Source organism: Carcharhinus amblyrhynchos, chromosome 5 (genome assembly GCF_965287045.1).
Source record: "Carcharhinus amblyrhynchos chromosome 5, sCarAmb.v2.hapA, whole genome shotgun sequence".
NCBI classification, from domain to species: Eukaryota; Metazoa; Chordata; class Chondrichthyes; order Carcharhiniformes; family Carcharhinidae; genus Carcharhinus; species Carcharhinus amblyrhynchos.
In genome coordinates this window covers 39,339,407-40,492,839 of record NC_137328.1, presented here as the reverse complement: position 1 = coordinate 40,492,839, position 1,153,433 = coordinate 39,339,407, and the positions used below count along the sequence as shown (strand labels likewise).

General features: G+C 43.1%; 1 protein-coding gene and 1 non-coding gene across 2 annotated transcripts; both read right to left on the bottom strand.

Moving 5' to 3' along the window:
- Positions 1 to 214,249: 214,249 nt before the first annotated feature.
- Positions 214,250 to 214,442, bottom strand: LOC145343576 (U2 spliceosomal RNA). Its single transcript, XR_013886735.1, has one exon. It is a non-coding gene; the product is annotated as a U2 spliceosomal RNA (small nuclear RNA).
- A 665,644-nt stretch (positions 214,443 to 880,086) lies between these two features.
- Positions 880,087 to 885,044, bottom strand: LOC145343425 (doublesex- and mab-3-related transcription factor A1-like). The gene is made up of 2 exons (XM_080189653.1): positions 884,528 to 885,044; positions 880,087 to 880,913 (listed from the first exon to the last, which is right to left on the bottom strand). Exons 1-2 carry the CDS (start codon positions 885,042 to 885,044, stop codon positions 880,087 to 880,089), a joined length of 1,344 nt encoding a protein of 447 aa, XP_080045779.1.
- Positions 885,045 to 1,153,433: the final 268,389 nt, after the last annotated feature.

Here is a 1,153,433-nt window from a genome sequence, read left to right as displayed (position 1 = left end):
CATGTCATTGACGAAGACGAACATCTCGCCAAGGTCATCCCCTCACCCCCCACATCTTGCCTTCAAACAACCACATAAACAGACCATTGTACACAGCAAACTACCCAGCCTTCAGGAGAACAGTGACCACGACACCATGCAGCCTCTGCAAGATGTGCCAAATCATTGATACAGATGCCATCATCTCGCGTGAGAACACCATCCACCAGGTACACTGTACATAAACTTGCAACTCAGGTAATGTTGTCTACCTGATACACTGCAGGAAAGGATGTCCTGAGGCATGGGGAGACCATGCAGACGCTGCAACAACGGATGAATAAACACCACTTGACAATCACCAGGCAAGTGTGTTCTTTCCATGGGGAACATTTCAGCAGTCACGGGCATTTGGCCTCTGGGTAAGTGTTTTCCAAGGTGGCCTTTGTGACACATGACAACGCAGAGTTGGTGAGCAGAGACTGACGGCCAAGTTCCACACACGAGGATAGCCTCAACTGGGATGTTGGATTCATTGTCACACTATCTGTAACCCCCATGACGTGCCTAGGCTTGCAAAATCTCACTAACTGTCCTGGTGGAGACAATTCGCATCTCTTTTTAACCTGTGCTTAACCATCCCTCTGATCACATTGTCTGTACCTTTTTAAGACTTTTTTTAACCTGTAAAGACTCGTATTCCAACCATTATTTTGTAAATTGAGTTTGTGTCTTTTATATGCCCTGTTTATGAACAGAACTCCCACTCACCTGATGAAGGAGCAGCAAGTGCTGCGAAAGTACTGGCTTTTGCTACCAAATAAACCTGTGTTGAGGCTTACTGTGTTTTCTAAATTCCCAGCTCTTAACCTTTTTTAATCAATTCTAACTTCTTTCCATGACACAGGTCGAGTTAACTGGCTTATAGGTTCCTGTTTTCTGTCTGTCTCCTTGAAAGGAAAGGTTATAATTGTTACTTAAAGGTTTTCCAAAATCTAGGCAATTTTAACATTAATGTATCTGTTACCTCAGCCACCTCTTAACGCCATCCTAGGGTCTTCATCAGGACCGGAAAACTTGATAACCTGCAGCTCCATCAGTACCACGTCACCAGAGATTTTAATTCACCAAGTTCCTATCTCCCTTCCACCTCCTAATTAGTTGCTATGCTAAATTGTTTTTGTTGCAGTCTGGATTTCCTGATAGAATGGGGCAGTGTACTTGCTGCAGCAGCATTGCAGGGCATGGGTAAGGAAATGTCCATTTTGAGAGTTCCTCTACCCTGCACTCTGCCTCTGATGTGAGGAATACAGTATTATTTATAGTTACAAATCATTTTTCTAATATAATGTGATATAAGAACTCAACTCAATCTTTCCTCTTCGAGATTGTGGTGGCTGTGTCCTAACTTTACCCCCATTTTTGTTCCGAGGCACAGAACTATCCATCCTCTACTGAGCTTTATCTTATGCGTTTCATAAAGTGCATCACACTTGTGTCAAGAAATGTCTTCTAATTTTTTTCCCCTATAGCCTGCCTCTGATTTAAAATTGGACTTGAGATTAAACCCCTTGCAGTTTCCTTCACCAACATGTTAATTTTACCCCACCTGTCCCAACAAAATTCTTTAGAAGCTTAAAATCATCTAGCAAATAACCCATTCACTCAGGACTACAACTGTAGTTTTTATAGTCTATCCTCAAACAAACCCTGGCAATGTTCTGGTGAATCTGTATTGTGCATTTTCCCATGCCAGTATTTCCTTTCTAACGTACTGTGCTCATCATTATACTGCAGTTGCGGCTGGGCTTTATATCGCTGTAGTAAAATGTCAGTGATAGCCAGTTCTTATTCAGAAATTAGGTTTAAATTGCAAAATCATAAATTACTAAAGTAAATATGGTATGAATGATCAATAGATTTGGCACTTGATGGTTATCAATTTAGTATGAAATAATAGCCTTAATTTGTAAGGATCTATGGGGTATGAGAGAATAGCATGACTAAAATAAATTAACTTGAATGCATAACAGAACCTGTATTGAAAAGGAAGCTATTTATGGCTATGCTTCCCAGTCAGTCATGATCTCGCCCTGCTAATTATTCTACCACCATCACACGTTCCACAAACCAAATACAGGTACATTTCTCACGATGCTAAACAGATGTGAAGTGGCTATACCTCCTGAAATGATGTAAAGCATATGCTGTTTTGAAGCTTGTCCCTTGTTCCCATAGTAAATGTAAAGTAGCTATAGTCCCAAATGACCATAGGCCACTCTCCCCTTTTGAAGGTGAGAACTGATAAGTGATGATTTAACCTGAGGATCACCACATCAAGCGAGGGGCAAAGTTGTGAACCATAGGCAGCAGCCGTCAATGCAACTTATGCTAATTGGCAGCTTGACAATAAGATCATGAGACATCTAGCAACTGGTAGGCAACCTTCACCTCATGAAAGGGAACATGCCTTTATCAGATGGTGATTGGCAGCTGGTGCTTATGTAAAAAGATGTCTGACACAGCCCTCTGTTTGTTAATGCTGTAGAAGTCTTGGTGCGAGAAATGATCAGAAGGAAGGAAGAGCAGGGTCCTTGCAACTTGGCATTGTGCACTCCCAAATAGCCAGGCAACAGTGAGCAGAAATAGGGCACATAAATGTCAGGAATCTGACCATGCTGATCCTGGCATCAATGTAGAAAGAAATTCAATAATTTGACACAGCTGGTACAGTTAGATCACCACTAGTATTTGAAGAGAAATGCAGATGACCTGTGATTCAACAAATAGAACTACACAAGTTTTCACATTTTAAGACTAAAACACATTGTATATGAATCATATTTGATCAATTTGTTTTAAGTTAACATTAGTGTATGCCCATGTATGCTATACTCCCTCTGCCAGAATTCTCTTGTACATTTACAATACCTTGAAATTATTTTAGGGACCACCCAGAAATATGTCAGTCCTCTGGAAATTGCTTCAATTCGCCATCATTCCAGCTATTCTCTATGTAAAATTTTCCATTTACTAATACTTGACTGTAATTCACTCCTTACAATCTGCATAGCCAGCATCACTGCCACTCATGTTCCAGCTGCTTTTCAGCTTTCTCTCCAATTACAACTGCACATGTGCTTCCTTCTGTTTACATGTGTGTTTTCTGCACTTGAAACCCTCAATGACTGAGCCCTCTTGTCCGTGCAATCTGCTTTATTTTCTTTTGCCATGTTAAGTTTGGTATCCCTTCAACAACCCCACACACTTGCATTTTCCTGCTCTTCTTGCCCAATGAGCTGGCATGCTGCAGGAGTTTGCAACATGAGGCAGTATTTGGGCCTCTTGTGTGACAGATTGAGGGACTGGAAGAAGTGTCCCAATGGTATTTGGTCATCACCATTTTTGATGTTGATTTCTTCCCCTCCTCCCTCCAGATGACAAAATGGGTGGGCCGTGGAATTCTCATTCCACTCGCTGCTTTCTAGTGCTATGAAGTGCTAACTCTTGTCTGTCTTATCAGATTTTGATCAGCTATAGCAAAACAGAGGGCAGCCTTCAATGGAAAAACGTTCGGTGTAAAGAGCAGCTCAGAAATCATCACTTTCCGTACTTTAGACAATGAGCTTCACAGGTCTGCATTGAGTAAACTGCCACACACACGAGCAGTAGTGAGGGCAGGATGATACTGTATACACCTGAAGATCTCGTTTGCTCTGGTGGAGAGGGCACTTCCAGGGTCCAGTCTTATAAAAAGTAGGCTGATGGATGTGTATCGGCAATTATTTGCATCAACTAGCTTGCCAGCAATCTCTTGCACCATGCCAGACAGTACAGGGAATCATTACTGTGAATTGGAGAGGGCCTAGAGCTGGGGGTACGGAGGGAGAGGAGTTTGTGAAATGTGTTATGGAAGGGTCGCTAGAACAGTATGTAACTTGCCCGACTAGGGGAGGGGCTATACTGGATTTAGTGTTGGGAAACGAGCCGGGACAGGTGGGTGAGGTAGAGGTAGGCGAACATGTGGCGAACAGTGACCACAAGTCCGTCTACTTTAGGATAAGAATGGAAAGGGACGAGTGCCGTCCAAACGGGAGTGTGCTGAACTGGGGAAAGGCGAGCTATGGCAGGATTAGGAGGGAGCTGCAGCAAACTGGGAGGGACTGTTAGCTGGCAAGTCCACGGTTGGCAAGTGGGAGGCTTTTAGGGACAAAATGAAATGGTTGCAGGGGAGGTATGTTCCGGTTAAGCGAAAGGATGGGAAAGGTAGGATTAGAGAGCCGTGGATTACGGGGGATATTGAAGACTTGGTCAGGAAGAAGAGGGAGGCGTATGTTAAGTCAAAACAAATGGGTACGGAGTGTGCGCTGGAGGAATATACAGAGAGTAGGAGGGAGCTAAAAAGGGGAATTAGAAGGGCGAAGAGAGGGCATGAGATGGCTTTGGCTGGTAGGATTAAGGATAATCCTAAGGCATTTTATTCCTATATTAGAGGCAAGAGAGTAGTTAGAGGGAAAATTGGTCCTCTTAGGGACAAGAGTGGAGAGTTGTGTATTGAGTCGGAGGGAATGGGGGAGCTCCTGAATGAATACTTTGCGTCGGTATTCACGAAGGAGAGGGGTTCGGAATCGTGTGGTCTCTTGGAGGGAGCGGAGGTTCAGTTGCAGGATATAGTTATTACAAGAGAGGAAGTGCTAGGGCTTTTAGGTAGCGTAAGGACGGATAAAGCTCCGGGGCCTGATGGTATTTATCCCAGGCTGCTTAGGGAGGCGAAAGATGAAATTGCTGGGCCTCTGGCGCACATCTTTGTCTCTTCTTTGGACACAGGTGAGGTCCCAGAAGACTGGAGGGTAGCAAATGTGGTCCCGCTGTTCAAAAAAGGTAGTAGGGATAACCCTGGGAATTATAGGCCGGTGAGTTTGACGTCAGTGGTAGGGAAGTTAATGGAAAAAATACTTAGGGGTAGGATGTATGAGCATTTGGAGCATTGCGATCTGATTAGGGATACGCAACATGGCTTTGTTAGCGGGAGGTCTTGCCTTACGAATCTGGTGGAATTCTTTGAGGAGGTGACAAAAACGGTTGACGATGGGAGAGCCGTTGATGTCATCTATATGGATTTCAGTAAGGCGTTTGACAAAGTCCCTCACGGTAGGCTGGTAGAAAAGGTTAAGGCGCATGGGATACGAGGCCAGGTAGCTAGGTGGATTGAGAACTGGCTGGGAAATAGGAGACAGAGGGTAGTTGTGGAGGGTACCTTGTCGGGCTGGAGGCCAGTGACCAGTGGTGTGCCGCAGGGCTCGGTACTGGGACCTCTCTTTGTAGTCTACATAAATGACTTAGAGGGCGTAGGTGGTGTGATCAGCAAGTTTGCTGATGACACCAAGATGGCAGGGTTGGCGGGTACGGAACTGGATTGTCAGGTGATACAACAGGATATAGATAGGTTGGTGCAGTGGGCGGATAGGTGGCAGATGGCATTTAATCCTGACAAATGCGAGGTGATGCATTTTGGACGGAATAATGCAGAGAGGAGCTATGTGATAAAAGGTAGGCCGATTAGGAGTATAGACGTACAGAGGGACCTGGGAGTGCAGGTTCACAAATCCATGAAGGTTGCGTCACAAGTGGAGAACGTTGTTAGGAAGGCTTATGGGATGTTAGCCTTTATAGGAAGGGGCTTAGAGTATAAAAGCTGCCGTCTAATGCTTCAGTTATACAGAACGTTGGTTAGACCGCATTTGGAGTACTGCGTCCAGTTCTGGTCACCTTACTACCGGAAGGACGTGGAGTCTCTGGAAAGGGTGCAGAGGAGGTTTACCAGGATGTTGCCTGGCATGGGGGGACTGGGTTACGAGGAGAGATTGAAGAGACTGGGGCTATTCTCCTTGGAACGACGGAGATTGAGAGGGGACATGATAGAGGTATATAAGATACTGAAGGAAATAGATAGAGTTAATAGTGAGAGACTGCTCCCTAGACTGGGTACGAACACGAGAGGTCATCACTTAAGGGTGAGGGGGGGGGAGGTATAATTTGGAGGTAAGAAGAAGGTTCTTTACGCAGAGAGTTGTGGGGGTCTGGAATGCGCTACCGAGTAGGGTGGTGGAGGCAGGAACATTGGACTCGTTTAAGATGCAGTTAGATAGGCACATGAGTGAAACGAGAATGGAGGGATATGGTAGGGGCTATTAAATTAGGGTTAAACCTCGGGAGACACCGGAAGGGCAGGCTGTATGATTAATATTTTTTGTCTTTATTCCACAGGTGGAGGTCCACCTCGTGTCAAGCGAGGGGCATGCACACGGCGGGTCGTGCGTGGGCTGCTCTTGGAAGTCCAGGAGTGGCCTAGTACTTCATGTCGGTGTGTGTGCTTGATCCTGGACCGATAGACGGGCGCCACAACAGCTCAGTGACTAGCACTGCTAGCTGTGCAGATACATGGATTTGGGCCTGTGTCTGTGGGAGTTTGCGCATTCTTCCTGTGGTTGCGTGGGTTTCCTCCGGGCGCTCCGGTTTCCTCCCACACCCCAAAGATGTGCTCTTAGGCTAATCGGTTTCTACTAAATTGACACTATTTCTTCCCTGAATCTGACTGAGTAGGGTTCCATTCGTAGACATGCAGGGTAGAATAGGTGTAGGGTGATGCGGCGGCGCGGGCTCGTTGGGCCGAAGGGCCTGTTTCCCGTGCTGGGTTGTTCTTTGTTCTATTATGCAAAGTTTCAATATAGTGCATTAGACCATGGAGCTCCACGAATGAGGTGGTGAAATGAACTGAGTGAGTGGTGACAACTCAGACCACTTGCATGCAATTTTGTATAACTCATCATTTAGGCTCTGGGTTTGACCACCTCAGCAGGTTTTGTAGTGTTTCCATCAATAAGGACTTCAGTCCTGTCTCAGTCCTCCTCATGTTTGCTCCCTTTGAGATCCCCAAGTACTGATGTTCAGTCACGTGAATGACTGAGAAGTCACTGAGGCACTTCTTCTCAGTGAAGAAAGAAGCCTACACATAAACATTCCCCACCAATTTCTCAATCTGTCACATGTCCAAATAATCAGCTCGGGGGAATCACCCCAAGATGCCCTGCTGTGGTCTGCAGCTGGGTATCTTGGGGACTAACCAAGAACGGCAGACACAGCTATCCTGAGTGCATTCAAAGATTGTCAGCCAATTGTATACTGGATACATTCCCAATGCAGGGGAACAGCAGCAGTGCCAGGTCAGCTTCACAGGACCCAATCCAAACAGATGGCATGCAGCTGGAACTCTGTACCATTATCTTATCAGCCGCAATGGATATAGAGTCAAAATCTCCTGCACAACAGGACGTTACAAAGGAAAAAGATGGAGAAAGCACGGAGAACCAGAGGTCAAAATCTACAGATGCAACCTGTGACAGACCATGATTTGACCTTTTTAAGGCTGAACTTAAGTTTAAAGCAATCAACAAAATAGAACAAAATGATTTTACTCCACCAAAATTAGCTGTGCCTATTTGCATACAGATTGCAAGTCGTTAGAAAATAATCTGTTCAGTGACATTTTTATTTAAGCAGGCTATTTATCAGCTACTCAAATTGAGTAGGCTGTACTGTAGAGAATGTCTCCATATCCATTGACTATGTGCATCCTATTTGTACCACTATTCTGCAAGATATTCAGATTTATAATTAAGTCCTAGTCTGAATGTAGCTTGTATCTCTTGGAGTATACATAACCAAGCTGTCAACTGAATTGGTTTTCCCCATCCCATTCCACCCAAATAAATTGGATGTTTGTACAGTTGTGTTCATTTTTTTTTGAATGTATGAGCCAGTATTAATGCAACCCAATTGAATTGATAGGTTCCCAATTTTAATATTGCAGTACATCAGTGAAAAAAGTTTCAGTAGTTTGGGAAATACATCTTTCCATGCTATTTGTGCTGTGGACTCAACTGACTGGATTCATTTTTTTGTTAAATTATTTACACAGATTTATCTAGCAAGTAGACTTCATCCTTCTCTAAAAATGGCATCAGCTGCTTAAAATTTAAAAGGGATGCATTATTTGTGTTGGTGGAACTTAATTTGCTTGTTTCTACAATATAAGCTGTTGCCTCTTTACATTGTCCTTGAATCTGTTGCGAAAATTTAGTTCATGGGTTTGTGTTTTAGATTATACCTTTTTTATTTTCAGGAATATAACTTTTGGCCTGGAGGCTAGTGTTAAGTATAAGGTAAGTGGACATCTGATTGTGAAACTGATAACTCTGAAGCAAATGCAATTCAAGTAAGCCTAGTTGCCTAGAAAAGATAACCTGTTTTTAGTTTACAAGGTCAGAGAACAATAAGTGATCCATTACTGGATGTGTTGGTAAAGTATGTGTCATGGAGCTAAAAGCTAGCAATTCTGGGTAAGCAGGTCATAGACTATTAGAAATTATTCATTTAGGTAACAAAATCAGAATAACGTGGAAGGTAAAATATTCATTTGTGTTGCTTTCAGAGCAACCAAGATTGTGTCACATTGTAGTCGGGACAGGATATAGGGATAAATGGTTTTTGTGTGTGTTTGCTGATAAAAGCATACTGTCCAGTTTGGAGATCAAACTGGTAGTTGCAGTTTTGCTGGGTTGAGAATGCCATAGGACATGTTAGTCAGTTAGGCCTGCACATCAAGTAGAGAAAATACTAACAACTTCGTTGACTGCATAAAAAGTAGGTGAAGAAATTCATTTTTGGTTTCATGAGGGAAAAACAGCTGGAAATTTTGTTCTAGCTTGTAGCTATTGAAATAAATCTACATCTGTCTTCCTTGTGGCAGAAAGCAGTTAGCTTGAATAGTTCTCTTTAGCATAGTTCTTTCCAAGCTATGGGAACAGACCGGGGGGTGGGAAAAAAGTCTCTGCATGTCCAAAACCTGGGTAAGTTACTCAAGTCCATAGTCATAAGGTCTTTAAAAAAAATTGGAGGGTCGTTTGGCTGAAAGCTAATTGAAAGAACCTAACCTATTTGATACCTTGAGGAATAACTGGAATATTAAGGAGAATTGAAATAAATTCCTGAGGGCTGTGGCATACATTTTGGGTTCGTCCTGGGAAAAGTAAATTAACTTTCAAGGTTTATAAGGGAACTCTGGATGGAAGCAACAACCTAATTTATAGCATACGTCCTTATAAGCTGGTGCTTGTTTTGCTTAATTTCTCTCCATTATAAGAACTAGGAGCAGGAATAGGCCATCTGGCCCCCTGAACCTGCTCCGCTATTCAATAAGATCATGGCTGATCTTTTCGTGGACTCAGCTCCAAATACCCACCTGCTGACCGTAATCCTTAATTCCTTTACTGTTTAAAAATTTATCTACCTTAAAAACATTCAATGAGAGAGCCTCAACTGCTTCGTTGAGCAGGGAATTCCACAGGCTCGCGCTTTGTGACGAAGTTCCTCCTCAACTCAGTCCTAAATCTGCTTCCCCTTTATTTTGAGGCCAGCACCCCCCCCCCCCCCCCGTGTTAGTTTCACTTGCTAGTGGAAACAACTTCCCTGCTTCTATCTTATCTATTCCCTTTGTAATCTTATGTTTCTATAAGATCTCCCCTCATTCTTCTGAATTCAAATGAGCATATTATATATGTGTTTGTTAAATATAGAATTTGGATTTTCTTAAAAATCATCAGCACTTCCTATCAGAATCATAACAAGCCTTTGCAAGCTTCATCAGTTGAACTTTTTTTTTGAAGCCACAGCAACTTGCACTAACATGTGCATTCATCAGAAGTCCTTGAGAAGGAAGCATTTGAGGTGGTTCACGATATGTTTGCACTAATTATTCCCACTAGATTTTAATGTAGTGTTGGAGGTGCTCAGCTGGAACGGAGTCGAACCATGGAGGTGATTTGTGCACTAGGATCTTCAACAACAGTATATTTTAAATGTGTATATCGTAGAAAAACAAAGGTGCTTCATGGAACATTTTGAGGGGATGGTGAACATATCAAGCCATGTTCTGTTTTTGCCATTTGACATTTAAAGGCACAACGATGGAACCCTATTGGAGGGAAAGTATTTAGGTGTCCAGATCACCAATAATCTATCCTGGTTCTTCTTTCCTCCCACCTGCCCCCACCCCACCACCACCACCACCCAATGTTAACACTAGTGAAGAAAGCCCATCAACATCTCTACTTTTTCAGAAGACTAAGGAAATTTGGCATGTCAGCTACAACTCTCCAACTTTTACAGATGCTCCACAGAAAGCATTCTTTCTGGTTGTATCACAGCTTGGTATGGCTCCTGCTCTGCCCAAGACCGCAAGGAACTACAAAAGGTTGTAAATGTTGCCCAATCCATCTCTTAAACCAGCCTCCCTCCCATCCATTGACTCTATCTACACTCCCTGCTGCCTCGATAAAGCAGGCAGCATAACCAAGGACCCCCCCCCCCCCCCCCCCCACACCCTGGACATTCTCTCTTCCACCTTCCTACATGAAAAAGATACCAAAGTCTGAGGTCACATACCAACCAACTCAAACAACAGCTTCTTCCCTGCTGCTGTCAGACTTTTGAATGAACTTTGCATTGAGTTGATCTTTGCACCCCAGCTATGACTATAACATTATATTATTGTTCCCTTCTCTGTGAAGTGCATTTTGTCTATATAGTGCAAAGAAATAATACTTTCCACTGTATATTAATACATGTGACAATAAATCATATCAAAAAAGACTGCAATGGCAGACTGGGAAGTTAATAAATATAGTAAATAAATATCCTGAATGCATTAAAGGAATGAGAGATCTAGGTACTGTGGACCAGAAGCAAACCAACTGGAAGTATATGTAAAAGCAAATGATGAAGCTGTGGTCAGGAAGGGAAAATTGAAGTGGGCTTGCAAGTGGCAAGAAAGCAAGTCATGGACTTTAGTAAATCAGTTTGTTGGGGGAAAAGAAGTCACAGGTAAAGGGGTGAGTTACTACAGCAGGGCAATGACAATTAGGAGATCCCTTGATTTCAGAAATTGATTTTCAGGAGCTCGTTTATGTTTACCACTGCTGGTGCGAATGAAGAATATTGAGGAAAAAGCTTGTGGTGAAGAGAACTTTTAAAGCTATCACAGGGAGAAAAAATAGTTCTGAGGATCTTGGCTGTGGTATCGTAAATTAGTATTAGGCTTGAAGTGAAATATGGATTGTTATGCATCAGATTGATTATCTAGCTGCGACTAATGGAACACATAATTTGAAATGGGAACAAAGTACAATGGTTGCGATTGTCTTTAATCAATGACCATTTCAGTTTATACCATGCTATACCATGTGTAAATATAATCAGTCATAAACAGTGAGTACTTCTGAAACATTTGCAGTAAAAGCTATCCATCTATAACACAACTATTATGCATACTACCATTGCAGCCTGACTTATTTATTTTTGAAATATTTCATAAGCCAGAGTTTTAAAACAAAGCAGAACTTCCCCTAAACTTGCTGTGTTTCACAAAGGCAGCTTGCAATGGGAATGCAGTTATATTCAGAACTGGGGGGCAGTGGTCCCTTGTTGGTATGAATGCTGTTTTCCTCTGCCGACACCGAACAAATTGTACATAAAGATGAGATTTTTTTCTAAATAACCTGGTCTGACTCTGCCACTGAAATGGAGTTCATAGTAAGGCTGCAGACCACCACGCATGATATTGGCAATTTTGCAAAATGTACCGTAGAAATTTTGAAGTATATGAAAGGCTTTTGATCTAGCCCAACTCTTGCAAAATAAATTCTTGCATTTGGCAATGCAATACAGATTACAGAAATCTTAAACACCAAGAAGAAAATTAAAATGGATGCCACATAAATTACTTATGAGAACATATTAGCCCTGAATTTGCAAGAGCTGGATATCTTGTAATGTGACTTAGTTAGCCTCATTTTTTAAATCCAAATGGCACCATCTAAATGGAGAAGGTGTGTCCTGGCTGGAGTAGGTCCTAAAACTGGTGGCAAACGAGAGACTGCAAGAACACTTGTGGTGTAAGGTATGCAGGTTGCTCCTAGGTTCTCTGATACTTGGTGGAAGAGGAGAGAGATGCCCTCCCTTCACAGGCCCTCCATGTGTACAGGCAAGGTGGGGAGGAGGGGAGGGGTAGTACTATAGAACTCCTGCAGTGCAGAATCAGCCCATTGAACCTACTACTACTCAAAGAGCATCTTACACAGCCTCCCCGCAGCCGCCCCCCCCCCCCCCCCCCCCCCCCCCAAAACCTCGCCCTACACGGTTGTCATGACTAATCCATTTAATCCACAAATCCTTTGGGTGCTCTGGTTCCCTCCCACAATCTAAGGAAGTCAACACACACAAAAGAACGTGCAAACTCCACAAAGACAGTTACCCAAGGCTGGAATTGAACCTGGTTTCCCTACTACTGTCAAGCAGCAACGCTGACCACTGTGGCACTGTTATGCCCCTGCCCCCTCTGGTGATGGAGAGTCCCAAGGGACAAAGTGGCAGTGCTTAGAGGGCATCAGGCAAGGCATAATGGGGGAGGGCCTGCTGCCACACTGCATTTGGGCTGAGTAACAAAGGGAGGCCAGCGATTGGGGCTGGCCATGGGACCATGGTCTGGGAGCGAGTGATTTTGGAGTGGGGGGGAAGGAAAGGATGGAACGGCCAGAGATGTGCAGATTGTGGGGCTGGCCAGCAATTGAACTGGCTGGCAGTGTAGGGCCACTGCGCATATGCCGATCTCCACTGACAGCATACGCCACAGCCCGCTTAGCACTCTGCTGTCAGCCTCTCTAGTGGGAGTAGGGCCCCAGCCACTGGTTTTTGTGATTCTCTTTTTAAAAAAGTTTGTCTATTAGTTACAAATAAGACTCCCATTAGCACTGCAATGAAGTTACTGTGAAATTCCCCTAGTGCACTCTGCAGTGCAGAAGAGCGTGGGAGTTTCATTTTGAAACTTCCACTGAAAAGAACAGCATGCTTTACTCCAATTTTTACACAAATTCAACACTTAGAACTTTTTTTGGGAGAATAGCCCCAAAGTGTCCAACTGTCAGAGACATAAGTTGGAGTTTGAAGGCAGCAACGGTATCATCAAATCTGCATTGTAACACTAAGTTATAATCTGCCTCCTATACAGATTTCTGCAGTTGTTTCAGTCGTGCACACAAATCCATTTATAAATATGGTGGCCAGTGCTCTTCCTGTCAAGTATGTGCGTGCATCGGAAACCTTATCAAACTATAACTCATACCCAAAAGCTAGAGAGAAATATCTTCCTTTATACATCTACTAAAATGAATTTTGAAGCATAGTCAACTATTTAATCTATTCCTTAATAGGTATTGCCCCTTGCAAATCTGTTTACTGCTTTGCTTAAATTCATACTAGTTTGTGTTTGTAACTATTTTCTTAATGCACCTCCCCGAATGGCAGGCGATTGAGAGGTGAATGGTTGAAATATTTCTGGTAGAGCCAACATGTTTCGGTGAAGCTGCTGTGTCTCTGCTTATGTTTCTTTGCAACAGATAAAACGTTAGGAGAGAAGGAAAGGAGAGGGTGCAGAATGTAGTATGACAGTCAGAATAACGTTATAAAATCATAGGATGAAAGTAAAAGAATTGGAGGCTATGCTTGGAACAGCTGGCAAGAAATCACCTCGTTCCAAAGCCATCTTGAACGTAAATACACCATATGGTTCAAGAAGATCGTTCATCCGACACTTTTCCAAAGGACATGGGGAAGGGCAACAAATGCAATTTCTGCCAGTGCTCACCTGCCATAAACTGAGTTCTGTATTTGCAACTGTTGTCTCCTTTTAAGTACCATCACTTTTTTTAAAAAAAAAATGCGGCCTCAGTGACAAACTATTTAAGTTCATGTGATGATTTGTCATGATCCGCTACTTTCCACTCCTGATTTCCACCATTTTTCTGTCAGCACAACTCCTTATCTTGCATGTTGTTTCTTGTTGAGCTACACCCCTCAAATTCGTACAAGGTGTGAACTGGGAACTGTGCAATGAATTTTTGTGATCAGCCTTGAAACACTTCCTACAATGCGCAGCAGTTCCCCTGATGATGGGGGTTACACACTGCTTCTGATACATTCAGCAATAAAGTCTGATCCTCTTAAGAAGTTTCTTGTTCTCCTTTCCTCAAACTTTGTTCTCTTGCATTTATTTCCTTGAGCAGCTTGGGAACTCCTACCACTAACCGTAAGCCCAAGGCTGCTCCTGTCTGACTCATTCTTGCACTTCTGGCAACCGCCAAAAATGTACATCTCTATTTTGTAACATCAATGGTGCAAAACCTACTCATGGCAGTAGATCAATGCCCAAGGGTTTATTCATCTAAACCAACTTTCTTGGGAAAACTTCAGGCTAATTCACATCACTGAACACAAGTCCCATCTTCATTCTAAGGAACATAAGAACATAAGAAATAGGAGCAGGAGTAGGCCATCTAGCCCCTCGAGCCTGCCCCGCCATTCAACAAGATCATGGCTGATCTGTCGTGGCTCAGTTCCACATTCCCGCCCTCTCCCCATAACCCTTAATCCCCTCTCTTATCAGAAACCCATCAACCCGTGTCTTAAAAATGTTTAGTGAGGTAGCCTCCACCACTTCAATGGGCAGAGAATGCCAGAGATTCACCACCCTTTTGAGTGAAGTAGTTCTTCCTCAACTCCGTTCTAAACCGCCCCCCCCTTTATCTTGAGGCTGTGCCCCCTAGTCCTACTGTCCTTTCTGAGCGGGAGGAGTCTCTCCACCTCTATCCTATCCATCCCATTCTTCATCTTATATGTCTCGATGAGATCTCCCCTCATTCTTCTAAACTCTAACGAGTACAAGCCTAGTTTATTCAGCCTCTCCTCATAGCTCAACCCCCTCAACTCCGGCATCAGCCTAGTAAACCTCCTCTGCACTCCCTCCAAGGCCAAAATATCCTTGTGTAAGTACAGCGCCCAAAACTGCACACAGTACTCCAGCTGCGGCCTCACCAATGCCCTATATAGCCTCAGCAAGACCTCCCTACTTTTATATTCAATCCCCCTCGCGATGAAGGCCAGCATCCCATTCGCCTTCCTGACCACCTGCTGCACCTGCAATCTGGGTTTTTGCGACTCATGCACAAGGACCCCGAGGTCCCTCTGCACCGTCGCCTGCTGCAGTTTTTCGCCAAGTAAGTAATAATCCTTCCTACCAAAGTGGACCACCTTGCACTTGCCAACATTAAATTCCATTTGCCAGTGCCTGGCCCATTCGCCCAGCCTATCAAGATCCTTCTGCAGACTCTCCACACCCTCTGCGCAATTTGCCGTTCCACCAATCTTGGTGTCATCAGCAAATTTTGACACCATACACTTGGTTCCCTCCTCCAGATCATCTATATAAATGGTAAATAGCTGAGGCCCCAGCACCGACCCCTGGGGCACTCCACTAGTCACCAACCGCCAATCCAAATAGCACCCATTGACCCCCAGTCTCTGCCTCCTATTTGACAACCAATCCTCTATCCACGCTAACACCCTACCCCCAACTCCATGTCCCCTGACCTTCTGCAATAACCTCTTGTGAGGTACCTTGTCAAACACCTTCTGAAAATCAAGAAAGACCACATCCACCGGCTCTCCTCTATCCACCGCCCTAGACACATCCTCATAGAACTCCAGTAAATTTGTCAGACACGACTTCCCCTTAACGAAACCGTGCTGCGTCTGCTCTATCGAGCAATTCCCCTCAAGGTGCCTCGCTATTTCCTCTTTGATGACAGATTCTAACACTTTACCTACTACAGTCGTTAAACTAACTGGCCTATAATTCCCTGCCTTTTGCCTGGCACCCTTCTTAAACAACGGCGTAACATTAGCCGCTTTCCAATCTTCCAGCACTTCCCCGGAATCCAGCGACGTCTGGAAAATAACCACCGAGGCATCCACTATCACCTCCGCCATTTCTTTCAGAACCCTCGGATGCATTCCATCCGGTCCTGGGGACTTGTCCACAATCAGCCCCTCCAGTCTGTTGAGCACTGCCTCTCTAGTAACAATAATGTCATTGAGACCCTCCAGTCCTACCACCTTTCCATCTCTAACACCCAAGGACTGGCCCCTGGCCCTCCATTCAATACCACTGCTGGAAACATGCTGCAATGTGGATTACAGACCTTCCTTCTCAATTCTGTGACATTCTGTTGTGCAACGGCAGTTTGCCTTTCCTTTAAGTTATTTTAGCCTCCCCTTTATCAGCACAGAATATTAACAGGCCATTTGATCCTTGCGATTCACTTCTGCACAGATCAACCAATACTGTGGAGGGCTCTATTCAATCTATTTAATTTTCTGAGGAAATTTGACAAAATATCTCTCTCGATTCCCCCAAATTGGCACACTCCAACCCTTCTGGGTTTCCTGGAGCTGACAAAGCGTGATGCAAAACGGGCAAGGAAACCAAACGTTGAGGTAAGCTGAGCAATCTCTACCTGAGGCAGAGTCTAAAGACAGTTGAGAGGATCATCTCTGGGGTCCACTTATGAAGTTAAACATTTAAGCACAGCGGGCTTTTATGAAGACACTGAAAAACCTCTACCAAAATGTGTGACAGCACATCATTTAAACTTATAAAGATTCAGCACTTCCCATTCATTGTTTAAAAAAATCCCTGGAAGATCCCACATCTGCAATCTTTTCAGTCCCAATGCAACAAAATAAAAAGCTAACTGTCAGTTATTAAGAACCTCCTGATTTATGTTGACTTTCACCTCATTTTAATTTCAGTCCTGCAATATGGACCTTGGCCCTTTGGTTTCTGAACATGTACAATTAAAGTTTTCAATTTTTTTTTTGTTCGCGATATCGGGGGAAAAAAATTGGAAGCAAAAGCCCATGAAAACTAGAAACTCCATTCTCAGAATTTCACTGTAATAGAACCTGGTGCTGCAAGCATTAAAAGAACGAACCTCTCTTTGAACAGTGTCGGAGAGTGTGGTTGTGAAGCCCTGGGGGATTAAACATCAGTAGAATACGTGGGCTCGAGAAGATTGGAGGGTCAGGAGGGTTAGAAACAATCAATTTAACTGTTCTTTGGCGTTAATGAATAATCACCTATTTCAAAAAAAATCACCGATGCTTATCGGTTTAACCAGGAAACTTGGTTTCAGAAGTCATATTTATCTTCAATATGAAGCTGGAATCATTGCTCCATCTGATGAGCCTTGTTTTGTTTTGCAATTACAAACGATGACCACTCTCTTGACTTACAAAATGTTGTGCTATCAGGTTGATCAAATTATTATCTCGGCTTAATAATGCCAAGTGTGGGAGAATATTGAACTTTCAGGCAGTAAATATTGAATGACTTAAAAACAAGAAATGAACAAATTATCAATCACCACAGTTGCAGAAAGAGGAACTTAATCAAGATACGCAAACATTTGCTCTTTGAAAAATGGCTGATTGGTGTCCTTATTGATGTGGAGATGCTGGCGTTGGACTGGGGTAAACACAGTAAGAAGCCTCAACACCAGGTTAACGTCCAACAGGTTTATTTGATAGAAAACGCCACAAGCTTTTGGAACGCTGTTCCTTTGTCAAGTGAATGGAAAATCTGATCAGAACTTTCCACTTACCTGATGAAGGAACAGCATTCTGAAAGCTTGTGGCGTTTACTATCAAATAAATCTGTTGGACTTTAACCTGGTGTTGAGAGACTTCTTACTGATATCCTTATTGACAGTTTTTTGTATTATCTCCACTTTCTAACATCTGACGCCTTTCATTTTACTTCTGTGGAAAATTATTTTGTGGAAACAGATCTTGGATAAGGCAACAATCCTGTTTTCTGTGCAATACACTGAATGCTTTCATGAATTTTAAAGGAGATAAAAGATTTTCTGGTTTAAAAAAAATCAAATGGCAATGCAACATGAAGGTACGTGGAATTCAAGAAGAAGATTACAATTCCTGATCCAGCTCATCAAATTAAACACACACTATTCGATGTCTTATCCTTTCATGGGATGTGGGCGTTGCTGGCAAGGCTGGTGCTCTTGCCCATCTTTCATTATCTTTAAACTGATTTGCAGGAGAGTCAACCACATTACTGTAGCTCTGGAGTCACATGTGAGACAGACCAGGAAAAGATGGCAGATTTGCTTCCTGAAAAGTCATGTGAAGTGGATGGATTTTTGAGATTTTCATTTAAATTCTACCAGTTTATGAATTTAAACCCATGCCCCGGAGCATTAGACTGAGCCCTGGGATTACTAGTCCAATGACAATGCCACTGTGCCACCATTTCTCCCATCCCCATAATTACCTTCCAGTGTCACAGGGAGCAGGCAGGAAAATGGAGTTAAGGTTGATGAGCCACGATTCTATTGATTGATGGGGTAACCTTAAGGGTACATTTGACCTATTGCTCCTATTTCTTTTGCCCTTATGGCCATCGTAACATTTACTTTTATTTTTGCATTATAGTCATCACAAAATAAATATTCCAAACCACATTTGTATATTAATACCATACCTAATACAAAAGATGACATCGTGCTAGTGGATTCCCTTAATGCTGCTACTGTCTGTCCTAGTGTTAATTTCAGTGCTGCCCCACTGGCTGCAGCATGGCTATTGGAAGGCAGATAATTTGCATTGGAGGATGTTATAGGGTATTAGTTACAGTTCAGTAGGACTGATGAAGTTTTCATAGTTATATGTAGGTTAACTGTAAGCCCTTATTGACATTTGGAACTGTACAGTACAATTATACAGTAAAAGGTACAAACTGGGAGCTCTCTCCATGCTTGTTGCCACACGTGGTTCTGTCCAACACTAGACTGACACTCGATGCAGATCATTTGCTCTGTTACATCACTGAATGATACTTAGTCCCACATTTACCCTGTATGTGCCAGACCCTTTAAATTCATTTCATTGGTTGGGCCAGCATTTTATTGCCCATCCCTAACTGTCCTTGAGAAGGTGTTAGCTGCCTTGAAGCGTTGCAGTTGGAGGTGTAACTAAACCCATCGTGCTGTTGGAGAGGAAGTTCCAGGATTTTGACCCAGTGACTGAAGGAACTGCAATATATTTCCAAGCTGGGATTCTTTCTACAATCCTTTTCTGGGTGTGTGACTTGGAGAGAAATTTCCAGGTGATGGTATTTCCATGTGTCTGTTGTCATCGTTTTCTAGATGGTGGAGATTGTGGATTTGGAAGGTGCTGCCTAAGGAGTCTTGAGTTCCCTGTGGTGGAGGGAATGAACTTTTGTGTAAAGGATGCCAATCAAGCAGGCTGCTTTGTTCCAGATGGTGTCAGTTTTCTTGTGTTGTTGGAGCTTTAATAATCCAGGCAAGGAAGTATATTTCATTATGTTCCAGATGTGTACCTAAGGCTTTCTAGCCTCTGACCTGCTCTTGTAGCTATAATATTTACATGGCTAGTCCAGTTCAGTTTCTGGTCAGTGGTAAACCCCAGGATGTTGATTTATTTGTCACAATTAGGCTTGCATTAACACTGCTATGAAGTTACTGTGAATCCCCTAGTCACCAAACTCTCTAGCACCCGTTCAGGTACACTGAAGGAGAATTTAGCATGGCCAGTGCACCTAACCAGCCTGTCTTTCAGACTGTGGGAGGAAACCGGAGCACCCAAAGGAAACCCACATAGACATGCAGAGAACATGCAGGTTCTGTGCAGACAATGACCCAAACTGGGAATCAAACCCTGGCCCCTTGCACTGTGAGGCAGCAGTACTAGCCACTGGGGGATTCAGTGATGGTAATGCCATTGATGTCAAGGTGTGATGGTTAGATTTTCTTACTGGCGATGATCATTGTGTGTTATGAATGTTTGTTATTTGTCAGCCCAAGCCTGGATATTGTCAAGGTCTTGCTGCATTTGGACATGAACTGCTTCAGCATCCAAGGAATTGTGAATGATACTGAACATTGTGCAATCATTAGTGAATGTTTCTGACTTTATAATGGAAGAATATTGATTAAGCAGCTGAAGATGTTTGGGCACAGGACACCATCTCCAATACTTTGTCTTACATTTTTATTACTGTCATTATTGCATTATCATACCCTATCTCTCCCCTTCAAGTCCTTGAATTTCAAAGGTTCAAGTAGCTTGAAGGCTTTATATCTTTTTCCATATCCTGTTTGCAGTGGACTGGCAGATTCTCACTGCTGAATCTGTACATTTGGAGGTTATTCAAGCAACTGAGTATATTTTCTTCCATTCCTTTGGGTTGAACCACACTTGGTTTGGCTTTTGCACTGATCATTGTCCGTGCTGCAAGAAACGGATAGATAACACTGGTTTTGTCTCCTTGTTGTTTCTTTTGCCTTTTCTGTCATTGTGGGTCATCATGATGTATGTGGAAGTTCCCAATTTAGCAATGTTAAGGACCAGATCAGAAACTGCAAGGTATCTTATGAAGTTAGCCTAGACACTAACTTTTTTTTTTGATTTTAGTGTTACGGCGAGCATAAAATGTTGTGCTTCAGCTATGTTTCGATTGACCCAGTAGGAAGCTTGTATTAAAATAAACAACACAGAATATAGCAAAAATAATTTGCATAACTTTTACCATTTAAAATACTCAAACATGACAAAGTATAATAATTAACAGTAAGTTATCTCTATAGTTCCAACTTGACCAGTATCCCCATAGACATAAATGTTTCTTCAGAACCAATTAGCACCAAAAAACAGATATGCAGCTGTTTAACCCCTCTGGATAGATAAAAGACTCCTGCCTTCTGACTTCCATACGTGATTTCCGGAGAAGCAAATGTCCTCAAACAGCAGAACTTTAAAAAAAACTAGTTTTCTGGCAGTCACTAGGCTTGAGAGAGAGTTATTTCTGCTCTTTAAATCTTAAAAAAAACAATTTCAGTGAGCAATCTGTTTTCAAACAGTAGAAGCCCAAAGAATGTCAAGAGTTACTGCTTGTCCAAACTCGATCACCAACTGTCAGCTCATTTTTCTTTCTGACCCAATCCCGTCCAGTTAAATGATCTTGCTTGTAAATCAACCTAATCAAGCCCCACTCTGAAAAACCTCCAAGGGAAATCAATAAAATAACATCCTTGCATTAGTCCCAATTAAAACAAACATTTCAGCAATTAGGATCAATTATGCTGCTGCAGTAACGGGGACTGCCGGATCCAAACAAAATGGCACTGACTGCTCAGAAATCCTATACAAGAACCAGTATCTACTTAAAGGCATAGTATCATCACAACAGTGGAACCTTTGTTCCACTTGTTTCATAATTTTAACCAATTGTGAGCACTTTCTTCTTTTCCATTTGTTCTTCAAACTTGAGTCTTTTCATCTCTGTAACTGCATTGCCAAGTTGAGTTGTCTTTGTTTCAGAATTACGTGCAGGACTTTTGACAACTTCAGTTTGGGCATTTGGGTTCCATTTGATTCTTCCTTCCATTATCACTACTCCTTTGATATTGTGTATCCCAACCTTCATGTTGTTCAGATTAGATCAAAGTTCAAAGAAATTCTGTTTTCAAGTAACTGTTCTGATGCACCCACAATTTTTTCTCCTGTTCCATGCATTTGGCATGACCCTTAAGACTTCTGATGCTTGAAATTCCTCATTTTTTAATTGAAGATCTATCTTTGCTGAGAACAGTTCAGGTCCTCTTTAAAGTGTTCTACTTGCTGTGTGTGCTATTCTAATATTCTCATCAACTTTTATTTTCTTTCATAAATGCGTCTTCCCAGACATTAACCTTCAAGGCTATCTGCCTTTGGAGTATGGATCCCCAGATCTTCCTGATCCCATTGGACACTGGACAGCTCTCCTATTTTCTACCACCTCCACCAAGGCTTCCAATGCAGTATCTGAAAATCTTGGAATTTGCTCTCCCATGTTCTGCCATCCTTCAGACTAAGTCAGAATAATTTTCTGCGTGATGTCAGCCACGTTAGCACCTTGCCTTTAAGAGGTGTATTTTAACTTTAAGCAGTGCAGGCTAGTTTTAAGAGCTGCTAACCATTCTGTTGATACCCTGTTGACACATCTAGCCGGTTGACGATGCACTAGGGCTGGCTGAAAACTGGAATAGCTGAAAGAACTGGCAGCATGAACTGGGTATTCTGCTTGCATTGCAATCAACCTGGCACAAATGAATTGAACATTGCAACACTAATACCTGTTTTTGAGATGTAACCCCACCTCTTTGGTGCTTTTCCTTTTTATGTAATTATTGTTTGTCTAAATAATACATACAATTCAACGATATTCTACTTGACATGCATCTCATCCACCACCTTAAACATTCACTTCCATCTGGCACAGGTGCAGTAGCATCAGTGTGTACCATCTGTAAGATGCACTGCAGCAACTAAACGCTCCTTCGACAGCACCTTCCAAAACCTACAATCTCTACCATCTAAAGGAATGAGGGCAGCAGACACTAGGTAAAATCACTAAGTTTCTGCCATGTTAATCACCATCCTAACTTAGAACTTTATCACATTTCCTTCACTACTGGGCAAAAAAGCTGGAATTCACTTTCCAAATGCACTGTGTATCTACATGGGGACTCCGCGGTTTTGGAGTGTAACTTGCCACCAACTTCTCAAACGTACGATGGGGTATAATAATCTTGGAAAGGTTCAATAGTTTATGAATGTATGTGTTCCTCCTCTCAAATTCAGGAGCTGAACAATTGTTCTTCTATCTCTCGCTCCCACTCTGTTGTCAGATGTAAGGGCAACGTGATTATTTCAAGACAGAGGTACAGATTCATGCTATAGCTTGATAGCCAGATCCAATAATGTTATTTTCATTGAGAAATTCTTGGAACAGCTCGGAAGGTTGAAATGAAAGTGCAGAATAAGTCATGAAGTAGTTGTTAGATTGTAGAATGGCAAAAGAAGAGGGAGATAGGGACAAGGCATTCTGTTGCTTTGAAGTCGGGGGAAAGAATGAGAGAGAGGAGGGGACTGTAGTGAGTCTTGTCCTCAACACACTGAGGATTGCAGGTGGGATATACAAGAGGGAAAGGGTTGAATGAGTAATGACTACTACCATCAATAAAACAGATGTTTGAGTGCTGGATGCCAAATTTATTTGATTCAGGTCACCTTGCTGAAATCATATTGAAGCTGTGTAGCGTTATATTTATTTACAGCATGGCTGCATTGGCTGATAGCATTCCTAACTCTCAGTAAGCTGTTTTGTTTCATCCAGTTGCATGCAGCGTGATGTTTGCACTCAGAACAAAATGGAATTCTGGTAAATTATGGAGTGTGAGAATAAATGCATAAATTATCCTGGACAATTGCTCAATAGTCTTTGGAGAGGGATGGGGAGGGATTGAAGTAAGGCAGGTTAAATCATTTATTTTTTAAGATTAAGTAAATTGAGTACAAGCCATGATGCAGCTGATTATTCTTGGTCTGTGGGGGTGGGGGGGGGGTGTTGGTGGTGTGTGTATAGGAAAATGGGCCGTCGTGTGTGTTCTGTTATACCCTAGTAAGTGCTGACAAGATTAGAGAAATCGTAATGGAGTGAGGAAAATATGTGGCTGAGGCCTTTCTTAAAGGAAAACTCCGGAGTTATAAACTTAAATTGAACGTGCCGGGCCTCCTTCAGTCTCATGCACTTGCACTAATTAATTCTTTTCATTGCATTCCCACAGTTAAAGTACATTTGAGTAAATGATTTCTGGCTCGCAAAACAGCCATTAATTGCTTTAGGGACATCAATAACTGCCTTTTCTTCCCAAATGATGCTGTGCTGCTTGTTACTGCCGGCAAATATAAATAGGCAAAATAGAAATGTCAACACAGGAGGGACGTTTTAAATCGAAGAAACAGGTCTTTGCCACTGATTAAATAGACGGTAGTTTTCATTGTGTTATTGGGTATACTGCATTCAGTTTAAGAGGGAAAGATGGCTTAAGCCAGTAATTACTCCCATATATTCAAGGGAATGTCAAGTAGCATATAATTATGATCTGCTGAGGACAAGCTGTTTAAGTTGAACCTGCACTGACTACCATTACAGAGGAGCCCCTTTGATGGATAACAGAAATCAGTGGATTACTGAGAGTCCACAAATGAAGTCTCTCAGACATTGTACATCAGTATTGAGGCAGGAGAATGAAAACATATAGAATACAAATAACATAAATTAAATGTAATCTTTCAGAGACCACGAGGCCCATTTGTGTTAAATGAGGGGATTAGTATTAGAGGGGTGTGCCCTGAAGCAACATCTTATGAAAAGGCTTTGTGCTGGAACAATTATGACAGATAATCAACAAGTCAGATAATTGAACACTGATAATGGAGATTCTCCTGCAATTATCTCACAAAAGATATAAATGACTACTGTCAGGTGATGGAAATGTCTCAACTTAAAACTTGGCTTCACTGTACAGGTACAAGTAAGTAAAATAATTGCTTGTAGCAGTTGACTAGGAGAGAAATGTCCATGCATTAAATAGTAAATTGTCTGGCATTTCCTCAATGTTTTTCTATCTCTGGTATGTGGGTGGGTCTGTACCCACTTCATATTTTTGGCTTGAAAATTTCTCCATAGCCTGATTTATATTTTTCAAAAAAAGACTGATTCTTTTATTGTGCACTGTCTTTCTTGACAAATGTTCTTGTTAAAATCTACTTATGAGAGGGTGGAAGAGGAGATTAGGACCTTTCCAATGATTTTGGGCATTGATATTAAAACCCTGTTTGGCTGGAAGTCATTGGACATTCCAATGACAGTAATAATTAGACACCATCTCTCAACTGTTATAAAAGTGTGTAATATAAAATTTAACTTTTCAAACTGGTTTCAGTAATAAAAATCGAGACTGTAGTTGCTAAGGAATATCTGCAAAATAGCTAGCACGAGTCTGCATCCATATTTGACTGCTATTTGATTTATGTCTATCAATTACAGTTCTGAATATGAAATGTATTATCAAGCTATTGACTTTGCAAGGAAATCGCTTTGATGTTTCCTGCCGATATGTAACTCAAAAGGAACTTCCTAAATTCACTTATGTTTAACACACACTATCACAGAGGAGCAGCATTGAAACCAATAACTACGGGCACTATGCACAGCTCTGTCCTATTTGTGTTTAATTACATTGGTGTTTCCCATTAATTGGCAGAACTGAAAGGTAAATGTGGACTGGCAGCAGTTTGTAAGATTGTCTGAAATATTGGCCTCTGATACCATCCGGTTTCCAAACGTTAGAGAGTTATTGACAGTGGGAGAATTATACATCTGCAGTTGATGGCACACTCTCAATTTAACTGCGCCTATGAATCATGTACTTTGCACGCCACTGTTCCGTTATTTTTGCAATTACTTTGTCAGGGATAGATATATAAAAAAAATCATTGCCACTATGGCATTTTTGTTATTAACATCTTCAGGGCATTTGTCCTTCAATTGGCTTCGACGCTAATGTTTTCAACAAAGCCCGGCTGTTGAAAAATTCATTAATATATTTGGCTGGCAAACAATTCTAAATGCATACTGAATGTGTTATTCCCTTTGTGACTGGGAGCAATTAACCATACCAATCACATCATAGTCACAGCTGGTAGGTATTATAAGCTTCAATGCGGAAAATAAAAGGGCTCATCTCCATATGTAAGATCAGTTTGCATTAGGTCATCAATCTAATTTGAAAATTAAGTCAGTTTTATATTTCTTTTACCAAACATCCACAACCTATTATTACTTTAAGCATCTCTTTAGAAACCGATGCACAATTATAACACTGGTTTTTAACTTGCTGGTAAAGGACTCACAAAGCTTAACCACTCTGGTAAATCCAAATCTTTATTGTTGATATGCATTTGGAATGTTATTTTCCAATCCAAAGTTTCTCCTTAGTTTTACAGGAAGCACCAGATGTGTTTCAAGTTGCCACATAATTATTCTCACTTGGAATGAATAGTTATGTTTTTCTGTTGCTGCCTGAACAAGGCACATGATGAAAATGTTCTAAATAGGTTCTTTAGATTTGGAAGCCTATTTCTCAGATTGTTCTAGCTAGATAGCTAAATGGATAGTGCATAATGATATGCTCAGATCTATTTTCAATCTACAGTCGGCAAATTTACAGTGTATCATGTTGCAATTTTTAATCCTGGAGTCTGGATGTCATCGCATATCCACCATGATGGTTACTCTGGCAAAGCCAATAGGACAAAAATGACAAAATAATCCCCTGGCTATCTGTTATAAAATTACACATCTAGATTGTATTTCTTTAGTTTTCGTATCTGTTTAACATACCCTTCTGTCATTCTGCATCTCTGAGTCTATGTCACACTTCAAAATAAGACTAAAGAAACAAAAATGGTTAGATTAATGCAGGGTTCAAACAGTCTGCAATCCCTGAGTGACCTTACCAATCATTTTTTTAAACAAAAAAAAACACTTAACATGGAATAGGGGTAACAATTAAACTGTGGCCTTACTCTATGTTTACTTAACAGCAATTTGATTTGGTGTATCTCAATCATACATTTTACATAAGTTCATTCACTAATGTCACAAAGCTTACATTAACACGGCAATGAAGTTACTATAAAAATCCCATACTTACAGTATAGCTTAGTCCTTTAAGAAAAACAGGCAATACTGGAGCTAAATATTGTGTCCAGTTGGTCTCCATTGTCTGGATAAAGGTTGGACACGAGTTGGAGTTGGAGTTGGAGTCTCCATGCTGTGAGCCAGTGTGTACAAGCTGACTGGCAGGCAGCTAGCTCAGTGCGCATTACATTTTCTGGTTTATACCCATCATTCTTATTCAGAATCACAGAATACCGCAGCACGGAAGAAACCCTTTGGCCCATTGAGTTTGCACTGATGCATGAAATGCCCTAACCTGCTAACCTAATCCCACTTGCCAGCACTTGGCCCATAGCCTTGAATTTTATGGTGTGCCAAGTACTCATCCAGGAATTTTTTAAAGGATGTGAGGCATCCACCTCCACCACCCTCCCAGGCAGCACGTTCCAGACTGTCACCACCCTCTGAGTAAAAAGATTTTTCCTCAAATCCCCCCTCAACCCCTCACCACTTACTTTTAACTTGTGGCCTCTCATAACTGACCCTTCAGCTAAGGGGAACAGCTGCTCTCTGTCCATGACCCTCATATAATCTTGAACACCTCAATCAGATCGCCCCTCAGTCTTCTCTGCTGTAATGAAAACAACCCCAGCCTATCTAATCTCTCTTTGTAACTTAAAGGCAACATCCTGGTAAATCTCCTCTGCACCCCCTCCAGTTCATTCATGTCCTTCCTATAATTTGGCGACCAGAACTGCACATTCAGTTGCCTGAATCCTTCCTCCAGTCTAATTCCTAAAGAACGCATGGTACTATTCACTGTGCTTGTGGGTGTCAGATCAAGTGATGATGGGCCTTCTTTCTGAAGTGGCAGAGGTAGCTCCACAACTTCAATTATGTGAAATAAGACCAAGGAAGATGGGTTGGCTTTTAATAAATAAGGGGCCCAAAGAAAGAGTGGTTCAGGGTAAGTTGTGAAGAAGACCGGCATGATGTCTCCTTCAGTGTAGACACTCATCATGACTTATGGTTTAACTCCCGCTCATGAAGAACAGCGTGGTTTCTTGCACAGAAGAGAGGATTACAAGTGTGGGCTCAGCCTCAAGTTGCAAGCAACTTTCCTGCTAAAAATGTAAAGATATCAGTGAAACCTTTGTAAGATGTTTAGAAATGATAGATTGGAAAAGCCATTATGCTCATCTCAACGCTGCCAGAGACCACCGGACCATTTGAAGGGATACAGAAAGGAGTCTTGGAGGATTCTAGGCCTGCAGAACTGTGGTGGCCCCAGTGAGAGAGAATTCATAGAGATGTGCCTTGTTGGCAGTAACAGTGACCAGGAACTATGGCTGCTGGTGAGTGCAACTTGAGGGCAAAACAGTAGGATGAAAAGTGAGAGATCCAACATAGAGGCTAGGTTGAAAACACTCTGAAATCGTGCAAGGTCCTTCATTTGTTTGGGAAGTGGTATGAGTGCTTCTAACAGTGAGGCATATCTTTTTTGGATGGAGTGTTTAAAATAAAATTTACCTAATGCTTGAATTATGTTGATTTTAGTTGGTTTGTTGCAGTAAAAGTTTAAACAAGTGAAATTTTGTCCAGCAGTTTTCTTTCCATTAACGTCATGGAGATTGTTTTCTATTTAAAGAGTAATTACCTTTCTGGAGATCGTAACAAGTTAGAAGATCATCCACGAACTCAGTGCTGAGATGGGGAAATGAGCATACTGGATTTTTCCAAAATTTAAACTAACAAGATTCCACCCTTACATTTCCCGTATTCATTGGTAATCAACATGGCTATCTTTAATGCTCAGACGTTTCTGTAGAGAACAGATTTATTTCTTGGCAATTTGGAACAGCTAAGAAGGGAAAGAAAGCAGAGTTTGTTGAAGTCAGGCGCAGTTCTCCCAAAGAATTTCATAGTGTTGACTCTGGCAGGAAAAGCGGTGAGATTCCCACCGGTTAGGTTGGCGCAATCCACATACACGCTTATGCAGGAAATAAAGACACCAACCAGACCAGCTCCTTGTAGATCAGGGCACCTTGTTTTAATGGGTGCGCTGATCTCCAAATAACCCTCCAATCCCTCCCCCTCCCCTTCAGGACACTGCCCCACTCCTCCCTCCTCCCACCTCCCACTCTGCTCACGTTGTATGTACCTTTAAGACGTGATTAGCTGTAAAGAATCGCATTCCAATCATTATTCTGTAAATTGAGTTTGTGTCTTTATATGCCCTATTTGTGATTAGAACTCCCACTCACATGATGAAGGGGCAGCCAGCACTCCAAAAGCTCGTAGTTTTTTGCTACCAAATAAACCTGTTGGACTTTAACCTGGTGTTGTGAGACTTCTTACTGTGTTTACCCCAGTCCAACGTTGGCATCTCCACATCATGGCTCCCAGTGTGGTCATCACATCTTGTATCCAATTTTGGAGATTACTCCAGAGAGAATTAACTTTGTTCTATTTCTTAATATGGTCCCTAGCCCCTTATGGCTACACAGGACCTATTTCCTTGTCCTGCCTGTAAGTTACTCTCTGGCCCTGAGCAGATGTCCTAAACCCAGCACTGAGCATGCTACACAATCTTCTGGACCCTCAGTCTTTCCTATGCAGAGTAGTGTCAATCCCACTCACTATGGTGTTCCATACTATCATTACCTTCCTGTTTGTTCCTTTGCTTGAATGACTGACTTCCTGTACCATGGTGCCATAGCCAGCCTGCTCATCCAACTTGCAGACTTTGCTTTCATCCACATAGATTGCAAGCACCTCAGAGCTGTTTGACAATTGCAAAGTCCTGAGGCTCACTCATCATTGTCTGTTTAGTCCCTTTATCTGCTTCACTCACGGTCACTTCCTCCTGTTTCTGAACACTGGCCAAAGCAGCCAATCTTATTCTAAGAGCTGTGATCACCTTCTGGAACAAAGTATCCAGGTATTTCTCTCCCTCCCTTATGTTGTGCAGTGTCTGTGGTTCAGCTCCTAGATTAATAATCCTGATCAGGAATTTCTTTAGCCACTTACACTTTCTGTAGACATGTTTGGTCTGGATCATCTTAGCATCCAAAATCTCCCACATTCCATAGCTGCAAAATAACATTATTCCCATGTTATTTGTTTAGTTATTTAGCTAATTAGATGCTGGTACACTGACAGCTAAAAGCTGTATGTTTCCTACCTACGCAAGTATGTTATTTGTATTTTAATTTTTAAATTTTCATTTTATTTGTAAATTTATTTTGACTCTTGTATCTTAAGCTGGCGAGCAACACACTGTCCCTTTACACTAAGCACTTACTGATTAATTGCTGGTTGCTGAAATGGCCCCAGCTCCCAAGAAGTTAGGCTGCACTCAAATCCCTGGGCTTTATTAAGAGATGCTGTTCCCGGCATCTCTTGCAGGTTCTCTCCAACTCTTGTCAGTTAGTTGATAATCAATAGTTTCATGCTCTAACTTTATGTTGCAGATTTAACAAGTGAATTTTAAATTCTACCAGCTGCTGGGGTGGGATTTGAACCTGTGCCCACACAACATTAGGCTAGGCCTCTGGATTACTGATCCAGTGACATTAACACTGTCGCCATGTCTGAAGACTCCAAGACTAGCACCAGAGAGCCCCAGTGGTAGTCTAATCAGTGTAAATGGCTGAATCCAGAGGGGAAGAATCAGTGTGAAATGAAATTTCTTCTTGAGCTCATGACAACCAATGCCTAAAAGCCAAAAAGATTGCCCTGCAATGTTGTTGCAAAACCCAATTTTAAAATCTTTGGATTCATCACAAATGTAATACAAAGGCCCAGACTGAATACAATCCTGTAAAGATTTTAAAAAAATACAATCCCAAGGTTAATGTACAACATTTTAACCAAAGACACGGGAAAAACTGAAAAGACTATACGGAATGGGAAAGGAGATTTCTTGACAACATTGAAAGAAAGTGAGGTGGCCGCTAGTAAAACAGCTTTTGTTTGCAAGAGAATTGAGACGCGAGGTAATAGTTGCATTGAAAACCTGAAAATCTAATTGTTATGTTATGAGGTGAGCGTTATGGTGTTGGCAGTATTGTAAAACGTGACAAAGGGAAATTATTATCTGTATGTTATGTAGTAAGGTAGTTTTTAAAAGTGTTTATAATGTTAAAATGCGTATTTTGAAAGGGCTGTGGGGAAAAAAATCTTTTCTTGATCATCATGCATTCTCCTCCCCCTCACTTCCCCAGCGCGCCGGCCGGCTGTTCACATCACATGCTTCCACAGCAGCGAGTTTGGGTAATTTGGTGTCCAGCTAAATCTCCGTCCACTGTAATGGGATGGGAAAATCTCTCCAGTATGAACGGCTGTAACAGTCTGGTCTGGCCTATGAGTTTTGGGAAAAATGCATTTTCTTTATTGTACAGTGTTCTGTTAAGATCCATATGAGCTGGGGAGTATTGTAAAAGAGGGTTAACTGATCAATCCTAATGATGACATTTGTAGGTTCTAATGTGACCTGTGGCTTGCCATGGAGATGAAAAGCTGGAAAGCTAATTGCATTTGGTCTGTAATGATCATAGGAAAAAAAGTGAAGTGTGGGGGGAAAAAAAATGAAGTGGCGCAGCAATTGTAATAGAATGAAGGAAAATGGGGGAGAGTGGACTTCTGTGAATCGTGAGACTGGAGGTCTGAGGCGATTCGAGCAAAGTCATTGGACTTCTTTTAAGGATTGCACAAGCTCAGGAAGTTCAGCTCCAGGCGTTAATCCTTGTAATCTCCTCTTCCCACTGACAAAGAAGGTGTTGCTTGGAAGGCTTTCAATCCCTGGAGGTGGCAGCACCTCCCATGTCTGGATCAGGGCCTGCATCATATGAGAGAACCTAGATACTCGCCCAGTACTCTTACAGCCATTCCTTTTCAATCTTGGATGTTGCTCTGTTGCTTGCTGGCAAAGTGCATCTTTTTCCTTGAAGAGATAATGGCTGCCTTTAAGTGGTATCAGAGACAACAGTTTTCATGATCCTGTCACTCACCTCATACAGGCGTGAGCAGTTTAGACTGACTGCACATCTGAACAAGCTGCCAGCAACAATTGCATATGCATCTTATCATAGGATTTTGTCCCCTTGGAATTAGAACCATTTTCCAGATACTGAACCTACACAAGTCTGAGGTGAACCACCCAGTGGGACTTTCTGGGAAGTAGTTTCCCCGTTGGCTGCCTCCATATCTGGTAGGTGGATTCTTGAGGCTGCAGGGCCAATCAAATGCTCCATCTACAAGCCATTTAGAAGAGGTGGACACTAGTCAGGCAGAGAGTGTGAGCATTTTCAAAATGGAGGTAAGTGTCATTACAGCTCTAAAAATAATGAGGCCCAAAGCTAGTAGCTCACCTGAAAGGGAGGGGAACATGCCTCCGAAAGATTTGTTTCTGCTGTGGTTGGGGTCTTTCATCAAAAAATGGCCTTGTCACTGGGGGCATGGAGTTTTTAGATCCAACGGTCCCCACCCCAGCTTGCTACTGGAAGGCAGCCTACAGAGCTGTCAGGCTCTGCACTCAGTTTGAGTCCACTTCGTCACTGAGAATTTCCCAGTAGAGCCCACCCAGTCTCCCTCATTTGTCCCTTAAATTTGCTCATTATTGGTCAGTTTGCCCATCAGTCAGGACACCAATTGGGAGCAAAGCAGACACAAGTATCAATCTCTTCAAACTCACCTTCATGGGAGCGCAAAAGTTCTACGCATGGTGAACCCCACAATCTCTGCTCACCTCTTTTTGAATGTGATCGCATTTCTCGGAAAAGAGCAAATAACTTTTTTAGTTTATATTGAGATTTTTAGAATGTTATTGTTTGATTTCTTGTGTAAATCTACTTCAATCAAATAACTTGTTTTCTGTTATTTTGATAAGTGTCTTGCCAAATGCTTTTATTTCTGCATCCTTTACAAACCATGAAAACTCTGAATCCCTACGGATAACACATGGTGGAGGAGCGAGTATGTATAAAAAAGACTGGGGTCTAATGTACATTTTATCCATCACGTTTTGGACATTACACTTTGGCTGATGCTTTACACAAGTATGATGGGATGAATGGCCTCCTGTTTTTTTTCTTGATTCTATGAATTGTAAATCTGTTCAGTACACTTCTGTCACATTGGCTCAAACAATACATACTTCTAAGTTGCAATTTCTTATTTTTCTAAGAGAAATTTATAAACCAATTCAAATTTTGGGTGCAGGGCTACAATTTGTGATTTTTTTTTTTATTTGTTCAGGGATGTGGGCATTGCTGACTGGACCAGCATTTATTACCCTTGAATTGAGTGGTTTGCTAGGGCATTTAGGAGTCACCCACACTGCAGTGGGTTTAGAGTCACGTGGTCCAGTCCAGGTAAGAGTGACAAATTCCCTTCCCTAAAGGACATTACGATGTTTTTACAATGATCGACAATGGTTTCATGGTCACTGTTAGACTTTTAATTCCAGATTTTATTGAAATCAAATTCCACCATCTGCCATGGTGGGATTTGAACCCAGGGCCCTAGAGCATTACCCTGGGTCTCTGGTATTGTCAGTGGAAACAATCCAATATACCACCACCTACCAAAACTAGTTCAGATCAATGTGGGTGACGTACGAGGTTTGTATATACATGTTATCTCAATGATTGCCATGCTAGCTGGAAGACCCTAAGCCCTGCTTTCTGCTCGTAAAGACTGCAGGTGAGCTCAGCACACAAGCAGAAGGCCCTGACAGCATTGATTATCTGTCAGAACCAGCTTTCCCTTGACAAAGACTATCTCCTACATGGAAATTGCAAAGAATTACTGCAATATAAACAGTAACTAGGGTAGGTGGAGAGGAGCAATAGTGAAGGATGTGGTTTTGAAGGCATTAGAGCAGGTGGATTTGATGCTCTTTAAAGATCACAGTAAGAAGGGAGTGGGAGCAGGTGGCTTGAAAGGCCAACTTGTGGCACCTGGACTGGCAGCAGAGCCCAAGATGCCCACCATTTTGCTATTGGTACCATCAGTTAACGCACTTTCACATGTCAACCACCCATATTTATTCCCTGCCAATCTATAGTCACTGCTAGAATCTAGAGAATTTTGGAAGTTTGCAGCTAATGCATCTGTGTTCTTCAGCAGCACTTTTTGTAATAACTTTAGGATGTTTGTAAAAGATATGTGAGTGAATGCATTTTTACAGATCTTGTAAACACCACAGTACCAGCCTCACACCACCTTCCCATACTAGCAGCTATTAATTAGCATACTGGTAAGCCAATCTGCCTTTCAACATTTGGAGCCCGGCATTATGTTCCAGCTTGGGTCACACTGTCTGTGCAGAATCTGTGCATTCTCCCGGCGTCTGCACGGGTTTCCTTTTCACAGTCTGAAAAACATGCTGGTTTGGTGCATTGGCCATGCTAAATTCTCCCCCAGTGTACCTGAGCAGATACCAGTGTGTGGCAACTAGAGGATTTTCACAGTAACAGCATTGTAGTGTTGATGTAAATCTACTATTGACACAAAATAAACTTTTCAGCTTTGGTGATGGCCAAAACACAGTGCCACATGCCACCCTTAACTCATGATGTGGATGTGCCGGCGTTGGACTGGGGTAAACACAGTAAAAAGTCTGGCCTTCACGACACACGACAGCGCAGATAGCCAAGTTCCACACACATGAGGCCGGTCTCAACAAGGATCTTGGGTTCATGTCGCACTATCTGTAACCCCCAACACTTGCCTGGGTTTGCAAAACCTCACTCACTGTACTGTCTGGAGACAATACACATCTCTTTAACCTGTGATCAGTGCTCCTTCCACTCACATTGTTGGCCACTTCAAGACTTGAACAGTAGGTTAGGTGTAAAGATTTGCATTCTAATCATTAATCTGTAAACTGTCTGTGCTTTATATGCTCTGTCTGAGGCCAGAACTCTCCATTCACCTGACGAAGGGACTAACCCAAAAGCTTGTGTGTTTACTATCAAATAAATCGGTTGGACTAAAACCTGGTGGTGTCAGACTTTTTACTATTCTTACCTCATACAGAGCAAGCTGACATACAATAGGAGAGAGTAGAGCAGTCCTGAGAGTGGTGTATAAGGATGCCTATTTCTCCCAAGCTCTGTAGAATGAATTGTGCTGCTCATTGTGGTGCCAGCAGCAAAGAGGCTTGTAGTATCAAACATTACTGCCAACAATAAGGGTGATGACCTTATGTTCCTTAAATCACAGCTCAGCTCTATCTTGTTTTTTGGCTTTTTTTTTTAAACAACTACTATGTTATACACACAGTCACTTTTTTTTGGCAAAACAAATAATAAAAATTAAATAAATTGAGGGACAAATTAAAAGCGGCAGCCCCCAAAAAAACAAGTCAGAAAGGAAAGTTAAAACATCAAACCAAAATGTGATTAAAGGGATTAATAATATACCCCAGTTCCTGCAATGCCCGATGACCACAGAAGGCCTCGATGATGCTCTTGGATATTACATGCTCTCTCTCTAGGGCCACAGCCATGAGCCTAGCTGCGATAGGGGGCCCACAGTCAGGCTGGATGACCCCTTGGTCACCCATTGCCTAGACCTGTTAACAGCTTGTTTGTCCAGGTCCAGAAGCAGATTCACAAGGAGGTTCTCTGTCTCTGTTTGTGTGTGCGCGCGCCCCTGGAGCATGGGACTGAAGTGAGAACACAACATCAGTAAAAGGCCTTTCAGCTAACTACAAAGGGAACGTAGCCTATAGCATTCAACATAGACATGCTCCACAGACTCCATAGAATCGCGAAAGGGGCAAGTTTCTGGGGAGCCCATGAACTGTTGCACGTTACAGCTGTCTAGAACTACAGCATATGTTGCCCTCCACCCCTAGTCCCTGATATAGTGGGGGAGTATCCCTTCATAGAGGGACCTCCATTGGGAACTTATGCTGCCAGACAACAACAAGGACAGCCAAGGTGTATCAGGGTGACGGCACACTGCTGGAAGGTGTGCAGCAACCCCTACAGCAAATCCCTCTGTGCAGTGGTAAAGGGCATTTCCATGAGACAGCTCAAACTGTGGAGCTCCATCCCCAGGGGAGCAGGTCTGGACTTGAGGCCGAGGTGAAATTCTGTTCATGCAGGGGTATGCTGAGCTGGGACTCCACCGCACAGTTGTGAATGATATCGGGTCTGAGCGTGGTCCTGAGGCCACGGCTGGCATCAGCCAAGAGCATGTCAATCTTGCTATCTGGCTAGCTGAGCTGGCTGCAGTTGGTATGACCATGGATATCTTGCATTCCACCCCACCATGCCCAGCTTCCCTGATGCCATTCTTCGCCTTGGGAGTTCTTGCTTTCAGTTACCAAAGAAATGCTGTCTTCGCCAGGTAAAGAAAAGTGAACAAGGAGCTCAGTCACTTAATCTGCATTCACAGCCATCAGCTCATATACTGATAGCACGCTTAACCTGGAGGCTGGGAGAAAATTGGGATCAGTAGATAGTGAGTAATGAGTAACCGAAAGCTGGGCTAGAGGTAAAGAATGGTTTGTTTGTCAGCTTACTTGGAGGGGACAAGGTGGCTGATTGGTACGGCTGCAGAGAACTCAGATGGGGCTCACAATGAGGAGGCGAACAGGAGAATGCTGATGCTCGTGCCCATCGAGATGCTGGGTGCATTGGCTGGTCTTCCCAGGGAACGTACGAGAGCACGGCTGCAACTTGGCAGAGGGCATTGCACAGATCTTGCCTCCTCCAATGCTTTTGCTCAATCTTCCAGTTATGCTGCAGACTCAGAGGCACAGCCACTGCTGCCCCAAAACTGTTGTAGCTTTTGCGTGAACAGGTCTCTCTAGCAGTTCTGTGAGAATGCACTTATTTGGCAAAAATAGGAACTCACCTTGTCCCCTCCCAAAAACACTCCAAAGTCCTTTCAGACATATTTTATGGCACTTATTCAATTCCAGTTACCTTATGTGCAGTCAGGATGCCTGGCCCTTCAAAGAAGACTTCTGTCAGACCCATGTGGCATCCTACTTTTTTATTCTTGCGAAAAAACACAAACACTGCCAGCGTATCTGTTGCCCAGATCTGTGCTCCTGGCATAACAACAGCCGGGTAGGCCATGCAACACCAGTATAACACCAAATTAACATCTTCTAGTGCCCACAGGGGAATGCACCATTGTGTTCCTTGGTAAATGGAGGTAATGTCACACTGCTGAATTTTACAGCCAGAAAATCTTCAAATTAAACCGAAGGAAAATGGGCTGATATGCTATCAATAACACATAGAAACAGCAAGGCAAGCATAAGCAGTCAGCAAAATCAACCCATAAAGGAAAGATGAGCAACAAAACAATTCTCAATATTTTAGGCTGAAAACATTACTGAGATATGGTTTGTAGCATAATTAAAAAAATACAACCTTTGAGCAATTAATTACACTTATCTTTAAGTTCCCTCTGCAAATTTGAAAGATCCTAAAATATATTTTAAATCAGAGGTAATGTCTCTCTCTCTCTCTCTCTCAGAAGCCTGTTTATGTCCTTCAGGTTTCTTAGGCCTATTACTGAGTTTAAAAGGAGCAGGCTGTAACTCTCAATGTGTATGCACATGAAGAAAAAAGAAATTGGGCTGCACTATGACGGTGTCCATTTTGTGTCAAAGGAACAGAGTCATGTTTTAAAGATGGTGGAGGGACATTTTTTATGATTCACATCATGTTGTCATTTTTCGACAAGCAAGGTCGTATCATTTGTAAAGCTATCACTTCCGCAACCAACATTGTAAGAGACCAGACCTGCCATTATATGAATATTTTTAATACATTCTCAATTTGTTTTGTTTCTTGTATGATATTTCAAATCACTGTAAAAGCTGAAGTTCTGAATTCAGTGACGTAACATTTTTGCAACTGCAATCACTATTTTTTGTGTGTGAATGGAATTTATTTATTATCTACCCACAACAAATTGTAGGGCATAAATCTTTTAAACTGTAGTGTGATGATGAGAACAACCATGCAATATTTCCACCCATTATTGATCCAACCCAACATTGAGACCTGGCCCACACCTATATGGCACAACAAAGAAGGCAGGTACCTGACCTGTGGAGGATCTGGGACCTGTGGTCCACTACCCTTTCCAAGGGGTGAAATCCAAATCTTAGACTGCATTAAAGGTAAGTGATATACAGCACGGAAACAGGCTCTTTGGCCAAAAAGCAAGCAACGTTTTTTATTAATTTATTCACGAATAAGGTGTGCCCTCTGTTCCGGTGTGAATTGGCTCTGTTTCAGGCAGAATTCTAAAGGAAGCACAAAAATGCCTCTGGAAATATCAGTAAACTGCATAAGAGGAGTGGGCAGAAGTTGAAATATAGCTTGTCAGGATTTGTGGAGGAGAAAGTCTGACTTTTATTCAAAATTCTGGTTCCTCTTCCCTCCTCCTCGCAACCAGATTAATGGCAAAATTGTGTCCCACTGATTTGTCTAATTTATTCACTTTGCAAGAAGCGCATGTAATTTATTGTTTCTCATAAATTTCTTTCCAAGTTCTCTGTGGTGATGTATGTGAGCATGCCCCCTTCCATAATAGTACAACATCCAATTCACAAAGACCCACCATTAGAGATTTGCTAGTTTTAGAGAGCAATATTAATATCTTGCAAGTAACCTCAAAGCTATAATATCTATAATATCTATAATATCTATCTGAGAATGCTGATGCTCGTGCCCATCGAGATGCTGGGTGCATTGGCTGGTCTTCCCAGGGAACGTACGAGAGCACGGCTGCAACTTGGCAGAGGGCATTGCACAGATCTTGCCTCCTCCAATGCTTTTGCTCAATCTTCCAGTTATGCTGCAGACTCAGAGGCACAGCCACTGCTGCCCCAAAACTGTTGTAGCTTTTGCGTGAACAGGTCTCTCTAGCAGTTCTGTGAGAATGCACTTATTTGGCAAAAATAGGAACTCACCTTGTCCCCTCCCAAAAACACTCCAAAGTCCTTTCAGACATATTTTATGGCACTTATTCAATTCCAGTTACCTTATGTGCAGTCAGGATGCCTGGCCCTTCAAAGAAGACTTCTGTCAGACCCATGTGGCATCCTACTTTTTTATTCTTGCGAAAAAACACAAACACTGCCAGCGTATCTGTTGCCCAGATCTGTGCTCCTGGCATAACAACAGCCGGGTAGGCCATGCAACACCAGTATAACACCAAATTAACATCTTCTAGTGCCCACAGGGGAATGCACCATTGTGTTCCTTGGTAAATGGAGGTAATGTCACACTGCTGAATTTTACAGCCAGAAAATCTTCAAATTAAACCGAAGGAAAATGGGCTGATATGCTATCAATAACACATAGAAACAGCAAGGCAAGCATAAGCAGTCAGCAAAATCAACCCATAAAGGAAAGATGAGCAACAAAACAATTCTCAATATTTTAGGCTGAAAACATTACTGAGATATGGTTTGTAGCATAATTAAAAAAATACAACCTTTGAGCAATTAATTACACTTATCTTTAAGTTCCCTCTGCAAATTTGAAAGATCCTAAAATATATTTTAAATCAGAGGTAATGTCTCTCTCTCTCTCTCTCTCAGAAGCCTGTTTATGTCCTTCAGGTTTCTTAGGCCTATTACTGAGTTTAAAAGGAGCAGGCTGTAACTCTCAATGTGTATGCACATGAAGAAAAAAGAAATTGGGCTGCACTATGACGGTGTCCATTTTGTGTCAAAGGAACAGAGTCATGTTTTAAAGATGGTGGAGGGACATTTTTTATGATTCACATCATGTTGTCATTTTTCGACAAGCAAGGTCGTATCATTTGTAAAGCTATCACTTCCGCAACCAACATTGTAAGAGACCAGACCTGCCATTATATGAATATTTTTAATACATTCTCAATTTGTTTTGTTTCTTGTATGATATTTCAAATCACTGTAAAAGCTGAAGTTCTGAATTCAGTGACGTAACATTTTTGCAACTGCAATCACTATTTTTTGTGTGTGAATGGAATTTATTTATTATCTACCCACAACAAATTGTAGGGCATAAATCTTTTAAACTGTAGTGTGATGATGAGAACAACCATGCAATATTTCCACCCATTATTGATCCAACCCAACATTGAGACCTGGCCCACACCTATATGGCACAACAAAGAAGGCAGGTACCTGACCTGTGGAGGATCTGGGACCTGTGGTCCACTACCCTTTCCAAGGGGTGAAATCCAAATCTTAGACTGCATTAAAGGTAAGTGATATACAGCACGGAAACAGGCTCTTTGGCCAAAAAGCAAGCAACGTTTTTTATTAATTTATTCACGAATAAGGTGTGCCCTCTGTTCCGGTGTGAATTGGCTCTGTTTCAGGCAGAATTCTAAAGGAAGCACAAAAATGCCTCTGGAAATATCAGTAAACTGCATAAGAGGAGTGGGCAGAAGTTGAAATATAGCTTGTCAGGATTTGTGGAGGAGAAAGTCTGACTTTTATTCAAAATTCTGGTTCCTCTTCCCTCCTCCTCGCAACCAGATTAATGGCAAAATTGTGTCCCACTGATTTGTCTAATTTATTCACTTTGCAAGAAGCGCATGTAATTTATTGTTTCTCATAAATTTCTTTCCAAGTTCTCTGTGGTGATGTATGTGAGCATGCCCCCTTCCATAATAGTACAACATCCAATTCACAAAGACCCACCATTAGAGATTTGCTAGTTTTAGAGAGCAATATTAATATCTTGCAAGTAACCTCAAAGCTATAATATCTATTTAGCGGTCAAATGATGGTTTTGAACTGTTTACGATATCATTAATTCTCGGGATTATTGCCTTGTTATCTATATTGTATACGATAGCTTCTTTGTCCACATTATCCTCATTGAGTTAATTCTATTATCTATGTTCAGTTGACACAGTAGTCTAAAAAATGCTATGACGTCCTAACATTACTGAGTAGTACCGTTGACAATTTCAGTTAGCCCTAACTGACTGCCCAAAAAGCTTTGAAATTGTTGCGAGTGAGAGTTAGAGGAGAATAATGCATTATGATCATAAACCTTGTTTTTGCTGCATAATAGTCTATCGAGAGCACAGTGTAGTGCATTATAATGCAAATATGTTTCCTCGCGAATCCCTGGAGGATTGGCTTGCTTCCACAAGGTGCAATATGTAACTTGGAGTCTTTAGTTAAAGGTGAGATGCTGCATATATCCATTTTTTTCCCACACACACAATGGGCTCTGCAGACTGGGTTCGAAATGAGTCTGCCCTAGTTTTAGGATGCAGGGATCACAATTTACAAAGTGCCCTTGGCACTTTTGAACGAGGTGGGCGGCATATAAAATTGATGCATGTACCTCACTCCCTTGATTGCAGCATGGGCACAAGCAGCTCCTGTACTGCACTGGTCTCTGCAGTGCTGCTAGCAGTCTCTGGCACTACAGGGGGCTGACTACTATTGTGAACAAACCACGTGCTCCCAGCAGACTCAAGGCCTGGCCTCTTTTAAGGGAAAGCTTAATTAATATAGTTTCCGAGGGATAATCACGTTGGAACAATCAGTATCAGGGTCACAATGCACCAGCTCTGGAGGCACTAGTGAGACAGGTGGAGGCCATGATAAATGCCATGTTTCCATCAGAGATCAGGAAGCCTTCAGGTAGAGCCTCGGAATGGGAGCAGATGGTAAGGGTGGTTACTGTCCACCCTGCCATAGACATGGCAGCAGTGAGGAAAAGAATAAATAACCTTCACTCAAATGGTCAAGGTAAGTGAAGTTACATCCCAGATTCACCTCACCACACACCTTTCAGGCTGTTCAATACACCATGCCTCTAGCACTCATCCATCAACACTGCAAGGCATCCAGGACTCACCCTAACATCCTATACTGCTCCTCACCTACATACGCTTTCTAATCACGACAGCCCTGCACACTCCTCTTCAAACTTACAGCAATTTAGCTGTGGAGGACATCACACTGATACACATTTACTCACATTCCGTCCACAATCTTCAAGACAAGTTACCACACAGCTGGTAGGAAAGCCAGAAGACAAGCAGGCCCTTCCAACACCCTTGAGAAGATGGTCCAATCGATTCTTGGGCCAAAGCTGAGCTCCTTTATGTATTCACTCATTTCTTACCCTCATCCTGGAATGTGTCATGAAATGGAAAGTGCGGATGGTGTGACTGTAGATCTCCTGCTTTCCTCCCAAGTCCTTCCCTCACCTCCCCTTATGTTTTTGTGCTTTCAGATAGTCAAGAACTGATGGCTGCTCAGCTTCTAAAGAGGCACAAGGAAGAGAAGGAGCAACTTAACAATAACAATGTAGAGGCACCATCACTTGACCTTACATTCGTGGCCACCGGGTCAGACATTGGCACTGTGCGAGTGATAGAGGATAGCGTAGAATTAGGAATCCGCTACTGGCAAATATCCAGACAGCAATGAGCTACAGGCCAGGGGACAAGACAGCTCAATTGGTGGCATGGTGGCACAATGGTTAGCACTGCTGCCTCTCAGCGCCAGGGACCCAGGTTCAATTCCGGCCTCAGATCATTGTCTGAATGGAATTTGCACATTCTCTCCATGGCTGTGTGGGTGTCCTCTAGGTGCTCCAGTTTCCTCCCACAGCCTAAAAATGTGAGGGTTAGGGTGATTGGCCATGCTGAATTGACCCTAGTGTCAAGGGGATTAGCAGGGTAAATACATGGGGTAATGGGAATAGGGCCTGGGTGGGACTGTGGTTGGTGCAGACTCAATGAGTCGAATGGCCTCCTTCTGCGCTGTAGGGATTCTATGATGATCATTGTATGATTCTATGTGAACTCCCCGGAGGATGGGGCCATAGATGATTCTGCTGAGAGGACTCGGATGAGAATTTCTTGGGATGGACAACAGAAAATCGCGATATGATTCGTCACTGCTTAGTTGATTGGCGGATGTACCCGACAGCTTCCAGTCACTGGCAAGGAGCATGGAGGAGTCTGGCTCCAACACCACACAGGACATCACGCAAGCTTGGAATTCATCATTGAATGAACAGGCAACTGCAAGGCAACATTGCCAGACTCTTCCAAGGTGGAACATCTGCTATCTACTGTCTCAGATTCCACTGCAGCACAGATGGAGACCTCCCAATATCACACAGCTACAGTGGAAACTCAGATAGAAGATCATGCAATCCATGGCTGTCACAACGCAGGTACAGATTGCTGTCACTGTGGATACTGACCTTAGTGCTCAGTGGAGCATCTTGGCTCTCAGTGCAGTGACCTGTGCTCCAGCAGACGACTGGATTGCTCAGGTCCCACCTGAGGGAGTGACTTTGAACATGGGTCTGCAGTCCTCTCTCAGGATGGCAAAATTTAAAGTTTAAAAAAAAGGTTATTTATTCGTGTCACTAGTAGGCTTACATTAACACTGCAATGAAGTTACTGTGAAAATCCCCTCGTTGCCACATTCTGATGCCTGTTCGGGTACATTGAGGGAGAATTTAGCATGGCCAATGGACCTAGCCAGCACACGCTTACCTTCTCCCTGGCTTGTCAAAGTGACTGAGACCTTTAAACTTGGCTAATTTACAGCATTTTAAAATATAAGAAGTGGCATGGTTCCTATTCCCGACACAGTAGTGCAGTAGTTAGTACTGCTGCCTCACTACGCCAGCCAGGGACTCGGGTTTAATTCCAGTCTTGGGTGACTGTCTGTGTGGAAGTTACATGGGTTTCCTCCAGGTGCTCCGGTTTCCTCCCACAGTCCAAAGATGTGCAGGTTGTATTGATTGGCTATGCCAAATTGCCCCTTAGTGTCTCAGGGTGTGTATGTTAGAGGGATTAGCAGGGTAAATATGTAGGGTTTCAGGGATAGGTCCTGAGTGGGATTATTATTGGTGTAGACTTGATGAGCAAAATGGCCACCTTCTTCCTTATAGGGTTTCTAGAATTCTAAGAAATGTACAGCTCCCATAAGCAAAAAGGAACAGAGTGGCAATCAACTATGATTATCAATCTACAGAAGCTCTGGACCTTATTCTGTTTTATACTGCCAGCAATTGTTCCTGTTTTGAACATTTCAGACATCACTTCAGCACAAAGGACAGCTCCCAGGGCTCTATGGAAATTAAAACAGGCCCTCCTGCACAAAGTAGTTTAGGATTTAGCATGTTTGAGTGAACAACACTGTTTCCTCACATTGCAATAGTGACAGACTTCAACAGTCCTACATTAGCAGTGAAGCTCTTTGGAGTGTCCTGAAACTGTGAAAGCCACTACACTACATGTCAATCTTTTTCTTCTTTGGTATCAATATATAGAATGAACACAATGGCATCATTTTTCATCTTCACCTCATTGGCAATAACCTGGTAGAGCAGATCACCTGCCTCTTAAAAAATCCACCTGATTTCTATTCTATTGAAAAGGATGGATTGGGCAGATTCTACAGCCCTCTCCATCAGATTACTGCCTGTATAGTAAAGATGCAAGACTATTCCAATAACTCCAGATCTCGTCAAATGACAAGGGACAATGATGTATATAAATGCAGGTCTTTTTAAAAATCCATACAAACCATATATTTAATGTTTCAAGTCAAGAAAAAAAATGACAATCAAATGTCAGAAAGTGACAGATAAATAACAGACGAGAAACTTCCTCAGAGCTGCATCCACTCCACTGCCAGAACTACAGTGGAAGTGCAGCAAAAATCCCACCACTTCCATGTGTTACAGTGCTGGAATACTAAGGTTTCCAAGGACATTCCCAGTCTTAATGTTTCAGTTCACTTGCAATCTCTGCTACAAGATAGTAAAATAGCTTGTATTTTAACCATTCCCTATAATTTCTTCTTATTTTGGCAGTGTCTACATGTAAGATTGGGTAGTCTTAAGAGTGTTCCACTAAGCACATCAAACCTGCTCTGCCATTCAAATCATGGCTGATTATCTACCTATGCACATTTTCCCCATATCCCTTGATCTTACTAGTATCCAGAACCCTTTCAATTTTTGTCTCAAACATGATCAATTATTGAGCTTCTACAGCCCTCTGTGTAGAGAATTCCAAAGATTCACTATGATCTGAATTAAGAAATTTCTCCTCATCTCAGCCTGAAGTGGCCGCCCCTCATTCTGAGAGTGTGACTTCTGATTCTAGACCCACCAGCCAGGGAAAACATTCCAACCCTCGCTATACTATGTAAGAATTTCATAAGTTTCAATTAAATCGCTCTTTCATTCTTTGAAGTTCTTCTCATTCTTTGAAGTTCCAGTGTAGGATGCAGATACTACAACCTATTTGTATGGACATAATTATTAGAATATTCGAGGAAGGTGATCCATGATGTAAGAACAAAAGTCTTGTGTCAATATAACGCCTTTCCCAACCTTGGGATTTCCCAAAGCATTTTACAGCAAATTAAGTGTTTTTGAAGTGTACTTAGTGTTGTAATATAGGAAACAACAAGAGGTCTTATTACCCAATTGGTAATGTTCCTACCTCTGAATCAGAAGCTCCAGCTTCGAATCTTACCTCAGGACTCGATGGCTAAGGAAGATGCATTCACAATCCAGTCAAACAAGTTGGAAATCCACCTGCAATTCTTCCCAACTCATGCCAGTGGCAGTCAGAAAGAGTTAGAGAGAGATCTCTATCCAGCTATGCAATGAAAAGAAGATTTGAACCTCTACCATCGCTAATCGTAGATCCAGACTACACCATGCATGTGAAGATGCATATTGCCAGAGCAACTCAGGCTCCTGTTTGGTGTCTTTGCCCACTTCAGACCCTGCCAACCTAACGTTTCCCTCACCCCACCACACTTCCTCTCCCCACAATTCCATCTGCCCCAGCCCACATGTGGAGCCTGCCAGTCTTGTCAACACATACTCTACAACATCAGCAGAGGAATATGTGCGAGAGCCATACAGAAGAATTGGAAATACATGCATCAGAGCGGGGCACAGAGGGGAGAAAATTAGATAGAGAATTAGACAAAATAATTAAAAGAGGCTTAAGCTTTCCTGGCAGGAAACGAGAGTTAACTTCCCTACTGTTTACGGCGGGGTAAGCCAGCTGGTCTTCTAAAGTGGGTCTCAGCCGACTTCTCATTGCATTCTGGCTGGGAAGTATTGAAAACTATGGTCTGGGATTTCCTGTCTCTGGATATTCATCCCAGGAGGCACCCACCAAGATATGCTGAGGGATCCTTCAGATTTTCCCATGCACTGATGACACAGGATTGCATGAGAAGTTTTAAATTCCATTGGGCATTTACCTTGCATTTGGAACCCTCTGAAACTTTGAAGTTAGAAACTTGTGATGGTTTCAACTCACTTAGCCCAATAGTTACAGAGGAAAGGTTAGAAAGATTAAAACCAGTTCTAACTCCCGGGGGGAGAGGGGGAGGTAACTATACTATTGACTCCCCCTCATCCTAATGGACCTTCCAACTACCTCCCTAATCTTCTGGATCCTTGGATAAATGCAAAATATTGCAGATGCTGGAATCTGAAACAAGGAGGCATTTCACATACTTCAATCTGCTCTCTTGCAAACGCTGCTCCCAATGGGTGATCGTTTTGCTGAACACCTTTGGTCCATCTGCAAGTAGGACTCAGACTTTACTTCACTTCCCACTTGAACACATCAGCTTGCTCTCCTGCCCACATGTCCATCTTTGGCCTGTTGCAATGTTCTAGCAACCCCAATGCAAACTAGAAGAACAGCACCTCACCTTCCAATTGGCCATTTTACAGCCTTTTGGACTGAACATTGAGTTCAACCACTTCAGAGCATGAACTCTCCCCTCCACCTGAACCTGCACTCCATTTCCATTTATTTCATTTCATTTAATCTCATTTCTCCATTTTAGCCCCCTCCTCCTCTTAAGGCCAACTGCCACATTCCTCAGGCGGTCCTTTACCAAGCTGTACCTTTGTTTTGCCATTAATGCATTCTGATCACTTAATGGACTCTTGCAACACCTTCTCAGCCTTCTGCATGCTCATGTCCAGTCCCTTTGTCCAATTCCACCACCCCTCGCTCCCCTCATAGTATAAATCACTGCTGACTCGCTTTTCCCTCAGCTCTGGCAAAGGGTCATCTGAACTTGAAATATTGGCTCTATTCTCTCTCCACAGATGCTGTCAGACCTGCTGAGATTTTCCAGAATTTTTCTGTTGTTGCTCCTGAATCCCTTACTGACCACCTATTCCCTCAAACTCCCAACCATCCCTCCACCTTTCGATTATCCACTCACCTACATCCTCTGATCACCCGACTACCCTCCCAATGCCCCTGACCACCTGACTACACCATGAGAAAACTTTCAGTGGATAAAATACCAGAGGGGTGGGTAGGCGAAGGGAATGGCCCTGTGCCATGGTATCACTTTTTGCCCTTGCCCACTTGCCACCCCACTGCCAGGGGGCCCAAAGTTCAGCCCATTATTTCAGTAATTTAAATTTCTGACATCTCAAAGAGGAAGTCAGTGTGAACCCTACTTCCCCTCAGAAAACTGGGCAAGAGGATGGTTCAAATCAACTTGCCTACTGATATCCCTCCTGAATCCCACTGTCTTTAATTTTAACAGCCCAAATGAGCTGCTGACCTGCAGTAAACCAGCGATGTCCTTCTTGAAATATCCTGTCATTGGACTCCAGTTGCAATTTTAATTCTGATTTGAATGGGGATGCCGTTGTGGCTTTAATACTAGCCAGATTGCTGTCCATAGACTGCTGTTGTTTTTTGTTCATTTCCCACTCGTTTGAAGCCAGAAGCATATGGGAACTTCAGTGCCTGGGAAATCTGACAAATCTGATTGCCTACTCACTGCAGAATGGGATTGAAATGGGATATTCTGTTCCACTATATTGACATCAAGGTAAAAGTAACTCCCACAGAGTCAAAGTGGAAATATGTGATTGAGATCAATCAAGAAGCCTGATTGGTTGAATATTTAATATCCTTTTCCTATTTCTAAAAAAATGTTATAACATGTATCTTCTCCCTCACAACATTCAATAGCATCACTATCACTGTATCCCCCACTATCAACATCCTAGGTGTTACCATAGAGCAAAAACTCAGTTAGGTTGGCCATACATTTATTGTGGCTGCAAGAACAGGTCAAAGGCTAGGAATCCTTCCGTGAGTAACTCCCCAAAGCCTGTCCACCATCTACAAGACACAAGTCAGGAGTGTGATGGAATACTCTCCACCTGCCTGGATGAGAGCAGCTCCAACAACACTCAAGAAGCTTCACACCATCCAGAACAAAGCAGCCCACTTGACTGCTATTCCTTCAAGAAACATTCAATCCATCTATTACCAATGAATAATGGCAGCCGTGTGTACCATCTGCAAGATGCACTGCAGGAACTCACCAAGATTCCTTAGGCAGCACTTTCCAAACCCATGACTGCTACCATCTTGAAGGACCACCATGGGGAAGTTTCCCTCCAAGCCATTCACCATTCTGATTTGCAAATATATCACCAGCTCTTCACTCTTGCTGGGTCAAAGTCCTGGAACTCCCTCCCTAACAGCACTGTGAGTATATGTACATCTCAAGCACTGCAGTGGTTCAAGAAAGCAGTTCATTACGAACTTCTCAAGGACAACTAAGGGTGAGTAACAAATACTGGTCCAGTCAGTGACACGTACATCCGAAAATGAACTTTAAAAAAACTAGTAAAACTTTCCCAATGAGTTTCGCAGGAGCATTATCAAGCAAAGTTTGACAACAAAATACATAAGGATGTGTCATAACAGATGACCAAAAGCTGGTCAATTAAGTATTTTTAAGGAGCATCTTAGGGAGAAAAGAATGATGGAGAGATTTAACAAGACAATTCTGGGATTTTGGCATTGGCCACTGGAGGTATAGCTGCCAATAATGGAACAATTAAAATCAGGAAGGCTCAAGAGGACAGAATTGGAGGCATACAGATTTAACACAATATATGGAAATCTTTGACCTCACCAAATAATACCTACAAAGTACCACCTTAAGTTTTTACATCATGAAATGATTTGTCCTGCTTTACTGTTATTTTATTATCAAAGATTGCATTTTAACTGCCACCATTAGTTCTGAGGCCAAGGAGCTTTACAGGATTTGAGTTTGACAGATCTGCGTTATTTCCAAAATGGACACCCATAGCATCTCCTCATTCAATGGGTACACTGAGTACACAGTGGGGCAGCACAGCGGCAGAGTGATTTGCCCTGCTGCCTCACAACACAGAGGTCACTGTCTATGCAGAGTCTACATGTTCTCCCCGTGTCTGCGTGGTTCCCTCTGGGTGCTCCAGTTTCCTCCCACAGCCCAAAAGACTTGCTGGTTAGGTGCATTGGCCATGCTAAATTCTCCCTCGGTGTACCCGAACAGGCGCTGGAGTATGGCAACTAGAGGATTTTCACAGTATCTTCATTGCAGTTGTAATCCTACTTGTGACACTAATAAATAATAGATGAACTTTTTTAAGATGAGAGGGGAGAAATACAAAAGTGTCCGGGGGGCAATTTTTTCACACAGAGGGTGATGAGTGTCTGGAACAAGCTGCCACAGGTAGTAGTAGAGGTGGTACAATTTTGTCTTTTAAAAAGTGTTTAGACAGTTATGTGGGTAAGATGGGTATAGAGGGAAAAGGACCAAATGCGGGCAATTGGGACTAGCTTAGGGGTGAAAGAAAGGGCCAGCATGGACAAGTTGGGATGAAGGGCCTGTTTCCATGGTGTAAATCTCTATGACTCTAACTTTAAATAGACTTTAAATTACACTCATTTTCAGTGGGTATTTGTTTATCGAACGTGACTGTGCTAGTGATATTTTCACACAAAGTTGCATAAGTCAGGCGTTCAAAGTCATGTTTAGATGTTTAGATTGTCAAGCATGCTAAATTTCAAATGTGAGGGAAAAATTCAAGGGAATCATTGTCAGACTGAAGCAACTGTGCATGTCTGGTGCATTTGGTCACAAGCTGCAATAGGATCTTTAAAGCAGTTACTTATGTCCAACGCTGCCGTTGCTTCTCAGTTGCATTTGAGATTCTGACCACTGCCACTGAACGAATGTTCAGACAAACTAACAATGCAAGAATTATATGTCTGGCTGGCAGGAAAGGTTTCCAGTTCTGCCGACGACATCTGTTTAGGTTTAGTGTGGCAAAATATGCATCACTCAATGACAGGACTGACTCCAATTTAACATACAAAAGTATTACATTGCATTGTACCACAAAGTAATTACCATGCATTTGTTTCTCAAGCAACGTTAATGGGTGCAGATGGGATAATCCTAGATATTGGCTACTGATGTTATTTTCACATCTGCTAGTCAATTGGCAGCACGCCAAAAGTATTATTTTAAAACAAGAATTCTCTTTTTTGTTCCCAATTTCAGTTTTTAATATTTTTCAGAGATTGTTGATTATTTGTAGAAAAATAAAAGTCCTGCAATAAGATCCCACATTTTAAATAAAAGTCTTTAGCAGATTTCTATTGCTGCAATCATTATTACTGGTGTTGCAGAGTTAAGTAGCAGCACAGGATTTGTTTGGGAATGAATGAGACAGCGAGAATGAAAACTGCCCTTTTACCTCTGGGATCTGTGTTTGAATCCAGACAGACAGATGGCATAAAAGTTTCCTTTCTCTGCTGGCTGTTAATCATCTTAAATGAGTTTCAATCTGGTTCCCAGTGGACTTGAGTCCAGTGCAGAGAACTGCCCTCTAATTTCAGAGAGTTGTCATGAGATTAGCAATTTTATTCAAAGAGGTTATTAGGATAATCTCTCTGGGAAGCATAAATCACTGCTTTGCAGTAGGAATCTTTCTGTGAGCCTGGTGTTAAGGCCCTTTGTCAAGGTAATGTATGAGGACATTACATCCAGGAACAGGATTGTGAAATGTTGTATTTTAATGCAAAGTGAGAAAGTTGTGCCATTTTCTCCTATAGACAGTCTATATGCATACTTATGGACAAAAAGCACTGATAATCTGATTTTTGGAAAAAAATCCCTGAACAAAAACATATTTTTAAAAACTTGCATCAAATAATTTTTGTATATCATTTGCTGAGGTGATAGCTTAGAAGATAAGACCATAAGATATAAAAGCAGGAAATTAGGCCATTTGGCCCATCGGGTCTGATCCACCATTCAAGCATGGCTGATATGATTCTCATCCCCAATCTCCTGCCTTCTCCCTGTAACCTTTGATCCCCTTAATGATCAAAAATCTACCTCTGTCTTAAAGACATTCAATGACCTGGCCTCCACAGACCTCTGTGGCAATGAAGTCAACAGATTCACCACCCTCTGAAGAAATTCTTCCTCATCTCAGTTTTAAAGAAGAGTCCCTTCACTCTGAGTCTATGTCCTCAATTTCTGGTTTCTCCCACCAGTGGAAACATACTCTCCGCGTCCACTCTATCTAAGCATCCCAGTATTCTGTAACAAAACATGAGCGGGGAGAGGGTGGTTTAAGGATTATTTATTATTGTCACAAGTAGACGTACATTAACACTGCAATTAAGTTATTGTAAAAATTCCCTAGTCACCACAATTTGTCACCATTCGGATACACTGTGGGAGAATTTAGCATGGCCAATGCACCTAACCAGCGGTCTTTCGGGCAGGGAGAGGAAACCAGAGCACTTGGAGGAAACCCATGTGACACAGGAAAAACGTGCAGACTCTGCACAGACAGTAACCTAAGTTGGGAATTGAATCATGGTTTCTGGCACTGTGAGGCAGCAGTGCTAGCCACTGTGCCGCTTTGTTGTCCCTGGGCAACATGGTGACACAGTGCCCTTTTCACCCTATCCAGTTGGCAGAAACAGTGATGGTATGGGCAATTAAAATGTCCCAAGGTACTTATCCACTTTGGACTTGCTGGGATCTTGGCTTCCACAATTGTAACCTGTTTGCCAGGTCAGACAGCAAGACCATCTGCCTAAATGCAGCAGATATGTGCATATGTGTCACAAGTAGGCTAACATTAACATCGCAATGAAGTTATTGTGAAACTTCAGGCCAGGCCTGAATGAGAGAGCTGCTATGCTTTTCCACCCAGGCCAATATGTGAAGAAGGAGACAAAAAAGGAAATGCCTTGCTTTCTTGGTAAAACCCACCATGTAATGACCATCTCTTCATTAGGTCCTGAGATGAACTGTGTTGCCTAACTTTTGTGGGAGGTGGGTAATATTTGATAGGATGCATTCTCCACAAATGTTGATTGATTATGCTTTGCTCTAAATGCTTTGCTGCTCCTTGTCCTCTATCAATAATGTCCTATAAGGGTATATCCATTTGGAATGGTCTGCTCGTTCCTGAGGCAAGCACTGTGGTTGATGGGGATGGGGCACAGGCAGCGGAGTGCTGTGGGTGTAATATCCCAGGTAAAGTCAAAGCAAGCGTAGGTAGATTGCCAAAAGAATTGCTGTAAAATGGCATTCCCATCTGCAAATATCAGTACTGAATTTCTTCACATGTTTCAGGCTTACAAACATTTCATCACACTCACAACACCAAAAGTGGCCTTCAGGTAAAAAAATTAAAGGGGTTAGGGAGACAAGTGGTTAGAAAGCGAGGTAGCAGCGGGGAGGGGGCTGTGACATTTTTGGGGGAGGGTGAATCATGGCTGTTAGCAGCTCATATTCTTTGAATGTTGGGCACTCGTGGTTTGTCTGGCATCTCATTGGAAATATGCATATTTTAGCATTCATAGCGAGATGATTTGAGTAAAGGAATAGGGATGTTTTACTGCAATTGTACAGAATGTTGGTGAAGTCACACCTGGAGTATTGTGTCAGTTGTGGTATCCATATCTGAGGAAGGAGGTCCTTGCTCATGAGGGAATGCAACAAAGGTTTACCAGGCTGATTCCTGGCATGGCAGATCACATGAGGAGAGACTAAGTCGGCTAAGATTATATCCTTTAGAGTTTAGAAAAGTGAAAGGGGACCTCATAGAAACTTATAAAATTCTAACAGGGCTAGACAGGGTAGATTCAGAAAGAATGTTCCCAAAGGTGGGCAAGTCCAGCACCAGGAGTCGTAGTTTGAGGATACAGGGTAAACCTTTTCAGACTGAGGTGAGGAGAAATTTCTTCACCCAGAGGGTGGTGAATCTGTGGAATTAACTACCACAGAAAGTAGTTGAGGCCAAAATTTTGTGTGATTTCAAGAAGAGATTAGATATAGCTCTTGGGGCTAAAGGGATCAAGAGATATGGAGGGAAGGTGGGATCAGGATATTGAATTTGATGATTAGCCATGATCAAAATGAATGGTGGATAGACTGGAAGGGCCGAATGGCCTACACGTGCTTCTATTTTCTATGTATGCTTCTACGTATAATCTTACTTGCTGGCTGCGGCCTGCAGCATTTCCTTTAAGGACTGCCTGTAGATTCCGTTTTCATGAACACAGAGCCTGGAGCATTCGGAGCAACCTTATCTTGCAGGGATACTTCAAATAAGTGTTCAACTATTTATTTGCTTGTACAAAGAGACTACTGCCTGTTTCAGGCATGGCTACTACATGCCAATATTTAGACATTTACCCCAATAACAAATGGTGCCCTTATGGCTCACAATGCGCATGTTCCCTGCCTGTTACATTGCGGTATGAGAGGGCATTTAGCAGTTGAAATATTGCCAAGTTTCTTGGCAGTTGTTTCAAATGAAATATAACTTTGGCACTTCACCATTGGTCTTTGCCTTTTTAACTGCATTCTGGATCCCCTTCTCCTGAAAGAAAATGACACAAAGATGAGTTGACTCCTATATTTTGAAGGATTAACCCCTCAACCTATTTCCCACAAGCGTTGGTGCTTCCTGTCTCCGCATCATTTCACATGTCCCAGCCCATGTCTTAGTCACCTAGGACCTGGCAGAATGCCAATGCTCCTTGAGTTGGCCTTGGGCTCACAGGGATCGCATCCACTTCCCTGGCAAATTCCATCCATGCACAACTTGTGCATACCCTTCAAAAGGCATGTGCACACATCAAGAATCATGATCCTAACTCACCTTTGCATCATGGGAAATGTTGTTCATTCTTTTCCTGCACTGTAGCCACATCCTACAGATGACTCCATGACTAGTGACCACTGTTGCCAGCTCTATCCAAGCTAACTCAGTCAGGCAGTGATGTCTCCTTTTCCCATCCTGTGGAAGGAGAGTCTCTTGCCATTTGGTCACAACATGGGGAAGTGAACAGTGGGAGTTATCATCAAACTTTGGAGCCACCCATGATCGTACCTCTGTCATTGGTGTCGGCAAATAGTTGTATTGCCTTCACAGAACGTATACAGGTGGATAAATATCTGGATACAGTCACCAGTAGTGGAAATGGTCGAAAGCGTCAGGTTTCGAGGTGCCCAGATTACCAAAACTTGTCCTGGTCCCTCCACGCCAAAGCTATAGTTAAGAAAGCCCACCAACCCCTCCTCTTTCTCAGGAGGCTAAGTAAATTTGGCGTGTCAGCTATGACACTCACCAACTTTTACTGATGCACCATAGAAAACATTTTTTCTGGTTGTATCACAGTTCGATATGGCTCCTGCTCCATCCAAAACTGCAAAAAACTGCAAAGGGTTGTGAACGAAGCCCAGTCCATCACTCAAACCAGCCTCCCATCCATTGACTCTGTCCACACCTCCCGCTGCCTTAGAAAAGCAACCAGCATAATCAAGGACCTCATGCACCCCGAACACACACTCTTCCATCTTCTTCCATTGGGAAAAAGATACAGAAGTCTGAGACACGTACAAAGTAACTCAAGGACAGTTTCTTCCCTACTGCTATCTGACTTTTGAATGGACCTAAGTGGTGTTAAGTTGATCTTTCTCTGCACCCTAGCTACGACTGTAACAATACATTTTTCACTCTCCCCTTTCCTTCTCCATGTACAGTATGCTTTGTCTATCCAGCACAAGAAACAATACTTTTCATTGTATACTAATACATGTGACAATAATGAATCAAATCAAAATCATTCAGAGCAAGCACCTCAAAGACTGGGGCTGGCAAAAATAGTGGTAACCCCTCTGCCTGCAGCAGACATTTTTAAAGTACCCCTGCACTGTTGACTGCACTTCTGGAGGCTTACTGCACATTGACAGTGGCCCTTTAACCTACACAATGCAGCTCCAGCCTAGCCAGTGCCCACTCTCATCACCATCTTGTATCCCACCCAAGGCCTCCTATCTTTTTAAGTTCATTTTACAGGATGTGGGCAAAGGCTGGGCCGGCATTTATCGTCCATCCCTAATTGCCCTCCATTCAGAGGGCATTTGAACGGCATACACATTGATGTGGATCTGGAGTTACATGTAGGCCAGACCAGGCAAGGGTGGCAGATTTCCTTCCCTAAAGGACATTAGTGAACCAGATGTTTTTTTTTACAATTGACAATGGTTTCATGGGCATCATTTGACTTTTTAATTCCAACTCTTTGAATTAAAATTTCACCAGCCTCTGTGGTGGGATTCAAACCCAGGTCCCCAGAGCATTACCCTGGGCCTCTGGATTACTAGACTGGTGGCAATACCACCACACCACCTCTTTCCTTTTGCTGGCAGCCCCTCAGTTAGGCTATTAACTGGCCACCGAGTGGAACCATCAGACTACATGACAGGACACAGCACCTACTTTTGCTTCCAGCTATCCCAACCTGTATAAAACTCCTTCGAGTTTCACTTCCGATAAACTACACATTCACCACCCACTGGAAAAGTCAGCAAACCTAAGACGTAACTGCAATCTACAACTTCATTGACATATATGCAAGCCTCAGCAGTTGTTTTAATGTGTTTCCAGCTGCTATGGAAATTGCTCTGCAACAGAGCAGTTTCTATAGCAACACGTACTGCTTCGGAGACCAGATGCAAGACACTTCCAGTGCAGCCATTTTTCTTTCAGAACGCAACTCATTTTCTTGGCAGCTTTTGAGGCCAATCCCGTCATGTTACATTTAACAGGGTTTCAACTGCTTTCTCACTACAGACTAATTCCTTTAAAATTGATTTTATTTTGACATATTTACAAGAGAAAAGTGTGAATATGAATAACACAACAATGAAAAACCACCTGCAAACAGAAAAAAGAATGAGACACCTTCTCCACATCCAAGTGTATGCTCGAACAGCTGGCTCTCCTAAATTCTGGCTATTGTATGAGAGAAATGTTACATGCAGATCTGTGAACACAGCTAGTACCGGGGCCATTCATCTGAACGTGACAAGCCATTCCCCAAGTATTACAAGGGTGACAGAACTGGTAATCCATCTTTACTTTTTCTGCTTTCTTAATTCAAATGGCATCAGATATATGTGTGCTATGTCAAAGAAAAACAAACTAAACTGGCTGTTTACTTCAACTATCAAATCATACAGAAGGGTACAAGTGGAATACAATCCTCATTTGGCACTTTGGAAGCATTTACACATTGTCGCAGCTTTTGCTTCTTCGTCCCAATGTTGCATTAACAGATGGGACAGTGAGACAACTTGAAAAATGTGTTATGCCATACAACAAATGTGCTCCTCAATCCAACTCATAGATCACGCAAAAATCCCTTAGCTTTTCCTATTCTATATACATTTGGAATGGGAGGCACTGTGGTTTGCAACAAAGTAGCACAGTGGTTAGCACTGTAGCCTCATGGCACCAGAGACCAGGGATCGATTCCCAGCTTGGGTTATTCTCTGTGTGGAATCTGCATATTCTCTCCGTGTCTGCGTGTGTTTCCTCCAGGTGCTCCAGTTTCGTCCCACAGTACAAAACACATGCTGATTAGGTGCCCTGGCCATGCTAAATTCTTCCTCAGTGTACCCAAACAGGAGTGTGGCGACTGGGAGATTTTCACAGTAACTTCATTGAAGTATTAACGTGAGCCGACTTATGACAATAAATAAACTTTCAACATATGGATGGTATGATTGGAGCAAGGGAGGCTGAGGAAGAGACACAAAAAGATCAGTGAACTCACAGTCACATTCAGTAAAATGCCATAACCATGCATTTCATTATGTTTTATCAAACTTTATTCATGTTGTAATTATATGATTTACGTCATGTTCCTTGTCTTGCTCATTAATACAGTTTAATCTGGCTTGTGCACAGTGCTTTATTTCCTCTTGAAGTCAATGTTAATTTAAACATTTGTTGCTCTTTTAATCTTTCAATTTCAACTCCAGTTGTCATTCAGTATTGCCAATTTCACCAACTTGCAATTATAAGTGAAAGTTACACCGAGGAGTGGATCAAGTGATAGAAAACTGGACAATCTGGCTTCAATCCATAGGTTTAGATTTTCACTTTGTGTAACTGTTTAAATGGGTGATAGCGAGTCAGCAGCCGTTTTACATCTCTTTCCAATTGACCAAATGGAAATAAAAATCTGGGAAGATTAAAGCAAGCTGTCGACTCACTCACCCCAATAATTGCAGGAAGTGGGGATATGTGTTAACAGGGATGGTGTGGGGTTAGGGGGCAGAATCTGGAAATCCCAGAAGGAGATCTTGTTGAATTTAGCAAGCTAATTATCTTTTGGCTCCTTTTCTCAATAAAAGGTCGCAGCAAGTGCTGATAGGCAATGCTCCCCTGGCACTGAGGAAGACCAGGTAGGTGGTAGTGGTTGTGAGCAAGTTAGAAGTCAAGTTGACAATCAGGAAGAAGGAAAGCCCAGGAACCGTTGTGGATTTCCTGAGCCCCGGGAAATTGATACCCAGATCCCTCTGCACTTCACAGCTCTGCAATCTCTCACCATTTGGATAATATGCTTTATTATTTTCCTGCCAAAATGGACAATTTCACATTTTCCCACATTGTACTCCATTTGCCAGATCTCTGCCCCTTCACTTAACCTCCTACATCTTGTTGTATCATCCTTATGTCCACTTCACAATTTACATTCCTACCTATCTTTGTGTCATCAGCAAATTTGGCTGCCATCCCTTCAATCCCTTCATCCAAGTTACTTATGTAAATTGCAAACAGTTATGTCTCAGCACTGATCCCTGTGGCACACCACTAGGTATATCTTGCCAATCTGAAAAAGACCCATTTATGACCAGTCTGTTAGCCAGCCAATCTTCTATCCATGTTGTAGTAACTTGGCCACAAAAAGGTAGTCGAATGCATTATGATATTCAGTTCCCTTCACTTATAAAAATATCACAAATCAGTTCAGCATGAACTCAGAACCAGAGGCAACTAGTTACACACGTCCCTCATGGTAAAATTAAATCCACGAAAGCCCATGCTACCAATGATGTCACTCGCTTATGCTTATACCTGCTAAAGACATCAGTATATATATTCAAACAGGAAAGTGCTCACTATAACACTTCATAACACTTCCCCCCCTTACTTTCAGCCCCCTCAAAGAAAGAAACATAATGAAACTCATGTCTCAACTCTACATCAGTCTTTCAGAAGCTTTGCAACTATCCTGTAATCTGTGCAGTATCACTGAAGACTCAATAAACCCTGGTGAAGTGTGTGGTCTGTATATATAATGAATGAACAACCATAAATCATAGATTCATAGAATCACATAAAGGTAATGACAAAACTATTTCACAGCAAGGATGATGGCTGATGCCTTATCAAAATGCAAATTTCCCTTTCAGCTGTTATCCGTGATACAAAACCTCTGGGTTTTTCTGACCTGTCCCCCATCAGATGAGGGAGAACTGCCCCCTTGCCATACGGTGAGGTATCACATGACAGAATGAGTTCTCTGTCCTGATCAAAGTGGACCTGCAGACTAGCAGATTGTGGCAAAAGTTTCACATCCTGAGGTTTGGAGCTTCATTGATAGTTCCAACTTTTTCCTCCACAGGGAACAAACCTTGCACCGTGATTTTGTGAACCAAATATTCCACACTCTGTGCCTGGAAGATGCATCCGATATACTTCAGGTGCAGACCGACCTCTGAAAATCTCTTTCACACTTGATCCAGGTTGATGAGGTTTTCCTTGTGATTAAGATGTCATCCAAATAAGCCATGGGGATTCCCCTGTCCTCTGAAAAATCACTGGACTGGAAGATATCCCGAAAACCAGACAGTTGTATTTGAAAAAACCATCATGGGTGTTGTTTGTGACATACTGCTTTGAGTCCTCCTCGGCTCGTGTCAAGTTTTAAGAACATATTGTCTCCTGCAAGGAATGAAAACATATCTTCCACCCATGGATGCAGGTAAGTATCCAGCTTGGAGGCCTGAGTTTGTAATCCCCACTTATATGCACAATACTATCACTATTAAGAACAGGAACAATTGGAACTGCCCAACATGAGAACTGAATGGACTAAATGATTCCAAGCCTCTGCACTCCAACCCCTCCTCCACTTTACCATTCATGTCATAGGACACTGTCCTGGGCTAGAATAAGTGAGGAGTACCTGAGAATCTATGAGCAATTTAACTGTACTGCCATGCAATGTACCCAGTTCGTCTTTGAAAACCTCAGGATATTTTTGAATGCAATTCTCTGTCACTTGTGTGTACTTTACCTCACCCCAGTTCACCTGAATTTTACTAAGACAGTCACAGCCTAGTAGACTAAGCCCACGCCTTTTTACAACCAGGAGCCATGCTGTTTCTTCTTGGCTGTTGTATGCAATGTCCACCTCTAATGCCCCAAAAAAATGGTGTAGTCTCTTCGATGTATGCCCAAAGTTGGATTCCTGCCTGAGTAAGGGCAGGCGCCTGCTCACAGCTCCGAATCTTCCTGTGGGTCTCCTCACTGATTACAAATGCAGTGACTCCCGTGTCCACCTCCATCTTAATTTCCTATCCATCCACCTCCACTGTAGCATAGGTAGGCTCCGCGCATACAGCATCTCATATTAAACATGTTGTAAGAGGGCTCCTCTCCCTGCTCTGTGTTTTCCAGGTGATATGTGGATGTGTGAATTTGAATTTAAATTTGAATTTCCCCACCCAGCCTTTGACTTGCTCTGAGCATCCCTGCATTTCTTAGCTAAATGACCCTTTCTATTGCAACGGTGACAAACAGCGCCCATAATTTGAAATGATTTGCATAGTATGTCCTGCCACATCTGAAACATTTCATTGCTTTCACTTTCTTGCTGGTGCCTCTTTCATTACTTGATGCACTGCCCTCCCCTGTGTACTGCCATTGGCCTTTTGAATATCTTTTGCATTGCTGGAAGCTATTTCCTGAGAAAATTCTAGATCCTTCTTGAAAGTCAATGTGGCTTCTCCCAACAAGTGACACAGTAGGCTGTCTTCACAAATACCACAGACTAATCTGTCCTGGAGCATATCTTCCAATACTACTCCAAACTCTCAATATTCAGCGAGTTGACGTATTTCAGCAACAAATTTAGGTACACACCGTCCTGCGTTACAAAAATGACTATGGAACTTGAACTGCTGGCCAATCATTGATGGCTTAGGATTGTGATGATTCTGAATAAGTGCAACTAAATCTGCAAATGAAAAGTCCCAGATGAGTTTCTGTAGAGCATCTTGTAGATGGTACTCACTGTGCTATTGTGTGTCAGCAATGGAGGGCGTGAATGTTTCTGGATGGGATGACAATCAGATGGGCTGCTTTTCCTAGTTGGTGCCAAGCTTCTTGAGTGATGTTAGAGCTGCCCTCATCCTTACAAGTGGAGAGTATTCCATTACACTCCTGACATGTCCCTTGTAGATTGTGGACAGGATTTGGAGAGGCAGCAAGTGAGTTACTCACCTCAAAATTCTCAGCCTCTGGTCTGTTATTTTCATTTTTGATTGTTGTTAGCCTCTTCTCCTCACCTTGAAAAACAATTGGTGACATGGTGGGATTAATTTGTGAAGTTTCCAAGCAAGCTGTCTGCTGGTAATTAGGATTCCAGTTAGCAAAATATCTGCTAACATTTCATTAAGCTACGCGTATTATGCTCAAGTGACACATTCTTGCTATGCGCTTTTTTTTGTTTAGGCTGTAACCAGCAATCACCACAGGAACTGATCCTGCAAACTTTGGGGTCAGCAAGAGCCAGGTCTGTGCCATCTGCCTGTTCGCACTTGCGGACAATCTGTATCATAGGGAGACAGTATTATCAGTGGCAATGAAAGTCACCTCCTGTCTCAACTGACTCCTTTTGCTCACACGGGGATTTTAAGTATAATCAGGTAATGTTGTCTGTGTATTGCCCACACTTCTATCAATTAGGGCTGATGCAACTGACAGTAATGGTTAGTGCCTTCCACATCATTCTCATCAAACAGCAACAGCACCATGATGTGGATGTCCAATTTCTCCACAAGTGTTGCATTTGCTAGAGTAAAGGGGTCACTGATGGCAGGCAGGGTGCCATCCTGTGGCCCACCCTGTGAGTCAGTAAGTGCCCACACACCATGCAGGCTCATGCTGTTATAGTTATTAAATACAGGAAGTACTTTGAAAAAGTGAAGGTGCTAAGGATGTCAGTGCTAAATTACAACTTATCATATACATTGCTGGAGTATGGTCATGCATGACAAGCACTGTAGGAGCATGGAAGTCTTGCTGTGGACTAGCAGAGAATGTGAACAAGTTGACAGACAACAATTCACCTGTTAGGAATGTCATGTGCCATCAAAACCAGTGACAGCTGAGCATGAACAGAACTGGAACTGCTCTATTTAAACTGTTGTTTTCCCTGCCCTTTGGAGAGTGTTAAAATTGCCTCTTAAATGTCAGCATATTTTTAATCATGTAGAAACATAGAAAACTAGAAGCAAGAGTAGGCCATTCGGCTCTTTGAGCCTGCTCTGTCATTCAGTTTGATCATGGCTGATCATCAAATTCGACATCCTGATTCCCTCTTCCCCCTACATCCCTTGATCCCTTTAGCCCTTAGAGCTATATCTAATTTCTTCTTGAAATCAGATAACGACAATGGGCCATCACAGCTAATTCTGATGCTTCCTTATGAATCTTCCTTTCATGCGAGTTTCCAAAAGACATAACTGAATTTCAGTTTAAATAACTTCAGACTCTCAAACAGGTCTGCTGAGACTGATGGTAACACTTTACCATCGCCCCAGCTGAGACAAGCTAGCTCAGGAGAACAGGGATTAAATCAGCTGGTCTGCATGGCCCAGTAATGTTCTGAATGGAGAGGACTTGTGTCAGAACTCAGCTTTTCTATCCCACTCCTTGATTAATTGATTGTTATTTGCAATTTATAAGAATCAACGCATTAATTCAGTGTAAACCGCTTATTTATTGACTGCCAATAACTTAATCCAATAGGTGCTCTTGAATTTAAACACAAAGGGGTTAGGTTTTATTGTGCTATTAATTTATTCAGGTAAATATATAAAGATATTAACAAAGATAATCACACATCCCAATCTTCTCAATGCACACATGTATGCACACTCATATAAGCACACACAGACACACACTCGCACGCACACTACACACACATACATGCACATACATGCACATACATGCACATACATGCACATGCATGCACATATGCACACAGGTGCATGCAGAACATATGTGTGCACATGTACACACAAGCGAACAGAACACACACGCGAACTGAACAGACACGCACGCGCGCGCACACACACACACACACACACACATGCGCATGCAGAATTGCAAATTATACAGCAATTAAGATTCACTGATAAAAGACAACAAAACGAGTGTTCATTGTTTGAGTGCTTCACTGTTATTCAGGGCTGAGGCAGTGTTTTTAACAGTGATGCTGGTTTTTCCTTTGGGGTTTTGAAGTGTCCTTCAAATGTCTCTGTCTGTTTTGCCCAGTATGGTATGAGATAAACAGATAGAGTTTCTTTCAATTGAAATTCACTGGCCAGAATTTTACTGCCCCGCCTGCCACTGGAATCAGATTGCGAGAGGGTCAGACCATGGGAATGTCTGTTGACCCCAGGTGGGATATTACAGTTTTGGGATGAAACCATTTCTGTGATGTATTCCAAAATGTAAAGCTGGGGACAACTTTGAGCCCACACTCTTGATCTGCGGGAAGGGCCTGTTCCTGAGCTGTAATGTTCTCTGTTCCTCTCTCACCGGCTATTCAGCAGCTACTGACGTGAGGTCACACCAGCACCATTTACAACAGTGTAACCTTGACGTAATCCAGTCATGAGGGTCTCCCCAAGGTCATCAAGGTCAGTATAGCCTGGGGAAGGAGGAAATAGCCGGAAAGTGACATGGCAAAGCCTGCTGGTGCTGCCTGTTGGTACAGGTTGGCACCATGCCAGCCTGGCATTGCCAACCTGTGCCATGAGGGGGCCCCTAGTGGGAGCCCTGGGGAAGGATGTGGTGGTTGCCAGAGCATACAGATGACCTGGGGATGCCAGCGATGGCCATGGCGAGAGAGGGAGGAGGGATATGGGGGCGATGGGTGCCAGCTCAGACTGTGAGGGGAGGGGGGGGAAGGGGCTGATCATCAGGAGGGGGGATGGTGGAGGGGTAGAGAAGTGGAGATTCCAATTGGAGTTGGAGGTAGGATGCCTGAGACCTCTGTGGTGGGCTGGGAAGGGGATTTACTCAGGTTAAGATCAGGGTGCCCTTTGAAGATGATGCCTTGATCTCTGAGCAGTGGGGTTTTGCCAGCATATTGAAGCTCCACCACCCTACAGGACATCATGAAACTTGATTTTTCTGGGGGAGAATATTGTACAATCTGGGGAAGAAAAAACAACCAGTTTCCCTGGCAAGAAACACATTGCCATTTTTTTAGTAAGGTTTCATCCAGAGATGTTGTTTCTGCTCCATTTGCAAACTCCTTCATTCTGATAAAAATCAACCAGAGCATTGAAATACAACATTTTAAAATAGTGATTCTGACTGGATGACATCTCTACCCTTAATTATTGGAGAATTATAATTGATTAGCTCATGTCTGGACAGACTTTGATGATTACATTATGGCCCAGGGGATTAATTTATTTAAGGTCTTAGCTATTAGCTCTGAACGGACCATCTTTCCCCATGGTGAGCTAGGAAGAACATATCAACACCTTCAATATAGCCATTGCTGGGTAGATTTCCCATCTCAGCCTGGAAGGTAGTTCATAGGAATGCAAATGATGAAAGCTGTTCACCTGAAGGTAATTTTTGACATCAGCAGTTGTAGAGTGCCATAAAGAATGTTTGCCTTTCACATGTCCTAATTGTAGTCACATTGAAAATTTCCAGACTTAACCAACTTGTAATTGCAGATGGATCAGATGACCTGCAGCAGCCATCATGTGCTTACTTTGCAAGTCATTTTAAAGAATTAATATATATCTAGCAGTTATGATATTATGCACATATGACTTCATCACGACAGTAGAAAAATACATAATGCATTTATCCAGACAGGAACATTAAGTTGTGAGGCATAAGGCAGATCTAATGTGGGCTTCCAGGCCTCATTTCCATTGAGCTGGCACGCTATGGAGAGTAACAAGCAGATTCCTGGCACCACGAGCTTTAAGATTGTGCCACTGTGATTCCAGCAGTGGCCTCAGACAAGAGATAGACATGGGTAACTGAGAAGGGAGAAATCAGATCAGGAACAAAGAGGAGACCAGGGAAGGGGAAGCTAGATTTGTCCAATGCAGGATAGTCATGATAATCAGGGAAAAAGAGTGTTCAACAGTGGCATATGTTCCGAATGTGTGCTCAGGAGGGACACTTCTATCCCTGTCAGCTCCACATTCAGTTTTAAGACCACTTTGAAGACCACTTGTTAGGAAAATTGGATCTCCATGCAGCCTGAATGCAACTATGACAGATGCCTCAGTGAAAGCCAACCTTGCAGCAGGAACACGTGTTAGGGTATTTATTTCCGTTTCAGGAATGAAACCTGCACATTGATTTTTTTATTGTTTGTCGATATGGCAGGAGGCACTTTTCTGGCTTGTAATGAACTTGATATTCATACCTGCAATGTTCGAAGCTCAGGCTGCTTAGCACTCAAACAATGGGCGCCTCATCACCTAATTTCCCGGCAGGGTCTTAAATTCTTTATTCTTTGTAAGTTTGATTTTAGTGTTGCCTAGTCCCACTAATTGCCTGTTTAAAACTAAAAATAGCAAGTAGGAACCTGCCAACATAGGTTCCTAATTATGTTGACAGGATTGAGACCTCCACAAGATGGTAGTCTAATGATGAATTAATGGCCTGACAGTTCCAAGAACAATGGAAGAATTCCAAAATCCACTCCTATTTCTAAAGTCACAATTTGTATGACTGCTTCTTTTCAGCTACTGACATGCACTGTATCTCTTAGCTCGTGTCATTTTAATGATACTCCACATGCAAGCTGAATCCCTGAATCTTGATGTACTGTTGCTTGCACCACGAGACAGAAAGACACATACGTGACACATTGTTATGCTCAGTGTGTGGTTTATGATACAGATATTTGCCTGCATCTGCAAGCTGGTGCAGCTGATGGAAGTTAATGTGGACAATATAAGTGTCAGCAGTGCCTGAACTGCATTAACAAAGCCAACACAAGAGGTGTGATCTTTTCTGTTTGCACTACCAATGGGAAGCCTCACCCTCTGGCTGCGCATATAGGAAAATTATTGTGTTCTGCCTGTGATGTCTGGCCATTAAAATTAATGGTCCGATATTCTGTATGACAGACATATCATTTCCACAGTGAACAGGAGAGGCTCACACCAGCAGACTGAACTGAGAAGATCATCTCCAAGGTGACAAACTTCATACCGCAATGTAAGAATGGCAGTTCAGTATAATCCCTGTGGGTAATCTGTAACTAAAATAAGCAAATTTACTGAATGACTCCAGAAGAAGAAAGTACCAAAACAGAAGACATTTTTTTGTAGCTTTTACTTTAACACGAATCAGAATCAATACAAGTTAAACATGCATTAACAGGTGAATAGTTCTGAAAATAGAAAGGGTAAGTTTCACATTAGATAGTCGATACATGACCACAAGTATGTTACTTCACCATGAATGGCATTACATAGCTACACAGTTCCACGGTATATTGTTCTTTATTTATCCAGGGTAGGTCAGGAGTCTAATCCAACAACAACTTTCAACCCAGTGTAGCATGGCATATGATTATTATCACAACTTGGTTCATGGTTTGACTACTTCTAGGAAAACACCCAACTCTTCAGTGTCTCTGAGTTATATTCATACAGTTTCCAGGTTTTAGATCTTTTTTTAACCAGCTCACGGTATTGTATTTACAGCTGTCACTTGGGAATGGCCATAGGGCTTTTGTCTTAACTTCCTTTTTGTTGGTGGTGCACCCAGATCAAGGGTAAGTCGGTCACATGGACCAGTATTTCCTACTATCCAAGGGAGTTATGATTGATACAAACTCTTAAAAGTCCTTTTCAAACCTTCCTGAAAACATAAGAACATAAGAAATAGGAGCAGGAGCAGGCCACCCAGCCCCTCGAGCCTGCCCCGCCACTCAACAAGATCATGGCTGATCTGTCGTGGCTCAGTTCCACCTTCCCGCCCTTTCCCCATAACCCTTAATCCATTACAGATTTCACAGACATTTTAAAGAAATGAGACTGTGACACCATAATCCAGATTTCACTACTAGATATTCTCTTGACATTGTAAGGATAGGATGCTTCACTCCAGGAATAATTCCACTGACAAATTAGGGATCTTTTATAGTTAAACAAACTTGATTTACTAACACAGTTTAAATAAAACTCCTTACAAACAAAACAGCTTAATTATTAACAATTGAACAATACTTAAACATGAAAGGCAGCAACTTTAATTTCTATCTTATCATTGTTTCAGTTCCAAATAAATTGCATTCCTCTTATAGACATAAATGGCATTTCGAATGCGGTTAAGAAGAATGAACGTAGACAGCCTTGAAGCTTCCAGAGAGAGAAAATGAGTTTCAGAGCAACTTATAGAGCACTATCTTCAAACAAACACCAGTCAGAACTGACAAGCTGTTTTTCTGCCTACAGACCTAGTTCCTCCCATTAACCACATTACCACATGACCCTATCAATCAATCTAATTAAAAACCCAAAGGCAAATCTTCACCTAGAAACAAAAATCCTAAACAAATACTATATGGCTTAAATGAGTAATTATCCTACTCACCTGCATCTGAGTGAGACATTTCCTAGACACACCAGCTACCTGTAGGAAAAGCTGAATTTTTAAACATTCACCCTAAACACAAAAAACAATAAACGTACTCGTTTCCATCGCACCACTATCAACATGAAAAAAAACCACCAATAATCATGTGGAGACTCTCTGATGTGGGCCACACAGTAACAAGTCTAGCCCAAACAGTTCTCACTATAGTGAAATCCCAGCAAGGTGTAGAGCTGCCATTCACTCTGTGCCATTTGCCATTGTCTCCACACAGAGTCAGGAAAAACATTGAGGGGGAGTCATCAGGAGATCGGGGCCTCTACTTTAGATGTCCTGCTCAGAGGAAAGGTGCAGTATTCTCAGCCTAAGCAGCAAGGGCTAATGTGGTCACAGACAAAGGGGGATGGGAACACTTGCATCCATTTGAATGTCCTGCGCGGATTCCTCAAGAATGTCATCATGATGGTCATCATACAAGAGGCATGCAGGTGAATGGCAGCCAAGTCATGACTGTAAATCTCTATCCTCCTGTGGGAATAGACTTGATGACAAAAGCTCTTTACATTGTGACAAGGTCTCTCTATATAGTATCAAGGGCAATGAAAGTAAGTGGAATGATGATGTCTCCATACACAGGCATATATTGGGGGAGGGAGACACATCTTTGGTTTGTCCACCAGAAGGGATGGAGTGTACATGACCATCAAAACAACTAGCAAAAGAATGAATCCAGGAGATGTCCAATCAATGCAAGCTAGCATATATTTAGAGGTGCAAAATCTATACACAATGATTGTACCCCCATGCCACCAGTGTTAATTCAACTTCTTTACTAACTCTACTGTTATGTCTAGGTGCAACCCAACATCCAGAACAGCTTACTGACTGCAATACTCTGTTGTCTGTGATGACATTAGTGGGTGTCCTCTGGAAGTCGCCACCTCTTCTTTGAGTTTCCTGCTCAGGAGAAGACGTATCCTTTTCTGCCTGAGAGACTGGACCTGATGGGGTCACAGGCAGGGGTGACTGGGAACTCCTGGGCACTCTTGGAGTGTCCTGTGTGGATGCCCCAGGGTGTCATCCTGATGTTCACCCTCCCATTAGATGCCTGAGGGTCTCTCTCCTTGACTCCTTGATGAGAAGGGGCATCAGGAGGGAGGTCACGGTGCTCCCACCAACTTCTCATGTAGCCACTGCAGAAGCTCACCACTGGCTGTAGTCATGGAGTGCAGGTCTGAGTATACCTGCTGCAGAAAGTAGGCATTCTGCTGGACTTGCCCTAGCCCAACCAGCCCATACTTGCAAACCTGAAAACATAATGAGGAATCATGATCTTTGTCCAAAGTTCTGTGGTGGTATCAGAAATTCAGAGTGTTTCCTGCCACTGAACAGTGCAGACTTGTACACCCACCCAATCATGTTCTCCCTGCTTATTAGTTAGACGTACATGCTGGTAACATTGAGAGTCAGGTGGAGCGGGCAGGAAGTGGAATCTGGACAGGGCTTCATTAATGATGCCAGGACCCTGGAAGAAGTATGAGCAGGAAAAGGCAACAAGCTACAATTCCCCATTTCAGCAAAGCAGCCCTGGAATATCTCCTTCAGCCCGATGAATTGGACGTCCAGCTCCTTAGGGATGGTAGCAGAACGTCCATCCAAATGATCATGCTAGCTTGGGAGGAGGTCACCAGGGTGGTTAGTGCTTGTGGGGCCTAGAGGAGGACCTCGCTGGAATGTGAAAATCCCGCTAGTGTGAACGACCATAAGATTCCAGCTTTCATCTTCAGTGGAAGTTGGTTTGTAGTGGGATAGCTGGGGCAGAGGAGTTTGACCTCAGTAAAGATCTCTTTCCGGTTGATATGGGATGAAGGCACACCATGCGTAAGAACAATTTCAAAGAGTATGTGATCAGAGAGATTTACTATTGTCAGGATTTATGGTTCCTCAGACTCTATAGGTTATATGGAAATGAAAACCTTGGGCCGAATACAATCTCAGAAAAATTTGACCGAGAGCTTGCTTACCTGTTCTTAACAGTGAGTTAAGCGATGTTGTCAATATCCAGAACTTGGTCTTTGTTATACCTCTCTCTCAAGTATATAAATAGCCATTTGGTACAGAACTTAAGTATTGCTGAAAAAAAGGACAAATGTTATCAAAACTTTTCATCTTCCACTCATCAGGACAATTTGCAAGAATACCAAATCTAAAGCAGATAACAATTTATACTGTATGAGAAGACAGTCCTGATTGGTTGGCAAGTGGACTATGGTTGGCAGAGGCATTGTAGGTATGCCAAACATGAGAATGAAGGTTTCTATGTTAGGCTTTAGCCAATACTGTGGAAGTCAACAGACAAATGTTTGGGACTGCCTATGACAAGGCACTCTTTCTCCATTGGGTGAACTTGGTGTCTTTATTGTTCCTAGGGCCTATTGAAACTTTGCAATTGATGGCCCCAGGAAACTGGAGGAGAGAAAGAAATCTATTGAAACTTGGGCCCCACTGTTTTTCCACCATTTGCATTTGTTGAATAAGAAGAAGTGGCCAGCAATGGTTCCAGTGGGGAAAGATGGGAAGATAATCATCTCAACAGAAGCAGGGCCTTATTGCCCAAATTTTCCTACATTTCCTGTCCACCCAATTTTAGGTGTGATAACAAGGGAGAATTCCTCTTTAAAAGGTGGGATTCAGTTTTTCCAAATTTACTTATATCTGTTTGATCTTGCAGAAAATGTGAAGCCTACCTGAGCTATAAATGTTATAGAAGCTTCCATGATCTTTTTTAATTACTTGTGCCTCCCCACTTCAGTCAGAATAACTCATGTTTCCTTGTGTGGAACAGTTTTCTAATATAAAAATGATATCTTGATCTTCCATCTTGTAGACTTGTAACTGCTCTTAGTTCTTTTGTTTATTTAGCAGGCGTAAGTTTACCATTAATCAAAAAACAACCTTTTAAGTATAGATTTAGGATTTTGAATTTTGCAGCCCTGAATTTTAATTAGGGAAACAATTAACTGTCAAGAATGTTAAATTGATGCTGTGAGATTGGGGATTTACTTTAATTAATTAAATCACCAATCGCCCTCCAGGAAGTTTTTTTTAATAGATATTCCAATATTATAGCTTAACAATACCCAGTTTCCCATCTATAAATACTAGTCTTAACTCTCAAGTGAAGGTCTCCCTCTTATCCAGATAGCATTTTTGATTATTTGAGCACTGTTGAACCATGGCCCAGGTTTAAGTTTATGTTTTTTTATTAATGTCACAAATGACTTACATTAACATTGCAATGAAGTTACTGAGAAAATCTCCCAGTCACTACACTCAGCTACACTGAGGGAACATTTAGCATGGCCAATGCACCTGACCAGCAGATCTTTCAGATTGTGGGAGGAAACCAGAGCACCATGAGGAAACCCATGCAGACATGGGGAGAACACGCAGACAGTGACCCAAGCCAGGAATCGAACCCAGATCCTGGCACTGTGCGGCAGCTGAGCACTGTGGCACTGTGCCACCCACATGCCGTGATTTTGCTATAGGGAAGGGACTGGAGGCTGTCCTCAATCCTATCTCAGATGGAATGGGAATTTAACCCTGTGTTGCTGGTGTTATTCTGAACCAAAAACTAGCTGCCTACCCAATTGAACTAATAGGAACACCATCCACCCATCCACACATAACCCTGCCCACCCCTCATCATCTCACCCCACCCACCAGTCACAAACACCTCACTCTAGATATTTTAATGGTGCCGCAACTAATAGCCAGCGTAGGTTTGCTGAAGGTTTTAGCATAATACTCAGAATGTACTGTGGGTACAACCAGGAGCAAAACTCATCCAGAAACGGAGGGTTAAAATCTTCGTTCATTGCTTCTTTGAATATTTTAATTGATTGCCTGGCAGCTGCACAGGGATTTCTTGATCTCTTTCAACCCCATCAAATTTAAACACGGAGGTGGACAGGATTATATTAGGTTCCCAATTTTACAGCACACTTTGGAGTTTAAACTTCATGCCCCCTTTGTTGGTTGAACTTCCACCCTTTGCAGCTAGCACATGTAACAAGCTACATCACTCTGAACAGGGAGGGTACAATGGGAATTTGTATGTTAATTTAAACTGTGCATATGTTAAGATGCATCAGGCTGGTTTAGACAAACAGAAAACTCTGGAAAATCTCAGCAAGCCTGGCAGCATCTATGGAAAGAGGAGCAGAGTTAATGGGCAGGATTCTGTGGTCTCCCAGCTTTATGTATCTCAGCGGTGGAAGACAGCATGCTGTTCGCTAGCGTTGGGGTTCTCTGGTCCCATCGCTGTCTCTGGGATTTGCCATTGATGTCACTCCATCCCCCTGTGAAATCCACAGGCAGAGGTGCTGCTGCCGGCAGGACTGGAGAATCCTGCTGATGAAAAGGGCTGAAGAATTTCAGCTAATATTTCAACTCCAGTGGGATTCTTCTTTAGAACTGGAGGTAGAAATGCAAACACAAACAGAAAATGCTGGGTGGCACAGTGATTAGCACTGCTGCCTCACAGCGTAAGGGACCTGGGTTCAATTCCATCTCGGATCACTGTCTATGTGGAGTTTGCACTTTCCTCTGGGTGCTCCGTTTCCTCCCACAGTCCAAAGATGTGCAAATTAGGTTGATTGACTATGCTAAAGTGACCCTAGTATCAGAGGATTAACAAGGTAAATATGTGAGGTTACGGGAATAGGACCTGGGTGGGATTGTGGTCAGTACAGACTTGATGGGCCAAATGACCTCCTTCTGCACTGTAGGGATTCCATGATTCTATGAAAATCTCAATAGACCTGACAGCATCTGCAGAGAGAAAATAGAGCCAACATTTTGGGTCTGGATGACCCTTTGTCAGAACTGGTTTCCAGCATTTTTTGTTTTTCCAATTCCAGCATGCACAGCGTTTTGTTATATAGAGATAGAAATGTGATGGGCTTTGTGCTATTGAAGAAGTGGGAAGGGCAGGTGGTGCAAAATACAAAGTCAAGGCTAGGTTAGAGGATAGGGGAGAATAAATGGCAAAGATGCCATGGAATGCAAGGCAAAGGGAGTGGTAATGATACTATTAAAATATACCTTTGGTCCAGAGCAGGTGTTAGCAAAGTAAATGTCAGCACTCTGAAGACGAAGTAGCAGAATTTGTTAATGGTAGAAAAACATGAGAGCCAAGAAGCAGACTGGGACATTGTTGGGCGGAGGGGGGGGGGCTTGAGGGGAGGTATTCGGGGGCGGGGGTGAAGGGTAATAAGATTCAAAATGGAGGATAGGGTTCATGGTCTGAAGTTGTTGAACTCAGTGTTGAATCCAGGAGGCTGTAAAGTGCCTAATTGGAAGATGAGATGCTATTCTGCCAGTTTGATTTGGGCTTCACTAGAACTCTTTCGTTCAAGGGTTACAGCAAAAAAGTGGGAGAACGGAGTTGAGAAACTTATCAGCCATGATTGAATGGTGGAGCAGACTTAACGGGCTGAATGGCCTAATTCTGCTCCTATATCTTAAAGTTGTAACATTATCGCAAGCTGAGCACATAAATGCAAGCATGAGAACAAACTGGCAAATTAAAATGGCAAGTGACCGGAAGATTGAGATCTTGATTGTGAAGATGTCCTGCAAACCTGCCACCCAGTCTGCATTTCGTTTCCCCAGTGTATGGGAGACTGGATTGTGAGCAGTGAATATAGTAGAATAAATTGAAAGAGGCATAAGTAAATTGCTGCCTCGTTCATCCGGAAGGAATGTCTGGAGCCTTAGTAGAGGCCAACTTGCCAACCAACCAGCACTCTCTTCTCATGTAGCATAAATTGTTGTTCCCTTTACCATTGGTACTCTTGCAAACTCTGTCCTGGTAAGTGCAAAATGAAAACTTTGACTGCATGTCTCTTTTTGAGCAATAATCAAGTTAAGTACAACCAAACAACAGTTTGAAATGCTGTCCAAATAAACTATGTTTTTGTCATGTTGATTGAGGGATAAATGTTGGCCAGGACATCAGGAAAAGCTCCCGCCTCTTTTAACGTGGTACCATATGGAATTGGTTATGCCCGTTGAAGAGGGAAGATAAGGCCATGGTTAAATATTTCATCCACAAAATGAGGAATTCTACATTGGAGCACTCCCTCAGAATTGCACTGGAACATTCACCTGGATTTTGTGCTTAAGCCTCCAGAAATGGAACTTTGAACTGAGAGTTTTTTGACTCAGAAATGATACCACAGAAGAAAAGCTGCCAAACCAGTCATTTAATGACTTGCACATTAAACAATGGGGGAAAGAAATGAGACTGAGAAAAACTACGGAAAAAAAAAATTGCTTGCTGAACCACATATGACTTCGAGATTAGTTCACAGCTATCATATTGGTTAAAGACAATACTTTGTCTGCAGCTCACAGACTGCAAAATGGCAACTTGCAAAAATGTTTTAACTGCTGTCTCATACTAAGGTTAACAAAAGGGAAATGCATATTGAAATGCTCCTACCTACTCCTAATTGCATTGATGGCTGAATAAAATATGATAGCTCTTCGGTTTTCCAAACACACTAATCCTCTCCGAGGTTCATTTGTACTTTAAGTAATGTGGAAAAATAAAGTTGCATTTGTTCTGACTATTCAGGGACATTTACAACAAAGGCACATCAGTTGACTGCATTCTTTTACAAACAGAAACCATTAAGGCAGCATCAGAATGTCAAAGCGAAGAAATATCCCAGCACTGTCATGCTATCGTTCTTAGATAATAACATGTCGCTCTCAAAAATTGCTGCTTGTTAATGTGTCTTGACTACATTTCTGCAGTGACATTTGGATAATTGTTTCACATTATACTTTCTGTTCTTTAGACTTGGCATCAACCATTTTACTCTTCATCTGTATTTTTTTTCTTTAATTACCATTTTTGCTTTTCCCATATATATTCAAGTCTTTTCCGTTTTCAAACAGAAATGTCTCCCCTTGACAGATTCCTTCATGTTTCATTTACATAATGAGTCATACCATAGCATAAACTAAAGTGCTGGGGGCTCCGTCGCCCACTGCTGACCGTCAGTGTTTGATGCTTGAATAGTATGTATATTTTCTGAAGCTGTAGTACAGAGAGTTTGAGAGGGTTGATCTCTAAACTGCAACAACAATTAAAAATGCATTCCTTTTGCATCAATTCACACACTTGTTCCTTCCAGTTGCCATTTCTCTGACAATTACATGCATTTATTACAGCAGTTGAATTTAATATCAGTCACACTTCTAAGCTAACTGAACTTCACTGAAAATTGTTGGCTGGATATAATTATTATTGTTTCTTTTAGAGCAGTTCATTTCAAAACCAACTTGGCAGCTTTAAAAACAAAACCATGGGTGGGATTTTGTGGCCTTGTTCATCCCGAAACCATAAAATCCCACTCGAGGTCAACATACATTTCCACGTTCCGCCTCTCACCTGCTTTGATTCCCATTGCAGCTGCAGTGGTAAAATTCTGGCCCATGTGCTTAGATTTGATTTTGACTTGATTTATTATTGCCACATGTATTGAGATACAGTGAAAGGTGTTGTTTCTCGCGCACTATACAGTCAGAGCATACTGTTCATAGAGTAGATAGGAGAGAAGGGAAGCAGAATATAATGTTACAGTCATAGCTAGTAGAGAAAGATCAGTTGACTTATAGAATGAACACTTTCTTTGATACACTGCACATCTTCATTCCAAAGCTGTATTAATCAAGGGGATTAATCTTAATGCTGAATTTTAATGAGTACTTTAGCTTGCTAATGCTTGGTATCTCATTATAGTTTTCCCACATTAATTGTGGGCTGTATGTATGTGGGCAAGGAAAACACCAATCTGTTGAACAAGAAGTAAAAGAGATAAACCGCTAATATAATAACAGGCTTTTTTTATCCTCCAGGGGTTGTGCAATGGCTCACTGGCTGAATCATTTACGTTGAATAAACAAGTCCGGAGTTTGAATAACTGTCACTCAAACTTACCTGCCTCAGCTGGGTAGGTATCAGCAGGTCTGAGACCTGCCACAGGATGGAGCACCATATGAGCTGATCCATCTCGATAAGAAAACCAACTGATAGCATTGTGCTTGCCCTGGCTTGAATTTTGCTTCTCGTGCTGTTTCATTGTAAAGTGGCACTTGTAACAGTGAGAAAGAGTTCAGCCCAGACTGCTATTCCAATGTAAAGATGATCCATTCGCATTAGTGATCTACAAGCATGCATTCTCGTTAAAAAAATACAAGTGTTAAACATTAAGCCATTTAGGATGATTATCAAGAAACAGTACTTCACACAACATGTAACAGGAATCTGGAACTTTGTTCCAAAAAGAGACTCGGTCAATTGAAATTGTGAAAACAGACCTATAATTATTGTTGTTAGGATGAGGTTTTAAGGATATGGAATCTGAATAGTTGGAGTTAAGATACATATGAGACAGAATCGCAAAACAAGCTTGAGTGGTTGAATGGCCTAGTCATGTTCCAAAGATGGCCCACTCTTCCTTCAGTGGATTTTGAACAAATTGTGGGATAGAAAACAACCCATAACTCGGAGTGCAACTTGGTTCTGCTGAATTTCTGTCCACTGGCAAATTCTGAGACATCCTTACCCAAACTAATAAAAAATCAGCACTTTACTGTGGTTTGACAAATAATTGGCAAGAACCATCTTCAGGCAGAGAAGAACCGTATGCTAACATTGTGTTCCTTGTACAAGTAAATGCAAGTCTCTCTGAACAGTTAAACATTCAACGCCTTATTTTAAAAGGTTCTGTTTTTCTATTCTTCCTTTTAGAGTGAATGACCTCACACTTCTCCACATTTTACTCCAACTCTATCTGTCTACTCTTCAACATACCTTTGTCCCTTTTCAGCCTCTATGTCCAGCTGACACCTAACATTCCTGCATAACTTGGTATCATCAGCAAACTTCGATATATTATTCTTGGTCTCTTCATCCAAGTCATTAATACAAATTGTAAAAAGTTGAGGACCCAGGACTGATATTTGCGGCACTCCACTAGTCACACATAGCCTGCCAACTTGAAAATGCCCCGTGTAGCTTGAACCTCGGCTTCCTGTCCATTACTCAGTCCTCCAACCATGTTATTATATTACCCAAACTCTGTTGTATTTTTATTGTGACTGGAAAGAATGCTAAGACACAGTTACGTCTGAACAATAACTGTTTAAAAGTTTAAAGTTTATTTATTAGTATCACAAGTAGGCTTACATTAACATTGCAATGAAGTTACTATGAAAAGCCCCTAGTCACCACACTCCGAGTACACCAAGGGAGAATTTAATGCACCTAACCAGCACATCTTTCAGATGATGGGAAGAAAATCAGAGAACCCAGAGGAAACCCGCACAGACATGGGGAGAACGTGCAGCCTCCACACAGTGACCCAAGTGATGAACCCAGGCCGCTGGTGCTGTGCTAACCACTGTGCTACCTTGTCGCCCGTGGTTTATTGGATGAACATAACTATACGCAGATATACAAAGGCATATTCACCTAAGCCATGAACATTTTTCTTTGCAACTCTGTCATGTGGGCAGTACTGTTCATCCAGTTCCATGCATTAGCCCTTCCAACCCTAATACTACAAACTCAATACCCTCTGCTGTTAAATACTTACCTTATGTGTTACATCTTATCAAATTGCATTGGAAATTCAAGTATACTACATCCACTGTTCTCCTTCATCTTCACGACCAGATGCATCCTCAGAAGAAAACTCACAAATTTATCAATATCTATTTCCCTTTCATAAGGGAAACCCCAATGTTTTTTCTGCTTAACGTTTATGACTTTATATTTTTCCACAAATCTAAATTATTTTCAGCTTAAAATATTTTTTAAAAACCTCGGTTATTTGTGCTTTGATTAACTTGGTGATGTCTGGCAAGTATTTCAGGTTCCCTTCGGCCTGGTTGTTTAGGTTATTGATGTGGGGCTTGACTTTATTTTTCAATACTCTGAACTTCAGAATAGTATGCAGGTACTATAAGTCATTCAGAAAGCAAATACAATGTTATCAATAATTATGAGGGGAATTGAATACAAAATAGTGAAATTATGCTTCAGTTGCATGGGGCATTCATGCGACCATATCAGGAATATTGTGTACAGTATTGGTCTTCTTATTTAAGGAATGATGTAAATGTGTTGGAAGCATTTCAGAGATGGTATACCAGACTAATGCCTGGAATGTGTGGGATGTCTTACGATGGCAGGTTGGACATGCTAAGCTTATATCTGCTGGAATTTGGAAAGTAACAGGCGCCTTGATTGAAACATACAAGATCCTGAGGAGTCTTGACAGGATGGATGTGGAGAGGATGTTTTCTCTTGTAGAAGAACCTAGAACTGGAGATCACTGTTCAAAAACAAGGGATTACCCATTTAAAATGGAGGTGAGGCAAAATCTTTTCTCTTAGAATGTTGTGAATCTTTGGGACTCTCTTCCTGAAAAGGTGATGGAAGAAGAGCCTTTGAATATTTTTAAGGTAGAGATGGCTAAACTCTTGGTAAGCAAGGGGGTAATAGGTCATCAGGAGTAGGCAGGAAACAGATCTGAGGTCACTATCAAATCAACCATGATCTTATTAGATGGCAGAGCAGACTTGAGAGGCTAAATGGCCCATCCTGCTCCTTATTTGTGTGTATTATTTATGTGTATGGATGATGGGAAGATCAGAGAACTGGGAGGACCTTCACGTGTACATCCAAAGACCTCTGAAGGCAGCAGGACAGGTAGATAAGATGGTTAAGAAGGATTATGGGATACTTGTCTTTATTAGCCAAGGCATAGAATATAAGAATGGGAAGGTTATGATTGACTGTGTAATACACTCATTAGGCCTCAGCTAGAATACTCTTTGCAGTTCTGGTCACCACACCTTAGGCAGGATGTGATTTTAGGAGAGAGGATGCGGAGGAGGTTCAGCAGGATATTGCCTGGGCTGGAGTGTTACAGCTATGAAAGGCTGGTTAGAATGAGGTTGTTTTCCTTAAAACAAAGAAGGCTGAGGAGGGATCTGATTGAGGTGTACAAAGTTACGAGGGACGAAGATAGGGGAGACAGGAAGAAACGTTTCCCTTTAGCAGAGGGATCAATAACCATGTGGCATAGATTTAAAGTAAGGGGCAGGAGAATTAGAGGGAATGTAAGGATAATCTTTTTCACCCAGAGGGTGGTGAGAATTTGGACTTCACTGCCTGAAAGGGTGGTAGAGGTGGGAACCCTCACAACATTTAGGAAGCATTTAGATGAGCACTTCAAACGCCAAGGCATACATAACTACGGACCAAGTACTTCTTTCTGTGCCTTGAAACTCTGACGATGTGCGGTGACACAGTGGTTAACACTGTTGCCTCACAGCGCCAGGGACTCTGCACAAACAGTGACCCAAGCCAGGAATCGAACCTGTGCTCTGGTTTCCTCCCACAGTCTGAAAGATATGCTAGTTATGTACTTTGGCCATGCTAAATTGTCCCTCAGTGTACCCATGTATTTTAAAAAATAAAAACGATGTATATCAATGTTCCCTTCACAATAAGTTACAGCTTTTCTCCTGATGATTGATATCAGGCTAATTGGTATGTAGTTCTTTTTTTGCCCCCTTACGCTTTTCTTGAATAAGAATGTTAGATTTACTAACTTCCAATCAGCTCGAGTCTTGAGAATTTTGGAGAAATTTAACTAGTGCATCGACTATCTCTGCAGATACTCTTTTAGTCTCTAGGATGTTGGCATAAGTGCTGGGGATTTGTTGGATCTTGTGGCTAAATATGCAATCCAGTATCCTCCAAAATAAGTTACAGACATGATGTTTCTGTCTGCTCTGATCATGAGGCTTTTAATACCCAGGCTCAGTGTGTCCTGATGTAGTATTTTCTCACTCTTTATCAGCCTTGGGCACTTCACCTTGGTTTTCCATTAATATAATCTCCAGTATTTATAGTGGGAAAGCCATATTTTTGCATGTCATTAAATCTATTACTGGCAGCAATGATGTTCCTATATTTGACTATAGGGTACCAGTAAACCTATTCATTGTTGTGCCTAAAGGCACTGGCTGATTAGAAAGAATCAACCTGTTTTCTGGATACACTATTCCATGTAAAGGGAAAGCTTAAATCCCAGGACTAAGCCAATTAAAATTTTTACATGATTTCTGTTTTTTTTTTGTGTGCACAAATATAATCAGGTTGAAGCTACTGAACATTTTGATTTGTTATCCAATCAATAGCATGTAAAATACAGAATTTTGAAAAAAGCTATCTCCTCTAAAAAGTCAAAAAAAAACCCCTACGAAGAACAGAAGTTTGTTTCTGGGCTCGTTGGGCCGAAGGGCCTGTTTCCCGTACTGGGTTGTTCTTTGTTCTTTTGTTCTTTGAAATATTGTACTTGATTGACATTACATAAAGGTGGTCTGAAAAGACCAGCATAAAATGCAGTAATACAGGTCATTCTGATTCACATTAGAACATTTCATATCAATTCCACAACTGAAACAATTGAAAAAACCGATCAGTTTCACATCAATTATGGGAATATTACTGGAATTATCAAAGAAACAGTCTTGGAGCAATAATACAAGTATCAGATCACTATGGATTGTAAATATAGGTGCTGCCCTGTTATGTTGTGGGGTGTAGCCTACTTAAGGGTGACCAGGCTTGGGGTGACTTGCTCAGGAAATCACCCCTTCAGTACTCAAGGACTGGAGTGCGAGGAATACAGTTGTTCAATAAACTGTAATGTTCCTCTGGCTTGTTTTTCCATGTGACTTCTTTGGAGCTCCCCTCTACCCCCCAACCCCACCATTCCCCAACCCGGTAGTCTCAGACTTAACATTGGCAAAAGTTGGTGCCTTGGTTCCACAATTGTGAGGGAGGAGCAAGGATCCGTGGACCAGTGAAGGATCCGTGGAAGTATAGGGTTTATTGAAGAACTGTACTCTTCACATTCTAGCCCTTGAATGCTGTAAAGGTGGTTACCCAGGTAGGTCATCCCACATCCCAGCTACCTGACCCATCCTCTTAAAAGCTTTGCAGACATATCGTGCCCGACTCATCTGGTTGAGGCTTTTGAAGGATAAAGAGTTATCTATGCTTGTGTTTATATTGTCTTCCAGTAAACAGTTGATGGATTTCCACATGAGGGTTAATTACCAAAAGTGATAGCAAGTGGAATTGGAGGAAACCTTGTGACATTATAATTATAATTAAAATCTGCTCCTTTGTTCCAGAAGGCAGTCATACCTTTAACGTTAAGAGGTAGACTATGATCAGGAACTGAAAGGCAAGGCAGGCCTACCTACACTGGGATCCAGAATGTAGTGATGGAGGGGTCTCAATCTTTGTCTTTGACTGACAAGGATGAGCCACTTTCTACCTTTGTGCACGAGGGCAAGGACTATACTGTAGATGGGAAAATTGTCCGAGAGTCCATGGTGTAGAGATCAACTGAATGAAAAGGATTGTGGTCGTAATAGGGAACAATATAATTAGGTGGTTAGATATTGGGGTCAATTTTCTGGCCCAGAGTGCCTCGGATGTAAATCCCGTTATGGCTGCTAACTCCCGCGAGGGCTTACCTTCCATTGAGGGCATGAACCTGATCTCCATCAATTGAAATGTGCAGAAACAGTTTTACGCCATAGCTTCCTGATCCCCTATATGTTCCTCCCCACTGGCATGCCATCATGCCGGCAGGAGTCACGACTGGTTTCTAAAACTCAAAGCCAGCTATGATGACCATGCTGGGTGTTCGGAAGTGAGTATAGCTCCTGGGTGGTGAGGGAAATGACTGAGCAATGTCTCCAGCATTACTGGCAGTGCCTGTTGGCCACATCAGTGGAGGGGCCATGGGCAGGGCCTCGAGGGAACCCCATTGGGGTCTTCCCATTATGTGTGTGCCTTGTGGGGAGAGGGAAATGGTTTTGATGGTGGGGAGGGGGTCTCTGATGTCCCAATGCTGGTGATGATGATGTTAGAGTCTTTAACTTCAGTGAGTGATCAGGGCAGTCTTTGAAAAAAGTGCCCGGTCTCTGCCCCGCACCTCAGGAATGAAGGTACAGATCACGTTCTTTGCTTTTTTTGACAAAGTGTTAGACGATCTGGAGAGGAAACCTGCCTATTTCTGGAGAGAAACACATTGCTTTTCACTTGGAACCTGATACTTCTGCTATTTTTGGGGAAAATTCCTCTGTTTGTCTGCAGCCACAGCTCAGCATTCCAAAAGTTTGTGATCTCCCCTACCTTAAGGGCGAAGACAACTCTTCATAGCTGGAGACAAACTTGAAGTGGGAGGAGAAGTATCCAGTTGCCATGGTCCACACAGGAGCCAACATTACAGATAGAACTCGGCATGATGTTCTACAGAGAGTTTGAGGACCTCGGGTCTAAATTAAAATCCAGACCCTCAACGATAATGATCTCTGGATTGTTATTACCTCAGCCAAGTGCAAATGGCCATTGTGTCAAGCAGATTAGAGAAGAGTGTGGCTCAAAAAAAGTTTAGGAAGAAGGGATTCTAATTAATGGGGCACTAGGCAAAATTGAACTGTTCCATTGGGATGGCTGTCACTTAAATTGGGCTGAGATCGCCGTCCTGTTGAATCATATAGTTATACCAGGACTTTAACTAAAAGGGGGGTGGGGGGGTGGTTGTCAAGTGAAAATAAATTTAGATATCTAAAGAAAGAAAACCAAGGCCATAAAGCAGTACAATGATTTTGGTAAAAATAAGCAAAGCAGTATGTGAACAGACAGAAAGATTAAGAAAGTTATCAGTGAATAAAGTCTATGCGAATAATAGTGAACAAAAACTAAATATATGCAGCATTCATAATATGATAAATGAACTAGAGGCACACTGGAAATAAATGTTTCTTATATTATCAAAACAGATCTTGAGAGCTTTTACAAACTTATAAAGGGAAGACAGTAGCTTATGTAAATGTTAGTCCCTCAGAGACAGAGACAAGAAAAGTTATCATGCAAATTGAGATATTGAAAAAATATTTTGTGCCTATCTTCACATAGAAAACACAAGTTGCATACCAGAGATCGAGGTTAACCAAGGGGCTAATTAGAGTGAGGAACTTAAAGGACCGAATCTTCTGAGGAGTGGCATTCACTCTTGGATTGCTAGTCTGCTGCTATTTACTTACCTTGCAGCAGAGCTCCGTATTTCTCACGCTGACTTCTGAACTGGGTCTCCTCAGAAATGTGGAAGGTACCTGTTCTGGAAGTTCTTCCTTTGCAGAGTAAGGTCACTGAGGGAAGTCAATCCACACCATTTTACAACACCAGCTGCCATATTGTGGTAAGTTAAAGGTCCCAAAGCCACCTCAGAAACTACAGAGAGAAAGCAAGTGCGTAAAATGATTGGCACAATAAGAAGTCTCACGACACAGATTAAAATCCAACAGGTTTATTTGTTAGCAGAACTTTTGGAGCACTGTTCCTTCATCAGGTGAGTAAGACTTGATGAAAGAACAACGCTCTGAAAACTTGTGCTACCAAATAAACCTATTCGACTTTAACCTGGTGTTGTGAGACTTCTTACCCTGCCTACCACAGTCTAACAACAGCAACTCCACATCAAAATGATTGGGTGAGAGGATAGGGTGGCAGTTAAGTGGGTAAGGAGGTAAGATGACAAATTTATGAATGATGCGGTAGGGTGGCAGAGTGAGGGGGTCGAGTGGTCAAGGGGGTGTCAGGGGACAGTCAGGTAGAGGATTGTTTGGGGACTAGCGGGGAATCAGTTTTATAGCTGCCCAGAAGTTAGAACTGGTTTTAATTCTCCTATTGTTTCCTGGGTAAAATATTCTGTTAAGTCAGAACCATCTGAAATCCCTGACTTTAACTCAGAGAGTTCCAGGTTCAGGGGAATTGCGCAATGGTAGTCTGAAACTCTGAGGCAATTCTTGCATAGTCCGTTCATCATGACATCCAATGGGTCTTGCACCACAAGTAATCGGCTGGGGGGGGGCGGGGGGGGAGGTGGTAGGGGGTGGAATGGGGTTGCCAGGCGGTTACCATCACTGTACAACCATATGGAGGTCTAAAGTTCTTTTTGTGCCACTATCAATCTAGCTGGCTGAGTCCTGAAGAACATAACTGCCGGACTGGGTCTGTGACAGGTGTGAGAGAACCAACAGCAAGGTAAAACCTACTTGACTACATTGTCACCAATCTATTTGTCATCAAGGCAACTCTTCATGTCACTAATAGTAGGAGTGACAATGTGTAGTACATGTAGAGATAAAGGGGGGAGTTTTCCCATCCTGCCCACCATGGGAATCGTACTGGACGGAGGGCTGGACCACGCAAAGGTCTGTTGACATTGAGTGGGATTTTCCAGTTTTGGGGGCAATGCGGTTAGAAAATCCCATCGGAAATGCTGCCTTCACACTGGGGAAACTCTATCGTGTTGTATGACACTGCCACTGTGCAAAATAGGGTAGATTCAGAACAAATCTAGTAGCTGAATGTTGAGCATCCATTAGGTACTGTAAGCTATCAGCAGAAGCAGAATTGTATTTAATCACAGTCTGTAACCTCATGGCCCAGCATATCCATTACTCAACCTTAACCATCAAGCTGGCGGACCAATCCTAGGTCAATGAAGAGTGAAGGACAATGTGCTTAGGAGCAGCACCAGGCAGACCTAAAAACTGGGTGTCAACTTATTGAAACTACAGTACAAGATGACATGCATGGTAAATAGCAAAAATAGCAAAATAAAAACAGATAAAAGCACCTCACAATCGACAGATCAGATCAAACTTCTGCAGTCTTGCCACATCCAGTCATGAATAGCCATGGCCAATTCAACAACTAACTAAATGAAGAGGCTCCACAAATAGTTCAATCATTGGGAAACGCAGTATATCAGTGCAAAAGACAAGGCTAAAGTGTTTGCAACAATCTTGGGCTAGAAAGGCTGAGTGGATGATTCATCTCAGCCTCATCCTGGGTTACCAGCATCACAGCCTTTGGCCAACTCAATTCATCACATTAAGAAATGGCTGAATGCACTGAAGACTCCAAAGGCTACGATTCCTGGCAACATCCAAGCTATTGTACTGCAAACCTGTGCTCTAGAGTGAACTGCACACTTAGTCAAACTGTTCCAGGACATCCAGAAAACTGGCATCTGTCCAGCAATGTAAGAAATCAACCATAAAAAAGAGGAAAAATCCAAGCCGCCAACTCTCGCCTATAAGTCTACTCTTGATCATCAATAAAGTGATGGAAGGTGCTGTCAACAGTGCTATCAAGTAGCACTTACAAGCAATAACTTGTTTACTGATGTTTATTTTAGGTTCTGCCAGAGCTACTCGGATGTTTGGACCTCTTTACAGCCTTGGCCCAGACATGGACAAAATAATTACATTCATAAGTTAAGGTAGGAGTTACTGCCTTTGAAATCAAATCAGTATTTGACTCAGTGTGCCATCAGCGTGCCCTAGCTATACTGGAGTCAATGGGAAATTGGGGGAAGACTCTCTATTTGTTGGAGTCACATCTGCCACAAAAAGAAGGTGGTTGTGATTGTTGGAGACTAATCATCTCAGTCTCAGAATATTGCTGCATGAGTCCCTTCAGTTAGATTCCCAGACCCAACCATTCTCAGCTGCTTCATTAATGACCTTCCCCCCAGCATAAGGTCAAAAGTGCTGATGATGACTGTTCAGTGTCATTTGCAATTCCTCAAGATACTGAAGCAGTCCATGTCCGCATGTAGCAAGGCGTGAACAATATTCAGGCTCGGGCTGATAAGTGGCGAGTAACATTTGCATAACACAAGTGCCAGGCAATGACCATCTCCAACAAAAGAGAGTCTAACCAACTCCTCTTGACATTCAAGGCATTACCATCATTAAATCCCCCACCTTTAGCCAGAAACATAACTGGGCCAAACACTTAAATACTGCGATGACAAGAGCAGGTCAGAGGCTGGGAATCCCGCGTCAAGTAATTCACCTCCTGACTCCCCAAAAAACCTGTCCACAAGCTATAAGGCACAATGTTGGCAAGTGTGAGGTTATCCATTTTGGTAGGAATAATAGTAGGAAGGACTACTACTTACAGGGCGAAAAGCTGCAGCATGCTATGGTGCAGAGGGACCTGGGGGTCCTTGTGCATGAGTCACAAAAACCCAACCTGCAGGTGCAGCAGGTGGTCAGGAAGGCGAATGGGATGCTGGCCTTCATAGCGAGGGGGATTGAATATAAAAGTAGGGAGGTCTTGCTGCAACTGTATAGGGCACTGATGAGGCCACAGCTGGAGTACTGTGCAGCAAGGATATTTTGGCCTTGGAGGGAGTGCAGAGGAGGTTTACTAGGCTGATACTGGAGTTGAGGGGGTTGAGCTATGAGGAGAGGCTGAATAGACTGGGCTTGTAGTCGTTAGAGTTTAGAAGAATGAGGGGGGATCTCATTGAGACGTATAAGTTGATGAAAGGGATGGATAGGGTAGAGGTGGAGAGGTTCTTCCCGCTCAGAAAGGACAACAGGACTAGAGGGCACAGCCTCAAGATAAGGGGGGGGGGGGCAGTTTAGAACAGAGTTGAGGAGGAACTTCTTCACTGAAAGGGTGGTGAATCTCTGGAATTCTCTGCCCGTTGAAGTGGTGGAGGCTACCTCGCTAAATATATTTAAGACGCGGGTAGATAGGTTTTTGGTAGGCAAGGGGATTAAGGGTTATGAGGAGAAAGCGGGAAAGTGGAACTGAGCCACTTCAGATCAGCCATGATCTTATTGAATGGTGGGGCAGGCTCGAAGGGCTAGATGGCCTACTCCTGCTCCTACTTCTTATGTTCTTATGTTCTTATGTTACAAGTGATGAGTGCGATAGAACCTCCCCAACAACACTTGCAAATATCAGGGTTCATATATTTCAGAAAATAACTTTTTGTTTCAGGAATTAGAGAGTTAAATGTAAGATAAATGGAAAACTAACCTGTGTTTATCTTACAAGGTCACAGGTGGAAGTGTGTAAATTAAACAATGAATGACCCATCTCCAGACCTCTTAGGGAGTCTGGAGAGAGGCCAATTATATCCATTAGAGGTATTAATTATTCATATAGGTCACAGATCAAAGGACAGAATGTTGTCAATGGCATGTCATTCCCGATGACAGAATCAGAATTGTGCACCGCTTCGACTCTCTCGCTTTTTGCTATTTCTCATGTGATTACAATTAAAACCTAATGTGCTTGTGGTGTGCAGGGGGAATATGTGTGGGTCCTCAGTGGGGAAGCTTTTCAGTGGTAAAACCTGCTGTCAGCTGACAATGCTGCAGCTATGGGTGGGCTGGAAAAGAGCCTCCTGGTCAAGCAAGGGCTTTGCCTCACAGCCACTACTCTCCTGCCTAACTCCATTACCATTAACATAAGACATATTGAGAGCAGAAAGGACGCACAGTGTTTTCTTTTCAAATTTAAATTTCACTTGTAAATGATTGATGTTACATTGATTTCGCTTCATTCTGATGTGCAGCATTGTCATTCGGTAAAACTAGCTTATCATGGGTTGCCGTACATTGAAGATTGGAGATGAGTTAGCAACGTTTCCTTTAATGCAGAAGAAACAATGTTGGGGGTGATTCTTCCAGCCGGCTGCACTGTTTTTATAGCACAGCGGGCCAGGAGACTCTAAGCAGAGGCTACTTCACGAGTTCCCCGCTGGGCGCCATGGTCTCCGCGAGTCTTCCAGCATCGGATTTCTGGCGCCATCAGCTCCGTGCCAGAAATTGACACAGAGATGCATAATATATGCGGACCCTAATTTAAATGCGATTTAAATACCATTAACAGGCCCAGGCTGGAACTTCGACCCGATGAGGTAGGGTGGGATTTTCTGGCTATACTTGCCCCAAGGCCAGACAATCCCACCCAAGCTCAACAGACCTTTGTATGGTTTGTGTCCCATTCACTAAGATTCGTATGGTGGGCGAGACAGGAGAATTCTGATCGTATTGGTAAGGTGGATGAATTTCAGCCTGCCTTGCAAGAGGATTGATGGACTGGTCCCTGATGCATAAATAATGAGCTGAAAAATGGGCAACCTGGATTGGTAACCCAATCTGCCGACCAGCGGAATCATGTCAACTTTCCCGCCTGTTAGTGCAATTAATCTCTGAAGTAGTAAGTTCCACCCTATATTACTGTTTCTTCTTGGTTGCAGGGTTAAAGCCCTGGAACTCCCTTCCTGACAGCACGGTGGCACAGTTGTTAGCACTGCTGTCTCGCAGCAGTAGGGATCGAGTTCAATTCGGCCTCTGGTGACTGTCTATGTGGAGTTTGCACATTCTCCCCGTGTCTGCATGGGTTTCCTCCAGGTGTTCCGGTCTCCTCCCACAGTCCAAAGATGTGCAAGTTAGGTTGATTGACCATGATAAATTGTCCCTTGGCATCAGGGGGATTAGTAGGCTAAATACATGGGGATACGGAAGTAGGGCCTGGGTAGAATTGTTGTCAGTGCAGACTTGATGGGCCAAATGGCCTCCTTCTGCACTGGAGGGATTCTATGATGCTGAGCATACACCACATGGATTGCAGTGGTTCAGGGAGGCAACTCGAGGACAATTTCAAGGACAATTAGGAAAGGGCAACAAATGCTGGTCTTCTCAATGATGCACATATCCCATGAGTGTGTTAAAAATAATTCACTCCAAGATACATGATAATCATTTCTTTTAAATATTTCTGGCCTCATTGTCCTTTAGTGCAGAAAATCTCTTACCTTTCCACTTCAAAACAATGAACTATTTAATTGTGATGTGAGACAATTGTACATTTATTCTCTGGAAGCTGGTTTGATTCATTGTATTCATATTGAATGTCAATTGCTTTCTGTCAATTGAAAGAATGAACCTAATTGAACTCTCACAATGTTTGTAATAAGCCACAACTGGAAGCATGCATAGAGGCTGGGTACTAGTATCACACATTTACACAGATTATGCACTTTGTGCATCATTGTGTGAATGTAGTACAAAACAACTTTGTGCCATTGTCTTTGTGAATGTAGTTTGTTAAGAAACTCAATGTTTTCTGCGAGGTCAGGGACTCCAATTCTCAATGAACCCCAGGCCAGCCAGGAACTGGCAGGGTTCAGATATTTCACTTTCTTCAGGTGCAGGTCAGGCCTCAACCTCCATATAGAGAAGAAGAAAGAATTATGGGAAAACCCAGGTCAGGTGACTGGGTCAGCAAGCTATAGTCAAGTATTGGGATTGGGACAAAGAGAGATCCCAAACCAAGGAAGGGGCTGGAGGGATCCTAAATGTCTTCCAGAGGCAGGAACAGGAGTCATAGAAACAGGAACAGATCCCCATTGAGTTTAGGAGAGGAGAAAGGTAAAGAAAGAGCTGCAGGGAGCAGACTTTAAGTGAAGTGGGCTTGGGAAAAGCCCTGGATAGTCAATGAGGAATCAAAAATAGTCCAGAAGGTGTGAGGAGGCAGCTAAAGGTTGGTGAATCCATGATGTGAGCCATAGGGAAAAGGTACTCCTTTGGATCAGTGGTGTTCTGCTTGGTGAGGCCAAAGATCTAAAATTGTGTTTGTCAGTTGATGTTTGAGTATACTCGGAAATCCAGGTAATAGAACCTCATAAGGCAAGATTGAAACCCTATAAGGTGGGCCGTCATTAAAACTGTTCACACTGGAGCAGCATTTAGAGAGAATTCCAAGACAAGATCTTTGATCATAAGACATAGGAGCAGAATTAGGCCACTCAGCCCATCGAGTCTGCTCCACCATTCAATCATGGTTGATTTTTTCTCATCCGCATTCTCTTGCCTTTTCCCCATAATCCCTGATCCCCTTATCAAACAATACCTATCTATCTCTCTCTTAAAGACACTCAATGACCTGGCCTCCACAGCATTCTGCAGCAAAGAGTTCCACAGATTCATCACTCTCTGGCTGAAGAAATTCCTTGTCATTTCTGTTTGAAAGGATCACCCCTTTAGCCTGAGGTTGTACCCTCTGGTTCTAGTTTTTCCTGCCAGTGAAAACTTCGTCTCCATGTCCACTCTATCCAGGCCTTGCAGTATCCTGTAAGTTTCAATAAGATCCCCTTTGAGTTGCCTTTATCCTTTGAAGCTGAAGATGGGAAAGCCTCATGCGGAAGATGATGTAGCACAGAGTGTATCAAGAGTATTGGTGACTCGTAGGGTGGGATTTTCCGGCTGTGATTGCCCCAAGACTAGAAATACCCCCCCCATCCGAGGTTAACGGACCTTTGCATGCTCCACACCCACCCGCTACAATTCCCAAAGTGGACAGCATGGGTAAACTCTGCCTGTTGTGTGACGTATGCCTAGGTGTATTGTTAATAAATCCATGGAACACATTTTGGTCTCATCTACCATTCATTGTATAATGTGATATATTTAACCACAGTTGCCTGTTAATTCACATGCGCCTCATACTTATCCTAAATACTGGACTATAAGATATATCTTATAGATTGTTTTTACTTTCTGACCTTGTGTAGTAAATTTTATTTTTGTTTGTTCAAAACCTGTGGAATCTTCTGGCTTTATTCACTTTGTCATTGGCTTGGATCTCAAACTTTGTCTATTTTAAACAAAACCTTACAGGTCCCTAACTGGATCTCACCAACAACTTGGGGCTTGGTCAAGAATTCAAACAACTGTAGCTTCCACAATGTGCTTTATGTTTTTAAAAGATACTGTTCCAGGTTCTTTGGCTTCCCAGCCAGTGGGAGGTGGCCTATCATTTGCTCGTGGCGGGATTCTCTGGTCCCACTGCTGTTAATTAGAATTCCCACTGACATTACTGCACGCCAGTGGGAAACCCACAGGTGGGGTGCACTGGTGGCGGGATTGGTGAACGGCCGGAGAATTTCAGCCAACAAACCTGGAAAAAAATTTCCCTATGAGTCACCATCATCTCACGTGAGAACACCATCCACCAGATACATGGTACATACTCTGCGACTCGGCCAACGTTGTCTATATGATACCAGGAAAGGATGTCCCGAGGCCTGGTACATTGGCGAGACCATGCAGATGCTACGACAGCGGATGAATGGACACTGCTCAACAATCACCAGGCAGAAGTGTTCTCTTCCTGTTGGGGAACACTACAGCAGTCAAGGGCATTCAGCTTCAGGTAAGCGTTCTCCAAGGTGTCCTTCATGACACACAACAACTCAGAACCGCTGAGCAGAAACTGATAAGTTCCGCACACATGAGTATGGCCTCAACCGGGATCTTGGGCTCATGTTGCACTATCTGTAATGCCTGGGTTTGCAAAATCTCACTAACTGTCCTGGCTGGACATAGTTCATACATCTTTAACCTGTGCTTAACCCTCTCTTCGTTCACATTGTCTGCATCTGTAAAGATTTGATTATATGTTAAGACTCGCTTTTCAATCATTATCTTGTAATCGAGTTTGTGTCTATATATGCCCGGTTTGCGAACTGAACTCTTCACTCACCTGATGAAGGGTCAGTGCTCCGAAAACTCATGCTACCAAATAAACCTGTTGGACTTTAATCTGGTGTTGTGAGAAAAAAAACCCAATAAAGTATCACAGAATCATAGAATCCCTATATGCAGAAGCAGGCCATTCGGACCATCGAGCCTTCACTGACAACAATCCCACCTAGATCCTACCCCCATAACCCCACATATTTATCCTGTTCAACTCCCTGATGCTAATAGTCAATTTAGCATAGCCAATCAACCTAACCCACACATTTTTGGAATAGTTGGGAATTATAAAATGCATAACATTAATTAAAAGGTTACTGATGTTCTGAAGTAAATAGCTTCAAAATTCATCAAATACTTTTCTTGCTGATTTAAATGAGAGATTCAGAATTTTTTCAAAGCATCGTCAGATAATGGGTGCTGATCTAATGCAGGAGATTTTAGATGAGAATGACAAATTTAAAAAAAAAAGTGAGGTTTGAGTATGGTGTTAAAGAATGAGGGTGGTTTGGAAACACGGAGGTGTTTAGACAGGGAATTTGAGGCGGTGCAGACAATTGTTGAGTGAAGGAAGGGCAATTGTACATATAGGTATACAATTTTACAACAAAGCACAGCAACATCAACAAAGGCCCAGGTTTCTGCACAGTTAGATGAACACGAGGAAGAAAACAAGAAAAAAAAGGGTCACCCACCTCCCATGGTATTGTTGTAGATATGACGAAAAGAAAACTGCATACTCATGACTGACCTGTCAAAACAAAGCACCCTTATTTGAACATCATCTAATCCTACTCCTCAGCGAACACCATTACCCTGCCAAGTTCTATTTGTCTCATCTTATCCAAGCAAGCTGGCCATTAATTAAGGGACAGATCAGCAAATTATTCCAGATCTTATACTATAAATCTATTTATAGTGCTGGGAAGGCAGTAAGAGCAGGTGGCTGTGGAAATCAATGCTATCAGCCTCAGGCCAGTGCAGTGCTACAGACGTTTAAACGCCCGCACAAACAGTTGAGGTCAGTGAATGTATCCTTATATGACAAATCCTACCCATAGCACCGCTAATCTCACACATTGTTCCAATTGCCAAATTAGCTTCCCTAGCCTACCAACAGTCAATGATAAACATGACCCCACCTTGTGCTTCACCCCATCCTCACACACTTAGCAATGCTGTAATCTGCACACGCACATCCAACAGCTATTCAACTTTGACAACCATCACCCAAACAGTTTGCAACGATTCCTTCTCTTTCACAGGATAATTTGTATTATAACGGGTGGGAGCAGCAGCTAAGCAGTGGGTGGGCATGCGTGAATGTATGGCCTGAATTGATTGCTTGGGTCTAAGTGTTGGGACATGGATATCAGGCAGGTGGTAGGAGTCCCAGTGAATGCTACTGTAGGGGATACCTGGGGGATGAGAGTCATGGGAGGATGATTTGGGTCCTGGAGGATAAGCTGGGAGGCAAAGGGATGTCCAAAGGTCTCCAGGCCTTCACAGAAGGGGGTTCTGATGGAGATACTCTCCTCCTCCCCTGCTCATCACTTTCCCATCCAAGATGTACTTCTAAAAAAAATGTCTATGCCCCATCCCGATCTGCCACTGAAAGGCCTTAACTGGGTAGAGGTGGGCATTCACCCACCTCCCACCGCCTCCACACCATGTCTGCCCTACCATAAAATTGCTCCCAGGTCAGGGCAGTTGGCATCCTGGAGAGAATCCATGGAAGGTTACACTCCCTCTGCTACCTCAAAACGGACTTTAACCTGGTGTTGTGAGACTTCTTACTGTGTTTACCTCAAAAGTAATGGGGAGTATAACATGCAGGCCAATGTTCTGACTCCCATCGACATGATAGTTCTGGGGATAATGTGAGTGTCCCTTGCTGAGACCAGGATCAGTAGTGTAGCTGAAGCTGTCAAGAATGATGGCATGTTCCTGCCAGAGGCATCTTCTCAAGTCCCAACCCACCTCACCCCACATTGATGCACAAGCTGCAGATGGTGTAACCTCTTGCATCTCTTTCTTCTCTCCAGTGCTGTTCCCTTACACAACTTGTGCATTTACAACCAAGATATCAAAGAACAATTGCATGGTCAGTCACTGGTGTCTGAGGCAGAAAGCTTGGAGGGAGAGTTGACTGAGAAGGAAGAAACATCAGGCAGTATGTTCCAGTCCTCATTGGGGTGAGTTTTAAACTGGGCGGTGGGGGTGACAGTGCAGTGGGAGCTGAAACGTCCATTTTTCATTGGACTAAAATAAGAAAGGGAAGTAGTGCCCCTGCCCGCTTTAGTAGGTTGTCATTCCCACCAGAAGCCAGCATGAAATGGATTTGATTCCTGTTAATGGATGCAAATAAAGACCGGAACAGAATGGTATCCGCCACACCATTGTCTGTGCGGTCAGCAGGAAATCACACTGGTCCAGAAAATGTCTGGACCAAGGTGCTGTGTACATGTTTGCACTTAACTGAGAAAGGCTTGGGGCAGCTTGCCGAGATCTGAAGAGAAGATGAAGAGCTCTAACGACTGTACACTGAAACACTGAAACAGCACTGGGAAGGTGGAGCATCAACCATGCGGATCTTCTCTGTGCACCAGCCTCCAGGAGATGGGTGTTCTTGGACAGATACTTTGTCCAGAAAGTGGATCTTCAATTGCAGCTTCCACCCATCATCACTTGTTATGCCACGCACAGCCACCAGCTCAGTTATTGGCACAGTATTGAGGTGACACCTCTATGTGGTGAGTCACAGGGAAAACTCTCTGGAGGGTGAATGATGTGGAGATGAGCTCTCATGCAGAGGATTTGGCTGAGACCATCAATGGGACTAATGTGAAGAAATGCTTGGTGCATTGGGAGACCTACCAGAAAGCTTGCATCACTATCAGGGATCATGGTGGGTTGCATTTGGCACTGGATATGGCATAGAGCATGAATCTAGTGGAGAAGTAATGGCCAACTCCATGAGGACTTTTGCATACTCAATAATGATGGCTGACACTTTCAGCTTCAACTGCAACACAAGCAGAAGTCATGCAATATCTGAGTACTACAGGTCATGAGTTCTCAGTTTGTTGTGGTACAGGCTCAGAATTCTGCTATCATGATTGTGGATTCCAATTCTCTTCCTGCACTCAGCGTTGCATTAAGGCAGACTCTCAACAGTTTCTATAGCTAATAATTCCTTGAATAGATCACTTGTCCATCACTTGAGCCTTATGACTTGAGGGGCGACAATCCACATCAAGAGTGGCTGACCTGGAGTCTCTCCTGCTCTTACCACCAGCCATTGGCATGTTTGGAAGTTGATACTTAACCTGTTTGGCCACATTATAAACATGCCTTCCATGGCCATCAAGTCCTGGAGTGGGACTCAAACCCAAAGCTTCTGGCTCAGAGGCAGGGTCGCTATCCACTGCACCACAAGACCCCCTACGAATGTGGATACAAATGCAAAAAGGGCCTTCATGATCTCAGAGGTGCAGCAATCTTTGCTCCAATACTGGGATTGCTGGGAGTGTGCAACTCCCTCTAATGTGCCAGGGTGAGCAGCAACTCAGGAGGTATTGCACAGGCTGTTCACAAGTTATTTAAGGTAAAATGCTGCACAAAAACTTTAAAAGGTACATGCTTTGCAATGAACTGGCTATGCATATCAATAAAAAGCATTGACGGCAGACTGTCTGTAGAGCATGAGCCTCTTGTCCTCTTTCAGACGTCAGTGTTTGTATTCCCACCCGTTATTCCACTAAGGCCCTTGTTTGTTGCCCATCAGCCAGCCAACCCAGCCAGAAGCTGTTCTTTCAAGGCCCTGGGATGCTGGAGGGTGTCCTGCAAGGTCATCAGAACTTTCTACCCAGTGAAAATAAGAAGGCTTCCATCAACCATGCTGTAGCCTTAGGAGTAGCATGTTTAGGAGCAGTAAGCTAAGCGAAGGCCGATAATGCACATGGGTGATTAGTTGAGTATCAGATACATTATTGGATGAAGTTGGAATGACGTGGGTGTTTTGTGGTAACTTTTATTTCAGGATAGTAGCCAAGAGGAGACTGCGATGGTCTGTCACAGAGGAATGGTGAGGAGTCGGACTATCAAACATTGGGAATCTGGGATGCCATTCAGGAAACCAGAATCTGATGACGCACTCATGGTAAGCCTAGTTGGAGGGTGGGTATGCCAGTTGCCTTCATTCCTCCTCCTCCTGCTCTTGCGATGTTCACTGTGTGCCAGCCATGTGGTGCTGAGTGATTGCTGGAATGGTTGACTTCTTTTTTAGGTAAGTGTATGACCAATTAATGGCCACTTAAGATCCCATCCCAGCACAGATGGTATTTTACAAGTGGCAGGGGAGGAGCATGACATGTAAGAAGCCCTGGCAGTTTTAGTTGCGTGGGTTAGGGCCAGGTAAGGGGTGGGAGCAGAGCAAACATCCTTTGCAGGTTCTCTGAGCCCACTGGAGGCAACCCCTCTCCAAGGATCATCCCCCTTTAATCTACTGCACTGTCCGCCACCCCCCCCCCCCCCCCCCCCAGCTTCTTGAACCCTCATCCCTCTCAGCAACTCCCCACCCCCCATTCCCATACTTGAACTTTCCTGTGCTCCTTAGCCTGGTGGGACTACCTTCAGTCCAGTAGTTGTCAATACAACTCCTGCTCCTGGAGGCATGATGGAACTGCTGCTCAATTTGATTGGCTGGCAGCTCTCTGAGGCAGGCCTTCCTCTCAAGGTAGGGGTTAATATCTCACCTTGAAGCAATTCATGATGTTAAATTGCCAGCTGACATTGGACTTTTAGCTGGGGGTGGACAAAGAATACTGCGACATCCTGTAAAATCAAGCCCCATGTTTCTAGTGAGCACCAGAACTATTGCTGTTTCAGAGCTGAACGTCGCAGCACTGTTCATTCTGGATTGGCCTCCATTAAAATCAGAAGTCAGCAGTTTAGAGACAGGAATAAAAATAAAGCAAAATCCAGCACATGCTGGAATTCTGAAATACAAACAGAAAATGTTGAAAATACTCAACCAGTAATTGTAGAGAGAAACAGAGTTAATAGCAGATTCAGTTTCTCTTCCAGGTTTTTTATAAACTAACCTCCGATCCCAACCTCCTCTGCTTTTGGGAGCAGTACTTTGTCCTCAACTTCTTGTCATTTAAAGACAGTATACGGTTGTCCCTTTAGACAGTCACTTTTCTCAAGGGTGCACTTAAAAAACAAGGCTAGCTTGCACTAGCTAGAAACCTGGCTGGAACTGCAATCCTGCGGAATTTTGAATCAATGAAGAACAAAGTATAGCACAGGAACAGGCTCTTTGGCCCTCCAAGCCTGTGCTGATTGTGATATCCTAACGGAACTAAAAAACACCTTCCACCCTTGCTCGGTCCATATCCCTTATTCCCTCCCTATTCAAGCACTCTCTCTATTCCCTACCTATTTATGCACTCTCTCTATTCCCTACCTATTCTTGTACCCATCCAGATGCCTCTTAAATGGTTCATCACTTGTCAACAAGTGGGCAGATTCACTCTTGTTTCAACTCCCTTTCGTACACATAATGCTCAGCCTTGAAGGGAGCAAACTACTCAATTTTAATGCTGGTGAAAATTTTACAGCTAGCTGTTTAGAAAAAGCCTTCTCAATAAACATTGCACACTAGCTTGGATAGGTTTCACATGAAGCTGTGTGTCGAATGCTACATCAACATCTTCATGTCCCAATGGCAGCAGGTGCATTTATTTTTAAGAACCTGAAACTAGGTGAATGATATTTATAACTTGCAACATATATTAGCTGAATCTATTGTGATGTACCCAATAGTTTTTCAAAGAGACACAATTAAGCAAAATGCAAGTTGCAATCTTAAGCTAAAAATATTAATGATTTATAATTTTGTAACATATTGTTCACCCAGGCTGATAGTTAGAACCTCAGCAGCAGTTCATGTCAAAATTTCTATTATTTGTGCTTCTTTAAATTTTCCAGGATTTCCTCCTAACTTCCACATTACTCAGTACATAATAATTTGAGATTAGGGCGGCCCGGTGGCGTAATGGTTAGCACTGCTGCCTCAAAGTGCCAGGGACCTGGGTGACTGTCTGTGTGGAGTTTGCACATTCTCCCCATGTCTGCCAGGGACCTGGGTTCGATTCCCTCTTGGGTCACTGTTTGTGTAGAGTTTGCATGTTCTCCTCCAATTGCGTGAGTTCCCTCTGTGTGCTCCAGTTTCCTCCCACAGTCCAAAGATGTACAGGTTAGGTGGATTGGCTGTGCTAAATTGCCCCTTAATGTCCCAAGATATATAGGTTAGGGGGACAAGCAGGATAAATATGTGAGGTTATGGGGATAGGGCCTGGGTAAGTTTAAAGTTTATTTATTAGTGTCACAAGTAGGCTTACCTTAACACTGTAATGAAGTTACTGTGAAAATCCCCTAGTCCCACACTCTGATGTTTGTTTGGATGCACTGAGGGAGAATTTAGCATGGTCAATGTGCCTAACCACATGGGTAAGATATTCTATCGGAGAGTCAGTGCAGACCTGATGGGCCAAAAAACCTCTTTCTGCATTGTGGGAATTCTATGATTCTATGATAATGATTTAAAACATTTGGATTTTGCTTTCAGATACTGCAAATTATTGGTGGCTCAGTGAAAGATTATGTCTGCCAGATGCATGGTCAACTTGCTGACTGGTACTGAATCAATTATTGGAACTGGATCGATACCAAAATCATCACTTGGCCGCCTAGCTTGATGATAATAATGGTCTCGGCCAGCCATTGCTGATCATATTCGGGCTTTAGAATGAACAAGTTGGAAGAATTTATGTGGCTCATCCCCATCTGTTCGTCGCTGTTCTGTGATCAGGCTGACTATTATCTCTGCTTTCTGAAACTGACAGCAGAGTTAATGCAACTATAAATTTAAAACAAAATGAACAGCTGAAAGATGAAACAGTTTGGCCCTATTCTGAGCGGAATATGCCTACTTCTCTACCTGTGGGAATCTATATGTTGTCCACTGCAGCACTTGGCAAGCCTCACACTATCATGGATCATGTGCAGTTACCAACTCAAGGAAAGTAAGCCAGTTCTCTCTCAAACACTGCCAAGCTAGTTTGCATGTTTTAATATATAATTTGAATATATAGCAGGCAGGATATTTTGCTCTGCATTCACTGTGAGACTGTGCAAGGCACTCAAATCTAGAGTAGGGAAATCAAATGATAAATCTCTTTTCTAATCAGGCGTTTTTTTTCTTGTTTAAGGATGGCGAACACATCTCAAGACATTAATGATTGAAATACATTTCAGAGTGAAATACTTTGAATTCCAGTGAACCCGATATCCAGGTTCATTAATTCGTGGCTGCTTCAGCAAAACATAGAAGCTTGACAAATAAAATCTCATAATTGACTTTGTGCCATGAAAACATTCTTTGATATAACCCTTTCAGGCACTCTGTTGTTAGAACTTTGTTTTTCTACTGAACCTTTACAAAAGAAAACACATTGTGTGGGCTTCTTTTGTCTGCACTCACCCCAAAACTGGAAAATTTCATCTGTGGTCAACAGATCTTTGCATGGTCACTTCCCCCCAGCCCCCACTCCCCCCACTTCTTCTCCCAACTGCTATGATTCCCGTGGCAGGCGGGATGGGAAAACTCCCCCCATAATAAATTTATTTGGAACTTTATTAACTTCGAAGCTCACATAAGCTACAGAAAGTACCATACACAGCTAAACTTTGAAACTATCCAATCTATTGAGAAAAACATATTGTAAGGACAGAGATCTTACTCAGAAACCTGGATACTCCACTTTGCAAGTAACATGGAATGAATCATATTACCAAAGTGCCAGAGCATAACGTTTGTTCTCAGGAATATACAAGCTTGAAAATACTGTTATACCTCCATACACTGACATAGGAGGATTAGGCTGCAGTCTAAATTCAATCTAAATGTAGTCAAACTAGGGGTCCTGAAAATGATGAAAGTGTAAAATGAAAATGATACATGAAAATAAAATCCCTACAATGCAGAAGGAGGGCATTCAGCCCAATCAGGTCTGCACAGACCACAGTCCCACCCAGGCCCTATCACTATAACCCCATGCATTTACCCTAGCTAATGCTGCTGACACTAAGGGGCAATTTAACATAGCCAATCCACCTAACCCTAACATCTTTGGACTGTGGGAGGAAACTGGAGCACCCAAAGGAAGCCCACGCAGACACAGGGAGAATGTGCAAACTCCAGACAGACAGTGTCCCAAGCCGGGAGTCGAATCTGGGTGTCTAGCACGGTGCCATCATGCCGCCCCGTTGAGATAGAAGATCAAACCATGATCTTCTATGATGAATTGAACCGAATGGTGGAGTAGGTGTGAGGTGCTCCTATTTCCTATGTTCCAATGAAAGGAACTGCTGAGAATCAGCATCAAAAAAAATGATTGAACAATACTCAGCTAATTGTGGAGCAGAGTGCTGCAGAGGTGCTCCTCTTGTCTCCATTGCAGAGGCAATGGTCTTCCCTCTTCCTCCCAATTGTTTCCTGACAACCCCCATCCCGATCACTTCTCTTCACCTCAGGCCCCTATTTCTAGCACCTACCTGGGGAAAACTGCTGATGATGGAGTGATCAATGTCACTCAACAGCAAACAGTTTAGAGTTTTTCAGCTATGAATAAAGCTTGGATAATGCATGTCCCTCAGATTTACCCATTCTGTGACAGGTCGATGCAAATGGATTTCCAGGACAGAACCTCTGGCCATGCAACCCTTCCTTATGAACACAATGTTGACATCAAATACTTCTCAGCAATGGCATGGATTTCCTCATAAGAGAAAGAGCATTGCACTGGAATTGTGGTCTATCATGTGCTCAAAACCTAAGCACTTCTGTTATGTCGGCACACTGAAAAATGATTGGTGGCACAGTGTTTAGCACTGCTCCCTCACAGCACCAGGGACCCAGGTTTGATTCCCAGCTTGGGTCACTGTCTGTGCGGAATCTGAACATTCTCCCCATGTCTGTATGGGTTTTCACTGGGTGCTCCAAGTTCTTCCCACAGTCTGAAAGACATGCTGGTTAGGTGCATTGGTCATGTTAAATTCTCCCTCAGTGTATCCGAACACTACACTGAAGTGTAGTGTCTAAGGAATTTTTACAGTAACTTCATTGCAGTGTTAATGTAAGCCTACGTGTGAGACTAATAAATAAACTTTAAACTTGAACTGCTACTGAGTTAGATGACCAGTCCATCTGTTTTTGGTGTCATTGATTGGAAAGTAACTGTAAACCAGAAAATTGGAGAACTCTCTACTGTGAATAGAACGGAATTCTTTCAATTCATCATATCAAAAGGATTGAACTTTATTGGAAATAAGACCTCTGAAGATGAATCATTCATTCAGTATGGAATTGTTTCAGCCAAGGTTACATGGGGACAAAGTAGAAATGGTTGAGAGCTTCAAATTTTTAGGTGTCAACCTCGCCAACAACCTGTCCTGCTCCCTCCATGCGGATGCTGTAGTTAAGAAAGGACACCAACACCTCTAATTTTCAGGAGGCTAAGGAAATTTGGCATATCCACTACAGTTCTCACCAACTTCTACTGATGCAACCTAGAAAGCGTTCTTTCTGATTGTATCACAGCTTGGTATGGCTCCTGATCTGTCTAAGACCGCAAAAACTACGAAGGTCATGAATGAAGCCCAGTCCATCACTCAAACCAGCCCCCCACTCATTGACACTGACTATACTTCCCACTGCCTCAGAAAAGCAGCCAGCATAATTAAGGACCCCACACACCCTAGACATACTCACTTCCACCTCCTTCCATCGGGAAAAGATACAAAAGTCTGAGATCACATACCAACCGACTCAAGAACAGCTTCTTCCCTGCTGCTATCAGACTTTTGAATGGATTTACCTTGCATTAAGTTGAACTTTCTCTAAACCCCAGCGATGATTGTAACACTACACTCTGAACTCTCCTTTCCTTCCCTATGTATGGTATGCTTAGTCTGTATAGCAATCAAGAAACAATACTTTTCACTGCATGCCAATGCATGTGATAATAATAAATCAAATCAAATCAAAGTGTTTACAATGTGACTTGAACTGCAGAATAAAGCTTTGTTTATAATCCCTTAACTGCATTTGACTTTACAATTTGGGGTTTTGTTTTACTAGTAACAACAACATGATTATTTTCCTGTGACAATTGGTAGTAATTACTACTATTTAGCGTGCATTTGCCACTGTGCATGAGATACAAACATTAATTCTGTCTGTCAAACTAATTTAGAACCATATATAAGACTATCATGTTCAACACACCACCAGTGCAATTTGCCATGATTAATTATAGCGTTGAGTCATGGTTGTTTTCAGATCAACTTGAAACTGATCAAAATATCCACAAATTCATCTAAGCAACATAAAGAGATGGGAAACTGCTAATTGCCTCCTTCTCTTTGACAGCAGCGAAGGTTCAAGCAATGGTAGTAACTGTGGTAAATCGATGGACAACAACATCAGAGACTGCAAGGCAAGAAAATGAAAAGGGAGAAAGAGGAGGAAGGAGAACACCTTCACCCTTTACATATAAACCTGATTGACCGATAGGTTCAAACTGATATACATACGTGTTAGAAATTGTTGCTGGGTATTATCCATCTGGATTAGGTTACATTGGATAGCACCCTGCAGTTCAGCAATCTAAAATAGCCTTAAAACAATCACCTGAATTATAGAATCTAGCTACCTGCAATACTTAGCAGATGAATCATGACAGATCTAGGCCACTGCTTACAGAATGTTTCCGAAACTCATTCTACTCAGTGTGAAACTCATTTCTATTGTTTTGCCAGGAGCAATTCAATTGATTGTAGCCAACAATTTTAACGTGCATATGCCTTTCAGGAATCTTTCACAAGTGCTTCAATCAGTGCAATATGTGTTAGTCCATGCAATTCCAATAGCCAATGGAATATTATATTTTACATATATAGGTAGTACAAAACTTGAATATTGCTGAAAGAGAAGGCATGCTGTAGAAGCTTTTCATCTTGTACTCATCAGGACAGATGCACAAGAATACCAAATATAAAGGAACCAGCAACTTATAGTGCATGAGAAGAGAGTGCTGAGAAGTGCTGATTGGTTAGCAACTGAACTTTGATTAGGAAAATGGGGCCTTGGAGAATGCACCAGTGGACAGTTAATTGCCAAGCCTTTGTTGATATTCAAGCCACACACTTCACTTCTGATTAGTCAAGGCATTGCATAAAGAATATCTAACAAACTTTTGTTTCGCTGAGAAAGACATAATGTATGCATGTGCTTCTGTCTGTGTGTGAATGTGTGTAGCTTAGAGCATGCATAAGCAAGCCACACTGTGAACCTAATAATCTTAAGGTGTAATTCTTAACACAATCAGAATTGCTTAGCAAGCGCTGTCGGATTGCAGAATAAAATTTAGTGTTGGACACTACGGGCAGGATTTTCCAGCCGTACATGCCTCAGGACTGGAAATAAGATCAATCAGCAAGACCAGAAAACCTTGCCCTATGTTTTGAGTTTTGCGATCATTGGTTGGATAGGTATGATACATCCTTTGCCTTTTGTGAACAGCCAAAGGGACATTCTGTTGGATATAATCCACCATTCATTGAGATGTACAGCCTACAGACCTGGCATCATAGCAGATTCTGAAATTCATATACCACATTACTCATTTGTGTGTTGGCAGAACATCTTTTTATTTTGACAGCAGTATCCTGTTAGTGGAGAATTCCACTCGTACCCAATTTTTACAATTTTTCTAGACTTATTCGTGACTGTTTTACCCTGTCTCATACTTCTCCTTCCAACACATTTGATACAGATGACAAAACTCAAAGTCAAATTAAACATTGTTTAATATTAAAAATAAGTATCTTAATTGTAAATTTTTGTGGTAAAGTACATAGTTCTTTACAATCACTTTGATACCAATAATCATCACCCTGAAATTAAACAGAAATGAATGAATGATTATTTCCTGTTTTATCAATTGGCATGAAGTGTTTTATAATTGTCTTCTCAATAGGAACTGAAGGTAAAAACATTGGCAAAGCAGTTTTGCACTGAAACCAATTGGCAATCTGGGCACAAATCTCATTCAAAATTTTGCTAGTTTCCATTCAAACTCTTTCACAAACCCATGCAACTGGGTAGCATATTTTAAATGATTTTTAAAATGTTGTATTAAAGATATTTCTTGGTATCATTAAAAGTGACAACTAGCATAGATTGACAGCTGAAAATTTGTTTATCAGCAAATAATCTTTTGCACTGGTTTGGCTAATTTTGGGAGAATATTACCCTAGAAATACAGGTATAACCTAATGGAATTTCCAGGCCAATATATAGAAAATAATATTGATAGAGTTACCATAAAATTATTCCTTAATCATCCAAGATATGATTTTGAATTTGAATGCTCCATTGTTTGATATAGAGTTCTGAGATTGGAGCTCAGAGTGTATGAACTGGAGACCATTATAAATTCTGCAATAGTGTGGCAGGACAGGTACACTGGCACATGAATTGCTAAGGCATAACAACACAATGACTTGTAGAAGGCTTCCTGATATCATCTCTGATTTGTTTGAAGGCATTTTCAAATGCCTGTATAAATGACTGCAGCAAGAAAGTTGGCAAGTGTGCAACTCATTCTGAACTCTTCTGAATAACTGTGTGAAATTACTGTTGGGTGCTATCTAGCTTGGTTGGTCCAGAATGGATGTTATCCTGAATACTTATCATTCCATGAGTTCTTCCTTTGTGGTGTTATGTGGTGATGAGCTTATCACAACATTTATGGTAGGGCCATGCTTGTTAACCTGTTTGCAGATGGTTTAAGCAATCGATAAAGTCTGGAATCATCTGAATGGATTAAAACTAATGACCATTGTAAATTGCTGTGTATTTAACAGGCAATGAGCACAGAGTCAACAAAGAACAATCTGTTCTACTCCAATATGTTTCATAGGATGAATATGAACATTGACTGTAAATTATGTGATGCAATCAAATGTTACATAAATATTTATTGAATTTGACATCTGTTTTGGACAAATAATGTACTTTAATTTCCACAGATAGTTGACTGACATATTTCAGCGTGTCTTGGCTTAAAGAATCATCAGAATGATCTATATCAAACTTTCATCTTTGGAAGCCCCAGAGTTATGTCGCAAGGAAGCTCAGAGACCACATAAAACGTTTAAAGCTATGTTCCTATCCATTTATTTAATTGTCAACATGTTGATGTTCATAGATCTCGGTGTTCTGATTTTGCAGTTATCCAGTAATATGGGAACAATATAAGAGCAGCTCTTTCTAGACTCACACTTTCAAACAGGACAAATCAATGAATAATGAAATATAAATGGAAATTGAACTGGGATGCCTTGATTTAAACAACTAGATTGCCAAGGCTTGGGGGCTACATGAGGCACATGGGTTGCACCCGTAAGTTAATATTCTCCATATAAAATATTTAACCATTTTATCCTCTGAGGATGTAAAAAGAAATTAGAGAAAGTGCCATTCCTCCTCTTGACGTACGCCTGACCTGGCTATTGGAGGTTAGGTTGTGCTTTACCTCTGGATCAGATTATAGCATCTTTTAATCATCTTTTGACTGAGAAGATTCAGGGAAAGATTTAAAGCAAATGCTGTGTTTCAAAAAAATTAATGCAAATTGTTTTTAAAAATAAATAGTTTAAGATAATGTGTACTTTAACCACTAATGAACCATCTTGCTGTTTTCTCACAGACAGTAAAGAACAAAAAGTATTGATAATATTACACATCTATTTAATTGGAAAACATGCAATTTGGTGTTCATTGTCATAGAAAACAAAAGTAAAAGTAAAAATAAAGTTTATTTATTAGTCACAAGTAAGGCTTATGTTAACATTGCAGTGAAGTTACTGTGAAATTTCCCTAGTTGCCACTCTCTGGCACCTGTTCAGGTCAATGCACCTAACCAGCACACCTTTCTTTCAGAGATATATGACATGAACAGGAGAAGGTGGAAGGAGGTATGTTTTGAAATAATTTGTTCCCTGGGCAGTCAGTTTAAAACAGGAATCCACAAAGAAATGAGATCCAGAGAAAGGGCACAATATAGATATAACACAAAGAGGTGAAAGTCAAAGACAAAAAATCCACTGATATGAAGATGTAGAACATGTTCATTTGTTTTGTATAATCATATGAAGGAAACCTGAATCAATTGGACTAAGTAAAACTACTCCTAACAGCTGTTTTTTTGTAATCATTTGCTACAACAAAGCAACTAATGGCTATTATCAGGCCCACTCTCACCAAATGTTTGCCTTACATGTGTAAAAGCCAAGAATATCCAGTCCAAAGCACCCGAGAATAGATGTTTTTTGTTATTTCCCTGCGTTACAATATCTTACAATTAAATACAGAGCAGCAACAGTCAGACCCCAGATAAGTAGAAAGTTCAGGATATATATATATGAGTGATTAATCACCAGTAAAATTGAGTAAATAGCTAGAGCAGATACAATTCACAAATTTGTATCACACATTTTAGAATTTATTTTGTGCATCCTGAAAATCATCCAAGCTACCAATCTCAGAATAGTATTAATCACCGTAGCAAATTTAATCTAGGCAGTATAATTTTCTTATGAATTGGAGATATATTTCTGAGAATAATGTCTATGGATATCACCAATTGATTAGCTGCCCCTATGTCTCTCACAACCTCTTGTGTCATGGCAAGTAATGGCTGCATGAAAGATTAAAAGATAAATAAATTTTCACATTTTAACACAGGAAACTCTGTTAAAGATGTTACATAACAGATTTTGAAAAATTCATTTGTGGGATGTGGGCATTGCTGTTTGGGCCAATATTTATTGTCCATCCCTAACTACCTTTGAAATGAATGGCTTGCTTGTTCATATCAGAGGGGCTTTTAAGAGTCAGCCACATTGCTGTGGTTCTGGAGTCACATGTAAGCCAGGCTGGGTAAGGATAAAGGAGAAGATTTCCTTCTCTGAAGAATATTAGTGAACCAGATAGCTGTTTACAATAATTGACAATGGTTTTATGGCCATCATTAGGCATTTAATTCCAGATTTTTATTGAATTCAAATTTCACCATCTGCCTTGGTGGGATTTGAACTCAGATCCCTAGAGCATTACCCTGTGATTACTAATCCAGTAATAATATCACTAATCATTGTCAACTCAGATCAGGATATTTATAATATATAGATATACTTTAGCTGAAGGGGTGTTTCCATGTAATAGGTTTTGACATTCAATTCTAATGTTGTATGCTGAGTAGAGTCATAGAAGTGGATTAAAATAGCAACAAAACACTATCCATTGTGGGTTTGCTCTGTTCAGCCCTTGCTGTTTTAAAATCGTATAGTGGTTATGGCAGAGAAAGAAGCCATTCAGTCCATTGGCTCCGTGCTGGCTCTCTATAAGAGCAATGAAGCTAATAAAACTTTTCGTCCACTTCTCCTCCAATATCTCTAACAATATTTTCCACTCAGGTTCAACAAATCTGGAGTCGAAAGTTAGTCTCATGGTGAGACTAACATAGTAAAGGTGAGCATTAATCTATCATCGATTGTTGTAAACATCTATTTGGTTCACTAATGTCCCAGGAAATCTGCTGTCTTTATCTGTGAGTCCTCAACAGTGTGGTTAACTCTTCACTGCCCTCTGAAATAGCCGAGCAAGACACTCAATTTAAGGGCAATTAGGAATGGGCAACAAATGCTGGCCTTGCCAGAGATGTCCACATTGCAGAGACGTATAAAAAAGATGTATCCAGTACCTCCACCATCCTCTCAAGCAGAGTATTCCAGTATGTAATCACTTATTGCATCAAAAGCTTTTCCTCATGTCACATTTAGATCCTTTGTTGATCACCTTAAATCAATGTCCTCCAGTTTTCAACCCATCTGGTAATGGGAACACATTTTCACTAGTATTCTGTCTAGGCAGCTCATGATTTTGAACACCGTTGTCAAATCCTGTCTCTAAGAACAAAACCAACTCCTGTGAGCAATCCATAAGGGACTGTGAGCAGTCCCTTATGGTGCCAATCAGGCAGTGCCAACCTGTGCCAAGGAGCATTGCCAGGGCACTGACTGGCCATGTCCCTCTTCCCTGGGGGCTATAGTGACTATCCCCCAGGGTGATCCCCTTTGCAGGTTCACATCTGGGTTAACCTGTTGTAAACCTTGCTGACATGACATCATGTTGGCAAGGTTTAAAAGTACATCAGGGTTAACATATGGTGGGTGGTTAATGATATTCAAATCTCTTTTATGGCCTCGCTTTCCCAAAATTGTAATATCCTGCCCAAGATCAAAGAACCTATCCATTATCCATCCCTTGCCTACTCTGATTCTCTTGGTGGGTGGGGCACCCTGTAGGTCTTTCATCTTTCTATAATTTAGTGTTCTCTTATATCTTTTCCATTAGGTGGTGTCACATAGAATGCACCCAGTAGTGTAATGGCAGTCCTATTGTTTCTGAGTTATAACCAAATTGATTCACTCTTCATAGATAACAACAGAAAATGCTGGAAAAACTCAGCAGGTCTGGCAGCATCTATGGAGAGAGAAATAGCGTTAATGGGTTCAATCTACGCCAGTATGCCAAACTTGAATCAGGTCACAATCATCCCACCTTTAGTGGACTGAAAGATCCATCACATGAAACAGATTGGTTTGGAATCCCCAGGCAAGTGACTCACCCAAACTGGCCCCAACCGTGCACTGTTAACAAATGGGAACTGCATTTAAACGTTTACTTTGCACTCACAGCCAATAATGCCAGGAGGATGGCAATGAGGAAAGCACCTCCAAACATCATGGAAGCAAATTTCAGAAGGCTTCTAAACCCCAGTGGAGGAGAGATAGGCCAGCCTGTACCTCGGAGTAGGTAGACAGCTCAGAAGCAGGGAAGCAAATGTGGCCTGAGATGCGTGGCTGTGGCAGGCCCGTGGCCTGACTCTGAGGACTGACATCCAATGCCCAGTCACAGTGAGCCATTGCATAGAGCATCTAGAGCTTGGTCCAGGTGCAGGGGTCCATTTCTGAGGGTTCTCAAACCATGGTGCAGATGATGTTGGGTCTCCAAGGCTGGCAGCGCCAGATGAAGCAGCGGCCTCAGAAATTCTCTCCAACTTATGGAGTGTCCCAGGGACCCATGACCTTCCCAGGGGAGAAGGAAGCACTGGAAGCCATTTCAGGGCCTTCCACCCTGGAGACTCTGGCAGTCTCCTGCTCTTCTGAAACCCCTTCCTGACACTGGTGCATCTCAAAGGCAGCGGGCTGAACAGAGTGACATGGCTACATCTGTGACACCCAAAAGTCGGCCAAGTCCCTTCAGGCTCCGGCCCTCCAAAGGAGACCCACCTAGGGCACCACAGACCTCGGGGCATGGAACACAGCAGGCTCCCTCCACCTTCAATGTGCTTTTGGGAGGATTACCAAGAAGTAGCGCTAAGCCACACAAGATTAAGAAGATGTAGGAGCATTGAGAGGGCACGGGGAAGGCAGACTCCATATTTAGGAATAGGGTCATTGGCACTGTAATTAATCAGCATTAAGAAATATTGCACCTCAAAGCACAACTTCTCTGACTGTGTCCCATTTCCCACACCCTCATCATTTACCAAGTGAAAATCCAAGTCAAGTTTCTAGCCTAGTAGTTCATGTTCTGTTATAAAAAAATTACAGATCTTGTCCTGGCTTTGATTGTAGCTTTGACCTGGAAGTTACGTTTTGTCAGTGTCATCATTTGACTGCTTAAGACTTTTATAAGAAATTCTTCACTTATTAATGAAGATGTTGCCCCAGTTGAAAAGCCAACCTCTGTCAAAAAAGCATACGAAATGATTTGATATAAATATATTAAGCAGTTGTATATTAATATTCAAACAGTTACATTTCAATGCCTTTCAGTGTGATGGAGGGTCAGCAAAGTAAAGGGAATCATTTATTGAGCCATATTGCCCAAAATTGGAACTTAAAAAGGATGAGAATGATACTGGGATTTGTACGTGTGCTTCAAGGATGAAGAAAGTCTATTGATTAGATACTCTCCAACCTGTCTTTTTCATTTACCCTGAGCTTATCTGATTATTATGTGACTTAGTGAGATCCGAGATCAAGCAGTACCAGAAAGATACAGGAAGCATTCGATGTAATTTAAGAGTTATTGTCATTCATTTTGAATCGTGTTGTAATGGGAAGTAGGCTTCCTAAAAATAAATACTAATATTGCTCCCTAAAATATAATGGAAAAGATAATGTTTAAACTTATTTGCTAGGCATATATACTCAGGCATATTATGGTTAAACTTATTTGCTAGGCATATGTAGTCATAAAATTTATAATTTATTAAATTTTATAGAAGAATTTATTACACCCTTGGGCTACAGGCATGAAATGATGAGCTAACACATGACATAAAATATTCCTCACTGTCATTTCCAATCTCCGGAGAACAAAATTAAAACCTATTTGCCCTCTGATATCATGAATCAGTGGAAATGCTGAGAACTGTCGACATGATATATAGGCCAGTCATGAAATTCACATTACACACTTACACACAAATAAGGAAGTACATTTGTGAGTCTAAAGGAAAGCCAGGTTAATTTTCTAATAAATAATAATTTCAAAAAAGATGTTTCCAAATTTGAATAATTTGACCTATGATGTAAAAATACCTTTAGTTTGCAAGCTCACTCATTTCTTTGTCTGTTTCTTTATGTCCATCAAAATGGAGAGTGTCAATAGAGGACAGCGGACTATTTTAGCAATTTTCTGTCAGTGGAGAAGGAAGCCATTCAGTCTATTGTGTCAGTGCTGACTCTTTTGAAGAGAAATCCAGTAAGTCCCAATTCTTTCTCCATTTCTTTACAGAGGGCCCTATTTTACCTTTTTGATTCTAAGTGCTGGGTGGACTTGAAACTGGGAGTGTTTCAGATCTGACTTTTAGACTTGTTCTCAGGCAACCTCATACGCACTCTGTCTGAAAAAATATTAGCAAGTCTGAATCGCACTACAGAAGTCTGTGGGCGTGGCTTAATGTTCCCGAAACCCTGTAGCTCCGATCAGTGCCTCCAGCCACACGTGTAGAAAGAAAATGATAGAATGCCTCTCCCCTGCCGTATCCCTCCCAGGCCGCATAATGCCCCTCACTAGCCCCCACAGACATTGCCACCCCCCCCAACATTATTGACCCACTTATCCCCCCACATGCCCACTACACAGACTAATCACCACCCCCTCCCCTCAGGCAGAGTGGCAGCAGAATTGAACCTAGGTCGCTGGCATTGTGAGGCAGCAGTGCAAACAGCTGTACCACTGTGCCGACCTTTGTTCTACAGAGGTTTAGCGTAACTTCGTAGACTTTACACTTTGTGCTTCTATTTATAGAAGCTCTTCACAAACTTGGGGAACTATTTAAAAACCTGTAAGTTCACTATTATTTACCTTATAGGACAAATATGCCCGCTTAGATATCATAGTTCAAACTGGAAAATAGTAAAGCAACTCAAAAGTCCTGAAATTACACCATGTAATAGTAGTGTAGGCTTGTTGAGCATATCTAAAATTCCTATCCATGTTATTTTTCTGGGAATGCCAATGCATTTACTTTAAATGGACTTCACTAAAATTGTGGTTTGAGGAAAAATTGAAAGGTTTACCAACTAGTATCAACTAACATTAGGTCTGATCATTTAAATTATATTGTTAAAGCATATTCACTAATTTTTGTAGAATTTTTGGACGTGTTTATGGTCGTATCAAAAAATCTGAACTTTACACTTAAAGCTATGTAAATTTGTATTTGTTTAAAAGTCTTAGAACAAAGAACAAAGACCAACACAACACGGGAAACAGGCCCTTTGGCCCAACGAGCCCACGCCGCCATTTTAACATTATGAGTGCCCTCCTCGACCCATGACCTTTGTCTACACCTATTGGAACACCTCTTGTTGTCATTGCATGGTGCGTATTATTTTAATCTACTTCAAATCCTCTATCAGCATGCATATCAAATTTCTAAGAATATTAAAGTAAATTTAACTGAATACCTCCTTATAAAATTATTAACCATTTAATTAATGGCATGTCAGGTATTTTGTTACAAAGAATAGAATAAACTAAATTTGATTTATTTTTTTTTCCAAGGATGCAATATTGCTGGTATAGTATTCATAAGTTTGTAACAAAGAAAATGGCATGAGCGAGAACAGAAAGTTCCACTTCATTTTCATTGTGATATTTTTCATTGAAATCACCAAATAATTTCTGACCCCCACTCCCCCCTACCCAGCTAGCCATAGTGTATTTAAAAATCGCTTTGTAACACTTATTTCACTACTGAATTAACTCAACCTGTCGACAATAAAACCCCTTTGGGATAGCACTGTGGCACAGTGGTTAGCACTGTTACCTCACAGCACTAGGAACCTGGGTTCAATTCCAGCCATGGGTAACTGCCTGTGTGAGTTTGCAAGTTCGCCCTGTGTCTGCATGGACTTTCCTCCAGATTCTCCAGTTTCCTCCCACAGTCCAAAAATATGTGGGTTAGGTTGATTGGCCATCTAAATTGACACTGAGTGTCAGTGGGATTAGTGGGGTAAATAAGAACTAGGACCAGAAGTAGGCCATTTGGCCCCTCGAGCCTGCTCCGCCATTTAATAAGATCATGGCTGATTGTTTTGTGGACTCAGCTCCACTTACCTGCCCGCTCACCATAACCCTTAGTTCCTTTACTGTTCAAAAATATATCTATCCTTGCCTTAGAAACATTCAATGAGGCAGCTTCAACTGCTTCACTGGGCTGGGATTCCACAGATACACAACTCTTTGTGTGAAGAAGTTCCTCCTCAACTCAGTCCTAAATCTGCTTTCCCTTATTTTGAAGCTATGCCCCCTAGTTCTAGTTTCACTTGGTAGTGGAAACACTTTCCCTGCTTCTATCTTATTTATTCCCTTCATAATCTTGTATGTTTCTATAAGATCGCCCCTCATTCTTCTGAATTCCAATGAGTATAGCCCCAGTCTACTCAGTCGCTCCTCATAAGCCAACCCTTTCAACCCTGGAATCAACCTAGTGAACTTCCTCTGCATTCCCTCCAGTGCCAATATATCCTTCATCAAATAAGGAGACCAAAACTGTACACAGTACTCCAGGTGTGGCCTCACCAGTACCTTATACAACTGCAACATAACCTCGCTGTTTTTAAACTCCATCCCTCTAGCAGTAAAAGACGAAATTCCATTTGCCTTCTTAATTATCTGCTGCACCTGCAAACCGACTCTTTGAGATTCCTGCACAAGGACACCCAGGTCCCTCTGCACAACAGCATGCTGCAATTTTTTACCATTTAAATAATAGTCCATTTTGCTGTTATTCCTATCAATATGGATGACCTCACATTTACCAACATTGTACCCCATCTGCCAGACCTTCATCCACTCATTTAGACTATTTCCCTTTGCAGACTTTTAGCGTCCTGTGCACACTTTGCTCTGCCACTCATCTCAGTGTCATCTATGAATTTTGACACACTACACTTGGTCCCCAACTCCAAATCATCTATGTAAATTGTAAACAATTGTGGTCCCAACACTGATTCCTGAGGCACACCACTAGTCACTGATCACCAATCAGAAAAATACCCATTTACCCCCACTCTTTGCTTTCTGTTGGTTAACCAATCCTCTATCCATGCTAATACATTACCTGTAACACTGTGCACCTTTATCTTATGTAGCAGTCTTTGGTGCGGCACTTTGTCAAATACCTTCTGGAAATCCAGATACACCACATCCACAGCTTCCCCACTGTCCACTGCACATGTAATGTTCTCAAAGAATTCCACAAAATTAGTCAAATCTGTGGGGTTACAGGGATAGGCCCTGAGAGGGATTGTTGTCGGTACTGTTTGATGGGCCAAATGGCCTCCTTCTGCACTGTGTGGAATTTTATGATTCTGTAAAATTTTCTCTTCGCAAAATGTCAATTACCTGGTGAATGGGGTAGCACATTGTGCTTTCATTTCTGCGATCTAATCATGGATTCAGCCAAGACAGATGGATATTCAAGTGCTGTGTGAAATGAGCTTGGGCAGTTATCAGATAATATCATGGGCGTGGGCTCGCAGCATAAAATGGCCATAATTTGGTACAAATTGGCAGTGTTTTTCAGAGATCACAGAAAGAAAGTTCCCTGAGAAATGAAGCACTGATGCAGACTGTTCTTCTGAGATTGTGAATAAGACAACCTTTTCAGAAAGAGTAATTCTTTTCAGCCCAATGTCACCTCCCATATTTATTGAAATACTACAAAGAGTTTGTGCTGTAAATTAGTCACAAGCAACTGATCCTGATATCCCTGTAAATGTTGAACTCTGCTGCCATGTCCTCCTTTATGCCAAGTCCCATTTATCCATGAATCCTTTTCTAACAGTTACCTTGGTTCCTGGTAAAGCAACACCGCAATTTAAAATTTCTCATTTGTTTTGAAATTCATCACTACCCCTGTACTTTCTTCCAATTCTACAATCCTCTAGGATTTCTGCATTGCTCAAGCTCTGACCTCTTGCACATTCCCATTTTTAATTGTTTCACCATTTGTGACAGTTCTTCCAATTGTTTAGGCGCCAGGTTCTGCAATAGCATCCCTAACTCCCACCACATTGCTCTCTCTGTTACTTTAAAATACTCCTTAAGACCACCTAATAGATTAACTTTTTGATGACTTATCCTAATAACTCCTTACGTGGCTAGTTTTCAAATTTTGTTTGACAATTCTCTTGTGAACTGTCTGGGGATGTCTTTGATGTCAATAAATGCTTTATATGGTGTTGCAAAGTGTTATTGTTATTGATGCTTTATTCCTAGCAATAGGTTCTGACCCCTTTGGGCAGGTATTGGGACCCTGATGTCAGGTCCATGTGGCACGATCTTCCGGGAAGTGGCCTCCTAATTGGCTACCTCCATGCTTGCTGTTGTTGAGTTCCTGAGGCTGGAGGGTGCTGCTGTGTCAGAAAGGTAATCAAGAAGGCACCTCAACATGGAGGCATTTCTGGTTGATTGCAGAAGTCAGTAAATATTGAGCCCTGTGACTTGCATGGCCATTAGGGTGGAAGGAAAACCTTTTTGAAGGATTGGTTTCAGGTGCAGCTGCAGACTTCCATCCCCATAGTCCTGAAGTTGAGATACGGAGCCTCCAGTTCCAATGGTCACCTGACCTGGAGCTGTGAGACCAAAGAACAAAAGAACAAAGAACAGTATAGCACAGGAAATAGGCCCTTTGGCCCTCCAAGCCTGTTCCGCTCATTGGTCCAACTAGACCATTCGTTTGTATCCCTCCATTCCCAGTCTGCTCATGTGACTATCCAGGTAAGTCTTAAACGATGCAAGCACTCTACTTGGCAGTGCATTCCAAGCCCCCACCACCCTCTGTGTAAAAATCATCCCTCTGATATCTGAGTTATACCTTGCCCCTCTCACCTTGAGCCTGTGACCCCTCGTGATCGTCACCTCCAACCTGGGAAAAAGCTTCCCACTGTTCACCCTATCTATACCTTCATAATTTTGTATAACTCTATTAGGTCTCCTCTCATTCTCCATCTTTCCAGGAAGAACAACCCCAGTCTAGCCAGTCTCTCCTCATAGCTAAGACCCTCCATACCAGGCAACATCCTGGTAAACCTTCTCTGCGCTCTCTCTAAAGCCTCCGTGTCCTTCTGGTAGTGCGGCGACCAGAACTGGATGCAGTAATCCAAATGTGGCCTAACCAGTGTTCTATACAGCTGCAACATCAGACTCCAGCTTTTATACTCAATACCCCATCCTATAAAGGCAAGCATACCATATGTCTTCTTCACCACCTTCTCCACGTGTGATGCCACCTTCAATGATTTGTAGACTTGCACACCTAGGTTCCTCTGTGTTTCTATACTCTTGATGGCCCTGCCATTTATCGTAAACTCCCCCCTGCATTAATTCTTCCAAAATGCATCACCTCACATTTATCTGGATTAAATTCCATCTGACATTTCTCTGTCCAATTTTCCAGCCTATCTATATCCTGCGGTATTGTCTGACAATGTTCATAGCTATCCGCAATTCCAGCCATCTTCGTGTCATCTGCAAACTTGCTGATAACACCAGTTACACCTTCTTCCAGATCATTTATATATATCACAAATAGCAGAGGTCCCAGTACAGAGCCCTGCGGAACATCACTGGTCACAGACCTCCAGCTGGAAAAAGACCCTTCGACTGCTACCCTCTGTCTCCTGTGGCCAAGCCAGTTCTCTACCCATCTAGCCACCTCTCTTTGTATCCCATGAGCCTTAACCTTCTTAACCAACCTGCCATGAGGGACTTTGTCAAATGCCTTACTGAAATCTATATATATGACATCCACGGCCTTTCCTTCGTCAACCGTTTTTGTCACCTCCTCAAAAAACTCCACCATGTTTGTAAGGCACGACCTCCCTCTCACAAAACCATGCTGTCTGTCACTAATGAGATAGTTCCATTCTAAATGCGCATACATCCTATCTCTAAGAATCCTCCCCAACAACTTCCCTACCACGGACATCAAGCTCACTAGCTTATAATTACCCTATAATTGCCACCTCCAATGAGCTGCCAGACTCCACGCGAGGTGGTAGTGGGGTCAGGGGAGCTGCTCCATTGATGGGAAAGGGACATGTACTGCTGCAAAATGTAGACTTTGATTGCCCTAACTGCCTCTGTGGAAATAACCAGTGACCCTGTCCCAAGCATTGCCTTGTAAAATTCCCCTGTGGGGCAAGGGGGATATTATGAAGCTGGCACGATGCTGTTCCCTCTCCACTATTTTCCTGGCTATACCTCATGACCAATCCCGTCTCCACAGGGCCAGGAAGATGCAGCCAGCAGCTCTCACCTTAATTAGAAAAATAAACACTCTTATAATGAGCGTGTTACATAGTCGTGGTACTTTTGACAAAATATACTGTCCAAGCGTCGACTAAATTTGATATTCATACAAAGTTACTTCAAAAAACACTATTGGAAGAATTTAATGCATGTGACAGGGATCTTGTCCACTGTTTGCACCCTGCATCACTTCTTTTCGAGAAGCTGATGCAATTATTAGGTAATCAGGCACTTATCCAGCCTCAGCAGAGATCTACTCACATGTTTAAATCTCCACTAGAACCAAAATCTTTCCTCAGAGAGCTGCCAGTCAATCAGAGGCCAGTAGTTCTCCAGTACCATCAATGCCAGCAGGAGTGTTGACCACTTCTGGTATCACACACAAGCCTGCAGAAGGGATCAGTCATTGATCATAGAATCATCGAATTCTCCACAGACAGAGATGAGTATGGGCAGGATGGGGGTGCAGGGGAGTTGTTGGCTGGGGCAGAGAGGCAGGGGATAGGAGGATCAACAGCAAGGGCACGGTAGTACCTTCCTGTGGGTCCACCCACCTTTCCAAAAAAGGCCTTTGGGTCGGGCACAGAGTACCAGTGATCAAGGGGCTTCTCCTGGTGGGCTGTGGGCACACCCTGTGAGGTAGGTAGTGAAGTCTTCAATCCACATTCTCACTCCCAATCAAGCAGCACCCTCTGCCTCCAAACTTACCTCAAGCAGGTGGGAACATCAAACGCTACCCTATGAAATTCTAGAGATGTGGCACACACTGTGGAATCAATTGGTCAGCAGTCAACTAGTTTTCAATGAAAAGGAATATGGGATTTTAAATTATATATTAGAAAGATGGACTTGGCTTCTGTCATAAACGATTGTCCTCCCACACAACTGAATCTTCTTGAGGCCTGAGTCTGGCGAACATTTAATGGATTGTAGGAGGAATAAAGAACAACGAAAATTACAGCCTAGGAATAAGCCATTCGGCCCTCCAAGCCTGCACCGACCATGCTGCCCGACTGAACTAAAACTGCCTACCCTTCCAGGGGACCATATCCTTCTATTTCCATACTATTCATGTACTTGTCAAGGTGCCCCGAAAAAATCACTATGGTATCTGCTTCGATTACCTCCCCTGGCAGCAAGTTTCAGGCACCCACCACTCTCTGTGTAGAAAGCTTGCCTCATTCATCTCCTTTAAGCCTTGCCCCTCACACCTTAAGCTCATGCTCTCTAGTTGTTGACTCTTCCACCCTGGGACTAAGATTCTGACTATCCACTCTGTCCATGCCCCTCATAATCCTGTAGACTTGTATCGGATTGCCCCTGAACCTCAGAGTTGAAGACAGAATTGGACACCTCCCATGCTAGCAGCTGGATCCTGGAATGAATGAGATTGTCGGAATAGGGTAGCTTGAATGGCTTAACAGTAGTCTAGGGGCTTTTCAGGCCCAGAGGAGACAACTTGGCTCTTCCTTGCTTCGCCATGCCCCCCAACCCCCCCAAAAAACCATTCGAACCAGTAGTTGGGCTGAACATCATACAGTATAAATGAGTAGAGCAAGCAGAATACAGTATCTTCCCATTTGAACCTGCAGATCTCACTTGGGTTCTCCAAGCAGACTCTGATTTGTAGACTTAAAGAGATTCTTATCTGGATTAAACAGATGGGCTCCTCAAACATTTGCAATTCTTCCTGACACTAAGGTAGTCCATTAGCCATCAATGGTGTGGCCCAGGTGCATCTCAAGACGCATATTGTCCCAACATTCAATTGCTGCTGCCTCCCCCACTCTCCCCCCGCCCCCCATTTTTCTGGCAAGAACATGATGGCTAACAATTGAAAATTCCACTAATATATTTAATACACACGAGACAATAATATTCAATGAATAGGCAAAATACAATGAACTTTATAACCAATTCATCTCTTTGAGCTTCTTCATTTCTGCTAAAGAAATTAAAAGCCTTCAAAAACTCCTTTTCTCATCATTGTGGCCTAATGGGCTGAAAAATCTTTTACTTGCGACAGAAAAATTCTTGATTGCAACCCAAAATTCATTGTTAGAAAAGGTGGCGAATTGTTTTAAACAAAGAAATGGCTTTCTGTTATTCATGTAGGAATCCCCTGTTCATCTCTATCTATTTTACACAGTCATAAAATTAGTTGGGGTGCAGTTTGGGTATCTTAACTTACTCTGTCCTGGATGAACAGGTTAGGTTTAAAGCCAGCCTTCCCTATTCTTTGATCCTTCTATCTAGGACTATCTGTGTTGAAGTGACTTGTTTATACACTGCATCCAGTTTTCCAAATAAGACAGTGTATTAGAAAGATGGTATTTGTTATTAATGCACTATTTCAGTCTAATAATTGTCATCCCCATAACTTCTATGTTCCTGATTGAAGAAATTTCCTGCATTCTTTAAACAGACCTCCTGTTAATCCGATAGTCAACGCAGGTTTTCAGTGCTAATGCTGGCTCTAGTAAATTTGATTTGCCCCAGCATATTTGTTTTAACTGAATCCTCATTCACATTAGAATTATTTAGAGGGATTCAGTTTTTGTTCCTGGCTGTGAAACGTATCAAAGAGTGGCTTTTCTTAACCACTAATTGAGAAGATCTCATGCCACATGTAGAATAAACTGAGAATTGTAGCTGATGACGGTACATTGTTTTAATTTTTTTTTAGATCACTGATAGTGCTTGCAAACGAATTGCATGCATATATAATTCAGCTGCAGTACACTTGAAAAATGGCACAGGACTTTCCTCTGAGGGGTGAAACCATTTCTAGGCCTGTGGTGAGGTGGGGGCTGGGGAGGGGGGTTGCTAAAGTCTAAAGAAACAATCACTGTCCCCAATTTTGATAAGGTCACGTCCTTGACCTCTGATGTGCTGTGACCATCCGCCGCTTCACCCTCTTTGAGGTTTACACTTCTCTGGGAGGATGTGTCATGGAGTGTGCAGCAGATATAAGGTCCTCAAATGGTATTTGGCAGCCATGCCCCCTGTTCTTACGGCCACAAGTTTCCAGCAGATGCTGATGAATGCCTGCACTGCTTGTTTGTCTCCTGACCATTCTCCCCGCAACTTAGACTGACACACTGGGACATGTGTGCCAATTGTCAAGGTCTGCTCTGTGCCACTCACTTTTTCCTGGTGCCCATCTTAATCCCAGGGATGTCCATGACTGGGTCCCTGCTGTGTGTTCAGCTACACACTGCTAGCATGGCCCAAACTGGCTCGTGCAACTTGTGTGTGCGTATCGAAATCAGAACATGTCCCTTAGTGACGTCAAAGAGCTCTTCAACAATCTTAATTAGGGTGGCACAGTGGCACAATGGTTGGCACTGCTGCCTCACAAACACAGGGACCTGGATTCAATTCCAGGCTTGGGTCACTGTCTGCATGGAGTTTGCACATTCTCCCCCTGTCAGCATGGGTTTCTTCCAAGTGCTTTGGTTTCCTCCCACAGTCCAAAAAGATGTGCGGTAAGGTGGATTGGCCATGCTAAATTGTCACTTAGTGTCGGGGGACTAACTAAGTAAATGCATGGGGATATGGGAATAGGGCCTGGGTAGGATTTGGTCGGTGCAGACTCAATGGGCTGAATGGCCTCTTTCTGCACTGTAGGATTCTATGAATTGTCATGGTTAATGGTTCAGGCAGAAATTTGGGGTGACCCACCCATACCATAATGAAACTGTGACTGTGTGGTGCCAGAATGGCACCTGGGAACCGGCATACAGACCGGTTTTTTTGGTCCCCACATCCTCCTCCATTCGCTCCTAGCAGGAGCTGTCAATTCATCTCATGGTGCCCATAGAGTTAGAGAAGATAGATTCATATAAATTGTAGAAAATTTGTCAATTAGAATATGTCATTACCAATTTAGACAGCTACACAAGTGATCGTGTTCAAGTGATCAGTGTACGCTCCTACCAAATCTTAGCTTAAATATCAGTAAATCAGCAAATAGATTAACATTATGTGCAATTTGAAAGACAGACAATTAAACTGAGTATAAGACATCAGCCAAATGTTCAAGTGAATGAGCTGCATCCTGTCATAAGTGTATCTAGGTAGGTAGAATAAAGTGATTTTAATCATTTATTTCCATATATCATAGCTTTCTCTTGGACATTTGTCTGAATTTTAAATGAAGTAATAATGTATTCATTGTTATCCATTGAGCGTATATATTAAATATAAAATTGTGGCTGCCCAATTATAAGGCAGCAATCTAATGCTGGAATTTAGATAATGGTTCTCGAATTCCCTGAGGTTAGATTGCAGCTCTGAAATTACTCTTGGTTGGTTATTGTTTTTCATACAATATACAGTGAACTTTATGAGTAGCTTCACTTAGTTTTGTGTCTATAATTCTGCCAGCAGGGGTTATCGCTGTCAATGATACTTATAGGTTAATGTTAATGACGTGATCATTGTAAGCTAATTGAGAAATAATTTACAGTTCTTTATTGGGATTCATTCTGATCTGCAAGTGTAATGTGTTAGATGCTACTATGCTACTTCATATAATTAAAGCTTTTCAGGTACTTTTTTATATGGTTGTGGTCATTGGGGGCCAGTTATCTCAGCCTGGAATGGTGTGCCATATTCCTCAGGACAGTACTCTAAGCACAAGTATCTCAGCTGCTTCATCAATGACCATCCCTCTCTCATAAGGACAGGAGTGGGATGTTCACTGATGATTGAAGGGTATTCAGTGTAATTTTCAACTCCTCAGATACTGAAGTTGTCCTTGCTCACATGCAGTAACACTTGGGCAATGTTCAGACTTGAGCTGATAAATGGCAAGCAACCTTTGTGCCAGACAAGTGCCAGGCAATGATCACATACCCAATAAGAGAAAATTGAACCCCTTGACTTTCAAAGGCAATATCATAACTGAACACTCCTCTCTCAAGATTTTGGGAGTTACTATTGACCAGAAAGTGAATGGTTCTGCCCATTCAAATACTGTGGTTACAAGACCAAGTCAGAGGCTGGAAATTTTGTGGTGAGTAACTCACTTCCTGACTCCATAAAGGCTGTCTACCTGCCAAATAATGGTAGAGATGTGTACCGTCAACAAGGTGCACTGCAGCACCAAGGCTCCCTGGGCAGCATCTCCTAAGCCCACAATCTCTACCACCAAGAAGGACAAGGGCAGCTGAAGCTTGGGAATACCACCACTGCAAGTTCCTCTCCAAGCCTCACATCATTCTGACTTGGAGTTATGCTGCTGTTCCTTCATAAGCACTGGGTCAAAATTGTATACCTCATTAACAGTGGAAGCACAAGAAGGTGGTTCACTGCTCCCTTCTCAAGGGGCAAGTAAGGGTAAGCAATAAATGCTGGCCTTGCCAGCAAAGCTCCCAAGAATGAATTAAAAAGAAAATGATGAGAACTGCTTCTGTAAGCAAATTCATCTTTCCACATCAACTGAAATACGGCCTTACGTGTGAAGGAAACTGGAAGTAAATTGCCTGAAGTAAACAATAAACACCTGATGCTGGTAAATAGAAGAAGATGCCATGAACTTTCCTAATCTCTTTAACTGATAAATAAATAGTTATATGTTTCAGCTTGATAATGAGGATGGAATAAGTAAAAAGAAGAAATAACAGATGTAGTGGGCAGGAATGTACGGCCTCGCTCATCCTGAAACCATAAAATCATGCCCGAGGTCAACAGACTTTTTCATTGTCCATTCCTCGCCCACTCTGATTCCCGTGGTGGGCAGGACAGTAAAATTCGGTCAGTAAGTTTAATTAGATTAAAAAACCTGCATTCCCTCTCACAAAATCATATGACATTCTCAATGTCCTTGAGATTCTCCAGAATGTAAAGTTCATATGAGTAGGCAGGATTTGCAGAGTTCCCATTTAGCCCTGTTTGCCTAACTATTTACACACCCTCTGCTTTTAAATCTGAGCTGAGGCAAAGAAATATCAAAAAATGTTTTACATCATTCAATATTTGTGCCACTCGTAATCAAAGCCAAGTGTCCTAAGCTCCCTCTTTAAAGGTAAGGTCAAGCTTTTGGACTCTTGCTGCATATCCCCTTATGGGACTAATAATCACAAATGATTCATTCTGTTTGTTTTGAAGTCAGCTAATCAATGTTAAGTATTTTTCATTGATGTGCATTTGCCATTTAATACTTAAGTATTCTTCCAAGGACTGGGCTAGTGCATGTTGTAGTGGCAATAGTTGTTACAACAAGTACATGAGCTTATGTAATGCCTTTAACTTCTTAAGGCATGGTTATTGATGTTTCACAGGAGTGATTCACAAACAAAGCTACATAAACAGAATATTAAGTAAGACAAATGGCCAAAAGTTTGTTCAAGGAGGTTTTAAGGAGTGTTCCAAAGGAGAAGAGAGAGGTAAAATGCAGAAAAGCTTGCGAAGAGAATTCCAGAATTTAGGATTTAGACAGCTGAAAAACTGCCCACTAATCTTCAAGTGACTACAACTGGAGATGCAAAAGAGGCTCAAGGTGGTGGAATGGAGAGATCTTGGATGTTTGTAAGGTTGGAGGAAGAAAAATAAATAGGGAAGGTGCATATGTACAAGCGTAGGCCATTCAACCCCTTGAGCCTGTCCTCACATTCAGCGCGTTAATAGAGTGGGATTTTTTAGCCTCACCTGAGGTCAACAGACTTTTTGCTAGTTCAACAAATTCTCCATCCCAGTGACGATTCCCGCAGCAGGGGAACTAGAAGATTTAAATCTATATAATTTCTATCTTAGTTCCATCTATGTGCCTTGGCTTTATAACCTATCATGCCTAGAAAATATTTCATGATCTCAGATTTAAAATTATTAATTGAGCTAAGACCTAATGGTGTTTTCATGGGAGAGGGTTCAAACTCCAAACAGCCCTTATGCTAAGCAATGTCAGAAATACTTCTGTCTTGATTTTTCTGGCTCTGTTTTCAAGATTGAGACTTCACGATCAGTGTAAGAAGTTTCTTTCTATTCTATCAATTCCTTTCAAAATTTTCAAACAAATTAACCCTTAGCTATTGATATTCCTGAGAAAATAAACCCAGTTTGTATAATTTTTCATGATAATCTAACCATTAGAACCCTTGTGACATTCTGAGCTAAAATAAAAATGAAGTGCTGAAAAACCTCAGCAGATTTGGGACTGTCTAAGGAGAGAGGAAGAGCTGGAAGGAAGCAAAGCCTCCAATACAAGATCTACAGGCAGAGAAGATCGGCTGTCTCAACATGGCTGAGCAACAGTGTCTAAGGAGGCTCAACCTCAGCAGGTCAGTGTAGACCTCTACAGCCTCCAGAAACAAGAACTCCTTTCCAGAGAAATAATGGTCAGTAAGGTGCCTATCACTGGAGGGTCACCTCATCCTGCAAACACCCATTCCCTAATCCAACTCATTTAGTAATGACGTGAGTGGGGAGGAGGAGAGGACGACATTTGTGGAAGCTGACTGAGGAATGGGTGCGGGTTAGCATTAAGTTGAGAGTGACTGTGAGTTTTGGCTGCTCAGATCGAGATGTGCAGAGAGAGGAGTGAATGCAGCTGTAAGTGTGTTGCCCTGAGGAGTATTGTGCAGGTGAATGCTGAGACAGTCAGAGACTGGGCCATGACACCATTGGTTTTTAAATTCATTTCAGGGATATTGGCGTCACTGGCTAGACCAGGATTTATTGCCCATCCCCAGTTGCCCTTGAGAAGATGGTGGCTGCCATTTTGAACCGCTGCAGTCCCATATGGGTACACCTATTGTTCTATTAGAGGACAGGGTGTTCCAGGATTTTGGCCCAGTGACTAATGATGTGTTTCTAATTCAGGATGGTGAATGGCTCAGCAGGGAACTTGCAGGTGATGGTGTACCCGGATATCTGCTGCCGTTATCCTTTTATACTCGATGATAGTGTTCATGAGTTTGGAAGTTGTGGTCTAAGAAATGCCACTCACCTTAAATGCCCTACTGAAGTACAGGATGGTTTTATTTCACTGTCTGCATCTCTGAGGGACTAGACTTCTTTGGTCACTTCCATTCTGTCCTATTCCCACAGTTAGTTGGGTTCTCAATCTGCAGTTGGTCCTCTCATTCCAACAGAGACTAAGTGCAGATTACTTTTCACATAGTTAGTTGTTTGGAATGTGCTGTCTAAAAGAGTGCCAGTAGCAGATTCATCTGTAACTTTGAAAAGTGAATCAGATTTATACTTGAAAAGGAAATCATTGCAAGGCTATAGAGAGGGTGGGACTTATTGCAGAGCTTTTCAAAGAGCATAAGGGGCCAAATGGCATTCGTCTGTGCTATAATTTCTTTGATGCTGTTCTATTATTGACATACCGCTGGCCACAGCTGGGTGGGATTGTGGTGAATGGAAATTTGGAGTTTCTACTTTTTTCAGGAAAGAAGACAAAAATTGGTACTATAATCAATGGTTATATTGTTATTGCAATTATATTTAAAGTAAGAGACCTGACACTATTGATCTTGCTTTCACATCTTCATCAAATACAACATGTCATCACTGTGATACTATATGACAGGTTGTAGTTAAAGGAAAGACTTGCATTCATGTTGAGTTTTACCTGATCTCTAAACATCCCACAGTATTTTACAGTCAATGAACTTGTGGCAAATCGGCAGCTAAATTACTCACAGCTGGATCGATGAGGTAATTGGCCAGGCAATGCAGTTGGTGCTATCTGTTCACAGGTATAGGTGTGTTAGTTACTTTCCTTTAAGGCTGGTAAATTAAGACCATCATGAATGCAACATTATTATTAAGTAAAGCTTCCTGTCTTGCGTTTCTCCTTCAATTGACTTGTAAATGGGATTGGCCTTTTATGCTGCTTTTTGTGTCTATTAATGTCTAAATATATAATTTTCTTCTATAGAGCTGGGATTGAGTTCTGGAATGTATTGTGCTTGTGCAGTGTGCCAGTCTTTAGATTTATACCTGCATGTAGATAGTGTTGATAGTTTTGCCTTGAAGTAATAAAACAAATATAGCAAGTCTGATAGCATGTCTTGTATTTAATTATAGTGGAATATACAAATCATGCACTTATTCAATGTTGTGATCTGTTTCTTTTATTCTGTGTATAGGCTTTGCAAATATAGTGGACACAAAATTCAACTCCATAGTGCTAGTAGTTTTGGCATTATGGGACCTGTTTAGTAGCAAATTCACTACCCACTCCCGACATGACAAGTGTCGAACGCCCGAAGTATGTAGAGTAGCCAATTGTGAGGTCCATTAGCTTCTAAAACTATTCGATGCCAGACCTGCCATTCTGGGCTTGCCTTTGTAGTTAGTGCCCTATCTTAACCACGCACTGCTGAAGGTTCATTCAGCAGCACAAAGGATTTCTCACCAACACTAATAGGATCATCAACAGGTAAGTTGCTGAGTACTTTCTGCTGATTCTGTTTAAGTTTTGTGGAAGGACTGGGTGGAGTGAGGAATTGGTGAAGTCATCAGGGAGTGGTACTGCATGAAGAAAGGATTGCTTATGATGGGAGGGCTCTGAGCACTCTATTTGCTCCTAGTCATGAAGGTTGTGGCAACAGCCACCCTTGGACTGCTGTGTGAGAAAGAGATGGAGCAGAGCTAGTAACCATGAAGACAAGCTTCTTTCAGAGAGATGTGTTAGTGGTGGAAGGGGAAGGGGGCAATGTTGGTGCTTAGAAAAGCCTCTGAGCAAGAAGTCTTACTCCACCTTGGCTGTCCAGGTGCATTTGTTGTACTTCTGCCTCAGCCAAGAGCTGTGCATGTGTTATGTGCAATTCATCAATGAGATGGTCACAGAGCTCTGCCAGCTCTTGGCATTAGAACTCCAGCTACGCTGCAGATGGGGATGGAACTGCTTGTGGCCATGAAGCTAATTGTGGTTCTCAATTTCTTCCTGACCTATCCTTCAGGCTGCAGCAGGTGGCATAACTAACATCCCCCAGTTTGTTGTCCATCATTGGGTCAGAGACGCAGAGGCTGTATATTTCAGGGGAGAAGGCTGCATTGTGTTCTACCTAAACAGAGAGAGAAAGCTGACCCTGTATGCAACTTTACCAGGTTAATGGTCTTCCCAGTAGTTCAGGCTGCCATTGCAACTACTGCATCTCAACATTAAGATATATCAAAACTGGAAAGGTTGCTATTCATTCAATGTGCTCATGAATGTCCTTTATTCTGACAGAATCCATAATGCATTCATTGTGTGTTAGACCACAGCTCTAACAATCTATCAGCATTAAACGAAATGTTATCCTTCTACACAATTGGGATGTTAATATAGCTGTTCTGCCATCTCAACTACTTGCCAGATCGAGTATCCTGATACCTGGTAGTCCCAAATCTCATCTGATGAAAAAACTGTGCTCCAAAAGTTTGTAATACCAAATAAACCTGTTGAACTTTAACCTGGTGTTGTAAGACTTCTCACTGTACAGGCAGAATGCATGATAACTTTGAGAGGTGCAAGTTAAAGTAAGCGGAGGCTAACTTGACGTGGAGCTGGCCTTGCACAAGCTCTGGCTCCCCTGCTGAAGCATGAAGACATGTAACAGTGTGCTCAATGCTGGGTTCCATGCCACGATCATTGTGACTGGTAGGTAGGGTGAGGTTTGTGTGCCACCTACATCACTTTGAGCAGGCACAGGATTGTGATCCCCTTGCCCAGGGCTGAGTTGTTTAGTTCCCTTTCAGTTTTGCTTCTGGATTCTATAATATCAGTTCGAAACGGGTTCTATAGCTTTATTTAAATGAATGCAATTTCAGGTGGGAATTACATACGTAGAACCCTGATTCCTAGTACAAAGTATACTGAATAAAAAGGAAATAACCAATTCCAATACACATATAAACTGCACCACTATCCGTTGGATAAAGTAGAAATACTTTGCTGATATCCTCCTGATGACTATCGAATCAGAAAAGTCACCGGAGGAATAATCCTACAGAGGCTTTCAGCTTAAGAAAATGGGCCAGGCCTTCTGAGTTATTTGTCATGTGTGCACTTTCATCTAGACCAGAGGACTGATCATGATTCATGAGTTGAACTTAGACATCTTTTCCAGATTCTTCAATCAGTAGTATAGCAGTGAGGGTGACCATTGCAATTTAATTCCACTTCACCTTTTCAATGCATGTTAAGAATACTAAATCCGACAACAGATTTCGTATCTGCTCCCCATACCGCCATGTTACAATCCACTGAGGTTTGTGGCAAACCTCAAGCAAGCCACAGAAATCATCACCACCAACATGCATGTTTGTTTTACACAGCAGTCTTTTGTTTCACAGAATAAATTAGTTCCTCTGTATGCACTCTATTTGGTACAGGATTCATCTATTCTATAGGCGGCATGGTGGCACAGTGGTTAGCACTGCTGCCTCACAACTCCAGGGACCCGCGTTCAATTCCTGCATTCATAGAATCCCTATTGTGCAGAAAAAGGCCTTTCAGCCTACCAAATTTACACCGACCACAATCCCACCCAGTCCCTATTCCCGGAACCCCACATATTTACCCTGCTGACTCCGTGCCACTGGGGTCAATTTAGCCTAGCCGATCCATCTAACCCACATCTTTGGACTGTGGAAGGAAACGGGAGCTTCCAGAGGAAACCCACGCAGTGAATTGAGCCAGAATTGAACCTGGGTCCCTGGCACTGCGAGGCAGCAGTGCTCACCACTATGCCACCCACTCGCTTTGGTCACTGACAGTGTGGAGTCTGCATGTTCTACCCGTGTCTGCATGGGTTTCCTCCAGGTGCTCTGGTTTCCTCCCACAGTCAGAAAGACATGCTAGTTAGGTACATTGACCATGCTAAAGTTCTCCCTCAGTGTACCTGAACAGAGTGTAGCGACTAGGGGATTTTCGCAATAACTTCATTGCAATATTAATGTAAGCTTACTTGTGACTAATAAATAAACTTTACTTGATCTTGCGGACGAAGCACAGATGATGGCTTAATAGTATTGGTGTTGTAAGATTCTCAGCACTCAGTGCTTTGGGGGATCAGAATGTCTCTGTAAAGAGTGCAGTGGTCCATTGTATGATTGTGAGGTGAGTAAACTGTGTATACTGTTATCACATTTGATTATTTTCTTTTTAATAGCAAGATGTATTTACTACACTAATTATCAATTGATGTGTGCTTGTGAGTTTTAATACATGTTAAACCATTTGAAGTAGAAACAAAATACAAATTCTAAATAAACAACAGAATTGAAGGTCAGCAGAATGAGTCAGGCATTGCTCCCTTTGCAGGCAGTGTTGAACTTTTAAACATTTTTCACTTATCTTTTTATAAGTTCAATTGCGATCCCTAATGGAGATTTTGCTTCTGACATTGAGAGAATGGGAGGCTATGGGTTACACACATTCTAATTATGCCATGACTGGTGTTCTGGTTCTGAGATTAAACTTGCTGTTGCACAGTTACGGAGCTGCATGACAAAAGCATGAAAAAAATGTGCGCACGCAATTGGATATGAGTCAGTCAATACTAGGTTTGATCTCAAGATCCATCTCAGTCGGAAGAGCTAGGATGCAACATCAGGGCTACAGACAGGAAACAACAGATGCTTTCTGTGATTTGAACAATAGAAGACTTAGTTATGTGTGGCATAAGGTGGACAGAGTAATAAAAGTAGCCAGGGGAAGATCTCCTAAATATGATATGAAAACGTTTGGTGCATGAATTAATGTCAAACTAGTAACCACAAGGAAAGAAACAGGTTGTGGACACCATGGAGATGATCTTCAGCTTTGGCTGAACATTGTGTTAGGCCACCTTGGATGTCAATAGGGTTGTTGAAGTGCCTCCCCTGCCCCTCCAGATTTTCAATCACTGTTCATTGGCTTTTCAAGCTAGCTATTCATCACAATCCAGTTGTTCATCATGGAATACTGTTAAATCTTGATATAGGCATTGGTGAGGCCGCACCTGGAGTACTGTGTGCAGTTTTGGTCGCCGTACTTACGCAAGGATATTTTGGCCTTGGAGGGAGTGCAAAGGAGGTTTACTAGGAGTTGAGGGGGTTGAGCTATGAGGAGAGGCTGAATAAACTAGGCTTGTACTCATTAGAGTTTAGAAGAATGAGGGGAGATCTCATTGAGACATATAAGATGATGAATGGGATGGATAGGACAGAGGTGGAGAGGCTCTTCCCGCTCAGAAAGGACAGTAGGACTAGGAGGCACAGCCTCAAGATAAAGGGGGGGCGGTTTAGAACGGAGTTGAGGAGGAACTTCTTCACTCAAAGGGTGGTGAACCTCTGGAATTCTCTGCCCGTTGAGGTGGTGGAGGCTGCCTCGCTAAATATTTTTAAGATGCGGGTTGATGGGTTTTTGATAAGCGAGGGGATTAAGGGTTATGGGGAGAGGGCGGGAATGTGGAACTGAGCCATGACAGATCAGCCATGATCTTATTGAATGGCGGGGCAGGCTCGAGGGGCTAGATGGCCTACTCCTGCTCCTATTTCTTATGTTCTTACGTTCTTAAATTGTAGAACATTACAGCACAAGTTTGCAAAGGTGCTTTTCTCCATCTGAGCCATTTAGCTTAATCCCACTCTCCTCCTTGCTGCCCATTGCCACTCATATCCCTCTTGTTTGAAGGATCAATCTAATTCCTATGTGTAATAATTGATGGACTTTGCTTTAACAACTGTTTGAGGCGGAGGATTCCAAATTGCAAACACATTCTGTATACGTTTTTTTATCCAACTGTTTTTGGTGATTATATTAAATTTGTGACTTCACATTCAGTGGAGGAAAACAGCACTAATTAAGTCACAATTGTAATCTTGAAGACATGGGAATATATGGAAACATGACCATGGGAGTTGGTCATTTCATCGCTTGAGCCTTTTTCACCACTCATTGAAATCATGATTAATCACGACCTAACCCCTACACCCACCTACACCTCTTAATGCCTTTGGATATTAACTACCTATAAATCTTAGCTTTCACATTTGAAATTGACCCCACATCAATGGTTGTTTGCAGAAGAGAGTGCCAAACTTCGACCAGCCTTTGCATACAGAAGTGTTTTCTATTTCACTCCTGAAATGTCTGAAATGTTTTTCTCCCCCTAGTCCTTGGTTCCCCAAGCAGCAGAAATAGTTTTGTTTTCTCTATCTAACCTATCTGTTCCCTTTAATATATTGAACTTTTTTTAAATCACATTGCCCTTCAGGTGGGAGATGACTTTTTTAAAATTGCAAACTCAAACCAACTGCGCTGTAAACCCATCTGCTTCTGATTGTAACAGAGGTGGAACTGAGGGCATGTGACCATGCTGCTCCCAGAAGGTGACTTTATCATTTAATTATTATAATGAGGCTGGTTGCCTCGGAATCTAGCTGTCTTCCAGGCTTAACCTTGACTGGTTACTTTTCTGGGCCTTGGGAAGCATAGTAATGTTACGATCACAGCAAACGTTAATTGCTGAGCAGAATAAATCCAAGAGGGAAACTTGGCTAACGGACATTTTTTGTATTCTGAAAACAAGAAGAAACTGTACTTATCTCAGCAGCAAAAAAATCCAGTAACACTCTGGGTCTTAAAAATTAAAGGTTTAATAACAAGAAGAAAAACATAAGCGCACAAAATGACAGCTATACAGTTGGAAATAGTCTTACAAAACATTTCCCCACAAGACTCCCTATTTGGTCAGATCCACGAGTAAACACTTTCCAGCCAATATTCTCTTATAAGTGTTAAATTGTAATGTTCCAATAATATTACCCAAGGCAAAAATGCTGTCATTTTAGCAAAGGCATACAACACAACCCACTTCCATTCGGCTGTGAGAACCTAAGAAACTTCAGAAACAAGACTTACTTCTGTTGCCCAAGACTATTCTATCTAGATTGCATGGTTGAATCTTTTGAATTCTCTATCCCAGAAGGCTGTGGCTGCACCATTGTTGAATATATTCAAGGCTGAACAAGATAGAATTCTGATCTCTCAGGGAATAAAGCAAATGGGAGTGGGCAGGAAAACAGAGTTGAGACACAAGATCAGCCATAATTTCATTGAATGGTGGAGTCCAGGAGCCAAATACTCTTGCTCCTATTTCTTTTGTTCTTATGGAACCGATAGTGGATTCAGTGTTGACTATTGCCTGTAACAGGAGAATGAATACTAACAAAAGCAGAATTCTGAATTTTGTTGCCATGCTGTAGAGTTTTGGTGTGAAGAAGTGATACTAAATTGATAAAGCATTCTGGTGGGGTGACACCTGAGAGCTGTGTTCACACCCAGACATGAGAAATTTCCAGTCCTTGGAAACATTGCTAAAAAAGGAGCAAATCTATATTGTCAGTGCATTAAATTATTTAGAGAAACGTCAAGTCATCAGCCTTGAAAGCAATCAAATGTGAGTGGCCTGATATGAATATTTAAGATGCTAAATGGAATAAAAAAAAGTTATATATTGAGGACTATTTTCAAGTTAAATCACAGCTATAGGTAAATAGGTAAAAACAGGAAGCATTCCTTCTCACAAAAATACAATTCACACCAAGAATGATTCTTTGAATATAGTTAGGGAAGCAAAAGTACTGGAGTCATTTAATGCGCAGCGTATTTCCATGGCTGGATGATTTTGGCTGTCTGGAAGATTTAGAACCTATGAACATTTCCATTTTCGTGCTCAACTTTTTGCAGGCAATCTTGTCCTCGCTCTGAATTCAAGGCTAAATGCATTATATAATAAAGTGAAGAATGCACTGAAGAAAATAAATCATGGATGTCCAAGTAAGTGACCCAATATAAATAATATTGAAAGAAACAGAAAATAAAAATCTTAATCTTAGCTAAGAAATTAAGTACGTAACGGGAGCTGCAACATGTTGCAATGGGGAGGAAATGAAGGCACTCTTAAGCTATCAGCAACATCAGTGGAAATCAATCATGCCATTCTAATAAATGGGAGCTGTGATAAGCTGACCATCTTTCTTGCGCGTTTATTACGAATAAGCAGAGTTCAGATTTGACTTACTCCTTTAAAGGGGAAATGCTTTGATGTTGCTGCTTTGATGTTTTTGTCCTCTAATGTAAAATCAGAGGTAACACTGTTTCAACTGAAGTAAAGTGTTTCAGCATTCTAATCAGACTTGTAATTCCGCTACCTGAAGGTAAGTCACGTTGATGTGTTAAAAAAAACATGAAGAAATTGATGAAAAGACTGATACTATGGAAATATCTTCACATGATGCGAGTTTGATAGTTTCCCTACATGACCCTAATTCGATTTCCAGCTTGGGTCACTGTCTATGTGGGGTTTGCACATTCTCCCCGAGCCTGTGTGGGTTTCCTCTGGGTGCTCTGGTTTCCTCCCACTGTTGTGCAGGTTAGGTGGATTGGCCATGCTAAATTCTTCTTCAGTGTACCTCAAGCAGGTGCCAGAGTGTGGCACCTCAGGGATTTTCACGGTAAGCCTGCTTGTGACTGTGATAAATAAAATAAATATTCCAACTCCAGTTTCCAACACAAAAATATTTTGCTATCTAAAATAACCCAGGATGCACATTTTTGAGAAGTATTTTTAGAATTCTGAGGTCTACAGAAATTCCTTGGACTTCTTTCAACTCAATTACAGAAAGAGAGTTCCTACCAAACATTTGTCAAAAGAATGGCAGCAAAGCAAGAAAAGTCTCAAGGAATTTCACCCATTCAGGGGTTCCCTGCATCTTACATCTGCAGCCATTCCAAGAGTAGAGTGAATGATAACCCACTGCAGCATGAACAAGCATGCGGAGAGGAGGTAGGGGCTGTGGGGGGCTGTGTAGGATGGGAGCTGGGTGGGGAAAATTATAGAATCCCTCCAGTGCAGAAGAAGGCCATTCAGCCTATCAAGTCTGCACCGATCACAATCCCACCCAGGTCCTATTTCCATAACCCCACATATTTACCCTGCTAATTCCCTGACACTAGGGTCAATTTAGAATGGCCAATCAACCTAACCTGCACATCTTTGGAAAGGTGGGAGGAAATGGAAGCAGACTCAGGGAGAATGTGCAAACTCCACACACGCAGTAACCCAAGGCCGGAATTGAACCCGGGTCTCTGCTGCTGTGAGGCAGCAGTGCCACCATGTCGCCTAGGTCAGTCACTTGGAATGAGACTAGATATAATGGCACAGATCCTTCAGTCAGAAACAAGGGAAAGGTGTAAACAGGGACTGTGTTTGAAAGTGCTCTGTTACACGAGAGCAGCAGGAGCATCCTATCCTGGCTTTAGCACAGATAAATTGATGAGGAACCCAGGAAAAGGGAGGGTTGGAGGGAGAGGTGGGTGGAGTAGGAGTGGTGTTGCGGGGGGGAGAAGTTAGTGTTGCGGCCCCCATTGAGGGCCGGCAGTCTAACAGTGCTCTGTTAGATATTGTGTTTGAGTGCTTTCGATGCTTTCAACGGTTCATTTATTCACCATTTAATTTGAGGACAAGCTCCTCACGACCCTCCAGATGTGCTCACTGCCCTCACCCTCCCCCCCTATTCCTTTCCCAGAACTGATCACCCTTCCAATTCCTCAAACTAACTCCTCTGCTCGCCCATCATATCTCCATCCCCCCGGCTCTGCTCCCTTCCCCTGTACAAACCCTCCCCATCCCATCCCCCTGGCAATGCTCACCACTCTCCTCCTCCAACCATTCAAACCCCTGGCACTGCACAAATTCGTTCATCCATCCAAGTTATCCTCATCCCTACTCTCCACTTGGCTCTTATCATTCTGCCTTCCTACTCACTGTCACCCCCCACTCCCCCTCATAGGCCCTAAGGTGAGAAGGCAGAGGGAGAGATGGTGTGAGCAATGCAAGGAAATGGAGGAAGGGGATTGAGTAGAGTTCGGGGGTACGGGTGAAAGCGTTGTGAGCAGAATCCAAGGGCCAGGCGCGGATTTGGGAGGAGGGAGGAGGCATGAGCAGAACCATGGTTCCTTCAGACAGAGGCGAGCAGTAAGAAGTGCTGGCGAGAGAAGTGTGGAGGGGGTGGGAAGGCGCTGCTGGGGGTGTCTGAGTGCTTTGACATCCCTCCTGATTTAAAGAGCTGTGATCCTGAAACAAGCTTTTTGTCTTCTCGGGGAAGCCCTAAATAAATCAGCTGGGCAAGCAGTCAAAGTTTTGCTGCTGGCTGGTCTCTTCAGCGTGGACTCTAGGTTCCAGTTTCTAGTAGAAGTTGGCTCTCTGGAATTGGGGCTGCCATTTCAGCTCTCAATACGTCACGTGTCTCAGTTTTCACTGTGTTTGGGATCACAAAATCTGGACCTTTAAGTAGGAAGTTTACCCGTATAGATTTTTTTCAGGAACAGCTGTAATTTAGCAAATGATTGATAACATTGCATTGGAGCTTTTGTGTATGGAACAGAATTCTAGGCAGTGATAATGGCAGATTGCTTTGAATTGTTTGTGAATATAAAACTTTTATCTTCAATGATAAAATTCACAATATCCTGTCACAATTGTCTGTGGTATTTGGTTAAAAAAAACAAATCTGATTTGCCCATTTGCTTAAGTTTAGTTACCAACTCATGCCCCAGAGATAGTAACCTCTTCACTTCAATATATATCCTTATTGCTGTTCTGACCCTCTCCTATCGGGTGGCATGGTGGCACAGTGGTTAGCATTGATTAGTGCCAGGGACCCAAATTCGATTACCGGCTTGGATCACTGTGCGGAGTCTGCACATTCTCCCCGTGTCTGTGTGGGCTTCCTCTGGGTGCTCCGGTTTTCTCCCCCATTCCGAAAGATGTGCTGGTTACGTGCATTGGCCATGCTAAACTCCCCCTCAGTGTGCCTGAACAAGAGCCCGAGTGTGGCGACTGGACGATTTTCATACTAACTTCAATGCAGTGTTAATGTAAGCCTACTTGTGACATTAATTAATAAACTAACTTAAAACTCGTCACAAAATATCCTTTTTGGTCGTTTTCTACATCTGTAAGCAGATGCTATTAAACACCTTTGACCTGATCTTGATGCCTCATTGCAACTTTTTCAATCACGCGTCTAGTAAAACAAATCTCAGGTGGAAAGAATTGCATGAAAGTAGCTTTCTATTCATGTTGAGTTACATTAACCTCTTGACCCAGCTATAACTTTGTTTCTGGAGGCTTTTTATCCATCTACAATTTTGGGTTTTTTTATCTGAAATTTGAAAATTAGATTATCACTCGTGCTGGGTTACAAACTGACCAGTTTAGATTTACTCTCAATTTATTCTAATCAGACATTATGTGCTCTTATATTTCTGGTAACTCTAAACAAGTTAAGACCTGAGATCAGCCATTCTTCCTAAGCATGCATTGTGTGTTGTGACAGTGAAATAATCATCAACAGAAAAGTAATAAATTAGGAATCATTACTTACTACTGGGCCATAAACTTCTATCTAGCAGTGTAAAGACATGGTCCACTGGAATTACAACAGTGTAAAGCACATTAAACTGCTCCAAAAGATTTTGTTGAAACCTCTGCCGCTTGGGACTTGTAAAGAAAGAGTCGCCAACTAATAGACCACCTCCGCATTTGCCATCCCATTCAGGATGGCCTGCAGACTCCCGATGTCACAGTCCCAATCAGGAGGCCATCAGCTCTGGAAGCTTGGAAACTCTGTAGGGAGAGGTAAGCAATGCTGGGAAGGGTAGGAGCATGTGTTGATGTCCCTCTTAAGCAGCACAGGAGGGCTGCACTGAAGAATCCTGAAGCTGATAGGAATATTGGAATGGAGGGAAACCCCTCCGTAAGTCTGAATATTGATGAAGAATAGAATCATAGTCTACAATGCAGAAGGAGGCCATTTGGCCCATCAAGTCTGCACCAACCACAATCCCACAACTGTCCTATCCCTGTAACCCCACGTATTTACCCTACTAATCCCCCTGACACTAAGGGGCAATTTAGATGCCAATCAACCAAACCAACACATCTTTAGACTGTGAGAGGAAACTGGAGCACCTGGAAAAAACCCATACTGGCACAGGAAGAATGTACAAATTCCACACAATTACCCAAGGCTGGAATTGAACCTGGATCTCTGGAGCTATGAGGCAGCAGTGCTAACTAGTGTGCCACCATGTTGCCGTAACGATGCTGCAGCCTTTCCAGCCCAGTTGTAGTGCCTCTGGCTTTCACGTCCCCCTGACTTGCTGCCAGAAGCTGATTTGGTTGAATCGCTGGCCTCAGTACATGGCGGGTTGTCCACTCCTACTTTGGTAAAATTATATAACTCCCACTTTGGGCCTTAATTGGACTAGTTGGCTTTCCATGGAGTGGGTAGCCAAGCTGGTTCTCATCCTGCCTCTGGGAAATTTCCTTGGAGGCAGGAATGCACTTGGATTTTCCCATCATTTCCCAGCACACCAGCTTCCAACCAGATTTCCACTGGTCGAGAAAAATCTAGTCCCATGTTTTTCCTTTTCCGCACTTTGAAGGAGGTGGTGGTGTAGAGGTAATGGCACTGTACTAACAATCCCACCATGTCAGCTGACGGAATTTAAACTGAACCAATAAATGTGCAATTAAAAATTAAGCTTAATAATGATAACTATGAAACGATTGTCGATTGTCAATTGTCTGGTTCACTAACGCCCTTTAGGGAATTAAATCTGTCGGCCTTACCTTGTCTGGCCTACATGTAACTTGGCTACGCTGTTTGATTCCTAAGATTCTCATTCAGTTGAACCAGACAACCAGTTGATAAGGAATGAAATCGGATGGGCCACCCTGCACTTGGCTCCAGAAATGACAATGACCCTGTTAAAAACAAAACAGAAAAACAGAAAACTGAAGCTGAAGAGCTGAAAGATTGAAATGGTTACCTCATAGAATGACCAAGTCAAACATAGAATGACTTATAAGCACAAAGCAGGGGGCACCACTGCTCAAAAGGTTCATGCATTGATGGGGTGACCAACATAATTCCTCAACAAGATCACTCTTTAAGTGGTGCACTAATTTTAATCATACACATTTTACTTTGAATTGGAGCTGCTCTATCCTTCTTTCCCAACCATTCTAACAAATTATGGAATTGAGCAATTTGAGAGTAATGATTTAGATTTAGGGTTCCAATTCACTCGTCCATTAACTTCTCCAACAATATTGTAGCCAGACTGTGATTCTCAATGTTCCGAGGAGAAATGTAGGCATTGTCTCCAATATGGTGAACCTGTTAATAAAAACTGTGAGAGACGCTAAACTTTAATCCATTGTGAACTTCAGTAAGGATCCAGATGAGCACCTGAATGACCTCTGGGGATGCAAAGCTATCATTTTCCTCAGCAAAACTACTAATTTGGTCTGGATCTAGCTGAAAGCAGACAACACTAAACATCACTGTGCTGCTCGTAGGCAACCTGTGTGCAGTGTCTGCACAATGCACAGCCTAAGGAGGTCAAAGGCTGCCAAAGTCCCAGCTTGCTATTAGCAAAACTCCACAACCAGTCCATTATCTTCCAGTAAGGGACAACTGAACAGAAGTAGTAAGCTGGAGGGGTTGAATATTCAGACAGAGTCTGTTGTATGTTTGGCAGATGAGTTGTGGAAATTGTTTTCACACTGCTTCCGTGGTTTCCCAGGAATTATTCGTTTAAAGGGGCAGCATTTAACTAAATGTTACTTGTACTAGTGCCTGCTGCTGTTGTGTCGCTAGAGCTACTGCCTCATTTTCTCCATGCCCTTCCTGCTTTAGCAAACCTCTGGAGTATGCTCCTTTGTCCCTTCTTAGAACAATTTGAAGAAGAACATTCTGGAGCATGCAGAATCTATGCTGATTGTGGATATCTTGGAAAGGCGATGACTGATGAGCTGATTTATGTAACTAGACATCTGAAACATGTCTTCAAGATATTAATGTAATGTACAGTAATGAATGTGCTAGTTACACTACTGCTCAAGTTATGTGCATTGTTGATACAAGGTATCCACATTTCACTTTGTCAACCTGACTTCCACTTAATACCTAACTACAAAACTACCTGTATTTGGTCCGGAGCCCTGCCAACTGACTAGCTTTCTCTCATCAGGAACTATCGCTTTCAAAGCACCTGAGTCAATGTTTGCCTACTTTTACCTGTTTAAAATTGCCCAAACCCTAGGCCATTAACACTGCTAAAACCCTTCCCTTTGTCATCTCCAGAATTTATCATTCCAGTACTCCCCTGACCAACCTCACATCCTCTATCTTCCATAGCTTTGCTCATCTAAAACTCTGCTGCCCATATCTTATTCTCATCAACATCCATTCACTTACCCTCATCCCTGTTCTTGCTAAACTACATTAGTCCTCAGTTCTCCACATGCTTAAATTTAAAGTTCTTATCCTTTTGTTTAAAACCCTCCCTGACTTTGTTTCCTTCTTCCACTATAACCCCTCTAGGCCTAACTCTCACACTCCAATCTCTCCATTTATCTGACTGCAGCTTCTGCTTTTCAGCTAACCATGGATTGCCATGCAGCCATATATACTGTATAATTCCTTGCCTAAACCTGATAATTCTCTGCCTCCCCTTACTCTGTGAAGGGTAGTTTCACAGATGTTTACAGCAGAGAAGGGGACCATTCTGTCTATCATGTCCACATTGGCCATTAAAGATCTGACTATACTAAACCATCTTCCAGCACTTGGCCCATAGTCCTGGAGATTACAGCAACACAAGTTAATATCTCAATCCTTCTTAAATGATACAAGAGTGTCTGACTAAACCACCCCTTCAAGCGGTGAGTTCCAGACTCCCAGATCCTCTGAATGAAAATGTTTCTCCGCCCCTCGTAATGTTCTTTTACCTTAAATCTATGCCTTTAGGTTATTGACTCCTTTACTAATGAAAGAAGTACTTTTCTATCCACCCCATCTGTATCACTCATTATCAGGTGCCCTCTCTTAACCTTCGCTGCTCTGTGGAAAACAATCCCAGCCCATTCAATCTTTCCTCATAGCTCAGACCCTCCAGCCCATGGTAAATCACCTCAGTACCCTCTCCAGTGCAATCACTTCCTTCCTATAATGTGGCGACCAGAACTGCACACAGTACTCCATTTGTTGCCTAGCCAACATTTTACACAGTTCCAGCATGACCTCCCTGCTCTTCTATTCTATGCTTTGGCTAATAAAGGCAAGTATCCCATCTGCTTTCTTAAAGCTGACTTTGTTGACTGAGGTTTGCCATCCCACCACCAATACACACACACACACACACACACACACAAACACACACACACACACACACCCCTAATCTTTTCACCTTTGGCTCAGAATCCAATTTTTATTGATATAGAATAGAATCATAGAATCCTACAGTGCAGAAGGAAACCATTCAGCCCATCAAGCACAACCTCATCTTGTCTCCTAAACATTAACGGGCAATTTAGCATGGCCAATTCACCTAACTTGTACATCTTTGGTCTGTGGGAGGAAACCGGAGCATCTGGAGGAAACCCACGCAGACAAGGAGAAAATGTGTAAACTTCACACAGACAGTGACCCAAGCTGGGAATTGAACCCAGGTCCCTGGTACTGTGCCTCCGTGCTGTCCCTTTGTGAAGTGACTTGAGGTGTTTTCTATATTGAAGTATCAATATAAACGCAACTGGGCGCTGTTATGCCTCTCACAATTTCAACATCGGATGGTTGACCTTTAGGTTCTTCATGTTGGATAATGGAGAAATACCGAAAACTTCATATCCTTGTATATGCTTAGTGGTTTCTTTGGAGTCCATAAAAAAAAGTGAGAAGCATCAGATTGGAAATAAACTTTTTATGGGGAGAATTTTCAGGTACAAAAATCACAACAACTTAAGTAATGCAGTCCATTAGTAATCTCCTTCAGAGATCTTTCTCTTGCATGTGTGTGTTTCAAACAGCATCAAGCAAATGTTTCAGCATTCCAGGTACGGTATAATCACAGAATTGTCAAACAGAGTTTTCTAATGGGGTAACTTGCTTAACTTTTTTTTCTGCTTCCATCGTTATCTTGGCTTTGCAAACAATGCACCATTTGAGAGATACCAATTGGTCGCCTCTCTTCATCTTCATGGCTACCTAGCCTTTTCTTTTAAACTATTTTGGTTTTGATGGGCCTTTTTTCAAATTTTCTTTTCTCATTTGTTTTAAGACATAAGTAAGCAGTAAAGCACTCTTACCCAGGGAAGGGTCTAACAACATAGAAAATAGGAGCAAGCATAGGCAATCGATCCTTTGAGCCTGCTCCACCAATCAACATCATCATGGCTAACCCTCTTTGCCAAAATTATACTCCAGCACTTTCCCCACACCCCTTGACACATTTGATATCTAGAAATCTATCTGTTCCCTTCTGAAATGATTTGGCCTCCACAGCATTCGGTGGTAGAGAATTCCACACAGTCACCATCCCCCGCATGTAGGAATTTGTCTGCATCTCAGTCCAAAATGGCCATCCCATATCCTGAGACTATAAGGCTTTGTTCTAGGTTCCCCCCCACCCCAACTCCTGCCAGAGAAAACAATATCCCTGTATCCAGTCTGCCCAGCCATGTCAGAATTTTATAGATTTCAATTAGACCCCCTTCAAGATCTACATTCCAATAACTTTCAGTCTTCTGGCACAGTAGGTACTGTCGCTGCGTCTGAGCTAGAAGCTCCAGGTACAAGTCCTATCCCAAGATGTGATGGCCAAGGACAGCTCTTTCATAATGCATTCAATAGAATCCTTCTAATACACCAGTGGCAGGCAGTGAGAATGGGAGAGACTCCTGATCAGCCATGTATGATGCACAGTGGTGTCCAGCAAGCTATTACCCTCTGGCAACAGTCTAGCAACCTGTTCCAGAAAAATATCCCACTATGGGAACACATAAACATCTACCTTGTGCAACACTAGGTGCAGGAAGAGAAACAACACCTCTTACCCAGTACCTCAAACTGATAGAATTCATTATTGTCCTCATTCCTTCTTTCCTCCTCATAGTTTCAGGTTTTAGAGCCAAATTTGCATTGCTCATTCATTGTTTTCAAATTTTTAATCTTTGTTATGCCTTGCTTTATTAACTTCAAACCGGTATTTTGACTTCTTAAGCTTTTCTAAAAAAAAAGGAATGAAAGGGAAATTTTCACTTTGAACACAACTGGAAAAAGAGCATTTCCTGATAAACCAGCCACCATTCACCCTACTCAATTTTTCTTTCTAATCTACTCAATGGGAAATGTGAATCGGGGAGGTGTGTAATGGGTGGCTGACCCACAACTGTTAGTTTTTTTAATCAGTGTGCAAATGATTCCTGTGAGATGCAATTCTGCAATCTCATACTTCTAGCTTTGTAGACCTTGTTTCAAACCACTTTAACAATAGTTCCCTATTGGGAATTTAGATTCAATGATTTAGTCCTTTGATGGTAAGAACAGGAGTATCAGCAGTGCTATGAGCAGATGAGGAGGGGTCACAGGGTTCCCCTGTTTACTGTTTCCTTCATTTGATTGCACTGGGAGGGGGTTGGGGGGGGAGATGGTGGACGTGCACTTCAATGGCAATTGCGGGGGGGGAGGTTTTGACATATTTTTACTCACATACTGTATTTGTACTTACTTTTGCTGTTGCTAAGCACGTGATCTGGGTGAGGTTATACTGTGTGTACGTGACTAATTGCTGTAAAAAGAGTATAAAGGGGGAGAGCCCCCCCATTGAGGTACTTTTGCTTGGCTAAGCTTAGGAGACTGTGCTGACTTAGTAAAACGGTTCTCAAAGAGCTTGTACTTGCTTGAGAATAAAGGACTGGGTTTTCTTACACAGATCAGTGTCTTGTTCTTGCATCAAGTACATAAGGATCTCTGAAAAACAAACCTGACAGGGCCGGCGGGGTGTGATCTTACCAAAAAAATTCTAACTACAGAACCCAAGTTGAAAACAGGGTGCGGGGGCAGGGTGCTCGACTGAAAGCCAGCAGGTTGCAGCAGAGGGTGCCATTGCTCATACACAGATCTCTCTGTGTTCTGCCCAAGAGCACAGAATAGAGAGATCCCACACTCCCCCAGCCAGCACCCCCCCCCCACCATCTCTAGTTGGCTTCTGTGGCCAAATGAACCTCCCCCCCACCTACTATTGCTAGCCTCTGCAGCTGATACCGTGCCCCACACAAAGCGGTTGACTACCCATGCACGGAATGACTGATTCCGCCATTCCTCATGGAATGGCTGATCCCCTCTCCCCGCACAGACCAGCCAATCTTTGGTTGCAGAGTAACCACCTCCCCTTAGGCCTGCCCCTTCCCCTTAGACCTGCCCCTTCAGCCACACCACCCCCCCCCCCCCCCGACACTACCTGGTGCCCGGTTGGCACTGCAATGTGTCAGGCTGACAGCGCCAGGATGTCTAGTGGTCAGTAGCCACGGGCATTCCCATGTGTCCCCAACCTCCCACTGGTGCCTCAATGGCCTCCAGTCATACCAGTGAAGCCATGACCAGTGCCCGTTGATAGAGACCATACACAATGCTAACCGGTGGGAACCTTCATCAGCAAGGCCGCTAAGACAAGTGAGCACAGACAATTGCATTCTGGGCTCTCTTGTAATATTTAGATTCTATTTAGCATTGAATTTAAATATTACAATCAGCCTTGTACCCTTTTTGGGCATCTGATACCAGACATCTGATACTGATAAGATTACAAGAGGTGAGAAATCAGGCGCAAATCCAATTTTTCTACTCTCTCGCGATCTTACTGGCTCGTCCTGCATACCAACCAGCAGGGAGAGAAGGTAAGATGGCCCTCCCCCAGATCTTTATTTTTAACAAGGAAATACTTGCCAATTCTGTAAGCATCTAAATGTTTGTGTTATTTGCCTATAAAAGACAGGATCGAGCAATTTTCTTGAGTTTTCTAAAAGGTGTTTTTCTATTAAACTTAACCCAGTCTAATCAAAATATGAAATAAAATGCTCTGGCTTTCACATGCACATTCAGATACATGCACATAATGTTCTCACACACATAAGTAGATTAGAGTTGGGAGGAAAGATTAAGCAATTTAGAAGTTCAGTAAAATTAAAGTGCTCCTGAATGGGTGGCAGATAGTCCCGACCTCTTTGTCTTTTCATGTTTAAAACCATCCGAAATAGCCTGGGATAGAGTTACCTGCTGAATTCAGAACCATGGCCAGCGACTACTGAGACAGTGTCACCATCAGCAGTTCCCAAGAACCGGCATGGATTTCAACCCATCGAAAATATCAATCTGCGTAAGTTGACCCCCTAACTTTTGTTAAAAAATTGTCTCAAAGACTCCACCTTTACATGAGTATATACAGTAACTCAAATTTCCTTTGTTTTAAAAAGAAATAAATTATGGAGCTATGAATTGCAAGGGAGGCCTTTGTTGATGAATCAAACGACAACAATCTATGTTTATTTTGAACTTTTAGTAATAAAATTGCCTCAAGATTCATCAAAGGCAGCCAATGCTGACCTTAGAGTATAAAAGATATAATTAATCACTAACTGGGCTATCTCTAGAGTTGGACAAACGGAGTTCGAAGGAGGTATGAATATGCTTGTGGTAAGGAAAGCAAGAAATTATAGGAAAATGTGCTCGAAGAAAAAAAGCAGACAAAAATTGCAATGTGAAACTTAATCACTATTATTTGTATCCATTTGTAAAAGCACAGGTAGTGAAATTCTCACTTTAACTATGATGGTAGCTGATCACATGCTGCAATATTATTTAATTAGAAAGGAATTCATAGTGTTACATTCTTCTTTCATTCTTGTCACAATGGTTTTAGTACTTAAGAAATTTGGTGGAAAGCTGGCAGTAATGGATACTTCAAGGGGAATAGAAACATCAATGGTTACAGAGCCAGTATGGATCAAACACATAAGGATAATTCTTTCATTTTGTTTTGCACCGTTGCAGCCTGAGCAATGTGCATTACACAGCTAGCTCCTAGACCTCAAACCAGTTTCTTTTTAATAAGATTTCCAATTCCATGGCTACAATCTCTGTTGCAATAAAGGAAATCATATCAGACAGACATAGGATTGAACAATCCTCTGTGCAGTCAGCTACAGGACTGATCGCCATAGTAACAGTATGGAGACCAGTTTGATTGTTCATCTGCTTTAAATTCTAATACAGTCATTACAGCTTTCAAGGTCAGAGTATAATCAGACAGAAGAACATTGAATGCAGAGGTAGATTTATCGCTGAATACATCAGTTAATTTTTCTACGTAACGTAAGGAATGCATTAATTCCAATATGACATGCAAAGTAAAATGATTTCTGAAATTATATTGCTATGCAAGAGGTAAAATAGGAATAGGATTTAACACCATAAGTAATATAAAAGCAGGGCTGTTTTTAAGAGTCACAATATGCAAGAGCTTTGAAGTTCATTGTTCTTTTCCTTGTCTGATAAAATATGTTGTGAACTAAGGCAATGCTAGGCATCGGGATAAGTTGCTCCACGCTGAGTTTATCAAAGGACTGCGACTCGGAACATTTACTTTACCTACAGCAAATGCTATTAAGGAAATGGCCTTGCATGATGCAGCACAGAGGCTGTGGTTATTTCCTCCCAGGTGTCCCAATTTCCTTGCCTTGGTCATAATATTAAATTTAGAATAGCTTTTTTCCTAAATGGGGAGCAATGGTAATAGTTCAGTGAAGGGTAGAGAATTATAGAGTGTGGCTTTCATGAAAGGCTTTAGAAAAATAAGGTAGTTTGTGTATTTTCTGGCCATGACATTCAATTAGTCACCGACCTTTCATTTATACTGCAATATTCGCGCAACAGGGAATGGATTTGACAGAATATTTTTTATAACGTACATTTAAAATGTACCTATATTTGGAAAGAAATTTGCAACACAGTTTACATCTTGCTAAGACAGAACAAATGAATAAATCTATTTCACCTTTTCATGATCTTAGAGCATCGCAATGCATTTTTACATCCCCCTAAGGGGACAGGCAGGGCTTCAGTTTTACATCTCATCTGACAAATGAGCAGTATGGTGGCACAGTGGTTAGCACTGCTGTCTCACAGTGCCAGGGACCTGGGTTCAATTCCAGCCTCGGGTTACTGTCTGTTTGGAGTTTGCACATTCTCCCTGTGTCTGTGTGGGTTTTCTCCTGATGCTCTGGTTTCCTCCCACAGTCCAAAGATGTACAAGTTAGGTGCATTCACCATGCACCTTAGTGTCCAAAGATATGTAGGTTTGAGGAATTAACCATGGTAAATGCATGGGGTAAAGGGATAAGGCAAAGTGTGGGTCTGGTGAGATGCTTTGTCAGAGAGTCCGTATAAACTTGATGGGTTGAATGGCCTCCTTCTGCACTGTAGGCATTCTATGATTCTATGAAGTGGCACCTCCAAAAATGCAGCAAACTCTCAGAACTGCACTAAAGTATCGACTGTGATTATGTACTCAAGATCTGAAGTGCAGCTTGAACTCATAGCCTCCTAATTCAGAGATGAGAGTGCTTTCTCGATGATGTCTGACCCCTACTGTGCCAGCTCTGATGAAGGGTCATCCTGACTTGAAATGTTGTCTCCATTCTCTCTCGACAGATGCTATTAGACCTGCTGAGGTTTTCCAGCATCTTCTGTTTTTATTTCAGATCCTTGCGTCCGCAGTAATTTTCTTTTACCCTATTGTATTTACATCATTCTTGTATGTTAAAAGAGGCTCAACTCGGTAAAGAGATGTTTGAAAATACCTGATGTACTGTGCTTTAATGCAGTTTGTAATCTGTGTGGCTCCATGATCTCCCTCTTCTGCGGGGTATTCGGAGGGGAGAATTCCCTCTGGGCTTCTCCTTCTCTGCAACTGTAATTTTGGCAGGAGGTTGTCAGGAATGGGGTTTCTGTCAAAGTTTCAGCAGAGGAACAGGAGAAGCCCAGAGAAAATCCATCTTCAAGACCTTGCTCTATTAATATGTCTTTAGTTCCCACTTTTCCAGACAAAAACAGCAGCACTGACATCCCAATCAATGCGAACATGGGAAAAAAAAAATAAATCAGTACAAAAACTAATGATGAAGTTTGGGGGAATCACAAGTGGCAGGCAGCAGGAGTATTGCAGCATCTGTCATTTTGATTTCCTAAGTTGTGGCAATAAATATTTAATAAAAATATGTATAACGTTTCAGATTGCTGCCTTACAAGAGTCCTTGAAGGGAACTTTATATGTTGACCCAAGAAACTTTGGTGATGCATTTTACTATTTATGGTACGGTTATTAACTTACTAAGATCTTAGAATAATGTCATCCTCAAGTACCTAATACTGGCGTTCACCCACATGAAATTTAAACATCTAGATGAAACTATTTTACATTCACAGACTTATTCCACACTCAAGAGCTCAGTAAATTGCAACGGGAACTAGGCTTTAAAAGCAACTGCATATATCTATATACAATCAATATGAGGGTTGAGATTGTCCACAGCTAAATCCCCAGTGGCCTCTTTGTGTTCCAGAAGCCTCTATAAATATTTCCAAATACCAGGAAAGACAGCAGAGGTGACAAAACACACCTTTGCCAAATCCCTCAATTTAAACAGAATTTGGAAGAAGCTCGTTAATTAGTAATAACACTGTACTGGTTTCACTGCATCCATCTTACAAAACTGGGAGGAATTAATATTTAACTCTCTGCTAATATTTAAAAGGGATTTAGGTTTGTAGGCACCTACAGTAGGTGCTAGTGTTGAGTTCAAAACACTTCCTGCCCAGACTTTCCTGGAAATCTAACAGCTCAGTCTGGATTCTCGAATCTATTTGCAGATTTTTTTCAATACCCAAAATCTCCTGAGAAGGCTGATAAACCGCTTCCTAGCTGTTCATTTTAGAAAAGACCATCTCAGGTCAAATAGGGGTAAGGATAATGTTGAGGCTATTGTGCTGGCTACTGAAAGATTTAACATGCACAATAACTCAATTCCTCTTGTACAGTGTTTTATAATAACAGTCTGTATCAACATTCCCTAATGCAGGTCCTACCTCTATTGGTGAGATGTGAGCTGATTTATTCAGATAACTATCTCCGTTAGGATTTATTGTATATTCAGTAAAGGTAACATTGATGAATTGATGTTGATATACATATGTAACTCACTGTTATTCAATTGCAGGTTTCATCGGCTCATGAAGTAGCAGGATATATCATTAGGGACGCCATCATACAACTCCTAAAAAGGAATGGCCAAAATAATTTGCAGTGGACAGGATTAAGACTGCAACGTTACATTCAAAAGTTCTTCTTTATGTATTTTGACTTATATCTGGGGCAACAGTGCTGTCGTGGTATTGTCAGTGGACTCATAATCCAGGACAAGATCCAGGGATCTGGGTTCAAATCATGCCGCAGTGCCATGACAGATGGTGAAATTTGAATTCAATAAAAATCTGGAATTAGAAATCTAATGATTAATGTGAAACCATTGTCGATTGTTGTAATAACCCATCTGGTTCACTAGTGTCCTTTAGGGATGGAAATCTGCCATGCTTACCCGGTCTGGCCCACAGATCCACAGCAATGTGATTGATTTTCAAATGCCCTCTGGAATGGAGGGCAGTTAGGGGTGGGCAATAAATGCCGGCCCAGCCAGTGACGCCCACATCCTATAAGATGAATTTGAAAAAGCATGTAATTAAAATGAAAATGAGGAAAATTGCATATACTTACTTCTCAACTTTACATAAAGTAACACATGATTGCAATTATTGTGACCATGTATCTTTGCCATGCCAAAACTAATTCATTAGATTTATTAAATATATTTGGTTTCGCACTGGTTATATTATCATATATTGAAGATATGTAACCGGTGTAAAATCTGACTGCAATACTATGTTTTACAGTCATGGAAGACATGATCTAAGAGCAACAATCCATATTCTGCTCCTGAATAATGGGGAATGTTTTCCTATATTAGAAGATTCTCCAGAGGGTCATGTCTGAGTATATTCTGTAACTTGTAGGGATTTTAGCAATAGATGATGGAGCCCCACAAGACAAATACAGTTCCCACCTCTACCCAGGAGATTAGGAGAATCTGCTATTCAACTGGTTAATGAAGCCTCTAGCCAAAATTATTATTGTGTGAAATCTTATAACAGCTTACAAAGATGCATACTGAAATGGTCACTTGAATAATACAATCTATTTGGGTTCAGCAGTGTCCATGGAACAGTAGAGTTCTATTATCAAACCACTCATTGATGGAGGATTGGTCAACAGGTAAGAAACAAGGAGTAGATATAAATGGGACATTTGTTTTGCACTGTCATCATGTTTTGATGAAGTTTTGCTTATTCTATGAGTGACTTGATTAGTTTGGTATTTAGTTTTTAATGACTTCATGGTAACTGTATGGTTCTACGGACACAGACTATTTTATGCCTTTTTGTCTTGGAGCCTCCTGGCCACCTGACTTTTGAAGTCACGCTTGTATCATCGAGAACATCGTTTTTCTTATCAACATAACCACTAACCCTTCACACCCCAATTTTCAAGTTAGCAGGCTGTGGCCAGTGCAATGCTGCAAGCAGTGCCGGATTTAGGCATAAACTAAATAAGCTGCAGCTTAGGGCCTCACAATCTGCAGGGGCCTCACAAAATTTCAGAAAGTTCACAACAAAGAGCATGTTTAAGAGCGGTTACCAGAAAAGGAAAAGAAAGCATCAGCTTGAAGAGCAACTCAAAACATTGCCAAAAGTTGATAGTTACTTTACTCCAGAGACAGATAAGGATCCACAAGTCACTTTTAACATTTAAGAAAAACTTGGACGGGTTCATGGATGAGAGGGGTGTGGTGGGACATGGTTCAAGTGCGAGTCAGTGGGACTAGGCAAAAAATGGTTCGGCACAGACAAGAAGGGCCAAAAGGCCTGTTTCTGAGCTGTAATTTTCTATGGTTTTCTAAACCCAACGTGATCAGCAAAGTCCAAAACAACTGCAGCCTAGTGCCTCTGCTACTGAGACAACAGAGCTTTCTCCCAAGGGACAAATTTCGAGTGAAATCTTTCATTCCTAAAATCAATGTCCTTGAAGCAAACTTGAGAAGAAGAGCAACTGTCTACAATTATGCTGCAAACAAATTTTCATTTTTAGTTGATTTAGAAGCTTCAGAGGCACAGCTGTGTGAAGCAGTAGAAACTTTGATGAAAAAGTATCCAAACGATGTCAATATTAGCCTTACGGGGGGACTGAAGCACTTCCATACTTATGTCAAGCAGAATTATCCAGGAAAAGAACAAATTTGCCACAAAGATCTGTATCAAATCACCTTCCAAGACAAAATTCATTTAGTTTTCCCTAATGTGGAAGCAGTATTACAACTATTCTTACGTCTGATGGTAACAAATTGTTCAGGAGAAAGGTCATTTTCACAGCTAAAGAGAATCAAAAATGAACTGAGAATAACCATGTCTCAAGACAAACTGTCTGCACTTAGCATCATGTTCATAGAAAGCTGTGTAGCATATCATTTGAGGACAGAATTCATGATTTTGCTTTTGAGAAATCAAGAAAGAAAATGTTTTAAATTGTATCTGATATCAGTTTTCTGATTTTGCAAGTGATTCCATTATTACTTATATTAATAAAAGTGATCCTGATTACTTATTTTGTCAGCATTTTGTATGTATGTTAATGTATCTTAAAATTATATCAAAAATTACATTTAAGTATTGTTTCCAGGGTATACTACATTATCATCTATGAGAGAGATCAAGCCAGCCAAATGATAAATATGTAATCAGTAAATGTATTCATTTGAAAATAATTTGTATTTTTCACTTTAAATACCTTGCTATTAAATAATTAAAAGGCATAATTATGTTTTCAATTTTTTTGTGGTGACCCAAGGTCCTGTTTTGGTACACACCTTTGTGAGACCTTGCGGTGTAACTTTTTAACAAGGGGCCTCCGAGCTTTATATAACTTCAGGCCTCAAGTCTAAATCCGATACTGGCTGCAAGAATCACTGTTGTGGCCTCAACTAGTTACAATCTATATTAATGACATAGACAAAGAGAGCGTAATGTATCCAGGTTTGCTGTGGTACAAAGGTAGGTAGAAAAGTAAGCTGTGAGGAAGACACAAAGTCCGATTTTACCATCGCATTGCGCCCATTTTCAGGTGTGAAAACTTGATAAAGCCGGGCGTGAGGCGAGCAATGCAATCCGCACCTGCCTTCATGCCTGTTTCCCCTTTACTAAGGTCCGAAATTGGCCGTGATTGGGTCCGTGCTGGAAACGGGCATGATGTCCAATTAAATGCATTTACATGTGTTTAAATTGACTTAATGGGCTGCACACCCAACCTTACCGGCATTTCCTACTTTACCACCATGTTCGCTTATCGAGAATGGGCGTGAAACAGACTTGCTGCACAAAAGTCCGATTCGGGTGCTCCATCAGTGAGGGTTGGTGAGGAGGTAAGTGCCGAGCGTCCGATGGCTCTCTGCTTGAGGTTGGTGGGGGGTAGGTGGGTCTGCTTGTGATCAGTGTGGGCGGGGGAATGGATCAGCTGCCACTCTGCCTGTGATCAGTGGGGGAGAAGAAGGGGTTCTGCTGCCATGCTGTCTGTGATAATTAGGGGGGAAGGGGGTCTGCTGCACTCTGCCTGTCATCAGTGGGAGAGAAGAGGGGGTTTTGCTGCCACGCTGTCTGTGATCAGTGAGGGGGGAAGAGGGTCTGCTGCACTCTGCCCGTGATCAGTGGGGGAGAAGAGGGGAGGGGCCTGCGACCGGCTTGGATAGCGGGTGTATGGGGGGATAAGGGGGTCAGTGATGTTGTGGAGGTGGGGCAATGTCTGTGGGGACTAGGGGGAGGCATTGTCCAGCCAGGGTGCGATGTGGCAGGGAAACTGATTCTATCATTTATTTTTCTGTGCATGTGTAGTTGGAGGCACCGATCGGAGCTGCGGCGTTTTGGGTGCGTTAAGCCCCACCCATGGGCTTGTGCAGTGTGATTTGGACTCAATGATATTTTTGCAGGCAGAATGGGTATTGGGGGGTGCCTGAAAACAGGTCTACAAGTTGGATCTGAAACACTTCCAATTTCAAGTCTGCTCAGTACTTAGAATCAAAATGGTAAAATAGGGCCCAGAGAGTTCACAATGGAATTGAGTGAGTAACAACATTACAGAAGGAGTACAATCTGAGATGTTGTGACCTCAATATTCTTTATGGGGATTCTGTGATCACTGCTCAGTCTTATGAGTGACCTCGATCCAGAGGACCACTCTGTCAAGGATCTGTATTATGATTTACAACCTCTACATTGTGATCTGAGAACAAAAGAAAGGGACACGCAAAACAGTTCCTTGTGCGTTGTTAATAATATATTCATTATTTTGTAACGATAAACAAAAATTATATTTCTACTAAGAAATATTTTTATTTATTGTTACAAAATAGGGATTGTCAACCCTTCGAGTTTTCCATTTCATACTCAAATGCATGTGACAGTGTATTTAATATAAGAAAACACAGTACAAGGAAAGTCAATAGCTATCAATAAATACTGAAGGCAAGGGCTATGAACCCTGAAAATATCTCATGATTTAAGACAGAAGATTTGAGCTCCAGGCCTAGTCATAATCACACTCTTAGCCAAGCTAACTGCAGCTACACTGCAGATATACCTGGCCAAGTGCAAAATTGCTCAAATATGCCCTGTCCACAAAGAGCAGGAGAAATCCAATCCAGCTAATTATCTCTTGTGAATCCACTTCCAATCATTGGAAAAGTATGGAAGATGTAATCAACAATGCTAATGAACAACATTTACTCAGCAACAATACGCTCACTGGCAATCAGTCTGGGGTCTCCCAGGGCCATTCAGCTCCTGACCTCATTACAGCCATGGCCCAAACATGGACAAAAGAGTTGAATTCAAGGATTGCCCAAGGCCTAACCACCTTCAGCTGCTTCATTAAAGACTTTAAGTCAGAAGTGGAGATGTTTGTTGACAATTATACGGGGTTCATACCATTTGCAACTCCTCAGATACTGAAGTCATTCCATCCCCCATACAGTAAGAGTAAGCTGATAAGTGACAAGTAACATTCACGCCACACAACTGCCAGACAATGACCACCTCCAACAAGGTGAAATCTAACCATCCTGTCTTGATATTCAGAGGTTCTACCATTACTGAATACTCCATTATCAATACGCCGAGAGTTACCATGGAGCAGAAACATAAGCTTATAAATACTGTGACTACGTAAGCGGGTTAAAGGCTGGGAATTTTGCAATGAGTAACTCATCTCCCAATTCCTTTAAGTTTGCCCATCATATACAAGAATATTCTCTACTTTCCTGAATGAGTTAATTCCAACAGTACTCAAGAATCTTGACAACATTTGAGACAAAGCAGCCCACTTGATTGGCACACCATCCATGCCACCTTAAGCATTGCCTCTTCCACTACTGACACACAGTCTACAAGACGCACTGCAGCAACTCACCAAGGTTTCTCCAACAGTATCTTCCCAATCCTGACCTCTACCAGTCTTAGAATAAAGGCAGATGCATAGAAACATCACCATCTGCAAGTTCCACCCCAAGCCACATACCATCACGATTTGGAACTATAATCCTGTTCCTTCAATGTCATTGGGACAAATTCCTGGAACTCCCTCCCTACATTACTGCAGGCATACCTATGCTGCAGCAGTTTAAAGTTTATTTATTTATTAGTCATATTAAGGTTTACATTAACACTGTGATGTAACCACCATGAAATTCCCATAGTCACCACAGCCTGTTTGGGTCAATGCAGCTAACCGGCACGTCCTTCAGAATGTGGGAGGAAACTGGAGCACTGGGGGGAAACCATGCAGTCACGGGGAACATGTCCAACTCTACACAGACAGTGACCCAAGCCAAGAATTGATCCCAGTTCCCTGGTGCTGTGAGGTAGCAGTGCTAACCACTGTGCTACCATGCTTCCCCAATTGCACTGGTTTAAAAAGATGGCTCACCACCACATTCTCAATGCCAATTAGTAACGGGCAACAAATTCTGGCCTTGCCAAAGGTACATGTTCCCAAGAAGGAATAAAAAAATCACAACAAACCTGCTATATTCTTAGATCATTGACCTTCTAACCTATCACTGGGTGAAATTTACCCACCAGGGATAACACTCAAAGGTGGCTGGGATTGTCTCTTTAACCGGATGGGAAGGCATCAGCGGCCCAGAACACTGGTAACCTACCTGTGAAGTTGGGGCGGTCCCCTGGAGAACCATGCCAAACACATGTGCTCCCACCACTGCCATCCACACTGATTACTCTCCCCCAGCAATGCCACTTACATGTCCTCCGGTCCTCAAGCACTGATCCTCGGGAATATTGATGGCAGTCATGTAGGTACCCGATGAGGATTTAATCCATTCAGAGATCTCGAAAATGGCCACCAGCTGGTTGCCAATGGCTTTCTGGCTGAGAGACAGGGCCAGCACCCTTGCCATTAAATTCAGTCTATTGAATCTAACCCTCCTGTTTAATCTCCATTGAAGTAAATCTCTACAAGTACTCCCTGATTGCCAAGGTTCCTGATCAGCAAGCTGTCCCTCCCCAGAGGATCCCACTCTAAACATAAGCATCTCATTATGTTTTTACTCATTAATTCAATAGCATACAAGTCATGTAATAAAACAGATCTCTTGTTGCTGGTGATGCAGGCACTAATGTGCAACTAACATTATATTTTAAGACTTCCAAATCTTTTTAAATAAATCAATCATGTGCAAGCTTAAAAAAAAGCTCATTTGATTCCTCTAGTTGTAACTGAATATGTTTTTGCAGGTCCTTGTACCTGTTAGATTTCCTGGATGGGAATTTTCCCTGGACTGCCTCCACTCCAAACTGTAACCTGACTGGACATTGCAGCATCAGAATGGGACCAAGTGTGAGGAAACCGCTGGCTCTGCTTCAAGTACATTGAGACACTTTAGAACTATGGAATACTACTTATCAATTTCATGTTGTAAAGATTTTAGTTGTGATTATTCCAATGAAGTATTTCACTGTCTGAGAATGGGTGGTTTAAACCTCTAGGTTTTACCACAGAGGCTACTCAACAAAATCCAATTTTATAACCGATCTCAGCTACAAACCTAGTTTCCAGATGGTCTGGTCAGAAGATCTAACTGCCCAATCCTGGAAAATGTGAGACATGTCATTTGACTTCCAAATGGACAAAGACTCTGCAAGCCAGGAAGATTCTACAACATAAATCTTACATGCTTCAGTCAAAACAAGAAAGAGGAACTCTGGTGGAAGATTTTGACAGCACCACCACTCTCTAAGATCTATGGCAGGTTGTTAGACAAGATTGACCCAAGTTCATCCAAGAAATCCTGGTGGCTCTGAGGATGTGTTTTGGTCACACTGGAATGAAATTGATGCAGCCAATGGAGTACTATTCAAGGAATGCCAGATACTCATTCCAGTGATACTGGAGTACAGCATTCTTGCTCAGCTCCGCCAAGGGCATGTGGAATTAGAGAGGATGAGATGTTCACTCCTGAGTCGGTATTCTGGCCTAGTATCAGGAATGACATTGACCAGGTGATGAGATCTTGCGATGTACGTCAGGAACACCAGGTGAGCAAATAGGAAACGCTTCTCCACCCCATGAGTAAGTACCTAATAAGGATTTAATTCCTTTGGAGATCCCGGGAATGGCAAGAAGGCGGTTCATTGGTGCTACTGTTCATCAACATGATGAACCAAGATAGCAAGAAATTTGTTCATGATGGGCAAAAAAGACTATCTGCTCGTGACTGACTACCAGTCGAAATTGCCCACTGTGCAGAAGCTTTGAGGCATGTTGAATACAGCACTTGCCATTACTGTCAACACCATCTTTAGTCTTTTTGGTAATTCAGTAGACGTGATAACAGTCCACAATTCAATGGGCGACCATTGCAGGAGATGCATGAATATTGACTACTTCATATCATCAACCCAAAATCATTACTTAAACGGATGACGGAGAACATGGTCAGAATCATCAAATTATTGATCAAAATCTGTTTGGAAATATGATGGGGAATCATGCTGCGTTATTACAAGGTTGGCCCAAGTTCGTCCAAGAAATCCTGATGGCTCTGAGGTGTATTTGTCAAACTAGGTCCAAAACTAAAAAAACTTCATGCTTCCTGATGCTAACTGTGTCTGTGAGGGATTATGTTGAAAGTTATGCCAATTTTGTAAACCTCAGAAATAAGGATATATGCATGGAATTGAAGGAAGTGTCCCAAGCTTCCAAAAATAGCATGAACAATAATTGATTGTAGCAATTGGATCAACAGCCCTGCGTGCATTTCGATGGAAGGGGGTGTAAAAAAGGTTGAACACGTAACATAGAAGCCCAGAATCAATGAAATAAATAACACTGATATGGTCTGAATACAAGATTGCAAAGTATTTCCAAATCTCAAGGAAGAGAGAATTGTTACCCCAGCGTTCCATTCTAATATGCAATACGTTACTTCAAACAAAAATGTAAACTGTTGGCAATGTTGATAAGCACTTGCTGATAACCATGTGTAATGGTATTGGTTTACATGATGAAAGTGCTCTGATCATATTCCTTACCTAAATATGAATGTGCAAACTATTCTGTTCCTTGCTTATGACTGTAACAGTGCATTTTAGTGCATTTGAATTCTATTTCATCAAGAAAATAACACCATTTAATTTCTTAACAGGTAAGTAACCCCCATCCAGCTCTTTACATTAATTATAAAGTTTAAGCTGTGTCACAAGATGATAGCGATGAAATGAAAGACCATGTCAAATTATTAAATGAGGGAGGAGCAAAACTACTGTGAGCCTGCTGAAGGTTTATAAATATCCCAGGGAACATCACTAATGCCAAGTTTCCAGAAGAGACCCATGCTCCAAACACTGATTCTCTCACTTGTGTTTCTTCTGAGCTAACAACTGGGAGCACATCATGTGCAAAGATACCCTAATATCTACAGTCTGAAGCTCTGTAATGGGAAGACCCTTTACAGGTTGTTCAATTATTAACAAAGCTCTCTCTGACTGCACCATACAAACCAGCTCAGGGACCTGATTCAGGCAGATGTTGGACCTTCTATGGCCCAATTATCTCAGAGTCTGTTGGACAAGCCTACTCATCTCCTTCAATCAGATATTCAATGTTGGTGCATTCATGCAGTTTCGTATCTCCCGATTGCAAACAAATGTTGCATAATGCACAGTTGGAAGCAATAAATAACTTTCTAGTCAATTTAAGTGCCCTGCCAGCACAGGCCAAACTGTTTCTTCATTGCTGCAGTTGAATCTTTGTTGTGTGGACTTCAAAATCTCAGCCAAACTACATCGTAAAATCCAAAGACATAATGAAATGATACAATTTTAATGTACAAATCATGCTTAAAGAAGTCCTGCATAAACTTAAGAGGATTATAATTCTAATTTTTCATCATGTTTTATAGTGACATTGATTATAACAGTACAGAAGGGAATTATAGGTTATCATTCTAACAATTACCTGCAGGTAGGAAAATAATCATTACAGCTTTTTGACATTCTCTCCAGTTTGTTCACCGCAAAATACCTGAAAAAAATAGATGCTGAAAAATGTCTTTATTTTAATCTATATGTTTATGTTCAAAGAAATTAAAATGTTGAGAGTCAGGCACCAATATTTTTACAAGACAAAGCAAGTGCCTCAATACTTTGTGATTATTTAAAACAGTATGCAATTAAATGATTTTTATGGGGCTTTAAGTTTGCAAAGCCCCTAAAAAGTCAACAGAGTTCTGTGAGCTGATTCCAACGCACCACTCCAGCCAACACCTTCCCCCCTCCCCTGTTCCCCCACTCCCTGCAAATGGCAGAGATTTGCAATTCCATTAGATACTGGCAGTTTCTTGGCTCTTTTGCCGCTTTCATTTTGGTCTTTGTACCACATGTTAATTTGACCTAGAAATAAGAAAACTCGGTCAGCAGAAACCAGCCATACTATTGCATAAATCATAAGCTCTGTTAGTTTAAATGGAATGCACTAATTCACAGTTGTATTAGGTTAGTGCGGCAATTCACGTTCTGGATCTATTTTTACTTGCTTTGTCAAAACATAGCACATTAAATAACTCCTGTTTTAATATTGTTTACGTTTTTAAGAAAACATCATATTAAATCCTTGCTTTACACTGTTCATGGTCATGAATTATATTGAGGTATTTTAATTGGAGGCAGGGTGGATGGCACATGGCACAGTGGTTAGCACTGCTGTTCTACAGTGCCAGAGATCCAGATTTAATTCTGGCTCTGAGGTCTGTCCATGTGGAGTTTGCACATTTTCCCTACGTCTGTGTGGTTTTCACTGGGTGCTCCAGTGTAATAACTTTGAAGGTGACTCATTGTGGCTTAAGGTTATAAAGGGTTATTGGTAAATAGTTACATACAAACGAGTGTCTGATAGAACGGAATACGCGACTATTCTCCGGTCCTCTCCAGTTCCAATTTATAACCCTCCTTGACCTGTGACTGTGAACTTGCACCCAATTGGCATGGCTTCCCACACTGCCACTCCATAGCGACTGGTCTGATCACATGGCCCTCAGGGATCTTAGCCCCCTCCCTGACTAAAGGGGCCACACTATCGCATCCGGTTTCCTCCCACAGTTCAAAGATGTGGAGCATGATTCTTCACATTATTCTCCCCAGAATTACTGCAATGGGCCAGGAGAATCTCTCGGCAGGCAATGTGCAGGATTTGCACATGCGTTTCTGCCATCATAGTATCTCCCAGCACTGGGTTTCGGGCAGCACCTGCTCCAGAAATTGGTGGGGAGGAGCAGAAATCATCTTAATCTTATTTTGCATGTAATTTGAATGCAATTGAAGTCTCCGGGCCTGCTAGTCTCTCTGCCCCCACCTCGCCAGGAGTATTTCACTCCCCACTTTTGGAGAACCAGTGGCCCAACTCCGTTGGAGGGAAGGTGGGGGGGCAATCGAGGGCCTTCAAAGTGTCAGACACCAGGGAAGGAAGCTTCTTGGGCATTGGCACCCTGGCAGTGCCCCTGATACTGCCCAAGGGGCAAAGTGCCAATGTCCTGGGGCACCTTGGCACTGCCCATCGGATGTGGGGCAGTGCCAAGGAGGTAGGGCATATAGGGGGATAGGGCCTAGGGCCAGGGCTTGATGGGGGCGATCGGTGGGATTGCAGGGGTCCTGCTGCCACTGTTCAGTCAGGACTGGTGGGGGAAGCAGCGAGGCCAGCCAGCGGGCTGGGGGTAAGGTCAGCCTGCTGGGCGAGGGTCGGCACTGCAGGAGGGAGGTTGGAAGTGCAGCAAGTGTAACTGTCAGGGGGTGTAACTGTCAGGGGGCGTGCTGGAGATCAGGGCTGGCTGAGAGAGGGGGTCAGGGCTTGGGTGCAGGAATAGTTGGGGGGCCAGCGATCAGGATGGGCTGGATGGTGGGGGGTGTCACGGGGGAGTGAGAGGCGGGTAACTGCTAGTGAGTGGGAGGTTGGTGCTGGAGATTGGGGTGGGCCGAGGGGTGGGGCTTGGAGCTGGCCCGGGAATGGTTGGGGGCCCAGTGATCGGGCTGTAGAGGGATGGAGAGCAGGTGTTGTGGGGGTCGAGGGGCTGGTCAGCAATCGGGAGGCTGGCAGTGTGGGGCCACTCTAGATGCGGTGATCTCAGCATGGAGCGATTAGTGCGTGCGCAGTGACCTCTCAGCACGCTGATTCAGCCTTGCTAGCAGGGATAGTCCCTGCCTTCTAGTTTTTAATGATACTCACAGTGGCCTCAACAGTGCACAGACTGTGCGAGATTCTTCTCGGAACTCCCACTGAAGAGAACCAGTGTGAATTACTCCAGTTTTCGTGTAAATTCGACACGCAGAATTTTGGGGGGAGAATTCTGGCCGTGCATTTTAGCTGGATTGGCCACACGAAATTGCCCCTTAGTTTGTCTGCATGTGTAATTGTGGCTGTGCTTGATATGGTGTAATGCCCCTCAAGCTATAAGCCCCTGGTGACAGGCTAGCAACCTGTTCCAGGAATGATTAGCTACAGAAACAGACACAAGTCACTGTCAGAGTGTAGGTAATGTTGAGAGAGAGAGAGAGGGAAGATACTGGGTGCATAGGCCGATGATCTCATATGATAAACAATTACTCTTTTTACTCAACAAGGTACTTTGAGATATTACGTTTTATAACAGATTGACTGGCTTATCTTAGGTTCACTTTTATTAAAGCTTTTAAAATACCCAATAGCTATGATTAAAGAACCTAGGAGCAGGAGTAGGTCATTTAGCCTCTTGAGCTTCCTCTGTCTTTCAATTAGATCATGGCTGATCTGTGCCTGTACTCCATTTACCTTTCTAAGCTCAAATCCCTCGACACCCGAACGAAAACCTGTTCAAAATTTGAATCTATCCAAGTTATTAGAACTTTTATGTCTGTCATGTTGCAATGTTGTAATGAACCAGTAATGTTGCTTTTGGGCACCAACAAACCAGATTGCTAGTAAACAGCCAAGTTGGACCTTGTTGCTACTTTGAGTTACTTGCTGAAGAAAAATAATTTGGCAGTTTGCAAAAGAAAAACAATCAAATAAAGTCAAAAGAAAATTTAAAAGCTCCAACTGAATTTTTCACCTGAGATAAGAACATAAGAACATAAGAAATAGGAGCAGGAGTAGGCCATCTAGCCCTTCGAGCCTGGCCCACCATTCAATAAGATCATGGCTGATCTGAAGTGGCTCAGTTCCACTTTCCCGCTTTCTCCCCATAACCCGTAATCCCCTTGCCTACCAAAAACCTATCTACCTGCATCTTAAATATATTTAGCGAGGTAGCCTCCACCACTTCAACAGGCAGAAAATTCCAGAGATTCACCACCCTTTGAGTGAAGAAGTTCCTCCTCAACTCTGTTCTGAACTGCCCCCTGCTTATCTTGAGGCTGTGCCCTCTAGTTCTGTTGTCCTTTCTGAGCGGGAAGAACCTCTCCACCTCTACCCTATCCATCCCTTTCATCATCTTATACGTCTCAATGAGATCCCCCCTCATCCTTCTAAACTCTAACGAGTACAAGCCCAGTCTATTCAGCCTCTCCTCATAGCTCAACCCCCTCAACTCCGGAATCAGCCTAATGAACCTCCTCTGCACTCCCTCCAAGGCCAAAATATCCTTGCGCAATTTTTGAAATATGGAGATACAAATACAGAATGCAATGTGGCATAACACCTAGGAACAAGTGTATATTTACATAAAATTGAAACAATATGAACAAAGCAATAAGTAATCTTAAAGAATCAGTTGGCAGAATGCTGGGGCTTATCCAAGAAGGAAATCTTTTTGTGGAGGCAGAGGGCATTGCTGACATTCTAAATGAGAACTTTTCTCCTTTCCTTATTGGAGTGTTCTTCCATTGTAGCAGTAAAGGACAAATCAGTGGTGATATTGATTAGAATGAAATAGTTAACAGAGGATGTACTTGAAAGGTTGGCCGTCCTCAAGATAGAAAAATCACCTGCTCCTGCTGGGGTGAACTCTGATATCTTTCCCTGATCCTCCACATAGCGCCACATGTTCCATTTATCCTGGGCTCTGAGCCCCTGCCCTGCTAAGCAGGAATGAGTCTGTTCTCCATCATTTGAGGGGGGTCCATCCACATCTCACTCCACCTCTCCCCATCAGGGGAGAGGTAGGGGTCCTCTCTACTACTGCACGAGACCCCACCAAGGATCCATCAAGGTGTAAGAGTCTCCTCTGGTGGAGGGTGTGCAAGAAAGATGTAATGGTGCAAGCTCCCATGTGGCACCCTCCTCTAACTTTATTTTTATTTGCTCACAGGCTGTGGGCATTACTGGCTAGCCCAGCATTTATTGCCCATCCCTTACTGAAGGAAGTACCGGTAGAAATTTTGGAGGCTCTGCACAAACTTTTCCAATCATCCTTGGACGTGGAGTTTGTTCCAGAGCAGGCCAAGATTGAAAATGTTAAACCTGTCTTCAAAAGAGAAGGAGGGATTAACCCAGCAACAGGCCAGTCATGCTAATGCTGGTGGTAGGAACTTCTCAAGACAATAATCCAGGTCAGAAGTAACTGGCATTTGGAGGATTTCTTTTATTCTTCCACAGGATGTGGGTGCTGCCAGCTTTTGTTGCCCATACTTAATTGCCATGAAGCTAATCTAATAAATACATCAGCATTTGTTAAAGACAATTTAACTCCTTTTATGAAGTAATGAAGAGGACTGATGAGAATACAATTGTTGATGTTGCCTAAATGTACTTTTAAAAGGTACTTGACAAAGTACTGCATAATTGACTTGTTATCAACATTAAAGCCCATGTGGTTAAAGGGACAATAGCTGGATGGATACAATATTGGCTAAGGGACAGAATTCAGAGAAAAGGTTGTTTTTCTAGACTGGAGGGAAGTATGTATCAGAGTTCCCCAGGGGTCAGTAACAGGACTACTGTTCTTTTTGATATATTGTATATTAATGACCTGAATTTAGGCTCACAGGGCATCATTTCAAAGTTTGCCACTGATATGAAAATAAGAAATGTAGTAGATAGTGAGGAAACAAGTAACAGATAGCAGGATGACATAGGCCTATTGGTAAAATGGGCAGACACATGGCAAATGGCATTTATTATATTTATCACAGAAAATTGTGGAATGATACATTTTGGTGCAAAGAACAAAGGCAGATAATATAAACTAATATTATACAATTTTATAGGGGTGATGGAATAGAGAGACATGCACACAAATGTTTGAAGGTAGTAGGACAATTGAGAAGGCTGTTAAAAAGCACATGGCCTCCGAGTTTTTATTAATAGAGAAATAGAGTATGTAATCAAGTTTTTATGCTAAACTTTTATTATTCACTGGTTAGGTCTCAGTTGGAGTAACGTTTTCAGTTTTAGGCACCACACTTTTGGAAGGGTGCAAAGGCCTTGGGGAGGGTGCAGAAGATATTCACCAGCACGTTAGTAGGGCTGATGGACCTCAGTTGTGTGGGGACACTGGGAAAGCTGGGTTTGTCCTCCTTAGAGCACAGAAGAGAAAACAAGATTTAATGCTTTTGAAAGGGTTGATAAGAAGAAACTATCGGTAGAGGGTCAGCAACAGCGGACACAGAATTAAGGTGACCGGGAAGCAAAACAGTTGCGACTGGAGGAAGCATTTATTTTTATGCAGTCAGTTGTTATGTTCTGGAATGCACTGCCTGTTAGAATGAAGAGAAGCAGCTTCAATATTAATATTTAACAGAGAATTCAATAAATAATAGAAAGGTAAAAAGAACTACATGGCTCTTGGAAAAAAGCACAAGGGTAAGATAAAGTGGATGCTTCTACCAAAGACCTAGCTCAGGCACAAAGACCCGAATGATCTCCTCTTGTGCTGTATCATCCTCTGAACTATTGATTCTCTGAAACAAAATGTGGTGAGGTGGAGAGGAGGAATGATGAACCAAAGTGTAACATCAGTGAAAACAAACTTAGAATGAACTCACGGAATAATAACTAATGTTTGGAAAGTGGGTAAGATAGAAAAACAAAAGGGCTCCCTATCCAATCGCAATGTAGTTAGCAACTCAATAGGTGATCAATTGGCATGTCTCTACTTAGCTTTCACTAAATTGAATTTCCAAAGATTACTTGGCAAGCTACCTCAGTGTTAATTTAATTTCTGGTTTGAGTATTTTTTTTATTATGGGTTGTAAATGTTTCACTGAAAATTGTATTAGCACTGCCCCCACTGTAAATCTTGGTGACACCTGAAAATGAAAATATTTTAGTAATGATGTTTTCCTGCAGTGATAGCTTACACACATTACCATATATTCCTGAATATAAGGCGACCATGGATAAGGCCACTCCCCTGCCCAGTATTCCATCTAGAAATAAAAAAAGTAACTCTTTTCTAAAGTATACTCTAACATCACAAAGTTCTTATCTCTCCAAACTCACATCTTTGTGTTAGCATCAATACATTTGATCTCCATGTATTTCTCATTTCAACCAGTGCTTTTTTTTATCAGTTGTTGACGTTACTTTTCCAACATTGTAGCATTTAAACAGTAACACTAGTCCTGACACTGACAGTTGCAGGGGGAGAAAAGTTGACACAAGCCCTACATACTCTGCAAGTGTTTAGAGGATTGCAGTGGCCTCCTGGCATTGTAACTGGACTAGTATTCCAGAGACCCAGGGTAATGGTTTGGTGATCCAGGATCAAATCCCAGCATTACAGATGATGAAATTTGAATTCAATAAAAATATCTGGAATTAAAAAATCTAACAATGGCCATGAAACCATTGTCAATTGTCATAAAAATCCATTTGGTTCAATAATGTCCCTTACGGGAGGAGATCCGCCATCCTTACCTCATCTAACCTACATGTGACTCCAGCTCTATAACAATCTGGTTGACTCTTAAATGCCTCTCTGAAATGGAGGACAGTTAGGGATGGGCAATAAATGCTGGGCTAGCCAGTGATGCCCACAGCCTGTGAGCAAATAAAAATAAAGTTAGAGGAGGGTGCCACATGGGAGCTTGCACCATTACATCTTTCTTGCACACCCTCCACCAGAGGAGACTCTTGCACCTTGATGGATCCTTGGTGGGGTCTCGTGCAGTAGTAGAGAGGACCCTACCTCTCCCCTGATGGGGAGAGGTGGAGTGAGATGTGGATGGACCCCCCCTCAAATGATGGAGAACAGACTCATTCCTGCTTAGCAGGGCAGGGGCTCAGAGCCCAGGATAAATGGAACATGTGGCACTATGTGGAGGATCAGGGAAAGATATCAGAGTTACCTGTGGCACTATGGAGTCATGGGATGAGAATGGAGGAAACCAGTCTTATCTCAAGTGCTTGGCAATATCTCAGTGTTTTGAGTACATGAGCTTCTCCATTGAGAAATTGGTAAACCTCTTGGCGAGTCATGTACAGCATCACCCAGATGGATAAAAGCAAATTACTGCGGATACTGGAATCTGAAACCAAAAGAGAAAATGCTGGAAAATCTCAGCTGGTCTGGCAGCATCTGTAAGGAGAGTAAAGAGCTGATGTTTTGTGTCATGATGACCCTTTGTCAAAGCTTTGTCAAAGGTCTCAAAACGTCAACACTTTTCTTACCTTACAGATGCTGCCAAACCTGCTGAGATTTTCTGGTATTTTCTCTTTCCCTCAGAGTGAATGCAGGAACAGTGCACCGACATGCCAAGATTGCAAACAACAGTTGGAGTATTGACCAGTCAGTGATGCAAAGGTTCAAAGAAACACAGATTGGATGTTAGATGTGCACCAGCAGATGATTCCCTTTAGCAATCAAGAGTGTCATGAAAAGGTTCAAATGGCAAGCGACAGTGATGAGGGGGTCATTCCTCACAGGAGTCTATTATTATCATCATCCACTTCCATGGCTGCTCCACCATCTGTACAGATATACCCTGTGACAACCCCTATCTTTGGATATTTCCTCTCACTTGCCTTGCCCATCACCCAGCAGAACGAGGCCAAATACCATAGACATTTCAAGCCCAGACAGGGACTAGCAAGCAGTCTGTCTCTATCTCAATACCAAGGGGGGGGCAACTCATAGGTGTAGTCATGAAAGAAGACCACCATCAGAGGTGTCACTTTGAGAGTTGGAGGTTCCTGTTGCAAAGGATATTAAACTGCAATGTACTAAAGCACTGGGCGTGTTGTCGCACTTGTCTGTTTCCAATTCATTGTGATGAGAAGGCAGAAGAAGAGAGGAAGGTTAGTGGGGTAATGGAGACCTTGAAATGTATCTTAGGTGGTGACTCTAGAGCCTTATTGAGTTTGTGCCATTGGAAAGCCACTGACTCTAATTACTAATTGATGCTTGCTGTCGCTACATAAAGAGGAATCTCTCCTCCGAATGTCCTTCAGACTAAGTCTCACTCAGATAAAGTGTCTCTGGTTCAGTGGCCCTTGCATCTTGCTATCCTGATGAGCACTCAGTCTCCTGAGTTTACCACAGCAATATCCCTGAAAAGCATGGGACCATTCTCAAGGTCTCCTTCAGCTTCCTCCCTCTCCTTTCTCCTTGTCTTTCTGCTTCCCCTTCGATAGCCATAGCAAATTGCATAGCTGAATTTAAAAAGCATTTACTGTGAGTGTGGAAGAGGATGGCAAAATAGAAACTCCCAATGGTCTTACTCTGGGAAACATATAATTGCTTCAAAGGGTCATTCCTAACTGCAGTAAAGGTTTCTGAAAAATTCAGTAGTTTTCAGGCTCAGAAGCACTGCCACCAATGCTCACAATAGCTGTGTCTTAGCTTTCTCACTGTGACTTAGCACTGACTCATTTCAAGTGTACAAGAAGGAAATTCAGGGCTGGGACACTATTGGCCTCTATTTCAAAATATTTGGATGCATCATTAGGGGCCTTGGTTGCTGGGTTGCAGGAAAGGTTGAATGATAGTTGGAAACTCGGGGAGGATTGATTTTGGGGCAAAATCTCCGTGGCAATGACTTCTACCCCAATAAGTTGGCCTGAAAAATGAGTTACTCTAAATACTTGTTCACAAATACTGAAACTGGCACAGAATATCAAGTTCAAGATCTTCATTAAAGTAACTAGATGAAGCATTTTTTGAAAACATCAGATATGATGTTTATTTTCCACAGTTAACATATTTGGCCTCTGCAGGCAAGCTTCATACTTGTCACATTTTATCACAATGTATTTATTCCTATTGTAAATTTCCCAGAAACTTCTGTATCTAAATATATTTGGAAGTACTTAATATCTTTTGCCCTTAAGGTGATTCTTTAAAGAACGAACGAAGAGTCCTGTGACTGAAAAAGAAAAGTTAACGATGGGGGTAAGTCATAGAATCAGTGAATCCTTATAGTGCAGAAGGAGGCCATTTGGCCCATCGAGTCTGCACTGACAAGAATCCTACCCCAGGCTCTATTCCCACAATCCCACACATTTACTTTACTAATCCTTCTAACTTACACATCCTGGAACACTAAGGGGCAATTTAGCATGGCCAATCCACCTAACCCACATATCTTTTGACTGTAAGAGGAAACCGGAGCACCCAGAGGAAACCCACGCAGACACAGGGAGAATGTGCAAACTCCACACAGACAGTGACCGAAGCCAGAAATCAAACCCAGGTCCCTGGAGCTGCGAGACAGCAGTGCTAACCACTGTGCCACACTGCCGCCAAAGCAACAAGTTTAGCTTGGGGAAAGGCAACTGAAATAAGGTAGACTTGTCAGAAACCATACCTAAATGGTGTTAAAACATGCATTGTGCACTTAAGAGAAAAAAAAGTCTTGCTGTCACTAAAACACATCAAGGCTGTCATTGTGTAGTAACAAGTGTATCCTTGTCAAGGAATGAATCAAAATACAGGATAGCTTTGCACTGATGTGATAGAAAGCTAACAATGATTGCTGTGATGTCATGCAACAGTTAGCATTTTTCTGAAAGCAAAATGTTTGAATGAGTGCCAGTGGAAGTGTTCTGGAATGCATAGTGATATATTTACTATAGCTGATAGGAGTTGGAAATGCAAATCCTTACCAAGTCATACTGCAATTGCGATCAAAGGACTCTTACTTTTTGATGAATATATAAATGGCAACACGGAAAACACGTGACATTTTTTTAAATCAGCATTTGCTTTTCATATTATGTATAATAATTACAATGAAGATCATCACTATACATTGTTTCAGTAAACCAAATATTATACTGATAAAACACAAGAATATTGAATGGTTTTGTTATATGTGGCACAGTGGCTAGCACTGTTGTCTTACAACACCAGGCCTTACGTTACTGGAGTTTGCACATTCTCCACTTTTCTGCATAGGTTTCCTACTGGTGCTCTGATTTCTTCACCCAGTCCAAAGATGTGCAGGTTAGGTGGATTGGCCATGCTAAATTGCCTCTGAGTGTCCAAAGACATGTGGATTGAAGGCATTAGCCATGATAAATGCACAGGCTATGGGAATAGAGCGGAGTGGAATGCCTGTGTGAGATGCTCTGTCAGAGAGTTGGTGCTGACTTAATGGGCTGAATTCTACATGTTTAAAGAGAATTCTTACAGGCATTTGAAATACTTCATATTTGTTCATGGGATGTAGCTGTCAATGGCAAAGTCAGATATTAGAGGGTGGTTTTTCACACAGAGGGTAGTGGGGGTATGGAATGCTCTGCCAAGTAAGGTGGTGGAGGCAAGCACACTAGAGTTGTTTAAGAGTAACTTAGACAGGCACATGAGTGGGTTGGAGATGGGTGGATATAGGAGATTGTTTTAAATAAGGTTCATTAGCATTGGGGCGTCCCTGGTAAGTAAATGGATATGGTATGATAATAATGTTTTTTCTCTTTTCATTCACAGGTTTTAAGTCGGTCCGCCTTGTTGTCCAACGAGGGGCATACACGCGATGGGTCGTTCTTGGGCTGCTGTTTGTTGTTCGAGATTGGCCTAGTGCTTCATGTCGTTAGTGTGTGCCTAAACTGGACCAGATGCTGGGCAAGACGACAGCTCAGTAACTATCACTGTTTGCTGTGCAGACACATGGATTTGGGCCGGTGTCTGTGGGAGTTTGCGCATTCTCCCCGTGCTTGCGCGGGTTTTCTCCAAGTGCTCCGTTTTCCTCTCACACCCCAAAGATGTGCTATTAGGCTGATTGGAGGTAATAAATTGTCCCTAAGTTAGTTTCCCTCAATGTGGATGGCCAAAAAACAATAGATAAGGGTCATGGGTGGAGGGGAGGGACTGGTAGTGTTAAAATGGTGGCACGGGCTCGTTGGGCCGAAGGGCCTGTTTCCCCGGCTGTTTTGTTCTTTGTTTAGTCACTTGATGCACACCTTTAATTGCTTGATAAAAGCCACCCATGTAACTAAGAGCTGACAGTACGGGCACAATCTTGCCGGCTTGCCATGCCAGTCAATTGGCATGGTGAGCTGGTAAGATAGGGTGAGAGATGAAAAATTGGGTCCGCACCTAGTTTCTTGCAATATTGTCGACCCCGTTTCGCTGGCGAAATCAGCCTCACACCCATGAAGGGTGGGGAGTGTTGGTGGGGGGAAAGTGACCTATCTCCCAGTTTATTGTGTACACTGTGTACACAGTATATTGGGAGATCAGGGCACATGCCCAAGGTGCCCTTAGAGCTCAGCAGTCAGCTTCTCAGGCGAGCTGAGACTCCATCCCTCAACTAGCGAGAATAAGATTACGGCTCCTGTATTGCACAGAGTGTCGTAAATTCCCCCAGTACTTCACCCACTGAAGAAACAGCAAGAAAATCTCCCATTTTCTCATCTGCTTGACACAGAATCTTTTTGAGAAAATTCCACCTATATGTTTTATCTAAAGTACTATCTTCAATAAACCCTGAAACAGGATTAAGTTAATGATTCAAAATGAAAGAGACAAACTTTGCAGCAATGTTTCTTCACACAGAGTAACCTATACTCACATTCGACTTCCAATGAAGCTAAGGGAAGCATTGCCCTTTATCTTGTGGTCTTGCCTGATATCCTTATACAAACACTTTCTAACACAGCTCGCTGAACACAGCCAAGAGCAGGAATCCTGGTTGAGTCTGTTCTTCAAAGCTTTTATTAATTTCCAGCACTCTTACTCCAACCCAGCTAAAATCTGCAAACTCATCAAAGATCAGGCATTGTGCAGAGATTATCTGACCTGCTTGACTTCACCTTTACCAAGTGAATGAGCAGGCAATGTTATATGACTTATATAATTATTGACAAGGATATTGAATGTTATATTCCACATACAGATAATGGGGGCAATCTTACCAAAAAAATTCTAAGTGCCAAACAAGACTGAAAACAGGAGAAATTCATACCATTTTTTGGGTGTCTTAAAATTCTAATCTTACTCGACTCTGTCAAAAGAATGAGGCCAAATGCTTTTTCCACCAGTAGAATGAGTAGACAGAGTCTAGCTCACCCAAAAGCCAGCTGATAGCCACAGAGGATACAATGGCGTAAGCTTAAATCTCTATGTTCTATGGCTAGAGAGATCTGAGAGTCACTGCCTCCCCCAGCTATGGCAGGCCTTCTGGCTGATTCCCCTCCCTCCCCTCAACAATAGAGCTCTGCGGCTAATCCCACCCACTGCCTGGACTCATCCCCCTACTTGGACTGATTACCACCCCCACCCCCCACACATGGATCAATCATAGCCGATTGCAGGCTGGCTCTTCCCAAGGGGCACTCTGTCCTCCCTCTGCCCCAACCTCCTAGGTGGGCCTCAATGACGTCTGGTCCTACCAGTGAGGCCATCACAACTGATCCCCGTTGATGGGGACAATACCTACTCCTCGCCGGAGAGAATCTTCACTGGTGAAGCCACAGAGGCAAGTGAACCCGAACAATTCCATCCTGGATTCACCAGTCTCGCTGGATATCCGATGCCAGTAAGATGGTGAGAGGCAAGAAATTGAGCGCAAACCTAATTTCTTGGCTCTCTCACGATCTTACCGGCCCTCTCTGCGTTTTGTCTGGTGGGGCAAGAAGGTAAGATCGTGGCCAGGAAGTTACTTATCAGTATATACCTTGCTGAAGGAGCCCTCTTAGTACACCTTCTTAGTTACAATGCATATGCAGAGTTGAAGCAATTTGTACAGGTAGCTCACAATTCAAGATCAGTAACTGATCAATAAACCACACCCCATGAAGAAGGCTGAAAATGCTCTTTCAGTGCTGAATTTTACCAGCTGTGTCGCAATTTCGACGTTGGTCTCAATTCAGGATGGGAATCGGGAGAGACTGTGACAGGACATCAGTCACAATTTTCCTGGAAGCTGCCAATTAAGAATCCACCTCTGGGAACCCCAATTATTTAAGGACAGTGAGTGGAACTAGGGAACTATCAAGCCAAATAGGAGGAGCCATAGGATTGCCCAGACAGCAGATCCAGCTGGAGAGAGAGCCAAACTAGCCTGAGCATGTCTCAAAATAGAGTCGTCTTCTGAAGAATTAATAAATGTAAAACAATAAGTATGGACACAATTGACAGGCAACCATTGCACAGAACAATCCTCTCCACTGCACCTCTCTGATTGTTGCGGCTCTGGGTAGGGATTGAAAGGAAATATTGATGGTCTGCTCTCCACCTTACCTGCTTGGCAAATGCATTAAGAAATTGTCCCGGCCAACTTGAGATGTCTTAGGATGCAGTCAGCTCCCATTCCAAAGCCATCTCCACAGGACCAGAAGAATTCAGCCCCATATGTCAGCAATGCCATTAGCACACAGCAAAATGCTGCTTACTGTTTTTTCCCTACAACGTGACTTTCCAAAAGTCTATTATCCATCTCAGCTGGGGATAGACACTTGCAAAAGCAGGAGGCTGGCTCCATGATATTAGTTTTGGGAGGCGTGCTTAAAATGCATTATTGTTATTATACATTGATATATCCTTGCAGAAGCATTTATTTTCTTTGTAGAGAAGACCGTGTTAGTGTTATGCGTATACCTGGGCTCATTGTTGCATGACATGATGTTCTGTGACCTCTCACTGTCATATATTTAGCTTCCATTGCACTGCTTCTTTCTCCCTACCTTCCTCAATACAACCCTTCACCATCGTGTAAAATCTCTATTCAATTTAAAAGTTAACAGGGGAATTTAATCTTATGGATAGTGTGACTATCAGATATAGTTTGGATTAAATTCGGCCTTGCTGTTTGGGAGTTTGCTGTTCATTACAGTTAAGGACCTGCCTGAAAAAATGGTGTGCTCGAAATTTGATCACACGATGAATGTTTTTCCAATGTAAAAATAACTGCTTAGGTTTTCTACATGACCAATAATAGGTCATGCACTGTATTGAATTAGGTGCCCCATAGACCTCCAAAACACGTGTCAAAAACATACTACTTACATATTTAAACATCAACAAACATGCTATAGGATCCCTTTATGAAATTCTTTTGCCCCAGCACCTGCTCTGTTATATAGCACAGTCATCCAGCTACTCGCAGTGCAAATAGCCAGAAAGGGTCTCGTAAGAGTGCTGTTCAAAGCAAAAATCAACTCCATATAGATTAGTTATAGTTTGTCATCTAATACTGTCAGTCAACTTCTGAGCCTTTCAAGACTGTTTTCTATGTTCACAAACTGAACATTGGAAAATCCCTCTGCTGGTGCTGCTTTAGATCTTTATCCACTTTGGAAAATGATTAGTCCAGTCATGTGGCCTGGCAAGTTTGGCTTTGGATGTCTTCTTGACCTCACAGGGATACCTCAGGGGACCTCTGCCCTGGCCTTCCCTTCTCCTGACCATGGACTTTACTAATTTCCTCACTTGTTTAAACATCTTTCTACTGGTCACTGGCAGCAACATGGCCACCCCAGTTAGTGATCTTGCCATCAGTAATGACATTACTGCCACCAGATTTGGGAAATTGTTCATGTTGGAGCAATCAAATCTCTTGGGCTTCACATTCCAGGGAAGGTACTTTCACTTCCACATCTGTGATCTTGTCACAAATTAAAGTCATGACATTATGGATCCGATTTTACCAACTCGCTGCGCCCATTTTCAGGTGAGAAAATTTGGTAAACTTGGGTGAGAGGCGCGTCCTCCTTCACGCTGGCTCCCCCTCTACCAACTATGCAGTTAAACTGAATTATGGGCTGCATACCCAACCTTAACTTCCCCCTTTACCACTGTGTTCGCCAATCCCGAATTGGTGCAAACAAGACATGCTCCATTAAAGTCTGATTTGGGCGCTTCATCATTAAGTGTTAGTGAGGAGGTAAGTGCATAGCATCCAACGGCTCTCTGCTGCTCACCAGTATCTTCTTGTTGCGGCCATTTTATTTCTTGGGTCGGTGGGGTGCTGTTGCTCAGCAGAGTATCCGATGTTCGACTTGCAACACGGACTCAGGCCTCAGCACTCGGGTCCTGCACACTCAGCTCGTTTCCAGCTGAAGGACATGCTCTAAGCCCTTGCAGATAGCATTGCTGCAGCCTCTCAACTTTATTAGGAGCTGTGATTGTGGGGAGCATGCGGCTGGGGGAATTGGGGGGGCTGTGATTGTGGGGAGCATGTGGCTGGGGGAATTGGGGGGGCTGTGATTGTGGGGAGCGTGTGGCTGGGGGAATTGGGGGGGCTGTGATTGTGGGGAGCATGTGGCTGGGGGAATTGGGGGGCTGTGATTGTGGGGAGAATGTGGCTGGGGGAATTGGGGGGGCTGTGATTGTGGGGAGTATGTGGCTGGGGGAATTGGGGGGGCTGTGATTGTGGGGAGCATGTGGCTGGGGGAATTGGGGGGGGCTGTGATAGTGGGGAGCATGTGGCTGGGGGAATTGGGGGGGCTGTGATTGTGGGGAGTATGTGGCTGGGGGAATTGGGGGGGCTGTGATTGTGGGGAGCATGTGGCTGGGGGAATTGGGGGGGCTGTGATTGTGGGGAGTGTGTGGCTGGGGGAATTGGGGGGGCTGTGATTGTGGGGAGCATGTGGCTGGGGGAATTGGGGGGGCTGTGATTGTGGGGAGCGTGTGGCTGGGGGAATTGGGGGGGGCTGTGATAGTGGGGAACATGTGGCTGGGGGAATTGGGGGGGCAGTGATTGTAGGGAGCATGTGGCTGGGGGAATTGGGGGGGCTGTGATTGTGGGGAGCATGTGGCTGGGGGAATTGGGTGAGCTGTGATTGTGGGGAGCATGTGGCTGGGGGAATTGGGGGGGCTGTGATTGTGGGGAGCATGTGGCTGGGGGAATTGGGGGGGCTGTGATTGTGGGGAGCATGTGGCTGGGGGAATTGGGGGGGCTGTGATTGTGGGGAGCATGTGGCTGGGGGAATTGGGGGGGCTGTGATTGTGGGGAACATGTGGCTGGGGGAATTGGGGGGCTGTGATTGTGGGGAGTGTGTGGCTGGGGGAATTGGGGGGCTGTGATTGTGGGGAACATGTGGCTGGGGGAATTGGGGGGGCTGTGATTGTGGGGAACATGTGGCTGGGGGAATTGGGGGGGGCTGTGATTGTGGGGAGCATGTGGCTGGGGGAATTGGGGGGGGCTGTGATTGTGGGGAGCATGTGGCTGGGGGAATTGGGGGGGCTGTGATTGTGGGGAGGATGTGGCTGGGGGAATTGGGGGGCTGTGATTGTGGGGAACATGTGGCTGGGGGAATTGGGGGGGGCTGTGATTGTGGGGAGCATGTGGCTGGGGGAATTGGGGGGGGCTGTGATTGTGGGGAGCATGTGGCTGGGGGAATTGGGGGGGCTGTGATTGTGGGGAGCATGTGGCTGGGGGAATTGGGGGGGCTGTGATTGTGGGGAGCATGTGGCTGGGGGAATTGGGGGGGCTGTGATTGTGGGGAGCGTGTGGCTGGGGGAATTGGGGTGCTGTGATTGTGGGGAACATGTGGCTGGGGGAATTGGGGGGGCTGTGATTGTGGGGAGTGTGTGGCTGGGGGAATTGGGGGGGCTGTGATTGTGGGGAGCATGTGGCTGGGGGAATTGGGGGGACTGTGATTGTGGGGAGCATGTGGCTGGGGGAATTGGGGGGGCTGTGATTGTGGGGAGCGTGTGGCTGGGGGAATTGGGGTGCTGTGATTGTGGGGAACATGTGGCTGGGGGAATTGGGGGGGCTGTGATTGTGGGGAGCGTGTGGCTGGGGGAATTGGGGTGCTGTGATTGTGGGGAACATGTGGCTGGGGGAATTGGGGGGGCTGTGATTGTGGGGAGCATGTGGCTGGGGGAATTGGGGGGCTGTGATTGTGGGGAGTGTGTGGCTGGGGGAATTGGGGGGGCTGTGATTGTGGGGAGCATGTGGCTGGGGGAATTGGGGGGCTGTGATTGTGGGGAGTGTGGCTGGGGGAATTGGGGGGGCTGTGATTGTGGGGAGCATGCGGCTGGGGGAATTGGGGGGGATGTGATTGTGGGGAGCATGTGGCTGAGGGAATTGGGGGGGCTGTGATTGTGGGGAGCATGTGACTGGGGGAATTGGGGGGCTGTGATTATGGGGAACATGGACAATAGCTATTGATGTGCTAGGGGCAAAAGCGTTCTTTAATTTCTACATGTGCTCCTCTCCATCTCACCCTCCACCCCCTTTTAGACTGATGAGATGGCTTTTGCAATGCAACCAGTTGATCTTACTGTTCTTTTGGTTAGTGCTGAAGTTGAGGATGATGAGCTAGAGGGAAAATTGCAAGCACAGGAGGGCTGGGCCTTACTGCTTGCAGGAGTGGAGGGAGACGGCAGGAGGTGGGTACCATTCAGTTGGGCAGGTTGGTGTGTGGGGGGGAGGGGAGGGGTGGGAGAGTGTGCTGTGGGCACAGGAAAAGGGGGGAGCAGAGACTCCGGCAGTTCCATGCATGAATGTCACTTGAACAGATGTCTCCGCCTCCGAAAAGAGACAGTGCAACACCTATGCAACCTATTGCGGGACCTGGCACTTAGACATGGGCCGGGGGCGGGTGTGGGGGTGGGGTGGGGGGGCGCACCCACTCTCGGTGGCTGTCAGGTTGAAGGCTACTGTGAACTTTTATGTGACTGGCTCCTTCCAGACCCCCGGTGGAGATGTATGCCTGGGCTGGGCAGTACATCAAATTTAACCTGGACCAGGTCCATCAGGAAGCCCAAACTGCAGGGTTCATAGTCAATGCGGGGTTGCCTAATGTACAAGGGCCCATCGACTGCACACACGTCACCCTCAAAGCCCCCCTACAGAATCCGCGAAGATTCGCCAACAGGAAAGGGTTCCATCGTCTGAATGTTTAACTAGTGTGTGACCATTATATGAAGATTATGCATGTCCGTGCAAGACACCCAGGGTGTGTGCATGACAGCTTCATTGTCAGCAGCTTGGACATCCCGGAGGAGCCTAGGTTGTGGGGGTGACTTGTGGGTGATATGGGTTACCCGTTTCGTACATGGCTGATAAAGCCTGTGCGGAGGCCTGTGACTGATGTGGAAACCCACTATAATGAGGCCCATGTGGCCAGCCGTGTGATAGCGGAGAGGTGCATTGGGCTCCTCAAAATGCGATTCTGGTGCCTGGGCCGATTTGGAGGGGGCCCTCCGTTTCAGTCCCCTGATCTCCTCCTGCATTGTGGTGCTGTGCTGTGCCTTGCGTAATCTGGTACAGCAGAGAGGTGACCTCTTGGAGGAGGAGGAGGAGGAGGACATGGAGGCTGACCAGCAGGGCGTCGCTAGGGAGGATGACCAGCAGGAGGGGGAGGAAGAGGAGGAGGAAGAAGAGGAAGAGCATGCCGAGGATCACCACCCAGGCGCTGGAGCATTGGCAGCTCAAACAAGGCATGCGAGGCAGCAAGGGAGGTCCTGATCACAAAGAACAAAGAACAAAAACAGCCCGGGAAACAGGCCCTTTGGCCCAACGAGCCCGCGCCGCCATTTTAACATTACCAGTCCCCCCCTCCACCCATGACCCTTATCTATGCTTACAGCATTCCACATTGAGGGAAAACTAATTTAGGGACAATTTATTACCTCCAATCAGCCTAATAGCACATCTTTGGGGTGTGGGAGGAAACCGGAGCACCCGGAGAAAACCCACGCAAGCACGGGGAGAATGCGCAAACTCCCACAGACACTGGCCCAAATCCATGTGTCTGCACAGCAAACAATGATAGTCACTGAGCTGTCGTGTTGCCCAGCATCTGGTCCAGTTTAAGCACACACTAACTTCATGAAGCACTAGGCCAATCTCGAACATCCAAGAGCAGCCCTAGTACGACCCATGGCGTGTATGCCCCTCGTTGGACAACAAGGCGGACCGACATAAAACCTGTGTCTATGGGTTCCATCCCCCATCCCCCAAAAATTCCTTCTATCTCCTGCAACACTGTCACCAGAATGGTGTGCCTGCGTACTCTGTGTTAGTGAGTTTTTTGACAGGCAGGAGGGTGATGGTGACTTGCTAAACACCGTTACGATGATGCCCTGGTGCAAACTGCTCTGACTCCGCATGCACGCTGGCACTTGGGCCCCTGATTGCGTAGTGGGTAAGAGATGTGAAACCCCCGTACAGGGCCCGGGGGCGGGTGGGGTGGGGGAGGGGAGGGAATCGCTCGTGAGGTCTGGGGAACCAATGGCTTCCTTTGCTCGGTGACACAGCATTGAGGGGCCTCCCCAACTGACATTAACATGAAGCATCCCTCCGGCGATCATCAATGGACGAGGATTCATAATCGAGACAAATTTGAGACGGGTGGGTGGTGAAAAAACATTTAATTGCAATAAAGGTGTTTAAATCAGAAGTTCTAACGTTAAAACTTACAAACAGAAAACGTTAAGGTGCTTAAATATCTTTCTAACTAGTGCAGCCTTCACCCGTGCCATCTTAGTGCAACTACAACTTCCTAACCTTAAGTGGTTTACCACTACATCTCAGTGACTCCCCAGATTGTACATCAGAAATGGAGGGGGCTAGCTGCCCAACTCGCTCTGTTGCTTGTGATGCACGTGGTGGGCATCCTCTGGAGGCCCTGGACCCTGAGGGTCTGGGATGTTTCACTGACACCCTCTTAATCCCGCTGTCCCTGTGATGCCCTGGTGTCAGGAAGGGGAAAGTCAGAAGGTATAGCCACAGCCCCAGTCTCCTGGCTGGAAGGCACCCGGCATGGGCTCAAGCCCTTCCTCCTCCCTTGAGGTTCCTGTGAGCCCCTGGGTTACGCTATGGGATGGCGGTGCTTCTGCAGTGAGCTCCAGGAGCTCTGGCGTCATCTGGCATTGCCAATCCTGAAGGACTACCTGCGTCCTACCCATGGTGATCGAGCCCTCAGTGATGGCCACTTGAGTCAGAAGCCACCTCTCAATGGCCGCAGCAAGTGCCCTCTGAGACTGGGCCTCACTCTGTAACTCCTCAGCTGTGCCTTCTCAGACTGGGCCATGCTCTGCAGTCCCTCAGCCATGACCCTCTGCGAGTGGGCCACGTCCTCAAGGACTGTTGTTGTAGCCCGCTGTGTCTCAGTGCTGTCCTGCTGGGTCTCTTGCAAGCTCTCAAGTCTCTCAGTCATGGGCCGCAGAACCTCAAGAATCTTGTTCATTCCCTCAGCTGTGGCCCGCTGTGACTCAGCCATCACTTGGAACCTACCCCTCAGTGTGAAGACCCCCCTGCCCCAGGCTTTCCAGTGCAGACGCCATTCTTGCAGTGTTGCCCTGGAAATACGCAAGACAAGCAATAGCTGGTACATCTGAGAGCTTTGTGACTTCTCCCAACAGCCTCGTAGTTGGTCCAGTGTGGCCGTCAGCCCCTCCTGCATTCCCTGGCCTTGTTGATGCAGATCCAGCAGCTGAGAAAGCAGTGATCTCAGAGGCTCGGCGTGTAGCCTGGGACCAGCTGAGTCCTCGCCTCTGGCAAGACCCTGCATGCCAGAGACCTCAGACGTTCCCTCCTCCACCCGATGTACATTATCAGACATGTTGTGCTCACCGGAGAATGACCCAGAAGTCGTACCACAACTGGACCCACCGAGTTGCAGTGTCCAGGATGGTGAGTTCTGAGGTGGCAACTGGTGCCAAAATGGTGCCACTCTTGGAGGCCCCTTCACCCATATCCTCTGAGGACCCATCCAAGCTGTCTTGACCAGGATGTGCAGGAGCTGCAGTATGGGCCTGGAGTCTAGAAGGCCCTGGGGTGTCTGGATCTGTCCCTGCCACACAGGACACAAGATTGAGTGCAAGGGCGGGAGAGGAATCTGGGATGCCAAACACGTGAATCACATATCTCCATGGAACACAGAATAAATCACCAAGAAAATTATATCACAGGAACCGGGGTCCTTCGGCCCTCCAAGCCTGTAGTGACCAGGCTGCCCATCTGATTTGTAACCCTCGGCCATTCCAGGGACCATATGCCTCTATTCCTGTCCCATGTAAAGATGCTCCTTAAAGGTCACTATCATACCTGTGTCCGTGACCTCCCCCGGCAGTGAGCTCCAGGCACCCACTAACCTCCCTGTGCAAATAAACATGCCTCGTACCCCTTTAAACCTTATCCCTCGCACCCGAAACTCGTGCCCCCGAGAAGTTACCTCGAAGTGAGTGGAGGAATGACAGGTGCTGACGTCTTGAAGGCAGCCCGACCATGCTGTCGCTGACAGCCTGCACCTCCCCTTCCCTTGAGAGTTCCAGCACCCGCTCCTCAAAGGCGGTGAGGACCCGGAGGTCTGGCTCACCACCACCTGCTTTCGCCTGCTCATGAGTGTTATGATCGCTCTCCTCCTGTGGGACAGATGGAGCCAAGGAAGAAATGGTGGTGCTACTCCTGCAGAGTATCAGGTGGTGGACATTAGAGGGCAAGTGCAGTGGGGCTCTTGGAGGGGGATCGGAAGGAGCTGCTTCAGGGACAGAGGCTGGAAACATGCAGGGTGCCGGGGATGGGAGGATCGGGGGAAATTTGGGGGAGGATGCAAAGTGGGGTTCAGCATTCACCTCTGCTGCATGGATGAGGCCACTGCCTTTTTTCCGGCATTGCTTCCCAGTTTGGGGGGCCAGTGCCCTGGCACTGATCGAGGTGGGGTGACTTCTTCCCAAGCGGCATTTCCATCAGAGCCCCTGGTTCTACATCCCCCTGGGGTGAAGAGGGTATCCCACCTCACCTATGCTGCATCCAATAGTCTTTTGAGGTCACTCAGAAAACCAGGGGGGCGCTGGTCGTGCGCACATTTTATGCAGGGATGCCTGCCTGCTGTCCATCCTTGAGCTGCCCCTCATTAGGGCAATCAGCTACAGGCAGTTTGGCAGAGCATTCCAGCCAGTTCCACTCAGTTTGCTTGTTAACACTGAGGGGAAGGCAAGTGAACGCTTGCAGGTGTGCTGATGGGGAGGGATGGGGTGGCAGTGGATCAGTGCCTCAATGATTGGGACACGGAGGAAGAAGGAGGTGTCACACAGCCATCGGAGTCCGGAGGAGATGGGATCCTTGTGTGGGAGGGTCCGTGGTGGGGATGAGGGGGATCACCCTACCTGATATCTGTAGGGTGGAGGGAGGAAGGTGGATCTCTCTGCCTGAGATCAGTAGGGGAAAGGGGAGGGGGTCCGCTGCCACTCTGCTTGATATCAGTGGGGGGAAAGTGGGGTCTGCTGCCACTCTGCCTGAGATCAGTGGGGGGAAAGGGGGGGGTCCACTGCCACTCTGCCTGGGATCAGTGGAGGTGAAGGGGGAGGGGCCCATGATCGGTTTAGGTGGCGCGAGTGGGGGGATTAGGGGGTCAGTTATGTTGTGAGAGTGGAGCAATGTCTGTGGGGACCAGCAGGAGGCATTATCCAGCCTGGGGGGGATGTGATAGGGGAGCCGCATTCTATCTTTTTTTTTGTGTGTGCGCAGTTGGAGGCATCGATCGGAGCTTCAGGCAGAATGCATATAGGAGCGCCTGAGAACAGGTCTAAAAGTTGGATCTGAAACACTCCCAGTTTCAAGTCCGCCCAGCACTTAGACTTAAAATGGCAAAATAGGGCCCTATGTTTCTATATCACTCTAGGAGCTACTTGTCTCATGAGATGATTGACTGTACCATTGTAATAAGGTAAAGGTGACTCATTGTGACTAGATTTATTACCAACAAGATATGTTCAAGTAATGGTCGGACAGAACACAACAACGTGCTCTGTTGCCCCTGCTCCAACTGAAGCTCCTTGCCAGTCCCTAAATCCTTGCTCTTGATTGGCTCAGTTTCCCATGCTGACTCTCCATGGAGTCCAGCCCAATCATATGACTTACAGGGATTGCCCCCTTAAAGGGACCTCGCTACCACAGCCTCAATCGTCAATTCTGTTTCAAATACGGCTGGTAATGTTCAGGAGGCCCAATCTGACAGAGTAGTCTCGGCCACAATTGTTGCAGATGAAGACAGTGGGCTGAGAAGACACTGGTCCCTGTCTTCTCTGCAGCTTCTTCTAGGCCAATGAGCGTTTTGTCTCACCTCTTCCAAAGCCCTCCAAAGAGTCAGCCTGCATCAGTCCCACCGCCAGCAACTCTCTCTGTCAATGTCCACCATCCTCATTTCTCACTTGCAGGTCTCCTTGAGGTGTAGATATGGATCATGACCCAGTGACCAGTTCACCACACAACTTGTCTTCAGGTACCTGGCCATTACCTGTCTAATGAAAGTCGCTAAGCCATGAATGCACGCAAATGAAATGAACATGTTCCTGTACCTCTGAGTAAGTAAAACTCCCTACCAAAAGCTGCCAGAGATCTTCTGAGGCAATGAAGATGGAAATAGTTTGGCCTTATCTCCTGCCAGCAACATCTTGTCCAGGTCTCACCACTGTAGGGGAGTGCATTAAGGACTCAGGCACGTTTCTATATAATGTTTCTATATAATGCTCAAGATAATACCTTTTAGCTAACTCACAAAATTAACATAGCAACTAATCTAAAAGGATAATTAAATTTTACAGTGAATTCGGGTAATGTTAATAAGATAATGAAAAGCAGTTCTAAGGTCCGCATATTTTAAACGCATGCAGAACTGAAATTATTCTGTGTAACTTTATCAGACTGCTAATCCTGTTTCCCACTGTGCTATAATCCAAGGAACCTCATAAAATATTCACACAATACAGTCAGTTCACCAAGGCAAACAAGGCACCTTCATCCAATAAATCCTACAGTACTTTAACTAGAGAAATCTAAAGGAGCACAAGGAGAAAATGGAGACAGCACAGGGGATAGCTAAAGCTAAAATTGGCGCTGGTTAGAAATAGCATGGGAAAAAATTTAATGGTTCTTGACATGCTAAGTTATCACCATAGAATCATAGAATCCACCATGCAGAAGGAGGCCAATAGGCCCATCGAGCCTGTGTTGACAACAATCCCACCCAGGTCCTATCCTCGTAACCCCACATATATTTACCCTTCTAATCCCTCTGACACTAAGAGGCAATTTAGTATGGCCAATCAACCTAACTCGCACATCTTTGGACTGTGGGAGGAAACTGGAGCACCCAGAGGAAATCCACGCAGCCACAGGAAGAACGTATAAACTCCACACAGACAGTGAACCGAGGCCGGAATTAAACCCAGGCCCCTGGCGCTGTGAGGCAACAGTGCCAACCACTGTGCCACCATTTGCCTGTTTGCCTAAAGAATGTCTACAAAAATAACAAATAAATACTACTATAAGTTTGTAGTACAATGTATGTTACAGTTAAAGGGAATTTCAATTAGCCAGCCTGTTCTGAACTCAACGAAATGTGTTTGCCCCCAGTAATCTGAAAGACAAGGCATCAAAAATAATTTGAGAAAAAATAAACTGGATTCAAATGAAAAATGAAGTAGACAATGATATTAACCAAATACTTAGTGATATATGTGCAATGTAACACATTATTCTTACAGTTTTTTGGTATTCAATGACCAATTATAACTTAACTAAATTTACATCAATCATTATGCCACCAGTATGGATATCATAGCTCACAAAAACTGAATGCTTTTGTTGGAAATGTCCAGAAATTCTATTATTCAACAACAACAAAAAAGGTTCAACAAATCAATAAATTTTCTCTTAATTCTGGAGCAAAATATTGTAAGGACAATTAATGAAAGCTGAAGCAAAAAAAACAGGTGAAGTCAGCTTGAGTTGTACAGTTTGAAACTCGACTGAAACACCAAAAGATGGTGCACCGGAGCGCTGTGGATGGAGAATGTTATTTCAGAGTCACTGCTCATGTTGAAGACAGAGACGGTTAGAAAAGGACGAAGTCGCCCAACCTTGCACAGTCCATTCTAGTTCCTTCTCGATAAATAGAACTGCCTTGGTAGACACATTGGGCAAGATCTTCAGGTCCCGCCTAGGTCAGGAATAGAGAAAGAGAGGGCCCAAAAATGCCAATGCTGACTGGCATGCTGGTTTTCCAACTCCACTCCTGACTCTGCCTATTTTAGGTGAGGCAGGCTCAAGGCCTGCAGGGCTACCTGTCGCCATGAATTGGGCACTGAGGAAGTAGTGATTAAGGAAGATTGAGAGTCAATTATTGTGATTATTGGTGTCAGAATCATATCTATGCATTTAATACTGGATCCTAACTTTGTCCCTCCCTCATTGATGGTTCCACATGGAAGAAGTGAACCAAGAATAACTCTCTTTGTGATTTCAGATACATAGAAAGTGGTGGGAAGTCTCCATGACTCCATACACAACAAAAGCTGAACTTACTGGATATGCCAGGGCAGAATTACCGCCCCATTATATCATGCAACTCTATAGATAAGTATCACTTTCCGGCAAGGACGTCCATCTGATTTATTGTTTCCGGGCCATGGATTTTCACATCGTAGACCTAGCTGATTTCAGAATGCAATCAGGTGAAAGACATCTGCATCAATGTCTGACAGCCTTCCTTGAGGGTATCATCTTGCTAAAAGGTGGGCTTAGTTGTCATGATCCATCTGTCAATGAGGATGAGAAGATATCACCCTTGCTGGAGAGCATGGTAACCCTACAGTAGCCCCAACTCATTCATCCTTACTTATCAAATATAGTGAAGCAGAGCTAGGGCACCAGGCTCAGGTCACACACACTTATCCGACAAGTGAGAGATTGGCCAACTGTGGATTGGTTGTTAGATGTGATCCATGCTACCACATCCCCCATCAATGAGAAGTCCAGATTCTGCAACTCTCTCCTTTCATGCACACAACAGATGTCATATCCTTAATGAAAACACAAAGGTCGACCAGATAAACATTTCCTCAGCAAGATCATTTTTTGCCAGATCATTGTCATTATACTGCTAAAGCTTGTAAGATAGCTACTATTCTGGGTGACAATGATGTCACCGTAGACACTTGTTTAGAATAAGGGGATGAGGAAATTGCTGATATTTTGTTGGAATCAGTCACCCAACTTAGACATATTCTTCAAGCACCGTGCTATTCGAGTGACTATTGACAGTAGAGATACTGACAGCATGATCCACCCTTCCACAGACAAGAGACCTAGTAATCCAGTCAAGAGTTCTTTCCAATCTGCTCACCAGGCTGATGTCTCATCATCTTTACATGTTGTTGGTGAAACACACCTTTACGTGTCAAGGGACCATAAAAACATGGCTTTCACAGGTCCACTCATAGAGAACCTAGATACTTGTCTAGGTACTGGCAGGCACCCAGCTCATGGAAACCAATGATGTGTCAAATGTCTAGTGCTAGTTGGCGACTCCACCACCTAGGTGTAGAGATCTCATCCTTCAAGTCATGTACATAGTGCTCCCTTAAGGTGAACAATAATCTGGCCGGGGGACTTCATGGAGATGATCTTACCAAGTGATCTTGCAGACTTCACGACATTTACTGTTGAACCATCTTTTCTTCCTTCAGGATCAAAGTGAAACAAGCCACCCCACATTAAGACTCCACTACATATTTCAACAAGTGTTGCTGACAAAATTTGCATTGTACACTTGTCCCATGACCTGCAAGTTCTGTTTTGCTATGAGCATTTTGCTCAGTTATGACTTTTCTTCAACACAAGTGAACAAGATCCACAACCTTCTCAGCACAATGTAATTGCCTGCTAAACAATGTAAGCATAAGAACCATCAGATGTTTTCAGGGTTTTGTTCTTGTAGATCTGGATCATATCCTGCCTCAGCACACACTTTCTCCATCCCACATAATCCTTCAGGAGTATGATGCCAAGTTTGGTCTAGCGTTCCCAGGTTGCAATGGAAGATTGGATCTCCCAAGGCTAAAGTCAACATAGGACTCATATTGCCTGCACAATGCAAAGATTGTTTTCTTCAAAATCCCAGGCAAAAACCTGTTGAATTGCAACAAAAATTTGTTGATTGTGAAAGCCTGGGAGTTTCTTGTCAACCTGAAGATGCGGGGATCACAGTGGAGTCCCTTAGCCCACCACTTTTGCTGAAGAAGTCAAATGGGGATTTTCAACATATCACAACATTCACTAATGTTAGGCGCAACAGTAAGCAACCTTCACTCATGGTATGTGTTGAATCAACCTTACATAAGATTGCCCAGTGGAAACAACACATAATTGCAGAAGATCTGACCAAAGCCTTTTACCAGATTCCATTAATCTTCTACAAAGTGCTGTGGAGTGGTCAGACCCTACAAAGCTTAACAACAGTCGTGATGTCAAATGTTACCTCTGAGTTTCTACCAATGCACTGATTTACTCATTGTTCCACAGAATGAATCCCTTCGTACCTCCAGAGATTGTATTATAATTCCATAAGATACTCTGCGAGGTCTTAATGCCACTCTAAACCTGTGTGTTGGTCATCCGTCCTGTCATCAACTCCAATTGGTCAGCTACCCATATTCTTTAAGCTTAACATGCATGTCTCCATTGAATGTGTCACAGCTAGCTGCCATTCCTGCGCTGCCCTCCAGACCATCCTGCACACCGTCAGTCTCCAATAGACTTGTGTCCCTAGAGGTGCTTGGCATTTCATTTATTGATGGCATATCAAGCATGAAGAGCAAACGATTTTAGTTATAAGGTCACTCCTTACAAGCTGCTGGCATCATCACCAATGAACAAAGTGGCATATTAAGGGATGTTTTTATCCAGTTGTGTATTGGATTTTGTCAGTTGGATGGTCCCCAAACTGCCATACGCACTGGGCCTGACCTTATATTTTCCACTGTGTTAGGAGACAAGTTGCTTTAGGAACACCGCATGGTGATTGAACTTGGGAGATGAAAGAATCCCAACAAGAAGCCTATAGCAGAGAAGGCAATATAGAAAAAGGAGAGCAGGTTTCGATGCAACAAACCAAGTGGAGGCCCTATCACAACTTTGGCCTTGTTTATCACTACTGTACGACTCAACACACACCTTTATTCCCAAGGCCTTTCTGTGGAAAGACTGCAGACACAGAGAGGCCAGTTCACCAATGAACAAATTATCTTGCCCAATAACAGGGTTATTAAGACCCAGGTCAATCGCCTGAAGAGTCAAAAATCTAAGGTGCCCCCCCTGGAGTGCAACCAACACTCACTTCAGTTGATGTTGATGGTCTGGGCTATCTTCAAGCTAACTGCAACAGGTCATGGACCCACAGAGCAACTGTCGCTGATGGCCAGCGCAAAATTCACAAGTTCTTCAGTTTTCTGTTATGCAGCAAAACTTATCAAGTCAAGAGCTTTGAATGATTTTAGAACCTTTCTTTCTGACTGGCTCTGTGACCAGTTCCACTTGTGGCTAGGGTTCTATCTGCCATGGTGAATGCTTTCCACCCATCCAGCCTATTCCCGCAGATCCCAGCACACTGGCTGAAAGAGTCTACATCTTCCACTGCTGCCAACTATGTGATCAACCATGCAAATGCTACAGCATCCAATGAGTGCTTCAATGCTGCCTCAATCACTGACCTTAAGACAGAGCCCTGAGCTGCCCCCTCCCCCTTCCCCCTTTCCCCATTGCTCCCACCACCCTTCCCTCCCACTCCCACCAATGCAGAGACACTGATTCCTGATCTAGAGCCATGATCTTTAGCACCTAGTCCCGTCTTGCGTTGCCCAGCATAGGCACCTGTTCTGATATAGCCAATGGAGTCACTCCTGCAGCCCCTAATCTACAGCTGTGGCTTTGAGCACATCCTACATGTGCCAATAATCCTGTTCCATCAGTGCCCACTTTGAAACACTCAATTCATCAGAGGCGCCTTGAAACCAGAAACACCTATCAGATTTTACACTTCAGGATTAATGCTAATATATGTGGGTGTAATAGGCCCAGTGGCTGGAGGTTTGTCCACCCCAGTGAAATGTGATTCTATGCCCAGCACGCATGCTGTTTGCTTTGATTCCTATGCATGTGTTTGGAATACTTTTTGCAAAGACATTTTGCTTCTTATGTTTATGATGTTGCATTCTTTGCATATACATGTATACAAGAAGGGAATTTGATGCACAGGTAGGAGAAAAAGCCCTCTGGTGGTTGGGAGTCTGTTCCCATGTAGGCACAGCCATTTTGAATTGCTTATTACACTGTTCAATTTTGTGGTGGCATTAAAGCTTAATGTTTTAACTAAACAGTGCTGACATTGTGGCCTAGCTTATGTGCCAACCTGAAAGTAAACACAGCCTATTGGTGCTGAGTATATCCAGCATTTTCTGTTGATATTTTAGATTTCCAGCATGCACAGTATTTCGTCTCTTGAATAAAAGCTATGTAGGTCAGGTATTCCCTACAGGAAGTGATTGAGGATGTTAGATATAAACAGTAAAATTACACCACCAAATTGAATTTCCTGAACATGGTTTGTGTAAAATGGAATGAGAGGAAAGTGTAAATGAGATTAGTAAATTGATAGCTTTCTCTTGCAGATGCCTGTGTCCTTGCTATGAACAATAAACTAGTTGGATTTGTTAGCCTGGCCACTGTATTGGGAGCATGCAGAGGGCGATATGCAAAGATCTCTATACACCCCCATCATGATCTATTGATAAGGTCACCGGATAGCCTAAGGATATATGTCACATGATGTTGGATAACCATGAGCGGGATTTTTCTGACGCACTCGCCCCAAAACCAGAAAATACCACTCGGGGTCAATGGAGCTTTGCACGACCCCCTCCCCCCAGCCCCCCCTCGCCTGTTACAATTCCCATGGCAAGCAGAATGGGAAAATGCCCCCTCATATATCTGCGCAAGTGTGAGCTAATTGTCATGCAGAAATGCATTGTGATTAGTTACCCAGCAACAGTTCAGACATTGTAACAGAGAGGGAAGAGAAAATCAGAGGGCAAGACATTTGGGGATATATTTTCTGCCTGCCGTTCGCTATTTTGCATGAGATAATTTATGTGAGTGGGAAGCAGTGTTTCACAAGTAGACATTTTTCTTTGCAAATACAAGGATACATAGAATTGGATTTTACCAGCATAGGGAGACAAGCTGGGAAACAGTTAGGACAGCTGGTGAAATGGTGGTTGAAGACGTTGGGATTTCTTTGTCCAATGTTTTTCCACCATCAAGCATAATACCAGCAGAGGCAACCTCATTGGTGCAGTCACTTACCAGGTAGCCAATTAGGCTAATTAAACCCCACCACCTCCCCCGGCATTTGACTAGAGTTGAGAGGGGCCACCGCTGTTTGGGGAGACTGCTTCAAAAGGGTTCCTGGAGAGATGGGTAGGAGGAGGTGGATGAGGCTTGGTGGCCCTTGTCCATGACTCTTTCATAGCCCTTGGAAAGCACCCAACCTCCCACCCTGGAGACAATGTCTGTCCCTACATCTAAGGTGCTGCTAGTGGAGAGTATATCCCCTCGATTGCCAGTGGCCCTAGCAGCATAGGGGGGAAAGCTTGCCTTCTCTTTGAGGCTGTGTCAACATGGAAACACCCTCTCCTCAATCCTACAGACTTAGCAGTGCCCACTGCTAGTAAGGCTACTGAGTTGCAGGGTTGAGGGTAGCGCTGCTGCCTCACAGTGCCAAGGACCCAGGTTCAAGTCCTTACTGGAGTCACTGTTTGTGCGGAGTTTGCATGTTCTGCCCATATCTTCGTGGGTTTGCTTTGGGTGCTCTGGTTTCCTCCCACAGTCCAAAAGTCATGCTGGTTAGGTGCATTGGCCATGCTAAATTCTCCCTCAGTCTACCCAAACAGGCACTGGAGTGTGGCGACTAGGGGATTTTCACAGTACTTTCATTGCAGTGTTACTATAAGCCTACTTGTGACTAATAAATGAACATTAAATAAACTTTCTGATTGATTTGGCAGTTCTGGAAGGTAGGTGGCTGTCCTCTTATTAGGCTGTTGCTGGTGAAGTGCCATCTTATGGTTCCACTGCTCATTGGCATGCAGTTGGATCCCACTTTTGGAATCCTGGAGTGGAATTTCTCACTTGTGAGAAAAGTCAGCCCAAACCCCCAACAGTTCTCATACACTTCCAGGAGGTTGTCTTAAGACTGGCCCGAGATAAGACCTGGGAACTGGTTGTGTCCTGCCTCTTTACCAGGAACAGCCTGTGGCATAGAAAAATTCATTAAAACAATAGACTGAGAGATGAATCTGATCATTTTAAACAATGGGCAAGATTTTCCAGCCCTTGTTGTCGGCGGGATATTCTGATTCTGCCATAGTCGACCTCCCCTATGGAGGGCTCCGCAGTGGTGGGGCAAGTAGGACATACAGGGCCAGAGGATCTCACTGGTGACCAATAGCTTGCCACACCTGCTGTGGGGAAACCCACCATAGAGTGAGTCAGAAAGTCCCAGCCAATGTCATAGAATCATAGAATCCTATAGTGCAGAAGGAGCTTATTTGGCCCACCGCGTCTGCACTGACCACAATCCCACCCAGGCTCTATCCCCATTATCCCTTGCATTTACCCAGCCAATTCTAAGGGGCAATTTACCATGTCCAATTCACCTAACCTGCACATTTTTGGATTGTGGGAGGAAACCAGGGAACCCGGAGGAAACTCATGCAGACACGTGGAGGACGTGCAGACTCCGCACAGACAGTGACCAAGCTAGGAATCGAACCTGGGTCTTTGGCACTGTGAGGCAGCACTGCTAACCACTGAGTCAGCGTGCTGCCCTCGCGAATAGAATTCCTTTTGCGCTCATGTTTCTTTGCATTTTTCTAAGCTAAGAGAAGGATAGGGCAAACTATTATTGTTTCATCATTCGGCCTCTCAAATATTCCCCTCTCTAATAATAGTACCATAATGCCAACTTTATTTTTAATTAAACAAATCCCTTTATATTATCTATGTGCCTCCGAAATCCTTTAGTTGTGGTGGACCTTAACATTCCGCATTGCCTTGCAATGCACTATTGCTATGATGGAATAGCAATCTGAAGATCCCAATCTTAGCCTTCTATTCCCACCAATCTAGGATGTCATCATCTTAGTTAAACACCTATTGCACTGCACAATACTAAAATCTCCCAAATTGCAATACCTCCTCACGTACAAGATGTATGTTTTCTTTTTAATAGCCTTCCTTCTGAAATTAGTATTTCCAATGTTCCTTCTCAGTCTGTTAGAGCAGTTTTTTTTATTGTTATGGATAGAAGGATGGGGGAGGGGGTTCATTTAACATCCCTGATTTCTCCTCTCACTACCCATCTGTAAATGGAAAGGTGTTTTGATTTCTGATTTCCCGCTTTGTAGTGGTGGTGCCTTTTCTCCAGCCCCTTCAGTTTGGCATGATCCAACCCTCCATTAATAATCCCATATTAAATTCGTCATCGGGTATAATTAGAGGGTTGGTTTAGACTACACACAAATTCTGGAATGAGGTTTCACCATGTCTGCCTCTTATTTCACTCATGCAGTAAGAGGGGGATAGGAGGAAGAAAGAGGTATAGGGAAAGACCGCAATAAAAATGCACGATTATGGGGTGGAATTCCCTCCAAAGAACGAGATTCTCCGGCCTTCCAGCTGCGGTGAAAGGTCATGCACCATTTGCTCGCAGCAGGGTTCACTGGTCTCACTGCTGCCATTGGGATTTCCCATTGAAAGGACCCCCACATCGTCAGGAAACCCATGGACAGAGGTGTGCTGCCAGACCAGAGATTGCCACTGGTGTGAACGGCTCAAGTGACATAACAATGAGAATATTGGAATGATCTGTGCCAGTCTATCGGGTGTGCTCCGCACCTCAATCCTTCCACACCCTGCCATTTTTGGAGAGTTGGAAGTTTTGCACTGGTACTGGGAGGAGCAGGGCTTAAATATGCTGGTGAATCCGGTTTCAGAGCGCGCAGGTGCCATTTCAAAAGGATACCTGGATCACACGGTGCACTGGTAGATCCCCTCACCCCATGGCCATTGGGATCCCGTCTCATTGGTGGCATGTGCCCCCATACCCTCCCTGACATGGGTCACTAGCATCAGGGGCCCTCCTGAAGGTACCCCCATCATGACCCCTGACATACCAACCCATCATGACACCTCCTGTATAGGCTCCCCCATTGTTGCCCGCGCTCAGGTCCCAACTCCTCGGCACTGCCCAGGCACACAGATGGTGCCCATCTGGCTACTGACAGGGTATTCATTGGCCACTGCCAGGATGTTGACTGGTCACCGCCAAAATGCCAGGTGCCTCCTCCCTCCCCAAGTGGGTACTATCCAATGGACACTTCTTAGCCTTGCCCCCGACAAAGGTTTCAGTAGCCTTTAAGCCGTTGGCAAGACCATTGTGCCAGATCTCTGCTGGTGGACATCAGTAGTGATTCTCACCATTATCGCCCAGAACCAAAGGCTGAAGAATCCTGTGCGCTGGGAGCTGAATGGGCTTTGTGTATTTAAATACTACTTTAAATATGCTAATTGGCCTCGTGCACTTTGCTGGTGCGATCCGGTTCACGTCATTAAAAAAGGGCTGGGAGAATTGCAAATTGTTTGACATCAGACACAAAATCAATTTTTAGCCCGGCGTGCTATTCTCTGGGATAGGCACTATCTGCGCCAAGCACAGCCAGGTCAGAGAATCGCCAACATGCTATCACATAGTCGGAAATCCAGAACCAAAGTTGCAGTGATGTATTCCTTCAGAGGTTTGTGGGTTAATACTGTTGCAGGATGAATGGTCTTTCCAGAAGTGAGGACTTGGACGATGAGACAAGGCACATTGAGATGAATTAGTCCTGAAGGCACAGGTACAGGAATTCCAATATTCCAGTACACAGGGGAGACGTGGACCAGACAATTTACCTGGACAGATCTCTTTCTGCTGCTACTTGCTTAACAGTAATATGGTACACAGAGGTAGGTTGCTTGCCTGGAGTTCAGTTTCTCTGCTGAGGTTAAATAGGGACTGAAGATAACATTCAGAGGCTGTATAATTAATGGAATTCAGACAGCTCAAGTCTTGGTCATGCAAGCTTTCTAGGAGCATTGAAAACATATGCAATGTTTGCCCATTCCTCATTAGTAATGACCTTTCCGTGTTTTTTGTGGATATTCTATCTCATTTATGGGGCAAGAAATCAGAAATCCATGGACGGGCCTTTAAGAGAAGGATGTTTCTGAGCATGTCACATTGTTGAAGGCATTGATGGTGTAGAGGCAAGGATGGCATGGTGGTTGTAAGTAGACTCAGGATAGATGAAGCCATGGAGGTAGACAGTCCCTTAGAGAGTAATACTTCCAGCATTGCTCCACCACCATTGACTGCCAAAGAGCCAAATGTGAGGCTATCATTGTGTCTCAAGACAGTTCCCAGCCTGTAATGGGGTCATCCAGGGTCCATGATCAAGAAGCTCAAAGGCCATCTTATTCCGAGCACAATATCCTGGAAGCACAGTTTAGCCTGTCTCCCAGTCTCCTATTACTGGGAGATCATATAAAGGAGCACCAGGTTGGTTGATATGAAAAACGACAAAAGAAATGAATGAGCAGGAAGGAGTATAGTAGTAAAAATACTGTTGTTAATATTTATTCCTCAATCAATCTCACAGTAAACATTTGGGGAGCGGCGGCAGAGTGTGAACGGCTGGAGAATTCTGGCCTTTGTTTAGTTATCATTTCATTGCTGCTTATGAGAACATGCAATGTGTGAATTAGTTGCAGCGTTTCTCCACGTACAGCAGTATCTGCACTTTTAAAACACTTCATCAGCCATGTAAAAAAATTTTTGGGATGTTTTGGGGATGTGAAAAGCATCATATAGATTAAATCTCTTTCTTTCTTTGCCTGTATGGTATGCAGATAGTTGCTTGATTAACATGTTCTACATGAAGTAACCCATTGCTGCTTCTTCTCTCTATAGACAGTCCATTGCCTTGCTTAAAATGTGCAGTGTGTGCCAACACACACACATACACAAGCGAGATGTCAAGGGAACTGATTGTCTACAATAGGATGGGTACAAAATCTGAAAGAGCAAATATTCCATTATGTGCTTTTTTTGCATGTTGAAGATGGCCTGAATGCAGATATTCATAATTTCACAATATTATGAGTCATTCTCTTGGGCAAAAGCCTGACAAAAATATACACAATCCATTATCTAGCGAACACATTTCACTAGTGATGCTTTCATACAGTAAATACCAAAGAAACTAGGATTTTACCAGGAATGTATTAGAAAATTTTTACCACACAGAATAGTTTATGAATTATAACTGATGTACAGAAATAAAGTACAAGAGATTATGCTATTGCTTATGGACACCATATTGTGTTTAATGTAGCATACTATGAACAGGAGTAAGGCATTTGTTCTTCCACTATTCATTAAGATCATGGCTGATCTGTCACCTAACTCCACCTTTCCACCTTTCCCGTTAATACACTTGAATAATGAAAAATTAATCAATCTCAGCTTCAAACGTAACAATTGATCTAACACCGACTGCCATTTGCGAAATAGGGCTTCCCACTTGTACCACCCTTTGCATGCAAACGCTTAGGGCCCGATTTTGCGTTGCACCCATTTTCGGATGCAAAAACTTGGTAAAGTCAGATTTGAGATGAATAGAGAAATCTGCGCCTGCGTCTGCGCAGATTCCTACTTTACCAAGGCCCGAAAATGGCCACGATCTGAACCGTGCGCGAAACAGCTGCGATGTCAATTTCAATGCATTTGCATGCATTTAAATTTTACTTAATAAGCTGGACCGATAATCTTATCTGCATTTTCCTCTTTACCATTGCGTTCACGCGTCCAGATTGGGCGCGGAACAGACATGCTCAGCAAAGTCTGTTTCGGGTGCTCCAGCTTCAGAAGAGGTAAGTTCAGAGCTTCCAACTGCTCTCTGACTCAAATCGGTGGTAGGGGGCAGGAAGGGGGTGGTGGGACGGAGGGGGACCAGATCTTTCTCTGGTGGAGGGGAAGGAGGAGGAGGTGGGTCAGATGTATCTCTAGTTGGTGGAGGTGGGGATGGGTGTAGGAGGGATCATTCTTTGGTGGGGGTTGTGAGAGGGGGAGGCCCGATCATTTTCTGGCGGGGGGAATTGGGGCCTGTTGGTTCTGTGTTGGTTGGGGGGGGGGGGAGCGGGGCGGTGGAGGAAGAAGGCCTGATCATTCTCCGGTTGTGGGGGAGAGAGGCCAAATGGTTCTCTGCCGGGTGGATGGAGGAGGGCTAGATCATTCTTGGGGGGCGGTGGGGGGGTCCTAGGAAGGAGGCCTGATCATTCTCTGGTTGGGGACTGGGGGGGGTGGTGAAGGGGGACCAGACGGTTCTTTGATGGGAGAGGGGAGGAGAAGGAGGGAGACAGGCCACATGGATCTCTGGTGTGGGTGTGGGGGGGTGCAGGGGCAAGGGGATGCCACTGCCGCTCTGCGGCCGATCGGTGGGGGAAGGGGGTGAACGCTGCCACTCTGCAAATGATTGGTGGGTGGGAAAGGGGGCAGGGGGTCGTGATCGGTCTGGATGGTGGGGTGGGGGCTGGGTGGATAAGGAAAATAGTTATGTTGTTGTGGGGGGGGGGTGTGATATCTGTGGGGGACCATTGCTCCCGAATTTTGCTCCTGGGCCACTTTAGCTGCTTTTTGCAATGTGACAGGAGAGCATTTTTCAAATTTTTTTCACTGCGCGTGCGCAGTTGAAGCCACCGATCGGATCAGCAGCATTTCAGGCACGATAGGCCCTGTCCATAGCATGATTCAGACTCGTGATTTTGTTTTCAGGCTGAGTGCGTATGGGAGTGCCTGAGAACAGGGTTCACAAGTCAGATCTGAATTGCTCCCAGATTCAGCACTTCGAATCAAAATGGTAAAGTCGCCCCCTTAGGGTGGGACTTCCTGGCTGCACTCGCCACAAGGCTGGAAAATCTCTCCTGAAGCAAATAGACCTTTGCATCGTCCGCTACAATTCCTGTGGCAGTCGAGGTGGGTAAATTTTGCCCTTAGTTTTTAAAAATACACTTGTGGAATATGGGTGTCCCTGGCTAGGCCATAGTTTATTGCACATGCCTAGGTACCCTTCAGAAGGTAGTGGCGAGCTACCTCCTTGAACTGCTGCAGTCCTTGAGGTGTAGGTACACCCCCAGTGCTGTTGGGAGGGAATTCCAGGATTTTGACACAGTGACATTGAGATATATTTCCAAGTCTGGATGGTAAGTGGCTCGGAAAGAAATTTTTAGCTGCTGGTGTCCTTGTAGATGGTACATACCGCTGTCACCGTTCATTGGCGGTGGAGGGACTGAATTTTGTGGAAGGGGTAGCAGCAAATGGGATGCTTGGTCCTGGATGGTGTTAAGCTTCCTGAGAGTTGTAGAAGTTGCATTCATCTAGGCTAGTGGAGAGTATTCCATTCCATATCTGACTTGTACTTTTTTAGATGGTGGACAGGCTTTGGGGAGTCAGCAGGTAAGTTACTTGTTGCAAAATTCCTATCCTTTGACCTGCTCTTGTAGCCAAAGTATTAATATGGCTAGTCCAGTTCAATTTCTGGTCAATGGTAGCCCCCAGGATGTTGATAGTGAAGGATTCAGCTATGGTAATGCCATTGAATATCAACGGTGATGGTTAGATCCTCTCTTGTTTGTGCCTGGCACTTGTGTGGCATGAATGTTACTTGCCACTTGTCAGTCCAACCCTGGATATTGTGAGCCCTTTAAAACAGGGTAAGGGAATTAGGTTTTAGCTTGGTTGGCCTGAGGACATGTAAATGCACAATATATCATTTATCCTGAGGTGGACTTGCTTGTCAAAAGAAATATTTTTTTGACAGTTAAAGACAATTTGACAGCAAGAATGACAAATTCCTAACAACTTATACCATTGACCAGAAACTCAACAGGACTAGCCATATAAATATGATGACTACCAAAGCAGGTCAAAGGCTGGGAATCCTGCAGTGAGTAACTCAATTCCTTATTCCCCAAAGCCTGTCCACGACGCAAGACAAGAATGTAATGGAATAATCTCCAGTTGCCTGGATGAGTACAACTCCAGCAGCACTTCAAGAGACAAGTGTGCTGATTAGTTGACATTTCAGCTCTGATTCGTTGAGGCATTGCCATGGAGAATGCGCAAAGGGGCTATTATCCCCAATATTTCTGGACAAGAATATATGTAGTTTCCAGTAAGTGTAAGTGAGCCACATCGCAAGCCCAAATGATAATCTAAAATTCTTAACACACTCAGAAATTTTCAGCAGATGCTATCAAATTGTGGAATTACATCTTATGTCAGACATGGCTGGAATTCTCCAGCTGTTCTCACAGATGGGTTCTTTTTGTCCCACCAATTGTACACTCCCATCATGATGATTTTTGGCAGCGTAACGTGCAATCCATGGAAAATACCTTTGACAACAGCATGAACAGAATATCCCGCCACCAACGTATGGTGCACTGTCTGCTGCCGCAAGAAATATGCAGTGAGTAGGCCAGAGAATTCCTCACCCCCAAAGTTCTGATCTTGTCGGGTTGTGCCTATTGTGAACAACTGAAGGATGTACGGTTTGATGCGATCGACACTTCATTGTGACTTGCGGCCAATGTACATGGCAACACAGTGCACTGAAATTCATTGACCAAATGACTCACATGAGCCAGTGAGAGTCAACTAATTAGCACCTTTTTCTTATTGTAGTATAAATCATTAGTCCCTTTGAAATTTGGCATTCTTGCATCAGTTCTGATGAGTGGAGGATGAAAAATTTTGACAGCAGGTCTCTTTTTCAGCAAGAATGAAAAATTACATGGCTTCTTCATAATATGATGAAAAACATTTGCCAAGCTCTACTGGCTCCTGCTTCCTCCTGCTGAGTGGCACAAACCAGTGTTCCTCTTCAGCGATTCTAATTTTGTTCTTGGATATAACATTTATTACTAATTCAAAATAGACTACACATGTCAATTATAATATATCTCCTACAGATTCTACGCAGATGTATCTCAATGGTACCAATCGAGAGTTTAAATACATCAAATTGTAATGAAAAGAGATTCAGACAGAAAGTAGACTTGCCCGCAGAGCCCCTTTAAAACAGGGTAAGGGAATTAGGTTTTAACTAGGTTGGCCTGAGGACATGTAAATGCACAATATATCATTTATCCTGAGGTGCACTTGCTTGTCAAAAGAAATATTTTTTTGACGGTTAAAGACTTCAAATATAGATTTCATTGACTCCTGTTTTGTGCTAAATGTTCGCCACAGTATGAATTCATGTATAAAGCTAATTTTCAGTTTTATTATTCAAAAGATGTGCAGTTTAGCTATTATAAATTATTTTAAATTTGATTGATAGCCAGGGCTCCACAATAGCAGCACATAATTTCTAGATTCAGCAGCTCATAGTGGCATGCCACGAGACAGGAGGAATTTATATCAACCTTCCTTAACCTAATCTTAAATGACTGCATAGCACCTCATGGGATTTACAGAAAGCTATTTCCTAAAAGTAATAGTAAACATTATCAACAACTGCGAGGGAAAAGGTTTTCCTTGAGCCTTGCACTGTTATTATGGGATGTCTGATAAAGACTCCACATAATTACTATAGCCTAAATGAGCTTTTACTTAATATCAAAACTGTTCTGACAGTCCAAGCTGTTGTCACTCTCAGTTTGAAACTAAATTCAGGAATTTAGCCCTTGAAGGTTGGTTACTTGCACCAGAAGGAAGAATGCAATAATCTGGATTTTCTTCAGGCTATATAGCCACTACTACTTCTTGATTCTGTCTCCGTTCATCAGAATGCTATGACCTTTTTCTGTCCTTTTAAGCTCATGAGTTATCTTTTCCTCTTGTCAATACTACTTAAGTTGCACTCTATCAGCTATTTCTACCTCAGATATCAGATACCTCGCTAATCTTGCATCCATATGAATTAATTTTTTTTCATATTTTCTTGTTACTTACCACAACTCAACTTTATTTTTGACTCAAGCCAAATTTTAGCAATGTAAAGGAGTCTGCTTTCCAATAACTTCAGTTCAAAAGAACTTTGTGTTATATTTGAAATTGCAAAACCAAGCTTGGGTAATCATGAAATTGCTGGGTAGGTTGTTTGCCTTTAGTGCCTGACTGTACAGCATTCTCCGAGTTCAGTACAAAGACATGCACCCCAATTATAATGAAGCCTGTTTGATTTTCCTTCCATTTCATTTAATGAGGAAAATTCTGGGCCAGTCTTCTATGGAATGAAATCCTCCTTACCCTCTTACTCTCTTTCCTCTCTTACTTACACTCAGGCAGTGGTTTAAATGCAGATACTAAAAATTCAAATCTGTGCATCTTAATTTCTGAACAACTTAAGGAATCCAGTGTTGAAAAACCTTTGGGCTAGAAATTCAATGCCTCCTGCCCATTTTTGGTCACTAAACAGCTGGCTAAATCTCCAATCTTAAATGCAGCTGGTAGGAAACATATGCTTATCGTCACCAGGTTCTGCGCTGCCATCATATTGGTATATGATGTCTAAGAGATTGAGGGTTAAAATTGACTCAAATTCACTAATAATTCAACAGCTTCATTAGCAAAAGACTTAAAACTTAAAGTATTGCAAAACAATTTGGAAAGCATGCAGTTACCCCCTAGGTAGGTCTAGGCTGACTCCAGGTCGATTGGATCTGATCTGACTAAGACTAATGCACTTCCAGCAGAAGTTTCCCTAATGGTCTTTCTCCAGTGTCACTGTGCCAGTGAGTGTTCTAAGCCTCCTTTTATCCTTTGGCTACGTAGCAACTATCCTCATGTTGATGCACCTTCCCCCTTGATTGAGTTTTGGGATACGTTATCAGTTTTCAATTGGTCCACAATGATTTGAACTTGTTCCAAGATATCATGCTTAGATGGTCTTCCCCATGTTTTTCCCCTGCATGCAGTTATTTAACTACAGGACACCTGGTGTACTTGCCTTTTATCTCTGTCAAGCTTGATTGTCTCACGGGTTGTTGTGCAATTGCCTCCAAGCTATGCTGGATTTAAGAAAACATAACAGTGGTTGTTCTTAAAAAAGGCAAGTTTGCCAAGAATTGTAATGTGAATTGTCAGGTTATTTCCATTAAACCTTTGCAGCAAATTCAACCAAAGCTTTAAGCATTTTCTTGCAGAAAGGGAGCATTTTCCAGTGGATGTAGACCCTGCCAGATAACTGAGTTGGGAAAAGGGGGTGGTGGCATTGGCTTTGTGAGCGACAGGGTATCTGATACCAGTGAAACGAGCCCCAGCCAATGCATCTGCAATGGATGTTTCCAACTTTGGCTCCCTCCAGAGCATTAAACTGTTGCATGAACTGGAGAGACTTTGATTCATAAGGAAGGGGAAGGAATAACTGGAAAGTTTCATCCAGACCTCAGGTACTTATTCTGGAGAGGTGCTTGACCAGAACAGGGTTGGTATGACATTGTAGCTTAGGGAATAGGGGAAACCCAGGTGAGCGAGAACGTGAGCATCTTCTGAAACTGATCCTATCCAACAAGTTGACTTACTTGCTACCTATGAGGTTAAGAATAGAGAATGTTGACAATGCTACCTTTGGGTAGGAGGCTGTTAAAGGCAGAGAAGAGGAGACGGAAGGGAAATATAATGTGGCAATTGTTAGGGATTTCATAATTCATGGGATGTATAGCACCCTTTGTAAGGAAGATGAGGATTGCTGCTTGGTGCATTGATCACCTGGTGCCAGGGTGAAGGAGATGCCAAACCAGCTGAAAAGGGTATTGGAAAGCAAATGGGAAGATTTTAGTGTTTGTGATCCATTTTGGGACCAACAACAAAAGGAAGAGTAGGCAAGTGTTCCTGTTTGGAGATCTGGGAACTCGAGCTGAATTAAAGAACAGGACCTCAAGGATTAATGGATTCATATTCAAGCCACTTGCAAACTGGCACAGTGGTGGGAAGATTGGGGAAATTAACATGTCATTAAAGAGTGGTGTGAAAAAACATTGGTTCCATTTCATTGGATATTGACATCAGTTCGGAGCCAGAAAGTACAATAACATTGGTATGGGCTACACATGGCAAGGCTAGAATCAGGGTCCAAGCAGAAAAGATAAATTGAGCAAACTATAGAAATTTAAACTAGTGAATGGGCCAGAGATGGAAAAGGCTGTATAAATAATAATTTGAAAACAAATGAAGAGCATAAATTAAGAGTTAGACACTGTGCTTTAGATGTTGCTGGTGAAGTGAAAACTGAAAGTTGGACAAATCAGGGGAAGGAAACAAAAAAAAGTAAAATATTAAAACAGGACAAATTAGGATGTGTGGCCCTGTGACATTAGAGTAAGAAATGTTTTTTTAAATCATGTTCTCTGCAGTTAAGCAGCTTTGATTTTTGTTTTAATTGTTGCTGCGCTATCCATTTAGAAGTCCTTTTATTGTTGCCTCAACAGTTTGAATGAGTTTTGTTTATCTTTACTCAGGTATTTTCTGGGATTTGTTTTATGACCCTGCACTGTTAAGAGGAAGAATGATTGGCAGGTCCAGTGACAATAATCCTTTTATTTTCAGTTTTGATCTGCTGTTTTAGTTTAGAAGGTATTTGGACATCAGACTGAAAAACAGTATTTCTCTCTTTCTTCCTGGTATTGGAAATTCTGCCGGTTAGCTGGCAGTGGGTCTCCTTGCCTTTCTGGAGTGAAATTTCTGTTGTTGGTAGTTTGCTAGTTAGTACCTAGAACCTCTCTCTCTCTTCCCAGTGTTTTGGGAAACTGTTCTGACTTCAAGCTTGTCTGTGTGTGTATCAAAAGAACTGCAGTATCCAACCGAAGGACTAAGTTCCAGCATCACGTGAGCATTCATATTTTTTCTGCTAAACCTTTGGCAAGGGTTTCATTTATGGGATTTGTTTGGTTGGAACAGTATTTAGCTATTAAGGTTTATACAATACCATGATTTTTTTTTTGTTTATGACTGGTAAAAGTTATTGCTAATTTTCTTTCTATATGTGTTAACTGTATTCTTAAACAAGACTGGTAAAAATTATTGTTAATTTTCTTTCTATATGTGTTAACTGTATTCTTAAACAAACTTTGATAAAAGCTCCCTGGTGTGTCAATTGAATCATGCTATCCCTAGCCAAATTCAAATAGCAAAACTTATGATCCAGGCAAACTTCATAAAACACTTTGGAGTTTCTGACCTGAATTATAACAGCCCCAACAGCTATCTTTTATACAAAGACACAGAGCGAAAAGAACAAATTAAATGTATAGTAGGTGCAAATTCAACTTAGAGGGTTTGATGCAGTAGCTATTACTGGGATTTTTCTGATATCAAAGCTAACTGCTCCTGCATCCTCAGAGTCAGCAGGGAATGCATTCCTGCCAATGCAAGTTGTCCTGCTGCCATTTAAGTGCCCCAATGAGCATCACTTGGCTGGAGATGGCACTTCTGCTCCTTACATGGGAAGAGTCTCACCTCAGGGAGTTCTCCAGCCAATTAGTTGGTCAGCAGCTCGGTAGTTCCAGTGCACCAGTGGACCAGCCCCCAGATTCTAAATACCAAAGTCTAAAACCAGATAAGTGTGGATGGTTTCATAGTGGGGAGGGGGATAGGGGAGGAGTGAGGCCCTAGGGGAATGGTGAAAGGGAAGTGCATGGATCTTGATGAAGAGGTGAGGGGGGAAGGGAGCACAGATGGTAGACAGATCTTGTCTAAAAACTGAACCCCACCCTGCCCAAAGCCTCAGCAGGGAGTTTTTCTCTAGTTTCCAGCTTGCTTCTGATTTCCTGCCAGCCTGAAAATAGAGGCTGGGTAGGAAACAGTGGTTATTTATTGTCCACTTAAGAGTCTCAATTGCAGCAAAGGTGGACGGGGGGTGGCCTAGGCCATGCCCATACCACTGTCAAACCACAGACACAGAGGGGCAATGGGAAGATGACCCATGGAATTTTATAGGCCTCCCTGCCTGTAAACCCACTTGCAGGGGAGTGTAAAATTCAGCCTGAGACATGGCATCAAGACTTTCAGCACTAATAAATAAATATTCCAAGTTTTAAGGCCTGCATCAAGATAAAGAAAGTGGTAAAGGAGGAAAGTACCTTTAATTATTATAGATAAGGGAGGATATAAGAAGATGTAGCAATCAGTGGAGACTTTACGGATAAAAGTTAGAAATAAAACAGAACCTAAGACCGCAGCAGGAATTATGTACAGGCATCCTGGTAGCAGCTATGAGGTGGCAGATTGTATAAATGCAGAGATTATTTAAGGTAGAGTAGGTTTGATGGGATGGTTAAACTTTCATTTGGATTGAGGTAAGCAGAGGAGCTCAAGTTGGAAAGATTGTGAATTTCTTGAGGGTGTCCAGGGTACTTGGCTAGAATAATATATTCCAGATCCAAAGAAGTGACAGACCATATTATGTTTAATGAGGAAAGATGAGTAATGGACCAGATTCAGCTAACAATGTAACAGTGAATGAATATTTATCAAAAAGCTATCATAATATGATCAAATTCAAGTCGTGCGAAAAGGAAGAAAGATGAAACAGCAATAAGATTCTAGATTTAGGTTTGGCTAACATCACTGGGATGAGACAAGGACTGCCTACAGTAAAGTGGACAATTCTGCGAATGGATAAAACAACAGAGGATCAGTGGGAGGTGTTCAAAAAAGAATATCTCATAGTGCAAAACCAATTTTATACTCCTAATGTGCAAGAGCTCCACTTGGCAAAAACAAAAGCCAAGGATGACTTAAGAGATAAAAACTAATACAAAACTAAAAGAAAGCTTGCAAGATGCAAACAAAGCACAGATCCTGGCTACTGGGAGAAATATAATGAACGAAGAATGACAGAAGTATTTTATTTATTTATGCTTATATTAACACTGCAACAAAGGAAATGTGAAAATCCCCAAGTTGCCACACTCTGGCATGTGTTCTGATACACTGAGGGAGAATTTAGTGTGGCCAATGCACCTAACCAGCACATCTTTCAGCCTGTGCGAGGAAACTGGAGCACTCAGAGGAAACCCACTCAGACATAGGGAAAATATGCAAGCTCCACACAGTGACCCAAGTCACGCGATTGAACCCAGGTCTCCGGTGCTATGAGGCAGCAGTGTTAACCACTGTTGCACCACGCATAATAGCCCAGTATTAACAGTAGACATCCAATGGAAATTGATATTGAATCAGGATGGGGACTCACTAAAAGTATATAAATAAAATAACAGTCATGAGTAAATAATGGAACTAACATTTGGCAAATATCTGGTTGTTTTCCCAGAGTTTTAAAGGGAGTAGACGAGAAGCTCACTGCTGCCCTAACTGTGATCTTCCAAAATACTCTTAATTCAAGAACCATTGCGTGTCACTCTGCCATTTAAGAAAGCTGAGAGAGGGAATCCGTGGTACTGTAGGTCAATTAGCCTAACATCCGTCGTCAGGAGATCAACACAAGCTTTTTTAAGGCTACGTTTAAAGCAACTCATAAACCTGATTGAATTTTTTTGAAGAAGTAACTAAAGTAGTTGACAGGGGTATGCCTATCGATATTACTCATATTGATTTCCAGAAGGCTCTCATTAGCAATGGTTTGTTGAAATTGAAGCAAATGGAATTGAACCAAATTATTGACCTGGTTAAGGATGGGCTGAGTGGCAGTAAGGTTAATGAGTGGGGACCTTAACCATTCAATGCTTTATTACTGGATCAGATAATTGATAAAAAGTCACATCTCTTTCTGTCTTCAGTGAACATGAATAAGTGAAATTGGAAGCATTGTAGATGGAAGCATAAAATTATATATGTTGGAAGTGCAGCATACATTTAACAGAATGATACCCTGAGCTTTAAAGGTAAAATTATGAGTTATTACACAGATCAGGGCTCTTTTCCCTCAATTATAGAAGGATCAAGGGTGATTTGATCAATTTCTTTAAAAATATTAAGGGGAACAGATAGTTTAGATAGTTGGTAAGCTTGAAACTAGAGGGCATAGTCTAAAAAATTTATCCACAACTTCCAGGAATGATATTAGAAAACACACTTACATGAAATGGGTGTTAGGAGTTTCAAACTCTTTTCCACAGATTACAATTACTTCTAGATCAGTAATTAATTTCAAAACAAATATTGATAGATTTAAAGGGTAAATATATTTACTTGAGTGTTTTGAGGATGTAGGGTAGATAAAGGGGAAGTGGTAGATGTAGTAAACCTGAGTTTTCAAAAGGCATGGAGTTGGGAGTAATATTTTTGCGTGAATAGAAAATTGGTGAATGGGTAGGAAGAACAATGTGGTCAAAAATGGAGCAAAGAAAAGTGGAGCACCACAAGATCAGTGCTAGGGCTCAGCTATTTACAGCCTGTACTAATGACAAGATAAAGAAGGCAGGATTTTGTGACTCCTCCCACCACTGGGATCTTTTGGTATTGCCAAAGATGATCCCTTTCACGGGATTCCCCAGCAAACCATACAAAATGGCTCATCTCAGGAAAACCCATAGTTGGCTGGAGGGGGTAGGGATTTTTTTTTGGGAGGGCGGTATGATTAGTGAGGAATGCAGAAAAATCCAGCCGCAGAGTAATGTAAGAAACTTGTTGTACCAAGCTAGAAGGGAAAGCAAGTTGTGGACACTGAGCGGCTACAAAGTGATATAGACAAATTAAGTGAGTGGACAATAAGATGGTAGATGGAGTATAATTCAGGGAAATGTGAAACTATTCACTTTGGTTGTAAGATAGAAAGGTAGAACATTTTCAAAAAGGTGGGAAGCTTGCAAGCATTGATGTCCAAAAAGATTTGCGTGTTTTTGAACAAGGAATGCAAAAAGTTAGCATGCAAGTTAGTTGGTGCAGAAAGCAATTAAAAATGCAAATGACATGTTAGCCTTTATTGCAAGAGGATTGGAGTATAAGAATAAAGAAGTATTGCTGCAATTGTACAGCATTTTGGTGAGACCACATCTGGAATGCTCTATGCAGTTTTGGTCTTCCAATTTATAGAAAGAATATTTAGATATTAAGAAAGCATTGGAAGCTGTATAGTGAAGGTTCGGTAGATTGGTCCCTGGGGTATGAACGGGTTATTCTGCGATGAGAGGCTGAGTAAATTGGGCCTACATTCTCTAGGGTTTAGAAGAATGAGAGGTGCTCTCATTGAAATTCTGAAGTCGATTGCCAGGGTAGATGCTGAAAAGTTATTCTCACTACTTGGGGAGTCTAAAAGACAGATACAGTCTCTGGATAGTTGGCCAATCACTTAGGACTGAGATGAGGAGAAATTCCTTCACTCAAAGAGTTGTAAATCTTTGGAATTCTCTACCCATAGGATTGTGAATACTCTGTCGTTGAATACATTTAAGACTGGGTAAGACAGATTTTGGTCTCTTGTGAGTTAATGAGCATGGGGAGTGGGTGGGAAAATTAAGTCAAAACCTAAGAGCAGACGTGATAATATTGAAAGGCGAAGCAGGCTCGATAGGCTTTATGGTCTTCTCCTGCTCCTACTTGTTGTGTTCTTCTGTTAGTGCATTAAGGAATAAGGGATCAATGTTAGTACATAAAGTTAGGCCTCAGATCAACCATTAACTCCTTAAGTTGTTGAACAGATCCATTAGGTTAAATAGCCTACTACTGTTCTTATGTTATCTGCAATGACACCATACGTTACAGGTTCATCTATTCTGGTGTCCCGCCCATATTCACTCACAATATCATGCGTTCTTCCTCACAGTTTGCCATACTTCCTAATTTGGTACCAATAAAGTTCAGTATCATTCTTTTGGTGCCTATGTCCAAAGTTAAGCCATTTATGTTAATTAAAAAAGAGACATCACATAAAAGGCTGCTGAGGCCCAGTGCAACCCATGTCCTGTCAATCCAAAAGGGATCCATTTACCCCAGCACTTTTCTTCCTGTCTCAAGACCTTAACTTTAACCATGCGGCTAGATTTCCCTTCCTATCATGTTCCTTCACATTCAGAACAAATCTCTCAGGTGGCACCTTTTCAATTATCTTCTGCAAAAGCAAAATTTAATGCTCGCTGATGCCCTTTATTGGTACATTCTGTGATTTCCTCCAAAAATTCAGCTGAAGATCTGAATTGCATTTATATATCACTTTGAATGGAAATCTGAAAGCAAGTCATTGCCAGCTATGTTTCTGAAGTATTGTTCTTAGGCAATCCTGATAGCTAATTTGCACATGACAAAGCTCCACAAACAGCAAAAGAGATTGATAGTATGAGTTGAACGCTAGCCAGGAATCCAAAAGAACTTGCTGCTCTTTTCTGAAAGCGCTATTTGATATTTTATGATTGTCTGAACAGGCAGACGAAGCCTTGGTTTAACCTCTTATTGAAAAAGTGGTACTTCTAATGATGCAGCACTAATTAAAATTATGGCTGGGATTTTATGGCTTCGCTCGATCTGAGACCAGAAAATCCTGCCCATGGTCAATGGACCTTCCTATTCTTCGCCCTTTGCCAGCACCGATTCCCATAGTGGAACGGTAAAATGCCGGTATATGCTTTTAAGCCCCGAAATGGGGCTTGAGCATTCCAGCATTTGATTCAGAGTGTCAGCACTGAGAGAAGATAACACTAAATGGGCAGTATGGTGGCAAAGTGGTTAGTACTGATGCCTCAAAGCGCAGGAGACCCAGGGTCAATTCTGGCCTCGGGTGACTGTGTGTGGAGATTGCATATTCTTCCCACGTCCGCATGGGTTTTCTCCAGATGGTCTGGTTTCCTCCCTCAGTCCAAAGATATGCAGGTTAGGTGGATTGGCTGCGCTAAATTGCCCCTTAGTGTCAGGGAATTAGCGGAGTAAATATATGGGGTTACGGGGATAGGACCTGGATAGAATTGTCAGTGCAAGCTTAATAGGCTGAATGGCCTCCTTCTGCACTGTAGGGACTCTATGATTCTATTCTATTCTAAATTAGTCCGGTTTTGCTATATCTCCAGGATCCCAGGTTCACTCTTGCCCCAGCATCGCCTTGCCACCCTCCCGGGAGAACAGGCTGCAACCCCCAGAATTGGATGCCCCACCCACGTCGGGTATAGCTACCCCAGTGAGGCTCTAAGATCATCCACCTCCCCAACCAGGACCCTGGAATCACTCTTTCTTCCTCTCATAATGACCCCACAAGGTTTAGTTCCCCCATCCCCGCAACTTGGATAAGTCGCTCACTTCCCCAAAACCCTCAAGATCAGAACATCATTGTTAATTTCCCAGTCTCTTGCACAGTACTTATCCATCAATTAACATCATGCAAAATTAACATCATCCATCAATTAACATCTGGTCACTGCCACATTGCTGTTTGAAAGAGCATGCTATGTCCAAATTCCCTATCGCATTTCCTACTTTACAATAGTGACTACTGTTACAATCAGATGAGGAGGGGTTGAATGGCTCCCCTAGCCCACTCATCATTGACTGCAACACATTTTTTTATAAAAGAATATGCTTGCCAATTCAGTGAGTGTTTAACTATTTAAGCGCTGTAGCTAGAAAATACACAGACTGGTTACCTTGAGTTTTTAAAAAAGAAAGAGAATAGAATTTATTGTACTTATCCTGATCTCAGAAAAATAATAAAACACTCCAACTATTAACACACACACACAGGCAAACAAGTACAAACACACACACACAATCACACACAAACATACACAGATACAGAGACACATACCACATAGTCTCCCTCACGCACACACAAGCACCCACATGCACACATAATGTTCACACACACATGCACAAGCACACACACAACACACATAAACAGACACTGACACACAGACAAACACAGACATAACATTCACACACAGGTGATACACACATGTACACACACACAGTTCACACACACATATATAACCAGACACTGACACATAGACGTATCCATACAAACACTGACACACAGACATACACACACGTGCACACCCATACACACACACAGACAGTTCACACACACACACACACACACACACACACACACACACACACACACACACACACACACACACACACGGTGGAAGATGGATGTGGATGTGAGTGGGGATGTCCAAAGACTAGGTGGGGAGGTATGAGTGAATGGGTGGGAATTGGTATTGGGCATATCAGAAGGTTGTGGGGGAGAGGTCAAATTGTGGAGGGGTGGGAGTGTTAGCCAGGCTTATCCTTCATCTAACAGTCTCTTGCCTTACTTCAACTGGTTCCTTGAGGCCTGAGCAGCCCAGTTGGCTAAAGTCTAATTTCAAGTTGTGATTAAAAATAAGACGAACAGCCTCATTGTAGGAATGGATTGGCAACCCTACTGGAAGTGGATGGGCTGGGGGTCAAGTTAAGATCAAGTAAAACTTTAACTCCCAACCTACTCTAAACCCTCCTGCTTTTGAGGATTAGAATTTCTCCCTGCAGAATCACATTAAGCATCGGTGATCTCATTGCTTTGAAGTGCAAATCATGAATTTGCATTTAAGTTATGAAATATTCAATCAAGCATTCTGGTCAATATCTGTTGAGAAAAGTTGTGTTGGGTGGATGATGTCCTTTGAAATGCATTCACTGACCATTTTTTTGTCTGCTGTTGGCCCTCGCCAATAACAACAGACACACAGACGCTGCAAGAACTTCACTGCACAGGGGTGGGGGTGGGGGTGGGGGGGGCGGTGGTGGATGGGTGGCAGGCGATGGAGATGGACACCTACCTCCATCATTCCTGTTTTACCTATTTTGTTTCCGATCTCTGTCTCCCCACAACCCCCACCTCTGTCCTCACACCAAGCCATCTGTCTTTTGTTCTTAATGTTACTACTTTTTGTTGCAGTTTCCTTCATTTCAATTCTGACGAAGAGACTATGAGTTTGAAATGTTAATTGCTTCTCAGAAATCAGAGAAATCATACAGTGCAGAAGGAGGCCAATTGGCCCATCGAGTCCAAACTGACTCTCTGAAAGACCATCTTGCCCAGGTCCACCTCCCCCCCCTCCACTGCCCCACCCCCCCCCCCCAACCCCCAACCCCCCACCCTCCAACTGCCTCCTTTCCACACTCCATTCCCATAACCTGCACATTTACCATCACTATTCCATCGAATCTACACATCTTTGGTCATTAAGGAGCATCTTAGCATTGTGCATTTTCTCTCCTGATAGATGCTGGCAAACCTACTGAGTATTTTCCACATCCTCTGTTGTTATTTCAGAACTGCAGTATTTGTCTATTTGACTGTTTCCCCTTTGGTTTGTTTCTACATGAACTGTGAAAACTGGATCCTCCCCTGCCACTCTTCTATGGTCATGAAGGGATGACTTTAATACTGACGCCAGGAGGCACCATAACCTTCAGAACTCCCTGTCATGGCTGCATAGAACAGTACCTATCACTTGAACAATATTACCCCATATCACTACTTTTTGTTCCTCCACTTGTATAGTTTCCTGCATCATAATGGTATGGTCAGTTTGCCCAACTAGCATGTAATCCTTCTTATCATTCCCACGGATGGCAAGTACCTCAGACCTGTTAGTCAAAGTCAAGAACTGAATCTCCTCCTTAACTGCATCCTGGTTCCCTGTACTTGCCACACCCAAAGGGACACCTTCCTTTTTCCTGGCCATTGGACAGCTCTGAACTTCTACTTCACCTTAAGAGGTGTGACTGCCTCCGAGCATCAAACGCCTAGGTAACTCACACCCTCTATGATGCTCCACAATGACTCAACTTGGCTTCAATTCTAAGTCAAAGTTCCTCAAGCTGCAGACACGATAGGTACATTCTCTGGCCTTCCAGCCAAGTGTTGGGTGCGAGGTGATGTGTTGTTTGTTAGTGGCAGGATTTTCTGGTCCCATCACTGTCAGTGGGAGTTCCCATTGATGTCACCCATGCAGGCAGGAAACCCACAGGCGGGTGTGCGCTGCTGGCAGGAATGGAGAATCCCGCCGGTGTGAACAGCAAGAGAATTTTGGCTGATACGTTTGACTTAGACTGCAATGTTCTCCACAAAATCCCACATACTGAAGTCATGGCAGACTACTTTCCTTGCCACGTCTATCTGGTCTTATTTATTTATTCAATTAGTTCATTAATTTTCTTTCAATTTAGGCGGAGAAAGGAGAAGTACCCCCTGAAAATCCTTGATAGGTACAACCTTCTGAAGAGAGTCCTCCTCTTTCTTCCTTTGTGAATAGTTCCCCTATCTGCTGCCTGTGCTTACTGTCCTGTTGCAGGACAAGGGAGATTTCAAGTATAGCCTCATAACTCTAGCTGGCTTCTGAAAAGAAAAACTCATTTAACTGCCTGTCATGGGATGCTATTAAAATAAATATATTCTTTGCACAAGTAAAATCAAACTGCCATGTATTTTGTAACCCATGCCTGGGCAGCAACTAAGGGAAATGGAAGAATAGGGAACAAGGTGTTCTTTGCAAGTGATACAATTGGCAGCCGGAGTGCTGTGAGCCAGGAAATCTTTAGACATAGATGAGGTATCAAAAAAGCAGCAGAAAGCGAGCGAAGCGGCCATTCCCCAGGAACCGGTTCAGTCAAAGATCAAGGGCTGCAGGCAACAGAAAAGCAAAGGTGAGGGAGAACTATCCTTAGGAAACAGATCAGTCAGAGATGGAGCGCTGAAGGCAAAAGTCAGTTTGTGCAAAGGATCGTTTTCTTTGCTGAATCAAAGATCATTCCCAAGTCCTGGTCACTTATGTTGTACAGTATGGTAATCACTGGCTAGATTTGACCAATAGGTTTATGGTTGTCATTTGGGAAATGGGGTCTCGGCAGAGGTTAGGTACTGGGGAAACAAATACACGTCATCATCTAGAAGGGCAAAAATAAGTGGAATGTACCTCACCTGCAAATTAAGTAGTTGACTCTTTAAATAAGGGTAGTGGAAGGTCCCTCAAGCACCTGGCCACATATTCATTTTGGAGTGAACAGAAGGGCATCTATTCCAAAAGACCTTCAGAAAATAGTGGTCAGTGCTGTCATCCTCTGCTGCTGAGCTCATTGAGTAACCTAGAAAGCAGAGTGGGCTTTGTTATTTTGGCACTCATAGGGCCATTAAATTTTCAAATGTGGTCACTTTGTTAATATTTAACTCCAATCTCTTAAAAAGCATTTAGACGGTTACATGAGTAAGAGTGGTATAGAGGTATATGGGACAAACGTGGGCAATTGGGACTAGCTTAATGGTAAAAACTGGGTGGCTTGGACAAGTTGGGCTGAAGGGCCTGTTTCCATGCTGTGAACCTCTATGACTCTAGTGGCTCCTGCAAACCTTCTTTAACCTTCCTTAGAGGTAAAATACTTGTTAAGCATTTCCGTTATGCCTTCATCATAAGATACAAGGTGACCTCTATGTCTTCAAATTGTCTGTCTTTCTTCAATCAACAATTTTTTAAATTAAAGTTCAAAGTCTAATTTATTAGTGTTACAGGTAGGCTTACATTAAGACTGCAATGGAGTTATTTGAAAATCTCCTAGTCGTCACACTGTTCAGGTACACTGAGGGAGAATTTAACGTGACCAATGCAAAGAACAAAGAAAAAAGAACAAAGAAAAGTACAGCACAGGAACAGGCCCTTCAGCCCACCAAGTTTATGCTGACAAAGATGCCTTTCTAATCTAATATTTTCTTGCCTCTACGTAGTTCATATCCCTCTATTCGTTACCTATTCATGTATCTATCCAGATGCCTCTTAAGATTTGTCATAGGAGCTGCTTCCACCACCTCCTCTGGCAGCGTGTTCCAGATACTCACTACCCTCTGCGTGAAAAACGTACCCCTTACATCTCTTTTAAACTTTCTCCTTTCATTTTCAACCTATGCCCCAAGTAATTGACCCTTTGAAAAAATACCCTGACTACCCACTACAACCAACACTGTCATCATCTTGTAAATCTCTATCAGGTCCTCCCTCATCCTCCAATGCGCCAGTGAAAACAATCCAAGTTTGTTCAACCTTTCTTCATAGTCTATATGCTCCAAACCAGGCAACATCCTGGTAAATCTCTTCTACACCCTTTCCAATGTATCAATATCCTCTTGGTAGTGTGTCAACCAGAATTGTACATAATACTCCAAATGCGCCCGAACCAAAAGCTTATACAGCTGCAGTATGATTTTCCAATTCCTACACTGCCCTGACCAATGAAAGCCAGAATGCCATATGCCTTCTTGACCACCTTGTCCACCTGAGTTGTCACATTCAGGACACGGTGGATCTGCACACCTAGATCCCTCTGTATGCTAGTATCTCTAAGGGCTGTACTATTTACTTTCCTCCTGCAGTAGGTCTTTTAAATTGCATTGTCTCACATTTGTCCGGGTTAAATTCCACCTGCCATCTTTCCAGGTCTTCAGCTGATTTATATCCAACTGTATTGTCTGACAATCCTCTTCGCTATCTGCTACGCTCCCAATTTTTTATCATCTGCAAACTTGCTAATCATGCCACCTACATTTTCCTCCAGATCATTTATATATATTCCAAACACCAGAGGCCCCAGCACTGACCCTTGTGCAACATTGCTTGTCAAGGAACTCTGGTTAGAAAAGTACCCTTCCACTGCTACTCTCTGCTTTCTATACCCAAGCTAGTTTTGTATCCATCTTACCAGCTCATCTTGAATCCCATATGCTGCCTATCACTAACTAATAAGCTTATTCTCTTCCAGCTGTAAGTACATCCTGTCCCTCAGAATCTTCTCCAATAATTTCCCCACTACTGATGTAAGGCTCATAGGTCTGTGATTTCCTGGATTGTCTCTTTTGCCCTTCTTAAACAGAGGAAAAATATTAACTAATCTCCAATCCTCTGGTATCTCATCCATGGCTAAAGAAGATACAAAGAGTCTGGCCAAGGCCTCAGCAATTTCTTCTTTCACCTCTCTCAATATTCTGGGATAGACCCTATCTAGCCCTAGGAACTTGTCCACCTTAATGTTTTTCAAAACCTCCAAAACCTTCTCCCTTTTCATCTGAACATGTCCTAGAATATCAACATCCTCCTTTCTACACTCACCATCCACCACATCCATCTCCATTGTGAATTCTGATGCAAAGTACTCATTAAGAACCTCACCCACGTCATCTGGTTCCGCACAAAAATTCCCTCCACTATCATTGAGTGGATATACCTTTTCCTTAGCTACTCTCTTCCTCCTTATATACTATAAAAAGCCTTGAGATTCCCCTTAATCCTGCCTGTCAAGGACATTTCATGGCCCTTTTTACCCTCTTCAGTCCCTGTTTAAGCTCTTTCCTACTACCTCTGTATTCCTCAAGAGCCTTATCCATTTTCAATTCCCTGAAATTTATGTATGCCTCCTTTTTCTTTTATACTAAGCTCACAATCTCTTTTGTCATCCAAGGTAATCAAAACTTGCCATCTTTATCCTTCATTTTTACAGAAACATACTTGTCCTGAATTGTTAACAACTGACTTTTAAAAGAATGCTGTCCCCAGTTTACATTCCTTAGCTCCTGTCTAATATTGTCATAGTTAGCCTTCACCAGTTTAGTTCTTTCACTCTGGGATTACTTCTGTTCTTTTCTACAAGTATTTTTCAAGTCCCCCACTGAGACATCAATCACTAGGCACGTTTCCCAGAACCAGGTTTAAGATAGCCCCTTCACGAGTTGGTCTATCTACATCTTGCCTCAAGAAGCACTCTTGGACACACCAAACAAATTCTGCCCTGTCCAATACACCTAACCAACACATCTTTCGGACTGTGGGAGGAAACCAGAGCACCTGAAGGAACCCCACGTAGATATGAGGAGGATGTGCAGCTTCCACACAGGCATTGATTCAAGCTGGGAATCGAACCCGGTTCCCTGGCACTGTGAGACAGCAGTGCTAACCACTGTGCCACCATGCCGCCCTTATTAATGCTTATTAAAGCCTTTGCTGTTTCCCAACCCCCTTTATATTGAATTTAAGTCTTTCAAATTTCCAACTTATCTCTTTGTTTGCGTCCCTTCTATACTTTTGTATTTCTAATTCTTTTCTTTTGTATTATCCTTAATAGTTATCACATGCTGCTTTTTCATCTCGAAAGATTAGATAATTATAGCTGGCTTTGCAAAATTAATGTGCATTCCCACAGTGAATAATTTATATTTCAAAGCGCCCAATGCTTAAGTCTATTCTAAATGGGTTTCCTTAAATCAGGATATTGTTCACACGTTTGCAGAAAGTCAATGTTGTTCTTGAAAGCATGGTTTGGATTACACTGTGTGCATGTCCCCTCACCAAAATGTTACTGTGATAGTTACATTCCAGAGAGCTGCTATAATTGTTAATGATTTTCATGTTTCGAATGGTAGCTAACTAAAGAACAGACAAGAACTGTATTGCCTTCTATCAATCTTTATATGGCAGTTATCATGATTTTTTCCCCCTATTAACAAATCTGATTCATGAAAACACAAAATGCAGCAGATGCTGGAAATCTGAGATTAAAAACAGAAACTACGAGAAATTCTTTGCAGGTTCTAGCTGCATCAGGATATTCTGATGTAAGGTCATCAGCCGGAAATGTTAACTGTGTTTACATGTGGTGGCATGGTGGCACAGTGGTTAGCACTGTTGCCTCACAGCTCCGGGGACTTGTGTTCGATTCCCAGCTTGGGTCACTGTCTGTGTAGAGTTTGCACATTCTCCCTGTGTCTGTGGTGGGTTTCCTCCAGGTGCTCCAGTTTCCTTTCACAGTCAAAAGATGTGCGCTTTAGGTTGATTGGCCATGCTAAATTGCCCCTTAGTGCCCCAAGATGCGTAGTTTAGAGGGATTAGCAAGGCAAATATGTGGGTTACGGGAATAGGGGCTGGGTGCAATTGTGGTTGATGCAGACTCGATGGGCTGAATGGCCACCTTCTGCGCTGTAGGGATTCTATGACATTTCTCCTGATTTATACAGTTTATGCCTACTGTAATAACATGTTAAGATACTGGTTGCACTTTTTAAACATTCGGCAACAATACATCCACAGTAGTCCAAGACTTCAGTGCGCAGTAGCTCATGTTGTTGTTTGTTTTACTCCCTCGTCCCAGTTTTCTCCTCACATATTCCCATCCTCTCCTGAAAACTGTGAATTAATGCTTGGCATCACGTTGAAGAGCACCAGCCGCCTTCCTACACATTGTTCTCCAAGAGTCTATACGTGAGCTCTGTTTACTGATCATCTTCCCACAACTGGTGCAGTCAGCAGAATACATGAAACGTTATTGTGATTAACATGCTGCCAAGATGATTCTGTTAGTGCAGAGTACAAAAGGCAATCACTTCCTTAATGAATTGGTGGGAGGTGTACTATAGATGCATTGATCAGATTCCAAGAGATTCTTTTTCCCTCCCTCAGTGTGCATTGGGCTATCCAATACTGGAAACAAACTGGCTATTCTTGGATTCACTCGTACTTTTCTTTGTAGAAATCTGAAATCTTGAACTATCAAGAACTTGTATCAGTTTTTTTTACAGTTTGTGTTAAAAATCTGAATAAATAATAACAAAAATCAGGAAATTAAGCTTTAGTAATTTAAAGATCCACGTGATGGTGATAATAATGGATCTCAATTACTGTGGTAATAATGTACTTCACATGAAATAGTGAGGATTATTTAGTAATTACCAATGTCCATATTGGCATTCATTTACAATTAACCCAGAATATTGCTTCGCTCAGACATGTAAAACTGCAGTATCCATTTTCTAAAATCTTCTACTTTTCTCTCATGTTGAAGTATGCAACAAATTACAAGAAGGTTGATTCCAAGCGTATGTTACTTCTACAGTATCTCCCAAACTTATATATATACATATATTGTTCTTCTATTATGTCAGCAGGTGTCATCCGACATACCGTAGGTTGAATGCAGAGCTAAATTTCGTCGTCTTTACTCCTGCATACTTTTACAGGGGCACCCACTACTGCTCAAGTGCCTCATTTATATTTCCAACAATTTCTAGCCAATCGCCAGGTTGAATGGTTTCATAAATGTTGGGCTCACGGTGCCATTGATTTTATTTTGTTCAGCATGTTTGACAGGAAGACAGCTATTATTATTGAAACAAATTTTTTTCCAAATGTGGTTTTCACCCTTTTGTTTTGTTTACTTTATTCCAATCCAATCAAGTCAAATTAAAGCCAATTCAGAGTCCCAACAAGTTGGGACATTCCCGATCCAAGCTGACAAGACAGGGCTCTCACCTCCCGTCTTGGGCTTGACCTAGATGATCCAAGCTGATTGAAGTAGGTATAGCTCCTCCTCCAAGGCTTGATCTTATTTGCCTTTTAGCCAAAAGGCCAAGGTGCCGCTTGAAAAAAATTGCTTCAAATGAAGCTGAAATGTAACCTAATGACTTCAAACAAGTGCAGCATGTCAATACTACACCTGATCTTAGCCAAAAGGCTGAGAAGCGATTCTCCAAATGAAGGGAATACTCCACATATCACAGAATGTTAACTGCAAAAATGTGAAGTTTTGAGATGACCCTTCTAACTTTTAGATCAATGTTACTTAAGCATAAGACATCTAATGACTACATCATATAGTACTTTTCTGCCACTTTAACACACATTTGAAGGCATCTTTGGACCCATCCCTTATTGTTGATTATTTTAAGAATCAAAAATTTATTTTCTTTTGGATCATTGGAAAAATCTACAGCATCAATATTTTTAAAATCAGTCCAATTTTGCAATGAGTTTGGCTTTGAAATTACACTGTGGGATATCTGTGTGCATTTTCATCTGTGACTTTAAAAATTCAATTCAATTAGACATGCATAACCTGCCTTTTAGAGCATGCTTCCTAGCCTTCATTAGTCAATGCCCTCATAAGTAGTAAGATTATTAACAGAGAACAGGAACACAAAGGCCTAGTGATGCAGATACATATTCTTCTAAAGTAAAATTTAAATGGAGTAAGGCAAATGAGATTCTGGGTTTTATGTATATGTGTATTGAATATTAAATTTAAAATCTGTTAGTGAATTTATATGTTGCTAGTTAGTTGATAGAGTACCAAGAGGGTGTACACTCAAGGTTATTGGATCCTCTCGCACACCCCTCCCACCTCCACCTTTATCTCTCACCCAGCCACATTTGACTTTGCAATCAGTAGTAAAGAAGCCCTCCTTCCCCCTCTCCCGATCACCTTGCCCCCCCCACTCCCACCCCTGTTCATTGTCATGCTCTTCACAGTCCAGCTACCACATCTGCCACACCTCATCACCATTGTAAATGTCAACGCTCCCGCCTACACACTCCCTACCTTTGTCATTGCAGGACAAACCTCAACAACAGCAAGCGTCAGAAAGAACGCCCAACTGGAGTAATGCCAGAACTCAGAACCCTCATGCTGTTCGAGCAGAGAGCTTTCGAGCTGGCTGGAGAGGAAGAAGAGAATGCTGGCATTAATGGTGAACAGGGGCAGGAGACAAACAAGAGAATCTTAAGGAGATGCTGTCATTCTGCAAGTCTCAAGTGAGTACTCAGTGTTCTCTCCTTTATCCCCTGTAATGCACTAATGACAAATCCCTTCTCTTGCAGGCATAACAGCTGAACAGATGGATCATCTTCGTGCCCACTGAACCCATCAGATTCAAGTAGCTCAGGGAGAGACTTCTCCAACCTCACTGTTGAAAAGGCAGAATAATATTCACCCACACCTTGCACCAGTGCAAATAGTCATACCTCAGTGGGATCATTAAGTAGACAGTCTTTTGGGTCACTCACAGTTGAAGATCCACAGCATGTGGAGGCATGGACGTCCCAGGGATCTAACACTCGGAGGGATGCCAGAGGTCAGGACTCTGCTCGGTCTCTGTTATCTCACAGCTGTTGGAGCTAGAAAAGGCAAAGTCGTGAATGTCAGGGAGGGATGACAGCCTCCCTCCTCTTACTGCAAGGCCAACTAGAGGAGTGCCATTGCCTTCTGACAGAGGGTATGGTACCTTTAATGAGTAGAACTGTGAGGGTGACATCCACAATGTCAATGTTGGTGCAGGATGTTTACTTCATGGCAGGAGGAGCCTGCACCATCATTCACCTCATGACCGCCATGTCTGAGGGCACAAACTCCACGTCGCAGAGCTTCAACTGCATGATGTGGGCACTGGTGGGAACCCATGGGTACCTGTTCCAGAGGACAGTGGGGTTTTTGGATCTCACTGCAGCTGCCCCTCTATCCCTAGAAGGACCACAGGAACCATCAGGCACCTGAAGAAATGAGGATCGTATGGGTCACAGCCCAGGGATCCTGGGGCTGTCCAGCCTATCTGAGTATCTCTCTTCCTGTGAATGACACTCCTCTAGCCCTACACGCTGGTAAGGGCAGCACTGCAATTTAAATAACACTTGTAGGGTCCGACTTTACCATTTTGATTCTCAGTGTTGAATCTGGGTGCAATTCAGATCTGACTTGGAAAATTGCTCTCATGCGCTCCTGGACGCACTTAGCCTGGAAAAGAAATCGCGAGTCTGAATCACGCTGTGGACAGGGCTTATCACACCTGAGACACTGCTGTCTGATCAGAGCTTTGAACTGCACACGCACAGTGAGAAAAAAAATTGAGAAAGGCTCCCCGAGTCACATCGTGCCTGGACTGCAAAAAGCGGATAAAGCGGCCAGAGAGCGAAAAGCGGGAGCGATGTTCCCCACAGACATCGCCTCCCCCTAATCTCCCCAACCCTCCCCACCATCCAAACCGATCACGACCCCCCATGGACCCTTCCCCCCCACACTGTTTGTCCGCAGAGTTACAGCGGATCCCCTTCTGCCCTCCTTCCCCCCCCCCGCCCCACCTCCACCACAGAATCTCTCCTCCCCCTCCCAACCAGCCAACGATCTGGCCTCCCTCCTCCCTTCCCTCCACCAGAGATACATCTGACCCGCCTACTCCTCCCTTCTTGAGAAGCTGGAGCACCCGAAACAGATCTTTGACGAGCATGTTTGTTTCTTGCCGAATCTGGACGTGTATACGTGATGAACTGGTAAAGTTCATTAATTCAATTTAAATGCAAATGCATTTAAATCGCCACTGCGCCCGGTTTGGGTGCGAATCGGATCGCAGCCATTTTTGGGCCTTGGTAAAGTGGGCACCTGCATGGACGTGGATCGTGTTAATGGCCTCACGCCCGACCTCACCAAGTTTTTGCGCCCAAAAATGGGCGCAATGCAGTGGTAAAATTGGGCCCTATGTAATCTTCAAAAATGATCAGTTTATTCCCAATCATTTGTCAATTTTAGGACAGGGCATAAGGTCACGTATCCTGCAGCAAAATATAATACAGCCATGAGGGCTGGCAGCCCATTAATGATCTTCCAGGTGACTTCCTAGCGTAAGCTTTGAAAAGATCATATCTTAAGCTAAATGTGGACATTGCGACTCAAAATCCCAGCTTGGCCCCCTCTTTAGCAGGGAAAGTGTGATAGTAATTGATTATAGTTACCTGACAGTCCTCTATAATCCCTCGGAGCCCTTGCAAAAAAAAAAATAGTGTTAGAACCAGTAAAGCAAGCAGAACGGCCTGTCTGCTCAGAACTCTTTGTATGTACCTTTAAATGACATCGAGAGCTTGAGTGTAGATTCTGCCTTTTCAAATTCCAGCCGTGAATCTACCAAAGGGATCCTCTCGGCTTAGAAAGTTGGAATTAGGATAAAAACATTGCAAGTGAAACAGCAGTGTGGCTATAAATAAATAATACCTCAGCATGGAAGAAAGTGTTGAATCATCGGAAATAGAAGAATCCTGGCATGCAAGCCAAAATAGTTTGACAACAGGAAAACATCCAGGTCTTTTGCTGCTCACAACACAAACTACACATGAAGGAGATGATTGGCTACCAATGCATTACTGCCACAGGATGGTCTCATTTACTAAGCCATGACTAAAAAGAATTCTCAACAGAATGCTTGATTAAGTATCCAAGACTCAAGAATTGGAGCCTGATTTTACCATTGTGGGTGCAAAAACTTGGTAAAGTTGGGTGTGAGGCGATTAGTGCGATCCGCACTCACGCCTGCACAAATGCCGACTTTACTAAGGCCTGAAAATGTCTACGATCTGAACCATGCCAGAAAGTGATGCAACATCAATTTAAATTCATTTGCATGCATTTAAATTGATTCAACGAGTTAGACGCCCAATCTTATCTGCATTTCTCCCTTTACCATCGCGTTTGCCTGTCCAGATTCGGCATGAAACAAACATGCTCGGCAAAGATCTTTTCCGGGTGCTCCAGCTTCTGAAGAGGTAAGTTCAGAGCTTCTGGCGGCTCTCTGACTCAGATCAGTGTTGGGTGGACCAGATCATCCTCTGGTTGCGGGGGAGCGAGGAGGAGGCCGGTCAGATTTATCTCTGGTGGGGGGGAGAGAGGGAGGAGGGAGGCCCAATCATGCTCTGGTGCAGGGGGAGGGGTGGAGGAGGGAGGCCTGATCATTCTCTGGTGGGGGAGGTGAGGGAGGCTAGATGGCTCTCTGGTGGGGTGTGAGGAGGGACAGCCAGGTCATTCTCTGGTGGGGGGAGGGCGGGGGGTGGGGTGGGGGGGGATGGTGGGGAGAGGGAGGCCAGATGGTTGCATGTGGTGAGGAGGAGAGGAGGGAGGCCAAATGGTTCTCTGGTGGGTGGAGGAGGAGGTCAGATGGTTCTCTGGTGAGGAGGGGGAGGTGGAGGGAGGTGGACCAGATCATTCTCTGGTGGGGGGGAGGGGCAGGGGGCAGGGACGTGGGGGGACTGCTGCCACTCTGCAGGCGATTGATGGGGGGGGAAAGGGGGCAGGGGGTTGCGATCGGTCTGGGAAGCGGGCAGGCTGGGTGGATAAGGGGGACACTTATGTTGTGGGGGGTGAGGCAATGTCTGTGGGAGTCATCGCTCCCGGGCCACTTTATCTGCTTTTTGCGGCCCAGGAGCGGAGATGTTTTTCCATTTTTGTTTCACTGAGCATGCGCAGTTCAAAGCTCCGATCATTTCAGGAGTGCTAAGCCCTGCCCACAGCACAATTCGGACTCTTTTTTTTTTCAGGCCAAGTGCAAATGGGGGCACCTGAGAACAGTTTCCTAAGTCGGATCTGAATTGTGCCCAGTTTCAGCACTTAGAATCAAAATGGTAAAATCGGCCCTTGGAGTGCACTGAAACTGTCAACAGGAAATCTCAGGGATTGATTAGGAGAGCAGACCCACTGTCTGTTTAATAACTCACCTGAAACAGAAATAAAAAGTGACCATGTTCTGTAATAGATTGTGATCCCTCTCTGCCAGTTTACCATTCAGTCTCTCTGAATAGCAAGGTCGGTGCAGAGTCCAACCCATTAGACAACTCATAAAAGAATCTCCAGTTGCAACGGGATCTTGATCAATTGGGCCAGTGGGCTGATGAATGGCAGGTGGAGTTTAATTTAGACAAATGTGAGGTGATGCGTTTTGGTAGATTGAACCAGGGCAGGACTTATTCGGTTAATGGTAGGGTGTTGGGAAAATTACAAAACAAAGAGATCTCAGGGTACATGTTCATAGCTCCTAGAAAGTGGAGTCACAGGTGGACAAATTGGTGAAGAAAGTATTTGGCATGCTTGGTTTCATCGGTCAGAACATTGAATACAGAAGTTGGGACGTCTTGTTGAAGTTGTACAAGACATTGGTAAGGCTACACTTGGAATATTGTGTGCAATTCTGGTCACCCTATTATAGAAAGGATATTATTAGAAAGGGTGCAGAAAAGATTTACTAGGATGCTACCGGGACTTGATGGTTTGAGATATAAGGAGAGGCTGGGTAGATTGGGACATTTTTCTCTGGCGTGTAGGACGCTGAGGGGTGATCTTTTATAGGTCTATAAAGTAACGAGGGACACATCAGCTAGGTAGTCAATATCTTTTCCCAAAGCAAGGGGAGTCTAAAACTCGAGGGCATAGGTTTAAGGTGAGAGGGGAGAGATACAAAAGTATCCAGAGGGGCAATTTTTTCACACAGAGGGTGGCGAGTGTCTGGAACAAGCTGCCAGAGGTAGTAGTAGAGGCAGGTACAATTTTATCTTTTAAAAAGCATTTAGATAGTTACATACTTACATGGGTATGATGGGTATAGAGGGATATGAGCCAAATGTGGGCAATTGGGATTAGCTTAGGGGTTTAAAAAAAGGGGGCAGCATGGACAAGTTGGGCAGAAGGGTCTGTTTCCATGCTGTAAATCTGTATGACTCTAATAGCCATGTATTTTTCCCCTATTTAAAATAAAGTCAAGAACATAAGAAATAGAAGCAGGAGTAAGTCATTTTGGGCCCTCCAGCCTACTCTGCCATTCAATAAGATCTTGGGTTGATCTGATCTAGGTCTCAACTCCATTTTCCTGCCTGTTGGTGGCACGGTGGTGGCACAGTGGTTATCACTGCTGCCTCACAGCGCCCGGGATCCGGGTTCGATTCCCAGCTTGGGTCAATGTCTGTGGATTTTTGCATGTTCTCCCTATGTCTGCATGAGTTTCTTCTGGGTGCACCGGTTTCCTCCCACAGACTGAAAGATGTGCTGGTTAGGTACATTGGCCATGCTAAATCCTCCCTGAGTGTACCCAAACAGGCACCAGGGTGTGGAGAGTGGGGGATTTTCACAATAACTTAATTGCAGTGTTAATGTAAGCCTTCTTGTGACACTAATAAACTAAAGTAAACTTTAAAATGTTTCCCATCACCTCTGATGCCACTCATACCCAATCATTCTCATCATGTGTAGTTCTGACCTAATCTCTCTTCCCCTCAGGAATAATGGAACGGACACCCACAGCTTATAAAAGAAACATAAAACAATCTACACGCCACCCAATTCATAATGACACATGTCGGCTCTCCTCCCATCATCAAGAAATGGCAGCTCCTACCCAATGGCACACTTAGCCATTAAAAAAAACCCTGACCAATGACAACACCAGAGAAGAGTAATTAGCATTCCACCAGGAAAATACAATGAACTACATTCCCTCTCTGAAAAAAAATGGCTATCCCTCTCATAGAGAAAATTTGACCTGTGCCCTCTGAGCTACACCCCCCACCCTCCCCACCCCACCCCACCCCATCAGTGTGAAACAATACTTACCTTGTAAGTTCCACTTCACCAGGAAGAACATTTCCCTTGGCACCTTTACATTGACAAGCTCCATTCCCAGCCCTCACTGTACACCCTGATAATGAGGAGCAAACAGACGTCGATAATAATTGCCCTGCCCCAACCCCCTCGCCCTCTCCTGATCAGCATCTGCAAGGAAAGGAAAGAAAAAGACAGAGGGAGAATCAGACAGAGGGAGAATCACAATGGGATAAGAAGAGGGAAGTAGCAGATAAAAACAAAGGGACAAGAATCAAAATGAAGAAGAAACAGAATCATCATACTTATGTCAGAGAAAAATGGGAAAATGATTTCATTCTGCAACTTAAACTATGGAAGACTGACCAAGTAAATGTTTAATAGAACAAATAGAAAAACTGAAGTAAACTCATTTTGTCAACCCACACTGTAGAGTTGGAAATTTCTGAAAGAATGTTACTTTTCCACAGGTCTCCCTGTCTCTCATGAGCCTAGGTAGGTATAGGCCATTCAATCCACCAAGTCTGCTCTGCCATTCAATAAAATCATGACTGATCTGACTGTGGCCTTGACTCTACTCTCCTGTCTGCACCTCCGTAACCCTTGACTCTCTTGTAGATCAAAAATCTGACCCACAAGAACATAGAAATAGAAGCCTCACAGCCTTCATGAGTGATTTTTGTTTAACCACATCTCTACCTCCTGCATTGTCCCTCCTGCAGTATGCCATGATTCCCCTAATGTGGAGATGCCAGCATAGGACTGGGATGGGCACAGTAAAAAGTCTTACAACACCAGGTTTATTTGGAATCATTAGCTTTTGGAGCGCTGCTCCTTCATCAGTTGAGTGGAGAGGTCGGTTTCACAAACATGGCATACATACACAAGATACAATTGCAAGATAATGGTTGGCACGCGAGTCTTTACAGGTAATCAAGTCTTTCCAGGTACAGATATTGTGAGTGGAGAGAGGGATAATCACAGATTAAAGAGGGATGAATTGTCTCAAGCCAGGACAGTTAGTAAGGGCTTGTAAAATCTTTTACAGAACTATGCACATGAACTCCAAGGTCTCTCTGTTCCACAATACTCCCTAATGTCCTACTATTCACTGTGTAAATCCTACCCTGATTTGGCTTTCCGAAATGAAACACTTCATACTAATCTGTACTGAATTCCATTTGCCATTTCTCTGCCCACTTCCCCAGTTGAGCAAGAAACTGCTGCAATTTTTGATAAACTTCCACACTGTGTACAATACCTCATTTTTTTGTTTCATCTGCATATTTGCTCGTCATGACTTGTACATTCTCATCCAAATCATTGATATAAATAACATGCTGAGGCCGGGGGGAAATGATAGCTTGTGTGCCAGTCATCAAAAACCAAAGTCGCAGACAGGTTCTACTGAGATGTGAAAATTAATGGGGCAGCACAGTGGAGGATGATGATGATAATGAAGATTGAAATGTTTTGTGCATTGGTAGGTCTGCCAGAGAATCTCCCATCCCTGATGTGGAGCATGGAGGAGACCAGCTCAAAATGCGGCAGAGGACATTGTGCAGCACTTGGAGCCTATACTCTCCAGTATGAAAATGGCATCTATCCCAGTGACAACCCTTGCAGACCCACCCGAGATGCTGCTTCTGGCGTTCAATGAGTCAGCCTTTATTGCAGCATAAGGAGAAGCCACCCAATGTCTTGATGTTCCAATAGAAGCCAAGCAGAGGTCGTGAGATTCAGACTTGCTGCCATGCAGTCTTTTCAGGCACTATCCTGGGTGTGGATCTCAGCGCTAAAATAAAGAATGCAGGCTCTTATGGAATTCCAGCCAGCTGCCCTCTAACACATTATGAGTGTTAGACTTCACCTTGTTGATACATTTGTGCAATTAACAAGGCTGAAGTTAACACATTGTACAGCACATAAGCTTATTGGTAAATTGTCTTAATTTGTATGTGTTATTGTGATGTTGTTAAGCATCCTTTAAGTTGGCATGTCTTTAAATGCCAAGATACTGTACTGTAGCTTTAAGAAGGAACATGTGGATCTCTAGCTGGGGAACAGTTGCACATTTGGGCTCCAGTGAGTTTAGCATTAGCAAAAAACAGCAGAGAAAAAAGGGATGCAGATTGGTTCAAAAGATGTCTGAGAGCTAGAATTATAATTGAAGGGTACAGATTAAGGTTATTTTATTGTTGGGAAGAATAATGCACTTTTTACATTGGCCAAGAATTGCAAACATGTGGTTAAAAGTTGTTTGTTGACACTGGTGCATAACTTACACTGAATGTCCAAAATGGTATGAAAATTGGGAAACATTTGCCAGGTGACAGCCTTCTTTTCAAGACAATTGCTAAAGGGGCTCTTGCCGAGAGAAAAAAGTTAGGAATTGGTGGTCAGGCACTTGATGGAAGTTAGCACTTGTTTGAGACTTGCCTCTAACTGTTATCATCATAGGCTGGGGAATGTTGAAACAATGCAAATGTGGCTTATGTAATTGTCACCTGAATTGGGTTTTATTGCATAGGAACCCAGGTCAATATTAAAATCCAGTATCAAAACTAAGGTAATTGCCATAAGAAAAACTGGCCAGCCTTTGTTAGGAAGTGGCCAGCCCAGTCCAATCTGCTGCCTGCCATGTCAAGATGGTGCAGTCCAATACCAGGTCCTCAAGCCCCAGAATTGCTTGAGGGAGTCCTGCAAGGCCATCTGCAGTCTCCCCAAAGAAAACTGAAAGTCAATAGCTCTCCATCAGCCACTTTACGGTCACTCGAGTAGAAATGTGCAGGATCACTAGGACTGGAAAAGACACCTACAGGGCAGGTACTAAGCAAATGCACAAGGGCGAATAGCTCAGTTTTGCTTCTATAGTTGGATAACTATGTAAATGAAGTTTTTTTTAAAGACTTTTAATGTAGAATGTTGGACAAGTAGGTGCTATGATGGGATGTCACAGATGGATTTTAGAGTGGGGAATGCTGGATCCATGATATTAAAGAGAAGTTATCCTATGGGAATTGGACTCTGAGTGGATACCAGCAGATTGTTCATGCAATGTGAAGGAATCCAGGATACTTTTTTCCTGATTCCTCCTGTTCCTCCTTTGTCAGAGGTAGCCTTGAAATGCCTGGTGGCAATTGTTATGCCCTCATAGTGGCAATGTCATGGAAGATGCAGCAGACCACCACAAACATGGGCACCCAATCCAACGTACAATGGAGGTTTCCTACTGAGTTGTTCAGGTATCAGAAGCATTGTTTCAGCTGCCAATGATCTATTCCACAAAGTTCCTGATGGCTCCATGGCTTTCATTGTAGGCATTTGATCTTCACATGATTGGGTGGTAAGCTAGACACATGAACCATGTGTATTGAAGGTCACCTTTTGTTTCTGAACAGACACTCTCTTATTCTCCGTAGTAGTGTGAAGAAGGAGGGAATGACAGTCTATCTCTGACTGAAAGTATTATTGCTGTAGTTAGGATAACAAGTACTCATCAAAATGATGTACTGTGCATGGTAGCACACCAACTGCATATTAATGGAGTGGTAGCCCTTATGGTTTCTATGTCTTTGCCTGATGACATGTGGGGATCTGCAGATCTAATTGTGTGCAATCGATAGCTTCCTATACTATTGACAGTCCTATTACCATGGGCAAATTCATGAATCTGTTCATTGTGTTGCTTCCTACTGAGGGAGAAAACAATGTATTCATCTCCCCTGGCAGAGATAGCATTAGTGACCTCCTTGATGCATCAGAGATGTTGAATATGTTACCTTCTCCTACTTAGAAAGAGCTAGTCACGTGGAGGTTTAATACAACAGTGGCCTTTACAGCCACTGTCCTTGCCCTGGTGCAGGGCTCCTGGTTTAATTTAAGGAGTTGATACAGGATATTGCCCACCTCCTTGCTGAAGCTAAGCCTCCACAGACTCTGCTCCTGGGTTAGACGTAGAGGAGAGAAATGCATCCAACAATCCTGTGGTGAGTAGAAACTTCTATGGATCGTCGTCCTCTTCCTTCCTCTTTGCAGAATTTCCCCACTCTGCACCTTTTGCACCATCTGTTGACCGTGTTGCAGACCTGGTCTCCATATTTCCCCCTTATTTCCATTGACTCCAGTTTTGCTGAGGCTTCTTGGTGACATATTCAGTCAAATGCTGCCTTGATATCAAGGACAGTCGCTGTCACTTGTCTCTTGAGTTCAGCTCTTTTGTCCACGTTTGGACTAAGACTGTATGTAATGAGGCCTGGAGCTGAGTGGCTCTGTCAGAATCCATTAGTGAGCAGGTTACTTATTGCTGTGTCAATGCCATTAGATAGCACTGTCTACGACACCACGAGAGTAGATCCATGGGGTGATAATTAGTAAATATGTATTAGCTGTGAAACCCGTGTTGCATTCCCCACAGTTCTCTTTGTGAAAATTGCTGACACTTCATCCTTCTGAACTTCTCCAGCTCCATCCATTGATTTCTTTAAAAGTGGGCAACTGAGAATAACTCTTCAACTAATTTGCATGTTTCCCTCTAATTGGTGCTTAACAAGCGCTTAACAAGCAAAATAATCTTTAATCTGCTGACTATGCATTAAGGTGCGTTATATTTGAGTACTCGCAAATTGTGGACCATGCACAAGAATTGCCTCAAACAATGTGTGCAAATTCCCTGATTTACATATGTTTTACATGTGATTTATGTATAATAGGTACACGTTTTATTTTCTGCACATGGAATATTAACCTGAGGATAAACTAAAGCCCATCTTTCACTTTCATGCTGTCTTTTTAGTCATTTAACATTGTATCTTTGAACAGATTTTCAGGTCATGAATTTTAATGTGAATTCTATTATTTGACCAGAAGAAATTTCATTTCCTGCACTTCTGTTCTTACCCCTTCCATTCTGTCAGAGAACTATGATAAGGCTCCTCTTGTCCTCACCTTCACACCAGTTTCCACAGTCAACAGATTATATCGCAATTCCTGTCACATCCAGCCTGATGCCATGACCAGACCATATCATTCCCTTATGTTCCCTTTCAGCATTCAAAAGGGATGCATTCCTCTGCGCCAAGATAGTTGACTCCTCAATTGCTCTCCAACAGCCCTCCCCCTTCCCAGGGCATAGTGCAGGAAGTGAAACACCTGCCTGTCACCTTCCTACCTGGCACCATGAAGGGCCCCAAATATTCATAGGTCAAACAGCGATTTGTATCTCGTTCTTTCCACTTATATTCACTGATGTGGTTTCTTTCGCAAAAGTGAAATGATCTCAATACTCAAAATCTGAACTTAAAAACGTAAATTGTTAGTAATACTCAGCAGGAGTGGCGACAACTACAGAGAGAGAAACATTTTTAAAACTCTTTGATGGCATGTCCCCGTTCCTTTTTGCCCCTGAGAAGGTGTCGATGAGTCACCTTCTTGAAGTGCTGCAGTCCAGGTGTGTGGTTACACCCACAGTGCTGCGAAGAAGGAATTCATAGAATCTGCAGTGCAGAAGGAGACCATTTGGCCCATTGAGGCTGCACTAGCAACAATCCCACCTAAGTCCTATCCCCATAATCCCACATATTTAGTCCTTCTGACACTAAGGGGCAATTTATCATGGGCAATTAACCTCATCCACAGTCGTTAGAATGTGGGAGGAAACTGGAGCACCCAGAGGAAACCCACGCAGACAGGGAGAAAACACAAACTCCACGCAAGTATTCGCATTTTGATCCAGCGACATTGAAGGAACAGTGATATTGTTTTAAGCTGGGATGGTGTGTGGCATGGCGGAAAACTTGCAAGTGAAAGTGTTCCCATACATCCACTGCCTTGTTTTTCTAGGTATTAGAGGCCATGGGTTTGGAAGGTGCTATTGAAGGAGAATGGTGAGTACCTTGAACGTAATACACACTGTTGCCACTGTGCATTGGTGGTGGGGGTAATGAATATTTAAGGACCTGGATGGGGTGCCAATCAAGCAGAATGCTTTGTCCTGGATGGTGCTAACTTCTTGAGTGTTGCTGGATCCACCCTCACCTAAGCAAGTGCAGAATATTCGACCACATTCCTGACTTGTGCCTTGTAGGTGGTAGACAGGCTTTGATTTGCTTGCTACAGAAATCCCAGCCTCTGATTTGCTCTTGTAGCTACAGTATTTATATGACTGGTCCAGTTCAGTTTCTGGACAATGGTAAACCGAGGATAGTGGAGTATTCAGTAATGGTAATGCCATCGACTGTGTGGGGGAAATGACTGGATTCTCTCTGTGTGGAGATGGTCATTGCCTGGAACTTGTGTGGCAGAAATGCTACTTGCCATTTGTCAACGCAAGCCTGGAGATTGTCCGGGTCTTGCTGCATTTCGACTGCTTCAATATATGAGGAGTTGTGAATGATGCTGAACATTTTGCAATCATCAGTGAACATTTGCACTTCTGACTTTATGATGGATTGATGAAGCAGCTGAAGATGGTTGGTCCTAGGACACTATGCTGAGGAACTCCTGCAGAGAGGTCCTGGAGCTGAGACAGAATCATGGAATCCCTACAGTGCAGAAGGAGGCCATTCGGCCCATTGAGTCTGTACTGACTCTCCAACAGAGCATTTTACCCAAGCCCACGCCCTGTCCTATCTCCATAATCCCCTAATCTACACATCTTTGGACACTACGAGGCAATTTATTGTGGTCAATCCACCTAGCCTGCACATCTTTGGACTGTGGGAGGAAACTGGAGCACCCAGAGGAAACCCCCACAGATGCGAGGAGAATATACAAATTCCACACAGACAGTCACCCAAGGCCAGATTTGAACCCAGGTCCCTGGAACTGTGAGGTAGCAATTGATGAGTGACCTCCAACAATCACCATTGTAAAGATGCTTAGGGGCAATTCTCCCAACAAAATTCTAAGTGTCAAATTCAGGTAAACATTGGAGGAAATCACGCTTTTTTTTCAGCGGGAGTTTCAAAATCCATCTCCAACACTCTGTGTATCACAGAGTGCCTCAGCATAAATCCCATTGAAAATCAGTGGATGCGGCCTATTCCCACTGGGGAGGCCAGCAGCATAGTGCTGAGATCGATGCATGCACAGTGGCCCTGCACCACTGGCTTCTCAATCACTGGCCAGCTCAATTGCTGGCCAGCCCCGCAGCCCCTGCATTACTGGCCGTGCGACCCCCACCTCCCCACGGCCCAATCACAGGCCCCCCAAACATACCTGGGTAATGCTCCTAGATGCCCTGCACTCTTCAGCCTTGCCCCTATTAGTCTCCAACCTCTTGGCACTGTCCATGCCCAGTGGGCAGCACCATTGTGCCTCCTGGGCATTGGTACTTTGTACCTTTGGCTGTGCCCAGGGGCCCAGGCTGGCTCTGCCAAGGTGGCAAGGCCCAGGAAGCACCACCCCCATGTCTAACCTCCTGAGGGGCCTTGATTGCCACCTCTTCACTCCAGTGGGGTTGGGCTGCCAGCTACCAGCAAGTGGGGGGCTATACTAAAACCTCTGAAGTGATATACTCCCAGCAGAGAGGGGAGGGGAGAGGCTAGCAGACCCAAAGACTTCAGTCCCGGGCCTGCTAATGATATTTAAAATAGATTATAATGCACATGTACACAATATATACAGCTGATTTCTGGCATGGAGCTGATGTGCAGAGGCCGTGTTGCTCAGCGGGGAGCCTCCGCTAGAGTCCCCTGGCCCACTGCACTACAAAAGAGAGAATCGCCACCAACTTGTTTATTTACAGGTTAAAACCAAACAGAGACTTGTAGCCTCGTGGCTGCAATCAGCTCCCGAGATGAATCTGAGTACAAAAGCCCAGGCTTACCAGAGTGGTCCCCAAATCTGCTTCCTGATTGGTTCCCTGGGTCATGTGACCCTTACTCTGCAGATTGATCCATAAAGGGACAATCACCACAACAGCCACTTTTCTTTGTGCGAAGTACGACTCCAACCAGCGGAGGGCTTTCCCCGATTTCTATTGACTCCAGCTTTGATCCCACATTCAGTCAAAACCAGCCGTGATGTCGAAGTCAGTCAGTCTCACCTCACCTCGGCTATTTTGTGTCCATGTTTGAACCAAGGATGCATTAAGGTCAGGAGTTGAGTGGTCGCGGCGGAACCCAAACGGAGTGTCAGTGAGCGGGTTGTTGTTAACGATGCCATTTGATAATACTGCTGATGACCCTTTCTTCACCTTAGCGTAGGCCTGAAAGCAAGTTTTACACGTTTTTGCAACTCTGGCAAAAAGTCATCTAGATTCAAAACATTGGCTCGGTTCTTTCTCCACAGAAGATGTCAAACCTGCTGAGTTTTCCCAGCATTTTGTTTTTCTTCCAATCTTTACACGCTTTACAGAGGTATGCATATCAATCATTCCCTCTTAATCCAACAAACACAGTTTCAATATGTCCTATTTATTTGGAGCTCAAGTGAATCCGCAGTCAATGCCCACCTCCTGCAAGCGATTAAAGACGTTTCATATACATTTAACATACATTGCTCCCACCCTGCTGATTTCCAGATCTTCCTCCTCCATAGCAGACAGGGTTAATAAGGGGGAAATTCCAGTACAAGAAGGGGAAGGATTCCTTATGCACAGGGTAAGAGACGTTATGGCAGAAAGCAGGGTGGTTATGGTGGGCAGACAAAGCTTATTTTTCAGAAAAAGGCGAAGACCACAAAGAAGATTGTGCTGAGTCTAGGGAGTGTGGAGCTCAACTCTCGGCCAAATGCTGGCCATTAAGGGGTGCAAGCACTTTGAGCTGGGAGGAGATAAGAAGAGGAAATGCCAAGTCACCCAGTTCTAAGCTGCATTCTTTGTGTTTCATGGACTACTGATTCACAATAAAATTTATCTAAAATTAAAAGGTAAATTCCACAATTGGTTCTGTACCTTTGCCAGAACTTGTGGTCTCTCTGCAAAGAGAAACATGAGGAAGCGAAGACTGTGTGGAGTGAAATGTTTGGTCAGGAAGACAGTGTGAGATTTGAAGGGGTGATTACGGGATGGGGAATGCTTGGAGGTTGCGTGGAGATGGAATTAAGGAGGACCCTAGGGCAACATTCGCATATGGCTCAGAGACTCTCTGAGCTGCACGTTGCTATGGAAGTGGGCCAATGATAGCTGCCAGCTGTGTTACTGGACCTCAAAAGTTCTTTGAACTATTTGCTCCACTAGACCCACATCCACTCCAGCTGCCCACCTCCTTTGCGACTTCCAGCCATGCAAATTTGGGGTAGCTATCTGGCTTCTTCCTGCCAATGCCTGAAAAAATGCACTCTTCATTTCTATTAACATCATCTCCTGAGACAGTTCTGTGAAGCAGGAGACAGCCTTTTTCCCCACTCCCCCCTCCCCCCACTTATCTATTCTTCACCTCTTGTGTCTCACAATGTTGCTGATTTCCCTTTAAACACACGTCCTTCATTCATACCACTAAAGCTTCATCATGATTGCTCACTCTGTCATTGGACTGTGTGATGTATATGTGTATTTTTATTATAGTATGTTAGGATTTGGGGTGCAAACTGCCCCTTTAAGAATACATGTCAGGTGGCCCCTGGGCAATTGGTTCTTCCCAGTATGGGATCCTGTTGGGCAGTCTTCCAGTTTGACTGGAATCAGCGTACACCTTAAATAAAGAGCTTCCAGTGTTCAAGTTATCAAGTCTACCTTGTGATTCTTATGCATCGTTAGTCCAGACAGGCATACATGATAGACAGCTATCCTGGAGGCAGGCCCTGAATTCTTTGACTCCTGGAGAGGATAACCAGGATTCATCAGTGGTTCAGGATCCCAACCTGGAAAAAACCTCACAATTAGGCCAGAGACAAAGGTGGTAAGATTCCAGCTCTGTTTCTCTCTCCAAACATGAAATGACCAAGCAAGTCACTCAGTTCAAGGACAATTAGAACAAGAAAGAATAAAGAACAGTACAGCACAGGAACAGGCCTTTTGACCTTCCAAGCCTGCACTGAGCATGTTTACCGATCTAAACCAACTGCTTGTAACCCTCTATTCCCTGTTTATTCATATGCTTATCAAGATAAGTCTTTAATGTGGCTGACGTAACTGCTTCAACCACCTCACTTAGCAGTGCATTCCAGGCCCCCACCGCTCTCTGTGTAAAAAGCTTCCCCCGCACATCTCCATTGAACACTCTCCTCCTTATCTTGAACTTGTGCCCCCTTGTAATTGTCACTTCCTCCCTGGGAAAAGGCTTTCAACTGTCCACCCTATCTATACCTCTCACCATTTTATAAATTCAACTTCCATCTTTCCAAGGAGAACAATCCCAGTTTATTTAATCTCTTCTGACAGCTAATACCAGGCAACATCCTGGTAAACCTTTTCTGCACTCTCTCCAAAGCCTCCACATCCTTCTGGTAATGCGGTGACCAGAATTGGACACACTATTCCAAATGTGGCCTAATCAACGTTTTATACAACTGTAACATAATTTGCCAACTTTCATACTCGATACCCCACCTGATGAAGATAAGCATGCCATATGCTTTCTTCACCACCTTTTCCATCTGTGCCACTTTTAAAGATCTGTGAAAACTGTATTCCCAGATAGCTCTCTGTGTTTACTCTCCTGATTGTTCTGCCATTTATTTTGTAGATCCCACCTGAATTGGATCTACCAAAATGCATCGCCTTTTGCCTGGATTAAATTCCATCTGCCATTTCTCTGCCCAATTTTCCAGTCTATCTGTATCCTGCTGTACTCTCTGACAATTTTCATCGCTATCTGCAACTCTGCCAGTCTTAGTATCATCTGCAAACTTGTTAATCAAACCAGTTACATTTTCTTCCAAGTCATTTATATATATTACACACAGCAGAGGTCCCAGCACTGATCCCTGCAGAACATCACCAGTTATAGACCTCCATTTGAAAAAACACCCACTGCTACCCTCTGTCTTCTATGCCCAAGTGAGATTTAATCTTCCGGACCAGCCTGCCATCACCTTGTCAAATACCTTACTAAAGTCCATGTAGACAACATCCACAGCCCTTCCCTCGTCAATAATTTGTGTCACCTACTCAAAAAACGCAATTAAATTAGTGAGACACACAGAATATGTCCTTTCAACCCACCAGTTCCACTCTGTCTTTTTGTCTGCAGGCATGGGTTCCACATACCAAAGAACAAAGAACAGCACAGGAAACAGGCCGTTCGGCCCTACCAGCCCATGCCGCCCATTTTAACACACTCAGTGAGTGCCTTATTCAAGTCTTTCGTCGCTCATCGATGTTTTTGTCTACCTCTAGTGGAACTCCACAATAAAGGGGGTAGAAATTTGGGGAATTATATGTACGCCAGATTAAGGGACATCCAATTAAGGGACAATTTATTGATGCCAATCAGCCTAAAAAGCATGTTTTTGGGATGTGGGAGGAAACCGGAGCAGCAGGAGAAAACCCACGCAAGCACGGAGAGAATGTGCAAACTCCCACAGACATTGATCCAAGCCAGAGATCCGACCCGGGTCCCTGTAACTGTACAGCAGACAGTGATAGTCACTGAGCTGACGTGTTGCCCATCAATTGGTCCAGATTAAGCGCACACTAATGGACGTGAAGCACTAAGAATGAGGGGAGATCTCATTGAGACGTATAAGATGATGAATGGGATGGATAGGATAGAGGTGGAGAGACTCTTCCCGCTCAAAAAAGACAGTAGGACTAGGGGGCACAGCCTCAAGATAAAGGGGAGGCGGTTTAGAACGGAGTTGAGGAGGAACTTCTTCACTCAAAGGGTAGTGAATCTCTGGAATTCTCTGCCCGTTGAAGTGGTGGAGGCTGCCTCGCTAAATATTTTTAAGAAGCGGGTTGATGGGTTCTTGATAAGAGAGGGGATTAAGGGTTATGGGGAGAGGGCGGGAAAGTGGAACTGAGCCACAACAGATCAGCCATGATCTTATTGAATGGCGGGGCAGGCTCGAAGGGCTAGATGGCCTACTCCTGCTCCTATTTCTTATGTTCTTATGTTCACTCGGCAACTCTTGAAGCAACATCTAAGAGCAACCCTCGCATGACCCACTGCATGTATGCACCTTGTTGGCCAACAAGGTGGACCGAATTGCCTGTGGATGTAAAAGGAGACACCGATAAACATAAATAGACATATAACAGGCTATACAGACATTAATGGAAGATCCCCAATAGTTCCAACGTAAGTGACAAGGTGAGCCTTAAAGTTTGTTGGATGACTGATAGGAATCTATTAATTCCCAGGAACGTCCTGAGGTTCTTGATCTTCAACTAGAACCAATTTCTTTAATTCACCCAACCCGCCATCAAATCAGCGACTTGATGATCAGGGCACCATTTTTAAAGGACACCCCAGGGCACAGGTAGCAAACCAGGAAACAATCTTCACCTAAGTGCACCCCTGGCACCTCCAGCATCAAGTTGGTACTAACCCGACACCCCCAGTACTAAGGTGGCATTACCCTGGCATCCCCAGCACCAACATGACATTATCCCACCACACCAGCACCAAGATGGCATTACCCTAGCACCCCCAGCACCAACGTGGTATTACCCCATCACCCCAGCACCAAGGTGGTATTACCCCATCACCCCAGCACCAAGGTGGCATTACCCCATCACCCCAGCACCAAGGTGACTACCCCATCACCTCCAGCACCAAGATGGCATTGCCCTATCATCCCAGCACCAAGGTGACATTACCCCATCACACCAGCACCAAGGTGACATTACCCTATCACACCAGTACCAAGGTGGCATTACCCTAGCACCCCCAGCACCAAGGTGGCATTACCCTAGCACCCCCAGCACCAAGGTGGCATTACCCCATCACCTCCAGCACCAAGATGGCATTACCCCATCACCCTGAGCACCAAGATGGCATTACCCCTTCACCCCCAGCACCAAAGTGGCATTACCCCATCATCCCCAGCACCAAGCTAGCATGACTCCAGCATCCTCAGCACCAAGGTGGCATTACTCTGGCACACCTTACCATGAACCTTTTGTCCCTTCCCTGAGCACTGCATACACATCTGAGATGTCCTGGGGGTATTGCTCACCAGGTACACACCTTCTGAGACCAGTTATGTTTAATGTCATTCTGACAGCATGCTTTTGTAGATGGTTTTTTTGATGTAAGAGCGTGACTCCAGTGTAAGGGCCTGCTAATTATTTGTTAATATATTACAGTGTTCCTGATGTTGAACGGCAGGAAACACGGCCTACCACAAACAGGGGGGGATAATCACTTCCTGATTTTACATCAATGTGAAACGCTGACTTTGACCTTCTCGCGATATTTTTTGCTCCCATCGCTGAACCTGCTTGACATGAATGGGAAGAGAATATCCCAGCCACTGTCAAAACTTTTCACCTTGCACTCATCATGACAGTCACAAGAATACCAGCAAAGACAACAACAATTTATACTGCATGAGAGGAGAGTTTGATTGGTTGGCAAGTAAAGCCAGATCGGCAGAGGCTTTCCCAGCATGTATCAGGGAATTATAATTTTTTTTATTCATGGGATATGGGCGTCACTGGCTGGCCAGCATTTATTGCCCATCCCGAGTTGCCCTTGAGAAGGTGATGGTGAGCTGCCTTCTTGACATGTTGCAGTCCATGTGCTATGGGTTGACATACAATGCCGTTCAGGAGGGAATTCCAGGATTTTGATCCAGCGACTACAAAAGAACAGTTAGGAGTCAAACACATTTCTGTGGGTTTGGACTTACATATGGGAAAGGTCAGGTAAGTATGATAGGTTTAATTCCTAAAGGATGTTAGTAACCCATTTTTATGCCAACTTGATAGTTTCATGGTCACCTTTACTGGTATTATTTTTTATTCCATTGGTTGTCACTGAATTTAAATTCCCTAGTTGCTGTGGTGAAATTTGAACTTATGCTTTCAGAGCTTTAGTCCAGATTTCTCCATTATTAGGCATGGGACATAATCAAAATGTTACTGTACCCTTAAATAGGTCATTGGGTCTGTAATGCTCAGTGGGAAACAAATAGGATTGAACTGGGCACTGGTCTTACATGATACTCAGAATCACCTAACCACAACAGTACAGAAGGAGGCCATTCAGCCCATAAAGTCTGCACTAACTCTCCAACAGAGCATTTTACTCAGGCCCATTCCCTGCCCTATCTCTGTAACCCCATGCATTTACTCCACTAATCCCCCTAACTAAACATCTTTGGTCACTAAGGGACAATTTAGCATGGCCAATCCACCTAACCTGCCCTCTTGGACTGTGGGAAGAAACCAAAACACCCAAAGGAAGCACACACAGATACGGGGAGAACATGCAAACTCCACACAGACAGTGACCCAAGACTAGAATTGAACCCAGGTCCCTGGCACTATGAGGCAGCAATGCTAACCACTGTGTAACCATGCCACCCTGCTCGAGTTTACTATTAAAACCAATATAAAGTAAACTTGGGCAGACACTGTCTGATATTGCTGGTGTTCCACCAGATGATTTAAATCAAAATTAGCCAACTATGCACCTCCCAATTTTTTGGGTTGCATTTATGTGCAGATATTTACAGAATTCTTGTATTTTTACTGTAATTTAGGCACAATATTGCTTTCTCTGAGGCTTTGCTGAGTTCATGTGTCCAGTACAGTCCCTGCAGAAAATGCTAACAAGTGACAGAGAATAGTCATTAACTCTATTCAACAGAGAGGTAGCTCAATCCTAGAGGATTGTGTCCAAATCCCCAAAATAAACAGGTCAGTATCAGGTGGAATAAAAACCTATCTGTGCATAATGTATTACTCTGGGATATTTACCATGTATGAAACAATTAACAGACTAATGTAATAGTGATTCCTAAGGGGTACGTGGTGGTAGCATGATTGGAGCACACCAAGGACACAAATGAAATCATCTGACATTGTGTGAATCAATCAGGGAACAATATATCCAACATCAAGCACTGATTTCTGCAGATGGTTGTTATGTAAGGCCTTCAGGAAATGAATAGCGCCTAGTTACAGAGAGAGGGTCCTCTGGAGAACAAGATCAAGTGTGAAAGTTGAGAACAGTAGAGAGCTAACTGCAAAGACAAGGCTAGATAGTGAGAATGTTGGCAATGTCCAGTGGGGAATGAAAAATAACAGGGAATAAAAGAAGTAAGTTCTTATTTAAGGAGTGCAATTTATTCTGGAGGGGTTGAACTGGCGTGTCAGTTTGCAGAGTATACTATCAGCTGAAATGAAAGTCTGGCTCATTCACATTAAGAACTTTAAGTTGTCAGCCATGGCTTAGTGGGTAGCCTGCATCAGAGGATTGTGGGTTCAAGTTGCACTGCGGAACCTTATACCTATAACCTAGGCAGATACCTCAATGCAGTACTAAAGGAATGCTCTGTCGATATGTTACCGGGTCCAGGGTCTCAAAGCTGGCAGAATAGGATTAAGTGCAACCAAACCATTTTGTTCCCTCATACCCAAGGTATGAGTCCAACAACAACAGAAATAGAGTAATGTATGTCACAATTATGTTTTTTTTGCACCTTTTGGTACTTTATTACTAACCAAAAAAGCCAATTAAATCCAATCAGAGTCCCCACATGAGGGGACAGACTAGGTCCAAGCTGACAAAGCAAGAATATGCATCCCATCTTAGGCTTGTTCAAACAAGATCCAAGCTGACAGGACGAGGCATACCTGCTCTGACAAAGGATCATCTACGCTCGAAATGTTGCTTCTATTCTCTCCCCACACATGCTGTCATGCTGCTGAGATTTTCCAGCATTTTCTATTTTTGTGTGAGGCACTAGTCCCCCTTCCCGGCTTGATCTGAGCTTCACCTTAGTCAAAAGACCCAGGTGGCTTTAAAAAATTGCATCAGGTGAAGCCTCAGTTTAACTTCATTGGCCAACCTGAGTGTTTTCACTTGATCTTAGCCATAATAATGGTACTGCAGCCAACAAATCGGCCAGAATGGAGAGGACGTGCAGGCAAGGGTCAGGTAGAAGTCCTGTTCCACTAAACCAGCAGCCCATAGCGGATGAAAGGAAAATATGGGCACATCACATTTACCTTTATATGCTTTAAATGATTACTCTCAATATGTAGCCTTACAGAAACACCAATGATGTTTTATGCAATGAAAAGAAGACTAATGGATTATTTGTCTCCACTTCAAGGGAGCCAGAAAACAAAGAGAAGGAAATTATGCTTTCAGATCTACAGTCTTCATCTGGAATACTGCATTCGACTTCAGGCAACAGACTCCAGGAAACCTGAGAGTGGTTGCAAAACAGATTTATTGTATTGTCTCAGGGCATAAAGGGATAAATTACGAAATTAGATTGCATAACCTGGCTTGTAATTTCTGGAGTTTAAAAAGCAAAGAGACAATCTAATCGAGGCCTTTAAAACAAGTCAAGGGATTTTATAAGACAGAGACAAATACCAGAATTCTAGCACTCCGCCCACCACGGGATTGGAGAGGCAGACAACAGAAATGTCCGTTCACCTCAGGTGGGAATTTCCAGTCTCGCTCAAACGGGACCATAAAATCCCACCTGGACAAACTATTGCCTTGGATGTGGGAACCCAGAACAATTCCTGAAATGATACCCTAGCCATGGAAAAGTAAAATCAGAAGGTGCTTTACCACATGCAGGGTAATGGAAATATGAAACTAAAAACCGTGGATGAATTAAAATTTTCAAGATTCAGATTGTTAAGTTTTTTTTTAAGTACAAAAATGATTCTGAAGGTCAAGAGCTGTGTTCATAAAGAAACTTTACAGAAAGTGTTAGGTTTACCAAAACCTAAGGAAGATGAATGGTATGAAGGAAAGTAAATAGAAAACTGTTGAAGTGTTTTCAGAATGCCATTAAAAAAAACAAACTAAATGATTGATCTTCTTCCATAGCAATTATTAAAAAAAAATAACCTTAGCGATAGAAGTAGAATGATCCAAATTGATTCCAACTGAAAGCATTGGAAATAAAGAAGCTGGGAACCTGGAAAGAATCATATCACAACAGCGCAGTATATAGAATACTGCTTAATGATGAAGGAAAGTCAAAGCAAGTATTGGAAAATAAAAAGATGACAAGAAAATAGCCAGACAATGAGCAAAGAGTCTTCATTACAATGCATACAACATTTCAAAGGACAGAAAATGTGCATTATAATATGGGAAAATAGTGTGATAAAATTCCTTTTCTTTTAGATGTTGAAGCTTATTGATTTTAATCGTTGCTTTCTTACTGTTCCAAAGGATGATTCTAATGCTATGCTTATTAAGAGGTTGAGATTAATAAACTGGAAATAACTGAGGCAAACATAAGAAATGCAATAAGATTTTCACTTTGATAGTTCCTGTTTTTATTTGAAGGCACTGGAAGGAAAGATTACACTTTAAAATGTATTTATTAGTGTCACAAGTAGGATTGCATTAACACTGCAATGAAATTACTGTGAAAGTCCCTGAATTGCCACACCCCGGCGCCTGTTCGGGTACACTGAGGGGGAATTTAGTATGGCCAATGCATGTAACCAGCACATCTTCCAGGAGGAAACTGGAGCACCAGGAGGAAATCCACGCAGACACGAGGAGAATGTGAAGACTCCACACAGACAGCGACCCCAGCCAGGAATTGGACCTGAGTCCCTGGCACGGTGAAGCAGCAGTGCTAACCACTGTGCCACCATGCTGACCTAACTTCTGAAGGAAATGCAAGGATAATTTCCCTCACATTGATCAAATAAACACGAAAGGCACCAAAGTGTTTAAATCTTGAGATGAAAACAGAAAATGTTGGAGAAGCAGGGCAAAGCCAGTCAACTCCTGTAAAGAGAAAACATTGGCTCTGTCGGTTTGGTTCATCACACTGAACACTAAAATATAAACAGCCGTAAGTAATGTTAGCAAGGTTGATGTGTATCTGGTGAGACAGAGGAGGTATAGGGATTAGAGAAAAAGGAAAGCGAAAAAGGGAACAAATCGACCAACCTGTTGATTCAGTGTCAGTCTCTTATTCTGTTTTTTTTTCCATGTTTCTAGTCAAAACACCAGTTTGGCATTTGGTTCCGAGGAAGGGTGTGCACAGAAATATCATAATCTTTTCACTATGCAGGTGACCTCCTGTATCCCCAGATACCTTTCTTTCTCATTTACCTTCCTGTAAGGTTTAATTGTTCTGTCTATGATTCTGTCAATCTCTCATTATTGAATTGAAGAGATAGGGATGGGATTGGGATTTTCCAGCCCCGCCGTGGCAGAACCTGCCATAACGGATGCAGCAGCTCAACACACACCCATTGACTTTCAGCAGGACTGGAAACTCCAGGCAGCAGGTAGAGCCAGGAAACCTCATCCAAGGTCCTTTTGCTTGAGTTGGGGGCACATGGTGTTGATACATGAGTTTGACCATGAATGGACCTGTGCTCCACATAGGAAATACCATCCTCTTAATTCTGTAGATTATCTGAAAACATAGGGAACAATCTTACCATTTTGCCTCATTTGTTGATGGGTAATGCGAGTGGGTAAAACCACAAGAGAGCTGGAAAATCAGGTTCACATTGGTTTTTCTTGCTACTTGTGATCTTACTGGCATCGGATATTCGGTGAAATTAGGCCGAAAAGGATGCAAGGTTGATTGTGATATTTAAATTCCAATTAAATGTGATTTAAATATTATTAGTGAGCCCAGGAATCACTTGCCTTTGCGGCCTCACTGGTGAAGGTCTGCACCAACGAGGATCATGTATCAGGATGTATAACAGGGACATTTCATGAAGGCCTTGCTGGTAGGACCAGAGGCCTTTGAGCTCCCCAGGAAGGGACAGGGGGATGCCTCTTCGGCAGTGCCCACCAAGTACTAGGCAGTGCCCAGGGGGTGGGACATAGGGGCAGGGACAACTGGCAGCAATATTAACTAAGCGGCAATGCTCCATTTCCTCGCTATTTATCCTGGTTATAAACGTTACAGTACAATCTTTTCAAAATTTACCCTTTCACAGGATCTGTGCTTCACTAGTTAGGCAGCCATTTATTGTCCATCCTTAATTGCCTTTGAGAAGGCAGCGGTGAGCTGTCTTCTTGAATCATTGCAGTGCATATGGTGTAGCTCTAGCCACTGGCTGGGATTCTCCCAAAAAAATCTATGTGCTGAATGGGTAGTATTTCCTGGTGTTTTTTGGGCATACTTACCTGAATGAATCCCCAACACTCTGAACAATGCAGAGTGTCTCAGCGTGATTCATTCTGAAAAGCAGGGGATGGGGCCTAATCCCACTTGAGAGGCCGGGAGCACAGTGCTGAGCTGGCTACAGCGCACATGTCGATCTATAGTGTGGAGCTCAGTCCATCACTTCCCCCCCCGATCGCCGGCATTTCCCATAACGCCCATGATCACTGGCCTTCTCAACCCGATCACTGGTCTACTGGACCCCTCTCACCACTCCCACCTCAGGCCAGGCCTGCTCACCCACTCTCCCCTGGCCAGCCCCAACCTCCCCAGCCAAGCCTCCCGCCAGCCTCAATGGCCCCCCTCCCACCCCAAAACCAGGCCAGCTCTGATCTAACCCCCTCTTTATAGCCAGTCCCAATGGCCCTCCTCCCTCATTCTCCCACTGATCCCAATTGCAGAGTGGCAGTGAGCCTCCCCCACCCATATGTCCCACCCCTCTGGTTCTGCTCCATTGCCAAGGCGGACAGTGCTGACGTGCCCAGCAGGCTGTGCCAGTTTTCCCCTTGGGCAAAGCTGGGCTTCCAGGCTGCAACTGCCCAAGGGACATCCCTACCTCGGACCTCCCGAGGGGGCTTCAGTGGCCTCTGTCCCCACCAGCCAGTTGAGGATGCCTGTTCCCCGTTAGTGGGGAGTAGTTGTAAATCCCGCTGGTGGGGACCACTCCTGGCAGGGGAAGGAGATGCCAGTGAGCTTCAGCCTGCTAATCATATGGAAATGTCATTGTCAGCTCTGACTGCACTAACGAAAATCACTTGGGAGACCCATGACAGGCAACCAGGCGAACATTGAGCAGTGCAGTGGGCTGGGAGAATCCCAGCCATAGTCTTCGGAAGGAGGTTCCAGGATTTTGACCCAGTGACAATGAAGAAAAGTCAAAACAGTTCCAAGAGAGACTGGCATGTGGCTTGGAAGGGAACTTGCAGATGGTGACATGCCCATACATTTTTGATAAGAGAGGGGATTAAGGGTTATGGGGAGAGGGCGGGAAAGTGGAACTGAGCCACGACAGATCAGCCATGATCTGATTGAATGGCGGGGCAGGCTCGAAGGGCTAGATGGCCTACTCCTGCTCCTATTTCTTATGTTCTTATCTGTTGGCATTGTCCTTTCAGGTGGTAGAAATCACAGGTTTGAGAAGTGCTGCAAGGAGCTTTGGTGTGTTGGTGCAGTGGTGAGTTGTAGACAGTACACACTGCTGCCACTGGGCAGCTGTTTTTCATTTAATTTGATTTATTATTGTCACATGTATTAACATACAGTGAAAAGTATTGTTCCTTGCGCGCTGTACAGACAAAGCATACCATTCATAGAGAAAAAAACACGTCAGTGCAGAATGTAGTGTTACAGTCATAGCTAGGATGTAGAGAAAGATCAACTTAATGCAAGGTAAATCCATTCAAAAGTCTGACAATAGGGAAGAAGCTGTTCTTGAGTCAGTTGGTATGTGACCTCAGACTTTTGTATTTTATTCCTGACAGAAGATGGTAGAAGAGAGAATGTCCGGGATGCGTGGGGTCCTTAACTATGCTGGCTGCTTTGACGAGGCAGTGGGAAGTGCAGACAAAGTCACTGGATGGGAGGTTGGCTTGTGTGATGAATTGGGCTACATTCAAAACCTTTTGTAGTTCCTTGCAGTCTTGGGCAGAGCAGGAGCCATTCCAAGCTGTGATACAACCAGAAAGAATGCTTTCTATGGTGCATCTGTGATAATTGGTAAGAGTCATAGCTGACATGCCAAATTTCCTTCGTCTTCTAAGAAAGTAGAGGCGTTGGTGGGCTTTCTTAACTATGGTGTCAGTATGGGGGGACCAGGACAGGTTGTTGGTGATCTGGACGCGTAAAAACTTGAAGCTTTTGACCTTTTCTACTTCATCCCCATTGATGTAGAGAGGGATATGTTCTCTTTCACGCTTCCCGAAGTCAATGACAATCTCCTTCGATTTGTTGACGTTGAGAGAGAGAGATTGTAGTTGCTGTACCAGTTCACCAGATTCTCTATCTCATTCCTATACTCTGTCTCATCATTGTTGAGGGGGTAAAGGGTATAAATGAAAAACTGTTGTCTCTTATTTTAATTTCTATATTAAGTCAGCTTTATGTTGTACTAAAATTCGGGACCTACTTCTTTAGTGTTTTTGCAAATAGATTCAAAAGCAGGAATGCTAGTTTTGTATATATGAAAGATGTGTCAAATATATGAGCATAGCTCTGGAAAAATAAATCAGTGTTTGGTTGGTTTCTTCACATTGAAGAATCTTCATACATGCCTATAAACTATGCTGGATGTCACCACCAACGTAGCACCACTTTTAACATCTGACAGCTGCGTAGCTCCACAAGATCCCTGAAGTCTCCAAACTTTTTCCTGATAACTGATTCAGTCAGCTAAATAAGGTGCCAGCTGCCGGTCTCCATTGAGTTCAAGCAAACACTTAACAAATTCAACGTAGTCTCAGATGTACCTGTGTAATCACACTCAGATTTCTAAATGAGTTTTCTATTTCTATAAACATCTGACAAATGAATCTTGCTGGTCACCCTTAATGAATACATTTCATGCTGCAATAATGACAGCTTTAAATAAGCCTCACTAAGATCGGAAGTTTAACCAGCCGATGCTTCATCTGACTGGGCTCATTGCGTCATCCATAATAATCTCAACCTCTGAAATTATAAAGCTGCTATCTTGTTTCTGGCTAACTTTAATGTGTAAAAATTGTTTTAATTTCACTTTACTAGGGCATTATTTTAATTATGACTTCAGAAAACACAATAGATAACGCAGTATTCTCATTTTACTAAACTAGATTTTTTTTATTCATTCATGGGATGGGGGTGTCGCTGACTGGGCCAACATTCATTGCCCATCCCTGAGAACATTTATGAGTCAACCACATTGCTGTGGACCTGGAGTCACATATAGACCGAGCCAGGTAAGGAAACAAATTTCCTTCCCTAAGATAGGTTTTTACGACAACCGACAGTGGTTTCATGGTCATCATTAGACTTCTATTGAATTCAAATGTGCCATTGTGGGATTCGAATTTGGGTCCCCAGAGCCTTACCCTCATCTCTGAATTACTATTCCAGTGGCGATATCACTGCTCCACTCCTTGGCCCATTACAGTGATGGAAATTGGATGCAGCCAAGGGAAAGATTATTATAACACACACACTACAGTCTCTGTTTAAGTTTATTTATTAATGTTACAAACTGGCTTACATTAACACTGCAATGAAGTTACTGAGACAATCTCCTTGTTGCCATATTCTGGCACCTATTTGGGTACACTGAGGGAGGGTTTAGCCTGACCAATGCACCTAACCAGCATGTCTTTCAGACTCTGGAAGGAAATTGGAACACCTGGAGGAAACCCACGCAGACACATGCGCAGACTTCGTACAGACAGTGACCCAAGCCGGCAATTGAACCCAGGTCCCTAGCGTTGCGAGGCAACAGTGCTAACCACTGTGCTGCCATACTACCTATATAAACAGGGGCGAAGGAGGCATAGGAGGAAATAAAGAGAAGAAAAAAACTGCTGAAGCCAAGGAGAGGGACGCACAAAGGGAGAGACAGAAGCAGAGAGACAAAGAGATGAAGAGAGACAGACAGACAAAGAGTAAGAGAGGGTCAGAGGGAAGGAAAGATACAGTACAGCACCACAAAGACAGGACAAGAAAGGTCTGTGCAGAACAAGGATATCTCTAAAGACATATAGATTCCTTCACTATTGGATGCTTAGGGTAAAAAAAAATTTGAAAACATTTGAATTGCACTTGAAAAGATATCAGATGTGGGAAACAATAGAAAGGAAAGATTACTTTGTCTGGGTTTGCATCTTCCGCTCTCCCCCTCAACCAATTATCAGCTAACAATTCATCCAATCATCAGGTAAAATGATTTGAAATTAATATTTCGTTCATACATTTAAATAATGACGTTCAAACATTAATTTCAAGTAAGTGTTTGGTCTTAAAGTTCGTAGTGTGAATAAAGCTTTTTCATACATTGGATCAAAATCTATTTGCAAATATAAATATAAAAAAAGTTAATTGAAACAAGTTTTATTTTTTTAAAGTAGTTTGTCTGTTCAGCATGGTGAGTCAGTTAATCAAAAATGCCTTTCCTGCATTGTCAACCATTCATAGAATCCCCACAGTGCAGAAGGAGACCATTCAGCCCATCGAGTATGTACTGACCACAATCCCATTCAGGCCTTATTCTCGTAACCCCACATATTTACCCTGTTAATCTCTTGACTTTAGGGTCAATTTAGCATGGCCAATCAACCTAACCCACATATCTTTGGACTGCGGGAGGAAACCGGAGCACCCAGAGGAAACTCAGGCAGACACTGGGAGAATGTGCAAACTCCTCACAGACAGTTACCCGAAGCTGGGATTGAATGGAATTGGGTCCATGACACTGTGAGGCAGTAGTGCTAACTACTGTGCCACCGTGCCGCATTAGAAAGTTCCTTTTCGATCTTGGGTGATGAGCTCTCCTGAAAGGTATGGGAGCAGAGTGCAAGAATCGAGTGATCAATGCCAAAGCAACATGATGCTGCACAGCAGTGGGCAGTTGAGACCTGAGTGAGTCATTCATCTTTCAGAGTTAATTTGGGAGGGTAGGTGCAGGCTAAATGTTCATCTAGGGTGGCAAATGCCCTTGCATCAATGCTGGTTATCTCTAATATCCCACAAGAATATCCTGACCTTCTCCTACCTCTCATCTGCGTGCTATCCCTCAATAATACCATATGAAAACACAGCACTAATTTCCACATATATGCTGACACTCTGCTTTATCTCGTCGCCACATCACATCTGGAGAGTTGGTTAGATTAGTTGGCTGGACGGCTGGTTTGTGATACAAAGCAATGCCAATGCCTGGGTTCAACTCCTGTACTGACATGAAGGTCTGCTTTCTAAACCTTGCCCTTTGCCTGAGATATGGCGATCCTTGGGTTAAAATTACCACCAGTCAGCTCTCTCCCATAGAGGGGAGAATGGCCTGTGGTCATCTGGGACTAAGGTGACTTTATGTTTCACATCTCTCAGTCCCTCCACTGCTACTACATTGACAGGCTGCTTGTGCATCATTCAGTATTGATGAGCAGAATTTCCACCGGTTAAACATTGGGAAGACAGAAATCACTGTCTTCAGTCCCAGCGTAAACTCTGTCCCCTATAGCAACTTCAGCCCTCTCCCTGGCAACTTGTGGCTGAACCAGACAGTTGGCAACTTTGATGTCATGCTTGACCTAAGATGAACTGCAGAACTCATGTGAACTCTATCGCTAAGGCTGTGAGTGGCATTTTACCGCCTCAATCATCCTGAATCCATAAAATCCCACCCGAGGTCAACAGGCATTTCCATGCTCCATCCCTCGCCCGCTCTGACTCCCGGGGCGGGCAGGGCAGTCACATTTCTGCCTGTTTACTTCCATCTCCTTAATGTTGCTTAACTATGCAGTCTCAGCACATTGCTGCTAAAAGTCTCATCTGTTACCTCTGGACTTTAGCTAGCCTTCCATCTTTCTCCATCCATAAACCTGAGATCATTCAAAACTCTGCCCTCCACCCACTGATACACCTCCCACAGCAGCCCGCTCCCCTCCCTACCCCACTCAGTATCTTAACTTGCACCATGTTTTCTTCTCCAACGCCCTTCTGTTAGTTGACATTCATTAGTCCCAAGTTAAGCTATTCCTTCATTTTAAAATAACCATATTTGCTTCCAAATCTATCCAATATCTTGCCCCTATCCCTTTAATCTCCTTCAGATCACAACCCTCCAAGTTAGAATCATGGAATCATAGAATCCCTACAGTGCAGGAGGAGGCCATTTGGCCCATTGAGCCTGGGCCAACATCAATCCCACACACACCCTGTCTCTGTAACCCAAATATTTACTCTCTAACCCCTCAACATTAAGGTGCAACCTAGCCTGGCTAATCAACCTAACCAGCACATCTTTGGACTGTGGGAGGAAACTGGAGCACTTGGAAGAAACCCATGCAGACACAGGGAGAATGTGCAAACTCCACATAGACAGTGACCCGAGGCCAGAATTGAAAACATGTACCTGGCACTGTGAGGTAGCAGTGCTAACTTCTGTACTCAGCACTCATTCTCAGGACTCGTTCTCGGCACTTGTTCTCAGCATTCCTCCAAGTCTGCCCTCTTAAGCAGCCCTGATTTTAAACTCTCCACTACTGGTGGCTGTGCCTTCAGCAAGCTCTGGAATTACTTTCCTAAATCCTTTGGAGCCAATGTGTTTTTTTCTTATACGGTGAGCAACAAAAGGAAAGAATTGAGACAAAAGGTGAACCTCATGCAAAATCTGAGGTACACGTGATCCAATTAACATTGCCAAACTTCTTTATAATCTTCTATCACTAGATGGATGAATCAAGTTAATTATTTAATAGCAGTGGTAGCTTTAAGTGGGCACAAAGGCTGACTTGGCATCTGGAGCAGTACATCAACTGATTTCCCCAGCGATTATCCTGCTGCTTGTAAAATAATAAAGATGAGAACCAACTGGTTCAGTGTTCAGGAAAATCAGCAAATCAGCCATTCTGGAGATTGAGTCACTCAGTGTGTCAAAAGTTCTTCTGTGCAATCAGATTGGGAGGTTGAAACTGGGGAGCAAGGTTTTGTGTAATGCAATTAATAAATAATGAAAGGTTAATGGAAATCATCAATTAGAAAAGAGAACAAACAGAGAGATTTAAATGCTTAACCGGAGAGAAAGAAATTGATCGATGGCTAGATGACATGCACAGCAGACACGGCATGAGTGATGCTACTGGGGAAATGGGTCTTCAGAGGTAGCCCAAACAAGGTGAATACAAATTGGCAGCTGCTTTTGCACTGCATCCCATTTTCTTTGGCACGGAGATTCAGCAGCACAGTGGCACAGTGGTAACCACTGCTTCCTCACAGTGCTAGGGACCCGGGCTCAATTTCAGCCTCGGGTGACTGTCTGTATGGAGTTTGCACATTCTCCCTCTGTCTGTATGGGATTCCTCTGGGTGCTCCAGTCTCTTCCCACAGTCCAAAGATGTGCAGGTTATGCTGATTGGCTATGCTAAATTGCCCCTTAGTTTCAGGGAGATCAGCAGGATAAAAACGTGGGGTTATGGGGGTAGGGCCTGGGTGGGATTGGTGTCAGTGCAGGCTTGATGGGCTGAATGGCCTCCTTCTGCAGTTTAGGGATTCTATGAAAAGCAAGTGAAGTGAGAACTTCTCCTAGGAAAATTCCAGAAGGGTTTATAGACAGTATTGCAGTTGATACCGGGGATGTGCTGGATATTCTAGAGGGCTTGAAAATAGATAAGTCCCCTGGTCTGGACGGGATTTACCCTAGGATTCTCTGGGAGGCTAGAGAGGTGATTGCAGAGCCTCTGGCTCTGATCTTCAGGTCATCGTTGGTCTCTGGTATAGTACCGGAAGATTGGAGGACAGCGAATGTTGTCCCATTGTTTAAGAAGGGGAACAGAGACTTCCCCGGGAATTATAGACCGGTGAGTCTTACTTCTGTTGTGGGCAAGGTTTTAGAAAGAATTATTAGGGATAGGATTTATAGTTATTTGGAGAGTAATGAATTGATTAGAGACAGTCAGCATGGTTTTGTAGCAGGTAGGTCGTGCCTTACTAACCTTATTGAGTTCTTTGAGAAAGTGACCAAAGAGGTGGATAGGGGTAAGGCAGTTGACGTGGTATGTATGGATTTTAGTAAGGCGTTTGATAAGGTTCACCATGGTAGGCTTCTGCAGAAAATGCAGATGTAAGGGATTGGGGGTAATCTAGGTACTTGGATCAGGAATTGGCTAGCAGATAGGAGACAGAGGGTGGTGGTTGATGGTAAATATTCGTCATGGAGTTCGGTTACGAGTGGTGTGCCTCAGGGATCTGTTTTGGGGCCACTGCTGTTTGTAATTTTTATTAATGATCTGGATGAGGGTATAGTTGGGTGGATTAGTAAGTTTGCTGATGACACCAAAGTCGGAGGTGTGGTAGATTGTGAGGAAGGGTGTCATAGTTTGCAGGGTGACTTAGACAGGTTGCAGAGCTGGGCCGCGAGGTGGTGGATGGAGTTTAATGCGGAGAAGTGTGAGGTAATTCATTTCGGTAGGAGTAACAGATGTGTTGAGTATAGGGCTAACGGGAGGACTTTGAATAGTGTGGATGAACAGAGGGATCTAGGTGTATGTGTACATAGATCCCTGAAAGTTGGGAATCAAGTAGATAAGGTTGTTAAGAAGGCATACGGTGTCTTGGCGTTTATTGGTAGGGGGATTGAATTTAGGAGTCGCAGCGTCATGTTGCAACTGTACACAACTCTGGTGCGGCCGCGCTTGGAGTACTGTGTGCAGTTCTGGTCCCCACATTACAGGAAGGACGTGGAGGCTTTGGAGAGGGTGCAGAGGAGGTTTACCAGGATGTTGCCTGGTATGGAGGGGAGGTCCTATGAGGAGAGGCTGAGGGATTTGGGGTTGTTTTTGCTGGAAAGAAGGAGGCTAAGAGGGGATCTTATTGAAACGTATAAGATGATTAGAGGTTTAGATAGGGTGGATAGTGATAGCCTTTTTCCTCAGATGGAGAAAGCTAGCACGAGGGGGCATGGCTTTAAATTAAGGGGGGGTAGTTATAGGACGGATGTCAGGGGTTGGTTCTTTACCCAGAGGGTGGTGAGGGACTGGAATGCCCTGCCTGCTGCAGTTGTAAATGCGCCTAGTTTGGGGGCATTTAAGAGATCTGTGGATAGGTTTATGGACGAAAAGGGATTGGTTTAGATTAGTGGGTCAGTGTTTTTTTTAAAAACTGGTCGGCGCAACATCGTGGGCCGAAGGGCCTGTTCTGCGCTGTAATGTTCTATGTTCTATGTTCTATGTTCTGGCAATTGGACCATCCCCTTTGTGCTTGGTGGGAAATCAAACTGAGAACTATTTTATCAGTAAATAAAAAAAATTAAAAAAATAGATGTCCATAATCCTATTGGAAAAATGTGCATAACATAAATATAATCAGAACAGAATACAATACAAATGTGCCTCAATTCTGGTTTTATATCTGCAACATCAACAACAATTTATATTTCCATAGTGCCTTTAATGTAAATGCATAAAGGTGTTTTATAGATGGTGCAGTTTTATAAACCAAAGTATATTAGCGTGCCACATAAAGAGAAATCAAGTCAGATGGCTAAACCTTGGTCAAAGAGTTAGGCTAGAAGAAATGTCTTAAAGGAAAGAAGTAAGGTAGAGATGTACATGGAGAAAATTCCAGAACTTGGGGACTCAGCATCCAAAGGCATAGCTATCATTGGAGAAGCAATTATAACTGAGAATGCAGCAGAGGCCAAAATTGGAGGGGCACAGATATCTCAGAGGGTTGGAGAAGTGATCAGGAGGGGGACAAGCTTTGAAAACAAGGATGAGAACCTTAAAATTCAAGATGAGGGGTGGGATTTTATGACATTGCTCGGGAGAGACTGGAAATTCCCGCCCGAGATCAATGGAGATTTTCATTGCCGGACCGTCGCCCACACTGATCCCGTGGTGGGTTAGGCGGCAAAGTTCTGACCAAGATGTTTAACTGAGAACTAATTTAAATTTGTGAGCACGGGGTGATGGGGAACAGGACTTGCTGCTAATTAAGACATTTGGAGTGCAGTTTTGGATGACCTGAAGTTCACAGAGGGTAAAATGTGGGAAACCAGCCAGGAGATTGTTGGAATGGTGGTGGTAATAAAGGCCTGGGTGAGGTTTTCAGCAGCAGATGAACTGAGGCACATACAGTGGAGGTGGAAAGAGACTGCCTTAGCTTTGGCAGGAATTTGAGGTTGGTAATTCATCTTAGGATCAAATGGGGCACCAAGGCTGTGAACAGACTGGCTTAATCTCAGACAATTTCCAGTAGGAGGGATGGAGTCAGTAGCAAGGAAACAGAATTTGGACAGGGGACCGAAAACAATGACTTCAGTCAAAAGGAAAAAATGTAATTATTACAATGAATGATAGCCATGAGAATGAGACAGTCTCTGACAGAGGCGAAGAGGTGAAGAAACAGATCAGGAGAGTAAGGTTTACAAACATAGAGACAAAGAGGGAGAGTAAGAAAGGATTCAACTGTAACCTGAGGGCAGGAATGGTTCCAGCTTCAAGTGGGTTATGCGGCTGGAGACAATTGAAAACTTGAGGCCAATTTGAGCCTCATTTTAGTACATTTCTTTGTAGCTGGCTTGTGGAGAGTAGTACGGATTCAGTCACCATGACATAAGTGTTCCCTCTAACTCTGTTTTGTAGAACATGGCATATTCATCTAAGAGTGCTCGCCTTTAATTTTTTTCTGTGAGCAAAATTTGAGCTTATGCTTCGAGGGATGATTACATGAGGCTGCAGATGTGTGCCTTTAAGAAGGTTCACCAGCAGTCAGCAAATGGTAAGCTGAAGTGAGGGATGTGTGGCAGGTTGTTAGGAGGGGTGTGTGCAACCACAACCAGGGTGGCAGTAAAGCCTGAGTGAAGGGAACTAAGATGCACACTAAAAACATACCTTGCTACCTTCCAATGAAGGACACTGTTGTAGGGCTTGTGTCACACAGTATTCCGCCAGTTTTGCAAACTTTGATATGGTCACCATTTGTAACCCAGGTTCAAGCATCACATAAGCTGAAACGACTTGAAGCAGGTCAACTCGTTGCTATGAATATTAAACCTAATCATTGCATGATGGAAACATAGAAAATAGAAGCAGGTAAAGGCCACTTGGCCCTTCATGCCTGCCCCGCTATTCATTATGATTCTGGTTGATCATCAAATTCAATGTCTTGATCCCCTCCCTTCCCCCATATCCCTTGATCTCTTTATCGCCAAGAGCAATATCTAATTTCTTCTTGAAATCACACAACATCTTGGCCTCAACTACATTTTGTTCCAATGAATTCCACAGATTTACTGCTCTGTAGGTGAAGAAATTTCTCCTCGTCTCAGTCCTAAAAGGTTTACCTTTTATCCCCTAGTTCTGGACTTCCTCATCATTGGCAGCATTCTTTCTGAATCTAGCCTGTCTAACCCTGTTAGAATTTTGTAAATTTCTATTGCCACCCCTGTCACTCTTCCGAACTCCAGTGAATTTAATCCTAACCAATTTAGTCTCTCCTCAGATGACGGACCTGGTAAATCAGGAATCAGCCTGGTAAACCTTTGCCTCATTCCCTTTAAAGCAAGATCATCCTTCCTCAGATTAAGGATGTCAAAATTGCACACAATACTCCAGGTGTGCCTCACCAATTTTGTAAAGATGGCGATCATAGCCTAAGTGTCAACATTAACATGGTCATCAAAACAGTCATTCCTGGCAAGTAGACACTTCTTATAATTCAAGAACTATTGGTGTTAGATTCTAATTCCACAATTTTCATGAAGCTTGACACTATCAGAGCGAAGCCAATATCCTACAGCTTCTGTTACTCACAATGCTGGACTGCAGAATCCCCCAGAGCCAAAATTTAGCATCAAGAATACTTCAGAAGACTGTTTCTTCATTCTTCTTAGATATTGAGGGGAAATTCATCTACTTAATGGCATCATGTCCATGGAAGGGACAGAGCTGAATATGATCAGCGGTCTTCACCAGACTTGTAACGCAATTTATTGCTCAGCAAGGACACATGCACACTTGTGGCATCAGGGATTAACTTTCTAGGGTGCCGAGTGACAATAACTGAAGAAAAGCCTGCATACAACAACATCAAAACTGTCTACGCAGTTTTGATCTTGTCTAACGCAAAAGAGATGCATCATTTCTCAGTTCCGACTTCTAACATAAATTTGTTTCTAAGTACACAGAGATTGTGGAAATGCTTTGAAAGCTGCTGCTTAATGATGCACAATGGCAATACAATCACAGAGCAAACAGTGTTTGACACATTAAAGGCGAAGATTGCATCTCCACTACCCCTCACACATTTCAACCCACACGTAGAAATATATGTCATAACAGATGCATCAGAAAATGCAGTTGGAGCTGAACATTTACAGTACATTGGAAGAAGCAAACGTCCAATTGCTTAACGCATCTCGTCTTTTGTTGGAAAGTGAAAGTAAGCACTCTGCTGGAGAGCAGGAAGCATTAGTCTGGCAGAAGGGCAAATGTATCTCTATTGTGGAAAGTTCACACACCACAACAAGCACTCGATCTGACCACGTTGTCAGCCATGTCAGGATTTGTTTATCGACCTCTGCACATCTACGGATGGTCAGATCATCTACGTTAGTACAACCTTCAGGTCGAGTATCTCTCAGGTTCAGACAACTGAGTAGCTGACATGCTTAGCTACAACACTATCACAGGCGGCTTTAGCAATAGCAAAGTGGCTTGCAATATTGAAGGCCATATAGTAAGTTAAAACGCAAGCAGGAATTTTATTATGTGACAGGAGTTGAAGGCAGAATCAGTGCAGAAAGTAAGTCACTATGTAAAAATCGAGCAGCATCATGAAATAGAGAAAGAACCTATCCACAGAGAATGCAATGAGCTTGTGTCATTTGGTGACAATTGTATTGTAAGAATTTGGACTCTATGGGCGAAACCTTACCAAAAAAATTGCAGTGTTGGTGAGAGAAACCACATGTTACTCTCCAAAGAATCTAGCTGGTGTGATTCGCAACTTTTAGGTTTCACAGGATCTTGAGCCCCCACAGCCATTCCCATGGATGGTGAGTGCAGGCTCAAGATCGCCCCCTATAGGAAACTTTGAAGTAAAACAATTAATGTTGAGGAATAATGATGGCTGTGAATTTCCTCCAAAAAAACTAATTGGCATAACAGAGGAAAAACTGAAGTGATCTGCACCTCAGCCATCCCTCACTCAGTCATGTTTGGGGAGAGTTTATTTATTAGTCTCACAGGTAGGCTTACATTAACGCTGAAATGAAGTTACTGTGAAAATCCCCTTGTCATCTGCTTGGGTACATTGAGGGAGAATTTAACATGGCCCCTGATGTGCTTAACCAGCATGTCTTTTGGACTGTGGAAGGAAACCAGAGCACCCAGAGGAAACCCACACAGACATGGGGAGAATGTGCAGACTCCACACAGGCAGTGACCCAAGCCAGGAATTGAACCCTGGTCCCTAGTGCTCTGAGGTAGCAGTGCTAGCCACTGTGCCAAGCATCAACTATCAATATCCTGTGCAAATGCTAATTCCCTCGCAAGTATATTACATCTCCCAACAAATACCCACCCGTAGGAAGTGTGCTGTGACAAATGCTGTCCCCTGTCAAGTGCAAAGATCTCAGTTAAGTGCCCCTATTTTATACCCTTTTCAAAGGTGCCATTGCAGCATTTAACCCAAATGTGTGTATCTGTTCGACAGAACTAACAACTTCTTAATCCAATATCTGTGACCCTTGACCAATAGGAAGTGATCCTAGATTCTTCACAATAAATTGAGTGAATCAGCTTGGCCTACCTTCCAAACGCTATCAATAACTTGTATGTAAAGAAGATGCCATGGAACACTAGATGCTTTGCAGCCTCCCTCCAACCAACTGCCACACCCCCACCACCCCCGCCTTTGCCCCTCCCTCACCCAACCCCCAACACACACACAGACACATATACACAAACATTCTCGCCATAATGTCAGCTTTTTCTTAAAGCTACATTACAGTATCTGACACTAAAATGACATGTAATAAAAGCCTTTTCACTCAGCTTATGATTAGTACAATTTGATAATCTTAATCACACAAGATATGCCAGTGAGGTGAAGTCTACCAATCAGGAGCTGGAGTGGTTATCCCAAAAGCATTACAGCAACAGGATCAGGCGGGACATCCAGGCATTGTTAAGATGAAATAACATTCCTGAGAAGCAGTCTGATGACCAGCAATAGGTTGCCATCCAGAAAAGTTCTTTAGAAGCCATACAGCTTCTACATTGTGATATTCTGTTACACCATGTCCCCACACTTCTTCGACATGACCAATAAAAACCATGACAACAATCCAAATTGGTATTTTTCAGCCATTGGCAGGACGAGGGAGAGAAATCATGGTGCTTTTCCTGTTTTCCCCTCCCCACTTGAATGTTGCCTCCCAATCATATATGATAATTTCTCCTTTCAAGATTCACCAATCAATTCACCAAGTAATCATGGAAATATCTGAGTTAGGTGATATCATCCATTGTTGACATTTGGTTACAAATATCACCTAATTTATTTGCAGCATGGGTCATTCATTTAACATGTACAAAACAATTCAACTATGTAGCCATCCAAACCCCCCTAAATCCCTTACCAACCTCCTGTAGTGTCCACCCCCCTAGAATTCCACCCACTCCCCAATCTTGCCCTGCCTCTGCAACCTAACCCCCACTCACTCTACCTCCCTACAACCTCCTCTCATTTCCACATCCCCTCATCCACCAGCCACCTCATCCCAAACATACACACAAACACACAAAATTCCCATGTGTCAAAGACTGTGGCTGGAATTTTGCCATCCCGCCCTCCACGGAAATCGGAGTCAGTGAGGAGTGGACCGTGAAAAGGTCCATTCACCTCGAGTCCATTCACAGTTACGAGTGGTGTGCCTCAGGGATCTGTTTTGGGGCCACTGTTGTTTGTAATTTTTATTAATGATCTGGATGAGGGTATAGTTGGGTGGATTAGTAAATTTGCTGATGACACCAAAATTGGAGGTGTGGTAGATTGTGAGGAAGGGTGTCATAGTCTGCAGGGAGACTTAGATAGGTTGCAGAGCTGGGCCGAGAGGTGGCGGATGGAATTTAATGCGGAGAAGTGTGAGGTAATTCACTTTGGTAGGAGCAACAGATGTGTCGAGTATAGGGCTAACGGGAGGACTTTGAATAGTGTGGATGAACAGAGGGATCTAGGTGTGTGTGTACATAGATCCCTGAAAGTTGGGAATCAAGTAGATAAGGTTGTTAAGAAGGCGTACGGTGTCTTGGCGTTTATTGGTAGGGGGATTGAATTTAGGAGTCGCAGTGTAATGTTGCAACTGTACACTACTCTAGTGCGGCCGCACTTGGAGTACTGTGTGCAGTTCTGGTCCCCGCATTACAAGAAGGATGTGGAGGCGTTGGAGAGGGTGCAGAGGAGGTTTACTAGGATGTTGCCTGGTATGGTGGGGAGGTCCTATGAGGAGAGACTGAGGGATTTAGGGTTGTTTTCGTTGGAAAGAAGGCGGCTAAGAGGGGATCTTATTGAAACATATAAGACGATTAGAGGTTTAGATAGGGTGGATAGTGATAGCCTTTTTCCTCGGATGGAGAAAGCTAGCACGAGGGGGCATGGCTTTAAATTAAGGGGGGGTAGCTACAGGACGGATGTCAGGGGTAGGTTCTTTACCCAGCGGGTGGTGAGGGATTGGAATGCCCTGCCTGCTGCGGTTGTAAATGCGTCTAGTTTGGGGGCGTTTAAGAGATCTCTGGATAGGTTTATGGACGAAAAGGGATTGGTATAGGCTAGTGGGTCATTGTTTTTGTAACTGGTCGGCGCAACATCGTGGGCCGAAGGGCCTGTTCTGCGCTGTAATGTTCTATGTTCTATGTTCTATGTTCGAGTGGGATTTTCCAGTTTCAGGGCAAACAAGGCCAGAAAATCCCACCCTACTTGTATGCTTGAAGAAAATGGTCACGCTAAACTCTGAGACATCACTCGATGTATACACATTTATTGTTTAAAACAGGTTAATTTAAAATAAGGTCTTCTAGGTTTTCAAACAGAAAAAGATGTATTATTCAATTATTCATTTCTCCAGTGTTTAAGTGTGCCTCTTGATTCTTCTCTGTTCTGTGTACTGTTAGTCAAGCCTGGGTGTGGTGACTCAGAAACAGAAGCTAAACTAGAGTAAGAAGCAGCTGGAAGCGTGAGAATTTAAACATTTCAAAAGCATTGTAAACACAAGTCCTGCACATATAGAAGCTGATGTGTCATCTCTGTATGTCTCTGAGGCATAAAGCACAACAGTGGCTTTTTTTTTGACAAATGCAGTAGGAGGGCAGACCAGAGGAGATCAGAGATGTTTTGGAAGTCCATATCAATGTGTTCTTAAAGCCTTTCAAAATCAATTGACACTGTGAAACCCTAGAGCTTGTCTGGCACCAGTCTGAGGCTGGGATCAAAACTGCTAGAGTTGATAACATAGATTTATGTACAAAGTACAGACTCTGAGGTCTGGGCTTTGATCCTCTGTAGATCTACAGGATGATGCTTTATATACTCCCCACTTTGGTTCTTTGGGTCTGTGTATAGTGCACCTTACAGCCATCCCTGGGGAACAGGATCTAGCTCTATCCCCTCATTTCCTCCAGCAGCACATCCATTGGCAAGGCAGTGATTTTTGGAGCTCGTAGATCGGATATTCTGTAAATGCTGGAGGCATTCATCAGTACTCATTTTGAAACAGAAGCTGGGCTTCACTAGACACTTCAAGTGATGCAACAATTCATCAGCATTCAAAACAGAAAGGGTCAATACTCTCATTGGGTGAATCAACATCTCTCTGTTTAAGAAGTGCATTCATCCTTCATAAATGGTCTGCATGGGTTTCCTCTGGGTGCTCCGGTTTCCTCCCACAATCCAAAGATGTGCAGTTAGGTGGATTGGCCGTGCTAAAATTGCCTCTTAGTGTCCCATGTTTAGATGCATTATCTATGGTAAACGTACGGGGTTACAGGAATAGGGCAGGGAAGACAGCCTGGGTAAGATGCTCTGTCAGAGAGCTGGTACAGACTCAATGGCCTCTTCTACACTGTAGGGATTCTACGATTGTATGATTCCATGGAATAGTGATCAGTCCCCTTTCCCTCACCAATGTGTGCACGGCCTACCAGACATTGGTTCCATTACCTGGACAACCAAGCCACCAGGGAAGTACAAATAAGGCTGACTGTTAAAGTTGATCATGCTTTCTAAGATGTGTGATCAGGGAGCTGAACAAGACAGCATGGCTACCTCTGCAGGATAAAACCCACCCCATAGTATCTGAATTCACACTGCTCCAGTTCCAGGAACTGCATGGGGAGTTTCACAGAAGAAGTGCAATAAAACAATGCAGGACCACAGGTGGATTGAACAAAGAAGTAGAGGATTGAGTGTCCTGTCTAAATTGGACAGTATTCTTTGCAAAATTACCATGCTCCTAGAATGTAATATTTGCTAGCAGGAGCACAATAACAGAAAATTTCCCTAGTTTTGAATACATTTCTTGGCTGTCAAGGCAAATGTAACAGTAACAAGGATATTATTATATCAAATCTTAAGAGAGCTACTTTAATAAGGAAGCTTAATACTTTCTGAGACATGAGTAAATGAATCTCTTTCTTATCCAGCCACTGTGATAAATCATGGACAAACCCATACAATGTCCTTTTACATCAGCTTCCTGTGAGACACAGTTCTTGTCTCACTAACGCAGCCACTTAATTTAGCAACTTTATAATAACAACCATTCAAGCAAGGTCTTCTAGTTTAAGCGTATGAATGAAATCACTTTATATTTAGTTTCATGCTTTGCTCAGAAAGAAATATATCTATATAGCGCCTTTCATGATGTCTGCAGTGCTTTACGCAGCTGATAAAATACTTTTTTTTTCACTGTCATATTGTTGAAAAGACGCAGCCATTTTGTGAACACCAAACTCCCATGAAAAACAATGTGTTAATAACCCCATGAGTTTACTGCTCTTTGAAAGTAATGCCATGTTTGTTTTACATCTACCTTAGAGGGCAGAAAACCCACAATTGTCAGCTGAAAAACAGTACCACCACATAGAGCAAGCTTTGATTTTTGCACTTAATCCCTGGAATGGGACTTGAAACCATAGTGTTGTGAAATCAAAAGCAAGTGTGCTACCAACTGAAACACAACAAAGGCAAGAGCATCTGTTTAATAAAAACAAAATACTGTGGATGCTGGAATCTGAAACAAAAACAGAAAATGCTGGGAAATCTCAGTAGATCTGACAGCACCAATGAAGAGAGAATAGAGCCAAATATGAGGGTCATCCTGACTCAAAACATTAGCTCTGTTCTCTCTCCGCAGATGCTGTCAGATCTGTTGAGATTTTCCAGCATTTTCTGTTTTTAAGACAATAATCTCTCCCCCAATGTTAACAGATGAAGGAGATTGTCATCGACTTCAGGAAGCGTAAAGGAACATGCCCCTGTCTACATCAAGGGGATGAAATAGAAAGGGTTGAGAATTTCAGGTTTTTAGATGTCCAAATCATCTGCAACCTGTCCTGGTCCCCCCATGCTGGCATTTTAATTAAGAAAGCCCGCCAATGCCTCTACTTTCTCAGAAGGCTAAGGAAATTTGGCATGTCAGCTATGACTCTCACAAACCTTTACAGATGCACCCTAGAAAGCATTCTTTCTTGCTGTACCACAGCTTGGTAAGGCTCCTGCTCTGCCCAAGACCGCAATGAACAACAAACGGTCATGAATGTAGCCCAATCCATCGTGCAAACCAGCCTCCCATCCATTTGCTCTGTCTACACTTCCTGCTGCCTCATGTTGGCAAAGCAGCCAGTATAATTAAAAATCCCATGCACCCCGGATATTCTCTCTTCCACCTTCTTCTGTTGGGAAAAAGATGCACGAGGTCATGTAACCAACCGACTCAAGAACAGCTTCTTCCTTATTGCGGTCAGACTTTTGAATGAACCTACCTTGCATTAAGTTGATCTTTCTCTACACCCTAGCTATGACCTTAACACTACTTTCTGTACTCTCTTGTTTCCTTCTCTATGAATGGAATGCTTCGTCTATATGGCATGCAAGAAACAATACTTTTCACTGTATACTAATACATGTGACAATAATAAATCAAATCAAATCAAATAAATCAAAATTTGTGTTTTGTTCAAGGACACAATTGCTTTACACAACTTAAAATATATTTTTTGGAAATCTTAGGAATTCCAAATGAACAAATATTCTCAAGAAAATCTCTATTTTTTTGAAGCCTTTTAGTCAGGAAATCTTTGTATCACTATACTTCTTCAAACTTACACTTCAGGAACCTTCCTGCTGACTTTGTAATTCTTTGTTATTTCAAACTAACATTTCAGGGAATCAGCAGCTGCTGGTATGTTGAAAACAACACAGTAAAATGTAAATAGCCTCACAAATCATCTAAACAAGGCCTGAAATGTAGCAGTTCTGCCATGATTTCATGTGAGGGGAGATTTAGAAAGTTAATAGTGCAGGGTGGCGATAAGAATAATAATAATCAGAGTGTTACAGGATGGGATAAAGCATACAAACATTTTACTGCAGCAGCAAATAAGTTCAAAATAGCAAAAAATGTAAAAAAAAGTAGAACAAATTAAAGCTTCTTTATCTGGATGCATACCACAACCATAACAAGATGGACAGCACAGATAGAAATAAATTGGTATTTTTAAAATTTATTTACAGGATTTGGCCATTGCTGGCTAGATGAGCATTTATTGCCCATCCATAATTGCCCTTGAAAAGGTGCTGGTGAGCTGCCTTCTTGAACTGTTGCAGTCGATGTGGTGTAGGTATACTCACAATGCTGTTAGAGAGGGAGTCCTAGGATTTTGACCCAACAGCAGTGAAGGAACACACAAGATGGTGAGTGACTTGGAGGGGAACTTCCAGGTGGTGTTGTTCCCATGTAGCTACAGCCATGATGGTCCTTCTAGATGTTAGCAATCATGGGTTTAGAATGTGCTGCCTAAGGAACCTTGGTATGATATGATAGCCATTACAGAGATTACCAACTGACCAGGGCTGGGAACTAAATATTCAAGATTACTTGACATTTCAGAAGGGTTAGAAGAGAGCAAAAGGAGGTGAGGTAACTATTAATAAAGAGTTAGAAATGTTCTTGGAGTGGAAGATGAAGAATTAGTTTGACTGAACATAAAAAAGAGTGAAAGAAACCATTGTGGGAGTCGTTTACAGGTCCCTAACAATAGGGACATTTGTTTAAGCCAGACTCCTATTTATTGAAAACGCTCAGTCTTCAACACCATTACCCAAACAAAACTCATCTCTAACCTCCATGGACTAGGGCTCAGCCCCTCCCTCTGAGACTGGATTCTAGATTTCCAAACCCACAGTCTGCAATCAGTAAGGATAGGCAACAACACCTCCTCCATGATTATCCTCAACACCATTGCCTCGCAAGGTTGTGTTCTCAGTCCCTTACTATAAGCATCATACACTTATGACTGTGTGGCCAAATTCTGCTCCAAACCCATTTTCAAGTTTGCTGATAACACCACCGTTGTGGGTCAGATCTCAAATAATGTCGAGACAGAATATAAAAAAGAGATAGAAGACCTGGTGAATGGTGCAACAACAATAATCTCTCCCTCAATGTCAACAAAATGAAGGAGATAGTCATTGACATCATGAAATATGGTGGAAGACATATCTCTGTCTACATCAGCGGTGATGAAGTGGTGGAAATGGTCAAAAGCTTCAAATTTTAGGTGTCCAGATCACTAATAATCTATCCTTGTCCCTCCGTGCTGACTCTATAGTTAAGAAGGCCCACCAATGCCTCTACTTTCTCAGGAGGCTAAGGAAATTTGGCATGTCCGCTGCGATTATCACCAATTTTTCACAGATGCACCATAGAAAGTATTCTTTCCAGATGTAACAGCTTGGTATGGCTCCTGCTTGACCAAGGCTACAAGAAACTACAAAGAGCTGTGAAGGTAGCCCAGCCCATCACACAAACCAGTCTTTCATCCATAGAGTTAAAGGTAAGATGGTGGAGGAAAAGTCACATGCATTTAAAGAGGTGCTTCCTCAAATATATATTCCATTGAGAATGAAAGACTCTCCAAGAAGGATGCACCGTCTTTGGCTAACTGAGGAAATTAAAGATGGTATTAGCTGCAAGGAAATGCATATAATGATGTGAAAATTAGTGTTAGTCTGAAGGTTATGAAAATGTTAGAAACAAGCAAAGCATGGCTAACACAAAAATAAAGAGGGAGAAATTAGAATGATAGCAACCTGATAAGAAATATAAAAAGGATAGTGAGAATTTCTACATGAATATAGAAAGGAACAAATGCAATAGACCAGATTAAAGGAGGTGCACATGAAGCATTGCTTCACCAGAAAAGAGTGTTTAGGTCTTTGGATGGTGAGCTGGGAGAAGGTAAAGAGGCAGGTATTGCACCTGCTGTGATTGTATGGGAAGGTGCAGTGGGAAGGGGATGAGGTGTTTGGTGTGATGAAAGTGTGGACTGGGGTATTCTGGAGAGAATGGTCCCTGCAGAATGCTGACAAGGGGAGTGAGAGGAAGATGTGTTGAGTGGTGGCACCATGCTGGAGTCGGTGGAAATGGCGGAAGTTGATCCTTCTGAATGAAAAGGGAAAAGTGAAGACAAGCAGGCCCTTACCCTGCTTCCGTGAGGGAGGGGAAGGTGCGAGAGCGGAAAGCACGAGAGATGGGTCAGACACGGCCTGTCATCCTCAGTGGGTGGAAAACCACGATTAAGGAAGAAATGAAAAAAATCAGCAGTGCCATTTTGGAAAGTGACATCATCGAAACAGATACAACAGAGGCAAAGAAACTGAGAGACTGGATTGAGTCCTGACAGGACATGTTGTATGGGGAGCTGTAGTCAAGGTAGCTGTGGGAGTTGGTGGGTTTGTAATGGATACTGGTAGACAATCTATCACCTGAAATGGACACAGAGAGATCAAGGGAGGGAAGGGAAGGGTCAGCTGAAAGCAAAATATAGCAGATGCTGGAATCTGAAACTAAAACAGAAAACGCTAGAAAATCTCAGCAGGTCTGACAGCATCTGTGAAGTGTCAGAGATGGGCCATGTGAAGGTAATAGAGGGGTAGAAATTGGAAGCAAAATTGATAAATCATCCCAAATTCAGATGAGAGCATGAAGCAGCATTATCGATGCACTGATAAAAAAAAGTTGTGGGAGAGGGCCAGAGCAAGACTGGAACAAGAAATGTTCCACATAAAGAGACAATCACAATAGGCCCCGTACAGGTACCCAGAGCCACATCTTTTATTTGTAGAAAATGAGACACGTTGAAGGAGAAATTGTTGAATGTAAGAACAAGGTCAGCCAGGCAGAGAAGATGGTGGCAGATTGGGATGGTTCAGACTTCTTTGTGAGTAAGAAGTGGAGAGCTCTCAGGCCATCCTGGTGGAGAATGGAGGTGTAGAGGGATTGGACATCCATGGTAAAGAAGAACCAGTATAGGCTAGGGAACTGAAGGTTGTTGATTTGATGTGGGGCACCAGAGGAATCACAGATGTAGGTGGGAAGGGACTGGAAGAGAGGGAGGATGGAGTCAAGATAGGAATAAATGAGTTCAGTGGGGCAGGAACAGGATGACATGATGGGCCTACCCGGAGAGTTCAGTTTGTGTATTTTCTTGGTAAGATTATCCACCCTCTGCATCTCCCTCACCTCCCCAGTGTCCATTGGTGAGGGGAAAGGGAGTTCCTAGGCCCCATGGAGGGTGGGGAGCTTTAACCTAAATTACAGGTTACCCAGTCACAGTGGAGCTGGCTTTATCTGCACTATTGGGCCCCACCCAACAGGGTGATGGTACAAACCACGCCTCTCAATTGTTTTTTGACCAAGTATCAGAAGATCGGGTGAGAAAACCTTGCTGTCTTTCTGGAGAGAAATATTCTGGTCTTCAGTCAGAACTTCACTCTTGCCCTTTCTTTGAAAAATGCTGCTAATTTATATCTGAATTGTCCACTGAATTGCACCTTGAAGCCAGCATGCTAACTTATTATAAACGAGCGTTGCCAATGTAGAAATATGAATTATGATTTAGTTTTGTAGCCAAAGAAAAATAGAGACAACTGTGAAATGTTACTTTTCCATGTGACACAATTTCATGACACACTCTCAACAAATGGTAGTGATCACAAAATGGTTGCCGATTTTCCGGACATATTCACTGAAATTTTGATGGCTTTTACACTGCTGGGATCTTACGTCCGGCCAACTGCATACCCCCACCAGGGATTTCCTGGTGGTGATGGGTGCGTTCAGCAGGAAATCCTGTTGACAATCGCGGGACCATAAGACTATAACCTGGTATCATGTGACCTCTCATCTTGTCCACCCCAGTCCAACACTGGCATCTACACATCATTTCCTGGCAAACAGTCATGTTCCATCACGTGCACCTCGAGCTCCCAGCAGTCTGTGCCATTGGAAAAGCCACTTAGAATGGAAACAAGGACTAGAGGGCACAGCCTCAAAATACGGGGGAGTCAATTAAGAACAGAGTTGAGGAAACTTCTTCTCCCAGATGGTGGTGAATCTTTGCAATTCTCTGCCCATTGAAGCAGGAGAGGCTACCTCGTTAAATGTGTTTAAGTCACAGATAGTTAGATTTTTGACCAATAACAGAATTAAGGGATATGGGGAGCAGGCGGGTAAGTGGAACTGAACCAATATCAGATCAGCCATGATCTTATTGAATGGCGGAACAAGCTCGAGGGGCTAGATGGCCTACTCCTGCTCCTATTTCTTATGTTCTTCTTATGTTCTTATGATTTGTTTTACCCAGAACCCCCCTCACCACAAAGATCTCTCCCACATCCTCCTCAGCCACTGGTGTGAGAGGATGAGCCAGAAGGAAAATAACTGACAGTTTTAAGAAGGGTCCAGCTCACCACTATCACCTAACCATTCTCCTGTTAGGGCCTACCAACATGCATCTGGATTCCCTCATGATTCATTTCCCTCAGCATACTGGACTCCACTAATGCAGCAGGTTCCTTCCAAACCCAAGAACTGGAATCTCCCTATCGAGTGACACAAACCCCTAGCTCTATTCTTTTGGCTTTTGCCCCTTAGAAATGGTTTATTTTAATTTATTAGCGTCACAAGTAGGTATACATTAACACTGCAATGAAGTTACTGTGAAAATCCCCTAGTCGCCACACTCCTCCCCCTGTTTGGGTACACTGAGGGAGAATTTAGCATGGCCAATGCACCTAACCAGCACATCTTTTGAACTTACCGGAGCACCAGAAGGAAACCCAGCAGATACGGGGAGAAAGTGCAAACTCCGCACAGACAGTGACCCAAGCCGGGAATCAAACCCGGGTCCCTGATGCTGTAAGGCAGCAGTGCTAACCACTGTGCCACCGTGATCAACAGTTCAACAGACCAGCAGTGATCTCTCTAAGTTGGGGTAACAAATTCAATCGATTGTAAGGAACTTTGGTTTCAGCAGAATCTAATTGTAACTTACTCAAATTACATCAATGATTAATAGTAATATTGATAACACAAGGATTCACCTCATTATCAACAATAATACAATAATTAGTGGGTGGTCAACATGTCACTGGTAGTAAAAGGTATAATGGCCTGATATGCTAACTGTAACTAGATGTGTTGTGATATTCCACTGATGTCCACCCTCTAACTGCAGAGCAATACACAATTTGGACAGGTTCCTTTGTTATTTTTAACAGACCCCTTTTCTCTGTATGCTCCTGGGCTCCAGTTTGGTCTCAGATTCTGTTTGAAGATGACAACTTTCAACTGAGGAACCTCAGTCGTAATCAACACGTACTTGGACTTTGCATATCAAAAGCCAACTGATACAAACTGACTTGAATGAAAAGTCAGCGGCTTCATGTTTGGTACACTTCTCGCAGACAGCGTCATCCAAAAATCAGCTCAGCACCGACAGTTCTGAACCTACTGCATGGTAGGCTGATGCATAAGGTCAAATCTCACAGATCCAGGTTGAGGTAGCCAAATGGATGCAAAATTGGCTCGATGACAGAAAACAGAGGGCGGTTGTAGAGGGCTGTTTTTCAAACTGGAGGCCTGTGAACAGCAGTGTACCTCAGGGATCAGTGCTGGGTCCACTGTTATTTGTCACTTATTCTATTGATTTGGATGAGAATTTAGGAAGCCTGGTTAGTAAGTTTGGAGATAACACCAAGTTTGGTGGCATAGTGGACAGTGAAGAAAGTTATCTCCAATTGCAATGGGATCTTGATCAATTGGGCCAGTGGGCTGACGGATGGTAGATGGAGTTTAATTTAGACAAATGTGAGGTGATGCATTTTGGTAGATTGAATTAGGGCAGAACTTACTCAGTTAATGGTAGGGCATTGGAGAGAGTTATAGAACAAAGAGATCTAGGAGTACATATTCATAGCTCCTTGAAAGTGGAGTCACATGTGGACAGAGTGGTGAAGAAGGCATTCGGCATGCTTGGTTTCATTGGTCAGAACATTGAATACAGGAGTTGGGACAGCTTGTTGAAGTTGTACAAAACGTTAGTAAGGCTACACTTGGGATACTGTGTACAGTTCTAGTCACTTATGAAGAAATATTAAGTGAAATTAATTCAGCAAAAAATTCATATTCATCGGAAAGACACCAAAAGAACACAGAATAAAGAATGTTAATCATTCTTACCACTAAAAAACATCTGGATCAATAATGACAAGATATTTTTAGATATTCCAAACACCAGGGTGTGGGACTTACCGGCTGTGCTTGCCGCAAGACCGGAAAATCCCAGCTGAGGCCATTGGACCTTTATATGGTATGTGTTCACCCGCTACGATTTCTGTTGTGGGTGGGATGGGAAGATCCCACCCTTATTATTTGAAGGTGATTAGACTTCATGTTCGCTGAACCCCATTTCTATAATTTTTCAAATGCTGCAACAAAGCCAACATCTATGTTAAAAAGGTTGCTAATATCCATTATCATCAGCAAACTTGCAAATCGTTAACATTCCTTGGCATTTTGGGATTTCTTAAAAGGTGCTGATTGAGGCCTGAATCTTTGCGATTAGAAATCAAATAATTCCATTTTGCTGTGATTATGATTATGCAGAAAATCAGACTCGACTACAAAAATATGAAAGCTATATAAAGATTTGCAGAGGCACCAGAATATTTGAGTGATTAACATTTCCATTGGACTTTTAGATTGGATAGTAATAATCAAGGTCGTGAAATTCACTGCTGCATGCACATTTTTAAGCCTAAACATGTCCATGCTTCTGGCATGGTGCATGATAGGAACCTGTCAGATTCAGAACCAGAACTATGCAGAGTGAACAGATTGGGGATGGGCAATTAGGGATGGGCATTAAATGCTGGTCTTGCCAGTGATGCCCACATCCCATGGACGAATTTCTTTTAAAACATACATATACCCCAATTTGTGATGGTCTGATAAATCCACCACAACCTGGGCATCATTAGGGCACAATTCCTGCCCTGGGGATATGGCAAGAACTCAAGATGAGAAGGAAAATGAAGGGAGAAGGCAGACCAGCACATTTCTGTCCCAACTGGGTAGTCTGTAATTACCTCTGTCAACTATATTTTCCATGAAAACAACATCTTGATGTGGTTCTGTCCTGACGTTTCACGAATCCCGTGGCATCCTATTAGGAGAACCTCAGGATTAGTGCTTCCCTTGACTTGTGCTAGGCACCAAGAGCTTGCTTCCCTTCCCGTTCTTCTATGTGGCACTGTGGTTGCTCAGGGTCCTCATCTGGTGGACTTTTCCACTGATGTTCCCTGGCATCCCACCAGGTCCTCCTCCTTCATCTCCTCACCCCTGGAAAGAGCAAGATGGTAAGAGTGCAGCAGATGACCATTATGGATGACACTCTGCAAGGACAATATTGCAAAGACCCTGCAAAGTGATCCGGCCATCAGAACCTCATCTTCAGAAAATCAATGGTAATTTCAAAAGTGACCCTTGTGAAAGGGTTGCTGGAGTAACACCTCTTCTCTGTGAAGGTTCATGAATGGGTGTTATCAATGGATAACACATCTTCAATGGATTCCCTTTATCACCCACCAACCAGCCATTCAGTCACACAGGGTGGTGAAAGGCCACGTCACCTGGAAGAGCTGGAGAATGGAAGTGTCATGGGAATACTCAGTACAGCATGCACATACCCACAGAATGCACTGCCAGTGACCACTGACAAGCTGCACATTCAGTGAGTGAAAACCCTTACAATTAACAAAAGCCCCTGAGGAAACTGTAGCTGGCTTACGAGGCACCTGGGGCATTAAATGATGCCCTGTATCTTTGGGAAGCCTGTAATTGTCCCAAGGTCTCTTGCTTTCTCTATTTGGCTCCCCTCATCTGTTGCAAACTTCACAAAAGCCTCCATCTTCCCAAATAAAGTGACAACTTTTATGCGGTGGTTGGCAACAGATTAGGACACTTCACAAAAATTCCCTGCAGGTCTTTGGAAGGTCAAGAAAATGTTGAATTTAAGGGCAACTGTAACTTACAATGGATTGGTATTTGGTGCCCTCTGACACAGTTTAATGCCATCTCTGCCATCAATATCATTTCACATATTGAAGCAACTGCCAACCTGGAAAGGCAAAGCCTTCTTCTACGTTGTGCCTCTGACATGTCTAAATAGTTGGAGTTGGCTGTAAGCTCTGCCAGCAGGCTACTCTGCCTCAATCCGCTGGCCTCACCTCCCACCCATGTTGACTCACTTTGGGCCCAGTTTTACCATTTTCATTCTAAGTGCTGAATCTGGGCATAATGCAGATCAGACTTTGAAATCTGCTTTCAGACGCCCGCATATGCACTCAGCCATTTCCAGTCCCACTCGCGCTGTGGACAGGGCTTAGCGCAGCCAAAACGATCGGAGCTCTGAACTGCGCATGCGCAGTTAGAAAAAAGTTGAAAAAGCACGCCCGTGTCAGATCGCTCCTGGGCCACAGAAAGCAGCCCCGGGAGTGACAAGTGGGAGAGATGGCACCCCCCCCACCGCCCCAGATGCCACTGTTCCTCTTATCCATTCCCCCACTACCCACACACATCACTCCCCCCTTATCCACACCCCCCACTACCCACACACATCACTGCCCCCCCCTTATCCAACCCCCCACTACCCAAACTGATCGCGACCCCTGCCCCCTTCCCCGCCCCCCCCCGATCCCCCACAGAGTGGCAGCAGGCCCCCTGCCCCCCCCACCAGAGACCCATCTGCCTTCCCCGCAACCCCCCCCCCCCCCACCCCACCACCCCCAAGAGATCCATTTTATCCACCTCCCTTCTCTCCCTCCCCTAACAACGATCTGGCCTCACTCACCACCGCCCGCCCTCCCCCAGCCACCCCCTCAAGACAACGATTTGGCCTTTGGCTTCACTCACTCCGCCACCCCGCCCCCCCTCCAGACAACGATCTGGCCTCACTCAACCCTCCACCCCCCCCCCCACCCCCAAACGCAGAGAATGGTCTGGCCTCACTCACGCCCACCCCACTCCAGACAACGATCTGGCCTTACTCACAGCTCCCCCTCACCAACTCCAGAGGAACATCAGACCCGCCCCCCCCCCACTAGACAACGACCTGGTCTCACTTCCCTCTCCCCACCTCCCCCCCAACCAGAGAATGATCTGATCCACCTCCCTCCTTCCCCCATCACTGATCTGAGTCAGCGAGCCGTTGGAAGCTCTGAACACGCTCTTCAGCAGCTGCAGCGCCTGATTCAGACTTCTATTTAGCAGGTCCGTTATGGCGTGATTCCAGATTGGCAACAGGGGAAATGCTGATAAAGTTGGGCGAGCAGTTCATTAATTCAATTTAAATACATGCAAATGCATTTAAATCTTTGTTGTGTCCTTTTGGGCGCGAATGGAATCACCGCCATTCCCGGGTTTCAGTAAAGTGGCAATCTGCGCGGATGCGGGCATGGATTGTGTTAATGGCCTCACACCCGACTTTACCATGTTGTCGTGCCTGAAAATGGGCACGACACAATGGTGAAATCGGGACCTTTGTGTATCATTGTGCTGATCACCCTCATTATCTGACCATATAGCTTGACTACACGAATGGTCATCCTTCCTTGAAACGTTGGCTCTCTTCTCACTCCACAGATGCTGTCAGACCTGTTGAGTTTCTTCAGCATTTTTCCTTTGTTTCAGATTCCAGCATCCACAGTATTTTGCCTTTAGGCATTTTGTGGATTTGTCTTGACACTGTTTGTTCTGCATTCCCGGTTGGTTGGAATGCTGTATCAGTCTGACCACTGTCTGTGGCTTGTTATGATGCCAAACCACTTGTTTTGGTCTTTGGTTTCTACATTGGTGCTTCCAATGTTCTCTGGTACCAGATGTCTTGCCAACAGTAATAAAGACAGCAATTTCTGAGTGAATGTAAGATGCCACACCATTCACATTGTTTACAGAGCTTGCCAGCTTTGACTATCATACTGATAGTGAACAAATGATACATTGCTTGTAGACTCTGTCTACATATTCGTATCATTTTATACTTACGTCTGCTTTGTAGTAATGTTTCCATTGCGTAATGTTTGGTTTGGTCCAAGATGTCTTCTTGGAACACGTCCATCGGGTTAGATGTTATCACTAGTTCAATTATTCGATTGCAGGTTACTTGTCACTGCTGTAATCTTGTTTGTCACAGCTGCAGCCTTTTGTCAGCTAAGAAACCAATTCACAAATCACTTTTGCCAAGAGCACTTTAGAAAGACAGGGTTTAAACACCTCTGAACCATAAACCTGCACGTAGGATCTACAGTGCGATCAAGATTCTAGGAATGGCGCATGATGTTGAAAGCCGATAATCATGCAAGGCAAACTGGCTCCAAAATGTTAAATGATCCAGATAAAACTTATAAAGCAATTTAAAATAAAATGATGCTGCTGAAAGATTGCAGTTGCCCCCTTTTTCTCTGCATCTACCTATGAATTAGTCAATGGGTCTTGTTTGTTACCAAAAGGATATGATTTCCAGATGGTGTATTGTGAAGTTGGGTTTCATTTATAATTGATTTTTGAATATTGATCATTTTTTATCTGGATTTTTCAGATGGTCATTGGTTAGACTTGATGGTCAGAATCCTTTACCGTTCACGCCAGTGGGATTTCACTGCTGTAGTGAACGGGGAGATTTGGCTTGCCAGGTGAGATCGTGTCCAGTCTGTGTAGGCCTTCATTGTCTATATCAATTTTAATTTTAATGGTTTCTTTATTATGGTTTGGACATCTTGAAACCCAGAAAACACAGCTCAATATGTTGTCAGAACAAAGTAAATTCAGATAGGTGATCCCTTGCCTTGCAATTGAGTGTTGGACATTTTGTGGTCACCTTTTAATCTTTTTGCAGGATTTTTAATGCTACCTCAAGTTTTGACAGCTATTTTAGAGTTGTTCCAGCTCTTTTAGAGTTAATGTAGCTCTGTACTGGCTGGACATAGGTTATTAACTGACTGCCCTGGATAGTTATGTAGAGCTCCTGCTGATTCTTACCAGTTTCAGCCCTAACCTCCACCCACAAAACAGTGACTTGGGCTGGAAAATAGCTACAGAGTTCGAAGATTTTTACAGGATATAGCCTCTTCCCACCATACTGTGCTTAGCTTCAGCAGCAATGAAATCCCATTTCTTAGAATCCTACTTAAAGTGAGACCACCTTGAGTCTGCTGCTTAATTTTGGTCCCTGTTTAAAATTTGCAACAAACAGACTTTTACTAATTAAGCTCTCTCAGACTTTGGGACCAGTGCCTGCTGAGTGGAGGATAAAGGTGGTACGACGGCACAGTGGTTAGCACTGCTGCCCACCAAGGATGCAGGTTCGATTCCCGGCATGGGTCACTGTCTGTGCAGAATCTGCATGTTCTTCCTGTATCTGTGTGGGTTTCCTCCGGGGGCTCCGGTTTCCTCCTACAGTCCAAAGGTATGCAGGTTAAGTGGATTGGCCATGCTAAATTGCCCCTTAGTATCAGGAGGGCTGCTAGGGTAAATACCTGGGGTTATGGGGATACAGCCTGAGTGGGATTGTGGTCAGTCAGGCTCGATTGGCCAAATGACCTCCTTCTGCACTGTAGGATTCTATGATTCAATGAAGGCATACTGCATGTGAAATTGCTACAAAGCTGTTAAATCCTTACACATGGTCAGTCTTGATAATTATGTCACTTGCATACTAGACTTTGCTTTCTATTCTGTTGTATGTGGAGGGTTGAGTATTGTAGGTAAATCTTTGAAAACATACTATAGTGCTGCCACCATGTTATGTATTTCTTTTAGATGTAAACGTACACAAGGTTTGGTGAAATAATAACGTGGGACCTTTATTTGAAGATAAGATTCTATACAAGTATTGTATAGGCTAAGTATAATATCTGGTCTCTGACCTGCTGCTCGCTGATTGACTGCCAATCATGGGACTAATATACCACATCCTTTAGAGGTGGGTAATATTTGAGCATAGTTTAAGGTATGCCCCTTAAAGGTATATGCACATCATATCCCAGTAGCAGAAGACTCTTAACCCTAAGCTCTGTCATATTGCTGTCGGCCTTTACACCTCACCCCTCCAAAACAGCAAACAGGTGATTGTAACACTTTGTGTCAATTCATTCAGCCTGTGTGCCAATGGTAAAGCCCCACAGGCTGCAGAAAGTTGAATTCAGATGGCAAAAGATGGTTTAAATGAGGATGGACAGCTTTCTGAGTTTTGAATCTGCCTGCCTTCCATAATATTGAAATCAGGAGTAATGCTCAATTTTGCAGCCCATCAGGAGGGACATCAGCCACCCCTGTGCCACTACATTCTGCCCCATGAAATGTGCTTTGATGATGTGCAAGTCACATTTGAATGGCTGAAGTATGTGTAAGATAGAAGTGTGACGCTTGTAGGGTGAGGTGAGTCAATGAAGATTGAGTTTGGGTTGAGAGAAACATTTGGGAGGTGAGTGAAATGGGAAATGGTGAATTAAACAGTGTGTGAGGCTATGAGCACATCTGTCAGAATATGGCATATGGAGATGCATTCACTGACCTTGACCACTCATGTAAAGTCATTGAACTTTTTACAGTACTGCTTCCAAATCCTCAGAGATAGACTGCTTGACTATGACAGCTTTCTGCCACACTGTCTTTACACTGTTTGTGTTGGTTGTCTCCTGGCCCCAGAGGGAAGCAGATCTCTCTCTACTCCTGTTACCTTCACTAAGATCTCCAGTGCTGAACTGGAGAACAGTGGGGAATGGTCCCTGGCCCGTTGCACTTTTTTTTTACTCTTCCATCTGTTCATAAGCTCTTCCCACTATGGCTTCTAACACTGTAGCAGCCAGAACACACCTTGCCTTTAAGAGGTGCAGGCTGGTTTTAAGTGGTGCAAACTAGCTTTAAGTGATGCTTGCCTCAGATGAACCCGGGCACGATGCTAAATCGTTCAGTCACTCAGCAATCTATTTGACACTGAACTGCGCACCACTATGTTTATAATTAGCTATTCGCATCAAATTTGCATGTTGCCTGCATTACTTTGAACGGGCTTGGGTTAATTGCACATCACAATCCCTGCATCTGTTCCGAGACAATCAAATTCTCAGCCCCAAAGCTCTGAAATTATTCAGTGTCGCAATTATTTAGCAGTTACCTGTCTGAGATTGGTCATCACACTATCGCTTCGAGTACCTCATGGCCAGGATTTTACAGCCCTGTCTCAGTGTGTCTCTCCATGATGGATGCAGCGAGCCATTTAAATCTCCATTCAGTTCAGCGGGACCGGAATAACCCACTGGATATGACAGGCTGTAAAATCCTGGGCTATGTGTATTAGTTAACTCATACCAAAATGCTCCTCTCCAAGAAAGAGTTCTGTGCATGCCTAGTTACATAGCTGTATTGAGCTGCTCTCCCAGCTGTTCAAATATATAAGAGGAGAATTTTAGTGCTGTGGGAGGAGAGAATGACAGAGCCGTGCAGAGTTTGGGGGCAGAAGGTGGTTTGTGGGAAACGGAATTTGGAATGAAACCTGAATCCACGGTCTGGAAGGGCTTAATCCTTGTCCTCTTTCAGTTAGTTCACAGGATTATATATTTGAGGGAAGGGGGAAGTGATGATAGCTTCATGATAAATGCATTGTGACAGCTGCCTGGGCACTGTGCAGAAACCTGCATGATCTGGTCTGTGTGATCTGGCACTAGCTGCACATTGATGGAGTGGTAACTTTTATTATTGATATAATACTGCTGGTTGGTTGTTCGTTACCCTAATAGTGACTTAATTGTCTGCAGTCAACACTGGGGCAACTGACCAGTGCTGCAAGACCCTGAGCTCTCAGCTACTGACAGCTGAGAGCATTGGGGAAGGTAATGTATTGACCAGCCTTGGTAAAAGGGCCGATTGGTGACCTGCTTAATGCTGCAGTGTGTGCAGACTGGGAAATGCAGGTAATCTCTTGTGCGGCAGCCTAGAACGAGGCAGTGATGAAGATGCTGGGGGCTTTGGGGGCTGGAGACCTACTGGTAGAGCATGCTCTTGTTCAGCAGGAAGCAGTTCCATTTGCAGGACGTGCCAGATACCTGAGACAGACTGGCTGGTGAAGCAAAACATATTGAGGCGCAGCTCCTCAGTTTAATCCAAGAATCTGAACTTGGTCCAGTGCCCCCTTTGTGCTAGGTATGGCCTTCTCGTCAGCTCCCTTCACTGACTTCAATTTAATTCTACTCAGTTCAATTTCATTTTATTGTCCAGGTGGAAATTAATTTTGCATGTATTGTTTGTTCATTCAAAAATTATATAGAAATGAATAATAACAATAAAGTAAAGAATATTACCCTGTCACAGAGGTTCAGCTTTAATTAAAATATTTTGAAAAAAAACTGTTTCAATGTTCTAAAAATTTCTGAAGAGTCATATTTTTAAGGATACTTATTATTGTCACAAGTAGGCTTACATTAACACTGTAATGAAGTTACTCTGAAAATTCCCTAGTCACCACACTCTGGCACCTGTATGGGTACAATGAGGGAGAATTTAGCATGGCCAATGCTTTGGTCCTTTGGTTGTAGAAGGAAACCAGAGCACCTGGAGGAAACCTGAGCAGACATGTAGAGAATGTGCAGACTCCACACAGACAGTGACCCAAGCTGGGAAATGAACCAGGGTCCCTAGGGCTGTGAGGCAGCAGTGCTAACTACTGTGCCACTGTGCTACCCTATATTTGACATGAAGTGTTAACACTATTCTCTCTCCACAGATGCCTGCCAGCACTTTTGTGTTTTCAGCTTTCTTCAAGTGTTGCCTTCTGAGATGAACTACTGACTGCAGCTGCTGCTGTTCCTCTAACTATTCCTCCAAAAACAATTGGTAAAAATACCTTCCATGGTGATATGAGAAAGGTTCCTTTGATAAAGCAGCAAAATTAATCAGGGCCACTGCAACCCTGGGACACTCCCTACAATTGCAACTGTTTCCCTCCTCACTACTTCCCCAACTGATCTGACCTTGCCAACTGACCAGGGGAAGCCTGATAGTGATAGACCTGTTCCTTTGACAACCCACCAACTTGATGTGAATGAAGCCGGGTGTCAAAATCAAAACCTTTCTTCACCTCAGATACAATTGACCATCCAGTACCCTCTGCCAATCAGTCAGTTAAAACTCATAAAATAGTCCCAATGTTTTGAAAGTACATCGATGGCAGCATTTTCACACCTGAAATAAGCACATCAAATGGGGAGGGGATGTCCCAGCTCCCTTGAATTTGCTTAATTTATATCCATATCCACAGTGGTTAGAATAGTGTTTTTAAAAAGTCAGCATGAAGATGAATCAGAACTCGATCTTGGCATCTTACATATAAACAATATTGTACTTACAATTATATATTGCCTTATCATATTCAAAAATCTCAAAGGCACTTCACATAAGAATTAATTCTGAAATATAGTCAGGAGGGATTCAGCCCAAGCAATGTACTTCAGACTGAAAGGATAGAAATGACAAGCTTATTTATTCTTTATTGAAGCCAGTTGAAGAAAAAAAAGTAGCTATGGCATCTTTTAACATCTAGCTGAGCCATTGGAACAGCCAAACAGAGCCTCTCTTTAATATCTGATCCAATGAACAAACACAAATGTCTGAGGTCACGTACTAACCGACTCAAAAACAGCTTCTTCCCTGCTGCCACCAGACTTTTGAATGGACCTATCTTGCATTAAGTTAATCTTTCTCTACTCTCTAGCTATGACTGTAACACTACATTCTGCACTCTCTCCTTTCCTTCTCTATGAACAGCATGCTTTGTCTGTATAGCACGCAAGAAACAATTCTTTTCAATGTGACAATAATAAATCATATCATATCAAACCACTGACAATACAGCATTCCATTGGTGGAGTAGTGGAGTACCATCACTGATTATAAAATTCTCCATCCTAGTTGCAGCAGGAGCAGGGCGTGAACGGATACTAAGGTTGTTCCCTTTCACCCTTGATGATTGTAGTTCTTCATCATGAACTAAATAACTCTTGATATCCATGTATGTTCCAACATTCCAAGCCGAGTAACTTAAAATTGTCTTTCTTTGACCACAATGATGTTGATTGCATAGGTCATGGTTACCCAGCCAGAAAAAAGTTGGATCTTTTATTTTTAGGGTACCTTTACTACCTCTTTCCCTATCTGGGATATGCAGAGAGTATCCTGAAGAGGATTGGTCACTAATGCTACTGCGCAAATATACCTCTATCCCCAACACATGTTTCTAATGACCTTCATGCATCTGCTACTTGTGTGCAGATTCTTGACTGGGAACCCCAAAACTCACAGTACTGTCTCCAAATTTTTTTACTTAGAGGGTGGTGGGTGCCTGGAACTCACTGCCAGGGGAGGTAGTGGAAGCAGATACGATAATGGCTTTTAAGGGGTATCTTGACAAATACATGAATAGGATGGGAATAGAAGGATATGGTCCCTAGAAGGGTAATGGTTCATTCAGGCAGCATGGTTGGTGCAGTCTTGGAGGGCTAAACAGCCTGTTCCTGTGCTGTAATTTTTTTTGTTTTTTGTTCTTTATTATCAATCCTCTATCACTACAGGACTTGGAACATGGATTCTGGTAGAAGCCTACACATTAATGTGGGGACTTCGGGATGCTGTCAGTGTCCACACAATCATAATGGACTGGTGATCAGGTTTCAGTGATGTGTCAACCACATTGACTGGGACCAAGCTGCAGCCTTCTCTATCCTTTGCAGTTGGTCAGATGCACAGGTTCCCTCCTCCTGAGCAGGCACAAAGAACTTTTTTGGACCACAATTTGTCCAGCACCTCCCCGCAACCATTTTGCCACGGGCGATCCGAGCAGGAACTACCAGCTCCTGATAACACCACTCAAGAGATCATCAGAACACACAATAGTCTCCATCACTTTAAGGTGTCGAGCTTCTTGAATGTTGTTGGAGCGGCATTCATCTAGGCAAGTGAAGAACATTTCACCACACTCCAATACACACAACCCAACTGAACCTCTCATGTATATTCACTTTATCTTTACTTTCCTTATGTCTAGCAAAATCATGCCATGTTCATGATAGAAAAAAACAGAGCAATGTATGTTTGATATAATATTCTCTAAGAAAGAAACAGTGTATTTTTCCTCACAAAAAGCATATAAAATGCCTTTAGTCTTCAAAATAAAGCAGCTGCTTAGCTGTCCGAAAAGAATGCTCCATCTGAGAAAGAACAAATACATCTTGTCAGTGCAGTATGAACTAAGGTCTGCCATTGCCTAAGGCTTCTCTACTTAAAGGTTCCAGCTATTTATGGTGTTGTCTTTCATATTTATGTGTAAAATAATAACATCTTTGGCTGTGAAGCATTACGTAGGTTATGAGCTCATTAAGGAGAAAATTAGTTCCTAAACACTTAACTGACTGTCCATACCATTTTAATCAGGAAAGTGACCTGTTGAAGTTATTCACTTCACGTAATTGTGTTAATCTTACTTTGAACACTCTGTATTCTATTTAATTGGCAAAAATTAAATAAACTTTGAAATCAGAACACAATATGTTAAGGTTACTGATATGGCATTAATACATGATTGATAATATGTTTCCCTATAGGTCTAACTCAGCATAATATTCATAAGGCATTTTTAAAAATATCTTTCCAAATTCAGAAACATAATATCATGCGTTGGAGAATGATATTAAAAAAACTGGGCTGAAAATTGTCCCATGCAGAAAGGATATTCAAATGCTTATTGCGGTGTATGAAAATTTTTAGCTCTCTGAGAGGCAATGTTAAGTCCTTTTATTTTAAGTTGGATAATACCATTCACTCAAATAATAGCCAAAGGAATTTCATGCAAACACTTGGGACCATGGTTTCACATTAGCTGCTGTTTTTATTCTTTCATGGATGTGAGCATCATGGAAAAACCATTGGTGCAAATCCCTAATTGCCCTTGAGAAGGTGGCAGTGAACTGCCTTCTTGATTCATTGCAATCCATGTAGTATTAATGCACAATAATGCTTTTACAAAGGGAATTCCGGGATTCAGTAATGGTGAAGGAACAGAAAGTCCCAAGTCTGGATGGCGTGGCTTGGAGGCGAACTTGCACACTGGTGGTGTTTAAATGTACCTGCTGTTCTTGTCCTTCTAGGTAGTAGAGTTTGCAGATTTAAAGGATACTATCAAAGAATCTTCGCAAATTATTGCAGTGCATCTTGTACACATTGCTGTTATTGTGCATCATTAATAGAGAGAGTGAATGTTTAAAGTATTGATTGGGGTGCTGGTCAAATTGACTGTTTTATTTTAGAAAGTGTCAAGCTTCTTGGGTGTTGTTGGAACTGCATTCATCCAGGCAAGGGGAAAGTATTCCATCACACTCCTGGCCCCAGTAGATGGTGGGAAGGCAGGAGATGAGTTATTCTGTGCACAATTCCCAGCCTCTGACTGGTTGTTTTAGCCATGGTAATTGTATGGCTGGTCCTGTTCAGGTTTTTGTTAATGATAACTACAGTAAACTTAATTGGAGGATTCAGCAATGGTAATGCCATTGAACCTCAAGAAGAGTTGGTTAGATTCTTTTTTGTGAGAGATAGTCATTGCTTGGCACATGCTTACATTGCCTGAGTTATTCCGTGCCACTTATCAGTGCATGCCTTGCTGCATGCAGGCATGTTCAGCTTCAGTATCTGAGGGTTGCAAATGGTATTGAACATGGTGCAATCATCAGAAAACATCCTCGCTTCTGTCCTTTCGATGGACAGAAGGTCATTGCTGAAAGAGCTGAATCTGGGCCGAGGACACTACCCTGAGGAACTCCTGCAGTAATGGCCCAGGCTGAGGTGGTTAACATCCAACATCAACAACAATGTTCTGGTGTGCTACCAGTGAAGAGCTTTTCCTCTTGATTTTAATTGGCTTCAGTGTTGTTTGGTCAAATGTTGCCTTGATATCAAGGGCAGTTACTCACCCCTCCTCTGAAATTCAGCTCTTCTGTCCATCTTTGGACCAAGGGTGTAACAAGAGCTTCTCGCAAAACACAAACTGAGCTTTAGTGGGAACATTTTTGCCATGTAAGTGCTATTCGATAGCACTGCTAATGACATCTTCCACCATTTTGCTGATAATTGAGAGTAGATTGCTGATGCAGTAACTCACCAGATTGGATCTGTCCTGCTTTTTGCTGACAGGACATACTTAGGCAACTTTGATGGGGAGATGCCAGTGTTTTAGCTGCTCTGCAACAGTTTGGCAAGGTGTATGGCTGGCACTGAACTAGAAGTCTTACTGATGGAACGTTGCCAGTACCCATAGCCTTTGCAGTATCAAGTACTTTCCAGCCATTTTTTGATATGTGGAGTGAATCGAATTTTCTGAGGACTGGCATCTGTGATGTTAGGCTTAGTAAAAGGAAACTGAGATGAATCATCCACACTGCTGTGGACAAAAATTGGTTCAAGTTTAAGAGCAGACCAAAAGAGAAATATTTTTTCCCCCTTGGACACTTGAAAGCCAGGAAGTAAACCTATATGAAAGCAAATCTATAGGTGAGTATATTTGATACTTATTTCTCCTTCCATTGAAAAACAAACTAGGTAAGGTCTTGATATTTTAGCTTCTTCATGGGATCATTTCACAGTCGCTATGCAGTGCTACCATAAAAATATATCAGAAATTCACTTAATTTCTTGTAATTGCGTTGGATAATAAATTTCTGTACTGCTCAAATGTTTCTGTATCCTCTGTGATCACAGACACATCTTAAAAGATCTGAATCCTAATCTCAAAAGTTTCGTCTTTTGGAAGAGGGGTTTTCAGATCCAACCCAGCTGAATTGACAGGATCAATTCATAGCGAGCTGACAGGTGGAGTAATATGAATTGACGCAGACTACACTATACCTAAGAGGGTGGCTACTCAAAATTGTCTCAGGCTCAGAAAAAAGTGTTCAGACCACAGTATTCTAAAGAGGTAGAGAAATAAAGTGACCAGTGCCTACTATGCAAACTAGGATGTAAGTACAGCTAACTGTTTGTGGCACATTCTACCCGTTGGGGTGCGCCAGTTTCTCCCCACAATCTGAAAGGCGTGCTGGTTAGATGCATTGACTTGAATAGGTGCCAGAATGTGGCAACTCAGGGAATTTCACAGTAATTTCATTGCAGTTGTAAGCCTTACTTCAATGTAAGCCTTTGCTTGTAACTAATAAATAAACTTTAGATTGGACCACGGTAATTTATGCAATGCTTAAAGATTTTGAAAACAGTTGACAGCTACTCTAACAATTTTAGAATGAAATAACTAGTCTATGTCTTCATGAAGTTGAGTGACTGTCTCAAATATTCTCATTCTCTTTTGTTCTGAAAGGAAGGGTTCACTTTATAATACTTGTCATGTCCAATCTTCCCTTGTTCATTCTTGAGATATGAGCATTCCTAATTACTTTTTGTGGAAATATAAACTCAGTCAAGTGATATCAGGAATTGAGGGCTCAGTTTGAGGGTAAACATTAGGCACATTGTCTGCCTTTTAAAGAACATAGAAAACAGCCAAACACATTTAAATGAAGATATTCATGACATCCCTGTCTTCAACACTGGACACACAATTGGGTGATGTCCAGAACCTACTGCTTCTGGTGAAGTCTGAATGTCAATGAAGAATGGTACAATTTAATTCAGGCATTTGGAAACCTTTTTTATGTATGGTGTTGATAAACTATGGATGTGGTCATGTCTGTGGTTAATTAGATATTAGCAAGAATCCAAATACAGACCATGCATTGAACAGAACATCTGTCTTGATGTATGTTGATTTCACCTAGATCCACCTCACCAAAGCTTCTTCTAATGCCTCCAGTGTTTCAGATTTGTCACATTGCTTTCCTGATATCCGGCTGGGCAGAAATGACCAAATTACCAAACACATACCACTTATGGGGTGTTTACATCAGGCTCATGGAGTTGATATATCTTTATTATTCAACTGGCTGTGCTGTACTTGACCTGGAAGGTCTTGGTGCTGATACATTGGTGTCTCAAAATGGGAACAGCTCCACTTTCCAGCTCTAATGTGGCTTAATTGAGTGAGCACAAAATAGGAAAATATATAGAAATAAATTCAGCAGTCACAACATTGAGCTGTATTCAAAAACTTCACAAGTCATATTAATAAGGTGACAACGTTAAAGTTCCATCTCTGACTAATACTTACTTTGAGTTTGGCACAACACTGGGAATTCAACTCACTGACTTTACATTGGGGAAATAAATGTTTAATGTTGTTGTTGTTTATAGCATTAAGTCATGAGTGAAATATAACTTTATTAGCAAATCCAGAATACAACTTAAATCAGTTTAGGAAAATCATAGGAGAATGTGCGAACAAAAGGTTTCATTTTAGAAATGAAAACATAGATTGAACTTTATTCCAAATATTTCACACTAAGATCAATTTATCCCTTTATTTTCTAGTTTGCAGTACACTAAATCACGATGGATAATTAAGGATTTTTTTATTTATTCAAAATGTTGACAGTTATTGACTCATACGTCATGGATTAAAAAGCAATCACCAGAGCTCAAGGAACCAGCAAACACTGGATCCTTGATTTGTCAATTTAAATTTAATGTGAATTTCTGGTAAATCAAACACCTATCAATTTAAAAGTCCATTCAACTTGTTATTAATTCTTGAACCTGAACAGACAAGGCTAATGGGGGTAAATTTCCTTAATTTAAGCAGTTTCTGAGGCTGACAGCAATAACATTTCAAACAAAATCTTCTACTGCACAATCGTATGTTTCAGCACTGTTAATAATTCAACACTTCTTTTCCCTCAAATTAAAAGCATGCTTTTGTACCAAAACCAGCACCAAATAGCTATGCTTTAAATAGCATCGTCCTGTCCATCACGTACTGTTAGTAATGCACCATGGTTTTTAAAATCTTTATTTTTATTCAAACAAGAACATGACAACCAGACAGGTTGGCAAAAGCTCAGCTGGCATTTTGCAAGCCTGGCTGCACACTATATCACCTCAAAGTCCTTCACAACAGTCCCGCTGATATTTCGAGAAATTCTGACCAATGATATCACGATGGAAATCAAAACATGGAAATATTAGTCAGACAGCATTTAAGAATTCCAATGTATAATCTCTGAACTTTTGGCCCTTTGTTTGGTGGCAGTCACAATGGTTGCCTCTGACAATGTATCAGCCTATTTAGTGTCACTAGAGTTGACCCAATTTGCCCCCGTGCCTCAGTATGAAGTGACAGCAGCCACTAAGGCTCTCCACCAATATGAGTGCGAAAATGAAATTCATCAAGCTGCTACGTCTTAGCAACTTGCTAATTGATATCTTCAGTGCTACGCTATCATCCATGGAAATTGTAACTACAATGAGAAACTCCAGAAACTCGCTTAGAAACTCTTTTGAGTGGAGCTAGGTCTAAGATATTGCGTCTGAATGACAGAAGCTCAGGACTATTGGACCCTCCATGGCACACCTGGCGTGCAGACTTCTGTGTCTGCATGCAAGCTGAAATTGCCTTGCATGATCCAAGATATAAACACAACCCAAGATATCCTACTGCAAATTGATATGATGTGTTGAAATGCAAATGAAACTGATACAGCATTATGCAACCAATTAAGAGGCTATGAGAAAAATGGTCAGATAGGAACAAACCTAATGGAGATGGCAGTAGAGGAGAGTGATGGGCAAAGTGCCTGATAGGCAAAAGGCAAAAGACCATGGTAATTGTTTGTGGTTAATAGGGGATGATCAATATATTTGGATAAGATACACATCATCATTTCTCTGTTTTGACATTAATTCCAGTTATATTTTTAAACAATAATGAAGTGCAGGGAACTGGGCAGTGCAATGACCTGTTTTCCAGAGAGAAGCTGAAATTTCTCATTGAGCAGAATTCCAGTCCAGGCTGTGGGCAGGATTTTGTGCTCCGCTTCATTCCTGTGAATTTGAAACCCTAAAGAGTACGGTATCCAATAGATAATGAGATCCCTTGAGTGCAAATCAAATAAACTTGAAATAGACCAAAGGCAATTTTATCTTGGACACATGCATGTATATGCGTGAACAAATGGAACTTTCGACAATCTTAATAACCTGTGATAGAATTACTGAGACCTGAAACTTCCATTTCCTGCACAACACTGCTAATACATTAGAATGAGCGCTTTATTGTTTGGTTAAATGAGGTGTAGCTAATTTAAGACTTGAATTGTCATTTTGGCTGCTATGTAAGGAGCAAAATTCTGTCAAGAAGAGATAAATACCAGGTTACTTTTTTTAGCTGTTTAAAACACAGAGGCTTTCTGTGTCAGATACTGCTGAGGCAATACCCCTTCAGAGCTCTGTTTAATCGACAAAGCTCTCCCGCAGATACCAATTCCTGGTCTCTATTAATATGTAGCTAACACTGCACTGCAGAGATGTGTAAGTGCTTAAATGAAAAGTTGTCTAGGAAACCCTCTATAGAATACTGACAAGCATCTAAAAGACTCTGAGTGCATTTCCATCTGTTAAGAAAGCAGCCAAAGGATCCCAAACATATGCCCAGCATGTATGATCTGCAACATTTAAAAAAAATCATTTTGCTGTCCTTTTTCCAATGCTTGGAACTATAGATCCTTAGACATGAAACTGTCTATACTCTTTAATGTCTGTGCTTTTGCATTATAATAGAAAATATGTAACAGAATGGAGTTTCAATTGTTACAAAGATAGGCTCCACAACAGTAACTTTTCAAGGTCAGGGTTATTTACATTTTTGGACAGGACTTAGGTCCTCGCACAGGAAATCTGAATAGGCAGAAAGTCGAATCCTGGAGGAACTTGCAAGTGGTAACAAATGGGGGAAAGAGAAAAATCATTTTGGAACCTATACCACAACCTGTCCAGCCCAAGGCATGAAGATGTTACTGAAGGGGCAACCAGCAGTGTTTCTCCCTAGATGTATAAAAAACTGTTTGAGATTTATGTTCCAGTTGGCATTAAGTATTCTAGAGTTTATGGATAGATGAAAAGTAGGAGCTAAATTAAGCTGCGTCATGTCATTTTTCTTATACTTCTTTCATACACAACATACAAAAATACTAGAACAGGAGTCGATCTTTGAACACTACAAGATTGTACGTTACAGAAATGTAACCCCTAATCCAATATAATTCAGGGTGGGATTTTCTGGCTTCACTGTGGTGAGACCAGATCGGATCATTTGCATCCATTGACCTTCAGCGGGATGGGAACATCCCAGTGGCAAATGCAGGGGGGCGGGGGAGGGGAGGTGGGTTGGGCCTGGGTGCAGAAGATCTGGTTTTAGTCTATGGGGAGGATTTTCTCACTGTTTTGGGTGAGTGGGAAAATAGTGGGCAGAGAATCAAGCAGGAGTCCCCAAATGACTTCTACGCTGATAGGATTTCCTGTTGTCAGTGTCCCCAGCCATCCAACAATGATGTAATGGAGTTCCAGCTATGAAAGGTCGGGGACCCTGACCTAGGGCATGGCTTATCCTCATGATTCCCTACTAGTTTCAACCCCAGGTAATACCAAAAGAGGGCCTTACCATGTGGAACTTTGACAGTGAGACCACTAATGACCCGAGCGTGCTGAGATCTTGGTAGTGACTTTGATTCTTGATTCAATGTGGCCAAAGATTAGTCATGGCCTTTTGAAGAGTCTATAATTGAAATCTTAGGGATAATTCTTCCCTTTCAATGGTGTTTGCTCCTCCTCTGTAGGGTATCCCATAGTAGCATTGGATAATTGTGGCAGTAGTGGGTCCCTACTCTGGGAATACTCTGGGAGCTTGCGCTATAGTGGCAACCAGGAGTCAGCCAGAAGATTGGTTGCATTGATGGCAGCATTTGGGCAATGAGCAGAATTTCCTCAGATGGAAAATTTATCTAGAAGAAAATCCTCATCCAAGAATATAATTTCCAGGAATATTTGAAGACGTGGTTTTGTATATTTCTTTTTAAAATAAGTAAAGATGTATCCCTTAAGCACTTTTCCTTTCAAAATAACACATACTTTTAAACATATTTTAATCTGTGTACCAAACCTGCCTAAACCAAATCATATTCTACTTTTGCTGGAGAAACAAGTGTTGCAGAGCGTGTGTCTGTCATATCTCTTGCTGTACCACACACTCACTGTCCCAAGGAAACAGACTGCAGGTCAGTAGGAATCTGTCACTGCAATCTGTCAGGCCAGCTCAGATTCACAGGATTTATGCTGGCAGTACTGCTGGAGTACATATTCTTACTTTTCAGATTGTTTATGATGGAACTGCATACCTTCCAAGCCCAACAATACTAATTAAGACATGTTGCTTTAATGGCAAACCCCAAGAGCACTGCTATACCGGCTGTGCATGATGTGGTCTTGAGATATATGATGAAACACGCTGACACTTAAGAGCCAGCAATGGCTATTCTTAACAAGAAAATCCCACCCAACTCCATCCAAGCCTTTATGGCATCAATATTATTGCTGAATTCTCCAATTATCACATTTTACTGGTCACTGCTTGGCAGAGGTTTAGGGGTGGCACGGTGGCACAAGGGATGGCACGGTGACACAGTGGTTAGCACTGCTGTCTCACAGTGCTTGGGGACCTGGGTTTGACTCCTGGCTTGGGTCACTGTCCGTGTGGAGTTTCCACATTCTCCCTATGTCTGCGTGGGTTTCCTCCCGCAGTCCAAAGATATGCAGGTTAGGTGGATTGGCCATGTTAAATTGCCCTGAGTGTCAAGGGACTAGCTAGAGTAACTGCATGGAGTTATGGGGATAGGACCTGGGAGGGATTGTGATCGGTGCAGACCTGACGGATCGAATGGCCTTCTTTCTGCACTGTAGGATTCTAAAGCTCCAGTCCAGAGTATGATGAAGTACTCACTATCCACTTGAATGTGTGCAGTGCAATAATATTTGAAAATCTCTGCAACATCCCAGAAAAGATTTTATCTCTGGCACTGGAATCAATGTCTAATCTCCTCACTGCTGATGAACTGTGGTTAGGGACTGTTATATTGAGAGGACCTACCAAAAGACCACAAAAAAATGACTTCTGCTGCATCTCATATTGTATAATCACCCTCCTACAGGCAATGATCTCAGGGGACTATCATCGCTTCCCAAGACACGTAATATCTTATGCAGCACATATTATTGCTGCTGGGTCAAAATCTCAGCATTCTTTACTCAAACTCGTTGTGAAAATACCATCACTACAATGAATGAACTAAGAAGGAGGCCCTCCACCACATCCCTCAGGACAACCTCAAAGGGAAATGCACATGGCCTTGCCAGCATTGCATCATACAGGGAACAAAGAAAAGTAATTGTCAATTTTAAGCCATGTTGACTTTTTATTTTGCACGTTCACTAACTCAATTCGGTAACACTCTCTTTGAGGGGGAGTGTATTTTGAATTGTCTGGCAGGCCATTATTTCATTGCCTTTCTCTCCGCTGCCATGACAAGCTGACATGATTTTGAGCCTCTCCTTGCAATGTTTTCAGCCCTGATAGTTTTGTCAGCTCTCGGACGAGTCAAATTTCCTGGAATCAAAGGAGCTGATCAGAAGTCAGTAAAGCCAAGTTCATCCTACTCAAGTCATTATCAGAGTTATAGATTAAAGATCTTCCTTTTCGAGTTATTTTATGACATTTATATTGTGCATCTGGTGACAGCAAAGGGAACAGGTACTCCAAATAAAAAGACAAGAAGCAAAAAAAATCTCAACCAGTCAGGTAGCATCCAGAGAGAGAGAAACAGTTAATGAGCACGATTTTGTTGTCTTATCATGCTGCTGATCAGTGCGGCGAGCTGAGAAGACAGCATGCATGGGTAAAACACTGATTTGTGTCACTTCTTCATGGTCCTGTTTTGCCAGTGAGAACGGCTTTCAAGAAAAAAATTTTTGGGATATGCTCCCCTTCATGATCCCTGTTGTGACCCCCTTCATACTCCCCCCCACTGGTACGACCCACCCTGCACAACCTCCCTCCCCCCCACCCATTGTCCCCCACCCCTGCATAGCCCCCCTGCATAGGCCCTGTATCATAACTCTGTTCAGGCCCCATCCCCACTCCCACTCAGACTCCACCCCCTTGGTACTGCCCTTGGCACACTGACAGTATCCAATTGGTACTGCCAGGGTGCCTTATGGGCACGGCCAGTGGGCCTGATGGACACTGCCCAGCCATGTCCCCGACAGCTTGGGGACTTCAATGGCTTCCGAACCTCCATGGCGTGAGCACTGTGACTGGTCTCCATAAGCAGAGACCTGTAGTGATTCTCGCCAGTCTCACGCAAGCGTCCAATGATCAGAAGATCCCAGAAGCTGAGAGAATCCAGTGTCGAACGGGTTATGCATATTTAAATATTTTTAAAAGATGCTAATTGTCTCTGCCAGTTTACGCAAGGAGAAAGGGACCAAGAGAATTGCAAACTCTTTGGCACTGGGGCGAAACCGATTTTTAGAACATAGAACATAGAACATAGAACATTACAGCGCGGAACAGGCCCTTCGGCCCACAATGTTGCGCCGACCAGTCTTATTTTAAAAAAAAAACATTGACCCACTAATCTAAACCAATCCCTTTTCGTCCATAAACCTATCCACCAATCTCTTAAACGCCCCCAAACTAGGCGCATTTACAACTGCAGCAGGCAGGGCATTCCAGTCCCTCACCACCCTCTGGGTAAAGAACCTGCCCCTGACATCCGTCCTATAACTACCCCCCCTTAATTTAAAGCCATGCCCCCTCGTGCTAGCTTTCTCCATCCGAGGAAACAGGCTATCACCATCCACCCTATCTAAACCTCTAATCATCTTATATGTTTCTATTAGATCCCCTCTTAGCCGCCTTCTTTCCAGTGAAAACAACCCCAAATCCCTCAGTCTCTCCTCATAGGACCTCCCCTGCATACCAGGCAACATCCTGGTAAACCTCCTCTGCACCCTCTCCAAAGCCTCCACATCCTTCCTGTAATGTGGGGACCAGAACTGCACACAGTACTCCAAGTGCGGCCGCACCAGAGTTGTGTACAGTTGCAACATGACGCTGCGACTCCTAAATTCAATCCCCCTACCAATAAACGCCAAGACACCGTACGCCTTCTTAACAACCTTATCTACTTGATTCCCAACTTTCAGGGATCTATGTACACATACACCTAGATCCCTCTGCTCCTCCACTCTATTCAAAGTCCTCCCGTTAGCCCTATACTCAACACATCTGTTATTCCTACCGAAATGGATTACCTCACACTTCTCCGCATTAAACTCCATCCGCCACCTCGCGGCCCAGCTCTGCAACCTGTCCAAGTCACCCTGCAAACTTCGACACCCTTCCTCACAATCTACCACACCTCCGACTTTGGTGTCATCAGCAAACTTACTAATCCACCCAACTATACCCTCATCCAGATCATTAATAAAGATTACAAACAGCAGTGGCCCCAAAACAGATCCCTGAGGCACACCACTTGTAACCGAACTCCATGATGAATAATTACCATCAACCACCACCCTCTGTCTCCTATCTGCTAACCAATTCCTGATCCAAGTACCTAAATTACCACCAATCCCATACATCTGCATTTTCTGCAGAAGCATACCATGGTGAACCTTATCAAACGCCTTACTAAAATCCATATATACCACGTCTACTGCCTTACCCCCATCCACCTCTTTGGTCACCTTCTCAAAGAACTCAATAAGGTTAGTAAGGCATGACCTTCCCGCTACAAAACCATGCTGACTATCTCTAATCAATTCATTCCTCTCCAAATAACTATAAATCCTATCCCTAATAATTCTTTCTAAAACCTTGCCCACTACGGAAGTAAGACTCACTGGTCTATAATTCCCAGGAAAGTCTCTGTTCCCCTTCTTAAACAATGGGACAACATTCGCTGTCCTCCAATCTTCCGGTACTATACCAGAGACCAACGACGACCTGAAGATCAGAGCCAGTGGCTCTGCAATCACCTCTCTTGCCTCCCATAGAATCCTAGGGTAAATCCCGTCTGGACCAGGGGACTTATCTATTTTCAACCCTTCTAGAATATCCAACACATCCTCTGTATCAACTGCAATACTTTCTATTTTACACCCCTTCACCCCAGTGACCTCCTCAGCTACATTCATATCGTCCTGCGTGAACACCGAAGAGAAATAATGGTTCAATGCCTCCCCAATCTCTTCCGGTTCCACACACAACTTCCCCCTACTGTCTGTAACTGGCCCTAATCTTGCCCTAACCAACCTTCTGTTCTTGACATACCTATAGAACGCCTTAGGATTCTCCTTAATCCTATCAGCCAAAGTCATCTCATGCCTTCTTCTAGCCCTTCTTAACTCCCTCTTCAACTCCCTCCTAGCCAATCTAAAGCTTTCTACTGCACTACCCGAGCCCTCAAGCCTCATCCGAACATAAGCCTCCTTCTTCTTCCTAACCAACAAATCAACTTTTTTTGTGCACCACGGTTCCCTAGCCCTACCAATTCCTCCTTGCCTGACAGGGACATACCTATCACAGACCCGCAGTAGCTGCTCCTTGAAAAAACTCCACATTTCAGACGTTCCTAGTCCCTGTAATCTCCTAGTCCAACCAATGCTTCCTAATTCTCTCCTAATGGCCTCATAATTACCCTTCCCCCAGCTAAAACTACTGACCCGAGGTTCATGCCTATCCCTTTCCATCACTAAGGTGAACGTTACCGAATTGTGGTCACTATCACCAAAATGCACACCAACTTCCAAGTCTAGCACCTGGTCTGGCTCATTTCCCAGCACCAAGTCCAATATAGCCTCACCTCTAGTTGGCCTATCTACATATTGAGTCAAAAAACCTTCCTGCACACTTTGAACAAAAACTGACCCCTCTAACGAGCTAGAGCTATAGCAATTCCAATCAATGTTAGTAAAGTTAAAGTCCCCCATAACAATTACCCTATTACTTTCACTCCTAACCAGGATCGTCTCTGCAATCCTTTCCTCAACCTCTCTAGAACTTTTTGGAGGTCTATAAAAGACTCCCAACAGGGTGACCTCTCCTCTCCTATTTCTAACTTCTGCCCATACTACCTCAACAGACAAGTCCTCATTAAACTTCCTCTCTGAGACTGTGATATAGTCCTTGACCAATAATGCTACTCCACCCCCCCTTCTACCTCCTTCTCTACTCCGACTAAAGCACTTATACCCCGGCACCTGCAACATCCATTCCTGACCCTGCTCTATCCACGTCTCTGAAATGGCCACAACATCAAAGTCCCAGGTACTGGTCCACGCTGCAAGTTCATCCACTTTATTGCGAATACTCCTCGCGTTAAAGTATATACATTTCAAACCTCGCTCCGCCCCACCCCCACAATGCCGTGCAATGCCATCCCCTTCTATGCCCCCCTCACTTTCACCCCCTCTACCCAGGATCCCACCCCCCCTCTGAATCAGTTTAAACCACTCCGCATAGCCTTCACAAATTTACCCCCCAGGATATTTGTTCCCCTCTGGTTCAGATGTATACCATCACTCTTATAGAGATCCCACCTTCCCCAGAATGAGCCCCAATTGCTCAAGTAATTAAACCCCTCCCTCCTGCACCATCCCCTCAGCCACAAGTTCAAACTTTCCCTCTCCCTATTCCTCTCTAAACTATCCCGTGGCACAGGCAAGAGTCCAGAGATAACCACTCTGTTAGACTTGGCCTTTAGTTTCCATCCCAACTCCATGAAACTCTGCTTAATATCCCCTTCCCTTAGGCTTGCACGCTATTTTCCAGGATCAGTGCAGTCTGCACCAGGCGCAGTGACATCAAGAAATCACCTCCTGTATATTTTCAAGAAGGAGTTTAATATAGTTCTTGAGGTGAAGAGAATCAAGGGATACGGGATCAGGCTATTCAAGTGGACAATCATAATGAATGAGTTTCAGATTGGAACTGCTTCTTTACTGATGCAGATAATAGATCAGGCTTCAGAGCGGCACAACACAAGGAAAATGGGTAAGCAGACTTGTGCCTGCAAATAGCATGCAGCAGCAACTGATATGATGCAGGACCATTGTGCGCAGCTGGACATGAGTGTGGAAAATGGCTTTCTCATCAGTAACAGAGCTTGGGAGAGGATGCAGGGGATCAGCAGGGTAAGTATGTGGGGTTACAGGGATAGGCCTTAGGCGGGACTGTGGTCAGTGCAGACTCGATGGGCCAAATGGTCTCCTTCTGCACTGTCGAGATTCTATGATTCTATGATTCCATGAATACAGCTGACATCAGCATCGTGGTGAGAAAAAGTGGGAGGACATCCAGCAGCAGATTAATGGAGGAGGAGGGGCTAGCAGCAAAGGAAAGAAGGTGAGACAACACAATTAAAAACAGAAAATGCTGGAAAATATCAGCAGGCCTGGCAGCATCTGTGGAAAGAGGAAAGTGTGTTAATGGGTGGGATTTTCCAGTCCTCTCTGCCCCAAGACCTGAAATTCCTGCCTGAGATCAATGCACCTTTGACTTGTCCATAATTTTTACCATCCAGCTAGCAACGATTCCTACTGCAGGCTACTTCATAGCGAGGGGGATTGAATATAAAAGTAAGGAGGTCTTGCTGCGGCTGTATAGGGCATTGGTGAGGCCGCAGCTGGAGTACTGTGTGCAGTTTTGGTCGCCGCACTTACGCAAGGATATTTTGGCCTTGGAGGGAGTGCAGAGGAGGTTTACTAGGCTGATACCGGAGTTGAGGGGGTTGAGCTATGAGGAGAGGCTGAATAAACTAGGCTTGTACTCGTTAGAGTTTAGAAGAATGAGGGGAGATCTCATTGAGACGTATAAGATGATGAATGAGATGGATAGGATAGAGGTGGAGAGACTCTTCCCACTCAGAAAGGACAGTAGGACTAGGGGGCACAGCCTCAAGATAAAGGGGGGGCGGTTTAGAACGGAGTTGAGGAGGAACTTCTTCACTCAAAGGGTGGTGGATCTCTGGAATTCTCTGCCCGTTGAGGTGGTGGAGGCTGCCTCGCTAAATATTTTTAAGACGCGGGTTGATACGTTTTTGATAAGCAAGGGGATTAAGGGTTATGGGGAGAGGGCGGGAATGTGGAACTGAGACACGACAGATCAGCCATGATCTTATTGAATGGCGGGGCAGGCTCGAAGGGCTAGATGGCCTACTCCTGCTCCTATTTCTTATGTTCTTATGTTCTTATGACTGGAAGATTTAGGCCAATGTTTCGAGTCTGTGTGACTCTTCTTCAGACAACAGAGGCAACTGCTCCAGAACAGATCCAATAAAGATAAGACCTGAACAGCCTATAAGCAGAGTCACAAGGCGGTTTACTTCTAACTCTGGCTCTTAGATTTATAACAATATACTTAGCAGTAAAGATTGATTTTTATAAAACCTAGAGATACAAGCAAACCATTTCCAATTGAGAGAATTTGGTTCCAAAGATGTGTCTGGCTGTTTGAAGTTCCATTATTCTTGTCGCATGGCCACTTACTTTGAGGCAGGAGTCCTTTGTCTGCATGCATTTATAATATGACCATCATCTGAAGTGTCACTGGAATTTCCTGACTTTGAACCAAAATGAGCTTTGGTGAAGAAGTAGCTATAACGACAACTGCTGCAAGAAATTATTCAGGTACTTGAATAACATTAAATGAATTGTCTGTATAACGTGGGGCATTTATGATCATGAGCTATGCAAACATCTGTATAAATATGAACACAATTAAGCAAAATCAATGCTGTTGAATATTTTTCTTATTTAACCGCAACTGATACTTTAAAGATCTAAAGCAATTGCAAGTCTAATTTAAAACATCAAAAAGTAGCAACCTTCTGGGTTGGGTTTTACAACGGGTGTAGACATGATGTAGAGATGCCGGCATTGGACTGGGGTAAACTCACTAGAGTAATCTCACAAGCAACTATCAAATAAACTGGTTGGACTCTAACCTGGCGTTGTGAGGCTTCTCACTGGTTTTACAACTGGGCCAGAGGTTCTCGACTTATATCAACAGTTCCACCCATGTGGCCAGGTGTCGACCTTTTGCACATGATCTTTGGGAGGTCAGCTAATAGCTGTGGGGATGGTGTGTGGCTGACCACTAAGGAAACAGCAGACAGGAAGCAGAGGTGGCATCACATCATGCCATGATAGGTGCGGGTACCAAGAGAAAGGGCTGCCATCATTTTATGCAGTGGGCACTTCCTGGGAAATTTGAGAGAAAAAGGAAAGAACCAGCAAGAATGGCAGAAAGAAAAGCCCAGAAAACACCATGGTTCAGTGATACCTTCCTATAGGCTCTTCCCTCAGAGAATCATGGAATCATAGAATCCCTACAGTGCAGAAGGAGGCCATTTGGCCCATCGTGTCTGCACCGACACCAATCATACCCAGATCCTACCCCTGTAACCCAATATATTTACCTTGCTAATCGCCCTGACACTAATGGACAATTTATCATGGCCAATCCACCTAACTCACACACCTTTGGGCTGAGGGAGGAAACCGGAGCACCCCAAGGAAACCCACGTAGACATGGGGAGAATGTGCAAACTTCACACAGACAGTGACCCAAGTTGGGAATCAAACCCAGGTCCCTGTGAGGCATCAGTGTTAAATACAATGCTACAGTGACAGGAGAAGAATACCAAGCAAGGCTGAACAGGGATTTCAGAGGAGATCCACAGCTGTGGGGCCACGCCCAGAACCTGGATACAGTGCTACAAGGTAAGTACTCTGTACCATGTTCCCTTTTGTGTCTTGTCTGCCAGAGGGTATATTTGATAGCAGGGGAGTAATGACACAGTCAGTGGCAATGGGATCAAGCAGCAGCTTGTCTGGTTAGAGGCATGGCTACCTCCCACCTGCTATTGATGACTCCAGCAAGATCCCTGGAGAGTGCCCCCAACATGGTATGCTGCATTGTCAACAGCATGGCTATTATGCTCCTTATAGAGAGATATAAATTGTTCATATTGCCATCTGCAGGAGAAGACTGCTTGTAACTTCAGGGAATAGATAAAAACTGGCAAAGGGCTTTTTTGATTCCTGGCAACCCTGATCCTCTTGAGGAGCAGGTGTTAGAAGTAGCAGGGTAGCTACTCCATTACTGAACACAAGTCAAGAATGGGTGGTACAGTGGTTGGCACTGAGGACCTGGGTTCGATCCCAGCCTTGGTCTGTGTCAATTTTGCACATTCTCCCCATGGCTGCATGGGTTTTCTCCGGATGTTCTGGTCTCCTCCTACAGTCCAAGGATGTGCAGATGAGATGGATTGGCTATGCTAAATTGCCCCTTAGTGTTTAAGACATGCAGGTTAGATGGATTAGCCATGGTAATTACACAGGGTTACGAGGATAGGGAGGAGATTGGGGCTAGGTAAGGTGCTCTTTCAGCGGGTCGGTGCAGACCACTCCCTTTGGCAGAGATTCCATGATGATTCTATGGATGCAAACACAAGAAATTGAGAGGCTGACTGAAAAGGCTCAAGGAAACTTCTGGAGCACATGAGGCTCAATGCTCATGCGCCTGCCACTGGCTATCGTCCACACTAAGAATAATTGGGAGGATGCAATGGAAAGTGCATAATCCTTTAAGCTATCTGTTCTCTCATGTGGGGTAGATTGAAGAACAGAGAGCTGGAGTGACCAGAAATAGACATCCATTGACAAGGAGGAGGGGGCCTCTGAGGGTGCGCTGTCACATTATTCCACTACACCAGCCACCAGCATAGATCTCTCACAGCATCTACTCTCACATCAGTGGATGTCCATTCACCATTGATTCAGCATTATAAGCTGGTGAGCATAGCACAGACACATCGGAAATGCTGACAGAGGCTGTGAAGCAGAAACCACTGATCTGTGACGGACTCCCCGCTGAGGTGCAGTCTCTGGAGACATTTCCACACAAACATTAAGGGCCCTATTTTACCTTTGTATTGTGCCCATTTTCTGGCCTGGAAACGTGATAAAGTCAGGCCATTAATGTGATCCATGCCTGCGTCCGCGCAAATGGCCACTTTACCAAGATCCGGGAATGGACACGATCTGATTCACGCCCGAAACGGGTGCAACACTGATTGCATGTATTTAGATTGAATTAACGAACTGCCCGCCAACTTTATCAGCAGTTCCCCCTTTACCACCATGTTCGCCGATTCGGAATCACGCCGAAATGAACATGCTGAATAAAAGTCTGAATCGGGCGCTCCAGCTGCCGAAGAGGTGAGTTCAGAGCTTCCAATAGCTCTCTGACTCAGAGCGGTGGCGGGGGGAGTGAGGCGAGTCAGGTCATTCTCTGGTTGGGAGCGGGGAGGGGAGTGAGGCCGGATCATTCTCTGGGGGGATGGGAGGGGAGTGAGGCCAGATCATTCTCTGGGGGGATGGGAGGGAAGTGAGGCCAGATCATTCTCTGGGGGAGGGTGGAGGGAGTGAGGCCAGATCATTCTCTGGGGGATGGGAGGGGAGTGAGGCCAGATCATTCTCTGGGGGAGGGTGGAGGGAGTGAGGCCAGATCATTCTCTGGGGGAGGGTGGAGGGAGTGAGGCCAGATCATTGTCTGGGGGAGGGTAGAGGGAGTGAGGCCAGATCATTCTCTGGGGGAGGGTGGAGGGAGTGAGGCCAGATCATTCTCTGGGGGAGGGTAGAGGGAGTGAGGCCAGATCATTCTCTGGGGGAGGGTGGAGGGAGTGAGGCCAGATCATTGTCTGGGGGAGGGTAGAGGGAGTGAGGTCAGATCATTCTCTGGGGGAGGGTAGAGGGAGTGAGGCCAGATCATTCTCTGGGTGAGGGTGGAGGGAGTGAGGCCAGATCATTCTCTGGGGGAGGGTAGAGGGAGTGAGGCCAGATCATTCTCTGGGGGAGGGTGGAGGGAGTGAGGCCAGATCATTCTCTGGGGGAGGGTAGAGGGAGTGAGGCCAGATCATTCTCTGGGGGAGGGTGGAGGGAGTGAGGCCAGATCATTCTCTGGGGGAGGGTAGAGGGAGTGAGGCCAGATCATTCTCTGGGGGAGGGCAGAGGGAGTGGGGCCAGATCATTCTCTGGTGGCGGGGAGGTGGGGGGACAAGGCCAGATCATTCTTTGGAGAGGGGAGGAGGAGGGTAAGATATATCTCTGGTGGGAGGGAGGAGCCCAATCTCTCACTGGTGAGGGTGGGGGCAGATAGATCTCTGGTGGGGAGGGGAGGGGAGGGCAGGGGAAGGGGCGCCTGGTGCCATTCTGCAGGCGATTGGTGTGGGGGGAAGGGGCAGAGGGTCTCAATCGGTCTGGGTAGTGGGTGGATAAGGGGGACAGTAATGTCTGTGGCTAGTGGGGGGCTAGATAAGGGGGACACTGATATGTGTGGGTACTGGGGGGTGGATAAGGGGGACACTGATGTGTGTGGTTTGTGGGGGGTGGGTAAGGGAGACAGTGAAGTGTGTGGGGGCCATCATTCCCGTTTTTCGCTCCCGGGCCACTTTCTCTGCTTTCTGTGGCCTGGGAGCGATCTGACACGGGCGCACTTTTTCAAATTTTTTTCAAACTGCGCATGCGCGGTTTAGAGCTCTGATCATTTCGGGTGCAATAAGCCCCACCCACAGTGAATGGGACCCGCGATGTATTTTTCAGACCGAGTGCGTATGGGGACGCCAGAGAGCAGATTTCCAAGTCGGATCTGAATTGCACCCAGATTCAGCACTTAGAATGAAAATGGTAAAATAGGGCCCTAAGAGTTTCAGCTTGTACAACCTGTCAGAGGACTTTGGAAGCTGGGGCAATGCTGAACCTTAGGCTGATAAAGTCCTTCCAGTGTCTTCAGCAACACAGCGACAGCTGCAGTTGCAACGGAAGTTAGGAGAACATCTGCAGGGTTGTCAGAGACATTGCAAAACCCATTTTCAGGCAATGGAGCATTCCATCGAGGGCAATTGAATGCTGCCGTGTCTCTGATAGGCACGTACTTGACTTTCCTCATCAGATTACCCCTTCCTGCTGCATTGGATGGCGATTTGGCTGAGTGCCAAATTCTCCTTCTTCATTGGCACTGGCAGCGGGGTGTGAACGGCCGGAGAATTCCAGCCAACATCTTCCATTCCAATATTCAGCATTTCCCCCAACCCCACCGTCCCATGTTATATCCTCCCCGAGAAAATTCCAAACTTTGTGGGCAGGATTTTACAGTCTCGCTTGGGCGAGATCGTAAGATCCCACCCGAGGCCAACAGAGATTCCCATTCTGGGAACCTCGCCTGCTCCAATTCCGGGGATAGGCGAGATGGTAGGGTTTCAGCCTGTATTTCTTTTTGAGATCCTCCTATCATTTTAAATGGATCTGTAGTTTTCCTCATCTTGTCTACCTAACCACTGAAAGCTGCCTCAGGCTGATTCATCTCACATCCAGAATACAACTTCAAATAGAAAGTCATGCCAGGGGCTAGACAAGAAACACAATAACAAAACTTACTAATTGCTCTGCTGATTAGGAGGCAGGTTTGTTACGAGAAGTGTGTGGTGGTGGGTGCAGTTACGAGCAGAACAAAGAAAGAGAAGTACAGCACAGGAACAAGCCATTCCCCCTCCACCCCCAACCTCCCCGCCCCCACTGTTCATAATACCCTAAATAAGCAGGACAGGGAATCTATTCAGAAGGAAGTAAATTGTAAAGAAAAGACAAAATGAAGAAAAGTTCAATCAGAGTCCCCAAGTGTCCCTGTCACTTATTAGAAACATACAAAATCCATTAACTAATCTTGTTGTCTCAATGATATTCTTAAAGTGTGAACATATGTTCTACAGGGAAAATTGGGAAAGACCTCTGTACAAAGAAGTACATTGTTAATCATGTTGCAATCCAGCCAATGTGAATACCGATGTCATATTTTCCGTAGATAAAGTGTGTCCATTGAAGGAATACTGCAATTTTCTCGGCAGGAGGTTTGTGACATTTTTTTCTTGTGCAGGGGTAAGGATGGGTCAGGCAAAGGTGATGAGGCAGAAGAAGTCAGTGGCATTAATTCCCAAAATGCGCCGGTAGAAGTACACAAAGGACTCACTAACTATTTTTTGTAGAACTGCTGCAAACAAATTCAAAATATTGATGGTTCAATAATCTGCTGGACAACAATAAAAAGCAACACCACACGAAATAAACTTCTGCCTAATTCTTCCCTGCTGCCATCAGGCTTTTGAATGGACCTTACCTCAAATTAAACTGATCTTTCTTTACACCCTAACTATGGCTATAACACTACATTCTGCACTCTCTCCTTTCCTTCTGTATGAATGGCGTGCTTTGTTTGTACAGCGCGCAAGAAACAATATTTTTCACTGTATACTAATACATGTGACAATAATAAGTCAAAATAAATCACACAACTTCATTCCATGTACAGTATCAATGACGTGATTAATGTGGGGCTATCAACAGCATCTAGTGTCACATTGTCAATTCTAAAAGATGGCAATATGGCAACATCGTGGACATTTGTTTTACTGATTCTGACGGTCAATTCAAACTCTTTACAGACATCTGTCCACTTGTTGTTGCAGATGGATTTGTCGTGTGCATATTGGGTGGAATATTCCTGTTTTCAGGCTAAGTGCTTATGCTGGCGGGAAAACAGCAGTGTTTCCTGTTGATGCTGGGAGGATCTGTCAGGTGGGATTTGCCCACCTGAAAGATGCTAATGAAGTCGCTTTGGCATGCCTGCCAGGCAGCCTTGCTGTTCGGAAGTTGGGACGGCATTTTTAAAGGGTGCCCCGATCTCCAAGCAGTGAGACATTTCCCCAACCCCCTTCCCACCAACACTGACCATGGGAGCACCACCAACCTCTCATCACAGAGAGGCATCCTCCTCCCCACCCATAAATAATGGGTTAAAACACCCTTGCACCATGCAGGCATAAGGGTGACCTGACCCTTCCTCCATCCCATCCCCCAGATATCCTCAGTGCCCTCCCCTCCCAGACTTCCTACTCAGCCCTCCCTACCCATCAGAACCCCTACTCGGGCCCCCTTCCCCTTCAGAATCCCATAAAGACCTCTTGACCCTCAAATCTGTCAGTGTTGTGAGACATGCCTCCTTTGACAACTGTGACTATTGACCTTTCCCTTCATGCTTGAATACATTTCAAATGCACCCATTGATCCTAACCACAATGTTGACATTGGAACAATCAATGTGCGTGGCCTGAGTGGGGAACGGAGCAGGGATGGGATTTCTGAGTGGGGATCTGAGGAGGGGGAGATGTGCTAAGAGAGGGTCTGAGAGGGGAGGAAGCCTGTGTGGAGTATCTGAGGGGGAAATGGGACTGAAGACGGGTCAAGTCAGATCACCCTCATGCCTGCGTCATGGAGGGGGTGCGGGGTGGGGAGTGATCCATGGGGTGGGGGGAGGATACCCCTCTTTTCTCTCGGGGTTCAGCACACCCTGTCTTACTTTTGGTTGACACAGTAAAAAGCCTGACAACACCAGGTTTTAGTCCAACTGATTTATTTGATAGTAAACGCACAAGCTTTCGGGTTAGTCCCTTCGTCAGGTGAATGGAGAGTTCTGGCCTCAGACAGAGCATATAAAGCACAGACAGTTTACAGATTACTGATTAGAATGCGAATCCTTACACCTAACCTGCCGTTCAAGTCTTGAAGTGGCCGACAATGTGAGTGGAAGGAACACTGATCACAAGTTAAAAAGATGTGTATTGTCTCCAGACAGTACAGTGAGTGAGGTTTTGCAAACCCAGGCAAGTCACGGGGGTTACAGATAGTGCGACATGAACCCAAGATCCTTGTTGAGACCGTCCTCATGTGTGTGGAACTTGGCTATCAGTCTCTGCTCAGCGACTCTGCGCTGTCGTGTGTCGTGAAGGCCGCCTTGGAGAATGCTTACCCGAAGGTCAGAGGCTGAATGCCCGTGACCACTGAAGTGTTCGCCAACAGGAAGGGAACAGTCTTGCCTGGTGATTGTCGAGCGATGTTCATTCATCCGTTGTCATAGCGTCTGCATGGTCTCCCCAATGTACCATGCTTTGGGACATCCTTTCTTGCAACGTATCAGGTAGACAATGTTGGCCGAGTTGCAAGAGTATTTACCCGTGTACCTGGTGGATGGTATTCTCACGTGTGATGATGGTATCCATGTCGATGATCTGGCATGTCTTGCAGAGGTTGCTGTGGCAGGGTTGTGTGGTGTTGTGGTCACTGTTCTCCTGAAGACTGGGTAGTTTGCTGCGAACAATGGTCTGTTTGAGGTTGTGTGGTTGTCTGAAGGCAAGAAGTGAGGGTGTGGGGATGGTCCTGGCGAGATGTTCGTCTTCATCAATGATATGTTGAAGACTCCGGAGAAGATGTCATAGCTTTACTGTGTTTACCCCAGTCCAACGCCGGCACATCCACATCATTACTTTTGGTTTGCAACACAGAAGTCCATCTGGTGCTATTTCCACTGAAATGCTGTGTGCATGGTAGGGGTTGGGCTGCCAAAGCCATTCATTGCATTACATTTAGCAATTTTGCAAAATTATCGTGGAGCCTGGTCTGGGCAGGAACCCGATTAGGGCCATCGGGGGAGGTCAGGCGAATCCCGACAGCTCTCATGTCCATCGGGACTCCCAGTTTTCGGCCGACGATCTGAGGATATTGAATCCCTCTGATTGTCTTAGTCTGAACAGCTTTTCAGTGAAGTACAGCCTGTACAGTTAGCTGAGCAAATATTTATCCACTAGATTCATTATTTGTGTTGTAGAAGGTTTGATCCAAATGATTTTAATGCTGGTAGCAACACATAAAATAACCTAATTGGAACATTTGGGCAAATGGGCTTTTGCAATGATATATCTCTGATTTGGGCTCCACTCTGTGCCTGGCAAACAATTTAAACTAGAGTCATTTTTGCTTTGGCACAAATTTAATTTGGAATCGGCAAGAACAGCATCTGTGAGTCAACAACTGACATTTACTCCATGAAATCCAATAACTTTATCCTGGCACAGGACTTCTGGATTGAAGGGAGTTTGGGTCCGATAGCATGCATACTAATCATCCACACTTGAAATGGACAGTCATTGGGGTTGATTTTCCATGGGGAGTCTCTTGCTCTTCCACCCTAATGTTGGAGCATGGGCTGCAGAAATCCTGGAAAACAGCAAAATTGTGGTTTATGTCTTTTGCTCTAAGATGTCCATCAGACTTCCACTCATGGGTGAGCTTGGGAACCCTATATTCTGTGTTCATCAATGATAATTGGCAGTTCCCCTTCCTCTCACCCCTATCCTTAGCTCTACTGTGCTGTTTCAGATCTCCAACCTAAGATATTTCATTTCTAATGTTGTATGGAAGTGTTTGAATGTGACTATATTTTGATTTGATTTGATTTATTATTGCCACATGTCTTGGTATACAGTGAAAAGTATTGTTTCTTGCACGCTATACGGGCAAAACTTACCATTCATAGAGTACAGAGGTGAGAAGGAAAGGAGAGAGTGCCGAATCTAGTGTTACGTCATACTAGGATGCAAAAAAAATCAACTTAATGTGAGGTAGGTCCATTCAAACGTTTGATGGCAGCAGGGAAGAGGCTGTTCTTGAGTCAGTTAGTATGTGTCCTCAGATTTTTGTATTTTTTTCCCAATGGAGGAAGGTGGAAGAGAGTATGTCCATGGTGCGTGGGGTTCTTAATTATACCTCTGCTTTTCCGAGGCAGTGGAAAGTGTGGACAGTGTCAATGGGTGGGAGATTGGTTTGAGTGATGGACTGGGCTTCGTTCGTGACAATTTATAGTTTCTTGCAGCCTTGGATAGAGCAGGAGCCAAACCAAGCTGTGGTACAACCAGACAGAATGCTTTCTACAGTGCACCTATATTATTCATATATTACGAATGGGAGTTCTCACAAAATCACTAGCTTCTACCTCCAATATGAAGTAAAGTTCAAGCACTTCACAGTATGCACAAAGAATTGAATAGAATTAGCAAAGCAGCAGAGAGAAAGGGAAAGGCCCTCCTGAGGATGGTTCAGGAGTTGGGGACCAGAGGCAGATCAAATAAAAAAGGATGCTAACATGAAATGAGCAGGAAGAAAAACATGCTGGCATAGATTTGGGGCGAACAACGGTGTCAGGAGAGGTGGTGGAGGACGGAACACCGGCATGAAGTGGGGGCTTGTCAAAGGAAACAGTGGAAATGGAGAGTGGGCAAACAGCAATCCCAATACAGACTGGGGGAGGGGAAGGAGTCACAAACTGGGGAGGAGAGGAAAGGAGATGAATTGGATGAGAAGAAGACTGCCAGCATGAGTTAGGAGAATTGAAGAAAAATCAGTATCTATGTGAACGGAGTTGGTGATTGAAAGGTGTGCAGTTAACTGGACCCAGATGGGGTAACATATCATTGTGCACTTTTACGAGGGGAAGTTGGAGAGGAAAAGTTATCACTGAGATTACATTTGAGAATAATGATGTGTTGAAAAGTCTAATGCAACTGAATGGAAATCACAGGGCAGGAATTTCCTTGACGCTGTCCCTGTTCGAGTGCTGGAACTTTGCAGGAATTAGAACTGTACAATGCAGAAGGAGGCCATTTGGCTCTGATAGAGCTTCTTGCCCGGCTCCACCCTTTCCCTTTAACACCGCATATTTACCTCGTTAACGTCCCCCTAACCCACACATCTTTGGGACACTAGGGGGTAATTTAGCATGGCCAATCCACCTAACCTGTACACCTTTGGAATGTGGGAGGAAACCACAGCACCCAGAGGAAACCCGTGCCAAGAGGCAAAAATTGAACCTGGGTCCCTGAGTATGTGAGGCAGCAGTGCTAACCGCTGTGCCATCGCACTGCCCCCAACAGGGAAGTATGGCAGAAAGCATAATAACATCAAGCCTCACCCTCCCTTAAATATTACTCTTATGCCCGCCACATGCGTGCCTTTTATACAGCTTTCATCTTGAGCTGAACTTCCTTTTCTCTGCCGTCTAAGTGAAGAAACATTAGACACGCCATGGTTTCAATTACAAGCCCGAATCCTCTTGCTTTTTCTGTGTAATTATTTATTTTAAAGTTGGAAACTTTTTTTCAGAATGTGTCAGCTTTTTTTGTAGCTTTGACTAGTTTTCTTGCACGGTTTATATGGTGCTTAGCAACCGAAATAGCCGGAGCAAACCCAGAGACCAATGGTTTCCCAGAATTTAAGCTAAGATAGCAATAATAGTAAAAATTGTCAAAATTCTATTAGTTCAGGTGGATTGGTTCCTGCATACATAAAATGAATTGTGAATATAAATTGTGAATGAAAACTGCGAAAATCTCACACTTTCTGTTCAAATTATTCCAGTCATTTTGGTCTGGTCCTCAATTCGCTCAAAGCATAAGATTAAAGGAGATCCAGATTTGATCAGGTTTCACTGATAGGATCAAAATAACATTCATGTCCGGGTTGAACCTGGCCCCTCATCCTCTGAACGTTCTGCAGGACATTGTCACAACGATTATGGAAGGAGTTTACTGGCCGCGCTCACCCCGAAACTGGAAAATCCAGTCTGAGGTCAACAGGCCTTTCGATGTTCCGACCCTTGCCCATTCTGATTCCCGTGGCGGGCGGAATGGTAAAATTCGCTCCTACAAAATTATGATCTTGACATTCATTATATAAAGTATTTTGACGTGTAGTTGATTAGCCCAGAATTTACAGGTAGCGTTTAATGTGCGTGCCATTATTAGACTGCATATACCTCAGCAATTTGTGACAATGCAGACACGTACTGTGAATTGGGAACTGCCGCATGCTGCACTCTCTGCTCTGTCTGGCTAATCTCACAAAGGCAAGAGCCCAGCATTAATTTTGTCTTGCATTTCAAAAAATTGCTGCATTTGTGTTGTTAAAAATTGGAATTTGATTTTAATGAAATAAGAACCCTTTTAACGTTGAAAGTTATGTTCCTGCAATGCCAGTCAATCTCAGAGGACAAATTATAGAGCCTTATTTCTGCAGGCAATAGATTGTTCCAAGAGGATTTTAATATTGGAATTTTTCTCTAATCCTTCATTTGTCTCTTTTTTCTTCTTCTGAGTTTAACCTTTCTTCTTAGACTTAGAAGACTGATTGTACATAGAGATGCATGAGGCAATCAAAACACATGCTTATGTCTGTTTTCCATAGCTTGTTTCTTCAAGACTAAATCAGTAGCCTGAAGCCAAAGGCTACACAGCTTGAGGGATGGCAGACGGCATCAAGCTGACCAGGTGTCTTTCCTGCTGTTACTGCTTGCAAAAAGTGCAGTCACTGCTCAATCTACTTGGTCGTGTTGTGAACACACCTTACCATGGTAATCGAGTCCTAGAGGAGAATTTTCCCATCCCACTCACCACGGGAATCGTAGTGGGTGGGGGCACAGACCATGCACAGGTCCGTTGACCAAGGGCGGGATTCTCCGGTTTTGGGGTGAGCGCAGCCGGAAAGTTCCGCCCCTAGAGTGGGACATGAACCTGACTGAGATGGATGGGATGCCATTCACTATGCCACGAGACCAATCTTTTGTCTCAGTCTTCCATTAGGACTTTCCAGTCCCACCTGCCCAGGGACGGACGAGGTCAGCAGATCTTTTTCATGGTCTGTTAGACTGTCTGTCCTTCCCCTACGATTCCTGAGACAGGTGGGACTGGAAATCTACCCTTTTATTCTTTTCTCTGCATCTAATTTAATTCTATGTACTCTATTTTCTTCTCCGTTGTTACTGTTTCTTTCTCTTTCCTTCATTCTGGTTCTTTAAGGAGTAAATCAGCTCTTAAACATTTCATTCACTGATGTCCCAGGCACCTTGTCAACACTTCAAGCAATTTGCGGTGCAAGGATTTTGTGAGCTGAAGGTACAGTAAATTTTGAGCCATTATTCATCAGAATATAGACCGCAATGAGAGTCTAAGGTGGAATCGGGCCACAATTTCATTTTGACTGCAATTATCTGCTATAACTGAAGCAGGAAAAGAAGAACCTAAAACACATGCATTAGTCAATGAACAGATTCATCACATCATTACAAAACCCATTAAAATAAACTTATATCCAACAGAAAAATTATAATATGTGAGTTAATCTAAGTTGCTCACATTTGTTTTACTGTATGTTATTGTCTGGCTCATCTGCAATATCAAATTGGTAATAAAGGTCAGATTAAACTGCTGAAATTAAAATGTATAGCTTGTTTAATTTTGCCTGACAAAGTGATCTCAGGACACATTTAGATCATAAAGCTGCATAATGAATACCCACACCTTAATGTGATAAACATCCACACTTGCATACTTTAGAAGGGATGTGATAATTAATCTTCCCATATCAACAGCTGCACAGCCACACAACTTGCTATGCTATTTCTGATACACGCACACACACAAAAATTCTTACTTAAAGGTGCTCTGCACCAAGAGCCTTGGAAGCCATTAAACAGAATAATCTTATTGCTCTGATATGTGAAACAGATTTGCTCATCTAAATATCAATTTCACATTCAAAAACCAAACGGATATATTTTGTGGGTTCTTATCAATGCACTTTAACATTAGTAAAATCATACTATCACCTTATATTGATTTTAATACATTGCAAATGCCTTTTTTGGGCTCAGAACTTCTAAAGCCCCATTCAGATCACGTTTGGGTGGCACAGTGGCACAGTGGTGAGCACTGCTGCCTCACAGCGCCAGGGACCTGTGTTCAATTCTTGACTTGGGTGACTGTCTGTGCAAAGTCTGCACATTCTCCCCATGCCTGTGTGGGTTTCCTCTGGGTGCCCCAGTTTCCACCTACAGTCCAAAAAACTGGTTAGATGCATTGGCCATGCTAAATTCTCCCTCAGTGTAACTGAACAAGTGCGGGGGAGTGTGGCGACTAGGGGATTTTCACAGTTATCTCATTCCTGTGTTAATATAAGCCTCCTTGTGACGCTAATAAATACATTTAAAAAAAAAAGCTCTTCTAAACTTCTAAGATAGAGCAAAAAAAAAGAAAAATTCACACTTAAGTTTACACATTGAAACCTTGAACCAGATATTGCTGAGGTGCGGCAGCTCACTCTGCACATCATTATTGGGAGGTACAAAAGCAAATGGGATGTTGATGGGAAAAAAATCTGAGACCTTATTCAGTGACAGGACAAATAGTCTATTTTCTTCATCAATGTACTTAAAGAAATGGAAAATATAGAGAAAAGGAACTGAGAATACAAGTGAATTAGAGTCAAATCAGTTACAGAAAGAGACAAAGAGAGTTTGAAAAATGATTTGATTGAGAGGGAAAGGAGAAAAAGCAGATAGGAAAGAAAATTAAGGCAACATATTTGTCAAGGTCCAAGCAGCAATTTACTACAAGCAGAAGTTAGGTTGAATATTTTGAACTGTTCCCTTTCTGGGCCAGCGCAGTTATGGTTATTAGCAATGGAGGTTCGCCATTCATTTTTTATCTTTTAATCCCCTAAATCTGCTGGCCTGTGTGGATGATGGTGGGGCAGGAAAGGGGAGTCTCAGCAGAGGTATCCTCCTGATCAGCAGGGAGTTAGAATTGCTACACCAAGAGAAGGTACTTGCCACAACACGGATGTACCACCCAAGAGTTATCGCCTGCAGATGACAAAGGGCCAGTGCTGAAGCAAGCTGCCACACAGTGCCAGGGACCCAGATTCAATTCCCGGCTTGGTTCAATGTCTGTGTGGAGTTTGCACATTCTTCCCATGTCTGCGTGGGTTTCCTTCGGGTTCTCCGGTTTCCTCCCACGTTCTAAAAGAAGTGCTGGTGAGATGTATTGACCGAACAGGCGCCAAACTGGGGCGACTAAGGGAATTTCACACTAACTTCATTGCAGTGTGAATGTACCCCTTACTTGTGACTAATAAATAAATAAGTGCGCCTACCAGTCAGATGACCATAGAGACCACTGCGGTCTATATCCAGATGAATGACGGCATTTCACAGTCGCTAGATCATCATACTGTCAGAAAGGTGATAAATGCTCTATTCAAGAGGTTGGGAAAATGCATCTACTTTGACATAGACAGGCTGATATAGATACGGAGGGCATTGGGGTTTTCCACCATCCATGGATTTCTCTAGATCCAGGGGTTCATTGATTCTAACCATTAAGGCACCAACAGACCAGCCAACAAAATTTCTCGACAGCAAAGAATCTGACTTTTTGGATGTGCAATTAGTCAACAACCAGAAGCACATCACACAAATCTGTGCTCTTTTTCCAGCAGCTGTCATGGTTCCTTCATCTTTATAAGGCTTATCTCCTGGAAATGTGGACCCTAATGCCTGTCCACTACCCAGGTGTGGAGGCAGAGATGGGCTATAGTCAAAGTCACCTCCTAATAAAACTTTCATTGAGCAGACGATTGGCACATTGGCCATGTTATTGGTGCCCTCCATCACCCTCCTGCCAGGAGCCTGGAGCTGGGTGAGGGGGACAGAATTATGTACCACTCCAAGATGGAGTTTGAATATCTGTGTGCTACTCCTGCACCCAGTCAGTGTAGCGTTACACGTGGTTCTCCATGGCAATGGCCACTCATTCAATAGAGAACTCATGCGTTCAAATTCTTGAACCATGATGGAGAACATGCTTTGCATGGACTCCTTCATGGGGCTCCACAATGTCCTGGGGAGTTCTGACAATTTGAATCTCATCTGGTGTTTCAAAATGTCATCTTGTCTATGTCACCTTGAACCCAGCACCTTGGCCCACTGGAACATGGCAGATTCTGTCCTGTGTCCTCTTAAGCGGACTTCCAATTGCAGTTGATTTTGCCTCTTACACGTTGTCCTGGGCACTGCTCACAGGTATTGCGAAGCTCACACAATGCTCCCTGCTCTAACCCTAAATTGTGGATTCACCAAAGTCAATGTGTCTACACTGGTGGATGGTGCAAAGGTAGAGTATGATGCTGCTGTCTCTGTGGAGTCTTCCCTACTGGATAGGCTCTCTTTGTGTGACCCAGGCTGGAAGCCTTTGTGGGAAAGAGATACAACCATAGAATCCCTACAGTACAAAAAGAGGCCATCTTGCCCATCGAGTCTGCACCGACTCTCCGAAAGAGCATCCCACCCAGGCCCTCCCCTCTGTCCTACTCCTGTAATCCCTGTAACAGCATTTACCATATTTAATCCACCTAACCAGCACATCTTTGGACACAAAGGCAATTTAACACAGCTGATCTGCCTAATCTGCACATCTTTGGACTGTGGGAGGAAACCGGAGCACTCGGGGGAAACCCACACAGACAGGTGGAGAATGTGCAAACTCCACACAGACAGTCACCCAAGGCTGGAATCGAACCCAGGTCCCCGACACTGTGAGGCAGCAGTGCTAAGCATTGTGATGGTGTTCTTGTCTGACTGTTGAGAATTTTTTTTATATTCAATTGTGGGACATGGACGTTTCTGGCTGGCTAGCATTTATTGTCCATCCTGAGTTGCCCTTGAAAAGGTGACAATAAGCCGCCTTCTTGAAATACTGCAGTCCACATGAACAGGCAACTGAACGGATACATCAGTACAACCAAGGCCATAGCTTGTAGCAGCCTATAAGTCAACACAACACTGGGCAGGAGTCCCCTCCATACCCATCACCTGAGGATAGAGCTATCGAAAAACCCTGCTCTGCTCAGTGGCAGTGGTTCAAGAAACTCAGTGCTACTTTACAAGGCCAATTCAGCATGGGAAATAAATGTATGTCTAGCTAGTGATGCCCACGTTTGATGAATGAGTAATAAAACAGATGGAATTTGTCCAGTATGATTTAGACTGAATGCCCAGAGAGAAATTTTTACTTACCCTGTGAAGCTTGGATAAGTATTAATGAATCATATCATCCCTCTGTTCCCTTTCATTTGGGAATAATAACTAAAGGTTCAAATGGAGATTCAGTCTGAACATCAAAGCCTGACTTCAAGCATAACCATCATGACAAAATGGAGAAACATGAAGCACAATAGCTGGTATTTTTTATTCTGACTGATAAACAAACTAAAATGGGATCAGATACACAAGGCAGATCTGGGCACAAACATATAAAAACTTAACATGGAGATGATGTGCAACAGTGTAATAATTTAGCTGAAAATTACAAAGGGAAAATGGTCATCTTAAGAAAACTCTCCTTTAAGCACACGGAGGTACTATTGTCAGCTGTACCAAGATTGTAAGTAGGGCAATTTGCACACTTTACTTTTCTTTCCCCTTAACGTTATTATAGAATCACTCCAGGAAGTCCTCAACAGCTTTCTGGTTTACTAGCAGAGATGGTTTGCCTAATTATGCCACACACTGACAAACAGCGTGACGGAAAGGGCAAATACACTGACAACCAAAGCTTAAATGACCTACCCATACCACCCACTGGTGTATAGCTTCTACAGTGAGATGCTGTCAGGTAAGAGGAGAAAACTTCAAGTCATTTCAATAAGAGATACTTACTCGCTGGCAGTCATTTTAAAGTGTTTTGCTACACACACACATATATACATTATATATATAAAATTCTTCCTTTGAGCCAGAAACTAACAAAAGGGTTTCTTCAATAGGCTGAGAGGGAAATGAAGAGAAAAAAAGAACCAAGAGTAATTACAGTGCTAAAAAGGTTGTGACATTATATGTGTTCCTGCCTTGCAAGTTTCAATCTTCTGTTGACACAGACCTAAAACACAGTGAAGTTGACAATCACATCATATTGCCAATGCTGCTAGCTCAGTATTGTTTAAGGCAGTGGAGGAAAGTGTAAGATGCTGGATTTTTACAGAACAGATGTTTACTGAAAGCTTCAGAAGTGTAATGTTTTGATGTGATGTTCAATTTAAACTTCTGAATCCTGCCAGAAATGTTGCTCATAGGTAAAATGCTGGCAGACTTAGGTCCATGTCCCAAAGGGGTTTGAAGGCAAATGAAGTATTTTTGAAGTATTTCCATTGTTAATCATTTTTTACCACTATCTATTGTTTTTATATTCATTCACAGAATTGGGCCAACATTTACTGCCCATCCCTAACTGCCCCCCATTTCAAAGCATCTGAGAGTCAGTCACATTGCTTTGGGTCTGGAGTCATATGTTGGCCATGGAGTGCCAAGGTAAGAACAGCAGACTTCCTTCCCTAAAGGGCATTAGTGAAGCAGATAGACTTTAATGATACCCAACAATGGTTTCATGGTCATCATAGGACTTTTGATTCCAGAATTTTATTCAATTCAAATTTCCCCATCTGCAGTGATGGGATTTGAAACTGGGCCTCCAGATCTTGCCCTGTGTCTCTAGATTACTAGTCCAGTGACAATACCACTATGCCACTACTTGTGACAATAGAGAATACTTCATTTCTCCGGTACGCCATTGAACAGCTCCATTTACACTGGGTTGGGTCCAGTATCCTGGTGAACTGAACAATGAGATCTGTAAAGGGGTAATGGCAGGATTCAGGAAAGGGTAAACTTACAACCAGTTAGGTAATTATCAAGGCAGTGGAGTAGAGCAGCACTTGGGGTAAAAGTAAGCAGTGAGTCAAGAAGAGACAAAGGAAGTAATCCCCTTCCTTCCTACATTTTCACCAACTTTACTGTCAAAACTCTTAACCATCTTTCACTGCCGAGTGTTTTATGGCAGTCGAGGCTGACTGAGGCCCTTAATTGCCATGTAATTAGGAGGTTAAAGGCTTTAATAGGCCTGCAGAGCAAGCGGCCTATTGGTGGCATCTTACCTATTCCCCTTCACCTTGTTTTGTGGAGATCAGGTGGGCAGTAGGCCACTAACTCAACCCACTTTATGTGCTCCCCTGGGGAAAACATGCCTGTCAGGGGATGGGGGCTGGGGAGGGTGAAGGGTGGAAGGTGGAGATGGGAGGAGGGTATGGCAATGCCGACTGATGTTTCTTGAATGATGAAAGGCTGAGAAATGTTTACATTCAGAGGAACCAGGGGCCCTTGTACAAGAATCACAGAAAGTTGGCAAGAAGTTATAGAAAGAAATTAGGAAGGTAAATGGCACCCAAGGGCAGAATTTCATGGCCTCCCTGGGGAAAGTTGGAGGTGGAAGTATATCTAATTGGACGTGAGGGCATCATGTAGGGCCCCTGCCACTTGCCCATCTCTGCCCTGATTATGTCAGGACAGCAAGGCTTATGAATGGTCTTCCTGCTCCTCTGCCAATTAAGGCCCTTAAGTTAGCAATTAATGCCAACTTTAAGGGCTCATTCCACCACCACTGACATTCACCCGGTGACGAATTGGAAGATCACCATTTACTGTATATTTCCTATCTGTATTAGACGTTCCAAAATGCATTACCTCACATTTGTCCGAATTAAACTGCATCTGCCGTCTCTCTGACCAAGTCTCCAACTGATCTATACCCTGTTGCATCCTCTGATGGTCCTCATCGCTATCCGCAAATCCACCAACCTTTGTGTCATCTGCAAACTTACTAATCAATTCAGTTACATTTTCCTTCAAATCATTTATATATATTACAATCAGCAAAGTTCCCAGCACTTGTCACAACCCTCCATTCAGAAACACACCCTTGGATAGAGGATTGGTTGTCAAATAGGAGGCAGAGAGTGGGGGTCAATGGGTGCTATTTGGATTGGCGGTTGGTGACTAGTGGGGTGCCCCAGGGGTCGGTGCTGGGGCCTCAGCTATTTACCATTTATATAGATGATCTGGAGGAGGGAACCGAGTGCAGGGTGTCGAAATTTGCTGATGACACCAAGATTGGGGGAAAGGCAAATTGTGCGGAGGGTGTGGAGAGTCTGCAGAAGGATCTAGATAGGCTGGGCGAATGGGCCAGGAAATGGCAAATGGAATTTAATGTTGGCAAGTGTGAGGTGGTCCACTTTGGTAGGAAGAATGGTAGGAAGGACTATTACTTACGTGGCGAAAAACTGCAGCAGGCGACGGTGCAGAGGGACCTCGGGGTCCTTGTGCATGAGTCGCAAAAACCCAGCTTGCAGGTGCAGCAGGTGGTCAGGAAGGCGAATGGGATGCTGGCCTTCATAGCGAGGGGGATTGAATATAAAAGTAGGGAGGTCTTGCTGCAGCTGTATAGGGCATTGGTGAGGCCGCAGCTGGAGTACTGTGTACAGTTTTGGGCGCCGCACCTGTGCAAGGATATTTTGGCCCTGGAGGGAGTGCAGAGGAGGTTTACTAGGCTGATACCGGAGTTGAGGGGATTGAGCTATGAGGAGAGGCTGAATAAACTAGGCTTGTACTCGTTAGAGTTTAGAAGAATGAGGGGAGATCTCATTGAGACGTATAAGATGATGAATGGGATGGATAGGATAGAGGTGGAGAGACTCTTCCCACTCAAAAAAGACAGTAGGACTAGGGGGCACAGCCTCAAGATAAAGGGGAGGCGGTTTAGAACGGAGTTGAGGAGGAACTTCTTCACTCAAAGGGTGGTGAATCTCTGGAATTCTCTGCCCGTTGAAGTGGTGGAGGCTGCCTCGCTAAATATTTTTAAGAAGCGGGTTGATGGGTTCTTGATAAGAGAGGGGATTAAGGGTTATGGGGAGGGGGCGGGAAAGTGGAACTGAGCCACAACAGATCAGCCATGATCTTATTGAATGGCGGGGCAGGCTCGAAGGGCTAGATGGCCTACTCCTGCTCCTATTTCTTATGTTCTTATGTTCTTATGTTCTTCCACTGCTACCCTCTAACTTCTTTGACCGATGTGGAGATGCCAGCATTAGACTGGGGTAAACACAGTAAGAAGTCTCACAACACCAGGTTAAAGTCTAGCAGGTTTATTTGGTAGTAAATGCCACTAGCTTTTGGAGCTCTGCCCCTTTGTCAGGGAGCGGCTTTGATCAAGTCAGTCTTGAATCCAACTTTAGATAATTGTATCCACCTTAAAGTTTAAAGTTTATTTATTAGGGTCACAAGTGGGCTCACATTAATAATGAAGTTACTGTGAAATCCCCTAGTCGCCACGCTCTGGTGCCTGTTTGTGTAAACTGAGGGAGAATTTAGCCTGGCCAATGCACCTAACCCGCATGTCTTTCAGATTGTGGGAGGAAACTGGAGCATCCGGAGGAAATCCATGCAGACATGGGCAGACTCCACACAGACAATGGCCTAAACTGGGAATCAAAACCAGGTACCTGGTGGTGTGAGGCAGCAGTGCTAACCACTGTGAAACTGTGCCACCCCCCACCTACTGGGACCAAAAATGGGACACAACCTCACATGGATGGGTGGCAGGGCCTTGGATGGCCTTTTACCAATTAAGAAAGATGTCCAGTGGAGGACAGCTGCCCACCTCTCAGAGTTGTCAGCCTAATTAGAGGGTGCCTTCACCTCAAGGTGCCCTTGAAGGCAAGTTATCTTACCAAGGTCAGAATGGCAAACCTGGCAATCAGGGGGGCAGGGTGATTCCAGCCAGCCACAGCACTGTCACTGTGGGATGGCTGCTGTTGCCAGGAGACCTGCCTGGGAGCTCTAGAGCAAATGCAAAGGAAACCACCACCCCTCCCTCTAATCAGGAACCTGCTGGGAGGTCAGAGTTAACCTGGCTATCTCCGCATTTAGTAGCAGACTCTCCCATTGCCGATCAAAAGCCAGTAGAACAGGAAGGGGCCCCAATCCAAGACTTAATTAGTATGATTGGTCAACCACCTCCAATTGGCAGACAGCACCATTGTTGAGATTATCACCCATGATTGTGGTGGTGGTAAGACATCGGGTTCACCTTCTATGCCTCACTTTATGAGGCCTCCCAATCTGTCTCCAGAGGGCAGGTAAGTCCAGCCCATTGAGTATGTTCAAGTCAGAGATCATTTATTTCAGCATTGATATAGACCCAGGTGAAACCTTGGCCTTTCCTGACTTCACACCAAGCAAAGTTACTGGGGTAACTAATGGGTCATGAGAACAGCCCCAGGAATGAAAAGCCCGATGTATGAAGAGCATCTGAGGACTCTGGGTACTAAGGGGATTAAGGGATGTGGGGCTAGTCTGGGAAGGTGAAGTTGTGGTAGCAGATTAGTCACAATCTTATTGAATAGGAAAGCAAGTCCCAAGGCCAAACAGCCTGCTCCAGCTGAAATAGCTCTTTTACAACATCTTCTTGGATCTCTTGCTAATTGCACATTTGTAGTCATCGTCTCATTTTCTGATTGTCTCATTACTGCATTATTCAGTGAGATCTGTGAAATTTGAACTAGCTTTGGAAAACTTGTTGATAAAATAATGGTGAGTATTTTGTCATATTGGGAAGAAATTGGCTTTGACTTATATTTTGATACTTCATGCGTGCTGCATTTGGCCTACATGCTAGAAATCGAAGACACAAGATTCATCTCAAATTGAACCACAGGCTTCAAATCTCCTGTGAATGATTCCTGCAAGATGTGGATACCAATTAAATGTACAGAGGTAGCTTTCCGGTTAACAGAAAACCAGCTTTAATATTGGCAGCTATTCTCAGGTAAGTCTTGGTCAGATGGTCACGGGGAGAGGAAGGGGGTTTGAGGGCTAGTGACTGAGTGAGAAAGTGAGGTTAATAGGAGGGGTTGAGTGTGAGCTGGCTGTATCGATATAGAGCCAGGTGGAACACTCCTGCTTCTCCTGGCTCCACATCAAGAAAGGTTGCTGAGGTAACTAAAGGGTCTGGAGGAGGGTCATGAGAATGGTCTGAGGAGCGAAAGACTTGATGCATGAGGCGTGTCTGAAGTCACTGGGTCTGTACTCAATGGAGTCTAGAAGTATGAGAGGGAATCTCATTGAAACTAACAGAATAATGAAAGGGCTGGTTAGTGTTGACATGGGGAAGATGTTTCCAATTAGTTAGAGAGATTAGGATCTGAGGGCACAGCCTCAGAATAAAGGGATGACCCTTTGGAACTGAGATGAGGAGGAATTTCTTCAGCCAGAGAGTGGTGAATCTATGGAATTCATTGCCATAGAAGACTGTGGAGGCCAGGTCATTGAGTGTATTTATAACAGAGATAGATAGGTTCTTGATTGGTAAAGGGATCAAAGACCATGGGGGAAAAGTGAGAGAATAAAGTTGAGAAAGTTATCAGCCTTGATTGAATGGTGGAGCAGATTTGATGGGCTGAATGGCCTAATTTGTCTCATGGTCTTATAGTTACAGGCCTCCAATGCTCTATTTAAGCATTATCGGTTAGGCTGCAGAAGAACCAAGAAAATTGAATGCAATTTGCCTTGCTCAGTTCTATTGGATAACAAAACAGAACATAGCATATGCAAGGAGAATAATACCTTCTTCCGGCAGCTGTCCGGGACACCTAAATATTACCTGAGCCAATGGGGCATTGGACAGGTCTTAGAGAACGTTTGGGGACAGAACATAACACTGTTTAGTGATTTGTGCCACCGTAATGCACCCAACCAATCGGCACAATGAGGCCTACTTCTCAATTGTTCAATTACATGGCAGAAAAGCATGACCTGGCTTGGGAGACCAGTTGGGACTCAGGGTGGGTAACCACCCCACTGTTGGTGCCCCCCCCCCTCCCCAGCTAGGCAAGAGACATGTACAGAGCTGGCTGCAGCCATCTGAATGCTGAATAATTCTTATCAATAAATCCTTCTTGTGTTTATTAATGAAGAAATTGAAAGTGCATCTTTACATTTGGTGACAAAGATCAATTATCATGATACTGCCTCTGGCCCAATACCTGTGAGTATCCCGTTTGAATGGGAATCTGAAAAACAAATATTCTCCAGAATGCCTCTCTTTGGGCGAATAGACCCAACTGAGATGCTGAGATATTGCCAGACACTGAGTAATGTCAAATCAGAAAAAAATGGGCAGTTCCAAGATAGCTGAGCATGGAGAGAACATGGCAAGAACCCTTGGTCAAAATCCAATGGAAGAGTGAACGAAATACAGAAATGTAACCATTTATATAGATGATCTGGAGGAGGGAACCGAGTGCAGGGTGTCGAAATTTGCTGATGACACCAAGATTGGGGGAAAGGCAAATTGTGCGGAGGGTGTGGAGAGTCTGCAGAAGGATCTAGATAGGCTGGGCGAATGGGCCAGGAAATGGCAAATGGAATTTAATGTTGGCAAGTGTGAGGTGGTCCACTTTGGTAGGAAGAATGGTAGGAAGGACTATTACTTACGTGGCGAAAAACTGCAGCAGGCGACGGTGCAGAGGGACCTCGGGGTCCTTGTGCATGAGTCGCAAAAACCCAGCTTGCAGGTGCAGCAGGTGGTCAGGAAGGCGAATGGGATGCTGGCCTTCATAGCGAGGGGGATTGAATATAAAAGTAGGGAGGTCTTGCTGCAGCTGTATAGGGCATTGGTGAGGCCGCAGCTGGAGTACTGTGTGCAGTTTTGGGCGCCGTACCTGCGCAAGGATATTTTGGCCTTGGAGGGAGTGCAGAGGAGGTTTACTAGGCTGATACCGGAGTTGAGGCGATTGAGCTATGAGGAGAGGCTGAATAAACTAGGCTTGTACTCGTTAGAGTTTCGAAGAATGAGGGGAGATCTCATTGAGACGTATAAGATGATGAATGGGATGGATAGGATAGAGGTGGAGAGACTCTTCCCGCTCAAAAAAGACAGTAGGACAAGGGGGCACAGCCTCAAGATAAAAGGGGGGCGGTTTAGAATGGAGTTGAGGAGGAACTTCTTCACTCAGAGGGTGGTGAGTCTCTGGAATTCTCTGCCCGTTGAAGTGGTGGAGGCTGCCTCGCTAAATATTTTTAAGAAGCGGGTTGATGGGTTTTTGATAAGAGAGGGGATTAAGGGTTATGGGGAGAGGGCGGGAAAGTGGAACTGAGCCACGACAGATCAGCCATGATCTTATTGAATGGCGGGGCAGGCTCGAAGGGCTAGATGGCCTACTCCTGCTCCTATTTCTTATGTTCTTATGTTCTTATGTTCTTATTTACATTGTAGACTGGATGTAGATCAGGTGGTTCAGTTCATTAAAATGACTAAAAGACTGATGTGGGAAAACAAAACTGTAAAGTTGCTGGAGGAGTCAAATGTTTAAAAAAGAAACATATATAGAAACAAGAGAAAATAATCCTTCAAAGCAAGAGCAGTGGTTTTGAGTTTATAGAAAACAGAACATAATTTAAAAAAAAGAGTTGCCACAAAGCTTTTTTTTAAAAAAGAGCCCATAGAAAGCAGTGCTTTAAATTAAAACAAAAGTGAGCTGTTAAAACAGAGAATGTTCTCAATCTTTAAAATATAAGAAGGAAATTGGATAAAAGGTGGAAAAGATAAAAAATTGAAAAGTTCAAAAGCTTAAAAAACATAGCTGTTGCTGGAAAGCAGTGTGGCAGCTTGCGACACTCTGTACCTGCATTGATACTTGTGTCAAATATACCTCCAAAGAGAAGCCAACTGCATCCAAGATACTACAGCCCGTGTGGGGGAAAAAGATCACTGCACAGTCTTAAAACAGCAATACCCTCACAGAGGCAAAACATTTAAAGTGGCAATGCATTTAAAGCGCAAACATAAGAAGGATCAAATGGCTATGGAAAGGAAAATGAGAGAAAGCCCCAGATAGAGTCCATATGCAATGAAGACATCAGAGGAGGCAATGAAGATGTGATGGAAGAGGCAACAAAATACCTCAGAGGAGGCACTGAAAGACCCCAGAAGCAGGGGAATGAAAAACCCGACAAGAAGAGCAATGAAAGATCCCAGAAAGGCAATGAAAGACCCCAGAACGGGATCAATGAAAGATGTCATAGAAAGTGCAAAGAGAGAATTGCAGACCAGAAAGAAGCCATTACTTTATTGCAGACAGACATGACTAACGATGAAGCCAAAAGGGTTTGGCTGCAGGTAAGGTAAGTAGAAATAAAGATTCGATTTGGAAATACGTCCAGTGAAAACATAAGAGATTTCCCTTGGAAGAAACACAGAAATAAAAAAAAACCTTAAAAGAACTATTGAACATGAAGATAAATCAGCAAAAAAGAATTAAAGCTCCAGAGAATACATTGAAACAACAAGATGAAATGACTTCCAGCAAACTTGGAGAATAAAGAAGTTGTTAAAAAAAATTACAAACTGACGAAGAAGGAGAGATTAATGAAACAATGTAGAATAAGCTGAACTCCTTGCAAAAGACAATGAGAAAATAAGAACAGGCCCAGTGAAGAATTGATCACTGCACAGGGTGAATAAGGGCTTGAAGAGGAGAAACTTGGCAATGAGAAATTAACTGAAGAGGTAAAAATATTGAAATTGACAGCAGCATCAGTAATTCAGGCAGAGAAAGAAACTGAAATTACGTGCCAGAACAAGATTGCTGAAATGGTCACACAAATAGAAAAGCACAAGAACTAGTATGATAAAATTGTCGATGAAAAGGATGCTAAATTGAAATGCTGTAGAGAGAAGAAACTTTATCACACAACCTAACTTCCAGAAACAGAGAACCAAGACCGTTTGTTCACACTGGACAGACCAAGATTGTGAAAGAATAATAGACATAAGACGGTTGCATTGTGATGATATATGTCTACATATGACATAAGGTGCTCAGTAGAGCAAGGGTCAATGTGGGACTGAAGACTAGCATCACCTGCAGAGTAATGTATGTAGTCAATGGTCAGAAAACAGTCTAGGACAGAACTCAATAAGCAGCAAGACTGCCGAGAAGAGAATTATGCAAGACCATATTTGAAACTGTACATAGTTAAAGCGATCTTACTAAAACAAGTTACAAGTGCTGAATGAGTGTGAAAATAGGAAATTTTCAGATATATTTTTTGGGCAAGTTTGAAAATACAATCTTACGCCACTTTGTACGAAAAATGGAGTACAATATGTTTCCCACCAGGAGGGGAAGGGCAGGCCAATGTTCACTGGAAAGCCGGCAGCTCACAATAAAGAGTACAATTGCACGTGCACAATCTCAGTCACCTTCACCGCTGGATATCACCCACTTCTCAACCCCTCAATTGCTAGCCTCCCTAGCCAAATGCACAGCCCCAACCTTCCCCTGGGGTCTGGCCTGGTCAATCACCACCCTGCTTTCCTGGCCAATTGCCCCATCACCCTTGCTGATTGCAAAGTGTGCATCTTTACATTGAATTCCTAAGCTCCCTTTAAAAACAACATAGCAGAAAAGGGTCACCTGGCTTGGGTGACCAATTGGGACTCAGAATGGGTAATCACGTCAGGGAGTGGAACATCTTAGGCAAGCGACATGTAGGGAACTGGCTGCAACCAGGCAGCTGTTGAACAATGCTTATTAATAAATCCTGTTTGTGCTCATTAATGAAGTTTGAGAAAGTGCATCTTTTCACCTTGAAAGGAGAATTGGATAATTACCTGAATAGAAAAATTCCCAGGGTGATGGGAAAATGGCAGTAGAGTGGGACGAGCTGACTTGCTCTTGCAAGGAACTGGCCCAGACACAATGTCAAAACAAGCCCCTGTGCTGTATTTATTCCGTGATTCTATGTTCCACTGGATAAAAACAGTTTCTCGGTTTATCAACTTCCAGGTTATGCTAATCAATGAAGCAACTGAGATTGTCATCGCCTTGCAAATGAGGCCAATATGATTGTCACTCTCACAGTCTGGCTAATGTGAGCAAGGTAGCAGAAGGAGAGCACAAACCCAATTGTACCACACCATAGTGCCAAAGCTGCTAATAACATATATCATTAAAATAACATTAGGGGGCATTTATTAAAAGTAGGAATTGATAGGAAGTATTAGTAAAAAAGTATCTAACCTGCTGCAGAATGTTAAGAACAAAAAGAACACAATTATTTATAAGCTTCTCACGTAAATAGGTTATAACTTTTACATGAAAAGTCTAACAACCTTGCCCATTCAATTTAAGCCAGTAACAGTGAAGTGAAAGGAAATGCCTTATTGATATGCAGTGTTACCAATTACCTGACAAAGTCGGAGCCCATTTACAACTAATAAGAAATAAGAGGACAAAATTAAATTTCCTGTGTGAACTCATCATTTACATATTTATTACACAGAAATGCTAATGAGGCTAATAAGAAATTCCAGCACTAATTTAAAAATCGAGGACCTGTTTCTGTAAAATATCAAATGACGCCACTAGCCTCAGAAAGAAAGTACACATTGAGCTTAAAACAAACTTCATTTCCATGTTCCTACTTGATTTTGAAAGGAACTTTCACATTGATGTACAGGAAACTGGATACTTTGGAGAGAGCTACATATCATAATGGATCCAGGGATTCAGACAAAACTAAAGTGAAGCTGGTGCATTTTAGTTGTAATATCTGAATTCCAAGACAATTATACCTTACACCTACGCCGAGTGATTTGTCATTCTTTATAACATTAAGAAACAGAGAATATTTCTCATTTGAAATACAGATGGTGTGGATGAAGCCAAATTATAAATTTGTGTTTGCATTATGCAGCTCATCATGAACTGAAGTGCTTTACTTCACAGCTTGATACAAGGAACTATCACAACAGTTTGCACTTTATAAAGGGAGAACATGAAAAGGCTGCATTTTCTAACAGGACAATAAAAGATCCAGGAATTGAAATATTGCCAGGAACCACGAGCAAAGCTCAGCTGACAGATACGTTATACACTGAGTAATGCTCCAATCTCAGCCACTCCATATTATACACAGACACCACTCATGGGATGGCTTTTAATCTAGTTTCAGAAAGCTTTCTTTCATGATGAAGGTTCAATGGTTTTTCATGATACACAGTGGACACCTTTGATTCATTCATGTTCCAAACTCAATTGATATCAGGCCTCCTATCACTGCATGTTATGAAAGGTCAAAAATTAACATTGCTGGGTCCATTTTATCGGCCTAAAATAATTAACTTAGCCCACTCGGCATGGTTGTCTATAGGCTGCTACTAAATTATTTAACTGTTCTATTTCATAGGAGGCCTTGTCAGCAGCCTAAAGTTAGCTGTTGATATAAAATTAGGACAGGCCTCATTTCAATGTTGAAATTAGACTCTTGTGTGCCAACTCAGATTGATAAATTCATGCAGAGGTTCTGACTGGTGTTTCATGGACCTTCCAACATTCCTTAAATGACTGATAGAAGCCCATCAACAGATGGCCAAAATTTTGAAGATGCTTGTAGTTTGTGAATTAAGGAATAGAAATGTTCCTCAATGTGTCATTAAACAGAAGTGAGCTGCCCATGGATGAACCACCTTTACCCTACTCCAGATTGCCAATCCTTGTGGGCTATGATGTGGGCAAAACCTGTATGGACCCCACAGGCAAGTTAGGTCAAGGTACTTAATTCCACAAGAGATCACTTGATTCATTCTACTGAGGTCAGGTATTGTGTCCCTTTCCTTTAAATATGTCATCATCATCTTGCTCCTGAAAATTTGACCTTTGACCCCATCATCCTTGCATACTAACACGCCATCTCCCTTTCTTCACCAAACGTCTGGCACATGTTGTCTTTCCAAATCTATGCACACTGGGGCGGCACAGTGGTTAGGACTGTTACTTCACAGCGTCAGGGACCTGGGTTCAATTCCCAGCTTGACTGACTGTGCGGAGTCTGCACATTTTCCCAATGCCTGGATGAGTTTCCTCTGGGTGCTCTGATTTCTTCTCACAATCCAAAAGATGTGCTGGTTAGGTGCATAGCCATGCTAAATTTTCCCTCAATGTACCTGAACTGGCACTGAAGAGTGGCCACTAGGGGATTTTCACGGTAACTTCATTGCAGTGTTAATGTAAGCCTACATGTGACACTAATAAATAAACCTCTTTATCTTGCCAGGACTCCATGTTTGAATCCCTCCAAACAGCTTCCTCCCCTGTCAAAGTACCATAGAACATAGAACACTACAGCACAAACAGGCCCTTCGGCCCACAAGTTGCGCCGATCACATCAATACCTACCAATCCATAGATCTATCTATAACCCCCAATCCCATTAAATCCCATATACTCATCCAGAAGTCTTTTAAAAGACCCCAGCGAGTTCGCCTCCACCACCACTGACGGCAGCCGATTCCATTCACTCGCCACCCTCTGAGTGAAAAACTTACCCCTAACATCACTTCTGTACTTGCCTCCCCGCACCTTAAATCTGTGTCCTCTCGTACCAGTTATTCTTGAAGCCACGAATAACTATCTTCTGTAATTAAGACAAAGGGAAACTTTCACTCTTGTCCTTCTTTAACTTTCTGCAACCTTTGACCATAGTTCCTCCTCCAATGCCTCTTTGCTGTTGATCAGGTGGGTGGAACTACTCTCAGCTGGTTCCGTTCCTATTTATTTAGTTGTAGCCTGCGTACCATTTGCAATGGCTTCTCTTCCTGCTCCCATATTGTTAACTGTGGTGTCCCCCAGGGGGAACTTTGTCACACATTGGCAAGAGAACAAACACACTATAACCCTTAATTAGAACAGGATGAGCATCTACTATAGAATCAGTGCATGGGGCTGTTTTTCTCTTTTCCCACTATTCTGCATGACAACAGAGTGAAGGAGCTCGCCAATGCTTTGAAACAATTATTTGTCTCCTTCATCATTGAAAAATGGGAAATCCTGGATCCCAGGATTACAAGGGGAATCTGAACTCCCAAAGATGTCCTTGGAGCTATCGCCACAGATTCTGGCTAAACATTACCGACACACCTGCCCCAGAATTGAGACGGATGAGGCTTGAAGGATGGCATTCTCCATTGGCCTCGGGTAGGATCTTATGAGCCTTGGGTGGGTGAGGCAGTAAAATTGCAGCATCTCTCTCTGTAGGCTCCATTGAAGTATCCATGAAGCTGAGTGCTCTCTCCACGATTGACTGTATGGTATCAATCTCATGCTGAGTGATCTTTCATTAGCTAGAGTGGGATTATTCTGGTCTCCACCATTGTGCACATGCTCTTGTGGGCTTTGAAAATATCCTGGTGTAGGAATTTGTCTTTATATGTAAATTGTGCCTTCAGTAAATTCATAAATTCTCTTTTGATTTGATTTATTATTATCATGTGAATTGGTATGCAGTGAAAAATAATGTTTCTTGCGTGCTATATAGACAAAGAGTTAATAGAGTGCAGAGAAGAAGGAAAGGTGAAGAAAAGTAATGTTACAGTCATAGCTAGGGTGTAGAGAAAGATCAACTTAATATAAGGTAGGTCCATTCAAAAGTCTGATGGCAGCAGGGGAGAAACCGTTCTTGAGTCAGTTGGTACGTGTTCTTAGACTTCCTATCTTTTTCCTGACAGAAGAAGGTGGAGAAGAGTGTGTCTAGGTTGCATGGGGCCCTTGATAATACTGGCTGCTTTTCCAAGGCAGTGGGAGTGTAAATGGAGTCAATAGATGGGAGGCTGGTTTGTGTGATGGACTGGGCTTTGTTCACAACCCTTTGTAGTTTCTTGCAGTCTTGGTTGGAGCAGGGGCCATTACAAGCTGTGATACATCCGGAAAGGATGCTTTCTATAATGCATCTGTAAAAGCTGATAAGAGCCTGCAGCAGGATGTAGATACAAATTCCTCCTTCTGCAAGCTGCTACATGGATCATTCCATTCCCATGCTCCTGTTTACTAGTGCTTGATGAGAAATTCAGTGCAGACCTCTCCTGCCTATCACTTAAAGTTTACGCCAGTCCAACGCCGGCATACCCACATTATCACTTAAAGTACACATGGTGCCTGGTGCTAGCTGTTTCATCATGAGTGTTCCCCTCTTCCAGTTCCTCAGCCTCTGAGCTCCCTACATTTTCTTGATCTGAAAGTGCAGAGAGGGACTTAGATTAGCATTTATCAATAAGGGTAAACAGAGCCAAATAAAGCTATTAAAGGCTTTATTTATCAGATATGGCATAAGAAGGTCAGATTTCTGAAAAGAAAGTGACAGATAATGAAGAATTTTGTATGGTGTTTCCTCCCAGCCTTACAACACGTAACACCCGGAGACAGCCCATCCTCATGGGTATGAGAACCTCCTTAACTGAGGAGATGAAATCCCCTTTATATAGTTTTCAATAGATATCAATTAATTGGGTCCACACTGTTTGGCCAAGTTAAAGTTAAGATATGGCTGCTTTCGTTGCTGGAGAGAGTTTATAGAGTTAGATCATAGTCAACACTACTCCAACCTCCCAGTGTCCCATTATTCGCCTTTATAAGTATACAGTATACTCCTATATATTGATAATACTCCTCACATATTTAAACCCTGTAAAATGATCCAATTTCACTGTGATACTGTACAGCACAAGCTGCAGTGGGCCCAAGCATCATTTAATGCAATAGCTTTTTCCCCATCCTCAGGGTTCATCCGTTGACCTTTTCTTACCCATTGCCTGTGCTGTCTCCTGGAAGGAGCAGAGCCAGTTGGAGATAGAGAGAAAAGAAAAAAGAGAAAGGGGAGCATTCCAAGAATTTAATAGCTGGGAAAGAGGGAGTGGAAAAACAAAGGGGAGAGAATGGAGAAAGGAAGGAAAACAATTGATCATGAAGGGGATAAAAATGAAAAATATAAGAGAGAAAGAGGGGAAATTACAGTGGAAAGAGAAAAAAACGTAATTCAGAAGCTGATGGTGATGGAACAAGGAGAAGAAATACCAGCAATATACGTCCCTATTTTATAGAATTAGTTTTAAATTTATTTAAGAATATTATGGCACAGTGGCTAGCACTGCTGCTTCACAGTGCCAGAGATCTGATTCAATTTCAGCCTTGGGTCACACTCTGTGTGGAGTTTGCACGTTCTCTGCGTGCCTGCGTAGGTTTCCTCCGGGAGCTCTGGTTTACTCCCACACTCCAAAGATGTGCAGGTTAGGTGGGTTGGCCATGTTAAATTGCCCCTTAGTGTAGATTTGGGGGATTAGCAGAGTAAATACTTGGGGTTACGGGGTCTGGGTGGGATTGGCCCTTAGTGTCACGGGGATTACAAGGATAGATATATTTGTCAATGCAGACTTGATGGGCCAAATGGCCTTCTTCTGCACTGTAGGGATTCTCTGATTCTATTACTTGTACGTTGTCGCAGGTATTTACATCTATTTACTTTAGAGCTGATTGTAACCAAAGCTACAAATTGAGAGTGTAGAGGCAAAAAGCAGAAAATGAACCATTGATCCCACTTGAAGAATGAGGCCTCAGACATTTTAGCAAATAGACACTGTTTACATCCCTCACGCTCATGGTCAGTTGCCGTCATCACCAGTCTGCTGTGGGAGTATCCACAGGCATCGTTTCTCACATTAAAGGATTTCTTGCAAACTTGCTTTAGTGAGAGGGCTGGAGACTTGGCAGCCATGGCAGAATTAAAATGGTGTGTGCAGTTGATGGTGCCATTGGATACAGCACTACCACTTACATTATACACCTGCCCACCTATGCTGACATCCTATGTAATTGTTATAGGATTGGGAGTGAAATGTCCCTCCCAAAACCCCTCACCATTTGCATTTTGGTGGGGGCAGGGGGTGTGGTGTCACGGATTCAACATCAACCCTCTTTTTAAAATCATTTCCTATTCTACTACTCCATTTCTATGTGCGCTATCTTTGCAACTGTAATATATGCCATTGCTTGAAGGATCTTTCTTAAGTGTTCTCTCTCTTATCCCCAAGTGTGCAGTGTTTCATCTTGTGGGTGGTATATAACAGCTCTTCTTTTCCTTTGACTTTAAGTAATAGTGTTGCCACTGGTTTCTGAGGACAAAAATGAAATGTAGCATTATATGGGACAACCTGAAATGAAACGTATTTTCAAAGGATGGTGAAGTGTCTTGGCAAAGTGACTTGCTGCTTAGTCATCCAAACTTTGCCATGTAATTTTGGTGAGCACAATCAAACACTTATCACTGGGAGGGAAACTAGAAAGAGAATTACTTTACGCCCCTTTTGCATAATTCTTAGTTTCCTACTCTTCAATTTTGCATTCAATCTTTTCATTATACCACCCTCACCATAAACACCCAAAACAAATGTGTCTCTTTTCCTGTTTTTGTTTTGTATGTTGCTGTGCATAAATTAGCTACTGCATTTACAGCATAACATAAAGCAACTTCACTTCTGAAATCAATTGTTTGAAAAGATCATAAGTGTGCCTGAGGAATGCGATACGGTAAGTTTTTGATACAGCAATAGGGTGGCATGGTGGCACGGTGGTTAGCACTGCTGCCTCACAGCGTGAAGGGCACAGGTTCAATTCCAGTTTCCAGTGACCGTCAGTAAGGAGTTTGCATGTCCTTCCCATGCCTGCATGGGTTTCCTCAGGGTGCTCTGGTTTCCTTCCACAATCCAAAGATAAGAACATAAGAACATAAGAAACAGGAGCAGGAGTAGGCTATCTAGCCCTTCGAGCCTGCCCCGCCATTCAAAAGATTATGGCTGATCTGAAGTGGATCAGTTCCACTTGCCTGCTTTCTCCCCATAACCCATAATTCCCTTGTCTATCAGAAACCTATCTACCCGTGACTTAAATACATTCAGCAAGGTAGCCTCCACCACTTCAACGGGCAGAGAATTCCAGAGACTCACCACCCTTTGAGTGAAGAAGTTCCTCCTCAACTCCAATCTAAACTGCCACCCCCCCCCCCCCTTATTTTGAGGCTGTGCCCTCTAGTTCTGCTATCCTTTCTAAGTGGGAAGAATCTCTCTACCTCTACCCTATCCACCCCCTTCATTATCTTATATGTCTCTATAAGATCCCCCCTCAGCCTTCTAAACTCCAACGAGTACAGACCCAGTCTATTCAATCTCTATTCATAGGCTAACCCCCTCATCTCCGGTATCAGCCTAGTGAACTTTCTCTGCACTCTCTCTAAGACCAATATATCCTTCTGCAAATGCGGCGACCAAAACTGCACACAGTACTCCAGTTGTGGCCTCACCAGTATCCTGTACAGTTGCAACAAGACCCCCCTACTTTTATATTCCATCCCCCTCGCTATAAAGGCCAACATTCCATTCACCTTCTTGATCACCTGCAGACTGGGTTTTTGCGATTCGTGCACAAGGACCCCCAGGTCCCTCTGCACCGTAGCATGCTGCAGCTTTTCGGCTTTTAAATAATAATTCCTCCTACTATTATTTCTACCAAAGTGGATAACCTCACATTTGCTAACATTATACTCCATCTGCCAGGTCCTTGCCCACTCACTCAGCCTATCCAGATCTCTCTGCAGACTTTCTGCACCTTCCACGCAATTTGCTTTTCCACTCATCTTCATGTCATCAGCAAATTTCATCACCCTACCCTCAGCCCCCTCCTCCAGATCATCAATGTAAATGGTAAACAGTTGAGGCCCCAGCACCGATCCCTGCGGCACTCCACTAGTCACCAACTGCCAACCAGAAAAGCACTCACTGATTCCAACTCTCTGCTTCCTATTAGACAACCTATCCCCTATCCACGCTAACACCTCCGTGCACCCTAACCTTTTGCAGCAAGATGTTTTGATTAGGTTGATTGGGCATGATAAATTGCCATTTAGTGCCAGGGGCATTAGCAGGGTAAATAAGTATGGTTATGGGGAAAGGGCTCAGGTGGGATTGTTGTCAGTGCAGGCTCGATAGGTCAAATGGCTTCCTTCTGCACTGTAGGGATTCTATGAAATTCCTTCTTCAAATTCCTTCCTTTCTCACCCTCAGTTTTCTCATGTTATGTATCAATTTGCAACAATTATTTCTAGAACCAAAGGCTTGGGGTTATGAGAAATGTGTCGAGTTGAATTTGTTTGTTGTCAGAGAAAGCAAGTTTGAGGACACAATATAATCATTACCTCCAACGTACTTTAGATATTTCAACAATGAAGGAATAGCACAATTGGATTTTCAATTCTGCAAATTGGTGCACTCGTTATTTCTGCTGCTCATCTGCCACAAAACCAGTGTACCCATGCTTCTTTTGATTTTCTTGGCTTCTCCACTTCCATTGTGAGCATGAACATATGTTACATTGGGGTCACAAATGTTTGCATGCTGGAATCCCATGTTTAACACTACGGGTCATTTAAAATGGGAATTGCAGTAGTATAACGCTTGGGTGAGACAACTGTTGGAATATTGTGTACAAAGCATACCTGTTTCCAGTAACAACTGTGATTCCCAAAAAGGGCCAACGTTTGATCCTGAAGGTTGTGGAAAATTTGACCACGGGTTTCTGGAACTGGGAAAGAATCTTTTTTTCTCTAGTTTTTCACATCAATGTGGATCCTGAACTTCCTAACTCAAGACAACAATCAGCAAGGATAGGCAACACCCTTCTTCATGATCATCCTCAACACCGATGTTCTCAACCCTTTCCTGTACAGTGCTGGACTTGTCTTCGAACAGGAGTGTTCCTTCTCCAAAGCTTCAAGCCATAATCTTCCCCCTTCTCACGTTCCACACCCCTCCTATGGGATAACTGCTGCCCTGATGCTGGCATCCCTCATGGCCAATCCAGTTCTTTGCATGTTGCTCTTGGGACAAAACTGGTCATTCCCACCCTCCCTTTCCAACCAGCCCCCACACCCCTTTCATACCTTGTTGCATACTGGCCATGTCCTGTCAATGAAAGAGGACAAATTTTGCATTGCTCTCTTGCATCAGCAATCTTGGCCATGATGGGTTTGTGTCTAATATTGGTACAAATTAATTTCTAGGCTAAGTCAATATTATTAGATATATTTTTAATATGGAAATAAAAACTACTTCAATGCACCTTCGTAGATAAAAATTAAATAAATGAGTTAATACCATCTGTAAAGATGAGATAGAAGTGTGCAAAGTGGTTGAAATATTTATGCACCAACATCACCAATAGTAATTTCTAAACTATGGCCGGAATCTTATCACCACTTACACAGGCAGGATTTTCCCATCCGGCTGCAGTGAGCGAAGATTTGGCTGGCCACCAAATTCTCCAACCTCACTGCAGTGGGAGTGTAGTGTGAATGGCAAATAAGATCACACTCCTAGGGCCTTATTTTACCATTTTGATTCAAAGTGCTGGGCAGACTTGAAACTGGGAGTATTTCAGATCCAACTTTTACACCTGTTCTCAGGCACCCCCATACACACTCTGCTTGAAAAAATATCAGCAATTCCGAATCGCGCTGCAGAAGCCTGTAAGTGGGGCTTAACGCATCCGAAACCCTGCAACTCCAATTGGTGCCTCCAACTGCGCATGCACAGAAAATAAACGAGAGAATGTGGCTTGCCTGTCACATCCCTCCCGAGCCAGCTAATGCCTCCCCCTGGCCCCCACAGACATTGCTCGACTCCCCCAACACTACTGGCCCCCTTACCCCGCCCCCCCCCCCCCCAATCATCCAGCCATCCAGAGTGCAAGGCCCCCTCCCCCCAATCTCAGGCAGAGTGGCAGTGCACCACCCTTCTGTCCCACAACTGATCACAGACAAAGAGTCAGTGGACTCTCTCCTCCCCTCCTCCGACCTCAGGCCGAGTGGCAGCAGAACCCCCCCCCTTCCCCCGCTGATCTCAGGCAGAGTGGCAGCGGGCCTCCCTTCCCCTCACTGATCTCAGACAGAGTGGCACTGGACCACCCTTCTCCCCCCTCAACTGATCTCAAGCAGAGTAGCAGTGGACCCCCTTCTCTCCCCATCGCCAATCTCAGGCAGAGAGGCAGCAGATCCCCCTTCCTCCACTGCCGATCTCAGGCAGAGAGGCAGCAGGCCCCCCTTTCCCCACTGCTGATCTCAGGCAGAGTGGCAGCAAAACCCTTTCCCTCCCACTGATCTCAGGCAGAATGGCACTGGACCCACCCTTCACCCCCACAGGTCTCAGGCAAAGTGGCAGCAGACCTCCCCTCCCCCCTCAATGATTTCAGCAAAGTGGCAACAGACACTCCTCCCTCCTCACCACCATCCCCCTTCCCCTGAAAGAAGGACATGAGCAAAAAAAGATCTTGGCTCAGAAAATCAGAATCAGTATAGGTGGAGATTAAAAATTAAAAAGGTGGAAAAATGGATTAGCAAGTGTGAGAAAACATTGGCGGGAGTAGCTTATAAGCATTCTAACAGTTGTTAAAATTTGGATGGACCATTAAAAAACAAATTATTGGAGTTTGTAACAAAAGCAATATGATAATTGTTTAATCTTTGAATAGGCTATGCTAATCATATTGGCAAATGTGATCTGGAAGATGAGTTTGAAAAATTCTTTTCTGAAAGGTTCCTGAAATAACATGTTGAGGGGTTACCTCAGGATAAAGCTTTTTTAGATCTGCACCAAATTTCTCAGCCATTCATGCCCTGCCAGTATTCCATTCACTGCAGCAGGACAGGAGAATCCCAAATGTGGGCATGGTCCCAGAATCTGGCCCCTAGTATTCTGCAATGAGACAGGGTTCATTAGTAATGTCATAGTAAATTTTATGAGAAATAGTGATCGTAATATTGTTAAATTCCATTTAATGTTATGCAGAACCAATTACATGGGTATGGAGGGCAGAGATGGCCATGGTTGATTGGGAAAATGGACTAAAAGGTATGACAATAGCTAAACAGTGGGAAAATTTAACGAAACAATTCAAAATTTTCAATAAAAACGCATTCCATCAAAAAACAGAAACTTAGTGAGAACAATCGTTCTGTGGCTTATGAAGGAGGTTAAAGATAGATTAAAAGAACAGCTTTATAAAATGCAAAAAATGGTAGTAAATCAGAGGGTTAGAAGTGTTTTACAAACCAGCGTAGAGCCACCAAAAGGTTGATTAAAAAGGGGAGAAAAGAAATTGAGAGTAGACTGGTCAACACATATTGTAAGGTCATTCACAGGTATGCAAAAAGGAAGAGAGTAGCCAAACTAAATGTTAATTCCTTAGAAGCAGAGACAGGAGAAAATATCATGTGAATGAGGAAATGGCAGAGACATTCTGGGACACTCTTGGCAGGCAGGGGGCAGACCATACAAAGATCAGTTGACCTCAGGTCTTGGAGCAAGCACAGCTGGAAAATCCCGCCCTCTATGTTTGTCATCACTGTAGAAGGCACAACTGCCACAGAAAAGTTAACACACGGATAAGGGCTTAAGGAGGTGGGAATGATATATTAAAAGATTGGTTAAAGGACAGGAAGAAGAGAGTAGAGATAAATGGGCATTTTCAAGTTGTCGGGCTGTAAGTATTGAAGTGCAACAACAGTGCTGAGACCTCAAATATCTATAACCTATATTCATGACTTAGACAAAGGGACAGAGAGTAACATGTTTATTTTTTTTTCTGACAATACAAAACTGGAATACAAGCTGTGAAGAAAACACAAAGAGGCTGCAAAGAGATATAGTAAATGGGCAACTAAGTGACAGATGAAATATGATACGGGGAAGTGTTATTCAGTTTGGTCATAAGAATAGAGGAGCTGAATATTTCCTAAAATACGTGAAACTTGGAAATACTGATGTGCATAGAGAAGTGCATGTAATCATTAAAGGCACATAAAAGGTTAGCACGCAAGTCCAGTGAACAATTAAGAAAACAAATGGCATCTTGGCCTTTATTGCAAGGAGATTGGCAGTAAGAATAAATAACTCTTGCTAAAATTATACAGGACTTTGGTGAGACCACATTTGGGACATTGTGGGGTTTTGGCCTCCATGCTTATGGAATGATGTGCTTACAATGAAGACAGTACAGTGAAGATCCATTGGATTGGATTGATCCCTGAGATAAAAGGGAGATAAATTGGGTCTATATTCTCTGGATTTTGTAAGAATGAAAGACAATCTCACTGAAATATTCACACAATTATGAAGCGTTTTGATAGAGTAGATGCAGAGAGACTGTTTCCATTGGATGGGGAATCTAGAACAGGAGAGCACAGTTTCAAGATAAGGGACAATCATTTCAGATGGAGATGAAGAGCCATTTCTTCACCCAATGTGGACCTTTAGAATTTGTCCCTTTGAACATCACAGGAATGTCATCATTGAATATGTTTAAGACTGAGATAGATAGATGTTTGGTCTCTCAGGGAGTTCAGGGATATGGAGAATGGGTGGCAACCTGAATTTCAAGCCCAAGATCAGCTTTGATCATACTAAATGCAGAAAAGGTTCGACGATCTTCTCCTGTTCCTAACTCTCATGTTCTTCTGTTCCTATTAATTATTCTTATCACTGCTTACATTTCCCTCTGGATGTTGAACAATCTAATATGAATGATGTGGGCTGTCCGTTGTCACACAAGGACCTGAACCATGCTTCTGAAAACAATCTGATAGCAGCTTTCTAAGACACCGAGCATAATTGGGAACGGTGATTCACCCACAAGCCAGGCAGCAGGCTGCATAATACATTACAATGGTACACTGTAGCAAAATCATAAATGTGCGGATCAACAGCACTCCAACCCACTCCCTATTTTATTTATAAACCCTGACAATTCAATAAGTGGATAAGGAATTCTCATTTTAATTCCAGTTAATACATTCATACTGAGAAACAGGCTCCTTATCTTAAACAAATACCTGCAGCTAGCCTTGCAGAAAATAAGCTTTCATAAAAGACAATTGTTGGGCTTGCCCAAGGAAATCCCTTTGAGGGAAAATTAAAAGTTTTCAAAAGCTCTATTTTAGCAGCTTATTTGTCATACATAACTCCTTTGGAGACTGAAAACAAGCATGCAAGTATAGCAAGCAGTTAGGACTGCAAATGGTACATTGACACTCAATGCAAAGAGGAGCATGTTACTGCATCTGTACCACGCCTGAAGTGTGCAGTTTTGGTCTCCTTATCTAAGAAAGGATATAATTGCCGTAGAAGGAGTGCAGTGAATGTGCGTCTGACTGATTCCTGGGATAGCAGATGACCAAATGAGAAGAGATTGGGTAGACTAGGCCTGTATTCACTGGAATTTAAAAGAATGGAAGGGAATCTCATCAAAATGTATCAAATTCTGGCAGGACTAGACAGATTGGATGTAGGGAAGTTGTTTCCTCTGTCTGGGGCGTCTGGAATAAGTTGTTACAGTCACAGGATATTGGGTAGGTCATTTTGGACTGAGATGAGGAGAGATCTCTTCATTCAGAGGGTGATGAACCTCTGAAATTCTCTACCACAGAAGGCCAGGTCACAAAAAATATTTAAGTAGGAAATCGATAGATTTCTAGACTCTAAAGGTGTCAAGGGGTATTGGGAGAGTGTGGGAATATGGCATTTAGATAGGGGATCAGCCATGATAACAGTGAAGAGCAGGCTTGAAGAGCTGAATGATCTACTGCTTCTGTTTCTATACACATTTGTAACTGGATTATCATCAGCTGACATTAAATGTTTTATGCTTTGGGTTTGTTTGTGAATGGCAACGGAAAATAGTGCCAACTGCCCTCAGTTCAGCCCTCTAACACACTGAAAAATCTAAAAAATACTGTTTGTTTTCTCTGGCAAGTAAGTGTAGCATTGGCTGACAGATTGGAGCCTGCTAGTTGGTATGTTTGTGAAAGACACTTTCTACATAAAGATGGCCGTGACCATATTTTCTTTGCTGCTCCCATCTTTAGACTCAGCACATCATCTGATTATAAAGACCTCAACACCAAAAGCAAGGGTCCAACTTGTACCTTGGGATGCTGGAGAATTTGTTACCTAGATGTTGGAGGCAATAACATTGCAACATGTTTCAAAAGGTGAAGAGATTTAATACAGAAAATGTTTGCACTTGTGGGGAGTGCAAAACTAATGGCCAAGGTATAAGACAGTCAACAAAAAATTCAATAAGAAATTCATGAGAAATGTCTTTACCCAGAAAATGGTTAGGATGTGGAATTTAGAAGATGAAGGAGCAGTTGAGGTCAATTATGTGGATGCATTTAAATGGAAGCTAGATAAGTGCATGAGAGAGAAGGGTATTCTGATGGGGTTAGTGAAAGTTAGAGAGATGTGAAACAAAAAGGCTGGCTTAGACCACTTGGGACAAATGTTCTGTTTCTAAAAGCTGCCCTGGCAGCACTTCTATTGATTGATTTGAATATTTCATTACTAATTATACTTAACAGTCCCTAAACTATTACAATTTAAATGACTTAATTAGCTCAATACTATTGCATTGTTTAATTTTCTGAACAATCAGTTTGCTCCAGAAACTATCTGCATTGGATGACAGTTCATCATCATTCATTTATTTATTAGTGTCAGAAGTAGCCTTACATTAACACTGCAATGAAGTTATTGGGAAAATTCCCTCGTCACTACAGTCCAGTGCTTGTTCAGGTACACTGTGGGAGAATTTTACCATGGCCAACATACATCTTTCGGACTGTGGGAAGAACACCCGGAGGAAATCCATGCTGACACGGGGAAATGTGCAGACTCTATACAGTCAGTGACCCAAGCCAGAAATCAAACCCAGTCATCCCTGGCGCTGTGAGACATCAGTGTTAACCACTGTGCGCCGTCCTGTACACCATTCCATATATGATAGTTGTTCCAATATCTTTATGCTTAAATCAAGATAAAGATAATAAAATAGTAGCATCAGGTGAAACTCAGGGAGTAATATCATCATTTTGTCTGTCAATTGTGCAATTTCAGCTATTTGCAAACAAGTATTTAGCTCCTTTCTTTGAGGCACTGTTCCATCAATAGGCTTCTCACAGATATCATTCTTTGGTTAACTGCTCTCACAGCAAGTTGGCAAGAGCTTGGCTCAGAGGTCTGCTAATGAACTGCTGATATTTGCCATTGTAAATTCATATACCCTGTAGCACTGCTGTAAATGTTCTTCCACACTCGGCAGTGCTAATCACTCACCTAAACGAACTGTGTATTAAGTTCAGGAATGAGAGTGCACCGTCCAATGTCTAATCAAATGATGTAGTGCGTTGAGTCTGTAACAATATGTTGTGATCTGGATTGGATATTCATGTCTCCCACGTGTGCTATTATGGGTGTTTCACTTTCAGTAGGAAAACCAACTCAAATATTTAAGCAGCTTTACTTTACAGACAGCTAGTGAACAGGCACAGTTGTTAAATTAGAAAGAAAATGATGCTAATTGATGTCATTTAATTTCAAACATCCCTTTGTAAATAAGATGAAAACTATATGGTGCACACTCACATTATTTGGCTCTCAGTTTTTTCTGGTCAGTGAAGGCAAGAGCTAATGAACAAACATCACCTCAGTCAGCTGGCTCTCTTCCCAGATTTCATGGCTGAATTTAACTGTAGTTCTTGGGAGCCTGATTCTGGGTAAAACAGGGATTCTGAGCCTCCGTTTGTGGCTCATAGATCCACCTTACCACAAGCAACCTCCTTATTGGCCACCAATAGGCCCACTGCACAAATCGGCATGGTGGGCAGGTTGGCACAGTTGCCTCACAGCACCAGGGACCCAGGTTCAATTCCCGGCTTGGGTCATTATCTGTACGGAATCTGCATGTTCTCCCCGTGTCTGTGTGCATTTCCTCCAGGTGCTCCAGTTTTCTACAGTGTGTACCCAGCACCTCCAGGTGCTGGAGTGTGGTGACTTGGGGATTTTCACAGTAACTTCATTACAGTGTGAATATAAGCCTACTTGTGGCATTAATAAATAAATTTAAAAAACTGATGTTGTCAGCTCAGTCACAGTACTAGCAGCTCTGAAGATTCATCAGCAGCACCAGGAAAAGTGATTGCTGCTGAGGTAGGAAGGAGTCTGAAATGGAAAATATACAAGCGGGCAAATAAGAAACTTAAAATTCAGGATGTCAGAGGTATACCCCTCTGGTGAGATCATTAGAGCCAAAGGGACTTTCTCCTCTGCCCATAAGTCCCTCCTTGGCCAATTAGCCTCTTGTCTGGTGGCCTCCCCTTGGTTGCCACATGACAAAGCTACCTCTATAAGCTGGTGCCCTCCCCCATGTGGTAAGCAGGGACAGGGGAAGAGAGGCAGGGAGGGAGTCACCTTGCTGTCACTAAAATGCCAATGGCTTTGTAAAATGTGACTTAATAGGCCATTTAAGAATAATAATCAGCTGACTGCCACCTTGGAGTGGGCAATCACTCCGCATCTGGACTGCTGCTCGATAAAATGGTGGAACGGCGTGGGGGAATCATCCTGGTGCCTTTGAGGCAGTCAGCTGCAACTGGTAAAAGCTTGCCTAACGGGACTGACCAGTTAACAAGATGAGTTTTACATTTCTTCTATAGAAAGTGTTTGGCTTATCTCTCTGACCTCTTCCCTGTTAACTGAGTCACCAGTAGACTTGCTAATAGACCACACTGTCCCCAATCCCAACAGTAAAATAGTTAACACTGAGGTTAAATGATTAGGTCATCCCAATGACTAAAGTTGATTGGGGTGTATAAACTAAAGTTTACTAATTAAAGAAAATTTGTTAAATAATTCTTCATCAGTGCTCTAATCTACAGTTCATAATTCTGTCATTCTGTAATTGAGAGCCAGATTTAACTTAAAGTCATATTTCTAACATAAGGTACTTCAAGATTCTTAATTGGAGATACATATGGGGATCTTCAAACTCTTACCTGAAGGCCTCTGAATAGCTGGCAATCCAACTGATTACAATTTGACAATCCTATTTAACACTTGGGCCATGATTCTCCTGAATTGGGACAAAGTGACCGGGAGGGTCTCCCAGTGCTGTTTGCAACATCTATCGGGTAGGATTCTCCCGCATAATGATTGGTAATTTATGCATACAACCCAATGGCCAACTTCACTGTTCTAAGGCCGGGCGGCCATTATTAAGAGTGACCCAATCTCCACTTCAAAGAGGAAGTTAAACCACAGACTGCCAACCAGACTCTGTCAACATTCTGGTCAGGATCAATGGGGTACTTGAGATTCATTCAAGTGTGAAGGGAAATCAGAATGAACACAGGTGGCTGGACAATGATAGAAATACAATGATCTGGCAGTTAAATCCTTTACGAGGCACTGCATGTTGATTTTGTTACAGATCAAAGGATTTAAGTGCCATGGAGAGGTTTTCAACAATTTTAGCTTTCTTGGAAGGCTTAGCAACTTGAAATCAAAGCGTTGTGCATACATTGGGGCTGACTGCACAGCTGTGTGAAATAGACATTCCCTTCCCCACCCCCACCCAGGTGAAATTGAATCCCTTCTCTATCAGAGGACTTCAAAGGGGTGTGCTCACACCTGCAACTTTTGACAGGGAGGAAGGAAAACCACTGCTGCAGAATGGAGTGCTGAAATGATGTAAAGGCCTGCTAGGCGACAGGGGAGGCATGGAGATAAAGTGACCTTTGCACGGCTAACAGGCAATAATGAAGAAATTGATCACAGATCTGCTTGAAATCACAATGCCAGGAGTGATCTTCAGATCTGCTCGGGCTAGAAGGGGCAGTCTAGTCATGACACCCCCGTCACGGCAGAGAGTGGCGAGGACAACCATTTACCCCCAGTCCGAGCCCATCCAACCCCAGTATCCTTGAGTGACATTTTCTCTGCAGCCTGGCAGCATCGGAGGGGCAAATAGCCACTGGAGGAGCTACCTCCTCAAGCCTCGTTGGGCCCCAAGCTGCCAAACCAGTTGTCAGTGTCAGAGTGCCAGGGGGGCAGTGCACTGTTGGAGTTGCCAATGTATATGGCCTGAAAGGCAGCTGTTGGTGTCTGTGGGAGGCTTGTGGGGGGAGGGAGGCTGAGTGGAGTCAAGTTGAATAAACCTCATACCTGTGTGATGTGTGTGTGTGTGTGTGTGTGTGTGTGTGTGTGTGTTGGGGGGGAGGGGTGGGGGGGCGGCGGTGGGGGGTGGAGGGAGGAAGAGAATTGCCTCTCATTGCTGAAGAATTGGTGGTGCTTCCTCAATCTTTGGGTCCAACACGCTAGTAAGAAAGCTCGACTGGTGTAGATCCTAGTGGGGAGGTGGGTTAACAGTGGCAGCTATTTAAGAACATAAGAAATAGGAGCAGGAGTAGGCCATCTAGCCCTTCGAGCCTGCCCCGCCATTCAATAAGATCATGGCTGATCTGTCGTGGCTCAGTTCCACATTCCTGCCCTCTCCCCATAACCCTTAATCCCCTCTCTTATCAAAAACCCATCAACCCGCGTCTTAAAAATATTTAGCGAGGCAGCCTCCACCACTTCAACGGGCAGAGAATTCCAGAGATTCACCACCCTTTGAGTGAAGAAGTTCCTCCTCAACTCCGTTCTAAACCGCCCCCCTTTTATCTTGAGGCTGTGCCCCCTAGTCCTACTGTCTTTTTTGAGCGGGAAGAGCCTCTCCACCTCCATCCTATCCATCCCATTCATCATCTTATACATCTCAATGAGATCTCCCCTCATTCTTCTAAACTCTAACGAGTACAAGCCTAGTTTATTCAGCCTCTCCTCATAGCTCAACCCCCTCAACTCCGGAGCTCAACCCCCTCAACTCCGGTCAGGCTTTGAGTCAGGCTTCAAGCTCGCTAAGTATATCTAAGGTCATGAATTTGAATAAGTATCAGGTTCTCACCCTCTACGGAAGGGAATACAATCAGGGCCAATGGGGCAGGCTGGGAGATTCATGACGGGTTTGGATGCTGGGCCGATGCCCGATGATCTGGGCCATTGCAATTCACAATTAGAGCTGGAGGGTGCAGAGAATCCCTCCCCCTACCTCCCCAACAAAATTTCCTGCCAGATGTTAATATATTTCAAATTTCAGAACTCTCAAGAACAGAATCGGAGGCAATATCATCACAATATTTATACTTCATCATTAAATTCTCAGATTATCACATCAGCCACGTCTTAATTAAGGTTTTCATGACTTGCATTGAATGCTTTTTATACTTTAACCACCACCATTAAATGGTGGGGAATCATAAGCCTGTTAAATATTTTTTAAAAGCCTGCCAAACTAAACAGTTGAATTTCTTTATTCAAGGATTACTGTTTTCTTGCTGCACAAAATCTGAGACGTGGAACACTCACAAAACAATCAAAATATCTTACACGTTTGCTGATTATTTATAACCCACGGCCAAAATGGAAATGCTCGCACTTTGATTAGTGACTCATATTTTCAGATGCTAAACATGTGCTTGAAGGCATGGATGTTCATTATGTTAGCAGAAGACCTTTATGGGTAACATGAACTCTATGTGAATCTTGCCAGTGAATTGAAAACATCTCTTAATTTGTTTCCAATTCCCTAAAATATAGAAGAATGCTCAGCACACTGAAAGGTTTGAGAATTGCTTACTGAATCTGTGGTAAGCACTGCTATGTATTAATATTGATTCTTGATAGCTGTACTAAGCACTGTGTATGCATACATTTATGTATTCACTGGAAGTGACGTCACAGGTCGCCAGAGTGAAGAAGCAGCCTATAGTGAACACACCTTGTAAATAAAGTTGTATTATTTTTAACCCTCCATGCTTTCTAGCATCAAGTCTCCAATGTACGACAAGCAGTAATTGAAGTTTAAGCATTCCTTCTGTCCCATGAGTTTTTAATGTCTCTTGTACGTTATTCCCAGCTATTTCAAAATTGTGCAACTTGAAGGGGATTATAATCCAAGCCCCTTTTCTGGACTATCTCAGATCAAGCATAGTCCTCAGATGATCACCCTCATGTAAGGTTGAGAAACTCACAGGCCCACTTACATGGGTCTGAAGAACAAATCTAACTCACCGTGAAAGAAAAGTATAACCAGAGAAAATTACCATTTTCCAGAAAAACTTTAAAAAGTTTTTGTCAAACTATACCAGCCCAGATATTACAAATGTCTGGGCATCTCTGCTGAACAATGTTCATCTCCAATGAAGAGTGATGGAGATGGGTTCTGAAGTTTTGACGCAATTGACAATATGAGACAATGTACTTTCTAAATTACATGAGAATTTATTAAAGAACCAAATACACAATTCACTTTTGATGGTAATTCAATCACAACATTGACAATGAAGGATAATCTTGTTTTCAATAGAAAACCCAGATTACGGAGAGACATTTAGGACATCCATCAATATTTAAAGTAGTATTCATCCTAAATCCTAAAGTAGAAAGCTACTTTAGCAAGGTGCCTCTATCTCAATTCAGGTGAGCATGTTCATCATTACACGACAGTAGCTGTACCTTTACCTTGACAGATGTTGGAGTAAATCCAAACAATCTAAAACTCCTAGAATGCAATTCCAATATTTATACCTGAAAGTAACTAAACCAACAGAAAGTATGTTGAACACTCATGTTGGACAACATCCTTTGTTTATCACCAGTATCTTTCAAAAAGAACACAGAGGTGCAAATAGTGGTCACTTCCCTGCAAAATAGTTTCCAGGATTCAGTTAGCAAGTTATTGTTATTTATTAGTTACAAGCAAGGCTTACATTAATACTGCAATGAAGTTGCTGTGAAATTCCCCTCATTGCCACAGTTTGGCACTTGTTCAAGTTAGTGCAGCTAACCAGCACATCTTTCAGAATGTGGGAGGAAACCCATGCAGACATGGGGAGAATGTGCAAACTCCACACAGACAGTGAAATAAGCTGAGAATTGAACCTAGGTCCCTGGCACTGTGAAGCAGCAATCCTAACCACTGTGCTACTGTGCTGCCCATTGAGCAACATCCTTAAAGTTGGAGATTTTCAGATTGTAGTATCTTTCATTTTATCAAGATCCCACTGAGGCGATGTAAAGGCCATTTCTGATTTTTTTCAGAACTGTCTTGTGTTAGAGGATATGCCACAGGATATTGTTTCCTTGAGCATCTAATTATGCCCAGGCATGTTAATAAACTTCTCCATCTCCGTCTATTAGAAAAACTCTGCTTTTAATTTTTAATCCATGCTTCAAAGGAGAATCATTTAGAATCAGGGGATACATGGGGAAGAAAAATAATCAGAATCAAATCAGGTATGTAGATGAAATAAAGGGAGGGAAAGATTGGATTCAGAGATTGAAAAAAAGAGGCATAGAACATAGAACATTATAGTGCAGTATAGGCCCTTTGGCTCTCGAATTTGCGCCGACCTGTGAAATCAATCTAAAGCCCATCTAATCTACACTATTCCAATATCATCCATATGTTTATCTAATGACCATTTAAATGCCCTTAATGTTGGCAGAAAGGAAACTCAAGAGAAATCTCTAAGAACAATTAATTAGATTCAGGAGTGAGATGGAACCATTTAAATTGTTCAATTTTTGCAGCTAAGAGGTTGATTGACATGGCACTAATAATCATCATTTTGTCAAAAATGTATAAATCCTCTTGATTGATAGACTTAAATTCAGCACAGGGGGTAAGAGGGGCCATGGGAGGGGGGTGCGTGTCAGCACAGGTTGGCATGAATTGGGCATAGTGAGTATGTGAGGGTGAGGGAAGATTTTTATTATAACTTCTTTATTGAATCTGACAAAGTTCCAGGGTGCAGAGAAAGGCCTTTTTTCTAGCCTACCTCTGCATCCAGTGTTTTAAAACAAAAGTTCTTCAAACAGAACTCAGGTGTTGCTGTCATAGAACCATTACAGTACAGAAGAGGCCTTCTGGCCCATCAAGTCCACAGCAACTCTCTGTCAGAGATCTTACCAGGCCCTCTCCCCCACTCTATCCTGTAACTCTACATCATGGCTAATCCATTTAACCTACGCATCTTTGGACACTAAGGAGCAATTAACTGCGGCCAATCCAACTAACCTGCGCATTTTTGCACTGCGGGAGGAAACCAGAGCACCTGAATTAAACACAATCAGACATGGAGAACATGCAAACTCCACTCAGACAGCCACCCAAGGCCAGAATTGAACCTGGGTCTCTGGCGCTGTAAGGCAGCAGTGCTAACCATTGTACCACCGTGCAGCTGTCACTTCTTATAAATTTCAGGTTAAAGGATCTTAAACCTGCAAGGCACAAGAGTGGAGGAACAAGTCAAGTGGTGTGAATGTCTGATAAAAAACCTTTCAGATTTTCTTTATGAAGAAGTCACAACGAGGAGTGATTTTTGTGAAGGTGGAAAGAGATATATAAAGACGGTTTAAAAATGAGATCAACATGCTAATGTGAAAAAAGCGTGGGCATAAATTTTCCATGAAGACACCCCCTACTATCAGGTCCATTATACTGCTGATGTTTCATGTAAAGGCCAACAGAGGACATCTCAGGTGAAAAATCAAGGTTTCCATTCTGGTGCTTTGGATATCCTGTGCAGGAACTCATTCCATTCAAAACTCAGGTCTCATCAAGCACCAAAGAACCCATTGGAAAAGGAGATGATATTCTGTTTCTCTTCTTTTATGTTGAAGAATGAACAAGAAGATGGAAGTAAAGAAGACACATACATAAAGAATGAAGGACAATTCATCAAATTAGGCCATGGTTTTACCAAATCCATTGAAGTCCCAACATCAGCCAGAAATGTCGTCAGCAACGTTGGATTTCTCTTGTTTTTATGGCTGGCAGCTATTTAAATAGCTACCAACGGATGGTTGTCTTGAACCCCAAGAGCTGCTAGCCCAATCAGAAGGCCAACAGCTCAGAAGCCTCAGCAGTTCTCCCAGGAAGGGTTGGAGATTTGCTGCATTCTGTTGCTAGGTCACAGAAGGATTCATGAAACAAGTGATGGAAGGGAAACTCTGATGAGAAAATCAGTGGTGTCTTGTAGACTGCCATCCCCCCTGCCTCCTCCTTCATCTTATATTTCCTCTTCTTCCTTGAGGATACCACATTGCTGGTTGATCACCTCTATCTCATCCGGTCACTCACCCATTCTTCTTCTAATCCTGTTGCATGTAAGTCTCTTGCCTTCTCATCCTATAATCCTAGGCCTTCTTCCTCTCCTTCTTCGCAGCAGTCTCATCTCCATCAATCCCTGAGTCATATGTCCTCTCTAACAGCACAACAAATGACTGTATCATTTCAATTTTTCTCAACCATTCTCTTCAAAGCTTCCACAATCTTTACTAGCCCCTTAATGTAGTCCATCATATTAGAACCTTGTTATCATTCCTCTCATCTTGATGTTGCTGTGTTACATAACAAGGCTAGCCTCACGCTGTCTTGTTAATTCTTCCTTTCATTTTCAGTGATACTTTCTTCTCACCTTACACTGCACTGAACTTCTTCCCCTTACCCAACCAGAACCAATTGCCTACTTATCTTCCATTTCCATTCTTCCATCTTCTGCCAAGTCTAGCCCCAGATACTTGAAACTATTCACGTTCCCCATATCTTCACACATTCTTTCTTAGGCCTTCTTCTTCAGTTCAAAATGATAATGCAAATGGTGGGTTTTTGGCTCACTGACATTCATCCTCCTGTTTTCCAATGCTGTTCTCCAGTTCACCAGATACTCAGTTATGTTCTCATCATGCTCACCACAAAGCTCAAAGTCATCTAGAAACATCAATGACCATTGTACTTCCTGTCTCACTTGCTCAGTTAGAATATTTATGCTAATCAGGAAGAGGAGTGGGTTCAGTGCTGATCCTTGCTGCAATCCAACTTCAGCTTTGAATCTGCCACTTACCCCCCCATTGTTTCTTATTTTTTTTCCAATTATAAGGGGGCATAGGTTCAAGGTGAGAGAGGGAAAGTTTAAGGAAGATGTGTAGGGGAACATTTTCATCCAGAGTGTACTGGGTACTTGGAACGCACTGCCAGGGGAGATGGTGGAAGCAGGCACATTAGTAACATTTAAGAGGCATCGGGATGGGTACATGAATAGGGAGGGAATAGAGGGATACAGTCCAAGTAAGGGCAGAAGGGGTTTTTGTTTAGTTTAGTTAGGGTATCATGACGAGCACAGGCTTGGAGGGCTGAAAGGCCTGTTTCTGTGCTGTACTTTTCTTTGTTCTTCTCTAGCCCTCCTTGTACATGTCCTTAATTGCTGTATGTACTTTTCAGAGACCCATGAATCCTAGCACATCTCCAGATTTCGACCATGAACATCTGTCTCATATGCCTCCACTAGATCGATAAACACAATCTTCACTTCATATTCGCCTTTCCAATATTTATCCATCACTGGCCTCACAACAAAAATGGCTTCAGTGGTGCTTCATACAGACATGAATCTGACCTGACCTTTGTGATTTCCATTATTTTTCTCAGACTCTGGGCCATAACTCTCACTTACATTGAGAGTATATTTAATTCCTTGATTGTTTTTGTAATCTTGAACACGTCCCTTCCTTTGAATATTAGTATTATCATAAGCATCTACATCATGCCTCTTAGAGGTAGAACCTTTAGTTGTTGGAGTATAACTTTTATAAATATGAAGTAATGGAGATACTTGGTTAGTTGCTTTGATCTGTACAGTGCAAACACATAGCTTGGAATAGTGAAACAGTAACGTGGGTTCTTTATTTGAAGGTCAGATTATATACATAAAATAGTATCTGAGAGATGTGGGCATATCTAAACTGTAAAGCTGATGTTCTGTCTACAGAATACATGGGATTATATATCACATCCTGTTTCATAGCAAGGAGCGATGGACAGTAGTTTGGATATGATTCTTAAAAGTACATATACATCACAACAGGTTGAGAACTGGCAAACAGATCTAGAAATTACAGTTCAAAGTGACTACTTAAGGTCAGGTAAGCAGAGTGAGTCACAGAAACAATAGCTGGTCTTCATTTAGCTAGGGAACTACAAAAAGTAAGACTGAAAAGGATTGCACTGACTTCCTTAAAAACCTCCTTAATAAAAGACAGCATTTTATGAGAAAAATTCTCAACGTCCAGCTAACATGAAAATGGGAGAGTTGCAGATCTGTTTTCCCAATCTTACGCACAAAGTGCTTGAAAAAATGAGCTACACTGTTTCTAACTGCTATAGACAATGAGTGGGGCTAAACTCATCAGCCAGCATGATCAGGCAGCAGAGGAATCTACTGCGCATGTGCAGACCTCTGTGTTTATACATGTGCGGCTCCAACAGCATAGGCCTGATAGAGAAAGAGCTGTCAGGCCTCAGCTGTTGCAGCCAGCCTTGACACAGGCTCTCCCATCACAATCAGGGGGGTCCACACCACCCCAAAATATAGCCCCTGCTGCCCAGACAGATTCCTCCCCCAACCAATTGCAGGCAGAGTGGCAGCTGCACTACCCAAATGATTGCAGGCAGTCTGGCAACAGGACCTCCCTCACCCATCTCAGCTGCAGAGTGTGCAGCAGACTGCCCCACCCCATCTCCTTCCAATCATGGCTGCAGAGTGCACAATGGATCCTCCTTCCTCCCAGATTGGGCTGCCCCCGCCTGGCCCCACCAGCTCCAGGCTTCACCTCCATGTAGACATCGTTTCCCTATATGCCCACCACAAACCACCCCACAACCGCCCCCCCCCCCCCCCCCCCCCCGCCCTTGGCCATGATCCTCTAGACCTGCAGGCCTGCCCCACATAGGCCCTGCCCCCATAGGCCCCACACCATTCAGGCCCCGATGAACATTGCCAAGGTGCCTTGTGGGCATTGCCAAGGTGCCAGTCTAGCAGTGCCAGGCTGACAATGCCCAAGTGGCACCCCACCTTGCTGTCAGCCTCTCCAGGGGACCTCAATGATCTCTAGTTCTACCAATGAGGTCTACATGACTCTTCCCCATTCCCAGTGAACCCGCAAAGGCAAGTGAGCCCAGACTATTGAGCGTCAGGCTTACTCAACAGATGTAAACACTGCTTTAAATAAATTTAAATAATATATTTAGTCTGTCACTGGAAATGGATTGGAGTCATGGAAGTCACAGAGGTTGACAGCATGGAAACAGGCCCTGAGGCCCAACTTGTCCACGTCGCCCTTTTTTTTAAAACCCCTAAGCTAATCCCAATTACCCACATTAGGCCCATATCCCTCTGCACCCATCTTATCCATTTAACTATCTAAATGCTTTATAAAAGACAAAATTGTACCCACCTACTACTACCTCTGGCAGCTTGTTCCAGACACTCACCACCCTCTGTGAAAAAATTGCACCTTTGGACATTTTTGTATCTCTCCTCTCTTGCCTTAAACCTATATTCTTCAGTTTCAGACTCTCCTGCCTTTGGAAAAAGATATTGACACCTAGCTGATCTGTGCCCCTCATTATTTTATAGACCTCTATAAGATCACCCCTCAGCCTCCTAATCTCCAGAGACAAAAGTCCCAGTCTATCCAGCCTCTCCTTAGAACTCAATCCAACAAGTCCCAGTAACATCCTAGTAAATCTTTTCTGCACTCTTTCTAGTTTAATAATATCCTTTCAATAATAGGGTGACCAGAATTGCACGCAGTATTCCAAGTGTGGCTTTACCAATGTCTTGTACAACATTAACAAGTCATTCCAACTCCTGTATTCAATGTTCTGACCAATGAAACCAAGCATGGCGAATGCCTTCTTCACCACTCTAACCAGCTGTGACTCCACTTTCAAGGAGATGTGAACATGTACCCCTAGATCTCTTTGTTCTGTAACTCTCCCCAATGCCCTACCATTAACTGAGTAAGTCCTGCCCTAGTTCCATCTACCAAAATGCATCACCTCGCATTTGTCTAAATTAAACTCCATCTGCCATTTGTCAGCTGACTGGCCCAATTGATCAAGATCCCGTTGCAATTGGAAGTAACTTTCTTCACTGTCCGCTATGCCACCAATCCTAGTGTCATCTGCAAACTTACTAACCATGCTTCCTATATTCACATCCAAATCATTAATATAGTGACAACTAACAGTGGACCCAGCACTGATCCCTGAGCCACACCACTGGTCACAGGCCTCCAGGCCTCTACAACCACCCTCTGGCTTCTGTGAAGAAGCCAATTTTGTATCCATTCAGATACCTCACCCTGGATCCTGTGAGATTTAACCATATGCAACAACCTACCATGTGGTCAAAGGCCTTGCTAAAGTCTATGTGGACAACATCAACTGCACTGCCATCATCTAAAAACTCAGTCAAATTCGTGAGACATGATTTTCCACTCACAAAGCCATGCTAACTATCCCTAATCGGTATTTGCGTCTCCAAATACCTGTGGGTGGACTGCACCAGAAATCTGGTGCTGATGAGATCCCGAGAAATTGGCCACAATGCCGGTAAAATCTTGGCCCAAGATAAAGTTAATTCATCAAAAATCAAGCAGACATCTCAACTAACCTCTATTGCCATAGAGATTGGTAATTTAGAGTGGAGCTTTTAATTGGGATACTGGAAAGCTGTCTTTGGAATTTTTCCAGGAAGTCTTTGGAGTTGGAGCTAAAGGCAACCAAATTGACGGATGCAAACCCTGAGTTCAGCAGCCAGAGAAAGAAAGCTTCTGCCGAGCACAGTAAACAGCTATAGACCAGAAGCAAATGTACTAAAGAAATCAGGGGCATTTCTGCAGTGGAGGCACTCAGCAAGAGAACAGTGAAGCCCACACATGATCTGAGAATTCAACAGTTGTGAGTTTGAAGGGTTGCTTACCCAAAAGCAAATAGAAATATCCCCATTAAATTTCATATCTCAGAGAATAGCTGGAATACTGAGGAGAACTTGAAGTGAACTCTGGAGGACTATGGCATAATATTGGGTTGGTCTCAGGAAAAGTGAATGTACCTTCAAGATTCTTTTAATGTATAAAGGAACTCTTGGGGGCAAAGTAAAATATAGAATAGAGTTAACAGGATAAGGCTTTCTAAATTGTTAAGCTATTGCTGCTTACTTTTACTTTACAATTTATCTTAAAATGCAAAACGGTTTGCTTTGTTTAATAACATGAAATCTTATGATGAAGAGTGGGGTCAATCCACTTTCTTCAATTGTGATGGTCTGTAAATGATCCTAAGTAGGGCCTTTGCATATTCAAATTTTCCTCTTTTCTCCTTGTGGCGGGAAGCCTACCCGATCCTCCTCTTACCATAGGTAAAAATCACTGATGGTAGGAAGTCAAGAGAAGCTGATCGTCCATGCTCACCATGATTTTCCTGGTCACCCCTACCTTGTTCCCACTTCATACCATCCGGTAAAGTTCTGTCTTTTTTTCCCATTTGGGTGAATGAATATAATGGACCCCTGGAAAGCAGCAGTGAGTTAGAAAATTTTAGAAGGATGAAACTGAAAACAGAATTTAAGATATAATGGGAGAGATTTGATGAGAAATATTCTATGTGTCCAGCTAGCGTAAAAACGGGTGAGTTTTAGATCCAAGTATAAGTTTGGGCAAGTATATATTCCCAGTCTTATGCACTTAGTCCATGAAAAAATGGGTTAGACTGTTTCCAGAGAGACAGGCAGATCAGGAACATGATGCATTTGTGAGTTCCTTATCACTAATTCACAAACGGTTTGAACATCAATCAAAATCTGTAGCATCTGCTAGGCTGAGGGCACAATGAGATAAAACTAACCAAAGCCGAAGAAAACTCCCTCACTGCAGAGCAAAAAACCAATAGTGACTGAATAAAAGAGATACCTTTACAAGGAAAGGGGCGCTAATATCAGATGCAAATGTATTATGGGTTCAGCTGTGATGCCATCTTAGTAAACTAGCTTGCCAAAACCCACTGTCTAGCCTCATACAAGGGGAAAAAAAACATTGATTAAGTACCTTGTAAAAGTTTCTTTGAATGATATCCATCCTCACACACTAGTCCTGCGGAAATAATGTGCTTATTATGTACATAAATAATTCATCATAACATTACAGATAGACTGTACCACATATGGTCTGCTGCCTTTACGTTGGATTTTGACTCAAAGATAATTAACCACTTAACAATATCCTCCTTCCAACCCTTCCAAAACCAAACCCTGCAGGGACTGACTGAGTGATTGAGACTCCATGGGCATAATCTTAGCAGCTCGCCACACCGGTTGAGCAACGTGGTGAGCTGGGAAGATTGCAAGGGAGACTGAAAAAGCAATTTGCGCCCTTTTGTATCCTCCCGGCCTCATTTTGAACCTTTATACATGATACCCTGTTCTCAGTGCAGCTGGGCTTTGCCGGTGGTGAAGGCCTCGCCCTGCTACTGGATGACGTGAAACCTGCCCAGCTGTTTTTTGTGTGGCAGAGTGTGTGGTAAGATGTAGAGGGGAAACTGGTGCGTCACACTGTTTTTCTCACCAGGATCAACATTCTGCCACTCTTTTGGTAAGATTTTGCCCAATTTATCACCAAGACACAAAAACCAGGAAGATTCAAACCTTATTCCCTGCTGTGCAAGTTAATCTAAGTCAAGTCAACAGCAGCAACAATGAAATTGCACTTGCATTCTTTGAGTTAGATAAAAGTAAATTGATCAGGGACCCCAGCTGAAAGAACAAGTGCGCTAACATCAGATGCAAATGTATTATGGGCTCAGCTGTGATGCCATCTTAGTAAAATAGCTTGCCAAAACCCACTGTCTAGCCTCACACAAGGGAAAAAAAACATTGATTAAGTACCTTGTAAAAGTTCCTACTTTCTTTGAATGATATCCATCCCCACGCACTGTAGTCCTGCGGAAATAATGTGCTTATTATGTACATAAATAATTCATCATAACATTACAGATAGATGGTACCACATGTGGTCTGCTGCCTCTACATTGGATTTTGACTCAAAGATAATTAACCACTTAACAATATCCTCCTTCCAACCCTTCCAAAACCAAACCCTGCAGGGACTGACTGAGTGATTGAGACTCCATGGGCATAATCTTAGCAGCTCGCCACACCGGTTGAGCAACGTGGTGAGCTGGGAAGATTGCAAGGGAGACTGAAAAAGCAATTTGCGCCCTTTTGTATCCTCCCGGCCTCATTTTGAACCTTTATACATGATACCCTGTTCTCAGTGCAGCTGGGCTTTGCCGGTGGTGAAGGCCTCGCCCTGCTACTGGATGACGTGAAACCTGCCCAGCTGTTTTTTGTGTGGCAGAGTGTGTGGTAAGATGTAGAGGGGAAACTGGTGCGTCACACTGTTTTTCTCACCAGGATCAACATTCTGCCACTCTTTTGGTAAGATTTTGCCCAATTTATCACCAAGACACAAAAACCAGGAAGATTCAAACCTTATTCCCTGCTGTGCAAGTTAATCTAAGTCAAGTCAACAGCAGCAACAATGAAATTGCACTTGCATTCTTTGAGTTAGATAAAAGTAAATTGATCAGGGACCCCAGCTGAAAGAACAAGTGCGCTAACATCAGATGCAAATGTATTATGGGCTCAGCTGTGATGCCATCTTAGTAAAATAGCTTGCCAAAACCCACTGTCTAGCCTCACACAAGGGAAAAAAAACATTGATTAAGTACCTTGTAAAAGTTCCTACTTTCTTTGAATGATATCCATCCCCACGCACTGTAGTCCTGCGGAAATAATGTGCTTATTATGTACATAAATAATTCATCATAACATTACAGATAGATGGTACCACATGTGGTCTGCTGCCTCTACATTGGATTTTGACTCAAAGATAATTAACCACTTAACAATATCCTCCTTCCAACCCTTCCAAAACCAAACCCTGCAGGGATTGACTGAGTGGGAACACAGTGGTAGAGAAAAAAGCCATTGTAGGAATGAAGATGGCCATATAAGGCAGGCAATCTGTGTTTTTGTCTCTTCTTTCTGAATCTTCCATACATAATAGAAGAATATCAAAGTATTGCTGATGTAGGGAGGAAGGGGGTGTTGTGTAGGAGATGCAATGCTTCTTCACACCAGCTGTCAGAACTAACATGCTAATGTACATTGCAGTTACATCCAGACAGTACTGTAGCAATGAGATTGGAATCTTGCCCATTTAATCAATTGAAATATGCTGGTAATGCACAGGAATCATTGTAAAATCTGGATCGTGATCTTTGAACTCCTGAGCCAGATTCCTTGAAGATAGCTCCAGCTCAGGTTATCGCCCAATTTATTGGGTCCTAGCACCACAGAAAGCAAAGCACTGCTTGGGATTTCCTCAATTGTCCCGTGCTGGAGTTATACAGTAACAACTTCACTCTCAATTATCATTTTAATAGTGGAAATTGTCCCCATTCTGATTTGTGTGATGACAGACACAACAAAGGAATAATAATTGAATTTACACTGGGGAAGTAGCCTTAGATAAAAATTGAAAGTGCCAATCTGAGATTGAATCGAATACTTGTTACATGAATGTACTGACAGATCTCAGACGTAGGGCTTTGATCAACCAACTGTCTAGGTGTCAATTCATGTGGAAATGTTGCACAAAGATGTGTTGTAGCCACAGGAAAAAACACATTTGAAATTCCTAGGACTTGTAGAAAGACAGGGAGTAACCTATAACAATACCTTTATCGTTTAAAGTTAAGGATGATAATTTTCCATTGATTTTTCCCATTTGACAGTAGGGAAGTATATCTTCTTTAGGGTTCTGGCAACTGATCAATTCTCTCTGCCTCAAGGACTATGCATAAGTTATCTTGTTTTATAAGTTGGTTTAAGATCCTGAGATGTGTTATTGAGTTTCTTTTAGTTGGTACCTCACCTAACAGCTACTTTCCTTGTGTCAACTTGGACATGGGTGCCATGTAAGTTATTAGATATTGGGGATTGGGTAGAAGGGAAACCTCATTAATCTTTAAGCCCAGCACGGTGGCACAGTGGTTAGTACTGCTGCCTCACAGCACCAGAGACCCGGGTTCGATTTCTGGCTTAGGTCACTGTCTATGTGAAGTTTGCACATTCTTCCCGTGTCTGTGTGGATATCCTCTGGGTGATCAGGTTTCCCCTCACAGTCCAAAGATGTGCATGTTAGGTGGATTGGCCATGCTAAATTGACCTTTTGCACCATAGGCACAAGCTAGGGTAAATACATAGATTAATGGGGATAGGGCTTGGGTGGGATTGTTGTCGGTGCAGACTCAGTGGGCCAAATGGCCTCCTTCTGTACAGTAGAATTCTAAGGTTCTATTCCACACATGCCAAAGTAAGGTCAGCCCATAACACTGAAAGCAAGAACCAAGAGTGAAAGTACTTAAGGACAACTTTAAGGCACCACTTTAAGGCACTCACTGTCACACACCTAAGAACAATTAAATCAGTAAATTCCAGACATCAAACTTGAGACTTTCCTACTCCACACAGCATATGTTGCATTTTCTTTCCACTGAGACAGTGACAGAGCCAAAAGTTTGATGTTCATATTTCAAGATGAGATAGGAGAGATCAAAGTAGCAGCAAAAGGGAGGTATAAAAATGCAAACTGTGGAAAAACACATTTCCAGAAACATTTCACTGGTGCCATTGTAGAGTTAACTGTAATTCCAAATTGTGTTATGTACAGTTTCCTGTAATGGAATCTATTCATAACCAAACCATTTCATTTTTGACATATTTGTTACTTGTACTTTCTATATTGGTCAGGGGATATGGGTTACATTGGCAAAACAATATCCAATACTCACCCCTTTATGTTCTGATGACATGAAAGGCCAGATTTTAACCCAGCGATTAGAGTGGGTGAGAACTGAGCTGAGCACTGAATCCTAGCCTTCATTTTCATGCTCCCTCTGTCCAATTTCCTTCCCAAAATTGGTGGGAAACAGAAGCTTGCTGGTAAATGGGAGAGAGCTGAAAATTGCTGACCCAGGGCAAAGTAACAGTCACTAACATTCAGGTAAGTGATGGGAAGCCAAGGTTGTGGAGAAACAAACAACTTTTTTTTGAAGGTTATTTATTAATGTCACAAGTAGACTTACATTAACACTGCAATGAAGTTACTGTGAAAATCCCCTAGTCACTACACTCTGGCACCTGTTTGGATACACTAAGGGAGAATTTAGCATGGAATATGCACGTAACCAGCACTCTTTCAAAGTGTGGGAGGAAACCAAAGCACCCGGAGGAAATCCATGCGGACACAGGGAGAACATGCAGACTCCATGCAGACAGCGACACAAGCTGGGAATCGAACTCTGGTCCCTGACGCTGTGTTACCATGTTGGGGCAGAGAGGAACAATTCTGCTCTTCCTGGTTGGACAAGGAAAGTTTAAAAACATCTGAAAACTTATCTCCTTGGGCACATTTTGATGCCAGTTCCTCTTCCTGCTGTTTTCACTTAGCAGGAATGCCATATTAACTTCCTTAATGAGGCCAGCAGTTTAAATAGCCAATCAATCACACCATTAGATCTCAATCTGCATATTCAAAGAACAGACTTCAGCTGGGCATCCTTTCTGTCCACTCAGAGGAACATGTTAAAATATAGAGAGCATGGAGCAGAGCAAGACGCCGGCAGGTAATTCTCCCAGATGGTTTTAGCCACCTTCCCACAGTGGCAGGATCAGAACTGTCCCTTACTGTGGGACTGGAACCAGGTGAAGCTAAGTCAATGTAGGAATGGCAGATACATTTCCACAAAGGTTGTGAATGAACCAATTGGATCTTTACAGCAATCAGGAACTGTCATGGTCATTTCCTAGTGCCAGTCCTTAAATAATCAGATTTCCACAATTCAATTTCACAACTTCCCATGGAGAAATTTGAACTCATGGCTTCTGTATTGCTAGTCCATTACTATAATCGCTAGGCTAATGCGCTGTCAGTTACATATTATACCAAGTACATTTACATGTTACATTTAATGCATACTATTTACAGATATATGATTAAAGATAAACCTTTTCATCAACCTGGTATATTTGAATGAGTGATGATTCAACTAAATTTGCATGATGATTATACTGAGCAAGCTCATCCATTTTAATAGATCAACCTCACCTCCTCATTGTCTCACCTCATCAATCACTTCTCACACCAGAAACACAACTAATTAGTTCCTTCAGTTAATTTATAATATTCATTTCAATGTCTTATCTTGCAAACTTATCCAACTCTTCTATTGTCTTACATTTCAAAAATGGTCTACCTGATTAGTTTGTATTACTGGTATTTAAGCTCTCTGCCCCGGTGAATAATGGATTTGATTTTTAGGTCCTGTCAGGGCTGGAACTGAAAGCAGGTGGTCACTAGACATATCTTTGTTGGCCAGCTTGCTAGCTCCCTGGCTCCACCTCACAGTCAGGCCATTTTGTGTGAGGTGGAATTGGGTGGGGTGGGGGGTGTGGGATGGGAGCATAAGAAACAGCAGCAGGAATAGAACATTTGGCCTCTTTACTCGCTTCCATCAATCAATAAGATAGTGGCTGACCTGATGTGGCCTTAAATCCACTTTCTTGCCAGTCTTCCACAACCCTTGACTGCCTTCTCAATCAAAGATCTGCCTAACTCAGCCGTGAATTTATTCAATAAACTATCCTCCCTTCCTCACTGGGGGAGAGAATTCAAAACATTAACAAATCCCTGTGAATTCTTCCTCGACTCATTTTCAAATGGGAGACCCCTTATTCTGAAACTGTGACCCAGTTCTAGGTTCCTCCATGAGTGGAAGCATCCTTTCAACTTCAAGCCCCCTCAGAATCTAATAAGTTTCAATAAATTACATTTCATTCTTTTAAAATTCTATAGGCCCAACCTGATCCATCTTTCCTCAGAGTGCCTGACTGCACATGCTAGGTAGTCAATTAACATAATTTATACTTCTGGCCAATTAACACAGGTGATTTTGCAGTTGACCTGTAGGTCCACATTGGCAGCAGGAGTCAGTTTAACTGCTGGGAGCAGGTGTCCCTGGTGTTAGACCTCAGTCCTCAATGCCTGTCTGCATGTTACAGCAGCCATGAGTCGCCCTGTACAGGAGCTCCCGCCGTTCCATTTGCCCTCCAACAGTGTTTATCTGGTTGCAGAAGCCATCCTTAAATTTAGGTTTGAAGAAGTTGGAGAGGAAACCTCCATCTTCAAGAACACTCTTCCTTAATTATCCTTCGCTGCAGCCTGCTGTTCATTTCAAATGGAAAGCCTTTGAATGGCCCTCCACATTTCCTAACCTGGAGAGAGGACACATCCTCTAGTTGTTAATTTGCCGCTCCAGGTAAAATCACAATGAGTGACTGTTTCCAAAAAGTGCAGCCTTGTGACCACCATTTCAGTCTGATGATGTAATGCAGAAGCTTGCAGAGATCTTGCACCATGTGTCTGCATGAATTTTTTAAATCTCTTTGAGGGATGAGGATGTTACTGACAAGGTTAGGATTTGTTGCCCACCCGTTTTCCCTTGAGAAAGTGATGCCAGCTTTTTAAACCGCTGAAGTTCAACTGGTATATGTGCTGTTAGGAAAAGAATTCCGAGATTTTGACCTGGCGACAGCGAAGGAATGGCAGTATAGTTCCAAGTCAGGATGGTGTGTGACTGGAAGGGGAATGTCTGCCCCCTGGAGGAGGCTGCAGTTACAGGAACCTCATGGTCAAAGCTCCAGCCACCCAGTACTGCACATGGTATTCCAGAATCCACAGTCACTGAAGGCTTCCATTTGATCTCTGCAGGCTGCCTCAGGTATTCTTCAGATAAGTGCCGACTTTCGCACACCGCATCAGAAGAATCCCTACAGTCCAGAAGTAGACCATTTGGTCCATCGAGTCTGCACCGACTCTCTGCCAGAGTATTTTTTTACCCAGGCCCTATCCCCATAACCCCATGTACTTAACCCACTACTCCCCTAATCTACACATCTTTGGACACTAAGGCTGGAATTTTAGTGGCACAACCACCCTGATTCTGGGGTGGGCGAGGCTCGGACAATGGCATTCTCCATTGGCCTCAGGCAGGATTGTACAAAACTCGGGCCAACATGCCGGTAACAGTTTGCCCTACAGGGCATCTTAGCTTGGCTAATCCACCTAACCTACACATTTTTGCACTGTGGGAGGAAACTGAAGCACCCAGAGGAAACCCACGCAGACATGGTGGGAGTGTGTAGGTTCCTGCCGTCACTTCAAGCTGACGGGAAACTGACTTTTTTTGGCTTCTGCTACATTGTTCTCCCCCCACCTCCCTTGTCCACCATTAAACCCATTGCAGGGGGGGTCTGGGAAACTCTACCCTCTGCCCCCATACTTTTCCATTCAGGAAGGTAAAAGCTATTTTTCGAAAAACAGATGGTCACTAACTATAAAATCAGATCAAAAATAGGTTTCCAGAGCTCTAAACAGGATGGTGAAAGTTTCTCCGCTCAGAGAAGGCGATTCTCCTGGCCCGCCATATTGCTAAAGCAGCATAGTGGGCCGGGAGACTCAAGTGGAGGCATTGTAGCGGGCTTCCTGCTGGGTGACACGGCCTCCGCACATCTCCAGAAATCGGGGCGGTGGAGATGGAGATGGAGATTAGCATTTCATTAGCAGGTCCGGAACTGAAGTCTCTGGGTGAACTAGAGTTTCAGCCCCCACCAGGAGTGGTTCACTCCGGCAGGGTTTATTATAGCTCACCACTAGCAGGGAACTGGTGGCCCTGCCCTGCTGGAGTGGAGGGAGGCCATCACCCTGCTGGAGTGAAAGGGGGGGGGGGCTTGCCCCCTGGGCATTGCCAGCTTGATAGTGCCAGCCTGGCCAACCTGGCATTGCCCCAGGAGCAAAGTGGCAATGCCCAGGGGGATCTTTGTACTGCCCACCAGGCACCGGGTAATGGGGTCAAGGGCAGAGGGTGGGGCAGGATTGGTGGGGGGGGGAATGGATGGTTTCAAGGCTGGCCCACGCATGTGCGGGAGGCTGGTGATTGGGTGGAGGGGAAGGTCATACGGCCAGTGACCAGGAGGCCAGCAGTGCAGGGCGACTGCACACAAACCGATCTGCACAATGGCCCGCTCAGCTCGATGCTGCCAATCTTTTCAGCGGGAATGGATCCTGCCCTCTTATTTTTAATGATATTCATGTTAGTTCACTCTGCAGTGCACAGACTGTGGGAGATTCATTTTGAAAATCCCGCTGAAAAACAAAGTGGGATTAACTCCAGTTTTTACACAAATTTGACACTTAGCATTTTTTTGGGAGAATCCCACTCAGAATGTTCCATTTTGAATTGATTGCAAAAATATAATGGATTATGAATTTATTTAAAAATATCCTTTGCTGTTAATAAATATTGATTTTATGCTGAGCAGCAAAATACAGATTTTCAAACCTTTCACCTGAGGAAAGTACTAATGTCAGTGATAATGGCAGTGTACGTTTGCAAGCAAACTTTCACAGATAAATCCCTTTTTATTTGCACTCAGCATGAATCTGAAAGGGTGGTATTTCCATTGTACAGTTTAAGTACGTGGTCTTTTAGAATAAAAAGGAAGGAACCAAATTAGCGGCTTGTTGAGATGTATGCTTGCCCGGTGAGTATTAGGTGTTCCATTCAGCCCAAAAATAGCAGTCATGGGAGCTTTGATCCACAACACTGAGCTGAGCAAACCTTTAGTCACTTGGTGCTTTCTGTCTTTCATTGTGCAATAAACATACTTTAAAAAAAATCCTCTGGACTGAACCAAAAACAAATTTAAAGTAACAAATTTGAATTTAATAATATTTTTGTATTGCAGCTTGCAAAATAGAAAATTAAATAATCCAAACAACCATACCTTATAAGAACTATTTCGCTTTCTAACTATATATACTTCCATAGTATAGTTTGATGTGGTGATGCTGGCGTTGGACTGGGGTGGGCACGTTAAGAAGTCTCACAACACCAGGTTAAATTCCAACAAGCTTATTTGGAATCACGCACTTTCGGACACTGCTCCTTCATCAGGTGAGTGGTGAGGAAGGAGCAGCGCTCCAAAAGCTCGTGATTCCAAATAAACCTGTTGGACTTTAACCTGGTGTTGTGAGACTTCTTACTTAGTATAGTTCAGTATTCACATCCATTTACAGAGGAACAAATTTAAGAATTAGGATCAGTAGTAGGCCACTCAGCCTGTCAAGCCTGCTCTGCCATTCAATTAGATCATGGCTGATCTGATCATAACTCCAAGCCCACATTCGTTCTACTCCCCAATAACTTTTCAACCCCTGATGATCAAGAATCTGCCTTACAGGTATTCAAAGACTCTGCCTCCAAATATTAAGGAAGAGAGCGCCAAAGATTCACCATCCTATGAGAAAAAGAAATTTTTGTTATTTCTGTCTTAAATAAGAACATAAGAAATAGGAGCAGGAGTAGGCCATCTAGCCCTTCGAGCCTGCCCCGCCATTCAATAAGATCATGGCTGATCTGAAGTGGATCAGTTCCACTTTCCCGCTTTCTCCCCATAACCCTTAATTCCCCTGTCTATCAGAAACCTATCCACCCGTGACTTAAATATATTCAGCAAGGCAGCCTCCATCACTTCAACGGGCAGAGAATTCCAGAGATTCACCACCCTTTGAGTGAAGAAGTTCCTCCTCAACTCCGATCTAAACTGCACCCCCCCCCCCTATCTTGAGGCTGTGCCCTCTAGTTCTGCTATCCTTTCTAAACGGGAAGAATCTCTCTACCTCTACCCTATCTATCCCCTTCATTATCTTATATGTCTCTATAAGATCCCCCCTCGGCCTTCTAAACTCTAACGAGTACAGACCCTGTCTATTTAGTCTCTCTTCATAGTCCAACCCCCTCATCTCCGGTATCAGCTTAGTGAACCTTCTCTGCACTCCCTCCAAGGCCAAGATATCCTTCTGCAAGTGCGGTGACCAAAACTGCACACAGTACTCCAGTTGCAGCCTCACCAGTGCCCTGTACAGTTGCAGCAAGACCTCCCTGCTTTTATATTCAATCCCCCTCGCTATAAAGGCCAACATTCCATTCGCCTTCTTGATCGCCTGCTACACCTGCAGACTGGGTTTTTGCGATTCGTGCACAAGGACCCCCAGGCCCCTCTGCACCATAGCATGCTGCAGCTTTTCACCCTTTAAATAATAATCCCTCCTACTATTATTTCTACCAAAGTGACTTTGTTCTACCAAATGAGTGACTTCTTCTTTTGAGACAGTCATCACGTCTGTTTTCAAACTTAAGGTTGTGAAATTAATGCTTTAGATCAAAAAAGGATTGTTGAATTTTCTAGCTGGAATCTGACTGATTATTTCTGAAAGACAAAAGTCACATTCCAGTGACTTGGGATCACAGTCAAAGATGGCTGCATAATTACATCTCTCTCGGACTGTGATCCAGACATAGATTCTGCATTCCAAACTATTGATATGGAGGCAAACTATTTGCAATGCCACACTTGAAAGACAATGTGACTTCTCCTACCTCCTTGGCAAAGTGTCCAATCTCCTGGCACTCATCTGGGTGGCTCAATCACTTAGACACAATCACTTGGATAATGAGACTTGGCTGACAGAGGACTTCCCAGGCATGAGCTAATAAAGTTACGATTGGAATACCCTAACCATTACCATATCACTGGACAATTGGCAAGAGAAGATCATGTGTCAAGTGAATCCTTTGCATGTTTTATACATCTGCTTTCTCTGCAGAACCATGATAAGCAACTGAGATTCTGAAGGAACAAGACCTTGAATTGGATTCCTTTGTTTCTCCCTTCCTGTCTCTCCCCATACAATATGTAAGTTTTCTGAGCCCTCTCTGCTGATTTTGACTATCCAAGTACTGCAGACTGAGATTTAAAAGAAAATTCAAACCAGTGTTGCTGCTGCTAGGAGAACAGATAATCATCCATTTACAACATTATCTGTCTTGAACTTGGAAACAGCAGGACTATTGAGTGGAAGCAGCAGGATTGCCAAATTTAGCCGGGAGCCATTCAAGTTACCAACCTTCAAAAGCCATATACACCTTTAACATTACTGCACTATCAATTACTCATTCTACCTCCAACCTGGTAATCTATTTGTATGCATGTGTGTGTGGGAAGCGCGCGTGTGTGTGTGTGAGGCGTGTGTGTGTGCCGCATATGCACATGAGGTGTGTGTGTGGTGCGTGAAGCATGTGTGCGTGAGGCACATGTGCGCATGAGGCATACGTTTGCATGAGATGCATGTGTTTGAGATGTGTATGAAACATATCTCTGTGTGTGTGATGCATGTGTGTGTGAGGCATGTGTCAAGTTTGTGTGTGTGTGGCATATGTGTGTGTGTGTGGTGTGTGTGTGTGGTGTGTGTGTTTGGCATGTGTGTGTGTGAGGTATGTGTGTGTGTGCGAGGCAGGTATGTTTGTGTGGCGCGCGCGTGTGTGTGTGTGTGTGAGGGCTGTGTGTGAGGTGTGTGTGTGTATGTGTGTGTGTGAATGTGTGTGCATGTCTGAGATGTGTGTGGGGTATGTGTAGGGTGTGTGTATGTGTGCGTGTGTGATGTGTTGTATGTGTGAGGGATGTGTGTGTGCGTGCAAGGTGTGTGTGTGCATGCGGAGTGCGTGTGTGCGTGTGTGAGGTGTGTGTGTGTGTATGTGCGTGTATGTCTGAGATGTGTGCGGGGTGTGTGTAGGGTGTGTGTATGTGTGCGTGTGTGATGTGTTGTATGTGTGAGGTGTGTGTGTGGTGCGTGTGAGATGCGTGTGTGTGCATGCGGAGTGTGTGTGGGTGGGTGTGCATGTGTGTGTGTGTGTGTGTGTGTGTGTGTGTGTGGGTGTGCATGTGTGTGTGTGTGTGTGTGTGTGTGTGATTATTTTATTCGGACTGGGTGAAGTCGAGTAAAAATGATGCTCTTTTCTGGTTTAAAATTCAAGATAACCTGCCTGATCATGATATGCTGTATGACCTTCAGTAAGATGCCAGTGTATGGGGCTGGTGCCAACATTCACTTACTTCAGCATGGACTCCTCATTTGATTTCAGTTTGCACTGCTTTCCCAGTGGGCAATACTGTAGTATTAGCTCTTGATGACAGAACCATCTTTAAAAGTTCAAAATCTCCTGAATAAAAGTAGTTTTATGTGCACACGTTCAACTTCCCACAGAAGTTTATATACATTTTTCCTTTTGATCTCTGCAAGATGAAAAGAACTCAACCTTTTTGAAAAAAAGCCTTATTCTGACTAACTCGTGGGGTGAATCTTACGTGGTGGGATAGGAGGGGGTGCAGTGTGGATATATTCCTTACCCCCAATCCACCCCATCGAAAAGTCAGTTGGTAACTCACCTGCTTTATACCTGACTGCCCTGTAGTGATAATACTTTGGGGGAGGCTTTAATTATCACAGGGTGGGACTTCCAGTCCTGAGGGATAGGAAGTCCTGCCCTCAAGAGCTGCTGGCCAACAGATTTGCTGGTGGTATGTGTAAGCCCAGCAACAGCAGAGTAATGGCTGCTGCTGACTACATGCAGTCCCAAGAAGAAGGAAATTATCTCTTGGGTTTAATGGTAGGCCTGGGGATTTTTAGTTAGGGAGATATTATGAACTCTGGTGAGGGAAGGTAGGGTCAGGTTTTAGGGGCTGTGTTATGCAGGTAAAAAGAGGTTTAACATCCTGGGGTTGGGGGCAGTGCCCTTAATGGACGCAGGGGATCCCCAAAGGAGACGCCCCCCCCCCACCTCCACTCCACCCCATCCCATCCTTCCTGCCTTTTAGCCCAAGCTGTTAGTTTTAGGTTCCTTCCACCTCCCCCGGCAATGCATATTAATGCAAAATATTGTCTTTAAGTGGCTACTAGTTGGCATCTTAAGGGCCTCAGTAGGCCTAAAGGTGGGTGGATTACCTAGCATCTTACCCAGCCCCTGTGGTATGGGGGATAGCTTAGGGTGAGAAGGAAGACAGTGGGATTGTCACCCATTTTACTTTACATACGCTCTGCCCCCCCCACCCCTCAAACACACTAGTGAAAGACCCTCAAGCCTGGAGTACCAATACCATTGGCCAATATATTCAACTAAAACACTCCCTTTTGAAGATAAATGCATATTACTGCGGATGCTGCAATCTGAAACAAAAGCAGAAAAATGCTGGAAAATTGCAGCAGGTCTGATAGCATCTGTAGAGAATAGAGCCAATGTTTTGAGTTTAGGTTATCCTTCATCAACAGCTTTAGACTGTGACCTTTCTCCTCCACCTTGACCCTTTCTTTTTATATCCAAAACGTTTTTTGTCTTAATGCGAAAAATCCCTCCCTATCTCCCTCAGCCTTCTGTCACTTGTTCTCCTTCTCTTTAGCTCTGAAGAAGCATCACGTGGACTCAAAATGTTAATTCAATTTTCTCACTCCACACATGCTACTGGACATGTTGTGTTTCCAGCGTTTTTCTGTTTTTGTTTCAGGTGCAGCAGTTCAGTAATGCTGAAACCATTCAACTCAATGAAAAATAAAAGCAATCTACCTGAAAGAAATGCAGTGAACAAAAGCCGAACCTGATTAGAGAAAACTCATTCATTGGCAGTTTTGCCAAAACAAAAACATTATTCTCGGGAAAGTTCATTAGCGTCCAAAACTGGACACGTTTCACCTGACTGGCAGCCGAGATACATCAGATCAAAGAGGATCATCTTAAATTTTATCTTGGGCCTCATCGTTACAATTGCGGTAAGCTGTTCCTGTGCTCTAGTCTGACCAGCTCTATCTTCATTGTGAGTGCTGGGAGTGTGGTAAAGGGTGCAGCAGGTAGAGGCATGGAATCATAGAATCATAGAACGCTACAGTGCAGAAAGAGGCCCTTCGAGTCTGCACTGAACACAATGCCACCCATGCCCTACCCCCATATCCCTACGTATTATACCCACTAAACCCTCCAACCTCCACTACCCTGAACACTAAGGGGCAATTTCTTAGCATGGCCAATCAACCTAACCTGCACAACTCTGGACTCTGGGAGGAAACCAGAGCACCCGGAGGAAACCCACGCAGACATGAGGAGAATGTGCAAACTCCACACAGACAGTGACCCAAGCCAAGAATCAAACCCAGGACCCCGGAGCTGTGAAGCAGCAGTGCTAACCACTATGCTACCGTGTCGCCCATGAGTGAGTGGGGAGAAACAGCAACTATAGTATTAATATAGACTCAGGCACAGCATAGTATATTCAATTGGAAGAACAGATCTAGGAATGGACCGATGACTGTCATTCATTGAAATTAAATCTTTTCAGGCCAATTTAAAATTGAGATTGTTGCCATGGCTGCCGTATAAAAAGCCCCAACCAAATTAATGAGTGACCTGATGCCCCTGCTAATTGGGAGGGCTGTCTCACTGTGAAATTTGTGACTGTTTCCTTTATTTTGCATTCATAAAATGGCTGCATTTGGACAGATATGAAGAGCAAAGAAAGATTATGCATTTATAGAGCATGTTGCATATATAGAACAAAGAAAATTACAGCACAGGAACAGACCCATTGGCCCTCCAAGCCTGTACTAACTATGCTGCCCTATTGAACTAAAACTCCCTATCATTCTGGAGTCCATATCCCTCCATTCCCATCCTATTCATGTATTTGTTAAGATGCCCCTCAGGCATTTGCAACACATTTCATAACCAAGCATATATATTTAATGTATAGCCACTTCTGTAATGCAGGCGAAAGCTAGAATTCATTTGTGTTTTTGTTTAATATCTTACCTGAAGAATGGTCCCCCAACAGTGCAGGATTCCCTCAGTGCTAGTTTGAATCGTTAGCCTGGACTGCACACTCAAATCACCACAAAATCTGCCTTGAAGATAGAGCACCAGTACAGTGCCAAAGACAACACTTGCAATGTGTGATGATTGGGGATTTAAAAATAATTCTGTGCCTAAGTGTAAGACAAAAGGATAGGAAATGATCCAATTGCATGGGGCAAATGAACAATATATTGAGTATTTATACACATAATGCAGAATGTGGAAAATCTGTTTAAAGTTGTTTGTGGCTGCAAGCAACTGTGACAATGTCGATGATAAATTTCAACAAGACAGTGCAGGTGCCCTCTGCCCTCAAAGGCTGCACGAATACAGTAAGTATCTGACTGCGGAGGAGTGAAGCTAAATTGAGATTTTAAAATGGAACCATAATATATTCAATTGGCAAATGTTGACTGCACTGTATGGTAGGAAGAAATACACCCTTGAAACCATTAGTGTCAGACAAATGCAAAGCAGAGACACTAAACGCGCTAAAGTTGCTGGAAGTCAACATATGGGAGTCTCGATCCTCTTCACACGATGATTTGACAGGCCGGGATTTCCATCTGCTCCATTTTTGACCCATTTCTTTAGGCTAAGGAATCATTCTCAAAGTTTTATGGGTTTGTGAGGGTATTCTTACCAACAAGAGGAAGAACACCATCAATCCTGGAAGTGCAAAAATGAAACTACTCCTGCAGCACCACAAAAGGCAGATTCAAACTTACAAGAGTAGAATGCCCAAAGGCAGCAACAGCTAAACCTATAGGCTTCAGCTGGGCTGATACCCTCAAAGATAAATCGACGAGGACATAACAGGGGGAAAAGAGTTTGCTATTATTCCATTTCCCTTCAATAGACATATCTCTACCCTTTCTCAGGTTCTCTTTTGCATCTTCACCATGGCCATCCCAGGAAGGAGTGATAACACAAGAAGATAGCAGCAAGATCCACCACAGGCCAAGACCCACACCCCTAACCTGTCCCAACACATCCATTTATGTAGGGTGGGTGGGCAATGAGAAGCCAGTAACATTCCCAGCGAAGGAAAAGGGGGATAAATTGAGTTCAGGTGGAAAGACAACACCAGCAACATACCACACCATTTGCATTTTCCATTGTTGTCTTCTATCTTACCTGACTTGAAGCAATGAGGTGCAAGTGCGGGCATTGGAGTGGGCTGGACACAGTAAGAAGTCTCAAACTTGGTTTAAGTCCGACAAGTTTATTTGGAATCATGAGCTTTCGGAGCGCTGCTCCTTCATCAGGTTGGACTTTAACCTTGTGATTTGAAGCAAGACTGTGGAGGAATACTGGATTACTGGAGCTAAAAGCAGGACAGCTGAGAATGTGCATGGCAGTGTTTAAATAACTGAATTGCATGTAAGGAAAATGTCCCATTGGAGTAGACGAAAGTGTGAAAACATAAAGTGTTCTTTGGGCAAAACTTTTATAGTGTGAATGGAAAGAAAATTGATGGAAAATTAGCACAAAAGGTGTTTATTAGTGAGAGCAAATCTACAGTCTGGCGCGTGTGTAGAGAAGGAAGCTAAATAAGTTTTAGATGCTGGAATCTGAAACAAAAACAAAATTGCTGGAACATATCATCAGCTCTGACAGCATCTGTGGAGAGAGAATACAGCCAACATTTCAGGCCTGTTTTTGCCATCAAGTTGCGCCCGTTTTCGGATGCAAAAACTTGGTAAAGATGGGTGTGAGGCAAGTAGCGTGCTTCATGCCTGCCTCTGAGCCAGTTCCCCCTTTACCAAGGGCCGAAAATGGCCACCATCGGGACCGCACCTGAAACAGGCATGATTGACTTGATGGGCTGCACACCCAAACTTACCAGCATGTCTCCCTTTACCACTGTGTTCACCTATCCAGATTCAGACATGGTCTGCAAAGGTCCGATTTGGGCACTCCAGCTTCTGAGGAGGTAAGTTCCAAACTTCCGGCAGCTCTCTGACTCAGATTGGTCGAGGGGGGGGTGGGAATGGAAGGTGAGTCAGATAGTTCTCCGACTCAGATCAGAGTTGGGAGGGGGAGGTGGGTTAGATGGCTCCACTCAGATCGAGGGGGGGGGATGCAGCGTGGGTCTACTGTGGCATTTTGGGCACATTAAGCCCCATCCACAGGCTTCTGCAGTACGATTCCGAATTGTTGATATTTTTTCAGGCAGAGTGCGTACAGGGGTGCCTGGGAACGGGTCTAAATGTCGGATCTGTTTCAAGTACGCCCAGCACGTAGGCTGAAAATGGTAAAATAGGGTCCTTCGGGTCCGGGTGACCTGGATGCATGACTCCTGTTGTATCTCCCCTCTGCCTTGGTTCTTGTTTTTTTGCTTTAGCATGTGCAGTAACCGCGAAACCAGGCAATAGCATCCGCAGTGACTAAAAGAAGTGCTCTGACGCTTCACTGAATTTTGTCAGCGAGTCTTCAATGATGTGATGTGGGTGAGCCACAGCTCAGTCTGACATCCCTGCAAAGCCCAGTTTGTGCCAATCTACTGTGCAAAGACCTTGGCCAGTGTGGAAACTTTGAGGAGTGCCCAGTGTGGGTATGGCAGGTTGAAGCTGGGTGGGTAGTGGGTGGGCTCTGCATTTTCTGATGAGGACATAGTTTTTAAAAGAGCCCCTACAATGCAGAAATAGGCCATTTAGTCCATTGATTCTGCACTGATTTTCTGAAAGAGTGTCTTTCCTAGTCCCATAGTGTCCCTCTGCCCCCTCCCCATGCCCCCACCACTCCACACACATAACCCTGCACATTTATCGTGGCCAATCTGGCTGACTTGCATATATTTAAACTGTGGAAGGAAACCGGAGCACCCGGAGGAAACCCACACAGACGTGGGGACTGTGCAAACTCTACACAGACAGTTACCCAAGGCCAGAATTAAACCCGGGTCCCTGGCGCTGTAGGGTAGCAGTGCTAACCACTGTGCCAACATGGCATGTTGTTTCCATTCCTTCTGCCATAGGGCCTCTGCTGTTATTCCTCGGCACGGTGGTCTTAACCATACAGGTTGGGGCGATGGGAGAGGAACAGCAGGTGGATTGGTAAGATCCTTGTGAAGTGGTAGGCTGGGTTGATATCAACCTTCTCAAGGAGCATGCTTTGTATGTGAGAGGGTGGGATGTGGCTCAGGACTGTGGACCGGGGAGTTGAATCAATTGGAGGGTACCCAAGACGATACACATTGTATTGTTGAGCTGGGTATCTACAAGACTGGTGTGGGATAAGTTGTACCATCCTGGTGCATAGTGTCTGCAATTGAGTAGGTGGCAAAAAGAGCTGAAGTTCTTAAAGTTTGAGCATCTGTATCTCACGAATAGCCAGCAAGTTTGCTGAGGAGATCACTTTGCATTTTGATCTGTGTTGCTGTTGTGCTCTGATGCTTTTTGTATGTCAGTATTTGATCAAGGGCAGCACCAAGATAATTGGGATGTTGTTTTGTGTTTCTGTCTCTTGCCATTCAAGGAGGTGTTGAGTTCTTGTTTGGCGCTGGCTTTGTGGAAGTGGAATATACTTGAAACTGGGCTGAAGGCATCATGTCTTAAGTACAACTTTGCAACATAGTTGTTTAGTCCTCCCTCTGGTTTAGAAAATGTCAAAGCCTGAGAGACACAGCAGATATTATCAGCATCGACAAATTCTGAGAGGAGAATTGAACATATAGATATAGAGATTGAAAAGCTAGAACAGATCCCAAAGGAAGCTTATTGAATGTTTCCTCCAGGGGCTTGTCTTAGATAATCGATAGGGATATTCAGCCACCTATTCAAGGGATAGGTATTGTCACCCAGTGACTTCCATCCAAATTTGCATGAGCCACAAACAGCCTTGGTACCTGGGAGTGCTGCAAGATGTGAGCTCCCTGGGCACATACTTATCAGATCTGTGTGTAAAGGTCACAGACAATCTGCACATTATCACGTGCTATCCCTTCCTGTTGATGAAATCTCCCGGCACTCCAGCTGACGCCCTGATTGCCAAATGTGTGCATTATATGGTATCCTGGATGCAGGGAAACCCAGCCATTGCCAAAAACCCTCATGCTCTCTCCACCTGGCTGCCTTCATCCAGTTGATAGTTGGTGAAAGCGCGGGCATGTCCAAGGATGGCATCAGTCACTAACTTGACATAACTTTGTTCAGCTGACTGAGAAACACTGCACAAATCCCTCTACTGAGCCTTGAAATGAACCTGGAAGTTGAGGACAATAGTAACTTTCATGGGGTGGCCTCCACACAATTAGAGGCAATTTCAAGAAGTATCATGAGGCCCTGGAGAGGCATGGCTTCATGCGGCACTGGACCTCAGACATTTGGAGGTAGTTGGTGTGCTGCCTGTATACCCTAGGCACAGGGTGCTCGTGTCTTCTGTGTCAGCTCCTGCCCTGGCCTTTCTGCTGGGCCCGCACCAACCGAACCCATACCTCTCCTCTTACAGTTCTTTGCCTGGGACACTGCGTGCACCCACCTGACCTCCTCTCCCTCCTGCCCCTCTCTTCCTCATGGAGGAGCTCCCAGCAGCAGAATAGACTACCCCCATTGGAGCAGATCAGAGGACCACTGTCTTGCAAATGATGGAACACTGTCCTCCAAACCTCAGGAAAGTGCTGTGCTCTGTCGGCCTTTTATTCCACCCTTGGATAAGAAACTAAAGAAACATAATGAGTGCCCTGCCGATGAGCTAAAAATAGCACGTGTAGTATAAAATCCCAGTTCATTGGTCTTTTAATGGCCCTTTAATTGTTGATGGGTGGTGGCGTTGGAGACAGTACAAAGGAGATTCACCAGATTGATTCTGGGGATGAAGAGGTTTTTATATGAAGAGAGCTTAAACAGTTTGGGCTTATACTCACTGGAGTTTAGAGGGATGAGATCTGATCAAGGTATATAAAATTTTAAAAGGGATCGATAAATATAGACTAAATGTTTCCTCTTGTGGGGCAATCGAGAACAAGAGGTCACCGATATAGATTTAACCTGAAATGAGGAACACCTCTCACAGAGGATGGTGAATTTGCGGAACTCACTGCCCCATAGAGCGGTGAAGTCTGAATTATTGAATGGTTTCAAGAAGGAGATAGATATATTTCTGATTTTTAAAATGAGTTAAAGGGATATGGGGAACAGTAGGAAGGTGAATTTGAGACCAGGGAGAGATCAGTCATGATCTGATTGAATGGTGGAGCAGGCTCAAAGGGCTGAATTTGCCTACTTCTGCTCCTAATTCCAACGTTCCTATTAACATACTTCTGTTTCACGCACACGCCCTCCAACCTTGAAATCACGCAATGATGTTGGGAAATGCTCCTGATGTCATGTGTGATTTAACACACTTCCAGGTCGTACACATACTTGGCCCAGCCACAGAAAATTGTAGGCCAGCACTTGAGGTCATGACCAAGTCACTTCACATTGGTGCTGAGACAGTATCGCATTGTCTGCATTAACTATATTTTGGATGAGATATCTGTCCACCTGGAAAGTAAATTTGCAACCCCCTTTTGTGATTAAAACAAATCCAAGCGACCACCTTGGTTCTGATCAATGGAAGCAAGCCACCTCTTGAATGAGGTTATCTCCTCCACAGCCTGGAATAGCCCCAGCACTGGCTCTTCCCGCTCAAAAAAGACAGTAGGACTAGGGGGCACAGCCTCAAGATAAAGGGGAGGCGGTTTAGAACGGAGTTGAGGAGGAACTTCTTCACTCAAAGGGTGGTGAATCTCTGGAATTCTCTGCCCGTTGAAGTGGTGGAGGCTGCCTCGCTAAATATTTTTAAGAAGCGGGTTGATGGGTTCTTGATAAGAGAGGGGATTAAGGGTTATGGGGAGAGGGCGGGAAAGTGGAACTGAGCCACAACAGATCAGCCATGATCTTATTGAATGGCGGGGCAGGCTCGAAGGGCTAGATGGCCTATTCCTGCTCCTATTTCTTATGTTCTTATGTTCTTATGTTCAATGAAATTCAGCAATCAGAATTCACGACACTTATCACTCTTCTTCATGTCCACTATTCTCCGTGAAAAGAAAAGCCCTCAAACAACTAATCTAATTCTGCCCTTAAAGGAGATATAAGAGTGATCCCAGGCTCTTGCTAATCTAGTCAGCTGAAACAATTTATTTACTTAAACACAACTGAGTCTCTAAATTAGGCAGAAGAGAAACTGACCTTATGACCTGGCAAATATTTACCCCTTTAGGTAAAAATGCAGGATGACATTAGAATATAAGCAAAAGAATCACTCACTCATAAAACAATGTCTCCTTAAAATCTATTCCTGTCAGTCCAATCTTGGTCAATGACATAATGCAAAAGGACTTTGTTTGCTAATCATGGGACATGAAGCTACCTGGAAAACGTTTAAAGCAATCCCTTTGCCAATGATTACAATAATTATCAACAGAAATAAAATGTTAACACTCCAACAAATAAGCTTTGGAAAGAGATACAAAGCTATAGAATAGATATAGCTTTGTTGAAACAGAATTATTTTCATTGGAAAGACAGAGGCTGAGAGGAGACCCGATAGAGGTCTACAAAATTATGGGAAGCATAGACAGGGTGGATAGTCAGGCTTTTTCCCAGGGTGGAAGAGGGCACAGGTTCAAGATGAGAGGGGGAAAGTTAAAAGGAAATGTGTGGGGGAAGTTTTTCATGCAGAGAGTGGTGGGTGCCTGGAACATGATGTCAGAGGAGATGGTGGAAACAGAGACATTAACAATGTTTAAGAGGCATCTGGATGGTACATGAATAGGGAGGGAATAGAGAGATACGAGTAAGTGCAGAAGGTTTTTATGGTTTAGTTAGAGCATCATGATTGGCAAAGGCTTGGAGGACCAAAGGGCCTGTTCCTGCGCTGTGCTTTTCCTTGTTCATTGTTCTTTGTTTTTTATATAACAAGCAAGTCTGTAAGTGTCCTCAAGTGTATGGGAAACATTTGTTTCCATGAGAAGATGGCAAGGTCCTTGAAATTATTCCAGCAATTTATAAATAGGAGATCCTTCACTTTTCAGAAAACCTGTTCCGTTTTACTCCTTCTTGGTCTTTTATCTTACACATTCTTAAATGAGCTAATTGCCTGGTGTCAACCATCCAGTGTGACAACAAGTTATAGCTGTTCATCCTCTGCACAAAGAAATAATACCTGTCCTTCAAAACTCTGAATCTGTGTCCTCTGTTTCTAGTCTCTTGGTACATGTGAAGATATTACTCCCAAATGATGTTTTTCTATCCTTTTCTATCTCAGTAAGATATTTTTTGCGATGTTAATTATTTTTCTTGTTGCATCAGTTAAATTCTCCTGCGGTGTTTTCATCTTAACACATTCATGTACTTTAAAATCATCATAATTCCATCAGATCCAAATTGTTCCCTGTGGAAGGAAAAAACTCCACATCCAGCCAAAAATGAAAGACACTATTCCAGAAATGTCATAAAGCCCACACTCGTTTTGCTGACACATCATGGGTTTTTGCCAAAGGAACTATTAGCAGTAACAACAAACAGCAATATTTAGGGACACTTCCATAGCTAAGAAATACTTGCATATCATTGCATATTTTGTGAAAGTGTGGGGATTAAAGTTCATATAGATTCTTGAAGTCTGTTGGCGTTCACAAGATTTTGTCAGCATTTCATGTGTTTTTTGCTCAGTACTTTACAAGAATTTTGATACATGTTGTGGAAGCGACATGGTGTTTTTCAACCTTCAGTTGATATTGAGGACATCAATGTGCCTCGCAAAGAGAAAGCTGCAATGTTAATAAGATAGAGCCAATTTTGCCTCCACTTTGCTGGTCTCAGCATTCTGGCATGGAAATAAAAAGAGAAAATGCTGGAAAATCTCAGCAGGTTTGGCAGCATCTGTGAGGAGAGAAAGACTCTGATGTTTTAAGTCCACATGACCTTTTGTCAAAGCCCGAAAATGGGGATCTACTCTAAACCCCATTGAAATTAACCACTCTGGCAGAAGGGAGATGCCAGTGGGCCCTGAGACTTCAGTCCGGGGCTTGCTAACAGCATTTAAATTAGATTAAAATGAGTATTTAAATACTTAACCCGCCTCCCTGGCGATGTTGAGGGGGAAAAGATATGTTGACGACATGTGGACTCAAAACGTCAGCTCTTTTCTCTCCTTACAGATGCTGCCAGGCCTGCTGAGATTTTCCAGCATTTTTTCTTTTGGTTTCACGTTCCAGCATCTGCAGTAATTTGCTTTTATCCAGCATGGAAATACTTTGGACTGGATTTGCACTCAAATTTCAGAACTGCATGGTGTTAGGAATTAGAAGAAAATGGTCGCTGAGCAATGAGCGATGAAGGTGGAATTCCATGGGGATGATTCTCCCATCACGCTGCGCTAATTTTAAGCACAGTGGGCCGAGTGGAACTCGTGGCGGGCAATGCGTGGGATTTGCACATGCGTTTCCACTGCGATAATATTCCCCAGCACTGGATTTCTGGCAGCATCTGCTCCATGCCGGAAGTTGGCGGGGAAGCAGGGTAACTATTTAAATGCTCATTTTAATCTAGTTTAAATGCTACTAGCGGGCTCCAGACTGAAGTCTCCACTCACATCTCCTCCTGCCCCTGTCCCCCCAACCTACCCCCACCCCTCCCCCCCAAACCAGAGTGGTTCACTCCAGTGGGATTTAGAATAGCTCCCCACTTTCTGGGAACTATTGACCCGATCCCAATCCCACCAGAGTGAGAGGGACATTTGTGGCCTTGAGAGGGTCGGGCAGCGAGGGTAGGTTGATGCTCCCTGAGCATTGGCACCTGGGCAGTGCCAGCCTGGGGCCTCCAGCACTACCCAAGGGGCAAAGCACTAATGCCCTTGGGGCATCTTGGCACTGTCCATCAGGCATGGGGCAGTACCAGGAGGGTCTGGGGACAGAGCTTGATGGGGCAGGGCCCTGGAGTGGGGTTCCCACTGCCACTCCACATAAGGATCAGTGGGGGAAGGAGGGAGGCCAGTGATTGGGGTGAGCTGGGGGGGGAGGTGGTCAACCTGCTGAGGGTTGGCACTTGAGGGTAGGGTACGTTATTGTTGGGAGGGGGGGATTGGAGCTGGGGAGGGAGCTGGAGATTGGGGTGAGCTGGGAGGGATTGGTCGGGGATGGGACAGAGAATAGATGGGGGGGGAGCCAGTGATCAAGCTCTGGGGAGCTGGAGAGCTGTCATTGTGGGGGTTGCATGGCTGGCAGCGATCGAGCTGGTCAGCAATCGAGAGGCCACTGTGCACGTACAGATCTCGGCGCTGACAGATCGGCACATACGCAGCGGCTCACTTAGCACGCTGACTTCAGCCTCTCCAGTGGGAATAAGCTGCGTCCCCTGTTATTTAATAATATTCATGCTAGTCGCCTGTGCAGTGCACAGATTGTGGGAGATTCTTCTCTGAACTCCCACCGAAAAAAACCAACATGAAATATTCTGGTTTTCACACGAATTCAACACTTAGAATGTTTTTGGGAGAATTCTGCCCCACTTATCTCTCCAGCTACTTTGAGGGGAGTGGGGGTGTGGGGCAGGTGGGGGAATGAGTTGGGAACCCCACAAGCTGCTGTTTAGAAGTTGCTGGCACCATTCTAGAAGTGGGTGTTTCGAAACTTCTGCAACTTTCAATAAGGTGGCTGCATTTTGTAAACTTTTATAAATCACATCTGGCAAGTGGGGGCGTGATACACGGGTTGGATATGGGATGAGTTCTCAAGGTGAATAAAAATGCTGTTTCCTCCGTTACAGCTCATGAAATTCTGAGTGGTATCTGTGTGCTGAGGTGGGCGATGACAGTGCTGTGCTTAGAAAAAAGATAAACGACCATTAAATGATGCGGCTGCCAAGTTCTTACTTCTGGCAACTTGCAAGCTTCCAAATGGGAAAGCAGATTTGTGAAAAGATCTCGTGTAGTTGTCTTCTTATTTATTTTGAGACTCATACATGGAGGAAGTTGATACAATGGTTCGTGCGCCATCCTCTTGGCTTGTAAATAGTCGTGGAATGGCAGCCACGGAACGAGTGGGAAGAATGAGAAAAAGCATCAACAAATAAAAAAAATTAAACATTAAACTAATAATAGAACACATAGGCTGAAATTCTCTCCTCTTGCCTGCTGTGGGAATCATAGTGGGCGAGACAGAAAATTTGGTGGACCATTTAAAGGTCTGTTGAACAATTATAAGAATATAAGAACATAAGAAATAGGAGCAGGAGTAGGCCATCTAGCCCTTCAAGCCTGCCCCGCCATTCAACAAGATCATGGCTGATCTGAAGTGGATCAGTTCCACCTACCCGCTTTCTCCCCATAACCCTTAATTCCCTTGTCAATCAGAAACCTATCTACCCGTGACTTAAATATATTCAGCGAGGTAGCCTCCACCACTTCAACGGGCAGAGAATTCCAGAGATTCACCACCCTTTGAGTGAAGAAGTTCCTTCTCAACTCCGATCTAAACTGCTCCCTCCCTGCCCCCCCGCCTTATTTTGAGGCTGTGCCCTCTAGTCCTGTTATCCTTTCTAAGCGGGAAGAATCTCTCTACCTCTACCCTATCCATCCCCTTCATTATCTTAAATGTCTCTATAAGATCCCTCCTCAGCCTTCTAAACTCCAATGAGTACAGACCCAGTCTATTCAATCTCTATTCATAGGCTAACCCCCTCATCTCCGGTATCAGCCTAGTGAACCTTCTCTGCACTCCCTCCAAGGCCAACATATCCTTCCACAAGTGTGGCAACCAAAACTGCACACAGTACTCCAGCTGCGGCCTCACCAGTGCCCTGTACAGTTGCAGCAAGACCTCCCTGCTTTTATATTCTATCCCCCTCGCTGTAAAGGCCAGCATCCCATTCACCTTCTTGATCACCTGCTGCACCTGCAGACTGGGTTTTTGCAACTCATACACGAGGACCCCCAGGTCCTCTGCACCGTAGCATGCTGCAGCTTTTCACCTTTTAAATAATAATCCCTCCTGCTATTATTTCTACCAAAGTGGATAACCTCACATTTGTTAACATTATACTCCATCTGCCAGGTCCTCGCCCACTCGTTCAGTCTATCCAGATCTCTCTGCAGACTTTCCGCACCTTCCACGCAATTTGCTTTTCCACTCATCTTCATGTCATCGGCAAATTTCATTACCCTACACTCAGCCCCCTCCTCCAGATCATCAATGTAAATGGTAAACAGTTGAGGCCCCAGCACCGATCCCTGCGGCACTCCACTAGTCACCAACTGCCAACCAGAATAGCACCCATTGATTCCAACTCTCTGCTTCCTACTAGCCAACCAGTCCTCTATCCACGCTAACACCTTATGGGTGGGGATTTCCAGCTTTGGGGTACAGGCGGCCACAGAATCCTGCTCATAATGTTGGAAATACACAGATAGTCTGAAAAGAGCAAAATAGGTTAATTTGGGGGTTTTATTTATTTGCCTCTCATAATGGACTGTTGGCCTTTATATCTAAGAATAGAATAGAGTTAAGAGCGCAGAAACTTTGCAGGAATTGTGCAAAGCTCTGGTTAGACCACATTGGGAGGATTGTGAGCAATTCTGGGCACCACAAATGTGAAGGATATAATGGCCATTGACATAGTATAGTGCAGTGTAGATTTAACAGAATGATAACTGGACTCAGAGTGTTGACAATGAGAAAGAACAAATGAGAGTGGTATTTCCTGGAATTTAGAGGCTCAAGTGGTGATTTGCCTGAAGTTTTAAAGACATTAAGGGTAACAGATAGGAGAGTGGAATCGTTTCTGAATTTTCCACTATTGACATCCTGGATTACCATTCGTCAGAGACTATAGTGGGACTTTCTGGACTTCCTTGCCCCACAACTGGAAAATCCTGCCTGAGGTCAATAGACCATGGAAAGGTCTACCCATCGCCTGCCCCGAATCCCAAGGCAGGTGAGGCAGTAAAATTCCTCTCTCATTTAGAACAGCCATCTAAGTACAGCAGGTCAGAGACTGGGATCTGCAAGTAGTAACTCACCTGCTGACTCCTCAAAACCTCTCCACTATCCACAAGGCATAAGTTCAGAATGTGATGGAATTCTTTACTCTTGCCCTTTATTTATTGGTCCATGAGCTGCGGGTGTCAACTAATATTTTATGCACATTTTATGGCAGATGTCCAAAGATTGGTTAAAGTAGTGAATTTTAAAAAGTGTATTAAAAGAGAAAATGGACACAGAGAGGAGAGATTTAGAGAAGAAATTCCAGTGATTTGGGCCTTGTCAACTGGAGACATGACTGTCACGGGGTCGAGCGATTATAATCAGGGATTCTCAAGAGACCAGAATCGGAGGAGTGCAGGTATCTCATATCTGTAGGGGCCAGAAGAGATTACAGAGAAAGTGAGAGGCGAGGGCATGGAGAGATTTGAAAATAAGGATGAGAGATTTAAAATCAAGGCATTGTTTGACTGGGAGCCAAATAGATCCACAAACTTAGGCTGATAGGTGAATGGGATATGGCATAAGTAAGGACACGAGCAGCAAAGTTTTGAATGGCTTCAAGTTAAGGAGGCTACAGCATGGGAGACCGACCAGTTATACAGTAGATTGTTAAAGTTTAAAAGTAACAAAAGAAATAAAATCATGAATGCATGTTTCAGAACGGAGCCTGATGAGCAGAAACGTTCTTGGTCTTCGACCTCTCAGCGCTCTCAACCTCCCTCAAAATTCCTGGCAGCCTTGAGGGAGCTGTCTCCTCTCATTTTAAAACACATGCCATGTCCTCATTGGCACCTGATATCAGTGGCTGACATGTTCCTGGCCCGGCCCACATGGAGAACCAGCCAGCAGATGCTGGGTGTGCTTTAATTGGCCACCCAACATAATATCTCATTAACAACATGACCTCGGGCAGGAGTGGGTTTCATAATCTCTTCCTGCCCAGGCCGAATTCAGGCAGGCCCCAACAGCAAAAATTCAGGCCTTGAAGTGGGATCTGAATCCTTCACTTTGTGTTGCCAGTGTAAGAGTGCAGCCACTAAGTTAATCTTACTCTCAGAGGGCCTCTTTCCTCTTTTACCATATCTGATTCATTGTCTTACTTCTCAGCAGTACAACTTCATGTTGCTGCCACTAACCATTAGCACAACCTTTTCTGAATGTTAACAGGCCCAGGAATGGGATGGAGCATTGGTTTACTGTAGAAGATTAGTCAGAAGTGTTATCACAGTGTAAACCTAAAAGAGAGAAATATCCCATTGTGGAAATATGCAAATAGCATCTCTCCTGCATTATTTTATTTTAGTAAATCCGGCAATGTCATAATGGCATTAACTCAAATTAAAATGCACATATTAATCAGTTATATTTAACAGAACAATTTTCCAAAAACAGAAACTCATTTGTGGAGAGAATTTGCTGTTTAAGAATGATTAATATATTGGGTGCGAAATTTATTTGGAGTGGGAATGCAAATGGGTGATACTGAATCAGCAGCCTATTAAAGCTGTTTTACACTACAGTTTAAGACAAATGTCTCTCCCAATACCTCTATGCCTCTTTAAAAAAAAGGCATCAGATGAAGAAATATTAAGGAGCACTCACGTTTTCATCACCAAGGAAAAAGTGACTCAGCATTTGGACTGGTTTGAAAAGATCAAAGAGAATCAACGCACATTTGTTCAGGGGAGATCATGCATGAGCAGCCCAGTGGAATTTCTTTCTGGAGATTATTAACATGATGGTGAGGGCAGCATCTCTGTGTGTTCTCAATATGGTCTTCCAATTGACATTTCATAAGGATTGCCAGAAGAAACTATTAGAGTGCATGTAACTGGAGGAGACCCTTATAACATAGGTTATCATTTTGTTGGGAAATTGAAGAGAGGGCTAAAGGGAGTGTGTGCTGACTGGTGAGATGCAACAAATAGTTTGCCCCATTGGGCATATAATATAGTTTTCTCTTTTCACCATAAATATCATTAACTAAGGAAAAGACAACTGTCAAAATTTGAAGACTATACTAGTTTAGGAAGCACAGTATATGTAGATAGGGGTAGAAATTTACAAATATATGCATCTATATAGCAATATTGCCATATTAAAATGTCGCAAGATGCTTCACAGGAGCAGAGTTTGATGCCAAGCCATGTAAGGAAGTACTAGGACAGGTGACCAAAGTCTTAATGAAAGGGGGAGGTTTTGCAGACTATCTTAAAAGGTAGAAAAAAAAAGAAGTTTAGGAAGGAATTCCAGAACTTTAGGCCTACACAGCAGGAGACAATGAAATTCATAGCAGAATCACAGCATGAATGCTGAGATCTCAGAGGGCTGCAGAAGGTTGCAGATATGAAGGAGATTGTCGACAGAATGATTGGAAAATAAGAATAATTTCTCACCATAATCCTTGGCTCCTTTGTCGATCAAAAGTCTGTCTAACTTAGCTTTGAATATATTCAATGACCCAGTCTCCAATGCTTTCTGGGAAGAGAATTCCAAAGTCTAACAACCTTTTCAGGGAAAAAAAATAACCTCCTCATTTCCCTTTTAAATGGGCGGTCCATTATTTTTAAACAATACTCATTGGTTCTAGATCCCCCTGCCCAAGACATCATCCCAGCATTCACCCTATCAAGTCCCCTCAGAATTTTATGTTCTAATAAGATCATCTGTCATTCGTCTAATCGCCAATAAGTATGAACCTATCCCGCTCCATCTTTCCTCATAAGACAACCTCTTCATCCCAGTTATCAGCTGAGTGAACCTTCTATGAATTGCTTCCAATGTAATCATACCCGTCTTTAAATAATGGGGTTAAAATTTTCTAAAAGTCTTTTTATTAGCTTTTTATTAAAGAATTCAAGGATCTTCTCTACGGCAGATATTAGGCTATTTGGCCCATAGTTTCCTTCTGCTTGTCTCCTTCCTTTGTTGAATAGCGGTGTTACATTTGTAGTTTGCCACTCTGCTGAGACCTCTCCAAAACCTAGGCAATTTTGGAAGATTAAACTAAGGCATCCATTATCTTTCAGCCTTTCACCCGAGGATACAGGCCATCATTTCAAGGGGACTTGTTTGTCATCCTTTAGCCCCAAAACTTTCCCAATACCTTTTACTCAGTGATCAGGATTGTGTTAGATCCCTCCCTCCCTTTTCCATCTTGATTTTTAACTATCCTTGGGATGCTTTTCGCATCGTCTACATGATGAGTGATGCAAAATCACATAACCAAACCTCTCACCCTAACAGGATAAATCTTGTTTTATTTTCTTTACCTTCAGTTCTGACGAAAGGTCTTCCAGACTCAAAATGTTAGCTCTGTTCTCTCATCACGGATGCTGTCAGGCTTGATGAGATTTTCCAACATTTTCTCCTTTTGGTGCAAAATACCTGTTCTCAATTCTTCTGTTATCTCTTGTTTCCCATTATTAATTCCCCAGTTTCTCCCTCTAAGGGACCAATGTTCACTTTAGTTCCTCTTTTCCTTTTTATGTACTTGTAGAAACTTTAACTATTTGTTTCTGGCTTTCTTTCTGTCATACTCTAATTTCTCCCATTAATTATTTTATTCATTCTTTGCTGGCATTTAAAATTGTCCAATCTTCTGACCTAGCACTAATCTTCGTAATATTGTACATGTTTTCCTAAACTTGGTTCAATCCTTAACTTTCTTAGTTAATCAGGGATGGTGCTTTCTTATCCCAAAGTCTTTCTTTCTCAATGGAATGTATCTTTGTTGAGAGTTATGAAATAGATCCTTAAATGTCTGCCACTGTTCTTTACTGTCCTACCTTTTGACCTGTTTCTCAGTTTACTTTCACCAACCCTGTCTTCATTAGTTTTTTGGCTGCCTCTATTTAAACTTAAGACATTGGTCTTGAGCCCACATTTCTCACCATTAAGCTAAATGTGAAATTCTAACATAAGAACATAAGAAATAGGAGCAGGAGTAGGCCATCTAGCCCTTCGAGCCTGCCCCGCCATTCAATAAGATCATGGCTGATCTGTTGTGGCTCAGTTCCACTTTCCCGCCCTCTCCCCATAACCCTTAATCCCCTCTCTTATCAAGAACCCATCAACCCGCTTCTTAAAAATATTTAGCGAGGCAGCCTCCATCACTTCAACGGGCAGAGAATTCCAGAGATTCACCACCCTTTGAGTGAAGAAGTTCCTCCTCAACTCCGTTCTAAACCGCCTCCCCTTTATCTTGAGGCTGTGCCCCCTAGTCCTACTGTCTTTTTTGAGCGGGAAGAGTCTCTCCACCTCTATCCTATCCATCCCATTCATCATCTTATACGTCTCAATGAGATCTCCCCTCATTCTTCTAAACTCTAACGAGTACAAGCCTAGTTTATTCAGCCTCTCCTCATAGCTCAATCCCCTCTACTCCGGTATCAGCCTAGTAAACCTCCTCTGCACTCCCTCCAGGGCCAAAATATCCTTGCGCAGGTGCGGCGCCCAAAACTGCACACAGTACTCCAGCTGCGGCCTCACCAATGCCCTATACAGCTGCAGCAAGACCTCCCTACTTTTATATTCAATCCCCCTCGCTATGAAGGCCAGCATCCCATTCGCCTTCCTGACCACCTGCTGCACCTGCAAGCTGGGTTTTTGCGACTCATGCACAAGGACCCCGAGGTCCCTCTGCACCGTCGCCTGCTGCAGTTTTTCACCACGTAAGTAATAGTCCTTCCTACCATTCTTCCTACCAAAGTGGACCACCTCACACTTGCCAACATTAAATTCCATTTGCCATTTCCTGGCCCATTCGCCCAGCCTATCTAGATCCTTCTGCAGACTCTCCACACCCTCCGCACAATTTGCCTTTCCCCCAATCTTGGTGTCATCAGCAAATTTCGACACCCTGCACTCGGTTCCCTCCTCCAGATCATCTATATAAATGGTAAATAGCTGAGGCCCCAGCACCGACCCCTGGGGCACCCCACTAGTCACCAACCGCCAATCCGAATAGCACCCATTGACCCCCACTCTCTGCCTCCTATTTGACAACCAATCCTCTATCCACGCTAACACCCTACCCCCAACTCCATGTCCCCTGACCTTCTGCAATAACCTCTTGTGAGGTACCTTGTCAAACGCCTTCTGAAAATCCAGAAAGACCACATCCACCGGCTCTCCTCTATCCACTGCCCTAGACACATCCTCATAGAACTCCAGTAAATTTGTCAGACACGACTTCCCTTTAATGAAACCGTGTTGCGTCCGCCCTATCAAGCAACTCCCTTCAAGATGCCTCGCAATTTCCTCCTTAATGACGGATGTCATTATGTCACAACATGTTGTGTTGATAGAGACTCCTTTACTATGGAGATCATTGATGAATCCTATCTGATCACATATTATCAGGTCTAAAATAGCCTGCTCACTGGTTGCCTTTTGAATATATTGCTCTAAATAATTGTCCTGAATACACACCATGAACTCATTCTCTAGGCTGCCTATGACATCTAACTTACCCAACCAATATGAAGATTAACATCTCCCACGACTATTGCAGTACATTTCTTACAGGCCCTCATTATTCGTTCCTGTATATATAGTCTGTCCTACAGTGAAAATGTAAGGTTATTCACTTTGGATAAATGTGAGGTTATTCACTTTGGAAGCAAAAACAAGAAGGCAGATTACACCTGAACGGCTGTAAAATGGGAGAGGGGAGTGTGCAGTGGGATCAGGGTATCCTTGTGCGCCAGTCGCTGAAGATAAGCATGCAGGTGCAGCAGGCGATAAAGAAGACAAGTATATGTTGGCTTTCATTGTGAGAGGTTTTGAGTACAGGAGCAGGGATGTATTGTTGCAATTATACAGGACTTTGGTGAGGCCACACCTAGAATATTGTGTGCAATTTTGGTCTCCTTTTCTGAAGAAGAATGTTCTTGCTCTTGAGGGAGTGCAGCAAAGATTTACCAAGCTGATTCCGAGGATGGTGGGACTGATGTATGACGAGAGATTGAATACGTTAGGATTGTTTTGCTGGAGTTCAGACAAATGAGGGGGGATCGCATAGAAACTTATAAAATTCTAATAGGACTAGACAGGGTAGATGCAGGGAGGATATTCCCGATGGTGGGGGAGTCCAGAACCAGGGGTAACGGTCTGAGGATTCGGGATAGACCATTTAGGACAGAGGTGAGGAGACATTTCACCAAAGAGTGGTGAGCCTGTGGAATTCACTATCGCAGGAAGTAGTTGATGTCAAAATATCAAATGTATTCAAACAGCAACCAAGTAAAGCATTTGGGGCAAATGGGATCAAAGGTTATAGGGAGAAAACAGGATTAGTCCATTAAGTTAGATGATCAGCCATGATCGTAATGAACGGCGGAGTAAGCTCGAAGAGCCAAATGGTCTCCTCCTGCTCCCATCTTCTATGCTTCTATGTTTCTATGTAGCTACCCTTAGGGGGCCTATAAAATACCCCCACATGTGATGGGATGGCATGGTGGTTATCACTACTGCCTCACAGCACTAGGGACCTAGGTTCGATTCCCAGTTTGGGTCACTGTCCATACAGAGTTTGCACGCTCTTCTTGTGTCTGCATGGGTTTCCTCTGGGTGCTCATATTTCCTCCCACAGCCTGAAAGATGTGCTGGTTAAGTGCATTGGCCATGTTGAATTCTACCTCAGTGTACCCGAACAGGCGCTAGAATGTGGCAGCTCGGGGAGTTTCACAGTAGCTTCACTGCAGTGTTAATGTAAGCCTACTTGTGACAAATAAATTAACTTTAACTTGATTTTTTTTCCTTTGCTATTTCTCATCTCCACTCAAATTGATTCAACATCTTGATCTTTTGAGCCAAGGTCATCTTCCACTACCGTACTAATCACATCCTTTAATAATAGAGCTACTTCACCACTATTTCCCTTTCTTCCTGACATTCCAAAATGTCAAATTGCTTTGAATATTCAGGTCTCAGCCATGGTCACTTGCAATCCAGCCTCTGTAATGGCTATCCAGTCATACCAATGTATTTCTATTTGCACTATCAATTCATCCATTTTGTTATGGATGCTGTTTGCATTAAGATACAGAGCCTTTAATTTTGTAACGAAGGATGATCGGTGAACAGGGCTTGGAGCAAGTTAGGATAGTAGCAGGAGAAGTTTGGGTGAGCTTATGGAAGGTACGAGATGGGAGACCAGCCAAGGAAGCACTGGAATTGTTGAGTCCAGAGATAACAAAGGCATGTGGATGACTGTTTCACCATAGATGTAGTGTTGGCGATGGGAGGTTATAGAGGTGGGAATAAACAATCTAAATGGTGGAGAGAATATGAGGTCAAAAGCTCAAATCATATCAGATGATACACTAATGATACCAACAGCCTGGCTCAGCATCAGAAAGTGACCAGGAAGAGGGATGAAAACATTTGCTAGGGAACTCAGATTTCGGTGGGGACCAAGGAGAATGTTGTCTTTTTCCCCAGTACTTATTTAGGGGAAATTTCTGCTCACTTTTGCACTGGAAGTTGGACACACAGTCTGACAACTGAGAGACAGAAGAGAGGTCAAGAGTTCTTTCATGAATTGGATGGAAATAGAGGGATATGATCCTCGGAAGGGAAGGTAGTTCAGTCAGGCAGCATAGTCGGTGCAGGTTTGGAGGACTGAAGGGCCTGTTCCTGTGCTGTAATTTTCTTTGTTCTTTAAGTTCGTGGTGATGAGGTAGATGTTTTCAGTGCACATGAATAACATGAAGTGTTTTCAGATGTTGACACTGAGCATAGCACTTGGAAGAGAAACAGAAGGGAGTAAACAATAGAATCTTGGGGAAATCCAGAGGCAATGGTTCGGGAGTGTGAAGAGATATCATTGCAGTTGAGTCTCTGGTAATGACGGAAGGGATAGGAATGGAACCATGTGAAGGCTGTGCCACCTAGTTGAATGACAGAGAGGGAAAGCATTGCAAGAGGGTGATGCAGTGAACTGGTTATAGACACATTAAGAAGGAAGAATAAAGATAATGCATCATGGGCACAGTCACACAGCATTTTATTTGTCACTTTGATATGGGTGTTTCAGTGATGTGGTTGGAGCAGAAATTGAATCGGAGAAGATTGGACATGGAGTTGATGGACAGCACAATCAATGGCTTTAGAGAGCTGGAGATGGGCAGGAGTTTGAGGAATAATCAGGTCAGAGTTAGATTTTTTGAGAAGCTGAGTGATGCCAGCAGATTTGAAGGGAAATGGTTGGTATCTGAAGGAATGGGCTTATGGAATACATACCAAAAAAGTGCAAGATTTGGATTTGAGAAAGATAGATATACTTTTGTAAATAATGAGATAATAAAAACCTCCTTCTCTTCTATGTCTCATGTCAGATGAGGTGGATGAAGAAAATGTTTATAGTTGGTTCCATGGACAGCTTTTCCTAAAATAGGCCACCAGCGGCTATTGCTTGAGGGTTGCCACTCTGCATTAAGCATAGATGTCCAAGAGGTTGTCCCACTCTTAGCACCTGACATGGGTGTATCGGAAGGATTTATTGGTTGATGACTAACCTGTTTGTCCACATTAGGAACACACATTCATTGGCCATCAAGTCCTGGAGCAGGATTTAAGCCAGAGCTTCTGGCTCAGAAACTGGAGGGCTACCCACTATGTCAGAGCACCTCCTAGGAACTACAGAGATACAAAAAAAACTTGGTTGTCCAGATGCACAAATCACTAAACGTTGGTGCATAGGTATAATAAATAACTAAAAGATAAATGGAACGCTATCATTTATCATGAGGTGGCTGGAATACAAAGGGGTAGATGAGATGCTTTAGTGGTACAGAATCTTGAATATAATGGCCTTAGAAATGAATGCAACACAGGTTAACCAGAATGGTACAAGGGCTTAGTAGATATGGGGATAAATTGCACAAAATTGACATTAACCTCCTTGAGTTTAGAAAACTGAGGGGTGATTTAACAACGACCTGAAAATTATTCAGGAAATTGATACGTTAGGTATAGAACCAACGGGCTGAATTTAAATAGGCAGCAAGGATCCCACAGACTGGGCAGAAAGCAGGAACACCACTTCACTTTGGCAAACAATGGGACTCAGGATTGTATCTTTTCAATGGCAGCCAGTGAAATGGCTTCTGCCAGCTCTGCCATCCTTTTAAAGATGAGCCTGCCTCCAAGACCTGCTGGTCCAATCTGAGGATTGATAGCTCGGATGCAACAAGTAGGGACTACTGTTGAGGCTACAGTTGGAGCATGAGAATGCAATGATAGTTGGTGCCCTCAAAGTCAGATAACTGGGGTGTGGGGATGCAGTGGCCAGTCAGGCAGGCTGTGGCAAATGGCAGATTGTGTTGCTGAAGGCAGGCAGTGCCATTTTCACAGGGTGCCCATTGCCGCCAGGGGACCCTTTGTGGGCCAAAGAGTGTCTGAAAGGGACAATTCATTCCTAAGCCCAGTGGGAGGTCATCGGGGTTTTCCTGAAATTTCTCCCCAAAGGTTGGCAGACTGCCTAGCAGCTGGTAAACTGGCACTGAAGGCAAGAAGAGGCCCTTAATTGGCCATTTAAGTGGCCATCTGCCACACCTTCTGCTGCTGCCAGAGTGGCATGATGACAGGAAGATGATGGGCACAACATCTAGTATCTTCCCAGGACATTTTACCAGACTCCCCAACTCCCAGTCTGTCATCAAGGCTCAGTCTACTTTGGTGGGAGCATCCAAAGCAAGGAAGCATGATTTTAAAGCTAGCAATGCTGGAAATCTGAAATGAAAACAAAAACTGCTTGAAGTATTCTGCAGGTCAGGTAACATTTCATAGATCATAGAATCCTACAGTGCAGAAGGCCATTTGGCCCATCGAGCCTGCACCCACAACAATCCCACCCAGGCCCATTCCCTTAAACCCACATATTTAGCTTGTTAATCCCCTGACACTACGGTCAATTTACCATGGCCAATCAACCTAAACTGCACATCTTTGAACTGTGGGAGGAAATCAGAGCACCTGGAGGAAACCCACCCAGACACGGGGAGAACATACAAACTCCACACAGACAGTGGCCCGAGGCCAGAATTGAACATGGGTCTCTGGCCCTGTGAGACAACAGTGTTAACCACTATGCCATCGTGCCGCCCCCAATCATCTGTGGAAAGAGAAACAGAGTTTCCATTTCAGTAGGTTGATGACCTTTCATCATTCAAGGGCATTGACCTGAGAGGTTGTGTTTGGTTGTTAGCCCCTGTCTGGACTGAGAGCAGAGATGAGCTGGCACTAACATTATAGCTGCCTGCCATTATGTCAGATCTCCACCGGCCCTGGTTCGGGCGACATGGGAGAGGTGCTGCCATCCATCTGCACATGGCAGGGTGCCAACTTGACTCGTTTAGCGTCCTTTCTGCCAATCAAATGAGGCAACTGGGATTTTCCATTTTGTCTCCAGGTTCCTGCAGAAGGTGGGGGCCAGTGTAGTTGCCTCAGGTTGGTCTCCCTACAATAAGCTGGGAATGCCAACATCTTAGACAGGGCCTCAAACCCTCACTGCCTGCTTTGGAGCATGAGCATCCACAAACTAACCCCCCACCCCCGTGAATGGATTCATCCCACCATTCCTCCCACCTTCAGCCTGCCAACCCCCACAGTAGCGGCCTCATTGCAGTTATGTTTTCCTGTATTTTCAATTCAATGGAAAGAGGGTGTCTCCTTTCTGAAATATGCTCCCCTTACTTACCTGAAATCACCAACTGGAGATTGGCCCTCCAGTTTTGAGAGCCTGCATCCTTAGTTGGATGATGTACCTGTCCTCTAGATCTTAATTGGCTATCCTGGGAATTGAGTGACTATGTCCCAAACAGTGCAAGCTACCAACTCACATCAGAGTCTTACAGCGGAAGGTGGCAGGGAAATTCCTGCCTGTTAACTCTGTTTTTATCTCCACATATGCTGTCTGAAGAGCTGAGTACATCTAACATTTCCTGCTTCCATCTTAAAATCAGAGTGAGGGTATTCATGAAGTATGATATATTGACATTTTCAAGACCAGGCTTGATACATGTTTTGCTAGTCAAGAGTATCAACGAATGTGGATCAAAGACAGGCAAATGGAACTAAGTTATAATCATGTATGAACTGATTGAATGACAGATCCAGTACAAGAAGCTGAATGCCATGTAAAAAATCAGGTAAATTAAGAAAAAAAAGGACATAATAAAAATATTACAGCTTTGTAGAGTTTTTAGTCAGTCCTGACTCTCTGTGAAATGGTCCTCAAAGGGTTTATGCTGATGACCTTGAGTGGTCTCTGTGGTGGTGCACATGAATGATTATCTCACAGTTTGGCAGTCGCAGGTTTAAGCTCCAGCAGTTGCTGACACTTGAACCTACTTGCTAATATCTGAGCACTTTGTCAGCTCTCAACTAAGCCCATAGGTGAGAAAAAGCTGACGTTTCTGTCGATCTCTTCACAATATTGTGCTTCAAATTCACTCACCCATAGCGAAAAAGAACTCATAAAGAAAGCAATTTGCAGCTCACCTGCTTGTCTTAACCCTCCCATTTAGAGACCTGAAGACAGATTGTAGTAACCACATAGCGAGGAAAGAAATAATGGTGTGTGGTGATGTTGACTTAATCTAGAAACTCAAAATAATACATGGTAAGATCAGAAAGATTTGCGTTTATACATCTTTCATCACCACATGACATTCCAAAGTGCTTTACAGACAAAGAATTGCTTCTGAAATGCAGTCATTTTCACACTGTAGGAACATGGCAACCAATTTACACACAGCAATTCGCACAAACGGCCATGTGATAATGAGTAGATAATCCATTTTTCTGATGTTGATTGAGGGATAAATATTGGCCAGGACCTCATTCAGGGATAAGTGCCATACTGTTCTTTGAAATAGTGCCATGGGATCTTTTACATCAGCCTGTGAGGGCAAATGGGACTTCAGTTCGACATATCATCTGAAAGATGATGGGTTGGATTCTCCGATCACGTTCGTCTCGTTTGTGGAGATTTTGGCTCTAAGCCAAAACTCCATTCACTGCAGTGGCATCAGAGTATCCCAGTCATTGACTAGGTCAGAGGTTTTTGGCGCACATCTCAAGCAGTAAGGATGGCATGGTGGCACAGTGGTTAGCACTGATGTTTCACAATGCCAGGGACCCGGGTTCGATTCCTGGCTTGGGTGATTGTGTGGAGTCTGCATGTTCTCCCGTGCGTTTCCTCCGGGTGCTCCGGTTTTCTCCCACAAGATGTGCTGGTTAGGTGGATTAGCTGTGCTAAATTCTCCCTCAGCGTACCTGAACAGGCGCTGGAGTTTGGCAACTTCATTGCAGTGTTAACGTAAGCATACTTATGACACTAACTTCATTGCAGTGTTCATGTAAGCCTACTTGTGGCACTAATAAACTTAAACTTACCTATCCTGCACTGGGATGTCAGTCAGCCTTGGGTATTTTTGTCCCTAAATCCTGGCTGGGGTCTCGAACCCACAGCCACTGACTCAGAGGCAAGAGTTCTACCACTAAAGTGACATTTGTAATGCTGATTTGCAATGTATCGATGTCGCACAGTAAGGAGATTAAAGGTAAGAGATTTAGAGCAGGAAAACCTTGTTATACAGGGCCGTATGGCTCTGGAATGCATTGCCAGAGCTAAAGCAGGGATCATGCCACCATGTAAAAATAGGTTATTTCGGTGTTTGAAGAAAAGCTGATTAAAGGGATATAGGACAGGGACACACATGGGATTAGGACTAATACTCATGGGGAGAGTGAGCATCAACACAGAATCTTTGACCTATAAGGTCTGTTCCATGCTGCACAATACAGAAATATATAATTTGCTGTTTAATTTTCAATTTGAAACCCTAGCAAGGTGAGTAACTGAAATAAACAAGTCCAGATAGCGAATGTACAGTCGTAAAGGACGTGCCAATTACAGTCTGCATCACAGGTGGCCACAGCTGGCAGCAGGTTTACAGCAAACAGCATCCTGTACTTGCTTCCAAGTAGAATCATACCCTTGGCTATAATATTTCATGGTAATACGTCGGACTAATGGGTAATTTCTCCCTGCCTGACTGAAGAAGACATTGCGCTCCTTTAGTTCTTGCTGACCTGTGCTACCGGCTCCATTTCAGTCAATTACCCTTCCAGAGGGCAAAAGAAGTGAAACATGGCAGCAGTTGATAAAACACGTCCATACACTGTATACCTACAATCCTCTATTAATAAGAAGAATAATATTAAACGGTAACAGTTTGCAGGCTAACAAATCCAAACCACAAGTTCCTGGTTTCCATTTTGCTTGTATTCTGCCTGATCCAACAAGAAAACAGATGGATCACCCATCGTCCTCTCTCCTGCCTGCTCCTCAGTATTTACACCTCACAATTCTCAAAGCAGCCAGTTTCCATTTTTCAGTCTTTTACAAATCCCCTTGCACTCTCTTTTCATCTCGACCTTCCTTGCAGTGATCCGTCATTCTGCTTAACACGCACAAGCTCTGAGAGAGAGAGAGAGGGGGAGAAAGCACGTAGCTTCAGGGGAGGCCAGACAAACACTATGCAAAAGAAAATTATGGAGCCAGAAGGAATATTCTGCAATCTCCAAGGACTCACACATGAACTCAATCATGTGAATCAAGAAGTTCCAACAAATAAATAATTATGGGCAGAATAATTCACAAATGCAAGCTCCTCTCCAGGTGAAATATACCATTTTAGACACTTCAGAATTTCCTTTCAATGAGCAATTATCGATCATTATAATGAAATTTTAAAATATTTACTATACATTAAGTGGACAATGCTTTTAAACATAGCTTTAAGCTCTGCTTCCTCAAAAATATATTTACATGCACTGGTTTGTCCTCTCAAATGATGATTGTGTTCTTGGCTGATAAGGAATTCAGTTGCATTTATCTGTTCCAATGATTTTGTTTTACTTAGCAGTAAACTGAAAGATGAGAATGAATGTATGTTAACTAATGCCTCATAGAACCTATAACTATAATGTTTATTACAGTGTTGACATTTACACAAATTGACTTTTTTTTTCAGTGCATTTGTTTGAAGATATACCACAATGACTTTGTAATCCTGTTTTAATTAGACATATGTTGCAAGCGTACGAGAGAGAGAAAAAAATCACAGCCTGCACTCCCTGTGGTGGTGCCACACTGGCAAAGAATCAATCACCGAGATTTCAGTTGCTATGGAAACTGACAGTTGCTGCGCCACCATCTAAGTGGAAAATGATTGCAGGTGTAACTCATCACACGGGCAGACCAATGAGTTTTATCAACCCATCCAGCGCCTCTGCCAGGGAGTTAATTAAAAGCAGCGAACATCAAATAAATCTAAAGCTGCAAAGAAATGAAATGTACAGTACAAATTGAATTCCAGCACTAAGCAGAAATTAATATGCAGTACAAAGCACACCACTGCCTCAGCAACAAAAATGTAAAATGTCAACAGTACAGCTATGCAGAAAGTTAAATACATTTTCTCCCCGGCTCAAATCAAAGAGTTTTCACTTGCATCTCACTTACTTGCACACAAATCCTTGCTTGTCTGCATTGTTTTGGGAGGGATGACTTGGAACAATTGAAAGCAGCCGTAAGACATAACAGTGCAGAATACAGTCCACTGGGGATCTTCTACTTAAACCATGATGATTTTGGCATGAACTTATTTGGGAAGCTGCCCACTTTCTGACCTTTTGGCTGAATTGGCTGCGTTTTTAGTGCAGCTAAAGCGGTGGCTAATTTGCAAGATCCCCATACAATTTCTGCCACTTCATTTACCTGTCATTGACCTGCGGGAGATGGTTAATGTGGTGGTATATCATGCTATCACACCTAATAGACCAAAGTCCTGCATGAAAAGGCTGCCAGGCTAACTGAAGGCAGAAGGCTATTGGAACAGGGAGACAGGTGGCAGCTGCAATTCCATGTGAATAAGTATGAGGTGATATATTTCTGGCAAACCAATTTCTAGGTGACAGGATTTCCAGTCTTGAAAGATGGGGAATGTGAGGAGGTCTTATGGAAGTGCATTCGATACTAAGTGAGATAGCAAAATGTAACCCAGAGCACTGCTTCAAGTTAAGCTATAACTTTAGGATAAGAGACCTGAGTGCAAAAATGCAGCACTGCTGCCAGGAAGCACTTATTAACATAGGAAAGTGATCAATACCTGGAATAAGCTTCAGGATAGTAGAGGCCAAAACTCTGTGTAATAATCCTGCCAAGAGCCAGCCTATCATCACCAAAAATCCTTCAATGATAACACAAGAAAGAGCCAAGTCAGTACCCGGGGACCTACAGAATATTGGTCCTGGGTAAAATAATGGGTTTTAGCCCCCCACTATTCACTTCCCATTGATTGAGCCTCCACTTGCTAACTAAGGGAGGTCATACTCCATGAAGTCCATGGGGAGATCCATTGATAATCCGTCACGTCCGTTGTGGTCATCATAACATTCCTCCCCCTTTAGGTCTGTTTTGTCTCCAGTATCCCCGCCCTTTCCACTCTTTGGCTGAAAGTGAGAGCTACTCAGGAGTGAACTCCCTGCCTTGGAGGTGGTCCAGGTGTTCCTTTATAATTTTGTCTTGGACTTTAGCTTTGTAAGGTACTGGCCTTGTTTTCTCAGGAACCCAACTAAGACTATCTCTGAAATTCCTTACATGAATCAGATCACCTGTTCTTCCTACCCTTGGAGATTCTTGTTTTTTCTTTCGGGTTTTCTTGTTGGAACTCCACTCTCCCTATCAGGTTTGGGTCTGTTTTGTACAAGGGTCCATTGGAGCAATTCCTTGTGTTGCGTGAGCCATGGTCCTATAATCAAACAAAAATTGTGCCAATTTGTTCTCCACGGATGCCGCCAGTTGTTTCTTCATGCCATTTTTGAAAGTCTACATAGCCTGTTCCGATAGTCCATTCAACTACGAGCTGGCTGTTCGGGTGTGTCTGATATCACTGGAGAGGGCAAAGTTCTGGAAATCACTGCTTGGAAAAGCCGTGCCATTGTCAGGACTTTTGGTATTCTGTGATTGCAGAATCTCTGCTGCAATTTCTCAATCATAGCATGAGAGATCGTGGAACCCGTGCATCTCCAACCTCTTGGAGTGTGCATCTACCATGATTAAAAACATGGAACCCATAAAGGGAGCAGCAAGATCCAAGTGCATGCCAAGCTACTCCCATGAATGTAGGGAGGCTGGAGTTTTTGATTCCCTTGACATAAGGCATACTGCCTCACCAAGGCCATATGCCAGAGTTGAGGCTGAGTCACCAGACATAGCTCATAACCAGCATTTCCAATTTCGAGACAATAGGGTGGCAATTATACACTGGACACTGCCCTGGGCGAGGTTCAACTGCTCAGGACCCCCAGAGAATGACCCCATCCTCAACACTGAGCTTGTCTTTCTTAACCAGGAAGGGTTCATTTCTTCTAAATGTTGAATCTGCCATGTAGGATCAAATGCCTTATTTTAGATATGATTAGATCCATGGTTTCCAGATTTTAATTTGCCTTATAGGCACCGACAGAGTCTCCAAACAACTTAGGGTAATCACAACCAATGTGAGGTGATTCATTGGCATTGCAATAGCTATCCGAGTTCCAGGACATTTTTCTAGAAGGTATTTATGAACATTTATAGATTATAAGTAACAAGGCCCAATGCTGTCTCCAGGTGGGGGCAATGGGTGTTGGGAGGGTGGGGTGGAAGAGTTTGTGATTAGAAACTATTATGAAATGTCTGCAATAGACATATTGATGGAATTTTTTCACATGAAATATGACCACTATTCCCACTTTCTCGATCTGAGAATACCTCCATAGCATCTGAAAGCATCATGGATGGGTACTGTGATCAGCTTTTCCATCCCATCATTCCAGTGATGTGTAAGTACCACCCCAACCCTGTATGGAGAAGCACTGCATTTCAAAACAATTTCTTCCTTGAAATCGAATCAAAGTTGGCCAACAGCAGCTGTTGTTAACATTTTTGAAAGACTCTAACTGTGGAGCTTCCCAGAATCATCTTTGGTATTTTGTAATAGGGTATTAAAGGACTCAGCATGGAAGCTAAATTTGGGATAGACTTTCTGCAATAATTTACTAATTCTAAGAAGGACTTTAACTCCATGGTGTTCCTTGGAGTTGGTGCTTTCATGATGGTTTAACCTAGTCCTCTACTAAGTGTAAACCTTGACCATCTACCTGATAGCTTAAGTAGGTCACTTCAATCACTTGAAAGATTCATTTTTCCCTTTTCAAGTGTACTCGAGTCTTGAGAATCTCTGCAAGATGTCTCCTAAGTTTACTGGGAACTTTTGTTCCAAAGTCCCCATGACAAGGGCATCATCCAAGTGCACTGCTGCTCCGGGTAGCCCTCGGATTATGTTCTCCATATATCATCAGAATATGGCACACATTGGCAAGTGAATCTACTCGTATAGCCCCTGTTGCATGTTGATTGGCAGATATCTTTGAGAAGACTTGTCAAATTCAAGTTGAAGATAAGCATGGCTCATGTCCAACCTTGAGGACATCTGGCCACCTGCTAACTTGATTCATTTTAGTTTATAGTATCTACAGAGACATACTGACTTGTCTGTCTGAAGGATGAGGGCTACAGACACAGCCCATTCTGCAAATTGTTATGTCTAAATTTTCAAGGTATATGAATTCAGATTCTACCCTCTCCAACAGGGAGTTTGGGACCAGTCTCACTCTGAAATATTTAGTTTTGGAAAGGGATCGATGTAGATCTTGGCTTTGGCCCCTTTCATTTTTCCCAGTCCTTCTTGGAAAATTTCAGGGTATCTACTGATAACTTTGGATAATTCGCACCTAGCCTGAAGATCCCCAACAAATTGACCCTGATCTGTTGGAGACTCTGTCCCCATAAGAATTGGTCCTTGCCCCCCGTAGAACAATGATTGGAGTTGATTAGATTGCTGCCTGTAAGTCACTGGGGTCATTGTCATGCCTTTTATTTATAAAGGTTATCCCATGTAGATGGATGGTCTGGCCTTCATGTCGTCTAGGATCAGGAGCTGGATGCCAGTTTGGAGGTGTTTGTATATATGTTCCCCAATTAAAAAGACCACAACCACTGTGTCTATCTCAATTTTCAAAGGATGACCGTTCACCAGTAGTTTACCCACTATGGGGTGACCTTTGTTGTGATGATGCAATTCTGTTGTAATGACCCTGTTTCTGGAAGTGGTACACCTTCAGAGTATGGTCAGATACTGGTCTTCGCTTCTTCACTGAGTAGCAAGCAATTTGTCTATTCCTATCCTTTTACCTTGGTGGTGTCCTGGACTGTGTCTAGCAACTGCACTCATCTAGAATATGTACCATAATATTTTTGTGATTGTCACTGTTTTTCCTTGACTGCATAATGGTGTAATTTGAGCTCTGATGTTGTAAGGGACCCTCTCATAACTTGGTTAAATAAACAATCTCCATTGAGGACTGATTACGCAAAATCCCTCCCCTTAACTGGAGGACATAGCTGCCTGATGCCTCTATAGCTCTTGAGCTGCTTTTTCTGCCTTTTCCAGTGATAGAACTGTTTCAATCACTTCTTTGAAATCTATTTTGCATTCTGCCAATAACCTCTTTTGATTATTTATGTTGCATAGCTACCTGTCTCACAACATTTCATTTAGAGTGATCCAAATTTGCAATGTTCTGCTAATGTTCTTAACCTCGCCAGAAATTCAATGGCAGGCTCCCCAGAGGTTCTCCTTGCTGTGTTAAAGCGGTATTACTGGAGCATAACAGAAGGCTTTGGGTCATGGTGGCTTTTCACCAAGTCTACTAGCTCATCAAAAGTTTTCAAGTCAGGGCATCTAGGTAGGTCAGACTTCATCACACTGAATGTTGAAGTCCCAAACGCTGTCAACAAATTTACTTATTGTATTTTGTCCCCTAGGCTTGCTGGGGCGGCATGGTGTCACAATGGTTAGCACTGCTGCCAGGGATCCGGGGTCAATTCCAGTCTCGGGTGGCTGTCTGTGTGGAGTCTGCACATTCTCCCTGTGTCTGCAGGGTTTCCTTTAGATGCTCTGGCTCCTCCCACATCCAAAGATATAAAGGTTAGGTGGATTGGCCACGCTAAATTATCCTTTAAGATCTGAAAATGCGCAGGTTAGATGGATTAGCTGTGGTAAATCTGTAAAAAGGCAGTGGAGAGGGCCTGGGTAAAACACTCTGTCAGAGAGTTGATGTAGACTTGATGGACCAAATGGCCTCCTTCAGCACTGTAGAGATTCTATGATTCAATGAGATCCTACAATTCCTTCAATAATATTAGTACGGAAGAAGTAATGCACGTGCTCGATGTATTGGGGCCAGCCTGCCCCGCTGGTATCATAGGGTTCAAGTTTCCCCAAAAGAGGCATTATTTATTTTTCTTATCGGAACAGAATTGCTTATTAGTGACTATGGAGCTTTGTCCTGAAAGAGAGAAAAAAATGTTTTTACTCCTTATCACTAATGTAATAATCCCACCAAGGGCCAGTCTTCCATACTGAAAACCTTTTTATGGTAACACAAGAAATAGCCACACTCACAGCATACAGCATACCAGTCAATGCCCGAGGACCTGCAGAATACTATTTTGGGTTAAAGCAACCCTCTTGCAGCCTACTTTCCATTTGACAAGCCTCCATTCGCTCAATAAGGAAGATTGTACTTCACAAAACCCACAGGGAAATCTACTGATTACCCACAGTGCCCTTTATAGCCACCATAATACTCTGATTTAGCCAAGGATTGTTGAGTGCTGTGATGAGGTGACCATAGGATTTGAAGGTGGAATGGGATGAGTTTACCTCAAATGGACATATCATTGTCAAATTATTGGAAAATAGCGCACTGACTAGTAAAGAGGTTTAAAATCTGACAGGATCGTAAAATGGTTCAACACTTGACAGTAAAATATCTTTGTCAAATGAAGAGCTGCGATATAAATTCTACAAACACCTTTATTATCCATGACCTTCGCGAGTGAGATATAGGATCTGTCTGACATGCTTTCATTTTGTGAGTGAGCTGATCAACTTTGAGTGAATGAAGTTATATTTGCTTTATGCAAGAAAAGAGAAAATTATAATGGCAACAATCCAAGAGGTGATTGCAGTTTTACACAATAGGCTGGTATTGCTGTTTCCCCACTGGTACAATTGAAGGCAGAGGGGAAGGGCAGCTGAAGTGGAGGGGGGTATCACAGGAAATCCAGTGAGTAGCCTCCTCACTTGCCTCCAACCTGTATGAAATTTTACATGGGGCGGGGAAGGCTTCAGGTGGCCTTCAGCTTATTGAGGCCCTTAATGGCTACTGAAGGGCCTTATCCTGCCTCTCTGGTATTTTACCCTGTAGCAGGATGAGGTCCACACATATAGAAAACCTGGCAACGTTAGCTGCACAGGTTGGTATCAGGTAATGTGGGGTGCCGGGGATGGGGCCAAGGGGACTGTGGTCCTTTAGGTTCCCTTGGACTTATTGAACAACTCCCCAATGTTCATCCTCTCCTTAAAATTGTGTAAGTTACGTGGATTGGCCATGCAAAATTACCCCCTACTGTCAGAGGACTAGCCGGGTAAGCATATTGGGTGTGGGATAGGGCTTGGGTGGGATAGTTGTCGGTGCAGCCTTGATGGGCTGAATGACCTCCTTCTGCTCTGTAGGGATTCTATGACTTCTATGATTAACCTTCTCCTCAGCCTCTTGAACACGTCCCCCACCCTCTCATGCCTCAAGCACAACCCCAGACTTACCTAAGCTCTTTGACATGGTGGAACAGCCGACATCGGCCATCCTTCCTTGTTGGTATTGCTGAAACTACAGAGCTGTTGGCCATTCGATCGACTGATACCTGTTTAAGGTGGGATTTTCTACAGAGAAAGGGGCACCTTACCTAAAGCATGAAATTTTAAGGCAGGCAGCCTTCAGGATTATGGGCAGGTTCATTCCGCCTTCCTTCAGGATTATGGGAAGGTTCCCTCTGCCTTCATGGCTGGGTGGCGGTGAGGGTGGGGAGGGAGGCACAATTCTGCTCCTGTAGAATCTAGCCCAATGTATAAATTATGTTAACTACAAGACTTTCTGGATCTGGACGCCCAGTTTCGTCACTTTTATCAGTGTTTGAACTACAAAAATGTCAAATCAGCCTTGCAAAATTAGAAAATGAAATGAAATCAAGGAAGTATTTTCCTGATAAAGCTATTGTTCTGACAGATTCAGAGGCTTGTAAGGTTAAATAGTTGTATCTATTGGTAACACATATCTACATATATATATACAAAGTATAGCCTAAAGTAGGAGCTAAGGCTTTGCTGACTTCTCCTTAACTTTCTCCATACAACTCTATGTCCTGTCTATTGTCATGTGCCTCTCTACAACATACAGAGGGCAGTGAGGTTCTTCAGTCCCACATTAACACTTGTTATGCCAAAGACCATTATACTACATCTTCCTCCAAGTTTTTATCCAATATATTTGCGGTAAATCTGCCTTTCCTCTCCCAAGTCTCTGATTTTATGAATTCAGATGGACTGCAAATTGACAATTCTTCGAAATTTCATTCTTGTCACATTTGGAAGAGCAAGTTCAGTTTCATTGGATAGCCTTTGTTGGTTTGGAGCTGAAATAATTGTATTCTGCATTTCTGGCACATTGGTGGCACAGTGGTTGACACTGCTGCCTTGCAGTTCCCGGGACCCTAGGTTTGATTCCCGGCTTGGGTCACTATCTGTGTGGAATATGCACATTCTCCCCATGTCTGCATGGGTTTCCTTTGGATGCCTCAGTTTCCTCCAACAGTTGGAATATGTGCTGGTTAATTGCGTTGGTCATACTAAATTCTCCCTCAGTATATCTGAACAGGTGCCAGAGTATAGCAACTAGGAGATTTTCAGAGTAACAGTGTTAATGTAAGCCTAGCTATGACTAATAAATAAACTTTACTTTTGTTGCCACAATTTGATTCAATTTTTGTGCTCTTTGGAGTTGAATTTTTCTTTATCAGTGACACGCCTGCTTGTCTAGACACCATAGACTTGACTCATTCCTTCCACAGGGAGTATTTACTCCATTTTTTTATAGTCAGAACATAACTTTCTTAAGAACATAAGAAATAGAAGCAGGAGTAGGCCATCTAGCCCTTCGAGCCTGCCCCGCCATTCAATAAGATCATGGCTGATCTGTCGTAGCTCAGTTCCACTTTCCCGCTTTCTCCCCATAACCCTTAATTCCCTTGCCTACCAAAAACCTATCCACCCGTGTCTTAAATATATTTAGCGAGGTAACCTCTACCACATCAACGGGCAGAGAATTCCAGAGATTCACCACCCTTTGAGTGAAGAAGTTTCTCCTCAACTCCGTTCTAAACTGCACCCCCCCCCCACTTATCTTGAGGCTGTGCCCTTTAGTTCTGCTGTCCTTTCTGAGCAGGAAGAATCTCTCTACCTCTACCCTACCCATCCCTTTCATTATCTTATACGTCTCTATAAGATCCCCCCTCATCCTTCTAAATTCTAACGAGTACAAACCCAGTCTATTCAACCTCTCTTCATAGTTCAACCCCCTCATCTCCGGTATCAGCCTAGTGAGCCTTCTCTGCACTCCCTCCAAGGCCAGAATATCCTTGCGCATGTGTGGCGACCAAAACTGCACACAGTACTCCAGCTGCGGCCTCACCAGTACCCTGTACACTTGCAGCAAGACGTCCCTGCTTTTATATTCAATCCCCCTCGCTATGAAGGCTAGCATCCCATTTGCCTTCCTGATCACCTGCTGCACCTGCAGACTGGGTTTTTGCGACTCATGCACAAGGACCCCCAGGTCCCTCTGCACCGTAGCATGCTGCAGCTTTTCACCCTTTAAATAGTAGTCCCTCCTACTATTATTCCTGCCAAAGTGGATAAGCTCACACTTACTAACATTGTACTCCATCTGCCAGGTCCTCGCCCACTCGCTCAGCCTATCTAGATCCCTCTGCAGACTTTCCACACGCTCCGCACAATTTGCTTTTCCACTTATCTTTGTGTCATCAGCAAATTTCGACACCCTGCACTCAGCCCCCTCCTCCAAATCATCTATATAAATGGTAAATCGCTAAGGCTCCAGCACCGATCCCTGGGGCACTCCACTAGTCACCAACTGCCAATCCAAATAGCACCCATTGATACCAACTTTCTGCCTCCTATTAGACTGCCAATCCTCTATCCACGCTAACACCTTACCCCCAACTCCATGCCCCCTAATCTTCTGTAACAACCTTTTGTGCGGCACCTTATCAAACGCCTTCTGAAAATTGAGAAACACCACATCCACCGGTTCCCCTCCGCCTACCGCACTAGTCACATCCTCATAGAATTCCAATGAATTCGTCAGACACAACTTCCCCTTAACAAATCCGTGCTGCGTCTGCTCTATCAAACAATTTTTCGCAAGGTGCCTCGCTATTTCTTCTTTGATGACGGATTCAAGCATTTTTCCCACAACAGACGTTAAACTAACCGGCCTATAATTCCCTGCCTTTTGCCTGTTACCTTTTTTAAACAGCGGCGTAACATTAGCCGTTTTCCAATCTTCCGGCACTTCCCCGGAATCCAGCGAGGTTTGGTAAATAATCACTAAGGCATCTACTATCACCTCTGCCATTTCCTTCAGAAACCTGGGATGCATTCCATCCGGTCCTGGGGTCTTGTCCACCATCAGTCCTGCTAGCCGATCAAGCACTACCTCTCTAGTGACAGTGATCGCATTCAGGCCCTCAACTCCTACCATCCTCCTATCTTTAATACCCAGCAAACTATTTGCGTCCTCCTCCGTGAAGACCAAGGCAAAAAACTTATTTAAGGCCCCAGCCATTTCCTCATCTCCCACCACTAAATCCCCCCACTCATCCCCTAAGGGTCCAACATTCACCCTAGCTAGCCTCCTCCTCTTTATATATTTATAAAAACTCTTACTATCCTTTTTTATACTTAGTGCTAGTTTAGCTTCATAGTCTATCCTTCCTTTCTTTATCATCTTCTTTGTCAATCTTTGTTGATTTTTAAACCTCTCCCAATCTTCTAATCGCCCATGGGGTCCATCATAATCTTTCTGACAGTTGGTGGCGTTCCTCCATTCCTTTTGAACATTCCTCATCCAAGATCTCAACTTGCAGTTTAGCTTTTACCGCCACATTGTCTTAAAAACATAGAAATATAGAGAATAGAATCAGAAGTAGGCCATTTGGGCCTTTGATCCTGTTCTGCCATTCATTACGATCATGGCTATCTTCAAATTCAATATTCTGATTCCCCCTTCCCCCCATATCCGTTAATCCCCTTAGACCCAAGAGCTATGCCTAATTTCTTCTTGGAATCACACAACGTTTTGGCCTCAACTACTCTTTGTGGTAGCAAATTGCACACATTCACGACTCTTTGGGTGAAGAAATTTCTCCTCACCTCAATTCTAAAAGGTTTACCCCGTATCCTCTAATTATGGCCCCTAGTTCTGGAATTCCCCACCATCAGAAACATTCTTTCTGAATTTACCTTGTCTAACCCTGTTGGAATTATATAAGTTTCTATGAGATCCTTTTTCACTCTTCTAAATTCCAGTGAAAATAATCCTAACTGACTTAGTCTTCTTTCCTCTGTCCTTGTACCTCACTGAGGTGTGCTCCCGTGACTTGATAGTCTCTGGTCTCCTGCTCCAGTATTGTCATTCTGCTTTCGCTGGATATTACAATTCCATTGCCAGTGATTCCCATTTGTGCGATAGCAACAACTGGAGGTTGGGGCTCATCATTCTGTTGATGGTCATTCTCATTTGAATCTTCCACTCAAAGTTTGGGGGGGCTGGGGTTCAGTTGAAGGTTTGGCTGGTCTGACCAAAGAGGAGTGCCTGCCATCTACAAAGGAGTTGGACAAACTGACTTTGCATAGGGTGAAGACAATGCAGAGCTCAACTCCCAGTTTAGAGTGTCCTCACTGATGGACCTCTCAGGAACTTGTACCTGTGTGTAGTTGACAAAAGAGTTTGTTCTGATGATTTTCTGTCACTTCAAGGAGGTGAATGGCAACACAGACATCCCTGTTTAAGAGAGAAAAGGATTGATTTTGGATGACATAAACAATTTCTAAGATTTGCATGTCGACATACCAGTCTGGTTCTAGGATCATGCCTGTGGCTGGGAGATAGATTCCTCCAAGATCCTAGAGCAGTGTGTGTGTCATTCGTGGCCAGAAACCTTTCAGCCATCATTTCTTAGCCAACAGGACTGTAAAACTGGCTCCCATGGCTAATTTGAAATTGATGAGGTGACCATTTACAGAGGCTTCAGCAATCCGAAAGGAGAATCCAGGATCCTTGATTTCACCCAAGCAGCATAGCTGGATTTCTTCCTGGTATGCCAGCTCAATCTTGTGGACTGTTTTGGAATCCTCTGCATATATCGATGTCAGATTTGCATAGATTTCCAAGCTGCCCCAGCCGGCTACAGTTGAAACACTGCACAGAGATTGCTGAACATTGCTCTCACTTGTGAGAACATCTTTATACTACAGGAGTCACCTTGACTGGCCAGCCCAGAATTGCTGAAATAATGCAGGAAGCACACTATAAGAGATAAGGACTTTTGGTCTGGACATATGATTGTTCTGTGACTTGATAAAGATATTGAAGCTTACAGCCAGTTGTCACAAGCAAATGGATTCCTATTCATTACCTATGTTGCAACGGTAACTACACTTCATTGGCTGTAAAGTGCTTCGGAATGCCCTGAGGACGTGGAAGGTGCGTTATGCATTTTTTTCCTTACAGAGAAAATAATAGTAATTGTTGGATGGGAAATCTTCAGAAAATATCTTCATTCATTCTTTAATGAGCACAGGAGCAATGACAGGCTTTTACACAGTTCATCACATAGAGCCTGGAAAACATTCAATTTTCTTGCTATTTATAGTGAAGTTTTAATTGTCTGTAAAACAAATGAGAGATTTTTCTAATTGAGCATTATTATAGAAGTTACCATTTTCAATTGTCAAAAATGAATCATCAGCTGGAATTTTACTGGCACGCCTGCCCTGATTCCATTGGCAGGGAAGGCTTAGAGAACAGCATTCCCCATTGGCCTTGGGTGGGACCGTACGAACCTCGGGCGGACATGCCAGTAAAATTCTGCCCATAGAGTCATAGAAAGGTTACAGCACAGGCAGAGGGCATTCAGCTTGTTCACCCATGTCTCTCAGCAAGAGCAACTCAGCCAGTCTCATTCTCCTGCCCTTTACCCCATAACCTACAATGGTTTTCTCTTCCAGTTTATCCCCTGCCTGTTTGACGGCCACAGTTGAATCACCCTCATCAATTCTCTCTTACCATATCATTCAAGAGAATGCTGCCACTTGGTGAAGATTGTACGCCCCTGCCTTGTGCCAGCTGTGACTTAGTGAAAGCACTCTCACTGGTGGTGGGTGAGGGGGAGGAAGCGGGGAGAGGAGTGTAATTACGGCGGGAAAGCCAGCGTCAGAGCGCTTCATTGCACAGGGTGCTTCAATCTCCTAGTGAACCAGGTGACCTCCACCCACCTCCCATCCCCATGATTGGCGGCATTGCTATGCCCCAAAGCAATAGGGGTCACCGGCATCAGGACCCTCCTGATGAGTCACCTGGCAGACCCCTGACACAAGTCTCCACTTGCATAGTGCCCCCCCCCCACCTCTTGAATAGCCTCCCTTTCCACCCTCGCCAATCATCCTTCTTGCAGAGCTAACTCCTGCATAAACTCCCAGTCATTGTGCATCCCACCCCCATCAAAACCCCACCTCCACTCAGAGCCCACTCCCATTCAGGTCCCACCCCACTGAAGCCCAGAAACCAAAGGTCGGTTAGTTCCATTCAGGACTGAGATGAGAAAGAACTTCTTCATTCAGAGAGTTGTAAACCTGTGGGATTCTTACCACAGAAAGCTGTTGGGGCTATTTCATTAGATCTGTTTAAGAGGGAGCTGGATGTGTCCCTTGTGGCTAAAGGGGTCAAAAGATACGGAGAGAAAGTGGGAGTGGGATGCTGAAAATGCCTGATCAGCCTTGATCATATTGAACAGTAGTGCAAGCTCGAAGGGCCAAATGGCCTACTCCAGCACTTATTTTCTATGTTAGTTAGAAGCCTGGGAATGAAAAGAGAAGTTCCAGGAAACTGAAGTTAAAGGAACAGAGGAACTGGAATTGGATTCGGGTACTGTTTCCTGAAGTTAAAGTCTGTTGAAATGTATAAAGCTGATGGAGCTAGCCAGTGAGAAAGCAGAGATTCAAAACAATTATATGGTTGGTGAGATCATCCTTTAGCTTGTGAAGCAATTGTGAAGTGATTGGTGGCTGGGTCCCTGAGAGATTGTATGAGAGTTTAAAAGGCCATTCAAAACAAAGGAATACTGCAAGGAGAATTGGAAATTCTGGAAGTGGATCCTTGTTGAAAATGGCTGAAGGAAAACATTGTTTGTAAGAAGATTCTAAAAGATTCTTTTGAGTGTGGTGTTTGGAAACACTTGGGTAGAAGCCAGAGTCCAGTGAGATCAATTGGCTCAGTGTTACAATCTCTGGAGAAGTTTAAGGAGAAATCCACAGGGGTTTGATTGGATGATGTAATAACTGGAGGTGACTCAATGTGGTTCCAAAAATGAAGGGTTTATTAACTAACATATCTGACAGGTTTACTCCCTACTCCCTGGTTTCAGTTGAAGGTCCTCCTCCACCCAATACACGCGCCCATGCTCCTGATTGGCCCTGCTTCCCACATGGTCTCTCCATAGGATGTATCCCGATCAAGACTCCTTAAAGGATTGCCCCTTAAAGGGGCTACATTAGTACAGCTGGCATCTGCCATTTGGATTCAGGATGAGGTGCTATTTGACCACAGGTAGCCATTTGTGTTACAATAATTGTGTGTTTACCGAGAATATTATTGCATAAGGTACCATTTGTAATCTATGTTAAACTTAAAATGAGTGTACATTTGTGAAGATAGGTGGGAGCAAAGGAGGATTGTGTTATACTCAAACTTCTCACTTTTAATTTTTGTTGTCCTCAAAAACTAATTGGCATTCCTAAACCTCTGTTCATCCACGTTTTCTAGAAAACGGTAAAGGTTACAGTTTTTTGAGTTAGGATTCCATTCTGGGACCTTCCCATCCAATAGTAGCACTGGGATCATATTGTCACAGTTATAATTATTATTTTTGAGGCCTTGCTATGCACAAACAGGTTGCCATTTTACCTACATCAGGGCAGCAACTACAACTTAAGAGTAATGTATTGGTTATAAAGTACTTTGGGATATTCTGAGGTCATATAAGGTACTACCTAAGTGCAAGCCTAGCAATTCTTTCTTTGCACAGCAGTGATGATAGCATTTTCTCTTGCAGGCATCAGTTGTCATTTGCTTGATACAAGAATGCATGGCACTTAACGTGATGTAGCAGGTGTCTCCTGGGGTGGCTTGGATAGATTGGCTAGTGTGAAAGCTTCAAACCGTGGAACACTCACATCTACAGGAAGAGCCATTGCTGATTCAGACGCTCTGTGTAGGTCACTGTTTAGCATAACTCTGGCAGGCTGAGATGGAGACAGCAGTGGCCAACCTCAAACATTTCACCCAACAGCAATAACTATAACTTACAATTCCACAGTGTCATAAAACATCCCGAGGTTACTGACAGGGAAGTTATCAAACACAATGTGACAATGAGTCACATAAGGAGATCTGATGACATTGACCAAAAACTTGTTCAGAGAGAAATGTTTGAGGGGCCATCTTAAAGATGGAGAGGAAGCTACGGATGGAGGTTAGAAGGAGGGAATTCTGCAGCTCAGAGATGAGGCAACTGAATGCCAATGGTAGAGTGGTGAAAATAAGGGATTCAGAAGGATCCAGGATTGGAGAAGTGCAGTGATCTTGTTTGGGGCTGGAGCAGGTTACAGGGACAGGGAGGGTGAGGCCATTGAAAAGTAGGATAAGAATTTTAAAAGTGAGGTGCCATCGGATTGGCAGCCGATGTAGGTCATCAAACACAGGGTGATGGGTGAATAGGACTTGGGCTAGATTGAAATATGGGCTGCAGAGTTTTACCAATATAACTGTGGAGCGGTCCATAAAATCCTGGATTCATCCCAACTGGAGCTAAAACATTTTAGGAGGTCATTACACATTGGTGGGCCCTTATAAATTCCTCTGATGGAATGGAGGTGGCCTGCTGCTGCACCCCTGACAACAGAGACCTGTTAAAAGCAGGTCTAAAGCTATGCTGGGTCTACTCCTCCCTGGACTCTCTCCTCCCTGGCAGAGAATCCTGCGGCCAGCAGGCAAGCTGCAGAGTTTTTAAATATTGAAGAAAACATTGCCATATGTTGTTCCACATCAATCCTGCACTCGTCCCAACCTTGCAAAAGACTTGATTAAGGACATTTTGTTTTAAGATTCGTAAACAGCAGACGGAAATAGTGCAAGCCAGGAAAAGCAAGTTGGCTGCATCTTTTATAATACTGATGCCAATGTCTGCAAATGTATGCGTAGGGTCATGATCCATGGCCTCCCAAACTATATAAAGGTCACATGAAAATAGCACAGGGCTTGGAAGAGAGAGGAAATTTGTTCATGCAGGCAAAAAGCTTAAAGCTTTCAGGCTTCCTAACCTTATTTCTGCCTTCATCTGGAGACTGAAATCCGGCCCAAAGAGTATTAAGTCCTGATGACATTGACCAAAAACTTGTTCAGAGAGACAGGGTTGAAGGGCCAACTTAAAGATGGAGAGGTAACTACAGATGGAGGTTTGAAGGAGGGAATTCTACAGCTCAGAGACGAGGCAACAGAAAGCAAGAATGCCAATGGTAGAGAGGTAAAAATAATGGATTCAGTCCTATATAGGTCACATAAAATAGCATGGGGCTTGGAAGGGAGGGGAAATTTGTTTATGCAGGCAAAAAGCTTAAAGCTTTCAGGCTTCCCAATCCTATTGTTGCCTTCATCGGCAGACTGAAATCCAGCCCAAAGAGTATTCAGTCCTGATGAGAAATATGGTTGAGGGTCCATCTTAAAGATGGAAAGGTAGCTACGGATGGAGGATTATAATCATAATGATAAGGCTTTGATTAACTTTAATAAAACACTTGCTCCACATCAACTAGAGTATTGTGCCCAATTCTGGACACCACACTTTAGGTAGGATGTGATGACACTTAAGAGGGTGAAAACAGGTTTAAAGGAATGTTTCCAAGGATGATGGTCTTCATTACGTGCATTGATTGTGGAAGCTGGAGCTGTTCCCCTTAGGAATGAGAGAAGTTGAGAGGATATTTGCTAGAAGTATTCAAAATTGAATAAATAGTGAGAAACTCTTGCAGTTGGCAAAAGAGACAGGAACCAGCAGACATCAATATCAGGTGGCAGTGGTGTGTGACAGAAACAGTGGCAGCATGAGGAAAACGCTTTTATGCAGAGAGTGGTTCAAATCTGGAAGGTACTGCCCCAGAGTGCTATAGATGCAAATTTAATTGCGGCTTTCAAAATAAATTGGATAATTATCTAAAGAGAAAATATTTTCAGAGCTATGGACCAAAGATAGGCGAGTAGGACGAGTTGAACTGCTATTGCAGAAACACAGCACAGACGTGATGGAGTGAATAGTCTGTTTCTATGCTGTAGCATTCCCTGAGGAGGATTCAATGGTTCAGTGCATTGTAACTATCTATAAATATGTAACTATTAAATCCTCACAGCACAGATCTCTAACCCATTTCCCTCAGAGTACACACACACACACACACACACACACACACACACACACACACACACACACACACACACACACACACACACACACACACACACACACACACACACACACACACACCCCTAAAATACTAATAGGCTAAAAAATCCAGAAGTACAGAAGATGAAAGGAAGCAAAGGAAAAGGGGTATTATGAGCATTATCAAATAGATCAAAGGAAATTTACCTTCACTTCATCTCTAATATATTTGAAACCTCACTAGACCATGTGTGAAGGATTTGTTCAACTTTAAACAATGAACAAAAGGAACAAACTAAACAGGAGTTAAAATAAACACAAACAAGACAACGCAAAGGAAAAGTCCTTGAAAGAGCAAAAGATATTCCAGCGACACCAACAGGGGAAAATATAGCTAAAAGCCAGCTCGGGTTACAATACAGAATTTGATTAATAAGGTATCTGTTGTAAAGGGGGATGTCACAACCTGCTAGGCTAGCAAACTGGTTAAGAACCAAAAATAGAGAGTAATTGGGTGAATGAATGCTTCAGAGATCGCAATGATATAAACAGTGATACCCTTCAGGGTTCAGCCCATTGACAGCATTGCTCTTCTCAATATTTGAAGTGATCCAGGTCCCGATACCAAAATGTGCAGAAGATACTGTCACGGAGAGGAGAGATTGAATGGCTTCCCTCCATCCTTCTACTGACTGCAAATTTTTTTAGAAAGAGTACAATTGCAAATTCAGTGAGTGTTTAATGGCATAAGTGCTGTGACTGCAACAATCATGCATAGACAGTAGAGTTTCTTTATCAGGCACAAGCTCACACTGCAACGAAGTTACTGTGAAAATCTCCTAGTCACCACAATCCAGCACCTGTTTGGGTACACTGAGGGAGAATTTAGCATGGTCAATTCTTCTAATCAGCATGTCTTTCAGACTGTGGGAGAGAACTGGAGCACCAAGAGGAAGCCAGTGCAGACACTGGGGGAAGCACAATAGTGACTCAAGCTGGGAATCAAACCCAGCTCCCTGGTGCTGTGAGGCAGCAGTGCTAACCACTGTGACACCAAGCCACAGGTTTCTAAGAAAAGCGAATATTATTTATTGTATTTAATATACAATCAAAATAAAAATAATAAAAAGATCCTCCAAATCTCACACACATGCATTCAAGACTGCAAATATGTACACACACATAAGTTAAAAAGTGGGAGGGAGGCTAAATATTTTAAGAACGCAAAATAGTCAGTTATTTATGGATTTGATTAATGATTTGAATAGTTTCAGGCTGGGCTCAATAGACTTTCCAAATTCTGTGTCAGGCTGTGTTAAAATTTTGATGAACAATTTCTGTTTAGCCGTCTAGAGTCAGCAGCTGATGGGTTGATATTTTTCAAACTCTGTCTGTGGCAGGTGTCTGGTCAAATAATAGGTAAGACTCAAGCTTGCAAGGACGAGAGAGAGAGTGCCCAAGGTCAGTCCCTCTTCTGTGTCTCTTTTTCTTCTGCTCTGGGGACCTGGGGACCTGGGGAAAAGTAAGCCGCGATCCTTCCAATGCGAACCGCAACTTTTCTGATGGGACAGGGTGGGAGACACGCATCACTGGCCTTGAACAGGGATTTGTGCATGTGCATCTCCCAGAGCTGGTGAACAGTCACCGGTCAGACCGTGCTGGAAACCAGCGGGAAAGCAGTAAGTAATTTGAATCATTTTGAAATATATTTTAAATATGTTTTATCAGTTCATTATCAGGAACTTTCAGGTCCCAAATGGATCTCCCATCCCGCCAGGAGTAATTCATTCCAGCAGGGTTCAGACTAGTTCCTCGAGTTCAGGGAACTGGCGGAGACCCCGCCAGAATGAATGGGTACCCTGACAGTGCCAGCCTGTGCCTTCTGGCACTGCCCAAGGGGCAAAGTGCCCATGCCCAGGGGGCACTTGGCACTGCCGGTTGGGCATCAGGCAGTGCCTGGGGTGGGGGGAGTTCTATTGTGGGCAGGGCCTAGGGGCAATCAGTAGGGTTGGGGGGGGATTCCCACTGCCACTGTCCAGACAGGATCGATCTTGGATGGAGGGAGGGCAGTGATTGGGGTGGGCTGGGGGAGTCTGCCAGGGACGGGGGGGGGGGGAGGTGGAGGGTCTCTGACTTTAGAAGGGGGTCAGCAGGCAGGGGTGTCTGCTGGGGTGATGGGGGTGGGGCGATCGCCACTGCTGGGGGGGGCGGTGAGCTGTATATAGGGGCACTCCAGAACAGAGGGGGGTGGTGAGCTGTCCCAGGATTGCTGTGGGGACCACAATCGGGCCGTGGAGGGACTGGAGGGACAGCACTGTGGGGGTCTTGGGCTGGCTAGCCATTGAGCTGGCCAGCAAACAGGCAGTCTGACAGATCGGAACCACTGCGCACATGCAGAGTTCCAGAACTGTTAAACTCCGACGCAAATACACCCCGCGTCTCTGGGTTTTTAGTGAGACTCACGACTGGGACCTCTGCAGTGCACAGAGTGCGGAGATTCAGGTGCAATCTGAATTGTCAAAACAGCCAGGATTTAAAACAGTTTTCTCGCCAATTCAGCACTTATGGGAGAATTGCCCCATCGTTTCTAAAAGCACAAGAGAGGGTTAGTTGTCTCATGAAATTATCCCCTAACACCAACTAATCACTTACCCAAAAATGGTCACATCAATCTGTTTCCAGGTCCAGGGTAGACATGATTAGGTTATGGCTACAAGAGGTCCCTTCTCATACAAGATCCGTTGTTTAAAGTGATTGCATTTAAGGGTTGCTCAAAACCAGTTGAATGCATAGATGTTTCCTGGATATTTTGTCCAGTGGCTCAGGAAGTGATTCATCCACATTCCTATAAAGTTACTGCCCCCAGTCAGCTACTTATTGGAAGGCTGACTGCAATCTAATGACTTTGGTGGCACAGTGGCACAGTGGTTAGCACTGCTGCCTCATTCCCGGCTTGGGTTACTATCTGTGTGGAGTTTGCACGTTCTCCCTGTGTCTGCTTGGTTTTTCTCCAGGTGCTCCCATTTTCTCCAATAGTGTGAAAGACGTGCTGGTTAGGTGCATTGACCTGAACGGGGACCGGAGTGTGGCGACTCGGGGAATTTCACAGTAACTTTATTGCAGTGTTAATGAAAGCCTTACTTGTGTCTAATAAGTAAACTTCACTTTGGAATTTGTAAGGTACAAATATTCATTGACCTCTAAAGTTGCAGTTTAAGCCATTTTTAAAAAATACTGCTGTTCAGTACTTTTAAAACTCAACCAATGGTTTCAACTCAATAAATAATTTTTGGTAGAAAACATGACTTTATAACAAGACATAATATTGGGATTGTGGTTAACCATCAATGATTTCATAAAGGTATAGTTTTAAGTTTCTTTATTAGTGTCAATAGTTGGGTTACATTAATATTGTAATTGTTACTGTGAATATCCCCTAGTATCCACGCTCTGGCACCTTTTCGAGGGAAAACTTAGCATGGTCAATGCACCTAACCAACACATCTTTCATACTGTGGGAAGAAACTGGAGCACCTGGGGAAACCCACACAGACACAGGGAGAACGTACAAACTCCAGACAGTGACTCAAACCAGGAATCAAACTGGGTCTCTGACACTGTGAGGAAGTAATACTAACTACTGTGCTCTGAATTACAATCCAATTGGACAGATACTAAATTAAATGGATAGGAATCAGATAAAAATGAATACAGAGAAATCCAAAGTGATACATTTTGGGAGGTGAATAAGTAGATAACATATTCACTAAATGATAAAATCTTAAAAGCAGTAGATAAGCAGCAAATTAAGGTTTCAGATATGTAAATCCTTAGAAGTGGGAGGTCAAATTTCAAAAGCTGTGAAAAAGAATGCACGTGGGAGTACAAAACCAGGTATGTAATGATAAAGCTGTATAACTTATTACTTAAGTTAGTTGTACTGTATTAGTTGTTAATACTAGGGATAATAATAGGCTTGGATAAAGAGAACAGAATGGAGAAACTCGGGTTAGTTTCAAAACAACAGATAATGTTCAGAGGAGATCTGATTGAGGTGTTTAAACTTCTAAGGAATTTACTCAGGTAAAACAGAAGAGAGATAACCACTGACTAAAGAGTTTATAATTAAATGGCATAAATTTAAGATTATTACCAAAAAGCAAAGGGAAATGGTTAGAGGATTTTTAAAAATTGTGTAGCAGTTTGATGGGATATGGAATGCTCAAACAGAAAGAGTGGTGAAAGCAGAGTCCACAATGGCCTTTGAAATGTAAATGGATAAACCCTTGAGAAGGGAAAAAATGAAAAGGGAATGGGGAAGGGAAATGGAGCTAAGTGACATTTTCTAAGAGTGTTCAGGTACAAAGGGCCAAATAATCTCCTTTTGTGCTGCAAACCTGTATCACATAGCTTTATATCTTAGAAAACATAGGACACATTTCTGGAGCTATGTACAATTAAAACAACTGGGTACTTAGGGCATCATTTAATCTTCCTCCAATGGGTCTCCCGTGGTTGGTCTGTTTCATTGGAACATTCTTTCTAAGTTCCACATTTACTCCTCCAATCCGATAAAACAAAGGATCAGAATTAGGCCACTCAGCCTGTTAAGACTGCTCTGTCATTCAATCATACCATTCAATCTCAACGCCATTCTCCCACCTTTTCCCTTTAACCTTTGATCTCCTCACCAATGAAGAACTTATCTATCTCTGTCTTAAAAATACTCAATGACCTGGTCTCCACAGCTTTCAGTGTCAATGAATTCCAGATTCGCCACTCTCTGGCTGAAGAAATTCCTCCTCATCTCAGTTCTAAAGGGTCCTCCCTTTATTCTGAGACTGTGCTCTTGGATCCTTGTCTCACCTACTAATGGAAACATCTTCTCCATATCCAGTCTATCGAGGCCTTTCAGTATTCTGTAAGGTTCAATGAAATCTCCCTCAATCCTCTAAACTCCATCCAATACTGACCCAAAATCCTCAAATACTCTTCAGACATCAAGATTTTCATCATTCTCGTGAACCTCCTCTGGGCCCTCTCCAGGGCCAGTATGCCCTTCCTTAACTACAGGGCCCAGAATTGCTCACAATACTCCAAATGTAGTCTGACCAGAACCTTATAAAACATCATCAGAACATCCTAATCTAAGCATTTCCAGTGGTGGCTCATTTTTCAACCCAAGTGTGGCCTTAGCCCCTTCATATCTCCATGCTGTCTCTTGGCGACATTATCTGAAGTCATAGAGTCAGCTCCCACCTATAAGCTGATAGCAACAAGGTCAACCTCGCCAAAGCCTTTTGCGCATATCCTCTGCCCCTGCCGTGTCAGATAGCTTGTTCAACATTATCTCTGATGAGCCATCACTTGCTCTAGCATGTATTGCATCAATTACTTTTGCCCCATGCCGCATTCTCTGCAGCTTTACCTCGTGCTGCCCCATCATATTCAACACAATTCTGCTGTACTGACCAATTCTGCAGGGACAAGCAAAATACTGCAAATGCTGGAATCTGAAACAAAAACAGAAAATGCTGGAACATCTCAGCAAGTCTGATGGCATCTATGAACAGAGAGTTGCGTTCTCTGGCTAGTGAATCTGGAAGAACAATCCTGATCTTAACCTCAGCATCCCGTCCAGCTGGAGATGAACTTCCAACCTTGTTCTTTCCATCACAAAGATCACTAACTTTCACACTCATAACATTACACACCTCTGACCCTATCTCAGCCCATCTGCTCAGTTAATATCCTTTTCAGTCTGTTTTCTCAAAAGGAATAAATTGCAAAACTTGCTGCTGGCTGAACATCCTTCAATATTTGAACTCCAGTAGTACTGGTGCCAATGACTTTTGACAATTTTGAACTCTTTGTTTCCTTTTGCGTTGTTAAACCTTTGAAGTCCTTTTTGGAGAATTTCTACTAGTATTCAATATTTTTCTTCATTTTAATTGACTTACTCGCTCATTTTGCAAAACATTTTAAAAGAAAAGCTCGAACTATTTTTCAGATGTTCTATTTTTCATAGCCTGAGATAAAAATGGCCAGGATTCTCTCAAGAACATTCTAAGTGTTGAATTTGCATAAAAACTGAAATAGATCAGTGTTTTTTACAGTGGGAGTTTCAAAATGAATCTCCCACACTCTGTACACGGCAGAGCGCATGAGTGTAAACCTTGCTAAAAATCAATAGAGCTGCTCGCCAATCAGATTGACAATCAGCACCCAAGGGCAGATGTTCTATCCTCTGAGGGCCAAGAATCTAATGTTCACTTATTTAAGGTTACCCATTGCTGTGGCATAACTTTGTTAAGCATTGGTCAGTACAGCAGTGATTTTTCTTCTGGTGAAGTTGGGGGGCAGTGGCATGTGCATTGGGAGGCATTTATGGGCAGCACAGTGGTTAGCACTGCTGTCTGTCAGCTCCAAGGACCCAGGTTTGATTCCCGGCTTGGGTCACTGTCTGTGTGGAGTTTGTACATTCCCCCAAATCTGCATGGGTTTCCTCCGGGTGCTCCGGTTTCCTCCCACAGTCCAAAGATGTGCAGACTGGCCATGTTAAATTGCTCCTTAGTATACCGGGATGTGTATGTTAGAGGGATTAGCAACATAAATGTGTGGAGATAGGGCCTGGATACAATATTGTTGGTGCAGATTTGATGGGCTGAATGGCCTCCTTCTGCATTGTAGCGTTTCAATGGTTTCTTTCTATGATTTCTATGATGTACCCATGGAAACTTCAGCACACTGTCTTGGCTCTGTGTCAGCCCTAGCCCAGAGAAAAGATTATCAGCTGCATGAAGGTAACAGTGCTATTGCCACATGTATGTTTTATCTCAGTAGACAGTAACAGAAATAACATGCTAGGAGGCATAAAGAAGAACATGGGAGATAATGCAATTCCAAAATGTTCAAGAAGACATACCCATTGTGTCTGGTGCTCCTGGTCCCAGATGAACTTAAATATATATAATTTATATCCCCTTAAATTTATGGGTCTCTATTGTGAATTCTTACATCTCTGGAGCTACCACGATTTCTATTTCACTGGAGATTTTGCTGATAACTTGTAAGAAATGATCCTTTTCACACAGAATCATAGAATAATACAGCGCAAAAGGAGACTGGCTGGTCCTTCATGAATACATCAGTTCTTTAAAAGAGCTATCCAATTTTTCCCACTTGCATTTGCCCTTTTCCCAATTATTCTATAGATTTTTCTCTTTCAAGTATGTGTCTGATCCCCTGTTGAAAATTAATATTGACTCTTTCTGTTTCAGACTGTGTATTCCAGATCAGAACAACTCACTGCGTAAGAAAACATGTCCTCATATGGCATATGATTTTTATGACAATTAGCTTCAATCTGTTTCGCCTTGGTGGCATGGTGGCACATTGGTTAACACTGCTGCTTCACAGCGACCTGGGTTCAATTCCGGCTTGGGCAATTATTTGTGCAGAGTCTGCACATTCTCCCCATGTCTGCATGGGTTTCCTCCGGGTGCTCTGGTTTTCTCCTACAGTCCAAAAGTTGTGCTGGTTAGGTGTATTGGCTATGCTAAATTCTCCCTCAGAGTACTCAAACAGGTGTTGGAGTGTGGTAACTAGGAGATTTTCATAGTAACTTCATTGCAGCATTAATGTACGCCTACTTGTGACACCAATAAATGAACTTAAAAAAAACTGATGAAACAGGTTCTCCTTATTTATACTATCAAAACCTTTCATGATTTTGAACACCAGGATCAAAGCTCCATTGAATCTTCTCTGTGTTATGGAGAATAACACTTTCCAACTCCCCATGTAACTATAGTCACCATCCCTAACACCATTCTAGCAAATATTTTCTGCCTTGATATCCTTCCTAAAATGAGGTGCCCAGAAATGAAAACAACACTAACCAGTTATTTTATAAAAGTTTAACATAATTTTCTTGCTTCATTATCCTATGCCTCCACTTATAAAATCAAGAATACCTTTTATGTTTTTACTAACCTTTTCAGCTTGTCCTGTAACTTCAAAGATTCATGTAGGTACAGCCCCAATTCTCAATGTTCCTACACTAACTTCAAAATTGTGCCACTTAGTTTATATTGCCTCTGCTCATTCCTCTGACTAAAATGTATCCCTTCAACTTCTCTGCTTTAAATTTCATCTGCCACATGTCTGCCCATCTCACCAGATTAACTGCATTCCTAACCATGTCTAGGTATCAGAAACTAAGCTTTTCTTTGGGTGAAACAGAATGCCGGCAGCAGATCGATTAGAGTTATTCAGCTGGGGCAGCTCACAATCCAGTCGGGAATTAGCTTGGCAATACCTCACTGTGACATGTGGAAAAGCCAGGGGAGACCGGTTCAATGGGAGAACTGATTTCAAGGCTTTTGAGGATCCTTGACAAAACCGGATCAAAAAACAATCTTTCTGCCAAACTGACTACTACTGATGGTGTAGGCTCACTCCCATTGTAGACTTCTCAATGAACGTGTCAGTACAACACTCCAATTGCATTGCCATTTCCTTCAGTTTGATGGTTAGCTAACATTGCCCACGACATTATCTGAGTGCTAAAGCTATGATAACACCCAGTGGAACATGCAGACCACAACATTTGTTCCCTAATGGCATGATAATGATCACTTCAGGCAGGTACTATGGGCCAAATACTACCCAGCAAATCACAGTTGAGGGAATGAGAAAATAAGGGGAGAGAAATGTTGTATTATTGTATGCAATTTAAGTACCAAAACTTACTTTCACGACAAGCTAGTGAGCGTCTTGAAACAAAAATGCTTAAGACAACACACTTAATCTTTACAGACCTACTTAATATTGTTTTTATTATGTTTCTCCTTAGCACATTAGGGCTGATTTACAGAGACAAGTTGAAATTGGAGTGAAACAAAAACAGTGGCGCTGAGCACTTATATTACTCATCAAGTTTACATCCTTATTATTCTCAACTTACATTGATCCCACATTTGAGAGCCTGATAAGCTTTATGCTAGCAAGCCTTTTGTTGGAATACAGAGAGCTTATCCCATATACCAGCTTTCAGAGGACGGATATTATAAAAACAGACCTTTACAACTATCTCCTCTACTTATCTGAGTCATCAGATGATTCATAATATTGTGAATAAATGTATATCAAAGATGATGACAACTACACAGCTGAAGTTATTTCATGGAAGAAAAGTTTAATGCCACTAAATTCACACATTAAAAAAAATTAACCCTTCCTTAAGCACTTGTCTGCCTGTAAGCGTGAACTCAACAGCAATGCCTTTTGATGCTGATGACAATGGAAGCTCACAGTACAGAAGAAGGCCATTTAGCCCATTAAATCTGTGTCAGCCCTTTGAGGCAGCTATTCATCTACTTCCATTCCATTGCTTCTCCCATTTATATCCTTTAAATATCTCTTCTGGGACTGTTTGCCTGTCTCCTTTTATAAATAGTTCCAGTTTATGGTAGGGCTAAATGCCTTCTGCAAACCTGTACATGTGTATGTGACAGCAATGGTCACCTATTGTTTAAAGTTTATTTATTAGTGTCACAAGTAGGCTTACTGCATTGCAATGAAGTACTGTGAAATCCCTAGTCATCACACTCCGATGCCTGCTCGGGTTCACTGAGGGAGGATTTAGCACGGCCAATGCACCTAACCAGCACACCTTTCAAACTGTGGGAGGAAATCGGAGCACCTGGGGAAACCCATGCAGACACAGGGAGAATGTGCGAACTCCACACAGGCAGTGAACCAAGCCAGAAATTGAACCAGGGTCACTGGCGCTGTGAGACAGTAGTGCTAACCACTGTGCCACCATGAAAGGGGATCGGGAGTTGGTCCTCCAGTGAGGCACCCTGCAATGATACTTTGATGATGAGGTTTCATGCTGTTTTGAATCAAAGCAGTGCAAGCAGCCAGAATATCGATCTAAAATTACACTCTGGACTTTATTTTAATCATTTAGGCAAGCTTCTGGTGCCTCCTGCACCTCCTAAGATGGCAAGCTTTTTTGCAATGATAATTTATAGATGACTGGCCCTGCTGGCAGCAACCCCAGGGAAGTGGCAGGAGGAAGTGAAATGGTGAGTGCATCACAGCTGACAGTGTTTGTCAGGAAAACTGTCAAGTTTGGAAAAGCGAATGCTCCTGCACCACCAGGTTTTTCAGGTATGCTTTCGAGATCCATACCTTGAGTTGACAGCTGCAGCAGAGTCCAAGAGGGACAGATGTGCTCATTACACAGCAATTTCTGTGAGGAGACATAAATCAGGCATTGGCCCCCTCATTAACATCTGTTGAGCCAGGAGGAACAAGTGTGTTCCCTCCAGACTCAACTAACCCTACGATCCACTGCAGCCCCTCACCAACAATCTAAACCCTCTACTTCCATGATCTCTCCTGACAACACCCCCACACAACTTTCTATCACCCCATTACTCATGATGACCTCCATGATATCTCTAGTCGGTACAACTGTACAGTTTCTCTGCTCAACCTCACCCCCCATCTCTCCCCTATTGCAATCTTTTCCTCCACCATCACTAATGCCTGTTTTAGAAAGTTGTCCTCGGCATCTGAAAAATGGCTCCACTTACTTTGGTTTGGAAATTTCCCAGTTGCCCTTGAGCCTCAGGACCCAGAATTGGCCATTGTTTTGCCTGTTTTGTAGTCACAAAGCAAATACAAAGATCCAGTTTCTCCTCCATGGTGTTCCATGTGCAGTGGACAATGGGGAACCTGTGGACGTGATGTATCTGGATTTCCAGAAGACATTTGACAAGGTGCCGCACCAAAGACTGCTACATAAGATAATGGGTAATGTATTAGTATGGACAGAAGATTGGTTAACTTACAGAAAGGAAAAAGTCGGGGTAAATGGGTGTTTTTCTGGTTGGCAATCAGTGACTAGTGGTGTGCCTCAGGGATCAGTGTTAGGACTGCAATTGTTTACGATTTACATAGATAATTTGGAGTTGGGGACCAAGTGTAGTGTGTCAAAATTCGCAGATGACACAAAGATGGGTGGCAGAGCAAAGTGTGCAGGGGATGCTGAAAGTCTGCAAAGGGATATAGATAATCGAAGTGAGTGGGCGAGGCTCTGGCAGATGGAGTACAATGTGGGTAAATGTGAGGTCATTCATTTTAGTGGAAATAACTCAAAATTTACTATTATTCAAATGGTAAAGGATTGCAGCATGCTGCAGTGCAGAGGGATCTGGGTGTCCTTGTGCAGGAATCTCAAGGAGTTGGTTTGCAGGTGCAGCAGGTAATTAAGAAGGCAAATGGAATTTTATCCTTCATTGCTAGAGGGATGGAGTTTAAAAACAACAAGATTATGTTGCAGCTGTATAAGGTACTGGTGAGGCCACACCTGGATTACTGTGTACAGTTTTGGTCTCCTTACTTGAGAAAGGATATACTGGCACTGGAGTGGATGAAGGAGAGATTCACGAGGTTGATTTCAGAGTTGAGAAGGTTGGCTTATGAGGAAAGACTGAATAGACTGAGGCTATACTCATTGGAATTTAGAAGAATGAGGGGAGATCTTATAGAATCATATAGGATTATGAAGGGAATAGATAAGATAGAAGCAGGGAAGTTGTTTCCACTGGCGAGTGAAATTAGAACCAGGGGGCATAGCCTCAAAATTAGGGGAAGCAGATTTAGGATTGAGTCGAGGAGGAACTTCTTCACACAAAGAGTTGTGAATCTGTGGAATTCTCTGCCCAGTGAAGCAGTTGAGGCTACCTCATTGAATGTTTTTAAGGCAAGGATAGATACATTTTTGAACAGTATAAGAATTAAGGGTTATGGTGAGCGGGTAGATAAGTGGAACTGAGTCCACAAAAAGATCAGCCATGATCTTATTGAATGGTGAAGCAGGCTCAAGGGGCCAGATGGCTTACTCTTGCTTCTAGTTCTTACGTTTTTATGTTCTTATGTTATAGATAATGGATAATGGGAGATGATGGCTGAATGGCATTATCGCTATCTATTAATCTATTAACTCAGCTAATACTCTGGAAACTCAGGTTTGAATCCCGCCATGGAAGATGATGGAAATTGAATTCAGTAAAAAATATCCAGAATTAAAAGGCTACTGATGACCTTGAAACCATTGTCGATTGTTGGAAAATCCCATCTGGTTCATTAATGTGCTTTAGGGAAAGAAATCTACTGTCCTTACCTGATCTGGCTTACATGTGACTCCAGAGCCATAGCAATGTGGTTGACTCTCAACTGCCCTCTGAAAAAGGGCAACTAGGATTGAGCAATAAATGTTGGCCCAGCCAGCAACACCCATGTCCCTTGAATGAGTTAAAAAAAGGGTATTGACGTTGTTTCTATATCCCCAGTGTCCAATGTCGCAGGGTTCAGAATGACTAAGGAAGGAACTGGCCCAAACCACTTTGTACAGTTTAATCAATGATCTTGTTTTAGAAATAGAAAATGTACATGGAGAGTCTAGGTGTGAAAAGTTGACAAGTTACTTTACATTTCAGAAGCATTTGTGTTCTTCAGGTCAATCTATCATCTCTTCGAAATGTTGCAGTTCCCTACAATTCTGACACACCAGCTATCTGAGTCATTAATAATGAATCATGTAGAAATCTAGACTGCGTTGATCCTAAATTAAACCTTTATTTTTAATACAGTTCCCAATACTCTAAACATAGTTTGGCAATCACACTCAGGCAAAATTTGAAAACAAGTACTTCTACCTCTGGCAAATCTTTTTGTAATAGAACTTAGCAATGGGATATGTTTCCTCCTTTGTAGGTTGCCTGAACTGGGCTAAGATGATTAAAAGTGTTTTGATTCTCAGATAGGCTCCAAGGACTGATGTGAGATAAATCTACTTCTGAATATCAAGCCAATCTCACTCGCTTCTCACAGTCACAAATTGGAGTTATTAAATCATTCTGCTTAAAACATTCACAGTGCCAGGCAGTGCAGTGGCACAGTGCTTAGTCCTGCAGCTTCACAGTGCCAGGGACCCGGGTTCAATTCTCAGCTTGGGTCACTGTGCGGTGCACTATCTGCACATTCTCGCATGAGTTTCCTCCGGGTGTTCCAGCTTCCTCTCACAGCCCGAAGGACATGCTAGTCAGGTACATTGGCCATGCTAAATTCTCCCTCAGTGTACCTGAACAGGCACCAGAGTGTGGTGACAGGGGGATTTTCACAGTAACATCATTGTAATATTAATGTAAGTCTGGTTGTCATACTAATAAATAAACTTTAACTGATAATTTCTTGAATCTAAGGGTACGGGATGAAGAATTTTTAACTTTTGTGTGGGGTGAACTTGCAAACCTTATGTAAAGGTGGGCCTCATAGACCTTAGTCGGAATTCTCAGAGCTCACCCGTGGATGGGATTCCCCAGTCCTGCTATAGCCAAGGGAGATTTGGTTGAGTGCCAAATTCTTTGTTCTCGTTGGCAGCAGTGGCAGGTTGAATGCCATTGGAGAATTCTGGCCCTGGTGTATAGGGATTCTGTTCTTCTTCTTTGTGTCTCATTCTGCATCGATGACAACTTTTTCAATTTTGAGTTTTGAAAGTCTAGGGCAGGTTTTGAGGCTGAATGAGAAATGACCCTACTTAAGGGCCTCAATTGAGGAAAAGATTGGCTGGTCTATCTCTGCCTTCTCCCAGAAAATTGTAGACAGCTTGTGGGCAGGCAGGAGAGCTGCAGGAAGGCCATCCAGGGAATTTTAGAGCCTCTCCACCACCTCTCCCCAGGAGACCCACCCACTGGGGCCCACAAAACTTTGTCCATTCTCTTTTTTAACAACAGCATTTAAATTTTATTTTCATATGGTCGGAGTTGGGAGGAGAATGGTGGTTGATATTGGTAGTCCTGTTTTTTTTTGTAACAGAGGCTTATATAATTAAAGATTATTCACCCATTGATTTTAACTACTAAAGATTCAATGTTTACCATGAGACAATATAACTTCAGAATAGAAGAAGGCCATTTGGCCCATTGAGTCTGCTCAGCCATTCAATAAGATCATGACTGGTTTGATATGTTAATCCTAAACTCCACTTTCCCGCCTTATCCCATAACTCTTGATTCCCTTACTGATTAAAAAGCTGTCCATCTCAGCCTCGAATATTCTTAATATTTCAGGCTTCACTGCTCTCTGCGGTAAAGAATTTCATGGATTCATTATTTTCTGAGAGAAGAAATTCCTCCTAACTCTGTCCTAAATAGGCCAGGCCTTACTCTGTGATTATGCTATCTGGTCCTAGACTATTCCACAAGGGGAAACTATGGGCCCTATTTTACCATTTTAATTCTAAGTGCTGGGCAGACTTGAAACTGGGAGTGTTTCAAATCTGACTTTTAGACCCATTCTCCAGCACCCGCGTATGCATTCTGCCTGATAAAATAGCAGTAAATCCAAATCAAAGAGCAGAAGCCTGTGTGAGGGGCTTATCATGCTCGAAACACTGTAGCTCCGATCGGCACCTCCAACTGGGCATTCGCAGTAAAAAAAGATAAACACGCCCCTACCACATTAGTCCTGGGCCAGATCGTGCCTCCCTCTGCCGGCCCCTACAGACATTACCCCAGCCCAACAACATAACTGATCCCCTTATCCGCCCACCCCCCTGTCACCGAGACTGATAGTGGCCCCCTGCCCCCTTTCCCCCCACTAATCATGCGCAGAATGGCAGCGGACCCTCCTTCCTTCCCATCAATCACACACAGAGTGGCAGCAGACACCCCCTTCCCCCAAGGGTTGCATACAGAGTGGCAGTGGAGCCCCCTGCTCCTGCCCCCGCAATCTGAGTCAGAGAGCCATTTGACCCGCCTCCCTCCACTCCCCCCGCAGAGATCCATTTGACCCGCCTCCCTTCCCCCCTCCAGAGAGCCATCTGACCCATCTCCTACCCCGCCTCCCCCCAAACTGATCAGAATCAGACAGCTGTCGGAAGTTTGGAACTTACCTCCTCAGAAGTTGGAGTGCCCAAATCAGACCTTTGTGTACCATGTCTGTTTCATGCCAAATCTGGATGGGTGAATGCGGTGGTGAAGGGGGAAGTGCTGGTATGTTTGGACGTGCAGCACATGAAGTCAATTTAAATGCATGTTGGACGCAGTCCCAATGGCGGCCATTTTTGACCTTGGTAAAGGGGGAACTGGTGCGGAGATGGGTGCAAATCACTCTACTTGCCTCACGCCTGACTTTACCAAGTTTTCATGCCCAAAAATGGCTGTCTGGTGCCTGGTACAGCTTTAGCAAGACTTCACTATTTTTGTACTCCATTCCTTTTGAAATTAAGGCTAACATTCCATTCGCCTTCCCTATTACCTGTTGAACTTGCATGCTAGCTTTTTGCGAGTTATGCACAAGGACCCCCAAATCCCTCTGTGCCGCAGCTTTCTGCAGTCTTTCTCCATTTAAATAATATTCAGCTCCTTTATTCTTCCTACTAAAATGCATAACTTCATATTTTTCTACATTATGTTCCATTCTGACTTAAAACACATCAGAGTCTATTCACTTTCAGAATCACTAGCATGATCAGTGTATAAGTTCTCTCCCAAGTATGATTAACATAAAAACGCACCAAAATCCAGGTTTCTTTATATATTGTAGGGAACACAACTTTTCAGAGCAGTCAGATGATAATTGAAGCTTGAATGAATATTTTTAAAAGATCCTTAAGATTCAGAGATAGACATATATGCTCCACGTAGACACCTAAGTGGATGATGGAAATCAGGTAGATTTTGTAAATGTCTTTCTTCATACTTTATTCTGCTTACACTAACAGTAGTGTTTGTTAAGAGGCATTCAGCTAATGGCATAAATGAAGATGTCAATCTTAGCTCCTGAAATAGTAATCGGCAATTTGACTCATATCTAAAGTATAGTAATCAACAAAGCTGCTCAGTTTTGCAAGTTACAACAAGTTTTGAATAGGAACCTCAGCAGCTCTCCATGACCAATCCAGTATTCTTGGGGGGCTAATTCTCCCATCCTACTGTGCTGATTTTTTTAACACAGTGGGACGGGAGACTTGACCGGTGGCCGATTCGTGCTGGGTGTCTGGGCCTCATACGCCTCTGAGTGGAAGATTTTTGGTGGCGACAGATCCACGCTGAAAGTCAGCATAATGGACATTAACATGCATTTACATACTTTAACATTTAAATAGTGGCTCTGTGACTAGAATTCCACCCCCCACACCCCAACAGCTAGTGCCTCCCCGCACTCTGGCTTAACATCACACTGGCAGGAATTACAACTGCTGTATAAAAGTCGGGACGTGGTGTGGCGGCATTGAACAAGAGTAAGGAGGTAAGTCTGATGGAACTGCAACTCCTGGAGTGCAGGGGAAGTTGGAGGTAGGGCCTGGACTGGCACTGGTAGTGAGTCTTTGGTGAAGGCTGGCAGATGATGAAGACTCGCTGTAAGGCACACTGAGATCCTGCCCCTGGTGCCACTCAAGTCTAACTCCTACCTGTTCTCCAAATGCACACTGCCATCTGGGCCCACATAGCAGTAAGGGTTGGCAACACAAGTGTGTGGGGCACCGGAGGCGATGGAGGGGGGGGACGATTGACTAAGGGTCTGGTGGATGCTCAGGAAAGTTAGGCAGGCGGTCGATAACATTTGGCCGAGGGACTGGCATTGTGTGGCACAGAAATCCATGCCCCATGCGTGGGATTGCGGTACACTCAACTCTGTGGGGGGAGAATCAGAGACAAATTAGTCATGGCTGTGAGGTGCAAAAAACATTTACTTGTGCTCTTAACATTTTCCAAAGCTTAACCCTGACTACTGCTGACCTTCACCCTCTGAGTGACCCTACAACTTTCTAATCTTGTGTGTCCTGGACCCTGTCACACATGAGGACAGATCTCTGTGCCAGATTCCCCAGTGTGAACATCATCCTTGTAGTGTTGGCCTGGTTAACACCTCCAGCGACAGCACGCTGTTTGACTTCTCTAAACAGCCTTGCAGTCACAGCATGGTTGCTGACAGCCCATCCACAACTCCCAGGATTTGCTGATGCATCTCCACCAGCTTCAGGAAGAACGATCCCTGAGACCTGGCACCTGGCTTAGGGCCAACTGAATCCTTGCCTCCGGCAGACCTCCGTGTGCCCCAGTCCTTAGATGCGCCCACTTCCAACTGATATGCATCAGCGGCTGTGATGTGCTCACCAGTAAGTGACCCAGAAGCCTCAGCACTAACATGACCCACTGTGGTGATAGTCTCAGTGTGGGTGGGTTGTGTGGTTGATGCCTATGCCTATTCTCGGAGGATTCTACAGGGCACCCCTCTGAGCAGCAGGGGGAAGGGGGGGAGGGGAGAGGGGGGTGACATGAGAAGTCTTTCCCCTCTCCCGCCAGTTGTGGATGGTATTCTCCTGTGGAGACATAAGGGGGATTGAAAGCATGAATGTATGGAAGGGCATAGGGTGCAATGTATGTCGGGGTTGGGAAGCTTGTGTTGGCCGTTTTGGGGAAATGGGTCCCAATGAGGTGTGCTGTTTGGGGCTTGTGCCACAGGTTTTGGAGGCAGTACTGAGAGGGGAGAGGGTTTGGTTGGTGGCTGTCCTTGAGATGTCTGGGGATGGTTTGACATTGTAAGCACAGGTTTAGTTACATTGCATTGTGAATAATGTACAGGCAGCCTTGTTTCAATACAGGGTGAGATTCACTTTGAAATTCCCACTGAAAAAAACACGATTTACTCTAGTTTTCACGTGAATTTGACACTTAGAATTTTTTAGGGAGAATAGCCCCCTTGATCTCAGCTGAGGATTTTCTATCCTGTAAGTTACATATAATGGTTACAAACACATTCTATCACCAGCTTACTCCAAAAGAGGCTAAATATTCTGAATTACTGTAGCAATTTGAGGCTTAGAGGTGTAAGGTTTCCAATTTCCCATCACAATGTACAGCATGAATTGAATTGTTAGGGATGGGAACAAGAGTACTGACAAGACCTGCTTTGGCACTGGCGTATCAGACACTAATTACTGCAGCTAATCTAGGGGAATAATATTAACCTGATAAAACAGACAAGCAGATAACATGTTAACACTTTCAGATCTGTAGCAATCAGAATTTTTCTGGGCACCGTGGTTCATGCATACAAATCTCCTTCCCGCCACCTAAAATATCAGGGAATGTGTTTTGGATTACGCTGGTATTCTATGTAGGTAAAGAAAGGTGTGTGTGTGTGTGTGTGTGTGTGTGTGTGGCGTTATTAGAGACAGCTTGTCTGTTAGGGCTAAGAGATGAATGGTTAAAATTTGATATACGTGTAATGAGAGTGTATGGTGAGTTTGCATTACAAGTAAATAGGTTGGATCTAAAATTTCCATTGTGAGATAAATGGGAACATTAGTTTTTCAGTTGATGCATTTCAATAGGGAGGTGACAAGGAACCTTTACATTTTACAAAGGTTTCATGGGCAAATAAAGGTAGGTACATTGAATTTTATTTACCTGGAAGTAGAAATAAAGCAGAAAAACAGGAAAAATTTTTATATTGGAGAAGATGAGTTCAAAGAGGCATTTGACGGCAAGGAAACCTGGGATGAAAGGGGAAAAGACACTTAATGGAAGAAATTTAATTGAGTTGTGTTGGATTTGAGGAAAAACCACATCATAAGCTATTGTTAGAATTCAGGTCAGAAACTCCAAAGTATTTTGTGAAGTCCACCTGAATCATAAGTTTTACAATTTGAGTTTGCCTAGGGTAAGTATGTTCCACTTCTACCGAGTGGGTCAACTGACCCACGAAGGAGTTTTCGTCAAACAAAATTTATTTAAGAACACTGTCAACATATAGCAATATATTTTACCGATTACAAACAAGGAAATAAACAATCACAATAGTGTATAAACCTTAGCAGCTAAATACTGTTCCAACCAAACAAACCTCATAAACAAAACTCTTGTCACAGGTTTAGCAAGGAAAATACGAATGTTCACGTGATGCTGGAACTTAGTCCTTTGGTTGCATTCTGCAGTTCTCTTGGTACACACACAGATAAGCTTGAAATCAGAATAGTATCCAAAAACCCCAGGGAGAAAGACTCCAGTTACTAGCTAGCAAGCCACCAACAGCAGAATTTTCACTCCAGGAAGACAAGGAGTCCTACTGCCAGCTAACAGCAGAGTTTCTAATACCAGGGAGAGAAAGAGAAAAACATTGCTTTTCAGTCTGACATCCAAATATCTTTTAAACTAAAACAGCAGCAAAACTGAAAATGAGAGAACTATTATCACCTACCTGTCAATCATTCTATCCTCTCACAATGCAGGGTCATAAAACAAATTCCCAGAAGTACCTGAGGCCCAGAGTAAAAATAAATAAAACTCCATTTATCCCATTTAAGCAGCAATACAAAGACATCTAAGCAGGTAGCTGGTGCCACAAAAGGCCTGATCTCAAATTGCATAGAACATAATTAAAAGAAATACATTTCTTAAAGGCACACCAGCAACACACTATGAAATTTTTGAATTAGAAGCGTCCATCCAATGTTAAATCAGGATAGTCTTTGTATAGGAAACAGTTTGTTTCTGAACCTCTTCTTGGAATTCCACCTCAGAGTGGAAATGTTTGTGAAGTCACTGTTATATCTTGATTAACAATCCTTCAACTTTCGTAACATTACTGGGGTTTCTATGGTTAAAATTTATAAGGGGATTGCTGTCAAAAAGGTAGTTTACTTGTTTACATTTTGTCCGTCAGGTTTTCTTGAAATCAGAATGTTTTAAAAAAGAATGTTTTCACTGTAACTTTAATCTTGTATGTTTAAGCTTTTTCTTGTATTAATACAATGTTTTTTTTTGTAATTCTAAGGTGTTATTGAATTCTATGCTTTTGAGATCAGCAGCTCCTCCTCGTCATTTTCACAATTTAAAAAGTAGTTTTATGATCATTTAGACAGACCTCAATGTGGAGTTTGGTTTGCTCAGCAATAACATTTGCTGTGATCGTAGCACCAGTTAAGAGTTTCAGTAAGCCCAAGGACGGACAAACCATTCTATAAAGTTTGACCTTGTGTTTGAGATCTAGATGTGATTCTTTAAGAATTATCTCTTTCTCTGAGAAAGCTACTTCAGACTAAGATCCATGAAATCATTATTATTTATTTATAGCTTGTTGTACCTCTCAGCAACTCTACACAAGGTTGTACTTCATCCTTCATCCAGGTCTCCGTTATTTGGTCATATGACATTGCAGCATATCAGCACACCAATATCAGGGGCATTTGATGTTAATCCCTCTGCAAATGCCTATTCCATCTCCTGTAAGATTTCAGAGTGGTTGCGGGACAGACAGGTGGGCAGACCACGCCATCTGTGCCCTCCTTTACAAACTCTTTGGCAGGGTAGTGTAAAATTCAACCCTTGGTTTTCTAGGAGGCACGATGTGGGCAGGCAACTGAACGGTGTTCCATACTGAGTCAGCCATTCAAATCTGTAAAGGTAGTTGCATGGGACTTTTGGGAGATTCAACAGACAAGAAAAGGCAAGATGGGCTGGATCCAAAGTAAATGGAATGACAGAACTGCTTGTGTACTCAGAGGAACAGAAGCTAGCTGTGTAGTTGAATTATCCTCACCATGATCTGTACAGGTCCCCTCCAAAATTTTCACACCAGCACCCCTCTATTATCGTCTTTCCATCCTTTCTACGATCAGTTTGGTGAAAGACACTCTGGTCTTCCGGATTGTGTTGCTCTTCCAGTACAAAGAGTTGTCCCCAACTGAGTGCTGCAGACTGGTACACTCCAAAGCTCAGAATTACAGGCTGAAGGATTCATTAAATTTGGGGCAGCCACTGCAGAGGTGCAATAGCAAAAAGTCACTGCCTGAGACCTTTCAGCCATAATGCATTGAGAGAATGTTTAGAACCTCCTCGGACTGTATGACTCACACTGAATGTATATGATGAATATTACATGTCTCAGAACAGAATTGAAGCACCTCAATGGGCAAGGTGATCTATCTGTAGATAATTTGGAGCGGCACAGTGGCATAGCGGTTAGCACTGCTGCTTCACAGCACCAGGGACCCAGGTTCGATTCCGGCCTCAGGTGATTGTCTGTGTGGAGTCTGCGTGTTTTCCATGTGTATGCATGGGTTTCCTCCGGGTGCTCTGGTTTCCTCCCACAGTCCCAAAGATGTGCAAATTAGGTTAATTGATCATGCTAAATCACCTCTTTGAGTCAGGAGGATCAGCAGAGTAGATACATAAGGTTTAGCGGACAGGGACTGGGGTGGGATTGTTGTCGATGCAGGCTTGATGGGCTGAATGACTTCCTTCTGTTCTTTAGGGATTCTGTGACTCTATGATTCTAATTTGAATGACGTGGAGATGCCAGCATTGGACTGGGATAAACACAGTAAGAAGTCTCACAACACAAGGTTTTGTTCAGCAGGGAGCAGCACTCCGAAAGCTAGTAGCTTTTGCTACCAAATAAACCTGTTGGACTTTAACCTGGCGTTGTGAGACTTCTTACTCTAATTTGAATATCAAGGCATTTTCGGTGAGGTCTATTTGGAAATGTTTTGCAATACTTTTTCAGATATTTTATGAGTAAAGTATATTTTTGCCAAAAAAAAACAGTTTGTCTCCAGTTCCCACATGATGTTCCTGCACCCTCCCCACAACTCTCCTCCCACATATAGGAACCTCCAGCCCTTACCTCTCTGTAGTCATCCTGCCTATCCGTCTATTAGCTATCCATTGAACGATAAAGTAAAGAACTGACATTGTCGCGTTATTAGCAACTCAGAGGGAAACTTCTAAACAAAAGCAAAATACTGCAGCTGTTGAAAATCTGATATAAGACAGAAAATGCAGGAAATACTCAACAGGTCTGACAGCTTCTGTGGAGAGAGAAGTATAATTAACATTTCCGCTTAATGACATTTTGCCAGGGCACACAGTGCTTCTAAATATTGTTTCCCAGGAAGGTCCCATTTAAAACATCGCAGGGTCCACAACAAATCTTAATGAATGGAAAAGGCTGGAATCTTATCATCGTTCACAGCGGCGGGATTTTCCCATCCCGCTGCAGTGAACAGGCTTTTGGCTGGCCACCAAATTCTCCAAACTCACCACAGTGGGAGCGTGTCATGAATGGTAGATAAGATTGTGCCCACAGAATCTGCACTGCTGTCTTCATCCCCTTCCCCAATCTGAGATGGTTTGTGAAAAGGCAGTGTCGATGCCTCTGTTGTAGCCCCACTGTAGCTTTCAGTAACACTCAGAATTCAAACCAAGACCAAAAGGCTAATAAGAGGCATGATTAATGAGATTCTTATGTGATAGAGGAAATTACTGGCTTCTCTGAAATATACTCTGTTCACGAGAAATATCTGTCATATAGGGTCGCAATGAAATTAGAACCATTATCCCATTCAGAAAATCAATGAATAATGTAGACTCCAAGTCCCTTGACAAAGGATTGAATTCCTTAGCCTATCACTAAAGTCACAGAATGGTTGCAGTGCTGACGATGGCCATTCACTCTGTCATGTCTATGTTGGTTGTCTTTAAGTGTTACTGAGTTTATATAATCCCCTGCCTTCTCACAGCCTACAAAATTTATCTGTTCAGCTATTTTTTTTAATTCCTTTTGAATGCCATTGTTGAACTTGCCTCTACCAAACTCTTAAGCAGTACAATCCTGATCCTAATCATTTGCTGCATAAAAAGGGGTTCCCTCATGTCTCCTCTGCATCTTCTCCCTGTCACTTTAATTCAGTGCCTCAGTTCTTCACCCTTCTGCTGTTTGGAACAGTTTTGTTTTCCTTATAACAGCAGCTTCTCTCGATCTGCTCTGTCCACAGACTCTCATGATTTTGAACATCTCTATCAGATCTCCTTTCACACCTCTTTTAGAACCATGGAACAGGGGCTGGGAACATCTGAAATGTGGATCTTATTCAAGGACCAGCTACTGCGAGTCCTTGATAAATATGTATCTGTCAGGCAGGGAGGAAGTGGTCGAGCGAGGGAACCGTGATGTACTAAGGAAGTTGAATCTCTGGCGAAGAGGAAGAAGGAGGCTTATGTAAAGATGAGACATGAAGGCTCAGTTAGGGCACTGGAGAGTTATAAATTAGCCAGGAAGGAGCTAAAGAGAGAGTTAAGAGCTAGAAGAGGACATGAGAAGACTTTGGCGGATAGGATCAAGGAAAATCCTAAAGCTTTCTACAGGTATGTCAAGAATAAAAGATTGGTTAGGGCAAGATTAGGGCCAGTCAGAGACAGCAGTGGGAAATTGTGCGTGGAGCCTGAAGAGATAGGAAAGGCACTGAATAAGTATTTTTCGACAGTATTCACACAGGAAAAAGTCAGTGTAGTCGAGGAGAATACTGCGATATCAGGTAGTAGACTAGACGGGATTGAGGTACATAAGGAGGAGGTGTTGGCAATTCTTGAGAGTGTGAAAATAGATAAGTCTCCTGGGCTGGATGAGATTTACCCTAGGATTCTCTGGGAGGCTAGGGAGGAGATTGCAGAGCCTTTGGCTTTGATCTTCATGTCGTCATTGGCTTCAGGTATAGTGCCGCAAGACTGGAGGATAGCAAATGTTGTCCCCTTGATCAAGAAGGGGAGTAGAGGCCATCCTGGGAATTATAGATCAGTGAGCCTTACTTCTGTTGTGGGCAAAGGTTTGGAAAGAATTATAAGGGACAGGATTTATAATCATCTAGAGGGAAATAAATTGATTAGGGATAGTCAACACAGTTTTGTGAAGGGTAGGTCGTGCCTCACAACCCTTATCGAGTTTTTTGAAAAGGTGACCAAAGAGGTGGGTAAGGGTAAGGCAGTTGACGTGGTGTATATGGATTTTAGCAAAGCGTTTGATAAGGTTCCCCATGGTAGGCTACTGCGGAAAATGCAGATGCATGGGATTGAGGGTGATTTAGCAGTTTGGATCAGGAATTGGCTAGCTGATAGAAGACAGAGGGTGGTAGTTGATGGGAAATATTCAACCTGGAGTTCAGTTACAAGTGGTGTACGTCAAGGATCTGTTTTGGGGCCACTGCTGTCTGTCATTTTTATAAATGACCTAGATGAGGGTGTAGAAGGATGGATTAGTAAATTTGCTGACGACACCAAAGTCGGAGGAGTTGTAGACAGTGAGGATCGATGTTACAGTTTGCAGAGGGACATAGATAAGCTGCAGAGCTGGGCTGAGAGGTGGCAGATGGAGTTTAATATGGAAAAGTGTGAGGTGATTCACTTTGGTAAGAATAACAGGAGTACAGAATATAGGGCTAATGGAAGGACTCTTGGTAGTGTTGACGAGCAGAGAGATCTCGGTGTACATGTGCATAGCTCCCTGAAAGTTGGCACCCAGGTTGATAAGGTTGTTAAGAAGGTGTATGGTGTGTTAGCTTTTATTGGTAGAGGGATTGAATTTCGGAGCCATGAGGTCATGTTACAACTGTATAAAACTCTGGTGCGGCCGCACTTGGAGTATTGTGTACAGTTCTGGTCGCCGCATTATAAGAAAGATGTGGAGGCATTGGAAAGGGTGCAGAGGAGGTTTACCAGGATGTTGCCTGGTATGGTGGGAAGGTCTTATGAGGAAAGGCTGAGGAACTTGAGGTTATTTTCATTGGAGAGAAGAAGGTTACAAGGTGACCTGATTGAGGCATACAAGGTGATCAAAGGATTGGATAGGGTGGACAGTGAGAGCCTTTTACCCCGGATGGTGATGGCTAACACAAGGGGACATAGCTTTAAATTAAGGGGTGGTAATTATAGGACGGATGTCAGAGGTAGGTTCTTTACTCAGAGGGTAGTAAGGTCGTGGAATGTCCTGCCTGCAGCAGTTGTGGACTCGCCAACTTTAAGGGCATTCAAATGGTCAGTGGATAGGCATATGGATAACATTGGAATAGTTTAGGTTAGAGGGTCATTAGATTGGTTCCACTGGTCGGCACAACATCGAGGGCTGAAGGGCCTGTACTGCGCTGTAATGTTCTATGTTCTATAGTGCAGAAGGAAATCATTTGGTTATTGAGTGTGCACTGTCCCTCCAAAAGAACATTTTACCCAGATCCACCACCCACATTCCCCCTCCCCCTCCCCCCCAACCCTACCCTATCCTCATAACCTTGCTCATTTGCCATGGCCAACCCATCTGATCTGCACATCTTTGGACACTAAGGGGCAATTTAGTACGGCCAATCTACCTAACCTACACATCTTTGGACTGTGGGAGGAAACCAGAGCACCTGGAGGAAACTCACACAGACACACGGAGGAACATTCAAACTCCACATAGACAGACACCCAAGGCTAGAATTGAACCCAGGTCCCTTGTGCTGTAAGGTAGCCGTGCTAACCAATGTACCATTGTGCTGCTCTTTGCCAAAGCTTTGTTGATTTATCCTTGTTACTTGATCCTTGTATTGTTGAAGTCTCTCATCCCTGGACCACTCTCATCAAATTTTTCTATGCCCTCTCCACTTATTTCACATCTTTCCTGAAGTGCACTACTCGAATTAGATGCAGTGCTCAAATTTGAAACTGAAACACTGTTTTAAATAACGTTAAGTATAACTTCCTTATTTTTTACTGTGTGGTGGAACTTTTTGCCCACTTCCCTCCCACACACCATTTCTTTGTGGCAGCCAAGTTGCCTCACCATTGGCCATCAACAGGATCTTCCAGTCTCTCTATGTCTATGGCGTTTTATATGGCTGGCCCTTGTCGCCAGGAAACCGGCTATGGGGAGGGGTGGAAGGGTGGGGGGTCACGTTCAGTGGGATCAGAATATCCCATTAGTGAGAAAGGCCGGAAAATCCAGCTCACTGTGTCTCTATTTATAAAGCTCAGCATCCCACGTGACTGATTGGCAACTCTCTCAACCTATCATGACGACTTCAATACTTGTGTTTATATATCCCCAGGCTGCTGTGCTCTTGCACCTTATTGAGAATTAAATTATTACAGCCAGTTTTAAGGCATTGCCTTTTATTGTCTGTGATCAAATACATTTGTATGTGGGTGTGTGTATTTCTTATTCTGAGAGTAATTGGGTGGAACCTTCCAGCCCTGTTGCAGTGGGGGTGGGGGCAGAATTGAAAAGTCCATCACTTCTGCAGGACTGGAAAATCCTATCAGCCAGAGGGGGCCAGAAAATTCCGGCCAGTCAGTCAGTTTAACTAACCCAGAAGCAAGCCTTTCGTATCTAGAGAGGAAAGGTATAAGTTTATTTATTAGCATCACAAGTAGGCTTACATTAACACCACAATGAAGTTACTGTGAAAATCCCCTAGGAACATGTTTCTTTAGTGTTCTACACTCGTACTCTAAATGTGAACAAAAAAGGCAACACTTCACCCTCCCTCACATACACACACACAGCTCGATGCAGAATAGGATAGAAAACAGTAATTATAAAAATGGAATTTAACTCAGTCTCTGTTTCAGTGCAGGGCTGTTGTTTCACTATCTGAGGTATAAGTTTGAAATTGCAGAGATATCTCACCAGCTTTGATGGCTGCTGAAGTTGGTATGCTGGAGGCTGATTTTTCAGTGTAGAGGATAGAGCATCCTTGTTTCTCTTTCAAGGTTCAGTAATGTGCATTTTAGCTGCCCAATTGACTACATGGCTGTGCTTCCCCTGGACTCCTTTCTCTCTCTCTCATGGAATTCAGTCTGCTTCTGAAGATATCCCTCTTTGAAGCTGTCTCTTTCAAAAGTCAGTTTGAAACTCTGTTAATATGGCAGCCAAACAGGCCGTTGTATTTTGTGACCTCACCTCAGTGTTGTCATGGTCCAAATAAGGTATTGAGGTAATCCCATGATGCAGTTGGATTCTGCTCCAACCTGTGGTTTCAGTGCATCAAAACTTTTTGTTTCTTAAAAAGGTGATTCTGCATTTTTACAATGAAGGTAGAAGTTGCATTTTATTTATCTTCTGGCCTGACTGAAATTGAGTCAATATCGGTAAGAGTGTCTTAGTTCTCTTGAGAGATAAAATGGTTTATTCCTCCAAACTATCTGGCAGTTTCTTTCCAGCCATCCTGAATTTTCCAGTTCCCCCTCCCCTACCCATAGCAGATTTTTTGTGGCTGAGATGGCTCACCATTGCCCAGTAGTGGGATGTTCCAGTCCTGCTGAAGTTTCCATTGTTTTGCATGGCTCACCAGTAGGAAAGGCATTGCAGGGGTTGACTTCAGTTGGACTGGAAGGTCCTACCAGTGGGATGGGTCAGTAAATCCTGCCCATAGTCTATGAGGGCAATTTTCCATTCATGTTCGCCATGACATAGAACGGAGATGCAGGCTGAAAACCCAGACAGAATCGGGAATCATAATTCTCTCCAGTGAGATTGCATTCTACAATCTTCCCCATCCCTCCCCAGTGATGTAGCGAGGCTCATGACCACAAAGGGCGAGAACCTCATTTTAATGTATTTGAATCAATTTTGATCTAATTATCGGGGTTCCCATCATATTCTCCCCCCCCCACCATATTTTTAAACCTTGCCAATGTGTTGCCATGTTGGTTTACAGCAGGTTCATCCAGACATAAATCTGCTAAGGAGATCTCTCCCTGGGCGCAAAGGTATGTATAGACTGCAGGTAGAGGGATAAGCCTGGGAATTGTGCCTGGCACATCCCCCAGCACTGCCCCACCACTACCCTGGTGCAGGTTGGCACTGTAAAAAGTTTCACAACACCAGGTTAAAGTACAACAGGTTTATTTGGTAGCAAAAGCCACTAGCTTTCGGAGGACTGCCCCTTCATCAGGTAAGGTTGGCACCAGCAGTTTGACACATTGCCAACTTGGTGGTGCCCACATGTACCAGTGTCAAGGGTGGGCCCTAGCAAGAGCATTATCGGGGGGTTAATGTATGTGTAGTGGATGGAGGAGGGGAGTGAGCGTGTGCTAAAGTGAGGAGGAAATGCCAGCGATGTTCAGACTGCGGAGGTACAGAAACTGAGAGAAAAATGCTGACAATGATCGGGGTGGGTGGGATGGAGGTGTCTGAAATGATCGTGGGGGGGGATGGGTGATGCCAATGTTGATCACAAAGGGTTGGTTGGGAAGATGCCCCTGATACCTATGTGATGGGGGGATGTTTTTTTTTGCTCTGAGTGAGGTGCCCTGATCTCAGTGCTAAAGCCCCACCCATCAAAATGACAGCCTTCTTTTTGACAAAGCGTTGTAAGCTCTGTTGAGAAACATGCTGGTGTGCAGTCAGATCGGATATGTTGCCACTTTTTCATAAGAGTCCCCCTAATAATTTTTAAATTAAAAAAAAATGTAACTTTTGAATTTTAAAAAAATGTAAAATTTTACAGGTAAAATGTTCTCATTATTTGGCAGGATGGCACAGTGGGCAGGAAAAATGGGCGATTGGCCCCAAGAGCAGCTTCCACTGCTGTATAGTGAGCCTTTTGGTGAAAATAATGTAAGCGGCTGGAATCATGATGAGACACTGATGGGGTGGCCTGTCATTGAGAGCACACTGCCAGCAACCTAGGTTTATAAAAGATCAGCACGCTGTTTTTAAAGAGCGCCCCAATTTTTAAAAAAATAGAGAACTTTCCCCACACAACCCCGCCCCGCACCCGACAGACTATAGAACCCCACACTCTCCACCCCCTACTCCCACTGCCCGACCACAGAAGCTCCCCCATGGACAAGGAGTCCACCCCCGCCCCCGCAACCGCCCCGTAACAGAACCCCACCTCACCCATGCAACACCCTCACTATGGAATCTCCCTGGCACTGTTCCCTGGCATTTCTCCATTGCCACTGTCCCTCCACAGTGCTTGGGAATGACCTTCTCCACCCTGGGTGCTGTACACATTTGTACACCTTTAGCACGTTCACATTGTGGAGGGCTGGCCATGATTCATATCAGCGTACCCTCCCACCCATGTGAATGGACAATCCGACAGGGTGGGGTGGCGGGGTGGGGGAGGCTCTTTCAGGCTTAAAGGCCTGTTACTGATATTTAGATGAAAATCGTGGATTTTCAAAGCCAGGATTCCTATGATGTCTTTGGCAGAGGGTGAGGGCAATCAATTGTCCCCATCCTTGCTGGCATCAATCCCTCCCATCATCGCCAGCATTTTCCTCTCATCCCTGCTCCTCCCCCCATCATTTTCCCCGAACATTGCAGGCATTTGCTCACTCACTGCCCCCAAATCCCCCTGACCCCACTGTACATACATGAACCCCACCCCCCCAACCGATAAAGCTCCCGTTAAGGTCTACCCCCCACAGAAAACCAGAGCAGGCAATTCCCCCACAACAAGAGAGATTCTCCAGCCCTTCCTGTTGGTGGTATCTAACAGTCCGCGGGTGCAGAGTTTGAGGGGAGGGGGTGGTAATGCTGGAAAATTCCAGCCTTTCTTTTCAAAGACTTACAATATTGTCACACCAGTATGGCCAGGATGATAGCCTTTTTTTTATACTTTCTTTCCTTGCTTTTCCTATGAGACTTCACACTTCTCTGCATTAAATTACAGCTGCCACGCGTTCGACTAGCTAGTATATGTCCTCCCAAAGTTTATTACTTCTCGTAGTTCACAGTATTTCTGAGGGTTCTTCCCCATTAACGTGTATCATTTGGAGTGGAAAATCTTCAAGAACTAATTGCCAGCCTTAAAATTAACCATCCTTCTCCTTTTGAATTGATAGGCTGTCATTGTCAAAACAATCTTTTCATCTTCACTGCTGGAGTAAGATAAAATGTCTATAAAAGGGAGAGCAAGTCTGAAGGTCATAGTTTATTCTTGGCCAAACAAAAAGATAAAAAACTTGCATTGTTCGCACTGTCTGATAATGATGATCATATCAGTAACTTCAGAGAATATCTATATTGATCAAGATGTAACCATAGCAACCTTGGATATAATGAAATCACGTAAATCTCAAACTTGAGGCCCCTCTGCTTATTTATCTGAGATGGGAGGGATGGGAAACTTGTATTATCAAGACTATTTGTAATGTGTGCTGTCCTAAGAAGAAAGATTGAGTAGAATGGACCTGTATACCCCAGAATTTAGAAAAAAGGTTATCACGTTGGAACATAATATTCATGATAGGCTTAAATGGGTAGATACTTGCTCTTGTTGAGGAGTGTGGAAATACGAGTCATAATTTTAGAATAATGGGTCTCCCATCTAGGACTATTCAAAGACTTCTGAACATCTGAAATGCTCTACCACAAAGAATGTGGGGGCAATCTTACCAAAATAATTTTAAGTCCCGAATGAGCATCAAAATGGGAGAAATTTTTGCCATTTTTTGGGAGACTTAAAAATCTAATCTTACTTGACTCTGGCAAAAAAATCTAGACAAACGTGACACCTACCAGTAGGGGAGCTGGCTGATTGCAGCAGAAGGTGCAATTGCGCAAGTGCGGGCGTCTGTGCTCTGAGAGTGCATAGAAGTGTCAGTACTGTCAGGAGGTACAGAGGAGATGTCAGGGGTAAGTTTTTCACTCAGAGGGTGGTGGGTGTGTGAAATCGGCTGCCGGCAGTGGTGGTGGAGGAGGATTTGATAGGGTAAGTACATGGGACTTAGTAAGATAGAGGGTTATAGGTAAGCCTAGTAGGTAAGGACATGTTCGGTGCAACTTGTGGGCCGAAGGGCCTGTTTGTGCTGTAGTTTTTCTATGTTCTATGTTCTATATTCTACTTCTGCTGGCATCAGCCCAGCACCCCAACCCCACACTATAGTGAGGTTCTGCAACCAATTGCAATCCCCACCCAGAATAATCATGGCCCCCACCCAGAATGACCGTGACACCCCTACCCTGCCTGGAACGATTACAACCCTGCTCCCCCAACACTGATCAATCATGGTTGAAACCACCAGCGCCCCACTAATTGCTTTTGCAGAGTGGCATTGGACTTTCCCTCGCTGATTGTTGTTGCAGAGTGGCAGCAGTCCCCCCACATTGAACAGTCCGCTCCTGATCTGTCCCTGTCATTTAGCCCCCTTAGGCCCCACTCCTTGGCACTGCCCAGTGATAGGTAGACACTGCCAGGGTGCCAGGCTGGCACTGTCCATGAGCCACTCCCTGCCCCTGGCCTCCCGAGGGGCTCAATGGCTTCTAACTCTACCAGCGAGGCCATCACTTCTGGTTCCCATTGATGGAGGACCATACATGATCCTTGCCGGAGAGAACCTTCCCCAGCAAGACCACAAAGGCAAGTCAGCCCAGACCATTCGATCCTGGGCTAATTAATTCCATTCACACTGATTGATTGCTCTGGATATTCGGTGCTGGGAAGATTGCAAGAGGTGAGAAATCAGGCAAAGACCTGATTCCTTGGCTCTCTTGCGATCTTACCGGCTCACCTGCCCATCAGTCAGTGTGGCGCAATAGTAAGGTCACCCCCTATGGGTGCTCAGTCAATGAGAGATCAATAGATCAAGAGAGATTGATCGATTTTTGGATGCATGCTGGGATTTCCCAGTCCAACTGCAACATCAATGGTCGTGGGCAGGATGGAAAATTTGATGGACCAGCCAAAGGTTCATTGGTTTCGGATGGGAACCACCATGTGCTGGAAAATCCCGGCCCAAAGGGCATGGGGATAATGCAGGATTGAGGAGTTATGGTGGAAGATGATCAATGATCTTAATGAATGGCAGACCTCAAAGGGCCAAATTACTCTTGTCTTGTATGTTGTTGAGAACATTATGATGAAACCAAAATGATAGCACCATGAACAGGTCTGACAACACATTCCATTCGCAAAGATACTGCTCTTAATTTGCTTTATATTTCATAACATTCCAACTTTAAGTGACTTACCTTATATAGTAGGTCACACACACACACACACACACACACACACACACACACACACACACACACACACACACACACACACACACACACCCGTAGAATGTAGCAAAAACACAAACAGGTTGACTATGGCTTAAAATATAAAGGGGAGGGGAAATCCAGTGGGAGTCCAAAAACATGATTTACGCTGGTAGGTTTATCTGTTCTGATTGTCCCTGATCTCTGACAATGATGCAAATGGAAATCCCGATGTTCAATGTCCCAGAGTCCTTATTTGAATATATTTAAATAACATCCTCAGGTCTTTACACCCGATTGCCTTCTGCACTCCACCCCTCCTCTCCCCACCACCCCAGGTTACATTGTCTATTCAGGAATCATGGCAGGACTCCACAACATGTACCGCGTAGCAGAAACTGCCAGAGAGCCACAGGTGAGTACATCTTCCAGGCTGGGAAGAGGGTCTGCCAGGGCAGTATACTGGCATTGCCCTGCCACTGCCTCTTAATACTGCCGAGGCACTGACTCCTGGCACCGCCTTGGAGGTGCTCCCTCGCACTGTGCCTGCCATTGCCCGGGCAGTGACATTGGGCATTGCCCGGGCAGTGCTGGTGAGCAGTGCCAAGGTTGTGCCAGGACAATGCCAGTGGGCAGTGCTGGGGATAGTGTCGGGGGCAGTGCTGTGGACAATACCATGGGGGATGTTTGTTGGGGGGATCGGGATGGGACTGTAGCGTGGACAAGTGTCCCATGAGTGAGGGCACAGCTTGGGAGTTGCTGAGAGGGTGGTGTTAAGAGTGGGGTGTTTCAGGGCTGTTCAGCAGGTGGGGGGAAGATTTCCTATTTTTAATTTCCTGTATTGGAGCCCTAATCTTTTACAGCAAAAATTGCTGACGACATTATTGGATCCACCCCTGTATTTTATATTGGCTACGTGACAATAATATGACGGGGAAAGCTGCCTTTGGGGCAGGTGGCTTCCTCGGCAATTTTCCCACTCGCTTCACCAGTGTCGATTTTTGAGAGCAGTCCGCCCACAATATCAGTCGTCATGAAAAATTGCTGACAGAGTATAGCTTTACGCTTCACAGAAAACGTTACATATTTGTTAACAGAACAGTAAAGGTAATTTGATAAGAGGGGGGCAGGTGAGACAAACCACATGAGCAGACAATTCCATTTCACTAATGATCTGTAAATGCCAACAATCTAGTTGAAATTGGGTGTCGTACATGTATGATCCACAAAGGACACGAACAAACAGCTGCAATGTCATATCACATCAACTCGGCTTCCACTCTGCAATGTTAATTTCAGTGCAAATTGTAACCTTCTGAAATTTTTTCCATTTAATCAGCATCCCTGAAATCAGGGCAGATAACATTCAGAATAGCTTCTAACACATGTTCTGGTGTTTTATCTATCTGCCACTAGCTGTCCTGCCAGCAAAGCAATTTATTGCCAAGCAGCTGTAAGCTGTGGGTGGAAATGCCTCTTTGTCTTTTGCTACCAAAGTTAAAGAAGAAAGAAATATCTGCTAATATACTGAAAGCAGCACAATTCTTTTCTGAAATAGGCATTCAATGCTCTGCCTATTTCTGACACTGGTGCACTTTGTTCCCTTGTGAACCAAGTCGTGGATCTGCCTTCATGTGCTACGTTGCAGTGGAACGGAAGGAACAGTGGCACCTGCTTTTAATTGTGCCCCCCATGCAGTTTATGCACTCACACCCTCTGCTCCCTCTGCTGTTCTGTCTTTCCTCAATGTTAAGCTGCTCTTTTGAGCAGCTGATATGGGTGTGCAGAAAGGAAGCAAGGGTCTTCTTTAAATTTGCAGATGGAGTCCAGTGCTGATATTGCAACCTAGTTCTGCAATCTTATTTGGAAACTTTCTTATAATGGTGCAGGCCATAGAGTCATAGAGCAAAACGGCATGGAAACGAGTCCTTCAGCCCAACCAGTCTATACCGACCATAGTGCCCTCACAAGTAGTTCCAATTGCCCACATGCCTCTAATCCTTTCCCATCCATGTACTTATCCAAATGCTTAAACCAATGCCCTCAGCCCAAACGGTCCATGCTGACCATGGTACCCTTTCAGTTATTCCAATTGCCTGCATTTGGCCCGTATCCCTCTAATCCTTTCCCATCCATGCAATTATCCAAATGTTTTCAAAATATTGCTGTTGTACCTGCCTCAAACACTTCCTCAGGCAGTTCATTCCATGTACGCACCACCACCTGCATGAAGAAGTTGCCCCTTGGGTCCCTTTTAAATCTTTCCCCTCTCATCTTAAACCTAAGCCTTCTAATTTTCAGTTCCCCTTCTCTGGGAAAAAAATGTGCATTCATTCTATCTATGCCCCTCATGATTTTATACACCTCAATAAGGTCACCCCCTCATTCTCTTACATTCAAGGAAAGGAAGCCCTTGAGCTTATTTGCTGTAGAAGACACAATACACCAATCACAGAGTAACCACTCGTGGGTTCATTTATTAAGACGAGGCACATGAGGATAATGTTATATTTTTATTATAATTGGAGATACTCTGAGCTTTGATTGCTCTGTAGCTGAAAGCAAAAATTAAACTGAGACTGGATCACATGACAGATTTCCAGTCCAAGCATTTGCAGGTTAAATGGATTGGCCAGGCTAAATTGCCGTTGAGTGTCCAAAGATGTGTCAGTGATGTGGGTTGGCCACGATAAATGTGTGGGGTTACGAGGATAAGGCGGGAGGGGCGGGTGAGCCTGGGAAAGATGCTTTCTTAGAGAATTGGCGCAGACTTGATGGGCTGAATGGCCTCTTTCTGCACTGTAAGGATTCTATGGATTCGATAGTTCTTTCCTTAAAGACATAGTTCAACGGAGGCCTGAGCAGTGGAGCAGTAATAACTTCCATAACAGGTCAAAGCCAGTGCAGACAATGGACCGAATGGTCTCCTTCTGTGCTGTAACATTTCTGTGATTCTGTGGAATCTGCAGAGAGTCAGACGATGAGCCAAATTTGAGAAATTATAGATTTCTCTGTAAGGTAAGATGAGCTGGAGTGATATTCCAGACCTCACGGCAAAGATTTAAATTTCCCTTACCCTGGGCTCTCCCTTCTCCCCCATCAAATCAGAGTCTCACACATCCCATCATCTGTCCCCCCCACCCCCGCTCCCCCAACTGGTGGCGATGGATCATTCCCATGCATCCTGGAATTTGGTTCTTCTGTGTGATTTTAGTGAATTCCACAATATTGGCTCAGGGCGAATAAACAGCTTTCCTTGCTTCAAAACTGTCAACCATTGATTTAATTGGCATAAAAATACTGACAGCAGTGAATGATACCAGAAGCATAACTACATAAACAGTGAATCCAATGAAAATGTACCATTAAGCATGGTCAAATTAGCAAGTGCAGTGCCAGAAGCAAAGGAAACTCTTAGAAATCTACAGAAGCACAAATATGAGACACACAGGTCACCTTTCAAGTTTACTTTGAAATAATTAAGGAATGCGTCCTCTGATTTAGCTAATCTTGACTGTAGCAAATCTCATAGGTTCCCTACAGTGCGGAAGGAGTTCATTCAGTCCATCGAGCCTACATCAACAACAATGCCACCCAATTACTATCCTCATAATCTTCATCAGGGTGGCATGGTAGCACTGCTGCCGCACAGCACCAGGGACCTGGGTTCAATTCTGGCCTCAAGCGACTGTGTGGGGTTTGCTCATTCTCCCCGTGTCTGCATGGGTTTCCTCTGGGTGCTCCTGTTTCCTCCCACAGTCCAAAGATGTGCAGGTTAGGTAGATTGGCTATGCTCAATTACCCCTTAACATCAGGGAGACAAGCAAGATAAATACGTGGGTGTTATAGAGATAGGATGGGAGTGTTGTCAGTGCAGCCTCGATGGGCCAAATGGCCTCCTTCTGCACTGTAGGGATTCTACGATTCTATGATTCATTGCTGAAGATGTGTGTGGGCTGGAGTTTGGAGACAAATGGAGAAGGGCTGCCGGAGGCGAGTTGTTTAAAAGGCCCACCTCAGTGCCCCAGGAGTTACTGTCCCAGTTAAAATAAAAACACAAAGTCTCTCCATCTCTCATCCTGAACATCCCCTCACAATGCAAACACTCTCCACGCCCAGTCCACTCGAGGTGAAAATGGGATGAGCAAAAGAAAGGAGTTCGAGAAGGAATATTGCTCCAGACCAGAGAAATGTTGTGATTTCCTTAGCCTTTAGAATAATTTGAATAGGAAAAGAAATTGGATGGGAAGAGGGAAGCTCACTATTACTTTAGTTGGTTGCTTACTACCACATCTGGCTCAAACAGGTCATGATGTGGAGATGCCGGCATTGGACTGGGGTAAACACAGTAAGAAGTCTCACAACACCAGGTTAAAGTCCAATAGGGTTACTTGATAGCAAAAGCCACGAGCTTTTGGAGCACTTCATCAGGTAAATGAAGTTCTGTTCACAAACAGGGCATATAACGACACAAACTCAATTAACAAAATAATGGTTGGATTGCGAGTCTTTACAGATAATCAAATCTTAAAAGTGCAGACAATGTGAGTGGAGGGAGGGTTAAGCACAGGTTAAAGAGATGTGTATTGTCTCCAGCCAGGACAGTTAGTGAGATTTTGTAAGCCCGCAGCAAACTACCCAGCCTTCAGGAGAACAGTGACCACGACGCCACACATCTCTGCCACAGCAACCTCTGCAACACGGATGTCATCATCTCACGTGAGAACACCATCCACCAGGTACACGGTACATACTTTTGCAGCTCAGCCAACGTTGTCTGCCTGATGCGCTGCAGGAAAGGATGTCCCAAGGCATGGTACACTGGGGAGACCATGCAGACACTACAAAAAAAAATGAATGAATACCACTTGACAATCACCAGGCAAGAGCGTTTTCTTCCTGTTGGGGAACACTTCAGCGGTCACAGGCATTTGGCCTCTGATCTTTGGGTAAGCATTCTCCAAGGCGGCCTTCATGACACACGACAATGCAGAGTCACTGAGCAGAGACTGATATCCAAGTTTCGCACACTTGAGGACAGTCTCAACCGGGATCTTGGGTTCATGTCACACTCTCTGTAACCCCCACGAGTTGCCTGAGCTTGCAAAATCTCACTAACTGTCCTGGCTGGAGACAATACCCATCTCTTTAACCGGTGCTTAACCTACTCTCTACTCACATTGTCTGTACCTTTAAGAATTGATTACCTGTAAAGACTCACATTCCAACCATTATTTTGTAAATTGAGTTTGTGTCTTTATATGCCCTGTTTGTGAACAGAACTCTCACTTAGCTGATGAAGGAGCAGCACTCCGCAAGTTAGTGGTTTTTGCTACCAAATAAACCTGTTGGACTTTAATCTAGTGTTATGAGACTTCTCACTATGTCAAACAGGTCAGTCAGGCACTTTGTGTGATTCAGAATATAGACACACGATTGGGGTTGGGTGAACTATGGGGATTAAAATTTTGTGAGGGACTTTAAAGGAATGAAAACACCAATATCGTAGGCAAGAGTTGATCAGTTGCTTTAACATTATCTGGAAAGATACATCAAAATATACACAAATACATTTATTTTCACAATTCAAATATCTCTATCCTTTCCAGAAAAAAACTAGCTGTTGTCAGAAAAGCAGTTATTATAACCTTCGATGTTCATGAAAATACACAGTATGGAATATTAAAAACACAGGCCTTCTGCGGAGAGGGAGGCATGCCTCACAATAATAAATCTCTTTCAGCCAATTATTTTCATCATTGCTGCAAACTGCACTTTTATGTTTTTGAGAATTTTCCGTAACAATAAATGTGATCAACTGTTGGTGCTGTTGAAGCTTAAGTTATGAATTGGCCACTGGACTATTTTATACAACCTTTCAACTTCATGTATCATAAAACTGTTTTTCAACTTTCAGTTTTTCTGAGGTTGAAGAAGTTTATATGAAGTTTTTGGTCATCTTTTACTTTTTTTCTATGTTGGCATATGTGCTTTCCCCAGGCATGGAGTGATTGATTATATGGGGGTTTGAAGTAAGCAGTGTGTAAGTAGAGAGAAATGAGGAAACCATCAGAGAAAGGTTTATTGTAGACCGATCAAACCTCAAGAACTGGATGGCTCAACAGATTGCTTCTCTGGATTCAACTCCAAACCAGACTTGGGGATGAAAGCCTTCTCTGTCTGTTGGCTGTTCTGAGCCCTGCAGAGCTGTAGGCTGGAATCTACAGATGGACAATTAGATTGGGGAAGTCAAAAGCTTGGCTGGCTGCACTATGAAACTTTGTATTCAAGCACTCTCTGCTTGGAAGTCAAAGTCTAGCTGGTAGAAGTCAAAGTCCAGGGTTATACTATATTAAAGGTCTACCTAGCAGGGGGACTGGTTTAAGTAACTTACAAACGGAAGTTTGAATGATAAATAATACTTCCCATTTTCTTATTTTTAGAAAAGCAAGGGCTAATTTTTCAACCCACTAGCTCCCAACTGTTTCCTCTGTAGTCAGAAGAAATCTTGCAAAATTGATCTATAGGAATCTATTTTTGTCAGTATGTCACCTGTTGGCGATTTCAATTTCCCTGATGTCCTATTGCCTTGAAGGTAGGTTTTTGTCTCCAAAGTTAATTTTTGATCTTCAAGTAACTTGACACTTTACCATTATTTGGTTACGAAGGGAGAAGAAATTCCTCCCACGAGTCTGTGGACACTATTCCAAGATTGTGACGAAAGCGATTCACTAATCTGCACAGAGTGATGTATTGTGGGGGTGGTGTCGGGAGCTCAAAAAGATCAGCTTCAGTAATTCCATCAATTCACTAGTTCAGGTGGGCAAATGACTGTGTCCCTCCCAAAGCCCAGTGGGTCTAGCAATAGCAGTAAACAGAAGACAAGACAGTAAGTAAATATAGGGTACAAGCTAAGATTAGGTTGTTGTAAAGGAAGCAATTGATCAATGATTACAATTTGGTTTGAAGTTATTAGTTATAAGAACATAAGAAATAGGAGCAGGAGTAGGCCATCTAGCCCTTTGAGCTTGCCCTGCCATTCAACAAGATCATGGCTGGTCTGAAAGTGGTTCAGTTCCACTTCCCCTCCAGCTCCTCATAACCCTTAATTCCCTTATCAATCAGTGATCTATCTACCTGTGACTTAAACATATTCAACGAGGTAGCTTCCATCGCTTCAATGGGCAGAGAACTCCAGAGATTCACTATGCTCTGAGAGAAGTTCCTCCTCAACTCTGTTCTAAACTGACCCCCCCCTTTATTTTGAGGCTGTGCCCTCTAGTTCTTGTTTCCTTTCTAAGTGGGAAGAATCTCTCTGCCTCTACCCTGTCTAGCTCCTTCATTATCTTACATGTCTTTATAAGACCACCCCTCAGCCTTCTGAACTCCAACGAGTATAGGCCCAATCTTCTCAATCTCTTCTCGTAAGCTAACACCCTCATCTCCGGTACCAACCTGGTGAACCTTCTCTGCACTCCCCCCAAGGCCAATATTGACACACAATGCACAACTTGGACTGAATGTCGTAAAGACTGCCAGCAAAAGAGGTATAAAAATAGAACACTTGCCAGGGATCCTTGCATTTGCCAGAGGATCATTTTCATCTCAGGACACTTGCTAAAAGGACTCTTGCTGGGAGAGCATGTTAGGAATAAGTAGTCGAGCACTTGATAGGAAGTTTATATTTGCATGAGGCAATGGTGATATAGGCTGGGGATTGCTGTAAGAATCCCAAAGTGACAAATGCAATTGTCACCAGATTGGGGATTGCGTAAGAATCCAGGTCAATGTTAGAATGCAGTAGTAGGGCTAAAGTAATTGCCTTAAGAAAAATTGAACAGTCTTTGTCAAGAAGCTGCTTTTGGCTTAAAAGAGAGAGAAAGCGGGAGAGAAAGGCACTCAGCAAGCAGCTGTGAAACATTCAGCTACAACAGTTAAGGTTAAAGTCTGCAAAATCGATTCTGCTTGTGTGTTAGAGTTAAGTTGACTAAGTTAAAACTTTGAAAAATAACATGAGTCAAAGGGCCAAGTTCAAAGAACAGGAGACTCGGACTCCACAGGAAAGATGGTGTAAGACCATGCCTCAACTAATAGAATGTAAATTAGTGATTATCCATTTTGCCATTAAGGTTATTCCTGACAAGAGCCTTCCTCTTGGTTTAGTACAGAGTATAATTTCCAACATCGCGTGCAGAACCTTTTCCCTTTCATCTATACATTCATTACCTATCGATCAGAGCACAGGCATCCAGTTGTGCCATACCCATTACCCTCACAACAGCACATTGTTATCACAGATGAATATGACTCAGAAGGAGCAAGCCTGCAGGCTCTTGTGTGCTCAGGAACACAACATGTCACACTGGCATGACAGGAATATATGCCACACCATTTTGCATTCACGTAGCCCCCTACCAACATCAGTCAGTGCTGAGACAATCAGGTTCCTGCATGTGAACAGACTTAGGTTATGTGTGGTGAAGCCTTCCACGCCCATGGCTGGCAAGGCTGACATATCCAGGATGTCACAGAAGAGGCCAGCTGCTGAATGTGCGGTGGGAATATGATTAGGACCCCAGATTCTGGTGGAAAAGATGTAGTGAGGAAGTGGGATCATATAGCCCAGAGGTTGAGTTTTTGACGCAGATGGAGGATGAGAAAGTAGGGTCCCGACCTGTGTCCTCTGTTTGAACAGAGGGGAGTACGATAGGATGAGAGAGGAATTGGCAAATGTAGATTGGGGGCGCAGATTGGTTGGTAGGACTGCTGAGGAACAGTGGAGGGTCTTTAAGGGGATCTTTTTCAGTGCTCAGCAGAAATATATTCCAATGGTAAAGAAGGAACGTAGGAGAAGGGATAATCAGCCGTGGTTATTGAAGGAAATAGAGGAGAGTATTAAATTAAAAGCTGATGCGTTTAGAGTGGCTAAAAGTAGTGGGCAAGTAGAAGATTCGGAGAGGTTTAAAAATCAACAAAGATTGACTAAGAAGTTGATAAAGAAAGGAAGGATAGACTATGAAGCTAAACTAGCACTAAATATAAAAAAGGACAGTAAGAGTTTTTACAAATATATAAAGAAGAGGAGGCTGGCTAGAGTGAATGTTGGACCCTTAGAGGATGAGAGGGGGGATTTAGTGGTGGGAGATGAGGAAATGTCTGAGGCCTTAAATAAGTTTTTTGCCTCGGTCTTCATGGAGGAGGATGCGAATAGTTTGCCGGATATTAAAGATAGAAGAATGGTAGGAGTTGAGGGCCTGAATGTGATTACTGTCACGAGAGAGGTAGTGCCTGATTGACTAGCAGGACTGATGGTGGACAGGTCCCCAGGACCGGATGGAATGCCTCCCAGGTTTCTGAAGGAAATGGCAGAGGTGATAGTAGACGCCTTAGTGATTATTTACCAAACTTCGCTGGATTCCGGGGAAGTGCCGGAAGATTGGAAAACGGCTAATGTTACGCCGCTGTTTAAAAAAGGTAACAGGAAAAAGGCAGGGAATTATAGGCCGGTTAGTTTAACATCTGTTGTTGGAAAAATGCTTGAATCCGTCATCAAAGAAGAAATAGCGAGGCACCTAGAGAAGAATTGTTTGATAGAGCAGACGCAGCACGGATTTGTTAAGGGGAAGTCGTGTTTGACAAACTTATTGGAATTCTATGAGGATGTGACTAGTGCGGTAGACAGAGGGGAACTGGTGGATGTGGTGTTTCTTGATTTTCAAAAGGCGTTTGATAAGGTGCCACACAAAAGGTTGCTTCACAAGGTTAGGGGGCATGGAGTTGGGGGTAAGGTGTTAGCGTGGATAGAGGATTGGTTGTCTAATAGGAGGCAGAGAGTTGGTATCAATGGGTGCTGTTCTGATTGGCAGTTGGTAACTAGTGGAGTGCCACAGGGATCAGTGCTGGGGCCTTAGCTATTTACCATTTATATGGATGATCTGGAGGAGGGGGCTGAGTGTAGGGTAACGAAATTTGCTGATGACACGAAAATGAGTGGAAAAGCAAATTGTGCAGAGGGTGTGGAAAGTCTGCAGAGGGATCTGGATAGGCTGAGCGAGTGGGCGAGGACCTGGCAGATGGAGTATAATGTTAGCAAGTGTGAGGTTATCCACTTTGGCAGGAATAATAGTAGGAGGGATTACTATTTAAAGGGCGAAAAGCTGCAGCATGCTACGGTGCAGGGGGACCTGGGGGTCCTTGTGCATGAGTCGCAAAAACCCAGTCTGCAGGTGCAGCAGGTGATCAAGAAGGCGAATGGGATGCTGGCCTTTATAGCGAGGGGGATCGAATATAAAAGTAGGGAGGTCTTGCTGCAACTGTACAGGGCACTGGTGAGGCCACAGCTGGAGTACTGTGAGCAGTTTTGGGCGCCGCACTTGCGCAAGGATATTTTGGCCTTGGAGGGAGTGCAGAGGAGGTTCACCAGGCTGATACCGGAGATGAGGGGGTTGGACTATGAAGAGAGACTAAATAGACTGGGTCTGTACTCGTTAGAGTTTAGAAGGATGAGGGGGGATCTTATAGAGACATATAAGATAATGAAGGGGATGGAAAGGGTAGAGGTAGAGAGATTCTTCCCACTCAGAAAGGACAACAGGACTAGAGGGCACAGCCTCAAGATAAGGGGGGGGGGGGACAGTTTAGAACGGAGCTGAGGAGGAACTTCTTCACCCAAAGGGTGGGGAATCTCTGGAATTCTCTGCCCATTGAAGTGGTGGAGGCTACCTCGCTAAATATATTTAAGACACGGGTAGATAGGTTTTTGGTAGGCAAGGGAATTAAGGGTTATGGGGAGAAAGCGGGAAAGTGGAACTGAGCCACTTCAGATCAGCCATGATCTTATTGAATGGCGGGGCAGGCTCGAAGGGCTAGATGGCCTACTCCTGCACCTACTTCTTATGTTCTTATGTTCTTATAGGAAGGAGGAATGTTCCCAATGTGATAAAGGCAACATGGTAAGGGATTGCATTCACTACCAATTCAGCAAGAGAACATCAATACTGCTGGAACCAATACTACATGAGGCCATGAGCTGCTGTAATCTGGCAAGGTGAATTATTTCGCAACAGCACATAGAGGTCATTAAGAATTGATGACATTGGAATGCTGCATCTGTTGAAGTAGATGTGGCATAAGCCTTTCCTATAGCATGAATGATTGTGCTGTGATATGATGATCTTTAAGGAGATGTATCTTCCACCACTGTTAGTCAATACCACATTGACAGGATGTAACATATTAACTCCAGGATAGATAGACAGTTTGTAGGGCAACAATGGTCAGGGTCAGACATGTGCCTTCACTACCTGTTGTGTCTGGCTTTACTGCTGGTTGAGTTTTCCAAACTCCCATTTTTATTTGCCAATTATAGAATAAAGAGTTCTTATTTTCGACTGCTATCTTTGTGTCAGCTCTGAAATGTGTTTGTTCCACCTCACATAGCTTGATTTATTGAAAACTTCAGTCTATTGTGCATTTCCAAAGGTATATACTCAACTGGAATCTTGTGTTTCAAATCTTGCAGTTCAACTTTGATACAGACATTTTCCTGTAGAATACATTGTTTTCTTTTTGAAGGATTTGTTTCTTCTGGATTCCTTCAGATAACTGTCCGTTATTCACAGACATCTGCTGTTGGGTATTGTGTGAGCATTTGTCAAAAGCTCTGTTTTTTGAGAACATTTGGATGTTCCTCAGCTGCACTAAATTCTTGAGCTCATTCAGTTCATTGTATTGACGTGGTCTGCGGCCATCTAGTGGCTTGCTTGAGTATTGTCTCCCTCATTCTGGGGCCACCTGTTTCCTTCGTGTCTTCTTGTCCCTTTAGTGCGTTATTGGGCTGCACTAGATCTTCTTTTAAGGTCTACTTTCTTTCCAACTTAAGAGTTTAAAATACTTGTCAAAGCCTTTTAATATCTCACCAAATGTGGTAGAGGATTGTTTTATTCTTACTTTATCCATATGTATACCAAACAAGTATATCAACATATGGACTTTTACTTCTGGCTCCTTACTTAATCACCAACAATCAAAACCATCTTCATTTGTGTTAAGTGTCCAACTAGTGTGATGTTTTCCCTCAGATACCCTTTGATTCCAGTTTTGCTACAGCTCCTTGACGTCACACTTGGTCAAATGCAGCCTTAATAGCAAAGACAGTCTCTCTCATCTCATCTCTGGAGTTCAGCTCTTTTGTCCATATTTGAACCAAGGCTGTAAAGAGTTCAGGAGCTGAGTGATCCTAATGGAACACGAACTGAGTCTCAATGAGCAGGTTAAGGCTGCTTGATAGCACTGTTGATGATCCCTTCCATCACTTTATTGATGATCAAGAGAAGACTGATGGTGGGATAATTGGCTGGGTTGGATGTGTCCTGTTTCTTGTGTACAGGGAATACATGGGCAATTTTCCACATTAATGGATAGATGCCAGTGCTGTAACTGCATTCAAAAAGTTTGTGCACCACAATTCATGGCTGGATGAGGCAGGACTGAGGAGCTTAGATGTGATCATTTGGTTATGGGATCACTTAGCTCTGTCTATCACGTCTTGCTTATGCACAAAGTCCTGTGTTATAGCTTCACCAGGCTGGCACTTCAGTTTACGTATGCCTGATGCTGCACATAGAGGCTTAGAGGTTTATAGCATAGAAACAGGCTCTTTGGCCCAACTTGTCCATGCCACCTTTTTTTAAACCCCTAAGCTAGTCTCAATTTCACGCATTTGGCTCGTACGCCCCAAACCAATCTTGTGCATGTAACTGTTTAAATGCTTTTTAAAAGACCAAATTGTACCCGCCTCTACTATTACCTCAGGCGGTTTGTTCCAGATACTCCCCACCCTCTGTGTGAAAAAATTGCCCCTGTGGACCCTTTTGTATTTCTTCGCTCTCACCTTGAATTTATGCCCTCGAGTTAAAGACTCCCCTACCTTTGGGAAAATATATTGACTATCTAGCTGATCTATGCCCCTCATTATTTTATAGACCTCTATAAGATCACCCCTCAGCCTCCTATGCTCCAGAGGAAAAAGTCCCAGTCTACCCCCAGCCTTTCCTTATAACTCAAACCATCAAGTCCACGTAGCATCCTAGTAAATCTCTTCCGCAGTCTTTCTAGTTTAATAATATATTTTCTATAATAGGGTGACCAGAACATGCTAAATTGCCCCTTAGTGTCCTGAGATGCGCAGGTTAGAGGGATTAGTGGGTAAATGTGTAGGGATATTGGGGTAAGGCCTGGGTGGGATTGTAGTCAATGCAGCCTTGATGGGCCAGATGACCTTTTTCTGCACTGTAGGGTTTCTATGATTCTATTCTATGACTCCCTCAATAGCAAGAAATCCCTTCCTCAAAACTGGGAGACCAAAACTAAACACAATACTCAAGGTGTGGCCTCACCAAGGTCCTGTATAACTGTAAGAAGTATTCCTATACTCAAATCCTCTTGCTATGAACACCAACATGCCATTAGCTTTCCTCACTGCCTGCTGTACCTGCATACCAATCTTCAGCTAAAGCTTCACCATGATACCCAGGTCACGTTGCACTTTCCCTTTTTCTAAACTGCCACCATTCAGGTAATAATCTTCCTTCTTGTTTTTGCCACCAAAGTGGATAATCTGACATTGACCCAGATTATATTCATTTGCCAAGTATTTGCCCACACAGTCAGCCTGTCTAAGTCACCCTGTAGTGTCTGTGCATCCTCCTCACAGCACACGCTGCCACACAGCTTAGTGTCATCTGCAAATTTGGAGATATTGCATTCAAATTCCTTCTGCTAAATCATTAATGTATATTGTGAATAGCTGGGGTCCCAGCACTGAAACTTGTGGTACCCCCACTTCCTTCTAAAAAGGACCCATTTGTTCCCACTCTCTACTTCTTGTCTGCCAACCAGTTCTCTATCCATATAAATACATTATCCCAAATACAATGAACTTTAATTTTGCTCATTAATCTCTTGTGTGGGATCTTGTCAAAATCCTTTTGAAAGTCTAGATTCACAACATCCACTACGTTCAAGAGGGAACTGGACATGGCCCTTGTGGCTAAAGGGATCAAGGGGTATGGAGAGAAAGTGGGAGTGGGATACTGAAAGCCCATGATCAACCATTATCATATTGAATGTTAGTGCAAGCTTAAAGGGCCAAATGGCCTAGTCCTACAACTATTTTCTATGTTTAAGATTTGTCAAGCACAATTTCCCTTTAGTGAATCCGTGCTGACTCAGACCGACCTTGTCACTGCATTACAAATGCTCAGTTCTTACATCCTTAATAATTGACTGCAGCATTTTCCCCACCACTGATGTCAGGCTAACTAGTCTATAATTCCCCTTTCCTCTCTCCCTCCTTTTTTAAAAAGTGGGGTTACATTAGCTACTTTCCAATCCACTGGAGCTCTTCCAGAGTCTGCAGAATGCTGGAAAATTATCACCAATGCATCCATTATTTCTAGGGCCACTTCCTTGGGTACTCTGGGATGCAGAGCATCAGGCTGTGGGGACCTATCAGGTTCTAATCCCAGCAATTTCCCCAACGAATTTCCTGACCAGTAAGGATTTCCCTCAGTTCCTCCTCATGCTTGAACCTTTGTCCCCCGGTATTTCTGGAAGATCGTTTGTGTCCTTAGTGAAGACAGATCCAAAATGTTTATTCAGCTGATCTGCTATCTCTTTGCTGCCCATTATGAATTCACTGATTCTAACTGTAAGGGACATACATTTGTCTTCACCAATCTTTTTCTCTTCAGATATATATAGACGCTTTTACAATCAGTTTTTATGTTTTCTGTAAGCCTACACTCATTTTCTATTTTCCCCTTCCAAACTAAACCCTTTATCCTCCTCTGCTTAATTTTAAATTTCTCTCAGGTTGCTCCTCTTTGGCTTTAACACCATCCCTGATTTCCCTTGTTAGCCATGGATGAGCCACCTTCCCCATTTAACGCCAAAAAGGGATGTACAGTTTTTGAAGTTCATCCATGTGTCTTTCAAGTGTCTGCTATTGCCTGTCCACTGTCAACCCCTGAAATATTCTGTGCCAGCTTATCCCAGCCAATGCAATTCTCATACCATCAAAATTAGCTTTCCTCAAGTTCAGGACCCTCGTCTCAGACTTAACTGTGTCACTTTCCATCTTAATGAAGAATTCTACCATATCATGGTCACTTTTCCCCAAAGGACCTGGGAACACAAGGTTGCTAATTAATTCTCTCTCATTACACAATACTCAGTCTAGGATGGCCTGCTCTCGAGTTGGTTCTTTGACATATTGGTCAAGATAACCATCCCTTATACACCAAGAAATCCTCCTCTATCGTATTGCTACCAGTTTGGTGAGCCCAATCAATATGCAGATTGAAGTCACCCATAACTGCTGTGCCCTTACTGCATGTATCTCTAATTTCCTGCTTGATGCCATGCCCAACCTCACTACTACTATTTGGTGGTTTGTACACAACTTCCACGAGTGTTTTTTGACCTTTGGTATTCCGCAGCTCCATCCATACAGATTCTACATCATTCAGACTAATGTCCTTCCTTACTATTGCATTAATCTATTCTTTAAACAGCAACACTACTCTGCCATCTCTCTCCCCACCTCCCCCCACCGCCAATCCTTTCCTTTCGATCTATCTTTCCTGAATATTGAATACCCCTGGATATTGAGTTCCCCTCTCCGGTCACCTTGGAGCCAGGTCTCCATGGTCCCAGTTACATCATATTTGTGAATGACTCCCTGCACAGTTAATACATCCACCTTATTACAAATGCTCCCCACATTGAGATGCAGAACTTTCAGGATTGTGTATTTAGCATTTATTGCCCTCTTAGAATGATGATGTGGTGTGGCCCTTTTTGATTTTTGTCTTTGGTTTCTCTGTCTTCCACTTTTCCCTTCATTGCCTTTTGTTTCTGTCCCACTTTTCTTCCCTCTGACTTCCTGCATCGGTTCCCATTGCCCTGCCACATTAGTTTAAACCCTCCCTAATAGCACTGGCAAACATTCCCCCTAGGACATTGGTTCCAGTCCTGTCCAGGTGTAGACCGTCCAATTTGTACTGGTCCCACCTCCCACAGATCTGGTTCCAATGTCCCAGGAATTTGAATCCTTCCCTCTTGCACCATTCCTCAAGCTATGTATTCACCTTAGCTATCTTGACATTCCTACTCTGACTAGCGCATGGCACTGGTAGCAATCCTGAGATTACTACCTTTAAGATTCTACTTTTCAGTTTAATTAAATTTATAACCATGCCTGACTACAATACTAGTGAGTGTGACTTTCCCACGTAAAACATTGGAATTTAGCGCTAGTGGGTGAGGAACTGTCACTATACAGCACTGGGGTCAATATTTGTGGGTAGGAGTCAGTCACTGGCAATGCAATTTGAGGTGATAAATTGAGAATATTGCAAAAAGTACCAACACAACATATGCTAACTTAAATGCAATCTTTCCTATTGCGTGTTGACTTGGTGAAAGTGTCACTAGAGTGCAAATGTTCCCAGAGACTTCACTGTTAATGGAGATAACACAAGGTCTAATCAGCTGTCAATCAAAATCAGCCCTGCCTCGGCACATTCTGAAAAATGATTATTACCTGCTTGATGCCTGACAAACTTGTCAGTTATGAGTCCGAGTGGAACATGGGCTCTGTTTGCCTTAATTTCAGAATCAAATGTAGGTGCTATTGCTCCTGTGCTGAAGGATGCCTAGTCTGTATATTCAGAGGTTGCTGCTGGATACACAGCACTTTCTGATCATTAACTGATTGGTGCAGATAACATGAAACAATCTTCTGGTGACTTTTTAAGACATATAAAAACAGAAATAGTCAGAGAAAGTCTATGGAAACCAACAAAGTGAAACTGGGCAGCAGCAGGATGATTATATGAAACCCAATTTTCATTCCGCGTTGGCAGAGATATACTTGATGCTGAGAACTAGCCATCTCTTTCCCGAATGGGTCGTAAATTTTCCTCCATGCTCCACTAACTACTGTTCAGATCAATCTGAAATCTCACTGCTCCATTATCCATCTTCTGAGTTCCACATGAACACAGTAATAGTTCACTCCCATGCAGCTTGTTGGATGAGCTATTGGGACTGCAGGTTCTTTTTAAGAAAAGTAAGAATTCGATTGCGATCAATTTAACCTACAAATTGCAGATAGTTAATAAACTGCTACAGCTACAGCACCATTTTTTTCTATTAAGTCTTTGACAGCTCCAGCAGCATCCTTGCACCTTGTCAAATATCACTAAATTTGTTCATTTTTCAGAGCTTTCTATTAAAAATGAATATCCTTCACAGATAATGTGTCCAACGTGATGTTGCTGCATAATGAAGGAACAGCAGATTTGTACAATATCCTCTCATTATCTTGGGTTTAAATGTTACGTTTTAAGGAAGGCAGAATTATTTCCACACTGTTTAAAAAAAGTACAGGTTCAGAATTCTTATTCTATTTAACACAATATAAATGCTCCCCGTTCATATCTCATTTTAAGGGTTGGTGTTTGGTAACACGACAAAGTATTACAAAAATACACAGCTGTTTCTTTTAAATCAAATTAAAATAATGAAACCGAATAGCTGCAAAATATAAACAGCATGGATTAACTAAGGCAAAATTCAGTGATATGAAATATTGAGTACTCTTGTAATTAGCAGGTGAAATCACTTTGGTTTATTGATACACAATGCCACATCCCGACTGCCCTTTCTCCCACTGTGATTGTCACATCCCTCCTTGTACCCATTCTACAGCTGCCATCTTCCACTTGCCATCTGGTGTGTTCCCATTGTTACTTTAAAGCTAAAACAAAAATTGCCACTATGTGGACACATGCAGTATTTGTACAGATGCCAAATCTCTGCATCAGGGACATGTTAGGAGTGAAAATTGCTATTAGCAAGATCCCATTGAAACATATGGAGCTGTGATTATTTTTGAGACTGACATGCATCAAAAAAAAATTAAATGAAAATGAAGCATTATTACTCGTAATGAGTGACATTTGGCAGGTTTGGAGAGTGTGAGGGCAGAATATAAAGCATTTCTGTGAAAAAGCCCAATCGAGCATATCTGGGATATTTAGACATCTCCAAAACAGCAGCAGCAACAGCTCCAAGTGCGAAGTCCTGATTATGATTTTGTGTCAGTGCAAACTTGGTTGGTTAGGCAACAAGGGAAACTGAAATGGCACTGGTGCAAAGGAAGATATTCCTATGAGGATAGTGCTGCTCCTCATTGCTCATGCAAAGCAGTTTTATCATGTTTCGAATGTGTATTACGCCTGATCTACGAGTGTTCGATGCTGAAACTAAGAAAAACCATGAGACAGTAAAGGCTGATTGCTCAATCAAGCCCATTTCACTGTTTGGTAGTATTCTTAACACCAAGATGGACAATAGAGGATTTGAAGGGAATTTGGAGGGGATTAAAAATTTCAAAGTTTGAAACCCAAATTCAGGTCAACTCCACTTGGCTTGCGGTCGTAGTGGAGGTGGATTATGGCACTAATGATAACCTGTTCTCCAGAAATGTGTCACCATAGTTAAACCATTAAATTCCTGCGGTGCAGACAGAGGTCATTTCATCCATTAAGTCTGCACCAACACTCCAAAAGAGCAGGTCCAACCTTCCATCTCCATCCTGTCCTATTCCTGTCACCCAGCTCACTCACCATGGCTAACCTGCACATCTCGGGACACTAAGGGGCAATTTAGCATGGCCAATCCACCTAACTGCACATCTCTGGACAGCGGGAGGAAACCGGAGCACTCAGAGGAAACCCATGCAGACACAGGGAGAATGTACAAATTCCACTCAGACAGTCATCCAAGGCTGGGTCCCTGGCGCTGTGAGGCAGCAGTGCTAACCACTGTGCCATTGTGATGCTCACAAACCTCAGGCATCAAAGTATTCTAATGAGAATGTGTACCTCAAATGTAAACAAACTTTTATTCTTAATGTTTGGGGGAACCAAAAAAATAAAGAGATGATGCCATTATTATAGGACGGATGTCAGAGGTAGGTTCTTTACTCAGAGGGTAGTAAGGTCGTGGAATGCCCTGCCTGCAGCAGTTGTAGACTCGCCAACTTTAAGGGCGTTCAAATGGTCAGTGGATAGGCATATGGATAACATTGGAATAGTTTAGGTTAGAGGGTCATTAGATTGGTTCCACTGGTCGGCGCAACATCGAGGGCCGAAGGGCCTGTACTGAGCTGTAATGTTCTATGTTCTATGTTCTATTAATGTTTCCAGTAGCGATGACAGCCCCATTCCCACCAGGTCCATTTTCCTACAAATATTTTGCCTGTTCAACTGATTTCCCTTCCAAAGGTACTGTTTTTGTTTTTTTATAACCCTCCATTAACCCAAACCAAAATTTCGATATTGAATGAGAATCAACAACCAGCATTAATATAGCCTTTAACATAGGAAAATGTCTCAAAGCACTTAAACATATTACAAATATTCCATATCTGATCCCCCCTTCCTAAAGCTAACACAATAATTTCCAATTCAAATTTTGACCAGATAATCATATACTTTATTCTAAAAGCTCAGTGAATTAGCACTATTTAACTCTGATGGATGGTGATATCAATCAAAGAGAAGAAAAATATCCTGTCAGTCTTCTTTATGCATCGCGAACCTATCACTCTTTTCATTCATTTTCTGGGCTGTGGCTTCCAATGGGCAGGTCATAGAATCATAGAATCCCTACAGTGCAGCAGAAGGCTATTCGGCCCATCAAATCCGCACTGGCCACAATCCCACCCAGGTCCTATTCCAGGAATCCCTCATATTTACCCTGCTGGTCCCCCTGACACGATGGTCAATTTATCGTGGCCAATCCACCTAGCCCTCACATCTTTGGAATGTGGGAGGAAACCGGAGCACCCGAAGGAAACCCATGCAGTCGCAGGAGAATGTGCGAACTCCACACAGACAGTGACTCGAAGTAGGGATTGAACCCAGGTCCCTGGCGCTGTGAGGCAGCAGTGCTAACCACTGTGCCACTGTGTCACCCATAGGTCTCACAAAAGTGGCCAGTTCAACTCATCAGTAAACATGCTGCAATTCTGTGAGGCAGTTGGGAAGACCCACTGACATTGGATGTTTTCTTACTCACACTTAAAAGCAGCTTTTATGTGCTTTAAAGGCTGAATGGTATACTTCTGTTCCTATGCTTAGTCCAGCAACTAAGACTCCACTGCTAATGTCATTTGCACTTATCAGGAAAAGACACTGATATCAGGCAATAGAGCTACCTACCACATACTGTTATACCACATTAAGCATGCTGACTATTTTGGGAAGTTCTTCACATCTTCTTTGATTGCCTGCACTGTATTTACAGATGTGCGATGTTCAGTTTTATAGACAGGCTGGCGTTTCTGTTGCTGTTTCTCCCAAGCAGCACCATGCAGGAAACTGCATCTGACAGCAATTGATATTTCAGTGACCAGTAGAGCCCCCAGGGGCCACAGCAATGTGCCGGCCACCATTTCAATCACACTAACACCGAGATGCTGCTATATGTGGCGGAGACTGTATATCATCCATTCCTTTTACCATTTAAAAATTGGAATGACTCCCTCTCTCAATTCCCTTTTCTCCTGTGAAAGCAAATTGGGAGTGAAAGTAATCTATACCAGTTGTGTGAAACTGGCTCATTATGAATGGGTAACCTAGTCTACACATTGCCAGATTGAAGTCAATGGAAAAGAAATTCAGTGTAAATCATGTTACTTATTCACCCATAGACTCGCTCCGCAGGATGAGTGAAGCTTAATTTCACCGTTCTGTTTTCACAGTCTACATTTCACTCAGAAGTCTGTTTAATCTCCAGAAACTCTCCAGTGCATCCTACTATTTATTTTGGCAATAAGGTGACCAGAACTGAGCACAATACTCCATCCATAGGCCAGTACACAAAGGAGCCCAAGAGTTTGGTCACCTCTTTTAGCTTGCAATCAAATGTCAAACTGGAGGTGAATCTGTTAATTTGATTTACTTACTTAATTTAATTTGTCTGATTAGTCAGAGCTTTGCATTGACTAAATGTTTTAATGAACAACTAGGTTCATATTATAGTGGGTGGAAATTGATGGCACTGTAAAATGAGTGACAATGAGTCAGCAGCAGATTCACCTGATTCTCTTGTCATTAAAGCCAATTGATGAAAACACATGTAAAGTATCAGCATCCCTACAGTGCAGAATGAGGCCATTCGGCCCATCGAGTCTGCACTGATTCTCCAGCAGTGCATCTTAACCAGGCCCTGACCCCACAACTCCCACATATTTACCCCGTACATGATGGGACATAAAGTGGCAATTTAGCATGGCCAATCCACCTAACCTGTACATCTTTTGGACTGTGGGAGGAAACCCACACAGACATGGGAGGATGTGCAAACTCCACACAGCCAGTCACACACAGCCGGGATTGAACCTGGGACCTTAATGCAGTGAGGCAACAGTGCTAACCAATGTACCACCATGTTGCCCTAGGTTAAGGAGATTGTCAATTCATTAGCATTTGGTTTACACTCCCACTGGACTCAAATTTCGCCTTCCCTTTCTGGATACCCACATCTTACTGAAAATACATCTACTGTAGTCTGCACAAACCTGGAGTACAAAGTAGATAAAATGGTGTGCCTCAGATTTCATACACTACATTCACCCCAAAATATAAATTGAAAATAGAGTGGCAAATATTACCGAGTTATTTATCTTCTAAATTCTCCGTCCTTAGTATAATCACCTTGAGTTTAACGTATTCCTTGCAAATTGATCATGTGATATTTGCCTACTGTTTGCAAATACATTTGTCTTAGGTGAGCATCTAACACCAAGTGCCAAGCAAAATATCACTTTTTAATCTGTAGCATAACATGACTTAAAAGTAAATAAAAACACAAAAAAGGATGATTTAAGGATAAGGATGTTGAAATAAAAACAACCTCATGAATTTTTTCTAAAATATTGATCTCAGGATGAAACTCTGAACGAATGGAACTGATTCAACAAAAACATCATAGATGCAAATAACACCTTGGCACATCATCTGGGTTGGTGAAAACATGAGTTGCATACTTTGGCACCTACCAAGACACACTCCAGTCTGAGTACTTTATTTTCCTGGGGTTTTTGTGTTTTCCATGAAGGGGCAGACTCTATGCGTGATGTGCAAGCCAAGATTGGGTTCTGGCTTCTATCTGTGGAAGGATAAGGTCGAGTGCAGAAGTGGGTACTTCCTGTCCTCTTCCCAGTAAAAAAGTGGTGCAAGGTTCGACATCAGAAATCTCTCCAGAAATAGCCCTGCTGTCATTGGAAGTGCCTGTGACCCTTCTGCTGCAATACTTTTTATTTAGATGTTGGCGAAAACATTGTCTCAGTGTTTGAGTGGCCTATTGACTGCATATTTTTATTTAAAGCAATGTGTACTGATGTGTTCACTAACCAATGTTTCCACTCTGTCCTATTCTTTGAGTACTGTGCTGCGCCAGTCTTTCACTGCTAACCCCTAAATCTCCAACTGTTAAAGAAAAACCACAAGGCAGCACACACATGAGAGTCGCCACGGCAGCATCTTTCACCTGCCTCACTCTTCACTCCTGTTTGGACCTTCTCACACCCACAACACCCATCTTCAGGCATTCCACTTCAGAAGACAGGCTTATCCCCCAGAGACGAAAGGCAGATCAGCCACAAACGCTCCACAAACTCCATAGCATGCAGGTGTACAACCATGCCTGTGGGAGAGCAGGAGACTGCCAGGATTTTGAGTTGCTAACCACTGTCCCTGATGAGTAGGTAAATGTAGCGTTGGTAGCAACATGGATGCTTGTCTATCTGCCAGGGCAAAAAAGTCATAATTACTTTTGACACATACATTAACTGTCCCCTTTGATAGTTTAAACGTCCAGCTCATTATATCACCTTCACTTATCCCCACACTGATCCACCGCTGTTTATTGTGGGGTCAAAGATGCCAAATAGGGACCAATTTCTCTATCAGTTCCTTGATCCACAGCACACCACTTCCCAGTCAATGAGAACTTGCGGGCATTGTGGCATTGAAAATGTATTCTAAATGGCTCCAGATTTGTCTCCACTGTTTGCTGTCACATTTTATGATGACTGAAGACATTTGCTTGTTGTACTGAGCAGGGGGGAGGTTGTGACTAGAGATAAATCTAATCAAAGTTACAGCCATCTCCAAGGAAACTGCATTTTACTACATCTCATTGCTCTCTCTCTCTCAACCTTTTCACACCTGACAGTGCATAGGTCTGACTTCCGTCTATTTCTATAGCTAATTATTCCTGCAACAGGTCACTAGGCTGTCGCCAGAGGCTTATAGCTTGAGGGGCATTAAACCACATCAAGCACAGCCACACTTACACGCACTCACACACAGAAAAACTAAGACACAACTTAGCATGGCCAATCCACCTAACCCACATCATGGACCATGGGAAGAAACTGGAACACCCGGCAAAAACCCATGCAGACATGGGGAGAATGTGCAAACCTCACGCTGAAAGACACCCAGGCCATAATGGAACTTGGGTCCCTGGCGCTGTGAGACAGCAGTGCTAACCACTGTGTAGGGGTGGCCACCATGCTACCCCTACACGTCATAAAATCAGCAAGCAAAAACAATATCTCATGATCTCACTGCATTTCCAGTTCAATAAGTTGGATTTTAAGCTTCAGAAAATAAGATATATACATTAATGCATTCATGCATCTAATGTTAAATTGCTACCTACATTGATCCATCGTATATGCCATATTGCGATGCATGTTGATTATTTACACGACTTCCTTAAAGGCGAAGGACATTTCCTGGGTGGGTTTCATTTTTGACCTCCGAGAGTGTGATCACATCTAATTTCTACCTCATCGAGAAGAATATTCGTCTCTTCATCTATGAAGTTTTGACTTTTTTTCTTTTAGATCCTCTGCCTTACATTATCTTCAGGCAGGTTGTAGTGGGCTGCTCTTGGACGTTGCTTCGGGGGTTGCCTATTGCTTCATGTCGTTAGTGTGCTTAAACTGGACCATCTCGAGGGCAACATGACAGCTCAGAGACTATCTCTGTTGCTGTGCGGACACATGGATTTGGGCCTGTGTCTGTGGGAGTTTGCACGTTCTCCCTGTGGTTGCGTGGGTTTCCTCCGGGTGCTCCGGTTTCCTCCCACATCCCCAAAGATGTGCTTTTAGGCTGATTGATTGGGTACTAAATTGTCCCTAAATTGGACCTCCCTGATCCTCGCACATTAGGCGTAGACTAAAATCATGAATAGGACACTGAGACAGTGGGACGGCGGCGCGGGCTCGTTGGGCCGAAGGGCCTGTTTCCCGTGCTGTGTTGTTCTTTGTTCTTTGTTTGTTCTTTGCAACAAACATAGGAACACTTCAGTTGGCTAGACTAAGAATTATAAAGTAACACTAAACCTGTAAATTAAATAAATAAACTAAAAGAAGCTGAAATCTTCATTGCCAATTTGCTTCTCAGTACTTACCCTAAAATGCAGCCACACCTATCACTCCCAACCTTCTGAATTAAGCTGGGTGAGAAGAGTGTAGTGCCGTGTTTTCCTGAGGCCTTATGTGGAGGGCAGCTGAGTCAATGGTAAGGAAGACACACCTCATTTTTACTACGCTAACTGCTGCAAAACGGGTTATTTTAAAGTCCAGCCGCTTTGAGAAGCCAGAGAGAAGGTAAGTGAATATGTTAAATAGACAGGATTGAACCTTGGGGAGGTTAGGGTGGGTTAGGCATCAGGATTTGGGGTTGTGGTGAGTGGAAAGTAGTCACTGGCAGAGATGATCAATGGGATGTGCTGTGGTTAGTGGGAGAGGTGGTCAGTGGGAGATGCTGGTAGTCAGTGAGAGAAGTTGTCAATGGGGGGTGGGTCAGGTAGTCAGTAGGGGGGTGTTAGTGGCCAGATGACAGGGGAGTTTATAGGGAGGGAGGATAGTCAGTGTATGGGGCATGGTCAGGGATGTAGAGATGTAGTCAGGGTTGGGAATGATGTGACAGGGCCGCGTTTTTCAGTTTTTTTTTCACTGCGCATGTGCAGTTCAAAGCTCCGATCAGAGCGGCAACATTTCAGGCGCAATAAGCCCCACCCACAGCGCGATTCAGACTCGCGATTGATTTTTCAGGCCATGTGCATATGGGGGCATCTGAGAACAGGTTTCCAAGTCGGATCTGAATTTTGCCCAGATTCAGCACTTAGAATAAAAATGGTAAAATCGGACCCATCGAGTGTGGGAGATTCATTTTGAAAATCCTGCTAAAATAACTGGCGGGATTTATTCCAGTTTTTTTGCAAATTCAGCACTTAGAATTTTCTGGGGAGAATCCCACCCATAATATGTTTTAGAAAGACCCGGAGAACCTCGTTATGGAGTGCATCATGAGGGTTGGAATAGACTGCCAAGTCAGTGATTGAGCTGGAGAGCGCAGCGACATTTAAGACTCCAAAGATGCGTAGGTTGGGTTGATTGGCCATGATAAATTGCCCTTTAAGTGTCAGGGGTACTAGGGGGGTAAATATGTGGGGTTACGGGGATAGGACCTGAATGGGATTGTTGTCGGTGGAGGCTTGATGAGCCAAATGGCCTCCTTCTGTACTATAGATTCTATGATTCTATAATTCAATGAGTAGGTTATATATGATGGATGAAGGGTATTGGAACAAGTTGTGCACGTGGGATTAGGATGACTGTGTGTCATCAAAACAAATGCCAACACAAAAACTGATGGGGATTGAAAGGGTGTTTCCGTGCTGGAAATTCCTCACAATCTATCTTACAATCACATAAACAGCAAATTAACTATGTTGAATTCAAATATTCAATTCCATTTAAGAGTGTGCAGGATAGAATTTCCCAAGCCAATCCAAGTTGCAATTATTCTTATTTAAGTCTAAAAATGAGACCTCACGAGAGTCTCTTTGTGTGCACAGTTACAATCCGGAGCAAATTTAGAATTTTTCTGACATGGTGTCCCGCCTTTATTGACTATTTTCTTTTTCAAATCAGTTTCACAGTCGAGTCCCAAGGCAGATTTTCTCTCAATATCCCAAGGCACTTAAGTTGGCTTACATGCCTTTACAGTTTGCTTCATCCTCCCAATTGTTGCATTGTCTGCTGTCAGCACACGTTACCTCTGATTATGCCCAGGCTGTAGCTGCACTCTCATTGTCCCTAGGTATCTGTTCCAAGCTCCACTGATGCAGACAGTCCCATTCCATTTTCACAATTTTCAATCTCTTTCTCTCCCTTTATACGTGACTCATGGGTATTTCAGCAGTTCCTTGTCAACTGCAATTCAATAGAGGAGTGGGTTCACAGTGTTACTGTACCTTCAGAGTCCAGTGGGACTGTAACATTGTATACACGGTGGCATTATTGTTTGAACTAGAAAAATCAAGGCATCAATATTAACACCCCCCCAACCCTATGATGGGTCCCAAGTGAAATCTGACCCCATTCTGCCAAACACACACACATACCAGCATTTGCACGGCAGTAGATATCGGGGCATCCAAGAGTCTTGCTTTGGAGAGACAAGTTGCTTAATTCATGCGTTTGAAATTCAGTACCCAATTTGAAGTTAGCTGGTGCTGCATAATTTTTTCATGGAGTCGGAATAACTCAGCAGTAAAACAGAAGCGGAAACTGCGATCTCCACATTGCAAGTGACCTTGGTGAGACCACATTTGGAAAATTGTGTTCAGTTCTGGTCACCTCATTATAAGAAGGATGTGGAAGCATTGGAGAGAGTGCAGAGGAGATTTACCAGGATGCTGCCTGGTTTGAAGGGTAGGTCTTATGAGGAAAGGTTGAGGGAGTTGGGGCTTTTCTCTTTAGAGCAGAGGAGGATGAGAGGCGACTTAACAGAAGTTTATAAGATGATGAGGGGGGTAGATAGAATGGACGTTCAGAGACTATTTCCTTGTGTGAATGTAGCAATTACTAGGGGGCATAACTACAACATTCATGGTGGGAGATACAGAAGGGATGTCTGAGGCAGGTTCTTTACTCAGAGAGTGGTTGGGGTGTGGAATGCACATAGTGGAGTCAAACACTTTAGGAACTTTCAAGCGGTTATTGGATAGGCACATGGAACACACCAGAATGATAGGGAGTGGGATAGCTTAATCTTGGGTTCGGACATAGCTCAGCACAACATCGAGGGCCAAAGGGCCTGTACTGTGCTGTACTATTCTGTGTTCTATGTTCTAAGTGCCTTTATCAGTGTTCTGAGTGGGCCAGTAGAAGTTGAAGTATTCCCTCTCATCCCCTCAAGGAAACTTGCCTCTTGCCCCAGCCCTGCTCAACCCTCTCCCCAGCCCTTTCAACCACCAGCCCCTCTATTATTCTGGATTACTGACTTCCCCTCCCCTCCTGGTTGCTGAGGGCACCCAAACATCTCTAGCTAGACCTCTTGCTTCTGGCATTTCCTCTAATCTACCAGCTGGATTGGCCTTTTGGCTGATTGCCAGGTAGGCGGCAGAACTACAAGTTGTTAGTGAGGCCCTGTGATTAGGATCAGTCACATTCCTGGCCTTGCCAGCCTCAGTAAGAAGTCTTACAACACCAGATTAAAGTCCAAAAGGTTTATTTGGTAGCAAATGCCACTAGCTTTCGGAGCGCAGCTCCTTCGTCAGGTGAGTGGGAAGTTCTGATCACAAACTGGGCATATAAACTACACTGAATTCAAATATTCAATTCCATTTAAGAATGTAAAGGGCAGAATTTCCCAAGCCAATCCAAATTGCAATTATCCTTATTTAAGCCCTAAAATGAGACCTCATGAGAGTCTCTTTGTGTGCACAGTTACGATTCTGAGCAAATTTAGAATTGCCAGATCATTCTCTGGCGGGGCAGGGGTGGGGTGGTAGCGAGGACGCACTATTCTTTGGGGGTGGGGGTTGGTGGGGAGGAGAAAAGCGGGTAAGATGTATCTCTGGTAGAGGGGGGAGGCCTGATCGCTCACTGGTTGTGGAGGGGGTGTCGGATGTATCTCTGGTGGGAAGGGGGGATCGGCTGCCACTGTGCGGGCGATCGGTGGGGGGGGAGGAGACAGGGGGTTGCGATCGGTCTGGGTAGTTGGGGGGGGGGGGTGGATAAGGGAGACAGTGATGTCTGTGGGGGGCCTTCGCTCCCACTTTTCAGTCCCGGGCTCTTTTCTCCACTTCCTGCGGCCTGGAAGCAATGTGACAGCGGCATGCTTTTACAAACTCTTTTCTAACTGCGCATGCGCAGTTCAGAGCTCCAATCCTTTCCGTTGCGCTAAACCCCACCCATAGCACGAATGGGAGCCACAATGGGGGCGCTTGAAAGCAGATTTCTAAGTTGGATCTGAATTACGCCCAGATTCAACACTTGGAATGAAAATGTAAAATCAGGCTCTAAGTGTCAAATTCACACGAAAACTGGAGTAATTCATGCTGCTTTTTTCAGTGGGGGTGCAGAGGAGAATCTCCCACACTCTGCACACTGCAGGGATCACTATTGTGGATATCATTAAAATTCAGGGGACGGGGTCTATTTCCACTGGAGAGGCTGGCAGCATAGTGCTGAATGGGCCACTGCACACGCACGGATCTGTCAACGCTGGGATTGGCGCATGTGCAGAGGTCCCGAACTGCTGGCCTCCCGATCGCTGGCCAGCCCCACGGCCCCTGCATTACCAGCCCTCCATCCCCCCACCCCGCGGCGCGATTGCAGCACCCCCGACCAATCCCAAGTCTGCCCTAATCCTCCTCCACCCACCCCCCCCCCCCCCCCCCCCCCCAACCAACTCCCACCACCACCACCGGCCTGCCCCAATCTCCAACCTCCACCGCCCACTTCCCCACCCTGGCAGTACCAACACCCGTGCAGTCCCGGCCTCCTTCTCCCCCCCCCCCACCCCCGCCCTCCAGATCCCCTCAGCAGGCTGACCCCCTCATCCCACCCCCACAATCACTGGCCTCCCTCCTCACCCCACTAATCCTGTCTGGAGAGTGTCAGCAGGTCCCCCCAACCTTTGCCCCCACAATCACTCCACCAGGCCTCACCCCCATCAGGCCCTGACGCCTTGGACACCACCCCATGCCCAATGAGTAGTGCCAAGATGCCCCATGAGCTTTGCCCCTTGGGCTGTGCCGGGGGACAGGGTGGGACTGCCAAGGTGCAAATACCCAGGGGGCATCCCCCACCACCTGACCTTCTGATGGAGCCCAAATGCCCCCTTCGCTCCAGCGGGGTTGGGTCGCCAGCTCACTAAAAGTGGTGAGCTAATGTAATCCCCGCTGGAGTGAAACACTCTTGCAGGGAAGGGTGATGCTAGTGGGCTCAGAAATTTCAGTCCTGGGCCTGCTAGTTACCTTGAAGTTATATTAAAATAACCATTTAAATGGTCTTTTTACCTCCCTGTTGATTTCCGCTATGGAGCTGATGCCACCAGAAATCTAGCGCTTGGAGATGGTAGTGAATGCAAGCATGAACACTGCGTATTGACCGACATGCTGCGTTAATGGGAGAATCACAGCCAAAGTGTCAATCCTGTGCATGAATAAGAAACCACCATTGTCTCCTTTACACTCTTGGGAGTGGTCTAAAATGCCATGGCAATGATTGCATGTGGATTTTGCTGGTCCATTTGAAGGTTACATGTTAGTGGGGTTACCAAGGTGGTCGGTACTACCTTAACTTTAGACAATATAAGACTCACAAAGCCAGTGTCTCAGTTTAAAGACAAGACTTTATTTAGACCAGTGACCACTAGAAGACCATCAGGAAGGTCAGGGCACCTCTGAGATAGAGCAGCTAGACCTCTCTGATGAAATCAGATGTATACAATTTAAAACAGATCAATTATAAGTTTTTCTAATAAATTACTCCCACCTTTCATTAGCTTCAAATCAATCATCTTCAGTATACACAAATCAATAATACTACCTGTCATATAACTTAGCCAACTGCTTCTTACCCTCTGGCATAACGGCATTTTGTTTGTCCGTAAAATCCAGAAACTAACTCCTGTCTTGGCTGACCCCACTTCCTGTGTTGCCTAGTAACCTCAGACGCTAGCCCAAAGTTCAAATGAACATTCCCATGGGTTCCCTTAAAGGTCACCGTTGAACCAGATTAACACATGTCTCCATGTCTGGGCATGCATCCATCTTGTCTGGACACTGAATAAACCCTACTCATGAAATGTGATTAAGTGTTCTAAAAGCTATTTACCATTTATATAGATGATCTGGAGGAGGGAACTGAGTGTATGGTGTCGAAATTTGCTGATGACACCAAGATTGGTGGAACGGCAAATTGCGCGGAGGGTGTGGAGAGTCTACAGAAGGATCTAGATAGGCTGTGCGAATGGGCCAGGAACTGGCAAATGGAATTTAATTTTGGCAAGTGCGAGGTGGTCCACTTTGGTAGGAATAATGGTAGGAAGGACTATTACTTACGTGGCGAAAAACAGCAGCAGGCGACGGTGCAGAGGGACCTCGGGGTCCTTGTGCATGAGTCGCAAAAACCCAGCCTGCAGGTGCAGCAGGTGGTCAGGAAGGCGAATGGGATGCTGGCCTTCATAGCGAGGGGGATTGAATATAAAAGTAGGGAGGTCTTGCTGCAGCTGTATAGGGCATTGGTGAGGCCGCAGCTGGAGTACTGTGTGCAACTTTGGTCGCCGCACTTACGCAAGGATATTTTGACCTTGGAGGGAGTGCAGAGGAGGTTTACTAGGCTGATACCGGAGTTGAGGGGGTTGAGCTATGAGGAGAGACGGAATAAACTAGGCTTGTACTCGTTAGAGTTTAGAAGACTGAGGGGAGATCTCATTGAGACATATAAGATGATGAATGGGATGGATAGGATAGAGGTGGAGAGGCTCTTCCCGCTCAGAAAGGACAGTAGGACTAGGGGGCACAGCCTCAAGATAAAGGGGGATGCGGTTTAGAACGGAGTTGAGGAGGAACTTCTTCACTCAAAGGGTGGTGAATCTCTGGAATTCTCTGCCCGTTGAGGTGGTGGAGGCTGCCTCGCTAAATATTTTTAAGACGCGGGTTGATGGGTTTTTGATAAGCGAGGGGATTAAGGGTTATGGGGAGAGGGCGGGAACGTGGAACTGAGCCACGACAGATCAGCCATGATCTTATTGAATGGCGGGGCAGGCTCGAAGGGCTAGATGGCCTACTCCTGCTCATATTGCTTATGTTCTTATGTTCTTATGATCTCTCCATCCGAAACTTCACTGATAAATTTTGCATATTCTCAAGGTCTAATCATTTTCTTGGAACATGGCTTAGCCCTAATGCCTTTTATCATGATGCTTTCCAGCAAATTGTTGTTGGCTAAAACGAATAATATATCTTAAAAAATACATTAATACATTCAAAATATCAGCATATGTTTTTAAAATCGCTATCACTTGCTTAAATCTCTTACTGTATCTCATATGTGTAACTGCTTTCTTGTTAGCTCATAAGCTTGTTTCAAAAAGTCAATGAAGATAATGCTGGTAATTCTGTCAGTGCCTTAATGTCTAATGTTTAAAAAATCTTACTAACTTATTAAGATTTTCCCACTAACACATGTTCTTAGTCATAACTGATGCACACTCAAAGTGGTCAGAAATTGTTATCAAGGAATTTACAACATCTGAACAAACAATTGAAAACTTAATGAAATGTTTGAAAAGTTTGGCCAACCCGAACAGATTGTTAGGGATAATGGTTCACAGTTTATTTCACAAGAGTTTGAGGATTATCTCAAAATAAATGGTATTCAGCATATAAAATCCACACCTTATGGTCCATCAACCAATGGATTAACTGAAACATTCTATAAATGCTTCAGGAGAGTGGTCATTATCACGTTGCGTGAATAATTTTTTTGGCATCTTATAGCAACACCACACATGTGACTACCCAAAGTTCATGTAACTACTCTCAGAGAGAAAGTTGAGAGTATGTTTATTTGTTATTACCTCCAGAAACTTCAGAGGTAGTAGAACGTCAACAACAATCTCAAGTTGCCAGATAAGAAGTGAGGGTAACACAACATTGATTTCAACAAGGAGGTCAATTGTTAATTCATAACTATGCCACGAGTGAGAACTGGGTACCAGCCATAGTTTTAGCAAAAACAGGTCCAACTTCTCACCTGGTTCAAACTGAAAATAAATTAATTTGGCTGCACTGTGCTGACCAATTGTTGTCATCTTGAACTGACTTATCAGAATCATTTCCTGAATTACCAACTTCTTTAGTACCTGGTATTATGAATATTACTATGGAAAAGTTTGTTGAATCTGATTTGCCTGATGATTGTGTCTTTGTTACTATACCATGTGAAAATGATACAGAATTAGTTTCAATGTAAGAAGTATCTACTGAAGTTCCAAATTATTCTTCTGTGGTTCAGGACAGCCAAATTTCAGAATAAAGGGGAATAGACATCTTCCATATCGACTTTCTTATTCAATATTTATAATGATTAATAGTATTGTGTCTAGAGTATTGTTGAACTGATGTATAACACCAGGGTAATTTTTTGTCTTAATCACAGAAGTATTGTTATATATTTAAGTGGTTACATGATTCCAGGCCATGGGGAGGAGGGCTCTAGCCTGGCTATGGGGGCTGGAGAATGAGGCTGGTCCAGTTCAGGGGTGAGGGTGCTCAGGTAGGCAGATGATCAAGGCAAGGGGAGTTGGGGAGGCTGGAGATTGGGGGGTGTGGTTGGGAAGCCAGCAATTGGGGGAGAGGGGGCCAGTTGGGAAGGCTGCGATTGAAAGAAAGAGGCCTGGGAAGAAATTGGGAGGCCGGTAATTAAGGGGTGCACTGATTTCCCCACTGACAGATTGGGGCCTGTGCAGTGGCCCACTCAGCAGGCTGGTTCCGGCCTCTTCCGTGGGATGAGGCCACACCGCCTCTCACCCCCTCACTTACTGGCATGAATTCTGCTAAGTCACTCTGGTGGAGCACAGAGTACTGGAGATTCAACTAAGCATGCCCAAAAAATGGGGAGAGAAAATCTCCCGTTTCCCCGCGTGTTGGGTACTCTTTTTTTTTAATGGGAGAATTATCCTCCACCGGTTTTTCTTTTTGTTTAAAACTATTTGCATGCCAAGCAGCATAAGCAGCAAGTAATAGAGCTAAGTAATTCCACTACCAGTGGATCAGATAAGTGGTAAGTACCATTCGTACCACACAAGTGGCAGGCAATGACCATCTCCAACAAGAGAGGATCTAACCGGTGTCCCTTTGACATTCAATGATATTACCATCATTGCATTCCCCACTATCAACATCCTAGGGGCGAGAAACATAGCTAGAACATAAGAACATAAGAAATAGGAGCAGGAGTAGGCCAACTAGCCCTTCGAGCCTGCCCTGCCATTCAATAAGATCATGGCTGATCTGTCGCTGCTCAGTTCCACATTCCCGCCCTCTCCCCATAACCCTTAATCCCCTCGCTTATCAAAAACCCATCAACCTGCGGCTTAAAAATATTTAGCGAGGCAGCCTCCACCACCTCAACGGGCAGAGAATTCCAGAGATTCACCACCCTTTGAGTGAAGAAGTTCCTCCTCAACTCTGTTCTAAACCGCCCCCCCTTTATCTTGAGGCTATGACCCCTAGTCCTACTATCCTTTCTGAGCAGGAAGAGTCTCTCCACCTCTATCCTATCCATCCCATTCATCATCTTATACGTCTCAATGAGATCTCCCCTCATTCTTCTAAACTCTAACGAGTACAAGCCTAATCTATTCAGCCTCTCCTCATAGCTCAACCCCCTCAACTCCGGCATCAGCCTAGTAAACCTCCTCTGCACTCCCTCCAAGGCTAAAATATCCTTGCGTAAGTACGGCACCCAAAACTGCACACAGTACTCCAGCTGCGGCCTCACCAATGCCCTATACAGCCACAGCAAGACCTCCCTACTTTTATATTCAATCCCCCTCGCTATGAAGGCCAGCATCCCATTCGCCTTCCTGACCACTTGCTGCACCTGCAAGCTGGGTTTTTGCGACTCATGCACAAGGACCCCGAGGTCCCGCTGTGCCTACAAGAGCAGATCAGAGGCTAGGAATCTGACCGCGAGTAACTCACTTTCCAATGCCCCAAAGCCTGTCCACTGTCTACAAGGCACAAATCAGGCATTTGATGGAATACTTTGCACTTGAGTGTTGGAAACAACTCCCACAACAATGGAACTGTATCATAGCACAGTGGTTAGCACTGCTACTTCACAGCTCCAAGGACCTGAATTTGATTCCCAGCTTGGGTCACTGTCTGTGTGGAGTTTGCACATTCCCCTCATGTCTGTGTGGGTTTCCTCCGGGTGCTCCGGTTTCCTCCCACAATCCAAAGATGTGCGGGTTAGGTTGATTGGCCATGCTAAAATTGTCCCTTAGTGTCCTGAGATGCGTAGGTTAGAGGGGTTAGTGGACAAATATGTAGTGATATAGGGGTAGAGTCTGCGTGGGATTGTGGTCGGTGCAGACTCGATGAGCTGAATGGCCTCTTTCTGTGCTGTAGGATTTCTATGAAACTTCCATGAAATACTCAAGAAGCTTGATACCATCCAGGACAAAGCAGCCCTCTTGATTACTACCCCTTCCACAAACATTCAATCCCTCCACCATTGACAAACAATAGCAGCCATGTGTATCATCTACAAGATGCACTGCAGGAACTCACCAAAGTTCCTTAGGTAGCATCTTTCAAACCTATAACCACTACCATCTAGAAAGACAAGAACAGAAAATAATTGGGAACACCGTCACCTATAAGTTCCCCTCCAAGACATCACCATTTGGACTGTGAAGGAATGGCAAAATATATTGCCATATATTTTGCCATTCCTTCACAGTCACTGGGTCAAAACTCTGGAACCCCTTCCCCACTATCAGCACCATGGGTGTACCTACACCTCAGGGATGGCAGCTCGCCACCACCCTCTCGCAAACGGGGATGGGCAAATATTGGTCTACCCAGTGATGCCTAAAATGAATAAAAAAAAAATCAGATGGTGAAGGAGGTGAGTTGCTTGCAGCAACTGATATTCTTAAAGGGATGACGTGGAAGATGTGGAAGCAAATGTTTCACACAAAGACGGCGTGGCAGCTGGGGAGAGGACAAAGAGGTGTGTCAAACAATGGAGCAGTAGGTTGGCATCTCTGAGTACAGGGGTATCCATATTGGTGCGAGGACTTCTTCTTTATGGTAACCTTTTCAGTGATTGAGGAAGGGGAGGCCCAGACTGTTATGGGCACTGTGGAAGGAAGGTATTCAAAAATGTTGGGAGGCAAGAAATCTGCAGATTTAGGAGCAGCAGCTCCGCTGTCTGCAACAACACATGGGCAACATCAGGCCCTTGCTGATGGTGCAGAAAATATAGATGATGTCAACGAACTGTTAAGTCACGAGCAGCACGCAGATAGTGAGAGGCATCCAGCCAGTGCTGAGTAGCCACAGCAGATGTTGATCAACTTAGTGCAATGCATTGCTTGATTTTGAGATGGGATTTTGCTAACATCTGCAAAGGACCAAAGAAACCCAGACTGAAATCAGGCAGATCTTGGCTCAATCTATGGTGACTGCAGCTTTTAGTAAGCAGCAGCTCAGAGCAGAGACTTCACGCCACGGGTATGGGGAAAATGTAGAAGGAATTTGCTTCCCTCCTTCCATCATCTCTCCTCTACCTCATTACTCTCCCTTTTTAACACAAGGGTGACGTTTCTGATTTTTCTGTGGTCCATACTGTTCCTTATTTATTGTTTTATTGATCATGATACTTGACCACACGCTGTGCCATTTCCCTTTTTGTTTGCTGTTATTTTTTGATCTATTTATGTCCTTACTGAAATGAGCACTTTTCCTGTTCTGATTTGTTGCTTATTTGAGAGATTAGTTATTTATTAATGGTCCTATTTATAATTATGTTTAAGTATTCATGCTGCTTTAAATGCGCCTGTCACACATTAGCAGTAGCTTTTGTAGAGCGTTGTGAAAAATGTTATTCATATGACACTAATCAAAAGTGTTACAAAATGTTAAATATTTGAATATATGGAGAAGTAACACAATTGTTTTGGTAAAACCTTTTAATTGAACAGTTGGAATTTACCTTCTTCAGCTGTAACTGCCTCAAAAGTCTTCCAAGTTTCTGGCACTGACATAAAGGTCACTGTTCCACTTTTAAATAACAAGTTTTGTTGTTTTATATCTGGTGGGAGAGAGAGAGAATTTGCACTTGTCAGTGTTGAAAAGCAGTAGCAGCCAGATGATTTCTAACCTGGTCTCCCCACATGCTCCGGGGTTGTGCCTGCATCCAGATCCTCGTTGTCTCCTCCATCTCATCCATTTCCAGTGCTATCTCATCCTCGGAATGAAGGTCCAATTCTTCCTGGAGGACAACGTTATGTAATGCGCAACCTGTTAATACAATCTTTCACACTTTACAGAAGATCACTGTGAAGTGTCCCCTGATTTGTCCAGGTAATGGAAATAGAAACATAGACAATAGATGTAGGAAAAGGCCATTCGGCCCTTTGAGCCTGCTCCACCATTCATTTTGAGCATAGTTGATCATTGAATTCAATATCCTAATCCCCCTTTCCCCCATATCCCTTGATCCCTTTAGCCCCAAGAGCTAAGTCTATTTTCTTCTTGAAATCAGACATTTTCAGCCTCAACTATTTTCTGGGTTAGTGAATTCCAACCATTCACCACCCTCTGGGTGAGGAAATTTCTCCTCACCTCATTCCTAAAAGATTTACCTCTTGTCCTCAAACTATGACCCCCCCAGTTCTGGCATTCCCAACCATCGGGAACATTCTTTCTGAATCTACCCTGACTTCAACACATGTTCTGTCCACTGCCTGATATGTTGAGACAGGTGTGTGATTGTATCTTTCTTGTGTTGCATTGCTGGCCCTGCAATAAGGTGTCATCAGCCACATTCTCAGTGTCACTGAGAAGCCATTCTGAATTTCAAAGTAATGCATCCATAGTCTGGTGCAACCTTGAGTCCACCAAGATCAAAGAATCTGGAGCCCTTCCCCGGTTATCTGCATTTACAAAGATGATCTTTCATTTGGCATCACAAATAATCATGACATCCAAGGAATGGAAGGGTATGCTGTTGCTGTCTGAAGCAGGCTCACTGTTCGGTGCCTCATTGTTCGACCCCCAAACAATTTTGAGAGTCAGCAATCCTGGGGAATACAATAGATTTGATCCATCATCTCCCTAGCAGACATGTCAAATGAATGAATCAGAAGTCCTCTGGTAAAATACCTCAGTAAATTGGTGAATGAAGGCACTCAGAGTGTTTTGAGAGATATTGCCCATACCAATACCTGATTGAAATGACTCAGGAGCAGTGGTTACTTTCATTCCCATTGATAAGCAATTAAGTGTATCATTTAAAAGAGTTTGGCTTCAGGTCATCCTGCAAGACATTGCAGAAGTGGCCAATTGCCCACTTGCCGAAGCATAGTTGTCTGACCCACAACTCCTCCAACGTTGTATTGTATGACATCCTCTTGCTATTCATCTTGAGGCTGGGGGTAGAATTTTCCTATCCCGCCTGTAATGGGGAATTGTAGCAGGCAGGACACAAATCATGCAAAGGTCCTTTGCCCTCAGGCAGGATTTTCTGGCTTTAGGGCAAGCGCGTCCGGAAAATTCCACCTTGAGTGTTGTATCTTTCCGGACAGCAAGTGCGTATGGTGCCTGACTCTTCTTCTGTAGTTTCTGTGCCTGCATTGTGCCTTCTCTCTACCTAACAAATCCACATGGCAGTAAGCAAGATTCCTGAAGAACCAAGTCATGAACAAGTCTCCATATCACCGTTTGAATCAACAGAAATGCTACAATATCTGTTCAAGTGATATCCCACTATTTTTAAATCAGCTTACAGATGTCTTGTCATATGGCATGTATAACACATTACAGTTTTATAAAATGTTCTATGAAAATAAATTACATGAAGAGACTGTAGCAGTGAGTTTATCAGGCTGCACATTTATATCACTTGGTACTTCGAAAAAAGTCAGAAAAAAATCCACACTGAGTTAAAGAGGTTTTCTAAAGTGGAATAATATAGAAACATAGAAACTAGAGGTAGAAGTAGGCCATTTGGCCCTCCAAGCCTGCTCTGCCATTCATTTTTATCATGGCTAATCATCAAATTCAATACCTGATCTTCCCTTTCCCCCATATCCCTTGATCCCTTTAGCCCCAAGAGCTATATCTATTTCTTTTTGAAATCAGACAACATTTGGCCTCAACTACTTTCTGTGGTAATAAATTCCATACTTTCACCACTCCGCGGTTGAACAAATTTCTCCTCGCCTCAGTTCTAAAAGGTTTATCCCTTATCCTCAAACTATGACCTCTAGTTTTGGACTCCCCACCATTGGGAACCCTGTTTCTGAATCTATCCTGTCTAACCCTGTAGAATTTTATAAGTTCCTGTGAGATCATACCTCGCTCTTCTAAATTCCAATGAATATAATACAAACCGATTTAGTGTCTCCTCATATGACAGACCTGACATCCCAGGAATCGGCCTGGTAAATCTTCGTTGGGCTTTCTCTTTAGCAAGGATATCCATCCTCAGATAAGGACACCAAAACTGCACATAATACTCCAGGTGTGGCCTCACCAACACCCTATACAAATGCAGTAAAACATTGCTATTCCTGTACTCAAATCCCCTTGCTATGAAGGCCAACATACCATTTGCCTTCTTTACTGCCTGCTGCACCTGCATGCTTGCTTTCAACAACTGATGCATGAGGACACCAAAGTCTCGCTGAGCATCCACCTTTCTCAATTTACATCCATTCAAATAATAATCTGCCTTTCTATTTTTGTTACTGAATTGCATAACCTCACATTTATCCACATTATACTGCATCTGCCATACATATGCCCACTCACTCAACCTGCTAGAATCACACTGAAGCATCTCTGCATCCTGCTCAGAGCTCAATCTCCCACCCAGCTTTTTTTTTAGTCATCTGCAAAATACTAAGTGCATACCAACATGAGATAGGCCTTTCACAAAATACACTAAGCAGTGAAATTGCATAGAAGCATTGCAAATAAAATCACCAATCTATCTTCTTCAATAATCCTGGAGAGTTCGGTAAAGTCACCATAGTTGCTTATGACCATAGGCTGCTCTCCCCTTTGAGGCGGGAAGCTGATTTGTGGTGATTTAACCTGAGGATCACCACACCTCAGGCAAGGGGCAAGGTTGAGAAGGCAGGGCCTTCATAAGGAATCTCAGCAAGTACAGGAATTAAACCTGCATTGCTAGCATCCCTCTGCATCACAAACCAGCTGTCCAGCCAACTGAGCTAACCAAGAATTACAGGCAATTTGAACGTCAAAACCGTTTCAACAAACCTTCAGGGATCATCTGCTGCTAACTTTGAAAATCTGTTACGCCATCAATGATATCATCCAAGCCAATGGTTCACAACCCTTTCCTTCATGTGGACCACTCGATCATCATGCAAAGCTTTTGTGGACGCAAGATGTTTTAAACTTTTTTTTGCATAGCCTATGGCTGACAGGAGTGAAATTTATATACCGATGAGCATTAGATACGCAGCTATTTCTAACACTTTATGACGCACACTCACAAATGCATTACACTCGACATAGCACATTTACTTGCAGTAGGCCTATCAGTGGAAGCAGATCGCGTTTACCTAATGAGAAAGCTAATGCCATTTCACAGATATCAAAAGCTGAATGTTAGGTCCCAGGGATGACAATCTCAATCTGAGGTCTGATTCAATCATAGAACCCTACAGTGCAGGAGGAGGCTATTCAGCCCATCGAGTCTGCACTGGCCACAATCCCACCCATGCCCTATTCCCATTACCCCATATATTTACCCTAGTTAATCCCCCTGACACTAAGAGGTAATTTAGCATGGCCAATCAGCCTAAGCCACACATCCTTGGACTGTGGAAGCACCCAGGGAAAATCCACATAGACACGGGGAGAAAGTGGAAACTCCACACAGACAGTGACCCGAGGCTAGAATTGAACCTGGGTCTCTGGCGCTGTGAGGCAGCAGTGCTGACTTCTGTACCACCGTGCTGACCAACGTTAAGTTTATTCTGATATTTGGTTTTCAATGTGACAAGCCCTGAAAATCCAATTTCGTGAAGGTAGGTTGTAGCGGAAAGCATCAGAAACATTCCTGTCTTGTCAAACAGTCCAGGGTTTTCTGAAGCAACTTTAAGCTAAAAATCAGTCAGCTCCACAAGGCTGTCCTTGCTCATTCAAGGTCAAGCTTGTGAGGATGTCATCATCAAGGCTCACAAAAGGATTTTGTATCCAGTTGAACTTGGTGCCAGGAACAGGGAAGTAGTTGTATAGCTGTATTTTCAAACTTTACAGGAGTTCTCTAATATTATGTTTCACATTGTCTTGAAGCTGCATTTTGCTGTGGCCAAAAATCTGACAGATTCACAAATGAGTCACAGTTTGACTGCTCAAATTATGCAGTTAGCACTACTGCCTCATAGCACCAGGGACCCGGGTTTGATTCCCGGCTTGGGTCACTGTCTATGTGGAGTTTGCACATTCTCCTTGAGTCTGAGTTGGTTTCCTTTGAGTACTCCGGTTTCCTCCCACAGTCCAAACATGTGCAGGTTAGGTGGATTGGCCATGATAAACTGCCCTTTCGTGTCGGGGGGATAGCTAGGGTAAATGTACGGGGTTATAGAGATAGGGTCTGTGTGGGATTGTGGTTGGCGCAGACTCAATGGGCCAAATGAACTCCTTCTACACTGCAGGATTCTATGATTCTAAATCGTTTGGCCCACATCTCTACTTTCTTAACCATTGCTTTTATTTTGTCCTGCACACGAAAAACTGTCACTGATTTTCCCTTAAGTCTCAGATTGAGTCCATTTAAGCGATTGGAAATATCTGCCATTAATGCCAATTTGGTAAGTCACCGATAATTACTAAAATTGTGAACGTCCAAATTTTTAGTCAAGTAAAAAATTCTTATTTCATCATACAACTGGAAAAGACGTGCAAGTACCTTTCCTCAGGGGAGCTAGCGGACCTTGATGTGCTGAAGTAGCTGATGGTGATCACTGCCCATCTCGGCAAACATTCATGAATTCAGTGGAGGGGCCCTGATAAAATTAACCGCTTTAACCACTTCCTCCAAAAAGGCCATGAGGCATTCTCTTATTTTTATAAATTTTACTCCATTCTTGAAGGTACAAAGCCAATGGGTGGAGTGGACCCGGCTTGCCCTTAAGCCATCTCCTTGCTTTCTCCAAAAACCAATTCAAATTATATCCAATGCATGGTCCCCACAAGAGAGACATATAAGATCCAAGCTGACAAGAAAAGGTATTGCATCTGATTTTGGTCTCAATCCAACACTTGATCTTAACTAAAGGCTAAGAAATGCAGGCATTTTCTTTGCAGCTAACACCTTGTTTTGGATGCTGCAGTGAATGGATGTTGCTGGCGGAGCCACTGATCTTATATGCGTAACAACCCCACTGTGTTGGCCTAACATTGCACAGGCCCCATCTGTAAACTTCTACACATTTCGACCAATCAACCCCATTACGAATAATAAAGTAACATTGATTATGATACATACAAGTACACACACTTGTATTTTATTCCTACAGACCACCTGCAATACCTGTTGGGAGCCCACTAGTCTAGGCAGATCGGTACAATTTTGTGGGCAGCTTCTGGATTATCTACCCCAATCTCCATGCTTATGTACATTTCAGTTAGAAGCGTGTCGAACTGTGGTAAGAAATAGCACAGCAATTCAAGCAGCATAAAATCAGCTACCGGAACTTTAAACTTGCCATAAATCTACTGCGCGTGTCCATGCATTGCGACTTTTGAGTCCTGACACAAAGTACTAACTTAAGTCCACAGTTCACTGCTCTGAATATAGGAAGATTTGGGCCATTGTTTTGACAGAAAGTAGAGTGCAACTAAGTCAAAAGCATCGAATAATAATTGCAGCAATTAATTATTTAGGACACTTCTTTACTCTCAGAATACTAATGTATCTTTCAGCTTCATTACACTACTATCTGGTACGAGTTGGATGCACCAAAAAAACATTGGGTCAAAATTCGCTGGCAAAACATTGGTGAGTTCAATGCACACACCATAATTAGTGTGTAAATTGTCCAGCAATTCTGTGGCAAGGATGAAAAGCCCTGCGAGCTGTGAATTTCTACAAATTGCAGGATAATTTGTCACGCTTCACTGATAGTGCTGCCAAAATGGCAGCTTGCCCTCAACCTCCCTAAGAATTTCAAGTCATTGCTACATTTTTGCTTGTAACTACGAATTAAACTGGGCGCAGAATGTTAGACTGGTACTCAACAGTGCAAAGCCCCATTTAATGATGTGATCTATTTCCTGCCATGCTGCTCCAGCTAACTGGTCCAGAAAGCCAACAGCTGAATTTGTGAAGTCTCATTTCTGTGGGTAATAAATTTGTTTATATATATATATAAATTCTTATTTTTTCTTTCTGTTTCTATTTTCCCCTTTCCTGTATCCAATCTTTCTTTTCTTATTTATCTTTTTGTACCTTATTTGACTTCAATTTACCCTATTTCCTTTTCGGTCGCTCCTCCATTTCTTTCTTGAAAATCCCATCCGTTAAAGAAATGACGATTATTTGTCCCATCTGTCACCAAAGATCCAGACAGCCCATGCTCACTTCACTTACCCTACAATTTGCAGCTCAAATCTCTTTTTTAAAAAGGCAGTGTTCTAGCAAATTCTGGATGATTGTGGAATTGCTGAGGTTAGAAAACTCCTTCAGATTCCTCTGAATCTCAGAGTACCATTGTGAATGAATAAACACATAAATTGTGGGTCATATCTGTTCAGTGGCACTGAAGGGTTCAGACCAAGCGAACTGGTAACCTGGTGCCCCATACATTAACCAAAAGACAAAACGCTGGAAAATCTCAGCAGGTCTGGCAGCAGCTGTAAGGAGAGAAAATTGCTGATGTTTCAAATCCAGATGTCCCTTTGTCAAAGCTTTGTCAGCTGTTTTCTCTCCTTATAGGTGCTGTCAGATCTGCGGAGATTTTCCAGCATTTTCTCTTTTGGTTTCAGATTCCAGCATCTGCAGCAATTTGCTTTTGTCCCATACATTAATATCATGGAGTCCTACCGTGCAGAAGGAGGCCATTCGGCCCATCAAATCCACAGCAACCACAAACCCTCCCATGCCCTATCCCCATAACTCCATGCATTTAATCTAGCTAGTCCCCCTGACACTAAGGGGCAATTTAGCATTGCCAATCAACCTAACCCGCATATCTTTGGATGTGGGAGGAAACCGGATCACCCAGAGAAGATCCACACAGATACAGGGAGAACGTGCAAACTCCACACAGACATTGATCCAAGCCGGGAATCAGACCCAGGTCCTTGGCTAACCACTGTGTCACCATGCTGCCCACTTACCAGTGCAAGTTTACTAATTCGAAGAATTGGACACCAGAGAAAATTAAGGGAAGTCTTAGTATGTTGTTTTGATGAATTGTGCAGCATTGTTCAGGATCCAACTACAAAAGTAAAGCCAATATAGAACTATTGTGAGGCAATGTGTCTAAGGTCGCACAACTGAATCTGGGATGGGTTCAGGTATTTCATACAGTGTCTTTTGTACATTTAACTCCGAACCAGTACAAATTCAGCCAATATTGAGGTATAACAATGAGAAATAAATTAAAATTTGGAAGTTAATGTTTCCTACGTTAGTTTTTCTTAAATAATTATGTATAGAGTTAAAAATAGCTCCAATATTAAATGCAACATTTGCAACTGTGAAATTCCAGTAATCAACTGTACATTATTTCTTGAGAAACTTCCACCAGCAACAGCGCAATCATTAATTCATCAATGTAAACACCATCAGGCATCAACAGCACTTGGATATCAGCTCTGGATTAAAATGAGTTCAAAATGGAATAAATATGAGTCTGACAACTTCGCAGTACATATTATGAAAAACAACACGCACTGTAATGTCACCTTATCCTCTCGGTATGATTAGTGCCTTTGTGGGCACCCCTCTACAAAAATATACCTGTCATCATCTAAGCTAAATTGAAGAGAATCACATGCTACAGAATTACAAGTTACACCGTGTGAATCAGCAGGAGCAGGATTGGAACACATCGGGTGATTCTAATTGTGGAAAAATTAAGTGAAGGAGAGACCAGTATTAACTCTCGACTGGGAGAAGAAATGAAACTGCCAATGGAACAATCAACAAAGCTTGCTGTTTATGTAACAGTGTTTGCAGCTAATGACTCTCTGCGACTGGATATTCCCTTTTGGATGAGGAAAGAAACCTCAATAAGGACTGCAGATGCTTTTGATTTTATTTTACTTATTTATGCTGGCAGCAGCTCTTTCATTAATTTTTAATCAACTACTGCTTATAACAGTTCTTATGAAAAGCCATTACTGCAGCCAAACCATTTAGACAGTAATTACCTGGATAACTACTCTGATCCGGTGGCAACACCATACTGGTCAAAAACAATAATAAAGAATCACTTTGCAACAAAATCGATAAAACCTCTCAAACTAGCTTATTGGTAGATTACTGCTGTCCATAATATAACTGCCAGTCTCTATTATATGGAAGGTATTAGCTTTGAGTTATCCAGAGCGGTACAGTATACTTAAATTCAATTTACATTTGGAGCTTGCTGCTGATGACATTGCTACTGTCTGTGCTAAGTTTCTAATGGAGAAGGGAAAGTGCTGTTGCAGTCAAAGATATCATCTCAAGACTAGGATCAGGAGTAGGCCATCCAGCTCTTCAACCCTGTTCTGCCAGTCAATCAGATCATAGAAAAACTGCACCATTTTCCATCCTTTAGTCCTGTCCCTAAGACAAATTGTCTTAGTCCTGAAACCTTCAATTGTCCAAAAATGTATGTTTCTTACGGGATCAGATTTCCAGATTTCCACTGCACATTGGGTGGGTTGTTCTGGCTGTGCTTGCCCATGGCTGGAAAATCCCACCTGAGGTCAATGGACCTTTCCGTGGTCCTTCCCGCCTGCTACGATTCCCATGGTGGGCAGGATGGGAAAATTCCGCCCTTTGGATGATAAAATATTTCTTGATTTTGTCCTGACTGACCTCACTCCAATTCAACACTCCAATGCTTTGGGTGGCATTCAATGTCTTCCCTTGAGGGATTGATGGTGGGAGGATATTTAATTAGGTAAGAGGATGGTGAACAGGGGTCCTGACACCTTTCCAACGCCAACCCAGTTATGCATGTGGCGAGAAGGCCCATGGATAGCCCTCCAGCCCACCATCATATGAGGCTCTTAAGAGGACAATTAATGCTCACTTAAGTGCCTCATCCTGCTATTACTGGCATGAACCAGCAGTAGGCAGCATGGTGAGGGAAGGGAGGTGGGGAGCACAGCAAGCAAATCTATGTGAGGCTGTTGGTGGGCTGCCTGAAGGGCGCATCCCCTGTTCAGAGGTATTTAATCACTATTTGAGGGATCTGACATTGAGGAGCGTGGGGGTGCATGGGGGAGGGGAATGCTGCTCAGAACAACCCACTGCCCTTACTGCAAACCACTCCCTAGGACTTCCACATCACAATTCTCCCTGCTACCTGCATTTGCTTGTGACCTGGGACCCCGTTATGATACTAGGTCTTGGCTGGATGTCATAACAACAGCAGCCACTTCCTTCCGCTGCCTTTGATTGGTTAGCAGATCCCAGTGCGCTGGATTTCCACCCCATTGGGTCCTTGATCCTGTCTGAAAGCCTGTCAAGTATTTGAGTGACACATGGTGAGCCTTCTCTAGATGAAATGCAGGGCCCTCACTGGTGAGTAGACCTCCATTAAATACCTTCCCTTATTGCTAATTCCCAGAACAGAAGAGTTTCTCTATATCTACGTTATACAAAAAACCTTTATCATTTATACACCTCAATCTAATCACCCTTCCATCTAATGCACGACTAAAATCAGGGATTCTCAGCTGTGGCCCAGAGTGAAGTAAAAGTGGTCATAAAAACAAATAAAGCTTAAGTTTATTCATAACACAAGTAGGCTTGCATTAACACTGCAGTGAAGTTGCTGTGAATTTCCCCTAGTTGCCACACTCCGGCACCTGTTCGGGCACACTGAGGGAGAAATTGGCATGGCCAATGCACCTAACCAGCATGTCTTTCAGACTGTGGGAGGAAACCAGAGTACCCGGAGGAAATCCACACAGACACAAGGAGAATGAGCAGACTCTGCACAGATAGTGACCTGAGCCGGGAATTGAAGCCGGGTCCCTGGCGCAGTGAGGCTGCAGTGCTAACCATTGTGCCACCATCACAATTGCTGCCAACCGAACAGTATATCTACACTAAGATAGCTGAAGGATTTTCCTATCAATAAGTTGTACACACCTTTCTCAGCTATTGACTGAAGCGTCTATATAGATGACAAAATCACAAAATGTGACTGTTGAAGTCAGTTGTAATTGTCAGGGTGTTGACAGGTGTTGGGGGAAGGTGGGGAAAAGTGTAGATTGGATTGCCTGCTGACAGGGATCTGATTAATAGATTTGCACGCTGGACTGGGAGAAAAACATTCCGACTCCTGCTGCCCATGCACAGTGATGGCAAAGTATTACCTGTTAGATACAACCATTCTCAGCTTCCCTCAGGGGCTAAGTTAAACCTGAAACTGAAATGAAATCTTAGATGCTCTGAGCAAGATTCGTCTCGCTCATCCCAAAACCATAGAATCCCACCCAGAGCACCTAAGATTTCATTTTAACCTCAGGTTTACCTTCCCATGGTCCATCCCTTGCCCACTCTGATTCCCAAGTCCAGTGGGATGGTAAAATTCCAGCTACAGCGTCATTCAAATATTTAGATGAAGGACATGCCTCCAAAGAGCTATTTGCCTGCTAGAACATAGAACATAGAACACTACAGCACAAACAGGCCCTTCGGCCCACGAGTTGCGCTGATCACATCAACACCTACCAATCCATAGACCTATCTATAACCCCCAATCACACTAAATCCCATATACTCATCCAGAAGTCTTTTAAAAGACCCCAGCGAGTTCGCCTCCACCACCACTGACGGCAGCCGATTCCACTCACTCACCACCCTCTGAGTGAAAAACTTACCCCTAACATCACTTCTGTACTTGCCTCCCCGCACCTTCAATCTGTGTCCTCTCGTAGCGACCATTTCAACCCGGGGAAATAGCCTCTGAGAATCCACCCTATCTATTCCTCTCAACATTTTATAAACCTCTATCAGGTCGCTTCTCAACCTTCGTCTCTCCAGGGAGAAGAGTCCCAGCTCCCTCAACCTATCTTCATAAGGCATGCCTCCCAATCCAAGCAACATCCTTGTAAATCTCCTCTGTACCCTTTCAATAGCTTCTACGTCCTTCCTATAGTGAGGCGACCAGAACTGCGCACAGTACTCCAAGTGGGGCCTGACAAGGCTATCTCCTTTGAAAGCAGAAGTATGCTAATAAGGCAGGTTTGACCTCTGCATGAGCTCACAATATCATTGTCATAGCAGGCAGTCAGGTTTCAGGCCATCGCGAAATATTGCTGTCTTTATCTGGACCAAACCCACTGCAATATGGCAGCCATCATCAGAGCAGATGGGACAACTTGGCATCTATCCACTTCTTTGTTCCAGACCCAAAAGACACTGCCCTCAGTGGTCTGTAACAGTTCAGTGTGCCGGGTTATACATTAATGGTAGGTGGCATCCTGGCAGAAGAACACACTCAGGCATTTCAAATATTATCACGATTCCTTCCAGTAGAAGCAGATTGGTAGGGTATCCTGGTCCATAGGAACAAAATAGACCATTCAGCTCACCAAACTATTCCGCCTTCCACAGTCCGAGGATGTGCGGGTTGGGTGGATTGACCATGCTGGGTTGCCCCTTGGCGTCCCAGGATGTGTAGGTTAGGGGGATTAGTGGGGCAACTATGAGGGGTTACCAGTTCAGATGCTTTTTGGGTGGCACAGTGGTTAGCACTGCTGTCTCACCGCGCCAGGGACCCAGGTTCAATTCTGTCCTCAGGTCATTGTCTGCCTGGAGTTTATATGTTCTCCGTGTATCTGCGTGGGTTTCCTCCCACAATCCAAAGACGTGCAGGTTAGGTGGATTGGCCATGCTAAATTGACCCTAGCATCAGGGAGATTAGCAGGGTAAATGTGTGGGGTTGCAGGAATAGGGCCTTTGTGTAATATTGGTTGGTGCAGGCTCGATGGGCTAAATGGCCTCCTTCTGCACTGTAGGGATTCCATGATTCTATGATTATGACTGATCAACCACATCAATTCCATTTGCACAGATTATCCCCACAACCCTTCATATTATTGTTCTTCAAAAATCTACTAATCTCTATGGATTGCATGGTGATACAGTGGTAAGCACTGCTCGCTCTGCACCAGAGACCTGTGTTTAATTCTGGCCTTGGATAATTGTCTGTGTGGAGTTTGCAAGCTCTCTCCGTCTCTGTGCGGGTGCTCCAGTTTCGCCCCATAGTCCAAAGGTATGCAGATTAGGTGGATTGATCTTGCTAAATTGCCCCATAGTGTCCAAAAATGTGTAGGCTACGGGGATGTGTAGGCAGGGAATACAGGAAGAGGACAGAGGGGTGGGCATGATAGGCATGGATGATCTGTGAGATGATCACTGCAGCCTCAATGGGTCATATAACCTCCTTTTGCACAGTAGGATTCTATGATTCCAAATTCAACATACTGAATAACTGAGCTTCCACTGCCCACTGGGGTAGAGAATTCCAAAGAGTCACATACTCTGTCTTTAGCTTCCTTTGATCTTTAAGAGCACCCACAAGAACCATGTGTGAAAATGGAGTCATTTCAATTCTCTCTGCACTTAGAGGTACAAGTGAACTGGAAGCTGCTCAATCTCTTGAAACACTCGAAACTCTCATACGGCAATCATTTGGGGGGGTTCTGAGAGAACACGTATTAGGATTCAGAGAGCAATGTGTATCTGACCACAGCCATCTTGTGTGCTTAAAGGAACTATGTGTTAATGAGACCATTGTAGCTTCAAATGGTTTGTCATTTGTGTTAATCTTAAAACCGATGTGTATTTGTTAAGCAAAAGGGGGGATTAAAGGAGTTTTGCATTATAACCCAGTTTTTTCATGTTTAATAAATATTTTCTTTGTTGTTAAAACTAATTAACAGTCCCGTCACTCTGTCCCTCCATGTTTGATTAAAAAAATGCGCATCTCCAAGAGCCAGCGAGCAGTCTTTTGAACCAAGGTTCCATTCTGGGATATACCTGTCCAGTTGTAACATCAACTGGGATCATAACACAAGATAATCAGTCAATCATTCTTGTTCTTCTACAGCATACCAGTGTCTGTGGGAGTTTGCGCATTCTCCCCGTGCTTGCGTGGGTTTTCTCCGGGTGCTCCGGTTTCCTCCCACACCCCAAAGATGTGCTATTTAGGCTGATTGGAGGTAATAAATTGTCCCTAAATTAGCTTTCCTCAATGTGGAATGCCATAAGCATAGATAAGGGTCATGGGTGGAGGGGGGACTGGTAATGTTAAAATGGCGGCGCGGGCTCGTTGGGCCGAAGGGCCTGTTTCCCGGGCTGTTTTTGTTCTTTGTTTACGATATAAAGCAATTCCTTTATTCTCTCCCTGAGTCAGGTCCTTGGTAATTATTCACAGAACCGTGGAAAAGTGCTGCAATGTCTTTTTTACCTACTGGAGGCAAACCTTAGTCGCGATTCTCCCACCTGCGCCAGCCACTTTTCTAGCGGGTCCGGCTGGGAGATGTGCTTCTGTGGTCTTGAACGGGAATTTGCGCATGTACGGGGAATGCATGTGCATCCCCCAGAGCCTGCAAGCAGTCGCTGGTCAGACCATGCTGTAAACTGGCAGGAAGGCAGGTAAACCATTTGAATATTTTTAAAGTCTACTTTAAATATGTAGATTGGTTAATTATCAGGACCTTTCAGGTCCCGATTGAATCTCCCAGCCCATGAGGTGTACTTAATTCTGGTGGGGTTCAAATTAGCTCCCCACATTCGGGGAGCTAGTGAGAGACTCCACCAGAATGAAGAGGGGGCAATTGGGGCCCCCCCAGGGGTTGGGCTGCAGGGGCTAGTGCCCCCTGGGCATGGGAACCCTAATAGTGTTGGCCTGTACCCTTTGGCACTGCCCATCGGGCATCGGGCAGTGCCAAGACAGCAGTGTCTATTGTGGGTGGGACCTAGGTGCGATCGGTGATGGTGTGGGTCCCGCTTCCATTCTGCATTAAGATTGGTCTTGGATGGAGGGAGGGCAGCGATTAGGGTGGGCTGGGGTGAATGGTCTGCCGGGGGGGGCTGCCTCCAGGAGTTGGGTGGGGGGGCAGGAGTGGTCTGACCCCATGCGGGGGTCAGTGGAGGGAAGGTCTGCTGGTGCAAGGGAGGGGGTGTGGGCATCGGCACTGCTGAGGGGAGGGGGTGGCCTGGGCATCGAGACACTCTGGGAGGTGGGTGGATCAGGGCTGGTCTGGGAATTGCTGTAGGAGCCATGATCAAGTGGGTGGTGAGGGAGCTGGAAGGGCAGCGCTGCAGGATCCTGGGTTGGCCAGTGATTGAGCTGGCCAGCAAACGGGAGGTTGACAGTTTGGGGCCACTGTGCATGCACAGAGTTTCAGAACTGTCAAACTCTGACATGAATAGGCACCACTCCTCTGGGTTTTTAATGAGATTCACGATTAGGAACTCTTCAGTGCACAGAGTGTGGAAATTCAAATGAATAACTGAACTGTTAGAACTTTTGCAATCTAGAACAGTTTTCCTGCCAATGCAGCACTTTTGGGAGAATCGCACCCCCTCACATCTATCTAGGCAAGAGTGGGAATTGAACCTACATGCTCTTGGCATTAATCTGATTCACATGCTACCTGCCTAACCAAGTGAGCTAAGCAACCCTCAAGCATTGTGCTACAGAGGGATAAATAAGCTCTTGGAACATACACATGGGATTAACGTAGAAACTAAAATATCATAGATACATTTTAAAAATAATTTTGAATATGTGCATTCAATCATAATGGAGAAATTAGAATTTCACTAATATAACATTACATTTTCAGAACCAAAGAGGTTGTTCAGCAATAATTATGAATTTGGTATGACATTGAAAACTAATTTGTGCATCATTCACCAACAGGGTGTTGTCAGGGGCTTTTTTAAACAGTGAGACTAATAAGTGAAAGCTCTTATCAGTTTAGTGACCTCTATTTGATTGCAGTGCATAGGGAATCCAGCAGCAGCCCCTTCAGAGGAGCATTAATTGTACATGAGTAGGCTCCAGAATTTGCTCTCAGTTCCAATGAAGGCTAATGAAGGTGAATGTTCATAGTTTTATCATCATTGTTGGTGTCTAATCTATCACCTTTGAGTAACCTAGTTGCAAATAACTGAAAATGACTTAAAGAAACTATACTAAACCATTTACTATTACTTTGGCCTGGAAGAGTTGGCTCCTGAGTAAATTTTAGGAAAAATGCGAATATTTTTTTTAAGGTGCTCTTGCAGCGAAGAAGAAATGCTTAATTTTAGTGTTTTCCTGAAAACCCATAAATGGGTGCAATTAGTGGAAACTCACCATCGTGTTTAATTCAACCTGAGGCATGGTGAGGTTTCCAGATGTGGCCAGATGTGATTTTTTAAAAAACCAGTGTAAAAGGTGTGCTCTGGAATTATTTTGCGCTTGAATTTCCTGGATCCTTTGCGTTGGTTAGGTTGGTTTGATTAAAATCCAATGCAACCTATTTGAACACCAGGCCATTGTTTGTGATATTGACTGGGGGGAGATTTCCACAAATGCTACTATTCATAGAAACCAGAGGAATTCACATCCTCTGGTTACATGGTAAAGACACCAGGCATGAGTGGTTAGCACTGCTGCCTCATAGCGCCAGGGACCTGGGTTCGATTCCTGTCTGTGTGGAGTTTGCACATTCTCCCTGTGTCTGCATGGGTTTCCTCCGGATGCCCCGATTTCTTCCCACAGTTCAAGGTGTGGGGTTAGGTGGATTAGACATGCTAAATAGCCCCTTAGTGTCAGGGGAACCAGTGGGATAAATGTATGGGGTTATGGGGTGAAATAGCAGTCAGTGTAGACTTGAGGGGCTGAATGGCCTCCTTCAACAGTGTGGGATTCTATGATGATTCTATGACCTTCCACAGAATATCTCACACTCACATGGTGGATTTCAGAAGAATAGCCACAAAACAGTCCAAAAGAGTAGCAGAAACACAGTTTATATCGTTTTATTCTGGGACGATGACTACTCTTCTACTGAAGTTATGGCAGATGCAAAAATCAGCCCACAGAAATTTAGGGTCACTAACTTATAATGTTAAAAAGACAGATTTAATGAAGAGAGTTCTAAGACTGCACTTCCATCCCCCAAACATCTTTTTGTGTACAATACCTGAGCAGTTGTGGAGGGAAGTACTAGGGAGAAGAAATTATAAGGAGATTTGATATTAGTGTCAAGTTTTCAGCAATTGGTGATTTTGCCTTTTTGTGAACCTGAAATCTGAAGCCAAAAAGCCCAGCTTTCATTAAAGTAGCAGGCCATATGATACAACATTCCTTCAGGTCCACCATAACTCTGATCTGTATTACCCTGTTGCCCATGTCACTTGGAAAAATGAAGCACCTCTCTCATAGCTCAGCTTACCTATTCCAGTTGCGCTGTAAATGTAGATCTCAATATAGAGCAGTAAACAATTCAGATCATTGCTAAGATTGCATATAAATAGGAGCAAGCAGACATTATAAATAATACAAAAGAAATGTCTGGCAGTAATTGGATCTTGTGTTTCCAAGAATGCCCATAAACCAATTTGCTCCCACACATTTTGGACATCATCAGAATATAGTGGAATATAAGATTGCCCTCTGTCACACTGCAAGCCTCATAATTAATCTACAAATTTTACTAGATTATTATTATAAAGTGAAATTCTCTAACCCAATTTTATTTGAAGATACACAAACACTTTTACTTATAAATATATTAACACCAACAAATTGTTCTAAGAAGTTAAGAAATCTTAAAAGTTGCTGTTTGGAGTTGATGCAATATGTTTTACCCTGCTGCATTGATTTCCTTGCATTTTTCCTACTTAGCACTAAATGTCACATTGAGTCATTTCTTCTTTTTAGCCTGAAAGCTGTAACTTCCACACAGTACTCAAATTGCAAAATTACAAGTGCAACTATTTCACGGTTCTTTGGGAAAAGTCGAATTCTGAATAATTTTGCAGTTAACTTTAATTAGAAAGAAGAGTATACTCGAGCGTTGCTAGGCATGGATCCATATCAGCAAGCTTACACATTACTTGCTCCTAAGGTTGAAAATGCTCCAGGGAAATAAAAGCAAGAAGGAGGAGAAATCAGTCAGTACATTACTAGGCCACTCTGGCACACCTCCTGATGATTGCTCCAAACTATCACTTTCATGGACTTGGCAACTGATCACCATATTCCTGCCCACTTATCCTCAATTCATGTCCAGACCAGCAATTGTTTTAGCCCTGTCCATCTAACATAAACCAATTAAAATCATTGGTTAGACTTCTACATTGCCTAGAAGATTCACACAGGTTTGTGTTTTAACTTGCTTGTCTGATTTAGCAAGATGGGCACTAGCCAAAAGCCCACAAATCCTTCTTTAAAATAACTATACTAAACTCAGCAGGGTCATACTGTAATTTTACCCAGAGGTCTCCGCAGGAATCTGTTGTGACTTCCTCGCTAGCTCAAATTAGGGGGAAGAGAAACCAGGGCCAGGAAAGATTCACAATTCTACTTCCCCCAAAGAATATTGGGCAAATGTCTCAATTGCTGGCTAATGACCTACAGCTCATTTTTAATTATTTACCCTTGCATCCTACCAGGCAGCAACTGGTGACCTTTGTTGCATTACTCAATCAGCAACTCACCAGTGCATCAAAAGATTTAGTGATGATCAGTCAGGCATTGGGACAGAAAATTGGGAGAGGTATTTATCTAGCGGCCAATCCAATGTGCCCAGAAGTTAAACTGACCCCTGAAGACTGCTAGTGTGAATCGGCTGAAAGCAGACTGAACTTTAATTGCAGAAAATGAAGGACATTTTCCAAAATTCTGTCATAATCTCCCACAACACAAATGCTGGTACAATGGATGTTGGAGATTGGGAGAGTATTCAGAAGGGGTAAGCTGTGGTATAGCGGTAATACTACCAGGCTAGTAATTCAGAGGTCCTGGCTAAGTCTCTGGGGACAATGGTTCAAATCCCACCACAGCAACAATTTAAATTCAGTTGATGAATCTGGAATTATTAATGAACTGGAATGTAGTCTCAGCAATAGTAACCATGAAAACATTGTTGATTATTGTTTAAATAAAAACATGTGATTCACTTATGTCCTTCATAAAGAAATCAACAGTCTTCAGCTGCTCTGGCCCACATGTCAATCCAGACCCACAGCAATGCGGTTGACTCTTAAATGCCCTCTGAAATTATAAAATGACTGAACAAGCCACTCAATTGTATTAAAGTGTTGCAAAAAGGAATAAAATCAGATGGACCTAGGTGCCAGAAATGATAACAGTAAACCCAGCCCTGTTGAACCTGCAAAGTCTGTCTTACTAACATCTGGGGGGAGGGGAGGTTAGCTAAATTTGGAAGAGCTGTCCACAGACTGATCAGACAACAGCCTGACATCCCCGGAATTGTATCTCATTGACAATGTCCCAGATGCCACCATCGCCATCCCGGAGGATATTCTGTGCCATTGACAGGACACACCCACCAAAGGTGGTAGCAACACAATGGTATAGAGTCATAGAGCGATGCAGCACAGAAACATGCTCTTCAGCCCAACCATCCATGCCGGCCTTGGTGCCCTCTCAGCTCGTTCCGATTGCCGATATCTGTCCCATACCCCTCTAATCCTTTCCTATCCATGTACTTATCCAAATGCTTTTTAAATGTCGCTACTGTACCTGCCTCAAACAATTTCTCTGCCAGCTCATTCCATATACGTACCACCCTTAGCGCGAAGAAGTTAATCTTCAGGTTCCTTTTAAATCCTTCCCCACCCATCCTCAACCTATGTCTTCTAGTTTTCAATCCCCCTTCCCTGGGGAAAAGACTATGGATGGGATTTTCCAGCCGAACTTGCTCCAAGACCGGAAAGTCTTGCCTGTGGTCCTTGGGCCGATGCATGGTCCTATCCTGCCCATTATGATTCCCGTGGCCAGCTGGATGGCCTAATGTGCGTTTGTCCTATCTATACCCCTCATTATTTTATACACCTCAATAAGGTCACCCCTCATTCTCCCACATTCCGAGGAATAAAGTGCTAGTTATGCTTCTTTTTGCTAAGTTATGAGAGTGCATTCACTTTGAAAAGAAGCGTTCAAACCCACACCGCATCAACACCAACTTTCTCACATCAGCTTTCTCTCAGTAAAACAACAGTGAGAAATGAGCGCAGATTTTATTATCCACTGATAAGAGCAATTGGAATTTAATGGTTTAGTGCCACATACTGGTTTGTTGAAGATCTGATGAAGCAGTATCTAATTCATGGCAATAACTCTGTGTTTGAAGTGGGCAAAGCCATTTCTAAGATCAACATTTTCAACAGAGAGCAAAGTATGACGAGTTAAAAAAAATGCAAGAAACATTAAAATGTAATAAGTGAGAGCATCAAATATATTGGCTTATTTCAGATTTAATGGCTGCATGGGTTACATCTGCTCGGTGTTCCAACCATTAAATTACCTACTGTGTCAATGATCTTCCTCACTCATTGAATGCTTCCCAGTCATTGCACAGCAAGTAAGGCCAGTTCAGTTGTGGGAAAAAAAATAGTGGGATGATTTATTCCTTTAAAAATTGGTCTTGTTCCATAAAGAGGCATATTTGTATACAAAATAACAAATACTTTCTGAAAATACAGAAATAATTCTTTAATTGTGGCTAAAGTTGGTCAGTCGCAAAGGTGGTGACAATTATACGCATCACAAGACAGCAAGAGTTACTGCAAGTCAAAACTAAAGAACTCCTCGCAAGAACTCTTGGCAGTGGAAATATTCAGAAGGCAATCCTTCTGAGAAGGTATTGTTTTTCTGAGGTTAGGCAAAGGTAATTTTATTCTGCATTTGGCCCATGTTACATCTGTGAGAACAAAATGTTGACATGATGTGTAAGATGGGTGTCACTGTGGTTATACTGCTGCCTCACAACATCAGGGACTCAGTTTCGATTCCTAGCTTAGGTCAGTGTCTGTGTGGATCCTGCACGATTTCCCTGTTCTGCGTGAGTTTCCTCCAGGTGCTCCGGCTTCCTCCCGTAGTCCGAAAGATATGCTGGTTAGGTGAATTGACCATGCTAAGATTTCAGTGAGTATACCTGAATAGGCACCACAGTGTGGCGAGGAGGGGATTTTCACAATAACTTCATTGCAATGTTAATATAAGCCTACTTGTGACACTTAAAACTTAAACTTACCAAAATGGAAAAAGATATTCTGCGTTTGACACTAGTGTGCCTCACCTTGATGTGCTTATAACCAGTCAAGTCACCTTACAGAGCATGGTGAATTACTTTGATTCTCACCAACCAAAATAACCTGCTATCCTGTGAGTTCCTATCTTGCTCTCTATATCTAGTGGAATCAAAGTAGGCAGTTCCAATCAAGACATTAAACACATTTCATTTGATTGGAAGGCAACTGCCGGTCATTGACTCTTTCAATGTGTTTTTCCTTCTTTATTTTTATTTATATAATGTACAGATACCCCACAGCGTCCTTTTAATTAGAAAAAGAGAAGGACTTACAAATTTTATTAAAACCAAAATGTACCTAATTTGAAGAAAATTAGCCAACATAGAAGGGACAGTAAGCGTGGGTTATTGCTTACACAGTTCTAGAAAGGAGGGAGCATGTTTCAGCAGATACATGAATCTGTTTAAAATAACGAGATTAATATCTATGAAACATGCCCGAGAGGAATTTGTTAGTCTCCGTAAGCTCTTAACATACAACGCAATTTCAGGACCATTTTTTCAAAAAGTTGCAAGTTTTTATACACATTAGTCAGATGTCAAGCAATGAGTATGATTCGATGCTCTTGTTGCTATTGACCTACAGAGAAATGAACAGCAAACAGAAAAGATAAAGTCAGGGCTACATTTCAATAAGGCTTTTAGATCATCTAATAAGATGTGCTTTTTTTCAGAACCTAACCAATTGTGTGGGAATCTAACAATATTAGATCAGCCAAAAGAGAAAATACTTGAAAATCTCAGCAGGTCTGGCAGCATCTGTAAGGAGAGAAAAGAGTTAACCTTTCGAGTCTAGGCGATGGTTTGTCAAAGCTGGATTCCAGCATCCATAGTAATTTGCTTTTAATATTAGATAAGCCATTCAAATTTGACCAATTAAATTGTGTTTTCCATTGAAGTAAATCAAAACTAAATGTGTAATGTGTCAGCTGATCCAATCATAACAGTGTCCCATTGGTGAGTGAGATTAAAATTAGCTACCCATTATTGGGCGTGTTTCCCTAAATGTTGCCTCTGATTTCTATTCCATGTGACATAAATTGTGATGCAATGGTTTCAAAGTCTGGATTTTCTGAGACAGGCCCAAGCTGGAAGAGAAATCCAAAATTCCAGATTTCTAAGAAAGGGAAAATGTTGCCCAGGATTCTTGGTAGTGTTATCAGACTTGTAGGAAATCATGACTGATCTTCAAATTCAATATCCTGATCCTGCCTCCCCCCTCCATATCCCTTTAGTCTGTGACCTTAGGTTGTTCGGGAAACAGAAGCTGATTGGGAAAAAAGGAACAAATGTAAGGTTCACATTGCTCAGTTTTCAACAGGGGGCGAAGCAGTATATATAGGCTGAGGAGCTGTGTAGAGAATAAAGTTAAGAAAGAATGAAAAGCAAAAACTCAGTTTTAGCAGCAGGGATAGAACATAGAACATAGAACATTACAGCGCAGAACAGGCCCTTCAGCCCACGATGTTGCGCCGACCAGTTTTCTAAAAAAAAACACTGACCCACTAATCTAAACCAATCCCTTTTCGTCCATAAACCTATCCACAGATTTCTTAAACGCCCCCAAACTAGGCGCATTTACAACTGCAGCAGGCAGGGCATTCCAGTCCCTCACCACCCTCTGGGTAAAGAACCAACCCCTGACATCCGTCCTATAACTACCCCCCCTTAATTTAAAGCCATGCCCCCTCGTGCTAGCTTTCTCCATCCGAGGAAAAAGGCTATCACTATCCACCCTATCTAAACCTCTAATCATCTTATACGTTTCAATAAGATCCCCTCTTAGCCTCCTTCTTTCCAGCGAAAACAACCCCAAATCCCTCAGTCTCTCCTCATAGGACCTCCCCTCCATACCAGGCAACACCCTGGTAAACCTCCTCTGCACCCTCTCCAAAGCCTCCACGTCCTTCCTGTAATGTGGGGACCAGAACTGCACACAGTACTCCAAGTGCGGCCGCACCAGAGTTGTGTACAGTTGCAACATGACGCTGCGACTCCTAAATTCAATCCCCCTACCAATAAACGCCAAGACACCGTAGGCCTTCTTAACAACCTTATCTACTTGATTCCCAACTTTCAGGGATCTATGTACACATACACCTAGATCCCTCTGCTCCTCCACACTATTCAAAGTCCTCCCGTTAGCCCTATACTCAACACATCTGTTACTCCTACCGAAATGAATTACCTCACACTTCTCCGCATTAAACTCCATCCGCCACCTCGCGGCCCAGCTCTGCAACCTGTCTAAGTCACCCTGCAAACTATGACACCCTTCCTCACAATCTACCACACCTCCGACTTTGGTGTCATCAGCAAACTTACTAATCCACCCAATTATACCCTCATCCAGGTCATTAATAAAAATTACAAACAGCAGTGGCCCCAAAACAGATCCCTGAGGCACACCACTCGTAACTGAACTCCATGACGAATATTTACCATCAACACGAGAAACAAACGTACTATCATCACTTCAGTTTTTATCAGAGGTGATCATACCATCTACCAGGTTGTTGAGTGGGTGGATGAAGGTGACTCTGGTAAATCTGAATAATCAGGACTGTCATGAACCAAATTCATGAGATTCTGCAGAAAATTTCTGATGATAACTGTATCCATGAAGCTCAGATGGAGTAAAGCTACTGTTCAAAGCGATGGGAGGATCAATTCCTACATGAGATTGTCATTGATTTCAGGAGGTGTAAGAGAGAACATGCACTTGTCTACATCAATGGGGACAAAGTAGAAAGGGTCGAGAGTTTCAAATTTTCAGGTGTCCAGATCACCAACAAACTGGTCCCCCTTATCCTGACACTATAGTTATGAAAGCCCACCAATACCTCTACTTTCTCAGAGGACTAAGGAAATTTGGCGTGTCAGGTATGACTTTTGCCAATTTTACAGATGCACCATAGAAAGCATTCTTTATTGCATAGAATAGAATAGAATCATACAGTGCAGAAAGAGGTCCTTCGGCCCATCGAGTCTGCACCGAACACAATCCCACCCAGGCCCTACCCCCACGCACTATACCCACTAATCCCTCTAACCTACGCATCCCTGGACACTAAGGGGCAATTTCTTAGCATGGCCAATCAACCTAACCCGCACATCTTTGGACTGTGGGAGGAAACCGGAGCATCCGGAGGAAACCCACGCAGACATGAGGAGAATGTGTAAACTCCACACAGACAGTGACCTGAGCTGGGAATCGAATCCAGGACCCTGGAACTGTGAAGCAGCAGTGCTAATCACTGTGCTATCGTGCCACCCTGGTTGTATCACAGTTTGATATGGCTCATGCTCTGCCCAAGACTGCAAAGAACTACAAAAGATTGTGAATGTAGCCCAATCCATCATGCAAAACAGCCTCCCATCTGTCTATACTCCCTACTGCCTCAGCAAAGCAGCCAGCATAATTAAGGACCCCGCACACCCCGGACATTCTCTCTTCCATATTCTACCTTTGGGAAAAAGACACCAAAGTCTGAGGTCATGTACCAATCCATTCAAGAACAGCTTCTTCCCTGCTGCTTTCAGACTTTTGAATGGACTTATCTTGCATTAAGTTGATCTTTCTCGACACCCTAGCAATGACTGTAACACTACATTCTGCACTCTCTCATTTCTTTCTCTATGAACGGTATGCTTTGTCTATATATCATGCAAGAAACAATACTTTTCACTGTATGTTAATATATGTGACAATAATAAATCAAATCAAAGGATGAAAAGGAGTTGAACTCTACCAGAGTAAGACCCAGTTATGAAGGGCTTTGAGCTGCACATGGTGCCACTTACGTGCTAGGGGACTGCCAGTAAATCTGTGGACTCTATCTTCCATGTGTCAGCTATGTGAAGAGTAATTGGTGGGTTCTATTGATTACAATTTTCCTGTTAATTCATCTTTAATTTGTGTTGATTTTGGTTTGATCGTCAAAGTAGAAGCTATAAAAAGTAAAATCTTGCCCATTGGTTTCATCCATTGGGGTCATTTGGAAAGCGTGGTTCTTTCAGTTTATTGGTTTCCATGAGGATCATAAACATAGAAACATAGAAAATGCAATCAGAAAAATTCAGAAATAAAATGTTCCATTGTTTAAAAAAGACTCTAAAAGTAATCTGGGAAATTATAGGCCGGTAAGTTTGACGTCAGGAGTAGGTAAATTATTGGGAGGAGTACTAAGAGATAGGATCTACAAATATTTGGATGGATAGGGACTTATTAGGGAGAGTCAACATGGCTTTGTGCGTGGTAGGTCATGTTTAACCAATCTACTAGAGTTTTTCAAGTAGGTTACCAGGAAAGTGGATGAAGGGAAGGCAGTGGATGTTATCTACATGGACTTCAGTAAAGCCTTTGACAAGGTCCCGCATTGGAGGTTAGTTAGGAAGATTCAGTCGCTAGGTATACATGGAGAGGTAGTAAATTGGATTAGACATTGGCTCAATGGAAAAAGCCAGAGGGTGGTAGTGGAGGATTGCTTCTCTGAGTGGAGGCCTGTGACTAGTGGTGAGCCACAGGGATCAGTGCTGGTCCATTGTTGTTTGTCATCTATATCAGTGATCTGGATGATAATGTGGTAAATTAGATCAGTAAATTTGCTGATGATACAAAGATTGGAGGTGTAGTGGACAGTGGGGAAGGTTTTCAAATCTTGCAGAGGGATTTGGACCAGCTAGAAAAATGGACATAAAATGGCAGATGGAGTTTAATGCAGACAAGTGTGAGGTATTACACTTCGGAAGGACAAACCAAGGTAGAACATACAATGTAAATGGTAGGACACTGAAGAATGTAGTAGAACAGAGGGATCTGGGAATATAGATACATAATTCCGCAAAAGTGGTATCACAGGTAGATAGGGTCATAAAGAGTTTGGAACATTGGCCTTTATAAATCAAAGTATTGAATGTAAGAGTTGGAATGTTATGGTGAGGTTGTATAAGACATTGGTGAGGCTGAATTTAGAGTATTGTGTGCTGTTTTGGTCACCTAATTACTGGAAGGATATTAATAAAGAGTGCAGAGAAAGTTTACAAGGATGTTGCCGAGACTTGAGAAACTGAATTACAGAAAAAGGTTGAATAGGTTAGGATTTTATTCCCTGGAGCGAAGAAGAATTAGGGCAGATTTTATAGATGTATAAAATGATGATGGGTATAGATAGAATGAATCAAGCGAGCTTTTTCCATTGAGGCTAGGGGAGAAAAAAAACTAGAGGACATGAGTTAAGGGTGAAGGGGGAAAAGTTTAGGGGAATATTAGGGGGGGCTTCTTCACACAGAGAGTAATGGGAGTGTGGAAAGAGCTGACAGATGAAGTGGCAAATGCGAGCTCAGTTTTAGCATTTAGGAAAAACTTGGCAGGTACATGGATGAGAGGGGTGTGGAAGGATATGGTCCAGGTGCAGGTCAGTGGGACTAGACAGAAAAATGGTTTGGCACAGCCAAGAAGGACCAAAAGGCCTGTTTCTGTGCTGCAGTGTTGTATGGTTCTATGGTCCTAAGTAGGTTATTCAACCCTTCAAGCCTATTATGTTATTCATTTTGATCATGGCTGATCATCAATTTCAATATCCTGGTCCTGCCTTTCCCCCCATATCTCTTGATTCCTTTAGTCCCAAGAGCATATCTAATTTTTGTGGTAGCAAGTTCTACTTTCTCACCATTCTTTGGATAAATACATTTCTTTGAAATTTCCTTTTGAATTTCTTGGTGACTTTGTCCTATTGATGGCTCCTCATTATGCTTTTCTTCAGAGGAACATACAAATATATAAAAAAGGGGCAAGAGAAGGCCATTCAGCCCTTCCAACCAACTCCGCCATTTGATAAATTCATGGCCAATCTAATAGTAATCTCCAATCTGCATCCTGCCTACTCCTGGTAACCTATGACTCACCCTTGTTTACCAAGACTCTATCCATCTCTGCCTTAAAAATGGTCAAAGTCTCTGCTTCCACCACCTTTTTCAGAAAGAGAGTTCCAGAGACTCACAACGCTCTGAGAGAATAATTTCTCCTCATCTCCATTTTAAATGCGCAAGTCCCTATTTTTAAACAGTAACCTCTGGTTCTAGATATTCTCACAAGAGGAAATATCACCTCCACATTGGGATCACAGTGAAGGAGGTTAGGGTCACTGTAAATCAGGTAGGGCTCACTGTAGAGCAGGTTATGATCACTGTAAAGCAGATCGGGATTACTGGGAAGCAGGTCAGGGTCACTGGGAAGCAGGTCAGAGTCACTGAGAAACAGGACAGGGTCACGGTAATGGACATGGGCATGATCAGGGAAGAGTAGCCAGTTCCAAGTCCGTAGCATCTGGGTGGCTCGGTTGTATGGCTAATGTTTTATACTATTGCTTTTCTAGCCTTCTTCGTAAGACCAGAAAAGCAATAGTAACCATGAAAACATTGTTGGTTGTTGTCCAAAACCCATCTGGTTCACTAATGTCCTTTAGGGAGGGAAATCTACCGTCCTTACCTTGTTTGGCCTACATATGATTCCAGTTCCAACCCTCCTTGGAAGGATTGTTCTCTCCCACTATGTTCTGATCTTCAATTTTGATTAAGATACTAGATTTTTAGAAATGCTTGATACCCCATTTTGCCATATTGGAAAGGTTCCGTACCCCCTGCTAGGCAGTCTTGGCATGTTGGGTTTTCATGCCAGAATGCAAGCATCTCAAAATGGCTGCCAGCATGAGTTTTGCCTGGTTTAGAGGGCTTTGGTGTGGGTGAGTCCACTGCCTGTAGGCCTACCCAATCTATACCACCATGTGAAACCTTGGAATCACCACAAATTATATAGCCTGATTAAATGCTCTAAGCTCAGCCTGCCTCGTATACCGAACCATTTGATCCAACGTAAGATCATCTTTGGTCTGCAGAAAGTCAGAGAGTTTTTTATACCAGGTACTCATGGTTATATCATCACAGAATCACTTATCCTTCTGTGCCCTGCATCTGCAAGAAATAACTAGGTGATGTAGTGAGTGTTTGGGATCTGGAGGGTACTGCCTGAGAGTGGTGGAAGCAGGCTCAATGTAGGCATTCAAAATCTACTCTTGAGAAGGTCACTGAGTGAATTATTCCTACAGACGGCTAATATAGACACAACAGGGCAAATGGCCACCTTCTGTGCCACAACCATTCTATAATTCTATTACATTTTCCTTAAAAGTAGGTTCAACAAAGATTCATTTTGAAGTTTATCTGCTCTGCCAGTCATTAAACATGCTAGCTGCATTTTCAGCTTCTTTGCCCTATTTTTTACCTTAGAATTATCTTATTATGGGCGCCATTACTGGTAGTGGAGCAAGAATGGTAGCAACAGGTTCAGCAACCAAGAGAGAGATTTGGTCCTCCATGGAGCTGGACTGCAGTATTTCACACTCAGCATAGAAGAGTAATGGGCCAAGAATCCATTTTGTGAATGTATCAAAGAAGCAGTGCAGTGAAATATGAGATTACGCTTCACATGGGGCAGACTTTGCGGCCTCCTACAAAATGACTTGCATCAGATGATATTGCTTTGTCAGTTGTTGATAAAATCACTGTAATGACTTCAACAAAACCCATGAGATTGGCCTCTTGGAGTATGAGCACCCTGATTGGTAATGATTGTCTGCCCAATCAGGAATATGTTGAGGAGTTTCAGTGCTACTGCCTCTCTGGATTCTGACTTTGCACCTGAAACACTCTTAGGAGCAGAGATAAGTCATAAATAAAGTGTTCTGGTGAAGGGACACCAACTTCTGAGAGTTAATTCAGTCGCCATGGCCCTTAACTTCTGTCTGCTCCTAATCTACAGTGCACAACTACTTTTACCAGATATTCAAGGCCTTGTATGTCAGGGTAAATTTATACAGCACTTTTCCAATGGCTGTTGACAGTCAACAGGAGATGGTTCAGACATTTGCTGCAGTGAATGGATTTCCTCACATCTCGGAACAGACTTCACACATTTTGCCATCAGAACACCAAAACTTTAGTAATTGGAAACGTGTAGCTTAACGTGTAGCTCACTCCTGATCACAGAAACACAATAATGCAAGTTTCTGCAGTGTTCCTGGAGAGCCGTTGTGATGTTTTTATCCTGCACTACTCAACAATTTCTCACTCTCAGCTCACTCTCTAATTGACCCTTCCAAGGACAAGGCAGAATGGTTGCCGGGGAACAAAGTAAGTAGTTCATGATATTCCTCCGCAACCCCATCAAAGCTGAGCAGCACAGGTATAAACAAAGCTATGAGACTGCCAGAATCATAACTCATATTGCTGAACTGTTTCTAATAAATTTTAGAAAAAAATGAGCTCAGGCGATATGATCACAGATACCGCCTCATATAAGGAATACGTGATTGAAGAGCACAACTGCTAAAAAAAAATCATTTGCCTGAAATAAACTGTTTTGGTTGAAAATGTTTTTCAAAAAAGCAAAGAAACTCTCAAATCACAGTGGGATGAGAGGAAATCAACTCATGCTGATGCACAGTCAGCCTGATGGGAAATTATGTAAACTGCATATGTTCATAGTACATAAATGCAGCTGAAAGCTCTCTGCAACTTCTGTGCAGTAAAGATATCCATTTGAAGTCTAAGCTTTTGAGAGAGGCCTTATAGTAAAATATTTTATGATTACATTAATAGACATCAACAACATTTCAGAGGATAGATCTAAAATATGTACTTTTAATCTTTCTAAAATATTCTTCAGATTTTATTTTCCACACAGAAGTTTTAGTTCAGCAAAATGGCAGGCAAATTTTACTTCAAGTAGCATTTTAGAGATTTAACTGTTTATTTTCAAATTGTAATTGGAAATTATGGGAAATATCTCCACTTTTAGTTAGGATTAAACCCATCATACATGTTGAATTGTGATTTCCAATGTTGAACGACAACATAAAATGCATGGTTCAAATTTATGAGTGGAATTTTCCTGCCCCACCCGCCATGGGAATCATAGCTGGTGGGAAAGAATATTCAACGGATCATGCAAAGGTCAGGTGACCGCAGGCGGGGATTTCCAATCTTGGGCCATACGCTACTGGAAAATCCTGCCCTATGAGTCAGAAAGTAAGGTTTGTGACTTAAGCAAGATTTTAATACAGGTAAATACACAAAAATACAAAATAAATACAGGTTTATCTGAATTTGTGCAGCTTAAACAAATACTTGTGCTCAACCTGTGTGTGTGTGTGTGTGTGTGTGTGTTCATGATGAATCTACATTCTCATGAGGTTTCATTAATAGCTCACAGTGATCTGTAGAATTATCATTCTTGAACATTGTTCCTGGATGCATTTGAGATCTTGTCCTTGTTGCAATAGAGCTATATAATGGCTGAACTTATAATATACAATGAACTGGAATGCATCTGGTTCATCCCTGGATATGTCTCACCACTACACCTTGTGTGTAATGACTTTGAAGAAGCTTAGTTCTGAACAGATCTTTGTCACTTCTGCTGGTTGCCACACTGTTTGCAAACTTATTGTCCCAGCTTGCACTTTTATTGTGCATGTTAGTTATTTTCTCTTTCATTTTTAAAAGTTGCTTTCTAGTTGCTGAGAAAGTATAATGGTCAGGGTAGGTAAGTTGGTACATACTGGTCTGCCAAATATGAACTCTGCTGATGATAGAGGAACTGTATTTAAAGGTCTTGCTGTCAGGATATAACATTGCAAGGTATAGATCTTACCTATCTATTTACATTTGAGACTTAAGGATTTCATGTATGAATTATTCATTCAGCTAGGCTGTTACATCTAGGGTAATGAGTAGTGTGATTGATATTCCACTTTGCACACATATTTGCGAACCATTTTCAGTAATGATCACCCGAGGCACACCAAATGAACTGAAAATAGTACAATACTCTGAGTTATATATTGTGCAACTGTTGAATAATGGGTCACTTGGTAAACAAGTTCACAATGACAATAAAGTGTGTCATGGACACGACAGAGGTTGGGTGAAGTTTTGAACCCAAAATGGGGAAGGAAGTTTGTCGGGAATAATGGTTCTTTGAGCTGACTTGGCATATGCTCTTGATATGCCTCACAATTCTTGATGACAACTTCAATGTCATTGTTCATAGCTGGCCAATAGACTGTCTTTCTTGGAAGTCTTCTCATCTGATCTATGCCCATGTGAGTGTGATGAATTTGCTGAAGAATATCAGGTTACAAAGATTCCGGTATGATCTGTCTGCCTTTGAAAATGACTCCCTGAAAAGCTTTGCCCATCCTGGTCAGGCCAAAATGGTCTTATGTGTACATGTATAGACTGAATTCAATCAGCCAATCTTCAATGGTGATTTTCTGAAGCTTCTGCAGTGTGGAGTCTTTCATCAATCCTTCCTGCAGTTCCTGGTATATGCATTGTGCAAAATGTGATCAATTTGGAGAACATCTTCAAGTTCAATGGAAATTGGGTCAACTTGTAGATCCAAGGATATATCGTCTAGTTTTGTTGCTTTTGACAGTCATATAAGTGTATCTAATGTGACCATCACCTAATCTCAGTCATAACCTTGCACCTTTATCATGTATATATTTCTGACAGGTTACGAGATGGGCATCCTTATTGCTGGAAGGTAGCCATTGTGCACAGGTCTTTATAGCTGCATCAGCCTTTGCTCTCATGCATTGCTGCTGCCAATGGCCCCTTCCACCACACATTTTGCAGAATGAATGGAAAGCTGGGCATTTTCTTGTTGCATGCGGAAGCCAATGTCTTATACATGTCTTGCTAGGTTTGGATACGCTAATGAATGAGTCAACAACTGGCATTGCACTTTGGACCTGTAAGCTTCATCAGCCTGAGAGATTTGCTTCATACATACATTCATTCTTAAATAAGTCCTCAATGCTATACATTTTGTGATTGTCTAGCAGATCTTTCTGGAATGCTTCCATGGGAGTGGATGCAATCACCAACTCAACAATTCTACCTGTTAGCTCCGTGTTTGAAAAATCACAATTCTTAACCTTACTTCTGCGTCTGCTGATGTAGTGGTCAATACATTCTGTGGGGTATTGTCAAAATGACATGAAATCTAATCGGTGAATATAGAAACTTAACTGGTTCTGAACCAAACTTCCATTTTATCTTTTGGGGATTTTTAATTTTTTTCTGCTATGAATCCTGACGCGTTCAGTTTATGTAGCTCCCCACCCCCAACTGCCAGGTAATTTTTTCCATTTGGTTCAGACACACCAAGAAACAATACTCAGTACACAGTTTAAAGATTTTGAATTCAGATTGCAGATCAGCTGCACCCCAATTCAAACTGAAAAAAATTTGAAATTCTGAACTCATAATTCAAAATCTTTTAAACTGTGTACTGCAGGGTTTGATGCTAGGACCCCAACTGTTCATATTAAGAGCAGAATTTTCCCATCATGCCTGCCACAGGGATTGTAGTGGGCAGGGTACAAGCTATGCAAAGGTCCATTGCCCTTGGGTGGAGTTTTCCCAGTCTTGGGGCGAGCACGGCTGAAAAATTCCACCCTATATATCAGTGATTTGGATGAGGGAACTAAATGTACTGTCTGCAAATTTGCAGATGATAAAAGGGAGGGTGAGGTGTGAAGAGGTTGCAGATATGCTTTAGTGTGATTTGGACAGGCTGAGAGTGTGAGCATATGCATTGCAGATGCAGTATAATGTGGATAAATGTGAGGTTATTCAGTCCGGAAGCAAAAATAGAAAGGCAGATTATTACTTGAAATTAAGAGGATTGGATACTCAGTGGGGGCCTCATACATCAGTCACTGAAAGTAAGCCTGCAGGTATAGCAGGCAGTAAAGAAGGCATATGGTATGTTGGCCTTTATAGCAAGAGGATTTGAGTATAGGAATGGGGATGTTTTACTGCATTTATGTAGGGCATTGATGAGGCCACACCTGGAGAATTGTGTGAAGTTTTGATATGCTTATCTGAACAAGGATGTTCTTGCAGCAATGGTTTACCACACTGATTCCTGGGATGGTGGGACTGTCATATGAGATATGACTAAGTCAGTTATCATTATATTAATTGGAGTTCAGAAGAGTGAGATGAGATCGCATAGAAACCTATAAAATTCTAACAGGATTAGACAGGGTAGATTCAAAAAGAATTTCCTTGATGGTGGAGGATTACAGAACTAGGGGTCCCAGATATTTTCCTGTCTTAAGTCCAGGCATGTTAAGACCTCAACAAAAGCAGAGATAGCCTCCAATCCCTGTTTTTTATACTGTTACCTTGGTGGTCATTCCATAAATGCCATTATTGCATTACAAAGGCTGCAAAAGATAACATGGGCTCCATTGGTGAAAGTACATTTTGAATTGTTTCCTAGTAGTTGCCATTGCCGACAGGAATTGTATGCTCATGAATCATTGCAATAAACATTCAACCTATAAATACCCAATAACAGACTAATATAGGTGGGGAACAGGTGACGCCAGTTAGTCAAAAATATTGGTTAATGGGAAGTTCCATTTATCAATGTGTTGCGGGCTTTGATGTTCAGCCTTTTAATTGATCACAACTTTGATCCCTTCAAGTACAGTAAGAAGAGTCACAATACCAGGTAAAGCCCAGTAGGTTTATCTGGTAGCACAAGCTTTTGGAGCACTGCCCCTTCATCAGGTGAGTGGGAGTTCTGTTCACAAACAGGACATATATAGACACAAACTCTCTACAAGATAATGGTTGGAATGCGAGTCTTTACAGATAGTCAAGTCTTAAAGGTACAGACAATGTGAGTAGGGAGAGGGTTAAGCAGAGGTTAAAGAGATGTGTATTGTTTCCAGATAGGACAGTTAGTGAGATTTTGTAAGCCCAGGCAAGTCGTGGGGGTTACAGATAGTGTGGCATGAACCCAAGATTCCTGTTGAGGCCGCCCTCATGCGCGGAATTTGGCTATCAGTTTTTGCTTGGCGATTCAGCCTTGTATGTCGTGAAGGCCACCTTGGAGAACATTTACCCGAAGATCAGAGGCCAAATGCCCTTGACTGCTAAATTGTTCCCTAACAGGGAGCGAACACTCCTGCCTGGTGATTGTCAAGTGGTATTCATTCATCAGTTGTTGTAGCACCTGCATGGTCTCCCAATGTACCATGCCTCGGGACATCCTTTCCTGCAGCGTATCAGGTAGACATTGTTGGCCAAGTCGCAAGAGTATGTACCGTGTCCCTGGCGAATGGTGTTCTCACGTGAGATAATAGCATCTGTGTCGATGATCCGGCATGTCTTGCAGATGTTGCTGTGGCAGGGTTGTGTGGTGTCGCGGTCACTGTTCTCCTGAAGGCTGGGTAGCTTGCTGCGACAACGGTCTGTTTGAGATTGTACAGTTGTTTGAAGGCGAGAAGTGGGGGTGTGGGGATGGTCTTGGCAAGATGTTCATCTTCATCAATGACATGTTGAAGACTCTGGAGAAAATGTCGCAGCTTCTCTGCTCCAGGGAATACTGGACGATGAGGGGTACTCCTTCCGCTGTGTCCCGTGTTTGTCATCTGAAGAGGTCGATGAGGTTTTTCATTGTGGCGCATCAGAACTGTCGATCGATGAGTCAAGCGCCATATCCTGTTCTTATGAAGGTGTTTTTCAGTGTTAGGTATCTGTTGCGATCCTCTTCATCTGACAAGATCCTGTACATATGGAAGGCTTGTCCATTGGGGATGGCTTCTTTAATGTGTTTAGGGTGGAAGCTGGAGAAGTGGAGCATCGTGAGGTTATTCGTGGGCTTGTGGTACAGTTAAGTGCTGAGGTGACCGTCCTTGATGGAGATGTGTGTGTTCAAGAATGCAAACATTTCCAGAGAGTAGTCTGTGGTGAGTCTGGTGGTGGGATGGAATCATTTATTTGTAGCTGTTAGTTACATTCCCCAAGCAGATTAGTAAGTCTTTTAGATACTCTGTTGTATATTAGTATTCAAGATTAAAACATATTTTTCTTCAAAAGCACTCATTACTTGACCAAAGGACCCAGCATTGGATAAAGGGAGCAGGCTGAGACTCACCACCCTTGCTGCTGCTGACTCTCCTGCATCTCCTCCACCCCACCCCACCCCACCCACTCCACTCCACTCCACTCCACTCCACTCCAGGAATCCATTCCACCATTACTTGTGTCTGACCTGGGTTGCTCCATGATCCTGGGCTTCCAATGGCTGCCATTCCAACAACTGCCACTGCCTCCCCAGTGGCACTGCCAAACAAAAGGATTGACTGACTCAGGTTGGCCCACAGCATTTGGAGAGTAAGATCTCCCATCCCTTGCGTCCTGACCCTGGCAAAGGCCCTTTAACTGCCTGATTAAATCATAAATCAGTGGGCCTTCCCCAAAGAAGGCACACAAAATCTCTCGATGGCTCTCCAGCCAAGGCCCACATCGTCTCTGCAAGAATCCATCCTCTCGATCTAACAATCTTTATTTCACTTCTATCTTTAAAGCCAATCATAATCTTAGCTTACAACTCACTGAAAAGTACTCTAAACTTGTGAAATTGTAATTGGTAAGACAGACAGCCTGAGTAATCAGAATTAACAATTCCTCCTTAGAAGTCAATTAAAAAGTAAATGAGACTTTCAAAAAAATTAATAGTATCATAATATGCAATTAAAATGATACCTCAATCACTGTAAAAATATCTGCAAGGGCCAGCAAATGATATTGAAACTAAGAGGGTTTAAGAATTTGAAAACACTTATCTAACCACCTGAATAGAAGAGTGAGTCACGTCCCAGTCATATGTCATTTGTTAGTACAATTCAAGCACTCCTTCCAGTTATTGTGAAGATGTCAATTGCAGGCAATTAGCACTTCAGTTGGAATATCCCGTAAAGTAAGAATATCAGAAATGTGAGTGGAATACTAAATTTAGAATTCCACCATAAATAGCACATCCAACAATTTAAATTCATGCTCTTCCTGGAATCTGGTTTGTTTACAATTGTCAGCAGAGCCTAGACACTAGTCTCATTGCAATTATCATGTGGACATACAAAGGATCTTTTATAGTATTTGCATATGTCCCTCATCCGTAAGCTAACATGATGGGTTTTTCAGTAACTATAGCCCAAAACTCAGGTGATAATGGGAAGAGAGCATGCCATTCTGGCAGAATACTTATGGTAGAATTTAGATCTTCCACGCTTCCGTTCCTCAAAGTCCCCAAGAAGCTGTGTTCCAAGAAGGCAAGAATATTTCATACTTAATGGAGTGGATTTTCCATCCTTGTTTTCGGTGGGTGGGGAATGGCAGCAGAGACAAGAGAATTGGGATGGATTCCCAAATGGCTTTCATAGTGGGATTTCCTTGCCTGATTGCCCCTATCCCAACCCCTTCCCCCCCAGGTGGTGATGTAACTGGATTCCCTCCATACAATGATGGGAATCCCATTTGAATTAATTTAAATATAATTAGTTAGGACTCCTGGTTGGAAAATCGCCCCACATAGGAATGTCTCCCTAGCAGGCTTTTACAAATGAGGAACTGATGAACAGAACCTGCAGGGAGCATAGAGGTGCATTCATTGTGGAGGTTTGGGTTGTTGGAAGTATCCTGCAATGGGATGGGGGGGCGTGTCCATGAAGTAGGGGATCCTTGCAATGAGGGGGTCTCTCTAAGTCCGTGGTGGACTTCCTTTCTTGACTTCTTACTTCTTTATGACATGGTGATGCTGGCACTGGACTGGAGTGGGCACAATTAAAAATCTCACAACACCAGGTTAAGTCCAACATGTTTATTTGGAATCACGAGCTTTTGGAACACTGCTCCTTCATGACTCATGCTGATTCACCTGAGGAGGGAGCAGTGCTCCAAAAGCTTGTGATTCCAAATAAACCTGTTGGACTTTAACCTGATGTTGTGAGACTTCTTACTTTTTTAGATCAAGGCACCCTGTGCCAAAAGCTGAGATAGCTGGCAGGGCAAAGCTCATTCAGAGCCTGCTCCACCAGTGTGATGTCAGAGGATCATTTCCTGGAATTTTTTTGACTGTGTCGGAAAATATGGAGGAAAAAATTGGTAGTGGGGCTGGTGGCCTGCGCACCGCTTTAGTCAAAAAATGAAAAAATGCTGCCTAATGTTGATTTGACATGATCCTGGACTCATAAGAACATAAGAACTAGGAACAGGAATAGGCTATCTGGCCCCTCGAGCCTACTCCGCCACTTACCCACCTGATCCACTTACCCACCCGCTCACCATAACCTTTGCTGTTCAAACATTTATCTATCCTTGCCTTAAAAACATTCAGTTATGTAGCCTCAACTATTTCACTGGACAGGGAATTCCACAGATTCACAACCTTTTGTGAAGAAGTTCCTCCTCAACTCAGTCCTATATCTGCTTCCCCTTCTTTTGAGGCCATGCCCCCTAGGTCTAGTTTCACCCCCCAGTGGAAACAACTTCCCTGCTTCTATCTTATCTATTCCCTTCATAATTTTATATTTTTCAATAAGGTCTCCCCTCATTCTTCTAAATTCCAGTGAGTATAGCCCGAGTTTACTCAGTCTCTCCTCATAAGTCAACCCCCTCAATGTCTGAATCAATCTAATGTATCTCCTCTGTATCCCCTCCAGTGCCAGTATATCCTTTCTCAAGTAAGGAGATCAAAACTGTACACAGTACTCCAGGTGTGGCCTCACCAGCACTTTATACAGCTGCAACATAACCTCACTGTTTCTAAACTCTATCCCTCTAGCAATGAGAGACAAAATTCCATTTGTCTTCTTAATTACCTGCTGCACCTACAAACCAACTTTTTGTGATTCATGCACAAGGACACCCAGGTTCCTCTGCACAGCACAATGCTGCAATTATTTACCATTTAAATAATAGTCCATTTTGCTGTTGTTCCAACCAAAATGGCTGACCTCACATTTACCAACATTATACTCCACCTGCCGGACACTCATCCAGTCACTTAGACGATCTATATCCCTTTGCAGACTTTCAGCGTCCTCCGCACACTTTGTTTTGTCACTCATCTTTGTGTCATCTGTGAATTTTGACACATTACACATGGTCCCCAACTCCAAATCACCTATGTAAATTATAAACAATTGCAATCCCAACACTGATCCCTAAGGCACATCCCTAGTCACTGATCGCCAACCAGAAAAACACCCATTTGTACCCACTCTTTGCTTTCTGTTAGCTAACCAATCTTTTGTCCATGCTAATACATTGCCCGTTACACCGTACACCTTTATCTAATGCAGCAGCCTTTGGTGTGGCACCTTGTCAAATGCCTTCTGGAAATCCAGATACACCATATCCTCCGGTTCCCCATTGTTCACTGCACACGTAATGTTGTCAAAGAATTCCACCAAATTAGTTAAACATAACCTGCCCTTCATGAACCCATGCTGCATCTTCCCAATGGGACAATTTATATCCAAATGTCTCGCTATTTCTTCCTTGATGAATTCAAGCATTTTCCCTCTTACAGAAGTTAAGCTAACTGGCCTATGGTTATCCATCTTTTGTCTACCTCCTTTTTTAAACAGTGGCATCACATTTGCTGTTTTCCAATCTGCTGGAACCACTTTAGAGTCCAGTGAATTTTGGTAAATCACCAAAATTACCACTAATGCATTTGCTATTTCCCCTGCCATCTTTATAGGACCCTGGAATTCATTCCAACAGGGCCAGGAGACTTGCCTACCTTTATCCCCATTAGCTTGCCCATTATCTTTCATGATAATGATAGTTTCTAGGTTCTCATGTGTCAAAACCTTCTTGTCATCAATTTTTGACATGTTATTTATGTCTTCCACTGTGAAGACCAACACAAAATACCAGTTCAATGCCTCAGCCACTTCCTCCTTTCCTGTTATTACATCCCCCTCCTCATCCTCTAAAGGACCAGTGTTTCTTTTAGCCATTCTTTTTCATTTTACATATTTGTAGCTTTTGCTATTTTTATATTCTAAGCCAGTTTATTTCTCACACCACCGTGATGTTATTATTTGGTGGCCTATAGACTATGCCTATCAGTCACTTTTTATCCTTACTATTTCTAATTTCCACCCAAATGGATTCAACATTTTTTTTCCATCGAACCTATAACGTCTCTCATGACTGCTCTGATGTCATCCTTAACTATCAGAGCTACACCACCTCCCTAACTTTCCTGTCTGTCATTCCAAATAGTCAGATGCCCCTGGGTATTTAACTCCCAGTCATGACCATCCTGCTCATTGGCAATGATATGTGTATACTCATTGGCAATGATATGTGCCATCAACTCATTTACCATGTTTTGAATGCTGTGAGCATTCAGATAAAGTGTCCACCAGGTAAAGACATCCATCCATAGCTCCTGCAAAAAATAAAATTCCTGGTATGCTTCTTTGGTCTGATGGAAAGTTGCTCCCCCACCCACCTACTACCTTCCCTCCCATTTGAAACATGGTCCTATCTTAAATTTTACTGCCTTCAGGGGGCAAACTCCCCTGATACAATAGCTTCACTGAGTTTATGGGGAAGGCGTCCTTGGTGCAATATGCTATCTAAAGAACCTTGGTGAGTGGATGGTACATATGGCTGCCACTGTTCAACAGTAGTGAAGGGATTGAACATTTGTGGAAGTGGTAGCAATCAAACAGGCTGTTTTGTCCTGGATGTCATGAGCTTCTTGAGTGTACTTGGAGTTGCATTCATTCAGAGTATTCCATTACACTCCTGACTCATGCCTTTTAGATGATGATGTGGATGTGCCGGCGTTGGACTGGGGTAAACACAGTAAAAAGTCTGACAACACCAGGTTTTAGTCCAACCGATTTATTTGGCAGTTTGCAGTGTCGATAGTAGTCATGATGGACTAAAACCTGGTGTTGTCAGACTTTTTACTGTGTTTTAGATGATGGACAGCGTTTGGGAGGGTCAGGAGGTGAGTTACTTACTGCAGGATTCTTAGCCTTAGAACTGCCCTGGTAGTCACAGTATTTATATGGCTAGTCCAGTTCAGTTTTTGGCCAATGGTAACTCATGTATGTTTATCAGAATTCAGTGATGGTAATGCCATTGAATGTCAAGGGGCAATGGTTAGACCCTCTCTTGTTGGAGATGGTCATTGACTGCTGGTTGTGTGGTGTGAATAAAACTTGCCGCTTGTCAGGCCCAGCCTGGATATTGTTCCCTTATGATAATCTCCACCTTTTTACCCAACAGAGAAGTAAGTTATCAATGAATTACTTCTTTTCAAAGTATTTACTCTGTATACTGAAGGGTTCATTGGTTCTCAAAAGTGTACAGTGGCTCAATGAGCATATCAGTACTGTAGGTTGGCATAGGGCCTGTAAGGAGTAGGTGGGAGGATGGAGCTTGGCATTGGGGGTATAAGGGGCCATGGAGGTGGATGGGAGGGGCAACAGCATGACATGTAAGTGTGAGGGGAGATTTTTGAAAGGTTCTTTCACACAGACTGTGGTTCATGGCTCCTCTGTAGACAGTGAACCAGGGCTCCTTGAAAACCTGACCTGACTCCATGAAAATTACAGAGGATTAGGAAATGCCTGTCTCTGCACTGGAAACGGCCAGGCTAATGGTGTGTCGGATAGGGACATTGAACAAGACCCATTCTTTAAAGGCACTCCCAAAAATCAGATAGCCCAGGAAAGTGGTCAGGAATTCTGGAATCTGGACCTACCCACCATTTTAAAGGGCTCCCAAATCACCCTGGCTTGGTGTAAATCCAGTACAGTCCTTTCAAACACTCAGTCTTAGGTTCAAGGATAGATGTGTACACACAAACATAAACACAAGATTGAAGGATATATAATATGGCACTCTGTTTCTTAGGCATTGCTTTTGATAGTGTATGACTTATCAATAACACAATAACACAAGAAACATCCAGCATTGATATGAGGAAATGAAAACAACAGCACTCAAAAGGGAAGAAAAAAAGCTCAACAAAATCTATTTCTAAATACAGATTATACTGCTGAAAAATGTTCCTTTTTTCCATGTCTGTCTTGAGCAACTATTCCCCTATAGTTACCCACACTTGATTATTGCTTTCCAGCTTTCCATTAAGCCCAGCCATCATATACCTGTAAGTACTGATTCTTGGAGTCATAACCCTCCAGTTATCTAAGATAATCACAGCTTGGGACTTGTAGTGACATGAAATGCATTTCCAAACGATCAAAAAGCAAGTATCAATAAATGCTGGTTGTGAAAAACCCATTGACGAAACAGAAACATTAGAGAACAGCGTACTCTAGAGTGAGAGATGAGAACCTTAGGAAACCTCACGAAAATAAACTCAGAGAATATCACCAATATAGGATTGATTGTAAATAAACAAATCATGCTTTATCATGTGAATGATAGGACAAGTATAAGATTCCTTGCCTTTCCTACCCTGTTAGGGTGAAGTGGTAAACAAAGACAACCTGTTTTGGTATGATGATGTTAGCGGGCCAAGTTTACCTCCTGGTAGTCTCATGTGGATTTTAATGGCTATTTCAAACTTTATACAACTACAATTTTACAATCTCAGCATCAATAGTCACTGCTTTAAACGAAGCTTGTACACTCTACCATCAAGATATCATTTGTCTATTAAATATCTAATGGTCCAGGAATGGTAACTATCCAGAGACTATACCTATAGATCCAGTGATGCTTGATTGGGTACTGTGAAATTGCATGTATCATCATGTCGTCTGCCATCTTGACAGACGGTGAACTGAAAGTACTATAACGTGTTAAAGCACTAACACGAAACATATGAAAAATCATTGATGGCTGAAGATGGACTGACCCATCCTACCTGTATGAGGGGCCAAATTTTTGCTGCGGTGCATAGCTTAAGTCAGGAAATTTCCCAACTCAATATAAAGGCCCTGTTACAGAGAATCCTTGCTCCAGGGAGATGGAACAGGGGTGGGTAAGTAATTTTATTTATTATTATTTGTTAGTGTCACAGGTAGGCTTACGTTAACACTGCAATGAAGTTACTGTGGAAATCCCCCAGTCGCCACACTCCAGCGCTTGTTCGGGTACACTGAGAGAGAATTTAGCGTGGCCAATGCACCTAACCAACATGTTGTTTGGATTGTGGGAGAAACAGGAGCACCTGTAGACATGTGGAGAATGTGTAGACTTGGCACAGATAGTGACCCAATCTGGCAATTAAGCCCAGGTCCCTGGCACTGTAAGGCAGCAGTGCTAATTGCTGTGCCACTGTGCATGAGGACTGAGTAAGGTACACCAATGAAGGAAGCAAATCAGAAGAAGCCCCAGGGCAGGCAAGTGCTAGGTATGCTATTTAGAAGGCCCACTTCAGTTCTGTGGAACTTTATCCCAGTTGTTTAAAAACCTTCCAACCCTCATCCCCACATCCTCTCATTCCCCCAACCACTTTGATATGCCACCTCCATGTCCCCTTTTCCTCTCCATAATGGAATCATCTAGGAACTGTATCAACAGAGACATATTGTAGTTTCTCTAAATGGGCTAATTTTGAATGCTTGGCTGAGTTTCATAACTGACAAATGGATTAACTCAACAGGGGTATGACAGTTTCATGAAGGGGGAACAAGGGTAAGGGTAACAAGTTTCAACTTTCAACTTTACCTGTACAAATGTTCCTGAATTCAGACCTTGGTTAAGCTGAGGGGCCAATGATTGGGGTAAGTGAGGGCGGGGGTGGGGGGGGTGGGGGAAGGAGAGAAGTATTAACTCTGACTTCCATGCTGTGTTGGGGTGTGGGGGGGGAGGTTTATTCCTGTTATGATCGGCGTGCCTTTTAAAGATGGTGGCCTTATCTCAGTGCAGCTGGGTTTGGTCAGTGTTTTGGCATGTATGATGGCATGAAACATGCCCCCTTGATTTATGCCTTTTTAAAAATCTTTCTAAACCTAAAGGATTAAGGGTCAGCTTGAGAGCACCACAGCCTGCAAGTTCCTGTCCAAGTCACATCCTATCCTGACTTGGAGCTACATTATCATTTCCTCTGGATTAAAGGCCTCAAACTCCCTTCCTAACAGCACTGAGGATGTACCTTCACCACATAGACTGTTGCAGTTCAATATAGAGGCTCAGTACCACCTTTTCAATTAAGATTGGCAATAAATGCTCACCTTGCCACTGATGCCTTCATTCCATGAAAGAATTGTGAAAAATCTTTTCTGGCAACACTAGATAATCCAACCGATGCAGTTTAACAGAGCAAACTGCACAATTGTTAAAGGGGAACCGATGAGGCAAATGCCTTGAGAGGTTGAGATGTGATTTACAGTTTTTTCCGATGGTAAGATTAATCCCTGATATTTTATTGGCAGTCAATATTATACCCAGTTCCTAAAATGATTTTGAACATGTGAGAAGCTGAAATCAAGTCTCATGCATGAAAATATTGGTGGATCTGACATCACAACACTGATTGGAGTGGCTTTTAGACAAGATGTCAAGCATATAATAAAATCATAGATGGTGGCAAGTGTTGTATAGATTTTAACTTAACTTATGAAATAGACATAAATAATTCACTCATGCCTGTGGTATTAAAAAAATCAATAAAAAACACGCTGCAATTTATTCTCAGGTATGTAACATAAAATGAACATTCCATGCAGCATAGAAATATACCTGGATTACCCTTTCTTATTGGGAAGTCTTTTACAGACACTTTAATTGTCAGGGCTTCCATCCACCTTTGTTTATAATCAGTCCTTATTGTTTTTTTAATTCATTCATGTGACATGGATGTTGCTGGCTGGATCAGTTTTTGTTTGCTTAATTCTAATTGTCCTTGAACCCAATGGCTTGTGAGGGCATCTAAGACCAAATTGCAATATATCAGAAATCCATGTGTAGGCCAGAAAAGTACATAGGTAAATGAGATGCGTTTTAATGCAATCAAATAATTTCAGAATCTTTTTTACCAAATTCAAATTTTACCATCTGCAGTGGTGGGACTCGAACCCAGGCCCACAGAACGTTATCCCGGGTCGCTGGATTATTAGTCTAGTGACAATATCACTGTGCCATCACTTCCCCTAAGATCTCAAATTCCCATTGAAAGGGAAGGAAGGCAACACTTTTCTTAAACTGTTCAATTAAGAAAATGAATAAGAGATGGGCAGAAGCATGATGGCACAGTGATTAGCACTGCTGCTTCACAGCGCCATGGATGTGAGTTTGATTCCTGGCTTGGGTTACTGTCTGTGTGGAGTTTGTACATTCTCCCCATGTCTGCGTGGGTTTCCTCCGGGTTATCTGGTTTCCTCCCGCAGTCCAAAGACGTGAGGGTTGAGTTGATTGGCCATGCTAAATTGACCCTAGTTTTGGGAGGGAATAGCAGGGTAAATATGTGGGGTTACAGGGATAGGTGGGATTGTTGTTGATGCAGATTCAATGGGCTGAATGGCCTCCTTCTGCACTGTAGGGACTCTATGCTTTTATAAGCAGCCCAGGCTGATTCATGTGATACTTTTCCTTACCTATGGATAAAGTGTTGGCTTTCCAGGTGGAACTTCAGTCCCATAGAGTCAAGACAGGAAACTTCTCACCTGGGTATTTGCACACAAAAACAATTGTGCTACTCCATGCTGTTACTTGTGGTTGGCATTTTATGATGAGATAAAAAAAAAGCTGTTGAATTCACTTCTATTTGTATTCCTAAATGGCAAAACAGCAAGTATCCTCACTGTACCTCATGTGTGGAATCCACACGGATCTCTTATCACTTTTGACGGTCCCAGTAAAATCTATAGCAACACCATCTTACAAAAATCTATAATGTCAACGCATTCAGAAAGCATGGTAGAAGTGGCAACATGAATGTCTTGAGGCATTCCCCTGAACATTCCATAATATGCCATGATGTAACCACCATCTCAATACCACCAGCAATAAATGATGTGCAGGACCCACACCTCCACCTGCTATTTAATCATACTCTCACCTAAAAGTGCTTTGTCCAAAAACAAACCATACAAACATGACATGGAGCATGGATTTTACAGGACTTTTGTCGCATTAATGGCTAACAGCACAGTGGATGGTAATGTGTTTTTGTTGCAATTCTTTACTGACAGTAAATAATTAAAAAGAAAATCTGGTGATAAAAGTTTAGATTTAATATGAATATACATTTCAGGTGCTGTTCATGTTTTTAATTGCACAATATTGATATTTGTAGTTTAATGATTTCTTATGTTTGATATTAAAAGATATTAGACTTATGAAATCTTTTCACTGTGTATCCTACATACAGCACACCTATACATATGATACTTGTCATGTCCCAGTGTATTACAAACTTTTAAGGAAATTGTAAAGGCACTTGGGAGTCATAGTTCAAGATTCTCTTAAGGTTAATATGCAGGTTCAGTCGGCAGTTAGGAAGGCAAATGCAGTGTTAGCATTCATGTCAAGAGGACTAGAATACAAGAACAGGGATGTACCTCTAAGGCTGTATAAGGCTCTGGTCAGATCCCATTTGGAATATTGTAAGCAGTTTTGGGCCCCATATCTAAGGAAGGATATGGTGGCCTTGGAAAGAGCAAGAATGATCCCTGGAATGAAGAGCTTGTAGCAAGAAGTATGATTGAGGGCTCTGGGTTTGCACTCGTTGGAGTTTAGAAGGATGAGGAGGGGGGATCTTATTGAAACTTACAGAATACTGCGAGGTCTGGTTAGAGTGGATATGAAGAGGATGTTGCCACTTATAAGAAAAATCAGAACCAGAGGGCACAACCTCAGACTAAGGGGACGATCCTTTAAAACAGAGATGAGGAGGAATTTCTTCAGCCAGAGAGCTGTGAATCCACGGAACACTTTGCTGCAGAAGGCTAAGTCATTGGGTGTCTTTAAGACAGAGATAGATAGGTTCTTGATTAATAAGGGGGTCAGGCATTATGGGTAAAAGGCAGGAGATTGAGGATGAGAAAAGTATGAGCCATGATTGAATGGCGAAGTAAACTTGATGAGCCGAGCAGCCTAATTCTACTCCTATGTTTTATGGTCTTATGGTACCACCTGAGTTCATTTGTGGATTGAAACCATTCCCCATTCAAAAGGACCCTTCCAGACCAATGTTGTATCAATGCCTTTCCTGAAACTAATCGAAAAGGGTATTATGACTTGAATGGGTCATTCAAACACAAAGGGCAGAAGTTTCCCACAGGAATCATAGTGAGCAGGACAGGGCCATACAAATGTCCATTGACCTCAGGTATGATTTTCTGGCCTTAGGGTGAGCACAGTTGTAATATCCCAAAGACATTGGCTGTCTCAAACTCTCAAGATGCAAATGACTACACAGGATGTGTAATCAATATACTATCCTTTGGAAAAAAATAGCTTTGAACGTGTGGAAATCACATGATGATGAAGCCTTGATTGTGCTCTTCTTTAAGTCAGCAATTTGCCGCTTGCAGACAGAGAACTCTGCAGAAAGCCATCAAACCCACTGCAAATCATCCAAGCAGCTAAGGTAGTAAACAGCAATGCCTTGTAAGTGGGAGAAGAACTTCTGCCAACCTGTTTCAAATTCAAGTTCTCTGGTAACCAAGCTCCTAGGAATTCAACTACATGAAGGCTCGTTGCTGAATAAGATTTCTCTGCTTTGTATGAGCTTCACTCCAACTGAATCAACTTCATCTAAGAAACTGCAGGCCTGCTACGATAGAGATTACGATAACTATATGGCTTATTACTTTAATTTGCTTTTAGTCTTCATGTGTTTGATAGCACAGGTGAGAGATGTGAGTGAGATACTGTATTTTGAACATCTGGGATAGTGAATAATCATAAATAACCGTAATTTTAATCTTATTTGCTGCTGGGATCATTTAATTGGGACAATCCATCAGAAAGCACATGCCCCTCTTCCATAAAACTACCGAAAAAAGACAAATATTTTGTCTGTGACATAATTGGTTGGGATTTTGTAAGTAAAATTGAATATCTTTAAATCACTGTTATCTAAGCAGCAGTTGATACACTTCAGGAAACATTTCAAAAGTAGATCTTTGTGTGTCCATCAGTGTATACAGCAAGGATAGTAAGAAAGACTGTGGCAACAGCATCCTGTAGTACAATCCTCTGATATATGTTCAAATAGATAAATCAGTCGTCTCCAACTTTAGTAAATAGTTCCTGCTTTTGACTTTTCTTCAGTAGATCGTGATAGTGTGTGGGCAGAGTTTGGTAAAACTTGTCAAACTTAGAAACTTAATATCCAGGGGAATAATAACCCTTCATCCAACCTATCAAACAGGATTGAAAGGCAAATCCCAAAGGTTAGTAACTATTTAAAATTCTGTTCTGCACTATTTAACTAATTTACAGCAGTACTCAGAGCTAAATAGTGCAACTCTAAATTAATTGACTGCTAGAATGTTGCACATTTACCATACAAGGCATGCAGTTAGGTTATAATTAGTTACTTAACATAAATTACTGCTGAAAATGCTTATTATAATGTTTTCACAGAAACTATTTGATCTGATGTTCGTAAAATATTTAGATGGAAGTTTAGTTTGCAGAAATGTTTACAGCTGAGTGGTCTAGGCTTCTAGCTACTGACAATCATCATCAATATAAGTCCTACCACATATACCAAGACATTGATAGTGGAAATGTCACTAAATATGTAAATATTCCTCATTTCAAAAGCAGAACTTTAATTGACTGTAATTAATGGTAGTTGTGTCTTGTATTTAATGTTAAACCAAATAAACAAGCAGTAAAACTTCTTGCTTTATCCCATCAGAAATCAAAACCATGCTACTGCTTGATGTGCAAAGTTATACAATGTGAGAATCACTCCGATAAAATTGCAAGCATTATTTGAAGGTTTCATCACAGAGACTTCCGTCTCCAACCACCATACCCAGTGAAACTCTTTTTCAATATCTTAAATGAATAAATAAAAGTATTCAAAGATATGAAAAGTACTTTTTTCTTTGAACATCACGTCCACACTTCCTCTGTCTCAGAAAAGCAGCCAGCATAATAAAGAACCCCACGCACCCCAGACATATTCTCTTTCACCATCTTCTGTTGGGAAAATGACACAAAAGTCTGAGGTCATGATATCAACCAACTGTAGAACAGGTTCTTCCCTGCTGCCATTAAACTTTTGAATGGACCTACTTTATATTAAGCTGATCTTTCTTTGACCCTAGCTATGACTGTAACACTACAGGAGAGCAAAGAGGGGGCATGAGATGACTTTGGCAGGTAGGGTTAAGGAGAATCCAAAGGCATTTTACTCCTATCTTAAGAACAAAAGGGTGGCTAGGGGTAAAATCGGTCCTCTCAGGGACAGATGTGGGGAATTGTGCTTAGAGGCAGAGGGAATGGGGAGATCCTGAATGAATACTTTGCGTCGGTATTCACGAAGGAGAGGGGCTTGATGCCTGGTACGGTCATCGAGGGAGCGGTAGACCAATTGAAAGATCTATCGATTACGAGGGAAGAAGTGTTAGGGCTTTTAGCTGGCATTAAAACCGATAAATCTCCGGGGCCCCATTGCATTTATCCTAGGCTGCTTAGGGAGGCGAGGGATGAGTTTGCTGGGCCTCTGAAGCGAATCTTTGTCTCTTCTTTGGACACAGGTAAGGTCCCAGAGGACTAGAGGATTGCGAACGTGGTACCGTTGTTTAAAAAGGGTAGGAGGGATAGCCCGGGTAACTATAGGCCGGTGAGTTTAACGTCAGTGGTAGGTGAGTTGATGGAGAGGATTCTTAGGGATAGGATGTATACGCACTTAGAGCGTTGCGATCTGATTAAGGATACGCAGCATGGCTTTGTAAAGGGGAAGTCTTGCCTTATGAATCTGGTAGAATTCTTTGAAGAGGTGACAAAAACGGTCAACGAAGGACGAGCCGTTGATGTCGTCTATATGGATTTCAGTAAGGCGTTTGACAAAGTCCCTCATGGTAGGTTGGTACAGAAGATTAAAGCTCATGGGATATGTGGTCAGGTATCTAGATGGGTAGAGAACTGGCTTGCAAAGAGGAGTCAGAGAGTAGTAGTGGAGGGGTCCTTTTCTAGCTGGAGGTCTGTCACTAGTGGTGTGCCGCAGGGCTCAGTACTGGGGCCTCTTCTCTTTGTAGTGTATATAAATGATTTGGAAGAGGGAGTAGGTGGTGTGATCAGCAAATTTGCTGATGACACCAAGATGGCTGGATTGGCGGGCAGTGAGGAGTAGTGTCTGGCAATACAGCAGGATATTGATAGGCTGGTTGATTGGGCAGATACATGGCAAATGGAGTTTAATCCGGATAAATGTGAGGTGATGCATTTTGGCCGGAATAATGTAGGGGGGAGTTATATGGTAAAGGGTAAGCCCGTAAGGAGTATAGAATCGCAGCGAGACCTGGGGGTGCAAGTGCACAAGTCTTTGAAGGTGGCAGTGCAAGTGGAGAGTGTGGTGAAGAAAGCCTATGGTATGTTAGCCTTTATAGGAAGGGGTATAGAATATAAGAGCTGGAGTCTAATGTTGCAGTTGTACAGAACGTTGGTTAGGCCGCATTTAGAGTACTGCATCCAGTTCTGGTCGCCTTACTACCGGAAGGACGTGGAGACTCTGGAGAGAGTGCAGAGGAGGTTTACCAGGATGTTGCCTGGTATGGAAGGACTGGGGTATGAGGAAAGATTGAAGAAATTGGGGCCCTTTTCCCTTGAAAGACGCTGACTGAGGGGGAATCTAATAGAGGTATATAAGATTATGAAGGGTATAGATAGAGTAAACAGAGGTAAGCTATTTCCTATGATGGAGACACATCGGACAAGGGGCCATGGACTTAAGGTTAGGGGGGAGAGGTACAACACAGATATTAGAGAGAGGTTTTTCACACAGAGGGTAGTGGGGGTATGGAATGCTCTGCCAAGTAAGCTGGTGGAGGCAAACACGCTAGAGTCCTTTAAGAGTAACTTAGACAGGCACATGACTGGGTTGGAGATGGATGGATATAAGAGATTGTTTTAAATAAGGATCATTAGCATTGGGGCATCACTGGTAAGGTAAATGGATATGGTACAACAACAATGTTTTTTTTCCTTTTCATTCACAGGTTTTAAGTCGGTCCACCTTGTGTCCAACAAGGGGCATACACGCGATGGGTCGTACTGGGGCTGCTCTTGGTTGTTCGAGATTGGCCTAGTGCTTCATGTTGTTAGTGTGTGCCTAAACTGGACCAGATACTGGGCAAGACGACAGCTCAGTGACTATCACTGATTGCTGTGCAGACACATGGATTTGGGCCGGTGTCTGTGGGAGTTTGCGCATTCTCCCCGTGCTTACGTGGGTTTTCTCCGAGTGCTTCGGTTTCCTCCCACACCCCAAAGATGTGCTGTTAGGCTGATTGGCAGGAATAAATTGTCCCTAAATCAGTTTCCCTCAATCTGGATGGCCATAAAACATTAGACTAGGGTCGTGGGTGGAGAGGGGGCTGGTGTTGTTGAGATGGTGGCGCAGGCTCGTTGGGCCAAAGGGCCTGTTTCCCGGGCTGTTTTTGTTCTTTGTACTACATTCTGCACCCTCCCCTTTCCTTCTCTATGTACGGTATGCTTTGTCTGTATAGCGTGCAAGAAACAATACTTTTCATTGTATACTAATAAATATGACAATAATAAATCAAATCAAATTTTAAAAAATCAATTAAAGGTTTCTTGCCAGCAAATTCAAAAATACTCTTTTGATAAAAAACATGGTTGCACAACAATATTATAAGTCTGTTTTAAAACATGGAAATCTTGATGGCAGTTTAGTGCCGGACTTAAAAGGTGAACAAGGGAAATTGCTGAACCAAGAGAGTAAGATGTCATATCACTAAAGATTTCTTCTTGGAATATAGTTCAAAGAGCCAGTATCCAGAATTCAGATGGTTTGTCAGCAACCATCAGATTAAACAATCTGTAAAACATTTTCACCCATCACGAATACTACCCTAGGGTTCAGACTGTGCACAATCCAACATAGGTTCCAAAAAGCAACATAATTGGGATTCTCTGGCTGCGCTCGCCTGATAAACAGAGATTCCCACCCCACTCCAAGGGACCATTCCATGGTCCAGCCCCCGCCCACTAGAAATCCAGTAGCAGGTGGGATGGAGAATTCCAGCCAGGAGTGAAAAATCAGTGGACCAACAACTTGTAAAAGCTGTGCAGACCATGCAATAATGAAAAATGGAAGTCTTTTGTGAAGATTGCAACAAACTGAATGGACCAGAATCAAATAAATTCTTCAGAGTAAGAGAATTGGGGCTCCAAGAGCTTGCACAAGCTCCATTTAAATCCTAACTGAGACGTGTGGTTGACTGTTACAGGCTAAGCTTTCTAATGTTGCCAAGACAGGATGATGAATGGTGAAATGTGACAAATAATGGTTGTGGAGGTACTACTCTTATAAAGACCACATCTCCAGTGTTTCTAGAGAAGTTCAAAGAAACCTGAATGCTGTTTCAGTGGAGTTTGATGCGACAACCATCTACACTAAAATGTTGCTGGCCAACACAATGGCCCAGTTTTTCCGATCAGCAGTGATGTTGTGGTGACTACCACTGACTGTGAAGGTCTCTTTCCTTTTACAGTTTGCATTCTTCCAAACGGAACTTCCGATCTCGGTAGCAATAGCAGGAGCAATAGATCAGTGCAACCATCCAAGGGGAGCACCAGTGAAGAGGGGCAGCACAGAAGACACATCAGATGCTGTATTCGGGTAAGTTTTTAAGTGCCTCCAGTCTTTCGATGTTCGTAGGTGGGTGAGTGAGTGAGCAAGTGACTGGAAAGAGAATGGATGAGGGGGGGTGGATGGGTAAGCGGGCAGGTAAATGTGTTGATGGGTGATTTGATGGGTGGGTAGGTAAGTGGGAGAGTGAGTGGGTGAATGAGCAGATGGGCGATTGAGTGAGTGGCTGGGTGAATGCGTCAGGGTGGCAGTCGGTTTAGTTGTGGGATAGTTGAGACAGGTGCTGTTGGAAAGGTAGTTGCTGGCCAGGGGAGAGGATAGTCATTTAGAAAGGTTTAGTCAAGTTTATACTGGGGAGTTGGGCTAAGTCAGGAATGAAGTTCATTTCAGACGCGTTTCAGGGCCAATTGGGGGAGTGGGTTGAGGGGATATTAGAAGGCTGGGGAATACCAACAACAAGGTTGAAGTTCCAGTGAATGAAGACCAAGTAAAAAAATAGGAAGGAAAAAAACTAGCATTTATCAATGGGAAAAGAAAATCAGGTAGACTTTTCTAAGCTGCAGTGTCCACGCACGTGTTGCAATATATAGCGGCAGAATGGGAAATTCACTGTATAATTGAGAAAAGATGGAAGCTGTCTGTGTAGTTGAACCAAACCAACTGTTCAGCTGTCAACGCCAGCACTTGTGGAATCACTTCACTTAATGGCCACAACATTTCACCATAGACTCCTCACAGACAAGCCAAAGACTGATCTGTACATTTTTGAATTATTTGCTTTTCAGACTCACTTCTCATTTCTAAACTATGTGTTTCTGTGTTGTCTTCTATTATTTTTTTCCTCACGTTTTAGTGACTAATAAACTCATTCTTTAACTCAGGAAAGCGTGGCTAAATTTGGCTCCTTTGCAAACATTGGGACTAAGAAGAGATATCCATGAGGGAAGGGATTCTTTTTGAATTAACCTTGTTGTGACCAGCTAAGAGGGTTGTATAAAGAAAAGGAGTCAGTTTAATTCCTCTTCTCCCAGGATCATAACAATTTGGGCATATCATATCTAGAATATAACAAGCGGGAAAAACTTTGTCCAGAGAGCATTTGTAACATGTTAAGATGTTTGAGGATTCAGTAATTGTTTTTTGAAGGACTGTTAATTGTTTGAAAAGGACTTTTAACAGTTTGTATCACTTATGAAGAGTCTAATTATAATTTTTAGATGGTACTGGTCCATGTGACCCTTGATGGAAAAAGTATCAACATGAAGGAAGTGAAAATATCGATACTTTGTGGCATATACCTCATGAAAGAGAGACGTAAGGAGAAAAAAGAGCTAGTTGAGGCCTACAGAGAATCATTTAAATCCTTGAAGGAAAATTATTAGACTTCTGCTTGGAAGGAATATACACGTGGGATGTTTTGCCTACTAAGGTTATGAAATAGTCTTTATGGTATCTGCTATTTTGTGTGCAATTTATAATCTGTACTGACCATGATTTTCCTGTGAAGTCATTTGAATTTACATTGATTCTGATTCATGTTAAGATGAAAGTTACAAAAAATGAAATCTGGTAATTTCTTCATTCAGGATCATGAGGTAAATTTGCTATACGGATCTCCACCTGAGATCATAATACAGGACATAAAACAAGTAGCTGATTACCTATTGACAGCCCTGCATCACCGACATCGGCCATTTCTCGCACATGTGTCTTCATATTCTTTTCAATTTTCTGTCAGGCAGAGCTGTTGAGCACATGTTGAGACAGATCAATTGATTTTTACCAAGCACATGCGACTTGGTGTTTCTTTGATGTGGAGGTGTCGACATTGGACTGGGGTGGGCACAGTAAGAAGTCTCACAACATCAGGTTAAAGTCCAACAGGTCTTGGAGCTTTCAGACCACTACTTCATCCAGTGAGTGGAGAGTTGGGTTCACAAACAGGGCATATATAGACAAAAACTCACTTACAAGGCAATGATTGGGATGCAAGTCTTCATGTGTAATCAAGTCTTTACAAGTACAGACAATGCAAGTGGAGAGAGGGATAATCACAGGTTAAAGAGGTGTGAATTGTCTCAAGCCAGGACAGTTAGTAGGATTTTGCAAGCCCAGGACAAATGGTAGCGCTACACGTAGTGTGTGACATGAACCCAAGACCTCGTTTGGGGCCGTTCTCATGCACGCAGACCTTGGCTGTCAGTTTCTGTTCGGCGATTCTGCGTTGTTGTGTGTCTTGAAGGTCACCTTGGAGAATGCTTACCCAAACACTTGGTATTTCTAGACTTCTGTTAACTTTCTCTAGAAATTTTTCACTAACTTATGGAATATTGAAATCATACCATGCAGTCACAGATGGCAGGCTGGAGGCTCTATTTTATAAGTATAGGGCTGAAATTTTATTTCACCATCTTTCATGTGCAGGGGTCAGTTTCACTGGAGACAGGCAGTACATAAATTTTGTGCTACCGCCTCATCAGGATGAATGTAGTGTAGGGCACAGAGTCTGCAGGAAGCTGAGCAGCGTTTACAGAAAATACCTAATGCAGCTAGCCTTCTGTTCTTCAAGGAAGTCTGTCCCCCTTAAAGGGAAACTACACTGATTAAAGGACAATGCAACTGAATACCATTGCTCCAACATTAATTAAGGAAAATAGAACACAGGGAAGAGAGAGGACTACAGGGTCAAGGATGAATCTTAGTGAAGAAAGGAGGCCAGAAGGACCTGAAACCACCATCAGCAGAGATTAGGAGCAAGTGGTCAAGGAGGTGAGTTCCTGGAGTCTGGCCCAATGTCCTGGCATCAATGTCACAAAAACTCTATTGTTCTCATGAGGGTGGTAAAGGCCAGTGAATGTACCTTCACAGGACATGTCCTACTCACCACATCACCAGCTACTTACCCATTAGAAGCCACTGACTCTCAGGGTTCACCATGAACATCCCTCACACACCTATCAATGCTGCCACCTCACACACATTTCTTCTGCCTCCATATACCCCCACGTATTCAGCTATGGGAGGTACATTCATCAAACACAGTGCAACACAATCACTTGCATTCTTCCCCTTATCCTGAACAGCAATGTGACAAAAAAGAGAAGGGAGCAGAGCAGAACTGGAGGGGAGGGAGTGGCAAAGATCCAGTATCTCCTGAGTCCAGGAATGAGGTGATTTTCTGCGCAGAGCCCATGGCATCAGACATGTTTGAGAACATTGAGGATAACGGTATTTTACTGCCTTTGGCCTTTCCTAACTCCCAGCCTTACTTTGTTACCTGGCGTGATGAGCAAGCTACTGATCATGTGACTGTGCAGTTGCTTTCCATCCCACTCCCCTTTCCTCACACCAACCTTTCCCTTCAGAGTTTCCAAGTTTAGTCCGTCCAGCCACAGCCACCCCAGGAGAAGACAGAGAAACAGCACAGCACTGATGAAGAAGCCCCATCATTTAATGAAGCTTAAAGCTCAGATCCCACATGCATCATTGTCAGTTGTACTGAGTTGGGATCAGGACATGTTGCCTCTGCAGCCAGGACAGGGAAATTGAATGATTTAGATCTATGGTAGATGAGTCTGGCCAGGAGGCTCAGTGGGTTTGGCAGACTGATAAACATGCACATTAAGATGCTGGTACATTGGCTGACCTGCCAGACAGCTTCCTGTCACTGCCCAGGCTCATGAAGAAATCCAGGGGTGCAGTTTGACAGAGAGCATGGTGCACCGCTCTCCCTCTCCTCAGCCTCTGCACCATCTCCCTATTGCTGACCCAGAGGCACCTCACTGCAGCACCCCTCTTGCCCTCCCCACCACTTGAGTTGCAGTCTTTGTGTGGATGATGCTCCTACTCCTCTGCCCTCCCTGTGTGAATGCAATGCCCCCTGTCAAATCCAGAAATTCACTACAACGCCCCTGACAACAGCAAAAACACTCTCGTGCATCCAGAGATTTTGCAAAGCAGCAGTTCTTTGAAATCGTCTTACCTGCAAGTTGTGTGCTTGGCCCTTTAAGTACATCCATGTCGAGCCCCTCTTGTAGCTCAATGCTTGATCTTTTGTGAGTTATATGCAAATTTGTTGTATGGCCCTGCGTGGTCTAAATTTGGGGAATAGGCATCATCTCAGGCAGAGGGGCTGTGTAACATCATGGGATTATCAATTCTACAGCCTCTGGATCAGGCAAGGGAACGTCACGCATGCCCTTGTCAAGCTGGTGCACTACATGAGAGGGACTTGGTAGCAGTTGGTAGTACAGCACATACCTGCAGGGGTGATCTGCTTCCCTGGTGCCATCTCCTGTGGATATATGGATCGAAATTTCTCATCCATTGTCTTTTCTTTCGGATTAACTTCTATCTGTGAAAATCAATGAGTTATTGCTTAATTTAGAGGCTGTGTTCTTTCAGCCTTTGTGGGGACTGGCAGACTCTGAATAGGCTTTCTCTCCTCCTTTTTATTAATCCTGACAACAGGAAGTAGAAAGCTCTTTTGATCTGTCCCCTGTTGACTGATACTTCAAGGAGTCCATCAATGAAATGAGCTACCTCTTGATTTGTCAGCTGACATCTCATATTGAGTTGAAATTAATTGGTCTATCCCAGTAATAATAGCATAGATGTTTGTAAGGTGTAGCCGCGCTGTGACAACAAGAGTAAGGCAAGCTGACTCAATTTGGTCTGACTGCTCACCTCCCATTGCCTCCAGCTCTTGCTGTTCGCTAAATTGTAAATCTTCTAGGACACACTCCAATTCAAATATCAAACATTTTATTGCTTCAGTATAATTCACTGCCAAACACTCACTATCTTCACTTGAAAATAGACCACCGTTCTGCCACTGCTGCTGGAAAATCCGGGAACACAACCCCTCCCTAAAGAAAAGTGGGTGTACTTATATATGATGCCGGCATTGGACTGGGGTAAACACAGTAACAAGTCTCACAGCACCAGGTTTATTTGGTAGCACAAGCCATAGGTTTTGCAGCACTGTTCCTTCATCAGACCTGATGAAGGAGCTTGTGTTACCAAATAAACCTCTTGGACTTTAACCTGGTGTTGTGAGACTTCTTACTGGGTGTATACCTACACCACATGGTCTACAGTAGCTCAAAAAGGCAAATCGTCACCACCCTCTCAAGGGCAATTACAGCAATAAACACTGGCCGAGCCAGAGACACTCACCTCCCTTGGCTGAATTAAAAAGGCAATAAACTGTCCACAAATCCCAACACATAATAAGACCAGTGGATACAAAAGCAACAGATATCACGGAGAAGTTGCAACACCAAATAGACCAAAGTGGGCAGATAGTTCCAATTACATGTATCTATTGTTCCCATATCCTTTAAAACACTTTTCCTTACACACCCATTCAACCTAATAGTTTTTTTGCCTCCGCCACCACAAAGCCTAACAATTATGTGGGAAGAAGTATCGTCTGCTAAATCTCTTTCATTTAATCCATATCTATGACCTGTCAGCATTAGAATCAACCTGCTTCTGTTTATTCTGCCCCGCCCTCTCATAATTTCTCCAAACTTCCATAATCCATGTCGTTTCCAGCAGAAAAGACTCAACTTTTCAGCTATTTCATTTCCTCACACCAGCAGCAACATGTGAAATTGTGTTGCACTCTCACTGAAAACTCAAAATTATTCCTATAGTGCAGAGCCCATACTGGGCTCACACTGTAGCTGAGATATTATTAAGATTTTACAGTGGTTCACCATGACTCTTTTCTTCATATTCTATCTTGTTATACTAGCTGGCTCCTTTAAGGGGTGTAAGTCAGAAGGGTCATGTGAACTGATCACTCAATGGGGAATAAGTGCGGGGATCTTGGTGTAGAATGTGGGCTCCTAGACTGCTTAAATTTTTGATATTTAATGACTCTTCCTGCTTCTACATTCAACCCACTGCTTGAGCTTGATCCCACGACTTCTCTTCTGGCACCCTTGCTTCTCGGAGTTTTCCACCCTAACTGGTGATGCTTAATGCTTTGCCAGCTTTGTAATTCCTGGGTGCCATTATCTCGATCACTGTTGTCAATTCCACCACCTCCTTAAAAGTCAACTCAAACTCAGCCAACAATTTCCTTTGAATAGCTGCATTATTTACACTGCATACCAATTCATCTCTTATCATGTCATTCAAAGCTGATCAAAGTCGAAATACATTGCAAACCTGTTTTATCATCACTACAAAGGTGGCAGTGATCTCCTTCGAGGCTGTCCCCATTGAGTTTAACTTATATCTTTGTAGTGTTTCCAAGGTTTTAGGGTAGTAATACCCCTTTGCTAGCTCAATGATCCCTGCAAATGTCTGTGTCGTGAACATTCAGAGATGTTAAAACTTCAGGGCAAGTCATACGTCTGAGTCCCACATACAGTATTCCATCTATTCCATTACCCAGAAAAAAATTCCCCAACTGTTCCATATACTGTACCCAATTGTCAGTGGTTGTGTCAAAGACTTCTAGCTTCCAAATGAAAAGCATTCCTGCTTCCTCTTTTTCCAGTTTCGATTGACCTGATTCACTCTGCAGTTTTGCAATAATATTCTCTCCAAATTGCACGCTGCAAATGGAGTCACCCCAATTTCCCTTGTCGCCAATGTAGTAATAGCAAGGATTAGCAAACTTCAGTTAGTATAACAAACTGTAATGGTTTATTTATAGGCAGATAAATATACAAAGTACTTTCACAATGTTAACATTACTAGCTCCAGGATCTACTCTGGCTGCACACAGAGTGCTTTCAATATGGGGGAAGCCACTCCCCGGAAGTGTGTAGATTTAGAGGAGCAGGGTGCTTTGGGTGTGGAAGAAAAGGTCATTTAAGGCACAAATATAAACGCAAGCAGGGCCAGCTCAGTACAAGCAGAGTAAATAATCCAGTCCCAATGCAAAATATAAACAATTGTCCAGTGTGGAACTAGGCAAAGTAGCCCCCATTACAGTAGTGCTGATAGTGAAAGGATGGCCATGGAAGATGCAGGTAGACATGGGGGCATTAGCTATTGTTACAGGTAAGTGGGCCTACTGATGTGTTAAAGCAGGAGTTCAACTCCTGAAGTTGATGAACACTGCAGTAAGATGAGCTACATATACTGGAGAAGCCATGAAGATAGTAGGAACAACTGCAACCCTATGAGTTACAGTCAGTTACAGTCGACACAGCTACCAGTGATGGTGGCCAAGATTTAAAGGGGTGTGATTAGATCCAGGAGATTAAATTGAACTGAGAGGAGATATTTCAGATAAAAGAAAGGGGCCTGCATGAAGTCATTAGGAAACACCAAGAAGTATTCCAAAAGGAACTTGAAAAGATTAAAGGATTGCAAGCTACGATCTATTTAGATCCAGAAGCTACATCAAGATTCTTTGAAGCAAGACATGTGCCTTATGCATTGGTAGGAAAAGTAGAGGCAGAGCTAAAACAACTAGAAAACTTGGACGTCATCAGACCCGTAAAATTTGCAAAGTGGGCAGCACCCATTGTGCCAGTAGTTAAACCAGACAAGAACATCCATCTCTGCTTGGACTATAAGCTAGCAGTAAACTAGGCTGTGTTACAAAGTTGGGGAGAGTAATTATAGATCGGCATTTGTAAAATTGTAAAATGCTGGGGAAAAAGCAGTATATGGTCCCTTTAAAAAGGTAGTGCTTTTTCTGTGCTTAGAAAGTTAAAAATACGCAAGTACGTGTAGAGTGCCCAAAATGAAACATCCAAAATGAAACATTTGTATTGAAACTCCAAGCAGTGTGTTACCAAGGCAACAGACTTTCAGGTTTTTTGAATTTTTTTTAATTCAGCCAATCAATTTGAATCAGGTATTTAGATACCAAGGATTTATTAAATTTAAATGTAATGGTTTTGGCAACCTAGGACCAGTCCTGTTGTGGGGGACATTGATATGTCATCATAGGTATAAAAAGAAGAGGGCAGTGGGACAAAAGCAGAGAGCAACTACCACCTACCACACTTCATAGCTTTCAGCTCAAAGCCTCATCTGGATAGTAAAAAAGCAAGAAGAAAGAAGAATCAACAGAGTATGTCCAGAATATTCTGGAAGACACAAAACCTGATCATCATTTAGAGAATGACTAAAATTCTAGTTTTTGTCAATAAATGGGAATTGTATTTATTTGAACAGCATTCCAGTATAATCATGTTTTATTTGTTTTTTTTAATAGTTTAGTTAACTTGTTCACTGTTAGTTAGCTAAATAAATTGTTACTTGTTGAGATAGAATGTCAGGGAGTTATTTTGATTTAACCACTAATAATTGCTAAAGAGGAGATTGTACCACTTCACATTCACTTTGAGGTGAGGCACTTCTCTTTGAATGGTTAGTTCTTAGAGGGGCGATCCACTTCTACTTCATAACAGCTGTAAAACTGGATAGGTACCCCATCCCCAAAATAGAGGACCTATATGTGAAGTTGGCTGGGGAATGTGGCATATACTAAATTGGACATGAGTCATACTTACCGACAGTTAGAATTGGAAGATGCATTAAGAGAATATGTCACCATTATTACTCATAAGGAGTTACACCTATATATACATCCATTATTTGGGGTTGTGTTGGTTTGCACCATCTTTCAGTGAACTAGGGAAAGTTTGCTGCAGGGTTTGCTCAGAATTGTCATTTATTTGGATGATATCCTAATAACAGGGTTCACCAGGAAGGAACATTTGGCAAATTTAGATGAAGCTTTGGGCAGATCGCAAGAGGTAGAATGTGTCTAAAAGCAGTAAAGTGTATCTTCCAAACAAATGAGGTGGCTTGTCTTGGTTATCGGGTGGATGTTCAAGGGTTACACCCACTAGAGGGCAAAGTGAAAGTGATTAAAGAGGCACCAACCCCTAGGAACACCTCAGAACTCAGATCCTTCCTTGGGATGGTCAGCTGTTATGGGCGGTTCCTCCCAAATCTATCAACGTTACCAGCTCCATTATATGCACTGCTGAAAAAGAAATAAAAAAGATGGCGTTGGAAGACTCTAAAAAAAGAGGCTTCTAACAAAGTTAAGCAGGTACTACAATCTTTAAGTTTATTAGTGCATTTTGACCTCTCTAAGAAGATAATACTTACATGTGATGCATCACTGTATGGAGTGGGGCTGTATTATTTCATACAATGGATGATGGATCTGAGAGATCCATTGTTTACGTATCAAGAATACTATCTGATGGGGAAAGAGAACACTCCTAGACAGAAAAAGAAGTTATCTTCAGAATTAAGAAGTTTCATCAGTACATATACAGGATATATTTTACTGCCATGACACACTATAAAACACTTTAAGGGCTTTTCAAGGAGGACATGGTGATTCTATCAGTAGACTACAACTCCGGGCACTGTTCTTGTCAGCTTATGAATGTACCTTTTAACATCAGCCAGGGGCTCATATAGTCAATGCAGACATCTTAAGTGTCTCCTGTTACCCAAAAGCATACCACCCCCTTAGTCTGGCAAAAGATTGTAATGGCTTTAAACTTTCTAGACTCTTTACCTGTAACAGCACAATAAATTAAGTACTGGGCTAATAGAGAACCATTGTTATCAAAGATGAAACATGTGATACTGCATGGATGGCGGAATGAGAGAGCTTCAGAGGAAATTAAGCCTCTTTGGCTCAGGAAGCATGAGCTCAGGTATCAGAATGGTGTCAACCTTTGTGAGTGAGAGTGGCCATCCTCATACCAGGAAGGGAGTTATCGCTTGAAGAGTTGCACGGTACCCATCTGGGAGTGGCAAAGGTGAAAATACTAGTGAGGAGCTATCTCTGGCGGCCTCAATCAATGCTGCGATAGAAAGGGTTGTCAAACAATGTGATCAGTGCCAGGTCCAGCAAAAACTACCAGCTACAGCCCCCGGACCAGTGCGAATGGCCAATTTGTCCATGGATAAGAGTTCATGTGGACTGTGTTCGACCATTTATGGGCGCAATGTTCCTTTTGTTAGTGGATGCCCATTTGAAATGGGTGGAGATATTCGAAATGAAGTCCACAACTTCATATGCTACACTTGAGAAACTGTGCCAATATATTGCCATCCATGGGATACCAGAATTAACTGTCTCAGACAATGGGACAGTGTTTGTAAGTGCCAAATTCCAGAAGGTCATGGTCTTCCATGGAATAAAACATACTCATACAGCAGCTTATCGCCCCTTATCAAATGGACTGGCTGAACGCGCAGTGCAATCTGCCAGGCCGGTATGCAGAAGCAAACACCTACTTGATTAGAAACAAAATAGAATCATAGAATCCTTACAGCATAGGAGGCCATTCATCCTATGGAGCCTGCACCAATAACATTCCTTCTCAGGCTCTATCCCTGTAACTCCAACTAATTCCCTGACACTAGCCTGCACATCTTTGGAGTGTGGAAGGAAACCGGAGCACCCAGAGGAAACCCATGCAGACATGGAGAGAATGTGCAAACTCCACACAGACAGTGACCAAGGTTGGAATTGAACCCGGATCCCTGGCGCTATGAGACAGCAGTGCCAACCACTGTGCCACCGTGCCACCATAAAGTTACACGTTTTCTGCTAGCTTATAGAACCATCCTGCATACTGCTGTCAGAATAGCTCCAGCTGAGTTGCTAATGGGTCGATGTTTAAGCACCAGGTTGAGCCTGGCAGTTCCAAATTTGGCAGGAAGGGTTGGAGAAAGATGGAGACAAAGCAGAAAAGGAAGCATAATTTGTCAAAAGTAAAGCAATCCAGTCTTTGTGAAGAATTTTGAATGCGAAATGAATTGGGTCTCAGGTGGCCAGGGTGGGACCACTGCCTTATGAGGTGAAATTGCAGGACAAGTTAGTGAAGAAAGACATAGATCATCTGAGGAGGTGGGAACCATCCCAAGAGCCAGTGCTACTGCCTGATCCAGTTGTGCCAACAAGTAGTGTTGTTATTTGTCCAAAGGATGAAGTGTCTGATTAGCCAGTGTCAGGCGAAAGTGCTGTGCCCAGTAAAAGCAAGGGTAGTGAGACACAGATTCCACAGGTGAGTCCTACCGAAGCAAGTTCAACCAAAATTACCTCTACAGTCAAACCTCAACCAGTTGAGCTACATCATTCCTGAAGAAAGAGGAAATCCACTGATAGACTGAGTTTCTGATGAACTGTGTTAACAATATTCATTGTTGTCATTGTTTGGGAACTGTCTATGTTATTTATGGATTGTGTAAATTAGGGACTTAAAGGGAGAAGGATTATAATAAGGGACTTAAAGGGGGCAGGATAATAATAAGGGACTTAAAGGGGGAAGGATTATAATAAGGGATTTAAAGGGGGAGGGATGAAGTAGCTGGCCCCTTTAATGGGTGTACATTGTATATTGGGAGAATCATGTGACCTGATTACCCAATGGAGAACAAGCACAGGGATCACAGTGCAGCGTGCAGTCTTTTGCAACCACAATAGATCCTAGAGAGGGAAGTGAGAATATCATGAAAATTCTCTCTATATTTATCTGCTTGTAAAAAAAACTATAGTTCCTTATACTAAGCAGTGGTCACCAATCCTTTGCCATTACTGCACTTGTAATAAAACTTGGAATCCCATTTATGCCACCTCGTCAGCTAAGGCACAGCCTTTAGTGTCTTGTGAACAACTACTGCCAAGTCTTTGTGCTTTTCCACAACACTAGCCTCCCCCCATTCAAAATATAATTACTGCTGTTATTTTTTTCAGCCAAAAAATGGATCACTTAACATTTACTAGCATTGTATTCCATCTGTCCTTATTTTTTTTTATTTCATTCCCTCATCTTATCAATATATCTTTGCAGCTCCCCTGGTCTTCTAAAGATTTAATTATACATCCTGTTTTAGCTTCACTGCAAATTTCAACATCATTCCCTCTAGGCCTTTCTCCAAATCATAAATAAAGACAGTGAACAGATGAAAGTGATGCTGAATTTGCACAAGGCACTGCTTAAGCCACAGTAGCAGCATAACATGGAGTTTCCATCATTTCCTTATCAGAAAAGTATCAGAGCCGTGAAAAGGATATAGTAAAAATGCATAAGCTGGGTTCCAAGAATAAATAATTGTGATTATGAAGAAAGCAGCAATATTTTTACACTGAGAAAGGGAAGGTAAAAAAGGGAATCTAATAAAGAATTAGGAAAGATTTTGAGGGGATATATGTTAATGGGCATTACCAATTGCAAGTGGGTATAAACTCACACTAGGAGAAATGCTTTCAAAGAGGGCTTTTAGAGTATAGGATGCTTATCAAAAGCTATTTTTGAGGAAGCAACAAGAACATAATTTAAATTGAAAAGTATTCGAAGAAGAATTATAAAAGGACACAGGCAAATGCCAGTAGAATAAATTGATCCAGTTGAAAAGGTTTGCACATGTGCTGAATGACTCTTTTCAATACTATATTTCTATAGTTCCAATTTTCAATTCTGTCCCCACCTTGAGTGGTCACCAAGGCAGACATTTGTCTTCCAGAGCTAGTGATACCTGGAACACGTCATTAGTGTGTCACTAGAGGCTTATAGCTTGAAGGGTGCTACTCCATATCAATGGCTGATCAGGAGTCTCTCCCACTCTTATCGTTAGCCATTGGCATGTCAAAAGGATTTGCAGATTGATACTCAACCTGGTTGGCCGTGTTATGAACATACTTTCCTTGGCCATCAAATCCTGGGTTGGGGCTCGAACCCAAAGCTTTTTGTTCAGAGATAGGGATGCTACTGACTGTCCCACAAGACCTCCTACACAATGGGTGGGATTTTCCAGCCATGCTTGCCCCAGACTGGAAAATCCCACCTGAGGTCAACAGACCTTTGCATGATCCTGTCTCATCCATTACAATTCCTGTGGCAGGCGGGACGGGAAAATTCTACCCTATATATAAGGATAAGTTTTATCCCAAAAAACAGGTGGGTTGGGATCGAGTGAGATGTGAAAAATTTCAATATCTCAAACTGAAATTAAACTGCCTTCAATCTGTTCACTTCCAAGTTTAATTGATGTGGGACTACAACCAACTTCTTCTCTATGGGTAACTTTGCCAGTTAAATGATAAGGTAATGTTGGAAATATACTTTTGTAAGGGGTAAAAATCACAAAAGGCTGCTTAACTACTAGTTCCTGAGAACTGCCATGTGTGACAGGTGCTTTAGTTAACTATAAGAGAAGCTGTAAGTCACTGTCCAAAGGATTAGGATGTCAAGGATCATAAGTAGTAAGTTAGATGACAGTATAAGTATTGTGTTAGCTGATGATGTGAACGTACATAGATATATCCTTTGTTATTGAATATTAAAATTAAGTAAACTAATCAAGGTTGCAACTGTACCCACATGGCATAAATGATCAAAACCATTGGTTGTGATTGGATATTGATTACTTTTGAATGAGTGTTTCATTGTTCCCTAAGAATGTGGTTCTGTCTGAAAGCCCCTGTATCATCAGGCCTTGTAGCAACTTGGCCAAAATGCACAATCACTTTATAAAAATACATTTAAAATATCAAAATATATGTATATATCATAATCACTTGTTTTAAATCTCTTACTGCAAACCATTCTTTTGTTAGCGCATAAGTCAGATTTAGGATCATTTCACTCAATGCTGGTAGTTCTGTCAGTGTCCTGAATGCTTAATTGTTTAAAATTCTCTCTAAGCTACTAGAATTTTTCCTTTCCCAACAGTTTAATCTGTCATTTATGTTTGTGTTTGTCCACAGCTGTCTGTTAATACATATGTACGCCCTTTCAATACTCTCTCCAAAGCCTCCACATCCTTCTGGTAGTGTGGCGAGCAGAACTGGATGCAGTATTCCAAATGTGGCCTAATCAACATTCTATATAGCTGCAACATCATATGCCAACTTTTATACTCTATGCCCTGTTTAATAAAGGCAAGCATGCCATTTGCCTTCTTCACCACCCTCTCCACCTGTGCTGCCACCTTTAAGGATTTGTGGACTTGCACACCCAGGTCGCTCTGTGTGTCTGCACTCCTGATGGTTCTGCCATTTATTGTAAAGCTCCCTCCTGCATTAGATCTACCAAAATGCATCACTTCGCATTTATCTGGATTAAATTCCAACTGCCATTTCTCCGCCCAGTTTTCCAGCCTAACTATATCCTGCTGTATTCTCTGACAATGTTCATCACTATCCACAACTCCAGCAATCTTTGTGTCATCTGCAAACTTATTGATCACACCAGCTACATCTTCTTCCAAATCATTTATAAATATCACAAACAGCAGACGTTCCAGTACAGAGCCCTGCGGAACACCACCAGTCACAGACCTCCAACCAGAAAAAGACCCCTCCACTGCTACCCTCTGTCTTCTATGGCCAAGCCAGTTCTCCACCCATCTAGCTAGCTCACCTTTTATCCCGTGAGATTTAACGTTTTGCACCAGCCTGCAATGAGGGACCTTTACTAAAATCCATATAGACAACATCCACAGCCCTTCCCTCATCATTCGTTTTTATCACCTCCTCAAAAAACTCAACCAAATTTGTGAGGCATGACCTCCCTCGTACAAAACCATGCTGTCTATCGCTAATGAGATTATTCAGTTCTAAATGTGCATATATCCTATCTCTAAGAATCTTCTCCAATAATTTCTCTACCACGGACGTCAAGCTCACTGGCCTATAATTACCCAGGTTATCCTTGCTACCCTTCTTAAATAATGGGACCACATTTGCTATCCTCCAATCCTCTGGGACCTCACTTGCGTCCAGTGAAGAGACAAATATTTTTGTTAGAGACCCAACAATTTCATCTTTTGTCTCCCTGAGCAGTCTAGGATAGATGCCATCAGGCCCTGGGGATTTGTCAGTTTTAATGTTCCCTAAAAAACCTAACACTTCCTCCCTTGTAATTGAGATTTTTTCTAACGGGTCAACACATCCCTCTGAGACACTACCAGTCAACATGTCCCTCTCCTTTGTGAATACTGATGCAAAGTATTCATTTAGGATCTCACCTACTTCCCTGGTTCTAAGCATAATTCCCCTCCTTTGTCCCTGAGAGGTCCGATTCTTTCCCTGACAACCCTCTTGTTCCTAATGTATGTTTAAAATGCCTTAGGATTCTCCTGAATCCTGTCTGCCAAGGACATTTTGTGACCCCTTTTTGACCTTCTAACTCTCTGTTTGAGTTCTTTTCTACTTTCTCTGTATTCTTCCAGTGCTCCATCTGTTTTTAGCTGCCTGGACCTTACGTATGCCTCCTTTTTTTTTTTAATTAGACTCACAATTTCACTGGTTATCCAAGGCTCTCGAATCCTACCTTTCCTATCCTTCCTTTTTATAGGCACATGCTTGTCCTGCTCTCCTATCAACTGCTCCTTAAAAGACTCCCACATGCCAGATGTGGATTTACCCTCAAACAATCTCTCCCAATCAACAGCCACCAAATCCCACCTAATCTGGCTGTAGTTAGCCTTCCCCCAATTTACCCATAGGACAACATTCACCGTTTTCCATTACTATCCTAAAGTTTACAGAATTGTGGTCACTATTTGCCACATGTTCCCCCACTGAACCTTTGATGACCTGACCAGGCTCATTCCCCAGTATTAGGTCCAGTATAGTCCTCTCTCTAGTTGGACTATCAACATATTGTTCCAAAGAACCTTCCTACATTTCAAGACCTTCCAAGAAATGTACGCATTTTATAAATTCCTCCCCGTCGAGACCCCCAGCCCTAAGTGATTTCCAGTCTATACAAGGGAAATTAAGGTCTCCCACTACAACAACCCTATTTTTGACTTCACCTGTCCAGAATGACAAAAGAAAAAATATTTAAAGCTCACCAAGACCCTAAAACAACAAAGGGTAACAGATGCAAGCTATGACAATACGCAGAGACCAGACAGCAGTGAGCACTGACCCAAAGCAGAAAGCACAGAAGCTAATGGGTGACGTTATTGAGGTGTACAAAATAATGAGGGCCTAGATAGGATAGACAGAAAAGACTTGTTTCCCCTAGCTGAGAGATCAATTACTGGGGGCATAAATTTAAGATAATTGGTGGATGGATTACAGGGGAAACAAGAAAAACCTTTTCACTGAGAGGGCGGTGGAAATCTGGAACTCACTGCCTAAATTGTGGCTGAAATGCTGAAATTTAAAATTTAAATTTAAAATCATTTAAAAGGTAATTGGATCTGCATTGAATTATTATAATCTGCAAGGCTACAGGCTTGATACTGGAAAGAGGGATTCAAATGAGTGGCTAGTTTCTTCTTTTCTCTTTTTTGGCTGGTGCAGACATGATGGGCTGAATGGGCTCTTGCTGCACTGTAATTATTCTGTTGTTTCTATGGTCCTACAGACCCAAGGCAGAAAGCAGCAATAGAAGATTCTATAGAAGAACAGAATCCACACTACCACTCCCAGAACAATTTCACAGTGCAGAAGGTCCAAAACTGAGGCAACTGGAGAGAAAAGATCACAAGGTACAGAACTGCTTCAGGATTACACAAAATAGACCAGTTCAACACATTGCTTTATGCAGTAGGATCTATCTCCCATGGCATGATAGCAAGGCAGAAGATTGATGAGATTTCAGCTTCTTATGAAAACGTCTGTAAGCGGTTGACTCTTTATTCAGTGAAATTGAAAAGATGCAGCAGCAAAGGGTTACCTCAGCGATCACCATGCCAACAAAATTGTGGTCAGGAATTGTTACGATCTCAAAGCCAAACAGCTCAATAAGAATTTGTGTGGATTTAACTCAATTAATCTAATCAGTGGAATGTGAGATCCACCCCATGCCCTCAGTGGATGAAAGCCTTGCCAGACTAGCCAAGATTACTTCATTTACCAAATTGGATGTGAATAATGGATTTTGGCAGTTGCCTCTGGATGAAGAATCCAGATTGCTGCCCATATTCATAATGTGATTCGGTCATTATTGTTTCACTAGATTACCCTTTGGAACACCGTCTGCTCCAGGAGATTCATAGAAAGCAATGTCTCACACTCGAGTAGGCATAGATGGAATTATACGCTATAAGGACAACATACCCAGATGAGGCATCATGAACAAAGTACATGATTACAGGATCAGAGCAGTCCAGAGAGTTTCACAGGATGCAGGCCTAACATTGAGTGAAAAATGTGAGTTCCCCAAACTTGTGTTCAAGTTTCTAGACCACATGATACAAGCCACTAGAATCTTGGCTGATGCACAAAAAACAGAAAATAATTAGAGAACGTCCACAACACAGGAACAGAACTGGATTCAAAGATTCCTTGGGATCATCAACCAGGTTGGCAAGTTCCAATCAAAATTAACAAAGGTCAATGAGCTATTGAGACAGCTTTTGAAACAGAGTCAACAGTGGTGTTTGAAGTGAGTTTTTCTTTCAGATACTAAGTATTGAACTGAATAGTTAACTACTAAGACTCGTGAAGGACAGCATGCTGGTTAAAAATATTCTTTATTGACTAACACATGTTGGGAGAAAGACAGCTGAAGACACCAACTCCTTTCTGAAGTTTATAATGCAATTGCAAAACAGTTATGCATTTTCAAAACTTCAATTCTCCCACCTATCCTATCATCCTAACTGGATGCTCCAATTGTATTGATGCACATTATTTATCTCAGCTAATCACATCCTACCCTCCAGCTGAATTAGGAATTCATTGGTCTATAGGACCGGAAGTTCCTACCGACTGTTGCTAAGCAACCTCACTTACATAAATCCGTAAAGTTCAAATGTTGCTTCCCCACCATAAGCCACAGAGTTGAAAAGGTGAATTTCACGCTGCCTCATTCTGCTTTGTTATCAGTAAGAATTGAATACTTTATATAAACTGTAAATTTTTCTGTTCATTTTCTAAAATATGAGAACTTGCTCTTTCCATGACTTTTTCTGATAACCGAGCTGTATTCTATAGCTTATTGTTCCCATGGAATGTGGCCTGTCTGATTTAACTCAAAATGTACAATACATTTAAAAAATACTTGTTTAAATCAAAAATACATGTTTAATTCCTACAGCAGTAGTTATGTGTGTGCCTATGCACGTAATACCTTTGTATAAAATAAGAATAAGGCATATCGTGGTCCCTATTCTAAATTAATTTTCCCTGTTTAATAATTTTATTAGTTTTATTTTATTTTAAAGTTTTCTGACTTCCTACAACATGCTGGAATGTGGACAAGCAAAATGCTTTTGATCATTGAGCATGAAGGAATGAGGGTAGCAGAAAGTGTAGATGTGTCCCTTTCAGGGCCGCTGCTACAGGCCACAGTTGAATGACAATGGGTGGGAACCATCCAATGAATACTGCTGTCTCAGGACAGCAGCACATAATCAGGCCAAAGGATTTCCCCTACTGAATAGCATACTGCAAGGAACATGACAAATGAGGCCTGGCTGACTGAAGCGGAGTTCCAGAGATACATCCAACAAGGTTTTCCTGCCAGCAACAAACTGCCAAAAGAGACAGGCCATTTCACTTCCATGAACCTTCTGTAAAGCATGAATGGCCAACTACCTTCTGCAATCCTGGCCCTTAGGTGGAACCTGGAAAAGCCAAAACAAAATGGAAAATTTCAATTTGTTAAACAAAGAAGGAATAAATATGTTATAATGGCAATATGATTTTGATTGGGAAAGGTTGATGTCAGGATCAAGGAGAAATGTTGACTCTGTCATTTGGGAAAGTACTGGATTACGTTTTTTGTGTGGTATCCCCTTTAAGAACCAGGTGAATTGGTTGAAGGAAGGTTGTTTTTATGATTGACATTGTTAAGTTCCAAGAAATATGCATCACTTCATTTTGCCATGTGGATGAACAGCTAAGAATCAAAGGGTAAATAGAAAGTTGATTGTTGTGGCATTGGATTTCAGTCTGTCCTTCTGTTTGGCAGTTCAGAACACACCCAGTAAGTGTGTGTGAGAGGAAACAACCAAGACTTTCCCTGAATAGATCAGTTGTCTATCTGGCAGTTCAAAACAGATCCTGGTGTTGAAGCAGGTCTCTGAGGATAGAACAGACATTATGGATGGAATTTTCCCATCCTGCCCACCACGAATAGCAGGCAGGGGGCAGACCATGCAAAGATCCACTGACCCCGGCTGGGATTTTTCAGTCTTAAGGTGAGTGTGGCCGAAGAAACCTACCCTATGCTAAGTGTGTTAATGGAAAGAGCAGAAAGCTGAAGACAGAAAGAAGGGATTATGAATTGGATTGCTGATGTTTCAATGCTGCTGGAGCCCACCAGACTGTTCGTAGGATTCGGAGAAAGGGATAATGGACCATCAGAATTGTTGTGACCCAAATGAGAGAAGGAGCAGGATGTGAATCTTGTCAGTGGATGGAATAAGTAGCTGGTGAATATAACTTAAGTCTGAAAGATATCGTGAGAAGTGGGAGATCCTAGATAGTGGAGGCTGAATTGAAAAGACTGTGAGTTCGCCAGCAGTGACACATTTGTGCAGGAAGTGATGTGAGCACTTGTAACAATGTGAGCTGCATCTTGGTTGCAATGACTGTTTAACATGAAATTGACATTTTTATCTGAAATATACTTCACCCTTTATTGAATGTTTGCATGATATTGATTTTAGTTTTGTTTTACAATAAAAGTTCAGTGGTTTTGTTTCCACCTGTGTTGTGGGGATTCCTTTTCTTTGTCAGTGACTGGTCTCTATGGAGATTGAAACAAGTGTGTGCAATTAGCTGTCATCCTCTGTGCAGACAAAGAAACACCAGCATTCAGTATGAGCAATAAAACTGGCTTCTGCAAACGGTATGTGCATCGATTTTGGATGGGTTTAGGACAAGAGTAGTAGGAAGTGTGTCAAAGGGGCTGACCACACTCACTTTACATTATCTGTAAGGAATGCTAAGCAATTTTGGGGATCCCCCTGAATGGGGATTTTTTTTCAGACAAGGATGCAGGTGATTTTTCTTTAGGTAGGTGGTGGTAGTGGTAGTGCGGGGGTGGGGGGCAGAGTTGGGGGGTGGTGTGTTGTAGGATGAGGAGGGGAGTGGGTGGAGGAGTGACAATTCTGATGCCCCCAAAGCTGGCAGTTATTCTGAGGAGGATGTCTCCTTCTTCCATTTCACCGTTCCCTTTTCTATAGGAAGAATGCTTTTTAAAAAATCAAATCAGACACATTCTATTACATAGCTTTGATAGAATAGGGCTATTTCACTGACTACATTGAAGCGGCTTTGAAATGCTAACAAATTCGCTTTGCCAGATAGCAAAAATGGAAAGTTAAAATCGCTGAACTGTCAAATGCCCAGAGTCAGACAAGCTGTGATTGAGATCCAGGTGGAGGCAAAGGCAAACAGCCTCTGAACCCTATTAGCATTAGAATTGGCCTAAAATGACAACGTTACCCTCCTTGCATCCGCACAGAAGACAAAGTTTTTTATTTTAATTCAGCTGAGAAAAAGCTGCTAATGTTAAATGTTGCATGCTGCATATCATAAATGCAATACATTCTCTAATCTGCTAGACAAGATTAATTTTAGAGCTATGTTACAAGATTTATATTATCAACCCAACAAAACAGGAAGATTAGAGTTCAGAAACTGAGCATCAGAAGGTCTGCGATACAATGATACATATTCATATGTGCCATGGATGACTTACCTTTCCAACCCAACGTCTTGAATTATAGATGTTCTATAAATTATCATTTGCTTCCAAGAAGATTTTCTATAATAGGTTAGTTTGCAAAATAGATAAATTCTGCCACTGCAGTGCTTGGCTACTTGGTGTAAATTTTCATTTTCATTACTTTGTGTTGTGGCTTATGTGTCAGGAGCACATACTGGAGAATTGAGCACAACTTAAAACAATGCACCATCAAAGATAAAAAGAATTGCCTTGAGTGGCAGTAGGAAAAGGTGTAGAATAGAACCAAAGTGTTTCTGTAATACAGTTGAATCTGCCCCGTGTATATATATTAGGTGAGTGCAGTGTTCGAGGGGAATGGTAGAGTGAAGTCAGAGACCAGGGGAGGAGATTCAGAGGTCTGTAGTGAGAATCATGGTGGGAAGGGGTGATAAATTGAAAATTAAAAGTTTCTGGAGGATGTCAGAGCAGGACTAAATGTTAAAGAAAGTGGCCGAACTACTGGAGCCATTGACAAATAATTTTAGAATGGGGTGATGGGAAAAGAAGATGCGGAGGAGAATGGGAGAGAGAAAAAGCACAAAGTGGATGAGGTTGCTTGTGGATGAAGAAGGGTATTAGGGTGCAGCTGCAGTAAATGGAAGGGGGAGTATGGGGAAAAGGAATGGAGTACAAGAGTGGAAGAGGAATAGGATCATTCAGAAAAGAAAAAAAGAACAAATGGCTGTAAATACAATGAAGAGAAAGCTGTTAAAAAGAAATAAACTTGCAGGGTTATTAAATGAGAGAGAGCTCACAAATTCAGTAGGGAAAATTAAATAAAGAAATGAAGGTGACATTGAGAAGATACACAGCCAGATATGGGCAGCATCCAAATAAGAAGGGGCTAGCAAGTGGAATGGGCTTGTGGGTAGTTTGACTCTTGTGGGCCCTGAGGTGAACGCAATGAAATTATCTGCCTGCCTTGCTTTCTGAGATGCTATTGCAGCGCCACCTTATGCCAGAGGTGAAGTACAGCAGATTTGACAAATGGTAGAACAATTGACAGTGAAATGTGACACTCATGGTTCCACCTAGAGCTGCAATACGAGAATGTTGAGATCACTCACAACTGCTGATCCAAAATAGGTAAATACAGCAAATTAAGATTCTGCAGTGAAAGACTTGTTTTCCATTGGTTAACTGGCGCTGTTTTAGGTGCTAAATGGAAGCCATCACTGAAGGAGACCATTCTGACTTGGAAATATATTGCCGTTCCTTCATAGTCACTGGGTCAAAATCCTGGAATTTCCCACCCTAAAAGCTTTGTGGGTCAACCTACAGCACCTGGACTGCAGCGTTTCAAGAAGGTGGTTCACCACCATCTTCTCAAGGGCAACTAGGAATGGGCAATAAATGCTGGCCAGCCAGCGACACCCATGTTCCACAAATGAATTTTAAAAAAAAATTCCACCTATTGAGCTTATGCTATCTAATTAATTCCATTTCATTTGTATGGAATTCTTTAAAATCTGTTGCTACTTGGGTCCTAACTATGCCTGCCTTTTTGTGGGACATTCTTTATTATAGTCCTCCTCAGAGCCCTTCCCTCACCTTTTTTGCTGGTACACTGTTGGCTGTATCAGTTCTCACCCTTAACTAGAAAGTTCATCGACCTTGCTTATAATTTTGTCTTTCTCTTTCCTTTCCTTCCATGATTTCCTGCCTTCATTTTTGGGGATGGTCTATCAGCCAATATTCATTATATGACCACTTGCTCCCACAGCTACCTTGACTGTACTTCCTCACATGCTGCTTTCTATAAGGACTTGATTCTGTTCTCCCAATTCCAACTGTTCTGCAGATGCAACCTTCTATTTTCACACTTCCTTATTTCTCAATCAAGGATGCCCCACCTCCCACTATGATGGAAAAGGCACCCGACCATATCTGCTTCATTCCACACAATTGTGCTCTCACCCTCCACAACCCCCTTGCATCCCCCCACACCCCCCCTGCCGCCACCCAAGAACCATGAGAAGTTTCCCTTGCCCTCACTTTCCACTCCACAAGCCTTCATATTTAATAGATTATTTTCTGCCGTCTCCATCGTGATGCCACTAACAAACCACATATTCCCTTCCCTTCCTCATTCTGAAGAGGCCATTCCTCTGCAAAACCATGGCCCTTTCCTCAGTCACCTCCAATACCATCTGCCCTTCCCAAAGCGCCTTTCCACACAAGTGCAGGAGATGAAACAGCTGCCCATTTTATCCCTTCCATTCTCACCAATCAAGTCCCGAACACTCCTTCCAGAGAAACAGAAATTTACTAGTACATCTTGCAATTTAGTATACAACTCTTTCACTGGTCCAAGCACTAAAAGGCCCAACCCGCTGAGAGCCAAGCATTTAGAGGAGCTTATCAATACATGCAGACATGGAGAAATCCTCAACCAAGACACTGTCTTCAACTTAAACATCCTCAATGCCTTGCATCAATATCCTCTCCGGCTCATTCTCAGTGCTACCCCAGTCCAAAGCCAAGGTGAAAACATTACTTGACAGCTGAAAAACATCAAGGACACTGGATCCCAGCCAAAAATCTGAAATACAGTGGAGAAATGCTCCTTACCTAGGAAGAGAACTGCATGCCAGGGGATCTCAAGGACACTGTGATCGCAACCACATTCGAGAAGTGTTACAACTTCTAGGGGGTTGGGATACTAGGGGATTTTCGCAGTAACTTGACTGCAGTGTTTATGGAAGCCTACTTGTGACTAATAAATAAACTTTGCTTTTTACTTAACTCCCATTGCAGCAATTATAGAGAAATTTTCCTACTCTTTATAACTGCAAAGATCACTGCAAGATTCTCCTCAATTGTCTCCTGCCAGTGGCCAAGAGTCCCTTCCAGAGTCACAGTGCAGTTTTCAGCCACCAAGTGGCATCACAGAAAAGATCTTCACCACAAAACAAATGCAAGAATAATGTAAGGAACAGCACCAACCATTCCATGTGACTTTTTCCAACTCCATGAAAATCTTTGACTCTATCAACCACAAATGCTGATGGAGCATCCTCCTCAAATTTGGCTGCCCTCAGAATATTGTTACCTACTCCACGTTGACATGCAAATGGTTTTCCTCAGCAACAGGGCAGCCACAGGCTCTATCTCCAAACCTCCAAACATCTATTCTGACTGACCCTTCAAGCACCACCACCTGCCACACATGTGGCAAAGTTTGCAGATCATGCATTGAACTTAGCAGTCACCTGAGAACTCATTAAACTGAGGTGAAAGTGAGTCACCTCAAGCCTGGGGATTGCCCAAGAAGATATTAAATTTGCTGCTTAGAGTGCAGTCTACTCTATGATGGGGGAAAAAAAATACAGATTGGGTTACTGCTTTGCAGGACACTTCCATTTGTGGGAGAGCACTTTGGAGATAGTGACCACAATTCAGTATCCTTCATTATTGCAATGGAGAGGGATAGGGTCACTTGGAAGGGCAAGGTTTATAATTGGGGAAGGGGTAATTATGATGCGATTAGGCAAGAATTAGGGAGCATAAGATAGGAACAGAAACTGTCGGGTATGGGCACAAACGAAAAGTGGAGCTTTATCAAGGAACAAATTCTGCGTGTCCTTGATAGGTATGTCCTTGTCAGGCAGGGAGGAAATGGCCGAGTGAGGGAACCATAGTTCACAAAGGAGGTTGAATGTCTTGTCAAGAGGAAAAAGGAAGCATATGTAAGGATGTAAAAACAAGGTTCAGTTGGGTTGCTTGAGAGTTACAAGGTAGCTGGGAATGAGTTAAAGAAAGGGCTTAGGAGAGCTAGGAGGGGGCATGAGAAGTCCTTGGTGGGTTGGATAAAGGAAAAGCCCAAGGCTTTTTACTCTTACTGTGAGAAATCAAAGAATGACCAGGGTGAGGTTAGGACCAGTCAAGGATAGTAGTGGGAACTTGTGCACAGAGTCAGAAGAGATAGGTGAGGCGTTGAACATAAGAACATAAGAACGTAAGAAATAGGAGCAGGAGTAGGCCATCTAGCCCTTCGAGCCTGCCCCGCCATTCAGTAAGATCATGGCTGATCTGTCGTGGCTCAGTTCCACTTTCCCGCCCTCTCCCCATAACCCTTAATCCCCTCTCTTATCAAGAACCCATCAACCCGCTTCTTAAAAATATTTAGCGAGGCAGCCTCCACCACTTCAACGGGCAGAGAATTCCAGAGATTCACCACCCTTTGAGTGAAGAAGTTCCTCCTCAACTCCGTTCTAAACCGCCTCCCCTTTATCTTGAGGCTGTGCCCCCTAGTCCTACTGTCTTTTTTGAGCGGGAAGAGTCTCTCTGCCTCTATCCTATCCATCCCATTCATCATCTTATACGTCTCAATGAGATCTCCCCTCATTCTTCTAAACTCTAACGAGTACAAGCCTAGTTTATTCAGCCTCTCCTCATAGCTCAATCCCCTCAACTCCGGTATCAGCCTAGTAAACCTCCTCTGCACTCCCTCCAGGGCCAAAATATCCTTGCGCAGGTGCGCAATGAATACTTGAATGAATACTTTTCTTTGGTGTTCACTAAGGAGAGGGGCCATATTTTTGAGGGTGAGTCTGTGATACAGGCTGATAGGATGGAGGAAGTAGGTGTTCTAAGGGAATATGTATTAACAATTTTGAAAAACCTGAGGGTCAATAAGTCCCCTGGGCCAGATGGGATACATCCTAGAATACTGTGGGAGCCAAGGGATGAGATTGTGGAGCCTTTAGCTTTGATCTTTGGGTCCTCACTGTCCACAGGGATTGTGCCAAAGGACTGGAGAATGGCAAATGTTGTTCCTCTCTTCAAGAAAGGAAATAGGAATGACCCTGGTAATTATAGGCCACTTAGTCTTACTTCAGTAGTCAGTAAGTTAATGGAAAGGGTCCCAGGAGGTTGGATTTATGACCATTTGGAAAGATGCAGTTTAATCTGGGATAGTCAGCACGGTTTCGTGAGAGGTAAGTCCTGCCTCACAAATTTGATTGAATTCTTTGAGGAGGTAACTAGGGGTGTAGACGAAGGTAGAGCAGGTGATGTTGTAAACATGGATTTTAGTAAGGCATTTGGTAAGGTTCCCCATGGTAGGCTCATGAAGAAAGTAAGGAGGTGTGGGATAGAAGGAAATTTGGCCGATTGGATAAGTAACTGGCTGTCTCATAGAAGACAGAGTGTGGTGGTGGAAGGGAAATTTTCAGACTGGAAGCCAGCTACCAGCAGTGTACCACAGGGGTCGGTGCTGGGTCCTCTGCTATTTGTGATTTTTATCAATGACTTGGAAGAGAGGACTGAAGGGTGGATTAGTAAATTTGCTGATGACACCAAGGTTGGTAGAGTAATGGATGAGGTGGGGGGGGCTCTTGCAGGCTGCAAAGAAACATTGATAAGATGGAGAGCTGGGCCGAAAAGTGGCAGATGGAGTTTAACCCTGATAAATGCAAGGTGATTCATTTCGGTAGGACAAACTTGAATGCAGATTACAGGGTCAACAGCAGGGTTCTGAGGAATGTGGAGGAACAGAGAAATCTTGCAGTTCATATTCACAGATCTCTGAAGGTTTCCACTCAAGTGGATAGAGCCGTGAAGAAGACTTATAGTGTGTTAGTGTTTATTAACAAGGGGTTTGAGTTTAAGAGCCGTGGGGTTACCCTGCAACTATACCGGACCTTGGTGAGACCACATTTGGAATATTGTGTTCAGATCTGGTCACCTCACTATAAGAAGGATGTGGAAGCATGGGAGAGAGTGCAGAGGAGATTTACCAGGATGCTGCCTGGTTTGGAGGGTAGGTCTTATGAGGAAAGGTTGAGGGAGCTGGGGCTTTTCTCTTTAGAGCAGAGGAGGATGAGAAGTGACTTAATAGAGGTTTATAAGATGGTGAGAGGGATAGATAGAGTGGACGTGCAGAGACTATTTCCTCGGATGGATGTAGCTGTTACTAGGGGGCATAACTATATGGTTCACGGTGGGAGACATAGGAGGAATGTCCGAGGTAGATTCTTCACTCAGCGAGTGGTTGGGGTGTGGAATGCACTGCCTGCTGTGGTAGTGGAATTGGATACTTTAGGAACTTTCAAGCGGTTATTGGAGAGGCACATGGAGCACATCAGAATGATAGGGAGTGGGATAGCTTGATCTTGGGTTTGGACATAGCTCGGCACAACACTGAGGGCAGAAGAGCCTGTACTGTGCTGTACTGTTTCTATGTTTCTATTCTGACTACAATCCTGTTCCTGAGCTTGCAACAGCCTGTCATTTTAATTTTCTGACTTGGCTCCCACTCTTGAATATTCCGCCCTGACTTCCCTCAGTGTTCCAATTGTAGTGGGACCTCTGTCTGCAGGTGGCGATGGTGAGGAGAGTAGAGAAACTGGTCAGCCCCATTGGGCAGAGAGCAGTGTCCCTTGCAGGCTGGGATCCAGATGTCATCCGGAAAAAGCAAGGGCTACAGAAGGAACAGGAATCTTGTAATTTGCAACTTGGGGCGGAGCCAAAACCATGAACAGGCCTGGAGAACTGGAGGTAGAAATGATAAACAGATCTAGTTGGACCACATGGATAGCACCCCTGAGCCTAAGAAGCCATGAAGAAAGGAAGACTCCCTTCTTATCTGAGAAATAAGAAAATCTGGTTCAGATGGATATGAGAAATTATCAGTAGTAGCTCCCACCAACTGAACTCCACTATCTGGACGATTAAAAGAGTGGAGCTCTTGATGATGCGCTAGTGCATCTGGAGCGTCAGTGATGAATGTCCAATGTAGATAGTTTTTTTTTCTCTCTGTGTTAAGCTTTTCCATTAATTTATAAAGATTAGATTCCTGTGGAATGAAGGATTGTGGTTTTATTATTTATGGACTCAATTTGCCTGAAACTGATGTTATGGGTGACATGGTGGAACAGCATTGCTGCCTCACAGCACCAGGAACCCAGATTTGATTCCGACCTTGGGTGACTGTCTAGTGGAGTTTGCACACAGTCCCCGTGTCTGCATGGGTTTCCACTGGGTGCTCCAACTTCCTCCCACAATCCAAAAATGTGCAGGTTAGAAGGATCTGTAAATTGCCCCTCAGTGTTCTAAGTTGCAGGTTAGCTGAATTAATCATGGTAAATGTGTGGGGTTACAGGCATTGGTTTGAGGAAAACGCTTAGATAAGATATTCAGAGAATCGAGTGCAGACTCAATGGGCCAAATGGCCTCCTTCTGCACTGTAGGAATTCTATTCTAAGTGCCCCATATTGACACTGAAGTGCTTTATCTTCAGTGTTTTCATTTTATTCGCTTTATAAGATTATTATCTTGAATCATATGCTAATAATGACCCAGGCTACCAGCTGTTTTCCAAGGACCATCACATTACCAGCCAAAATTAGATCCTAAGATGAAGTAACTTGCTCTAATCCTCTAAACCTGCTCAATCTTTCTTGATAGTTGTATCTTCTCAATTCTAACCGCCTTGTAAATCTTTTCTGTACTTTTTTCCTTGTGATTTAATATCCTATTTGTAATATGCTGCACACAGAGAAATAATGAAGTTAGAGTAAGAAGTTCTATTTAAGAGCTTACTCTATAATAAGGCCACTGGGCAAAATAGCCCCCTTCTGTGCTATGATTTCTATAATTTGCCTGCATATAGTTTTATTTTGATTCTCCCCTGTCAGCCTGTTCCTCTTTATAACTGTTTCCATTAACTGAGAAGAGCACCACACACACACACACACACACACACACACACACACACACACACACACACACACACACACACACACACACACACACACACACACACACCTCACCTCCTCATTCCCATGGGTATGCAGCAAGTTCCATGATTCAGCAGGTCCCATCCATTATGTCATATAATTGAGGTTTCAATGCAGATAACTTGAATTGAAGAGGGAAAAAAAAATCAAATGGATTTTTTCGTGTTGTTTCTGGGCACAATTACCTGTGAGACTTATCTGCCTCAGACAGACCCAATCAGAACAAATGGCAAAAGCTCTCAAGGCGTCAAAAGCCTGCATGTTGATTTTCAGAGGCAGCTAAAATTTAAATGTCAGCACGCTTCTCTGTAAACACATAAAAACTTTATAACTTTAGAAAACCTGTTCACTGTTTATTTGTAGCTTTCCAAAACAGACCATAACCTATTTATTGGAAAATGACGTTTTTTTAAAGTTTTGTTACTGCCAATGAAAATCAATGAAATTAAAATGTCACCAAAAACATGCAATATCTCCTTGCATACTCCTCAACCCTGTCTTTCCCTGTGCACCTTGTAGCAAGATTTGCATTGAGATTCTGTGATATTCAGAGGGCAGTAACTGGAGGACTTTCATTTAAAGATCATGATTAAAAGAATAAGAGGCAGACATTTTTGTAGAAACCAGAAGATTTCTAGGACTAACAAATGCTCTTCTGGAAAGAGCAATAGAATTACGCAACAAAATCTCACAAGAGGAAAGCGATTCAGTTTACCATATCTGCACAATGCCTCTTCAAAAGAGGTCTTCATTTAGTTGAATTTTAATGTTGTTTTCTTATGTCTTGCAAATTTTTACCCTTCAAATATTTATCTAAAATCTCATTTTAAAAGATATTGTTGAATCTGCTTCCACCATTCTTTTAGGCAGTGTGTTTTGGATCACAGTAGCACACTATCTCCAAACTTTCTCCTACACTACCCTCTGGCTCTTTTGCCAATTACCTTAAATCTGTATTCTCTGGTTAATGGCATTCATAGGATTCCTGCAGAGTGGAAGGAGGCCATTTGGCCCATTGAGTCTGCACTGACCACACAGGCCATATCCCCGTAATCCCACCTATTTGCTCTACTAATCCTCTCCTGCTACTGGAAACTGTTTATTCTTATTTACTCAATTAAAACCTTTCATCATTTTTTTAAAGCCTTTTAAATACAGACCTTAAATTTATCTATACTCAAAGGCAGGTGGCACAGTGGTTAGCACTGCTGCCTCACAGTGCAAGGGATGTGGGTTCAATTCCAGTTATGGGTGACTGTCTGTAGAGTTTGCATGTCCTCCCCGTGTCTGCTTTGGACGCTTTGGTTTTCTCCCACAGTCAAAAGATGCGCAGGTTAAGTGGATTGACTATGCTAAATTGCTCCTTAGTGTCCAAACTATTTTAGGTTAGATGGATTGGCCATGATAAATGTATGGGCTTACAGGGATAGGGTTGGGGGAAAGGGTCTGCGTAAAATATTCTGTCAGAGCGTCTGTGCAGATATGATGGACTGAATGACCTCCTGCACTGTATAATCCTAATTTCTCCAGTATCTCCATGTAAGTGATATCCCCCATTCTAGCAAAACCCTTCTGCATCCTCTCCAAACTTTGATATCGTTTGATGATAGGAGGGATCACATTTATATAATCTTTCATATCCACCGAATGTCTGGAAAGGTTTTGCAGCCAATTAGCTACTTCTGAAGTATAGTCACTTGTGTAATATAGAATAGTCAATTTGCACACAGCAAGCTCCTATGAGCAGAATCTAATAATGACCAGTTAATCTCTGCCTATGATGCTGGTTGTGGGATAAATATTGATCATGACACTGGAGATCACTCCCCCGCTCCTCTTCAAAATTGAAATCTTTTATGTCAACCTGAAAGGACAACCAGGATCTTGGTTTAACAAATCATCTGAAAGACAGTCCCTCCCACAGGGTAGCGTTCCCTCAGCACCACACTGGAGATTCAACTTCAATTATTGTGCTCAAGTTATAGAGTGGGTCTTGAATGTATGACCTGAGTTAATTGACTCAGAGGGCAATTAACTGAGCCATAAATGGCACCTCTCTAAACTGTGGTGCCCAGAATTTGCTAACAAGACTGTTATTATACAGAACTTTATTAAAAGCCAGATTCACCATATTCACGGTATTTCTTCCATTACTTCAACAGAGATCTTAATCAAGTTGGTCAAAGATGTTTGTCTTTGAATAGTTTTCTGTCCTCACATTGGTGAGCTCCCTCACTAGAATTCCAAATGCATATGGGATGAATCCCGACTGAATGAAATACATTGGAGGTTGGTATACTTCCAGAAGGATGGGGGTAAGTTCTACCTATGTGACCTGCTGCTCAAAGAGGAGAGGTTAGTGCTTCCAGTCTTCTCTGAGACCGTAGCCTAAATAAAGATCACTGAACGGGTTTAATGTTTGACTCAACAAGACGCATTGGATATGCAGAGCATCTTGTTCTTCATGGATACATTGCCATTTAATCAGCACAAACTGCCTACCCTATATAATGAGAATGCTGTGCAAATGAATATATTTCCAGCAGAGGGAGATCGTCACCAGAGGTAAAGCTTTTATTCATTTGCTGCATTTTGACATTTTCTTATAAATGAATGGGTTAACACCCTCCCATTAAAATAATGGATAGAGGAATGTCAAGCAGACACGTTAAATGGCCATCTGCTATTATCACCAACAGTCATTTCCAGACTATGTTGCTCTTTTGAAACTGTCAAAAAGGTTTATTTGCATGTACTGGAAATAAAAATCATTACTTGTTTTTTAATGATTGCAGTGCGCAAAGTGCAAATAAAAGTGGTTTGTAGAAACAGGCTTAGGAACTGAATTTTATGCTTTCAGATGCAGCTAACTGCTAACCACGAGACCGGAGGCAATTTATTATACTTCCATTGATTATTAATGCCAATTTTTGGATTTCCCTGCAGACATTGATTGTTTTAGTAACAGCATTGTGAGCTTTCTCCTTGGTTACTCAACAGCAACAAAGAAACATCAGCCTTGTGTGTTAAGCAAACTGTATACACAGCGAAGTTACAGAACACAACTAGGGACTGTAGCCAAGATTTCTCTGTAAAAGACACAAATCATACACCTCCTTTCCAGGCCAAGAGGCCCTGGTCTATTTAGACCATTGACAATAGTATTCAGCTTCAGATTTACTCCACACTGCTTTATCCTGATCACCAGAACTGGACAGAATGTGATCTGCCCAGAGTACTATGTAGATTGGTGATCACGTCTCATGACTTACATTCTACTTTGTTGGCTCAATGGATTAATTTTGTTACTGTCCATTGATTGAACATATTTATTATTCAAATAGAAGTTGCCACTAAGTATATTTCTCTGCCCATTTGGTGGATGCATGAGACATTCTGTGTTCTGGTTCCCCACAGGTTCCCTTCTGTAACTCTTTCTCCAGTCCACTCATGATTGTTTTAGTACAGCTTTCTGCTCTTGCTCAGAATTGCAAGAATTGTGTTATCTCTGCTTTCAATTTTTATCCCTCCTTGCTTTCACATGTTTAATTTCCAACTCTTCCCTTCCTCAACTTCTCTATTTCCATTTATAAGACTAATCTGTTAACCATTGCCACTATCTACCCATTGATTCCTACAGGTACATTGATTAGAATTCATCTGTGTTCGTCTTATTTCCTGCACTTCTGCCCTCATCTCTTTCCTTTCCTTCAAGACCCACATTAGCACCCAAGTCAACCTTGCCTCCCACCCCACCAGCTCCCAATGTCAAGGCATCATTTGTGCTCAAGGCTTCTGTCCCTAGGATTTTGAATCTTGGGAAAGCTCATGAGAGACGGGCACTTCATCTGGCCGGTCCACCAACCAGCAGGCCGAACTGACATCAATTACATCAAATTCCGCAAAATGTACCTCTGGGCATTTATTTGTTTTGAGCTCATTTAGTCTGTCTATGGCTTCCATGTCATTTATAGTGAAGTCGCTGATTATACTTGGCAGAAGTTTGTTTGGCAAGGTTTTGTGACTAATGTATTCACTAATGAATTCTCAGAGGAAATAGTCATTCAGAATATGATTCATGCCATTTGCATTTTTTACATTTATGTTACTTCTTCTTCGACAGGCTATTGATTCTCTTGGGTTTTGTTCGCACAATATATAGCGTTTTATAGTGCTGAAAATTGCCACATTGGCTAGCACTGCTGCCTCACAGCACCACGTATCTGGGTTTGATTCCCAGCTTGGGTCACTGTTTGACGGAGTCTGTATGTTCTCCTCGTGTCTGCGTGGATTTCCTCTAGGTGCTCTGATTTTCTCCCACAGTCCAAAAGTCATGCAGGTTAGGTGCATTGCCATGCTAAATTCTCCCTCAGTGTACCTGAACAGGCGCTGGAGTGTGGCGACTAGGGGATTTTCATTGTAACTCCATTAGAGTGTTAGAACAAAGAACAACACAGCACAGGAAACGGGCCCTTCGGCCCAACAAGCCCGCGCCGCCATTTTAACATTCAGTGAGCGCCTCATTCCAATCCTTCTTCTACCTATGACTTTTGTCTATGCCTCTTGGACTCCACAATAAAGGTGAGCAAATTTAGAGAATTATATGTGCGTCAAATTGAGGGAGGTCTAATGTAATGTAGTGTTAATGTAAGTCTGCTTGTGACACTGATAAAATAAAAAACACTATAGATCTGGATATTATGACTGAGATGTAGGATTTTTTTTTGCTATGTTAAAGAACCTCCATAAAACGTGGACACAATTATAATTCTATGGTAATTGTGCAAACTAAAGCACTTAAACCATTGTACAGAAGATAGAATAAATCATTTCACCTTCACACCATTATGAACACCAGCTATTGTATTACTCTCAACACCTTACCTTCATATCCTAAGTCATGTTTCCAACTTTGGCTCTCCATTAAGGCTATTATAACATGCCAGAAAGCGTCCAGCTATAGGCTTAACAGACCGCTAGCTGTGCCACATGTCACAAAAACAGCATACAGGTGCTTCATGAAAATTAAGATTCTTGCTTTAAGCTCTGGATCAATGTACACCACTAGCTAGTGCTGAGTTTAGGAGTTTGATTACTACTATTTGTGTCATAAACAAACGTCAGAAAATCTGTTGTTTCACTAATGAGTAGTTAGTTATCTATGGTGTAGTTTAAATGCAAGCTTATCATTTACAACAGAATTCACAGCGTGAAGAGGGGCAATGAATCATTCAAAAGCTGAAATACATTTTAAAACTTGCTTGAAACAGATGCTTTATGTTCCTAGCTTATGTTATGGTTTTATTCTCTGAAATGATAAGCATTAAAACATTAATGGTGGACAGGGCAGAGTATAATGAGGCTGCAACCTGGTACTGGATATTAACATTAGAATCATATGTCCTTGATAACTAAAAGTCCCAAATAAGATAAGTTCCAGAATTCTAGTAGAAGTGATATTCAAAAAGTAACAATTTTTATCAAGCAATGAATACAATATTGCATTATCATAATTTCAAACATTAGCATCCTTTGCACTTGAATGACTCTCCATCAAGACTGCAAAAGGTGTCAATATCTCATTTAAACATTAAAAATTACATCATTGGCTGTAAAGAGCCTGTTTGGGCCTATGTCATGGTGAAAATAGTGGAAATGGGCAAAATTCTTAAGACCCACCTCTAAAAGAAAACATTTCCTTTTTGTGGGGGTGGGATTGGAGTTGGGCCAGGATTTGTGCGTGCACATTTTATGGACATAGCTGGCTATATAAATCATAAACTGCCACAACCAAAATGGGATTTTGGTAGGCCAGAAATGTGAAACCCGAAGTGTACAGGTTAGAACAGGTATGAGCTGGTATGAACTTAGTTGATTAGATTCAATAGGCAGGATACACATTTGGAGAAGTAAAACACTGCTTTGGACATGGTCCTGGGACACCTTTGGAATAAGTATGGCACTCTTTGGAGGGGTACGGCAACTTCTGGGATTGTTATAAATAAGCATGATGGTGCACTAAAAAGTCCATTGATTTACTGGAACTGTCAAAGCTGTCAAAGAGTTTTCAAAATTGTCGAATAACTTCCAAGCTGTCAAAAAGAACTGCTAAAATGCTTTGGAACTGTTAGTTTTAATTGATTTAACCTTGCTGGGCTTAAACAGACTAGAGTTCAAACTCAAAATCAAAATCAGTGCTTGATAGTTCATGTTTTCTGTGCCTGAGGGTTATTTCATATCACATCCACCCCAGGAACAAAAATCTAGGCCTTGATATGAGCAGGAATTGTGAAGTGTTTTGCTTTAAGCTTGGGGTCTAAATGGGTATCTTTAGCTTTGCTTAGTATCCTTGACCAATCTCCCTGGGCTGGTCCTGATTTCATGTCGAAGCTGAAGATTGACTGTACCTTCTCATTACTTTATAGAAGTGTCTTCCACCTGGGTGGTTCCTTGTCTTCATCCGGATCTAAATAGCATGTCCAAGCTGACACTGGTTTCCTTCCCAATCATATCAAGGCTCTTCAGTTCCTTCTGACACTTCCCCGGTCAATTTTATAAGATCTCAACTGCGGAAATCTTTCTATTATGAAGCCTTCTTTCTGTTGATCTTGTATCCACACTCTCTTCTGGGCTGTAGCACTATCTCATGTTCTGTGCCTGAAATTGAAATTTTGGGTTTGATTGTCCCTTTGTTTCTTCTCAGTTTTCTCATGCTCATTTGTATGAATGTTATGTTGTAGTATTTCTGGTAGAGCTGGAAGTTGTGTTCACAACCATCTTCCCATCTGTGATTAAGAAGAACTAAATTAGTCTTTTTTGTTTTTCTTAATCAATTGCTTGATTACTCAAAATCCTATTTGTTCTTCTCCATTCAACTGAAGATATCGAGACAAACTAGTCACATGCACAGAACCATATTCATACATTGAAATAGTACTGGTAATAAGTTTGAAACACCCATAAGGTCATTATTAGATTAAGATTGATTGGGTTAGCCAGAATAATATGGCCATAGAAACTCTTGATTGATAGAATTTTATAGTTGTTAACTGGATTAGTTAGAATAATATGGTTTGTCACATTAGGGGAAAGTAGAAACATGACTACTACGTCATTGATATTTTGAGAATAATTATCTTGCCAAGTATGTTTGAATAAACATCAATGTTCTTTCTCCGGAGTGGTACTTGAGCATCCCCACAACAGCACAATGTTATCATAGAACGCCACAACACCAGTTTAAAGTCCAAACAGGTTTATATTGGACTTAAAACTGGTGTTGTGGGATTTCCTTCTGTCTTACCCCAGTCCAACACCGGCATCTCCACATCATCATAGAATGCTACAGTGTAGAAGGCCATTCAGCCCATTGAGTCTGCACTGATAACAATCCCACCCAAGCCTTATCCCTGTAATCTCAAATATTTACCCTGCTAATCCCCCAACACTAGGATCAATTTAGCATGGCCAATCAACCCTAACCTGCACATCTTTGGACTGTGAGAGGAAACCGGAACATCCGAAGGAAACTCATGCAGACACAGGGAGAATGTGCAAATTCCACACGGTCACCCAAGCCGGGAATCGAAGCCGGGTCCCTGATGCTGTGATGCTGCAGAGCTAACCACTGTTCCACCGTGCCAATCATTGGGAAACTGAGGACTGTTGTCTGATGGCACAACATCTGGATGTGATGTGTCATGAAGAATCTTAGTGATGTAGTGACTGCTTCTGCCATAGTGCTATGCAGTCTACTCATTTCCAGCTATCAGGGGCAGTGGTCAACAATGAGTACAAAAACTTAGCCTTTAAACTCAAATAAATCCATTCCCAGCTCTCCCATTGCCTCAAAGGAAAAGTAGATGGTGCAAGTGGTTCACTCTGCTGCTGGCTATGATAGACAATGTGTGTTCGACTCTTTAATGGAGTGACTGGTGCCTGGCCATCAAACTGACTATTGGGCTCTATTCCCAAGTGACCTGGACGGGTTTGCTGATGACTTTGAGTGAAAGTGTTCCGAGGGATAATGAGTCAGTCATTAAAAACTAAGAAATCGTCAATGATTATGAGATATTTTCTCTGTTCAAGGGTTGGTAAAGTGCTGAATTATTTGGAGTGTACCTTGGGTGATAAAAGTAGTCAGCAGTTTGGATTCTTTGTCCAGAGGCATCTGCCAAAAGCCACTGTTAGCATCTAATTTTGACATGAGGGTGATTTTTTTTTGCTAATTTGGCGAGACATTCACCCACTGGTGCCATCGGGTGAATCTTGCGCTCTGCTGACTTGTTTAATTGAGTCAAGTCCACACAGATTCTAATTGAATCATTAGGCATTGGAGCTGTAACAATTCCAGAACATCACTTCATCGGCATAGTTCTTGGAGAGACGAGCCTCTGTTGTAACAAATGTTCAATCTCGCTCTTGACTTTGTCACAAGTGGGTGAGGGACTTTCCTCACTGTGAATCAACAAATAGGCTTAACATCTGCCCTTTGGGATTATGTGATATTCAGTTTCCAGCTTTCGTTAGCCTGGGATGGAAATTCATCCCAATAGTTCACAAGATTGCTCATCAGCATTCTCATCAACCTTGTCATAAGTCTCAGCTGCAAGTATGCTTTTCTGCTCAGTAATGATGATTCCAAGTTCTTTAGCACATACAAGGGTTCCACAATTTCTTTCCCTTTGTATCTTAAGCTTGCCAATTGTTGGCTTATGGGCAGCACGGTGGCACTGCTGCCTCACAGCACCGTCAGTGTTCAATTCTGGCTTTGGTTGACTGTGTGGAGTTTGCATGTTCTCCCCATGCTTGCATGGGTTTCCTCCAAGTGCTCTGGTTTCCTGAAATTAGGTGGATCAGCAATGAAAATTTGGCAGTGTTATGGGGATAGGGCAGGGGTGTGGCCTAGCTAAGATGTTCCATCGCAGAGTTAGTGCAGACTTGATGGACCAAATGGTCGTCTTCTGCACTGTAGGGCTTCTATAGTTCTCTTAATATTGTCTCTCCTGGACCTTGGAGCTGGATGGAGAATGGCTGCAACCTAGGCCAGGATTCTCCCAAAAAATTCGAAGTGCCTAATTCACGTAAAACTGGAGTCTTATCCTCTGGCTTTTTTAGCGCTATTTTCAAAATGAATCTCCCATATTTTGAACACTGCAGAGTGCCCTAGCGAAATCCAGGGGCGGGGCCTATTCCTGCTGGATAAGCCGATAGCCTAGCGCTGAGCAGGCCACTGTGCATTCACGATCTGTCATAACAGAGATCGGCACATGCTCAGTGGCCATGCACTGCCGGCTTCCCGATCGCTGGCCAGTACAGCAACCCCCTATCATTGCCCCACTGACCCTGTCCAACATGCCCCACCTCAATCACTGGCCTCCTGGATATCTCTGGGCCAGCCCCAAGTGCCTCTCCCCTATCAGCCTCAATCTCCCTGACCACCACCCCCTACTGCCCTCCAACCTGCAGACGTAACCCCTGCCCCCCCACACCAGCCCCTCAGCCCTAATCAGCCCTTTCCTACCTCTGCTTCGATCCCTATATAGAGAGGCAGTGGGACACCCCCCCCACCAAATAATCTCCCCAAGAGGCCCTACTCTCTATGGCCTCACCCCCTTGGCATGCCCGATGCCCAATGGACATTGCAAATTTGCCCCTTGGGCTGTGCCAATGGGCAAGGCTGGCAATGCCCAGGGGTCACCCCCTTACTCCTGACCTCCTGGGGGCCTCCATGGCTTCTCTTCACTCCAGTGGGGTGAGGTTGCCAACTTCCTGTTAGTGGGGAGCTGTTACAAACCCCGCTAGAGTGAAACAGTCCTGGTGGGTGCAGGGGTGCAGGGTGACACAGCAGGCCTGGGATTTCAGTCCTGGGCTCGCTAATAAGATTTGAATGGTGATTTAAATATTTTTAATCATCTCCATGCCGATCCTGGAAGTCCGGGTTCTGGAGACGCGCAGAGGTTGTGGTACCCAGCAGCAAGTCCGCTGAATGCGGGGGAGGTTAGACAGGTGGTGGAGATGGGAAATGCCCAGACTGAGGGGCTGAAGTGTATATATTTTAATGCAAGGAGTATAGTGAATAAGGTAGATGAGCTTAGGGCGTGGATAGCTGTTTGGGATTGTGATGTGGTGGCCATTACGGAGACTTGGATGTCTCAGGGACAGGACTGGGTACTTCAGGTGCCAGGCTTCAGGTGCTTCAGGAAGGACAGGGAGGGTGGCAGAAGGGGTGGTGGCGTGGCACTGTTGATCAGGGATAGTGTCATGGCTACAGAGAAAGAGGATGTCGTGGAGGGATTGTCTACAGAATCTCTGTGGGTGGAAGTTAGGAACAGCAAAGGGTCAAAAACTTTGCTGGGTGTAATCTATAGGCCGCCCAATAGTGACAGGGAAGTTGAAGTGCAAATAGGGAAACAGATTCTGGAGAGATGTTTTAATAACAGAGTTGTCGTGATGGGAGACTTCAATTTCCCAAACATCGACTGGAATATCCCTAGGGTAAGGGGTATAGATGGGGAGGAGTTTGTTAGGTGTGTTCAGGAGGGTTTCCTGACGCAGTATGTGGATAAGCCTACGAGGGGAGAGGCTGTACTTGACCTGGTACTGGCGAATGAACCAGGGCAGGTGATGGATCTTTCGGTAGGAGAGCATCTTGGATATGGTGACCATAATTCTATCTCCTTCACAATTGCGTTGGAACGAGATAGGATCAGGCAGGCTAGGAAGGTGTTTGTCTGGGGTAAGGGGAGATACGAAGAAGTCAGGAAGTTACTTGGACAAATAAACTGGAAGGAGGCGTTCTTAGGGAAAAGTACCGAAGGAAGGTGGCAGATATTCAAGGAATGTGTGTCTGGAGCTCTGAATGACAACGTTCCGATGAGACGAGGGGGTTTTGGTGGGTCGAGGGAACCATGGTGCACAAAGGATGTGTTGAACCTAGTCAGGAAGAAAAGGAAGGTGTACAAGAGGTTCAGGGAATTAGGAGATGTTAAAGATCTTGAGGAGTATAAGGACTGTAGGAGGGAACTTAAAAGGGAAATTAGGAGAGCCAGAAGGGGTCATGAGAAGACCTTGGCGAGTAAGATTAAGGAGAATCCCAAGGCCTTCTATAAATATGTGAAAGGTAAAAGGATAAGAAGAGAAGGGATAGGACCGATAAAAGGTGAGGGGGGAAAGGTTTGTGTGGAACCAGAAGAAATGGCGGAGGTGCTTAACGAGTACTTCGCCTCAGTATTCACGGTGGAAGCCGATCTGGGAGATTTTGTTATGGATTTGCAGCAGATGGAAAGGATTGAGTACGTGAATATTAAGGAGGAGGATGTGTTGGAACTTTTGAATTCTATCAAGGTAGATAAGTCGCCGGGACCAGATGGGATGTACCCCAGGATACTGTGGGAGGCGAGGGAAGAGATTGCAGAGCCCCTGGCGATGATCTTTGCGTCGTCAATGGAGACGGGAGAGGTTCCAGAGGATTGGAGGATTGCGGATGTAGTTCCTATTTTTAAGAAAGGGAACAGAGATAGCCCGGGAAATTACCGACCGGTGAGTCTGACCTCAGTGGTTGGTAAGCTGATGGAGAGGCTTCTGAGGGACAAGATTTACGAACATTTGGAGAGGTTTGACATGATCAGGAATAGTCAGCATGGATTTGTCAAGGGCAGGTCGTGCCTTACAAGCCTAGTTGAGTTCTTCGATAATGTGACTGAACACATTGACGAAGGAAGTGCCATGGACGTAGTGTACATGGACTTCAGCAAGGCGTTTGATAAGGTCCCCCATGCAAGACTTCTTGAGAAGGTGAGAGGGCATGGGATCCAAGGGCCTTTGGCCTTGTGGATCCAGAACTGGCTTGCCTGCAGAAGGCAGAGAGTGGTTGTGGATGGGGCTTTTTCTGAATGGAGGTCAGTCACCAGCGGAGTGCCTCAAGGATCTGTTCTGGGACCCTTGTTGTTTGTCATTTTCATAAATGACCTGGATGAGGAAGTGGAGGGATGGGTAAGTAAGTTCGCTGATGACACGAAGGTCGGTGGTGTTGTGGATGATCTGGAAGGATGGCAAAAGTTGCAGCAGGACATAGATAGGATGCAGGACTGGGCGGAGAAGTGGCAGATGGACTTCAACGCGGATAAATGTGTTGTCGTCCATTTTGGCAGAACCAACGGGATGAACGAGTACACTATTAAGGGCAGAAGTCTGAGTAGTGTTGAGGAGCAGAAGGATCTTGGGGTCCGGGTCCACAGGACTCTTAAATCGGCCTCGCAGGTGGAGGAGGTGGTCAAGAAGGCGTATGGTGTACTGGCCTTCATTAATCGAGGGATTGAGTTTAGGAGTCGGGAGGTAATGCTGGAACTTTATAAGACCCTTGTCAGGCCTCATTTGGAGTATTGTGCGCAGTTCTGGTCACCTCACTATAGGAAAGATGTAGAAGCTATTGAAAGGGTGCAGAGGAGATTTACAAGGATGTTGCCTGGACTGGGAGGCATGCCTTATGAAGTTAGGTTGAGGGAGCTGGGACTCTTTTCCCTGGAGAGACGAAGGTTGAGAGGCGACCTGATAGAAGTTTACAAAATGTTGAGAGGAATAGATAGGGTGGACTCTCAGAGGCTATTTCCCCGGTTTGAAATGGTCGCTACGAGAGGACACAGATTTAAGGTGCGGGGAGGGAGGTTCAGAAGTGATGTTAGGGGTAAGTTTTTCACTCAGAGGGTGGTGAGTGAATGGAATCGGCTGCCGTCAGTGGTGGTGGAGGCGAACTCGCTGGGGTCTTTTAAAAGACTTCTGGATGAGTATATGGGGTTTAATGAGATTGAGGGTTATAGATAGGTCTGTAGGTTGGTAGGTGATGTGGTCGGCGCAACTTGTGGGCCGAAGGGCCTGTTTGTGCTGTAGTGTTCTATGTTCTATGTTCTATGTTCTATGAATGGCCTCCACTTACATCTCCCGGCCTATTGCACTGCTAGAACAGCACAGTGGGCTGGGAGAATTGCCACCCTCATAATATTTTTAAGCAATTTCACTTTATCAGATAATACTAAAACACCTGCCCCAGTATCTAGCTTGAATTCTGTGGGACGACCATCAATCTCTAATTGAATGCTCTAATAATTATTTTCTCTTCTGTTAATTTCCCTGAAGAAGATTTGTTTTCTTCTGTGGAACTTCTACGTTTTGAATTTGACTGGGTTCTCTTGTTACCTTCTTCTTCCTCTGGATCTGCAAACTATTTGCAAATGTCACAACATCCTACAGTTTGGCATGCCAGGCATTCTTCTAGCTTGTGTAGGAATTTTCCACCACACCAATAGCATCTGATGATGGCAGTGAGAGCACTTTTTCCAGATTCCTCAACCATTTGCTTGACGGTGATTTCTCTTTTTTTATCTGACATATTGAATGGATTCATTTATTGTTCTAAGGGACCTCACTGTCCCCACACTGAGCCTTTCTGTTTTATCTGGTCTGTTGTACTACTTCTACTGCTTTTATGAGAATTAAATGTTCACTCATTTGCAAAAGGTCTTTTAAAATTTTCATCCAAGACCCCAATCACTATTCAATCGCACATTAATTCATCTCTGAAAATCTCAGTCATAAATCACTGTGATTCTATACAGGTAATTTATAAACAAATCTATACATTCACTCAGATTTTGCCTCCTCTCAGTAAATTTCACCCAATGATCAAACCTTTTCGAACACTGAATCAAATGCCAGAGAACTTTCTCACAATGAGCTTGAGGACTCATCAATGGTCTGCCTTACAATAACACGGTCTGCTATGGCCCTTACTGCATAAAGTACTGATTTGAACCTTTTTTTCCTTCTAATGTAAATTGAAGCCGAGAATCTCTTCCTCCAATTGCCCCCGTGTTCAAACTGTTGTGAGCCTTCCACAGTTCTGAAAGTAGCAATGTTGATTCCATGCATACCCTTAGCTTGTGAACCATTGCTGCTTCAGAAGTTTGGCCGTTTGACTGATATGTACTCACTGCTACCTGAACTCTAGCAAAGGGATGGGTGGGGGGCGCAATTTTTCTATCCTGTCCATCACAAAAACCGTAGCAGTTGGGGGGTAGACCATGCAAAGTTCCGTTGACCTCAAGTGGGATTTTCTGGTTTTAGGGCAAGCATGGCCAGAAAATTCCCACCCTGGGTTTGGGTGTCTACTTGGTCTGTTCTCAAGTGAGTCTTCAATCATTCTTTCTGTTTCTTTCCAAGAATTTCAAGGTCTATTAGCTTTGCAGTCCATCTTAGAGTTTTTCTATTTGTTGACACCATGTTTCAGGTAGTGTACATGAACACTTAATAGAAAACGACAGCTGCCACAGCCACTGCCACCATGTGTCAGAGACTAGATGGGGTATCTTTAGGGTTTTCCTGTTATCTTAAGAATGCTACTGTTGACCAGTATTTGTAAAGTCCATTTCTTGTTTATTTATAAATCTATATACACATCTCTTCCTGTATACAATGTTATTCTTTTGTCTACCAGATGTCAATCTCTCAGCAATATGACATTGCATACAATTATATCAGTAGTTACATCAGTATCAGATGTTAACCCTTTCATCTACAAAGAGCATTGACGGGAGAACTGATGAGACCATGCACTATGCTGAGGGGAAGGATAACTTACAGAAGGGCAAGCTGAAAGATCAAGGCCAGAGTTTTAAATGTATTAACTATGAAGGGTATCGTAAGAAGGAAAAGGAAGCACATTCCACATGTGGAAAGCAGTGTTCTAATGGCAAGGAGCTGAATTACTCTTGCATGTAAGTGTTTTACTGGAAAGAAGAAAAGTAAGCCCATAAATATGGTTACTGAAGAGATGTTGGATAATGGTTCTGACAAATCGCTCTGGATTGCTGCCATAAGGTCTCAAATTAAGGATTGTTTTGTGTTGGAATGACGACTGCAGAAGGAGAGAATCAAGCAAATGATATCAGACACTGATCCTATATGCAACATCATGTGCTTTGCAAACTTATGTGAAGTTGCTCAATTTGGTGGCCTGAAAATAAAATCATAGAAGATAAAGTTGGGAATTGATGATGATAGCAGACTGATTCCTAATGGGCAACTAAGCTGAAAGACCAACACAATAGGAAGAAAGAAGATCTCCAGTACCAGGGTGCACACCATCTCCATCCAGTTCAAGACACCCAGCCGTGGGGAGCTGAGCTTGTCTAGGAGGAGCCAAATATGACCAGCATGTGGTGGTTAAACAGGGAACAGTTTCAAAAGACTGAGAGACTCTGAGCTGGTTCACCAACCCCTAGAGAACAACCTGCACAATGGATATGGACAGCGGGCATTTCTGTCACATTATAAACCTCCAGAATGTTCTGGAGGAGACAGAGTTTTTGTCAGATGCTGCTTTTAAAAAATGGCACTTTTATGAAGAAAATAAATCCCAATAGTGCACACTAAGCAAAATCTCTTCATTTCAACTGGAAAAGGTCAAAAGCTTGAACTGGTAACCTATCATGCGTCAAAAAGGATTTACAATGTTTCACGTGACACTAAGCAATTGATTACTGAACAGACCCTGGCAGGTTACAAGAATAGGTTCAAAGATCTTGAATGTCCTCCTGATGAATATAAGCTTGAAGTAGATGAGAGTGTGGGTCCAATTTAGCATTTCCAAGGATTGTTGAAGCTTCCCTCAATTGCAACCTGAAATGTTAGCTAGAGGAGCCTCGAAAGATTAGAGTAATTAAGAAAGTGACAACTCCTATAGAGTGGATTAGCAGCAAGGTAGCAATGACAAAATCTGGAAAGACAAGGATTTGCATAGATCCAAAGGATCTTAAAACTTCAAAGAGATTTCACTATGCAAAGTGATTCTGCCACAACCTGGCAAGGCAAAGGTCTTTACTGCCATAGATGCTAATGATGGATTTTAGCAAGTGGAGTTAGATGAAAGCAGCAGTTTTCTGACTATATTGAGGATGCCATTTGGGAGGTACAGATGGTTGCACAAGCCATCTGGCATTTATATTGCTCTGGAATAGTATCAACACATATAACATGAGATAATCAATGATCTACCAGGGGTGCAAGCAATCACAGACAATCTGCTAGGCTATGGATGTGGAGACACAACAGAAGAACTCATTGCTGACCATAATCAGAATCTAATGAGACTACTAGAGAAAGTTTGCCGGAGAAACCGGAAGATGAACAAGAAAAAACTGCAACTGAAGATGACTGAAGTCAGGTACATGGGCCATGTAGCTACCAGCAAAAAAACTTTTAGCCCTGACCCTGATAGGATGCAATCTGCAGCGGAGATGCAGCAACCAACAGATGTGAAGGGAGTCCAATATCTTGTTGGATCATTGAACTAGCCAACTTCTTGTTTGATTTGTCATTGGATTGTAAACCTCTGTGCAGGCTTACTGCAAATGATGTTCCGAGGTATTGAGACACAGAACATGAAGCAGCTTTCACTCACATCAAACAATAATGCCTATGTTGACGTATTATGATGTCAATGGCAAAGTCACCCTGAAGCTCCCTGAAGTGTGATTCCAGTGAAAGAGGCTTTGTAGTAACCTTTGAGCAGCAAGGACAACTCGGTGCATTTGCATTCAAAGTATTACCATAAAATGAGCAATGCTATGTTATATTATTTACTCCGTTAATGTGTAATTGACGTAGGAGTGACAGAAATACAAACAATGTTGACAGAATCGTAGACTTATTGTAACTTAAACTGGAACATATGTACACACCACAAGTACGGGAACACATTCTCAGACATTTTACTCTGTCAATCTGTACCTTAAACTCTCAGGTTGTAGATCACTTGCAACATCACTGCTTCAGTGACTCTCCACTTACATTCTCTTAAAGTGACCCCAACTATGAGACAGATTGAGAAAGAATATGCCTTTGCTTGTTTACTGTTTAGAGATGAAATAATGGTAAAGTCTGACCACAAGTACTTCAAAGCATCTTTCTCATTCTATCTGCTCCAAAGTATTTACAATGGATGTTACTCTGTTTACAGAGATATCAGTTGAAGGTAAAGTACAAGCAAGGGAAGCATCAACAGGCTGTCAAGAACTGAACACCCTTTCAAGGAAGTTGACGATCCTTGTACAGAGCATGAAATTTCCCACATCCTACAAGACAGCATAACATGCTCTGGAAGTCATCAAGTATGCAGAGACTGTGAATCTGACAAACAAGTGTCTTTCTCAGATCAAGGAAACCATACAAGATGTAACTCATGTGCTGCAGGAAAGTTGTGATGGGAGGAGAGCCTGAAACCATCAAGGAAAAACCTGTTGTAGTCAGAGTGTTTTGGGCATACAGAGTGATCTTTCAACTAAACATTGCTGTGTAGTGCTTGATGTTTACCCAGAACATAAAATATTACTTTAAAAAAACTAAGCACATCTTTTAAAAGAAGATGGAATTGTTGCAATTATGGCAATATTTTGCAAACTAATGCAGTGCTGTAAAATTGAGACAAAGATAGTGAGTTAGTATTACCATGCTAAAAACACTGCTTTAACACGCCCGATGGTAAATAAAAGTAAAAATGTTAAATGTTTAATCACCATTCCACATACTGCCCTGAAAATTAATCAGGATTGTAAAAGTGCTAGGTTCCAAGGACTTGTCGACGATAGTTTATTATGTACTCTGAACAGCTCTTACATGTTTCCACTCTGCTTACGCCCCATGGAGAACTCCTGTGCTTCCGACACATGATCCTTTAAATAGCCACATCATCATGTAACCACTGAGACCATGTCTTCCCCATTAAGTTGGAACAACTGGTGGTACTGAGACGCAACAGTGTGGACAAAGAGTAACTGTGTGCAAACCATTTTATAACATACAGAACTATTTACATGGGGTGAAACATGGATTAAGCTGTTGCAGTGGGTGCATAGCCCATCGCGTCTCTTCCTTCACCCACCCCCACCAAAAGACAAAGGCTATTTTCAGACCAGTTTGTTACATAGTCCTGAAACATTGTGCTTGGTTTGTTCATATGCCTTGAGCATTTTATTATGCCAGTTGCCTGTGCAGAAGATGCTCTCAGGCTGGTGTCCTCAGTGTGGATGACTTAAGGTGTTCCTTCAGTTTATCCAGTGGGTGTAGGTAGTGCAGCATTGGCCTTTGGAGGAGCCTCCATTTCCACAGATTTGGGGGCCTATATGGATAGCTGGGCTACCTTTTGATTTGCTGGTGCTGGTCCATGCGCTGCTGCAAGACCTTGTTGCCAGTGGAGATTCCATTGAGCATACAAAGAAAATGGCATTGGTCCAGCAGAGACATGAATGTGGTAAATTTTAAGGATTCTTCATCCAGTAGAGGATGCCAGAATTTGCATTTTGCATCTAGGATGCTGAAAACATTAGCACAAGTCATGTCAACTATCACCCTCTCAACCATCTTCACAGGGTGATGAGGTCAGAATAACACTGGCCAATGCAAATCCTGACCAAGTCATCTTTTTTTACTGCATCAACCATTGCTTCATGGCTAATGGTCATCTAACTTCATGTGATATGTCACAGGTAGTTTACCAATGACATCCTATTTGCATAGTTCTTTGTACTCTCTCATTTCTGAGGACTGATGTTGCAGAATATGTATATCTGGGCCAAGGCAGATGAGCCTCAGTGTGATGTTGTCCCACACACCTAACAGTGGTCTTACGTTATAGTTGACTTTGTGAAACTTGAAGCTGCTCTGTGTTCAATGGAGAATGGCCACACCTTCAGTGTGGATGGTTTGTCCACCAGTGACCATGAGTCCACCTGATACTGGGGTCTGGTGCTGAATATGGGACTAGTTTCCATTGCATTTGCCTGGGCAATACATTGAACTTTGCTCCAGTGTTCATCTTTACCTCCAGTGCTGCAAACCATGTTGAGAGTGATGAAGACTCACCCTTCTCTGTCCCAGTATCAACACTCTCACAGTAGACTGTTGTTGGAAGCTCGGTGGTTTGGCTGAGCTCCAGTTTGTTCACCTTGTTCACACTCCGAACCTTGCAGGAAAGTCCAGCTGCAATGTGGCTGGTGGTATAGGAGGGCTGGCATGGTTTGGATCTGCAGCATTTTACAAAATAGTTCCACTTGCGACATGTGTTGCAGAATTTATCAAATGCCAAACATGCTGTTCTATTTTGAGGATGATGGCCACCATAGTTGTAACAGAGTGTGCCCTGAACCATGAAAACTTCTATTTCCTGCCTGAAATCTTTGCTACTTTTCTCAGATGGCTCATTTAGAATGCAGATGCTGATGGCTATTTACAATGTTAAATCTTTCTCTTGTAGCAGCTGATCACTGTGGAACTCACTGACTGTACAATCCTTGACTAAGTCACTGGTAAGTATGCCAAATGCACTTTTGTTTGCTAAAATTTTTATGGTTGCAGTGAATGACTATATTGACTTGTCAAATCTTTGGTTTGTACTGATAGATTTAATAAGGTGGATGTTTGCACCCTTTTTGATTTGCCTGATAACCCAGCAATAGATGTGTTACTCCCTTACAGACTTGTCCCAGTTGTCCGCAATGTTTTAGTGGAACGTGAGTGGGTCAAGGTGGCAAATTCCTTGTGCCATACTGCCAACTCCTGACATCATGTTAAAGTGCTGGGTTCCAACTGGTGATCAAGGACTTATAATATTAATTTATTAAATAATCTGAGCAGTTGTTACATGCTTCCACTCTGCCGGTGCTCCGGCGAAACCTCCTGTGCTTCTGACACAAGATCCTTTAAGTAACCACATTATCAGGTCATCCTGTGATCACTTGGCCTACAAAGACAAATAAAAATTTGTAAAATTTTTTGAAAAGCACTGAACATGTGCTGTTATAGTGAATGAGAGGGCACTGACCACTGGACCCCATGGATATATAATAAACTATTCTTGTTCTGGCACCTACAGAATAAACTACATGACAGACAAGGATTAAAGGTAAAGAGAGTATGCTTTTATTCCCAGACAGATAGCTCATGGAGTACAAGAGTAGACCATCTAAAAGGCCCCAGATGATACATGGTCACTTTGACAGCTGAACCTCATTTAAATAGAACCAGCAAGTGAAAGTGGAACTGAGCCACGACAGATCAGCCATGATCTTATTGAATGGTGGGGCAGGCTCGAAGGGCTAAATGGCCTACTCCTGCTCCTATTTCTTATGTTCTTCTGTTCTTATGACCTGCCCTGAAGTGGCTTCTAGAGGAATTGGGAAGAGGCTGTGTTATCGCCTAATAGCACTCTCAAACTTTTGACCTTAACTTTAATGCCTCCACATGGTGTCCAGAAGCTTCTTATCAACAATGAACCCTATTCTGAAGGCCAAAGGGCTTTGTAGTCCTATTTCTGATTTGCATCAATTAATTGCTTTCCATCTGATTCACCCACCCAGATTTCAGCATAAGCACTTGGTAGAAACACACTGCTGCTTGAATATCAACTCCCATTCCGCTTGGTTTCTAAGGAAGAATTCTTTAATGCTTGTGGAAGTGGAAGATCAGACCAGGACAATGCAAGAGGTTATTTGTTAAGATCAAATTGGTTTTATCTGAATCAGGTAATACAGCACCTTTTGGATTCAAACCTATTTGTTTCTGGATTCAACAAGAGTAGCGTGTAAACTCAGCATTCTTTCCTAACTATAAAGAAACAATAGGTAAATTTTACTTCCAGCATGTTGGATGATTTGTCTGATTGAACCGTCTAATGTCTCATATAATCCCTACAGAGCAGAAAGAGGCCATTCAGCCCATCAAGTCTGCACCAGCCATAACCCATTCAGGCTCTATCCCTGTAACCCTGCATACTTACCCTGCTAATCTCCCTGACAGTAGGGTCAATTTAGCATGGCCAGTCAACCTAACCTGCACACCTTTGGAGTATGGAAGGAAACTGGAGTACTCAGAAGAAACCTACACAGACAAAGGGAGAATTTGCAAACTCCACGCAGACAGTGACCCGAGGCCGGGATTGAACTCGGGTCACTGGCACTATGAGGCAGCAGTGCTAACCATTCATAGAGATCTGCAGCATGGAAACAGGCTCTTCAGCCCAACTTGCCCATGTCACCCTTTCTTTTAAGTCCCTAAGCTAATCCCAATTGCCTGCATTTGGCCCATATCCCTCAATACCCATCTTATCCATGTAACTATCTAAATGCTTTTTAAAGGACAAAATTGTACCTGCATCTACTACTACCTCTGGCATCTTGTTCCAGACACTCACCATCCTCTGTGAAAAAATTGCCCCTCTGGACACTTTTGTATCTCTTCCTTCTCAACTTAAACCTATGCCCTCTAGTTTTATTCTCACCTACCTTTGGGAAAAGATATTGACTATCTACCTTATCTATATTCCTTATTATTTTATAGACTTCTACAAGGTCATTCTGCAGCCTCCTATACTGCAGAGAATAAAGTCCCAGTCTACCCAGTCTCTTCTCATAACTCAAACCATCAAGTCCCGGTAGCATTCTAGTAAATTTTTTCTGCACTCTTTCTAGTTTAATAATATCTTTTCTATAATAGGGTGACTAGAACTGCACATAATATTCCAAGTGTAGCCTTACCAATGTCTTGTACAACTTCAACAAGACATCCCAATTCCTGTATTCAACGTTCTGACCATTGAAACCAAGCATGCCAAATGCCTTCTTCACCACTCTGTCCACCTGTGACTCCACTTTCAAGGACTCCACTCCTGCCTATTATTTTTAAAAGGAATGAAAATCACAGGCTAATAAAAGAAAAACCAGGCTGACAAACTTTAACAAGCTAATTGTTCCATTTAGTAATGGATGTGTTTGAATAAAAGTGGAATTTAATTCGCTCCTAGTTAACTAAATCCTGGATGTTCAATAGGACCATACTAAATATAATTGGCATGATTTTTCGAGCAAAATTTGTTCAAATACATATATTATTTCTTTAAATATAAATCCTTAACATCTTTCCAATAGATTCTGAAGTCTTAATAAATGCACCTTTATATATTGTTATTAGTTATGAACATCCCTTTCTGGAGATACATTAGACACTCACAGAGCTCTTTAAGATTAATCAATGTGATAAAGTGAGCGTCTGCATGGACGCTGGCGCGGATCGCACTAATCGCCTCACAACCGACTTTACCACATTTTTGCCCTGAAAGCAGGCAGGACACAATGGTAAAATCGGGCCCTAAGTCTGGTTCTGCAAAGCTCTGGAGCACGTTTCCCACTGCTAGGAATGGCATGCACTCGCACCCGATTCCGTGTTTACAGCTTCATTAATTACACATGAGGAAGAATCGCTCTCAGTTATCTGGAGGATTGGGAGCTGATTCATTCAGCTGCCATCAGAGGTCCAGGCACCATAGATAAACATCAGTCCAATGCACTCATATTGCACTCTTTGGCCCATCTGCCTCCACAAGCCCGTGTCAGATGTCCACAACACAAAGGCAGGCTAGCAACCTCATGAAGAAATCTGTACCCTGACTCAATCACCGTTCCCTCGGGGGCTTGGTTCAAGAACCTGAGTGTCCTCTACTGAAGATAAGGCTCCGGGAAATGTGCCAACCTCACTGATTCAGCCTGGGGGATTGTTGCTCAGGTGGTCAGTGTGACTGACAACCTTATCAGAAGCATCACACTGTGCAGCAAGTGGATGAATGATCTCATCTGCTCCTTCAAGATAAATCCTCTCTCTTCACTCCAGATTCCTTCCACTCTCATAGCATCATGTCACATCATGTCCTCAAACAACTTTGCAGACTTCAGTCATCCATTAATGGGGAACACATATTCTCTCACGGATATCTTCACATCATCAAAATCCCATCTGTCAATTTGCTCAAACTCCACCCTCTGGTTCACCCTGTGAGGATTCACCTCTTTGCATAGCCAGATTGTAAAGGGCACAGCAAACTGTAATCATACGGAAAACGCTCTCTGGGCAGATTGCCGAAAGCTACGAGTGGCCCACAGCTTCAGCAGTCTATGGTCTGCTCTGTGAGGGAGCAGGAGGAGCTGTAAAGAGCATTGCACCTGTCCTCGGCTGGAGGATGACACACCAGAACCATGAGTCAGTATTTGAGTGGATGGCCCTTATCCCCAGCAACCATCCCTGTGGATGTTCCGGATCCAGTCATTGTTGTTGTGGAAATTCCCACTCTCCCTGACCCCAACACCTACAAAGGATTAAAAATTGACACAGCGACGCTGGGTGATGGTCATATTGTGCTAATTTGAGAATGTCACAGGACAAAAAGATCCAGATACCAAGAGATGTGGGTCCAAATCCCATAAATAAGGAGACTAAAACTGCAAACAGTACTCCTGATGTAGGCTCACCAAAACCTTGTATATTTTTGTATTTAATTCCCAACACAATAACAACAACATTCTATTAACTTTCCTAGTTATTTGCAGTGCCTGCATTTTAGCCTTTTGTAATTCATGCGCGAGACCACCCAGATTCTTCTGCATCACATAGCTCTGCAATCTCTCACCATTTTATTAATATGTTTCTTTATTACTTTTCCTGCCAAAATGGACATCTTCACATTTTCCCAAATTTGTGAGATCTTTGTGCACTAACTTAGTCTATCTATATCCCTTTGTAACTTCTGTATGTCCTCTTCACAATTCACCTTTCTTCCTATCTTTGCAACTGGCCTGTAGTTTCCTGCTTTCTGTTACCCTCCCTTTATTGAATAAAGGAGCGACATTTGTTATTTTCCAATCCACTGGAACCGTTCTAGATGGGTGGCATGGTGGCACAATGGACAGCACTGTTGCCTCACAGCACCAGCGACCCAGATTCAATTCCTGACTTGGATCACTGCCTGTACAGAGTCTGTATGTTCTCCCCATGTGTGTATGGGTTTCCTCCGGGTGCTCCGGTTTCCTCCAACCATCCAAAAGACGTACAGGTTAGATGTATTGGCCATGCTGAATTCTCCCTCAGTGTACCCAAACAGGTACCAGAGTATGGTGACTAGGGGATTTTCACAGTAACTTCATTGCAGTGTTAATGTAAGCCCACTTGTGACACAAACAAATAAATTTTTAAACTTCTCCGAATCAAAGTAATGTTGGGCAATTAAAATCAATATATCCGCTATCTTACCAGCTATCTCTTTTAAGACCCTAGGATGCAAGCCATCAGGAGCCAGGAGTTTGTCAGCCCACAACTCCAACAATGAACTCAATTCACCTCCCTGCTGATTGTAATTTTTCTGAGTTTCTCCCTCCCTTCCATTTCCTGATTTGTAGTTATCACTATCTAGCATGGGGTGTTACATGTATCATTTGGTGAAAACTGATGCAAAATATCTTCAATTCATTTGCAATCTCTTTAGTTTCCATTATTAATCCCTTAGACTCACTTTCTATCAGACCAACATTCACTTTATTAACTCTTCTTTTTTTGGTTGCTATATAAATCCTTACTATCTATCTTTATATTCCCAACTATCTTTCTCTCGTACTCTGATTTTTCCTTTCTTATTAATCTTTTAGCCAATTGTTTTTTATATTTTGTCCAATCTTCTGACCGGCCACTCATCTTTGTGCAATTACGTGCTTTTACTTTATGTTTGATACTAACATTAATTTTTTTTAGTTAATCCTGGAGGGAGGGTCTTCCTCTTGGAATTTTTCTTTCCCCTCACAATGTATTTATTCTGTTTTTTTCTGAAATATCCCGTTAACTGTCTACCAATGCATCCCTATCCTTAACCTAATTTATCAATTTATTTTGGCTAGCTTTGCTTTCATGCTTGCATAATTGCCCCTATTTAAGTTAAAAATATCACTCCTGGACTCACTCTTCTCCCCCTCAAACTGAATGTAAAATACGATCATATTATGTCAAAGGATGCTTAATAAGTTGCTGCAATATAACTGCTGTCATTGTGTGCCAGTGGTTGAAGGAGTAAATTATGAAGATGGTGTGAGGTGCAGATCCACGGACACTCCTGGCTTAAATTGCGTTGTGCTTCTTAAGAACATAAGAACATAAGAAATAGGAGCAGGAGTAGGCCATCCAGCCCTTCGAGCCTGCCCCGCCATTCAATAAGATCATGGCTGATCTGTCGCTGCTCAGTTCCACTTTCCCGCCCTCTCCCCATAACCCTTAATCCCCTCTCTTATCAAAAACCCATCAACCCGCGTCTTAAAAATATTTAGTGAGGCAGCCTCCACCACTTCAACGGGCAGAGAATTCCAGAGATTCACCACCCTTTGAGTGAAGAAGTTCCTCCTCAACTCCGTTCTAAACCGCCTCCCTTTTATCTTGAGGCTGTGCCCCCTAGTCCTACTGTCTTTTTTGAGCGGGAAGAGTCTCTCCACCTCTATCCTATCCATCCCATTCATCATCTTATACGTCTCAATGAGATCTCCCCTCATTCTTCTAAACTCTAACGAGTACAAGCCTAGTTTATTCAGCCTCTCCTCATAGCTCAACCCCCTCAACTCCAGTATCAGCCTAGTAAATGCTGTTGAAGCTGGACTCATCCAGGCTAGTGACTTGTGTCTTGTGAGCAGACATTAAGGAGTCAGGAGATGAGTTACTCACCACATAATACCTAGCCTATGGCATGCTCCTATGGCACTGTGTTTGGCTGATCTATTTAAATTTATCGTCAGTAGTAACTCCCAAAATGTTAATGATGGGCGATAGTCATGCCTTTGAATCTTAAGGGGAGGTAATTATCCCTTGTTGGAGTTGGCCATTGCCTGGCACAATGTTATTTGCCACTTATCGGCACAAGCTGACATCAATGGTGCCAAACAACATTGGTAACTATTAATTTCAGATCATGTTAGGCAACTAGAACAGAATATCCATTAGAACAATTTGTATTTCTGTTTCAAAGTAAATCAGTTGTGTGTTTTCACCTCATTCAACAATCTTTTCTTTGTTGCACACTGCGGCTTGTAGGATTAGTAGCTTGTGTTGTGACACCAGATTAATTTGAAAACTGAGATTGATAGATTTTTGTTAGCCAAAGATATTAAGGGATATGGTACAAAGATGGGTATACACGGTTAGGTCGCCATTCAGGCATGGCCTCATTGAATCATGGAACAGGCTCAGAGGTCTATTTGAGTGTAAATGTCCGACTTCTGTTCCTGTATGCTCAGATGGCAACTTTCAACACACAAGACCTTTAATCATAGAGGGAAATAGAGACATGCCTCTTTAACCAGTTTCATTACTATAGCAACATATAGTTTGAATCTTAAGGCCTCCAGAAAGATGAGATCTTCATTAAAAGGAAAATGATTACAATGTATGAGCACCTTGATTACTTAAAATAAGAGGTTTTAGTAACTAATACAAATAAGAATTTTTGACAAAAGTGGAGTGAAGGCTCTAATCAAGTAATGGGCAGGGAATATTTTTTGTGACAGATCCAGACTTGACAAATTATTAGTGAGCCTTTTCAGAGTATGATAACTAAATGGCAATGTTGAACAACAGTTCACATCATGAAAGCAAAATACAGTGCATTTTGACAGCTTCAAAACATGACTGCTGTGATAATATCTCACGTTGTGACACAAAGTTGGCATTTGAAAGCATTAAATAACGTTTTGAAATTCTAGGAAAAATTCCAAATGTAATTGTTGTGAAACTTAAGTGACTCTCCCAAAATGAACCAGGTGTACTTAGATTTCCAAAAAGCCTTTGATAATTGGTCTTTATGAAAGTGTGTGACTGAAGGTGAAAACAGTGGAAATTCAAGCTGAAACCTGGAGTAAAATATTGTTTGGGAGGAAGAAAACGTGTGGAATCTGGTCAGGGAACTAATGCCAAAGCGAGGTGGGGGGGTGGGGAGTGTGGAAATGTTCAGTAGGATACCACAATGCTCAATATTGTGCTGATTGATATTACTGACCCAGTTGAATACATAATACCAACCCATAACAAACGAGATTGAGAGAGAGGGGATGGAGATAGGCAAAAGTAACCAAAGGCCTGAAAGACAGGGGGGCAATAAAATCTGTTGTCATACAGAATCAGTGACAGGCGAAATGCAAGCTATCCCATTTTAACAGAAAGAGAGAACATTATACATGTGCTAGGTATAATTTAGGTGGAAAGGTGGACCTAGTTTGAGAGCTCCATATTATAAGGAAAGGCTCCTTGGGGAAGGGTTACTTTGACAAACGTAGAGAGTATATATTAGATTTTTTTGAATGATAAAGGAACTAGACTCAGTTCAGATGGATATGTGAGATAGTCGGTCTGAAGGCTATACATGTAAAAATCGTAGCTAAAGATTTATTTAGAAAGGAAGCATGTCCTTCAGTATCTTTGCTCACCAAACCAACCCCATGGTAGGGATTTCCTTTAGTCTTCTCTTTGGAAATTTGGCAAATGCCTGAATAAAGGGAACTCTTCCAGTTGTGGAGGTTAAATTGCAAATTAGCTGAGATTAACATGATTCCTTCCAGATTTGTTTGATTGTCCGAGGAGTCTGAAAGGATTTTTTCGGAATTTCCCTTAATTGGTCACACAGCTTTGCCTCTGCCGGTAAAACAATGTAGTTAAAGATTGGGTCAGCTAATTGTCTAGTTACACTTTTTAAATGGGTTTGATCTGAGACTACCCCTCCTCCACTTGTAAAGAAAGAAGAGGGAAAAGAGGAAAAGGAGGAGGAAAATGACAATTTATAGCACCTTTAATATCCTTAGGCTATCCCCTCTCCTTACCAACAACAAATGTTTGCAAGTAATTAATTATTTAAGTCCCTTCTTGTTTTCTGTAGACTGGTGCAACATTTGAATTGCCTGCAACAATTTTGTGAAATAGCAGTGAGAGGAAGGACTGGTTCATCTATTTCTGGAGAGAAGACAACTCTTCATCTTCAAAAGAAAATGCCATGGGATTTTAATGAATCCAGCTAAATAAGCAGCTTATATAATTATAAAAGTAGAGACCATGTATTAAGCGGTATTGTACCTTGATACGACAGTACCTTGTTGAGACCACGTCTTGAGTATTAGATCAAGTTTTGTTTGCTAATATGTAAAGAAAACACATTTGGACCATGTAGGCAAGAGTCACATAACTGGTTCCTGGCATTAGGGGATGGAGCTGCAGGGAGAAAGTGGTGAAGAGTATGTTCTTTAAATTTGAAATGTAGTGATTGAGCAGATTTCCTTTAAAGTAGATGAGATTTAAGTGATGTTGGGAAGATTCACTTGTTGCATTATTTCAATGCATGCCAAGATAACAGAACAAAGCAACAGAGTTTAAAACTCGTGAAAGGAAAATTTCTGGTTGATGGCAAATCAGGAAGAGCATGTTAAACAAATGGTAGTAATCCTTTTGAATGATATTCTGGATTAAGGCATGGAAATAAAAAATGTATACCTCTATAAGAGGTCATTATATGATGTAAAAAATGCATTTTTTTGTTTGTCTAGATGGATAAGGTAGGCAAGATTAATGGCTTGTCTTTCTTATCTAACATGGGGTGGTGAATTGTAACCCCAAGAACCAGTGAGATGGGGGATGAGATTTTTAGAGAATGGCGCAACTTGGCACCAAGCTATTTGGATTCCTGCAAGTAATGTGCTCACCACAGCTAGGAGTTTAATAATGCAGGCAGGAGGGCAATTATTACAGCAATTAATGTCATTTAGAAATGATAATTCAGGATTTGAAATATAATTTCACTGAGATTTATGTGCAATAGTTCCAGCATAGGCCGGCGAGAAAACTAGATAGAACATGAAAGTGCATTCCAGCACTGCTTATGGGCCGCAAGGGGTCTTCTGCCTCCTATCTAATCTATTATGTAAATCACCCTGAGATCTGACTGCCAATTGTTTATTAATTGTGTTGAATTGTATGTATTAACTGTGTATTCACTTGAACTCCCTATAAATTGACAAAGACAAAAAGTGTGGTTGTTGGGTTAGGAATTGCATACTTGTAAATACCTACCTCTAAATAAATACAGAAATGTATAAAGATTGGTTGCAGCTCTTTCACCAACTGGTTTTCATGATGGAAAAAAATATTTAACTGAAGATAAAGATTAGGAGCTAAGGAAAATAAAACAGACAAAAAAACTGCAATCGGATCCGTTGTAAAAAATAGCAGAGGCAATATAAGTTGTTCATGTTTACCCACCGCCCCCCACACCAAACACACACCGATGTTCTGAGTTTGAATCACATATCTAGTGGAAAAATGTTATGGATAGATACACATGGTAGCATACTTACCAAGAAGAAAACAAGGTTTTGGTGCTGTTGCTTCATACCAGAAGTAAAATCAGAAATAAACTATTTTGTAAGCTGAATGCATGACAACTGTTGAGCAACAAACAGTTTAGCAATCTTCTATTAGGTTTCTTGGTGAAGTTGATGAGAAGTATTATCTGTTAAATGCCTACGAGGGCCTGGTCAGTCTTTGATTGATTTCAGAAAGTAGATGGTCATTTCATGGAAGAATATGTCATGGAATTAACAAGTTATAAAAAAAAATCATTGATAAGATTTAATGTGGCCATACCTGGCTAAGGTTGAAGTTACAAAAACAGAAAAAAGCTGAAAAATCTCAGCAGGTCTGACAGGTCATCTAGATTCAAAAGATTGGCTCAACTCTTTCTCCATAGATGCTGTCAGACCTGCTTAGATTTTACAGCATTTTTCTGTTTGTGTTTCAGATTCCAGCATCTGCAATATTTTGCATTTATCCTAGGGTTTAAGTTGTTGGATTGTGCTATGATGCCTCATATGTGCAGGCTCTTGGATCTCACTGAGAAAGAGACCCATTTGGATTAGATGTCTGCTGCCTTTTAAGAAATCCTGGGAAACCATCATTCCCTTAAGCTTTTATAGGACAAATGGGCCATGAGATTGCCAGATTTCAAAATACCCTAGACTTAGTCTGGATATCAATAAATTGAAAGAGTTAAAGGAAGGTGAAAGCATCTTTAGAAGACAACGGAATACAACAGAAGACAGAATTGTAATAATAATAATAGGCAAATGGATCCCAAAAATGCCCATGTAAAAATTAATAACTGCATCCGATGTGATGTGACTATAACAAGAATTTCTATAAGATCGTTAACATAATGAAACTCCCCAAGGCACTTCATAGAAGCATTATAAAACTAAGTATGACACCAAGCCACATAAAGATTTTACACAACTAAAAGCTTAACCAAAGAGGTAGGGAGTGATTCTCGGTCTGTTCACGCCAGCAGGATTCTCTGGTTCTGCTGCAGTGAACAGAGATATGGCTGAGCGCCAAACTTACCAATAGTTGACTTCCTATCTCAGCTGCCTGAATCCAAATCTCTTACATTCTCCAGATGTATGAATCAGGACCACTCTGCTCTCTGGCTGTCTAACTGCCCAACAACCAGCCAGCCTCTCTATCTGGATGGCTTCAACTAGGAATCTAATTTGAAAAATGTAGATCAGATCTGTTAAATTCCACAGGACCTCAGGGAAACTGCTATATCTGGCTTGCCCAGCTGTTAAATCATCATACCTGGCAGTTATTACTAGGTCCATGGTGTAAGTTATTGTGATTGGTCAAGAACTAATGAGAATCTCAGCAGGATAGTAATGTGATAATAACACTCTTTTGCATAAATATTAAACGCTCCAACTTTTAAATGGATGCAGGGAAAAGACCAGTGGTGAAGGTGAAATTTAAAGGGAATGAAGACGACTATAGTGAATGGGGGACATAAATTCCACTGTAATTTTGAAAGAAATTTTAGTTGCAGCCTTTGCTGAGGCTGAGAGAGAGAGATAGTTAAGTGAAAAGTTTAATAAAAGAAACAAAGTCAAAAGAAAAGCAATGTCTAAGCATGAATCTATGGCAAACGACAGAGCTGCCCAGTAGCCAAAGTTTCCTCAGCCAAGGTGGTGGAGAAGTGGTTGTGAGATAAATTATCCTGTTTCTGCTGCACAGCATAACCCAAATAGCTTGCTCAGAAAGAACTGGTAGCAGACTGGTTGGCATAGTTGTCTCATTAACTGGCTGTAACAGTTTTATGTTGTGTCATTAGTAGGACAGTTTGCAGCCAATGTCGCTGTTCTGGTTCTCAACTGATCTGAAGTAGGTGAAAGACTGTTCCATATCCCTCACATTTATTCCATGCAGTTACAATATAGACTAGAGATATGGTTGGAATTTTATCAGATTTGAGACCTTCAAGTTTTTAGGTGTCCAGATCACCAACAACCTGTCCTGTTCCCCCCCATGCCGCCACTATAGTTAAGAAAGCCCATCAATGCCTCTACTTTCTCAGAAGGCTCAGGAAATTTGGCGTGTCAGCTACGACTCTCTCCAACTTTTACAGATGCACCATAGAAAATATTCTTTCTGGTTTATCACAGCTTGGCATGGCTCCTGTTCTACCCAAGACCGCAAGAAACTACAAAAAGTTGTTAATGTAGCCCAGTCCATCACGCAAATCAGCCTCCTATCATTGACTCTGTCTACATTTCCTGCTGCCTCGGCAAAGCAGCCAACATAATTAAGGACCCCGTGCACCCTGGATATTCTCTCTTCTACCTTCTTCCATCGGGAAAAAAATACAAAAGCCTGAGGTCATGTACTAACCGACTCAAGAACAGCTCCTTCCCTGCTGCTGTCAGACTTTTGAATGGACCTACCTCACATTAAGTTGATCTTTCTGTACACTCTAGCCATAATTGTAACACTACATTCTGCACTCTCTCACTTCCTTCTCTATGAAAAGTAGGATTTGTCTATGTAGCGCACAAGAAATAATACTTCTCACTGTATGTTAATACATGTGACAATAATAAATCAAATCAGAATCAAGATATACTGCTGTTGATTATTATGTGATGCCTTCTTTCAGGCAGTATCATGAGAAATGGGCTGCTCCTTTTTCAACCTTCTTTGACTCTGTCAATGGTGAAGGTTTCAGCCGCATCCTGCTCAAATTTGGTCACCATCCTCCACGATGATGTACGAACCCCACCAACAGAACTACTGTAGATCCAATCTCAGTGAAGACTGGGATCAGGCAAGGCCTTGTCAACCCTCTTCTCCATTTTCTTCACTGCAATGTGTGCTGCACCTCACGTCCAGCAAGCTACCCAGGGTTGTGAAAATAGCTTATCAAATACTTGGGAAAGAGTTCAATTCATGCCACTTTTAATCCAAAACTGAAAGCACCCCAACTCTGTCACCGAGCTTCAGTATGCAGTTGATGTTTGTGTGCGTGTTCACTCAGAAACTGAGCTCCAGGTTATTGTAAGCTCCCCTGACACAGATGAGAAAATGGGCCTTACAATTGGGCTTTACACCAAGCACACAGAAAGCTTCATCCCTCTCTCAACCAACTCCCAAAGCACAGCATCTCCCCACATCTAATGCGATCAACAGTGAGATCCTGAAAAATGTTGACCATTTTCCATGTCTTGGGAGCTTCATCTCAACGAAGGCAGACGTAAGCGTAAAATTTGATCATCAACTCCAACATGCCTTCAGCTAACTGACAAAAAATTATTTGAGCACCAAGATCTCAAACCCAAGACTAACTTATGAGTTACTGGGCATTATTCATCCTCCTGCTCCTATATACTCCTGAAACTTGGACAACTTACAGCAGGTAGCTCAAAGCACTGGCATAATATCACCAGTGGTGCCCTCACAAGTCCCTCTAGTGGCAAGAAAGGAGGTCCAGTAGCAGTTGTCCAACTTCGAGATGTTAATCACAGAAAACCAGCTCCACTGGGGAAGATGTATTGTTTGTATGTCTGCTACCAGAATCTTGAAGCAACTGCTCTACTCAGAATTTGTCATGGCAGCAAGATCCCAGGAGGACAGTGAAATACTTTAGTGATGTCCCCAAAACATCAGTGAAGAGGTCAAACATCCTGCTGACTCATGGGAATCCCTGGCTTGTGACCAATTAAAATGGAGAAGTTTTGTTTGGGAAAGAATTGGACATAAGATCATAAGAAATAGAAACAAAAACAGGCCATTCAGCCCTTCAATGCTGCTCTGCCATTCAATAGGATCGCGGCTGATCCAATATTCTTCACATCCACTTTCTTGTCCTTTCTCTGTAATCCTTTATTCCCTTAATGATCAAAAGTTTATATATCTAAGCCTTAAATATATTCAAGAACTTTGCCCCCACAGCTCTCTGTGGCAAAGAGTTCCAAAGACTCTCAACCCTCTGTGAGAAAAATTCCTCTTCACCTTAGTTTTAAATTGGCGCCCCATTATTCTGAGACTAAGAGCTGGAGTCTAATGTTGCAGTTGTACAGAACGTTGGTTCGGCCGCATTTGGAGTACTGCGTACAGTTCTGGTCGCCTTACTATCGGAAGGACGTGGAGACTCTGGAGAGAGTACAGAGGAGGTTTACCAGGATGTTGCCTGGTATGGAAGGACTGGGGTATGAGGAAAGATTGAAGAAATTGGGGCTCTTTTCCCTTGAAAGATGCCGACTGAGGGGGGATCTAATAGAGGTATATAAGATTATGAAGGGTATAGATAGAGTAAACAGAGGTAAGCTATTTCCTATAATAGAGACACGTAGGACAAGGGGCCATGGACTTAAGGTGAGGGGGGAGAGGTACAACACAGATATTAGAGGGAGGTTTTTCACACAGAGGGTAGTGGGGGTATGGAATGCTCTGCCAAGTAAGGTGGTGGAGGCAAACACACTAGAGTCATTTAAGAGTAACTTAGGCAGGCACATGACTGAGTTGGAGATGGGTGGATATAGGAGAACCTTTAATTAAGGGTCATTAGCATTGGGGTCTCCCTAGAAATGTAAATGGGTATAGTATGATAATAATGTTTTTCTCTTTTCATTCACAGGTTTTAAGTCGGTCCACCTCGCGTCCAACGAGGGGCATACACGCGATGGGTCGTACTGGGGCTGCTCTTGGTTGTTCGAGACTGGCCTAGTGCTTCATGTCGTTAGTGTGTGCCTAAACTGGACCAGATACTGGGCAAGACGACAGCTCAGTGACTATCACTGATTGCTGTGCAGACACATGGATTTGGGCCAGTGTCTGTGGGAGTTTGCGCATTCTCCCCGTGCTTACGTGGGTTTTCTCCGGGTGCTCCGGTTTCCTCCCACACCCCAAAGATGTGCTGTTAGGCTGATTGGCAGGAATAAATTGTCCCTAAATCAGTTTTCCCTCAATCTGGATGGCCATAAAACATTAGATAGGGGTCACGGGTAGAGAGGTGGTGTTGAGATGGCAGCGTGGGCTCGTTGGGCCGAAGGGCCTGTTTCCCGGGCTGATTTTGTTCTTTGTTCTTTGTTCTTTGTTCTTTAACTATGCCCTGTGGACCCATGAGGGGAAACATCCTCTTAGCATTTACCCTGTCAAGCCACTCAAGAATCCAATATGTTTCAGTGAGATCACCTCTCACTCGTCTAAATTCCAATGAGTAAAGCTCCAGCCTGTTTAACCTTACCTCATAAGACATATCCCTCCATTCCGACAATGATCCTAGTGAACCTTTTCTTAACTGCCTCCAATGAAATAATATCTCCCCTTAAACACAGTGAGAGACTTAGTCAAGAATACACAGATGCAATGTCAGGAAATCAAAGAAGGCCTATAGAACTCATCTACCCAACCCTTCAAGCATCAACTATCCTGAATGTGGCAGAGTCTGCAGAATGTACATTGGATTTACCAGCCATCTCAAAATGTACTGAATTGGTTGTAAAGAAGTCATCCTCAATTCTGAGGGTCTGCCAAAGGAGAAGGAGATCCTTTAACAAAGCTTCTGCTGTAATCATTTGCAATATCGGGTCAGTTGAACAATAGCATTCATCTTGTTATAGGAATATAATATGAAAAGAGTCATGTACAATAGGACAAAAAGCAAATAAGCAAGATGAATATCTACAACAGAATATCTACAACTTACAGTGTCATGGGATCTCACATTTATCTAATCTCTTGCAGTAAATGAAAAAGCATAGGTAGTCTTTATTAGTTTTAAAAATAAATCCTTTCCCCTATTATAACTGCTCATTTATCTTCTTTCAATGGTGTGTAGAGAAAGGGAGTAAACCTGGATTCCAGCTGCTGTTGAACCACTGGTAGGGTGCATGTTTCTGTGAGATAAATCGCTTTTCCATGATAGATGGAGCGCATCTATTCACAGTGGCAAAATCAGCCTACATATGGTTGGCCGGTTGGAGCGCCAGTCACTGCTGAGATTTGGACCAGTGAACAGAACAGTGTGACAGTATCCTGCTGATTCTTCTGCTAAAAATGACATTATTTAAGCCCAGTCATATTCTCAGCAAAATTAAAATGTCAGTTCCGAAAATAGCCACAAAATCCAAATGTCATTTCGAGCACACATCCAAACTGTGGTTGTAAATGCATATATTGCAAAAACCAGTCATTTGTCATATTTCATGCATGACCAATGCCTTATAAGATTAGAAAAGTAATACATTTTATGACCTTTTACTGCATACTTTTAATTTTTGTATTCTAATAGAAAACATACAATTCATATTTTAGGCTTGATTGAAAAAGTTCCAAAGGACAACAAGAAAATTGATGAAAGAAAGTCTCTGCTCGTGTCATTTTCATATTCCTTCCCTTTAAAAAAGAGAATGAATTATCCAAATAATAGAAATAGCAACTTGAATTTTTAAGTTTATTTATTAGTGTCACAAGGTCTTAACCTCAATGAAGTTACTGTGAAAATCTCCTAGTTGCCACACTCCAGCGCCTGTTTGGGTACACTGAGGGAGGATTTACAATGAGGGTGTAATGCACCTCACCAGCGCATCCTTCAGAGTGTGGGCGGAAACCAGATCACCCGGAGGAAACCCACAAAGATACAGGGAGAACAGTGACCCAAGCCGGGAATCGAATCCAGGCCCCGGGTGCTATAGAGACAGTGGTGTTAACCACTGTGCCACTGTGCAGCCATTTTCTATAGCAGCTTTCAGAATGTCCCAAAACATTTTACGGTCAAGGGGGTGCTTTTGAAATGGAACAATGTCGGAAACAAAGCAACCAATTTGAACATAGCAAATTTTCACAAACAGCAACGTCACCATGACCAGTGATGTTCTTGTGAAGTTAATTGAGGGATAAATATTGGTCAGGATGGCAGGAAGAATTCACTGCAGTGCCAAGGGATCTTTTATATCCAACTGAAAGGCAAATGACGTCTTGAGCTTAATATCTCATCCGAAAGATGCACCTCCTACAGTGCAATATTTCCCCAGTACTATATTGGCGTGTCAGCCTTCTGTGCTCTTAATTGGCACTTGAACCCACAAATTTCTAACCCAAAGGGGAGTAAAAATTAACATGTTCCTGACAAACAAGAGAACTCAAAATGGGATCAGGATATAATGTCCTTCAATATGGGTGGCACAGTAGTTAGCACTGTTGCCTGACAGCGCCAGGAATGTGGGTTAGATTCTGGCCTTGGGTGACTGTCAGTGTGGAGTTTGCATGTTCTCCCCCTTTGTCTCCATGGGTTTCCTCTGGATGTTCAGGTTTCCTCCCACTATCCAAAGATGTGCCAGTTGGGTGCATTGGCCATGTTAAACTGACCCTTAGGGCCAAATGTTACCATTTTGATTCTAAGTTGCTGAATCTCGGCACAATTCAGATCCAACTTGGAAAACTGCTGCCTGGAGCCCCATTGGCACTTAGCCTGAAAAAAAATCGCAAGTCTGAATCACGCTGTGGTCAGGGCTTACTGTGCCTGAAACGCTGCGTTGGAGTCTTCAACTGCGCATGAAAAAAAATTTGAAAAATGCTATGTTGTCACATCATTCCCAGGGCCACAGAAAGCGGATAAAGTGGCCCAGGAGTGAAAAGTGGGAGTGATGGCCCCTACAGACATCACCCTCACAACATAACTGTCCCCCTTATCTACCCACCTATCTGCTAGCCAGATAGATCGCGACCCTCTGCCCTACTTCCCTCCCCCCACCAATCACTCACAGAGTGGCAGTGGACTCCCCCTGCCACCCAGCCCCTGCACCCCACATCTCCACCAGAGATCCATCTGGCCTTCCCCATCCCTCCCTCCACCTTCCCCACCCGAGAATAATTGGGCCTCTCTCCTCCCGCTCTCCCCTCCATACCCCCACCAGAGAATAATCGGACCTCATTCCACACCCCCACCAGAGCATCCTCGCCAGAGATATATCTGACCCATTCCCCACCTCCCCCCACCACAGAATGATCTGGCCTGCCCCTCCCTCCCCACCGATCAGAGTCGGAGAGCCGTTGAAATGAACTTACCTCTTGTTGGAGGGCCCAAAGCAGGCCTTTGCCGAGCATGTTGTTTTGTGCCAAATCTGGACGCGCAAACGCACTGGTAAAGGGGGAAGAGCTGGTAAAGTTGGGCAGGCAGCCCATGCAAATGCATTTAAATCGCTGTTGCCCCCGTTTTGGGTGTGGTTAGGATCGTGGCCATTTTCAGGCCTTGGTAAAGTGGGCAACTGCGTGGACACAGGCACAGATCGCACTAATCGTCTCATGTCTGACTTTTCCAAGCTTTTGCACCCTAAAATGGTAAAATTGAGCCCTTGTTGTCCAAAAATGGGTAGGTTAGGTGGATTAGCTATAGTAAATATATGGGGTTGCAGGATAGGGCGGAGGGGAGGGCCTGGGTAAGATGTTCTTTCAGAGAGTTGGTACAGACACAATGGGCCAAATGGTCTTCTTCTACACTAAAGAGCTTCTATAGAATAAAACAAAAGGAAAACTTATAACTAGATAGCGCTGTTCATGACAATTGGATGTCGCAAAGTGCTGTATAGTCAATTAAGTACTTTTTGAAGTGTATTCACTGTTGAAATGTCGGAACTGACAGTATTTATCCCCATAGCAAAAATTAAAAAAACACTACACAAAGGAAATGCTGCAACTCCTTAATGTTCCTGTTTTTAGGTCACATTTCAGTTAGAAATTCAAGATTCACATAGCTGGACCACTGCCAGTTCCTTGCAGCAGGCCTTAGATCTATTTCACTGTTTTGTTCATGCTCGTTATTTGCATTTTATTCATTATGATGGAGACCTCAAAGGTACACATTTGCCAGTCGGTCTAACAAGCAACACGCGACCTTAGGAGAGCAAATGATCCTAACTGGAACAAAGTTTGGTAGCAATAGCTGTACCAAACATTTGTGACTATTAAATGAATGTGGGCATCTTGGTTGTGCAGCAGATGGTTGGCAAGCCTAGGAGCTGTCACAGTATTAATGAGATGGGCACTCACTGGAACACACAGTGTGCTTGGGTAATGGAAATGCCTTGGGAAACACTAAATGAGCACCACCTACTGACACTTCCAGTACGCTGCAGAAGGAATATACACAAAAAGAGATGAAAGGAACACTGTAACCTCGGGAGGCATGACCCTTTGTCTCACAACAGCCTCAATTTGAGGTGTTAACTGGAATACGGAGATCTGGAAATACGGTTGAACAGACCCAGGCTATTCCCATTAGTTTAAAATTAAGCAGTGTGCTCAATTTTGAGTTCAGCGTGGCGTGAAACAGGGTGGAAGTTCCTTCAAGTACACACAACAGGGCAGGGAATAATGCTGAGTTTCATTTTGGGACTCTAGGGACTGGCATTTACGAACCCGGTGTAAACGTTTGCTTCACTGGTTGTCAGCCGTGTTACAATTCAGAGCAAAGGTTGTGTGTTCAAGCCCCACTCCAGGGCAGAGGTGTCATCACTCAGGTAAGGTGTTGAACTCAGTCCCCTTCTGCCCTTGTAGCTTGATGGAAAAAATCCTGTGGTGCCATTCAAAAAAGATCAAGGGAGAGTCATGTGGCATCGTGGTCAATCTATATCCCTCAAGGAGCTGCTAAAATCAGATGAAATGGTCATTGGTACATTGCTATTTGTGGGAGCTTGCTATTCACAAACAGGCAGTCAGATTTCCTATGTTTCAATTGTGGCTACACTTCAAAAGTACATAATACACTGCGGGACAACCAGAGCTTCTGGAAGTTGTTATAAAGTACATGTCCTTAATGTCTTGTGACAATAAAATTATGACCTACATAATTTAATGTCAAATCTGTCCATGCATGATCGTGAAAATGCATGCTTGCCATAGGTAATATAAAAATACTTGACAAAATTATAATACAAGGCAAATGATTACATAAGCTTTAGAAGCATAGAGTATGAACTACATGACAAGTCAGAAAATTGCTTTGTTTGCTTTGACTTGAGTGAAATCTGGTAATAATATCTGAGTATTGAAAGAGTATTGTTTGTAATAGCTAAATTTTGTCTTCTCCTTCTCCCACCTCCACCATGACTGCAGGATTGGCTGAGAAAGTTAACACTTAGGTTGATGCTCACTAAAGTCTGTTGTGTGTACCACCTGCATTATCACTAATTCTTTGACTGACACTCATTCACTGATAGAAATCATAGAAACCCCACAGTGCAGAAGGAGGTCATTCGGCCCATCGAGTCTGCAGCAACCACAATCCCACCCAGGCCCTACCGCTATATCCCGACATATTTACCTGCTAATCCCTCTAACCTACGCATCTCAGGACTCTGAGGAGCATTTTTTTTAAGCATGGTCAATCAACCTAACCCGCACATTTATGGGCTGTGGGAGGAAACCAGAGCGCCAAGAGAAAACCCACGCAGACACGAGGAGAATGTGCAAACTCCACACAGACATTGACCCAAGCTGGGAATCGAACCCAGGTCCCTAGAGCTGTGAAGCAGCAGTACTAACCACTGTGTTACCGTGCCACCCACGGAATGGAACACACATTCCCTTATACATTCGAGTTCTCATTTACTCCACAAATACACTTCCTTTCTCACTCATTAACTCACCACATTCACTTGTCACACATATTCACACTCGGACTCTCACCTTTATTTGGGGGTGATTTTGACTTGACAGTTAATGGCGAAACGCAAGCCAGGTGAGTTTTAAAGGCCATGCCATCTTAATTCCTGGGCTTAATTTAAATAATCTATGAATCTATGTATCAATGCTGGAGCCTTAGGTGCAAAGAAATGGTCTTCAGCATCAAGTTAGTGTTGTGTAAAGGCCTTGGCAGCCTTTACCAGTGGGGAAAGGGAAAAGCAAGGCCAGTGTTTTAATTCAGAAAGATAGTGAGGCATAGGCCGGAGCTAACTTTTATACACTTACATTTTTAATTTACAGAATTACATGTTACGTGCACACAGCTCCTAACCCAACAACCATAGTTTCAATCTGTGTCTATTTAAAGGAAAATGAATCCTTACTTAATGTGCACCAACTGCATCCAATTTATCCCAATTAATATACAATTAATAGTCAGATCTTGGGGTGGTGTAGGAACCAGGATTCACGGGGAGAGAATTTCTGCTCTCTTCAAGAACTTCACAGAAAAAAGTTTTTATTTTAATTTATCTTGGCTTCTGCTCGTTAGCCAGGGCCTCCTGCTATCAGGTTTAGCCTCATGTCGGCTCCTTGAATTGATAAATGAAAATGCTGTTACAGCGACAATGTCATCAGAGCTTAGCTTTTAAAATTAAATCAGACTCTCATTCATTTGCAGCCACAGCCACAGTCAACTTCAAAGTAGGGTAAGAGAAGATGGCACCAGATGGGAATGGTGTTGCCTCAGGCAAGTAGATTCATTATGAATTTAACCCTTTCTTAACACCATCCCTGGTAACCAAGGGGATTAAATTTGCTCCCACTTCTTACTCATACATTCATTCTCCTGCATTTTCATTCATTCACACTTTGCTTCTCACGCAGTAATTCATCCCCTTTACATGAAGAGAGAAAAAAAATACCGTCATCCCAGAGTGAAAGAAGCTTGTACACAGCCCAAAAGCCAATCAGAAATTGTGTTGCTTTTCACACACTCTCTCTTTTCTGTCTGTCCTGACTTAATGTGGAGATGCCAGCATTGGACTGGGGTAAAGACAGAAAGAAGTCTCACAACACCAGCTTAAAGTCCAACAGGTCTATTTATAGCAAATGCCACTAGCTTTTGGAACAGGCCATCCCTTCACCAGGTGGGTGGGAGTTCTGATCACAAACAAAGACACAAACTCAGTTTACATGAATAATGATTGGAATGTGAGTCTTTACAGCTAATCAAGTCTTAAAGGACAATGTGAGTGGAGACAGCATTAGCACAGGTTAAAAGGATGTGTATTGTTTCCAGACAGGGCAGTAAGTGAGATTTTACAAGTCCAGGCAAGTCGTGGGGGTTACAGTGTGACATGAACCCAAGGTCCCGGTTGAGGCCGTCCTCATGTGTGCGGAACAGTCTCTGCTCAGCGGCTCTGCACTGTCGTGTGTCATGAAGACCGCCTTGGACCCGAAGATCAGAGGCTGAATGCCCATGACCGCTGAAGTGTTCGTCAACAGGAAGGGAACGGTTTTGCCTGCTGATCGTCTAGAGGCGCTACGACAACAGATGAATGAACAAGTGTCTCAGGACCTCCAGTTTGATGATTTTTATTTGTAAATGAGGTGCTCTGCTACCTCATTTCATTAAAATTCAACACTGAGTCCCTCTACGGACAGAACGTTGACATAACTGAAGTTGTAGCTATGGTCAGAAAAAAAACCCCTGCGGACATTAACTTGCTAAATTCTTAATCTGTATCATTAATAAGTACAGGATTAGTTATCATCCATCAATAAGACAGTGAGATGCAACAATACCTGCAGGAGAAAGATGACAATAAATTACTTCAATTGACCTGTTCCTTACCGAAATAAAAATAATTCAAAATAGATTTAATAATGGTTTTATCGCATGAAGAGAAATAATGAACAGTCAAAAGAACAAATTAGATAGTTGTGGGTTCTTTGCATAATTCCAAGAGATAACGTGAAGATTGTTTGCATGTGATATATCAGTGTTATAACCTACTCAGTTTTCAAATGTTCTTGGTCTGTTTACATTTCGAAACCTGTATACAAATTGCAACATCTATTACCATTGAACTTCTTGTCATTAAATCATGTTGCCCTCAACAACTGGGGTCAACAGCAGTAAATCTAAGAGACTACCATACATCGATCAACTTCATCTTGCTTCCCCTCCACTCCACCCCAACCCTACTCCCATCTCAGCGCCCTGGTAAAATGGCATCTTCTAAACTGAAAGTAAGATTGTTCCTGTTTGGAAGGAATATATAGGCGCAATGCTATAGCTTCACACTGAAATTCCAAAGGCTGCATCGTGGAGGGTGGGAATGCAGAGGAAAAGGAAAGCTATACTAAAGGGGAACAGTTATATCGATTCTGCCATCCCATCAATGCAGGGGAGTCACAGGTCAACAATTAAAGCCATTCATCAGTGGCCAAACGGATTCCATTCATGCACTATGAGCATCCGAAAGCTTATAGTTCAACCAAGTCAAAGAATGGAATTCCGACCCAGATTGGTTCAATCATGTAATACATAAGTTTTCACTCCATCCCATGCTCCCCACTGCAGAGCTCCAGAATGTCACATCTGTGAAATAGAATGCTGCTCACCTGTATGTGTGTGCGCGAGTCACAGCAGTACAGTTACATGAGGCACAATGCAATCTCGGATGTCAAAGGTTAGCTACTCCACCTGTCCCACAGATCAACTATCTGTTCTGTGCTCTTTAACCATTCTGGTCTTCCCAGAGAGGAGGCAGAAGTGAGATTGGATCCAATGGTCCAGGCAGCTTTTCTCAGTATCCTGATTTGAGTAGGAGGTGAAAGAGTGAAAGGTGTTGACGCGCGCGCATAACTCCAGCGGGAGGAACTTCCTGAGAATACACACAGGGGAGACTCAGTATCAACAGGAGGCTGAGGAACAAAGACCCAGACAGCAGAGATGACTCCCACAATAAAGATCTGTCATTGGCAAATCTCTGACCTACACGAGTGAGAGGCTGAAATTGTCCAGCGATCTTGCCACATATGCCACATACTCCAAGAAGACCTGGCGCCACTTGAGTTTGGAAGCTTTCCCCTGCTAGTGATCCTGTAGGTAACAGCAGCACTCAATTTCTTTTTCCCTGAGTCTTTCTAGTGAGCAACTAGGGGCCTGTGCGGCATTTCACATTCAGCAACACATTGCTGCATTCAGGAGGTGATCAATGTCCTTTACAGGAGAGCCCATCATTATATAAACCTTACTCTGGATGCCAATAGCCAGGCTCAGAGGTTCACAGCATTCACAGCTATCTCAAGCTTCCCCACAGCCCAGGGTGTAATAGACTGCACCCATGTGGTTATAAGGGCACCCTGATAGCAGCCCTTAATTTTCATTAACTGCAAGGGCTTTCTTTCTGTCAAAGCGCAGTTGGTGTATGAACATTGCAAGCACTTCCTGCATGTATATGCATTGTTTTCCTGGGAGCTGCAATGACTCCTATATCTTCAATCACTCCCAGGTACCTGGGATCTTTGAGGGACAGAAGGTTTTAGGAATGGTTTTAATTTTCTAAACCCCACCACTATGCACAGCCCGACATCTGCAGCAGTGGTGGAGTCAGCCTGCTGACTACCGCATCCTGAAGCCTGTGCTAACCTTGGCAGATGCCCTCTGGTGGCCCAAATCCTGGAGGGGGCCCAGACTCATAAGGACCTCCCGCTCAGGGCAGATGGAGCCTCAGCAGCTTGTGCTACAAGAGTTCATGCTAGCACAGGCAGTGGGAACTCTGAAACGCTGAACACCATTGTAGTGCCCTGTGTGGAGGCCCACGGCATGTCAGGCTGATGCTCCTCATCCCTCTGAGTGCCAGAGGGCTTGCAGGTTCTGGGGCTTCGGGAGGGGGTGGGGTCAAGGTGCCTCATCCCCTTGTAGCCTACATCCTGATGGTGCCCACCAGAGTTTGTGGCCATGGAGCGCAGGACCGATTGCAAATCCAGCAATAGCTGCTGGACCAACGTCTCCATGATGCTTGCCAACCTTCCCATGGTGCCTGGAGGGACTCTCAAGTTGGAGCGCTGACATCGGACAGAATGCAGACAGACTGCTCCATCGTGCACTCTAGTCTGCTGAGAGACTCTTGAAGTTATGCCCGATATTCCATTGCCTCACTTGGCATCTCCACCAGTGAGCTGGCAGCCATATCGAGATGTTCAATATCTGATTGGGACTAAGCAGGTAACTGGCCTCTAGAAGCCCTCTGAAGGCCAGACTCCTGGGCTGTCCTTGCCTCTGGCTGCCATGGGGACATGTCTGTGAGGTGTTCCCCAGAGAGTGACCCTGGTGTGTCTCCTGCGCTCCATGGCAACAAACTCTGGTAGGCACCATCAGGATGTAGTTTACAAGGGGATGAAGAACCTTGACCCCACCCCTCCCGAAGCCCCAGAACCTGCAGGAGTCATGCCAGGGCCCTCTGGCACCTAGAGGGGTGATGAGCATCAGTCTGACACGCCATAGGCCTCCACTCAGGACACTGCAATGGTGTACAGCATTTCAGAATCCTCGCTTCTGTGCTAGCATGAACTCTTGCAGCACATGCTGCCGAGGGTCCATCTGCCCTGAGCAGGAGATCCTTATGTGTCTGGGCCCCTCCAGGTCTTGGGCCACCAGAGGGCATCTGCCAAGGTTAACACAGGCATCAGGATGCAGTGGTCAATCTACTGATGTGTGACTCTCTGCACTGGTGGAGGATGCGGGTGAGCGCTATGAAGTTCTTCCTGAGCCCCCCCATCCTCAGACATGCTCTGGGTGGCTCGGGGAAATGTTCAGCTGGCTAGCTGACTGCAACCTGCTGGCATCTAAAAATACATAAGGACAGATTTATTGATGAGCTGAAGCTAATTTAAAATATGTTGCACTCAGTGTAAATTGAAGGATCTGGTGAAATGATGGAGCTGAGGTCAGTATTAGGTTGCTGAGAGAGACCAAGCTGTGCATCACCACAGGGATTATCCCTATCCTCGCTGGCAAGCTCTGAAGCATCCTCATATCAATGAGGGTGAATGTCTCTCCCCCAGTCTGGGCTTGCTCTTGGTGTGTATATGAGTTTGACCTGTATGGAGACAAAAGACAGAGATGTGATAGAAGGGATGGAGTGGAAGTTAGGTGAAGTGCATGTCCTCTGTGTGTGATGCGCCCTACCCATTCCCTATCTCTGTAATTTCCTTCAATCCCACAATCCTCCAAGGTATCCACACTCATCTAATGATGGCCTTTTGAACCTCCCTGATTTTAATCCTCCACCAGTGGTGCTTCACCTTTATTTGGCAAGGCCCCAAACTCTGGAATTATCTCCCTATGCCTCTCCAATTACTTTCTCCTTTAAGAGACTCCTTAAAACCTACCACCTTGACCAAGTTTTTGGGTGTGTCAGCCAACATCTCCTGATGTGGCTCAGTCTCATATTTGATAATGCTCTGCGAAGCACCTTGGGACATTTTCTCATATTGAAGAATGATATAAATATCAGCTCTGTTGCTGTAGTGGGAAAGAGATTTTGAAGGGGGTGGAAGAAGAGATGGGAATGGGGTGGAGACATTGTGAAGTTGGAGAAAATTGTGATATTACTGAGATATGGTGGACTGGGGGAACTGGGACATCATTCGACAGATGATGGGAGGCATTTGTTATCTTAACTACAAATTGAGCTTGTTGGGCCTGTTGGGATTTGTCTGGCCCCCGGCCCACAACCTTATGGATCCTTCTTCCCTCCTTGCCTTTTACTCACAATATTTCCTGAGGCTTGATAAACCCAGGCAACAGCCAGTAAAAAAAGGAACTGTGTTAAAAGGAGATATGTGTCCTCCTTGGGCTTCCTGGGTGCTGACTGATTGCCTTATCATCATCCTACCTGTGTTAAAACCAGAATTGGTCATGCTGTGACCTAGATTTAAGAATTGTAACATTTTTTACCATCCTGCGAAACCCAAGCCCACCTGCATGTATGGGTTAAAATTGCCACTTAAATAAACACACTAATGATGTGTATAAACTGCTTCTCGTAACGTGTAATTTTTAGTCCTTTTTTTCTTGCTCATCTCCGTTGCTGTATGAAGCAAGCAATCTGTTTCCATTTAACCTAATACCGCAGATAGACTGCAGATACTGATTGTAGCGTTATGTAATGTTGCAGATTAGAATCACAGTAACATTTGGGAAACTGCATGCAAAAGATTCCAAATTCCATTAAAGCTGTCCATTGGTTTCTGCAACAATAATTCCATAAAACTTAAGTTGACAGTTGTGCAGGATCTAATTTGCAACTTCTGCGAACAGGTAGCCTTCTGGTCAATTCTTGTTAATTTTTTAAGCAGTCGAAAGTTCCTATGAGTCCACACACTTATTGTACATGATTGACAGCGATACAAACAATCATAACAAAATTGACCACTTATTTAATTGCAGTCACATCTTTACTTTGAATTCTTGAATGAACTTAATATTGTCATGTTATTTTTGGGTAAAGTCATTGAAACACTGGTTGCTCTGGTGGGGTTGTTGCAGCCTAGAATTTTTCTCCAGCCCCTCACTGCCTAACTGCTGCTAGGCTTCAATGTGAATGAAATTCAGAACAGAACCAAACTCAGAAAATGCTGGAAATGAAAATGCTTCTGAAAGACAATGATTGTTAATGCGTTGGGCAGGTGCATTTTTTGTGAGCTCAGAAAATCAGATCTGGTTTGACAAGGAACGGTGGATGAATATCAGTCCGATTTTTGACATTCACTCAAAAGTGAAGTAGTCACTTGCAAACTCTGATATTTATCCTTCAGTAGAGCCATAACTCAAAATGTAAGTTTTGTGAGGGGCAGTAGGAAGGGCAGTACAAACAGCATTCTTTGTAGCTGTATCACAGCTTGATATGGTTCCTGTTCTGCACAAGGTTCAATAAACTACAAAAGGGCATGAATGTAGCCTAATCCATCACGCAAACTAGCGTCCCATCCATTAACTCTGTCTACACTTCCCGCTGCTTCAGAAAATCAACCAGCATAATTAAGGATCCCACACACACCGGACATTCTCTCTTCTACTTTCTCTAGTCGGGTAAAAGACACAGAAGTCTGAGGTCACATATTAACTGACTCAAGAACTGCTTCTTCCCTGCTGCCATCAGAATTTTAAATGGACCTACTTCGCATTAACTTGATCTTTCTCTTCACCCTAGCTATGACTGTAACACTACATTCTGTACTCTCTCCTTTCCTTGCCTATGAGTGGTTTTGTCTGTATAGCGTGCAAGAAACAATGTTTTTTACTGTATACTAATACGTGACAATAATAAATCAAATCAAGTCAAATCAGTAACCTAATAACTTAGCCCTCCCACACTCAGGGAGTGTTTATAAAGCAACTCTACCAACCCAGGGTCTCCCTGGCACAGCAGTGGCTGGCAGCCAGTTGGGCCCATTAATGAGCCAACTGAGGGAGATTGTTAACACAATCAGCATCTCCCTGATGGAAGACCAGGAAACAGCAAGAGGCAGCCTCCTGGCAGCAGAATAGAACAGGAAATGGGAGATGGGGGGGGAGCATAGTTCATCAACATCTCTGCACAAACACCCCAGCAGAGAGCTGTGGGGATGTAATGGTCACAGTTGCAGCTGACATAAGTCATTGTGTAGTGAGATTTCCCCATCCACAATGATGGTCTGACAGCTGTAGGCATGCACAATTTTTAATTTTCCCAAGGCTGCAGAGTTTATTTCCTTTCCGAAATGCTGTGGGCGTTCCTCTGCCTGTGTCAGCAGTGCCTGCCACTTCCAGTGTATCCACAACGTGAACACCGCTGTGGGTCCTCCTGCTGGGCATGGCCCCAGGGTCAGGGGAAGAAATCATGGGCCCTGATACTGCTTCTGTTTTCAGGCCCCTTATTTCACTCTCACCCACTTAGCGCCCTCCCCCCACCCACCAATCATACATGTAACATCTTCCCCTTTCACCAAATCACCAATAAATTTACTAAACTATCACGATAATCTTTCATTGGCTTGTAACGAAAGGAGCCTTTTTTAACTAAGTGGAAATTTATGAATGAATGATTTTATTTTTTAGTTTTTTTAACACATCCTATTGTGGGTTAGTAGGTATGGAAGTGCCATAGCTGGGCATAAAGTATATGAGGGCCATGGGTGTGTGTGTGTGTGTGTGTGTGTGTGTGTGTGTGTGTGTGTGTGTGTGTGTGTGTGTGTGTGTGTGTTGGGGGGGGGTGGGGGAGGGAGGGAGAGATGGTGGTGAATAAGATGTCTTAACCTGTCCCCTATCTTTCAAAAGGCACTCTGAGATGCCATGAACTACAGGTGTTTAAATGCTGGCCCAACCCCATTAAAATTATAGAGGGATAGAACACATCTATCCCCACACAATGGAGCCAGTCAAGTTGGGAATGCAGGGCATGGGCTCACAAACTGAATCAGCTGGTGAATTGACCCGCACTGGTGAATGGGGTCAAGAATCCCAGAATTGGGACCACTACTTTTACACTTCCTTCCCCATGAAAATCCAGTTCATCAACTCAACTGAGAGCCTTAAAGTGGCATTACTTCCAAATACATCATTACTGGACTTGGAAAGATGTTACAGCATACAAAGATAAAAAGAGACACAATTTACCCTACAAGATTTCCTAGTGCTTGTTTGCTTCAAAAAAATATTTTGCTTTGGCTAGTCCACTCATGGTCTAAAGGTATATTGATTGTTTCAATGTGGACTGGAATGTACTTTGTGTCCCATTTAACTGGAGAAAGTATATATGAGTTTGACATTTGATAGCTAATTACACATCGCTGAATTTGACATTTTTATCTTTGGTTACTGAAAACCAGGATTAAGCAGCAGTTCATTTCTGCATTGCAAGCATGAATAACCAAGGTAAACCAATTATAGAACAATACAGCATGGAAACATGTCCTTCGGCCCAACCACTCCATGCCACCAGGATGCCCTCCCAGCTAGCCCCAGTTGCCCACATTTGGCCCATAGCCCTCTACTCCTTTCCCACCCATGTACTTATCCAAATGTTTTTTTAAAAGTAACTATTCTATCTGCCTCAACCACTTTCTTTGGCAGCTCATTCCATAAATGCACCACCTTCTGTATGATTAAGTTGCCCCACAGGTCTGTTTTAAATCTTTCCCCTCTTACCTTAACCCTATGCTCTTGAGTTTACAATTCCTCTTTGCTGGGAAAAAGACAGTGTGCATTCATCCTACCTATGCCCCTTATGATTTTATACACCTCAATAAGATCACCCCTCATTCTCTATGCTCCAAGGAACAAAGTCCTAGCCTGGCCAACCTCTCCCTGTAACTCAGGCCCACTAGTCCTGACAACATCCTTGTAAATATACAAGGATTGTATTCACTGCCAGACTTTCTATTCAGCCGACTTTTGAAGAGGTCTATATTCGCTAATATTCCATGAAGGTTGATTCTGAAAGATAATGCTAGAGTTACATGACCCTTCACCTCCTCGCCAGAATGCCAATGGCACATCACTGCAGTGGGTATAGTTCACTGAAGTGAATACAGTGAATAACCCGCTATTAGGCCAAAATTTTTGGCATTAATTTTATTCTCCTTCATCTTCCCACTTAACTTGGTCCTTCTAAGTGATTCAACTAGTTCAGGGATCAATGTAATATTTACAACAAGCTGTACATTATTTTGCCACAAAAGCACTGGGCAATTTTAAAAGATTTGAACATTTTCTGTCCCAAATCCATCATAAACAAAACGGCCACCCCCATTTGAGGCGCCCCTCAAGTTATGAACCTCTGGTGACCTGTCCCAGGAATCATTCGCTATAGAAACAGAAGTCTGTCTTAGAACCCCACTAGGAAGAGAATTGGAATTGGGACCCCCTACAAGTAGCAACAGATTCACAGAAACATATTGACCTAATTATTCTTTCATAAATATTATCCTTGCTGAAAGCCAGCCAAAAAGAGGGTGGCATGGTGGCACAGTGGTTAGGACTGCTGCCTCACAGTGACAGAGGCCTGGGTTCGATTCTGGCCTCGGGTGACTGTTCTGTTTGGAGTTTATACATTCTCTCGGTGTTTGTGTGAGTTTCCTCTGAATGCTCCGGTTTCCTCCCACAGTCCAAAGTTGTGCTGGTTAGGTGGCTTGGCCATGATGGATTTCCCCTTAGTGTCCAAGATGTGTAGGTTAGGTGGATCAGCCACAGTAAATGCATGAGGTTACAAGGATAAGGCAGAGGGCAGGACCTGGAATGGTGATCCTTTGGAGCATCAGTGCAGATATGATGAGCTGAATGGCCTTTTTTTTCTCCACTGTACAAATTCTATGATTCTATGCTTCTATATTCTGTTATTAATAAAGTTAGTTTGCAGCAATGATGTTGGGCATCCTGCAAAACAGAAACAAGACAACATTGACCTAGTCTATTGAAACCATTTACAATGAAATGGTAACAACAATCCCCTTTCGCTTCCACTGAAAATATCCAAAGTTGATCAGCTATTAATGTGGTGCCATGCTCTTCTTTAGCTGAAAACTACCTCCAATGCAAGCCTGCAATTCCAGCATGAGAGTTTGAAGAAGAGTCACTATGAAAGCAAAACAGTCAGCTGAGATGCATGCAACCATGAAGGGAAACAAAAACAAACAAGTCTGCTGCCTGCTGTGTAATGGTCTCACACTGTCAATCGAGACACTAGTTAATGGTACTAAAGAACATAAGGACTAGGAGCAGGAGTAGGCCATCTGGCCTCTCGAGCCTGCTCCGCCATTCAATAAGATCATGGCTGATCTTTTCGTGGACTCAGCTCCACTTATCCGCCCACTCACCATAACCCTTAATTCCTTTACTGTTCAAACATCTATCTATTTTTGCCTTAAAAATATTCAATGAGGTAGGCACAACTGCTTAACTGGGCAGGGAATTCCACAGATTCACAACTATTTGGGTGAAGAAGTTCTTCCTCAACTCAGTCCTTAATCTGCTCCCCTAAATAAACTTTGATTCATATTTCTTATGTTGAGGTTTTGTCCCCTAGTTCTAGTTTCACCCTTTATAATTTTAAATGTTTCTATAAGATTCCCCCCACATCCCCATTCTTCTAAATTCCAATGAGTGTGGTCCCAGTTTACTCAGTCTCTCCTCATAAGGCAACCCTCTCAACTCTGGAATCGATCTAGTAAATCTCCTTTGCATCTCCTCCACTGCCAAAGTATCCTCTTTCAAATAAGGAGACCAAAACTGTACACAATATTCCAGGTGTGGCCTCACCAGCACTTCATACAGCTGCAACATAACCTCCCTGTTTATAAAAACTCCATCCATCCAGCAATGAAGGGCAAAATTCCATTTGCCTTCATAATTTCCTGCTGCACCTACAACCCAACTTCCACAATTCATGCATAAGAACACCCAAGTGTTTCTACCCAGCAAGATGCTGCAATTTTTTGCTGATATTCCTACCAGAATGGATGACCTCATGTTTACCAACATTGTACTCCTTTGACCAGACACTTGCCTACTCACTTCGACTATCTGTATCCCTTTGCAGATGTTCAGTGTCCTCTGCACACTTTGGTCTGCCACCCATCTTAGTGTCAACTGAGAACTTTGTCTCACTACAATTGGTCCCCAATTCCAAATCATCTATGTAAATTGTAAATAATTGTGGTCCTAACACTGATCCCTGAGGCACACCACTAATCACTGATCACCAACCAGAAAAAACACCCCTTATCCTCACTCTTTGCCTTCTGTTAGTTAACTAATCCTTTATCTGTGCAAATACATTACACATAACATTGTGCACCTTTATTTAGTCAACAACCTTTTGTGTGACACCTTGTCGAATGCCTCTGGAAATCCAGATACACCATATGCACCGGTTCCCCATTAACCATCGCTCTCATAATGTCCTCAAAGAATTCCAGTAAATTAGTTAAATATGACCTGCCTTTCATGAATCCATGCTGCATCTTCCCAATGAGACAATTTCTATCCAGATGTCTCGCTATTTCTTCTTTGATGATAGAGTCAAACATTTTCCCCACTACAGAAGTTAAGCTAACTGGCCTATAGGTACCCATGTTTTGTCAACCCCCTTTTTTAAACAGTGGCATCAGATTTGCTGTTTTCCAATCAGCCGGAACCACCCAGAACCCAGCAAATTTTGGTAAAGCATGAAATGGAATGCAAACAGTGCATTTCAAAGGCTTTGAGCTTTCTGGGAAGGCTCAGAGACTTGGCAAAAAAAACAATGTTAAAAGAATGAGGCTAACTGAGCAGGTGTGCAGAGAACAAGTTTACTGGATTGTATAAACAATTAACTATTTGATCTGCTCTGGTGTGTCAATCAGAGCAATTCAAAGTGACGAGGCTGCACCTGCTAGTCATTTAGGCAAAAAAAATGGAATTCCCTAGAGAAACTGGCATCTCCAAATTAGGGCCCTTTGAGGTCAGAGCACTTCAAAGGGACCTACTCAGCTCTGGGGCTTCTGAGAGAAAGCAAATGCTGTTGTGATTTTGATGGCTTCCATCTGTCCGAGTGACATTATTATTAAAGTGACTAGGGCACTTCAAAGGTTTCACAGTACACAGACATGAAAATGAAAATCTGGAACAAAAAGCTGCCTGAGATCACTATGCCAAGAGTGATCTTCACTTTTCCAGGGCAAGAAGGGACAGTGCAGCCATGAGACCCCCATCCCTGGGAAGAGTGCTCAGGTCAACCCCTTCCCCAGCCTTAGCCCACCAAATCCCCAGGTCGCTTGGGGGACCCTCCCTTTACATTTGGCAGTGGGACACACAGGCACAAAATTTATTGCCTTACACCCCCCCCCCCCTCCCCCACCCTCAGAATCCAAGGTGCCAGGCCATGCTTGTCAAGACCTGCACTAAATTCCACCTAGTAGACATCTGGCTGGGCAGGTGGGTGCAACCCCAGGGACATTGAATTGGCTGCCAGCAAAATTGGCGTGGGGGCTGGAAGCCTCACAACAGGTTTGACCCTTGGTGAGAATCCTGTTTTTGCCTTATGCCCAATTCAATGGGCCATCGTGATTCCTGCAAGGGGTTAGTGGCCTCAGAGAATCGCCCACCAAGTGTCTGTGCCCGGTGTTCCTGAGCATTGCCTATGAGTTTCCCCCTTGGCACTATGGCTCAACATTGACAAGGAGGCCTTATTTGCCCTGAAGGATTTCATCACAAGTTTCGCAACTGGAATCAATCCCTTCGTTCCCTGGCAGTTTGACTGGTGGTTATTTTTCTTTCAAAAACTGACAGTTGCTGAGAGCAGGAAAGACTTTTGTGGGTTTCCAACAGACTTTTTTAATAACAATCAGGCAATGACAGTTCCAATGTTTTTTAAAAGCCTGTCCGTGCAAGTGTAAAACTCTGGCTACTCAATTTGAACAATGACAAGAATTCCATTTACAAAAGCCAGCCCGGAAAATAATCTGGCAAAATTAAAACACACAAAAAGAAATTCTTCAGATATGGTATACATAGGGTTGAAATAAAGACCTTCCTGTCAGCAGGATAATCTGGTTGTGCCAATGGCAACTCCCTCGCGGCAGGCTAGCCCTTGGCATGGCCTTTGAACAAAGCAAAATGCCGTTGACATCAGCAGGACTAGAAGATCCCTTGCCAGGTGAGGCGATTCCCCTTTCCTCCATTGGGAAACATGCCAGGCAGGCAGGGGGCAGAAAATCCCAGGAGAAAGCACAAAATAAATATGCTCTTATAAGCAAAAATCTTCAACAAATAGAATTAATGGATGCATAGCAATTACAACCAAATTGAAACACAAAGTTAGGGCTCACGACAATATTGGTAATCAAGAGCAACGTCAAGGTGAAAAGGGAGGATAGAAGAAGTAAAAGGGGAAAATGTAAAAAGACTAGCAGTTAGAATTAAAGAAAAAAAAGGCAGACCGCACAGGAACAAAGAATGGAGTCAAGTTGTGATGGATGAAAGTATGGCTGAGATGTTAAATAAATAATTTACATTTTACAAGTGGCTTTAGAGGTAAAAATATACCTGTGTTACAGGATCAATTGTTAGAAGTGAAAGTAAGAAAATAATTATTTCTGAGCAGTAATAGGAGAACTGAAGATAGTGTACATCCTAAGTGTTGTAAAGTCAAATAGAATACAGAGGGTGTCTGGTCCTAATATTTCAATGTTTCTTAAATATGCTAATTGTATGGTAAACCAGAAAGAAGAATTGTCTTACACTTATTCAAGAAGAAGAGAAAGGAATGTTGAGTACCTAGAGACCAGTTAATCTCACACCATTGGTGGTTCAACCATTATGCATAATTTGAGTTAAAAGAGGGCAAGCCACTGACCTTCTGATTCCCCAGGGCTTGTCTACAAGGCACAAGTCAGGAGTGAGATGGAATGCTCTCCATGTGCCTGGATGAGTGCAACTCCAAAAAACTCAAGAGGCTTTATACCATCCAGGATAAAGCAGCCCACTTGTTTGGCACCATATCCACTAACATTCACTCCCTCCATCACTGATGCACAGTAGCAACAGTATGGGACCATCTACAAGATGTACTGCAAGAGTTCACCAAGCCTTCTTAGACAGCAGCTCCCAAACCCATAACAACCACCATGTGAAAGGACAAGGGCAGCAGACAGGTGGGAACACCAACACTTCAAAATTCTCCACCAAGTCACTTGCCTTCCTGACTTGGGAAAATATTGCCATTCCTTCAGTGTTGCTGGATCAAAATCTTAGAACTCCATCGCTAACAGTACTGTGGGTGTGCCTAGACATAGTAAGAAGTCTCACAACACCAGGTTAAAGTCCAACAGGTTTATTTGTAGCAAATGCCACAAGCTTTCGGAACTGGCTGTCCCTTTGTCAGGTGGGTGGGAGTTCTGATCACAAACAGCGCATGTAAAGACACAAACTCAATTTACATGAATAATGATTGGAATGTGAGTCTCTACAGTTAATCAAGGCTTAAAGATACAGACAATGTGAGTGGAGAGAGCATTAAGCACAGGGTAAAAAGATGTGTATTGTTTCCAGACAGGAAAGTTAGTGAGATTTGCAAGTCTAGGCAAGTTGGGGGGGCTACAGATAGTGTAACATGAACCCAAGGTCCTGGTTGAGGCCGTCCTCATGCACGCGAAACTTAGCTATCAGTCTCTGCCCAGTGACCCTGCGCTGTCGTGTGTCATGAAGGCCACCTTGGAGAACGCTTACCTGAAGATCAGAGGCTGAATGCCCGTGACCACTGAAGTGTTCCCCAACAGGAAGAGAACAGTGTGATTGTCAAGCGGTGTTCATTCATCCGTTGTCATAGCATCTGTATGGTCTCCCCGATGTACCATGCCTCAGGACACCCTTTTCTGCAGCGTATCAGGTAAACAATGTTGGCCGGGTTGCAATAGTGTGTACCTGGTGGATGGTGTTCCCACGTGTCGATGATCCGGCATGTCTTGCAGAGGTTGCTGTAGCAGGGTCGTGTGGTGCCGTGGTCACTGTTCTTCTGAAGGCTGGGTAGTTTGCTGTGGACAATGGTCTGTTTAAGGTTGAGTGGTTGTTTGAAACCTCCAGACGCTGAAAGATGCCCTCATGAAAACAAGATATGACATTCGACTCATCGATCGACAGTTCCAACGCGCCACAGCCAAAAACCGCACCGACATCCTCAGAAGACAAACACAGGACACGATGGACAGAGTATCTTCATCGTCCAGTACTTCCCTGGAGTGGAGAGGCTATAACATCTTCTCTGGAGTCTTCAACATGTCATTGATGAAAACGAACATCTCACCAAGGCCACCCCCACACCCTGACTTCTTGCCTTCAAACAACCGCACAATCTCAAACAGACCATTGTCCGCAGCAAGCTACCCAGCTTTCAGAAGAACAGTGACCACAACACCGCACAACCCTGCCATAGCAACCTCTGCAAGACATGCCGGATCATTGACATGGATGCCATCATCTCACGTGAGAACACCATCCACCAGGTACACGGTATGTACTCTTGCAACTTGGTCCACGTTGTCTACCTACACTGCAGGGAAGGATGTCCCGAGGCTTGGTACATTGGGGAGACCATGCAGACACTAAGACAACAGATGAATGAACACCGCTCGACAATCACCAGGCAAGACTGTTCCCTTCCTGTTGGCGAACACTTCAGCGGTCATGGGCATTCGGCCTCTGATCTTCGGGTAAGCGTTCTCAAGGGTGACTTTCATGACACACAACAGCGCAGAGTCACTAAGCAGAGACAGATAGCCAAGTTCTGCACATATGAGAACGGCCTCAACCGGGACCTTGGGTTCATGTCACATTGTCTGTAACCCCCACTACTTGCCTGGACTTGCAAAATCTCATTAACTTTCCTGTCTGGAAACAATACGCATCTTTTTAACCAGCGCTTAATGCTCTCTCCACTCACATTGTCTGTACCTTTAAGACTTGATTAGCTGTAAAGACTCACATTCCAATCTTTATTTTGTAAATTGAGTTTGTGTCTTTATATGTGTTGTTTGTGATCAGAACTCCCACCCACCTGACGAAGGAACAGCCAGTTCCGAAAGCTGGTGGCATTTGCTACAAATAAACCAGTTGGACTTTAACCTGGTGTTGTGAGGCTTCTTACTGTCTTTACCCCAATCCATCGCTGGCATAGCCACATCATGGTGTGCTTAGACCACAGAGACTGCAACGATTCAAGGCGGCAATTTACCATCACCTTTCTGAGGACAATTATTGAAGGGCAATAAATGCTGGCAGAGCCAGCACAGTCCACATTACTTAAATTAATAAAAAAATTAATTGTGATGAAAAGCTACCAGTATGGATTTGTTAAGTAAAAATATTACATCTGAGAAACAATTGACCAGTGACTGAAGATGAACCAGGGGAATCAAGGACAGTAATGTATTTGGAACTTTAGAAAATAAGGATTTCTCACACAAATCTGTTACAAAAAATATGGTCAGTGAGGAAATGTTTTAGTATGGATAGGAAGTTAATTGGCAACTGAAAATGGAGTACAGCAGGGTAAAAGTGATGTATCCCAGCAACCATTGCGAGGCCCACTTTTTTCCTTGTTATATGTACTAAGAACAAATTTTATAAATGATCTTAGTAAAGAAATAAGTTTCCTGTTTGCATATGCAAACTATCTAGCCTTGTTTGAGGTACATACCCTGAGTATGATTATGTTGGAACTAATATGTTGTGTGATAAACAGAACAAGAATACATCAAGTACCGTATTGGATCCTAAGGCACACTAATTTTGAAAAATGACTGCAGTGCGACTCAGTTACTAGGTCTAGATTAGCGGCATGATGACACAGTGGTTGGCACTGTTGCCTCACAGCGTCAGGAACCTGGGTTTGATTCCCGGCTTGGGTTACTATCTGTGAAGAATCTGCATATTCTCCCCGTGTCTTCTTCGGCTTCCTCTGGGTGCACCGATTTCCTTCCATAGTCCAAAAGACGTGGTGGTTAGGTGCATTAGCCAGACTAAATTCTCCTTCAATGTACCTGAACAAGCGCCAGAGTGTAATGACTAGGGGATTTTCACAGAAACTTCATTGCAGTATTAATGTAAACCTACTTGTAACAATAATAAATAAACTTTTAAAAAAAAGATGATTGACTTATTCACATACAAGAAATAGTGAGGGTGCAATTGGTCATCAGCAATAAAGCATAATATGATCACAAATCTACAGCCTACTGACTTTCAAATGAGAAGAAAATTGACTGAGGTGCAAAATGGGCTGTCAATTCACCATTGTTCATTTTTCATTATGGGCAATGATCAATTTCATCCCCTAGAAAGGATATAGAATGCCCCTGCATATATCAGACAAAAGACAATAGTATTGCAATCCCATTTCTGCTTTTTAATTTGCCCTTGCCGATACAGGGACGTACAAAGTATTCAATGATGAGAGAATACATTATTAAACAATTAACATTAACAAGATCTCAGCGTATAACTCCAACTAATAGCATTGATTTCGATGGAATGCTCGTGTGTGAAGTTATTTAAGGCAAACTCCATTAAAGTTTTAATAAATTTAACAACTACATCTGCAGTTCCTTTCGCAATAAGAATGGTCTGGGGGAGTTGGGGGATATGGTGGTGGGGAAAGATAATTTTTGTATACCTACTGCCCTTTTCCCCTTTAAAAGAAATGAAACTGGCCGTCTGAGACCAATGGTTACTGGCAGAGCATAGTGAGTAGAATTGCATGGTGTGAGGTCTTTGGTGCCAAAGGCACAAATCTCTTGTGCATTTTGTTCTTGATCACCTTGGGATAGCTCTGACTTCATTCTTAGTTCCTATGCAGAGGGTATAGTCTCTGTGTCTTCCCTGCCTCTCCTTTCTTTCCACTGCCCTCTTGATGCCAGGAGTTATAACCTTCCTATAGAGGTTGTTACTTTTTATTGGCGCTAACCCCAAACTCTGGGAGTTCTGCTCCCATTGCCTTGCTTACAATTGATCCTCACACTGTCCTTGAAAAGCCTTGCTTCCTGTTCTGTCTCCCATGCTGACAGGAAGACGATGACTCCTTATATTGCCCACTCACCCTGTCTGAAATGCAGCTGTTTGTCAATTGTCTGTGCAGCTTATCCTTTAATGGGCCCAAGGTAGCTCCATAGTGTACTCCAAACTCCATCAACACGTGCAGCCTGTACAGCCTGCTCCTACCACCCCCACCCTCCCCTTGAACATGTCACCTCCCTCTGATAACCAGCTCTTTCTTTATTCTTCTATGGATGTGGTTATGGCTAGCAAGGCTAACACATAAATTATCTATTCCCAATTGGCCTTGAGAATGTGATAGTGAATATGACCATCACCAGAAATGGCACTGGGAAAGTAAGACAGCACTGACACTTTTGTGCCCTATCTCCAGTGGGAACTGAAAATTCAGGCCAATATTCTTCTAACACAAGCTTCATGTTCCTTTGGAAAAAAAAATCAAATGTGCCTATTATAAATCTATGTATTTAAATTAAGTTATTAATAATCAGGACAGTAAATCCAGACTCCAAAATTGATGGATCAGTAAACTTTGATTTTAAGCTCAATTTTCTCATGTGAAGAGGTTTCCTGAAGCACGGCTGCCCAAGTAGTTACTTAATTGTATGTTGGGATTTAAGATTTTAATATAGGCAACTCAGGTTTTAATGTTTTAGAACATAGAACATAGAACACTACAGTACAAACAGGCCCTTCGGCCCACAAGTTGCGCCGATCACATCTATACCTATTAAGCCATAGACATATCTATAACCCCCAATCCCATTAGATCCCATATACTCATCCAGAAGTCTTATAGAACATAGAACACTACACTACGTTTTGTTTTGTGAATGACTGCACAAATCCGTACATTAGCTCTTCAAATATTCTGCACTTTTTGCTCACCTCAAGGTCGGAAAATCTCGCCCAAGGTCAATGGACCTTTGCATGGTCTGTGTCTCACCAGCTATGATTCCCCTGGTGGGCAGGACAGGAAAATCCCATCCATAATGTTTTTTATACTAGGTTCCCTCATTAATTTGTATCTGAAAATAAGCAGGCCAAACTAAAAGCACACATAAATATATCCAACTGAAAGTACAAGACTGCAAGAGGGGTATATGTAAATCGTTATCATCTTAAAAAATCTCCTACCCTTAAAAATTCAGCCACAATATCAAATACTTGTCATTCACAAATATGCAGCATTTTATCGCTTCAGTATATGAACCTTACCTTCAATTCAAACAGCAGTAACCCAGGTGCACTCTTCAATAAAATGTTCCTCTCAATAATTTAGCCAGCTCCAAAAGAGATCAGATTTTACTGATGATATCAACCTGCAGGAAATGAAGCAGGGAACAGATAACGGATAATTTACGTCCCACTATTTTAGCCAACTCAATACTGTTGTTATCAATGTTTCTAAAAAGAAGGTTGAATTAATAATGTACAAGTGTTGGAAACACAAACAAGTTTAGAGATAGGGAGCAAACTACAGTCAGAGGGATGGACGATACGTTACTCTGGTTAATAATCTGACTCTTTCATTAATGTTGAAAACCAAGGAAAGTTTTCAGTTTTTCACACTTGTTTCCAGTGCTTGTTCATTTACTCTCCTCCCATCTTATTGGTAAGTTAATGGTTGATCAGGACAGCTCCCTCACTTCCATCATTGACTCACTGAAGCTTTTCCTTCCCAGACCCTTGTTTGTGATGCTGCAGCCAGTTGTAGAGATGCAGCAGCTGCTGAAGGGAAGGTGGTGGTGGGGGAACAGGTAACTCTGCAGAAAGGCTGCCAAACACTCTAATACATTCATGGAGGTATTATTGGATGAAGTCAGGCCAAAGAAGAGATCAATTGTTGCACACTGACAGAGTTGGTGAAGCCATCAGTGGTATACAGTGGTCCATACCTTGGAAGAGGTTCTTTAAATTCACAGAGATTACCTAGTTAACCGAGATACAGTTGCCATTCTTCATTCACTATCACAAACATAGGAAGGAAGGTGGTGAGTGAAGATTCTATCATTCTTTTTCCCTGTTCGTACTTCGAAAACCATTCAAGCACAATTGTTTTGTCAACTCATATCACCTGCTACAGGGCTTCTGTCATCCTCATGGGCACACATAACCAGACACATGCTCAAATAACTCACACTACTTTAACAATGTCTTTCCCTTCCACTCAAAGCATGTGGAATGGAACCAAAAGCAGCAAGCTGCAATTCATGGGTGAGAAATCTCAGCAGGTCTGGCAGCATCTGTCAGGAGAGAAAAGAGCTGACGTTTTGAGTCCAGATGACCCTTTGTCAAAGCTAAAACGTGTAGAAAGAGGAGATATTTATACTACAGGAGAATGAAAGATGAGTCATAGTAATAGAAACCAGGGGAAAAATAAGCCAAGGACAGACATGTGGGCAAAGACCTTGAAAGATTTACCAATTTCGCTTCCAGTTTCCACCCCTCCATCACCTTCTCTTGCTCCATCTCAGACACTCCCCTTCCCTTCCTTGACCTTTCTGCCTCCATTTCCAGCAACAGATTATCTACCAATATTCGTTACAAGCCTACTGACTCCCACAGCTAACTGGTCGACAGCTCTTTACACCACACATCCCATACGGACTCCATCCCTCTCTCAGCTCGTTCGCCTCCGTTGCATTTGATGATGCCACTTTCAAAAGTGGTGCTTCAAATAAGTTCTCCTTTTTCCTCAACCATGGATTCCCATCTACAGTTGTCAACAGGGCCCTCAACAGCATGCGGTCCATTTCCCATGCCACAATCCTCACCCCCTCTCCTCCCTCCCAGAGCAATGATAGAATCCTCCTTGTTCTCACAATTCGCCCCACCAGCCTTCGCATGCAAAGTATAATCCTTTGCCATTTTTGCCAACTCCAGCCTGATGCTGCCACCAAACACATCTTTCCTTCACTCCCTCTGTCAGAACTCTGCAGAGACCATTCCCTCCGGGATGACCTCATCCATTCCTCTGCTATACCTAACACTTCCCCCGTCACTCATGGCACCTTCCCATGCAATCGCAGAGGTGTAACACCTGTCCCTTTACCTCTTCCATGCTCACCATCCAAGGTCCAAAACATTCATTCCAGGTTAAGCAGCGTTTCACTTGCACCTCTTTCAATTTGGTGCATTGCATTCACTGCTCCCAATGTGGTGTCCTCTATATCGGACAGACCAAGCATAGTCTGGGTGATCGCTTTGCTGAGCGCCTTTGGTCTGTGCGTAATCAGGACCCTGACTTTCCAGTTGCTTACCATTTTAACACACAATCCTGCTCCTGTGCGCACATGTATGTCCGTGGCTTGCTGCAACATTCTAGTGAAACTCAACGCAAACTGGAAGAAACAGCATCTCGTCTTCCGGCTAGCCAATTTACAGCCTTCCAGTCTCAACATCAAATTCAATAACTTCAGATGATTTGCTCTACCCCACCTCGGTCCCCTTTGCTTTCATTCTATTTTATTTCATTCTTTACTTTTGTCTACCTTTTATTTCTTTATGGTTTTTCTTCATTCCCCCCCCCCACCCCGACTCTTTCCTTCCCCTTACTTCACCCTTTTCTCCCTCTTGCTTACCCTTTTCTACACTCTACCTCGGTCCCATTTCCCCCCCTCATCCAACATTTCCATCTGTCACAACTTACAGCTTGTCTGCCATTTGGCCATTCACATCCTTTATTCTCTCTGTGGAGCGCTATTAGCAGCCCTTTCTGCTGATTTCTGTGGCTATGACTCATCTTTCATTCCCTCACCCTGCAGTATAAATATCTTCCACTTTTATGCCTTTTAGCTTTGACAAAGAATCATCTGGATTCGAAACGTCATCTCTTTTCTCTCCTTACAGATGCTGCCAGATCTGCTGAGATTTTCCAACATTTTCTCTTTTGGTTTCAGATTCCAGCATCTGCAGTAATTGGCTTTTATTTCAATTCATAGGTGAGGTTGTATACTGAAAGCCCTGAGTCTTCATGGACAGGAAGTAGAATAGAATACAATGCAGAAGGAAGCCAGTCAGCCCATCAAGCCTGCACAGGCAACTTTCCCACCCAAGTCCTATCGCCACATATTTACCTTGCTAATCCCTCTGACATTAAGGACTGATTTAGCATGGCCAATCAACCTAAACCGCACATTTTTGGACTGTGGCAGAAAACTGGATCATCCAGAGGAAACACGGAGAGAAACCACAAACTCCACACAGTGACCCAAACTGGGAATCGAATGCAGGTCCTTGGCGCTGTGAGGCAGCAGTGCTAACCACTGTGCCAGAGTTCAGGAAATAAATTTTCAGACAATAAGAAAGGCAGTGGGACATTGTGTGTTTGAAGGCAAGATGGAAGCAAAAGATTGTTCAAAACAGGGGGGAGCTCATTATAAGTATTGTCAAGATTGACTATTTTGTCAAGTGTTCCAGTGTCCTTACACTCGTGCTTTTCTGAGGCAGGTTGACAGAGTGGATGTTGAGAGGAGATTTGTGAGAGAAACTAAAACTAAGGGGACACAGTTTCAGAATATTGATCTAAAATGATGAGTAGGAATTTCTTTCCTCCGACTAGTTAGTGCTTGGACTTCACCATCCTGGAAAGCAGTGGAGGCGGGTCATTAAATATATTCAATGCTGAATGAGAGAAACCTTTGATCTACAAGGGATTTAAAGGTTATAGGAGCCTGGCTGGCAGGAAAATGAAGTAACGTCCAGAATCAAATCAGATCTTATTGAATGGCAGAGCAGGCTTAAGGAGCAGAAATGTCGACCTCTGCTCCTATTTATTATGTTCTTATTCATTAGATACAAATTTCAGTGTATAGGGCTAAGCACACTCCTGTATGTTTTACCTCATAGTGAGTGACATGGAGGAAGAGGCTAACTGCTCCCATGAGCACCCATAAACTTCCAGCAACACAATCATTCCCTGCCTTGAGTGTGCAAAGGTCATCACTTCTTATCCACATTAAATCCAACAACACTTCCATGAATGCATTTGAGAGTGTGGGAAATCTTCTTCTGAACACACCTCACTCCCCACCACACACCTACATCTTACCTGAACAAACGCCACCCCACAGACTTCCTCACAAGAGGTAGCAGTCAATGAGTCAGTGTTTTTGCTGAATGAAACACTTTGCACTGGTGAGAATGAGGACATTGAAATGAAAGGCAGGAAGATGGTCATCCTAAATTTATTTAAAAAATGCGTATTTATTATTGTTACAAGTAGACTTATATTAACACTGCAATGAAGTTACTGTGAAAACCCCCCCAGTCGCCACACTCTGTCACCTCTTTGGGTACACTGAGGGAAAATTTAGCATGGCCAATGTGCCTAACCATGGTTAGCACTGCTGTCTCACAGCACCAGGGACCCAGATTCGATTCCCATTGTCTGTCTGGAGTTTGTACATTCTCTCTGTATCTGCATGATTTCCTTCAGGCGCTTTGGTTTCCCCCATAGTCCAAAGATGTGGAAGTTAAGTGGATTGGCACTGCAAATTGCCCCTTAGTGTCAGGGGAACTTAACTACAAGGGGTTATGGGGATAGGGCCTGGGTGGGATTGTGCTCGCTGCAGGCTCAATGGACTGAATGGTCTCCTTCTGCACTATAGGATTCCTTGACTCTATGATAAATCCCAGACTATGGGAAGAAACCAGAGAACTTAGAGGACACCCAGGCAGTCATGGGGAGAACATACAGACTCCATATAGGCAGTGACCCATGCCAAGAATCGAACCCAGTTCCCTGGTGTGTGAGGCAACAGTGCTAATCACTGTGCCACTGTGTCATCCTGTCAATAGCTGAAGAGCTAAATGACCCAGAACATAAGAGTATTGTCTTTAATAGCTGTGATAAGTGGGTGGTGATTCCATACCAAAGATGTGAAGGTGTTTTCTACACATATGGTTGAGAAATGGGGCAAGTCCACTGGTCACATCTCTACCCAGGTGCAAGAAGATTCCCAGAACATGTGGAACACCTTGAGATTGTGATGGTTGAAGATTGTTGAAGCAAAAAAAATGTACCAGGATATCTGCTAATAAGACAATGAGATCATAAGATGTAGGAGCAGAAGTAGGCCATTCAGCCCATCCAGTCCGCTCTGCCTTTCAGTGAGATCATGACTTATCTGATGATGATCCTTAACTCCACTTTCTTGCCTTATCTCCATAACCCTTGATTCCTTTCCTGATTAAAAATCTGTCTATCTCAGCCTTGAGCTACTTAATGGCCTAACCCTGACAGGCCTCTGTGATAAATCATTCCATAGATTCACTACCCTCTGAGAGAAGAAAGTCCTCCTCCTCTCTGTCTCAAATGGGTGAGCCCTTATTCTGAGATTATGCCCTCTGGTCCCTTGACTCTCCCACAGGGGGAAACAACCTCTCAGCATCCACCTTGTTATGCCTCTTGAGAATCCTATACATCTCAGTAAGGTTCCCCTCATTCTGTTAAAGCACAATGAATACAATCCCAACCTACTCAACCTCTTCTTATAAGATAACACATGCTTTGAATGGAACACTTTCACAGGGAATCCAAGTCCTATTTGGACTATTTATCTGTGATGATACAGCAGTGTCTACAGAGTTGACAATGAACCAGTATCCTTAAATCCCCTCCAATGTTTACATAGGAAGAAGACTCAGTAATATACAATCCAAGACAGTGCAAAAGAAAGGCTGGTTCCTTTGACACACCTGATATCCTGACATGAATATCACCTCAGGTTTCTTAAAGCTCCAGAGAATTTTCTAGCAATGCAGCACTAAAGCTTATCTCACTCAAGAAGCTTATTTTAGAACTTTAAAAGTTTTAAAGTGTATTTATTAGTGTCACAAGTAGGCTTACGTTAACACCACAATGAAGTTGCTGTGAAAATCCCTTGTGAAAAACCCTCTGAACTTCAGCAAGCAAGGTAGCTGGTGCAAAGTGTACGAACAATGATGAAATGTAATTCAGAGGGTGAATGCATTCGCTCTCATTTTTGAAGAATTTTGTTTGTAAAGTAAATCCATAGGTTTCAGAGTCTATTTGAAAATGCAATTGCAAAGTTTTGCGAGCTGGGTAATGGCAGGAGAATGCAGACTCTTGGCTGATAAAGGAAATAGATTTTGGCTTTTGGCAGTGAAGGACTTTGCAGGATTATGAGAATGGTGGGAGGAAGGTGAAGAAAAAAATTGACTATTATTTGAGCTGCCTTCAGGATTGTCCTTTCAACTTCTAGAAATCAGAAGCTTTTCATCATTTTGATGTTGACCAGTATGTAGCACACTGCAATGATTTCAGCTGTTCCTTGTTAGGTTGCATCTCAGGGTTCATGTGATTTATCCAGGCACTTAAATGGAGACTTGAGAATCCCATAATTTGCTCTGTGGCACATTTTATGCTGGCATTATATCTGTTGACCCTTTGGACTACATATGCCTTACTACCATAATAAATCATAATTGCAGGGAATAACACTGTTTACTAATCAATCATCTTGATACATGGTTGATTATAGCAGGATGAATAATAGGCAGTTTGTTTACTTCAACAGGATACAGCAGGATGAAAGCATCACAACAGCTCCCTGGCTATTAGATATCATATGTAGGATAAGATGGTGTGCATCTAGTGTACGATGCCAATTAAAGGAATTAAATAGTTACCAGTTCATCAAATGAAACAAGTGTCCTATGATGTTCAGTGCATGTTCTATTAATAGTTCCTTTGGGAAGTCAACCCAATTGTAAAACTAGATAGCCCTTTCCCTTTGTTGCTTTGATGCCATTAGGGAAGAAATGAACTGAGTAATAGTCCTGAACAGAATATCAGCCATCATCTCCGCTGCCTCACTAATCCTGTGAAGTTCACCAGATGTGATCAGGAAGGAGGCAAGTAAATTCAAGATGGTGTTTATTGTAATGTTGTTAGATATCTTTCTGAGAGGTCTGGAGGCTTGTATAGTTAAACAGAAATCGTTTATTGGTAACACTTGACTGTATACATAAGCATGCATTGGTGCTGTCTCTATGCTGGCTCCTTCTAGACTCTACTCTACATAGTCTACCATCATGTGACTCTTTACGTCAAATCAAGAGTGGTACTGTTCCCCAGTTCCACATTAACCCCTGTTTTGCCCCCAACACCCTTATACTTCAATGTTGACTTTGGCTGATACAGAAAATGGTGCTCCCCTGCTGCTATTAGTTTTGTGAAGAGGGGAGGAAGTATAATCTTTTGATCTAATAATGTTCACAAACATCACTGGAGAGGGCATCTTCATGTAGGGACAATAGTTTTCCATGAAGTCTCATCCTAATGTTTTCACATCTTCTTATACTCTTCCAAACATAGAAAATTCCCTTTAAGAAATCATACACTTATCCTAAAACTGTACTCTTTGCAGCGCTAATGAAAATAAACAGTAAAAACATAAGAACATAAGAACATAAGAAATAGGAGCAGGAGTAGGCCATCTAGCCCTTCGAGCCTGCCCCACCATTCAATAAGATCATGGCTGATCTGTCGTGGCTCAGTTCCACATTCCCGCCCTCTCCCCATAACCCTTAATCCCCTTGCCTATCAAAAACCCATCAACCCGCGTCTTAAAAATATTTAGCGAGGCAGCCTCCACCACTTCAACGGGCAGAGAATTCCAGAGATTCACCACCCTTTCAGTGAAGAAGTTCTAAACCACCCCCCCTTTATCTTGAGGCTGTGCCCCCTCGTCCTACTGTCCTTTCTGAGTGGGAAGAGTCTCTCCATCTCTATCCTATCCATCCCATTCATCATCTTATATGTCTCAATGAGATCTCTCCTCATTCTTCTAAACTCTAATGAGTACAAGCCTAGTTTATTCAGCCTCTCCTCATAGCTCAACCCCCTCAACTCCGGTATCAGCCTAGTGAACCTCCTCTGCACTCCCTCCAAGGCCAAAATACCCTTGCATAAGTGCGGCGACCAAAACTGCACACAGTACTCCAGCTGCGGCCTCACCAATGCCCTATACAGCTGCAGCAAGACCTCCCTACTTTTCTATTCAATCCCCCTCGCTATGAAGGCCAGCATCCCATTAGCCTTCCTGACCACCTGCTGCACCTGCAAGCTGGGTTTTTGCGACTCATGCACAAGGACCCCGAGGTCCCTCTGCACCGTTGCCTGCTGCAGTTTTTTGCCACGTAAGTAATAGTCCTTCCTACCATTATTCCTACCAAAGTGGACCACCTCGCACTTGCCAACATTAAATTCCATTTGCCAGTTCCTGGCCCATTCGCCCAGCCTATCTAGATCCTTCTGCAGACTCTCCACACCCTCCGCACAATTTGCCGTTCCCCCAACCTTGGTGTCATCAGCAAATTTCGACACCATGCACTCGGTTCCCTCCTCCAGATCATCTATATAAATGGTAAATAGCTGAGGCCCCAGCACCGACCCCTGGGGCACTCCACTAGTCACCATCCGCCAATCCGAATAGCACCCATTGACCCCCACTCTCTGCCTCCTATTTGACAGCCAATCCTCTATCCACGCTAACACCCTACCCGCAACTCCATGCCCCCTTACCTTCTGCAATAACCTCTTGTGAGGTACCTTGTCAAACGCCTTCTGAAAATCAAGAAGGACCACATCCACCGGCTCTCCTCTATCCACCGCCCTAGACACATCCTGACGATAGCTGCCAAAAGACCAACTTGCAAACAAATTAATACTACCTTCAGTTACAGCAACTAAATTGACCTCCTCAATGCAGTTTTTTTCCTTTGAGTGACCTAAATCACACTCTTACTTATTTTATGGTGGTAATTTGGAGCTGTTTTGGAACAGAAGTTGGGGGACATTCATTGTGGGAGATAGGGGGTAAGGCATACGCAATTAATACATTAAAATACCATCTCTCCAACTTACAGTTGTCTTGAAGGGATTGTGTTATGTTGGGAGAATAACTCTAGTGCAAGGTTAGAACTCTCAGCCAATGTTCTGCTGTAAATGTTCTGAAATGCAATTGACAATTTACACACAGCAAGATTCCAGAAACAGCAATAAAATAATTGACCAAATATTTATTTGTCAACATATGAGCAGAACTTCCCACTACTTCTTTCAATAGCATTATGGGATTATTTCATGTTTATGAGGGTAGATGGAGCCTTGGTTAAGCATCTCATCTGAAAGGTGGACTTTCAGCTGAAGTTTTTCTTAGCTTAGGTGTTTTAGATTCTGGACTGGGACTTCTGTCTCAAGTGAGAGAATGCGTCTACTGAACAAAATCTAATGCTTCCTACTCAGTTTGGTGTCTACACGCAGCTGTAAGTGTTTAGCAATTCATGGAAAAATCCAGCCCAAAATGTGTAAACACATCTAAGCATTTATAATATTCTCTGGTCCTGCTTGTCTGTATTTTAGCTTAGATTTGATGTGATTTATATTTGTTGTATGGGGAGGTGATGTCCCAGTGGTATTATCACTCCACTATTAATCCAGAAACAAATACAAAAAATGCTGGAAAATCTCAACAGGTCTGACAGCACCTGTGGGGAGCGAATAGAGCCAATGTTTTGAGCTTAGAAGACTCTTCATCAGAACTCTGATGAAATGCTGGAAGTGAGGTAGACAGGCAGCACATTATGGATCCAGTCCTCTGCATCCTGTGATAACATCAATCTCACCATCAGCACAAAGAAGACAGAAGTCATGTTCCAACCTGCTCTAGGAAAGCTCTATCAAGAGCTGACAGAAGGAGTAAATGACCAGAAGCTGACCACTATGGACAGATCACCTACCTGGGCAGCACTCTTCTCACATTGTGTTCAAATTGATGATGAGATTAATGCCAGATTCATCAAGGCCAGTGTATCTGTTGGAACACTTCGGAGACTGTGTGATGGCATAGTAGTGAGCACTGCTGCCTCACAGTGCCAGGGACCCGGGTTTGATTCCCAGCTTGAGTCACTGTCTGTCCAGTGCCTGCACATTCTCCCTATGTCTGCGTGGGTTTCCTCCAAGTGCTCTGGTTTCCTCCCTCAATCTGAAAGATGTACTGGTTAGGCACATTGGCCATGCTAAATTCTCGCTCAATGTATCAGAACAGGCACCGAGTGTGGCGACTAGAGGATTTTCACAGTAACTTCATTGCTGTGTTAATGTAAGCTTACTTGTGACAAATAAATAAACTTAAAACTTATTCATTATGGGAATACAGAGGAGTGAGCCTAAAAACCAAGCTCAAGGTCTAATGAGCAGTTGTCCTGTCCACTCTTTACTATGTGAATGAGTCCTAGATTGTTTACTAGTGACATAAAAAGAAAGTTTTACTTCCTCTGCAAGCTCCTCAACATTTAGTAGCAAGACAAAATCCCAGACATGAGATCCCTGGGAGAACCGGCATAGCAGCATCTGCACAATGTAACAACAAAAATTGCTCTGATGGGCTGGACATGTCACTAGAATGCCTGACAACCAACTCTCAAAACAAATCTTCTATGGTAAATTGCAAAATGGACCATGCTTCCATGACAGCCAGAAGGAACACTTTGAGGAAACGCAGGGGGTGGCATGGTAGCACAGTGGTTAGCACTGCTGCTTCCCAGCTCCGTGGATCCGGGTTCGATTCCCGGCTTGGGTCATTGTCTGAGTGGAGTTTGCACATTCTCCCTATGTCTGCACAGGTTTCCTCCGGGTGCTCTGGTTTCCTCCCACAGTTCAAAGATATGTGGGTCAGATTGATTGGCCATGCTAAATTGCTGCTTAGTGCCCTGAAGATGTGTAGGCTAGAGGGTAAATATGTAGAGATATGGGGGTAGGGCCTGTGGTCAGTGCAGACTCAATGGGCTGAATGGCCTCTTTCTACACTGTAGGGTTTCTATGAAAGCCTCCCTCAAGGACTTTAAATTGACACTGCACCATGAAAGATCCTTGCCCAGTGTAGCTGAGCCTGGGGAGAAGTGCAACTGCCAAAGGCACATCGAGGCAAAATGGATAGTGCCAGCCCAAAACAAGCACAAGGCACTTAAAAGCCATTCACCTAAGCCCCATTCGACTTACCACCCTCATTGTTCTGTCTAAACCATCTAAACCCCCATCTACTTACTACCCTCATTGTTCTGTCCTCACTGCACATCTACAAGCATAAGGGTAACTGCTTGTCCTGTGACAATTTTGTGCCAAGATAGGACTCATCAACCACCTTTGCACCCACACTACCCAATGTTTGGATCACAAACAAAGATGATCTTCTTCAATACTGAAGCGCAAATGACGCACTAAATTATGAGGAAGTGAGCAGAGGGAGAATGAAAAGCCAAGCAGAGACTGAACAGGATTTACCACTTTATTTATGAAATAAGAAACCAAGATAGACACAAGGAAAAGATAAATAAAAAGTGATCGAATGGGAGAGAAAACATTAGAGCCAAATGAATTAAAGAGAAAGTCAAATGTCAGGGCAAGTATGAATTTACCAAGAACAGAATTTTAAAAATATATATTACTGGAAAACATTGGCAGAAAATACAATGCGTGATAAAAGGCGAAAAGTAAAATACTGGCACATTTTAGTCTTTAATCTACTGAAGAAATGTTATCTTTGGAAGAAACAATAATGCTGAAACCCAAAACATACCATATTTGAGTACAGTGAATATTCCTTTATAGAGAATATTGTAAACTTGAGGTCACCGTGAAAACCTTCAAAATGCCAAGTTACAGACACAAAAAGTATGAAAGAAAAAAAAGGAAACAGAAAAAGGAAGATTGAATTTGCTGATAAGATGACTGCAAGTGCTTGGAGAAAAGTCAAATCCTCCAGAAAATGTAGCCCTTCTTGCCAAGGCCAACACGATCAATTCAATGAAAGAAGCAAAGATGATTCTGCAAGTCTGTGCTCTCAGTAGGGATCCATAATTGCAGGGAGTATCAGTTACAGTTAGGACTGCAGGAGTGCTAAATCACCCATTATACATCCACAAAGATCAAACACTGAAGCCCTGCCTGGCAGATGGTGCAGCAATAATTATCAATTCTGTTACATTACTGAAAGCAAGGCTGTTGTCATAAAATGATGGTTAATCTGCAGAGACAAGTACATAGATGGTTACTCCCCTTCCCAGAACTAATGATTTTTACATATTTCCAGAGGAGATTTGTACTTCAGAGCACGCTTACCCATTCTTCCTTTGTTGCTACAGATGTGCAAGATCAGCTCAGGGATATGGACCTATTTGCATTTGCTGCTAATGGGAAAAGACCAGAGATATAAAGTTAATGCTCAACTTTAAAAATAACTCAAATACAAAAATGTCCTTAATAAACTGGGGCTGTTTACTTTAGGGATAGAGAGATTTTGTGATTTAATAAATCACTCCACTAAATTACATAAAGTGAGATGAATTATGTTACCAGTAGACAAGATGACTTGCATTTATGTAACACCTTTCACCACCATCTAACATCTCAAAGCACTTTACGGCCAATGAAATACTTCTGAAGTGTAGGCATGGTTGTGGTATAGGAAACACAGCAATCAATTTACACACAGTAAACTTTTATGAACACCAATGTAATAATGATCAGGCGATTTGTTTTTGTGATGTTGATTGATGGCTAAACATTGACCAAAACACGAAGAATAACTCCCCTGATCTTCTTTCACATTCTGGCATGGGATCAAAGAGGACAGATGGATTCTCGATTTATTGTCTCATTCAAAATACCGCACCTTGAATAGTGCAGTACCTCAGTGGAGTGTCAGTCTGCACTTGTGCCTTCAAGTCCCAGAAAGGGACTTGAACCTTTACCTGCCTAGTTGAGGGGTGAGACTGCTACCAACTGACTACCACTGACATTTAGTCGCAAAATGACTAGGTAAGGCTGGGTCTCTGTGTATAAGTTACACAACAATTGGGCTGGAAAAGATGTTGGGCAATTCCTTCTGTAGAGGATAGTAGATACATGGAAGAAGTTTCAGGATGATGGGTGACTAATGACTTTTTGCATAGTTTCAGACTAGGAGCTGGGGCATATATCACATTTTATAAAAAGATAGGTGAAGTCACACACGACACAATGTGGTCTCTTGGACGAGTGCCAATCAGCTAAGGTGGCAAACCAGAGAGGAATTTGTCTAATTGACTTGAGGCTTTTATCTTTTTTTGCCTTTCCAAGGAGATTAAATAGTTGTCATTGCATAATGAGTGTCTAATCATGATGAATCAGTCAACCTGACTATGTGGGGCAAGTTTGATTGATTATGATCTTTTTCTCTTTGTCGTTTCCGAATGTACTATTAGAGTTCTTCACCCTTATAACAACATACAACAACTGAGATCAGAAACTTGGAAAACTTAGGAAAAATTCTCATGCCACCCTAACCCACCAGTACAACATGTGTTATACTTGAGGTTTCTATGTTTGGCCAATCTAAGATTGTTACTAACTTCTGGCACAGTTTTAGTTAATGCTGTGTCTTCCATTGCCGCTAATTTCACTTTGTTTGGGATTAGGTTTGAGAGTGCTGTTATCAATCTCACAATTTGCAACCAAAAATGGTGATACTGGAGACTTCTGCCCACTAAATGGAAATATGAGAGTCCAATTTATCTTCTCAATCTCCAACATAGAACAAATGGATTGACTGGTGCCATTCCATAAGGATTACTATGGATGAGATTTTACGGCCTTGCGCGTCCCGAGACTGTAAAATCCTGCCCACGGTCAACAGACCTTTCCATGGTCTGCCCCTTGCCCGCTCCAATTCTCATGGCAGGCGGGACAGTACAGTTCTGGCCATTATATTTTGTCAAATGTTTGAAGTGAATAATGTGGATGTATGTAAGTTATCAAGAGGCTAAAGCTCCAGAGAGGTTTTTACAAGTCAGGTTTAATAATCTGAAATGTAAAAATAGCAAGGGCATTGAACAAGAGTTTTATATCTCTCTTCAATCACCCCAAGAATAGGAGAAAATAGAGGCAAAAGGAAGAAAGTGTTCAAACGTAACCGGTGACAACTTCGTATCAGATGTAATGTGATCAATTGTAACAAGCTGTAAGAGTCAGCTACCCAGTAAACCATGGAACCAATTACAGAATGATGTGATGGTCAGCTGACCAGCTGACCTACTATAAATAAGAATCTGTTGGGAATTGTGAGGAACTTGGATTGGCCCAGGGTGAGGCCCCAAGTTTGGAGTAATGAAGTTTCTTTATTAAACCCTTTCTTTGATTTAAAAGTTGGAGTAAGTTTTGTTATATTTTTATTGTCTGCATTTGAAAGGTTCCTTCTGGAGAAACACAGAGGAATTAAGACAATCATGCTTACGAGAGAGCAGATAATGGAAATCCTGATGGGATTTAAGGTGATAAATCCACCACACCTGATGGCTTGCATCCAAGGGTATTACAGAAATAAAGAGGCTGTAGAGATAGTGAAGGGTTATCATTTTCCAAAACTCTCTAGATTCTAGAAAAGTCCCCACATATTGGAAAACTGCAAATGCACACCTTTGTCGAAGAAAGGTGGGTATCATGAAGATGTGCTTTATGCCAAACAGTTCAGTTTAATTCACTGACTGGAACATGAAATTGAATTTATAAAATAACAGATTTTTTTCACAACACAGGCTGAAAGTGACCTGAGCTCACAGTCATAATAATTACCTAACCTGTCTTACTATACTTCCCACATTCTGACCTCATTGGGTTGAAAACAGCAAGTCTTCAAAATTAACCAAAGACAATGATCCTTTGAGGATTGTAAAATACCTTATATCACATGCTTCATTAACAAGGCACCTATGGCAATCACCTGAGGTATTCAACTGTTGAAGATGGGCAATTAAAACTGAATTTCTTGAACACTGGCATCCTGATTCAAGATAACTTTCCAGATATGAGCTAATCAAGTATAGTTGGAATACACATTCATTTGGAATTATTGGCAGTTGGAGGATGGGTCACATGACAAGCCATCCCCTTCCTGTTCAGCACATGCTCTCTCTGCAGAACTATACGAGCTTTTAAGAAGCTAAGTGAGGTCACTTCCAACTCTCTCTCCCTGCACAACTTGCAAGCTTTGGGCTCTGTCTGCTGTTAACTCTCTCTCTCTTTCAACAGAGATTTGAAAAAAAGAATTTAACTCCACAATTGTGTCTCTAAAAGAACAACAAGCTCAGACATTTACACCTTTAAATCAGAACACAGGAAAATTGAATTCAGCCTGAAGCCAGCTGAGTCGCCTAAACTATGAACTATGCAGTTTTTTACTTTGTTTCATGGACTCTGATTTGGTTAACTTACATTTATCAATTTTGTTCCGTGTGTATGTGTGTGTCTCTGTGTGTGTAAATGTTGATGTGTGTTTTATTATTTTACTCAGATTGCTCCAAGCTAACTTGTTTCTTTGTTAAGTGCAAGAAAACTTGTCCAATTGGCTTTTTATGGTCACAGTGTATAAACAGTTAAGTATTTATTGCATTGAAAATTACCCCTTTCTAGCAAAAAAAATCATATTGCCGTCAGGCGGTAGAGAGCGAAGAGAAAAGCCATTTGATGACTTTTCACTTGATCACAGCAAGGGGGACAGAACAGAGAAAATTATAGACCACTTAGTCTAAAGGCTGGCACTGGGAAAATGGTGGAGTCCATTATTAAAGAGATGATAGCAAAAATATTGAAAATAGTATAATCAGGCAGAGAGACACCATAGGTGGACCTGTACCTACTGGTGGTGGGTTCAATGGCAAGGGAGAAGGGAGAATTTATCAGGAGACCCAAAAATTGTTCTTACACTGGTGTGTATTTCCAAAAGTGGAATCTTTCACAGGTGCTTGCCATGGTGGATCGGAAAACTCGCGGGTGGCCTGCATGAAAGTCATTTGCGTCCCACTATTGGGAACACATCTGGAACAACATGGCATGCAGAAGTTGGAACCCAACTGCAGAATGTCGGGGCTCCCTCGACCCTGGAAACTGAAACACCACAGCAATGGATGGGGGAGCATCTATCAAGGGGAACTTTCAGTTTCAGTGTCATAAAGGAGATCTATATTCATCTTCAACATGTCCCGGGTGGTCCATCTTTTTTTAGGAGGCTCATATTCTTTCTTCAACTGTGAGACAATGATGTTGGGCACCTTTTAAATCTGGCACCTGGACATAATATTGGAAAGTACACAATCAGGCCCACCACCTAAATCCCTGATTACATAATTAATGAAGTCAGGACCCGAAGGTATGGCCTGATTTCCCATTGGCCTCTCTAGCAGGAAACACTCCCCAACTCTGTCACAGGACTCAGTCTGAGATGGGAGAATTCTGCCCCACGGTTTAGTGAAAGGAAATCATGTTTGACAAATATATTAGAGTTCTTTCAGGATGTAACAAGCAGAGTGGATAGAACCAAATCAAGGATGTAGCTTATATGGATTTTGAAAAGGCATTCGATAATGTGTGTTGTGAGGTTTTCTCAGAGACTTCAGCTAATACAAAGTATCATGAAGTCAATATCCTGGTTAAAGACGTATCTTTATTTGACCAACAATCGCTGAGGGAGATATCATTGTGGAGTCTAACACTCTTCTGATGAAAACACCCTGAGCATTCCAAAACGATTCTGAAGTTACATTACATTACACAGGACAATTAAACATTTTCAAGTTCACTTTTCCTGCCTTCCTGTTACTTATGAATCAGTCATCATTAGTATAAATCAATCATTGTTAACAGATGTTGTATGTCTTAGCCAATTACATTCCACCTCTGACATCATGAGATTTCAATGGTCTGTAGAATCGGTATGCTTCTTCCCCTTGTTTCTTAGCAGCCCCTGATGCTTAGCTATGGGGTTCAAAGGTACTGTTCCTATCAAATCTCAGTTACATCGAATGGTCAGGTCAGGCAGTTGATATTCTCATGTCTAAATAGCACTGTCTTATGAGTAAAAATTGAACAGCTCTATTTATTCTACGGCTTGGGGGACCCATACTGTCCATAACTTAGGTTGATAAGAATATACACATCCCTGTGGTTTCATTGTTCCAAAGAATATGGTTCATCTCACTAAGGCTTCATCCCATCATGCCCTTGGAGCAGCCAGCTTTTGGTCAAGGTGCAAAGACCATTTTAAAAATATCTCTGAGATCCAAAATACATGTCTAAATCAGAAATACTTGTTCAAATCTCTTAACTGTTTAAATCTCTTACTGTGATTATATGTGTCTTTATGGAGACAGTAGCCCTGTTAGTCTGTAAGTCTGACCTGGAGTCATTTCATTTTATGCTAGTTGTCTTATTTGTGTCTTTAATCCCTGATTATTTGAAATTTCTCAAACAATGTGCCACCTAGAAGTTAATTATACAAAGTGAAAGTTTATGTTATAGCAAATGATATAGTTACATGGACAGGGAACTGTCTAACCAACAGAAAACAATGGGCCCTATTTTACCATTTTCATTCTAAGTCCTGGGCAGACTTGAAACTGAGAGTGTTTCAGATCCGTTCTCAGGTACCCCCATATGCACTCTGCCTGAAAAGTATCAGCAATTCTGAATCACACTGTAGAAGCCTGTGGCCAGGACTTAATGTGCTGAAATCCTGCAGCTCCGATCGGCGCCACCAACTGCACACGTGCAGAAAAAAATGATAGAATGCTGCCCCCTGCCACATCCCTCCTGGGCCGGATAATCCTCCCACTGCGCCCCACAACATTACTGACCCCTTAATCTGCCCACCCCTCTGCCACCCAGAAAAATCGAGGGTCCTTCCCCCCTTTCCCCCTCACTGATCTCAGGCAGAGTGGCAACAAACCCCCTTTTCCCTCACTGATCTCAGGTAGCATGGCAGTGGACCCTCCCTTCCCTCTCGCTGATCTCAGGCAAAGTGGCAGTGGATGCTCCCTTCTCCCTCCCCTCCTCCCCTCAACCCCACCCCCACCAAAGTTAAGCAGAGAGCCGTTGAATACTCAGCACTTCCCTCCTCAATAAGTGGAGTGCCCGAATTGGACTTTTGTAGAGCGTGTCTCTTTCACACCGATTCTGGATGGGCAAACACGGTGGTAAATGGGGAAGTGCCGATAAGGTTGGGCATGTAGCCCATTTAGTCAATTTAAATGCAGAGAAATGCATTTAAATAGCCGTCACATCCGTTTCAGGCATGGTCCTGATCGCAGCCATTTTTGGGCCTTGGTAAAGGAGGAACCGCTGTGGAGGTGGACACGGATCACACTACTCGCCTCACGCTTGACTCTACCCAAGTTTTTGAGCCTGAAAACGGACACAACATGATGGTAAAATCAGGCCCTGAGTGTCAGGATAAATGAGACATTTTCAAGATGGAAAACTATATCTAGGAATTGGGGCTGGGTCCTCAAATATTTACAAAGTATATTACTGACTTGGATGAAAGGGCCAACTGTTTTATCACCAGATTTGCTGCAAAGATAGGTAGAAAATCATGTTGTGAGGAAGAAAGAAAAGGTCTGCAAGGAGATATAAATATATTAAGTGAGTGAGCAAAAAATTATCAGATGGAGTATAATGTGGGAAAATATAAAGTTGTCCATTTGGGCAGGAAGAATAGTAAAGCATAATTTTATTTAAATGGAAAGATACTGCAGGATGCTATGGTACAGAGGGACCTGGGTGTCCTTGTACATAAATCACAAGAAGTCAGCATGCAGATATAGCAACAGAATTTTAGCTCTATTGGAAGAGGAATGGAGTATAGAAGTGTTATAATATTGCATGCATGCCATTGTAATGTAAAGGTTTTTGGCAGTATAAAGGTTAATGTGAAACTGAAGAATAGTGCCAATGGTACAATATGTAGAGTCACATGGTAAGAGACTCGGAGAACATAGTAGAAGAAGCCTACCTGCGTAGAGAAGCAGCTCCATTCATGACAATAATTCGACATCTGTAAATAGTTAAGACTGACGATAAATGGTTCATGTTTAAATATACAAATTTCAAGATTTCATCATCCAGACATCCAAAGAACTCACATTACAAGAAAACATAGGAGAGCCTTGCTACAATTGTATAGGGCATTAGTGAGATGACATCCCAAGTACTATGTACACCTTACTTAAGGAGGAACATACTGGAAGTAGTTCAGAAAAGGTTCACTAGGGTCATTCTCAGATGAGGGGGTTTGACTGATGAGGAAAGGTTGAGCAGTCTGAGCCTGTACTTATTGGAGTTTAGAAGAATGATACATAATCTTCCTGAAACATGTAAGGATCTGAGAGGACTTGATTGGGTGGATGCTAAGATGTTTTTTCTCATGGGGGGTAGCTTGAATTAGGAGACACAGTTTCAGAATAAGGGGTCTCCCGTTTAAGATAGAGATGAGGAGGAATTCCTTCTCCCAGAAGGTCATTAGAATTCCTCAGTGAGCAGTGGAGTCATTGAACATATTCAAGGCCGAGTTAGGCAGATTTTTGATTGATAAGGGAGTCAAGGAGCAGCAGGAAAATGGAATTAAGACCATAATTAGATTAACCATGATCTTATTAAACGGCAGAGCAGGCTCAAGAGGGGAAATGGCCTACTCTTGCTCCTATTTCTTGCGTTCTTATGTTCTTAAGTAATTGCTTTGAGTTGAAGTCTTGAGCCAGGCTTCATATTTTTCTCCAGTGAATACTTTACATGGAAATGATAATTAATATACTCAATATGAGTTGCTTTTAATCACTGATAATTTTATTCCCCTCATTGTAATTACTTCTGTATGATTATTTCTTCCCATACAAATTTCTTTGCCATTATTTTTAATAATCTATTATTCTGTCTCATTTTGAGTCAAAAAAAAACTCAAGAATCCAAATTTTTGCATCTTTAATGTGATTGTGATGCCACTACAACCATTCCAAACATTCAACTGACCTCAGAGAACACAGTCTTGCAGATAATTAGGCCCAAAAGTCTTTAATCATGTTTTAAATGTTGTGATCTGGGATTTTCTGTCTTCTGAGTGAGGTGTTTAATCAATTTTAATTATTATGTATCTTATCTTTAGTAATGGGAGGTCACTATTAATTAAAATTTGTGATCGTTTAATTAAGTTAGTCACACCAATATAAAACCATTACTGTAATGTTGTGAGGCATGTAATAATACAAATTAAATTTTCATATGTAAATTGCTCTATCCTTTATGAAACAAAGTTTGAAGTTTTTAATGCAATATTTGGAATAGTGGCAGGTCAGTTATACTTCTAAGACGTAATTTTACAGCTGCTTTACACCTGTTTTGTGATGGGAAAATGTCGTAAAATCAGGTGCAAAGTGGCTAGTGGCAACGGTTTTTGTGCCTGTCACAATATTACAACACCTGGATTTCCCTTGTAGTCAGCCTCCGACTGGAAATGGGTGAGAAGCTAATTAATTTATTTAAATTTATGTATATGTTCATTTCAATGTGTTTGGCAAACCCGGTGTTAAATCTTTGGGGGGGAGGGAGCGGTGGGGGCTGTGGGCCCCTGTGATTGTGGGGGGAGCTAGTTGCAGCTACCTGCAGTAGCAGTGGCCTGATTGCTCTCTGTCTGTCTATCAGACCTCTGTTACTGTTCATGCTCATGTGCATTAACGGGTCTGCACATGCACAATACCTCCCTCTGCAGGCTGTCTGCTGAGTTATGCCCTGCCCACACCTCTCTGGCTAGAAACTGACTAGCCCATCCTTTTAGAGATGGAGTGCATAAGATTAGGCGTGAAAACCCACCCAATAAGCTGATCTGGAACTCTCCCATTTTCAGACCAGCTAGAGAGGATTGGTGGAGGCTTGTGAGAAGTATAAAAACTGGTATGGACGAGCTGGGCCAAATGGCTTGTTTCTGTGTTTAACATTCCATACAATCCAATGTTATAATTATAATTATTTTTATATAGTGAAATATTAATATTTATTTATGCAATTAACTGCTTTTAAGTTACAATGTGCCTCTCACTGATTGGTATCCCTGTTCCTTGTCCACCCCGATTGCATTTATAAGTGTGTGAAAGTGAGAAGCAAGCCATTTTAACATTCACAAATAGATTGTGGCATTATGAAGTGGTGTAAGATATAGCTGATAGTAAAAAGACAATGTATTTTGCTTCTCTTATCATTTTTATTTCCGCAGGTATAACCTCAGAATCATCAGTTTTTTTTTCAGCTCATGTTCACAATGTCAAGTTTCATGCAAGCGCACATTTCAAATTACTTGTCAGCTTTAGTAGACTCAAAAATGAAGAGGAGAATATGCCAACATTGAGGAAATGAGATCTATATGCTGAAAGTTACTATGTTCCTTGAATTAGAGTGTAGGCCCAAATTTAGGTATAAACTGACTAACATGCTCCCATGGGCTGCTAGAAGGTGGAGGCCTAAAAGCCTTGCCCTAAATTGGGCCTCAGGGCTCATCTCAATATTATCAATGGGATGTCGGTGCCTGTGATGACATGAAATGCAGCCTGCCATTTTCAAGGTATCTAGTTTGAGTCCACTATATCAGAGATAGCAATCTTCAGAGGGGTTTCAGTGGGGCTGGGGAGGTTGCTATGTGTCTGAAGGAACGTGGGGTGATAGCAGGGTTGCCATGGAACCAGCAGGAACATGCCTGCGTATCCTGGCTGCATGTAAAGAAATACACTGTTTCAATATGTTCCATGATAGTTACTAGCAACTATGTAGGAATTATCAAAGGCTGCAAAACCTGAACCAAAAATTATTTTCCTCCATTGCCTTTCATATTATGGTAACAATTTTCAGTTGCTTCATCAATGACCTTCCCTCTATCATCAGGTCTGAAATGGGGATGTTTGCTGATGATTGCATAATGTTCAGCACCATTTACGACTCCTCATTTACTGAGGCAGTCTATGTTCAAATGCAACAAGAAGAAGTTCCTCCCCCTTATTTTGAGGCCATACTCCCTAGTTCTAGTTTCACCTGCCAGTGGAAACAACTTCCCTGCTTCTATCTTATGTATTCCCTTCATAATCCTATATGTTTCCATAAGATCTCCCCTCATTCTTCTGAATTCCAATGAGTATAGCCCCAATCCACTCAGTGTCTCCTCATAAGCCAGCTCTCTCAACTCAGGAATCAACCTAATGAATCTCCTCTGCATCCCCTCTAGTGCCAGTATAGCCTTTCTCAAGTAAGGAAACCAAAACTGTACACAGTACTCCAGGTGTGGCCTCACCAGCACCTTATACAGCTGCAGCATAACCTCGTCGTTTTTAAACTCCATCCCTCTAGCAATGAAGGACAAAATTCCATTTACCTTCTTAATTACCTGCTGCACCTGCAAACCAATTCCTTGAGATTCCTGCACAAGGACACCCAGGTCCCTCTGCACAGCAGCATGCTGCAAATTTTTACCATTTAAATAATAACCCATTTTGCTGTTGTCCCTACCAAAATGGATGACCTCACATTTACCAACATTGTACTCCATCTGCCAGACCCTCACCTATTCACTTAGACTATCTATATCCCTTTGCAGACCTTCAGCATCCACTGCACACTTTGCTCTGCCACTCATCTTAGTGTCATCTGTAACGTTTGACACACTATACTTGGTCTCAACTCCAAATTATCTATGTAAATCGGACACAATTGCGGTCCCAAAACTGATCCCTAAGGCGCACCACTAGTCACTGATTGCCAATACCATTTACTGCCACTCTTTGCTTTCTGTTAGTTAACTAGTCCTCTATCCATGCTAATACATTATCCATAATACTGTACACTTTCATCTTATGTAGCTGTCTTTGATGCGACACCTTGTCAAATGCCTTCTGGAAATCCAGCTATACAACATCCACAGGTTCCCCATTGTCCATTGCACATGTAATGTTCTCAAAGAATCCCATGGTGTTACCATCACTAAATCCCCCCTGTCAACATCTTTGAGGTTACCATTGACCAAAAACTCAACTGGACTCACCATATAAACACAGTGGCTACAAAAGCAGATCAGAGGCTTGGAATACTGTGATGATAACTCATCTCCTGAATCCCCAGAGCCTATCCACCATCTACAAGGCACAAGTCAGGAGTGTAATGGAATACTCTCCATTTGCCTGAATGAGTGCAGCTCCAACAACACACCATCCAGGACAAAGCAGCCCGCTTGGTTGGCACCACATCTACAAACATTCAATCCCTCCACCACTGAAGCTCAGTAGCAGCAGTGTGTATTATCTACAAGCTGCACTGCAGCAAATCACTAAAGATCCTTAGGTAGCACCTTCCAAATCCACAACCACTACCATCTAGAAGGACAAGAGCAGCAGATACATGGGAACACCTCCACCTGCAAGTTCCCTTCCAAGCCACTCACCATCCTGACTTGGAAATATATCGCCATTCCTTCGCTGGGTCAAAAACCTGGAATTCCCTCCCTAATGGCATTGTGGGTCAACCCACAGCACATGGACTGCAGCGATTCAAGAAGGCAACTCACCACCAACTTCTCAACGGCAACTAGGGATGGACAATAAATGCTGCCCAGCCAGTGACACCCATGTCCCATGAATGAATATATTTAAAAAATTGCACTGTCCCCGAAATGCAATTTCCAATATCGGCATCATTAGAAACTGAGGGAGAAACAATCAGCATATACTCTGCTTAGCTCATAAGAACTCAATTCCGAAGGTGTTTAACAGACACAACAGCAACATTAACAATAACTTGCAATCATGGGCGGCACACAGCTGAAGGGACCTGGGTTTGATTCCCAGACTTGGGTTACTGTCTGTGTGGAGTTTGCATCTTCTTCCATGTCTGTGTAGGTTTCCTCTGGGTGCTGCAGTTTCCTCCCATGCTCCAAAGATGTGCGGGTTAGGTGGATTGGCCATGCTAAATTGCCTCTCAGTATCAGGATGGCTAGTTAGGGTACATGCATCTGATTGTGGGGATAGGACCTGAGTGGGATTGTGGTTGGTGCAGACTTCATGGGGCGAATGGCCTCCTTCTGCAGTGTAGGATTCCAGGATTCTATATAGCTGCTTTAACATTGCAAAGCATTCAGAAACACTTCACGAGTGTTCATTTAATGTAACATTTTTGACACTGAACCACAAAAAGAAGTGTCAGGACAAATGACAAAAAGCTTGGCCAAAGAGTTCAGTATGTCAATTGAGATTGCCTCACAGAAATAATTAACAGTATAACACACAAACAAATTTCTCACAGCGGGAATTAGGGCATTTTAAATTGTTCAACTAGCCAGAAATCAGCATGAATCATGCAGACATGCCAAAGTCTTATGAATCTATTATGAGAGATGCTATTTATAAGAAAAATCAGATCTCACTCAATCTTGCAAGAGGTCTTGGGATTACTCAGTTGCTGATATTTGCTCAGGGAAGCTAGGTCAGATCGGATTGCTGACTTTCAGGGTTTGCTTTTCATGTTTGGATTAGGGCCCCGACATTGGGACAACTTGAAGTCCCAACACCCCATGCAGTTATATGCAAACCATGATTTTAGAATGGACGACCAATTGCTGGCCAGAGGAATCCCTCCACAGCGTGACTCATGGCTGTAGCTATGACTGTGTTGGTATGGGACTGTTGTCAGGGTTGGGGAAACTCAGATTGATCCTGGAGTCTTGGTCTGCTGCCAAAAACTGCTTTCCAGGCATCTGTCAGGCTCTAGAAAACCAGGACGGCCCAAAGGCTCACTGGCATTTTCCACTCATCCTCTGAGCATTGGTCTCAATAAGTCTCTTGAAAATAACCACACCTGTGGGCAGGTAGATGTCACCCTGCTTAGCCTGCCTCCTTAAAAATGGTCCAGATGTAGGCTGGTGGTGGCAAGCCAGCATGCTGACTGGCATCAGGAAATTCTGGGCCCACCACCCCCATTCCTACCTCCAGCAACCTTCCAAAATCCAGCCCATTGTCTGCTGATTGCTTACTTGGTTACAGGAAGCAGCTCTGCAAGACTTCGAAGACATTCTTTTATTCTCTGTATCGCCCTCAGCCCCAAATCATAATGTTTTCTTTTTCTCATCAAGATAAGAACTGTACGTGGTAATTTGTGTTGAAGCTGCAGTTGTGAAGCATCGCTAAGGGACCAATTCTTACAAAATAATGCTTATCTCTTATAAAAAGTGACAGTTCCCCACTATCATCAAAGGTACAGTGTACATTAATTGTGTAAACAAGTGTAACTTTACAAATACTGACGTTTATAAATTTTCCCAACACTCAAGTTTTGCAGAAAATATGCATAAGATTACATTCACATTAAGATAAAGCATGTATGATATAACAGATTTGACGGTATCGGTGGATTTAAAATCATCTTTTATAATGAAGGTCATTTGATTGGACTCATTTTTAAAATGTAGAATGGTAAAATAGTATGATTTTTGTAATAGATTGAGGGTGATTCGATGTGGCTTTAACAATAGAAGTCCTTATTGCCAACAGAAGAAATGTTTATATACAACAGGTCTGACTAGATTCAAATACGATTGCTCTGCTTGATTCCCTGGCTCCGATTGTGACTGCCTCCTCAAACTCGTGATATACCCTTCCCATTGATAGGTTCAGCTTTCCGATGAGGATAATCCATAGGGTTCTGCCGACCGCTTGGCTCTCGGGAAGTGATCCCCCTTAAAGGGCCATGCTATGATAATTTTCCTATCAAAATATTCATCTAAACACAAGGAAACTAATTATTTTAGTGTCCTGTCAATTAACTGTTCAATTATGGTTTGCCACTCTTATGCATGTATGGATTTCTATTACGAGGATGATTTATGTTGATGGGGTTGGAACTCAGTTGATCTTATTTTCATATAAGCAACTTGCTGAACTTTAATGGAAAGAAACCTGAGTTTGGTTCAGGTGGGAGGGTGAAGAATCAGGGGTGGCAAAGTGGTTAGCACTGCTGTCACACAACACCAGGGACCCGGATTCATTTCTGACCTCGGGTCATTGTCTATGTAGAGTTTGCGTATTCTCCTTGTGTCTGGCGGGGCAGGCTCGAAGGCTAGATGGCCTACTCCTGCTCCTATTTCTTATGTTCTTATCTTCCTCCGAGTGCTCCAGTTTTCTCCCACAATCCAAAGATGTGTGGGTTAGTTTGATGGGCCATGCTAAATTGCCCCTTAGTGTTAGGGGATTAGCAGGGTAAACATGTGGGGTTACGGGAATAGGGCCTAGGTGGGATTGTGGTCAGTGCAGATTCGATGGGCTGAATGGCCTCCTTCTGCACGGTAGGGATTCTATGAAATTTGTTCCCCATCCCAAATTTAGCTCCAACTTGCCTATTTCCAATTCTGATTAAGGCAGGAAAGTGAATAGACAACTTTCCTGGATTTTCCAGACCAGTCCTGTAATTTGGCCTTTACTTCCCGCATCAATCTTTCCCAGGGTGCACTTTGTCCTGGATTTGGTCGGTCTCTGCAGCATTTGTGGCCGCGTGTGCCTCAAGCTCAGCAGGTTGGTGATGTGGAATCTGGGCTATTCAGCTGTTGACCAGAAGGGTGGTCTGAGCTGGCATTTTCAGACTTGAGAGTCAAATTGCTTGGCCATGGCAGTAGTGAAGTACTGACTCTCCCGTGCAGCTCCGAAGGTTCTGTCAGCACCTCCCACCACTCTCATAGTGTTGCCAACAAGGCTACCCCCACTGACACTCTCAGTGGTCTCAGCAGCAGCCAATGTCCACCATCGCACTTTGCCATAGTGAAGGGTCCCTTAATTTACTTCACCCAGAGTCAGTCACCCTGCATCAACAATCCAAAGAGGTGGGTTGCAACTTTATATAATACTGAGATAGAGCTTTAGTGCCGTTCAGATTCTGAATTTATTGCTGTCAGCTATATTTCCTGAACATCTGGGAACTCAGCCACATTCTCAAGATGAGGACTTGATGAACTTCCAGTCAGAAAGAAAACAGCTTGGACCAATAATCTTATTTCCCCATTTTTACTGTTTTTTCTTTCTGGGTCTGGAATGTTTACCTTCACGCTTACCCTCAGGATCCAGACGCCAGCCCGAGGACCAACTGTCATTGAGACCTGCAATTGCCTTCCCCACGAAGCCTCCGACTTCTCTTTCTCTAATAAGGTATGTGCGTGTGATGTTGGATAAACTGAGCACACCAGCTCTAGAGTGGTGGTATCTGAGGGACTCCTGTGCTCCAAGATCACGGGTCCTGCTGCCTGGGGTTCAGAGCTTGGTGTTCAATACAACATAAACATTCATAATATCTTGGCCTATGTATATCTACAGGACCTCATCACACTGAGAAGACTGGAACCTTCTGTAACAAGGCTTGGGGGTCATCAGAGTAAATGTACAACCCCCTCACCTGGCCTTCCTCACCATGGCCTCTTTGATTACTATGGTTCTAGCATTTCCTTGGTATCACATCCCCATAATAATGATGAATAGATCATCGACACTCCACGCCCAGCATCCAGCACCTCTGTGGGAGCAGATCAGCATTCAGTGCCTTTTACTTCCGGCTCACTAGTCTCTTGAGAAGAGAATGTCACTTTAGGGTCTCTTCAGCTCAAGATCCTGCCAAGGATTCTTGAATTTTTTTTCTTGTAAAGCATTTTAAGATGCAATGACATGGTACTCTGACCTGTTCGAGATGAAATTAGTCACTCATGATTTTAGAGCCTGTCAATCTATGTTAGTTCATGTTTGAACAAAAAACAGTAATTCATTATTCTTTTGCTAAATCTCTGATTTTTAGTAGTTTGTCTCTTGGTTTATGAGGTAGTGGTGTTGTCATGTCTCCTCATTAGAAATACAAGGGTAAATTTCACTACCTCTCACTGGAGGGAGGCCAAAGTTGAAGAGTGCAGAACATGTCCCGTTTATTGGAATTTGGAGGGAAAAGTTTTGCACAATTCCCTGGAGCAACATAATTGTTGTCCTTAATTGATTTACTCTGAGCTGCATTAGAAAACAACAGTGATAGTATGCATGCTGCTTTAGATCCTACCCTTGCTATTTATCCCCTGTTAGCTCACATCCTCTGGATGGTTCACTGACAATTAATGCTTCACTTGTTAACATTCTCACCTTCGTCTTTGAACTCAATTTGATTTGATTTATTATTGTCACATGTATTGGCACAGCAAGAAATCTCAGGCGAGTCACCTGAGGAAGGAGCAGCGCTCCGAAAGCTCGTGATTCCAAATAAACCTGTTGGTCTTTAACCTGGTGTTTGTGACTTCTTACTGTGTCCACCCCAGTCCAATGCTGGCATCTCTACAACACGCATCAGTACACAGTGAACAGCATTGTTTCTTGTGTTATATAGACAAAGCATACTGATCATAGAGTACAAAGGGGACAAGGAAAGGAAAGAAAGCAAAATGTGGTGCTATAGTCAAAACTAGGGTGTAGAGAAAGATCAACTTAACATAAGGTAGATGCATTCCAAAGTCTGGCAGCAGCAGGGAGGCTGTTCTTGGGTCAGTTGGTATGTGACCTCAGACTTTTGGATCTTTTTCCCGACAGAAGAAGGTGGAAGAGAGAACGTCCGTGGTATGTGGGGTACTTGATTACGCTGGCTGCTTTTCTGAGGCAGCAGGATGTGTAGACAGAGTTATTGGATGGAAGGCTGGATCTCCCAATTTTTGTCCGTCTTTGAAGCTTTTTGCGAGACAAACAGCGATAGTATTTTTTTTGATTAAAATTGCTCTTATCGGACAAACAGAACGCAGATATTCTGAAAAATTTGGAAGGAAACATTCCAAAGAAAATGAATAAATGAGCAACTCTGCAATTTTCTACAAAACATATTTGCAAGTGCTTGTCAATATGTCTCCGAGACATGGAAAAACAGATAAAGGTGAGCTGAAAGTATGAGTAATTCAGTTTTTGGAAAATTGCTTTTTGAATTGAAGTAATTCAACTTGATGTTATGGATTTAAAAAATTAAGATGGGTAAAATCACTGAACAACATAAAATAATTATATCTTTTTCAAGTAGTGATGGATACACTATCCAATAATGTAGCAAAAATTCAATTGACCTTGGATCTGTTACCTCATGTGCATAATACTGCATAAAGTTGCAGGTTAAAGGTTTTCCAAGAATAATGTGCAAAGAAGCAGGGCAAAAGAATAAGAAATAGAGTTAAATCCAAGCCAGTGATTTGTCGAAAGGTAAATCAGTAAACGAGAGCAATATAATGATGGAACAAAGTGGCAGGGTGTAGAGGGGAAGGAAATCAATAGATAAACGATAGAGTAGAAAGAACAAATTCTACCACTTGGATTTAATAGATGCCGGAGGGGCAAAAGGTCCATTTGAGATAATGGACTGTGTATCCGTCTGTAAAAGAAAATGTCAGTATTGTTACAGACCAGTGGGCAGATAACCTCAAAAGAGATAGTAAGGCCGCAGGAAAGTTTGCACAAACAAAAATGAAACTCTTTCTCAAGTGAACAGAAGGCAGTGGGAATGGGAAAATAATCATGCAATTAAGTCAATGATTCCAGTGATAGTCAGATTAGACAAAGAACAAAGAGAATTACAGTACAGGAACAGGCCCTTCGGCCCTCCAAGCTTGCACCAAACTCGCTGCCCATGTGAACTAAAATCCCTTACCATTCTGGGGACCATAGCCCTCTATTCCCATCCTATTCATGTATTTGTCCAGATGACCCTTAAAAATCATTTTCATATCGACTTCCACTATCTCTCACGGCAGCGAGTTCCAGGCACCCGTGCCTCTGTGTAAAAAACTTGTCTCGTACATCACTTTTAAGTCCTTCCCCTCACTGCTTAAACTTATGCCTCCTAGTAATTGAGTCTTCCACCTTGGGGAAAAAAGCTTCTGACTATCTACTCTGTTCGTGCCTCTCATAATCTTGTAGACTTCTATCAGGTCAACCTTCAACCTCTGTCATTTCCATGAGAACAAGTCAAGTTTCTCAAACCTCTCCTCACAGCTAATGCCCGCTGTACCGGGCAACATCCTGGTAAATCTTTTCAGTATCCTTTCCAAAGCCTCTACATCCTTCTGGTAGGGTGGCGACCAGAATTGAACACTATACTCCAAGAGTGGCATAAATTCCTTTCTTATTTCCCCCCATCTTCTGCACCCATATCCAGGGTGCCAACGTGATATAGGATTGAACTTTTCAACCCCACTGCAGTGGACAGGGACTGGAAAATGCGGCAAGCAATTCAAAACTCCATTGACTTCAGCAGATCCAGAAAATACCTCCTGCAGGAAGAGACATAAAATTCCACCTCTGGTTCAGTAAATACCATTTGTCCTCCACCATTTCACTCAAACAGCTTTAATAAACACTTACAATTTTGCATCATCTTTTAATATTAAAAGAAAGAAAATGTCCATTGTTCTCACTAAATTTCACACTATAAACAACACAAATGCAATAGGTCATTAACAGAATTACATGTTAGAAGTGTTGCGTTAATCATTCTTATTTTCTGAGCATAGAAAGTGACTGTGAGCTGTTAACAATCATGGGGAGGGAAAATCACAGTTAATCTTGTCTCCACTTATGTACTTTCCAGCAGCATTTACCAAGTAGCAATCAGGTGTATGAGACTGGACATATTTTTATTTCTCCGAGCCCATAAGGCAGTGAACCCCGGTCATGAAGGAACCCAACACTTGGCCAGGAATTGAACTTTGCGGGTCCATATAGCTCAGTACATCAGGTGTGACTTTTCCTCAGAGCCATCATAAAAATCTTTGCATGAACCATTCCTGCCTTCTTTCTCTTTTGGGACTAACTCTACAGGTGAAACTTCCACAACTACCCCCTCACACCACCTTAGCCACAATGGCAGGGGGTCAATATCGCAGTGACTGGAAGATTCTGCCAGTGGGAACAGCCTGAAAATTCTGCCCTACGTCGTTTTTTTTTTAAATTTGATTAAGCATTAGCGAATAGAGCAAACTATCGTGTAGTTTGATTACTCGATGTATAAAAGTTATGTTTCCCCCATGGCTGCCTTAGCTTGTAATCATATAATCTGATTCCAAACCATATTCAGACGATTCATTCCATTCATGATTAAAAAGAAATGTTTCTCTCATCCAAGGTCATTTTCACTTTTCCAATAATAGCTGAGCTATAAAGAGAAGCCAAAGGAGTTCAATGATCCAAGGCTTGAAACCACCTTTGTTACGCTCTTTGAATCTGTTCTATTCACACTTTTGACGCAATATGATCTAAATTGAGCGCAGTAACACAAGCTCACACATGCTTCACAGAGAATGGCAGTTCTTGATCTTATAGACTATATTTTTACATCCTACTACTCAGTTTCCTTTTGAAACAACCAGCGTAAATTGTGACAACGTGTCATCATTTGGTCAACATGCACCCGAGGATTTTATCTAGTCTATAATGTGTGCTTCATTCTATAGTCACTTCTATAATTTCTAGCATGTGAAATTAATGTTTTGAACAGTCCAGGTCTCAGTGCAGTACAGAATGTGGTGGCAATAACTGTTCTGTACACTCAGACTTGGTCAGTTTGTGGAGGTCTTTGTTGTCAAACACACACAACCACAGTTTGTAGAAGGCTGAGTCGGTGCCGGTGACCCAGTGTCGGATCTCCTCATCAATGGTGCCCTTTCGAAAGAGGCGGTTGCCAAGGTCTGGGAAATGTTCAACCTATTCCCAGAATTCCTCCTCCATCACATTTGGTGGAAGTATCGTCATAAATAGTCCCAGGGTGAGTTTAACAGCAACTCCTAAATACCAGGGGAGGGGAGGGGCGATTCTCCATTGCAATCCATAAGTTTTCTGGGGGTCCGGTGTGGAGAATTACGTGTCAGCCATTTCACAGGATTCACACATGTGTTCCTGATGCATGCCCGTATCCCAGAGCTGGGGAACAGGTGCAGTCAGGACTGTGCTGGAAACTGGCGGGAAGACAGGGAAGTGATTTAAATCTTTTTTTAAATTATAAATCTATTTTGCATGTGATTTTTAGGCCCGGCGTGGAACTTGCCAGGCCCGATAGCATCTCCTACCCTTCCGGGAGTACTTCATTTTGACAGGGTTTACAGTAACTCGCCACATTCAGGGAAGACCCTGCCAGAGTGAAGGGGGGCAATTGGGGCACCCCAGGGATCGGTCGGTGGGGGGGGGGGGTGGTAACCCCTGGGCACAGGCATCCTGGCAGTGTCAGCCTGTGCCTCCTGGCATTGCCCAAGGGGCAAAGTGACCATGTCCTTGACACTGCCCAGCAGGCATTGGGCAGTGCCAATGGGGTGGGGCCTATTGTGGGCATGGCCTCTGGGGCGACTGGTGATGGTGGGTGATCCTTCTGCCAACTCTGCACGGTGATCGGTCTGGAGGGAGGCCAGTGATCCGGACGGACTGGCGGGGGGATGGTGGTCTGCCGGGGGGGCGGGGGGGGGGGAGTAGGTCTAACTTCTGTCAAGTGCGTCTGACCCTGGGGGTAGTCAGTGGGAGAGGGAGTGTCTACCAGGGTGGGGAAATTGCCAACACTGGATGAGGGGGCCTGGACACCAGGATGCTCCAGGACTGGGGGGTGTTGGGACTGGCCTGGGAATTGCTGTGGGGGCCACAATTGGGCCATTGGGGGGAGGGGGGCGCTGGAGGAGCAGCACTGTGAGGGTCCTGGGTTGGCCAGCGATTGGGCTGGTCAGCAAACAGGGAGATTGACAGATTGGGACCAATGCACAGAACTGTCAAACTCTGGCGTGAATAAGCCCTGCATCCCCGCCCCCCGGGTTTTTAATGATATTCACGATTGTGACCCCTGCATTGCAGGGAGTGCAGAGATTCGAGTGTGAACTCCCACTGAAAAAGCAATCGTGATCTAAACCAGTTTTCTCGCCAATTTAGCACTTTTGGGAGAATCGCTTCCAAGCTTCCAGAAACTTCGAAACATTTATTGACTGTATACAACTATGTACAAGGCACTTTCCAGGAACAGTTCTCTCTCAGTTCCCATGACACATGATCTGGCATCACTAATGATGTATATTTGTGATGCTATTAGCCCTTTATATTACATCACCTCCTTAGTCTTTCAATCAACTCATCAGGGTGGCACAATGGCACTGCTTCTTCACAGCACCAGGGATCAATTCCAGTCATCGGTGACTGTCTATGTGGAGTTTGTTCATTCTCCCCATGTCTGCATTGATTTCTTCTGAGTGCTCTGGTTTCCTCCCATGCTCCAAAGATGTATGGGTTAGGTTGAATGGCCATATTAAATTATCCCTTAGTGTCAGGGGACTAGTAACATGGGGTTATGGGGATAGAGTCTTGGTGGAATTGTGTTCAGTGCAGGCTAGATGGGATGAATGGTCTCCTTCTGCACTGCAGGGCTTCTATGATTCTATGAAATATTTATACATCCTACTTCCTCCCCCTGCAAGTCACTGTCACCACCCCTGAGTCAAAGAGAAAGGTGCTGCAGTGATTTGATTAATCTTGCCTGATTGTGTTCTTGTTTCTTTTGGAAGACAACTAGGGTCACAGTGTTCTAGTCGACAGGTTTGGTGAACCATCAAATAAGTTGGTCTGGTTGCCTCCTTGGCCATTCAGGCAACCAATCCTGTAAAGACCATCTGCTGATGGATACCAGTGGTCAGTGTGCCCAAGGTAGGAATGTGGATGAATGGGCTGACTCAAATCCTGGCCAGGCCAGTTCAGCTCTCAGGGCCAGATAGATTCCCCTGACAAGAGTGCTAGTACATCCTGTGCTTTGTGACAACAGTGGTATGTTAGGGTCTAGTCCACACAATAGTAGTCCTCTCTTTCCTGCACCTTTATTTATCTCTGTCATTTTGAGACCTGCTCAAAGGGCGTGTGTGTGTAATCTCCTACTCATGAAGATTTCTAATGAAACCAAACTGTTCTGCAAGGGCGTAGACCTGTAACTAGGTTGATATTGTCATTTTTCTTCAATAAGGATTTGACAGTATAAACCGCGCTTTTGTGTTGGGTGCCTGAACGAGTTGGTGATGTGGACAAAACTGTATGTCTCAGTGAAGCATTTGAAGCAATCATTGGTAAACTCTAAGTCATTGTTACAGCCAACCAAGTAAAGGCTGACATGCTTTGAAAAAATTCCTTTCAGCATGGCAATAACTACTGCTAAGGTGGGCCCTTGTAACCTTAAGCCACCAAGAGTAATAATCCAGGACAATAAAAATGGTTTTATTCTTGAAAGCAAAAAAATCCATGCCAATGCACTCCCACAGTCAGAATGACAAGGAACTGGCTGTCAGTGGTTCTTTGTGGTCTTATCTATGAATGGCACAAATAGCACAGTTAGAAAGCATGTCTTCAATAGCTTTGCAAATGCCTGGCTGAATTGCAGGTACTGCACTTGGTGATACCTAAATATCTCTGGTGTAACTGTTGGACAATATCTAGCCTGACCACTCTGGGAATGGCATTCAGTTATTGTTGATTAACAAGTCCTCCAAAAGACTAAGGTGACATGCTGTTTAAAGTACTGCTTCAGAATTCAGCTGCTATGAATGTAGACAAGCCATCGAGTAACACACTAATTCAGTACCAGCTGAATGGGGTTAAATAGGTGCTGCCAGAAGTCTCTCTAGATGGTGGCTGGGAGCAGACATGGAAGTTGGGGATGCTGGGGATGGTTTTTCGGAGGGCTTGGGGGGGTTCGAGGGATCGGGGTCCAATGTTCATAAGGCAGGGGAGGTTACTGACACTGGCTGATGGGAGGAGAGGGAAGGGGCCTGATGTTCGAGGGAAAGAGGGATGGTACCGGCACTGATTGTGGGTGGAGGAAGGTGGCAGCTCTGATTTAGTGAAGAGAATGTGATGGTGGAGAAGCGCTGCGGTTCCAACTCCGATTAAGGATGGGCGGGGGTGGGGGGTGAATGTTGGCTCCAATCGGGGTGGAGGGAATGGGAGCTTTTGAGACCTCCATGGTGGACTTACTCATGTCTTGAGCGTGGGGCCCTTTAAACATGGCACACTAATCTCAGTGTAGCCAAGTTTTGCTGGTATATTGAGGCCCCCCCCCACCCCCCCTCCCCCCGCAACATGACAGTATGAAATTCACCCAGCTGTTTTCTTCTGGCAGTATGTGATAAGATCGGGAGAAAACGTGATGCATTTCTCACCGGCACCAACACTCTGACCTGGTAAGATTTCGCCCACAGTCTCTGACATTTTATCCTCAATATTTACTCTTGTATATATTAAATCCTTAAACAGGTAGTCAGTGCATCTATAGCACCAATAAAATAGAGTTCTTGTTCACTCAACTGGAAAATTAAATTTTTTGACTATTCATTGCTCTATTTATGTTACTTTAAAGCTACTGATTATTTGTGACATAGGAACAGAGTCAAAGTCCTCATACAATACATCTTCAAATATCACAAATTTCTATATATAATTCAAAAGATACAATTGATTCCCAACCACAGTACTGAAACAGAGAAACCAAAGTAATGAGACCATATACTGATCTAAAATAGGCCATCCTGCCTTTGCTATTGTGAACTGCAAAGATCATTTCAGATTTTTGCTTTTGTGATCTGGGCATTGCCACCAACCAGCTGGCAATTTCCTACCTCTAATTGTCCTTGAGAAGATGGTGGTGAGCTGCCTTCTTGAACCACTGCAGCCTTTTTACTGAATGTACATCTGCAGTGCGGTCAGGTACGGTGGCACAGTGGTTAGCACTGCTGCCTCACAGTGCCAGGGACCTGGGTTCAATTCCTGCCTCGGGCCACTGTCTGTGTAGAGTTTGCACGTTCTCCCTGTGTCTGCATGGGTTTCCCCTGGTGCTCTGGTTTCCTCCGACAGTCCAAAGATGTGAGGGTTAGGTTGATTGGGCTGGAGGAAAATTGACGTTAGTGTCAGGGGATTAGCAGGGTAAGTATGTGGAGTTATGAGGATAAGGCCTGGGTGAGATTGCGGTCTGTGCAAACTTGGTGGGCCAAAGGGCCTCCTTTGCACTGTAGGGACTCTATGATTCTGGGTAAGGAGTTCCAGAATTTTGACCCAGCCACAATGAAGGAACAATAATTGATTTCCAATTGATGATAGTGGGAGAATTGGAGGGGTGGTATTCATATGTATCTTCTGCCCTTGTCCTTCTAGATCAGGAATAGGCGAAATATGGCCCACAGACCGGATCTGGCCCATATATTACTTCTGTCCAACCCACCATAACTCCCAGACCAGACAAAAGCAAAAGCCAGGTTGTTATATTTTGAACAAAATTTATTTTTATCGGCGAGCACTGTACAGGAAGAAAGAATGCACTATCTGCATACAGGATACAGGCCTGTGATTGGTTGCTATGATCACAGTGGCCAACTGTAGCAGCCAACTGTTTAGTATGGGAGCCGTGCAGAAATTAGTTATATAGTTCTCAGTTCTGCAGGAGTTTGGATTTGTCAAGCCTCAGTGGAGAGATACAATACAAATTTATTGAAGGAGTAAAAGTACACGTTGAATCCGAGTGTTTAACAAGGAGTAGGCTTCAAAATATTTCTTTACAGATGTAGCAGGGAAAGCTTAGTTTGCAAAGAAAGTATCGCCGTATTCAACGAATACAACTTGAACCAACATTGAGAGCAAACATGCAGCCAAATATAATTTGCGAACAGACTTTTTCTGTGATGAAATGACCACCTTGCTCCTGCAACTATACAGATGACAGCTGACTTCACCACCCTTGTTCATGTCCACAAGAGACTTCCCTCTTCACATATGAGTATGTTTCTTTTTAAGATGGTGAGGTAATTTTATTACAAAACAGATATACGATCCCTGGCAACATATCGAAATTATTATGTGACCTCTTCCCCCCCCAAATTATTGTCTTCCCTTTTTTAGGTGGTAGAAGTCGTGGGTTTGGAAGATAATGAAAAGGTGAAGATGCCCTAGCAAGTTGCTGCAGTGAATGCATTACACGCTGCAGCCACTGGGTGCTGATGGTGAAGAGTGAACGTTTAAGGTGGTGGATGGGAATCGCTTTGTCCTGGAACATTATATCTGTTTCTCTCTCAGATGCTGTCTGAATTACTGAGTGTATCCAGCTTTTTTTGGTTTTACTTTCACCTTAACGAATCAAAGATTCCCTCATAGGTTTACCAGTGCTTAGGAAAAGCAAATGACATTCCTCTCCCCATGTCATCAACAAGGCAATGAAGACAAACTCTCCCCATACTATTTATAAATAGGACAGTTAGTCAAACATATGACTGATGATCAAGGAACAAGTTTGGTGATTGGTTATCACCTTTATAGATCTGAGGAATTCCCTGTTCCATAATAATAATGAAAACGCAGGGCAAATATTTTTGATCCTTGTGATGTCATGAGATGGCATTAGTTCTGTTCATATCCTGAAGTCTATTCACAGTAATTTATGTAATGAGATTCTGCGCCAGAACAAGACCGAAAAATTGAAGGAATAAATGCACAATGGCGAATAATAATGTACACTCTTGTACCATCTCTCTCAATTTAATTTTGAACTGCCACTATCAACAAAACTGTAAAATAAGAGCATTTGTTCAAATGAGAAGTATAAGGAAATCTGTTTATTCTCCATCGAGTTCTACACTTCTTAAGAAGTTCCGATAGTTTATCCACTTTGTGTAAAAAAGATTGTGGCATTACATCTTTATGGCACTTATTTAAAAATCTAATTAAAGACTTTGTGATACCTACTTGAACAATCTAAGTCCCATCAATGTGACACATTTATTAAATTTGTTGCTGCTCTTTACCTCCACTATGTGGAAACTAGTTAAACTGCGAGCAGATCGAGGCCAGAAATCTCCAGGCCTTTCAGAATATAGATGTGAATAAATGTTATAGGAGAAGGCTGATCACAAGTCATGAAGCGGCTGCCTCGCACAGCATATCTTCCAACCCACATCCTTCTGTTTATTTGTACAGTTTTTATAAAAGGTGCAGAAATAGAATTACATTTCAGCTTTTGTTGGTTAATTAATGCTCCCAATTTTCACACTCTGAAAGGGTGTGATAGCCAGCATTTGACAACCACTTTAGAAAACTCAGCAAAAGACTGGCATTTAACCATCTTTAATTCTAAGAAGTACCTCGTTACAAAATAAGGATTGAAAAGGCACAATCTCATTATCATCAGCAATTCTTTTTGTTTCTGTACAGTTGGATAGGTGTTGCTGGTTCAGGTGCATGCAAGAAGATAATCCAAAGCCTCATATATCTCCATAGCGGCTTTGGCATTTTACTTTCAGTGATTGTAGAATCACAACAGTACGAAAGGAGGCCATTCAGCACATTGAGTCTACACCAAGGCCCTATTCCCATAACCCCACATATTTACCCTGCTAATCCCACTGACACAGGAAGCAATTTAGCAATCAACCTAACCCACTCATCTTTGGACTGTGGGAGGAAACCGTAGCACCTGGAGGAAAGCCATGCTTTCCCTGGAGCAGTAAGGCATCAGTGCTAACCACTGTGCCACCGTGCCATCCTAAATGTCATCATAGCAACACCTAGTGATCTTTCCATATTACATCCATGGTGCTATTTCTTATAAGACCATAAGTTCATAAGACATAGGAGCAGAATTAGGCCATTTGGTCCATCGAGTCTGCTCTGCCATTCTATCATGGCTGATATTTTTCTCATTCCCATTCTCCTGCCTTTTCCCCACAATCCCTGATCCCCTTATTAATCAAAAACGTATCCATCTCTGTCTTAAAATAACTAAAATTATTTGGTTATTTTCCAAACATCGCTGGATTCCGGGGAAGTGCCGGATGATTGGAAAACGGCTAATGTTACGCCGTTGTTTAAGAAGGGTGCCAGGCAAAAGGCGGGGAATTATAGGCCGGTTAGTTTAACGTCTGTGGTCGGTAAAATGTTAGAATCTGTCATTAAGGAGGAAATTGCAAGGCATCTTGAAGGGAACTGCTTGATAGAGCAGACGCAGCACGGTTTCATTAAAGGGAAGTCGTGTCTGACAAATTTACTGGAGTTCTATGAGGATGTGTCTAGGGCGGTGGATAGAGGAGAGCCGGTGGATGTGGTCTTTCTAGATTTTCAGAAGGCGTTTGACAAAGTGCCTCACAAGAGGTTATTGCAGAAGGTCGAGGGACATGGAGTTGGGGGTAGGGTGTTAGCGTGGATAGAGGATTGGTTGTCAAATAGGAGGCAGAGAGTGGGGGTCAATGGGTGCTATTCGGATTGGCGGATGGTGACTAGTGGAGTGCCCCAGGGGTCGGTGCTGGGGCCTCAGCTTTTTACCATTTATATAGATGATCTGGAGGAGGGAACCAAGTGTAGAGTGTCGAAATTTGCTGATGACGCCAAGATTGGGGGAACGGCAAATTGTGCGGAGAGTGTGGAGAGTCTGCAGAAGGATCTAGATAGGCTGGGCGAATGGGCCAGGAAATGGCAAATGGAATTTGATGTTGGCAAGTGTGAGGTGGTCCACTTTGGTAGGAAAAATGGTAGGAAGGACTATTACTTACGAGGCGAAAAACTGCAGCAGGCGACGGTGCAGAGGGACCTCGGGGTCCTTGTGCATGAGTCGCAAAAACCCAGCTTGCAGGTGCAGCAGGTGGTCAGGAAGGCGAATGGGATGCTGGCCTTCATAGCGAGGGGGATTGAATATAAAAGTAGGGAGGTCTTGCTGCAGCTGTATAGGGCATTGGTGAGGCCGCAACTGGAGTACTGAGTGCATTTTTGGGCACCGCACCTGCGCAAAGATATTTTGGCCTTGGAGGGAGTGCAGAGGAGGTTTACTAGGCTGATACCGGAGTTGAGGGGGTTGAGCTATGAGGAGAGGCTGAATAAACTGGGCTTGTACTTGTTAGAGTTTAGAAGAATGAGAGGAGATCTCATTGAGACGTATAAGATGATGAATGGGATGGATAGGATAGAGGTGGAAAGACTCTTCCCGCTCAAAAAAGACAATAGGACTAGGGGGCACAGCCTCAAGATAAAAGGGGGGCGGTTTAGAACGGAGTTGAGGAGGAACTTCTTCACTCAAAGGGTGGTGAATCTCTGGAATTCTCTGCCCGTTGAAGTGGTGGAGGCTGCCTCGCTAAATATTTTTAAGACGCGGGTTGATGGGTTTTTGATAGGAGAGGGGATTAAGGGTTATGGGAAGAGGGCGGGAAAGTGGAACTGAGCAGCGACAGATCAGCCATGATCTTATTGAATGGCGGGGCAGGCTCGAAGGGCTGGATGGCCTACTCCTGCTCCTATTTCTTATGTTCTTATGTTCTTAAAGACACTCAATGACCTGGCCTCCACAGCCTTCTGTGGAGTTCCATAGACTTGTCAGTCTCTGATTGATGCAATTTCTCCTCATCTCTGTTTTAAAGAAGTGTTCCTTTAGCCTGAGGTTGTGCCTCTGGTTCTAGTTTTTTCTACTGGTGGAAACATCCTCTCCAGGTCCTTTCCATTTGACCTCGCAGTATCCTGTAAGTTTCAATAAGATCCCCCCTTATCCTTCTCAACTCCAATGAGTACAGACGCAGAGTTCTCAACCATTCCTTTTAGGACAAGGTCTTCATTCCAGGAATCATTCTTGTGAACCTACTCTGGACCCTTTCCAAGGTCAGTACATCCTTTTTGAGATATATGGTCACAATGCTCCAAATGTGTCTGACCAGAGCCTTATACAGCCTCAGAAATACATCCTTGCTCTTGTATTTGAGCCCTCTTGACATGAATGCTAACATTGCATTTGCCTTCCTAACTGCCAACTGAACCTACGGGTTAACCTTAAGAGAATCTTGAACCAGGACTCCCAAGTTCCTTTGTGTTTCTGATTTCCTAAGCATTTTCCCATTTAGAAAATAATTTATACCTCCAATCCTCCCTCTAAAGTGCACAACCTCACACTTTTCCACATTGTATTTCATAGAAACCACAGAAAATTACAGCTCAGAAACAGGCTTTTTGGCCCTTCTTGTCTGTGCCAAACCATTTTTTGCCTAGTCCCACTGACCTGCACTTGGACCATATCCCTCCACACCCCTCTCATCCATGAACCCATCCAACTTTTTCTTAAATATTAAAAATGACCTCGCATTTACCACTTTATCCGGCAGCTCATTCCACACTCCCACCGCTCCCTGCGTATTAAAGCCCCTCCTAATATTCCCTTTAAACTTTTCTCCTTTTGCCCTTAACCCATGCCCTCTGGTTTTTTTCTCCCCTAGCCTTAGAGGAAAAAGCTGCTTGCATTCACTCTATCTATACACATCAAAATCTTATACACCTCTATCAAATCTCCCCTCATTCTTCTATGCTCCAGGGAATGAAGTCTTAACTTATTCAATTTTCAATTCATCTGCTGCTTCTTTGCCCACTCTCCAAACTTAAGTCCTTCTGCAGCCCCCCTGCTTCCTCAACACTATCTGCCCCTCTACATATCTTTGTATCATCTGCAAACTTAGCAACAGTGCTTTCAGTTCCTTCTTCCAAATCGTTAATGTATATTGCAAAAAATTGTGATCCCAGCACCAACCCCTGATGCACACCACTAGTCACCGGCTGCCATCCTGAAAAAGAGCCCTTTATCCCCACTCTCTGCCTTCTGCCAGTCAGCCAATTCTCTATCCATGCCAGGAGTAAGTTTGCGGATCACATGGATAGGTTGGTGGATTTGCGGACAGTGATGAGAACCATCAGAGGATACAGCAGGATATGGATCATTTGGAGACTTGGGTAGAGAGGTGGCGATGGAGTTTGATTCAGACAAATGTAAGCTAATACATTTTGGAAGGTCGGATACAGATAAGAATTATACAATAAATGGCAGAACCCTGAAGAGTATTGACAGGCAGAGGGATCTGAGTGTACAGGCACACAGGTCACTGAAAGTGGCAATGCAGGTGGACAAGGTAGCCAAGAAGGCATACGGCATGCTTGCCTTCATTGGCTGGGGCATTGAGTTTAAAAATTGGCAAGTCATGTTGCAGATTTATAGAATCTTAATTAGGCAGCACTTGAAATATAGTGTTCAATTCTGGTTGCCACACTACCAGAGGATGTGGAGGCTTTGGAGAGGGTACAAGAAAGATTTACCAGCATGTTGAATGGCATGGAGGTCATTAGCTATGAGGAGAGGTTGGAGAAACTTGGTTTGTTCTCACTAGAACGGCGGAGGTTGAGGGGTGACCTGATAGAAGTCTACAAGATTATGAGGAACATGGACAGAGTGGATAGTCAGAAGCTTTTCCCAGGGTGGAAGAGTCAATTACTAAGGGGCATAGGATTAAGGTGCGAGGGGCAATGTTTAAAGGAGATGCATGAGGCAAGTTTTTTTACCCAGAGGACTGTGGGTGCCTGAAATTCGCTGCCCAGGGAGGTAGTGGAATCAGATACGATGGTGAGTTTTAAGGGGCATCTTGACAAATACATGAATCGGATGGGAATAGAGGGATATGATCGCCAGAAGAGTAGGGGGTTTTAGTTCAGTTGGGCAACATGGATGGTGCAGACTTGGAGTGCCAAAGTTTCCTGTGCTCTAATTTCCTTTGTTCTTTATTCTGTGATCTTACCATTAACACCGTGGGCTCTTAACTTATTTAACAGTCTCCTGTGTGGTACCTTGTCAAAGACCTTTTAGAAATCTAAATAAGTCACATCCACTGGTTCTCCTTTATCTAACTTCGTTGTTACCTCCTCAAAGAACTCTAACAGATTTGTCAGACATGGCCTCCCCTTGACAAAGCTGTGCTGACTCAGTCCTATTTTATCATGCACTTCCAAGTACTCTGCAATCTCATCTTTAATAATGGACTCTAAAATCTGGCCAATGACTGAAGTCAGGATAAGCAGCCTATAATTTCCCACCTACTGCCTTCCTCCCTTCTTAAATAGTGGTGTCATATTAGCTACTTTCCAGTCCTCTGGGACCCTCGCTGCCTCCAGGGATTGCTGAAACATCACCACCAATGCCTCCTTAGCTATCTCTTTTAGAAGCCTGGGGTGTATTCCATCTGGTCCAGGTGACTTACCCACTTTCAGACATTTTAATTTCCCCAGAACCTTCTCCTTTGTGATGGCCACTACACTCACCTGTGCCCCTTGATTCTCCTGGAGCTCTGGCATCCCACTGGTGTCTTCCACCGTGAAGACTGAAGCAAAGTAACTATTTAGTTCCTCTGCTATTTCTTTATTTCCTATTATTACTTCTCCAGCCTCATTCTCCAGTCGTCCAATGTCCATTTTTGCCTCTCTCTTACCTTTTATATATTGAAAAAAAAACATTCTTCCTATTTTCTTTTATATTACTAGCTAGCTTACACTCATATTTCATCTTCTCCCTCCTTATTGCTTTTTTAGTTGTTCTCTGCTCACTCATAAAGGCTTCCCAATCCTCTGGCTTCCGACTAATCCTCGCCACTTTGTATGCTTTTTCTTTTGCTTTTTTGCTGTCCTTGACTTCCCTTGTCAGCCATGGAAGCCTCGTCCTCCCCTTAGCATGTTTCCTCCTCCTTGAATTTCTGTTGTGCCTCCTGAATAGCTCTCAAAAACTCCTGCCCTGTCTTCCCTGCTAGGCTCCCTTTTCAATCAACTCTAGCCAGCTCTTCCCTCATGTCTTTGTAGTTATATTTATTTAATTGGTGGCAGAGATGATTTTGAAAGAGAAGGGCCTGTTCCAACACTGTGTCACTTTCATGACTCTCCCACACTCCATGCACTGCAGAGTGCATGCAAAATATAAAGTGGGCAGGACCTATTCCCGCTGGAGAGGCTGGGAACATAGTGCTGTGCGAGCCACTGCGCATGCACCAATTTGTCAACGACAAGATTGGCTCATGCACAGTGGCCCTTATCTGCCTGCCCCTTGATTGCTGGCTCGCTCAATCGCTGGTCAGCCCCGCAATCCCACAATGTTGCCCCACTGATCCCCCCCACCATGCTCCAACCCTGGCCCCTTGGATATGTCTGGGCCAGCCTCGGCCTACTTGTCTGATCCTTCCTTGATGGATAGGTATGCACATGTCAGAGTGTCTGTGATATATATTTCTTAGCCTAGTTTGGATTTGCTACTGATTTGATACTTCTGCAGATGCAGTAGTAATCTATTGATTCTTAGTTGTGCACAGTTCAGGAACTTTTTTAAGTATAGCTTTCAATGGCTTATGATCAGACATCTCTGATCGTAGACAAACTGGTGGAAGCATTCTACAGCAAACACAATAGCTATCATTTCCTTCTCTAAATGGATATAGCTGTGTTTCAGTCATTGCCTTTCAAGTGCGCACCACAGGTGCCTCATTTTGGAAGAGGACAGTTCTCAGGCTGGTATTTTGAAGTATCCACAGATATCATGACTGGCTGACTGATATTATAATACTTTAGCACTGGTATCTAGGTCATTGCTCTTTACACTGATCAATGTTTCTCGGTGACTTTGGTCTGACATGCGCAGAATAAATTTACCAAGACAGGTCATCATGCTTAAAAATCTTTCCAAATCTTTCTCACATTCTGAGGATGGCGTGTTCACCACTGCTTCACTTTTATTCTGGTCCACATTCAGTCCCTCACTTGTTAGCACATGTCCCAATTACTTGATTTCTCAAAGACCTATTTTGCACTTTTCCTTCTTCAGTTTTAAGTTCCTTTCTCCAGCTCTTGCCAGCACCTGCCTCAGTCTGTGGTTGTGTTCTTCTTGTGTGGTTCCTCAGACCAGCACATCATCAATAGAAGTTTCCATGTCCTCTAATCTTCAAACAGTTGCTTCCGTAGAACTGAATCAATACCAAAAGGTAAGTGTAAAAATCTGTTACTCCCATATGGTGCGTTAAGGATATAGAGATAGGAACTGTATTCATCCAGCTTGACTGCCAGAAGCCTGAACTCACATCACAAACTGAATAGTATTTTAAATCAGCTTGATTATACCTGCATCGGAATTTTACTGCCCCACCCGTCACGGAAATCAGAACAAGACAAGGGGGCAGACAATGTAAAAGTTTATTGACCTCAGGCAGGATTTTACGGTTTCAGGACGAGCGAGATCATAAAATCCCGCCCATAATCCTTTCTACTGTGATAATGCTCTTTTCCTATTGCCTGGTTTAGGTCTCTGGTATCCAAGCAGATTGCCAAGGCCACCCCCGCACCCCCACTTCTTACTTTCAAACAACCGCACAACCTCAAACAGACCATTGTCCACAGCAAACTACTCAGCCTTCAGGGAAACAGTGACCACAACACCACACAACCCTGCCACAGCAACCTCTGTAAAATGTGCCAGATCATAGAACATAGAACATAGTAAAACTACAGCACAAACAGGCCCTTCGGCCCACAAGTTGCGCCGATGATATTCATACCTACTAGGCTTACCTATAACTCTCAATTCTATTAAGTTCCATGTACTCATCCAGAAGTCTCTTGAAAGAATACAATATGGATGACATCATCTCACATGAGAACACCATCCACCAGGTAAAAGGTACATGCTCTTGCAACTCGGCCATCGTTGTCTACCTGATACGCTGCAGGAAAGGATGTCCCAAGGTATGGTACATTGGGGAGACCATGCAGACACTACAATAATGGATGAATGAACACCGCTTAGGCAAGAACGTTCTCTTCCTATTGGGGAACACTTCAGCGATCACGGGCATTCAGCCTCTGATCTTCAGGTAAGCGTTCTCCAAGCGTTCTTCACGACACACGACAGCGCAGAGTCGCTGAGCAGAAACTGATAGCCAAGTTCCGTACACATGAGGATGGGCTCAACTGGGATCTTGGGTTCATGTCATACTATCTGTAACCCCCATGACTTGCCTGGGCTTGCAAAATCTCACTTACTGTCATGGCTGGAGACAATAACATCTCTTTAACCTATGCTTAACCCTCTCTCCACTCACATTGTCTGTACCTTTAAGACTTGATGACCTGTAAAAATTCACATTCCAACCATTATCTTGTAAACTGAGTTTGTGTTTTTATATGCCCTGTTAGTGAACAGAACTCCCACTAACCTGATGAAGGAGCAGCGCTCCAAAATCTAGTGGCTTTTGCTACCGAATAAACCTGTTGTATTTTAAGCTGGTGTTGTGAGACTTCTTACTGTATCCAGGCAGAGCCACAGATTCTTATCTGATTTTTCTACAATTACAATTGGATTGACTCACTTTGTCGGTTCTTCAACTTCCTTGATGATGTGAAGTTTCTCCATTCTATCCAACTCTGCTTTCAGTCAATCCCTCAGCATAATGGGTACTTTCTTGGGTGGGTGTATTTTGGGTGTCACAGTTTCATCAATCTTCATGGAATCACAGAATCTACAGTGCAGAAGGAGGCCATTTGGCCCATCGAGCTTCACCAACAACTATCCCACCCAGATCCCATCCCCGTAACCCCACATATTTACCCTCCTAAACCCCCTGGCACTAAGGGGCAATCTATCATGGCTAATCAACCTAACCAGCACATCTTTGGACTGTGGGAGGAAACCGGAGCACCCAGAGGAAACCCCAAGCAGAAACGGGGAGAATGTGCAGACCCAACACAGACAGTGACCCAAACCCAGAATTGAACTCGGGTCCCTGGCACTGTAAGACAGCAGTGCTAACCACTGCATCACCGTGCTGCCCCATTTTGATGTTGAGTTCTCCCCTTGGGCAACCAATCCCCTGGAATGCATCTTTGTGCCCACTCAGGATGTCACCAGAGGTGACAGTCATTATTCCTTTGATTAGCTTCAGATCTTCACAAGCTTTGATTCCAAGAATGAACGTGGTATCATTTTTCACCACTATGAATGGAAGTACTTGGGACTGTTTATTTAGTTCAATTTAAGTGTGCAATGACTTTCTACAGCAATTTCTTCACCTGTGAAAATACACAGCTTTACCTTTGTTTGAATTAGCTGTTTTCCTTCACTTACCTGACCATTCAGCTTTATGGGAATGACATTTGCTTGTGCACGTGTGTCAAGCCAGAAATTTACCAACATGTTGGCAATTTTTAAACCAACCATTCACCTTCTTTGAATTTGCTATTACTGCACCAATAAAACATTTAGGTTCAGTGGCTGTCATCATTTGCAATCATGTGCATTTTGTTTGATTTACATATCTTAGCAAAGTGATTTAGTTTATCATTGTCCTTACATCGTTTTCCATAGTTTGGATAACTGCCTGGTAATTGGTCTGTTCTGCACCAATGGTGTTGAAATGTTTTAATAGCAGTTTTGCTCTTTTCCCCTTTTGTCTGTCTATTTACTTACCCAGCTCTATTTCTGTTTAACTTCATGTGACTGCTTGACCATATTTTTAAAGTTTACTTATTATTGTCACAAGTAGGCTTACATTAACACTGCAATGAAGTTACTGTGAAAATCCCCCCATCGCCACACTCCGGCATTTGTTTGGGTAAACCGAGGGAGAATTTAGCATTTTGTTATCTCTGCCATTCTTCAGAAAGTTGCTGCTCTCTCAGAGAATGATACAACATTGTCTCTTGTTCTCTCTCACCAACTTGGCAAGCCGTCCTTGAAGTATCTTATTGGCTGTATATTGCAAGAAATTCTATTAAGTTCAAGTCTGCTCCAATTATTTTTTCAGAACAGCATTTTGATGTCTCATTTCCAAAATATTTGAAGAGTCTCAGGATGAAATAAAGCCAACAGGAGCAAAGTGTTTCAGTCTCCCTGTTAGGTTGAGTGCCTTTTTTTGTTCATCCTACTTGCTGGACAATTTTCCATTGTCTTCAGAGAGTCAAAATTATTTTTTATAATCCAGCATAAAAAATGAAAATTAGAAATTGCATCTTTATTTCATAAAGATTCCCTTGACCATTTGTTTTTTTTTGTTAAAATTTGTGCTCCCTGGGTGGTATGGTGATGAGCTTATATTGTTGAACCCAAACTATTCAGTGAGCTCTTTGTATTTTTGGAGGTGCTTTTAATTCCATTCAGGAATCCCTTTCAGGAATCCCTTTCTCAGCAAACAGAGCTCTTACTGCTGAGATTATAGACCATAAATCTTTCATGTTTCTGATGAATGGGATCTGAAGAATAATACCCTGCTACTCTGAGATACCTTTCTTAATTGTGTATAAACATATCAGCTCCCATGTTATACCATGGTCTTGGTGGTACTTCAGTGTCTATCACCTCGCCTTTCTGATATATAGGGGCAGCACAACGCATAGTGGTTAGCACTGCTACCTCACAGCACTAGGGTCTGGGTTCGATTCCTGGCTTGGGTCACTGTCTGTGTGCACGTTCTCACTGTGTCTGTGTGGGTTTCCTCCAAGTTGTCTGGTTTCCTCCCACAGTCCAAAGATGTGTGGGTTAAGCCGATTGGCCATGCTAAATTGCTCCTTAGTGTTAGAAGAACCACCTAAGGTAAATACATGGGTTACGCAGATAGGGCCTGGGTGGGATTGTGGTCGATGCAGATTTGAAGGGCCAAATGGCCTCCTTCTTCACTATAGGATTCTGTTCTATATGTTTTTATATTTCAGGCATTCACTACATGTAGATACTATTCTTTTGATGTTTTTGTAGACATCAGTCCAATACACAGCTGATCTGGCTCTGAACTTATCCTCCTCCATTCCCATGAGACCTCCAAATACATTTGGTGAAGTTCCCTGTAAATTGTTTGGGGTGATAATTCTGGATCTGGCCAATAGAACATCAGGTACAAGTGAGATGTCATCTCCAACAGGCCATATTGCAGGATGCAATTATTGCATCATATCAGCTTGTCCTTCGATCACTTGCTGGGAGCAGCAAGTTGTTGGTCTCATCTCTAATTAACTTCAGTTTTCATGGTGTCATGTTCACTAGTTGATGGATCTTCTATCTCTACATCTTTAAGCTCTTATTTTTAGATGGTAATGACTGAGATAGGAGGTGAAATTATGCAGCCTCGCTCATCCCAAAACCATAAAATCCCACCTGAGGTTAACAAAACTTCCAATGCTCCACCCCTCGCCTGATTCGATTCCCGTAGCGGGTGGGATGATAGAATTCTGGCCAGGTTTTCTGCTAGCATCATTTCTCTTCCTGGCATGTATTTCAGAGCAAAATCGTAATTCTGAAGCTACAAGAGTAACCTTTTCGTGCTCTATCATGGTACAGTGGCACAGTGGATAGCACTGCTGTCTCACAGTGCCACAGACCCCGGTTCGATTTCAGCCATTGGTGGCTGTGTAGAGTCTCCTTGTGTTTGTGTAGGTTTCCTCTGGGTGTTCCAGTTTCCTCCCACAGTCCAAAGATGTGTAGGTTAGGTGGATTAGCCAAAGTAAAAATGTAGGGTTACGGGGATGGGGCAGAGTTTAAATTTAAAGTTTATTTATTATTGTCACAAGTAGGCTGCATTAAAACTGTAATGAGGCTACTGTAAAAATCCCCCAGTTGCCATACTTCAGCACCTTTTCAGGTACACAGAGGGAGATTTTAGCATGGCTAATGCACCTAATCAACACATATTTCCGATTCTGGGGGGAAACTGGACCACCAGGAGGAAACCCATGCAGACATTGGGAGAACATGCAAGCTCAGCACAGGCAATGACCCAAGCCGGGGATTGAACCTGGGTCCCTGGCATTGTGAGTGCTAACCACTGTGTCACCATGCCACCCAATAGGCCAGATAGCCTCCTTCTGCACTGTAGGGATTCTATGATTCTACACAAATTTATCTTGAAGATCTGGTCTAGTGCATAATGATCAATGTCCAATATGGAATTTCACCCATAAAGGTGGATATGATGAGAGTGATTCACCCACTAATGTTTTGGCGTGTCGGGCCAGGAGATAACACGTGTGCACTGATTCGCGAGATTCACGCATGCGTTCCCGATGCACTCACATCTCCCAGCAATAGAAATCCAGCGGGGTCAGGACGCACAGGAAATCAGCGGAATACCAGGTAAGTTATTTTACTCTTATTTAAATGTGATTTCAATATGATTATCAGGCCTGGGACTGAATTCTCTAGGCCTGATAGCATCTCCCACCCTACCAATATAATTTCATTCTGGCGAGGTTTAGACTAGCTCAGGGAACCAGCAGGAGATCTTTTGGAGTGAATGGGGGCAATTGGGACAGTGGGGGGTGATGCCCCCTGGGCATGAGGACCCTGGCAATGCCAACTTGCACCCGCTGGCACTGCCCAAGGAGCAAAGTACCCATGCCCAGGGGCATCTTGGCACTGTCAACTGGGCCCCTGGGCAGGGCCTAGGGAGCAGGGCCTAGGAGGGCGGGCTCAGCTGGACCAGGGCAATAGGTGGGAGTTCCGGCTGCCACGCTGCAGACAGGATCAGGGACTGGAGGGAGGCCAGCGATCTGGGTGGCAGGGGTCTGCTGAGGAGGTTTGCCTCCCATTGGAGGGAGGTCTGCAGGGTGGGGCAGTCGTTCTCCCTGGGGGTCTGCCTCTCGTGGAGGGGTCTGTCAGGGTGGAGTGTTTGTCTCCTGGGAGAGGTCTGCTTCCTGTGGAGGACGGACTGCTGGGCAGGAGGGTGGGATGGGATTGCCACTGCTTGGGAGGGGGTCGGAGATTGAGGCGCTCCAAGATGGGTGTGGGGTTGGGGATGGCCTGGAAATGGTTGTGGGGATTGTGATCGGGCTGTGCGGGAGTTTGGGGAGGGGCAGCACTGCAAGGGTCCGTGTCTGGCCAGTGATCGAGCTGGGTAGCGAACTGCAGACTAACAGTGCAGGGCCACTGCGCATGCGCAGAGTTGTGGAACTGTCAGACTTCTGTGTGAATTGGCCCCACCCTCCCCGAGCTTTTAATCATATTGTGAACTCTGCAGTGCACAGAGTGTGGGAGATTCGAGTCTTAACTCCCACTGAAAAAACAATCATGATTTACGCCATTTTTCCTGTGAATTCAGCAATTGGATCATTTTTGGGAAAATTGCCCCCAACATTTCTTACATCCCACATTACACAATTACCAAAAGCTCTCAGTACTTGGTCTCAGCTGAAATGAGAATTTTGGATGCCTTTTCCTCTTATAACAGACCTTCACCCAACACTTTTGTAGCAAAAGACTGATAACAGATTTCTCCCTGTTGTAGTATGACAGGATTGTCTCTTTGCATACTTTTTTGAATTTGTTAAAACTCGTCTTGTGATTCTGACCACGAGTACCCAACATCGTCTATCATAATATAAAAGCAAATTACTGTAAATGTTGGAATCTGAAACAAAAACAGAAAATGCTGAAAAACCCCAATAGGTCTGAAAGCATCTGAATAGAAAGTAAGGAGTTAAGATATCTGCCAGTCAACCCAGTCAATTCAGCAATATTCATACTGTGAAAACCTAAAATTGCAGCTGCACAATAATAATAAGCTGACCTTTGAGTGACATTTTTGTACATTATTTTCCAAGTATGTTTGTACCAAGTCTCACACAGAACTTGTTTATACCACATTGTAAAGGGGGAGGGGAGGTTACCAGGGGCCCCAGTAGGCAGAAGGCCATGATTCTCATTGTTTTTGCTTTCTCTTTTATTTCTTCCATATAATTTACTTTCTTTCAACAAACCATCATAATAGTTTAGAGGTTAGAATTTCATCCTCTCTTATTTAACATTCTCCCAGATCATTAAAGCAATAATTTTATTATCATAGAATCCCTACAGTGCAGAACGAGGCCCATCTGGTCTGCACCAACCACAATGCCATCCAGGCCCTATCTCCATAACCCCATGCTTTTAGTCTAGCTAATCCATCTGACACTAAGGGGCAATTTAGCATGGCCAATCCACCTAACAGGCACATCTTTGGACTGTGGGCTTTGAACTGTTCATTGCAGTGTTAACGTAAGCCTACTTGTGGCTCATAAATAAATAAACTAATAAACAAGATTGAAACAAAACAGGGCAGCATCTGTAGGGAGAGAATTCTGTCTCCACAGATACTGTCAGACCTGCACGTCCAGCATTTTCTGTTGTGATCCTCTATCATCAGTTCTCGTAGGTTTGCTTTGTCTTCTGACATGTGAGGTTTGAAAGAATTTATATACTGGATCAAGGAAACTTCATTGTTGTTTCTTCATTCCTGGAGCTTCCATCCGAGAGATAGCTGTGATTTGTTTCAGGATTTGGCTCGATTCCAGGTATATAAACCAGTCTGAAGAATCACATTCTGCCACCTTCACAATGCATTTGTTAGTGTTTAGCCTAATCTCAGCTTTCCTGGTTCCCATCATGGCTTCATGTAGGTGGTATTCATGGTTCTTTTCATCCAGCCCACAGACCTGGATATCACCAGCTATGACAACTGCTCTTTACATCCCTTGTCTACTACATATCCATGCTCTCTCTAAGGCCAAAATGTAGATGTAGGAATTTGTACCATTCAAAGAATGTGTTGAATTTGACAAGAGTAAAGATTCCTTAAACTCTTTAAAAGCATTTCCCCAGTTGGTCTGATCCCTTCTAGTGTTGGAAGAGGGTAGCGATTCCTCTTTATGGCTAGATTCAGAATGTTGGGATCATGGCAACTTTGCTACTGTCCATTTGGATTCTTTCTCACTGTGCTAAAATTTACCCAATCTGTAGGCTGGTTGACTTTGGCAATCACTTTTATTTCTTCTATCGCTTGGAGCTCTTTTTGAAGCCTTATATTTTTAGCACAATTAGTACTTTACCTGGGGGATGAATGGTTTCTTCTCTGGATCAGTAGTGATGTTATACTCATAATCATCAAAGTGTCCAATCATCAAAAAACTCTGGATAAATTTGGACCAAATTATTCGTATTTCTGATCAGAGGGCATTTTTCAATGGGTGTACCATGGGTGAATGTCTGTGTGGGGTTTGCATGTTCTCCCCTTGTCTGCGTGGGTTTCCGGTCTCAATCTACAGTCCAAAGAGCTGCAGGTGGATTAGTCATTGATAAATTGCCCCTTAGTGTCCAAAGATGTGTAGCTCAAGTGGATTGTACATGGTGGGCAGGAATGTACAGCCTCGCTCGGAAGAGATCGGAACTTCTCACCAAAGGTCAATGGGGATTTCCATTGCTGGATGCTCGCCTGCACTGATTCTGTGGTGAGTGAGATAGTAGAGTTTCGGCTGTTAAATGCAGAGGGTTACAGGATAGGGTAGTGGGGAGGGCCCGGCTGAGATGCTTTTTCAGAGAGTTGGTGCAGACCCGAAGGGCCAAATAGCATCTTTCTGCATTCTAGGGATTCTATGGTTCTATGGTACTACCTTCAGTGACACTTCCTTCATCTCATGGTTTACTGACATTAGCTGTAGCCCTTTGCAAACTCCAGGATACCAAGACCATCTGTATTGTGGTGTAGAACCTTCAGTTAACATTTTTCCCTTTGTGTATCTCTCGCATTTGGATTATCCCCAGTTGTGGAATCTTAGTTTTGTCATTTGCTATCAGCATGACGTTCAGTTTCAAAGCATTTTTCGTTAGAAACACAGTTTCTTTCAAATTTTCTACAACAATTTTCTGCTATAATCAAGTTTCAGCTTCAAAGTTACTGTTGTGAATTTATTTCTTACTCCCTTTCTGATCTGAATGGTTGTATAAATTTCTCTGGGAACTGTCGCATCAAGCCACTTCATGCAGTTTGATGACTTCTATGTATATTGTATCCTCATTGTCATCCTTCAGGGTAATTTAATTAATTTTTTTGCTCTGCCTCTGGTAATTCCTTTACCATCTTCTTCCTTTTCCCATAGACTCCCTGCAGTGAACAAGGAGGCCATTCAGCACATCGAGTCTACATAACTCTCTGAAAGAGCATCTTACCCGGGAGCACCCACCCTATCTGTGTAACAGGGCACAGTCATTGGGGTTATATACAAGCTCTGCAGTTTAACCCATATGTGGGGCATTCTCTTCCATCTATGAACCACGTGGTCATCCACAGCTCTTGCACACCTTTTCCTCTGTCTGCTGTTATTTTCCTTTGCTGTTTAACTGCCTCAACTCTGCTATCTTTCCTTCAGATTAACTGAAGACTAGTCGTTTGGGTTGTCAGCATCTCCATCTGCCTGCTCATTCCTTCATGTGCTCTGAGAGTGTGTACAGCTCAGAATATTGTGACCGTCTCTTTTTTACTGAGATCTTTTTGTTCAGCAGAGTGTGCAGACCACAGCTGAGCTGGTCAACCAGCCTTTCACTTTTCCTCAAATTTACAACTGCTGGTTGCAAATTTCAGTTGTGTTAAAAAATTGTCAACCTGAGGTTTTGAAATTAATATCCAATGGTTTTGACTTTGGTTGCAAATGTGTCTGAATTTTTCAAATGTTTTGCCAAGGTTCTCACTGTCATTCTCACTCATTTCCTGGTTTTGAAAAGATCTAAACCTTTCTCTCCTGCCCACAAAAGAATCTTACTAGTCCTTTCCTCTTCACTGGCACCATTGAGGAAACTACTGGATGTCAATCTGCACTTTTGTTCAAACTTCTTAAATACCTCCACAACATCTTCACCATCCCCCCAATTCATCATGAACTGATAGCTTCAGACAATGCAGCAATAATGTATGAAACTTACTAATCATGCAAACGCACAATCCATTGCCACAGACATTTTGTAGGAGAATCTCTGTAAATGCTGTTTATTAATTAGCTCAGCATGTTCATGTCAGGGCTAATTTTTGGCTTAAACATCAAATTGAGCTGAGCACAAGTTAACGAGTGGGTCAAAATCTGATTCAAATTCCCAAGATAACTTAATTGATACCAGCTCCTCTTAATCAGTGGCAGCAGTTTAATATCTGTCTATCATATTGGCGTGACCTCAACTTGCAAACACATCATGTGGCAAGAAGGATCTTTACCTGCTTTGCACAATTATCTTTCAGGATGTTCATTTTCCTTCCCCTTTTAATCTTATTTGATGCCGCTCAGACACACCTATTCTCCATAGTATCCAAAAAAGCAGCAATGCTTCACCAGGTTCATTCCATTTACTTCCAGACATATCAATCAATTCGAGAGGTTGTGAGGCTTCCTGATTAGTAGTGAGTCAGACTAATTAAAACAGGCTGACAGAGTGAATAATTAAGTGTGTTATTCATTGCAGAATTTATATTGCACTGACCTCTAAACAACAATATTCCAGTTAGTTTCCTTAATAAACTCACAAACGAACATTTCTTTTTAATAAGCTTTGTCTGTCTGTTTCCTGGTTGTATCAAACATATAAACAGCATGTTTGTTCATAGTTCACTGTATTCTGAGTTTCATCTTCTCATAAGTCTCACATTACAGTGACCTTCTTTCACTCAGAACATACAGTCTATTCAAATAAATATATCTTAAATTTCAAATAATGAGATGTCGTAAATGCAGAAAATCAAATTACCTATCACCTGATTGTTCTCCAAGGAGGTAACAGTTTAGCTGAATTTCCCATTCCTGATCACTATCTGGTGATCTCTGCTTTATACAGATCAGAGTTGTTTACAGGATCAGGCTAAAGTGATGCACCTAGAGGTCAAGGAACACTGAATTAGAAGAATGGCAACTTTACCATGATGCTGCAGTCCTGCCAGTAACAATGGAATCCAGGTCTCCCTCCCCTTGGAGGAGGGAAGCAGGGGCCAGTTCTGTTTTTGGATCCAAAACCCACCTTCAGTAAAAAACTGACTGAAATTTGAACATTTGCGAAAGTGAGCCTTTAATTGATAAGGAGATGGGTTTATTGTCCAGTTAATGCTAATAGGAGCAGGAATGGAGACAGGTTTCAAACATCTGAGACAGCCACCATTGAATGCTGATTGTCTTGTGGGAGAGTGTTTGTGCCAAACCCTGTCATTGTACCACAAGAATCTAAAATGGCACAGGGGAGCCAGAGAATTGGCACCCAAGAGGGAGTTGACAGATCCCTCTTCCCAGAGGGTAACAGGAGGAGCCACCTTGTTATGCAGAAAGGGTGCGTTGTTCAATGATTTAACTATTCTGTGTTTGATAATGTGAGTCTGTTTACTATTGATGCTCACTGTGCTTGATAGGTTAAGCCTGGGTGTGGACTCAGAGAAAAATATAACCAAACTGTAGAAAGAACTGGAAGATAGAATTAGAAGCATGGGGTAGAAGTGACATCCGCTGGTTGGGCACGTACCCGACCTGGAAGCATGTTAAATTGCAGGTGATGATGTTAGATGCACATCCTGACATCATCGCGTACTGCAGTGATATTTTTGTCAGCAGACATAGACGTGTGTCGGCTGATAATTATCCAGCTTGTTGAGGGAATTAAATCCCAAACTGACCAAAATTTCACATGCCCCATGCAATTGCCAGCTCAGTGCCCAGGAAACATTGGCAGGTGGCTCAATCATTTTTCAACTTTTTGGGTGTAGGGGCAGGGTAAAAGGGAAATGGAGAAGAAACTGGGTGAGGAGTTGGGAGTTTCAGAGAGAGAATAAAACTAGTATTTTGTCATTTTGAGATAATAAGTTCTGTGTTGGCCTCAGCGAGGTGTGAAGCTCTCTGGATATTGCTGTCCATTGGCACCTGCGGCTTGGTTCCCTCTGCCACCCTTTGTGCATGAGTCAGCCCCATCTGCATATCCACAAATGGGTATTGTTTACTCAGCAGAAGGAGAACAGCGAACAAAGAGGGAGGAGGCCTGGTGGTTACATGCGTCCACCTCTGGCAGAGGCACAGGCACTGGATCATGAGGGATAGCAGAGACACCACTACCCAGCTACCAGGGTGTGCAGGCAACATTCAAACTATTTGGACATGAATGACAAAGGTCCAGTGTCACAGAAGGGTTAAAGTTTTCAAGGAATGCAGTAATGGGCACACGCCAGATGATTCATTTTGGTAGGACAAACTTGAATGCAGATTACAGAGTCAACAGCAGGGTTCTAAGGAATGTGGAGGAACAGAGAGATCTTGGGGTTCATATCCACAGGTCTCTGAAGGTTGCCACACAAGTGGATAGAGCCATGAAGAAGACTTATAGCGTGTTAGTGTTTAAGAACATAAGAAATAGGAGCAGGAGTAGGCCATCTAGCCCTTCGAGCCTGCCCCGCCATTCAATAAGATCATGGCTGATCTATTGTGGCTCAGTTCCACTTTCCCGCCCTCTCCCCATAACCCTTAATCCCCTCTCTTATCAAAAACCCATCAACCCGCTTCTTAAAAATATTTAGCGAGGCAGCCTCCACCACTTCAACGGGCAGAGAATTCCAGAGATTCACCACCCTTTGAGTGAAGAAGTTCCTCCTCAACTCCGTTCTAAACCGCCTCCCCTTTATCTTGAGGCTGTGCCCCCTAGTCCTACTGTCTTTTTTGAGCGGGAAGAGTCTCTCCACCTCTATCCTATCCATCCCATTCATCATCTTATACGTCTCAATGAGATCTCCCCTCATTCTTCTAAACTCTAGCGAGTACAAGCCCAGTTTATTCAGCCTCTCCTCATAGCTCAACCCCCTCAACTCCGGTATCAGCCTAGTAAACCTCCTCTGCACTCCCTCCAGGGCCAAAATATCCTTGCGCAGGTGCGGCGCCCAAAACTGCACACAGTACTCCAGCTGCGGCCTCACCAATGCCCTATACAGCTGCAGCAAGACCTCCCTACTTTTATATTCAATCCCCCTCGCTACGAAGGCCAGCATCCCATTCGCCTTCCTGACCACCTGCTGCACCTGCAAGCTGGGTTTTTGCGACTCATGCACAAGGACCCCGAGGTCCCTCTGCACCATCGCCTGCTGCAGTTTTTCGCCACGTAAGTAATAGTCCTTCCTACCATTCTTCCTACCAAAGTGGACCACCTCACACTTGCCAACATTAAATTCCATTTGCCATTTGCCATTGCCTTTATTAACAGGGGTTTGAGTTTAAGAGCCGTGGGGTTATGCTGCAACTATACCGGACGTTGGTGAGACCACATTTGGAATATTGTGTCCAGTTCTGGTCACATCATTATAAGGAGGATATGGAAGCATTGGAGAGAGTGCAGAGGAGATTTACTAGGTTGCTGCCTGGTTTGGGGGGTAGGTCTTGTGAGGAAAGGTTGAGGGAGCTGGGGCGTTTCTCTTCTCCCAACAGTAGCTTTCCTCATGCTCAGGTGGAATTCAAACAGCCTTCTCATCTGCTCCAATGCTTACGTGATGCCAGGAATAAAATGGCCTCTTGAACTTGCAAAGTTCTTAATATTGGCTCGTCCCCTATCTTGTGATGGGCTGCTGCAACTTTTACTTCAAAGGTTTCAGCTGTTTAACATTTGAACAACATTTCCATTTAGCTCTTTGAACTCTTCCTTTCAATAGACATAGTCCTCACCTCCCTGCAACTGGTCGGACACAGAGCCGCTAAATGCCAACTTCCACTGGGAATAGCGAAAAAAAATAAGAGAGAGGCTATAATGAGCCCATATCTATCTTAACTTTTGTGATAATAGGTGTGTGGGCCTGTTTGGAGGCCAGCACTTGCCCCCACCTTCTGGAAGATTGGGAAGAGCAGTCACGGAGGTGGGAATTCTGGCTGTGCGATGTTGCAGCTATATTTCTACCCTGCTTGCCTTTGATCATGCACAATCAAGGGCTGGGAAAATCTGTCCCAGTGTCTTTACAAGCAGGGAAATCAAAGGATTCAGAAGTAAAAATGTCCATGCAGAAATCACTAGAAGGTGACCTCGGGCTGGACTTTCTATTTGGCATCAAGCCCCCAAAGTCGGGATCAAACGCAAATCCCAACCTGCACCATGTTGGAAGCAGTAACCTGATGGCAATTTAAGGAGGATTGGCCAATTAACAGCCAAACTTATCATCCAATTAAGGATGGCGAGTAGCCTCTCAAAGCTGGAGGGTTAATAAGAGGGCTTCCATACTAAAAGAGCTGCGGCATATCTTTGCAGATAAGCAAGAGAGGAATTTCATTTTGAGGCACTCTCTCAACTGTTACAAAACATTTGATATTATATTTGGTCACAGTTGCCATTGTAGCCTTGCACAACAGCCATTCCTGTGGCCAGATAGGTCTGATGGCTGCTGGTGTCAGGGGTCTTTAACATGGCAAGCTGGCCCACCTGGCCTATCACCTAGAATTCCAGTCGGTGTTTGATCAACAGCCTTAATCATTCTCAGTTGTATTAATAAACTACCCATCATTGATGGGCAGCTATTGCTCAACCAATCCAACCTCTAGGGAAATGAATGGGAGTCAGGGCTGTGGTGCTGACATGCTGGCCAGCATCAGGAACTCCCTTATTTGCTTGCTTCTGTTCCAGTCCTCATAATGGGGCCAAAGGAGAGAAAAAAAAAATCAAGCTGAATTTTCTCTCCTTAGCGAGCAAATTATGGGTGGAATTTTACCAGCTTGTCCGCCACGAGAATCATAGCGGGCATGACAGAAAATTTGGCGGACCATGCACAGATCCTTGGGCAGCAATTTCCAGTCTTGGGACAAATGTAGCCAGAAAATCCCGCCCTATGGGATTTTATGGCCTCGTTCATCCCAAAACCTAAAAATCTCACCCAAGGTCAACAAATCTTCCCATTGTCCACCCCTCGCCCGCTCCAATTCCCGTGGTGGGCGGGACAGTAATATTACAGCATATACGTCTAACAGTGCCATTTCCAGCATTTCTTGGCTGAAGCGGATAATTCAGCCCAGTCTGTGTTTGAGCCCAGGTCCTTCACGGTTGGATTTCCTGGACAACTTCTAAATTTATCCATAGCTTATTTGAGTGTATTGAGAGAATGGACACTTCTGACTGCATTCTCAATGCAATTGATATTCTGCACCCAGGAGCGAGACTCAGCGCACAATAAACAAACTACTGCCTGCGGGATTATATACTGTAGCTCCTGATTGGAGATCTATAGTTAGAGTATAATTGCAGCCTTAATTTCTGCTAAGCGCACTGAGCAAAATAAATAAATTGAAAATGTGCCAAGAAAAATGAAGACTCTTAAATAACATTTCTGGCAAGATGAGATAGTCGAAAATGTATCACATTATAACACAACAACTTTTAACACAGCCCGCAGATGCAATTTAATTGGTCTTCGAGCCAGATAGCAGGCAAGATGCAGAATTTAACAGAGAAGCAAGCCAATAATGAATGTGACTTTATTTCCTACTGCGTGCAAGAAATAAACCAAGTGTTAAATACTTTAGAATAATAAATGGACAGTATCCATTGTCTCCTGTAATATTATAAACTCATGAACTAGCTTTTTATTCTGTGAATAACATGCTTCCTCCACACACACACCATAAGCGCAAAATTCCATTATGGTTACTCTAAAGAAATTACGTGCTATGCAGTAATACAAACATGTCACGACACGGTAGATGGATGTTCCCACATGCCATCTTCTGCTGCTACATTATACAAAGCCACAGGACAAGTGCCACAGCTCCCGTTCAATTTAAATTGGAGCAAAAGTGAAAATGATTTTTCATTAACTCTGAAACCTGCCCTCTCAAGAAAACTATATCCTACAGCACTGCAAGGTTAGTTTAATTGGATTGTGGTACACAGAGAATTTGCAACGTACGGGATAAAGAAAACATTCCAAGGTGGATAATGAATATTCCTTCTTCAATAACAACAACTTGCATTTATGTAGCATTTTTACAATGTTCCAAGATGCTTCACCAGATCAGAATCAGAAAAAAATTGACATCAAGCCAAAGAGTATACACCAGGATAGGTGACCAAATACTTTATCAACAGTAGGTTTTATCATAGAAGAATCATAGGATCCCTACAGTGCAGAAGATCTTTCAGCCCATCGAGTCTGCACTTCTCTATACCCTAGCTGTGACTGTAACATTACATTCTGCACCCTCTCCTTTCCTTCTCCCAATGTGGTCTATAAATATTATGCTTTATCTGTATAGCGCGCAAGAAACAACACTTTTCACTATACATGACAATAACAAATCAAATAAAATCAAAGCCCACCCAGACCCTATCCCTGCAATCCCTCATTTTTACCCTGCTAATTCCCTGATTCTAAGGGACAATTTAGTATGGTCAATCCACCTAACCCATATATTTCTGAACTGTGGGAGGAAACCAGATCACCCGGAGGGAACCCACACTGACACGGTGAGAATGTCCAAACTCCACACAGTCAGCCAAGATTGGAAATGAACCCAGGTCCCTGGCACTGTGAAGCTGCAGTGCTACCTCGCTGCTTCCAAAAATCTCAAATGAGAGAGAGGAATGAGGCTTAAGAAGGGAATTCCTTAGTTTGAGCTGCACGTTGAAAATAAGGTGAGGGATACACAAGACACCTTGAGATGGGGACACATTAAGCTCTCAAAGTTCCAGAGCTGGAGGAGGTGACTGAGTTGTGAAAGTGGGTGAGAAGTGGTAAAGTGGGGCATGAGGCCACGGAAAAAATTGAGCATGAGAATAAAAGTTTTAAAATCAAGGCGTTATGGATTGGAAGCTAATGTAGGTCAGCGAATGTAGGAGTGAGCAGGGTAAGGGCAGCAAAATTTTGGATGAGCTCAAATTATGGAAAGCGGACAATAATTTTTGACAAGGTGCCACATCAAAGGTTACTATGCAAAACCAGAGTTTATGGTGGAGGGGACAACAAGTTATCAGGCAATTAGTTTCCAAGTGCTACAAAATTCACAAATATCCTCAATCCTTTTGATGAAGACAAAATTTCCTCATATCTTTGAAATCTACCTGTAAGCATGAGGATGAACTGAGAACTTGAAATCTGCTTTCTATTCAACCTCTTGTAGTTCACCACTGTTGGGATCCATCGCAATATACAGGGCCTTAAGATCAATTGCTAATGTGATGCTGTACACCTTAATGTGCGCACTGCTGATCGAGGAATTAACAAAGATATGGAGACTGGTGTTGAAAAAGTAAGTGAAAAGAATGGATCTCCCTGGGAAACAAAGAGCAAAAAATATGGAGTGATTTTCCTCCCAAAAAATCAAAGCGTCCAATTGGTGGCAAAATGGGAGGTTTTCCGGCCTATTTTTTTAGCATGCTGATTCTCGCTAATTTACAGCACTCTGTGCAATACAGAGGCTGTCAGGTGATTCACACCAGTAAGGGGGGAGCAGAGCCTAATCCCGCTGGACAGGCAGGTAGCAGAGCGCTCAGGGGGCCATTGGGTATGTGCCGGCCTCCCCGTCTACTGGGAAATCAGTTGATATCCCGCTGCCCCTCCCATCACCTGCATCCCAATCACCAGTCCCAACATCCCCCCGCTACAACCCCCACCCTGGCCCTGGGACATCGCCGCACCCTGACCCTCGCATCCCCATCCCCAGTCGATGGCCAGCCCTAACCTCTGATGGCCAGGCCCAGTCCTCTATTGGTCCCACCATTTGCCCCCACCTCCCAATGCAGAGTACCCCCCTTCACTCCCCTCCTACCTCCGCCCACACATCTGGATCTGCCCCTCTCTGGCCCCGCCACCATAGAATCATAGATTCCCACAGTGTAAAAGGAGACAATTCAGCCCATTGAGTTTGCACAGATTACAATCCCATCCAGGCTCTATCCCCATATTTCCACGCATTTACTCTAGCTGGTCTCTCGACACGAAGGGGCAATTTAGCATGGCCAATCAACCTAACCCACGCATCTTTGGACCGAGGGAGGAAACCGGGGCACCTGGAGGAAACCCACGCAGACATGGGGAGAATGTGCATACTCCACACAGACAGTGACCCGATGCCGGGAATCAAACCCGCTGCTGTAAGGCAGCAGTGCTAACCACTGTGTCACCATACCGCCCTAATAAAGACCTTGTCCGGGATATGAACCTGGGACTCATGAATTACAACACTGTGAGGCCCTGCCACCTCAAGCCGCGGGGTACTGCACCCCTTCCCTGCTCCCCCCCCACCCCTCCACCACCACCCCAGACCATTGGTCCCACCAGAGAGGCCATCTCATCAAGTCCCCTTTGCTGGGGGCTTTATGTGATCTCTGTTAGTGGGGACCTTCTCTGGGGAGGTTGGAGAGCCAAGTGAGCCCGAATAATAGCGTCTGGAACTCGCTAAAAGGATTGAAGTTAATTTATCAATATTTAAGTCAGTCCCGCACACTTCTCAGTAGCATAGCAGGGCAGAAAATGACGTCTGAAACGTAAGTGTTAAACGCGGTATTAAAACAATTTCATATCCCCAGACCTGTCTCTAGTAAAGCTGTCAAATAAAATTCTTTCCTTGCCTCACCCTCACAGAGAAAATTCAAGAAACTATTTTTCCCTTCTCCGCACAGAATGAAGAGATGAACACACACTGCTGATTGACAAGTACTGTGACTGAACAGAAAACTATATTGTTTAAGCTGGCAAATCAGGAAACAGTGGGCAGGACCTTCTCCAGCTTCCTTCTCTTCCTGGCTCTACAAGTTATCTTTATTGTGTCCCTGCCATTCCTGTTATGGCCGCACCCTTTCCACTCTTCATTATGGTTCGTAACCCCCCCTGCCCCTCCTATCCGAGCACTTGCCTTTCTCTCCCTGATACTTGATGCCTATATTCCATTCCCTGGTATGGCCACTCCCACCCTCCCTAGTGTAATGTCTCCCTCCCTCCCATTGCTTCCTTCCCAGACTGGTGCTGATCACCAAGTTCCCTGTTGGGTCACTCGCTGTCCTTCCACCTGCATCCCTCAGAAGCCGATTACTGAGAGCAACACCTCAGGAAGTGTGGTTGGAAGGATGGAGAGAGACCCAATAATTCGGCGATCAGGACGAGGTCGGGGAGCAGCGGCAAGTTGGTGTCAAATACCAGGGAGGACGTGAGCCTCCTTAAAAGGAGCAGGAGGGAATTGGGGTCGTTATAAGGTTGTAAATCCTCCAGAAATACCTTTGAGTCCCCAGGAAGTAATGATAAATCTACTAGAGTCCCAGAGTTGGCATAGTGGTTAGCACTGCTACCTCATAGCACCAGGGAGCAAGGTTTGATTCCCGGCTTGGGTCACTGTGTGTGAGGAGTTTGCACATTCTCCCTGTGTCTGCATGGGTTTCTTCCGGGAGCTCCGGTTTCCTTCAACACTACAAAGATGTGTAGGTTAGGTTGATTGGCCATGCTAAATGACCCTAGTTTTGGAGAGATTAGCAGGGTTACAGGGATAGGATGGGATTGGTGTCGGTGCTGGCTTAATGAGCCAAATGGCCTCCTTCTGTACTGTCAGGAGTCTATGATTCTATGACACTGGTTTAAGCAGCTTTGGGTGAACAAAATCATTGAGCCATATCAAAAATAATTGTGAGGATTTCTTCTCTTTGAACATCTTTTACACCAAAGATGTAAAAGTATTGAAGGTGACTGGGCAGGGTAGTTGAGGTTGGGAGGCCATGTGATAAAAGCTCCAGGAATAGATTCTGCCAGAGTTAGCAATGCAATACTGGGAATCTAGAGGGATTTGATTTGATTTGATTTATTAATGCCACATGTATTAGCATACAATGAAAAGTATTGTTTATTGCGTGCTACACAGATGATGTCCATATGGGTTTTCCTTGCCATTCTTAACAGGGGTTATCAGAGAATGTGAGGTATTTCTTAATCATGTTTCTTACATTTTTCGATTACTATCTTTGAGTTATAATGACACAATGCAGCCAAGGTACTTACCATGGCGATGGTTAATCCTGTAAAGACCCTTTTCATGCTTTTCAAAGTGAAAAATATTTCTTTTTTCACACCTGAAACGTTTTCAACATAATATAGCCTATCGTTTGCTTAGACCATTTGGGCTCTTTGGGTGTGGCTGCACTAAAACAAAATCAGAAAAAGAAGTCATGAAATGGTTAAATCCATTGCCTTAAACATATTTGTGCAGAGAGGAGATAAATACCATTGTGTTCTTTGTAACACATTGCAAACCTGATGTGAAAATGTGCACTGACAAACCAATGACATTTTGCTTGGCACATTTACTCAGGCAGTCTTTGGACTGAAGTCATTTCAACTGGTTTCAACTGGTACAATTTCCAGTTCAAAGATCACTGAGGCAGCAACATGTCAACTTAATTCCAACAGTTTACCTGTCAACTTGTTCCAACAGAAATCAATTGGTTCCAGTAAGATTCAAGTAGATACAGTTGAAGTCAACTGGGCAAATGGCATTACAACTGGTTCCCCATTATAAGTACCAATTATCCTGCTTGTATACCATTGAAACAATAAACAATTCAACTGGTTCCAATGAGATTCAAATTATCCCAGTTAAAGCCAACTGTTGGAAGTTACCAACCAGTATCCAATTATAAAGTCCTTTAATTCTGGTTACATTCAGTAAAAACTAATTGTGGCCTGTTATTTTCAGCTATGGCTGATGGATGCTTCAAGATTGTCTGGCTTATTTTTCTTGATTGTGAATGGCAGAGCAGGCTTGATGGGGTGAATGGCCAACTACCGCTCTTAATATGAGAAGATATGCTCTTCATAAGAGTGTTCAATTAGGGCAGCATTAGAATTGTCAAGTCTGGAGGAAACAAAGGCATAGAATGCTATTCAGCTGCACGTGTGATTTTGATTTAATTCGATTTGATCTGATTTGTTATTGTCACATTTATTAGCATACAGTGAAAAATTTTGTTTCTTGCATGCTATATAGACAAAGCATATTGTTCATAGAGAAGGAAAGGAGAGAGTGCAGAATGTAGTGTTACAGTCATAGCTATGGCATAGAGAAAGATCAACTTAGTGCGAGGTATGTCCATTCAAAAGTCTGACAGCATCAGGGAAGAAGCTATTCTTGAGTTAGTTGGTATGTGTTCTCAGACTTTTGAATCATTTTCTCGACAGAAGAAGATGGAAGAGAATATATTGGGGTGCATGGGATCCTTAAATATGCTGGCTGATTTGCTGAGGCAGTGGGAAGCGTAGAGTGTCAAAGAATGGAAGGCTGGTTTGCGTGATGGATTGGGCTACATTCATGACCTTTTGTAGTTTCTTGTTGAAGCACTGAAATGGTTGACGTTATGGAGGCGGAAGTTGGTGATCTTTGTGATGGAGATTATGTGTGGCTTGAAACCTATAGGACTTTAAGATTGTGAATGAAGATCTGGTTCAGCCTGTGACTGTGGCCAGGGAGAGGTATAGAATCAATGATCAGAGAACTCAGGCTTTGGCTGGGGCTCACAGAAAATGAGCTTGGTCTTTTTGTGTGTACTTGGAGGAAAATGTATCTCATTGAGAACTTAACTCGTCAAGCAGTCTGATAATAAAAAGAAAATGGAAGCGTTGTGAGATGTAGAGATCAGGTAGCATTGGATGTTATCAGAATACTCTTGGAACCTAATGTCATGTCTTCTTTAATTAATATTGCGACAAATCAGAGTGTATCAGAGTTATCGCAAGTTGAGAAAATGGGTGGCCACAGATTTAATCTACCAAAGATGTTGTTAATTGCTGCAATTAAATTTAGATACTAAAGCTTAATAAATGTGTGAGAATTGCTACGTGCTTCAAATTGCAGCCTTATATATGCTATTAATTGGAACTTGGTTGAGGATTTGCCCAAGAAACAGTGGAATAGAAATCATAGAAAACCTACAGTGCAGAAGGAGGCCATTTGGCCCATCAAGCCTGCACCAACAACAAACCCACCCAGGCACTATCCATATAACCTCACTTATTTACACTGCTAATCTCTTTAATTTATGCATCCCAAGACACTAAGGGGCAATTTAGCATTGCCGATGCACCTAACCCATACATCTTTGGACTGTGGGAGGAAACTAGAACACCTGGAGGAATACACACAGACATAGGATGAACATGCAAACTCCACACAGTGACCCAAGTCAGGAATTAAACCCAGGTCCCTGGAGCTATGAGGCAGCAGTACTAACTACTGTGCCACCGTACTACTTTTTAATCCATGCCTGGATATTTGATCCTGCAGCTTGGCAGTAGTGGAGAATGCAATGAACCATTTAACCTTACTATTGATTTAACTCATATCTATTTAGATGCTAAATGAAACACAAACATAATTTCTACAAAATTATTTTACAAGTATTAACTATTATTTGCTTCCCATTAGGCAGAAGTTTTTAATATTTATTCCCTAGAGGATCAGTTTTCACCTCTCATGCCCACTCTGTAGATTTGCCTCAGGAGCCTTACAAACCCTTTGACTGGGCACTCTGCAACTCTACCGTAGGAGCAACAGGCACAAAAGAAAATGAATACAAGAATACAAGAGCATGAGAACACCCTGCCTCTATAGTATGATGTTGCCAACAAAAGACGTGGCCATTTACATTGAAGTTGAACATATATCAGGTTCTTTCCTTTCTACTTACCTTTCTCACTTGCATCTCAACCAGATGAATTCTTATGCTGCCGCTCATCTGCCACTGTCTACACATGTTGCTACATGCTGAATGGTTGTCAGACCTTAGAAGAGAAAAAGGAGGGAGGTGTCATTTGCTCCCACCTAAGTTCCAGTGCAAAAATGGACATCCTGTGTGGTATAAAATGTGGGCTAGAGCGATCTGCACTGGATAATTCACAGTGAGTAAGTAGAGGTGCAGATGGAAAGGACAGCAAAAGGAAACAGCCTCAGCAGAGAATAAACTCTTATCCAAGGTCCGCTGAGGAATATTTTAAAAAGCAGACTTCAAGAAGGCAGACTTTCAAAGAAAGAGGTTTTCTGTTAACCAGCAATTTTTAAATGGACTGCCTGTGAGAGAACTTGTGTTTGGGAATGCAGAGAAGTCAATTTGTGTTAGGTTTTGGAACATGGCACTAATGGCCTGTAGTCAAAAATGGCACAAGTGATCACCTCCTTCAGCCTGCAGTCGACAACCTCAGGCAATATGTTTGCCATTATTAATAGAAATTTTTGGGGATTCTGATACTATGGCCCCATTACTTCCTCTGAATTTAACAGGTCGGGGCTTCACTCTGATCCTGGACATCTTGCAGTCTTCTCCCAAGCACATTAGAGGGATGGCTGAGTTTGTAGCCAAAAGAGTAAAAAGAGTTAAAATGAAATGGGAATGGAGAATGTTGCACCTCATAGGATGACTATGTATCCAGACTTTTACCACACTCTAAACTGGTGGCCACTCTGTCATGAGAAAACCTGCTTGATGCTGAGTTGTTGCTGTCCCCAGCTGGGGCCTCTCTGTTCTGAGCTCCCAAGAAGTTATTGACTACAAGCATCTCATGAACTGAACCACAGCTCTGGACATGACATTACTGAGGTCAATGAAGAGAAATCCAAGTAAATGCCCAGTGTATATATATTCTTCAGTATTTCTGATAAATCAAGATGAATTAAAACAATTAATCAGTTAAAGTTATTTAATAGTCTAACTGCAACCTCATGAAGCACATCAGTACTTGGACTTGGGGCAGCATGGTGGCACAACAGTTAGCACCGCTGCCTCACAGCACCAGGGACCTGGGTTCAATTCTGGCCTTGGTCACCATCTGTGGGAGTTTGCACTGTGTAGAGTCTCCCTGTGTCTGCGTGGGTTTCCTCTGTGTGCTCCCACAGTCCAAAAATATGCGGGTAGGTGGATTGGCTGTGCTAAATTGACCCGAGTGTCAGGGGGATTAGCAGGGTAAATGTGTGGGGTTACGGGAATAGGGCCTGGGTGGGATTGTGGATGGTATAGACTCGATAGGCTGAATGGCCTCCATGTGTACTGTAGTGATTCTATGACCTAATATTAAAGGTAGTTGGTCAGTGAAGAGTCTTATAACTAAACAGCAACATCTTTCTCCAGCGATGGACTGACTTTCTACATTTCAGGAACAAAGACCTTTCTGTATAAGGCACAGCAGACAGTTTACTTTGATGCAAGGTGCACGGTTTGACAGATGAAGAAGAGCAGTTAGTCCCAGCTCAGTATGTTGAGTGTAATAAGCCTGGGGCCTGGTTTTCAGAGTTTGATCAGGCTAGAGTTGATATAATGTCACAGGAATAGAGAGCTGACACAGAGGATTCAATATATGTGAATTGCTCAACTTTACTTACATCAAAAAACCCTTGCCCCCTCCCAAGTAGCACTCAGTGCTAAATGATACAATTTTCACACATTCCCAATGCTCTCATTCTCACTGATACAATGAATGATTCACATTGGCAGTCACAGCAAATATTTTACTATTTGAAAATTGAGACTGACACTCCATCTGACATCTTGAACTAGTATTCACACTGAATGCCATCAAGGGTCCTTTTTTACCGTGAAATGTATAGCATTGGACAGGTGTGAGATGTGGAATAATTTATCAGATTTCAGCTTTATAAGTTTATCTGAAGCTTCCAAATTATAGTACTGCTTTTTTGTTCTCTGCTTCTACAGTCCTTTGGCTTCCTAAGACCTGGAATGTTTTGGTATTTCAGAAAGGCTAGAACTTCTATTATTGGATGAACTTTGATCACTTAAATGTAGATGTGACGATACTCTACTGAAACACGTTCACACACACACACATTCTCCAACACGACAAAAGTGGCAGAAGTGACTGAAAATCTTATGATCTCTCCCAACCACAGCATTTCCCATTTTTGCAGGCGGTGGGAATGAGGGTGGAACTCATTTTGCGCAGCTGCGCTTTACAGAGGAACCAGCATTTAAATTTGCAGCTGCCTCCACTGAAGTTTTGGTAGGCCAGGAGTGCCAAACCCAAAGTGTGAACATTAGAGTGGATAAGAGCAGATTGAACTTTGTGAATCTATTTGAACCTCTCTTTGGAGAGGAAAGGTACCTGTTTTGATCTGGTCCTGGCATAATTTTGGGAGAAGTAAGATGCCCTTTTGAGTAGGTCAGGTGGCCGATGAAATTGTTAAAAATAGGCATTTTCATACATAAAAAGTGCATCAACTCAACACTGTCATGCCCATTTGAATTAGCAACAGACTTGTCAAAAATCAACTGTCAAAACTGTCAGAATCATCAGTTAAAGAGCTGTCAAGTTGAGATATTGAGCTATCAGGCACTTAAAGCTCCTGCTCTTTAAATCTTTTCAAAAAAATCTGGTGTTAAAAATTGATTTTGTTGCAATTTTACAATTTCAGAGAGCTTCCATTACTGGATGATTGCTGCATGACTGATTTCACAACCATCCATTGTGTCGTAACTTCTGAATGCCCAGCATCAGATTTAGGGGTACCCCAAAGATATACTGAGGGAATTGCTCTCAGAAATTCACAGGTAAGGGTTTGCATAGCAATTTCCCAGAAATTCTAACTTCCTCTGGGCAGTTACCCTGATCTGGAAGTCATTCAAAAATATGACTTAAATTGTAAACTTAAGGCGCTTCCACCCAAGTTACACTAATAGTCACTCTGAAAAAGTTAGAAGAATTATTGATTGAAATGTGTTGCTTTGTATTTACAATGGTGAACATTGCTAACATGTGGTTAACACCACTATCACCAAGTTTTCCAAATGCTTCTTATTTTCCTGACCCTACCACTATATCTTAGTGCTTATCCAACATCAACAGTGGAGCTGTTGTCTCTACTGACATCACTGGGTGTCCTCTGGAGGGACAAGAGCTGGAAAAATTCTACCCCAGGTAACCTTACTAAAGAAATTACATAATTGCATTAGAATCCATTCAGAGAAGGTTCATTAAACTGATTCCTGGGATGAAGGTGTTACATTATGAGGGTCCCATAGAAGGTCATTAGCATTTGAAGTTCTCTACCCAGGGAGAATTGGAGGTTAGATCATTGAACACGTTCAAGGCTGTGATAAATTTTGATTGAGAAGAGAGCCAAGGGTTATGGGGAGCAGACAGGAAAGTGGAATTGAGGCCACAATCAGATCAGCGATTATCTCATTGAATAGCAGTGCAGGTTCAAGGTGATGTGGGAAAGTGGGATGGGGGGTGTTGGGGGGGTGCGAAAGGTTCCTAATTCTTCTGTTCGGGTGTGACCTTATATCTGATAACAATGACCGGAGCTGGTAGACAGGACATGGGTGCTAATCAAAGCATGGTACTTCAAACATGCTATATTCTCTCAGAATTACACTACACTGACAAAATAGATAAACTTGGTGAACTTTTGCTTTGGGGGTCCCAGGTCCATCCTTGTTATTTAAAGGCAAAATTTATATCAACTTCACATTGTCAGCTGTAAGGTTGTAGATTCCCCTTTCTTTAACTGATTAGACTACACATTTTGCAATCAATAATAATGGCAGGAATTTTACAGATCCCCCTGCTACAGGAATCGGAGCAGGCGAGGGGCAGAGCATGGAAAGGTCCATTGACCTTAGGCAGGATTTTACAGTTTTGAAACAAACGAGGCCATAATATCCCACTCATTGTGTCTCATAAGTTGAGTGTGAAGTGGTGAAATTAAAGCTTTTTTTGCTTTTTAGCAAGTGATGTGAGAATAGTCTCACATCACACTGTCTTTGTACTGGCTGCAATAAAACTGAATTAGTCTTTTTAATGTTAGCTACAAGTGGGCCATCATTTTAGCACAGGTTAAGCTTTAAGCTGTTTTCCCCCAGTAGTTGGTCTCATGCCCAAATCTAAATAATAACTTCCGCAAGTAGACAGAGGCTCTGGCGATCTGACATTCAAGTCTTTACTGACTGCCATCAAAAACGCTCACAGCACAACAGGAGCAAATAGAATTGGAAAATGCTGGAAATGACTCAGCAGATCAGGCAGCACCTGAGGAGAGAGAAGAAGAGTTGCCATTCCAGGTTGACAATCTTTTATCAAAACCTCTAATCAAAACCCCAGAATAATATATTGTCGTGATGATGACGATAAACAAAAACACAAAATCATGCCCAAAATGTAGAACTTTAAAAAGACCCGAGTTTTATATTTTAAAATCTACACAAATCCCAAAGTTGCCTGAGAATTTGCAACCACTGACAGGAATGGCTGCAGAATGTTTCTGTCAGGGAAAATGGATCCCCTCCCTGTATCCAGACAAGTGACTTTGAAAAGCATTCAGATGCTGATTACCTTCTGCGTCTTTACCAAGGCAGTAGATGAGACCCAGAACATGATGACAAAGAGGAAACTCTGTCCCTACAGGGTTTAAAATTTATAAGAAAGAAGTGTTGAATAGACTATCAAGACTGGAAGTTGACAAAGCACAGGACCAGATGAGATTCATCCAAGGATATTGAAGGAAGTGAAGTTGGAAATTGCAGTGGGGCAGGTCATAAGCCTTCTCTCGACTCGGGTAGAAACCAAACGGCTGAAGAATTGCAGACGTTACATCTTTGTTCAAGAAAGGTTTTTAGGATAGCCCCAGCAATTACAGGTCAGTCTGTTTAACTTATCACCAGTGGTGGACAAACTTCTAGAAACAATTATTTGGGATAGAATTAGTATTCACATGGAAATACCTGGGTAGATTAGGAAAAGCCAGCGTAGATTTCTAAAGCGAAAATCATGTAACTTGCTTGAGTTTTTTGAGGAAGCAACAGGAAGGATTGATGAGGATAATGCCATTGATGTGGTGTACATTGACTTTCAGAAGGCATTCAATACAGTGCCACACTACAGACTAGGTTCACTAGGCTGATACCGGAGATGAGGGGGCTGAACTATGAAGAGAGGCTGAATAGACTGGGTCTGTACTCGTTGGAGTTTAGAAGGATGAGGGGGGATCTTATAGAGACGTACAAGATAATGAAGGAGATGGATAGGGTAGAGGTAGAGAGATTCTTCCTGCTCAGAAAGGACAGCAGGACTAGAGGGCACAGCCTCAAGATAAGCAGGGGGAGCAGTTTAGAACGGAGTTGAGGAGGAACTTCTTCGCTCAAAGGGTGGTGAATCTCTGGAATTCTCTGCCCGTTGAAGTGGTGGAGGCTGCCTCGCTAAATATATTTAAGACACGGGTAGATAGGTTTTTGGTAGGCAAGGGAATTAACGGTTATGGGGAGAAAGCGGGAAAGTGGAACTGAGCCACTTCAGATCAGCCATGATCTTATTGAATGGCGGGGCAGGCTTAAAGGGCTACATGGCCTACTCCTGCTCCTATTTCTTATGTTCTTATGTTCTTACAGACTTGTGAGAAAAGTTACAGCTCATGGAAGAAAAATGGCTGAATAATAGAAAATGAGAGAATAACGGTCAATGAATATTTTTCAGGCTGGAGAAAAATGTGTAGTTGTGTTCCCAGGGCTTGGGATTGGAACCCTTGCTTTTCCTAGTATACATTAATGATCTAGAGTTTAGTGTGTAGGGGACAATTTCAAAGTTTACAAACTTAGAAGTATTGTGAACTGTGAAGAGGACAATGTAGAACTTCAAAAAGACATAGGCAAGTTGGTGGAGTGGGCAGACAGGTGGCAGATGAAGTTCAATGCTGAGAAATGTGAGGTGATGCATTGAGGAGTCACAGTATAAAAATAAGAGGTCAAAATGAGGTTTAAGACAAGATGAAGAGACATTCCTTCTCTCAGAGGATCGTGATCTTTGGAACTCTTTTCCACAAAAGACAGTAGAAGCAGAACTTTTGAATATTTTTAAGACACGGTAGATAGATTATTGATAAGCAAGGGGGTAAAAGATTATCTGGGGATAAATGGGAATATGAAGTTGAGATTTCAGTCAGATCAGCTGCAATCATCTTCAATGGCAGAACAGTCTTGAGGGGCTGAGTAGCCTAGTCCTGCTCCTAATGTGTATGTTCATACGTAAGTTATTGTAAAATTCAGGAACATTCTAAAAGTCCAACTGCACATTTTCTGCGAAACTGCCTGTTTATAAGATCAAAATCATAATATTTGGCTTCAACGCACACTCCGAATTCCCTCACCATCAGAATAAACTGCTCCTTCCAGGAGCTCCTTATCCTTTACTACCCACACACTTAGGCTCAATAAGTCTAAAAAGTACTTTGCCATCCAGGTCAATCCAGAGCTAAAATTCAAATCCCCATATTGCATGTCCTTAAAACCATTCACTTCCACTTCTATAACATTACTAACCTCCCCTTATCTCAGTGCTATTGTTACTGAACTCATTAGCCATGGTTTTCCCCACTCTAGATTCAATTTCTCCAATGTTCTTCTTGTTGGCCTGATCTTTCGTGTGCCATAAACTACAACTGGTTCAGAGTTCATCTACCTCTATTCTATCCACATCAAGCCCTGTTGTACCGTCAATCCATCCTCGTGGATTTACATTGGATCCTAGTTCCACAAATCTTTGAAGCTAACATCTCCTACTTGCCTACAATTCTTTCCCTTTCAGCCCATTCAGTCACTGTAATCTGCTCCAGGTTTTCTTCCTCACCCTTCTGTGCTCTGATTCTGGTCTTCTGTGCATCTTCCCATCTCTTTGTCCCAAAATTTTTTAAATTATTAATTTGCGGGATATGGGTGTCATTGGCTGGCCGGCATTTATCACCTATCCCTAGTTGCTCTTGTAGGGCCATTGAGTGTCAACCACATTGCTGTGGCTCTGGAGTCATGTGTAGGCCAGACCAGGTAAGGATGGCAGATTTCTTCCCCTAAAGGGCATTAGTGAACTAGATGTTTTTTTTCCTGATAATTGGCAATAAATTTTTGATCATCTTTAAAATCTTAATTCCAGATATTTTTATTGAATTCAAATTCCACCATCTGCCATGGTGGGATTTGAACATGGGTCCCCAGAACATTAGCTGAGTTTCTAGATTAATAATCTAGCAATAATACCATTAGGCCATTGCCTTCCCCTTTTGCTGGTAGGGCCTTCAGCCACTGCTACTCTATTTTTTGTATATCTTTCTCACATCTCTTTACCTATAAAACTTCTCAAGTTTTTCATTTCAACTATACTATTGTTCACCTCTTAAACGTCCCATTATGGCTTACCATGCATCCCCTTTAATTCTTTAATATACTTCTTCACTCCTCCTACCCCTCAGTCTACAACACTGACCCATCATGCCACTGTACTGAATGCTTTCCATATTAATTGTGTTATATAAGTGCAACTTATTTACATAACAGCACATATACAATTTTAAAAGCATTAATTTTGACACTATTTTTCAATATTATTATAAAAGCTTGCTTTCACAGTTAAAAAAGGTTAGAAGCAAATGCAACTGGGAGTGCCACCTCAGAATATCTGATTAACTGTCCACTCGGCTAGTTTTTTTGCCTTTTTGTCAGGTCACTTTTTGCAAGGACAAATTGGATGTGGATAAAACCCACTAATAGAAACCCATTAAGTACGGAAACAAGGTTGTTGGCTTTAATGTCAGAAAATAATTCAGGTTATTCAAACAAATCAAAAAAATTCGCTTTCTCTTTTTCTGAAAGCTCATTTCCTGCCTATTAAACTATATTGAACAAATCTAGTTTGAGCACATTGTACCGCCGGTGCAAAAATCATTATTCATTTCTATTATTCCTCTCAGGCACTAAGAACTTGAAATGTGATTTTTGATTTGTTTCAAAGACAAATTTTACTATTTGCTTATAGCACATGTTCTTCCATTATCACACCCATTCAGCAAACTTGTAAATTTCCCAATATGCCAGAAACAGCTCCATACATATTTCCCAAATTTTATTTTACTTTACCTGTCACTTGAAAAAGAAATAACCAGCTAATGCGGCAAAAAAATCCTTTTCAAAATACATGCCTTGTTCCCAAATTCAATTGACTGGGGACAATGACAGTCGTAAATTTTAGGATTTTAGAATGAAGTGTCACATTCCATATGCAGAGGTAAATCTAGTTTGGAAATACAGAAACAAGTAGTCAGGGATAAAAGACATACAACAATTTCAACCTCATCTGGACCAGAGATTTTTTGATATGCCTAATTAGATTCTGCTAGAATATTTTGATAAAGCCACAGTCAAGATTTAAAGAGACTGAGTTCACTGGAGGGGGACAAAGTTAGGAGGGCATCTAGTAGAAATGTTCAAAATGTTGAAAGGACTTGACAAGGCAAGTAATGAAATATTATTTCATCTGGTCAGTGAACAGAGATCAAAGGAGCATAGATTTAGAATAAAGAAAGTTTCTAAAACATGCAACGGATGGTTATGCTGTAGAAGTATCATGATCTACAGGCTATTGCCAAGGGCTGAAAAATGAAATCTCTTTCAGCCAGCAGACTTCTGATGGGCAGATTGGCCACTTCCTCTACTACTAATTTTTATAAATCTAGAGCCAATCTCCTCATATTATCCATTGATATCCGCAGAAGGACCATTCATATTAGTTAAATAAGACACCAAAATAATTTTACCATTGACATATGAGATGAGGATGTAGAATCTTGTGCATTTCAACATTTGGTAATTCATTGGCTCTTAGAAGTTTCAAAAGTCTGACTCTTCTTGTTGCTGCTTTGGATTTGAAATTGCCTTTGCAATTATGACAGTACCATACTGAACAAACATGCCAGATCCCATAAGAGAAAACTGTTAATTAAAGCACCAGATTGCTTCTACATGATTTCCCTTTCTCCTCATCAATGTTCGTCTTCTTAAGTACAGTTTTTAATATTTCAACGTAATTCACTGGCACACTAGAACACAGGAATACATGACATAGTGCTATGCAAGAATGCAAGCCTCTTTTTCATGGTTTTCCCATCATATTCATTATTCATGAGTGAGATGTTGAACAGCTGGTCAATAAAGGTATGCAGGAGCCATTATTAGGCTGTCTCCCTCCCTGTGTGAAGAACGTTCACATTCCAATATTAAGATGAGATTGGTAACTTGTAAGGCATTATACGTGCAAATCTATTTCTCTCTGCTTTATTGTATCCAAACTCAAAACCCCAGTGCATTGCCCACATGGCTGCATCATTTCAGAACTACACCTCGTTCTATTATCATGGGGATGTCAGAAAGATGGAACTATTGGGATGCAATTCAAATAAGGAAAACTACAGGTTTGATGCTGTGATATCACATATTTTAAATGGACATTGGGTAGAATATCTATTTAGTCTTATTCTGAATTAAATTTTTGGGGGACAATTCAGTTACAGGTTCCAGTGAGGTGTTCTGGTATATTGTTGCAGTTGAGACTGTTAGAAGTAATTCCAAAGTTATAAATCACAAAGATTGTTTTCATGAAAGGTCTAAGGTCAAATGCTTGCTCCACTAATGTGAGATTGCGTTATTCTTCCTTCAGTTATTCTCAAAGAAGGAAAAGATGGAACTGTTCTTGAATGTCAGTTGAATAGCTGACCATCGATTCAAGAGTCTCACATGCCTGGAGCCTTTGGGCTGGCATGATTCACATGGGGTTAGTTCTTTCACTTTTAAAGTTGTTGAATCCCACTTTATCTGCGCTGCCAGTTGCAGCAGAAAACACACAATTTTTTCCCTGGCAGCAGCACTTTGATTTTGCCCCGGAGAATCACAACCATTGTTTTATGTGTTCACTGATTCAGCTAACTTTTTAAATTGTATTTGCAAGACGTTGGGCAGGATTGTCCAATCTCATCCGTACCTGCTCCACTGCCAGTGAGAATGGAAAATGTAGTGCTCAGCCAAAATTCCATTCACTGCAGCAGAACTGGAGAATTGAAGCCGCAGATGAGGTCAGAGGTTTTTGATAATTGTGTTTATGCTTTAACTGATTTAGTTAACGTTGAGGTATAAATTATGCTGTAAATCCTTGTATTGGGTGAGAAGTCCTTGGAAGGGCACAGAGGACTGGTCTCTCAACATATGTTGACTAAAAATCTCTAGCCACAGGAACTTTCACACTCAAGTGGTCTCATCTTTAAATCACAACAGAGGCCTTCAGCTGTTTCGGTGCCATGCTCTAGAATTCTCTCCATAAGCCTCCTTCCCTCTGCACCACTTTGCTCCTTTAAGACATTCTTTAAAATCTATCTCTTCAGTCAATCACGGTTCACATATCTCCTTAGGTATCATATTTAGTTTTATAATAGTTAATAAAGGTATGCAGGAGCCAATATTGGGCTAACTCTCCCTCCCAGTATGAAGAGCGTTCACCTTCCAATATTAAAATGAGATTGGTAACTTGTAAGGCATTATATGTTCAAATCTATATCTCTCTGCTTTATTGTATCCAAACTCAAAACCCCAGTGCATTGTCCACATGGCTGCACCTGTACTAGGCACCATTTTAGAACTACACCTCATTCTATTATCATGGGGATGACGGAAAGATGGAACTATTGGGATGCAATTCTAATAGGGAAAACTACAGGTTTGATGCTGTGATATCACATATTTTAAATGGACATTGAATAGAATATCTATTTAGTCTTATCATGAATTAAAGGGCCTTGGAACGTTGTATTATGTTAAACGCATGATACAAACACAAGTTGTTGTTAATTTCAGAACAGTCAAGTTTTCTTCAGTATTGAATGAATGTTCAAACAGATGTAGTAGGAATTTTGCCATCTTAAAAGCAATGTGTGCTAAAAGCTACAGCAGAAGAAATCAAATGACTCAGCACAGTTCTCCAAGTCTCAAATCTCCACCGTTTTTGTCTATTTTCTACCTTATTTCCCCTTGAGCATTATCCAATCTCAGCTTGTGCGCAAGATCCCTTGGCTATATTCTAACAAGCTACTACTTGTCCAAACCCCCTTCCTCACCCTTAGTCTTGCTGGCATTGTCTCCTTGCTGGCATTGTCTCCTTGGGTATTTCAACTCCTCCCTTCAAAACAGCCATCGACTGCACTTTGTTAAAAAACAAGGGCAGGATTCTCCCACCTCTTCCATATCCATCCAACTGCCGATGAGAATAGAGAATTAGGTGCTCAGCCAGAACTCCAGTCACTGCAGCAGCGCTAGAGAATCTCAGCTGCAGATGAGGTCAGAAGTTTTTGGCGCAAGTCTCTGACATTCTGCCTTAGCGAGCACTGTCCCATTTACACTCTCCAGTTTCTCACCAAAATTCTTCAATATATTGTCACCTCGTAAATCTATGTCCATTTTGTTTTCTGTAAAAATGCTAAAATCTGGTTTCCACCCCATCCTCAATTCCAGAAATATCCTAACCAAAATGACATGCTGCCTCCTGTGATTGCAACAATGTGGCATAATCCCTCCCAATCCCCTCAGCAACCTTTGACATGCCAACCACCACATCTTCTTCTCTTGATTATCCGGCTCATTGACACTGTTCCTGATTCTCCTTTTTGCTTTCTAATCATATCCAGAGCATTTCCAACAATTGATTCTCCAATTCCTGTGTCTGCACAATCACCTCCACATGCCTAGGGCAGCACGGTGGCACAGTAAGTTAGCACTGCTGGCTCACAGCGCCAGGGACCCAGGCTTGATTCTTGGCTGAGGTTACTGTGTGGAGTTTGCACATTCTACCCGTGTCTCTGTGTGTCTCTTGTGGATGCACTGGTTTCCTAACACAGTCCAAAAGACCTGCTGGTTAGATGCAATGGCCATGCTAAATTCTCCCTCAGTATACACGAACAGGTGGCAACTGGGGGATTTTCGCAGTAACTTCACTGCATTGTTAATGTAAGCTTTCTAGTGATGAATAAATAATCTTTACTTTCTGCCTCCATTTGTCTCTTCTTCCTCAGAGGGTTGAAGGGCTGAAGGAGATTACAGAGAATGGGAGGAGTGAGCTTGTGGTGGAGTTTGAGACTAATGATGAGAATATTAAAACTGAGGCATTGATTAACTGATGATGAACACTATCAAACATGAACGCATTCATCCCATAAATATCTTATCCCATTTCAATTTTTCCTTTTGTTATCCTTTACAAAACCTGACAGCATTCTTTGATCAGGAGGGTGGGTAACAGATTATATTAAAATGGCATGTTGCACAAGACAGCTTCTTTTCTCATTTTTAATATGAATTCAAATAGATCCTGCGACTTTATCTGTCCCTGCAGAATGTTTATTTTTCTTTGACACTTATTATACCAGCAAAAAAAAGTCCTCACTCTAGGACTGACTTAAACAAACAGTTTAGTGATGAATGCCATCTACGTCGTATCAGGTCTGGAGATCTGTGCTCTGGGGATATGAAGGAATGGAAGTGCCATTTAATGCTAAACATGACTTGTTACTTGTGGTACTCACAAAATTCTATTAAAAGGCAATGCCTGCCTTGGGGATATTCCTTTTATTATATCTGCTTGGATATAATACATCAGTTGGGAGTTTTTGTTTCAAAAAATGAAAAGTGCAAATCTGATGTTTTTTGAAGAGATGCAGTTTTTTTTATTAATTTTCATGTAAAACCCAGATCTGTATTGTGAAATATGTGAAATTCTGATTTAAAATTCTGATTATTACAGAACGTGCAGATTAATACACACGATGCCACATTACAAAAGCCCATGCTCTTCCCTTTGAGATTCCTTCTCACATCTAAACCTACCCTGCTAGCTCACTTGGCACAGCATGAAACTCTTAGGCCAGGGCGTGGCATGGCGGTAAAATTCTGGCCTTAATCTCAGTGTTATGGGTTTGAGTCCCACCTTGAGCACCATTGTTGGAGTGGCACAGTTCACATTGGTTAGCAATACTGCCTCATAGCGTCAGGGACCCAGGTTCTATTCCCGGTTTGGGTCACTATCTGTGCAGAGTCTGCACATTCTACCCGTGTCTGCGTGGGTTTCCTCTCAGTGCTCCAGTTTCCTCCCACAGTCTGAAAGATGTGCTGGTTAGGTGCATTGGCGACGCTAAATTCTCCCTCAATTTGCCTGGATAGGTGCCGGAGTGTGGCGGCTAGAGATTTTTCACAGTAATTTCAATTTGTAAGCCTACTTGCAACACTAATAAATAAAAAATCAGTCTTGTCAAAATGAAAATGTTCCACTCGAAGCTTTATTCTATAATTTCTCTGGTAATATGAAAATGCTACAGAGTGGCAATGATGTTCAAAGGGAAACTGCAAAAAATGAATTGTACACTATTCTTCATGAAATGTAGGATAGTAATTTGGAATTCATTCAGATGATCTAAACCAGAATTCTAAGATTTCTTACACAGTTGATGTTGTAATATGAGTCCTTTAAATGTCTCATTTGTGCGATCTTAAGACTTGCGTGTTTAAACCTTACATTGGTAGCCTTTAGCCATTTACATATCCCAGGTTACAGGCATGTATGGTGTTGTTGCTATGCAGGTCGATTGCTTCTAGAATGTTCTCTCTAGACGTTTCTCTCAGCCATTTGGCTCGATACACCATACCATGAGCAATGCTGTTCTGCATTTCCACATTAACCTTTGCTCTGCTGGGTACCTTTACAATACAATGGCATACAGGCACATGATAAAACAGTTAAATGTTCAGAAGCGAAATGGGATTACTAGGTTCCTGGCATCAGGGTACAAAGCAGCAGTTTGTCAATTTTACCATGGGTGACCATCTAATTGGATGTCTGTGGGCCCACCATCTAATAATACCTTTAACTGTATAATTATGTAAATAGCTGCCTGCTCTTATGTTGTGTGACAGGGTTTGAGGATTGTCTAGTCCTCCAATTGTATGCTGCCTGAGACCATCGTGTTTATAAGCAAATCTATTTATTTATAGCAAATATCCACACCAAGAGCATCTGCTCTCTTCACGATTTAAGGGGGCATTGTGGCACAGTGGTTAGCACTGACTGTCAGTGTGGAAGTTGCACATTCTACCTGTGTCTATGTGGGTTTCCCCTGGGTGCTCTGGTTTCCTCCACAGTCCAAAGCTGTGCAGGTTAGATAATTAATGTTATACTGGGGGATTCAGCGATGGTAATGTTATTGAATGCCCAGGAGAGGTGGTTAGACTCTCTCAAGATGGAGATGGTCATTGCCTACACTTACATGACCCAAATGTTACTTGCCATTTATTAGTCCAAGCTTGAATATTGTCCAAGTTCTGCTGTTTCTCAGCATGGATTGGTTCAATATCTGAACATTGTTCAGCAAAGCCAATGGGTACTGGCAACTTCCCACTGGCCATGTTAAATTGCCCCTTAGTGTCCAAAGATGTGTAGATTAGGAGGATTAATGGGGCAAATATGCAGGGATACGGGGATAGTGCCTGGGTGGGATACTCTGTTGGAGGGTTGGTGCAGACTCGATGGATTGAAAGCCTCCTCCAGCACTGTAGGGATCCTATGATTTGAAGATCCATTTTGCTTCTCAGTCATGGGATGTAACATCATTATTACATCAGCATCTAGTATGCTACTAACTTAATCTTTTACTCTACACCCAGCTCTTTGAAATAAGTAGCCTCTATGCATCTGGTCCTATTATCTGTGAAGTGTTCCAATAGTGTGGGAACATGGTGGGGACCTGATCTGGCCTTGTTCCCTGAGATGTGGGTGGCAGGGAAGGTTGGAAGATCTGGTCAAAGTTTGAATCATTGGATGCTTGAAAATAAATGCTTTCAGTGACCACAGCCTGAAGTTGAACAATCAAATAGTTATCTCATATCAATCTTTTAGCAATATTTATTTAAATCATACTTTTTCACTTCATGTAGATTCCCTTAAGGCATCTATACAAGAAGCAAAGTAATCTCTGCCAAGTCACTTGAGAATCAGCCATTCAGAGGTGCCTAGGAGTTGCTCATTCAGCAACGTTCACAGCCTCTGACATCTGATCTTACATAGCAATGCATCAAGCCTACATTACAGGAACAGTTAATTTGGGTCGATGAGGACATTTGTACCCCAGCACTCTTCACCAAACCTGATCAGCAAATGCTTCACCTTAATTCCTCCTAACAAAGCTCTTTAACTCAGCACCAAGGACCCACACCAATGTATTAGCAGCCAGTGGTGTCAAAAGTTGATACACTAACCCAATGCCCTCGCAGGGATTATTCATACCACTTCTAGGTGGTAGAAGTCACATGTCTGGAAGGTGCTGTCAAAGATGTCTTTGTAGATGTGCACCAGCAGTGGAGGAACTAAATAATTAACGTGTAATCTCGGGAACTGAGTTCAAATCCCACTGGGGCAATTTGAATTAAAACGTAATTGAGATTGAGTAGACCATGACATCATTATTGATTGTCAGTGAAAACTAACCTGGTAATTATTCTAAAAAGCCAACAGGCTTCTTGCACATTGTTGGAGCTGTTCTCATCCATGCGAGTGGAGTATTCCTCACACTCTAAACATGTGCCCGGTTGATGGTGGAAGGATTTTAGGAAGTCAGGAGCTGAGTCATTCATTGCAGAATATGCAGTCACTGACTGGCTCATATAGCTACAATACTCATGTGGTTGGTCCAGTTCGGTTTCTGGTCAATGGTAACCTCAGAATATTGATATTGGGGGATTCAGCGATAGTAATGCTATTGAATGCCCAGGAGAGGTGGTTAGACTCTGTCATGATGGAGATGGTCATTGCCTGGCACTTATATGGCTCAAATGTTACTTGCCACTTATTAGTCCAAGCTTGAATATTGTCCAAGTTCTCCTGCTTCCCAGCATGGATTGGTTCAGTAGCTGATATTGTTCAGCAAATTTGATTTTCTCCACAAGATATCAAGAAATAGCTGAAAGTACTGGTTACAGCAAAGCCTATAGGTGCTGACCTTATGACACAAACTCAACAATAACCTGCTCATCGACACTCAGTTTGGATTTTGCCAGGCTACTTAGCTCCAGATTTCAATGCAGCCTTGATCCAAACATGGACAAAAGGGCTGAATTCCAGAGTTGAAGTGAGATTGACTGCCCTTCACACCAAGGTAGCATTTGACCAAGTGTGGCATCAAGGAGCCCTAGCAAAACTGGAGTCAAGGGGAATCAGGTGGGAAACACAACTCTGGTTGGAGTCGTACCCATCAGAAAGGAAAACGTTTGTGGTTGTTGGCACTTACTTCTCATTCCTAGGGCACTGTTGCAGGAGCTCCTCAGGCTGCTCTTAGGCCCATCCATCTTCAACTGCTTCATCAATGACCATCCCTCCAGCATCAGATCAGAAGGGAGGATGATTGCAGTGTTTAGTATTACTCACAAAGCCACAGATACAGAAGCAGTCCATTTTCACACATAGCAAGACGTGGTCTTGGACTGATAACTGGCAAGTAGCATTTTTACCACACTAGTGCCAGGTAATGACCATCTCCAACAAGAGAAAATCTAACCATCTCCCCATGACATTTAAAGACAGTACCAAGGCTGAATTCCCTAGCATCAACACCTTAGGGATACCACTGATCAGCAGCTTAACTAGGTCAGTCACGTAAATACTTTGACCCCAAGAGCAAGTCAGGAGTTGAGAATTCTGCAGCAAATGAATCACCTCCTGACTCCCCAAAGCTAGTCCACTATCTACAAGGCACAAGTCAGGAGTGTGATGGAAGGCTCTCAATTTGCCTAGATGAATGCAACTCCAACAACACTGCAGAAATGTAACACAATCCAGGGCATATTAGGCCATTAGCCCACTTGATTAGCACCCCCATCTATTACTATAGCGTTTAATTGATATACATTTGATTATGCTAGTCTGATAACTGATCATTGTGCTTGATTGCTTAAAACCTGGGTGCAGAGTTGAAGCTCTAAAATTTTGCTCCTGAGTTGGGTGTGCAGATTCAAAATACCTGGAGTTGGATGGATTCAGACTAGGGACAAGGGATAGACCTTGCCACTCTCTGCCAGGTTGAGGGCGTCACATCTAGCCCTGGCAAATCTGAAGATCACTGGGTGGGAACCTGAACGGGGCCAGTAAGGCAAGTCAGGTGAATCTCGAGAGCTCTCACACCCATCAGGAATCCTGATTTTCAGCCAACACTCCACATCCAGATTCACTCCAGGTCTCTGAGGAAGTTGGAGAGTAAAAAGTCTGACAACACCAGGTTTTAGTCCAACCTATTTATTTGATAATATACTCGCAAGCTTTCGGGTTAGCCCCTTCGTCAGGTGAATGGAGAGTTCTGGCCTCAGACAGAGCATATAAAGCACAGACAGTTTAGAGATTACTGATTAGAATGCGAATCCTTACACCTAACCTGCTGTTCAAGACCTGAAGTGGCTGATAATGTGAGTGGAAGGAGCACTGATCACAGTTTAAAGAGATGTGTATTGTCTCCAGACAGTACAGTAAGTGAGGTTTTGCAAACCCAGGCAAGTCACGGGGGTTACAGATAGTGCGACATGAACCCAAGACCCCTGTTGAGACAGTCCTCATGTGTGCGGAACTTGGCTATCAGTCTCTGTTCAGCGACTCTGCGCTGTCGTGTGTCGTGAAGGCCGCCTTGGAGAATGCTTACCCGAAGGTCAGAGGCTGAATGCCCGTGACCACTGAAGTGTTCGCCAACAGGAAGGGAACAGTCTTGCCTGGTGACTGTCGAGCGATGTTCATTCATCCGTTGTCATAGCGTCTGCATGGTCTCCCCAATGTACCATGCTTCGGGACATCCTTTCTTGCAACGTATCAGGTAGACAATGTTGGCCGAGTTGCAAGAGTATTTACCATGTACCTGGTGGACGGTATTCTCACGTGTGATGATGGTATCCATGTCGATGATCCGGCATGTCTTGCAGAGGTTGCTGTGGCAGGGTTGTGTGGTATTGTGGTCACTGTTCTCCTGAAGGCTGGGTAGTTTGCTGCGAACAATGGTCTGTTTGAGGTTGTGTGGTTGTCTGAAAGCAAGAAGTGGGGGTGTGGGGATAGTCCTGGCGAGATGTTCGTCTTCATCAATGATATGTTGAAGACTCCGGAGAAGATGTTGTAGCTTCTCCGCTCCGGGGAAGTACTGGACGATGAAGGGTACTCTGTCCACTGTGTCCTGTGTTTGCCTTCTGAGGAGATCGGTGCAGTTTTTCGCTGTGGCGCATTGGAACTGCCGATCTATGAGTCGAGCACCATATCCTGTTCTTATGAGGGCATCTTTCAGGGTCTGGAGGTGTCTGTCACGATCCTCCTCATCTGAGCAAATCCTGTGTATACGGAGGGCTTGTCCATAGGGGATGGCTTCTTTAACATGTTTAGGGTGGAAGCTGGAGAAGTGGAGCATTGTGAGATTGTCTGTGGGCTTGCGGTACAGTGAGGTGCTGAGGTGACCGTCCTTAATGGAGATGCGTGTGTCCAAGAATGCAACTGATTCTGGGGAATAGTCCATGGTGAGTCTGATGGTGGGGTGGAATTTGTTGATATCATCATATAGTTGTTTCAGTGATTGTTCACCACAAGTTCCGCACACATGAGGACGGTCTCAACAGGGATCTTGGGTTCATGTCGCACTATCTGTAACCCCCGTGACTTGCCTGGGTTTGCAAAACCTCACTTACTGTACTGTCTGGAGACAATACACATCTCTTTAAACTGTGATCAGTGCTCCTTCCACTCACATTATCAGCCACTTCAGGTCTTGAACAGCAGGTTAGGTGTAAGGATTCGCATTCTAATCAGTAATCTCTAAACTGTCTGTGCTTTATATGCTCTGTCTGAGGCCAGAACTCTCCATTCACCTGACGAAGGGGCTAACCCGAAAGCTTGCGAGTATATTATCAAATAAATAGGTTGGACTAAAACCTGGTGTTGTCAGACTTTTTACTGTGTTTACGCCAGTCCAACGCCGGCATACCCACATCATGACCACTATCGAGGTTGGAGAGTCCATAGACCTTTCTATAAACTGCCTGAATCTTTGTAGCATGAAGTTTTTGGAGTTCAAAATAATTTTGTCTCCTCCACTGTAATTTAACGTAAACTAATTTTTCTTTTCTATGAATCTGCTATGTGGAAAATTGCTGCAGTTTTTAATACAGGTGAAATAACACAAGAGAGCATCCACAAATACTGATGTGGGAATATTTCTGCTTGTACATTGCAATGAGTTCACATCAACTGATACATATTAAGATCTGCTTGCGAACAACATTATTTATGTTAAGCAGCCAAGGAAGCAAAAGATCAAATAGGAGAAATGCCAAATCAAAATGTTCCATAAGCCAATATAACAGAAGTGTGCCAACTACACAATACAGAAGTTTCAAGGATAAACGCCATCACAAAACATCCAAGAAGTTTTCAGTTAGAATAGATTTTGCACATTTCTCCTTTTCTGAATCAGTGAAGCAAGAGTCATGTAATTTACTCTCTGATTGCGTTCCATCTCTTTTGAGCCTTCAGGAGAAGAAACTGGCAGTCAGTGTAGTGAGAGACTACAAATAATGTCTGAAGATAACTATAAAAGAGCTGAGAGTCGCACACTGCAGCTGACAGAGTGTGACTGTTTCTGGCTAAAACACCCACACACTATCCAACACTGGTCTCTCTCAGATTGCTTTTTTTTATATACAATACTTCGGAACAGTAGACATTTGTTTTGTATTAAAGTATCATTTGATGTCCACTGTAAATGCAAACATCAAGTTTTAAAGTTTTTAAATGAATTGCCTATCTCAACAGTAGGAGTACCAAGTGAGGTAGAGGAATAGAATGCATGTGAGGTTGCCTGAGGCTGCCTAAAATTTTGGTGTAGGAGAACGTAGATTATTGAACTATAAGTCTTTATATTTATTTTTCATACGTAAAGGTGTGGGATCATTGTTATTGGTTTTCCTTTGTTTTCAAAGACAGCCATTGCTTTTGTGTGCAGAGGCATCTATAATGTTTAATTGTTTGGTGTCTGATTATGTGTGCCTGTTGACTATTCACTGTGTGTAATTAGTTAAGTATGGCTGACTGTGAAAGAGAAACTAAACTGTTGGCAAGAAGCTGTAAGTATGAGGACAGACATTTTAAAAGCACTCTGAATCAAGCAACTGCACACATAGAAACGTATGTGCCATCTCTGTGTATTCCCATGGCCTAATCTGTAATCAGTTCTAATGTGGCTATGGCACCTGATTACAGGCCTGCATGGCTCTCCACATTGCGGACAAAAATTGCTTGCGAAATAGAGTTCCTGTTTCTTCTTTTTTTTTGTCTTACCTGCAATATACTGTAGCGTGCAGCTGAATACTAAAGGAATGCATTTCAAGATATAACAGGATTGGTACGAAGGAGTCAATACGAACAGAAGATAAGAACTAGGAGCAGGACTAGGCCATCTGGCCCCTGCTATTCAATAAGATTATGGCTGATCTTTTTGTGGAATCAGCTTTACTTACCCGCCCACTCACATAGCCCTTAATTTCTTTACTGTTCAAACATTTATCTACCTTTGCCTTAAAAGTATTCAATGAGGTAGCTTCAACTGTTTCACTGGGCACAGAATTCTATAGATTCACAATAATTTGTGTGAAGAAGTTCCTCCTCAAATCAGTCCTAAATCTGCTCCCCCTTATTTTGAGGCCATGACCCCTAGTTTTAGTTTCACCGTATAGATACAACCTCCCTACGTCTATCGTATCTATTCCCTTCATTAGCTTATCACCCTTCATTCTTCTGAATTCCAATGAGTATAGTCCCAGTCTACTGTCTCTCCTTATAAGCCAACCTTCTCAACTCCGGAATCAATAAGTTATGTATACAAGGAATACTTATGTGCGAGTTGATTACAATGGAGAATGGGTGTAAATTGAGAAAGGGAGACCTTGGTGTCCTTGTACATCAGTCACCAAAAGTAAGCAAGCAGGTGCAGAGGGCAGAAAAGAAGGTAAATGAAATGTTGGCCTTCATTGCAAGAGGATTTGAGTATCAGAATAGTGGTGTTTTAGTGCATTGTATAGGACATTGGTGAGGTGACAGCTGGAGTACTGTGTATAGTTTTAGTGTCCGTATCTGAGGAAAATGTCCTTTCCATGAAGGGAATACAGCAAAGGTTTATCAGATTGATTCCTGCGATGGTAGGTCTGTTATATGAGGAGAGATTAAGTCAGTTAGGATTATTTATATTAGAGTTTAGAAGAGTGAGAGGGAATCTCATAGAAACTTATAAAATTCTAATGGGATTAGACAGGATGGATTCAGAAAGAATGTTCCCGATGTAAGGGGAGTCCAGAATTGAGTTATAGATTGAGGATAAGGGGTGAACCCTTTCAGACTGAGGTGAGGAGAAATTTCTTCACCCAGAGCGTAGTGAATCAATGGAATTCACTATCACAGAAAGTAGTTGAGGCCAAAACAGTATGTGATTTCAAGAAAAAACTAGATATAGCTCTTGGGGCTGAAGGGATCAAGACATATGGGGGGAAGGAGGGATCAGGATATAGAATTTGATGATCAGTCATGATCAAAGTGAATTGTGGAGCAGGGTCAAAGGGCTGAATGGCCTATTCCTGCTTCTAATTTCTATGTTTCTATGAGATGGGTTGCATTTGACCAGCTCAAAGTGCTTAGTCTTGCACATTTGTTCCTAGTGATTTATCAATTCAAACAGAGGCTAAATGTCTTTAGAAAGGCGTCATGTGTCAGAGCAGGGTTGGTAGGCCTGTTCCTGTATTGTACTGTTTTTTTGTTCTACGACCAGAGATGTGCTGATGGCAGTAGATGATCGGCAGCACTGTGATAAAGAACTCTACACTTCCCAGCAATGGAACATAATTTCCTCCCCCGCACCCACCCCCCACCACCCCACCCAAAACTGCACCTCCCCCCCCCCCCTCCCCGGTTAAGGCAGCTTCTTATTTGTGCACTAGCGAGAGGATGGTTAGAGTTAGGAATCTTCCTCATCATGTGAACACCATCCTGCATTCTAGCCTCACCTCGCGTTTATCAGGGTGTGGCCACTGTCATTCACAAGCTGTTACGTGGAACCACAGATGAGAGCTGGGTGAGTAGGCATCCAGATATGAAGTAGAATGTGGCTGATTCCTACAAATGGTACTATCTCTGACACACAGTGATGGATTCCAATTATTATTTTTGTACCACTCAAAAGTTAGAAAGTATTCAGTTGAAAAACATTGTTAAATATCCAGCTGACAATTTTCAACATTCACCTACAGGCTGTGTATCGAGTGATATTCCACCTGCTCGATACCAGTAGTGTAAAACCTGAAAAGGTTTCATGTTCAAGCTTCATTTACCATTGTGTTGACAAACTGCCCAATGTTCAGTGAGTATTCCAAGACAGGCACTTGGGAATCGAGGTTGATTTGCTTCCACTCCAGTTCAATGGATTCTGAGCTAACTGATTAAGTCAAATGTGTGATCCACAAACACTGCCACATGCAGGGCAGATGGTGCTTGAAGAGTCAGGCAGATGAATAGTTTGGAGGTTTGTGCGCCCTCTCCAAAGCTTTCACTTAATTTCTTCATGTTTCTAACAAGGCCGCGATTCTCCCATCGTGACCCGCAACTTTTCTGGCGAGCTGGGGTGAGAGATGCGCATCGCCAGCCTTGAACAGGGATTTGTGTGTGTGCCACAGCACATGTGCATCTCCCAAGACCCGCGAACAGTCACAGGTCACACCACGCTGGAATCGGCAGAAAGGCAGGTAAGTAATTTATATCTTTTTTAAATATGTTTTAGATATGCTTAGCAGTTCGTTATCGGGACCTTTCAAGTCCCGATCGAATCACCCACCCTGCCAGGTGTAATTCATTCCAGCGGGGTTTAGAATTACTCCCCATGTTTGGGAAACCTGCAGGAGACCTGGCCAGAATGAAGGGGGAGGCAATCGGGGCCCCCCAGGGAGTCAAGCAGCAGGGGGGTGGTGCCCACTGGGCATGGGCACCCTGCCAGTGCCAACCTGTATCCTCTGGCACTGCCCAACGGACAAAGTGTCCATGCCCAGAGGGCACCTTGGCACTGCTCATGGACCTATTGTGGGCGTGATCAGTTGGGGTGCAGCGGTCCCACTGCCACTCTGCAGAAAGGATCAGTCGGGGATGGAGGGATGGCAGCGATTGGGGCGGGCTGGGGGGGAGGCGGCGGGGGGGGGGGGGCGTGGTGGTGGGGGCATGGGTGGTCTGCCGGGGGGGGGGGGGGGGGGGGCTGCCTCCAGAAGGGGGGGGGTCTGACTCTGGGGGATTTCAGCAGGAGGAAGGTCTGCTAGGGTAAGGGGGTGCATGGGCTATACAGTGGGGCGCTCCAGGGTGGGGGGGGGGGGGCGGGGGGGTTGTCAGGCCTGGCTCGGGAATTGCTGTGGGGGCCGTGATTGGGCAATGGGAGGGGGCTGGAGGGGCAGTACTGTGGGGGTACCAAGCTGGCCAATGATCGAGCTGGCCAGCAAATGGGGAGTCTGACAGATTGGAACCACCGCGCATGCAGACTCCGGCACCAATAGACTCTAATGATATTCACAATTGAGACCTCTGCAGTGCACAGAGTGTGGCAATTCAGGTGAGAAGCTGAACTGACAAATAGTAGGGATTTATAACTGTTTTCCCCCAAATTCAGCACTTTGGGAGAATCGCCCCTAAAATCTCCCAATGTGCCTTCCCAAATAACCATCTCCATTTTGTTCACTCACGAACCAGGGAATTCTATGAGACAGCAGGTTGATCTCAGCAGGGAGGCTTTGAAGACATCCCAAAAGCATTTCTGCTGTCCTTTGAAAGTCTCCTGCCATGACCAAGTTCTAAGTAGGACATTTGTTTTGTGAATCTGCTGTCAAGCATACGGACAATATCTTCCACCTAGTGGAACTGGGTTTGAGTGATTAGTAGTTGGATGCTCAGAATGCTGGCTTCAGAGAGGATGAAGAGCTTTTCTTGCCTCTGAATTTTAAAAATATTGAAAAGGCATTACAACAGCACTTCTCCAGTGCTTTAAGGTGTCTGCTGTAGGATATGCAACTCTCAAAGACATGTAGGAATGTGGGGATTATGACTGACCAGACAAACATGATCTCAGTCTTGCATTTGAGATCCTGGTCCTCAAATTTTCTTTTCATCAGTAAGCTAGCACATTACAGGAAATGATAAATTTAATTGTCCATGTCTGACTTCCTTGAGAGGGGGCTCACAAGATATAGGAATTCCTCCAGGGAGTGTCCCAGGCCCAACTGTCTACAGCCACTCCATCAATGACCTTCCTTCCATCATAAGGTCAGATGTGGGGATATTCGTTAATGATCACACAATGTTCAGCACCATTCACAACTCCTTGAATACTGAGGCAGTCTATGTCCAAATGTAGCAAGACCTGGACAATTTCCAGGCTTGGGTGGCAAGGAACATTTGCACCACACAAGTGACAGGCAATGACCATCTCCCACAAGAGATAATCTAACATCGCCCCTTAACCTCAAATAGAATTACAATTGCCAAATCCCCCAGTATCAACATCCTAGGTGGTACCACTGAACAGAAACTGAACTGTACTATTCAAATAAATACTATAACCGGAGTTTTACCACCTCACGTGACCCGGAATTAGGGCTGGTGAGGCTCACAGAATGGAAATCTCCATTGGAGTCAGGTGGGATTTTACAGTCTCACTCATGTGGGATTGTAACATCCTGTCCTATGTCTACAAGAGCAGGTCAGAGGTTAGGAATCCTATGGTGAGTAACTCACCTTCTGATTTCGCAAAGTCTGTACACCATCCACAAGGCAAAGTTTGGCATCTGATGGAATATTCTCCTCTTGCCTGCTGGAGTGCAGCTCCAAGAAGCTTGACACCATCCAGGATAAAGCAAGTATGCTTGACTTGCAGCCCATCCACAAACTTCCACCCCCTCCACCAACAGTGCACAGTGGCAGCAGTGTATCATCTACAAGATGCACTGCAGAAACTCATCAAGACTTCTTAGGGAGCTCCTTGCAAACCCACGACCACTGATACCTCAGTGTCGAAATTGTCGAAATTTGCGGATGACACCAAGATTGGGGGAACGGCAAATTGTGCGGAGGGTGTGGAGAGTCTGCAGAAGGATCTAGATAGGCTGGGCGAATGGGCCAGGAAATGGCAAATGGAATTTAATGTTGGCAAGTGTGAGGTGGTCCACTTTGGTAGGAAGAATGGTAGGAAGGACTATTACTTACGTGGCGAAAAACTGCAGCAGGCGACGGTGCAGAGGGACCTCGGGGTCCTTGTGCATGAGTCGCAAAAACCCAGCTTGCAGGTGCAGCAGGTGGTCAGGAAGGCGAATGGGATGCTGGCCTTCATAGCGAAGGGGATTGAATATAAAAGTAGGGAGCTGCAGCTGTATAGGGCATTGGTGAGGCCGCAGCTGGAGTACTGTGTGCAGTTTTGGGCGCCGTACCTGCGCAAAGATATTTTGGCCTTGGAGGGAGTGCAGAGGAGGTTTACTAGGCTGATACCGGAGTTGAGGGGGTTGAGCTATGAGGAGAGGCTGAATAAACTAGGCTTGTACTCGTTGGAGTTTAGAAGAATGAGGGGAGATCTCATTGAGACGTATAAGATGATCAATGGGATGGATAGGATAGAGGTGGAGAGACTCTTCCCGCTCAAAAAAGACACTAGGACTAGGGGGCACAGCCTCAAGATAAAGGGGGGACGTTTTAGAACGGAGTTGAGGAGGAACTTCTTCACTCAAAGGGTGGTGAATCTCTGGAATTCTCTACCCGTTGAAGTGGTGGAGGCTGCCTCGCTAAATATTTTCAAGAAGCGGGTTGATGGGTTTTTGATAAGAGAGGGGATTAAGGGTTATGGGGAGAGGGCCGGAAAGTGGAACTGAGCCACGACAGATCAGCCATGATCTTATTGAATGGTGGGGCAGGCTCGAAGGGCCAGATGGCTTACTCCTGCTCCTATTTCTTATGTTCTTATGTTCTTATGTACCTAGAAGGAGAAGAGCCGCAGGCACGTGGAAGCACAAATTCCCGATGCAGCCAATTTCAATGAAGATACTGCAAAAGCTTTGCGGTTGACAAGGTCAAATGCTTTAGTGAGGCCAAAAAAAGCCATGTTGCTGCTATATTTGCATTTTTCTCACCTTTGCTGTGCAGTAAAGATCATGAGCGAGATTTTCTGGTCTTCCTGTGGCATGTTTCTCAGTGGTGGGAGGCAGCACGCCAATGACCTGCTGTGGGATCTTCTGGTCCCATTCCTATCGATGGGCTTTTTCACTGATTCTATCCCATGCTGCCGGGAAATCTGCGATGGGAGTATGCCATTAGTGGGACAGAAATTCCCACCGGTGTGAAGAGCCAGAATATTTCACCCAATGTCTGTGATGTCCCTCTAATGGTGAAAGCTGTACAGTGACTCATGAAGAAACTTTTCCAGAGACTGGCAGTAGGTGATTGGTGAGAATCTTTGAACTAATCTTCCCAGTCAATAGTTCCATGAGTGCCGATCAGCAGATCACAGTTCCAGAAGAAAAGCCTAACAATGAGTGATTCTTTCTCTTGTGCATTTGCATGTGAATTAAGCACCTCTGAATCAGCCAGTCAGGAAAAGATCTGCAGAGATCAGGGACAAATGACCTTAACCAGGGACACTGCGGCTGACTGGAGCTATCCATCTCAAGTGATAACTTGTGCATCTCTAGTGCAGAAGTAATTCAACCTTTTAAATGTTTAACCCAGAGGAAGGATTCAAATATTATTATAAAATCGAGTTCCAGGTAACATAATAAAATGCTCGCACAGTATTGCTGCTTTTGTGTCATGCTATTGGTGTGGGACAATGTCTTGCTGGGTTTAAAAACAACTGCAGTGTCAAAATGGCAAGTGTATATCAAAACATTACTAGTGAAACCATTGAAAGAGATAATTGTTCAACAAAGGTAACCAATTTCTGCCCATTGTGTGTGGACTCTTATACCAAATGTCTTGCCAAATTCTTTTAAGAAAACTTCTGCGATGCTAGGCAGTTAATCTCGATTCTTTTGTTTGAGCATGGATTATATCAAAAAGAAGTCAGTCAAATCCAGAATGTTAATTGTGAATATATAGGAGCTACCCAATCACAAGAAACCATTCACAGATATCAGAAATCAATTGAATGGGAATAACCTGAGCACAGACAGCATTTGTCAGCCACTACCATGTAACCAACACTTTCACAGATAGCACAATCCGTACAGTGCAGAAAGAGGCCACTTGGCCCATCATGTGTGCACCAACAACAAGCTCATTCAGATCCTAACCTCATGCATGTACCATGCTAATTTCCCTGACATTAAAGGGCAATTTAGCATGGCCGACCAACCTAACCCACACATCTTATTCTGGTAGGAAACCAGAGCACCCGGAAGAAAGCCACACAGACACAGGGAGAACATGCAAACTCCACATAGTCACTCCACACCGGAATTGAACCCAGGTTCCTGGTGCTGTGAGGCAACAGTTCTAACCACCATGCCACCGTGCCTCCCTGCAAATGTTTTGGAATTTGCTTATAGAAATTTCATTGCAAGCACTGTATTTCAAATAGATCTATGATATCAGGATCAGCTACTTTTGATATACAAGTTCATTATAGTTTTTATAAGAAGGCAAAATGTGACTCTATAGGTAGGAACAGTCATGAAGTTCAGAGAAAGATTATATCCTGTAGGGATCAGCCGAATAATCAGTTTCTGATCAGTGTTTATCTATATTTTCTTTGAAAGATCTGCTAGGAAAGCTATTCAAAGGAACCTGACTGATAGATTTGTCTGTTTAATCTTTCATGAACTGGTTCAAGATTGCTGTGTTATTTGAACTGACTTCAGCAGTTTTGTTGTCACTGCTTGCTGCTGTGAATGACTGTTTGGTTGTTTAGTCTAATCTTCACACAGGGTATTCTATCATAGATTATTTCGCACCGAATGTTTTGCTTCATTTCACAGTTTGTCGAGGAGAACGTTTGCACTGAGTGTGAGAAACAAAGCTGGGGTGAGTTTGGATTGCAATAGCAACTGTTTATGCAAAAGTGCATCAATAGAAAAAGAAAAATGCATGTAAAAGTAGTTTGAGAAAATATACATAATCCTACGAAATATGCACAACATACATGACAAGTAGCTTAGTATACCTAGTCAAACTAAATTGTCTTCTACCAACAGAGTATGAGAAATCAGCAGTGGCCTAGTGGTATTATCATTAGACTATTAATCCAGAAACTCAGCTAACGCTCTGGGGAACCAGGTTTGAATCCCGCCATGGCAGATGGTGGAATTTGAATTCAATTTAAAAAAATCTGGAATTAAGATTCTATTTAATGACCATGAAACCATTGTCAATTGTTGGAAAAGCCCACCTGGTTCACTAATGTCCTTTAGGGAAGGAAATCTGCTGCCCTTACCTCATCTGGCCTACATGTGACTCCAGAGCCATAGCAATGATTGACTCTTAGGCAACTAGGGATGGGCAATAAATGTTGGCCAGCCAACGATGCCCATGTCACATGAATGAATTTTTTAAAAAACTGTCCCAGTTACTGAGCAAGCATTGAGGCTGAAGGATGGGATTTTGGGGTTATTTGAAGGCTCAAATGCTTCATAGCAGCACCAAGCACTGTACCACCATTCCTCAAGTGCAGCATAATAACACAGTGGTCAGCACTGTTGCCTCACAGCACCAGGGACCCGGGTTCAATTCTGGCCTCAGATCACTATTTGTGTGGAGTTTGCACATTCTCCCCAGGTCTGCATGCGTTTCCTCCGGGTGCTCCAGTTTCCTCCCACAGTCTAAAGATGTACGAGGTTAGGTGGATTGGCCATGGTAAATTGACCCTGGTGTCAGGGGACTAGCTAGGGTAAATATGTAATATAATGGGGATAGGGTCTGGGTGGGATTGCAATTGGGGCCAAATGGCCTCCTTCTGCACTGATTCCATGGTTCTATGAAGAAGCAGATTCATCTTGAACCCATCCTTTTTCAGTTTTAAGAGAAATGGATGAGGGCTGGTCACTTTAAGACAACAATGAAGCTATCTACCTTCATTATTATTTTTTCCCCATAGGCTGCTGGTTTCCCAGATCTCAAGAAACTCAACTGCTGCATGAGTACCAGAAGGATTCAATCCAGCAATGCTGTTTACTTCAGGGCCAACAAGCTACTCAGTAAACCTGTGCTGTCCATCTGCTCCATGCCCTGGTCTGAGAATCATCAGACACCCTGACCACGTTATATCCCTTCAGCCACCATCTGATCCCACAACTACCAAAGCCATTGACCCATCCCCATGAACATCATCTGATACACCCACCGACTGACGAGCTGACCATCAAATTCACACCCTACCTGCTGGCTGGCACAGCCTGTGGCCTGAGCTCATTACTTCACAGACCAAATACCCCACATTACGATCTCTCTTACTCTTGCAGTGAATGGTGGTGGACAATTGAACAACTAACAAAAGCAGGAGGTTCCACAAGTATCCCTATCTTCAATAATGGGAGAGCTCAGCACATTAGTGCAAAAGGCAAGACTGAAACTTTTGTAACAATCTTCAGCCGGAAGTGCTGAGTGAACGATGCATTCACTTTCTCCAGAGGTCCCCAGGGTCACAGATGTCAGTCTATGACACCATCCCAGCAATAGAACTGAAGACTTGTACTCCAGAGCTTGCTGTACCTCTAGCCAAGCTGTTCCAGTACAACTATAACACTGGCATCTATCCGGCAGTGTGAAAAATTGCCCAGATATGTCCTGTCTATTCTCGATCATCAGCAAAGTGATGGAAACTGTTGTTAACAGTTCTATCAGGTGACACTTAGCCAGCAATAACCTGCTCAGTTCATATTCAGCCAGGCCACTCAGCTCCTGACCTCATTACAGCCACAGACCAAATATGGATAGAAGAGTTGAATTCAAGAGGTGAGGATGAAAATGACTGCTCTTGACATCAAGGGAGCATTTCATAAAGTCTGGCATCCAGGAGCCCTAGCGAAACTGGAGTCAATGGGAATCAGTTATTTTGATATAGATGTTTCTATATTAGGATAACTCTTGGGGCTAAAGGGATCAAGGGATATGCAAAAAGGCAGGTTATTGAATTTAATGATCAGCTGTAATCAAAATCCATGATAGAGCAGGTTCAAAGGGCCAAAGGGCCTATTCCTGCTTCTAGTTTTTATCTTTCTATATTTCTATGAGTTCCTCAGGGTAATGTCCTAGACCAAACCATCTTCACCAATAGCTTTCCTTCCATCATAAAGTCACAGGTAGAGACATTTGCTGATGGTTACACAATGTTCAGCACCATTTGCAATTCCTCATTTACTGAACCAACCTATGTCCAACTGCAGCAGGACCTAGGCAACATTCAGGCAGCACGGTAGCACAGTGGTTAGAACTGCTGCCTCACAGCGTCAGGGACCCAAGTTCAAATTGGGTCACTATCTGTGTGTGGTTTGCACGTTCCTCCCTGTGTCTGCGTGGTTTCCCTCCAAGTGCTCCAGTTTCCTCCCACATTCTGAAAGTTATGCTGGTTAGGTGTATTGACCTGAACAGGCACTGGACTGTGGCGACGAGGGGAATTTCACAGTAACTTCATTGCAGTGTTAATGTAAATCTTACTTGTGACTAATAAATAAACTTTAACTTTAAACTTTGGACTTGGGCTGTCAAGTAGTAAGATATATTTGTGCCACATAAGTGCCAAGGAATGACCATCTCCAACTGGAGAGAATCCCACTATCTCTTCTTGTCATTCAATGGCATTACCATTGCTGAATATCCCACTATAAAAGTCCTGGGAGTTACCATTGACCAGAAACTGAATTGGACCACATCTTTATCATTCAACCCCCAGCTGTCTCCACCACTCAGGACTCATGCCTAATATCCAGTTGCCCCAATTTACCTTCACACACCTTGCAATGGTTCCAGCTTTACATCTACCTCTCACTGCTTCCAGGCATTAAACTATGGCAAGTTCATAAACTTAGTCACAGTATAAGACAAACTCTGACATTCTGTCTTCTCTCTTGCAGGACAAGATTGTTGACAATAAAAGACAGCAGAGCACAACTGGCAGGGAACTTTCATCAATCTGAATGAGGAAATGATGTTACACATCATGAAGTTGGCTATGACAGAGCCTGTAACACCCAGAATTGCTGAGAGAACTTGGAATGATATGAAAATACTGCCTAATGCCCCTTCTTATCTCCCACCTGACCCTTATCCTGCTATCCAACACAGTTCAAATACAGCAGATGGTGTGACAATGAAGCTCCTGTTTTACATCCCATCCTGGTTCCCTCACCCTATCTCTCCATTTTTGATTTTAAGCTTTCACATACCAAAACATGCTGCCTGACCAGCAACAGTAGCCTGAGGAGCATGAGAAAGAGCAAAAGTTTTGCAATGATGAGGAAGCATTTGATCTGACACTCCATCCAACCAGTTCAAATGTCGGCACAATGTAAACTTTGCAGACTAATACAGGGTCAGGATTTGCATGGGGTGAGTCACATGGCATGAATGGGCTGCAGCCAGGCAAAGTGGAAAGGATAACTCATGTGTCGACTACTGTCCCTTTTATTCCATGGGCTCTAACTTTGTTGCTAACGTGGTATTTATCAAATGTCTTTTGGAAGCCCCTGTTAACCATTGCAACCATATTATCCTCAACAGCCCCTTCTGACACCTCATCAGAAAATTCAAGGTAGTTCATTAAACGTGATTTGCCCTTAACAAATCATGTTGACTTTCCTTAATAAATCCATATTTTTCCAACTGACCATTAATTTTGACGTGAATTATCATTTCTAAAAGCTTTCCCACCACTGAATGGGGGCTATGTAGAATCATAGACTCCCTACAGTGCTGAAGGAAGCCATTTGACCCATCGAGTCTGCAGCAACTTTCTGACAGTGCATCCCACCCAGGTCCTATTCCCATAACCTAACATATTTGCACTGTTAGTCCCCCTAACCTACACATCTTGGGTTACTAAGGTGCAATTTAGCATGGTCAATCTAACTAACCTGCGCATGTGTGGACTATAGGAGGGAACCAGAGTGCCCAGAAGAAACCCATGCAGACATGGGGAGAACATGCAAGGCTGGAATTGAACCTGAGTTCCTGGCACTGAGAGGCAGCAATGCTAATCACTGTTGCCATTATGCTTTGCCACTGTGTTGCTAGATTTACGCTTACACCCTTATTTGAAATAGGGTACAACGTTTACAAATCCGTTTTCTAAAGTTCACCTGCAATGTTAGCTAGAAAAATGAAGCTCGAAAAAGCAACTTTATCAACTATAGTTGGGGGGACCAAAATAAGGGTGGAAACCTGTACAAATTCCACAAATTAAAAGCAATTCTGTGCATTAAACTCAGTCAGTTCATGTCAAAATCAGCACAAAATCATGGTACAAATAGTACCAATAAACAGGAAGTGAATGCTATGCACAAGATGTGTAAATAGAACACCTAAAATAGAATCCCCACAACACAGAAGAAGGTCATTCAGCCCATCGAGCCTGCACTGACAACAATCCCATCCCAGGCCCTATTCCTGCGACCCCACATACTCACTCTGTCGATCCCCCGATCTCAAAGGGGCAATTTAGCATGGCCAATCAATCTAACATGGGACGAAACCGGAGCACCCGCAGGAAAACCATGCAAACATGGGGAGAACATACAAATTCCACACAGAGAGTGACCCAAGGCTGGAATCAAACCAGGGACCCTGGCACTGTGAGGCTAACCACTGTTCCACCATGCTGCCCCAAGACAAATCACTCTACAATCAGTCAGCCTTCCCTTGGAAGAAACCTTCCATCTTCCAGAGTGAGATTTGAACCCGGGACTCCAGAGCAATACACCAGGTCTCTGAACTACTAGTCCAGCGACAGTACCACTACACTACCCAGTCTTTTTGTGATCAGGTGTACGTTCCCTCCCTCTGTCTTACAACCTCAGCTCTTACCCAAACTGGGTACTCATGGTGATTATCCACCAACCTCCTGATACCAACCTGTCTTTACCATGTATTTGTCAGCCTCTCTTGTAAACCATTTTCCAGTGCTCTCATACAGCACGATCCCAGGACTATTGGGTGTGACTGACTCTTCAGAGTGCAACTGCAGAAATAAGATGTATCTGGCAAAGAGCTGAAAAGTTAAGGAACTTTTAAAGTTCAGCTCAGGCCCTGAGAGAGAGATGATGAGAACGGATCTTCACTGCTCTAAATTTTAAAGCAATTGCATCATCTATTTTCCATCAGCACAAGAACCATGCAGTTACAGCCTGTGGTACTCCATCATGTTGAAAGTGTTTTGTGCAAAATCTTGGGCCTGATTCTGTTGTCAAAATAACAGTGAGGTTCAGAGTTATTTTGGGGTAAATGGTACAGCAATTTCAGTCAAGGAGCAATTGTGCAATTAAAAGTGAATATTCAAACATTGCTGTCAGTCGCCTTTATGAAAAATGCATGTTGTTCTCAACTGTACTACTTATAGTCACTGAAATGTCAGTGTTGCTCTGTTTGTGGGTGGTGTGATGGAAACTCCTTGCAAAAAGTTAAGTCTTGTCATTTCAAGCGTAAGTATGCTTTTAATGAAGTGATAATTGTTAAATACTGTCAATCAGCCTCTCTGGCACTATAAATAGGCTATTAGAAGTGTGGAGTCTCATTCTTTCATGTTTTAATTGTAGATTTTACAATTGTCGAATTTTGTACTTTACTTTTTTTTCTCATCATTACTTTTTCTCTCCCTCATGATTCAATCTTTCTCTTTCTATGGGCTGAGTTTTCCTGTCCTGTCTGCCACAGGAATCATTAGCGGGCAAGAGGTAGACCATGGAAAGGTCTGCTGGCCTCGGGATTGTCAGGTTTTGGGGCAAGCACAGCTGGAAAATCTTGCCCTATGTTTCTGTTTCTATACCTGAGTTAATATTGAATTCATCACCCCTCTTTCCCTGCTCCCCATCTACTTAATGCCTTTTTCTCTGTTTTTTGAGTTTACAAATACCAGATAACTATCACAGCCAGAATTCTCCCACCATTCACACCACCAGCAGTGCACCCCCGCCCATGAGTTTTCCACCACTGTGGGGTGACGTCAATGGGAATTTCCATTGACAGCAGAGGGAGCAGGGAATGCCGCCACTTGCAAACAATGCGCTACTTTCTGCTGGCGGGATACATGCAGCTGGGAAGCTGGAGAATCCCAGCCATTTGTGATGTTATCAGTTCACATTTTCAATAATTTTGTGGGGAAAGCTTTTCAGCTGAAGGCTCTATGGGCAAGTCGAATGACAAATGCTGATAGATGAGGCACAGTGGAACAGTAGTTAGCACTGCTGCCTCACAGCATCAGGGACCTGGATTCAATTCTGGCCTCGGGTCACTGTCTGTGCAGACTCTGCATGTTCTCCCCATGTCTGCAGGGGTTTCCTCCGGGTGCTCCGGTTTCATCCCACAGTCCAGAGATGTGCAGGTTAGATTGATTGATCATGCTAAATTGCCCCACAGTGTCAGGGGTATTAACAAGGGGTTAAGGGGATATAGCTTGGGTTGGATTGTGGCTGGTGCAGAGTCGATGGGCCAAATGGCCTCCTTCTGCATTGTAGGGATTGATTCTGATGATGCCTGACCGCAGTAAATTTGGCCAAACATACCTGCACACACTTTCTGTCTAAATTTCAGCATCCACATTTATATTGGAAATGATTTAGGTTAACTTGCCATGTCGTCATTACATCTCTTCTCAGAGTGATGGTGTAAATTCTTCAGTTCAGCAATTTCCAACTCCTCAAATTACGTCACCAAGGAATACTTATGCTCCAATCAGCTCTGGTTTTCTGCTTCCAAATGTCTTCATAGCTGTCATATAAAAATAAGGGCAGAATATGTAACTGTAAAATGAGAACTGGATTGCATTTACACACCCTTGTCTGAACATCCCTCACTCTTAAACCCCATTTTACCTCACTTCTACACATGATCTCAAAGCCCTATGTGCACGTTGATGTGCCTCATATATGTATATATACTCTCTTTTTTAATCATGTATTGTCTCAGGCAGGTCCAAGAATATCATGCTGGCTTGTCCTGCCTGCAACCATGGCTGTTTTAAAGGGTGCCCTGATCAAAAAAAAGTCAAAGACCCCACAGAACCTCCCTCCCTTAACCCCCACCTTGAACTTCTGTTACTGAAGTGCCCACCAGAACTACCTCCGGCACTGCCCTTTTGGACTGTCCCCTGGTAGTGCCTGGGAACTGCCCCCTATGCACCCCTAGTGGGGACTACTCTCCAGATCCCCATTGGTCCAGACTTGTTGTAAAACCCTCTGACGTGACATCACGCTGGTGGTGGGGAAACTCTAACGTGGGGGAATAATACAGCAGGGAAGCCTACTAATGAGATAGGGGTTCCAACCTTTCAGGATGGCAACTCCATTATCTCATTGGCGGGGGGCAAGGACCAACTGAAGGGGAAATCACGTCAGTGTAAAAGCCACTTGGAGATTCCCTTTGGATTCCACTGAAAATGGGGGTGGAGAATCACAGCCAGCATTATACTTGCACTGACTTTCTGTTTGCACCTCTGTCAGTATGTTGTTGTCACATTTTACTTCAGCATTTTCCTACTGCATTCTGGCCACAAGGCAGTATCAGGTACATATTTATGAACCTTCTCTGAGTAACCTACTGCCATCTTACTCTTATTTAGTGTTCTTTTTGTTCAAGCAAGGCAGTCTTTATTTGATGTAAAACTTTATATTTTGTGGTTTTAACTATTTTAGCATACGATAAGCTAATTTTTTTACAATTGTCTACTAGGATTTAAAACATGTCCGTGCTTTTATACGAATAGAATAGTTTATTTTCATTATCCTGTTCTGAGTCTCACTCGAACACAAGGCTTCCTTTTCGATCAAAGTCGGTTTCTTTGGCCTCCCCGCGTCCTTTTAAAAGCTCTGGTCTCTTTTTGGGCCTGATTTTACCATTGCATTGTGCCCATTTTTGTACAGTAAAATGTGCTGAAGTCAGGCATAAGGTCATTAACACGTTAGCGCAGGTGGCCACTTTACCGAAGTATCTCTAGCGGAGGGATGGGGGGGGGAGACCCGATCGCTCGCTGGTGGGGGCGGGGGGAGTTGGGAAGGCCACATGGATCTTTGGTGGTGGGTACAGGGGGTCCACTGGCACTCTGGTTGGGGGGAAGGAGCAGGGGATCGCGATTAGTCTGGGTAGCGGGGAATGGGTGGCTAAGAGGACAGTTAAGTTGTGGGCATGGGGCCTTGTCTCTGAGGGCCATCACTCCTGATGTTTGCTCCCGGGCTGCTTTCTCTGCTTTCTGTGGCTCGGGAACGATCTGACACGGGCACACTTTTTCAAATTTCTTTTCTAACTGCGCATGCGCAGTTCAAAGCTCCAATCATTTTGGGAGTGCTAAACCCCACACACAACATGATTCAGGCCCATGATTTTTTTTCAAGCTGAGTGCTAATGGGGACGCCTGAGAGCAGATTTCCAAGTCGAGTCTGAATTGTGCCCAGATTCAGCACTTAAAATGAAAATGGTAAAATCGAGCCCTCTGTGTCCATTAGTGCCTTTAGCCTATTCATGAAACTCACTCTCGATCTGCTGCTCAGGCAGCCTTTGTAGCTGCTGCATCCCAGGCCCAGTCTGTTATCAATTCTCAGTGTCTCTAATCTTCACCCTCACTGGCTAACATGCTGCAACTACAGGTCTGCTGCTCTGTAGCCCATTGAGATATTTTTATGCATACATATTTGTACAGCAGACCTACTGGATAAAAAGGGTTCATCGCCCTTTCATACGACAGGCAAATTCCATATTGGCATAAAGACACATGTATTTGTTTTGTCAAAGCAAGCCGACTAACATTTCAACTTATTCAGTTTTGTCATCGCTGACAAAAAAATTTGGAACAACTGCTGCCAACGTAACTCTAAATTTTAATTGTGCCTTAGCTTGCTTTTTGTTCAAGGCAGCAGCATTTCATAAACTGGGATGCGTTTTACGGCATGTGTTGTGAGTATCTAGTTCATGGTTCTTTTTTTAAGAATGTAATTTTTGGTTTTAGGAATTCAAGCTTTACCTGCAGAAAATTGATTAAATGCAATTAAAACATGCTTGGGGTCTTTGTAGACTAAAACGGTTGGGGCCATCTCTTGTCTGAGGAGGTGAACAACTAAAAACCTAAGATCATAAAACTGCAAGTGGAGAAACTTGAACACTGCATAACCTGTCTGTGTCTGGGCCTTTTGGTGGAGACATGACATCTACAATCAGTGAAGGCAGTCCAGAGAGATATTTTGGGAGATTAATTAGTTTAAAAGCATTCTGTAAAGCCTGAAGGATTATAAAATCAATTTCTTTCATCAGATCAAAGAAGGGATTTTAAATGAGGAATACATAACCTAAAGGTCTGCTCAAGGACAACACAGAGCATAACATGTCATCGTGGAGATGAGTGAAATTTAGAGAGTTTCTCTAGTTTCAATTTATCTGTGTCTTTGTTAAGATAGTTAGTTGCAATTGAACCTGGAATGTTTAATTTGCAGCACATTGACAGAAGTTAACCAAAGTATACAACTGTACGTAGACCTGCACTGTAAGCAGAGAAAACTAACTTTATCCACCACAGGAGATGCAGATAGGATCTAATCCATTTTGAATTTTGTGAAGGAATAGAAGCTGAAAGATAGTCTAATTTTAAGCTCATGGAAACCTACAGCTGTCCTCACAAAGTCTTGTGACAAATTCATGGGCTGCACAGTAGCACAGTGTTTAGCAATGCTGCTTCACAGCTCCAGGGTCCTGGGTTTGATTCCTGGCTCAGGTCACTGTCTGTGTGGAGTTTGCACATTCTCCTCATGTCTGCGTGGGTTTCCTCCGGGTACTTTGGTTTCCTCCCACAGTCCAAAGATGTGAGGGTTCGGCTAATTGGCCATGCTAAGAAAATTGCCCCTTCGTGTCCAGGGAAGCATAGGTTAGAGGGATTAGTGGGTATAATATGTAGGGATATGGGGGTAGGGCCTGGGCAGGTTTGTGTTTGGTGCAGACTTGATGGGCCGAAGGGCCTCTTTCTGAACTGTAGGGTTCTATGATTCTATAAAAAAAAGCAACCAGCAGTATTTGATTGAAAGTTACTGAATAGGCAACCACAACAGGGGTCTGAGACAACTATAATTAAAAGATAGTAAATTAAAGACTTACTTTTGAGAATTGCTGTTGCTGAGGAGAATTGAAGTAGTTTGCAGAGGACCATGCATAGTTTGGGTGGTCCTGACAGAAGTAATAACTCTTATGATATCATAAAGTATAAGGGAATTATTTGGGGGAAGTAAGGAATAAAATTGAGTGCTTGGCTTACATAGCTGTAATTTATCATGTTAAGACTGTTTGTTTTGCTTAATTATTTTATAAAGTTTTGTTTAAAAATGTGAAATCTTGTTGTGTAGTTTAATTGGTTGAAACAAGGGGTAGAATTTCCTGGCCATGCTCGCCCCAAAGCCAGAAAATCCTGCCCCAGGTCAGCAGACCTTTGCATGATCCGTGTTCTGCCCACTGCAATTCCAGTGGCAGGCGGAACAGGAAAATTCCTCCCAAGGTGTTTAGATTTCTCTTTAAATGTTAACGGTCCCCAACCTGACTGGAACACATTTTAAAGTGTTTGAATTATATTGTGAAGAGTACAGGGTATTTTGTCCTTTATTGATCAGGGTAATTTTTTTGTATGCTGTAAATAATGTTGCAGTTGTGATTTCTTTGGCAACAGATTGCAAATTCCAGTTTATATTTTCAAGACAATGAGAATCTATAAAGAGCCCTGCCTCTTTTCATTAACTCTGTGTTAGTATTTTATTCAGGTTAGCTGTTTACCTGATATGATTTAGACATTGATCATCATGCTCATTTTTTCATAATAGTTTATTTTAATACGTAAAACATTGCAGGCTCAATCTGAATCCTGCACCCATTTTTATAGTTTGAGAGAAAACTGAAACCACAACAACTAAATTCTGTTAAATTTAATGCACCCCTTCCCCTTTGTTATTTAAAACATTATCCTTACTGTAAGATAGAAGTGGAATTTGCAATCTTTGGCTTCCTTGACTTTCATTCGGATTGCAACTGGACATGAAAGAGTATTTGAAATGTAAACCAATACTCTGGAAACATTGCCAATTTGGAGTCAGCAGAGTTGTTTCGGTCTATGATGCACCAGCAGTGCATCAAATCACACGTGGCTTACTTCCGGCCTTTTCTTGTTGCCAGTGTTTGAAAGAAGAATCAGGTTGGATTTTGTTGCATTAATATTTGACACAGCAAGTGACTTTTATAATGCAGGGATTGCATCAATTTGGGTTCAATGAGCATGGAATTGCAATACTGAATCTGCCAAACGAGTCCTACCAGCAGGGGATAGCCTGAAAACTCTGCTGAAAGTTTGTCAAGCTGAACACGGATGGTAACTTTATGCACTTCAGCAGATGATTAGTCACTCCATTATGAATTGCTGCAACAGTATTGTTTCTGAAGAACATCAGTTCAGCATGGTAAAGGAATCATCCAAGAGGGTGACATCAGGACACCGTGGATTGCTTTTCCTTGTTTACAAATGCAGCAGCATGTGATACAGAGTACTTTTTGTTTCAACTGAATCAGCACATCATAAGCAGAATTGAAAAGCGTTGTAAGGAGATTGATGATTGCAAATGCTTGGCTTTGCCTTTTGTCCATTATCACCTAATGGTATCATCGCTAGATTATTAATCCAGAATCTCAGCTAATGTTCTGGAGACTTGGGTTCAAATCCCATCACAGCAGATGGTGGAATTTGAATTCAATAAAAAAAATCTGGAATTAAGAATCTACTGATGACTGTGAAACCACTATTGATTTTCGAAAGACCCATCTCGTTCACTAATGTCCTGTAGGGAAGAAAATCTTACCTGGGATCTGGCTCACATGTGACTCCAGGGTCACAGCTATGTGGTTGACTCTGAGCTGATCTCTGAAATGGCCCAGCAAGCCAATCAGTTCAAGAGCAGCTAAGGATGGGCAATAAATGCTGGCTAGCTAGCAACGCCCATGTCCCACAACTTAGAAAAATACGCCCAGAAGAAGCTCTATAGAGATGAGAAAGTTGTCAGTTGGATAGAAGAGAATGATATCTTCAGCCTAGGTGGGAAATAAATATTTTTAATGGCTGCTTTCATTTTGCTTTACCTCTGTGCTAATGCCTGTTTATTCTTTGGAATAGCGATTTGATTCTAAAGGTAAGATTTTTAAATTACCATCCAGTTGTAAACCTGGCTCTGCAAATTGACTGTCCCGGGGGCACTTTCAGGGTGCCAGGGGCAATGCCCAGCCTTGTCCCTCAACCCCTAGGGCCTCCACAAACCTCCATGCCTCTGGCATGGTCAATATGGCTGGTTTTGGTTTTTGAAAAGCAGTAGTGATGTGCACCGGCATGACATCGCTCATCCAGGATAGAGAGTACATATTGGGTGGATACTACTGTCTAACGCCCTTTAATTATATTAAAAAGTCTTTAAAGTCATGGAAATCAGGTTCGTCACCCATGTGCGAATTGGATCACATCACTGGCAGTGGGTGGGGATGATCTCAAACTAAGATCACGGTGGCACAAATCGCATTTTTGACCCTCATGAGAATTAGCGACAATAATGTGATTTGCGAACATGGTGAATGGGGCCACCCAAAGATTCACTGTTTAAGAGTTGACCTCAGTCTGTGATGTTCATGTAGATTGATCATTTCCAATTGAGGAGTTGCTGCACTGGTACCTATTGGAATCTTCGCTGCTTTGAAAGGGTCAACCTGAAATCTCATCCGTATGTTTTTTCAATATCTGTAAAAAAGATACTATTTAAGATCTAGGAAAAGGATCAAGTAATACTTATGACGGTGTGGTCCTTCTTTCACATTATTATTTTCCAGAGCCCTAATTAGGGCTGAGCAGTTTATCATTCCACCTCTGCAACTGTGTCTGAAACAGTTCAACTTGGTTTAGAAAAGAAACGCACATTTTGCAGATGTTCAGGTAACAACTTCATCTTTTGATTCCAGATTTAATTTATCTAGATGCTGTAAGACATCTGCTAGAAAGGTCCATCAGTTCAGAGTATGCTTTCTCCTGTCCTTCTGCTGTGGATGCTTATCGCTGGATTGAGCAATTACAAGACCGAACAATCACTTTCTGCAAGCAAGGATATCTGTTACACAGTGAAACAACAGTGACCTGAAGTGGAATTCTCATCACAGTGCTTCAATCAAATTTCTCAATTGTCTGTTATTCAGTGCATAGGTTTCAATGTAGTTCACAATTTCCAAAACAATCTCTGTGATGGGTTTTCGATTTCGATACTCTGGCATCAGCTGCTTCTGATGAACAATGCAAGGAAATGTCCTCGATTGATGAAAACTGTCATTACCGACCAATTATTGATCTTAATATGGTTGCAGACCCATCAGCAACAATACCAGTGAGTTTCTGTAATGGTATCAAGACTGCATAATTCAGTAAGACTCAAAAAGCAGAGGTGGGGATCATGCTAAATGATTCAACAACATCTCCTGCTGCCAATGCTGACAGCGTACAAACCTCATGCCCAGTTATTGCTGTATGCAGTCAGTGTTAGCTCTGCATATCAGAGGAGGGCCACAAAATGTTCTAGCACCATTGAAATCTAACTGACACCACCTAAAGTCAGTCTTAAAAGGAAGGTGCAGAAAACTGGCTGCAGCAAAAGTTGTAACTGGTTGCAAAAAAGAGTGTGAGCAAAAAGGCAAACATTCAACGGTAGCACAGCATAGAAGAGAGTGGGCTCCAAGATTTCCTGCAGTTGCACTGGAGCTCTTGATCAAGGAGATGCAGAGGAGGACCAGACAGACACAAGACAGTAGGAACAGATAGCTGTGCCGGTCCATATCAGTAATATAGCCCTGAGGGTACAATTCAATTACCTTACATGAGAGGTGCATCTTCAAAAGAAATATCCCATTATTCTCATGCAGAGCTCAATGCACTAACATTCACCTACCAACAATTTCTATTGATCATAACCTAAACCTAACATTGTGCCTCACCACGCCCACACACAATTATCACTGCTGCAAACCTCTTAGCCATAGCTCCCACCTTGCTGATAACTATTCAATCAAGAAAGCTACATCACCCAGTTACAGGAAACCCACTGAAAAACCTCCCATCCTCTTGCAGGAAAAAGCGGTGCACAATTGGAGGTATCAGAAGATAGCCAACAGGGAACAAGCATGCCTGCATGTCCTTCTTCCATGGAGGAGATGTTGCTCCCAGCATCAGAGTAACCACTAGTGAAGCTCTGGATAGCAACAGAGTTGAAGAAAGTCTTGGCCTGATTCCTAATCCTCCTTCTCACTCCACCTTCCTTCTCATACCACAATCTCTTCTGAATTACAAGCTGTAGATTGTGTAACGTGCATCTTACTCCCAATCCCTTCTACGGGATTTTCACAGTCATTTCACTGCAGCGAGCCTACTTGTGACACTAATAAATAAACTTTAAACTCTCTACAGCCTTAAGCTTCTACCTTTTACTATAACCTGCATTATATGTTGCATGTGATTGCACACCCATGGACAATGTGGGAGTGAAATCCATTTCAGTTGTGGCAGATCCTAGTTTACACATCATGCCTGCAAAATGAAGTTCTTGTAGTCAATGGTACAGAGCCCCATGAATAAAGCTGCAATCCTCGCAAAGCCATGTGCTCATTCTGCCGTCTTATTTCTGGCAAGAGTGAATGAAATGCAACCAGATCTCTGCATGCAGAGTATCAGTGACCTCACTTATTCACCAGAGATATATAATGGAATTTTACCATCACGTCTGTCCCAAAATCAGGGGCAGGTGAGGCTCGCAGAACAGAATTCTCCATTAGCCCCAGGCAGGATTTTACAAGCTGGACGAGGTCGTAAAACACCAGCCATAAAGTCGTAGAGGTTTACAGTTTGGAACAGGCCCTTCTGCCCAACTTGTCCACGCCGCCCAGTTTTTGCCACTAAGCTAGTCCCAATTGTCCACATTTGGCTCATATCTCTCTACACCCATCTTACCAATGTATCTGCCTAAATGTTTTTTAAAAGACAAAATTATACCCACCTCTATTACTGCCCCTAGCCACCTACTCCAGACACTTACCACCCTCTGAGTGAAGAAATTGCCCCTCTGGACTTTTTTGTATCTCTCCCCTCTCACCTTAAACCTATGCCCTCTAGCTTTAGACTCCCCTATCTTTGAGAAAAAAATGTTGCCTATTTACTTTATCTATGCCCCTCATTATTTTGTAGACCTCTATAAAATCACCCCTAAGCTTCCTATGCTCCAGGGAATAATATCCTAATCTATCCAGCCTCTCCTTATAACTCAATATTGCAGATATCACCTGCTCTAGCTTGGAAGTAGCCTAAGGCATAATCATTCATGGCCACATTGACCACCACAGTCACTGGGCATGCACTTCTCACCCTGTCTGGAGGCTGAGGTTTAGATTACAAGTAGCTGATTTCAGTTATCTCCACCTTGGCGAAGCAGCGGTGCCCAACACATTGTGTCTCACTAAAGTTGAGATAAGAGAATTGTTCCCCGGGGATCCTGGGTGGATATAGCCTAAGAATCCTCCTCCTCTCTCTTTAAGCAGTTTATTTTCTTTTGTGCCACCTCTGCGCATTTTTCCAGTCATGCTCAACTGCAAAAAGGCAGGCAGCTAAATAAAGAAACCTTTTGATTAAAAGTTTCCATTTCACTGAGGAAGCTTGCGCCTGCCATCAGTGAAAATGGCAACATGAGCACAAAATGCTGCGAGAATCGGAAAATGTGTTTCTCAGTGGCAAGATCACATTTTCCAATTTTCCACCCTCTTCGCCAGTGATGTAATGAGGATCATGCCCAAAAACGGCTGGAATCTCAATTAAACGTACTTCAATTTATTATAAGATACTTACTGAGCACCCCTTCCCTGTCACCTGATTCTCCCCTTACTGAATATTCATACCTGTTTATAATGGGTTCTGAAAAATAATAACCAGTCAAGGAGATTCCCCCCAGGAGTGCAGTGGTAAGCATAGCCTCCAGGAGAAGAGGGACATGTCCAGGCAATGCCACACAAGTGCCTGGCAATGGCCATCTCCAACAAGAGAGAATCTAACCATCACTGAATCCCCCAGCATCAACATCTGGGGTTTACCATTGACCAGAAATTGAACTGGACTAGCCATATATACACTGTGGCTACAGGGCAGGTCAGAGGCTCAGAATCCTGTGGCGATTAACTCACCTTCTGATTCCCCAATGCCTGTCCACCATCCGTAAGGCACAGGTCAGGCGTGTGATGGAATACTCTTCCCTTGCCTGGATAAGTGCAGCTCCACTAGCACAGAAGAAGCTCGATACCATCCAGGACAAAGCAGCTTGCTTGATTACTACTCCTTCCACAAACATTCAATTCCTCCACCACTGGTGAAATTTGGCAGCAGTGTGCATCATCTACAAGATGCACTATAGGAACTCACTAAGGTTCCTTTGGCAACACCTTCCAAACTCACGACCACAACAATCTAGAAGACAAGAGCAGCAGATACCTGGGAATATCATCAACTGGAGATTCCCTTCCAAGTCACTCATCATCCTGACTTGGGAATATATCACTGTTTCTTCAGTGTTGCTGGGTCAAAATCCTGGGTTTGACCCAACAACCCTGTAAGTGAAGTGGGAATGCAGTGGTACACAAAGGCAGCTCACTACCATCTTCTTGAGGGTAACTAGGAATGGGCAATAAAAACTGGCCTTGTCAGCGATCTCCACATCCCATAAATGAAAAAAAATAGAGACAATTTCCAGGGCACCAGCAGAGTGGTGTTCCAAAGGAGCATAAATGCTGTCATCCCAAGAGAAGACAATAGGGTCATGCTGAAGAGGCTTAAACTTCTGAAATGTTTCCTGAATAAGAAAACAACTGCTTCTGAAGTTCAATTCATTCAGTAGAACTTAAATATACTGTGGCAGCCGAAACAGATTAATCCATTGGTAAATTGTATTCTCTTGCTTTTTCTTCAGGCTTTTTAACAATAGGACTAAGAAGCCCACAGTTGGATTAAGGGCTTAAGTAGTCATACTGCTTAAATCAAATGGCAATTTAGCTGTTTAGGTTCTATGAAAAGAGTGATGCTGTTTGAGGTGTATCATAGTCAACCAGTCCGCTGGTCTCAGTAATAAATACGTGTTTCACATTTCTGAAGAAAGTAACACCCTGTCAGTTGAATGAGAACAATTTTGTGGTCTTCTGCCAGCAAAGGAGCAGGGGAAAGTCATGACCCTCACACGCATGTCCTGCCACATGTTTCATTTGCATTTTCAGTTCACCTTTGCTTTATATCCATTAATACCTTCACCAAGCAGAAATCAATCTCTCTCAGTTTCCTCCTGCAAAAAATAGCTCAGCGCTGTTACAACGAGCTCTATAACCTTTATGACACACTGCCAGATACTTGGCCAGTTTTTTGAGTGAGATATGTCAAAGAGTAAACACAAGGCATTAATGCAAGTGAATTACTAACAGCTGTCCATTGGAAACAGGACAATTTCTGAAATCTACAAGCCTAAGAATCTGCTATAAGTGTATTTGCGGGAGTGGGGGGGTGGGGGAGGGCGCGGCGGTGGTGGTGGGAAATGTGGAGAACAATCAAACCTTCAAACTGCCTGATAGCAACGTAATGACTGCAAACAAAAAAGCATAACCTCCTTTTTTCGGAGAACATTCAATTATTTCACACTGAGTGACAATGAAGAGGAGAGATTCAGTGCTGCTGCTGCCTCAAATTCAAATTGACCACAAGAGTCTACATCTGAAACTGAGCCTGACACAGTGACAGCTCTGAGTCCCTGCCAGGATGTTTGGATAGAGGGAATGTGGAAGAGGATAAAGGAGACGTATATTTGGATAGACTATAAGGATGAAAGACTTGAGTTAAAATGTTTGCAAATATTGGTAGCTTATCACTTTTCACATCCCAGGGATTGAGACTTTCAAATGAATAACATTTGCATCAAGTGTCAGACAATGGATCCAATCGGAATGTACAGTTACAATCTCTCTGAAAAAGATTGTAGAACACAAATTGTCAAAGGTTCACATCACTGTGCATTGGTCACTGAAAAAACAAAGATACCCTTGGGAAAATTTACGACCATCTGGCACTTCCCATCTAAAGGCAACGTGTGCAGTTTTCAATTCTGCATATTACTTGCCTCAAAGCCATACTCTGACCACTTTGGCCTGTTGGAACTTCAAAATGGCGTTGACACAAGAATTGGGTTGCATTCCTGTTAAGGTGCTGCAGAAATTATTGACCACATAGCTACCAAAATGATGAAGAAAATCTTCCAACGTATTGAATTAATAAATTGTAAAATGTTGATGCATATTGATGAATTGGGAGAAGTGGTGGATTAGTGGTAGTCCTGGACCAGTAATCTAGAGACCCAAGTGTGGTCAAAAGGGCCATCTAAAATGGCGATTGGTAAAGCACTCTGGGACAATTGGGCAAGAACTAAAACAACAGGCTGCAGCCTAAAAGACAAAGACAAACAGGTTGCAACTCAGACGAGTGAGTAATAGGATATGGGTCACCTCCAGGACAGAAGAGACTTTCTGGTCAAACTGGGTTGTTTACCAGACATAGGGGCACTGTAACCCCTTATTTGGGAGGGAGGTGTGTGGTCCTACGTGCCCCCAGCATCTGCAGATATGGCCATTGGGGACATGCCCAGAGATTAGTGTGGCAGCACCCAATTGGACTTTATCAGTCAGGGTGATCAAGTCCTGATCAATTGATTGGCAATGGCCAAAAGAACCACAAAACCCAACGGGGTATAAAGGGTGCTGCACAACCAAGAATCTTTCTCTCTCTCTCTGACTCATGGATGAGCTACAACACTGGTGATCATCGCCAGCGACAACCAGCACAAGGAGAGCCACCACACCCGAGAAGAAAGACCAGAGCTAGAGTGCCAGACCAGACCAAAGAACCAGACTCCGCAGAGAACGACCAAGACCAGCGCACAGATAAAGGCCAACATCTGCCTGGGTAGTCAAGGTCTTGTATTGGACTTGAACTCTCATATTTTCTGTAAAGATAATTTATTGTTGGTTGGGTGGGTGATTATTGACTGTGTGTCTTAAATAAATATTGATTGAACTAACCAAACGTCTATTCGCTATTATTTGTCCACCGTATAAGAGTTAAAACAAACTGTGCGACAGGCACAACACAAGGTAATACCCCAGAGCCCAGGTTCAAATCCCACCGTGGCAGATGGTGGCATATAAAATTAAATTTAAAAAATCTGGAATTAAAAGTCTAATAACGACGATGGAACAATTGTCATAAAAACCCACCTGCTTCACTAATGTCCTTTCGGGAAGGAAACCTACCATCCTTACCTGGTCTGATCTACACGTGATTCCAGAACCACAGCAATGTGGTTGACTATTAAATGCCCTCTACAATGGCCTAACAAGTCACTTACTTGTACCTAATCACTACAAAGAAAGGGAAAAAAGAGGCTAGGAATCAATCAGAGGCAACTGGCCAAACATGTTGCTGAACTAGAACAAATTCCCAAAATGAACTGCATTTTAAGTACCAAATGAGTAGCAAGCTTATTTTGAACAGTGTCAGTTGTATGATAGATTTATGAAGCATTCTGTGCTCATTTTGAACTGGCAAAGCAAAATGAAATAAGGTCTGCATCTGACAGGAAAAGCTACGAGGTTAAAGAGAATTTCTTCAAAACAGTTTCTCTTAGCCTTAGCTCTGCTGTATGACACGTTACATGAGCCCAGCTCTCAGAGTATTTGCAGAAACACATTACAACAGTTATGTATGCAGACAAACTGATTCTTCGCAGCGTACACTTTTTGCATGGACTGAAAGAACGACCTGTCACAAAAACGCTTGAGACCAAAGTTACAGTGCACAGGGAAAGTTTGGAACAGTTTCCTTCAAGAGCAGCAGTAAGATTATCAGTATTAATTATCAGCAGCTTTTTTTTTACCAGTCTCACTAATAATTTAAAAAATTGAATGTCATTGAAAGGCTCTCGTTCAGATTCTGAAGCCCAATTGAGTTATGCCCCTCTGATTGAGTTCTCTCTGATGCGCATTTTTGACAACATCTGTTGGCCAGCTGAAATGCCTCCAGGTGATGGAGAATAAGCAAAAGCTCCTCACTGCAAGCAGTTTAAATTGTTATCTACTTCTGTAATCAATGTATTCAGAGATTATTTGAAGGAAGCTGGACAATACCCGGGATTTATGACATTACTATAAGTACTAAATAAATACTTCCAAAAGCAGTGTCGAATGCGAACAAGCGTTTTTTTCATTTATTCATCCCTAGTTGCCCTTGAACTGAGTGACTTGCTAGGCCATTTCCGAGAGCTGTTGAGAGTCAACCACATTGCTGTGACTCCGGAGTCACATGTAGGCCAGATCAGGTAAGGACCACATTAGTGAACCAGATGGGTTTTACCGACAATCAACAATGGTTTCATGGTCACCAATAGATTCTTAATTCCAGATATTCTTTATTGAATTCAAATTCCATCTTCTACCATGGCAGGATTTGTCCCCGGAACATTAGCTGAGTTTCTGGATTAATGGTCTAGTGATAATACCACTAGACCATCAGCTCCCCTATGATTCGGTAAAATTAACTAATTATAGCACTAGTGCATGCAAGGATTCTCAGAAGCTGGATATCAGCTTTTATGTTTGTCAGACTATACAGAATCCCTGATGCACTGGGATCCAACATGTCACAATCTGAGTGCATGTCACTAGTGCGCAGAGGACTCAAGGACATGATCAGTCTCTTCCTTCAGTAGAAATGTGCTATTAGACCCAGTGTGGAGATTGTTGTGAAGTGTCGTTTTGCTAAGCCAGATTTTCTGCACTTCATATTTTTAATAGGCTAGAATTAAATAATAAAAATGTTGCATATTAAAATTCTAGCTACGTTAAAGCTCAATTATTTAAAATGCCGCATGGTTCAAAGTAAAAGCAAGAAATTACAAAAAGTCGTGAATGTAACCCAGTCCATCATGCAAACCAGCCTCCCATCTATTGACTCTGTCTACACTTCCTGCAAAGCATCTAGCATAATCAAGGATCCCATGCACCCTGGATATTCTCTCTTCCACCTTTTTCCATCAATAAAAAGATACAAAAGTCTGAGGTCACATACCAACCGACTCAAGAACAGCTTCTTCCCTGCTGCCATCAAACTTTTGAAAGGATCTACCTTGCATTCAGTTGATCTTTCTCTATACCCTAGCTATGACTGCAACACTACATTCTGCACTCTCTTGTTTCCTTCTCTATGAACGGTATGCTTTGTTTATATAGCACACAAGAAACAATACTTTTCAGTATATACTAATACATGTGACAATAATAAATCAAATGAAATAAAGTCACATTAAAAAAACAAAATGATTACTACTGCAGGTGGAAATCTGAAATAAAAACAGAAAATGTTGGAAAAACTCAGCAGGTCTGGCAGCATCCGTAGAGAGAGAAACTGAATTTATGTTTCAAGTCTGATATGACTCTGCTTCAGAGCGAAAGAGAGGGAGAAATGTGAAAGATGTTACAATGTTTAAGAGGGTGTGGAGCAAATGGAGCAGAATAGATGTTCAGTGATAGGTGTGAGCGAGGCGAGATTGTGCAAAGGTGTTTAGGGCACATGGCAAAGTAAGTGTTAGCATCAGTGTTAAGCACATTGAAGATGCTGATAATGGCATCAAGGTAAGATATTAGAATGTGCTAATGGGAAGAAAAAGTCAGTGCTCAGTGAAAGCAAAACTTAAGAACAAGTGGCAGATGGCTGTGGGGGAGGGGGAATGCATTAGGACAAAAACAATTTTTGATGAAAAAAAGATTAAGATGGAAGAGAAAATTCACAATCTAAAGTTATTAAACACAATGTTGAGTCCAGAAGGCTATAGCATGCGTAATTAGAAGATATGCTCCCCCAGTTTGTGTTGGGCTTCACTGAAACGTTGCAGTTTGCCAAGGATGGACATGTGGGCGTGAGAGCAAAATGGTGAGTTGAAATGGCAAGTGATAAGAACTCTGGGGTCATGCTTGCAGAGACTGAGTGAAGGTCTTCTACAAAGCAGTCACCCAGACTTTATTTAGTCTCCAAAATGTACTGGAGACCATATTGGGAGCAGAAAATACTTTGGGGGTGGCACAGTGGTTAGCACTGCTGCCTCACAGCACCAAGGACCCGGGTTCAGTTCCAGCCTTGGGTCACTGTACATTCTCCCAATGTCTGCCTGGATTTCCTTTGACTGCTCCGGTTTCCTCCCAAAGTCCAAAGATGTGCTGCTAAATTCTCCCTCAGTGCACCTAAACAGGTGCCAGAATGTGGCGACTAGGGGATTTTCAATGTAACTTCATAGCAGTGTGAATGTAAGTTAACTTATGACTAATGAATAAATAAACTTAAATGAAATAAACGTAAACTTAGGAATCTCTACAGTGCAGAAGGTCATTCAGCCCATCGAATCTGCACTGACTCTCTGAAAGAGCATCTTACCCAGGCCCACCTCCTGCCCTATCCCCATAACCCCACATATTTACCTTGGCTAATTCACCTAACCTGCACATCTTTGGACTGTGGGAGGAAATCCAGAGAAAATCCACACAGCCACAGGGAGAACTTACAAACTCCAAAAAGTCACCCAGGGAGGAATCAAATCCGGGTCTCTGGCATTGTGAGATAGCAATGCTAACCATTGTGCTACCCACAGTAGAACAAACTGAAGGAGGTGCAAGTGAACCTGAAAGGAGTGTGTCGGGCCTTGGACAGCGTGCAGGGGGGAGGTAAAGTGACAGATGTTGCATCTTCTATGATTGCGTGGGAAGGTGGTGTGGAAAAGGCTGAGGGGCTGTGGTGATGGAGGAGTGGACCAGGATGTCATGGAGGGAGCGATCCCTGCAGGATGATAGCAGAGGGAAGGTGGTGATGCTGTTGGTGGTAAAGGCAAGGTGTGTTGCATGGTGACATCCTGCTAGAGTTGATAGAAATTGCAGAGGACGATCTTTTGAATGTGGTGGCTTGTGGGGCGAAAAGTTAGGACAAGGTTTCTGGAAGGGAGATAAGGGCTGAGGCCAAATGTGTGGGAGATGGGTCGGACATGGTTGAGGGCTCTGTTAACCACAGTGATAGGGAAACATCAGTTAAGGACAAAGACAGACATGTCAGAAAGCGGTGACACGGTGGCTTGGTCGTTAGCACTGCTGCCTCACGGTACCAGGGACCCGGGTTTGATTCCCAGCTTGTGTCACTGTGCGGAGTCTGTACATTCTTCCCACGCCTGCGTAGGTTCCCTTCAGGTGCTCTGGTTTCCTCCCACAGTCCGAAAGATGTGCTGGTTAACATTGGTCATGTTAAATTCTCCCTCAGTGTACCCAAACAGGTGCCGGACTGTGGCGAACAGAGGATTTTCACAGTAATTTCACTGCAGTGTTAATGTAAGCCTATTTGTGACATGAATAAATCAACGTAAAAAACTTAAAACTTATCTCTGTTTGAGGGTGACACCATCGGAATAGGTGCGACAGAGGCAGAGAAACTGGAGACATGGGATGGAGTTCTTATAGGGAGCAGGGTATAAGGAACTCTAGTTAAGGTAGGTGTGGGAATCGCCAGGCTTGTAATGAATATTGAAGGTCCACCACCCATCACCAGAAATGGAGACAAAGAGGTCAAGGAAGGGAAGGGAAGTGCTGGAGATGGACCATTTGAAGGTGAGAGAGGGGTGGAAATTGGAAGCAAAATGATAAATTATCATCAGGTCTAGATGAGAGCATGAAGCAGCACTGATGCAATCATTTTCTTAGAGCCGCAGCACGTCAAAATGTGGTGCTGATGCTAAATGACTATACATAATGAGCTAGAAAGTAATAGGGTGAGCATTTGGGGTGGGGTGAGGAACACAGTGAAGTGAGAAAATAAAGGAGATTACTAAGGCAATGGAGTTCGGCAGGAAAGTTGCAGCCGAGATGCAGAGACCCCTGTTTGTCCAGAGGATTATTTTGTAACCCACCCTTACCTGCTGCACCATGAAAAAAAAACTCACCACATCGCATTGTTTCACATGCCACCAGCATTTCGAATTTTAGATAGAATCGTATGAGAGCTACCATCGAACACTCGAGTAGAAGTGCCAAGCATTTCCAGTTCCAATGTTGGAAACAGCAACCCACAAATAAAATATTGCCCAATATATTAGAAAACAGTCAAAACATACACAAATATCAGATAAATCTTAAATTACAAAGTTGAGTGTACATTTTCACACCATTCCGATGTAACAAATGCTAAATGTCATTCAGGTTGAAATCTCACCACAAATCTTTTACAGTTTCAAATTACTGGAGAAAACTATTTATTTATTATCTTTGACCTATACAATATGCCATTCAAAGTTTGTTTAAGATTTTTGCTGCCTGACAAATGCTGTCTTCTCAGGTGAAGATGTTGGGAGATATTTTTCAAAGTGCAAATTGGGCTAAATTGAGCAAAATAATTTCATCAATCGATTTAGCACATCTTTGTTTTACTGCAAAACTATAATTACCAAATGCATGCTGTGATTTCTACAGTGATACAGGCCTAGATTTTGCAGTCAATAAACAAATAGCAGCAGCCCACTCATTACCCTTTCATTTTCCCACATACTTTTCATGGTTTTTTTGCCCTGGTGACTTGCTGTATTTATAACTTCATTTTGATGTATAGTTCTCGATGGGGATGTGAGACCTGTGTGAACGGGATAGGGCAAACAACTTTATACCTCCTTAACCAACCAAATTAGAGAAACATTACTTCGACATGCAAAGTCTGAAGCAGGAATTGTAACCTAGAATATTTAATTCAACATCAAAGTACATACAGAAAGTTTAAATTAAGAGAAGGAAAGAATGATCGGATTAGAAGAAATAAGAGACAGAAAGCAAAGGTTAAAAAAGGAAACCTTATTTCATATTATTTATTTATAATTATGCTACAAAATAAGATTTTTAAAAAATCTCCGACAATAATTAAGATATGAAGGAATGAGTGTCCATTTGTAAGTAATTAAGATGTTTCATGTCATTAGAAGTGCATTTACTTGGAAATGGGCAAGTATTAGTTTTTCCTGCCAAGTTTAGATGGTTTCTATCACATAAGTATGGCAGCTTTAAGTTCTTCTATGTTTTTCAATTCCATATTTCTTGGTGAAATATGATTTTGGCACAACTGTTAAATTTCAAAAGGACATAGGCTGGTGGGCAGACATGGGGCAGATGAAATTTAAAGCAGAGAAGAGTAAAATGATTAATTTTGGTAGGAAAAAACAGAAAACGTGATGTTTCTGAAGGGAGCGTAGAAGCATCGTAACCTGAAGGTTATATATGCACAAATCATTGGTGAAAAGGCTGAGAAAACAGTTAATAAAATATATCAGACCCCAGGCTTTATAAATACAAACATAGAGTATCATAGAAACCCTACAGTGCAGAAAGAGGTCATTTGGCCCATCAAGTCTGCACCGACAACAATCCCACCCAGGCCCTACCCCCTTATTCCAACATGTTTACCTGCTAATCCCTCTAACCTACGCACCTCAGGACACTAAGGGCAATTTTAACATGGCCAATCAACCTAATCTCACATCTGTGGACTGTGGGAGGAAACCAGACCACCCGGAGGAAACCCATGCAGACACGAGGAGAATGTGCAAACTCTACACAGAAAGTGACCCTAGCCGGGAATCGAACACAGGTCCCTAGAGCAGTGAAACAGCAGTGCTAACCACTGTGCTACCATGCTGCCCATACAAAAGAGTACAAAAGCAAATATAAAACACTGGTTCGGCCTTAACTGACATACTGTATTCAGTTATGGGTGGCACATTTCAGAAAGGATGTGATAACAACAGAGAGAATGCAGAAAAGATTCATGAGAATGGTGCCAGGGATGAGGAACTTCATTTGTTTGGATAGATTGGAGACGCTAGGGAAATTCTTCTTGTAGAAGAGAAGATGAAGAGGAGGTTTGATAGGGGTGTTCAAAAATATGAGTGATCTGGACAGAGGAAGGAGGGAGAAATTGTCCCCACTTGTGGAAGGATCAAAAACAAGGGCACACCAATTTCATAGAATCCCTACGGTGCAGAAGGAGGCCATTTGGCCCATCGACTCTACACCAACCACAATCCCACTGAGGCCTTATCCACATAACCCCATGCATTTACCCTAGCTAATTCCCGTAACACTAAGGGGCAATTTAGCATGGCCAATGCACCGAACCTGCGTTTCTTTGGACTGTGGGAGGGAACCGGAGCACCCGGACATAGACACAGAGTGAACATGCAAACTCCACACAGATAGTGACCCAAGCCGGGAATCAAACCCGGGTACCCGGTGCTATGAGACCGCAATGCTAACCATTATGCCACCATGCCACCCCAATTTAAGGTGATTGGCAAAAGAAGCAATAAAAGCACTGACACAGTGAGTGGTTTGGATCTGGAATGCACCATGAGGATATAATTTTAACTGTGGCATGCCGCTCCCAATGGCAGAATCAGACGCGTGCATTATTTCCACTTTCATGTTTTTCCAATTTTGCATGCAATTACAATTAAAATTGGAAGTGCCGATGGCATTTGGAGGAGACACACGCAATCACATGGAACAGGAGCTTTTCAATGATGAAACCTGCTGTCAGCTGACAGTGCTGGAGCTAAGGGCAGGCTATAGAAGAGCCTACTGGTCAAATAGGGTGGCTCTGCATCATGACCAAAGCTTTCCGCTGCCCAACTCCACTCCCATTAACATAAGACTTATTGAGAGCATAAAGTGGCATGAGTGTTTTGTTTTCAAATTGAAATTTCCCTCGTAAATAACATGGGTTCCATTTTATTCATGTATGCATCGTTGTTATTTGTTGAGCCTGGCTTGGTCAGAGAGCTAAATGTACTGGCACTCCTCATGGTTGGCACACATTGACGGTCCAGAAAAGTTAGGGACATTTCCTTTATCGCGGAAGAAGCAATGAGCTAGATTTTCACTCCTCTGGAGGGTGGTACCCCGAAGTATCCCAGATGCCCGTCAGGCAAATACCCATATAAGGAATCCATGGGAATTGCCCAGGAAGTTTCAACTTCCAATGGGCAATCACCCTGCTCATGGAGCCCTCCAGAGCTCCAATATAAAGTCCAAGAATTTGGATGGTTCTGACTTACTTCGCATAATAGTTACCAAGGAAAATTTGAAAGGGTTAAAATCACTTCCAATTCCTGGATAGCTATACCACTGACCTCCCCACTGGATGTCCCGACTAAACTCCTCTGAACTCCCCACTATCTCCCCACTCTCAAACTACTTCCTTCAACCTCCAACTATCACCCCACCCTCTGACTACCTTCTCGAACCCTTCTGCCCAACTATCCCCACCCCTGACTGCCCTCCTGACCCCTTACTACCCCCACCAGCACTATCCTGAAACCCCCCCGACTCCACCCAACTCTGACTAACCTTTTGAACTCCGACTACCCTCCTGACCCTTCCCAACTACCCTCCTGACCCTGATTACCCTCCTGATCCCTGACTGAACCCCTGATTCCCCCCAAATTCCCTTACCCTCTAACTACCCTCCTGACCCTCAACTATCCTTTTGACTCCTGACTGCCCTTCTGAATGCCCGACTATTCTCCTGAACCCTCACTATACACCAATCCCAACTATCTGCCCAATGCATTTTACCATCCAACTAAACTTTGATCACCTGACTACCCCCTGATCATCCAACAACCCTTCATGCTGCCCAACTACCTTTCCGAATCCCCAACACCCCTCTTGGACAACTACCTGACTATCCATCGAAGGCCCCCTCCCGACCACACAACAAATCCCAAATACCCCCAACACCCCAACTATCCACCCCAATCTCACAAAACCCCGACTACCCAAACCCCACAAATACACTATACCCCTACCCACCACCTAACAACCTGAAGGGCGAGGGGTAACCTAACAGATGAAAAGCATTGATAGACTGGATGCAGAGAGAATGCTTCCATGGACAAGAGCGCCACTAGAAGCCATCGATATCAGATAGACACCAAGGAATCCAGTGGAGTACTCAGATGAAATGTTTTCACCTAAAGTGTTGCAAGAATGTGGAACTGGCTAGCACAGGGAGTGGTTGAACTGAATAGTATAGATGCATTGAAGGAGAAATTAGTCAAGCATATATGGAGAAGGGAATACATGATTCAGATGAGGAAAGATGGGAGAAAGATTGAATAGAGTATGAACACCCCCAGTTTCCCCTTCTCAGGTCTCTCAAACCCCAGCGCCACAACACTTGCCTTCCCCTTGCCTTATCTCCCAAACACTTAGTCAGTCCTAGTCCAGTACCAAATATTTCCTCAAGCTCAGAGTACAGTACCAGCAGTGGCCACTGCTCACAGTGGTGCTGCTGGCACCAGGGAGTTGTCGGCTTTTGAAGTGGGACACCCTGTTCCTGAGGGACAAACATCCTGCCTCAACTCACTTTATGATCAACCAGACATTTAGTTGATGCATGGAATTATATTTAATTGATGGTGTGTCATCAGCAGGACTGTTCAGCCTCAGAGTGGGGTCTACAATAGGCCATGAAATGCAGCCGGAAGTATTGTTCTTCAAACTTCCATTGAGATTTTTGATTTGATTTATTATTGTCACATGTATTAGGATAAGAGAAAAGTATTGTTTCTCACAAGCTATACAGACAAAACATACTGTTCGTAGAGTACATAAGGGAGAAGGAAAGGTTCGGGTACAGAATACAGTTCAGTTACAGCGTAGAGTTAGAGTTCAGTTTTAAGTGAAAAGAACGGGAGTAAAAGATGAAATTAGAGGATATGCTGGGGACAGCTCACAAGAAATCACCACGCTCCAATGCTATCTTTTCTAACATTTTGGGCGAATATTTCCTCTGAACACTCTATTGGATTTCTTGTTGTCTATCTTATACTAATGGCTTCTCATTATATTCTTCCCCACAAGAGGAAGCATTCTCTCTACATCCACTCTCTCAATACCTTTCATCTTTTAGGTCAACCCTCATCCTTCAGGTATTGGGTGGGGTAGGATGTTTTCTGGGGGTGGGAGTAGTCGGAGGTGTTGGGAGTATTGGGGTTTTGGGGGTAGTTGGGATTTGCTGTGTGGTCAGGGGGCATTGAATAGGTAGTCAGGTGATGAGGGGTAGGCAGGCATTCGAGAGGGCAACAGGGGGCTCGGGACAGTACAGAGAGAACAGGTCAGAATGGAATTAGGACTGAGAATCAAAATGACATGCGAACGGAAGTCCAGAGTATTGCAGACAGAGAGGTGTTCTGCAAAGTGTTCACCCAATCTGCATTTGGTCTCCTCAGTATAAAGGATACTACACTATGAGTAGCAAATGAAGAATAATGGACTGGAAAAAGTGGACCAAATTGTTGTTTCACCTGGGGCCCTGAGGATTGAGAAGAGTCAGAGTGTGAAGGTGAGAGAGGGCTGGAACTTTGAAACAAAGTTGAGTCCCTTGTCTCCCCTTCTACCCTCCCCGCCCCATTCAATGATATCCTGTCTATGAAGCCCATTATATTCTCACTTGACTCTTTCTATTCAAACCTCTGATCAGTCTGTTCAAGCTGCGTGGTCTTGAATGTACGAGTTTGTCAAACAATTGAGTAAAGTTTCAAGATTGCACCAACAACAGGGTTGGAATAGTTCCAATTGTTAAACATGTTTTATAAATGCTAAATGTTCTTGCTAAATAATTTACTGTTTTTTTTAAATAGAGCTGCAGGAATAGTTGACCAGTATGCTGAGAATAATTTAAAATGAGTTATCACCTCGGCTGAAATAGTGGATGGAGGTATTTCATGAATATACAAACATATGACAATAAAGGACAAGAAAGGACATTCGGGTCCATCCAACCTATAACTGCAATGCTTTTTCGTATTACATTATATACACCGTCATTCCCCCTGAAAACTTGTCTTTAGCTCCAGTCACTATAACAGTCAGAATCCTCAAAGAAATCAACCTACTCCAAGTGATTGGAACATAGGAACAGTGGGAGACCATTCATCACTCAAGCCTGTTCTACCATTCATTGGATCTGTATCTTAATCTGGCCACCTTTGTTTCATATCTCTTAATACCCTAGCCTAGCAGAATGCTACCCATTTCAATTCTGACATTTTCAATTGATCTTGTCTTAACATTGTTTTTGGGGGGCGAGGGGGGGAGGGAGGAGGAGGAGGTTCCAGATTTCCAATATCCTTTGGACGAAGTATTCCCTGACATTGCTTCTGGACAACCTAGTTCTCATTTTAATGTTATGCCTTTTCATTCTGGGCTTTCAGAGGAAGTCATTCCTCCCTCTCTCTCGGTCTCACTCTGTCCTTTCAAATTATTTAATCATGTTAAACATCTCAATTAAAACACCCCTAATCTTCTATATGTAATCGTTTGTTAGTTGACACCTTCATTTTCAGCCCTGGTATCAAACTGGTAAATTTGTGCTGCACCCACTTTTTCAAGCTCAGTGCCCAAAACTGAACGTTGTATTCGAGATGGGGTCTAACCAGAGCTCTACACAGTTTTATTATAGCTTACTAATTTATTTAACCTATCCATCTTAAAGTGTGGAATGACATCAACACTTTCCAATCCAACAGTTCTTGAATCAAAATACTTTTAAAACATCTTGTCAAATGCACTAACTATTTCCTCACCTATTTCATTTAATACCCTGACCTGGGAATCATTGGTTGAGGAGCTTTATCTATCTTTAAACTCATTAGTTACTCTATTACAATTCTTTAATCTTATGCTGCATTTAGTTTATTCCTCACCTTTCCCTGATTTATTTTAGTTATTTGTATCTCTCATGTTTTAGCTTTTTCCTCTACTGTGTAGACTAACGTGAAGCAGTGATTTAGTATTTCTGCCATTTCCTGATTTCCTATGACAGTATCACCTGTATCTGTCTTTAAGGAGTGCATGAGAGATTGGGGCATGTGTGCAATAGCACCCCTATAGCTCAGCAGCCAGCTTCCTGGTGTAAATAGGTTCTGCACAATCCCCCTCCTGGAAAGAATCACATTCACAACCACATTTTTTTCCAAGTGCCATCTGGAGCTTGTCAAAAAAATGGGTGTGATTCTCTTTCGTTTCCATGCTCATTTGGCACTTAGAATTGTTTTGGTAAGATCGGTTCCCCCCATTTCCAGCCTAAGATCCAGGAACATGTCATTGCTTATCACTATGCTCTATTTCTGCCTGTTCCAACCCAGAGTACACAAACTGCAAAAATGTGCATCACCAACTGTGTAACTGGAAGCACATTTCACTGACCCTCCTCATACTCTCTAGTGCCTTCGATACCACTAGCCATTCAGTTTCCATTCAATTTCTTTCCTTTACACTCCACCTTCGAGGCACTGCTCATCTAGGCCCACTCTTATCTGTTGCACCATTACGTTATTTCCAATAGTTTCTTTTTTTGTGCACAGTTGTTCCATCTTCAGCAAGTTCCTCTTCATCATTCACACCAACTCCTTGGTGATGATTTCTGAAAGCCTAGGGTCAATTTTCATCTGTATTTTAGCAACAGCTAGCTCGGCCTCACAGTTGCTGTCACTGCCTCCAGCTGTCTATGAAACTTTAAGACTGGATGAGCTAAAACACATGCAATGTGCCGATTGCAGCACAACATGGACTCTGGAGATCTAGCTGGTGCACTCTTAAGGATGCCTCCAAATCTGTCCAGGTACCTAGTTTGCATCTTCAGGATGTTGATGGCTAGCTAAATAAACCATCAATGATGACATGTCATTTATTCTGGCGTTCCTGAGACTCATTCTTTAGCCTTTTGAGAGGTGTCATTAGTCATATTTTAAATGGATGTTTCTCATCTCCAGCGAGCCAGCCAGTAATACTGCATCAGGGAACAAAGAAACCAGAAAGATTAAACCGCCACAAGGTGAAAGCATCAAAGCAATTGTCTGGGAATTTTGCACACAGCTGCATGAATATCTTTGAGTTGTTAGAAACATAGAAAATAAGAGCAGAAGTACACCAATTGGCATTTTAAGTCTGTTCCACCATTCATTATAATCATGGCTGATTCTCCAACTCAATAACTGTTCCCATTTTCCCCCAAATCCTTTAACCTCACCCCCCTCCCACCCCTTTGCTCCAAGAGCTATGTTTTATTCCGATTGAAAACATATAATGTTTCGGCCTCCACTGCCTTCTGTGATAATGAATTCTACAGGTTCACCATTCTTTGGGTAAAGAAATTTCTCCACATCTCAGTCCTAAATGGTTTATCCCTCACTCTTAGACTACGACCCCTGGTTCTGGTTGTACCATCAGGAACACCATTCCTGAATGTACCCTGTCTAGTCCTGTTCAAATTTTGTCAGTTCCTTGATATGTCCCCTCATTCTTCCAAACTCCAGCAAATGCAATCTTAATCGACCCAATTTCTCCTCATTTGTCAGTCTCGCCATCCCAGGAATCGGTCTGATAAATCTTCTCTGCACTCTCTCTGTAACAAGAACATCCTTTCTCAGATAAGGAGACCAAGACTGCATACAATACTCCAGGTCTGGCTTCACCAAGGCCCTGGATAATTGCCGCAAGACATCCCTGCTCCTGTACTCTAATCCTCGCGCTATGAAGGCCAATGTACCATTTGACTCAGCCAAAACTCCATGCACTGCAGCAATATCAGAGAATCCCAACTGCAGGCAAGTTTGGAGGTTTTCAACACTTGCTTTGGCTAGCAAAGTGGATACCAACTTCACATATGCCTATTCAAATCACACTGAAACATTGTTGCATCCTATTCACAGCCCACCTTCCCATCCAACTTTGTATCATCTGCAAATGTGGAGATATTACAATTAGTTCCTTCATCTAAATCATTAATGTATATTGTGAATATCTGGGGTTCCAGCACCAATCCCTACGGTAGCCCATTCGTCACTGTCTGCCGTTTGAAAAATGACTCATTCCTGCTCTTTGTTTCCTGTCTGCAAGCTGGTTTTCTATCTATCTCAATAAACTGCCCCAATCCCATGGCTTAAATTTTATAAACTAATGTCTTATTGAAATTCAAGGAGCTACTTCTTCAAATGATTCATTTTTCTAGTTTAAGCTATTTAAATATAATCCGTAACAGCAGTTTCTTATCAACCAAGTAATTTTCCCTTGCCGTCACTCTTGGAATTCTTTTTCAAACTTACCCCACTGCCCTGCTACAGGTGTCTCTCGCAGGTCTGGCTGTCTCTGCTCCTGGAATGTAAATGAAGGCCCTAAGCCTCACTGTTTATCAGCTACCCCAGCACAGGTATTCCTCACAGGTCTGGCTCTCTCTGAACCTAGAAAGTTGCACACCAGCTATTCGTTGATGTAGTGGAAGCCCTTGATAAATATTCCTGGATGATTACGGGTAACTAAATTGTGCAATCAAATACCCTGCACCACTGGGAAGACAGACAGAGGCACAAACCTGATCATCCATTCATTCTGGCTCGGGTTATTACAAGCAAATATGACATAATTGGTGGTCCTGACCCAAAAAAAAGCTGTTTTCTTATGCATCTTAGGAGCAACAGGTGGCACAGTGGTTAACACTGCTGCCTCACAGGGACCCAGGATTGATTCCCAGCTTGGGTCGCTTTTTGTGTGGAGCTGCACAATCTCTGTGTATCTGTGTGGGTTTTCTCCGGATACTCCAATTTCCTCCCACAGTCCAAAGATGCGTGGGTTAGGTGGATTGACCATGCTAAATTGCCCGTTAGTGTCAGGGGGACCAGTTAGGTGAAATGCATGGGGTTGTGGGGGTGGGATTGAGGTTGGCGCAGACTCAGTGGGCTGAATGGCCAATGTCTTCACTGTAGGATTCTATGATTCTGTGATTCTATGATCTGTGTGATACCAACTCCAAGATCACACAACTATCTCCAGCAAAGCCCTGAAAGGAGCCAGAGGCCAAACAATGGGGGGCTTTAACGACTTTGCCAGCATTAGTAAAGTGTGACCACCATGTCCAGCGGGTTGCAAATACTTGTCACCATCTGATGCGTCATCTTGAATCACCTGAGATGATTAGTCGAGGAAGTTTATCCTCACTCTGCCAGTGGGCCATGTGTATTGGGTATAACTTTCTGCCAGCTGCCCATCTCTATGGATCCCCTCTCTCCCATGAAGGTCTGATAGCAGGAGGCTTCCTGATGATGCTGATGGTGCACATAGTCACTCACTGAGGTCTAACGGAAGAGTAAACAGCATCCAAACTATGATAGGTCAGAGTTCCAAATTGCAGAAGAGAGCTCCAAGCCCCCAAAGTGCAGAGGACACCCCCAGAGCGTGTGTAAGGCATCCTCTTAGCACAAGTACTGTGAACAAGGGAGGAAAGGATACATCAGGAAACTACAGGCTAGTTAGTCTAACCTCAGTAGTGGGGAAACGATTGGAAGCAATTCTGAGAAATAGAATTAATCTGCATTTGGAGATGCAGTGATTAATCAGGAAGAGTCAGCATTGTTTTGTTAACGGGAGGTCTAGTCTGACCAACTTGAATGAACAAATTTTTCAAAAAGGTGACCAGATGTGTAGATGAGGGCAATGCATTTGACATTTCTACTTGGACTTCAGCAAGGTGTTTGACAGGATCCCACATGAGAAATCGATATTGAAGGTAAGAGCCTATGGGATCCAAGGAAATTTGGCAAATTGGGTCAAGAATTGGCTGAGTGGCAGGAAGCAGAGCATAATGGTGGAGGGATGTTTTTCTGACTGGAGGCCTGTGTCCAGTTCAGTCCTGCAGGGATCAGTGCTGGGACCCTTGCTATTGTGGTTTATGTAAATGATTTAGACTTGAATGTAGGAGGGTTGATCAGTAAGTTTGCAGATGATATAAAAATTGGTGGAGTGATTAGAATAGCCTTAGATTATAGGAGGATATAGATGGGCAGGTCAGTGGCAAATGGAATTCAATCTAAGTGTGAGAAGATGCACTTGGCAGGACAGACAAGACAAGGGATTTCATGATGAATGGCAGGACCCTGAGAAGTACTGAGGGTCAGTGGGACCTTGCTATGCATGTACGCCAGACTCTTAAGGTAGCAGGACTGGTGGATAAAGTGGTTAAGAAGACATATGGTATACTTGCCTTATGAAGAGAGATTGGATAGACTGAGGTTGTTTCCCATTGAGCAGAGGAGACTGAGGGAGGACATAATTGAGATGTATAAAAATTATGAAGGGCATAGATAGTAGATAGGAAGAAATTTTACCCCTTGGTGGAGGGACCAATTACCAGGGGCATAGACTTAAGGTGAGGGGCAGGAGGTTTAATGGGGATGTGAGGAAAATGTTTTCACCCAGAGGGTGGGGGAAGTCTGGAACTCCCTGTCTGACAGGGTGGTGGAGGCAGAGAGTCTCACAACATTTAAGAAGTATTTAGATGTGCACTTGTGATGCCAAGGCATACAAGGACCAAGTGCTGGAAAATGAGATTCGAATGGTTAGGTGTTTGTTTTTGACTGGCACAGATGCAATGGGCTAGAGGGCCTTTTCTGTGTTGTAGACCTCTATGTCTCTGTGACTCACAGCCTGTCACAAAGATAGGTGAGAAAGCAGCTGTGAGTATTGAGTACTTTAATGGGATCTTTCTCTGATGTAGCTTCACCCCACTCAATTCTATCCTTCCCTTCTGTTCTTGCCTTGCTTTCATCGGTGAGTTCCAAGATACTCCAGAAACACTGTGGCACCAAAGTAAAACTGCAAAACCCACACTAAAATCATTGTAAATGAACAATTAACATATTGAAACTGACAAGCTGAGTCTCTTGCGAGGGTGGTGGTGTTCACACACAGTCTAATGCCCCACAGTTAAACGTCAATACATTGAAGCCAGCTTTCTGATGTGCTCACACTTTTCCATGATTTTATGTCCCTCACATCCCCACATACCCCAAACCCACATGCTCACCTTCATTTAAATTACATCCCCCTTCCCCAGTACTATTTTTGCTGGCTTGCCTTCAAGATAGTTTAAGTTTTAAATTGATTAATGTTACAAGTAGACTGACATTCACACTGCAATGAAGTTACTGTGAAAATCCCCAAGTCACCATACTCCAGCACTGAGGGAGAATTTAGCATGGGCAATGCACCTAGCCAGCACGCCTTTTAGATTGTGTGAGGAAAGCGGAGCAACCAAAGGAAACCCACGCAGACACGGGAAGAACATGCAGACTCCTCACTGTGACCCAAGTCAGGAATTGAACCTGGGCCGCTGGCACTGTGAGACAGCAGTGTTAACCACTGCGCCGTCATGTTTTCCTCCTAGGTGGTTTGGTTCAGCTGCCCTTAAAGCTAAACCAAGAAGACAAGGAGCAAAGTAGATAGAAGGGAACAGAAAACGGGAGAAGGAGGAGACCACCACACAGTAACTACAATGGGATTTTCAAGGAGCTCTTTTCCTAACTCAAGCTCTCTGAGGAGTGATTCAGTTCCTTTAACTCAGGTGGCTGAGTTAAGCCACCTGCAGCAGTCACATTTGGAACCTGAATTGAAGGCACCATGCTCCCTCACTTTTAAGCCAAGTAATCCTTCCAGGTTGCACTAGATGGCAGCACATGGCATCAGTAAGTTATAGTTTGCAGCCAACCATTGTAACATAAGTATTGCCTTTCCTTGCAGTTTTTCTAATGAATGTAGAGATAGTGTGGCATGGTGATTAAAACTGAACAGCATGCAAAATATCTCCTATCACACAAATTGTAAAGACTGTCACTAATTTTCTCTTGTTCTAGGTACATATCCGAGCATTCTGATAACATGTATAGGGCTGACATTTTAGACCCCGAGACTGGCAGGGCAAAATTTCATGCTGCCAGCTGGCATGCCAGTTCTCTGGTTTCATTCCTCCCAAGAGACATTTTCCCACAGGTGGAATAGGGAGATGGCATGCAGCCTGCAAGTTCTATGGAGTCCAATAATGGGAATTAAAAGGCTTATTGTCAGAATTTTCCAGTCAGCCTCCAAATCGCGGAGATGTCGAGGAGTAGGATAGCTGCCTGGAGGTGGCCCTCCAATGGCAGGCAGAGGAATCAATATTCCCTGTGGTCTACCTTCAGCTGCAACCTCACCACAGTGGTGGCCCAAAGTCAAACAGAGAGTGCCTCCATCTTGGAGCTCCCTCTGACTCTCTTACCCTGAAAGGCCAGGTTCTAGTCTTGCTAAGCTGGAAGGTTTCTGATTTGCTCTCCAACTTCAAGACCCCAAGGATGAGGAAGGATGTTCCTGATGGTGGGGGCATCCAGAACCAGACGTCATAATCTAAGAATATGGGGTAAACCTTTAAGGATTGAGATGAAGAGATATTTCTTCATCCACTGAGTGCTAAGCCTGTGGAATTCCTTACCACTGAAAGCAATTGATGCCAAAACATTATATGTTTTCAAGAAGAAGTTAGATATAGCTCAAGGGGCGAAGGGGATTAAAGGATGTGGGAGGAAGGTGGGATCGGGCTGGTGAGTTGGATGATCAGCTATGATCATAATGAAGGGTCGATTAGCTTATTCTTGCTCCTATTTTCTATGTTTCTATGGCAAGTGCACCCTTTGGTCATTAATTGGCCAAATTGGAGAAAATTACAGCTGAGTGCCGGTTTCCTGCATTATGTGGGCTTCTGATACTCATTTAAGCTTGATCATTGAAATCCTAAAACTATCAGGAAAATCCTGCCGAGAGTTTATTTTTCATATTGTCTATAAACTGAAAGAATTGAGTTTACCTTCCTTGTAAGAGTCTTTCTAAATCACCATGTGCTAATTCAATTGCATGGATTGTATGATGAACCGTATTTATTTTACCCTCGTGCAGTACTTGATATTTATCAATGTCAAATGTATTTTGCTATTTATCTACTGACTTGCAAATCTGATGTAAATTCTGCAAATATTTAACTGGATCCTCAGTCTCTGTCACTCTCATTTGTGTTGTCAGCAAAACTAGCAAACTCAGTTGGTTACAATAACCAATTTATTCATGTGCATCAGGACCAATAAGTACGTAAGTATTGCCCCCCCTAACCCAACACTCCACCCCCCAACCCAGCCCTACCACCCCCTCCCTACTCCACAATCCTCCAATCCTCAACCCCTCCAGTTCTTCCATTCAACTCCTTCTCCCAATTTAGCACTGCACCTCTCATAACTACTTTCTGTTAACGTTTTATGTAATAAATTAATGCACAATGAAACCGTGCTTGATTTATGAACAACTTCCTTATAAGTGAAGTTTGAGATTTGACGGACTATCCCAAACCCAGATATTATTTATCGCACCAGTGGCCTAGACAATGAAAATAAATATTTATTTTGCAACTTGGTGCGTAAGACTAAGTATTGAAGGATCTACTTCAACTTGGTATTAGCTGTGGTTACAATCCCAGACTAGGTACCGAAGTTTTTGGTGTGATCTGGTTAGGGACCAATAATTTTTTTGTTTAAAGCAGACAAAATTTGACACTCTGGATCCTTGATAAGAAACTAAAGCCATAAGATTCCATGGAGTTTGAACAAACAAAAGTTAACTTTACAAGATCAAAAATATAGAAGTTTACTGCATTTATCTTGTACTCTATCATTCAGGGTTAATAGGAAGTACCTGTAAATTAATAGATTGTGGTTGGATAAATAGCACTGTACAAGAAATTGTAATGTAACCAAAACAGATCCCATGCAATGCACTCAGATCTCAGTAAATACTGGGTCAACCAATCGCACTGAAACTCTATCTCCCTTATGAGGAACTCCAAACGTTTCACTTTTGAAGATCAAACCCCTGGACCCCTAATGCTGGTCCAATTTGCACTGTCTCTATAACTGCACACATCCTAGGGTTTTAAGCGATTCCATTCGCCTGGATTTCCAAGTCCTTAATTCCGCTGCAACCTACAGGTGTAATTTTGGCCCTTTACCAGGTTGGCACCACATCTAAATTTCACCAAGATCCAATCTCCCCACCTACACTGAACTATAAATAGCTTCCAGGGCTTTTTCTGGTCCTAAGCATTTCCAGCCTGGAGCTATTGACCTTTTGCCACCTTCTCAGCTCGCCAGGACTTTTCCTAAACCCTAACTGCACAGATATAACAAAGTGCTTCTGAAACTTCCCCTGAGCCCCAGCTACACAGAGCCATCTAACACCAAGACTTTTGCTGCCTGGAGTTTGCTAACAGCAGCACATTTTTTTCTATTGCAGACTACTCACTTCCCTAGCAAACACACAAATGAATTGAAATCCGAGAACTTTCATAAGCTCCACCCATTTCCGTGATAACATAGCCTTCCACTGAATGTTCTTAAATTAAATGTTGCTCAAACTCCCAAAACAAAGCAAAGTAAGCAACATCTCTAACTCTCCAGCTAAGTACCCTATCTGTGCTTTTATGATCTCACCTTAACTGTTAGCCCCAAAGTCAACATGGCCCCAACTTTTTAAGTGTAATAGTCTTCAAGCTGCTTTAGTTGTATTTATCCAATTTTTATAATAAAACCTCACTCTTGCCAGAACTAAAACTATCTCTAAAGTATTACTATGAACCATGAACTGGATATTTATAATACTGTAGAGTGGGAGAGTTGACACCAGTGTCCCTGATTTTGACAGCAGTGGAATATTTTAAAGGGGACCCAGACCATTTGTGAAATCTAGGGTTTCCCCATATGGGGCTGAATTTTGCTGAGAGGGTGTCAGGGTCACTTCCTCCTAGTGTAAAAGTCAAGGGCCTTTAATTGGTATCCAGCACTGGGAACTGCTGTCATTCAAATGGGCAGCAGCTTTCTTGACCCAGCTTGCATGAGGGCCACTACTGGGACTACAGCCAGTCTCTGACAGATGTACAGCAAGGAATTTGTAAGCGGGCGAGTTTAGGGCTTGCCAGGGAAGGTTGCCATGCTCCAGTGATGGAGTCAAGGCCTGGAAGGGCTGAGGGTTGCAGGATTGTGTGGGGGGGGGGGTGGGGTGCAGTGCAGGGGGTGGAATGCGGAAGGGAAATGCGAGGGGTGAGGTAAAGTATTGGGGGACTTCAATTGGGCACAAGACGGGAGGAGGCCTTTCAGTGGCCATTAATTGACCAGCTAAGTGCCCTCAGTTGGCCCATTTATGGGCAGCTGTCTGATTACTTGCCTGCCATGGGTAAAATGTGCACAGGAGAGGACAGGCAAAGGTACACAATGGGCATGGCACCACCATCATGGCACCCAATTTTATATCATTCCTGCCTCCCACCCCTGGGATACAGTAATATTCAGCCCAAGCTGGGGAGTTTTGATGGCACAAATATAGGTAAGTTTGCCATTCTGCAAGTTCTCTGCTTGGAAGTGACCTGAGTGACAAGTTTGGCTTCCATTAAGAAGGCCAACACTTTGGTACACATAGTTCACTTGCTGCTAATGATGGGAGTGTGTGTTCTGTTTATTCATTCATGGGACATGAGCCACTTTGGTTAGGATGGGAAAACTGCCCATCCCTAATTCCCTTTGAGAATGTGGCGGTGAGCTGCCTTCTAGAATTGCTGCAGTTCCTGTAGTATCAACACAGGCTTTTAGAGAGGGGGGAGCTCCAGGATTTTGATCCAGCAACAGTGACAGATCAGTGAAATATTTGCACATCAGGATGGTGTGTGACTTAGAGGGGAACTTGTAGATAGATGGTTGTGTTCCCATGTATCTTCTGCCCTTGTCCTAGGCAGTAGAGATTGCAGATATAGAAAGTGCTGTGGAAGGAGCCTTGGTAAGTTCTTGCAGTTCATCTTGTCGATGGCCCAATTTGGTGCCACTGTGCATCAGTAGTGAGGAAATGGATGTTGAAAGTTGTGGATGGGGTGAATATTAAGTGACCTGCTTTATTCTCAAAGTTGTAGAGCTTATTGGGTGTTGGAGCTGCACTCATCTAGGCAAAAGGAGAGGAGTTCATCACACCCCAGACTCGTGGTTTGTAGGTGCTGGCCAGGCTTTGTGGACTCAGGAGGTGAGTTACTCTTCTATTGGAATCCCAGCCTCTGATCCACTCTAATGTTGTACTTATATAGCTAGTCCAATTCAGTTTCTGGTCAATGATAATTCCTAGGATGTTGATAGTGGGTGATTCAGCGATGGTAATGTCACTGAATGTCAAGGGAAAATGCTTGGATTTTCTTTTGTCAGAGATAGTCACTACCTGGCATTTGTCTGGTGCAAAGTTGGCCGGGATTCTCCCAAAAAAAATCTGAAGTTCCCAATGTGTTGCAAAATGGGAGCAACTCCCACCTTTTTGTTTAGCAGACTTACCGGAGAAAATCTCTGAACTCTAAGCACTGCAGAGTGCTTTGCAGGATTCATTCTGGAAAGTAGGGGGCGAGCCTATTGCCGCCCAAGAGGCTGGCAGCATAGCGCTAAGCAGGGCATTGCGTATGCACAATGACCCTCCAGTCCAGCCACCCGATCACCAGCCTTCCTGACCACTGGCCTACCCCTCAACCCCCTTGATTGCGAGCCTTCCAACCTCCTCCCCCCCTCCACCCTCCTCCCTACACCCCTGGCTGGCTTCTCGGTCTCTCCCAGGCCAGCCCCGATGTCCATCCCCCCCTCTACCCCACAATAGCCCTCACTTCCTCCTTTCCTCGCCGCACCTCTTGCAGAGCAGTCGCAGGTTCCTCTAAGCCCACCCATCACCCAGCCCCACCGCTGGCCCTGCCCTGGCACTGCCAGTGCCCAATCAGCAGTGCCAAGATGCCCAGCTGGCAGTGCCAGTTTGTCCTTTGGGTAGTGCCAGAATGCTGGGCCCTAACCTTTCTTGGGGCCCCAATGGTCCCTGTTCCCTCCAGCAGGGTCGAGCGCCTGTTGCCCGTCAGTGCAGAGCAGTTGTAAATGCTGCTGGAGGGAACCACTTCCAGCGGGGGTGACGGGCAGCAGGGGGAGATGTTACAACATTAGAGTGGATCAGAGAAAACCACCCCAGGCCCGCTAACCATTTTGAAATGCTGATTTCCAGCGCAGAGCTGATTACACTAAAAAACATAACCTAGGAGATAGGTGGAGGCCCAGGCGCCCAGCCTGAATCCCACAAATGGCCACTGCTGATGTCTCCCGACATGCTGCGCTACTCAAAAAGTGCAGTGGCTGGTAGAATCCCAAACCTTATTTGCTGTTTATCAGAGCAAGCCTGGATTGTGTTAGCACAATCCCAGATCTGATCCTGGCAGATTGGAGGAAGGGTGGACAAGGTGAGTAGCCATTTGAATTTGTGTCCCAGGTCTTCCTGACCCACAGGAACTGCTGTAAATGCACTTAACTTCTCTTCAAATCTGTCTTTACTTCTCTTCATCTGCTGGAGTTCCTGAGGTCTCGAATACCTGCCCACCCAGAGTAAAATTTAGAATTAAAAGTGAGGCTACCAGCCTCATTAAAATATTTGAATTTCCAACCGGTCTTCTGCTTTTGCAGAGGTCTGCAAATTGGAGGAAACTTGTGGTCACAGTTGGGTAGTTTAAGTTGTAGCATTCCATCAGACCACAATCTAGTCGTTTTTGTGGGTTAGGTTTCAACCCTTCATTTCTACAAATTTGGACACTAGGACATTTGTGTCTTATTGCTGTTATCAAGCAGTTGCAAGATGTTGACTGGTAGCAGCAGCAGATAAAGATTGCTAGGTCTAGTCAACAAGATGTCAAAGTAGAACAAGGTCAGTATTTCATCAGCACTTACTCTATAACAGTGGTATCATTATAATATGGTTTCAATTCTCACCAATAATAAAGTTGCAAGCTTAACAGCTTCAGAGCCCAACTTGGCTCTGGAACATAACAGCTGAAAATGCTTGAAGAAGGGGAGTTAAGGGGTCATTTTAATATGGTTGGGTTTAGGGCAATTAATTCATAGAATCATAGAATCCTTACAGTACAGAAGGAGGCCATTCAGCCCATCAAGTCTGTACTGACCACAATCCTACCTAAGCCTTAACCTTGTAGTCCCACATATTTACCTGTCAATCCTCCTGACACTAGGGTCAATTTAGCATGGCCATGCAACGTTACCCGCACATCTTTGAATTGTTAAAATGCGAAGTAAGCTGTCCCATGAGGAGAGATTGAGGGGACACTGCTGACCCCGAGTTCAGATGAATGAGAGGTGATCTCATTAAAGCAAAGAAAATTCTTATAGGGCTCAATTGGTTAAACACAGGAAGGATGTTCCCCCTGGGAGGAGGAGTGCAGAACCAGGAGACATAGGGTGGGATTTCCTAGCCATGCTCGTCCTAAGACCAGAAAATCGCGCACCCAAGTCAATGGACCTTTGCATGGTCCGTGTCCCGGCCACTACGCTTCCTGTGGCAGGTGAGACAGGCAAATTCTACCTGTAGTCTCAGAATAAGGGCAGGCCACTCAGGACCACAGTGACAAAGATTGCTTTTTCATTTAGAGGGTGGTGAATTTTTGGAATATTGTATCCCCAAAAGCTGTGGAGTCTCAGTCACTGATTACACTCACGATGGAGATTGATAGATTTCTAGATATTGAAGATATTAAGGGATATGGGGACAGCATTGGAAAATTGTTGCAGTCAAAGACTAGGCATTATCAGGTTTGATGCCGTTTCAAACTCTTCCCATTCTTCAGCAACTAACATGCTTCACAGGCAATCTTGGAGCCAACTTATTATGTTGAGTTATGCATTGCGTTCGATTCCTCTTTCCTGATTATAAATCACTTAATATAACTAATTTGAATCATGGAAATACAGCTGTTTAACATTATAATTTGTCTTTTACGTTGAACCAATGCAACCATTTGATACATTTCTTCAACATATTAAAATGATGCAATGTGTTCACTTCATCATCCAAAATGAGGGGAATATGGTATTTGCATTTTTATTTGAAGTTTGCGATACTTTGCTTAGCCCTGTTGTGCTGTTTTCTTAAATTACAATGTCACCATTGATAAAGTACTAACCAATTAATAGTAGCTGAAGTTCATTCCGAATTCATTTATTCCATTATATGTATTCAGAATACATAATGGGCAAGTTGAGACTTTTAAATGAAAATTGATAGGCTGATAAACATTCAGAAAAAGCACTCAAGGATGCACAAATCATTATGCATGTAAAGTCTAACTAGCTAATTAACTGCTGACACTAATTGATAGCTAAGTTCTCGTTATCTGAGTAAAACCATTATTCTAATTAATAGAATTATGCATTGAGATTACCAAAAGTGGCATGAATGGCAGAGCTTTTCAGAATTAGTAACATCAATATAATATTCTTATTGCACTTTTCCCAAAGTTTGTGTTTGCATCTCATTGTTCTATTCTCTACGCACGACTATCTATTGTCCTATTTTTGGGTCATTTATGGTTGACTTAAATCAAGCTGATTATCTAGTGCTGTGTGAATACTGAAGTGGACGGAAGGTGCGAGTCAAATCCTATGTTTTAAAATGGCTGCGCACCTTTCTTTTTTACAAAAATTATTCAGGGGAAGGTTGGGTTTGATAACACCAGATTTTAGGTGGAAATAGGACCCTTAAGATTGCTTCTCTGACACAAAGTATGTTGAGTCTTCCATTGTGTGTGTGTACGCCTAAAGTCTGGTGGCAACCTGCAGACTCAGCAGATCATGACATCTGTTTGCACATATTGCAGATTTGATGCCAGTGTTGCCATGATTTGTGTTCACGTTCCATTATAGATCCCGTTTCAATCTCACATAGCCAAACAAGTTGTTAATCAACATGAAGGACCTGCCGCCAGACCTATTTAAATGGTTCATCAAACACTTTCAAGTTGGCTGCTTATTTATTTATTCTGACTGCTGCAGTTCTATATATTTTGGGTGCTTTCTATAATTGTCTAAAGTTTCAAAGTCTTTGGAGAGTAGTGCGCTAAAGGTTGAAGTATTTTTGTGTTGATTCCCTAGGCTTCTACACAAATCAATTGCTTCAACATATGATGCATTGGTGGGTCTTCCCCTTGACATTGAGCATGACTGTGAGAATAAGCAGAGTCCAGATAGAGGTAAGCAAGCTGCTAGAAGTGGAAGAAAGAAGAAGGAGTGAAGAGTTCTCAGCAGAATGCCTTAACCGCACAGGGTGTTTAGGAAGCATTTCTACGGTCTGAAATTCAATGGCAACTGATCTTTGAGATGTCTACACAACACTTAGAAGTACTGCAGCCACAACTCTAATTTCAGGAAAGGGTAAAGCCCACATTGACAGTAACTGTCAAGGTGACACTAGTTATGGACCTTTATGATCTGGCCCTTCAGGGCTGCTATTAGCAATACCTAATAGCTTGCAATGTGGTCAGTCAGTCAGGCTCTCTAAACAAAGTGATACATTACAACTCATTCTCTCATTACAAGCAGGTAGAACAAGTACAAGGGTTTGCGATGATGGCAGGCATGGTGCAAGGGTATCAGTAATTGCATGCACAATGCTTTGCTGACATCTCACATCAACCCTGTTCTGAATTTGAACTGGAAGGAATTTCATTCCCTCAACAAGCAGCTGGTTTGGGATCACAGGTAGCAAATCTTGCAGATCATCTTGGCAGTAGTCATAATATATCTTTCTCTAGTACCCCAGTCTGCCAGCTATATTTCAACCACCATGCAATTCACTAAAGATTTTAGACAGCACCTTCCAAAGCCATTTCCATCTAGAAAGGCAGTGGATACATGGGAACACCACCATCGGAAGGTTCCCCTCCATGCTACTCACCATCCTGACTTGGAACTATACCACTGTTCCTTCACATTCACTGGGTCAAAATCCTGGACTTCCCTCCTCAACGGCATTGTGGGTCAACCCACAGCACATGGGCTGCAGAGTTTCAAGAAGGCAGCTCAGCACCACCTTCTCAAAGGCAACTAGGGATGGGCAATAAATGTTGGCCAGCCAGCAATGCCCATGTCCCACGAATGAATTTTAAAAAACCAAGGCAAATCAAAGAGTGGCTACTAGACAACAAGCTTATCTGTGAACAACATGGCTCATGATTGCTGTCTATAGTGCGCATACATGCACACACACGTACAGCACTATGCATACAATAGAAGTCATGCTGCTACAATAAACCTGATAAAGCAGGCAGACCACTCCTGTCCTGCAGCAATGATTCCACCTCCTGGATCACTCTGGAGAGGTCCTGCATGACTCAGCTGAGCAGGTTTCAAGATTTATCACGGCACACTGCCCATCCTTTCCATCCTGAGGCTACAGTCCATGCCACCACCAATCAGGCAGAAATCTGAGGAGCAGAAGTATGAGGAAGAGTCCAAGAAGGAGGATAAAAAAGGTGCAACTTTGATGCCCTTTTCTGCCTGGTCTATATGTGAAGAATCAATTCAATTGTGGTACCAGTTACCTCAATCCCAATTCTCCATTCAGCAGTTCAACACTTCAAACCTCTTCTCTACCACATTGTCCTCTGGACCACAACAAAATAAGAATCAAAACAAAGTACAATTTCCAATCCAAATTTGAAATTAAATCAGGCCATTTTGCAAACAAAGCTAAAAGAATTACCTTTCTGCACTTCCTTAGTGCCTCTTCTGTGTATCTTTGTCTGTCTTAGTGCTCCTAGGAGGTATTGTCCCACAGTGACAGCACGGCTGGAGGGAGTCTTCGGTATCTTTTGGCCTATGGGCTGATTTCAGACTGAATCATCTCAACGTGGCAACAGCAATCAGGACCAGTTGGCTGGCTGTTGGCAAAAACTGCTGAATTTGCATGCTAGCTTTCTGAGTTATGCACAAGGACCCGCACATCCCTGTATTCTGCAATTTTCTACAGTCTTTCTCCATTCAAATAACACTCAGCTACTTTATTCTTCCCACCAAAGTGCATAGCTTCACACTTTTCAAAATCATCCAAGTTCCATCTGCCAAGTTTTTGCCCACTCACTTAACCTATCTATATCCCTTTGCGTCATCCTCATCACTTGCCTTCCCACCTATTTTGTGTCGCCCACAAACTTGGCAATAGTACATTTACTTTCCTTGCTCAAGTCATGAATATAAATTGTAAATCACTTTGGCCTCAGCACTGATCCCTGTGGCACTACACTAGTTACAGATTGCCATCCCTCTTATCCCAACTGTCTGTCTTCTATCAGTTAGCCAATCATCTATCTATGCTAACATATTACCCCCAACTCCATGCCTCATATCTTTTTTAGTAGCCTTTTGTACGGTACCTTATTGAATGCTGTTTGGAAATCCAACAATATTATATCTACTATTACCTTTATCTATCCTGCTCCATTAGCAGTTCAAAGAATTCTAATGAAGTTGTCAGGCATGAGTCAATCAAGAGTCAGCTCAAAGGCAAATCAACATTTCACCTCATAACATCTTTTTTTTAATTTGAATGACATTTCTGATTCTCCTTAGCCCTCTAATCTTGCCATTAGGACCTTGAACTTCTGGTAAAGTCCTTTAATCTGACTCTGGCTTCCACTTCTATTTGTGGAATTTATGTAAACCAAAACATTGGAGGCAAAAGTTCAGTTTATTTCAAAATTTTAACAAAATGACAGAAACAGGGTGGCACGGTGGCACAGTGGTTAGCACTGCTGCCTCACAGCGCTAGGGGCCCAAGTTCAATTCCCGGCTTGGGTGACTGCCTGTGAGGAGTTTGCACATTCTCCCTGTGTCTGCATGGGTATCCTCCGGGTGCTCCGGTTTCCTCCCACAGTCCAAAGATGTGCGGGTTAGGTGGCTTGGCCATGTTAAATTGCCTCTTAGTGTCAGGGGGACTAGCTAGGGTAAATGCATGGAGTTATGGGGATAGAGTCTGGATGGGATTGTAGTCAGTTCAAACTCAATGGGCCAAATGGCATCCTTCTGCACTTTAAGGATTCTGTGATTCAATGAAAAGTGGAAGCAATTTCCAAACTGTGGGCTATGACTGCAACTGGGACCACAGAAGCAGCAAATACTGCCATGGGTTCTCTCTCCTCCAAGACTGTACTCTGCAAAGCCACCGAGGCTCAGGCAAACTCTGGTCCTGCCCTTGCCCTGCTTGGCTCTTGTTTCTCTCTCTTTATGTTCTCCTGCCCGTGGAGGCTTCCGAGTTTCAAAGCCCAGCCACGACAATGAACCCAGTGGCAGTGTCTACACCGCTGAGCTGTAGCCTGTCTGAGCCCAACTCCTATCACCCCGGTACTGTAGATCAATCTGGGCTCCAACAACACCCTCAACACCCTTAACCTGCTGCTCTGCTGTTTCCTGACCAAGGTCTATGAGCTGGTGTTGCTCAAATGAAATAACGGACTAGTGAATACGTAAAATAGTAACAAACTAAAATACTTCAGAAATACAGATATTCATATTGATCCAATGGCCCGTAACTTCCTAGCTCCCCAGTGTCAGATTTGGGGCATACACAAAAGATGCACTGGTGAGCCCTTCTCAGATATTTCCAGGTAAGGGTTTAATCTCGAAATTGTCCAGAAGCATTGATTTCCCTTGGACATTTGCACTGCACTGAGAACCATCCAACAAAATGATTTAAATTGCTAACGTTGATGATTTTGCCAGTTTTACACTAATAGTAAGCATTAGAAGAAATAAAACCACTTCTAACTTTAGCGTAACTATTTTAAACAACCAGCCCAAGATGTACCCCCCCACAATCCAGATCCCCCTCCCCCTAACTAAACTCTCCCAAGGTATTCTCGGCCCCCTCCCACCACCCCTTACCCATGGGATTGCTCCCATTTCCCGTCCCCCAGATACACGTGACACCCCTTTCCCCCTTCAAACCATGGGCCAACTCTAATTCCCCTGCTGATCCGGCCCAACTCCCCCCTCCCCCAACCCTAATCTGATCTGACCACCACTAATCCAACCTGAACCCTACCCCACCCAACTGGACCACCTAACTCAACAACCTGTGGTCAGGTGACCCATGACCTCCAGGATTGTTACAGAAACATTGATATTTTTTCTATGAGCATGGATTAAAATTTCAGAATGTGGAAGTTAAGTTAAAACCTAGCTGGACTTTGCAATTTGCAAACTGCAGAGTTTGACAGTATTTGTGCAGCCAGGCCTTGGATAATCAACTTCCTATCAAAACTAAACAGGCCTGGAACGGCCTGGCTCGACGCTAACGTCCACATGGTTCCAGAACGAAGCATTGTTTAAACCTCCAGTGAACCTGAAGAATATTACACAGACTTAGTGGCACCCAGCTCAGTAGAAAGCCAGAGGTATAACGTGACAAGGACAGCACTTCACAGTTGAAGGTTCAAAACCATGTTCTACAACCTCCATATATAGAAAGTTGTTACTGCCCCTGCCATGCCAGTATTGGACAGTAAGAAGTCTCATAACACCAGGTTAAAGTCCAACTGGTTTATTTGGTAGCAAACACCACTAGCTTTTGGAGTGCTGCTCCTTCATCAGGTGAGTGGGGTGAGTTGTTTAAAGAACCCAGTAAAACTGACAGGCCTTGGACAATCAACTTCCCATCATTTCCACAATTCCATGGAACTCCACACTCCCCTGTCAAAGGAGCAACGCTCTAAAAGCTAGTGGTGTTTGCTGCCAAATAAACCAGTCGGACCTTAACCTGGTGTTGTGAGACTTCTTACTGTGTTTACCCTAGTCCAACGCCGGCATCTCCACATCATGCCAGTATTGGACATAGGAATCTTTGAGAAGAGCATGAAGAGGGGAATACAAGTGGTAACCTGCAGCCTCAGCTTTCTTTGCTCTTCACATCTCCTTCAATGGTGAATCGAGAGCATCTTCAGTTGGTAGCACAGCATCTCCAGCTCCTTGTACCTCGTGGTTAGCATCATCAGACTGACAAGGCTCAGAAGACCACCCAGTGAGATGACCCAAAGACCGGAACCAGCCCTAGACAAGAGGGGAAGCTCAAATAGACAACTGCAGTTTCTGAAACATTAGCTAATACTCAAAGATCAAGGAACAACCTGTCCTAACAACCTTATTGAATGAATATCACCAGTCTTTTCAGAAAAACAGTTCAAGTAGAGTGATAGGGACCTGTGGCTAAGATGTAGCGAGCCCTCGCAACTGCAGGTCAGAAGTAGATAATTGGAGTAGATTTGAAACCATTTACTTAAAGATTTAAGACTGTTTACTGAAGCGTCCTATGAAGAGATTGAATCCTATTTTTCCTTGATGAAGCGTTCAATAAATTTGTCTTGGACCTTCGCCTGATTCTTGTCCCCTTTATCTATCTCACTGCATAATGCACCTGAATTAAAAAGCAAACTGGCTGAGTTTTGTCAAAGTACATTTTCCCACATTTGCTTTACGTCATACCCACCACCAACTTGATCCCACTCCTAACTCAACTCCCCCTCTGCCCCCCAACTCGACTGCCCTCCAACTCAAGCTGACTCAAACCCAACCTCCTCCTGAACCTGACTCCTCTGACCCTGGGACCTAACCTTCCTGAACCTGACCCAAATCGACCACTCCCTCCCACCCCCCTCCCCCACCAACTTGTACTCAACAATTTCCTGCCTTGACAATCCCCTGTCTCAACCTTTCTGATCTGACAACTGTACCCCCCCTGATTTGAGCCCCCGCCCTACTTGACCACCCTTCAGTCTGACTCAACCCAACCAAACCTGACTCCTTTCTGCCACCACTACCTCCCAGCCCCCTCTGGACCCCCTACCCCTCCACCACACCCAACCCCTCCAAATCTCCAACCCGGATCCCCCTCATCTCATCTGCCTATTTGGATACTTACCTTCTCCCGGGCCTGTCAGTTTTACTGGTTTCTTTAAACCAGCCTGCCTTTTGACAGCCAGGGCAATAAATAAAGTGAGCATGTCCTCCCTGAGTTCACCAGAGTTGCACTGACCTGTGGCCTTTGGAGACTAGTGTGCTGCAAGCCCCAAGCAGCTCCAGCCAATGGAGGTTCGAACAGAGTTTTCAGAGCAGGTCAATGCACTTTAACTCTTCAAATTTCAACAGTAAATCACTTCACACCATTGGGTGGATGTTATGGTATTCAAACTTCAATAATTTTATTCTAAATGTTACTAAGCAGCTGAATTGCCACTTGTTTTTGCTGGGTTAATTTTCAAGTGTTAAAATGAAGCCATTGTAGAAAACAATTTGAGAAAGTACTGAAATAATGATGGGCAGAGCAAGCCAGTAAGATCACTGGAGAGCCGAGAAGTCAGGTTCTCAGCCAATTACTTGCCTCTCGCGGTCTTACCAACACAGGATATTTAACACAATCTGCCTCGCACCTATTTCATAAGATTCATAAGATTCATAAGAAATAGGAGCAGGAGTAGGCCATCTAGCCCTTCGAGCCTGCCCCGCCATTCAATAAGATCATGGCTGATCTGTCGTGGCTCAGTTCCACTTTCCCGCCCTCTCCCCATAACCCTTAATCCCCTCTCTTATCAAGAACCCATCAACCCGCTTCTTAAAAATATTTAGCGAGGCAGCCTCCACCACTTCAACGGGCAGAGAATTCCAGAGATTCACCACCCTTTGAGTGAAGAAGTTCCTCCCCAACTCCGTTCTAAACCGCCTCCCCTTTATCTTGAGGCTGTGCCCCCTAGTCCTACTGTCTTTTCTGAGCGGGAAGAGTCTCTCCACCTCTATCCTATCCATCCCATTCATCATCTTATACGTCTCAATGAGATCTCCCCTCATTCTTCTAAACTCTAACGAGTACAAGCCTAGTTCATTCAGCCTCTCCTCATAGCTCAATCCCCTCAACTCCGGTATCAGCCTAGTAAACCTCCTCTGCACTCCCTCCAGGGAGTGTTTAAGTGATTTGTTTAAGTGATATGTAAATCATGTTGATTTAATGAGCTCGGGACATTATCATCTGGCCTCACTAGCCTTTGTGCTCTTATCAGAAGATGTTCTCTCTAGAAAGGATCACAGCTGGTCCCCAGCAATGGGGACCAGTCATCACGGCCTTACTCATAGAACAAGAGGCTATTGAAGCCCCGGGCAGGTTGCAGGCTAGGAGAGTGCCCCTTGGACAGTGCCAACCTGGCACCCTGGCACTGCCCATTAGACACAAGGCAGTGCCAAAGGAGCAGGGCCAGAGGGAGTGAGGCTTACGGTGGGGGCACTGCACACTCTACATTAGGGATCTTGGAGGAGCTCTCCACACTATGTATCAGGGATTGATGGGGAAAGAGGGTCCCAGTGCCACTCTGCAATAGGGATCGGTGAGGGGATAGCAGGAGATGATCAGGGCTGGCCATGGGCTGGCGATTGTGGGGGGGCAAGGATTGGTCTAGGCAGGGGGTGAGGTGGGGGGACTCATGAGCTTGATTGGGCCAGGCAAGTGGGGGGTTGTGATAGGCCATGGGCCCCCATGATGGCTGGGGGTGGGGGGGTGGTGTTGGTGGATGCTTTATGGAGGCCATAGAGGCTAGCTAATAGCAGCAGAAACTGAATGATAGGCCTCTGCTGCTAGAGACCTGTACATGTGCAATGGTGCCCTCTACTGCTCGGAGCCAATGTTCAGGTAGTTTAAGTCTCAGCTCCTCCCCCTATAGGCAAGAATCCATTTCTGAGGATTTATTTCACTCTTAAGTGCATAAGTTAGCAGATGTTGAATTTTCCCAAAAAATGGATCAGAAATTCTTCCATTTTCAGGCCCATCCTGGACTTTTGTGGGAAGATCACCCTCAGTGTGTAATTTGAACAATACAGAAGCTCCCCCATGTTTCGAGAAAGGGCAGATACAGCCCATATACTCAGCCTTACAGCAAATTCTAAGATTCAGTCATGAACTGTGCTAAATTTGGCTCAAAGTACTCAGGAAGTGGGTAGTGAGCATCTCTGGAATTATGTGATATGAAATGCAGAATAGTTTTTTGTTTGGTACAGACAGTAATCACCTGGTTAAGGCACGCTTTGTTACCAGATATATATGAACCTACCAGCAATCATTATGAAGTTCTAATAAAGCGGAAAACAGAAAGGGAATACAGTCGGCAGTCTTTACATTGTTGCTGGGCGCTTACACAACTATTCGTAATAATTACATTTGACGTATACTCTGTTCCAGCCCTGATAACCAAGTTGACAAGGCCATCTATCGACAGAAACAAAATATCAAAAAAGGCAAACACACTTCTGCCCTTACAAGTCGATGATACATCTGTTCAATCTGCATTGACTTCTTTCTTATTTTTCTTTATCTCTTGAAATTTAATGGAATGCAAAATGCTGAGGAATGATCAGCCCATTCTTGACATATAAACCCTTGAGCTGTCGAATGTAGACAGCCTAAGTCAAATTGGCCTGCCATTTCCTTTCACCAAAAAGCAGCTGGTGTTTCTATTTTGTGCTTTCATTGGTGGAAATCCATACGTAATTTCTTTTTTAAATTGGGTCCAGTCACTTGAACAAATCTATAGTAGGTGCATATCACGACTACAGCATCCCTCAATGAGCTTCAAAAGGACAAAAAAAAAATCTATTACAGATAGCAAATCAGCCTGCACATATAGCATACCGCAGTGGGAAATAAAAATCACTTTGACAGTTACAGTCTGTCGTCAAGACAAAAATATCTGGCGGACAGAGTGATGATATTGTGACAAATAAAGTGCGTCAGATCACAGTAAATCGCAAATTCCCAATTGCCTGCATTATTTTTGACAGTCAATTGCCATTTTAACAGTCCTTGTTTACGGCATTTTTGTCTTCCATGGTATAGATGTCATTATTGTATAATTGCAACGCACCATCATGTGAAAATTTCTGTCATCCAAGGTGCAGCATTCACCACGATTGTTTCAAATAAGATCTATGCGTGTGCCCACACAAACAACAGAAAATTAAACAACGCTGCCACACATATATGGCAGTGAATCCTCACAAACACAAACAGACATACATCATGAAAGTGAAAAATTGTATTCAAGCTATTAAAGGGCAGAAAAAAATGATCTACCGTTAAAAAGATGACTCAAAAAAACCCCGCACATGCTTCAACCGGGATTTAAAGAGTGCAAACCGATTTCACGTTTCCAATCGCAACATGTTAGCAGCCATTCCTGTCCCACAAAATGACAAATGAAGGCTGCTTAATATTTTGCTTGAACAGTTTTCTTCTTCCACAGAACCATTTTCCAATGCGGTAATGAGAGGAATGGTGCTGTAAAGAATGCAGTTTTGTATGGATGACAACCTTTCTTGGGCAAATGATTTGATACATACATTGTTTATCTGGTGCGCATTCAGTGGTTAAAATGATTAATTGAGCCTATTACAAGTTAGTCATACGTGGTTAGGCTAAGAAGGAAATACTATTTTTTACCAGTGATTCATTACATATACAGAATACCATGACATGTTCAAAAGAAAAGCTGGTGGGCTAAAAATAGCATTTCATAAATCACCCCAGGAGCTAATTTTAAATTTTCCACTGCCCTCTTCCAATATTTGCAGATATTTTCCCAATTACCATAAAAGCTACATAATCTTACAAATAACCCATATGCTTCTCTTGCCATATGTTGGCTCCTTCCTCGATCAGCTGTTGCTTGAGGCATAGCCCATCGTTCATGCTTCTTATCTTATTTTCTACTTCAGTTCTTTCTTTTTGACCCAATTTCCTGAAAGATACTGTCAAAAGTCAACTCGCACGGTGCATGGTTTTGACTGATAATCTTATGTAATGAAGATCCCATTTGTTCTGGTACACACTGTTACGCTGCAACAAACTTCCAGTTTAGCACTGACAATAACGGCAGATAAATAGCTTGAAAACATTTGTAAACTTGTGCAAAGGTAAAGAAACAGATTACACGCTCGACAACTTTAACCCATCAAGGGTACTAAATGCCATTGTCAAGCCTTCAGTATATTAATGTTTTGCTTTATTTTAAACATACCTAATAAATATGACTGGCTCAATTTTGAGTGCCCTCACCAGGTGCTAAAAGGATAAGAACAACCCCCAAAAGAGGGTCAGTCACCTAATGCACTCCTGACTCCAAAATGCAAGCAGCTCCATTTAAGAAGGGGCTGACTGCTGAGTGCCCAAGCAGCAAACCACTTCTAATATGGAAATAGAAGTTGCAGTGATTGGAAGGGTTGACAATTGTAGTTAGTATATAACGAAGTATAAAGGTTTATTCACAAGCAGATAAATATACAGAGAACTTTCATGATGTTAACACTTCCAGCTCAAGGCTCTACTCTGCAGGTTGCAAAAGCCTGCGGCCTGCACCAAGATCCCTGTGCTCGTTCCGCATTGGATGATGAGGTTCTCATGGTGTACAGCATTAAAAGGGGCCAGCTACTATATCCCTCCCCCTTTAAGTCCTTAATTATACAATACATAAATAGTTCATATGATTTACAAATATTAGCACAGAGAAACATCTTTAACATAGTTCATCAAAAAGTTAACCTGACAGGGAAATTTCTCTTCTTCTGGGAGTGGCATAGTTCAAATAGTTGAGGTAGTTTTGGTTGAACTTAATTCACTAGGACTGTTTACTGGAATCTGCATCTCACCTTCCTCAATTTCGTTGGGAGCAGCAATTTAGCCTGCCATTGGCTGATGAACTATTTCATCCCTTGCACAAACAACAACACTAAGTGTTAGCATGATTGGATCAGGCAGTAGCACTGGCTCTTATGATGGCACCCAACCTCACCAAATGATCGACGTGTTTCTTCACAAACTTGTTCTGCACCTTCACCTCATAGTACAGTGGCCCCATCCTGGTTACCACAACACCTGAGGCCCAATTTGGTCTGCTGCCAAAATTCTTGACGAAAACCAATTAGGACCATAAGAGAACATGAGTAGGTCGATTGGCCCCTTGAACCTGCCCCCCATTCAGTACAATCATGGCTGATCTTAAATTCCCCAAGTCCACTTTTCTGCCCTTTCCCCATAACTGTTGATTCCCTTACTGATCAAAAATCTATCTACCTCAGCCTTAAATATGCATAAGGACTCTGGCCCCACAGCTCTCTATGATAAGGAGTTCCAAAGACTCACCATCCTCGGAGAAGAAATTCCCCCTCAGCTTGGTCTTAAATTGGTGTCCCTATATTCTAAAACCATGCCCTCTGCTCCAAGATCCTTCCATGAGGGGAACACCCTCTCAGTATTTACCCTGTCAAGCCACTTAAGAATCCTTTATGTTTCAATGAGATCCCCTCTCATTCTTCTAAATTCCAATGAGTCCCAAACTGTTCACCTTTTCCTCATAAAACAATCTCTCCGTACCGGGCAATCATCTAACTGCCTCCAACAAAATATCTTTTCTTAAATAAGGGACCAAAACAGTTTACAGTACTCCAAGTGTGGTCTCACCAGTACCTTGTACAATTGTAGCAAGACTTTCCTGCTCTTATACTCCAACCCCCTTGAAATAAGGGCCAAGATTCCATTAGCCTTTTTGATTACCTGCTGCACATGAGTGCTAGTTTTCTGTGTTTCACGCACAAGTACTCCCTAGTCCCTTTCTGTTGCAGCTTTCTGCAGTTTTTTTCCATTTAAACAATACTCTGCTCTTTTGTTCTCCCTTCCAAAATGAACAACTTCACATTTTCCCACTATTACCATTATTTCAAATGCTGTCTTGACTTTCAATGAATCATGGTTTGTTTTTTGACAACTTTGCCTTGTCTCCGCCCTCCAAATTCAGGACAGCCAGGCGCAACCTGGTCCTGAAGCATTGGCCCATTAGCAGCTCAGCTGGAATTTTTCCAGTATGCAGGGTGGTTCTATAAGTTAGCAGAAAATGCCCCACTTTAGTTTCTAATGAAGCAGGTGTTTGCTTCTTCATACCGACCTTGCAGTTTGCACTCAGTCAGTCCATTGAATTGGGGGTGATAAGGTGCCATATGGATATGCCAATGAAAACTATGAACTTTAGGAATTCAGCATTTGTGAATACCATTCCATTGTCTGAGACAAGTATTTCTGATATTCCATGGACAACAAAATATTGATGCGGTTTCTCAAGTGTGCTGTAAGAATTTATGGATTTCAATTCAAATTTCTCCAACCATTTTGAATGAGTGTCCACCAGCAAAAGAAATATTAATCCCATAAATGGGCTGATATAAGCTACATGAACTTTCACCCATTGCCAAACTGGCTATTCCCAACAGTGCATGGGAGCAGTAGCACCACCCCACACTCATTCTCGATTGGGTCACATGATCCTCCTGGTGTACGCCCCTTAAAGGAACCAGCTACTACAGATGTCTTAAGATGCAAATAGTATTCCAAATTGCATTTTCGGGAGAAATTGTTTACAGCCTGTTGTAGTGCTGGCAGAGACCCATTAAAGCTAAAATTTGAATCATTCTCGTGACACCAGTTAAGCCGGTATGTTTCCTCCGGGGGCCACAAAAATAACCTGGGTCATATTACAGTCCTAGGACCTGATTATGGCAGCGCCCCCCCTGCCCCCCACCCCCTACCCCATCAACTACCAGACACCATAATCTACTATGTATAACTTATGCAACCATGTCAACGCTAAAATAGAATGCTTCCCCAGATGCCCACCTAAAAGCCACTCTGCTAAATTACAATGTTCCTTGAACACGCAATGTGCCTTGGCCCACACAATTGTTGCTATGTTATTAAAGAGCTACGTAAAAGTATTGGCCTGGATTTTGCTATCCTAATAGCAGGGAAGCTGTCCGTATTCATGGTTATTAGTGGACAAATCTGACAATGACATCTGGCATCCAGATTTATGCTGTTAAATGCGGAAATCAGGTGTACACTGTCAATGATAGCCTTTTCCACCAAAGGGTCAACTGATGAAGTATGCATGGATGGAATCTGCACTGAAATCACCATTTAGACATGATCTAAGGTAACTTGTCACTGTCACTGAAAATCTTTAAAATTGCTTCATCAGTATAGAACTCTTATTAGAGTACTATGTGATATTTTTTGCTAAATAGCTCTGGCTCTGAAAAATTACATTCACTAGTGAAGAATCTCAGTCCTGGAGAAGAAAATGAATGTGGACATTTAACAACTAATCAGTGGAGGAGAGTCTACAACTATCCCCATCCACAATGATGGGGGAGACCAGCATATCAATGTAAAAGACAAAAATGAAGTATGGGAAACAATATCTTCAGCTGAGTGGATGATCCATCTCGGCCTCTTCCTCATGCTCCCAGCATCACAGATGCCAGTCTTCAGTCAATGTGATTCACTCCATGTGATACCAACAAATGGCTGAAGGCACTGAATGCTGCAAAGACTATGGGCACTGACAGTATTCCAGCAATGATACTAAAGACTTGTTCTTCAAACTAGTGTGCCCCTAGCCAAGCTGCTCCAGTATAGCTGCAGTACAGACATCTACCCTATAATATAGAAAATTGCCCAGGTTTAGGCCTATCCACAATGAGCAGAACAAGTCCAACCTGGCTAATAACCATGTTATCAATCTACTCTCGATCCACCCACAGTAATGAAAGGGGTCAGTGACAGTGTTATTAAGCAACACTTACTCAGAAATAACTTCACAAATGCTCTGTTTGGTTTCAACAAGGGTCACTCAGCTCCTGATCTCATAACAGTCGTGGTCCAAACATGAATAAAACAGCCAAACGCAGGAGGTGAGATGAGAGTCACAACCTTTGACAGCAAGACAGTATTTGACTAAGTATGGCATCAAAAAGCCCTGGTATAAATGGAATCATTGGAAATCAGAGGGAAAAGTCTCCAATGGTTGGACTCATATCTAGCTCAAAGGAAAATGGTTGTGGTTATTGGAGGTCAATCATTTCAGCTCCAGGATGTCACTGCAGGAGTTCCTCAGCATAGTGTCTGAGGCCCAACCATCTTCAATGACCTTCCCTCCATTATAAGGTCAGAAGTGGGGATGTTCGCTGATGACTGCACAATGTTCATATCATTCAGGAAGCGTAAAGGAGAATATGCTCCTGTCCACATCAACTGGGACGAAATAGAAAGGGTCGAGAGCTTCAGGTTTTTAGGTGTCCAGATCACCAACAACCTGTCCTGGACCCCATGCTGACACTATAGTTAAGTAAGCCCACCAACGCCTCTACTTTCTCAGAACACTAAGGAAATTTGGCATGTCAGCTACAACTCTCATCAAGTTTGATGGATGCACCTTAGAAAGCATTCTTTCTGGTTGTATCACAGGTTGGCATGGCTCCTGCTCTGCCCAAGACTGCAAGGAGCTAGAAAAGGTCATGAATGTAGCCCAATCCATCATGCAAACCAGCCTCCCATCCTTTGACTCTGTGTACACTTCCCACTGCCTTGGCAAAGCAGCCAGCATAATTAAGGACCCCACGCACCCCAGACATTCTCTCTTCCACCTTCTTCCTTCAAGAGAAAGATACAAAAGTCTGTCATCACGTACCAACTGACTCAAGAACAGCTTCTTCTCTGCTGCTGTCAGACTTTTGAATGGACTTATTTTAAGCTGATCTTTCTCTACACCCTAGCTATGACTGTAACAGTAGATTCGAACACTCTTGTTTCCTCCTCTATGAACGGTACATTTTGTCTGTAGATGAGGGGGTTAGCTTATGGAGAGAGATTGAGTAGATTGGGTCTGTACTTGTTGGAGTTTAGAAGGCTGAGGGGTGATCTTATAGAGACATATGAGATAATGAAGGGGCTAGACAGGGTGGAGGCAGAGAGATTCTTTCCACTTAGAAAGGAAACACGAACTAGAGGGCACAGCCTCAAAATAAGGGGGAGTCAATTCAGAACAGAGTTGAGGAGGAACTTCTTCTCTCAGCGGGTAGTGAATCTCTGGAATTCTCTGCCCACTGAAGTGGTGGATGCTACCTCGTTGAATATGTTTAAGTCACAGGTAGATAGATTTCTGATCAATAAGGGAATTAAGGCTTATGGAGAGCAGGCAGGAAAGTGGAACTGAACCACTACAAGATCAGCCGTGATCTTATTGAATGGCGAGGCAGGCTTGAGGGGCTAGGTAGCCTACTCCTGCTCTTATTTCTTATGTTCTTATGTATTGCATGCAAGAAACAATACTTTTCACTGTGTGTTAATACATGCGACAATAATAAATCAAATCAAAATCATTCACGACTCCTCAGATAATGAAGCAGTCCCTGTCCAAATGCTCTGTGGTGAGCTGTTTTCAATATGAATAAAGAGAACCAATCCTTCATCACTCACCACAGAATCCAGGACAATGTTAAACATGATAAACACATCACACCCATTGTGGCAGTCAGCGTAGGACAGAAATAGGACTTCAAGGCCAGGGGAAACATTTTGTAGGAAAGCGTTGGGAGAGACAAGTTTGTAAATGGGAACAAAAATTCAATAATTCCAATCATGGAAAATTGGAACTTGGCATGGAATAGGCTAGAGACAGTGATGAATGAGAGTGTTTGAAGGGTAGAACTTGGGAGGTCACCTGAGAGGGAATAGAGAAGCTGAGCACAAAAGTGAGAACGGAATGGACTGACCTTTCAGTTGTCCTGAGGCAAGGTATGGTAGGGATGGAGAATACTTCAGGTGCCCTCTGAGATATCTGTGTTCCTCTAATTGTTGTCTCTTGTACACTCCTGAATGTCATTCCTCCACCACTGGTTACCACCCTTCCAGCTGCCTAAATCCTAATTCTGGATTTCAATCCCTTGACTTTTCCATTTCCAGCCTCTCTCCTCACCTTTAAGACATTTTTTACACTTCCTACACAAAGCCTACACAAAAAAAGGAGTGCCACAGTGGCATGGTGATTAGCGCTGCTGCCTCACAGCACCAGGGTTCAATTCCTGGCTTGGGTCACTGTCTGTGCGGAGGCTGCATGTTCTCCCCATGTCTGTGTGGGTTTCCTCCCACAGTCCAAAAGACGTGCTGGTTAGGTACATTGGCCATGTTAAATCCTCTCTCAGGTTACCCAAACAGATGCCAAAGTGTGGCGACTAGGGGATTTTCACAGTAACTATATTGCAGTGTTAATGTAAGCCTACTTGTGACAATTATAAATAAACTTTTAACTTTTCATCTTCTGTCCTAATTTCTCTTAATGTTGTTCTGTACTAAGATTTATTTGATAATGTTCTTACCAGTTGCTTTGGGATGTTCCACTATGCTAAAGGTACCGTATAAATAGAAATCATTGTTGTTGTTGCTGCTTTAGTTATATCAATATAGCATTTGAAGTTCAGCTGAAGGTTCCAATGAACATAGAGGTGTATTCCACTTGTACTTTTAATAAACAGCTGGGAATAAGATGGTATTAGACGTTACACACTACATAGAACCTACAGCTCAGAAACAGGTCATCCAACCCAACTTGTCTACACCAGCATTCATTCTCTACACATACAGAGGACAAGAATACAGAGTTCCTTGTGAAAGCTGAACAGATAAATGATTGTCAGTGTTTAGCTAGAAGAAGGTCTGAATCAAATCGCTACAAAATGATATATTGTGCAAAGAAAAATCAATATTTAGCATTCTTTCTGTGAATTATCTACTTACAGTGCCTGCGTGTGATTGGACAAAATACTCTGCTGCTGTATTCAACAGAAAAAAAAGCACAAACTGAAAAAGAATAAACTTGCTCCAATTAGTGTAACTTGTATTCTTTGAAGCGTTTTGTGCAGGAGTCTGCTTTTTCTTCCTTTCCATTCTCTTGCCTATAATTGGAAAACATACGAGTGGGAGAAGAAAAGCTGTGTTGATTTTTTTTTAAGCTGAATATAATAAAGGTTGCATGGAGATAGGACTGTGAATGTACTGCACAAAGTGACTGCGAACTCAAAGGGAATAATTGTTGGAGCACAAACACTGATGTTAATTTATGGGAACCAGGCCTAATTTGCATTGTTAAGGTTAATTGGAAACTAAAATCCTGCTTTATTTTCAAGAAAACAGAAAGTAAACATTAGAGGACAACTCTAAATCCTCACTAGGTACAGGGGAGGTGCCGGAGGGCTGGAGAAAGGCAAACTTAGGTCCATTATTTAGAAAGGGGTCAAAGGAAGTGCCAGACAATTATAGGCCAGTTAATCTTCCATCAATAGGGGGCAAATTAGTAGAATCAATGCTGAAAGATAGGATTAACTGTCATGTAGAAAGGCATGGACTTGTCAGGAATGATCAGTCTGGATTTGTTAAAGGCACCTCTTGCTTCACAAATTTGATTAAATTCTCTGAGACTCGATTCCTACTCGATTCTCTACCCCCTCCAACATTCCTGCCCCAGGAAAATGGGGGCAGAAAATTCTCCTCCCCCCACTCCGGAGGCTTGGGCTAATAAGTAAAAATAAGATTCACAGAAAACAAATGCCAGGCAATATCCATCTCCAACAGGGGAGAATCTAACCATCCCTTCCACTATTCAACAGTATTACCATCTCTGATTCCCCCACCATCCCCCCACCATGGAGGATTACCATTGACCAGCCATAAATATTCCGTGGCTACAATAATTCAGAGGCTGGGGATTTTGTTGTAAATAATTCAAACTTGATTTCCGAAACCAGTTCATCATCCGCACGTCAGAATTGTGATGGAGTACTTGCCTGATGAATGTAGCTCCCACAGCGCTCAGGAAGCTCAACACCATCCAGGACAAAGGAACTCACTTGATTAGCGCCACATCCACCACCTTCAACATTCACTCTCACCACCATTGACACAGCAGCAGCAGTGTGCACCATCTACAGGATGCACTGTAGGAACTCGCTAAGCCTTCTTCAACTGCACCTTCCAAACCAAGACATTTAACATCTAGAAGACTAAGGGCAGTAGACACGTGGGAATATCAGCATCTGAAAGTTCCCCTCCAAGTCACACACTATCATTACTTGGCACTATATACAGCTCCTCAACTGTCACCTGGTCAAAATCTTGGAATTCCCTCTCTAACAGCATTATTGGTCTTTCTCCACAATATGAACTACAATGGTTCAAGATAGTGACTCACCAAGGATGTTGCAGTATGATTACTAAAGCCTGGCTTTCCCAGCTACATTCAGATCCTATGAGCAAATAAAAAAAACTCCTATAAAAATGTACGCTAAGGACAGTTCTCTTGGGTCTTTCACATCTTCAGCTCCCATCATAACATTATACACCTGTCCACCAATTTTGCAACTCCTTCCAGACTAATAAGTCCCAAGAGTTAAAATAATTCAGGTCTTACACTCAATTCACTCTGGGATTTCATAGAATATCATAGAAATCATAGAAACCCAACAGTGCAGAAAGAGGCCATTCGGCCCATTGAGTCTGCACTGACCACAATCCCATCCACTACTCCCATATCCATACATATTTATCCACTAATCCCTCTAACCTACACATCTCACGACACAAAGGGGCAACTTTTAGCATGGCCAATCAACTTAACCCGCACAACTTTGGACTGTGGGAGGAAACCAGAGCACCCGGAGGAAACCTATGCAGACATGAGGAGAATGTGCAAACTCCACACAGACAGTGGCCCAAGTTGGGAATTGAACCCAGGTCCCTGGAGCTGTGAAGCACCAGTGCTAACCACTGAAGCAGACTTGGATTCCTGTCTGTGTGGAGTTTTCATTCAAGACTTCGATCACTGTCTGTGTGGAGTTTGCACATTCTCCTTGTGTCTGCATGGGTTTCCTCTGGGTGCTCCGGTTTCCTCCCACAGTCCAAAGATGTGTGGGTTAGGTTGATTGGCCATGCTAAATTGACCGTAGTTGCACAGGTTAGAGGATTAGCAGGTAAAATACGTATGAATGTGGGGATAGAGCCTGGGTGGGATTGTGGTTGGTGCAGACTCGATGGGCCAAATGGCCTCTTTCTGTACTATAGGGTTTCTATGATAAATATCACAGCTAGGGGCAATTTCCTCCCTGGCCTCCCACAACGTCCTGGGATACACTTCATCAGGTCTCGGGGATTTATCTACCTTGATGTACTTCAAGACTTCCAGTACCTCCTTCTCTGTATTATATACATTCCTCAAGGCATCACTATTTATTTCCCCAAGTTCCCTAACATCCATGCTTTCCTGAACAGTAAATGCTGATAAGAAAAATTCATTTAGGATCTCACCCATTTCTTGTGGATCCGCACATAGGTGACCTTGTTGATCCTTAAGAGGTCGTACTCTCTACCTTGTTACTCTTTTGCCCTTTATGTATTTGTAGAACATAAGAACTAAGAGCAGGAGTAGGCCATCTGGCCCCTCAAGCCTGCTCCGCCATTCAATAAGTTCATGGTTGATTGTTTTGTGGACTCAGTTCCACTTACCCGCCTGGTCACCATGACCCTTAATTCCTTTACTGTTCAAAAATTTATCTATCCTTGCCTTAAAAACATTCAATGAGGTAGCCTCAACTGCTTCACTGGGCAGGGAATTCCACAGATTCACAACTCTTTGTGTGAAAAAGTTCCTCCTCAACTCAGTCTTCATTCTGCTTCCGCTTATTTTGAGGCTATGGCCCAAGAAGCTCTTTGGACTTTCCTTTGCCTTATCTGCCAAAACAATCTTGTGTCCCCTTTTTACCCTCCTTATTTCTCTCTTAACTCTACTCCTACAGCCCCTATACTCTTCAAGGGATTCACTTGATCCCAGCTACTTATGCATGTCACATGGAGTTGTTGGCTATGTCATATGGGGTTGTTGGCTCTTTCTTCTTCTTGACCAGGGCCTCAATATCTCGAGGCATCCATGGTTCTCTAAATCTGCCAGCCTTCTTGCTGCATTTCAACAAACATATTGCCCAAAAAAAGCTTTACTAAGATCTCTACAGCTCTTCAGGCATGGAGGGAAATCACAAGATAAATCCTCCACCTCTAGATGTCACTTTACCATAGCCAACAACTCCTGGGTCTATACCTGCTGTGCTTGTCCAATTATGCCATTTTGCGACAGGGTGGAGTTTGAATGAACCAATCCATGACAACAAGGTCCAGAATTTTCACCAGTTTATTTCACTCAGGCTGCTGCCACAACCCATATGTGCTCCATCAGAACTTCACAGGCCAAGGCTTCAAACTATCAAGTTCTCACCATCGGAAAAAATGCCCAATATCACCCTTCAGCAATTGGTAGTTCCAAATATTGCTCCCTTACTCAATGTCATTTACTTGGCCATTATTATTTTTACTTTTCTTCTGACTCTGCATATCATTTGACAGAACATTCATATCGACATTTACTCTTTTCAGCAGTAATCTAGGCCAGGTGGCTGCACTTCTGTTCTCCTGGATCATCCCAACACCAGTTCCCAAATCAAATTTGGGAATACAGCCTCGGTTCCTGCCATTAGTCATGATATTAAATTTCTTCCTTCCTGGAGCAGTAAAACTTATAATCGGCGTGTGTTATGCTAATGTGCAGTGTATAAATGCTTTCAGACTTTACTCCATCATTGTGAGTCTTATCCTTGCTCAGAACACCAAAATCCCACTATTAACACCAGATACAATAAGCTGAAGCAGAACCAGGATTCATTTATCATTTAGATCCTCGGACTAGAATTCCAAATGCATGAGGTTCATTTACCCACCACAGTTATGTTCCTAAGTCCTGCAACTAACCAGACAACAACATATACTTTCTAATCAAGTCTCTTTCTCTGCATGCTCCTGCTTTCTCTAGAACAAAGAACAGAAACAGCCCGGGAAACAGGCCCTTCGGCCCAACGAGCCCGCGCCGCCATCCCAACACCACCAGTCCCCCGTCCACCCATGACCCTTGCCTAATGTTTTATGGCCATCCATAGGTTCCTGTCAACTCCGTTCCCCTCATCTGCAGCTCCAGATTTCTTTGGGCTCAGTGGCTCAAACTCACAAAAGATTTTGAACTACGCAAGCACCGTCTCTGCTCTCTTGACTCTTCTCTCACTCTTTCAGGGATCAGTGCTGGGACCTTTGCTGTTTGCAATATACATAAATGGTTTGGAGGAAAATGTAACTGGATTGATTAGCAAGTTGGCAGACAACACAAAGGTTGGTGGATTTGCAGGCAGAGATGAGGACCATCAAAGGATACAGCAGGATATAGATCAGTTGGAGACTTATGGGGAGAGGTAGCAAATGGAGTTTAATCCGGAAAAATGTGAGGTAATGAATTTTGGAAGGTCTAATACAGATAGAAAATATACAGTAAATGGCAGAACCTCTTAAAAGCATTGATAGAGAAAGGGATCTGGGTGTACTGGTACACAGGTCACTGAAAGTGGCAATTCAGGTGAGAATGTAGTCAAGAAGGCATACGGCATGTGTGCCTCAATCGGCCAGGGTATTGAGTTTAAAAATTGGCAAGTCATGTTGACCCTTTATAGTTAGACCACACTTAGAATATAGCGTTCAACTCTGGTCGCCACACTACCAGAAGGGTGTGGAGGCTTTGGAGAGGGTACAGAAAAGATTTACCAGGATGTTGTCTGGTATGGAGGGCATTAGCTATGAGGAGAGGTTGGAGAAACTCAGTTTGTCCTCACTGGAGCGACAGAGGTTGAGAGGAGATCTGATAGAAGTCTATAAGATTATGAGAGGCATGAACAGAGTGCATAGTCAGAAGCTTTTTTCCAGGATGGAAGAGTCAATTACTCGGAGGCAGATTTTTTACAGAGAGTAATGGGTGCCTGGAACTCGTTGCCGGGGGAGGTAGTGGAAGTGGATACAGTAGTGACTTTTAAGGGACGTCTTGGCAAGTACATGAATAGGATGGGAAGAGAGGGTTATAGTCCCCGAAAGGGTAGGGGGGAGTTGTTGGAATTCACTTGCATTCTATGCATTACACTGTCCATGCATATCTCTATGCAAATCAAGTACATTATGGGCCATATCTTCCTGGTTTACCAGTGTCAAATTTGGGGGTACTCTAGTGATGCTGGAGTTCCCAGGTAAGGCTTAACCCGGCAATTGTCCAGAAGGGCCAACTTCCCTTGGACAATTGTGTTGGGCAGTGAACTATTTGACAAAGCAATTTAAATTGCTAACTTTGTATGGTTCTGCCTATTTTACCTTCATAGTTAGTCAGAAAGAGTTAGAAAGATAAGGCATTTCTAACTTCAGAGCTGAAGCTGCCCCAATACGACACCAGACTCCAACTGCCCACATCCCCTCATCTCCTCTGACTCCTTCTTCCCCATCACCTGATCCAACTCTGTTCTTCCAATCTCATATTCGAATCCCCACCCTCACTTACCTTCTCCCTTTCAATAGTCCCTTTAAACACCTACTTTACAGCAGTGAGCGCAGTGAAGAGGGATGTTTCCCTTACGTTGCCCTTCATTTACACCACACTGTTACAGTCAGATGCACCTTTCACTTTTACTGTCACATCTGGCCTGGGTAAGGAAAGTTGGGCAAGATGGGGCTTTGCAATTACACCCAAGATAAGTCCCTCAGGAATGACAATCCACCAGTGATTGCCATTCCGAATATGGGCCAATATCTTCACCATAGGAGAGGTTAAATTTATGAGTAGGATAAGCCATTTCGTGAAGGATAAATCATTGTTGATTTTGCTACTGTCTTGGATGGGAGCAATGGCCTTGCTGATATGTTTCAATCTTGGCTCTCACTTAATGTGTTTTGTTCAAATTATGACTAAATTATGAACAATATAGTAACAGATGAATATAATTGATGAATTATGTACTCTCTAACTGTAACATGATCAAGAAACAGTGCAAGATGTTACAATCTTCCAACAAGATATATCTGAAAGTTTTATCTGCATCTAACACATCTACCATGCTGACGATGTATCCGAATACAAACATAAGATTAATCAAACTCCAAAAGCATATTTATCTGAATGTGGCTTCTGTTTCCAACTAGTAGAATCAAAGGCACCCAAAACAAATCTTGACAATATTGGAACTGAATAAGGTAGGTGGCATTTTGAGATTTTTTTTTTACACTGCACGATAATTTAAAGCAGATTACATTAATTCAACTACCTTACATGCATCTGTCCCAATTTTCAATTTCAAATAAAGGTCTCAGGAGACAGGAGGCGAAGTGAATACTTCTTTTTTTCCACATCTTGTATATTTATATGCTAAATTAAAGAAATGACTGCCAAGTTAACAAAAAAGAAAATGCTTCATTTTGTCACATGGTACATATGTGTAGAAGCCTATTCCTCACATTCTGCACATAGACTCCATTGGCTGCATTTCAAAACATCCTTCATTTAAAAGTAGGACTTGACACCTAAGTCCCTAAGCTGTTTATCCAAAGAAAAATTCATTGTCTACTTCTGCCAGCAGCAGACCTCATGTTCACTTGTACTGTGTTACATTGAGTGTAATGTGTGCCACTGTGAGTCATTCGGTAACTTCCTCTAGATTGGTGGTGCAAGGGACAGCATGAGTAATGGTAAGAGCCTGAACTAGATACTGGGGTGGAGAAGTGGAAGAGATGGTGTTGGCATGGGTTGCTGAAGAGCAAAGTTTACCTCGCTTTCCATTGGAATGGGATTTTATTGCTGCAAGTAATTCAGGAAAAGTAATAACATCAGCAGTTCATGACGAATCTGCTGCTAACACTTGTTTGTTTCCACACCCAACTCTTTTTAATTGCCTTTTCCTCCCAATGACGGAGAGGTTACAAGTTTGGATGGGTGTCCATTTTGCAACTTTCTTCTTTATGTCATCAACCATCTTGTCTTTGAAAACTACGTCCCTCTGCAAACCATACCTTCAGTAAAATCCAGTTAACATGATATAGCCCATCATGGGTATGACGATAGATACATGCAACAAGCAATTTTATGCCCTGTGAACTTTTAGCCAGAGACTGCATGTACAAATGAGAGGACGTTACTCTTGTCCTTTGTGCTACCTCCTCATACCTGGTGTAAAGCACTCCAAAACCTTTCCCATCCAACATCTGAGAAATGCGGAAGGCAGAAAAAAATTGCACACAATTAGCTCATTGACAATCTCAAGAATTTGTTGATCAGTAATTTCAGTGCCCAGTTACCTTCCAGAATTCTGAAACTGGCATGATGACATGATATTTTTGGCCCAATTTCACCATGCTATAATTCATATTTGCACAGGGGAGAGGTCCACTTGACTTATGGCCATAAAATTTAGCCCTTTATTTCAAACCAATCACTCCAAACATCAATAGAGCTACTATCTGCATCACCCCATCGATTTGATTTGATTTGATTTATTATAGTCACACATATTAGTATACAGTGAAAAGTATTGTTTCTTGAACTATACAAAGCATACCATACATAGAGAAGGAAAGGAGAGATTATAGAATGTAATGTTACATTCGTAGCTAGGTTGTAGAGAAAGATCAATTAAATGCAAGGTAGATCCTTTCAAAAGTCTGATGGCAGCAGGGAAGAAGCTGTTCTTGAGTCGATTAGTAAATGATCTCAGACTTTTGAATCTTTTTCCTGATGAAGAAGGTGGAAGAGAGTATGTTCGGGATGCGTGGCGTCTTTAGTTTTGCTCGCTGCTTTTCCAAGGCAGTGGGATGTGTAGAGTGGGTGGGAGGCTGGTTTGAGTGATGGACTGGGCTTCATTCATGACCCTTTGTAGTTTATGGTGGTCTTGGACAAAGCAGAAGCCATACCAAGCTGTTATACAACCAGAAAGAATGTTTTCTATGGTACACCTGTAAAAGTTGGTGAGAGTCTTAGCAGACCTGCCAAATTTTCTTAGTTTTCTGATAAAGTAGCGACATTGATGGGCTTTCTTAACTATAACATTGGCATGGAAGGACCAGGACAGATTGTTGATGATCTGGACAACTAAAAATATTAAGCTCGTGACCATTTTTACTTTGTCTACTTGATGCAGACAGGGGCATTGTTCTCCACTATGCTTCCTGAAGTTAATGACTATCTCCTTCGTTTTGTTGACATTTGGGTGATACAAATAATTATCATAATTACCAATCCATTGAGATAGACAAGGGGCACCTTCACAGTTTCTCAATACTTCAAAGCAAGTGATAAATATATCTGGGCAGCTGGCTAAGATCATAGAATCCGAGGCTGGAATTTTATTGGCCTGCCAGCCATAGTAATTGGAGTGGGGAAGAGCAGAGCATGGGAAGGTCTGTTGATCTCGGGCAGGGTTTTACAGTTTCAGGATAAGCAAGAATGTAGAATCCCGCCCATAGAATCTCCACAGTACAGAAGGAGGCCATATGGTGCATTGACTCTGCACTGACTCTCCAACAGAGCATCTTACCCACACCCAGCTCCCACCTTATCTCCGTAAACCCATGCATTTACCCCGCTAACCCATCTAATCTACATATCTTGGGATACTAAGGGGAAATTTAGCATAGTCGATCTACCTAACCTGCACACCTTTGAACATTTTGGATGTCAAACTTACTCGAGGCACCGCATTTCCACCACTCAGACTGAATCAGAACTCAGGAGGAATGGTACCTAATATACCTAAATAAATAAAAGATGATTCGAGGATTCTTTTTGAAAACGTGTAAAGGCACTCCAAAATTCTAGACATGTCTTTTACTTTCAGGTGAATAAAAAAGTGGTGTGAATTTTATTTTTTGCATGTTCATTTGCTTTCCATACGAATTGATTTATTGTTGTAAGTTTGACTTATCGTTTAACCTGACAGCGCAGTGCAACACAAAGCGCAAGTGAACATCGATGGATGAGATTAGAAGCGCACATTGGCATCGGACAAGTCGTCTTTCAAAAATATCTCAGTAGTGCAGTAATTTTTAATTGGTGGCACACAAATCCATTCACTACATACATAACATGATCAGTTTTAGCTCATTGGCTCTGCCTATGGAAAGTCTGCTTTTGCTATAAGCATTAATAAAGGAATTTGGGAGAAAGTCCAAATTGTTTAAAAAAAATGCCAACAACTTTGCTTCAGTTCACACTAATGAAAGCAATGTCTAACTCATTATGTAAAATTCAAATTTTAATTTGCAGTTGCTGAACTGTTTAATTTGAATTTTTACAATTAACATCTCATTGGATTGTTCTAAAGATTATTTTTGCCTTCATGCAAATTTCTTTCTTGTAATAATTGTGACCGTAAATTTAGTCTGAACTGTAGACTGGCACCATGTTGATTTTCCATCTACCTTTGCTTGAATCAGAGAAACACAATAAATTCCACAGGAGTACTTGAGTATTAAATGTGCTGAAGTAACCTCTATTTACTGCCTGAACAGCTTGAACAGTTGTAATTTTTCCAATGCCTTTTCTTGGTTAAGATTTAGTATGTTTTATTTTCAGAATTCTTTAGCAGCTAACTTTGGGCTGCATTTTCCTGGCCTGGCAGAGTTAGGATGGGAGGCTGGGAAGGTCATGTCGGGACTGCTTCCTGACATCTTCCTATTGCTGTTCATTTTTTCCCGGATGGCCAGGGCAAGAAAAGGTCAGCCATCTTCCAGCAGATGACATCTAACTGAGATAGTTTACGATGCTGATTAAAAGAAACTTTGTTCAGTGTTTGCAATTTGATTGAAGGTGCATAAGTCCCATCGAGATTTTTCAGCTCTCCAGCTGCAATGAGGTGACTATTCAGTGAGAGGTGATCGTTGCCTATTACTGACAGGCAAAAGGAGTGCAGCATTTCCAAATGGGAAGACTTGTGGCTGCTATTTGGAGTGTACTTTGAATACATCTGCAGAGTGTCATTGACTACATACACATTGACCAGAATTTTCCCTTCCCACCCGCCATGGGAATTGTAGCGCGTGGACCCAGACCATACAAAGTTCCATTAAACTCGGATGGGATTTTCCAATCTTGGGTGAGCACGGCCGAAAAATCCTGCCCATTGCCTCAACTCACGTGAACTCAGCCATTTTCATGAAACAAAAGCAACTGCACTCTCTCAATGTGCAGCTGGTGTCAGACCATAGGGAGTGTAACATACAAGTCAGTACTGATAATGCTGCCAGCGATGATGATTCCTTCACTCTACAGCACTTTTCTCTGCCATCTGTATTTTTACCCATCACAGTAAATGAAAGCCTGGGCTACTGAGCAACTAAGGTTATCCACTCAGGGCATGGTTCATGATTCCTGTCTTAATTCCATATGTATGTGCACAGTCACCCTACAATGTGAACCATGCTAGCGCATGGAACACTATGGGCACACAATCAGCGTTCTTAATCTACATTACTACTGCCTAGGCTGCTCTAGTTTTTAATTCTATATGCGCTAATTTTGTTTCCTAACCTCCCATGTGGGACCTTATCAAAAGCCTTCTACAAATCCAAATATACCATATCTACTGGTTCTGCCTTATCTATTCTACTAGTAACATCCTGAAAAAATACCAATAGGATTGTCAAACATGATTTCCCTTTCATAAATGGACTCTGCCCAATCCTACCATTATTTTCTAAGTGCTCTGGTATCACATCCTTTATAATAGGTTCTAGAAATTTCCCTAACATTGAAGTTAGGCTAACAGGTCTGTAATTTCCTGATTTCTCACCCCCTCCTTACTTAAATAGTAGGGTCACATTTACCAGCTTCCAATCTGCAGGGACCATTCCAGAACGTATAACATTTTGGAAGATGGTCACAAGTGCATCCATTATCCCTAAACCAATATCATCAACAACTAATTTCTCCAGCACTACTTTTTTTTACTAATACTAATTTATTTCTGTTCTTCTTTCTTGCTAGTAGTCCAGTACAATAGGAAGAAAGCAGATCTATCATTCCAGATAGTGCACACTGAATAAATTCCCCTCACGTCAGCTGAAACAAATCCAAAGATAACCTGGCAACCCTTCATGTACCAGAAGAGATTTGCAGTGTTTCGCATGAAACAAAACAATTGACAGCTGTACAGATTCTGAAAAATTGTGAAAATGTTTTCACCAGTCTTTGAGGTCGTCCTGGTGAACAACATCTTAAAGGCAATGAAAGTGTAAGGCCAACTCAACATCTACCAAGGAGAGTTCCAACAGCCCTCCAACTCCAGCCTGAAAGCAAATGAACATCTTGCTCAGATCAAACAAACTACCCACGGTGGTACTGTAGTTAGCACTGTTGCCTCACTGCGGCTGGGACCCGGGTTCAATTCCGGCCCCTGGTCACTGTCTGTGAGTAGTTTGCATGCTCTCATGGTGTCTGCGTGGGCCTCTTCTGTTGGCTCCGATTTCCTCCCACAGTCCAAATCTGTGTGGGTTGGGTTGATAGGCCATGAGAAATTGACCGTGTTGTCAGGGAGTTTAGCAGGATAAATATGTGGGGTTATGGGAATAGGGTGGGATAGTGATCTATGCAGACTTGATGGGCTGAATGGCCTCCTTCTGCACTGTAAGGATTCTATGATTCTATAATACGAGGCTCTTCAAGTGCCAAAGGAAGTAGTGATGACAGGATGGCCCGAAACCATCAAGGCCACACAAATTACGGTAAGAGAGTATTGGACACACAGAGACGAAGTGATTGCACAAGATGCCATCTTGTACAAAGGTACTAGGGTTATTCTCCCAAAGTGAGAAAAGAGATGCTGAAGTGCATCCATGCAAATCAACAAGGAATTGCGTCTAGTCTGAGGATGGTGAGAAGAAGGTTCTAATGGTCAAACATGTGCAATGAGAACAGGCATTGCAATGCTTATAATGAACATTGAGCTAAGCAAATTCAAGAGTTCTTCTTGACGCATGCCATCCCAGACAGACCATGGGCTGGAGTTTCTGACTGTTCCTGTCGGCAGGATCATCTGGACCTGTTGACGCCAAGACATCACCATGGGTTCCCAGGAGGTGAAGGATGTGAACAACAGGAAACTTGGTTAACAGCAGCAGAACCAGGAGATCCTACCACCAGCCAATGACAAGCCACCTCCATCACCATAACCACTAAAACACACCATGGGGAGCAGTCGGGAATGTGTGTGTGGCGGGGGGGTGGAAAATCCTACCCCCCTGTTGAATGTTGGATAGATTTCTTCACTCTGATTGGAATTGATGATCTTTTCAGAATTGAGTACAATTCAGAGGGCTGGAAATGAGAGTAGCTGACCCATGTTGAATGTTGGATAGATTTCTTCATTCTGATTGGAATTGATTATCTTTTCAGAATTGACTACAATTCAGAGGGCTGGAAATGAGAGTAGCTGACATCAGTGAATACCAGTAAGAGTGCAGGAAGCCTGAAAGCACATTTCAAGCATCATAATATTTCTGACATTGTGACGAGCGACAACAGACAAGTGACAACCTCAGACACTCTATGAGTGAATTGGTATTGCACACTATCTCCACACTATCCTCAGTCAAATAGAAAAGCTGAGGCAGTGATGAAAATTGGCAAACGGGCCATTAAAAATCAACAGGATCCAGTGCAGATGTGTACAAGGCAATTATGGAGTGGAGTAGCAAATCTACGGAAGACCAAGTCCAGCAAGTAACATCGCACCGCACCCTGACAGCTCTTCCAACAGCTAAAAACATATTGAAACCAGAAGCAGTCATAAAAATGAGTTTCAAATTGAAGTGAAGCACCAGAAAGCTAGTCTAACTTCACTTTGACAAAACTTCAAATCGCTGCCAAAGCTGAGAGTTGGAGCATCAGTCAACAAAAGTCCTCCGCTGACTTGGCTACTTGGGACCTGCGTAGCGATGTTGTCACCTTGATTGTGCATAGTGAAAATGAAAGACCAGGTTGCCATAACCACAGACACATACAAGCAGTCAGAGAATCTGCCCCTGCGCAGCAAACAGCTAATGAAGCAGATTTGTTTGAACCAACTGGACAAGAACTGAACAGCCATCAGTCCCAGAGGTTAACCATTCCCCAACAAATGCAATGGATTATCAGCAACAATTACCACAGCAGGAATACTTGTCACTGCAACATCACTCCCCATGGAAACAACACCATCCCAGGAACCAGCAGACACCAGGTGAACAGCCAACAGCAGCTCATATATGTACCATAAGAGACCTGCTTTAAAGACCATGTATGCAATGTACTTGTAAAGATAAACAAAGTTGGAACACACAGGTAAGAACAATTTTTTTTGTTCATGTGTGATAATTTTCTTTATGAACTATCTATCTTGCAATTGATAGCACATGCATTTTTTTTATGGAAAAGGGGATAATTGCATAAATGCCTTTGCTGAATAAAGCAACATGTTGCTGAATCTTTTCTCTTGCACTGATCAGGCCAGATACAAGAATATCACATTTCAAAGGCAACAACTGTTTGTACTGCATGAGAAAACTGATTGGTTGGCAAGTTGGCACTGATTGGTTAAGGTGTTATCATGTCAAATGCACCAGGGAGCTATTGCCTCCATACTTTGATTTATTCAAAAAAGGGACAACGTCTGGACATATTCCTTTTGTCTGCAGAGGATAAGTCCCTGCCTATTAATATATGTGACTTCTAGCAAGGTGAAATGAGCTACAATGCAAGCTGGACTGATAATCTTATATCTATTGTTAAAGTCATTCTTAGCACACTCAGGGTTGTTTAGAAAATGCTGCCCAATCTCAGAATTACACCTAACGTTAGACGTTGTACCTGAAATTTTCCAGCTGTTCTTGCAGTTTTGCCAACGGCAAACCCCTCCACAGGTTCCTCGGCGGCGGAATATAGGAACAATGGGAAAACCTGTAGACCTCCACGGGCTGGAAGATCCTGTCACCAGGTGGGCTGACTCTGTTGCTGCAAAGAACACATCGTGGGAGGTTGGAAAATCCCACTCCATGTTTTGAGTTTTGCAAGTACGGGTTGGTCATGTGTGGTCAGTACTTCACCTATTGCAAACAAGCAAAGGGATGTGCTGTTTGATAATATCTGCCAATCGTTCGGATGTGCTGCCTACACATCTGGCATTGCACCAGCATTGAAATTCTTGTACTACGTTACTAGTAACTCCCAGGTGCATTTGTTCCAAGTAGGCATGGAATGGGAAACTATTAAAAGAGCCAATAAGAAGGAAATATCCACAATGATGAGCAAAAGGTGCCCTAAAGTTTAGGTTAGAACCATACATCACAGTTGGGTGGAACCAACAAAGCCATGAAATAGTTTACCTGGTCTAGCAGTTTGTGATTTTGAAGATGGTTTCCTGCTATGGCAAGATTCACTTTGATCAGCGCAAATGTTCAGTACAATTGGCAATACCTTGATCAAGTGGATTATCCCACGACAGGTAGACCGCTCCCAGGTATCAATCTCAGCTATAAAAGAAGCTGAAAGAGTCAGAAACTGCTAACAAAGTTAGCAAAACACAAGCAACAAAAAGATATGTGAATTTGCATCTCCAAAAAACTGATTTGCTTCTATATCCTTTCATTACACTGAAAAGGCACTTTAATTAATTTGATTGCAGATACATTTTCAGTGGCCGATCTGAAATCATTTGGTATGAAAATCATATATTTTCTAACTTCTGCACTGTCACTATTCCATCCTTCTATTAATGTGCCAGGTTAAAATGAAGGCAACATGTAGCAATGTAATCTTCAGAACAGAAATAAACTGCAGCAGTACGTATCTGCATTGCAGCAAAATGTCTGTCTTGCAAAATACAAGACAAACATATTTTGTTTTAAATTGACTGAACAACATTTTGCTCAAATCTAAGAAAATCTGAAAAATAAAATGATGCCAACAGGCAGGACTGAAAGAATCAGTCTCCTCAAAATCAATTGTTAAATCTGACCAACTTGGAACATTTGCATTCAGGAGAAGTAGGATACATTTTCTTTGCAGAAGGGAGAACTTTAGCCATATAAATCCAAACTAATTAATCATCAATTCTAAAATTGACCATATTTATGCTACCCTGCCTTAAAAATTAAATTCAGAACTACTGGATGCAATTTAATAAAGGTTGCCAAAGCGAGCATGATGGTGAGGGCGGAAGTGGAAAGGGGGGCAGTAGTGCGTGCTAAGAATTGGGCAGGAGTACTTGCGACCAATTCTGAGCGTAGGGAAAATCTCCCTAATTTAGTGGCAGGCAGGAAGAGTCCGATGGCCCAATGCAGGAATTTCCATGTAGCCCCCTCCTCCCATCACCCAGATGTCAATTAGGCTCACAAGTAAGCCCTGATCCCATCCAAATCTAATGGTAACTCAGGGATTTAATAGGACTCCCAAAGGCCATGCAGCAAACTTTATTTCGCCTGCAGCCTTATGGGGAGCTGTTCCCCATTGACAAACTCAGTGCCTGATCATAGAGGGAGGGGCTTCTAAAAGCAACCCCCCCTTGCCCTTGCATCTAACCATCCTCCCTCCCCTCACCTGACTTACCTTTCTCCCGGAATCCCCATTACAGGCACCAAACTTCGCCCAGCGTATCTGAAGGGGTGAAATCTGCCTGACTCCTTGGTCTGGCGCTGCCTCCTGTGGCTGGTGTTGGAAGGCTTGTTGTGGTATCTCTGCATCATTGTCCTCAGGCTCATTGCAGGCACCTTCAAATGCAAGTTACTGGGTGTATAATCCCATTGTAAATCCTAGCACACCGAGGACAACATTTGCTCCTCCAGTGAGAACAGTGACTTTAAGGGCTTGGCTCTCTGATGCCAAAGTGCCCCTTTAGACCTCCAAATGCAACTGCACAGACCTTATAAAATAGTTTGACCTATAACTGTCTGTTACACTGCAGTCATTGCCGCTTATCGATTTATTTCACTAATAATGACTCATATAAGGAATTACATGAAAAACATAAGAGTAATTAGAACCAGTGGCAGTCTTAGGACATGGATTGCAAATAGGGCAGAAGGTCAGAGGCAGGGAACAAGGACGAAGGGAATGTACACTGATTGGTGAAATATGACAAGCGGAGTCCCTCAGGACTCTGAAGCAGGGTTTCAGTTTTTCATCATATATATTAATGACTGGGAATCAGGAATAAGGAGTTGTATATCTAAGTTTGCAGAGGTACTAAGTTAGATGGTGCAGTGAATACTGCACCTGGGAGCAGACAATTAAATTGGTACAGAGTAATTGGCAAAACTATGACAAATGGAGTTCGATGTGGGGCAGTGTGATGTAAGGAAGAAAATAAAGACTTGTATTTTATAGTGCCTTTGAAACCTTCAGAACATTTCAGAGAGCTAAACGGGTATTTTGTGAAGTGTAGTCACTCCTGCAATTTGGGAAACCTTGCAGCTAATTTGTGTACAGCAAGGACAAAGAGCAATGTAATCATAAGCAAATAATTTGTTTTATTAATGTTGATTAAGGGATAACTACTGACCAGGATAGCAGTAAGAAACCTTCTCTGCTTTAATTCAAAATAACACTGTGAAATTTTTTTACATTGACCTGTAAGTGGAGATGGGGCCTCAATTTAACTTGTCATGTAAAAGAAGGTGCCTTTGATTACCCTGCACTCCCTCAGGACTGCACTGGATGTTTGTCTAGATGCTATGCTCAAATCTCAAATGCGTTGGAGAGGCAGGAGTTCCATCACTGATCCTTGCATGGGCTTTATTTGTGGTATTGTGCTTCTGGCACAGGCTCACAGCCATTTTAGTAGTTCAATTTCATGTAGAAGACTCTAGCCTGGGCCGGATGTCATCATCTGCGTGCCTCCTTCTGCCTGACTCTTTGGTCTGGCGCTGCCTCCTGTGGCTGGTGTTGGAAGGCTTGTTGTGGTACCTCTGCATCAGGCTCATTGCAAGCATCTTCAAATGCAAGTTACTGGGTGTGTAATCCCATTGTGAATCCTGGCAGGACAACACTTGCTCCTCCAGGGAACATTGTGACTTTAAGGGCTTGGGTCTCTGACTGCTAAAGTGCAGTTTATTGTGAGAGGGAATAACCTCTTAGACCTCCAAATTATTCTGCCCGAATCCAGAAAAGAGCAATGGAGTGAACTCTAATGAGCTCCGGCTCCAAAAGAGTACCAGCTCAGAAAAACCCCCTCAAAAGCCATCAGGTTTCACTGGACAGATTTCAGAAGTCACAGGAGACCCTTGAGAGTTTTTTCACCAAAATCAAACCAAATTCAGCATTTCCAAGTGCAATTCCTGCCTCCAGAGGGAGACAAAAATATTGATTTTTATTTATAAAGCCCATGATTCAATATGCCTTTCCACCATTTTCTCAATGTGCCCCGCCATCTTGAACAATTTGTGCACCTATACTCCCAGATCCTCTGTCCTTGCAAAACCTGTTGAATTGTACCCTTTATTCCTATTGCCTTTCCTTATTCTTCCAACCAAACATGCATCATTTCTCAATTCTCAGCATTAAATTTAGTTTGTCAGGAAAGGCAATGGCCTACTGATATTATCGCTGGCCTATTAATCCAGAAACACATCTAATGTTCTCAGGCCCCGGGTTCGAATCCTGCCATGGCAGATGGTGGAATTTGAATTCAATTTAAAAAAAGCTGGAATTAAGAATCTACTGATGACCACGGGACCATTGTCGGTTGTCGGAAAAACCCATCAGGTTCACTTATGAAGCAAATCTGCCATCCTTATGTGGTCTGGCCTACATGTGACTCCAGAGCCACAGCAATGTAGTTGACTCTTAACTGCTGTCCAAAAGGGCAACTAGGGATGGGCAATAAATGATGGGCTGCTAATGATGCCCATGTCCCACGAATGAAAAAGAAAAAAATTTATCTGTTCATTCTCCAATCTATCCATTTCCTCTTCAAACCTATCACTATCCTTCTCAAACCCCTAAAACTTCTGAGTTTTGTGCCATTTGCAGATTTGCAATGATGCTCAGCAGATCAAAGCGCAGTTCATTAGCAAAGATCAGGATCAGTGGTCAGTTTTAGGATCAGTGACCCTAAAACCGACCACTGGGGAACCCCACTTTTTACTTTCTTTCAGTCCAAAAAACAACTGTTAGCTCTCAGTTTCCCGTCACTCTGCTGGCTTCATTTTCATGCTGTCACTTTCCAATTTATCCCGTGTGTTTCAATACTGCTGACAAGTCTTCTTTGCTATAAAAGTCCATACTTTATCAAATCCATTTGAAAATCCACTTATACCACATCAGCTACATTATCTAAATCAATCTGCTCTGTTATCTCATCAAAACACTCAATCAAGATAATTAAACACAATTTGCCTTTCACAAATCTGTGCTGGTTTTCCTTAATTAATCAACACTCGTCCAGGTGAATCTTAATTTTGCCCCGATATATCATTTCTAAAAGCTTTCCTATCACTGAGATTAAACTGAATGACTTGTAATTCCTGAGTTCATCCTTTTTTGAACAAAGTCACAACATTTGCCGTTCAATGAAGGAGATTATCATCGACTTTAGGAAGCATAGAAAAAATGCCCCTGTCTATATCAGTGGGGACAAAATAGAAAGGGTCAAGAGCTTCAAGTTTTTAGGTGGGTCTAGATCACCAGCAACCTGTCCTGGTTCCCCCATGCCAACAATATAGTTTAAAAAGCCCACCGATACCTCTACTTTCTCAGACTAAAGAAGCTTGGCATGTCAGCTATGATGCTCATCAACTTTTACAGATGCACCATCGAAAGCATTCTTTCTGGTTGTATCACAGCTTGGCATGGCTCCTGCTCTGCCCAAGACTGCAAGAAACTACAAAAGGTTGTGAATGTAGCCCAATCCATCATGCAAACCAGCCTTCCATCCATTGACTCTGTCCACACTTGCCGCTGCCTCGGCAAAGCAGCCAGCATAATTAAGGACCCCACGCATCCTGGGCATTCTCTCTTCCACCTTACTCTATCGGGAAAACGATACAAAAATCTGAGGTCACGTACCAACCGACTCAAGAGCAGCTTCTTCCCTGCTGCTGTCAGACTTTTGAATGGACCTATCTCGCATTAAGTTGATCTTTCTCTTCACCCTAGCTATAACCACAACACTACATTCTGCACTCTCTCATTTTTTTCCCTATGAACAGTATGCTTTGTCTGTATAGCATGCAAGAAACAATACGTTTCACTGTAATCTAATACATGTGACAATAATAAATCAAATCAAATCAAAATCTCCAGTACTCTGGCACCATCCTTGCGTCTAAAAAGGATTGGAAGACAATGGACAGGACCTTCACAATTTCCACCCTTATTTCCCTCACCATTCTTAGATGCATCCCAACCATTCCTAGTGAAAAGTACCACCAGCCTTTTTAATAACACTCCTTTAGCCCAACTACCTCCTCCTCCACTGTGACTCTGGCAGCTAATGACAGTTTTAAAGTGCTCATTATTACCTTAAGTACGCCCTCTGCCCTCTTCCTCCATGCGTAGATTCCCTTGTTGGTAGCTAATTGGCCCAACACACTCTCTTGCTACATTTTACTTTGTAAATGTTCAAGGAAGCTTTCTGGATTTTATTTTCAGTTAATTGCCAGTCTTTTCTCATGCTCCCCCTTTGTCTCATGTTTCCCTTTTCACCTCCCCTCTGAAGCAGGGGGAATGGAAAATGAGCTAGAATGGATCGAAATAAAAAGCATGGTGGCAGATTGGGCCTAAGATCAGGAGGAACGGGAGATAAGGTGAAAGTGGAACAGAATAGGAAATGCAATGGCAGGATAGGCAGAAATTGAGAGAGAGTCATAAGTGTGAGGTCAGGGCAGAGAAGAATCACAGAGCCCAAGGGGACTAAGATTGTGATTGAGATTATTCAAAATTTTTCCAAATATTGGCAAGGCTATCAGCGCCAATGGTGGCTTTCGGCTTTCTCTGCCATATCATTCAAGACATGGAGAAAAAAATGGCAAGGGGCAGGTCTGTTGGAACAGGCTCTGACTGAGTTCACCAGCAACTGAGGATGTTAAGGATCAGGATGCCATTTTTAAAGGCCACCCCAGTGCACAAAAGTTCACTTGGAATGCCCCTTCCATGCAAGCCCACCCTTGGCAATGCCAGCCACTGCCTCCAGCACTGCCTCAGCACTGACTGGGCACTGCCCCCTAGCATTGCCCCAGGCACTATCTCTCACAATGCATTGCCACTGCCCCCTGGCACTGCCCAATTACTACACAGTTAGTGCCTGAGCAATGCACTCACCTGAGCTCCAATAGGAGGTCAGCTCGTGAGGTGCATGCCTTGGGCATCCAGTTGGGTTTCCCGCTGGTTTGTCCTCACAATGATGTGGATAGACCTACTTACAAGGTGGATTCTGATGGAGAGACCTGATAATAATATGCTAATATATGGAAATGATGTTTACAATGTTAAAAATCAGGAAATGCGTTATGTCACTGGGGACAATCGAACATATGTGTATATTGATGTGAAATGCAATTTCAACATCTCGCAAGATTATCCGCTGCTGTCCCCAAACCTGCCCGAATAAAACAGAATAAAACCTGGCCTACATTTTAAGGTAAGGATCTCTAAGCTATGGACTAGGATAATAAAGTTGTGTTTCAAATCTTAAGTTTTTTTAAGTCTTATATTTTATTTCTGATCAGTTTAGCTTGAAGTCCAATAACTAGAGACATGGTAGAGAACTCTAGTTCCATTAGATGCATATGTTGCTTCAAACGAACTCCAGGACCATTCTCATGTTCTAAACAACCGCTTGTGCAGGAAACGCTATCAGCTGGAGCAGATCAAGTTTTAAAGATGTAGCCACGAGACTGACAATTTGTGGATAGCACATTTCTAGACCCGCCAGCTAAAGGGTGTGCCGGCAAAAAGGGAACGGGTGGACCTCAAGATAGTTAAGCAGCATCAGGCAACTGGTGCAAGGTTCCCCTGAATGCATCCTACATTCCTGAATACTAGTGGGGGAAATTGTTATTCTCGGGAATGCAACCAGAGCCAGATCCATAGCTCAGTGGCTGTCTTAGCTGTGTGGGTGGGGGAAAGAGGAATATTAGGAAATCAACTGTGATAGGGGATTCTATAGTTAAGGGAGAAGCACTTCTGTAGATGCAGACCTGAGTCCAGGAGAGTGCATTGCCTCCAGATAATCCTCTATTCTCACCTGTCCCTTCACAATACAGCACCGACAAAGATGTTGAGTCCCTGAAAGTGGGCCCATTGGATCGAGCACATGCAGATTTTGGAATATCTAATGAGCTGTGTGATTGTCGCATGCAGCATAAAAATCTGGTGACATTGTGGGGTCTCAGGGACAACACAGATAAACGTATCTGCAAGCCTGACAAAGGGGGACAGACTAGTCATTCTAAATAAATACAATTATGTTGACAAAATGCTTGCTGCTCTTAATAATGGTTCAAAATTCATATCTATTGAATCTGCTGCCAAGTACAGTTCCGCAGCCTTGCTCAAAACAAGCCACAAAAATAGTTGTTAGGCTTGCGTGAGAGTATCAAGCTTCCTTGAAATTATGATAGAACTCATCCTCATGGTTTGCTATTTATGGGGGTTGCCAAAGATATGGACAAGCAATGTCCCAATGTGTCCTATTCTATCAATGACTGGTTCTGCACAGCATAAATTGGTCAAGGATTCCTTAACCTCCATGTGGGCTATATGTAACCTAGCTGTCCATGAGCTGCTTGGTGGTTGAAACCAAGAACTTTCTGTGTCAGGTCTTTCACCAGGTGTTTGTTTTTGACTTCTTGAGAGCACCGTTCATTTTTCTAAGCTTCTTCAGATTTGAAATCATGCTGTCTACAATTTTACGCATGGGTTCAAAATGACTAATGTAACTTCAAGCATGTTGGTGAGATCCTGGTGGATGGAAAAGTGTTTATTTTCTTCAATCTGTTAAGCTTCATGGAGAGCTGCTGCAACACAGCAGATCAGTGGAGGAGTGATGTGTGCCAGCAGGAATAACAAGAGTGTTGGGGTTCAGGGTTCCAGTGATGTATCTTATTGCAGTGCTCAGTTGAACAACCAGTCAAGAGTAACCACTTCTGGTCCATACCAGTGCTCAGTACTCAGCTATGGAGTACATACAGGCCATCACTAAAGTTTGTAGTGCTGAGGCTCCCCAGCAGGTGTCAGTCAGTTTCTGGATCAAGTTGACTCTTGACTTCACCTTGGTGGCTGCCTTCTTCAGATGGTTGCGGAAGGTTAGCACATGATCTGGCTTTACTCCGAGGTAAGACAGACTGGGTTGATATTGTACACCATTGTTGCACAAGGTCAAATTCAGGATGCGTTTAGCATTCTTGTTATCAAGATGAAACGCGGTAACTTGTTTTGTGCGGGGTTTATTTTGACCCTCCGTTACTGGAAGTGCTTAGACATGACGTTGAAGTTCCAGTTCAAAGTGAGTTTGATGTGCTTGAATAAAAGCAAAGTACAGCACTTGCTGGAAATCTGAAATAAAATGCTCGAAAACTCAGCAAGTCTGGCAGCATCTGTTGTCGAAGGTGGCTTCTTGTGTTGCCAGCAGGATTATCTACATATACAAATTTGTGTGACTTTGTTGGCGGCATGTCATTCATGCATACATTGAAAAATTACAATGCTGGTAATGATCTTTGTGGCAGTTCATTGTTGGGGGATTGAGGTGAGTTTACTTTGTCACCAAGATGGACACGTAGCTGTCATTTGCATTGCCCAAAGCAACATAGTTTTTCAGGACAGGGGATAACCCTTATGAGTTTCAGAAACAAACATCCTTTTGAGACAATGGCTATTCTGATCAGGTCATTATTTGCTGTGTATTGTGCAATCTTGTAGATAGGTCAAAGGCCATCACATTTGGACCTGAGAAGTGCCCAGTCAACTGAAATTACCCTGGAAAATCAAGAATCTCAGAAATTCCATGACAGTTTAAGGAAGCCATTTCACGATACTATAATGTGGTGGCAATATGAGTGGTATTTTCCATAACAGGACGCTTGTGAGTCCAAAAGGACATTCTGTCTACCACATGGTAGAGCAACATTGGGAATGAATTTTGATGCCTTTGCGATTCCAGGTATGTCATCCCAGCAATTGTCTGATTGAATCAAACAGCATGTTGCTTTGGTTATTCATAACAGGCAGACTACAGACCATTCTCAACCAGCCCACACTTACAAAACACTATCTACTTGTAGATATGATTCCGTGATTGGGCAGTACTTGCTGAATAATCCTGACTGTACCAATAGCTACACTAACAGCCAATTTAAAATCAACAGGTAAGTTCATAGCCATGGCTCATTTATGCCTGCTAGAAGTAATATGCATTCATATATAGGAACCCAATATATGTTCAAACCTTGCATGTTTTTTGAATTACCTGGGAGGTTCAGAGCCTATAGCTCCCTATTTTTTCCATTGTAACTCACGAGGCAATGATGTAGTGGTAGAGTCACTGGACTTGTAATTCAGAGACCCAGTGGCAAATGCTGAAATTTTAATATAATATTGGCCTGGAATTTTAAAAAAATTCTAACGGTGACTGTGAAACCATTGTTGATTATCATTAAAAAGCCATCTGGTTCATGAATGTTCTTCAGGGATAGAAATCTGCCATCTTTACCTACATGTTAGTCCAGATCCACAGCAATATGTTTGACATTTAAATGCCTTCAGGGATCAGCAATAGATGCTGGCCCAGCCAGTGAAGTCTGAGGGGGGGGAAGATCTTTATGTACAATAGGTAATTAAAGTATCATGGGCAAAGTAATCCAAAAGACTAATAGGATGTTTGCCTTTATATCGAGCAGATTAGAATACAATTGGTTAAACGTCGTACTGCAGATAAACAAAGCCCTGGTTAGACCACACCTGCAGCATAGTTTTCAGTTCTGGACACATAGGCCCTAATTTTACCGGCACGGCCATCCCAAAATCAGGGACATCGAGGCTCGCAGAATGGCATTCCCTGTTGGCCTTGGGCACGATCTTACGAGTCTTGGGCAGCTGTACCGGTAAAATCAGGACCATAGGATTGTATTTCCTGGAATATGAAAGATTGAGGGGAGATTCGATCCAAAGCTTTCAAGCTATTAAGGGGAAGGGACAGAGCTATGGCATCAGAGCGGGTGAGGGATGGACCATGGAAAGATCCATGGACCTCAGAGGATTTTCCAGTTTCACGGCTAGCACGGCTGGAAAATCCCACCCTACATCTGCTGGAAAACCTAGGACCATGAATCATAACCTCAAAACTAGAGTCAGGCCATTCAGAAATTAAATGAGGAAATAATTCTCCATGCAAAGAATGGGAACAGTTTGGAGCTCTGTTCCATAAATGGGAGTTGTTGCTGGGTCAATTGTTAATTTTAAGACTAACAATCTTTGTGAAGCAAAAGTATTGAGGGTTGTGGGGGAAAGGAAGTAGGTCACAGTGCAGCTATGATCTAAGTGAATAGTGGAGCAGGGATAAGATTCAAATGGCCTATTCCTGGTCCTATCCACTTACCAATGCTTGTGTAAAGTATCTTTTAATTATATGAAAAATAATTTTGAAATGTGTGTGCCAGTCTTTTGTTCAGATGGCAAATAAACTAAACGTTTTATTCATGTCGGCAATAATAGCTACGCAGATTTGCAGATATTTCATTCAGTTTACATAGTAACAAAGCCTTTTCACATTAATAAAATGGAATATGCTTTGCTTTTCATGTTTAAGAGGAGCAAGACAGGGTGATGGTAATAGGATTTTTAAGTCTGTGATCTGACAAAAAACAATTTAAACACTGCTCTTTCTTCACATCAGATGAGATTGGGATTGTCAGTAACTACAGCACATAAATCATTCACTCTCCTAAATGACTTATGCACAGAATGCCTTCCTTGCATTTTAGTAGTTTCATGTCAATTATAGCCATGTGAAAAGAAAGAAAGGTAGTCAAATTAAATAATACTGCACCCTGAACGCATGCAGAAGCCACATTTTAAAATATTCCTTCATAAATCTAGACAATAATGCTCTTTCATTTCCAATTGGGAATGTGTCAATAAGGTAGAATTAATTGATCAATAATAATTGCGGCATGGTGGCAGAGTGGTTAGCAAGGCTGCCTCGCAATGCCAGGTATCCAGATTTGATTCCCAGTTTGGGTCACTATCTACACATTCTCCTCGTGTCTGCAGGGGCTTTTTCTGGGTGCTCTGGTTTCCTCCCACAGTTTGAAAGATGTTCTGGTTAGGTGCATTGGCCATGCTAAATTCTCCCTCAGTGTACCCAAACAGGCACCAGAGTGTGGTGACTAGGGGATTTTCACAGTAACTTCATTGCACAACCCAACTTGTGACAATAATAAAAAAAAAACTTAATCAAAAAAGTGGCCATGGTATTTAAAAGTAATGGAATAGCACATTTGGCCATTTGTTTTCTTTTAACCAACAGAACATTTATATTCTCCCAGCATCATTCGCAAATTTGAAAAAGGGTTGCTCTCAGATCAACATTAGAGCTTCCATACGAAGCAATAATTTAATGACATTCTGATCCTGGGCATTAAAATATACTGTCACCTAGGGCATGGACCTTTGGCTGCTCTTCAAATTTCCATTAGTGCTGGCTCCTAGCCCGAGCACTTCCTGATGACTGAATAATCACATTGAGGCAAAATTAAATGAACAAGAACAATATTGGATTTTCAAAATAAATATATTGGATAAGCCTGCTTCTGAGCCTACTGCTTAAGTACTTCAAAATTGATACTCTGTCAGACACCAAATCACAGATGCCATTGTTGGCCCTGAATGATAGGGTAGAATTTAGTCAGAATCCTACATTGGTGCAATAATGGCCACGATTCTCCCAAAAACGCTGAATTGGCAGGAAAAGTGTTTTAGATCCCTATTGTTTTCTCAATTTAGCTTAACACCCGAATCTCCCCATGTTGTGCACTGCAGAGGTTACAATTGTGAATATCATTAAAAACCCATGCGGGGAGGTGGGGGGCGGGGTGGGGGGGAAGGGGAGGGGGGTGAGTGGCAGGTAGGGGGGTAGCTAGCTATTCATGCCAAAGAGCCTGAAATCCGCAGGATGAGCGGGAACCCTCAAGCACTGAAAAGACCTCCCAGCATCCAGATCACTGCCCTCAAACCCCCACAGACATCGCTGGCTCCCATAACACCACCCCGACAGACATCACTGGCCTCATCGCTGACCCCCACGCATATTGCTGGCCTCATCGCTGGCCCCCACTGCTCCCCCACACAGACATCACCGGCCTCATCACTGGCCCCCACCATCCCCCACCCAGAGACATCGCTGGCCTCGTCGCTGACCCCCACAACCCCTCACACACAATTGCTGACCTCATCGCTGCCCCCTCCCCCCCCCCCCACCACCATCTCCCCCCACACCTGGCTACCCTCTGACCTCATGCCCCATGGACCCGGATAATGCGGCTACCCAATCCCTCGATCCCTTGAACATACTGTCCTCACTGCTGTCCTGCAGAGAATTAACATTGGGCTGACATGCACAACTCCAGCTTGTGATCATTCTCTCTCTTGAATGGGAGCCTTGAGTATTGCGACCCCCCTGGACACAGCAGCTAATCGATTAGGAGCCCTGAGTATTGCATTCTCCCTGGACGCAGCAACCTATTGAATGGCAGCTAATCAGCACTCCGAGGGATGAATGACACTCAACTAAAAACAGCCTTCAAAATTCCTCACAAATATTTGTTGCCAATGGGCCCTTGATTGGTCACACTCACTGCATCTACACTCTCCTAATAAGCAGAGTTGTACATAAGCTGCAGGAATGGACACACACAGTCACGCCACAAAGATGGCTGCTCGTAATCTGGCTCCTAGATGTTCAGATGTTGACCAGGAGCACTTGCTAGATGCTGTGGAGGAGAGGCATCATCGTCTGTTCCCCGGCCAGGCCCCGAACCCAAGTGACGCATCTGCCATGGCATTGTGGGAGGAGGTGGCAGAAGTGGTGAATGCCAGGAGCCTGACACCGCTCTCTGCCCGGCAGTGTCACAAAAAACCTTCTGTGTGCAGCAAGGGTGAGTAAACATCCCTCTTGGAACCCCACACATGCTTGGCATGGATCTCCAACCCTGCTTAGACACCTGAAGTGAACAAGTGACCCTTCCCCCAAGAACAGAATCTAACCCCTTCCCCTCACCCCTCAATCAACGTTCATCACTGGTGACTGCTTTCCCCAAAACTGCCTGCACAACGCCTGAGTCACAGGCACGCATTGTGCACATGCACTGCAATATGTTAATGCTTTCTATCCACCTTATGTTCCCACAAGAAAACAACCTCCACAACACACGGGAAACAACACAGACAGATTTGGTGTGCCTGACCTCTGGCAGCTGACCAGCATGGAGGAGTGGGCCATGGGGCTGGCAGGGGGTGATGGGCCATCCTGAAGGATCACCAACAGCCAGGTTGGTGTACAGCATGCAAGTGAGCAGAAGCACACCCTCAACCTAAGTCCTCCTCTAAGTGAGCGCGATGCTGCATGGAATCTTTTGCCTCCCTCCCCCTAATGTGTGTTATTTTTTTTCCAGCTCTGGACCCAGAGGAAACTCAGCCCTTGCTGCTGCCCCTGCTGCACTGGAACTAACTGCACACGATCTCCTGGATGACACTTCGGAAGAAGGCACTGAGGAATCCTCTGAAGGCAACACCGCTAAAGCGTCACAGGCATGTACCACACAACCCACCAACAGACGATCACCAAAAATAAGTACCTTTAGTGTTGAGGCTCCTGGGTCACGATCTGGTGAGCGCATCACAACCGCTGATGCACATCACGTGGAAGGGGTACATCCGAGGGCCTGGGCACATGGGGCTCTGCCAGAGGTCAGGATTCAGCTGTTCTCCAAGCCAGCTGCTGGGCCTCTGGGTTTCTTCCTCCCAAGGCTGATGGAGATGCATCAGGAAACCCGAGGAGTTATGGAAGGGCTTTCAGCAACCATGCTGCGACTGCAAGGCTGTTTACGGGAGTCAAACTGTGCTGTTGCAGGAGGTGGTGCCAATACAGTGTGAGACCCAGGCCGATACTGCAGTGGAAAGTCTGGCTCAGGGGTCTGTCCTCATGGATGATAGGATCCAGGCCATCCTAGAAACACAATGGGCCACGGCTGAGTGTGTTCCTGGCATCCAGGAGGCATAATGTTCGATGGCCATGGGTCTTGGGGGCATGTGGAAGACATAGCAGACCATGGCTATGAACCTCAACAATTTTTAGGCCAGACTCAGAGGGCTGCTGCTAAGGGGCTCCAGTGCCTGGCTCACTCACAGAATGCTGTAGTGGAAGGACTCTGGAGCTTGGCTGAGCGCTGAGGGATCACACATCTAGGCCTCCAAGACTGCCAGAGCCAGATTATGCTAGAGCTCAGTCTAGCTACCCTGGTGTCCCATTGAGTGTCCCGGGGTGTCTGGGCACCCGAAGGGAGGAGGAAGGGCTTGAGTCCATGCTAGGGTATTCTGGATGTCCAGACACCTACCAATTTTCCCCCCTTCCTCACACCGGGTCATCTCGGGGCCAGCGAGATGAACAGGGTGGCACTGAAACAGTGCCATCCGCAAGTCAGCCAGGGCCCTCCAGGTCCCAGCCATCCAGGGGACATCTGCCAAGGGCATCGGGGCATGTACGACAGCTGGACCCTCCATCTCCAATGTGCATCCTAGGGTATCATCGAGAAGAAGCAGTAGACAGCTCAAAGTTAGAAAGTTGTAATTCACTGGAGGGCACGGGTGAAGGTCAGCATTAGTCAGGGTTTGGGAATCATCTATGTTAAGAGCACAATAAACTGTTAATTGCACCACGATGTGAGTAATGTGCCCCTGATTCTCTCCCCCCCCTTCGCCCCCCAACAGCTCAGTGTTCCCAACTCCCAAACATTGAGGTGCTATCTGTTGAGCCTTGCAGATTCAGCCATATGTTTCAGAGTGCCTGCCCTATTTTCCCCAATATCCACCAGACCCTTGGTGCAAGTCCCTCCCCCCCTGCCCTTACAGCTACATGGGTCAGGGTGACAGCATGCATTCAGAGTACAGATAAGAGTCAGACCTGAGTTGTACCAGGGGCAGGATCCCAGTGTGTACAACAGTGAGTCATCATCATCCTTCAGCCTTCAACCAAGACTCGCAACCATTACCAGCCCAGGCACATTAATAGGGTTAGATGTTTCTGGGGGAAAGAGTGGTGGGATGACAGTAGCAGGGAAAGGGAGATGTGGTGGTTTGAGCGCCTAGGTCGGTTTGGAGGGGGAATACAGCAGCACTTGCTCCTGGCGTGTGGTGGTTGCACCCCCCTCACTGCACAGCACCAGCTAGGTGAGGTAGGCTGCAATTAAGGCTTCCCTCACTGCCCTTCCTTGCTAGACACCTGCCATCACTGACCGCCCTCTTTGCTCCGGCTCTTCATACAGCAGGGATGCCCCCTTGGCCCTCCTCCCCCAGCTCCAGCTAGTCTCCCTGTTGCTGGGCAATGTTGTGAAGAGTACAGCAAACGATGATGATGCATGAAGCATGCACAGGGTCATATTGGACCCCCCCCCCTTCAGATTAACGCACCGCTCAACAATGGACCGGGTGGCTACATGGGCCTCATTGTGGCAGGTCTCTGCTTCAGTCTGGGGCCTCCACACAGGCATCATCAGCCATGACCTTATTGGGTGCGCCTTGTCACCCAGTAGCCATCCCGGGAGCCTGGACTGGTCTTCAAAGAGCCCAGGGATATCCGATCCCAAAGCTGTCATGGACACTCCCTGGATGGTGTGCATCGATCTGCATGATCCAGGGAGTGGATGGTCGCAGACAATTTGGGTGTTCAGGGAGTGGGACCCCTTCCTGTTCAAAAATTGCTGTGACCCTATAGGGGGGCCTATAAGGCGATGTGCATCCCATCCACTATGCTCTGCGCATTCGGGATCCTGGCGATGGAGGTGAAGCCAAGAGCCCAGGCCCCCTGCTGTGCATGGCCCACATTGAATTTAATGAACTGCCCTGCCCGGGCATACAGGGCATCTGTGACCTGCTGCACACATCTGTACACAGAGGCCTGGGAGATCCCAGCTAGTTTGCCATTGGGAGACTGGAGTGGCCTGGAGGCATAGAAATTGAGGGCTGTCGTCACCTTCATGTCCATAGGGAGTGGATGGCAACCCCTCCCCTCAGGTGCCAGGCGTGAGAGCACCTCACAAATGTGTCATATCATAGTCTTGAACAAACACAGCCAGTGACGGCACATCGCCTCCAAAAGGGCCTCGAAAGAATTGCAGGACCTGTACCTCCTTGCCCTCGGTACTCTCCACCTTCTGTGCGCCCTCTCGGGAGGCTGCCCACCCATCTCTTGGCCCTCAGCGGCAGCTCCCTGCCCTCGATCGTGAGGGGCTGCTCTTGCGGTGGTCTCTCCACGCCCGCCATCTCTTGAGCCGCCGACTTCTCTGGAGGGTCGCGATGGAAGAATCGCAGCCGATGTCTCCCACTCGGACAAGCTTCAGTTCCTATAGAGAAAAAGAGAAAAATGATATAACTTGCAGCACAGAGCAATTTGTGGCCACCACTGAGTTATTGCAATTGCAGTAAATGTATAATGAGAAAACGTAATCTGTCATCTCAGTTTATATTTTTGAAAGTTGATGGCTGCCACGAATATAGCCTGCAGAAGATTCTTAAATTAGAACATTACCTATTGAAAGAGAGAGAGAATGTTCCATTAAAATTACCCTTCCCGAATTTACGTTATCTTTGCATGATATCTTTGGCACCTGTCTCACACAGATTCACAACATTTCACTGCCAGAATTATAGTATGAAGGTGTCGCTGTTGGCTCGGTGTAATTGAGGTTACAAACCAGAAATGGTCAAAGACAGTTTAATGTTTTGGAAATTGGAGGTGATTATCCATCGATACCATTGATTAAGGGGATTGACTGTCCCAGTAAATTTTCTCAATCCGTACAAGTATCACTGACATCCAGAAACTGGTAAGTGACAGTGTTTAGATGGAGCCTGATTCCAAATTGAACTCATAGTATAATGGTACCTGTTCACTTGCAGCATAGCATTGTTACTGCACCTGGAATAAAGAAACGTCAAGTCTTTCTTAAAAAAAAATTATAATTTAGCTTAGATTGGAAAGCAGAAAGAAGGCATCATTACAATTAGTGATAGTGCCATGTGCTCAAGCTCTCTGATCTCCTTCAAGGTGGCACAGTGGTTAGCATCACTGCCTCACAGCACCAGGGACCCGGGTCAATTCCCAGTTTGGGTGACTGTGAGGAGTTTGCACATTCTCCCAGTGTCTGTGTACATTTCCTCTGGGTGCTCCAGTTTCCTCCCTCAATCCAAAGATTGCACCGCAGTGCTGGTTAGGTGCAAACAGCCAGAGTGTGGCAAGTAGGGGAATTTCATAGTAACTTCATTGCAGTGTTAATGCAAGCCTTACTTGTGACAAATAAATTAACTTTTAGATTTTCATTATTTGAAGTGCTGCTTTTCACACCAGATTATTTGTTGTTCAATCAACACCCTCACCCAAGGGAGATAGAGAGAGCTGGAAAGGTGCAAACAGGGCAATGGCAACACAGTCACTGTGAAAAATAAAGGCAGTTGATAACAAAAGCATTTATAAAATCACGTTTCTGTCAACAGCTGCAGAAACTGCTCCTCCACTCAATGGATCCTGCTTCCAGTATATTTAAAACTGTATTCCCAATATTTTTAAACAAGGCCAGCGTTAGAAAAAGCATTGGTCTCTATATTTATGCATCAACTAATATTCATGTCGTAAATAGACTTCTGAATTCTGTGAATTAAATTCATTTTTGACTGAACCGAATCAAACATCCCCATCTAGTGGCTGTTCTGCACAAGGAAATACCTTTTCAATTAAACAAGTGTTCATTGAAATCTCTCTTTCCTTTGACTAACAGCTTTCTCACTGGAACAATTTCAAATTTTTCCTAATTACAACAAATGCCTGAAACAGAAACAACTTTGATTGTCTGTTTCACAACATCTTCAAAGATTCCTAGGAATCAACCTCTGTTTTTTATTCTCACAGACTGGGACATAATAATTTTGTTTCAAAATAATATCCAATGGGAGAATTTTCACAAACAAAAAAAAACAGAAAATGCTGGAAAGAATTTGCAAACAGGCAGCAAAAGTGGAGAGACAGCAACAGAGTCAATGGCCCTGGTTTGAACACAGAGTCAGGTCGGAACAGTTTTATGGATGGGTAAACCTGGATTTCCCTCAGGGGGTCAGTTGTGGGGGTCAGTAAGGCAGGATTGCCTGGTCAGCTGGGGTTGAGGGGTTTGTGGGTAGTGTGGGGTAGGTTAGGAGGGTATTTTGGGAGGATGAAGAGATAATTTGGAAGTTCAATGAGGGTTTGATGTTACTCAGGAGTAACCCAGTTACCCAGGAGTTAGAAATGGTTTTAATTCTCCTAACATTTCCTGAATAGTTGTTCTACTAAGGCACTCAGAACCATCCAACGTCTCTGATTTAAGCTGGAATGTCAGATGGTTCCCAGTGCAGAGTAACTGAAGTTTCAACTTCCCAAAATATTCCCAAGCAGTCCTTATATGGGGACTTCTGTGGGTTCCCCAGCACATCTTCAGAGATGTGGGTACAACCCTCCAAAGATCAGAAGCTATGGTTAATAACTTTGGCATTCAATCTTCCAAACTCCAATGGATACAGGCCCAACCTGTCCAACCTTTCCTCACTGGATAATCCACTCATTCCAGCAATCAGATAAGTGAATCTTCTCTGAACTGCTTGCAATGCAATTAAATCTTCCTTAAATGAGGAGATCCAAACTGTTCTTTAATCTGCTCTCACCAATACCCGACGCAACTGTTGCAAAAACATTCTCTTTTTATATTCCATTCCCTTTGCAATAAACAACAACATTCTACAAGCCTTCCTAATCACCTGTCGTGCCTGCGTTCTCGCTGTAGTAAAGTTGAAGGTGAATTGTGGCTTCAAGCAACAATTGATTTATTGACAGAACTGCAACACATGTCTATTCTCTTCTCTCTGCCTCCCAATCCCAGAGTGCCTGATTGGCTCGGCTCCCCAGATGGCCTCTCCATAGGATCCAGCTGGATCACATGACCTTCAAAGGATTGTCCCTTAAAGAAGCAACGTTATCACATTAACTTTGTGATCTATGTACCAGGTCACCCAGATCTCTCTGTATCTCAGAGTTCTGCTATCTCTCCCTATTTAAATGATATGTTTTTTCAAATGCCAAAGTGGGGAAGTTCAAATTTTCCCACAATATACTCCACTTGTCCAAGTTTTGGCCACTTACTTAACCTATTTATATCCCTTTGCAAGCTCCTTGGCCTATAATATCCAATCAGCGGCAGAAAGCTATGGGCCAGCAGAAATAAAATAATTTTTTGCACACTTACCTGCCTTGGAAAATTGCATCCAAACTCCCAATGGGAGCAGCAGCCTTCAGCAAAACCCCCAGCAAGGTATAGCAGGAGCCTAACCATTTCCCCTTACGACATGATATGGAGATGCCAGCATTGGACTGGGGTTAGCACAGTAAGAAGTCTCACAACATCAGGTTAAAGTCCAACAGGTTTATTTGGTAGCACGAGCTTTCAGAGTCTCGCTCCTTCATCAGGTGAGTGAGGAGTGGTGTTCGCAAAAACAGCATATGCAGTCACAAACTCAATTTACAAGATAGTGGTTGGAATGTGAGTCTTTACAGGTAATCAAGTCTTAAATGTGAGTGGAGAGAAGCCCAAGTGCAGGTTAAAGAAGTGTGTATCGTCTCCAGCCAAAACAGTGCAGAAGGACGGTGACCACGATACCACAAAATCCTGCCACAGCAACCTCTGCAAGACATGCCAGATCATTGAAACCAATGCCATCATCTCATGTGAGAATACCATCCACTACATACAAGATACATACTCTTGCGACTCGGCCAACGTTGTCCACCTAATACGCTGCAGGAAAGGATGTCCCAAGGCATGGTACATTGGGAAGACCATGCAGACGCTATGACAACGGATGAATGAACACCGCATGACAATCATTAGGCAGGAGTGTTCCCTTCCAGTCGGGGAACACTTCAGCAGTCACGGGCATTTCTCCTCTGATCTTCAGGTAAGCATTCTCCAAGGCGGCCTTCATAACATACGACAGCACAGAATCGCTGAGCAGAAACTGATAGCCAAGTTCTGCACAGATGAGGACGGTGTCAACTGGGATCTTGGATTCATGTCACACTACCTATAACCCTCATGACTTGCCTGGGCTTGCAAAATCTTACTAACTGACCTGGCTGGAGACAATACACACCTCTTTAACCTGTGCTTGGCCCTCTCTCCACTTACATTGTCTGTACCTTTAAGACTTGATTACCTGTAAAGACTCGCATTCCAACCACTATCTTGTAAATTAAGTTTGTGTCTGCATATGCCCTCTTTGTGAACACAATTCCTCAGTCACCTGAAGAAGGAGCAAGACTCTGAAAATTTGTGCTGCTGAATAAACTGTTGGATTTTAACCTGGTGTTGTGAGACTTCTTGCTGCCCTTATGACATGACCAGACTGGAATACCCATTGAGGTGTAGCTTAGAAATAGCAATTTTGCATTGAAAAGAGAGAAGGATTTTCTTGCTGTTATGAAAGGTTTGTTGAAACCTTTTTGAATCTCTCTTTTGCTATTTACTTTAAGTAGTTAATCCTATTGTTATTGGCTCATTTAAAATGTAATTTTTTATAATTGAAGATGAGTATTATTTAACGTATAAATGCACATAGGTTTTGTTATTTGTTCTAAATCTGTGAAACTACTACTTAAATCTGTATTTAACCTTGTCAAATACCTTCTGGAATTGTAAGTACATCACATCCTCAGGTTCCACTTTATCCACTCCTACAGTGATTTCTTTAGCAACGGATGTATCTTTGTTTTCCAGCCATGTTGCATAAGCTGCACTTCTTTCCTGTGGCAGTTCCTTAATTTCATGATCATTTTCATCGAAGCAATGGTGATGGTTTTTCTTCCGTGTTCCCAGGAAATTTTTGTAGAAACTAGAAGTGGGAGTAAGCCATGTGGCCCTTTGTGTGTGCTCTGCCATTTAGTTTGATCATGGCTGATCATCAAATTCAATATTCTGATCCCACCTTCCCTCCAGAACCTTGAACCCTTTAACCCCAAGAGTTAAATCTAAATTCTTCTTGAAATCACACAATGTTTTAGCCTTAACTAGCCCCCGTGAGGTGGGTAAAGAAATTTCTCCTCACCTCAATCCTAAAAGGTTCATCCCTTCTCCTCAAACTAAGACCATTAATTCTGGACCCCTTCACCAAGTGAAGCATTCTTTCTGAATCTACCCTATATAATCCTGTTAGAAGTTTACAAGTTTCTCACTCTTCAAAACTCCAATAAGTTTAATCCTAACCAACTTAATATCTCCTTGTATGACAGACTTCATTTGAAGGTTGACCATGCCACTTCAACATCATCATTTGGGTTGCCTTTGGAGGATAGGTCTGAGCTTGAATTGCTCACAGCACTCTTTTTTCTGCACATCTTGCTTTCTTGGAGGATCTTGTACATGTTGGTTTTATTTTCAATGAGATGTTATGCAGAGCACTCCGCTCCTCTTGTAACACTCACGATCATTTTATGTTGCTATGCTGGGTGATGATAAAGTCAATCAGATGCCAGTGTTCAGGTCTCATGTGCATCCAAGTGTTTTTGTATTTTGCTTTCTGTCTGAAGATGGTGTTGGTGATTGATATATTCCAACAGGTACAAAGGTTCAGGAAAAGCATAGAATCACTGTTGAATTTCCCCATGCCTTTGCTTCCCTGGGACACCAAGTCTGATAGTCAGCTCTTACCTTGCATTGAAGTCTTCCATCGCAATGAGCTAGTCCTCCTGTGGAGTATTTGCAAGAGCTCAGTGGAATTCTTCATAGAATTTGATCTTGATATCCTCAGAACTAGTCGTAGTTGCAGCATATGAATTGATGTTTGTCACATATCTGTTGTTCACAAGAGGTAGACCTGGAATCATGATATGATAATTCATGCCCTAGGGAGAGTATCCAAACTTTTTGAAATGTTAAACTTGGTAGCAAAGTTGACACCTGTCTTTCACCTCTCATCCTTTGGCTTGCTTATGCAGAAGAATGTTAGCAGGCCCTCCCTTATTATGCGGGTTTTGCTTAATGGAGTATCAATATCATATCACAATAGTTGCCTGACAAGTAGAGCTGTTCTACATAGGGGTCAGAAGCTGTTGCCTTTATAAGTGAGTATATAGGTGCCAAAAGGCAAAGTAGAATTCTTTTTCTTTCTAATGTCATCCAAAATGTACAGCAATGCACATGTGAATACTGAAGGAATGATATGATGGGATGTGCGTAAAGTGTTCCCACAAAAGAAACACCTGCATGTGAGTCGGTTACAGTGGAGATGTATTGCACTAGGCCAGTCCCACTCTCTCAGTCTTAAACAACTGATCCCAATAGCTGTATCGAGATCTGGTCACCCTCAGTGGATGATGTGTAGCACCTTCTGTGACTGTGCTGATGAACATTATATCTGCCCACGGTTATGCTGCAATGTGTTCAGTAGCCGTAAGGCAACATCCTTTCCTCTACATCCATCCAGTGCACTTGAGAAAAGAATAAGTATAGATAGGCATTCACCCTCACATGTTGACACCAGTCTATGTGCTTACCCTCATGCCCTGCAAATCAATACAGTTACTGGGATGTGGCCACTGCCATATACAAGAAGTTCATGGATGCACAAGTTATGGACCAGGAACAGTAGTACGTCCAACTCTGAAATAGGACACAGCTGACTCCTGCAGAAAGAACTATCTCTGACCAACAGTCCAGTAGTCCCATTAATAATGGGGCAGAGTGCCCATTCTGAGCACAATCAGCAAAACAGGCACAAATTGGTCCCTTTTCTCAAAGTGCTTATTTTCACAAGTTGTTGCTCAAACTCATTTTCACAGCAGCAAATGCAAAACCTGCCATGGCCTAGCATAACTAAGGCAGCATTTAAAATATCACCCTTTAAAAATATTTTGCTTCAAAAAATATTCCTTCAGACATTGAGCAAGATATGTTGGTGGGAGCTGATGGGTTTATCACAAAAACATTGGCATTTTAATCACAGTGTCAATCATTCGGCATTTGAATAATTCCATTTTAAGTAACAAAGAAATACTTTGAAATAAGCATTCGGAACATTCTTCTCATTATATTTGGATAGTGAATTTCTCAATAAAGCGTGAAAAAGAAAAGTGAAATATTGAAAAGCTCCCTATTTGTGTTTCTGTCCCCAAAAGATCCAGCTTAATTTTCACAAAGTCCGAAAAGCAAGTGCAATGAGTGGAAATCCCCAATGGCGATTAGTTTATCTTGGGAACATAGCCAGTTTGGTGGGCAGAGCCTGCTTCTGGACGTGATGTTTTTAAAAATAGTGCAAAAGATCGTAGAAACCCCATTGCACTGAACATAAGTTCAGTGGAAATCCGAGACTGTTCGGATGGGTTACTCTGATTTGAGATGAATTGCAGCCAGAAACTGCAGAGTTGATTGGGAATGTCAGGCCAGTATCTCTTCATCCTGTTCAGACTGAGGACTGATACAACATGTACAGCAGAAATTTACTGTCCTGCATGCCATGGGAATTGTAGCTGGCGGGACACTGATCATGCAAAGGTTCATTAAGATCGGGAGGGATTTTCCAATCTTGGGGTGAGCATGGCTGGAAAATCACACCCTAGTAGACTTTTTCTGAGGGATAGGAATTCATATTGTCATGAATCAATCTCCCCTATCAACTGCTGTATCTCTTTAGGGCTGAGTTAGATAGATTCTAAATTGCGAAGGGTATAGGCGGTGGAAGACACATTTTAGTTGAGGCCACAATCAGATCATCCATGATCTTTTTGAATGGTAGAGCAGGTTATAAGAACATAAGAAATAGGAGCAGGAGTAGGCCATCTACCCGTTCGAGCCTGCCCCGCCATTCAATAAGATCATGGCTGATATGAAGGTTCAAGGGGCTGAATGGCCTACTTCAGCTCTTAATTTATATGAGCATATATTGCTCATGAATATAAATGTGTGCAAACACAATTAAATACTTGTATAGAATAATTGTATTATTCCTCATTCAATGGTCCTGATGTTAATTCAGAGACATGCTAGAAGCAGATATGGGTAGATCAATGTGTGGAAAAACCCAAAAGTAGTTTAAGTACATTTCTCAGTAGCATGTTAACTCCTCCAACTCATTAATATGTTTTGGTAGAAGGCATGCTATGAACCCACTTAACGTGACCTGCATTTTTGCATTTAAAGAGTGCAGCAAGTATTTTCATGGTCAACCTGGGCAGGAAAGGCAACTACAGCTGCTCGGAAACCCTGATGTGTGCAAATCAACCAAACGCCTCACTCTTCCTTGTCAAGCCCATTCCATCACATCACATCAATCCTCATACCGAATTACCTTGCAAGCACACCCTTCCTTCTCTTTTTACACATTTCCTCACATCCCCATCTACCTATCCACTACTGCCACTCACCCTTATGCAAATTCATGCCTCTCCATGATAGACCCCCCAACAAATCTACAAACTCATCAGGGGAACACATGTCATTGCACTACTCAGAGGCCTCCTCTTTTTGCCCTTGCAGGTAATGATAGGGACATAGGAACATAGAAATTAGGGGCAAAAGCAGGCAATTCTGCCCTTCAAGCCTGCTCCACCATTCAATCAGACCATGACTGACCTCTCCCTGGCCTCAAATGCACTTCCCACCTGTTCCCCATATTCCTTTTATCTGTTTTTTTTTAAATCAGAAATATATCTATCTCCTTGAAACAATTTAATGATTCAGATTCCACTGCAATATGGGGCAGTGATTTCCACAAATTCACTACCCTCTGTAAGAGGTAATTCCTCCTCATCTCAGTTTTAAACCTACTACCTCGCAACCTATACCTATGATCTCTTGTTTAGATTGTCCCACAAAGAGAAATATTTGGTCTATGTTTACTTTATCAATCCCTTCTAGTATTTTATGTACCTCGACCAGATCCCCTCTCATCTTGTAAATTCCAGTGATATTATCCTAAACTGTTTAATCTCTCCTCATACGTCAACACTTTCATCCCTGGAATCAATCTATAATGTGTCTTCTACCACCTCCTCTGAACTGCCTCCAATGCCACTACATCCTCCCTCAAATAAGGAGACCAAAAGTGGACACAATACTCCAGATACGGTCATACAAAGCACCAGAGAAATGGAAAGAACCAGAGGGATCCTTCATAGATTTTGCAATTCATAAATGCAAAGAATAAAGCACTGGAAATCAGTGGCATTTCAGCTTGCATGGAGACGGGGAGATGAGATAGCCCTCACTACCTGGTAGCGGAAATAAATAGCTGCGAACCATATGTCATAGAAGAGCCCATCACACTGAGATAGTTTCAACAGTGAGTGAAAGATGTTTATAATAATAAGTTACAGCTTGCCAGAACGAACTCATATCTTTGAACACTGACAGGACCTTCATGCATGCTGCAAGTCAGTGAAGGTCAGGATGATTCCTCAACGGAGCTGAATCTTTCCGAGGGTGCACCATCGCAGGGTTCATGCACACATTGCACCAGGTCTAATGGTCATGTTTCAGTAAGAAAAGTAAGTCACGTAACTGGGTTTTCAGCTGTAACCTCACATTGTGCAAATGAATACCACCAGTCTTTTTATTCCGCGGGTGGAGGTCCACCTCGTTGTCAAACGAGGGGCATGCACACGGTGGGTCGTGCGTGGGCTGCTCTTGGAGGTTCCGGAAGTGGCCTAGTACTTCGTGTCAGTGTGCGTGCTTGATCCTGGACCGGTAGACGGGCGCCGCAACAGCTCGGTGACTAGCACTGCTAGCTGTGCAGATACATGGATTTGGGCCTGTGTCTGTGGGAGTTTACGCATTCTCCCTGTGGTTGCGTGGGTTTCCTCCGGGTGCTCCGGTTTCCTCCCACACCCCAAAGATGTGCTCTTAGGCTGATTGGTTTACCAAATTGACACTATTCTCCCCTGAATCTGGCTAAGTTAGGGGTTCCACTCGCAGACACGCAGGGCAGGGTAGGTGTAGGAGGATGCGGCGGCGCGGGCTCGTTGGGCCGAAGGGCCTGTTTCCCGTGCTGGGTTGTTTTTTGTTCTTTGTTCTTTGTTCAGTCAGGGAAGGCAGTGGCAAGTCTTCGTCAGGCACTGCCATCTCCATCTTCTGCTCAACTGGACACAGATGCTGTATCCTAAGGGCTCACTATGGCAATCACTGAGTGATAGCGTGGAATGTGCGAATGGATTGAGAACCCCATTGACCACAATTGCAGAGAAAGTGAAAGAAATCGACTCAAGCATGGGTAGGTCGATGTCACAGGGATTTGCTATGATGCATTCTTCCTCGGTTAGAGTGACCGATTCCATAGAACACCAAACAGTGCAATCAACTGAGTCCATGCACACCTTGACTACACCGGTGCTGGACTCAGTGACCAGAATTTTCCTGTCCCGCCTGCCACGGGAATAGTACTGTACAAGGGGCAGGCCATGCAATGGTTCATTGACTTTGGGCGAGATTCTCTTGTTTTGGAGCAAGTGTGGCCAGAAAATCCCACCCATGTTCTACCTTAAATAGAATATTTCTTCTAATCAGCTGATGGTAAATAGGCTTCACTAACATGGCCAACATTATTGCCCACCCCTAGTCTCCCTTGAGAAAATGGTGAACTGCTTTGCTAAATCGCTGCAGTCCATGAGATGAAACATATTTCCCGAGTGCCATTATGGAGGATATCCCAGAATTTTGGCAAAGCGGTGATAAAAGAACAGGAATATATTTTCAAATCAGAAGGCGATTTGCAGGTGGTGGAGTTTCCATGGGTCTACTGTTCTTCTAGGTGGTAAAAGTTATGGGTTTGAAAAATGCTAATGATAAAGACTTGGTGAATTGCTGCAGTGCATGTTGACTTTGGTACATACTGCTGCCATTGTGTGCCAGTGGTGGAGGGACTGAATATTTAAGGTGGTGGTATGCATTGCCAATTAAGTAGGCAGCTTTGTCCTGGATGGAGCCAAGCTATTCCTGGCCTATGCCTTGTAGATGTTTGAAGAGCCTTGAGAAGTCAGTGGATTTGTTCATTGCAAAATTCACAGCCTCTAACCTTCTCTTGTAGCCACAGTGCTTATGGGTTAGTCCAGTTAAATTTCTGACCAGTTGTGACCACTCCTCACCCTGCCACAAGGTGTTGAAAGTGGGGTAATTCAGTGATGATGCCACTGCTTGGCATTATGTGAGCTAAATGTTATTTGCCACTTATCAATCCAATATTGAATGTTGCCCTGGCCTTGTGTGCACATGAACCACTTCATAATTGGAAGAGTTACAAATAAAACTATGCAGTTTGAGGGAAAATTAATAATGAAGCAGATGAAAATGGTTGGGTATCAGACACGGTAATAGATTGAGGGCGATTCAATGAGGTTTGAATCAACAATAGGCTTTATTGCCAAATAAAAGTCAGCCTGAAATACATTGTGACTGCTTTACTTGATTCCCTGGCTCCAACTACGAGTCCATCCTTGATCTGAGGTATGCAACCTCTTGCCAATTTGTAGAATTATAGAATCCTACAGTGCAGAAGGAGGTCATTCAGCCCATCGAGTCTGTACTGATCACAATCCCTCCCTTGCCCTATTCTCACAACCCCCTGCATTTACCCCAGCTGGTCCCTCTGACACTGTGAGGCAATTTAGCATGGCCAATCCACCTAACATGCATACCTTTGGACTGTGGAAGGAAACCGGAGCACCTGAAGGAAACCCACGCAGACACAGGGAGAATGTGCAAACTCCAGACAGACAGTGACCCAAGGTTGGAATTGAACCCAGCAGGAGTGCTAACCAGTATGCCACTGTGTCGCCCCAGTTGGTTCACTTTCCCATTGGGATGATTCATAGGGTCCTCCCAATCACATGGCCCTTGGTAAACAATTCCCCTCCACCCCATAAAGGACCATATTACTACACTCCTTCCTCCTAAAATCTAATAAACTCCTGAGGAGAAACAAAGATCAAGGTTAGTAAGACACACAATAGGCTCTTACATAAAAGGGACGTCAGGAAGAACCATCGAATCCCAACACTGCAGAAGGACGCCATTTGGCCCTTTGAGTCTGCACCAACTCTCTGAAAGAGCATCTTACCCAGCCCCACTCCCCTCCCCCTGACCCTATCCCTGTAACCACACATGTTTACCATGGCTAATCCACCTAACCTACACATCTTGGGACACTAAGGAACAATTTAATATGACCAATCCACCTAATCTGCACATCTTTGGACTCTTGGGAGGAAACCACAACATTCGGAGGAAACTTAGGCACATACGAGGAGAATGTGCAAACTCCATACACGCAGTGACCCAAGGCTGTAATTGAACCCAGGTCCTTGGTACTTAGAGGTAAAAACACTAACCACTGTGCCTCGGGGCTGCCCTATTGCCAACATGCCACCACTGGAAAATTCATCAAAGGTTTAATCAGTCTGGAGACTTCTGATCTCTGTTAGAATGCCTCAGTACAGCGGTAAGCTCTTCTCCACTTAGTGGGGCAAACTGGACAGATGGGAAAGGCAGACTCTCGTGGCTCTTTGGCAGCTTCTGACTCCTCAGATTCCACAACTCTCAATTGCTCGAGTCCCACATTCTCCACAGGAATCCCAGTAACCAGACCTTGTATCCTCAAACCGTCTGCTGGGGTTGCCTGCGGATCTTCTGTGTCCATAGCTGCTCTCCTCCTCAGGTTCTCCATGTGTTTCCTAACCTTCAGCCTTGTACCTCCACAATGTAGGAGGCCAGTCCTGTTCTCTCCACAATATTACCAACCACCCATGCTGGGCCTGATGTGGAATTTCTAACCAAGGCAGCATCCTCCACTTAAAACTCCCGTTTTTCCTTCCTCGATCATAGTTTTTCTTCTGGGAGGTTTGTGTCGCCTCTACCCTCCAACCAAATTTGGGAATATCATGTCCAATCCTGTTCTTAAACGACGTCCCATCAATAAATTGGCTGGCATAACCCCTGTGGTCACATTTGGACTGGTGTTATGTGGCAATACAAACCTGGCATACATAAAGGCCTGTTCATCGTTTTTTTGTGATAACTTACCTGTTCACACCGCTCGCTCTGCCAGCCCATTTGATGCTGGCTGATAAGGTGCTGATCTCACATGGTGAATGCCTTTGGACTTGAGACTTCTTTGGAATATTTTGGAATGATGTGCTATTGTCTGACACCTCCACCTCTGGGATGCCATGAGTAGCAAATATCTTCCTTAACTTGTCAATGGTGGCCAAGGCAGTTGTTGACTTTATCAACTGCACATCTAACCACTTGGAGTGTGCATCCACTCGTTTAAGAAATACATGACCCATAAATGGCCCAATAAAATCTATATGTAGATAGACTTGCCTGAATACATAGTGTTCTGCCAGTCCCCTTAGTCTTGCCATGAAGCCTGAGACAATCTCTCCTGGCTCTCGCATTAGGATCATAGAAACCCTACAGTACAGAAAGAGGCCATTTGGCCCATTGAGTCTGTACCGACCACAATCCCACCTAGGCTCTATCCCCATATCCCTGCATATTTACCTACTAATCCCTTTAACCAACACATGTCAGGACTCTAAGGGGCAATTTTTAGTATGGTCAATTAACCTAACCCCTACAGCTTTGAAGTGTGGGAGGAAACTGGAGCACCTGGAGGAAACCCACGCTGACACGAGGAGAATGTGCAAACACCATACAGGCAGCGACCAAGCCGGGAATCGAACCCAGGTCTCTGGAGCTGTGAAGCAACAGTGCTAACCACTGTGTTACCGTGTCGCCCATGGCAGTGCAAAATTTGTCTCTCAGCATGATGATTGAGGGATGGGGTGAAAATGATTTTGCCATTCTTCTATTCTCCAGGTGTGTTCACTATATTCATGAGAATGAGTAATACTGGATAATAATCAGCAGATTTTCATGCTCTTGGCTAACCTTAAACCATGAGACATCATGGGGTGGTCCAGTGTCAATGGTGATGACTCCCTGGGCCACTCTCACTCAATTTCATAAAACTGTGGCCAGGATTTTATGACCTTCCCACCTGGAAGGATATTTCTGCCAAATTGAACAGAGAATTAAATGGCCCGTTGCATCCACTGGAGGGAGACACTTCACAATGGCAAAATCCTGGCCTATGCCCCGATTTTTGGCTGGTCCTGATGTTAAGGCTGAACAGACTCAGAAGGATGTTCATGACGGTGGATGGGCACACTTCCTCAGTGCCCCATTCTGCACAATGCCCATTCAGAGCTCACCCGTTGCTGGGCACAGAACGTTATTGAACCCTTTCCAGCACTGGATCCAAGTTTGCTGGACCTGGTCATGGCCGCTGACTTCCACTTCCACCTTGGTCCAAGTTTTCTTGATACAATGGGATGGCCTCCTCCTTCCATCCCTCGGCAGCTGATTGTCCCTCCTTTCTGCTACTGGCTTCAGCAGGGCTCTGAGATAATCGTCAGAGAAACGGAATGCATACTCCCCTCCCATCTGCTGCAAATTCTTGCATTGGCCATTCTGCAACGATGGATTCATCTGCGGCCTATGAACATTGTATCTAAAGTTTGTGGCAAGCCGCCACTGGACACAATGTCCACCATGTACCCACCCCTGTTGGCCCCGTTCATGCAGATATGGACACAATTCATGTTGGCTGCCAATGTCAGCCAGTGCTTTATTGTGATTTCTTTATTGCACATGGGTGTGAGCGGCATTCATGGCCATTTCTGGTCAGGGTGAGAGATTAAAGACATTCCTGGGGCTTTGCAGGACAACATATGGCATGTGCATTTCAGCTTTTCCCCACTGATGGGCAAGGGCTGTGGGCTGAACTGGGATAAGGCACTTCTTAGTGTGCAGGTCATGGTCTTAATGTCGTGGGTCATGATTTTGTCTGGCTTGTAACTGGGTTGCAAATGGCATAGTCAGAGTTAGGGGGAAACATTATACGGAGGGTTCTTTTTTAATATCCTGTGGGGGCTTCCTCTGCACATGACTTTACCCAGATCCTTGAGATGGGGAAGGGAGAGGTTCACATGGGTCATGAGGATTTCTACAGTGATGGGTTCAGGTGGAAAGTTTGGAATATCGACCAGGATGACAATGGGATTACCTGGAGGAGCTGGAGAATTTCCAGAGGGAGATCTGCCTGCCCTCTTTTGGGATTCAGGATGATTGGAGGGACCAGAATACCATCAGGGGGAGGTCAAAGTTGGTCTCAAAATAAAATCTCATCACAAATCTCATCACTAAGTCATTTCATAGTTAGAAATCAAACCTGGAAAAGGATCTGAACTGGGGGGGAGGGGGTCTGAGTCAGTGTTGGAGGGAGCCAAGGACCTTTTACAACAACCCATTTCAAGGAGCATCCTCAAACTGCTCAGAATCTAGACATTGAAATAGAGTCCGAGCTGAGAAAAAGGAGAAAGATTTCCTTGGGAAGCTGCAATTGGAACCATTGTTTTTTTTTTGCGCTTTAACAAGTGACTGCAGGAATCATTGGCTTCACAATGCAGTCACTCCATTTGAGCCCACAGCTGTTGCCATCCTTGGAGAAAGACTACAATGTGCAAGCCATACACTGTTTTGTAGCATCACTTGCAAAGCCCCATTTTGGGAATGGAATCTTTACCTGCAAGTTGGCTTCCTGGGCTTAATACAGTGCTAATATCAGGACTGTGGTGCAGTTGAATGCTTGATCTTTGATGAATTCAACAATTGCAAGGGTGCGGGGAAAATGCAGGAGAATGTCACTAAGTCATAATGCTCACTTGAAGAGCAGACATGATGGGCCGAATGGCCGCTTCCTGCACCATTATGATTCTCTGACTAATGTGCAAGTTCGTAGAATGAACTTACACGGTGCAAGTTTGGAAAATAGCCATCGCACTAACAGGGAGCGCTGTGTGCCCAGTTCAGTTGCTTCTGGCACATGCAGAAGACATTCACACCAGCCTCTTTCTCAAGATGGCTGCTCTGTGGGGGTGGTGCCATAAGCGGTTGGAGGCATTTGCTGGAAGAACAACCGGCTTCCATGGTGTGGCCTTCAGCTATGCTTTGGAGTTGAATCTTGCACCTATCATGTCAGCAATGTCAGGTGATTGTTCAATATGAACTGTTATTTTCGATTTGAATTTTGATTTGATTTGATTTATTGTTATCACATGATATGAGATACAGTGAAAAGTATTGTTTCTTGTGTACTATATAGACAAAGCATACCATTCATAGAGTACATGTGGAGAAGAAAAGGACAGGGTGCACTATATAGTGTTACAATCACGGCTAAGGTGTGAAGAAAGGTCAACTTAATATGAGGTAAGTGTATTCAAAAGTCTGATGGCAGCATATTTTAACAAATGATTAGTCTGGAGCACAGAATACTTCTTGGAGCTGCGAGCATTCTGAGAAATAAAATAATTGCTACCCAAAGATTGTAAAAAAAAAATTAATCAATTAATTTTGTTTAATTAAAACAATCTTTTCATGAATATATTATTTGTCCATATTGTTCTTTACATCTAGATAACATTTTGATCTTTGCATTTTCAATGTGATCTGTACAGTTCACTTACAGCAGAAAGAATGTGAGCCTTGATCTTAGAGCTGCAGCAACACCAGATGGCGCTGCTGCTTCAAATGTCAAAATGTGGATGTGCCGGCGTTGGACTGGGGTAAACACAGTAAAAAGTCTGACAACACCAGGTTTTAGTCCAACCAATTTATTTGATAGTAAACGCACAAGCTTTCGAGGTTTCCCTCTTCGTCAGGTGAATGGAGAGTTCTGGCCTCGGACAGAGCATATAAAGCACAGACAGTTTAGAGATTACTGATTAGAATGTGAATCTTTACACCTAACCTGCTGTTCAAGTCCTAAAGTGGCCGATAATGTGAGTGGAAGGAGCACTGATCACAGGTTAAAGAGATGTGTATTGTCTCCAGACAGCACAGTGAGTGAGGTTTTGCAAACCCAGGCAAGTGTTGGGGGTTACAGATAGTGAGACATGAACCCAAGATTCCTGTTGAGACTGTCCTCATGTGTGTGGAACTTGGCTATCAGTCTCTGCTCAGCGACTCTGCGCTGTCGTGTGTCGTGAAGGCTGCCTTGGAGAACGCTTACCCGAAGGTCAGAGGCTGAATGCCCGTGACCACTGAAGTGTTTGCCAACAGGAAGGGAACAGTCTTGCCTGGTGATTGTCGAGCGATGTTCATTCATCCGTTGTCGTAGCATCTGCATGGTCCCCCCAATGTACCATGCTTCGGGACATCCTTTCTTGCAACGTATCAGGTAGACAATGTTGGCCGAGTTGCAAGAGTCCGTGTACCTGGTGGATGGTATTCTCACGTGTGATGATGATATCCATGTCGATGATCCGGCATGTCTTGCAGAGGTTGCAGTGGCAAGGTTGTGTGGTGTTGTGGTCACTGTTCTCCTGAAGACTGGGTAGTTTGCTGCGAACAATGGTCTGTTTGAGGTTGTGTGGTTGTCTGAAGGCAAGAAGTGGGGGTGTGGGGATGGCCCTGGCGAGATGTTCGTCTTCATCAATGATATGTTGAAGACTCCGGAGAAGATGTCGTAGCTTCTCCGCTCCAGGGAAGTACTGGACGACGAAGGGTACTCTGTCCACTGTGTCCCGTGTTTGTCTTCTGAGGAGATCGGTGCAGTTTTTCGCTGTGGCGCATCGGAACTGTCGATCTATGAGTCGAGCACCATATCCTGTTCTTAAGAGGGCATCTTTTGATGCCCTATATGATGATATCAACAAATTCCACCCCACCATCAGACTCACCATGGACTATTCCCCAGAATCAGTTGCATTCTTGGACACATGCATCTCCATTAAGGACGGTCACCTCAGCACCTCACTGTACCGCAAGCCCACAGACAATCTCACAATGCTCCACTTCTCCAGCTTCCACCCTAAACATGTTAAAGAAGCCATCCCCTATGGACAAGCCCTCCGTATACACAGGATCTGCTCAGATGAGGAGGATCGTGACAGACACCTCCAGACGCTGAAAGATGCTGTCTGGAGACAATTCACATCTCTTTAACCTGTGATCAGTGCTCCTTCCACTCACATTGTCAGCCACTTTAGGACTTGAACGGCAGGTTAGGTGTAAAGATGCGCATTCTAATCAGTAATCTGTAGACTGTCTGTGCTTTATATGCTCTGTCCAAGGCCAGAACTCTCCATTCACCTGACGAAGAGGGAAACCGCGAAAGCTTGTGCGTTTACTATCAAATAAATTGGTTGGACTAAAACCTGGTGTTGTCAGACTTTTTACTCAAATGTCTGCAGTATCCACAATGCCTAAACCTCTCTGGGAAGTCTGGGATTCCAGTGAGATCAATTCTATTCGGGTTACAGAAAGTGAATTTTGAAGTAATTTTATCATTTCCTCCACAGGCATGTACTGTCAAGAAAAAATAGAAACTAGCAATAAATTGAAGTACATTTGTAAAACCATAAACATCTTTAAACGTAATCATTTCACCCATTTGTTTCAAATTATCAATAAATTCTTAACAAATGTCAATCTCTTAAAATACAGAATATTTTACGATCAACAGTAAAAATCCAGGGTGGAATTCTCCCAAGCCACTGCTCACATGCACTCACCTGGCGAAGGGGCAGCGCTCCCAAAGCTAGTGATGTTTGCTACCAAATAAACCTGTTGGACTTTAACCTGGTGTTGTGAGACTTCTTACTGTGTTTACTCCAGTCCAACATCAGCATCTCCACATCATGTGTACGATGGCAGGATATGGTGGGAGGAGGGTCAGAAATTGACTTCACATGTGAATTTATAGAGGGATCTTCTACTGGTGCCCACCCCTCTCAGCAGACAGTGTGAACCTCATTTGTATCCCATTAATAGGCTGAAGATGAAGGCTCACCGTCACCCCCCGCCCACTCCCCCCATGTCAACTTCCCTGCGAAGGTGGGAAAAGACACAAGTGTGAAACATGTTTATATAATATGGTGTGTCAATGTCTGGACTCATCTGAAAAATAACAGTGTTGCCTCAAAGATTGGTAGCCATCTGCAACCCTGGACCCTGGGCCACCATATTAATGGGTTGGGCAAGCATCCCCAGGATGATTACCCTTATTGTAACTTTTATGACACTTTTGCACATAGTGAAATCTGATGTGATTTCTTTGCAATTTGTAATCACTAAATCTGTACACATCCACCTCTCACCTCTCTCGCCTGCCCAATATTTTCAGAGGGAGATCCCGAGTTGGGTCTATGTCCCCTGCAACAATTCATGCACAGGGAGAGAAGGGAATTTGATAGCACAGCATTTCACCTCCTAATATTTCCCTTCAATCCACTCCATCACTCTCCATCTTGCGCAGGTGAATGTCCATGTCCCCTACTTTCTCAAAGAGCCCGTCCCATTTCTATGGACCTGACCCCTCATTCTGCTGACCATCAGGATTCACCTCTCCATCCACATCCCCTCCAAAAACTCCCTTCACCCGTCATCGCTGAACCTTCACCAAGTTAGCATGTATTTTATTATTTTTATGTGGATGGGTTTATGTAACTTCTTCCTTTGTTAAACTCAAGAAAAGCTTTGCAATTGCTTCTTCTATGACCACAGCGTGTAAATGGTTAAACCCTCACTGAATTGGCAAATCTACCCTTTTCAAAAATAGATCTGTTGCAGTCAAACAAAGGAGTGAAAAAAGAGCCACCTTTCCACCTGATTGGAACAAAAAGTGCAATTCATTCTTTTATATTTGATGCAAACTCTTAAAATCCTTTTCAAGCATCCTGAAAAACAATCCAGATTCCGCAAAAATTACGCATCTTCCTTATTCCCCTGTTTCTGGGTCAAAGGTCATCATGTTATAAATGCCAAGCATTTATGGTACAATGAATGTTAGTGAAAGCAGGTCAAGCTCTTTGCCATATATTCCTTATTTTATCAATTCTATTTATAAATGCAATAAAAATCCTTAATTTAACTGAGATATTTATAAAGTATGCTGTGATTGATAACTGCACACTTATTAGTGTCTGATTATTAAAGCAACATGATTTGCATTTAAAAGATAGACTGAGTGCAAATTTTCTTAAGAAATATAACCTGAAACTGAAAACCGATAGATGACAGGTTTGTAGAAACATAGAAGATAAGGGCAGGATGAAGCCAGGCTAAGGGCAAAAGAGTAACAAGGGAGAGAGTAGGGTCTCTTAAGGATCAACAAGGTCATCTATGTGTGGATCCACAAGAGATGGGCGACACGCTAAATTAATATTTCTCATCAGTACTTACTGTTGAGAAAAGCACGAAAATTAGGGAACTTGGGAAGTAAATAGTGATGGCTTGAGGACATATTATAGAGAAGGACGTGCTGGGAGTCTTAAAGTGCATCAAGGTAGATAAATCCCAGGCACCTGATGAAGTGTATCCCAAGACATTGTGAGAGGCTAGGGGGAAATTGTGGGTCCCCAAGCAGAGATATTTGAATCATTGATAATCACAAGATTGGAGAGTGGCAAATGTTGTGCCTTTGTTTAAAAATGGCTGCAGGGAAAAAGTCTAGGAACTACAGACCAGTGAGCCTCACATCTATGAAGGGTAAGCTGTTGGAAGGTATTTTGAGAGATGGGATCTACAAGCATTTAGAGACACAAGGACTGATTAGGGACAATCAGCATGGTTTTGTGAGTGGAAAATAATGTCTCACAAATTTGATTGAGTTTTTTGAAGGGGTAACCAAGAAGGTAGATGAGGGCAGTGCAGTTGATGTTGTCTACACGGACTTTTGCAAGGCCTTTGACAAGGTACCGCATGGTAGGTTAGAACATAAGAACTAGGAGCAGGAGTAGGCCATCTGGCTCCTCAAGTCTGCTCCACCATTAAATAAGATCATGGCTGATCTTATCATGGATTCAGCTCCACTTACCTGCCCACTCACCATAACGTTTAATTCCTTTACTGTTCAAAAATTTATCTATCCTTGCCTTAAAAACATTCAATGAGGTAGCCTCAACTGCTTCATTGGGCAGGGAATTCCACAGATTCACAACCCTTTGTGTGAAGAAGTTCCTCCTCAGCTCAGTCCTAAATCTGCTTTCCCTTATTTTGAGGCTATGCCCCCTAGTTCTAGTTTCACCTGCCAGTGGAAACCACTTCCCTGCTTCTATCTTATCTATTCCCTTCATAATCTTATATGTTTCTAGAAAATCTCCCCTCATTCTTCTGAATTCCAATGATTATAGCCCCAGTCTACTCAGTTGCTTCTCATAAGCCAACCCTCTCAACTCTGGAATCAACCTAGTGAATCTCCTCTGCACCCTCTCCAGTGCCAGTATATCCTTCATCAAGTAAGGAGACCAAAACTGTACACAGTAATCCAGGTGTGGCCTCACCAGCACCTTATACAACTGCAACATAACCTCGCTGTTTTTCAACTCCATCCCTCTAGCAATGAAGGACAAAACTCCATTTGCCTTCTTAATTACCTGCTGCAGCTGCAAACCAACTCCTTGTGATTCTTGGATGCGGATAGCCAGGTCCCTCTGCACAGCAGCATGCTGCAATTTTTTTATCATTTAAATAATAGTCCATTTTGTTGTTATTCTAGCAGAATGGATGACTTCACATTTACCAACATTGTATTCCATCTGCCAGGCCCTTGTCCACTCACTTAAGTTATTGCGAGGTTAAATCTCATGGATCCAGGGTGAGGTAGCTAATTGGATATAAAATTGGCTTGATGACAGAAGCCAGAGGGTGGTTGTAGAAGGTTACTTTTCAAACGGGAGGCCTGTGACCAGTGATGTGCCTCAAGGATCAGTGCTGGGTCCACTGTGATTTGTCATTTATATTAATGATTTGGATGAGAATATAGGAGGCATGGTTAGTAAGATGACTTGATGGCATAGTGGACAATGAAGAAAGATTTCTCCAATTGCAGTGGAATCTTGATCATTTGGGCCAGTGGGCTGATGAATGGCACCTGAAGTTTAATTTAGATAAATGTGAGGTGATGCATTTTGGTACATTGAACCAGGGCAGGACTTACTCAGTTAATGGTAGGGTGTTGGGGAGAGTTACAGAACAAAAAGATCTAGGGGTAGATGTTCATAGCTCCTTGAAAGTGGAGTCACAGGTGGACAGAGTGGTGAAGAAGGCATTCGGCATGCTTGGTTTCATTGGTCATAACGTTGAATACAGGAATTGGGATGTCTTGTTGAAGTTGTACAAAACATTGGTAAGGCCACACTTGGAATACTGTGTACAGTTCTGACCACCCTATTATTGAAAGGATATTATTAAACTAGAAAGAGTGCAGAAAAGATTTACTAGGATGCTACCGGGACTTGATGGGTTAAGTTATAAGGAGAGGCTCAATGGACTGGGACTTCCTTCTCTGAAGCGTAGAAGGCTGAGGGGTGACCTTATAGAGGTCTATAAAATAATGAGGGGCATAAATCAGCTAGATAGTCAATATCTTTTCCCAAGAGTAGTGGAGTCTGAAACTAGAAGGCATAGGTTTAAGGTGAGAGGGGAGAGATACAAAAGGGTCCAGAGGGCCAAATTTTTCACAGAGAGGGTAGTGAGTGTCTGGAACAAGCTGCCAGAGGCAATAGTAGAGGCAGGTACAATTCTGTCTTTTAAGAAGCATTTAGACAGTTACATGGGTAAAATGGCTATAGAGGGATATGGGTCAAATGTGGGCAATTGGGACTAGCTTCAGAGTTTAAAAACAAGAGTGGCAAGGACAAGTTGGGCCAAAGGACCTGTTTCCATTCTGTAAACCTCTATGACTCTATGACTCTATTTGGCCCTTCGAGCCTGCTCCACCATTCATCACGATTATGGCTGATCATCCAACTCAATAGCTTTAACCTGCTTTCTCCCCATAAACTTTGATCCCATTCACCCCAAGTGCTATATCTAGCCACCTCTTGAATACATTTAATGTTTTAGCATCAACTACTCCCTGTGATTCCACAGGCTCACCACTCTTTGGGTGAAGAATTGTCTCCTCATCTCCATCCTAAGTGGTTTACCCCGAATCCTCAGACTGTGACCCCTGGTTCTGAACTCCCCCACCACTAAGCATTAGCCACTGTTAAACTTCAAACCATAGAATGGTGATAAAAGCACCTTCACATCTACAAATCTGCGACAGTTGAACAAAGAGTTTTAGCATGGTACTTCAACAAGAATTACATGGAAAACTGACCACAAAGTGGCAATTTTATTTTATCAGCAATAGGTATGCTGTGAAATTCCTCACAGTGGTTCTCCAGTGTTGTAATGTCTGGCAACCAAGCCTTGAAAGTAACTACCTCTGCCAGCCTTGTGGAGCCCTGACATATGCCACATAACCTGATCTCCCCTTTCCCATATTCCAATCCTCCCTAATAGCAGAGAGACCTGTGGTATGGCCTGAGATCAACTGAGGGGAAGCAGTCCAGTGGACAATGAGCGACTACATTGTCATCTCACGTGGAAAAAAAAACTGCTCAATTACCTGGAATACAGCTGACATTTTTTTTGCAAATACCCTGCAGAAACAAATTCATTGAGGTTTGTGGTACATTTCAGGCAATTGACAACTGTGACAAAATTTAATCATCAATATTTAGCGCTTTGGGAATTGTAGAAGTTGGAAGATAGCACCTTTCAAACCTGCAACCTCCACTACTTAGAAGGGGACAAGGGCAGCAGATGTGTGGGAATGCCACCCCCTGCAAATTTCCTCCCATGTCGCACACCATCCTGACTTGGAACTATATTGCCGTTCCTTCATTATCGCGGGGTCAATATCCTGGAATCCTCTTCCTAACAACACTCTGGCTGTGCCTACACAACAGGTACTGCAGCAGTTCAAGAAGGCAGCTCATGACCACCTTCTCAAGGGCACTTAGAGAAGAACAATAAATTCTGGCCGAGCCATTGATGTTCACATCCAACAAGTGAATAAAAAAAGATTAGTACACTTGCAAAGCAATAAAGGACTATCAGTCCACTTAGCATAAAGTCGAACTTATGAAGAACCATTGTCCCACCCCTATTTTTTCTCCTTTTCTCCATCATTCACTCTCTTCCTATTAATATTAGAATTTCTAACATATCATCAAAGTTATCATTCTTCATGTACAGATGGGGGTAGAATGTATATGCAGAAAGGCAAGGAGCAGGAAAAATAAGGTTGATGAGCTGTAGGTGGAAGCCATTAACAAAAAAATATGAGTTGTCTTTCTTAGATATTGGAATTAAATTAGCTATCTGCCAGTCCACTGGCACTCCACCATTTCTCATGAATTAATAAATATGTATAACAAAACCTCTACTATCTCGTTCCAAGTTTCTTTTAAAATATGTGGATGCCATGCATTCAGACCAGGGGTTTTATTCTCTGGATATTACCTCCTCCTGCTGGTATAACTGAAATTGAGGGAAGTCAAAAACATAATTCAAAAGGCAAAGAGGAACCATGAAACTGAATTACCAAGGATCATAAAACAAAATAATGAAATATTTTATAGGAACGGCAATAAAAAAGCAAAGCTGTGATAGGACTGGGGGCAGCAAAGAATTGATAGGCTAATGACATTGGTAGCGATAAATAGATGGCAGAAATATGAAACCATTATTTTGCCTTGGTATTTGCCATGGAATAAAACAGGTCGATGTGATATTGAATGATGATGTGAATAATGAGATAAGTATTGTAAGATCAAAAGATGGGGTATATTTAATAAACTGATTAAACTCAAAGGGCCAGATTTAACAGGGCATCATTTACCTCACTCTCCCTGAACTGAAAAGTCAGTTGTGACCCCACCCACACACTCAAAGTGCCCTGTCCTGGAAGTAATGTTAATTGTCTCAGAGCGAGTAATTCCACCCTCATCTGGGGACAAATCCTATTTTCTAATGGGCTGGCAGCTCTATACTCATAACAGCACCAGATTCAAGTGGTGGTCACTGCTTAGACTGCAGGCAATCCTGTAGAAGAAGTAATGGTGCCCAGACTGACAGCTCAGTCCAGGGTTTCAGCATGTGTGGCTGGCACACCTGAGGGAGGTGGTGAGTGGGGGACGGAAGGGGGGAGGGGCCATATTTAAGAAGGGTAGGCCTCACCCTGCCACAAGTAAGATAGCAGCAGAGATGGAATGGAATACTTAAGTGACCATTAATTCACCATTTGAAGTTGGCCCAAGTGCAGGCAGGCTGCCTGATACCTTTCCCACTCACCATAAAATGAGAGCTAGGTCAGGGGTGAATGAAATGATGGTGGGAAGACCATGCATTTTATCTTATTCACCCCCTCAATTTCAGTTATACCAGCAGGAGGAGGTAATATCCAGAGAATAAAATCCCTGGTCTGAATGCATGGCATCCACATATTTCAAAAGAAACTAGGAACGAGATAGTAGAGGTTTTGCTGTACATATTTATTAATTCATGAGAAATGGTGGAGTGCCAGTGGATTGGCAGATAGCTAATTTATTTCCAATATCTAAGAAAGACAACCGAATATGCCCAAGAAATTACTGACACTCAACTTATCGCCAGTGGAAGGAAAATAATGGAACCCCACTCTCCCCAACCCTGCAGGAGAAAATGAAGAATATCTAGAAATAAAAAATATAATAATGAATAGTCAGCATGGATTTTAAGATCTTGCTTGACCGGCCTTATTGAATTTTTTGAAAAGGTAACAGAGAAGACAATGGTAATGCAGTAAATATAATTTATCTTGATTTTCACCTTTAATAAGATGCCTCATAGAATCACAGTGCAGCAGAGGCTGTTCGGCCCATCAAATCAGCACTGACTCTCTGACAGTGTGTCTTACCCAGGCCCTCTCCCCCCCATTCTATCCCCATAACCCCTCACATTTACCGTGGCTAATTTCCCTAACGTACACAACTTGGAACTCTAAGGGGACAATTTAGCATGGCTAATCCACCTAACCTGCACACCCTTGGACTGCAGGAGGAAACCGGAGCACTAGGATGAAACTCACGCAGACATGGGGAGAAACTCAATATAGACAGTCACCCAAGGCCGGAATTGAACCCAGATAACTGGCGTTGTAAGGCAGCAGTGCTAACCTATTTTCTGCTTCTCGATACAGACTCCAGCTCATTAAAAACTCTATATATATCCTACCATACATCCTGTCTGTTCAGCTATCATAATCAATTTCTACCAGCTATCTGATCTCCAACGTATTGAATTCAAAATTCTCATTCATGTCTATCAGTCACTTTATGACCTTATTTCACTTTGATTTGCTCCAATTTTAGCCTGTTGTGCATCTCCCCCTCCCCCATCAACATTCCTCCATTGACATTAGAACATTTGCCTACCTCTAGTTCTCCGTCTGCAAAACCTCTGTTAAAACTCTCAGACTTGTTCATGTTTTGCCTGCCTTTTAAAAGACTCATCAAAATTTTTTCAGCACACCTTTGACCTGTTTTCTCAACCGTCCTACTATTGCTCGACACGCACTCTGTCTAACGTCTAAGTGCCCTAGGGTGTTTTATTACTTTTACTATTTTATACCTGACTATTAAAAGCAAATTGCTGGATCCACAATTATATCACAGAGGTGAAATGTGTCAGTGTACTAATCATGTAGCATATTCATACCGCATTACCCCATACTTTAGCCATTACTTCACTAGTATATTTTACGAGGCTGACAGTACATTTTTTTAAAATGGCTCTCCAAATTCTCTAAAAATATAAATGACCTCTCTGCGAGAGGAATTTTATTGAAAGCAAACATTACCTCACTTACAGCCAAACAGTTGTGCATCACATTTTATTCCATGCCCAACTAAGTGAATTACACCAAATAGCCTGCAATCAACCATAAGCAGTTGCTGCTGAAATAACCAACTCAAAACTAGTACTTTGAAGCCCACAGAGAAATGAACTCAAATAGGAAGCAACAAAGAGGATATTCTGTTTGGAGATTTACTTTTGAAAGTCTTATTGGTTCAACTGGAATAACTTTGAGAATGAGAATCTATTCTTGAATCTTCTTCGAGGATATAATTAAATCCAGATTGCCTGGTCAACAGTTCCATCGTGTCAGGGGTGGGCCAAGTGTTTGTTCAGCCGATTTTTATGTACCCAGGTGCTGCCTTATTAAAAGCTTTAACCGCTACCCACCTGTGCAGCTTGAGACAGTCTTCTATAACCTCAAGGTAATCAGACAAGACAGCACCATTGTCCTTTCTGTTTGCAAGCTACACCACCATTTCAGCTTACCAATCCAAACACCCACACTGAAGCTTCAATCTACTACTTTCAGAACTCTAGGTGTTGTTAGCAGCTTTCGGAATCTCCGCATCCAAACTTTCAAGGATTCTATAATTAAGTTTCTTGGGCCAACTAAAATCAGTAAAGAAAGTAATAGGTTTCCACATAGGACTGTCCCAATTCCCATCTACAATCAATGTTCCACATTCATGAAATTATTTCCAAAAAAAAGTTTTTAAAATCATTAACTTGTTGTCCACACAAAGGAGAACAAAGAAGCATTTGAAAATAATTTATATTCTTGAGCCTATGTCAAGTGAGTTGGCCAAAATGACACAGAAGAGGTTTCTTTTCATCCCATGGGAATGTAAAGGAGGTCTTATGGCACAATGGTAGTGTTCCTACCTCTAGACCAGAAGCTGTAGATTCAAGTCCCAGACTTGTTGGCATGGAAAGAGTGTTCACTAAGTGGTCCTACAGGCTGGCAATTAGTAAGGGAGTCCTTCTGCTATTCTTTCCCAAAGGGAAAATAAAAGTGTGCGAGGGTAATCTTTTTTAAAAGTAAGTATGTGTTGGAGAAGACGTGGCAGACTTGACCTGATCAGCTATTGGTGTTGATTCAAACGTCATCTGCTTCACCTTTGAATGTATTAGGAGGGTAGCCAATTAATTCTTTCTGCTTTTTTTTCATGACAATCATACATCCATAAGAAGCTGCCCTTTGACTACCATATAAAAGAACTACAGGCAATTAAATTTTCAATTGGGTTTAATATGATTTTGTTGAATTTATTGTCACTGCAAGTTAAAAACATTAAAATATGTTATTATTCCCCTGACTTTAAAGTTTCCCCACCCTATGCTTTTCTATTTAACAAAACAGACAAGAGACTTAGTTCTGAACTTGGCCAATGTTGTTCTATAACCAGCTATTGGAGATGTTTAGGGAAAGGCCTATAAATAATTTTACCTAACTTAGTTTTATCTGATCCTTCATGATCTACTTTTCTCTTTGCTCCCTCTGAGTCTACTACTACTCTTCCTGCCTGCCTTGAGTTTTAGCTGTTCTCCCTGCTCGCCCAGAGTCTCCCATACCCTGCCTGCCCACCCAGAGTTTGCTACTCCCCTTCCTGCTCATTTTGCCTGTTGCTGTTCTTCCCACCTGATTTATCACTGTCATGAGTTTAATTAGTAGCACTTTCAAGAATCATAGAAAGATACAATGGTTCTGGCACAGCAGAGGCTGTTCAACCCAACATGTCTATCCCAGCTCTCCAAGGCAGTAACTCTGCTCATCCCATTCCCTGCCTTTCCTACAGAAAGCTGCAAAATTTCTCTCTTCACATAATTATCCAATACCTTTTGAAAGTCATGATTGAATCTGCCTCCACCATACTCAGGCAGTGCATTTCTGCTGTGCAAAAAAAAAGTTCTTTCTTTGGTTCTTTTGCCAATCATTTTAAATTGATGTCCTCTATGTCTCGATCCTTATGCCGGTGAGAGCATAACTGCCAATACCCCTCATGGTTTTGAACAACAATATCAAATCTCCTCTTAATCTTCTCTTTTCTCTAGAGATTGTTGAGATAAGTTTACATACACCACATCATCGCGCCCTTTCACGTTCAATTCCACTTCCACAAAGCAGTTAAGCTGCTTGGTCAGTCACAAATCTTTTTCTCCTGAATATGTTCGCTGCATTTTACTAGGCGGCACAGTGGTCAACATATTGTGCTGCCTCACAATACCAGCAACCTATGTTTGATCCCTGGCTTGGGTCACTGTCTGTGTGGAGTTTGCATGTTCTCCCTGTGTCTGTGTGGATCTCTTCCAAGTACTCCGGTTTCCTCCCACAGTCCGAAAGATGTGCTGGTTAGATGCATTGGCCATGCTAAATTCTCCCTCAGAACAGGTGCCAGAGTGTGGCAGTTAGGGGATTTTCACAATAATTTCATTGCAGTGTTAATATAAACCTACTTGTGACCGACAATTTTTTTTAAATCACCATCATATTCAGATTTATTTCTGATAATCAATTTCATTATCTTATCCAGCATTGGAAATAATCCAGTGGGTCTGCATTTGTATTATTGACTTTTTAAAAATGGTACTGCGCTGACTTGATTCCAACTTACTGCAACCACTCCACTGTTCATCAATTGCCTCACAGTGACCCTTCACGGCCTTATAAGTCTTCCTTCTTGTCTTTTTTAGCACTGTGAGATGATTGAAATCTATCCCCGCAGATTTCTTTGGTTTGAATCCTTCCAGCTTATCGAGACTTTTGCAATTCTTCATCTCAGAATTGTTTTGTCTACTTGGGTTATCACCGTCTTGAGATAGCATATTCCTTACATATTATGTTTTTGACTGTTGTGTTCAATCTTATCTTAGTTCAAAATCAGTCACCGCATCATAGGATACACATGTGTCAGCCACTTCCACCACGGTTTATGTGCAACAAAAGCACAAAGCTGCAGTGGTTTCATATTATTAAATACATCAGTACTATATCAATAAGATCATCAAAGAAACTTGGCAATATGTATAATCTACTAGATGAGTCAGCCTACATACAGCTTATTTGCCTCTTGAGAATGTACATTGGGCATAACTCAGTTCTTTATTTAGCAATAACTCAAATCCCATTGCATGTTCTGAAAAAAAACCGCATTTTTCACAATCATAAGAAGTCTCAGTGATGCATCCAGTCAACATACAACAATCTCACATTGAATATGTGGATATTGGAAGTATACAAAATACTTAATAGGTTTTTTAAATCATTAGTAGCTCTGAATAAAAAAAAACTTTTCTCTAACTTGATATTCAACCTAACTTTTTAAAAAGCCAATTTACCTAAGTCCCAAGGCATAGAGGAACAAATTCCTTTCATTGGAATGCCCCATAGCTTTGATTTCTGCATTAAGCAATCTCTAATTTCAAGGATTCAATTTAACTTTAAAAGGGGGTGTAGCGTTAAAGTATTAGAAATCAATTTCTCTCCCCTCCCCCACCTCCAACTCATCAATTTTTGGCTTTAACTGAAACTTGAACTTGGGCAGATGACCAAATTGACCCATGGAGGCTGGTTAGAACATAAGGACATAAGAACATAAGAAATAGGAGCAGGAGTAGGCCATCTAGCCCTTCGAGCCTGCCCCGCCATTCAATAAGATCATGGCTGATCTGTCGTAGCTCAGTTCCACTTTCCCGCCCTCTCCCCATAACCCTTAATCCCCTCTCTTATCAAAAACCCATCAACCCGCGTCTTAAGAATATTTAGCGAGGCAGCCTCCACCACTTCAACAGGCAGAGAATTCCAGAGATTCACCACCCTTTGAGTGAAGAAGTTCCTCCTCAACTCCGTTCTAAACCGTCCCCCCTTTATCTTGAGGCTGTGCCCCCTAGTCCTACTGTCTTTTTTGAGCGGGAAGAGTCTCTCCACCTCTATCCTATCCATCCCATTCATCTTCTTATACGTCTCAATGAGATCTCCCCTCATTCTTCTAAACTCTAACAAGTACAAGCCTAGTTTATTCAGCCTCTCCTCATAGCTCAACCCCCTCAACTCCGGTATCAGCCTAGTAAACCTCCTCTGCACTCCCTCCAAGGCCAAAATATCTTTGCGCAGGTGCGGCGCCCAAAACTGCACACAGTACTCCAGCTGCGGCCTCACCAATGCCCTATACAGCTGCAGCAAGACCTCCCTACTTTTATATTCAATCCCCCTCACTATGAAGGCCAGCATCCCATTCGCCTTCCTGACCACCTGCTGCACCTGCAAGCTGGGTTTTTGCGAATCATGCACAAGGACCCCGAGGTCCCTCTGCAGCGTCGCCTGCTGCAGTTTTTCGCCACGTAAGTAATAGTCCTTCCTACCATTATTCCTACCAAAGTAGACCACCTCACACTTACCAACATTAAATTCCATTTGCCATTTCCTGGCCCATTCGCCCAGCCTATCTAGATCCTTCTGCAGACTCTCCACACCCTCCGCACAATTTGCCGTTCCCCCAATCTTCGTGTCATCAGCAAATTTCGACACCCTATACTCGGTTCCCTCCTCCAGATCATCTATATAAATGGTAAATAGCTGAGGCCCCAGCATCGACCCCTGGGGCACTCCACTAGTCACCATCAGCCAATCCGAATAGCACCCGTTGACCCCCACTCTCTGCCTCCTATTTGACAACCAATCCTCTATCCACGCTAACACCCTACCCCCAACTCCATGTCCCTCGACCTTCTGCAATAACCTCTTGTAAGGTACTTTGTCAAACGCCTTCTGAAAATCCAGAAAGACCACATCCACCAGCTCTCCTCTATCCACTGCCCTAGACACATCCTCATAGAACTCCAGTAAATTTGTCAGACACGACTTCCCTTTAATGAAACCGTGCTGCGTCTGCTCTATCAAGCAATTCCCTTCAAGATGCCTCGCAATTTCCTCTTTAATGACGGATTCTAACATTTTACCTACCACAGACGTTAAACTAACCGGCCTATAATTCCCCGCCTTTTGCCTGGCACCCTTCTCAAACAACGGCGTAACATTAGCCGTTTTCCAATCTTCCGGCACTTCCCCGGAATCCAGCAACGTCTGGAAAATAACCACCAAGGCATCCACTATCACCTCCGCCATTTCTTTCAGAACCCTCGGATGCAATCCATCCGGTCCTGGCGACTTGTCCACAATCAGTCCCTCCAGTCTGTCGAGCACCTCCTCTCTAGTAACAGTAATGTCATTAAGACCCTCCAGTCCTACCACCTTTCCATCGCTAACACCCGGCAAATTATTCACGTCCTCCTCCATGAAGACAGACACAAAAAAGTTATTCAATACCTTAGCCATATCCCCATCCCCTACCACTAGGTCCCCTTTCTCATCCTCTAAAGGACCAACGTTCACCCTAGCCAGCCTCTTCCTTTTTATATATTTATAAAAACTCTTGCTATCCTTTTTTATATTAAGCGCTAGCCCAGCTTCATAGTTTCTCCTACCCTTCTTTATCAACTTCTTTGTCAATCTTTGTTGACATTTAAACCTCTCCCAATCCTCTTCTCGCCCACTACTCTTAACTACTCTAAACGCCTCCGCTTTTAATTTAACACTTTCCTTCACCTCCTTCGTTATCCACGGCTTATTACCTCTCCTCCTACGGTCCTTTTTGACCATCGGAATAAATTTCCGCTGAGCACCAAGAAAGATCTCCTTAAAGATCTTCCACTGCTCCTCAGCAGACCCTCCCTCCAATGCGTTCCCCCAGTCCACATTCGCCAATTCTTCTCTCATCCTACCGTACTCCCCTCTATTCAAACAAAGTACGCGTGTCCGGGAACCCACTTTCTCCTCCTCCATCTGCACCAGAAACTCCACCATACAATGATCACTCTCTCCAAGAGGATCCTTCACCGCAAGGTCCCCAATTCTACCTGCCTCATTACATAGCACCAGATCCAAGATAGCTTGCTCCCTCGTCGGCTCCAACACACACTGTTCCAGGAAACTATCCCGGCAGCATTCCAAGAACTCCTCCTCGAGCCCACCGTGTCCAACATGGGTCGACCAATCAATATGCAGATTGAAATCCCCCATAACTACAGCCGTCCCATTCCTGCACGTCGCACTTATTTGCGCGTTAACAGCCCGCCCCACCTCCAGATCATTATTCGGGGGCCTATAGACGACACCCACCAGCGTCTTCCTCCCTTTGTTGTTCCTAATCTCCACCCACAACGATTCCACGTTCTGCTCTTTGGCTCCAATATCATCCCTTGCTACCACCCTGATGCTATCCTTAATCAGCAGAGCTACGCCCCCCCCCTTCTCCCTCCTGCCTATCCTTCCTAAACACTTGATAGCCCTGTACATTCAGCTCCCAGTCCCTGTCACCTTGCAGCCACGTCTCTGTAATGGCCACCAGATCGTATCCATTTGTGTTGATCTGCGCCACCAGCTCATCCACTTTATTCCGAATGCTTCGTGCATTCAGATAAAGCGCTTTCATCCCAGCCTTCACCTGGACCCTATTTGCCGCAACGCCACCAACCATACTCACGCCCCCTACTCCCTCTATTATTGGGACATCCTCGGCCTCTTCCCTTACCTGTACCCTATCCTTAACTTTAGACGTCGTAACGTCACCTACCCTTGCACCCTCCCCCCCCCTAATTAGTTTAAAGCCCTGTCTACAGTCCTCTTTACTCGATTCGCCAGCACTCTGGTCCCAGCACGGTTCAGACCAACCCCATCCCGCCCGAACAGGTCCCACCTACCCCAATACTGATGCCAATGCCCCATAAATTCAAACCCATTCCTCCCACACCAATCCCTGAGCCACCCATTCACTTCCTTAATCCTGTCAACCCTACGCCCGTCTGCATTCGGTTCAGGCAGTAGCCCAGAGATAACCACCTTGTCGGTTCTACTTTTTAATTCCATTACACAACTTGTTATGTAATAATGAAGCTGCAAACTTCATTGTAATTCCAATTTATGACTTCCCAGTTGTTGGACAGATGCCTCAAGGTGCGAATCTGGTGGATTCAGGAGATACGTTCCTTCACATCCAAGTGCCTGCCTGAGGTCCATCCATAATCAGGGCTCACCCCCAGTAGTCTGACCCTGAGATCACATTTCAGTCACCAAGACCCTAATCCCACTCCCTCTGGCCTTTAATCCCTCTCTCGCTCATCCCAGGATCAGCAGCCCTATCCATTGCCCACTCTCCAATCACAATACTGCCCATTCAGATCACTTCCCCCTTCAATCCCACACCGTCTTTTCAGTCAAATCTTCAATTCAGTTGACAGTTCCCATCTCCCTGCCAACCCTGCCAGTTGACCCACGTCCCTCTATCTTACACCACCAACCTCTCTAATTAACTGAAGGGTCCATTCAGTCCTTAGAATAGACAGAGATAGCACTGATATAATGGATTTCTTTCATTGAGCAGAATTTAAAATTAAAACATTACAGAACCAAACAAAAAGAGGAAAACTGGAGAGAGAGAGAGAGAAAAACTGGAGAGGGAGAGTGAGGCTGGCTTGCCCTCCAGTCCTGCATTGGTCGTGTACTGGTCGAAGAAACTCAAAACATACTGAACAGATCTCGAAAATAGACTGCTAGCTACATACAAAGTTCTAAAACTATATGTTAACCCTTCTTTTGTATTGAAGTTGTTGGGTACATGCTGTCTCTGTCTACAGGAGCAGGTTTTTGCAGCTTGTTATGAGACCTTGTAGCTGAGGCCATGAAAAGCTGCTGTTTATGAAAAACATTTTCTTTGATTTATGAAAAAGCCTGTTTCTGTTGATATTGTACTTTTAAAAAGTGCAGTCAATTTTACTAGCTAATCTCAGCATGCCAACTGAGTTTTAATATGTGGTTAAGTTAGCTTTAAAGGCTTAACATTTAAATGTAAGCACATAAGCAGAAATATTTTGAAATGAAGTCTTTGTACAACCAAAGCAAACCACACACAGGACCACAACATTAACCCTCCCCATTCACATGGCAGACTTACCTATTACTGCAGTCAACTAGTGACTGACTCCCCATCAATCATGTAGCTGATTAATCAATTCTCTCCCTAAATTGCACTCCTGGCTACAAGCCTCCCAAGCCATCACATTTGCACTTGACCAAATATTTGGAATTCTGGACCTTGCCTGCTTACCAAGGTCTTAAATAAACATCAGCCTGGATATTGGATTTCCATCTTGCTTATTCCAGATGCACCCGAAATCTGGACACAGAAGACTTCCTGCCAATTTGTCCACTTTAGATATTCTAAATAGTTGGAGCATGACAGCACATGCTTGCGCTCCCTTGGGTGAAGTGGACAGAATTGTATTGATTTTTGATGGGCTCAAGGTATGTTTTCTCTCTCAATGCAAATGCCCAACACTGTTGAAGAAAGACTTCAATAACCCTTGCTCAAAGCTGTGGTTTTCTTTCACTATTAAGCAAACAATTACCTTTCAGAAGACGAGAGAGACAAACACGAGTAATGAGTTGTCAGTGACAGAAGTTGTGCTGAACATTTATACCCTTCAAGATAATTTAACAGGGGAGGCTTTGTCACATTAGACATGAAGATCCTGTTTCAGCTTTTGGTTTGAGAGTGGAGGGAGTAAAGGCAGAAGAATGTTGCAATGCAGCTGGGAGGTTTTTTTTCCCCAACACCTCTGAATTACTTGAAGAACTAGGAACCTGCCTTGGAGTGTACTGAAAAGCTTGAGTAGGGCCTATTGAGAAATGCCAGTGTGGGACAACATAAAAAACACCCTTGTCATGGACCCCAAAAGAATTCCCATTCTAAGTTTGATAGACAATTGTCTTCTTTTTGATCTCTGGCGAAGCTCTGACAAAGGGTCATCCAGACTCAGAACATTAGCTCTCTTCTCTCCCCAGAGATGCTGTCAGACCTGCTGAGATTTCCCATTTTCTGTTTTTGTTTCTTCTTTTTGATGAATGGGCAACTGCAAAACCCATAACCTCCTGTCACCTGTCTAACTGGAACACCCATTTCTATCACCGTGTTCAAGAGTTTACGGCAATTGAGTTGGTTTGTGTTTGCTCAGCAGCACAATGCCAGCTCAATGTATCTTTGCAGTGTTCAGTCACCATTTTCACCAATTTTGTTTGAGTGAGTGAATTTTAACTTGGACTTCAGTGCATTCTATGACAAGCTGCTGATAGACAAGTGCACCCTTCAAAAGGTTGCATCAAGTTAGAAATATTGTCCTTGAGAAACATCTCACTGTGGAGAACAGCAAGGGCAGAGCCGTAACTTCTAAAGAGCAGTAACAACTTAATGTTAAGTACATCCTTACAAATTCTTTGACCATGTTTTGATGGGGCACACAAATATTCACCCCCTCCCTCCCATATACACTCACTCTTCTTTCTCTTGCTCTGACACATACTCCGCCCCAACTCTACCTCCTCCTCAGGAAAATTTCTAGTCCTGCTCTGCAGCCCGCACTCTGAGGCCCACTCTGGATTGCCCCCCCCCCACTCTAGATCCCCCTCTTCCAATCACTCTGCTGTCCACCTCATCCAATCAGAGGCTGGTTTCTGAGAAGCCTGTCTCTAATTGGACATGCAGCCCTGTAGCATTTTTCAAGCTGCACAGATGTACCTGTCTTACCCCCCCACCGACAGGCTCCCTTGGACACCTGAGAAGTCTATGCAGATCTCCTGGGACGCTCCTTTGGACCCCGAGAATTTTTTGCAGACCTCCGGGGAGGCTTCTTCGGACACCCTGGGGATGAACTTATCATTGCGCCCTGCTGCCACTCTGCAGGCAATTAGTGGGGGAGGAAGTGAACCCCTCCCCCACCACTCTGCAGGCGATCAGTAGGGGATACCATTGCATCTTTCTTCCAGGATTTTCCAATCCCAACTGGAAACAAAATGTCCAGAGCAGTCTGTCGGGGAATTCCATCAGAGACGAGTAATATCAGGGGATGAGGCCACGAGCATCTTTTTTATGGTATTCATGGCCATATGGTAAACACAAAGGTCACGTTGTTGAATGTTTGTGCATGAGTGAGTAGATGAATGATGTATAATTGGCAGTTGGGGAAATGAGTGAATAGGTATCTGCATAAGGGGTATGGATAGGTAGGTGGGTTGCGTAGATGAGTAGATAGGTGAGTGAGTGGGTAGATAGGCAGAGTATGTAGTTGTGTCCTATGAAGGTGGGTAAATGGGGAGGTGAATAGAGTGGGCATGATGGGTAAGGGGCTGAGGTGCATAGGCGGATGGGTGACTAAAGCGGATGAGTGGCTGGTTGGGTTGGGTGGATAGGTGAGTAAGTGGGGATGTGAGTGAGTGGGCAGGTAGATGAAATGCTAGATGGGTGAATAGATAGTCAGATGGAGGGGTAATCAGGTCTTTTTGGGGTGGTAATTGGGCTGGCAGGCATGATCAGATGGTAGTTGATTGGCCAGAGCATAGTCAGGCAGTTGCAAGATAGTTGGTTTGGGTCCTGGGAGTCATGATGTGGAGATGCTGGCGTTGAACTGGGGTAAACACAGTAAGAAGAACATAAGAACATAAGAAATAGGAGCAGGAGTAGGCCATCTAGCCCTTCGAGCCTGCCCCGCCATTCAATAAGATCATGGCTGATCTGTCGTAGCTCAGTTCCACTTTCCCGCCCTCTCCCCATAACCCTTAATCCCCTCTCTTATCAAAAACCCATCAACCCGCGTCTTAAAACTATTTAGCGAGGCAGCCTCCACCACTTCAACGGGCAGAGAATTCCAGAGATTCACCACCCTTTGAGTGAAGAAGTTCCTCCTCAACTCCGTTCTAAACCGCACCCCCCTTTATCTTGAGGCTGTGCCCCCTAGTCCTACTGTCTTTTTTGAGCGGGAAGAGTCTCTCCACCTCTATCCTATCCATCCCATTCATCATCTTAAACGTCTCAATGAGATCTCCCCTCATTCTTCTAAACTCTAACGAGTACAAGCCCAGTTTATTCAGCCTCTCCTCATAGCTCAACCCCCTCAACTCCGGTATCGGCCTAGTAAACCTCCTCTGCACTCCCTCCAAGGCCAAAATATCTTTGCGCAGGTGCGGCGCCGAAAACTGCACACTGTACTCCAGCTGCGGCCTCACCAATGCCCTATACAGCTGCAGCAAGACCTCCCTACTTTTATATTCAATCCCCCTCACTATGAAGGCCAGCAACCCATTCGCCTTCCTGACCACCTGCTGCACCTGCAAGCTGGGTTTTTGCGACTCATGCACAAGGACCCCGAGGTCCCTCTGCACCGTCGCCTGCTGCAGTTTTTCGCCACGTAAGTAATAATCCTTCCTACCATTATTCCTACCAAAGTGGACCACCTCACACTTGCCCACATTGCCAACAAGAAGCCTCACAACACCAGGTTAAAGTTCAACAGGTTTATTTGGTAGCAAATGCCATTAGCTTTCAGAACGCTGCTCCTTCGTCAAACAAAGGCATATGAAGGCATTGTGGAGATAGCATTAAGCATATGTTAAAGGGATGTATAACATCTCACTTCCTGTCCTGTCTGGAGACAATACACATCTCTTTAACTTCTGCTTAATGCTATCTCCATTCACATTGTCTGCACCTTTAAGACTCGATTAGCTGTAAAGACTCACATTCTAATCAGTAGCCTATAAACTGAGTGTGTGCCTTTCTCTGCCTTGTTTGTGATCCGTCCTCCCCAGTCACCTGACGAAGGAGCAGCGCTCTGAAAGCTAGTGGTGTTTGCTACTAAATAAACCTGTTGGACTTTAACCTGGTGTTGTGAGACTTCTTACTGGGTCCTGGAATGTCAAACTTATTGAGTAGTCAGGTCTGGTCAAGTAAGGAGGGAAGTGCTGAATGTCTGAAGAGATAGTAGGGTCAGGATGTAGTAGGTAAGGTCAGAGGATTTAGTTGGGTTGAGCTAAGGGTGAGTCAGCATGTAGTCAGGGTGGGTTGGGATGTAATCATGTTGGGTTGATAGTTAGGTTAGGTCAGAAAGCTGGTTGGGAGGTCCAGGAGTCGTCAGGTCAAGTTGGGTGGTAGCCGGGTGGTTGGATGATAGTGGGATTGGGTGGGTAGTCAGGTCGGTTTGGAATCAAAGAGTCAGGCAACATGTCTTGCCGAAAGATGAAGGCAGTAGGGTGGTGATGATGGCTGTTCCCTGGTCGAGGTATATTCCAGTTACGGGGAGGTCAGGTTGGGCCAGGGGTTAATTCGGTGATTGTGCGAGCAGTCAAATCAGGTCAGGCTTGTAGTTGTGCGTTTAGTGGTAGTCAGGTTGGGTTGGAGATCAGTTGCATGGTCGTGAGTCTGGTGGGGTCAGGGGGCTGTTGGGTGGTTGGAAGAGGTTAGTCAGGTCAGATCAGGGGTAGTTAGAGGCTTAGGAGTGTGATTGGATGGGGTCAGTTGTGAAGTTATCCAGACATTAGACTAGATTTTAATCTGTTTAAAGTTTCTTGGGTAACTACTCAGATAAGCACTGTGGAACTGTCTCAGGTCTATGCCTCTAGCTCAGAGTCAGAGACATTCATGGAGAGTCCTGAGAGCTCTGAGATTCACCATTGGAGGTTGAAACTTCCCAAGCAATTCCTACGAAACTCCACATGTCTGGGCCCACTCTAGGTCCTGAAATGTACTTTGGTCATATATCCTGTCTCTGATGATCCGGACTCTGGAAGATTTAGCCCAGAGACATGTTAGGGTTTAGACTATTCGGTACAGAGCCTAATCAGTGAGTCATCCAAAGACACCAGCAGCATAAATTTAACAGTAATGTGGCATCTGTTCAAAAGGAAGTTTTATAAACTCATTTAAACTAAATAATTTAATGCCTATGCCCAAAGTTGTGATGACTCAAATGTATTTTCAACTCTATAGCTCATATGGTAGTTATTAGCTTGTTTTAGAAATTAATATTTTGAGTGAGATTCAAAATATTCAAATACAGCTATGAATCATAAGTGATGCATCTGATCAAGTGTTTTGTTCTCAGGGAGTGGGCAATGGTAACAAGGCCCCTTTTATTATCCATACCTAGTTACCCTGAGAAGATGGAATTGGCCTTCTCCATGAACCACTGATGCTTTCCCAATAGCGACAGGGAGAGAATTCTAGGAATCTGACCCAGCAACAATAAAGCCTTCCATCTCATAATTAGTCCAAAGATGTGCAGGTTAAGTTGATTGACCATGCTAAATTGACCATAATGTCGGAGGAGGGGGGGGTGTGGTGGGGGGTTAGCAGGGTAAAATATGTGGAGCTACAGCAATAGGGCTTGGGTTGGATTGAGGTCAGTGCAGACTTGATGGGCCGAATGGTCTCCTTCTGCGCCATAGGGAGTCTATGATGCTAATCTTGTCATTCTCAGTGATAGAATTTGCCTCAGATATAGCCTTGGTGAATTCTTGTCATTGAGTGTCTCAATTAAGCATATTGCAGCCACAGTATATCAGTGATAGAGAGGATGAATAGAGAGGAGCAACAACATCAGCACCAAACAAGCAAACTGCACTGTCCTGGATGCTGTTGAAACTTTTGGACTGGTCTTGTGGATACAGTACGTAGATTGAACCTGGAAAATAGTGAATATGTTTTGAGGGGTTGAGAGGCAAGTTCCCTGTTACCCGTTACCCAGGTTCTGTTCTGCATTTGTAGCCAAAAAGTTTAGATGATTGGTCCATGTCAGCTTCTGATCTGTAACAATCCCCAAGATGTTCCTGATCAGAAACTCAGTGAAGGTGCTATTAGTAAAGGTCAAGTGATTTGACCTTTTCCTGCTCTAGATGAATTTTAGCACTCTAAACTCTGGGGCAGAAGATTATGGAGACTTGAACACAATAATCAAAGTCAACACTCCAATAATGCACTTTTGAAGATGCTGTCTTCTGGATGAGATGTTAACTGAGTCCTCACAGGTAAACACACAAGATCCAATGGCACTATTCTAAAGAAGAGTGGGGGGATTATCCCTAGTGTTTTAGTCAATGTTTATCCCTCAGTATGCATCACAAAAAGAAATTATCTGGTCATTACCACAATACGAGTGCCATTTGCGGTGATCAAATTAGCAGCTGCATCTCCCATATTATAACAGTGACCACAGTACAAAATTGCTTCATTGGCGCTGATCTTTTATCTCAATGCCATCTCCTGCACTTTTCTCATACCCCTTGACAACTTTAGAGTCTAGAAAACTATCATTTTCCTTCTTACATATATTCAGTAACTTGGCCTCCACATACTTCCATGGTAGAGAATTCCACAGGTTCACCACCCTCAGGGTGAAAGGGTTTCTCCTCAGCTCAGTTCTAAATGGCCTATCCCATATCCTGAGACAGTTTGGCCCTTTGTTCTAGACCTTCCAGCCAAAGGAAACAACATCCCTGCATCCAGTCTGTCCAGCCCTGTCAGAATTATGTACCTTTCAATGAGATGGCCCTTGTTCTTCTAAATTCCAGTAAATACAGACCTTGTTGACCCAATGTCTCCTTAAATGACAGCCCTGCCATCATTGGAATCAGTCTGGCAAACATTCGCTCCACTCCTCCCAGAGCAAGTATACCCTTTCTTAGGTAAAGAGACCAAAACGGTACACAATGCTCCAGGTGTGGTCTCACTAAGGCTCTCTACAGTTGTACTAAGACATCCTGGCTCACGTCATCTTGTAATGAAGGCCAACATTTGTTTTCTGTATCTGCATGTTTGTTTTCAGTTGAAAGAAAAATACAGCTTGTGAAGATACGTTTCTCCCAACAGTCTATCTATTCTGCTCCACATTCGTGATGGCCAGCATATTCTATCTCGCCATTTCTTCACTGTTTGCAGGGTCAAAATCCTGGGACTCCATCCCTCAATGTGCCTACACCTACACCACATGGACTGCAATGGTTCAAGAAGGCAGTTCACCACCATCTTATCAAAGGATAGTAATAAAATGTTCACATACCCAGTGACACCCACACCCTGTGAAAGAATAAAAGCAAATCCCGATTAGGTATTCCACTTTCATCTTCATTCCTCTGTCCACTCCCATCACTGATCCATAGGCCACAGTCCGGGAATCTCCTGCAGGAGGAAATTAAACAAAGCCAATAACAGGACAAAAATGCACTTTGGAAAATTCCTCTCTAGTCACCTAAAACAATTGCAAGAAATCATTTGGACTGAGTGTTATCTGTAAAATCATTTACCTTCTATGTAATTCAATCTCTGCCCAGTCAAGGCCCAAACCAGCTCTATCTTGAAAACATACAAAGATTAGCACCCACCAGACCAGCTAGCAATACATTTCAGAGGCTCACTATTCTGAGTAAGGGAAAAAAAAACTAACATCCTGTCTATTGCTGCTCTTGCTTGGTCTAAGTACATGTCTATTAGTCCACTGCAATATCTTAAGCTGCGATAATGCACTCACTATGCAGCACTTCCCTTATTATAATGGAAAAGTGATACCATTACAGAACTTAATCATGGAGAACTGCTTTAATGTTATACTCAAACTATGTGGATTCTGAATGATAATTGGCAAGACACATTGGCTCAGAACTTCTGATTTCCAGATGGTCATATCCCAGAGATACCGTCCCAAGATGCCCTGGGGGATCTCTCGGAAGTCCACGTGCAATGACTATACAGGAATTACCCAGGAAATTTGGGCTTCTGATTGACAATTCCCCAGCATCTGGGTCCCTCCAAAATTCTGAGCTGATGTTGGAGACTTTGAATGATTCTGACTCACTTGTCAGAAGAGGTATCCAGGAAATATTAGAAGGGTTGAAACCAGTTTGAATTAGAGTCATAGAGTCATGGAGGTTTACAGCATGGAAACAGGCCCTTTGGCCCAACTTGTCCATGCCGTCCTTTTTTTTAACCCCTACGCTAATCTTAATTGCCTACATTTGGCCCATATCCCTCTATACCCATCTTATCTGTGTAACTATCTAAAAGCTTTTTAAAAGACAAAATTGTACCCACCTCTACTACTACCTCTGGCAGTTTGTTCCAGACAGTCATCACCCTCTGCGTAAAAAAATTGCCCCTCTGGACACTTTTGTATCTCTCTCTCTCACCTTAAACCAATGTTGTCTAGTTTTAGACTCCCCTACCTTTGGAAAAAGATATTGACTATCTAACTAATGTGTGCCCCTCATTATTTTATAGAGCTCTATAAGATCACCCATCAGCTTCCTACGCTCCAGAGAAAAAGTCCCAGTCTATCCAGCCTCTCCTTATAACTCAAACTGTCAATTCCCGTAGCATCCTAGTAAACATTTTCTACACTATTTCTAGTTTAATAATATCCTTTCTGTAATAGGGTGACCAGAACTGCGCACAGTATTCCAAGTGTGGCCTTACCAATGTCTTGTACAACTTCAACAAGACGTCCCAACTCAAGTATTCAATGTCTTGCCGAATGCCTTCTTCACCACTCTGTCCACCTGTAACACCACTTCTAAGGAGCTTTGAACATATACCCTGAGACCTTTGATCTGTAACTCTTCCCAATGCCCTACCATTAACTGAGTAAGCCCTGCTTTGGTTCAATCCACCAAAATGCATCACCTCGCATTTATCTAAATTAAACTCCATCTGCCATTCATCAGCCCACTGGCCCAATTGATCAAGATCCCATTGCAATCAGAGATAACTTTCTTCACTGTCCACTATGCCACCAATCTTGGTATCATCTGCAAACTTACTAACCGTACCCCCTATATTCTCATCCAAATCATGAATGTAAATGACAGATAACATCAGATCCAACACTGATCCCTGAGGCACACCACTGGTCACAGACCTCCAGTTTGAAAAACAACCCTCTACAACCACCCTCTGACTTCTAGTAAGAAGCCAATTTTGTATCCTGGGTAGCTATTCGCCTGAACACCTCAGCAGGGGACTACCCGCTAACCACACCAATACCCGACTATACTTCTAATGCCCTGACCAACTGTATCCTTAACCCACCCATCTGCCACTTTATTCTCTAACCCACTTACCTTACACACTCACCTTCTCTCCAAAGCTTCTCAAAAATGGCTTTTGAAGCTTTAAATTTACTGAAATATGGCAGCTAGTGCCATAAAAAGGAGGCATGACTTGTCTTCCCATAATGATCCTGCACTATGCAGAAAGGACAGCTTGGCTCCACATTTCCGAGTGGCACAGTTTGGAAATCCGAAAGAGAATTAAGGAACTTGAGCGCAATTAAGTAAACAGAGGTGGAATGGCAATACGATGATGAATGCCTCTCCTCAGAAGATTCAGCCCATTGTGTATTACAGACCACAGTACAGCTAAAGGAGATATCTGAGCAAGTGTATTGAAGCAAATCAGTCCCTGGGTATGAGTCATCATGTCTCTATAAAAGTAAATAGGCTTTTCTCACTGCAAAGACTGAGTCAAAGAAGGAGTGTTTTGAGGTACAGGTGCTAACTGGAAAATTCAGTGCAGAGGGAGAAAGAGGTGTAGTTTTTCATGCCTTTTCTAAGCCTCCTAGTGACTGTTCAAAGACATTAATTATATGAACATTAATTCTGTGAGCAGCTTGGTAATTATTTGGTGAGATTTAAGACTTTATCCCACTAAACAGGATAAAAAATGACAAACCAGTATATATGGGCACATATATTGCATTGATATGATTTGATTTGATTTATTATTGTCACATATATTAGTATAAAGTGAAATTGTTTCTTGCATGCTATACAGTCAAAGCACATTGTACATAGGGAAGGAAAGGAGAGAGTGCAAAAATGTAGTGTAACAGTCATAGCTCGGGTGTAGAGAATGATCAACAGTGCGAGGTAGGTCCATTCAAAAGTCTGATGGCAGCAGGAAAGAAGCTGTTCTTGAGTCAATTGGTACGTGAACACAGACATTTTACATTAAGTTTATAACTTAACGAGTTAAACTATTCTATATACCTACACATAACAGGTGAGTGGTATTTCTAAACCTGAAAGCTAGTTAGTCAAATAAAGTACTGTAAAGGTGGTGTGGTAGGCTGGTTGTTGCAGCTGTTACCTGTGGGAGCTGGTGAGCACCTGTGTAATCTATGGTGACCATGTCTGAAGTAAATGTGTCTAGTCTGAGGAATAGAGGCTATAGGATGATGAGCTAGAATCCAAGCTTTGGACATTATGATGCATTAAGATGGAGGAGTATTACCTTGGCACGTTTTTCTAGAAGCTAAAGAGAAAGTGCGACACAATAGTGTAGGGTAGTGAAGTCACTAATCAGAACCAGAGTGTGACAGGAATAGGCAAAAAGTATAAACAGGAGACAATAAATAAGGTCAGCATTGGGAAAATGGCTTTAAGTTAACAGAAGAGGAGGAGAGGTCAGGTGAAGAGAGATTTAGAAGTCCAAAGGAAAATGTTGGGGTAATAGAAAAGCTATGTTGTGGCTGAAGAGAAGGTGATTGGGACAGGTGGGAAAGGGGGTTGAATGATAATAATACACCACACAATAGTAGTTTTAAAAAGGCTCTTTATCTGAACGCACAGAGTATCCAAAGTAAGGTAGGTGAATAAACAACTCAAATAGAGATAAATAGTTTAGATCTAATCACCGTTACAAAGATATTGTTAAAAGGTGAATAATTCTTGGAAATAAAAATCCTACATTACACAATACAGTCAACATCCATCATTCGCAATCCCTCTATCACATCAATGGGAAATCCCATTCACAGTGGCGGGACCAGAGAAACACATCACCAAGGAACAGCACACCACCTCTCACCACCAAGAATCAAGCAGCTGGAAGGCTGGAGAATTCCTCCAAGAGTTTTTTTTGGTAAATGTTGATGTTCAGACATGCTTGGAGTGCACCCATACAAGGAATACAAAAAGTTAGCATGCAGATACAGCAATTAATTAGGAAAGCAAATGGCATGCTGGCCTTTATTGTATATGAATTAGAATGTATGAACAAGGATGTGTTGCTACAATTGTTCGGAGTATTGGTGAGACCACACTTGGAATATGGTGTGCAGTTTTGTCTTCATATTTAAGGAAGCGTATACTTACATTGGAGATGGTACAGCTAATATAGTTCACTAGATTGCTTCTTGGATGAGAGGGTTGACCCACGATGAGAGGCTGAATAAATTGAGTTTATATGTTCTGGAAATCAGAAGGATGAGAGGTGATCTCATACTGAAGTTCATTCCCCTCATGGAGTAATCTGGGACAAAGGAGCACAATCTCAGGATAAAGGGCCAATCATTTAGGATTGAGATTAGGAGACTTTTCTTCACTCAAAGTGTTGTGAAACTTTGGACTTTCCCATAGAATTGTGGTTGCTTCATTTTTCTAACATATTTAAGGCTGAGATTGACAGATTTTGGCTTCTCGAAGAATCAAGAGATATGGAGAGTGGTCAGGGAAATGGAATTAAAGCCAAAGATCATATTTATTGGAGCACCAAGCTTGAAGGATCATCTGGTCTATTCCTGCTCCAACCTCTTATGTTCAAAACATTTCCAAGAGCTGGAATGTTCTGAAAACATATCTCATTGACATTGGTCCACTAAAGGGACTTTCAGAAAGGAAATCTGCCATCCTTATCTGGTTTGGCCTACACGTGACTTCAGGTCCACAGTGATCTGGTTAAACCATCCTCTGAAATGGTCCAGCTAGTCACTCAGTTCAAACGAATGGGCAACAAATGTTCTCCATGCCAGTGGCACCCACATCCCATGGAAAACTAAAAAAGAAGAATGTGCTGATTTTCTCAGTCATATTTGATAAAATGTTCACCAAAAACATTTTAAAACCCTTCACATGACTTATATTCCAATCTCTCAGGAGGTGTTTAGTGGTCCTTGTATTTAATGTGTTTAGATGTCCTGCAGAGGTCGAGGCGCCATTCAAGTTATACATTGCCACTTTCGCACCAAAGGCAGAGGGGGAGTGCCAAAACTGCTTCTAATCCATGCGAAAATGCCGATGTAACTTCAGGGTGTAAGTTTTCCTCGGCTTGGTAATTCCTTCCAAAGATTTTCAGCTCTCCATTTCAGCTGGCTAACACTCTTGTGATAGGTGGGGGGAAGAATAACATTAGTGTTCCAGATGGAAGTGTTTTATTGCCAGAGTCATGTTGCATAAACAAAGGCCTGTCGGCTGCCTCTGAATAGGAGTATTATTGTGACAGATGTAAGCAGCTGGTCCGCTAAAGGGACTCTGAACGCTGTTCACGATAAGCTGATCGTCTTGACGGCAACTTCACTCCGAACTTGAAATTTGCTCGACAAATTCTATGGGTCAATAAAGAAGTGTTAAGAATTCCCTGGGGCTGACATACGACTTCTGGCCCCAGGGTCCACACGTAGCTCTCGAACGGGGAGGGTTTGGAAAAGATTCGAAAGCAAAACCGTCCAAAGTAGCAAATTGTTGATAGCGAGCCCAGCGTTCAGTCAAAAGCATCATCTACACACACCGCATATAGCTTCGGCATTTTTGGCTGTTGGGAGTGAACTGAAAAGCTGGAGATATTCATTTTGGGGTCAGGTTTGAGGCAGAGGGAATTCGCTAATGTTTAGACCATAAGGAGAATTCTAAGATATATATATAGAAGTTTATTCGGAATTCGTTGATGTTGTGGGTTCTAAAAGGTCATCGAGCTGTCGTCACCGACACTATCTGATCTTTTGTGCTTTACTCGTTGTATTTATAAACTATGTAGTTTATTCATTCATGGGACGTGGGCATCCCACTGTCAGGCCAGCAGTTATTGCCCATCCCTTGTTGCCCTTGAACTGTATGGCTTGCTAGGTCATTTCAGAGGGCAGTTGAGAGTCAATCACATTGCTGGTAGACCAGACCGAATAAGGACAGCAGATTTCCTGCCCTAAAGGACATTAGTGAACCAGTTGGGTTTTTATGACAATTGACAATGGCTTCATGGTCATCAGCAGATCTTAATTCTGGATTTTGTTTTATTGAATTCAAAACTCCACTATCTGCTGAGGCGAAATTTGAGCCTGGTTCCCCAGAACATTAGTTGTGTTTCTGGATTAATAGTCTAGAGATAATACCACTCGGCCATCACCTCCTCGTAAATCTATATTGCCAAATCCATATTTGTTATATGTCTATTCTTGAAACTTAGCATTTAAAACAGGAGGAGATGTTTTGTTCTACTGATTGAGTAAAGAAACAAAAATTTATGGTCAAGGATTGTTTGACTAAATGTCAAATCTACTTGAAACGATGGTGCTACACCATTCAGATTTAAAACAGTGAGTGCTCCTCACTTTTTATCACATCAATACAAGCCAAATCACAAAAATATGCACAAACCTGTTAAATTTAGAGAAAATTGTGGTTGATTTGGAGAGGCAGTTCCATCTGAATTGCAAAAGGGGAGAGATTAAAGATTATTAATGAACTGCCACAAACTAACAAAAAAGGCATCAGGAATGGGGCCAATTGAACACTAGCAGTGAGCCAGGGAACTCGGAGGAAAAACATCAGCAAATCAATATTATCCACTTGCAGGAATGTGCCTTACTAAACTGGCTCTCATGCTGCAGTTTTTAAGTTGTTTCCAACATGAAACTATGGTTGCAATCTGTGGACTGATAACTACTAAGATCACCAGAATACAATTCTAAAGTCAGAATGTTTGTGTGGGTGCTTTGTTTTGAGGCCAGAGGGGAACAAGGCACCTGGGTGCAGTTTCAGGCTGCGAGTATATCAGTAAAGTTTATTTATTAATCACAAGTAAGGCTTACATTAACACTGCAATCAAGTTACTGTGAAATTCCCCTAGCTGCCACATTCTGGTGCCTGTTTGAGCCAATGCACCTAACCAGCATGTCTTTGGACTGTGGGAGGTAAGCAGAGCACCCAGAGGAAACCCACACTAACATGGAGAGAACACGCAAACTCCACAGAGAAAGTGACCCAAACTGGGAATCAAACCCAGGCCCCTGGCGCTATGAGGCAGCAGTGCTAACCACTGTGCCAACATGCCACCCATATCTTGAACAGGATGGCAGAGCAGGAGTTTAAGAAGGACTGTTCTGTGCATCAGCAAAATGCCAGTTCAAATTGGGTCAAAAATAATCATAGAATCCCTACATTGCAGAAGGAGGCCATTCAAACCATGGAGCCTGCAGGGACAATGATCCCACCCAGAAGCTATCCTCGTACCCCAGGTAATTACCCTACTAATCCCCCTAAACTGCACATCTTGGGACAGTAAGAGTCAATTTAGCATGGCAAATCCACCGACCCCATATTTGGATTATGGGAGGAAACTGGACAACCCAGAGGAAACCCATGCAGACATGGGAGAATGTGCAAACTACACAGGCAGTCACCCGAGGCTGGAATTGAACCTTGTTCCTTGGCACCGTGACACAGCACTCCTAACCACAGTGCCATTGTGCCGCCTGCTTTTTACATCAATTCTGATGGCGAAACTTTCAAGATGTGGCCAGTGTTCGTATTTTGCCCCTCTGGAACTATCAAGCAATTCCATTCTTTTTCTTTGGCATTTTATCTACTGAGTTAGGGGACATGGAATTTCACCCTGGCTTCGGGGAGCTATAGTAAGGTATTGGAACCACTGAAGTATTGTGGATATGGGAAATTTGAAATATCAATCCAGCATTTTCTGGGGCTTTTATGATAGAAACTGCTCATTTGTTCAGACGGAAAATAAGTCTACGTTAGCTTAATGTCACCACAAACTGAAACTAAAGGCGAATAAAGTATGTGTTCTTACTTTCCGGGTCCAGTTAATTCTGTCCAATTTCGTTAATGTGCGACATTACCTTCACAACAGGGCAAGGTGGGGTTCCAAATGTGAAAACAGGACATTGAGTTCGATAACCGTGAATTTCTGGAGATTTAGAATGGACGCTTAAAGAACTTGGAACCGCCTGCTTGTCCGTGTGCAGACTTTCACCGATTCTTCGGATGATTTTGTGGAATATGTACAAGGATAATACTGCCCAGTCTATACTTCACTCAGCAAGGATATACACTCAAACAAACCCAGTGTCGCGAACGGTCCCAAACAGCAAACATTGCACAGACAGCTAAAATACTTTCAAGTATCTTTATGCAAACAGAAGAAGTTCATAAATCATCTGGGTCGAACATCCGCTATGGTGTTAACTCGAGAAGGCCCATTACCTAAAGTGAAAAATATGTTACTAGTACACTCGAATCGTCACGAGACAAGGGTCACAGTAATAAGTAGAGAGCAGTTTTCCCAGATATTTGTTACCCTTTAATGGAAGGGGCAGGGAGGGCGTTTCTTTTCAGTGGAAGTAACCTAGTGGGATACGTTCTCCCCCTATCTGCGAGAATTAATTGTGACTGTCTTTTGAGTAGCTTGCCAAAAGATTAACCGCCTGGGTTAGAATTTCTGTCGCCAGTTTGGCCATTTTTATTTGGTCTCAAGGTGTCGGGACTGACCGCATTGCAGGCGCAGAACAACTTCTCTCCCATCACTGGAAACAACTGAAATAGAATGGTAACCGTATGGCGGCAATTTAAAAATCAGCAAATGACCAAGGGATCGGATAAATTGTCAGACATGCCTATGTAACAAAAAAATCACCCGTACGCATCTGATTTAAAAATAGAAAACATAAGGAAATTTTTTTCAGATTTGTGTTTGGGTTTGTCATCAATTGGTGCCGCTAATATATTTGATCTTGACTTGGGTTTAGCCAGGATCACTACTCTAGCACAGAGGCACTCAAAGATTTAAAACTTTGGGGGAGTATAGAATCGATTGGTTCTCAGCTAAGTCTAGGAATGAAACGACGATTTATTTTTTTCTTTATATTCCAAAATTGATTACCCATTAATTAACCATGTGGATATTTCTGAAGTGAAGAGAATGGGGTTACAGAGAATGGCAATGTCAAAATCTATTTTTATTCAATGGTATTTTGAGATTTTTCTGATGCTTAGGGATTGAATTCCGTCCACTTTCTTGTGAAAGGTGTGAGTAACCTTCATTTTATATATATTTATCTAACTATGCATTTAACATTTTAAAAATGTGAATTTCAGTGGGACAGTGTCGTCTGCGTGTTCCCCGATTCCCTCTTCCTGGAACCTGTTGCAATCGGACCGCTGAAGTTGGTACAATGTGGCGGTCCCTTAATCTGTCAAGGGAAACCCAGGGGTTGGGAGAAGTGCGGGATTTTGAAGAATTTGAGATTTAGATCAGCTGGGGGTCCAGTTTGAAGTTTGGCTCATTGGTAGATCCCTGGAATCTGACATCGGAAGAGAAGTAACGCGCACCAAGGAGCATGTATTTATGACAGCACTGGGTTGTGACTTTTTTTCGGCCCGAATGCCTGCTCAAGTCGATTATAGTAAAAAGTCTGACAACACCAGGTTTTAGTCCAACCTATTTATTTGATAATATACTCGCAAGCTTTCGAGGGGTTACCCTCTTCGTCAGGTGAATGGAGAGTTCTGGCCTCAGACAGAGCATATAAAGCACAGACAGTTTAGAGATTACTGATTAAAATGCGAATCCTTACACCTAACCTGCTGTTCAAGACCTGAAGTGGCTGATAATGTGAGTGGTAGGAGCACTGATCACAGTTTAAAGAGATGTGTATTGTCTCCAGACAATATCGTCTGGAGACAATACACATCTCTTTAAACTGTGATCAGTGCTCCTACCACTCACATTATCAGCCACTTCAGGTCTTGAACAGCAGGTTAGGTGTAAGGATTCGCATTTTAATCAGTAATCTCTAAACTGTCTGTGCTTTATATGCTCTGTCTGAGGCCAGAACTCTCCATTCACCTGACGAAGAGGGTAACCCCTCGAAAGCTTGCGAGTATATTATCAAATAAATAGGTTGGACTAAAACCTGGTGTTGTCAGACTTTTTACTGTGTTTACGCCAGTCCAACGCCGGCATACCCACATCAAGTCGATTATGCCCAAGGTGCGAGCCGAAGACTCAAGTGTTACTCAAGACCCACTTAAAAGGCTTCAGGACATATTCTAGCCTGGCATTCAAATGTAACAGTAAGAGTAACAGTATTGATGGGCGTGCTGTATTTTGAAGGTCCCACATTCCTGCTTGGCAAGCACACCCCTGAAGAGATACCAACTCGATTTTACTTACCAAAATGAGTTTTGCATTCTTCCAAGGCATTTAAATGCTAACCTATAGACATTAAACAACAATGCTGGCTTGGAATACATCATAAAAGCAAGATCCCAAGGCACTGTTTGGAGAAGAGCAACAGAAGTATCCTGGATTGTTGTCAAAATGTCTCCTCCAACTAACATCAATTTAAAACATCTAGCCACTGCCTCATTATTGTTTGTGAGATCTTGCTGGCAAATTGGCTGCTGCACAGTAAGTCATTAAAAATAATACCGAATTCGCAAAATACCAACTCTATTTTACTTAACAAAATGAGTTTTGCATTCCTCCATGTCATTTAAAACCCGTCCTACGGACATTAAGTAATAATATTGGTTTGTAATGCATCAAAATGAGAAAGAAAAAAGTGCATGTGTGGGAAGTCTGAAATCTAAACAGAAAATGATTGAAGTGCACAGTACAGCAGGCCTGTCAGCAACTGTGCCAATCAAAGCATCATTATCTTCATTAGAACAAATAAATAAGATTCAATGTCCAAGTAGCTGAATTACACTTTATTTATTCACAGAGATGCCATCATTAACGTTATCTAATACACTCGTGATAGGAAAAGAACAACGCATAAGAAGAACTGATAAAATATTGTTTTGGGAATTCAAAATTAATGTTCCTATTGGTAACTCTAGAATTCTCGACCTAATTTTCTGCACCTCTCCTTCACTTTCTTTAAGACATTCCTTAAAACCTATCGCTTTGGCCAAGACTTTGGTCATTTGTCCTAATATCTCCTTATGTGGCCTGGTGTCAGTGCCTTGTCTTACTATGTTATCGGCATTATGTAAATACCATTTATTGTTGCTGTTGAAATAATGCCAGTGATTACAATGAAAGTCATCTGTAAAGCTCACAATTTGATTCATACTTTCCAAGAAAGTGAGCGGCGAATTGGCTACACTTGGAACTCACAAATCTCTGTTGGAAAGTGTGCTTAAGTCTTGAGTGTCAGGTGTGGGTAGAATTGAAATTCGCGGATATATGTCATCGCACTATGAAGCCCTCACTTGCCTCGGTAATCCCGTTTCCCAATGAAAAAGAGTCATTTGGGCAAGTTAAGGAAGCTCAATGGTGAATGTGCACAATGTAAAGCAGAATCTGAGAGTAGATACCTTGTTTTCCACAATATGCTGCATGATGCCGTACACATCAAGAAGGTGTTTTACCCGAGGTCTGTGTAAACAGCCATTCTTAATCAGGCTGAGACGGAATGATATGCCACAATATGTTCTGGTCAGCCCTGAACTACAAAGCAGGAGGGATCGCAATGTTACCATTATGCTGTCACGCGTGATGGAAAATGTGTGTGTGTTAATCTTGGACACTAATTAAGTTTGATTATGATCATTTAATAGTGGAACGACTAGCTGGAAATTACTTTCTAAGGTCACATGTGAATAATGCTCGCTTGACGAAGATACTAGTGAGATGCGTGGTAATGTTCTTCCTTAAGCTACCTCGAACGAGAAGTTTAAATTTTATTTATCAGTGTCACAAATAGGCTCACATTAACAATGCAATGAAGTTACTGTGAAAATCCGGGAGTTACCCCACTCCAGCGCCTGTTCCAGTACTCTGAGGGACAGCCAATGCATCTAACCATCACGTGCTTGGGACCGTGGGAGGAAACCCACGCAGACACGGAAAGAACAGGCAAACTCGACACAGTCAGTCACCGAAGGCTGGAATTGAACCGGTTCCCTGTGCTGTGGGGAAGCAATTCTAATCATTGTGCCGCTGTTTAAAGGCAGATTAGACAGAAAAATTAAAGCAGATGATTTTACCTCACAGTTCAGCTGATAAACCACTTTAGCCAAGTCCATTGATAAGATTATTCTAATTGTACTAATCTTGGGCGGCACGGTAGCACAGTGGTTAGCACTGCTGCTTCACAGCGCTAAGGACCCTGCGTTTGATTCCCGGCTTGGGTCGCTGTCTGTGTGGAGTTTGCACGTTCTCCTCGCGTCTGCGTGGGTTTCCTCCGGGTGCTCCGGTTTCCTCCCACAGTCCAAAGATGTGCAGGTTAGGTGGATTGGCCATGCTAAATTGACCGTAGGTGCATAGGTTAGAAGATTAATGGTTAAAATATGTACGGATATGGGGGTAGATCCTGAATGAGATTGTGGTCGGTGCAGACGCGATGGGCCGAATGGCCTATTTCTGTGCTGTAGAGTTTCTATGAATTTCATGTTACATTAATCCCATAATTGAAAAAAATCAATAAATGAAATGTACTATTTAGCCAGCAGCTGGCCTAGAACAAGAGCTCCGTTAAAATTACTAGCGCACGGGCAGAATAAGGTCATCATTCTAATAAAACATTAGATAATGTGTAAAAAGTGTTTTTCTGAGATGGTCATTATTTATAATTCTAGGAATATGAGAAACTTGCTGGGTATTAATTGGATCATGAGGTCGGTATGAATATACAAAATGGAAATGAGTGGTAATTTATCTCCAGGTTTGGAACGTTGCTATTGGTGGATCAAAAATATATTTAGCGGTAACGAGACAATTCAAACTTTTTTTTCATATTTAAAGTGATAGTCTTCTGTCTAGCGCTTTGGAACTTCTTTTCATACAAGGTACTTTAAGAGTGCACGTTGTGGCTACACTTGGAAAGTCCATTCTGTTAATTTTCCTTTATAATTAAGTATTTCTTCCTGTTGTATTCCGATCCCCCCTCGATAGCCAAAGGCCGGGGGGATGAAAGCTTTCGGTTTTACCAAGGGGACCGTCTATAGATTTACTTTATCAAACACCAGAGTATCCAACGGCTTTTTTTTTGCATATTGTGAATGATTTATCCTGCCATGCTGTTCTTGTTAACACTTTCTCACAGGAGACATTGCTTTCAGAGTTACAGTTTTTCCAGGCAGGATCTGTGGGATGTGCTGGAATAGCAAGTAGGAATTGGCAGTAGAAGCCCCATTGGTGAATACCTGGCTCCGAGGAATGTGCAAGAAGGGCCGGAGTCTCTGGAGGATAAAGCTGGCCTCATGTAACGCAAGAAGGGCTCAGTGGGAAGCGAGCCTTGCAGAGGAGTAAAGGCCGAATTCATGCCTCCTATAGAGACTTTCGTGGCCGGCTGAGGAGTCATTCCATTCTCCGGGTGGCCCAGCTGACTCAGACCAGAGACAAGGTGGACTTTCATCCCGGCCTCGCCCGCTGACAAAAACAACTCGATCGTCTTCACTATGTCCCCGTTGCACCTTTGCAGCACCAACCCCAGCACTGACCTCTTCTCGGAGGGGAAGAGTCGCTGCAGGATCTCGATGTAGCTCATTCTGCCCGCTCGCTGCTGGGGCCCGCCGCTCTGCCTGGCGAACCATGCGGCGAAGGGAAAACGGGTCTCAGCTTCTGCCCACTTCAAACTCTCAGGAGACGTGGCTGAGCTTTCCAAATCATCCGCTTTAAATGCGCTGGGTTGGTTTTCAAAAACTGTCGCTTCGCCTTGCCCTGAGCAGAAGATACATGGCATTATTTATAAATCTTCGAGGTTGAGGATATATCTTAAGGGCAATACTTGAGCAGAATTATTTTCGTTCAAATTTAATTTGGAGGGACAGTTCCTTTCTCTTTGGGTAAGAATGTATATTTCGGTCGAAAATAATAAGAACGAGATGGGTGAATGATGTACATATTGAACACTGAAAAGCGGCTGAAATATTGCTCGCTCTGTTTTCACTGCTTTATAAAGTGTGGCTTATATTATCAATATAGTATGTTATACGTAATTAATTATATTTTCAAACGTTGTGCAACAGTAATACGGAACTCAAAATCAAATATTTTAGGTGTATTAATTTGATAGCTGGTCCAAAGCACGTATTGTTCTTTTTACTAAATGAACACTTCAGCTAGGTTTCATCAAAACTCCGTTCGTTTCATTTATTTCCAATAAAGCAAGAAACTAGACTGATTCCTGGGGTGGCAGGTTTGTCATATGAGGAGAGATTAAATCGATGAAGATTATATTCACTGGAGTTTAGAACGGTGAGAGGGGATCTCATAGAAATTTATAAAATTCTAACAGGGTTAGACAGGGTAGATTCAGAAAGAATGTTGCTAATAGTGGGTGAACTCCAGAAGTAGGGGTCATAGACTGAGGATAAGGGGTAAACCCTTTAGAACGGAGATGAAGAGAAAATTCGTCACCCAGAGTATGGTGAATGTGTGGAATTAAATACCACAGAAAGTGGTTGAGCCCAAAACGTTGTCTGATTTCAAGAAGGAATTGGTAAGAAGTCTCACAACAACAGGTTAAAGTCCAACAAGTTTATGTGAATTCACGAACTTTTGTTGCTCCTTTCTCACGCACCTGATGAAGGAGCAATGCTGGGAAAGCTCCTGATTCCAGATGAACCTGTTGGGTTTTAAACTGGTGTTGTGAGACTTCTTACAGTGCCCAGTATCTCCACATCAAGAAGGAATTAGATACAGCTCTTGGGGATGAAGGGATATAGGGGAAGTGGGGGAGGGGGCGAGATCAGGATATTGAATTCGGTGATCAGCTATGATCATAATGAATGTCGGAGCCGGCTCGAAGGGCCAAATGGCCTCCTCCTGCTTCTATTTTCTATGTTTCTAAATAAACTTAAACGCGTTTAAAATCTTTTTTTTGAAGTTCAACGCTAATGTGTCCTACCCGATATTTCTTTCTTCTGATCGCGGTTCGAAACTCTCTCTGCCCTGTAGATGTGAGCGATCCCAACGGGGAATACGGGTCCTGGGGGAAGGTAACCGAGAGGCGAGCTGTCCCGCAGTCCCAGGGCGATGGCATCTTCTGCTGCCTGCTGCCTCTTCAGAGCCACCTGAGCCGCCATCACCCGCTGCCTCTCCGAGATCAGGATGCACTTGGCACAAGTGCACTCTCGATAAGGGCACAGCCGCTTGTGCCCCTTCAGCCAAGCGATCATCCCGTGGTTCCTGCAGCGGGCACACTTGGGTTTCCTGAGGCCTTTCTCCACAGCGGGGAAAGCTGTCAGAAGCGAGTTCATGTTTCTCCAATGCTGCGCGAACCGTGTGTCTGGAATAATTCTACCAGATTAGTACCGGGGTCTCCCTTAATCTCACAACTCTATAATACAAGTGTCTAAAGATCCGTGTAAATAAATGATGACGGGAACAAAACACTGCCTGCTCTTGTAATGCATTTAAAAATATTTCTTCAGCAAACCATTACAATCTCAATAAAGGTATTTCCAGTTCATCTATTCTCAATTTGAGGTGAAAGTGACAACAGTTGAAATATTGCTGTTTTAGATATCTATCTATTTAGCTCTGTAATGAAGATTCGACCGTTGAGCAATTGCACAGACCCCGATATGGATCTGGAGATCTGATATAAACTCGGCAGCGGGGAAGTATTTCAACATTCACTTCTGAAAGTTCAAGAAGTAAGCAATTGGAGTTATTTCAGAACTGGGTTCCCGCTGGTTTATTGGAAGCCATGCCGCAGGCGGCAATGCGCTGTTAAATGTAACTGTACCTGTCTGCGTCCGGCTGCCCGGGACACTGAAACTGAAAGCTGGAATGAAAGGAATTGCGATGTCGTCGGGAGAGGTGAAGAGTGGTGTTGGTGCGTTGCTTTTATCCCCACGCTTTGTTTACCTGAGACATTCGCTACTTGAGCAACGCCCCCCAATGTTGCAGTCACGGAGCAACAGGATAATTTCTTTCATTGGCTCAGAGTGAGGAACCGGCCCTCCTCCTGGAGGAAGGAAATCCTCAGGATGCTGAGCAAGAGTGAGCTCTGATTGTTCAGACTAACAGACTGCCTACTCTTTTGGATATCGGCTACAACCTCGGGGGAAAGCTGAGTCCCAGAATCGAATGAAGGACATCTTCACGGGGACAAAGACATTGATTAAAGTACAGAATCTTAATTCTATTTCTATTCTGACAATCTATTTTACTTCGTTGTAAGGCTAGTTTCGCCGACACCCTCCATTTTTCAATAGCGTGTTGCTAAAACTTTCTATAACATTAAACATGAGACAAGTTGGTATCGAAGAGGACTTAGCCGCTTGTTGAAAAATTGAAGACAAATGAAATATTACAGATTCCCCCGTTTAATCGGAGCACATGATGTGGAGATGCCGGCGCTGGACTGAGGTAAACACAGTAAGAAGTCTCACAACACCAGGTTGAAGTCCAACAGATTTAAATAAAACTGTATTACTGTAATCGGAGCACTGCAGGCTTCCAGCTTTCATTCTGTCGTTAGCTAGAACTGTAAGTGTTTTTTTTACAATAAGGATAACCATTTGGAAGTGATTGGAGAACAGCTCACCAGGTACCTTTAAGGATCGATTAAACCTATTTCCGCTGTTGGTGCACCCCCCACCCCCAATATGGTTATTCCTGCTGTGCATAGGAAAGAGTAGTTTGGAAACGCCGAGCTTGAAAGTGGCAGACAGAACACAAATTTATAACGATTCGGATTTAGCGGGGTCCAGAAATCCCCCAGGATCTGCACATCTTGTTCTGTGCAGGCAAATACGCCATCGCCTTTATCTTAATATTCGTTTTTTTCTCCCTTTTTTTCTAAATCATGTGAGCAGTTTTCTACGCATCGACAACATTGAATAAGACATCTGGTTGCGAATCTTTTTTGGTTAGTCGATTCAGAGTACCGTAGCTACCAAGTGGCACGGCTTTTCACTGAGTTATTCCACTCCCTATTTCTTACACGTCTTTATACCTCACAGCCTGACAGTCCCTTCGTTATTTTCCTGATCGCTAGTCTTTACAATGTTGGGTGCTTTGAGTATTAAACAAATGATTAACAGGCAAACACATATAAAGCGAATATTTATGCTTATCGGCGGTGATTTATACACATTAATGTAATTGGATGAATCAGAACTGCAACAGGCAAGATTACTGAGCTGTGTTTTGTTTTAAAGTCTGGACGTGCTGCTAACAGAACCTCTTATTTCAATATACCCTGAAAATATTTATTTTTACGCTGTCAGCCCTTCTGAAAAAAATGTCTCCAGACCACTTAAATTATTCTGCGCTAATATATCCTGACGTAATGGAACATTTTACCACAGACTTACATAGCCTCTCTGTTATTCAGCTAATTGCAGATAACGTAATTTATAATTCAATAGTTCGTGTCAAGTTCGACTAGTAGAACTAAAGGCTCTCAATATGTTAGTACATTAATTAAAGAAAATCAAAGCCATTGATTCGATAGTTCTTAAATAAATTAAATATCCCAATTGTTTGAAAGTCCCCACATTTATGCACACATACAGTACAGCAATTGCACAGAGTCGCTCACAGTCCTGCGTGCCCATTCACATTTATACAACCGCTCACTCATTCAGTCGAACACATACTGGTGTTCCCGCTCACAATTACCCAATCCTGGCTCATCCTGTATTTCTCACACATTCAGTCACACTGTTATACACTTACTTGCAATCACCAGCTAACATCGTCCATGCATACCTCTCCCAAGTTTACACTGGCAGCTTATTAACTAATTCGTGGCGATATTCGGAAATATGTCTGCTTGACAATACGATCGTTCGCCAGTCTGGTAACAAAAATAGAGAGAGCAGGCATTTTTTTTAATTAGAGAAATTGTACAAAATTTAACTGCCTGTCTGTTAAACTGACATTAACTGAATGATATTTGAAGGAACGTCATATTTTGGACAATAATCCATTTCATGTCTGATGCCTGTGAAGTGAATGCAGTGTGAATACCTCTTTGTCTCCATTTCTTTGCAATATTGTTCATTTAAGTTAATACATTTCCCTAAAAGGAAAACACAAACAACAGTGCTTGAAACAGACAAAGCTACAGTTCTGCGTACTAACATACTGCGTACTTTAAAAAAAACTAAACTGGAATATACTGGCTTCTAATTGTGTTTGATTACTGAAAAATGTGGTAGAATTCTGCTGCTGTGTGCACCTCGCGAGCCAATATGAAGTAACGTAAGAGTTTTGAGGGCCACAGACTCCTGTGTAACAGAGAAGGCCAGGTTTATCCTATTTTTTTCTAAATTATTAATTATCCATTTTTGTTATCTGCATGTTTTTACACCAAACACCATCTCAAAGAAATGGTTAATGTGCTCCAGGGTCTCAGTCAATGTGGTTTAATGTTAACTGACTAAAGGATGTGCAGAAATAGCCAAAACACAATCACCTCTCTCTCTCTTTTTCTGAGCCCAAAATGAAATGTCCAACTTCCTCTCTATGCCTGCTTGCCAGCACAGACATTCAGTAGTGTGAGCCCTACAAGTGAGAACCACATGAAAACCATATACATTGCAATATAGTGTTGTAATGTATGTTGACTCTTTGCTATGGCTATACTCTGCTCATGTTTATATTTGTCCATGTTTGATCAGAAAATAATATTCCCTTTTAAGTCTATAAATAAAAACAATACTTTGTCTGTTTAATATACATGTTATTGTCTGGATAATATTTTAATTATGAAGCAATGTATGAAGCATTGAACTAATAAAAACAGAAACTACCTCCTGTGAAATAGGGAAGAAAATTTAAGCAGTAGAATCCAATGAATAATGAAATCTACACTGATAAATATTGATGTTTTTAAAAAAAAGCCACATGAAATTAATAGTTTCCAGTTCCAGGTTGCTGAATTATTGGTGATTATTGTTATAGAAATACAGAAATGATTGCAGGAAAGATTATTTCCCATGTCAGCAATATATCAGGAGGAAAAGATTTTCACATGCAACAAAATGGTGTAACCATTTCTGAATGAGGATGTATTTATACAAAGGATGTTGCACTCACACTCGGGAACATAAGTTAGACACCAAGTGAGGATCATTTCATCTGCAAGTTTCCTATTTGTGCACAATGTTTCCACAACTAAATTTGTATAACATTATGCTGACTGTGGAAGAAAGTGTTGACTTCTCCTATGGCCTGTTGGGGGGGATCAGGCCTCACCACTGAATTGCATTGGATGCTGTAGATGTCCTGGAAGGACACATGACCGTTGATGAACATGACCCTGCAAATGAATTGTATTACACTGAAACAAAAGATAATTATGTGATTAAAACATTTGGCTGTTATGCCGCTATCAGCATCTTCTTTAGTCCTTTAACACAACCATTAACACTTTTTCTCTTGTGTCCATAACATCTTTGCCCAGTCTCTCCTAGCTCACACCAATCCCTACAAGGCTATGGTCCACGTGCTGTAAAAAGAAATAAGAATACATAAGTATTTGATGCCAGCACAGATACGATGGGCCAGAGATCCTCTTTTTGTGTTGTAAAACTTTTTAACCTTCTATTTTGCTCGAGCTTCTCCCCTCCCCCTGCCCACCCCTTTTAACATTATAAAATCCATCACATTTTTCCTTCTGTTTAACTCTGATGAAGTCACATGGACTCGATACAGCGGCCAGAATTCTCCCAAAAAAAACTCACTGTTAAATTTGTATGAAAACTAGGGTAATTTATGTTTTTTTTTGCTGTGGGAGTTCAGAGAAGAATCGCCCACAATCTGTGCTCAGCAGAGGTCACCAGCATGAATATCATTAAAAACTAGGGGGTGGGGCCTATTCCTACTGGAGAGGCTGAAATCAGTGCATTGACCGGGCAATTGCTCAGGCACCAGTTAGTCAGTGCTGAGATTGACTTATGTGTGGTAGCCCCGTATTGCCAGTCTCCCAATCACTGGCCAGCTCGATCACTGGCCAGTCCTGCAACCCCGCATTACTAGCCCTCCAACCCCCCCACGGCCCAATCACTGGCCCCCTGACCATTTCTGGGCCCTGGCCCGACCCCCACCTCCAGACCCGTCCCGATCCAGTCCCCAGCTGCCACCCCAACAGTTAGCCCCTCGCAGTCCCAACCCGCCTCCACAGTGCCAACTGCCCCAGCAGTCCCAACCCCCCTCCACAGTTCCAAACCCACCCCCCCTCAGCCCCTGCCCCCACAGCTCGCTGGCCTCCCTCCTACCCCAATCCCTATGCAGAGTGACAGCGGAACCCCCCCTATTCTCCCCCCCACCGATTGCCCCTAGGCTTCCCCCCCCATATGCCCCATCCCTTGGCATTGCCTCATGCCTAGTGGGCAGTGCCAAAGTGCCCAAGGACATTGGCACATTTGCCCTTGGGCAGTGCCCAGGGCACAGATTGGCAATGCCAGGATGTCAATACCCAGGAAGAACCATCCATCCGGCACCCTGGAAGTGAAGATCTGCTCTAAAGCTTGTTGGATTGAAACACTCTGGCAGAGTGGGGGAATTGCTAGCAGGCGCAGTGGGATGGGAGAATCACTCCCATTCACTCTACTTCTCTGTCCACAAACACTGCCAGTTGAGTTTTTCTGTTTTTGTTTCCGATTTAAAGCATCCACAATATTTTGAGTTCCTTTATAACATTGCAGATGCTGGGAATCTGACATAAAAGCAGAAAATAATGAAAATGCTCATCAGGTTACACATAATGTGTGGAAATAGTGACAAATTTGACATCTTGTCAAAACAGAAAATGAAAAACTAAGATTTTGAGCAAATGCCAAGTGAGGAAACGAGTGAGAAGGAAGGAAAGAACAAATGTGCCTGTGGTATGGTAGAAATCAGGAGTGATGAAATATTGAACTGATAAGGGGACTAGTAAAGAAATAAAAAGTTGGTCCAGATAAGCTGTAAACAACAATGGCTGAACTACTACCAGCACCTGCTATCCAAATAAAATGGTAGCAATAGATACGATCTTAAGTTACTGAAATCAATGCTGAGTTCAGAAGGTCATAACCGTGCAATCAAATAATGGGATGCTGGTCCCTGAGTTTCCATTGAACTTCATTGTCTGGACCTCCTACATCAATCCAAAGAGTTCAGTGTGGGAATGGGATGGAGAATTAAAATGGCAAGTGACAGGAAACTAACAGTCATGGTTAAGGACTGAATGGTGATATTAAGTAAATGGTTACTCAATTTGCTTTTGATTTCCCCAATGTAGAGGGGAGAAGAGCTGCAGACACATGCCAACACTATCACATGCAAACTCCTCTCCACCCTGACTTGCAACTACATTGCAGTTCCTTGACTGATACAAAATCTTGTAACTCCCTTCCTAACAGCACTGAGTGTAGCGACATTACATAGACTGCAGCCATTCAAGAAGACAGTTTATCAGCACCTTTACAAGGGCAATTAGGGATGAGTAATAAATGCTAACCTAGCTATTAATTTGCATATTGCTGCCTGCACCCATCCCCCTCTTTCCCAGAACCACAATAATTTTTTCCCAGTCCTCACCTTCTACCCAATCAACTCTGACATTCAGCAGATCATTTGCCATTTCTGCCACCTCCAGCAAGATTCACCATCAAATTCATCTTCCCCTACCTTTTAGTATTCATAAGGGACTGTTCCCTCTGCAATACCCTCGCCCACCCTGCCATCAACCCAGTACTCCTCCCCTACCCATGGCACATTCCCTTGGAAGTGCTCTCCTCTCTTATCGTTGAAGGCCCCAAACACTCCTTTCAAGTAAACTCAGCAACTGTATTGCCTGCTCATGTCATGGTCTCTTCAACATGGAGATTAAATGCAGATTGGATATCAGCTTTTGTGAATACTTCCAGTTCGTCTTCCAGCATGATCTTTGAAGATGCCTGTCAATGTAATCCTCTATTCAAGCCCAATTTCACTTTCCTGTCCTTGACCTATTATACCATGGTTTATCAAAGCAGGTCAACATGAGTTTGTGAAGGACATCAGGCTGATTCTATGACCTTGCCTGCACCTTGCATTCTCTGGTCTCACTGCAGTGATTGGAGTTTTGGCTGAATACCAAATTCTCTGTTCTTACTGGCAGTGGTGGTAAGGAATGAATGGTGGGAGAATTCCAACCATAGGGCGAGACTGGAAGTTCCTGCCTGAGGTCAACAGACATTCTTGTTGTCTGCCTCTCACCTGCTCTGATTCCATAGTGGGTGAGGCAATAGAATTCTGGCAATAATCTTTCAATTACAACTTCACAACTTTTAACATGGGCTTTAATAACTCCAGACCATAATCACTCGTTCACTCCCTCCACCACCAACGCACAATGGAGCAATGGGCGCATCTACAAGATGCACTGCAGAAACTCACCAAGGTTCCTTAGCCAGCACTTTCCAAATCTACAACTTCTACCATCTAGAAGAGCAAGGGTAGCAGTTATATGGGAATACCACCACATGGAAGTTCCCCAAGTCATTCGCTATCCTGACTTAGACCATAAAACCAGAACAGGACCAGAAGTAATTTGGCCCATCAAGTCTGCTCCATCATTCAATCAGATCATGACTGACCTGAAATTACTTGGGGGCATATTGCTGTTCCTTCACTGTCACAGGGTACAAATCCTGGAATGGCCTCCCTCACAGCACGCTGGTTGTACTTACACCAGAGCCTGCAGCAGTTCAAGGCTGAACTGAACACCGTACGACACTGCCATAGCAACCTCTGCAAGATATGCCAGATCATCGACACGGATGCCATCATCTCACATGAGAAGACTATCCACTAGGTACACGGTACATACTCTTGCAACTTGGGCAATGTTGTCTACCTGATATGCTGCAGGAAAGGATGCCCTGAGGCATATACATTGGGGAGACCATGATGCTATGACAATGGATGAATAAACAACACTTGACAATCAATAGGTAGGAGTGCTGTCTTCCTGTTGGGGAACACTTCAGCAGTCATGGGCATTCAGCTTCTGATCTTCAGGTCAGCATTCTTGAAGGTGGCCTTCACAACACACGACAATGTAGAATCGCTGAGCAGAAACTGATAGCCAAGTTCTGCACATATGATGATGGCCTTAACCGGGATCTTGGGTTCATGTCAGACCATCTGTAACCCCCAAGACTTCCTTGGGCTTGCAAAATCTCACTAACTGTCCTGGCTGGAGACAATACACATCTCTTTAACCTCTGCTTAACCCTCTCTCTGCTCACATTGTCTGTACCTTTAAGACTTGATTACCTGTAAAGACTCACATTTCAACCATTATCTTGTAAATTGAGTTTGTGTCTATATTTGCCCAGTTTGTGAACACAACTCCCACTCACCTGATGAAGGGGCAGTATTCTGAAAGCTTGTGGCTGTGCTACCAAATAAACCTGTTGGACTTCTTGCAGCTCAAGATGACAGCTCACCCTCACCTTCTCAAGGGCAATTAGGGAAGGGCAATAAATGCTGATCTAGTTGATGCCCACATCCCATAAATGAATTTCAAAAAATCCAGACAATGGGTGCTGACAACGTTTCTGATGTTGCAATTTCCAGCTCCTCCGTACATCCTTTGTTTTTTTACTTGTCTTGCACCATTACTCCGTTTGCATTCAATCACTCCTACGCCCATTCTATCATAGGTCTGTCCGATTGTCCCTTCCTTTACCTCGGGGCTTACCTCAAGGGGTTATCTCTGACCTGACCTGCTGGGTGTTTGCAGCATTTTATTTGGATTTGTGTGCATTATTTTGTACAGACAATATGAACGCCTACCCTCTCCCTTTGTCTGAAATATCCGTTAGATCTAAATCCGTTAGATTTGTTGGACTTTGACCCGACCTCGATTTAAATGTTTAGATTGAAACCTTCGTATTTCTTTCCTCTAAACATGCCAATGTCTAACCTCTGAGTGCCAGTCCTGATATCCAAGCGAGAGTTGCCTTTGCTTGAGTTCTATTGAAACATGGGGATTGGACCCTCGATTGCAATCTCGGCCCATGAGCAGAAAGGTGAATAAAACCAGAGCAATACTTCGAAGGACCGCCAGAGAGCGGTGTGTGACTGCAGAAAGCAGGCTGTTCGCATTCCCATTTGATCTTGGGATTTAATTCCCGAAGTAATTTATTTTAATGCGTTTCACAGAAATGTCACTGAAAACTCAGGATTATCTTAAAATATCGATTTCCGTGATATCGTGCAGAAAAAAGACTTTCAGTCTCACCAATTAAAAACCGCGTGTTTTTAAACCCGGTATGTGTATTTTAAACTCGGAATGATCACAATCTGTGAGTACCCATGCTTTGCAAATTACTGTGCTGCCCTGTCCTACTGCACCATTGGCATCAGAACCATTCGAAGCATCTGTTCCAACAGTTACAAAATTGAGATTAAAACTGTTTCGGAATTAGGCTCAATAGGGACAGGAGTGGGTCATTCCGTGCTTCCAAATGCTCCTCCAGCATCTAGTTAACTCACTGCTGATTCGCAATTCCATTTACTCCCACAGCTCAACACGAGGCGCCCTTCGATCCTCCCTGTCTACGACAGCCAGCGGGCACTTAATAAAAAGGCTGGGCTACTCAGCTGGCCAGGCGGGAGCTACGGAGGGAAACAGATTTACCTTTTCAGGTCGAAGATTTTTCAACAAGTTCAGTTGATACTCTTGTCTAAAATGTGCCCGTTGATCTCAATTTTGAAAGGTCCAGTTGACTAAACATCCATAATGTCTTGGACAGAGAATTCCAATCCTTTACATAAGAACATAAGAAATAGGAGCAGGAGTAGGCCATCTAACCCTTCGAGCCTGCCCCGCCATTCAATAAGATCATGGCTGATCTGTCGTGGCTCAGTTCCACATTCCCGCCCTCTCCCCATAACCCTTAATCCCCTCGCTTATCAAAAACCCATCAATCCGCGTCTTAAAAATATTTAGCAAGGCAGCCTCCACCACCTCAACGGGCAGAGAATTCCAGAGATTCACCACCCTTTGAGTGAAGAAGTTCCTCCTCAACTCTGTTCTAAACCGCCCCCCCCTTTATCTTGAGGCTGTGCCCCCTAGTCCTACTATCCTTTCTGAGCGGGAAGAGTCTCTCCACCTCTATCCTATCCATCCCATTCTTCATCTTATATGTCTCAATGAGATCTCCCCTCATTCTTCTAAACTCTAACGAGTACAAGCCTAGTTTATTCAGCCTCTCCTCATAGTTCAACCCCCTCAACTCTGGTATCAGCCTAGTAAACCTCCTCTGCACTCCCTCCAAGGCCAAAATATCTTTGTGTAAGTACAGCGACCAAAACTGCACACAGTACTCCAGCTGCGGCCTCACCAATGCCCTATGCAGCCGCAGCAAGACCTCCTTACTTTTATATTCAATCCCCCTCGCTATGAAGGCCAGCATCCCATTCGCCTTCCTGACCACCTGCTGCACCTGCAGGCTGGGTTTTTGCGACTCATGCACAAGGACCCCGAGGTCCCTCTGCACCGTCGCCTGCTGCAGTTTTTCGCCATGTAAGTAATCGTCCTTCCTACCATTATTCCTACCAAAGTGGACCACCTCGCACTTGCCAACATTAAATTCCATTTGCCACTCTCTTAAGTAAAAATAGGCTTCCTGATTTCACTCCTAAATGGCAAACATCTATTTTGGGGCGGCAGGGTAGCACTGCTGCCTCATAGCGCCAGGGATCCGGGTTCGATTCCCGGCTGGGGTCACTATCCGTGTGAAGTTTGCACGTTTTCTCTGTGTCTGCATGGGTTTCCTCTGGGTGCTCTGATTTCCTCCCACAGTCCAAACATGTGTGGGTTAGGTGGGTTGGCCATGCTAAATAGACCCTTCGTGTCAGGGGGATTAGCCAGGGTAAATACATGGGGATAGGGCTTGGGTGGGATTGTGGTCGGCGCAGACTCGATAGGCCGAATGGCCTCCTTCTGCACTGCAGGGATTCTATTCTATAAAGAATTCGTATGTTCATGACCCTAAGTTGTCCTAGAGCTCTTTACAACTAATTAAATTATTTTAAAATGTGATGAAGGAAATTTAAGATGGAGAATATCTTGACTGGTTTCTACCATTCACACAAGTACAGGCGATATACACCTGACGGTATTAACTGGCACAGTAAGAGCACAGACATGAATTCATCAGGAAAATCAAAAAGTTGCCTCAGTTGGAGTTTTGTACTTTTGACGCATGAATTGACGCATGAAGAAGTTTTCCTCATTTCAGAGAGGTTCAATTTGGGTAGGGTTTGGGCTGCAATGATAACCAAAGACCCACAAGTTCAGAAGGAGCGCGGTGTAAAGGGTGAGGTCAACATTAGGGCGGTGCGAAGCATCACAGTGCCCGGACTCGGTATAACTAAACACAGTAGCAAGTGTTTACTGATCCAATTGAAGGGAAATGAAGAGGTTCAAAGGATCCCGGGGCTGGGCTGATGTGAGCAGAAGCTTGTTTTATTGAGAGATCCGCTTCACATTGCTTACATTACCGGCTCTCTGACCTAGTTCAAATCGTTGAGGGAAAGATTTGCCGATAGCAGACAATTCTAGCTGACAGATTTAGGTCCGTGCAGTATTTTCCTCACTTTATCATTACCCGCAATTTCACAAAATCATGACTACATTCCAATGATTACAATTACTTTGTGTTTTAACTGTACGATTTATCGTTTCATACGCATGTAATGTTTAAAAGCTAAATATATAAATGCTGGAACCAAAAAACTTAACCAGCATTTAACGACTAGTTTTCCTGAAGACTGAAAACTCCATCTTTAAAAGTTAGAAATATCCTAATATAGAAAACAGGCTGGAAAACACTGCACGGTTGTTGCAAGAACTAACTACAAATTAAATAAATCGCGTTAAAATAAAGGTTGATAGAAATGAGCTACATACCCACGTGAAAAGAAAGTTCATCTTGGTTGGATCCAGATTAACTTCTTGTTTAAATGATTGTGGATTCGAACCCTAATCTATCCATCTCTGGGTTCTGCCCCTATTGTGCCTGTTAATCCATTTGGGTTTACGGCCCACATTTTGTGTTCAGCGTCAAAGCGGAGCCTGAAGAGAGCTGCCCTCAAAAGTTTAGCCATCTCTGTGACATGGTTTTCCTCTTTCCCCCATAATTACCCCTTTCCCCCCCATAACAGTCTAAATCTGTCAGCGTCAAGAAGACATGAAGCCACCTTGATGTCAACAAACAGAGAATCAACCAATCACATTGAAGTGTTCACACGAACTGCAAACCACTTTCTCAAGGGCCATTAGGGACCTCTTTTATGGTCCAAACAATTAAACCAACTCAAATTAACTGAGGGACAAATTAAAAGGGGCAGCTCCCAAAAGGAGGGAAACCGCCCAAAACAAAAGACAAAGCATAAAGGAAACTTAAAATATCAAATTAAAATGTGATTAAAGGGGTTAATAATGCACCCCAGTTCCTGTGGTGCTCAGCAGGCATTAACAGTAATCTCAGACACCACATGCTCCCCCCTCCATGGGCACCCAGCAGTCAATATAGCCACAGTAGAGGGGCAGACAGTGGGGTTGGATGACCCTCTCGGTCACCTGCTGCCTGAATCTGTAGCTGGAAGGGCAGTTAGGAATGGGCTAATTAAAAAAAGGGGGATATGGTGAACAGGAGGGGAGGTAGATTTGGGATCAGGGATAGATCAGTCATCATCTGATTGAATGGTGGAGCAGGCTCAAAGGGCTGAATTTACCTCCTTCTGCTCCTCGTTCCTATGTTCCTATGTTAATAAATGCTGGCCTAGTCAATGATACCCACATCCCAAAACTGAATTTAAATGAGATGAGTTGAAAGTACATTCTAGCCATCGTTTTTAATTTAAAATTTCAGATAATTAAATAAATGATTATGACTGAATTAAAATAAAAACAAAAGAATATGTGAACAAATGTTTAAAATATTTTTGAAATATTTGGATTGTTTTACTATTATGGAGAAATTAGATATTTCACAGATATAAAAATTAGCTTCTCAGGGCCAGGTGTTTAGCAATGATGATGCAGTCAGAATATCATTAAATAAGGCATAATTTTTTCAAGGTTTTTAACCACAAACCTAGTAGTGTAGAAAAATAAGCCATCATCAATTTGACTCTCATCCTGGGGTGGGGTGCAGGGAGGGGATATCTCAAAAACACGCCCTTTTGAGAAATGGCATCACTGACAGGAACCTCTGTATTTGCAGGTTTCCAATGTTAATGGCAGTTTTGATTTGATTTGATTTAGTGTTGTCACATATTAACATACAGTGAAAATTATTATTTCTTGTGTGCTATACAGAGAAAACATACCATTCACAAAGAAGGAAATGAGAGAGTGCAGAATGTACTATTACAGTCATAGCTAGGGTGTAGATAAAGATCAACCTAATGCAAGGTAAGTTTATTCAAAAGTCTGACAGCAGCAGGGAAGAAGCTGTTCTTTTTCCCGAAGGAAGAAAATGGAAGAAAGAATGTCTGGGGTGTGTGGGGTCCTTAATTATGCTGGCTACTTTGCCAAGGCAATAGGACGTGTGGACAGACTCAATGGATGGGAGGCTGATTTGCATGATGGATTGGATTACATCCACAACCTTTTATAGTTCCTTGTGGTCTTGGGCAGAGCAGGAGCCATACCAAGCTGTAATAAACCAGAAAGAATGGTTTCTGTAAAAGTTGGTGGCTGACATGCCAAATTTTCTTAGTCTTCTGAGAAAGTAAAGGCATTGATGGGCTTTCAGTGGAGCAATGGCAATGACTACTGATAGTTTAATCATCATTACCACTGAAAAAATCCAAATTAATGTTGGAAGGTTCATAGTACAAAGACATTGAGTTCTTCTGGTAACCTTAGGCAACACAACAAAACAGAAAACTGGCCCTTTATGCCATTGCCATTTGCAGGACCTTACTAACTGGTTGCCAGTTTAAAACATTGGTTGTGCTGAATGACTGTAAAGTATGATAATGTGCTAAATAAATGTTATTTTAACCAGCAATATAAACTATTTCTCTTTGATCTAGCAATGATCACCTGTGAAATCAACAGTATTTATTTCAAAGAACGAAAAAAAGAAGTACCAGACAGGAACAGGCTCTTTGGCCCGCCAAGCCTGTGCCTACCATGATGCCCTAACTAAACTAAAAAAAAATTCTGCCCTTACTCGGACTGTATCCCTCTATTCCCTCCCTATTCATGTACCCATCCAGATGCCTCTTAAATGTCACTACTGTGCCTGCTTCCACATTACCTCTGGCAGCACGTTCCAGGCATCCACCACTCTCCGCATGAAAATCTTCCCCCGCACATCTCCATTAAACTTCCCCCCACACCTTGAATCTGTGCCCTTGTAACTGACATTTCCACCAGGGACAAAATCCTCTGACTATCCAACCTGTCTATACCTTTCATAACTTTGTAGACCTCTATCCAGTCTCGCCTCAGCTTCTGTCTTTCCAGTAAAAATGATCTTAGTTTATTCAACCTCTCCTCATAGTCAATACCCTCAAAGCCAGGCAACATCGTGGGAAATCTTCTTTGCATTCTCTCCAAAGCTTCCACATCTTTCCAGTAGTGTGGCGACCAGAACTGCATGCAATATCCCAAATGCAGCCTAATCAAGGTTTTATATAGCTGCAAATTGATTTGCAACTCTTCTATTCAATGAGCCAGCCAATGAAGACAAGCATGTCATATGCTTCCTTAATCACCTTGGCCACCTGTGTTGTCACTTTTAGGGAACTATGGACCTGCACACCCAGATCCCTCTGTATGTTAATATTTCTAGAGGTTCTGCCATTTACAGTATAATTCACACCTAAATTTGATCCTCCAAAATGCATCACCTTGCATTTGTCCAGATTAAACTCCATCTGTCATTTCTGTACCCAAATCTCCGATCTATCTATATCCTGTTGTAGCCTCTGAAAATCCCCAGTTCTATCAGCAACTCCACCAATCATCCTGTCATCCACAAACTTATGAATCTGACCACCCACATTTTCCTCCAAGTCATTTATATATAGTACAAAACAAGAGAGATCCCAGCACTGATCCCTGCAGGAAACCACTAGCTACAGATCTCTATTCTGAAAAATACCCTTCTACTGCTACTCTCCGTCTTCTTTGACCAAGTCAATCTGTATCCTTTTAGCCAGCCCACCCTGAATCCCATGTGATTTCAGTTTTTATACCAGTCTGCCATGTGGGACCTTGCCAAATGTCTTAAACTATACCCGCAGTCCTTCCCTCATCAGTTGTGTTTGTCACCTCTTCAAACAATTCAATCAAGTTGGTGAGACATGATCTTCCCTGTACAAAACCATGCTGTCTGTCATTAATTCATCCATTTTCTTCCAAATGTGCATATATCCTGTCCCACATTACCTTCTCCAAAAGCTTCTCCACCACTGACATCAGATTAAGTGGCCTATAATTTCTTGGATTATCCCTGTTTCTTTTCTCAAACAAAGGAACAACGTTGATTATTCTCCAGTCTGTTGGCGCATTGCCAGTGGTCAAAGAAGATGTGAATATATTTCTTAAGGTCCTAGCTATTTCTCCCCTTACCCCCTGCAGTAACTTGGGATAGATCCCACCTGGCCCTGAGGACATGTCTACCTTAATGCAATTTAGAACACCCAGCACTTCCTCTTTCGATATATAGACATCCTCCGGAGCATTCACACACCATCCCTGACCTCAACATATGGCCTGTCCTTCTCCTTGTTGAATATCAATACAAAGTACTCATTAAAAATCTCACATACTTCCTGTGGCTCCACCCATAACTTCCTTCAATTGTCCTTCAGTGGGCCTACTCTTTCTTTTGCTACCCTCTTGCTCTTAATATATGAATGCTTATTTCCCTAGGGCTTTCTGTTTCATCATTTTTTCGTGCAGATTAAGGAGCTGTCATGATAACTTCCAGAAAAGCAGGACAGATCCAATGTGGGCTATTTATTAGCCCATCAATTCACTCTCATTCATCAGCAAAGTGATAGAGGGTGTTGTTGACACTGCTATCAAGTGACACTTACTAAGCAACAGCTTACTCTCCAATACTCAGTTGGATTCTGCCAGGTCCACTCGGCACCAGACCTCAATACTTAGTTCAAATGTGGATAAAAACGTTACATTTTTAGAGGTGAGGTGAGAATGGCTGCCCTTGACATCAGGTCACATTTGACTGTGCAGTATCAAGGAGTATTTGTTTATAAATGTTCACTGCATTCATATCAAGGTAGATGAAAATAAAGATAAATATGTATGGCATGATAGCCATTATAAAGATGTGGTTGCAAAGTAACCAAGAATGTGACCTAATACGCAAAGGTATTTGCCATTTGAAAGGAGAGGAGGAAAGGAAAAGGAGATTCTAATATGGATGAATTCAGCACAATGGTGAGAAAGGATCTTGGTTCATAAGATCAAGACGTGGAATCGGTTTGTGTGGAAATAATAAAGGAAATGAGTCACTGGCAGGATTAGTTTATAGGTGTCCTAACCATAGCCACTCAGTAGGATATCAAGTAATAATGTGGGTTTGCGAGAGGGTTATTACAATAATCTTGGGTGACTTGAATCTTCACACCAATTGGACAAATAGAATTGACAAAGGGAGCTTGGAGGATGAGTACATACAAGGTACTCAGGGCAGTTTCTTAGAATACATTTTGAAATCTTCCAGGGAACAGGTTATTTTGGACCTGGAAATATGTAAAGAGACAGGATTAATTAAAAACCTCAAAGTAAAGGATGCTCCAGGAAAGAGTTATCACAGTACATCAGAATTTTATTGGGCATTAGATGGAGTTGGCCAACAAAAAATTTGATTGAAAAGAAAAAACAAAATGCAAGCAAAATAACCAGAAGCATAAAGATTGCAAAAACTTTTACAGGTACATTTTTAAAATAGCTGAAGTAAACTTTGCTAGTTTCTAAAATGCTGCCAATCCTCAGGCTTGCTTCTATTCTTCGCAGCATTCTAAGCATCCTGTTTTAGTATAATACCATCCTTAATTTAAGAACATAAGAACATAAGAAATAGGAACAGGAGTAGGCCAACTAGCCCTTCGAGCCTGCCCCGCCATTCAATAAGATCATGGCTGATCTGTCGTGGCTCAGTTCCACATTCCCGCCCTCTCCCCATAACCCTTAATCCCCTCTCTCATCAAAAACCCATCAACCCGCGTCTTAAAAATATTTAGCGAGGCAGCCTCCACCACTTCAACGGGCAGAGAATTCCAGAGATTCACCACCCTTTGAGTGAAGAAGTTCCTCCTCAACTCTGTTCTAAACCGCCCCCCCTTTATCTTGAGGCTATGCCCCCTAGTCCTACTTTCCTTTCTGAGCGGGAAGAGTCTCTCCACCTCTGTCCTATCCATCCCATTCATCATCTTATATGTCTCAATGAGATCTCCCCTCATTCTTCTAAACTCTAACGAGTACAAGCCTAATCTATTCAGCCTCTCCTCATAGCCTCATAATTTCATGAATAAATTACAGATGGATCTTTCTTGCTGAGTTTTTCCTTTTCAATGAAATGTATTTTTATTGAGCATTTTGAATTATCCCAGTAAATGTTTCCCACTGTTCATTTACCTCCTAAAGTTTTTGACTATTTATCCAATCAACTTTGCCTAATTCTTCCATTATACTCAGTTATTTGGCTTTGTTTAAGATTCATGTTTATGATTTGAATAAATTGTTTTGAAAATTAAGGTGGAATTCAATTGTATTATGATGACTAATTCCCAGTTGACCTTTTACTATGAGATTACAAATTAATCCTGTCACATTACACAATACTGTAACTAAAATAGTTTTTTTTCCATAGTGAGTTACACAACATATTGCTCCAGAAAACTATCAGAAAAACATTCTACAACTCATCTTCAAGACCACCCCTCCCAAATTGATTAGTCCAGTCTATATAGAGATTGTAGAAAATAAAAGCTCAGTTATAGGGGTAACAAGATTGGCTGGCTAACAGGAAGCAGAGAGTAGGCATAAATGGATCATTTTCAGGTTGATGAGATGTAACGACTGATATGCCATAAAGATCAGTGCTGGGACCTTAACTGTTTACAGTTTATATAACTGACTTAGATGAAGGGATTGAAGTGATGATTGCCAAATTTGCTGATGACACAAAGGTAGGTAGGAAAGTAAGTTGTGAAGAAGACATAATGTGGCTACAAAAAGATATAGATAGATTAAGTGAGTGGGCAAAGATCTGGCAAATATAGTATAAGATGAGAAAATGTGAAACTGCCCATTTTGGCAGGGAGAATACAAAAGAAGCATATTATTTAAAGGGTGAGAGTTTGCAGAGGGATCTGGGTGTCATAATAGAACGTTATATGTTTTTGCAGGGGAACTGAATTCAGAAGTAGGAAGGGTATGCTTCAATCAACCACATTGATTCTACTTCATTTCCTTCTGAGCTAAAACTCTTCCTCATTAACGTTCATACCCCATCCTCTACTATCCTGGGTACCCCTCCTCCTTTACCATTCTGCCTATCATTTTGAACTATTGTGCATCCTGGATTGAAATATTTATTTTCCAAACTTGTGTTTATTCTATGTGCTACCTGCGGTCAGGAAAGCAAATGGGTGGGCCCTTAAATTAGGGCATCATGCCATCAAAGCATGCCCACCACCAGCCCACCTACTCTAACCCCCATCAGGGAAGAGGGTTTTTGGTTTATCTGTAGTCCAATTAATGTTCTCCATTCCCAGTTGATAGCCTTATCCTACCACTGTTCTGATTTAAGGGGTGGCAGAAGGGACTGGAGCTCAATATATAGCCTAGCAAGTTTAGCCATACAGACTGCTGGACAGTTAAAGCAAGGGGAGTCTCCTCTCTTCCTGGTGCCAATCGGAGGCTCCTTCCACAGTTTTACCTCCCCATGTCCACCCTTCCTCCTTACACATACAAGGACCTCTTTGCCTAGTCCCAGTGAGATCCTGGGTCTACCTGAATGTCCATGTCCATCATTGAATGTTCCTTCTTTTGTTTACCTGCAGCACTAGCATTGGCATTTCTTTCTAGATTTGCTGGTGTGAAAAGCTGCCAGCCTCCAATTATCCAGCAGTTCCAAAGGGGCTAGACCTTCCCCTGGTGATTGACAGAAGTCCTAGCTCATACTAGTGATAGGATTTTTATCCAAAAAAAAGCAGGGTAAGCCAACTGTGGTGGAGGCACATTCACCCCTGACATTTACATTAGGGTAAGAAGTCTCACAACACCAGGTTAAAGTGCAACAGGTTTATTTGGTAGCAACCGCAACTAGCTTTCGGGGCTCTGCCCCTTCGTCAGGTGAGTGGGGAGTTCTGATCATAAAGAGGGATGTTTGTGATAGGAACTCCTCACTCACCTGCCGAAAGGGCAGAGCCCCGAAAGCTAGTGGTGTTTGCTACCAAATAAACCTGTTGGACTTTAAACGGATGTTGTGAGACTTCTTACTGTGTTTACCCCAGTCCAATGCCGGCGTCTCCACATAATTTACATTGGGGTGCAGGGAGCCCAGTCCACCCTTGCAATGTAGTCCAGGCTATGTAACTATGTCTCTGTAATGGCAATTAGATTTAGACCATTTAGCACTATTTATGCCAAGAGCTCACCTGTAATATTGCAAATGTTACTGGTATTCAGCTAAATAATTTTTTTCTCTAGGACTATTCTGCATGACTTTTCTCTTTAGATTTCTAAATCTCCCTTCATCCCTCCCTCCCCCAGTTTGAATGAACCATTGATATAATTGTAATGTCTAAGATGACTAAAGTTCAAATGGAGAGAAACTATTTCCTCTGGTAGGAAAATTAAGAACAAGGGGGGAATTCAGGGCTGATAACATCAAGCATTTAATTATACAAAGGTTACTGGAAATCTGGAACTCTCTCCTCTCAATAGCTATTCAGTGCAGGTCAATTGAAAATTTCTAGACTGGGATTGAGAGGCTTTTATTTGGAAAAATATTAGGAATTACAGGATCAAAGCAGGTAGATGGGAGTTAAGATTTGGATCAGTCATGAATCAGTTGGATGGCAGAACAGCCTACATCTGTCCCTGTGTTCCTAAAAGTTACATTCAATCTAATTTCCACAGATTGGCACTTGTGTTTCTGACCAATGAAGCAATGTAAGGAGACATTCTGCCAGATATTGGCTGGCCTGCTGAATATGTCCAACATTATCTGTTTGTACTAATATAGGGAGAATTTTTTTTAATATAAATTCACCCTGATATCACTGCAAAGCCAATCTTACATCAAAACAATTCGCAATGCTAAGCTATTGCCTTTTCCAATTTCATTCCGTTTCCCTCTGAAACCTCTTAATGAATAAATTACATACGACAGCACTTGACTCCAGAGACAGAAGTACATAATCTTGGCTGGCATTTTAATATCCTGCTAAAGGAGTGCTGCAGTGTTGGAAGTGCTGCCTTTTAGATGCAATCATAAGGGTCTTTCGGGTGGACTACAAATACCCCATTGCACTATTGGGAAGAATACTAATGGCTAATATTCACCCCTCACTCAGAACTATCAGCACGGATCATCTACTCATCATCACATTGCATCCTATTTCCTATCGGGGACACTTGAAAAGTACTTCATTGGTTGCGTAGTGCTTTTGGGGAGTTCTGAGGTCGGGAACGGTACGATATAAATGCAACTATTTCCTGTGCAAAAATTATTTCATTTATTAATTCCAGTGAACAAAGGCGACTATTTATTAGCGGATCCGAAGGTTTTTTTTAGGATATGCCATGTGTGAGGCAGTGTTATATATTCAGCTTTACACAGTTAATTGGAAAGAAATAAAGACGCGTGTGTCCGTGGCGTCTTTCACGAGTTTAGGGCAATCCATAAGCGGTTCAAATCCAACAAGATATTTTTGAAGTATAATTAAAACGAATTCTGTTAAGCTTCTGTTCAGAGTCACGTCATTCTTAGTCGTTAAGAATAATAAGATCTCCTTGCAAATAACTCTGGTTCGTTTATATTGGGTTAAAAAAAATGCACAATGAACAAAACAAAATCAGTTTCCGTGCATTTATAGTAACTAATACAAAAAAAAGGCTGTTGGTTTTTAATGGATTTATTTTGTTTCGTGTTTACAGCTATAAGGCCTCTGTTCTCAGTGGCACTTAACTCCGAACATCATTATATAAAAATATACAGCAGTTGTCTGATTAACAGTAGCCCAGCTTCAGATAGTAAGCTGCTTTCTGAAATTGTCCATCCTTTAAGGATCACTTACGGCCGCTGGCTTGGACTTTCACTGCGATGACGTTATGCGAAGATTAATATGGTCTGGTCACGGTAAACTGTTCTGAGAAAGTATTAAGTTTGTTTTAATTAATCCGGCTGCAATGCATGGTCAGTGATTTTCTGAAAAGCATGACCTTTTCTTTTGCCAAACAAAAATGTATTTTCATTCAAATTTGATACCGCAAGTTAAGTTTTTATTTTCTCCAACCACAGCAGTTTTTACTTTCTCTGTCTTCCATCCTCGAGTGAGTGTTTTTTCCCCCTCATTCCACTATCAAGAGTGACAAGCTGTTGCGAAAACCGACAAGGTTTTAGACTCCATTTCCAGTTTTGGAGTAAGGCACTTTATTGTACACAGTTCACTCAAGGAAGACTTGAGTCAATAACTCCTCAGCTCCCCCCTCTTCTTGGAGACGAAAAGTTCTACCTTTGTATTGCAATATATTGGAATATGTAACGTGACAATGCATTAAGATACAAAGCCATGTGAGAGAGCTCTGGAGCCTTACTGAAGGGAACCGGAGTGCACAGCTAATAGGCGCTAGAATGGTCAGGTTAAAACTAACCGGGTGCTATAGTGTTTCCTGTATGTGAAATAAAGGTTTAGATTTCGTGGTAAAGATATTTGCTGATTTTTTCTTCTTTAACTGTTCTCTCTGGCTCCAAGGGATTTTTTTGTTTCTCTGCAATGAGAAAGTGTAACATGGGATTACTGTTCTGAGAAAATATTCAAATCTGCTTCAGGCAGACAGTATTTCTTTTGGCCGGAATAATTGTCAGAGTCAAAAGATTTCCCGGAGATACACGATCTCCCGAACTGGCGGATTCCGGCATTTTCCTCAGCACTCTACAAAGGAGTGGGAAATATGGTCAAGCCCACATCCTCTTCCTCCCAGGCAAAGGTGTATTATTGACCCTCTTAATCATCTTTTCCTTATTAGTGTCACAAGTAGGCTTACTGCAATGGAGTTAAACTCCCTGGTCGCCACATTCAGGCGCCTGTTCGGGTACACTGAGAGTGAATTTAGCATGGCCAATGCATCTAACCCGCAGATCTTTGTACTGTGGGGCGAAACCGGAGGAAACCCATGCAGACACGAGGAGAACATGCAAACTCCACACAGACAGTGACCCAAGGCTGGAATTGAACCCGAGTCCTTGGCGCTGTGAGGCAGCAGTGCTAACCACTGGTCCACAGTGCCGCCCTTTGCTGTTTTAAGCTTCATGTGGCATTGTTTGTTTTGGGCGGTTCCCCTTTAAGGGGCTGCCCTCCTTGCACTCTCCTCCAGTTTGTTGAATTTCGTTAAATTGTTTTGCCAAGGAGGATGGCAGGACGGAGTTCAGAACCTCACAGGGAAACATCTCCATGCTCAGGGCTCCTTGTGGTCATAACTCTTCTCACATTTCCCCGAGGGCAGTCGAAACGAGGGGAAAACACAGATTGCGAGAGTTTAATATTCAGCCAATGCTGCATTTTCCAATCTGTTCAATACCAGTCGCAATTATTTAAAACAAACATCGTCGATTTTCCATAGATCCGTTCACCAACTTGCTGGTGACGTGGGACTAAATTAATCCAGAACCACTGGACCAGTCGGCTTCACTTTGATCTCAAGTGTGGACATGTTGAAAGTTTCCTGTTTGACGCTGAGCTTTGTCTCAAATGGATTTGTCTCACACTGTATCAGAGTCACTGCTTTTCTGGATTAATTCTAGAGTACAGTCCACCAGAGCAGAGTGCTTCTTTATTCTGGAAGTATGGAATGTCCCTCACGATGCCCGGGAAAGAGTACTCCATCTGGGGGCGAAATGGCAAGGTCGGCATCAGGCCAGAGGTGACATAAGGTGACATGAAAGTGGGGAGGCCTCGGCCAGGGTTGGAGTAGGCTAGGCGAAGTGGGTTCACCCCCAGCCTGGGGTTCAGCCCGTACAGGTTGGCGGGTGCTCCGAAAACCGCGCTGGATTGCAGGGGAGAGAAGGCTGACTTGGAGCTGCCGGAAAGGCCGGCTAAGGTGAAGTGGGAGGCTCGCTGCGGTTCCCCCGGCTCGGACGCGGTGCACTCCGCATCTTTGACCTGTCCCTTGGCTTCCTTCCCATTCAGCACTTGCTCGATCGCCTGGACCACGTCTCCTTTGCAGCCCGCTAGGATGCACTCCAGTCTGTCTCGCTTGTGGCTGGGGAAGACCTTGGTGAGGATGTCAATGGGCGCCCTGTGGTTTGAGGAAGAGCAAGGCAGGTTGGCCATCACCTTTGCCAGCTCCTTGGGTTTCTCGCACTCGTTGCCCGAGTCGCCATCCGAGGGGGTGACTGAGCGAGGACTGTCCGCACCTTCCGACGGAGGATCCGGCGAAGGGGAGAGCTGGGCGGACTCGTTCTCCGAGGCTTCGGGGTTTCCTGCTTTATCCCTCAGATTAGCGTCGGTCCCCTCCGTCTCTGGAGCGAGGGAGTGTGAAGGCTGAAGCACTGATCGGCTCACCAAACCGTTATAAAACAATTCGTATTTGGGGCTCTTTTGCCCTGTTAAAGGAAAACAAAAATGTTCAAATCAAGGATAGGTACCAAAGTGACAGATCCATGAAAAAATACAAATGTAATATACACAGAAGTGGGAAAACTGCGTATATGGTTAGAAATGTTGTGGAGAATTGCATGTTTGTTCTGTTAAAATCAGCGAACGAAAAGTGGATTGTTAGGTTTAAGTAATCAGAGGTCACATTTACCATTGCTGGAGGGTTATCTCCGAGGAGTGGCTTATATCAAGAAATGATCTCTACTACATCAGGATGATTACATGTTACAAGATAACACACTCGAGATTTGCTGCTGAAGAGTTTTACCTGAATTTGAATTATTCCAGCATTTCGCTGTTCATTATAAATGAAAGCATTTACTGTACACCTGAATCAAAGGACACACATTAATAATCCGCATTACTGTCATGTTTTTATTTAGAATTACACACAGGTTATGTGTTTCTATTTTTTAAAAATAAATTATTCGAGCTCAATTATTAATATTTAAAACAAAAACAGGCCACTGTAAAATCTCCAGCATGGGCTAATCCAACAAAGGCAGGAGTATTTTCCAATTGAAGAACTGGACGTGTCTCAGATCAGATTTTAACATATTTTCTCCGTTGCATTAAGTGGAGCCACGGTTCCTCCCAGGAGCATCTTACTGTCTTTGAAGGGGATAGTAAAGCATCAGAGCGGTTCAAAGAAGGCTGCTCACCATCATCTTCTTCTCAAGGGCAATTAGGGATGGACAATAAACGCCAGCCCAGCCAGCGACGCCCACATCCCGAATGCAAGAAAAAAGTAACCTTGGAGGGTTCAGGAATCATTTCCTGATTCCTTTTCCTATCGGTGTGTTGGTAAGGATTGCAAATTACAATTTTGATATAAATAAGTTGCATAAAATATCTGTATAGAACAATGGTGGAAATATGAACTGATTATTTCATGGCAGTTACGTACGTCGGGAGGCCAAAGATGGGGACCCCACTTATCGCTGGTTAGCTTACAGAGCGACACATTTCATTTTTCCAATCTCCCCTCCAGTGTAGTTACATTTCCCAAAGCACCCCCATTATTTTATCTCTATACGTCCTGTAGGGCAATCAATCTCTAAATATCCTTCCAGGGCAAGGATTCTTCCAATAAAATAAGTTGCAATTTGTTTGGAACGCGTTAAATTCAATGCTTTAATTTTGATTTTACTAATATACACGAAAATTAATTAGGGGTTATTAGTGTTTTAAGGTGGCATCTCCCAGAACGTATGAATATATTTCTTTCAACCAGCCTGCATACTTTTGTATATTTATCCTGTTAGTGAGACAAGTTCTAACTATACCTGCTGTTAATATTGCCAAATTTACTTCATATACGCAAGCTGAATGTGTCACATAACCGCTCGACCCTCATCCCACCCTCATCCACAACTCCCCCAGCAATGTATACACTTTCCTTTTAAATGAATGAGTTATTTTCGTTGTGGAGTCAAATTTTGTTTTCGAATATAATTTTCCTAGATCCCAGGGAAAAAAAAACTTTTTTTTGGCCCCAGACACACTCCGGTTTGCCCACAGGATATTTATTTGCGTGTTATTTTCTGCATTGAAGTAAATTGAACTGCCTTTATCATTCCAGTGTCCTGACCTACATTATCCCACTGTGAAAGCACTCAATCAAAAAAGTTTCTTCGTTTTGACGGATCATCATTTTATGCCATTCAGAGCAATATTCGTTCACAATCAATCCTGGTGTCGGAAAACAATATTGTAACTTTCCACATCCATCTTCTACAAAGTGCATCCCACTGGAAAAAGGTCTGGTCGCTTCAGCAAACGATTTTAAACAAATTACAACCGATTAGTAGCCAACATTGGTTGAACTACTTAAGCAGCACTTTCGAGACAATCTCGTTACTTCTCTGGTGAAAAGTCATCGACCTGAAAACATTAACTCCGTTTCTCTTTCTCCACAGATGCTACCTTACCTGCTGAATATTTGCAGCATTTTCCTGACTTTTTTTATTACCTTTCTGGGTTGAGAAGTTTTTAAAATAAAATCGTGTGATGGTTGAATAATAATATTTAAACAAACTCTTTGATTCTTGCTAATTCCCCAAAACTCGATGTTTCATAAACAGGTGGCATATATGGTGCCAGAGTTAACAGCACATTGTTCAAGACTGCAAATAAGACAACCGTGGTTGTGCTCAGAACGAATTAGCTCCCCGCGAAAGAGAGTTGAAGGATTTTGAAATGAACTGGGAAATTTTGTGTTATTTCCACGTTTAGTATTTTGTTTAAAAACGCTTAGATCTGCTGGTTCTTTATGCAGACAGACTTAACCCTTTAAAGTGGGATCGAAACGTCTCTGACTCACGTTTAAACTGTTTGGACCAATCAACTTAACTCACAATGTCTCTCGCTGAAATGTGACCAAATATAAATCATAGCTCCCTAAATTCGAAATATCATCCTCCAACTGAAATCTGCATTCGATCATGTATTGGCAATATCGCTGCCCTCGTTTAGTTTCACATCACTTCTATTGGAAACGTTTGTCTGAGAAATGCACCAAGGCTTCACCACTGAATTGAACATGTAGATAATGAACCTGTCACTGGCAGGACGATAATCAGATCCTGGCAACGGTGACTCGAATATTCCGGGCATGTATTGGCCTCTTTTAAGGTCGGGCATGTATTGGGTGTATGAACAATTGTTAAAATTGGATCATTAAGTTTGAACATTGGGAAATGTTGTATTGCGAGCGCTAACAGATAGACAACCTTTGGCAACAGTGCACCATACTTTAAATGTACATCATAAACTGTCTTTGGGAGGTTTCTAAACTGATGAGTGACTTATATTCAAATGATAGCCCGTCACATGGAAAACAGTGGAGCTCTGCAAGCACTGGTAACTCAGATCTTGAAAATAATTTCGGATTTATGATATTAACCTACTTACAGAAATATAGTTGAAAAATCAATAATGAACCACTAACTACATTCAAAAATGATATTAGAACCGTTCGGTAATAACCTGCTGTGGGGAACGGTTTCCATAGTAGTGGGGATGGGTAGCAGAGGCAAAATTCCTCGGCCTTTCGGCTAAGATCAAGCCCAAGATGGGGTGCAATGAGCTTATCTTGTCAAAGGTCAAATACTGGGATGCTGGAATCTGAAACAAAAACAGAAAATGCTGGATAATCTCAGCAAGCCTGACAGGAACTGTGGAGGGAAAATCCAGCTAACGTTTCGAGTCTGGATGACCCTTCCTCAGAGCTAAAGGGAGTTTATCTTGTCAGCTTGGACCTTGTTTGTCTCCCTTGTGGGGACTACGAATTGGATTCAATTGGATTTTGAATTTCGTTTTTGGAACAAGGAAGGGATGGATTTGGGTTTGCCCGGTCCATTCTGAGTATTGGCTTTGTAACTTTAAGGATGGAGTAAAACATTTAAAAAATACAAATTGTATTATGTATTGGTCCAATTTGTGTCTTAATTGTAACATAAACCTGCCGCAATTAAGATACAAATGGTCAGGTTCTGAGCAAGTTTTGCTGTAAGAGTTCACATTAATGGTTTAATTCCCGGGTTTGCGGTGGTTGACTTACCGTCTTTCTGCTTCTGGTATTCGGCTCCGAAGATCTCGTAAGGCGTGGAGACGGCTCTCGATCCCGGGATGATGCTGTTGGCGGCCGCAGCAGCCGCTGCCATGGCCAGGCCAGCCTCGGCGGCCCCTCCTCCGGCGTACATGAACTGCAGCTCCCTGGCCTCGTTCTCCTCCTGCGCTTGCTGCCGCCGCAGGGCCACCTGAGCGGCCATGACCCTCTGCCTCTCGGCGATCAGCATGCACTTGGCGCACATGCAGTCCCTCCAGCGGCAGAAGCGCTTGTGGCCCTTGAGCGCCGACACCACGCCGTGGTTCCTGCAGCGGGCGCACTTGGGGGTCCGCGGGTACCGCTCGGCTGCCGAGGCGGCGGCGGCCGCAGCGGCGGCAGCCCGCAGCAGCAAGGCGGGAGGCCGGAGCAGCGAGTTGGTCCCCGCCATGGAAATGGGCACGGCGGCTGGGTTGGGCGGCACGCAGGAGCCCGGCAGCGGGGCGGAGGGCAGAGAGCCTCTGCCATCCATCCTGAATCTGATCAGCCCTGACCACAAGCGAGCTACTCCAGGACAACAGCGATATGACCAAAGACCTCTTTATATCAACAGGGAGCTGTTTTTACAGCTGCACCCTTAAAACAAAAACAAACATGGTTTAAACAATCAAACTAAAAGATGCACCAAAAAGTGCTGGGAGGATCTACAGACCAGTTATTGCACCCGTATGAAGTGTCAATCAACAGCCCGCACCTCCCAGCATTACTGCAAATGTGACATGCTGGGAATAATTTTACATCAGTAAAATCTACCTTTTATATAGAAAAAGAATCAACTGTCTCATTGGATCAAACCCAACTTTGAAAAGTTAGGTTTTGCAACACACACATATACACACACAACTATTGTTTCCTTCAAAGGATTGAAGGGCTCAGTTGTTTACTAAGATGCGGCTGCTCTTGAACTCGCCCAGTCTGTGTCCAAGTGCAATGTTGTGAGCAGGCAGCCGCTGTAAATGGGAAATAGTTGACAGTCAGTGGTCTGACCCTGGGAGCTGCCCCCGCCTGTCTCCAGCTGCCTGTCAATCACCCGCGGCGGGGGGCGGGAATAGAAGGTTAGGGGTTTTCACCCATTGGCTGGAGCTCAGCACCAATGGCAGCCCTCTGACTTCTCATTGGCTGCTCCCGGTTGAGTCACATGCCCGAACCCAGACTGAGATAGGGGTCCTTCTCGAACGGGGATATAGACTGACCTTCACTTATACTCAGTGTGTTGAAACAGAAGTGGCAATGATGAAGGTCATTCCATATCTCAGTCTGTAACCCCAGAACTACTCCCATCTCAGTTTAGAATTGGGGCAATGGCCATGTGACTCAGCTGGAAGCAGCTAATGAAGGGACAGAGAGCTCCCATTGGTGCTGAGCGCCAGCCAATGGGTGAAGAATCTGGCTCCCCCGCCCCTCCCACCCCTCCGTGATTGACAGGCAAACTGGAGCGGTAGGGGCCCGTCCACTATTTATCATTGGCAGCTCCGGCCGAGCCATGAATGTATACATATCACATCCATCGCAATTGTATTGAGGCACCTCGGAGTGCAACATGCTCCATGTTAAACATCATTACACTTTCTTTATGACCATGTCCGGAATGTTCTTTTAAATATTTTATGAATTAAGTATCTTGCTCCCATTCTTCGCTCGGCTGCTTCCGAACAGGAGTAATTGCAGGGGTATAGAAATTCCTCAATATACCGTTAGTTCAAGATTTATAGATCTTCCGATAGTTTTTCAACCTACTACGCGTTAATTCCTTTTTTATTTCCGCCGAATCTATTTGTAAGTTATCTAGATAATTGGCATGAATAAGCATACATATATATGTAGCCATTTTTGGAGAGAGCCAGTTCTGTTCGTTTGACATTTTGGATTTTTTTTCCCGAAACGACAGAATAACATATATTTGGTTTCTACCTTTTGGTTGCCAAGTTCTCGTTGAATAGAATCGCGTCACTAAAATAATACTTGGAGCAATTGTGGAATGTCTAGATACAGAAATATTTCAAATACACACCTACTGTAAAGCAAACATATTTCCCAAATATCGTTTTGCTTGAAAGTTAGGAATAGGGAATCTTGCCAGACTACTTGGAATTTCATCTAAAGGGAGCAATTCAGAAATCTAATCTTGGGTATATTGATATAAAGTTGCAACAGCGAACTAACGTTTATTAATATTTGATGTTGCCGAACATTTTACACAGTGGCCCATTCGCTACATGAGGAGTTGCTGAAAGTGTCATATTACATATTAATGACTGTAAGGATAGGTCCATATAATCCTGCTGAGAAAGATTATTCATTTCACATAGCAATGTAGCTATGAAAATACTGGGGGTTCATGACACAATAATCCACGCACTTTTCCTATAGATGTTGTAATTATGCAGATCATTCATGAATAGTTTAATTAGTTTATCCTCAATTAATTTTATCTTATTTTAAAGCTAAACAAATATTCACACAGAAGCCTAATTTCAGAAGTTACAATTTATGCAATGTGTGCATTCCATTTTTTTCAGAAAATTGTTGGTACCTCGTATAAACTGGATAAATTCAGGTTGAAGGATACGTTTTAAACGTTAAATCTAGTTCAATCGATTTATGAAAATACCAATTTATCGAAATTGTTTGAAATAACTAAATTAGCCAACTCCCGACATACATGCAAGAACCTTGCCTGTTTTTACAACGTTGCACAATTAAAAAAGCTGCTTATTCAGTTTAGATTCCTCAAAATGAGTAAATAAGTAACCTTTCATACTTTTGCATTTTTCAGAGGGCCAAATGTCCAAAGTAGGGTGAGACTTGAGATAGCTTGTTCAACCCAAAACAAAAGCCTCCATGTGGACATTCTAAAAGCTTGGGCGAAATAGAACATGGTTAAAAGTGTGGCGCAGCAAAGCGTTATCCATAACGGACTAAATCTCACTCCAGCCGGGGTCACTTTCCTCTGTCTTGAATTTGCTGGGGATAAATAAAGTGGATTCAGTTTATTATGATCCCCAAAAAGGAATCAGCTCCGGGGTTTAAGCGTTCACCTATTGCTCGCACATTGGTTGCACTGGGTTTAAGTTTACAATATAAGAGGGTGGTGGAGATTTTCTCCCTTTTTGGCATACTTCTGTATGTACATCGTGTACTTAAAAGGCTTTGTTACAACTGTGGATACATTTAATATTTCGAACAGAGACAGGATGTATATCATCTATTTTAAAATGGTGGTGCACATTTAAATCTCAACACCCAAAACAACATTGGAAATTAGCAAAAAAAAACCTTTTTCGCCTGCGTATTACCCTCGAAGTATCATTTCCAACACACCCTCTCGATGAGTGGATTTTTCATTCATTTCCCCCTTTACATTTAAATCTTAAGTGTATACAATTTCTGCAGCGTTCCTGCTCCTGTTACTTCTGTACAATTTCAGGTATATTTTAGACATGTAAGAATTAGTCGGCTCTTTCTGTAATCGAGCTGATTCAGAAGCAAACCCTTTCAGTCAATAGATGACTGTAATTAAATATAACCACTTGCTCAAACGAACACGATTTAATTGCAATACCTCCAGCCAAGGGCATTTTATATTGCTATAGAATGGAACCTGATCCAATATTTAAAAAAAATAGGAAAGGTCAAACGGTAACCCTAATCTTTGGAAGACTGTTAGCTGCTCACTCGCACGCACTAACGTGTACAGTTCTAGATTATTCAAATAATACTATAATTTATAACTATGCGTTATTTGCACTCTATGATGGCCAGTCGTAAAGTTATATCTATGTTTAAAATTGTGGTTATTATGCAAATACGCATATTTCAAAGACGGAAAAAGTATATTTTCTCCAGGGTTAAAATTTTAAAGAGGCGACCAGGATACAAGGGGCCGAATAGCCTCTATGATGTCGTTCCATGATGTGTGTGCAGTTTGCACATTCTCCTATGTCTGCGGGTGCTCCAGTTTCCTCCCATGGTCCAAAACTGTGCAGATTAGGTGGACGGGCCATGCTAAATTGCCCCTTAGTGTTAGCGGGGTTAGAGGGTAAATACATGGGGTTTTGGGGATAAGGCCTGGGTAGGATAACATCCAGTCGGTACGGGCTTGATGGGCCGACTTTTGCATAGGGATTCTATGATTCAGAGGAGCATATTTGTGTAAGGATGGCTGCGAATTATTAATGCTAAATAGCTGCATTTTAAGGTATTGGCGAACACCTTTCTTTACTATGAACACTGTTTGTTACCCAGCGCCCACAACCAACCATCGGGGCCTTATAAGCAAAGCTGTCTCCATGGTCGGAGAGAGCAAGGGGAAAAGACTTCAATCCTGCAGCGCATGCACTTGCACAGGTCCAGGAACGATATGATATCTCATTATATAGTGAGCCTTACGGGAGGGAGGGGGGGAGGAGGAGAGGGCAGTTTAAACCACTACAGGCAATGCAAAAAAAACTATAGTAAAAGCAAGACAACATGTTTTGCAGATATTAGATTATTGGATTTAACATAAAACATAGTCAAATTCAGTTTGGCTCGGTGTTTGAATCTTTTCAAATGGCAAAACACGCATTCAGTAGCAAACAGCATATGTTCTTACTGTTAGAGTTACAGTCGCTAGCTAGTAATAATCAAGCATTTTATTTGGATAACTTTAATAATAGTAGTCAGCGTCTGAACAATATCCCCTTAGATCATGATTGCCTTTTACTGCATCTGCTTAACTATGGGTTGCGTTATTTGCTTTATGAATCAAGTAAGCGGACTAACATATACATTACCAAACTGGAAGGATTAAATGAATGTCTTGATTTATCAGTGGTGCAATCCTTATTCTGTTTACTAAGCTGTATTTGTTTAACCAGCAGCTAGAGTGTCATTAACAATAAAAGGTGCAGGTTCCCACATGTTCTATAGATTTCCTTCCTCGTCAGTTGATAAAACTCTTGCTGTTCGATTCTTAGGGCTATTTGGATCACATGATTAAAAAAAATCTTTATAATGGAGTAATCCTCGCATGCATGAGTTACTCTTTAATGAACACAGGCTCACTACTCCATTCACAATTTTAATTATTAATGCTGTCTCGCAGATAAAACATGCAATTATCACACCCTGCAGCTCAGCGAGACTATAGGAGTTGTAAACAACAAAGCCATGATATAATAACCAGGCGTTCACCAAAAAAAATACACAATCAGGAAAATGGGGCAAATGCTTTCTTTCTTTTCACTTATCGCAGAGTCTCCATGATAGTATTTCCTTTCCGAAGTAAACTTTAAAATCAAAAGTCCACAGCAGTAACAGAAACTAGATGCTAAAGAGTCGGTTGATTCATTTTGCAGTTAATGCATTGTACGTAAGGACAATTTATTCGTTTACAACAGCGTCAGTGAAAACTTCTGTCGCGAAGCCGCGAAGACAACTGTGTGCCGACCTTCCCGAGTTGCCGGATAATCAGTAAATACCGCAAAACTATTCGTGCGGGGCTATCTTAAGCATTTCTGCTTTTATACACCCAGTCAAGTGAAGTGAAGTTCACGATGGAAGTTAACGTGAACTGATTATGATGCAGAAACCACTCGTCTCTGTAATACAAAAATCAGTTTTGTATGAACTGATACAAAACAGTTAACTAGAAAACAAAATTTAAGGTAACTATCAACAACTAAGTTACAAGAGTTTTCCACGATTCAGCTTGGCTCAGCGTTCGAATCTTTTAATATGGCAAAACAAATACACAGGAGTAAACAGCATATGTCCTTACTGTTAGAATTGCAGTCGCTAGCTAGTAAAATAATCAAACATTTTATTTGGATAAAATTAATAATAACAGTCAGCATCCAAGTAATACCCCCTCAGATCTCAATTGCCTTTTACTGCATCTGCTTAACCATGAATGCTAGAAATAAAATATTTGGTGCCTCTTTACTATTTGATCAGATATTAGCATTGCTTGACTATGCAATTGACTTGAATCAATTATATCCCTTTACAAGAACATTTTCTGCTGTTACTGAATGGACGAACATTTAACTTCTAGGTTTGTACAATTGTTCTATAAAATGTGTGCTTTCAGAATTTTGCACTTTCGGATCAAAGCTCTACAGTCCCGCCCCATCTATTTTTGAGTGATGGTGGACAATTAACAGCTAACGGCAGAAGGAGGCTCCATTAAAATCCCCAAACACAATAATGACAGAGTCCAGCACGTGGGCGCGATAGGGAAGGTTGAAGTGTAGAGGGCATTACCCATTTTACCCCTCCACCCCCAACCGTCTCAGCTAACTTGTTTCATTCCAGGTGATTTTTGTTAAAGTTCATTTATTAATATCACAAGCAGGCTTACAATGACGTTACTGTGAAAAATCCCCTAGTCACCACACTTCCGTGCGGGTATATGGAGGGAGGACTTAGCATAGCCAATACACCTAACCAGCAAATCTCTCTCTGGATTGTGGGAGGAAACTGGAAGATCCGGAGGCGATCCACACGGGGAAAACATGCGGACCCCACACAGACCCTGACCCGAGCTGGGAATCGAACCCGGGTCGCTGGCTCTGTGAAATAGCAGTGCTAACCACTGTGCCACGGTGTCACCCTAAGGAAGTACTGAGAAAATTGGATACAGCCAAGGCCATGGGTCCCCATAACATTCTGTTGAACTGAAGTCTTTCTCTCCAGAGCTGCCCCTCCACACTGGCTGTTCTGTGCAACTACAGCATTGGCACTTGCCCACAAATGTGGAACATTGCCCAGATATGCCCTGTCCATGTTAAGCAGGACCAGTTCAGCCAATTATAGCTTATCAAACTATTCTTTATCATTAATGAAGTGATAGAAGGTGTCATTGGCAGTATTATTGAACAGGACTTACTCACCAGTAGATTTGTTATGGACATTTTCAGGGCCATTCAGCCTCAGATATCATTATAGCCTAGATAAAATAGTTGATTTTCAGAAGTGAAGTGAGAGTGACTGTGCTTCGTATCAGGGCACCATTCGACAGTGTGTTATCAAGGAGACCAAGAGAAATCAAAGTAAATGGGAATTAAGGGAAATACCTATACCTTCTGAAGTCATACCCAGCACAGTGAAAGTTAGCTGTGATTGTTGATGACCAATTATCTCAGCCCCAGAACATATTTCTAGGAGTCACTCAGGGAAGTGTCTTTCATTCAATTCAACTGCTTAGTCAATAACCTTCCCTCTATAAGGGCAGAAATGAGAATGTTCACCAATGATTGCCATGTTCAGTTCCGTGCACAAATTTTCAGATAAATCAGTACGTGCAGCAAGGTCTGGACAGCATCCAGGTTTGGACCGATAATTGATCCTTGCCACAGGTTCCATATCCAGTGACAGAGAATCTAAACACCTCCTTTTAGAATTCAACAGCATTACCATGATCAAATCCTCCACTAGCAATATCGTGGGAGTTAACATTGATCAGAAATGTAAGCTGACATAAGTCAGAAATACAATATCACAGAGGCTGACAATCTAAAAAACAGAAATTCTGGAAATTCAGCAAGCCTGGCAGTTTCTGTGGAGAGAGAAAGAATTAACATTTCAGGTGGAGGCCTTTGGATTTAAGATGATGACTGAAATGTTAACTGTTTTCCAGACGCTCTACGAATGCTGCCTGACATGGAAATGTTGAAAATAGAAGTAGGAGGAGGCCATTTGTTGCACTGCTCATCATTCATTATGATCATGACTGATTATCCGACTCAGTAGCTTGAGCCTACTACCCCCACATCCTATGATCCCCTTCACCCTAAAAGCTCTTTTCAACATGCTGAATATTTATAGAATTTTTTATTTTTAATATCCACAAATATTATGGCTAGAAGAATAGGCTACAGGCTGGTACTCACTGGCAAGTAACTATTTTCTACTTCTATAAGTTTCTGACTCTTCAAAGCCGTTCCACTATCTACGAGGTACAAAGCAGAAGAGTGATTGAATACTCTCCATCTGCTCAGATATGTGAAGCTCCAACGTTGAAGGAGCTTGACACCACCAAGAACAAAGCAGCTAATTTGACTGGGACCCCATTCACCACCTTAGATATTGAATTCCTCCACCACCGAAGCTGTGAGTCTGCAGTGTGTACCATCCACATGATTGGCACAACTTGTCAAGGTACCTACAAAGGCACTTTCCAAATACATGCTCTCCATCACCAAGAAGGACAAGAGGAAGATAAACACGTTAACACCACTACTGGCAAGATCCTCCATAACTACAAACCATGACTTGGAAGCATATTATACTGTTCCTTCATGGACATAGGGTCAAAATCATCGAACTACCTCTGCAATAACACATTGGATGTACCTCCATAAAAGCAATCATAGAATCCCTACTTGCAGAAGGGAGCCATTTGGCCTAACAAGCCTACACCGACCACAGTACCATCCAGGCCTATTCCCGTTAATCTATGTATTTACTCTGCTAGATCTCCTGACACTTAAGGGGCAATTTAGCATGGCCAATCCAACTAACCCACGCATCTTTGGACTGCGGGAGGAGCACAAAGTGGAAACTCACATATACATGGGGGGAACATGCTGACTCCACACAGACAGTGACTCAAGGCCAGAACTGAACCTGGGTCCCGGATGCTGTGAGGCAGCAGTGCTGACCACTGTGCTACCATGCTGCAATGCTTCACCCCACAGATTCCAGCAATTCAAGAGGTGGTTTACTACCACCTTCTCAAGGACAATTTGGGGGAAGAGGGAGGTGAGTTGGGCAGAGGGGTGGGCGGCAGTTTAAAGTTGACCTTTCCAGTGAAACTCTTACCCCAAGAATGAATTTTAAAAATCTGAGTTATCATAACAAATGCCTAAGAATGAATCCCAATAATGAAAATTGCTTACATATTCTATTTGGATAATAGGAATGATAGATCAAATATAATAAATTCAAAACAATTCAGGTATTATAGGAATATTTACATTTTGAAGTTCAATCATTTCCTTTAAAACACTATTGCCCCTTAAACTTCATTACATTGCGAATTAAAGCAATAATGATCTATTGCCCTGTGACAACAACTGTATTCCTCAATTTACAAGGGAGCTTCAGTAACACTGTAAACTCACAGCTCAAAATCTCAAAATGACAATTCATATGACAAGTTGATTGTTTGACAAATTTCAGATATGTGTTGTTAGGTAATTTTACTGTAATTTCAGTCAGCCAAATGGATATCTCTTTCATTAACTACATAGACTACATTCTACCTATGTTCACTACATTATACGACACAGAAAGAGGAAATTTCATAAGACTATCCCCGACAAATAGTTGATTTACATCTTTTATATAATCAGTTATCCTTACCATTTAAAGCTATGTAAAGCTGACAAAACAATCATATTTTTATCATTTTTGCTTAAATATGCTGACCCTTTAGTTTTTGAAAATATCTCTATTCAACTGTTAATTGACAGGAAATGTTGCAATTTGAATTGAGACAGAGCAAACTGCTTAAAATTCAAGGCCATATTCCAAGGTGAAAGTGAGAAACAAACAAGTCAACCTCAGCCAAGGCATCCATCAAAAATCATAAATGTCTAATGCAGAGATATTAAAATGCAAAGTGCTGGTCATTGTACCAATGTCTACTATAGACAGACACACCCAGAACCTCTTGCAAATATGTAATGGGTGAAATATTTCAAGGTAAGGCTGCCCATATCACCTGCTTAAAGATGCCAACACTACCTGAAACCTCCCAGTGAACCAAAGTCTCATACTCATTACAACATCTTTACATTTGACTACATTCAATAAATTATATTTGTATCTGAAATCTAGCGGGAATAAAAGGGTAAGAAAAAATATTAATATGTTACAAAATGAAATTATCTATATTTGAATATATGGATCACATGTTCACTTTTGCAAAGCATTCACAGTTTGAATTTTGAATGGCTCGCAAACAAATTGACAGTTAAGTGCTGTTTCTTGTGCTTGTTGTTAAATTACCAAAAACCTAGCAAAGATGATGTACCTGCAATAATGACTCTCACATTTTATAAGCAGCTAAATTGCTATTTTGTGCATAAGAATTATGAAAAGTCTGTTCCACCAGCTGTGGAATGTATAATATTTGTACATACTGATCCTTGGAAAAGTATCCCACATTATCCACAAGATTCTGCTTACTTTACAATTACATTCAGCCAAACCTGCTCCAATAATTGTTTTGGGGTATTTTTTTTAACCATGCATTTCTGGTGAGGAACCTAGTCCACAAGAGCATAAAGTCAAAAAATGATTCCTTTCAAATGTTCTTCTATTCAATAGCATTGATGAAACCACTTACATGTTGAACATTTCTTTAAAGTTTGAATTTTGTAAGCTGCACATTTTCAGAAAACCTTGACCTGGACACTACTTTCTGTTTACAAATCTTACTTCCTTTTGCGGTTTTTGATCATGCTTTTCTGCAAACATTTAACATTCAAAATTGTTATGACAACATTGTGCTTTTGTGTTGCCACGTTAACTGTGATTCTCTAGTTGCAGGCTCTGGCCATTAGGTAGCTCTGCTGAACACATTTCTGAAGTGTATCTCCTTACTCAATATCCATCCTGTGTATATAAGAAACATATACATTCATTAAGTGACCATGGGCAATGGCATAGGTTCACAGTTTGCTGACCGTACATATTACTTGTAATGCATTAGTTAATTTAGCAGCTGTGTTCACTTTTGAAAATGTTATAAAATTGAATACATAATGAGGTTAAATTCTGTGCAAGGCATTTTGAGGACAGTTCAGAAACAAAGTGAAACAACAAAAATACTTGCATTTATACATCATGTTTCAGAATCATAGGAGCATTATCACTGAAGGCTGGTAATGAGCTACATAAGAAGATATAAGGCTATGAACAAAAAGCTTGATCAAACAGGTAGGTTTAAAGAAGCATCTTGGAAGAGGGAAGAGTAATAGAGAGGAAGAGAGGTTAAGGGAAGGAACTCCAGAGCCTATGGCCAAGGCAGCTAACGGCACAGCTATAAATGATAAACTGATTTTAAAAAATTAGAATACTCAACAAGCCAGGGCAATAGGAACACAGCGACCTTGGAGACTTGGAGGGCTGGAAGAAATTACAAAGATAGGGAGGGGTATGGATTTGAAGGGATTTGAACACAAAAATGAGAATTTTAAAATCAAGGGACCGTGGGCAAGTGTAAGGCAGTGAGCACAGATGTGAAGGGTAAACTGGTGTGGGTTAACAAGCAGGTAGCAGAGTTTGGCATGAGCTCAAATTTATGGCGGATGCATGGTGGGAGGCTGGGATGGGATGAATTGCAATAATTAAATCTGGAAGTAACAAAGGCATGAACAAGGACTTCAGCAGCACAATGGTTAGCACAGCAGCAGGGACCCAGATTCAATTCTGGCTTTGGGTGACTGTCTATGTGGAGTTTGCACATTTTCCCTGTGTTTATGTGGCTTTCTTCCAGGTGCTCCAGTTTCCTCACACAGTCCAAAGATATGCAGAGTAGCTTGATTGGCCACGTTAAATTGACCCCAGTGCCAGGGAATTAGCAGGGTAAATGTGTTGGGTTACGGGAATAGGGTCTGGATGGGATTGTGGTCGGTGCAGACTCAATGGGATGAAAGTCCTCCTTCTGTGCTGTAGGGATTCTATCCTATTCAAATGAGCTGAGGTAAATGTGGAAATAGGCAATATTATGGAGGTGCTAGTAGACAGTCTTAGTGACGCTGAGGATATGGTGTTGTAAGCTGAGTTCAGGGTCCACTACAACTTCAAGATTCTGCAGAATCTGGTTCAGCCTCTGGGTGAAATCGGTACGTCAGGAATGCAGTTTGTGACAGGAGCCAAAAAGAGAAGTTTTGGTTTTCCCAATATGTACTTTAAGGAACTTTCTCCTTATCCAATACTAGATACCAACAACAGCATGACTAAACAGAGGCAGCGAAGGGTCGAGAGGGTTAATTGTGAGATAGACCTGTGTGCTATCAGTACATATGTGAGATTTGACATTACAGGATACTACGGGAAGCCAGTACATGGATGAGAAATAAATGGGTGGAAGAATGATCCATGGTGCCCTGAAGTAATAATGCAGGAACTCAAAGAAAAGTTGGGTCAAGTACCTCTCTGGCATTACTGGTTTCATAAGAATGGAATCAGGTAAGAGCAGTGCCACTCAGCTGGGCAAGAGGGAGGTCGTAAAAAATGAGGAGCAATAGTTTACCATTGTCATAGTCATGTCAGAAGCCATTTATTACTTTGATATGGGGTAGATTGGAGGAGGGGGCTGAGTATCGAGTCACGAAATTTGCTGATGACACAAAGATGAGTGGAAAAGCAAATTGTGCGGAGGGTGTGGAAAGTCTGCAGAGGGATCTGGATAGGCTGAGCGAGTGGGCGAGGACCTGGCAGATGGAGTACAATGTTAGCAAGTGTGAGGTTATCCACTTTGGCAGGAATAATAGTAGGAGGGATTACTATTTAAAGGGCGAAATGCTGCAGCATGCTACGGTGCAGAGGGACCTGGGGGTCCTTGTGCGTGAGTCGCAAAAACCCAGTCTGCAGGTGCAGCAGGTGATCAAGAAGGCAAATGAGATGCTGGCCTTTATAGCGAGGGGGATAGAATATAAAAGCAGGGAGGTCTTGCTGCAACTGTACAGGGCACTGGTGAGGCCGCAGCTGGAGTACTGTGTGCAGTTTTGGTCGCCGCACTTGCGCAAGGATATTTTGGCCTTGGAGGGAGTGCAAAGGAGGTTCACTAGGCTGATACTGGAGATGAGGGGGTTAGACTATGAAGAGAGACTAAATAGACTGGGTCTGTACTCGTTGGAGTTTAGAAGGATGAGGGGGGATCTTATAGAGATGTATAGGTAATGAAAGGGATGGATAGGGTAGAGGTAGAGAGATTCTTCCCGCTCAGAAAGGACAGCAGGACTAGAGGGCACAGCCTCAAGATAAGGGGGGGGGCGGTGGTTCAGTTTAGAACGGAGTTGAGGAGGAACTTCTTCACTCAAAGGGTTTGAATCTCTGAAATTCTCTGCCCGTTGAAGTGGTGGAGGCTACCTCGCTAAATATATTTAAGACACAGGTGGGTAGGTTTTTGGCAGACAAGGGAATTAGGGTTATGGGGAGAAAGCGGGGAAGTGGAACTGAGCCATTTCAAATCAGCCATGATCTTACTGAGTGGCGGGGCAGGCTCAAAGGGCTAGATGGCCTACTCCTACTCCTACTTCTTATGTTCTTATTATGTTCTGTCGAGTCTGGAATGACTCTCTGAAAGAGCATCTTACTCATGCCCTCTCTCCTGCCATATGTCTGTGATCATGAAATCAATTTTAAACAACGAATGGGGGGCGGGGGGGGTTAGTGTGTTGTGGGGGGTTGCTGGCAGAGGGTGACAGTCTCTGGTGGGGTACAGTAACAAAAATGAAACTTTTGAAAGGAAACTTACCAAATCAAATCAAAATAGTATTTCAGGGGCTGCTGATGCACTACAGCCCCCAGTGTCTATTGGTCGCAGGAAGCATTTTTTTTGTCTGAAACTTCTTTGCATGTTCATACATGGAGTTCATAACTTGATTGGTTTAGCATTTGTGGACTATGATTCCCAGTTAATGTTAATTATCTGAAGACAACCAGACACCTAATTAATATTCAATTAACAGCTTCCTTTCTCCTTCTTTAAAAGCAATTACACTTTATAGATATAACCAAAATGCTAATAAAGACTTCCACATACTGTATAAAGTATTACATTGGGAGAAGACCTCTGCCTGCGCAAACCATCAGAGGATGCAGCAGGATACAGATCAGTTGGAGACTTGGGTGGAGAGGTGGCAGATGGAGCTTAGTCCGGACAAATGTGAGGTAATGCATTTTAGAAGGTCCAATACAGATAGGAAATTTACAGTAAATGGTAGAACCCTTAAGAGTATTGATAGGCAAAGGGATCTGGGTGTACAGGTACACAGGTCACTGAAAGTGTCAATGCAGGTGGAGAAGGTAGTCAAGAAAGCATGCAGCATGCTTGCCTTCATCAGCCGGGGCATTGAGTTTAAAAATTGGCAAGTCATGTTGCAACTTTATAGAACCTTAGTTAGGCTGCACTTGGAATATACCAATTCTACCAGAAGGATGTGGAGGCTTTGGAAAGGGTACAGAAAAGATTTACCAGGATGTTGCCTGGTATGGAGGACATCAGCTAAGAGTAGAGGTTGGAGAAATTTGGTTTATTCTCCTGGAACAACGGAGGTTGTGGGGTGACCTGATAGAAGTCTACAAGATCATGGTAGGTGCCTGGAATCCCACTGCCGGGGGAGGTAGTGGAAGCAGATACAATAGTGACTCTTAAGGGGCATCTTGACATGAATACAATGGGAATAGAGGGGTATAGTCCCCAGAAGGGTAGAGGGTTTTAGTTAAGTTAGGCAACGTGGTCAGTGCAGGCTTGGAGGGCCGAAGGGCCTGTTCCTGTGCTGTAATTTTCTTTGTCCTTTGCTCTTTATTCAAATATTCTTATGAAGCTTGTTCTGCCATGTATGTTTTAAAAATATGTTCATGTCTAGCTTACCACCTATACACCACATACAGTCTTAAGGAATAGCCTGAATTTTGCAAGCAGTAGTGAATGAATGGCAGCAACAGTTTATTGCACTTATTCACAGATTTTCTATATACCTTGGACTGGAAGATTTTAAAGGCGTAAAAAGTCTAGCTATTACTTATTGTTGGATTTTATCTAAAAAAATAAAATATTGTTTCCTTTTCCTGTCTCTTTTTCTCTCTCTTTTAATATTCCTCTCTTTATGCTGCTAACTGTGCATGAGTTCATGTTAAGTTCCAATTGCATGTCTTAGGAAGAATTCTTTGATCTGATTGGGTAAGGAGATGTACTGTTGCTTTCCTTGTTCATAGAGGTTCCAGATTTCCACCACACCGCCAACACTACCACCCATAATAAGGGTGCCGTGCCACTTTGGATGATCTAAGAATTAGTAAATCTAATTTTCAGTGCCAGAGAGGTCGTTTGGCAGAAGGAAACATCTATTGTGGCTTAAAGAGTGAGTTTGAGTTTGAAGAAGTTTGAAAAAAAAATCAAACCGAACTACTGTCACCGGAATTCTACCGACCCACCCGCCATGGAATCGGAGTGGGTAAGGGGCGGGCAATGGAAATTTCCATTGACTTCGGCGGGATTTTCCAGTCTTGCTCGTGCGAGGCCACAAAATCCTTCCCTGTGGGTTGATTCGCTGGTGAATATTATTCGTTTGTTTCCCTTTCTCCAAAGATTAGTTTCAGGAGCTGGGAAATTAAAGATTTAATTTTGTTTAGATAAAAGGCTTAAATAAAACATTTAGATGAACTTACCCATATTTGACTGATGTCAGAAGAGGAAAATGAGGTAAGTGACGAGTCTTTTTTTTTAAAGTGGTAATTCTTATTATCTAATGGAAAGAGGAATTGCAATCTTGAGTACACATCCTGTACCATGTGGGAACTCCGGAATGCTTCCCAGTCCTCAGGTGCCTGGGTAGTGCCGGGGATGGTGCCCAGAGGGTGCCAGATGGATTCAAGGATGATTGGTTTGCTCACTATGCACTGGGGCTGCTTTAAAAGATGGCACCCCAATTCTCAGGCATCTAAATTGCTGGCGGGATGGGTGAATCAGCAACTGTCCCACCAGCACTATGTCATGAGACCCAATCCTTGAAGGTTTTATTCAAAGTGCTACCATCGATGGTTTCAACACTGATTTTCCCACATGCCATTGTTCCTTTGCTGATTTCCAGGAAAATCATATTCCAAATCTTTTCTTGATAATCAAAATAACTGATTATCAAGTTCTTAATAATCAACATTTATTTGCACCATTTAAACTTGCCTAAGAAGAAAGCATGACAATATGACTTCAGAATCACGTGGGAATCAAGAACCAAAGCACTGGAGTTTCTAATGAGCACCTAGCTGGAATATGTTTTATAAGTGCAAATCTGAAAACACTCTATAACAAGAAGAGAAACCCAATTCACCAGAACATGCTTGGTTCAACCCCTGAATGCATGAACAACAATGGAAAATATGCTGTATGAAACCTGATATAGGTTGGTCAAAGAGAAGTATATTTACACAATCCTTTCCATTAAACGGAAAACAATTATCCATATTTATTGACAGATGAGCAGAAGCATGGATTGTTTAGTTGCTAATTGTCAAAATAAATCCAACCCCCAATGGCAAATGATTCATTGCCTAATCATTAACTGGAGGAAAGATAGAAGCAAGGGAGAGCTAATACATGGAGATTATTTGTGGTGTTCCCTTAAAAAGTTTGACTAATATTTTTGCCTTCTTGATATTTCAAATTTAACTGTTATTCAGATTTGAAAATATTCCTGTTTCTGATCACTGAAATGAAAATAACCTCATGGTTCTTTTGCTTCAAACAAACTGCTTATGCAATCGTATGTAACCTGCAAAGATTAATGACTTGTCAGAACTGCTGCCCATCAGACATTGGCTATTCTAGCTGGTTTACAAGATGACCTTGACTCATAATATTTAGATGGAATTTCCCTGCACATGCGCAATATACTGGAATAGCATCATGGAGGTTATCAGCTACCAGAGGCTGGTACTTGTCCTCAATGTCATGCATGTTTTGTTTTGAAAAACACTTCTGGATGAAAAGGCCCAATTCCAAATTGGGTGTTAGGGATCATGCTGCTGAAATGACAGTTGTGATGATTTGGTGAAGAGAGTCAAACAGTAATGCAGATCTTCCATTTATACACAGACTTCCTGAAGTGCCTGTGAACATCTGGGCTGAGTCAACATCCACATTAATTTCCATTAATGCCTCATGCTAACTATACAACTGAGAAAGTTCATTATAGATGTGATCATTGAAAGCTGGCAGGACACTCTCTTCTGACTTAGCAGCTCTGATGCATTTATACATGAACTTCTGTGGCATTATAAATGGCAGCAAAATCTCAGACCACAGGCCAAGTCAGCTGAGTTTTTCTTTATATAAGCAGAGATCTGCAAAACATTTGTTGTCAAATTAGTGTATTTATTGCAACAGTATTTTAATTACAGGATTGCTAGTTCTTCTTTCACCAAAGACTTGAACAGAAACAAAGCTTCTTATTCTTGCAAGAGTTGCATGAAGGAAACTAAAAACAGGAATAAGACTAAAAATGCCAATTTTGTTTGGAAGTCTAGCCTTGTGACTTGTTTATAGTCATGAGAATATGTAAGTCTAATTAGGAGCTGTTTTTTCCTGAGTTGAAAAGACATGTTCACCTCTGAGTGGCTCAATATTATTCAAGCAATATACACACTCTTTACTTGAAATCTGACTGTTAAAATTTCCGCATCTACCACCAAGAAAACAGCTTCCTAACTGTCAATTTTGTTCCATGATGAAGCCTTTGTTTAAGATTCAGGTTTCATCGTAGCATCATACTACTCCTTCCTTGATTTAAGCTTTGTGAGGCAAATTGACCATTGGAGTTAGACTGCGTAGAAAGTCTGGTGGTATAAACTGTTATCAACTTCTTCATGTTTAAAATCAACACTGATATATTCTTTTAATTCACCCAACAGCTTTTCTAAAACCTTTTCATTCAAATCTGTTGAATCCTCATTTTTACATCAAAGGGTATTTGTCAAATAATAAAATGCAACAATTGTCCCTGCAATTTGCCACACTTAACCAATTCCATCATCTTATCCAGCTATCGCATGCCACCCTTCCATTGCTATGACCTTCCTTCCTTCCATGCCATTCCCATCTCATGCCATTCCGTCAGCTCATCCTATCTCCATCTTATTCTTTCCATCCCTCCCAGGTCATCACTATCCTGCTCATGCCATCTCCACCTCTCCCATCACTCCCATCCAATCCCTCAAGGAAACAATCTCTTTAGCCAGGGTCACTTTGTTACTGGACACCTCCCACTATACTGTTCTCCAACTAACTCCCCTACTCAGGAACAGACACCCACTGCCACCAAGCATTCAGCCGCATATGCATCAGATGCTCCAGTCCTCTGTGTGCAGCAGGTACCCCCCCCCCATCAAATAAACCCACCTGCAGATAAGACCCTTAAACTTACCAAGCAAAACAACCTGGGCAACTAAAAACTGTATATCATAGATGCAAAAGATTAAATGTCTGGCACATTGCAAATCATGATGTGGAGATGCTGACGTTGGACTGGAGTAAACACAGTTAGAAGTTTCACAACACCAGGTTAAAGTCCAGCCAATTTATTTGATAGTAAACTCACAAACTTTCGGGGTTTGCCCCTTCATCAGGTGAATATTCTGCAGATGGCCTATTTAGTATGTCTTTAACCAGGAAAAATCAAATAAGTAATTTAAACATACCGGGGATAAACTTGGCTTCAATAACACAGCTGAAGGTTGCCTGTATGTAGAACGCACAAATCATGGCACTATTTAACACTAGTTACCACTGCTGCCTCACCTCACCAGGGACCTGGATTTGATTCCTGGCTTGGGTCACTGTCTGTGCACAGCCTACACATCCTCCCTGGATGAGTTTCCTCTGGGCGCTCCAGTCTCCCTCCACAGTCAGAAAAACGTGCCGGTTAGGTGCATTGGTCATGCTAAATTCTCCTTCAGTGTATCTAAACAGGTGCTGGAGTGTGCCGACTGAGGGATTTTCACAGTAATTTCATCGCAGTGTTACTGCACTTCCCTCACCTACCTCCTTTGTTACCCCTTCAAAAAACTCAATCAAATTTGTGAGACATGATTTTCCACTCATAAAGCTATGCTGACTATCCCTAATCAGTCCTTGCATCTATAAATACCTGTAGACCCTGTCTCTCAAATACCTTCTAATAAGTTACCCACCACAGATGCTCACTGGCCTATAGTTCCCAGACTTTTCCCTGCAGCCCTTTTTAAACAAAGACACAACATTTGTCATCCTCCAAGCTTCAGACACCTCACTGTGACTATTGATGATTCAAATATCTCTGCTAGGGAACCCACAATTTCCTCCCTAGCCTCCCACAATATCCTGGAATACACTTCAGGAAGTCTTGGGGATTTATCTACCTTGATGCGCTTTAAGACTTCCAACACCGCTTCCTCTGTAGCATGTACTTTTCTTAAAATATCACTATTTATTTCCCCAAGTTCTCTAACATCCATGCTTTTCTCAACAGTAAATACTGATGAGAAATATTCATTTAGGATCTCACTCATCTCTTGTGGATCTGAACATAGATGACCTTGTTGATCCTTAAGAGGTCCTACTCTCTCCCTCGTTAGTCTTTTGGCCTTTATATATTTTAGAAGCATTTTGGATTCACCTTTGCCTTATCTGCCAAAACAATCTTGTGTCCCTTTTTGCCCTCCTGATTTCTCTCTTAACTCTACTCCTATACTCCCTATTCAAGGGATTCATTTGATCCCAGCTGCCTATGCATGTCATGTGCTTCCTTCTTCTTCTTGACCAAGGCCTCAATATCCCAAGTCACCCATGGTTCCAACATCTACCAACCATCACTCTAAGAGGAATATGCTTAGCCTGAAACCTGGATACCACATGGTTGAAAGCCTTCCACTTACCAGATGTCCCTTTGCCTTCCACCAGACTCCCCCAATTAATTTTGACAGTTCCTGCCTGATACCATCAAAATTGGCCTTGCCCCAATTTAGAACTTTAACTTTTTGGACAGAACTATCATTCTTCATAGCTATCTTAAAACTAATAGAATTATAGTCACCAGTCCCAAAGTGATCCCTCACTAATACTTCTGTCACTGCCCTTCCTTATTTCCCAAGAGAAGGTCAAGTTTTGCCCCCTCTCTAGTCCGGCCATCCACATACTGAATGAGAAATTCCTCCCAAATGTACTCCACAAATTCCTTGCCATCCAACTCTCTAATACTATGACTGTCCCAGTCAATGTTGGGAAAGTTAAAATCCCCGACTACTACCGTCCTGTTTTTCTTGGAGTTATCGGTAATCTCCTTACATATTTGCTCCTCAATTTGTTGCTGACTATTTGGGGGCCTATAATACAATCCTATCGAAGTGATTTCACCCTTCTTATTTCTCAGTTCTACCCACATAGAGTCAATGGCCAAACCCTTGGATATATATCCCCTCTCAGTACTGCCGTGATGTTTTCCCTAATCAAAAGTGCAACTCCCCCTCCTCTCCTACCTCCTGTTCTATCTTTCCTATAGTATCTGTACCTTGGAACATTGAGCTGCCAATCTTATCCCTTCCTCAGTTATGTTTCAGTAATTGCTATAATATCCCAATCCCATGTACCCATCCATGCCCTGAGTTCATCTGCCTTGCCCGTCAGGCCTCTTGCATTGAAATAAATGCAGTTTAATCTGGACTTCCCTTGCTCTCTTTCTTGCTTTTGCCTGATCTATCTGGTACTAGGATTACTGACACTGCCTTTACTTCTTAATGTGCTCCCTTTAACTTCTGTGCTGTCCTCAAACTTCTCTTCTGTCTCTCTACTGTTTTGGATTCCACACCCACCCTGCTGCCAAACTAGTTTAAACTCTCCCAAGTGGCTCTAGCAAATCTCCCCATCAGGATATTAATCCCCCTCCAGTTCAGGTGTAACCCATCCCTCTTGAACAGGTCACCCTTCCCCAGAAGAGATCCCAATGATCCAAGAATCTAAATCCCTGCCCCCTGCACCAGCTCTCAAGCCACACATTCATCTGCCTAATCCTCCTATTCCTACCCTCACTAATACATGGTACGGGTAGTAGTCCAAAAATTACTACCTTTGAGGTTCTGCATTTTAGCCTTCTGCCTAACTCTCTATATTCACACTTCAGGACCTCATCCCTTTTCCTACTGCACGTCTCCCTGTTTCTGCATGGGTTTCCTCTGGGTGCTCTGGTTTCTTTCCACAGCAGGTTAGGTTGATAGGCTATGTTAAATTGCCTCTTACTGTCCGAAGGTGTGTAGGTTCAGGGGAGTAGTGGGGTAAATATGTGGGATTACAGGGGTAGGGTCTGGTTGTGATACTCTGTTGAAGAATCAAAGCAGACTCAATGGACCGAATGGCCTCCTTCTGCGCTATAGGGATTATATGAACTTAATGTTGAAAATGTTGAAATTGTTCTCCTCAGAGTTTGTTCAAAAAAATTACTCAATATCCTGTAAAGTTTACAATTCTGGAATGTCAGACTACTGGCTAAGTCAGTCAGGTTTATTGGGTTTAGATGTTGCAGCACATCTTTTGTGCCTAAATAAAATGTTCCACTTTGCAATTTATAAAGGTTGTACCAAAACAGAGGTAGAAATTATGTGCGACAAACAAAATTTTAGGGGTGTGATCAGGCCAAAATTACTAAGTAAGGAGTGGAATATTAATAAAAATGGAAAATGATAATAATAAACACATACTTTGAAGAAAAAAGAGATTGTGTGAATCAAAGTTTAACAGTGCATTCACTGTGAATGGAATTCAGTTCTGTGTCTGCAGATCTCACCTATCCAGGCAGATTTTGCTTTGCCTGGCTTTTGTTTGATTCCAAGAAGTGAAACAGTTTATGGCTGAGATGCAGAGCACCTCTATGGAAAGCACATTTTTCTGAAATTTATTTACTTGAACAGTCCGATCATTATCTCTGCTCCCGGGCCTGGTAGGTCTTGACGTGCATCTGCTCGTGTCAAAGAGACCATGGTTTAACAGGGATGATTTTTTAAAAGTACGTAAGCCGTTTAACACTGTAGACCTGAATTGGATTTTAATAAAGTTGATTTAAAAAATTCACACAAACCAGAAAGAATGATACATAAAGTGGAAAATCTGCAGTTTGACTTATAGGTTGATAAGGAAGTACTTTGTTCACACAGACGGGTGTCAGATAGGCTGGAGACCCCCAAGGTCCCCTGGCTGGAGGACCCCAGTCTGCACCCTTGCTGATCCTCTTCCCTTCAGCTTTCCAGGGGCTCCATTGCTTCTACATGAGATGGAAGGGCAGCTGGAGTAAGAAGCCCTGCAGTCCTCTGGCGCTGAAACTCGTGGATTCCCACTGGTGCCTGCATTGTAGACATCGTGGGAGGGGGATTAATATCCTGGCAGGGAGATGCAGTCAAAGCCCGGCACCATGAAGGGCATATTTCAGAGGAGATGGCGCTGGAAGTCTTAAAGTGCGTCAAGGTAGATAAATCCCCAGGACTTCATGAAATGTATCCCAGGATATTGTGGAAGGGGGATTAATATCCTGATGGGGAGATGCAGTCAAAGCCTGGCACCATGAAGAGCATGCCCTCAGACATGGAGGTCATGAGCTAAGTCATAGTTCGGACATCTACTGGAGTGCTCATCCTGCACCAAAGTCTCCAGCCCGGACCCCACCCTCGCACTGTTGGCTTTGGTGTGTGGCAGTAACAGCACCATCTCCTTGGATAGAAGACAATAGGACTCTTCCAATTGTTCTGTCACTCTGAGGAGGGCTGCTGTCATCCCTTCTTGGTGTTTACAACTCTGCCTTTGTAGCTCCAGTACCTATGGGGTGACTGGGCCCAGGGATACATCATCGGGAAAGAACTCAGCACAGTGTTGGTTCCTGGGACGTTATTGCTTTTGTTTGCTGTGGATCTTCAGCTGTGAGGTGCTCACCAGTGAGTAACCCAGAGGATGTCTACTTCGTGATCGCACCGAGGTGTGAGTATCTGCACTGGTGCCAGGTGCGGGTGACAACTGTGATGCTTCTTCAATAGTGGGGTTGGAGAAGTCCCCCTCTGAGCTGCTGGAATCCAGTGGATCCAGAGAGTGTGAAGATGACTCAGCTTATACTGGTGGTCGGCCTGCAAGAGAAGGGACATGACATCAGTGCATTACAGGAGATAGGGAGTGAATGTTGATTATTCACTTGAGACTTGAGGAATGACAGTATATGTGTTGAGGATTCTCTGCTGCCCCCACTTCACCAGCAGCGCAGCCACACTCTTCCTCCTCCCCAGCCAGCTGGAGGGCTCAATGCTCAAAATGTGTGACAGTTTTCAGCTTAGGTATGGCCCCAGCTGGCTGCACCCACTGGCGGCAGTTGTGGTTGAGTTTGTCCTGCAATGACACAGAGAGGAAGAGTGTAGGTGGGAGTCTTGACATTTAAGATGGTGATGAGGTGTGGCAAGTGTGGGGTTTGAGTGGGAGCTGGAGTGTGAGGAGCAGCAGCTATTGGGTGATCATGGTGATGTGGGGGGGAAGGGGGAACCTGGTGCCTGGTGTTAGCAAAGGCCAAGGTGGCTGAGTGAGAGAAGGGGTTGGAGATGTGAGATGTGTGCAAGGGGTCTGGTGGGGGTGGTTCACATTAACCTAGCTAACTGAAGATCATTCAACACCTTCTTGATACTGCTGTCCTGTCCTCTTCTGGATCACGCTTGCACTGCCATTGCATCCCAGGTGGGGGTAGTGCCCCTGCTGGAAGGCCATCTTTTGGAGTGGGAGTAGAGTGTGCTACCCACCTCTGCTCAACTCCATTCAGCACCCTTGTGAGAGCCCCCTCTGGAAAGCATGGTGCTGCTTTCTTGCCTGCCATCTCCTGTAGATGTTGTGGAACGAGAGCTGGGGAGCTGTTTATATGGAACTCTCCAGTGCTTCCACAGATAAGTTGTTGTGGGGTGGACAAATCAGAAGAATACTCATGGGCATTCAAATTGCTAGTGATAAAGCATAAGATTGAAACATGCCAGTGTCTTTGGTGGGAATCATTCCATTTTTCGTGCCAGAACCAACACACTGCTATTTTTTGATAAGATTTCACCCCTCCATTTAAAAAGGATCAACTGAACTACCAAGTCCCAGAGGTATCAATATTTGCATTTTGATTTAAAATGCAACTATTTTAATGAATATCGTTATTAAAACTGAATGCAGTTTCATGTTTCTTTTTATTTGCTCCGGGAATGTGGGCATTGCTGGCTGGGCAAGCATTTAGTGCCCATCTCAAATTTCTCATGAACTGAGTAGTTTGCTAGGCCATTTCAGAGGGGATTTTCTAGTCAACGACATTACTGTGTCTCTGGACTCACACGTACGCCAGACCAGTTAAATGATGCAGATTTCCTTCCCTAAAGGAGATAAGTGAATCAGATAGGATTTTATGACAATCAGTAATGGTTTCATGGTCATCATGAGATTTTTAATTCCAGTTTTTTTTATTGAATTCAAATTTCATTATCTCCACCATCTGCTGTGGTGGGATTTGAATCCAAGTCTCCTGAGCACTACTCTAGGCATCTAGATTACTAGTGTAGTGATGATACCATAAATGTGAATAAAGAGATTTGTAATCTATGTCAGTTTCCCTGATGGTAATTGTTGCTATGAACAGTTTCCTCATGTTGATAGAAAAACTGCAAACATTGCAACAGGACTTCAAAAAGATTAATTATATCAAACTATTCTCCCCTTAAATCAATATTACCCGGGCACAGGGCAGAAGTGGTACAGTGGTTAACACTGTTGCCTCAAAGTGGGGCCTGGGTTCAATTCCGGCCTCAGGTCACTGTCTGTGTGGAATTTGCACATTCTCCCTATGTTTGCTCCTGGTGCTCCTGTTTCCTCCCACACTCTAAAGATGTGGGGGTTGATTGGCCACGCTAAATTGCCTAAGTGTCAGTGAATTAATAGAGTAAATGCATAGGATTATGGGGATAGGGTCTGGATGGGATTGTTGTTGGTACAGTCTCGATGGGCCAAATGGCCTCCTTCTGCACTGTAGGGATTCTATGATAAGGTAAAAGAATAGAAGCCCATTATAATGTGTGACCACCCCCATTGTTAACAATAGAATTTCTTACCCGCAGGATGTAACAGGACTTGTGCTGGTAGTAGGCCTTTGTCTACTGTGGCAAACTTAACAATGCATTTGGGGTATTCCAGTCTCCATGTTTTACCTTGGTTTTACTCTCAGGGTGCCAGATGCGGGGTCATCTACAGACACCTGGCTTTCTGGTCGGCCCTTGAACTCCCATCAGGTTATGAGCTGCACTCAAGTTTGCTGCCCAGTTTTCCAGGTGCAAGGCTTAACCTAGAAGTATGTTTGATCAGGAATTCCTAGTACACATGGCCTAGGGGCTAAGGACTGTTAGCATTCGTGTCCTCCTCAAGTGCACACTGGGTGCCGAGAGAGGAAAAACTGCCAGGCACACTTCAATCATATATTCAACATAGTCACATTGATTTCTATCTGACATTTTTGAGCTTGAATAAATCACAGGTTTTTCAGAATAAGCCACATGCAATTAAATGAAAATATTTACTTGCATTGGATGTATTTTGTGTTTGTGAACCTGGATCCTCTTGAATATTGGCAAAATATTTCAGCAAAGTAGGATGAAAACATTCATTACATAAACCCAGAACGACTTTCAGATTTGTTTCCCCATTTCTAGCGACTTTTTAATTATAATATTAGCTTTGGACATAATCAAGTAATTGTGCTTGACATATTTCTCTCAAAAATGTTGTGTATCCTCAATGCTGAACAGAGAACTATCACACTGGATTCACAATGAAGCTCACAAAACATCAACAGGAGCATCAAAGCACCTTTGATCAAATCTTTTAAAATTAATACTAAATGGGGTGGCACAGTGGTTAGCACTGCTGCCATACAGTGCTAGGGACCCGGGTTCGATTCCCAGCTTGGGTCACAGTCTGTGTGGAGTTTGTACTTTCTCTCCATGTGTTTCCTCTGGGCGCTCCGGTTTCCTCCCACAGTCCGAAAGATGTGCTGGTTAGGTGCATTGGCTGTGCTAAATTGCCCCTCGGTGTAGCCGAACAGGTGCTGGAGTGTGGCGACTAGAGGATTTTCATAGTAACTTCATTGTAGTGTTAATGTAAGCCTAGTTGTGACACTAATAAAAAAATTTCAACTTAAATGAGGTCAAGCTACTAAGTTTATTGTGATTTAGACTGCAAAGAGTTTTTGTTTTTTTAATGACTATAATCTGACAGTTTACCTTCAAGTTATCATGTGATTGATGGATGAGCACTTCTAGACTTTTCTTTCATTATTGCCTGTCTGAGAGTCTTGCAAGTGAAACAAAGTCCAACATTGTAACAATTAGACGACAAAACAGTCATTTTAACATCACCAGTCCTATTATGGTTCAATTAGCCATTCAATTACAGTTCTAGTGGAACTCCCTTTCTGACCTGACTAGGGAACGAAGATGACTTAAAGAATATCACAATTGTTTAAACTTCTACTTAATACCAGCAGCCAATTTTCTGTCCTTCTATTAACTCCTATTGTTAGTTGTCACTCAGGCATTGGAACTGCTGTGGAGCCCTGATGGATACCATTCAATTCATACATACACTGGGACCACCAGATAAGCTGCACTTACATACCACACACACAACCTGCCCTGACAAGAACAGAATGAAGTCAGCTCAGCCTCCTGGTAGAATTGTCAATGCGTACTTAGGAAAGGAATCCCAAGCAATAAGCACAGACTGTTTTCCCTTGCCACACGCGTGAAAAATAAAATGAAGCACTTCTCTCTCCATAACTTATCTTTGTCAGGCACTCATTGGAAGATAAGGGTCATCCACTCACATAGTAATACAGACAAAAAGGGTCACAACAAATACATTGATACTTAAGTTAATAATGAAATAGAACTTTGACATCAAGATTCCTATGACCAACGTGTTTAAGTGTTACCAATCTGGATCAGCAGGTCAAGTCAGATTTCTTTAACCATTTAACAGTGAACTAAAGACAAACATGTTCGAGGACAAACAATGTAGTGCATGACAAAGGTCTAAAAGCTCATTTAGAGTAAGAATGCAAGTTTTTAGTTCTTTCATACAAACTAAGTCAGGGGAGGCGATGGCCTTAGTGGTATTATCGTTAGACTATTAATCCAGAAACTCAGGTAATGCTCTGAGGACCAGAGTTGGAATCCTGCCATGGCAGATGATGGAATCTGTGTTTAACAAAAATTTCTGGAATTAAGAATCTACTGATGACCATGAAATCATTGTCAATTGTCGGAAAACCCATCTAGTTCACTAAGTTCTTTAGGGAAGGAAATCTTCCATCTTTAACTGGTCTGGCCTACATGTGATTCCAGAGCCAAAGCAATGTGGTTGAATCTCAATTGCCCTCTAAAAATGGCCTAGCCAATGACGACCATATCACACAAATGAATAAAAAAAAGTTGGCATCCCAATATTCCCCATGATGTTCTGTCTAACCTTTCTGTAGAAATAAATGACTGCCATTTTGAAAGGCGTGGGATAATTTTTTTTTAGTTTATTTATTAGTGTCACAAGTTGACTTATATTAACGCTGCAATGAACTTCTGTGAAAATCTCCTAGTCGCCACACACCAGCACCTGATCAGGTAAGTTGAGGGAGAATTTAGCATGGCCAATGCATCTAACCAGCAAGTCCTTTGGACTATGGGAGGGAACCAGAGCACCCAAAGGAAATCCACTCAGACATGGGGAGGACATGCAGACTCCACACAGACAATGACCCAAGCTGGGAATCGAACTGGGGCTCCTGGCTCTGTGAGACAGCAGTGCTAACTACTGTGCCACCATGCTGCCACGTATAGAAATCAATTGAATAACTTTGCATATGATGAAGAATGCTACCATTCCAATTTTTTTTCGAAAAGGAAGACATGCATTTGCTAAAACTACATTTTTATTCTTTACCTAAAAATATTACAAGTCAATTTTGTTTTCTTGCTGATTTATATAAACATGCAAGCGTCCAACAAATACAATGCACTTTCTGCCACCATTTAATAAAGCTCTTGAGTAGCTTCAATTGTAGCAACAATTATGCAGCTCACACATTAGTACTTTACTGATGGTTTGAGTTATCAGCTTTTAAATGAGATTGGGTGACTTAACTGAGAGAAAAAGACTGATCAATATTGACATGTCCCTCCTAGTTTGGAAAATACCATCAATGGTGATAATTTTTTCAAGTTTTTTTGTTACAAACATGCCTGAAATAATTGAATTGCATATTGTGTCTGAGAACAAAGTTCATTCTGTTTGCCCCACTCCCCAGTAATGTATGCATTGTAGGATGGAAAGAGTTACTTCTATTCATCGTCTTCTTTCAACATTCCATTAGGTTAAATGGTGTACGCAGAGGCATGCTTTATCAGCTTATCTCTAGTCCTTCATGCAAGCACTGAAGGTAGCCAGTTTCATCTCAGTGGATCAGCTGGGGAGGTAATTTCTTTATCCAGAGAGTAAAATGAGGGACTTGCTATCACATGGAGTATTGAGATAAATGTAGCACAGGTACATTTATAATAACAGCGTGCATTTATATGACATCTTTCATGTAATTAAATGTATTGGGAGCTTTACAGGAGTGGTATCAATCAAAATTTGATACTGAACCACACAAGGAAATTTTACGGCAAATTAGCAAAGGCTTGGTCCTAAAGGTGGATCTTAAAGACTGCCTTAAATAAAGACAGAGATGTAGAGAAGTTTAGGGCGACAACTCAGAACTTACACATTCAGCAATTGAAGACACAACCATAAATGATAGAGCAGTTAAAATGGGTTGTTTAAGAGGCTAGAACTAGAGAGGGGTTGATTTCCTGGAGAGTTATAGAGCTGGAGCAAAATTGCAGAAATAGGGAGGGGTGACCAAGGCCAAGTGGGGATTTGAAAACAAGAGTGAGAATTTTAAAATTGACTTGAGCCACGTAGGTCAACAACTACATACATGATGAATGAACAGGAGTTGGTGCAAGTTAGGATACTGGGAATACAGTTTTGGATGAGCTTAACTTTTGGAAGATGGCAGACTGGAATCTGACCCAGGGTACATTGGAACAGTCAAGTTGAGAGGTAGAAAAGGCATGGCTGTGAGTTTCAACAGCAGATGAGGTATTGAATGGGTCAGAATTGGCTGAGGTTACAGAGATGGAGGAAGGTGATGTGTGGTTGAAAGCACACCTTGGGGTCAAATAGACACCAACATTGTGAACAGTCTGGTTGAGCCTTTGACAGTGGCTGGGGAGAGGGGCAGAGTCAATTCCTAGTTGACCATTATTTAGTTGAAGCAAATTTCTGTTCATTCATTATGGATGTCAGGCAAGCAGTCTGAGAAATTTAGAGACAGTGGAGGGAATGAAGAGGTGGTGGTGAGGTAGAGCTGAGCATTGTCAGCATACATGTAAAACCTAATTTTGTATTAATGGGATGCTGCTGCAGAAGTACTTCATGGAGATAGAAAATGGACAGGGTCCAAGAATAGATCCTGGTGTCTGCTAAGGTAATGGTATATCAGCAAAAAGAGAAACAATTGCAGGAAGTGAGCTAAGTACACAACAGAGAAAGGAACAGAAGATGGTGCCAGTACTTACATGAAGTAGAGTAGGAGACAGCTTGGGTAAAGCATCAACAACAGCATCAATTGATTGACCAATTTCTGTCCTGTAGTTTCTGTGTAATTTATATTACAACCGAAATTCTCCGGCTATTCATGCTCCTCTGCCACTGCCAGCGAGAACAGAGAATTTGGCTGTGGATAATGTGGGAAAATCTAGCCCTGCATTTTTTGTTTTTTATTCATTTAAGGGATGTGGGTGTTGCTGGCTAGACCAGCATTTATTGCCCATCCCTAATTGCCCTTGAGAAGGTGATGGTGAGCTGCCTTCTTGAACTGCTGCAGGCTCTGAGGTGTAGATATGCCCATAATGCTTTTATGGATGGAATTCCAGGATTTTGACCCAGCGACAAGGAGGAAGCAGCAATATATTTCCAAGTCAAGGTGGTGACTGTTATGGAGAGGAACCACGAGGTTATGGTATCCCAGGTATCTGCTGTTCTTGTCCTTCTAGATGGTAGTGGTTGTGGGTTTGGAAGGCACTGACTAATGAGCCTTGCAGTGCATCTTCCAGATGGTACACGCACTACCATTATTCTTTGGTGGTGGAGGGATTGAATGTTTGTGGAAGGGTAGCTATCAACTGTGTTGTCTTGGATGGTATCAAGCTTCTTGAGTGTTGTTGGAACTAGACTCATTCAGGCAAGAGGAGAGTATTCCATTACACTCCTGATTTGTGCCTTGGGGAATCAGGAGGTGACTTACTCTCCACAGAATTCCTAGCATTTGACCCAGTCTGGTAGCCACAATACTCATAAGGCCAGTCCAGTTCAGTTTCTGGTCAATGATAACGCCAGATTGCTGATAGTGGGGAATTCGGAATGGTCAGGAGGCCAGCGATTGGGCCCGCAGGGGGGGCGGGAGGAGGTGGGGTGAGAGGACCAGCAATGCAGGGTTGCAGGATTGGCCAGCAATCAAGCTGTCCAGCAATCGTGGGCAGACAGTGCGAGGCCATTGCTCATGCGGGAATAGACCTCGGCTCCTGTAATTTAATGATATTCACACAAGTGGCCTCTGCAGTGCACAAAAGCGTAAGGGATCTTTCTCTGAACTCACGCTGAAAAAAACAGCGTTAATTATTTCAATTTTCACACAAATTCAGCACTCAGAATTTTTGGGGGAGAATTATGGCCAATGTAGCTGATGGCCTTGATGTTCAGGGTGATATGTACTTGGGGTACTTGCCCATCATTATCCAATAGCTATTCTGCAGTCTGAATGCTTCTCTATACATTTGTCTTAATTTCCTATCATCTCACATGCTGAATTTTGTCTAATTTCAGTCACTCCCATCATCTCTGAACCCTTTTGGTTTGAATCAGTCAGTATAGCAGACTTCCATAGAATGAAGGGATGGTGACTGTCACAAGGATATCAGGCATTGGCCCGCACTAGCACTGTGATTTGATTTATTATTGTCACATGTGTTGGGATACAGTAAAAAAGCATTGTTTCTTACATGGAGTACATAGGACAGAAGGAAAGGAGAGGGTGCAGAATATAGTATTAAAGTCTCTGCAGTCGCACACTAACCGCACATCTTGACCTACAGCTATTACTGGAATTTTTTTTATACCTTCTATAGTGAAGACAGAAGTAAAATATCTGTTCGCTTCAGCTGCCATTTCCTTATTATCTACTATTACCTCCCCACTGTCATTCTCTAGAGGACCAGCACTCTACTCACTCTTTTCTTCTGTCTATCATTTTTACATTTTAAGCTAACTTCCTCTCGTACTCAAATTTATATTTCCTGATAAACCTATTAGTCATACTCAGTTGTTCTTTATATTCTAATCAATCATATGACCTGTCACTCATCTTTGCACAGTTATATGTTTTTTTCATTCATAGAATCATGAAATCCTTACAGTGCAGAAGGAGGTCATTTGAGCCTGCACTGACAATAATTCCACCCTGGCCCTATCCCCATAACACTACATATCCACCCTGCTACACCCCCTGACAGTGAGGGGCAATGTGGAATGGCCAATCCATCTAATCTGCATCTTCGGACTGTGGGAAACCTAAGCACCCGGAGGAAACCCATGCAGGCAAGTTGAGAATGTGCAAACTCCAGCACAGTTGACCACTGTGTCACCATGCAGCCATAGGTTGATGCTTTCCTTAACTTCTTTAGTTTATCATGGTGGATCCTCCTCTTAGAATTTTTCTTTATAGTAGGGATATACTTATTCTGAAATATCCCTTTAAATATCTGCCATTGCCTCTCTATTGGTCTATCCCCTAGCCTAGTGTCCCAGTTCACTTCAGATAGCTCAGGTTTCATGCCCATATAGTTATCCTTATTTAAATTTAAAATACTAGTCTTTGACACACTCGCCCCTCCTTCAAAGTGGATGCAAGATTCAATGGTTTTGTGGTCATTGCTATCTACAGGTGCCTTTACTTTGAAGTCATTAATTAATCCTGTCACAATACACAATACCAAATCTAATATAACCTGATCTCTGGTGGATTTCAGAATGTGCTGCTGTAAGAAACTATCTTAAAAGCATTCACCAAGGCTACTATTGCCAATCTGATTTTTACAATTTGTATGCAGATTAAAATCACCCACGATTATTGCTGTTCCTTTATCACAACCACCAATATTTCTTCTTTTATACATTGTCCTACATGGTGGTTATCGTTAAGGGGCCTATAGACCACTCCCACTAGTGATCTCTTTCCTGTACTCTTCCTCATCTCCACCCAAACGGATTCCACATCTTGATTTCCTGAACCAAGGTAATCTCTAACTATTGTACCAACGCCATCCTTGACTGAGAGTGTTATCCCTCCACCTTTAGTCAGCTTCCAATACTTCTTGAATGTCACACAGATCTCAATATTCAGGACCTCAGCCTTGTCATTCCGCAGCTACATCTCCATGGGGCTACCTCTATTACTTATGCAAATTCAGCATAGTCTCCTTGCTCTTGTATTATATAGAATCCTACAGGCCCTTCAACTCTGCACTGACCACAATTCCAACCAGATCCCTATCCCCATAACCATAATCAATTACCAAGCTAGCCCTCCTGGCACTAAGTGACGATTTAGCATGGCCAATCCACATAACCTGCCCATCTTTGGACTGTGGGAGGAAACAGGAGGGAACCCATGGAGACACGGGGGGAACATGCAAACTCCACACAGACACTGACCTGAGGCCGGAACTGAGCCTGAGTTCTGATACTTGAGGCAGCAGTGCTAACCACTGTGCCACCATAAGCCCATATGTTTGGGAAATTTACCAAGGAGCCATTGTTATTGGTTGCAATCAAATTTTTATTAAAAAAGCCCAGGATACTTTATGCATTATTAACTGCTCTCTCAACCTGTCCTGCCACCTTTAATGATTAATGCAAATATTCATCTCCTTCTGCACCCCTTTATATTATATTTTATATTATCCCTGCTCCTTTATGCTTCGTTTGGTTGTGCAAGGTTAAAAAGAGCATCAACTGGAATGTGGAGCTCCAAGACAACATTGTGGTGCTGGTATCAAATAATCATTGACATACTGATCTACCTGCTTTGCAAACCTCTGGCAGATGTTAACCATTTAATCAAGATGGCATCCACGTGCTTTGCATTAAAAGCATACTTGCGTGCTGTAAACATCATTCTGGAGCTCTAAGGACATTTGTAGCACCTAAAAAAATAGGCACAGCAGAGTATAATTGCTTTCCCAATCCACTTTACCATTTCAGGAATTTGACTTATGGTATGGCCTATTTTGTGATGAGTTCCTCAGCACTGCAATGCAAAGCATCCAGTCCAGTCCCATCTACTGGAAAATTGAAATGCTTAAAAATTTGATTGCAATCAGTAACAATGGCTCCTTGGTAAATTTCTCGAACATATGGATCATGAATTTCCTCTTTGGTTTTGAGTGGGAAGGCTGAGTGGGATCATTGGGGAGATTGATTACAAGATTCACTTCTTGCCCTTTATACAGTCCAGCAGATTAATGTTGGCACAAACCTTCCTACTTACATAACAGTGGATATATTCTTATGCAATGAAAATGAAGGAAGTACATCTGTCAATGTACTTCCTATCCTTTGCTCCCCAGCAATTATGATTTCAAAGACCAGCTGCTGCTCCTGGTGCTGAGCGTTTCAAATAGTCTTGAACACATGATAGAATCCAGGTGATTTCACAAATGGGGTGCATTACTATTTCTGTAAATCAGTGGGTAGACCACAGCTCACTTACATTGGAGCAAGCTGCTGCAGAGAGGTTCCCCTCACCATCCAGCATCACACACAAACAACCTGAAGGTCGACATCCCAACCATTCTGTAAATACTCATTGAAACCATTTAAATGCTGTTAACCCCAGAAAGTGATCAGCAGCAAAAGTATTGGTTTGGATTTTAGTCCTGCCCCACTTTATATACAGGAGCAGAGTGGGGCCAGAGGAAACTCAAATGCATCACCTTGTGATTTCTGTACTTATTTTTAACCTTTGTTCATTTTTGCACCACCAAGAAGGTAATAATAATCTAACCCATTGGACAAGAGACCTACAAGACTAGCAAGCCAGATTTATAACCCATCCACTATGACTCCCCCTTCACAACAACAGATAGTAAAATTGGGCAGGGTGTAAAAGTTGCTAAGTTCTGGATAAGTGGGTTAGACTAAGATTAAGAATCCCCCCAAAGTTTCCATTTGCAGTAAGCGTTTCCATTTTGAAGAAGGAGCTCCTTTGAAAAAATAGAAATATATAAAATATAAAGTCCGTCATGTCTGTACTAAACAAAAAGAGCTATCAAGCCTGATCCGCATTCAAGCTTTTGGTTTGTAGCCTCATAGTTTCGGGCACTTCAAGTTCATATCCAAAACACATTTTAAATGAAATGATGATTTCTGGCCTTCCACCCTTTCAAGCAATGAATTCACTGGATGTTAAACATTCTCAACTGCCCTCTAATCCTTCTATTAATTATTTTAAATCTACACCCTGATTTTGACTTTGCTGTAAAGGGCAATGAGTTCACTTTACCAAGGCCCCTCATAATCATATATATCTCACTTAAATCTTCCTTTGGCTTCAGCTATTCAAAGAAAACAATCCCAATTTATCCAATAGTCCTGGCAATATCCATGTAAATCTCCTCTGTACAATCTCCTGAAGTGTGATTACATCCTTCTTGTAATACAGTGATCATGGTCACCGCATTATCTATTCAATATTTTACACAGTCCCAGCACAATATATCCATCTTTATATTTGATGCATCAGTTAATAAAGGAAAATATTCCACAAAACTTTTAACCACATTATCTGCCTGACTGGATACCTTCAGGGGTTTAAGGGCATGCACTCCAAAGTTTCCACATTCCTCTACATTTCTCAGTATCCTACCATTTATTGTGTAACCTGTCTCTTGTTTTCTCTCCCTGCATGCATTTCTTCACACTTCCCCAGATTGAATTCCAATGCTACTTGCTGCTCACCTGATCACTTTATTGACATCTTTCTGCAGTCAGTAGCTCTCTCTCGCAATACTAACCATATGGCCAATTCTTTGTATCATCTGCAAAGTTCTCACCTTTACCTTTAAGTCTAAACCATGAATGTACAGCACGAAAAGCTGGTACTGGAAGCAGCTTCATGGTTGCAAAAACACCCATTGACCATTAGTCTTTCCTTTCCATCAATGGGCAGATTTTGGGTCCAATTTGATATTTGCTCGTGGGCTTTTACTGTTCTGACTAATTTGTCATGTGGGACCAAGGCAGAAGCTTTTTAACCACAGTGGAGCCTTAAAATGTAATTGAATTTGTCAATATGCAACATTCCTCAAGTGCATCATCTTTGTAAGAGTTTCAGTGTACATAAAAAAGGCAATAAAGGCCTGCAATAATAGAGACCTTTCACAACCATGGGAGGGCCTAAAGCATTTTACATCCAATGAAAAATGTTTGAAGTGTAGACACTGTGTAACGTATGAAACACAGTAGCCAACCTGAGCACAGCAAATTCCCCAAAACAGCAATGTGATCATCTGTTCTTGTAATTTTGAGTGTGGCCAGAAAATTGTGGACAGCTCTCCTGCTCTCCTACGAAATGGTGCTGTGGGATCTTTTCTGCCCATTGAGAGGCAGACTTGCATTTAGTCTAACATCTGTCCCGAAAGGTGGCACATTTACAGTGCATCATTCCCTCAGTTCTGTACTAGAGTGTCAGCCTTGATTTCTGTGCTGAAATCTTGGAGCGGGGCTTGAATCCATGCACGTGCAATTACTGTGTAAATAATTGTTAAGCAGGAAAGAATTAAAACTTTAATCACACCATTCTGTTAAAGAAAATCCACTTGCACTTTTTTGCCATTACACTATTAATTAGTTTTATACAACAAATTCTTAAAGTGTGAATAGCTTAACCTTAAAAGCTCAATCAAAGATGTGAACTCAGTACTTAGTTCATCAATATTGAATGTAATGCTTCAGTTGCCTTTCATTGCAATGTTACATCAAACTGTCAACATCCAGCATTCTTGCCTGGTCTGTTAAATAAACATTAAACTGTATTTAAAAGTTTACTCAACTTAAATGTTATTTGCTTCTAGGCAGTTTATCAACTAACATGTTCTAATCTCACAGTAAGTCAACAAAATAGCAATCAGAAATCAATTTTCTGACAGAAGCAATGTTCTTCAGATAAGAAAACAATCCTTTGTCCTCAAATGTAGCTGGTGTTGGTTATACACCTGGAATACTGTGTACAGTTTTGGTCTCCTGACATGAGAAGGCACTGGAGGGGGCACAGAGGAGATTCACTAGGTTGATTCCAAAACTTAAGAGGGTTGGCCTATGAGGAGAGACTGAGAAAACTGAGATTATATTCATTGGAATTTAGAATGAGGGGGGATCTTATAGAAACATATAAAATTATGAAGGGAATAGATGAGATAAAAGCAGGGATGTTGCTTCCACTGGTGGATAGAAGTAGAACTAGGGGCATAGCCTCAAAATAAAGGGAGCTGATTTAGGATTGAGTTGAGGAGGAACTTCTTCACCCAAAGAGCTGTAAATCTGTGGAATTCCGTGTCCAGTGAAGTAGTTGAGGCTACCTCATTGAATGTTTTTAAGGCAAGATGGATAGATTTTTGAAGAGTGAAGGAATTAAAGGTTATAGTGAGCGGGTAAGTGGAGCTGAGTCCAGGAAAAGATTGACCATAATCTTATTGAATGGTAGAGCAGGCTTGAGGGCCAGATGGCCTCCCCTGTTCCTAGTTCTTATGCTCTTATGTTCTTATAATTGTGGAAAATGATGAGTAAGTTTGGCCTGAATCTTCCGTTCAGCATTGGCTCATCAATGCTTTTCCACTGTGTGTGAAAACTCTCCCACACAAACACTGCTGCACCTTTCTTCCAGAATCATCTAATCCCAGCTGGAAACAAAATGCACAGTGCTGTGTCTGTCAGGGAATTCTATTCAAGAGGAGAAAAGTCAGGGGAAGAAATGCCAAACTCTCTTTACATGACATTAGCTGCCATATTTAATCTGGTTGAATGTGGATGTATGAAAGGACAAGTGGATGAATGAGTGAATAGGTAACTGTGTGAATGGTGAATGGGTGAGTACCTGAAGTGGGCGAATGGGTCGGCATATGGAAGGATAAATTTTCTGCATTATAGTCAGCTGTTAGAAAGCCTAACCACAAGTATGCGAACCGCAAAACACTGTTGAAATAAACACTTACTCGTAGCTAGAAGCTATGATAAAACATTAGAAAGCAGTAATAACAATTGCTTGGCTTATCCAGATAATATGGCGCAACCTGCCATGATCTTCCAGTCCTGCCGTCGTCAATGGGGTATCCTGTTGAATGTATCACTTGCTGATGAGAAACACGCAATGGCGGTGCATTGCCAGTGCAACTGGAAGATCCTGTCCGCATGAACAGCTGGAAAATTCTGGCCAATGTCTATTTTGTTTTCACTCAAAAACAACTGTATTAAAATAATGTTGTGAGTTACTTGCCTCGGCTCGAAAGATCTCCAGAGAACTGATGTTTCTTCATGATTTACCTTCCTGTTGTCCAATTACAGCCCAATGCAAATTGGAGGAATGGCATCACATCTTCCAATTGGACACTTCACAGCCTTCCGGATTGAAAATTGAGTTCAACAACTTCAGAGCATGAACTCTCCCTTCCACATTCACCCCATTTCCATTTATTTTATTTCATTTCTCCTTTTCATCTCATCCATCCATTTTTATCATCCTTCATTCTTATTTCCATTTTCCCATTTCTCCATTCTCTTTCTCCATCTTGTCCCCACCCTCATCCACCACCTCTCCACCATCCCCCCCCCACCCCCGCCACCTTCCCCTTCCCCCATAGCAAGCCACAGGAAGGCCTGGGTCCTGCTTGTCCATGGACTGAAGGTGTTCAGTAAAGCAGCCACCCAGTCTGAGTTTGGTTTCTCCGATGTAGAGCAGACTGCATTGGGAGCAGCGAATGCAAGAGAGCAGATTGAAAGAGGCATCTGTATCGCCTAAAACATGATTACTTTGCATGAGGACCCCCTCATCCTCCCAGCCCAGTTCAGGTTGAGTTTGTCCCAACTGAATGATTCCTTCCAGCCCCAACATATAAATGGAAGAAAAATGTTGCACCTTTCTTGATATTTCCATCACATTAATGCATCAACTATAATATTGAATAAGCACGAGGGAAAAAGTGGTGATTATGAATAAATATCCACATAACTGCATTTTTAAAACTATACACCGTGTTTGGTTTTGGTTTCTGCCTATCTTGTTCTTTGTGAAGTGCCAAGTTTTGTGTGGCTTCATTTATTTTTGTAAAAGAAAAGCCTTGGAGATTCTGATCAATACATTGATTCCTGATCTCCTTCAGAAACTGGAGCCCTATTTCAATGACCAGACTCTGTTGTCCCACATCTATAGCTTGGTGTGCTGACAGCTACGTGAAAGCATACCAATAGTGCTCCGGGGAGGGTCCAAAGAAAGTACATCAAGCAAAGTGCCATCTGTGTGCAGGATTCACCAGTGATTTTGCTCTGTGTGCATTTTCGAGTCTAGAAACTTTCCTGCTGTGCTTAAGTGCTCGCCGTCATTTGAGAGAAATTCTAGTCCCAGTGGAACCTTGTCAGATCACTGATATTATAAGAATCAGCACAACAGTTTGAAACATTGCTAGATTGCAACAACCATGTAGGAAGTTTAAGAACAAAGCTGAGAAAAATTCCAAACAAAACCTTTCTCCTAGGCTTTATCTGATGGTTTTCTTCTAGCCATCGTTACCTGAGATATCAGATCAGATACCAGGATGAAAGAGCATGTCCCAACCTCCTAAAATGATTTAATTCACAAGGCTGATTATACCATAGTTACCTCATATGGGCATGAATTGTGTGGAAATTTGATGCCTTTAACAGGGAGCTTAGTAATCCAGGCAAGTTCAATTCTGTAAAACATGGCCTACCACAGTTCACTCAACTATTGTCTGCAATCAAGCATGAATAATAGAAATTCCTATTAGATAATTAAACATTGTGAAGACTCTCTATAATCCCAAATGTAATTATGAATCCAATAGTCATCCATACACTTGTCCATTTTTAAAAATAATCAATTTATTTTGAAGATTCAACTAGTTAATTGTATTCCTAATGTTTCAACTCAAGTTCCTCATTAGTGATCCATTTTCTGAATCATAGTAGCAGAACTAATATCTTTTATTAACATTTTATAATGTATCTGTACATCTTAGAACTTTTCTGAAAGTACTTTCCTTTGTTTAATTGTACATTATTTTCTATTAAAATGAAAAACTGATCACTACAAACACATCATAAATTTAAGCAGGGTAGCAGCCAGGTATTTAAGATGTGACAGCAAAATTTTGCACTTATAGAGTACCCTTAATATAGTAAGGCATTCCACAGCACTTCAACAAGAGCAATTATCAAACAAAATTGAACTCAAGCACATGAGGAATTACTAGAAAAGCTGAGCAACAGCTTAAGTTAAAGAGGTGGATTTTAAGAAGCATGTTAAAGGAGGAGAGAGAGAGATGGAAAGGTAGAGTGAGAGAATTCCAGCATTTAGGACTTGGCTAGCAGAAAGCATAGAGGCCGATGTTAGAACATCTCAAATAGGGATGTGTAAAAGGCTAGACTTGTAGGAGCACAGAGATACTGGACTGTAATTGGGCTAGACATGATTACAGAAGTAGGGAGAGGCAAGACTCCAACGGGGTTCTGAAAGCCAAGATGGGGATTTTCAAACCAAAGCATTGCCAAAACTGGAGACAATGTAGGTCAGTGGGCACAACTAGGGTGCGATGGTGAGCAAAACTTGGTGCAAGTTAAGGTATGGCCAGCAGAGTCTTGGATGAGCTCAGGTTTATGGAGGGTTAAGCTATATTGGCCAGAATTTTACCATCCTGACCACCGGGTGAATAGGAGCAGGTGAGGGGTAGATCAAGGAAAAGTCCATTGGCCTCAAGTGGGATTTTATGATTTCGGGACAAGCGAGACCCTAAAATCCCACCCATTATTTCTTTAAATTGAAGAAAAAAGTGTGGACCAGTTTGATACTGATACTGGACATTTTTATAACGCGATTTACAAAAGGTACATTGATGATGTAGAGGTATGTTGTTTTTGGGGGGGGGGGGGAGGTGGGGGGGGGGTCAGGTTTGAGGTGGTCATGAGAGTTGGTAAGGCGGTACAAGGATTATCAAATACTACCCTAGATTCTGTAAGCATGTTTTGGTTTGGGTCACTTGCTACACAGCTGGGTATTGGTAGCTATTGTCCATCACTGCCTTTCACAAAGGTGTGTAAAACTTTTGAAAGGGAACTTCTAGACTAGACTGCAGGAAGGATGTTTGCACTGTTTGGAACTTTCCTGGTTCCAGACAGAGACAGTACATCATGTCACCTAGCAGCTTAGATCACACAGGTACCTATATGTAGTCTGCAGTTGGGGGGTGGGTGGCGGGGGGTGGGGGGGAGGCTGGAGGATTCACCACCACAGGGAATGTACCATCTTGCTGCTAGCAGTGAGGGTGAACTAGTTGTCCATCTCAGACAGCCTGAGGCAGGCTTAGCAGACAGGGTCTGCTCAAGACCCTTTGCAGATTACTGGAATACATAGATATACGAGAAGAAGCAGAGGTATGTATTGTAAGTCCTACCATATCCTCTTTATCAAGAAACATGGAATTTATGAGACTTACGTGGGACAATTATGGTCAGTGAATGGCTCTGTGTTGACTCTCACACATTTATCCGTGAGTCAGTTGATAAATGTGCCTGCCACCAGGCCCACCCCCACTATCTCAGAATTTTTTCCACTCTGTCTAAACAGTCTTGCTCTCACTTCCAATAAGCAGCCTCAAAGAAATTAGCAATGTTTGTAAAAAGCTGACAAAAGCAGCATTCAGCTAAAAAACAGGCCTAAATTAAATCCCTATGAGCAAGGCCTGTGCTTAAGTTGAATACAGTAAAAAGTCTGACAACACCAGGTTTTAGTCCAACCTATTTATTTGATAATATACTCGCAAGCTTTCAGGTTAGCCCCTTCGTCAGGTGAATGGGACGCCATTCACCTGACGAAGGGGCTAACCCGAAAGCTTGCGAGTATATTATCAAATAAATAGGTTGGACTAAAACCTGGTGTTGTCAGACTTTTTACTGTGTTTACGCCAGTCCAACGCCGGCATACCCACATCTTAAGTTGAATGCCTTTTTATTATGTCTTGGTACACAATTTGGGAGGCATGGTCATACAGTAGTTAACACTGCTGCCTCGCAGTGTCAGGGACCCGGAGTCAATACCAGCTTTGGGTCACTGTATGGAGTTTGCACGTTCTCCCTGTGTCTGATGGGTTTCCTCCGGGTGCTCCAGTTTCCTCTTACAGCCCAAAGATGTGCAGGTTAATGGATTAGCCATGCTAAATTCCCCTTAGTGCCCCAAGATGTGTAGGTTTGGGGGATTAGGGGGTTATGGGGATTGGATGGGTACACTCTACTTGTTGGTGGGACCTCATGTGAGTTTAGAATGGGTGGCACAAAGTGACGGGCACTTCACATTGAGCAGGAGGAGGTGAGGGAGGCAGAGGCAGCTATGACCAGTTCTGCTCAGAGGATGGCCAACAGGCGCAGCCAGGTTCATCTGGGCATAGGAGTGGTGCCTGGGAATCTGGAGCAACACTGGGCGATGTGTGCCCAAATCTTGGAGTTTCCTGACACAGTGAGACACCTTAGGCAGAGAATGGATTCGTGAGATGTGTTCCACAGTGTCAATCATAAGTGAGAGAGAGCTCCTCCACTGAACAATGACTTATCTCAAGGTGAGCATGGAATCAGTCTAAATGGATACGTGGAAAGCATTGACCAGTAAGTTGCACAAAGATGCATAGATCCAGAGACCCCCGAGCTGCTGACTGCCTCCGGTGTGCATGCGCACCATGAAAAGGCAGGGGCAGCCAGAGGTGGTCAAGAGGCCACCCATCATGGGGCACTCTTGTCCTTAGTCATTCCTTTGGCCACTCTGACTGAGGTACCATCGATGCAGCAAACCCCCATGAATGTGGCAGCCCCGACTTCAATACTGGTGAAGAAGTCTGTGACAGTACCCCCCCAGCAACAGGAATATAAAAATGGATGCCATGGCCACAGACACAAACACACAGGTAACCTACCTCCACTTCTACTTCCACCACAGCGGGAGCTCCATAGAGGCGAGGCCACATGCAGATGGTAGTTTTACTTTGAGATCCATTTTGGATGACATTTCCTATGCTTCCTTTCACTGATTAACCCTAAATGTCATGGGATAGTTCATGGTTCGTGTGATCCCATTGTAATGCCTCTGTTCCTACAATGTAAGGTTGCATACAGGAGTCAGTCATTTCTTCAATGGCGAGCCCTTCACCCTTCACTGCTACTCACTTGGTCTGTCTGGTGACAACTGCAAAACCTGCAATTGCCAGGAAAGCTTGCACAGACCTGCAGAGAATACCAGCATGATGCTCCTTCCTATTGATGAATATCCTTGGTTGCACCACCAGGGCCTTGATGGTCCTAAAGGCTTTGTTGATAACCCTCTGCACTTGGGTGACTCCAGTGATGGAAGCAAATTCCATAGTCCTCTGTGTTGTTGTGGCTCCATCAGTCTGGAAGTTAATGTACTCCAATGCCCTCTTGTACAGGGCATCTGTCACCTGCCTGATGCTATGATGGGTTGCTGCTTCCAAGCCAAAGGTCCACTGCTATCCATTGAAATGATTAAGGGGCAAAAAAGTTCATGGCCACTATCAATTTAATGGCTACTGGCAGAGCATGTCCACACAAATAATGAAGCCTGAGGTCCTCTTTCACAAGGGTTCATAAATCAGCAACCAGCTGCCTCTATAGGTGTAGCCTCCACTGTGCTCCAGCATATACAGGAAGCTAAGGGCTTGGTGGTACACCCTATGATAAATGTAGCCCTCACTGCCCCTTGGGCATCAGCTGTGAGGGCATCAGCACCAAGAGACCAGATGTATTGCTGGTGCAGCTGCTCCTCATCACTGCTTGATGCCACCCCAGAGGAGCTGAGACCCATATCCAGGGATGGTTTCAGTTGTCACCAGCTGTACAGGAATGGCTGTTGTGCCCTGCTGAGCCCACGCACTCCCGCACAATTGACCCCGTGCCTCCATGTGAACAATCATGTGGCCACTGCTTGTGAAATGGGCAGTGTGCACCAACGTCTGAGCTCCTCTCATTCCACCATTTATACAGCGTCAGGAAGAGATCCCATTTCTCTGAATGACTCCCCGCAGCTCTGTGACCGCCTCATCTACTTGGACCAGCCGCTGCGCCAGTTAGTTTCCCATGTGTGGCCTTGTAAATCTAAATCAACCGTGCAATGAGTTCTCAAGTGGTTTACTGACTATCTCAAATGTTATACATCATTTCTGGTCAGGTTTGTACAACACAAACAGGAAAACAGTGTGCTGTTTATGTCCATCATTTTCCTGGCATACTCGCCTCCAGACCCACGCCCACATCCACCTCAGGATGCAAACTCTGCCCTTTAACTCTGCCTCTCCACAGATGCTGCCTGACTGATTACAATCAGAATATTTGTGGAATAATTTCCACAGCTTTCTCTGACAGGGAATCAAATGAATGATTGGTAGAACCACTGGAATAATGAATAAATAGCAGTGTATTACTGACTGCTCCTCTTCTCTCAGATTCTCATTGATTTCCATCTAAGTTACTGTGGGGGATCGGGTGAAGGTTGCAGAATTGTTAATTGCAGTAATGTATCCCACTTATTCCAGTCTTATCTTGTAAAGTTGCTTCAGTGATCTTTTCTGTAACCAATAAAACTGGTTGACAGAGTAAAAACAATTGTAGTTTTTGAATGACGGTTGTGAAAACACTGTGCCAAGAAAAGAAAGAAAAAAGATTGAATATTTTCAAAGGTAAGACAATGTAACCTGGTGCACAAATAAATTTCTGACAGGCTAGATTTAAGATTTCAATTATTTTGTTTCCGAATAAAGAAAATATCAAACTTGCAATTTCTCTGCTTTGTTATTGATCAGATAATGCTTAAGTAACAATCCTCCTTTCTCATGTGTGTGGAAGCGCCTCACACTACTACAAAATCAACAATTATTATTTTCTTCCCATGGATTTGAAAAATAAGTACCAATGCATACCCATGCTGTGTTAAACACACTGCCCCATGTAATTCATAATTTGCTGGGATATTAAAACATTTTCAGCAACTGAGGATCAGAGATTACTTGGTAATATTATTCTAATCTTCTATAGTGGTCACATTAGTATTGTGTGATTTATTCCCCTTTTGAAATGTCGTAAATAGGTGACATGAAATTGTATATTTTAAGAAGCTGTACCATATGGTAACGTGAAATCCTTTACAAAATGGTCATGTTACCCAGCTATTGTTGTAGCTGGTTCCCAATGCTCCAACTCTAAACCCTCGCCTTTTATTTGGCCCTCTAACATTTTCCCTGCTGTCACCTTGTTTTGTTCTATTTGCAGGGTCTTATTCAGTGACATTGTAATTAAACGTCTCTTTGGACAAGGGAGGTTGACCCACTGCAATTTTCTCTCTGCCAGCCATTGTAAAAAACAGTTCACACCAAGGTGGAATGAATAGGGGTTTAGCGATAACCCAACGAGCAGAGGAAAAAAGAAAAACCTGGGAGAACGCTCAATCATTTAACATCACATAACCATAATGTATATTTACCAGCTAAAGCACAACTCAACAATCCATCTTAGCCAGTACTGCCTATTAGAATTCTAGCAAGGACTTGATTAAAAATCCCGAGCATTATTCACATCAATCCCACTTTGTGAATTGAATCCCAATTTAGCTGAATGATGTTTAGCTGGGAATAGCTGTACTCATGCTTGCAAACTGACCTAATAAAGAACAACATCATGTACTCAATTACAAAACTACATCTGCTTAGCTGAGGAAGTTGGAAATGATGGGGGCCAGTGGAACAGCCGAAAGCAGTATATAATCAAGAGAAAGAGAGAAAAGGAGTGGAAACTGTGGGGACAAAAAGATTGATGGCATATATTTGCATGTTTTCAAAAACATCGTCTCAAAGTTACCTGTGGTTTGGCTAAACTGTTAGGAAATGTTGTCATTTGAATGAAACATAGTATTTTCACCTACAGCTTTACAAGATTGCATGGAGCAGAAACACATATTGAGAATATTCTGACCATTGCTTTTATCAAACAGATGAGAGTGCCTGAATGCAAAATACGGAGGTTTGAAATCATTGAATTCCTGTGGTGCAGAAGGAGGCCATTCGGTCCATCGAATCTGCACTGATCACAATCCCACTCAGGCCCTATTCCCGTAACCCCTCATATTTACTCCGCTAATCCCCTTTACACTAGGCTTAATGTAGCTTGGCCAGTCAACCTAACCCGCACATCTTTGGACTGTGGGTGGAAACAAGGGCACTGGAAGGAAACCCTTGCAAACACAGGGAGAATGTGCAAAATCCACACAGACAATGACCCGAGGCCAGAATTGAACCCAGGTCTCTGGTGCTGTGAGGCAGCAGGGCTAACCACTATACCACTGTGCCACCCTTGCCTGAGGAGCAGTATAAAGAGAAGAGAGGGAGTAAGTCCAGTCTATTGGCAGCTATAGAAGCCTAGAAGGGAAACAATTCCTTAGTTTGTACTGAGTCATATCAACAAATATTGATCTAACCCTGAAATACTGATTATATACATGGAACATTGAGCATTGCATGTATAGAAGCGCAAGGTCTCCTGTGTGCCTTAGTTCTATTTGAAGGATTTGCTGTATGAAGCTTCTTTTAAGCTTTGGATGTAGCAACTCATTCTATCTGTGTCCCATGCTAGTGCATTGCCATGCATGGTAAGCATTAAGAAGCCACATGAAGAGTTATCTGCAGAGGAAGTTCTGTGGGCATATTTAGTGGCATTCAGACTTGGAAAGGGCAAGGGTTACAGGAAGTAGCTGGATATCTCAGCACTTTTGCTACAATATGCCATCATCCAGTTTTGGAGAAAAGTTCTAAATATGTTACTAAATATGAAACTATCTCCTATGGTTTTTAGTTAATCTCTTTCTTGAGAAGGGCATATTTGAGTGCCAACCATAACAACCTTTCTTATTCTCACTGCATCAGCATCTCAAGGGTAGGGAGACTTAGTATTGATGGAAATGTTTGAGTGAACTGCAAGCCAAATGAAATGAGATCATTTCTGGAGATTCACTCAAGTGTGGCACAGAACCCTGTCCTCCTTGCTGTAAAGATGGACAGCTGGATTGTAGCTTTGCTGTGATGGAAATAGAGGCTGATTGTCTGCATGTTGGTTCCTCAAATCCCTCCGTCTCTGGATCATTTTCCTAGAGGCGACCTGGGTGCTGGCAATCAGCAAATAGACAATTCACTTAGTTACTGGCCACCAAGGCCAATTATCGAAGGCTATCTACAGGCAGCCGGGGACAGTCTTGTCTATAGGTAGCCTCTTGGTAGCTTAGTGTTGCAGACAGACTTAGAGGTCATTGCTGCCTGATTGGCTTCAAACAGCTGCAGGCCGACCTGTGGAGCAGTTTAACCTTACACTGGTGGCCAGGCTGCTGAATCGATTAGAAAAAGGCAATGCCATCTTGGGGTGCCTTCTCTTCCACTTACCTGCTATGGCATCTTGCTGCTGATTTTGAGCTGTAAAGCCTCCATTAGATCTACAGCTTCGAGACTCAATTACTGACCTTAATTGGGTATCAAGACCGTTCTCTGGTTGCTAGTTGCCGATTTGCGAAACATCAAGGGTAGAATGATAGTTTCCTACTCTATGTTGGCTTCTGACCTTGATTTGAGCTTGATGGCAGTGTCCAGAAATCTGAGGCCCAATCCCAAGTTCAGGCAATGGGATTATTTGCATAATGGGAGCAAGTAAATTGAGTCCGCCTTGATGCACCTGCACTCATGCACCAGAATTCTATCACCTTACCCACCATGGAATCAGAGTGGGCCAGGGGCAGACAATGGAAATGTTCATTGGCCTTGGGTGGGATTTTCCAGTCTAGGATTGAGCAAGACCATAAAATCCTGCCCATGGTCCCTGGGGTTCTCTTTGTTTTTCTTGAGAGGGTAATTGTCAATCTCACCAATTGGGAAATAAACTAATGAAGTTTTTTTTATGCAAAATGAAGGTGAAAATCAGATGTATCCTATAATGGAAAGGTAATTCACTGAACCTATTTTATCTCCAAATGGGGTAGCCTTAAAATGACCCCTTTGTATTTCTGTCTCAGTTTTGTTTTCTAGTTATTTTCTCTGCATTACACATACTCTTGTGCCAGACACCATGTCTTCAGTAATACAGAACTGTTGGAAACCATTGTCTTTCTCCACTCCACAAATATTGGAAGGTGATTCTTGTGGTTCCAAACACAGCATTCCAACAGGATATCATTTCTACTGAGCTGCAAACTTGACCATAGCCATTTGGTAATTTGATCAACTTTACAGCATGAAAAATCATAGCACTCAAGTATTAGCCAGAAATCATTCTTAAAAAATATTATCCTTCTCATCTGCATAAATATCAGAATATTCAAATTACTTTCCTTAACACTGTACCTGCTATATAACTGCTAATTATACTGTTCCTGTTCTAATATTACAACCCTATTGTGGTTCATTCTTAAAGTTCTTCTCACTTCTGTAGTTAATTCATACTAATGAATAGCAGGTCATTTTTCAGAATTTAGTTTACTCAGTTGAACTTTGTGGATCATGAATAAAACACAATCTTAACAGTGAATTGAAACAATGCTCTCCTGTTAGAGATACACATAGACATCTATGATTTTCCCTCAATCAGCATGACCAGGTGAAGAAAGGTTGGTGAGTTCAAAATCAGAATTTTTACCTGTAAAAGCAATCATTTCAGGGGACAGAGTGGCTCATGTGGTTAACCTATTGCTTTCACCTTTGGCTCAATCCCAAAGGATGCAACACTTGTTTGATAATGGTGGCACGGAACGACGATTAAATATACCACATTTTGTAGCAAGTTATAGAACATAGAACATAGAACATTACAGCGCAGAACAGGCCCTTTGGCCCACAATGTTGCGCCGACCAGTTAAAAAACAATGACCCACTAACCTAAACCAATCCCTTTTCGTCCATAAACCTATCCACGGATCTCTTAAACGCCCCCAAACTAGGCGCATTTACAACCGCAGCAGGCAGGGCATTCCAATCCCTCACCACCCTCTGGGTAAAGAACCTACCCCTGACATCCGTCCTATAACTACCCCCCCTTTATTTAAAGCCATGCCCCCTCGTGCTAGCTTTCTCCATCCGAGGAAAAAGGCTATCACTGTCCACCCTATCTAAGCCTCTAATCATCTTATATGTTTCAATAAGATCCCCTCTTAGCCGCCTTCTTTCCAGTGAAAACAACCCCAAATCCCTCAGTCTCTCCTCATAGGACCTCCCCTCCATACCAGGCAACATCCTGGTAAACCTCCTCTGCACCCTCTCCAAAGCCTCCACATCCTTCCTGTAATGTGGGGACCAGAACTGCACACAGTACTCCAAGTGCGCCGCACCAGAGTTGTGTACAGTTGCAACATGACGCTGCGACTCCTAAATTCAATCCCCCTACCAATAAACGCCAAGACACCGTATGCCTTCTTAACCACCCTATTTACTTGATTCCCAACTTTCAGGGATCTATGTACACATACACCTAGATCCCTCTATTCATCCACACTATTCAAAGTCCTCCCGTTAGCCCTATACTCAACACATCTGTTATTCCTACCAAAGCGAACTACCTCACACTTCTCCGCATTAAACTCCATCCGCCACCTCTCGGCCCAGCTCTGCAACCTGTCCAAGTCTTCCTGCAAACTATGACACCCTTCCTCACAATCTACCACACCTCCGACTTTGGTGTCATCAGCAAATTTACTAATCCACCCAACTATATCCTCATCCAGATCATTAATAAAAATTACAAACAGCAGTGGCCCCAAAACAGATCCCTGAGGCACACCACTCGTAACCGAACTCCATAACGAATATTTACCATCAACCACCACCCTCTGTCTCCTATCTGCTAGCCAATTCCTGATCCAATTTCCTAGATTACCCTCAATCCCATACATCTGCATTTTCTGCAGAAGCCTACCATGGTGAACCTTATCAAACGCCTTACTAAAATAAAACAAAGCATCCACGCTTGCCTCTTACACTTGAGCTGTTCTTGGTAGGTTATGTCTTTCTTCCTCTCCATACAATATTAACTGCAAACAATTTGTACGGTATTAAACATTAACTCCTAAGTCCACAATCCATTCATTCATTGAGAAAAGATGATAAATGGCATCCTGGTAAGATAATGGGTGAACATATTCCAAATAGCAAAAATAAACAGAAGGAAAGGACAGCAAAATTGTAGATTCTGGTGAGGTAGGATGATTAATATTAATTACAAACAACCCCACCCTGTCCTAAAATTAAATTGCTGAGCAATGAATAAGGAATGAATTCACCAAACATCCAAACAAAGAACCGTGAAAATGTTACAATAATGCTGCATACATTTTATACATGTTGCTTTAAGTGAATAAATAGAAAGGAGCTCAGTGAGGTTTGTGTACATTTGTCTATTCTGTACTCTTTGGCACCTGTGGTAGCACAGAGGCGCCCAGGAGTCTGTGATGCTATAATGGCGGCTTGTCAACAGGAGTGTATTGCCAGCGTTCTGAAGCTGCAAAGTTTGTCATGCTCGAGTTGTCATTAATGTAAATATCTGATCAAGAAGATCTGAAGCTTGGTTTGTAACGCAGCCTTACTATCCTCCTTATCTCTCTTACACATGAGGTATTTTAAGATGTTGAGGAAAGCAGTTCTGCAAATTCAAGTCTCTTCACAAGAGAGGATCGCCCAGTGCTGGTGCAGGGGTTGGAGCATGAGGCCAATTTGAATTTGAAACTTTCACTCACCAACAAATTCTGGACAAAATCCTTTTTATTTGTAAGCTGCAATAAAGATCTGTGATCATACAAGCATACAAACAAGGAACAGGAATAGGCCATTTGCCTCCTTGAGCCTGCTCTGCCATTTACTAAGATCATGGCTGATCTGACAGTAACTTCAACAACTCACTCATTCCAGGTATTAGTCTGGTAAACCTTATTTCCAATGCATTTACATCTTTCCTTAGATAAGGTGACCAATATTTTACATAGTACTGCAGATGTGGTCTCACTGGTGCCTCGTGCAACTGAAGCATATCATCCTTACTTTTGAACTCAATTCCCCAGCAATAAATTCGAATATTCTGTTAGCTTTCCTAATTGTTTTCTGTATCTTTTGTGATTAATGCACTAGAACACCCAGATCCCTCCGCATCACAGAGCTCTGTCATTTCTCACCATTTAGATATACTACTTTTTTATTCTTCCTGCCAAAATGGACAATTTCACATTTTTCCACATCATACTTCGTTTGCCAGGTCTTTGCCCACTTGCTTAACCTATCTATATCACTTTGTAACCTCCTTATGTCCTTCGTACAGCTTACTTTTCTATCTATATGCCTGTCATCAGAAAGTTTGGCAAACATCCCTTCAATCCCTTCATCCAAGTCATTTATATATATTGTTGAACAGTTGAGGCCCCAGTACTGATACCTTTGGCACATCCTGCCTACCAGAAAATGACCCAATTATGCCTACTCTCTGTTTTCTGTTGACTAGCCAATCTTCTATCCATGCCAATATGTTATCCCCTACACTATGAGCTTTTATTTCCTGCAATATCCTTTGATGTGGCACAATATCAATTGCCTTCTGGAAATCTAAGTACACAACATCCACTGTTTTCTCTGTTTTCCACAGCACAGGTTACTTCTTCAAAGAACTCCAATAAATTGGTTAAACACGATTTCCTGTTCACAAAACCATGTTGATTCTGTCTGATTACCTTGAGCTTATCCAAGTGCCCTGCCATGACTTCTTTATTAATGGTTTCTAACATTTTCCCTACGACAAACATAAGAACATAAGAAACAGGAGCAGGAGTAGGCCATCTGGCCCTTCGAGCCTGCCCCGCCATTCAATGAGATCATGGCTGATCTGTCGTGGCTCAGTTCCACATTCCCACCCTCTCCCCATAACCCTTAATCCCCTCTCTTATCAAAAACCCATCAACCCGCGTCTTAAAAATATTTAGCGAGGTAGCCTCCGCCGCTTCAACGGGCAGAGAATTCCAGAGATTCACCACCCTTTGAGTGAAGAAGTTCTTCCTCAACTCCGTTCTAAACAGCCCCCCCTTTATCTTGAGGCTGTGCCCCCTAGTCCTACTGTCCTTTCTGAGCGGGAAGAGTCTCTCCACCTCTATCCTATCCATCCCATTCATCATCTTATACGTCTCAATGAGATCTCCCCTCATTCTTCTAAACTCTAACGAGTACAAGCCTAGTTTATTCAGCCCCTCCTCATAGCTCAACCCCCTCAACTCCGGCATCAGCCTAGTAAACCTCCTCTGCACTCCCTCCAAGGCCAAAATATCCTTGCGTAAGTACGGCGCCCAAAACTGCACACAGTACTCCAGCTGCGGCCTCACCAATGCCCTATACAGCCGCAGCAAGACCTCCTTACTTTTATATTCAATCCCCCTCGCTATGAAGGCCAGCATCCCATTTGCCTTCCTGACCACCTGCTGCACCTGCAAGCTGGGTTTTTGCGACTCATGCACAAGGACCCCGAGGTCCCTCTGCACCGTCGCCTGCTGCAGCTTTTCTCCACGTAAGTAATAATCCTTCCTACCATTATTCCTACCAAAGTGGACCACCTCGCACTTGCCAACATTAAATTCCATTTGCCAGTTCCTGGCCCATTCGCCCAGCCTATCTAGATCCTTCTGCAGACTCTCCACACCCTCCTCGCAATTTGCAGTTCCACCAATCTTGGTGTCATCAGCAAATTTCGACACCATACACTCGGTTCCCTCCTCCAGATCATCTATATAAATGGTAAATAGCTGAGGCCCCAGCACCGACCCCTGGGGCACTCCACTAGTTACCAACCGCCAATCCGAATAGCACCCATTGACCCCCACTCTTTGCCTCCTATTTGACAACCAGTCCTCTATCCACGCTAACACCCTACCCCCAACTCCATGTCCCCTGACCTTCTGCAATAACCTCTTGTGAGGTACCTTGTCAAACGCCTTCTGAAAATCAAGAAAGACCACATCCACCGGCTCTCCTCTATCCACCGCGCTAGACACATCCTCATAGAACTCCAGTAAATTTGTCAGACACGACTTCCCCTTAACGAAACCGTGCTGCGTCTGCTCTATCAAGCAATTCCCCTCAAGATGCCTCACTATTTCCTCCTTGATGACGGATTCTAACATTTTACCTACAACAGACGTTAAACTAACCGGCCTATAATTCCCTGCATTTTGCCTGGCACCCTTCTTAAACAACGGCGTAACATTAGCCGCTTTCCAATCTTCCGGCATTTCCCTGGAATCCAGCGACGTTTGGAAAATAACCACCAAGGCATCCACTATCACCTCCACCATTTCTTTCAGAACCCTCGGATGCATTCCATCCAGTCCTGGGGACTTGTCCACAATCAGCCCCTCCAGTCTGTCGACCACCGCCTCTCTAGTAACAGTAATGTCATTGAGACCCTCCAGTCCTACCACCTTTCCATCGCTAACACCCGGCAAATTATTCACGTCTTCCTCCATGAAGACCGAAACAAAAAAGTTATTCAAGCCCTCAGCCATTTCCCCATCCCCTACCACTAAGTCCCCCTTCTCATCCTCTAAGGGTCCAACATTCACCCTAGTCAGCCTCTTCCTTTTTATATACTTATAAAAACTCTTGCTATCCTTTTTTATATTAAGCGCTAGCCCAGCTTCATAGTTTATCCTACCCTTCTTTATCAATTTCTTTGTCAATCTTTGTTGACATTTAAACCTCTCCCAATCCTCTTCTCACCCATTACTCTTAGCTACTCTAAACGCCTCCACTTTTAATTTAACATGAAGCTAACTGGCCTGTAATTTCCCATTTTCTGTCTTTCTCCCTTTTTGTATAATGGAGTTACAATTGTTAGCTTGCCATTTACTGGAACCTACCCGAAATCTACAAAGTTCTGGAAACTTAAAAACGATGCATCAATTATCTCATGAGACACTTCTTCTAAGACCCTAGGATGAAGTCCATCAAGACTGGAGCTCTTGTTAACCCACAACTCCAAGAGTTTACTCAGTGCCAATTCTCTTGTGATTGTAATTTTCCTGATTTCCTCCATCCTCTCCATTTCCTGGTTTATAGCTGCTTCTGAGATGGTACTTGTATCCTTGATAGTCAAATATAATACAAAATACCTGTTCAATTCAGCTGCCATTTCCCTTTTTTTCCATTATCAATTTAGGATCAACATTTACTTTAACTTTTTTCTTTTAAAAATATTTATAAAATCTTTTACTGCATGTTTACGTATTTCTAAGAAGATTTATCCCATATTCTAATTTTTCCCTCCTTATTAATCTTATAGATGTCCTTTGCTGTTCCTTATACTCTGTCCAATCTTCTGATCTGGCATGTGTCTGCATAATTATATGCTTTCTCTTTAAGTTTGATATGTTCTTTAACCTTTCTATGAATTCTGAGTCTGTCCTTTGGACACTTTCTTACTTGTTGTAATGTTTTATGCATTCTTAAATCTCCCATTAAATGTCTGCCACTGTACCTCTATTGACCTAGTATTAACCTAATTTGTCAATTTACTCTAGCTAGCTCAGATTCCATACCCTCATAGGTGCACTTATTTAAGTTTAAAAGCATAGGTTGCAGTTTTCTGGCCAAGTCGCACCCCGAGCAGAATGCTTTAAACCAGAGTAGGCCAGTGAATTACGGGTGAGTGGTTTGGTGTGTTCTGCATTGGCGCGAAACCTTGTCAGTATCTTTTCACCCACCATTCCCAGACGTAATCCCAGTAACGACAGGAACCAGATCAGCATATTTAAATAAGTATTCAAACAGTCTGTTCAAGGCTGGATCTTCCCTGCTTCTGGGGTTTTCCAATCTTTGGGTGCAGCAGGAGCCCAGCATGGATCACTACCTATCTCTACAAATGGAGACCAGGCATGATGACCACCCCCCAGGGATGACTGGGCTCAGAGGCCATTGAAGCCCCTGGTAGTCAGAAACATGGCTGGGCATGGTGGTGGTCATGATGTAGAGATGCTGGCGTTGGACTGAGGTAAACACAGTAAGAAGTCTCACAACAACAGGAAATAAACTGGTTGGACTCTAACCTGGTGTTGTGAGACTTCTTACTGGGCATGATGGTGCCAGCTTGTCAGTGCTAACTGACACCCTGGCACTGCTAGATGAGCACTGCCAAGATGTCAGGACCAGTGCCAAAGGAGCTGGGCAAGTGGGGGGGGTCAGGCCTGAGGAAGCTGGGGCATGGGGGGCTGAGGCATGAAGGAGCTGGTTATGAAGTGGAAGGGTCAGAAAAGGGGTCATAAATGGGAGGTCATGAACAGGACATGAAGGAAAACCCACTGGAAGGCCCCAGTGCCCCAATGTCAGTGATCTTTGGTGGGGAAAGGTGTGGGAAAACATCTGCCTTGGCACAGGTCAGCACTGCCAGGTTGGCACCATGCCCATATCAACCTGCTGGTGCCAATCTGTGCCAACGAGTGGGTTCTTCAATTTCAATTTCAATTTAAGACTGGAGCACCCTTTTAAAATGACACCTGATCTCTGTGAAGTCGGATTTGCCGGCATGTTTAGGCCTCGGCCTTCTCAGAACAAATGCAAAACTCACCACTCTCCCAAAAATATGAATTATAGAATCCCTACAATGCAGAAGGAGAACTTTTGGCCCATCGAGCCTGCACCAAGAACAATCCCACCCAGGCCCTTTCCCTATAAATCCATGTATTTACCCTGCTAATCCCCCGACACTAAGGGAAGTTTAGCATGGCCAATCAAACCTGCATGTCTTTAGAATTTGGGAGGAAACTAATTGTGAGAAATTTGTGTGGCAGAGTTTTCCCCTCAAAATTCTTGTCATAATAGCATGAAAACTGATTCCTCCAGAGATTGTTTCAATCGAGTTTAGCACTACTATCTCCGGGCATTCTGTCAGTTTTGATCCGGCAATGGAGGTGGGGGGAGAGACTAAGTACGCTGGGAAAGCTGGCTTCAGAGTGCTTGGGTGCCATTGCACGGGGCACCCTGCTCTACCAGTGAACAAGGAGACTTCTTCCTACCTCCCCCACCCTACATGGACATAGATACCACCCCCCTCAACACCCACCCACCCCCCCCCCCCCCCCCTCAATCATCCATGAACTGGCTTTGGAGTATCAGGGCCCTTCCAATGAGTTCCCAGATGGATCCCAATATGCCCCTCCAGGGAGCAGCCCCTTTGTCTCCCTTAGGCTCCACCTGGTTCCCTCAGGCTCCACAGCCCCTTTGGCACTGGTCCCGAGCTGTACTCATTTGGCAATGTTCCCCTGGCAATGCCCACCTGACAGTGCGTCCCTTTTGAGGACCACTCCCCTTGCAGAGCTCCCCCCCTAACATAAACCCTTATCATTTGTGTATGCCCCTCCCCCACCCCATCATAGCCTCACCTTCATTCAGACCTCACCCCACTCAGGCCACACTCCCTTGGTACCACTACTGGCACATCTATTATGCCTAACTGGGCACTGCCAGGTTGCCAAGTTGGCATTTCCAGGCTGGCACTGCCCGAAGGGCACTGCCAGACTATCTCCCCAACTATTCATGACCACCCACCTGGTCTCTGCTACTGTGATTCTCGCCAGCGAGATGGGAAGCGGCTATGCCAAACTCATTAATTGCATTTTAATACAGGTAATTCTTTGCTAATGGGCAATTCTCTCAGGTTTTCACACTTGTTCAGCACTTCAAATTTTTTTGGTAAGATTGCCCCCTAAGTGTTTATTACAGATTTCATATAAAATAAAACTCTCATTCAGAAAAGGCATTTCAATACAGTTAAACTCTTTCAGCTACTAATTTCATTCAAATACTTAATCCCTTATAAAAACAAGCAATTGTATTCATAGACCCATAGCAAAGACTTTACAACCACTTTAGCTGTCAATGAAATTGCGAATTAACAGGCACCCCACTGTGATTATGATAGGTTTCGATTTCATCCTGCAACACAAATTACAAACCACAGTTGATAACTTCAGGCTTTCGTCAACAGATAGATTCAAATTGCAGGCATACTTTTTTCTTTAAAACTGCAGACTTCCTGAACTTAGGGGGCAGTTGAGTTGTACTGAGCTTACCCTCTTTTTTCTACACATTCACGCCTACTCTTACCAATCCAAAGCATACCTTAATTCTCCTAAACGGCACCTTATTTCTCTCAAAGAGTACATTACCTCTCCCAAGGGGACCTGAATTATCGAAAAGAGGTTTCTGGATCCATCCAAAATAATATTTCTTCAAATAATTTTACACCTTTTCCTCAAAACTCTAAAACCCACAAGTCATGTCATGGACATCCCACGAACGAAAATGGAATCTTTTTGATTGTAGCTGCACTTTTCAAAATGTAGTTGCTCCGTGATCCACAACTGTGCAAACTATTATTTTCCTCACTTCCTCACCTGGTGAAAATGGTGGTTGCTGAGTTCAGCGATGGGACTTTTGGAATTGAGCCTCCAGTACCATTTTGGCTAAACCAGAGACCTTTTCTGTCCACAGAAAATTCAAGCAATAGTGCTTAGAAATCTGAAAATACTTATTGACTAAGCAGCTGCAGCTCTCTGTGGTAGAGAATCCCAAAGATTCACAGCTCTCTGAGTAAAGAAATTTCTCCACATCTCAATCCCAACTGCTCAGCCTCTTTTCCTGAGACTGTTTTATTTTTTCATTATTGTCACAAATAGGCTTACATTAATACTGCAATGAAGTTACTGTGAAACTCCCCTAGTCGCCACACTCCAGCACCTGTTCAGATACATTAAGGGAGAATTTAAATGGCCATTGGACCTAACCAGCACATCTTTCAGACTGTGGGAGGAAATTGGAGCACCCAGAAGGAAACCCACATGAACACAGGGAGAATTTGCAAACTCCACACGGACTATGACCCAAGCTGGGAATTGAACCGGCGCTGTGAGGCAGTAGTGCTAAGCATGACACTACCGTGCCACCCCTGACCACTCATACTTGAGTCTCTGGCTGAATGAAACATCCTTTCAGCATTTATCCTTTCAAGCTCTCTAAACCAGTTTCACATTTGAGTAAGACCACCTCTCATTGAGTTCCAGAGTGTACAGGTCCATTCCAATCAATTTCTCCTGATAGGACAGCCCTCTAGTCCCAGGAGTTATTCCAGTTAACCTCATCTAAAGTAGCAAATAAATGTGAAATCAACACAACTGCCTTTCCACCATTTAATATCCAACTTGTGATTCTGGTTTTGCTCTACGGAACAAATGAACTATCCGTAAATGCAGGTTGAAGGACCCCAACTTGGCAACAAAGTATAAATGAAGCATGGCCAACAAAATGGCTGGAACTCCTTACCAACAACATTTTGACCCTATGTTGTTCAGATACAGCTGGACATTTCCTGAGAATGAATAAAACTCCAAGGGTCATTGTTGCAAATATGCTTATAATTTAAATCTTTTAATTTAGTTAAAAAACATATTTCCAGTTTGTATTTGTTGCTGCTCTTTTAAACTCCTATAACACACTTGACTCACAGATATTTATTTCTGAATTTAAAATTTCCTTTTATCAAATAGAATGCTTGCAAGTTGAAAGGACCAACCTTTGGTGGTCTTTGATGAATGTTATCAGGGCAAATTCATCTTTATAAAGACTAGCTCTGCACAGACAATGCTTTTAGATTTCTGCTGGCAACTTGCAGGTGTTGCGATACTTCTGTCGGTTTTTTTGTTTCAGCTCTTAAGGAAGATTTTGCTTTGTCTTTAGACAGTTATCAGAAGTTTGTTACGGCAGTTCCATAATGTAGGGTCATTTGCTACCCTTCTGACAGCCGCTTAAATTGGATGAAATACAAAGGGACGAATTTTCATTTCTATTACAAGGGCAGTAATACACCAGAGTAGATCACCCATCTATTAGGCAAGATTATAATAGCTTCCATAGGTATGTGATAAGGAAGAGGATATCAAGAATAAATGTGGAAGGGCAGAGTTGGATAAGTTGTAATGTGGAACAAGAAATAAATGGTAGAGACAATAAACAAATGGTTTGTTTCTGTCTTCACATTCAAAGACACAAAAACATTCTGGAAATATTGTGGAATCAAGATTTTAGGGTAAAACGAATTCAGTGGGGCAGAATCATATCAAAAAATGGTAAAAGTGTCGGGTCTGGCTGAAAACTGGTGCGTTTCTCTCCAGAGAAACAGGCAGGTTTTTAATCAGATCTTTTGATACTTTGTCAAAAAAAACAGGGGTGCGAGTCTCATGCCATCGTTTTGAGGGGCGGGATCTAACCATGTCAGTAAAGTCTGGCTGCACTGAGGTCAGAGCGCCTTTTAAAAAGAGTGCCATTATCAAACCGAGAAATAATATCCTCCCCTCCCCACCCCATCACAGAGCCCTAATCAACAGCAGCATCTCTCTTCCACCCTATCCATCCATGCCGACATCCCTCTCACCCCTCTCCATCGATGGCGACATGTCTCTCCCTCCAAATCAACACCGCCATCTGTCACCCCCATCATCAATGCTGATACCTGTCCCAAAAATGCCAGCATCTCTCCCTCCCTCCCCCCAGTAGTAAGTGCCAGCATTTTCTCCCAACTTCCTTAAAAGCTCTTTCCCTCCCTACCACACATACACACCTCCCTTGCCCATGAGGGTCCCATTAGCATCTAACGCAGCACTGCCCTCGATACGGGCATGAGGCGAATAGCATGATCCGTGCCTACATCCATGTAGATTCCCACTTTACCAAGGACCAAAAGTGGCCACGATCAGAACTGCACCCAACATCAAATGTATGCATTTGCATACATTTAAATTGACTTAATGAGCTGGACATCTAATCTTACTGGCATTTCCCCTTTTACTATCACGTTCGCCCATCCAGATTTGGTGCAAAACAGACATCCTTGGCAAAGGTCTGTTTCGGGTGATCAAGCTTCTGGAGAGGTGAGTTCAGAGATTCTGACAGCTCTCTGATTTAGATCGGTGGTTGTGGGGGAATGGAAGAGAGGCAGGCCAGATTATTCTGTGGTGGGAGGGGAGAAGATTCCGGGTCAGATGTAGCTCTGGTTAGTGGGCAGAGGGAGAAGGGAGAGGGGATGAGGGAGGCCAGATTGCTCTCTGGTGGGTGGTGGGGAAGTGGGGGGGCAGCGGTGGTGATGGAGGTCACATGTTTCTCTGGTGGGTGAGGAGGGAGAGAGGCCCTATGGTTCTTTGGTGCGGGGGCAGGGGCAGGGGGTCCGCTGCCAATCTGTAGGCAATCGGTGGGGGGGAAAGGGGGCAGGGGGTCACAATCAGTCTCAGTACCTGAGGGATGGGTAGATAAGGAGACAGTTATTTTGTGGGAGTGGGGCAATATCTGTGGGGGCCATCGCTTCTGCTTTTCACTCCTGGGCCACTTTATCCACTTTTGGCAGCCTGGGAGCGGTGTGACATGAGAGCGTTTTTCAAATTTTTTTTCACTGTGTCCGCGCAGTTGAAGGCTCCAATCAGAGCTGCAGTGTTTTGGGTGCAATAAGCCCCGCCCACAGTGCAATTCAGATTTGCGATTTTTTTTCAGGCTTAGTGCCTATGGCGGTGTCTGAGAACAGGTTTCCAGTTTGGATCTGAATTGCACCCAGATTCAGCACTTAGAATCAAAATGGTAAAATCACTCCTGAACAATCAATATCAGTGCCTTAGATGAGGAGACCAAATGTAATGTATCCAAGTTTGTTAATGAAGCAAAGTTAGCTTGGAAAGTAAACTAAAGTAGGACACAAACAGGCAGCCAAAAGATTAAGTCCAGTTCAGTGAGTGGACAAAACTGTGGCAGGTGGAATATAGTGCAGAGAAGAATGAAATTTTTGACTTTGGTAGGAAAAGTTAAAAAGCACAATATGTTTCAGATATAGTTTAAAATTAAAATTTTAAAGTTTATTTATTAGTGTCACAAGTAGGCTTACATTAACACTGCAATGAAGTTACTGTGAAAATCCCCCAATCGCCACACCCCAGCACCTGTTTGGATACATTGAGAGAGAATTTAGCATGGCTAATGCATCCAATTAGAACGTCTTTTGGACTGTGGGAGGAAACCAGAGCACCCATAGGAAACCCATGCATGGTGAAAGGCTGAGAACTGCTAGTATTCATAGGGAGCTGGGTGTCTTTGTACATAAATCACAGAAACAGCTACAGCAAGCTATTAGGAAAACAAATGACATGTTAGCCTTTATTACCAAAAGATTGGAGTATAAGAGTAAAGTAGTCTTACTACAAATCTACCGGGCATTGGTAAGTCCACAACATGAATACTGTGAATAATTTGAGTCTCCTTACCTAAGGATAGTACAGGAGCAGGGATGAGTTGCTGCTATTATACAGGGTCTTGGTCAGGCCACACCTGGAATATTGTAAGCAGTTTTTGCCTCCTTATCAGATGGAGGATATTTTTGCTATCGAGGGAGTGCAGAGAAGGTTTACCAGACTGATTCCTAGGATGGTGTGACTGACTATGAGGAGAGATTGAGGCAGATAAGATTATATTTGCTGGAGTTTAGAAGAATGAGGGGGAATCTCATGGAAGCCTATAAAATTCTAACAGGACTAGACAGGATAGATGCAGGAAGGATGTTCCTGATAGCAAGAGTGCCCAGAATCAGGGGTCATAGTCTAAGGGTACGGGGTAACCCATTTAGAACTGAGATGAGGAAAAATTTCTCCACCCAAAGAGTGGTAAGCCTGCAGAATTCACTACCACTGAAAGCAGTTGAGGCCATAATATTGAATGTTTTCAAGAAGGAGTTAAATATATCGCTTGGGGCGAAGGGGATCAAAGGATATGGAGGGAAGGTGAGATCATGCTATTGAGTTGGATGATCAGCCATGATCATAATGAATGGTGGAGCAGGCTCAAAGGGCCAAATGGCCTATTCTTGATTCTATTTTCTATGCTTCTATGATAGATACATTCATCTTAGAGGGAGTGTGACAAATGTTCACTAGATTGATTCCTGGGTATGAGGGATAGGCCTATGAGGAAAGATTGAATAGATTAGATCTATACTCCAAAATTTTAGAAGAAAAGGAGGTAACCTCATTGAAACACTTGTAATTCTTAAAGGGCATCAAGGGGTAGATACTGTGAAGATGCTTCCCCTAGCTGAGGTATTTAGAACCAAGGGTCATAGTCTCATAATAAGGGGTCAGACATTTAATATTGAGACAAGAAAAACATTTATTTATCCTGGAAAGCCCATTTGCTGTGACTACACTAATTTCCAGTCTTCATTCTTGATCAGGTAACCACTGAGAACCAATTTGCAAGGTCTCCCAGTTTGTAGATACCTCTCATGAAGTGTAGATACACTTCCCATCAACATATGATCGCACCCTTTTAACAATACATGTGCAATGCCACATTGAAGATTAGTAGACAACATTGGAAAATGGTATACTTCAAAAACTGAACAAAGCAGAGGAAGCAAAGGATAGCTGTACGTGGAGTGCTTTGGGTGGAAAGGGGTAACTAATAGAAATTGGTGTTCGGATTGTTGCCGTTTAGAATGCACATTAATGACTTGAAAGTGATGACAGAAACAAAACTCTTCAAATTAGCAAATGTTACCAAGCTGGGTGATACTGCAAAATAACAGAAACAAGATGATCTCCAGGAAGAGCTACGTAAATTGGAGAGCTATGTGTTGGCAAGTAGCAAATATGACTAAATGTGGACAAAGCAAAGATGTGAGCTTGGGAAAGGATAATGAACAGCAGCAATGTGAGCAAAATGATATTATCCTACAGAGCACAACAATAGAGATGCATTAAAGATGACACGGTAGATTCACCAGAAACCTAATATGTTAGCAGTAATAAACAGAGAAAAGAAGACTTTAGGCTGAAGAATGAAAAGAATAGAAGAGAAATTTCAATTGGTTCAGAGTTTTCATGCATCTGATCGTACTTGGGATATTGTGTACAGTCCTGGTTACCGTATCATGAAAAAACATGAGTATTGGGGAGTTTACAGTAAATTAGAATTAAACTGATAACTGGTGCAAGATACTGTAGGTACAAGGAATGTAGAAACTAAGAATGTTTACACTGAAGGAAAGACGATTGAGGGATGATATTGAAACATTCAAGATCATAAAGAGTATCTAAGAGATAAACGTCAATAGATATTGAACAGAGTCACAGATGCCACGTTGGGATATAACCTCAAACTAATGGAAAGTGAGGCAAAAAGGACAGTTTGCATTTAACTACTCAATACAGATGGTAATTAAGGTATGAAACAGGCTACCAAGAGAGCTTTGGGATAATCTTGCTTCAGCAAATAAAAGAAAAAAGTAAGATAAGTAGCTTGGTGAAATATTTGATAGAGTATGAGAGATATCACCAAATATATTTCCCAGCCACCGGGACCTGCCAGATCTGCATTCTTGTGCGCTTATTGCGGTTTTCTGATCCAATATGTATTATCTTCATTTATCTGCATGAAAATCCATCAGTTATTTCTCACTGTAGCTGATCTTTCTCAATGTTCTTTTCGAGTCTCTCCAACAGCCTCTGTGGTGAAAGTAATATACTGTACCTCTTCCTGCATCAAATGAATCTAATCTTTTTTGGCAGCTGGCAGTTCAATATCTAATCCGAATCAAAGGCATTGTGCCTATTTCACGTTAAAAAAAAGGCATTAAAATGCTTACAGCACTGATCTTAAGTGCAGTACAGAACAGATATGCCAATACATAAAACCTAATGCGCAACCGGCAAAAGAGATTAATGGGGATGTCAACTAAATCGAACCTGCATATAAAAAGGAGGCAGCTGGTTTCAAGTCACTAGTGAGTGGACCGACTCCATAGTAATAAAAACTTACTTGAGTACCAATTCTCCTTTTCTAAAAAAAAGACTCAAATCTAGTGCTGGTGTCATTCAGATTATTTAAAGATAGCACAGTGTAAGAATGCAGATATGGCCACAGGTGCTCTGATACAGAGAGATATTCACACCACTCAATGAGGGTATGTTCAACTTCCACTTAACTTGCACAATCCTTGCTCTTCAGAACAAGCCCAAAGTTACCCGAGACAAGTCAACAATCTTTTTTCAAATCTCATCTACATGCGTGAATCCCTGCTTTATCTGCCTGTACTGCGTAATAAAATAGAGGTAGCTGGTTAGTTGAACATTTGTTGCAGTAACAGCAAAAACTCCTCTGTTTCTTGAGAAAGCTGGTGAACAAATCTTTTTCTGCGATTTATTCATAAAAGCGCAACATTTCAGAAATAGGCCAAGTGTTTTTTTTATGGTGGAATCTTGCAATTACAATCACCAATAAGTCTGATAATGGCGGCAAAAAAGGAAATATACGAAAGGGCAAATGCTGAAATCTTGCTTCTATTCATATTGTGTTGAAATAGTCCAGCACTGAAAATTTTGGCTTCAGTCTTTTCTTAACTTATCCATTTTTGTTTGCATGTTTAAATGCTAACGATACAGTAGATTGCACTCTTTAGTTCACTAAATTATATTTATTTTGACGCAGGGGCTGGGACCCACTACTCTGCATGCTATCTCTCTCCAATACCATTCCCTCTGCCATTCCCCACATCCCAACCACCATATACGTGCAGCAGGAATGGAAGGAAAGGCCACAGTGATTGTGGTGTTGGGGGACTGAAATATTGGTCAGGTAGTCTCGGGGGATTGAAGTACTGGTCGGATGGTTTTGGAGGGACTAAAATACTGATTGGATGGTTTTGGGGGACTGAAATACTGGCCAGATGTTTTGGGGGATTGAAGTACTGGTTGGGTGGCTGTGGGGGACTGAAATTCTGGTTGGATAGTAATGAGGGAACTCATCGTGTACATCGTCACCATGTTTTGGTTTACCAATCACCACATGTGGGCGGCATGGTGGCACAGTTGTTAGCACTGCTGTCTCACAGTACCAGGGACCCTGGTCGGATTCCGGCTTGTGTCATTGTCTGTGAGAAGTCTGCACATTCTCCTTGTGTCATAGAACATAGAACATAGAACATTACAGCGCAGAACAGGCCCTTTGGCCCACGATGTTGCGCCGACCAGTGTTTTTAAAAAAAAAACACTGACCCACTAATCTAAACCAATCCCTTTTCGTCCATAAACCTATCCACAGATCTCTTAAACGCCCCCAAACTCGGCGCATTTACAACCGCAGCAGGCAGGGCATTCCAATCCCTCACCACCCTCTGGGTAAAGAACCTACCCCTGACATCCGTCCTATAACTACCCCCCCTTAATTTAAAGCCATGCCCCCTCGTGCTAGCTTTCTCCATCCGAGGAAAAAGGCTATCACTGTCCACCCTATCTAAACCTCTAATCATCTTATATGTTTCAATAAGATCCCCTCTTAGCCTCCTTCTTTCCAGTGAAAACAACCCCAAATCCCTCAGTCTCTCCTCATAGGACCTCCCCTCCATACCAGGCAACACACTGGTAAACCTCCTCTGCACCCTCTCCAAAGCCTCCACGTCCTTCCTGTAATGTGGGGACCAGAACTGCACACAGTACTCCAAGTGCGGCCGCACCAGAGTTGTGTACAGTTGCAACATGACGCTGCGACTCCTAAATTCAATCCCCCTACCAATAAACGCCAAGACACCGTATGCCTTCGTAACAACCTTATCTACTTGATTCCCAACTTTCAGGGATCTATGTACACATACACCTAGATCCCTCTGCTCCTCCACACTATTCAAAGTCCTCCCGTTAGCCCTATACTCAAGACATCTGTTACTCCTACCGAAATGAAATGTGTGGGTTTCCTCCAGGTGCTCCAATTTCCTCCCATGCTCTGAAAGATATGCTGGATAGGTGAATTGGCCATGCTAAATTCTCCCTTAGTGTACCCGAACAGGTGCCAGAGTGTGGTAGTGAGGGGATTTTCACAGTAACTTCATTGCAATGTTAATGTAAATGTACTTGTGACACTAGTAAAAAAAACCTGAAACTTAAAAAATGTATTTGACAGGATACCGAATGGTTGTTCTTACTGCTTGAGTGTACCTATTGTGTGTGTCCGTTTGGACCAGTGTATAGCTCATTGTAGCTGCAATGTGGTTGACTTTTAAATGCCCTCTGCAATGGCCTAGGAAGCCAGTCAGGTAAAGGCTAGTTAGGGATGGGCAATAAATGCTGGTCCAGCCAGCGATGCCCACATCTCATAAATGAATAAAAAAAATTAGTCTTTGCTGTCATGCAGTGCTGCTGCCAATGGCACTTTCTGCCACATGCTTTGCAGATTTGATGAAAAGCTGGGCATATCATTGGCGCATGCAGATAGCCACACCATCCATATGTCTTGCTATGTTTGGATGTGCTAGTGAGTGCATTAACAATTGGGATTGTACTTATTACCTGTAAGCCTTGTCGATATGCGAGGATCACTTCATACAACCATCCTTGAATAGTTCTTCAATGCTATGTGTTTTGGACTTGTCTAGCAGATCTTTCTCAAATGTTTCCTTGGGAGTGGATGCAATCAACAGCTGAACAACTCTGTCTCCTAACTGCATCTGAGAAATCAGTTTTCTCTGCACTTGCTGACAGAGTGCCCTCTGGATTCTATAGGCTGTTGTTGAAATGGTATAAAGTCTAGTTGATGAATACAAAGTTTAATCTGATTCTGAACCAGTTTTATAATTTAATCCATATCTCCTGAGCTCTTTGGCTGTTAATCTTGACATGTTCAGCCTGTGTAGACCTTCATTCCCAATTGGTAGGCTTATTTTTATGGCTTGCTTGGGTTCAGACACAGCTGAATTAGCTGCGTGCTGTTTAAACATTTTGATTTTGGATAACAGGTCAGTTGCATCCCAATTCTAACTGGGAAGTTTTGTGGACATTCTGACATTAACCTTGCATCCCCTATAGTTCCTGAAGTAAGTGATGCTGTCGCCACTAATGCGTGTTTTTCTGAAGCTCCACCCATTGAAATCGCAACCTTCTCTGGCCTGATTTTTATGACATTTTTGGGGGTTTTTTGTTTGTTGCTCACTTGCTGACTACAGATTTGACCTCAGTCCTTGGTTACTTGCTTTTCCTGATGGTGCTAATTGGTGTTGGTCCTCTCGACGTACTGTCCCACTCATGGAACTGACAGAATATGCATTGCAATTTCACCATGAGGGATCTGTCTGCTTACCAGCTCTTTACTTGAGCACCAGCCATGTGCTAAGGGATTGGGTAAACATGTTGTGCCTTTTTTTATTGAGACAAGGCACCTGAGAGCATTGATACATAAGCAGAAAACTTGAAAATGTCAGCAGAAGAGCTGTGTATATGTATTCTGTTCAAAAGCAAAAGTGAAATTAAGACAGCATCATGTGACACATTTCCCTTCCAGTGATGTCATGCCGCTATCCTTTTCAGTCTGAAATGCAGTTCTTTGAGGTCACTGGACAATGTGAGAAAAATGGCAGCTTGTTTAAGACTTTTTAATTCATTTGTGGGACATGGGTATTGCTGGCTGGCCAGCACTTATTGCCCATCCCTAGTTGCCCAAGAGCAGTTTAGAGTCAATCACATTACTGTGGCTCTGGAGTCACATATGGACTAGACCAAATAAGGCAGATTTTCTTCCCTTAAAATAAAAAGTTATAATTTATTTATTAGTCACAAGTAGACTTACATTAATACTACAGTGAAGTTACTGTAGTGAACAAGATGAGTTTTTCCAACTATAGTTTCATGGTCATCAGTAGATTCTTAATTCCATCAACTACCATGGCAGGATTTGAACCTGGGTCCACCGAACATTAGTTGAATTTCTGGATTAATACTTTAGCGATAATGCCACTAGGCCATTGCCTTAGTAGGGAGCTAAGAAAAGCAGAGATGTCTACTGGCTCCACATTACTAATGTGGTTGCAACAATCTGCGCCTATCCCTGCCCTGTAGTACATAGAACATAGAACAGTACAGCACAGTACAGGCCCTTCTGCCCTCAATGTTGTGCCGAGTTATGTCCAAACCCAAGATCAAGCTATCCCACTCCCTATCATTCTAGTGTGCTCCATGTGCCTCTCCAATAACCACTTGAAAGTTCCTAAAGTGTCTGACTCCACTATCACAGCAGGCAGTCTATTCCACACCCCAACCACTCTCTGAGAAAAGAATCTACCCCGAACATCCCTCCTATATCTCCCACCATAAACCTTATAGTTATAGTTAATAACAGCCTATAGTTAATAACAGCTACATCTACCCAAGGAAATAGTCTCTTCATGTCCACTCTATCTATCCCCGTCATCATCTTATAAACCTCTATTAAGTCGCCACTCATCCTCCTCCGCTCTAAAGAGAAAAGCCCCAGCTCTCTCAACCTTTCCTCATAAGACCTACCCTCCAAACCAGGAAGCATCCTGGTAAATCTTCTCTGCACTCTCTCCAATGCTTCCACATCCTTCTTATAGTGAGGTGACCAGAACTGAACACAATATTCCAAATGTGGTCTCACCAAGGTCCGGTATAGTTGCAGCATAACTCCACGGCTCTTAAACTCAAACCCCCTGTTAATGAACGCTAACACACTATAAGCCTTCTTCACGGCTCTATTCACTTGAGTGGCAACTTCAGAGATCTATGGATATGAACCCCAAGATCTCTCTGCTCCTTCACATTCCTCAGAACCCTGCCGTTGACCTTGTAATCCACATTCAAGTTTGTCCTACCAAAATGAATCACCTCGCACTTATGCCCCTTCAGTTTCCTCTTCACCATCCCACAGGCTCATCTGTGAGCCTTGACCATTGTCTATATTGGTCAAACTTTGAAGGGCACAGGCCATGAGTTGTGTCAATTGCTGCCCACCGTTTGCTGCAATTATTACCGTGCAGCCCAAGGTCAGGTTTAGGATCATCCTCACACTTCACTCTTCTCGCACAAGTTGGCTGCATGCCGCACAGATCAGACCTGATTTCAGGCACGATTACATTTCAGCCTCATTTAAGCATTTGCCCTTCCTTTCAGTTCCATGTCACTAATACATTATTATTTAGAATAATACCTTCTAAATAACCCAACTATAAAATCAATTGGATAAATGTAATATTATTCTTGCTTTTTTAAGATTTCTAAGTATTGACCAAGAAACATTTGATGCTAAGTATAAATAATCTGAAGGACAATGTCCTAGGGGCAGCAAGCAATGAATCGGCGAAAAGATAACAATGTTACACTAATGTGAGGCTAAGTGTAATTGGCTTGTGAAGACAGAAGCCCTTTCACAGCTTGTTGACATAATGTAGCTGCAAATATGCAACAAAATGAGACCATTTGACAGCCCCTTTAGAAATGTCCAAAGATTTCCTTCCCACCTACTATTCACGCACTAAGCTTTGTTCTGTGAAGCTTAGTCAGTGGCTAGTACTGACAATAATTTCAGTGGGTAGGTCAGAATTTGACCCAGTTATAGAATGCAAGCCACAAAGCAATATTTACTTACTGTTAAGCACCCTGCATCAAATGTTTTGAGCTTCTTAACAGTATGGGCAAATAGTGCGGCAACAATTAGTATTTTGATTTATAAAGATTAGTTTCTTTTATCCTTTTTTGTTGATGACAAGATGGTCAAAAGTTGCAGATTCAGAACAAACAAATTTTATGAATGTAAATTTGCTAGCACGAACAATCAAGATGAATGGGAAATAATGATCTTTTAACTTCTCAACCAGCCACTTATGAAGAATTTGTAAATTCAACTGTGTGCTTTGCATTGTTTGTTCTTGCATTCAGTCACTAATGAACTAGGATAAATTTAAGGGCTTGAATATAATCTAAGCTTAGAGTTTCCTTTGTGATGGATTTAGTGCCAAGAAAGTATTGAAACAGCCCTTTCGTTTGACTTCGCCCTGAACCACCCAATTTTTCTCAGTATACTTTTATTATGCATTCATGACAGATTCTTGGCACTGTTATCATCCGCATTAGGTAGTCTGGAAACTGGTTAACGCCAACAATGCAAAATGACTAGTAACCAATTGGCAGTCTGTTTTCCACCAGGGCCAGTTTTGCCATACCACTGAAATGAATTGAAAAGATAATCATGTGCAAAGCAAAACAAGATACTGATTCATTCCCAACCCATTCTGCAGTGCTGGTGTCAGCCATTTTCACCCTCGGAGATTGAGGCTGGAATTTTACTGCCCCACCCGCCATGGGAATCAGAGCAGGCAAGAGATGGACAATGGAAAGGCCTGTTGACCTCGGGCAGGATTTATGGTTTTGCAACAAGCGGGCTATAAAATCCCGCCCTTAATTTCATCAGCAGCTAGTTTTGAAATTGGGTCTCTATTATTATTAATTGACAAATTCTTGGTATCGGTCAGAGGTAGCTTACCCACTCGAAGAAATTAATATCAATCTGTTTGCTTTGTTGGAGCAGTGGCCCAAAGGTAAACCCAGGGAGATTGAAGTGGAGTGGCAATAGAGTGAGGAATCATTCAGGTATTCCAGAGTCAGGCAACCGCTCCAAAGAGTTATCTCCTCACCAGTGGCAAAGAGTTATCGCTTCATTTGTAAAAACGATTCTTGTACTTTTGGATCTAGATCCTTAATCTGCCAATGAAAGAACAGTCTTATCTAATTCATTACACAAAGTGATCAGAAGAATTTATATCACCAGTGAACTGGTTGAGACAAGGTCACATATGAGTGAAAGTCACCACCTTCATAGAATCCTTACAGTGGGGCAGTAAGTCATTCAGCTCATTAAGCCTGCATCAACAACAATCCCATCCAACTCTATCCCCTTAAAGCACATATTTACCCAACTAATCCCCTCAATTTACACATCTTGGGACACTAAGGGCAATTTAGCATGGTCAATCAACCTAACCTGCATATCTTTGAATTGTGGGTGGAAATTGGAACACCAGGACAGAACACATGCAGACAAGGGAAGAATTACAAACTCCACACAGACAGTCACTCAAGGCCAGAATTGAACTTGGATCCCTGGCACTATGAGGCAGCAGTGCCAACCACTGTGTCACCATGCCTTCTGTCTTGCCAAATATTTGCTTAAAATGGTGTCTGAGATGACAAGTATGACAGCCAAGATACCTATTACAATATTACTGACGGCTTTGATTACAGTTAGTTGGTTATTCATCAGCCCCCTGAGGGGAATATGAAAAAATTTAGTTGGCTATATTGTTTGGTTCAATTTGAGTCTCATGTACTTTCCCTTTGGAGTAGCAGAGTGTTGTGTGGTTCCCAACTTCTCAGCAGGGGTGGGGGCTTCTCTTAAGTCACAACAGATGAAAGGCATCCAAGTCCAGTATTTGTGAGATTTGGGATAGGGTCAGTGGTGGAATGGAAGTTCTGCTTGCCATACTTGTATCATCTCAGAATGTGTCCATAGAACCATTAAGCTCTGTGTTTGAAAAACCAAGCATTAGCTGTGCCGTTCACTCAGAGCAACAAGTTCCTTCAACTAATGTTGTAGTTTCTTCCTCAAAACTGACAGGGAACATTAAAAGACTGCCTCCTTCAATCAGAATTCCAGGCCTACGTGCACTACCAAACTAACATCAAATTATCTGAAAGTTTATACTTACAAATAAAATGTTAGATCTTGAATTTAAAAAGGGGATTCCTGAGATCAGGATCATAGCAAATATTGACACCGTCAGGAGTGTTTGTTTAATGTTGTAATAGGTGAGTAATTAAGTAAGCAATCAATCCATCTGGTGTGGAACCTAAGTATTTTGAGGTGGATTCTGAACTCTGGATTTTGGCATGTTGATGGGCTGGATTAGTACTGTGGACTCAAATCCCGGCTTAATTCCTGAATTATATAATCATTATTGCACACAACACCACTTTTCATTAATGCAAATTTAGTGATTGTAATACTTCACAGAAGAATGGGCTAAATGTGAAATGGCTTCTTGACGTGTCCTCAGTACTTTGTAAATTGCTTTAGATTTCCCCTGAGCCCCTTTCCATTCTTCATAGTGCAGTGCAGATCTTGGATTTCCCCAAGAAATGGAGGGAGAAGATGAATTTTTAAATTGAAATACAATTCTGTTTATCATAAATGCAAACCCATTCATTGACTCTGTCTACACTTCCCGCTACCTCGGCAAAGCAGCCAGCATAATTAAGGACCCCACTTACCCTGGACATTCTCTCTTCCACTTTCTTCTTTTGGGAAAAAGATGCAAAAGTCTGAGGTCACATACCAAACGATTCAAGAACAGCTTCTTCCCTGCTGCCGTCAGATTTTTGAATGGACCTATCTTGCATTAAGTTGATCGTTACACCCTAGCTATGACTTTACATTCTGCACTCACTTGTTTCCTTCTCTACGATTGGTATGCTTTGTCTGTATCGCACACAAGAAACAATACTTTCCACTGTATACTAATAGATGTGACAATAATAAATCAAATCAATTCAGAACTCATGCAAGATTGTAGCCCCAGCTCTAGCTACATGCTGAGATGAACTTTTGAGTAAAACTTCACGTACAAATAGGTAAAGTGCTAACAAACTGATATAATATCTCACTATTGTTAAGTCTGGCTTTAAATTTCACTTTTCTCGGGCCCTGTCAGAAACCTGTGGATGTTAATCAGATTCTTTCCCCCACTTTTTTGTCTAAACTTACAATTGACGGCTGGGTACAAATATAATATTGGACAAGTTAATTGATGTCGATGTTTTTCCATGGTTGACTTAGTACAGAAAGAAAGGGACTATCAGCAAAAGGTGAGTATAAAAGATCTAATTTAAGGATAATGAGCCAATGAATGGTGCAACAATGCAAGTACCAATGTTTGCCAAAGCATGTGATGTCTTCCCTTCAGGGCAGGATTAGCCTGAAGGTGCCTGCTTCAATTATGTGCCTTAAAAATAAAAAAAAGTAGGGGGGGAAACTATTAATTTAATATCTATTTATGAAAGAGACTATTGCTGGAAGAAATGTGTGTTAATCAGTGGTGAGAGCCAACTATTAAGGCATGATTATTTGTTTGTGGGTATAGTCGCGGATATTCTGGACTTAACCTGGCTTGACAATATTAGACCCATCAGTGAAAACCACACCTGCATTTTAAAGCATGCCGTTTCCCAAAGCACGGTCAAAGTCTAATCATCCAGGCATAACACCATTCCATGACCTGCTTGTGACACGGGTCACCTAGCTGGAATGGTGCCAATTTTTTGACAGGAGTTAATGACAAGGCAGGAAAACCTGCTGGTGAGAAAGACCAACTCAACCAAGGAGCCATGAGCATTAAAGCGCCATTAAACAAGGACAGCTAGAGTCAGCTGCTGTAATCCAATAACGCAAACGAGAATAGAATGATAACGTGCATAACCATAATTAAATCATTGTCTCAGGCCCTCTTGTAAACTGTTATTCCACCCATTACTGTAATGAACTGTTTCAATTGATCACACACATTAGCACCCTGGTTTGATTCTAATTAATGGTTTACCATGCCTCATCTATCCACAATAGTTTAAAGTTTATAAGTATTATTTCTTACTGAACATCCCTGAAACTGCTAAACAGGCTTAAATTGAAGACATTAAGTAGGAAACACCAGCACTGCACAACACTTACAGCGGATATTTATTCACTTAATTTCTTTCCCCCTTTCAAAGGCCTTGTTGTTTGTTAATACATACTTGAAATAACTAATAATGGTTGATAAATAACATTGACAATATTTCAAGAAAAGTAGCAAATACAAGACTCAACTGTAAGAGTTTGTCTTTAGCATGCATATTTTGTACAAGGGCATCATTAGCAGATTGCATGTAATGTTCTCCCTGATTTACACTACTTGGGGACTCGGGAATTCAGAAAAAAACTTACTGGGGGTTTATGAAAATGAATGGGAGAGAAGGAAAATGGGCTATGCCCTGCAGCCGAAGAAAATGAAGCTGATACTATTATCTCTTCCTGTTTGGGAAAGAAAAACAAAACATATTAAAGACTGCATGACTGCTTGCTTTCAAAAGTTTTCCATTTCCTAGCTCACAGTGGGAGGAACTCTGGTCAAAGAGCTATGCTCAGAAAGTGCAAACTGTTAAACTGTGGGAATTGAAATCTGGCTAATCTTGCAGTAGCCCAATCATGAAAAAAAATGTTTTCAACTTACAACTGAACTAAGAATGGGATGGTTGTGGTTATGTGAGGGAGAGAGGGAAATGAACAGAGTAATAAATTATAGTGAGGATGAAGTAATGCACACCAGGCAAAAAGAAATGACAGGAAAAGACAAAATAAATGAGAAGGGCACAATATTCTGATTGCATTTAAAAATGTATTCAAACATTATGCTTTACAAAAGAAATTCTAATTTTGGAAAAGCATAGAACAACTTTTAAAAATTTGTTGTTCTCGACTAACTGGAAAACTGGCCAGCAAAAAGAAATGATAGTTACACAGGCCATGTTAAAATAACTTCTCACCCTTTCTTATCTTTATTAATACTAACAAACCTGCAGCAATTTAACAGCGTCTAGGAGATTCGAGAACTGTAGGAATGGATAAAGATTAAGGGGTTGAGTTTCCACTTATTTTATTAATATCAGGACCATCTGGGTAGAATTTGCTGTTAAACCAGGATGAAAGATCGGGGAAATTTAAAAAGAGTGAGTTGTGCCCAAAACCACTGGCGATGGCGTTTTCTCGATCTTTCACACTAGTTGAAAATTCAATTTGTCCAGAGCAGGCCAGGTCACAGGATTGGCCACAGACCCAGATCAATTAGGTAAAATTCTGCCACTTGGGCTTGTTCGGAAAAGTTCTTCAAATTATGTTCATTCTCTCAGTACACAGAGGCACCTCTGTTTCAACTTTTTTCAGACTGGAAACTTTACTAAGAAACTGATTATTGCCCGTTAAGCTATTAAACATTTCAATATCGCTCTAAAATCATTTTCAGTGATTTTAAATCAGGTTACTCATAGATGGAGGAATGGAAACCCTTACTCTAAACAGCTATTTGTGGTGATAAAATCATTTTCAGCTGCATTAATAAAACTACATTGCTTTACCAAACCTAAGTAAATCAAGAAATATTTTTTGATGGAAAAAATAAATAAATGATTACCTCTTATTACACTGTCTAATTGTGTTGGCTTTTCAAAGATTTTACATTTGTGATTTGAATTTTAGAAGAACCTTGAAGCCCAATCTACCCAGTGTAATTTGAAGCATATTTTAAGCATTTCAAGGCCAATTTAATCCCAATGTTGGGCCACAAATTGTTACTGATTCAGCTGTTGGTAGAAATATGGCAAGTTCATGTCACCCACTATTACCAATATATAAAAACTTAGCCTTGGAGATACAGAAAGGGAACAATTGAAACCATGAAGTCTCATTCCTGCAGTTAGTAAATTATTCCAAAAGATTAAATTTTATTACAGGCTTTATTACCATGATGTCAGGACCAAAGGGTGGTCTTGATGTACTGTCCACCATTGGGTCCATTTTGTCATTCATCCTCTTAGTTAGCCACTTCTGAGCCTGCCATCTAATAAAGAACAGTGGGTGGGCTCTGAATGGTTGCACTGGCAGCTCTAATGCTTCAGTAGCTTAAGGTAGATGCTGCTGAGATAGGTAAATAGAAACAATGAATCTTTTGATTTGGTTTGATTTATTATTGTCACACATATCATCATACTGTGAAAAGTATTGTTTCTTGCGTGCTATACAGACAAAACATACCATTCATAGAGAAGGAAACGAGAGAGTGCAGAATGTAGTGTTACAGTCATAGCTAGGGTATGGAGAAAGTTTAATTTAATGCAAGGTAAGTCCATTCAAAAGTCTGACAGCAGCAGGGAGGAAGCTGTTCTTGAGTTGGTTGATACGTGACCTCAGGTTTTCGTATCTTTTTCCCGAAGGAAGAGGGCAGAAGAGAGAATGTCCGGGATGCGTGGAGTCCTTAATTATGCTGGCTGCTTTGCCGAGGCAGCAGGAAGTGTAGACGGAGTCAATGGATGGGAGGCTGGTCCGGGTGATGGATTGGGCTACATTCACGACCTTTTGTACATCCTTGCGGTCATGGGCAGAGCAGGAGCCATTTTGTGATACACCAGAAAGAATGCTTTCTATGGTGCATCTGTAAAAGTTGGCGAGAGTTGTAGCTGACAATTTCCTTAGCCTTCTGAAAAAATAGAGGCATTGGTGAGCTTTCTTAACTATAGTATCAGTATGGAAGGACCAGGACAGGTTGTTGGTGATCTGGACACCCAAAAACTTGAAGCTCTCGATCCTTTCTTCTTGGTCCCCATTGATGTAGGTAGGGGATGAATATAATATATAATGATTTATTTAGATTGACAAAGAGCTAAAAGGCCTGTGGACCAGAATGTCAAACCTGTTCCCATACGCAGCCCTCTCTTTGAGTCTTGGGAGTCTCTGGCTTCAATGGTCCCTGGGCTGCCATAGGGAAGTTACTCCCATGAAGCTGGTGATTTCCAAAGTGGCAGAAGTCATTCTATTTTGCCAACTTCTCTGCCTGAGGGCCCCTAATAGGGGACTTCATTATGCCCACCCCTTGGATCAGCCAGCCAATACACAGCCTGTCTCCTGCCCGCCACTGGGTAACTTCCCAGGTGGTAGAAGTCTTTTTGAGGTCCTTCCCTGTTCAAGCTGTCACTATTTTACCACCTCCCTCACCCCACTTCAGCTCCCTTTCCACACTTTTTATTCCTCAGTCTTTCTTTCAATCTCTTTCTGTATCAAATTTGACTAATTCAACCCATTTCCTTCTCCACCATTTACGTTTTTTCCTTGTGTATCCTCAAAATAATTTAATTAGGGAAAAGGCCACTGGCTTGATATTAGTTCATATTTTTGATAATTTGAAGTATAAAAAATGAAATACCCCATTCCAGAAATTTCTGAGGCCATATCTTTGCTCAAAAATAAGAATAGAATAGGTAGAAAAGTAAATTGTGATGGCATAACTATAAGGTTCATGGTGGGAGATATAGGAGGGATGTCCGAGGTAGATTCTTCAATCAGAGAGCGGTTGGGGTGTGGAATGAACTGCCTGCTGTGGTAGTGGAGTCGGACACTTTAGGAACTTTCAAGTTTAGGAACTGGATAGGCACATGGAGCAGTCCAGAATGTTAGGGAGTGGGATAGCTTGATCTTGGGATTGGACATAGCTAGGCACAACATCGAGGGCTGAAGGGCCTGTACTGTGCTGCACTGTTCTATGTTCTATGTAGCATAAAAGTGAGTGGGCAAAGATCTGGCAAGTGGAGTTTAATGTGGAAAAATGTGAAAATATCCATTTTGGCTTGAAGAATAAAAGAGAAGCATACTATCTAAATGGCGAGAGATTGCAGAGCTCTGAGATACAGAGGGATCTGGATATCTTAGTTCATGAATCACAAAAGCTGAGTATGCAGGCACAGCAAATAATTAGGAAAGCTAATAGAATGTAATAGGGTGGCACAGTGGTTAGCACTGCTCCCTCACAGTGTCAGAGACCTAGGTTCAATTCCAATTTTGGGTCACTGTCTGTGTGGAGTTTGCATGTTCTCCCCATGTCTGTGTGGATTTTCCTTGGGTGCTCTGGTTTTGTCCCACAGTCTAAAAATGTGCAGATTATGTGGATTAGCCATGGCAAATGCATGGGGTTACGGGGATAATATGGAGGGGAGTGGGCCCTGGGTAAGATGCTCTTTTAAAGATCTGATGGGACAAATGGCCTCCTTCTGCACTGTAAGAATTCTGTAGGATTCTATGGTTATCATTTATTGTGAGGAGAATTTAATTCAGAAGTGAGGATGTTATGCTTCAGTTATATGGGACACTAGTGAGACCACAGACACCATGCCAAACTGGCAATGCCAATTTGTGCCAAGTGGCAGTGGTAAGGCACTGCTTGGCCATGTCCCTCTGCCCCCCAGGGCTATACTTAACTTTACACTTCTGGGGGCGGGGGGCTTCCCCTTGACTGACTCATGTTTTTAAAAAAAGCTGTTGAGAACCTCGTCAATGTGCTGTCACATCAGTAAGGTTTGAATATTTAGTGAGGGGCGATCATGTGGTTAGGGGGCGACAAAGAGATTAAAATGCTTGTAAGAGCATTAAAATGAGGTTCTGTCCCTTAGTGGTGTGAACTCATGATGTCACCAACGAGAGGCGTGGAAAATTGGGAAACACATTCTCACCGGCAACAATCGCATTTCCCGATTCTCAACGTATTTTCTGCCTGCGGGGCCATTCTCACTGATGGCTAATGCAGGCTGAAAATTACTCCCAATAGATTTTCTGTCCCCTCGGGTAGGTATTGCTGGTTATAGATTGGAATCATTATTAGCTCCCAGCACGAGTTGCATGATAGCACAGTGCTTAGCACTTCTGCCTCATAGCACCAGGGACCCGGGTTCGATTCTGGCCTCAGGTCACTGTCTGTGTGGAGTTTGCATGTTCTCCCTGGGTCTGTGTGAGTTTCCTCCTGATGCTCTGTTTCCTCCCACAGTCCAATGATGTGCAGGTTAGGTGGATTGGCCAGGCTAAATTGCCCCTTAGAATCCCAAGATGTATAGGTTAGGGGGAGTAGTGGGGTAAATGTGTGGGAACAAGGGATGGGAGTAGAGGGCGGTGTGCCTCGGTAAGATGCTCTGTTGAGGAAATGGTGTAGGCACGATGGACTGAATGGCCTCCTTCTGCACTGTAGAGTTTCTAATTGTTAAATGCTGCCTGGAGTAATGTGGTTGGGTGTGTGCAGCACACACATTAACCCCTGTCTGGCTGACAGGCCAGATCTCCAGTCTAATCAATCGAATTGTCAAGCAGATTGTACAGGATCATCATTCGACCTTCCAGCAAATTGTCATTTCTTCAAGCTGTTGGAATCTATGAAATAGTACTTTTTCATTATTTCAGACTGGTCTGACTTGGAAAGCCAAGTGGCTGAATTTTACCTGTTCCTTGGCATGCACTGCAAAGCAGACAAGTTGGTAAAATGTGTGGGAAGGCAATGGATGATGTGTCTTGTGTCTTCATTTGTGGATATTCTCTGGCCCAAGGAGAGGTCCCCCAGTGGCAATGACCAGTCCCCTAGCAAGAGCAGAATCGGCCCTCACTGACATCCCTTTGTGTGACCCCATTATTTCCAGACCAAAGTTAGAACATAAAACATAGAACAGTACAGCACAGTACAGGCCCTTCGGCCCTCAATGTTGTGCCGAGCTATGTCCAAGCCCAAGGTCAAGCTATCTCCTCCATATGCCTCTCCAATAACCACTTGAAAGTTCCTAAAGTGTCCGATTCCACTATCACAGCAGGCAGTGTATTCCACACCCCAACCACTCTCTGAGAAAAGAATCTACCCCGAACATCTCTCCTATATCTCCCACCATGAACCTTATAGTTATGCCCCCTAGTAATATCTACATCCACTTGAAGAAATAGTCTCTGCACGTCCACGCTATTTATCCCTCTCATCATCTTATAAACCTCTATTAAGTCACCTCTCATCCTCCTCTGCTCCAAAGAGAAAAGCCCCAGCTCCCTCAACCTTTCCTCATAAGACCTACCCTCCAAACCAGGCAGCATCCTAGTAAATCTCCTCTGCACTCTCTCCAATGCTTCCACATCCTTCTTATAGTGAGGTGACCAGAACTGAACATAGTATTCCAAATGTGGCCTCATTAATGTCCGGTATAGTTGCAGCATAAACCCACGGGTCTTAAAACTCAAACCCCCTGTAAATGAATGCTAACACACTATAAGCCTTCTTTACAGCTCTATCCACTTGAGTGGCAACCCTCTCTGCTCCTCCACATTCCTTAGAACCCTACCGTTGACCCTGTAATCTGCATTCAAGTTTGTCCTACCAAAATGAATCACCTCGCACTTATAACTCAAAGTTATTGACTTTGAATGTGCATGATGACCGCCTCCATCTCCAGCCTGCAATTTTGCAGCCCCTGAGGCCTTAATTGGCTTGGCGATGGGTCTGACCCCTGCTTTGGCAGAACTAACCCAGAAATGGAGGTGGGCCAATTCGAAGTATGCCTGATGAGAGACTTGCCTCAGCCACCACCTTGTTGGAAAATCTCAAAGTCGGTTGCATTTGGTTGTAAAAGATATTAAGATTGCGGAAGCGTTGTCTGCTCAGTGAGAGTACTGACCTTCAGACTTTCTGTCTCCTTGCTATCCAAAATGTAAATGCCCCTATGAAAGACGGCCCAGCCACAGTGTAACCCTTATGAAATTGTCAAACCATTGCAGACTCTTTGGAGCCTTAACTCTGCTGTCTCAGAATCCCTCACAGGTATGCTGATGGCCCAATGTGTCTCTGATTTTCCCCAGCATGTGTCTGCACGCTATCATGTGAAGCTGCAGCAGGGACTAGCAGAGTGCTAGTATTGACTGACCAGCCCAATTTAGGGCTTGCTCACCACACGCATCCCTGAAATGAAGTATCTCTGCCAGTTAGCTCTTCAGATATGAGGATACTGACACTCCTAACTTAACACCATTACAATGGAAATGAATGCAGCAAGTAGGTTTGCCTCCCAATAACCTTACCACACAGCAGGATGCCAGGCCATGTTGGCCTGCACACATGAACAGTAAAGCAAGCAAATCTTCATACAAGCCATCCATCACTTGTTAGTAATCCAACTCACATCCATCTCTTATCTAGCCGCTGCTATATTCACGATGAAGCAAACACACATAATGATTAGAATTCTGCACCCTTCACTGCCACCCCCATCCCCCCTTCCCTTGGTCTGCCTAGGTTGAAAGGCTTTACACAGTGGCCTTTTCTCATTGTGCCTTTGCAGCAGCTGCCCCAAGCTTGAGCGCGTCCATCAGCATGTAGTACTGGGCCTTGGAATGTGCCAGTCTGCAACACTCAGTCGAGGACAAATCTTTCAGCTGGAAGATCAGCAAGTTTCAGGCGGACCAAAGTGTGACCTTCACCGAGTTGATGACCCTCCAGCAGAAATTGATATTTGTCTCGGTGTGCGTCCCTGGAAACAGCTTGTAGAGCACACAGTTCTGTGTCACCAAGCTGCTCGGGACAAATCTTGCTCCAGACCTTCTTTGCAAAGGCACATTCCACAAGTAGGTGTGTGACTGTCTCATCACCCCCACAACCATTTCGAAGGGAGCGTGTGGTGATGTTGAGACTTCGAGCATGCGTAAAGGATCTGACGGGGAGTGCCCTTCTCGCCACCAGCCAAACCAGATCTTGGTGCTTGTTTGTGAGTTCTGGTGATGACGCATTCTTCCAGATGACACTGAAAGTTTGCTCAGGGAACCATTTGACAGGATCTGCCATCTCCTTTTCTCTCAGGGCCTCATGGACATTACGTGCTGACCACTGCTTGATCGCCACATGGTCAAAGCTACGTCTCCGGAAAATATGGAATCAGGGTTCCTGGAGTCAACAGTCCTCATGATTCTGAAAGTTCAGACAAATGACCTCTGTCCTTGCTGCACTCCAATGCCAGAATGTCACAGTCAGGTGAGCCTGTGCATAAACAGCCGAAACTTCATGGATGCTGACTTCCAGGTTCTTGTGGACAAGGTCAAACACAGGAGGGACATTATTTATCCAGAAAGCTGTAAACTGTCACCAGAATTATGAAAATGGCATGGACTGACATTGCTGACACAGTCAATGCCTCACATGGTGAGTCTGATCTCTAAAAGGCCACCTATGTCCTTAGCCATATAGGCTGCACTATACTCAGAAGCTGAGGGGACGCAGAATCTGAGGTACTCCTCACCTTTGGAGGAGTGTGTTCCCAGGACATGCATTGGGTTGACGACCCTCAAACTAGAAGGTCAACTGATTAAAAGGACAAAGAGACACCAACACAAGATATTTCATACAAATCTCTTGTTTCAATCTTCAATAACTTAATATAAATTGAACAGCTCTTTACTGAACACAAAGCACTTGTTAAACTGCTTGTCATCTGTTTAACCACTGAACAGCACTTTGCATGTTAGAGTACTGACTATTTGTTAGTTACAACGAAACAAGACTCACGACTTGGTCTTAAATACTACCTATTGCAAGATGAGGTGATCAGGCTCCCTTGATGGGTCTTCTTCTCTGAATCCTGAACTCAGGGAAGTCTTTTTTTTAATATTCATTAAAGGGATGTGGGCATCACTGACCAGGCCAGCATTTATTGCCCATCCCTAGTTAGAACATAAGAACATAAGAAATAGGGGCATGAGTAGGCCATCTAGCCTTTCGAGCCTGCCCCGCCATTCAGTAAGATCATGGCTGATCTGAAGTGGCTCAGTTCCACTTTCCCGCTTTCTCCCCATAACCCTTAATCCCCTTGCCTACCAAAAACCTATCTACCCGCATCTTAAATATATTTAGCAAGGTGGCCTCCACCACTTCAACGGGCAGAGAATTCCAGAGATTCACCACCCTTTGAGTGAAGAAGTTCCTCCTCAACTCTGTTCTAAACTGCCCCCCTCCCTTATCTTGAGGCTGTGCCCTCTAGTCCTGCTGTCCTTTCTGAGCGGGAAGAACCTCTCCACCTCTACCCTATCCATCCCTTTCATCGTCTTATACATCTCAATAAGATCCCCCCTCATTCTTCTAAACTCTAACGCGTGCAAGCCCAGTCTATTCAGCCTCTCTTCATAGCTCAACCCCCTCAACTCCGGTATCAGCCTAGTAAACCTCCTCTGCACTCCCTCCAAGGCCAAAATATCCTTGCGCAAGTGCAGCGACCAAAACTGCACACAGTACTCCAGCTGCGGCCTCACCAGTGCCCTATACAGCTGCAGCAAGACCTCCCTACTTTTATATTCAATCCTCCTCGCTATGAAGGCCAGCATCCCATTAGCCTTCCTGACCACCTGCTGCACCTGCAGGCTGGGTTTTTGCGACTCATGCACAAGGACCCCCAGGTCCCTCTGCACCGTAGCATGCTGCAGCTTTTCGCCCTGCAAGTAGTAGTTGCCCTTAAGGAGATGATAGTGAGCTGTCTTCTTGAACCGCTGCAGTCCCTGAGGTGCAGGTGTACCTACAGTGCAGTCAGGGAGAAAATTCCAGGATTTTGACCCAGTGACGGAGAAGGAACAGAGATATATTTCCAAGTCAGAATGATGAGTGACTTGAAGGGGAATCTCCAGTGGTGGTGTTCCCAGCTGTCTGCTGCTCTTGACTTCTAACTGGTAATGGTCATAGGTTTGGAAGGTGCTGCCTAAGGAACCTTAGTGAGTTCATGCAGTGAATCTTGTAGATGGGACACATGGCTGCCACCATTCATTGGTGGTGGATGGATTGAATATTTCTTGAAGATGTAGCAATCAAGCAGGCTGCTTTGGCCTGGATGGTGTCATTCTTCTTGAATGCTGTTGGAGTTGCATTCACCTGGGCAAGTGGAGAGTATTCCATTATACTCCTGATTTATGCCTTGTAGATGGTAGTCTGGCTTTGGGGAGTCAGGAGGTGAGTTACTCTGTGCAGCATTCCTAGCCTTTGACCTGTTCTAGTAGTTATAGTTTTCATATGGCTAGTCAAATTCAGTTTCTGGCAAATAGTAACTCAAAGAACAAAGAACAATACAGCACAGGAACAGGCCCTTTGGCCCTCCAAGCCTGTGCCGCTCATGCACCCAACTAGACCATTCATTTGTATCCCCCTATTCCCAGTCTGTTCATGCAGCTATCTAGATAAGTCTTAAACAATCCCAGCATGTCCGCCTCAACCACCTTGCTTAGCAGTGCATTCCAGGCCCCCACCACCTTCTGTGTAAAATATGTCCCCCTGACGTCTGTGTTGAACTTTGCCCCCTCACCTTGAACTTGTGACCCCTTATGCTCGTACCTCCTACATGAGGAAAAGCTTCCCACTGTTCGCCCTATCTATGCCCTTCCTAATTTTATACACGTCTATTAGGTCGCTCCTCATCCTCCATCTTTCCAGGGAGAGCAACCCCAGTTTACCCAATCTCTCCTCATAGCTAAGACCCTCCATACCAGGCAACATCTTGGTAAACCTTTTCTGTATTCTCTCCAAAGCCTCCACGTCCTTCTGGTAGTGTGGCGGCCAGAACTGGATGCAGTATTCCAAATGTGGCCTAACCAACGTTCTATACAGCTGCAACATCATATGCCAACATTTATACTCTATGCCCCATCCAATAAAGGCAAGCATGCCATATGCCTCCTTCATCATCCTCTCCACCTGTGCTGCCACCTTTAAGGGATCTGTGGACTTGCACACCCAGGTCCCTCTGTGTGTCTATATGCCCTTCCCTCATCAATCGTTTTTGTCACCTCCTCAAAAAACTCAACCAAATTTGTGAGGTATGACCTCCCTCGTACAAAACCATGCTGTCTATCGCTAATGAGATTATTCAGTTCTAAATGTGCATATATCGTATCTCTAAGAATCGTCTCCAACAATTTCCCTACCACAGACGTCAAGCTCACTGGTTTATAATTACCCAGGTTATCCTTGCTACCCTTCTTAAATAATGGGACCACATTTGCTATCCTCCAACCCTCTGGGACCTCACCTGTATCCAGTGAAGAGAAAAAGATTTTTGTTAAGAGGCCCAGCAATTTCATCTCTTGTTTCCCTGAGCAGTCTAGGATAGATGCCTTGGGGATTTATCTGTCTTAATGTTTCCTAAAAAACCTAACACTTCCTCCCTTGTAATTGAGATTTTTTCTAATGGGTCAACACATCCCTCTGAGACACTACCAGTCAACATGTCCCTCTCCTTTGTGAATACTGATGCAAAGTATTTGTTTAGGATCTCACCTACTTCCTTGGGTTCTAAGCATAATACCCCTTCTTTGTTCCTGAGAGGTCCGATTCTTTCCCTGACAACATAAGAACATAAGAAATAGGAGCAGGAGTAGGCCATCTAGCCCTTCGAGCCTGCCCCGCCATTCAATTAGATCATGGCTGATCTGTCGTGTCTCAGTTCCACATTCCCGCCCTCTCCCCATAACCCTTAATCCCCTTGCCTATCAAAAACCTATCAACCCGCGTCTTAAATATATTTAGCGAGGAGGCTCCACCACTTCAACGGGCAGAGAATTCCAGAGATTCACCACCCTTTGAGTGAAGAAGTTCCTCCTCAACTCTGTTCTAAACCGCCCCCCCTTTATCTTGAGGCTGTGCCCTCTAGTCCTACTGTCCTTTCTGAGCGGGAAGAGCCTCTCCACCTCTATCCTATCCATCCCATTCATCATCTTATATGTCTCAATGAGCTCTCCCCTCATTCTTCTAAACTCTAACGAGTACAAGCCTAGTTGATTCAGCCTCTCCTCATAGTTCAACCCCTTCAACTCCTGTATCAGCCTAGTAAACCTCCTCTGCACTCCCTCCAAGGCCAAAATATTCTTGCGTAAGTGCGGTGACCAAAACTGCACACAGTACTCCAGCTGCGGCCTCACCAGTGCCCTGTACAGTTGCAGCAAAACCTCCCTACTTTTATATTCAATCCCCTCACTATGAAGGCCAGCATCCCATTTGCCTTCCTGACAACCTGCTGCACCTGCAGGCTGGGTTTTTGCGACTCATGCACAAGGACCCCAAGGTCCCTCTACACCGTTGCATGCTGCAGTTTTTCGCCATGTAAGTAATAGTCCTTCCTACCATTATTCCTACCAAAGTGGACAACTTCACACTTGCCAACAACAACCCTCTTGTTCCTAACGTATGTATAAAATGCCTTAGGATTCTCCTTAATCCTGTCTGCCAAGGACATTTCGTGACCCCTTTTTGCCCTTCTGTTAATGAAGATAGGCTTTCCTGTTGACAAACTTCTTCGGCCAATCACTTAGTGCTCTGATGGCCAGATGGGTGCTGCTAATGATGTCCTTTACATGTGACCAATCAGAAATTGCACATAGACCCCTGGCAGACCCCACTAGTGGGGAATTTGACATCATCTCCAGCCTTGGCAAAGTAGACCATTGTGATATAGCTGTGCACAGCCAACTGTGAAATGCCACAGTGGCCCACGCCTGTGTCCTGAAATGATCCAGAAGAGAAGAAATTCAAAACTACAATGATTCTGATTGCTCCTGCCAAGGTCTGGCTGTGAGTTCCTCATTAAAATGAGAACATCTGTTACCATCATCCTGGAGAGTCACAGTCTCCTCTGGTACTGCCTTTCTGACATGTTGAGAGAACTTGGCCCATTCCGTTAACATCCTGTGCTCTGATAGCCTCTTTCTCCTCATGGCCCTGGTTCCCACTGTGTAGTCCTAATGCCCATGGACTCTTCCTTACCAAGAATGATGTGGCTGCAATGCCTTGGTCTCTGCTTTGTGCCATGATGGAACTCCCTTTCCAGGTGCACCCTCCACAATGCTTGATTCATTTCCAAGAAGCTTGGTTCAATATGTTAATGCCCAGGCAATACCAGTTGTTTTTTGTTTGTTCATTAAAGGGATATGGTGTTCGCTGCCTAGGTCAGCATTCATTGCCCATACCTAATTGCCCTTGATAAAGTTATGGTGAACTGCCTTCGTGAACTTCTGCAGTCCATTGGTATCGGTAACCCCACAATGCAGTCACGGAGGCAGTTCCAGGATTTTGACCCAGAGACAGTGAAGGAACAGCGATATATTTCCAAGCAAGGATGGTGAGCATCTTAGAGGGAAATCGCCAGGTGATGGCGTTTCCATGCATCTACCGCCCTCGTCCTTCTAGATAGTAGTGGTCACGGGTTTGCTGTGTGAGAAAGTTCCTGCAGTGTATCTTGCAGATAGTACACTGCTGCTACTGTGCATCAGTGGTGGAGGGAGTGAATGTTTGCAGAAGGAGTGCCCATCATGTGGGCTGCTTTGTCCTGCATATTGTTGGGCTTCTTAAGCTCTGTTGGAGTGGCACTCATCCAGGGAAGGGAAGAGCATTCCATCACACTCCTGAATTGTGTCTTCTCACTTGTGGATAAGCTTTGTTTGGGGAGTCAGGAGATCAATTACTTGCTGCAAACTTTCCAACTTCTGACCTGCCCTTGTAGCCACAATATTTATATGGCAAGTCCAGTTCAGTGGTAACCCCAGGGTGTTATAGCAGGGATTCACTGATGATGATGCAATTCAATGCCAAGGGCAGTGGTATCAGTATCTGAGGAGTCATGAATGGTGCTGAACACTATGTAAGTATCAGCAAAAATCTCCAGTTCTGACTTTATGATGAAAGGAAGGTTATTGATGGAGCAACTGAAGATGGTTGGGCCTAGGACAGTAATGATGTGGTAGGGACTTCACCCAACCCTCCCTACCCTCCCTTGATGAGCTTCTGTAACTCTTCAGTACATGCAGTGAAATCTTTCAGCCAGTTCAAACAATTCAAATAAAGCTTCAAAGATCTCTTGGCCTATTGACTCAGCTACATTACTGTTTTTATCTCCACTCACTTGGCACGATTCCTGACAGCTCCCAGTTCTCATCCACCTCCACCACAGAATTGCACTGAGTCTGAAGTTTGACCTTTCAGTATGGCCTCTATGGGTTTGACTGCGATTTTAATGGGTCTGATTTCTCATACACAGCACAAAATGTTGAAACAGGTGACAGGGTTTCCAGCTGCACTGCTCAGTGGCCATTTTGTTAGGCTTCCTGCCTCTGGGCCGGATTTTCCGACCTTGCCCACAGCTGGGATTCTCTGGCCCCAGTGCAGTGAATGGAGATTTGGCGGAGCTCAAAATTCTCCATTCGCACTGGCATCAACGGCGGGGCATGAACGGCCAGAGAATTCCAGCATCTTTTAGTCCCAACATGGGGTGAGAAAATTTTGGCCAGAATGTTTCTTTTCTGTCAATATGATGCACTCAGTGGAAAGAAGGCCAGTTTCCCTCAATAGGGCCGATATAGAGAGGGCTGAAAAACAAGCTGACAGGAAATTCAAGGTTTCATTCACTCCCACAGCACTTTGAGGTGACCATTGTGATGAGCATCTCTCCTGAAGGTTGTTATTACAGCTCCTCATGTTGTGAACTGTGGAATCTATGAAGTGTTAAAGAGCGTATAAAACTGTTTCTGCAATCTCATTTTCACATTACCATTTACCTTATCGTTCTTTGGTAGTAAAGGTTGCCTACTTGCAACATGGATGTTCCATATTGATTTATACAGTAATGCTTTCACAAATTAAAATAATGGTACTATATTCAGAAATTTGTTCCAAATATTTGAATTTTGAGTGAAATTGTCAATGTTGGAGAAATATTAGGGACAAAATGTATGAAATAAAGTTAAGAAGTTTATTTATTTGTCACAAGTAGGGATTACATTCTGCAATGAAGTTACCGTGAAATTCCCCTAGAGACCTCAGTCCAGTGCCTATTCAGATCAATGCACTTAACTAGCATGTCTTTCAGAATGTGGGAGGAAATCAGAGCACCTGGAGAAAATCCACACTGGCACAGGGAGAATGTGCAAACTCCACATGGACGGTGATCCAAGGAATCAAACCCAGGTCCCTGGCGCTGTGAGGCAGCAGTGCTACCACTGTGCCATCATCATGAACACATGCATCAGTTACAGGCAGACTGGGGAGGACAAGGTGACGTCAGTCTTTCCGGGTTGTTGGTTCCAGGGAGATGACCCAGATCAGTGGCAGAATCCCAATTGTCACCATCCTCACATCTATAGAGGTGGAGATTTTGCAGCTGGCAAGTCATCAGGTTAGCAGGGAGCTCCAAGTATCCTCTGCAAGGAAGGAGGAATGACTGCCTCTTGTTTCTGGGGAACCTCTCAAGGATACTCTTGGTGTGGGCAACAGCTCCTCAGCCCCACTGCCAGTATCACTAATACCCTAAATTGCCACAATGACAGATGGTGCTGGGGCCCTCAGCCCTCAGGCATCCGGAACACAGTCACCAACGTCATCCTAGGCTCGAGAGCTAGAATATCAGTACCCTATCCATATTGCAGATGGAGGGAACACCATCCTGGAGTACATGTAAAAGAATTAAGAAGACAGACTTGGTGGATTGGGGCTTCACGGATCATTAAACAGGGGTGGCATAGTGGTTAGCACTGCCACCTCACAGTGCCAAGGACCCTGGTTCGATTCTCGGCTTGGGTTACTATTTGTCTAGAGTTTGCATGTTCTCTCATGTCTGCATGGATGCACTCAGGTTTCCTCCCACAGTCTGAAAGATGTGCATTGGCCATGTTAAATTCTCCCTCAGTGTACCTGAACAGGCACCAGGGTGTGGCGACAAAGGGATTTCCACAGCAGCTTCATTGCAGTGTTAATGTAAGTCTCTACTTATAACAATAATAAATAAAATAAACAGTTAACATTTTCTGTGTGTGATGATTTATGCAATAAATGTTTGATTTTGTTTCTATAATTTTCCATCTGTTGTTAATGGCTCTCTGGCTGTGCAAGAGCGGAATGGATCCAATGCAAGGACTGGCAAGGAGGCAACCAGTGTATTCATCTTTTTGCACTTGGCTGAAGCACCAGTTGTTACTAGGTAAGTGGGTCTGAGCTTACACAGTAAGTGGCTTTCATGCAAATGGAATGTGGTTCTTTTCTTTGCTGGTTGGCTGCAGTGGCAAAGGTTAGCTGAAAAAAACAAGTACGAATGCATCAAAAGTCTTCCTTGTATCTATATTTGGTGCCCTCCATGAGACCTGCCATATTGATCAGGATGCTGAAGCTGGTGATCAGCTTCATTGTCTTCACTGTCATCTGAGGATGCCTCATGTTCTATTCATTCCTCTGCATCCAGCAATATCTCCCTCTGAAGCACCAGGTTGTACAGAACGCAGCAGACTACCCAGTTGGTCCATGCCCCTGAATCTCATATTGAAGGGACTTATGGTCTGCTTGATGGTGGTACATGATGAAGCATTCCTCTGTCTCTGGCCTTTGGTTCCATACTGGCCTCAGCAACCATCTCTTCAATGGGTAATCTTTGCTGGCAACGATCCAACTTTGCAGGCAAACATGGAGGGTGTAAAACCTAAGCTCCTGGGAATGCAGCCGAATGTAAATGTCTTGATTGCTCCCAGGATAACAGACACAAATCTGCAGGACATGTCAGTGGTGATCACAGATGAGTTGGACGTTGAGGGAGTGGAATCCTTTCTAGTTAATGAAGACTGCTGGCTGGCTTGTGGAAGCCTCGATGGTCATATGCATGGAGCCTACAAGATTGGGAAGATTGCAGCCTACATTTATCTACATTTATCTTTTATCTACATCAATTCAGAAATTGTTGTGCTGGTTGGCCCTCCTGAAGAAGGCACATTACCAGTTGATGCAGTGATATGTGGCTGATTGGAAAGGGTCCCCGGAATGAACTCAGGGCCACAGTAACCTTTATGGTTACTGCTAACTGGTGTTCACCATCGCTGCCCAAGCTCACCTCCTCCACCATCATGGTGCACAGAATGTTCACTTGAAAGATGCGAAGACCTTGGCCGTCTCTGTTTTTATGATACCTGCAGATAGCTTATCCTTTGTCTGTGTACAAATAGTCATAGAGTGTCTTCATCATCATAATGCTGTCTGCTATATAGCATTCTGCTGCTTCCACATCATGTGGCTGTAGTTGGCCAGGAGTTTGCAGCTGTTCTGATCCATTTGCCCAAACTTCCCTCCTTTGAGGTTCTCCTCCTCTGGAATGTACAATATGTATGACACTTGAGCATTACTGGCTGTCTGGAATATCTTAACATTAGCTGCTGCAATGTTACCCAACCCACCCCTTTCTCAGGCCCCTCTCTAGTGAGGCTGCTGACAGGAGGACAATCCAATCAAGGGGTCTCAACCCAACATAAATGGTTGCCCAGCTTTTTTTGAGTAAGAAAAGAACAAAAATCCTCACTCCAGCTGCCCTCCCATTGCCACCTTTGAAAAACTGACGAGTTTCCAATTATCCATGTCGTCCATTTGCTTTCTGCTAAAACTGGAGGAGATCATAATATCAGTGCCTACTGCCTCACTAACTGCCTATCAATTGCTGATTTTGAGAACACAGGCGCCACCCCTTCCAGCTTTCTGTTCTCCACTCACAAAATCCTGACCTGACATGATGACGTCGGTGTCCAACCTGACGTCACCCCACGCAATCTTACTGCATCCCCCACGAATTCCATTGCCATGCATTTCACCGGTGGAAAATTCCAACCTGTGAGGAAACATACACCATCAGAATGTTAATTGCTTTGGTTAGGAATGGATCGTAATAATGCATCTGGCATACAGTTCAAGGTTATACTGAATCCTCCCACAGTCCAAAGATGTGCAGGTTAAGTGGATTGGCCATGCTTAATTGCCCCTTAATGTCAGATGGACTAGCGAAGGTAAATGTATGGTGTTATGGGGTAGAGCCTGAGTGGGATTGTGGTCAGTGTAGACTTGAAGGGCCAAATAGCCTCTTTCTGTACTGTAGGGATTTTATGATTCTATGATATTTCACATGCTGAGTTACTTTTTGGATACAAGGACTATTGTTATGTAGACAAAATGGCTACACGTGATGTACTGTTATTATAGAGTTGTTTATATATTAACTCAAATAAATCTAAATGTCAATTTATAGTCAATGGGCAGGATTTTACAGCTTTGCTTGTCCCAAAACCATAACATCCTGTCCAAGGTCAACGGACCTTTCTTTGTGTTAAAAGCAAAATACTGTGGATGCTGGAATCTGAAACAAAATCAGAAAATGCTGGAATAACTCAGCAGGTCTGTCAGCATCTCTGAGCCAATGTTTTGAGTGCAGATAACTCTCTGTCAGAGCAAAAAGCAAAGAGAATCAGCAAAGATTTAAACTATGAGGGTGGGAGGCAGAGTGGTGGAATGGGACAAAGGGAATGTAAATGAGGATATAGAAGGTTGAGAAGATGCTCAAAGCGTCCATTAAGTGATCAGAATACATGAACGGCAGAACAGCGGTAACCACTCAGGGCAACTGCCATACATCTGTTCTGCCATTCACACATTCTGATCATTTATACAGTCATAGAGATTTACAGCACAGAAGCAGGCTCTTCAACCCAATTTATCCATGACACCCAATTTTTACCATGAAGCTATTCCCAATTGCGTGCATTTGGCCCATATCCCTCTATACCCATCTTACCCATGTAACTACCCAAATGTTTTTTAAAAGACAAAATGATACCCACCTCTTCTATTACCTCTGGCAGCTTATTCCAAGACACCCATCACTCTGTGAAAAAATTGCCCTTCTGGACCCTCTTGTATCTTTCTTCTCTCACCTTAAACCTCTGCCCTCTAGATTTAGACTCCCCTACCTCTGCAAAAAGATGTTGACTATCTAACTGATCTATGCCCCCCTTAATAGACACTTTTTAGCACTTCTCAGACTTCTGAATCCTTATTTACATTCTCTTTCTCCCATTTCACTCCACTTCCACTCTCATAGTATCAATCTCTGCTAATTCTCTTTGCACTTTCTCTTAGTTCTGACAAAGAGTCATCCTGACTCGAAATGTCGGCTCTATTCTCTCCTCACAGATGCTACCAGACCTGCTGAGATTTTCCAGCATTTTCTGTTTTTGAATCTTTCCATGTTCCTCCCCTCGCCCGCTCCGATTCCCATAGTGGGTGGGACGATAAAATTCGGGTACACAAATTCAGATTTTAAAACAATTCCGATGCTAGCCTCAGTCACACATTACAATTTATCTATAATTATTTTGTATATATGACTTATATTATGTAATATATATATTTATAAACCAAGGGTCATTTTCCTATCAATGTTCGTTTTCTTTATCGTCTGACTGCAGAACCAAATTTGTGGAGGGCATGGCCAAAACACAAATCTATACTGGCTAAGGTACAAAAAAATCACAAATGAACAAGAGAAAAACACTTCTTTTCACTCAGGTACTGAATGGGACTTGTAATGTGTTACCAAAGAATGGGATTTCACAATACCTGCTCTTACTGCATTGAATAGGAGCTGACTATATATCACACGTCTCCTTTATCCTAACAGCAATAACCCAGTAATGCACTGCAGGGATCATTTTTACTAACAGTAAGTAAGAACAAGAAGCTTATTGTTTACCTGGAAGCTATTTTGGCACACTCTTGTTAGGAAACCTATTAAGGAAGAAATATGATGAGGGGAAATGCTTTTATGTTCCCTTGTAAGACATGACAAGGAACTCCTACTTAATTATTATCTTTCTGAAGCACTGAACAACTGTAACGCTACTCCTAAGATACACAAAGTCTGATAACAATTATACGGTCAATAGTATTAAAACGATAGAGTTTCCATTCCTACTTGGAACTAAATTTTGCTGAGAAATGCATATGCACAGCCCACAGTACATTGTAATGCGATAAAACTAATGCAAACAGTAATACAAATATACAGTCTTTATTTTGCACCTGGCAATCTGTCCTTACAGCACCTCAGGTGATTTGACTACTGATAAGACTGCCCAGGTCTTACTGATTTCACAAAACAGTATACAACACAAAACCATTCACAACAAAAATCAACATGCAAAGTAAAAAGGTCAAGGGTTCTGTGCCAACACTATGAATTAGTTTGGAAGATCAAGTTGTAGAATCAGTTTGGGTGGAGGTAAGAAACTGCAAAGGGAAGAAATTCGTTGTGGGAATAATTTTAATGCCTTAACTGTAGCTACACAGATAGAAGGCAGAATTTTATTGGCACACTTGCCCAAGGCCAACGGAAAATGCTATTCTCCGGGCCTCGCTCGCCCCCGGAATTGGGGTGGGTGTGCCAGTAAAATTCCAGTCAGAATGTACATCAAGAAAAAATGGAGGCTTGCAAAAAGGGTACTGCAATAATCATAAGTGACTTTAATCATCATATCATATTATGCAAATTAAATTGGCAAAGGTAAACTGAAGGATGATTATCTGAGAGAGTCTTAGAAAAATATATTCTGAACCCCCTGATGAACAGGCTAATTTTGATCCGGTAATGAGACAGGGTTAATTAAAGACCTCATAGTAAATGATCCTCTAGGCATGGGTGACCATAACACTATTTTCACGCTTGAATTTCACATTCAGTTGGAAAGTGAGAAAGAAATATAAAAAGAGACAGTAAAAGTTTCTACAAGTACATAAAAATGAAAAGTGTAGTTAAAATGAGCATTGGTCCCTTAGAGGGTGACACTGGGGAATTAATAATGGGAAATAAGGAAATTGAAGAGATTTTAAACAAATATTTTTTACCATCATCATAGTGCAAATACAAAAAATATCCCCAGAATGGTAGAATATTGAGAGACAAAAGAGAGGGAGGAATTTAAAACAATCACAATTACTAGAGAAAAAGTAAAGGAAAAACTGGGTTCAAATGAAAGTGGCTACAGAGATAATGGATGCATTGGTTGTCATATTCCAAAATTTCTTAGGCTCTGGGAAGGTCCCCACAGACCAGGAAGCCACAAATGTAACAATTTTGTTCAAGAAAGAGAGAAACAGAAAGCAGGAAACTACAGGCCATTTAGCAAACCAGCTGTCATTGGGAAAACATTAGAGTCCATTCTTACACAGGCAGTAGCAAGATATTTAGCAAAACATGATGTAATCAGGTAGATCAACATGGTGTTGTGAAAGGGAAATTTTGTTTGACAAATTTATTCAGAGTTCTTGAGGATATAATAAACAGGGTGGATAAAGGATCAGCAGTAGATGTAGTTCCTTTAAATTTCAAAAAGGCATTGGATAAGGTGCCATATAAAAGTTACCATGCTAATCAAGAGTTTAATTGGGAATAATATATTAGCAGGAGTAGAGGACTGGTCAACCAACAGGAGACAGAGGGAAAATGGTCATTTTCAGGACGGCAAACTGTAATTAGTGGAGTGATGATGTGGAGATGCCGGCGTTGGACTGGGGTAAACACGGTAAGAAGTCTCACAACACCAGGTTAAAGTCCAACAGGTTTATTTGGTAACAAACACCACTAGCTTTCGGAGCACTGCTCCTTTGTTAGGTGAGTAGGGTATTCTGATCATAAACAGTACCATACTGTATGTATTCTTGAAATTAGAGCAACAGTTTGAAATCTTGTCACAGTAGTAACATGCCAGGATAAAGGACATGAGTTCCTTCATAAAGAGAAATCCTGAATTTAGAAAGCAACTTCATATAGCAAAATGCCACAAGATGCCTAATGACGTTGTCAATAAAAGCAACAGAGAGATATTGGGACAAATGACTAAAGTTTATGTAAAGGCACACGCTCAGTTCACAGAATATTGATTAGAATACGAGTCTTTATAGCTAGTGAAGGGACTTCAGCTATTTTCAGCAGATTTATCTTTGTGACTTGAAGATATGTGGGAAAGTAAGTTATGAGGAGAATATAAAGTCTCTGCAAAGGGATATAGATAGGTTGAGCGAGAGGACAAAGATTTGGTAGATGGGGTATGAAGTGGTGAAAAAATTGTCCACTTTGCAGGAAAAATAGGAAAGCAGAATATTTTTAATAGAATGAGACTGCAAGATACTGCAGCATAGAGGGAATCTGCTGGGGGCCCTTATACATGAATCATGAAAAGTCAGCATGCAAGTACAGCAAGAAGCTATGAAGGCAAACATAATGTTAGACTTTATTGCAAGGAAGCTGGAATGTAAAGATAGGGGAGTCTTGCTACAATTGGGCAGGGGGCATTGGTCTGATGACACCAGGAGTACTGTGTACAGTTTTGATTACTTAAGGAGGGAAGTATTGCATTGGAAGCTATACAGAGAAGGTTCATCAGACTGATTCCAGGGATGAGGAGTTTGTCTTGTGAGAAAAGGTTGAGTATATAAAGATTGGAGTTTCAAAGGATGAGAGATTATCTTATTGAAACATAAGGGGGTTTGTCAGGGTAATTACTGAGAAGATGTTTCGTCTTGCGGGGTAATCTACAACTACAGGGCACAGTTTCAAAATAAAGAGTCTCCCATTTAAAACAGAGATAAGGAGGTATTTGTCACTCACTATTTAAGATTTTCTTCTCAAATAGCAGTGGAGGTTGGAATATTGAATATATTCAAGGCGGAGTTAAAAAGACTTTTGATTGACATGTGACTCAAGGTTATTGGGGCAGAAAGAAAAGAGGAATTAAAGCCAGTCAGATTAGCCATGGTCTTATTGAATGGTAGAAAAGGGGCTGAATGTACAGCTCCTGCTCTTGTTTCTAATGTTTTTATTGTTTGTGGTTCTTCACACTATTTATAGTACTGCGGGTTGTCATGTCTGGGAAGGTGCATTTAAAAATGATTCCCAATTCCATGCAATAGCAACCTATTATGAGGTTAAATCAGATATTAAAAGTCATCATTATGGAGTAAAGAGATCTTATCTGTTTTTGAAGTGAAGATATGTGTAGAGCATAAACATGGACTTGCTGATTTGAATGGCCTGTTTCTGTGCTGGAGGTACTACTGCTGTAACATTATGCAACTGTCTTTGGAAGATAGGTTAGTTAGTTCATCGGGAAGATAAACAGCAACACTCTGCAGGCTAGCAATTTTGCAGGACCCAATTGTTACATTGCCATAGCATTCACCTGTTTCTGGCTGACAGGCCCTTTTGTTATAAATATTAAGAGCCATCAGACCTTGATTGCCATTTCAGGAGAGATACAGTAAGGAGCATCTATTTTGCATTCTCCAACCTGTTACACTGACAATAAAACTGAAGAGGTCCCAGAAAAAGCACATTTTCAGTTCAATTCAATGTGAGGTCAGAATCCTCCCTGGATCACAAAAGTAATTTGGGCCACTGGATGCTTTCCCCATACAATCACAAACAATCCCTTCCTGAGGGACAAACAATCCCTCCCCAGAACTGACTTGCTGCTGGACCTGCAGACTCCTGCTTGCCTAAAATGTAGTCAGCTTGGATCAGGTAATTCGGGATGCCCATTCAGTACTGGCAGCTCATCAGTTCTACTTAAATGAGGCCTCAAAATGGCTTTGACCTCTGCATGGCTGAGCCAGGTGGGTCTGCAGGGGCACTTCCCCAAACAGCTGTCTAGAAGTTTCTAGAACTTCTGCTTCTAAAACTGAAACTGGTCAAATCTAATGTCAAATTGTCACAAGCATCGCCAATGTATTGGAGCTACACAACTTCTTCCTTTAAGATTTTTTAATAAGAATGCAGGACGCTTTTAAAACACAATAGCCACACAAAAACAATTAAGAAAAAACATTTTCTGACAGGCTTACATCACATTGATACTGAATAAGTACATGCCACTAAAATTTCTCAATTAATAATTTTAGAAATGATAATTAAAATGTAACTCAATAACCAGAGCTATAATCCATATTTTGCTCAAATAATCATTCTTAAGATTTGTGCAACTGAAGTATATTCCAATAATGCTCTCTGCTTTTGTCCTGTATTCTGATGTTTCTTCAATTTGAGTCTTAAATGTCCGTGCTTGCTGAAGCCACAATTATATTAAATATCAATTAACCAATATCCCCCATTTTATTCATTCATTCTGTCCGTATTATCCATGGTTTAAAAACACCTCCTGAAAAGAAACTTCAAAGAGCTGAGAAAGAAAAAAAACACATTCTCTATTTGCTCCGTGAATATGCAGAAAATCAGCAGCCAGTCATTAGTTAAAGAGAGCGCTCACACATCTATTGAGCATCTCAGTCATCCCAGCTGGTCAGACTAACACACGCTGAGCTCACAAATCAGAGAGCCACTCAACAGATTTCTAAAAAAAAATCCTCTTTAGTTCAATAACTCAAGCCCTGGAGCATATTTTACATTGTTGGTAATCCAAATCCGGAATATGTTATTGATCTCAGGACTGATCCCAAACCAAACACAACAAACATCTCGTTTCACCCCCACCCCTCACCCCGTTAAGTAAAGCTAACATCATCCTGAACACGACTATTTATCCAGTAACAACAAGGAGATCAAAAGTGACTGTTTACCATAATTTCACCTAATATTGAAAGGGATTGGCAAATAAAACACCCTTGCTGTGTTAATGCCTTAAAATGGAGGTTTACTTTGGGGGTAAGTACGATTAGTGGTAAGTACTTAACCCAGAATGTGGCCCAGGTGCTTTGTTATTTTATATACATCTTTTGCCATTCTTCCACTGTGCTCTGCATACTTTCAGCCCCAGCAATCATGCTGGGCTATCGTAAAGCAAGAGAGGAGCGACCCCTAACCACCTGTTTCCAAGCATTGGTGTCAGTTTGATTAGTCTGTTATTTTTAACTGATCCTCAAGATCCTAAAACTGCACTGTGGGATACCAGAATATAAACGCTTAACAAATTCGACTGAGGTTTCTCGCTGTAATTTTAGCAGAGGCTTTGATCCATTTGGATGCACATGTTAAGTGTTTGCGTGTTATAATCCCGCAGTGCAATTTAGAGGTCCAGACATCTGTTGTTCTTCTCAGTCTGCTCTTAACCTATCAGGAAAAATGCACAGAAGTTAATGAAAACAGCTGAAAGGAATGTTATTCCTAATTAAACATTTATTTAATAATTACATTTGCATTTATAGAGTTATATCTTGATTGTATCGCAAATCATGTCGTTTTTTCTAACAGGAAAATATCCTTTGGAAGCTGATCAAACAGAAGTGATAGAATATATTTGTCAGGATAGCAATGACTGGTATCCATTATAACTGGAAGAAGGTAGGTTAAAATCTGGGAACAACTTCAAAAAACCTTCTCAATGAAATTTTTGAGAAATGCATCATTAATTAATCTAACACACAGGGGAGGCAATTGCCTTGTGGTATTATCATTAGACTATTCATTGAGAAACTCAACTAATGTTCTGGGAATCCGGGTTCGAATCTCACAATGGCAGATGGTGGAATTTGAATTCAATAAAAAAAATCTGGAATCAGGAATCTACTGATGACCATTGTTGATTGTTGGAAAAATCCATCTGGTTCACTAATGTCCTTTAGGGAAGGAAATCTGCCTTCTTTATCTGATCTGGCCTATGTGTGATTCCAGAGCCACAGCTATGTGATTGACTCTCAACTGCTTCTGAACAAGGGCAATTAGGGATGGGCAATTAATGCTGGCCAGCCAGCAGCATCCATGCCCGATGAATGAATAAAAAGAATAACAATTTGGCTACCCATTTCTGTTCGTAGAACTTTGGTGACTTGAGTTTTTATTTATCAATTCTGACAACTTTTCATAGTATCCTACAGTGCAGAAGGAGACCATTCAACCCATCAAGTCTGCACCGATCACAATCGCACACAGACTCTATCCCCATAACACCATAAATTTATCCTGGCTAGTTCCCCGGCACTAAGGGGCAATTTAGCAGGGCCAGTCCACTAACCTGCACATCTTTGGACTGTGGGAGGAAACCAGTGCCCCCGGTGGAAACCTAAACAGACAAAGGGAGAACTCCACACAGACAGTGACCCATGCCAGGAATTGAACCCAGGTCCCTGATGCTATGAGGCAGCAGTCTAACCGCTGTGCCACCATGCTGTCCACTTGCTGCAAACTTCTGCTGTCAGTTTCTCCAAGCCAACCAAAATGAATTTTTCAAATGATATTCATGCCTACTGGTCACAAAGTCTATTCCTCTTGTACTGTCAATTTATCATACCAGCTACAACTGGTATTGTGACTGAAAGAGCAATTACAATATCAACAGTGACCCATCTTGTAGCTCCAGTCAATGTCAACTTTCTACTAGCGCAGATCAGGCAGTCAGAAATATTTCAAAAGGATGTTCTCTACAGCCTCGAGCTGACTCGCTAACAGATCACCCCGATAGCATTAGACTGGTTCTTATGTGCCTGAGTCGGGCATTCATAGATTCCCTACAATGCAGAAGGAGGCCATTTGGCCCAATGAGTCTGCATGGACTCTCCAACGGAGCATCACACCCAGACCTACTCTCTGCACTCCTATAACCCCATGCATTCATCCCTTCAGTTCCCCCTAGCCTATACATCTTGCAACTCTGAGGGGCAAATTAGCATGGCCAGTAGGAGGAAACTGGAGCTCCCGGAGGAAATCCATGCAGACGCAGGGACAATGTTCAAATTCCTCAATGTCACCCAAGGCTGAAATTGAATGTGGGTCCCTGGAGCTGTGAGGCAGTAGTGCTAACCACTGTGCCCACCCTCCAACTCACCCTTGTAACAATAGCTGAGGCAGGCACAAGAATTGACAGCCATCCAATTGACCCCAACAATACGATGGGATGACGTGAACAATTGGATGGGAGTGGACATGCTGTTTCTTTTTAAAAGGACAGGAAGGAAAGGGGAGTTATACCTTGGGGAGGGAGGTGTATCCTTTTCTCATCCGGAGGGCAGCTTTCCCAAGATAGTACTCTACTTTCTTCCTACCCCCATATACTCCATAAAACCCATCAATCTCAAACCCTTCCCTAAAATGCCCAAACCATCTGCACCCAATACCATGGATTGAGGTCACACTGCGATCTGTTGCGCTTGCTTCATGTTCCAGGTTGCAGTCCCATCAGCAGCCAGTAATGCACTCTTTGCGCTGCAGGAACTGCATATTATGGTTGCGGGGCGATCTAGTGTGCAGTGAGATGACCAAATGCCCAACATTTTAAGGACTTGTTCCTTACTTTGACTGGTCGTCCTGTGTATGCTAAGGGACACCTTTTGTCCCTTATTTCTAGGACGGCTTGTGGTAAAGTGAGCCTGGGGCTGGATTATACAGTGCATCTTGGCCCCTGCACCTACTGCCCCATCCTCCCCCAGCTAACATATCAGTAGAAAGCCCACCCATGGGAAGAATGACGACTCCACTGCTATTTAACAGAAGATAGACAGTAATAAGCTGGAGGCAGGAGATCCAACATCACAACTCCCTCCCCTCTAGCTCTTGTTGCCACCAGCAACAACATTGCTCTACCTGGTCGAAATGTCCCTCATTTTAAATCAAAAAATATTGTCGCTCTGGGCAACTGATGAGAAATTAAATAATTTTCAAGTCAACTGATCTTTAAAATTAAAAGGAATTTATCAGAGAAATTTCACTTCAATGATTCTTGATTCTCAATGTGATATTTGGAGAAATGGTGCTTTGTTATTGCAACTTTTCAATTTGTTAGCAGTGACTCTAAGGGCACCAGTTGCCATGATGTCTATCTGTGGACAGTTTGCACCAACAACTACAACTCAGCCAATTCAGTACGGCCACAAGAAATGTTTAAATTAATGGAAATTTGTTACAAGGGTGAGTTGGAGAGTGGGCACAGTGGCACAGTGGTTAGCACTACTGCCTCACAGCTCCAGGGACCCACATTCAATTTCAGCCTTGGGTGACATTGAGGAGTTTGAACATTGTCCCTGTGTCTGCATGGATTTCCTCCGGGAGCTCCAGTTTCCTCCTACAGCCCAAAAATGTGCAAGTTAGGTGGATTGGCCATGCTAATTTGCCCCTCAGAGTTGCAAGATGTATAGGCTAGGGGAAAGCATATGCTCTCATTCATCTGTCTTGGCAACCTGAATTGCAATTCATCACTGACTTCACATAGTTTATGTCAACGTTATCACAACTCTGACTTTTAACCTTGTTTGCCTTATTGTCTTCCCATTGAATCATTGAATCACAGCAACCATACACCACAGAAGAGGCCATTCGGCCCATCGAGCCTGCAGACTCTCTGACAGGATAGCTTACCAAGGTCCTCCCCCTGCCCTATCCCTTTAACCCTACGTATTTATTATGGCTAATCCATCTAACCAAGACATCTTGGGACACTAAAGGACAATTTAGCATGGCCAATCCACCTAACCTGCATATCTTTGGTCTGTGGGAGGAAACTGGAGCACCCAGTGGAAACCCATGTAGGCTCAAGAACATGCAAACCCCACACAGTCACCAAAAGCTGGAATTGAACCCAAGTCCCTGGAACTGTGAGGCAGCAGTGCTACTAACCACTGTACCACCTGTCAACTGCGGATTGCAAAGCATAACTAACTTGTTTTAGCATACCTATGTAGCTTCATTTCCCTCCCCTCACCTTCTCCACCCACTCCCCACATCCCTTCGCATTTGCATTTCAGCTGCTGGTCCAGATTCGAGCCCATCACTTTTTTCCTTTTTCCCTCTCTTTTGCTCCCCCCCTTTTTGTCCCTCCCACCATCATGTCTCCCTGAGCTCCCCCCACCCTTCTTTTATCCTCACATACTCAACCTTCACAAACCTCAATCTCTCAGCATTGATCAACTTTCCTGCTCTTCTGCTCATGCCCAAAGCTTGACTCCCTCTTAAATAAACTGATAGAATCTGTCTCAACCATCCATTTGGGCAATGCATTCCAAATCATAAATATTCGGTGTAAGAAAAAGATTTTTCGTGTTACCTTTGGTTTTTTTGTTAACCACTAGAATTGGTATCCTCTGTCTCTTGATCCTCTTGTCAATAGGAATGCTTTCTTCCCATCTATCTGCCTATACCTCTCATGATTTTGGGTATTATTAAAATCAAATTTCTTCTCAACTTTCCCATTTCTAAGGAAAACAACCCCAAGTTTTCCAAACTATCCTCGTAACTGAAGTCCCTCATCCCTGGAATCATTCTGGTAAATCTTTCCGGCACCTTCTGAGGCCTTCATTTCCATCCTAAAGTACAGTTGCTAGAATTGGACACAACACTTGAGTTCCATCACCTTACTCTGCCCATCATTACGTTCCCTGATAAGATGATCTTTGATCATGTCTTTGTCTCACCAACTACATATTCATTCCCATTTCCAGCTCAATTTTCCTCTGTATATGCCCCTGGAAAAAATGGCCTCATCTCATTTACTCCTGCATTATCTAATTTTCAATTATCTGGTCTTTGGCTCACAATTCATCATGCCTCTTCTGTAGTCGTTGTTGATCTGTAAAATCATACCCTTTCAATCACCATTGATTACCCTTGACCTATTAAAGCCATTACTCCCACTGACCTAAACTATCCCTTTAGTATACCCGTCATCTCTAACTCCTCAAATCCAAGTGACACAGTTTTAAATGGTTTTAATGGACAACTGGTTCAACCAGCAATTGTCAGATCCCGCTGGCTCATGTTAAGCATTATCAAATTCTGCGCTCTAATGCCAACATGCTTCACGATTCAAAAATTATCCACAGCTCTAAGGATGACAGCCAGCTTCTCTTGTCCACAAGACATCTTGCTAATCCAACCTTCGCCGTGCCCTCCATCAACAAATGCTGAGACTCAGAGACGTTCTTGTCTCGAAGATCGAGGCCATCCTTTCAGCTGCTTCTTTCACTTCTCTTCCCCTATCCCATTGGGCCAGCTTCCCATAATGATCTTCACTGCTCTATCCAGAACCCAAGTATCTCTCCAGATTTTATTCCTTTTCCACCCTTGCTCTCTTCAAGCTCATTGCATTCATGAAACTCATCTCCTACTCGCTCAATCCCATTCCAACCAAACAGTTGACCATGCATTTTTCCTTCCCTGCCCAGCATTAGCCAACATTATTAATGGGCCCCTGTCCTCGGATACTGACTCCTCACCCCCTTCAAATTGGCCATTATTGCCCCTCTTCTCATAAAGAAATTCTTCATCCCTCTGTCCTTGCAAATTACTACTCCATCACCAAATTCCTTTTCTTCTTCGAAGATCTTGAACTGCATGTAATTCAGGTTGCAACGTGGAGCACAGGAGCTTGTGCAAAGAAGCTTAACAAATATGATGCCAGAAATGTATATATATCAGGAAATGACTGAGAGGTGCAACTCTTTTGCCTCCAAGGGGGGAAGCTAACAGGGTGTGACCTAATAGAAGTCTTTAAAATTATGAATCATAGAATACATACAGTGCAGAAGGAGGCCATTCGGCACTGACCACAATCCCACCTAGGCCCTAACACCATACCCCATGCATTTAACCCAGCTAGTCGCCCTGTTACTAAGGGGCAATTTAGCATGGCCAATCCACTAACTTGCACATCTTTGAACTGTGAGAGGAAACCGGAGTACCTGTAGGAAATCCACGCAGACACGGGGAGAATGTACAAACTCCACACAGACAGTGATCCAAGCAAGAATCAAACCCAGGTCCCTGGCGCTATGAGGCAGCAGTGCTAAACACTGTGTCACCATGCTGCCCGGTGATGGGTTTAAAAGAATAGATGCAGAAAGAATTTTATTCTTCTGGGCAACAGCTTATCTAGAGGCCATGAACATAAGGTAGTCACCAAAAAAATCCGATAGAGAATTGAGAAAGATCTTCTTCACCCAAACAATGGTAAGACTATGGAATTCGTTACCACAGGGAGTGACTGAGACAGATAGCATAGATGCAGATAAGGAAAGCTAGACAAGAAAATGATCATGAAGAGAATAAATGGCTACACTAGTAGATTCAGGTGATGGGAGGAGGCTCAGGTAAAGAATATAATGACCAACATGGACTGATTGGGCCAAACGGCCTGTTTCAGTGCTATATATCCTGTGTAATCTTATGAAACCATTGTAATTTTCCAAATCATTGCCCATATTTATGACAATTCCACGTTTGAACCCCTCCAATCAGATTTTAGAAACTGCCTCAATACTGAAAAGAACAAGTGGCATTTGTAGTTGGTGGTGTCATCATACGCCAAAGGAAGTGATTTTACTCCTTTGTTTTCTGAACTTAAGCAACAACAATGTAGACCTAATTTCTACAGTTACCAGCTGCCATTTACCTGGACTACAATGCTGAATGCCAGTGTGGAATACCCAATTTTGGATATGTTGAGCAATCCCAGAAATCAAAAGTCTGGCAGCCAGAAAAATAGAATTGGAAGAAAAATGCTGAACAATATCAACTTCCAATAATGAGACATATTTAATGATGTAAAACATCTCAAGGTGCTTCACAAGATTGTTTTAATAAAATAATACCGAATCTTTTAAGAGAATGTAACACTGATGAACAGAAGCTAGGTCAAAGACGTAGGTATTTAAGAGTAACAGGTAATGACCCCCAAAATGGCTGCCACATATCTCTGCCATTGTTGCCAGCCCCTGTCTCCTGAGGTGCCTTTACTGTGATGCTGATCTCACATCCTGCCCAATTAGCCCATTTATATCTCAGACTCAGGGGTGTGACCTGGAATTCTTCCCACTGGTTCCCACTCTGCTTTGGAAATCTCACCCAATGCAGGGAAATGAATTGCATCAATGGTAACTGGTAACAAACATCTACCACTAATTCAGTGCTGACCTTTGAAATCTACTTTTTTCACCGGGATTTGGAATTCTGGCATAAATGTATTGGACACAACATATCTATGTTCATGCTTTCAGTTGTTGATCATCTATTATAGTTGTACTTTAAGAATATTAAGTCAAACAAGTGTCAGAGAGAAAGTTTATCTGTTTTATTGCTGTGCATAATCGAAGTATTTTAGTGTGTGAGATTAGTGTACTTACTTACCTTTGGAGTGATTTGTCCCAACTTAAATTATTTCCAGCAGCAAGCTACTATGAATTTAAAAATAAAGAAAATTATTTATTATCAGACACTTTCCTTAGCGATTGAAAATGCAATGCTTCACACGCTATCATACACACAAAGATTATATGCTGTGAAGAAAAAAGAATAATATGATTGCAGTCTGGTATTTCCATCTCTTTTGTAGCAGGACTATTGTTTCTTGGATATATTAATGTTTTAGCTGGAAGGGTGGTCTTGTAAAAGCAAAAGATTCTCAGTAGGCTATAAGGTCTTTTGTAGTTTAATTACCAGGTGCTGAGCACTCAAGAAAACTTGAGGTTGGGACAAATTAAGTAGAAAGTTTTTCTCCCACTTTTAAGATGTTGCAATATAGAATTAACTTAAAAATGTCTTGCAACTGGTTCACTGGCTTAGTTGGTGTTTCTGATGGTAGCTCTTCTAGAACAGTTTCTGCTGGTATATCTTAAAAAGCAGGTAACAAACAGGGCTGCCTTACCCATGTGATATAACACAAGTTCAATGTCCTTGTTGAAGTAGAAGAAAGACTCAACAAAATTCCTTGTAACAAAACAACTTACCTTTATTTCCGAAAGACTGCATGCAGTATTGGCAAAAACATGAGTTCAGAGAGCCATCGTTACGACTTGCTAATTCTGCTCTCAAGTCCACGCTAACATAAAGAATCAGTTCAGTATTTATACATAATCATGATCAGTTATTCAGAAATTTGATCAATAAAAGCATCATAAACAATGTCATAAATCATGGTACAGCCTGCTGACCTCCTAAAACTCTTTGTTTCATCAACAGAAGAAGGCCGATGACTTTGTCATTTCTGACCTTATCTCACCTCACTCCTCCCGCCCTAAGTTATGTGGAGTCAGCCTTATCAGGTCTTACAGAGGTCAGGCATAACTTGATCATCTCTGGTCTTTTTCATGTCTTACGTTATGCGGAGTCAGTTTTCCTTATTTTGTACCAAATATTTGACCAATTTTTCCATCATGCCCCTATTTGATTCGTACAACTTCACATCCTTGTCCAAAAAAGTTATTGTGTTAGACCAGTAAACGTTCTGCATTGTGGATTTCACATCCTAAGTGATTCAGAAGCCAAGGTCTTTGAGTTTGAGTTGAGGAACCATTAATGAAAGCTCAATGAAATCCAGCCCATACTTGTTCAGCACCCACTGAGTATCGATGTCTCTATTGTCCATGGTATTTTCAGCTAACAGTCTATCCTTAATGGAAGGAATATAAACAAAAAGTGCTGGAAAAATGTACCAGGTCTGGCAACATCTGCAGAGAAAAAAAAATTCAAAAAAGAGTCATATTGGACTCAAAATGTTAATTCTGTTTCCTTTTTCACAGATGCTGCAGGCATCCTGAGCTTTTCCAATACTTCCTGTTTTTATTTCAGATCTTCAGCATCGCAATATTTTAATTTTAACTTAACACAAGTGGATGTGCCTGCCCATATTTTAATTAGGTACTTGATTGAGTTTCAGGACTGTCTGAAGCTGGATACTGCTAAATCACACGATATGCTACAGCCATCTTAAACAATGTTTGGTATCCACTTTTACAAACAGAGCATTAAAGTTTGTAATATCTTCAAGTCTGTACTGGGCATAATAATTTCATACCAGTACTGCTTCAGTTTTCTATCTAGAATACAATTGCCTTTGCCATGGTGAGCAGTGTTGGAGCTGCTCATTATTGGTTGGAACTTGTTTTCTTCTATAGGCCTCTAGTGGTTATTCTGGTTGGTCAAGCTGACCACAGCTCCAGCTCCCTTCTCCATACGACGATTTTGTGCTGAAGTCCAGGGTTTTATCCATTTTACTCAGCATTTTTGCAGGCAAGTAATAAAGATGTGCAGATTTTAGCACAGCACAACAAAATCACTCAGACACAGCTTTTCTTTGTATCATTTCATCAGCATATGCATAAAAAAATGAAGTACACATGCATAGCCCTGTGTGAATCGAGCTGAGAGGTCGCATGACACCAGGTTTTAGTCCAACAGATTTATTTGAAACCTCAAGCTTTGGGAGTGCTACTCCTTCATCAGGTGAAGTGGGAAGTGGCACGCAGGCACAAAATATATAGGCAGAGTGTTCACTGCTCACCTGATGAAGGAGCAGCGCTCTGAAAGCTTGTGATTTCAAATAAACTTGTTGGACTATAACCTGGTGTCATGTGACCTCTCATTTTGTCTATAACCTGGTGTCATGTGACCTCTCATTTTGTCAACCCCAGTCCAACACTGACATCTCCACTGTATGAATCTGAGTGTAAAGATCATGGCCGAACAACAGTATTATAGAATCCCTACAACACAGGAGGCCATTTGGCCCATTCAGTCTGTACTGACCACAATCCCACCAAGGCCCTATTCCCGTAATCTTCATGTACCCTGTTAATCCCACTGACACTAGGGTCAATTTAGCATGGCCAATCAACCTAACCCGCACATCTTTGCGCCCGAGGAAATCAATGCAGACACAGCGAGAAAATGTAAATTCCATACAGACAGTGACCCGAGGCTGGAGTTGAACACGGGTCCCTGGCGCTGTGAGGCAGCAGTGCAACCACTGTGCCACCATGCCGCCCCACTTATTACATGTCTGCTAATCAAAATTACAGTTTTGTCTCATTTTGAAACATCTATCAGCCACATATGGCCAGCAAATTGGAAAGCACATTTCTTTAAACATAGTACATAGTCAGAAAGGATAGATTAAAACTGAGAGGATCACAGTTGCCATAACCTTGCCGTTTGTTTTTTTCTGATTTCAATTCATTCACTGAACCTTCTGCATCCTTTCGAGACTAAGATTACTAATTGTTCACCTATTGCACCCTATTATGAAAATAATCATAACTAAGCACTGCCACTTTGCCTTGCAGAGAGCCATTGAGCAGGTATCCATCCTACAATATAGCCATTGTTTGTGCTTTGAGACTTGGAAACCCGAGAAATAAGATGAACGTTAGTATCTGAAAGTTTGATTCAGATATAATACGGCTCTCTTGAGTACACATATTCTTTCCACCTCAGTGTGTTTTGCACCGGGCCCTTTGTGACGGCAGTATCATTTGTGCACATACTCAATGTTAGATTTTCTACACGATTGACTCTGAAAAGCCGAAGCTTAAATACGAAATGTTTCCCTGAATCTGAATAGACTTAAAAGCTCATAGGTGTAAAAAAGGAACCCTTGTTGCAATAATCGCACGCTGAGAATCAGCACCCACTGAGCGTTAGAATTAAACCATTTCACAAAAACAGAGCTTCTAATTTTAGTCCACAGGAGGTTGGCTGTGGAAATCTATAAGAATGCATAACGTTAGCGGGAAAGAAATGAAGTTCTTTTCCAACCTAAAAAATTTACAATGGAAGCTAACAGTTTTTACAATTTTTCTTTTACATCTTTTTTCAACTCGGAATAACTTGAAAGCTCAATGTTGCATTTTAGAGAAGAAATTGGTGGTGTTGAATCGATGAGTATGATTTTGCTAAGTGCTGGAGTGTTTAATTAGTATAAATCTAATTACCGATCTTCACTGCAAATCTCTATCGTGAAGATGCATTTGCTCTGTAGCCTTGTGAACACATAACACTTGAAGGGACACTGGGGAAATTGAAGATGTATGCAAGTGGATCAATGAGGAAGCCCTCCCTTACTCAGCAAACAGATTATTCTTAATGCGAGTGGGGATTATTTTTGTTTTTTTGGTTTGTTTTATAACTAAGGAGTATCCTGGTAACTATTTCCATGTAGTTAGATACCTAAGAAGTGCACGCTGCTCTTTGTTACTCAGATTCTTTTCCAAGAAACAGTACTGTAATTGGGGAAACCTCGCAAACACACCACCCGAGCACTGAAGTCCTGACTGAAAACTGCAAGTTCAAATCTCGTTTGCAGACGTCACTCAGAGAGCCATTTTGTGAATTTTGTTGAAGTTTGAGCACAAAGTGGTCAGTGAAGAAAATAGGTTTGCGTTACTTTGCCTTTCTGATCTATCTAATTTTACCATTGCACTCAAATCATTAGTTTGACAAACCATAGAAACCTTACATTGCAGAAGGAGGCCACTTAGCCTATCGGGTCTGCACCAAGGCCCTATCCACATAACCCCACATATTTACCCCGCCAATCCCTCTAATTTATGTATCCCGGGGCACTAAAGGACAATTTAGCATGGACAATGCACCTAACCTGCACATCTTTGGACTGTGGGAGGTAACCGGAGCACCTGGAGGAAACCCGTGCAGACATGGAGAGAGCATGCAAACTCTACATAGACAGTATCCCAAGTTGGGAATCAAACCCAGTTCTCTGGGGCTGTGAGGCAGCAGCACTAACTACTGAGCTACTGTGCCGCCTTCCCCAGAAAGCAAAGGAAGGAAAGTAATTTTAAAATAGTATGACGACAAAATTCTGGTTCATTGTGCTAGAGAATCTGGAGACCCAAAGATGTAGAGCGAAACTCTCCCAGGTTCTTCTAGTACTTTTAGGGTTGCTAGCACCACAAAAATCACCGTTCTATAACTATTGCAATAATACTTCAAATAATACATACAACAGCCAACTATTCACCCATAGGCATTTCAGTCTTTTTTTATTCTTTCAGGGGATGTGGGAATCAATGCTGAGGCCAATATTTGTAGTTGTCTTTAATTATCCCCGAGAAGGTGCTGTGAGCTGCCTTCTTGTACTGTTGCAGTCCACATGGTGTAGGTACACTCAAAGTGCTGTTATCGATGGAGTTCCAAGATCTTGATTCAGTGACAGTGAAGGAACGACGATATATTTCCCAGTCAGGATGGTTTGTGACCTGGCAGAGGACTTGAGAGTGGTGATGTTCCTATATCTCTGATGCCCTTGTCCTTCTACCTGGTAGAAGTCGTAGATTTGGAAGGTGACTTGGTGAGCTCCTGCAGTGCACCTTGTGAATGGGTACACACTGCTGCCACTGTGCCTCGGTGGTGGAAGGAATGATTGTTTAAGTTGGTGGGTGGGGCGCTGATTTAGTGGACTGCTTTGTCCTGGATGGTGTTGAACTTCTTGAGCGTGGTTGAAGCCACACTTCTCCAGGCACTTGGAGAATACTCATCACATTGTCTTGGAGATGGTGTACAGGCTTTCAGAAGTCAGGAGGTAAGTTACGCAACTTAGAATTCTCAGTTGCTGCCATTGTCTTGTAGCTACAGTATTTATATGGCTAGTCCAGTTCAATTTCTGAATAATGATAACCCCATATTGTTGAGAGTGATGGATTCAGTGATAATAATGTGATTGCATGTCAAGGGTAAAAGGTTAGACCCTCTCTTGTTGGAGATGAACATTGTTTGGTACTAAGGTGATGCAAATCATCCCATCCAGGCCCTATTTCCGTAAGCCCATTTATTTACCGTGCTAGTTCCCTTGACACTAAGGGGCAATTTATCATAGCTAATTAACCCAAAGTGCATGTCTTTCGGACTGTGGGAGTAAACTAGAGCACCCAGATTAAACCCACACAGACACGGAAAGAATGCGCAAACTCCACACAAACAGTGACCCAAGGCTGGAATTGAAGTTGGGTCCCAGACACTGTGAGGCCACTGTGCCGCATGCTGGCCCAAAATGTTATTTGCCCCTTATCTGTCAAAGTTTGAATGTAATCAAATCTTGCTGTATTTGGACATGGATTGCTTCAGTATGTGAAGAGTCGCAAATGATGCTGAACACTATGCACTCGTCAGTGAACATCCTTACTTCTAATGTAATGATGGAGGGAAAGTCATTGATGGAGCAGCTGAAGGTGGTTGCGCCCAGGGCATTGCTCTGAGGAACTCATGCAGTGATAAACTGGGACTCAGCTGATTAGCTGCCAACAGTCACAACCATCTTCCTTTGTGCTAGCCATGGCTCCAAACACTGGAGAGTTTTCCTCCTGATTCCCATTGTTTTCACTTTTGGAGCAATTCTTCATGTCACACACAGTCAAATGCTGCCTTATGACAAGATCAGTCACTCTCACCTCACCTCCTGAATTCAGCTCTTTTATCCATGTTTGGACCAAAGTTGTAATGAGGCCAGAAACTGAATGCAGGACCTTGCTGGTGCTTTTGTCTGTTCTAGTGTTCCGATGTAGTGTTGCCCCAGTGACTGCCCGATGCCCAGTGGACAGTGCCAAGGTGCCCCTTGGGCAGTGCCAGTGGGCCAGCCTGTCACTGCCATGCTGGCAGTGGCCAATGGGCATCTCCCCCTTACCCTTGACCTCCTGAGGGACCTCCATGACCTCTGTTCACTCCAGTGGGGTTGACCACCACGTCCTTGTTAATGAGGAGCTGTTGATAACCTTGCTGGAGTGAACCACTCCTGGATGAGAGGGTAAGGGGAGGGGCGAGGGCAAAATGTTAGTGGGTCCAGAGACTGCAGTCTCTGCCCTGCTAATGGGATAGAAATTTAAATTTTAATATTTAAATCAGCTCCATGCCAAGTTCCGGTGTGGAGCTGACGACTCCAAAAAACTTGGGCGGAGACAGGTAGAGATGATGACACCCAGCAGGGAACCCATTAAAAAGATCTCTGCTGATGTCTCCTGGCCCATTGCATTGCTAGAGTGATGCAGTGGGCTGGGAAAATCACCCCCAATGTAGCAATGGGACATAGGCTTGGATTTGCATTTCAGGCTGGGGGAATGCGAGTCAAATTCATTCCCAGCTTTCAAGACTCACACATGCCTCTGAATCCCATTCCCACCATATTTTAATCTCAGACATGTAGGCAAGAGGGCTCAGGTTTGTGAAATGCAATGATATGTGGGAGGAGTACAGGTGCCAAGGTGGGCTGGTTAGAAGGCCCACTTCAGTTCTTGGAGATGGCAAACCAGTTCACAAAATAATTCTTATGCACCTATTCAATTTCTATCTAAATCCCCACAAGCGGTCAATCTGTTGTAAAAACAAACATTTATCCACTTACCACAGCAAAGGTAAATAACCATTTAAAAACGTCTTAAAATTGTCGAAACATGTCTACACAGTTCCCTGATGAGACAAGTGATTTGCTAGTTTTTGAAACTCAGCCTAGTATTCATAATAGCCACTGCTATCAAAATGACTAACTAAAAATAAAAGAACAGAATGTGTTAAATTTCCATTTTGAAGCTGATTGTCTGTTCATGAATTTCAGCAGGTGATTATTTTCTTCAATATTCAACAGCAGGACATTTTTTTCAAAGTTAAAGATCTCCTGATATCTAAGTCACAGTATAAAAGATGACAGGAGTTTTCCCAGCACAATTTTATAGCATTTTCAATATATTATGGCACCTCCTCTCATGAGCAAAGTACTTCAATACATCGCAAATCTTAAACAATGCTAAGCAACGTAATGCACAGCTTACCTTTCTCAGACAGACCTTCCACTGAAACGCTTCAGTTAAAATACATCTACATTACAATACAACATCTAATAGTGACATTTGAAATTGTCAAAATACTTAACACTAACCTGGCAGTTTGATCTTGACTCCTCAACAGGGTTCCTCTGGTGGTCACAAGCTCTCCAACAAGGAGTTTTTTATTTAGGGGGCTCACAGAATCTGCACCAGCGTGCAAAAAATAGTGGAAGGCTAGAAGTTCAAATTTGTCAGAGAGCTGACAATAGCAACACTGACCACGGAAGAGGTCCTTATAGGATCATGGCCTTCGCGAGCTGCGAAAGTGTCACACAAGATTTGAAGATGTGGGGTGCAGGAGGGAAGCCAGAACTCCTACATTGCTGAAAGGACAGCACTGCAAATCTGAAGGGGCCTTTCCAACCATGATTGAGAATGTTAACTCAATTTGTCTCACACCATGATTTAACCAGGACCTGCCAGCCTAAAACTTGATAGGGGCATGGATGAACTTCCTGTCTGAGGCCACCATAAAATTGCTCCATATCCCTCTCCTCCTCCACCTACCCCCCTCCCACTCCCCCCCGCCCCACCCCCACCTCAGAACCAGCAGTGGGAAGCGTAAAATTCTGGCCATTGTGTTACAAATGTTACAAGATATCATCAGAAACATAATGCATGTTAAATATTAGATTGTGGCCAGTTTCAAATAACTATTTTATGCACTACCCCAAAGATATTAAATTATTTCAGTTATATAATAGATCTTTCATAAAACTTATCGGATGTACAATAGTGCCAATATAGGTTATTCTTAAACAGTAATTGCAACTTTTACAATAGACACAAACTTTTTCCTTCCTTTATGTCCATTGATCCTCCATCCACTTGTTTTTGCATGATTGTTTCATAGTTGACCCTTAACAGATCTGAAAAACAAACTTCTTTCTTCCAAGTTTTTATTCACACATTTCAGTACAGGATGTAGAAAACTACAATAGAAAAGTGAATGAAAATTCACTTGTCACTTTGTATTGGATTGGTGACTTTTCTTACCTCACATCTACTTTTTTCCTTCCAAATAATGCATCAAGAAAGGTTATTTTTGCAGGATTAGGACTTAATCACGTGCATTGAGATCAATTCAAAATGGTGGAGAATGGTTACAGCTGGTGGACTTGTCCGGATATGGGACAGCTGCTCATGGTTGCATGATGGCATAATGGTTAGCACTGCTGCCTCACAGCACCAGGGACCCATGTTTGATTCCCGGCTTGGGTCATGGACTGTGCATTCTTCCCGTGTCTGCATGGGTTTCTTCCAGGTGCTCTGGTTTCCGCCCACAGTCCAAAAGATGCACTGGTTAGGTGCATTTGCCATACTAAATTCTCCTTCAGTGTACCCAAACAGGCCCCAGAGTGTGGTGATTAGGGGATTTTCACAGTAATTTAATTGCAGTGTTAATGTAAGCCTACTTGTGACACTAATAAATACATTTTAAACATTCATATTTCTTTAAGTTTAATTATTAGTGTCACAAGTAGGCTTACATTAACACAACAAAGAAGTTACTGTGAAAATTCCCTGGTTGCCACATACCAGCACTTGTTTGGGTACACTGAGGGAGATTTAGCATGGCCAATGCACCAAACCAGCACATCTTTTGGACAGTCGGAGGAAACCAGAGCAAACTCACACAGACACAGGGGGAACGTGCAGACAGTGACCCAAGCTGGGAATTGAACCCAGATCCTTGGATCTGTGAGGCAGCAGTGCTAACCACTATGCCACTGTACCACTCCACCTACAAAGAGAATCTAGCACTCACCATATGCCATTAGCTCAGCAATTCTCTATGAAACCTGGCATGCCCAACACTCTCCTGCCAAATAAATAACATTTGTGATTATGGCCCACAGGTAGGAGAAGAAACTAGTGACATTGTTTTTCATGAACTATACAGAATTGGAGTACTTTACATTGAGAGCACACTCTTAACAAAGCAACATTCCTCTTTATTTAAAGAGCAGCTGCACACACTCATTATGCACAGCAGAAGGTGTAGAGATATACTATGTACCTTATATTTAAGTGGGAGTTACATATTGCTTTCTCGTAGCTAAGTTATTGAAATGGAGAGGAAGGGTTATTTCCCAAGCTGTTTGATACATGTTCCTTCACTGATGTTCAATGCACAGAGGAGTTTCAAAGCTTTGTGTTCACTGAACAATTCTGAAGGTCAAGTTTAAAAGAAAAACACTGGCTTTATAAATCAGGATACTGAACATATTTGGAGTATATCCTTCCAGTGTGTATGGAGTTTCAGTTATGCTACCATAAGGCGATAATTGAAAAAGCCTTTAATTGAACTATAATAGAAATATTTGATTTTTTACTTGGGTGCTAAATTCTTCTGCCCCAATATTTTTTCAGGGGGGATGTGATTCAGGTGATATTGGAAAGGTTTATACCGTGGGGTGGGGTGAGACAAAAAATTGTCTATCCACCTTATCTCTTGTTGATGCATCTTTAACATAGCCTTCTTCTTCTCAACACTGCCACGAAGCTCAGCACTTTGCAGGAGGCAGCATTATTGCTGACCACTTCATACAGGCAGCCTGCTCTTTCTTCAAGGCAGGGTTGCTTCATAAAGGGGTTTTGCACAAATAGATTATTTCAATGGAAATTCTTGTAAACTGCACAACAGATAGGGGGATACAGAGTAACAGATGTTGTGCGAAAGGAACTAATAGTGGGCAGGAGGAAAGACCTTCTGTTCCCACAGAGGCCAGGCAATCCTCAAGATGCCCCTCAGCATCTCCATGTGCCCATGCCCATTCAATACTCTCCTCTATGCCATCACATTGTGGTTCTCATCTAAATCCTCTGCAGTAGAACATCTTGTCACCTCGTTCTCTGGTGAGCTGGCAAACATACCATCCTTTATCCGGGCCTAGTTGAAGATCATTTGTGTCCAGTGCCTCACCAAGTGCAGACCCAATTCTGTGCAGCTGTTGTATGTCCAGGTTACCCCACTACCAACCCTGTGAGACCCCAGCAACACCCATTGGTAAATGCAGGAACTCACCACAGTACCCTTCAAAAATACTCCAGAGTTGTTTCAGTCATTTTTAAATAGAAAAAGTTCCAAACCTTTAACTTAACTATCAATGGGGGTGCCTGGCCATTTCAATAATGCTACAGCACTTTGCAGCTTCCTGCTTCACTTTCAAGATTGTGCTATACAGATGTCACCAGCATCGGTGTTGTCCAAATTTGGAATCCTGGCATTACATCAGCTGGTTAGTATGACAACAGGATAGTGCCAAATCAACATGCCTGGGAGCTTTTGAGTTATGCAAGTAGCAGCCAACAGCACAGCCTGCTATTCCAAAACCAGGTAGAAACATAGAAACTAGAAGCAGGAGTAGCTCATTGGGTCTTTCGAGCCTGCTCTGCCATTCATTTTGATCATGACGGCTCATCGAATTCAATATCCTGATTCCACCCTTCCCCCTATCTCCCTTTATTCCTTTAGCCCCAAGAGCTATATCTAAGTTCTTCTTGAAATCGCACCACGTTTTGGCCTCAACTACATTCTGTGGTAGTGAATTCCACACATTCACCACCATCTGGGTGAAGAAATTTCTCCTCACCTCCGTTCTAAAAGGTTTACCCCTTATCCTCAAACTATGACCCCTACGTCTGGACTCCCCCACCACTGGGGACATTCTTTCTGAATCTACCCTGTCTAGTTTCTATGAGATCCCTTCTCATTTTTCTAAACTCAGGTAGGCCTCTATAGATAGCACAACTAGATGCTCAGACTAATGCAGCACAGGCCAGGGATTGAGTCTGCAGCCTCCTGGTCTATATGGGCTATCACCATATATTGTGTTAACAATGTGCTAATACCTGTGGACATGCTAACACCAGTGTTTTGGGAAAACTGGCAAGCATTTCATTTCTAAACACAGAGACCATAAAATACATTTGGGTAGCACTACTTCTAATCTGGTGAGGGTCATAGTGGAAGTGCCAGAACTGACTTAGGCATCCCTGGGCTAGGAAGGAGAAACAAATCGGTCATTGTTCCCACTCCTGATTGTTAATTTGGTAATCCATGCTGGAAAATGCACATATATGGATTTTGAGAGAAACAGGGTCAGGAATGACTATGAAACCTTCCAGTATGAAATTACTGGAACATAACTTGACCCCTCTTTCCAGCTTTTGATCTGAAGTCCTGCAGTGAAAACCAGATATTTGCTTTAATATGATGGAGGTTTCTGCCTCTACCTTCCTTTCAGGCAGTGAGTTCTTGAAAACTACTTTCTTCTGGTAAGGAAATATTTTCCTCAATGCCCCTCGAATCCTTCTGCCAATTATTTTAAATCAATGCCCCCATTGAACTCCCTGCTAAGGGAATAAATCCTTTCTATCTAGGCCTCATAATTTTGTACTCTTAAATTGAATCGCTCCTCAGCCTCCTCTGTTCCGAAGATAACTATCCAAACTTTCCTCATAGCAAAAATCCTGGCAATCTCATAGAGTCATAGAGGCTTACAACATGGAAACAGGCCCTTCGGCCCAACCTGTCCATGCTGCCCTTATTTTTTATTTTTAAAACCCTTAAGCTAATCCCAATTGCCTGCATATGGCCCATATCCCTCTATACCCATTGTACCCATGTATCTATCTAAGTGCTTTTTAAAAGATAACTTTGTACCTGCCTCTACTACTACCTCTGGCAGCTTGTTCCAGATACTCATAACCCTCTGTGTGAAAAATTTGCCCCTCTGGACACTTTTGTATCTCTCCCTTCTCACCTTAAACCTATGCCTTCTAGTTTTATACTCCCCTACCTTTGGGAAAAGATATTGACTATCTGCCTTGTCTATGCCCCTCATTATTTTGTAGACCTTTATAAGATCACCCCTCAGTCTCCTGCGCTCCAGAGAAAAAGTCCCAGTCTACCCAACCCGTCCTTATAACCCAATCCATCAAGTCCTGGTAGCATCCTAGTAAATCTTTTCTAGCTTAATAATATCCTTTCTATAATAGGGTGAACAGAATTGCACACAGTATTCCAAGTGTGGCCTTACCAATATCTTGTACAACTTCAACAAGTCGCTTCAATTCCTACATTCAATGTTCTGACCGATGAAACCAAGCATGCTGAATACCGCCTTCACCACTCTGTCCACCTGTGACTCCAATTTCAAGGAGCTATGAATCTGAACCCCTAGATCTCTTTGTTCTGTAACTCTCCCCAACACCCTACCATTAACTCAGTAAGTCCTGCCCTGGTTCAATCTACCAAAATGTATCACCTCACATTTATCTAAATTAAACTCCATCTGCCATTCATCAGCCCACTGGCCCAATTGATCAAGATCCCACTGCAATTGGAGATAACCTTCCTCATTGTCCACGATGCTACCAATCCTGGTGTCATCTGCAAACCCACTAACCATGCCCCCCCCATATTCTCATCCAAATCATTAATACAAATGACAAATAACACCTCATAAATCTCCTCAGTGCTCTGTCTAATGTGTTCACATTCTTCCTGTAATGTGGTGAATAGAACTGAATAGGTCGTGGCCCTACACATTTTTTAATACAGCTTTCACTGATTAAAGGTTTAAAAAAACCTTAGTCACTAATACTGCCACCACCTCATCAGGAAGAGGGTCGAGAGAAAATGATCTTCTGTAGTTAAAAGTAGGTTTTTGGTTTTTATTTTTCAAATTTTCCAGATGATCCATTCTAAAACCTGCCCATCAAGTGTAAAACCGGCTCAACAGCAGCTCTACCCCGAGATTAGAAATATTAATCATTGTTAACATTTTCTCATCTTGTGTCCTGTGCAGCCGTCTGGAAGAAAGAGCATTAACAGAAATCAATGATGTTGCTACAGTGAGGAAAGATGGAAGATAATTTTTGTAGACATTCTTACAAATTGTCATGATATACATCTCTTGTTTTATACATTGCCTCCTCGTGTAAGCTCATTTTCACATGAAACGTCAAGAATGCAGATAACCTGATATACAGAAAAATGCAGAAACAGTGGTGAGACTAGTTTTGATGATTACCCATCGCTGTTTATTTACACAGATCTCTGTTGAGTAAAGCAGAATGCAAAATCTAAAGGTAAGCACGTTGGGATGGTTCACTACATTAGAAGTGCTATTTAAATGCAGGTTGTTGTTGGTGAATATTCACCTACAAATGCTGAATGTGCTCTTATATTCCTTTGTTTGTTATTTTAAATCAATCAGATTAACATTAAAATAGCGGTTGGGTGGGTGTCATATGAATGCTTTGCTTGTCCATTAAGACAAGTTTGATTTGATTTATTAATGTCACATGTATTAATTAATCCCCAATTCCATCTTTACTGTTTTTTAACAATTGGTGAAATGGGGCTAAGATGATTTGATTTGATTTGCTTTATTATTGTCACATCTATTAACATACAGTGAAAAGTATTGTTTCTTGTGTGCTACACAGACAAAGTATACATTTCATAGCAAAGGAAACAAGAGAGTGCAGAATGTAGTGTTACAGTCATAGCTAGGGTGTAGAGAAAGATCAACTTAATGCAAGGTAAGTCCATTCAAAAGTCTGACAGCAGCAGGGAAGAAGCTCTTCTTGAATCAGTTGATATGTGACCGCAGACTTTTTTATCTTTTTCCTGATGGAAGAAGGTGGGACAGAGAATGTCCCAGGGTGTGTGGGGTCCTTGATTTTGCTGGCTGCTTTGCTGAGGCAGTGGGAAGTGTAGACAGAGTCAATGGATGGGAAGCTGGTGTCTGTGATGGATTGGGCTTTTGTAGTTCACGACCTTTTGTAGTTCTTTGTGGTCTTGGGCAGAGCAGGAGCCATGCCAAGCTGTGATACAAGCAGAAAGAATGATTTTTATGGTGCATCTGTTGGTGAGAATCATAGCTGACATGCCAAATTTCCTTAGTCTTCTGAGAAAATGGAGACATTGGTGGGCTTTCTTTACTATAGTGTCAGCATGGTGAGATCAGCACAGGTTGTTGGTGATCTGGACATCTAAGAACTTGAAAGCCTCAACCCTTTCTACTTCATCCCCATTGATGACAGGGGCATCTTCACACTTCCTGAAGTTGATGATAATCTCCTTCATTTTGTTGATACTGAGGGAGAGATTATTGTTGCTGCAGCAGTTCATCAGGTTCTCTATCTCATTCCTGTACTCTGTTTCGTCATTGTTTGAGATCCAACCCACTACAGTGGTATTGTCAGCAAACTTGAAAATTGAATTGGAGGGGAATTTGGCCACACAATCATGGGCGTATAAGGAGTATAGTAGGGGGCTGAGACCACAGTCTTGTGGGACACTGGTGTTGAGGATGATCGTGGAGGAGATGTTGTCGCCTATCTTCACTGATTGTGGTCTGTGGGTTAGGAAGTTCAGGATCCAGTCGTGAAGGGAGGTGCCAAGACCCAGGCCATGGAGTTTGGAGATGAGTTTCATGGGAATAATGGTGTTGAAACCTGAGCAGTAGTCAATAAATAGGAATCTGATATAGGTATCCTTGTGAACTAGGTGATCCAGGGTTGAGTGCAGGGTCAGGGAGATGATGTTTGCTATGGACCTGTTGAAGCAGTAGGCAAACTGTAGTGGATCCAGGTAGTCTGGCAGGCTGGAACTGATACATGACATAACTAGCCTTTTGAAGCACTTCATAATGATGGATGTCAGAGCCACCGGCCGATAGTCATTAAGGCACGCTGGTTGGTTTTTCTTAGGTACCAGGATGATGGTCATCTTCTTGAAGCAGATAGGGACTTCAGATTGTTGTAAAGAGAGGTTGAAGATGTCTGCGAATACCCCCTGCCAGCTGATTCACGCAGGATGTGAGTGCATGTCTGGGTACTCCATCCGGGCCAGTTGCTTTCTGTGGATTGACCATTGAGAAAACTGCACTGTCATTTACAATGGTGATCCAGACACAGGTTCATTCAGGGCTTCCAGGGTGGAGAGCACACTCTCGCTGACCTCTTGTTCAAAACGAGCATAGAATGCATTGAGCTCATCAAGGAGGGGTGCGTTGGAGCTGGTGCTTTTACAAGCCTTCATCTTGTCGCCTGTTATGTCTTGCAGACCTCGACATAGTCGGCAGGGGTCGGTGTGGCTAGCCTGGGACTCTAGCTTGGCTCGGTACTGTCTTTCAGCATCTTCTCCTTAGATCGTAATTGGCTTACTTGTATAGGTCAGTGTCACCAGACTTGAATGCTTGACTTGAACACTGCAATTTCTGGACTAATATATTCTGTGTGATTTGGGAGTTGTCTTCTGAACTATCATTTCATAACAAACAAAAGGCTATTTTTGCACAATGCTTTTCAGTTTTTTTAAAGTTTAAACTCAAAACTTAAAAAAAAACTAAAAAGCATTTGGTTTATTCGTGCCGTAAGTAGGCTTACATTAACATGGCAATTAAGTTACTGTGAAAATCTAGTCGCCACACTCCAGCGCCTGTTTGGGTACACTGAGGGAGAATTTAGCATGGCCAGTGCACCAAACCAGCATGTCTTTCGGACTGAGAGAGGAAACTGGAGGACCCAGAGGAAACCTACACAAATAAGAGAAGACCATGCAGACTCTGCGCAGACAGTGGCACAAGCCGGGAATTGAACCCGGGTCTCTAGGGCTGTTATTAAACAAGCATGAAGTGAGATGGGTAGTGAAATGTTCCCAGTGTTTATTTTAAACAAATTGCTCCATTAGCTACATGCCCATACACATACACATTGAACTGGTGTGTGCCAAATGCTATTTCAATATGATGCCTAGGAATTTGAAGGCAACTCCATGAGAGACAGGGCACATAAAGAAATTCAACTAAAATACATTGCTGTATTTGCACTTTCGATCCAGAAACCTTCCATTTATGTTTATCTAAATGCTTCACTTTAAATTAAGTTACTATGTTAATAATATCCATTTGGCACAGTGGTTAGCATTGTTTCATCACAAGAGCCAGGGACTTGGGTGCAGTTCTGGCCTCAGGTCACTATCTGTATGGAGCTTGCATGTTCTCTCCATATTTGTGTGGGCTTCTCCAGGTGCTCTGGTTCCACAGTCTGAAAGACATGCTGATTAAGTGCATTGACTCAAACAGGCGTCGGACTGTGGTGACTACGGGAATTTCACAGTAATTTCATTGCTGTGTTAATGTAAGCTTTACTTGTGACTAATAAATAAACATTATCTTTAACAGTTCAAAAATGTATGGGTTAAGTTGATTGGCCATGATAAATTGTCCCTTGGTGACAGGGGATTTGTTGTAGGTAAAGATACCTCTGAGACTAATTGTGAGTCAAATTATGGCAGTTTATTCAAAAGCTTTTGGGAGGTACACCTGGCACCTAACAGCGCTTCCCCAGGCATCTCTCCAAACACAAGTTAAGAGCACATATTTATACACCCCCGTTCACGTATGCATCTTCTCATTCTCAGCTGATTCCCAGGTTGTGGGTTGTCCTTCATTGTGGGAATATGGCTGCCTCGGCATTTCTTCATGGTTATCTCAAGGCCGCAATTGACGTGTGATTAGCCCTTAGCTAATGTACAGGCCGACAAGACAAGTTAAAATTAATGGGCCGGTATAACAATCTATGCTCACAAGTTCTATTATATATATATGTATAATGTGTTGGTACATGACACATAAGCAGTATATAATGAATATACATATATGAATATATTTAGGACATGCAAGCTTCACTATGTTAGGCGAAAGTCCATGAAATTAAAGACACAACTTAACTACAACCTGGGTCAACTACATTTCTAAGCAGGCTTATCATAAAACTTGTATACAACAGCAAGGGCAGCTGTAGACTGGGCACATGAAAACAAAGTTACATTTATCTGGAATATATGAAAACAGGCTGCATATAGACTACTGGATATTTTTTCTCATTCTCTCAAGTATTACAAAGTTCATGAACTCATTCCCTACTACAGGATTAGTAGTACCTAGTAGCCTACTACCTAGTAGTAGTAAATACGTAGGATGACGGGGATATGGCCTGAGTGGGATTGTTGTCGGTGCAAGCTCGATGGGCCGAATGACCTCTTTCTGCACTGTAGGGATTCTATGTTCAATTTTGTTATGTCAACTATCAAAATGCAGTAGCAGCCTCTAACTATTAAGCGGCTGTGTTCAGAATATTTCTTAACCATTTGTCCCTGCTGATTTGCATCAGCTTAAGGCAATTACATGGCAATTTACTAGTCAATACTTGAAAAGCATTAAGCTTTAGTACACAACTATGCCTATTATAATTTGAATGTCACAAAAATTTGCATGCAAGATAAAACATGTAATATTCAGTGTTATCTATTTAGAAAAGTCTTCACAAAGAAAGCTAGTCCAATCTGTAATTAACCTGAGCAAAGTGCCTTTTCACTAACTTCAGGAATTACACTTAAAAAGTATGCAAAAACCCTGCAATTTGACGTTGAATACACCTGAGAATCTGCTAAGAGCACTCAACCTGTATTTGATTTCAAGAACATGGAGTAGTTAAGTCTTTTGTTATAAAGGAGCACCCAGCTACATTTCAGTTACACAAGTCTGCAGCAGAATTGAGCATGAACTTGGGTGCGCTGCCCTGTTTTACAGTCTAAAGGATGCACCTAAGTGCACAATATGCCAAGTGGCTTGCAAATACCACCTCCATATTGAATCAGAGTCCTCTCGAAGTGCAGAGCAAGTGCCAGACGTACTTATGTAGGTATTAAAATAATTAAATAAGGTTCCTAAGGTTGTATTAGAGATTTTTCGTGCTAGAAGTCTGCTCCACATCTGACTCGCCACATGATAAACTGACTCAACATCTCGTTGCACTAACAGACAGCAAGAACCTTACAGCAGTGCTAATTATCGGGCTCACTAGATACAGGCAAGTTGTTGGCTTTCCTTGTTAGGCTGCTGATTGACCTTACATTTTCATCCATCACCTGTCTTACAACTGATTTTTGACCTCTGCTAAGAAGTTCTTGCTGCTTCTGGTTGCTTTTCCTGTGTTCAGATCAGATGAGATCACAGTCATGGTCGGTCTGGTAGAGCTGCCTTTGGAGATGGCGAATGAGAGAGAGGAATAAGATCACAGGAGAAGAGGGAAGCAATGTGATTACGCAGGAGGCCAGAATCACAATGGGTCATCAGGGAATACTTTCTCAATCTTCAGTTTCACTGAAGAAAAACTTACCAGGGACCAAAGAAGATTTTCATCTAATTATATCACTGCTGAAATCACAATTCAGTCCTGGAATTGTGGTATGGACATTACTGCCTACGGTTGTTAAGTTCTTTGATGATCTTAACTTTTATAGAATCATAGAATCCCAACAGTGCAGAAGGGGACCATTCAGCCCATCGAATCTACACCGGCCCTCTGACAGAATATCTTACCCAGGCCCTCTCCCCTACACTATCCCTGTAACCCCACACATTTACCATGGCTAAGCCATCTAAGCTACACATCTTTGGACACTAAGAGGCGATTTACCAGGGCCAATCCACCTAACCTGCACATCTTTAGACAGTGGGAGGAAACCAGAGTACCTGGAGGAAACCCATGCAGACATTGGGAGAATGTGCAAACTCCACATGGGTAGTTACCCAAGGCCGGAATTGAACCCGGGTCCCTGACACTGTGATGCAGCAATGATAACAACTGTACCACTTTGCCACCCCTCCTTCCAGCAGGTATCAACAGTGAAATCTTTTGTCAGGGACATCTCGTGACACTGATGAAAAGTCTTCCAGGCTTGAAGCATCAACTCTGTTCTCTCTCCACAGATGCTTTCAGATCTGCTGAGATTTTACAACATTTTCTGTTTTTGTTTCAGATTCCAGCATCCGCAGTAATTTGCTTTTATCTTAGTGACATCTTCCAGTTTTTGATCCTTCATCGTATCAGGGAGTCCATCAAGGCTCTTGACACCAGGAGGAACTGTCAAATCTTTTTCCCAAGTGAAGCAGAATGAGAGATCACTAAGCTTTAGTCATGCTATAGGCTTCTGATAGTGCAAGGCACCTTGTGCCTTGCCATCATTAAACTTGCATCTTTCTAATAGAAAAGAATCCCATTCCCTCAACATCCAACTTGTTTCTGGCCATGGACAGCATATCATAAGGTCAGTGACCAGTTTCCTGCCAACAATCTTTAATCCAACCAGAACCTGGATGCTAGACAACAAGGGTTCTCCCTTCAGATTTGGCTCACACCTCATGTCAGGAATCTGTGCACACTTACAGATGCAGCCGATAGTGAGAGCCACACTGCCAATAGAAACACCAGCACACGGACTTCAAAATGCTATCCAGGCTGTTTAGAAGGAGCTTTGCAGCTCTGACTGTGTAACCAGTTTGAATCATAGAATCATAGAAACCCCGCAGTGCAAAAAGAGCCATTTGGCCTATTAAGTCTGCACTGGCCACAATCCCACCCAGGGCCTACCCCATATCCCTACATATTTACCCACTAATCCCTCTAACCCATGCATCTTAGGACACTAAGGGGCAATTTTAATATGGCTAATCAACCTACCCTAACCCACACAACTTTGGACTGTGGGAGGAAACCGGAGCACCTGAAGGAAACCCACGCAGGTATGAGGAGAATGTGCAAACTCCGCACAGACAGTGACCCAAGCTGGGAATCGAACCCAGGTCTCTGGTGCTCTGAAGCAGCAGTGCTAATCACTGTCCTACCGTGCCACCCGCTTGTAGTTATTTACTACATAACTTTGCCTTGCCAGGGGTCAGTCCTAAGTGCTCACCTTAAGAGCACAAACTGTCAAAGAAAAGGAGAAGCAGGGTAAACATAAGCAGAGTACTAGGCAATGTGAGCACAGAGGCTGGAGAGCATCTCTTACCTTGACAACTGTGGTGAATCTATTTTGGCATTGAGGCCAAGACCTGGGAAGCAAGCTCCTGCCATTAACATCCTCAATGAACTCTTCTCACTGGAGGAGAAGACGTTTGGGGGAATTCTCCCATCCCGCCCGCCATGTCAATTGTAGCGGGTGGGTGGGGGGGGAAACGATCATGCAAATGTCCATTGACCTCAGGTGGGATTCTCTAGTTTTGGAGCGAGCGCAGCCAGAGAATCCCAACCATTGTCAGGAGACTTAGCTCCTGGGGAAAACAGGAAGAACTAAAGAAAGAGTGGGAGGTGGAGATGTCCCGCTGCAACTCTGCAGAGGGGTCAGCGACAGATGGAGGGAGGGCCAGGTGATACGGAATGCCGGGAGTGGTGGGTGATGTGGGGATTGGGAGATCGGGGCTTGCTGGCGGGGGCGGGAGGAGATTGAGGCAGGCTGGGGAAGGGGTTTGAGACTGGCCCCGAGATGTCTGGGGAGCCAGTGATCGGGCTGTGGGGGGGTGGGGGGGGGGGCGGGGGTGGTGTCAGAGGGGCAACGTTGCGGGGTCATGAGGCTGGCCAGTGATCAGGAGGCCAGCAGTGTCGGGCTACTGCACATGTGCTGACCTCCGCTCTGACAGATCGGCACATGCGCAGTGACTTGCTCAGTGCAGTGCTACCAGCCTCTCCAGCAGGAATAGACCCCACCCCCGGATTTTCAGCGTGATTCACACTAGGGCATTCTGCAGTGCACTGAGTGTGGGAGATTCATTTTGAAACTCCTGCAGAGATAAACAGCTTGATTTACTCCAGTTTTCACACAAATTCAACACTTAGAATTCACTTGGGAAAATCACCCCCACTATTCCTCACCGAGGTTCAGATAGGAGGATTGGTCCCTGAACATCCTGAATGTATATCAGGATCCTTATCCCTCTTTTCTTTTCTCTTTCAGTAGCCTGTCTTGCTCTGTAATACTTCTCTTATTCTCCCTGTCATGCTGGGGTATGCACAGATCTCCACCTGTATCTGGGAGCTGATGGTTTGAGTAGTCTCTAAAGTCAGTTGAATTTCTTTTTACAGGATGTGGGTGTCGTTGGCTGGGTCAGCATTCATTGTCAATCCCTAACTGCCCTCCATTTCAGAGGGCATTTGAGAGTAAACCACATTGTTGTGGATCTGGAGTCACAAAAAGGCCAGACCAGGTAGGGTAGGGGGAAGATTTCCTTTTTTATGCCCATCGACAATCTTTTTTGGGTTATTATGACGATCGACATTGGTTTCATCATTAGGCTTTTAATTCCAGATAGTTTATTGAATTCAAATTTCATCATCTGCCATGGTGGGATTTGAACCCAGGTCCCAGGAGCATTACCCTGGATCTCTAGATTGTTAATCCAGTGACAATAGCATACACCACTGCCTCCCCTTGAATGTCCTTCTGTATGTGTCACACCATTTTCTGTAGATTTTAGCAACATTAAAGGAGACTGAAGATCACCAAACAGTTCTGCCATCATAGTAACAGCTAGTAAAAATTAGTTAACAACTAACCTGATGATCCTTTTCAATAAGAGCTACTGGGGGTTCCTTCCTACTTCTGAGCTGGTTTTTATGAAATGGCATTAGCTGAAGCACTGAGTTCCAAGATGGCAGAGTGGCATCACATCAGCAATGTCATAATCTTCTGACTCTGCATATTTCAGGTGGCCATACCCTGCCTGAGCCAACATTCTCATCAAAATGGCACTGGTAGCATCAAACAACTGGGCATTAAGAAGCCAAAATTTGTGGTTGAAGTTTGAAAGATAATAAAAGAAGTTAAGATACACTTAAAGTAAGTAAATTTACTGGCGCCAAAAATGCATAGGTTCATTTGCAACTTTGGGATATTACTTGTGACCTTATCCCCAACCATAACATGCTGAGTCAGTTTACTTAAATGCCATTAGGCACTTCTACCATTCAACCCACATGCAATAAAATCATAGAATCCCTACAGCACAGAAGGAGACCATTTGGCCCAACAAGGCTGCACCAACTCCCTGACAGAGTATCTTACCCAAGCCCTCTTCCCCACCCTATCCCCATAACCCCACACATTTAGCATGGCTAATCCATCTAACCTACACATCTTTGGGCTGTGAGAGGAAACCAGAGCACCCAGAGGAAACCCACACAGACATGGGGAGAATGTACAAATTCCACACAGACCCAAGCCGGGAATTGAACACGAGTCCTCATGAGTGCTGCCTCAAAAGCCGTAGGGCAGGATTTTCTGACCACACGTGCCCCTAGACCAGAAACTCCTATCCAAGCTCAACCTATCTTTAAATGTTCCACTAAAATTTCCACCTTGCATGTTATGATTCCCAAAGTGGGCAGTCTAGGAAATTTCTGGCCACAATATTTGGGGCAGCACAGTGGCACAGTGGTTAGCACTGCCATCTCACTGTGCTAAAGACCTGGGTTCGATTCCCAGCTTGGGTCTGTGTGGAATTTACACATTCGCCCTGTGTCTGTGTGGGTTTCCCCCAACGGTCCAAAGATGTGCGAGTTAGGTGGATTGACCATATTAAATTTCCCCTTAGTATCAGAGGGACTAGCTAGGATAAATGCATGGGGTTACAGGGATAGGACTTGGGTGAGATTGTGGTCGGTGCAGACTCGATGGGCTGAATGGCCTCCTTCTGCACTGATTCTATGAATATTCTTCTGTAGTATAGAACCTAGTGCACAGTAAACTAACCAAAGTCTTATTAACTTTAACATAACCTGATCATTATCTCTTGCCTTTAACATTCTATACTCTTGAGATGAAACCTAAGACTCTATTAACCTTTTACAATCGCATAAACTTACTGGGTTTGTTTGTACTGGAATATCTCACCTCACACTTTCCTACATTGAATTTCTTCCAACACATATTAACCCAACCCTCCAACTTACCCAAATTCCTTGACAATTTACAATTATAAATAATTAACTGTATTTCCTATTTTGGTATTATTTGCAAATTTCACAAATATTCTCTTTAGGAATACATCTTGTCAGGCTTGACAATAACCTGAAGTGGCCCGGAACTGAATCCTGCAGGACATAGGCTGGAATTCTCCCATCCCGCCCACCACTTGAATTCTAGTCGGGGGTGGTGGGGAGCGTGTGGACGTGGGTGGAGACAATGTAAAGGTCCATTGAAGTTGGGCAGGAATTTTCGCTTTTCAGGTGAGCGTGGCCAGAGAATCCTGCCCAATGTTATTTCAGAATTAGACTGGTTTGCAAAGAGATGTGCTAAGAGAAGGCTTTGGCACTTCAGTGCACAGCATTTGGACATATGTTAACATACTTGATTTTCCACTAGGTAATTCTCCAATCTCAGTTGTACCATCCACAGGAAGCACTGTAATTAAAAGAAAACTTAAATGTATATTGGTGCATGTATATGTGTGGGTAGGGGCAATGGGATTTTATCATCAATTCTCCCATATACACTATCCCTACAATTTACATTACTTAGTGTGAACATCCTTAATTCATTATTTGGATTTCTAGAGGCAGGTGTTTAAATTCAGTCTTATCAAACATCAAGGTGCGGAATACAACTAGATAAACATCAGTGCCTTCAGCACAATCCAGGCTGTCATCTCTGGTCTGAGCCCACATTACTTGCTGCTAGATATGGGCTTGTGCAGTCAGTGTGCAACTGCCAATTTAACTGAATGATGGAAATGCATCAGGATCAGGGATTCATGAAAAGTATTGGTTTACATACGATAAGAAAGTTAGCAAGCAGATTATAGACCACCTGCAAAACTATTGCATGATAATAAGACTGACACACATAAATCTCAGCCCTGCTCATGATCTGAATCTGTCAATCCTCCTTTGCTGTACTTGTCAAAAAAGAGAATAGGCACAACTATCACAAAACGTCTTTGTTAAAAAAAATTCAATGATTTATATCGCTCGCTGAGTTCCTTTAACCTTTTGAGAGCTGGAAAGTATTTTCACCCCTACAATATAGCATATTTGCGAAAAATAATGTGGGAGCCTTTTCTAAACGGTGAATTTTATAAAGCTAGAGGGTCACATGCTAGACTTAATTCATGTTATTCTGGAGAAAAGTTAGATAGTGTTCCTGTGTTGCTTCTCTTTTGGAAATACTATTGTCCAGGGTGAAAATTAGACACGGGAAATATTTGCTTTTTTTCTTCTTTCAGATGCTGACTGACGTTCAGTGCATTTCCAGCATTTTCAGTTTTTATTGACACACATGGAAGATTCTTCCTTCACAATGTCACACGATCAAAACCTACTGGCAAAAACAATATGATGCCTTGAAAATAGAAGCCCTAGTGAGTATTTTAGAGACTGAGCAACAAAAGGGATCAGGTCTTTTTTAAATCATTATAGGTTGCATGGATCTTGGTCTAGTGGGTGTTTGCTGGTTACCACCATAAAGTTTTTGCCCCTTGAACCTGGCCCCCAAACAACGATCCGCAACACACACACACACACACACACACACACAGCCTTGCTAAGACCCTGACCCTGCACTAACCCCGGCTCTTTGCTGGACTGGGATTGTGTGTGATCCCAACAGTGGCTAGAACAAATAACAAAGAAAACCACAGCACAGGAACAGGTCCTTCGGCCCTCCAAACCCATGCCAATCATGATGCCCTAACTAAACTGAAAAAAAAGGGATTTAGTGCTACCAGCCATCCAATTGGTTAGCAACTTTCTGAGGTGGGGCTTTCTCCCAAGATGGGGGTGGAACCCTCGCCTTAAAGCAATTAACACTGCTCCCAGCATTAAATTGCTGTGGGGTTACCATCAGCATTGTGGGCAGCTACCCCATGACCTCTGAGTTAGGCAATGTGAATCGTGGTTTTCTGTAAAATCCAGTCCATCAACTCTGTCTCTCATGTCTCAAATGCTAGCAAACCCATTCCCAGCAATTCTGTTATTGTCGTAGATCAGTATAGATGCACCTAATAGCAATAGAATGAGGCAAGTAATCGGTCCATTTCTGAATGTAAATTGTACCAGAATAAGCTTCTGTCATCACCAGCATACTATTAATAAAAATAAATATTTTCCATGGCATTAATCTTACCATATTTTTCATTTAACAAACAGTATTACATTACCTATGTAGATGTCAAATAAAATTACTTTTAGCATAAGAACTAACATCCAGTGGAAGAAGACAGCTCAGCCTAGACAGAATCTGAAATCTGTCTAAACATAACACACATTCTTTTAGAGGGGATCTTATGGTTTACAGTCATGTGTAGCCATGTATAGCATTTTAAGTGGCAAATTCACACAAAATGTTAGGCTGAGAATCGCTCACTAGCTGTAATGGTAAAGAAAGTTTTTGGATTTCAACCTAAACTCATATTCAACCTCGGCCCAGAGTTTAACGTGGTCGATAAACTGGCACAAGGATTTCCACCCCCCACCAACTTCACCTTCCCTGCCCGACCCTGAAAAAGTTAGTTCATTAACATGGAGAAATTGGGTGGCCCAGTGGCACAGTGGTTAGCATTGCTGCTTCACAGTGCTGGAGCCTTGGGTTCGATCCCGACTTGGGTCACTTTCTGTGTGGAGTTTGCACCTTCTGCCCGTGTCTGCATGGGTTTTCTCCGCGTGCGCCGGTTTCCTCCCACAGTGCACAACCCCATGCATTTACCGTAGCCAGTGCAGCTTAAGTGGATTTGCCATGCTAAATTGCTTCAGTGTTGCAAGATGTGTCAGTTAGATGGATTAGCCATATCAATTGTGTGAGGTTACAGGGATAGGGCAGTGAAGAGGGCCAAAATGAGATACTGTGGCACAGACTCAATGGCCTCCTTTTGCACTGTAGCGACTCTATAGTATAGTTGGGGAAAGGTCTTTTGCTATCTGGGGGATAATAACAAGGATATGGCTGTCAGAGTTATATTAAAATTAAGGCAACTAAGATCTTCTACAATTACATAAAAGGCAAAAGAGTAACAAGGGAGAAAGTAGGGCATTTTAAGTATCAACAAGGTAATCTATGTGCAGATCCACAAGGGATGGGTGAGATCCTAAATGAATATTTCTAATCAGTATTTACTATTGAGAAAAGCATGGATGTTAGAGAACTTGGGGAAATAAATAGTAATGTGTTGAGGAGTGTACATATTATAAAGAAAGAGGTGCTGGAAGTCTTAAAGCGTATCAAGGGTAGATAAATCCCCTGGATCTGATGAAGTGTATCCCAGGACATTGTGGAAGACTAGGGAGGAAATTGCAGGTCCCCTAGCCGTGATATTTGAATCACCGATAGTCACGGGTGAGGTAACTGAAGATTGGAGAGCGGCAAATGTGTCTTTGCTTAAAAGGGCTGCAGGGAAAATCCTGGGAACTACAGGCCAGTGAACCTCACATCTGTGGTGGGTAAGTTGTTGGAAGGTATTTTGAGTGACAAGATCTACAGGCATTTAGAGACACAAGGACTGATTATGGACAGTCAGCATGGCTTTGTGAGTGGAAAATCATGTCTCACAAATTTGAGTTTTTTGAAGGAGTAACCAAGAAGGTAGATGAGGGCAGAGCAGTTGATGTTGTCTACATGGACTTTAACAAAGCCTTTGACAATGTACCACATGGTAGGTTGTTGCATAAGGTTAAATCTCACGGAATCCAGGGTGAGGTATTTTTCAAACTGGAAAGCCTGTGACCAGCAGTGTGTCTCAGGGATCAGTGTTGAATCCACTGTTATTTGTCATTCATATTAATGACTTGGATGAGAATATAGGAGGCATGTTTAGTAAGTTTGCAGATGACACCAAGATTGGTGGCATAGTGGACAGTGAAGATAGTTATCTCCGATTGCAACAGGATCTTGATCAATTGGGCTGACGAATGGCAGGTGGAGTTTACTTTAGATAAATGCAAGGTGATACATATTGGTAGACTGAACCAGAGCACGACTTACTCAGTTAATGGTAGGGCAGTATGGAGAGTTACAGAACAAAGAGATCTAGAGGTACACGTTCATAGCTCCTTGAAAGTGGAGTCACAGGTGGACAGAGTGGTGATGAAGGCATTCAGCATGCTTAGTTTCATTGGTCAGAACATTGAATACAGTAGTTGGGACATTTTGTAGAAGTTGTACAAGACATTGGTAAGGCCACACTTGGAGTACTGTGTACAGTTCTGGTCACCCTATTATAGAAAGAATATTATTAAACTAGAAAGCGTGCAGAAAAGATTTACTAGAATATAACCGGCACTTGATGGTTTGAGTTATAAAAGGCTGGATAGATTGGGACAATTTTGTCTGGAGCATAGAAGGCTGAGGGGTGATCTTATAGAGGCCTATAAAATAATGAGGGGCCAGATCAGCTAGGTAGTCATTATCTTTTTCCAAAGGTAGGGGAGTCTAAAACTAGAAGGCATAGGTTTAAAGTGAGAGATGCAAAAGTGTCCAGAGGGTCAATTTTTTCACACTGAGAATGGTGAATGTCTGGAACAAGCTGTCAGAGGAAGTAGTAGAATCGGATACAATTTTGTCTTTTAAAAAGCACTTAGACTGTTACATAGGCAAGAATGATATAGAGGGATATGGGCCAAATGTAGGTAATTGGGATTAGCTTAGGAGTTAAAAAAAAAAGGGCGGCATGGACAAATTGGGCTGAAGGACCTGTTTCCATACTGTAAACCTCTATGACTGTCGAGTACAGGACCTGAATATGTAGACTGCTCCTATAACAGGATCATTCTGTGCTGTTGTGGTGACATTTTAGACTACCCTTAAATCCCCAGGGTAAGGCAATTAGAAGACAACCTATGGGCATCTATGCCAGTTCAGGAACAGTCAAGGTGCCCATATAAGCAGGGATAGAGTAGGCTGTAGTGCTGAAAAGTCCTGTTGGCTGAACCCAGGTATAAATTGAAACTAAATGGAAAAGGTTCACTTTAGAACAAGAAGGATGATTTCAAAGTATCAGCTGGTAGTTTCTGGACCATTTCCAGCCATTACCCTGGCCTCAATCACTGCTGTGATCTCTACTGTTCCAGCAACTAGACAATGGTACTTAGCCAGTGTCCAGGCCACCAGAGAGCAGGGGGGGAGGGAATAGCAGGAACTTTGCTGGCATTTATCTCCAACAGGGATGCTTTCGCAGGCCTAACTTGACGACTATCAGACATACAAACATACCAGCTGATCCACTGAGCCCAACCTATTCTATGTAACTTCTGTGTAGCTAGAGTTCCACCTAACAACCACCTCCCCTCCCCCCTCCCCCAGCCCCACACACAACTTCAAGCCACTGAATCTCCTGGAGGAGAGAGGGATGGTGAAGGGTGGAGAGAGGTGGGGGGAGGGGCAGGAGAGCAGAAATCAAAGGAAAAGCCATAGGCCAGTTTAAGAAAAACTTTCTGATCCCCAAGACAGATCAAACAAGCTCCAAGAGTACACGATGACTGGGCTATATAACTTCCAATTCTACATAACTTCAGCCCACTTACCTCCTAAAGTTAGATTTAATGGGGTCAGTTCTCACTTTTATTACCTGGGTATTAAGCATTGCCTGAGAAGGAAACAAAGAGAAAAACTGTGTTTGAGCGAAAGGGGAGAGGGGGAAACCAGACACCTATATAGGGAAGCTTGCCTGATTTTCCTTCCATTACAAAGCAGCACTTTTGCTTCATAGCTTCTTGCTATAAAGTTATGCAACCCCATACTAAACACATCCCTCATAAATGTGCAGTGCTGCTGGCACAGTCCATAAAACTGGAGCATGGTGCCCTCCTGAGAGGGCTCACATTTTACATATGGTGTGGTACGTGATTGAATCCAATCTGATTAAAATTCAGACAAGTATCTGCAATAAGTAGTGGGATTGCTGAAAGAGAAAGGAGAAACCAGAACCACCTGACAATTGGCTAATAGTCTTCTGCATGTTCGTTTTCCTTTATCGTGCTATCTCTTTTTTGTCTGTAGGTTTCAAGTCATCGCAGATAAAACAAGTTTTCACAGTGTTCAACCAAATAACAATGAGATCTGATCATTGCAAGATGCATACTTTCATGGTGTGCGCAAACAAGAAATTCAGATCAAATCTAATCAACTTTTTTTTTAATACAATTTGATTTACTTTAAGGAATAGAAGTATGATTATCTCCTGCAGGCTTTTGAAGTTATTTCTAATTTTGAAAAGATTACTGCTCACAGTTGAATCTTTCCCAAGAAAAGCTGATTAGCATCATATAAGAGCTCAAAAGGAATATGTGAAAAAGTTGCAAGAAACACAGTATATGAGGAAAAACCTCAATCAGAAGCTAAAATGGTCAATTCATCGTGTAAAGTAAAAGAGATTTAAGTAAGAGTGAAACCATACATGGTTTTGACTTGAGCCCCAGGAGCATGATTTCAAAATTTGTTGGTGACACAAGAATGGAGGATTTGATTGTAGCCAGAAGCACTGTAGAAGATTTGGACAAGTTAATGGACAAGCGAACCAAGTGGATAAGCAGCCAAAGATACAATCTTATGGACAAAAAGTTAAATAATGAATTTTGGATTGGGAGAATGCGCTTAGTGTAAAGATATGGAAAGGATGGATGATTTTTTTTAAATTCATTTTACAGGATGTGGGTGCATTTGGTTGGGCCAGCATTTATTGTCCTCCATTGCAGAAGGCATTTGAGAGTCAACCAAATTGCTGGGCGTGCATGTTGTTACAAGTAGGCCAGACCAGGTTAGGATGACAGATTTCCTTCCCTAAAGGGCATTAGTGAACCAGATGGGTTTTTAATGACTATCAACAATGGTTTCATGGTCATCATTAGACTTTTAACTGCAGATTTTTATTGCATTTAAATTTTATCATTTGACATGGTGGGATTCAAACCCAGGTCCCGAGGGCATTACCCTGGGTCTCTGATAATTCCACTGTGCCACTGCTGCCCCAATAGCGTTTAAACAAGTATTTCACTGAAAGTAAAAACACATGTAGATGAAGCAATTGCTTTATTAGCCATCTTGATTCTGTGGTCCATGTTTAGCATGGCTGCACGATGGCACAGTGACCACTGCTGCCTTACAGCTCCAGGGACCTGGGTTCGATTCCTGGCTTGGGTCACTGTCTATGTGGAAGTTGCACGTTCTTCCCATGTCTGTGTGGGTTTCCTCTGGGCACTCTGGTTTCTTCCTGCAGGCCAAAGATGTGTGGGTTAGGTTGATTGGCCATGCTAAGTTGGCTCTTGGTGTCCCGGGATGCGAAGGTTGGAGGGAAAAGCAGAGTAAGTGTGTGGGGTTATGGAGATAGGGCCTGGGTGGGATTGTTATCAGTGCAGACTCAATGGGCCGAATGGTCTCCTTCTGCACTGTAGGGATTCTATGATAATAACTGAGTATTATTCATTGCAATGAATATTCTCCTTCCAACCCTCGTATGAAGTCTTCCCCTCTTCTAGTTTCTTACGCTTAGTTTCACAGTACTACTGGTCTTCTGAATACACTTCATTCTTGCTGTAACTCCTAGCTCTGCTGTTGTTTTCCTGGGCTTAAATGTGACCCTTTATTTATCCTCTGGGTTAGACAGTACCCCTTCACTTATCCTCTAGTTCAAATGTCACTGAAGCCATTTCATACATTTGCTGCCATTACTTCCTTTGATTCTATAATCACCTCTGCCTTGTCAGACTATTTAAAATTCTTTTGTGGCATGTAGGCATCAGTGCTAGGCCAGCATTAGTTATCTATCCCTAATTGTTCTTGAGATGGTGAAGTACTGCAGGTCCACATGTTGCAGGTACATCACAGTGCAGTTAGGAAGGGAGTTCCAGGATTTTGACCCAAAGAGAGTGAAGGAAGTATGATATAGTTCCAAGTCAGGATTACATGTGACTTGCAAGGGAACTGATGGTGTTCCCATGCATCTGCTGCTCTTATCCTTCTAGGTGGTAGAAGTTTTGAGTTTAGAAGAAGCTGTTGAAGGAGCCTTGGTGATTTCCAGCAATGTATGGTGCACACTGTTGCCGCATGATAGAAGGAAGTTGTTTACGATTTACATACATAGATGATTTGGAGCTGGGGACCAAGGATAGTGTGTCAAAATTTTGCAGATGACACTAAGATGGATGGCAGAACAAAGTGTGTCGAGGACACTGAAAGTCTGCAAAGGAATATAGACAGTCTAAGTGAGTGGGCGACGGTCTGGCAGCTGGAGTACAATGTTGGTAAATGTGAGGTCATCCATTTTGGTAAAAATAACAGCAAAATGGACTATTATTTAAATGGTAAAAAAATTGCAGCACGCTGCTGTGCAGAGGGACCTGGGCATCTTTGTGCAGGAATCTCAAAGAGTTGGTTTGCAGATGCAGCAGGTAATTAAGAAGACAAATGGAATTTTGTCCTTCATTGGTAGCGGGATAGAGTTTAAAAACAGTGAGGTAATGTTGCAGCTGTATAAGGTGCTGGTGAGGCCACATCTGGAGTACTGTGTACAGTTCTGGTCTCCTTACTTGAGAAAGGATATACTGGCACTAGAGGGGATGCAGAGGAGATTCACAATGTTGATTCCAGAGTTGAGAGGCTTATGAGGACAGACTGAGTAGTCTGGGGCTATCCTCATTATAATCCAGAAGAATGAGGGGAGATCTTATAGAAACATATAAGATTATGAAGAGAATAGATAAGATAGAAGCAGGGCAGTTGTTTCCACTGATGGGTGAAACTAGAACTAAGGGGCATGGTCTCAAAATAAGATGACTAGATTTCGGACTGAGTTGAGGAAGAACTTCTTCATACCAAGGGTTGTGAATCTGTGGAATTCCCTGCCCAGTGAAGCAGTTGAGGCTACTTCATTGAACGTTTTTAAGACAAGGATAGTTACATTTTTGAACAGTAAAGAAATTAAGGGTTATGGTGAGTGAGCGGTAAGTGGAGCTGAGTCCACAAAAAGATCAGCCATGATCTTATTAAATGGTGGAACAGGCTTGAGAGGCCAGATGGCCTACTCCTGCTCATAGTTCTTATGTTCTTAAGTTCTTCTGAATGAATAGTTACATTGTTGGATGGGGTGTTGATCAAGTGGGCTGCTTTGTCCTGGATCGTGTCGAGCTTCTTGAGTCTTGATGGAGCTACTATTCCATCACAGTCCGGACTTGTGTTATATAGATAATGGACAGGCTTTGTAGAAATCAGGAGACGTGTTACTTGCTGGAGGACCCTCAAGCTCAGAGTTACTCTTGTAGTTAGAGTATATATGTGGCTGTTCAAGTTCAGTTTCTGGTAAAAGGTAACACCCAAGGATGTTTTATTGTGGAGGATTCAGTAAGGGTAATGCCATTGAATGTTAAGGGGAAATGGCTAGATTTGAATTGTTGGAGATGATCATTGTTTGGCACTTATGGAGGTGATGGCCTAGTGGCATTATCACTAGGCTATTAATTCAGAAATTCAGCTAATGTTCTGGGGACCCAGGTTCAAATCCTACCATGGCAGATGGTGGAATTTGAATTCTACTGGTGACTATAACACCATTGTTGATTGTCAGAAAAACCCATCTGGTTCACAAATGTTCTTCAGGGGAGGAAATCTGTCATTCTTACCTGGCCTTCATGTGGCTTCAGAGCCACAGCAATGTGGTTGACTCTCAATTGTCCTCTGAAATGACCTTGAAAACCACTCAGTTGAAGGGCAACCATGAATGGGCAATAAATTCTGGCCAGCCAGCGACGTCCATGTCCCATGAATGAATGAATAAAAAACGAATGATACTTGCAACTTGATCAATTGAGCCAGTGGGCTGACGAATGCCAGATGGTGTTTAATTTAGATAAATGCGATGTGATGCACTTTGGTAGATCAAACCAGGGTAGGATTTACTCAGTTAATGATAGGGCGCTGGGGAGAGTGATAAAACAAAGAGATCTAGGAGTACAGGTTCACAACTCCTTGAAAGTGGAGTCACAGGTGGGCAGAGTGGCGAAGAAGGCATTCAGCATGCTTGGTTTCATTGGTCAGACCATTGAATACAGGAATTGGGATGTCTTGTTGAAGTTGTATAAGACATTGGTAAGGCCACACTTGGAATACTGTGCACAATTCTGGTCACCTCATGATAGAAAGGATATTATTAAACTAGAAAGAATGCAGAAAAGATTTAAAAGATGCTACTGGGACTTGAGTTTTAAGAAGAAGTTTGCTGTGGAGTTAATAGAAATTGGATCCCACCAAAACCAAAGTGATGGCAAATACACCTTTGTTTATGAAGATGGAAGCAAATCCAAAACACCTTCTTGCTTATTGTTTGGTGATCAGGGGAGATATTAGTGCACCTAGAAATGAGAGCCCAACTCCTGTCCATAACAACAGGCTAAGTCGGTGGGCAAGCACATGATAGCTTGAAAATAGTGTGAATAAATGTGAAGTTATCCACTTTGGCATTGAAAACAGAGTATTTTTAAAAATGTGATACGGTGGGAAATTTTGATGCCAAAAAGGATCTGGGAGTTCTTAGTTCTGTGTCACAAAAAGCCAACATGCAGGTGCAGCCAGCAAATAGGAAGACAAATTGTATGTTGGCCTTCATCATAAGCAGATTTGAATGCAAGATTAATGATGTTTTGCTGCAACTGCATAGATCCTTGGTGAGACTACATCTGGAGCATTGTGTTCAGTTTTGATCTCCAATCTATGGAACCACATATCTACCATAGAGAGAGTTCATTGGAGGTGCACTAGATAAATCTCTGGAATGGATTGTTTTGTGAAGAAAGATTGAGGAAATTGGGCCTATGTTTTTTAGAGTTTCAAAGAATGAGAGGTGATCTCATTGAAACTTACAAAATTCTTGCAGGACATGACAAGATAAATAAAGAACCAGTGGACATGATTTATTTAGATTTCCAGAAGGCCTTTGACAAGATGCCACAGAAAGAGGCTGTTAAATAAGTTAATAGCCCATGGTGTTAAGGGTAAGATCCTGACATGAATAGAGGATTTACTGACTGGCAGAAGACAGAGACTGGAGATAAAGGGGTCTTTTTCAGAATGGCAGCCGGTGACTAGTGGTGTGCCTCAGGGGTCAGTGCTGGGCCCATAATTTTTCACAATATACATTAACGATTTGGAAGACGAAACTGAAGGCACTGTTGCTAAGTTTGCAGATGATACAAAGATATGTATAGAGGGACAGGTAGTATTGAGGAAGCAGGGGTTGGGTTGTAGAAGGACTTGGACAGGCTAGGAAAGCAGGCAAAGAAGTGGCAGATGGAATACAATGTGGAAAAGTGTGAGTTTATGCACTTTGGAAGAAGGAATGGAGGCATTGACTATTTTCTAAATGGGAAAATGCCTAGGAAATCAGAAGCACAGAGGGACTTGGGAGTCATTGTTCAAGATTCTTTTAAGGTTAATGTGCAGGTTCAGTCGGCAGTTAGAAAGGAAAATGCAATGTTATGAGAGGGCTAGAATACAAGAGCAGGGATGTACTTCTGAGGCTGTACAAGGCTCTGATCAGACTCCATTGGGAATATTTTGAGCAGTTTTGAGCCCCATTTCTAAGGAAGGATGTGCTGGCCTTGGAAAGGGTCCAGAGGAGGTTCACAAGAATGATTCCTGGAATGAGGAGCTTGTCGCCTGAGGAACAGTTGAGGACTCTGGGTCTGTACTCGTTGGAGTTTAGAAGGATGAAGAAGGATCTTACTGAAACTTACAGGATATTGTGAAGCCTGGATAGAATGGACACGGAGATGTTTCCACTGGAAGGAAAAATTAGAACCAGAGGGCACAACCGCAGACTAAAGGGGTGATCCTGTCAAAACAGAGATGAGGAGAAATTTTTTCAGCCAGCTACCGGTGAACCTCTGGAACTCTTTGCTGCATAAGACTGTGGAGGCCAGGTCATTGAATGTCTTTAAGACAGAGACAGATAGGCTCTTGATTAACAAGGGGATCAGGGGTTATGGGGAAAATGCAGGAGAATGGAGGTGAGAAAAGTATCAGCCATGATTGAATGGCGGAGCAGACTCGATGGACTGAGTGGCCTAATTCTGCTCATACGTCTTATGGTCTTATGAATAGAATATTTCTCCTGGTTGGTGAATGTAGAACCAGGAGTCACAGTATCAGAAAATGCTTTATTGTAAGTAAACAGTAAGACTGAGATGTGGTACAATATCTTTACTTAGAGGCTGGTGAATCTTTGGAATTCTCCATCCCAGAGGGCTATGGTAGCTCAATTACTAAACATGTTAAAGACAGAAATTAATAGATTTCTGGATACTAATAACATAAAGGTATATTAGGATACTGAGAAAAAATGGGGTAGATATAGATGATCAGCAATGACCTGTATGAATGGTGAAGAAGGCTTGATGGGCCAAATGGCCTACTCCTGCCCATTTGTTCCTATTTTCCACTTTTGCACCAAATTACTGCTTCCCCACCATTCACCATTGCAATGTTTATTGATTCTCTCCTCCTCTATGTGTGTCTGGGTGTCTCTATTCATGATCAGCCATGATCTTATTGAATGGCGGGGCAGGCTCGAGGGGCTAGATGGCCTACTCCTGCTTCTATTTCTTATGTTCTTATTGGTTCCTTCATTGTGCACCACCATTCATGACTGGATGTTATAGGACTGTAGAGCTTTGAGTTGATCAGTTGGTTATGGGATCATTTAGCCTGTCTTATACCAAACCATTTATGTTTCAAAATCTCCAAAGCAGGAAAGAACTTTGGCCCTAACCATAAATCTATTCTCTAGCTACAGACTGCACAAACATTCAATCCTTCCACTACTGAACAGTGACAGCAATATGTAGCAGCTACAAGATGCACTGCAGGAATTCATCAAGGCTCCTTAGGCAGCACCTTCTAAATCTACAACCATCTAGAAGAACAAAGGCAGCAGATACCTGGGAATACCACCACCTGGAGGTTCCCCTCCAAGTCACTCACCATTTTGACTTGGAAATATTTCACCATTCCTTCACTGTTACTGGGTGAGAATCCTGGAACTCCCTCCCTAACAGCACTGTGAGTGTACCAGTGCAACAGTTGAAGAAGGTTGCTCAGCACCATCTTCTGAAGGGACGGGCAATAAATGCTGGCCTAGCCCGTGATGCCCACATCCTGTAAATGAATTTTTAAAAGTTCCATGCTCTCCAAGTCTTAAGTCAGGAGTCTGATGGTATATTCAACATTCACTGGAATAGGCGAAACCAAAACAATACTTGAATAGCTCGCGAACATCTAAGATTTGATCAATGTCCTAATTACCAAACTCAATACTGAACTTCTACACCACCAGTCTACTAATACTGCAATATGTACTATATAAATGATGCATTGTGGTAAGTTTCCAGCATCTCCCAAAATCATAATCTTTATCACCATTAAAAAAACTTAGCAATATTTTGTGAATGTCATACCTCCAAAAACTCTCCTCCCCAGCTCCCTAAGTTACACACCATACTAACTGGCATGTACTAAACGGAAAGCAAATTCCAAATGTGTCCGGGCAGAGGGGTCTGGGTGTCTCAATTCACGAATCGCAGAAAGTTGGTACGCAATACAGCATGTAATAAAAAGGGCAAATAGGATGTTGCCATTTATTACAAAAGGACTGGGGTATAAAACCAGAGAAGTGTTGTTGCAATTGTTTAGGGTGTTGGTGGGACCACATCTGGAGTGTAGTGTTCAGTTTTGATTTCCTTATTTGAGGAAGGATGTGGTGACATTGGAGGCAGTTCAGGGGATGTTCACCAGATTGATTCCGGGGACGAAAGGGTTGACGTATGAGGTGAAACAGTTTGTGCTTATACTCGCTGGAGTTTAAAAAGATGAGAATGGATCTGATCGAGGTAGATAAAGTTTTAAAAGGGATTGATAAAGTAAATGTAAATCAGATGTTTCCTCTTATGGGGCAATTAGAATTAAAGATCACAGGTATAGGTTGAAAGGTAGTAGATTTAAACTTGAGATGAGGAGATATTATTTCTCACAGAGAATGGTGAATTTGTGGAACTCGCTGCCCCATAGTGTGGCAGTCTGAATCGTTGAATGATTTCAAGAAGGAGATAGATTTATTTCTAATAACTGAACAGAAGCCACTCTCTCCACCACCTGCATAGTGCCAAGGGAACCACTTTGCCAAATGTTGATCTGCCTTTTTGTTCATTTTTTGGGCAGCCTTTTCTAAATTAAAAACGCAAAATGACATCAGTAACAAGGAAATTCATTCCTATTGATAACAATAACCAGAGGGTTGGAATAAAACAAAGGACAGAATCCCAAATAAATGAATATCCTCATTGAATGAATGAATTTTCAGTCTGGACACTGCTCACATGTAATGCTGGGGAAGCCAAAATGACGTCTTAGGCCTAAGCCAGAGTGTTCACAACGGCCACGGATTTAAAGGTAACATTTGCTCAGACACCATTTCACGCTTCTCAAGTGTACATGATGTAGAAAATGCAGCATAAAAACAGGCCATTTCACCCAACTGAAGCTTGCCAGTATTTATGCTCACACAAGCCACCTCCTACCCCTCTTTGTCTATCAGCATTACCCTCTGGTCCTTACTCTCTCTAAAATGTACCTAAACGGCATCTGATAGCCGCTGTTGAGTTGCACATTCTGACCATTCTCTCAGTTTAAAAAAGTGCTTCTGAATTTTCCATTGCAGTTATCATTAACCATCTTATATTTAATCCTTGAGTTTTGAACTACCCCAAAAGGCGAATATATCATCCTTTTCAAAACTTGAAAAACCTCTATCATTTTCTTCTCTATAGAAGAGAACCTGGGTATGTTGAATCTTTCCTGACTAATGGAATCTTTCAGTCCTGGTATCAGCTGTGTTAATCTTCTTTTTGCACTCTCTCTAGTCTCACTTTATTCTTTTTGATCGATACCAAAGGTTGAATTTTTATCACAGAGTTGGGAAAAACAGAATCAGGAAACATGAGCCAGGTTTGTTCCGATGTCAGAAAACTGACTCTGATGGAAAACTAACTAAAGGTCAGATTTTCATGTGGGGAAGCCCTTCATTGGCGTGGAGACAGGTTTGCTGCCCAGCTTGAGCCAGTAGGGATGGAAGTGGAGGTGGGTGAGATGAAGTGTGGGACTTACTTAGACTCCCCAGGGTAGACTTCACTGAGGCTGCTCAGTGTCCTAAGGGAGGAAAATATACTGATTATGCCACAGCCTTTCACACACAAGATGAATTGAGATGTTTCAAGGGCACCACAGACCCTCACTTCATCGATGCCAACCTGTGTCTAATGTTGGACATTGTGAGGGAGAGGGATCTTCTTCCTGGTGAATGGCAGGAGGAGGTCACCTGGTCTTGAGGCAGGGACAACTCCAAGTTCAGTGCCACCTCCCGCTCCCTCCACTTCCACCTCCTCTCTCACCTCCTGTCCCACCCTCAACGAGCTGGTCTCCTCCAAGGGCCTCACCATCTTTAAGGTCCCTAGCTGTCTGGAGAGGCATGAAATGGCTACCCTGCACCTATGCAAATCCAGCGATAGCAGCAAATTCCAATGCCCTCTGCTCCTGCGAAGTCTGCCATGAAACATGTGTACTGTCCAGCTTTGGCAAATAGGGTATCAGTGACTGGCCAGATACTGTGGTGTGCAGCCATCTTTGAAATACCTCTAAGTTCTGCAGCTGATCCTTGGAAAGAGTCAAAAGCAAAAACGTTCACGGCTACAGTGATTTTGACAACTATCAGCGTTTGGTGACTAATACTGCAAGGTGTTCGATCTTCTGCAATGGGGTTGCAGATCTACAGTTCCTTCTCAGGAGAGATGCAGCTTTCTGCCGCACTGTGGCTCTGACATTTTAATGTAGCTCCTTCTATGGTTGCAGATCTTGTATCAAGTGTATGGCCTCTGTTGTCTTGCTGCCTTCCTTTATTCTCCAATGTCCTTCTGGTGTTCAAGATTCTGCTCTTCTGTAGAGGGTGTTACCCTTCATCATCACTGGCCCCAAAATCTGAGAGTTGTGCCCCCAACGCCCACTGCAGCCTTCCTTTTGTACTTGGCAACCGTACCCCTCCCACCACCTCTCCATCCCCCAACCTCCCCACCCCACCCCACTCTTCTGTCCCCTTGATGCTGGGGGTGGGGTGGGGGAAACGACAAAATGCCCAATCTCTGAGCACCCTGTGGCCACTCTCTCCACTACCTTTTGATTTGATTTATTACTGTCACATGTATTAGTATTCAGTGGAAAGTATTGTTTCTTGCACACTATACAAAACATGCCATTCATAGAGAAGGAAACGAGAGAGTGCAGAATGTAATGTTACAGTCATAGCTAGGGTGTAGAGAAAGATCAACTTAATGCAAGGTAGGACCATTCAGAAGTTTGATGGCAGCAGGGAAGAAGCTGTTCTTGAGTCAGTTGGTAGGTGACCTCAGACCTGCGTAATCCCAAGGGAACCATTTTACCAAATGTTGATGCTCTGAAGCAGCCATGGCTGGGTCTCTACTCTTCGTCCACCTTCTTTCTATAGGTCTGCAAACTCAGTAAGAAGTCTCACAACACCAGGTTAAAGTCCAACAGGTTTATTTGGTAGCAAATGCCTTCTTACTTTGTTTACCCCAGTCCAACACTGGCATCTCCACATCAGGTTGCCAAACTGACAGCTCCTGAGACCTCTGTGCTCCTTTAAAAATACAATCTTTCAATTCTAACAAGCTCTTGAAGAGTTTTTAAATGGTTTTATTATGAGTGTGTTCCACCCTCTCCCCAGCCCCAGTGACCTTTGCCAGTGCCGGGCATGGAGTCATAAAATTGGCATTTATTTAAACACCTCCCCCGTCCCATAGTAGGCCAAATGGCCTTCCTCTGTGCCATAGATTTCTGTGATACTATCATAAGGGTAGTTGGATGAAATGAGCAATTATAAACATTCATGGGCAAAATCAATCTGTACTTTCTATTTTGTTTGATGAATACAGACCTCAACAATAACCCCTGTAACCTTTAGCCCTATTTTGCTTCTTATAATATCTCAGAGGCTATTTTTCTACACTTTGATTGGTTGCTTGCAGAACAGCTGAAGTGTGTAAGCTTAAGAAAACATTGTACAAGAGCTTAAGCGTGTACGTGCATTTGTGCTGATTTCTTGTTTGGAAGTATTTAAGGAGAGCTGGTTGTTTGTGAAGGGTGAGACAGTGTGTAACATATGTTTTGGATGGTACAATTCAGGTCAATAAAGTGCAGAGGATTACACAGTTGAATTAAAGAAAAGAATGTGTTAACAGAAAGTTAACAGATCCCAATTGAACTCAACATGATGTCACATCGTTTAGGATCAAATAACACTTTTAGGTTTGTCAGCCGAATCCATTGTGTGCAGTTATTGTGAAACACCACAACATATGCCTGTCCATTGGGGGCTACACTACAATGATTAATTAACAACCACCACTGGTAGTCTAGTGTGAAGTTACTAGCCCAGTTTTCTCTGCTAAAATATGCTTGTAAAGAAAAACATGACACCACCCTTATTCTACGCCAACAGATTCTGCAAGGTTGATTTAACTCCCTCCTCTCCCCACCCAAACCCGATGGGGGGATGGGGAGGGTTTCTCTGCCTCAAATTGGTGACTGCAATTCTAAATTAAGACTTAGGAAGAGGAAAGTGGTTGTGGTTTCCCTGCCAAATGTGCAACGAACAACAGCCAAGGCCAGAGCAGGCCCAAGTAACTAAATATTTAAAATTTAGCTTTTTTGTCCCATGTGCATCAGAGAGAGCTAAGAAACTAAGTGCCTGCTCTGTCCCAAACATAGAATCATAGAATCACTACAGTGCAGAAGGAGGCCATTTGGGCCACCGAGTCTACATTGTCCACAATTCCATCCAGGCCCTTCCCCCTTAACCCCATGCATTTAGCTTGCTAGTCCCTCTGACACTATGGGGAAATTTGCCATGGCTAGTCAACATAATCCACACATCTTTTGACTGTGGGAGGAAACTGGAGCACCTGGGGGAGATCTACGTAGACACAGGGAGAATGTGCAAAGTCCATGCAGACAGTGACCCAAGCCAGGAATCGAACACAGATCCCTGGCACCATGAAGCAGCAGTGCTAATTGCTGTGCCACCATGCTGCCCCAAACCTCTTCCATTCCCTGACTATGACTTCCCACTTACAGCATTTATCTTGAGTTGGAGAGTATTCCCACCAGTTGCTGACATTGCCCTCCTCTTACAATGAAACATGAATCAAGATGGAGGGGGAGATGATTTTTGCGGGTCTTTAGGCTGCGGGATTCCTCAGGGGAAGCAATGAGAATTCATGACACCCTTGATAATTCACCTTTTGTTTTCATGTATTCATATCATAGGGTAACAAGACAGGGAAAGCTTTCAGAAAGTAGTTTATGAAAATTTATCACAGAACAGACATATTTATAGAATGAGGTGGATTAGAAAATATTATAAAATCATGGAATGAGTGTTACACTGCAGAGCATTTGGATCATTTATAGAATCTTTGGAGGTCTTTCAGCCCATTGAGTCTGCACCAACTGTCCAACAGAGCATTCCACCCAGACCCCATTGCCTTAATCAACACATCTTGGGACACTAAGGGGCAATTTAACATGGCCAATGCACCTAACCTGCACATCTTTAGACTGTGGGAGGAAACCGGAATGCCCAGAGGAAACCCATGCAGACACAGGGAAAATATACAAACTCCACGCAGTCACCCAAGGGCAGAATTGAAACTGGGTCCCTGGCATCGTGAGGCAACAACACTAACCACTGTGTCACTGTGAGCCTATCTCTTTACTTTTCACCACATGTGCATTCAGGCAAGATTTTCCAATTAGTTCCCATCCAATTGGGACAGGAAGATGGCCTGCAAATCTGTTCCACTGGCAGTCGCCACCAGTACAGGAAAAGGAACTTTCCAACCAGACTGACAGCTAGACTGGTTAATAAATGACTCAAATCAATTCACCATGGTTAACTCTTAATACTCCCTTAAACACTTGAGTAAGTCATTTAGATGCCTTCAGACTACCTTCTCATTTGGAAAAAAAGACCAATATTATGCTTAAAAGCTACAGAAAGAAGGGTAAGCCAATGTAAACAAACCAAATCCTTCTTATGAGAATAGCACTATCCTTTAATCCAGGTCAATCCCTAGTTGTAAAAATAATAGAGGATTCATTCTTTTTGAATAAGGTAATAAGTAATCTTTATTTGCTTTAAGTACCCAACAGAGATATGCAGAACAACTCAGAACAGCAGCATAGTGGCACTGCATTTAGCATTGCTGCCTCACAGCGCCAGGGATCTAGGTTCATTTTCAGCCTCAGGTCACTGTCTGTGTGAAATTTACACATTCTTCCCGTGCCTGTGTGGGTTTCCTCCGGGTGCTCTGGTTTCCTCCCACACTCCAAAGATGTGCGGGTTAGGTTGATTGGCTATGCTAAATTGAGCCCTAGTGTCAAAGGGATTAGCAGGGTAAACGTGTGGGGTTATGGGAATAGAGCCTGGTTGGGATTGAGGTCGGTGCAGTTTCAATGGGTCGAATGGCCTCCTTCTGTACTGTAGGGATTCTATGATTCCATGAAAATGTGTCACAGATTCTACCTTGGAAAGCAGTCACAGGGTGACAGAATATCAGGATTGAAAAAGTTGCAATAGTCAATAAAGAATTCCTTATCTAAATTGCTGTTTGTTATGAGCTTGTTAAGGTGATATCGAAGATGCTCAATGCAGCAGTTGACCTAAGAGTGTATTATACATTATGTTGTAAACAAATGGTTGAACAGTTCATTCCTTTTATTGCCATCTCACTCTTTTGAACAGAACGATTAGTTTTAATTGATGTTCCTTTTGGAGTTATTGTGTAGAGTAAATGCACAATGTAATCATATCCCAACTGTTATCTCCCAACACCATAAACCAATCTATTACAATTTATCAAATTATTTACAAAAATTCTCGATTTCTTGAGCAGAATACAAGCATTTCTAAAGAGTACATTTTGACAAAGAAGTTCACTGATGTTTTGAGAGTTTCTTTATGCGTTGTTGGACAACTTTGTGAAATAAACTTGAAAATGTCAGTTTTGCTGCTCTGTCAAAATTAATAGTTGCCATTCATTAAAACAGGGTTGAAAATGAATAGTTAATTAGTTGAACCCATTAGTTGATCCAGGCCTCAGGGCATGAAGTATCCAATTACACATCACAATTAGTCATTCTGCCCTGAGTACATTCACAAAAACATGGCAATTAACAGAGACCTGAGACTTACCAAGTGAGAGCCAATTTACTATTGGTTTTCTTTATGTATTAATGCACTTTATCATTGGCTTTAATATAGTGCATTATATAGTATCTGCAATTACAATGCAGACTTGTTAAAGGACTATAGCATTCAGGTAAAGTGTTTGCAAGGTCATTTTATCTGGCTTTGTAAACTGACATATGCAAAAACACACTGGGCACACTAAAATTGCCAAGCTATAGTTTCCTTTCTTTGCAAAAAAGATTTTAATGACTCAGAATCAAAATGATGATCCATGGAATATCCCAATGATAATAGGCTGGTATATCTATTATACACTGAGCTCATCCTGTAAACCTCAAGATGTTTTCTTTGCACTAATTAACTCAAATACCATATTTTCAAAGCATAACCATTTTAAGCAAAAAAATTAAGAGAGGGGAGAAAGCCAGCCATTTCCTGAAACCTTTGATTAATCTTGATAACTTAATTGGTTTCTGCCCACGGGGAGGAGCTGTTGATTCACAACCAACTGTCAACGTAGCTCCTTCGGAGGCCAATGAGTCACTTTCCCAACTCTGAGGAGGGAAACATTGCAGCTATTTCACAAACTTATTCAATGATAACAATTAGCCTCCAGTTGACCTCTTTGTGTAACTATTTTGAACACTTCCTGAAATTGATGAGCAGGTTTAGGTTTACTCTGGTTTCATTTTATACCCTGTAAAGAACAGGTCTTTTGGAGAGCCAGCTTAGTAACACGTAACCTTAAGGCCTTTCTGTTTATTGTGGGGAGGTGTAAGCACATCTCTCACCAGTTAATAATCATTGTAGATCACACGATGCAATGTTACTGTCACCAACACCTTCTCAAGGGCAATGTGGGATGAACAATGTGTGATTCTTGCCAGTGACATCCACATCCTATGAATGAACAATTAAATATGAACTATTAAAAGTCTAACTTATTGTGAACAAATCTCAGAAGATTCACAGGTGCGTTGTCCGAGATGCTTCTTCACAGAAAATGGAGAATCAAGCCATTGGCAGTGTGCACCCAAAGTGCTGGCTAAGTGTGTTTTATTCTGTGCTATGTATACTTCTTACCATGATAAGTACACTAAAAAGAGGAAAACATTTCAGACATAGGGATACAGTTTAGTGATGAGCACTTTCAGGTTCAGCTAAAAACAACAGCGTAAAAAGAAAAGCATGTGGGAAGCATTCAGTAATCTCTATGTATAACATTTCTGTCAAAGGTAGAAATTACTGAGGTATAAACATACTTTGATGCTATAAGTGAATAGCAGTACAATCTAACTGCCTTCCTTGACAAGAGATGTTAGTTCCCCAAAATCTCTCACCAGGCTAATCCCAATGTCACCAAATCTCATGATCCTGAAGTATGTAAACTGCATGTATATCTGTTCCAAAGACTACATCACAGTGTAGCATCCTGAAAATCACATGTAACCAGATCGTACAACTACGCTGCATGTAAACCAAACCTGTTTCAAAACTATTGTTACACCTCACAACAAAGAAGGTAAGGACAATTAAAATTTCTTATGACCTTTTGGAAGTTTTCTTTCATGGAAGGTTCTCCCCCCCACAGCGCTTCCTTGTAGACAAATATATCAAAGTGAAGAGAAGAAAAGCAGAAGTTGTACTGTACTCTTGTTGCACCAGTTTGCTGTGACCTAACTACCTATCAACCCTCAATTAGCTCACGATAGAGTAATCTGATCCAGGGAGCTGAGTTGACTGAGATGCAGGCCTCACATCACTGTGTCATTCTACCAGCATTACATATGCTTCTCTTTGCCACTTTTGCAGAAGTTACAGTAACATGTTAAAGCCCATTGGCGTTTGCCGGCACATCAATGATGGATTGAGTGTCTCTTACTTATATATTAGGGCCTTAACACATTAAAGAGGGAGCTGATAACAGATGCGAGGTTTCATATCATCCGTTGCACTTCCATGTACAAACAATCTAACCAATTATTACTTACTCTCCCACTATTTACACATTGCCTTTCAAAGTTGCCAAAGCTTTCTTACTAATGTAAGGGTTTGATCAGCATTAGGGCTGCATTTAAACTGTAGAAGCGTCATGTGAAAGTATAGTGTCAAAATACAACATACATAAATAAATATAATACATGATACACTTTAAATATTTTTGGATGTCAATATTGTTATCAAGTTGCCAGTCTTATCTATTTTTTGGCCTCGTGCTTCATGTCGTTAGTGTGTGCCTAAACTGGACCAGATACTGGGCAAGACGACAGCTCAGTGACTATCACTGATTGCTGTGCAGACACATGGATTTGGGCCGGTGTCTGTGGGAGTTTGCGCATTCTCCCCATGCTTGCATGGGTTTTCTCCGGGTGCTCTGGTTTCCTCCCACACCCCAAAGATGTGCTGTTAGGCTGATTGGCAGTAATAAATTGTCCCTAAATCAGTTTCCCTCAATCTGGATGGCCATAAAACATCAGACAAGGGTCGTGGGTGGAGAGGGGGACTGGTGGTGTTGAGATGGCGGCGCGGGCTCGTTGGGCCGAAGGGCCTGTTTCCTGGGCTGTTTTTGTTCTTTGTTCTTTGTATTTTTCCCTTCTCTTCATCACCCATGGTAACTTATTTGGGTGGTACAGTGGCACAGTGGTCAGCACTGTGGCCTCACAGAGCCAGGGGCCCAGGATCGATTCCCAACTTGGGTTACTGTCTGTGTGGAATTTGCACATTCTCCCCATGTCTGCATGGGTTTCCTCCGGGTGCTCTGGTTTCCTCCCCCACAGTCCAAAGATGTACAGGTTAGGTGGATTGGCTATACTAAATTATCCCTTAGTGTCAGGGGGAGTAGTAGGGTGATTGCATGAGGTTATGGGTATAGGGCTGGGATGGAATCGTGGGTGGTGCAGACTCTATGGGCCAAATGGCCTCCTTCTGCACTGTTGGGTTCTACGATCTGGTCAGGAGGATAGTGACCTCAACTGCAGCTCATTTATGAACAACCTCTGGCAAAAGATTTTTCCTCTTGTGACCTGGACAAGGTTAGTGAAGCTGATCTTCATTAGTCATCCCAATGCAGATTCCCACACTAACACTATAACTACTAGGTCCAATGATAGTTTGTGTGATTATTTACTTGGATAATTTGTGACAATATTTATTTAAAGGCAATATTCAAATATTGATTCAATCACTGTCTTGGCTTTTTATTCGCATTGAATGGTAAGGCTACAGAAAATGTTATCTCCTTGAAGGAATTTCTACCAAGCTGCTTATATTTACCCACCTACAGTAAGAAATAAACGTCGGGCCAATACAGTTCCAGTTCCATCTTTCATTTGCATATCAACATTAGTGGTTAACACTGCTGCCTCACAGCTCCAGGGACCTGGATTTGATTCTTGGCTTGGGTCACTGTCTGTGTGGAGTTTGCACATTCTCCCCATGTCTGCATGGGTTTCCTCCAGGTGCTCTGGTTTGCTCCTACAGTCCGTAAGACGTGCTGGTTAGGTGCATTGGTCGTGCTAAATTCTCCCTCAGTGTATCCAAACAGGTGCCGCAATGTGGGGGTTTTCATAGTAACTTCATTGCAGTATTAATGTAAGCCTACTCATAAGAACATAAGAAATAGCAGCAGGAGTAGGCCATCTAGCCCCTCGAGCCTGCCCCGCCATTCAATAAGATCATGGCTGATCTGTCGTGGCTCAGTTCCACATTCCCGCCCTCTCCCCATAACCCTTAATCCCCTTGCCTATCGAAAACCTATCAATCCGCGTCTTAAAAATATTTAGTGAGGCAGCCTCCGCCACTTCAACGGGCAGAGAATTTCAGAGATTCACCACCCTTTGAGTGAAGAAGTTCCTCCTCAACTCCATTCTAAACCGCCCCCCCCTTTATCTTGAGGCTGTGCCCTCTAGTCCTACTGTCCTTTCTTAGCGGGAAGAGCCTCTCCACCTCTATCCTATCCATCCCATTCATCATCTTAAACGTCTCAATGAGATCTCCCCTCATCCTTCTAAACTCTAACAAGTACAAGCCTAGTTTATTCAGCCTCTCCTCATAGTTCAACCCCCTCAACTCCAGTGTCAGCCTAGTAAACCTCCTCTGCACTCCCTCCAAGGCCAAAATATCCTTGCGCAAGTGCGGTGACCAAAACTGCACACAGTGCTCCAGCTGCGGCCTCACCAGTGCCCTACACAGCTGCAGCAAGACCTCGCTACTTTTATATTCAATCCCCCTCGCTATGAAGGCCAGCATCCCATTCACCTTCCTGACCACCTGCTGCATCTGCAGGCTGGGTTTTTGCGACTCATGCACAAGGACCCCGAGGCCCCTCTGCACCGTCGCATGCTGCAGTTTTTCACCACGTAAGTAATAGTCTTTCCTACCATTATTCCTACCAAAGCGGACAATCTCGCACTTGCCAACATTAAATTCCATTTGCCGGATCCTGGCCCATTCGCCCAGCCTATCTAGATCCTTCTGCAGACTCTCCACACCCTCCGCACAATTTGCCGTTCTACCAATCTTGGTGTCATCAGCAAATTTAGACACCATACACTCGGTTCCCTCCTCCAGATCAGCCTCATTTATTATCCTCATGGCTAATGAATAAATAAACATCTCCTCTCTGAACATCTAGAAGAAGCAAAACGTGCAGTGACCTGGAGCCAAGGCAGGACTTCTCTGGCAAAAAGTTCTCCCAAATGCTTCATAGGTAATGAAGTGAAGCCTCAAGGACCCAAGACACTCATTACAATGCAGAAATCCACCCACTAAAATCCAGATACAATTTCATCTTTGGGCCAGCAGGACCTCGGGTAGGAAACCCACCCATTCACCCACCTAATGGCCACTTAAGGATCTTACCCTGCCCAGCCTCAATTTTTAGGCTATTGGGAATGGGTGCACGAGGGTGGGAAAGTGACATTTAAACTTCTCCCCATCTCGGGTGGAAAGGTGGGGGGGAGGATGTACTTCATTCTGAAGGCCCCCTTAGATTTGGGGTGTTCTTTCCCCACCCCAACCCCCCAATCCCCCAGGACATTGAAGCCCCAGGACCCCTTCCTTCCCCCCAGTCCATCCAGTGCCACAATTGCCCCTCTCCTGACCACGTCCTCTCCCCTAGGTATTCACTATCATCCTGTCCCTAGGGATCCTTGGACTTTCCTCGTCAAAGGTCCCAGGACTGAGCCTCAGGCAGGCTGCTGCGGCACTGCTCTGGCCACTGCAGCACTGGGCCTGGCCAGGTCTGAATGGCCAACATCTCTCGGGCAGGACTTCCTGCTAAGGGTGGATAGAAGTCCTGCCCACCATCCTTCAGTGCTCAAGTGAGTGTTAAATGGCAGTGGGAGCTTGAGTGTTAGCGGCTGTACTCTTGAGATGGTGAGTGCCAATTACCGACCATCCTTAAAATTCTATCCATAGTGTGAAGAGTATCTTCATTGTCAGGCTTCTCCGTACCTTCCCTGGAGTTATCCTGTTCTTCCTCAAATGGGGATATCAAAACTAGATGCAATGTATCTGACACTAAAACCTCATACCACCTCATTATTCCAGCACTGGTTATATCATTGACTGCAGTAACAAAATATTACATTTCTTACAAGAGAAAATGAGAATCATGGCAAGACAGAAAACATAAAGCATGGAAATGAACTCTGAAGTTGGTTTTTGATATGAATTTACTTCAGAGCATATCTGCAAGATGGTAGATTTGTTTCCTGACTTAAATTGTTTCAGAGAGAGCGGAAAACACGAATTAGGTGTGATGTGAAATTTTGATTTTCTTGTGATGGATTGAGGTGCAAAGGTTAAGTCATCAGTGTCGTAGGCCTCACATCAGGTTGTGGTGCATTGCAACACATTTGCATATCATGAGTAATCAAAGAACAAAGAAAATTACAGCACAGGAACAGGCCCTTTGGCCCTGCACTGACCATGCTGCCTGATTGAACTAAAACACCCTGCCCCACCCTTCTGGGGCCCACATCTCCCATCCTATTCATATATTTATCCAGATGCTCCTTAATAGTCACTAACGTATCTGCTTCCATTACCTCCACCGGCAGTGAGTTCCAGGCATCACCACCCTCAGTGTAAAAACCTTGTCATTAGATCATTAGAGTAATACCTTTTTTATTTATGTCCGACCTTCAAGATAAAATCACTGGCACATGAGAATATCGTAGTATCTGGTTCACATTTATCTTAAGTTGGCATGTACCAGTCAATTTTGAACAGTTGTGTCTGAGGTCAGCAATTTTCCCGGGGGGGGGGTGGGGAGCAAGAGAATAGTTGCTTGCATGAAGGCTTGAGATTGGCAAGGGTGAGTCAGGGGTGAGGGAGAATGTGCATCAAAAGATTGGGATTTGAAAGGGAAGTAAGAAGGTGGTGCCAGGGGCATGGAGGTGTGATGTGATAAGGGCCTGGTGTCCTGGGTGTGGTGGAACAGTCAGTTAAGGTGAAAAAGTGAGGAGCTTGAAGAGTGGTGTTGGCTCTGTCCAAATGTGGGTTCATCTTACGTGTTGGCCAGCAGAGTCCCCACAGGGCTTTGAGTTCACCCACAACATTTTCTTTATTCCCACTGAGAATGATCTCAGACAATCTCCTTCACAAAAGGGAAGGCAAGCTGAACCTGAAGGTTCGACCATGCTCCACTGAGTGGCAAGTACAACACTGGGCACAAATATGGAATTTCAGAGAAGAGTGATTAAACATACACAACATTGTTTCTTCCACAATAAAGAAAATGTCCCTGACCAATCCAGCACTCCTCCCCCACTCCTACCTCCCCATAACCATCAGTGAGGGCCAACCATGAGACATGCCAGTACATTAAGCTTTCCCAATAAATAACAGTAAAGCACATGATAAAGTCAGACCAATATCATGCAAAATATTTACAAGTAAATTTTAACTTTAGAAAAAAATGCCTGTGCTCTCAATGACTCTTGTGTTAAAGGCAATGGAGGAAAGTTGTAACTGTGATCCTGAATGTCTGTTTGACCAAGAGGCTCTTTTCTAGCCCACCCATAGCTGCGGCCATGTCAGCTGGCTCTGGCTTTTACCATTGAAAAACATTGTATGTGTCTCCCATGCTCACTGCTGGCACTTTAAAGTTTAATTCCCATGGAAAACAGAAAAAAGCAGGAGAATTAAAGTGGTGCACGCCTTGGGTTCCACCACCAGGAATGTTGCAGCACTGATAAAATTCCGCCCATGGAATCAGAGTCAACACAAAACCAGGTGCAGAGCCACACCATCTCCTGCAGCTGTATGGGGCTGGCACATCCAATGACAGTTAAATCTGAAAACTCCTTGCAGGCATGTTGCAATGCTGATGTATTGGGTTTCCCACTTCATGCCCAATCCAAACATTCCCACCTCCACTTCAGCAGTCATCAAAAGAGAAAGAAAAGCTGACTTAGAACTTACCTACTGACTCACATCTGCTGTTTGTATTTCCACTCAATTTTTATCCATCATTCTTCTACCTTCAGCCTTGACATAGGCTGCTACTGTAAATCTGTCTTTGCCTTTCTAAAGGCTTTCACCTGTCCTCACCTGTAATGTTTTCTACTAAAATGTCTCTACTAAATCTCGCTGCTATACCGCTTTTCATTTCATTACGAGTGTTTCCCACAACCACCAAAATCTCAAATTATCCAAATGAAATACCAGTGGAAAATGATGTGCAAACAGCACACTTTCATCTGAGTTCATTTAAAACTGGCCACTAATAACTTGGATGTAAATTGTGCCTGTCGCAAATAATCTAAGCTATAGTCTCAGAGCAACATAACAATTTAGCTCTAAGATCCCTCAGCCAATTTTGGGCTGCCCAAAATCTCTTAGCATTTATGGGCCAAATGTGCTGGACACACATCTTTATTAATCCGCAAAATAAGCTAGCAAGTCTAGGAGAGATACGGGGTGTCTTGAAAATTGCCAGAACTCAGTGATCAATTGTCCTCCCTGTCTTTTTAATGAATTTACTAGATTAACTGTCCATTAAACTCACCGCAGAAAATTAGAGCTCATGGCTCGATGTCAGAACAGCAGAAATAACCTTTTAACAATGTGACAATTTTCAGTACAATGGCAGCCATTCTCCTGTACAGAAAGGGTACAATTTAACCTATGAATTCTTGCATATTGAAAATTGTTCTTAGGGAATTAAACATGTTTTAAAAAATCCTTTCCTTCTTCTTTCTGTCTCTTATTTCTTGCTCTCTCTCTCTCTCTCTCAATCCAATAATCCTTTCACTATCTTAATTTCTTTCTGAACCTGACTTGATTCTAATTTACTTACTCAATCCTTATCTCTTACTCCTCTGTTAACACCCACCATCCCTAAATCTCACTCAGCAGTTAGACTAACAGTTAACAGGTCTGATCATTCATGAAGGTCCCAGAAGTCTTGATGCCTTGGCTGCACTGTTATCAATTTGCACATCCAACAACTTGAATAGTTAGCAGCCCTGGAAAATCTGGAATCAATGTGTTAGTTTCAGGGGGCAAACTCTCTGCTGGTTGGAGTCATACTTGGTTGTGGAGGGTCAGTCATATCATCTCTAGGCATCACTGCAGGAGTCCCTCAGGGTAACTTCCTAGACCCAACCATCTTCAGTTGCTTTATCAATGACCTTCCCTCCATCATAAGGTCAGAAGTGGAGATGTTCGTCAATCACTGCACAATTTCAGCACCATTTGCAACTCCTCAGATACTGAAGCAGTTCATGTTCAAACGTAACAGGATCTGGATAATATCCAGGCTTGGGCTGACAAGTGGCAAATAAGATTTGTGCCACACAAATTGCCAGGCAATGACCACTACCAATAAGGGACACTCTAACCATTGCCCCTTGACATTCAATGGTGTTGCCATCACTGAATCCCCCAATGTCAACATCCTTGGGGTTACCATTGACCAGAAACTCAACTGTACTTGCCACATAAATACAGTGGCTACAATAGCAGGTCAGAGGTTAAGAATCCTGTGGTGTGTAACTCATCTCCTGACTTCCCAAAGCCCGTCCACCATTTACAAGGTATAAGTCAGGAGTGTGATGGAATACTCCCCACTTGCTTGGGTGGGTGCAGCTCTAACAACACTCAAGAAGCTTGACACCATTCAGGGCAAAGCAGCCCACTTGTTTAACACCACATCCACAAACATTCATTCCCTCCACCACTGATACTCAGTAGCAGCAGTGTGTACTATCTACAAGATGCACTGCAGCAATTCACCAAAGATCCTTACACAGTACCTTCCAAACCCACGACCACTTCCATCTAGAAGGACAAGAGCAGCAGATACAAGGGAAGACCGCCACCTGCAGGTCCCCCTCCAAGCCACTCACTACACTGACTTGAAACTATTGCAGTTTGCAGTTGTTGAGTCAAAATCCTGAAATTTCCTCCTTAACAGCATTCTGGGTCAAACTAGAACATGTGGACTGCAACGTTTCAAGACTTGTTTCACTCACCTGACAAAGGAGCAGCGCCCCAAAAGCTAGTGGCGTTTGCTACCAAATAAACCTGCTGAATTTTAAGTTGGTGTTGTGAGACTTCTTACTGTGTTTACCCCAGTCCAATGCTGGTATCTCCACATCATGGCGTTTCAAGAAAGCAGCTCATCATCACCTCCTCAAGGGGAACTAGGGATGGGCAATAAATGCTGGCCAGCCAGAGACAGCCATGTCCCACGAATGAATTTTTTAAAAAAATTGTGGCGCAAATTTTACTTGAGCAGAATGATGCAGGAAACATCCAACTAGCAGGACACTTAACAAGCTTTGTATCTCCAGCAAAATTGGTCTCAGTATGTGGTAATGGAGAATTTGCAGCAGATTTGCTGCCAGTTTCAGACCAACAGTTAATGTAACAAACTTCTGCCCATCCTTTAATGAACAGCAAATAATGCTTTGAAAAAAAAGTAATTTTGCTTGGCGCCAGGTTATGGTTCAACTTAATTTTCGATGAAGGCTTATGCTGGTACCCTGGTAGAATTGCTGTGTGACAAAACTGTGGTAAACATGGTGGTGAGACAAACATGGCATGTAATTGTGGTAATGCATTAACTGATTTCAAAATAAAAGTGCAATATAAGTTGAGCAGGTCTGAGAGATAGATAGGATTGTCATAAATGTTACATAATGAATGGCATTGTAACATTTCAGTCTGTCAAACAGCTCTCACTCCATTTGCATTTTTACGACCTGTAAAGGGATGTCATTTGCACATCTCATCCTGAGCAACTTTCTTGTAACTTTTCAAACAAATAGTGTAAATTGTTGGAACATTTTCCAGTTGACTGCAGTTACACAATAATGCCTCTGTATCTCTTCTTTCATAACCCAGGTGCATGTCAGTTTTAAAAAAAATATTTCTGAATAGAACAAATTCTTAGGCAACAAAGTAGCCAATTTGCATGTCCCACAATTAATTATAGACAGCCATGTTTGGAAGATTTTATCTAGAGTATGTCAACATTCTGGAATAAAGCATTTAAGTCATTCAGCTCAAATGAAGCATAACTCTCAGTGAAACCGAAGGCTTTCTCACAGCCTTGTCTGTACATCTATTACCGTCCCTCCATTAATCACGCCGCATACAACTCAGCACATTGATGAAACTAGGACAGGGTTTTGTGTGACATTCCAACAGTTAGTAAAGTCAGCCTTTCTGCTTATCGCTTTATTGTCCATAAATATTATAACTTTATTTTTAAATTAAAATAGGAAGCTTCTCTTAAATGAGTAGTCTTGTAGACCCACTGCCAGAGTTACAATCACCATTATGTTCAGCTAGCCAATTAATCTGTGTCGATGGTTCTGGAGTACTAATTCAAACAAGGCCTATAACGTCTCACAGTGGCAGGGACCCAGGTTCAATTCAATTCAATTCCTGGCTTGGGTCATTATCTATATGGAGTTTGCACATTCTCCCCGTGTCTGAGTGGGTTTCCTCCGGGTGCTCCGGATTCCTCTCACAGTCCAAAGATGTGCAGATAAGTTTGATTGGCCATCTTAAAATTGACCCTTAGTGTCTGAGGGACTAGCAGGGGGTTACAGGGAATTGTGGTCGATGCAGATTCAATGGGCCAAATGGCCTCCTATTGCATTGTAGGGATTCTATTCTAGATCGTGGCATCACCCAGAGCCTACCCCCAGGCTTGAAGCTTCCAAATATCCAAAACTCCTGACATTCTGGTGGTGTGCGACCACCAAGATGGGAGGGGAGTGGGGGGTTGGGGGGGGGGGTGGAGTGCTGGGTCCTACTACATTAATATTGTCACAGCAGTCATTGTTGTTCTTTTAACATTGTTTTAGCTTGTTGCTTAAGTGCTTTCCTCTTACAAGCGTGACATGCTACAATTCCCCATGCTAATGCTAACACAAGCTCCACTGTGATGAGTACGTGGGAGATTATTCTTATCCAGGGGTCTATATCTATATTCAGCCCCCAGTACCACACCTGCTCTTGCCATGCCCGGGCGCTTAAATATATTAATTCATAGAATCATAAGATCCCTACAGTGCAAAAGGAGGCCCAACGAGTCTGCAATGACAGTAATCCCACCCAAGCTCTAGGCCTGTAACCCCACATATTTACTGACTGCTGGTCTTTTTCAGTACTGTCCTCTTTTCTCCTCCCTTTCTATTTAGTGATTGGTGGTCCTAGCCTGATCTCTACAACATGTCCACTTTCCAGTAAGGATGCCTCGCTCTTGCTCCCTAAGGCCACCTCTGTCTCACTGCCCCTCTCTGTTCTTCGGAGCAGCTGTCTTATGATCCCTTTAAGATTCTTAACCTTGAAGTCGATTTGTTGAATCTCAGGAGAATTTAGCAGAGAAATCCTTGTGTTCATCCTTGTCAGTTTCCACAGGGACATCTGATTACTGCAATGCTTAGGCATTTGTCTCTCTGTCAGGTTCACAATTACTGGTACAATTTAATTTCCATTTCACTGATGGCACAGGTTGATGGGCCGAATGGCCTCCTTCTGCAGTACAGGGATTCTATGATTCTATGATCATAAATGTCATACAATACTTCACCGTGTGTGTATAGTACTATTTTTTGGGCCAAGGGTGATTTTTGTACCAGCCAGCCTCTGGGAAGTTGTTGTGTCCTGTGGAAGTGTGGTGGTGTTGGTTCAGGGGAGTGCCACTGTCCTTAACTCATGTTTAGGCCTTACGTCGTATATCTGCCCAATGTCGTATATCTGTCATTGCCACATCTCCTTCACCGGGACAGTAACCTGAGTTTTAAAGGTGAATTGTGAAAAGTCCCTCACACATTGGACCTGGACCCGTGCCTTTTTTGTACATGTTCAGGGTTTATCGGAACCATCACTAATCTGGAAGAATATTAGGCCCTCATTTTCCATCAGATTTCCATTCCCACACTTGAGCTCTGCTCTGGGCCCTCTCCATCGCTCGTTCTAACAGAGAATTGCAAAAACCCGGTGCTACACTTGTAGACCATTGACCTTTCCATGGTAATGTTTACTGCTCATTTGGCATAACATCCATCGCTCATATTCTTGCAATGCAAGCTCATACTGACTGCTGCTTCTCAATTTATGTTTGTTGCTGCCATAACCAGGAACCTGATAATGGTTATTGACACCAAGCCTCTTCCTATTCTGCAACAATGCATACTTTTGGTAATTACCAGAATTAGGCAAGGATCAGCATCCCTTTTATTTCTAATAGCTGGGTTTGGCTTTTTAAGACTGTCACCTGTTGCCTCCCTACTCTCTGAAGAGTTATCCAATGCCTGGTTAATGGTAAATTGAAATCAGTTATGGATACCATTGCCCCCATATCAGACATCACACTACTGGCCCTCTAACAATATTGTTATTTATGGACGAAAATCGGTTCCTTCCTCAAGGGTGGGTGTTACCCATTGGGCTTTTTCTTGGTCTGGTTCCTAATGATACTTTGCAGCTGGGAGTTTGACATGTCTGTCAGATTCTCTGAAACACTGTTGGGATTTTGTGGTGACTTGAGCTGCTTTTTGTCCAGCAGTCCCTTTCTACATGACCTGGCTATGGCAATTGCGGCAATGATGATGGTTCTCTTGTCTTGAGGATTTTGTACTCATTTTGTCCATGTCCCTGGGTTTTTAAAATGAAGCAGAGTTCGGGTCTCAGGGCGGATGTCTCAGTGGGATTTGTAACCTCCACCTCCTTTATCTTTGTTTCCCTCATGTGGTGTTTATTCCAGTGATCCAGCTTTCTAATTCATCATACATGTTCTGGTCGACTAGTCTGGTGTCTGAGACACCTGGTGGACTGGGCTAAGACTGTCCTTACACAATTGCACAAACTGTGCATCGTCTCTGTTTGGTGCTGAGCCTGTAGCTACAATATGCCTCGAACTTTCGATTGCGATATTCTAGGGCATCCTCACCCTTTACTTGATTTATTCCAATTAACTGGGGTTTATCCTCAAACTTGTACTTTTTCTGCTGTAAAGGTACAGGAATTGGTGTGTTACTGGGCCTGGTTTGCAGCAATATCACTGTACCAAGTTCCACCCTGATACTTTTGCTGCAATATGGCTCAGATATTTCCAACCAGACTAATCCATGGATGTCCCTGCTTTGGAGACAGTGGCATTGCCACTTTTCCTACAATTTATGTCAAAATGTCTTGTTACCCTGGACAGGCTAGTTGAGATAATGTTCCCCATTATTTCATGGTGTCACTACATACATACGTGATTCGTAACTGTACCGGCAATCACCTTACAGCCCTTTTTCTTTCAGATGCCATTTGACCTTGTTGCCCATTTTTTGCCAGTATAACTGCTTGAGTTGGTCTGCCCGTTTGTCTGGGCACTAGGGGTGGGGAAGAGAGAGGGGACATACTCAATTTTAATTGAGGCCATGGGATTTTGGGTGGTGATTCCCATCATTCCTCATCATCGGTGCTCTGGTTTGCTAGTCCATCCTAGTTAATGTTCCCTATGTATTGTGGAGGCACTGGTGATTGTGTTCATGTTGACAAAAATGTTATCCCAAAATCTCTAAGTGTCATAATAGCGAGAAAGCAGGAGTGATCTGCACTGGTCTTTATGGTGCACCCTGCATTACAACCCTCCAATACTTTGTGCAATGAGTGAGCTTCTACGTGAATCACAGTGTCATGGAGGCTCCGTGACTCACCCTAAATGGCAGTAGCTGTGCACCATTCAGCAGAAGGGCTGGAGTAGGGGGGCCCCATTAAAACACCATCTATGCACTCAGTCAGTCACACCAGGAAGATGGCATCTCATAGAGCAGTTCCACACTTTATGGAGTGGAAGCTGGGATGACTGCTAGACGCCATGGAGGAGAGGAGAACCACTTTCCTGCCCTGAGACAGTTGACTGGCAATGTGACCTGGGAAACTATGGCAGTTTGCAGTGAGTGCCCATGCACTGGCACAAAGGACCAGCGCCCAGTGCTGAAAGAAAATGAATCATCTCATTTGGCCAGCAAGGATCAGTGTCTATCCTGCCCTGGCAGTCGCGCCTGGAATATCCACACCAATCCATTCCCTGACACCCTGAGTCCTTCCTGCATGAGATCCCAAGCTCCTGTCTCCAACCTCTCTGGCACCCCCATCACAAACGCTGACTGCAGAGACTTGGTACTGACATGCACCACCCAATCAAGGACAGAGCTCTGACCAACAGCCAGGTTGGGGTGCACCACTGAAGTGAGGAGCCACAAAATCTTCATTTGACTCAGAGCATCACACACACCATCCACCAGCACAGCTACGATCACCACACTGAGACATGTTAGTGGTGAGGCTTCTGGATCACTTTCTGATAAGCACCACACAGCCGTTGATGCACATCGGGTGGAGGTGAGAATGTTTGAGGGCTCGGGCATGCAGAGGTCTCCCAGAGCCGCGGAGACAGATGGCCCCCCCAGGCTGATGCTGGGATCACTTCTCCTGAAGCTGTTGGAGATGCAGAGCTGGGGAGTGCAGGAGCAGCTGCCAGCAACAGCAAAGCTATTTGGAGAAGTCCCACAACCTTCAGTCGCAGGAGGAAGCACAAGCATTGCATGCCACCCAGGCCAACACTGGAAGGATAATGACCAAGGCGAAAGCCTGGGGCAGGAAACGGTTGCCATGGGTGGCAGGGTCCAAGGCATGGTCGAGTCACTGAGGACCATCACTGACAGCCTTGGAAGTATGCTTGAGACACAACCGGCCATGGACACAGGCCTCCAGAGTATTATCACTGAAGGGATCCAGACCTTGGTCCAGACGGAGAGGGCACTTGCTGAGGGCTCACACACCACGGGACAGGTGCAGTTGGGCCTCCAGGGCTAGCAGAGCTAGGTGACATAGAGGCCTCTGGAGCTCACTCCAGCTGTCCTTCCATCCCATGGAATGTCTCGGGGTGGGCCCATGGCAACCAAGGAAGGAAGAAAGGCTGAGCATGCCGGAGACCTTGGCTGTCCCCGGCCATTCCAAATTCCCCCTTCCTAAAAATGGTGCTTCCTGACAGGAAGCAAAATGAACAGCACGGCATGGCTACATTTGTGATACCCGAGCGTCAGCCCTCCAGGCCCTGGTCCCCAGGCAAGGTGCACTAAAACATCATTGACCACGGGGCATGGGACATAGCCGATCGCCTCCACCTTTGATGTGCATCCTGGGGGACAGCTAAAAGCAGCGTTATGCCATGTATGGTAAAGAGATTGTCAGGTTATCAAGAGGGTATGATTAGGGTTTTGCTAATTGTCATATGGAAAATCACTATTAAATGTTACTAAATCCCGCAGCTGTGACTAATCTGCTTCTGGTGCGGCCCCTGCAGGATTTCCACACTTCAGCTGTACACATTGAGGTTAGTAGCATCGTTCTGCATGACAGAGACCCTCGGTCCCACAGAGTCTGCAATTCCCAGTTCCCCTCACCTGTGTCAGGTCCCTAACAACTGTGATTTCTGCCAGTCTCCCAGACCAAGATTTTGAGCATCATCAGCTCCAAGTTGGAAATCAAAGTGGAGCTGATTTCAATATCTTATCATTTGCATCCCATTAGCAGGCCCAGGATTGAAGACTCTGGGTCCACTAGTGTCTCCATCCCTCCAACTGGGTTTACTACTGCTCCCCACGAATGGGGAACAGGTAGCCTGATCCCGCTGGAGGGAGCAGAGGCCATGGAGGCCCCCCCCAGGAAGTCCGGAGTAAGGGGGATGACCCCAGGGCAGTGCCAGCCTGGCAGTACCAGCCTGGCCCCATGGCACTGACAAAGGGGCAAACTGGAAGTGTCCAAGGGGCACCTTGGCACTGCCCACTGGACATCGAGCAGTGCCATTGGGATGGGGCCAGAGGGAATGGTGCCTATGATCGGTGGGGGTGGGGGTTGCCGCTGCCACTCTGCACAGGAATTGCTTTTGAGAGGGAAACCCGCTCAGGTATTCTGCAGTGCTTAGAGTGTGGGAAATTCAATCTAAAAACCCAGCCAAAAAAAAAACCAGCAGAGTTACTCCAGTTTTCATGTGAACTAGGGACTTGCAATTTTTTTGGGAGACTCCGCCCAAAACTTCATCCTAAGCAGTCACAGCAATGGGTGCCCTCTGGGCTCACAGTGACAGACAGCCTGGCATGGCATCCCCATCACCCACTGGACCCTTGGACCACCTCCCCAATCACCTGGGAAATGGTGGTAGCTCCAACCCTCACTTTGCTTTGGGCACTGACGCCAATGGGCAAGAAGAGAACAAGTAAGAGACAGATTTGTGTGGCATTAGGCAGCATCACAGTGTGCCACATAACAAGATGTCATCATCCTCCTGTCTGGGCTAGTAACTCGTTAACACGCCCAACCCAGGCCCATTACCCTGGTGTAATGTCAATGGGACCCAAAGTGGGTGGTGTGCTCAAGGGGAGTGGGTGGGGGGGGGCGGTGGGTTGAAGTTTCCTGGGAGATGGTGGATGGGTGGGGGTCAAGCTGTTGAACCCCACACCTCCTATTGGGAGAGCCTTGTAGTGATGAGGACCTCCTACACTTTCCTGCCCTGGCAGATCCTTGCCATTGCCTGTCCTCCAAGCTCTGGCTCTGGTTCCTCCTCAGCTTCATCCTCCACGTCCACCTGGGCCTCCTTCTGCTCCTTCTCCCCGGGGCATCTGCCTGGTCCCCTCCTCCTTGTCAGCAGACCACAATGAATCTGTCAGGGGGCTATACTGGAGGGCACTGCCAGAGTGGTCCAGACAGTGGAAGCGTATCTTCAAGAGGCAGATGCACCACTCCACCATAGACTCGGTGTCAGCGTGAGTGGCAGTGGATAATCCTTGTCCCCCATGAGCCATCCCAGCAACCTGGATGGACCTTGAAGACGCCAGGATGTCCAAAAGATGCTAGATGCAGCTATAGTCGCACTCCCTGGGTGCCATACACACACCTACATGGTGTTTGTCCAGTGGTCACATACAACCTGTAAGTTAAGTGAGTGGAACCCCTTCCGGCTAATGAAGGGCACCCTTTGATCGGCTGTGACCTGCAGGGTGATGTGCGTGCCATCTATAGTCCCCTGTTCTTGGCGCATCCCAGTGATGGCAGCAAAGCCCACAGCCCAGGCTTCCTATTGGGCTTGTACCACATCATAGTGAACGTATTGGTCCGCCCAGGTATAGGGCCTCTGTCACCCACGGACACACTGTGGACTGGGAGATGCAGTAAGAAGTCTCACAACACCAGATTAAAATCCAACAGGTTTATTTGGTAGTAAACACCACTAGCTTTCGGAACGCTGTTCCTTCGTCAGGTGAGTGGAGAGTTCTGCTCACAAACGAGGCATATAAAGGCACACACAGTTTACAGAATACTGATTAGAATGTGAGTCTTTACAGCTAATCTGCTATTCAAGTCTTAAAGGTGCTGACAATTTGAATGGAGATAGCATTAAGCATAGGTTAAAGAGATGTGTATTGTCTCCAGACAGGACAGTAGGTGAGATGTTGCAAGTTCAGGCAAGTCATTGGGGTTACAGATTGTGTGATATGAACCCAAGATCCCGGTTGAGGCTGTCCTCATGTGTGCGGAACTTGGCTATCAGTTTCTGCACAGTTGTATGTCGTGAAGGCCACCTTGGAGAACACTTACCTGAAGATCAGAAGCCGAATGCCCGTGACCACTGAAGTGTTTGCCAACAGGAAGGGAACAGTCTTGCTTGGTGATTGTCGAGCGGTGTTCATTCATCCGTTGTCGTAGCATCTCGCTTACTGTCCTGTTTGGAGACAATACACATCTCTTTAACCTATGCTTAACACTATCTCCACTCACATTGTTTGCACCTTTAAGACTGGAATAGCAGATTAACTGTAAAGACTTGCATTCTAATCAGTATTCTGTAAACTGTGTGTACCTTTATATGCCTTGTTTGTGATCAGAACTCTCCACTCACCTGATGAAGGAACAGAGTTCCAAAAGCTACTGGTGTTTACTACCAAATAAACCTGTTGGATTTTAACCTGGTGTTGTGAAACTTCTTACTGTGTTTACCCCAGTCCAATGCTGGCATCTCCATATCATGACTGGGAGATGCCACAGAGGTCACATCTGGAGGCCTGGAAAGACCTGGTGGTGTAGTGCTTGAGGGCTGCCATGGCCTTCACTGCCACTGGGAGTGGGTGTCTCCCTGCCCCACAATGTGCCAGGTCTATGAGAACCTGGCACAGATGCTGCACTGTTTCCTTGCTGCGGTGGTACGTGGCCTTCTGCACCCCATCAGACAGTGGACATTGTAGAGGCAAGGTCTCCATCTCTGACCTCCTGTAGCCCTCCCCTCAGGCCGATGAGCACTTGCACCCTGCTCTGGACTGGTGGCATGCTGTTCCCCTGCAGAGGCCTCTAGCCTGAACTTCCATTGCGGCAGATGGATGTCTTCCTCTTCCGCCGCAGCAGCCACAAATATAACCGTCAGTTCTACTGTGAAATCTATTATTCCTTTGGTGTAGGGTGGTGGGGATTGGGGGAGTGGGGGGATGGGTAGCAGAGAAAGCGAGAGAGAGACACACACACATACATAGTCAGTAAGGTTATCGAACCCAGGCCCCTCACTCCCTCCCAGCAACCTGTGTCTCCATGTGTCTCGACACTTGCAATCTGACACCATCCCCATGCCGTGCGCCACCTCAATGGACTGCCGAATATTGTCACGTAATCCCTGCGGCAGACATAGACAGCATACAATTGGCTGTGACGGGTTCCCATTGGAAGCAGAGTCAAGACTGCACCCACCTGGATGCCAGGAATGACTAGCAGTTCAGACAGATGGGGGAGGGGCACCTTTGTGACTAGCATAAGATGGCAGACTATTATAGGCAGCATTGCAGAGTCCTTGAAGTGCGAGGAGCTGTGTTAATACCTTCCAAGCTTGTTTGATTGGGGCAACGTATGCCAGGCTGGGATTCTTGTTACTGTTAGTGGGTCTGGGATGGGATGTCACCAGTCAGCCATAGAGCTTGGCCAGCAGACAGATGGCAGGGTAAGCAGCGCAACATTCATGGGGTTAGGACTCAACCTCATATGCAACTCCTTGGGGTCAGTCAGTGACCAAGTGTGCAACACGAGTCCCAAGCCAGTGGTAAGCCCCGACATGAGGCCTCTCATACCAACACGAACCCCTCCCAAACCCCTGCACCCATGAAAACCCCCAATCCACCTGATACCCCCCGCTCCTAGAGGTTGGTGCTCAGTGGTCCTCACCTCCTCCTAGCTCCCTTTTGCTACTGCTGAACCACACTTTATAGAGCAGTAATGATTCGTACCAGTGTGACGTCGTACCAGAGAGGTGGGAAGCATTCGGGAAGTGGGTGTGTGGGGAGCAATTGTTAATAGTATTAAAATCTAGTCGACTTCATGCTTGTAAACTTCGCATCCAGTAACAAAGGGCTCGAAAGATAACAAACCATTTTGTGATGGGCGTGAATGATATTTTTAGTAACTCACGCTTCTTGCCCAGCTCGCCATGTTGATCGACGGGTACAGCAAAGTGGTAAGATCACACCCGACATTTTTTGCCTGTTCTAACTCTTCATTCTGGAGTATGTCAGCCAACATTTTATTGAACTTCTTACTTAATGGTGTGTGTGGCCGTAGGATCCATGCTTTATCACCTTTGTCCCTTTTCTGATTTTCCCACCATTTGTTCTGATCAACAAGTCAGCCAAATGGTTAAAATTGTTCTTCATCATCTTGTCAATCAATGTCTTATTTTTGCCATCCAAATGCTGTGTTAGGGATCCCTCTGGTCCCTACTTGAGTTCCTTACTACTGGCCACTTCTGGGTAAGGCGGTCGGGGTATATACCAGAAGTATGGTTTTACCTGAGTCCCTTTGGACCAAACTCATTACTTGAGACTAACACCAAGTGCAAATATAACAATCCATATATAGTACGAGCGTTTCTACCCTACCCTCCCCACCAGTTGAACTATTGTCTGGAGCCTACGTTTCAAATACGTGTGCCAGACAGTTCCTGAGCCAGGATGGAGTCAGATTTAGTATGAATAGAAAGGTACTCACACTATGACACATCTTGGTTCCCCATCGGTGTCCTGTGTCCTATGTATCCTACTGACTATACCAATTGAAAATCCAAGAAATATCTTATAAAATGTCACCACTTGGAGTGCAGCTGCAATGTTCAAGTGGTGTCTTTATTATGCATGCAGGGAGCCAACACTGGATCATCCAGGCACTTCTCCACCGGGGCCCAAATGAGCAGAGTTTATATGTGTTTTCATTATCAAATACAACTTAATAATATTAAGTAGGCAAAGGCCTCAGCATCATGGTCTCTGGTGGGCTGATAATTGTGTTTCTGAACAGTAATTGCAATGCAATGTCCCTCCAGAGACAGTAAATAATGTGTGTAAATTCTGCATTCATAAAGTTCAGGATCAGCAAATGATGTTACAATGGTCTTCCCCATTTCTTAATGGGGTTATCCCTCCAGATATGCTAATGAATGTGTGTGTGTGTGTGTGTGTGTGTGTGTGTGTGTGTGTGTGTGTGTGTGTGTGTGTACACTGGCACCCCAATTTCTGGTCCTGACTGACGGTTAAATAAATCAATACTCTGCACCTACATTGTCCCACTGTTAGAGTTACAATCATGGGCCTTTGTTCAAATCCCTATTTAAAAGTATGCACCCCCCACTCAAGAAAATGGTGTTACTTGAGCCATATTCATAGAATTTACAATGCAGAAGGAAACCATTCGGCTCAACAAGCTTGCACCAACAACAATCCCACCCAGGTCCTGTCCTGTCCCCATAACCGCACATATTTACCCTCCTAATCCCCCAGACATTAAGGGGCAATTTAGTGTGACCAATCAATCTAACTTAAACATATTTGGACTGTGTGAGAAAACCCAGCAGAGACACACGCAGACACAGGGAGAATGTGCAAACTCCACACAGTCACTTGAGGCCAGAAATGAACCTGGGTCTTTGGGCGCTGTGAGACAGCAATGCCAACTGTTGTGCCACCCCAGTGGGATTTCCAGATACTGCTCTTCCTGCAAAGTCCAAGAATATGTACCTCAGGGCAATGAGAGAACGCTACCGAAAGCATGTTGGAGAGATTTGACCTGCCTTCCTGTCTGGGCCTGGAAGTCACCTTACATAAAAATGTGCAGATAATAAGCATCTTGGATGCAGTACTTCAGATGATTGACAGGTCATTTGGTATATGACAGTACAATAAATGGGAATGCAGGAACTGAGAGATTTGAGAGTTCACAAACACAAATCAGTGAAGGACACATGACAAGCTGATAAAATTGTTAAAAAAAACACAGCTTTATAAAGAGACATGGTACAGAAGTAGGAAACTTTGCTAAACATTTATAAATCATTCTTTAAGCATCAGCCGAAGTATTACATCTAATTCTGGGCATCATATGTTAGAAATAATGGTAAGGCCTTGGAAGGATGTGGAGATTATCTGAAATGATACCAGGGACAAGGGACTCCAGTTATGTACTGAGAGTAGAGAAGCTGGTATAGTTCTCCTTAGAGCTGGGAAGATTAAACAGATGTGCTCAAGATTATAAAGATTTTGACAGAGTAAATGAAACTAAAGTTTCCACTATCAAAAGAGTCAACCAGAGAATGAGAGAGAAAAAAACTATAAGGAGATAAAGAGAATGTTTTGTATCCAGCAAGTAGGCACAGCTTAAGTAACTTTCAAACTGAAATCTGACATATGCTTACAAAGGAAAGACATGTTGGACTGTGGGGAAAGAGCAGGGATGTGGGTAGGGAAGTGGGGATAATTGGATCACTCATTCAAAAAGCTGGCACAGGCATCACAGGCCAAATGACTTCCTCTTTGCTGTAGTATCCAAGCATTCCAGAATACCTGTGCAAAAGGGAATACACACCAAACGCTACGATTTTCTTCAAAAAGTGTCTTGTGGACACCTCTTTAAGACTGCAATCGTTTAGATGTGTTCAGGTGAGGCATCTTCAGATATAGATGTAGTAGTAAAGGCGGGGGTACAATTTTGTCTTTTAAAAAGTATTTACACGGGTTTGATGGGTATAGAGGGATGTGGGCCAAATGCTGGCAATTGGGATTAGCTTAGGGGTTTCAAAAAAGAGGGCAGCATGGACAAGTTGGGTTGAAGGGCCTATTTCCATGCTGTAAACTTCTATGACTCTATATAAAGGAAGGTCTGGTTAGGTCAGCTTCAGGCAGCACATGAGGGTACACATTTTGGAACATTCCAACTTCATCACAGCTGAATTCAGAAAAGCTACCATTGTATTTCATAGAACATAAGAACATAAGAAATAGGAGCAGGAGTAGGCCATCTAGCCCTTCGAACCTGCCCTGCCATTAAATAAGATCATGGCTGATCTGAAGTGGCTCAGTTCCGCTTTCCCGCCTTCTCCCCATAACCCTTAATCCCCTTGCCTACCAAAAACCTATCTACCCGCGTCTTAAATATATTTAGCAAGGAAGCCACCACTTCAACGGGCAGAGAATTCCAGAGATTCACCACCCTTTGAGTGAAGAAGTTCCTCCTCAACTCCGTTCTAAACTGCACCCCCCTTATCTTGAGGCTGTGCCCTCTAGTCCTGCTGTCCTTTCTGAGCGGGAAGAACCTCTCCACCTCTACCCTATCCATCCCTTTCATCATCTTGTATGTCTCAATGAGATCTCCCCTCACCCTTCTAAACTCTAACGAGTACAAGCCTCTCTATTCAGCCTCTCCTCATAGCTCAACCCCCTCAATTCCAGTATCAGCCTAGTGAACCTCCTCTGCACTCCCTCCAAGGCCAAAATATCCTTGCGCAAGTGCGGCGACCAAAACTGCACACAGTACTCCAGCTGCGGCCTCACCAGTGCCCTGTACAGTTGCAGTAAGACCTCCCTACTTTTATATTCAATCCCCCTCGCTATGAAGGCCAGCATCCCATTTGCCTTCCTGACCACCTGCTGCACCTGCAGGCTGGGTTTTTGCGACTCATGCACAAGGACCCCCAGGTCCCTCTGCACCGTAGCATGATGCAGCTTTTCGCCATGTAAGTAGTAGTCCTTCTTACCATTATTCCTACCAAAGTGGATAACCTCACACTTGCCAACATTGTATTCCATCTGCCAGGTCCTCGCTCACTCGCTCAGCCTATCTAGATCCTTCTGCAGACTTTCCACACCCTCCGCACAATTTGCCGTTCCACCAATCTTTGTGTCATCAGCAAATTTCGACACCTTACACTCGGTTCCCTCCTCCAGATCATTTATATAAATGGTAAATAGCTGAGGCCCCAGCACCGATCCCTGGGGCACTCCACTAGTCACCAACCGCCAATCCAAATAGCACCCATTGACACCCACTCTCTGCCTCCTATTTGACAGCCAATCCCCTATCCACGCTAACACCCTAGCCCCAACTCCACACCCCCTAACCTTCTGTAACAATCCCGACAGTGCAGAAGAAGGCCATTCGGCCCATCGAGTCTGCACCACTAACAATCCCACCCAGGCCCTGTTTCCCCTCATATTTACCTTGCTAACCCCCTGATGCTAAGGTGCAATTTTGCATGGTGAATTCACCTAACCTTTACATCTAATTACTAAGTCAATGGTACCCTCCAACCTCTGTAAGCACCAGACTATGGACTCAGGACCCAGGCTAACCAGGTTCCAGCTTTGCAAAGGAATTCTCAATCAGTCCAACTAGGCCAGCTATGTAAGATAAGGCAAGAACAGGCACTGCTGGCATTGGAGTTTTCACATTCCAAGAAGCTTGGTTAATAATATCGTCCATTGGTCAGGCAAATTAGGCTTCTGAATGAAGGATATCAGAGCTGGGAATTAAATGGTGCATCCATCCTGACCGTCATCAGCTTGAGTGGAGAAAACATGGAAAATGTTGGAAAAACTCAGCAAATCTGGAAGCATCTGTGGAGAGAGAAACAGAAATTGGACCATTCTAATTATATATAATTGATCTGAAAGGCTAATTTTGTTTCTCTCCTGCCTGACCTGCTGAACATTTCCAGCACTTTCTGTTTTTAGTTTAGATTTCTGCAGTATTGTGCTTTTGTATCAGAGTTCAGGTGGAATATTTGGTGGAATATGGGGAGTAGAGAAACACTTCAACCACCACATCTTGACATCCGATGGTGTTACCAACACTGAATCTCCCACTGTCAGCATCCTTGGGGTTACCATCAACCAGTAACTCAACTGGACTCGCCACATAAACACAGTGGCGACAAGAGCAGGTCAGAGGAATACTGTGGTGGGTAACTCACCTCCTGACTTCCCAAAGCCTGTCCACCATCAAGAAGGCACAAATCAGGAGTGTGATGGAATACTCCCCACTTCCCTGGGTAGGTGCAGCTCCAACAACACTCAAGAAGCTTGACACCATCCAGGACAAAGCAGCCCGCTTGATTGAAACCACTTTGACAAACATTCAATCCTTCCACCACTAACGCTCATTAGCAGCAGTGTGTACTATCTACAAGGTGCACGGCAGCAATTCACCAAAGATCATTAGGCAGCACCTTCCGAACCCACAATGACTACCATCTAAAAGGACAAGAGCCACAGATAAAAGGGAACACCTCCACCTGCAAGTTCCCCTCCTGACTTGGAAATATATCGCCAAGCCTTCGCAGTCGCTGGGTCAAAATCCTGGAATTCCCTCCCTAATGGCATTGTGGATCAACCCACAGAACGTGGACTGCAGCAATTCAAGAAGGCAGCTCATCACCACCTTCTCAAGGGTAACTAGGGATGGGCAATAAACACTGGCCAGCCAGTGATGCCCATGTCCCACGAATGAATAAAAATGAAGAGGTAAATGTCTGCTCAGTCTGGTACATAAGTTGCACTCTTTTCCAAAGGAAAAGCAAGCGGCTCTGTTCTGCATCCCTGAAACATATCAGGGTGGTCAGGCACTACACTGAACTTCTGCTCCATAGCTGATTGCCCTCTGCAGCCTCTACTCCCATCAACCCAGCAGCAGGGTCCTCTGGTTCATTATGGGCTCATTCACATTATTGTACCTTTGATAAAAGGTAGCTGTGCTGATGTTTGCTTCACATGGGTCTGCGGATAGTTTCTGCTCATCTGACGTTTGGTCTCTAGCTGCGTATTGCAAAATCCTTTGTCCTGAAAGTAATAGGGAAACAGGGGAAGAGGGCAGTTGGGGTAGTTTTCCATTGAGGAAACCCTCAGGTTCTGCCGAGTCTAGCAGCAGGACCTGATTACCATTTTTGGAATCCAGTCACAAGCCAGACAGAGCTGGTTTCTTTTGAAAGAACTCCATCGCCAGATTTGTACATGCTGCTACTTTCTTCTTGTCTTATCTTGACTCTCTTTTCAAGTTGTGAAGCTTTATCTGAACCTGTTTAATTGCCCACACTCGACACGGCCAAGTTCACATGCTGTGTGATCCAAAGCTTTTTTGTGTTTGGACCTTTCTCCTACCTGAGCCAAACGTCCCTCCGTTTTCCTGTTGGCAGTCCACAAGGGTCTCCCTGTTGTGGTCTATGAAACAGGCTCGATAAAATCGCTGTTAAGGCATGATTCTTAAATTGTGTGCACTCTACCGATGAATTAACAAACCATTCATTACTTAGACCAATTAAGAGACTCGCAGGTTGTTTGGGAAGTGTGAAAAATAGCAGGGTTTACATATTAATTGTGATTGGTCAGTTTTATGCTTTCCCCATTAACAAATTCATGTTGTGTGAACTATCTGACCAAAATTACACAAATCTGTCATCTTTAGTGGGGTGGGAGGTTCTAAAGTGAACAAAGTGCGTCCCCTAGTAGTATTTGATATTAACATAAAAAGCTACCCATGAATTCGCCCCATCTGTATTTTACTTTATGAAGATCCAACAAACAAAGCTGTGAGCTCCCCCTTGTGTCCTTGGGGGATGTGACCTGAAGCAGGACTTTACTACACTCGGCTGAAGTAGTAAGTATGGACTGAACCCATTTAATGGGTTAATTACTCCCAAACCTGATTCTCAATTCAGGTCTGGGAATAACTCCAGCTCCTGACCCCACCTTGCTTTAGCATCAGTGGCACTCATTGCTTTTTAAATGCAAAGTGCTTAATTAGCCCAAGGGCGAGTTTGGTGCCCTGTTAGTACCAGGAGCAAGTTGGATGCAGGACAGGGAAACTCAGAGTCCTTTAAATTTGTGAGCAGCATCCATGACTTGGCTTTCTATTCATGAAGGAGATGGTGCAGGGTGCTCATACAGATCCAGTATTGGCATAGATAGGCATTCAAAAGCAGCCCGAAGGTTCTCTGATTCATCTCTTGAGACATTAACCGAACCAACTGATGGGAGACAAGAGATAGTTTTCTTGGCTTCAGGTCAGAGGGACACCAAAAAGGTCTAGAAGGAGTTGTCTATGGATACCAGCAGCACAGAAGTGACCAAGGGGACTTAGTCCAGTGTAGCACAAGATTCGATAATCTGATAAGGTGCAGAAATGTGAGTGGCATGCAACAGCTGAGTGACAGGTCTCTCACTCTATATGCAGGAGCACATACACACACTGAACAGACTGGGTGTCCATAGCTCTCCCTGACATTGTCAAAGCAAACAACCAATTGTATCACTGACAAGTCAGTCGCTCTAGGGGGCATCACTGTGAAGAGCAGCAGCTGTTGTCACCATCATGCTGTAACAGTGAGTGAGGTCAGGCCACTCATTCATCATTCTCACTAAAGTTGTGGAATGTCTCGAAACTAGTGGTGTTGTAAAGAATGTCACCAAACTGACACCAATGGAGGAAACAGCAGGCTAAGCGTAACAGTGAGACTGGAGGCCATGTAGAGCAGGGTTATGTAATAGCTCCATCTTCAGGAGGAGGAAGAGAGTGGCACAGCATCAACCTTGGCCAGTCCCCATTAGAGAATGGAGGACAAGCACAGCCGTGCTCCACTGAGTAAAGATCCCCAGTCTCACAGGTCATGAGCAACGAGGCTCTTTCTGGAGCATCAGAGGCAGATAGCTTCCTGAATGCCAGAGATCGCTGAGGCAATGTGAAGCCGGAGGCAGACAGACAATGAACAGTCCATGCAGCGTACTGCTCCATCGTGGCTCAGGGATCTGAGTGCATGAGTTCCTCCATTGAGAGTAGCCTTACGCATGCCACTCTGAGTGAATGTAGTACACTGACATGCACAGAAAGAATAAAACTCTGTATTATTGACCATTCCCTCATAGTGCAGAGATGCTTGGAGTAGGTGCCAGCTCCATCCCAGCTGCTGGTCTCATCCAGCATGCAAGGGCACCATGAAAGGGCTGAGGCAGTGAGCAGGGCTGCTGAGGAATAACCTCTCAGGGAGCACTGGAATCACGTCTCACTTGCCTCCTTAGTGCCTCCAGTTCAAGACATCATGCCACAAAGCCCTGTGACAAAAGCTACTCCTATAGTGACACAAGCTCACCAGCCTGTGGAGTAGCCCCATGGGCATCATCAAGCCAAGAGTAAGATAGCTGGATACAATGTACTATAGAGTAGGCGCCACCTTATCCTCAGCCACTAGGGTAGAGTGTGAAGAGGGGGCCATGAGTACAAGACGCCACACTCTTTGCTACCTTTAATCAGTCACCTTGGTGAAGTTTTGAATTTCTGTTTGCTGATTTATTTCTTCTGTGCTAATTATGATTTATTATGAAGTCAATCAGCTTGTTATTAAAGCTTGATATCAAAAGTAAGATGAGGCTACATTGGTGTGGAACAGGGTGGTGGTGTTCTGATTTCATGATCTGTATGGGAGGGCTCTTGAGGTAGTGTATTCAATGGATTTGGGCAGTAATGAGATTAATAAGATGTGTGCACATGCTGGATAATGTATCAACTCAAAAACATCTTCTTCCCTACTGTCATCAGACTTTTGAATGGACCCACCTTGTATTAGGTTGATCTTTCTCTACACCCTAGCTATGACTGTTGCGCTATATTCTGCACGCTCTCCTTTCCTTCTCTATGAATGGTATGCTTTGTCTGTATAGTGCCTAAGAAACAATACTTTTCACTGTATACTAAACATGTGACAATTAGAAATCAAATCAAATCAAATTTTTTTTCTGATGAAAGTTGCATTATAGCAGGGGCTCCAAGACAGGGGTCCATGAACCCTCAGCAGTTCATGAAGGCTCTCTGGGGGTCTGCAAAGCTGGAGACCACCATAAGACCGGCCAACGCTATTCAAACGCACAAAGTTTTTTTAAAAATTAGAGAAATAGACCAATCAGAGCAAGAACACTCAGAGCACTGGATGCAGATTGGCTGACTAATCAGCCCATCAGCATCCAGTGTACCAACAGTCCTTGGTCTGATTGGCCTGTTTGATTTATTCAATCTTGCGGTGAGCATGAGAGAGAGAGAGAGGGGTAAGTGAGAGAGGGATGGGTGAACATGAGAGAGAGCCATGTGTGTGAATGAGAGAGAGAGAGACACGTGTGAAAGTGAGAGAGAGAGACATGTGTGAATGTGAGAGAGAGACGTGTGTGTGACTATGAGAGAGAGACATGTGTGTGAATGTGAGAGAGAGAGTGATTTGTGTGTGAATGTGAGAGAGAGAGACATGTGTGTGAATGTGAGAGAGACACATGTGAGTGAATGTGAGAGAGTGACGTGTGTGTGAATGTGAGAGAGGGAGACACGTGTGTGGATATGAGAGAGTGAGACATGTGTGTGAAATGTGTGTACAGTAAGAAGTCTGACAACACCAGGTTTAAGTCCAACCGATTTATTTGATAGTAAACTCACAAGCTTTCGAGGTTCCCCTCTTCATCAGGTGAATGGAGAGTTCTGGCCTCAGACAGGTTGGACTTAAACCTGGTGTTGTCAGACTTCTTACTGTGTTTACCCCAGTTCAACGCCAGCATCTCCACATCTGTGAAATGTGAGACAGAGAGAGACGTGTGTGTGAATGTGCAAGAGACATGTATGAACGTGCGAGAGAGACATGTGTGTGTGAATATGAGAGATGTGTGTATGAATGTGTGCATGTGTGCGTGTATGTGTGCATGCGTATGTGTGTCTGACAGAGAGAGAGAGAGACTTGATTGTGTGTGATGGAAACAGTCATGTGTGTACCCAACATGAAAATCAGCTTTCCAGCATCACTCCTCCCATTAAAAATGACAGAGTGTAAGATTTAATTTTTTTCATGAGAACTTTTTAATTATTACCAGATTATCCATTCCTACAGTGACTAGAACATAAAAAAAGGAACAGGAATAGGCTATTCACCCCTTCAAGCCTGTTCCACTATTTATTTTTATCACGGTTAACCATCCTGCCTTCCTCCATATCCTTTGATCCCCTTTGCCCCAAGAGCTTTCTCCAACTCCTTCTTGAAAACATACAATGTTTTGGTCTCAACTGCTTTCTGTGGTAATGAATTCCTCAGCCCCATCACTCTCTCAGTGAAGAAATTTATCCTCATCTCAGTGCTAAAAGGTTTACTCCATATCCTTAGACTATGATCTCTGGTTCTGGACATCCCCACGATCCGGAATATCCTTCCTGCATCTACCCTCTTGGGTCCTGTTAGAATTTTACAGGTTTCTATGTGATCTCCCCTCATTCTTCCAAACTCCAGCGAATATAATCCTAACTGACCCTATCTCTCCCCATGTCACTGCCACCATCCCAGTAATCAGTCTGGTAAACCTTATCTGCACTCCCTCTATAGCAAGAAGATCCTTCCTCAGATAAGCTGCACACACGATTCCTAGCGTGGTCTCATAAAGCCTTGTATAATTGTACCAAGACCTCCCTGCTCCTTTACTCGAATCCTCTCACTATGAAGGCCAACATAACATTAATCACTGGAAGTAGGGAAATGGTATGGGGCTTTGGGAAAGTGGGTTGTCCAGGGGTTACTGTTATGGGTCCATACAACTGGTGAATGTATTTGTGATCGTATGCTTCTTCCTAATTTTTATATGTACATAGATATAGCTAGAAACTCTTGATTACATTTGATTTCAGTGTTTGCACCTATTTCGCGACAAAAATAGGCCATTGGCATTATGAGAATGCTTGGAGATCTCCGATGCTTTTGGGAGGTTACTAGAGGTTCCAACGGCTCAAACAGTTTGGGAAACTGTACATTACAGAATCATCTGCTGTAGGTCTGGTGAAGCACTGCTCAATCTGCATTAGCTTTGCAGCCATGCCACCCTGTCGATCACCATGAGGTCTGGGTCTGGCTTCTTGGCCGTCTTTCTCCAATGCCTGGTCACCAGGTTCCTCATCAGTGGCCCCTTCATTCTCCTCTTCCTCATCTTATTTCTCCTTAGCATTCAGCTGTAAGGAAGGACAGTGTTCCGGCTCCTCCTCCTTACTCAGTTCTAGATCTCTTTGTACGGTCATATTGTGCATGATGCAGCAGGTGACTATAATGTAAAGGCAACCTGGCTGGTTTGTACTGGAAGAATCAAACAGTGAAAGCAACAGAAGCACATCATTAACATGCCAATGGTCTCCTCAGTGCTGGTTTGTGTTAATAGATGGCTCTTGTTGTAGCAACATTCTAGTTCCATGGTGCAGCTGCCTCTCTGGGGAACCTATCAGGAGCCCATCTTCAAGGGTTAACATTAACCTTTATCTTTCAGCAGCCACTCCCGACAGGGTGTTGTTATTTGTTTGAAGGGGGTGAAGCACCTGGACTCTTGCCGGATGAAAGACTCACGACAAGGCAAACAAGACCTTTCTTTAGTCACAAGAACTGGGCAATTGGTCATTCAATGAACAGAAACCATTTCCACCCAGGAATCTGGCTGGCTGGTCTGTCAGTGCTTTAGTGGCTTCGTGGGTTTAACCAATGTCCCTCTGGGCCCAAGGGAAGCCACTGATTACAACAAACCCCAGAAGCTCTGTGTCCATGATGGTCGACCAGGCATTGGAGGATGATGGCCAAGCCAGACCCAGGAGATCTATAGGGTGGCATGGCTGCATGGCTATGCTGATTCAGCAACGCTTCACTTGAACAATTCCCAGACCTAAAACAGATGATTCTGTAATGTACGGTTTCCCAAGCTGTTCAAATGGTTAGAACCCCTAGTAACCTCCCAAGAGCCCTGGGAATCCCCAAGCATTCTCATAATGCCAGTGGCCTATGTTTGCACAAAACAGATGCAAATACAGAAATCAAATGTAAACAAGTGTTTTCCAGTTATAGCTATGTATATATTAAAAGGAAAGTACAATCCCACTCTCTGTAATGCAGCATCCAAGACCATGCCAACTTATGCTGCCCAAATGATGCCAGATGTCTCACATCCCTGACTGGACATGCACCATTCACTCTCTGATGGTATGATGAGCTTTTGACTGCAAGAAGCCACTCAGTTCCAGAGCTGAGCCCTGGAAGGGCTCAGACGCATAGAATTTGACAGTATTTTTGATGGCTCCAGTTAGGGAATGCCCAAGGGTGTGTGAGGCATCAAGTCAATGTACCTTCCCTGTGCCTCACAAGTGAAAATTTATAACTGCTCCACTGAGGCCTGCAAAAGAACTCATCAATGATCTCATCACCCAGTGAATTGGAGGCTTACAGGTTGCTGACGTTCCCAACTCCAACTTTCCCTTTGGAAATCGCATTGTGTTCCAGAAGCACAGGATCCAGGGAGAATCATTTTAAATTACACTCACAACTATTTGGATAAGAATATAGGAGGCATGGTTAGTAAGTTTGCAGATGACACTAAAATTGGTGGCATAGTGGACAGTGAAGAAAGTTATCTTCAATTGCAATAGGATCTTGATCAATTGGACCAGTGGGCTGACGAATGGCAGATGGAGTTTAATGTAGACAAATGCGAGGTGATACATTTTGGTTGATGGAACCAGGGCAGGATTTACTTAGTTAATGGTAGGGCATTGGGAAGAGTCACAGAGCAAAGAGATCTAATTCCTTGAAAGTGGAGTCACAGGTGGACAGAATGGTGAAGAAGGCATTCGGCATGCTCAGTTTCATTGGTCAGAACATTGAATACAGGAATTAGGACGTCTTGTTGAAGTTGTACAAAACATTGGTAAGGTCACACTTGGAATACTGTGTGCAATTCTGGTCACCCTATTATAGAAAGGATATTATTAAACCAGAAAGAGTGCAGAAAAGATTTACTGGGATGCTACCGGGACTTGATGGATTGAGTTATAAGGAGAGGCTGGATAGGCTGGGACTTTTTTCTCTGGAGCGTAGGAGGTTGAAGGCTGATCTTATAGAGGTCTATAACATAATGAGGGGCACAGATCAATTAGATATTGATATCTTTTCCCAAAGGTAGGGGAGCCTAAAACTAGAGGGCATCGGTTAAGGTGAGAGAGGAGAGATACAAAAGTGTTCAGAGGTGCAATTTTTTCACACAGAGGCTGGTGAGTGTCGGGAACAAGTTGCCAGAGATATTAGTAGAGGCGGGTACAATTTTGTCTTTTGAAAAGCATTTAGATAGTTATATGGATATGATGGGTGTAGAGGGATATGGACCAAATGCGGGCAATTGGGATTAGTTTAGGGGTTTAAAAAAAAGGGCAACATGGACAAGTTGGGCCAAAGGGCCTGTTTCCATGCTGTAAACCTCTACGACTCTATGGCTGATGTCCAGCACAAGTTCCATAGACATAGTCATCAATACCTGACTTAAAAAAAATCTATTTGTTATATGTAAATCTAGGCCAACTTCCTTCCTGTGGTTTGCCAGATATATTCAGAAGAGGGACTAGAAGCTACAGTTTCAAGCAGTTTCAGTTTCACCTTTAATTAATTTGCTGAGGCAACATGAAGTTATGTATATAAAAAACCAACAATTGTGCCATATCAATGTGCAAAATGTGGCACATACATTTAAATTACTTGCCCATCCATTAACAGAATAAATGCCATGGTAGTACTGGGTGGGTCCATAATAAGACTTGAAGAGAAAAAGTCTTTCTGCTAGTTAAACAGAAAAAAAAGAACTTGCATTTATAAAGCACCATTTACAATCTATAATTATCCCAAAATTTGTGATAATGTATTTATATCAAAAATAATAGGTTTTCTGTAACAAATAGGTTTATGTGAATGCTTGTGTCTGGTTCTCTGAACTTTTATGGGACTGGGACTGGCAGAAGGTAGAGAGTGGGGATAAAGGGGTCTTTTTCAGGATGGCAGCTGGGGACTAGTGGTGTGCCTCACGGGTCAGTGCTGGGACCACAACTTTTCAAAATATACATTAACGATTTGGAGGAAGGAACTGAAGGCACTGTTGCTAAGTTTGCAGATGATACAAAGATATGTAGAGGGGCAGGTAGTATTGAGGAAGCCGGAGGGGGCGGGAGGTGGGGGGGGGCAGTGGCGGTGGCAGCGGTTGTTACAGAAGGACTTGGACAGGTTAGGAGAGCGGGCAAAGAGGTGGCAGTTGGAATACAATGCGGAAAAATGTGAGGTTATGCACTTTGGAAGGAGGAATGGAGGCAAATGCATAGGAAATCAGAAACACAAAGGGACTTGGGAATCATTGTTCCAGATTCTCTTAATGTTAACGTGCAGGTTCAGTTGGCAGTTAGGAAGGCAAATGCAATGTTAGCATTCATGTCGAGAGGGCTAGAATAGAAGAGCAGGGATGTACTTCTAAGGCTGTATAAGATGCTGGTCACAGCTTATTTGGAGTATTGTGAGCAGTTTTGGCCCCATATCTAAGGAAGGATGTGCTGGCCTTGGAAAGGGTCCAGAGGAGGTTCACAAGAATGATCCCTGGAATTAAGAGCTTGTATGAGGAACTGTTGAGGACTCCGGGTATGTACTCGTTGGAGTTCAGAAGGATGAGGAGAGATCTTATTGAAACTTACAGGATACTGTGAGGCCTCAATAGAGTGGATGTGGAGAGGATGCAGGAAAAATTAGATCCAGAGGGCACAACTTCAGGCTAAAGGGACGATCCTTTAAAACAGAAATGAGGAGGACTTTCTTCAACCAGAGAGTGGTGAATCTGTGGAACTCTCTATCGCAGAAGGCTGTGGAGGCCAGGTTACTGAGTGTTTTTAACAAAGAGATGGATGATTTCTTGATTAATAAGGGGATCACAGTTATGGAGAAAAGGCAGGAGAATGGGGAGGAGAAAAATATCAGCCACGATTGAATGGTAGAGCAAACTCGATGGGCCAAGTGGCTTAATTCTGCTCTAATGGTCTTTTATGATGTATCATAAGAACATAAGAATTAGGAACAGGAGTAGGCCATCTGGCCCCTTGGGCCTGCTCCGCCATTCAATAAGATCATGGCTGATCCTTTTGTGGACTCAACTCCACTTACCTGCCTGCTTACCATAACCCTTACTTCCTTTACTGTTCAAAAATTTATCTATCCTTGCCTTAAAAACATTCAATGAGGTAGCCTCAACTGCTTCATTGGGCAGAGAATTCCACAGATTCACAACCCTTTGTGTGAAGAAGTTCCTCCTCAACTCAATCCTAAATCTGCTTCCCCTTATTTTGAGGCTATGCCCCCTAGTTCTAATTTCACCCGCCAGTGGAAACAACTTCTTTGCTTCTATCTTATTAGATCCTTTCATAATCTTATATGTTTCTATAAGATCTCCCCTCATTCTTCTATAATCCAATGAGTATAGCCTCAACCTACTCAATCTGTCCTCATAAGCCAACCCTCTCAACTCTGGAATCAACCTAGTGAATCTCCTCTGCACCCCCTTCAGTGCCAGTATTTCCTTTCTCAAGTAAGGAGACCAAAACTGTACACAGTACCCCAGGTGTGTCTCAGCAGTACCTTATACTGTTGCAACATAACCTCACTGTTTTTAAGCTCCACCCCTCTCGCAATAAAGGACAAAATTCCATTTACCTTCTTAATTACCTGCTGCACCTGCAAACCAATTCCTAGAGATTCCTGCACAAGGACACCCAGGTCCCTCTGCACAGCAGCATGCTGCAAATTTTTACCATTTAAATAATAATCCATTTTGCTGTTGTCCCTACCAAAATGGATGACCTCACATTTACCAACATTGTACTCCATCTGCCAGGCCTTGCCCATTCACTTAGGCTATCTGTATCCCTTTGCAGACTTTCAGCATCCTCTGCACACTTTGCTCTGCCACCCATCTTAGTGTCATCTGCGAATTTTGACACACTACACTTGGTCTCAATTCCGAATCATCTATGTAAATCGTAAACAATTGCGGTCCCAACACTGCTCCATGTAATGGCATCAGCTGCAAAGTGACATTGACGTTAATGAATCCCGAGAAAAGTTCTCCATAAGGATCTAGTGATCTTGATGGTGTAAAGTTTATTTATTAGTCACAAGTAAGGCTTACATTTACACTGCAATGAAGTTACTGTGAAATCCCCCTAGTCACCACAGTCTGGCACCTGTTTGGGTCAATGCACTTTAATCATCGGTCAATGCAATCATCGGTTGGACTTAAACCTGGTGTTGTCAGACTTCTTAATGTGTTTACCCCAGCCCAATGCTGGCATCTCCACATCATCAATGCACTTAACCAGCACATCTTTCAGACTGTGGGAGGAAACCGGAGCATCCGGAGGAAACGCATGCAGAGATTGGGAGAATATGCAAACTCTACATAGACAGTGACCCAAGCTGGGAATCAAACCCGGGTCCCTGACACCGTGAGGCAGCAGTGCTAACCACTGTGCCATCGTGCCGCATCTGGATTTCCCCTTTCCCAATGTCAGTTTGAATCCAGCATCAAGTCAATGAGACCTCAAGGCGATCAGCAGCAGTTATGCCATCAGGCAAAGAAAGCAGCCAATCACATTGAAGTATAATGCATGTTAGAGAACCGCTTGATTGAAATTGTACTGCTCATGTTAGCAAGGCGGTGTGGTATAACTGGATCTTAACAGACGGTAGAAGACAGATTCATCTTTGTAAAACGCATGGTCTATCCCCAATACCAGCTGTTCTTCTGGGGAACTCACAGATGCTTCTCAAACAGTGATGAAAGGAAATCTAGATAGACAGGCTGTGTTGCTCCCTGGTTGTGTTAGAGAGGTTGTAACCTCGTGCACGAACCCTGCCTTTTCCAATGAATAATGCACAGCATGGGAAAACCCCAAAAAAGTGAAAGTGAGAAAATAAACTTAAAAGAGAGACTTCCACCCTGAAGGAGAAGAGAGCCAGTAACACCAGTGGTCTTGCTTGCAAGCTACACATTAAATCTAATAATATATATGCTTTAAGAGTATGTTAATTGTAAAAACACAATAGTGCCACTATTTATTACAATCAGGTAAGGAACAATATTATTTTAATATCACATAATGCCTTCTCTAATGAGCTTACAGTGTAGAGAAAGCAACATGGCTACACTATGAGGGTGCGTTTTGTATCTGAAACATTAGACCAGGGGATGAAATTGAATTATATCAGCCTGTTTGACCTCTGAGATAGAATGGTTAGGTCTGGGCTCATTGAAACTAGACCAGAAAGTTGTGGGCACAAATTGTGCCAGAGAGAGGTGGTATAAGTGGCAGGATATATCCGTCTCATGGGAGTGTACTTTCTTTGCTAACTATTCAAAGAGAAACATTGACAGTAATCATGTTAAACTCATGTAGAATGAATCAGAGTAATACAGCACCAAAGGAGGCAATCTGGTTTTGCTATGCTAAAATGTTCTTGCAGTCTATGACGTGCTGGATAGGATATTGGGGTAAACATATGTAATTAATTTTAAAACATGGAATTGGAAGACGACCATTCTGACCCATTAAGCCCTTTCCTTCTACAAACCATGTACAGATTGCGTTGTCATGAATGCTACCTCACTCATTTAATCTTCAGAATGGTTTAACATATTATCATTCCCCGGTCCCAACAAATTATCTTCAGGACACTTACCCATCCTCAGATCTCCAATATTAACCCTTGGGTCAGGTTATCCAGAAAGCATCCTCCTTTTTTAATCTGTACTAGCAGCTTAGAAGCCATAGCCTGAATTTTTCAGGTAATGGGGTCTCCTCTCCCACAGAGAACACTCTGACTGCTCCATTGCCATTTCATGCTCGAGTGAGTATTCATTATCAGTGGGCGGGACTCTCACCCCTAACCCAGAAAGAAGACCCGCTTAGAGACTGCTTGGCCACAGCTGTCCATTCCCTATAGCAACTGGATTTGCAGTGGACAGGTGAGGAAGTGCTGGTAGATGCCTGAACCTAAGTCCTAAAAATAGAGGACAAGGTATACTTTAGGGATGCCAGGGTAATGGATGTACGGAGGGCCTGGGGGTGCCCAAAGGGGATTGTCAAGGTGTCATGGCAAAGGTTGGGTTGGGGGAAGAGTGGGTGTCCAGTGGCCACTGGACCACCCTTAGTCAGAAAAAATCTTCTGGGGCAGCACAGTGGCAAAGTGGTTAGCACTGCTGCCTCACACCCCCAGGACTGGGGTCTGATTCCTGGCTTGGTCTCTGTCTGTGTGGAGTTTGCACATTCTCCTCATGTCTGTGTGAGTTTCCTCTAGGTGCTTCGCTTTCCTCGCATAGTCCAAAGATGCACGGGTTAGGTGAATTGACCATGCTAAATTGTCACTTATTGTCAGGGGGGCTAGCAGGGCAAATCATGGGATTACAGGGATAGACCTGGGTGGATTGTGGTTGGTGCAGACTCGATGGTTGAATGGCCTTCTTCTGCACTGTAGGGATTCTTTGATTCTGATGGAGATCTCCCTGACCCCATCTTGTTGCCTAATACCTAGGCTTTTCTCCAGCTGGCTTCAAAATTGAGGATGTGCAAGAAATGGCTTGCAAGCGCCTATTAATTGGCCACTTAAAGTCTTCAAATGGGGCAAGAGTGAGTTTCCCATTCAAGGCCTTGCTCCACCCTAGCATAAAATCGTTGCATGCCCGGGACAGGTGTGTACCTGGAGGGAATCCCATTCCTTCAATTTCATGCATCTCCTCACCACTCCTTCTCACCGAAAAACCTGATGATGCAAGAGTGTAGAATTCTGTCCATCTCGTGCAGTAATTAATTATCTCAGTTGATAGGTGTCCCTATAACCCCACTCTTAATCCCAATCAAATGCATACTCAGTTAACTCAGCAATAGACATGCAAAGTAACCAGAAGGATGGTTCCTATCTTTGATTTGTTTTTCAGAGTTATTATTAGTTATATTTATTTTCACAGTTTTAATCCATCTCAAATTTGTCTTTGCATCTGCACATGCAAGAATGACTATTGAAATTCATTGGCCTGAGCTTTTTAGGTGCTCATAAGTGATTCCATTTCTGTGGAGGCTGCTGGTTCGAACTGTCAACATAAGTTCTTGGCACGTATAACCTAAACCTCCCACTTTCTTCTGTGTCAAGTGTTAGCTCAGATACAAAGTATGTAGCCCCCTGTTCATAACACTCTCCTTTTGAACAGGAGTTACTTTATACAGTTCCTCTTATGTTTTTCTAGCCATTTCGAGCAATTATCTTGCTTCCTCTGGATTTAATACTGTTGCACGTTCACCAGGAGATCACATCCATTTGTCATTTAATGTTATTACAGAAGGAGCAGCGCTTTACAGGGAGACTGTCTGTTACACTGAGTGAATACTAACATTTACAATCTAATTGCACCAATAATAATAATTCCTCAGTGCACCTTCAGCAGCACAATTTCATAACAGAAACTCTGTTTCAAAAAACATTTAAAATACTTCTTAGAGAAGGTCAGACAAGTCACGCTTGAATGCGTTAAGGACTTAAGCTAGCTTTGTCTAAATGAATTGAGCTGTAGAGAAAATAAACCATGGGAATATTAAACCCCAAAAACTGGCATGGGAATCAAGATATGCAATTACCTAGTGCCCATTCATCACGTCGCTGCTTTCCGTGATTGCTGCATGCAGTTAGTGCTATTCATTGGCTGCACACATTGGTAGGTGGCTACAGTTACTGGCATCTCTTAAAGAAGAGGAAGATTGTAGTAGTTGCTAGAACTTGTGTTCTTTGTGAACTGAACCTGAGCTGCAATAGATTGGATTTGGCTGAAAATGCGAGAGTACGTACACCAAAGTTTTATGAGAAGGAAGAAGTTTGATTATTTGATGAGTGGTTCAAGTGAGTCAATTCAATTTTCAAAAGCCATATTCTCCCCAACTACATCAGGAGGCTCATCAGCTGCTTCATTCACTACACCATTCATCCATCTACTAACAATCTCTCCTTATCAGGACTCAACCTTTATATCCATATGGTCTAAATCACTCACCCACACTTAATCTGCCCCAAAACTCAAAGTTCCAGAAGCTTTCTAATCATGAGAGTGAATCCAGCCTTCTTTTCTTCCTTCTTTCCCTCCTTCCTCCCTTTCCCCTACCTCACTCCCACCCTTCGTCACTCCCTTCTTTCTTCACTAGCTTTCGTCTTCCCTCCCTTCCATCTATCTCCTTACCCCCAACTAAAAATCATGCAAAGTTTTCCCACAGATTACCCATTAGGTGCTTCTGGAGCTGAGACTCCTGTCAGGACCCATATAGTTTATAATTACTTGGGCATTATTACGATACTGGTCCCCAATTTCATTCAGTACTGAATGTTTGTAAGGTGAATAAAACACAGTGAAGTAAATTTAACCCAACCCAGCACATAAAAGCTGATTGGGTTGAGGCATTGGGCAATGTAGCCTATGGTCAACGTGCTTTTCTGGGATTCATTTCAATCACTTCGGGGATGAAGAGGAATTCCTACTCACTGGGCTTTTCCCTTTGTGATACATGCCTCTTCCAGGAGATTAAATGGCAGCTGATGGGTGGGTGGGAGGCACTGGGGATGTTGAGCTTCAGTTCCATAACTGTATGGCTGTGTTGGTCTTCCCCTAGATAATGTTAAACATAAAGCTTAAAATCCTCAGATGCATAGAGTCCACTGAGGACAGAAAGACCATTTGTTTAGGCAGCCAAAAGGGATTTAATTAAATGCAATGGGCAAACTGTTTCTATATAGACTGTAAATTATTGAAGGAATAAAGGAAACCTGAAATAACCTAGAGATAACTCTTCCATTCCACAGAATTGTGTTTCTGTTACTAAATGTTTTGAGATATATACAATGTCATCCGTTGCAATAAATAGTTTGTTCGAAACATCTAGGCATTATTTAGTTCAATACTTTACTTTGATAGCATGTGTTTCAACTCTTAACATTTGATCTACATGTAAGGTTACAGCATTTCAAAGCAATTAATTGCTTGGGAAGTTATTTCAGATTTTCCAGTGATACGAGAAAGCACTTAATGCAAGTCTTTCTTCTATTCTGCATTTTATTATATATTTGGGAGGCTTGAAAGGATGGATTACATGAGTGAGGGAGCAGAGGAGATTCACCAGGACATTGCCTGGACTGAAGCATTTCATAGAATCCCTACAGTGCAGAAGGAAGACATTCAGCCCATTGAGTCTGCACTGATAATAGTCCCACACAGGCCTTATTCCCATAACCCCATGTATTTATCCTGCTAATCCTCCTGACACTAAAGGTCAATTTAGCATGGCCAATGCACCATACCCACACATTTTTATAACTGTGGGAGGAAACTGGAACACCCAGAAGAAACTCATGCAGGCACAGAGAGAACATGCAAATTCCACACAGATAGTTACCTAAGATGGGAATCAAACCTGGGTTCTTGATGCTGTGAGGCAGCAGTGCTAACCACTGTGCCACCATGCCATCCAGAAGATTCTTTCTGACTGAGGGGGGTCCAGTGGCGACTGGACAACTCCTCTCCCCCCAAGCTAATGCTGGCCAGCATTTGTTGTTCTTCCTTAGTTGCCCCTGAACTGAGTGTCTTGCTAGACCATTTCAAAGGGCAGTTAAGAATCAACCACATTGCTGTGGATATGAAGTCACATGTAGGACAGGTCAGGTAAGGAAGGCAGATTTTCTTCTCTAAAGGCCAATAATGAACCAGACGGGTTTTTATGACAATTGACAATGGTTTCATGGTGAAAACAAGGCAAGAGAATGCGTCATGAAGAATAGGATAATGTGATGTGGAGAGGGACAGAGGAAACTTGGAGTGCATGTTGATGGATCCCTGCTGATTAGCAGGACCAGTAGTTAAGGTGATTAAGGCAGATGGCAAATTTTCTTTCATTAGCTGGTGCATAGAATGTAAGAGTGGCAAGGTTGAGCTAGAACTGTATAAAACACTAGTTAAGTCATAGCTACAGTGTTGTGTACAATTCAGGTTATTGTATTACAGTGTGTGATAGTAGTGAAAAGGCTAGAGAGGAGATTCACAAGGATTTTACCAGGATGGAGAATTTTAGCTGTGAAGGAAGATTGGACAAGCTAATGTTGTCTTACTTGAATCTAATGGACCTGGGAGGAGAATAAATTGAGGTGTATGAGGGATCTAGTCTGAATTGATAGGAAGGACCTATTTCCTTTAGCAGAGCGTTCAATAACCAAGGGTACAGATTTAACATAAATGGCAGAAAGATTAGAGGGTGGTACAGAGCTGTAACTCACTTCCTTAAAGCACAATAGAAGCAGGAACCCTCAATGCATTTAAAAAACTGTACACCTGAAGTGCTGTAACCCACAGGAATATAGATCAATAGCTGGAAAGTGGGATAAGGGTAGATAGTTCTTTTTCAGGTGCCACAAACATGATGAGCCAAATGGCATCCTCTGTGGCCTACACTTTCTCTATTTTGACACTGCTGTGTTCCTACTTCTTCTGAATTTCTTGGGGACCTGTTTCCTAACTTGTCCTTTCAATGGTCTGGCTCTCACTTGTCTTAGCTTTGTCACTGGTATGTTGACCTTCAGAAGTACATTGGAATGTCAGTCTAGATTTTGTACTGAAGTCACCACAGTGTGGTTATACTAACCAACCAATCTCTAACCTAGAAGCAAGAGTGGCACCACTGAGCTGAATCTTTCAATCCATCCATCCACACTTGTACTCAACAAGTCCTTTCTGGTTTTCATCAAATCAATTCTAATCAGAAGGTTGATCAAAATGTTGCTTTATCTAGGCTGTCAAAGGTAATCATCCAGCATGTTGACTGATGTTAAGAATAAAGTCCTTCAGTTGCCCACTTTTCATTGAACTTAATAAACATTGGAATACATTCTGCAATGTAACTGATGGAAAAATCTTAACCATAATTTTCCTTCCCGTTCCCCCCAACTTCAGTGAATCATTTCCCATAACACATATCTTAAATGTTAATTCTGTAAATTTACACCCAATTAAAGGCCAGAGATTCAGACTAAACTTTTAATCTGAGCTACAAAGACGAGAACACAATAACATGTTAAATTGCTATGTCAATAAGGTCCCCTTTGGTTGCAGATCAAAGACTCCATTCTTAAAATAATCTTCTGATCATTAAAACGGTGTTTTCCCACACTTCAAATAGCCCACTATTGAAATCTTAATCACACGAATCCTATTTAAATGACTTATGATGTCAGGTTGTTAGTTGTTCTACGTTCAATTAAGTATAAAAGTTTTAGCCTATTAACATATGGTTGATTTTTAGTCAATTAAATTTTGCCAACATAAAGATTTGTCAACAATCTGTTCATTGACTTGTCTATGAATTTTCTGAACCCTAATGTGAAAATCAAGAGAAGCAATATAGCTGCTATTGATGTCATTCATTTTTCAAATAGTTTAAAGACTAGTTTTCATTATTTTTCAATGCAATTTGCAAAAGTGCAATTCCACCCAAACATTGTTAACATTTGGAATTTATCTGAAAATTCTCAATTGTAACAGTTAAACCATCATTTGCCATGATATTATGTTGTTTAATATTTCTACACGAATACAAAGAAACTAGCTGATTTAAATATGTTGTTGATTGAGCTTCAATGTAGTAAGACTTTCTCCAAAGTATCTAGTTGTATATAAGAGGAGAAATGCATGACATTTGTGAATTAAAGTGAAGGATCATCTATGTATAAAACCAATGGAAGAAGCACATCATGCAGAAAATGTTTCCCACTTGTGGTTAAGCTTTCTTAAAATTAAAGGAAGTCTTACAAAAGAAAATTGGAAATAATATGAATTTGCTAATCATCTTTTCCTTTATTATTTCATGGGATGTGGGTATCTCTGGAAGGTGACAGCTTACTAGGCCATTTAAGAGGGCTGTTAGCAGTCAACCAGACTGCTGTAGGTCTAGAGTTACATGTAGGCCAGACCAGGTGCAGACAGCAGATTTCTTTCCCCAAGAGACATTAGTGAACCAGATGGGTTTTTATGACAACCGGTTGCAGTTGCTATTGTTAAGTTTACTGAAATTAGCTTTTCAATTCCAGATTTTATCAACTGAATTCAAATTCCATCCGCTGACATGGTGGGATTTGAACCCAGGTCCTGGAGCATTACCTTGGGATTCTGGATTGCCAGTCCAATGCTATTACCACTATGCCACTATCTTCCAAAAATTGATTAATCATTGATAGATTTTGACCCACGTTCAGAATGGTGTAAGCTCCAATATTTGCTTAGTAAACCAGTAGCATCAAGTGATGGGAAATAGTATGTATCAGCTCTGCTCTCCACTTCAGCTTCATAGAAAAAACTGAATTGATTTCCAAAGATCAAAACCTAATGAGCATCGACGTTTTCTCTGTTAAAGACTAACTGATCACAGGTCCCTTAAACTCACTTCTATACAATTTAGGAATTTGGTGTTGAAGCCACTGTACAGGCTTGTGACGTGGCAATGTTGACCCATTGGTCATAGGTTTATGATTGTAAATGTAAAGCACATTTATCATCAGATAGACCTTCAGTGATTTGATGACTAACAATACCTCTCTTAATTATCTTGCTTTTAGCTGGTATCAGATGAAAGTAGGTTGCTACAGAACAAAAGATGAAAGACAAATAGAAAGTAGAAGGGAACAGATATTAATAACCCCCATTTCTGGTCTCTGGGTGTTAACTAACACAATTACAGTTTTGTTCATTTTCATTTTCGATAGTTTCACGCTTGTGAGCAAATCTCTGAAGTAGTTGTACATGTTCCTATAACATACAAGTCACATCAGCCCCAATGACAACAACAACCAATTATATTCATTTGATTAATGGGTGTTAATGAGGTTAATGGTCCTGTGGTCTCTGGGGGCACTCAGGTATGTGTGGCAATGAATAGAAGGTTGTCAGAATAGTTATGCCCTTTAGTCCTCACATATTCTTGTTATGTGCTAAGTAAACATCTTGCCCCTATTACAGAACAGAAAACCAACATCTTGGAAAATGTTACGACTTTAACAATTGACAGACTTGTAAATGTTTCTTATTTCTAACTAAAGCAGAGGATACATAAAATTGATAGGATATATCAGCTGTACTACATTGGAAGCTCTCACTGAGACCTTGCAAAGAGTAAAAAGTTAAGAGTGCTTTATTCATTCTCCTGGCTCCACATTACCTGATAATTGGTTGTTCACAGAAAAAATAGTCTTGTTAGACAGGTTAAAGAGGTGTGAATTGTCTCAAGCTAGGCCAGTTAGTAGGATTTTGCAAGCCCAGGCCAAATGATGGGGGCTACACAGAATGTGACATGAACCCAAGATTCCTCATCTGTGCGGAACTTGTCTATCGGTTTCTGCTTGGCAATTCTGCGTTGTGTGTCTTACAGAACACGAGGAGGGAACATTCCTACTTGGTGATTATTGTGCCGCAGCCATTCCTCTGTTGTCATAGCATCTGTATGGTCCTGACTTGACACAATTCACACCTCTTTAACCTGTGATTATCCCTCTTTCCACTTACATTGTCTGTACCTGTAAAGACTGGACTACCTGTAAAGACTCGCATTTCAACCATTATCTTGCAATTGAGTCTTTGTCTATATATGCTGCGTTTGTGAACCCAACACTCCACTCACCTAATGAAGGAGCAGCACTCCGAAAGCTTGTGATACCAAATAAACCTGTTGGACTTTAACCTGGTGTTGTGAGACTTGTTCTATTGTTGCATTCTTAATATTTTCGTCAAGGTCACAGTGGACCTGTTGCCTCTACGGGAATAAAACATCTATTTTAATGATTAGTTAGGTATCTTAATTCTATTTTGCTATCTTGTAGGATGTTTAGATCATTTACATTGCTATTTGGGGCAATCAGCAGTAATCAGGCATTTTTAGTGCTGTTAAATTTAGTTTCCGTTGCTTTAGATGCCCATTGCTGTGAGGTTAACCTTTCACAAGGAAGTGTATTCAGTCACTTAACGCCAATAATGCTCTTGCTTTGAGGACAGGGGTTTTTTTTTATCATCTTCTTATTGCCCCCTGGATTGAGGAGGGGAAATAAAAATTATTAAAATTGGGTGTTGAGGTCCCACCATCTCAAAACTGCCTCATAAAGGTTGTGCTAACCCCAATAATGCCTGTCAGTCTGCAGTACAACATGGCTAACTGCATATACATGACAGTTGATAGACATGGGCAGAAAGTACACATCATACAATTATTATCTTTACCCTGACTGCTGATCCACACCAGTGGCAGTAAGAGCAGCAGCTTCCAACATTACAGTAAAGTTGCTATAGTCCAAGATGACCCTAGGCTGGTGGTGATTTAACCAGAGGATCACCAAACCTCAGGGGAGGGGCAAGGATGAGAAAGTAGGCCTTCATGAATGACCTCAATCAATGCAGGAATTGAACCTGCGCCGTTCACAAACCTCTGCATCACAAACCTACCATCTAGCCAACTGAGCTAACCAACTAAGTGACTATGGGGGCGAGTTCCCCATCCCAGCTCTTTGGCACATTGGGATGGGAGAATCACATATAGGCCATTTTGTGGGATTCGTGTATGCATTCCTGTTGCATGTATGTCTCCCAGAGCTGGAGTACAGGCGCAGGCTGAAAACCGGCGGCAGGAGAAGTAAATAATTTAAATCTTTTTAAATGTATTTTAAATTTCATTATCAAGCCCAGCACAGAATTCTCCGGGCTCGATAGCATCTCCTATTCCACCAGGAATATTTCACTCCGGTGGGGTTTATAGTGCCCACTTGAGGGGAACTAGCGGGAGACCCTGCAGAGTGAAGGGAGGGGCAATCAAGGCCCCCTAAGGAGTCAGGAAGCAGGGGATGGCGTCCCCTGGGTATAGGCACCTTGGCAGTGCCACCCTGTGTCCCTGGCTCTGCCCACGGGGCAAAATGCCAATGCCCAGAGGGCATCTTGACACTGCCCATCAGAATTGGGCAGTGCCAAGGAGGGGCCAAGGGGGCATGGACTTTGAGCAAGGGGATGGGGCCAAGGGTCAAGCTGTGGAGCCAAGGGGTTGGGGCCTATTGTGGGCAGGGTCAATGGGGTGGGTCCTATTGTGGGTGGAGCTTAGATAGGGGTGGGGGGGTCCCACTCTTCATTGGGATCAATGAGGGCTGAAGGGAGGCCAATGATCGGGATGGGCTGAGGGGGTGGTCTGCCTGGGGTGGTCTGCCTGGAGGGTCTGCTTCCTGGGGGAGGGGGGGTCAGCCAAGGACGTCTGCCAGTATGGATGGGGGGGGGTGGTTGGTATCATCACTGCTGGGAGGAGGGGGAGTACTTGGAGATCAGGGCGCACTGGGACAGGGGAAGCTGGCCCAGGAATGCTTGTGCGTGCCATGATCGGATCATGGGCAGGGGGGGAACTGGAGGGGCAGCACTGCCGGGGTCCTGGGCTGGCCAGTGATTGAGCTGGCCAGCAAATGGGGAGACTGACAGATCAGGGCCACAACGCACGCGCAAAGTTCTGGCACTGTCAGACTCCAGTGTGAATAGGTCCTGCCCCCCACAGGCTTTTAGTGAGATTCATGACTATGGTCTCTGCATTGCACAGAGTGGAGATTCGAGTGTGAAGTTAAACTGAAAAGTCAATTGTGATTTACACCAGTTTTCTCACCAATTCAGCACTTTTGGGAGAATCAGCCCTTACGTTTCAAAAGCATTTCATTGCGTATAAGATGTTTTGGAACATCCTGATAAGCAAGTTATAGTTGGCATGATACATAAATGCAAGCTTTTACTTCATTTCCCAATGTAATCTCTGATTGAGAAGGAACACCTTTGTTAATATGTCAGCTACTTCATAAAACATTGCCTGATAGTTTTCTTGTTGTTTGAAGCTTTGGAGGTTGTCTCCAGATTTCTCCTGTAATTGGATTGATTTTTGAAATGGAAGCCAAGGCCCAGCTTTGGCTGAGAATCTGGTTGGGGCGTGACTATCTGTGCATCATTTGCTGCACACTCAGAAATGGAACATAACCAATGTCTAAGACTAGATTAGCTCTGACTCCCTGTGACATAATACAATGGTCACTCTCCAGCTCTCTGGCACATAGCCACACCTAATAGAACCAGGAATTAGATTTCCCTATCCCTGCTATGTGTAGCTTTCAGATGGGCAGGAGGTGAAGTGCATAACCAACCATGCCAGCAGCACGTTCTGTCTATTGTGTGTTAGGCTTCTTTAACCTAGCGTCTGAAGGCAGCAGGTGAAATATAAATATGCCAAACACAGAAACATAAAAAATAGGAGCAGGAATTGGCCATTTGGCCCATTGAGCCTGGTCCACCATTCAATGTGATCATGACTGATTTCAATGGCATACTCAGCCTGCCAACTCAATATGATATCAGACTGCCTTTCTGGCATCCTCTCTTTAAAGTGACTGGGTGAAGAAAGATGTATGGCAAAAGCTCAATTCTCCTCCAACAACCCCCCAGCCTGCCCCTGTCACTTTTCCACAATCTCTAGCATGGGGTACTCTCTTTAAACCCAGGGCAAAACTGAGGAGGAGAGACATTTTGTTAACTGGACGACTAACTAATCACTAATGTGAAAGAAGTCAGCAACACAGTCCTCTCACTAACTGGGGACACAGAGGGAAAAGCATTAAAGGGATACATGGGCATTAAAGATGGATGTGTAGCTGGAAACTGGAATTGGAGTTCAGGAGTTGCAGTTAGAAGCAATCTAAATGGAAGGGAATACCATTAAGAAATAAAGGCAACCATGAAAGGGAAACAGTCTGTGGCTTCCAATTTATTGTTCAGTAACTAGGCTAAGCTAAATAGGATTTGCTTCAACTGTTGTTTGGGATGTTCAACTTAATAGTTCCTCCCTGTCCTTGTTTCAGCTATTGTTTCAGCCCACCTTCAAAAATATAACTTACTTAAAACTAAATCTAGTTTCCTAACACACTTTAAAGCCCAGCGTTTGCTCTTTTTTAGAATGATATGCAAATATATTGGGGCAGCATGGTGGCACAGTAGTTAGCACTGCTGCCTCTCAGCACCAGGGATCTGGATTCAGCTTGGACTTGGTGTTGGACACTTGTGAGCTGCTGGGGAATATGCACAAGCCTTGACATGTTATGGACCATTTCACCGAGCTATGGTGTTTAATTGTTTAGTGAACACACCCGGACAGTATAAGACCCCCTGTGATATTCAGTCAGATTGACTCTAGGGTTATAGGACAAATTATACACAGGATGTTAGATTATGAAACACACTCTACACATAGGAAAGCATTATAAACACTTATGTTTAGTAACAGCTGTGATAGACCAATAATCTGATGTTATCAACTTATTATATTCAAATACAAGAGGGAATAAGTTATTATACAAATAAAACATTATGATTCAGATTCAAAATTACTACCTTTAAGAGTTCAGTCAAGAAATTCTGAACTAAAGTTCGCTCATAGTACCCAAACAGGCACCAGAGTATGGCGATTAGGGGATTTTCACAGTTACTTCATTGCAGTGTTAATGTAAGCCTACTTGGAAAACTAATAAATAAACTTAAACTTAAAACAACGAAACAGCACGAGGAGCCCTGAATTCCCTTTTGATGGGTACTATACCTGAGCAGTTAAAACAATGTGAACATAATGCCCCAAATGGTTCTCCTTTAATAGTTCCTGCTGCACTGAAGCATGTGTTCTGTCTTCAATAGTCAAGCATGCCGAATGCCTTCTCCACCACTCTGTTCACCTGTGACTCCACTTTCAAGGAGCTATGAACCTGTACCCCTAGATCTCTTTGTTCTACAACTCTCCCCAACATCCTACCATTAATGAAGTTCTGCCCCAGTTTGACTGACCAAAATGCATCACCTTGAATTTACATAAATTAAGCTCCATCTGCCATTCATCTCTCCTGCTCCTATGTTCCTATAGTAACAAAACACATGCAGGCTACGCCCGAGTTACAGATATATTCATTGAATCCATTATACTAGAACTACAAAACCTAATGTTAAGTGATGCACCATTTTCATCAACAATCAGATTTTCCTGTGGTTCAAAAATGTACACCATTCAAGAGGATGATTTCCAAAACCATCAGTCTGATCTTTCTACAAATGTTTCCAATTCATTTGAAAAGCAATAGTTGAAAGCTTCCCCTCATTTTGACAACATACAACACTGAAATGCATCGTCATATTGCTTAATTTATGGCATGTGGTTTGAATGCCTTTTTAAAATTCTTTCATGGGGTGTGGGTGTTATTGGTAAGGTCAGTATTTATTGTCCATCCATAATTGCCCTCAAAGTAGGTGGTGATGAGCCACCTTCTTCAACCACTGCAGTCCATGTGTGTAGATGCACCCACAGTGCAGTTAGGGAGGGAGTTCCAGAATTTTGACCCACCAACAGTAAGGGAATGGGATTATATTTCCAAGTCAGGATGGTGAGTGGCTTGGAGGAGAACTTGTAGGTGGTAGTGTTCTCATGCATCTGCTGCCATTGTCTTTCTGGCCAGTAGAGGTCACAGGTTTGGAAGATGTTGTTGAAGGTGCCTGGGTGAGTTGCTGAACTGCCTCCTGTAGATGGTACACACTGCTGCCACTGAGCTTCGGTGGTGGAGGGAGTGAATGTTGAAGGTGGTGGATGGGGGCCAAACAAATTGGCTACTTTGCCCTGGGTAGTGTTCTGTTTCTTGTTGAAGCTGCACTCATCCAGGCAAATAGAGAGTATTCTCTCACACTCCTGATGTAGATGGTGGACAGGTTTTGGGGAGCCAGGAGGTGAATTACTCACTGAAGAATTGCCAGCCGCAAACCTGCTGTTGTAGCCTCAGTATTTATATCACTGGTCCAGTTCAGTTTCTGGTCAGTGATAATCTCCAGGATGTGGATAATGGGGAGTTCAGTGATAGTAATGCCATTGAATGATGGGGAGCAAGAAAGAATAGTCTCACACACATACTCTCGCACACAGACACACACAGAGAGTCACACACACACACACACACACAAACACACACACACTCACCTCTCTCTCATTATAGTAAATACATACATGTAAGAAATAGAAAAGATTTCTATAAATTAAGTTTTTGTATGCTTGTACCCATTGTGCAAAAGCAATCAGATTTTTTGTGGTTTGGCTCTTGAACACAGTAAAAAGATTTCTCGGGGATTCCTTCAGTCCCCTTGGGAGTTCAAAAGGGTTCCGTGACTGGAAGAGATTTGGAAACCGTGTTTTATCTTAATTTACACAAGACCCATATGCCTCATACTTGTACTCACCCAGCTCCCAGGCCAACAATACATTAATCTTTAATTTATTCATTTTAGATAATACAGGTTGATGTTGTTAAGGTTAACTCCTGGATGGTGTTCTCTAAATGACAAGCAGGTGGCACCCACAGTTCAGTAATGAAATTATGACTTAAACAGCAGAGTAAATCAGCTTTTGGTTCCCTTGCCTGGTGTGCTGATAAGACTCTTACATCTCCACAAAAGATTGAATGATTACATCTGGTTCCAGGCATGCCAGGAACATGTCACCTACAGAAAAGGATAGCCAAATAAAATCACAGGTCTTCAAGATTCTGTGCATCCCTAAAGCTATAAACTCAAACATTAGCATCTCCTCATTTAATTCATATGTAAGTTATAAAAAGATGTAATGAATGGATTCCCTGTGGGAGTCCATTCATTACATCCTGCCAATGTAAAAAAGACCCATTTATGCATACCCTTTGTTTTCTGCGAGCCAGCCAATCTTCTATCCAGGGTAATATGTTACCCCTCTACACAACGAGCATTTGCTTTCTGCAATAACCTCTGATGTGGCATCTTATCAAATGCTTTCTGGAAATCTAAATACAATAAACCTACAGACTCTTCTCTATCATCAGCAAATGTTACACCTTCAAAGTAAATTGATTAGACATCATTTCCCTTCCATAAAATTACGCTGATTTTTCCCAATTAGCCTGAGATTGCATTTTTAATGATCGATTCTAACACCTTCTCTATGGCAGACGTTAAGCTGATTGGCTTTTAAGGTCCTGTTTTCTGCCTCCCTCCCTCCTTGAATTGAGAGGTTAATTTGCTACTTTCCAGTCTAATTGGAACCTTTCAGGAATCTAACAAATTTTGAAAAATTAACATCAACACATCTACTACCTCATTAGTCACCTCTTTTAAGACTCTAAGATGAAGTCCATCAGGGTCTGAAGATTTGTCAGCCTGCAGCACCACCAGTTTATTCAATACCATTTCCCTAGAGATTGTAATTTCACCAAGTTCCTCTCTCCCCTTCAACGTATTACAGGACTGTTCCTTGTATCCCCTATAGTGAAGACAGGAGCAAAATATTTGTTCATTTCATCTGCCATTCCCTTATTATCTACTATTAACTCCCCATTGTCTCTCTCTCTCTGGAGGACCAACACAACATTTACTGTTTTCTGTTTAAACTTTTTCTGTTTAAATACCTGTAGAAACTCTTGCTATCTGTTTTTAAATCCCTAGCTAGCTTCCTCTCATGCTCTAATTTCTTTCTTCTGCTGAAGCTTTTAGTCACTCTTTAGTATTCATCCTGCAGCTCCATGATGAATATGGGCAGTAGGCTCATTACGGCCAAGGAAAATGCTTCTACCTCTGACACCAACGTAGAATTTGAGAGTGACAGTATGGTTGATCAGAGCTCTGGAGAGAGCATCAGCCGTGGTTTGAGACTCGTTTGGGACACAGACAGTTGCATATTGTGGCCACACTAATTGGAGGCAAAATTGTTGAAAAGAGATAGACATTTTAATAGGCATTTAAAATGGAGTTGAGGACTGTTATGAGGGACTTGTAGTCTGTTTTCACGTGGAAGGGCAGACCCATCAGGTAATCGGAAAGATACTTCACAGCACATAGAACCGCCAATGCCTCTTTCTCAATAACGATATGCTTTCATTCAATTTCCGTGAAGGCTCTCAAAGCAAAATATATACGTTTTCCATCACCATTCTTTTCCTATTGAATGAAAACAGTATCAAGGTCAGTGGTGGAAATGTCAGCAGTGATGATAGTAGGAAAGGTGGGGTCGTAGTGTGCCAGGACATCTGAGGAAACTACACAATCTTTACTGAATTAAATAACCTCAATTTGTTCTGTTCCCCAGAACTGTTATGTATGCCCCTAATGACTGCATAAAGAACCATGAGGTAGACTTGATAACTTGAACACTGGGAGTTCTTTATTTGATACTCAGGTCTAAGACTGCCACCAGGGCCCGCACTGGGAGGAGCTAATTGCCCAGGGGTCACCTGACCCATACTCTTAAATGGGCAGCCTATACGCCAAACCCCAACATAGATTATATATACATGTATATACACATATATATGTATATATGTACATATATACATACATATACATACATATACATACATATACATGTATATATATATATATACATATATACATATTGGCCCTCTCGCAGGAGGTCTTTTAAGGATTCCATGAACATGACCAATTCAGTGATAGACTTCTCCACCTAGTTCACCACCCCTAGGAAACACTGAATGTCGATGATGCACGTCAGTTGGGAAACTCAGTAACGACTGTTGTTTTCCATGAATTGACCATATTATCATATCATTGGATGAAATATGATGTTGGTCCTGGTGAACTCACACATGTCATTCAATGTAAAATCTGCTTCCTAGAGGGCCTTGACAACCTAGGTGTCTTGCCTTATGGTTATGTTCCACTCTTGTAGGTTCATGGACAAAGATGTTGTCTGTGTGGCAGATAACATCTTATTTGCCCTCAAATGACTGTTGACATGATTAAAGTGAGAGCAGAGAGATACGAAGTGTTTAGAGGGGCAATTTTTTCACACAGAGGGTGGTGAGTGTCTGAAACAAACTGCCAGAGGTAGTAGTAAAGGTGGGTACAATTTTATCTTTTAAAAAGCATTTAGATAGCTACATGAATACGAAGGATATTGAGGGATATGGGCCAAATGTAGGCAATTGGGATTAGCTTAGGGATTTTAGAAAAAGAGGGCAGCATGGACAAGTTGGGCCGAAGGGCCTGTTTCCATGCTGTAACCCTCTATAATTCTATGACTCTGACTGGCACATCAGCATGTCATCTGAACAGAGGAATATGATAGTCAATTTTCAACTTTCCCAGGCCTTGAAAGATTGTGGAAATTCCTGACAGGTTGTGACCCTGGTTTCTGCAAGAAGAATCTCATTGACTTGCTATATAATGCCTATCTGTACACACACAGTCCTGTTGAGTACTGAAAAGTTATGGTTGAAGATGTTGACCATTGTGGCATAATGTGGTGGTAATCTGACCCTTAACGTTTAAGTATTGCACCTCCTGGTCCCTGGAGTTTTATATTGCAAGGCCGGAGAGGAACATTATACAGACCATTAAACGTAAGACATAGAAGCAGAATTAGGCCACTCAGCCCATGGGCTCTGCCATTCAATTATAGCTGATATTTTTCTCATCCCCATTTTCCTGCCTTTTCCCCATAACCCCTGATCCTCTTATCAATCAAGAACCTATCTATCTCTATCTTAAAGACACTCAATGACCTGGTCTTCACAGCCTTCTGCGGCAAAGAGTTCCTCAGATTCACCACACTTTGGCTGAAGAAATTCCTCCTCATCCCTGTTTTGAAGGATTGTGCCTGAGGTTGTGCCCTCTGGTTCTAGTTTTTCCTATAGTGGAAACAACTTCTGAACGTCCATTATATCCAGGCCTTGCAGTATCCTGTAAGTTTCAATAAGATCCCCCCTTATCCTTCTAAACTCCAACGATTACAGACCCAGAGTCCTCAACCGTTCCTCATATGACAAGCTCTTCATTCCAGGGATCATTCTTGTGAGCATCCCTTTCAAGGCCAGCACATCCTCCCTTAGATATGGGGTCCAAGACTGCTCACAATATTCCAAATGGAATTCAACCAGAGCCATACACAGCCTCAGAAGTACATCCCTGCTCTTGTATTCTAGCCCTCTTGATATGAATGCTAACATTGCATTTGCCTTCCTAACTGCCAACTGAACCTGCACTTTAACCTTAAGAGAATTTTGAACAATGACTCCTAAGCCCCTTTGTATTTCTGATTTCCTAAGCATTTTCCCATTTAGAAAATAGTCTATGCCTCCATTCCTTCTTCCAAAGTGCATAACATCACACTTTTCCACGTTGTATTCCATCTGCCACTTCTTTGCCCACTCTCCTAACCTGTCCAAATCCTTCTGCAGCCCTCCTCCTTCCTCAATACTATCTGTCCCTCTACATATCTTTGTATCATCTGCAAACTTAGCAACAGTGTCTTCAGTTCTTCTTCCAAATCTTTAATGTATATTGTGAAAAGTTGTGGTCCCAGCACTGACCTGAGACACACCACTAGTTATCAGCTGCCACTCTGAAGAAGACCCCTCTATTCCCATTCTCTGCTTTCTGCAAGTCAGCCAATCCTTTATCCATGCCAGGATCTTACTATTAACACCATGGGCACTTAATTTATTTAACAGTCTCCAATGCGGTACCTTGTCAAAGGCCTTCTGGAAATCTAAATAAATCACGTCCACTAGCTCTTCTTTATCTAACTTCCTTGTTACCTTCTCAAAGAGCTCCCCTTGACAAAGCCGTGCTGACTCACTCCTATTTTATCATGCACTTCCAAGAACTCTGCGATCTCATCTTCAATAATGGACTCTAAAATCTTGCCAATGACCAAAGTCAGGCTAACCAGCCTATAATTTCCTGTCTGCTGCCTCCATCCCTTCTTAAACAGCAGTGTTACATTAGCTACTTTCCAGTCCTCTGGTACCCTCCCTGTCTCCTGTGATTCCTGAAAGATCACCATCAATGCCTTCACAATTTCCTCAGCTATCTCTTTTGGAATCGTGAGGTGTAGTCCAACCAGTCCAGGTGATTTGGTGCTAGGTAAGATGATACATCTGCACCTCTGTAGACGGTCATTTGACCTTTAAACTGACAGATCGGAAGTCCTAGTAATGCTGCAAAATTTTGCCCAGGAAGTGTGAGTTAGACATTATATTTTTGTGGTGCCGTCCTTTGCCCTATTTTTTGGAGACTGTAATTGAGCAAAACCACTTTAAATGTCCCATTCTGCTACACCTGAAACACTCAGTATCCCAGCACCCCCCACAAAAGCAATCCTGCCTTTGGTACCATGGTTTCAAAACAGTGCCAGATCAGTTTGCCACCTTTTGTATTATTTTGGTGGGCTTTGGCGCAGGCAGAATTATGACGTTTGGGCCCGCAAAATAAGTAGACTTTCTCAGTCCCTGAGCGAGAGCAAAATGGTGGACCAAATTTGCTCAGCTATAGCAAGTTGACCAAGGCAATGCTGTGTAGCAAGGATTGTTGTCGGTACAGACTGGTCACTGGGTGTGGAGTGGTCAGGAGTGAGTGAACAGCCCCACCTGAGGCCTGGGGGATATGGGTATCAATGATTCAATTGGCATCTGATCTAAAAAATAAGGAAAATAGCCCACTATGTGGGTGAAGAAGTTAAAGTTTATTTATTAGTGTCGTAAGTAAACTTACGTTAACACTGCAGTGAAGTTACTGTGAAAATCCCCTAGTCACCATGCTCTGGTGGTTGTTTGGGTACACTGAGGGAGAATTTAGCATGGCCAATGTACCTAATCAGCATGTCTTTCAGGCTGTGGGAGGAAACTGGAGCATCTGGAGGATGCCCGCGGGCAGTGGAAGAGGGTATATGTAGAGACATTTTGGATTAGTGTAGGAAGAACAGGGTTGTCGTAGTGGGAGATTTTAATCTCCCTGGGGTGGATTGGAAGGGGCCTAGAGCTGGGGGTTCGGATGGGGAGGAATTCGTAAGATGTGTATTGGAAGGGTCCTTGGAGCAGTATGTAGATAGCCCGACTAGAGAGGGGGCTATACTGGATTTAGTTCTGGGCAATGAGCCAGGTCAGGTGGTTGAGGTTGCAGTAGGTGAACATGTGGCTAATAGTGACCACAACTCTGTCTACTTTAGGATAATAATGGAAAAAGATGAGTGCTGTACTAAGGGGAGGGTGCTAAATGGGGGGAAGGCTAGATACAGCCGGATTAGGCAGGAGCTTAGGGAGACAGACTGGGACAGTCTGTTAGAGGGCAAGTCCACGTTAGGCATGTGGGAGTCTTTCAAGGGAAAACTGAAATGGGTGCAGGAAAGGCATGTGCCGGTTAAGAGGAAGGATGGGAAAGGTAGGATTAGAGAGCCATGGATTACTAGCGATATTGAGGACTTGGTCAGGAAGAAACGAGAGGCGTATGTTAGGTCTAAGCAACTGGGAACGGAGAGAGCGGTGGAGGAATAGGGAGAATAGGAGGGATCTCAAAAGGGGAGTTAGGAGGGCAAAAAGGGGGCATGAAATGGCTTTGGCAGGTAGGATTAAGGAAAATCCAAAGGCATTTTACTCCTATGTTAGGAACAAAAGGGTGGCTGGGGGAAAAATCGGTCCCCTCAGGGACAGAGGAGGGGAATTGTGCTTAGAGTCCGAGGGAATGGGGGAGATCCTGAATGAATACTTTGCGTCGGTATTCACGAAGGAGAGGGGCTTGATGTCTGGTACGGTCTTCGAGGGAGCTGTAGACCAATTGAAGGAACTATCCATTACGACGGAAGAAGTGTTCGGCCTTTTGGGTAGTATTAAAACTGATAAATCTCCAGGGCCTGATGGCATTTATCCTAGGCTGCTTAGGGAGGCGAGAGACGAAATTGCTGGGCCTCTGACGCAAATCTTTGTCTTTTCTTTGGGCACAGGTGAGGTCCCAGACGACCGGAGGATAGCGAACGTGGTACCGTTGTTTAAAAAGGGTAGGAGGGATAACCCTAGTAACCATAGGCCGGTGAGTTTGACGTCAGTGGTAGGCAAGTTGATGGAGAGGATTCTTAGGGATAGGATGTATGAGCACCTAGAGCGTTGCGATCTGATTAGGGATACGCAGCATGGCTTTGTTAAGGGGAAGTCTTGCCTTATGAATCTGGTAGAATTTTTTGAGGAGGTGACAAAAACAGTTGATGAAGGACGAGCCATTGATGTTGTCTATATGGATTTCAGTAAGGCGTTTGACAAATTCCCTCATGGTAGGTTGGTTGCAAAGATTAAGGCTCATGGGATACAAGGCCAGGTATCTAGATGGGTGGAGAACTAGCTTGCTAAGAGGAGACAGAGAGTAGTAGTGGAAGGGTCCTTTTCTAGCTGGAGGTCTGTCACTAGTGGTGTGCCGCAGGGCTCAGTACTGGGACCTCTTCTTTTGTAGTATATATAAATGACTTGGAAGAGGAAGTAAGTGGTGTGATCAGCAAATTTGCTGATGACACCAAGATGGCTAGATTGGCGGGCAGTGAGGAGCAGTGTCTGGCAATACAACGGGATATAGATAGGCTGGTATATTGGGCAGATATATGGCAAATGGAGTTTAATCCTGATAAATGTGAGGTGATGCATTTTGGCAGGAATAATGTAGGGGGGAGTTATATGATAAAGGGTAAGCCTATAAAGAGTATAGAAACACAGCGGGACCTGGGGGTGCAAGTGCACAAGTCTTTGAAGGTGGCAGTACAAGTGGAGAAGGTTGTGAAGAAAACCTATGGTATGTTAGCCTTTATAGGAAGGGGTACAGAATATAAGAGCTGGAGTCTAATGTTGCAGTTGTATAGAACATTGGTTAGGCCGCATTTGGAGTACTGCATCCAGTTCTGGTCACCTTACTACCAGAAAGACGTGGAGACTCTGGAGAGAGTGCAGAGGAGGTTTACCAGGATGTTGCCTGGTATGGAAAGACTGGGTTATGAGGAAAGATTGAGCAAATTGGGGCTGTTTTCCCTTGAAAGATGGCAACTGAGGGGGGATCTAATAGAGGTATATAAGATTATGAAGGTATAGATAGAGTAAACAGTGGTAAGCTATTTCCTATGTTAGGGACACACAGTACGAGGGGCCATGGGCTTAGAGTGAGGGGGGAGAGGTATAACACGGATATTAGAAGGAGGTTTTTCACACAGAGGGTAGTGGGGGTATGGAATGCTCTGCCAAGCAAGGTGGTGGAGGCAAACACGCTGGATTTGTTTAAGAGTTACTTAGACAGGCACATGAGTGGGTTGGAGATGGGAGGATATAGAAGATTGTTTTAAATAAGGTTCATTAGCATTGGGACATCCCTGGTTATGTATGAGGATGAGGAATGATACTAATGTTTTTCTCTTTTAATTCACAGGTTTTAAGTTGGTCCGCCTTGTTGTCCAACGAGGGGCATACACGCGATGGGTTGTACTAGGAATGCTCTTGGATGTTCGAGAGTAGCCTAGTGCTTCATGTCGTTAATGTGCGCTTAAACTGGACCAGATGCTGGGCAATACGACAGCTCAGTCACTATCATTGTTTGCTGTGCAGACACATGGATTTGGGCCAGTGTCTGTGGGAGTTTGCACATTCTCCCTGTGCTTGCATGGGTTTTCTCCGGGTGCTCCTGTTTCCTCCCACACCCCAAAGATGTGCTATTAGGCTGATTGGAGGTAATAAATTGTCCCTAAATTAGTTTCCCTCAATGTGGAATGCCATAATCATAGATAAGGGTCATGAGAGGAGGGGGGACTGGTAATGTTAAAATGGCGGCGCAGGCTCGTTGGGCCGAAGGGCCTGTTTCCCGGGCTGTTTTTGTTCTTTGTTCTTTGAAACCCACGCAGGCACGGGAGAACATGTAAACTCCACACAGATAGTGACCTAAGCCAGGAATTGAACTCGGGTCCCTGGCGCTGTGAGGCAGCAGTGCTAAGCACTGTGCCACCGTGCCCCCCACCACCCCCTTCTCTCAGGGAACCTCATAACATTTTTTATGGCACATCTTTCAGCAGAAATCTCTGTGTGGATCTTTGAGGCTTGGAAACAGGAGGGGTAGGGGCAGTGACTGTTCTCGCAGTGCAACCTTCACGACCTGTCTTTGGTGAGGATGTCAATTAAATGCCTGATGAGGTATCATGCCAGGCCAGAATTGCAATCATCCTGGACCATGAATGATTTGTTTTGTCGGGCTCCTTGATGCCACATTCAGTCAAAGGTTGCCTTGATGTCACAGGCAGTCCTTCTCACCTCACCTCTCATAGTTTGGCTCTTTTGTCCATCTTTGGACCTAGGCCGTAATGAAGTTAGGAGCTGAATGGCCTTAACAGAATCCAAACTGAACATCAATGAGGTGTTATTGTTCAGTATGTGTCAGCTGATAGCACTGTTGATGACAACTTCCACCACATTGCCAATGATTGATGATGGCACAGTAATTGGCCGGGTTGGATTTGTACTGCTCTTTGTGAATAGGACTCTCCTGGGCAGTTTTCAATATTGTCTGGTAGATGCCAGTGTTGAAGCTATATTGGAACAGCTTTCCTAGGGGTGCGGCCAGTTCTGGAGCACGTGTCTTTAGTACCATTGTCGGAGGATTGTCAGGGCCTGTAGCTTTTCCAGTATCCAGTGCCTTCTGCTTTTTCCTGATCAAATGGAATTTATCAAATTGACCGAAGACTGTGATTCTGGAGATCTCAGGAGGAGGCTGAATTGGATCATCCACCAGGACTTTCTAGCTAAAGATGGTTCCAATTAGTTCAGGCTTGCTGGGCTCCCCCATCATTGAGGATGGGGATATTTGGTCGTTTAATTGTGCACCATCATTCATAACTGGATCAATCTTGATTCAATGCAAAGTGCAGAAAGGCATGCAACAGGTGCAGGTGCACATCCAGTGGTGCAGAGCTTAAATCTGATCCACTTGTTGTGGGATTGCTCTGCTTTGTCTCATTCTTGCTGCTTATGCTGTTTTCATGTAAGTAATCCTGAATTCTAGTTTCACCAGGTTGATACCTCATTTTTAGGTATGCCTGCTGCTGCATGCCCTTCTGCATTTTGCATTGAACCAGGATTGATCTCCAGCTTGAAGGTAATGGTAGGATGGGGGATATGCCAGGCCATAAGATTACAGATTGTCCTGGTATACAATTCTGCTGCTGCTAATGTCCCACGATGTCTCATGGAGGCCCAGTTTTGAGTTGCTAGATCTAATTGAAATCTATCCCGTTTAACACAGCGGTAGTGCCACACAACATAATAGAGGCTATCCCCATCATGAAGGTGGGACTTTTTCTCTATAACGACTGTGCAGCAATCATTCCTTCCTTTATTGCCATGAATAGATGTATCTGTGACAGGTAGATTCGATAGGGTAAGGTAAATTAAGTTTTTCCTTATTGCTGGTTCCCTTACCACCTGCCTTAGACTCAGACTAGAAGCTATGCTCTTCCGGGCTCGGTCAGCTCAGGCACAGTGGTGTTACACAGTCATCTGCCTGATGGATCTTGAAGGCTCGAGGAGGCATTCTGACCTGAAGAGGAGCCCGGGGGGGGGGAGAGAGAGAGAGAGAGAGAGAGAGAGAGAGAGAGCTGATTTCCTTACAGGAGCAGGGTCTCCAGTGCTATAGCTTCAAAACTCAAGGAGCTCAACATCATCCAGGACAAAGCAGACCACTTGATTGGTACCCCATCCACTACCTTCAACACCCACACCTTCCACCACCATCACGGTGATAATAGTGTGTACCATCCACAAAGATGCACTGCAGTAATTCACAAGGTTCCTTATGTAGCAAACCTATCAACTCTATCAGTAGGACAAGGGCTGAAGGTGCATGGGAACACCGCCACCTGCAACTTCCACTCCAAACGACACACCATCCTGACTAGAACTATATCACCGTTCCTTCTCTGTTGCTGGGTCAAAATCTTAGAACTCCCTCTGCAACAGCAGAGGGCAGCATAGTGGCACAGTGGTTAGAACTGCAGCCTCACATCACCACTGAACTGGGTTCGATTCATGGTTTGGGTCACTGTCTGTGTGGAGTTTGCATATTCTCCCCATGTCTTCATGGGTTTCCTCCGCACGATCCAGTTTCCTCCCACATTCCAAAGATGGGCAGATTTGGTGGACTGGCCATGCTAAATTGCCGCTTAGTGTCAGGGGAACTAACTAGGGTAAATGCATGGGATTATGGGCGTAGGACCTGGATGGGATTGTGGTTGGAGCAGACTTGATGGGCTGAATGGCCTCCTTCTAGCATTCTATCCACTGATTCTAGCATTATAAGTATATATACCACATTGACTGCAGTGGTTCAAGAAGGCAGTTTACCATCACCTTGTCAAGGGCAATTAGAGATGGGGATTAAATGCTGGGCCTAGCCAGCAAAACCCACCTTCCATGAAAGATTTTTTAGAAAGGCAAAGGAGGAAGCTGGGGTAGCAGTAGTCATGTAAATATATGGGGTAAACTGGGATAACTCATAAATATATTGGATAAGGCTTGGGCGGGGGAGATGTAGTAAGAGTATCTGGCCCAGAAACTGAGTAGAGGACCACCACAAAGCAATGCAAGAGAACACATGACCCTAGGAGGGGTCAATGTAGTGTTGGACAGAGCCATGTTTCAAAGCAAGAATGGAGATAGATCCTAGCTTGGACTTTCCAATACATGTTGAACTACCTAAGAATACAAAAAGCTTAATAAGACCATCAAACTATGCCCAGCACCTCACAACACAGCCCTCCCATGCACCCACTAGCTCTGGTAGAATTAGCAATGGGAGAGAAGGGAGACGGTGAGCTGGGGGGAGGAACAGTCCTGGTGGAACTGTTGCAATCATTGTTAGAGGAGGAAGAACAATGACCACTTCCCACACCCAGCAAAAGAAAGAACTTGTATAGTTCCTTAGGAGGGAGTATAAAACATGTCCTACAACAGAAAGATGGAACCAGTAAAACCATGTCACCTTATTGCAAGTTTTCTTTTAATTAAGACACCTAGATGAAGTGCTAAATACAAGGCAAGAGCGAGTATTGAAAAGTGTGGAAGAGACAAAATAAATGAATAGGCAATGGTGAGGTGATGCCTGTTTAGGTCTCAGCAGACTGGATTGTTGGAGCAAAGCAAAAATGAAGATGATCATAGAACCATATGGCACCGAAGGCCATTCAGCCCATTATGCATGGCCTCATTGTTTGAAGAAACTGTTCATTAGACCCTTTGCTCTATACTTTCCCTCCAATCATCTATATCATCCAACAATTTCCTGTTAAACAATTATCAAGTCATTCAACCCAAGAAATTTGTCTCTGTCATTGGTACATTTATTGATTCACCTCCCCCTCCCCCATGTCCCTTTTCAATATTTTCCTCTCTCCAACCTTAGTTTAAATGCTCAATAACCATTTACGCCTCATTTCTGATAAAGAGTGATCGCCAGAAACATCAAAATCCATCTTTTCTATTTCCAGTTGCTGTGGAGCTCCAGAAACTTCCATCTTTATTTAACCTCCCTTTTTTCAGATGTTCTTCTTCAGCCAAAGAGTGGTGAGCCTGTGGAATTCATTACCACAGGAAGTAGTTGATGCCAAAATACTGGATGTATTCAAGAAGCGGCTGGACTTGGGGGCGAACGGAATCAAAGGTTTTGGGGAAAAAGCAGGAATAGGACATTGGCTACGATTCTCCCATTGCAACCCACAACTTTTCTGGTGGGTCACGGAGGGACACACATGTCTGTGGCCTTGAACAGGGATTTGAGCATGTGCCGGGAATGCATGTGCATCTTCCAGAGCCGGTGAACAGTGGCTAGCCTGACCACATTGGAAATCGGCTGGAAGGCAGGAAAGCAATTTAAATCTGTTTTTAATATGTTTTTAAAAATGCATTTTAGGTAATTATCAGGACCTTTCGGGTCCCAATCGAATCTCCCATCCCAGCAGGGTTCAGAGAACTGCTCCAGGGGAAGTGGGGGAAGTTTGACCCTGGGGGCTGGTAGGGGGATGGTCAGCGGGCAGGGACTGCCAGGGTGAGGGGGGGGGGGGTGGTGGGGGAATCACTACTGCTGGAGTGTGGGGTCTGGATATCGGGGCACTCTGGGATGGGGGGAATCAGGGCTGGCCCAGGAATTGTTGTGGGGGCCGTGATTGGGTTGTGGAGGGGCAGCACTGCGGGGGGTCCCAGGTTGGCCAGTGATCGAACTAGCCAGCGAATGGGAGTTTGACAATTTGGGGCCACTGCACATGTGCAGACTTCCAGAACTGTCAGAATCTGGTGCAAATAGGCCCCGCCCCTCTGGATTTTTACTGATATTCCTTTTCAGTGCACAGAGTCCGGAGATTCAGGTGAGAAGCTGAACTGTCAGAACAGTCGGATTTAGAACAGTTTTCCTGCCAATTCACACTTTTGGGAGAATTGCCCCTAGTGAGTTGGATGATCAGCTATGATCGTAATGAATGATGCAGCCGGCTCGAAGGGCCAAATGGTTTCCTCCTGCTCCTGTCTTTTATGTTTCTATGTTCCATTGTTCTGAAGTTACAAGAAAGAATGAATGGTAATGGGAAGCACTAAGATGAATTTTCATTTCGACCCAGAGAAGATGCAGGGCGAAGGAATGGTCAGGTGGAGCATTCAGATCACAGGAGGGAAAATAAGAAGAACGTTCAGAGGATAAAAACAGAAAAAAAAACCTGTTGTGAAAGCTAGAAAGGAGATAAGTGCAAGAATACCGAGAAACGATGGTTTTTGCTCACAATAACTCGATACATGGCCTGAACATGAGGTGCTTCCAACATTACACTTTCTTCGAAATTGTGGCCTTAGATCTTGGTTTAAAAGACTTGTTACCACAGAAAAAGATAAGCCACCATGCAAGGGATGATAAGGGAATCAAAAAATTGCTGCAAGTTATTGATTTCTATGCAGCAACGATGAAAGCGTGGAACTTAATTATAAACAGGAAAAGGCGATGGTTGCAGCTTGTGACTAAAGGTGGTGAGATAAGTTTACTCTATTACCATCCAAACAATAATAATAGTTTCGGAGAAACCATCAGACCTGTACTACAGAATTCTAAAAAAAACTGAGTAGGCCAGGTGTGATAACCACATATTGGGGTGGATGTTTTCTCCTTTTCTCTGAAAAATGGACAAAACAAATTGCAGAATCATTTACCGAAAGATTGATAAACTTCCTCATTTTTGCTTTGCACCTGCAAACTGTTAAATCTGTATACTTTTGCACATGAAGGAGGGGAACCTGACAAACTGGATGAGTGGAAAACATTTTTTATAGTGACAGTAACTCATGGGTGCCTTCATCCATTGAATTGCTGAAGAGCTTTACAGCTTTCAAGCTTTTGCTTTTAATGTGGCATTTCTAAGAAAAGTTGCTCAGTATATTTATAGCATTGGGTGTGAGAAAGAAACAGAGGGAAGCACCTAATCGACAAAACAAATCTTAGTTCATAGCAATTAACTGCAAAAAAGCGAATGAGTCATTACTGAAAATGGTTCAGAAATAATTAGACAATTCTTAAAACTGAACAGTGTGTCAATTCTAATTTATAAGAGGAAGATGGATTAACATTTCAATTGGGACCCTTCCTCAAACCTGCCTTAGTTACTGGTTTGGGTCCTGACAGAACAATTGTGCTTAACCAATATCTTTATTGTTGTTTGTCTGTCTAATACTTTTAAAAAATGGATAGTACCAGAAGGTGCATCATTGTGTTCAAATAAAGTTTGCTATGCAAAATAAATGCACTCTTTTTTGCAGAGCCTGGGAGTTTTTTTTATAAACAATGCAGAATGACTCCGCATGTTACTGTGAATCATATCATTAAATGATTTTGCAGATGTGCAAATACAAAGTGCAGATGGTTTACATGGAATTCAAGAACTGACAAAGGTCTCAAAACAAAAAAAAAGATACAGCAAATATGGTCAAAGTCCAAAAAAGAACAGTTACATCTGGAAATATCTACCAAGTATGCTTGGTATAGGGGTTCCACACATTTCTAGTGATTTTTAAAATTATGTAACATGTAAATCAGTTGAGAAGTCTACAACTTCCCTTTTCTTCCATGTGTTAAATATTGAAATATTAAGGTTAGGATTCTCCCAGCCTGCTGCTCTGCTCAGGTAGCACAGCGAGCTGGGAGACATCAGCGGGGAGCCTGTAGTGGGATTTGCGCCCAGCATCTGGCCAATTGCGAGTCTCCCAGGTGATGTTTTTAGACGTAATCAGTGCAGAGCTGATTACTGAAATCTGAATTTCAATATTATTAGTGAGCCCAGGACAGTAGTCTCCGGGCCCAGTAGCATCTCCCCACCCTGGCACTGCTCACTCAGCACGTGGCAGTGCCAAGGGGGCAGGGCTGAGGGGGGGGTGGGGCTTACTGGAGTGTCATTTTGAGTACAGAGCGTTCTTATGGGCCTTTTTCCAATGTAATTGTTTTACTGGCTTCTGATGAAGGTCCTGAGCACGTGCAAATTTTGCGAGCCTTTTCAGTCTGCAAGAGGGTGTAACCAAAACCTGTTTTAATAGTGCTCCTGTTTTCATTGTTATTACTGTTATTACTGTTCTGCGGAGTTACTGTTAAACTGTGTTGTATATTCATACAAGGAAGATCCTTCATTTAAACAACACAGTTGGCTAAATTTATCATGATCTCAACAATACCACATCTTTTTGGTGACCAGAAAAAAATGGTAAGAAATGAAAACAAAGTTTTTTGATGTTCAGTGATACAATGCATAGCTATTTTCACTGTGAACTGATTCAACAGAAGTTCCAGTTAGCAGCACCACCCCATGTTTGGGGTGGTCAGTGAGTTTGATGAGAGAAGCGAGGACTGAGCTGAATACATGGAGAGGGTGAGCATTTCTTTTTAGAAAGTGGAATAGAAGGTGAGGTGAAGCAGTGGTCAATTCTCCTGAGTGTGTGGGGGACAAACACTTAGAAGGTGACGAGGAATCTGACCACACCATAGAATCCAAGGGAGATTTCATTTGCAGATTCAGTTGCTCTGGTCCAGAATCACCATAACCTGAAGCCCTCAATGATGTTCAAATATTCAAATTCAATAGCCATTTTCAAAAAGAGGGTCAATTGGTAGCCAGCTTCATAGCAAAATTATTTCAGCTTTCTGGACGCTGTGACTCTGAAGCAATTTTAGAAGATATACTCAGAGATAGACTAGTCTGAAGCACAAATGAGACACTATTCTGTGTCAGTTGAGGCGGAAGACACACCTACTTTTAAGAAGGCTCTAGAGATTTCACAGATCATGGCTGCCCGTAATGTTAAAGATATTCAAAAGACTAATGTTGGTGCCAAGAGGGTGCTGAATCAAATGAAGAATGAAGTTGCAAGCAAAAAGCTGAAAGCAGTGGAGTGGTTCAGATGTGGTGAGCCACATTATGTGAATCATTGAAATTTATGGCTGCTGTTCGTCACCAGTACAACAAGAAAGGTCATTTAGCAAAGAAATGCAGGGGTGCAATGAGCAAGGCAAAGGCTGAGCAACAGCACTTAAATTCAAGGAAGCCTCAAAGAAGCATTATCTAAATAGCTCAGAGCAGGTAGAGGAGCAAGCTTCTGGCATATTTAATGTGAATGAGGCACAAGCAGAGCCTATGTTTATTACACTGGTTGTCAATGGTAAATGAATCAAGATGGAGGTCACAGGAACCTCTGTGTCCATAATTAATTCAGAGACCTACAAGTCAACGTGGGGCTCTAACCAAATGCAAGCCCTTACTCCGACAGAGATTAAGCTTCAGATGTACACTGGAGAAACGATATCTTTGCTCAGGATGTTGGAAGTTCAAATTGCATTTAATAGTCAAGCAGCAAAGGCATGCCTCCTTGTGGTTAAAAGGAAGGGGCCAAGTTTATTAAGGCATGACTGGTTCAGCAAAGTTTCATTTAACTAGGATGAGACCAAGCACACATAGATGACCAAGAATATTGTTAAGAGATATCCGAATGTGTTGAAGGATGAACTATGTACATTGCATCACTATCATGAAATTGCACATGGATCCTCAAGCTACTCCACACTTTTTCAAGCCCAGAACAGTGCCCTATGCCATGAGAAGAAAAGTGAGGAGGAGTTGGAATGGCTGAAAGGCTTGGAATTATTGAGCCTGTTCAGTTTCCTTGTTGGGCAGCTCCAGTCCTTACTGTTCTTAAAAATGATGGTATAGCGCACATATGTGGTGACTACAAGCTCAACATTAACCAGGTTTCCAAGTTAGGTGCCTTTCCATTATCTAGGATGGAAGATATGTTTTCAACTCTTGTGGGCAGCAAGATGTTTTCAAAACTTGACATGACCCATGCCTATCAACAACTCTTACTGGAGGAAAATTCAAAGCAGCATGTGATCATCAACACACATAAAGGGTCGTTCAAGGACAATCATTTAGCTTTTAGCATATCGTCCAGTCTGGTGATCTTTTACAGGGCAATGGATAACCTGTTGCAAGGCATACTTCAGGTTGCAGTTCACTTGGATGACATCTTAATTACTGGAAAGACTGAGGAGGAACACCTCAGCAATCTGGGGTCAGTTCTAAATGGTTTTCAGAGGTGAGCCTGCATCTGAAGCACAGCAAATGTATTTTCCTGGTGCAAAGTGTAGAGTACCTGGGCCACAGAATCTCTACATGAAGCTCACGTTCTACAGAGGGGAAAATGTGAGCAATTAAGGAAGTATTGGAGCCCAGGGATGTGGTAGAGCTAGGTCATTTATGGGCCTCGTAAACTATTATGGAAACATATCTAGTGTTAGCTCCACTCTATCTACTTATGTACAAATAGACCAAATGGAAGTGCAAGCCCACACAAAAGAAAAATTTCAAGGGTGTTAAAGTTTGCTGCAATTGACTAATCTGCTAGTCCACTTTGATTCAGAAAGGGAAATTATTCTGTCATGCAATGGCTCGCCGTACGGTGCTAGGGCGGTATGTTCTGGTTTAATGGAGGACAGGTCTGAAAAACCCATCAGTTTTGCACCTAGGATGCTGGAAAGAGATATTCACAGTTGTACAAAGAAGATCTCTCTATCATTTCTGTGGTCAGAAGATTCCATCAGTACCTCTATGGTCACTCGTTCACCATATGTACTGACCACAGTGATGAATCATTTCAGTGAGTCAAAATGTATTCCTCGCATGGCCTCAGCATGAGTACAGTGCTGGGCACTTACATTGTCAGCTTAGCAGTACAATACTGTTTACGGAGCAGGAACGTTTCAGCATAAGCAATCATTACAGATATCAGTGACAGAAGGTGATGCTGCAGTGGGCTTCACCAGGAAGTGGTTCCTACATTTCCAGGCTCTGCTGGGGGTATTTGAAGAGAAACATTCATGTACAAATTCGCAACCTACCTCTTCCCTACAATTCCAGATCAATTGTTACAAGATTCACCAGTGATACTGCGTAGGCTCAACACAACTACAAAGCACCTAACAGTCTCATGTATAGTTAAAACATTACTTTCACTGTATTTCTGTCCTGATGGAGAATTGAAATTTAAGGGAGTGGGTGGGGGAGAAGTGTTAGAGGGTATCATTATGAGTACAAAGTGTTCTTATAAGCCTTTCTCCTATGTAATTGTTGAGTCTGTTGACAGTTCTGTTGAGGGTTTTGGCGGGCTTTTTCAGTCTGTAAGTAAGACCTGATTTCATAGTGCTCCTGTTTTCATAGATATTACTGTTCTGCTGCATTACTATTAGGCTTAAATTTTGTTATATATTTATATAAAGAAGTTCCTTCTTTTAAACAACACATTCAATGGGTTTGGTTTACAGCAACAATGAATTGTGACTCACTCTCTGAAAAGTTCTATAGGACTGCTCCAGAGAGGTGCAGGCAGTGGGAGCACTGTTTCAGCACCCCAGTCATCTTCTCAATGATATTTTGGGCATTAGCATGGCTCTTGTTATGTGAACCCTACCCACATATGCACTGATTCTGAATCAGTCATAAGCCGGATGATCAGCAGGTTTGACATGGGGACTGAAATGTTGATGGCACAGTGATCTGGCACACCATAAAGTTATCAAGACTGCTACCAAGATAGCAGGTATTGATCTGCATGTTGCACTGTGGACTGTGCACACCACTTTGAGGGAATTAAACTGTTTGTTGTCAGAGCTGCACATTCTCTCCACGTGCTTCTCAGTGAAGAGAGGAGACAATGCAATGTAAACCCCTCTCATTGAATACAGAGCACAATGATGTTCAGAACATTATCAGACCCCTTGCACACTGCCTCAGGCCTCTCCCACACCACCTCAGGTCCCTCTCATCACCTCAGATCCTTCTTCCTACTGCCTCAGGCTCCTCCCACACAGACTTCCCTTGTGGAGATTCCCATAGTTCCACTGATTCAGATTCTCAAGATAGTGATGTTGCATTTCTACTTTTAGACCAGCTTTGGCCCTCACCAGTCACCATTCACATCCTTGTGATCATCCCAGAACTTCAGTGTGCAGGTAGATGCCTCTTTAGTAATTCTTCAGCCTCCATCTATAGCCCTGGAGCCCATAAATATTATTGTGGACATTTTTCTTCCCATTCCCCCCCCTCAAGAACCCATGACTGTGGATGTCCTATACAGAACTCATTCCCCCAAAGTTTTACAGGCCAGAGATGCCGCCTCTGCCCACGACTATTTCATCTGCAGCCCAGTACTGAGCCAGGCTTCCCAGGACCACAGAGTGTGAGATAACGATTACACCTTGCATGCCAAGCTATGCCTGATCCCCATCGAGCACACATGCCTTTCCCTTCCCTGGAGCAGGGCTACATCATGCATAGCCCTGTAGCATGGCCTCCCCAGGACAGCCTTTCATCATTCAACTCAATCTGTTGGCCTCAGTGCTGGGACTATCATTGTCACTCAGCCCCTGTTCCTTCAGGACTGTCCACACAACACCATTTCTTTCCACCCATCTCCACGACTCTCTGTGTAATGTTTCCCTCTTGTGCAAGCCTTAACCAACCTACATCATGAGTGGGTGACACCCTTCACTCTTGTGCTACAGTAACCCCCACTTCCTCTCCAGAGACTGTGTGCATTTTCTCCCATTCGTGCCAAACAAAACCCACTCACCACCCTCCTCCATGTCTGCATTCACCTCTTCCATGTCAGATTGTAGTGCCCCAAGCAATCCTTCTCCTTGCTACCTTCCCTACCCCCAACCTCTACCAATTTTTACCAATCTTTCCCTGTTGCCTCCAACCTCACATCTCTGTAAAACGACCACCGTCCCTCCAAACTATTCAGCGGTCCCTATGCTGGTTTCTGTTGGCATAGTGCAGAACTGCCTGAGAGCCATTGTGCACATTGAGTGCAATCCTCCCCATGAAGCATTGCACCCACCATGAACAGCCATTGGGCTGCTCATGACACCCAACATAAGCAGCCCAATGACAGACCAGAGACACCCACTGTGAGTAGCTAATGAGATTGGGTTCTCCTGCAGGCAAATGCTCAATCCACATCAGAGTTTTCATACAGTCCAAGATCAGCAACAAACACATAGCTACACACAGCAAATTCTTCACTCTCATGGCAACCTTCTCGCATTCACCAAGTTGGCTTCCCCTTTAGCAGGACTCAGTGCTCTGTTTGTGTAGTCTGGCAAGACTGTGTAGCTGATCCTCATTGTGCTGATTCCTGATTGAAGTTTTCCATCAGTCTGCCATGTGACTTCTGGGTTAACTTCCTGTCACCATCATGGTAAGGGGAAGCTCCCTGACCCAACTGTTTGCCTCTTTACCATTGCTATATTCATGGCCGAGTGTCCCTGGAGAGGGAGCATGCAGCATATGAGGGCACTGTTAAGACTTTCCATGCCTGCTGGGCATCGCATGGAATGGTGTGCAGCATCAAACCTTTTAATCACGTTTTGATTTGATGTTTTATGTTTCCTTTCTACTTTGTCCTTTGTTTCAGGCGGTTCCCCTCCTTTTGGGAGCTGCCTTTTTTACATTGTCCCTTCGTTAATTTGATTTAGTTTATTTGGTTGGCCAAAACGAGCGATAGTGGGGAGCTCTCTGTCAAGAAACTGCAGAATATTGTGAGAAAAGTAACATTCAGGATAATGGGCCAAGTGTCGGCAGATGGGAATAGGTGGGGGTTCAGGTGTTTCTAATGTATCGGTGCCGACTTAATGAGCCAAAGGGCCTCTTCTGCACTGTATGATTCAATTAAAGTACCGGTAATGACTTTAACGAAGCTCACAAGATGGACCTCTTAGAATATGAGCTCCCTGATTAAGGCAGTAATGAGTTGGCCTATTAGGGAACCCTGTCCGTGTATGTAATATGGAGTGCCAGGGTTACTGGCAGTCTGAGTTTGTACCCCGTTGAGGAAGTATTGACTGTGTAAATATATCTAAGTTTAGTGAAGGAATACCAGCCTCTCAGGAGTCATTTCAGTACTGTTGTTCCAGCACATAGCCCTGGTGATGCCACACCAGTAACATAAAGCTTTTAGATATAAAGAGAGACTACAGAAACTAGGATTCTCTTGTTATGAGGGAGATCTGATAATGATGTTCATAATTATGAGTTAAGATAAATCATCAAAGCCTACTTGCATTGCTTTGCTAGTCAACAGTCAGAGGCATAAATTGAAGATCATCACCAAACCTACAAAGGAAGTGGTTTGGAGGTTGATTTTTTTCCATTACAGTTATTAGAAAGCAGTATTAGAAGGAATGATGGAAACAAAATTCATTGCGAATTTTTAAAGAGAGATGAATAAATATTTTAAAAAGGCTCTAAGTAGGCTTGAGGGAAGAGTAGGGGAATGGAGCTAGCTGGCCCTTTTGTGAGCTATCCAGATACAATAGTTGAACATCCTCCGACTTTGTTGAACACTGTATAATTCTAAGTAGAACCATCACAGGCAGAAACAAAGATAAAATCAAAACAGTTAAAAATATTTTAACCACAAAAAAGTAAATTCTAAGAAATCTCGGAGGTGCGTACTTGTGGGTTTCACCACACATTTTACAGCCCTACTTTATTTTGCATCATTTTCATTTTGTTTATTCTTTCATGGATTGTGAGTGTTGTGCATGGCCAGCATTTGTTGCCCATCCCTAAGTGCCCTTGAATTGAATGGCGTGCTAGGCCATTTCAGAAGGCAGTTAAGAATTAACCACAGTGCTGTGAAACTGGAATCACACATAGGTCAGACCAGGTAAGGCTGGCAGATTTCTTTCCCTGAAGGATAAATGTCCTAACTGAACCAGATGGGCTTTTACAACAAACCATCTTAGTCTTTATCTTAACGATAAGCTTCATGGCCAACATTACTGAGACTGATTTTCAATCCCAGATTTATTAATCAAATTTAAATTCCACCAGCTTTCACACGATTTGACACTATGTTCCCAGAGGCTTAACCTAGGCCTCTAGATTCTTAGTCCACTACCCCACTGTTCCCCCAGTTGATGGGATGGTATTTACAATGCAGAAACAAGCCATCTGGCCTAACTGGTCTATGTTTCACACAGCTCTTTATTTGAGTTCCAGGAATATTCCTTTCCATTCTGCTCTCCCTGATTTATTTAACTCTTGTCTTCTGTCTGAAAACGGTGATTATTTGCTGAACAGTAATGAGTGGTTTACTATGGAGAGGGTAAAGAAGCAGATCCTGAGCCTATCACAGCATGAATGGGGATTGAACCCTGTATTGTTGGCATTAACCCAATCCACACATTAGCCTTTGAATCCATTAAGCTAACCAGCATCCCCGAAACAGACATGAATGAACCGGATGTGTTTCAATGACAAATTCATGGTCACCTTCTAGCTTTCAATTCCAGGTTTTAAGAAATTTAAATTCCAGCAGCCACCATGGTGGGATTTGAACCCAAATCCTGAGGGCATTAGCCTGGGCCTCCAGATTCCTAGTCCAATGACTTTACCATCATGTTATTATCTCCCCAAATTGATGAGTTGTTTTTTTGCTATGAACGTGCTTAGCAAATCAAGGAGGGTGAAAGATAGGACAGTTTTTTTTCACTGATTCTAGGAAACTACAAAAATATCTGTAAACACTGCATTCACAGAACTACATAATGTGACCAAAGTAGAATACTTCAAGGCTCAGTCATTCAGCTAGTCTGAAGGGTGGAAATGAAAATTACAATATCTTGTTTGTTTCATTTATTAAATAGAGATGACTAACCTTGATGTGTTTTGAAAAAACGCAACTCACCAACTTGCTGGTATCAGCAGTGTACTTACTCCTCCACATCACTTATCATCCCTCTCTCTGTCCTTTCTGGTTCTGAAGGTCTTTTCAAACTCAATGTAGCTCTTCCCTATCTCAGTGTCTCTTCTGTTTCCCCTTGCAAATATTCACCTTATTCTACTTTTGGGATTCATCCTCTGTAACTAATATGAAAATAATTGTGTCTGGTAAACTGTTATTATTCAGCAAATAAGGACGGCACTGCTGCCTCACAGCGCCAGGGATTCAGGTTTGATTCCTGGCTTAGGTCACTGTCTGTGTGGAGCTTGCATGTTCTCCCCGTGTCTGCATGGGTTCCTCTGGGTGCTCCAGTTTCCTCTCACAGCCCAAAGGTGTGCGCATTAGGTGGATTAACCATGCAAAATTGCCCCTTAATATCCAAGGGATTAGCGGTTAAATGCATGGGGTTATGGTGATAGGGCCTGGGTGGGATTGTGGTTGGTGCAAACTCGATGGGTCGAATGACCTCCTTCTGCACTGTCGGATTCTATGATTCTATGAAAAGTTTGATCAGCCAAGGTTTCTGCGTTAAATAAAAGGTCCAAGGGACTGAATCGTAAGAGATTACTGAATGTGAAGAGATAGCTGGATTCACTTTTCCTGTTTGAAGCAGCGACCAGGCCAAAATGTTTGAAGTGACTAACTAATATGTAGGAATGGGATACAATAAGAGACCCCAATAGCAGATTCTGGATAACTTATACTTAGCTCCTCTGGTCCCATACGTGACAATTCTGCCACCAATTCCAGTCCATCACAATCTCTTCTACTCCAGCCCAATTCTCAAAGGTCCTCCTTAAATGTATTTTATCAAGTCTGTTTTAACTGGCTGGACTTCTTTTCCCTTTTGCTGGTGTGCACGTACTGCCACTCTGGGAGGTGAAATATATGTCCTTTTGGATAATTCCTCCATAATATTAGTGGTGGGGGTTAGAGTGTGACGGAGCCTCAAAAGAAGTATGAAAATTCCTTTCAATGTGGGAGGGAAATGTTTCTGAAAAATATTGGACTCAAGTAATGCGATGAACTTCTGTGTGGTTCTTCCCATTCCACAGCCCTCTACTCCTGGTCTAAATCATGCCTCCATTCTCACATTCTGCTCCCAGAACCCAGAGGAATTGCCTCTGAGACATTGGAAGCTGGGCAAATGGTTGATATTCATCCCAATGAAAGTAGAGGAAGTACAGGTGTTAGCAGCTCTCCCAGATAATGCCTGGTATTCAGTTCAGGCCCAAACATGAACCTAAAGGAAGTCCCAATCTGAGCATCTAAAATGGAATTACAGGCTGGATTGAATGCAGCTTGTTGCAGTGAAAATTAATGTAGCTGGACCCTTGATACACACGAAACACTTTGGGTGAGATTTTTTGGCCGTGCTCACCCCACCAGAGGTCAATGATCCTTTGCATGGTCCTGTCTCGCATACTACTATTCCTGTGGCAGGCCAGCCAGGCGAATTCCACCCACTGTGTCAGTCCCTGGGAGGCAGGAGAACCTGCCATTGGAGAGCCAAAGGGGATGATACAGGATTCCCAACACCACTGGCAGGATGTCAATTACATTCAATAATAAACTAGCTGGCACCTGAGGTTACTGAAATGTATTTGTGTCTTACAGCTTTAATTGGAACTACAAGCTTTTTTAAGTCCCTAGGTGAACATCCAGCAAACACCATTGGGTTGCCAGTGACCTATGGGGGTGGCCCCTCATTATCAGGTACTCTCTGTCTGATCAGAGAACCTGGTATTAGGAAGGGAAGGGGTTGGGGAAATCCAGCCTTCAGCCTTTGTCTCAGATCTCCCCGCCCCTTTGAAACCCTGACCCCTCAACCCATCCTGATTCCACCCTCACTCATCCTTAACCTGGGGTCTTGTGATGTTCCAGGACCTCTGGTGGGTGCAGTTCCAACAGCAGGCATCATTCTGCCTGGCACTGTTGTGGTGAGTTGCAGCCAGCTTCTGATTGAGGGGGCAGCTCTTGGTGGATGGGACCTCCGTCGCAGGGGCCCTCACTCCTGGGGGAGGCCAGGCGATGGTCACTTAAGTGCCTAAAGGGCAATTGACTCAATTGGGTCTTCCCCCTAATGTAACTAACAGGAACTGCTGGCTCCAGCCAGTTGTCAAGAGCCTGGCAACCCCACAGAATGCAACTCACTGTTTCATTTCCCATTTCAAATATGTTTCAATGGGCACAAAATACCACCAAAAATTCAAGTAAAAAGATTATTGAATGCAAGTATTTAATATGGTTAAAATTCTTATGCCAGCTTTACATGTATTACACTGAGATCCTTGTAAAATAAATAATGGATTGCATGTTTACACAGACCCTAACTAGTTATTAATCATCTCTTTGCAATCAGGAATTTGCTAGAATCAGGAAGAGAGACAATATTAAACAGCAAAAGCGGTGAAAAAGTGACAGGACAATAAACAAATTACAATAAAGGGCTTGTGGTTAGTCACATTGTAAAATGTATGTGCTAAATCAGGCAGTTAACAGTATTCCACTATGTTGAGCCAAAGGCATATTTTGCGATGAGTGCAAACAACTTTTGTGCGTGATTCAAAACTGTAAAAATGTTAACACTTGTGTGAGATTCTAACAGGTCCTTGACGCCTATTGGACTTGAAGTCATGCTTTTGGGGACCGTCAGAAATCCATCAGGATTTAGGGAACAACAGTGAATACACTTTAAATGTGATAAGGTCCTTCTTCAGAAGTCAATAAAAAGCAACAAAGAAATCTGCTTAGTTTGTGGATTGGAAGTAAATATCTCACTTCATTCCCATACAGTGCATGGAGGGGGAAAACAGATAGGTCAACTATTTCACATGACTTGTGAAAGGCCATTCAAGCTAAATTAAATACATTTTGGTTCACAAGTCACAAGTTTCTCCCAAACTAAAGTGCATTAGGAAATATAGCTGTCACTTTTGTTTGCAAAACGTTTAAGATGACAGTAGGAATTCCAGTACTAGCTAATATTAAATAACTGCAGTTTAACAGCACAGGAAGAAAGCTACAGCTCCCCGCAGGCAGCATGATGAGGTGGGGGAAGGGACCTTAAAATCACGTGGGTGTCCTTTCCACTGCTTACCCTTACCCCCTCACATGGCAGCAATTTTACTGAGTGCAGATAAGGCCTACAGCTACTTCCCTCCCAGAAACAATTTTTCAGCTTGTTGGAGGAGGCCAGTAAAGGTGGCGCGGGGGGGGAGGGGGAGTGTGGGGAGCCTGCTTGGGTTTTGGCAGGAAGGAAGGGGAAGTGAGGTGCCTCCTTCATGGGCCCGCTACTCCAAAGTTGGACCACCTCCTCCCTCCAACTCACTCCAAGTCTGCTCCTGCCAAGAAATTCCCAGGACTTACGGGCATCACGGTGGCACAGTGGTTAGCACTACTGCCTCAGGGACCTGGGTTCAATTCCTGGCTTGGGTCATTGTCTGTGTGGAGTTTGCACATTCCGTGTCTGAGTGGGTTTCTTCCGGGTGCTCTGGTTTCCTCCAACATTCCAAAAATGGGCAGGTTAGGTGGATTGGCCATGTTAAATTTCCCCTTAGTGTCCTGGGATACATAGGTTTGAGGGATTAGTGGGGTAAATATGTGGGGTTATGCGATAGGGCCTTGGTGGGATTGTTGTCAGTGCAGGCCCGATGGGCCAAATGGCTTCCTCTGCACTGTAGGGCTTCTACGATTTCTTTGATTATTTCCTGCCTCTACTTCTGATACTTTATTCTGCAGGACTGTATGCAGTCCCAGGAGTGAACACAGTAAGAAGTCTCACAACATCAGGTTAAAGTCCAACAGGTTTATTTGGTAGCAAACGCCACTAGCTTTCAGAGCACTGTTCCTTCATCAGGTGAATGGGAGTTCTGTTCACAAACAGGGTATATAAAGACACAAACTCAAATTACAGGCTAATGATTGGAATGCGAGTCTTTACAGCTAACCAAATCTTAAAGGTACAGACAATGTGAGTGGAGAGTCCTGTCTGGAGATAATACACATCTCTTTAACCTGTGCTTAATGCTCTCTCCACTCACACTGTGAGTGCCAGGAATGGCCAGTGTCTCCAGCGGCGCTGATGGAACTAGAGAGCTGTCAGCCAATCAGATGGCCAGCTTCATTCTGAAGCGGGATTTCCTCCCAAGGTGGGCATGGAAAGATCGCCACCAGCCAATCAATGCTCTCAGTCTGCAGGAGTGGGGATGCATTTCCTGTCTGCTATCAAATAAATTCTGCCCCATGTGTCAAAAGGGAAAGGCAGAAAGTAGCAGCTGACACTGGAAATTATTCTTCAGCAGAGAGAAGGTTGTACAATACAGTGTTATCTAAAATCAGCATCATATTGTCATGTTCTTTGCATGATTAAACATAGCCTTATATGTGAACTCGAGCCCTGCAATATGAGCTTCAGAGCAATGTTTCAGAGCTTTGCTATCAGCCCTTCCATACATCATGCTTTCAATCCCCCTATCTCCCCGCAACAGAAAAACACACGCAACCGCTGTGCGAGGGTAAAGCTTGGTGGCATCAACCACACAACCCACCAACACAGAGACCATCTCGACGGTGGGTCATGTTAGTGCTGAGGCTTCTGGGTCACTTATTAGTGAACACATCACAGCTGCTGTGCACATCGGGTTGAGGTGAGCACATCCGAGGGCTCGGGCACATGGACGTCCACTGGAGGTCCCAAACTGGTCCCAAGTCAGATGCCGGGCCTCAGGGTTCATTCATTCTGACGCTGGTGGAGCTGCATCAGAAAACACAGGGAGTTGTGGAAGGGCTGTCAGCAACCATGCTGAGACTGCAAGGCTGTTTCGAGGAATCAAACAGTAGGAGGTGGTGCCAACATTGCAAGGGTGGCGTCTGTAGAGGAAAGTCTAGCTCAGGGTCCAGGCCATCCTGGAGACACAGGGGACCATGGCCGAGGATGTCGGCGGCATCCTAGAGGCACAGCGGTCCAAGTCCAAAGGTGTCGGGGAGACATTGCTGGCCATGGCCGGAACTCTCACTGGAGAAAAGGCAGGCCATGGCTGTGAGCCTCAACAACTTAGTCCAGGCTCACAGAACTACTGCTGAGGGGTTCCAGAGCTTGGCTCGCTCAAAGAATGCTGTAGCAGAGGGTCTCCTGAGCATGGCTAAGGCCCAGAGCTGAGGGATCACAGACCATGGGGCAGATGCATCTGGGCCTCCAAGGCTGGCACAGCCAGTGGAAGTCGGAGCTCCTGGAGCTCAGTCCAGCATCCGTGAAGTGCCCCCGGGAGAGAAGGACTAGAGCCCATGCCGGGCCTTCCACCCAGGAAATCCCAGACATCCCGAGACCTTCTGATTCCCCCCTTCCTCACACCAGCGCGTCTCAGGGCCAACAAGATGAACAGGATGGCACCGAAATATCAGTGTCATCACCAAGTCAGCCAACGTACGCCAGGTCCCAGCCACCCAGGGGAAAGTCTCCAAGGGCATCACAGGTAACGGGGTGCAGATCACAACTGGATACCTCCACCTCCGATGTGCATCCCGGAGGAACAGCAGGCCACACAGGATTAGAAAGTTGTAGGGTCACGAAGAGGTCATAGATGAAGGTCAGCAGTAACAGGATAACGTTCTGGGAAACGTTAAGAGCACAATTAAATTATATTTGCACCTCACAGCAGTGACTAATTTGTCTCTGATATTCCCCCCACAGACCTGAGTGCTCCCCATTCCCACACATCGAGGTGCAGAATTCTGTGCTGCGCAATACCAGCCCTTTGGCCAAATGTTATCGATTGCCAGCCTTACTTTCCCCAGCATCCACTGGACCCTTAGTCAAACACCACCCCCTGTCATGTCCCTCTGTGACCCCCCCACCCCAGGTGGCACCATCAATTCATTGCCTGACTTGTATGCGTTCCCAAACCTTACTGCTACATGGGCCCAGGTGTCAGCGTGCATTGGGAGAATAGGTAAGAGTTAGACTTGAGTGGCACAAGGGGCAGGATCCCAGTGTGATTTACCACGAGTCATCACCATCCTCCAGCCTTCACCAAAGACTCTTACCAGTGCCAGCCCAGGTCCATTGGTCGGGCATGGGGAGGCAATGGCAGAAAGGAGGTGGGAAAGGTGGGATTGGGATGAGAGAGTGTTGGGTAGGGGAAGTGGTTTGAGTGGCGAGCTTTGGTTTGTGGGGTGGGTGGGTGATGGCTGCAGTGGCTCCTGAGATGTGGGGGAAGGGTGTTGGGAGCAGCCCCCACACAACACGACACCAGCATGTGAAGCAGATTGCTATCCGAGCCTCCCTGCTCTGCTGGGAATCTGCTGTCACCAGCTGCCCTCCATCCTCTGACTCCTAATATGGCTGGTCCTCTAGTTCAGCCTGTCGCTGATTCTCCTGCATCAGCTAGTCTCCTCTCTGTTGAGCAATGTTGCGCAGGATGCAGCAGATGATTATAATGCGTGAGGTACGCACAGGGCCATATTGGAGGGAACCCCCAGAGCGATCCACCAAACAGAACCACATCTTGAGCAGGCTTATGCTCTACTCTATTATGGACCGGGTGGCAGCATGGGCCTCATTATAATGGGTCTAGGTCTTGGGCCTCCATACTGGCATCATCAGCAGGTAGCCCTTGGCCCCCACCAGCTAGCCCAGCAGCCTGGGTTGGTCTTCAAATGGCCCAGGGATGTCCCACTGCCTCAGTACAAAGCCGTCGTGGACACCCGCTGGGTGACGTGCACAGACCAGCATGATGTTCATCCACTGATCGCATATGATTTGAACATTGAGGGAGTGGAGCCTCTTTCAGTTGATGAATAGTTGCCCCTCACCTCACGGGGACCACTGGGTGACGTGTGTCCCAACCACTGCCCCCTGCACATAGGGCATCCCTGCAATGGTGTCAAAGCCAGCAGCCCGGGCCTCCTGCTGACCCTGACCAACATTCAAATGGATGTATTGGCCTGTCTTGGAGTGCAAGGCATCTAAGAACATAAGAACATAAGTAGGAGCAGGAGTAGGCCATCTAGCCCTTCAAGCCTGCCCCGCCATTCAATAAGATCATGGCTGATCTGAAGTGGCTCAGTTCCACTTTCCTGCCTTCTCCCCATAACCCTTAATCCCCTTGCCTGTCAAAAACCTATCTACCCGTGTCTTAAATATATTTAGCGAGGCAGCCTCCACCACTTCAACGGGCAGAGAATTCCAGAGATTCACCACCCTTTGAGTGAAGAAGTTCCTCCTCAACTCCGTTCTAAACTGCCGCCCCCTTATCTTGAGGCTGTGCCCTCTAGTCCTACTGTCCTTTCTGAGCGGGAACAGCCTCTCCACCTCTATCCTATCCATCCCATTCATCATCTTGTACGTCTCAATGAGATCTCCCCTCATCCTTCTAAACTCTAACGAGTACAAGCCCAGTTTATTCAGCCTCTCCTCATAGCTCAACCCCCTCAACTCTGGTATCAGCCTAGTAAACCTCCTCTGCACTCCCTCCAAGGCCAAAATATCCTTGCGTAAGTGTGGCGACCAAAACTGCACACAGTACTCCATCTGTCACCTGGTGAACACTTCTGTGGACTGAGGCCTGAGAGATTCCACAAAGATCACCACTGGGTGCCTGAAATGACATGTTGCATAGAAATTCAGTGTCGCCATCAATTTAACTTCTCCTGGCAGCGGGTGGCCACCCATCTCCTCAGGTGGCAGGTGTATGAGCATCTCACACAAGTGCTAGACTGTGTCCTTGGGATAGGCGGAGCCAGCAACAACACATAACAGCCCTGACAGCCCCTCAAAAGATGTCCTGATCAAGTACCGCCTGGACCTTTGCATCCTCTTTCTCCCGCCCACCCTTTTGGGAGACTGCTCTTGCACCTCATGGCCATCAGCGGCAGCCCCTTGCCCTCTTTCCTGAGGGCCTGCCACTGGCTGCTCCCGGAGTGGCCTCCCTACACCCTCCGACTCCTGAGCTGCTGCCTCCTCCCCAGCAGTCACAGTGATGACCAGTTCTGGATCAGTAAGACTGAGATCCATTCTGCAAGGTGGGAGTTAGAGAGAGAGAGATTGATAGATACCATTGCTTGCAACCACCCCAGCAACCCATTCCCCTCCCCTCTCCGCCACCCCTGCCTACCCCAATCCCTCATTGGGACCAGTACTCCCACTTGTGGATGCTGGCAACACAACACAATCTGTAGTACCATGCAATACCTGATTAGGTTGCCTGCCATTGGCATCGTGAGTAAGGCAGGCAGGGAGAGTATGCAGGTTGGTGTGCGGGCGAGGCTATTGAGCTGTCTTGAGCCATGAGTCATGTGCTGCAGATCAGGGACAGACTCCGAATTATCACAAGATGGGTTCCCATTCACTGCACAGTACATGCAGTATGAGTGTATATGTTAACCTGAGCACCCTGCTTGGAGCACCGGCTGTCTGATTGGTGAGCCCTCAAGCAGCACATGATGCACCTCCCCAACCGCCCCCGCCTTCAGCAGTTAAGTGGGAGTTATGCTCTGTTTGTGAACATATATAGACACAAACTCAATTTACAAGATAATGGTTGGAATGCGAGTCTTTACAGGTAATCAAGTCTCAAAGGTACAGACAATGTGAGTGGAGAGAGGGTTAAGCACAGGTTAAAGAGATATGTATTGTCTCCATCCAGGACAGTTAGAGGGGTTTTGCTGTGAGGCAGCAGTGCTAACCACTGTGCCAGCCAAGAAAGCATTTAAAAAAATCCCTCCTCTCTTGAACAAGGATGAACCCACCCAGCACAGTGAACCATATTTTCGTTCGTCATGTGTGCACGCTCCTTGCCTAGGTCAGCCAGCCAGCCTTTCTGTGCTTCACATCTAGAGGTTGCGCTTCCATCTCTTGACTCACTCCAAACCGCCATCAGCTGCCACATTTGTCTGCCGTCTCTTGACTGGCGTGAAGCCCACTCCCAGCTGCTGCACTCCACTCTCGCATCCCACATTCTACCAAGCCTGCCCCCAGCTACCACTCATTTGCACATTCATGGACATCCAAGGATCCATGGACCTCAGTCTGACAACCACAATTCTACATGAAACAAGAAACTGGAGAGATTAGAGGGAGCGATATAAGAGGAAGCCACAGTAGAGATGGTTAGAAAGAAAACTATTAAAAACAAAAAAATGGAGTCATAACAAGTGAGAAGGAATCCACAGAGAATTAAAACATTAAGAGCGGTTAATATACTGAGTGAAAAGGAAACTGAAAGTCTTGATGTTTTTTAGCCTGGTGGTTTCTTATTTTGGTCAACATATCCAAAGTCTATAGTTGAAACCCAGGAGACTGATCAAGATCCTTCCTCAAATTATGTTATGAAATACTGTTTTGCAAATGAACAATCACATTTTGGTCATCTCGCTGAGTAAATATGTCAAACCATTTAATGTCTCTGTTAAAATGTGCAAAAGAAACCTCAAGCAAACTTAAGTGTTCATAATTTTGGCAACTATGAGTGTTTCCATGAAATGTGTCTTTCAGTCACATCTGCAGCACATTATAATTTATAATTCTAGATTTTCAAACAGGAAACATTTTTGTAGATATAATGATTTTTAAATTTAGTCACAATAGAACTCTTGTTGGTCATATCCCTGTTACTCACTTATCCTCTGTCTAATCACTGTCATTTCCCTTTTCTATTTATCACCCTCATGTTATTGCACCACCAAATTGCCTGTGTATCTTGGAACATCAAATCACCAGTTCTACTGAGAAAGAAAGGATTGGAATTCAGGTGGCCTCTTGTTGCTTGGAATCTAACTGATTCGCCATGTAATTTTCCACCCCCTTTGTTACATAATAGAGATGTAACTGAAACAAAAACAGAAAATGCTGGAAAATCTCAGCAGGTCTGAAAGCGTCTATGGGGAGAGAATAGAACCTACATTTCAAGTCTTGATGACCCTTTGTCAGAGGAAGGAGGGTCATCTAGACTCAAAACATTGGCTCTGTCCACAGGTGCTGTCAGTAAGGAGACCATTTGGTCTATCATTGCCCAGGCTGGCTCTTTGAAGGAGCTGGGATTTTCCAACATTTTCTGGTTTTGTTTCAGATTCCAGCTTCCACTGTATTTTGCTTTTATCATAGAGATGTGACTGAGATTGGCTGCAATGTCTGACGTACAGTGAACATGAGTCTGAAATTGGGTAGTGTTTGGAAAACACCCAATATCGGATATCCAGGACATTCATAGCTGGTGTTGAATTTCAATCTGGAAGCTAAGTTCAGGAGGGATGTACAATACCAGCTGATCTGATAATGCCCACTTTATATGACTGCCCAAATCTCAAAATTACCCTCAATGAATGGACAACACTGGGGCAGAGAGAATTAAATATAGAGACTTGTGAGACCACCAAATTTGGATCTGCAATGTTTTTTTAATGGTGTGAGACTAAAAACTACAGAGGAGAAACGGGATTATGTTTCACAGTAAATGTACCCAAATCACTGTAAACTGGGGCACCTATGGCCAAAAATGAGACAAAAATTACTTTAGCTAAGTGGACCGGAGTGTACAAAAAGTGAGAAACTGATCAGACTCCATCAGACTTCATTCAGTGCCGAACCTCATGAAGATAAATGAGCCTTGGAAAGGATACAGCATTGCTCAGAGTGCCAGGGCCGAGGGATCACAGACATGGGGCAGATGCATCTGGGCCTCCAGGACTGGCAGAGTCAGGTGACGCCAGAGCTTCTGGAGCTCAATCTGGTACACTGGCATCCCATGGAATGTCCCCAGGGCCTCTGGGTACATTGAGGGAGAGGGAAGGGCTAGAGCCTATGCTGGGGCCTTCCACAGAGGAGACTCTGTATGTTCCAAGACCTTCCGATTCCTCCCTTCCTCACACCGGAGCACCTCAGAGCTAGCTAGATAAACAGGATGGCAGAGAAACATCAGTGTCACCGCAGGTCGGCTGGAACCCTCCAGGTCCCAGCCATTCAGGGGACATCTGTCAAGGGCATCACAGGCAACAAGGCATGGGTCAAAGCTGAACAACTCCACTTCCTATCTGCATCCTGGGGGGATCACTTAGAAGAAGCAGAAGACCGCACAAGATGAGAAAGTTGTAGTTTCACTAAGAGGGAGTGGATAAAGATCACCAGTGGTCAGGTTTAAGTTTTGGGAAATGTTAACAGCACAATTAAATGCTATTTTCACCTCACAGCTGAGCGTAATCTGTCTCTGATTCTCCCCCCATAGAGCTAAGTGTACCCCAATCCCATGCATGGGGCACAGTCTACTATGCAGCACCACGCCAGCCTCTTGGCTAAATATTACAGACTGCCTGCCCTACTTTTCCCAGGATTCATAGATCCTTAGTCAAACACCACTCCCTGTTGTGCCCTTCCACACCCTCCCCCATCCCAGGTGGCGTCACCAACTCATTGCCCTACTCGCTTGTATTCCCAACCCTTACTGCTACATGTGGCAGTGTGCATTCAGAGTACAGGTAGGAGTCAGACTTGAGTGGCACCAGATTCAGGATCCCATTGTGCCTTACAGCAAGTCATCACCATCATCCAGCCTTCACCTGCTACCAGTGCCAGCCCAGGCCCGTTGCGGTGGTGATGTTCCTTGAGGTCAGGGGGCAGTGCTGAGAGAGGGTGGGGAAGGGCTGGGGGGGTTGGGTTGAGAGAGGATGGGGATAGGTGGGGGGGCGTTGGGCTGAGAGATGGTGGGGAAGGGGAAAGGTCATGTTGTTTGAGTCACGAGCTTTGGGTTGTAGGGGAGGTGGTGTGATGGCTGCACCGGCTCCGAGGGTGTCATGGAAGGGTGTTGGGAGCAGCTATGTGAAGCGGGCTGCTATCAGGGCCTCCCTCGCTGCCCTGCCCTGCTGGGCACCACCCTTCACAGTCTATTCTCCATCCTCCATCTCCTCATATGGCTGGTCCTCCATTTCGGCCTGTCACCAATCCTCCTTCTCCAGCTGGTTTCCTCGCCGTTGCACAATGTTGTGCAGGATGCAGCAGATGCTTATAATGCATGAGGCACGCACAGGGTCATACTGGAGGGTACTCCCAGTGCAGTCCAGGCAGCGGAACCGCATCTTAAGCAGGCCTATGCACCATATTATGGACTGGGTGGCAGCGTGAGCCTTATTATAACAGTCTCCGCCTTGGTCTTGGGCCTCTCCACTGGCGCAATCAGCCATAGCTTCAGCGGGTAACCCTTGACCACCACGAGCCATCCTGGCAGCCTCAGCTGGTCTTCAAAAAGCCCAGGGATGTCCCACTACCTCAGCACACAGCTGTCGTGGACACTCCCTGACTGGCATGATGTTCATCCGGTGGTCACAAACAATTTTAACATTGAGGGAGTGGAACCCCTTCCTGTTAATAAATGGTTAACCCTCACCGCACATGGACTGCAAGGCGATGTGTGTCCTATACACTGCCCCCTTCATATGGGGCATCCCAGCAATGGCGGTGAAGCCTGCAGCCCAGGCCTCCTGCTGACCCTGACCAACACCCAAATAGGTGCATTGGCCTCCCGGGAGAACAAGGCATCTGTCATCTGGTGAACACATCTGTGGACTGAGGCCTGAGAGATTCCCAGCCATCACTGAGTGCCTGAAATGACCCTGTCATGTAGTGTCACTGTCAAATAAACTTCTCCTGGCAGCAGGTGGCCATCCTATCCCTCAGGTACCAGGTGTGCGAGCACCTTTCAGATGCCATGCCATGTCCTTGGACAGGAGGAGCCGGTGACGCACATAACCTTTGACAGCCTCTCAAATGATCTTCTGGTCCAGTACTGCCTCGACCTTTGCATCTTCCTTCTCCTGGAGACCCTTTCAGGAGACTGCTCTCCCATCTTATGGCCATCAGTGGCAGCCCTCTGCCCTCCTTCCTCAGGCCCTGCCACTGGTTGCTCCTGGAGTGGACTCCTCATGCCCTCCTCCTCCTGAGTTACCACTATGATGGCCAACGCTACATCAGTCAACCCCAGATCCATTCTGCACAGTGGAGGTTAGAGAGAGAGATTGATAAATACATAACATGACTTGCAACTACCGCAGCACCACCAACCCCCACACCCATGCCAATCCCTCACTAGGGGTGCCAGGCGTCACTTGATTAGGTTGCCTGCCATTGGCAAGGAGATTATACAGGTTGGTATGCAGGCGTGACCATTCAGCTTCTTTCAGTCATTGCCATGAGAGCAGCGACAGCATTCCCTTCCAGGCATGTGCTGCAGGTCAGGGACACAGGGCAGGGACAAACTCTTAATTATCACAAGATAGGTTCCCACTTACTGCAGAGTATATGCACGTATGTTAACTTGACCACTCCTGCTTGGAGCACCAGCTGCCTGCACTGATGATCCCTCAAGCAGCACATGGTGCCCTCCCACTCTCTCCCCCTCCCCGCCAAAACACCAGCACTCAGTCCAATCCCTCACCACACCACACAATGGAACATCCCCGGGCTTGGGGACAGCACCCAGGGACTTCCCTACAGCAAGCAACAATTTTTCAGGCCCTGCCTCCAACCTTCCCAGCACTCGAGGGGCTGCAGCTCCATAGCACTTACCTCCTTACTCCTGTTGAACGTTGCCATGCCAACTCCTGACTTTTATACAGCAGTTGTAAACCCCACCTGAGTGATGTCATGCCAGAGTGAGGAGAGACGCTAGTGGCAGCAGAATTTGAGCTGCAGATCCGCTATTAGATGTTAAAGTATGTAAACACATGCACATGTCCGTTACACTGATTTTCAGCATGGATCCGTCAATGCCAAAAAACTTACGTTGGGAGACGCATGAAGACCCAACGCGAATCCCATGATTTGGCAGCCGCTCGAGTCTCCTGGCCTGCTGTGCTAAAAAAAAATCAGTGGAATGGGAGAATCGCCCCCGCAAATCTCTGAAAGATACCCATTCCAAAACGCACTGCAAACGCAAAAGCACTGCCTGTAAAGGATGTTTTCGTAATTCTATTAGAATCATAGAAGATCATAGAATCCCTACAGTTCAGAAGGAGGCCATTCAGCTCACCGAGTCTGCAGCAACTCCCTAATATCTTACCAAGGCCCTATTCCTGTAACCACATTTACTTACCCCACTAATCTACGCATCTTGGAATACTAAGGGGCAATTTAAAATGGCCAATCCACCTAACTTGCACATCTGTGGGTGGGAGGAAACCAGAGCATCTTGAGGAAACCCACGCACACACGGCAAGAATGTGGCAATTCCAGATAGACAGTCACGCAAAGCTAGAATCCGGGTCCCTGGCACTGTCAGGTAGTAGTGCTAACCACTGTGCCACCGTGCCACCCAAGAAAATAGGCTCTTGTTTTAAAGAGACTTCCCTCTCTTGAACAAGATTGAACTCACTCGGCCAGGTGAACTTCATTCTCTCAATAGTCATGCCTGCGCACTCTTCTCTAAGGTCAGAGAGCCAGCCTCTCTGTGCTTCACATCAAGAGGTTGCGCTCCCATTTCTTGGCTCACTCCAGGCCCGCCATTGGCTGCCACATTTCTCTGCCATCTCTTGATTGGCGTGAAGCCCACCCCGAGCTGCTGCACTCCACTCTCGCATCCCACATTCTTCCAAGCCTGCCCCCAGCTACCACTCATTTGCACATTCATGGACATCTAAGGATCTATGGACCTCAGTCTGACAACCACAATTCTACATGAAACAAGAAACTAGGGAGATTAGAGAGAGAGAGAGAGAGTTAAGAGGAAGCCACAGTATAGATCGTCAGAAAGAAAACTATTAAAAACAAAAAAAGGAGTCATATCAAGTGAGAAGGAATCCATAGAGAATTAAAACATTAAGAGCGGTTAATATACTGAGTGAAAAGGAGACTGAAAGTCTTGGTGTTTTTTGGTGTGGTGGTTTTTTAATTTAGTCAACACATCCAAAGTCCTAAGTTGAAACCCAGGAGACTGATCAAGATCCTTCCTCAAATTATATTATGAAATACTGTTTTGCAAATGAGCAATCACGATTTGGTCATCTCGCTGAGTAAATATGTCAACCCATTTAAATTAAATTTCTCTGCTAAAAATTGGAAAAGAAATCACAAGCAAACTGAAGTATTCATAATTTTGGCAACAATGAGTGTTTCAATGAAATGTGTCTTTCAGTCACATCTGCAGCACATTATATCCACAAAAAACATTTCCTATTTGAAAATATAGAATTATAAATTATAATGATTTTTAAATTTAGTCAGAATAGAAGCCACATTTATAATTTTCACATATCCTCACTCTTGTTGGTCATATCTCTGTTACTCACTTATCCTCTGTCTAACCACTGTCGTTTTCCTTTTCTATTTATCCCCCTCATGTTATTGCACCACCAAATTGCCTGTGTATCTTGGAACATCAAATCACCAGTTCTACTGAGAAAGAAAGGATTGGAGTCCAGGTAGCCTCTTGTTGCTTGGAATCTAACTGACTCGCCATGTAATTTTTCACCCCCTTTGTTACATAATAGAGATGTAACTGAAACAAAAACAGAAAATGCTGGAAAATCTCAGCAGGCCTGACAGCATGGGTGGGGAGAGAATAGAGCTAACATTTCAAGTCTTGATGACTCTTTGTCAGAGGAAAGAGGGTCATCTAGACTCGAAACATTAGTTCTATTCTCTGCCCACAGATACTGTCAGATCTGTTGTCAGTAAGGAGACCACTTGGTCTATGATTGTCCAGGCTGGCTCTTTGAAGGAGCTGGGATTTTCCAGCATTTTCTAGCTTTGTTTCAGATTCCAGCTTCCACTGTATTTTGCTGTTATCATAGAGATGTAACTGAGATTGGCTGCAATGTCTGACGTACAGTGAACATGAGTCTGAGATTGGGTAGTGTTTGGAAAACACCCAACATCCGATATCCAGGACATTCATAGTTGGTGTTGAATTTCAACCTGGAAGCTACGTTCAGGAGGGATGGACAATGCCAGCTGATCTGATAATGCCCACTTTATATGACTGCCCAAGTCGTATTGACCCTTAATGAATGGACAACACTGGGGCAGAGAGAATTAAATGTGGGGAGCTGTGAGGCCATCCAATTTGGATCTGAGGTTTTATTTTTTAATGGTGTGAGACTTAAGAACTACAGAGGAGATAACGGATTATGTTCCACTGTAAATGTTCCCAAATCACTGTAAATTGGGGCACTTATGATCAAAAATGAGACAAAAATTACTTCAGCTAAGTGAACCGGAGGAATTGATCAGACTCCATCTGGAGTACTGCATTCATGCCCAACCTCAGGAAAAATATATTTTCCATGAAAAGGGTATAGCATTACTCCACCAGAATTACACCAAGGTTTAAAAGGTTCATCTGTAGATCAGCTACAGTCGAAGTGAATGCTGGGACAGGATTACCATTGAGGTCACAGGATTACCATAGAATCCTACAGTGCAGAAGGAAGCTATTCGGCCCATCGAGACTGCGTCGACCACAATCCCACCCAGGCTCTATCCTCATAATCCCATGCCTTTATCCTAGCTAGTCCACCTGACATGAATGGATAATTTAGCATGGCCAATCCACTTAATCCGCACATTTTTGGAATGTGGGAGAAAACCTGAGCACCCAGAGGAAACCCATGCAGACACAGGGAGAATGTGCAAACTCCACACAGACAGTGACCCAAGCCTGGGAATCAAACCTGGGTCCCTGGCGCTATGAGGCAGCAGTGCTAACCACTGAGCCACCATGCCATCCTTTAGTCCTGAATGGCTGAGACTTCCGTTCTTAATTTTTTAGAGTTAGGTATAACTCTATTGGTTAACAATAATATTTATAAGATGAAATCACTCAGACGGTAACTGATAAAGAAAAGGATGGTCATAAATAGAAGAAAATTATTGCACATATACTGGTGATTGGACTTTTGAATCTATTGTCATTAAATATGTCATAACTGGTAAGTACAGAAAATAATTTGTCCATGTTTGTTGCTGGTTAGCTCTTCAACAAAAGACAGAATTGTATTAAAACATAGCTCTATTGGTGAATTGTCATCCTATTACACTCTTCCCTACAAGTAACCATAGTAACCACCTTTGAATCCAGTTTCAGTTTTAAAGTAGGAGTTAGTGTTTTGACCCCTCCAACATGAACATCTATGTGTTAGTCTTCCCGATCTTTTCCTGTCATTGACCGGCACTCATTATGGACATTTCTATTGCATAAGGGGAGCAGGTCAGCACTTACTTGTTTAGGATCCTAAGGAAAGGTTTGGACATGATTTGTGAAACACAAAGAGCATGCTTCGCAACAACACTAACACTGTCAGCAGCTGTTAGGAAGAGATTCGCTGTTTGTGCTGTTAGAATTCGACCTGAACAAGGTTAGCTGGGAAAGATAACACATTGGTGACCTTTTAAGCATCGAGTGTACAAATCCACTTACAGATTTGCATAAATGTAATGAAGTTCAAAGAAGATGGATATTGTGAAACAATCAGCAATTTATATCACACAAAAAGAATAAATTATTCAATTTATTTGTTTCAACATGTCATAACATTCCATTCTATCATGTGGTTCAGGATGTAAGGGTTGTGAGTATAGCCCAATCCATCATGCAAACCAGCCTCCCAACCATTGACTCTGTCTACACTTCCTGCTGCCTCGGAAAAGCAGCCAGCATAATTAAGGACCCCATGCACCTCAGAAATTCTCTCTTCCACCTTCTTCCATCAGGAAAAAGATACAAAAGTTTGAGATCACATACCAACCGACTTAAGAACAGCTTCTTCCCTGCTACCGTCAGACTTGGGCTTACCTGCACTCTTTCATTTCCTTCTCTATGAATGGTATGCTTTGTGTAGCGCGCAAGAAACAATACTTTTCACTGTATACATGTGAAATACATGTGACAATAATAAATCAAATAAAATCATATATTACGTTGATCTTTCTCTACACCTTAGCTGTGATTGTAACACTGTATTCTGCATCCTCTCTTTTCCTTCTCCCCTTTGTACTCTATAAATGATATGCTTTGTCTGTATAGCGCACAAGAACACTGCTTTTCACTTTCTCCCAATACATGTGACAAGGTCTCCCAATATATTTAACCTCTGAGTGAATGGACCTACTTTATAATTAAGTTGATCTTTCTCTACATTCTAGCAGTGACCATAACACTCCATTCTGCACCATCTCCTTTCCTGCTTCCCTATGTACTCTATGGACATTGTGCTCTGTCTGTATAGTGTGCAAGAAACAATACTTTTCACTTTTTCCCCAATACACCTGACAATAATAAATCAAATCAAATCAAAAAGCTCTCAATGAGCTCATTAAAATTGTCCAACTTCTCTTCAAACATAGACTTCCAGATGATACTGCAGCCTTTCACTCTATGGGTTAAATGTAAATACAGAAGGCAGAAGTGAAAGGAAAGTATAATTGTCTGCAGAGCCACCTTGTCTCCATTTTATTACACACGTAATTATTCATTGTAGAATATGCTAATACGAGGGGAAAATTTTAACATAAAAGAGGCCATTTGGCCTATCAATTCTGCACCAACTCTCTCAAAGACTATTTTACCCAGGCCCTATCCCCCACCCTATTCCTGTGGCCCCACACATTTGTCATAATCTACACATCTTAGGGCATTAAAGGTCAAATTAACATGGCCAATCAACCTAACCTGCACATCTTTGGCGTATTTGGCAGAGCATCCAAAGGAACCCACATAGACACTGGAGAATGTGCAAACTCCACACAGTCACCTGAGGCTGCAATTCAATCCAGGTCTCTGGTGCTAAGAGGCAGCAGTGCTAACCACTGTGCCACCATACCACCCAACCCACTGCTCTAGTAATGATGAACATTACTAGAGCAGTGAGGAGGTTAGTGAGCAGGTGGGGAGTGAAATCCGGACAAGATGCAAACAGATTAGAAAGGTGAGAGCACAAGTAACTGCAACAGATGCAGATTGCTTATATTCAATAAGATCAGCTGCTACCCCAGTTATGTCTTCCTGCGCTCTTGACTGGAGGCTGGCAGCATCCACCCAAGGGAGGATCCTGCACTGACAAATCGCACACAGACAATGACACTGAGTAGATTGTTCTCTTGAATCACCTGCTTTTCGCTAATCATCTCTATTCTCTTTCAGAGACACCTTTGGAAAGCACTTGAGGCCACCCACAAGTCAGGCCCTCAGCTTGAGTCTCGGGGATGAGGAACCTGAAGGCAGCGCTTTGGAAGACCCATCATGGCACTCACCCACATCTTCCACCAACACAGAGGTGGCACTTAAATCTCAATCAGGCTTGGGTTCACAAGCTAGTGAGCATGAGCACAACTGGATTCACAGCAGGCAGAGACAGGGACTGATCCAAGGTCATTGGCACTCGGAGGACTGCTGGAAGGCCAAGATCCTGCTGAGTGCGAGTCAGACAACGAGCTTCTGGACCCAGTCCTACTGTAGGAGCTGCAGTGTCAATCTCAGGAATATCAGCAAAGATTGACAGCTGCATTCCTCATATTGTAATGCACAATGGGGAAGGCCGCCCACCTTCATCCTGTGATGGCATGCCAACGTCAACACTGGCAGGTTGGCAGCTACCATAGAAATCTTAGTCAAGACATTTGTCCTGACTGCTGTAGGAGTTGCACTCCATTGCTATAGCCTTGGTGGCACCAACAGTGGCTTTGCGAAGGGGTCTGCGGGGAGTGGGGGGCGGGGGGGGGGGGGGGGGTGCAGCGGGCAAGTCAATCTTAACCCAGCTGTCCCTTCTCCTCAGGGAGTGAGCCAGGCAGGAAATCAGTAAGTGCGCATCCCAGGGGCATCCAGAAAGGCGACACTGGAATTATCTAGCTGATTCCAATCCCCTCTTCCTGTGATCTATCAACTTCAGCTCTGCAGGCCAAGGAGGGTGTATCTGCGGAACTCCAAAACTAGGCTGGGGCCCTCTGGGTCGCAGCTCTTCAGAAAACACATGTCAAGGTCATCACAAACAACATGCTGTCACAGTCAGCAGGCCACCTCCACCTCCACTATGGATGTTGGGGAAGCCGGAGACATAATGGTAGCGTTAGGAAAGTTAAGAAATATTAGGAGCACAATAGTGACACGGGTGTTACCCACATGTTTATAATATTCATCAGTGTAAATAGAATCATACACATTTCATAGCTACTCTTGTGAATGCCTCCTCTTTATGTCGAACTGTGTTGCTGTCAATAAGGTCTAACACCATGGTCCCTACCCCCACTGAAGGTACTCATACTAATTGATGAACTTACAGCACGTACACTCGGAATGTCAGAGTACACAAGAGCAAGAAAATCCTGCTGGGTGACAATTCCTGGATACATGACCAATCTCCACTCCTTTAAACATCTCTCCTTCTACACTGAATCTTGACCAGATCTCGCTATCATGCATCTCTCGTCAATGTAGCCTGCTTCCATATCATCACAGTGTGTGCCCATCATCGTTAATGTAAAATATTCTTGTAGGAGAATGTGTTTCACATTCTTTGCAGGGTCATTAGTGCTATTTCTTGGTTGTGTAAGATTGAGGCTGAGGTGTACCCCCAACTCATCTCTGCTTGAAAGAAAGGGCAAGGTCTAGCGTGCCGCAGCTATGCTACCTTACTGTCATGGCACTCATGCCTACATCTTTGATTGGATTGCTTTCCCATTGTCCATTGCATTGGCCATTTGGCATCCGCAAGGCTCTATTCACAATGTGGGGATGTGGTACTCTGCATCCCCTCACCTAAACATGCACTGAGGCCAGTGATATTAATTACAAATGGTGATATATTGCACTTTTGCACTATTTCGGGTTCTGTCTGCCGTGAAGCCTATCACGGGAAAACTGTCTACTGTCTTTGTTTCTCTCTTCACAGATGTTGCATTCAATATTCAAGCTTTCCTCATGGGACATAAGAACAGGAGTAGACCATTCACCCCATTGAGGCTGCTCTGCCGTTCAATACAATCACAGCTGATTGAACAGTTCAATGCCTCTTATACACTATTCTCATAACCCCCATGCAATTGTTAATCAGAGCTGTATCAATCTCTGCTTTAAACCTAAACAATGATTTAGCTTCCACAGTTTCTAGGATAGAGAATGCTTAATATTCAGGACACGCTGTGTAAAGAGATTTCTCTTCGTCTCAGTCCTATGTGGTATCCCCCTTATTTTGAAATTGTGTCCCCAGTTCTGGATTCCTCAACCAGGAAAGCATCTCGCTTGCATCTACCCTGTCAAATCCTCATATATTTGAAGGTTTCAATGAGACCACCTCTCATTCTTTGAAACTCTAGAGAATACATGCCCCATTTATCCTCATTAGACAGTCCCACCATTGCCAGAACAGATCTGGTGGACTTTTGTTGCAATCCCTCGATGGCAATAATGTCCTTTCTGGTGTAAGGGGACTGAAATTGAAAACAGTGCTTCAGGTGTAGCCTAGCCAAGCTTCTATACAATTGAAGAAAGACCTCACTACTCCTGTACTCATGTCCTCTTGTGATGAAAGATAATATACCATAAGCCTTCCCAATAGCATGCTCTACCTGCATGTTAGCCTTCAGTGACTTATGGACAAGGATACTCAGGTCCCTATGTACATCTACACTTTCCAATTTCTTATCATTTAGGAAATATTCTGCAGATCTGTTCCTTCTACTGATTTTGATTACATCACATCTTTTCACATTACATTCCATCTCCCGTGTTCTTGTCCACTCCCTAAGTCTGTCCAAATCTCTTAGCTCAGGGATTATTGTGTTGCATTCACTCCAAGGCAAGTATATCCTTCCTTACACAAGGAGACAAAAACACTGCACAGCATTCCAGATGTGCTGTCCTCAAACCTAAAACATTGCAGTCAGGTTTATATTTCAAATCCTTTGAACTAAGATTAAATAACCATTTGCTTCTCTTGTTGCATGTTAACTTCCTGAACACCCAGTTCCCCCTGAATGGAAACATTTCCCAGTTTCTCATCATAGGATTGTCGAATCCCCACAGTGCAGAAGGAAGCCATTCAACCCATTGAGCCTGCACCAACAACAATAACATCCAGGCCCTATTCCTATAACCTCACATATTTACCCCACTAATTCCCTAATGGGTAATGGGTAATTTAGCATGGTATCTGCTATTTTAGCTTTGCAACCAAAATAGATAACTTCATATTTTTCTCCACATTATATTCAATCTACCATGTTATTACCCACTTGTGTAACCTGCTGAAAACATTTTGCGTCCTTTGTCTTCAAGGTTCATTTTTCACCTAACTTTGGGTAGAGAAATATTGATCAAAATTTTCCAGCTGCTCCCTCTGGCAGGATTTTCAGGTCCTGCTGACAGTGATCCCCACTGGGGTTCCCCCATCCACAAACTTGGAAACGGGAAAAGATTTCATGAATAAATCCTCAAGGTGCAGATTAAGAATGATCAGATTATTTCAAATGCTGAAAACAAAAGCAGGAGAATTTGGTGGCTTCATTGCTTGAAAAACAAGTGGCAAAATGCTAATATGGGAGATACATTTTACTGGCATCAACCACATGAAATCAGGTTGGTTTAACAACCATCAAGCAATCCATTCTACCAAATTATTGTCCAGACTCCATGAGTTGGTAACTATTGCGATGTCAACCATGTTTCCTTTTTCACTCTCTGTATCTAAACTATGTGAATATGCCCCTCAATGGAATGGGTAATGATTGTATTTCTTACTTCCCTATGTACAGAGAAACTGTGACTTTGGGTGGCAGTGTAAGGCCAGTGATACGAATTAGTTTACCTGTTGATCATCTCCCCTGACTCCCATTTCCATCCACTTCAAAAGATTTCTGGACTAATGTACAGGTCAAAGTTTCTTCGCTATGTTATTGTTATCGATTCCTGGCTTGGGTCAGTGTGTGGACTCTGTATGTTCTCTCTGTGTCTGAATGGGTTTCCTCCGGGTGCTCCGGTTTCCTCCCACAGTCTGAAAGACATGCTTGTTACGTGAATTGGTCATGCTAAATTCTCCCTCAATGTACCCGAACTAGAAGATTTTTGCAGTAAAGTTTATTAATTAGTGTCACAAGTAGGCTTACATTAACACTGCAACAGAGTTACAGTGAAAATCCCCTAGTCACCATATGCCACCTCTTGTTCACATGCACTGAGAGAGAATTTAGCATGGCCAATTCACCTAACCAGCACGTGTTTCAGACTGTGGGAGGAAAGTGGAGCACCTGGAGGAAACCCACATAGACACAGGGAGAACATGCAAACTCCGCACAGACAGTGACCCAAGCCAGGAATTGAACCCAGGATCCTGGCACTGTGAGGCAGCAGTGCTAACCACTGTGCCACCACGCCACCCTTCATTACAGTGTTAATGTAAACCTACTTGTGAGATCAAAAACAACTTTAAAACTTTAATAACTTTAATCTCTACTCCAATATAGAATAGATTGACAAACTAAAGCCATGGCAACGAGTTCCAAACACTGGGGTGAATTTTCATGTTTACAAGCAGGCAGATCATTGGCAGTAACAGATCAGCTATCAGGTTTTGATGTTACAGTAACCTCAGGTAGGACGTGTGGTCCCTCCTCCACCATCTATTTTCTACTCGGCACTCCTAAATTCTCTCCTTTATATTCAAGGGTAAACATGTCAAAATGGTAAAGAATTCTATATTACCTCAAGATTGGGTCAGAGATATCTAATGATGTAGGATAAGGTTTAGTTATGCAAAGCATTCTTGGTATTCATTCTCAGTTCCTGGTGAAGTTCTTCCAAAAAAGCTGTGGTCTAGAATGAACCTCCCATGATCAGAATATCTGATTTATCAGACCCAGTTTCTCATCAAATATCCCAAAGAGGAGTTCTTGTCTTTTATCTATTACTCTTTTAACGTTGACTTTAAAGACTGCATAGAGATTCAACATTTTCATGGATTATTTCATTTCATGCTCTTCACTTCTGATTTGAGTTTTTTACACATTGTTGCTGCTAGTAAACTGTTCTAATCTTTGACCCCTGACCGATGTTCAAAAAGGATTGCCAAGCTTAACTGTCACTACATACTGCAATGATAGTGCTTACGTCATTGGATCATTCCAAGCACATTTGCAGGCTTTGTATTTTTCAACCTTTGCACTGTCTAAATATTTGTCTTCCACTTTCATTCAGTGCAGCATGATAAAAAATTTTATCATCTGTCTGTGATTGTATTTTCAAAAAGAAATGCATTTTCCAAGTACTTTGCGGTTATTAATGTCATAGAGTCATAATCATAGAGTTTCACAGCACGGACAGAGACCCTTCAGCCCATTGCTTCTGTGTCAGCCATCAAACACTATTTTAATCCCACTTTCCAGCAATGGGTCCATAGCCTTGTATATAAACGTGTTTCAAGTGCTCATCTAAATGCTTTATGTCTTCCATTTTCCTTTCAATACACTGGATAAATCATTGAAAGGAAATTAGAGGTAAAACTGGGGACTAAAGCTGACTTTGCATGGCCACTGTAGGAAGGTCCTGATTTTCATTTCAGTGAAAATGCTTTCTACGATCAGTGGCTGATTCACCAGGTTTATATGTAATCAACAACAAGTTGAAGATTTATCCCTTAGTGTCACTTTAAACTACCTGATAAATTCTTACACAAGTCAAACATACTGATAAGTTATTCCACATCAAAATACATCAGATGGAACTTCAGCCATTCTAACCCAATACTTTTAAGTTTAAGAATAAACAAGTCAGGTTAGCAGGTCAGGTAGCATCTGTGAAGAGAGAAAATAGCTCCCAATTTTTTACTGTGATGGGTCCACTGAGCAGGACAGGAAGAGTTTATTCTGGAGAGTTTGAACTGAATCCTTTTTGCCTAGTGGGTTGCCTGCCCTAACACCAACCTGATTGAAAAGCATAAATGGGTCCAAAGGAATCGTACATGCAAACAATAAAATCATCACCAGCAACCTGCCTTGTCATTTGCAGGTTTTGTCTGCCCCTTTAGCTCTGTATTTCATCTCTTTTGTCATCACTCCTGACTACAATCACAGACCTTCCCTTTCCCCTTTTATCTCCATTCCCCATGCCCGTTCTCTGCCTTGGAACTTGCTTTATATCTGTATAGCTGTAGTAAGACTTCTCTACTTACTTCATCTCCTTGCAATAAAGGCCAACATTCAATTTGCCTTCCTGATTACTCATTCTTGCATGCTAAATTTTTGATTAATATACCCTCCATGTCAAACTATGTACCCTGCCCACTTTATGGTTCTCTACATCCCCATGCCAACTTAGTGCTAACTCATACCAACCCATATCCCATTGCCGTTTGCCTTTATGCCTACTATGCCAATTCACTCAGTATCCACCATGGCATACCTAACAACCTATGCTGAGATTAACTAAAATAAAGTTCCAAGTGTTCATTGCAAATTTTATTTTAATTAAACATTCATTCATTAAAAAACTATTTACTATATTTACATTCCTTCAACTACATAATCCCATATAACAACAAACATTTCATTTAAATACATATTCCCTCAAAAAACAAGTGTTGGAATCAAAGAATCTATAACCACTTGGAGGTATCCATCAAACTATGAAAGGGGAGGCACCCTGCTGTGATAATGGGCAGTTCCGAAATTGGTCATGCAACACTAATCAAATAATGGTAGCTCCAAGGATTATGTCAATAGACATAGTGAAAAAGCAAGCAACCATATTTTAAAATAATCATAGCGTTTTGTTTGCCATGGAGTTAAAAGAGCGGGGATTTTAAATGCCATGAGAGCTTGACAACTACCTTGACAAAAGCAAATTACTGTAGATGCAGGAATCTGAATCAACAACAGAAAACTTGAAAAATCTCAGTAAGTTTGACAGCATCCCTGACAAGAGAACAAAAGTGAATGTTTTGAGTATGGATGATCCTTTGTCAGAGTCTTGACAGTTCATCATGACACTTTTGACAGTTACTTTTGACAATTCCAATGAATGTCATAGTTTAAATGAGTTTATGTACTTTTTATGCATATTCATGTATAAAATATGTATGTGCAAGGTGAGACCTGGCCCCATTCCTGTCTTCTCAAAAATGGTAGGTGCTGTGTCCATTGGGGAGACTTGATTTTCAGTCTCACGTACTATTTTCATAATGATAGAGAGGATCTCCATTATTGTGAAAATCCAGCGTCTGGTCTCTGCATCTAGGTCATTGGTGTAGATTAAATGTTACTATCCTGTTTTATTGCTGTTCTTGTTTTTGGGGGGATCTGGGTTTTCATTAGTTTTCAAGAGCTGAAATGGTGTTTTATTGGAAAATAATTTGGGAAGTACTGGTCCAATAATTGAAGCCTGATCTTTCAGGACTAAAATTAGAAAACTTTTCCACACCTAAATAGTAGCTGATACGAGATCAATTGTAGAGTTTAAAGCTGAGACTGATTGATTTTTGTTTGCCAAAGGTAGTGAGAGGTATGGACCAACAGCAGGTAGAGTGGGGAGGGTTTCCTGCCTCTCCTTGGCATGTTTCATGGTGACAGGAGGTGGTAGGATCTTATGTTCCTGCCATTGTCAACATGGTCTTCCACTGAATGTACCCTTGCTGCTGAGAAACCCACGGTGAGAGTATATTGTCGGTGGGACTGGAAGACCCCAGGAGTATGAATGGCTGGAAAGTTCCGGCAAGTAAAAGGAGTGAGGTCACAGTTCAAGCTCAAACGTGGAACAAGCTCAAGGGACTAAAAGGCCTAGTCTTCTTCATATATTTCTCCAATACTTTAACATTCAGGTGCAAAAAGTTATCATAAAGCATTTTCTTGGAGGCATGGAATAAATGTAAGATTTAAAACAGGAAGTATGAATCAGGTATACATTTATTGGATATACAAATGCAAATGTAAAAAAAAGGAAGGGATTTGGGTGTGATTACTAAATGCTCATTTTAAAGGGATGATCTCGCCAAAAAAAAATCTAAGTGCTGAACGAGCATGGAAAAATGGGAGAGAACCAGGCCCATTTTTTGGGCGAGCCCTCTGATCAAATTGTATGGCATTTAGAAAACAAAAGAGGCAAAATATGATTCTTGCCAGTAGGAAAAGTGGGCAGAGCCTATTCACACCTGGAATCCAGCTGCAAACTGCTGGAGTGGAATTTTCCTGTCCTGTCCACCACGGGAATCATAATGGTTGGGACAGGACCATGCAAAGGTCTGTTGACCTCAGGTGGGAGTTTCTGGTCTTGGGGCAAGTGCGGCTGGAAAATCCCGTCCCTCATGTGATTGGACTTCCCTCTGGTAAGTTTGAAGGTGAAAAGCATGGATAAGGACTTTAACAGCATTGGAAGTTGGGGATGAGGTGGGGGAGAGGGAAGTTGGAGAGATGTTTACTGTTTATTATGGCACAGTGCCAGGAATGATTACCAGCATTTTGGAAATTGAATATCTAATGGGAAAGCTCAAGTTATATTTCCAGCATTGATTGATTCAACAATGGTTAATTTCTATCGAGTTTTTTTCTGATTCTTAATAGATCATGCAAGTAGCAGAATGGTTCATCCCAGACAAATTAGCAAGGCAGAACACACTTCCACAAAATGTATTCTTTATATTAATGTCGAGAACTGAACATTGGCAACAACCAATAATCACCTGAAAGTTTTCCTGGAATAGCATGTAAACGCAAACATGGAAGCAATATTTCAAACAGGAAATGTTTTAATACTGACAGAAGATATAAGTTTTTTAAAATTCAAATTTATTTATTAGTCACAAGTAGGCTTACATTAACACTGCAATGAAGTTATTGTGAAATTCCCCTCGTTGCCACACTCCAGCGCCTGTTCGGGTTCACTGAGGGAGAGTTTAGCATTGCCAATGCAGCTAACCAGCACACCTTTTGGACTGTGGGAGCAAACTGGAGCACCTGAAGGAAACCCATGCAAACATAGGGAGAACATGCAAACTCCATACAGACAATGAACTAATCCAGGAATCAAACCGAGACAGCAGTGCTAACCACTGTGCCATCATGTCACCCCAATACCATTTGAGTATCACACTTCTGTTTTAATGCTCTTTCCCTGCTCCCTAACCAACAAAGAGAATGAGCATTTGACCTGTCTCACTTAGATGATCAAGTAGGTAAAAGTGTAGCAATAACTTGATGAAAATATTTCTTCCAATCTCTCCTATGAGGAAATGTTTGATCCTGTCCCCTTCTCCACCAAAAAAATCAACTAAGAAGGATAAGCAAAGGTGAGTAGCAATAGAAAATGGCTTATCGAAAGAAAATGTAACAATGGAATAAAGATCACCAATACATATGATCGTCCTTGAATTCTACACAGTGCATTTCCCATTGGCATTACTTTAGCGTTATTCCCCTGTGCACATAGATCTAGTCAAAATATCTCTCACTATTTCTCAAGATTTCTTAGTGTGTTCTTTGCTGTTCATCTACAGGAAAATCTACAAGAAACAAAACCCAAAATTGAGAAGTGGGCTCTGGGTGGAGTCTGATCAAAGAAACACTGTAAAGAATAAACAAGTGGTGTTATGGAAATGGGTCATGTTTTAAGAGGGCTAAACTGAATTTCCACAATCTAATTCCATTTCTGTAACAGTATCTATAACATGCAAGTCACATCCAAGTGGAGATTTTCATTCTGTGGAAGGTGTTCATTATCATTCCTCTTGATATTTAAACTGTAAATATGCTTATTCTATATAATTACAATGTTAACACTATAAACAGGACAAGCGTATTGTTATTATGTCATTCACAACCTGAATCATCATGCTAATGACAACCATTCATCCATTCGTTAAAATCATTTTATTTCATTATTAATGTTGACAATGAAGAGAGAAATTGTAAATGCTGGAAATCTGAAATTAAAAGGAGGATACCATGGAAGTACATGTAAAAGATGCATTAATATTTCTGGTTTAGCTCTCACTGAGGGGGAAATGTTGTTCCCTTCCCTTGTATTGAGAAAGAAGCTTTCCCGACACAGAGATGGAAATTTCAGCTATTCCATTGGCCAACTCAACCCAACTGTGAAGAAACAGGGTCCTGACATGCTTCTCTGAACTGGATCTCCTGGAGAGCATCATCTTCACTCATCTGGAAGCTGGTACACATGAGCACACGCTTGGTCATCAGAGATACACCAGTTTATAAATGAGCTGGCACATGGAAACTTCCATCATGACAATCCGCACCCTTGGCTCTACCCCCATTGGACAGTGTTTGCTTCATCAGGAACAGGTAGAGGTCCTACCCAATCCAGAGCTTGTCAGAAATAGTTAGAACCAGTCAAATCCCAGCACAATCAGCTCTCCCTTTGTTTCCCATCAGAGTTAGAGCAGGTGACTATCGGAATACTGCCTAGATCTTCATCCTGTGATCGAGAGGACGCTATTTTCACAATGCTGCCAATGAGCTCTTTAGCCAAGCATGAAGAAGCACAGAATACCTCCCAGAGAAGACTTCCCAGACAGGGCTTCCCAATTGATTGCTCCTCCCTTTACCCTTCAGGAAAGGACCAGTACTGCATCCGTCATAGCCCATATCACAACTTTGCATTAAATCAATATGCTGTCTCTGCACTAGATCCTGGCAAAGGTGAACACTACTCTTTCTCCTGTGAGACATCTCCTTTTAGCCAATGAATCTCAAATCAATAATTCAGTGGAATGATAAACAAAACCTACAACCTGTTCTTGCTGGATCTCTGAATGTCAGTATTCAATGCATGGTACTGACTTGATAATATTTAAAAAATTTATTCTGAAAATACCAATATTTAATGGGTATAGGTATACAGAGGATATTGTGTGGCACAGTCAGTAGTGTCCCTGCCAATGCCCAAAAGCTTTGGTTCAAGTCCCACCTCCCCCAGGATTTAATTGCCAAGGAAGCTGCGTTTATAATGCGGTCAAACAGGTTGAGTGTGTCAGCCTGCCAGCACGCCAATGGCAGGTAGTAGGAGCAGGAGAAACTCCTGGTCAGCCACACTTGATGTGGACTTTTGATTTGATTTGATTTGTTATTGTCACATGTATTGGGATACAGTGAAAAGTATTGTTTCTTGAGTGCGATACAGATAGGACATACTGCTCATAGGGTGCTTAGGGGAGAAGGACAGGAGAGGTTCAGATTATAGTGTTACAGTCATAGTTAGGTCATAGAGAAAGATCAACTTAATACATAGTAGGTCCATTCAAAAGTCTGATAGCAGCAGAGGAGAAGCTGTTCTTCAGTCGGTTGGTACGGCAGAAGAAGGTGGAAGAGAATATGTCTGGGATGTATGGGGTCTTTGATTACGCTGGCTGCTTTTCCAAGGCAGCGGGAAGTGTAGACAGATCAATGAATGGGAGGCTGGTTTGAGTGATGGACTGGTTATGTTCATAACCCTTTGTAGTTTCTTGCAGTCTTGGACACAGCAGGAGCCATACCAAGCTGTGATACATCCAGAAAGGATGTTTTCTATGGCGCATCTGTAAAAATTGGTGAGAGTTGCACCCTCAAGCTATAAGCCTCTGCTGATATACTAGCAACCGGTTCCGGGAATTACTAGCTATGGAAACAGTCAAAAGTCTGCTTCGGTGCACCACTAGGTGTGGAAAAGGTATTGGAATAGGGTTCAGGTATTTGCGATCCAGAAAAACATAGAAAGGCTGATCGAAATAAAAACAGAGATGTTGGAACTGCAGAGAGCAGATAGGGTTCCACAGAGTTTCACATGAAACACCCTGTTGATGGGTTGTACTTGAAACATTAACCTTCCCTTCCCATTCTGATGATTCTATGATAATTAACATTTCTTGGGATGGCTCTGTAAAAATGCATATACAAGATGAAGGATTGTAAGCAGTGGCGTACTGGAACATTAACCACAAAGTACTGTGCTGTGCAAACCACAAGCCGGGAGAGCGAGTTCATTCAGCAGTCATGTTGTGAAAAGATTATTTCCTCTCCAGTCAGCCACAGGTCATAGTCAGGCTAAGAAGACACTGGAAAAGGTGCAAAAAGCATTGACAAGCTGATACCAGAACTGAGAGGTTAGAACTAACAGGAAGGTTTGAACAAGTTCTCTACAAAATGGAAGACAGAGAGGTGATCTGATGAGGTTTTTAAAATTGTGCAGGGGTTTCATTAGGTATATGGAGATGTTTCTACTTGTTGGTAAGTCAGAGACCAGGGGTCATAAGTGTAAGATCATTACCAATAATGAGATCAGAAAAAATGTATTTATCCACAGAATGGTTAAAATGTGAAACTCACTAATGCAAGAAGGAATCAAGGGGAATTGCATTGATGTATTTAAGGGGAAGCCATTGGATGCTAGAATATAAGGATATGTTGACATGGCGACAGGAAGTAAGGTAGAAAGAAGCTCATGTGGAGCATTGGCACTGGCATAGATGTATGGGGGTGAATTGGCTATCTCTGTGCAGTAAATACAACGTAAAATGCTGTGTACACTGTATTGCATTGCACTGATAATGTAGGGGTTAATATAACCCCAATTCCCCATGAAATCAATGCGACCAAGAGGGCTGGGGAAGGGGGTAGTTAAGATGGTATGGGAAGATTCAGATGGTGTGGGGAGTTGAACAGCATGGGGCAGTTAAGATTCTGTGAGTGCAAGGGCTAAAATAGTGTGGGCTGGGTGTAAAGATAGTGTGAGAGGTTAAAGTAATGTAAGAAGGATTATGATGACATGGGATTTTAAGATGTGTGTTTAAGATAATTAAGACCTGCTGAGATGAACTACTTGCTTCTGTACAGTAAATACTGGGTGGTAATCTCGATGGGTGTATGTGTATTGCATTACATTGAGCTGATATGTAAGAACATAGAACATAGAACATTACAGCGCAGAACAGGCCCTTCGGCCCACGATGTTGCACCGACCAGTTACAAAACAATGACCCACTAACCTAAACCAATCCCTTTTCGTCCATAAGCCTATCCACGGATCTCTTAAACGCCCCCAAACTAGGCGCATTTACAACTGCAGCAGGCAGGGCATTCCAATCCCTCACCACCCTCTGGGTAAAGAACCTACCCCTGACATCCGTCCTATAACTACCCCCCCTTAATTTAAAGCCATGCCCCCTCGTGCTAGATTTCTCCATCAGAGGAAAAAGGCTATCACTATCCACCCTATCTAAACCTCTAATCATCTTATATGTTTCAATAAGATCCCCTCTTAGCCGCCTTCTTTCCAGCGAAAACAACCCCAAATCCCTCAGCCTCTCCTCGTAGGACCTCCTCTCCATACCAGGCAACATCCTGGTAAACCTCCTCTGCACCCTCTCCAAAGCCTCCACATCCTTCCTGTAATGTGGGGACCAGAACTGCACACAGTACTCCAAGTGCGGCCGCACCAGAGTTGTGTACAGTTGCAACATAACGCTGCGACTCCTAAATTCAATCCCCCTACCAATAAACGCCAAGACACCGTATGCCTTCTTAACAACCTTATCTACTTGATTCCCAACTTTCAGGGATCTATGTACACATACACCTAGATCCCTCTGCTCATCCACACTATTCAAAGTCCTCCCGTTAGCCCTATACTCGACACATCTGTTATTCCTACCAAAGTGAATTACCTCACACTTCTCCGCAGGGTTAATATAAACCCCCAGTACCCAGTGAGAACAGTGTGACCACCAAAGATGGTGAGTAACAGTCAGTTGCTTTGAGGGATGTTAAGATTGTGACGGTGGGAAGTGTGGAAATGGTGTGATGAGGAGGTTAAGCAGGTATTGGGGAAGGCTATTAAAATGTTGTAATTGGGGTTGGTGCAGTGGGGATTAAAATGGCATGAGGAGGTATTTTAAGTTGATGTGAGGGGGTTCAAGGTGATATGAAATCATTGGAACCAGAGGCTCCATGCCACAAATCATGCATCAATAAGAGGTCTCAGTTGTAGCAGCTTCTTGCCTGATTCACATACCAACCTATGTGTTGTTTACTAGACAATTGATGTGCAGGCCAGCGAGGGTGTCGCCATTTTGAGGAGTCCTTTCAGTCCCTGACCTGCCTCAGCAACACTCACCTGCCTAGCCTTGAGGGTACATGATGGATCTGTTCAAAGTCAATCCCATGTAACAGAGTGGCTGTGCCAAACAACATGATGAGGGCATTTAAGAGTCAACCACATTTTTGTGTAGGCCGAGTAAGGACAACTTGTTTCCTTCCCTAAAGGACTTTGGTGAACCAGTAGGATTTTTACACCAATCATTAAACTTTAATTACAGGTGTTTTATTGAGTTGAAATTCCTTCATCTGTCATGATGGGATTGGAACCCAGGTCCCCAGAACATTCAGGGTTACTAGTCAAGCAACAATATGATTGCATCACCACTTCCCTCCAGCTCATCTCCTGGCTTCTCAAAGTCTGTTTCACCAGCTACAAGGCACAGGACACGAATATAATTGGATATTCTCTACTTAACAAAAGAATGCAGCTACAACATCACTCAAGAAGCTCAATACCATCCAGGAGAAAGCAGTAATCCTGACTGGCACTCCATGGACCACTTTAAGCATTCCTGCAACACTGACACATTGTGGCTGCAGTGTGTATCATCTACAATATGCACTGCAGCAACTCACCAAGGTTACTTTGTTAACAGTTTCCAAAACTGCAAACTGTATCATGTAGAAGGAGAAAGGCTGCAGATACAGAGGAGCATCATAACCTGCAAGTTGACTTCCAAGCCACAAACCATTCTGACTTTGAAATATATCAGTGTTCCCAGCAGTATTGTGCAAGAATCTACATGGCAAGAACTACATTGACTCAAAAAGGTACACCCGCCTTCTCAAGGGAAACTGGAGATGGGCAGTAAATATGAGCAACAATGCTCACATTCAAAGAATGGGAAAATAAAAATAAGTTAACAGAATGAACAGTGATTACTACTCAGTAAGGCTTTGACAAGAGATAACGCAAGACTACTGAGTTGGGGATTGAAACTAATATGTCTGAATGAGAAAGAACAAAAGGGACAAAAAACACAGAGTGCTGTGGGCCTCTGGCAGGGCTGCACTCTTCCAACAGAGTCCAGAATAGGGATTGGGAGTCTGGGGCTTGACAAAGACGTATGGGTGAAGGAAACAAGGGAGGGTTTGGGGGCAAGGAGGTGGTGGGTGGATTGATGGCAAGCAGAGGGATAAATGGGAGCAGAAACAGGGTAGAATGAGTGACAGTCAGTTAACATCCTGGGACTCAGGCCAAAAGGGAAGGTTGAGACATTAAAAGCTGTCCTGATGCTTTGCGGATTCTGCTATAGGGCAAGGATATAATGGATCCGGTCTGCCACTGAGGGTGGTGCACAGCTTGGTGTGCAGGGCATGGTGAGTATCTCACACATGGTGGGCCTGGGTTGCCTGGCTCAGTGCTGATCTGCAGATGGAATGGTTATGACAATGGGGGCATTGGCAGACTGCAAAGGGGAAAATGTAATAAAGTTGTGGGCACTTGAAGTTCTCATGGGATTGGGGGTGAGTAGGCATGGTGGTATCTCTATAAGTAACTGTCCATACTGCCACAAGATAGGGAGGAGTGACTTTTAAGTAGGGCATGGGAACATCTACAGTGATGGCTTCTGGGGGACGCAGAAAGTTCCATAACAATGACAATGGGTCCAGGGTTATTGGAAGAGGCTGGAAAATGAACCGAGGGAGATCTGTCTGAACACTGGAGATTTCAGGATGATCAGAGAGACATGAAAAGTGACAGCAGAGGGTCAAAGCTGGTCTGAATGTAGAAATCCAGCACCACCATGCTGAAACCTCAAATCAATAACACAATTTAGAAATGAAAGTGGAACAAAATCTCCGTGTGTGGGCCTGAGGCAGTGTGGGAGGGGCCTGAGGCAGTGTGGGAGGGTTTCAGGCAGTGGGGGACAGATCTAAGGCAGTGGGAGGGGTCTGAGGGTCAACTTTGCATGGCAGTGCTGAAACTTCTTCCAACCTAGGTTCTTGGCTTCTTGACAGAAGCCAGAGTGTGGTTGTAGAAGATTGTTTTTCAAACTGGAGGCCTGTGACCAGCGGTGTGCCTTAGGGATCAATGCTGGGTCCACTGTTTTTTGTCATTTATATTAATGGTTTGGAGAATATAGGAGGTATGGTTAATAAGTTTGCAGATGGCACCAAGATTGGTGGCATTGTGGACAGTGAAAAAAATTATCTCCAATTGCAACGGGATCTTGATCAATTGGACCAGTGGGCTGACGAATGGCAGATGGAGTTTAATTTAGACAAATGCAAGGTGATGCATTTTGATAGACTGAACCAGGGCAGGACTTACTCAATTAACGGTAGGGCGTTGGGGGAAGTTACAGAACAAAGAGATCTAGGGATACATGTTCAAATGTCCTTGAAAGTGGAATACATCAGTCAGAACATTGAATACAGGAGTTGGGACGTCTTGTTGAAGTTGTACAAAACATTGGTAAGGCCACACTTGGAATACTGTGTGCAGATCTGATCACCCTATTATAGAAAGGATATTATTAAACTAGGGAAAGTGCACAAAAGATTTACTAGGATGCTACCGAGACTTGATGGATTGAGTGATAAGGAGAGGCTGAATAGACTGGGACTTTTTCCTCTGGAGCGAAGAAGGCTGATGGATGATCTTATAGCAGTCTATGAAATAACGAGGGGCACAGATCAGCTAGATAATCAGTATCTTTTCCCAAAGGTAGGGGAGTCTAAAACTAGAGGGCATAGGTTTAAGGTGAGAGGGGAGAGGTACAAAAGTGTCTAGAGGGACAGTTTCTTCACAGAGGGTGGTGAATGTCTGGAACAATCTGCCAGAGGTAGTAGTAGAGACGGATACAATTTTGTCTTTTAAAAAAGCATTTAGATAATTACATGGATAAGATAGATAAAAGGGACATGGGCCAAATGCAGGCAATTGGGGTTAACTTAGGGGTTTAAAAAAAAGGGCAGCTTGGACAAGTTGAGCTGAAGGGCCTGCTTCCATGCTGTAAACCTCTATGACTCTATGACTGTATAACTTCTACAGGACTGAGATATCAAGTTGTTGATGTGATTTCTTATTTACCTGGGATCTGTGAGGGGATATCTCAAACAGAAGCCGGAACAGGGAAAGGGACAAGTACAAACATCACACAAAGGCATGCCAGTGCTTTCTGGCTGGATGTGGGAGCTTTGCAAAAGTTGGTGAAGCTACATTCATGTCTTGGATCTATCTCTCCACAGGGAGAAGTGGTTGGTGGCTGCAGTGAATGCTGCTGCCTTGATGGCAGTGCTCAGATTGAGGAGGAGAAGAAGGGCTCGGCACCACTTAGCACAACTTTAAGAAGAGGCCGGCCTGAGGTCCAGGGGCACCACAGCAAGAACCAAAGCTGAGGCAATCAGACCCACCCCACGAGGCAACTGTCATGACCAAGGATCTACCAAAGAGACTAGCGAGACACAATGCCATACACGTCTACATTTATCAATAGATATTGTGGCTCACACCTGCCACAATCTTCAGGAGGATCTGATGCCTCATGGACTGGGAAGGCCAGCTTCTGCTAGTGCCCCTGAAGGTCACATTCCTTTGCAAGCAGCTTGTTCAGCGATCCACAGGGGACCTGTATGGCATCTCTCAGTCCTCAGCACATAAATGTAGAAAGGAGGTGACAGCTGCTGTCTATAGCAGAGGTCATCATTATACAAAGTTCACAATAGATGAAGTTCGCCAGACTGGGATTTGCAGCTATCTCTTGAGTGCAGGCTACAGTCGATTGTACATATGTGGCTTTAAGATCTCCCTGACAGCAGCTGCTGGTCTTCATTAGCAGGAAAAGATTCTATTCCATCAAGATTCTGTGTCTCTGATCATCAGAAGCAGATCATGCATGTTTGTGCCAGGTATCCTGGGAGTTCCCAACACTCTGACAACTTGAGTCACTCCCAGGTGCCTCCCAGATTTTCAAAAGGCTGCAGTGTTTGCAGGGTTGGCTGTCAATTGGCAAGTGGTACACACTGTGGAGACAGTTCACGGCATCCATGCATCAATCAGAAAGTGCCTCAGAAGAGATACAGTATGGCACACTCTGGGCCTGATTTTAACATGGCATCGTGCCCATTTTTGGGCGTGACGCAATGCTAATGAGATGGACACCCAAACTTACCTGCATTTCCCCTTTACCATCGTGTTCACCCGTCCAGATCAGGCCCGAAACAGACATGCTCGACAAAGGTCTGTTTCGGGTGCTCCAGCTTCTGAAGAGGTAAATTCAGAACTTCCAATGGCTCTCTGACTCAAACCAGTGATGGGAGGGGGTGGGGGTGACAGGGCGGGGGGGATGTTGGAGGGAAGTGGGCCAGATCATTCCCTGGTGGCGGGTGGAGGAGGGAGGCCAGATGTCTTTCTGATTGAGGAGGGAGGCCAGATGACTCTCTGGTTGGGGTTGGGGGGGAAGGAGGAGACAGACCAGATCACTCTCCCATGGGGGGAAGCCAGATGGATCTCTGGTTGCGGGGGGAGGGGGGGGGGGAAAGGGTGAGGGGGCAGGGGCAAGGGGGCATCTGCTGCCACTCTGTGGGTGATTGGTAGGAGGAAGTGGGGCAGGAGGTCGCGATCAGTCTGGGTAGCAGAGGGGGGTGGGTGGATAAGGGGACAATTATGTTGTGTGGGTGGGGTGATATTTGTGGGGCCCATCGAGGGGGATTGAATATAAAAGTAGGGAGGTCTTGCTGCAGCTGTATAGGGCACTGGTGAGGCCGCAGCTGGAGTACTGTGTGCAGTTTTGGGCGCCGCACCTGCGCAAGGATATTTTGGCCTTGGAGGGAGTGCAGAGGAGGTTTACTAGGCTGATACCGGAGTTGAGGGGGTTGAGCTATGAGGAGAGGCTGAATAAACTAGGCTTGTACTCGTTAGAGTTTAGAAGAATGAGGGGAGATCTCATTGAGACGTATAAGATGATGAATGGGATGGATAGGATAGAGGTGGAAAGACTCTTCCCGCTCAAAAAAGACAGTAGGACTAGGGGGCACAGCCTCAAGATAAAGGGGGGGCGGTTCAGAACGGAGTTGAGGAGGAACTTCTTCACTCAAAGGGTGGTGAATCTCTGGAATTCTCTGCCCGTTGAAGTGGTGGAGGCTGCCTCGCTAAATATTTTTAAGAAGCGGGTTGATGGGTTTTTGATAAGAGAGGGGATTAAGGGTTATGGGGAGAGGGCGGGAAAGTGGAACTGAGCCACGACAGATCAGCCATGATCTTATTGAATGGCGGGGCAGGCTCGAAGGGCCAGATGGCCTACTCCTGCTCCTATTTCTTATGTTCTTATGTTCTTATGTTCTTATGTTCCATGTTTTGCTCATGGGCTGCTTTATGCGGCCTGGGAGAAATGTGACAGATGCTTTTTCCAATTTTTTTTTCATTGTGTATGTGCAGTTGATTGGAGCTGCAGCATTTCGGGCGCAATAAGCCCTGCCCATAGCGTGATTCAGACTCGTTATTCCTTTTTTTCAGGCTGAGTGCATATGTGGGCGCCTGAGAACAAGTTTCCAAGTCAGATCTGAATCACGCCCAGATTCAGCACTTAGAATGAAAATGGTAAAATTGGGCCCTTTGTAACAAGATCCATCACTGAGCAAATCATTGGCATCCTGAAGATATGCTTCTGGTGTTTGGACCACTCAGGTGAGGCTCTGCGGTACTCTCTAGACAGGGTGTCCCATATCATCGTGGTCTGTTACACCCTGCACAACCTGGCACTTCAAAGGAGAGATCGCCTGAAACAAGGAGATCTGGATGAGGCAGAGAACATAAGAACATAAGAAATAGGAGCAGGAGTAGGCCATCTAGCCCTTTAAGCCTGCCCCGCCATTCAATAAGATCACGGCTGATCTGAAGTGGATCAGTTCCACTTTCCTGCTTTCTCCCCATAACCCTTAATTCCCTTGTCTGTCAAAAACCTATCTACCCGTGACTTAAATATACTTAGCGAGGTAGCCTCCACCACTTCACTAAATATATTGAAGTCACTTAAATGTATTTTAAGAGGACTCCTCGGATGATGAAGATCTGGACAGGCAGGAACCTGAGGTGGGCAATGATGGTCAGCTTCCATGTGAGGATGCCCTTGCAGTGGTATGATGCAGAAGAGGTGCCTGTGACACATTGATAGCTACAATGATCCATCAGGAGTAGGGTCCAGGCAAGGGTGCCCGAGCGCATTTCCCCTGTCCCTTCCTGCCATGCCAGTTCTTGGAAAGGCTTTTACAAGCAGTCACATCACAAGCAGGGTCAGCATTTGGCAACCCACAAGGAACATAAGGCATTAATTTTTGGCACGTTTAGCAGCTAAGGGTGTAAGTGGCTGCTGTGTGTGGTGAAAGGCAGTGCATGCCAGTGCAAACCCCTGTGTCAATTGTACATTGTGCAATTGTTGCTATCTGCAGGACACATCTTATGCAGCAAAAATTCACACATTTGTTGAGGTCGCAATGAGTGCGGGTCATGTTCTTTTGCACTCACAATGAAGACAGCTCAGTGTTGATGAAACAAAATAACTTTTAACCCTCCAAGACACAAGGTGCATTGCAAGGATTAAAGGTTCCAAAGTTAATATGCAGTCACTTCAAGAAAGAGTTTGACGTTACACAATGGGTGAGTGACTAACATGAGTTTGTTGCACACATTACATGAATCGTAGCTCAGAAAAGGAGGCAATCATGGACTGGGAGCTCGGATCACCCTTTCATTAAGTGGGCACATAGATGCATATCCACAATGCACTCAAATGATGAGACCATCGTCATGAATAGGAAATATTGTTATACAGGTGCATGATGTCCACAGTGAGTGAACATCCAGGCCACCAAAGTGATCTCAGAATTTCTTAGTTTTTCTAACCCTGCCTCAACATCTAGGTGAATCTGCCACATCCACAGCAGAGGAGAAGGCGGCCTTCTGACTGCTACACTCCATTGTCTCTGATGAGTTTGGAGGCATCCTCTGGAGGCCTAGGGCCTTGAGGATGCCAGCCTGATTTGGGTCCCCTACTGTGAAACAGGTGAACCTACCTTGGCTTGTGTAACTTGAGCTGATGGTGAGACAGGCAAAGGGGATTGGGATCAGCTAAACACTCTTGGGGTCACCAAGGTGGATGGCCCCAGGATGCCTGGCTGATGGTCCCCCTCTCTTTGTGTACCCAAGGGCCCTTGCCTGACTCCTTGAGGAGAAGGGGAACTGGAGGGAGATTGAGTAGCCACTGATGGATCTTACCAATGTCTAGAGCAATGGGGAGCAGGTACAATCCTATATACCCTGCTGGACCAGGGTCTCCAAGGCAATTGTCATCCTTCCCATGGAGACCTTGAGGTGCCCGCAGATCAGAACCAGAACATCAGACAGAACACTGATGGATTCCTTCATACTCCTCTCTAACCTGATAACTCCCTCTCGCAATGCTGCCTGACACTCTGCTGCCTCTCTTTACATCTCCAGGATGCTAGCAATGGCCGCTTCCAGACTCAGACTCAGCTGCTCTCCAGCAGCCCCCCCAAGTGCTAGAGCCTCAGGCTGTCACTGTCTCCAGCTGCTGTGGCGATGTGTCTGTCAGATGGTCTCCAGAAAGTGACCCTGAGCCTAATGTAGACCCAGCACTCAATGTGTGTCTCTGCGCTGGTGGAGGGTGCAGGTGAATGCAGTCATGGGTCTTCAAGAGAAACATCCCAGAATCCTCCTCTGAGGTGGCCTGGAGGCTGGGGCTGGTGGCTCTGTTATTTAATTCCTGAACAGCCTCAATATAACATTGCACATCACTCATTGTGACTGTCAGGATGTGATTGACTCTTGGAGGACTCATCTGTCCTGGTTTGATGGGAGAAGCTCTTCTCTCCTTCACCATAGGAGTGATCTCTGTCCTTCCCTGCCAACTTGTAGCATCCTCCTCCAATCCAGTGTGCTCTTGAAGTTGGCCATCCCTCCTCCCATCTGGGATCTCTCCCACTTGTTGTGGATGAGCTTGGCATGCATGGAGATAGATGGATAGATTGTGATGAGAAAAGATGGAGCAGAGATTGGGAAGCATGCATGTCCATTGTGCATGCTGAGCCCTCCCCAGCCAGGATGGAGATGCTGTTTGTACATCTCGATAGCTGAGATGGTAGTGTTGATAGTGGTCCATGAGACAATCAGTGCTGATTTCTTGCCTATGGTTGTGAAAGCCCTTTGAGTGCATGATGTTATAATGAGAACGAGTTTGGAGTGAACTGAATGTTGACTTAGCCAGGCAGACCAGGTGAGACCTTTAATCCTCTTCCTGCATTGTTGTATATCACTAAGTTACCTGTAGCACAGGCTTCCTCTGCGGACACCTCCCTAGCTGGCGAGGTGAGATCAGTGAATCTCCTGCTTCAATCCTTGAGAAAAGGGTATCCCGGTGATGGTGGACATGTTGGGTAAGAGCTTCAAGGGAATCTTGGCTCAAAACTAGGTCTGCTATGTTCTTTCTCAAGAGAGCCACATCAGGAGCTAGCAATCACAGAGAGTGTGTATGCTCAGATAGCTGTTAAATTTTGTGCCAGAACCTTTAGGTGAGGACAGAGCAGATGAAGCAGTGCCTGCCCCACCCTGAGCTTCAGGGAGGAACTCGCCGATACATAATGTATGAGCTTCCAAACATAAAATCAGGTGCAATAATCCTGTCACGCCATCCAGCAGGTAATTGTCTCTCCTGCTCACTACCACGCTTAGTCTCCAGAGCGGAAAATTACAGTGCTAGTCTTAGTAATGGTGACCACAAATCAGTTATCATAAAAACCTAATCTTCACAAATGTTCTTCAGGGAAGGAAATCTGCTGTTCTTACCTTGTCCAGCCGACATGACTCCAGAGCCACAGCATTTTTGTTGGTCAGCTTCCCTCTGGAATGGCCAAGCACTCAATTCAAGGGATGGGTGATAAATACTGGCCTTACCAGTGATACCCATATCCCACAAAAGTAGAAAAAAAATCCTCTGGATTCGGCTGCTGAGTATATAATCACCAATAAAGTGTGTGGAAACAGGAAGGTAAATCCAGAAAGCTAACAAAATATAAGAATAGGTATAGTTGGAAGTCATGGTCAGCATTATTCTCATAAGGATTCTTAAAGCATGTCAGTCCATTTCTCTGTGTTGTTTTAATGCAGCTATTATGCATTTATTTAAGCACAGCATTAAGCATAGTGGTATACCTTATGTTATTTCATTTTGGGGGATCAGAATATATTCCTTCATTTACTTTCATTTGTGGCTTTGGATTCCTAGGATGTGTGGATGAAATATCTTTTTTTTGAAAGCAAATTTTTGGAAAGAACAATTTGTTTCCTGATTTGATTGGAACAAAGATAATGAGATTGTTTTCTCAGTGTTAACTGTGTTTACAGTATTTTTTGATTTGTTAATTGCCAAAGGAGTGATGTCCTTTCATTTCTAGCCCAATCTGAGCTTCTAAAGCTACTCATTGAAGTTACAGTCACACCATTATAAAGCCATAAGACATAGGAGCAGAATTAGGCCACTCGACCTATTGCATCTGCTCCGCCATTCAATCATGGCTGATTTTTTTCTCATCCTCATTCTCCTGCCTTTTCCCCATAACCCCTAATCCCCTTATTAATCAAGGACATATCTATCTCTGTCTTAAAGACACTCAATGACCTGGTTTCCACAGCCTTCTGCGGCAAAGAGTTCCACAGATTCACCACTCTCTGGCTGAAGAAATTCCTCCTCATCTCTGTTTTAAAGGATTGTCCCTTTAGCTTGAGGTTGTGCCCTCTAGTTCTAGCTTTTCCTACTACTGGAAACATCTTCTCCATGTCCATTCTATCCAGGCCTCAAGGTATCCTGTAAGATCCCCCCATTCTTCTAAATTCCAATGAGCACAGATCATTCTTCATGTACCATGTTCCTCATTCCAGGGATATTCTTGTGAACCTCCTCTGGACCCTTTCCAAGGCCAGCACATCTTTCCTTAGATATGGGGTCCAAAACTGCTCACAATACTCCAAATGGGTCTGACCAGAGCCTTATACAGCCTCAGAGGTACATCCCTGCTCTTGTATTCTAGCTGTCTCGACATGAATGGTAACATAGCATTTGCCTTCAACTACTGACTGAACCTGCATGTAAGAAAATCTTGAACAATGCCTCTCAAGTCCCTTTGTGTTTCTGATTTCCTAAGCATTTTCCAATTTAGAAAATAGTCTATGTCTATTGATTTCAATACTTCTGCTTATCTTGCACAATTGTTTCAAACAAATCTATACCAACAGTGTGCTGTGTAGAAATGTGGCTGAAGGCAGAAAGAGACAATTCCCTCTTTCCCCTGTGAAGCCTTGAAACAGATCACTGAACTCACCAAGACTCCTTTAACAACACCATGCAAATCCTCAAACATGACCATCTAGAAGAACAAGGGCAGCTGACACATGGGAACACCAACACCTACAAGGCCTTCCAAGCCACACACCATCCTGACTTGGAACTTTATCACCATTCCTTCACTGTCACTGGATCAAAATCCTTGAACTCTCTCTGCAACAGCACTGTGGATGTACCTATGTCACATGGGCTGCAACTGCTCAAAAAGGTGTTGCACTGCTCAAGGGCAATAAACTGCTGGCATAGCCAGTGATGCCCACATCCCGTGAAAGAATTTTTAACGACATGTTGTATAAGGTTTATCTTCAAAGCTCTACTAAGTAGTGGCAATACAAAAGCCTTCTTGCTGCCTTGGAAAAACAGCCAGCAGAATCAAAGACCCCACGCTCCCCGGACATTCTCTCTTCCACCTTCTTTCATCAGGAAAAAGATACAAAGTCTTAGGTTATGTATCAACCGACTCAAGAACAGCTTCTCCCCTGCAGCCATCAGACTTTTGAATCTTATATTGAGTTGATCTTTCTCTACACCCTAGCTATGACCGTGACATTACATTCTGTACCCTCTCCTTTCTATCTCCATGTATGGTATGCATTGTTTGTATAGCATACAAGAAACAATACTTTTCAATGCATATTAGTACGTGTGACAATAATAAATCAAATCAAAAATTCCCCTTCCAATGAGGAGTTGGGTAGGCTGCAGCGGCAGCCATCTTGAGAAGTTGCTATCCTGACAATACATGACCCAAATCACCCATTGTCCAAATTCAGAGCAAACAGGTCCAATGTAAAAAAACCACATGTCACTCTACAGGAATCAGGCATTCAGCAGCAAGAAGGACCCAGCACCAGCCTTGTTTGAAGAAACAAGCACCCAACTTGCAGGCAAGGTGATTTTTAAAAAACTTAGTGATTGCAAAATCCCTGGAAACATTGTGGAGTGTTTTTTGGAGGTGATGCGGTGAATGTTTGAATTTGGCAAGGAATAGTGGCACATCTGCATTGGGAGGCCAGAGAAGCAAATGACTTCTGCACACAAGAGGCAGCAGCAGATAGGGGAGCACTGGCAAGCCATTTGGTCTGCCGCATGACAAGGAGATGGAGCAGAGTCTCCGCAAAGAAAGGTTCTCCATCAGGTTGGAGTTGGACTCTTCCCTGTTCCTGGACAATGCCTGGAGGCTGTCTAGCACATTAGCCATTGTACCCAACACCTTGGTGTGCATGTTTATTAGCATTAGTCAAGATACCACCCTCTAAAGCCCTCTTGTGAATCTCCTGCACCAGAATTCATCGGCAGTTTTATCTTCCAGCGAGTTGGTAAATGAACCATCCTTTACATCTGGTGTGAATGGAGCTCCTTTGTGCCCAGTTACTCTCCATGCACTGATCCCAACCCTAGAATAGCTTCATGGTATGTGCAGAATCAATGCGTGTGTGAGGTGGCCTCTTTATTGATACTGTGCTGTTGCTCTTTCTCCTCCTGCTGGAGCTCCTGTGGCTGGACAGGCAGCACCTCCTCAGGTGTCTGAAAGCAGGAAATTAGAAGGACGTTCAGGATGAGGGGAGCATCATGTGAAGCAAGTTGTTCACAGTCACACAATCTGTAACTGGTCATCATGCCAGGTAATAGGACAAGGGTGAACTGGGAGCTGAAAAGGGGGTGAGGCAGGAACATGCCACCGTCCTCAATGTTCTTAGTGATGGCAGAAGTCATGGGCTTCATTATAGCCATTCTTGATTTAGAAGAAAAATCTTGGGCTCAGGAGATGTGGGATTCCATGACCCCACTCATTCTGGTCTACTTTCTTCTATGTTATGCATCCTTCAAGGTAGAGGGAAGATTGTAAGTGATCTTATAATGCTGTTCTTGAGTAATGTGCATGCCATAACTGAATAGCTAGAGGTATTTGGTGGCAGTGTGTAGTAGGTGTGAGCTGGGAACATAGTTAGGTGTGAGAGTGAGGCAGAATATCTGGAGGTTAGGCGTGAGTTCTGAACGACAGGGGCTGCTGCTAGGTGGATGATGATAGGTGTACGGAGCATTGAGATCAGTTAAAAAGTAAGCTGTTGGGAAAAAGATATAAATGTCTGAGATCATGCACCAACTGATTTGAACAGCTTCTTCCCTGCTGCCATCAGACTTTTGAACAGCCTTGTTATGCATTAAGCTGGCCTTTCTCTTCAACCAATATATAAAACTGCAACTCTTATATTCAGCACCCTATCTTTTCCTTCTCCCCAATATACTCTATGAATGATAGCTTTTGTCTGTATAGCATGCAAGAAGCAATACTTTTCACTGTATCCCAATACATGTGACAATAATAAATCAAACCAAATCAATATATTCGTTGATCATGACTACCTCCATATGAGGCCATTAGTCTACTTGTGACACACTCTTGCCATGCTCTTGGGGCCTGATTTTGGGAGTTGACCTCCCTGGCCACCTGCTTCTGAGGGGTCTCTCCTCCTGCCCACTTCCATCATTAAGGTGTCCAGTGACCCACCTGTGACTGTGGAGCCCTCCTCTCTGCTCTGGTGTCTTTGCAGGGTATTCGAACAGACAGCCCCATCCACATTCACAAAGCAGAAAGGGTTGCTGATATGAGTGGGGCTCGCAAATTCTAAGGCAGCTCCCACAACACGTAGAGTGTAATTTGCAACCAGGCAATATAAACAGAGTCAAGCCTGTTGTGAATTGAATTATGCGTACAGTGGCCTCAGATCAGTAAATGCTGCCTATAACCTGAGTAGCACACACTATTAAACAGCTGATTGATTGCTCTCACTCACTTCAAACACTCCATTGTTTTCTTGATGTGGAGTCCACCATGACACTTGTAATTGAGTTTGTGTCTATATATGCCCTGTTTGTGAAACAAATCCTGCACTCACCTGATGAAGGAGCGGTGCTCCGAAAGCTCGTGCTACCAAATAAACCTGTTGGACTTTAACCTGGTGTTGGGAGACCGCTTACATTGTTTTCTTGACAGGTAACAATATTATGTGAAACACAATAAGTTGTAAAGATGAATTAAAACTTATCTGCACTGAGCAGTGGTATGCCAGAGCTGACAGTAAGCTGCTCAACGTGGTGAGATGGCATGCCAGGACCAAAACACATAAAATCCTAGTCCGTGAGTTGCAGTTTGCTGATGATGCCGTGCTGGCATCCCACTCGCAGCAGTTTGGATGTCGG

Excerpts from the sequence above, each read along its gene's own strand:
- LOC145343425 (XM_080189653.1), bottom strand. The coding sequence starts at position 885,044 with ATGGATGGCAGAGGCTCTCTGCCCTCCGCCCCGCTGCCGGGCTCCTGC. Across the intron at positions 880,914-884,527 it reads ATACCAGAAGCAGAAAGACG|GGCAAAAGAGCCCCAAATAC; the intron begins GTAAGTCAACCA and ends TTCCTTTAACAG.